We start from the raw sequence: 1,062,303 nt of genomic DNA, 5'->3' as shown, positions 1-1,062,303 counted from the left end.
GCCAGATCTACTGCGACCACCCAGACTGCCAAACCTCGCCTCCGACCTTCCGCCGCCCATGTGAATGGAAGTGAGTTGTGATCCCTCTCCCGTCGCGTCGAAGATGTCCACAGACTAACCATCCATAACAGTAAACACATGGACAAACACGACCGCCCCTACAAATGCTTTGAGCCCGGCTGCGACAAGATCCAGGGCTTCACCTACTCCGGCGGCCTCCTGCGCCACCAGCGCGAGGTGCACAAGAAGAACACGGATGCCAAGAAGCCGCTGATGTGCCCGTACGCCGACTGCAACCGCAGCGCTGGCAATGGATTTACGCGTCAAGAGAACCTGCGCGAGCACCTCCGTCGCCGCCACATGCACCCAGACGATGGGTCCATCGTCGTCGACATGCCGTGGGAGCGCGGCAACGATCTCGAGGGCGTGCGCGCCGCGTCTCTGCCAAACGCCGCCGGCATCAAGCGGAAGCACTCCCCCGACGGACACCCGGGGCTGCCTGAGACGGATGAGAACGGCGTCGATTTGCACAACGAGCTGAAGCGGTTGCGCCGCGAAGTCCAGGAGAAGGATCGTCGCCTGGAGGAGCTGGAGCGCATCGTCTCCGGTCTCCAGCAGGCCATGCCTCAGCCCGAGCCCGTGTCGCAGCCGGTGTCGCAACCTCTGGCCACCTCCGTCGCGCAGGCCGCTGCCTCTCACGTTTAGGTTCTACTGCTATGTGACAATTTGCATCCCGCGGGCGTTTTGTTTTTCCAAGCGAAATTCAGACTTGGCACGATTGCTCTCCAATCTCCAATCTGACACAGCATTGACCAAGGACGGGGACCCGGGCTGACGTAAAGGCGTTTCTTGATCTCTTTTTTTCCAATGTGAACAATATTAATGGATTCGGGCGGTGTTCTGTTTGTTCTCTCTCTCTCTCTCCGACAGGGGTCGTCATACTTGTTCTCGCGCCTCATATACCCCGGTGTTCTTCTTGCGCGTGGCACCCCTTCTCTTCTCTCTGCTGTTGAAACGATTATGTATGTGTCGCTCTCACGGGTTTTTGTTATCAATGGAACTCTCAATTTGTTCGTTAGCTTTTGCTTTCTGTATTGTATGTACTCCAATCAAGCTAGTTACTCGTCTACTCCTGCATTATTCTGTCGTAGGATCGAGTTAGTAGGTAATCAAGGCCCCCAGGCCACCATCAGGCACCATCCAGCCCCATCTCGTGGCCCGGATACTCGCGGAGCTATCTTCGTCCCCGCTGACGGACTCCCGTGTTGCCATGACTCGGGCGCGAGGCTGCCCGAGGTGGACGACTCGTCTTGAGCCTCATTGTCCCAGACGGGACTCCGAGGTATACGAGTCGTGAGTCACTTGGTCCGCTCAGGGTTCCAGGCGCGAAGAGCACGCGATGTCACATGATGCGTATGGCGTGCATTAGCTGCAGTCGGTCCATGGAGTCAAAATCATCGACAAGAATGATCATCGGGGGTCGTCCTCTTGTTGTCACCAACTGGTAGTTAGCTCTCTCCCCGCGTCTTACCTAATCCGGAGCTGCCTCAACATGGGCGCGTCAACTCCACTTGCTTTTCCTCGCCCGGACACTCTGCTGGGTCAATTCGCCTAGTGAGCCCTCCCAGGCAGTCTCCCTGCTCGAGCTGACGCTGTGGGCAATTGCCACGAGCTCCTTTTCTACTGGAGGAGGACATGTCCATCGCGCTCTTCCGCCGCAACCCTTCCGAATCCCCTCACTTTCTTGCTGGCCATGACATGACCAAATCCTCCCACCAGCAAAATGTCTTCATTGCCGTCCCAACAAGAGACGCCGACGTCGCAAGACTTGAGCTCCCTCTATGTGCGGACTCATGAGTACACAGCAGCCCCCAAGTATCCGTCCAACTCAGCAGTGCGCTACTTTGTTCCCCCGGACGACAACAACGACTCCTCCTCGGATACCGTGGTGGTCGACAACAAAGTCTTCAACCCGGCCTCCCACACCTTTGCCGATGACGAATTCATCTGCCCGGGCTTCTTCGAGCGCGCCCAGCTCGACGGCTTCACCCGCCGCTTCAACCACGCGCAATGGAGCTACGAGATGCGCCGCGAGGCCCAGCCCGTGCTTCCGTTCCTCTCGCTAGGCCCGTCGTCCTGTCTGCGCGAGCGCGATACTCTCCGTGCCCAGGGATTTACTCTGCTGCTGGCGATTCGCAATCGACACTCGGCGCAGGCGCGGCTGGTGTCCGGCGACAAGGCCGCCGCCGAGCTCGGTGTCATGGCCGACACGGTCGATGTCCTCGACAACCAAGAACTGATCTCTGCATTTCCGCGTGCGATCCGGCGGATCAATGATCACCTCGCCGGGGTCGACAACGCACCAGCCCCCACTTCACCAGAGCAGAAAAAGAAAGTGCTCGTCTTCTGCGAGTCGGGCAACGAACGCTCTGCCAGCGTCGTGATTGCTTATCTCATGGTCATGCTGAACATGGACGCCGCGCATGCCATACACATGATCCAGCAGCACCGCTTCTGCGTGTCGATTGAAGATACCCTAAAGCGCACGCTCGTTGCGTTCGAGTCCATCCTCGTCGCCAAGCGCGATGTCGAGCACACCCGCCGCACGTCGATTCCCTCTGCCGCCGCGCCTACATATCTCGCGCCCCCGCCCATGCCCATGCCGCTAGCTAAGAAACGGAGTTTCCAGGATAGGATTTATGATGATAATGATGATGACCAGGTAATGGCCGATAGCGAGATGGATCTGGATCGCGAGGAGGAGTTCCTTGCGGAGCGCAGGCCTACCGCGCCGTTTCAAGATCGCGTGGTTTAGATTAGAGATTCGATGAGTTCCCTCTCTTTCTTTCTTTGAATTTGTTCAAAGAACGAGGCGAGATAGGCAGAGCCATTTGCATATATTACCGAATAGCGACAGGCGCTTTGCTTTAGCTGCTACTGACTGAGTGACTGGGATTGCATGTTCAGCACGGCGGGTCGAAGGGGAACGGCGCAGTTGAGCTTTATCACTTTATCACCTTTTGTTTTTGCTGGCAATCAGCCCTTTGACGGAAATACCCAACCCATGCTGCTGTTTTTTTGGATCTTCTTTTTCTTATTGTAGTTGCTTCTGTAATGTTTGTGTAGACGCCGTCTATCCTCTATAGCAGCAAGTGACCGGCTGATCTAGCTTGCGTGGTCGATATTTCGATATTCAATCAATTTACCTCTCTCTCGGTTTCTGCCTTCAACAGCACCCATCTCCTTTCCCGTCTCTCCTGCCTGCCTCTCTACAAATCTACTTGAACCCGAGTCCTTGAGTCTGCCATCCACATCCACATCTTCCCCCTCGTCTTCCCATTTGATATCCCACCGTCAACCCACCACCCTCTCCCTACCTCATACACACACACCTGGACATACTCTCTCTTCAAAAGCATCCATAACTTCACAACTATGCATCCAAACACGTCCCAGACCCTCACCTAAACTCACCCTCCCTTCCACCAACCTCCACACACAACCATAACCCATCCATCTACCTCCTCAAACCCACCACAATGAGCAGCGGCTATAACCTCCGCGCGCATATCCACGCCCCGCAGCGCTTCTGTGAAGCAGACTTCGAGAGCTTCACCGAAACACCAACCGCCGCAGTCCTGCAGTCCATGCGCAGTGCCCGCTCGCAGTCCGAAGATGGAGATGGTGACAAGCTATTCTCCTCGCTGCCAGATGCAGACTCTCGCAGCACGCGAGGACATCACGTCTCGCAGCTTGTGCCACGGATCGCTCCGTTTAACCCAAATCTAGAGCCTGCGGCGTTTCCGAGTCTGAAGGATCCGCGGGTGGCACGAAATGGAAACCATGCGAATGGCCAGGAGAAGCAGCAGGGACAGGCGCAGACGCTACAGCAACAGCAACAGCAGAGCTCCTGCTCGAGCCAGAATGGGGAGAGATGCAATGGCGCTTCCACGGCTGATTGCAACGGTGTCGGCTTGCAGGATGTGCCGATGGATGAGGTGGATAATCGGGCTGCTAGTAACTCGGCATTGAATGCTGTTTATGCGGGGAATATGGCGGTTATGTCTGGTGCCAATGCCAAAAGCCCTGAGACTGTGGGCCAGAATGGTTACCCTCCAGAGCCACTCTTGGACTTTGAAGATAGTGATCTTGAAGAACAAGTTGATGCATCAGAGGTGCTCCTCGCCAAGGTAAGTATGCAATCTACCATGTCAATATGGGATATAGGCTGATCACAGGTTATTGTCAGACCCGCAACCCCAAATGGAGCGACCTGAACCCAGCCGTGCAGGTGGAAATCCTCGAGAACCTCCTCCAAATCGGCTGCTGGCGCACCACATCCCGCAAGCTCGGACTCGGAGCAGAGGACCGCAAGAAACTTACTACGTACCTGGACACACGCAACCAGCAGATCGCTCGCGAGAACAAGCAGTTGGGCGCCATGCGGACCAAGCAGCTGCGTGCATTGCTGCGCGTCGACCATAGCATCCTGGAAAGAACGGGTCCGCCGCCGCATCTGATTATCAACAAGACCTTTCGCCAGACGACGCGCTTCCTGCGCGAAAGTTACCATACAGACCTGTTGATGTGCCGCGCGGCGGATTTCCTGGCCGCCAGGCAGTTCCTGCACCAGCACGGTATCCCGCGCCGGTTCGCAGGGGATTGGGGCAATAGCCTGGTGGTGCTCCGGGAGTCGGGGGATGATAGTCTTGGGCCGGAGACGTTTGAGTGGAAGGAAGATTTGGCTCGGGGTCTGAAGGGCTTGGATGAGGCTGATGGCAATGCAAATGGTGTTCACAATGACCAAATCACCATAGAGCGGAGGGAATTCATCGACACGATCGGTTTGGAGAGCACTATCAACCCCAAAGACCTGATTCGACGCCCCGAGGATGCAGAGGCGTTGCTGGATTGGGGTCGGTACTTTCCACACTGGCGACCATATTCAAGATCCAACCCCAAGCGCCGCCGTGACGGCCTGGTTCGGCTGCAGGTTGGAGTGCAGGGCGCGGCGCAGATCCAGAACATGCAAGAGAGACATGCTAAGATCCGGCCACGGACGCAACGCTCGCAAATGTCGTCTCCGCCTGCACGTCTTGATGCGACACCGTCCAAGGTGTACGATAACAGTCATACATTCGAGGAGCTAAGCCGAGCCATCACCATGTCTCTGCCGCCGCCGACACAGATGCCCTTGACGCGGATTCTCGGCGGTAGATGGTCTCTCAAGGCGGCGAACCCAGCTCTTGGCCAAGCCCGATACAGACAGCAGATCGAGCAGGCCCGGCTCGAATCCCAGCAGCGGAAGGAGGAGAGTGAAAGAATTGCGGCACCGAACTTCGCCAACGTACCTCCAGTCGCCGGATCACAGGCTCCATCACGGGCTCCGTACAGGCCCGCTTCAGAGGATATTCCGTCGAGCGCGATGAGGGCTGCTCATATGGCCAATCGGGAACGCCCCACCCAACGAGATGTGAGAGAGGAGGCCATCTGGAGAGATCTGCAGGAGACCATGAGGGCTGATCTTGCGGGTTGCGAGGAAGCGGACTGGGCATTCATTCACGAGGGGTTCGTGATCCCCGACGAAGACCCGGCGATGATGGACGTGGAGGAGGTGAATGAGGAGATGGACATAAAGGAGATGGCTGCGCAGTACACCAGTGACAGCGAGGCTTCTCTCTCGGATCCTTCGTCGTCGATCTAGTTACCTAGTTTAGATCTAGGAGTCATTTGTATGTAATTGTAGCACTGAACCTGATTCCATTTAACGTTGGCCCGTGCGCCGACGCGCATACCCGCGCCTCGCGTCTTTCTTTTCCTTCTCGTCCATCATGATCTAGTTTCGGATGAAACCAAAGAACATCAACAAACAGGGCTAACGAAATTCCTCCCTGGATGACGTACTTGCTTCTTGTCATAAGCTAGCCCTTCCTCTCGATCTCGATCTCTTGATCCCGATCTATCGATATCCTCTCCCCCTAACTCACCCGCCATGTCGGCCTCAGATTCGCCCATCACCCCCACCGACTCCCGGGCTGGCACTCACCAGCCCGAATCCACCGTCCCATCCTCCCCAATTACGGAAGACCAGGATATGAAGCTGCCCTCCGAGAAGGAAGCTGGCCAAGAACATGAATCGGTGGACAGCAACGACACAGAAGGGATGGACAGTAAGGCCAAGGCGCTCATGCATCTGTTGAAGACGAGCTCTGTATGTCTACTCCTCACCATTGTTAGTGGTCACAGTCTAACCTTTGTTTGTTTGCGCGTAGGTGTTTGTGGCTATCATGTCCGAGAAAATGAAGAAGCAGCAAGAGGAAGCCCACCTGGCAGCGATCAAGCAGCAGCAAGCAGCCTCTGAGCAGAAACAAAAGAAGCCTGTCGTCGTTGAGAGACGGGCGACGCGCAACGCCAAAACAACTGAGCAACCTCCAGCCGACAAATCCACACAACCCTCGGGATCGAAGCGCGGTCGTCCAAAGAAAGCAACGCCGACGGACAGCAAGATTTCCTCATTCTTTAAGAAAGCAGACGTGGAGGTGAAAGAAGATAACCCCACAGTGCAAGAGGCCCTTGAGCACGCTGCGGACGAATATGAGGCAAACCCCACGGCCCTCGGTGGGCAGGATCTGGTTGCTACCCAGCAGCCGGAGCTGATCACGGGTGGGAAGATGCGCAAATATCAGCTGGAAGGACTGGAGTGGCTGAAATCACTCTATTCGAACGGTCTCTGTGGGATTCTGGCCGACGAGATGGGCCTTGGAAAGACCATCCAGGCCATCTCGATTATTGCCTTTTTGAAAGAAAATCAAGCGTCTGGACCTTTCCTCATCGTGGCTCCACTGAGCACGCTGAGCAACTGGATAGATGAATTTGCCCGGTGGACGCCTTCTATCTCGACCGTTCTCTACCATGGGGACAAGGAAGAGCGAGCGGCTATCAGGTCAAAGCGTATGAAGATGCGGGATCAGGCCAAGATGGACTTCCCTGTTGTGTGTACTTCGTACGACATTTGCATGAATGATCGCAAGTTCCTGGCGCAGTATCAATGGCGGTACATCATTGTGGTGAGTTTCATTCTTCCTGGCAAGTATGATTGACAACTGACCCAAACATCAAGGACGAGGGACATCGCCTGAAGAACATGAACTGCCGTCTTATCAAAGAACTGCTCACTTATAACTCAGCAAACCGCTTGCTTATCACAGGCACGCCTTTACAAAACAACATCTCCGAGTTGTGGTCTTTACTACACTTTCTCCTTCCGGAGGTGTTCAATGATCTCAACAGCTTTGAGAGCTGGTTTGATTTTTCGTCTGTGTTGGACAACAGAGGACAGGCTGATCTGATAGAGCGTCGGAAACGCAACCTGGTTACCACGATGCATGCAATCCTCAAGCCGTTCCTTCTGCGGCGTCTCAAGACTGACGTGGAGACTTCTCTGCCCAAGAAGCGAGAGTACATTCTGTACGCCCCGTTGACGGCAGAGCAGAAGGACCTTTATCGTGAGATTCTCAATGGAACCGGCCGACAGTATCTCGAGGGACAGGCATTTGAAAGATTGGCAGCTAAAAGTGAGAGTTTGTCGCGCAAGCGCAGCCGTGAGAGCAGTGATGCCAGCTCTCTTCCTAACAAGAGCGTGAAATCGAGCCGTTCCGCCACACCAGCGAGTACGAGTACGACTAGCTCTCGTCGGCGCCGAAGTGTTCGGCCTTCTTACAAGGAGATGAGTGATCGCGCTTTTGACACCAAGTTGCGCCAATTGGAGAAAGGGATTGAGGATGAGCCCGAGGTTGTCGAGCAAAGCGAGAATGAACTCGAGGAATTGGAAAGGGCCAAGACAATCAAGCTTGCCAGTACGTATCTGCCACGAAGCGTAAGTAACTGCAGCAACTAATTCATCCCTACAGAAAAGGAGATTGGACAGAAGAAAATGCAGAACCCAGTCATGCAAGCACGTCTAGCATGCAACTCCCCTCACAATTTCTACTGGCCCTGGACAGACGAATCATCCCCCGTTGATGAGACTCTCGTGTCAGCATCCGGGAAAATGCTCCTGCTGGACCGCCTGATTCCCTTCCTCCTGAAGAAAGGCCACAAGATTCTGATCTTCTCCCAGTTCAAGACGCAGCTGGACATCTTGGAAGACTGGGCCCGGGACCTTCGGTCCTACAAGTGCTGTCGCATTGACGGAGCAATCGCGCAGGCGGATCGTCAAGCCCAGATCAAGGCCTTCAACACAGACCCGAAGCACAAGATCTTCCTCCTGAGCACGCGCGCCGGCGGTCAGGGCATTAACCTCGTCGCGGCCGATACGGTCATCCTCTTCGACTCCGACTGGAACCCGCAGCAGGACCTGCAAGCCCAAGACCGTGCTCACCGGATTGGTCAAAAGAAGCCTGTGATCGTGTACCGGCTGGCGACGAAAGGGACTGTCGAGCAGACGCTGCTCGAAAAGGCCGACTCCAAGCGCCGTCTCGAGCGCCTGGTAATCCAGAAGGGAAAGTTCCGCTCCCTGCTGGAGACCGGTGTTACCGCCCAGGACGTGGATGAGCTGCGCAAGGTCCTCGGCGAAGATGAGTTCGAGCGCTTCGAGGCGGGCGCGGATCCCGAGTCTATTCTGTCCGATAAAGAGCTTGAGATTCTTACTGACCGCAGTGAGGAGGCGTATATCCGCGCTGAGAAGGGGTTGGATCGGACTGGCCATGCTTTTGTGGCTGTTGAGACGAAGAGGGATGGCGGGGAGACTCTCATGGCGTGAAGCCGACTAAGTCTTGACATCTCTTTCGGTTCGTGGTGTTGTAGCTTGGTGTTGTTCTGAAATTTTCCTGGCTGGCAGTCTTCGACTGTACTCTACTTGCTCGTTTCGGGCGTTTCATTGGCATGGAGGTCAGCGTTGATCTTGGGATGGATTGTCGGCGACGTGGTTTTTGCTCTATTGCATGGCGATGCACAAGAGTAGATCGGATAGATGTCTAATGTACTACTAGATGATCTTCAGATAGGTCACAATGATATCAACGGTGGATTTTATTCAAAAGGTTATGCTGCTATGGCCATGCAAAACAAACCAATCCACGAGAAGCACATGAGAAAACGCCGATAGCTCCACGCCAGGAGTGGCTGTACATAACAGAGCAAACGAATAGGGGGGAAATGTTCATATATGCGGTCGAATGAACGCAACGGATTACACAAGAATCATCGGCGTCTCGCATCTTCGATCTGCCGGCGCAGATCAGCCAGGACCTCACCGCGCTGCGCCAGATGGCTCTTCAAGCCATCGACCTGCTCGCCGACAGTCTTAACATCCTCCCGCAGACGCTCGAGATCCTGACCATCCTTAGTCCTCCCCACGCCCTCGCGCAACTCTCGCAGTTCCCGCTCCTTATACTCGAGCAACTGCAGCGCCTCTTTCTTGATAAGTACCCAATTCGGCCGGCCATCGTTCCGCGGCCGATCGCGGCGCGTATCAGATGCCTGGTTCGCCGAGTTCAGCTTGGTCTCCAGCTCGGCCAGCTCCCGCCGCAGCCGGACCTTCTCCCACTCCTCGTCCTGGATGGTGTCGCTGAAATCCGTGCCTTTGGGTTGGTAGCTGCCCTTGCCACCCACGCCCAGCCGACTGAGATATGTGTCGCCGAATTTGGCCTTGCGCCCTGTGCTTGTCTCGGTGCCGCCGTCTGTGCCGTAACGCTGGGCCGGCAGCGCGTTGTCGAGTTGGTAGTCGATTTGGTTGTTCTCAAAGGAGGCGCGCAGCGACGCGGGGATACTTCGCGGGATGCGGAAGCCTTCATGTCGGTAATTGAGGATGTGGAGGAAGGCAAGCGTGGCGTCTTTGTTGATGGCGCCGCTGGCGGAGGGGTTGACGAGGTTCCAGGCGGAGCGGACGTCAGTGTCGGGGACGTCGAGGGATTCGTAGAGTGGCTGCAGCGATTCAACTGGGTTATGCGTCAGCCAATGCTTCTTTCAAATAAAGCAAGCAAACAACTCACAGGTCGTCTCGCCACGGTGGTTGCGGTTCGCGCTATAGATCTCCTCGTACTTGGCCCTGTCGCCGGGGTTCATGTACCAGTCAAAGCCATCCTTCAGACCCAGCGAGTCGTCCTCGTCCTCAATGCGCTCGAACTGCTCAGGACGACTACTCAGGGCACGCGTCGCATGCACCAGATGCGACTTGGACTCCGGGACCAGCCAGTCCGGCAGCACGGCGGGCACTTCTTGTAATTCCTATTTCCCAAAGCGTCAGCAAGACAGTTTTCAGTAACACGCACACAGTGCATACCCCATTGACCAGATCAAAGACCAGGCGCATGGCCACGCAGAACTCCTCGAAGTCCAGCTCTCCGTCACCGTCAACGTCGGCAATGTCCCACACCTTCTCGAGCTGGTCATCGCGCAGCCGGCTGTTTCTCAGCACGGACGCGGCCTGCGAGCTGTTCAGGCGTGACTGCCCGCCGGCGAGCGAGGAGAAAATCTCCCAGTACCGCTCAATCTCCCATTGCTCGATCTTCTTGGACGACATGGTTGCGGGGTGGATGGGGAGTGTAAGAGGGTGAGAGCAACTGGGGCAATGACGGGGGCGGTCGGACTATGGTACTTCCGCGGGACCTGGCCACAGCGAAGGGAATGAATGGGCAGCAACGACAGTGTGAACTGAAAAGAATTCATTGATGGATGCTGTTTTTGTTTTGTTTCTCCCGGAAAGTTACGTTTGCGATTATTAAAGAACCATTTTCATGCTCAATGGAGTGAGTTTATTTGATTCTATGGCAAAATAATATTGAAGGCATTGGATCTGTCATTATTACTAGCAGTGACATACCCCGGGCTTCTGTATCTCAGGAAGCAGTCAAATCTCAGCTTCGAGCCGAAATTCAGAGACTGAACAGGCGCTCAGCTCTTCAGAAGAGTTCATCCCATTGGTTGGCAATCAACAGTTAACCGACTGCTCCTCGGGTCGACGCTGATACTGGGTAAGCTGGTGCAATACAGGTTTTAGTTGTTGTCTTCGTCTGGATTCAATTGGAACAGAAGTAGCAAAATGAGAGGATAATGAACGATTACTGTCTATCTATGATACATGTGTGAGTGGCATAGATCGATGTCTTCAGCGACTCTTCTTGTCATCTTCAGCTTTCGCCTTCTGCTCTTGCTGTGCTTTGAGCTGCCCGCTGATCTGGACAATGGCCCGCTCCGCTTCCAATGCCAGCTCGGGTGCCTCCAAAATTGACGCCAGCTTCTTCGCATCCGACATCTTCAGTAACACCCGGTCATCGCTCTGCTCCATGTCCTCGACCATCTCAGATGGAGGGGTGTCGATCTGGGTATCGTCGAGCGCAAACGATGCGCGCTTGGCGTATAGCCGTTCCAACTCGGGGAGGGATATAGGGTTGAGAAGGTCGTTTTGGACCAGATATTCCAAGTGTTTCGAGCCGTTCAATGCTGCATATGACAAATCAGCATTATACGGATAAATAAAGAAGGCAGCACCAACCTCGCCAATGGGACCAGCCGCGGTAGACTAGATAAAAGAAGGGAATGTTCGGGACTCTGCATCATCCCCATCAGCACGGCGACCACAAGCTTCCAAACATCACATACACGGGAATCAATGCCAGCGGTGCAGTAATCGGCGCCGCCGCAAAGCTCCACCACATCTTCCTGCGATGCAACTCCTGCCTGTCCGTGGCAATCGCTCGCAGCAGATTGGGAATGCGGCTCAATCGCACCGAGTTGCCCGGGAAGAGCACATCAATCTTGTGTGTGCCATACTGGTCATCCAGACGGCGCTGCGCATTGAGCGAAGGGATGCTCTTCAGTCCCCATTCTTCATATGGGATACGCTGTTGCATTCGGTTCCCCCAGTGGACGAGATGCTTCTTCCATCCTTTCTCGGCTTCCTCCCATTCGGCCCAGGTTTTAGCGGCTTTGCTGGTGACCCGGTCCAGCAGGGACAGCTCCTTGGGCGAATCCCGCCGCAGTGGCCGAGCGTAGATCAGCGCCCGTCTCGTCGAGATCGGGATCAGGAAAAGGCGCATGATAACGAGTATCGGCAGGGAGCAGGGACTAACTGTAGGGAATGAGTCCCATGTCTTTTGGTTGGTAACGAGTTTGGGAAGGAAGTGGCAGAAACAACCTGAGGGTTCGTCCGCCCGCGCCACACGTCATTTTGCGCCTACGTTTCGGCCTAGAGCTGCCGCCTGGCTTGTTTTGTCACCCGTTCGCTTGTTCTTCTTTCGCTCGTGTTTATTTGGTTTCGCTTTGCATATTTGGCCCGCTTATTGGCACTCGCACTCGGTAGGCGGCAGGCTATGCTGCGGCCTGGGGTCAATTAAGCTGCATCCCTCCAGTCTAGCTGTTTTCGCGTCGTTTGCTTCCTCCATCGCCAGCCATGACTGAAATGCAAGGCGTCCAGGGCGAGGATGGCACGGGGCGCGTCTTTGAAGAGAAATTGTCGGAGAAAATGCCCATTCCTTCAGGATCAGGGTCCCCAGCGGCGCCTCTCAACCAGTTGCGCATCGATACCCAGGCGGGTGATCCGGTTCGCAACAGCGCTTCGGAGTACTCGGCGCTACGCAGCCCAGAGGGAATGATGATCCCGGAGGTCGTGGGGCCTCAACAGGTTACACGCACACTGCCCGGTAGGTGATGAGTCCAGTCCGGGGTGAAGACGTTATGACTGACAATGGGTCTACACAGCATGGGTTCGATCAATCGAGATCGAGGTGGACGACGACGACGAAGCAACCGTCACCGATCGCCTGCTTCCTCCCCAACCGAACGACGCGCTTGTCGCTCAACACAATCATTCACCCTCTACGGCCCGGCGCGAATGTTCCGAGTCGCGCGATCAGAGGCTCCTCGGAGAAGATAGGTCGGCCTCGCAAGACCGCGAATCGCGCTGGATAACATTCTCACGCGCGATTCAATACCCCCGGGAGACAGGCAGAGAGGGGAATCAAGTGACACCGGAATGGATGGATAAGAACCATGGCGATTACTCGCAGCCATGGCGCGGCCAGCTCTTGGATGGCGACAGCCCGGAATATCCATTGCACACCGCGAGCCGTCGTCGGGATGCCTGGTTCAAGCGCTTCCACAGTTCCCTGCTCAAGAGCCCCGTTGTGCCTCTGATTCTGCGTCTGACGGTCTGGTGCTTCTCGCTTTCGGCACTGGCGCTGGGCGGGTCCATCCAGAAAATCGCCGACGGATTGCACCGTCCTCAGGGACCGTCGGCCTTGATGGCCATTATTGTTGATGCGGTGGCCTTGGTCTATCTTGTCTACATCACGTTCGACGAGTACACGTCCAAACCCCTGGGTCTACGGTCCCCCACCGCCAAAGCACGTCTGATTTTGCTGGATCTCATCTTCATTGTTTTTGATTCGGCCAATCTGAGTTTGGCATTTGCTTCCCTCTCGGAGGTGACTGGCTCTTGCAAGGTCGCCGAGGTGAACCATAAGTGGGTGCCGAAGAATGATGCCATCTGTAGTCGACAAAAAGCTCTTGCATCTGTCCTGTTGGTAGCGCTGCTAGCTTGGCTTATGACATTTGCCCTCAGTGTTCTCCGGTAAGTCTTGGGCTTCTGGCGTTTTGGGACTACTCCCTTACTGACATCTCCATAGGCTCGTTGAAAGAGTGGCCAAGTGATCGAGTGACATTGCTTTTCTGCTAATTTTGCGAACCTTGCTTCTGCCGACAATACCAACCTTCGGCATAGATAGTTGCACAGCTAGACATGCAGAGCTGGTCCATCGTCTCCGTACAGCGGGTCTCTCTTGAACCAGTCCACATTTTGGATGTCCTTGACCTTGGCCTCCTCCCCGGCTTGCCCATAGCACATATCCCAGTGCTTCCCGCGAGGATACGCACCGACCATTGTGAATGGTTCCGCATTCCGGTCCAGGTCCTCTAAGAGCCGATGGCCGACACCGGCGGGAACAATGATGAGGTCGCCTCGCTGCACCGTCGGCTCAAACCTGTCGGGATTCTCCTCGCCCCCGAAGCACAGCCGGGCGCGGCCCGAGACCACGCCCAGGACCTCGTGTGAGGTGGAGTGGAAATGGGTCTGGCTGTACATGGTGTAGACCCATTGCGGTACTACTTCGCCGACCTCTTCCAGACACGCTGAGAGCTCGGACGACGTTGCATCAAAGGCTCCATGGTAGATCATGAATGGGTGGGACTGGATAGAGGTGTTGGGGATGCGGTGCCATTTGGGGATTTGACGGGTGGTCACTTTAATGTTCGACTGTGGGCTGACAGTCATGGTGCTTGGTCCAGGTAGAGAGTGTTTGGTGGTGGTTGTATAACAGACCGATTCATACCCTAATCCGAGCTTGGGCATGACGTCATGGCGGATAAACATCCACGCAGACATTTACACCCACACAAAGACCGTAATATAGGATCAGGTAGACGAATGGCACATGACTACCAGATCTGCTACGAAATAACGCGAGCTCCGGTCACCTAGATGTCTGACATGACCCACGATAGAAGACGATCGGATGCAACAAGGCCGCCTAGTGACTGATAGGGCAGTGCGCCAACCACGATACTCAACTGTCCAGCCTCATCCTCGCCAGTACCAAGTGGAAATCCCCTGTCTCCCATGACTTAGTTTGCGAGATGTCTTCAGGCATTATCCATACCTAGTAAACCAAACCTACTGGGACCATGCTCTTAGTCAGCACCGACCGCCTGCCCAAAAGTCCCTCCCCACGCGCCCTTCTGTCTCTCTCAGCCTCACCCGCCACATCCTTTTGCCTTCTCTTCCTTCTCTTTTGCTTTGCAGGACCCTCGGGGAGCTTTCATCTGGCTCAGGTCCTTCGTTTCTCGCAGATTCCACCCCTATCTTACCAGCGCGCATGGTCCTTTCAGAACCGGTCTGCAAGGCGTCTATTCTGGCCGCCGCAACCGTCTGAGGTCTCTCCCCCTTGAACTGTGTCCGCGAGGTATCTGCTCCTGATATGGACTCATAGAGATGTTGGTGCATGTTCATTAACTTATACATCGGCTGCTGCAGACTCAACTTTCCCTCTTCCCTTGCCCCCGACCTCTCACCCTACGATAGCATCATGCCGCCAGTGATGCCCCAGACCCCTCATAAGGATGACCTTGAGGAAACGTGAGTGCTTTCTCAGCTGTTTTGGCGATGGCGATGGCATATGGCAAGAGACAAGGACTAAATGAGTGCAGATGGTCATTCTTGGAAGCGGGCATCAACAGCGTCATGCTGAAGCTGGAAGAAGGAGTGGATATGAAGACTGTACGTGGATCCGCAGAGCTATCTCTGTCTACCTACTGGACCGGGGGGCTTCTTTTATGGTGACTCGACTAACATGCGTTTCTCTCACCCAGTACATGGCCTTATACACGTACGAGTTCTCTTCGACCATCCGTCTTACTTGGGGATGTGGCTGACTCAAAACAGGGCGGTGCACAATTTTTGCACTTCACAGAAAGCGGTCACCACTGGCCATACCTTACAAACACATCGGGGAGGTTCGTTCTGACCTTTCCTATTCCTTGAACCGGTACTGACTCGTTGGATAGCACATCTTCTTGGAGAGGAGCTCTATAAATTACTAGGGGAGTATCTTTCGCGCCATCTCGAATCGGTGTACAAGGAATCACAGAGTCATTCCGAGGAAGCTCTTCTAGGCTTCTATATCCGCGAATGGAATCGTTACACAACCGCTGCCAAATACGTCAACCACCTGTTCCGCTATCTTAACCGCCACTGGGTCAAGCGCGAGATCGATGAGGGCAAGAAGAATGTCTACGACGTGTATACACTGCACCTGGTCAAGTGGAAGGATGACTTCTTCGAGCATGTCCATGAGAAGGTCATGGACGCGGTCTTGAACCTGATTGAGAAACAGCGGAATGGCGAGACGATCGAACAATCTCAAATCAAGAGCATCGTGGATTCCTTTGTCTCGCTTGGCCTAGATGAGAATGACAGCACCAAGCCTACGCTCGAGGTCTACCGGAAATACTTCCAGCAGCCGTTCCTCAACGCCACCCGGGTGTACTACGAGAACGAATCCCGGCAGTTTGTTGCGGAGAACAGTGTGGTGGAATACATGAAGAAGGCAGAGGCGCGGCTTGACGAGGAGAAGGCTCGCGTGGGGCTTTACTTGCATCCCGATGTCACCAAGCACCTTACCGAGACCTGTTTGGACGTTCTCGTCACCGCCCACTCAACCTTGCTTCGAGATGAATTCCAGGTTCTATTGGATAACGAGCGCCAGGAGGATCTCGCTCGGATGTACCGACTTCTTTCTCGCATCAAGGAGGGCTTGGATCCTCTGCGCGCCACTTTCGAAAACCACGTCAGGAGAGCCGGCTTGGCTGCGGTCGAAAAGGTTGCCGCAGAGGGCGAGTCGTTCGAACCTAAACTGTACGTCGATGCTCTGCTGCAGGTTCACACGCGGTATCAAAACTTGGTTGATGAGGCATTCAACGGCGAGTCTGAGTTTGTCCGTTCTCTGGACAACGCATGTCGAGAATTCGTCAACCGCAACCGCATTTGCAAATCGAGCTCCACCAAGTCCCCCGAGCTGCTGGCACGCTACACAGACTCGTTGCTTAAGAAGGGATCCAAGGCTGCCGAGGAGTCGGAGCTCGAGGAGATGTTGGTGCAGATCATGACCGTCTTCAAGTACATCGAGGACAAGGATGTTTTCCAAAAATTCTACTCCAAGATGCTGGCCAAGCGCCTGGTGCACGTCAGCTCGGTGACTGATGATGCAGAGACCAGCATGATCAGCAAGTTGAAGGAGGCGTGTGGTTTCGAGTACACCAACAAGCTGCAGCGCATGTTCCAAGACATTCAGATCTCGAAGGATCTCAACGCCAACTACCGGGACTGGCAAGACAAGGTTCTGGATGATGACGATCGGAAGAAAATGGTCGACGCGCACTTCCAGATTTTGGGAACCGGATTCTGGCCCCTTAACCCGCCCACCACTGTCTTCCTGGCACCACAAGAGATTGTGAAGACAGCCGAGCGGTTCCAGAAGTTCTACTTTGACAAGCACAGTGGCCGCAAGCTGACCTGGCTATGGCAGCTGTGCAAAGGTGAAGTCAAGGCCAACTACATCAAAAACACCAAGGTGCCATATACCTTCCAGGTGTCGACCTACCAAATGGGCATCTTGCTGCTCTTCAACGAGACCGACACGCTGTCGTATCCCGAAATCCAAAAGGCCACCACTCTCGGGTCCGAAATCCTCGACCCCAACCTCAGCATTCTCCTGAAGGCCAAGGTGCTCCTGGCTTCCCCCGAGGGTGCCAAGCCCGACCCATCCACCACCTTCTCCCTGAACTACAACTTCAAAAACAAGAAAATTAAAGTCAACCTGAACATCCAGATCAAGTCCGAACAAAAAGTAGAGGCGGACGACACACATAAGACGATAGAGGAGGACCGAAAACTGCTCCTGCAGGTGAGTTTGTCTTTTCTGTCTATTAATTTCCATTATTAACCCCCTTTGCAGTCGGCCATTGTCCGTATCATGAAATCGCGCAAGAAGATGAAGCACGTCCAGCTGGTCCAGGAAGTCATCCAGCAGGTCAAGTCACGCTTCCCGCCCAAGATCCCAGACATCAAAAAGAACATCGAAGCTCTCATGGAAAAAGATTATATCGAGCGTTTGGATGGGGACGAGATCTCCTACATTGCTTAAGCCCAGCTCGCATCTCTTGCTCATCTCCCTCCCCAAACTTGCTAACTTGCATTTGTGTTCACCGTCTTTTTTTTTTTTTTTTTGCTGGTGGATCATCTATCTCAGAGCTTTCTCTTACCATATGTCTGCGGCATTGATGGCAAAATAGGCATGCGTCGGGTCTCCTACGAGGACCAAAGGACTCACCTCGTTGAGCGCGACATGAGTGTCTGGATTGTGTGCAATTTTCTTATTTATCTTCTCATCTTCATAGCGCTGAGACGACAGATCAACGATAACCCGTTTCCTTCCCTTTCTCGTGCAGAGTTCATGCTGTAGACAAGCCCTTTGCCGCTTTATTTATGGTCCACTGAATTCTTCAAATTGCATCCTTGGAAGTCTAGTTTGCAGCCCTCTTCTTTTCCTTCCACTCAGCCGCCAATATCCCCATAATAATGACATCCCAAAAGCGCCCAGCTTTGAATAACGCCTCTCTTTTCCTCCCCTCAACCACCCACCCCATCCCTACATACGCCTTCTGTGCCCGTTCATTCAACTCGTACGTCCCAAGTTCAATGCGATGCAACCCCTGCTCCGTGAACCCCCAATCAAGAATCCACGAAATAGCCTCAGGTCCGTACCCTTTCCCCTGGTGCTCGGGCATGATCATAATCCCCAGCTCCGCGTTCCGACTATGCATAAATTTGTTGTTTCTGAGATTCGTCAATCCAATGGGCTCGGGTTCCTTGTCTGCGGATTCGGGTTGTTTGCAGATCAAGACCATGAGCAAGGAGTCTTTTGCGAATTCTTTTCGCAGCTCTTTGATTGACGCTGCACTCATGGGAACGGTGGGCACTGGTGAGGCCATGAACATCACTTGCGGCTCCAGGCATAGCTTGCAGAAGAAGGCTTCGTCTTTTTCGTTCTCTTCTAGTGCGCGGAAGAAGAGGCGCTGGGAGTGGAAGGGTTTGTAGATTGCACTTTCGGGTATGGTGGCAGCCATTATTGCGGTATATTATTGTAGTGATATAAGGAATGGACGGTTATAGATTCGAGGCGTGAGGACATCTTTATAGTTGGCTGATTAGGCCCCCAAGTAATCAGCTCAGGCGTGCCCCTTTACTACTAAGATGAGTCATGATAGGTCATCAAGAGTAACGTTAACTTAGTTAACCAACTTCACTAATCACTAACTCACCCCCACTAATAACTACTAGAAGGCATACCCTATGAAAAACCTGAAATTCCCAAAAATCCCCAATTCTGGATCTGGAATTTGGATACCTCCAGGAGTGAAACCTAACTCCCCATCTAACAGTATACACAACGGTTTTAGCTAATTCACATGGTGGTAGGGCACCGTCTGGCTTTTCATCAGGCTGTTCGAGTCATATAGGTCCTCGTAGGTGATTCGCCCAGACGGCGTTGCAATCTCCTCGTCCTGCTCACTTTCTGGCCGGGGTGGGTCAGTCATATCACTGAGTTGATGAACCGGGGTAAGTGGCCGTGTCTCTCCTTTCAGTAGGCTTATCCAAGCCCGAATCATTGACGAACGAAAGAAGATGGCGACGGCCAATAGGCCACTCAGCTGAAAACCGAAAGTTAGCAAGATTTGGGGCTATCCGGTTGGAGAAGAGGAAAGACTCACCACAAGCATTAACACAACGGCCCATAGTTCCGGTTCAATAGGTCCCAAAGGTATGGCGAGCGGCAGGCACGGATACTTGTCCCCCTTTGATGATGCGAGGCACTCGAACCACGCGAGCCTGTCCGGCCGGGGATAATCTTTAAATTGGCGCAGCTGCATGAAGACAGCGGAGAGGAAACAGACGTAGATCGTGATCAGAACGGTAACCAAAGAGGCCCGCCATTGCAGCTGTATAATCTTCCTGATTTTGGTTGCTATTTGCTGGGCGCCAATGATACGCTCTTCACTGGCAGAAGGGGTGTAACCCGACCATTTTAGCTTCTGGTAATTATACCACGGTCGGAGAACGAGGCAGACACATTGTGCTATTGTGAGAATTTGGAGAAGGAGAGCGGCAGAGGAGAAGGCCAGGAACGGAGCCCAGAAGGTTGCTGTGGCATGGTTTGGGCTCAGATAGGTCGACCTGCCGAAGGTGTATTCAGCACCGGTGATGGCCAAGGTGACGGCGACAAGTGCACCAGATCCTATGTAAATGAGGCCGATCGAGACATACTTGTATGTCGGGCCGGGTTTGATCTGCCAGAAGACGGAAAGATGTAGTGCAATGGACCTGAAGAAGCCTGTGAATTGTCAGCATAGCCCGACATGTTGCTGGAGCGAATGGATATCTCACAGCTGAGAATCACAATCCATGCCCCGAAAAATAAGGTGACTGCCATGAAAGCACATCTTGCATCGTTTGCCATGTCATTTGGAGTGATTTCATTGTAACACTTCTTTGGTTGACCCTTGTTGGGGCTAATAAATGCGATCTAGTACCTGAATTAGTCTCGTCGGGTTCTCCTAGTAACAGAAACTGCGAGTACATACCGAAATGCACGTAAATCCAATCGTCGGACTGACAGCCAGATAATGGCGGTCCGTTACAGTTACAGGGAAGATGGCATAAGTGACCAGTAACCAGACCAGTAGAATGAGAACAAAGATGCTCGGCCATAGCTCAATTCGTGCCTCATCAGTAAGATCTAGATGGCGTTAGTTCGTGATAAGAGCTTCTCCCGGGCTGTGCTTACATTCAACGTCTCTCCATCTCCAATAGCTGGACGGACATGGGAGGCAGCAGGACACATTTCCCAAATTCTCACACCATCGACCTAACACAGCTATTGTGCTGTTAGCATATTGTCATAATAGAGGCGCATATTTACTCACCTCCTCCGGTGGCTGGAAAAAGCGATTCGGCAAGGAACGGGTCTGGGCAGGAAGAAGCCATTGGAGCGTCGCCTGGTGAGCAACCGGGCGCTCACAAGTAAGGCTCCTGTCGTTTTGAGTGTCTAGGCGTCGTGGTGGACAAGGTGAGGAAAGGGAATACCGCACAGGTCGCGGGTGCAACCTGCAGCCCTTGGATGTCAACCAAGATCACGATCTTAGTATCGGGTTAGCTTCTTGATCCTCACCGGCGATGGCTAAGTAGCACATCATCGGGAAAAGATCTCACCTGGATAGGGTCAACATCGCAGCATCGACGAAGAGGAAAGGTTGGGGCCGGATGAGAAGAGCCTCTAGATATTATTCAGATTCTCGGCAAATATTTTTCGATCCACGCCTGGACTTTGACTCCCAAAGGCCTAATAACATCCACCCCCGCAAAAAAAAAAAAAAAAAAAAAAAAAAACCTGTCATCAAACCTATTGTTTCCATCCGGGAGTTCGGTTAAGTGGCCACGGCAAGACGGGATGGCAAAAGGACCCGCTCACTAACTAGCGCCGTAACTGAAGTCCATAGTGACAGTACATAATGTTCAACCGGCCGCTGATTGGGTCCGAAAATCGAGTAGATCGCCCGTTTCTAACCGCTGCGCATCGATCAAGCTCCTGCGTGAGGTTTAAACATGTTTCCCGATGAAGGTTATCGAGAGAAAAGTATCCACGAAGAGAACGTGCACGATTTTGCGAATTGGGTTTCCCCTAAATTACTCGATTTGGTTATTTTAGACACGGGAAAGCCCCCCGACAGGGATCTAGTTAGCGCGTCGCAGCCACAATCCTTCGAGCATCCCTGACACAAACTTGTTCACCCAGACCCTGTTCCCGCGAACCGGCTGTTGTGCAGAGGACGTTCAACAGTAATTGCTCAAGATATTAATTGTCTCCACTACCAGTTCCCTGCACCACCTCTTCCCTGACGCGAATCTTGAGGTGAGTTATTGCACATTATTGAAGATCACCCGGTTTATTATTACATTACGGAGCAGTAGAAGGAAGCCCTAACTAGCCTGTAGGGCGTCGATTGGCGCACGGCACAACGTAACAGGCCCCGTTCTAGACGCCTCACCCTGATTTTTTCCGACTCCCTTCAAAAGCCGGTTACAACATTCTTCCAGTCGATCACTCCATTGCCATTGTCCCGGTGTCCTTAGTCGTTTTACTCAAGTGCAAAGTATTAACCAGGATTTTAATCCGGATCGCCCTATGGGAACGAAAAATGGTCCGTTGTGCCCGACCTGAATAAGAATTCTTAATGTGGCCTCGGGTTTTCGATGCTCATCAGCAGTAGGGGTGATAAAGCAGCAGCAAATGACTGTGTTTCTTTGTTTCTTTATTTCCCTACAGCCGACTGGTTCTCGTATCTTTAGGTTTGCTACTTTGTCCTAATCCCAGAAACGTCCCGCTGTCCCAGCTCGTGGGAATTAGAGACGCACGCCCTGGCGCCCTAGTTGGCGCCTCCCCATTGGTTGCTATTCGTCCCTCTCAGATAGCGACTTGAAATTGTTGTCCTTCTAATCGGAGGTACCCACCGGGCTGTGGAGCATTATTATCGTATCCATGGTTCCATTATTGTTAGTATCTCGAAATCCGCAGATCCATCCATAAGGGACAAGCCCTGTTTCCCAGGGTGGAGCAGCTCGACTGAAGGAATTATGGGGCCATTTCGAGATTGGATGGTCCAACATTGTTGTGCTACGGATGTATGTACAGAAATTGTGCACAGAGAGAGAGAGAGAGAGAGAGAGAGAGACTTCTGGTGCGAGTTTGACCAAAAAGACAAAGAAAGTAGCGGCAGAGCAATTGTTAACTTGTTGATAAGACGTCTGCTATAGGAAGTTCAAGAAACAAGGGACTCGGCATTGTTTTGAATCATGGACCCGCTTCGCTTATATGCCGAAAAAAAGCGTCTGACAGGTTGATTGTTTTGACACGCTTCCCAGGACTGTGAACGAATTTTATGCACACCTCAAGTAGTAGGGAGGGGGAGAACGCCGCTCTCGAGGAGTCCAGAGACGGCTTTTCAAAAAGCGTCGCCGGTTGCAACTCTTTCTAAAAGAAGTACTATCACATCCTGATGGCCGCTTTCCTCGGCTGCTTGGATGGCTCCTTCGCATGAAGATTGAACATCTGCTCTCCGGTCCAAAAGCAACCTTACCATCTCAAGATGTCCCGCCCCTGCTGCAAACTGGAGAGTCGTTTTCCCATCTTTGCTAGGTCTATCATTAACATCAGCTCCCCTGTCTAGAAGAAGGTTTGCAACGTCGATATGGCCGCTTTCGGCTGCAGCCTGGATTGCTGTCCTTCCTCCATAAGATGCCGCTTCGGCATTGGTATCAGCATTGTGGTCTAAGAGAAATCGTACTACTTGTAAATGACCGCCTTCTGCCGCCGCCTGGAGAGCCGTTCTTCCATATTCGCTAGGTTGAGCATTGATATCGGCTCCTCTGGCTAGGAGAACCTCTACCAGTCCGAGGTGGCCACTCCCAGCTGCAGCCTGGATTGCTGTTCTTCCTCCATGATGAGCTGGCTCGGCATTGATATCGGCATTGTAACAAAGAAGAAGCTCTACCATCTCAAAATGTCCAGCTGCCGCAGCGAACTGAAGAGCTGTTTTCCCTCCATCGCGTATGGGCTCGGCATTGACGTTAGCACCACAATCTAATAAGAGCATTGCAACCTCAAGATGACCTTCGTCTGCTGCGGCCTGGAGTACTGTGACTCCAAAATCTCCGGGTTTAGCATTGACATCAGCCCCCTTTTCAAGCAGAAGTTTTACCACCTCAATATGGCCGGCTTTCGCTGCGGCCTGGATTGCTGTTGGGTGACCATGTTTTGACTTAGCATTGACGTCGGCTCCCTGGTTCAGGATAAGGTTTACCCTCTCCAACGAGCCAGATTTTGCTGCGTCCGAGAGCTGTGTTTCATCCTCGTGAAAGTATGAGCCAGTGCGACCGTATGCTTTATCTATGCATATTTCCAACCCTGTTTCGAGCCCAATTTTGTATTCTGACGTGAAAAGCGATCGTTGGTTCCAGATAGTCGGCCACCCATCCGTAATATTTTCAATTGTCAATTCAAGCGTAGAGCCTTGCCTTTTCAGGCTCTCCACAAAAGCCAAACAAAGCAATTTTGCCGTTTCTTCCTGCTCCTTGTCAAATGCCACAGCCCAAGCTTCGTCGCCGTATAAATCCTTTGCATTGATGTTTGCGTTTTCTCCAATCAACAATTCTACTGCTTCCTTATGCCCCATTTGAGCTGCCAGGTGTAGAGCCGCGCGTCCTTCCGAATTTGGAAAGTTGATCCTGGCTCCATGTCTGACCAACATCTCAATTCCTGCGACATGACCGGTCTCGGCTGCTAGATGCAGGGCAGTGCGTCCTTTCTGATCTATGTTATCAACTCCGGTCTCTTTCTCGAGCAATAGCTTCATTATGTCGTCCCGTCCCCTCCACGCTGCTCTAGACAATGCTGTTTGCTTGAATTTGTCAATCGAGGTTGCCTTGGCCCCTTTTTCGAGCAAAATATCGACGACTTCTTTGTGACCATTCTCAGCAGCCCAATGTAGCGCCGTTCTTTGGAATTTGTCGCCAAAGTCCAGTTGGGAGTCAGTATTGTCGATCAACAGCTGAACGACCTCAATGTGGCCGTTCTCCGCTGCGCAGTGCATTGGCGTCCTTCCATACGAATCTTGGCTGGAGGTAAGATTGGGTTGATTTTGCAATAAGAGGGCCACAATTTGCGTATGCCCGTTTAAGGCTGCCCAGTGCAGCGCTGACATACTGCGCTCATCTGTAATTGACACATCGCACCCGCTGTCGATATTTTGCTGCATCTTCTGTTTATCACCGCTTGCGGCTAAATGTATTATCTCTGTGCCATGCTTTGTTGTTCCTTGGCCCGGCTTCTCTGACACCTTTGCTTCGGCAAATGGTTTTGAGCTGGTGAAAATGGTGAGTACGGTCCAGTCTAATGAGACGTATTATCAAGCCTGGGCAAAAAATCTCCTTACTGTAATGAACCCATGTCTACCAATCCGATCTGCATGAGAACCCGAGCGGGGTTGAATAACGGAAGGTAGACGGAGGATACTGGAAGTGTTCAAGCTGATATATGGTCTGGTGTCAACGAGATTGGAGAGCCCTGCCGCAAATTTCATCTTTACCAAACATTCAGTTGGCTGTTTCGTCGCCTCGTTGTGTTGGGTAGTTTGCATGATGCATTTCTTGTATGCACCTTCCATTGGATAGTTATCAGCTTGAGTTGGGCAAGCCACGTCACTGCAGACTAGGCGTTCTTTGCCGATGGAACAGTTGGTACAGGATCATATCCTTCACTCCCTCACTTAACAACCCTGAATGAGAGTCCTGGATGGAAGCTATTAGGTATATTTACTGCATTGAAAATATCAAGTAATCAAGGCTTTTTCTTTGATTTTTCCAGTACTCTTCTCACTCCATTCCCGTCATCTGAAATGTTCGATTCGTCTACGGGGTCCAGATCTGCACCAAAAAGACCCGGAAGCCAAGTGGGTAATAGCTGTCTGTCAGATTCAGGACACGTCAGTTCGGGCAAGCCGGTGGCTTTTGAAGTTTCCCAAAAACAACGTACCCCGCCGCTACCGCAGATATAAAGGACCAAAACTATTGGGTAATTATTAAAATGCAGGATGCAGCCTGGGAAAGGCGCCGCCTGGGCAAATCATCCAACATGGATTGGCGTTGACTTGCGAATCTCAAAATAACCTTGTCTTATTTAGCCCCGAGTCTGGCTTGCTGGAGAATCGAGGATCTTCAGCTCCCAAGCTTGAACTTTTTGAACATTAGCCATGTTTCTAGTATTACTTTTCTTGATTTCGACTGCTTATGGACCAGTTCTTGCGGCAAGTGAGAATCCAGAAAATGTGCACGCAGTCGGGTGGCAGAGCAGTCCTGGACGCCGGGGAACTTGGAACATCGTCTCGAGTTGCGCAACCACCATTTTTGCCTGTACCTGGAGCATCCAGCACCTAAATGTCCCAGGTCCACCGCCATACTCTGTGGCAGCATTAATGGTCAGCAATAATGGGCGAGTCCGGCGGCTACTGCGCAGTTGCAAATGGATGGCGATCACAATCCTTTTTCCCGAGTTCATCATGGTGCATGCTTTTTTTGAGCTCATCATGGCTGTTCAAGCAACTGAAATGATCAAAGACCGCACGGACAACCAAGTAGCCAAATATCCATGGCTGATTAGAATGTTTGTTCTTTCGCGCGGCGCTCGCAAGGGCCAGCAAGAGATGGACGACCAGAATATCGAGGCACAGCACGTGGGCCAAGATGGACCGATATGGACACTCACTCATTCTTATTTTGCTAATATGGGTGGTTTATTCTACGAGGAGAATGAGAATTCTTTCCCCTTGACAGCGTCTCAATATGCCGAAGAATCCACGTGCTACTCCTTGCCCGAAATCAGAGAAGAAGATATCATGGACAAAGGCAAACACGATTTATTCGCAAAGGGACTCGCTGTGTTGCAGATAGCACAACTCGTCCTTTCCCTGATAGTCAGAGCCACTCGAAACCTCCGTTTCACGCAGTTGGAGACGCTCACCTTCGGCCTCGCTGTTTGTGGTCTGTGCACCTACGCCCTCTATCTGTACAAGCCTCAGAAGGTGGACGTACCCATCACTGTCAAAAAACACAAAGACTTTCCCCATGCGGTTTCCTTCAAGAAAACATACGACAGCTTTTGGAAGATGGTCTCAAACTTGGAAGGCTACACGAGCCCCAATGTTTACCGCATCAGGAACGACAACTTCCCATTGGGAACATCGCAGACAGCACGCACAGCAATCCCAATTTTAGCTGTCCTGTCCGCAGCATTTGGATGTCTACACATTATAGCATGGAACTTTGAATTCCCCACGGTGGTCGAAAAGCTTCTATGGAGGATTGCAACCGTGGTTTCGATAACAATCCCCGTAGTCGGCCTCATCACAATTCCTCTCGCGCAGATCCCTATCCAAGCAGGCGATCCACGCGAGTTCATGCGCAAGCTTCTCGAGATATTACGAGAAATGTCATGGGACCGTTCTGACAACGCCCAGCTTCTGCAAGCTACCAGGGAATTGGAAGAAATCTACAACAACCCTGACACAGAAAGTGGCAAGGCGCAGAAACTTTACAGTGACATATTTGCATCCTGCGCTTATATTTGGGATGACATTATCAACCTCTTGAGAGCCGGCATCATTAAAAATGGACAATTCGATCATTCCGCCAGTGACCGTACTCTGCCATCTGACGGTGCCCGGCACTTTTTTAACCATCCAGACGAATTTTGGGACCACTTTATGCAACTCTGCATCCGACAGCTAGGGCTCGGCCCAAAGAGGCTCATCGATAATGCAAGGACGAACATCTTCCCACAGAAAAGCCTCCTCCCGAATGCAGTCAACTTGCTTGTTCTTTATACTACCAGTCTGGTCTACTGTTTGTCACGACTTACGATTATGGGACTTGCGCTCTCCAGTCTCCGGTCTATGCCTGACGAGGTCTATTTGACGACATGGACAACCAATATTCCAGCCGTGCAGTGATCTACTTCTGGACTGATGTGTAAAGTCTCCATTAATGGATATGAACGGTCTGACAGGCGCACATTGCTATATATATTGCTGATGCGCATGCCGAAGCGTTAGTTACTCCATCAGAATGTACGTATTTGGCCCGGAGTTAGAATCGTGAGACAAGATTACGGTCAACAGAATTATCAATCAATTTTCCTAGTTCTACTTCTCGAATCCGCTTATGGAAAATAAAACACCTGATATATGTACTATCAATGAGCACTCCTCGGGACGTCCATCCACAGGCTGGCGTTAATAGGAAGGGGATATATAAGCGACGAATGCAGGATATCATTATAGACAGAAAAGAAGACAAGAGTTCAGAACCAAAGGGAAAAAAAAAGGATAAGCCGTGCAACAAAGATATAATGCAATGCAATGTCTACATGTTCCGTATATGTGCATATAACCAAGTGAAATGAATGCACTCCACAGTGGGCAAAAACAAAAATTACTTGGGATTCGGGGATCCGTTCTCCGTAAAGTTCTCAGGAGTAGACTCGGCGATGTGTAGTGTGCCCGGCTCCTCCTGGGTCACACCCTCATCTTTCTTCAAGTCAACTCCTAGGCCTTCATTGGAAGAGAGAGGGACAGCCGAGAAGCCATCTTCGTCCACGGGCTGTGATTCTGGCTCCACATCTTTCGTTCTGTCTTCGCTCTCAGTCTCGTACGCCGGGAAGCCCCTCGAAAGAGGCGATTTCGGATACGGCTGATCAAGGCCCGACGGATCCGGCCCGAGACTCTCGTCACGTTTCTGCGTCGCGAACTCGCCGCTGTCACGACGGAGGAGGATATTGCTCCATCGCTTGCGACGACTGAGACTGCGGTTCAGACCGTCGGAGTCCTCGCTTTGTCGGTGCATGGAGCGCCGGCGGCCGCGGTCCGACTCGACGGCCTCGGTCACCACGGCCAAAGTCGGTGCGGATGGGGATGTGGTCATGCCCCCGCCACTGCCGCTAGGCGAGGCGCTGCGTTTGTCTTGCCATTCGCGGCGTTTCTCGCTAGCCCAGGAACCCCAGGAACTGAGATATGAGCCTGCTCTCTGGCCGGCTGCGTTTACGGAGGCTTGGGCTTGAGAGACGTCGATGGAGCCTGCTCGCCGGCCGGCGAACCATCCTGCAGAGGTGTCGGTATTGGAATCGGATGATGGGGACCCTGGGCCACCTTTGTCAGTGGAGGAGCGCTGCGATGGTGAGGATTTTTCCTCGTTCCGTTTCTTCTGGGCTTCGCGCATAGATTCGATATCCGACCAGAAACTGTTGAACGCGGCGCTCACTCTCTTCTGTCCCGTTGAAAGGTGGCGATTGAGCGCCTCCCGGCCCTCGCGCACCCGCTCATCCAGATGAAGATCGGCTACTTGCTGTGATAATCGGCGCTGGATGTCGTCCACCGTCAGCCCGCCCGCACTAGGGTGCTTCGGCTCGGTGATGGAGAATAAGAGCGCGTCAGAGGTGAGGCGCGTGAATAGGGCGTAGTTGGCGGTTTTCTGCCACTGGGCCAGGAAATCCGGATTGAAGTCGAGCGCGGGATCTCCTTCGATGTTGAAGTTCTGTAGCTGCGCTCGGCCTCGGTTGGCAGAATCCCCTGACGTGGATGAGAGCTCTTCGTGATATTTCATGGAAGAGAGCAATGCCAAAAGGTACTCTTCAAACTGAAGTCGAATGAACTCTTCCGACCCCATGAATCCATGGGTTTTGGGTTGATTCGGGTGAGCCTCATCCCAGGTTTCATTGACGATTTGGGTCAAAAGGTCGATCCAGCGCCGGTCAGCTACAGACAGAGCCAGAGCGGTTCGAAGCGGAATTGACGGAATGGTGATGGTGTCCTCATCGAGCTAAAACACAACGATGAGCATCGCCAGAAAACACACCCAAAGAATGCCTTACGTTGATCAAGATGTCGCTGTATCGGTCCTTTTGTTGTAGAAGAAGCGAGTTTGTCGATCCCACCACGTACGACTTTGTTCCGTCATCCGCCAGCAGATCTAGCTGCTGAAGAGGTGTATACGGTCCAAACATGCTCCCCTAGAGAAAGAATTAGACATCAGACCTTCAAACGCATGGAGAGAATGGTCTATACCTTTCCGAATATCTGTAATGGTAGGCCCATGTAGGCCAACACTGAGACAGTTAGCACACGATCCACAGGTACAATTCGATTGACCCACGAGAAGCTCGGTCACTTGTTTTGAGCGATGTTGGCTTCTCCACAGTCTGCGCATAGTTGTCGAATGCCGGGTCTGCGCAGTCCTGGAGGCTGTGTATGAGGCCTGGTATTAGAGAGATTAATGAGAACTGGATCATGCACAGGCGCTCGCAGCGAGAGCCGAAGAAGAGCATTTTGGGCTGCAGTAATAGTCCCTTGAAGAGAACGAGGGTCTGGTGTTTGAATTCACGAATCATCTCCCGGAGAGATAGACCTGGGTTGTCGATCAGCTTAACCCGCGTAATTCCTTCGGGCATCTTACCCAAGGTCTGATCTTTCGCGCCATCATCATTCAGCAAACTCAATCGGAGACCCTCCCGGAATTTCTACGTGCCAGTTTAGTAAACGATCCTTCAACAACAGGATTCATCGTAGGGCCTACCTTCAAGATTTCAATATCCGAGAAATCCCTATTACTCACGGGTCAGTATAACTCATTCCAATTCATAGCTTGCATCTTGACAAGAACAGCGACTGTGGCCGTACCGTTGTGCAAACCAAGCCGAGGTCACCACCGAGAGCTTCTCCCGCAGCTGTCCCACGCTTTGCGGACTATCTGTCACTACCACCACAGCTTTCTGCACCGTTGACCTCGTCACATCCGGCGAGCGATTGATCAGGCGATTGGAGTCTATCTGGCGGGAGCAGGCGATACCGAACAGGGACGTGGCGGGGGCTGTGGAGGATTCCTTTCGGCAGAGGGTGAAATAGGAGAATTCCTCGGTCGACCTTGAAAGTACATGTGAGTTGAGTCTTCGAGGAGCACGCTGACCGCAAGGCAGTCTGCTTACAGGTGTGCTCCATCCGACAAGGCCATGAATGGCAGCAGAGACCAGTCGTTCTCTGCCGCGGGGTCTGTCCCCTCGTCGCCGACGGTGAATTCGATTTCCGGACCCCTGCACCCGGAAAGGTCCTGTTAGTAATTTTCTGGGATCCAAGTGTCTGCAAAGACACCCACCTCGCATGGTGAAAGTCAATCACCAGGACAATCGGGTCCTGTCGGTGCGGGGCGCCCATCTCGACGAGCGACACGAGGTCGAGAGGGAGATGACGTGGGACGAGACCAGGTCGGGGTCGATAAGGTAAACGGGGTTCGGGGTATGCGAGGAAGAGTACAGGGAGGGAAGGGTAGGTAGTGGTAGTTAGGAGATGATCTGATGCCCCAGAGTGTAACAAATTCGCACTCTCGATCGACACCAACACACCCGATATGGTTGATCGGGGCTAGGCGGTGTATGTTTACAGAAATAGAGCAAGACGAGTGAATTTTATTATTTCTCCGATCACCAACCGACCAGCTCTGACGACGCCATACTATGGACATAAATAAATGGCCTCCAATCAAACACAGGTGCTCTCACGCCAGATTTGCAAAAAAGAAGAAACCAAACAAACAAATATATGACGGGAGGTTCCCAAAAAGCCTCGGACCAAAAACGAACTCGCCCAATGCCGTGAGCCACTATGCGAAGGAGTTTTGAAGGTTGCCATGTACGCCACTCTCTACCAGGATTTGGCCTGCCTCCGAGTTTTGATCGATGTTGTGGAAGTCGAGGATCTCCGAGTACATCATGATCTTCCAGGTGTCAACAGGCAGATCCGCGTCATTGAACGACCAGTCGAACTTCTCCTGGGCGACCGGCTCGTCTGTCGGATCGTGGTACGGTGCCAGGTAGGCGTGGGCTAGTGCGTCCTCGGCCCGGATGCGCTTCTTCGGGTCGAAAACCAGCATACGCTCGAGCATGTCCACGGCTGCAGCATGTCAGTACAAGGCCAACTGGAGAATTTTCCACCCATCACATACCATCGGAATCCGCGTTCTTGAACTTCATTGCGAGGGGCTGGCGTTCACGCTTTGGTAACGACTTGACAAATCGGAGAGTCTAGATTCCACGAGATTAGCATCATGAAGAATGGCTGCGCACTGGCGTTCCTCACGTTTTCGCTGCAGATGGTTCCGATCACATCATCCGGAGGAGTACCCAGAAGCTCCGTGATGATCGAGAACTGATTCACGTGGTCCTTGCCGGGGAACAGCGGCTTTCCTTCCAACATTTCCGCAAAAATGCAGCCCGCACTCCAGATGTCCACCTCCACGTCGTACTTCTGCCAGGTGAGCATGATCTCGGGAGCCCGATAGTACCGGGTTGAGACGTAACCGGTCATCTGTGGGTCCTGGATGCGGGCAAGGCCAAAATCGCAAATTTTGAGATCGCAGTTTTCATTAATAAGGATGTTGCTGGGTTTCAGGTCTCGGTGGACCACACCGGCCGAATGAACGTATTTCAACCCACGCTGCCACCCGTCAGTGGGTGGGCCTGGATGCCATAGTGACTCCAACTTACCAGGATTTGGTACAGGAAGTACTGAATGAACTGTTTCTCCAGCGGCCTGGAAGTCAGTAGGCGGTGGAGATCGGTCCCCAGAAGTTCGGTCACGAAATAGCTGCGGCCATTCATTAGTCCATGATTCAGTGGGACTCAAAAATCGGGGAGTCGTACAGGTCCTCTAGGGGGGAGATGAAGATATCACTGAGGCTAATGATCTGTGTGGATGGTCAGTGGAATTGGTGCATGTGACCCCGCGATGGGGAGACGGACGTTTTCATGTCGCAGATGCTTGAGCAGCTTCAGCTCGCGGTAGGTTCTCTTGGAGAGCACCGGGGTGCTAAAGGGCTTCATGATCTTCTTGACGGCGACCGGCTGCCCTGTCAATTGGTCTCTCGCCGAGCTATCAGGATCGCATTCCGGTTAGCCTGCGCCGTGGCAATTGCGACGCGCTCGCGGGTGGCGAAACCTACCAGACCAGGCCAAATGCACCCATTCCAACCGGCTGGAGATCCGTATACCTAGAAGAGCCGAGGTCAGTGATTCTGTCGGGATAGACGTCAGGTGGGGGGCCATTGCGCACCGGCTGGTGATCTCGAAGGTGGTGCCAAAGATCTGGGCGCGCACGAATTCGGCCATCTTGAATGAGGATTAAAGAGAGACTGAAAGGGGGAAAGGAAGGGAAAAAGGGGAATTCACGTCGTGATGTGGGGGAAGAAACGAGGCGCAACGACGAAGAGAAAACAAGGACGATGACGTCCGCGACCGAGCAGGTTTCTGCGTGGCTGACTCAGCATCCAGTTGGTTAAGAACGACCGGTTTGGGGCAGTATTTCACGACCAGTGACTGGCATAGAAACTCATAAGGTGTAGTCTATTTCCCTACTGACGAATAATCGCCCTCGACGGCCCCTACGGTGTTCAATCGGGATGGTGGTTCTTCGCAATCATGCACCTCCCCGGAAGAGACTTCCACGGAGCTCACCCTCCGACGCCGTGGTTGACCGCCTCGCCTCTGGTGTATTCTCGTTGCGCAAGATCGCCGTGAGACACCTGAACCCACTGAACCAAGACCTTTCTTGGTGAGTGCACTCCTCGTCGCGTCCACCCACTTTATATCCAGCGGCACGTTGTCGAGGCCCACGTTCCTGGGGTGCCTGAGGCCACCAGGCTCCAAGCGTCACCACTTCCTTTGCATCCAACAGGAATAATAACCATGCACCCCCCTAATTATCATTTACCGTATCCTCTCTGAGTGTAGTTAGCGGAGAGCTAGTGTATCCTGTCTCGACTAGCGCCCACCTTAATAGGGCAAAAGAGGAATCACCATCACCCTTTCAAATGAATTGCGTGGCGCCCGGGTCCAACCAATTCAGCCGTGTAGTTCTCCGGGTTCACCCAGGCCCCCGAGTCTGACCGCGTTGGGGGTGATTACATACTTACTTACATACTGTATTATTCCCCGTGAGCCTCTCTCCCCAGCATGACGCTCGTCGCACCAACCACCACTGCCTCTTTCTTTCTTTCTTCCATTCTCACTCTCCAGCTCGGACGGACTGACTAGCTCCCTCCCAACCCCCCCTCAACTCCCTCCCTCTCAGCCACGCTCTGTCTCGACCGCTCTCGCCCCTTTCTGACTCCTCTCTCCACGATCCTCCCTCCGCCCCCCTCCGTTCCTGTCTTACCGGCGACCCGTTTGATTTCGCCCCCCCGCAACTCCCTCGACCTCCCCCAGTACCAACCACCACCCAGCCTCTCCACCGCCCACGTTCATTCCAGACACCACGATTCCCATCGCGCCGATCTTATCTCTCACCACTCCCCAACCATCGGGGGTTTCACCAGTCACGTCAATTCCGTGGTGGTGGGCGGTTGTCTTCCAGTCTTATCCTGGGCGCCCACAACCCCCCGGCAGCCTTTCGGACGGGCTGTTCCCGATAACCTTCTGCGCGCAGTGTATGGGTCGTTGTGTCGGTTGTTGACGGAAAATTATCTCTCACCATGGGGCTGTGTTTCAGCTCGGAGTCCACCGAAGATGCGGAACAGAAGAAGAGAAGCCAGATGATCGACCGGAAGCTGGAGGAAGATTCCCGGCGGCTACGAAGAGAATGCAAGATCTTACTCTTGGGTGAGTGTCGCAAATCGCGGGGAAAGCTAGCTCCCCTGACCGTGGGCTAACCCTGTTCCACAGGCTCCGGGGAAAGTGGCAAGTCGACCATTGTGAAGCAGATGAAGATCATTCACCAAAATGGCTACACCGTCGAAGAGCTGGCGCTGTACCGCTTGACCGTCTACAAGAACCTCCTGGACTGCGCGAAATCGCTGATCGAGGCCTACCACCGCTTCGAGCTCGAGCCCACCAGCCAAAAGGTCCAAGACTACATTACCTTCCTGGAAGATTACAATGTGGACCCCGATCCCAATACGCCGCTCGACGGAAAAGTCGGCGATGCGATCACGTATCTGTGGAATGACCCCTGTACAGCAATGGCGCTGGAACACCAAAACGAGTTTTACCTGATGGACTCCGCACCATAGTAAGTTCTCTTGTTGTGTCCTCCAATGCGCGCGCTTGCTTATTGTCGTTCAGTTTCTTCGAGGAAGCAAAGCGAATAACTGCCCCGGATTATATCCCGAATGTCATGGATGTGCTTCGCGCACGTACCAAGACCACCGGTATCTACGAGACCCGATTCACGATGGGTCAATTGAGCATCCAGTATGTCGGCCCAGTTGCCTAGTCAGCTTGGACATGTCACTAACGACCTCACAGCATGTTTGATGTTGGGGGTCAACGCAGTGAACGCAAAAAGTGGATCCACTGCTTCGAGAATGTGACATCGATTATTTTCTGCGTGGCATTAAGCGAGTATGACCAGATGTTGCTGGAGGAGAGCAACCAGGTAAGGGACCAGTGGAATGCCCCTTAAATCGAAGGCAGCGAGGCTGACAGATTCCCAGAATCGCATGATGGAGAGTCTGGTACTCTTTGATTCCGTGGTCAACTCCCGATGGTTTATGCGCACGAGTATCATTCTCTTCCTGAACAAAGTCGATCTCTTCCGACAGAAGCTTCCACGCTCCCCCCTCAGCAATTATTTCCCCGACTATTCAGGCGGCAACGATGTCAATCGCGCCGCAAAGTACCTTCTGTGGCGGTTCAACCAGGTGAACCGAGCACATCTGAATCTATACCCACAGTAGGTCCCCACTTTTTCTCCCGGCATCTCGTCTCTAACGTTTGTCCTCCAGCCTCACCCAAGCCACCGATACCACCAACATTCGATTGGTCTTTGCCGCGGTTAAAGAGACCATCTTGCAGAATGCCTTGATAGATTCGGGTATTTTGTAAGGTGGTGCACGCCTTTTCACGCGGAACTCGGGCTCGTCGTTCGGAAGAGGAGACCGATCGATACCCTTACTTCTTGACTGCTCCAGATTATCCTCCTACCACACATATCTATCTTCGGCTTCTTTTTTGCTCCTCTTGTTCCCGGATTCACTTGCAGGCGTTGACGGCGCTGCTGCTCTTTTGGTCTGTGTCCCCGGCGTGGGCGTGACTTATATATTCCCCTCCGGGTTTCTGTTTCTCAGCAACAGGGCTGTTGGATATCCACGCCCTACCTCCTTTGACTGCGATCCCTTTTGGAAGAGAAAGTCCTCTGAGGCTTCCCATCCTGATTGGGAGATCTGATTTCTCTATTTTCTTTCGAATACCCTGCGGGGGCTATTCCACCCACCATCGATTTATGACATACTTATTTTCTCTATTTTGTTTCTATTTCTGGCCGTCCTTTTCTGTTGCATATTATGGGTTTCGCTTGCTTCCCTGCGCTGCTTCCCTGCCCCACCCTTTTTTTCTCTCCAATGATTTGAAGCGCTTCGATGCATGTGGTACTTTTCCAGCCTCTTCTCTTTTTCCTTTTCTTTTTCCCCTGTGAACTTTACCAGCGTCGAATTGTTGGGATTTATTCCTCGGTCCTTGGTTTCATACACTTGGGACTTAGCGGTTCTTTAGGTTTAGTGGCTCCGCCCGAATTATCAACTTACCCTTTGTGCTCAACCCTCGTCGCTTCGTCAGTACTAGTCTCTTCTCCTCAAGTAGCCTTCTCTGGTTAGATTGCGGACAGGAAGAAGCGGGGATTCGCTTGCTTGCCGAACTTGCCGATGCCGAAGCTGCCGAAGCGATCCATGCGCTGCCCCTGGAGATGGAAATTGCGGACCTATCCAGTGAGATTGGACGAATAATGGGAGATCCCGCATGAGTGTTGCATCAATTTAAAGTTGACCGCAGCCGATAGCCACCGGCAGCCATTCCTCGGTCGTTTAGCTTGTCTGAGCGTCTGGAGTATTTATTGCGTGAATACCCAGGGCAGTGCTCTCACGAATCCAACCTCCAACTAACTTAATTTCCGAGCATTATGAAGCTGCAGCAATTGCTCGCTGCCACTGTCTGTGGGGTATCCACCTGTGCCTCGGCAGGTGTGGACGAAGCCACGCAGTTTACTCTGACCGTATGTTGTTTCACCAGCCTTGATGCTTTTGCGAAATATATATTGACTGTCAATCCAGTATGGATACCCGCTCCTCCCACTCGTCCACTTCGCCGTCCCCATTCTCGAAGAGGTAAAGGGCACCAATCGCTTCAAACATATGAGAGAACTAGCCACATCAGCCTTCCACGACGTTGTGCGCCCCAATGTGGACACTTTATACTCGACTGCTGTTATTGATCTATCGCACCATGACGTGCTTGTTGACGTCCCCGTCGTCGAGGATCGGTACTGGGTGTTTCCTTTCTACGATGCGTGAGCACCTATAAAGGCCTTGGGTACGTGGCTTTGTTGATTGCTGAGGATTTACCAGGTATGCCAACAACTACGCCAATATCGGCAGCGTGACGAACAGCACAGCTGGCACGTATATCTTGCGGTATAACGCAGACCATGACCACAAGCCCGGTGTCCAGCTCTGCGGCGAGAAAGAGAAAGGTTCTCGGGTGAAGTGCGACAGGCACATCCAGGGCTATGTCAACGCCCCAACACCATACGGCATCATCGTCACCCGGTACGCCGTCAAAGAAGGCACCCCGGCAGACCTGGCGCAGCTCCATGCTCTGCAGAACCAGTCCCATCTCCACGCTGTCGAGAAGAAGATCAAACAACCCACCGCACCACCTCTAACGATCTCCATGCTCAACTCCTCCCTATCCTCCGACCCAGCAACCAAGCTCATGCAACTAACAGCCCGCATCGCACCGCACAATCCTCCGCGCGACATCTCAGACCGAGCCCGGGTAAACCGCATGCTGAAAGAAGCCGGCGTCCACCCAGACGGAAGCTATCAGCCACCTCACGGCGTCAACCTGACAGCCGCGTACACCGCCTCTCAGAAGGAGATACTCACTGCAGTAACTCTACCCCAGAACCACATCACCATCAACCACGGCTGGAACAGTCTGGCACCCTCGGCGCAGGGTGACTATGGCACGAACTATGCAATGCGCGCATTTGTAGCTTACAGCGGGTACCTTGGCCTCGACGCATCGCAAGCTCTATACCCATCCTACAACGCAGGCACAAATAGCACGACCCTACATCTAGCCCCGAAACAGGCGTACATCTTCACCTTTGCTAGCAAGCCGCCGCTGGACAAGACCGGGTTCTGGAGTCTGACGGCCTACGACGCGGAACAGTATCTCGTTCCCAATCCGCTGGGTCGGTATGCCCTGAACAAGCAGGGGAATATCACTTACGCCGATGGATCGCGCGTTTATGGTGACGCAAGTGCCTCATCCCGTGAAGATGGCAGTTTCCAGCTGCTCGTCCAGCCGGCGGATGTGACGCCTCCGAAGAATTGGACGGCGAAGTATGGGGCCACTCCTTTTAGCGCGAGAGGATAACCTTTGACTGACGTTTGTTATAGTTGGCTCCCGGCTCCGAAGGGCGGAGGGGACTTGTATCTCATGCGTAAGTGAAGCGTTTTTGCTTGGCAGTGTCTATGCTAACCCGGTGCTTTTTAGTCCGGTTCTATGCTCCGACAGAAGGCCTGCGCAATGGTTCGTGGAGTTATCCGGTGGTGCAGAAGGGGAATGCGATAGAGGCATGATAGAGGACTTTGGTATTCGGTTTCTTGCCATCAAGTAGCTCTGTGCGATCGGCTGCAATATCGGAACAGATGCATACTCATCCGAGGAGAGCCAGTAGTTTAGACCAGAAGGACACTTCATACCCTTGAAAATGGCTCGAGCAAAGTACACCTGTATCGTTGGAAGATCACATTGCGGGGAATTTGACGAAAGACGCACCCCGCTGGAGTGGCGCGGAAGATCGCCAACCTTAGCGGGATGAATTCCTCCATGTTGGCTCTGGTGCTGTTCCTTGTCATCCGTTTCATGCAGCCAGTGACTGCCTAGACGGGGGTTGTCCCTCTGTCTCACTCCGTAGTTGAGGTGAGGACGAAATGGCGCGGTCGCAGTTCCCCACCCGCACGGACAGCTCGGGCCATGTTGCTGCATCGTCGAGCAGAGATCTCTCCCGCTCAGGCCTGGACCGTGCCGGAGATCTGGGCTCGGCGCGGAGGTGTAGTCTAGACCTTTGCGGATGAGGGTGGTCAAGATGAAGATGTTGAGGATGTAGACCAGAGTTACGAAGAAAGAGTATACACAGAGAAATCTAAACTACGTCGATCGGATCCACTCGCTCCACCCAGCATCATCGATCACGAAGTCTAGAGTAGGACCGCGTGTGTCACCACTTTCAAGGATGTAATCCTATGTGGCTTCCCTGTTTCTGTCTTCCCCTCTTTCATTGCCCCTCCATCTTTCTCTCGCTCCCTCTCTCTTTCTCTTCTCCATCTTCCCATTCCCCTCCAGCACATCCCCATCTGATTCCATCCCTCAACCATGGCTACCCCCACCGAGCAGCGTCGCGAGCGACGACCTTCCGTCGGCGTGCCCATTGCTGATCTCCACGGCCCTGTCGGTCCGGGCTTCAGTCGCCCCAAGCACAAGCGCACCTTCACCGGATTTGGTCCCTCGGAGATCAAGCACGTGGAAGCGAGCATTCCAGAGCCCCTGCGCGAGGCGTGAGTAGTATACCGACCTAATGGTGGATTCGTTCGAGCTGACTGGTGCCTGCGTTGGGTGGTGTAGCTGGCGGAAATATGTATGGCCTTCCCTCCTCGAGTGCTTACCTGCATGATGGAAGGAATTGGCACTAATCGGATCTAGTCTGCGGCGGGATTTAACAACAGAGAAGAGTTCGAGGCAGGTCCCTACATTTGGATGGAGCGTTGAATTTTCCGACTGACTCTCGCCCGCAGAAGGAGCTTGTGCGTCACATTGAGACGACGCTGGCTCGGTCGCTGTACAACTGCGACGAAGGGTATGTATTTCTCCGATGCGGCCAGCCAATGTTCCTGACTCCTGCAGTGCCGCGTACTCCGGAACTGCACTTGCTTTTCGAGACCGATTGATCATCGATTGGAATAAGACGCAACAGCGCCAGACCTTTAATGACCAGAAAAGAGTCTACTGTGGGTTTCAGCACGCTGGGCACGTGGAGATCGTGTGTCTGACTGGTTCTTTCTAGACCTGTCACTCGAGTTCCTGATGGGACGGGCGCTGGATAATGCGATGTTGAATGTGGGCTTGAAGGATGCAGCTCGAGGTGGGATTGCGCGATGATCCGTGGGACGAACCTGGCTAACAGTTCGAAAGACGGCTTGAAGGATCTGGGTTTCCGCATCGAGGATGTCATCGGGCAAGAACATGACGCTGCACTGGGCAACGGTGGTCTGGGACGCCTGGCGGCCTGTTTTCTGGACAGCATGGCGACCCTCAACTACCCTGCCTGGGGGTACGGATTGCGATATCGGTATGGCATTTTCAAACAGGAGATAGTAAATGGCTACCAGATGGAGGTCCCGGACTACTGGCTCGACAACAATCCCTGGGAATTCCCGCGCCATGAGATCACCGTTGATATCCAGTTCTATGGTTGTGTTCGCAAATACCAAGATGAAAATGGTAAGATCATGCACTCATGGGAGGACGCAGAGATTGTTCAAGCCGTGGCATACGACGTTCCCATCCCGGGATACGGCACGAAGACTACCAACAATCTCCGCTTATGGTCCAGCAAGGCCAGCAGTGGCGAGTTTGACTTCCAAAAGTTCAACGCCGGAGATTACGAAAGTGCTGTGGCCGATCAGCAGAGGGCGGAGAGCATTTCCGCCGTCCTCTACCCGAATGATAACTTAGAGCGTGGCAAAGAGCTTCGGCTGAAGCAGCAGTACTTTTGGTGTGCCGCGTCGCTGTACGATATTGTTCGGCGGTTCAAGAAGACCAAGAGGGCCTGGAGCGAGTTCCCGGACCAGGTGGCAATCCAGCTCAATGACACACACCCAACGCTTGCCATTGTTGAGCTGCAGCGCATTCTGATTGATAAAGAAGGTCTCGAATGGGATGAAGCATGGAACATCGTGACCAAAAGTTTTGGATACACCAACCACACCGTGCTGCCCGAGGCGCTGGAGAAATGGTCTGTCCCGTTACTGCAGAATCTGCTACCTCGCCATCTGCAAATTATCTACGATGTGAACCTGTTCTTCTTGCAAATGGTTGAGCAGCGGTTCCCCAAGGACCGAGAAATGCTATCACGAGTGTCTATCATCGAAGAGTCGCATCCGAAGATGGTCCGCATGGCGCATCTGGCCATTATCGGGTCCCACAAGGTCAACGGGGTTGCAGAGCTGCACTCGGATCTGATCAAGACTACGATCTTCAAAGATTTTGTGGAGATCTATGGACCAGACCGGTTCACCAACGTGACGAACGGCATCACGCCCAGACGCTGGCTGCACCAAGCCAACCCGCGACTGTCCGCTTTGATTGCAGAAAAATTAGGCGGATACGAATTTTTGACCGACCTGACCCTTCTGGACAGGCTCGAGTCTTTTGTGGATGACAAGAATTTCCGGGCAGAGTGGGCAGAGATCAAGTCAGCAAACAAACTGCGTCTGGCCCGGTATATCAAGGAAACGACCGGGTTCAGCGTGAACCCCGACGCTCTGTTTGATGTGCAGGTGAAACGTATTCATGAATACAAGCGGCAGCAGCTGAATATCTTCGGAGTGATTCATCGGTACCTCACCATCAAGGCCATGTCGCCCGAGGAGCGAAAGAAAGTTGTGCCTAGGGTCTCGATCTTCGGGGGCAAGGCGGCGCCAGGCTACTGGATGGCAAAGACAATTATCCATCTGATCAACAAGGTTTCGTTTGTGGTCAACAATGACGCGGAGGTTGGTGATCTACTGAAGGTCATCTTTATTGAGGACTACAATGTCAGCAAAGCCGAGATGATCTGTCCAGCCTCGGATATCAGCGAGCACATTTCCACAGCGGGAACGGAGGCGAGCGGCACAAGCAACATGAAGTTCGTACTGAGCGGGGGACTGATTATCGGAACGTGTGATGGTGCCAACGTAAATATTTCTCTACTGCATATTTTCTCCTGCCGCGTACTAACCCAGCTAGATCGAAATCACTCGCGAAATCGGCGAACAAAACATCTTCCTCTTCGGCACCCTCGCCGAAGACGTCGAGGACCTGCGCCACCGACACGTCTATGGCAAGACGTTCCAGATAGATCCCCATCTCGCCAAAGTCTTCGAGGCCATCAAGGGCAACATGTTCGGCGACGCGGGCGACTTCTCTGCACTTACAGCATCCATCGAGGAACACGGCGACTTTTATCTCGTATCTGACGATTTCAACTCCTACATTACCACGCACGAGATGGTGGATGAGGCCTTCCAGAACCAGGAGGAGTGGCTGGCTAAGTCGATTACGAGTGTTGCGCGCATGGGCTTCTTTTCTACGGACCGTGTGATTAATGAGTATGCGGATAGTATTTGGAATGTGGAGCCGCTGGAGGTCGACAAGGATTAGAAGTTGTGTTTGTTTTGTGTTTCTGTTGGTGACTTTGTTTCTTTCCATTCATGCCTACCTCATTATAACTACAGAACTAATATTGCTTTTTATCCATCTGCTTATTTTACTCTATATGCACCTGTACGTTGCGGATTTCCTCTGCCAGGTGGGGCTTGCTAATCCGGGCGGCCGCCCTTTCCGTAACGGTGCTCACCCCCTAGCTCACTAAGTAGAAATATAGGCTTAGATCTAATAGCTTAAATAGAGCCATAATAAAGGATCTCTCAACTATAAGAGGTTGGAATATAGGAAGGTGCTAGTTTGGTAACAACTCCTCGAACTTGGGTAATATTAAAACCGCTAGGTACAGGAGAAAAGAGATTAGAAAATCCTTAATCTTAGAAAGGAAGAGCTAGTATAGTTAAGAAAAGGCGTTTAAACTCACGCTCTAAGTTTGATTATACTACAGGTTGTACGAATTGCAATAACTATGTCCTATATTAAGGAGCTCACCTTTAACGAAAAGCTTCTTTTCGTGTAAGACCTATAAGATTAATGCACCTATGATTTTAATGTGGTTTACCTTCTAAATGAAAGCCCGATCTAAGGGGTTTATCCTACAAAAGGTTGCTAACTGAGTATTACGTCCCTACTTTCAAAATCATATAGCCTATACTAAATCTACTAGCCTAAGGAAATTTAATAGAAGTGCCTACATTCACAAATGTATTCGGCGTGAGAAGGCTTTCGACCTTTGAACATTAGAATCGAGGGTGCATTTTTGTTACGAGTGTATGGAGTGGTTTGAATCAAACTAATGGCGAGATCATTCCAATTTTCATCTGTAGACATAGCAAACTAAGCACTACGAAATGATCACACCGTCATTCGCCCCAGATACTACCCTCGCACACACAAGAAGATTTAGCAGCAACCCCCGATTCAGGTAGCCTCTAAGCCTTCTATAGCAGAGTGCTCCCATCTGGATCAAGGACTTTCGCTAGCTCCGAGACTTCAGTATGACCACGCGTCGTTTTCATTCGGTGACACCAGGTCAACTGCTTTCCTTCTCCCTTGTCGCTTGGTTCGAAGAGGAACTCGCCGCCAACCTGCCGAGAATCACCTCCTTTGGTTCCTAGCCCACTAGGAATGTGCTTTAAGGCTTGTCCGATTGACTCGACGATATTTCGTACTAGACTCTTGCGAATATAATCTGGGCGGGTTCCCATAGAAAAAGAATTTACCATTCCAAGGTCATCATATAGTTTGCGAGTTGGATCTGCGAAGATTGGGAATAGACAGCCTGTTTTGGTAGCATAAAAATCGATCAGACTAGGGTCGCCACAGCCGACAATAGAGATTGATGTGCTGGCTGGCAGGCGTTTTAGATCCTCTAGTCGAATTGAATTTGAGAGGGTAGTAAGGAATTCCTGGCAGCTCTGCGGTAGTAGAAGAATATTAGTAAAAAGGTAACTCATAACTATAACTTAAGCAAGCTAGGCCTAATAGGATAGATATAGGTAGCTTACCACACAGAAAAAGTGCCGGACAAAGATCACTAGTACGCGGGAGGCGGAATCGGGCCCATCGTAGAGACTCTTGAACGGATGAGCGTTGCCCTTGCGATCCAGTACGGTATAATTCTCGACTTTCTGACAAGCATCTGGGGATGGCAGATCATCACTAATCACTCGCGCATTGGTTCTAGAACCAAACGGTTTGCTGTTCTCACTCGCGGATGGTATCGTCGCTGTGGTATCTGCTCCGCCATTTGGCACCTCCGACGGCTTCGAGTCGATTTCACTTGTCATGATGTTGATATGTCCCTTTATGCGTGGGAATGACGTGGCGTAGCGCTAGCAAAGATGATGAGGGGGGGGCCAAATCGGTAGTCACGTGTAGATCACCATGGCAGATCTGCACCTATACGTACCGGATTTTCCCTGGGAGGTGAGGCTTTCCTCTCTAGGCTGCCGTTGCTTCAATAAGGGCGCTCATGGTCTGGCTCACTGAGTAGATTTCAGCACGCACACAGACTCAGGATATTACCATAAATTCGTATAATTATTTATCTTCCTTCCTAGCTCTAATTGGTCATTACGTTGTTGCGAATTTGCTCTATTAAACCACGTCCCTTTGTGCCGAGATCCATTTTCTTAGTTACCTTGACGTACGTTTTAAAGAAGGATAATATGGTGTCTCGTGATATCCTATGTGTATGACCACCATGGCTTGTTGCTAGAGCATATTGCGTTATTAATCAATTGCTGGGTAGCTAGCCGCCTCCATTATATGGGATATTTGTGGACCAGTCAACTTCCACCAGTATTCTAAATCCGTGTCGGTAAGCGCAAGCTATTGTGAAACAGCCTCTCACACGGGGGACGAGATTGTTTTTGCCACTGCCTGGTCAGTCATGTCCTTGACAGTTGGTAGTGAATTCCACTAGGACTCCATCTAGAGCCTGCTGCTCGAAGCGACCCGGCATGTATAAAATAGGACAGAGTTTCGGGGACACGGGTATCATTATGTGGGACCGGGAACGCCCGGTCGGGGACTCTTTATGCACCTTTCTTGAGACAAAGAAACAACATAACGTTGGTGGAGACCTCAGGAGGCACAGCAAGGACCTTATTTGATGATAAGGTTACAGATAGGTAACCAGGGAATAATTCAGCTTTCGGTGCGGACGGTTGCGAGCTGTGTACGTTGTTAAATGATCTGTATATTACTTATATCTAAGCTAGTCAAGAAAGGAAAAGAGGATAAGTCCAAAAGAGTCGGGAATGGCGCCACTGGCCTGATCTTCAAAGGTGGAATTTCGCCCGAGGGGTGGGCTGCCTTGCCTCTTATTGCACACATTCTCTGGCGATCTAATGTGGAGGTCCAAGGGACAGGGCACAACAACCTTCGGTAATCATCGACGTTACCAGTTTCAGCTAGAGTCCGGGCATAGGCGAAAGTCCACTTAAAGTCCGGCGACTTAAGCCCGACTCGCACCGGAGGCATGCCAGTATCAAATCACGGCAGCTACTCTATAGGTACCACCATAACACCTAACAAACGAAAAGCTTCACTGTTTATACTCAATCATGGCTTCTAGGCCCGTTATCCTCGTCACTGGCGCCAACCAGGGCCTTGGCCACGAAGCCCTCAAAGCACTGGCCCAAGCGAACAAATACCACCTTGTCGCTGCCGCCCGCTCGCAGTCAAAGGCCGACGAGGCTGTCAAGGTCATCGCATCTGAAACTGGCTCGGACTCTGCAAACTTAACCCCCGTTGTTATCGATTTGGACAATGATGAGTCCATCTTCGCCGCTGCTGCAATCGTCAAGGACAAATTCGGCCATCTCGACGTTCTAGTGAACAACGCCGGCATTAATCGCTCTCCTAACGACAATGCCACTCTCCGCGAGAACCTCCGCGCCGTGTTCGAAACGAATGTTTTCGGCGTCGCGGTCATGAACGAGACCTTCCTGCCGCTGATCCGAGCGTCTATATATCCGAAACGCCGCATTGTCACTGTCACCAGCGGCCTGGGCATGTTCGGTGTCGCCCTTACGGAAAGCTCTCCGTATAACATCTGGAAGTACAAAGTTCCGGTTTACCGCAGCAGCAAGTCAGCCATCAATATGCTCGCAGCCGTCGACACTATCACGCTTCAAGACGAAAATATCCCGACTGTTCTCGTCGAGCCTGGATACTGCCGGACGGCGTTTGGAGGATTCCAAGGCCATAAGGACGCCGATCAGGGTGGCAAAGTTATCGCGCGTGCTGCTGTTGAAGGGGATAACAAAGATCTGTTTCTGAAAGTTGTCGATGATGAGGGCAAGCATGCCGAGTTCGGCTGGTAATGCATTCGTGCACTGTCTCTTTGCTCGTAGTTGCCGTCCATGCCCTCCACTACAGAACGAGCTTAGATATAAGATGTATGGTAGAAGTACATGAATCGTGAATGGATATGATCTACTATTGTTAAGCTGTCCTTTAAGTGAAAGATCCAAAGTAGTACTACACGTATTGGTTTAAGGGCCTATAGCCCAGACCACCATTAAATATAAAAAATGGGTATCGTACTAACTGACTATGCTCCTTTATATAGAAATGAAGAACTCCTTTCCTGCCAGGAACTCCGGTCGAAGGGAGGAAACACAGAACAAGCCAGCAGTGTGTGGGTTAGGCAGGGCCACCGCAAAACAGTCTTCACCAATTCTGAGACTTACCTAGATGCTTGGACTTGAAGGCAATGAAGCAGCGGGCAAAGTAGCAAATCCGGCATAGGATTCACTTGAAATGACCATCCCCGACCAAAGCCGGTGCCCGGGTTCCCGAATCAGCGCCTAAAGGTTGGCTGGCCACCAAGGCTATCATGGATCCATTCTTTTGGGTAGAGCGAGCTCTCACTTGTAAAGTATTGTTTGTGTCTAGCAACACACATTCTGTAGTGCTGCAACCTTCTCTTTCATCATGACCAGTCGTCTCACATCACGTATCGCCATAGACACAGGCTCATCGTCCGGCCTCGGCCGATGTATCTCGCTCACGCTTGCGGCTGAAGGCGCTTCTGTGGTTTGTGCAGATCTGAAATCTATCGCGCGGCCTGAGATCCCCGAAGAAGGCGCCATCAAAACCCACGAACTCATTAGGCAGAGTGGCGGGAAGGCCATCTTCGTGGATAGGGCGATCAGTGAGTGGATTAGGTTACTCAGGTGAGCAGTCAGTGAGTGCTCAGTGAGCAGACCATTCTAATTATGTGATGCTCCGTGAGCAGACCTGGCCGCTCAGCGCCGTGCTCAGTTCTACTCAGGGAGCAAGCAGTGAGCACTAAAACGGAAAGAGCAAGTCAAGACGTGCCAGGCATTATCCGGTGTATATGCATTATGTACTGGGCCATGCAATCTATCCATCTATCTACCAAATCTCAAGCCCAAAGCATACAAGCGAAGAAAGTAACAAAGCACAAGGCGAGAGCCAAAAAGCTCAAGCAGCAATAGATGTTTCATCGCCCTCCTGAATAGTCTGCGGTTTATAATCCGAGAATGTCTCGGGCCAGAGGAACATCTTCTCCTCCCTAGAAGGCGTCGCAGCAGCCATAAGCGTAGGAACCTAATCGATCATTAGCGAATCCACAACATGCACTGCAAACGAAAATGACCAAAAACATACCGCTTCCTTACTGGAAATCCGTCTCCACAGATTAGCCCGTGGGTTAAACCTAACCGGCAGCCCGCTTCCACCTGTCTTACTCTGATCCTCGGCACTAATCGCCTGAATCTCGGACTTGATATCAGAGAAGGTATCGAACGGCGTATACTCAATGTCGTGCTCGCGACAGTACTCCTCAAGCCGCAGACCACGGCGTGCAAAGAGGACATCTGCTTCGCGCGCGGCGGCGAGATCGGACACGCCGTCGCCGATGAATACGATCAGTGGGATTTCGCCGGCAGAACAGGCTGCTTCAGCCTCGGCCCGGGCTTCGTTTACGCTGAGCGCCTTGTCGTGGCCTAGCTCGGTGTCGTGTCGCCAGATGGGTTTCCATTGTGAGCCGTCGGGGTTGATGACTGCATCGTTGGCGACGATGTCGATTGCGGCGGACTATACAAATCGGGTTTTGTGAGCAAGTGGTTCATGCACCATCCACACGGAATCAAAACACTAAAGAAAAGAGAGAAAAGAAGGAAAGACGAGAAGAACATACACTATCTGCACCCAAAAAGGTATCCAATACCCGTCTCAGCACAGGCTTCAAGCCAGCACTGATAACATGGAATGGAAAGCCGTTTTCCACGCAATACTGATGGAACTCCCGGAAGCCAGGATCAATCTCGAGCGTCTTCTCCATCACCTTGAACCCGTCATCGAAGGGGATATGCAGCGACCCCCACATCTCCTCGGAGACCTCCCTGAAGGACCGCTCGCCGGACTTGATCTGCGCATCGAGTTTGTTGCGCGCCTCGGCGCCGCAGCCGTGTGTATCGAAGAGGATGTGGCCCGTGTCTTGTTTGAAGATTGTGCCATCGAAGTCTGGGGTTTTCTCTGTTAGTACCTTTTTTTCTAAAAATAAAATAGAATAGAATAAAAAACAAGTTTTGGGGCTGAATTTATATTGCTGTAGGTAGGAGAGGGAGGTGGCAAGGTGAATGATCTGCTGATAGGCGCATACATACCGGAGAAAATGATGATATTTCGCTTTGAGTTAGCGGTATTGGTGTTGGAGATAGCCATTTTTTCTTTTGTTTTATGAGTGAGAGAGAGAGCAGATTAAGGACTTAAGAGAGTTGAATGTACAATGATGAGATTCAATTGAGAGAGAAAATGGATCCAATGTGCTTTGTAAACCGGATTTCATCCACAACTATAAGGGAAAACCCCTTCGTGGCAAACAAGATAAAGCCCCCGGTATGACGTCGAGAGGAAAGCCACAGTATGGAGTGGGTCGGGGTGGAACAATTGTTACAATGTCGTGCAAAACTCGGCCCGGGCGTGTGCGCGGTGAGTGGTCGGTGAGTGGCGAAGACTCAAGCTGCGGGCCCGAGCCAGCCCGAATTGAGATGCCGATGATGAGTAAGACGATCAAAAAGTGAAAAGGGCTCATCATACATTTCTACAGACGACTGATTGACGGATGGACGGTATATACATGATTGTTCAGGACGTCAGCTCGGCTACGCGGCGCTGCAGTTCTGGGACAGCCCGGAGCTGGAGCTCGAGTTCGTCTTTCTCGCTGTTGGATGCATTAGCCCGCAGGTCAAAGATGGTGGCGAAATGTAATAGTGCACTTACTCTTCCAGTTTCAACCGTCGCTCCCAGTCCAGCCCCGTGAAGATGTATCCTCCCTGGCCGTCAAACTGGAGAATCTTCTTGTGGTACTTCCACAAACTGCGTCGGTGCGAGACAGTCATAAGCGTAATCCCGAGCTTCTTCGCCGTCTCGTACATGACTTTCTCAATCTCCAGCGTCACAGAAGATGTGCATTCGTCCAGGATAGCAAATTGCGGGCGGTGGTAGAAGAGCCGGGCCATGGCGATGCGCTGCTGTAGACCGCCCGATAGCACGTCGCGCCACTCCTCTTCGGCGTCCCAGCCATCAGGCCGGTCTACAACAGAGGCGATCTCGACAACGGACAGAATCTCATACAGATCCGCGTCAGTGACACCCTTGGCGCGCATCTCGCGCACACCATCGGGATAAATCACCTGCTGGCGCAGCGTGCCGCGGGACAAGTACGGCCGCTGCGGGATGTAGAAGATGCTCTCGAACCGCGGTTTCTTGACCGTGCCTCCGTAGACAGGCCAGAGTCCGCCCAGAATTCGAAATAGAGAAGATTTGCCGCACCCGTTGGGTCCGACAATGAGCAGATGCTCGCCTGGGTGGACCGTGAACGATAGCTTGCGCACCAGAACGTCTCCGTTCGGGGAGACGATGGGTACGTCAGTGAACTCGATCGAGTCGCTTTCCTTGACCTCGCCCCGACCCGACAGCACGGCCGCATTTTCTTCGGTGGATGCCGACGAGACGAGCTTCTTCTCGAATCGTCCAGCCACCAAGTCATCCATGACTTCCAGTAGGGACGAGACGCGGGACGTGTACCCAGCCAGCTCGGAAATCTCCTTGTACGAGAACATCAAGCGACCAAAGGCGTCTGAGGATGATAGTAGCATCCTCCGGTTTGTGACGAAACCTATTTATAGTCAGTTTGGGATTCTCCTTAGCAGGAATTGAACTTACTTTCTGTGCGATCTCCCATACTCTGGGTGATTTGTCCGGGAATCTTGAAGAAGACCGGCAAACTGCACAGAACCAGACCCAACGCACCCCAGAAGTACTTAATGACAAAGTCTTCCATGAAACCGTGGTAAAGACGTCGGCGTAGGATTCGGTTCACATGCTTGATCAGGGTGAAATAGCCCTTGTCCAGAGTATCTTTCTCGGCCTCGTGGCCATGATACAGAGCCACCTCCTCGCTATAGTCGATTAGTCTCGAATGGAGGAAACGGAACTCGCCTTCCAGGCGAGCCTCATCCGCGACATATTTGCCGAACGGGGGTGTCAGCATGCGCATCACATTGGCCGACAGCTGCACCAGCAGACTCATAATGAATAGCCCCTCACCACCAACATTCTTGGACAGAGAGTAGTTGTAAATGCACATGTCAAGGATTGGCTTGGCCAGGTTGGAATACAGCTCTGCTAGGCTGTCAGAGAAGCGCGACACATCAACCGTCACAAGCTGGTCGGGGTTCTTGATCCGATCATCGAGGGCGGAGATCGCATAAAAGGTCATATTAGACAGGTATTTATCGTGTATATAATCGGTCAGGCGTTTCCGATAGCTGAGGGAGAGTTTGCATTGATGGTATGAGAGCTGGCATGGTCGCATTAGCAGGGGTAGCGCACCCAAGGTCAGGCGAACTTACCATGGAATTCGTGAAAGTAGCAGGAACCGCAACAATCATCCACCATACAAGCCCCAGCAAGAAGTCCTTACCCTTGCCGCGCACGAGGTTACTGACGAGCCTGCCGTCCAACTCGGCGACATACAGACTCAGGAGCGTGCGGAGGACTAGGAAAACGCTGTGGCTAACCAGCAGCCGTAGCTCCTTGCTGCGCCATCCGGGGATAACAATGCGGAGCAAGCGCAGCAAATGCTTGAAGAATTCACGGTTGATCTCTACCCGCTTTTTGCGCGGCTGCTCCTCGTCGAGACCGGTGGTTCCGGGTTGGCGGCGCAGCTCGACCTGCCGCTGCGACGCGGCTTTTTGTTCAGAGATGGCATTGTGGATACGTTTGGCAAGAGCGGCAAAGAGGGCGAGGTAGACGGCGCGCGAGATGCGGGTGCGGTGTTGGAGATAGAGGGAGGTAAGGCTGGAGAAGATCCGCTTGACGGAGCGCTCAGGCGGGAGGAGTTTGGACTGGGCGGCCATGGCGAAGCGAAGGAAAGCAAGCAGGTCAGCCCGAGTTGATATGAGCCTGCATTCCGAAATAATAACGATAATAATGAATGAGTTGGGTGTGGGTGTAAGAAAGACGAACAAGGAGGTGACCGTGAGAAGGAGGAATGACGGAGCTGACATGTGATGCCCCAGAGTGTGGGGAAGGACAGCCGAGGTGACCAACTACAGATAGTCACTACACTGCCCAGTGATTTATTATTACTTTATTGTACACAGAAAGTACCTGTTTCTAGAAAAACTGCAGCACCCGCGCCCGGTGTTGTACAAGATTATCGTGCTCGCGGAGCAACTGCGCCAGTCGGTTGTGTTTCCACCCCAAACCCTCATCCAAAATCAGATGCGTATAGGCGAAGACACTGGCATCAAACAGCCCTGGCTTCGGCCGCCCAAAGAAATGCTCATCCTTCCCCAGAAGGGTTGATAGCGCCTCAAACGCACCCGCGGCATCCGCCTCCAGATCCACAGCATCAATATACCGCGACGTGCGGAGGAGTTCATCGCGGGCCGCCTGTTGGAGCTGGACACCGAGAGCAGTCCGAACAACCGAGCTCGTAGTTGCAGGGTCCACGTAGAGCCGCCGTGCCACGGCCTCGAAGTTGGCAGGGTCAAGATACAGCATGTATAACTAGAGCCCACCAGTCAGTATGTTTCATTTCGAGGTGTAAATCAGATCACACATACCCAGGCACTCCGTATCCGCTGGTCCAGCAGAGAAGCATATACCTCGAACCGGAGGTTCAATTGTTGCTCCTCCTCACAGTGGACCTGTTCAATGGCCCATTTTTGGAGCTTGTGTGAAGGGATCGGGACAAGAGTGTCCTCGGGGGATGACGGAAGGAGGAAAGGCAGAGCACCAGTCGGCGATGCGTGATTGTTGGAAGGGGTAGTTTTGAAGTCAATCCCGACAAATTTCAGGTAGGCCTATGGCGACGCTGGTCAGCGCGAATGGATGCATGAAAATCGACTAGTAAGCCAACCAACCTGCCACTTGAGACATTGTGGATTGAAAGACGGCCGACCACGTCGAGCACCCGCTGCATCGGTGAAGACAAACAGCTGGTTGCCGGTAGCTTGGGACAGGGCGTGTTGCGGAAGGGCGTCCGCTGGGTATGTGGTCAGAGGGAATTTGTCGAAAAGCTGCTTGATGGGTGTTGGAACGGTAAAGAAGGAGCGAGGGTTGTCCGGTGGTGGACTGGCCTCGGAGCCTTTGGGAGGCATGGCTGTGAATCCCTTGGAAGTAGAAGAAGAACAACATTTAGTAATGACAGGACAATCCCGGAACTGCCTCAGGCCGATTACGTAATTGACCAGGCACCGCATCCATGGGTCCCCGCACTCTTTTTCTCGTTCTTCTTTGCTGCGTTTGGCATGAAAGAACAAAAGAACAAGAGTGGTCACGGTCTCTTCTGATTTCGTATGATCCAACGACCCTCCTTCCTTCCCACCCTGTTTTGTCTCGCTGCCTGCTCGATCATCACAGGCTCCGCCCCGCGTCTGCTGCCGGGACGATGGTTTTTTGCCGCCCTGTCGTTTCCCGATCACACTGGCCGTGAAGCTGTTCTGTGACGCCGAGTCACTCTCGCGAAAGCCAAATACCGATCAGTCCTGCATTGCAAACCGTGAGGACGTTGTGATATCGCCTGGTCCTCGCGCAAACCATTTGAGATCAGCATTTGCGACGGACGGAACCGCTCCGCCGTACTTTTGCGGTACTTGAAACACCCGACCCGAGACAAATATTCTTCCGTGACAATGCCTCTCGACGAAGAAGGAGCCAAATGGTCTTGGTAGGTTTCCATGCACATACTTCCGGATATGCCCGGACTATGCTAACAGCCGCTCTTGCATGCAGTGAACCATGCATCCGCGGCCACCGATCCTCCAAATGCCAGCACTTCGACCGGCTCATGATGAAAGTTCCCAAAGCAGGGCGGCCACTGGCAAAGTGCCCTCACCCCAAGGGAACCTGCAGCTGCCAGAAGACCTATGCCGTCATGGTCCGGATTCCGAAAGGTAAAGCTTTCCAATCCTTGAAAGTTGTTGAAGTATCCCTAACTCCGGCAGGCTCAGGATGTCTTTGTCGACCACTGTACAACGTCCCCTTGGATGCCAACGGCGAGCCACAATCGACCCCGTCTACTATGGCTCCAATCGCGTCGCCCACGCCGGGCAAAATCCAAAAGTCGGGAAGAAGGCAAAGCAGCCTCCAGGCAGCACCCGAGAACATCGCCAAGGCCTTTGATGCTATGCCTGGTCCGGTCAATCTGAAATTCGAAAACGATGCGACAAACCAGTTATTCAACTTCGCATCTCAGTCTGACTTGGATAGCGCGCACACCTCCACCAACCACGATATCAGCGACCAAGCATCATCTGATGCCACACAAATCGCCAACGGCGCTCCGCAGCCGACACAACAGGGATCCGCGTGCTGCTCCCGGAAATCTCAGACACCTGCACCAGCCCCAAATGGATCCTGCTGTGGAAAATCCGCAACTTCCTCGGCAGACGACTTCGCGCTCTCAGGCTTGCCGGAGCACAATAATGTCCAGCATTCATCATGGGACAACATGTCTTATGAACATTTTTCAGCCCCGCAGATGTCTTCCTGGCAGACGTCTCCGCGTGGGCAATTTATGGAGTTCGGGATGAATGAAGCTCAACCTCAACCAACGTCTTACATGAACGGACACAAACAAAATATGTCTACGCCACAGTCGATGATGTACCCAGACCAACTCTCTGGACTTGGGATTAGTCAAACTGCCTTTCCAATGCAGCCCCAAAACGCCTCCAACAAAACAGTTGGTGGTGAATCCTGCACCGAGTGTAACTGTGGAGACGATTGCCAATGCCTAGGATGTTCCGTGCACCCCTTCAACAATACAACTCGACAGCACGTACAAGAAATGGGTGTCATTATGACTTTCGACAGTGGTGATCAGACCCCGGACGGCGTTGCCAGCGCCTATCAGTCCTCGCAATTCCCAGGAGGCACAACCCCGTTAAACCTCTCCTTCATGCAGCACACACCCTCAATGGATCCTAGTGCTCAGCAGGACTACGCCTTTGAGCCTTACTCAGACCCCAGCTCTAATCTTTCAACCGGCTATTCTTCTCCTCTGCCGGCAAATTACCCATTCAGCCAGCAGTTGATGCACCCTTCCGAGTACTACACCCTCGAATACCCCGTTGGACTCCCAGGCGCCTGTTCCGACATCACGGGAAGCTGTCAATGCGGCAGCGACTGCAGCTGCGTCGGCTGTCTTACGCACAGCGGCCACAACGGCGTTCCACTGGAATCGCCTGTCCCGGACAGATCCGTCGCCGGAACATCAGAGCAGCACCCTTCGTGTCATTCGGCCCCCGCAAGCCCCTCTCAACATCAAACGTCACGGATCCCAGTGCTGGATAGCAACATTTCAGTCCCGTGTCTGAGTCCGCGCACATTGGAGACATCTATGATTTAATCCGATTCGACCAGTGATCGGAGTCTCGATAACTTCACTTTTCTATCACCTATTTCTGTCATGATTGACGATACCCCCACTATGATACCCTCCCCTCTTAGACTATCTTCTCTTCACATCTTAGATAGCCGTTGTTACTTTATGATCAGCCCTTTCGGACAAAAAGGAGGCTATAATATGACACATCGGCACGTTGCATCGTTGACCTTCTTCTCAGTTTTTTTCTCAAACTCAGATAATCATCAGCCACTGAGTACTAAAATGGAACGGGAAGCTAAAGTGGCAGAGAAAATCGCCTAGGTAGCACTACCGTAGTTTACTTTGCGGTGATAGAAGGCAAATCCGTTCCACATCAATGCATTATTCATTGAGATAAGAAGAAGATATCGTACACACCACAACCCGCCGCACTACACCTTATCCCATTTTCCGAACTTCACGTAATCCTCATACAAAGACCTGAAGACAGCCCTGCCGGAGACATCGAGTCCGGCGTTCAGCGCGCGCATCGATTCGCGCGACATGACGTCCAGAGTGGCATAAAGACCGGGCATAATAGCAGTCTTCACCTCTGGAGTGAGTGATCCGCGCAGCGAGCACTGCGCGTATTCCATGATAACATACTGCAGGTACTGGCCGGCGATGCGCTTAGCTTTCTTGGTTTGATCGGTGAGGGCATCGCGCGAAGCACCTGCCTGAGCAGGACGCAGTACGGCCGACATAGTGGGGTCACAGAGGGAGGTGAGGAGACGGGTGTAGTGGGAGGCGTGGGAGGGCTGCAGCGGAGCGAGCCAGAAGGGCTGGAGGAGGGAATTTGGAGGGCTGGCGCGGTTGGCGCGGGTGCGTTTGCGCGAGCGGGCGAAGAGACAGGCTAGCAGGCGTTGCATAGCGTGTACGACGAGGTGGAAGCGGCCGCCCACCTTCAGGCGCTGCAGGCCGAGCACCACGCCCATCAGCCGGCACAGACGGGTGTAGATGGTTGGGGCATAGGTAGGGGCGATATGGGGACCGTCGTGGGAGGCTGCGTTGGCGATGGCGCTGAGGATGCTGTCGATGTTTTGCTGGACGAGACAGCGCGTGTGAGTGCGTAGGAGGAGGTCCAGGGCCTCGACCGCGTAGGTCAGGTGGTCCGCGGATGGGCTGTGGGGGATGGCTTCGGCGAGCGCGCTGCAGAGGAGAGAGAGTTCTCGAGCGGTGACGCTATCTTTATCTTCGACCGAGGGGACCGAGGCCAGTGCCAGGCAGACGACCAGGAGGCGGTGCCCGGCGTGGTCGCCCGTCAGACCAAGCTCGCGAACCTCGCGGATGGCTTGGGTGATCTGCTCAGGGCTCATGGAATGGAAGCGTTCCGTGGTGACCCGGATGAAAAGCTGTTGATCCTCGCCATATGGAGACTGGAGCGAGAGGGTCTCCGCACACCGGAGCACAGGCTCAGTGATATTCGCATCGGGCTCTTTGCTGGCAAGCAGACGGCGTCTGATCAACCGTGTTGGGCCGGAGTCAACCGACATCTCGACATAAGACTCAATCTTCGATAAGAACTTCTCCACCTCGAGGTTGTTCATGGCCAGATCCTCAAAGTCCTCCAGAGAATCAATGGTCTTGATAAGTGTAACTGTCTCCTCAAGCTTCTGCTTTCTGCATTGGCTCTTGACCGCTTTCACGTCGGCCAACACCAGATCAAACACTCGCTGGCGGCAAGCAGCGAGATCCTTCTCCGAGAAAGCCGAGCGGAGCTGCTTGCGATAAAACCAGAGTTGAGACAGCGTAACCCGCAAGTGGAAACAAGCCATGGAGTCTCGCTCGATCTGTCTCATTTTCGAAGCTTGCGTCGAGATCTGGGAGAACAGTTCTTTGAACAGCTTGGTTTTCTGGCCGTCGGGAAGATTCAATAGCTTGGAAATGACGGCACGGTGCAGGCTTCGGAATGCCTTCATGATCTGTAGATCGATGTCGGTGCCGTTAAGGACAATGGCTCGGGCAGCGGCACAGATCGGCTCGATGTGACTGGTCAACACGGCATCAGATTTGGGCTCCTCTGCCAACTTGGCCAACATCGTAATGAGCCCGACAGTCAGTTCGGATGAACGGTCCTGCAGGATAAGGACATCATGCAGTTTGTCCAGAAGAGTCCCTCTCATTCCGCGGGTGATCAAGGAAGCTGGAATTCTCTGAAGGCTGTCGATGTAAAGTTGGTGGTTGGCAGAATTACGATGAATGCTGTCCTTCAAAAGAGTCACAAGATCGGGAACAAGGAAAGTGGCGCGGAGAAGATATTCATGGGAGACAATACTTGCCCATCCTTGAAGGAACCTCGCATCATCTGTCACAGTTTCAAGGGGCAGAGGCGAAGAAGTGTATTGTTCCGCAGCCAGGGACAGAAGTTGTTTGAGCAGCTGAGAACGAGCATCAGCAGAAATCCGTTTCCATACCTGGGGAATCTTTGAGATTGCCGAGAAGTAAGCCAGGGCAAGATTAATTGGAGAATCCATAGAGTCTGCTTGGCCGTTCCATGGAGAACCCATTGATTTCTTAGCGTCGGCTGGGAGAACAGAATTGATGAGTTCCGTGACATGCTGTGTGGCTGTGTTGAATGCACTGTGTTGATCAGGGCCTCTAGTGGCAATCAGAACAAACCGGTACGCCTCCCAAGCTTCGAGGACGGACGCCCTCCTTGTCAACTCTCTGTGGTTGCGTTTGATCGTCTTTGCAGCAATATCCACTAAAGCCAGAACGGATCGACGTTGAGCAGTATTCATAGACTGCTCGTCATTTTTCTCAAGGTTTCGGACGAACCGCCACAGACGCCATCGCCAGGGCAGGGCCTGTTTCGATGACAGGGTAGAAGTGACAGTTTGGAGAAGGTAGGTCAATGATGCCTCGGAGTCGGGAAACGAGAATGGACGACGCCGGAAGCTAGCCTCCAAGACAATGAATTTTGCGTATGATGCTGGAGCGTCAGACAGTTTGCCATCCGACGCCCTGGTGTCCTTCGAAGCGGCCTGCATGTGCGCCACGAGGCGTGGATCGGTGGGTGCGGTTCGCACAAGTTCGCTGTAAAGCTCGGAGAGATCGTCATCTTCCCAGACTGAAAAATGGGTCAGGCTGCTGTCCTTGGCGCGAGCCGTTTCCACAAGGATGGTTTGGTGATGCCAGAAGGATGTGAATGTGTACAAATCTCGAGCTTCGACGAATGCGCGCAGCAAAGGAAAGACTATATCGTTCTTGATGATGAGATAATCTGCTAGGCCTTTGGAGGCACCACTGCGCCAGTGAAGCAGGATTTTATCCAGCAAATTGACCAAGATGTCGGACGAGTCATAAAGCCCCGAACTGGGCAAGAAGATGTCCACACCCAGGCGCACAATGAGAGCAGTGACATTCCACTGCACATGCTGTAGACCTGGCTGAAGAATACCAGTGTACCAGGAATGGTTCAGAGTGGTATTCAACGACAAACCGATGTTTCGATCGACAGCCACCTGCATGATTTGCTGCAGACTGACAACGAATTTGTGAGAAAACCCAGAAAAGGTAGCTTTGTCTTTCTCCCCCTTGGAGGTGGAGTATGCGATTTCCGCAACGGCAACAAACAAGGTCTCCAGCCATGGCGCCTCATGGGTCTGGCTTCGGAAGGAATCTCTGGGAACGGCCCGCGAAGCAATATCAAGCAGCTCGGGAAGGAGCTCGAGTGATTTTGAAGCACGCTTAGAATCCTTCTGGTTTGCTTTCTCCGAGGCAAAATCGGTCAGAGGCGTTTCGCGGATGATGGATTTGAAGGAATCAGTGACCGGCTGGACAACCTCCCAGTTGGGTTTGTCTTGGGTGGAATAATCAATGCCAGAACCACCTCGCTCGAAGAAGGCCCTTCGAGCTGGAAGCAGCACATGAAGGACGACTGTGCGCTCAACCGCATGAAGCAAATGGGCCCGCTCGTCGGTATCAAGTTTGAGCGAACGCACGCAGAGTCGGAGTCGGAGGGCGTGCGCGAAACAGTATTTAGCGAAGCAGTCATTGCTGGACTTGTTCTCGGTATCATCCTGGCGGTAGGATCGAAAATCCCACAATTCCAGAGCCGCAGGCAACACATACAACATGTGCTGAAGGTCGGTCGTCCTCCCGGTCTGCGAGAAATGCTTGGCGGTCCAGGAAGCCACCCAGAACGATCGGCCCAGGAACAAGGCGGCCACTTCCGGCTCACCCCTGAGAGCAAGCTTGAGATGGGAGTGGGCAACCTCGTCAGTGCGCAAGGTTTGGTGTGCAAGCATCACCACGCCGAAGAGACAATCTAGAGCGCGAATGAAAGCCAGAAAGCACTGGGCAGAGTCCTGCGGCCGCTCACCCGCACTGTTCGCAAAAGAAACTCTCTTTCTCTTTTTGCTTTTGGTGCTCTTGGTCTCGGTGCCAGGCGGAGAGCCGACCAGGATGTGGCTGGCCTCGGAATCAGAACCCTGTTCCACATTGGCGAAGATATCGGCCTCCAGATCTGCAACCGTGTCGCCCAGAATGGATAGGAACTTGTGATCTTTCAGGATCGCAGCCAGGTTCTTCGGGGAGATCAGGTCGACCAGTTGCCTCAACAGAAGGAAGGAAGCCGGCTCCACCCTATAGTTCTTGCCGCTCTTCAAGCGTTTCAGCAACCACCGGAGCACCCATTCTTCCTTGGGCGTAGAGTTATTGGCGGTGGGAGGGCTGCAATGCGTCTCCGGGTGACTCTCACAAAGGGCCAAGTCCAAGCCGAGGATCTTCGCCGCATCGTGGAGTTGAGTGCTCGGCGGCGCGGTATTGGCTTTCTCAAGGCGGAGGAGCGCCTCTTGCGACGAGCACGAATGCTGGATGAGCGCAGTGTTAGCAAAGACTGTTTCCTGGAATTATTCGTAAGAGAATAAACTCACCTCCGCAATCGACGGCATCTCGAACCCGAGTCGTAAGTGTTGAGTGAGTAGTGACTGAAGTAAGTAGAACCGGAAAAAAAAAGAAGCTGGGTCGCTCCGACCGCCTTTCGTCTTGGCGAAGTTCCCGACTGCCGACTGTTTTCTCCCTGCTTTTATCTTGTCACATCTGTCCAGCTGTCCAAACGGTGAGTGAAGTGGTCCTATTGCCCAATTATTGAGAGCCATTGTGGTTAGGACCCATTGTGACTCTCAATAGCCATTGATCCCCCATTGACGGTTGATTCAACAGTTCCACAATGGCCGATTCCACCGAGTCCCGGCCGGTCGCCCGGTCCACCAAACCTGTCAGTGAAGCTCTTCTCAATGAGAAGGTAAGTTATTGTCCCTTTTGAGACGATTCCCATTGCTATCTTGCATGGGAGACCGTTGATCCGTTGAGGCTGAGGGTTCGGATTGGCTGGCTGACACTTGCCCAACTGCTGGCTTAGTGGGACCGCGCCATCTCCTCGATGATCATCAAATCCTCGCTGGGCCTTTCGTTCGGTGTCGTCTTCTCGGTGCTTTTGTTCAAGCGGAGGGCCTGGCCCGCGTGGGTTGGCCTAGGGTTCGGCGCTGGCCGCGCTTGGGAGGAGGCAGATAGTACGTTGGACACCTCTTTCCGCCCGCGGGCAGTCTTGGAAGCTGTCTGGCTTTCTCTGGGACCAACTGCCTCCTGACAAAACCCACTTGAGCTAACTGTGCCCATCTAGCTTCCTTCCGTCGAGGTGACTCGCCCGTCCGCGACGCGCTGCGCAGGTAGAGAGAGCCACGGCTTCCACACGTGTACGATACAAGTGTACAGGGACGTTGGCATGGAGGTGTCGAGACTAGAGAAAATGCTAGATCATTCTGTTGACTACTCGTTAACCATTCCTTGACTATTTCGTCTCACTATTACATAGTCCACAGGCCGTAGGTTCTCTCCCCGCTCTCTACTACATGTAGGCACTTCTATATTGTAATGAAGACCTATCAGTGGTGTGCAAGTAATGCTCACGTATGGTGCAACAATAATTGAACCAGCAAGTCCCGGTAGGCAGTTGTTGTTTGCTCTTTCCATAGAAGCGAGACTCGTGACTATGAATGCCTGACCTGCTCACAATTGGCTAGACACCTTAGCGGGTATCACTGACCGCTGAATTCCAACAGGGCCACATCGAATGCCCGCTAGACTGTTTCCTCGTGTCGGAGGTCACTTTGGTAACCGCGATCTCGATAGGGTCTCGGTCTTTTCGTTCGCGAGTTTGCTTGTTACCGTGCTGGGTTGATACTCCACCCAAACAACGATATATTTCATTCGACCTCATAGCCACATGATTCTAAGGAATGAAAATGTTCTTCCTCCCGCGAATTATTATTCCACCAGATAGGCTTGAAGACAACCTCCACGATGGCGATCGCTTCTTTTTGCGGAGAAATACCGAGGAATAGCCGGCACTAGAGAGCCATTCCGGTTCTAGGATGCAAAGCGATGACTGAATTGGGCCAATGCCTACCTTTTCCCCGCAATTTAGTTTAATCACAAAGACATAAAAGAGCGCCAGACACTTCGTCAATGAATCCTCTATTTCCGAGTTTCAGTAGCGATCGCATCATGACCTTCTTTCTCCGAGCCGGTGTAGTCTTTGCCGCTGCGGTCCAAGTGGCCGCAGACCCGTCCCTAACAGTACGTACGGAGACTGGGATTTTCACTGGTCTGCAGAATACCGACTTCACTGGAGTACGTGAATTCCGCAATATCCCTTTCGCTCAGCCTCCGGTAGGCTCGCTTCGCTTCCAACCACCCCAGCGACTACCCCCATCGAAGCAGCATCGCTACTCGACACGCTTCCCCCCCCTCATGCCCCCAGTTTTCCTCCAGCGGAGAAAGCTTCTGGAATCTCTTCGTGCCATATCTATTACCCGTGAATGGAAACCAAAACCACTCTAGCGGCTTGAGTCTCCAAACAGCGTCGGAAGATTGCTTAAGCCTCGCTATCTGGACCCCATATGATGTTCCGTCCGACGCTAAGCTCCCTGTTGCGTTTTTCATGACCGGCGGTGGTTTCCAGACCAATGGAGTGGATGTTCCTGGCCAGATCCCAGCTCCCTGGGTGAATCGTTCGCAGGAACATATCGTCGTGACTATCAATTACCGCCTCAATATCTTTGGCTTTCCAAATGCGAGGGCGCTTGATAGCCCTAATCTTGCTATCCTGGATCAACGTCTAGCTCTCGAATGGGTACATGAAAATATCGCTGCCTTTGGCGGTGATCCTGAGTCGATCATGATGTGGGGACAGTCGGCTGGTGCGATGAGCACTGATATTCACAACTACGCCTTCTGGGACAACCCGATTGTACACGGAAGCTTCTCACAATCTGGCACAGCTCTTGCCCCGATCTTTTCGTCCGACTACTCGCACTCGAGTTTTACCACCGTGGCCAAGAATCTGGGCTGCGACTTTCCGGACAATCCGACTGCAGAGCTCGAGTGTATGCAGCAGGTTCCAGTGGACCTGATCGAGAATTTCATCGGCCAGTACGACGGCCCTGCAAGCCTGAGTTTCGAACCCATTCCGGACGACAGAGTGGTGTTCTCCGACTACCCAGCTCGCGCGGTGGCTGGCAAGATCTCACCCCGCCCGGCTATTTTCTCGGACGCCGCGAATGAATTCGCTACTCTATACACTTGGCCGTCCGGCAACGCCAGCGCAGGGCCATACCAGCCCTTTGTCGATGCTGGAACTCTCGGGGCTTTTGTCTGCCCTAATGCGAGGACCAGCATTCTCCGCGATAAGGCCAATGTGACGACCTATCGCTACCAGTACGCGGGAGTGTGGCCCAACCAGAACCCGTACTCGTGGCTGGGGGCATATCATTCCTCGGATCTGATGATGAACTTTGGGACCTACTTCTATGACCGGACCAACTCTACTACGGGGCCGACTGCGTTGGAAATCAGGACTAGTGAGGCCATGCAGGATCATATTTTGGCGTTCATGAAGGACCCGAAGGATGGTCCTCCCGCTATCGGGTGGAATCCTTATACGTATGGCGGTAACGTGGTTCGCTTTGGGGCCAATGGGGTCCCCGTACAGAATGCCAGCGGGTATGCCATCGATGGGCCATGCTATGGCGAGGGCACATATGATCCTTTTCCTTAATCATGGCAACATGGAAATACATCTCTACATTCTATACTTCTACCCTTCGCACGTGACCCGGATTACTCGATCGCATTGGGTCATCGTTTTATCTCCCCAGATTAGATAATTCACCCGGCCCAATCCGGCCCCTGATCCCGCCCTCTTCCTGCTTGCGGAGCTGTGGAACCGGTTCAGGAGACCCGCTTATCGCTGATAACGGGCGCCTCCTCCAGCGTCATTGCAGGCAATGGGCAATGATAGGCACGCTCAGCCCGCCCTGAGAGGACCGACCGGGGAATGAGATCGCAGATGGCGGATCCTGGCGCTCATGGATCGTCACCCGGGGGCCACTGTCATTGTCTTCTTATCGCGCCATGGAGCTAATCCACAGGGATCCCACGCAACAGGATGTTTCGATGATGATATGCCACATGGGCTCTAGACTGCCATTATATCATCCTCTCCGACCCTCCGGCTGGTTTTTGGTTGCTCTTCATCCTCCGCTTTCCTTCCTCCGGTGCATTCTGGGTGCTCATCTCCAATCCTCCCCCGGGGCACCACCATGACGTCCTCCGTTCGATGGATTCTCGAGAAGGCGACCGTCGCCCACGAGCCGGGCCTGTCCAACGCCGAGTTGATGTTGACGAACTATGATTTGCGGCCAGGTGAGAGGACCGCTTGCTGAGAATCCAACCGGCCGATATACTCGCGTCGCTGCATTCTTTTCCCCCACGATCAGGTTCATTCCTGATCTACATCCCTCTCCTCATCTCAGTCACTCGCGATGTGCCTCGAGGCAAGTAAGGCTGACCGGTGGACATATGTGACTTCGGCTTGTTGCAGTTGAACCAAAACGTCGCCAATGGAAATGGCTCAACTACATCGCCTTCTGGATTGCGGACTCGTTGAATATCGTGAGTGTTGGAGCCGGTGGAATTGGAGGAGAAAGAATCATATCTAATATATATATTTTCAGAACACTTGGATGATCTCGTCTTCCATGATTGTTGACGGTTTGTCGTGGTGGCAATCTTGGATCTGCGTCTGGGTGGGATACTTCATCGCAGCAGCTTTTGTCTGTCTAACCGGTCGCATTGGCGCCGTCTACCATATCTCCTTCCCTGTCACGGTGCGAGCATCGTTTGGAATCTGGGGATCTTTCTGGCCCGTGATCAACCGAGTCGTAATGGCTATTATTTGGTACGGAGTGCAAGGATATATTGGAGGTATGAATCTTTTTCCGACCTAACATGGCCGACGTTGACGCTCTCCTCTCCCCAGGCGAGTGCGTGAGCTTGATGATTGAGGCAATTTGGCCCAGTTATCGAACCCTGCCCAACACCATCTCCCCGAGCGCAGGTGTCACCACCAAAGGTTTCGTTAGCTTTTTCCTCTTCTGGCTCTTTTCGCTGCCAGCTCTCTGGTTCCCCGTCCACAAAGTCCGCCACCTGTTCACAGTCAAGGCAATCTACTCGCCCATCGCGGCCATTGCTTTCTTTGCATGGGCCATCTCGCGCGCTAACGGCATCGGACCGATCGTTCACCAACCCAACACCGTCCACGGAAGCGTGCTCGGATGGGCCGTGGTCAAGGCCATCATGACATGCATCGGGAACTTTGCCGCTCTTATCATGAATGATCCCGACTTTTCTCGATTTGCGAGAAAACCCAAGGATGCGTTGTGGTCGCAACTGTTCACTATTCCTATTGGATTCGGGATCACCTCGTTTATCGGCATCATCGTGTCTTCATCGTCCGAGGTCATCTATGGCAAAACCGTTTGGAACCCGCTCACCCTGCTCGGCAAGTTCCTGGACGGAGCTAGCTCAGGGCAACGCTTCGGTATCTTCGTCATTTCGTTGGGATTCGCACTGGCTCAGCTGGGAACCAACATTTCGGCCAACTCGGTGTCTGCTGGCACAGACTTGACTGCACTATTGCCTCGCTGGCTCAATATCCGCCGTGGCAGCTATGTATGTGCAGCAATCGGCCTCGCCATGTGTCCAGTAAGTTTATTCCATATCACTTTAAATGCTTGTACAAGAATGCTAACTATATGCAGTGGAACCTTGTTTCCTCATCCAACAACTTCACAACCTACCTCTCCGCATACTCGCTCTTCCTATCTGCCATTGCAGGCGTCATGATCACCGATTACTACATCATCCGCAGGGGCTATCTAGACGTGAGAGCACTGTACAGCGCCCGCAAATCCGACCCATACTACTACACCTTCGGCTTCTCATGGCGCGCGTACACGGCATACATCTGCGGAATCCTGATCAATATAGTCGGTTTCGCCGGTGCCGTCGGCCGGAAAGTTCCCGCTGGTGCACAGTACATCTACAACCTGAATTACTTCACGGGCTTCATCGTCTCCACAGTTGTGTACTACCTCCTCGTGCGCTTCTTCCCAATCCCGGGGGTGGGCACCTACTGGAACGAAGTCGACATCGATGCCGACGAACAGTTTTCGGTTGCATACGGACAGCCCGTTGTCGATGAGGAGCATGGACCGAATGGAGACCGCTCGAGTACGATTTCCGATCCGTTGCCGGAGGATGATCAGAAAGGTCCGAAGAATTCGTCAAAGGATGCCCCGGATATCCCACACTTTTGAGCCTTTTCTCTTGCTTGTAATTTGTTTGATTCCCCCTTCAGTTCTCGGAAGAATGTATATTCGATGGCTCCTCGACGGGGTTCGGCGTGGCTTTTGTGTGTAAATTACGGAATTTTGAGCCTGGACATAATCAATCGGCTGTGCCGCAATAACGTCGCGGAATCTAGTTTTATGCGGAAGCATGATTCTCTTTAAGGAGACGTGAAGATGTGGATATGGTAGACACAATAGGCACAGACATGCTAGTTAGTGCGCAGAGTAGCTAGTTCGTTTGGTGATACAAGATCTTCCAAAGTGAATCTCTACACAGTAAAAACATGTGGATATCATGAAGATAAATTCTGATAATAGTTGATCTATAACTAGTCGAACGAATGTACAAGACATTCCGAAGAGAAAGCTGACTCAAGATCCATGCGACCCAGCATGGCTCATCCATTTAATAAAACAGGAAGTATAAGAAGAAGCAGAGAGTGCCTGACAACGAGTGGACCTTCTCACAGAGAAGCCGAGATGAAAGCAACACGACAGGAGGGCTATGCAAAGTGAAAAGCGAGAGAGGTTGGACAAAAGCCGAAACAAAACGAAAGGATGAACCCCAGATTATCCAGCCTGTGTACGAATGGAATGCTCCCGAGAACCCGATGTCCCATTCTTTCATGCGTATGATGATAACCATTGTTGCTCCGTGGTGAACCAGCCTCGATGGCCTTTCCCTCCTGGGTAACTCCAGTAAATGCAATGGGTGGGTGGATGTGAATGACGAGGGCTGGCTCGCCAAATCCGAATATCCCAGATCAAATAAGATCAAACAAGTAAGACAGGAATCATGAAAAGTGAAAACGGTCGAATACATGACGACGAAGTCAGAAAAACAATGTAGGGGGTATCGGTGATGGGTATAGCAATGATAACGACTGAGCTTCAAGAGGCAATGTAAGCAACACAGATGAGGAAAGAGAATGGTATTAATGCAAAAGAGCGCCGGATACGTGCATGGGCTTGCCAATGCAGGCGGAAATGGAAATCGGGGCAAGATAGTGGGAATGAGGTAGATGGGTGTGGAGATGTGACAGAGATTTGTGATCTCATTGTACGGAAGATGTCGACGCTGCAGAAACCGTCGGAGTCAAGTTTGGCGAGCTATCCTTCTCCTCGGGACTTGTAAGACCACTGGCGCGCTCAAGGCCCTGGTCCTTCTCGCGGTCCGTAGAAGAGGAACGCTTGAAGACGGTCTGGCCAATCTGCCGCAATATACCCATGCGTTCAGCTCGGAGTTCCTCAAGATCCAGTCGCTGGACGGAGATAGGTTCCTCTTTGGAGATCCGGCAGAACAGCGTGGAGAACAGGAACTGGTCCCCGCTACCATCGTATAAGGGCAGATAACGGTAGCCCTGAGATAGGCTGGTGAGCTTGGCAGTGAAGGTCGCAAGCTGGACGCTATTGTTGTTGCCCGTACTGCGGCCATCCACGGAACTCCAGACCGTCCACCGCACAAAGACCAGGTCCGGGTACTTGGTCTCCAAGGACAGCTTAAAGCGATCATTGAACACGGGGCTGTAGCCATTGCTTTGTTCGATCTTCGTACGCCGGCGGTGGGGATAACCGATGCCAGACATGCCGTTGCGCGCAGAGGCATCCATGCCGCCCTCGCCGAAAACTCGACTCTGGCCGCGGTCGTCTGCGCTGAACATCTCGATCTCGACATAGGGGTTGATGTTGTCTTCAGGCCCGATGGTGCGCGGCCGCGGAAGTTGCTGTGCGGAGATGACATCGACAGAGAAGCGAATCAACTTCCTTTCTGTCTTGCGTCGCTGGATCCCATCACCGAGGGCCGGCGGCAGCCGAAGACTGGCGGGTTTGAGGACATATCCGGTACGGTCTGATCCAGCCGCGAACATGGCGTGGTTCATCTGCATGCCGATGTCGTATGTCTGCCAGTTCAGCGCCGCCATCTGCACGCCACGCCGCCAGAACTTGTTCGGATCGAAGTTGGATGAACGCAGTCGGAATCCCGAAGGATAGACTCGAGTAAGGAATCTCCGGTTGTGTATTTCCAGCGCGACTTTATTGTCATGGTTCTGACAGATGCTTTCAAACGAGCGTTCCGCGAATGAGTAGACATGGTTGTACCGCCTGCTTTCAGGAGACGTGAAGCTGTGCCACTTGTACCCACGGGTGTAAACACCCAGGTCGGAAAGAGGTTTGGTGATCTTGCTTTTTTGGCGGCGGGGCTTGTTCTTCTCATTGCGAGCGGACACCAGGGCGCTGTCGCTGTCCTCGGTAGCGCTGCTCATGCTTGTCGCAGTGAGCGAGCGTCGGTCATGAGAGATCAACGGCCCGATACAGTCCTGTGGTCCGATGGTGGGGGGACTGGACAGAGAGGGAAGCCCTGTACCAGGCGAAATTTCCACCGGTGGGGTCGGACGCACAAATGGAGAGCTTGCGCTGCGTTTGCGGCCATGCGTAGCCACGGAGTTGGTGGTGTCCTGACGAGGATCGAGGAGGGTCTCGTCACAGGTTTTGACCTTGACCAAAATACGACCTTTCAGATCCTCAGGCGATGGCAAAATGAAGCAGTTCGTCATCAGGGGCTCAAGAATGAGCTGATCCTTGAACGTATCCTTCATAATCTTGACCATGGCGATCTGCTGCTCCGGGTTGCAGTGGACTTCAAGGGAAAGGATGAGCGGAAAGTCGTAAGAGATGAATGCATATCGATTGATGACGGTAATGCAGTCTGCAAACAGAACGCTGGTGGTCATGGTCCGTCCGTGAGAAACGATCGGACGACCATCGGCACCATCCCAGCAATCGATCTCCACACAACGGCATCCTTGCTGCAGGGCGCTGATGTACGCTTCCGTGCTAGACGCCCCAGCGACCTGACGCCCCAGAAGATAGGTGTTGTGAGAGCTTGAGATGAAGTATTCGTTCAGGGGTCGGTCGAATCTCGATTGAGGAGCACGAGAGGCGTAGATCCCGTTGCTGGGCGAGGCCAGGAAGGAGGAGAACGAGTCCAAGTTGATTCGGGTGGCAGGAGGGTTGGCGTCAGGCGACTCAGCAGGAGCAGACGCACGAGGCTTGGACCTCCGCACGAACTTGTCATAAAGAGCAGCCCAGGATGCAATGTCGGAATCTACATCCTCCTTCTGTGCGTCCCGAAGGAAGGAGAAGAATTCATCTTGAGTGAGACCAGCCTTGGGATCCTGCGCATAGCTCTTGAAGATCTCCTTCACGTCCTTTCTTTCTTTCAGACGGAGCAGGAAATCTTTAAACTGAGAGAAGTTTAATTTGCCTGTGCGCGCGGCATCAGCCTTGGAAAACTGAGCACGCAGCATGTTTTTGGAACAGTTGATGTGCAAGCTGTGGCACACACTTTCCACTGCGGTGAAGTCGAGACTTGGTTCCTCGCCAGGCCGCGGACCCTGAGGGAACAATCTTGACATCTCACGTTGCCAGTGGGCCTGGAGGACTGTCTCACTCTGACCGGAACCAGCCAGGCCAGCCATGAGACCAATCCTATAGCGTGAGATATGTTCAAGGGTAGTGATCCACAGATCAAGGATACGATCGCTGGGAGCGATGAGGTGTAAGGTCTTGACACCCCGGGCCTTGGAACGCTCGGAATCGGCAATGACGATGGTGAACCACCGACCTTCCGCGTCTGCGGGGACCTGATGTTCTTCGCGATAATTGCGAGCATCCGCGCCGACTCGGATCTCCTTGATATCGTCGATATAGAAACGTTTTGCTGGGTTTGAAGGGTCCCAGAAAACTTTGGCAGAGTCGAGATCGAGGAAGAAGCGCACTTGCTTTCTGCGTTTCTTGGTCACTTTTGTCAAGACGGTGCCCCGCTGAACAGCCGAGTCCACCTTGGGTGCGACAACAGCGACAGTCGGTAAGGGAGCCTCACGGACCGAGCCCATGCGGCTATCGCTGCGAAGACTAGAAGCCTCGGAGCCGGCCCATGCACCCAAGCCATCCAATATTTCACTGGCATCGTCATCGTTGCTCGAATCAAGGGGCGTGTCGCGAGCCGGTTGAGTGCTCGTCTTGCTGTCGCTGCGTCGGCGCATAATAACGGGCCCAGAACTTCGATCCCGCTTATCCTTCTGAGACGTAGACTGTCTTCGTCGAGTGAGCTTGTTGGCGGCGCCACGGGATATCCTCCGCATCAAACCCGGTGCCTTGGGTGGTGCTGTAGGGTCGTTCAAACTGGAGATATTCGTGCTTCCGGGGATATCCATCATGGACTCGCCAAGCTCCAAAGCAGCTGGCATTGCGAGGGGAGGTATGGCACGAGGCCCTTCACTGGGCGGTTGTAGAGGAGTGCCAGCTGGTGTCAAAGGATTCGGGACGTCTGAGATGGGATTATTCGAGGTTGAAGTGAAGGTAGGAGAGGTGGAGAAGGATGAGGCAGGAGTAGGATTGGATCCAGGGGGTATAGCTGTAACGGCATGATGTAGTGAAGCCGTACGAGAGAGAGAGGTTGCGAGACTTAAGCTGGATTGGGCGTCGGTATCCAGAACCGGAGGGGAGGAAGGGGCAGTGTACGCCATGGTGCTGTTATCAGACCAACAGCCCAGCTGTCGACCAGTGCAATCTCAGGCCTGTGGTGACCCGCGTCAATGTTTCGAATCACCTGGATTCTGTACAAGGACGGATGGTAACAGAAAGCAAGACCAGCGGGCTGTCAAAGCTTCCGAGAGCAGTCTCCTGTAGGATGCAAGGCAATCCAAGCCAGAATAGAAGGCGTCCGAGAGTGTAGGGTGCAAAAATACTAAGAATGATGTTGAAACAGCCACGTCCTCAGCAGAAATTCCCTGTTCTTGAACTCTGCATCTTGGCTTGGTTCGGATGTAATGCCGCGAGCCCTGCCGGAGAGCACTTCACCGGAAACACGGGAGAGGCGATGAAGACTAAAAAAGTGTCCCTGATAACAATTGCAAAGGGCACTGGCCCTGTGCAATGGCCAATCTGCCACGAGGATTCTTTCAGCCCGATGCTAACCACCAAGGAGACGTCACACACGCGCACAGTCGAAAGAGGTTGACGATCTCCGGGCACCAGGGATCCGGGCCACACAGTTTCCGCGGTTTCAGGCAAGCTGGTTCCCGGTTCGATAATGCCTGTCTTACCCCTCTTCTGTTCGTCGATCTGCCGGTGCGTGGGGGAAGCTGTCGCGCAGAAAGGAGGGGGCCGTTGCGATACGGACCAATTGATCGAGCAAGGCGAAGCAGGGAGGGGGGTGCGGAGCCTCTGCGGTCAAACGGAGGGGCAGCGACAAATGCGCGTCAGAGTCTGAATGCTCTTGCGCATGCAGTCTCAATCGTTGCCGGGATCACGAAGAGCCCCAGTCAGAGTCGGGCTGCGCTGTCGGAAGGAAGCGGCGGCAGTGAGAAGAAATCCACTTGCACCACGAAGTCGGGGCACGATTGGGCGCAAGACCAAACTAATTATGCAGCACGCGATGGGTATACCCGTCCGATGGGCGCAGGGACCCTTTTTCTCGGGGCGCGACAGGGTCCGTCTGTAGGGGGAATCCGACGATGATAATCGGCGGGAGGTGCGACGCTGCCAGCGCAGTGATGATGCAGGCGGTCGAAAGGGGAAGGATGGAACAATCGGAGGCTGACCCGACTCAGGAGGAGTTGATGCTAGAGTCGACCGTTTAGTGCCGTTTTGAGCGTGTCGCCGTGAGCTGCAAATCGGACACTGCCCAGTTACGTGGTTGGCCGGCAGGACGGAGGATGATGTCCAAGTGGGTTTCGGGGATGGGCGGAACGGTCGTTTTGGAGAGCAAAGGGGATGTTGTCCGGGGAAAGTACCAGCGTTCTCCGGGATGGGAAGGGAAGCGCTTTTTGAGGGCGAGAGAGAGCAGTGGAGGGCGGAGGAAGGGGGAGGGCCAGAAAATTAATCTGTTTCAATTTCGCGAATGAATCAATCGATGCCGCATTTTGGGGAGGAAAGCTGGAGTGGGTCGAATTGGTAATTATGGGATCTGAGGGCCGTATTGGGTATGTAACGTATATGATACCGGTACGGTGACCGTATACGAGGATGGAATGGGATTTCTCCAAGGACTTTGCTCTAAAGAGATCAAGCGAGAAGAATGACTCGGTAGGCCGCTGCTGGAATTAAATAGTCACGGCGGATCGGGACCACCACCGCATAGCAACGAGCCACGACTGGAGTTGCACCCACTGGTAATCTACCGCTGGTAATTTACCACTGACGAATGCATCACCGTTATTCTTTGTGCCTATCGGAGGACCAGCAGCCTGGGATGACGGAGATTAGGAATGACCAGAAGACCCCGATCGCCTGCCATTGGACGATCCTTATAATTCCTGGGGAATGCTATCGCTAGTCAGAGATAATCATCAGTGTTTCACATCCAACTAGTCAATTGGATAGTTGCTAATTTGTGCTCCGGTACTCCGTCCATACTATGCGGAGATTCAATAATGAGGTCTGCAAACTCAGGATGGTGGATACAGAACCCGTCCATTGTACTCTAAAACTGCCCACCCGGGCTCCAGTTCCCCCACAATCTTCCTCTTAGAGAGGACGACATACCGGGCTTGTATCAACAGAGGCCCACATCGCCTCCCTTTCCTGTGGCACCGACACGACGGGTCCTGGGGAAAAGGAAGATATGCGAAGCCTGCGTTTTGGTCTCTTTTCACATAACGATGACTATTGTCGAATCTAACCAGGGAGACGCTCATCCCTGCGCACGCGACGTACATGGAGAGAATCTTGATAGAATAACGGTCGGCCTTCTTGGGCAAACATGATCATCTTACAGCAGACAGAATCAGAGTGCCACAAGTGATCAGCACGCTCATCATCATTCACGCTCATTCGAAATCATGGTGGGTTGGGAGAAAAGGGTGGCCGTGCGGCTACACCGCAAAAGAGAAGTACGTACATAGAGATAGTCCCCGAGAAAGACTGTCGTTCTTTAACCCAATGCAGCAAAGGTCAGCCTTGCATCCGCATCCCTGAGACACTGAGGCTGGAGCAAAGTGGCAGTGAAACGCCGTTTGGGCGGTGCAGATGGGGCTGGTTGTGGAGCCGCCGGACGGAACAGCCAAGGATCGTCATCGGAGTTTGAGCAAAACAATCATAGGGTTCTTTCTGAGTTCTCTCCTTCCCCGGGTCAGTCAGTCCCATGTGAAATGGGCGGTCTGATCAGGACATTTTTGTCCTGCCACCTCACCCGATTGGTTTAGGGCTGGATAGGCTTTGCTATCTTGCCGAGGCTTAGAAGCGATACGGGCTATAGGCTAATGGGTGGCCTCCAAGAATAATTACTGCGGGGAGTGCTCAGTCAACAACCCCGCAGGTGCGTTGGCGATGTTGTCCAGCAAAGACTCCCTCGTCGTGTTGGGGTATCCAATGTAGGCGGCCTGACCACGACTGTTGAAGTTCGGGCGCTTCCTCCAACTCCTTCGGTTCTGCAGCTCCCCGGATCCAGCGGAGCGCAGTAGGGAGTGTTTAGTCACTATCGGTTCGGGGGCTATTTGGCAGGCCCGGCATACGGTGTGGTTGGCAGTGTCTCACGATTCGCCTGCCCCTCGATACATATCACCACGTCTGTCCTTGCGATCCGATCTATCCGTGTGCCATCAGCATGATACGAGACCATGTCGGGCGGCTGTGGCGGTATCATCATCCATCTCGTTCAATAGCACTGAAGATACAAACAGAAACAGGTTATAGTCCTTGTCAGGTGGCTCACAGGCAGGGATCCGCGCAATTCCGTAACAAGCCACTTGGATTGACAGCCAGACGATGAGTGCTGGACGGGCCGAGCTGGGGCGCTGACCGCCCCTATCACGCTGTTGCTCCGCCAGTCAGTGAGTCGCACCAAGGCGGTGGGCGCCTTGACAATCCTGATGATCCCACGAGGGGCAGCAGCAGTTATTGGCCTGTAAATAGGCAGCGGTGACCGTCCTGGTGCCAAGGCACACAGTTCGCCGGATTGTCACGTAATTCAGTTTCTTTATTTACTTCCATGGTTTTTGGGGCTTTCCGTTGGCTCGGGTGGGGGCTAACGTCTTGGTGAACGGCCCGCCCTATTATTATTTGACAGAGTCGCTCTCCTATTGCGATTTCTTTCGATAGTTTGGCTAACGACTGTAAGACAACTAGACCAGATACCACCCACCGTGGCTAGCAGCATATGTAAGTAATAATAATATTTACCAGGATCTCGCATCCGAACCCCTTGCTCCGATCAGCAGCCTTAGATGAACCCCCCGCTTTTTTTCCTGCCCTATGGAGTGGCACTAAGTGCTCGCGTGAAAGGAGATTTTTTTTTTTTTGGGTGATTCTGCGGGGGGTTCCCCTTTTTCCCTTTGTCTCAGGCGAGCTTGGCTGGTGGATGACCTACCCAAGCCCTAAATCCACGATGCCCGACCAGACGTTGATCCTTTCGCACTCGGTGTTCCCCCATCTTTCAGTCTATGCTATCTATGCTACCGGAGGCCCTCAGATCAAAAACCGAGTCGCCAACGCTTGGATGCCAAATGTACCAGGGGGACTGATACGGCAAGCTTGTGGATGACATCATGAACATGAACGGCGTCCCCCTTTTGTTTCCATCATTACTACAGCGTCAGATACCGGAAATTTCAACCCAGTACTGTTTCCTCCTGGTACCGGACTTACCGCTTCTTTCCCTTCTTCCTTTCTTCCATTGATCAGTAGTTGACCTAATCTTTATTCGTTGATTTTTTCTCTATTGATCTGTACTGTTTTTAATCTTACCCGAGTATTAATGTTCAAGGGATGGGGGGAAAATTAAATCAACCTTCCTTCCTCTGATGGGTCAGATCTTCAGGAGAGAAGGGGCTTATCATCTCCATTCCAGTGAGACTTTCCACCTCCTTAGGCAAAGGACGGAATGGACGATACCAGCCTGCCGGATCAGAGGATTCGACCTACATACGGGGAACTGACTCCTGACTAAGTTAGTCGTCTCCTTATGTACTAACTGCGAACTAAAGACGTTAGGTTACAGCGTTACCTGACACCGGATCCCAGCCGGGTGGAACATTGGCGCCTCGTTGTGCCGGGGTCAGCGTCATCGATTCCGTACCGTGTATAGCGCAAAAAAACAAATCGTGGACGAATCTCCAAGGCATGAAAAAGCCGGTTTCTGCATGTTCCGCTGTCACCATTCAACTGCAGCCACAAATCCGCTTGCATGTTTCGATGCGTCTTCGATACTTTTCTAGCTTTGCAATTCCGCCTGCCGACCATGTGACCAATATTTCGCAGACAGTAGTGTCAGCATTAATATTTCTGCTTGGTCTGGTTTCAAAGCACAGCGGAAGCCCAAGGCTGTCTTCTTTTTCCATATCTGGACGGCCTCTGTTTGCACTGGGACTCCTAAAAATGCGATACGATGATGACGGCATGAAGCACGCCTTACACATTTACCGGGACGCCCGTTAGAGTAGAGTAGGCCAGACGAGCACACGGTCTGATGCGCAACATTGTACTACGACGGATACCCTAACACTACCACGGGCCGCCCACAGCGGTGTAGGAGAATTCGTCTGAGACATGGACGGGTTGTGAGTGTCTATTTTCGCATACACGCTGTCGCACCGATCCCATGTCCCACTATGACCGAATCACTCCGCCAGCGACGCAATATCGTCGATATTTTGACAAGTGTTAGGAGGCTTCTGCCCTTTCTACGCCAGGGGAATTAGCCTGAACCCAACTCCTGTCTCCACGAGGCTCTTTCGGTTCCGCGTTGTCCGTGGACTTTAACGCACGATTCGCAAGCGTTGTGATGCGGCCAGCATCACCGTCTGAAGTTAGTGGCCGCTCTACTTTTAGCCCTTATCTTATGCGGGCCACAACCTTCCTAAATTCGAAGGTACCGTTTTGCTCGTATTACATGTTTACGCTGTCAGTTTCGAGTCTGGCGCGTTTCACCGTGACCCGCTCGTCTCAATTGTTTTGTTTGAAGTACGACAAGAACGACAGCCACCTTTCGTTATGGGGACATTCCCAAATACAACATTTCGGGCTGTACCGCACTGCGATAGCCCCAAAATATCGCGGGCCCCAATATACCGCGGGGGCCACTGGTGCCAATCTGGTGGGATTCGCGATTTACAGTGGATCTGAGGCTAAAAATATTTTCCTGGTCCACCTCCGTCCATAATATAGCTGTGACCAACGTGGCTTCTAGAGACCTTGTCGAAAGGTTTCACTTTCTTTGCATCAACAGCCGCATCCTGCGGGCAAATGAAAAAAGGGGCGGGTATCCCTTGTGGCTGTTTTGCATTGCCAACGCTTTTGATCTAAAAACAGTGCCTACTACAAGATGGGCCGGCCCATTGTCGTCCAACAGGCTATTGGCGCTCCTGGCTCCGTGCTTGGGACAGCTCTAATAGTATCAAACAGCACGATGGATTTACTGGCCCCCGGTAACGCATTTTCTGGCAGATGCTTCACACTTCCCGCGCATACGAAGAACAGCCAGGATTCGTACACAACTACGACGAACCGCATACTGCATCTAACACGCTCCACGCTTCTATTCTTGGTATCTGCCAAGATGTTGGACATCCTTCAACTAACACTCCAACGTGCCGGTCCATACAAGTAGTAAATAAAGAATCTATTAACAATAGAAACTAAGTCGAGATTGGTTTTAAAAAAAAGAAAAAAAAGCTATGCCAAAGATACAAAATTTTCTCCTGGGTTGAGTAGCTCCACTTTTCCTAAGTCCCTTAATACCGAGATCCCGCGAGAGTGGGCAATTTATGCGAAACCGGGGAACTTGGGAAAGCCCGTAGATAGAGCTGATTGATGAGCTATGCCGTGCCAATGACCCCTGATTATCTCGAGATCATATCGAGGGTTGCTAGGAAACCAACCAAAGCTTTTTGGAAGCATTAGATTTTAGACATACCCCGCGTTTGTAATAAGCAAAGGTTACGGACAATTCATAGGGCTCTAACTTGGCGGGGAAATGGTGCTGTCATCGCCAACTACACTACTAAGGGGTAAAAGGTCATATTCTTGTTAGGACAGGCACGAGATCACCTGCTTGATAGCGTAACTCAATTGTCTCCACAATAATGGGCTTCAGTGCAGTCGATCACGACTTCACAAAGGCCCTTCCCAAGATCGAGGTATGGTCTGTGAGAGAGCTGACGCTGCTTATACTGACGCTACTCAGCTCCATGCACACCTCAGCGGCAGCATCAGTCGCCAGTGCCTGCAGGAAATATGGCAACGCAAGAAAGATCGCGACCCAGCCTTCTTGGTAGAGGATCCCTTGATCCTAATGCCACCAGGAAAGGTCGACTATACTCTGCAAACGTAGGTCATATCCCGATACTTTCGGTAGAGACATAACAGCCATTATCATAGGTTTTTCGGCGTCTTTGGTAGATCTATCTATCAGCTTTGCACCGACACTGAGAGCCTGGCATACGCCACCAACTCCGTTCTTGAAGACTTTCTCCACGATGGAGTACGCTACCTGGAACTGCGCACGATTCCTCGAGCATCTCCAGACGGTTCTGTCACAAGAGATGCATACATCACCACAGTGCTAGACATAGTGGAGAAGTTCCGAGCACGAAACCAGGACATGTCTGTCTTTCTGATTCTTGCCCTTGACCGAGGCAACACCACTGCCGCGGAAGCCATGGAGATAGTTGACTTGGCAATCCATAACAAGTCGCGCGGGGTTGTTGGCGTTGATCTCTGCGGAAATACGACGCGCGGAGACTTCGCCATCTACGGGGATGCCTTTGCCTGCGCCAAAGCCAATGATCTGGGACTCACGCTGCACTTTGCCGAGACCACGGCTTCGGCCTCGCCGGCAGAACTGGCTGCCCTGCTTTCTTTCTGTCCGGATCGTTTAGGCCATGTCATCCATGTTCCTGAAGATATCAGGAGGGAAATCGCGAGGCGGAAGCTTGGTCTGGAACTTTGCATGTCGTGTAATGTCCATGCACAAATGATCAATGGTGGGTTTCTGGATCATCATTTTGGATATTGGCGGCATGAGGACTGCCCGATTGCGCTTTGTGTAAGTTTTTCTACGCTTGCGTCTAGACATGGTGTTAACCTCATGGTACACGCAGACTGACGATGTGGGTTTCTTCTGCAGCCCCGTCTCCAACGAGTATCTTTTGGCGGCAGAACATTTCGGTCTCAGTCGTCTAGAGCTGTGGGAGATGTGCTTTAAGTCGGTAGAGGCGATCTTCGGGGGAGAATCCGAGCAGCAAAGGCTCAAAACTATTCTTCTGCAGTTCAAGGAGAGCAGCTACTTCAAGAAGCTCACAGATGATGATCAATAAATTAGCCTTGAGGGTATATACCTAGGTCTTTGCGACTAGCTTAGTTCTGCACGACCATGGCTTATCTCTTTCTCTGTCTTGTGATTCATTGGCCATGACGTACTGGATGCCTCAACTCGGTTTTTGACCCCTGCTTTCTGGAAGACAAAATAAGACAAAATACACATGATTCATACCTCACATTGATGAATTGAATGAGACCAACTGTCTGCATCAGACTGACTAAGGGTATCCAGGTGGACCTGCCTGGTCTGCTCCAAGCCGGGAACAAAGAGAAGTCTGAGAAAGACGCAAAACTGGTTAGAGGCTGGTGATGGGCTAGACGAAGCGTTCAAGGTGCATCATCTTGGCTGTTGTTTTCGCCAAAAGCGACTTCTCTTTGCAGGAGATTAATGCGCTTGCTCGACAAGCCGATCTCCATGGCGACTGAATCATGGGCCTAATCACTGAGGGTGAGACGGTGGACGTCTGGTGCGAGCACGTTTATCTGGAACTGGCCCAGTCAATGAACAGGCAGACCAGATCATATGTATGTTTCTCCCGAGGGAAACTTGGCAATCTAGCTCCATGCTGCTCAGCGGGTTATGTTAAAGAAAAAACAATGGGATAAGCATCGGAGCAGGTGAAGGACAAGAGGTACGATGAGAAATAATGGGGCTAGTTGAGGTTGGCCACCGGGTGAGTGCTGAGGTTGCTGAGCGAGCAGCTTAGGTGCCGCTCAGAGCCAGCTCCGAGTGCTCAGGGAGCGGCCCGGCAGGTTTACCGTGACCGATATTGCGATTAGTAGTATAGGGTTAACGTATTTCTACATCGCTATAATGAGTTTCATCTACTTTTCGAATAGGAATCGTAGGTGCGATGAATTATGAATCATAGAATGCACAAATCCACTTTAGAGATCGTAACCCCTTTCCATGTCTTCAGGAGCACGTTCTACTGGTCCGAGATCTGCAGCAGGCAAACTATATACTATTCCTTCACACATCGAACAAGGCCTTGTTTGTCTCGGCCCACTGCTCCAAGCTCGTCGCCCATCCGGCATACTTAGGAACATTAGCAGAGGCCTTCTCAAATATCTCCCCCTGAAACAGGTCCCCTTCGCCTTTAGATGATGCCCCTAGTGCGGTTACAAGGGGTCCTGCCACAAACTCCGGTACTCCATACTTCAGCATAATCTTCACACCTTCCTGTTCATCCAGCTCGGTGACCTTGACATCCTTGCCAATTGCCCTACCAAATATCCCTATAGCGTCCCTTTGAGATACTAGCTTCGGCCCGCATAGGGGGATGGAGTTGTGGGGCTCCGCACCCTCTATGGCCTGTATTCCTTGCACAAGTAGCTTTCCGGCCACTCTTCCAATGTCATCTGGCGAGATCCAGTCTAATTTGGCGTCCGGATATGCAATCTTAACCTCCCCTTCACGAATCATTTTCGCCCACCAGCTCGCGTTGGTGTTGAAGTACGCCGGTCGAATTGCGATATAGCCTTTAGGGCCAAAGAGCTCGTCAAGGCCGATCTCGACCTGTGCATGAGCATACGCTAAGAACGATGCGGGGGTGATCTCCCTAATGTCGCCCTGAATATTGATGCTGCTTAGGAAAACAACGAACTCAATGCCGGCATCCTTAAGTGCCTTGATAGTAGACCTCATAAAGTCCGTCGCACCGAACGCAAGGTATATGAAGGCATGCTTGGCTCCAGTGGTGCGCACGGCAGCTTCGATGCTTTTAGGCTTAGTGAGGTCAGCCTGGACGCGATCGAAGTCACCCGCTTTCTCCTGATCGGGACTAAGGCCGGGGATGGGCTTATGAGGATCGCGGAGGGCAAGAACCACCCTTGCGCCTAATTGTTGAGCGTGGCAGGCAGCGGCAGAACCGACGTGGCCTGTAGGACCAAAGACGATGACAGTGGGCGACGCCATGGTGGATAACTGAAGACAAGATAAGGTCAGGATTTCTGAGTTTGCGCTGCAAATGTCGCCTGTTTAACGGCGATCATAAGCGTTACTTAATGGGCAATATATCTGATCCGTGCTCCCACGATGTCGGAAATCGGAGACAGCCACCACCGGCTTGCCCGCGATCAATGAATTAGTGGATTTATAAGCGAGCGTCAATATAACTCAAAAGTTAACTATAAGCTCGTATTCGAGAGATCAATTTTTCATTAGGTTTTCAGCCTGTCATGGCGAGCAAAGTTCCAGAGTCGGGGCGGAGTATTGGAATCGAGCCCGAGCACCTAGTCTATCATTATTATCAATCACGCGACGTCATTTGGCAGCTTCGGTGTGTCTCGACTAGACCTCTTTCACCTTTCGCTTCCAGATATCGACTAGACCGTTTGTCACTGGTGCAAATGTCTGGGTTTGATGAGGCAACCGCCGGAGCCGAGCACGTGGTTGGCGCATCTGTTAATCAGTTCGGCTTGTCGGAGTCCCGATGTCCGATCGCATAAAGACTCGATATTCTTTGCTCGACTATCGATGCAGTTCGTCAGGCAGCAGATTGTCCGCTGAAGCTTGGTTCTCCTATCTTTGTGATGTGTGACGTCAATCGCGTCCAAGATGGAACTAAGTGGATTTGTGAGGCGCATGGTACACCCGACATTCCAGCGTTCTCTATTTCCCCCAGGTCTTCGTCGGAATGATTGCATGACCATAATGCCGGGAATCACCACAATACATAGGGATACTTTAGGTAGCTTAGAACCTAGACATTTCGTGACCTCCAAATTTCTCTCTTCCGACAGGAATCACTACACGTTTTAGATCAAGACGGACTATAATTCTTTGACCCACGTCATCTCCATTTCCCTTCTTGTGCCTGGTCCTACCATTAGCATCTTCGCTCTGTATATCCGTCCCTCAACATCAACGTAAATGCACTCTGTTGCTCATTTACACGCCCGACAAAGATCATGGCATCGTCCTTCCCAGGATTGAGCTCTTTCAACTTCTTCTTAAGAATCTCTTCAGTTTGCAAAACCATGCACATTAAAACCATTGGGTTTCTAAACCATCAACAGAAAAGCGAGGAAATGTCGAGGTGAGGTTGTGGTTTCCTGAATAGAGACGTTCGCGGCAGCTTTTTGAAATGCGCTAAATCCAAAGTCACGCCCGGTTAATACTAAAAAACCATATTTATTGCTGCCGTAAATATTCAATTCATATTTTCCCCCGTCAGATTCCAATTTTCGAGCTTTACGACCATTTTGACATCTTTTGGATCGACGAGGCGAACATGGGTTTCCTATTCGGGACCCCTGCCCCAGATCTAGGACCAATGCGTTGTCCGCTTCACCAAAACAGAGTTACACTGTGGAAATCTGCGTCATACTGGAACTAAAAGTTCATTACTGTCAAAACACATGAGTCAACTAATTTTGGTGCCTGGTTTTGGCGTGTCGAGGCACTTTGTTGGCCACAATATTTAAACGACAGCATTGCCACTACAAACAAGTCCGGCAGGCGCAACCTTATCCCCATAATAAGGCCGCAATCAAATCTTTTAGGTCTTATTATCCCTGTCAATTAATCACCAAAATGGCGTACAACGGAGCCCTGCCCCAGACTCTCAAGTCCATTACGGCCACCAAGATTACCGAGCTGGCCAAGCAGCGTGCACTGTTCGACGAGCGCAAAAATGAGATCCTCTCCGCCGCCAATGCTGCGTCAGATTTGCGAACTCGCGCCCATGCTCTCCTAGACGGCCTTTCGGGCCTGAAAGGCTATCCAAAGGACGCCCTCGACAAAGATGACATGGACCTGGATGTCGACTCGTCGGATGATGATTCCGATTCCGAGACCGGGGATGTTTACTCCCCCGGAATGGGCCAGCTGCATCATGCCGATCACACCAATATTAGGCGCTTCCTCTTGCAGGGCCTCTACGATGCGTCAATCTCGGAAGCAACAATCCGCGAATGGATTGCTCAACTTGAAAACGAGCTACGGTACCTGGAGCTCAAGCATGAGCATGCCGATTTTTACAGCAAGTTGGTCACCGAATGGCTGGTGCATCTGGATCAACGCACGACTTTGCAAACAGCGGACGATACAGACGAGGCCGCATCGAACAAGTCAGCAACAAGCTTTGAGAACATCGGTCGCGCAGAAATGCATGAACAGCGAGCTACATGGGAGTCTCTAGTCTTTTCGCCTGCCACATCTGTCAACTATGTCAAAATCCGCGACTATCTTGATAACCTCTTCACCAAGACCAAGTTGTCGCGGGAGGCTCTCAAGCTGTTGAGAGAGAGCATCCAAAAGTTTGGGACAGAGCTGGCCGCTAAGCAAGAGTGGCTCGATGTTAACGAGCTTACATGGGTTTCCAAGGCGTTGATGAAGACCGACCTGCTCAGCAACGAGAAGACTACCCTCCTAAAGGAGTTCATGCGGAATAAGGAAGTCCTGCAGGAGGTGGCGGATGTGCTCAATATGCGCCTCGCGTCTCTTGAAAGCTGGAAATGGGACGAAGAAGGCATTCCCGTTGAAATGCGCCGCCAGCTCAACGGCAAGTATCGTGTTTTCATGGACGAAGATCTTCTCGACAGTCTTCTGCTGCAGTATCTGGGGACTACCTGGGCTGTCAAGCTGCGACAGGTCTTTGAGAACTTCCTGCACTCTCATGCGTGGCTGGAAATGCGAGAGGACATTCCTGCCGAGTACACAAAGAGGCGCAAGTATTTCCTGGGGCCCCGAGCTGCCCCGGGCCTGCAGACTGTAAATGAACTCCGCAAGCAGACGTATGAAAAGGAGTATTTTATGAGCCAGCTTCCTACATCTACAGGCGAGGGTGCCAGAAAGTACGATGACGATGGACCCCAGACTAAAAACGCTCTCCAGACAAAACACTCCCTTCTTCATCTCCTCATCACCGAGTCCGTTATTCACAAAACTCAGCGCGGCGAGTTCACAGCTGTTCGTTCTGATTTCCAGTGGTTCGGACCTTCAATGCCTCATTCAACAATCCTCACAGTGATGGATTACTTTGGCGTCCCAGAGATGTGGCTGAATTTCTTCGGGACTTTCCTTGAGGCTCCTCTACGCTTCGTCCAGGATGGTCCAGATGCGCCGGTTCAAATCCGTAGACGCGGCCTCCCGATGAGCCATACACTCTCCGACTGCTTCGGAGAGTCTGTTCTGTTCTGCATGGACTATGCGGTAAACCAAGCCACCAATGGAGCATTCCTCTACCGACTTCACGACGACTTCTGGTTCTGGGGCACAGAGCATGGCTGTGTCAAAGCATGGAACTCCATGTCAGAGTTTGCCAGCGTTATGGGGCTCTCTTTCAACCAGGAAAAGACTGGGACTGTGCGCATGACTAACTCTGAGCCAACAGAGGTACAAGCCGTGGCACTCCCTGTCGGTGACATCCGATGGGGTTTCTTGGTTCTTGATGCGAAGCAGGAAAGGTTCATCATCGACCAGAAGCAAGTGGATCAGCATATAGAGGAACTGTCGCGACAACTCGCGTCTTGCAAGAGTGTTTTCGCTTGGGTTCAAGCGTGGAACGGCTACTTTGGGCGCTTCTTCGCCAACAACTTCGCCCGGCCGGCCATGTGCTTTGGACGAGACCACATTGACATGGCAATATCGACATTGAGCCGTATTGAACGAACACTCTTTGGGAAAGATTCAAGCGACACGTCCCAAACCAGTGGCGTCGTGGACTATCTACGATCGGTGATTGCAGACCGATTCACTATCCATGACCTTCCAGAGGGATTCTTCTACTACCCTGCCGAACTGGGGGGCCTGGGCCTTCTCAATCCGTATATCCGGCTCCTGTCTATGCGCGAAAACATTAAACAAACCCCTCATCGACGACTCCAAAAGGCTTCGCTGAGCGATGAGGGATCTTACAGGGGTGCCAAAAAGAACTTCGAGAAGAACGGGCCCGAGTATGGCACCACCGCCTGGCGCAATGAGCAAGGCGAGCCGCTTCCTTTCATGTCGCTTCGCGAGTACACTCAGTACCCAGAGACATACAGCTCGGCCCTCCACGAGGCATACAAGGATCTTACAAAGGTGCCGGAAGAGAAGAATGTAGCTGCGACGGCCGGGTTCGTCAAAAGCCAAGCGGGGTTGAGAAACTCCTCTGGCAAGTTGAGCAGGAAGAGTGCCATTTCTGCAAATTCGAGAAACATGACGCCTTACTGGCGCTGGGTGGGAGAGCTGTATCATGGCGAGATGGTGCGTACCTATGGCAGTCTAGCAGCGGTTAGTCGGGAGTTCATGCCGCTGGGGGTGGTCAAGACGCTTCAAGAGGGCAAATTTCGGTGGCAGGGCTGAGATTTTCTCTTTGTTGGCTACATATTTTTAATGACTTGAATGATTGTCTTTTTCTATCTGTTTTCCGATACTAGCTGAGTGTAAAGCAAGATTAATTCTTTCGTACGATCAAAAGCTAGTCGCCTGTCTATTCGTGATAAGTGTTCATCCTATATATACCCTCTCAAATGTATTGTTCAAGGTACCGGCTTGATTAAGGTGGTGCAGTAAAATGACTTGCTACATTGGTGCTGCTCCATCGGGCAGTTGCTTGCTCCTTCAGTCCCTGTACGAGCGGATTTCTATCTTTTGGCATGGCAGAAGTTCAGATCCCACCGTTTCTTTTTTGTCTTTAATTTAGTAGGTATTTATCTACCTTAATTGGACTCTGCTGTCATCTGAGCCCCACATATAATTTTCAGGTACTAGAAACCAGAAGAAGCCGCAGACCCTTCTGTGGGATAATCTCATTTCACCATTTATCTTAGATTTTCCGACACACAGGTTAATTCTAGAGTTCCCTGTCCAGATTCAACGTCGGCAATAGAGATGAAAAGGCAGTATTAAATGGGCATGGTTGTCGACACAAACCCAAACCCCGGCAGCTCCAAAGTCAATCCCAGGAACCGGCGATGGAACTATTCCCCATTTGCAATGATTCCTGCCTTGATTTGTTGTAGTTCGTGTCGTTCCTTCTTAACTTAACCTGTTTGAGTAAAACAAAATCCCAAGCAGGGAAAGTACCACCCAGCCGCTTCTCAAGCAGGCATAGTGCTTGCGGTTTGCCTGGCCTACATTAACACTATTTTCATTCCCCGAGGATGTGAGTCAACTATTCTTCTTACAAGTCTCCATCTGCGACCTACTATACATTTATATCGTCAAATATTTCCTGTAGAAACGCAGCAAAAGCAAAATCAAGCTCCTAGCAATCATTTATCCCAACACACACTCAACAAATTCAAAGTGTTAGATGACACTAGTGTCATGGGTATCAAGCGAACTCTGACGCCCTACAGGTCTCGAGGCAGCACGAGCTGGCTCGATGCAATGTCTAGAGACAAAGCGCGCATCGACCCAAGGTTAGTGTTCCCCCTTTTTTCCTGCCATATATCATTCTGACAACGACCGTAGAACTTGGGAAGCGCATCAAGTGACCCTCACGGAGTTTAGACCCCAGACCAGGTCATTCAACAAAATGGGTCCGTACTTGCGCAACATGAACATCATCTCGCCCAAGCCACGGCGCCTCTATGGCGTGGCCGGCTGGGTTAAGAAAAACTCTCAAATCTGGGCACAGGGCGGCTTGGAGCCCATTCCCATTGACGACGACCTTGACGAATACGACGAGACTTGTTACTTCTCTGAAGACGAGGTGCTGCAGCCCCTCTCTCTCGAAGCTATCCCTCCATTCCCCAAACGGAACGCCGAAGACACTCTATTTGGGACGCGGAACCTCCGGGGGCAGTTTCGTCAGAGACACCGCCAATCCAACTTCATCGAGATGTTTGACGACCACCCAAATTACGCACCTTATCCGGGATTGGAGAGACCAGCTTGCTATATCTCGACTGCGTCGTCATTTGATAATTCCTTTGGTCCCCCGGACAACGAATGGCCTCGCACCGCTGGGAAGACCATTGCCAAAGGAGTTCGGAAGGCGGTGATGAAGAGTACGGATATATGCCGTACTTTGAAGAAGAAGTTGGAAAGATGACGAGGTTCTTTTCTATGTTATATTCTCTCTTGTTTGTTTCGGGGGCCGGCTCCCGTATATAATTTCCTTGGATGTAAATGATCTTTCAGTACTTGGTGAAATCATGATTATGTATAACGAGGCACTCTTTCCGACTAGCTCAATTTTCTCTGTGGTTTTTCACCCTGATTTGCAACCTGATCAGTTCTAAAGCAGGCTCTTTTCCCACATGTTTTCTAGTCGGTTTTAACGAGGCCTCGTTCTTTTCTTGTAGGGTGGCGCAACCAGTCTGTAACTATTCGAGAGCCATTCGATCCCATGGTGCGCATCTGGCCTCGACACATCTCACTGATAACCTATTGAGTGACCACACGTTCCCCTCCTCCTTTGGTATAGTACATGTAGTCTTGTTCTCATTCGAGTATAGTAGTTCTAGTACGTAGGCCTCTCGCCCCACCTGCCTTATTGGTCTCGGCTGAGTTGCCCAGAAGCCAAAAGACAACTTGGCTCCCGCAACATCAAGACCAACAACACATTCCAGTTAATTTCTCGCCTCCCACCAGAACAACAAGATGGACCCATTTTCAGCAGAGGGCGGTACGCAATCTCACAAAAGTTCTTCTTTCCCTCTCCTACTAACCACATTTGTCCCCCGCAGAGCTCCTCAACATCCACAATGCCTTCCACCAAGGCCAGTACGAGAACGTGATCGACTTCGACACCACCGCCCTGTCCCCGGAGAACCAGCTGCCCGCCCGCGTCCTCAAGCTGCGCGCCAAGTTAGCCCTCGGACGCGCCGACGAGGTTCTCTCCGAAGTCTCCTCCGAAGAGGACACCCCCGACCTGGCCGCCGCTAAGGCCCTGGCTCAGCACACCGCGGGCGACGCAGACGCTGCCTTACAGCTCGCTCAGGATCTGGCGGAGAACTACCCCGATAATGGGACTGTGCAGGTGTTGGGTGGTACGCTGCTCCAGGCGCAGGGTCATAGTGAGGAGGCGCTGGCGCTGTTGGCTAAGCACCAGGGGAACATCGAGGCGTGAGTGCCGTCAAAAGTCATGCCGGGGATATAATACTGATGCCCTATAGTGTCGCCCTGATTGTTCAGATCCACCTCCAGCAGAACCGCTCCGATCTTGCTGTCAAAGAAGTCCAGACCGCCAAGCGCTGGGCGCAGGACTCACTGCTCATTAACATCGCCGAGTCCTGGGTTGGAATGAGAGTTGTATGTGCTGTTCACAAATAAGGGATATAGATTGTCTGACAGTGACCCATCCAGGGAGGAGAGAAATATCAGGCTGCCTTCTACGTCTACGAAGAACTCGCCTCTGCACCTAGCACGGCCGCTCCGCTCTCCATTACCGGCCAGGCTGTCGCAGAGCTGCACCTGGGCCGCCTGCCCGAGGCCGAGGCCGCGCTCACGGCCGCACTGGAGAAGTACCCCGATCAAGCAGAGTTGATTGCCAACAGCATTGTGTTGAATGTGCTGGCGGGCAAGCCGAGCACGGACCTGGAGTCGTACGTCTTCCGTTGTCTGGGAGTGAAAGCAACTGCTAATAAATTCTCCCGTACAGACGGCTACAGCAGGTCAACCCCTCGCACCCTCTTCTCTCTGATATTCAGGAGAAGAGCGAGTTCTTCGACACCGCGGCTGCGAAGTACTCGCCCAAGGTGACCTCGTAGTTCTTTTAGTCGTTCTATTTTCCTTATGAGTTGCCACGATTCCTCACCCAAGTTATATTACCTGCCATTTCCCCGTTCTCCGTGTCTGTCTGTGCGTGCCGGGCTAAAAAACTGCTTGAGGTATAGAATAATGGAGTACCACTACACAACACAACCCTGGACAAAATTGCACTATAAACAGGATCGTATGGTCATTGTAGTTATGTGGTGCGTGGACTTATTAACCGAACAATCTCCATAATCATACCTCAGACCACTTTATAGCTTCGCGGCTAGCCACTGCCGCATATTACGCCCAGTTTCTGTCTTGAGACATTTATCGATACCAGCGTCGGTGTAGATAGGGGCATCGTGGGATTCGCCGTAGCCAACCACATAGGTGGTGTTGGGAAAGACAGACTGGACGAGTCAGTAAAACACAGAGGCGAAGGAAAGGAATATATACCTGGATCTTCTTTGCAAACTCCTCGATCGAGGAAATCAAGAGCTCATCACTACCCGCTAGAATTAAAATCCTCTCCGTTTTCACATCCTTCCACCACTCCACGGGCGCCCGAGCTGGCTCACTCCAACTATCGGGCTCTTTGCCGGCAAGATACCCCTTAGCCCAGCGCTCCAAGACCCCTTTCGTAAGAAGATCCTTGTTCGCATTCTGCGTGAAGGAGGGCCCGTCCGTGCTGAAGTTGATCCACGGTCCTAGAGCAAATACGCCCGCCAGAGGCTCGGAGGGGGGCAGTGGGTCGATCTCTGGATGTGGGTGCGATATATGGAGCAAGGTGCTTAGAGCTAGATTCGCGCCTGCTGAGTCGCCTCCCAGATATACGTCTGCCATAGAGCGGTTTGTCTCAGTGACGAGGTACCGGAGAGCCTCGACGGCTTGACGCAGTTGCGTCGGGTAAGTTTGCCGCGGCACGAGCGTGTAGCGGACAAAGAAGACGGCGAGCTCGTGGCCGTTGGCATTGAGTTCTTGGATGAGGGCCGTGACGAACTGGAGGTGCGTCGGGCCGGCTGGTATGACGAAGCCGCCCCCTGTGCATCAAGGAATCAACATCTTTTCTCCGTGTTGTGTAACACCTTGGGACTCACCATGATAGTATGTCAAGACATTCTTCGCATTCTTGTTTCCAACCCAATGCCCCACGGCCCCATGGGCCAGCTTCACCGTCTCCGGTGCCTGGCCACCCCCTTCCATGAAAGCGGTATACACATCGCTTGTCGGACGGTTCAAGGATCTACTGCGTATCAATATCTCTAGCCTACATAGGTAGCCTCGTCTCGAGAGGGTGACGCACTGGTTTTGCTGATCGCTCAGCCGGGAAATGGCCTTGCGCACCGTCGTGGCCATAACATGGTGACTGTATTTGGCGGGATAAGCCTTGCCTCGGATGACGCCTGTTAGCGCTGCATACAGTGCCGACGCAACAATTGCGAAACGGGCGAAGGGAAGGTCGACTTTCTCCCACAAGGTGAGGTTGGGCGTATCGTCGTACTTGGGGTCCATGTTGCAGTTCTTTTTGGGGGGGATAATGCTGAGGGAAGAATTTACGTCAGCCCGGGTGGGCATAGATCGTGAAGATAAGGTTTGGACCCCCGAGGGAACACCTGTCGGGGTTCCCCGCTTCGGCACCATGGGCCTCGGCTCCGCAATTCGAGTACCGGAGAAGGGCAAGTAGGAGTAGGAGTAGGAGTACTAATTGATGTATTTACTGTGGAATCCCGTAGACTGAAAGGAAGGGGTGCTAGTTACGGGTTGGCCGAGGTACGTAGTCTAATGTTGAAATTAGGGCTAGAGATGCGCCCGAGCTAGAATTGATCAGAATAGTTCAATGCCCATTGACCATGTCCTCCTTACCGGTGAGTTCGCAGAATGCCTTAAACGTGGTGAACACATTGTCATCCCCAGCACCACTCTCTGTGTTCTCGATCACACACTCTGCCTCGGCACCCACAAAGAAAACATAGCCCTCCTGGACCTCTTCGGTCTTGTTGCCCACCGTAATCCGGCCACGACCGGCCGTGCAAATCAAAATGCTGGGACCTCCGATCGGGTCAAAAGTCGCTTTGGCGCCGGTGCTGATGAGATCCGTCTTGACCACGCTGAACTCCTCGATCGGCGGGTCGTAGAGGATCGATGAAGAGCCGCTCGTGTAAGCGGTGGCATTCAGGATAGTATACGGATAGTCCGTCGGCTCCAGTTTCTGCTCCTCGATCGGTGCATACGAGTAAGTCAGCATCTGGGTCAGCGTGTCCACGTCCTTGAACTTGGGCGTGAACCCGGCCCGCACGACATTGTCGGAGGAGGCCATGCACTCGATGATATCTCCAGAGATATAGGCGTGGATGTCATCCGCCTTGAGAAACATGGCCTCCCCGGGGGCCAACCGGACGAAGTTGAGCATGAAGAGGACGAACAGCCCAATGTCGTTCGGGAACTGGCCATTGAGTCTCGTCACAATCGCGGCCAGCTCGGCCGGTTGGAGGTTGGCTGTTTCGGCGACATCGGGAAGAGTAGCGAAGCTAGCTGGTGTGTTCTCAGCTGCCGCAATCAGGTCCTTGGTGGCAGCCTCGATGCTCTCGGGAGAGGACTCCATCAGCGAAGTGAAAATCGAGCGCAACGCGTCCTTGTTCCGCTGCATCACTTCAAAGTCATCCGAGTCTTCGTTGCCCTTGACAACCTGCTCAAATTCACTGGCATTACGGTCTCCGACCAGTCTGCGGAGAGGCTCCACGGCCTGCAGGAAGTGGGTGATCTCAGACAGCGGACGGAATCCGCACAGCCCCTCGAACGGGGTTATGGCAATGGTCATTTCCGGCTTATGGTTGTCATCTAACAATCAATGAGCATGATATCCAGTAAATTGCGATATGTAAATTACCGGGATAGTTCCGTGCGTCCCTCGCATGCAGTTTCTCGGCCAGTTTCTTGTTGGGATGGGCTTGGATGCTGAGCGCCTTGCGAATGGAAAGCACCTTGAACAAGAACGGCAATCGCCCACCATATCTCTCACTGATTTCCGTCGACAAAAGGGCCTGGTTATCCTGGACGAGATCGAGGAGGGTGCGCTGGGTCTCGGTGTCTTTGGAGGGGAGGGAAGGGTGCGTGCCCATCCATAGCTAGAGAGTGAACCGATTAGCCCAATCGTTATGCAGGTCCGACCACACATACTTCTGCATATGGCTTCTCGGCCTCTATTGTAAAATCCGGGGCCGCTGTTGTGGCTGCGTACTTGGCCGCGCACGATTCTTGACCGACCTTGCCTGTGACGAGATTCAGCGCGGGGGCACTCAGCGTTCTTGGAGGTTAGATCCTACCCCAGTCGTAGCTGTTGACGCCTGTGTGAGAGGCCAGTCAGCCAATGCCGGCATTCACAGATCAAAGCCCGACTTACCGCATTGCAGCCGAAGCAATGGAACCTGCATCTTGGATGGTTGTGTCGGTGGGGAGGTGGGGGAGGAGGGATTGGGGAGGGTTTGTGGTTATCGAGTTCGAGTAGGAATCCAAGCAATGGCGGGGAAAACGACAGGATATGAGAGAAACAGGGATAAAGGAGAAAATAATAACCTGTTCTTTCTTTACTTCATCCAGGCCCAAAAACAGTCCTCGCCTTCCGCAACCGTCACCGGGATTACCTAATTCTGGGGGTGGGCGGTGTACTTCTGCCAGAGCGCCCCTCTCCGCTTGTTTATCCACCTGATGACCATAGCCCTAACAGGTGCATAGGTATTCAAGACAAGGTACTGACCAATGCATCTCTACATAGGCAGAGCGTACGAGAAAGGTTATATTGTCAGCTATATGTTCATAGCCAGGCTCTGGGTTGGCGAATATTGACTTGCTTAATCATTGCCTGTGGCTAACTTAACTAATTCACGACGTTGACCAGCATTCATTGTGTAACTGGTCTTTCAACCATGTCCACCTTCAATAAAATATTCTGACTAGTCAGACCTGCTGGCACGCTGTCGTGTTTATCATATACCACCCGTGAGCTGACATATCAAATCCCGGCTGACCTAAATTACCCATCGTATTGTCGACACCATGAATCACCTGAATGTTCGAGGTCGTAGGGTAGACCCCATTACCTGATGTTATCCAGTATTCAGGGGAGGATTGACTGTATTCTGGAACAATAACATCCAGTAAGATTGTCCTGGATGCTTGATAGAGGACTTTTGGTACCTCATCGTCGGTATGTGTGACCCGATAATTTTGTCCCGAGCCTTGGCTGGTGATAAACTCGGCAAGAGCTTTATTTCCAACCGATGGGGCACCGAAGGTATACTATATAGACCTCAGTTAGGTACACTTTTAACGGGGTTCAATTGTCATACTAACCATGTCAAGTTGATGTCCCGCTGCCTTCAAATGAGTAGTTTCTAGCGTAGCTAAGGCACCCCCAAGGCTATGTCCAGTTACAATCAGCTCAAAACTCGGATATTTAGTCCTCAATCCCTTAAGGGCCGGGTTGATAATGTCGAATGCACCGAGGGAAGCTTCCCAGAATCCTTTGTGAGCGTAGCAACCCGGGCAAAGACTAGATGCGTCAACTTGCTGGAATTCGAGGTCTGTCTCTCCATTTTCATTAGACACAGTGCCACGAAATGAAAGAACAATCAGCTTATTCGTTCGATCGACTGCGAGATATCCAGTCGTATCACCAGGTTGTAAGCTGCAAATGAGCACTTGTAAGAGACATCTCCCCCAGGATCGGGTAGGCACTGGCATACTCCCAGAAAGGATTTGTAATTTCTGTATCTGCTTTTTGAAGCAAAGGGCATTTACCAGGATCGCAATATACTGGTAACCCCGGCGATGAGACATTGTGATTAGCGCCACAATTTGCGGCAACAGCATACTCCGCCATGAGATAAAATCGGTCCAGAATATTTGGCGGTACATCTTTCCCCGTCAGTGATCTATCTTGACAAGAGACCATGTGATGTGTTGAACTTACCTCTACGTCCCACCTGTGGTAAAGCCGCACTAAGAGCTTGCCTTACAGCGACAACAGCCAAAACAAATCGAAGAGAAATCATGTTGTAATATATTGAAGTACTCTGCGAACAATGACAAGATAGATATCAACTCTTGGATATAAATAGTGGGGATAAATAACCTTGTGCCCGCTGATATCCGCTATAGCTCGGAAGCAAGACCCCTGTCACCGTAGCATTCTAGTGAGACGCTTGTGAGTCAATCATGCGGGGAACGGGTAAACTTCGGATCTCAACCCGTTCGTTATAGGCTGGCGATGGGCACTTTGACTGTCAAACTAATCCCTTTGCGCTGATGCTTTCGCTTTCGTAGCTCCCTAGCGCAAATTATTAAATCGCCGATCCGATTCATGCCCCGCGCTATGCCCACAAAATCCGATCACCAAACATCGTCTTCGGCCTACATTCAAGATTATTTCATTTGTGTCTTGAGAAAGCGGCGTGATCTTGCGCCTTTCAATATGTTCGAGGTTTTGATTTCATTATTCTGTAGTCGAACAATAAGGCGATTCAAGATATCATGCCAATCGGGCTTGCCGTTGGAACAACAAGAAGATATGCTCCAATTTAACTTAAAGGGACCAGGCGTTATGAGATGGTTAGATAGAACAACACTAGATGGACGATCACACGATGCTCATAGGCCACTCCACGTTCCTCAGACCGCAAGAACATCCAAGGTCTCACATGTAAGACACAAATAGTTACCTTCTCATCTCGTTTGCCAAGAGCACTGGCTTATTCCTGCTGTCATTAAACAAGATGGAATCTATGCACCAGGCCCGAGTCATCACTAGCACCGGACCGATTTCCTATTATGGGCAAGCTCGACGTCTGGTCTGAACTGTTTCTTCTCTTCTTTGTATCATTTTTCGTGGGCCTAAGTTGGGTGAGCCCGGGAGCTCATACCTGTCTAAGACGCTCTAGAGTGCCGAGGCCAACCCCCCTTTCTCGTCTTTATATATCTCTCGCTTTTATATGTTTCAACCATTTCATATATCCTCTAACCTTCATTGGCAGTATTCGGGACGTTAAGCGGCATACAAAATACGCACTGAGATTCGGTACCTCCTTTCCAGAGACATTCGAGAAACGAAAAACGACGAGGAGAATGACCTCCAGAATTTATGAGCTTCAGCTCACCGAGCTTGTCAGATTCCTGGCACTTCTTTTTGTCTTCTTTCCATCCATAATTGCGGGCAAGGTTGGACATCACAATGGCGGATCCTTGACTTCTACTTCTGAGTCCCTGCCGACCGTTTCTGGTAGCCACTTCTCTTATACACAAGTCACTACTGAGCGCCATGCAACTCCCTTGCCAAGTCCTCTCAAGGCCAACCCTTATGGGCCCCATTTTCACAAAGCGTCCAAGTTGTTACCCACCCTCACATATACCACTTACTCGCTAGATCGCCACGCAACGGCAACTGAGGACCGCAACCCATACGGGCAAAGCGCCTACGCTGCTATGTGGAAGACCTACTCATACTCTTCCAATGTGCCTTTCACGACTACAATGTCTCCTACTCCCATCCCCAAAAGTGAATTGGCGTATCCACCACAGCTGTATAGCCCCCTACCAGGCACAGCGGCTGGCTTGCTTTCTACACAAGAAGGAAATGCTAGCACCGAGTGTCTTCAGCTCCCTGCGGACTTTATGTGGGGCTTAGCTGGCAGCGCCTGGCAGACAGAAGGCGGGCTGATGAGCGAAGGCCGAGGCCCAAGTGTGCTGGATTTCATTGGAGCGCTGCCAAACCAAGATGGGCTCAATGACTCAGTGACGGCGAACATGCACTACTTCATGTACAAGCAGGACATCGCGCGCTTGGCAGCGGTAGGGATTCCCTACTACTCTTTCTCCATCAGCTGGACACGCGTTATACCATTCGGTGTGGCCGGATCACCTGTCAACACAGAGGCTCTAGACCACTATGACGACGTTATCAACACTTGCTTAAAGCATGGTATTACTCCAGTGGTGACGCTGCTGCACGACGACTCGCCGATTAATATCGACTATGACAATGCAACATCCTTCGGCCCGGCGTTCTTATACTATGCAAAGATCACAGTGGCAAAGTTTGGGGACAGGGTACCTGTGTGGTTGACGTACGGTGAACCCAATGGCGGCATCGGTCTGTTTTTTAAAGAATACGACACCTTCCGCACTCTACTCCTCGTCCACGCTGAGTTCTACCACTGGTATCGTAATGTGTATCAGGGTACGGGTCAGATGTCAATCAAGTTTGCAAATAACCTGGCGACGCCCCTTCGTGGACCAGGCAGTGCTGCTGATGTGCATGCCTCACTCCGCTACCAGGACTTTCTCCTGGGGATCATGGGCAACCCACTATTTCTAGGCCAACAATATCCAACGAGCGTACTGGATACCCCGAAGCTGAATTTGACGCCACTGACAGTCGCTGAGATAGCGTACATCAACGGGACGTGTGACTTCTTTGCATTGGATCCTTACGTGGCTCAGCTAGCAACGGTCCCACCAAGGCAAAATTCTAGCTACGAATCCGACGATCACCAGCAGCTGCAGGACTGCATTGCCAATCCAAACAACCCCCTATGGCCGCACTGCGCGGAAATCACTAGCATACAGCAAAATGGTTGGCCTATGGGATACTTCTCAGATGCATATAGCAAGGTGGCACCTAGCTACGTTCGCCAGCAACTTGGGTACGTGTGGAACACATTCCAACCGGAGGGTGGAATTGCCATCACTGAGTTCGGATTCAATCCTGCATTCGAAGCGCAAATTTCTGGGGATGCGCAGCGTTTTGATCTCACTCGCTCACTATATTTGCTCGAGTTTCTTGACGAGATGCTCAAAGCGATCTATGAAGACGGTGTGAAAATGGTTGGCGCCTTCGCCTGGAGCTTGTTCGACAATAATGAGTTTGGCTCTTTTGCTCAACAATATGGCGTGCAGACTGTTAATCGTACTACTGGAACATTGGAGCGCAGGTATAAGAGAAGCATGTTTGATTTTGTTGACTTCTTCCACGATCATGTCGCTTCTTGAGAGCAGGTTCAGGTACGCCCAGGACCCTCGGGCCTCGGGCCTAGCCGGACGGGTCACCTTTGTGCTTCCGATAAGCCAACTCCATTCAAGGCCTGACGGGTTCAGGTGCTTAGTATCCCAAGGGAAACTTCTCAGAGCGACTGATTGCACAATGAACATTTCTTCACTTGTACTTTGGGATGAGCAGATCTCATTGTACACTATGCTACGGACAGACCTGTAGATGAATATATTCTGAGAACCCAACTTAATGAGGACACAAGGCGGCAAAATGAGACGCGGAACGTTGATTTCATTCATTAGATGGGCTTTCGAGACTGCAGAATGTGGGAACCCAACACAACGCAGCGTTCATAGAGTGGAAAAAAGCGTGTCGCAAGCTGTTCAACCGTATGTCGCCCTCCAGCAGTCCCGGGATGTGGAGAGTTGCGAGCCAAAATAGCGTCGTGGGTAAGAGGAGCAGTCATGGGACGGCAGCATATGATTGGTTTCTGGATCATCGCGAATGCACTTACTAGAGCGTATTGGGTAATCAGATCGGTTGTGGATAATGTAGGGCCGCCAATACTTCAGCGAGTCGCGTGAAAAGAGCTAAAGGGCGGAGATAATCAATCAACCCCACCAGGGAATACACCAAACTTCGTCGGGTTAGCTGAAATCGGCAAGTCGGAGGATTCCATCAGACGGCCAAAGATCTTGAACACATATAACTCCACCACTAACCCCGCCCGAGCCTCGTCTCATCAATTCTCCCACGTCCGAGTTTCTTTCGCTGCTGCCTGGTCCATATATCTCCTCTCGTTAAACATTGCAACAAGATGACTGTCACAATACCCGAAGTCCACGGCCATTGTGATCCCATCTTTCATTCCGTCCGTGATCTTTTCCAACAAAGAATCGCTGAGGGTAACGAAGTAGGCGCCTCTCTTTGTGTGAATATTGACGGCAAGAACGTTCTCGACATCTGGGGTGGTTATGCAGATGCATCCCGGACCAAACCATGGGAGAAAGACACCATTGCAGGAGTTTGGTCTTCTACCAAGGTGGTCACCTGTCTAGCCGCCCATACTCTCGCGAACCGTGGCCTGCTCGATGTGAACGAGAAGGTGGCCACCTACTGGCCTGAGTTTTCAGCCAATGGCAAGGAGAATGTGAAGGTCTCTCATATCCTCAGCCATTCCTCTGGACTGCCTGCCTGGGAGGCCCCGATAACCGCTGAAGACATGCAAGATACAAAGAGAGCTACTGAGAGACTCGCGGCGCAAGCACCTTGGTTCACCCCCGGCGAGCGCAGCGCATACCAGCTGTCAAACCACGGCCATTTGATCGGCGAGATTGTGCGGCGCATAAGCGGCAAATCACTGACTCAATTCATCGCCGACGAGATTGCTGGTCCTCTAGGCGCCGACTTTCGCCTAGGAGTGCCGGAGGAAGATTGGCCTCGCACCGCTGAAATGATCGGTTTCGAGATACCGCCTTGGACCGACATTGATCCGACTAGTATCATGGCTAGGGCTTTGATGGGGTCCGCCTTAGCGCCTACAATTCCCAACGAACCTGGCTTCAGAAAATCCGAGAATGGGGCCGCAGGGGGATTCTCTAATGCACGTGCACTGGCGCGCATCGGATCAGTGGTCTCGCTAGATGGAGTCGTTGATGGAAAGCAGTACTTCGCTGCTAGTACGCTTGATAAAATGATGGAAGAGCAGATCCGAGGCCTTGATGCGTCTGTCCTACAATACGTCCGTTTTGCTCTTGGAGTTGCGTTGCCATCTGCTGTCGCTTCCTGGGTTCCAGAAGATGAAGGTATCTGTTTCTGGGGTGGTTGGGGAGGGTCCATGCTGATTATGGATCGCGGCCGGCGGATGACCATTGGGTATGCAATGAACAAGATGGAGAATCGGGTGATGGGGAATGTGAATAGCGAGGCGTATGTTCAAGAGATTTACAAGATCGTGGGTGCTAGCAAGAAAGTGTAGGTAGATCAGATATTAGACTAAGGCAGTATGCGTCATCTACTGGGTAGCTCCTTATAGCAAGACCACACCAAAGTTCCATCATCCTAAGTCTTCTATTTACCTATCTCTTTACATATTCTTAATCCTCTCCAACCATCGGCGCATCACTATCATTTGTCCTATAGATAACTCGCGTGTCCATGCGCTCTTCGGGCTATCAGTCAATCAATCTTCCATTTCCTACCAGCCATGTTTGGCCTACCACATAGCCTACTTAGATTTCTGGTCTAAATCTTAAGAAGAACAATCTTTCGAAGTGGCAGATTTACTCCATACAGGGCTGACTGCGAACTGTTGGTGCCCACGGAATTAATTTTGGGCGACTAAAACTGGACTGCGAGGTGGCGAGGATTAGACAGGGATCACTTGACTAAAATTACAACTTCCTAACAGAAGCTGAATATAATTGCTTAGAAATGACAGTCTAGAACGGGCTGAGCTTTGGCTTCCTGGTTAGTGAGAGTAAAAAAGACCCAGAAGAGAGTAGACTGTAAGCCTCATAATCAGTGATTGGTGTACCTGGAGACTAACGACGTAAGTAGACATAGCTAACTTGAGCTAAAAGAGAATGTAACAGAAATGTGACAGGCGTCGCTTTAAGCGCATTTTAGCCAATGGCGATTAAAATATTTCTCTTTTCCAGCGGGCAATCTTCTTCATTTAGGTCCCCGCTCCGTACTTAGTATAATTGCGGGGTCAAGAGGGGGGGCCGGTTGTAACATGCTTAAGCATTGTTACATGTAACCCTAACTTCTGAAGTGTTGGAGGACTGAATCGTCACAAGGCACTAATACATAGAATATTAAATTGCTTGCCTCGGAGAAATCCGGATCTGCAGGGGCCCGCGGCTCGCACTGCGGCTTCTTAAGTGCCCTGACTAGCAATGGTTCGGACGCCGGTGAGATGAATTTCGTTGATTGCCTTCCCCTTAAGCATCTCCGGCAATCATGTTCCCAATTGGCAGAACGTGGAGAATTTCGAGGGTTCGCGCCGTTAGCGTGAAATCTCAAGATCACCTGAGCCTATGAGGGATAGGACAGGAGAGGATGGAATACTACTGTACCTAGTTTTCCCAACACGATTTACGGCAAAGGCCTAAATGGCCGAACAGAAATTTACGCGTGAAGGGGTAAATGGTCCGATTGTTGGTTTGGCGCCAGCCAGTCTCCTCCCATGATGCTATAGACCCCTTCACATAGCGAGCCATCTCGGGTTTCGGGCTTCATAGTGTTACATCTCTCACACAAAACAGTTGATTCTTGTGGATAGTTACCTTTCTGGATGAAGATTTAACAAAGGCACGACTGAATTCCAGATCCTTGTGTTATCATATGCGTTTTCACCTTGCTAAACAATCTATCTGAAAGTCCTTTACTTATCAGGTCCGATGATTCTCCCGACTACCCTTCTGCAATGCCAAGTAACCCCTGTCAGCGCTAAGCTTCTCTTCACACCATTGTGTATGCGGTACGTCCCGCATGAGGGCCTGGCCGATGGACTAGCCGGGTGCTACTCTATAGATCCATGATATGATCAATCTTCGAGTTGCTCTTTTTAACCGACGAAGACAGTGTAGCATCTTGATGGAAGGTATAAATAGAGGGATATTGTCGTGGTAAATGGTGTTTATTACCTTGAGCAATATATCCCAATCCAATACTCTTCCCACCACTACCGATCTAAGTCAAAGACATATAATGGGTTTTATAACTACTTTTATTGCCGCCTTGGCTTGCCTTCCTCTGGCCTTCACATCTCCTATCGAGGCTACAAACAATACCCTCCAGGCTCGACAGGCTTGCACTTATGGCGGTACTTGGGAGGACTTCCCGCCTATGAGTGAATGGTGGGCTTGGGGTGACATCTTCAATGCTTACGAGCAATCCATGGTGAACGCCGGCTCAAGCTGGGACGATGTTGGCCGCATTGCCGTAGCCATTGAGGATGCTGCCGCCGCCATTGGTGTCGATGAGCGTGTCATTCTCGGAATCATTCTTCAGGAGAGCAGCGGCTACGTCGGCGTCCCTTGCACCGGTGGCGATGACTGTGGTATCATGCAGTGTGAGGGCTGCCCTGGCTACCCCGGCCAGAACGAATTGTCTCAGGTACGTAGACTTGCCTTTCCTCCTCTCTTCTCTATATTCTAATTATTGTTGCTAGTCCGACACCTCCGCCATGATTAACGGTGGCACTGAGCACATCAAGTCGAATCTGGAGGACTTCGGTAACCTCGACGATCCCTCGTCTATCTACCCTGCACTCCGTGAGTACAACTCTGGTAGTGTCGACTCAGGCGACCTGAGTGTCGCCGCGGGTGGTTACGGTGTCCCTTGTTATGTCAGCGACGTTGCGCGGCGTTTCATGGGTGAGGTTTTCTAAGCCAATTCAAGATAGAGAGAGGAGAATGAAGCAAATTTGAAGACAAGTTTTCCGATGTCAATCATAATAGCTCCCCGAAATGGACAAGTTATTTCATAGCATAAAGTACAGAGGATGTGGAGGAAGGGCCAGCAATGCGAGAAGACCTAGAGCTGTGCGGGATTGTATACCTCTCCTTTGCTAAAATGCCTCAAGCGTCGGAGACCAGACCGGTCTTACGTTCACAAAACGCGGTTTAACAGCCAATTAATGGCTCGTATCAGTCAAAAGTGGAGAGTGCGGGGTTCGGTACCTATCCGTGGACATCTTCCAGGCACCACCGTGTTATTCTCCGCACACTCCAGTTCACCACCATGCCCGTCAACCAGAAGACCGTTCAGGAAGTCATTGAGACTATCCCGGACCGCTATCGCGGACCGGGTGGCGCTATTGCCGTTCTACAGGATGGCGAGCTAGTCGGTCAGCATGTCTGGGGATTTGCAGATTTAGACCAGCGGATTCCCTTGACGCCGCAGACTCAGATGCCGATTTGCTCGATCACCAAGCAGTTTGTTTGCGCTGTGTTGCTTGATCTGGAGCGCAATCCTACGCCTGCTATTGCTGCCAAGGGAGATGTGCGGAAACAGGTTACGGATAAGTTGGCAGAATTGCTTGGTCCGGAGATCATTCAAAACAGCGGTATGACACTCGACAACCTGTACGACATGCAATCTGGTATACGCGATTACTGGGCCATGACCACTCTCTGGGGTGCGCATCCGGAACAGGAATTCTTGGTTGACAGAGACTGCCCGCCAGCTCTTGCGCGGACGAAATCTTTCCATTTCACGCCTGGGACGGAATACTCCTACTGCAATGTCAACTTCCATGTTCTCGCTCGAGCCATTGAGCGTGTGGCTGGGGAACCTTTGGACAAGCTGATCGCCGATCGCGTCCTCGCTCCAGCGGGCATGACTACTGCGCTGCTCTGCCCGCACACGGGTAAACACCCAGGGCCGTGTGTGGGCTACGAAGGGGACGAGAAGCACGGGTTCATGCCGGCCCTCAATCGCATGGAATGGTCCGGAGACGCGGGACTGGTGGCTTCGCTCACTGACATGATCGCCTACGAGAAGTTCCTGGATCGCAGCTATTCCGATCCAACTAGCTGGTACCGCGTTGCCACTGAGAAACCGACTTTTGCAGACGGTACTCCTGCGCCATATCACTATGGTCTCGGTCTCACTAGCTACTCTGGCGTCGACACGTGGGGTCACGGTGGGGGACTCCGCGGATATCGACTGCAGCGCCGACATGCACCAGCCGAACGACTCTCTGTCCTGGTCATGTTTAATCACGAAGCTGACGTCGTGACTGCGACGGAGGATATTTTCAGAGGACTCCTCAGTCTGCCACGGCCAGTGGTGCCTCCCGTCAAGCCTGCTGCCGAATGGGTGGGCACTTTCCTGGATCAAGACACTCAGTTGGCTATTACCGTGGCCAATGGTAAGAAGGAAGGGGAGATATCTATCAGCTATGCTGGCCACCCCGAGACTATCAACTTGAGTGATGCTCATCACGGCAAATCCCCCGGTATGGCCGCAACGATTGAGGGTGATTCGTTGCGCATTCATCGGTCGGAGGAGAACCGCCAACTCGATGCTCGACGGATCATCCGCGACGAGAAATTCAAGGATGCATCGCTGCAGGGTGATTACCGGTGCACTGAAATCGAGTCCACTTTCCACATTGTTGGCGAAGGAGCTATGCTGTATGGATCCTTCGATGGGTATTTGGGCCGTGGTCCTGTTGGCATGATGAAATATCTGGGCCAGGATGTATGGGTGTTTGTTTGTCCTCGGGGCCTGGATGCGCCAGCGCCAGGGGATTGGACGGTAGTGGTTCGGCGTGATGCGCAGGGGGGCGTGGCTAGGGTTAGGGTTGGGTGCTGGCTGGCCCGGGGCTTGGAGTTCACCCGCATGTGAAAGTGTAGTAGCAGACTTCTATGAGTTCTAGTTATAGATCCACTTTTTCCTTAGAGCTGTTTACCCTTGTACACGAAGAGTTCGGTCATTTTCGTTTCATTGTAGAGGGGAGAGCAGCCCCTAAACCACTACTGTCTGAAACTCTTTTCAAGCTTTTTCTCATTGTTTATTCATTTCCCCTGCGCAACAATAATAACTAGCCATTCCTGAATATCTTGGGTGTACCGCATTTATGCCTGAGGCAACAATCACTGTGGAGCCTTATCTGAGATAAGGCCGCAGTCATGGGGTATTTGGGGATTGAGTTGAATGTATGCTCATATGGACTTTGGAACATCTTCGACGCCTCGTTTCTTGATCAGGCCATACGGACATGGGAAACATCTGGAATGCCTGATTCTATTATTATCCCTTGTTGGATCTAGCAGAATCGGCTGTATCTACTCGCAGGGATGCAGTTCACCCGCATGAAGCTTAGGTCCATGCCAAGGCCGCTCTCATTCGTCATCCGCATCCGTACAGTCCCCCACGTGCGGCATCGGTTCACTCCCTCTTGTTGATTCTTATTTAGACTCTCCTTCCTCCTTTTCCCCCTTCGTTTCTCCAACATGCCCATCTCCTGCTGTCCCTGAATCATATCCTCTGTTCCTGAACACATTCCTCGCCGTGCACAGCCAGCCAACCACTGCCCTATCTCCAGACCCACCGTTATCTACAGTTGCCGAACTACACGATGATGGGGCCCCAATTCCTCTCAATATTGGCTCTGCTCCTGCTCCTGGGCCTCCAAGTCTTCGCAGCAGCTCTCCCCAATGCTGTGGCTATCAACTTCGCGCTGAAAAACAGCCGCGCGCCCGTCGCATTCAACCTCGCCTCCCCAGCATCGACCCGCAGCCAGGTTGCGTCATGGGCGTCCGCAGATCAGGACCACCACTCCACAACCAAACGCTCTTCTTTCTTCAACCCCGACATCCAGTCATCCGACGAGGAAGAACGCAAATTGACCGCCCTCCGCGAAGCAGGCTTCATGCCAAGTCCGCCGTCAGGACTGGATCGTGACTCGCCGAAAGCGATTGCAGATGCCGGGATCGACAGTCACGCCGACGCACGGACGTTTTCACCTTCTGAACTGCCTGGCCGCATGCGCCCTGACCTGAATCACCAACATGTTGTGCCATGCCTGCCATCCCTGACGTTCTTGGCGCTTTCCGCTGCCGTGGTTTGTGTCATCACTGTGCTGCGCGGAGTCAGGGGTCGGAGGTGAGCTAATGCAATATGCTTGCGCGTACTCCCTATTTGCGCAGTCATTTTGATCGGCGCAATTGGGTTTATCTATTGCGCAATCCTTTTCGCGCCCCTGTGCTGGCCATTGCGATCCAGACGCAAGCTAAGACAGCAATATTGGCTCTCGGCGTGAGTTGCGTATGGTTCAATGTGTCGCCATTATACGAACTTTTCACTCAATGGCTGTGTTTGCGGTTATATGCCTTGGCTCTGTCCATTAAAACTCGAAGGACGCACCATTGATTGTGTACCCAGGCGGGTTCTGCGCCAGCCCAGTTGACAAACCAATGCTTGCACCTGGTCCTTGAGTCCGCCATCCGACAACATTTGAAGGGTTTGAACAGCGGAGACCAACCGCTCGCGTCGTTGCCGCCTTTACCACGATCCTTGGAAGAAGTATTACACTGGAGATGTCCGCACCAGTACGGCTCGCCCTGGAAATCCGAGCAATATGCCAAGAATAACCTCATGCGCCTTTGCGATGACCTTTCAACATCCATTTGTTCTTGCTAGAACAAAATAAGAGCCAACCTCGATAGAAAGATACCCACCATCGAATAAAGACTACTCTGCTATATTGACCGCTTAGCATCTCTACCGTCCCCGTTTCCACTTGGAGGTAGGACGTCTCTATAATGCCATTAGTAGTTCCCCGGATGCTTTAAGCCACATGGATACCCCTGTCTATCGAGTATATCGACATAATACCCCCATAGTCTCATCGCTATTGCAAGTTCTTAGGCGACCACATCATAACACCGCCAACCACCTCCCCAAAATTCATAGAGAACCTTCCTCGCAGCTCGAACCCCAAACTCCGATACAACTTCTCCCCATCCCCACTCGCCTCCAACCCAACTACAACCCCATCCTCCTGCGCCCTTCGCAACACCTCACCCATGAGCATGCGCCCAAGTCCCCTGCGCTGATACTTGGACGAAACAACCACACTCTGCACATGCCACCTCTCCCCATACCTGGCCTTCATCTCATCCGACCCCCAAAACATGCGATCATCGACCTCAGCCGAGGCGTCGAATTGCCGCATAGCATCCTCATCCAGTGACCTATCCGGCCAAATGAAATTCTCAATCCTCGTGCAAAGACTATTCCACCATCTCTTGACACTGAGCCAAAAGGAAGCCTGCGCGGAAACTAGTCTCTTCGCAGCATCGTCATTGCCTAGCCTGATGAATTGCGCATAGCCAAGTGGGATCCCGGGCGCGGAGGCCGAGACTGCTACGAAGCCGATACTCCGGGGGCTCAGGTACCGGCCCCGGATCATCTGCACGAAGCGGCGGAGGAGGTCGTTTGGGTACTGATGGCGGTGGGGACAGAGGAATGCGTTTAGTGGGGAGTCGAAGTATTCTGTGCAGGCGATGCGGGCCATGGTGGGGATATCGGGGGGTGTCATCCGGCGGAGGATGAGTTTTTCGGTGGAGTCCGAAGATGGCGGGGTGTTATAGGAGTCCATCTTGTGCGATATGATTTCAATCTTCCAGGGTCAGACGAGAAGGTGTTTGCTGGTGGTTTAAATCCCCGAAGAATGTCGCTGGATATAATTCTCGGGGAACGAATGGGGGAATTGATCCACTCGTGAGTCACCCAATACGAGGGCTGGAAAATCTGAATTTGTCCTTTGCCCCTGGGTGATTGGCCGGTCCTCGCCGTAACTAGATCCCAATCTACACCTCGTCGCATCTTCTCACAGTTCCGTGTGTCTAGTAAAACAAAGCAAGCCCAATTATCGGAACCTATTCATTCCCACGTTTATCGCAGACAAAATCTGCCGCTCACCTCGCGATGCAATCCGGAAAGGATTCCATGCGCAAGGAAGAGTTCTTAGAGTACAAATGGATGCAGACAAAAATAATGGACAAGAAGGGGGAAGGAAAAGGGCCAAAAGGCTTTGTGCATGGAAAAAAAGGGGGAGACAACGGATGCCCATGACGCCTGGATGGTGCTGCAAGACAAAATAGTAAAGATGATGCAGAAGCAAGGACAGAAGTTACTCGCCCACGGATTGACATCAAAGTTTTTTAGGAGTCCACCGTGGAGTGCCAGCAGGATGGCGCCAGGGGACTCCGGAATGATAGACAAACGAAAGGAAAGAGAAAATAATCACGGAAAAAAGAGATATGTACTTGCACGGAGGTGGGGAGATATAGAATGTCTTAGGAGTCGTCGACAAGACGCTTCTGAGCCCAGGCACGCTTGGCTCCGTCAAGGAGAACTTCCATGTTACCGCTATTATCACACATACCACGGAAGAGGCCATCGGACTTGTTGATCAGCGTCCAGGGATGATCAAACTCGATGACCCGCCCATGGTCAAGAACCAGGACCTTATCGTAGTCGATGATGGTTTGCAGGCGGTGGGCGATGGTGATGATGGTGCTGTCGCGCAGCTCGCGGAGTGTTTCCTGGATCTTTGCGTCGGTGGCGTAGTCGATCGAGGCGGTGGCTTCGTCCATCATCAGCACGCGGGGTCTCTTGAGCATCGCGCGGGCAAGACAGAGAAGTTGGCGCTGGCCCTGGGAGAGATTTGACCCAGACTCCGATACGGGGGTTTCCAGGTTGTGGAAGATGTTTTTGTTGTCGGCGATGGTCGCTGTGCTGCCGTTGGGGGCGTTGGCCTCGGCCACGGTCAAAGTGCTGGATGTCATTGGGGTTGCGGTGCCGGATGTGCCTGACCCAATCAGGTGCACTCGCCGCAAAGCAGTGAAGAGTTCCTCGTCGCTGAACAGGCCGAACGGATCGAGATTGCTGCGAATGGTTCCGGTGAACAATGTGGGGTCCTGGGGCACGATGGTGATCGCCTCACGCAAGTCACGCAGCCCGATGGATCCAATGTCGACCCCGTCAATGATGATCTGACCTTTCTCGGCTTCCAGGCCACGGAAGAGAGCGAGTGCGAGGGAACTCTTGCCAGCACCCGTGCGACCAACAATGCCCACTTTCTCGCCCGGCTGGATGTTAAAAGAGACATCCTTGAGGACTGCGTCCAAGTCAGGCCGATACCGGGTAGTATAACCATTGAACTGCACTGCGCCTTGGCTGGGCCAGTCTGCCTCGGGTCGGGACTCAGGAATGATGGGTGCCGCCTCTTGATCAACGTCGAGATACTCTTTCACACGCTCAACGGAGTTCATGTTCTGTTGGACTTCCGAGTATAGACGGACAAGCCAGAGGACGTTCTCCGTGAATGTGACAGCATAAGTCAGGGAGAGACCAGCAGCACCAGCGTCGATCTTTCCGACGCTGAGAAGCACGAAAGTAGCCGAGAAGAAAGAGACCAGGGCACCAGTCCAGTCGACGCGAAGCGCCAACCACCGATTGCTGGCCCACAGGTAGATGTGTGGCCTGTTGTAGGAGTTGATGCGTTGGTGGTTGTCCACAATGAACCGAGGTCCGTCGCCATAGGCACGAATGGTGACAATACCGTTGAGCGTCTCACCGAACTGCTGGTATAGTGGACTGCGCTGCACAGACTCCAGGCGTTTGAGGTCACGGGAAGAATTCAGATATACGGCGCCAAGCGCAGTGTATACCAAGGTGATGAAAATGCCCGCGATCAAGAATCCAGGGGTGATGATGGAAATCAAAATGACGATCATGATAACGGAAGCCAGACTGTGAAGCATGCCAATCGCCACGGCTGCAACTTCCTGGTCGACCGACTCCACGTCCTTGGAGAATCGGTTCATGAGCTGGCCAAGGGGAGTCGAGTCGAAGAACCGGAATTTGGCGTGCATGACAGCCTTCAGCAGACGATCGTGAATTTTCCATGATGCATGGAGTGAGCCCCAGAACAAGACACCTTCTCGGGTAAGAGAAATTGCGATATAAAGGAAGCCCAGAAGTGCGTACATGCCCAGGTAATAGAGCACGTTGACTTCACCATCCGGAGCGCCGGTTGAGCGCGAGTTGAGCTGGGGAGGAGCCATAGTACTAAGCTTCGACACACTGCCGAGGTTGAAAGATGGCAGCTTCAGATTCGTGACAGCAGCATAGCGGCCTGCGTCATCTTCCGTGCCAACTTTCGCGCTGTGATAGGAATTTGCCCATTCCCGAATCCAGATGTTGGTAGCCACCGAGCCCAGCTGCTGCAGACAAAACACTGTGACGGCCACGATCCAGTAATACCAGGGACCCATTGACTGAAGGTACATTTTGACCACGGACCACTCAATGCTACCGGTGGTTTTGGACTCGGTCAGCTTCGAGTGCTCATCCTTCTTCCCAGCTGTACCATTGGCAGTGCCGTTCACGGCATCCGCATTCTCACCGTCCGCTTCGCGTAGACGTTCTTCTAGGTCGGACGGCACACGAGACAGGACGCGTGAGCTGGCGTGTGACTGTGGTCTGGACTTGAGGAACTCATCGCCAAGCGCTCCAGTTGCCGCAACCTCGTTCGGTGTACCCTGAGTGGTCACTCTCCCGTTCTCAAGCATGACAACGTGATCAGCGTGGGGCACGGTGAGGGCCACGTTGTGAGTGACCAGGATGCAAGTGCGGTTCATCATCAACGGCCCCGTCAGTGCTTGGTTGAAAATATGCTTGGCAGTGTGCGAGTCCACGGCAGAGAGACAATCGTCGAGCAACAGATGGCGAGCAGAGCTATAAACAGCTCGGGCGAGAGAAATTCTCTGCTTCTGGCCTCCAGACAGACTAATGCCCTTTTCTCCCACCATAGTCTGGTCGCCGGCATCGAGAATGGCAAGGTCCCGTTCCAAAGCACAAGCCTTGAGAACTGCTCGGTAGCGGCGCTCATCGTAGGGGGAGGCGAAGGTGATGTTCTCCTTCACAGTGGCGTTCACTAACCAGGCCTCCTGGGCACAGTAAGCAATGCTATCAACCAAGCCCGTTTGGGGATCAACGGGAAGATCAGCTCGGCTAGCCGCCCCGCCAGGAAGATGCACCCGCCCTTCAAGTAGTCTCATCTCGCCGAGCAGAGCCATCAGTAGAGAAGTCTTTCCAGCACCCGTGGGACCGGCGATGATGTTCAACTTCCCGACGTGGAAATCAATGTCGATATTGATCAAACGGAAAGCGTCCGTGCTATTGTCAGAGGGACCGTCTTGAGGCTGAGGTTTGGAATTGCCCCAGGTCAGAGTGGCCATGTCCAATCCGATGTGCGTAGGACCGTCGGCAATTGTGCTATCACGCAGCTGGTCGTATTTGCCGGTCTCTTCCTCGTTAAGGTACTTGTCCACACGGTCCAGCGAAACTTTGCATTCCTGAACATGCGCCACCATATCGGCTAGCTGGTCGAGAGGTACCCGAAGGAGAGAGAACATGGACAAGGCCGGGAACGCGATCGACGGCGTCAATTGCTTCTTCTCAACAACGGTATACAAGAAAAAGGACATGAAGGTAATCAGGATTGGCGTGCCATACCAGACCGTGGCAGCGCAGGACCAGAGGATATAACGCTTGCGGAGCGCCTTCAGCTCTGCCCTGCGTTTCTCATTGACGATGTCATGGAATCGCTTTTCCCAAGCAAAATACTTGATGATGCGGATGTTCTGGAGGACTTCGTTGGTGGTATGAATGCGAGCATCGGTGCCTTTGAGAATTTCGTTCTGCACTTTGTTGAACTGGCGAGCGATGACTAAATTGATCGGCAGCATCAGAACCATCAAGACGATACCAGCAAATGAGCTGAATCCCATGATTCGGTACAAAAGGGCAACCGCCATGATAACCTGCACCGGCACACTGGCCCACAGAAAGTGCAGATATGCACCGACCTCGCTCACTTTAAAGGAGTCAATGGCCATCAAATTGATGATGGTCCCGACATTTGCTTGCATTGCGGCGTCCTCCAGATCAGACTCTGGTTTATGCGTGGCCTCTGGGTCGTCACTATTTTGCTTCTTGCGGGAAAAAAGGCTCTTCTTCTTTTTCTTGTGGACGTCCTTGGTTATTGATGGTTCTTGAACAGCCTTGCGGGCAGATTCCACCGAGGAGCCAGCTTTGCGCCGCAAGGCTTTGGCATAGATTTCGCCAATGATAATCGCGCGGACCTTGACGCCCATCTTGCGACCAATGAACAGGGCTTGTCCGTCCGCCACACCTTGAACCGTGGCCGAGCAGAAAAGAAGAATTGCGTAGAACCAGGCGGCATTGGGCGTAGTCGACCGAGGATCTTCGACGTACTCGAGGATGGCCTTGAGAAGAAGACTGGGCATGAAGACAAACAGGTTCGCAAACACCGTCCAGGCACCTTGCAGCAGAATCGTAGTGGAAAAGTAACGCAGCAACTTCCAAGCCAGAGAGCCCTTCATTTGCCTTTTGCGGAAATCCCCAAGAACGTTGGCAGCCTTCTGAGAGGGAGTCAGGTTCCACACGTCTTCCAGTTCCAGTGCTTGGCGGTATCCCTTCCAAACCAGCGGGTCCAGCCAGGAGAAGGTAGCCAAGGACAACAAGCTGGCCATTGGGTGCCTTGGAGGCTCCAGGTCACCTTCACGCTCGACCAAGACCGGTTTGTTTCCGCGCCGAGTGGTGAGAGAAATCAGGAGCAGCAGCGTACCCAGACCAAATTCAATGCCGGTGAAGATAGTTGCCCGTCGGGACGTCGGATGGATAATGGCGGACCGGAAGATCATCACGTTGAACAGCCACTGCAGCGCATACAGGATAGCGGTATGGGTCCATAACCTCGGAGCAGAGAAAAGATCCATCGTCGACAGAAGGAACCTTACCAGCACCAGGAACAAAATATAGCCCCAGGATACCAGACCTGCAATGGCAGGAAAGGTCCCATGGCGGCCCCAGCCATCGGTCGACAGAATCACAATGTAGAGCGCGACCTGGCCGATCAGCGCCGCAATCTCTAATGACACAACGGCGACCTCTCCACGTGGCCGATCGATTTCCACGTGCAATTGCTCACTCTGCATCGCCTGGAAGAGCATTGCGTCGGACTCGCTTTCGGACACGCCATGGGGAGTTTCGTTCTCGGAGCCATCGTTCGCGAGGACCTTGTACGCAACACCTTTGCGGGCGACAACGTAGCGGTGGGCGAGGCGGATGATGATCAGCAGCAGGGATAGGCCGCAGGCGGCAAGCGGCAGAGCGACCTGTAAAATGCTGTGGTCACAACGCGATCAGCATGAGCTCTCCTCTTCCCCCACGGTCGCATCCGATATCGGGAAAAATACTCACTTGCGCTGGAAGCAACGAGAGACATCGTCGATGGCCCAGACGGGGCCGTGACATTGCGGTAGCATAGCCCGCGAAGAACCGGCACGAATGAGTGTTTCGGTCGCAGCTCGGCCAGAGGTGTAAGGATAGGGATTTGCGACTGAGACTAAGATATCCTCCCAGAGGTCCTCCCAATTAGCAACAGACCGCTCCTAGCACGCGAGACAAGGTTGGCATGGCAAAGTCGGATGAGGCGAAACCGGGACCGAGTGCCGTTTGGCTAGAGCTTGCCGCAAAGTAGAGGGAGAGAGATGAGGTAAGGAGGAGAGAAAAGAGACAGGAGTATCGGAAATATCCTCAGTTCGGGATGCAGATGAGTCAGTATGACTGGCACAGAGGGTAGAAGAGGGGAGAGGAGAGGAGATGCAGGGATTGCTGGATGCGGTAGGATTACTGCCTTGGGCTAGTCTGTTCCCGTTCGGGAGCCCGACACCAGAGGATAGGTGTAGGTAGGACTCGGAAGAGTGATTAGAGAGTCGAGATGGATGGGATAGATGCACGGTCGGAGTCTTGACCTCTTAACTACGACTCTCTCAAATCCATAATAGTCCGTCGGGGAAGAAGATGATACCTGCACGTCCTATACTCGCCTGCCTCCCTCCCTGTCTGACCGCCCGCCTTATCGCGTTCCCCACTTGTCTTGTTTTCCTTATCGGCGCCACTTTGTCTCTCAACGCCACTAACCCTCCTTCTCTTGCTGACTTCCTCGGTTCTCCCCCTTCCGCATCACCACCACTACTCTCGCCATGGCAGATAAAATTCTGATGCGAGAATACCAGGCACTGGGCAAGGAGAAATGGGTCAACGTCGAAGTGAGTGATTCCAACCCAACCGCAGGCAAGAGAAAGCTGACAGTATACTCAGCTACACAATGACGATATCTTCAACTGGGACGTCGCCCTGATCGTGCTGAACCCAGACTCGCTGTACTACGGCGGCTATTTCCGCGCATCCATGACCTTCCCCACGAACTATCCTTACGCTCCACCGAGTAAGTGTCACCCTCTGAGAGAGTACCTCCTGTACAACCCAACGCTCATCTGACCCATCCTCGTCTAGAATTCTGCTTCCTGCAACCCCTCTTCCACCCTAACATCTACGAAGATGGCAAGCTCTGCATCTCCATCCTCCATGCCCCCGGCGACGACGAGATGTCCGGCGAACTAGCCTCCGAGCGTTGGTCGCCCGCTCAGCGGGTCGAATCCGTCCTCATCTCCATCCTGTCACTGCTCGACGACGCCGAAGTGTCCTCGCCAGCCAACGTCGACGCCGCTGTCATGCTCCGCAAGAATCCCGAGGAGTACCGGGCGCTCGTGAAGGCGGACGTGGAGGAGTCGAGGAAGTACATTCCCGCGAGTTTTACCATGCCGACGCACGAATCGACGCTCCCAAAGGAGGATGTGGAGAAGGAAGATCCCAGTTTTTGGGCGGACAGCGATGTCGACAGCGATATTTTCGGGGGAAGTGACTCTGACGAGGAGCTGGACCTGGATCCCGATACGGGCAGTGACCTTGAAGATGAAGAAGGCGAGGACGAAGACCACGAGAAGATGGAGTAACCGGGCTCTTACTCCTTTTGTCTCCGGCGATCCGGTATCGCATTTCCGTTGCTTTTATCTTCTCTCACGTTATTAGTTTAGCATCATCGGCGCATCATCGCAAAGGACCGGTCAGCGTGGGGGCTTTGCCAGGGTTTCCGATTTACGGGCAGTCATTTTTGTTACCAGCGGCATGGAATGATACATGGCTTATTTTACTTCAATTTTCTCCTCTATTACACTCATATAGCCGATTCACTAGTTTAAACCGGTATGTCGTCCACCTCTAACTTGGGAAATCGCCATCGCCCCAGCCCGACGCGGGATATACTCTTTTCCCCACACTGAATCCCTCCGCATATCGGATCTTCCTCTTCCTATTGTTTCTGTTCTCCTAACTACCTTCCAATAATTTTCTTCTTTACAATTCACCCAAGAAGAAGAAGAAAAATGGCTACCCAAACCCTCGCCAACTGGGCCGTCAGCCTCAAGTACACCTCCATCCCACAAGAGGTAACCCAGGCCGCCGTGCGCAGCTTCTACAACTGGGTCGGCTGTACCGTCGGCGGAAGCGCGCATCCGGCCACCACAATTGCGCGGACAGCGCTGGCCAGGTTCTCCGGCGCGCCCACCTCACGCCTTTTGGGCTCGGACGGGTCGATTGATGTCGATGCCATGCATGCGGCGCTATTCAATGGCATTGCCTCGCATGTGCATGACTACGACGATACACATCTGGATACAATCATCCACCCCACAGGTCCTGTGGCTGCGGCTTTGCTCGCCATGGCCGAAGCAAGGGATCAACCGTGCTCTGGGCCGGATTTCATCACTGCACTTGTGGCGGGCATTGAGGCCGAGTGCAAGGTCGGGAAGGCTGTTTGGCCCGACCACTATGATGTCGGCTGGTATGTATTCCTCGTTTCCTCCCCGAGGCTCCTAGTGGCATCCATTTTGTTAACGCACACTGTTCCAGGCACATCACCAGCACGACGGGCTCTATCGGCGCCGCCGTGGCAGTCTCCAAGCTACTCAGCCTGAACGCCTCCCAAACGGCGCACGCCATTGGCGTCGCTGCAACGCAGGTAACCGGTCTGCGGGAGATGTTCGGCTCACACACCAAGTCCTTCCACCCCGGTCGAGCCGCGCAGAACGGTCTCCTGGCTGCTTTGCTCGCAGCAGAGGGATATACCAGCTCCGATCAGGCGCTGGAGGCCAAGCGCGGGTGGGCGAATGTCGCCAGCACGATCAACAACCTCGATGCGGAGATTGCGTCTCTTGGTCCGGCGGGCCGGTGGGAGATCGCGCAGAATGCCTTCAAACCATTCCCGTGTGGGATTGTCGTGCACCCGATTATCGACGGCTGTGTCGGGATTCATGCCGAGATGAAGAAACAGGGTATCTCCCCTGCGCAAATCGAGGAGGTGCACGCTGATGTGCATCCCCTCGTCCTGGAGCTGACGGGGAAGACGACGCCCAAGGATGGTCTGGAGGCTAAGTTCAGTGTTTACCATGGCGCGACTATTGGGTTGCTGTTCGGCAAGGGCACACCGGCGCAGTATGAGGATGCAGTGGTGAATGATGCCTCGGTCGTGGCACTGCGCGCTCTCATCAAGGCGACGGCGGATACGAGCCTGCGGGCGGATGAGTGTCGACTCACCGTTAAGGTGAAGGGGCAGAGTGCGCCGATTGCAAAGCATGTGGATCATGCGGTGGGCAGTCTGGAGGTGCCGATGACGGATAAGCTGCTGACGGAGAAGTTTGTCGACCAGTGCATCCCAGTCCTGGGTGCGGAGCGGACAGATACTGCGAGTGCCTGGTGCTGGGATCTGGAGAAGCAAGCGGATGTTCGTCGCATCAAGGATGTTCTGTGAAGAAATACTCGTATATCTAATAGAGACTCGCCTTCCATTGACGGCACATGTATGTCCCAACGAGGAAAGCACGACCACTTCCTTCTGTGCTCTATTTCCCTTCCATCTCATCTCACCTCCTCCATCCATCCTCTCGCCAGAACGATGCCTTCCCTCGACCTCGTCGTCGTCAAAGCCGGCGTCATCACCGCCATCGTCAATTTCTGGTGGCAGTTCTTCGGAGCTATCGCCCTCCTTCTCCTCCTGGGTTACGGACTGTGCAGGTTCTGGATCTACATGAAGCGGCAGTAAGTCTACATACATGCGTAGAGGTTTGTTGTCCAATAGCAGTAAACTGAAGTATCCATCCAGACAGCCGCCCGTCGTCCAGTCCGACGAGATAGTCATCCACCAAACGACAAACTATGCCCAATATCCCGGTAAGAAATGATTCCCTGCCAAGTGTCTGTCTTGGTATCTTTTCTGACGGACGGGTGTATCGTCTCAACCCTCTAGCCAGACGACGTCGTTTCATGGCTCGTCTCTTTCGTCGGAGGCCGAGTGCCAATGATTCGCCTATTCCGTTACAGAGTGTTGCGAATGGTAATCTTGCGAGTCGGTAGAGAAATGGTCTGCGTGTGCAATTGTGACATCCCATAGGGTGTTCTTCTGGTCGTGGTTCTCTGTAATTATTGGGGTATCTATCTTCGCCTCCGCGGTGTATATTCGTTGATTCAAGATTTCCAGAATGTCCAGATCTGGTGGACAATATAAGCCATGCTCTAGTAGTTTATTCCATATGAGCCAATTGACTATGAGTAAGTGTCGAAGAGTTGACTCCTATCGTCTTCTCAAGCGGTCAAGATCCAGCGCCAAGCACATAGATCTCGGGCGATCATCGCGACCTTCCGACCGCAGACCACCCCAGCCCGGCCGACTCTGCCAGCTCCCACCCGCTCGCTCGCTATATATAAACCGGTCCGGTCTGGTCGCGCACTGTCATTCCAATATTTTGCGCCCTCGTTCGCCATTGACCTTGTCCGCCAACGCTGGGCCATTTCTCGACCGCTCCCGCCTGCAGTGGCCGCCCTGCATTGCGCCGTAGGGCTACCGGCTTCTTCCTGGACATCACCACTCTCTCACCATGTCGGTACTCGTGGAGGAGGAGGACGATCGCGATCTGGCCGGTAAGCATAGTTTTGATCGAGCTGCTCCACCTGTCACCTTCTCCCGCTGACCTTGCTCGCATTCCCCCAGGCTCTCAAGATGGAAGCTCCGACAACGAGATCGACGACACAATGCGCGACGCCGACGATGCCGAAGGAGATAACGAACCAGATGCCGATGGCGACGGAGACCAAGACGCAGATAGCCCCTCGAACGCCAGCCAGGCGTCCGAGGGGGGCGGCGGCGGTGATGCTTCACAGCAACAGAACCAGGACGGGGCGGGAGGCACATCGCCAGGACAGGCGCAAGAGGAGTCGTCTTTCTCTGTCTACCATCCGCCTGTGCGCCCCGAGTGTCTGACGGCCAAATCCTACGATATCGCCCCCACCACCGCCGCGCCGCATAGCACGTCCATTAATGCCATCACCGCCACGGCGGATATGCGCTGGGTTTTCAGTGGGGGGTCGGATGGATATGTGCGGAAATTTAACTGGGCGGACTCCATTAACAGCAAGCTGATGTTGACGGTGGCGCAACGGCATCCGTTCGTGGATAGCGTGGTCAAGGCAGGTGTGCTGATGACATATTGGGAGAATATGGACGGGGCGAATCTGTCCCCTGTGTATTCCCTGGCCAGCCACAGTGAGGGTCTGTGGTTGCTCTCTGGGTTAGAGTCCGGTGTCATTCGGCTACAGACCCTGCGCCATGAAGAGGGGAAGGAGATTGCCCGACTACGACAGCATACCTCGGCGGTGTCCACGTTGAACTTGACCTCCGACGAAAAGTCCGTGCTGTCGGGTAGCTGGGACAAACGGGTCTTTGACTGGGATCTGAATACGGGACAGGTACGGCGTGCCTTTGGGGGTGGCGCGAGTCAGATCTCTGCTGTTCAGATCCGGCCTGATTCTACGCTCTCTGTGCCGCAGGATACCATTGAGCCCCAACAACCGAATGGAACATACGCATCGAATTACGGGGCCAGTGGCCATGAGAGTTTCAGCTTCATGGATACCTCGCAGGATACCGGAGAGGCAGCCGCCGCTGAGAACCCGCAGGCGGGTTCACCAGCGGACTCGCTTTTTGGGGGCGCGGACTCATTATTCGGCGATGCTGACGGTGGAGTCGCGGACGGTGGAGAGCCCTCTGCTGGCGGGGTCTTTGGCGGGGATGAAGACGACGAATTTGGTCGCGCAATGGGGAACGGCGTCCTTGAGGATGCTGAGGATGCACCGGGAGAAATTGACACGGAAATGCCACCACCTTCTGATTCCATACAAGGGCAAAGCACAGTACCCGGTGATACAACTACCAATACCGGAAACGCACCGCCAGAGATACCTGATGCTGATATCTCCACCGGACCGGTCCAACCAGCCGTCAACGGACTCCCCAAGGCCGAAGACCTCGAAACGCCATCGTTCAGCGAAGAGCCCTCTCAGAACACGCAACAAGAGCAAAACGTCGTGACCGACACCACGTTCCTCGCCGCATCCATCGATGGAACCATCCGTGTCTGGGACCGCCGACAGCCCGACCCAGTCGCCCGAATCTCTCCCCGCAATGTACCGCCATGGTGCATGAATGCTTGCTGGTCCCCCGACGGGAACTATATTTATGCCGGACGCCGGAATGGCACAGTCGAGGAGTTCAGTCTGCACAAGGGACTCCGCAATGCAGAGCGCACCTTCAAATTCCCACAGGGAAGCGGGCCTGTCACGGCGCTGAAGGCCATGCCCAACGGGCGACATCTTGTCTGGTGAGTTTTTCCCGCTTGATTATAACTCCAACTCATTTCTAGTTCTAATGATCTTCACAGTGCCTCCCATGATATTCTCCGCCTCTACGATCTGAAGCATGAAGAGACATCTCGACACTCAACGGTCCCGTTCTTGATTATCCCTGGTCATCGCACGGGCACGATTTCCCAGCTGTACGTCGATAATGCGTGCCGGTTTATGATCTCAACGAGTGGGAATCGCGGCTGGGAGGGTAATACGACCGAGGTGCTGTTGGGGTATGAGATCGCGGCTTCTCAGTAATCCTGTTTGTTATATCAGACGTGTATACCAGCTCGTTATATCGGGAGTTAAACCACGAAATTATGAGGGACTTGAAGAAGGCCATGACCGTAGTGTGTTTGTTCAATGCAGAATTCGGTATATCAGGATGCTCGTAAATAAAATAAACACTATACAACCAACGCCAATTCCTCCCAACCATCTGGTCAAACTTGTACAAAGAAGAAGAAACCCAAGAAGTAGAGATCATTGCTCATCATGCCAGGCCGAGTCCAGGTCCAACCCATCACAAACCTCAGCCTGTTGCGCGCGCCAAGTGCCAAACAGCGGATTCCCAGCCCACTTAACCCGACCATCGGCATCACTTTCAAAGTAGACGTAGCCCGGCTCCTCCTCCTGCGGCTCTGTGTCCTTGCCCTTGACGCCCCACGGCCCAGTAACCAGACGGTTGAAGCCCGACAACGCCATGTTCGGTATATGCGTGCGCGTCTCGATCTTCCCACCACCAACATTGTTCACCGCGATCAGGTAGACAGGTGGTATGTCCGGATCGCGGGCTGGACGCAGCGGCGCAGGGATCCAAGCTTCGTTATTATACGACTCCTTCCGGTTCCTATCATGTCGAAGTGGTAATGGCCGGGACAGAAGGACGTCATCTAACTTTGAGCTGTCGAGAAGCAGACCTGGCGTATGCACATACAGCACGCTGTCATACTGCATGAACTGGTTCTGGCCCAGCCGGAGCAGCTTCGAGTCTGTAGGCGTGAATCCCTCCTTCGTGGCGGCTGTCATGTCGATTGGGAGGAGCCAGATATCATATTTCAGGCTTGCGGCGCGAAGAACGGATATCGCGGCGGCGGCGGTTCTGCTGAGTTTATTCTTTGTGGCCGTCCGGTCCCATTCTTCTGGGTACATGAACAGGCGGTCTTGGATGGCGGTGTTATTGGTCGCGAGTTGCTTGAAGAAGAGGACGGCGGAGCAGATATTTGATGGGTCGGGGTCAGAGAGGAGTTGGAGGTAGGCGTAGTTGCCCGGCGAGGGACTGGGATGAGGATCTTGCGAGTTCCTATCTCTATCTTGTAGGACGCCCGGGTCGCCCGCTAATGCTGATGAATCTGATAACCCGCGCTTTCGGAATGTAGATCCATCTCCCTTAAACCCCGCCACGGGCGCATGGTCGGGTACCACGCGGATGGCATGCTGGATGTTCTTGACAGACTGCTGTTGTAGCGTGTAGCCGGCCAGGAACAGGGCCAAGCTGAACATGCATACCACCCCCATCGACACGATGGCCGAGACGGTTGAAGAGGTCAGGAGCACCATGGCCAGAATAAGGTGGGAGGCTGCATTGGACGTGAGAGAAAAGAGTGAGATTGATTAGAATGTCGACCATCGGTGATGTCAGATTGATTGGGTTGTTTATGTACTTCGGGGTTGGCCGTGCGACTATCGATAAGCCGCCTTGGCACGGGACTGACTTCTTTTTCTCTCCACAAACCTCGACTTCACTACCTCACGCGGCTCTCTGCAATGGCTTCCCACCGCGCCGACGCCAGTGCCTTTCTCGACAATCGGGGGTACACGGGCCCGCTGGTCCGGGGCGTCAACCCAGTCACCCTCTTCGAGAAAGCCGTGCGCGACCGCATCACCGACTCCTACTACTGGAAAGAACAATGCTTCGGCCTGAACGCCGCCACGCTGTGCGACCGCGCCACCGAACTGACGTCCCTCGGTGGCACATACGGCGTCTCCGAAAAACCCACGCCCTTTTTGTGCCTCGCGTTCAAGCTGCTGCAACTCAGCCCCGAGCGAGATGTGATCCTCGAGTACCTCAACTTCAGCGACCCGGGCAGCGACGATGAGGCTGAGGCTGCCGAGCCGGAAAACGGGGTTGTCAAGGAGCGCGGCGATTTCAAGTACCTGCGCGCACTAGCGGCGTTCTATGTTCGGCTCACTTTTGATGCTGTGGATGTGTACAAGACGTTGGAACCGCTGCTGCTTGATTATCGGAAATTGAAGCGCAGGGTCCGCGATACCTTTGTGCTCACGTATATGGATCAGTTTGTCGATGATCTGCTTACCAAGGATCGTGTCTGTGGTACCAGTCTGTGGAAGCTGCCGGCACGACAGCAGTTGGAGGACTTGGACTTGTTGGATGAGCGGGTTAGTCCGTTGCAGGATGAGTTGGAGGAACTGGATCGAGAAAGCAATGCAGAGGATCGCGACGAGGGCGGAGAGGGCAGTGAGGAAGGGTCTGCCCAGGGTCAAGACAATGGAGAAGATTGAATACTCTGGTCCTGGCCCACTTCTCCATCTACGCACCCTCTCGGAGTCATCGGCATGTCTCCTTCGTCAGTGAAACAACCACTGCATCCACACGCCCGGCTGAATCCAGTGCCGATCAAGCACTCGGCCTCACCGACATGCCTCTGACATCTCATGCATTCGTTGAATCGAACATGAGTCAACAAGCGCCGGCTCTTGTTATCGACAACGTGGTGCAATTTTGCACACCATGATATATTACAGCTGTGTCTGGCGTGCTTCTTGTTACTATGGTCATTTTTGGAAATTTTCGATATCCATGACTCCTTTCCTGGCGCGCCTGCACAAACTATATGTACAATAGCCTCACCGAGACATGACCCTGATCTCGAATGGATGTCAGCGGCGATTTCAAAATGACATGATGAAATCACGTTTATATACAGAGTATCCCCAAAGCTTGCACCCTAAAACCCTTGCTGGCGGTGCCACTTTTCCTCCCAATTCTTAAACCACGGACTGTCATCCAAGGTGGCAACCTCCCAATTCTCCGGCACAAGGCCCTTATCCTCCTGCTCCTGAGCCCATTCCTCTAGCTTCGGCAGTACCACATGGTGAACATGCCACGTTCCCTTATACTCCATAAAACTCTTCTTTCCCTCTTTCAGAACCTTAGCAACAATAGCCGGCACCCCGGGCTCATCCCGAAATTCCAAAAGTGGCGTGAACAGCGCCTTGAAGTTGAACACAACAGCCCCGGAAAGAGGCAGACGTCGGAGGGTCTGCCAATCCACGCGCAATGTGCATTCGCCAATGCGCAGATTGGGATCCTGCTTTCGTCTTTCCTCTTCGAGCGGGTCGCCAGGCGCCATGTACAATGGCTCTCCAACCTCGAGGCCCCATGAGCCTCGCTGAATGGGCTTTTCGGTCGGCATCTTGGTGAAGAATCTGTGTATATCAGAATATTGCTTTTGAAGAGATATGAGGCAAACATACCGGTCCATGGAGAACTGCATTTTCTCCTTGTAGTCCGGAATCGGCTCGTGGATCTCATGCAACTGGCGATCAATCTTCGAGCCCACGTTCCAACCTAGGGCTGAGCAGATCACCGCTGCTCGTAGAATATAGTAGCCCGTCTTGTCATCACGCAGCATAAGTGCAAAGTCCTCCGGCACGTTGTCGAGGAGGATTTCGAGCGGTGGCTTTGCCCTAATATCCTGCTCCGTCCCAAGAATGCGGTTGTGCAGTACGCGGTTGTCCACGAGTGAGAAATAGTGCGGATATCGCGCGCAGATGAATTGCAGCACAACCTCCATCAGCTCCTTACAGGCTAGCTCGGAACCAGGTAGAGCGTCAAGAACTGCTTTGCCTTCCTTGGCATATAATTCCTTGCGTTGGTTGATGCGGCTCTTATACGTTTTCTCGAGCTCGATCCACCAGTCGGTGTCTAGTTTTGTGAGGGCTGTATCAGGTTAATCAATGTCCATTCTGAGTGTGTACTACCAGTTGGGAGAAGGACTGGACATACACATGGTCTGATGATAGGCCCATCTGAACGGACGATATGGCCTGGGCATTGCCTTGTTAATATCAAACTGGGGATAAGGTCTGGGCAGCGGAACACCGCTAAGCGTTGCATAGTCAGGAAAGTCGCCTAGGGCTTTGACCTCTTGTACCGAGAACCCCGTTGGAGTGTAAAGGCTGCCTGGGCTTGTTCTATAATCTGCCTTCATCGGCAGAATCTGTCGTGATACTTCTTCCTCGCTTACCTCCTGCCAGGGCACGGCATCACTCTTCAGTTCGGCCAGGGCTGCTCTGCGTTGGGGCGGTAGGGCACAGTTGTAGCTTGTGGGCGAGCTGCGCTGGGCTTTATCAGGGGAGAACGAGCGAGGTGGGGTTTTGGCTGTTGAGTCTCGACGGCGGCGCAGGGTCACTCTGCTCAGGATGGTTTTGCCGAATGATCGATTTAGGGCATAGGATAGTCCTGTGGCGGCAACTAGGAATAGGCTGACTCGCCAGATATTCTCTGGACTCAGTAGTTGATCCATGTTGTCTGAGTTCATGCGGCTGTATATCCTGAAAGGTGGCGCGTTGGCATGCAAGTATGTTGTGTCGTGTCTCTTCGATGCTGGTGCTCGTATACTTTCCACACGAGTTCCCCCCAGGAGAGGAGCCCAAATAAGTATTCCGAGCCTAGACGGCTGGGCAATCTGGGATATCCTATTATCGCTCATAGAAGACGAAGATCACAATGCGGGGGTGGTGGTCTTAGTTTCCCCGATTGACAGTGACAAGATATACGCATCCGACAATGAAGGTTTGTGACACTCGGTCGAATGCTTTTTCCCTATCTGGTGAGGAAATGCACGGCTATGACGACATGCGGAGAGATATCACAAATGTACTCGTGGAATAATGATGGCTTTGTCCTTTTGCTATCGCCGTGCCTCTTGGACCTACTTGATAGATTATCCGGAGGCAATTTACCTGTAGATGGGTTATTTTTCCTCTTTATGTTAGGCGACTCAACATTGCTCAGATGCTTGATCGATTCTACTGCCTGATTTTTGTATACTGATAATCAAGCATCCGAAGGATTCCAAACCGTTTTGCTATCTCAAATGTCCTTTTCCGCTTCAGACAAGATAAGACTGGACTATCTATACAGAAGCGGGCACACCCTCACCTTACCCGAAACGGTTAAAATGTCCCGGCTCGATGGCATTCTTAGTCACCAAACCACTCATCAATTAGGCATGTGGATTGAGAAACGAAAAGTAATAATGAAAGTAGATGAGGAGAATAGAGGAAGTCCAGCGAAAATATTATCAGTAGTATATCCCGAAAGTCGAACCATCTTAGCCCTAATAACAATCCTCTGCGGTCCACTCCTCTGACCAAATCATGTTGAAATCATTTAATCATCCAATGATTGTAAGTTATTAATTAGCATTGGAAAACCTGAACATTTTGTGACAGGGAGCTACAAGACAATGGTTAAGCGCTTCAGTTTCGATGATTCCCAGAAACCTCCCTCGACAGGACAAGAGGGGCTTATTATCTAAAACTTATTGAAGAAAAAATGAGGTGGCTATCAGTGTAGACCTCTATAAAGAGCCCATTGCTACTTTTAGCAATCATGAGTACTAGGCCACAGCCCCAAACTCCAAACAGGTTGGAGACAATCAAATGTAATTCAGAACGGTCATCTGTGGAGAAGGAATTCTATCAGACATCGCCTAGTATGACATTGTTTAAGTGATCTTGAGAGCTGAATACTGGCGTTCTGGGAGTGAAATGAAAGAGTGCAAATGATTGATTGAGTGATGTCTGAAGTGGGAAGTAATGAGGCTATCTAAACCGACTATCTACACGGCTCTTGAAGAGGGAGTGTCACATGACTGCGATGTGGTCTCGACAAGTCACAGACATTGGACGTAAATGAATGCTGGATACAAGACAGCTACGGAATATGAACATCAAATCATTTACTGGTTCGTATCCCACACCTGCCCCGCAGTAACGGATGATTCACAGGATCAAGCGTTGGAGGTGGTGGTGACCTCAACCTGCTGAGTAGTGATCTGCTTCTCGGTATTCAGATCCTCCAGGTTCTCGACACCAGCAAGACCCAGCTGCTCGTTAATTCTTTCCATGCGGAGACGGTCACTTTCGGCAATGCTCTCCTTACTACCGCCAAAGAAAACGTCCAGCTCCTCAAGGGTTTTGTCCTTGGTCTCAGGAGCGAACTTCCAAATGAAGGCACCGCCAAGACCGCTGAAGACGGCGAAGAAAATATACGTTCCATATTTCATAGAGTCTATAATCCATTAGTGACTGCTCATTATGTATATGAGGAGTTGGGAGGAACGAACCGAGCATATCTTTGGTCGTCAGGCCAATGATAAAGTTGAACATCCAGTTGGTGGATGCGACGATAGCGACACCGCGAGAACGTTGACTGTTGGGGAAGATTTCTTGGGTCAACACCCAGGCGACAGGACCTATATATTAATATTTGTTAAGGAAAATTCAAATCCAGAGCAAAAAGGGGATCGGGATCAAGAAGCATACCCCAAGAGTAGGCAAAGTTGACTGCAAACAGCCAAATAAAAGCGATAGCAACCCAGCCTTGCGGCTTGTCCAATCCCTCGTTCAAGTTCCACTTATCCTCGTACAGACCCTCGACGATGGCCACAACAATGTGGCACAGGAACATGCCAATAGCACCGACGATCAGGAAGGTTTTGCGTCCAAACTTGTCAAGGTAGAGCACGGAGGGCAGAGTAAAGAGAATTTGAAGGATGCCAGTCACACCGGTGGCGAGCAGGGTGATCTTGGTCGACGAAAAGCCAAAGGAGCCGAAAATCTGAGGCGCATAGTACAGGACAGCGTTAATACCGGTGAATTGTTGGAAGACCATGGTGCAGCAACCAATCATCAGACGCTTGAACATGTTCGGCGCAAACAGAGCCTTCCATGGGGCCAGGGCGCCACCGCTTCCAATAGCCTCCCTCTCAGTCTCTTCGTCAAACATGACAGCGGCCTTGATTTCAAGGAACTCAGCGCGCACTAGCGGGTCTGAACCGGGAAGGCGGCGAAGCTTGGAAAGGGAAGCGAGGGCCTCGTCGTCGCGGTGCTTCATCATCAACCAACGGGGGGAGAAGGGGAACCAGAACATGCCGAAGAACAGGATCCAGGCAGGGATAATCTGGAGGGCCAGAGGAAGGCGCCAGGCAATGGTCTTCTGACCCAAGCAAGTGTGGCTACTGTTTTGGGCGGCATTATAACTATGATTGGGCCCGTTGTAAGGGTTGGCAACACCTTCGGGATTGCAGGTAGTGCCACCAACGTACTGCATGCCGTAGTCGAGCCAGAAGGCGATGGTGGTACCGATAGTGATCGAAAGCTGCTGCAGAGACACGAGCGATCCACGCAGCTCCGGGGGAGCAACTTCAGCCTGGTAGAGAGGAATGACCATGCTGAACATGCCGATGCCGACACCACCGATGACCCGGCCGGAGAAAAAGTATGCGGGCGTCTGTGCACCAGCCTGAAGACCAGTTCCCAGGGTAAAGATAACGACAGCAACCATCATGGCGTATTTACGCGAGATGCGGTCTGCGAGAACGCCGTTGATGAGAGCGCCGGCCCAAGCACCGAGCTCCAGTGCAGAAACCAACCAGCCCTGAATGATTGAACTTTGAAAATAAGGGAAGTGATTCTCAAAGTTCTCCATGACAAGGATAGGACCCATCACTCCCTGATCGTATCCGTACATGATACACCTGGAGGGTTATTTTAGTCACGGCGGGTACGAAAACGGTAAGAGAGTGATGAGAGTATATTTGGGGTTAAAAGGAGATAAAAAAGTGTTGGAAATTAGTAAACGTACCCTAGGGATGCAAAACAACATGTCAAAAAGACATAGGGGTTCTTAATCATACCCACGAGACCGTGAGGCTTCTCCGCGTTGGCGCGGCCAACCACCGACTGACTGACTGCCATATTGGAAGGCGTACAACGCAAGTGGTCTTGATAAAGAAGAAGAAAGATATAGGATCAGGGGATGAAAAAGCTTCCCGGGTTGGGAAGGATGCGCTGGACTATATAGTCGCATCGTTTCACGTCTTTCGCTCCAAGAACCGCCTGCCAATCACCAACGGCACCATATGAACACTAGAATTAGATATCCATGTACCTCTCAGGCGAGCCATGAGTACGCTAAGGCCCATATTGGTTGGTAAGGCCGAGGTGGGAGGGAAATTATCGGAAATGCGATACTCCGCCCTGGCAAGAAACATTCAAAAACAGATCATTAGAGACTAGCGGACGCCATCAAGCCATGCCAAAAAGAAGCAATTCCACTCAAGCTGCACTGTCTATTGGTTGACACGAAACGAGCGCACGCGGCCGATCCGAAAAAGCGCCACCATCCAGCTGCCCACTGGCTTTGATGAGTCGTAATTTGTCCTCCCTTCGTCAGCGACAGATGGCTCTATCATCCCACATTCGTGTACCTGTACGGAGTGTCTACGGGCTAGTGCTTACGGCGAATATTCTGTGCTATGAGACCTCATCCCCGCCTGGCCGATATTTGACCGGTGCTGGTTCACTGTGAACTCCAGATATGTCGGCGACGAACTGTCCTCGCAATACCTGGGACGTCTGATCAACGCAGCCAGTGGGAGCATTGTCCAACAAATAGATTTACGGGTCATCAGGCTACAGAAGGTGACTGGCTATATCCCGCCGTCTGCATTGACAGAACTGAGGACAGCAATCACTGCCGCTAAGCTGGTCCAACCAGGAGAACGGATCCAACAATTTGCCAACGATCAAGAAACCGGCATAGCATGATCTAAACGTATCACAAGCTCTATTTGGAATTTGCTAGATGGCTGCTAGCTCTAGATCCGGATTAGTCGGTTGCTTATGCGTAGAGGTACGGTAGCATTCTGGAGTAGTGCATGTGGTGGCTTGCTCTAATAATTCTCTCCAGAGGCGCCGGGGGGGCACACGCCACCAAACAATTTGTGTGGGGGAAAAGGGCATGGTTGTGTGCTGGTCAGCCTATAGACTGACTCGCCAGAGTGACACTAGAGGAAATTCAGCGAGCTGACCGTTTCGCTCTTCGGATGCGTCGGCACCCAGCTTCTTTCTTTTAATTTTTAATTCTCGGTCTAGACGTGCCTAGCCAAGACTCGGGGAACCGAGATCCACACGGGACGATGCGTGTCTCAATGCTTTGCCACGCTGTAGTGATCCTGCTAGCACAGCGCGTAAGAATCCAGCCTAATCCGAGGACATTCCAGTTCCAGACACTCGGTGAGCCGATAAGAGTGAATGGAGACAAGAATGATATTCCGGGACGCAAACCTGGGGTCAGACGATCAGCAATAATTTTTCTGACCCGCACAGGGAAGGGCTGAGACGAGCTGAAGAGGCGGGCTCGTCGCGTTCTTTGTTAGAGTATTCGGCCCCGAGCGCGCAAATGCCGTTCTTCCGATGTCGGCCGTGAGCAAAAAGGGCCCCATGGGGTATCCTCGCTTATCTGGATCGACCAATCGTACATCTTGAAAAGCCCGTCCCTGGCTCGGGTCTAGCCGAAAATGAATTCAAGCCCTTTGATGATCCCGGTTTTCTTGTTTCATCTCGGGCCACTGCCAAGCTATTTTCGGAGTAGCCCTATGTTGGGAAACGTGCGCTGGCTAATATCTTAGTTTGTCCCTGGGGTTAAAATAGGGCTCTGTAAATCGATTATTGTATTTTAGAAGGCGATCTTGAGTCTATCTGACGACGCTAATAATGGAAACATCTGGATCAGCACCAGTACCTGTAGATCAAGATCTGCATAACGATCCCTCAAAGAGTAAAATGCCTTTTTATGAGGTGCGTCTAGGTTTCTTCTTAAAGGATAAATTTGTCCATGTGCCATAGGGCTAACAAGTTCTGCGGAAGAAGGAACAAAGCCACATTCTTCTGGGGATGTCCTTCTCGCCTTCATGATAAAGCTTCGGTCAATCGTTCCATATCCCGAGTCCCCTAAGTGTAACTTTGCCGTTTCTCTTTATCATCCTTTGAGTTCAGCAACTGAACCAAATGCTCTCCAATCGACTCTCCGACCATATCATAACCTGCTGGTGTTAAGTGCAAGCCATCATCGAAGACAAGCTGCCTGAATTCTTCGGTGGCATTGTGGCATGGAATCTCACGACGCAAATCAAATGCATGACTATAAACAGTTGAGTAAAATGCAACGTCATGGTCTCTGGGTCACTCACAATCGTTCAGCTTTATGTGAGGGAATGTGTGAGTTTAACTTGTCACGTCTATCATCGAGCTCCTGGGACCTTGCTGCACATTCAGGAACAGTTAAGGCAAGGACATTTGCGCCCGAAGCGAGAGCCACGTTCCAACTGCCTTGTAACGCAGAGTATATATCATCGGGTTGACAGCGATATCCAAGATCACTGAACGGCAGTTTTAGCACCCTTGCAATCATGCCGAAACGAGGGTGATGAAGACTGCTCACTTTGTTCCCCCGAGGACAATAACCCAGTCATACTGGGTGCTGAAACACTTGTCTTGAATCCGACGCAGGAAGCTTCCTGGCGGACTAATGGCCAAGTCTCCAGGAACTCCATCCGCGTCGATTATCATTTCGGTGTCGGGAAATGCTGCTTTGAGCGTTTCCCTGAGTTTCCCCGCATATGGATGGTAGTGTAGTCCATAACAATAGTAACCCGCCGTCAAAGAGTCGCCAAAGCAGAGAATTACCAGCTTTTTGGTCATGACGTGCTCAACGATAGTGGTATGACTCGATGTAATTCTTGCTGACGCTTGATGTTTGCCGTGAAACTCGGCTGCAGGGGTCGCGATTTGTTTGTCTCGAGATCACGTGTGAGAGGACTGACACCTAGGGCATAATCGACAGCAAGAAAAAATACAAGCCTTATCTAGGTGTGTTACTTCTATGTGAAGAAATTCATGACTAACTAACTAGGCTACCTTCATGCGGAGTTTTCACGAATCATAAATTCAATTTTCTCAATATTGTGCCTGATATAGATCGCAAATATCTATACACAATGTACGTATGCTTAACAAACGCTGCAAGCCTTACCCTCAAGAGCATCAGCAACAGCATAATAGGCCGGCTTGGCCTGAAGAGTATTGTTGAATAGAGCTGCACCGCCCTGTCCGGCGAAGGCACCCGGGACCCAAGAATAAGCGTCATCGAAATCCCATACAACGATACCAATGCAACGGGGACCAGCTTGAACACAACTGGCAACGCTGGTGTAGTAATCTGCGGCCTGCTGTTGTTGGCCGGCAGCAGAATAAAATGGAGCCTCCGCAAAGCGAACGTCCAGCTCTGTGATAGCCACATCCAGGCCGGCGTGGATGTAAGACTGTTTGGTGGCGAGCTGATCGGCAAGAGAAGGCGTTTCACCAACGATAAAGTGCGACTCGAGGCCAACGCCATCAATTCGAATACCGCGCTTTCGCAGCTCACTCACAAGGTTCAGAACAGCATCAACTTTGGTGCCCGGGTTCTCAATCCCGTAATCGTTGTAGAAAAGCTTGACATCATGTGCCCCGATCTCCGCCAACGCCTCCTGCGCGTATTGGAATGCAAGATAGAAATATTCCTCGCCAATGGTGTCATACCAGACGCTTGAAGAGAACGTGCCATCGCCGTTGAGGGCTTCGTTAACCACATCCCAAGAGTAGCAACGTCGGCCGAAGTGCTGAACTGTCTTGAAGATGTGGTTCCTCATCACCGCAGTAAGAGCTTTGGCAGTCCAGTTTTGCGATGTGACAAAATCGGACAATTCGCTGACCCACACGAGATTGTGGCAGCGCACTTGGCTGCCGTAGCGTTCGGCCACGTCTAAGAAGTAGTCGCCCTCAGTGAAATTGAAGACGTTCTGTTCAGGCTCCGTGTACATGAACTGTGGAAGGAAAAAAAGTCTTGTCAGAATAGATAAAAAGAAAGAAGTTAACTGAGGAATACCTTCATAGCATTTGCGGGAGTCATCTCTCCGAAGTTCTTTCGCAAAACATTCAAGTATGCGGAATCGGTCGTCTCCGGTGTTCCAGGGATATCCGCAGCAGTGCCAAACCATAGCTTACCCTGGTGGCGAGCAAGGGTATTAAGATCAATGGGAGTTTGATGTCCAAAATGAGGTGCTGCCTGCGCTAGGCTGGCAAGTAGAGCCGTAATAGCCAAATATGAGCGCATTTTGGAAAGTAGTAATGTAAAATGAGAGAGGATGAGAGATGTCAACCCCAAAGTCCGGGGATTGCAAGTAATTTAAATCAATTGCAGGTAAAATGGTAGAAATCACGGCGCTAATCAATTCGGCCTGAAGCTTAGGTGTTTGTTGACAGCCGGAGATTTTCTGGGGAAAGCGTGGAGAAGTTTAGGCTATAGTTTACGAAGAGACACAAGGGCGAAACCGTTTTTTAGATTGCTTTAATTTTAACTAGGACGTAAAGAAAGACCGAAAATGCATTGAAAGTCAAAGCTTCATTATAGCCTCGGCTGCGCAAGCCCTAAGCGATTTAGCCATGCGTTTTCGATTTTACCGGATTAGCCGTGACGAGTAGGTACGAATTACAATTCTGGATACGATGTATGGTTTCGCTTGAATTAACCTCCCATAGTGGCCCTATCTGAGCAACGACCCGACACTCACAGTTTGTCGGCTCAATCTCTCGGATGTGATTTAAGCTGTTGCTCTTGAGTATAGGCTACAGACCTCCCAATTTTGGAGGGTCATCCATAGAAGCAAAGGCACCTGTACATGAGATGTACATTGATTTCGGTAATTTAATCAATCAATCAATCAAAGTTCTATTAACCTGATGGAGCCCTGACTAGTTGCGTCGAGGCTATACAGGCACTTCTCCCAACCCGAAGCAGAGCCTGGTGTCCCATCTCCAGATTCGCCGTTTGCAATAAACAGACGTACAAAGAAAACCTGTCCTCCGTTGGGAGGCCAGCATAGAAAAGTGTGTATCCGATCCTATACCCAATCAAGGCCCAAAAGTAGAAAACATAAGACCCACAACATTTCACTTCTTCTGCCTCCTCTCGTCCCCGTATCTTGCTCTCGCCTTTCCCTTGTTAGCCTGTCCAAGCGCTCCAAATCTTCGATTGATCATGGTGGCGTAGCTAATTGGTAAGTGGTGAGTGTCCGGCCCTCTCGGAGGCTCAGTCTTAGAGTCCATTAGTGAATGCACAGTGTCTTCACAACCTACTCCATGGCCGCGAGGCCGATTCGTTCGGGGTCGTCGTCGTCTGGTTCCCGTTCAATGTGTCGAAACTGTCCGAGGATGCCAGTTTGATGCATCATCGCAGCAGCGTAGCGGGCTGCGCGCGGGTAAGATACGATTGCCTCGTATTCAGTCGTGCTGCGAAGATCGGTGCGAGCGAACTTGTCGAGCATGGTTCGTCATAGATCGCTGTCCAGCGGGCACTGGAGCAGAATATGTCTCGGTGTTTGAGACCCGCGATCGCAGCCACAACGATCTGATTCCCTTTCCTTGATCTTGTACAGGAAGTGGACTAGGCCAATCTGCATCGACCTCATCTGGATGAGTATTGACGTGTACGGCTTAGGCAGGCCATCGTACAACCCCAGAGCCTTCCGATTTGGCACCTCGATTATTATCCAGAGCAAATTATGAGACGAGGTCACTAGAGCATTCCGTAGACTGTAAAATTTTGCTATGCAGAGAACTGTGGAGATATGACGAGAGGCAAATGCGAAGAGTTCAACGCTATTATTGTTCAATAAATATATCTCAGAAAAAGGCATACTAGCATAGAAGCAGTACATAATAGTCAATCTCCCAGTCTAACAGCAAACTATTCACTTGGCATGGCCCAGACCACGAGGTCATTCCTTCCGTTTAACCTCTAATCTCAACCGCAGATGCGACTGCCTTCTCATTGTCTGCCCCATATCTATCATCGCCATGCACAGCAAGCTGCTGGACTTTCTCCGATGCAACCGCTCCACCCAGAATAGCCTGCTCACCGTCGAAGATCTTCACAATTTCTTCCAGAGGAATCTCCTTTGTCTCAACAAAGAACTTCCAGACAATGAAAATTTCGAAAACCAGGAAGACGCAGTACACAATGTAGTACTTCCACTGGATAGCATCAATGGCAATTGGGTTGACATATTGGTTGAACCACAGGCTGAGATCGACACAAAAGAACATGAGCGTGAGACCCTTGGCGCGGAGGTGGTATGGCAGAATCTCAGACGAGTAAGATACCAAGAGACCGCTGTATCCAATATTGTATGCGATGTAGTAGAGGAAGATGAACGCAAGAACTGCGTGACCGGCTGCCTGGTTTCCATTGGGTCCGTTGTTATAGAGAGCCAGAGCAATTGTTGTGGAGATATAACACAACAACATGGAGATACTCGATGTCAAGAAAAGCTTTCGTCGGCCGAAGTATTCCACCCAGAAGCAAATTCCGATGGCCGAAACGCAGTTAACAGCACTAAGAACCAAGTTGATGGTAAGTTGAGTGTTGGAGTTAGTAATGCCAATGAGTTTGAGAACCTAGTTTGGTGAGCCGCTGGCATTCATGATTAAGGCAAATAATAGCCAGAGATGCAAACATACCTGAGGCAAAAAATAGGAGACGATGCCGTTTCCAGACCACTGCGAAAAGAAGCCAATGCAAACCAGAATCAGTGTGCGGTGGCGGTTGCCTTTGGTTGACAAAAATTCGGTCCACGCGTTCTTCGTAAATTCCTTCTCGAGTGCAATAGTCTGCTGGATCTCCTCAAACTCCACGTTTACCAAGGCATCGTCCTCGTCACCCTGGGCATGAACATATGCTAGGACTTTCTTGGCCTGCTCAAGCCTGCCCTTAGAAATGAGCCAACGAGGGGACTCAGGCACCATCCTAAAAGACTAGAGTCAGCCAAATCCGCTTTGTTGGGTTGAAAGGGGCTGTAACAATGGCTTACCAGATGAATATCAGCTGGCAGATAGATGGGACTCCCTGCAGCAGACAAGGAACACGCCAAGACCACGCGCTATTGTGAATGTGATTCGTGCCTGATCTTGTGTTAGATAACTGCCATATGATATGTGAGGAAAAGACATACCCAAAGCGACACCGGCACCGATCAAGCTGCCCACATACCACAGTGAGTTGTAAATACTGCTGTACGTGGCTCGGTGCTGCGGATGAACAAGTTCGATCACAAGAAGCGGAGAGCATTCCTGTTGCAGCCACAATTAATTATCGAATATCCAAAAGCATATTGAGCCCAATCATACCTGTGCAATTCCCAAGCCGAATCCAAGGATCATGCGACCAACGACAAACAAGGCAATATGATAACCGATGGAAACCATAACGACACCGAATATCATGATGACACAGCCCACAACTACACCAGCACGTCGACCCAGAATGTCTGCCACGTATGGGACAACAGGAATGGCAAGCATGGAACCAATTGACATGGCTGCGGCTAGAAGACCAAGAGTGCCCCCGGAGGGGTTATTGTAGGCTGAATGCACACATGAGTTAATGTTTCCTAGCTGATAATAATCTCGACACTTACACTCATTCCAAGACTTCATGGATTCCAGCCCATTCATCAGGGAACCGTCATAGCCTTGAATGATCGAGTTAGCACTTCAGTGAGCAGTGCGTAAAGGGTCCTTGGGTATGATACCGTTGGTGGCGGAGGTAATCATGGCCGCCCAAAGAGTGAGATAGACAAAGCGCATGCCCTTCATCTTCCACCATGTCACCCTGGGCCAGTCCTGCCCGGCAAGCCGGAAAGTATCCTTTCCCATGTTGAAAAGTCGGTTGACGATTCCACAAGACTTGAAATGTAACGAAAATAGGGCCGACAACAGCGAAGTCTCTGACGAAGTTGGAAATTATGTGACTCCATTCTGTTGCTGCCGGCACCGAAGTATTTAAACACGAGGGGGGCAAAAGTGTATGGTCTAGAAGCGGGATAGGCACTGATTTGGCGGCAAAGTAGGGTAAAATGAATCCCCCAATAACGTAAAACCAAATACCCTGGCAACCGAGAATGGCGAAACAACAAAGCTCAGGGGAGAGGCTAAGATAGGCTCGCACAGACCCACCAGCAACTGTAGGGGCAAAAGCAACAAATGCCGGGGATAGAAACCTGACACGGATCGTGAGCCGTGGCCCAAAAGTCTAATTCAGGCTAAAGTGGGTTCGAAGAAGCTGAAGGAGGGGGAAAATGAAAGGGGAATATTGCCCGTAACACTTTATTGCGACTTTGGGGGTGGCCAAAGCCAGGGGAAACTTAAGGGCGTTTCTAAGCGATTGGCCGAGGAGGCCGTAGTGTGGCTCCAAACCGCAATCAGTGACTGGTTCAACCATTCATTGGCTCCCGCTATTCTCTCCCCGGATTATCAGCTGGCAAATCTGGGGTTACCAAATGCCCATATTTTCTAGACAGGTGAACATGAGGTAGATACACGAGACCCGTTTGACTTTTCGTTAGGCTAATTAGACAGCCAACCACGGTCGGACTTTTCCAACGTCAGCCAAAATAGACGAAGAAATTACTTTTGCAGGGTCTTACCTCTCTGGAGCGATCGCATTAGCCAGGAGCCAGTCCCTGGCTCGGGTCTAGCCGGAAAATGACTAGTACGTAGGAAAAAAAAGGAACCGATTATTGGGGTTTGGAATTTTCTGGTTTTACCATTTTAGGCTGGCAGTCCCAAGCGGCATCATAACATTATGAGGGTCAATATGGCTTTAGCTCGATTTCCAAGTTTCGGAAGAAGTACTCTAACGCTACATGCTAAATCCAGCCGTAATCGGGCTTATTGACTGTGGCATGTAATTAATTTGCTAAATTTGCTTCAAATGTGTACAAGACAAGCGACGCATCTGATCGGAAAGAATAACCGAAAAGCTGCTGAGGTTCGTATTTCTGGTGATTTGCGCTCACGGTTTGAATCGAAATGTAGAGAAGCAAATTGTAGAAAAGGCTGAAGACGGAGAGTAATTGATTTACTTCCCTGCAGCCCTATTCAAAGCACCATGGGATACAACCAATGGTAGAATCGATCATCGAGACAGCCAAGCTATCAAATAGCTAAATAATCGACAAGCTTTTTGAAAAGGGATGACACTCGCGCATCTGATACAGTGATTAGACGCTGGTTTCCGTCCATTCACGTGACCCCGGGGCTTGCTCCGCCGCCGTTTTGGTCTGCCAATATTCCGTAGCTGTTCCTTTTGCATAATGGCGCCCACACTAAAAGGGTGGAAGGTTTTGAAACCCCGGAATGGCTGCAGTGCAAGCGACGGAGGCTCAAGTGTGATGAAAAACGGCTCTGTTGCTTGCACTCAGTGTGTGAAATGCCGAACCCCGGTTCCTTCTCCCCGCCACCGGGAGTAGCGACGGAACTTCTCGCTTAATCTTGTCGTCCCATCCTCGAACTAGCCAAGATATATAACCGGCGAAAGCAGGGCCCCAGGAAATGGCTTTGGATGAGGAGACATAGGGAACCATTCTCCCATGTGGCAAAGAAGTGAATCCTTTTCTTCGCTTTTCAAATTCGGGGGTTCGTCTTGTTTTGATCTTCCTTTTTTCCCTCCCTTTGGCAGATACATAGGATTTTCGACACAGAGAGAGAGCAAGGATCGAGAAAGCTTCCCCTTTAGTCAAATTAGTGGGGCGGCCAGCCCCTATCGTTGTAAGGTCCGAGAATCCTGTACGACAATGCCCGCGATCCAACCAATAAGCTTCTGGCATTGAATCCCTACAATCCACATAATCTTATTACTGAAGATGAACAGGGCGAAAGTCCTCGAGCTTTAGGGGAGTCAAAGTGGTTTTATCTAATTTGGAGTCCCTGATGCCTTGTTATAGTCATACAACCGCTCTCGCCGTCCTCTCATCTAATTTATTTTTGCGGGTGTTCTGAACTGCTTTCTCTGAATCGTTACTATCGGCGACCAAAACCTGGTTGCCCGGCTTGACTGATCAGGACCTGGAGTAAAACGGATAGTCACAGAAACGAGCTAATGATTCTGATCTGGACGACTGGGAGGGAGCGGACGATCCTGCGGAACCCACAAATTGGTCCGTGAGGATGGGTTAGATCCATTGGCATTTAAATCTGATAAATTTTAGAATCAAAATTAAGCAATACCGCCGATCTATAAGATCGGATACCGACGGCATCAACTCAGAGACAGGCAAATTTCCGAGTCCACGCATAATCAATCCCACATGACCGTTCCATGTGCCAGCGGATCAGTGCCCACGCAGCTCCTCCAGTCGTTTTAACAGAAAAGGACAAATTCGCCGTCTCCGGAAGCAAGATATATATCTATCGCAATGCTATCGACCAGTGTGGTTCTCATTGTTGTATACCTGTCTACTCTGCTTGGATGGACCCGCTTAGCCATTCTTAATATGTTAATACTTGTACTTGCCTAGAGATGTTGCTGGTTTGTTATGCCGCATCCCTAATCAGTGAAATCATGCTTCGGTCAAATACACGGACCCACAGTCCCCCATCCCGCCTTTTTGATTGGTGGGTCGGCGAACAAATTTCTCACCATCCGTCGATTGCGCCATCCCTGGCTATACCCATTCGAGGAGCTTCGTCTATAAATTTGTCCTCTGTTTTGCGGTCCTCAATTGACCTGAACGTTGATACTGCTCTCCTATCTACATTCCCTGCTCATTAAGTGTCTTTCATCATGTTTGGCGCGTCTCTCGCATCAGTAGCTCGGCTTGCCAGGTGCCCGGCTTCCTCGACGACTCGGGGTTTTGCAACTGTCTCTCCTGTGAGCTCTGTCAGTGGGCAACATCGGGTTGTCGTCGTTGGTGGCGGCACCGCAGGTTTGACCATCAGCCATCAGCTCCTTCAATCTGGCAAATTCGCTGAAAATGACATTGCCATCATTGACCCGGCAACAAAGCACCACTACCAGCCAGGGTGGACACTAGTGGGCGGTGGCCTAAAGACCAAGTACGAACTTGAGAGGCCACTGAAGAGCCTACTTGATCCTAAGTTCAAATTTTACAACAAAGGGGTTAGCGCCTTTTCCCCTGAGGGCAATTCCATCACCCTGGAGGATGGTGGAAAAGTCAACTACGAGAATCTTGTCGTCGTTCCTGGCATCAACGTCAACTATGGAGGTATTGATGGTTTGTCTGAAGCTCTTGCCGATCCCAAATCTCTTGTATCGACCATATATGGGTACGACACTTGCGACAAAGTCTTCGGTACAATCCAGAAACTGCAGAAGGGTACCGCCATTTTCACGATGCCTGCAGGGGCTATCAAATGCGCAGGGGCACCGCAAAAAGCTATGTGGCTTGCGTTGGACTACTGGAAGCGGGAAGGCCTATACAACATCGAAGATCCTTCCAAATCGGCGATCAAGATCAGCTATGCTACGGGACTGCCAACAATGTTTGGTGTGCCAAAATACAGTGCCAAGCTCGAGGAATTGCGCCAACAGAGAGGGGTCGAAGGATTGTTCCAACATGATCTTAAGGCCATCGAGGGCAACACGGCGATCTTTGCTGGCCCAGAAGGAAAGCAGGTCAAAAAACAGTTTGATCTGCTGCATGTCGTGCCGAAAATGGGGCCCCATTCCTTTGTGAAGCAGAGCCCTCTGGCGAACGACGCTGGGTTCGTGGATGTTGATGATGGCACCACTCGCCACAAACGTTATCCCAACGTCTGGTCCGCCGGTGATGCGTCCAGTCTACCTACGTCGAAGACAGCGGCTGCGGTTACTGCTGAAGCGCCAGTTCTCGTCCAAAATATGTTGTTGTCCATGGAAGGCAAACAGCCTCAGGCGACCTATGACGGTTATACCTCGTGCCCTTTGCTTACGGAGTTCGGCAAGGTCCTGCTTGCTGAGTTCAAGTATGGTGGACAACCTAAGGAGACTTTTGGCAACTGGTTTGGGATCGACCAAATAGAGCCTCGGCGTGCGTTTTACCATCTTAAAAAGGATTTCTTCCCATGGGTGTACTTTAACTCTTTTGTCAAAGGCACCTGGGGAGGACCTAAAGGATGGAATCCCAAGCCTTAAGAGACTGTAATTCTTGCTCGCTATTGCTCACTTGAACTTGTATTAAATCCAAGACAATGAACTTATTATGTTGCAATTGGGACTGTAGTGTCAGTAGTTACCTGCAATGGTAGCTCCCAGTAAGAAGAGGACTATTAGCCAGCTGCCTTCCTCTTCACCCGGCCCCGGCCTCCCAGATAATAAATATGCCAATTGACTCCAGCCCTACGAAAGACTAGTCTGGTCTATTGCTCAAGCGCCTGTAACTGCAAGACAGCAATCACCCGTTAACAACACGTATGCGATACTCAATTGGACTTTGTAAACAGAAGTCCCCCCGGCACGCGCGCAGCCTAGTCGCTGCGCACTTTGACTACGACCTTGCCGCGGGCGCGCTTGGTGGCGATGCGTTCGTAGGCACGAACGGCATCCTCCATGTCGAAGACGGAGTCGACGGGGATATGTACGTGGCCCTCTTCGATTAGGCGTGCTAGGTAAACAGCGTCGTCGCGCGCCGGCGGCGTACTAAACATGATATAGCGGCGCGGCACGCCGCCTAGCCAGGTGGGTAGCCAAAAGTTAAATAGCGCGTTGCGCACCGTCACAAGGGCGCCCTCGAGCGCGCCAATGTTGACCACGGCGCCCTCGGCCTTAAGGTAGGCCGGCGAGTTGACAAAGAGCGCTTGCGAGCCGACGCAGTCGAGCACAAAGTCAAACGGCTTGTCGCTGTACTGCTGCGCTAGGTAGGCCGGCAGGGGGTCTTCCTTCTGGTAGTCTATGAACTATGCGCACGTTAGTTATGTTCTAGTGTAAGCCTGCGGTGACCTCTGCATACCTCGTCTACGCCTAGGCTGCGCACCATAGCCTCGTTGCCACCGCTAGCCACGCCGACAACCTTAGCGCCGCGCAGTTTGCACAGCTGCACGAGCACCGAGCCGACCGACCCGCTGGCCCCATTCACAAGCACTGTATGGCCCTCGCGCACGCCCGCCGTGCGGATCATCTTGAGCGCGGTGCTCCCCGCGCCGTTCAAGCCCGAGGCCGACGCCTTGTCAACCGCGGCGTCGATGCGCGCGACCTGGCTGCCAGGCAACCGCACGTATTCCGCCAGCACACCGTAGCCCATGGCCATGGCGGGGATGCTCTGAAAGGCGACGACGTGCGTGCCCGGGTCGCGCACCTCAGGCGGCACGCCCTCGCCGGCCGCAACCACCTCGCCAGACAGCTCGAGCTCCGGGATCCGTGGGCTGGTGAAGGGCAGTTGGGGCAGAACTTTCATTAGAAGCTCGGAACTGAACTGCAGCGACACGTGCGACACGCGGATCAGCACGTCGGGCGAAGATCCCGTTGGCACGGCCGGCGTGGGGAACCCGGGGTCCAGCTTCAGCTCCTTTGACGCGGGGCCGCGTCGAGGGCGCACCCAGGCGCGCATGGTCGGCGGGATGGCCGGGGCCTGGATAATTGGCGCCATTTCTTCTGTGGCCGGTGGGCGATGGACAGTTGAAGAGGAGGGAAAGTTGGCGGGCAAGAGGGAGATTGACCGACCGATTGAGTCGTCAATAGGCATCAGTGTGAGTACGTGGCAATTGGGGCGAAATTCTGTCGACCTCCGTCACATACTATAACCAGATCTTTTTCACTACAGGCTTATGAATCGAGATACGGGAGATCTTGCCACAACAGCGTACAATTAATGCTGGTCACCGTATTGGGTACAGTAAGGCACAGGAGCCAGATAATCTGAGGCAGGCGGTTGCAGGTATGAAGAAGAGATGCTCGGGAGAACCAGACCTGCCACTGTCAAGGCTCGACAAGCCTTTTTAAATGCTAATCACTACGAGAACATAATCACCCCATTACTGCGAGGAACAGAAGATCATTCAAGCATGTACAAATCAAGTGTAGGGAAGAATTCGTCCCAAGTCTATCAGCGTCAGCTTTATCTGGGGTGGGAAGGGAAGGGGATCGTTGGAGAATGAGGCTTACAGCGACATCCAGAAAACTGGGTATATCGAAGAGGGCTGTGGATCCTTCGAGGGCAGGATCTGGTGGAGCATCGCCACCATACTCGAGTGGAGATAGAATGGTCTGTGTCAGTAACGCCAGTCTTTCCTGCTCCTGCCTCACTTCTTTTGCGGCATCTACGGCACCTGCTTCCTCAAACATATGTGCTGCTTGGCCGAGAGCCAGGAATACTTTCCCATAGTTCAGGAATATATGGGCAACGGTCATAGCCTTGAGGATGAAGTTGATCGCGTGATATGTCGTAATGCCATTGTAGTCTATTGTATATCGAAGCTGATGTCGGAAAACAGGGGACTCGAACTGGGTCTGGAGTAGGAGGACGGCATTATCAAGGGCCTCCTGGATGAAGGAAAGCCGGTTGGGGTCAGGAACATCGCCAAGAGGCAGCATTCCGTGCATGGCAAATCCGTTGATATAACTAACGGCTAGTTAGCGCTCTGATGTCAAAGTTAACGAAGACAGATGGTAAACACTCCACATTTTCAGGAACGTGTATGGTGCCAGGAACCGGTTCCTGTCTTGTTTATTGGCGAATGTCTGATAGAGTGGCTCGATGGTATTGCTAATGCTATAGAACCAGTGATCGAGTTGCTGGTCGAATGATTTTAACAGATCGACGTCTTCTTGTTGCAGTGGATTCAGATGCAGCTGAGATTTCGGGACCTGGGCTTTGGCATTTGCTGTTGTTTTACTCAGTATACGGAACATCTGTGCCTGAGGTGGACGACGAACCGGCAATTGTAAAAGCCTCGATGTAAGCACAGATACGATAGTCCACCGGGCGAGAGAATGGGGAGGTGAGAAGCTTCTTGGAGATGGGGGCGTAGTCTCTCATCCGGTTGATCACAAACGGTCGGTTCAAGTTGGAACTAATCAATGACTTAGTCAAGTATACAGCAGCGACGTGGAGCTCCCCGATATCCTTACACCAAATCAAAGCAGCACAACGTAAACCAGAGCCTCGCACGCTCTACAAGGTCAGCCGTATGCTCGACGGAGTCATCGCCCAGCTGCAATGCGGCGGTGTTGAGGCCCACTTCTGCAGAAACCGAGACCACATAGCCCCAAAGACGGGCACGACCCGTCCAAGCAGTCAGGAGTATCATTGCTCGAATAGCATGGATATCAGGTGGTCGGCCTGAGAATGTGTTCTTCAGCAGCTCATCTGCTTCGGCAACAAAGGTCTGGTATTTCTCCGGCCTGATGGCTCTGGCTGCGGTGATGCATATCACTGTCGACAAAAGGGCATGCTGACGGGAGCGGTCCACAGAGGGGTAGCTCTGCTCGTCTACAAACCCAGTAACGTGGCGGCAATTCAGGTAAAAGCTATACGTCCGGTCAGCGCCCATCGCAGTCTCCGAATGAGAAATGAAAAGAAGTGGTTCACAAGTCATAAAGCTCTTCCCACTCATTCTCGCTCACGATGCCTCGGGACACTATATCTGCCGAGTCATGCCACTGGCCTTGACTAGCCGGAGTAGAGTCCGGCGGTACAGGCTGGGATACGTCTTCTGCGGGACTCAGGTTCTGCCTGGCAGCTAACTGAGCAATCGTACTTTGCATCTCCTGCATGGCCACTGAATGGCGCTCTTCCATGAAGTCCAATCGCTGCTCTAGAAGCCTCAACCTGTCGCTTCGTACACTGTCAAACAACGCTTACCAGTAAATCTCGGGAAGAACTCACCTGGCATCCACATCAGCCGATCCGGCCGATAGCGTGGCGCTACGGGTCGCTTTTGGAGGTACAAAAATACACTCTGCCTTGCTGGCTTTGCATCGTTGACAGGGGACTCTACTGGGCCCTCCGCATTTGAGTTTCTGTCTCCTGCAACGCAGACAGGCGGATAATGACCTGAATGAGATCAACGAATTGGCTCATGTAGCAGATCGGAGTGGTTTCATTCCCACCTGTTTGCTTCAGCCATCTGGGAGACTTCATCACTAGATCGCCTGATGAGAAAGAGTCAAGGATCAGAACCCAGCGGCGAATTAATGGACCTCCTCGTCCCCACTCGGCCCCCGCCCCGCGTAGGGAACTCTTATCAGGAAACCCTAAGACGGAACGCGATTCGGTCGGCCCGACCGATGCACCGGACTGTAGTCTAACTTGGTTAAATACAAACATGGCAGTCGGGAGGTCAAGCAAAACGGTTTCTTGGTGCAGGTGGCACACGCGTTCCTTTATAAACATTGAAAGCCCGGGATCGCTGAAGTTTCATTATTATGGTTCAAACGGAAGACACCCGTTCCTTGGTGAGCAAGGAGATCCAACTGGCCATTGAGCACAAGGCAGATGAGCTCTGGAAAATTAATCAGAAGGTAACATCCGTGATAGTGTATCTCGCTACTCCAGCTCTTTGCTCATCCGACGCCTTAGATCCACAGCAACCCCGAGCTAGGCTACCAGGAATACCAGGCCCACGACAACATTACCTCCATGCTCCAATCTATGGGCTTCTCTGTCAATCTCCACGCATATGGGCTTGAGACCGCCTTCGTAGTTGAGTACGGCACTGGAGGGCGCGTGGTGGCCTTTAACGCCGAGTATGACGCTCTCCCCGAAATCGGCCATGCCTGCGGCCATAATCTCATCGCGACGATGTCCATTGCGGCATTCCTCGGCCTGGCCGAGGCTTTGAAGACACATAAGATGCTAGGCAGGGTGCGTCTCATCGGCACGCCGGCTGAAGAAGGTGGCGGAGGAAAGATCAAAATCATTGACGCGGGTGGGTTTAGGGATGTGGACGCGTGTTTGATGGCCCATCCTGGTCCTTTCGATGAGTGTACCGGCTTCACGGGTGATGCATTCATGCCCACTCTTGCGAGTCATAAAATGAGAGCACGATTCACTGGAAAGACAGCGCATGCAGCTGTCGCCCCATGGGAGGGAGTCAATGCTTTGGACGCGGCGGTGTTGGCGTATAACGGGATCAGTGTCCTACGGCAACAGTCGCATCCAACAGATCGGGTGCATTGTGTGTTTTCGGATGGAGGGGCACGACCAAACGTCATTCCTGGCAGTGCGGAGATCGACTGTTATGTCAGGAGTCCGACGCTGAAAACTGCAGATGACTTGCTCGCCAAGGTGAAGCGATGCTTCACTGGTGGGGCTATCCAGGCAGGATGTGAGATGGACTTTAGGATGTACGGATACCTTCCGTTTTGGTCAACCGAGGAAAGTCTAACTTGATATCCAGGACCAATACGTATGCGGACCTACGGCCCAATGCGACTATCTGTACTCTGTACGCAGATGCAATGACCACCATAGGCTCTGACGTCAAATGTGATCTGCGCTCCACCGGCATCCCGGGCTCTACGGATCAAGGTCAGTATCTTACACGGCCGGGCAGACCAAAGGGATGACAATTATATAGGAAATGTCTCGTACGAGTGTCCCGCGTTCCAAGCATATGTCGGCATCCCAGCCGATCCAGGATGTAAAAACCACACTCCTGGTTTTACTGCCGCAGCCGGCACACTCAGAGCCCACGATCTTTGCATTGAAGCTGCCAAAGGTATGGCTATCGTGGGCTGGAACGTGCTGGCCAATGAAGAGATCGCATCGAAAGTAAAGAGAGACTTCGAACTAGATAGGGACGTGCGTAGTCACGTTAACATCCCGAGTACATTGCTATCCGATGAAGAAACATTGAAATGAGGCCCGACAGAACTTACCTACTGGAGCGGGTTGGTTGCACTTTGTCATGCCAGGTTGGTACTGGCAGACCGAGTGTTACAGCTAAAGTTCCAGCCACATTTGAAGGGTTCCTTGCATATTGACAAGGAGCAAAGTCAGCAGCGCCCACAAAGCTGTTTACACCTCCCAACTACATTCGTACCATCCACAATCAAATCGTTGGCCCATGACTTGCATTCTCTGTGTCACCGTCTCTACTTTCTGTTCTAAAAGTTTCATTGGGAATCATAACCCCTAAGATGGGCTTTTTGTCCATGGGGCAATTGGCCTTTCTCCCTGTTATTTAAAGAAATGGAATGGACAAAGTCGATTTTGAGTTTGGCGCTTATGCGTAGTACCACTCTAATGCTGCTTGATCTAAATTATTACCAACCGCCCCAAACCCGACACCACCCCCCCCCCCCAAAAACCCCTTCCTTTTTCTTGATCAAAGCGAACGTGAGACTATGCCCCGACAATGGTGCTAACAAAATGTACCTGACAGGTCAGCATTGGCCATCCTGACCTTGGTCCAGCCGAGATTTCTAAGCTGCGCGAAACCGGCGCGTAGAATTTGGCCTTAGATATCTCTAAAGAGAACAACTTCATTGCAAATGCTTTCGTGCGAAATAAACTTCGACGACAGGAGATGGTTTTATCACGATTTCGTCGGATAGGTTAGCTCTTATGAATGAGAGACAAAAAGAATGCCGCTCATTTTTATTCGTTGGGGAAACTTTTGATAACCGAGAGAACGGCTAGCGATACAAGGAAGAAGCGAAAAAGCCCAAAGATGTCTCTCCTTAACCTTGCCCATATTCAATCTTCGGCTTTTTAAAGGTCGCCTTCTCACGATGCCAATCATTTTCACACGGCTCCTCTGTAAGATTGCGACCACAGCACTCGTAGATGAAGTTCTCTGGAAACTCCTTACGCATTTCGTCGGAGTCGATTGTTCCGTGACAGTCTTCATCGTGGTCGACGAATGCGTCATAATCTGGCGCGTTATAGTCTGTCCCATAGCTCTGTCACTACCACCCCTATATATTCCTATGGCCCAACACCTACCGGAATGATAGAAACAGCTCTTGCTCGTATTACTTGTGACATCGAACTCCTTGTCGCAGTTTTCGCAAATAGCATAGCGGGTTCGTAATCTCTTAGAGCCGGTAGTCGTCTGGGCGGCTGGTGTGCTCTTATTATCACCCTTGCTCTCTTCATCGTTGTCATCCTCACTACCCTCCGTGTCCGAATCCCCTGGTTCTGGAACATTTGGAACACAATCCTCAGATACGAAAAGTTTTCCCACCAAAGCATATTTCACTGATGGAATGTCACGGTAGATAGCTTTGATTGTTGCTGTGAGGACCTCTTTGGACGCGCGCTCAATTGCGCGGTCAATCTCGGTGAATTCCTCAGCAGAGGTTGTCATTGTCGTGCCCGGGTGAAGTCAAGAGGAAATTTCCATTTTGAACTTTGAGAAAACGGAGCTTTGGGATAATTGAGCTGTTCGAATGGAGAATCTGATGTCGCCGAAAAAGTAGCCACGGAGACGCGACGCGTCGCAGGATTAGTAACGTGTAGCCCTGGCTAAAGTTACATAAACTACCAGTAATTCCTCGATTTAACGAATGTTAACCCCTATTTCGTTATTCTGGGGATTTTGGGTGCATTACATAATATATTGGCTACATATAATCTGCATACAGGGAGCACGTCGGGTATGATTGAAAGTCTTTGGAAGTGTATTATGCTACTAAATATAAAGCTTCTCATGAGTTTATTCCGAAGTTTATCATATCAGCTAAAGTTCATCCATGTCAGCCATGGCTCGTGACTCTGCTCCGCAGTCCCGTTAAGCCAGTCCAAGAAGGGGCCTCTGTCATCGATATCGACGTTATTGAGTAGACTTTCATCAAATGAAATCTGCTCTTGGATATCAAGTTCTTCATCTGAAGTTGTAGGGATAGCAGAAAGATTATCCACAGAAAGAACCTGATCTAAGACATGGCGGATCGCCCGTCGTCCTTGCTCGGCGATTCGATAATTCCCTTCATCGGGCTGGATGATAGTACCGAGGTGTGAGGCAAAGACGCTGAGGTTCTGGATAATTTCGGAGCGTTGAAAAATGTCAGTGTCAGGTATCATAGAGCGAGACCGCCGTAATAACTCGGCGCAAAGGACACCTGCCGAGGGAAGTCCAGCATAACACAGCTAATAAGTAGTCATCTCATCAGTCCAGTTCAATATCGGGCAGTTGGAAAAGACATACATGCCATCCTATGTCCCAGCCAGGTGCCCGTAACTTGGCGATTTTTGTCAACATGGAAAGTGATGCATTCAGAATCTTGCGTGAGGCACTGATGATCGCATCTGGTTGAGTTTGGGTCCGTTTTGCTAGGATCCTGTATAGTAAAAAGTCATTGTAAAGAGAATCCAGGTACAGGTCGAACAAAATGTTGTCTTGCAGAGCAGATGGAATCGGGTCTCCGATGCTGGGGCTCCAATGGAGCCATATAGGTAACTCTTGGTACATCTTATGAGACTCCTGCGATAGATTTCTTGCCTCCTGTCAGTCTCCAGAAACGATGATGGATTCGAAATCCACTTACTCCACCTGTTCAGCCAGATTATCACTCTGGCGACTGAGTGACAATTCCAATATCTTTTCTCGGAGGATACTTGTGTTGAAGTAGACTCGTGCCCAGCAGCCTTTCACCAAGCTGCCCTCACTATTCCAGCCATCGGGAGTCAGCTTCGCGATAGCAGCATTGCGAATATCTGGATGTGCAGCGATCTCTTCACAACTCAAATCCAGCGGCCACTCTATATCACAATAGCGCCAGCTGATAAGCGGTGGTCGGCCGAGAAAGGTTGCCAGAGTTTTGTCCATGGCATATGCACCGACTAAAGCACGTTTTCGCATCTCCCGCAGAAAGAAAGGCAAGTTGGATGACTCTTGATGCAGTCCAAGCGCAAATACAGCTGTCGACAACTCGCCTAGTTTCCTCCAAGGCCGATAGTCTATTAAAATGAGATCTGTCAAAACATACCGTCATCGAATAAAACATGCACGTAACGTACCACTCTCTCCATAGATAGATGTCAGAAGCGAAGTATGGTGAAGGAGCAACAAAACCACAAAGTCATTCATGACACCCGTGCTGTCGCAGAGCTGCAGACAGATATCCCCCACTGCGGTGGCAGTGATAGCCAGACTCTTCGCATCTGGTGAGCCATGCTTTTTAAACATAGGAAGATCGTGTGATATGTATCTCGTTGCTATCCCCATTATTGAGAACATCAAGCCGATTGTTTCCCATCTATGTGAGGCAAAGGATGCAAAATCTTCCCATGACGTAGTAGAAGATAGCTGGATAGGCCGGGTATAGTTCTTGAAGATCCTTTTGGAAAGAGCCAGCGCACATTCACTTTCGTCTTTTATTTTCTGTTTTGCGTCCTTCCACATCTCTTCAACACTGTTGAAAATCATATTGGTCATCGGGTATCCGAGAGTCCATCCTGTATATATTAGTATCAAAGAACTTCATCTTGCGAATTGGGCCCGATGGCGCAGTAATCACCTCTCCAGATCTTGTATCTCTCTTCGACGATTTCTCGATACAGGTCCTGGTTCCTCAATAACATAAGCATTTGTGCACCCAGGCGAATTCGTTGTGCATCTATAGGACCTGGGTCTGTAGATTTAGAGTAAGATGTGTATCCAATCGGAAGGTCACTGCCGTTTTCCAAGAAGACATCGCAGTAGCTTGTACGGCCGAGAAATCCCGGTGCAGAGGCCGATATTTTCTTCTGGTCCCAAGACTCAGAGCCCTGAAGATTTTCCTTGAGCCGATGGCGCCGTTTTCGGTTTTCAGAAAATAGGCCAAGTCGTGTCATTGGCGCTGGGTGGTACATGCATAGATCCTGCTGTCCCCGGCGCACGCAGCGGCCACATACCGGAGAGGAGTGATCACATCGCAACTTGGACTTGCGACACGGCTCACAAGAAGAGAGCTGACCATTACGACGGGTAGTCGACATTTCACAAACATGTTACGCAACAAACGAGCAGTTGTAGCTGAAATTGAAGAGGGGGAAAATATCGGAGTTCGGACTTCGAAAGGGTGTCAGCTCTGACCCCAAGCCCTAGTCTTGGCAGTTCCGGACTCCGAGCCGGTGGGTCGGATTAATGAACATGAGCTACGAATGAACGATGATTAACGTCAGGCAGAAAGATAAATAGGAAAAACCAACATAAAACGGATTGGTCGGGCTATACTTTACACCGCAACGCTAGGTGACGGTATATCGGGCGCCGAAAATGGCGTCCAAGTAGCCATTTTTGGGGCCCTTTTTACCAGGATCTTAGTCATTCACAAGTCATGATACGATAGAAGTATTTGCTCTCTGAGCACTCTCTTAGTGAGCGCTCAGCCTTCGCCCAAGGTGCTCAGAGCAGACGATCAGAGGTGACGTGTGTTCTTTTTATCTCTGATCCGTTTGTAGCCGCTCAGCACAAAAATAGAACCGTCATTTTTTTGACTGTAGGTCCTTCTAGCGTCATCTTCTCTAGTACTGGAGGGCGTCTCAACCCCCGCTTTTAAAAGACGACTTGAAATGATATCGAGAAAAGAAATAGCGATGTGACTACTATAGGGTGCCAGTGATCTACGTTCTTATACTAAATCCTTCGGGCTCAAGTTAGCGTAGAAACCCAGCTGTATGGGGTGTACTTCTCCAATTTTCATTTAATTGATTGGCAACATTCAAAATGGAAACTTGAAATATACTGGCTCCTATACTGAGGCACCTGCCACATGGTCTGCCTCGATCGCATTGTCGTCTATTGAGAGAGGGACTTAGCAGCAATAATTCCCTGGATGCCTCAATATTGGGGCTAACTTTTTTCGCGGGCAAGGGGTACATGATAGCTGGGGTTTGTCTCTGCGTCTGTTGGGGGTGGCCTGTTCCTCGCGGATGATCCGTATAAAAATAACTCAAATATGATAGTAGAAGGGACATCAAAGGCCAGCGGATGGTAGCACGGAATTGATTTGAATCGGGACGGGGAAAGCCAACCTCAAAAATGGCGGCCGATCTGACCCTCCGCGCTGTGGGTCTGCCACTTCAGTAGTTCTCCCGTCTCCACGCCCCGAATCAGCGTGCTCTCAAATTGATTAGCGAAAAGTCCGGGAAAATACGAGTTAGACACCGGAAGCCTTGCGCTAACCTGCTACCTCTCAGGAAGAGGCCGAGATATGATTAGAGACTTGATACGCAATTGTCTAAACACAGCCTCCCGCTTAGGGCAAACAATTCCTCCGATCGTCCGCTTCTGCTCACGTAACCATATTTGGAAATACGTCTGGGACGGTTCATGAATATAAAAAGGAAGGAGATTTCTCAGTAAAACAGAACTTAACTGCCTTCTCATTTAATATACCTATCCTGTTTAACATATCCGTTACCTTATACCGTTACGAGGATCGTTCATAGCAGCAACATCGGAGCAGGTACACTTCATGACTGAGCTTAGAATCCTCATCTGTGGCGCTGGCTGCGCTGGGCCAACCCTGGCCTACTGGCTGTCCCGTGCCGGCCACCGCGTGACGGTGGTCGAGCGCTTCGACTCACTTCGAGCTTCGGGCGCCCAAGTCGACATTCGCGGTCATGGAATTGATGTCGTAGAGAGGATGGGCCTCCTTGACACTGTTCGCAGCAGACTGGTCGACGAGAAAGGGGTCCGCTTTGTGAATTCCAATGGCGACGTGAAGGCTACAATCTTGGTCGACAAATCCAGGAAAAGCCAACAATCTGTGACTTCGGAGATGGAGATTATGCGAGGAGACCTCGTTGAAATCCTTTACAACGCAACCAAGGATGACGAGAGAGTCAATTACATCTTTGGCAAGACTGTTGAAAGCTTCGAGGACAGCGAGAATCAAGTGGTCGCCCATTTCTCTGACAATTCGCACGATAAATTTGACCTTCTTGTTGGAGCAGACGGTCAAGGATCACGTATTCGGCAAAAAATTCAGTTGGTTGATTCCAATTGCTACCGTAAATTTGGGATATATGGAGGGTACTGGTTTGTTCCGCGGACGGAAACTGACACCAAGTTCTTGCACATATACAACATTTCAGGCGGCCGCTTGATCATGCGCAGAACGCACAATCAGACAGAATCTCAGGTTTACTTCGTTTTTAGAGACGAATCAGAGTCTGAGGAACTGGCTGGCTTCGCTAGAGCACCGGTCGAGCAGCAGAAGCAGTTCTTGGCAGAGAAATTCCGCGATGCAGGGTGGGAGACGAGCCGCTTCCTGAAGGGTCTACATGGCGCGAGCAATCTCTACTGTCAAGAGGTGGTACAAGTCGTTACTGACACTTGGTCTAAGGGTCGAGTGGTCCTCCTTGGCGACGCGGCATACTGTCCATCTCCTTTCAGCGGCCTTGGAACAACAGGGAGTTTCGTCGGTGCGTACGTTTTGGCTGGTGAAATTGCTAGGAACCCCGAGAATCTGCCATTGGCTCTGCAGAACTACGACAGAAAATTGCGTCCGTTCGTTAATGAGATTCAAATCCTCAACCGCTTCCGCCTTCGAGCTGCTTTCCTCCACAGCCAATGGCTCATCAACTTGCGGCTGGCTGTCATAGCATTCTTATGTTCGCTTGGTGTTCCTAGACTTGTTTCAAATTTTGTGAGGGACAAATCCGACTGGGAACTACCTCAATACCATGAACTTCACGGCGGCAATGAGACTGAGGACGACTAAAATATCAGAGAGAGCAGTGTGACCCTACATTGTGGATTTGTATAGTTACCTAGATCCTAATATAATAGGTCTTTGAATTTCCTCCCAATTTGTGTTACCCGATAGCGCCAGGGCCTCAGTAATTGTCCGAATGCTGAATTGTAGTTTACACTAAGAAGACGTAGAGCGATTAGCATCGGAGTAGGAGAATGACCAGACGCACGATGAGAACGGAAGGGGGTGAGCAACGGGGTGAGCGCTAAGGTTGCTCAGGGAGCGGCTCAGGCTCCGCTCAGAGGTCTCTCAGAGATCGCTCAGAGCTTGTTCAGGGCTAGCTCTGAGTACTCAGAGAGCGGCTCACCCCATGGTCTCAAAGTCGATCGCTACCTGAGGCAGCAGATTTACCGTCACTATTATTACGGGTGTAGTAGCCACGCTATCGGACATCCATCCAAGCTTTCACTCGCTAGTATCAATAGCAAGAAGCTAGTTAGATAAGACCAAAGTCGTACTCTTTTACGAATATTGAGTGTATAAGCCAGATTTACCAATATAGCCGACATCTCTCCTACGTGTCAGAAATGCCATCTTCCGAAAACGCACAACTGTGGCGGAAGTTCGTTCAACCACATGTAAGCTACCATTCACAAAAATTGAGGTGAAAGATGTTGACAAGGACACAGCTGCTTCAAGTAACATTGAGATATGTCGACTAACTTGTCATTGAGAGAGATTCAGTTTGTTAGGGATTGCCATTCTGTAACACCCAACGAATCTCATCTGCAATGCGTTCTGGCTCCGTGATCTGGACATTATGGCCACTCAGCGTTGCTGTCGTGAAGCGTGTCGTGGTCGATAGATGAAGCAGCTCCCGTTGACAGTCTTCCTCGGTCTGATCCCACTGCTCCAAGTATTCACGACACCTCGCTCGCTGGGCTTCTGTTCCTTGTCCTTTGTCCACGCCCGCTTTGTATAGACGCTCAACATCACGTTTCGAGTTACCCATGAGCACGGAAACTGGCTTTCCCTTTAACACATTTTGGCCAGGAATTAATTGCTGCTTCTTTGCAATTACAGCGCGGCTGACTTGCAAATATGGCATCTCTCGAGCTGCCTGCCGAGTGTGTTTCTCGCTAGCTTCCTCTGCCATAAGATCGGTCCATTCCGACTCTGACAATTTGTAGCTTTTTGTCAGTCCAACCACTTCCATGTAGTCTAGTCCTTCTGTGACGGCTTCAATGCTGGGGTCTGGCCAGATCTCAAATCGCATGCGTTCCTGTACAGGGTCCACCATGACAAGCCCACAGATATCCTCAACCGGTCGCGCAGCAATAAATTCTCGAGAGAGAATACCGCCCCAGCTGTGGCCCACAACAAGATACGGTGGCTCTAGGGCGGCAACTACCAGCAGACGATTAAGCTCGTCCACAACGGTAAGGGAGTCAGGCTCGTTTGGCGACTCCTCACTGCGTCCGTAACCCGATCGCTCGTATAATAAAATTGACATCTCGGCCTCAAGATGCCGACATACCGCGCTCCATTCCAATGCGCTGCAGGTGATTCCAGCAATGATGACCACCAAGGGATCCCCAGGTGACCTTTTCTTGCCCCGCAAAGCGTAGCTTAGTGAGTGGGTTCCGATATGAGCCGTGTGCTGAAAATGCTCCATCGTCGTCGACGAGGCAGGCCAGGTTAATATCGAGAAAGTGGGAGCGGGGTCAGGCAGAAGGCATGCGACGAATAGATGATGTTGTAGAGTTCCAATTCAGAGCGATGTCTTTTGATTGCGACAGCAAGCCTGGAGCCATGGGAATCCTTCAGGGATTTTAATATTTGAAAAGTAACTGGGGGCCTAAAACACTGAGTCATGCCCGAGGTTAGCAGAATGGCGGGGCTAGCCAAATGTATCACCAAATCTGGGGACGAGACGACACCACCAATTTTGCGAAGCAACAATATGCACATCATTATGTTCAAATTAGCTTTTCATACATGATAGTGCATGCTTGGAGCTGGAGCTTATCTACAATCTATACAGTTTCCGAGAAAAAAAAAAGCTGGAAAGTATTCTACGACACTCTGATGCCCAACGGCAATCCCGAGTCGTCCTGTTATATTTCATGCCGTCACCTATTCGAAAAAAAAAAGTCCTATATACTCTTTTCTCGGTGAACAAAATTGACAAGCCCGCCTACATCATTAGCAGCAGGAGCCATAGTATTCATACTGGTCGGGAAGGGTTCCACATTAGGCAAGTTTCCGCCAAATATGCCCGGCTTATCAAGGGATCCCTCCTCCTTGCGACTATGGTCAATAACAAATGAGACCCAAGGATCGGAATTCAAGGGCTGATTAGTCCCATATTCTGAACCGCGAACTACCCACAGGGGTGGGGCAGGGGTCGGAATGTGCCTGAACTGGTAAGCCCTAGACTGGGGTGCGGTGAGCAGAGTATAAAATAAGGGAGGTTTGTGACACGCAAACATCATTGCCTCAACCAACCCATTCTGCTCTTCTTTTTCTTCCTCATTATTCATATTTAGCGATACGGCTAGCTAAAGATGACTATTGTCTCGCGCTTATTCCCTAATCGCCATTCTCCAAATGCTCTTACCTATTTTGACATCAGGTCTGTCCTTTGTCTCTTACCTCACTCGCACATTCTTTTCACTCCAAAAAACTAACTAACTAATCAATCTGATAGACTGGACGAAAACACACTATACCTCCCAGGCTACGGCGAAAGCACCTCCTACGGCCGCCTCAGCGGCACAGTCGTCCTATGCCTGAACAAGCCTCTCGCAGTCAAAGACATAAAACTACACGCCAAGGGCGTCCGCTACGTCAACTGGGACTGGAGGACACCAGACGGACAACATAAACGAGCAGCATGGCGAGAGATCCCCTTCTACCGCCAAATATGGAGCTTCGTGAACGCCTCCAAGGGATCATCTCAGACAACCCTCGAACCTGGAAACTACGAGTTCCCGTTCTCAGTTAGTCTGCACAGAAGCATGCCAGTTAGCGTGGAAGGGTTGGAAGATTGTTATATTCAGTACGGCCTCACGGCTACGATATTCCGCGGTCATAGTGGCCGTGTCACGACATCCAGAAATATGAGCGTGTCAAGATCGCAGAGCCATCTCGCATTGCCTGAGCCAGAGGTACGTACAGAAATATTGCCTGTGCCACTGCGGCTTTATTTCGATCTATCTAACAGCCACCTTTTGTATATCATAGAGCGTCGAAAACATCTGGCCAGAAAAACTAATCTACCAAATGAGCATGCCGGGGAAGACATTCAACAAGGGCGGGCCTATCAAGCTTGATTTCCGCTACGTGCCACTGGTGAAGGGGATCCAGCCTAAAACCATGAAACTGCAGCTGGTAGAAAAGCACTCAATCCATTTGTACAACAATCCCGTGCTCGGCCGCACGAGGGAACGCGTTATCTGCGAGGATGAGTCTGAGGTTAGGGAGTGGTCGTTGGACACGGATACTGTTGTCAGTGAGACGCAGACGCACGAAGAAGAATGGCTTACTTCCTCCCATCGTATTTGGATTCCGAGGTCTACGCCCGAGTGTCTTCCCAGCAGCCGAACGAGTATTATTGATGTTACGCATACGTTGAAGATATGGGTGAGGCTATTAAATTCTGATGGGCATTACTCTGAGGTATGTTCCAAGGATGTTTGTACTGGGGTTGCTTGTGATTGTACTGACTGGGAGTATCTATAGATTGTCACCAAGTTTCCTATATCTATATGTTCAGCGCCGGACTGCAAACCCAATGGCTCTTCCTTATACACTCTATGCGGGAACGGAGTGCAGCCACCTCCTGCCTACAAGGACCATGTTCGCGATCCATTATTTGACGGAACGAATATCACGATGGTGGAGAGAGGACGGGAAGATGACAGAGTCGAAAGCTCACAGTCTCACTCGCAAATGGATGAACTCGTGCCTGAGCCAGAGACCAACAGTCCAAGCAATCTATCCTTGGTCCCTTGCTACATGGCAGCAATACAGGCTCAAATCCCGAGGAGCGCAGGAAGTCCGCCCTACTGGAGCGTGGTTTCCGGCGGATGAGGTCAGATAAGATTTACTATGTATGTAACTAACAGTCTTCCAATCGAACACAATAATGAGCTTGGAACGCTGCACCGTCGACATAAATATGATAGACAGGGCATGTGGATTAAGGATTGAGATGAGACGAGAGCGGGATGGCTGATGCGATACAAGAGGGAGAAATGTGGCGACTAGAGTAAAACAGATGGCAAAAAGGGGGAAAGAGAAGAACTGTATGTACTTGGGTGGTTAGGCGCGCACCCATGGCACCCCACGCGGTAATATGTATGCAAAATATGTATGTTGTTGGCTCATGAACTCGTCTCAGCAGCTGTCCACCACCTCATCCTATTCCCACGGGACTCAAAATTGGCCCCGAACATCCTGGCACCCTTTCACTTCTGCGACTGCCGCTGGGGAATTCCTCGGACGAAATTAACGGCCCCCTTCTCAAGTCGCGCTGCCCGACAGAACAGAGATAATGAAAGATTCAAGTGACAAATGGGTATCATAACACGGCTTTTGTCGTATTCGCGGCGGATTAGGGGAGAGAGGGTCCGATAGCCCATGATCAAGGGGTTGCAAGTAATCGAACCTCGAATTAGTCGGGGTTAGTGAGCTAGAAAGCACGTCAGCAAGGAAAAGAAAACAGGGAAATTCCAATTCACTCACGCGAAGCACTGGGCGCGAGTAGTCTTCATTGTCCTGGAGCGATGTGCTGCTGTCTTGACGACCGTGCGAGTAGACGACAGCGTCGGTTCTCAAGCGGTTATCCGTGAACTGGTTTGGGCGCCCATTACCCGACTGCGCGGACGGCATAAAGCTAGAACCCCTACTGGTTCGGTTGTCGGTCATGTCCTGGCTAGGAGCGGGGCTCTCAGCGCGGGATCGACGACGGTAAAAGAAGACCAGGATTACGAGGCCTGCAATAAGAGCAAGGCCACCGAGGACACCAATCACAATACCCGCGATCGCGCCACCGCTCAGGCTGGAGCCGCCGCTGCTGTTGGACGAACTAGAACTAGCTGTGGGGGTCGGAGCCACTTCAGTGATGGTCACCACTTGGCCGTTCGAAGAAGTGGTCTGGACAACGCGATCGGAGGTGGTTGTCTGCAGCAAAACGTTAGCGTGCTGAGTTCCAACTTTGGTTATGGCGTACGGTGAAAGTCGAACTCGACGTAGTCGAGGCACTGAGAGAGGATGTCCTTGCCTAGCCCAGCTATTAAAATAACAGGTCCACGAAAGAGCAGCAACTCGCTCATGGCAAGGGATGGGGGCTGGGGGGTGGGTGAGGGGGGATCGGGAATCGGAAGGGCCAACGTGCATGTTCAACAAAATTGACCAAAGAGGTTCACTTACCGATGACGAGCTAGTACTGCTAGATCCCCCTGCCGTGCTGGTTGGCGAGTTGCCCGAGATGGCGACATAGGCGTAGACCCCCTGGGCCGCGCTACCGCAGCTGTCATTGGGATAACCGGGGCACGAAGTATCGCAGTCCGAAGTCTTTGACGTCGAGCTCGAAGATGGGGCTACGTTTGAGCACCAGCACTTCTTGCCCTGGAGTACACCAAAGGCGTAATTTTTGCAGGTGGTCTCACACGCTCCATTCGACTGGAAGTTATCGCTGACTGCTCAGGGGGGTCAGTTCAAGAAGTGCGTAGCATTGTCTTTCGTATCACGCACCAGCTGAGAATGAGGATCCAGTGTTGTCTGAGGAGCAATAGGCAAGATCGGATGCGGCCGACACGAAGGGTCGTGCCAGCAGGATCGCAAGGGACACCGACAGCGAGAGGTGCATGGTGGCTTGCGGGAACCGGTACTTGTCGACCCAACCACCCCAATTGACGAGGGTCACTCAATGCCCGAAGACGGCGTATCGACGATAGTAGTGGAGGGAAGTGTGGACGAAATTTGTTCGCTTGTGTGTCGGCCGTTCTAATGACGATCACCAATGAGCCAATGTTCGGGTAGCCAGTCGATGGGTCAGATGGTTCTCCCGTACCAAGTCACTCAACCCAGCCGGTCGTCTTCAGATTGCTGATCCCCCAACTATTTGAAACCTCACAAAACGTGTCCTGGCGTTAGGAACTCAGGCGCATCGTCCGTCTCCCTCGCGACGGTCGGGGAAGGGGGGGGAGGAAGAGTCGAGCAGGGGAGATGCTCGACAGGGGAAGCGAGAAGTCAAGAGAGGGAGATGGAGGAGGGAGATGTGTGTAGTGAGGAAGACGGAAGAAGGGGAAGAATGAGAAGGGGAAAGTTGTTGGTTGGGTGAAGGAGAGAACGAGAAGGAGAAGGGGAAGCGAGAGAACCCGGGACCCGTTTTCCCGGAGTATGTAGAGTTAGTTGGCTGTAGACCCTACGATCACAACCCTCCAACCATAATTATTCTTCTTCTATCTACTCTACTGCGACGGCAACTCCTGCTTCTACTCTCCTCTCCCTCGTCTCTATCTTCGGAACAAACAGCTTGTGGCCGCGGCCTTCTCTATCGTGCGGGATCACTACTCCGCGCTTGGCTTGGTGCACGATTCGACTGGACCCAAAAAAACCCCCATCTGGACCATACCGACGCGTCGACCGACTCCCTCGGGCGCACAGAGACAAGGAAACACAACATTCCCGACGCTGTCACGCTGCAACCCTCCATACTTTGATCTACTGAGAGGGGGGCGGCGTATCTGTCCGAAACAATTGTTCAAAGATGGCGCGCCGATCGGGTCACCGCGGCGCATTGATTGGTCCTCGCCTGGTGATAGCGTGGTGGACTAACAAAACGACTAGACGTACGTAATTATACAATAGGCAGTGGACTCGCCGACGCTTATTGTCTCAGCTTATTTGTTTTTTTACGCCACACAACCAAGAGGGCAAGAGGGAGAAGCTCCCACGACAAGGAATGTGTTTGGGCTACCCCTTGCCCATCCCGCAAATCACAACCACCCGATTGTGGCCCGGCAACCATGGATGACGGCTGGAGCTTGACCGGGAACCGCAGATTGCGCACAGCTCCCTTTTCATGTACGATGGGGTCATCGTCCGCAGGCACATGTTCGAGCCGCCCGTTCGGTTAACCTGTGATTGATCTACGACACTGAGACGTTCGACTCGCGGACAGGCCCTCTGGTCGGATTTGGCAGGTCGGAAGAATCCCCCCGTTCATGACGCTGATGGGCAAAAGTCAATCCGGATAAATCCCCACCGAGGCACAGCTGGAGCGCAAGTCAATTGCCTTGTTTTCGCTTCCGAAGCTTATCAAGTCCGCTCAGTCGGTCGGTCGCCGCCACCGCTCGCTACAAGTGGTAGTTTGTATGCACACAGCAACGTTGCTGACTGTAATAGACTTTACGTAGTAATAACAAACCAGAGATGGTGAAATCATCACTGTCCGGCTGCCGTGGATCGCAGTCGCCATTCATCATTCATTATTATTGTCGGAGACATGAAAAAAAGTGGATGGGGGCTCCACAAGGTAAATTGCCAAGGGCGACGAACCGACCTTCGGTGGAACAACCGTCTTGTTCGAGGCCTCGATGACAGCAGGATCCATGATGTTTATTATTACCCCTTACCCACTCAGCCACTATTACTGTCTAGGTTGAGTAGTACAGCCACCCAACCGTTTCATATGAAGATCGCGCCCTGTCAGTCCCAGGGTATACTAAGTGCTGTACATCCGCACTCGTCATAGTTAAATCCCCCAGGGCTGACGGTTGGGGGCGATGTTTGAAGGGGGCATTTGTACATACTCATGTAGGAGGAGTACGATCAACCCAAACAGCAGACTCTGTGCGATAGCAGCCAAGGATTCGTGGAGGCAGGGATTGATGAATCTCAAATCTTCGGCCGAAGGGCAGGGTCCTAGAATATGCTAATGGACGATCTCAAGCAACTTAACTTCAGCTGTCAGGTCCAGATCCTGTTTACGCAGGCCCTAATTTCGAGAATTGTGGAAGTCGGCGGGGCCGGCAGTTGGTTCTAGATGCTGCAGAGCGGTGGGTACAGTGGCTTGCCGTGTAGCCTTTTGTGAAACATGGCTCAAGGGAATACGACAGTGGCTGGAGCGCGGAGGATTTGCCTTAGGGATTGGGGCAGCAGTTTCACTACTACTGTTTGGTCTTGCCCGGTGGGACATAAGAAGTGAAGCATTTGTAAATGCTTGGTGGCTTCGAATGGTCGCTTGCAAAGCCTCTTAGTTAATTTGTGTGCCGGAATACGAAGAATGAAAAACCATGCATTGAAGAGCCACCGAAATAGTAGCACCAGGACTAAAAATATCAATCGATGACCGGTGTGGCTGGCCTAAGACATCAATAGCCTCTCTCCCTGGCTTCAAGGCCGTTGTCGGACTGTGCATAGGATCTCCGATGTCATGTCATTCCCCGAACAAATCACCGTCCGAAAGAAAGGAAGTTTCAAAAATAGTCCAAATTGGTACCTTTCTCTTTCTCTTTCTCATGTGTGGCCCATGAATCCTTTTCATCCGCTCGATCCCAAACAAGTGTGGAGCTCTTCTGGATCCAATCCTCTACCACATGCCGTTGCTGCGATAGAAGCGGTTTTGCCGTGCGACTGTCATCATCCTCCTCATCATCATCGTCATCGGAATTCTCATCTTCACGAAAGAGTGCCGCCGCCGCAGACATGCCCACAATCCGGTTGAGATGCCACTGCATCTCGAGCAAGTCGTAGCTCGGAAGCGGGCGGTTCACCGGATCGTCCGTACGCAGCGTGAACATGTGGCCGGACTCAATGGGACGAAGGGCAGTTGTGTCATTTTCTTTGGTAGGAAGCACAACGTTCAAGTCATCGACGCTGCACATGTCCTTCGATGAACCAGGTTCCTTGGCGATATCCACCAATCCATACGGTTTGTGCGATTGTTTGGGCTGCCAGTAGAACTCCACCTCCATGGATGTGCCATCATGGGACAGAGAAACGGGACGCAGTGCAAATAGGCCATTCGCCCAAGCCGCGCGCAGGTCGTTTCGGAGGCAGATCAGGTTGGCGCAGGTATCCAGCGATTTCGCCGGGTCGCGAGGATCATTGTAGACAGCATTGTGCCAGCGCTCTGCGGTCTCAGCGTTCCAGAAGAAGCGCACAAATTGCCAGATTGTCGGCGAGGACGAGTCGTAGGATTTTTCGTCGAAATAGGTTGGGTAGATATGAGCGACTTGGTAGATGTTGCGCGCGCCGGTCAGGACGCATCTTTGCCCGTCTCGCTCTCTGGCCGCGAGGCGGGCAGTCCTGAAACAGGTGCCGCGGGGCTCGAAGACGGATTCTGTTGGGTCGGTCCGGAGGTCGTTCCATGGGGATGGGCGCTGCATCCATTTGTACGGCAAGGCGCAGCAAAGGTCTGTGACGACCCACATGGCCTTGTCCGACAGCTGTGCAAGCAGGATGATGAACTCGAGGTTGGCGATATCGCACACCTGGACGCAGGCCCAGAACGGCGCTGGCACAAGATGGTCTACTAGCGTTTCTTTGAGTTGCCGAATGAGGATTGCTCGCTGTGGTGTTTGGAGGTTGAAAAGCTCGTCGGTGATGCGGACAGCTGTCAAAGACCGACTTCTCCTGCCAGACAAAGTCCTCTGCATGGAGCGGACTAGTCCACCGCTTGTGTCAATAAGAGGAGACATCATCGGGGTGATAGTGACCATTACGGACCGATTGCGGGCATGTGTAGAGAGACAGAAGGCGCTGTAGATGGAGGAGTAAAAGGCTTCCCAATCAGCAAGGTCCGGCCATGTACCCATGGCTAAACAAGGCAGGCGCGACTGGGAATAGGATCATCTTCGAGGCGCATCTACAACCCAATCGCGCTCCCGTATCCTTTTCTCCTCCAGCAAGCGCGGTCGCGGCGGGAGGCGGTCCAGTGAAGCAGACGGTGGTGGCAGACTAGCACGCTCGCGATGAATCTCACGAATGCGGCGCCGGCGAGCCTGACGGATCTCATCAGAGAGGTCAACGAGCTCATCTATATCCCGCTATTGAGATAGGAGTCAGTTCAGCTGCCGTGAGATGTGAGAGAAGAGAAAGACATACCGGTTCGAGGTACGAGAAGATATAGTAGAACATCCTCGTCTCTTCATACTCATATCCCATCCGCTCAATCGCCTCCCTCACCACTAGATTCTTAGTAATCTCTGTCCAGCGCGAGTCTCTCTCGTCTTTGACATTCATAACCTGCTGTCCAACGCCTGCAACTCGTTCTGAACCCCGTCCCGAGTCTCCTCGAGAGGTCAGAGCGCCGGTCATCTCAACCAAATCCGGTTTCGACGGTGAACGGACGACGGACCATTCGTCGGTTGTATCATTCATTGGCTCGATATCTTCCTTGCGGCTGCTGCGAATTGGCATTTCTTCTTCGATATCGCGCACGCTTCGGGCTTTCCCTGCTCGACTCTGGGAGTGCCCAACGAGTAGCGACTCGCTCTCGTCGACAACGGATTTGTTCGAGAGCCGTGAGAATGAAGTCTCGTCGGGCTCCCAAGGGTTTTGAAACTCCGGTGATGGTCGACCAGATGGTGAAATCGAGTCTTCTTTGTCTCGTTCTAGGACAATGTCCTCTTCGGACCTAACCCCATTTCTAGTACTTCTATATCTAGTTAGCTGTTACCATCTTCACTTCACACTGTGCTCTCTTCGCACTAACCGACGGTGTATATCCAATTCCTCAAGTCTACCTCTTCCAGACCGAAACTCGGGGCTCGATCCCCGAACTGAGCGAGATGCTTTCATTCCTGGTAGTTCATCAGCAAACCCCCATTTCAGAGCAGATATTGTCTCACCATGATCAATATGTCGATGGTGAGTAAACACATCCTGATGAATCGGCGGCGCACGGATAGGTTCCACGGAAGATGACCGTTCACGAGCAGACCCCCGACCTCTCTTCCACTGGATATCCACATCAACGTCCCTCCTGCCTTCTCTCCGAGCTCTATCTTTCTCATATTTTCTCATCAAGATGGCCTCCTCATCATCTTCTGAATCTATAAGCCGAGGACGTGGTCTATCGCGTAGAGGCCGGCGACTCGGAAGATCAAGTTCATCGTCGTCATCGTCCGATCTCGCCAGAATGGGCTGGAATTGATCATCCTCAAATCGAGGGTTGCTGTAGGGTGGCTCCCCGGGTTTGCGCCGAATAACCACCTCGTCGTCTTCGAACATGAATTCTCCACGACGTCTCCTACTGCTTCGTCTGTTCTCCTCGTCACTGCCGCCGAGGATGACTATCTCTTCCGTCACTTCGCGGGGAGGAGGGCGTCTTGGTCGCGACGAGCGGATGTAGAGCTCCTCATCACTCTCGTCGTCGTGTCTCCTCCCACCGCCGCTCTTGCGATCCCGTATCCTAATCTCCTCTTCACTCTCATATCCACGACGACGAGGATCGCCTTCCTCCCTCCGTCGAAGAATTACATCGTCATCCTCAATCTCAAGCTTCCGTGTCGAGCGACGCCGAGGATCTCCCTCCCTCTCCCTATGCCGAAAAACCACATCATCTTCCTCAATCTCGAGCTCCTGTGTCGAGCGGCGCCTCCTCCCGCCACCTCTCTTATATATCTCCGTCTCCTCAAGAAGAACCTCTTCATCCACATCCACCTCCCTGGAACGAGGTCGAGGCCTCCGCCGCGGTCCAGGTGGACGAATATATACCTTCTCCCCCATCTCCCTCTCCATCTGGGCGGGAGAAACAGGCCTCGGTCTCTCCGGCGAGAACTCCTCAACCAGCTCCTCTCTTGATCGCCTCCTAACCATTGGGCCCCGTTCTCGTTCTCTCGGCGGACTGCTGAGCGCCTCGCGCATGAAGTCACGCGGTGGCCTTGGCCGCGGCCGCGGCGGCTCCCGCTCGCGAAGACGGAGACGTTCCTCCAAGTCGTCCTCGAGCGGAGGCGAGGATCTGCGTCGGCGGTGGTAGTCTACGTCAACCTCTACATCATCTCCGATGATGCGGTCTCGGTCTCGTCGACGGGGGCGCGGAGGCCTCTCCCGTTCTCGTTCGCGGGAGCGGTCGACTTCGTAGATCTCTTCTTCGCTGGAGTAATACTCCCTCGGCGGGGGTCGGCGGGACATTTTGGGGGGGGGGTTGATTTATGTAAGTGGATGGGCGATGCAAGTTCATTGATTGGGTTCTGAGAGTACGCTGCTGGGTTGCTGCTGTGGTGGTGGGGTGTTGGTTGGGTTGGGCTAAGACAATCACCAGTTGTTGAGTGAGTGGGTGGATGAGCGATAAGCGAGTGCAAATGTCCCAGCTGGGATTTCGGAGGGTCAACCTCGAATCAATAAAAGGCACCTTATGTACACCAAGAGAGAAGATGGCAGAGAGACAAGTGAAGCGAAAGTAAAGTGAGGCTGAGCAGTCCAACTGATCAACCCCGCCCTGATGTCACTCAGCTGTTTATAGATCTGGACCATGGATCAACATCGGAAAGCGTACGTGGAACCGGAGGAGCTTTTGCCTTCACTTCTACACATATAAAGCCATCTAATCTCTTAGATAAAACTGGGCAACATCCGCCTCATTGTGGTCGCTCAACCATCGCAAACCTTGTATCCACATATCATTGACCCAGTCCTGCCTCGTTTGAACAGCAACTAGCGGGCGAAACGCCACCGCTTCCTTGGAGAAAAAAGCCCCCTCTAGGTGGAATGAAACCTTCCCAGTCGTTTCTCTCACGCCCGACTGCTTCAACGACAGCAGTAAACCGTTGACAGAGTTGGAGCCTTTTGATCTCAGCGGGATTTGTTTTTATAGCTCCCGGGACAGGGCAGTCCATGCTTAGCAAAATCGGGATGCATTAGAGGGCAGCATCAGGAACTGCCATAGCGGAGTCGCAGTCAATGATAGCGGGAATGTTGAATGATGGATCCACGAGGACATTGTTCGCATTGAGATCCTAGTGAGCAAGACCGAATCCCTCTCGAGAAATCTGTCTTCCAAAGGGTTTGGCGAGAGCCCGGAATTCTTGCACTAGCTCGCTTTGACCACTGACCGGCTGCTCTCCGAGGGTTTTGCTCAGCGCTAGAGGGTAATCTGCGTAGAATTCGGAGGCAGAACTATATGGACCAGAGACTGTCTCAATGAGCGGTCCCGCAACGAAAGACCGGCAAACATATCTTGCCTGCATATGTGTATATCTTTGTCTATAACAATATAGTCTAGTTTGCTCCTCACTGAAAAGCTAGTCGCCTCTGCCCTTTCTCGGGTTTACCACGACTGCCCCTGCTACCTCGTCCTCGGGCGTTGGGAGCCGTAGCTATCCGCGATTGCGATTGCGATTGCGATTGCGTAGCCCTCGCTTCTTCGCGGTCCTGGTTGGCCAGGTCTTTGGCAAAATGCCAGTCTTCGTGCTCGTCTCTCTCATGTTCGGGTATTACTTGGGAGCATCGATGGCAGGTAAACTGTGCCGTTGGACTATCCTCAATCCCTTCCTCCGAAGGAAATAGCGGAGGAACCTCCGCTGTACTTGTAGAATCGAGCTGTTCCGGCTCGGGAGTCCCTCTAGGTGATGTAGCACAGTCATCGCTGGGATGGGAAGGCTTTGCAAAAAAGCGCTCGATGCCATTATTCTCGCCGACTTTCCTCCGTTTCTCCGGTGGCCGATCAGATAGGCCATCAGCCTCGCGAGGTCCTCCTGCATGACTCAATGATTTCGCTTGAGCCCCTCGCAGGAAGAAACTCTCGATCGCCTTGTTTTTGGTGACGCCATCCTCAAAGCTCCCCACACTCAGGGAAAGGTTGGAACACGGCCATGCCTGTGCCTCGGCGACAACTTGCCGCATCAAAGTCTTGGCAAGTTCAAAGAGCAGGTCCTCGTCGATCACGTTGGATGCCGGGATAGGCATCTGACGCGATCGGGACTGCGCCGCCAGTCTGTGATGTAGCGTGATGACTCGCGGACGGCGCCTATTTTCAAGCACCCCGTCCTCCACGAGACGGCCGTAGATATCAGCCGCGAAGATCCGCAGCCATTTTTCCGCTTGGTCGATCGAGTTGATGCTTGGCCGAAATGACTTGGCACTCAACATCGACTTCATTTGAGTCCGAGGATTGACTTCGCTCCGGTCCTCCCCGCGGATAGTACCATACAACCAGGTTGCCGTGTGGTCATCGAGTTTGGCACGCAGCTGGTCGAGCGGAACATTCAAAAGGTCACTCACTTGCTCCGTCCCAAAGAAAGTCCTGATTTGATCGCCGAGTTTCCCACCAAGCATCCGAATCTGGGTGAACTTGTAGCCCGCAAGGAACATCTGCACGGCCCGGTTGCGCACCACAGTTTGCTTGTCCGGTTTATTGCACGCGCTCCCCAATTTCGCCAGCATCTTGTTGCGTGCCACACCCGCCGAGCAAGTGTAGTTGAGCTTCTCCCACACGGCTTTGCGAACAGACCGGACGATTTCCGATCCTATCCGCATGGCAATGTCATCCCAGTCCGGATCATCTTCCTCCGTCTCTTTTGAGTCCAGGTCAATGAGGCAGTCTTCGTTCCACTCCACGGCCGTGGTCGGAGGACGAGGCAGCTCAGCATCGCGGTTCTCGTCTTGGGAGCTTGCTCGGAGCTCGGGATATCGCTGCAGAAGGACGCCAAAGACCAGGGGGGATAGATCAATGAACACCTCATCGATGCTGGCCTTCTCCACGCTGGCCGAGAGCCCTTTTGTGTGGCCATTTTCAGACCAAGTCGCCAGGTCGTCCTTCATGGTTTGGAGGATCTTGCGAGATTCCGCCCGATAGGGATCCAGCGACACCTTGTCTGTTTTGATGTTTCTGAACGAGTCCTCCCGGTACGCCCAGCGCCCGCCCTCACCTTCCCGAAAGGTTGCGACATGCTGCAGAACGATGGTTGGACAAAGCTTGCGGGCTTCTGCCGCCGAAAGCATGCGGGTGATGCCGAACGGGCGCGCCGGGTAGTTGATTGCAATCAGCGATTCCCACTGGCGGACGGCGAGGGGCGTGTCGCGTGGGGTGCCGAGGCGCACCATCTCACATTGCGCGTAGAAGGCATCGAGATCGATGTGCGCGATGATGCGGAGAGGAGTCGCTGTCGAGCCATGGCGCAGTAGTTGCAATTGGCGATATGTGTAACGTGAGGGATTCAGGGTCGGCGGGGACGCGGTAGGGTCTGACATGCTCGGGTCATGGTGTAGATAAGGGAGGTGAAGTGGAGGTGAGGTGAGGGAAGCTGGGTGAGAGATGATCTGGGTCCAGTTGCTATGAACCGTGGAAGCGACAAGCTTAATGGGGTTAGCGTTATTTGGGACTCGATCTTCTACTTCGTGGAGGAGTTGCACGATAAGTTCATGTAGTTACTTGGACGGTCTAGAATCATCTGAGTCAGATCTTCACACCACCGTGATCAGACCAGCCAGACTTTTCCCCCCAGAGTAGTGCGTCCGTGCCCAAGCACGCATTTGTGCCCAACGGGGGCCTCACCCGCGTGTGGCGACTCCGGCGGTGCTGGCCACCGCCAGATCATCGGCTGGCCCTTGCTCGGTCCTGGTTGCAGATCGAGGAAAGGCTGCTGCTGGCCCACCGAGGAGGATATCCCAGTATGTAGTGGGGTAGTTAGTCGTTCAATATTATCCCCGATGGTGGGCATCATCAGTCGATCAGAATAATAATCATAGGTCAGAATCAGGACTGGTTTATTCTCGCAACTGGCGGCTACCCACAGGTCGCACGCATTCAAGCGTGGCCTGGACAGTAAGTAGTAGTAGTAGTAGTGGGGAGAGCCAGTCGTGGCACCAGCCCAAAGAAGAGCCCAACCCAAACAGAGTCAAGCCCACTTACGTCCGTCCCCTCTTCCTTTTCTTCTTCTTCTTCTTCTCACCCTCATCCTTTCTTCACTCCTCTCCCTCTCTCTCCCCTCAGTCAGGACTCCCCTGTTTCCCTCCCCCCAATCCCTTCTCCCCTGACGGATCGCCCCTCTCGCACCCCCCAACCTCGTGTCGCTCCGTCACAAGGCACCTGTCGGGCACTCGTCAACCCTCTTTTCTCCTCCCAGGACATAAACGCCCCCAATTTTGGACTACCATCGTGGACTCCCTGGATTTACCACAACTCACTGGACAGGAGGGACCCATTTTGTTACCCAACGGACTCAATATTACTTTATCTGGCCACTTTTTCTTCCGTGGATGCTCTGCCGCTTTATAAGTCGTTACTGGTCGCTTTGAACTTGTGCGGAACGCCCGATAGAGACCTGCTGTACATTCGTCGATCTAAAAGGAACCACCTATCCTCGGGATACTTGCCATTGTCCCGGATTGATTATTACCTGTTGGCTGGCCACTGAGAAAAACTCCCACCGAGGCTTAATTCCTTTAATTCCGGACCTTTGATCTATCTGCCTCGGAAAGCCATAATGACAGGCCGCTACGATGGACGCCCGGAGCGTCAGAATGAATACTTTATCCCAGGTGACGGGATCAGTCGAGAAGTGATTCAAGCAGATATCTGTCGCTACCTTGGAAACGATGCCCTCGTGAGACCTGGCAACCACAATGTCCGTCTTTTCTCTCTCGTCGTATCCACCGGGTGCAGCTAACTGAACGACAATCCCACAGGGTCGCCAAGGGTTCTTCATCCGTGCTTATCGGAATCTCACCTCTGTGAGTGCTGCGCCACGCGACTAACCGTCCAAATCTAACCACAAACTCCAGGAGATGATTGCTGATCTAAAGGCCGACTCCGCCCGCTGGGAGGCGGACGTGTCGCGTCGGGCTGACCAAGGCTATCCGCGAGGTAGTTACACACAAGACATGAATGTAACTCATGCACCTCCTAACACCCTTCCAGCAACTTATGCCGGGGCGGCGATCCATGATGGTCGCCAACCCCAACAACCGGGGCCCTCGCCTCCCACATTCAGTGCGGCGCCCGCTCAGCCCTACATGGATCCCTATGCCCAGAGTCCCTACAGTGGAAACCAGAATGCTCCTCCTCAATACTCGAATGCTCCATCTTCATACCCTTCGACCCACTCGCCATACGGACAAGGCCAAAATCCCTATCCTCCACCACAGGTCTCCTATTCTGGGCCCAACCAACCCGTGGTGACCGCCGCGGAGATGCACTCTTCCTATACCTACACTCCCACGGGCTATGGCTACGAGGGTAACCGAAACACTGCTCCCAGGTACCCGGGCCCGGGTCCGGGCTACGAGGCTGAGTCGGACTACTCCTCCCCTGTGACATCTGGCATTCCGTATCCTACCACATCTGCCCCGGATCCCCGGATAGGAATGGAGCCCAGATATACGCCGGAATACGATCGCACCAGTAGGCCACAGGCTGCCAGAGAAAGAGACCCGCATCGCCGGCGGTGATGAATAGCCCAAAAGATGATTCCCGGGGGGTCTGTTTTTACCTTTTCTCCTCCATTGGTGGCCCACTGGATGCTTCTTTCTTCTTTGTCTCTCTGGACTGAGCATCTCCGCTCAAGGAAAACATAATCATGATGATAAATGTCGACCAACTTTTTTCTTCTTTCTTCCTGGACAACCGCGTGCATTTTTCTTACTCGTCGACTATACTTGCATACCTTTTGCAACCCAAATTGCTCTTTGCCCGTCCAGGAATCTTCCCACTGAGATGTTTTGATCGCAATCCACCACTCGTCAGGAGAAATGGCCCAAATCAATCCTTTGGATACATGAATGCCATCCTCTTGCTATCTCTTCCCTGGACTGCGGATCCCATTGGAGTCATCGTCGGCCTTACTCTGTATCCAGAGTCTCGGTCTTACTGGGGATGGAATTCCTCCCCTTAATTTTCAGAATTCCCATTGCGTGCAATCGGCCAGCAAGGAGTAGGAGCGTCGTTTGTTGAATGATCCGAAAAGGGGTGGGTTTTTTTTCTTTCTATGTGACTGCCTCTGCGTTAATGATGAGTACCGGATATACTACCTCGTCCTTGATTGAGCGCGGGTCGGATCCTCTTTTGTCGATGTTTTGACGGTGTACAAGGAGCGGCTTGTTTTCGTTTTTTATTACCTCTGATCTCCGTGGGAGTGGAGCCTGTGCTGTTCTTAGTTGGTTTTCACTTTTGGGGGGAGCGTTTTATTTGCACTTTTGCTAAGTGCTGTGGGCGATCTCCTTGTAGATATGAGCATATACGGCGTTGATGCTTTCTTGACTGGCACTTCTGGCAATTTGATGTCTGTCTCCGTGGATTCTTGTCCTGATTGTGTAGAACTGTTTGTCTTAGGGTTCGTATGTCAACCCACTATTACAACTCAGAGCAACATGAAGCTCGATACAGAGCGGTCGTATCCACACCTCGATCAAAGTTGAACATAGGAAAGCGACACAATGTCGGTTATTGATCTCTCAAGCATAGTAACATACATGTACACTGTAGTGCACCTCGACGCCCGCGTGCACAACAGTAATTGGTATCAAACCACTTCCTTAAGCACAGAAGAAGCGGCGGGTTCAAACAAAAAAAAAACAAGTCTTTTCAATGGCCAACCCTCGCGGATAAACCTTTACACAACCCACCTGGTCGTGCTGGCAGCAGGTTAACCTTCAATATCCGTCCAATCCATCCGATAATCCCGCCGAATCGGAACAGTCAGGTCAGGACACCCTATAACCTCCGGGGATTCAACCATCGATCGTATTCCAACAGCATCTCCTTATTTATCTTCATATCCCGAGGGAATGACCCGCGGACCCTTCGGAACTGCACAAATTAAACATTGTCATTTAGCCATATACTCCCTCGACCTTCTGAGGGGATGTCCTTACTGGGATATGACAGGGGAATAGGCTCCGGGTCCACGTCGCCGAGCGCCCGGCGGAGCGGGGGCAGAGTCACCAGCGCGACGGGACCCATGGATCCAATCAGCAGAGAATAGAAGATGGCGGGCTTCTCGTGGGAGGCCCAGCGGAGGTAGCGGATCGGGGTAGACCAGAACAGAGGGGTCGACATGGCGGCTGCTGGGGAGATGTGGAGGAGGATTGAAGAGGAATTGATGCAGAATAGAAATCAACGCCCGAGGGAAACACCCAAGAGGAAGTGTCTGGGCTGGCAGTTGGATGGTGTGGTTGTGGTGGTGGTTGTGGTGGTGGTTGTGGTGCTGGACAAGAGCGGGTTGAAGTAGGAAGATGAAGAAGTTGGAAGTCGGAGGTGGAGAGCGGCGAAGAGTCTTGGCACTCCGTCTGTTCACTTAAACACGTCGCCTCTCTAACTATACACATCGTGCATCATATCATCCCCATCACACTCCCCACGTCTTTCCTCTCTTTCACAGTTCTGGATTCCGCTCCGCTGTGCGGAATTGATCCAAGATGCGGTGGTGTTTGGCTTTCTTTCTCGGCTGCTTGTTGGCTGCGGTAAATGCGCTGAGCAGCTCCGGCAGCCGCCTGTTGGTGGTCCTGGAAGACACCGCCGAGAAGAGCCTCTACTCGACCCTGTGGGCCGACCTAGAAGGTACTGCGTTTTCCCTGGTGTCCTCAGTGCACTTACTAACTCACTTGCAAGGTCGCGGCTATGATCTGTCCTTCGAATCGCCCAAGAGCGACGACCTCTCCCTGTTCCAACATGGCGAGAGAGCTTATGACCACCTCCTCATCCTCCCTCCCAAGTCGAAAGGTGCGATTCCTGATCTTAGGTTAAGTGAATTCATCAATTGACTGGATTATGACCAGGCCTCGGCCCCGCGTTGACCCCGAAGAACATCCTCGAGTTCCTCAACACCGACGGCAACATCCTTCTCGCCCTCTCGGGCAAGTCCTCCACATCCAGCGCCATCAATTCGCTGCTATTGGAAGCCGACATCCACCTGTCGCCGGACCGCTCCGCCGTCGTCGTCGACCACTTCAACTACGATACCATCTCCGCCGCCGAGAAGCACGATGTCCTACTGCTCCCTCGTCCGGGACCTCCGCGTCCGGACATCAAGCCCTTCTTCGATGGCGAGGGCATCCTGGCTCTCCCCCGCGTCGCACCTCAGACTCTGGGCACTGACAGTGTCCTCGTTGCGCCGGTGCTTCATGCCCCGGCAACCGCCTACAGCTATAACCCCAAGGAGGAGATTCCGGCCGCGGAGGATATCCAGGCGACCGGCTCGCAGCTGAACGCTGTGTCCGTCATGCAAGCCCGCAACTCGGCGCGCTTCGCCGTCCTGGGTTCCGTGGAGGCGCTGGAGGACAAGTGGTTCTCGGCTACCGTTAAGGCACCCGGTGGAAAGAAGACCTCCACGGTCAACCGCGACTTCGCGAAGCAGTTGACCGCCTGGACTTTCAAGGAAACCGGTGTCCTCAAGGTTGGAGCCATTGAGCACCACCTCGCTACGAAGGAGGGTGAGGCTCCCGCGGAGCTGAACCCCAAGATCTACCGGATCAAGAACGAAACTGTACGTCACTCCTGTATCATTGTACAACGCACCATACTAACAATCCACCAGTTCTTCAGCATAGAACTCTCAGAATACGTCTACGACAAATGGGTTCCCTTCGAAATCCCCCCTGCCGACGACCTGCAGCTAGAGTTCACCATGCTATCGCCCTTCCACCGGCTCTCCCTGCAGCCGACGCGCCGTACCGAGACGAGCACGGTATTCAGCACGCAGTTCGTCACGCCAGACCAGCACGGCATCTTCTCCTTCCGCGTCAACTACAAGCGGCCCTTCCTGACCAACGTCGAGGAGAAGCACGAGGTCACGGTGCGCCACTTCGCCCACGACGAGTACCCGCGCAGCTGGGCTATCAGCGGTGGCTGGGTGTGGATTGCGGGTCTGTGGTCGGTTATTGGAGGATTCTTGGTCTTTGTCATTGTTTGGCTCTACTCTGAGCCTGCGTCTAAGGGGGCGCAGCTTAAGAAGACGCAGTAGATTTAGGAGTGACGTGTTTTGCAATGATGATGTGAATTGCTTTGTATCTTGTTTTGTGTAGATTCCATCTGATAAGTTTGCCTGGCTGCTCAAACGCCATCCGAGGTTGTGAGTGGTCTGGACGGCTTCGGCTTATATTTCAAAGAGTCGATTGTCATTGTCACGCCGCTTCCCAATATATAAGCAAGATCATAACTCCATTCCATGCCAGTAATAAAACAAATATTCCTCCTCCAGCTTCTATCTTCAAACCCCAACATCTAAAGACCTCTCGTCTTCTCCGGATCCATCTGCACCTCATCTCCATTAAGCTCCTTAACCGACTGAAACGCCGGCTTGCCCGCATACATCTGCTGCCCAGAGGCAGAGCCCGAGCTGCCTCCTTCCAACTCCTTCGATAGGGCGATGGGCTGGTTACCGCGGAATCGCTTGCGCATATCGATCATGCCGCGTCTGTTGGGGTTGGATCCTCGTTAATCGCCGGCTCCACATGGGGGGTTGGTTGTGGGATTGGGAATCTCAAACTCACTTGCACTCGCTCAATCCCTTGCTCAGCTGCTGGCACTTTGTCGGCAGCTCCTCGGCTAGCGGCGAGCTGAGGCATTCGCGTGGGGTGTGCCGCTGGACCATTATGCAGTCGGATTCCTGGAGGCATTGCGCGAGCGCCTCGCCTGGAGAGCAGGGGGAAGTTAGTGGATAACATGGATGGATGTCGGGTAGATCGTGGCTCACGAATATCCCTGCATGAGCTAGGCATGTTGCTGGTGTGATTGTCAACATTCGAGAAAGACAGAAACTCGGACAGAAAAGTGAATTCCCCGGATGATGAGGTAAGCGTCACATGAATCCGCTCTGGGCAGTGACGTCGTTTGATGTACTTTCTTTCCCTTCTCACTTGCTTGTCATTCTAAACTCTCGAAATACCTACATGCATCCAAGATGGCGCGGGTTCCCGTCATTGGGCGCCTTTTCTGGTCCGAAGCCCGTATTTACCCTGTTAGTATAAGACTAACCACAGCACAGGTTCGAGTACCTGGCCCTCGCAGCGTCGCTGGTCCTCGTTCTCCTCGAGACAGTCATTCATCTGATTACCTTCTGCCTGCGTGAGTGACCTCTTACTTGTTGTATAACTCTACTAATCCCTCTCCAGCAACGCCTGTTATCCGGTTCTGCTATGATCAGTCCAAAGCGCTGTTCAACAACTTCATATCCACCGAAGCCCGCGATAAGCGCACCCGAGAAGAGGTTCTCGCTGCCTCAATCGCGGAGGCCTCTGATTTCACTGATATGTGCGCTCTGTTTGGGTACGAGGCGGAAGAACATATTGTGCAGACAGGTGACGGGTACCTCCTCGGTCTCCACCGACTCGCATACCGGAAAGGCGAGGAGGGGCTGCGCGTCAACCACGGACAGGGCGGGCTGAGCAAAAAAGTCGTATACCTGCACCACGGCCTGCTCATGTCCAGTGAGGTATGGGTAGCCCTCACCGACGAACAGCGTTGTCTGCCCTTCCAGCTCGTGGAGAAGGGCTACGACGTGTGGCTGGGCAACAATCGGGGCAATAAGTACGCCAAAAAATCAATGTTCACCTCGCCCGGCTCGAACGAGTTCTGGGATTTTTCCATGGACCAGTTTGCCTTTCACGATATTCCCAACAGCATCCAGCATATCCTTGACGTCACGGGCCAGCCGTCGCTATCGTACATCGGGTTCTCGCAGGGCACGGCACAAGCATTCGCAGCGCTGTCCATTCATCCACTCCTCAACCAAAAGATCGATGTGTTCGTAGCCTTAGCACCCGCCATGGCGCCATCGGGTCTCCGAAACCGCATCGTCGATTCTCTCATGAAAGCATCCCCGAATTTCTTGTTCTTGCTCTTCGGTCGGCGCAGCATTCTCTCATCAACCACCATGTGGCAGACGATTCTCTATCCACCCATCTACGTCCGAATCATCGACACAGCGCTATCAACCCTCTTCAACTGGAAATGCGCCAACATCGAGCGCACCCAGAAAATCGCCGCATACCTACACCTGTACTCGTTCACGAGCACCAAGTCCGTCGTGCACTGGTTCCAGATCATCCGCAACAAGAACTTCCAGTTCTACGACGACGAACTGCACGCCCCCTTCAGCATCGTTGCCAGCGAGCGTTTCTACAAGCCCGTCAAATACCCCACCCGCAACATCAAGACCCCGATTGTGCTGCTGTACGGCGGCAGCGACAGCCTCGTCGATATCGGCGTGATGTTGCGAGGTCTACCGCACGGCACAGTCGCCAAGGCGATTCCGAAATACGAGCATCTTGATTTCCTGTGGGCTTCCGACGTCGATCGCCAGGTGTTCGGCCATGTGTTTGAGGCGCTCGAGACATATAGCCAGGATGCTCAGACTGCGAATGGTGATGTACCGGGTCGTTTGGAGAGGCGCATTACATCTGATGGCACGATTTCGAATACCTCTGCCCTGCGTAAGCAGCATGCTCAGCTTATTAGTTCGCCGTTGGGGAAAACATGATAGCAGCTACGTTTATATATCATTGCTGTTGGATTTCATGTTTGCATGGATATGTTCTTGTATATATTGTGCCCATCTCTGTAAGATCAGTTCTGTCTTTTATATATACCACAATGATCTTCTTCACTCTAACAGCCATATACTTGAGTCAAGTCATTAATTCATAAAACCGGAAATGAATATATGATAAAAGTAGCTTCAAATAAGATCATCTTCAAACAGAGAGACACAGCCCAGACGCAAAAAGAAGCAAGGAACCAGCCCAAAGCTAAGACATGTGCGCACCCCCAGAAACCTGGAACGTCTGCCCAGTCAACCACTGGGACTCCGGACTAGCAATCAGCGAGACCACGCCCGCAACATCCTCAATCTCGCCCGGTCTGCCGAGAGGGGACCACTTGCCGATCGCGGCATCAATCTGCTCAGGCGTCATCTTGTCGCTGCCAGGAACGTAATTGCCCGCCATCTCCGTATACATGTCCGTCTTGACGCCGCCGGCGGCAATGCAGTTGACTGTGATATTGCGCTTTCCAAAGTCCACGGCTAGGCATTTTGTCATGCCCTGCACGGCTGCTTTGGAGGCGGCGTAGACGGCGTGGCGGGCGACGCCCTATGTTCATTTCAATTAGCGGTTAGAAGAGAGAAGGAGAGAGAGAGCATGGTAGATAAACCCCTACCTTCACTGCCGAAATCGACGAAGTCAGCATCACGCGCCCATACTCTGCCATATACTTATACGCTTCCTGCGCAACAAAATACTGCCCCTTAACATTAACCGCGAAGACACGATCGATATCCTCTCCGGTAACGCTGCCGACATCACCAAAGAATTCGATACCAGCATTACTAACGACGATATCCAGGCGTCCGAATTCGCGGTTTACGGTCTCGAACAAAGTGCGCACCTCGGCCTCGTCAGAGACATCTGCCTGGACGACGAGGGCGCGCACGCCGGCGGAGCGGATCTGCGCCGCGACGCTCTCAGCGGCAGAGGCGGAGGCGTCGGAGACGTAGTTGATGGCGATGTTAGCACCACGCTGGCTTAGTTTTATGGCGATGCCTGCGCCGATGCCGCGGCTTGCGCCAGTGACTGCTTTCTTGGTTAGTTCTTTTTTCGGCTTCTTATGGGAAGGTTGATGAGGTAGAGAGGAAGTATGGAGTGGTGGGGGGAAAGAGTACCGACTGCGACTTTACCGGTGAGATCTTTGGCAGACATGTTACGTTGAGGAAGTGAAAGAGACAAAGACGAATTGGAGAAGAGCGGGGGTTAATATGAATTTTAAATTATCTGTGCAGATGCTTTGTAGATCTGACGAGTGTAGTGGGGGTCTGGACTCGTCTAGTTCAATGCTTGCTTGCTTGCATACTGCAGCTACACACCGATCCTTGTGAGAGATTGTGCTTACCACATGCGTGATCATGGCTATGCGGACAGCATCGCTTCTGCTATGTTGCGCGTTAGGCTGTTAGTATATCCTATTCTGGCCATGCTTTGACTGGATAAAGGAATAAGATAGCCGGCAGTTTTTGTTGGGCATTGTAATCTAGTGCGCAATATGGATTCGTAATAGACCCAGCTTTTGCCAAAACTTCGTCTACTTTTGTACTGCGTCTCAACTTGCTGGTGCTAAGTTGTGATGCAACGTCTATCACCTCTTTTTAGGTGCCTTTTTCCAGGCGGCTCCCAAGGCCAACCCGAGAGTTTTCACCCGGGCCCCTTCTCGACTCAATCGACAAACTGGAGGGGGAAAACTTGACCCAAACTCATTTGACTTCTGCCCTTGTCCTTCGAACCGCTGCCCTTCAACCACGGCCGCTCGGCCCTGGATATGTGCCGTTCGGCCTATTGGTCCCTAGATAGAGATCATCACTGGGCGCGACAATTGACCATCGTCTGGTTTGGCCAGTCAGCCGTGTAGATCCTTCTATGGCTCTCTATTCTTACAGCGACATTCGGAATCAGATAAACGATAATCCACTATTTCTAAATTTACGGGAGGCTTTTTAGTCTAGAAAACACATCGCTTTTATAGCATGACGTCTCCTTCTAGTTCTGCAGGTCGCATCAAACTGTTTCCCTCTAATTCCTGGCGATCATGGCTTCCACTAAGCTCTTGAGGGGGCTTGCTGCTTGAACTATGCATCTCGGCCGGCTCAGTAACCCCTATTTCGGGTCTAAGTTTATTTCTCTGCCTCCTGCGGCGATGAAGGCACAGCAGGGCCAGTGCTATCACGGCTATAGCGCCAATTGCATCCATAGCTCTACTTTGGCTATTATCGTGTTGTTAATCTTATGAATATAAATATGGAAGAGAAGTTGATATTTTATTTTATGTATGCGAGCGTGTGGTAGAATGGCTCTAAAGCACCGACCCGAACCATGTCTCACAACTCTACATGTGGAGTTCTCGGCTGTTCCGATAGCATCCTTTCTATCACATAGAATCAGAAGTTCTGGCCTCATCGTTGACTACATTTTCTCATCGCGGCCAAGCCATGAGTTTTGTCACTCAGGTACGTAAAGGATCCGGAAGCGGTTGGGTTGCGCAGGGTCCCTATCGACGACTTGGACTGGCGGCCACATCCATTGCCAGACATTGATGCCTGAGATGCGGGAGAAGCTGATATGACCGCGGGTGCCTTGGATGGCAACGCGTGACCAAGACGGAGCAGTACGTGTCCGGTCAGTGCCATGAGAACGCAGCATGTCGGCGAGGACAGTGATCGTGTCGTAGCCTTCGAAGGCGACGAAAGAGGGCGTCTCAGCCAGCCTGTCGCGCAGGACGGCCTTGATGCGTGCGCCCAGCGGACTAAGCCGCTCGGGCAGGTAACGGAGGAAAGAGATCGCAGCGCCATCGTCGCCAAGCAACCTCGCCCATTCGGCCAACTCGGGCTGTCCGGCAGGAGCACCCATCATGAGCCGGGAGAGGCGCTGATCGCGGCGAACGGCCTTAACGATCGCAACCGCCGGCTCTGGCAGGCCGACTAGGAGGAGGAGTGCCGTCGCGCAGCCACCTCGCCGGACGAGCTCGTCGCATATGGCGATAGGTGTAAGCGCGCGTATGTCGAATTCGATGACGGTTCCGCCGCGTGTAGCGAGATACTCCCGCAGGATGCGACATCCAGACGCCCAGTAGATGCTCGTCGGGTCGGCAGCTATGGCGATGCTGTTGTGGCCCGTGGCCAGAAGGAAGTCGGCATAGGTGCACCAGCCGTGGGACTGCGCGGGCGCGAGGCGGGCAACCCAGTCTGTCGGCTGTTCTGTGAGTTCGTCGAGAACGGCAGACGAACAGAGGTATGGCAGGCCAACGGCATCGGCCCTGGCGGCGGCGGCGCGAGCAACAACGCTGTGGTACTCACCCGCTAAGGCGGCAACGCCTAGGCCAGCCAGTTCGTCGACGGCCGCGGCGACCTTTTGGGCATCAGCCGCAGTGTCCCTGACCACCAGTTTGAGTGGCCTCCCGGAGATGCCGCCGGCAGTGTTGATCTCTTCGATGGCCAGTTCGAGTCCCGCGAGCAGGTGCCTGCCAGCATCGATCCAGCCGGGTGGGCTTAGCGGGACGAGACTGCCGATCTGGATGCATGCTCCGTCGGTTTGCCCCGTTTCGCGTATCGGATATGGTGTATTCATGGGTTTGGCGATTCTGGAGGTAAGCAACACTGGGAAGGAGTTGGTGGAGTCGACGCAGTGACCATAGTAGCGAGCAGGAGTGGAAGGTTAGAGTTCGGAAAGGCGTAGTCCTTTTTGCTGAATCTGAAATGACTGGCTGAACACATTACTGTGATTCACCGAGTGCCCCTCCATGCCCATCAACCTCGTATCCTGACATGGTGCGCTACTAGTGCCTGCCGGAGTGTATAATTTATGCTTGGCAACTTACAACGCAGAAACAAATCACCGAAATAAACATAGCATTACGTAAAATAGAGTCTGGGAATGAATCGAAGAGAATAAAGTGGTGAACCTGATTTCGAGCGGACCTAAATCTGCTCCCAACATATGATCATTCCGCAAGCCGTCAAAACAGAAAGCATTCGAGAAAACAGAGTCCTATTCCAAACCTTGCAACCCCCCCGGGGAAGCTTCAAAAAGATTCGACATGTCAAGGAAGCAAACATCAAGCGACTGGGAAGTGCTTATAGCCTATGTCCTTGACAAAAGTCTGTTGCCAAGGACCCTGGAACTTGTGCTCAGCGAGTTCGGCATAAAATTTCCCATGTGCCTCTCCATTGATCTCAGAGTATGCAGGAGTTCCATCAGCCTTCCGCTCATCGGCATAATAGAATCTACCTTTGGTCAATTGCAAAACAGTTGTAGCCGAAGCAAGGAACACTTACTTGAAGCCTCTATTGGAGTACGCGGTAGCAGCAGAGCGGATGATGTGGGCCGTTGCGGATTTACCCACACCAAGATCCAGAAGGTTTGCAATAGTGGCCGAGTTAAGTATATTACCAGTGTATATGAATGTCTTACTCCCATGGTCACTGAGTTGCTCAAAGCTTAGAGCCGCCTGTTGTGCAGCGACAAACGCACTAGTCGTGTTGATGTGGAAGTCTCGACTGAAGTCAGCTAAGGGAAGAGACAGTGGGTCATCTGGGTTGTTTGGAGTCGCCGCAGCAGCTTCAAGGGTGTCAGCCGGGTTTTAGTATAGGGCCTCCTTGAGGAACATGCTTACCATTGTAAACAACAACACTTGGTAGACCGAGCGATGCTTTGACTTTCGAAAAGATGCCCTTCACGGAATGAGGATCCGATAGGTCGGCGGAAATGTGGACTTGGTCCGCATTGCTGTCTTCTTCCTTGAGGCTTCTGGATGCAAGGGCAACTTTGTAGCCCTTTGCGGCAAAAGCCCGAGCCACATGCTGCCCGATATTGGGCCCCGATCCGAGAATGAGGATAACCGGAGATGTGCTAGCCATATTTGAGTTTTGTATGAATTGATGAGAGAGAACGACCATGAGGAAGACATATAAGTCTTATTATATTGGCTTCAATGATCAAATAGCAGTTCCATCTGTATTATCAATCTGCGTGTTTGCTAGTTTTGCTCTGTTTGCTTGAACTCTATCGTAATCCCTTTGAGCTGACCCCAACAGCTCTGTGGGTGGGTCTTCGAGCCAGTTTGTTTTGTTTGCGTTCTAGTTTGTGCTGTTTGCGTTGATAAGGACCAATCAACGTCGACGACAAATTGCGCCAGATGATGATAGTTAACCTAATCGAACCTTCCCCGAACCCCGAGGCTTGATAATCATTCCCGCTCATTGGAAGGCCTGTGGTTTGGCGAGTAATGATGCAACAATCGGGATAGTATCCTCCGTATTTACTAGGGTGAGGTGTCTCTATATAAACCGGGCTGGCTGCAAGTAGTGGGTACAAGTATCTTGTTGGCATTGGTTTTCATCAATCACTACAACCTCATGGGCTCAAATATTTTGGTCACCGGCGCCGCCGGCTACATGTACGGATTACTTTATGGGAGTAACTATCCATATCTGACCTTTTTTTTTACAGAGGAGGTTCCATAATCGCGGACTTTCTGGCGAGCAAGACCACATCGATCGGTGTGGATCGGCTTGTTGCTGCGGTTAGATCCGAAGATCAAGCTAATTCTTTATCGAAACTGGGCATCTGTGTTCTTAAGTTGGATCTGACCGACGAAGATGCTGTGATCAAAAGCGTGCTACGCCACAACAGTATGAGACCTTCTCCAATTGCATTCGTAGCGGGAAGAATTCACTGACAGCTTGCTAGTCAGCATTGTCATTCACACAGCAAGCTCTATAAATCCAGATCTAGCGCTACACCTAATCACTGCGTTGAGTAAACAGGGTGAGGTGAGCGGTGAGAAAACATATTTCATCCACGTAAGTAGCTACATATGTTGCTGCCCGTCTGCTCGTGAATAAATCGAATGACCAGGAGGTAGACCTCGGGATTGGGTGCATTCTTCGAAAATACCGGTTGGCCAGCCGGGCCGTTTAAGGACACGGATGCGGTGTTCGATACAGAGAAGGAATTGGCCAGCTCCTCCCCTCTCCGAAAGGTAAGCATATCGTCTGTCTACCTACGTGGAGATTATTCTGAATAACTTTGACTCTCCCGCCGGACAGACCGACGTGACTGTCATCGAGCATGCCGAAACACGAGGAGTAGCCTGTTTCGTCGTCGTGCCGTCCCTAGTTTGTGAGTACCACAGTTAAACAAATGAGGCTGACTCTGACAATCCTTCTTAGATGGGAAGGGCACCGGCGAATGGAATAAACTGTCCGTAGTACTGCCCGTCTATGTCAAGGCCAGCATTTCGGGTCAAGCCGTTTACAAATTCTCTGAAAACACGGTAGGAAATGGGCTTTTCGAGAGACTGCCAACGGGACTGACTAAGAGGTATTACAGAAAGTCTCAAGCGTGCACATTTCTGATTTGACAGCCCTTTATGGACTGATTATCGAGAACATCCTCCAGGGAGAGCCACTTCCAACTGGCAGAGAAGGATATTACTTCGCACTAGCCCATTATCTCCATTTCAGGGAAGTCTTGGATCACTTGGCTATAGAGTTAAAGGCTCGTGGTCTCATAACAGATTCAAAAACAATGATTTATCCCAATGATGAAGCTGCTGCAAGGTCTCTAGGCGTTCCCGTGCCGTTTGTGCGGCCCTTGTGGAATTCGGGGTAGGTGTTGCAACCATCTCAAGAAGTTTTATCTGATTTGAAATTTAGTGATAACATCATTGCCGAGATTCCGCATAGAATCGGGTGGAGACCGATGTGGAACAAGGAACGATTCTTGCAAAACATCGGTGACGAGATACAAGCGGTAGTGGAGCTTGGAAAGGCGAAGAGTAGTCTTATTGACTCCTTGTTTGAATTCGCTGGAGGGCAACAGGGTCAGTCCTGAGTGACCAGTGGGAATCGCTTCCTATGAGCATTAACGACTACTCAAGGGGAACGGGTGGCCATAAGTAGGGAGTTAATAATAGTGAAAGTGGTGGATAGGCGTATTCATTAGTAGATTTACCAGGTAGTCAATCTATGACAATGATGAATCGATGGTACTTCGTCTATCTATCCTGTCTGTATTTATATTAGCAGAGAAGAGGGAAACTCTGCTCAATGTGATCTGTCTACATCGGGGCACAGCTGCCGTATTTGGAGGATTAGGCGAGTCAGCGTCAGGATACGGCAGTTGGATGAATTACCCAATGGATAATTACTCAACCAATTTTTATAAAACTTCGATCTCGAGGGAATCACACTTGATTGGGCGGTGTATATTGGGTCTCTATAATTTGTTATTCTTTCGGTCTATCGCTAAAGCAACTATGCGCGCTGAATCGTGCAGCCCTATCTCTCACAGCAAATATCGGAAGCTTTCTATCTCATGGTCGGTCTTATTGGATAGCTCGTCCTCCAGTTCCTCCGACACGGTCACTTGTCTCGGTGATCCATACAATCGGTCTCGCCGACGGTTTTCCCATTGGTAAAAGCCATAGAGACAGATTAGGAAGAAAATTCCAAAGATCAATCCCGACATCGCTGCTTTGATGCCAGTCTGTCGAGTCTTAGCATCTTAAAGGTGCAAAAACCGAAGAGGGGTAATATGGTTACTCACTGGATATGCCGGTTCCTCAGAGGGAATGAAAAATTGAGGTCCAACAATATTTCCGACACAGTACGCCACAAACATTAGGGCACTGACGGTGCTCTTCTTCGTGAATCCAGCCACGTTCGAGCTGATTATGCTAAGTGATAGGGGGATGTTGGCAACAAAAGCCACTCCCAGGCAGAGACCTGCCATCTTTCCCGCGCGGTTCTCATCATCCAGCTTCCAAATGAGGATCATACCAACCATTGCAAGTGCCGTGTTTAGGATCATCATGAGAATTCGACTGGAGCTGACAACACTCGCAACCCCAGAGGTAATAACAACGTAGACGATTTGCGCAGCTCCAATTGGCATCTGAATGAGAAGGGCTTTGAGATCCGAGAACCCAAAACCGGCAATAATGATGGACTGGAAACTGGTTATACCTCCATTACAGAAGTTCGCACATAGCGTATAAAGCACAAGAAACCAGGTTTGTGGATCCTTGATAGCCATTAGGACTTGATCCCACTTGAATTTACCCGCATCTAGAACTCCAGTTTTGTTCTTTAGAGTTCGATGCAGGGCAATAGCCTTCTCAGTTTCGTTCAAGAACATCACCTTAGCTGGTGAGTCGGGTAGGAATGCAAAGAGGACGAATCCGTATGCGGCAGTGACGGCGCCTAAAATAAGGAACAATAGCTGCCAATCCTCGAGGGAGGTGCTACTAATCTCCCCAATTCCATAAGCGACAACTCCGCCAATCACTGTTGCAATCGAATTTCCAATGAACCAGGCCGCCTGCCGCACCGGCTGTTCCTCTCTCTTGTAGAACATACCCGTGATTAGGGCAAATCCAGGAGCAATGGATGCCTCTCCCATTCCAAGGAAGAACCTTGCTACCATCAATCCACCGAAAGAGGTGCAGGCAGCATGGCACATGAGAATTCCCCCCACACAAAGACGGCAACGCTCAGGTATTTCCCAAGTGGGAGTTTTACAACGAGGTAGGAGCTTGGCCAGCTCCAGGCAAAGTATCCGAAGTAGAAGACAGCCGATGCCCAATTATACTGCCTGGACTGGAGGCCCTACAAAAAAAGAATGAACAGTCAGTCTTTGTTTTCATTTTTTTTTTTTTTTCAGCAGATGGTGGTAGGAAGGCAGAAAGAAGATACCAAGTCTTGTCGAAGATCAAATAATGTTGCCTGGCTAAGAGCCAGTTTGTCCATAAATTGCAGCATATAACAAAATCCCATCAGGGGGATAAGGCTGATCCTTCTGGTTAGAGATACGGTGCCTCATGCGGTGTTGGCCCGGACTCACAAAAGATCGAGCTTCCATAGAACCCTTCGTTCCATTTGCGGAGTGGCATTAATCGCAAGCATCTCGCCGACATAAGCATCCCGGGCATCAATGTTAGAGTCGATTTCCAGTTTGTTCATGTCGGATGCGGAGCCGTCAGGAAGGGGCTGTTGTTTCTCCATGCTGCGCGAGTCATCAAAGTAATTCGAATAAAGTGATGTCGTAGGATTTGCCAATCCAAAGAGGACTATAAATGGTCTTGATTGTTGGAATGAACTAGTTGGTGTTGTTCGTTATGCCACGACGGATGGCCAATATATAACTAAACTCTGGGGTAAAGGGGGCCGCGGGGTCCCCACCACCGTTATTTAAGAACGCAACCAGGAGATTTGATCTGGTGGTCAACTTTGTTGATAATAGATTGGATGGCTAGCTATGGAGTACAAAGACCTTCAAGCGACAACGCCATCGACCAGGAGATCATTTCGGTTCTGAGCGACGACGGTTAATAATTTCGGCAGTTCAAGCCTTCGCTAATGCTTTTGAGGACAGATACCAATATTCCTGTCGACACTAGGGTTCGGCATCGGCAGACTAGCCAATTGTAAGCGTCGCCTCGGCAAGTAGTTTTCTGTCACCCGCCATCGGTAAACGCCGAATTTTCTTATCGCCCCGTACGAACCAGAAGGAAAGGTGTCCACCTGTACCCCACAAACTCATTGGCGTGGCGCGACCCTCCGATACGCGCTACCAGCCTTGTCGACGACCTGTAATTGTTCTTCGTTGGCTGTGGAGCTTTGTTTCTCCGCTGTCAAAAACTCCCCGGCCTCCACGCATAGGGCTACCTGATTGAGCATAGTAGGCGGATCAATAAATAAGTTGACGGAGAGCGAACAGAAGAACTAATAGCGGAAGTCCAGTGTCAGATTAAATACGCCCGGCCCTCCGTCGGAAACAGAACTTATATGGAGAACTTCGTCTGAATAGCTTGCTCTACTGATCCTCCAATAAAGATGACTCGGTCGACCATAGATATTGATGATGTCCGGGCATACGTGGATACTGCACTCGGGACACTGGAAGGATCATTGCGAGAATTGAACCACGAGGTATCTCCTCCACCATGTTCACTCTTCACCTAGCTGGCAGCTGACGCATCGGTGCTGGGTGCCAGATCTGGTCACACCCGGAACTTGCGTATGAGGAGCACCGCGCTCACGATCAAATCTGCAACTTTCTTGAGAACCGGGGATTCAAAGTCACACGCCATGCCTATGGCATTGCCACATCATTTGAAGCTTTGAGTGGATCGGGTGGACGATTAATCAACTTCAACGCAGAATATGATGCTCTTCCAGACATTGGACATGCCTGCGGCCACAACCTCATCGCCACTAGCAGTATCGCTGCCTTCCTCGCTCTATCTTTCATTTTGGAAAAATACGGTATTCCTGGACGGGCGCAGTTGTTAGGCACCCCGGCTGAGGAGAATGGAGGCGGAAAGGCCAAGCTTATAGATGCAGGGGCCTATAAGGGAGTTGACATCTCCCTCATGGGGTATGTTTCTGTGGTCTGATTCTACAATATTCAAATTGTCTGCTAATTCCACTAATAGTCATGGTGGGCCTAAGAAACTATTCCCAGGGCAGGAACCATCAGATGGCATTGCTGGAACATTGATGAATGCTCGTAAAAGGATCAATTGCGAGTTCATTGGCAAGAGTGCCCATGCAGGTGGTAATCCGTGGGATGGGATCAACGCTCTAGATGCCTTGGTAGCCTCGTACAACAATGTTGCAGTGTTGCGACAGCAGCTCCTGCCAGACCAACGAATCCACTGCGCCTTCCTTGAAACTCCTCCTGTTGCAAACATCATTCCTTCATTCACCAAAGCATTTTGGCAGGTTCGAAGTCCGTCGCTCAAAGGGCTCAACACTCTGGTTTCCAAGGTGCGCAATTGCATGGAGGCTGGAGCACTGGCTACAGGTTGCCAGGTTAAAATATCCGAGTATGTCAAACAAATCTATTGTCAAAATGCCACTCAGATACTGACATGTATGAAAGGGAGGAGCTGTACACGGATGTCCTGTTGAACGACACTCTTTGTGAGCAGTATCAGGTCCACATGGGGCGATATGGTCGCAAGGTGCTTAAGCGCCACGACAAGGTCATGACTGCTTCTTCAGATATTGGTACAAACCTTGAATGATCTTGTCAAGCATCGTAGGACTGACACTGGAGATAGGAAATGTCAGCTATGTGACTCCCACGCTTCACACCAGCTTCGGGATCCCAACCCAGGAAAACTCATTCCCGCACCACCCCACGTTTGCCGCTGCGGCGGGAACAGACGAGGCCCATGCTGAGGCACTAATTGTGGGCAAGTCGCTGGCGCTAATCGGGTGGGACATGCTCACAAACGAGACCCTCTATGAGACGGCGCGGCAGCAATGGCAACAGGAGATTGCACGAGCAAATTAGATATCATAAATACATTTACGCATGCAGCTTCATAGTAGCTTTTCTGGCAGGAGACTGTAGGAGATCGGTCCTCCGTTGCCACTTATGTGGTCAAAATTTGGACGCTCCGATCGCTGGTAATTGGGATCGTGGGATCTCCACTGAACTCATCAGATCTACAACCGAGAAGAATAATAATAACAGGTAATTCGGCCATCAATTGCAAGCAGTAGATAATCGAACATACAAGAAACCAATGACGCAGAGCCACGGCAATAGGGAGAAACATGGAGATCGCTCGCGTCAACGAAACAAGAGTACAAGAAGCTGCGCCGTCCACCGCCAGGATTTCCAGAGCTGAGGAACTCAATGGAACACAAAAAAAACGCCCTGTCCAAGTGCAGAAACAAGAAAAGATGAAGGAAAAATAGTAATAAAAGGTAAATTCGTTTTACACAGGTTCCTTCAAGGAACAGAACACGGAGAAGTGGTGATATCAGATGGATCGTGCGGTGATTGGTAATGATGATGGGCAAAAGAGAGGGAATTCACCCTACTCTTCATCGTCCAGTTCGGCGCCGTTCGCGCTGTCGCCGCTGTCTCGGTTTGCATTGCTGAAGGTGAGCTTCAACTTGGGCTGTCCTGGGGTTCCAGCAGTCATCGGGGTGTCCGTGCCGGAAAGAGTGGACATGGCATCGCCAGCAGCAGAAACCGAGTCGTCAAAGTTGGCAAACTCCGGGTGGCCCTCGGTTTGCTTCTTTAGTTCCATCAAGCATTTGGCCTAGTTGTGGTCAGTACAGTGTCATGAAATTTCAATCAAAAAAAAAAAACATACCTCGATGTCGTTGGCATCCTGGAAGAGCAAGCTGCCATCCTCATTGTATGTCCGAGCGTTCTGACAGATCAGGTGGATGTCCTCGCGGAACTCTCGGAGATTCTGGTACTCGTCCCGCTTGATCTTTTTCTGAATCGTGTCCATCGCGATGGGGTTCTGAATGATCATGTAGTAATCCGGATACTGTGAGCGCGGAGGCGGCTTCATGAACGGATCCATGATCGCGCGAACGACGGGTTCATCCTCGTCATCGGACGACTCGGCCGGAAGCTCCTGCTCCATTGCCATCAGGGACTCGACCACACTATTCAAAATGCGAGTCAAGGTGGCACGGTCGGCGCTGCTCAACGTATCCACAGCCTTGGGCTGGCGACCACGCTTGCGCTTGGGTTGCGGGGTGTCATCGGCAACTTCTTCAGCCTTGCGCTTCGGTGCAGGGCCACGGCGGCGCTTCTTGGGCTGAGGAGTTTCGGAACCTTCGCGAGAGGGAGGCTCGGGAGATGACTCGGCTCCTCCCTTCTTCCCACGCTTGTCCTTGTTGGATTTGCGCCGCTCAACCCGTGCTTCCTTCCGAGCAATGGCATCCTCAATGCTGTCGTCCTCGGCATCCACCGCCATCAGCCACTGCTCTTCCGTCAGGCCATCATCGTACTTGGTCACCTTGCGCTCACGAGCTCCGCGGCCGGAGATCTCAATTTCGGGCTCCTCCGTGATTGGGTTGTCCTCTTGCATGTAGATCTCGGGCAGCTCCTCTTCACACATCAATCGAGGGTAGCGGTGTCCAGGGCCATACGAATCGTTCTTCTGGCGATCCCTGTCGATCTGCTGGAAGACGGCCACCTCGGCTTCAGACCGGGCCATGATTTCGTTAAGGTCGTCATCATCCATCTCATCGTGATCACCAAGCTGCTCCGCATCTTCGGCAGTCTCCAAGAGCGTCCGAAGAAGAGCGTCTCGTTCTTCGTTGGTGGATTTGTTATCAAACTTTCCGGCCTGAATAACCTTGCCATCCATGTCGAGTTTGAACTGTGCACGCTCCAAGATCTTCTCCTCAACAGAGTTCGAGCTGATCAAACGCAGGATGCGGACCTCGTTCTTCTGACCGATACGATGAGCACGATCCTGGGCTTGCAGATCCTGGTGAGGGTTCCAGTCGGAGTCGTAGATGATGACGGTGTCGGCAGTCTGCAGATTCAAACCCAGACCACCAGCACGAGTGGAGAGCAAGAAGCAGAAGTATTCGGAGCCCGGCTCATTGAAAAGTTTCAACAGATCGGATCGATCATCAGACTTGGTGGAACCATCAAGTCGGAGATACTTGAGACCACGCATGCGAAGGAAATCCTCCATAATGTTCATGATCTGGGTCATCTGGAAGAACATCAAGACACGATGCCCGGTGGCACGGAACTTGGGCAGAACCCGATCAAGCAACTCGAATTTCCCTGCTGTTCGCCACAGAAGATCGTTGGACATCCGGCTAGGGTTCATCTGGTCTTCCACGGGTTCAAAAACAAACGGATGGTTGCAAAGCTTTCGCAACTGCATAAGCATGTTGCTCAGACCACGCATTCCAGTCTTGCCACCCTTCCCATCGCTGACCACCATTTTGTTGTGGGTCACGAGCTGCTTGTACAGCTTGGTTTGCAGCGCGGAGAAGCGACACTTGATGACCCGCTCCTGCTTGTCAGGCAGATCCTTCTCGACATCCTTCTTCAGGCGGCGAAGGAGGAAAGGACGAAGAACCTTGTGCAGACGACGAATCACAAGCAGCTGCTCTTCTTCACTCAGGTCCATGCGGTCTTGGCCACCGGTATTGGCAAATGGCGTATTGAACCACTCATCAAACGACTTGACCGACTTGAAAATGTTCGGGAGAACGAAATTGAGAAGAGCCCACAGCTCAGGCAGATTGTTCTGCAGCGGTGTACCGGTCAAGATCAAACGATAACGGCTGACGTAGTATGTAGAAAGAGTGCTGCTCAGCTTCGACTGAGCGTTCTTCATCCGGTGACCTTCGTCAACAATCATGTGTGTCCACTTGATCTTGCTGAGCACGGGACGATCCTTGATAATGTACTCGTAGGTGGTCAAGAGGACCTGGAAGTTGCCCCAACGAATCTGCTGCTGTTGCTGCTTGCGCGCATTGGGAGGACCCTTGTAGACGACCTTGCTGACCGAAGGTGCCCACTTCTCAAACTCAAGGTTCCAATTGGTCAGCGTACTCAAAGGTACAATGACCAAGAACGGGCCGTTATTTCGCTTCTTCTCAATGATGTAGGTGATCAAACTGATGGTCTGGATGGTCTTTCCAAGACCCATCTCGTCAGCCAAGATACCGTTCAGGTTATTGTTGTACAGAGAAATCATCCACTGCAGGCCCTTCAGCTGGTACTCCTTCAGAGTACCGCCAACGAGAATCGAGGGCTGCTCAGTGACCTGTTCTCGGATGCGATGGGCCACAGCGTAGTAATCAATCTTCTTCTGGCCGGGAGTCTCCTCGTCGTCACTTCCACCAATCTCCTCTTCCTCTTCTTCCTCTTCAAAATCGTCGTGTTCATCGCCATAACGCTGGGCCTGGTTCCGTTGCTGCGCCCGGACAGAGGCAGCCAGCTGCTTGAGGAAGTTGTCGGTCTGGTTGAGCAGGTGAGAGATACGGGAATCCTTGGCTTGTCCGAGCAGCTTCAGGTACGTCTCTTCATCGTTAGCCTTCAGAGCCTGAAGACGTTGCTTGGCGGTCCGCTCCACACGTCGTTGCTCCTCACGCTCCATGAACTGGTGGTGCTGGAGCATCATACGACCCAGTTTCTGCGAGCGAGTGCGTTGCTGGACAGTGGCGTTGGCGACCTCAGCGCCGTGGTTGAGAATAGCCTGCAGCTGGTCGTATTGCTTCTTCTTCTCGCGGGTCTCGCGAGCATCACGTTGTTGCTTCTCAAGCTTCTCGGTGATTCGAGCCTCCCGCAGAGACTGCTTCTTCATGCGACGATGACTCGAGCGGTTCGCAGTCATGCCAAGGTTCTCATAATGAAACATCTCGTTTTGAATCTGCTTGCGGAAAAGCTTCTGCTTCGGCAAGAGATTGAGCATCTTGTACTCAATGAGCGCCTTCAACTTCAGAGAATCGTCACCGGTGGGCGCATCACTCTTGCTGGTATCCCATGCGCCGAGGTTGGCAGGCAACTCAGCAAGCTCCGCTTTCCGCGCAGTGATCCTGTTGTACAGAATCAATTCACGATCCTCGCGCACTTGTTCCAAGTCGATGCCAAGGGGCATGAGAGCAGGAATGCGTGCGCGGTTCGCGCGAGTGGCATGATCCGTGTAGCTGATCGTTTTGGACAGCGAGTCGTATGGAGACTCGAAGCTCCCATACCAGTCCTTGGCCGGAGCGGCGGGCTCTGCGTCAGCGATTTTCTCGGCAGAGCTCTTTTCCGCATTTTCGATGGCATTCTCCGCCACAGCGACGGTCTCGGTAGGCGTCGGCGTCTGCTGTTTCTTGGACGCGAAAAGCTGCTGTTGGACGCGGGGCGGAATAGCAAGGTTCTTGGAGAGCATCTTGAACGCCAAAATCTGATTGCGCAGCGTGGCCAATTGCTCCGGCGAAAAGCTACTGCTGGGCCCCGGGCCATTCTTCTGTCCTGCAACCTGGGCCTGGTTCGGCGTAGACGAGGACTCCCGAACAGCGCCAGTAGTAGACGACGTTGAGCCAGTGCGCGCTGATTAAAAGTGTTAGCGGATCATCGCAATTGGACCGACGCGCAACAAGGGCTTACCATGGGCGCCATTGGTGGCGGCATCCGCGCCAGCACCATTCATTTGCTGTTGGCGCTGTTGCGCCTGGAGCTGTTGTTGCTGCTGCATTCGCTGCTTCTGGTAGGCTTGCTGCCGTTGGATGGCAGAGAGCAGGTTGTGCGCCTTGAGGTATTCAGGGTCGTCATGGCGAACACCTTGTTCTTGCATCTGCTTGAATTTCTGCGCGACAGCGAGGTTAGCATGTCGGGGTATAATGGGTGTTGAGGGTCGCGGGATATGTAGCGACAACTCACCTGAAGAACCTCTTGGACGTGCTGCTGCGTCAAGTGAGGCGGCAAGCTCACGTTGCCAGACGCCATGTTAGGCGCCGACTGCAAGGAAGCCATATTTGAGACGCGTGCTTCTTTAATTCATGGGCCAGGCACCGATGGGTGGGCAGGGCAACGCGACCGAGAAAATCGAAGCGGATGTTGTTAGGAGTTGTCGCGGTCTCCACTTATTGCCAGGTCGCGCCCGCGCAAGAGAAGGGGGCAGGATCGGGGGAAGGGAGGGTAGGGACGCGACGAAGATGAGAGGTATTTGGGGGGACCGATGCGACTAGAGAAGGCCTAGTCGTGGTCCTTGGCGATGGAAACGGAGATGTTTGGGCCCGTAGTCGGAGGTCCGGGGATGCCAGGCGATGGGCAAGATTCCCAATGGGGGTCACGGCCGGATGAGTCAAGAAAAGAAGGAAAATGGAAAAGACCGGAAAGGGGGCAACGGGGATGGGGTGGGAGGTCCCAAGTGGCAGAAACGCGGCGGGGAGGGCGCGTTGAAGGGAAAAATGGATGAAATGGAGATGGAGGGGACCGGGTTGCGCGACTCGCTGGACGGGGCTGGTGCTCGCTGAGTAGCGGACTAACAACAGGAGGCGGAGGAGAAGATTTCAGTGTGGCGGTCAGGTGACGCTGAGTCAGCAGACTGCCCTGTACGGCGCCCGCAGTACATGCAGGACTGACGACTGACGGGCTATAGATCTGGGGAGTTATACTTGTAACACTTAATTCGAAGCAAGCCTGTTTTAACTAACTTGTAGCAGCAACTGAGCGACCCTCCCCGATCGTCAGTTGAAACGAACGATCTGAGTCAGCATGACTACAATTACGGTGTGGCGGTCATGGAGTACTGCCTACAAAGTCGTACAGATCTATAGGGCTTTGGTGATGGTGAAGAGGAAGATGGATGGCAGTGGGGAGTAGATGAATCACAACATGGTAGATTCTACAGATTGGTGGTGGTAGGAAGATTCGAATGGCAGCGGCAAGTCAACTTGGAAGCCAAGTATAATTGTCTAATCACAGACCTCGCGCCGTGACCTTTAAGCTAGGTAGCCTGAAGTAAATACAAAACATATGTCTGAACTAATCTAATTTGAAACGATGATTAAGCTATGTACGGCACTACATTGAGTAGCTCCCTGATTAGTTCGTTTCGGGCTAAGTCTACAACCAACACGGGCCGGGATTATTTAGACATACACATGCTAACGGTTGTTTTTGAGTAGTGATGGACTCAAGTCTGGAAAATCTCAGCAGAGCCTCGGTCTACCTCTCTACCGAAGACATTTGCCTGGCAGGGTGATTCCAGTCAAGCAAGACGGAGATGAGATCAAGTTAGAGATATCTGGAGATATCAAACCCCTGCAAAGACGCTGATTACATCTTCGGAGTAAAGACGAAAACCACTGACGTAACTTGCTACTGTAGTTAGAGTAATGTTGCCAACGTGTAACAATTCATTTGAAGCAATGGTTTCTTTTCCCTATACTAGCAATAAAGCAACACTCGCACCCATCTCCCAATAAAAGAACGAAGGATATAACAATATTCATAACCCGACCCGTCATACCCAGTCATAAACCATTAGAACCACAAACTCCCAGACCCCACGCTCGATACCAAACACTATTCGTCGTCAATCCTCCCTACGCATCACCAGCAGCAACCAAACTGCGTTTCATGGGCGGTGGTGGGGGCGGGGGCTTCTTGGCCCGCGAAGGCGGAGGCGGAGGAGGCGCCTTCTTGGCCAAGCCAGTCGTCCCATTCAAAGCATTCGAGCTTGGCCGTCGAGAGGCCACGCTGCTGCAGTGCGAGGTCGCGGGCGAGATCGATCGGTTGTTACCATATGTGCGCTCGGGGCTAGACCGGCCGTAGGAACTGCCCTCGGAGTCGGCGTAGGGCTCGCCAGGGAATCTGCCGCTGCCAAGATGGACACTGTGGCGAACAGTCAGGTCACTCGCAGCCCGCTGCACCCACGGTGTTGGGGTCTGTTCCTGGCGCAGCTGGGCGGGCCCTTCGAAGGTGGGGGTGCGGTTGAAACTCGGGCGGGAGTGCCCATTGCTGATCGGCTGAGGATCGCGTGCAGGCGAGTCTGCAATGTACATCGACATGGTCTTGTGGGAGCGGATCGTGGGCCGACTCTCTGTAACATTCGTGATCTCTTCCTGAAGAGGATCGTATCGCTGCTGGAGCGAACTGCCGGTATTGGAACGGGCTCGGGTGCGACGCGCCGTAGTCTGCCCTGAACTGGACCTGTAAAAGGGGTCAACATTTGCTGGAGAAGATGAAGAGTGCCGATCTTACCCGCCAGGCCACTCGTTCTTGAGTTGAAGGAGCGCCTCACGGCACCGCTCGTGATATTCCAATTGAGCGTCCAGGAACGTGCCCAGATCCATGACATTTTCGGGCTCCGAGTCCCGGATATCTTGCATGCGGCGCAGCACGTCGTCGTTGGCCTCCTCGTATTTGATCTTCTGCGTGCGCAGCTCTTCCTCCACCCGGAAATCCTCTCGCTTCGCCTTTTGCATTTTCGAGAGCGAGGTATCATATGCCAATCGACGGCTGTCGAGCTTTTTGCGCGCCTGCTGGTATTCTTTCATCTGGGCCAGCGATCTCTCCAGGGATTCAAGCCAGCCCGAAGTCGCCTGCGCAATATAGGCTTCCTGGACACGTGCGATGCGTTCTTCCGTCCGACCCAACACTAATACGCTAGTCAGAGATCAAGGCTCTCTAGAATGTCGCTGTCACCACTTACTGGTCAAGCACTGGCCGTATTCGGAGCTGCAGTCGAAATCTTCGCCGTGGGCAACCATGCTGCTTCCCAGGTGGGCAATGGGGAGGGTCTTCTCCTTGTCGTCGCCCTCATTGCGCTTCGAGAGGGCCTTGACGTATCCGGTCATGGATTTGTGGATGCGGTCAACGCCTGGAGAGATCTAGCATCAGCGCTGGTTCGGGGGGTCATGTCATCCATACTGTCATACCTTCATGGCGCACGGCCATTTCCGTTTCCATGGCCTTGAAATTGTCAGAGAGATTGGTCTTCACCTCGCCGCCCATGCGCTCGCCGGCCCATTGCTTGAGGCGACCGATGCGCTTGTTGACATTCATGGTGGATGTGGTGGTGGGGCAAAGAGATCGGTGCCGATCGGGGGGTCTGCAGGTAATTAAGGAACGCAGTGGGATTAATGAATTTGCAAGCCGATACTAGTATACTGGATGAAAAGAGTGTGTATGTGTGGCAGAAAGAGAGAAAGGAAGGGGGAGGGAGCAGTGTGGTGGAAGAAAGGAAGAAAGAAAAGAAGGGAGGCTGTCATGCCAAGGGGGTTGCGCACATTGATTAAGGACTGGCGCCACCAAAGTTATTCGGGATGCATTCAGGTTGATCGGTGGGGACTCTTGAGGTGTCTACAGGACTAACTAGGAGAGAAGTAGATGGTGATTCCTAGGCTATTATTATCACTCCGATTGTTCTGATTGTGATTGACCAACAAAGCCCTTCTGGCCCTTGGGATTGCCGCCCAAGCCAGAACTGAAACTCCCAGAGCCAGTGTTTCAGGGGACAACCACGAAAACAGTGAGACGGGCACAGCCGTGACACGCGTTGGTGGGCCGGGGGTAGTGGGGGTGAGCCATGCCTATTGGTGAACTAATTATAAGTGTGCAGTTAAGATTTGGGATGTTGCCACCACTGATGAATGCCCGGATGCGGGCCTGGGTATCTGGTGGACGGTTCCACCCTTACAGCCTCCTAGAATGGACCTAGGTGGTGGTGAAAAGAGTAAAGATAGATGGTATTTGCACCGTTATATTATTGTCCTTATTACTTATAGATTTGATTCAATGCCTCCCAGCATCCGCGGATCAATATGAATGGCCGGCTCACCACTCAACCATACATCAAAGTCATTCCACAATATTGCCTCATCCACCACTCCTAGACTGTCTGAAACCCCCTCCACTCCCTTCTCCCCTCCCAGATTCCAATCAAGATTCCAATCCAGGCGCTCGCCATCCCCGCCACCACCTAGCCCTGACACAGAGGATGATGGTGATGACGACGAGTCAAGCATGCCTGACGACAATGTATCAGAGGAGCCCTCATCAACCCCCAGACTCACACGCGACTGGACAAAATCAGCGGCATACTGGCCCGGCGTAACGCCAACCCGTTTCTTAAACACGCGATGAAAGTGACTCGGCGTCAAGCCCGCCGCAGCAGCCAGATCATAAAGCCGCGGCGGTTTCAGGCCCTTGGACAGGAGGTCACGGATGGACGCGCAGGCGGTTTGGACCAGCACGGTTTGGGGGTCACTCTGAGACGCCGCGCGTCCCGCGTATTGCGGGCGGCAGCGCTTACAGGCCCGGAACCCGGCGTGCTCGGCCTGGGTCGGCGTGTCGAAGAACAGCACGTTGGCGCGGCGTGCCAGCCGGCCTGGACAGGCTGGTCGGCAGTAGATTTTGGTGGTGAGGACGGCGTAAACGAAGGTGTTGATGCTGGAGTCCCGGTTTACGAGGGCTTGCCACCGGGCTGCGGCGTCGAGGGTTTGGCCCGATGGGGGGAGGCGGGGGATCTTTTGTGGTGGGTTGGGGGGTTGGAGCATGGTGGGATGATATAATGATTGTAGAGTACTGTATATCAGATGGCCTGTTCTCTCTGGGTTGTTTGCTGGTGATGGGAGTGAAAGTGAAGGCACTGACGGAAGGTGAGTTAATAATGGGCTCGGGAGTGGCCGTTGATTGGTCACTTTGAGATCAGCGACTTTGTCATTGCCGTTTGGGCGTTGATAGGTCAGTGGGAATAGTCTGGGATGGTTAGATACTTAATGCACTACTACTATAGTTATGGATACATAGGGTGCAGGGATGGATTTGATTTCCAACTGGACGGTTGTGTAGAAACGGGCTTCGGATATATATTTTCAACCCGATCGGCATGATACATTTAGGTATCGCAAAAATCCATGAAGATTATAATTTTAGAAGGCCCGGTCCATGGAATGACGTTACTCCTACATGGCCAGTGACTTGCTACATTTGGATGTACACGGAGCCCTACAATGGCCCACTACCAGTGGAAGAACTGAAGATTCGAAAAGGTATGTCATTTCAGTGCCCCCACGGGCCTTTTTGCTTCTGCTTCCGTCCCAGGTTGAGAAAAAAGATGATGACCACAGCCTTAATTCGCTAAGGGTGCGTGGGACGCTCATCCGCAGTCGCCTAGATACATAAGTCTCATAGCAGAAGTCCATTTTCAACCCATCACAACACAAACTCCGTGCCAGAATACCCTTAGTCCTTGACCTTCTGGGTACCACGGAGCAGACCGGTCCGCCGGGCAGCGATGAGACCGGCCTTCTGACCCTTGGCGGCGTAGCGGGAGATGGTCGACGCCTTACCAATGTGCTGGTGGTTACCACCACCGTGAGGCTGTAGAAGGGCATGTCAGCGATGAACACAACAAAAAATATGTGGGAACTTACATGATCGACGGGGTTCATGGCAACACCACGAGTCTTGGGCCACGAGTTGCGCTTGACGGCGAACTTGTGCTTGGCGCGCGAAGCCTTGAGCAGGGGCTTGTCGGTACGGCCACCACCGGCGACGATACCAACCATACCACGGGCGGTGTTCTTGACCACCTTCTTGGCACCGGAGGGCAGCTTGACACGGGTCTTGCCCTCGTCGGGGTTGTGGCCAATGACGGTCACGTAGTTGCCGGAGGTACGGCCCAGAGCACCACGGTCACCAGCCTTCTCCTCGACGTTGGTCACGACGGTACCCTCGGGCATGGAGCCCAGGGGCAGGACGTTGCCGACGGTCAGGGCAGCGTTCTTGCCGGCGTAGATGAACTGGCCGGTGTACATGCCCTCGTTGGCGATGAAGGTCTCGGTAACCATCTTGAACTTGTAGGGGTGGCGGAACTGGACCTTGGCGAGGGGAGCACCACGGCCGGCGTCGTGGATGATCTCCTTCACGACACCGCGGGTGTAGCCATGACGCTCGGCATAGTCGAGGGTACGGAACTGGGCAGGCGCCTTGTTGAGACGGGTGTTGGCCGCTGCAAGTAGAGAAAAAAAAGGACATCAGCACTCAATTCCCTTTTTTACCATTTTGTCCCAGACTCGAGTTTTCCTCGCTGCTCCATGCTCGACAGTGCAGCGCACTTTCATCCGGGATTGATGCGGTCGGACTCACTGAAAATGGAACCACGGCCCTTCCTCTGGTTGCGAATGACGCGACCCATGGCGACTGTCTGGAAGGAGTGTGTGTCAGTATCGTCGTAGGTGGCAGCAGGAAAAGTGGTGGTGGTGGGCGTACCTTGATGTGATGGGCTTGTTGAGGGTTGAGAAAATCGAGTTCCCGGACTGTGGGCTTTTGCGTGCGGTCGCTAACCTAGCCCAAACGGGACTAGCCGGCATTATGTAAGACCAGAGTCACATGACCCGCCATGATCGGAAATAGGGTTGAGATCGGAGGAGTTACTAGGCAAAGTGATTGCACGACGAGCTGTTCGGCGATGGTATTTGACCGATTTGAAGATCGCGAAATGGTTTGTGAACCAGTCTGAACATCTCGGGTCGACCAACTTGTTCAGTGCTGGCGATATAGATCGATATACAACATTCGAAAGTGTCTATAATGCTTCAAAATAAAAAGAAGAAAACTAGCTATTTCCCTTTCAAAATAACCAATGACAAAGCCATCCCTGGTGGCGTAGGAATCCCATAAAATAATCGATCGGGCGTTGGAGTGAAGGCGCGATACACGGGACTCACTTCGGACTCAACTCACGTTCTCTCCCCCTTCAACACCACCACCCACCAACCACATCCAACCATGTCGCTTTCAGACGTTTCATCGCTGTCGTCAGCACCACCGACAGACGACGAGGCTATGGCAGATGAGGAGCCGGTCGGCATCACCAAGTACTTCAAGAAGCAGAAGTCCGAAACACCGCCGCCCAAACGGGAGCCCTCACCACCTCATGAATACGTTCTAGCGGACAACCCGAGCATCGCGGTGAGTCTTAGGAGAGATTTCCTTGTTGGATCGACACGTCCATGACGCGTTCACCCTGTGTTGGGACACGTTTGCTGAGTTGTCGCAACTTTTAGTTCATTGTCATGTTCCGCGCGCGTTTCCACGATGTGTTCCCTCGCCATGTGCCACACTACGGCCCCCAGGATATCGAGCGAGGCGTAGAGGAGTCTCCCCCGGGCGACTACATTGAGAGATTATTATGCGCATTGCTGGGACTTGTGCTGAACCGCAAGAAGGATGTTGAGTATGGTCGCCACCCAAATACCTCCATGTGGGGAGAAGTCGAAGCTTCCACGGAGCCCCAATTGCACTGGAGAACACAAGCTAATGCGATTTCCCGGCTTTTACAGGCGGAATCATTACACGCGCCCTCTCGAAGAAGCAGTCCAGACACATGCGGCGCAGTGGCCAAAGGAGTGGCAGGGCAAGAACCCCCTTCATGGCGGACGCACCTTTGCGACCCTGTCGCCCGAAGAGCGCGTAGGTCTCACGGTCTTACCGCCACATGTCCACACCATTGATTATTTTTACAGTTGCAATTGCTCAAAGCCCTCATTCTCTGGTCTCTGTCGTCCTCTGAGGCGGTTCAGGCAAAGATCAAGGAATCTTACAAACAGGCGCGTCACGACGATGATCTCAACCAGCCTTTATCCGTTCAATCATGGGGCCGTGATAGCCTCAAACGCCGGTATTGGCTCATCGAGGGACAAGATGATACCAACTTCCGGTTGTATCGAGAGAGCAACCCGGCTCTGAAGCATATCACTTGGTGGAGTATCGCAGGAACTATTCCAGAGCTGCAGGCTGTTGCGGACAAGCTGGGAGAGGAGAAAGGAACCAATTCGAAGAAACTGTGTGAGAGAATTCGGGCCGCCATTCCTCGGTTTGAGGCATCAGAAGAGGTAAGTCAATTCATTCAAGTAGCCGGATTAACTGTGCTAATACACATCCACTAGAAACGGAAACGCCGCGACTATCGTCTTGCTCGCAAAGCTGCTTTTTCTCGGCCCGAGCCGGGCTTTTCCCTCTACGAAGGTCGCACGCGTGGCAAGAGGCTGAAGTATACCTATTCTGATGACGAGGATCTCTTCTCCGATGGCTTACCATCAACGAGACGGTCAAATCGCAATGTACCCTCAGCAGACGAAACGGATGGTCCTCGGTTCACCGCGAGTGGCCGGCAGATCCGATCCCGTGCTGGAGGCCTTTATGGTGCATCGTTGCACAGTGGCCAGAGGGAAGATTCTGAAGAAGACGACGCCCCGAGGTCGCAAAGGATCCGGACTTCGCTGAATCCTAATGGATACTCGGGATACAATGTCGAGGATTTGGAAGATGCGTCAGAAGCCGAGGGTAATTCCAGCGGAAACGAGTGGAGGAGCGGTGAAGATGAAGAGGAGGAGAATGACTTGGAAGGTGACGATGAAGATGAGGAAGATGTGAGCGGAGATGAATCAATCATCAACGGGGAGCCCCAAAGCCTCGTGGTACAGCTTCGCTATGGCAAAGAAAATGCCCCCAAAGTCCCGGTCGACAAGCCGCCACCACCTGCACAAGATCTGCAGACGAAGAGCATTACAGACACAGGACCGCCGGGGAGCCTGTCTACTCATCTCCCGCCCATCCAGCCACCACCCGCTCCGGTGTCTGCAGCGCAGTACTATTCAGAAACCATGCGACAAGCTCCCATGCCTGGCATGGCAATGCATTCTGCTCCACCACTACACTGGGCTCCTCAGCCGGCACAGATTATGAATGCGTCTTCCCTGACACCTACACCTCCGTCCCAAGAGGCCAAACCCCAGCTGCCCCCAATGACCGCGCATTTGCATCCCGTTGCACACCCTCAATCATTTTCACGACCTCCCGCCATGAATGCATCTGCTATGACTCCTGGGCCACCTGCTCCGCATCCGCCGTCGTTCTATGGGACTGATAGCCAGAGACCGACAGTGGTAGCGCCTTCAATGCCGTCTGCACCAATGAGCGGTCCTGCTCCTCTCGAGACACCCAAACATACGCAACCGGCAGAATCAAACGGCGTTACCCAGGCCAAACCAGCTGAGCCTGGTTCTTACTATCCACCTGGGATGCCTCCGACGCAGTCCCCTTTCTTTCAAGGAGGAAATCCGCCGCACTAGGTGTCCGTATTGTGCTATTTGGTGCTGCCTTGAACCCGCCAACAGGAGTGGATATTTCATGCAAAATGAACTAGTCAAATCCAACCACTCTGCCCTATTGGTTCGCCAGGGGATTTGTGTGACGACGGCGACTCTCGTCCAATTGCTGTACTTTATACATGAGAACTCTTGCTAATAAAAAGATGCTCATCCATGCCATTTTCTTCTTGTAAGCCACCATGTCATCTAGCCCAAGTCGAATATGTGATATTACATGTAAATAAAGACCAGACAGAGTCTATCTTCAGCCCCCTGTCGAGACAGTAAAAAATCCAATCTGCTGCAAAACGAGGGATATAGAAAATGCGAAGGAAAAACTGCCAAACCCTCAACGCCAATTATGCAAAACCACGAGTCATCACCCTGGTCAAACGCTCCTTACGCAATCTATCACACCAACTTTTGGATTAATCCGAGCCCGTATTCGAAAATTGGCTCGTGTAGAACTGCAAAAACTCCGACACCGTCAGTTACTTTTGAATTCTCGCAAGCGCATACGGTACTTCAACCACCGGAAGAAAAAAGGATAGCTTACTTCTTCGACCTGCGAGGCTGTTTGTTCGCGAACGGTGCCTTGTTGAGGCAGACGCCAGTTGTTGACTTCGTACCACCACCTGCGGATCCTACTTCCGAGCGTGTGCCCGCTGAGGGAGGCATTGCGGTTCCAGAACCGCCACCCCGACAGCGCGAGAGTCCATATGGTGCCTTGGATGAGGGGTAGGAGGACCTAAGCAATACGATTCGAGCATTAGTCATATAGCCTCTCTTTTTTGGTGTACTTTTGCAGGCGTGGTGGCATACCTGATCTCTCACGGTAATCCACCCGACTCGTCCCCAGGTCTCGGCACCCTTCAAGCTGGCTAGGTAGCTCTGCTCGAAGCGCAGGTCCGGCAGAGGTGGAAGAGTCTGTCGGCGACGGAGAGGACGGACAACTCGGCTCGCATCGACGATGTCTGAGGAAATGCTGCCGGCGTCGGAGGGCGGAGCGGCGACGACGGGCTGTTTTTCCGAGGCGGCGGTGGGTGGGTTGATGTCGTGGGTTGGGGATGGATGCCGCTTGATTGAGGCAGTCTGGATGGTCTCAGCGACCCCCAGGGCGTGGTCGGCCATGATGATGCTTTGCTGTTTGTACGTAGTAGTTAAGGACAGGCAGATAGCCGATGATGTCGATTTCTAGGGGAAAGCAAGCCGCTCCGTACTCCGCCTTCCCGTTTTCTGCCGCCAAACTGCGCACGCCAACCCCTCCAAGGCCCACCTTTTCGATTTCTTCCTCTTTTTCACCCCGACAATTGTGTTCTTATCTGCACGAATTTCATTGCAATCATGGCTGCTCCCCAAGGATACCCTCTTCTGTGCTTGGAGAACCCTCTCCTTGGTGAGTAGATGACCTTGATAGACATGGAATGTTAACTCATACTAACATACCCCTCGACAGACATCCAGGCTCGTGGGTAGGTGATATTTGACTCGAATTCTATCGTCTGGAACTAACAGGTGTTGTTTAAGTGATGCCGCCCTTCTTGAGAAGTATGGCCTGAAGGATAACGATGCCATTCTGGCCGAGGACCAGCACATGGGTCTCTACGAGGAGCTGCTCTCGCGGGATGCCAAGCTGATTCCCGGTGGTGCTGCCCAGAACACTGCCCGTGGTGCCCAGGTAAGCATAATAGTGATTATTATCCCGGTATTGGTCCATCAGTTGACAATTTTCTGTTCCTAGTACATGCTCCCCGACAATCAGGTGCTCTACATCGGCTGTGTCGGCAAGGACAAGTACGCCGACTTGCTGAAGAAGACCTGCGAGGAGGCCGGTGTCCACACCGAGTACCGTGTCGATGATGTCCAGCCCACTGGCAAGTGCGGTGTTGTCATCACCGGCCACAACCGTAGCATGTGCACCCACCTTGCTGCTGCCAACGAGTACAAGATCGAGCACCTGAAGCAGCCCCAGATCTGGTCGCTGGTCGAGAAGGCTCAGGTGTACTATGTCGGTGGCTACCATCTGACTGTCTGTGTGCCCGCCATTCTGGCTCTCGCCGAAGAGGCCGCTGCGAAGAACAAGGTAGGTTCCGTTCCGGTGTTAAGGGGATTTGTCTGATTGACTTGGCTTGATATAGGTCTTCATGCTCTCGCTCTCCGCTCCTTTCATCCCCCAGTTCTTCAAGGACCAGCTGGACAGCGTTATGCCCTACACCGACTACACTTTCTGCAATGAGGCCGAGGCCCGTGCCTTCTCTGCCAGCCACGAGTGGGGCACGGAAGATATCCCCGAGATCACTAAGAAGCTCGCTCAGCTGCCCAAGAAGAACACCCAGCGTCCCAGAATCGCCATTGTCACCCAGGGCACTCTGCCCACCGTGGTGGGCATTGCCTCGGCCAACGGTGATGTCCAGCTGAAGGAGTTCGCCATTCGTCAGGTTCCCAAGGAGGACATCGAAGACACCACTGGTGCTGGGTGAGTATTGACCCTATCTTCTCAAGTTCTGCATATGTGCTGACCTGTCAATCCTTCAGCGACGCTTTCGCTGGTGGTTTCTGTGCCGGTATCCTGCAGGGCAAGTCTCTGGAGGACAGCATCGACATGGGCCAATGGCTGGCCAGCAAGAGCATCCAGGAGCTGGGAACCTCGTGAGTTCTCCCTATCAGATATATTCCCGTGATGAAAAGACTAACCCTAAATACAGGTTCCCCCTCCCTAAGCAAACCTACTCCCGCGCCTAAAGAGCCGCTATCTCTTTCTTTCCTTGAAACGAAGAAACACATAGACAACACACAACAAACCAGCCCCTCTAACTAACTCAAACCCGCACCCTTCAACACAAAATCATCTTCAACCTCCCGATATCACTACTGATCTCGTGCAATGAATTCATGTCTCCACACCTGAATTTCGCACTCCCCTCAACGCTTGATGATTCAACCCTCTATCTATACCCTTTTTCCTCTCAATTTCTTTTGTCCCATATCTTGAGTTCACACTCGTCTGAAAACCAAACCAAATAGAAAACGGACAATAGCTTCAGTCATAACGTACACACCAGGTAATCAACCTGCAGCACTACTAGCTCTCCTCTCCTTGCACGTCATTATCTCTGGTCATATCAACACCCTGAGTAGATCTCAGGAATTCCGCGCCCCGAGCCTGACCTCATTCCAAACAGATCCAGCAGACCCGCGCTTCAGGACCCCCTACTAGTAGCATCATGAGGATACACTGGGGATCCAGACAGTCCCGATCCCGTATCAATAACGATAGCAGGAGTATAAAGCTTAGATCCTCTATTACCGCACCCACTGCCGCCCCAAACCCCTCACTATTGGCTCCAGTGGAAATAATTTGAAATGACTGTCCCAGCCTATGTAGACTGGTTTGCTCCTAATACTGCGCATATCACCCAGAATAATCAGGACAACTTCGATTTTAAATCCATTCCCGCTATGAATAAGGATAGTATGACAGCTGCTCGCTCCCCGTGGGGTGTGGAAATAGTCGCGAAAGCGGATTTTCCGAGGCGTTCAGCGGGTGGTGTTGTGCACCCTGGAGATATTGGATCGCTTTTCCCATTGATCATATAGCCAAGGGGAAGATCTAGTAGTGAAGTGAGTGGTCTTGTTGTGAATATGAGTTAGTGAGGCAAAATAGGGGATAGTGATTCAAGATACCCAAGATGCGGCGCAGTCAACAGGGATAAGTCTCTGCCTGCTGGGTGATCTACAAAAGGGCTCCCCTCATTGCGAATCATCCATCTACAAGGCTCAAGAGATTTAAAGCATGGCAATGTGGGGAATGCTATTTCCAAGTGCCTGGGGATAATACCGCTATCTGCATAGACAATGGCGAGCCCTAACCTCAAGCCAGTTGAAGTTTGGCAACCTGCAGTGCAGTCGCTGAACCTCGGGCGCCGAATGAAAGGGCTCCGCAGTAAAAACAATAAAGGCAAAGAAAAAAGAACAAAAGGTTTGCACCAGGGGTCATTTCGCATGAAAGGAAGCCAAAAGAAAATAAAACAAAAAACTGAACGAGGCAAAAGGGAGCTGCCGAAGACGGCGCCTGCACTATCCATCTCGATGGCCGTCGAGTTCCCTCTGTCGCGTGTTGAACGCGCAATGCATGCATCATCAACGATGAAAGTGCCACATAGAAAGAAAGGAAGATCTCAAGATCGAGTTCCGGGGATCCGTGGTTGTCCACTCGCTCCACTACCATAATTTACCTGGCGATAGGGCTGAGCTTCGTCCCGGAAAATGTAATCTGGGAATATTCTCACGACGGTGTTGGAGACAGGTCATGGCAGGCTTGAACGGGGGATGCAGAGTAATGCAGAGGAGCACATCACTGGGCTACTGGTTCTGTCGAAAGAGCCGAGCTTAAGAAGAAGCGAGGTTGCCCTCAGAAGGGCCATCGGTTATCCGTGTGCTAATCTGCATGCTATCTGCATGCACGAAAGTATCATACAACCCGAAATTGCCGTGAAATCAACCGCCTTGACCACACGGCGGAGTTGGGCCAATGGCGCTGATTTGAGTAACGGATTTGCGGTTCCCACTGAGACCGGAACTATAGGGATCAGTCCCAGAAGACAGGCTGCTGCCGATGAAGGCGTTGTTGGCCCACGAAGCATCTGTTGTTCCAGTCGACATCGGTTGGCTAGGGACGTCGAAAGCGCCAAATGTCGTTCGACTGGTTGGATTCCGTTCCCATCCTTGTCCAACAGGGGGTGGCATGCTGGACAGGTTTTGCGAGGGCACCAGCGAGGAAGGGAATGAGCTTCCTATATCAGAAAATCGAGTCTGGGCTAGCCCCCGATACGGGGAATGTTCTTGGATATTCATATTGGTGGTGGCCATGGGATGCAAAGGCGCCTGTTGGCTCAAACCAGGAGGCGGCCCGCGTGACGAGGCGGAAGCAGGGGAGCCAGTACTCCAGATGCTAGGGCCGCCGATGCTAGGGAAGCCAGACAGAACGGGTCTTGGAGTATTGACTGCTGGCTGACCAATTTCATGACCGATAGGCGTACCCGTGGCCTGCGGACTGCGATCGTTGAATGGGTAAGCATTGGCGTCGGGCCCAATCTGGGTCGGTGTCGGCATGGTTGCAGCTCCGCCTAGGAAGGAAGAAAGCTGGTCATTGGGCGAATTCTCGTACGTGTCCGACTCGACCAGCCGCTCAACACCTTCGACGATGCGGTTCATATTGGCAGACATGGACACCGAGGCCGACTGAGAGTCGCCAAACATACTCCGACCCTCTGCAACAGAGTTCGTATCTTGTGTTCCTTGTGGGATGTCCTCTCTTTGAATGCTCGCAGTCGAGAGTGTCTGCTGATGGCCATGCGGGCTTGAGAAAAATTGAGACGGAAGCCCTTCTTCCTGGAAGATGAAAGTCTTCTTGTCTTCGTCATCGACAAGGGCGACGGGGATTTGCTGTGATGATGTTAGTCAAACTCATGTCTAGATAAAATAAAAAACGGATTGTACCTTTCTGACAACCAGGTCGAGTCCATCAATGACGAACTCGCGGATGCGATAAAGCATTTCCATGTTCGGGTGACTTCGTTCCACCCCAAGGTCGTTCATGCGAGGCTTTGGCTGACTATTCACACCGGCGTAACGGCGGGAAGTAGCCTCCTGATCCAAAGGCGCAAACCCGAGGCTTTCTTCGTCTTCCTCCAAAAGGTAATCAATCTCGGGAAGACGCACAATATCAAACGTAGATGCGAGGAGGGACAGAGTGCTCGCATAGATCTTCCAGAACTCCTTGATTTGAATGGAAAGAGACGAGTCAATTTCTTCCTTCTGTGTAGCCAGGAAATCGCTGGTCGTCAGGAGCCAGGAACTATAATGACGAAGTGCTGGCAAGATCCGGCGAGCAACCACCGTCACCTTATCCGGGCCGTTCTTGTTCTCTTTGTTGCTCGGATCCTCGACGGCAAATCGCTCGAGTTCGACTAATAGGATTTGCAGAAGGGTGAAGAACGTCTTGACGTTGATGCGCTGAAAGAAGACGCTAGCATTCGAAACCGGTCCATCTGTAATTTTGGTTAGTGCCTGGTTTGGAAAGAGTAGTGCTGCCAGTACTTACCAGTTGCTCGCGTGCGGGCAAAGGCTTCTGCCGCTATGTTAACCAGGCAGAACTTTTGGAGCGTGCCTTCGAGCGAACGCTCTCTGATATCAACGGCAAGTTGGCTAAGTACTTCACTCTCCAGCTCATCATGCTCGGGGAAGTCGGTTCCCTTGTAGCATTGAGCATGCAGATAGACAAACCAAGGAGCTAATGCTCTTCCTGGAATGCCAGCATCCTCCGGTCGAATCAGCTCTCTTTTGGCCCATGCATTCATTACCTTCTTGAACTCAATTTCCAGGTTTCCTTTCGCCGACGGATGAGGTTCCTGGGCGGACAGTGCTCGGTAGAGGTGGTACGTAGCCCGAAGGTGATTGGCATCTGCAAGAGCAATGATGGCCAATTGATTATGAGATGCCCCAGACGCGGGATATATCACCGAAGCAAGATCATAGTATCCGATGGCAGGGCCCCAGTTGCGATCCTTGCTCACAAGTTCAGCTTCACGATAGCGGGAGAGGTCTCCGAGGCGAATGAGCGTCGCATGGCATGATTGAAGAATGCGCTTGCGCAGATCGCTTGAAACACGAGTTGGAGGCTGCGCCGAGAGATCTGTATGAAGCACCGTTAGCCTGGCGACCGGGTAATTGAGATGATAGCACAGGAAGGGCTCACTCTCGAAGCTGAATTTCCGCGCCACTTTCTCCAACTCCACGATCCCGCCAAAGTGCGATGACAGATGTTGGATATATCCCCGATAGAATCGTTGGCTCGATTTGATAAAGTCCAGGTAATGTTTCTCGAGCTTCCGTTTCTCCACCGGCTTTTTCTTTGTGGTCTCCTCGCGGTACTATCAGGGTGCCTTTGATCAGAAATGCCACACGCCATATAACAGATATTCACTCACCCGAGCTAGCCGTTTGCGAAACCGGGTGTTCAATTTCAGGTGCGCATCCCATAGACGATCCTCCACATTGGCGTCACGCGCGGAGTCGAAATCCAAGAGGATGGCATTCTGGCAAGCGATCCGGAACCTACAAAGCAAGCAACAATGTCAGATCTGTGATGCGCACCGGATGGAGTACATTTTCTAGGTACTGACTCGGACAAGAAGTGGGATAGGTCTGTGAACGCGGGCCCTTTCTCTTTCTCAGCGAGGCCCTTGGACAGCACGCTTTCGGCTGCAAGTGCAATCCTAGATAATGCGACTGATCAACGACCACTCACTCTGCCATTGCAAAAGGAGGTAACAAGAGGACTCACTGCCATGAATCCTGGAATGAGGACGCCATGCTTATGAGAAGCCCGGTCCGATGACCTTCGCCTGTCAGATGGCTAATGGCTGGACGTCGGGCGAGGACAGAAGTAAGCCAGCCATCAGTATGGCCAGATGGACGAACCAAAGAAGATGAAGGAGAGCAAGCGCAGCAGCAAAACAGGAAGATCCGAAGCATGCGCCTGAGGCGGAAAATACTGGGGGGAAATAGAGGGCGGTTATTGGCAGAAATTCTGGGCGGTGAATCATTCTATCATTTGTGCTATGCGTTTTTGTGCCTGTACACAATCACGATCATGGCTGGATGATTATTATCCTAGTGACATCCCTCACAATTGCACAGGACAACATGCTGCGGCATATCTCAGTGTGCTAGTGAGCAATCTCTCAGATGGGAGCCCATATCGCCTATTGATCAACCTACATGGTGCTGCGGGACACTACGCAGCATGGCCAAGCGCTCACGGAGCCCCTCAAGCGACGGGCATCTCGAGGAACCGGAGTTCTCAAGGTCTCCAACTCCATCATCAACCACCGCCACTCCACCTCCAGCACCATTTGAGCGACCCAATTTAGACCAGAATACAGTCAAAGTCATGCACTGTTCTCTGCCCCCCCACCGAGAGACGCTCTCATTTGCTACTTACGAAGACTACGAGGTCCACTATCGCCAGGCTCATGTCAATCGCTGCTCGGAGTGCAGCAAGAACTTCCCTACCGGTCATCTCCTCAATGTTCACATCGAGGAAAACCATGACCCACTCTTTGCTGCTCGCAAAGCACGAGGGGAGAAGATGGTTAGTCTGCAATTGCATTGTAATCCGACTGTGCTGTAGCTGACGACTCCGAATAGTATGGCTGCTTCATCGAGACATGCGAGCGGAAATGCTCCACACCCCAGAAAAGAAGACTGCATCTGATAGATAAACATATGTTTCCCCGGGTATGTAGTATCACCCATTACTTCAACAAGCCAACTGACTGAAAGCTTCCCCACCAGACCTACAATTTCTACATCGTCAATGATGGCATTGACAAGCAGACGTCCCTGCTACGGCCCTTGAACAGCCACCGGCGACGCATGTCTATGACGTCCGTCTCGTCTGCCCAGGAAGGTAGATTGCGGCGGAGGAGCTCTGCTTCTCACTCGAATACGCCTGTTCCCCCGCCGCCCCTGGGCGCTCATCCGGGGACACCAAAGGACATGGAGATTGATGAGCTGGAAAAGTCCATGTCTGCGCTACAATTTGTGCCGACGAGCGTTACAAGAAACCGAGAGAGACTTCCTCGGGGCCAGCCTTGAAGTGGAAATCAATTAGCCTGGTCGTGGATATAACAAGAGTGCGCCTAGTACCGCAATCAACTATCGTCCGAACGCGATGGATTACTGCCCCTGCAAATAATCCATCTGCACAGACTGCTCAATGATAAACGAGAGGTTATACCGCGGGTCCTGGCTTCCACCAGCCACCCATCCACCGCCATAGATCCACACCGCGACGGGCAGCTTGTCACCCTCTGCAACACCATGCGGCCGCACCACGTTGATGGCAAGACAGTCTTCCGAGAAAGGATTGCCCAGCACCCAACACTCGGGATAATTAGCCGTTGCACTTCGACTGCCGTCCCAAATCGCGTTTAATGACCGTGGCTGGCGGAACCGCAAGTCTCCCACCGGAGGCTGCGCAAAGGGCATCCCAAGAAACACGTCTTGGCCATAGTGCTGTTTCAAAATGCCGTGGTAAGGCCCATTGCGGACCTTGACGCTCGGCGGAGTGACGCGTGGATGTGCTGCACCACACGCCGTGCTGGATAACAGCGATGTCGCCGTCATCAAGGACACGGCTAAGGAGAATACATGGCGAGACAACGCTTATCAGAAACCAGTCCTTTGAAGTTATTAACTTGACTAGTCACCTCAAGTGCCTACTTGTATGCAGCAGAAGCCAAGACCAAATGCCGCAGCCTCGCCTTTTATGTTAAATCCTTCGTGCCATTAATCAAGTCAAGAAGAACCAACTACTCAGTCTATCGAGCTCCCCGCTTCGGAGAAATGAAATATTCTCATCTCCTCAAGAGTCGGCTCACCCCGACAAATGTAATCTATTCTTGATTCATCAATGGCGTACATGCACTACCCAACTAGAACCCCACATAATACCCCAGTATGGTCCGTTCATATAGACCGAGGGGATGAAGGACCACAGACGGGAGAAGTATTTCCCACCATGATCCTAGCGCAGCAAAAGTTCCGCAGAAAAGGATATGAATGAGGCAACCACGTTAAGAAACGAATGCTGATTGGTACCAAAACCCGCTCTGGCTGGTCTCTAGGTGCTCGCTCAACTAGTCTGCTCGGCGCTTACAGTCTCCGTAGTGACTAGTAACTTAGGGCAAGGGCAAGCAAGTCCTCCCAGCCCGAAGCGAGCTCCTCCGGCTGGAGCGAGGATATCCGGCTCGGAGACGTACATATGTTCCTATTTCGGACTATTAAGTCAATAATTAATGAGTCGGGGGTTAGTACAAGGCGGGATCTATGGGTGAGCTTGGACGCTTCTCCGCTCCTCTGTTGTTATGTCCGGGCGGGTCCTCCAGCACTAGCCCTATCAAGTAGTTTCGGCCGTACAAATGGAGAAGATTTTGTTTGGGGTAATGATAGCAATTCATCAATGTCCGCCTAGTTCGTAGCCATCCTCTGTACACAAGTCTTCTCAGACAAGGATTGGAGCTCAGTTCGCAGACTCTCCCCACCCATCTCTCTCTCTCTCTCTACAAGTTAGTCCTCCGGATGAAGAACCCGAAAAGAACCCAGATATACAGAAGACGAAACGAAATGCGCCATAATTCATTTCTTCCCGGTTCACAAAAGTTGTTATCATAAGAATTCAAAATCGTTTTAATAACGATGAAACCGAAGAATTCATCTCACGTGTCCGGGCTCATAAAAGATAATCGCATCGCATCAACCGGGGGGTATAGACGGCAACAACAAAGGTGCTGGAGTCGTAATACATGCAAACCGGCCCAACAAGAAACTTGACCCAAATATCAAGAAGAAAAGACAAACACCCGTTCCTCATCCCGCATATACATAAACGCCATTAGATATCATATGGACCAAGGGAAAGTAAAAAGTAAAGGTATGCATGCACGCATGCATGCCCATTGACAGCGCATCTGCTCAGCTCTCCAGGAGATCAGCATAAGCATCCAAGCTAGATCCCACCAGGTCGACAATAGCCCAGCTAGTATTCCCCTTGAAAGTTCTCGCCCAGACGCGGACGATGGCCACGCTAAGCTGGCGGACCTTGTAAGGATTAGCGACGAACTCCGGGTCAGGAGCACCGGGCGGATCAACAGCCATGTCTGTTTCGTCCATCATGCTCTTGATCCACAGGAGGAGTTTGCGCTCGTGCTCGGACAGGCGCTGCTCGGACTGTGTTGCGGGGATGGCGAGGAGCCAGCGACTGAGCAGGAATGCGCACTCGAGACTGCAGAGGGAGTGCTGGATGCTCCAGAAGAAGGAGTGGGTTCGGGCCACGAAGTCGATGCCCAGGCGGACGGGGATGGAAAGAGCGTGGGCGGAGTGGAGGAGGGCCATGATTAAGCGAGGGCTGCGGGCGATGGGAGGCGAGGAGTTCAGTGCACTTGCGATTTGCATTGGGTCTTGGGTGATGAGGTGGCGGCACGGGCCGAGATCGACGTGCAGGCGGATGTATGCAAGGCCCAAGAGTGCGGTGGATGTGAAGGCAATAGGTCCTGCGGGATTTTGAGGGTCGATGCTGGATTCTGGCGTGCGTTTCCACAGAGCTTTCCAGGCACCCAGAGAACTGTCCAGCGCGTTCAAATCTTCCTGTCTCAAGCTGGTTCCTTGCATAGTCGGGGCGGAGAGACATAGCTGCCGCGCAAAGAAAATTTGTTGAATAATAGCATGGATAAGGATGTAGTTGCCCAGAGGGGAGATGGGTGCCGAGGGGACAGACGTGGCAGACTTCATGAACAGCCGGGCGAACGCTTCCTGGAAGGGCACGTCGGACCCAAGCCGGTACCGATGCGCTCGTCGCCATTGAATGGCATTGTTGGCTTTCCAGAGTTCATGCGAACAGGGCATGTTCAACTTCAGCTCCCCGTTCAAAATCAGGGGAGGGATGTTGTACATGATCGAGTGAAGGTTGAAGAAACAGTACACGATGAGTTTCGTTCGTCGATTGCCTTCTCTTCGTGACCATTCTTCCCAGGTGATGGGGTCTAGCGTAGGAGCGGGTTCGGATAAGCCGTGTTCTCGAACGAGTCTGGCCAAAGTGCTCTGGAGCGAAAGAATCTCCCGCAAGAGTTCCGGATGTCGCTCCCAGGATGCGAATACGGTCAGTAGCAAGAATGTCCGAATCACCTCCATATGTGCGTCGGAATCATCCGGTGTGTATATGGACGGGATCACTGGAGGATTAGGCATCGGTTGGTGATGCTGCTGGAACGGGCTGCTGGCCGTATTGGAGATCATGGATGATCCACGCGAGTTCTGGACAGCGGATGGGGGGGAGAGATAGTTCCATGAAGGATAAGGCACTTGCCTGCTGTCTCGGCGGCGCAAGCGCTCCAGAAGAATTGCCTTGGCCGCATAAAATAGGTCAATCCCGCGGTTATTCTCGAAGCGGTAGTGTGAGCCAGCTGCGGCCAGCGCTAGCGTCAGCTCCGGGGAACACTTGGCAATCGAAAGCGTGGGAACATGTACGAATGGAAGATGTTCATTCAGTCCATTAATATACCCGGCGAAGAACCGAGATAGTGCATGTCGTGATGGCGGAACAAAGCCCTTGGGGAGAACAAAGGAGAACTCCTCGAGCTTTGAGATGAAGACCTGCCGGTCCGAATTTGAGATATCCCATGCCGGTCGGGGGCTGTCATCCGACAGGCCAATGCGCTCGTCAATCTCGTGGGATTCTGGCTGGAGCGAAGGCAATCGAGACCCAAAATTCGAAAACGATGGTGGGTCATCGGTCACTCGCGGGTCACTCATCAACTCACCCCCGAGTCGCGCCGTCTCGCGAACCGGTGGTTTGGAGTCGATCGACATGTTATGCGGCAGCATCGGTTCCTCAACCGATGAGAATACCCCCGAGTCCCAATCCGAGGACAGTCCTACGCTTTCCAGAAAGACCGTGAAATCTTGGACAGGATCTCCTAGGTCCGTGAGGTCGAGCATCGACGGTTCTACCCCGTAAGTGTCTGTGATGGTTCGTTCCTGGGCCTGTGGCAGTGGCTGTGATGACTGGCTGGCTGAGTGCGCGGGTTTTCTCATCGATTCCAGGCCTTCCTGTTGGCCCTCCAGAGCGACATGGCTCGCCGCATGCGACAGCAGATTCAAGTCATAACCCCAGGACGGATTGAAGTGCGGTGTATCGACTATCGACGGTTGCTGCACCTGGACTTCTGGCGCGGGTGGGGGAGGCACGGGCTGGGTGTGGACGGGGATGGCATCCGCCAGCTCCAACATTCGCGACTCGTGATGCGGCGGATGAATGATGTTGGGTTGGATGGGGAGATCATGGTGGGGTTGGTGGTGTTGGGGGTGCAGGTGGTGGTTCTCGTGGCCATTGTGCTGTGCCCGATGCTCGCGGTTGGCGGCACTCTCGGCGGGATGGACTAATCGTTCATGGCGCACCAGGAGATCGCTGTGCCGGATGGTCAGCGAGGGGACTGCGGGGAGAGGGGGCAGAGAGGGGAAGAATGATTACCTCCGGGCAAAGGACTTGGAGCAAATGTCACATGAGAAGGGTTTCTCCTTCGTATCTGTTGTCCTACATTAGGAATGGAAATCCAGCGAGGGGAGCCAGGGGGTTACTCAACGGGTGCGGAGATGGCGTTGGAGATGTTCCAGCCGGGCAAAGGAGCGACTGCAGTACTCGCAGGAGAGGGACTTGCGATGCACCTGTTTCTTCTTGATCTTGACCTCGTCCTTGTCGTCCATGGTGGAGGGCACAGGGACTACGAAGGCACGAATCCGTGTAGAAGCAGAATTTGAGGCTGTCGAGCGGGGAAATCTGTGGGGATGAGGGGGAGTCATGTGACTGCTACGAGGTGGGATCCGGATGGTTTCTTAGGTGGTGATAGGAACTGGCGATGGAGACTGGTCTCGTCGGAGCACCATTGGAGCATGACTCCATGATGATTCCGTTCTGCGTGCTATCCAGTTCCTGTGTCCGGGCGGAGCCGGTGGGCCATGCTTGGGCGGTGGACGCTCCCCTCGACTTAGGCACCAACGAGACTCGTTTAATATTATCCGACACGTAAATAACTACGAGACAGCCCTAGGACGAAACACTGCGGTATGTCCGACTGATTCGACGCGTCTCATGCGTTTCAAAGCCCGCGCAGTGGGTCAATCGGTTTGCAAGGGATGAAACATGCCCTGAAACCCGTGGGGAACAGGCTCGATCTGACTAAGGCGGTGTTGTTTCAACGCCGATCGCTTTCTTCTCTTTTGCCATCTATTTCGTCTCCCATTTGAATCCAGCCCAGCTCATTCATTGATTCCATTGACCCGTTGCGACTCCCTGGTACGTGATACACAACCCCTTGCCCCTGGTTACAGCGTCGGGCCGACTCCGACCATCTATCGCCCTCCCGCCCCCAACCGCCGTCTCTTCTCATTTGCACACGCCATCAACACTAATGCAATTCCCTGCTAACCGACCAAGAGCAGGTTGTCGAGACTATGCATTGACTACGTCACCCTTCTCCTCACCGACGATCGATTTGAATCATTCCACACCACGGTCGTCTCTCTAGGTGGGAGATCAGGGCTCTGCGATAGGAAGGTAGTGTCAACCAGGCACTGACCGGTAACAAGAGCTGGGGATCACAATGCTGGCTTCCAAAACGCCCTATGCAGCGCCTCTGGGCGGACCGACCACCCAGACACCAGTGACATCCTACATTCCCACCACATCACAACGGCCGACGATGAACACGAAACCTCAGGAGGGTGTGGGGTTTAGCAGCCCGACAAAGTCGGAGTTTTCAGATGGCCAGGACGAACTGGCGGCCGTGAGGTACGACCCGTCATCTATGGGAGCAGCGATGCGATGGCGATGATCGTGCTGACCGGTCTTTCTACACAGGGCTTGGGATGAGAAACGGGTCATCACCTGGCTTCACGGTATCAAGTGTGGCCAATATGAGCCTATTTTTAAAGGTATGACCGCCCCTGTCTCTTTGCCACAGCTATTGGGGCTAATCCGGGACAGCCAACAACTTCACGGGGGATAACTTGCTCGAATGTGACCAAAAGATCCTGCAGGAAATGGGCATCAAGAAAGTCGGGGACCGAGTGCGCATCTTCGTCGCCATCAAGCAGCTCCGTACCAAAACCGGTCCGACTTGCCGGGCAAAGAACATGGTGAGATCGTCTGCCCTTCTTACGACGAACCACGTGCTGACGTCGGAGGACAGCAAACGTTGGCTGCACTGGAGAAGGCAGCATTGGCCACGAAGGTGCCGACTCGCCGCTTGTCCCAGCAGGATGATGGATACTCCCCGCTTGGCGGCGACTTTGGTCTCCGTGCTGGTCGCTACAACAGTAGTAGGAATCCGAGTACCGGCGACGCTAAGCACCCACGGAATCCGAGTCTGGATGGTATCACCATGGGCGCTCTCCCACCAAACTCCCCGGTGATTCGGGTCATCTACACCGGTGGACAAACCAAGGTTCTCGATATCCGCAACTGTAAAACGCACGACGAGGTCATTCTGTGTGTATTGAGGAAGCTTCAGCTTCCCGAGCACCAGTACAGAAACTATTGCTTCTACGTGCTGGACGGGTTGGATCCGGATTTGTCCAATTGCAGGAAGCTTACGGACAAGGAGCTTATGGAAATCTGCGAAGGCGTTAACAAATCTGAACGAGGCCGCTTGATTCTCCGGAAAGTCCATGCAGGTGAACCCGACATGGACGAGATTCGCCGCGCCTCTCAGCTCGCCGTCGACGAAAGTCAGGCTCAACATCTGAGTGCTTTGAGTGGCTCGAACATGCGCAACCAGCTCAAGATCCAACAGTTGACGGGTGAATCTTGGCATAATATCAAGCAGCCCATTTCTCCCCGGGGCTCTGGTCCTCGGCATCGTCCGTCTAATTCCACCGATCAAGATGCGCTACCACCACCCTATGCCATTGAACGCCATCCCGAGCGTCATCCGGTGTCTAAGCTGCGGTCGTTCTTTGGACAACGACCTCCGAGTGAGATGATCATTCACGAACTTCCATCCTTCTTCCCCAGTCACGACAAGGAGGACATCGAGAAGACGATGCGTATGTCTGTCCGGAGATCTCAACGCCTGAGTCGCGCGGCGAGCCGCATGAGCCGCATGAGTGTTGTCAGCAATTACAGCTACGCGTCCAGTCTCAAGGACGCGCCTCCGTTACCGCCGCTGCCTCAAATCCCCCCAATTCCCAGTATTGCCGACAGCTGGCTTCAAGGCCAGCCTGGAGCACAGCCAAACCAACAAAACTCCCGGCCTTTGTCGGTCTCCAAATTCAACCTCCCTCAATCCTCGTATCGGGATTCTGTCGCCTCCAGTTCTCTGCAGCCACTTCAAGAGGAGTCTCCTGTCGAGCCGAATCGCAAGTCGTACGTCTCCTTTGACAGTGGCTCCTCCGATGAGCCGAATCCTGCTCGCCAGAGCTTTTTCGACGAGAGCATGAGCGTCGCCGCTACTGATGGTGGTTCGTTCAATGACCGTTTGAGCGCGTTCGTGGCCGAGGATGGCGAGGAAGAGGACGTGGACCTGAGCGATTTCTTGGCTGGGAATAATTTTGCGCCCAAGAACTGGATGAAGGGTTCCTTGATTGGTGAAGGTTCTTTCGGAAGCGTCTTCCTTGCCCTCCACGCCGTTACCGGTGAACTCATGGCTGTCAAGCAAGTCGAGATCCCCTCGGCCACGAAAGGGACCGAGTTCGACCAACGGAAGAACAGCATGGTCACGGCCCTCAAGCACGAAATCGAACTCCTACAAGGGCTTCACCACTCGAATATCGTGCAATACCTTGGCACCGCGACCGATGACCAGTACCTCAACATTTTCCTGGAGTATGTGCCTGGTGGCTCCATCGCAACGATGCTGAAGCAATACAACACCTTCCAAGAGCCTCTGGTGAAGAACTTTGTCCGACAGATTCTCACCGGTCTCTCCTACCTCCACAGCCGGGACATCATCCACCGCGACATCAAGGGCGCCAACATCCTCGTGGACAACAAGGGAGGCGTCAAGATCTCCGATTTCGGCATCTCCAAACGCGTGGAAGCATCCACGGTCCTGGGTTCTCGCGCTAGCGTCGGCGGCGGTGCTGGTAGCCATCTGCACCGTCCTTCCCTGCAAGGCAGCGTGTACTGGATGGCACCCGAAGTCGTGCGCCAGACAGCGCACACCAAAAAGGCCGACATCTGGAGCTTGGGCTGTCTCGTCGTCGAAATGCTGAGCGGCGTCCACCCCTTCCCGGACTGCAGCCAACTGCAGGCCATCTTCGCCATTGGCAGCAACCAGGCCCGTCCGCCTGCTCCAGAGCACGTCAGCCAGGAGGCTGTCGAGTTCTTAGACATGACCTTCCAGGTCGACTACCAGCTGCGCCCGAGTGCGGATGAGTTGCTCCAGTGCAAGTTCCTGGCCAACACGCTTCCTTGATGGGGGCTGGGTTCTACTACCTATTAACTCTGTAATACGATCTTACGCATGATGGTGATTTGGTTTTTGTCGTTTTCTTCGTTTAATGTGGATATCTCTCGGTCTGGGGTGACGGTGGAAATGCAATCGAGCTGGTTTCGTGTTGTGTTTCTGCCTGGTTGATTAGATGAACATGGAACTCGAATGAGGAATTCATTCAATATCTAATAATACCTTTCTTTGTAGGCTGTTGCCTCATTTCTAACAAGTAGCTGCATGCATTGCTGCCTGCCAAAGGTATGAGTACAAAGTGCCGCCATCATCCCTACGCTACAGTGTTTGAGGGCCAGGTCGTATCAGGCTACTATAATATCGGATCTGGATATGCTGAATGGGAATGAATTGACGTAGGAAAAAGAAATAGTACATATCCGCCAATCACACTGGCCACTCTGCAGGCCATCTCTAAGGTTACATATTGAACAAAGGAAAAGGATTCACTAAATGACAAGAGGCAAACTCAGGGCTCATCTAGTTGACGATCTTCCCATGGAAGGGCACACCCATGGCACTAAGGAGCAGGCGTGCATCCTTGTCCGCCCTGGCGCTGGTGTGGATGGTGATGTGGCAACCGGGGATCATCTTAGGAGGGTACCTATTGGCACAGCGTTAGATCCAACCAAACCGAAGAGAATAATGTGTAGCACTCACATGTCATAGTTGACTTCAATCTCCGGAAACAGAGCAACCTGCTCAGGCTCCAGTCCAAAGGTAATATTCCCACTACTATCACCACTCGTCCCCTTCACACCAGGCCAGTCCTTCAGTCTCGGCAGAACAACATCAACCAACTTCCCGAAGAAGTGATACATATCCTCCCCGCGCAGCTCCGCCTTGACAGCAACAGTATCCCTCCCAGGGGCAATACTCCAAGTCGACACACTAGCGCGGGACTTGAATGTCTCGACACGCTTATTCGAAATGGCCTGCACGGCCATCCCGGCGACGTGCAGCCAGCCTGAGTTCTCCTGAGCAGCCTGCTTAACGTAGCTGTGGATGGTAATGCGCTCTAGCTGGGGGATGCTGTTGAATTTAATTGGCTTGCGCAGGAGTCGTAGGACATCGCCGCCGCGTGGCCCGCGTAGAGGACGGTTCTTGTGGTAGGGGGAGCTGTCGTCCCATTCGCGGAGACGGGGTGCCTTGGCTGGTGGGGTGAAGCCTGGTGGGTTGTGCACGTAGCACAGCGTGAGGATGTCGGATGATATTGTGGCGTCGTAGGTTTGTTGGACGCGTGGCAGGGAGAAGGGGCCCGGTACGAATACGCGCGAGGACGGGTCTGATGGCGGTGGTGGTTGATGCGGGTGGAGAGGGCCGCGGTCGTATTTTGGGGGTCGGAATTGGTATCTAGGGTTGCATGTTAGAGGCTATATTATATAATTGCAGGAGAGTTTGGAATTGCAGAAAAGATCAAGGTCAAGACCAAGCGCCAGGGGAATTGTCAGAGACATAGGACATACCGACTGCGTGGGAGCTGAGCTCTGCGGGACTTTGCGGCTGCAACGGGGTTGAATGATTTCACTGCCTCCTCTGGCAGTGGTGTGGCCAGGGAGGACTCGGTCTCCAGCTCGGCCAGATGGTTGGACAGACGCCTGGCTGGCGCATCATCAGAGGCATTGCGCCGGCATGCTAGGGTCTGCGGACGAGCCGACGGGACAATCGCCCGTGGCAGTGTCCGTGTTAGGTATCTTGATGGCTCTCGGGCAGCCATGTTGTGTCGAACGAACGTGGTGAGCACCCGAGCGGAGATGGAGGTCTGGCTCCCGAAAATTGTTTGACGGGTCCCATCCAGTCACGTGAAAAATCGCCTTACCCACCAGGCATCCAATTAGTGCCCCGCGAGTGATGATCGATCTACCTTGTGATCTGCCTTCGTGATCTTGTTGCCATGATTCCCTGCTTGTGTTTCGGTCAGAAGAGTTCATTTTGCTATCTCATACGCCCTTCATGTTCCCTGTCATCTTGCATCCTTTTCTAGCTCTGTGCTAGTCTCCAATTTTCTCTTCCACTTCATGTCCCCCCACATCATTGCACCTTTTCACGCGTCTTTTCTTTCTCTCTAAGATCTCCTTGTTTTCTTTGCATCTCCTGCATTTGTTACAATGAGTGGCATCCACCGGTTTCTTGCCCGACGTGATCGGCACAGCAGGCATGAGAAGCACGGCAAAGACGAGGTATGTATCTGATTGTCAGACTTGTAGCGATATACTTCTCTATGAAATACTAAATCTGGATTGCTATAGTCGTCTCACATTCTTTCAAAGCCTCTCTTTCAGGGCTTTTTCACATCAGAAGTGGTTCCAGAAAACGGTCCGGAACACAAGAAGAAGGTACGCGCCAGATCTCCCATCACCACTTTACCCCGCTGACCCGTACATAGGTCAAAGAGCTAGAACGTCGCATCAGAGAGATTGGGATCGTGGGTCTGAGAGAAGAGAATTGCAGCTACGCCTTGCTATCCACCCAAGGGGATCTGGACAGGGCATTCCTCTCCCTGATTCTGCTGGAGGATTCCATCGAGGGCATCATCAGACCCTACTCTCCTACCACCAAACTCCTTGGTGCAGAGAACCGTGAAGGGGTCACCTGCTGGCTGGACTCGCTGCTATTTGCCATGTTTGTGCGTCTTGATTGCTTTGAGGCCGTCCTGTACAAACAGTTCCCGGAGGAGCCACGTAACAAGCTGGCAGTTCTAATCCGGTACTGGGTGAATATGCTACGGTCCGGGCAGCTCATCACTACAGATATTGTAAGTGATTTTGATTGCGACCTACGGCGATCGCTTTAACTTCACCTCGACTCACGTGTGCTAACGCTTATGTTTCTAGACCAAACATCTGCAGAATACCCTTGCCGAGTGTGGCTGGGCCTCAGCTGGTGAGGTGCGCCAGCAAGATGTCTCTGAAGCCTTTACCTTCATCACGGGCAAGCTCGAACTACCTCTTCTCACGTTAATGATGAGCATCTATCACTGGGGGAAGACAGATCTGAGCAGCGATCACAAGTTCATCAATGAACGGCTGCTCGAAGTGGCTATCCCGCCTGAGCGCGCCGACGGGCAAACTCTTACCCTAGAAGATTGCTTAGAGGCCTACTTCAACAACCGGATCGAAGTGAAACGGTACCTTGAGGAGAATCGGGAGAGCCTTCTCAGCTCAACCGAATCGACTGAATCTCTTACCAAGGGATCCTCCGCGCACGTGGAGGAAATTACGGGAACACTGACTCCGACTGCTTCCAACACCTCACAGTCTTTCAGGGCATCTCCCGCGTCGTCGACCACTGGAATTGATGCGACTGGCACGGCCACCCGGACTCTCCCTCGTCGGGACAGCATCGTTCGCGAAAGATTCATTCCGGACCCCACCGATGAAAAGGCCGACGCCAAAAGCGATGGTTCACAGCCCCGGAAGGGCAGCTACCGCAAAGAGGTTATGATGCCTGCGTGGCAGTTCTTCAGCCTCATTCGTGTGTCCTCCCCTGAAATGGTCAGAGATCTAGTAACTGACATTTCCTTCTCAGCTTGGTACACCGATAACACGCCGACCAATGACGCTCAGGTCGCCGACCACTTCTCTTCTCAGAGACCAATCCTCGGCATCTGCTTGAAGCGTTACTCCTACCTGCCAAATGGACGAGCCATACGCCTCAATACCTTCATCGACATCCCCACCGAGATCGGACTTCCATGTTTCATCAAGGATGACAAGCTTGACGATAAAGATACCCGCCTGTATGGCAACTTCAAGCTTTCCTTGCAGTCCATGGTCTGCCACAGAGGTAACTCGGTCGATTCCGGACACTACATCTCCATCGTCAGAGGGACAACTGCCGATTCCTACCCCCTCGGCGTGGAACCGGGCAGGTTCTGGATACGGTTTGATGACCTTGCCGCTGAACGAGTCACGCTTGTCGATATTGAGGAAGCCATGAAGACGGAATCTCCCTATCTACTCTTCTATCAGATCCTTCCCATTGGCGAAGATGCGTCGACTTCTTACTTCCAGAACAGACACTATGCACCATCTTCGCAGGCGTCGGAGGACGCTATGGTGCATGAGAATCTGGCGGGTGTCTCCGCTAGCTTGCTTGCCTTGTCTGACAATGACAAGACAAATACTGATGACCACAACGAAGAGCCGGCATCTGGTCGACCCAGCCTTGAAGTGACGGCGCCCAACAACGGCAAAAACACTGATGACCACCACACCGAAGAGCCAACCTCTGGTCGACCCAGCCTCGAAGTGCCGGCGCCAGGCAGCCCCACTGCCCAGCTGGCCAGAAATCCTGAACGACGATCTGGCGTGGTTTTCTCGGATCGCACCAGCCCTCGCCAAGCACGCTCGATGCCATCCACCTCCCCTCGAATGGCGCCCACCACCGAAGAAGAAGGCAACAAGTTCTCGTTCTCTCGCCGTGGATCCCGTTCGGCGACGAAGAGTCAGTCCGGAAGCCGTGCGACCAGTCAATCAGGCGACAAGCGCCTCAGTGCCACGTTCTCTCGCTTCGCCGGACGGCTTAGCAGAGAGAAGATGAGCAGCGATGGGTCCGCTGCGGACAGCGAGGTCGATGACTGGGTTCTGGACAGTGATGAGGCCATGCCTGGGGACATGAAACTTGGGCTGGCTGCCCATTCCGATGGTAGGACCCATTCCAAAGATTATGATCGCTTCAAGGAGAAGAAGGAGAAGGGTAAGGAGAAGAAGCTGGAGCGGGAGTGTCTGGTGATGTGATGCTACGATGTTTGACGACTTACGACTGTATCCGTTGCATATCTTTATGATGGATGATACCCCAATCTGTGATTCGAACTGTGTATGACTCTGTTTCAATATTTACATCTCGAAATCTTTCATTATTGTTTCTCTGTCCTTAGTAGTAGTTGTTGCTAGCCTCAGGCATCTAGGCAGCCGCCCTCCGCACCGCCGTCCAGGCAGCTCCCTGCCGTGCCGCATCATCACCTTCGATCTGCCTGCTCTCACTGTCTCCATCTCCGACCCGGCATGCGATAGTCTCTGCACAGCTTGCGCACCATGGCGCTGGACGGATCCAGCAGTTATATTGCTCCCAATAACCTCCAGGAACCCTCGGACTCCCTGCCCATGTTCGATGTCCAGCGGGTGCAGCTCCAGTTCCAGGTCGCGGCCGACTTCGTCGCGGCCCAAGTCGCCAACAATGTGTTGGTGTTGGCCCTGTCAACTGGCCGGATTCTTCGCATCGATCTCGACAGCCCAGAAGACATTGATGGTGAGCTGTTCAGCAACCCTTCTTCCCCGCAGACGAGACTAACCTCGTGTCACACCGGCAACAGACATCGATCTCCCCAAGAAGTCCTCCGAAGTCGGCCTGATCCGGCGCATGTTCCTCGATCCCTCGGCTTCGCATCTCATCGTCAGCACCACCCTCGGTGAAAACTACTACCTCCATACCCAGTCCCGGCAGCCGAAGGCGTTGTCCAAGTTGAAGGGTGTCTCCATTGAAAGCATTGCGTGGAATCCTTCGTTACCAACTGCATCGACTCGGGAGATTCTGTTGGGCACAACCGATGGCAACGTCTATGAAACCTACATCGAGCCGTCCTCGGAGTTCTACCGCCGTGAAGAGAAATACGTCGCGTCTGTCTACAAGGCGCCGGATGCCTCGCCTGTGATAGGAGTCTGCGCAGAACTAGTACCCTCAAGGCCCGATCACAGAAGGGTTTTTGTGGCCACTTATGCGAAGTTGGTTCACTTCCTTGGTCGGACAGCAACTGTGAAACATGGACGAGAAGGCGGCGGTTCTATCTACACAGACCTTTTCCAGCGCGGGACATCGTCGATCCATGAGGCCCAGAACCCGTCTGGCTCTGCGCCTGCTGTGTTGATGGTCTCCCCTTCTCTCTCGGAGGGACCTCAAAGCGACGAAGAGAGTCAGAAGGAATTTGCGTGGCTCAGCTCCCAAGGAATCTATCATGGCCAGATCGAATCGGACACCCCCTTTGAGAATGGTAAAATGCTGCAGCGTTCAATTTTCCCCGCTACTGAGTCCTACCGCGGAGGCAAACGAACAGTGCAAAAGCCAATATCCGCAATGACCTTGTCGCAGTGGCATGTTTTGGCACTCGTCGAAGGTCGAGTGGTTGCTGTCAACCGTCTCAGTGAGGAAATTGTCTATGACCAGTCAGTCTTGGAGCCCGGGCAGCACGCACTGGGTCTGTTGACGGATGTCACGCAAAAGACGTACTGGCTTTTCACCGGCCAAGAGATCTACGAAGTTGTGGCTAACGACGAAGATCGAGATATTTGGAAGACGTACTTGCGCGAGCAGAATTTTGATGAAGCGCTCCAATATGCCCGCGGCGCAGCGCAACGGGATGCTGTGTTGACTGCTTCGGGTGACTTTTTGGCTGGAAAGGGTAATTTTTTCGAGGCGGCCAAGGTCTGGGGGAAGAGCAGCAAAGGATTTGAGGAAGTCTGTCTGACGCTCATTGATCACAAAGAGCACGATGCTTTGCGGAAGTATCTTCTTTCGCAGCTCTCGGCATACAAGAAAGCGTCGACGATGCAACGGATCATGGTTGCGAGTTGGCTTGTGGAGCTTTTCATGTCCAAGTTGAACTCTCTCGACGATAACATCGCTACCAAGGCTGAGTTGGCGGAAGATGTGAGTTCCGGGCAAATCGAAGAGCAACTGGGCAGGGTCCGCACCGAGTTCCAAGAGTTTGTGAACAAGCACAAATCCGACTTGGACAAGAGGACGGTCTATGCCATCATCAGCAGCCATGGCCGGGAGGAGGAGCTGCTTTTCTTTGCCACCGCCACGAACGATCACAGTTATGTTTTGTCGTACTGGATCCAGCGCGAGAAATGGTCGGAAGCGTTGGGCGTGCTGCAGCGGCAAAGTGACCCCGACGTTTTCTACAAGTACAGCAGCGTGCTCATGACACACGCGCCTACGGGGCTGATTGAAATTTTGATGCGCCAGACAAATCTGGAAATCGAACGGCTCATCCCTGCGTTGCTGAATTATAACAAGTCCGCCAACGTCTCTCTTGACCAGAACCAAGCTGTGCGCTATCTGAACTTCATCATCTTCCACCATCCGAAACCCTCAGCGGCAGTCCACAACACCCTGATTTCAATTCATGCCTCGAGTCCATCCCCCTCAGAGGCGGGGCTGCTCACCTACCTCCAATCGCAGCATTCGTCACCACCCCCATACGACGCAGACTTTGCCCTCCGTCTATGTATCCAGCACAAACGGGTGCAGTCATGCATCCACATCTACAGCGCAATGGGCCAGTACCTGCAAGCCGTGGAACTGGCTCTCGAACACAACGACATCGAGCTCGCCGCCATCGTCGCCGACCGACCAGAGGGCAACGACAAGCTCCGCAAGAAGCTCTGGCTCCTCGTCGCCGAGAAGAAGATTCAGCAACCCGGAACCGGCATCAAAGACGCGATCGAATTCCTGCGCCGCTGCAAGCTCCTCCGCATCGAAGATCTCATCCCCTTCTTCCCCGACTTCGTCGTCATCGACGACTTCAAAGACGAGATCTGCACCGCGCTGGAAGACTACTCGCGCCACATCGACGCTCTCCGCCAAGAAATGGATAACTCCGCGCAGACGGCGCACCAGATCCGCAGCGAAATCGCAGGCCTGGACTCACGCTATGCCATTGTCGAGCCCGGTGAGAAATGCTGGATCTGCTCGCTGCCCCTGCTGAGTCGCCAGTTCTTTGTGTTCCCCTGCCAGCACGCCTTCCACAGTGACTGCCTGGGCAGGGAGGTGCTGGAGGGTGCTGGGGGCAAGAAGAAGTATATTCGGGACCTGCAGGCTCATCTGAGTACAGGTGATTTGTCTTCTTCAAGGAGAGACGAGATTGTTAAGGAGCTGGATGCGCTGGTCGCTGAGGCTTGGTAAGTTCTTTCGATATTCTCCAGCTCCGCGTTCTGTACTGATCGTTGCTATGCAGTATTCTCTGTGGGGACCACGCCATCAAGCAAATCGATAAGCCGTTCATCACGGATTCGGAGACGGTCAATAATGACTGGGTATTGTAGAGGAACTCACTGGGCAGTCGCGCTCGCTCGTACTGTTTGTCGATGTTTGGGATCGTTCGAGCTTTTACAGTGCTGGCTAGAGCATGGCAGGGCCTGTCCTTGAATACTGGGGTGTGGCAGCTTTCTTTTTCCATTGCCTGCGCAACTAATACCCGTTCTTGTTATATTCCCCGTATATAGCCTCGATAACTCTCATATGATTCGACTCGGATATTCAATTATGTATTACTCCGTTCATAAAAAACTTGGTATAAACCAACGCCATGCAGATAGATCCATATGCTCCCTTCCCAAGACGCCACACTCATAGAATCATGTCATATCGGAGAAAATAAACCGAAGATGAATGGGGAAACAATCAGTCATGAGCCGGCCACAGCTCGCGCAGCAACTCCAGATCCTGCGCAACAGCCGGACTATGCGGCGCGCAGTCTTCCAGAAACCGCATCATCTCCTCGTTCCAGCGCTCCCAGCCAGCAGGGAGTGTGTCGCGCACGCGCGGGCTGGGGGAGTGGGCGATGCAGTAGAAGAGGAGGATTTGGCCGAAGAACCTAACAATCACTCGTCAGTCGGTTTATCACAAACAGATAAAATGGGGATGGGGGGATGCATCAATCACTCACTGAGAACAAAAAGCAAATTTGATAGGAATGCAACTCTTCATCTCCCGGAAAATGCCCTGCGTGACGGGCCAGTCCATCGCGTTCCGCAGGCCGCTCTTCACCTGCTCGAAGTCCTCGTCTGTTAACAAGGATGGCGTGCGCAGTGCTTTGTACAGATATGGCCGGCCGATGTGGAAACGGGCGATCATGTATCGGCCCCGGAGCATGGCGTCTATCACTGCTGTGGCGGGGGAGAGGGGGCGATTGTGCTGGAGGTGGTGATTGTGGTGGGAGATGGGGTTCAGAGGGGATGGAGCGGGAGATTGGGATTGGAGGTTGCTGGATGGGGATGGGGGCAGATGGTCGGTGAATTGGATGGCGGTGGGGAGGTTAGTGCGCCATTGTTCGAGTTGGTGGTTGAGTTCGGCGTTGACGGCTGGGAGAGGGAAATTTCCTGAGTCGGCTGGAGAGGAATGAAAATTAGGGACGCCCTAAGGAATGACTTGGATGGAGCGGATAGAAGACTTACAGTAGAAGTAGAGCGAATGCCGAATCCGCGTCAGGATAATCCGGTGTGCAACCTGAGCCAGGAAATGATACTGAAAGTAGGAGTCGTCGACGACGCTGGTGGATGCGTATCGGGTCGAGACGTATCCCGTCGTCTCGAAGCCGATGAATTTAGGGATGGGGACGAGTTCTTCGAGGCGGGAGAGACCGCTCGGCGGGAGATGGAGCTCTTGCACCAGGATGGTCTCGTTCATCAGCGTGTTCCAGAACACGCGCGATTTCATGTCGCCTTCCCATTCGTCGTAGTTCACGTCGTGACTAGTACAGATTTAGATCTGGCTAGATCGATACGAGAGAGAGAGACTTACTTGGTCAGCATGGATAGGCAGCATGTCGCTGCGCGGTGGATCATGGCCCAGGAGTCCATTGGACGGAGAATCTGGCTGTAATATACACTGCCGGGGGTCAGTCAGCGTTGCTCCACGTTGACAGGAAGGGGTACATACGAAGAGAGGAGATAGAACTGGCAGCTCTGAATATCATTATCGCACATCAAGAACCCAATGCGTCGCCTCGCCTCATTGAAGAACCGCAGGCCCGGCTGTTCTTCATAGACGACATTCATCCACTCCGGATCCTCAAAACCGTGACCCTGAGATCCCGGCAGGGGATAGTCGCCTTCCCGGTGCGCCAGAACAGCAAGACACCCGAGGGCCAGAACATTGAGCACCAGGCAGCTTTCGACGGTATACCCAAAGCCGCTCTCGATGGCGGAGCCAAGCGTAAAAGAAAAGAAAAACGTCTTGTCCATGATGGGCGTGAAGGGGTTGAACACGGCGAAAAATGCATCCGACAGACCCTTGACCAGGGCCAGTGGCAGAACCTCCAGCCAGTGCTCGCCGGCCTGCAGCGGGAACGGGCCGGAGAACATGGGTAGGTAGTCCCGCGTTGATTCGAGTTCGATGACATAGTTCTTGCCCAGCCGCTCGTGCGCTGTGAGGAGTGAGTCCGGCAGGATCTGGCGAGCACCGGGCCAGAGAATCACGCCGTGCTGACTGAATGAGATGGAGACCCGGCCTGCGGAGTCGGGCGTGGTGTTGTTTGCTTCTTCGAAGTCAAAGTCATCTTCTGTCTCCCTCGCGGTGGCGGGGGTAGATTTTGATGCTGCTGGTGTGGACTTGGCTGGTGGTCCTCGGGGCTCACTGAGGTCTGGTTGGGCCTGGTCGCGCAGATCATTCAAGATGGACGAGGGAATGCACTCTAGCTTAGTCTCGAGCCGGTGGAGCGTGCTCATGATCATGGAGAGCGATTGATCTCGTCTATTTGGTCAATTCATGCATTATACATCGTGTATCAGAGGGCAACTCGACTCACTTGGATGATTTGCGCTCCTTGTAGACACAGTCCAAACCTAACGACTTGCACAGCCCACATTTCGGCCTCGACTCATCGCATCTTGTCTTCTTCAACCGACAAGTCTCGCATGCCTATAGATCGTCAGGTCCCATGTACGGTATCGGGAGATGAGTCAGGGTACTCACGACAGAGGCAATGAAGTTCCGGGGCCTCTTGGACGGACCGGGGTGGGAGTGCTCCTGTTCATCGGCCGAGAGCAGGTCCTGGGGATGCAGGCCGTTGTGCTCGAAGGGCTCCGGGTGCGCATCCATGGGGTCGAGCGAGCGCTTGCTCATGGTGCCTGGATTGGCTGGCGGCAGCTATACTGCGTCGGTCTTTTTTTCGAGCATGTGGGGCGATTATTCGCGGCCCGGCGGTGGAAGGATGATTCATCCTGGCCAGGCAGGGTTGTTAGTTAGAGAATCGTGTCACTAGAGAGAGTCTATTATTTTTGGCTAATGGAATTAAATATGAAGTATTGAATTGATTTTAGTTATTGATTGTGGTTCAACGGTTTAATGTTGGTTGGGTTGTTGCGGCGTAAGGAATGTCGGGCCAGAAATATATATCGCTAAGCGTACACCGTTGTCGGACATCAGAGACAGCCATTTTAATTCAAATCTACCCTATTTTTGCAGAGCATACACCTCTACCAATCCTGATCAGTAGCAGGTTTTCACTGTGGCGAGCACCAAATTGGGTGCCTGCAGTACAGCCCCAGTTCCAGCTGCAGCGCAAGCAAAGAGCTTCGAGCTACCCCATATATTCAGGCTAATCCGAGACACCAGTCTTCGCCTCAGACAACACCGTTTGCCTTGCCCACGCATTAGCAACCAGACCGACAATCCACAATATTACGCCATCCTGGTCAGCCACCGGAGCAAAGACAGACTCGAGACACAAACGAAGTCGTCAGCATGGCTGGCCGCGAGCGGAGCTACTATGTAATCATTGAGCAGAAAATAGAAGCAAGCACGAGAATAGAACCGAATAGAACCGGTCGTTTGGCGCCGGTCTCCACCGGGCGTCTCCAGCCTCGTTTCAGACAATTGTACGTGCACTATATGACAGGTGGGCATGCATAGTTAATCGAGTCAGACTGGTGTCATTGCGATCCACCAGGGCAACCTGTGCGAAACACAGCAATGCGACAGGCAGGGACGGAGACGGAAGGGGACGGGCATGGATGACGCCGATCGACACCTGTGGAATGTGGATTGGTGAATGACCTTCTGCGACACATACCGTGTACCATGGACAGATGTACAACGATAACAGCCAACTGCCGGTGGCAAACGATGCAAGAGGAATTGTTGGGCTGACGCCGGGGGGTGGTTCTAGCCAACGCCTCGTCAGGCACGATCCAGTTGACGCGGCAACCGTTTATCCGAAATCGACCCAAATCGACCAGTCAGTCGTCTGCACCAGTCACAATGCAGCACCCAGCTCCCCCCAGACAGCCCTTGCTGGGCCGGCTGCAGGGTGACACAGTATGTACCCAACTCCTTTTCTCCGTGTCCTGTAGCATGAAGTAATGCATGGTGCGGTGCGGTGCCCGGTTCTGCAGCAGCGATCCCGTGCGACGTACCTGCGATCGGCTCTACTCTTCTTCGAGGTGATTCCATTAGGTACTCGTAGGTTCGCTCACGGGGGCACGCGACAGGGAGAAGGGGTCATTGCACGGAGCCACCATGCTGGTTGGAGGGCGACGGTCCAATGAAGAGGATTAGGGTTAATTAGAACGAGTTGGTGGTTAGTGGGTTACCGCATTAGGGGTGCGTTGGGACCCGGAACCTGGGGTAGGTGGCCGAAGTAGGAGTGCTCCAGTGCTGGGCATGCGATTATTCGCTGCTTGCTCGTCGGTCCCTGGTCGGGGATGACGAGAAGCTTGGTTGATCCTTTTGTTGTTCTCCTTTATCGGGCCCGGTACCACATACTTTGCCATCTTATCCGGCATACTTGGGCTTGAATGTAATGTCCGCCTGACTGGTTTGAACGTCAACCGTGCGGGGTATGATGGATCTTTGGTTGTCTATCTGATCCGGGGGACGCAGTTGAGTAGTGGCCAGAGAGATAGGGGACTCTCGGGGGCGACGCCGAGGTTCATGCTCCCCGTCGCGGGACTAGCAGATAAGAGCTGCGTGTTATCAAGTCCAGGACTAGCCACCGACAGCAGACACGTTTCAGGGAGTCCGTCGATCGGCGGCATCACACGATAACTCATGGAGGGGGCGATCTCAAGCTGAGCCGTGCACTGCTGCATCGGTACAGACAACCTTGCAGGAGGCGGTCAAGGGTCTTCCCTTCACCGCTGGACTCGAATCCTCACCCTCTGGCCCCCGACTCCGACCCGAACCCCTGAGTTGTACATACATAGTTCACTAGTAGTGGTGGATCAGAAGCAAAACCCCGCAAACTCGTAACACATCGTGTCTCAAAGTTTCGCGCCCTCTTCTCGCCCATCGGTAGGGGCCGAAACAAGCACGCCTTCGTAGGTACCACAGTACCTGGATACCTCAGGCACGGTGCCCAGTCAGCGTCCTTCACGCCCGGTCGAATGCATCGCGTCATGCATCTGGGCGATAGCGCCAAAGCGTGGGGTGCTGATTGGTTGCTGCTCCAGCATCCACTGCCGGTGCCTCCGCATGCGGTCTAGCGGTTGCCACTTTGATCCGCCCTCGGCCGGCGAGTGATGGACAATCGCAGAGAGTGATGGACAATACAGTATGGTACAGTATTATCCACGGCGGGAAACAGAGTGAGAAAAGTATGTGTCCGAGGACCTGCCGACCACGTAGTATGTCGATCAACGGGACAGGATTGGCAGAGACAAGAAGACGACCAGATAGGAATTCTGTGTAGCAGGCAAGAGCACCAAGAATGTGTCTCGAACATTCGAGCATCTTGCGTGGACCACCACCCCCTTTGATACGGTAATGACACAGGCAGCACCACAACCGGCTGTCGATCCCTGGTGGAACGGGCCCTCGTGGGCCGGGGTGACGGTATCGATACCGTCACAGCGATCCGACTTGCCCCCCATCAAATCAACAGTCTCCTGGCCATCACTGCCTTCCTGCTAGCTTAACTCGCCCTTCTACTTCCTTCCTTCGTTCTCCCATCCTCCTCTTTCCATCACTCACTCACTCTCTCTCTCTCTCGCTCTCGCTCTCTCTCCTTCTCTCCCAACTCTCCTCCCATCTCGTCCGCTTCCTCCTCTTCTCTTCTCTTCTCTTCCGCCACCTTCCGCCCCCATTGCTCTCGTTGAGTACAACAATCATCAACGTCAACGGACAGAACAACAACGCTGGCAGCCCCCATCAAACCAACCCTGCCCCGTGTCTGCTGATCCAACGAGTTGCAACATCTGTCTTCTCCTCGACCGCTTTCGACCTCCCTCCTCCTTCTACCTGCCTTGGGGCACTCCCGGAGCTTCGGTGACTCACCCGGACCCGTTACCCCGGAGCGGCCTCATTCCCACCTTCGTCTTGCCAATTCTCTGCACGAAGGTTCTTCATCGCGCACATACCTCACCTGCCTTGAGGGGTGAGCATTGTTTTCGAGCGATTTCGGTTGGAGTATTGCAATCTGGGCGGGATCCTGGCTTCGAGTACTCTTATCTCTTCGGATTTGAACAGTGCTCCCTGCTACCCCCCACAAAGCTCTCCCTCCGCCGTATATACTGTCTCTGAATCTCATCGATCGGCCAGCCGGGAATCCATGACTCAGTAATTCACCTCGTTCGCCATTTTTGAGTCACGGCCACGGCCAACCTTGAACCAGGTGTTCAAAGGCTCCCATTTGCTTGTCGCCATACCTGTTTCCACCTTTCGATTTACGATCTTACGCAGCGCTATATCTCAACTCTGTCCGCATTCGATTCCTACCTTTCGTCGGTATCAGTCGTCCATAACACTCTCGTCGATCCTTCTCTCTGAGACGCCCTTCGTCTATTTTTCCTTTTTTCTTTGACTTGGCCACCCGTCGCCTTTACTACGAAAACGCCATACAAATGAGCACATAACGGTCTTTACAATTTCCTTAGCGTCCATCACCCTCTCCGGGTATCAACACAGCTCGCGCCGTCGCGCCGTTTCGTCTCCTTTTTTCCTTTTCTTTTTCTGTGGATCGACTTGCCTTCCTCCGGTATATTCTATGTGACTCTTGAACCGACAACCGGAAACCGTTCTACCATTCTCATTTCCGCCTGTCGCTCGGTTCCTTTGGCCTTTATCCATCTTGGGATAGCTGGCCTGATACTCTCTTCTTGCCTCTACTTAATCATCCATTAGCCTGGCTGCTGTTCGCGTCATCGCGTCCTGATACGTGCGACCCTTCTTTTTTGAGCGACTATAGATTCTTTTCATCCTCTTTGTTTTATCTTTCATCCTCGAGAGCTTCCGCCACTCTCGACATCTCTCTTCTCTTGACCATTTCTTGGGATTATCTTGCACAATGTCGACCGTGGATTGCATGAAGGACTCGTTTGTGGAGGGCCAGCTTTTGGATGGTCGCTTCCGCACCGTCCGCCCTCTCAACCATGGCTCCTTCGGCATGGTCTTTCTTGCGACTGATAACACCACCGGCCAAGATGTTGCCATCAAATGCTTGACCAAAGCTTCCCCGACCGACCCGTCGGCCCCGTCTCCCGTTGAGGACCGTTTCGAAGAGCTCGAGTGCCATCGGCGTCTCGCCCATCACCCCAACATTGTCAACTTGATCCATTCCTTCGAGACCGAGGCCCACATCTACCTCGTTCTGGAGTACTGTGTCAATGGTGATCTGTACGAGGCCATCCGGCTTGACCGCGGTCCTTTGGAGACCGAGCACGTTCGGGATTTCATGCTGCAGTTGGTCAGCGCCGTTGAGTTCATGCATGCCAACGGCTTGTACCACCGTGACATCAAGCCGGAGAACATCTTCCTGACGCAGGATGGCTCCATGAAACTTGGTGACTTTGGTCTGGCATCCCGCGACCCTTGGTGCCACGAGGCCTGTGTGGGCAGTGACCGCTACATGGCTCCCGAGCAATATGAGCCCACTGCTGCCGGTTACTCCCCCGCCAAGGCCGACGTCTGGTCGATTGGTATTTGTCTGTTGAACATTTTGTTTGCACGGAACCCCTTTGTCACTCCGACCGAGACCGATGTGCTCTTTGCGGACTATACCCGCGATCGTCAGTCGCTGTTCGATATTTTCCCCAACATGTCTCAGGACACGTACGAGATCCTGACACATGCGTTGGCCCTTGATCCCGAGAAGCGTTCCTTGTCCGGTGTGCGCGAGTGCATCCTGCGGGCCCTGTCGTTTACTACGGATGACGACGCCCTGGATGACTTCTGCACCGAAGATCGCGAGGTGGTCCCCGCCAGTGCCAACCGCGAGCCTCTCCGCACGCCCTCCATCCAAAGCCCGCATGTCAACCAGGGAGACTCCTTCCCTTGGGCCAAGGCTTTGCAGGCGAGTCCTCCCCAGGCCATCCGGCAGCTCTCCGTCATTCCCGACACCGAGAGCTACACCGAGGACCTGTTCCCGCCGTCCGAGACCGCCGGCACTTCGTGGTTCTCCGCTGCCGCGGAGACCCCGTCGATGGCCTCGGTGTTGGGCTCGACCATGGGCTCCTCGTTCCGTTCTCTCCACCTCCCGCGCAAGCATGAGGCACCCTTCCCTCCTCGCTCTGATCCGGTTCCGATCACCGGTTCCTTGCCCAGCAATGCCTCCAAGCCCCTACCGTCCCTGTCGATGGTGTTTGGACGCAACAAGAGCAACCAGATCTCCAAGAGCTGGAGTGATCTCTGGGAGGAGGAGGAATCGGAGAACGAGGATCTTGAACTCCAGAAACGCCGTGAGCAGAACTCTCGTAGCTGGAGCCAAGAGAGCCAGAGCACGCCTCTTGCGACTACTGCACTGGGGGGACTGCGCGAGCCGGACTCCGCCTCCTTTCTCAATGAGCGCTCCCTCGCTCAAGCCTCGCCCCCGGGCAAGCCGCGTCAGACCCGCGCCCGATCGTTGGACGGTAACAGTGATTCTTCCAGCAGCACGCCGCGACCCCTGCGTCAACCCTCGCCCAAGAAGGCCGATGGCGACAAATGGGCCCAGCTTGGTGATCGCCGCCGCAAGTACCAGCCTCGCGAGCTGTTTGGGCCCCGACGCGCACTCCTCGCCAGCAACTGGCGTCGCGACTGGGGTCTTGGTTCTTCCGGATTCGATCATGGACAACAAGCCAAGCCGGTTTCATCCCCGCGGACTGATCGTCGTCGCCAGCTGTTCCTCGAAAAGGACTGGCGCCGCGATGCCGTGGAAGTTCCGGGACCGTCGCCTATCAAATTCTCTACATACGACGGTAGCGTGGACGAGGATCTCGACCTTGTGGGTGGGTGGCATGACCTTCACCTGTAATACAATACGTCGCCACTTGCAATTCACCTACTCTTCGACCTGCATTTTTCTTTGCTTGATTTTCTGTCTCTCCAGTTCCCCGTGCCCCGTTGCGACGTTTTGATTCAAGTTGGGAAAAAAAAAGTTCAAAAAACTACCGACTATACACTAATGTTCTTTTCTTGTCTTGTGTTCCTTCTGCTTTCGAGACCTTGGAGTGTGTGTTCTCCGGTGCTGTCAAGCTGTCAGCACACCGTTTCTGTCACCGCGCCGCTTTGTTTCACCCCGAGCCGTTTGACCCTGTTTCTCTTCAATTATTTTTCTGTACTATATGGGCTCGCGGGTTGTGCAGGACATCGCAGACGGAGACGTTGAGCACCTCAAAAAGACTAGAAGGGGTTGGTTGTTGTGGTGGTGAGATGCCTTTTGCATTATTTTTTTTATTTTTTTCGGAGGACTTTTTTGTTCGCATACGGGAATCAACTGGACGGCACTGAGCCACAAAAGGAAAAAAAGGAAAAAAAAAGCTGGACGCAAGAGGCGTGAGCTAGTTGACGACGTGGAAAAGATCCCTGGCCGTTTTCTCTTTCATTCGTTCGATGTACCGAGGTGCCCCTGATCTGTGTACTGTAACTAGTTGGGACCGAAGGAAGGGAAAATTGATCATATCCGTGAAGACTTGTTCTACTAGTAAACTATGTACCTCCTAGTAAGTACTCCGGTATTGTTAAACCGAGTCTGTAGGTGTATATTCTGCCCAGCGGTGATAAAGGCGGTCACCCCAGATGACACTTTTCTTATCTGTGGCCTCAGTGACCAACTTCTGCTAGCGGGATTCCGAGTACCCTCGCCTGTGCCGCCGCTCTCCTCTCCAGAAAATGAGCTAGAGAATGACGATTGATACAGTCTACTGAAGAAGAAAGAGACGGTTGAAGCAGACACCTCGTGCGCTATTGCGCCTGCAGCTGCCGGCAGAATGTTGGCCGCGGGTCGGTCATGGATCCTCTTGCTCCACCGTGTCTCGATACTTCTCGCACTCGTCGGAACTGTAGTTGGCGATAACGCTGTGCAGCAGCCGACTGGGACGAATACCACCACGCCGGCGCCCTCTGAAACCGTGACCACGCCGGTGCCGCCAACATGCCCGGCGAAGAACGTGTGGGCCGTGGAGCGGGAGCGGTTCGAGCTTCCGATCTGTCTCGAGACACGGTGGGGACGAGGACGAGAACTACTACGACTTTCAGATGAATCGAATGCAGCAGCCTCTGATCACAGTACCTCGGTTGCAAATTCGGCGGCTACTGCGCCGTCGTCCAGCGGGACAGCGGAAAACACCACGATCCCGACATCGGAGGAGGATACCGATTCGCTTCTTGACAGTGCGAGCTTCCTCTCCTTTGAAGACTGGAAGAAGCAGAATCTAGCCAAGGCTGGGCAGTCTGCTGAGAATGTTGGGGGTAGTCGACGCTCTGCTGCGGCTGGGAAAGAAGGGAGACGGCAGCCGACGGGGATTAATAATGCCTTGGATTCATTGGGAGATGATGCTGAGATCGAGCTGGAGTTTGGTGGGTTCGGGGCTGAGACGCCGGAGGCGGCGCATCCTACGGATTGGATGCCGTCAAGAGGAGAGGCGGGTGAAGATGGCGCGGATGGCAAGGCAGATGTCGATTCTCATGCGCCGCAGGGTGGTGGTGGCCCCGGGGCAGACGTTTCTCGCCGTAAGGATGCTGGAACTACCTGCAAGGAACGGTTCAATTATGCCTCATTTGACTGTGCCGCCACGGTGCTCAAGACGAACCCGGAGTGCAAGGGTTCTCCGTCTGTCTTGATCGAGAACAAGGACAGCTATATGCTGAATGAGTGTCGTGCTCACAACAAGTTCCTCATCCTGGAACTATGCGATGACATCTTGGTCGACACTGTCGTGCTTGCGAACTACGAGTTCTTCAGCTCCATCTTCCATACCTTCCGGGTCAGTGTTTCGGACCGATATCCCGCAAAACCGGACCAGTGGAAGGAACTTGGAGTCTATGAGGCTCGGAACACCCGCGAGGTGCAGGCGTTTGCGGTCGAAAACTCGCTCATCTGGGCTCGGTACCTGAGGATTGAATTCCTAACGCACTATGGACATGAGTTCTACTGTCCTGTTAGTCTCATTCGAGTGCATGGGACGACCATGATGGAGGAGTATAAGCATGACGAGGGAGCTGGCCAGGTCGACGTTGAGATGATCGATGAGCCGGTTCAGACGGGGCAGCAGCCTAGTGATTCAGAGGCCGAGCGCCAGGAGATGCCGGCTCATGTCCATGATGAGGAAACTTTGGTTGGTCAAGTTTGCCCCAAACCACTTTCCGAGGTGGAATCGCTCCTCTATGGACAGCAGCCTCTCTGTGCTCCCACCGACCGGCCAACCATCGAAAAACCCGAGGGCCAAGTTACTGTTGAACAGACTAATCCCCCATTAGATGCGAACTCTACAGCCTCTACCGGAGATAGCACGACGGACACACAGCCTAGATCTTCTATCCCACCCAACGCTGCCGTGGACACGCGAAAGACCGGGGAAGTTGGCCAAGTCCTTTCCGCGCCCTCCAATTCCTCGACGGTGGCATCGGAGGCCACAGCACAGAACGCCACTGAAAGCACTGGCAAAGGCACCGCCCACTCCAAGAACGAAACCAATACTTCTCCGGAGTCAGTCCGATCCACAAGCACCCAACCTCCATCCTCCAACCCCACCACCCAAGAATCATTCTTCAAATCCGTCCACAAGAGACTCCAGATGCTGGAGTCCAACTCGACGCTATCCCTACTTTACATCGAAGAACAGTCCCGGATCCTCCGCGATGCATTCAACAAAGTCGAGAAACGTCAACTATCCAAAACATCCACCTTCCTGGAGAATCTCAACGTAACCGTCCTCAGCGAACTGAAACAGTTCCGCGAACAATACGACCACGTCTGGAAGTCTGTCGCTTTGGAATTCGAGCACCAGCGCCTGCAATACCATCACGAAGTGCACTCCCTCAGCGCCCAGCTCGGCGTCCTAGCCGACGAGCTCGTCTTCCAGAAACGAGTCACCGTCATCCAGAGCATCATGGTCCTCTGCTGCTTCGCGTTGGTGTTGTTCTCCCGCAGCTCCGTCGGCAACTACATGGAATTTCCCAGCGTGCAGCGCATTGTGGAGCGATCACACAGTCTGCGCTCGTCATCGCCTTTCTTCGGTTCTCCCTCTGCCAGCCCGGGCTCCACCCGCACTACTTCGTCGTATCGCAACAATACAACGCATCGCCGGAACCTTTCAGATAGCTCGTCCTCGCAGGATGGTGTTGATGCGTCTGTCGATCCAGCCGGGGCTTATATCCCTCCAACACCAATCTCTACCTCGGACAGTTCGCAGGAGATGATGGAGGATGTGGCCCAAGTTGGAAAGGTGGACGTGGTGGATCACGCCACCGTGCCAGAGATAGAACCACCGCAGGTCCGGCCCCGAAGCACGCCGCCCGTTTTAACTGGCGGCCACCTTGCGATGACGACGGCTGTGGACGCAGACGACGAGGAGGGGTTGCGGCTGCCTGAGCCGCCTAAATCCGCGTGTGAACCCCCAACCTCGTTGTGAATGTTTTCCAATTTTTGATTGCATGCTTGCGCTGTATTAACATTATACCTCCCGGCATATCTATCGCCGCCTTGCATTGTCCTTGTTCTTCGAGCGATCTCTTTTTTCCATCTACACCTGGGGTGTATGATAGGATTCATCTCACTAATAATCCTCCTCTATGAAATAAATGCTGTAGTCATGTGCCTGAGTAGATGTACAATTCCAGCCCAACTATGTGACAGCGTGGTTCTATTCATAATTTCATTTTATGAACCAAGTTAAGTGTGGATCCTGGAATGCTGACATCCTCGGTTCTGGGGTTAGGGCAGGGAATCTCAAGGATCACACTGTACATGGGGGTGAAGAACATGGGATCTTCAACTAAAACTCTATCGAACAATAGCTCAAAAATAAAGAACCAACAAGTGATTGTCTCCGCTTCAGGATCACTCGTTACATCATCTGTCTGACGTACCCGAAGTGGTAAGGGTCCGTGCCTGAGCCCCTGTTCCCTTACAGTCGGGAAAAGGGGGGATCACACCACCCTGGACATCCCCATGTGTGTGTGTGCACCGGGTCTCTGTCAGCATAGTTGGTTATTATTTATAGCATGTAAATGATAGCCTAGATCGATGGATGATTACTCTGAGACATCTCCCAAACCGATCCTGGCGAAAAGGCAATGCCAAGAAGTTAGGGCCGGGACCTGAAGCACTTGCACTGCCTCTCACGCCCCCAGTCGGCCCACCGGCCGTGAGTTAGTTGGATCGACTCGCCGGGGCAAGGCAGTCACTTTTCGTATTTTTCTCATCCCCGGCCGACTTAGTTACTCCCCCCTGTGTCCTAGGTTGAAAGAGAAGTTGAACAAGCTTGACCAGCAATGCGTGTACTAGGCACTTTGACCGGCCTACTGGCTGGGACGAGGCTCCTGGCCCCCGCGCAGGCCATCGAGTTGGATCTCTCCAGTGAGGGTGAGCGCGAACCCTCCTCCTCGTCTCGTCTCTCCCTCCCCGCCTCGTCTGCTAACGGTCCGATCACAAATAGAATCGATCAAAAGCGCGGCGAGTCTAACAACATGGGGCGCCATGTCATATTACACGGGCAACGAAACGGACGGGAGCCCAGGCATCATCCCTAATAAATGGTACGAAGGGTCGGTGCTGTTCATGTGCGCCATGTACTACTGGCATTTCACGGGCGACACCACATACAACCAGGAAGTCCGCGTCGGACTGGAGTCCCAATCTGGCAATGGCGACTACCTGCCGGAAAACGCGGCTCAGTATATGGGCAATGACGACCAGGGGTTCTGGGGCGTGGCCGCCATGACGGCTGCGGAGCTGAACCTCACCGACTACGGCCAGTACTCGTGGCTGTCGCTGGCGCAGGGGGTGTTTAATACCCAGACGCAGCGCAGTTCGGGATGGGATGCCTCGACCTGCGGCGGCGGCGTGCGGTGGCAGCAGTTCAATTACATGAGTGGGTATACGTTGAAGAATGCCATCTCGAATGGACTGCTGTTCCAGCTCTCGGCTCGTCTCTATCGCTACACCAATGACAAACAGTATGCTCAGTGGGCGGAGAAGATCTGGGACTGGTCGAACGAGTACCTCATCGACAACCAGACTTGGGTGATTGCCGACTCGGTCACAACCACCCAGGATTGCAAGGTGAAGGGCATGGGTGATAATTCATACAACGATTCCTCATTTCTCATGGGGTTGGCCTACTTGTATAACCATGTGCGTCCCGCTATCTGCTCCATTCATTCCCTTGGTTGACCACCTAGCTAACGAACCATTCGCACCGCTAGACAACGGGCGCCGAGCAAGCTAAATGGGAACAAGCTCTCAACGGACTTGCCAACAAGGTGCTGACTTTGTACTTCCCTGCCAAGTATGGCGACGTTGAATACGAGCCGTCCTGCGACCCGTTCCCCACACAATGCTACGACAGCAACAACCTGTTATTCAAGGGCCACACCTCCTCCTGGCTCGGCTGGGTCTCGATCCTAGCCCCGCAGCTCTCCGAGCAAATCATGCAACGACTCCAGAAGACCGCCACAGCCGCCGCCGCGGCCTGCACCGGCCCCGGGCAGGACGGCAATCAGTGCGGCAGTGCCTGGTACCAGAGCAAGTTTGACGGCCGCACGGGAATGGAGCAGGAGATCTCCGCTAGCGATCTCTTTTCTGTCAACTTGATTCCGTTCATCCATGGCGCGCCCCAGAAGATCTTGGGGCCGTTGACCTCGACGACCGGTGGCTCGAGTACGAGTAACCCGAACGCGGGCATGAATGATAATTCGAATGAAGTTCGGTTCGCACCCATTAGCGCGGGCGATCGAGCCGGCGCGGGGATTCTGACAGCTATCTTTGTGGCTGGGTGGGTTGGGGGTTTGGCTTGGATGTTCATGGAGTAAGCGTTTGATTTCTAGCTTCTTTTTTTCATTTCATTGTCATGTATTCAATATTGGTGCTACATAGTTGATCGACTATTGATCTATTGATTGATTTCCTCTACTCTCCTTCCCGTAGTTCGTCGTCCTTACAGTCCTCTGCTCCCATTGTCTCAGACATTACTCTGCGTCATCCGTTGGTTGCCCTGACAACAATCGCCCGTTTTGGTCTCAGCACGCGCACACCAACAACCCTTATCCGGTCCAGAACTTTCCTCTTCCCTCATCATTCTCTGATCCTGGACTCCTATCCTTCTGCTTTCCTCTCATACCCATATCCACACACATACTCATCTCACAATGGATGCAGCAACATCCCAGCCTCTGGCCGACCGACCCACAAACACCCACCTGGCCAGCACAACCACCACCACCGACAAGAAGGGCGACGTCTCCATGGACTACCACCGCCAGATGCTGCAGGGGAAGCTGGAAAGCGCCGACAAGTGAGTTTTCCCAACACCGACACCAAAGAAGAACGCATTGTATATTAACCATCTCTTCTTTGCAGACAGCCAACCGCCTACGTCTCCCCCTCGGACGATATCATGAGTCCCTGTACGAAGAAGCTGAGTGATATCAAGGGCAAACGGTTTAAGAAGTATGTTTTTCCATCTGTTTGTTTTTTCAAGTCCTTGTATGCTAACAAATTCTCGTGAATAGTGCCGGCAAGCCACAGTCTCTGTTCGCTAAGTTGGGCAAGAAGAGTTACGAGCAGTCTGCCTCGACCTCAGCCGCGACGGAGAGCCCAACTGCCCAATAGAATACACGCGTCAATGTCTTGCCTTTCTCCTTTCTCGTCGACTGCCTGGCATCTCTCTCTTTCTCGTGTCGTTTCATTCCGAATGCGGCGGTCCGCCGCTGGATGGATAGATGCACTCGGTTGTGGTTTGAAGTGTCTACGCCTCGGACAGCTTCATGCCCTCCTCTCTCTCTCTTCCTTCATTTTCCTTTTTTTTTTGATTCTTGCTTGTCATGACTGCAATGCCTTCCCTTTTTCCTTTGTGGCGGACTGCCTGCTTTTGTGTGTCTACTCGTGTCGGGATTTTTTTTTTGTATTGGGGGTTCTTTCTGGCTTGGTTATGGACTTGGGTAATTGTGTTTAGTAGACTGTGTACTGTAACTGAATATCCTTGCATTGATCAAGGTCTTTTTATCTGGTTGGGTCTTGAGGTGTTGTAAAGTGTCTACATAGAGTATAAACAGAAGCACAAAAGAGAAATCTATCGGATTGCGATCCCGGTTTCCACCTAGCGGTCAAGTTCAGAGAAATCATTGGGTGAGGTGCAAATCAACACTTTCTTTATTGATTGACTGATTGATGATAATGTCGGCTACATCACCGAGGCACCACCCCAGCACTTCAGAACCTATGCTGAGTGTCGCAATATTGTAGAACAATGATAAAATGACCTAGACCGACCGATCTATGTTGTTTCCTTTCTTTATAGCCTAGGTTATCCAGCCGGGTCTACACAGTACTAATCGTAGTAGTACAGTACGCAGTAAGCGGCGAGCCGAGGCAATGACCGCGCTCGGCTTCTCCACGCCTTCTCCGCAAATCCTCGGCCAGAACACTTAAAAGTCACTGCTTCCTTCCTCTCTTCTTCCTCCTACTCTCTTACCACCCATAAAACACACACAAACATATAGTCATCATGGCCGCCTCTACCCGTATTCCTCCTATCGCCCAGCCCTTCGTCAGCGACCGGGCCAAGAAGACTCTCGACCTGGTGCGTCCCCCACTCACATCATTCTCTCTTGTTCAGATCCAGCCAATCAACTAACCCACCCTCCCTCCGTCCATCCAGGTCGAGCAATTCGTCGATAAAGAATGCATCCCCGCAGAGGCTGTCTTCCAGGCCCAGCTGGGCCAGGGCGAGAAGCGCTGGACGACCACCCCCGCCGTGCTGGAGGAACTGAAGGCCAAGGCGAAGAAGCTGGGTCTGTGGAATATGTTCCTGCCCAAGAACCACTTCTCCCAGGGCGCAGGATTCAGTAATCTCGAGTACGGCCTGATGGCTGAGTGTCTGGGCAAGAGCAAGATTGCTTCCGAGGTGGGTGTTCCTGATATGTTGTCGTTCTCGCAATGCACTGGGGATGATGGGTTGCTGACTGCTTGCGATTATCTAGGCTACTAATAACGCTGCCCCGGATACCGGTAACATGGAGGTGTTTGCCAAGTACGGCAGTGAGGCCCAGAAGCAGCAGTGGCTTGCTCCCCTGCTGGACGGCAAGATCCGCTCGGCGTTCCTGATGACGGAGCCCGATATTGCTTCGAGTGATGCGACAAACATCGAATTGGATATTCGCCGAGAAGGCAATGAATATGTCCTCAATGGCTCGGTGTGTCTTTCTTTTTTTTTTTTTTGCCCCTAACACGCGTTTTACTCAACGACATGCCCTAATTCCCTTCTTCTAGAAATGGTGGTCCTCCGGCGCTGGTGACCCCCGCTGCAAGATCTACCTGGTAATGGGCAAGACGGACGCCAAGAACCCCGATCCCTACAAGCAGCAGTCAGTGGTGCTAGTCCCCGCCGACACGCCGGGGATGACAGTGCACCGGATGCTGACGGTGTACGGGTACGACGACGCGCCGCACGGCCACGGACACATCACGTTCAAGAACGTGCGCGTGCCCGTGAGCAACATGGTGCTTGGCGAGGGCCGCGGGTTCGAAATCATCCAGGGCCGTCTTGGCCCCGGACGCATCCACCATGCGATGCGGACGATCGGCGCCGCGGAGAAGGCGATCGAGTGGATGATTGTGCGGATTAACGACGAGCGCAAGAAGCCCTTTGGCCAGCAGCTGTCGTCGCATGGGGTTATTCTCGAGTGGATCGCCAAGTCGCGTATTGAGATCGATGCCGCGCGCTTGATTGTCCTTAATGCGGCGATCAAGATCGACCAGGGTGATGCTAAGTCTGCGCTCAAGGAGATCGCGCAGGCTAAGGTCCTCGCGCCCCAGGCCGCGCTCACCGTCATCGACCGCGCCGTTCAGTCTTACGGTGCCGCCGGTGTCTGCCAGGATACGCCGCTTGCTTACCTCTGGGCTGGCATTCGGACTCTGCGCATCGCGGATGGACCCGATGAGGTTCACCTGCAGCAGCTGGGTCGTCGGGAGAACCGCTCCCGGAAGGATGCGGTCACCAAGAAGCTGAAGTGGCAGCGTGATGAGGGGGATCGCCTCCTGAATGCTAGCGGCTACAAGCCTAAGAGCTACCTGTGAGCGCTTCTTGATATCAAATAGTGTTATCTAGTACATACAAGGGTGTAGCCCAGAATGAATGTATACTCTCGTTTCGGTTTTACTAGCTCAGATCCATTCGTCGCATGTAGCAAAGTTCAATTCAAATAAACGCCGGGAAAAACATGCAATTCCCATATGTAGGTAGCACCGACTTGATTTATCCTCCTCACCTTCCATCTCCGATCAGGTATCAAACGCAGCCAACTCGACTCGCCCGCGAGTTATTAAACCTCCATCCCCCCACGAACGAACCAAAGAAAGCACTTTTAATAATAATCATTGTCCTCGGCCTTCTTGCGCGTGGCCTTAGCACGGCGCTTATTCCCCTTGAAATGCTTCTTGGAACCCGCCTCGCGCACCTCGGAGACATCGACGCCCCGCTCCAGCGCAACCATCATCCGCTCCTTGCGGCCGGTCAGCTGCTTGCGTATCTGCTGGCCCTGCTCTGTGTACTGGGACTGGAAGGGCAGCATGAGACGGCCGGACGACGGGCCGGTTTCAGTCCCAAAGAAGCCCGTGTCGATGTTGCGGGAGCGCTTGCCCTGCGGCTCGGGGGCGGCGGTGTGTCCTGACACGAAAGACGCAATGTCCGCGTCCAGGTCTTCGTCGTCGACATCTGCGGCGGCCTTGGCGAGAAGCATCTCCTGCCGTTTTAGGGGCAAGTGCGCCATGTCGTAGAGGTCTTGGTTGAACACGTCCGCGTCGATGGGTTCCTCGCCATCTGGGGAGGGGGGCGGGTGCACGAAGAGGAGCTTGCCGTTCACGTAGTCCTTGAGCACGTAGCGAGCTGCGCGGGACTCATCGGGTTGACCGATACCTTGGGTGGAGAAGCCACGGGCGCGGGCGTAGGCGCGCAGGACCTCGCTGGCGGTTGGACGGCCAGTGCCGCCCTCCTCCAGTGGGCGGGTGTGGATTTTCACGCCGTAGACGTTCTCCAGGAAGTGTTTGGGGATTCGCTTCGCGACGAGACCCGCAGGGCCGGTGAACTCGCGCTGTTGGTCGATTGGCAGAACGCCGTTGACGACTAGCTCGGCCTTGGTCGTGGCGAAGTTGGGGAACACCAGACCGGGACAGTCGCACAGGAGAATTTCGGGCGAGAGATAGAGAGTCTGGAAATGCTTCGTCTTGCCAGGTGTGGCAGACACAGACACTTTCTTGGCTCCTAGGAGAGCGTTGATCGTGCTTGACTTACCCACGTTAGGGTAGCCGACTAGACCGATGGTCGTCTTCTGCTTCGGCTGCTCACCCTCCTCGTTGTTCTGCGGTAGTGTGTCTGGCGAGTTTGCCAGGAAGAGTTCTTCCAACTCATCCACATCCAGAATATGCGCGCCCAGGGACTGGTCAGGGTCGGCCAGCTTGGCCTTGGCTTCTTGGTCGATTTCTTCTTCTTCCTCTTCTTCTTCGCTGTCCTCGTCTTCTTCGTCTTGAACGTTCATCTTCTGGGCCGACTCTGCCAGATCTTCATCTTCACTGTTCGCCTCAGATTCCTTCTGCAATTCAGCCTCAATCCGCTCTTTAGCGAGATGGGCCGAGAAGAAGCGGAAGTTGATGCCGTTCGCCTCAAAGTACTCCGCCCAGGCCTCTCTTTGCTTATCGGTCAACATATCTGCCTTGTTGACGAGCAAGAGATTCTTCTTCCGTGGATCAATCTCCTTGACATATCTCTCCAGATCCTCTGAACGGAACTGGAGCGGGTTGCGCGCATCGACAATCTGCACAATCAGATCCGACCGCTCGATCACACGCCACAGCTGCCGCCAGACCTCCAGGTTGCGCTCGAAGGGAGTCATCAGCAGATCATGGTTCTCCTGCAACTCCGCCAACCCTCTCCGCCAGTCCAACAGACTTTCCCGCTCCATGGTCTCCAGCTGCTGGGGGGTCGTGGACTGATCCCACTTCGGCCGCCTGGGAACAGTCAGACGACCCTTGTTCCTCTGGTGTTTCTTGACAGCCGACTTCTCCTCGGACGCGGAGAGGAGGTAGGGGTTCTTCTGGTCGGTGTGGATAATCTTGACGTTGTTAATTTTTTCGGCCGTGAAGTCGGTACCGGCCAGCTCGGCAGTGCTCAGGAATTCATCGAGGGCGGCCTGCTCTGTGATACTGCGCATCTTTACCCATGAGGCCTCCTTGGCTTCATTTGTGACATAGGTCTCGCCGTTGATGCCCTTGCGGGCAATGGCGTTGTTGTGCGAGGCCTTCTTCTGGTTGGATGCTTTGCCCTTGCCGAAGCGATCGTTCATGAGGCTGTTGCCCAGCCCCACGCTGTTTTTGGATTTTGCCAGCACCATGATGACGGATGCTGTCGAGGAATATTGTTGCTGAACAGAGAAAATAATGGCAGCCCCGCCTGATCATGGCGAAATTCTTTTGGATTGAGTCACATGGAGATAAGATACGGGCTGACTCAGCACGGCTGGACGGACTGCCAGTGTCTACTGTAGAGTGAGCAGGGGAGAATGAGACCGAAACCATAGAAAAAGCAATGGTACTATATGAGTACCATATGGACATAAAAGAAGAGAATGGCTAGGACCGACTCGTATGCACTTGTAGAGAAAGAATCTGTGAGGACCCCGAGGACGATAAGCCGCACGTGACCCCTATCTCACCCCACTCCACGGGATTTTTTTTTCGACGGACAACTTTCCAACAAACAACACACACACCATGCCGCCTCGCAAGCAGTGGATGTACGTGAAGTGACCCTGTTGTTCAACACTAGAAACACTAACCCCCCAATTACAGTGACAAGAAAACCGCGAGCACCTTCCAGCTCTTCCACCGGTCCCAAAATGACCCATTGATTCACAACCCGGACGCCGATGACCGCGTGCTGCACCAAGTCTCCGGCCCTGCCCCCGCCCCATCCTCGGCCGCGTCAACGGCATCAAACAAGCCGTCGCGCAATCTATCCGAACTAAAGTCCGAATTCGGCTCGGATGCTATCCGTCAGAATGAGGGCGAGGCCGCCAACTATGGCATTTTCTACGACGACTCCAAGTATGACTACATGAAGCATTTGCGGGAACTCGGCACTGGAGGAGGCGACTCGTATTTTGTCGATGCCAAGGCCGAAAAGGGCAAGGCGAAGGCCAAGGGGATGAAGCTGGAAGATGCCCTGCGACAGGTCTCTTTGGATGAGGAATCACAAAGCGCTTTTGGTGGCCCGAGCGTGTATGGGTCCCAATATGGTGACATGCGGTCGACGGCATCTTCGTATGTCCGGAAACCGACATATCAGGACCAGCAGAACATTCCTGATGCCATTGCAGGCTTTCAGCCTGATATGGACCCGCGGTTGCGAGAGGCTCTGGAGGCTCTGGAAGACGAAGCCTACGTGGATGATGGCGATGATGACATCTTCGGCGAACTGACAGCGAATGCCGAGGAGATTGAACCGGGTGATTGGGAAGACACGCTGTTCGACCATGACGAAGAGGATGATGGGTGGGAGTCGGATGCCACCGAGAAGGCACCCGTGCAGGCGTATACGACAGAAGCCCAGAATCACCTCGAAGATGATGATATTCCAGAGAGCCTTGCGCCTGGCGAGCTGCCAGAGCATGACCATCCAGCCCCGGACCTCCACCCGCAGGACCAAGGATGGATGCAGGAGTTCGCCAAGTTCAAGAAAGACGCCAAGGCAGGCAACGCCCCTGGACCGGCTGCGCCAACTATTGCACCCTCGGAGCAGCGCACACTTGCATCCACTATCTTCACAGCCGGAGGGACACCGATCCGCCGCAAGAAGCGCAAGGGCGCAATGACCAACCCCTCCGCCTACTCGATGACATCGTCTGCTCTAGCACGCACGGACGGCCACCGCCTGCTGGACGACCGGTTCGACCGCGTCGAGGCACTGTACGCGCTCGATGAGGATGAGGAGTACGACGACAGCATGTCCATGGTCAGCGGAATGACTGGCGCTACGGGAATGACTGGCATGTCCACGGCATCATCTCAAGCGCCGAGTCTTGTCGACGCGAACGGCGAGGTCATCTCCTCACGCAGCGACTTCAACAACGTCATGGATGACTTCCTGGCGGGCTTCGACGACAAAACCAGCTCCCAGGCAAAGCGGAAGGGCGCCAAGGCAAAGCGCGGCAAGAACGGCAATGAGGCAATCGGAATTCGGATGCTCGACGAGGTTCGCCAGGGTCTCGGACCAGCGCGTGTGTCGGGCAGTTCTCGCGGTGTGCCCGGACGAGCATAGGGTAGTGGATGGAACTGCATATTGATACGACTTCGAACGTGAACCACTCATGACTCGGCGTTAGGCTTTTATTTTCCTATTTGTTTCTTTACTATGATGGCTAGACCAAAAGTTACCTACAATATATCCTGCTCCGTGCAATATTTAACGACTAATTCCTCCACCGTCCCCCAAGAATCAACCCGCAAATCACCCAAATCATCCAGCCTCGCCTCTTGCCTCTCATCAAACAGCACGGCCGAAATCCCCAGCTCTCTAGCGGGGATTATGTCCCGCGCCAGATTATCCCCAAAATAAACCATATCCGGTGCAGGAATAGCATACTTCTCCAAAACAGCTTGAAACAAGCCATCAACCTTGGACCTCCGCATCTCGTTCGTGGGAACAAGCACATCTACCCAAGGCATTAACCCTAGCTCTTGCAGCGTCCACACCTGCGCATCCTGCGGTCCCTCCGTAACAATCAAGATCTTTTTTCCCTCGGTCATGCAGCGTCCGTAGAAGAGACTGCACCCCAGGTTTAAGCTTGAGATATCCCCTTAGCGAGGTCCGATACATATCCAGCAAAGACTTGACATGCACAACCTCGGCTACGCCGTGCGCCTGCAGGAGACGAGAGAACCGCTCCCGCCGATACTCGGCTGATGAGCGGCCGTCGGTGAATGCATTGGTTGTTGATGTGCGTAGGATATCGGTGTATGTTTCTTCAAGGCCGGAGACGGTTGCACCTGTCAAGGCGTGGATTCTTTCGAAGACGGCTATTGAAGCCTGCCCTGAGGCGGCGCCGAACTCATGGAGTGTGTCGTCGAGGTCGAAGCCGAACCATGTTTTGGTGTGAAAATGGATTGAGATTTGGGATGACATGGTTTCTTCTTGTGATATTGGGAGTCTCAATTAGATATTGGTGTTGTATAGTTGTATTGACAGCAAATGCTGAAATGACTCAGATTATAATCGAATGGCGTGATCTGATTCCATTGCCCATCTGTTAGGCTGTTGGTCACATTCATATATGCTGTAGTATAGTCCTCAAATCTATTGGACACGGAGTGAAAAGAAATATATCTCTGACCAATAATGTTCATATATATACAAGTATATCATCGCAGCTAAAGCGCACCACCAACCTTCTCCACAATCCACATAGCAAGTCGAACATTCCACCCAACGCGGCGCTCAGTACGTCTCAGGTCTTCACGCGAGATAGCCTGAGAGTCTTTCTGAAGCCACTCGGTCTCCTCACCAAGTTTGCGCTTCAGGTCCTGATCATCCGTGACGACCAATGCCCCAATTTCAATATCAAGACTGTAGCTGCGCTTGGTGTAGTTGCTGCTCCCGACGAACGTGAGACTGGGATTCTCCTCGCGCGGGAGGGTGATCCATAGACCCTTGGCGTGGTAGGTCCATCCGCCTGGCGTGCCGACTGTGCCGCGGCGCCATTCCTTCAGCTGGATGGAGTTTGTGCACTGTGCCTCGGCGACGCGGTCGAGGAAGCGCGCTGAAAGATGTGTGTAGGCCGCGGGGAGCATGCCGGACACGCCTGGGGAGCCGTAGAATCCATTGGCCCATGGTGAAGCGGTTAGGACTGTTCCCTGGGTGGTGGATGCGGCATCAGAGCTGGTAGACGTGCTGGAAATAAGGAGGGAGGAGAGAACGGGGTGGATGTTGAAGTAGCCGGCTGTGAAAAGCCAACGGGCGCCTGTGAATGCTGAAGATTCAGACAGCAGGCGCAGGATGCTGGTGACGGCTGGATATTCGGTGGAGGTGTCGGGTTTCAAGAGTGGTGTGAACTGTGAGACGGGATATACGAATGTCTGACTTGATGAGGATGGAAGGGCGGGTTTTTGCTCGGCTGGTTGGATGAGTGGGTTGAGCACGGTGGATGCATATGCAATAAAGTCCTCAGGGCTGTTGAGCGGCGATGGTGCTCCATTAGAGGTAGGCCAATCCAAAAGATAGCCTGAATGGTTGTGAGGATCCGGCAAAACCTTGAAGCTCAGGCTGCAAACCGCATGATGGATGTCGGCATAGTAGTCCGTCAACGCTTTGGAATTGAACACATGGTATCGATCCAAGCGGTTGGTGAAGTAGTCTTGGGACAAGTTCGCTCTGAATTGGAGGGAGAAATTAGCACCGCAAAGCCCGGACAACACCCAGAGTGCAACAACATACCCCGAAAGAATAATCTCATCGTCAATACCATATAATTTCATATGCTGCAAACCCCATCCCTCGTTAATCCTCCGGGGAATCCACTTCTTTTTCAGCCCTGTAAGGTTTGGCGTGTGAAACATCCGAATATCAACCCGTTCCGGCCCATGTTCTGCGACAAGCGAACAGAGAAGAGAAGCGCACGACGGATTCGGCGTCTCGCGGGTGCCTCGCAGCGCATCGGTCAGGATGGACACTTTGAGCTTCGGGTTGTCGCGCAGGGCTTGATTGATGGTCTCAATAAGCTCGTATTCTGTCTTGCCAATGTACAATGTGGAGAGATAGATGCGGCGACGGGCATTGCGAATTTTGTTCTACGGAGTCGCAAGTTAGCTGGGGCGCCGCATGGTCAGAGTATAGCACTGTGTATACCTTCAGAGCCGTATAGAAATTAGCTGGAGAATCCAAGATTGTAATCTGAGATGCTGGGACCTCAAATCGCGGCGCAACGCGGTCGAGTTCGACGGTGATGGCCCCGAGCGGCGAGGATGGAGACGGCGCAGGCGCAGAACAATGGGCGCTGGACGCAAAGCACTTCCGATCCCGTAGACGACGAGAAACTGGCCTTCTGATGGCACAGCGAATCGTCTGGCCTCCAATACGGCCGAACATGGTGAAAATGCAGCACGGAGCAAAGATAGCTGGCTGCCGCGCTCCTGTAGAATTGGGAAAAGTCGGTGCAAACAGTGCAAACGCCAAGCAGGAATTGATAGGGACAGGGAATTGCTAGGGACACCACAACTTAGGTAATACCATGAGTCATGTGATTGTACCTGAATCTCATTCTCTCTTAGTATTGCCAAGAAGAAAGCTGGTTGCTATACATCAGATGGACGGGCAATACATGCGGGGGTTGCGAAATGCAATACATAGAAAGTATGACAAGGGAAATGTGTGGCGGTCTTAACACACGTGGACTATATCTGCTAGGAAGATAAGGGTTGTGTCACACCCCTGCTGTCTTCCCCTCTTCTCTGATCTTTCTTTTCTACTCTCCACATATAGTGACTTGCTTCCTTTCAGCTCGTTTGTCAAAAGGGCACCGCAAGAGCCAATTAGCGGCTTCTTTCTACCTAGCCAACGTTACGGGCATTTTCTTCTGCAAATGCCCATTACGAGCCACGCAGCGAATCTCCTGAGCATCGACGGCCATGAATTCCGCGTCAACTACGACGTCCCAAAGGAAATTCCTGAGGAACTAGAGGAACTATTCGATAGGGATGCAAAGTATGAGGAGATTCCGGAACATCTGAAAGCATATGAGACTGAACCAATCGATTCGGATGAAGAAGAGGCTGAAGAGATCGCACGACGAGAAAAAGCAACAAAAAAGAACATGGAACAGATTAAAGAGATGATGAGGGTACGACGGAAAGAGAAATCAAAGAAGGAAGAGCAACAGCTTCAAGAGGAGAAACCAACAAAATGAAGCATTCGGGTGGTTACTATTAACTAGCATATGTGATCTGATATTTTGGAATGTCATTCTATGCGGCCCGACCACGTGAGCATCACCAATCCCGGCGGATGCTCCTCTGTTAAATACAAAGACAAAATAGAGGTCAAATGATGGCTATGAAAAAAGAAGGATCTACGGGAAGTAAGGAATGACGGCCCTGCGAAAAACAAAACGTTTCCTCCATTTCTCTTAACTGAGTGTTTCAAAACAGAGGGCGTGAAATACAGGGAAGATGCGGTTCAACCACCGTTTGTCTGAGGAACGGCTATAGTAAAATTGAAGGTTGATCGGAAAAGATAAAGATATTCAGTGCTCAACTTGGGGAATTATTTGGCATTAAACCCCTTCTGGACCACTTAAATAGACCGTCACTGTATCTACCAGCTTCCTTTGCTGAAGCTGAGCAAAACCATGAGCTTGGATATCAATTGATGATATACTACTGTCCTTAAGCTCCCGCACTATGATGAGGTGGTCGGTTGGGGCTTTAGTCAGCAAAACCAGGTGACCATGACTAAGGAAACCTCCTGCGACTTCAATTCGTAACGACTTTCATCTTCGCACCCCCATTGCCGCGATGTCGACGATCCTGAGGACGCTGCGCAATCTGCGCCGGATTGGACTGAAGGTTCGTGCTACGATGTTGTGGACCGAGATCCCTCGCTAACTCCCGTGCAGGAATATGGCCACCAGATGCAGGTACGCTCGCGACTCGTCGACCAACCGAAGCAATGGCTTGGCCATGAGACTAACTAGCTATTTTCTGTTGCTGCTTTATAGTACATTGGTATGTTGTTTGGTTCCGTGGTGCAACTCCTTACTAACCTAGCGACTGCAGGCGATACCAAAGCCGGAACCCTGATTGGAGTCGACCGCTTCGGCAACAAATTCTACGAGAACATGGAGGAGGAGCTGCCCCGTAAGCAAGCCAATTTGTGACAGCGCAGGAGGGAAATATTGACTTCCGACCAGTCCGGACACGATGGGTCGACTACAAGGAGGTTGAATACGATGCCTCTCACATTGAGCCTGGCTGGTAAGGCTTGACCAACGACACCGATCTCACACGCACAGCTGACGGGGGAATATAGGCACGCCTGGATTTCCTACATGGTCGACTCGCCCCCGACTGTCGACAAGGCCATGCAGTCCGGTGTTCGCCCCTGGGAGCTGCCGGAACATCGGCCCAACCAGACCCTCTCCCGGACTGCTTTCAAGACCTACTCGACGTGAGTCTCATCGCCAACTTGTGTGCAGACCCAAACTAATCGATGACTCGCAGCACCCGGCCCAAGTACGCTGCCTGGACTCCTACTGCTGCTCCGCGGTAAATGAGTAGCTGAATGAACCCAACTTTCTGTGCTTTCACCTCTCGTTTGTCTTGCCTCCTTTTATACTCTCAGAACATCATCCATTCTGGAGAACTGTACATAAGCAATGTGCGACCGAGTACTGTTCCAATGACTAGAAAAAAAACCAACAATATCTCCAAAAAATCATTTCGTTTTCATTCCAGGATTTTCCAAGAAATAATAAATCACAGGGTATGAACGAGGTATCACGGTTGTTGAAAGGGGCAACAATTGCCAGAAACCGGCAAAGCAAATAGATAGATACAAGAAAGACGGAAAGAAATGGCTTTTTCCTTTTTTTTTTTGGCACCCCTTCCGACCCTAGAGCACATACAGACCAGATCCAATGTTCGACCAATGCCGAATAGGACGTCGGTCTTCGAGCTCAATGCACCACCAAAGAACCGACTTCAACTTGTCGACCTGGTCACCGGCCTCGTAGGCCCGTGACAGCGCATACCACGCTTCCGAGTTGTCCCACGAGCTGCCGAGCTTGGTCAGGGACGAGAGCAGGCCATACGCCCGATCCCGAGCGGCCAGACGTTGCAGGAGCTTGGGGTCGACGTCGTGGGCGGAGTGGGCCGGGTGGGCGGGTGGAGGATCCTGCACCGTGTCGGTTGCTTTAAGCTCGTCGGTTGAGATGGCTTTCGCGGTCTTGGGCTTGGGAGTATCCGTGAGCAATGACAGACGTGACAGGTTGACATCGGCTTCTGCGTTGACAGGCTCCGGAGGCATCGTCTGGTCCCAGATGTCCAGGAGGAGATTTGCAAGTGCGATAGTTGCTGTCGGATGGTGTTGATTGCGCAGAAGTGCTTCTTCAAACTGCTTGATTGCTTCCCGTGGCTTGGACTGAGCCTGTGTCAAGAGACCCTGTTCGGCGTAGACGTCGGCCCAAAGCTCCTCCGAGCTCTTTGCGACACCCCAGCCGCGTTTGTTGAAAGATCGAGCCGAAGACTCCTGCGACGCGACAAGTGCCTCGACTCGCCCGGCTTGTTTGGAAGCCTCTTCGCATGCCTCACGAGCATCATCGAAGAGCGATGCCCGACGATAGAGACCGGCGATGATCAGCCAGATATTGACCAAAAGGCCGAGAGCATGCTTCTGGCTTTGAACCATGGAAAATTTAGTGATGGCATTAGTCGGCGAATTGAACCGGTGGGAGACTGGAAGCTGCACATCTGGCTCTGAAGTTTGCGTCCCATGGCCGACTAGAGATGGTTGTTGTGCGTGACTGAAATTATGAGCAATCGGGCGCAATGGTTGTTTGGCAGTCGGGGAGTGAGTTGCTGACACAGGTGTTGTATTCCCAGACACTGCGATGCCAACCATATCCGGAGAGTCGATTGCCCCGTTGGGGAGTGGTGGCTCTGAAGTCCGTGGCTTTTCGTTTCTCTGGGCACTAAGGCTGCGCTTCCGCAATTTCTTTGAATCTGAGCGCCCCAAAGAAGAACGTTCATGACGGTTGTGGCGATCTTCGTCTGTGACCTGGATTGTCGGCGCCTCTGTGCCATTGGTTTGGCCGTTTGGAGCCGTGGGGACCGGTGGCGCGGTTGGACTTGCAGAGCGATCGGTTCGCCGATCTGGCATCTGGGATGCTCGGTTTCGATGGAAGATGCTCCCCCGGAAACTTCTGGTCGTGCCTGAAGTCTTGGGTGGAATCAAATGTTCTTGCTTGCCCGGCTTGCTTTCCTCAGCGTCAAGATTCAGATCATGGAACAGAGAGCCAAAAAGACTGAGCAACTGCTCGCTCTGATTGACAGCCGCCTCTGGACCCTCGAGGATCTCAACGAATGCGAGCTGTGTGATACGGGTCTGAATGATGCGCTCTTTCTCCCGGCCCTGCAACTGGCTGATCACAGAGCGTCCAGTGGAATCTTTACCATGATGTGAATGTCTTGAATTCCGTCTTTCACGTTGGTGCGTCGAAAAGACTTCTCGGGGAAATTGCTCGAATGCGGCTTCACATGAATGCTCAGCAATGTCGAACTCATGCTTTGCACTCAGCAGAAGTGCAAGCAGGTGCCACAGAGAAACCAGGTCACGCTCCTTCAAGAGACCTTGCGTTGGCATAGTAGACGAGGTTTCCGAGGACAACACGGATTTGACATAGTCAATCGCGCTATCAAGATCTCTGTTCTCGGCCAAAACAAGGGCAAGCGTGTAAATAGAGGAATTGTTCAACGAGTTCCCCAGATCCGGGGAAATACTTTTCTCCAGATACTCAATCGCCTCTCCTCGGATATCGTCCCTGGACTCGTTCATCGGCGTCCAGCTGGCCCAGTTGGCAAGACCGACACCGACTGCTCTGTACGCGGTGGCAAGCACAAAAAGAGAAACTTCTGGCGCCCTGGGCGAATCCGGGTCATCTGAGAGCAGCAATTTACCGTTGGCCTCGCCATTGACCTGATCCGTGACATGCTTGCTGGTATACTTTCGGATCAGCTCCGTTAGATCCTTGGCCTTTTCGGCTTCTTCGAACGACCCAAGGCAGCTCAAGAGCATAACACCCTCCGAAAGGGTTTGCAGGAGGATCTCGTCTCTCTCCAGCTCTCCGTACTCCGCGGATTTTTCTGCTCGGTCCTTGGCCGCGGTAACGATTTCAATATAAGAGTCGAAAGCCTGGATGGCAAGATCAAATTCAGCTAATGCAGCGTGAACGTGAAACAGCCGTCGAAGGACCAGATGGGAGTGATAAGTCTTGGCGGCCGCACGGTACAGCATCTAAGAAGCCGTGTCAGCAAACAGGAGAAGACACGAATTTCGTCATCAGATACTCACATCTAGTACATTGCGGCTCGCCACAGTCTGACCTCCTTCCCCAAGATCGTCATCTTGCCAATGCGGCCCGCAGAGAATCTCCCAGTTGCTGATAACCCGCTCAACCCACTCTTCCACCTGCGAGTTTCCGGAGCTGGCCGTAGGGAATTTCACCTCGCGGAGCAAGTTGCCCTCGCAGATTGTTTCTACACGACGCAGCTCGGCGGCTTGTTGCGGGCGTCCTGGCCGTTCGGCAGAGGGAGGAGGATATGTCAGATTATCCTGGAGGACTATGGTCAGAAACCCATAGTAAGAGTTCCATAGTGTTGTTCTCGAAATTGGGCTGGAAAGATCTGAGGCCGTTGACTTCTGCGTGGCAAGCCCCTGCTTGACCGCGGGATGGACAGCCCACTGCCGGAATAGCCGCAGCGCAATTTCCACATGTCTGGGATTTGAGTATGGTGAGTTTTTGCTAGCCTCCTTGCTTGCCATTAGAGCGCCTTTCCCGAGAAGGGTTTCGGACCAATTCAGGAACTGTGCATTGGCGACTGATGCCTGCTTCCCACTACTCAGCCACGGTTCAAGAGCGGCGAAGGTATCTAGGGTCTCGTCGATCCCTCCTATAGTCGACTGGGCGGTTGCTGCGGCGATGTCAGATGCACTTTCCTAGCATATCTTGGAGCTAACATACCCTTGATATAACATCCCTTCACCAGACAAACCTCCGTCCAGGGGGTTAGAGCTTGACCGTCGCCGGTGAGGCTGGAGACTGTCGCCGCAAAGTCCTTGGGAAGACGCGCCGCGGCCAATGCCGGTTCGTTCAGGGCCCAATGGACCCATCCCAAACAGACCTGCGCTTGAAGGATCTCTTGCGGGCTCCCGTCGTTGTTTCCGATGGTTACCAACAGCGCGGGAATCAGCTCGAGGAGGTTCGGAGAGGGCTTAGTGGTTTCGGCACTAGCCTTGTGTTGCAAATACACAATCACTCGCGACTCGGCCGTTGCGGTCTGGATCACACCTATTTGTTGATTAGTTCGATTGTGTTTCTTTGTTGACATCGGAAGTCGGCATACAAATCCGCTGAGGAGCATGCTTTGTCACTTTTCGAATCAATTCGGGGACCTCATCCCATTTTCCCTGACTGCGCGCCTGCTCCAAGGCCGCAATGTAGCGATTGCCTTTCTCAACATTGCCTCCCTGATCATACGAGTGTCAGCCTTGTGCGGAAATAGAGCCCCTCGAACAGTGAAACCCGGAGCTAGAAGTCAAGAGTAAACGGGGGGTGTCATACTGCCATGGTTCAGGGGAGAAGTATGGATGACGGCAGAAAGGAGACAGCCATTGCTTAAGAGGCGTTCCGCACAAGCACCAAGCGCGCCGATCCAGGGGGGTCACGAGCGGGCGGTCAGAGGGTATCGGCTCCGAGGCTAACTTTCACGTGATGGGATCTAACAGGGCATGAATACGAGCAGGACGGGATGGATTCAACCCATAGGGATCATATAAATTTATTATCGCTGTACTCATCATCATATCACCGTGTTTGTCTACTGCTGGAATAGTCTTGATTATGAAAGCTTGGTCCTCGGGATGGAACGATCCCAGAGTAAGTCGCAGTTTCGCGAGGTCATTATTGGAGTAAGTGAGCTTTGGCTCCGGTTTTAGAGCTTGGAGTCGGATGGAGACTGCTTGGCCGTGCTTGTCTCTCAAGGAGACAAGTCGGGCCTGATAGTGCAGGGAAAGAGAGTGGAGAAGAAGGAGTGAATGCACGGCACAAACATGATCAACATGACTAAGTCCATAGTTTACCGCCCTCCAATCCACTTCCGTGGCCCGAGCTTCTCAACTATTTTTACTTCGGTTTTTTTTTACCCAACTAAATTCGTCCCCGCTCGAGCTGTGTCGGGTTCAAGATGGCCACGACCACATTGCGCGCAGTCACGCATCGTCTGACCACCACTCCTGTCGAACAATTACCCCCAATCGCCTCGTTCCTGGCGACTTCGTTGAGCGACTGCGCCGAGCTTCTTTCTGCGCCGCAGACTCAGAAACCGGGCAAATCCGACTCGGACCATGCCGTGCAGGTTCATAAGCTGAAGACTCGACTGGCCAGCTTACTGCAGGATCGCAGCGTCGAAGGCAGATGGACCGCGGTGGTGCTGGTCAAGGCCGCCGTGGAGGCGGGCCAATGGGAAATTCTCCGGGGATACGAACCGATCGTTCGCAATTTGGTTGGAATACTGGCGGTATGGAATTGCACTCCGTATGAAAGTGGAAGTGTACTAACAGATCTGGCTTGTAGAAACCAGACCCTATCTCGACGAGGAAGATGTGCATCATCACCTTGACTCGCATCTTCCACCTCACCTACCAGTACCCGACCCTCGTACGAGAGATCACCACCCCACACCTACCGGGATTCATCACTGCCACATTGAATTTGGTTTCTGTCTTGGTGAAAGGACCGTCCGGATCGAGCAGGAAATCGAAGCCGAACAGCCCATTCATGGAGACGGTCCTGCACGCTCTGCTGGAATTAATTAGCAGACACCCAACAATCTTCCGTCCCTTTATTCCTCAACTGCGATCATTACTGGTAGAAATCATTGGATCCTCGCCACCGGCTTATTTCCCAGAAAATGTGGTCGATGCGGCGGAGCATCTTTTCACATCTCTGCACAAATGCGCGCCGAAAGACAAATCGGACGCGGGCTGGAATGAGGATTGCAAATCGACAATTAGATCTATCCATCGGACAGCTGACTACCTCTTCCGGGCAGTGGTAGAGCAATGGGAGTCCGTTGACATGACGTTAATCGCAACTCGGCTGAACTACAGCCAGGACATTGGCGACCAGGAACCAGATCTGTTGGGGCTTCCAGGATGGACGGGGGTGCACGCAGGCGCCGACAGATTGATTATGCTCCTGGAACTTCTGTCAGATTTCATCTCGATGCCCTCTACATCTGCCATTCCTATTCCACTGGGATCCATCCTCGACCTGACCTCGCGGCTTACCTCTGTAACTGTGCCGCCGGAGAGCGCCGATCCCTCCCAGAGCAGTGTCCAAATCAACTCGCAGATTGGCCGTGACGAACGGCAAATGCTGTGGGCTGAGCTTCCTCGCATTCATACTACATGTATGGATCTGGTCTGCAATGTGATCAATCTGCTAGAAAGCAGCACCACTCCCGTGATGCAAGCCATTTTGGATCAGATAACATGGGTCTTTCGCAACGAAAAGTTTAGCCGGGATATTCGCTCTGCTGTATACGACATACTTTACTCCTTGGTCTCGGTGAATGGCCCAGCAATGACGAAGCAGAACGTGAATTCACTCACAAACGTCCTTCGCGCTTGCTGTCTTGACGTCTCATGCTCGACTGAAGAATCCACGCCGCCTCAAAACGCACAGTCTGATTCAAAGTCAAAGTCGAAGACGGGCCAAGCTACAGCAAACGCGGACTCATTTTTGAACCCCGAACTGCAAAAGGCCCGCTCTGCACAGTTATCATCTCGATTCCCTGAACTCCGACAAGCAGCATCTAGACTCCTGCAGACCGTGCTTGTCTCTGTTCCCGCTGAACTCCTTACACCTTCGTTGCGGGCCGAGATCGACCGTACAATCATTCTGACTGCGGACAAGAACGCCATGCTTGCTAGTGTTCTCAACCCTGTCCCGGCCATCAAGGGCCGCGGCGCAGGCTCCAGTATCATGCCGTTCCTGGTTCGGGGCTACGCCGACCAGATGGAGGTGGAGGCGTTGGTTCGCCCGCGAATGCCGGTGTTGATGACTGCACCTGAGCTCGACGCCCAGGCTGATGCCGAAGATGAGGATGAGGACGAGAACATGCCGGAGGAGATGTACGATGCTGCCCCTAAAACTGCCGACTTCCTTCGACAGCCTGCGCCTGTAGTTACTCCAGTTTCGCCATTGGGGTCTCCCGCCGTGGCAGATACCTCGAAACCGTTGCACAAGCGGGCATACGCTGAAGAAGCCACCATTCAAACTGCCACCTCTTCTAAGCCATCAGAGAAGACAGATGTGCAACCCAAGAAAGCAAGGTTCGGAGAAAGTCTTCCAAAGGGAACGGATACACCTGTGACTGAAGTGCCTGCCACTTCGGTCTCACAGGCAGTGTCTGCCCCCACGCCCGTGTCCACGAGCACCCGGCCTGATATGCCGAGTGCACAACCACAACCTCCATCCACACTCCCAACCCCTACATCTGCTTCGGCGGCATCACTACCTGTCGATGACAGCGACGACGAGTTGCCCACATTGAACATCGAGCCCGACACTGACTCCGAGGACGAAGATGACGATGTCCCCATGTCGGGGTGAAAAATCATGTAAGAATAGACGTACAACGATATAAAAAACTCATTCTATTTTCTGTATCATCCGAAACAATATTCTGTCTATGTGTGTTATATCACTCGCATACCACTCCCCCAGTAGGTTCCATCACTCCAATACCGAAACCAAGGCCTCCGCCAACACCACCAGCCCTCCCCATTTGCGAGCCCGAACCCGCGAAGGGGGCTAACAGGAACCGGCTCCATCAACCATAGACCACCCCTCGCAAGATCATCTGCAATGCAAGCGCCCGAGAAGAGCAACCAGCAGAAAACAAAGGTTGCATTTGCAGCGCGCTTTAATGAACGCGGCACCGCATGAAGAGGCAATTTCGGGAGGATACATGTCTTGAACACATGCTCCGCCATGACTGCGAAACTCTGCATGCAGAAGAACAACATCGGGCCCGAGAGGGGCCGCGTGTTTGGTAGCTGAGTATAGCTTCCGCAGGTATGCACGAAGCCGCTGAGCGAGAACGCCACCACAACATGCGTTATGCGTCGGATCTGCACGTGTGCGGCCCAATTTTCTGGTAGGTGGGAGAGGAGCCAGTTGGCTGTTGCGGTGAATCCGTAGCGGAAGAGCTGATGCCACCATCGACCCCAGCAGCCTGCAAGACCGTGATCGAGGATTGGGGAGAGGAAGGGCCCGAAAGTATCACTGTAGAGCCAAGGGGCATCGAGCGGAGCAGCTGTTAAGGCTCGGGATGCATTGGGGAATGCGAGTGACAAGCCCAGGAAGACGAGCGGGTTGAAGGAGGTCACAAAGTTGAGTGCGACGAAGATACCGGTGCAGCTGAACACTAGGTGATAGAAGCGCGTGAGGAGAGGGTGTAAAGCAAAGTGGTGGAATGGGAATGGTGGAGGGGAGTCCGGAGGAGCTGTGCCTCGGAAGTAGGGATCGCGCATCATCAGAACCTTGAGGATGTCTAGTAAGAGGTATGTTTTTAGGCAGGTGAGGAAGGCGTTCTGGAGGCGTTGCTTGGCGGTTGGATAGGTGGTGTCGTCCGATGCTTCCAGTCTGTTTGAGTCGAATCCCGGATACAGTTGGGCATGCACGGATCGAGGGAGAGGTCCTAGATGGGGCGCTCGCCAATTCCATTCGGGACCCCGTAGGTTGAACAGGAGGCCAGCGCACCAGTCGATGCGATGTCCCAGATTCTGGGGGTATGACTGCCAATGTAACTGTTCGATTTGTCGTGCGGATGCTGCTGTCGCTTTGGTGTCGGGATTTTTGGAGGTCTGCCTGACCACGACACCTCCATTGCTTTGGTCATGAGCAAATTCCTCTGTTTCAACGAGCAAACAGTCTTGATCTTCTTCCGGATTGCTTTCGACCTCTGTCAATGGCACACACTGGGCGCTGCCACGAGACTGACCGTCTCCAACAGGCCATCGTTCCATCCGCTGGAAATCACGTTCGAGGTCGCTAAGCACAAAGAGCGTAGTGCCCCACACGAACCACCACGCGGTCAGCAGTCCAATCATATATCCATTTGCCCCGAGCAAGGCTCGACGGCTGCTGAAGATGTCCGCCGCTAGGGCGAGACAGAGCGCAAAGGTCAATGGCCGAGCATACTTGATATGGCGCGGAATGACCAAGCCCATCCACGGCAGGATATTGAAGAGGACTGCATGGTAAAGGAAGACGGGTTTGTAAATGCCCTTTTCTAGTAAGGCATCAAGCTGGCGTTCATGGTTCTGGACGATCTCCCAGTAGGGTCGAAGGAGATCGGCCATGCGGGAGTGGCGTTAGGGGCGCTCTCAGACGCGCTAAGACAGGCGGGCGATCCGGGGTCTTTGGACTAGGGGACAGGGGTGACGACTCGAGCTGCAAAGGCCACGAGTTTTGCGGCGTAAAGGACCTGGATCTCTTTCCCTTTCCTTGCCAGTCATGACGAGTCAACAAACACACCGAAACAGGTACACACGACCCAATGACGTTTGTGATAAGGTCACGTGATTCCGTGTTTCCCACGCGCCGTGTTCCTTGGCGCTAGGCCGGATCGAATCGTCTTTCTTGCCTATGTATTTTCTGTTTCCCTTCCAATGTACTACTCGCCGCCACGATGACCGGCTTCTCTGGAAAGCGCAAGTCCGACGTGCTGGATCTGACAGGCGACTCCGATGATGCATCTGAAAACCATGCGCATAAAGCCAGCCGCACGGGCCCATCTTTGTTGGACCCGCAGAGCATCAGCACCGCGCAGCGATTCGGTGAAAGCGCGGATTATATCCCCTTGAATCAGCTTTCACAGGTTACTGGCGCGGACGAGGAGGATGCTCAAGCCACGGACCTGGTCCAGAGCAGCCAAGATGTTGATGAATCCTCACTTGCCAGCTTCGTTCTCTACGGTACTTCGCTCCCCTGACATCATATATTCAAGACTAACCGTGCTGGCAGGCCTCCTGAATACAAAGATTGTCGGTGTCCGTTTCTACAACGGATATGCCAGCCCGGGAGAGCATGTCACGCTCAAGCGGGAGCCTACTAACCCGTACGACCGCAATGCCATTCGGGTCGACAACGTCATGGGCATGCAGATCGGTCACATTCCGAAGACTATGGCAGTAAAGCTGGCCAAATACATGGTATGATGATCCTATAACTATCTCTTCCCACGATAATGGCTGACTTACATTTCGTAGGATGCCAGGGCTCTTCTGATCGAAGGCGTATTAACTGGCCATATCGGTGCATATGATTGCCCGATTGCATTGAAACTCTTTGGAACCAATGATCCAGTCCAACGAGCTGGGCTCAAAGCCCAAATGAAAGAGGATAGACTCCCTCTGACTGATATCAACGGCAGAGAGCGCGAAGAACGTCAGCGGGAAAAGCAGCTCGAAAAAGAGCGGAAAGACGCCGAGAAGAAGTCTCGTGCCATGGCGCTTGGTAAGGCGGCAGCACAATGGCAGGCTTCAGACAATCCCATGTTTTCCAACCTCTCCACTCCAACCGGCAATGGCGAAGAGGGCGAGAGCTTGGAAGAACTTCTCAGCCAGAGTAGCAGTTTCAACCCAAGAGATGTGGGTAAGGTGGTGGAGAACTTTGGTCAGAAGGAAGCCGAGTTGGAAAAAATGCCCATGGTCGATACGCCGGCTGGTCTGGCCACTCAGCTGCTGCCATATCAGCGCCAGGGACTCGCCTGGATGATCAGTAAAGAGTCTCCGAAACTTCCTGCGGCCAATTCTGAAGATATCGTGCAGCTCTGGAAGCGGAACGGAAAGATGTTCACCAATGTCGCGACTAACTACTCCACGTCCACTCCACCTCCCCTTGCGAGCGGTGGTATCCTGGCTGATGATATGGGGCTGGGCAAGACTATCCAGATCATCTCGTTGATTCTTGCCAATACTCAAGCGCGGACTTCCTACTCGTGCAAGACTACTTTGATCATCGCCCCGGTCGGTGTCATGAGCAATTGGAGAAACCAAATCCGAGATCACACCCGCAGCGAAACTGCTCCCCGTGTCTTGATCTACCATGGCTCTGGCAAAAAGGAGGCCGCGAACTTGAGCCAGTATGATGTTGTGGTAACCAGCTACGGTGCTCTTGTTATGGAATTCAAGGAGAACGAGAAGACAATGCCCAAAAAGGGTATCTTTTCCGTTCACTGGCGTCGTGTGGTGCTCGATGAAGGCCACACTATTCGTAATCCCCGGTCAAGGGGTGCTCTCGCTGCTTGCCACCTGCGCGCAGACTCGCGCTGGACATTGACTGGCACACCGATCATCAACACACTCAAGGACTTGTACTCACAGGTTCGGTTCCTCGGTCTTACCGGTGGTTTGGAAGACATGGCGGTATTCAATAGCGTCCTGATCCGCCCTCTTACAGCCGGAGAACCTGAAGCTCGGCTGCTTCTCGAGGCTTTGATGGGCACTATCTGCCTGCGGCGAAGAAAGGACATGGGCTTCATCAATTTGCGTCTTCCCGAGATGACATCTCGGGTCCTTCGCGTCAAATTCCAGGCTCACGAACAGGAGAAATACAACGCACTACAGTACGTTTTGCAAGCCTTTTTTCTACCTATGGGAATCTGTATGCTAACTTCAATCTCAGGGACGAGGCAAAAGGCGCTCTTCTGGAGTTCAAGGACAAGGAAGGGAAGTACTCTCATCTTCTTGAGGTCATTCTCCGGCTGCGTCAAGTTTGCAATCACTGGGCCCTCTGCAAGAACCGGATTGATAAGCTCATGGACACGCTTGAGGAACACAAAGTTGTTCCTCTGACCCCGGAAAACGTCAAGGCTCTCCAAGACATGCTGCAACTTCAGATTGAGAGCCAGGAAGTGTGTGCCATCTGTCTCGACAATCTTGAACAGCCAGTGATCACAGCTTGCGCCCATTCATACTGCCGAGGGTGCATCGAACAAGTTATCGATCGACAACGGAAGTGTCCGCTCTGCCGTGCCGATATCAACGACCCTTCCACTCTGGTTTCCCCCGCTGTCGAGCTCGGCGAAGATACCAACGAAGTTGTCGCTGATCCCAACAACCCCAGCAGTAAGATCGAAGCCCTCGTCAAGATTCTGACGGTCCAGGGCCAGGTACCCGGAACCAAGACCGTGGTCTTCAGCCAGTGGACTTCATTCCTTGACCTTGTCGAGCCTCATCTCGAGCAGCGCGGCATCAAATTCGCCCGCATCGACGGCAAGATGTTATCCGTGAAACGCGACTTCGCTACAGACGTATTCTCGAACGACCCTTCTTGCACCGTGCTCCTCGCCAGTCTGAGCGTCTGCAGCGTCGGCTTGAACCTAGTGGCGGCTAACCAGGCGATCTTGGCCGACAGCTGGTGGGCGCCTGCCATTGAAGACCAAGCCGTGGACCGTGTCTACCGTCTTGGACAGAAGCGCGAAACTACTGTCTGGCGTCTTGTCATGGAGGACTCCGTTGAGGAGCGTGTGCTGGATGTCCAGGAACGGAAGCGTAGTCTCATGCTGGCTGCTTTCCGGGAGACTGGGAAGAAAAAGGCTGAGGATCGAGCTACTCGGGTTGCGGATCTTGAGAGTTTACTGGGTTGATTCTATGGTGTGTATTTGGCGTGGTTTGCATTTCTATGCACATCTTATTATCTTCCTTCTTGTACCCTGATACTTTGTTTCCACCAGATATTTCTGCGCTTCGGCTTGACTTGTATGATTAGATTCACTTGTTGATTTTTATACCCCCTTACTGTGTTCAAATCCAAGTCTATTTTCGCTGCAGATGTAAGCTACTTCTTTAGTCCCCAGCAAGAATTCTACACTATGGTTACACACCTGCATGCTATCAAAGAACCACACATACACCATACATCGTACATTCCTGCAATAGTGATACATGAAGAATCTGAATCCATCCACAGGCGAGATCCTGCGAATGGACAAGCAGAAAAGCGAGAAAAGGAAAGAGATAAACATCTAATCGTACAGTCGTAAAGGGGTATCATATTAACATCAAATCAGCAAGGAAAAAAAAAAAAAAAAAAAAAAAAAAGGCATGAGCGGTCATGGAAGCCGTAAATGCAGCTTTCAAGCGCAAGAAGAAGAACAGTGTCATTTAGTGGATTAGGCCTTCGTCGTCACTCATCTCCATCGGTGCCGACTGAACCGATGCGTCACTTCCATGACGGCCGGTGGGTGGCTTTTCGGGCGTACTGGGATTTAGAATCTGAGCCACAGCGGGCGGCGCGCCCTGGCCAATCTGGCTGGCGCTTGCAGGCCGCGGGGGCAGAGGGAGAGAGCCGGATTGCAGCTGGTACGGATTCTGAGAGGCGGGCCTGGACACTGTCTGTACTGTCGTGGCGGGAGATTCGTGGCAAGCCTGCACTTGGAATGGTTTTTGAGAAATCAGACTTGCATCGGGCCGTAATGGAGGCAGCGTCCGGTGGCCCGGGGATCCAGACGGCGAGATCGGGTTACCCGAGGCTTGGACTGGTCCTAGGGGAGGCGGACCAACGTTGTGCCCACTGGAAGGAACAACAAAAGACTGAATGGATGGCGGATGTTGCATTGGCTTAGCCGGTGGCATCATCGGTGATGCCTCCTGCATCGACAGCATCACGCCATGCTCCATGAGTTGTTTCTGTTGAAAGGCGATGATTGCCAATCGTTGCTGAGCATCTTGTCTGACGGTCTGCTGACTAGGATCATCTCCGCAATTCTCAGTTAAGACTGCCATTGCCTGGGCTCGGTCCTGCTGAAGAGTTCGTAGATACTCCTGCCGCTGCTGTAGCTCTTGTGCCAGCGTCGCCTGACGCCGTTGTTTCTCCACTATGGTTGCTGCATGTTGCCGTCTCTTGTACTCATCTGGGTCATTTCGCCGAATTTGTTCCATTTCCAATTCTTTCGCCACACTCTGGTGTTCCTCTTCGGTGAGGCGGTCGTTCTCGTCGTCCAGATAATCAGTGAGGGAAATCTGCATGATTGCGTCGCTCAGGCTGCTGGTGATAATCTTGTCCAGAATATGCGGGTCTCTCCCGAACAAGGAATTAAAAGGCTGGCGCTGATTTTCCTTCACTGAGAACATGTACACGGCCGCGTTGCTAGAGGAATCGCGCACCATGTTTTTCTGGTCGACAACTCGAGTAGCAAGTTGGGTTTTGAAGCGCGACCTGTTCCAGACAACCTCCTCGAACGTCCCACTGGAAAGGAAGCGATAGACAAAGACGCACTTTTTCTGTCCAAGACGATATGCACGCCCGATGGCTTGCTGCTCCCATACTGGAGTGAAGGCAAAGTCGAAAATTACCACGCGGTTTGCCCCAAATATGTTCAGCCCAAGGCCCCCGGCACGGGTCGAAATCAAATAGACTTGATGTTTGTCGCTCTCGTTGAATTTCTGCGTGGCCTCCTGTCGTGCCGCGACTGGTGTCCGTCCGTCCAGGCGGCAATAACTTCGATTCGCTTTGTCCATGTGCGTCGCCAGAAAATCCATGGTAGGAATACTGTGAGTGAAGACCAAGACCTTGTCGCCTGCTTTGTATGACTCGTCAAGGATTTTGTCGAGTAGAAGGGTTCGGTTGGACAGATACGGGTCTTGAAGGTCAGGAACTGAGTTGAGAAGCCGAAATAGCCGGGCAAGGACAGGAGGTGGGAGCTTCGGGTCTCTCGAAACTTGTTCAACCCCGCTATTTGCACTTGGGATGCCTCTATTCAAGAGTTTTTCCCGGAAAGCGTACGGGTGGTTGCAGAGGATCTGCAGAAAACCAATCCACTCCCAAAGTTGGGTATTTGGCATCTCACCATCTTTCATCACAGCATCCACGTATGTATTGTAAATCTCTTTTTGCAAGGGCGTCAAGGGCACAGCAACAAGAAATTCGGTCTTGGGAGGAACATCCGCCGCGATCGCAGAAACATCGGCGCGGTCAACCTTGGGAGCCAATATCCCGTTCAGCACTTTTAATTTCATGAGACCCCTTCTTCGTTGGCTCCGAGTACTGTCAATGTCAAGTCCTGTCACAATTGGCTCCATGTAGATATGCTTGAATGTCGCAGGGTCGTCCAAATAGCCGGGTGCAATCCAGTCAACCGCGTAGTAATACTCCTCGAGCGAATTGGAAAGAGGAGAACCGGTCATAGCAATGCGGCTCTTGGTCCTGAAGGTGCTAGTGGCCTGAGCAACTCCACTTCCCGGATTTTTCATCTTGTGCGCTTCGTCAGCCACGACGATGTTTGGTGTGTTGACCAAATAACCCTTGACCTCTTCATGAACCTCGTCGGTGAGAGGTTTCGGCCTAGACTTGGTTTCTTTGTTCTGGACCAGCTGCCGAAGGATATCGTAGCTAATGATAAGCACGCCGCCTTCTTTGCCCCAAGCTCGTATTGTTTCAATTCGCTTGTTAAAGTCTCCAAAATGTTTCGTTATGTCGATAGACCTGACTGTACCGAGATGGCTGTCCGCCGAGGTCCATAACATAAACTCTTGACGCCAGTTATGTATCAATGAAGACGGACATATGACTAGCGTCTGAGAACGACGAAGTCTATCGGGAATCTGATTGCGAATACCGGGGTTCTCTGACGCCGCAGCGGTTGCGATTGTGACCAGAAGGGATATCCTATGGGCCTGTTAATGGGAATAGATCATAGCGCGATACGATCCATTGACTTACACTTGCATCGTTTTGCCCAGTCCCATGGTATGGGCGAGCAAGCAACCCGTACCGGTCTCATCTTCGATCAGCTCTCTCCACATGAATTGGATGCCCTTCAATTGATGTGGCTTGACTTGTGCTCCAATATGCGGGTCGAGATAGATGATCGGATCTTTGAAAGTGACCGCCTGGTTGGTTGGGTCACTATTGCTGATGCCCATGAATTCTCTTGACTTGAGCAGGGCTTCTCGTGCCTTGCCCTGTTCATCCTGCCGTGCCTTCGCTCGCCGCTGCGCGTTTTGGGTCTCCTGTCTCACAGTAACATGTCTCTTCCGCTTTTTGGACTGCGAGTCCAAGGCGTCAGACGGAGTAGTTACACCGGAGGATGTATCGGTGGAGATTTCAATCACTTTCTTATCCGGGATCGCTTTCAACTGCCCAGGCTTGTGAGCAAGGACGAGACCCTTTAGTGCCCGGTGGAATTGCGCAAATTCAGGACTGTCCGGATCTATTTTGTTGAGCGCGTTCTCGGCATGCTGTGGATCGAGGCCTTTCTCCTTGAGCGAGACACGATTCACCCAAGAAATAAAAAAAGCCGCCATCCGCGAAGCAAACTCCTTCTCATCCTCATCGGAGTGTAACTCCCATTTCTCATCTATGAATGACAGCAGTGCCTCCTGAACTAAGCCCCGATGGCTTGACTCGAAAAATCCGGACAAGAACCTGGAAAACTTCGCGAGCTCGTGTGAAGGCAAAGAGGTAACGCTTTTTGCCAGAATCCCCATCCGGTCATGGATTTCGTGCCAGCCGCGTCTTGCAACTCTACCAAGCTCTATTGCGTAGTCTGTGGAGCGTGGCTGATCGGAAATACCCCTTTTTGGGACCGGGACAGGTTTTCTGGCCGCTGGGGAATCGGAGACTGCAACAGTTTTCCTTGCCGTTGGTGGAGGCTCAAGGAGCAGGTTGGAACCAAGGTCCGGCGCTGGGGACATTGACGACCTCGTATTGACAATCGATAGCTGGTTCAATAGAGGCGTTTCAATTTGCATCTTGTCATTCAGATAGGAGTTGGTTGACACCTGTGAATCAACTGGATTGACTGGAGGTGTCGCGATTTCGTAACCAGCGTCTATGTCCATCGAACCAGGTGTATCACCGGTAAGATCCACAGATTCGACATTCTCATTGTCAAAAATGGCAGGGCGGACCAAGGGCTCCCGTCGTTTTAGAGACGACCTGGTAGGCTTACTATCTCCACTGGAGGAAGACGATGACGAAGAGGCCAGGGATCGAGGAGCAGCAAGTGAAGTCGCAGACAAGCTCCTCTGTGATAGAACCAAAGGCTCATCACTCTCACTCACGTAAACTTCAGCATCATCAGAGTCTTCAACGATAAAGTCGCTGACGGGCTGCTCTGACGAGGACTCTGCGGACTCTGAGCTCAATGTTTCCTCTTCTTCGGACGTTGACTTGGGTTTCTTCGCTCCTGGGGTCCGTGGAGCTCGGGGCACATCAGGCGGGCATTCCTTTTGATCCAAGACTGACAGAGTGTAGTTGTGTCGGCAGATATCCGAGATGGTGTTCTCCAAACTCCCGCATGCCTTTTTCAACCCATCCACCGAGTGATGATCGACTTCGCCAATCGTCTTTCGGAGCGTTTGCAGGCGTCTCTCGAGGAGAGCCAGTTGACGATCTTCGGATTTTTTCTCCAAGTCCACAGAGTCATGGTTTCGCGATTTGATCCACCGACGGCGCGCTTTCCGTGTCTCCTTTGGCAACTGGTTTTGCCGCCACCATTCTTCGTGCTGGGATATGAACTCCGAAACAACAGAATCATATTGTGCGTCTGGAAGACGAGCGGGCTTGCTTGCGAATTCCGGATGCTCATGCAGGATCTCTTCCCAAGTATCCTCATCGTACTGCCCTTCTGAACCGGAGTCACCATATGCCGGGAGAGCATTCTCATCATCCCTCCCCGGGGGGTACTTCTCAAGCAGGTACTCTTCAAGAAAACGGAAATCAACTTTCTTCTTTTGGAGTAATGGGATATTTTGCTTCTGGGAATCATCATCCGAGAATTGGCCTTGATCGGGACTGGGTTGATTGTGTGACAAGCCGGCCCCTTTATAGGGCACCAAGCTGAGTGAATCCAGTTCCTGATCTGGCTGGCTGATTTCCGCTATCTTCTGAGGCGCGATCCTTCGAGGTGCTTGTTGAGGACAGGCAGGCGCGGGCGTGGTATCGTGAGTGGGAAGGCTCGGGGAATCGAAGGAGGTGCTCGGCAGCGGAGATTTGACGTTTGCCCCATGTAGGCCTGGCGCAGAAGCCGGGGGACGAGGAGGGGGGCTGCGAGAGAATTTAGGTATCGCATGTTCCCCAACGGGCCGGCGCAAATCATCCGTGATCCTCTTAGAGACTTGATATTTGGGTGATCGCTGCTGAAGGTAGTCAATAGCAGTCAGAAGATTGCTACGATGCCCCAGCGGCTTCAAGCCCAGATCGACTCGCAGAGCTTCGTTGTTGACATGGTTGAGCAGCACACTTCCAGTCACAAGGTTATCACGGAGTGCAGTTTCGAGCGTGGCGGGGTCTGGTCGGGGCGCGTTGGTGGCCTGCGACCACACAGCCGTGCCCCGACAGAGAAAGTTGACGACTTCATCGACTCCCCAGTCAGCTGGATCAGGGTCCGGGACCTCAGAGGTCATTTCTCCAGGATATGTATCTGTAATATGTCAGGAAACCGTTCCTCTTCAAATTTCTAAGCCTCAGACTACCCACCATGGAGCTGGCACCCAGACCAATGAAGATCCGCGGCCGTCAAGAAAGTAGTTCCATGAGCTGTCAGTCAGACTGCAGGCAGGAAGAGAAGGGGTGTGGTGTGTGAAAAGAAGTCAGCACGCACGAATAAACGCTTTTGTCGTGCCGGGCAAGAAGAGCTGTAAAAAGCCGAGAAGTAGAGGTCGTTTGTTGACTACTTCGGCCTAGCCACTTTTTTTTAATTCCGGCAAAATGGGACTCACCGCCCGCCCTGAGCCAGAAACTGATTAATAATAGATGCGGGATGCTGAGACACCCGGTGGGCAGACTGACTCTACCTTATTCTACAAACTTCTCTTTGCTGTAAGAGACTGAATACAGCCATGGAGTCAATCTATTCGAGTTATCCTCCAGAGCTGTCGCCTGAGCAGCAGAAATATTTGGTGAAAACAGCCAAGGATTGGGCTATCCAGAATGGCCTCACTGTTCGGCCATCTCCAACTATTCTTCCCGCGGGTGCAGATCCCAACGGGGTGCTGGCGACCAATGCGCCAGTGACCCTTTTCCCGAGTCCTTTTCCTAAGGGTTGCTTTGAGGAGGCAAATGCGCTGCAGGCTGTGTATAATGAGCTGTATGCTGCAATTACGTGCAACGAGGCTTGGTTGGGCAAGATTATTGAAGAGTAAGAGTGCTGCCGTCCTTCCAGATACCTCAAACTAAATCGTCTGCAGCCTGATTGATGTGGATGACTTCGTGTTGAATCTCTGGAAAGTGCATCTGGCAGTTCAGAAGGAGGGTTATGTCCAGAATCTCTCCCTAGGCCTGTTCCGATCCGACTACATGGCCCACGTCTCAGCCAATGCTGCTCCTTCTTTGAAGCAGGTCGAATTCAACACCATCTCGTCCTCCTTTGGAGGACTGTCATCGCTTGTCCGATCGATGCATACCGAGCTCCTTACCTCTCCTCCAAGCTATCCGCCTCATCCTCTGCTGCAGTCCGGAGTACCACCGGAAAACTCTGCTGTAGAAACCCTTGCGGCAGGCCTGGCGGCAGCACACCAGGCCTACGGGCCGTCAAAATCCACTCCTAGTCTACCACTGGGTATTGCATTCGTAGTTCAGGACGGCGAACGCAATATCTTCGACCAGCTGGCGGTGTCGAAACGTCTGACCACGCACCACAAAATTCCTGTTTTCCGTGTGGCCAGCTCAGAGATCCTCAACCAAACATCTATCTCCAATTCGAATCCTGCTCGTCCTTTGGTGTATCGACCTCCTCATGCCCCAGAGTCGGCTTTTGAAGTGACAACCGTTTATCTTCGAGCCTACTATGCGCCAGATGAATACAAATCCGCCCAGGACTGGGAGGCTCGAACGCACCTGGAGCGGTCAGCAGCTATCAAGTGTCCCACTGTGCTGAACCAGCTGTCTGGATGCAAGAAGGTGCAACAAGTCCTGGCGGAACCCACTGGACCCGACCATCTGTCTGCTTTCCTGAAAGGCACCGATCCCGGCATTATTGCAAGACTGCGGGAGACTTTTGCTCCACAATATGACTTGTCGTCTCACGGACAAGGTAGAGAGCTCGCCCTCAACCTCGAGACGGCCATGAACCATGTGCTCAAACCTCAGCGAGAAGGCGGAGGCAATAACATCTACAAGTCTGACATCCCCGAGTTCCTGCGGTCTATTCCTGAATCGGATTGGAAGGGGTGGGTTCTCATGGAGCTGATCAACCCCGCTGCCCATGCCAAGAATGTCGCCCTACGAAATGATGGCGAAGTTCTCCGTGGCAACGTTATCTCCGAGCTGGGTGTATACGGTACCATTCTGTGGGACAACACAGGGAAAATTCTTCATAACGAGCAAGGTGGATGGTTACTAAGGACGAAAGGAAAGGAGGTGAACGAGGGAGGTGTGGCCGCTGGATTCTCTAGCTTGGATAGCATTCTCCTGTTTTAATTTCTAGATTAAGTAGACATTTACAATGAAGCAATGAAACACATTTAGAAGTCGAGTCGACAAGTGGTATCAGGCTGTCGTTCAAGGTGCGCAGCCGATCTCAAGAAGATCATTTCTGGATGGCTTGCATGTTAGCGATAAGATGTAGCCGCTGTCGGTCCCTGAAACCTGGGCAAGCTAGTCACGGGCGCAGATGGTGCTACTTGCCCATACAATGGCTTCCGCAGCCAGTTAAGTAGGATCTAGAGTAGAAGAGAGGTGCAAACAATCATGTTTTCTAATGAAAAGGAAACCACATTTATTAGTGAGTCTTGGAATGCACGTGCACGTTGGCAATAAAGCAAAACTAGAGTTGCAGATCAAAGGGCAAATCATGCGTGTGGAAGGAGGATCCCATATGTTGGAGTTCCGACCAGGACGCACGCCAAATACCGGCTGACAAGGTTCTGCCGTGAGGGGTTAAGCGGTACATTTTCATGGACGAGAATGCAACTTGCCCTTTTCTCTACCATGATGGAGCGATTGAGATGACGCAGACATCTGATGTCACGGAGAGACTTGATCATGGAGAGGCTCGCTCGATCGGTTATAGGTGCTGTTTTTGAAGCTTAAATGCCATGGGGGGTTTAGGTTTAAACCTTACATTCTTTCATAGTAGCCCGGAGGATGTCTTGACTAAGAAATTAGTAAAGATCAACATTTCGACTCCCGAAGCTAAGGGAAAAGAGGGGCTCCTGTCTTTGCTCTGTTACTATTCCCACAAGCAACCATTTTCTCACCATGTGGGACAACTTAGTGCCTTTCTCCAAGTCCTATAAGCATGTCAATTCGCCCCCCAACACTCCTCCGCCTGGTCCAATCCACAGTCAAATCCCAACACGCCTCTCGTGATAGCTACAATCTCCACATAACCTGCTCTGTGAAACCAAATGCCTCTGCCCAGCGACTGGGGATCAGAGCTGTCGATGCAGACAAGATTGAGGTCTCAGTCGCAGAACCTCCGCGCGACGGGGCGGCCAATCTTGCTGTCTCGAAGGTATTCGCTGAGGTACGCTTGTTATTCTATTGCTTGTTTCTATGTGCTTTTATTGCAAAGGGGCAAACCGCTCGAGTTACTGATGTCATTGCGAGAAAATACATAGATCTTCAACGTCCCCAAATCTAGTGTTGAAGTGGTTCGTGGGCTCAAGGCCCGAGAGAAAACGGTTTGCGTACGCGACATGGATGTTGCTACCGATCGGAAAGAAGAATTCTTACAGAGGGTGAGGGATAAATTGAAACAAGAAGAAGAAAAGAATAAAGGGCGATAGACGGTGCGAAAATGGTTCGTCCTCCATGTTGGCAGAACCGATAAACTATGCATAACCCAGGTTAAGTGTCGTGGAAATTCAAGAATATTAATCCAAATATTAATTTATCAGAGTCAAAGAATGATAATTGAACAATCCAGGCTCATATAATAGCATGTCTTTTCCTACCTATTGACATAGATCTGGCGGTCGGCATCCCGTGACCGAGGTTCCACTCTTGAACTTGGAGTTTCTTTCAACTTCACTTTCCAACAACCCAATCTCCGCCGAGACCATGGCAGACAGTGAGCGCGAAAAAATGGCAATTGCTAATTCTCCTGCCGCCAAAACACCAAAGCGCAAAGCATCCGACGCGTCCAAGCCAAAAGTCACCCACTTCACTTCCCGCAATCCGCCCTGGACTTATCTCAAACTCCGACTGTACGCAGGAGCGATACCCCTGTCTTCATTTACGTGAAATAATCTCAGCTAACACCATTAATACTAGAATTCCACAACCCGGCTCCTCTCCTCAACCCCTTGACGCTCTCTCGGCCCGCACATACCTCTCTGCCGCGCTATCCCAATTCCTCGGTCTCACGGGAACTGCCATTCCAATTGATATCTTAAAAATAGAAGATGAATTGCCGGATGCGGATGCACAGTCTACATGTACGGCACAATCAAATAACGTGAAGAAGTGCGATACTGTCTGGATCCGCGTGCCGCGCGGGGACGCCGCTGCTGTGGTAGCCGCGCTCAGCTCGTGGGTTGGCGGGAGCAGCGGCGGTTCGTCTGCTGTCAGTGTAGCATGGAGAATTTGTGCCAAGGGAAATTTTCTGGGTGCGCTAGTTGCCGGGTCTGGACATGACTTGTTCGTTCCTTGAGCAGTGCGTGCGGCTCGGTCTTCTTCTCTGCATTCACACTTTGCCCAAGTCGGAGGGCATACCTTATATAGGTCCTTGAGATCCGATCTGTCTAGTGGGGACAGACTCCAGCGGAGGTTCTGCCTGGCTCATTCGAAGCCCGATATGGGAAACCTCTTTCCACCCCTTCACAGTGCTATCATGTTCGTGCTGGCTGGTCCACCGGTTGATATTCCTCTTCTGGAAGATATTTCCTAATTTGAATTGGGCATATAGACTAAATGGTCTTGTTTCCCAATTTTTAGACCATATATGCTGCCTCTTAAGAGAGTAGGGGACTTTTGTCCGTCAAAATCGATCACGCGCAACTTCTAATGCGGAGAATCAAAACCATTTGCATGAACGTTTAAATTTGGGTCATATAGTGTCTCTCGCGAAGTTGTTGGAGCTCCAAACGTGAACACCAAGATTGGAATGTGCGGTATATACAGAGACCTCATCCAGTTTAAGATACGGTACCTTTCCTTGAAGTGAGCAAAGTCATGGGTTTGGGGATCGATATTATCGAGTACTATAGTACTCATGATACTGGGTTGGAATCTGTGAGCGGATCTGTTCTACAATATGACCCTGACAAACTAGATGAGCGGGGTTGCGACAAGACCTGTGGGACGGGACATCTAAGATGCGCTTGAGGGGCAAGAAGACTTATAGTGGAGTTTTTAGTGTGGCACAAAGAGAATTGTGTGTGTATTGTAAAAAAATACTAGTTAGCATAACTAGCCGGCTCGAGCCTTGAGATAATAACAATCTGCGCTCTTGCATCCCACACCGAGAGATGCAGTCCGACTGCGCACTGACCCCGTTATGCTCGAGCCTTAGTTATGCATCTGCCATCGGCTTATGAATCACAACCCGACCATAAACGGTATACAAAACTGGTAGTGTGCCCGCTAAGAAAATCCTGGAATTCCCCTGAAAATATTCCTGGGAGATGCGCTTTGGTTTTGATTCTTGTTTTCACACTTGTTAGTTCTTGTCCTTGCCCCTTTCCGATCCCATCGGTCTTCAAGGACCGGTCCGGATACTCGGCTTGTCCGCCGATATAGATCCAACACAAGCTTTAATCTCGGGGTTGTTCCCGCTCTCACTTAGTGAGCATGGACCTTCCAACGCAGGAGAGCACGCCAGAAAAGACCATTTCAGAGTCTATAAACACAAATTATTCCTCCACCGACAATGCCGGTCAACCTCCAACCACGGAAAAAGACACTGAGAAAGATGCTGAAACCGCGACCCCAGACACACCCCGCTTTCCAGAAACCGATCTCAGTCGTGGAATTGTTGGCTGGGACGGCCAGGATGATCCCAAAAACCCTCAGAATTTCCCCTCGGGCCAGAAATGGGGATTACTCGGGTTGGTGAGCGGCATCACCTTTGTTTCGCCGCTCGCGTCGAGCATGTTTTCGCCGACTATTAGTTATGTCGGCGAAGACCTGGGGGTTCAAACCGAGACATTGCTTGCTTTTAGTATCAGTATCTACTTGTTGGGTTATGCTGTATGTATGCGTCTGCCCATTGAAAAGGGATATGCTGATTGCGGGTATAGTTTGGTCCACTCCTGCTCGCCCCCCTGAGCGAGATCTATGGACGCCGAGTTGTGCTCAGCGCAGCCAACTGGTTTTTCGTCGTCTGGCAAATTGGTTGTGCCCTCGCGCCCAATATCCAGAGCTTGATTATATTCCGGCTGTTTGCCGGTGTTGGCGGCTCCGGTTGCTTAACTTTGGGGGCGGGTGTGATCGCCGACCTCTTTCCCATCGAGAAGCGCGGTCTGGCAACTTCTGTCTGGAGCATGGGTCCTCTAATCGGCCCTGTGGTTGGACCGGTCTGTGGAGGATTCATTGGCGAAACCATCGGTTGGCGTTGGGTGTTCTGGGTGCTTTTGATTGTTGGAGGCGTTATGTCGATCGGGATCGAAATCCTCAACCAGGAGACTTATGCCTCTGTTCTCATCAGGTGGAAGACCGAGCGCTTAGCAAAGGAGCTTGGTCGGGCGGACCTCCGCAGTGCCTACGCAAAGGAAGGCGATAAGAAGTCTGCCACAACGACGTTGAAGGTTGGCTTGATGCGGCCAATCTTGCTATTCTGCAAGTCGCCCATCGTCTTCCTGCTCTCAATGTACATGGCAGTGGTATATGGAATGCTTTACTTATTTTTCACGACGATTCCGTCAGTCTTCAAGAGCCAGTACGGATTCTCGACCGGGATATCAGGGCTAGCATACTTGGGCATCGGCGTTGGCTTTCTTGCCGGGTTAATATCGACCGCACTCACCAACGATCGGACCATGTTGAAAATGAAAAAACGCAACGGCGGCAAATTCGAGCCAGAAATGAGACTGCCTATGATGATTTTCTACGCTGCCTTCTGTCCCATCAGCTTCTTCTGGTACGGTTGGTCCGTGGAAAAGGATGTTCACTGGATTGTCCCCATTATCGGCATGATGCCCTTTACCTTCGGCATGATGGGCGTGTACCTCCCCATTCAAACCTATGTTATCGACTGCTACCCGGGCTACGCGGCGTCGGGCAACGCAACTCTCACAGCCTCCCGATCATTGGTGGGTGCGTTGCTTCCACTGGCGGGGCCGAAACTTTTCGCGACGCTTGGTTATGGATGGGGTAACTCACTGCTGGGATTCCTTTCATTGGCATTTGTTCCCATCCCCATTATTTTTTCCAGATATGGCAAAACCATTCGGGAGAAATACCCGCTCCAACTGTCATAGTTAGTGGCGGGCCACGCATGGGGGCGTGTGGGTCTCCCGCGGGTGTGCCTGGGGAAATTTTGACATTTTACGCCAAAGGAAAATTTAGTTCAATGAAAGCTGAGAGTGAAACAGCATACAAAGGGTACATAGACTGTGGATCCTACAAAGCCATTCCTGAAGAAGCAATTGGTCCAACACGTCTACGGCACATTGGCACATCTATAATTAGCAGGACGGCGCAACGTAGAAGCTCCACTTTGCTCTGCCTCAACGGTCTAGATCACGATGAAACACGCCCCTGATCAATTGGTCAAAGCTGTTTCAAAATTTCATGCCTTCACAAAATCCGTTTCACCCCGGATCCCATTCTCTTCTATCTCCTGAGTTCGTTTTCTTTTTTTCTCCACCGTCAATTTTACAAGACTCCGACCCGGTCCTACACTTATTGCGGACCCATCTTTTCTGATTGTTACAAAATCTCCAAAAAGTCGCTCATTATGACGGAAGATAGCAGTCCTCCGCCAGCCCACAGTGAACCAAGTTCTGAAGCCAATCCCTCCACCGACAATGGACCGGCTCCCGTCCCAGCTGAGGTGCGCTCGCACGACGTCCACCATGAGCAAGTCCAGCATCACGAGAAAAAGGACCAGGGCTCCTCAATTGGCCGGCTGACACCGCGACCGACCTACATGGAGCATCTAGCCAATTCGCGGGACTCGCAGTTCCATCTCGATCGTCGGAATACCAGCGAGCTGGAGCACTACTTTGTATGCCATCATATCTGGAGCAGATGAACGCGATTCAGCGCTGACGATTTCGGATTTCTACACACAGCATGGACCGCGAAATATGGACAAGCATTCCAAATGGCCCGTCTTCATGCGGATGCATGGCAGTATCATGCCGAAGATGATCCTGCCTATTCTCTTCGTGGGGGCTTGGTCGACGTTCATTACCTGCTTCTGCAAATACGTTCATAACAGTAAGTTTACCAGAATACCTTGGGTCTATGCCTCGTTTATTGATGCAATTGCTATATAGTTGGAGTCAATGACATCCTCCTCACCGTGCTGGGTTTCGTGGTGGGATTGGCGCTCTCCTTTCGCAGCTCCACAGCTTACGAGAGGTATTGTTCTCCGTCTACTTAGGACGACATTGGCTGACCTCGATGCTATCAAGATGGGCAGACGGTCGAAAGTACTGGTCCCTTCTGATCCAGACCTCTCGCAACATTGCCCGTACGATCTGGGTCAATACATCCGAACGAGAAGGAGAACAGGGCAAAGAAGATCTTCTGAAAAAGCTGTATGTGACCCTCCAAGCAAATCATGGACAAGTAACCAACCCGAATTGTCAAAAGTACGGCGATGAATCTTATCCTGGCTTTTGCCGTTGCTCTCAAACACAAGCTCCGATTTGAGCCAGATATCGCATATGACGATATCGCCGGCCTCGTTGGACACTTGAATACTTTCGCCCGCGATGCTCATGACAGTCGCGTTGTCAACCCACCACGGAAGACACTGTGGAAGTCCACTGGAGAATACCTGGGGGTCTCGTTTGCGGAGTCCAATCCGCGCAAATTGATCAAGCGGTCTAAGAAGCCGTTGGGTCATTTGCCTCTGGAAATCCTCAACCATCTCTCTGCTTATATTGACTCGTGCGTGGCGAATGGTACACTTTCTTCCAGCCTGCACCAGGGGCAAGTCAGTATGTTGAAGCTAAATTTGTCTTTTTTTTTGTCTGAAAGTCTAACTAAATATCAGTTACCGGGATGTCCTCACTGAATGAAGTCCTGACGGGTACCGAGCGCGTCCTCGATACCCCTCTACCAATGGCGTACAGCATTGCCATATCCCAAATATCATGGATCTATGTCTTAGTTCTTCCCTTCCAGCTATACCAGTCGCTCAACTGGGTCACCATCCCAGCCTCAATTGGTACGTGCCATTACTCCCTCAACATACCATTTATTTAATCACTTATTAACGATGTCCCTCAAAAGTGGCGGCATACATTATCCTCGGCCTTGCCACCATCGGCAGCGAAATCGAAAACCCTTTCGGCGAGGACGTGAATGATCTACCCATGGACACATACTGTCGGCAAATTGCCGTGGAGCTAGACGTTATCACAGCCACCCCGCCGCCAGATGTGAACGAGTTCATAAATAGCGAGGACAATCTGGTATTATTCCCGCTTAGCCAGTCCGGTTTCCCGGCTTGGAAGGAGCGCAGCGTGGCGGATATCCGTGGCGCGCTTCGGACGAAGGTGGTGGCGAGCCCAGTATCTGCTGCGTCGGATGCTTCGACTGTTGTTGTGGATGTTCCTACCAAATCTGAGCAGTCTGTTTGAATTTCGATGCAAAAGGAGTGTCAATTGCGGACTAGAGAAGGGACATGGGAAGGGGACAGAAGGTTGTGGTGCATTTGATTGAGCGAGTCAAAATTGATATTTCGGGCATACATTCGACAGCGTGTGGGTTCTCGCATTTGTTTGTTTTTATTAGCGACGTTGTTCAAAGACTGTTATAGAGACGACCAAAGATTGTCTCTTTAGAGAACTCTAAATTTGATTTGTTCCCTTTTCCTCTTCTTCGCCTTGAAATTCAAGTCTGTGCAAGACATGCATAACAATGGCTGTGTAAGTCTGATGAGACCATTACAACTCTATCTCAAACGTGAATCATACACCCCGGGTTTCAAGTAGCGACTGGGATCGGCATTTGCTATTTGCTCAAATGATCTACGCTGCAAATCATCACAATCGACCCACAAGTGTGCTAGTGACTGTGTTATGCTTTCTAAATCCACACTCGAGTCAGATGTCTGGAAACTGAGGTTTCCAGAACTCGGTCGATCAACTCGGTGGACTGAAAAATACTCCCTAGTGTGTAGATCAATCGATTGTCTTTCACTTTGTTCTGGAGTCTCATCGTGTCTGGATCTGCTCGGCAAGACTTGGCCGGACTCCGCTCTGATCCGGATCAGCCAATGCGGAGTGGACCGACACGACGATCGGTCCCCCCCGATACGAACCGCAGGACTTCGCTCTGGCCTGGTTCGGCTCGAGGGCAGGGGAGGGGTAGAATAATGTTTTACCGTGGTTGTAGTTGTCGAATTTCCGGTCTGATGGTCTGACAATGACAAGCAAATGGGGGCCATCTCTATTGTTCCTTCATCCTCGGGTGGCAATTGACAATCCCGCTAGCGCCTTTACGCGAATGCAACTGAAACCTGCGGACGGGCCACTTCAGCCGGCATCTCCGTGCGCACGCTCTGGCTGGTCTTTCAGGGCACCGCTAGTGGCGAAAGTGCAGTCGGACACGCGAGGGCCTAACGATGGCCGTTCGCTCGGTCTGTTCCTGAAGGACAGCCAAGGGTCGAGTGCCGCCCACCCTCGCTTTCACAGGCCTCTTTGTATTGGATGGTGGAGCCAGCCGAACGATGGGGCTCTGGATCTGCCTATCGTCGCCCGCCCTCACCTTTCAACTCTGGTCGGCCTCGGGCGTGCTACTGCTTTCGCACTCGCGTCGGTCGCTGGTGGACTTTTATTGAAAGTTTTGGCCAGGGCTCATCGACAGGCGAATTATGGAGATGACCGATTCCGTGCGCTGAGTCGCTCCTGGCAAAGTTAAACGCGGACAGGGATCGGCCATTCGCCCAACGACCCTTTGCCTAGCCTTGACTACTGTGGAGTAGTATAGATCCGGACCTCTCTGCGATCGAACCACCCACAACTAGGAATTCATATAATCTGCATGGGTCCCGGGGTGGAGAGGGTGATATTTCCGCTCTCTTTCTTTCCGTCTCTCTCTCTCTCTCGTTCTTTTTGAATGTGAGCACGTAAATACATTGCGGCTCATTATTATCCTCACTCTTTATTATTTCCAACTCAGCATTTGATCGGGCCATGGACGTGGTCGCTGCTCGCCGGCGATAGTACACAGAGACCAATTTTATTCCCTCTATAACGACTGCTGATACCCGAGTCTCCCGCCATGAAGTCCCCTCCGATGTCAGTCCTGGAAACATGGCCGACACCCAACTACATTGACCCTCCTACCCGCGGCCACGGCGTTCTAGTTGTGAACGTCGTCTGTATATCGTTAGCATTCCTGGTGGTTCTGCTCCGGATCTTTACCCGCCTACGCATCACATGCAGTGCCGGCGTTGATGACGTCCTGGTTGTCATTGGCCTGGCTTTCTCCGTCGGGATGGCAGTGGTGACCTCGATTGCGACGGAGGAATGGGGCTGGAATAGACACATCTGGGACATTCCCCCCGCATGGCTCTCGACCGTACAGAAGCTGAATCTCTGCTTCCAAATCATGTTCTCGATGGCGTCGGGCTTTACCAAGATCTCGCTTCTATGGTTCTGTCGGCGTCTGCTGGGGGCGAGCAAGGGCAACTTTATGCTGTTCAACTGGGCGTTTATCGGGGCGATGGTCTTCGTCGGCCTTTCTTGCGCGACATTCACTTTGATCAGCATCTTCCAATGCAATCCTATCAAGGCATATTGGCAGGTTAGCCCCCAGGAGCCATATACCTGCATGAACGACGGGGCTATCGTCTTCTCGGCGAGTGTCATAAATATCTTCACCGACTTCCTCGTCACGGCGCTACCCATGCCGCTGATCTGGAGCCTGAAACTGCCCGCTCGTCAGCGACTTGCAGTCATCTCCATCTTTGGACTAGGAGTCGTGGTTAATGTTGCCGGATCCGTCCGAACAGTATATGTGTGGAAGAGCATGGTAGTCGGATACGACTCGACCTGGCTGGGATGGCCAGTGTTGGTTGCAGCGGCTGTTGAAATCAACCTGGGCTTGGTATGCTTCCCACTTACTGTTCCCTTTGGTCAGTGGCATACATACTAACATAATTTAGATATGCTGCTCTGCACCCGCTCTCCGTCCCCTCATCGCAGCCTTCCTCCCCCATCTTCTCCAATCGACTCGCAACATCAGCTACAATTATGGTCCACGATCCCGCTCCAAGAACAACCTATTCTCCAGCACTGGCCGCTCCCGCAACTCGCGCCTGATCAACGACGACTCTCGCCAGCCCGGCTACGATGACCGCTTCGCAATCATGCGCACTGTGGAAATGGAGCACTACGTGGAGACCTGCACTCCTGGCAAGGGCGCTTCGGGTCATGCCTACAATATCACTTCGGAGACGACCCGTGCCATCACGCCGGCGGATAGCTTTGAGCGGAAGAACAGTGGCACCATGTATACATCCGCGACTAGTGATGCCTCTTCTTCAACGCTGCCGCGAGATGGCGTCGGGTTCGCCGTTTGATGATCGGCGCGGTTCTTAATTGATTTATATCTATTTGTACGACCACTCGGCTATTATTCATCTTTCCTTGTGGCTTTCTGGCTTTGGTTTTGGATATCCATATAAAAGCTCTTTCAAGTGTATATTGCGATACGACAGCTGGGCGTACAGTTGGCATGCTATTGGATGACATTATGCTAAATTAATGACACGAATTTGTTCCTTAAGGTATTAGCAGAAAACAATCAGATCCTTCAAGGATTTTGACGTAACTACCACCTTCTCTGATGAGATCCCATGCGGATCCTTCAGGATCAACAGATGGGCACAGGGCGATCTACAACTGCCGCCCCAGGGGTCTTATCTCTTTCAGTCTAACTATGTCTTGGCGAATCCTTCTTCAGCTGAAGGACGCGGGGCATGTCACCAGCGGCGGAGCCGACCTACTAGTTATTCCTACAGTGCTATTCTCTATCAATAATATTCTCGGCTTTGGCCGGCGTAATAGCAGATCTAGATTGTCGATCAAGCACTAATGGGCCAATCAGTGTTCAAACCATCGAAACGAGGGTATAGTCGACATTGACCATGCCAGACATAATAATATCCTGGATGGCAGTTTGCACGTCCACTGCTGGATCAACGTGCGATAGTCAGCATTGTTTGATGATTGCCCACGGAATATGCCAGATATATCAGAGCATATTTTCTGAGTGGAAAATCTTTCAGCTTCATCACTAGGGATGTGCCCATATGAACTAGTACTTTGAAAAATCTCGTAAAGAGTCAATCCTGGTGCAATGGCCACGGCCGGCTGGTCTCCAATGCCGGAGATCATAGTTGCAACCAAGGGAGCAGCTGGGCAATAAAACCAATGACACCATGTAATAGTCGACTTGGATATATATATATCTCTCTCAGCGCTGCATTGTATCCTAGCTAGGCCTTAGCGATTCTTTCTTCAGCCCAATCGCTCGTAAGAATTCTGCTGCGAACAGGGGAAAACAAGAATCAACTCAATTCATCGCCAAATGCCACCACCAAATGTCATCCAAAAAAAGAAACGTACCCTGATTTTGGCGTTATTAGCACCACGCTCTAACCAACTGAGTCATGGAACCAGCAGCTATGATGGTCCCCCTACTCTCGAGATTGATCAGGACACCGAGCAAATAAATTACAGAATATGGGTTGCTATCCAACTGTGGTGGACATGATCATTGAAATATCCCAGAATCAATTGATTTGACTAGAGTCGAAAAAAATCACCTGATCCACCGTACCCTGTTCTTATACACACACGCCGTTTCATGACATGATAGCCTCAACCACAGCAGAAACCTAACAACCCCCGGATTCACCTCGGCCTTTTCGGGTTGGAATGTCCACCCTGTTCGGCACTTTGCGTCGCAGCCATTGAGTCCGTCTCCGAATTACCTCATCACCGCCGGCTGCCACAGCGTAGACTTACCCAAAGCAGACAAACCCCACATCTTCGCACTCGGCGGGTTGCCGGTATCCGGGGCTTCTGATTCGCCTACACCGCCGAAGCAGGTCCAAGCTCCCTTGATCTGATGGCTGATAACCGTGTGGGGTGCGCCTGGATATAAACCTGTCCCCCTCGTCTTCCACTTTTTTTCCCCTCTCCCCTTCAGCAACACCAGAAGAGAAGAAGAATTCACCATGTCTTCCGTCCTCCGCTGCAGCACCAAGCTGCGTGCCGCCCGACTTCCCGCCGCTCGGGCTCTGTCGACTACCGCCCGCCTGCGTGCGGAGCAGCCCTTCTTCCCCAATGAGCCCTCCGCTCCCTCCGTCAACACGGCCATTCCCGGCCCCAAGAACAAGGCCGCTGCCGCCGAGCTGGATGAGGTCTTTGACGTGCGCAGCTTGAACATGCTGACTGACTACACTCAATCCGTTGGCAACTAGTATGCTTGTCCCTCCCTTCCGCCCAGTGCGGAAGCTGACTCGTTTCTTCTCTCCTTTCTAGCATCTCGGATCTGGACGGCAACAAGCTGCTCGATGTGTAAGTTTTCGATTTTGTTTCCTTCCAATTGATCCCCGCTAATTGCATGCAGCTACGCTCAGATCGCCTCTATCCCGGTCGGGTACAACAACCCGCACCTCCAGAAGGTCGCGCAGTCGCCGGAGATGATCACTTCGCTGATCAACCGCCCGGCACTGGGTAACTTCCCCTCCGCGGATTGGTCGCACATCCTGAAGACCGGTATCCTCAGGGCCGCTCCCAAGGGTCTGAACCAGGTGTTCACCGCCATGGCCGGCTCTGATGCCAACGAGACCGCGTACAAGGCGGCCTTCATGTACTACCGCCAGCTGCAGCGCGGTGGCCCGGAGGTCGAGTTCACCGAAGAGGAGCTGAAATCGACCATGGTGAACCAGGGCCCTGGCTCCCCCCAACTGTCCATTCTCTCCTTCAAGTCGGCCTTCCACGGCCGTCTCTTCGGCTCCCTGTCCACCACCCGCAGCAAGCCCATCCACAAGCTTGATATCCCGGCCTTCGACTGGCCCCAGGCCACCTTCCCCACCCTGAAGTACCCTCTAGAGGAGCACGCCCAGGAGAACGCGGCCGAGGAGCAGCGCTGCCTACAGGAGGTGGAACAGCTGATCAAGACCTTCCACAACCCCGTCGCGGCGGTGATGGTCGAGCCCATCCAGTCCGAGGGTGGCGACAACCACGCCTCTCCCGCTTTCTTCCGCGGCCTGCGCGAGATCACCAAGCGCAACAACGTGCTGTTCATCGTCGACGAGGTGCAGACCGGTGTCGGCGCCACGGGCAAGTTCTGGGCCCACGACCACTGGAACCTCGAGACCCCTCCCGACATGGTGACCTTCTCCAAGAAGGCCCAGACCGCCGGTTACTACTATGGCAACCCGGCCCTGCGGCCCAACAAGCCTTACCGCCAGTTCAACACCTGGATGGGTGACCCCTCGCGCGCCCTGATCTTCCGCGGCATCATCGAGGAGGTCGAGCGCCTGGGTCTGGTCGAGAACACCCGAATCACCGGTGACTACCTGTATGCTGGTCTCCAGGGTCTCGCCCAGAAGTACCCCGAGCACTTCCAGAACCTGCGCGGTAAGGGCCAGGGTACCTTCATTGCCTGGGACACTCCCCACCGGGACACGTTCCTGGCCAAGGCCAAGCAGGTCGGTGTCAACATTGGTGGCAGCGGCCAGAGCGCTGTCCGTCTGCGCCCCATGCTGGTCTTCCAGAAGCATCACGGTATGTTTTCTTTTCCTCCTGTTCGTCATGAATCCCTTCGCTGACCTACTTTCTTTTACAGCCGATATCCTCCTGGAGAGCATCGAGAAGATCATCAAGCTCCTGTAGACTGGTTGAGGACTCTTCTTCTTTCCTTTGTTATTGAAAACTAATGAGCGCATTTGGTTGTTTTATTTTACTATCTTTTTGACACGAGTTCATGCCAATTCAAAAAGGATCTGTACATTTCATAGACAAGACATGCTCCTGATCGCCTTCGTTTAGTCTATTGCCAGAGCCCGCGGTTGTATAATATGGGACACCTAGACCGATAATTGTAGAGACGCTCACTAAGAAAAGCAGCCATGGGGCCGAGTAGCCGATTCCCTAGAACATTGAAGACAAAAATATGTGAAGCCAATCCCGATGCTTGCGACCATTAACTCCTGAACGGCCCGAAAATATTGCAAAAAGTGTGCGAACCCCAAGAGGATGGCTGGGTAGTAGAAAAAAGGTATCCACGACAAATAATTCATGACTCTTCCTCACCGGTGCTTCCGTCGCGGGGAACGTATTTGACACCGGAATCCTCGAGGCTGTTGATAATATATTCCGGGAGCTACAATCCACGCAAATAGCAACTGTTAGCCCATATTTCGTCTCAATAACCCAGCGAGAAATCACCCACCGTCCCCGTCACTTTGGTCGCATATGTCCCCGGGACATAGTTATTCAACCGTTGCCAGCGCGCCACCCAGCTGGCGTTCGGGTCGCGTACGGCAATCAACCCCTCGAAGACCTGCGACGTGCATTCTTGGATGGCGTCGGTGTTTCCGCTGAGTTGAAGGACGTTCTCGCAGTTTGGACAGCCGTCGCGCATGAATTTCTACTCGGGGCGTGTGGTCAGCGTCCGTGCTGGACTGGAGGTGGGGAATGGACAAAGTCTTACCGTGTGTGTTTGGACGACGGAGCAGACCATGCAGGCGCGCAGACTCCGCTGGTGGTTTGGTGCTGCGTAGAAGGACATGGTGGGAGGGAATGAGGTGAGGTGAGGGAAGGGAGAAGAGAGAGAGAGACAGAGAGGCTTCCAGAAGGACGCTGGATGCCAAGCCCGGAGGAAATCGCCCTACAACTTTTTGGAAGCAACACTTTCTTTCTTTCTCCACCTTTCTCTCTCACTCTCAAGCCCTACGACTGCGAACACGGGACTGGACTCGTTCTCGTTCTCTTTCTCTCCTTCCACGCCGCACTCACATCCCCTCTTTCCTCCCCCGGCATCTCCCCGATCCAGTCTCGTGCCCCTCCCAATGGCTTCAGACCAAGAAGCCGCCACCGCGCTCAAGGTGCAAGGCAACAAGGCCTTTGCCCAGCATGACTGGCCCACGGCTGTCGAGTTTTATGACCAGGCCATCGCCAAGTATGACAAAGAGCCTTCGTTCTTTTGCAACCGGGCCCAGGTGCGTGCGACGATCTGCCGGTGGCCACGATCACCCTCGGACGGCATTTGCTGACTCTGACTCTAATTAGGCCCAAATCAAACTCGAGGCTTTTGGTTACGCCCTTGCGGATGCGACTAAGGCGTTGGAATTGGACCCCAACTATGTCAAGGTTGGTCCCCTGTCTGTACCTGCGGATTGACCGAGTCACGCGGAACTAAAATTGGCTTTGTTTGTCTAGGCCTACTGGCGTCGTGCCCTGGCCAACACGGCCATCCTCGATTACAAGGCGGCCCTCAAGGATTTCAAGGCGGTGGTGAAGCGCGAGCCCGGCAACCGCGATGCGAAGCTTAAGCTGGCAGACTGCGAGAAATTGGTGCGCCGGCTAGAATTTGAGAAGGCCATTGAGGTTTCCGATCCGCCATCTGCGTTCGAGGATTTGGATATCAATGCGATCCAGGTCGAGGATGGCTACGACGGCGTGCGCCTCGGGGACGAAATGACACAGGAGTTTATCGACGACATGGTCCAGCGGTTCAAGGATGGCAAGAAGATCCACCGCAAGTATGTCTTCCAGATCATCAAGGCTGTGAAGGATCTCGTGTATGCCGAGCCGACGATGGTGGAAATTGGAGTGGATGCGGGCAAGAAGCTGACGGTTTGCGGTGACACACACGGTATGCTTGGACAGATGTTGAAGATGAGGACGAGCGCTTACTGGATTATAGGTCAATTCTTCGATCTGCTAGAGATCTTCCGCCGGAATGGGTACCCCTCCGATACCCATGCCTATCTCTTCAATGGTGACTTTGTTGACCGTGGCTCGTGGTCCACTGAGATTGCCCTGCTCCTCTACGCATATAAATGGCTGCGGCCGAACGGTCTTTTCCTCAACCGCGGCAACCACGAGACAGATGACATGAACAAGGTATACGGGTTTGAAGGCGAGTGTCGCGCCAAGTACAATGAGCGGGTATTCAAGGTGTTCTCCGAGTCCTTCTCGGCCTTGCCATTAGCCACCTTGATTGGCGAAAAGTACCTCGTGCTGCACGGCGGTCTCTTCTCTGACGACAAGACAACGCTGGAGGATATCCGGAAACTCAACCGCCACAACCAACGCCAGCCGGGTCAGTCAGGCCTGATGATGGAGATGCTCTGGACAGACCCGCAGACCGAACCCGGGCGCGGTCCCAGCAAGCGCGGTGTCGGCCTTCAATTTGGTCCGGACGTGACCAAGCGCTTCTGCGAGAACAACGGCCTTGAGGCCGTCATTCGATCGCACGAAGTCCGCATGAATGGATATGAAGTCGAGCACGATGGCCGGTGTATCACGGTCTTCTCAGCTCCCAAGTACTGCGACTCGACGGAGAACAAGGGTGCCTATATCAATGTCGGGCCCGAGCTCAAGCTGGAGTACCAGGTATTCGACGCGGTGCCGCACCCGGACATTAAGCCCATGGTAAGTACAGACCGTCCTCTCAATTGGACCGAGTGATAGCTGACTTCGGTTTCAGGCATATGCGCAAAACTCGATTATGTCGTCGATGATGTGATGCGACCAGACCAGATGAAATGATATATCAGGAATTTTTGGCGTTGGATCAGACCCTAGAATTGCTTCTTTGTATGTATGAGGAGGATACCACCTTGGCTGGCTATTGTTTGTACTACTTTGCGTAGATCATCATATCATCCACGGGGGCGGTGTGCTGCCCCTCCATTCTGCCCCTCCATGTTTCTGTTTTTCTTCCTCTCCCCCTCTCCCGAATTAGACTCACCACCATAATTATGGAATTCGATCCGAAGACCCGTGAGTCTGTCGCCTCGGCCTATACTCCGCCGCCCAGCTGACTCCGCCAGCCCAATATCTCACCTCCGACAAGTCGAGCTTCGCCTCAGTCTCCGCCCATGAGCGATGGCCCGTCATCATCGTAAGCTTGCCGCTTCAGATCCAAGTTCCGGCGCTGATTGGATGTAACGAATATAGACCGGTGCTATCGATGATCTGCACCGCACAGTCGGCGATGTCAATGACGAGGAGAAGCGCCAGGAGGGCAAGAACATCATTGAGAAATTAGCCACGCTGAAGTACGAGCTGCAGCATGACCGGCAGCTGACGTGAGTGATTTTCTTCGGGTTTGATGCCAAAATTGACATGAACTGTTTTACTAGACCCCTTACCGATGATGGCCATGCCGATATTGCCCAGTATAACCAGGAGCTGCAGCAGCGCGGAAACCCTACTTGGCACAATGTGCCCTGGCTCTACTCGGAGTGCTACCTCTGTATGATGCGAGCTTTTCTTTTCGGAAACAGACAGTTCTGACAATGAATAGACCGACGCATTGAGACCTTTTTTTCATTGTCGCAACATTGGAAGGGATATGACGTGTTTGCGCGCCAGAAGATGTCTACCTTCAAGTCCTCCCGCCCTGCCGTGCTCGAACTGGCCTCACGATACCGCGAGCTGGCGCACGAAGCTGAGACCGGTAAAGGCCAGGACGGCAGGTCGCCTGCAGAAGTCGAGCAGGCCGAGAAGCTGTTGTTCTCGGAGATGTGTGAGATCTGTCTGTGGGGCAATGCGACAGACCTGTCGCTCCTGACCTCTCTCACCTACGAGGATATCCAGAAGCTGCAGGGCTCGCAGGCTCGCCAGGCATCGCAGAAGAACATCCTCGTTAACGATCTCGACGCTGCCTTCGCGGCGCTACAGAAGGCACGCAACGAGAAGAAAGACGCTGAACGCCGCGTCGACATTGTCCTCGACAATTCCGGCTTTGAGCTGTTCGTCGACCTGATCCTGGCCGGGTACTTGCTGTCCGCCGGACTGGCTACAACCATCGTGCTACACCCCAAGCGCCTTCCGTGGTTTGTGTCCGATGTGACACCCAAGGACTTTTCAGACCTGCTTAACACCCTCGTCGATCCGCAGACCTTTTACACTGCTCCCGACGACACGGGCAAGACCTACCCGGCGCTGTCAGACAAGGAGGTCTCCGACGTGCAATTTCTCTTCCAACAATGGAGCCAGTTCCACCAAGACGGCCAGCTGATCGTCCGCCCGCACCAGTTCTGGACTACCCCGGGCGGCTACTGGCGCATGCCTCACCTTGCGCCGGAGCTGTTCGATGATCTAAAGGAAAGCGAGCTGGTGTTGTTCAAGGGTGACCTCAACTACCGCAAGTTGACCAACGATGCAGCCTGGGACCCTACCACCCCCTTCACAACTGCTATCGGCCCCATGGGCCCGAAGTCGGGGATTCGTGTCATGGCTTTCAGGACGTGCAAGGCTGACACCGTCGTCGGTCTTCCGGCGGGTGAGGATGAGAAGCTGCGCCAGATGCCGGGTGGTGGTGGTTCGGAGGGCCGCAAATGGGCCTGGAGTGGCAAGTGGGCTGTTGTTTCGTTCTCGGATGGCCAGGCTTGAGTTAAACTGAAGGTGGGATGTCCTGGATAGACAAGCTTGTTTGATACACGGTTTTTCGCGGTTTATATGCATGGACATAGGAGGATAGAGATGACTTCAGTTCAGTGTTGTTTCGACTCGATAGAAATACATCGTCGTGTTAATATACCTACCAATCCCCAAAATTTGAGAGCTGGCTTCGTTAGCCGACCGAGTGAGTACGTCGAGTGGGAGCAACGAGCCGATAAATGGTGAGAGAATCTTGCCCTAACATGTCTACAGATGAAAAAAGACAGACCGAGCACAACCATGCCTTCGACCAGTAAAAATAAGAAAATGGGGATCTGAGAAAAGATACAGCCCAAGAAACGCACGCCAAATACAGCACCAAAAGACCTCTGCTCCGTCTCTCCTTGAAACAGCCCTAATGCATAATCCATAATAATCAACCAGCCCCAGCACCCGACGAAACAGCCGCCCTCACATTCTCCTTGCCCAACGCCCTGCTCTTGCGACTATCGTGTTTCTGTCTGAGCCGTGACCTGGCAGCCGCAACACGCTCGGGTGACAGATACTCGCTCTGCATATCGCTGAGCCCATACCGCTTGCCAACCCGCTCGCCACCTGAAATTGTCGATCCGGCATAGCCGCCTGTGCGGGACGCGGGGGGTCCGGATATTGAATCCAGAGTTGACTTTATGGGTGATCTCTGGCGGTGGTGGGTGTATGTCTGGCCCTGTCCCGGCTCATCTGTCTCGGTCAAGTAGCGAGACCGGTACGTGCGCTGACCATCTTCTCCTGCATGCAGGTACTTCGCGCGGCCCTGGGCATGAGAATGGGATTTCAGCGCCGCGGCATCGGGCGGTGATGATGGGGGCATTGCGGCGAGCTCGGCGTGGTGGGATGTGCGTGTCTGGTGAGATTTGGGAAGGATTTCGTTGAGGTAGTGCGTGACCTCGTCGTCTTCGGCGGCGATCTCCCGCGCAGCGCGCCGGAGGTCGAAGGCTCCGATCGTTGAGTGACCGGTGAAACGACCTTTGGAGCGCGGGCTTGGGCTGGGCGGTGCGTCGAGGTCTTCGGTTGCGTCTTCTGCGGTCTCCAGCATCGCATTGTGGCCGCGGAAATCTTGGACGTGGACACCTGTATAATTCTTTCGCGGGCTGAGGGAGTGCAGTCCCTCGGGTCGGAAAGAGTATTGCTCCGTCGCGGCAACCCTCAGCTTCAGCAGATCGATCTGGTCTTGCATGCGCCGGTGTTCTTTTTCGAATGTGCTTCTCAGCGCCTCTTCGGACTTGCGGTGCTCTTGTGTGGACGTCCTGAGTCGGTCCCGGTATTCCTGGATCCGTGCTTCCAGCTTCGCTTCTCGGGATTTGAATTTGGATTCCTTGTCCTTGCGTCGGCCCTCGTAGCGCGACATCTCCTGCTTGACGCGCGCCAGAGTCTGTTTGAGCTGGGTGTTCTCCTTCTCCAATTCCTGGGCTTTCTGCTCCGAACTTCGGGCCAGTTCTTGGAGCGTGGTTAGGTCGGTTGGCTGGCGTTTGATTTCCTCGAGCTTGGCGCTTGATTGGTTCAACGCAAACTGGGTTTGACGCGATTCATCTGTTGAATTCCGCGTAGCCGGTTCTTCAGGCCCATCGACAATATCACCGCTGACCACGTTGTGCTGTTCAAGAAGTTTGCGGAGACCGAAGACTTGTTGTTTGTATTGCAATGCAAGAGCCGTCTGTTTGGTCAGGTCTTGAATCAAATGCTCCTTATCTGCCGGCGGGCCACCTTCCACCATGGTGGACGCTAGCTGTGATACCTGGCGTTCCATTTCATTGACTTTGTCCTCTTCTTCCCGAAGTTTGTCGGCCAACCGCAGGGCTTCGGAGTCCTTCTTGCGCGCATAGGACTTGGCGATCGACCGGTAGTGGATCAGTTTCTTGATTTCGCGATTGGTTCGGATGCGGTAGTTGTCGAATTCCGTCTTCCAGTACTTGCCCGACTCTGAGCGCGGGTCTTCCAGGTTGATGGTGATATCCTCATTGCTCGTGTCTTCTTTCGTTCGGGAACGCGTAGGGGATTTCGCGGGCGATGATTGTGGCGACTTGCCATTTTTGGACGCGTTGTCGCGCGCATTGAGTAGTGTCTGGGTCAGTTTGCTTCGCGGTTTTGAGCTCCCGTCCGATGAGCCTGACATCCACTGGACGCTAAGGTTGCCCGAGGGGTTGGGAGGCGTCTTGATCAGTTTGTTCGAGCTACCAGTCCGTTTGCCCTCGTTGTCGACAACACTTTCACCGAAAGAAACAGTCTTGCGCCGATTGGATATCGTGCCAGGTGTAACGAGGATGCTTTTCGTGGGAGAACCCTGGTTAATCGCGTCGCCGGTCAGTGCTTTGGAGCTTTCGTCTTCGGCCATGTTGCGCGCGGGTGACGGTGCCGAATCACTCTTGCTTCGTTGGTGACCAAGGGCTCTCTTTGGCTGTGACACGTGCTCCTCCTCCTCTGCGGCGGGCGTGCCAAATAAGGCACTCTTGAACGCGCGGATCGCGAATACGGGAGCCGGGGTTTCGGGCGGCTCGAGCATCCTCGAGTTGTCTGTAGATGAGAATCGCGTCAATGAGTCGCGTCGAGGCGAAGTACAGTCTGTAGAACCAACCTGGTTGCTCGGACCCAGTCATCCAGTCGAGCATCTTGGCTAGGTGAGGTGAGGTGAGGTGAGAAGGAAACACAGACCGTTTGTTTTGGGCGGAAAAGCAGAGGCGCCGAGGGCTTATCGATTACGAGTCACGAGTGCAGACGCGAACTATAGCTACCTACCGACACGCTGCCCAACATCTCGCCCATTGTGATTGTATTTCACTAAAGCTCAATGCTCTTCTCACGCCGTGCCTATTATCAATTCATGTCAGCTTCAACCCTGATAGCTAATCATATAGGCTTGGAAGATATAGCTTGTTAGGCGTTCCGGGCATAAACAACCGCACCGCTATTATGACCCGTTTGGGGACTGGCAATAAGTGCACGTGTCATCTACTATGATCTATCTTAATAGATATCTCTGCCGATTTGAAGCACATCCATTGAATGAAAATATAGTTATGTCACGACCTCCAAGCTTCGTCCCCGCGGTTATCGATAAGCCAACTGACCGCCTGTTTGTCCGCAGAAAATCATCCCACGTCTTTCTTGTCACAACACGTCCTGTATCTTCCACAATGCCCTTTATGCCGTGTGTCCAGGGACGTATGTAGCGCCGGCTGCGAAAGCACGCCCTGGATGCCGCCACCATGCCTCCCAAGCACAAGAAGAAGCCCGTCAGCGACAAGCAGGCCTCTGATTCATCGAGCTTGTCTCCCGTGCAGACCACAACCAATTACCGCGAAATCCACCAGAACGAAGTCGAGGCCTTGCAGTCCATATATGGCGACGACTATGAACAGGTTGAGAACCGACGCTCGGCATGGCAGGTAAGGTCCTCATGGCTTGCCGTTGCGGGCACGACTGACGACGACACATTCATAGCAATCCTCTGATGTGACCTTCAAACTCCACCTGCGAGCCTCCTCCAACCCGGATGTCTTCCTTGTCCTGCTGGTTGAGCTGCCCGCCACGTACCCAAAAACAGTCCCCAATCTCTCGTTGAGCAATCTGAACGATCTACGCGATGGAGCCCGTTCGAGAGTGCAAGAGATCATTCGGAACAAACCGAAGACACTTCTGGGAAGTGAAATGATCTATGAGCTGGCAGTATCAATCCAAGATGTTTTGGAGGACGTCGCCCAGGCTCGGGAGCAGGACAAGGACCTGCCAAGCCTCGAGGAAGAGCGAATGGAGCAGGAAGCTGCAGCCATGCAACAAGCCGAGCGGGAGAAGCAAGAGGAGCTCCGGAAGCAGGAAGCCGCAAATGCAGAAGAAGATCGCGCACTGCAGGAAATGATCCAGGATACGATTCGACAGCGGACCAAAGCGCGCACTATGAGGCGCAAGAGTCGAATTGGCGGGGTTGAATCGAACGAGGTCGGCGACCTTACAGAAAGTACCCCTGGTGCCATCGCCTTTGACCCCCCATTAGAGGTGAATGACACCGACGAACAGCCCCTGGCCTTCCGTGCCGTTCATGGAAAGTCCCTGCTGCAAAGCAGGCAATTCAAGAAGACGTTTATTGTGCGACCCGTCGTTTCCGAAAGCTGTTCATCTGTTCCTCAACTCGTTCTCAAGGAGATTATCTTGCACGAGAAGGGGTCAGATGCCTTGACATTCCGAGAGCAAATGCGGAGCAGCGAGGATAAGCTAGAGGGGCTGAAACGACTACGGCATCAGAACTTGATTGATTTTGTGGGATTCAAGATTGACCGCCCGCCGACACCATACGATTCACCTGATAACTCCTGGACCGTGTTTCTTCTTCTAGAATTTGCAAACAAAGGATCACTTTCGGAGCTCCTTGATATTGTCGGCACTGTTGCTGTTGAGATGCTCCGTGGCTGGATGATTCAACTTCTCGAGGCCCTGGAATTTTACCACCGCAGTGGCTTCGTCCATGGCAACATTCACTGTGGCTGCGTGATGCTCTTCAGAAATCCTTCCGGTGGGACCATCGTGAAGTTGCGATCCAGTATCGAAGAGGCTTTGCCAGAAAGCCCTGGAGCGAAGCGTTCGTTAACAACGTCCAAGTCGCCACTCTGGCTGCCTCCGGAGCTGACACAGGATGGTGCGTCGCCTACCATGAAGACGGACGTCTGGGATTTGGGTATTGTCCTGCTTCAAATGGGCTTTGGGAAGGATGTTCTCCAGCGGTATACCTCAGCCAATCAACTGATGGTGTCAATGGGACTCTCGCCGCCGCTGCAAGACTTGCTTCGTGAATTCTTCCGTCCAGACCCGCGCAAGCGCCCGACTGCATTCCAGTTGCTGCCTTCTGAATTTTTCCGTGTGGATGCTCCTTTGGCCATGCGGGATAGAGCTTCGAACTCAGTTTCACTACAGAGGCGGCCAGGGATGGACTCTCTCGGGGTTATGCCAAACCTTTCGCGATATCATCAAGATTTTGATGAAGCAGGGCAGCTGGGTCGTGGTGGCTTTGGACAAGTGGTGAAAGCGAGAAATAAGCTCGATGGCCGCTTTTATGCTGTCAAAAAGATCTCGCAAACCTCAGCTGCGGCACTGAAAGACACGCTGTCAGAAATCATGCTTCTATCCCGACTGAATCACCCCTACGTTGTCCGGTACTACACCGCATGGTTGGAAGAAGACTTTAACCAGATTGAAGAGGAGGCTATTTCCTCCACAGAAGGCGATCCTTTCGCTAGCCAGGGCGGGCACGATTTCAGCACAGGCGGTCTTGACTTCATCAGTTCCAGTGGCTATCCCAAAATCGAATTCGCCGCTTCAGATAGTGAAGAAGAAGATGAAGGCACAGTTTCTGAGCAAGGCACCGGAGAGACATTTGGAATTTCTGCAGCTGGCACTGGACAAGGCGCCGAACTCGCCCGTGTGAGATCTGGCTCTTATGCACGGCCCGTGCTAACGACACTCTACATCCAAATGGAATACTGCGAGAGACATGTGGGGGTTTTTTTTCTTCGGTATTTGTGAACCTAAAGGCTAATCTTTCCCCAGACCCTGCGCGACTTGATCAAGAATGGATTGTATGACGATATTGATCGCTCTTGGCGCCTGTTTCGACAAATTCTTGATGGCTTGAGCCATATCCACAGCCATGGCATAATCCACCGCGATCTCAAACCAGACAATATTTTCATTGATGTAGCCAATAATCCTCGGATCGGGGATTTTGGTCTTGCTACTAGTGGTCAGTTCACAACCGCCGTTCGCTCATCTGCAGCGGCAGACTTTGAAGGCAACTTCACTCGCAGCCTTGGGACGACGTACTATGTTGCACCGGAGATGAAGTCTGGATTCTCCGGACACTACAACGAGAAAGTTGATGTAAGTGCTTTTCTCCCCCGTTTGTTCCGGTCTATGCTCATTCACTTTAGATGTTCTCGCTCGGTGTCATTTTCTTCGAAATGTGCCAGCCGCTGCCGACGAACATGGAACGAGACAAAACATTGCGCTCAATCAGAGAAAAGAATCATGTCTTACCATCTACATTCCAAGATTCTGAAAAAGCAGTCCAGGGTCAAATCATAGAATCACTCTTGAGCCACAATCCGAACGAGCGTCCCTCGGCATCCGATCTTCTTCGCGAGGGCAAGATCCCTCTCCAGGTAGAAGAAGAAACCTTCCGGAGAGCTATTGTGCATTTGCTGTCAGACCCGAACTCACCAGACTACAAGAAAATTCTCTCGGCCATATTCTCCCAATCTCCAAAGAAATTTGAAGACATTGCCTGGGACATGGATTCCCACCATGCACCAGCAGCCAATGAGTTGCTTGTTCAAGGGCTTGTCAAAAAGAAACTGACTTCGATATTTCGAAGACATGGGGCTGTAGAATCACCTCGTCAAACGCTTTTCCCACGGTCTCAACATTATTCAGGTGGAGCTGTGCGGCTGTTGGATTCAGCTGGCAACCTTCTACAATTACCGTTCGACTTGACAGTGCCGAACGCACGCGCTATTCCGCGACAGGATCCATCATTGGAGAAGACTTTCGCTTTTGGCACAGTCTACAGAGAATCCAGTCATGGCAGTGAGCCCAGGTCTCACCGCGAAGTCGACTTTGACATCGTCTCCTACAACACACTGGATCTAGCACTGAAGGAGGCGGAGGTGATAAAAGTCCTGGATGAGGTCCTTGAGGAATTTCCTCCGCTGCGGTCTGCTCCAATGTGTTTCCTTGTCAACCACTCGGACCTGTTGCAACTGATTATGGAATTCTGTCGCATTACACCCTCTCAGATCCCGTTGGTGAAGGAAGTGATCAGCAAACTGAATGTTGGAAAATATACGATGCAGAAGATCCGAAGTGAACTTCGATCCCCAGCCATTGGCGTTGCTTCAACTTCCTTGGACGATCTTGCTCGATTTGACTTCCGAGGTAAGTAGCCTTCTTAATTACTTCATCTATCACTGCTCACACTACTTCAGATTCGCCGAAGGGAACCCAGCGGAAGCTCCAGACTATCATGGAGGGGACCGAATTCGCGGAGCGGATTGCTCCTATATTCGCGCGACTGAATGTTCTCATGACGTACATCCAGAGCTTTGGCGTGAAGACAAAGGTCTACATCAATCCACTCAGCAGCCTGCACGACAAGTTCTACAGAGGCAGTGTGCTTTTCCAGTTGGTTTTTGACAGCAAGCGGCGAGATGTGTTCGCGGCGGGTGGTCGATATGATGGCCTGATAAAGGAGTTCGCACCCAAGGTCTTGTCCAGTCGCCCGCAAGCGCACGCCGTGGGATTCAACCTTAGCTCTGATCGTCTCGTTTCCTCCATGGTCGACTACATGAAGGTCAAGGCTCCACCAAAAGATTCTGAAGCTGGTGCTGAGCTCTACTGGACAACCCGAAGGGTAAGTAATGCGGTCATATCTCTGCTCATTTACTAAGTAAAAATCAGTGCGATGTACTCGTCGCCAGCTTCGACGCCACCGTCCTTCGCACAACGGGGGTGAAGTTGACCGAAGATCTCTGGACAAACAACATCAGTGCCGAATTGGCAGTAGATGCCTCATCTCTTGAAGAACTTCTGGCCAAATACAAAGACCATAATCACCGATGGATCGTCATCGCGAAACAAGACAGCAAAGAGCGTGGGTTCAAAGTCCGCAACCTGGTTCGCAAGGAGGAATTCGATATCCGCAGCGCAGAACTCGTGCCCTGGCTTCGAGCAGAGGTCCAAGCACGCCACCACCGCGAGGGAACAGCCGACCAGCGCCAGTCTCGTTTGCCGGGCCAGCAAGATACATTGGCATCGAATGAGAAGGCGAACGACGTGCGCATTCTCGTCCCACAGCACCGGAGCAAGAAGACCAACCGGAGGAATATCGTTGAGTCAGGTATGTCTTTTCCTTCCATTTTCGTTTCTCACAAGTCATTCTAACAATCCGCCAGCCCTTTTGAGTTCGCGCGAAGTCGCCGAAAACGCCCGCAACGGTCCCATCGCCGCTATCGACACGCGCGACGACGTCCTCAACTCTATCCGCGACACGCGCCTCGCTGACCCGGACAGCTGGCGCACTGTCATTCAGAATGCGCCGCTGACGGAACGCAAATATCTCAGCCAGGTCTACGAGCTGCTTACGGATCTGGCAGCCGAGAGCCGTGCTGGCGGGGAGAACAAGGAGAGCTATACTAACGCCTTTATCTACAACTACCGCACTGGCTCGTGTGTGTATTATGACCTCGGATACAGTGGATGATTTCTTTTGGTTCGCATGCGTGGGTAGATGGGAGGATTGCATTTGTTACCTAGGTCGTCACCCGTGGTTCATACCTTTTTGTTCATAATATCCCAACCCATTGTTCGAATACAGTACATATGCAAGTATCGGACAGTAGTAATGTTCTTCTTCTTCTTCAAATCTTTTAGAGGTATCGCTAGTATTGTACATGGGAAAAATCACAGGCATCAAAGGTAGTGAGGGGACGCTCAGTCACTCTCATCATCGCTTCCGTAGGCGACTAACGGGCCCCCAGCAGACTTGGGAGCAGCCTGAGTCGTGACCGTCCCACCCGCAAGACCCCGCAACGCAGCAACAGCCGAGCTGGAGAAGATACCATCGCTCTGAGATTCCGGTTCAGGACGCCCAGTTTGTTGGCCCGCATCTTCGATCATAAGCGGCTGCTCCGGTGCTTCCAATTGACCAGCCGCCGCCTTCGCATCCTCCAATTGTCGATTCCGAGCATGCCATACGTCATCCGGAACATCATAGCCCTGCAGGCCGAAACTGCCCTCAATCTTCTTCCTCTTCTTTGCATCCGGATCCCTCCCCTCAATCTCAGCCACGAATGCCTCGGGAAGTGCTCGCCGCACCGCCTCAGCAGCCTGTTCCTCTAGCCTGCGCGCGTCGCGTTTCTGAGCCATCGGGTTCGGGTCGACAGTCGCCCAGCGCACGTTGAGAACCTCCTCGTGATCCAAGCTCTGGTTACTCATTGCCTCCTTAGCAAATTGAGCGTTACTTTCATTTGTGCTGCGAACAAAGCTCATTAGCCTTTTTCCGTTCAAGATCAACGACATCCGACTTACTAGGTTACGAAAGCCACTCCACGGCCCGTCAATACGCGTGTCCTCTCGATTTGTCCCCATGGGCTAAAATGCCTCGACACCACTTCCTCGATATCGTCCTAATAAAAATTGAATTAGCTCTTTGATCTCACAAAACTTGGAGAAGAGACAACATACCGTAACGTGGATACGACCAACGTAGAGCGTGCGATTCTGCCTGTCAAGGAGTTAGCACTTTTACTCTCTATTAAAGGAGTATGAAGCGTAGAAATGTACCGCATAAAAGATCCAACACCACCCATCTAATCAGAACAGTCAGTTATGATCCGCGGCATTTCGCGTAGGGGACTCACATCGTCTCGGTAATCTGAGTGTTTGTCGCGGCCTGCCAAAGAATTAGCCCGTTTCCTTCCTACCAGAATGGGTTTGACGGGGAAAAATCCATACCGAAGCAATCGATATTGGGATTGAAAATGTCCATGACGGTGGGTGCCCTATGAAGATACTGGCACTCCGCGCCGTTCGGGCAAGTCCCCCGGGCAAAGTGCAGACAGAAGAAAGACCCATTCACACGGTCTGCCCGAGTGTAGCCACTGTCTTGCGCTAGGTTGCACCGCCCCGGAGCGGGCGTGTTCGACTGGTTGTTCTCCCCCCGGTTTCCGCCTTCGTACTTCGAGTACCAGATGTTGAACATCGTCCCAGACTCCTGCTGCGGCTGAAGATTCTTAACGAAGGATGGGTCGACCTGCACGCGCGCTGGTCTTTTCTTGCGACGGATGAGTTTGGTCTTCTTGGCTGGCTGGAGCTGTTGCTCCCCTTCTTGCGGCGGCGCGCCCTCCTCCGGAGGAGTGTTGGAGATGGGTGCCGACGATGGCTCGGCGAGTGCGGTATCTGCCATGGTGGGGTGTGTTGTGCGTGGTAGCGAGTGAGGGAGGCAAGAAAGATGTGAGGTTCGTTGGCTGCACCGCGACAAATCCGCGGTGCTTATGTAATGCGCTTGGAACATTTTGTGGATCGACGAATGGACCTCTTCATCGTCGTGGCAATTGCTTTCCGTTGTATTGACTTGCATCCTTGCAGAGACCAACACAGGTAGTCAGGATGGTGAACATTACGGAGAAGATTAAGGAGTAGGTACCCCTCCGAAAGGACTCCTGCAGGATACCTACTAAGACGTTGCTTAACAGGATCGAGGATGAGATGCGGAGGACGCAGAGTACGATGCTCACTGATCCCAACGATCCAGACCCTCTTACTGACCAGTTACTCCGCAGAGAACAAGGCGACAGAATATCATCTTGGTCTATTGAAAGGGTACTTACTCACCCACATTCCGGACTCTCAATCGCAAACACAAGAACGCTAAGCTAACCAACGAATCCAGAAAACTCGCCCGCTTAAGAGCGCAACTCCTCGAACCAGCAGCCGGCGCAGGTGCAGGCGGCGGCACAGGGTTTGACGTGAGCAAAAGCGGCGATGCGCGCGTGGCACTCGTCGGATTCCCATCTGTCGGCAAATCCACGTTCTTGTCCAAGATCACCAAGACCAAGAGTGAGGCTGCGTCGTACTCATTCACCACGCTGACTGCCATCCCCGGTGTGCTTGAGTATGGCGGGGCTGAGATCCAGATTCTGGATCTGCCGGGTATTATTGAAGGTGCCGCCGAGGGGAAGGGTCGTGGGCGGCAGGTTATCTCTGCCGCGAAGGTGATTAATAATATCTTCCAAACAAATCATAAAGGGGTCTGTATGTTCTAACAGTTACTACAGACTAGTGATCTCATCCTGATGATTCTGGATGCTACTAAGCGCGCAGAGCAGCGGGCTCTGCTGGAGGCGGAGTTGGATGCTGTTGGGATTCGACTGAACAAAGAGCCTCCGTACGTTTTATTTCACCCGACTCTTTTTCTGGTATATGCAGAAGCTGACATACTGCGCAGGAACATTTATCTCAAGCAGAAAAAGGCCGGCGGCATGAAAATTACTTTCCAGACCCCGCCCAAAAACCTGGACGAGAAAATGATCTACAATGTTCTCCGCGATTACAAGATGCTCAACTGTGAGGTTCTGGTGCGAGATGAGAACGGTATGTCATTGCCCATCTGGTTACTGTCTCAGACATTAATATTGACCATGTTCCCCGCAGCTACAATTGATGATTTCATCGACGTGATCATGAAGGATCACCGAAAATACATCCGCTGGTAAGTATCCACTCTCTGTTCCTTCTAATGACGAAAGTCTTATATTCCATTCACAGCCTCTACGTCTACAACAAGATCGACAGCGTCAGTCTCGAGTTCCTGGACCAACTAGCCCGCGAGCCGTACACGGCCGTCATGAGCTGTGAGCTCGATCTCGGTGTACAGGAGGTGGTTGAGAGGATCTGGAAGGAGCTGCGTCTGATGCGGCTGTACACGAAGCGGAAAGGAGAAGAGCCTGGCTTCGACGAAGCCCTGATTGTTCGCAGCAACTCCTCAATCGAGGACGTGTGCGATCAGATCCATCGCACGCTGAAGGATACCTTCAAGTATGCGCTTGTGTGGGGGGCGAGTGCGCGACATGTGCCGCAGCGGGTGGGATTGGGCCACATCGTGGCGGATGAGGATGTGGTTTCTATCGTAGCGAAATAGGTTGAACCAACCCGAGAGCAAGATGTGATGACGAATGATATGAATTGCCAATAAATCTGGCCAAGACACATTTTTTAATTCAATTTGATCTGGTCTTGAAAAACTATGAACAAGCTAAGATAATGAAATATTCACCCGAAAGACACATAGCCAACAAAAAATCAGGACTCCATCCCAGACGCCGTTGTATTTACGCAGCGGCGGCGGCGGCGGCGGCAGCAGCAGCCACGTTCTGCATGCCGGTGGTGGGTTGCACGCCCACACGCTCCTTGGCCAGCAGATCAACCAGCAGAGGGTCGGGACGGCTATCACGGGCCGGGTAGAGGCCAGCCTGGTTGGCCTTGTACTTGCGCACGCTGTCGAGGTAGATGTCGAACAGGTACGACGAGTCAAGCGGGCCGCCCTTGGCCTCCGGGTGGAACTGGGTGCTGAAGATCGGACGGGACTTGTGGATCATGCCCTCGTTGCTCGAGTCGTTCAGGTTGGTGAAGTACGGCTTCCAGTCCGAGGGCAGAGTGGAGGCGTCGACCGCGTACCCGTGGTTCTGGCTGGTGATGTGGCAGCGACCCGTGCTCAGATCCAGGGCGGGAATGTTGTGAGCCCGGTTACCGTACTTAAGCTTGATGGTGCGCGCGCCCGCGGCCAGAGCCAGGAGCTGGTGACCCAGGCAGATACCGAAGATGGGAATCTGGGAGGTCTCCATCAGGCGCTGCAGGTGGTAGGTGGTGTCCTGGCAGTGAGTCGGGTCACCGGGGCCGTTGGAGATGAAGACACCGTCGAAGTGGTGGGCCACCTTGTGGATCGGGTAGTCGAAGGGGAACACAGTGACGCTGGCGCCACGGTTGACCAGGCTGCGCAGGATGTTCTCTTTGACACCACAGTCGATGACGGCAACGTGGCACTGGGGGTCAGTGGCGCTCACGTGGAAGGGCTGCTTGGTGCTGACTTGGCGCACTAGGTGGATCTGCTCCGGGTCCGTGAAGGCCTCGTCCTCGTTGGCATCGTACTCCTCGCCGACGGTGATCCGAGCCAGGGAGGAACCCTGCTCACGGAGGTAGGTAACAATGGCACGGGTATCGACGCCGGAGATGGCGGGGACACCCTCACGGGCACACCACTGACCCAGGCTCTCGACGGCAGTCCAGTGGCTGTACTGCTCGGCGACGTCGGCGACAACCACACCAGAAGCCTGCAGGTGCGGAGACTCGAAGTACTTCAAAAGACCGTTGGGGTCCTTCTCCGCAGACGGCACACCATAGTTGCCAATTAGAGGCTGGGTAAAGACCAGGATCTGGCCCCGATACGAGGGGTCGGTCAGAGACTCCGGGTAGCCGACGAGCGAGGTGGTGAAGACCGCCTCGCCGGAGATGTTGGAGCGGGCACCGAACGACTTGCCGGTGAAGATGGGACCATCACGAATGGTGAAGGTGGCCGGTTCCAGGGGAGCACGCTGGCGAACAGTGGCCATGAAGCGGGAGGCAACCGGCTGCTTCATGGTGGTGAAGGCGGCAGCCCTGGCCGGTGCCGCCTTGAATAAATGGGCGAACATTTTTGTTTTGTGGGGTTGACAGAGAGAGAGGAATTAACAAGCGGATTGGGGTTCGTCAATTCAGTTCTTGGAGGCTTTCCAGAGGTGGTCTATAGGAGGTGAGGTCAGTCAATGCCATTGGATTGAGGCGGCGGGGGTCACATACCCGAGATGTAGTCCTGGGAGGTGAAGATCGAAGGTGCCAAACACATAAGCGCGACGGAAGGGTAACCAGTCAGCAGAAAAGAGAAAGTATGCCGCTTAGTAGGACATAGAGGTGAGCAATGGTGGATTGATCGTTGTGGAGTTGGTAGTCTTGAGTTTGGTGGTTGGGAGGGTAAGGAAAAGAAGAGAGAAAAGCAGAGAAGGGTTTTCCGGGCGGTCAAATCAAGTGACTCAGTGCGACCATCGGGGGTCGCCTCACCGACTTTGGAGCCCGGGCCAATGAGAGGGCAGCGAGATCGGGGTTAGGTAATGCCCCCGATAGGCAGAAGATAAGGGTCCAGATAAGGCCGCAGGCACTCATTTGTTCCCTCCGGTAAGCTAACGACTGTAGGATTTGTGCAGCATTCAACGGTTTCCATGGAGAACGTTCATGCCTATCGTCTCTCGGTCTTTCCATACTCACTGGACATTCGAGAGGATGGCGGCAATCCAACCACCATCTTCCTCGGCGCCGATGACCTGGGCCCATCGCAGATGCAGTCTCTGGCCAAGAAGAATGGCCATGAGTGTTGTTTCGTGTTGTCCGGGCAAGCCGGAGAACACGCTGATTGCCACTTAACTCTAAGATATTGGGTCCCAAACCACGAAATGGAAATGTGCGGTCATGCTACCGTCGGCACCATCTGGCTGATGGACCATCTCGGATTGCTGCCCGCAACTGATGACATCCGCATTTCGACTCGATCGGGCGTCGTCGAGGCTCAAGTACTCAAGGCCGAAGACGGGTCACCGGTCGTTCGTGTGTCTCAGCCGGCTGGCTCGCTCGAAGATTTACCTTCCAACCGGGTTCTCGACATTGTATCCTGCTTAGGCATCACCAAGGGTGATCTAGCGCCCAGTTACAAGGTACACAATGGTCGTACATCGCGGACCAAGACATTGGTTCCGTTGAAGAGCCGCGAGATCCTCAACGGGCTGAATCCGAATCCGGACTTGGTCCGCGAAATATGTGAAAATATTGACTCAACTGGATTGTATCCCTATGCTGTCCTCAACGCCCAAGACCAACTCGTTGAGGCACGTCAATTTCCGAGATCCTCTGGCTATGCTGAAGATCCTGCAACTGGTATTGCGGCGGCGGCCCTCGCTTTTAGTCTTCTAGACAATACCGTTTTCTGTCGGGAGACGGCCAAACCCGTACGTGTTAGACAAGGATGGACGATGGGTAAACCGTCTGAAATTCAGGTTCATCTGAGACAAAATGACGGTAAACTGTCAGGTTGCTGGATATCAGGCAAAGTGAGGTGGGCCACTACTGAGTCTGTACACGATACGTAAATTTCAGATAATTCGAGGCAGTAGAGGTCTAAACCTCTAGATCATGTCTTTCCTTCAGGCATTAAGATCCGCCTAGTCTGGCCCTAATTATGGTTCAGATGAAAGGAGTAGGCAATGAACTATGTAATAACTTATAATGTGCCGGTGGAAAGTCCCCGGATAATCCTGGTGTGACAGAGAGATAATGGCCCGAAGTACTGTGCGGGTATAAAAGAGACAACCAATAAGTAACATTGATGATGGGAGTAACTGATGATGCATGCCTGGCACTATCTCTGTTGTTGGGCCGTCTTGGGGTCCCTCAGCGATGCCCTCACACAAAAACCCCTGGAAAAGCCAGGCTGCGACGGGACCGGCCTGGTCGATCCAGATGGCCGCTGCAACGGCGACGGACTTATTCACGACCCGCCTCCCCGGGACCGCGAAGGATTTTACTTCGAGAACCCGTCGACTGACTGCGCGTACGTGACGCAGATGCACATCTGGGACTCATTCAAGGATCTGGAGAAGGACATGACCAAGCTGTTCACGCTGATCCACAAGAATGTCAGCTTCACGGTGGTGGGCCATCATCCGATTGCCGGTCACTACCATGACCTGATGCATTTCTACGTGAATGCCCTGCGTCGGGTGAGCGTGCTATTTTTCGATCATGCAGACAAGTTCCAGATACATCCCCAGGCGATCCATGGCGGGTGCAATGATCGGTGGTCGGTGCAGGAGGTGAATTTTCGGGGAGTGATGAATTCTGGTAAGTGATACTATACTGTCTGTGGAGAGCAGCGACGCTTACGGTCAATGAATAACAGGGGAAGATTTCGACATCGTCAACGTGTGGGTGACCCGCTGGGGCCATCACGGGCAGATGGTTGAGATTCGGACATACATCGATGCCGCTCGGATCATGGAGGCGCTGCACAAGAATGAGATCTGGTGGAACGGGACGACGTTCCGAGACAATCTGCAGTACATGCCGGGACCAGCGGGGATGCCGGATATGAAGGAGTTGGAAGGGTTGATGGGATATCCCAATGGCAGCAAGTATGAAGAGGAGACAACGAGGTAGTTAGAAACAATAAATAAATAATGTGTGGGCATTATTATGAGATACCCGGAACCATTTGATCCGATACAAATAGAGCTACTGAAATATATAGGCTTCATGATTCTTCTCCAATAGGAATTCTGTGCTACGTAGATATTGTGTTCCTTAAAAGCCCTCGACTGTAAATGCGGGGACGGGCCGATCTCTCCAACTCCAACTCCGCCATGACTGACTCCACGCCGCGCAAGCGTTCGCGCGCCGCCTGCATATCCTGCCAGGCGCGCAAGCGTAAATGCTCCGGCGACCAGCCCTGCTCGACTTGCGCCCAGTCTGGCGTTGAATGTATCTACAGCGCCGTGCCTAAGAAGCGCGCCCGATCGAGCAGTCTGTACCGTCCAAGTCTCTCTGCGCCCGACGAACAACGACCAGCCCTGAATGGCTATTCTGCACTTCAGCAGCCTCGCGTAAAAGGCGAAACTTACGCGCTCGAGGCCAATTCCGGCGCCGCGTTTGTGCGAAAGCTAGGGCTGCGAATTGACCCGGCCCACGCACCGCGACTGCATCTTTTCGCATGGAACGTCGGCGAGCGACGGCGGTCGCCCGGAGTGTCCGACTCGGCGCCGACACCGTCGATCATCACCAAGATTGTTTCACAAGAAGAGATGCAGCGCTTGACCGGGATCTTCTTCGACAAAATCCATTCATGCTACAACTTCTTGGAAAAGGAGACTGTCTCCGCAATGATCGCCAAGCGCTGGTCCATTGACCCGCCAGATCAATCTTATGATGCGGTATTATGCGGCGTTGCAGCCTTGGGACACCTCTTTTCACAACGCGAGATAGTGTCAACAGAACTACAGCTCGTGGAGACAGCGCGTCTCCTCTTGGAGAAGAGCGTCTTGTCCGCCGAGACCCCTTCTGTGGATACAGTATCAGGCTGGGTCCTGCGCGCCGCGTATCTGCGCATGACAGCCTCTCCGCATGCAGCCTGGATGGCCAGTTGCACGCTGATGCATCTCGTCGAAGCCGCCGGTTTGCACCTCGAACCCCAGGACCGCGAGGCAGCAGGACTCCTCCCCACTCGCCCCAATGGCGACGGCACCACCTCCAGCAACCAAGACACCCGCCGGCGGCTGTTCGGCATGGCACGACACCTCAACACCTGGATCTCATTTGACCTCGGCCGCTCGCGCGTCGTCCTCCACGGCGCCACGGCTCTCCCCCAAACCCCCGCGGCCCGCCAATGGCAGCACCCCAAGGCGCACGCGCAGACCTCTTCCATCTCCTCCCTCTCTCCGAAAGCCTCGACCCAACCGGCCCAGCACCGCAGGATCTCCCAGAACTCGAAACAGCCCTCACCGCGGTGCTTGATCTCGTCTACCCCGGCCCATCGTTAATCCTAGTGCAATGCAACCTAATGCTCTGCATCTACCGGCGCCTACGTGCTCTGAACGCCCACGCACTATTATCCGGTCAATTACTTGACCGCGTACTCGGACTAGCTGGGCGTGCCCTCCACGCAGCGAGGGGCATGGTCGCCTCCAACTGTCCGTGGCACCAGGTTGCCAACGTTCCCTTCCAGATTGTCTGCACACTGCTGGCCATTGATAACCGTGCAGCTCTCGATCTTCTTCCCGATGCGATGCGCACCCTCCGCGAGGTTCTAGCTGCTTACGACACACCGGTCATGCGCGAGGCTTACTCGACTGCTTACCTGCTGATCGCCATGCATCAGCGACGCAAGGAAGACGATACGCGTGCTTTAGCGGAGGTGTTGCGCGTTAATGCTGCCGCTGCGGCTCCGGCTCCTACCGCAACAAATGGTAACGCTACGGCAAACGAGGATTTATCCCGTGAACCGACTGCGCAGCCTCAGCCTCAACTACCTCAGCCGCCGCCCCAGATACCCGAGCCCAATGGCCCGGTCTCTGATGCAGAGCTCTCCTGGTTGGGCGATCTGGTTATCGATATGCCCAGTCTCCAGAACTTCGATCTGGATCAGTTCCTCCTGACGGACGTGCCCTGGCCACTGCCTGAGATGGGCATTTAGAAGGAGTCATGTATGGGCCTCGGTGTCTCGAGCGTAAATGCAAGAAACACAACATTTGTTGTAGCGCCGGAAGTAGATACCCAATAAAACCCTTTAATCACTGCATCAGACATGGCTTGATATAAGGTTCTCACGACATATGGGATTATGTTAAAAGTGTATGAAATTAGCGGGTGCTGAGGTATTCCGTTTATCTCCTCGTCCACCTCTTATATATCTGTTTATCTAGTGGGTCCGGATGCGCGGACTCTATGACACGGACTTTAGCCTGCTAACCGGAACCAAATCGACCTGAATTAATGTTGCTCTACGAGATAACTACGAGGCAAACCTTCCAGGCCATGTCTAAGCGATAATTGGCTGTGCAAGCTGCAACCCCTTCCGCGGAGTTTCGTTAGCCCCATACCCACGGGTGCGGGCGGACATCAGCTCGGCCACCTGCAACGATCGTCGGGTACACAGATATTCCAACCTTCCATAAATTCCCCCATCAATCATTGGTCAACCATAGTCATAGTTAGTTACGTGTAAAGTGGCTTTGTTCTGCATCTGCCCTATGTCACTTGAGACCGACGAAACTGGGAAAACGTTCCAATCATGGTCATGCACGGGCTCCTGCACTGATAGATCAGATTCAACCCGTGGACTTGGTACATTTACATCGGTACCGTAGTCGTGCCTAGCTTTAGACCCACGTCACGACCGGCGGTTACCAGCTCCCAGACCCATATCCGCACCTAGCTTCTTACGAGTTTCTGCAAGTGGGTGGGGTAGCATCAGTGATGTACTGTGGTATGATGCGTACCAAAAAAACCATGTCCCTCCCACACGAACAGGCATTAGTCAATAAGTCGTATTTCCCCCCGCCTTTTGGGTCTGAAATTTCTCATCATTCCCTATTAATTCTCTCACCACCTACCTTCTCATAATCTCATATGATAGTAGCCTGTGCCATTCATAATGTCGGCAAAAGTTTATGTTGGGTAGGTGCCAAGTGGTTTTATCAACTCTCACCCACTGGCCTGCCACTTACACTATTTGAACAAAAAGGAATCTGTCCTGGAATACAACGGATGAAGGCTTACGAGGAGCATTTTCTGAGTATGGTCAAATTCTCGATGCAGTACGTCACGTTCGGTGGCACCTATAGCCACGCTTTACTTGGGTAGAGCGTATGCAAAGATCACGCTGGGTGCTAACAGTGTACAGATCGTCATGCGTGACCGTGACACGGGTCGGGCGAGAGGTTTCGGCTTCGTTACCTTTGGTGATCCTACCGAAGCAGAGGCGGCAATAACAGCGCTCAATGACCAAGAGTAAGTATACGTGCTCTGTGAAACTTATGTTGAAAAAAACAATGCCTAACGAAGTGTCATATCACAGGTTAGATGGTAGACGTATTAGAGTCAACCTCGCTAATGCTCGCCCTTCTGGTGGTAGTGGATACGGTGGTGGGGGCTACGGCGGTGGTGGCTACAGTGGTGGCTACGGCGGTGGTGGTGGTGGTGGTGGCTACGGCGGTGGTGGCTCTGGTGGTGGCTACAGCGGCGGATATTAGGGACATGGCTGTTAGGCCCAATAGTGACAGTAGCAAAGCTGAATGTCGTATCATTGGCTACACGGGTCTTGAGGTGGACGAGTCTTTTGCTCGCCATATTAAGTGGTGCGCTCGAATTTCCGTTATTGAGCCCAAGAAATCCTGTATAGAGATCGTCACTAGACAAAGAGGCTCGTCCCAGTTGCAGCTTGCAGTTGACTGAATAGCCAGTCCCACTTTGTTGACCCAGGAGGTAAAGGAAAAGGGCCTGATGCAGCTGCCATCCTCACAGAAACACAGTCGACGGTTGAAATTCTGCCCTGTACCGTGCTAAGCGCGACCCTATACTTTGTTTAACGGAAGGGGCAAGTGAAACTCGCAAAGCGACCAGTCCTGCCTAATATGTTGCTGGAGGCGGGCGACCAAGTTTGATGATCTTGCAGGATCCCTTCGTTATCCCTGTTACTTCCCAAAAAAGTTCTTGTGGCATTTAGGTATACATTTATTGCGCGGACGTAAGGGCTATGCATGCAGATGACAGGGAGGAAGATGTACGGTGGTCCTAACGGATACCCCGAGATCAAAAGCAGCAGCTTCAATCCTTCTTCGTATGCAGTGTCCCCCCGTGTCTCTTGGAACCCACGCCAAAAGACCACGCCACGCGTACCAGTCGGAGAACCACCCAGAGGAATCCCAGTCCAACCACAAGCACAGTTCCTAGCTCGATATTCCTCGCCTGGAACAGGCCCTCTGCGCCGCGGAGACGCAGCACAGGGACATCGATATGCTCCACGAGTTTCGCTGCAGCAGTAGAGGAAGAAGAAGAAGAAGGATGTAATTGGAAGAACATAGTGCGCGGGCCGAAGAGGCCATCCCAGCCTAGATTCGTGCGGTCGAAGGGGTTAGTCCCCATCTTCGTGCCGTCCTCGGCAGTACAGGCCCAGAAGACGACGGGCCAGGGTATGTCCGCGGGGCGGTAGCCTGATTCCGAGGGATCCAGATACCGCAGGTGGAGTGGGATCGTAGCGGTCCAATTGACCTCAGTTGACTCCGCCTGAGGAGTGGCTAGTTCAAGCAGCCAGGTGGAGCCCCAGCGCGGGATTACCCAGTCTGGGGCTTCGAGGTCGGTTTCACCGGCTAGAGCGCGGAGGGCGACGAGGTTGTGAGATTGGAGGAAGAGGGAGTCGGATGTTCCGAGCTGGTACTGGTCTCCGAAGACGGTGGAGGGGAGGGTGAGATATGTGTGCAGGGCGCAGGTTGCGTACTCCGGAGCAGGGGGTCGTTGGAGGGAGGATTGGGGCATTGAAATGGATAGTGTTGGGTGCAGGCCTGTTGGAGGCGGGAAGGAGATTGTATAGCTTGCCTCTTTGGGCAGCGGGTGGTGACGCGATGGAAATGAGAACATGGTCGGCTCTGTGTGTGGTTTGAAGTCAGCTTATTTGCTTACACGCCATGGGAAGGTCTGAGAAGAGCAGGTCCGTCCTTACTTAGTTTCTTGTCCTTCCCAACCACAGCTAGTAACCCTCCCATCTTCAAGTCCTCAAGATCAACAGCCTTGTCACCGCTCAAGATCCCAAACTCGACCTGGTCTGCGCCCGAGGTCGGCTTCCGGATCTCCTCCGTCCAGCCGCCGCTCGGCGGACTAGTCCAAAGACCCGTCAGGGTCAGGGTGTGCGAGATACTGTCATAGTCGATATCGAGCGAGTCCGCCGAGAGCAGGGAGTGGGCATTATCGAGACATGCGCGGTCCTTGCGCTGTTCACAGGCCGTGCGTCTGATGTAATCGACTAGTTGTTCCAGCGAGGGAAGTCGAGTGTGGAATTGGAGCGTAGCAGAGGCCGCGAATCGAGTCGAGAGGAGCGGCGGCGTGATGAATGACTCCTGGATTTGAAGCGGTGCGGTTAGAACTGGCCCGTTTGACAAGATACAGTGAGGGCTCACCTCTGGATTCGCGCAGTCGACCCCATCCCCGAACACTGCGCGCAGCAGCGGACACAACGTCTCCCTGCCAAGTTTCACACCCATTCAGTCTCCCATATTTGTAAACTTAGGTCCAGACGTCTAACTCACGAGGACCGATCCGAGGACAGGGGGGTGTAGAAAACATGTAGACCGGGCGAGACTCTGCTGGCAAAGGGCGCAATGGCATTGTAGGACCGTTCGGTCGACCAGCGGAGATGAAGCTCGTGCGACTGCTGGAGGACGGTGCGGAGCTGGTACTCTCATTCGTTAGCTACTTTCATTTCCGAGGAGCGACACCACGCTGAGCGTTGCTTGATTCTCACCTCCTCCGGGAGCTCGTCCAGTCCGACGGTGATTCGGTCTTCGCGCGCAGCGTCGAGGGCGCGAACCGACAGGGCCGAAGCGGTCAGCTCGGCTTGAGATTTGTCGAAGGGGGCATTGTCGGGCTGGACAAAGGTGATTCGGCGCTTCATTTTGGTAGCATGTTATTATTATTGGGGGGAGAAGATGCGAGGATAACTGAAGCATTTGAATGTTTGGATGATGTGGAGGTCTGCCGGGGCCTAAACGGGTTTAGTGTAAATTGTTGATATTTGCTTGTATAGATATGTTTAGATAGATTCTTTACTATTTTATTCCTATGTGATAGACAGTCAAATGGACTCAGAGCATAATAATTAACCGCTTCCCACTGTCTCTGCATGTTGAACAAAAATAACATTCATTTCATCGCTGTCGTTGAATCAACCTCTCCAAGAAAACAGAATAATTGCACGCTCACACCAACGCCGAAGATATGCTGGAAAAAAAAAAAAAAAGGAAAGACCAAAACTCAAAAGTTTTATGGGAGAACGTCTTTGAGAATCTCCTTTTGTTGTGCTGTCAAGGTGGTGGGGAACTTGACATTGACGCGGACGACCAGATCGCCGCGCTCGCTGGGTTTCTTGGAGACCACCATGCCCTGACCCGGGTAGTGTTCCTCAAAGCCCGGCTGCGTCGGGCCAGCCTTCTGGACGCGGATGGATTTGCCGTCGATGGTGCGCACGATCGTTTCCCAGCCTGTGAGGGCCTCCTTGAGGGTGAGGTCCACGGTGACGATGAGGTTGTCGCCGACACGCTTGAAGACCGGGTGCTCTTTCTGTGATAACGTTAGTTTGATTCATAGCTCAAATAAATCGGGTGTATGGGAAGGACCTACCTCTTTGACAATCAGATGCACATCTTGTCGACCTCCTTCTTCTTGATCCCCAACATTCTTGTACTTGATCTTCGAACCAGCCCGCAGACCAGGCTTGATGCTAGCTTCGAGCGTCACATCCTGAACACTGCGCTTGCCACTCGAATCAAACGCCTTACTCTTCGTGACCACCTTCTTAGTGGTCCCGCTGAAGATCTCCTCGAGAGTCAGCGGCAGATCCTTCTCAATGACAGTGGGTTCAGGCGTCGGGGCGCGGCGGGCATTCTGCGAAAATCCACCTCCGCCACCTGGACGAGCAGTCCGGAAACCACCACCGCCGCCACCGCCGCCGCCGCCGCCCATTCCATTCAGCATCGAGAATATATCATCATCGTCAAAGCCCATACCCCCGCCGCCACCGCCGGCTTTGGCGAAGTTGCGGAAGATATCATCCGCGGCGCTGAATCGGAACCCGCCGCCGCCACCGCCAGGTCCAGTCGAGAAGTGGAATGTGCGAGTTCCTCCGCCGCCGGGCATGCCGCCGAACGAAGAGAATCCTCCAGGCATGCCTCCTTCAAAGCCGCCGCCGGGGGCACCACCACCAGGCGAAGGGGGAGGGCCGCCGCGGAGCAAATACTCGAGGCCGAATTGGTCGTAGACTTTTCGTTTCTCGGGGTCTGACAACACTTCGTATGCTTGGGATACATCTGTTCGATACAAAGTTAGTTGTGCCTCTTTACCATAAGACTAGAGAGAGAGACCATACCTTTGAACTTCTCTGCGGCATCCTTGTTGTCCTTGTTCTTATCGGGGTGCCACTTCAATGCTGCTTTTCGATAGGCTTTCTTGATCTCATCCTGAGTTGCGTTGGGCTTGATGCTCAAGGCATCGTACAATTTGGTTTCAGCAACCATGGTGTGTAGTGTGTGGATGATAGGTCAGGCTGGGAGCAATTGAATGTGAGGCGGGAAGTTAAAAACCAGGGTTGGAAGCTGGCCACCCGGTCGGATGCAAGAGGGTTCTCGAAGGGAGGAGAATGTTCGGTAGGATTCAGTAGGAAGGGATGGAAAAGAGGGCGGGATTCGAGATAAGAATGGGGATGGTGAACAGAGTTGTGTATGTAGCAGGACACGAGAAAGGATGCGAGCTAGTTAGTACTGAGTGAGGTGCGTTTAAGAGTGAAGAGAAACCGGTGAGCGAGTGAGCGTGGGGAAGCAGCGCAGTGACGTGTGACGTCGTCGAAGCTTCTGGAAGATTCGATCCTGACGGCGTTGAGGGAGGATGTGGAAAAAAGAAAAGAAAGAAATAAGCACAACGAGACCTCGCATATACTCATCCATCTACACTCTCTATCACTGTATCTTGTATGCAATGGTCTCTCTAACGCTTGTTCTACTATACTAGACAGCTCCCGGTCCATGGCATCATCATGCCCCACTTGGTGGTGGTACACACATCCGGTCACCCTTCCTTCTCCACAACAATATAATCCCGAATTGTCGCAGTGCCATTGACCACACGGGCAATTTGCTCTGCAGTGCACGTTGATTCCAGAGCAAGAATATAGCACACCGGGCCTGGGCTCTCGGGGACCTGATTTTTAATGTGCCAGGTCGAATCTGGTCCACGAGTCGAGTAGGAGCCATTGGCAGCAATGTCCATCTTACCCGTTGCTAAATCCCGATTGAACAGAGTGCGGTGGAAGATCTCATATGCCGTCTCGGGCTGGTACGCAGGCACCTCATGGCCGGCTTCGTATACACGAGTAAATGAAAAGTTCCCGTGCTGGCGCACCTGCCCGCCGACATGCGACGAATTGGTGTGCAGCGGTGTATATCCTGCTGCGCGGAAGGCAGCTGCGTCGGCATAGTTGACGCCTAGACTCACCTCCTCGCCGCCGATCCAATTGCAGGCGTAGTCCCGGTCGCCATATACCAGAGCAACCTTGATCCCCGAATCCAGCACATACGCCAGATCGTCGAGGTATCCCCGCACGTCTGAGCGTGGGTAGTCGCCCGTTGAAGAGAAGGCGTTGTAGACGGCATTCGAGGTTTCGGTATAGTTGATAGGCACACCTAATGCCTGCTGCACCCAGTGCTGGTTCAGGAACCCCAGGAAGTAGTTTGGCGGGTATCGATCTAGTTCCACGTGCGAAATATCATAGTAGCCTCTCCCGGAGTACGAGAAATAGGCACCCTCAACTGCATTACTGCAGAGGCGATCGGCCACCTGACAGGCCTGGTTCACGGCGGGGTTGTTGCCATACATCTGCGGGTCGCCCTCCGCTGCGAAAGCCCGGCAAAGGTCGATCTTGTCGCGGCATCCGCCAGGCCGGTTCCAGGCGTGCATGGCTTTCTTGTAGACAGTCTCGTTGATGGCATTGATGCCGTAGGTGTTGTTGAATGCCATATGGGGGTAAGACGGCCCCTGCACGAGGAGATCCACACAGCCGTTGATGATGCCCAGTGTGTCAAGATGGATGTAGTGCGTTTGGCCGGGAGCGGTGATACTGCCGTTGGAAATCTTCTCATTCTGCTGTTGGAAGAAGGCCGTAAACGATGGGCCGTAGCGACCACCATACGATTCGGTCCAGATACTGACGCGGTCGTCGAGCGGCTTATATGCGGGAAATTCGGAGAACCAGGTCTGTGCAAATTGCCACAGGGAGCGCGCGGAGTTCTCGGTGCTGTTGGCGGACGCTCTCTGCTTCCCGCTGGCGGTCGTGCCGACGTAGAATGTATTATTCTGTTTGGGCACTCCGTGCGCAAACTGAGACATGTTCCACGATGCACTAACCTGGTCATAAGTGCCATTCGTCGCGACGTCGTAGCTGAAACCGACCTGATTCGGCTGGTCGATATACAGCATGTTGACGTGGTTATTCCACGACCAAGGGTTCAGCTCCGTGGAATTGGAGTCTTGGTTCACACGGCACGGGCCATTCTCCTGCATAAGTCCGATCATGGACGAGCTGCCGGGGCCTCCATTCATCCAGATGGACAGAGGCGCATTCTTGGAGTCGTTACGTGCCTCAAAGAACCAGAAGAAAGTATTGATTGGGTAGGCTTGCTCGACATGCACGTTATCCAGTGTCCCCGGAGGCAGGTGCACATACCCGGAGTAAGACTTGACTCCTGGGGTCGTTTCACAGATACCCGGCTATATATGAGTTAGTTTTGAGCCAGGCCTTTTGGGAGGGAATTTGTAATTGCCTCTTTATATGAGATCTTCACGCCTTTCTGGTGCTTCGACTCCACTACCCTCAATCCCTCGGGTGTGGGCGGAAAGTACTGCGCAGCCGCGGAGCCGACCAGCGCCACCGTGGCCAGCCAACTCAAGTAGAGAAACATAAGGCACAGTCACCAAAAAGAGAGAGTACAGGCTTCACGGAGAATATGGGAGACTAGTTGACTAAAATAGTCGCTCATACTGGCAATAGTGGAGCAGGAACAATCGACGCCTCATCGATTGTCCGACGCAGAGCCAGAGGAGACATTGCTCCATTCGGACTAGGCATTGCGGATGTAACGACAGACGAGATGTGGGGAACGTTCGCAAAAAGTGTTGACGTTGGGTCAGGAACATCTATAGTGGAGACGTCAGGCGACTTGAAGTGCCCAAACTACCTTATTTCTGACTCCCGTCTTTTCACCTTTCTGTTCCCCCAGATACATCTACATCACTGACACTAGTCATTCTAATTATTAATTTTTGCAACTACATTGCCAAGACTATTTGAATCCGTATTGCACCGAGCCAAGACAGTTCGAGTCCGACACAGACGGTTGATAGTGGGCCTGCCGATCCCGGCGATCTACGGATCTGTAGATCGTAAATTGAAGCAAGTTTCGTTGTAATAGGGAGAAAATGCTTTTCGTTAGCAGGGATGTTCGTTAGTCCATGATCCGTTAAATCGAGGAATTATTGCTGGGTACTTTCTATCCAAAAATTAAACAGAAGAAAAGTAGCGAAGAAGAAAACAACTCCGCGTATTGCAGCTTCAGGCTCGTTCGGCTGTCAGGTGCACCAGGTACCGGATTCGAACCTGGTCAGGGTTCCAGACGACGTATTCATTGTAAAGTAGTTTAGGGTTGTGTCGCCTCAAGTATCCCTTGTGTACATCAGGCATCGAGACACCTCTGAGACTTGGATGCACGTACATGGCATCATGCCAGCAACGTAAGTAATTTTTTCCTGCACCGATGGCAGAGATGTGGTTGTTAGCCGTAGCCTGTTCCTTTGCCTTGTAATTGGCACTGGTGTTCGCGATTGTATTCGGCCCCATCTCTACCTCACATAGCAGCAGCAAGGCCTTGTTACCGAGACCTTGATGATCGCAGTACCCAATCGATTTGCTTGACATGTCGGCGAAATAAATTCCTTCGCCGAACATGCAGGGTCTACCTCCGGTTTTGACAAAAGGCCGGACTTGCAACCCTCGGTTGAGGATCCCGACAAGCCCGGCGCAGGTTGACCCATGCCACAGAAGCATGCGATTGCTGGCACGGTTACCGGCCGACTTGGCTAGCTTTTCAGCTTCACCGGGGCGCTCAAGCCGCACAATTCCAAGGAGCTGTGAGTGAGTAGACTGTGAGTAACTGGTTAAATAATATGAACCAGAAGGTCACATACTGCGTATTTGTACCTGTGTGTAGTCCCGATTGAAAGGTGCAAGTAATCGCTGATGGCTCTGAACTCGACGGTATCTTTTGACACTTTTTTATTATCAAAAACTCAGCAATGTTTCTCAGGCCTTGTGGAAGAATGTAAGTTGACACATACCTGGAGCCAATTCCTTCAAGTTCAGTTTACTCACTACTCGATCCAGGTTATGCACTGTGGTGTCTGGGCCTAGTCGGCTCATCATTTCTATGGAGACCTTCATGTCCAAAAGGGTGCTGAGAACCCGAAGCTCATTCTCAATGTCCTCACTATCTTCGTACAAAACGAAAGTCCCCCCTACCGATGAGGGGTTAACGATGATGGAGTAGAGTTTGCTCAGTCGCACGGTGTGCCAGGGAGTCTTGGGATTCTTCAGTGCAGCCTTCTCTGGGTCACTCATGCCAGGTCTCACCAGATCCCTCAACCTTTTCTGAATTGCAATCGCAATCCTCAGAGAATGTTCGCTCAGTTCGCCCGATGTCCTGCCTGCTCTTGTTTTCCAGACCTGTTTGGAGATATTGAAGTTGTGCTTGTCGAATATGAACTCCATAACCTCTTTGACGGAGCCGGTTAAAGTGCATTTCACTGCCTTGTCCGTTGTGAGATCTAAAATATCTCCTTCGTCGTCATAAGTGCGTGCAATGAACATTTTGTGCCCTATCTTGGGCACAGCGTTCCTGTTCCCCCAGGAATGGCCACTCTCCTTTTTGAAAGTGGCGAGAAACTGCTTTTTGGCCGCTTCAAGACTTGTCGAAGTTTCCAGGACCCTTCCTTCGTGAGGATAACCCCCGTTGCTCAAGCTGAACCACGTTTGGTAAGTTTTTGCCTTAACATCGAAGAGGATTTGAAAGCGAGTCAGGTTGGCTGCATTAGGCAAAGCGGAAGGGTTGAGATCGGCCAGGGTCGCACCCATATCAAGCCACTCTCGTCTATCCACACAATAGTATCCTTGACTGTTTCCAGTGCAAATTCGTCAATGGCCTGATCATGGTACAACCCATTAAAGACGAGCACTTACATCTGTTCAAAGTGGTATCATACCGCACGTCAATAGGCATGCAGAGCTTTTTGATCCTTGTGATCTTGATCTTCTTTGAGGGGCGCGTGCCACCCTCTGAATCCGCATCAAGCCTACGTTTTCGGGACTGAGTGGGAGTGTCCTCACCCTGCGTTACTGGGAAGGCAAGTTCACAAAAATTGCTCTCCTTGAGTAAGAATGTCTGCGTGCTTAGGGGGGTCTTTTTCTTAAGCGACTCGGTGAGCCAGCGCAGCGAAACAACTGCGCAGCTCTGGAGGGCTCTAGCTCGCCGGACTATAACAGGATAATGGACAGAATTAGAGGGTGGTCAACAGCAAGGTAGGAGGAATTGAAGGTATACCCTTCCAGGTCTGGCAGTCCACGTCTCGCTGTGTTGTGACAAGATGAGTGCATTGGTGGGTAACCAGGTATGCAAACCGGGCGCCCTGTTCCTCCACCACCTGCTTTACCTGGTCTAAGGAACAGGATGTCAGTAAGGTCGCAGCAGACAGCGCTCATTGACTCACGATGCCTTATGCCGGAAAGGTTCCCAGATGCCGCGATAACCAGGCCAGACAGTGGTTTCGGATTCATGATGAGGCGATGGGAAAAACAGGGAAGATACGCTGCTAAAGCAAGGTGTCTCTCCTGAGGCAAAGCTGTAGCAGCTGGTCTTATATTAGACAAAGTTCGAAGTCTCTCAGGGAAGTCCAAGGTGGTCAGAGCCATACAGGTAAGAGAGTGAGCAAGATGGTGTGGTGGATGCGGTATGATCAGTGATGCTGAACGAGGAAGTCCAGGGCAGCAAAGCCTTTATATTAGTGTTCGCCAAAGGGAGAACAAAGGCATGGATGAGGCATCTCCAAGAAGAGTGCTTGCCTCTTACTCTTAAATGGAAAGTACTCTCAACTTGGTGCCAGCAATCTGAACACTAACGAGCCCTAAGTGCGCCCTGGCCCTTGTGTATCTTCTTACCAATATCATTTACCATTCTAGTAGCTGGGCATGAGTAAGTAGACTTTGGATTGCCGAATATCTGGGGACTATAATATAGAGAAGACACTCTAAGCACAGTGCCATCTAAAAGTGTATACAGGTACCACCCGGGAAGAGCTACATTCAGGAACTATATTTGGCCAAGTATAGTAGCAAGGGCAAAGCTACGGCCGTAGACAAAGAAACGCCATAGGACAGAGCAAGCAATTGCATTTTTAACTATCGTTAGCAGAGACTATCCGCAGACAAGCCACCAACCAAACAAGCGCACAAAAAGACAAACAGTAATCCCCGAGAAGACATCCACAAATCCACCTAACTAACCTGCCCTAACCTAATTACTAGTAAAGTAATTAAAAGCAACCACATCCCCCAACCCAATCTCCTTGGCCCAAGCATCAAGATCATAGCGCATGCGGCTCCAGTTCCCCAACGTCTTTCCATCCGCAGGCGCATACTTCTTATAATCAAAGCCCTCAGGCTGCTCATACAAGAAGAAGGTATACCGGTGCGGGGAGCTACCCGGCGGCGGGGCGGGACCGATATAGTTGGCGACGAAGGGGGCGTCTGTGCTCAGCGATTCGCCGGACACTTTCACATCTGGCTGGATCCAGTGCAGGATGGGGCCGAGGACGTCGAAGGAAGGGAAGGGGGCGTCGATGTCTAGGCTGATTGCCAGGTAGGTTTTTGTCGGGGAGGCTGAGGGGAAGGATAGGGTTGGAGGGGACTGGGCGTCTATATTGTATCATATTAGTTTTATAGGGAAAGAGAATAATTATTACCTAGGGTAGATGGGGGCGAAGAAAGAACTTACCAGCTCGAGGGATGTACTGTCCCGGCTCCACGCTTGTATGCTGCCCCACCTTCAAGCCCAGGAGCTTGGACTTGTCATTCTCGATGAGGGCGAGAGCGGCCTTGACGCTTTTTTCGGAAGGCATTGTTGCAAGACTCGTGGAGGAAGAATTTGACGAGAACAAGGTGTTGGAGAGAGAGAGAGACCGAGAGGGGCTGAGATTGGATTAAGGCCTCCCTTGTTGTTGTTTCTTTTGCCGACTCCCGGAGTTTAGAAGAGAGCTCGGCGATAAGACCGTATCTCCACGACGATCGTCGCTAGTGTTGATAGAAGAATACTGTTGAGGGAGCTGATGAGGCAGTAATAATGAGAAGAAAGGGTTGGGGGGAGGGTAGTAGCTGGCGTTTATTATCGAGGGGTTGGGAATAAGGTTTGGTTGGATATGGTATTGGCTGTCGTCGAAGTGATGATGTCAGAATAGATGTGGCTTATCGCAGGGAAAACAGTGTGAAATTCAGGGCGGGATCGAATATATATAGTACACCATGCTCCATCCTGATAAATAAACCCTAGAGCGCGATGAAGAAAGTAGACCTTCATCGAGGCACAACCCATCCAACCCGTATAACCGAGAAACCCACCGCCCAATAATTCAGACGCCATGCTTGAAACAGAATAGATGAACCTGAACCATCTTCAAGGTTATATAGATAACACGCCAAACTTTTCCATGAATAAACTCCAAAAGCCAGAACCGTATGCACGAGGTATCATGAAGACATAAATGACAAGGAACGGGTAAGAGAAGAACAGACAATCCCACCCCCTAAGCAGTCTCGGCAGAGACAGAGCTAGTCACAGCCTTGTCGGCTTCGGTGTCAGCCTCCGTGTTAGGACGCGACTCGTCGATGTGGATCTCTCCCAGCTTGTGGTCAAGCGGTTCAGTGGGTGTCTCGGGCCTGTGTTCTTGTGCTTGGTCTTGCTCTTGCGCTTCCTCTTCCTCTTGCTCTTGCTCTCGCTCTTGCGCTTCCTCTTGGTCTTGCGCTTTCTCTTGCTCTTGCGCTTCCTCTTGCTCTTGCTCTTGCTCTGCTGTAGCCTCCGGCTGGTCAAGAGAGACAGTCTCAACTGACTCTTTCCGTTCAGCGGGGAGATCCTCCTTCACGATAGTAGCGTCTTCAACATCCGACTCGTGGCCACCATCCGACTCGTAATCACCGTCAATAGAGTGGAATTCCTCCGTGTCAAGCGGTGTCTCAGGAATTGACTCCACATCGTCTTCATCAAAATCTTCATCGGTAACGGCAGGAACAACTGCGCTGACCTGCAGTGTTTTAACGTTGGAAGGAAGGTCATTAATAGGCTCAACAGATTTGATAGGCTCAGCAGACTCAGAGCGCTCGTTGGATTCAGTGGGCTCTGTGCTGTGACTGGAGTGCGAGAGGGCGGTTGGAGAAGTGGAATCCTGGCTGGATTCAGAACCCCAGATGTGCTGCGGGTGATGCTGCGGGTGGCGGGGAGGAAGCGCAGGCGGCGTGGGACGCTTTGCCTTCGCGATGGTGACCAGGCGAGCACGGGTGAAAGTGGGTGACTTGGACTTGGAGTCGCTGGATTCCTCTTCCACCAGGGTCGGGGTAGTCATGACAGCCTCGTGCTGAGTGACGGTAGCGTTGCTCACTTCGTGCACTTCCAGGTCATCCTCAGAGTCGATTTCATGCATATAATCCACTTGTTCGTCATCCTGCTCTTTCTCTTCCTCAGCATCCCAACGAACGGGTTCCTCATCCCACGGGCTCTGTTGCGCCGCAAGGTCGGTCGACTCCTCCTTCGCGCTGCGGGAGGATGTTCGGCTTACTGACGTCGGCGCAGTTAGCGGAGCGTCATCAGTTTGTGTGCCACGGTCTGCACTCGTGTAGCTCTGGACACTCGCGCGCCAGCTGCTGGTGCGCCAGCTATTCCGCGGCGAGCTGTCCGCGCTGCGCCGCGAGAGCGTAGTGAACACGGGGCTGTTGTGGTGTGGCCGAAATTCAAAAACATCAAGGCTTGGCCTCACCTTGGTGCCGGCCTCCCGAATGAACAGGCCCTCGGCCTCCAACGCTTTCACTCCGTACGGGTCTGGATCGTCTTCGGCCGGCACGCCAAAAGGTTGACTGTCATCTTCTGGAAGCTCGATGTCGCCGGGTGTTTCGCCCGCCGGCGCGACAAGACTCACGTCGACGTCGGAATCGCCTTGTGCTGCCTTGATGGTTTGGAGAAGTGTGTTGATGGAGTCGGGCGGGAATCTGACTTTGCCGGCCAGGATATCGGTGACTGAGATGCGTTCACCATAAAACCGCTCGTTCTCGTCGGTGCGTTCGATGATAATGGTTCCGTCGACGGCCACTCCGGCATAGAGGCCTTTGCTCTTCATATAAGTCCAAATCGGCGACTGGCGTTTGTGTACCTCGGAATCCAGCACGCCGCCCATACCAACCGGCCCAGCAGCGGCACTGACCTCGCCACCCAGCGTACAGCGCACCTTCTTGAAGGCCTCGAGCGCCTCGATTGTATTGATGATCACCACGCAATCATATATATCGACACCAGCCAAGAATCCAATGCCAGCGGTATGCAACATAATCCCCGATGGCGGACTCCATTCACCGGTTTCGGGTATCCGCGCAAGAAGCACACCACTCCCACCCGATCCGCTCATCCAGAGCCCGGTGCGCATCGTCGTGAACACAGCTATACCCTTGGCCTGCTTCAGGACATTGGAGGGGATCTTTTTGATAACACGCTGCTTGCCCTTGGGCCGATTAATCTTGCCCTGGTCATCGGTCGTCACCTCCGACTCGGGGGCATAGAAGCCATCCTTACAGAAGCTGCGCAGGATGCGCGCGGCCTTGTCGCTCTCTTTGTCGAGGGACATGGGCCAGAAGGCCTCGGCGCCTAGGCGGTTGGAGAGCCGGTTGACGGGGCCGCCGAGTTTGTCGACGGTTTTCCATGCTTTGTCGAAGCCGCGCTTCGAGTAGCCCTTGGTCTTGTCCCAGTTGAAGGGCGGCATCTTGGGTGGGTTGGGATGATGGGTTGAATGAGAGACAAGTGGACGTAGTGCCGATCTAGAAACAGGACACGGTCGAAGCCCTCCTGCGAACAGCAGGCGTGGGAGAGGGGGCCTCTCCCCAAGATTCCTCGTTCAGTGGCTTGGAATGGCGCGCGCGAGCGAGTCGGGTTGCAGGAATCTAGGATCGGCGGGTGGCTGGAATGTGGCGAGGAATGTGTGAGGGAGGGAGATGGTGGTTGTATATTACTACTCCGATGATTATCATGAAACCCACGACGGACTGGTGGCTGGGAATAATGATGGCGAAAAAGATGATATGGTGAGATATAGTCCGGGTGCGGAAGGAAGGTGGAAAGGAAGGAAGTGAAGAAGGGATCGATCACATCACCTTGACAAATCAAGGGTACCTGTATATTCTACTGCCGGAAATTCCAGGAGGCGGGCGGGCTTGTTAATACTGATCGGGTCAGACGGCAGACAGAAGAAGGTCAAGCAGGGCCGAGTGGCGCCGTGGATCCGTTAAACGGCGTGGACGTCATCGACTTGCGCGTGCAAGGGACTAGGCAGACATACTTGGATAGGCACTGACTGTCTGTATAACCATCCGAATGCCATTGTTCACAGTATACTTATTGTCTGGGATTGTTCTTGATTCGGTCACAGTTGCTTCGGACTAACTGGGTTATAGATGTCTCCAATAGATCACCCCCACCGCCCCTCCATTAAATGAGCCAAATGCGGGAAGGATCTAGACCCGGGCTATTCCCAACTACGGTAAATAACTGCACAAAGTCCATAGGAATATGACTAGGATCCCAGCAGATTCGAGTTCAGACGGTCGGACCACCTCGGTCGGCCTCGAGGGGTCCCTAGGTTCATTCAGGTGGCACCGGCGGGATGGCAATCATCGTGCCCTGTACAATAAGGTGATCATGTGATCAGACGAGGCTAGACCATTCTGGGTTGGATAGTCTATCACACTACTACAGAAGAAAAAGATGGTATATACACGGTCCTACAGCGCACCCAATTCCTTCAGCTTGGACACCAGACCATCGACATCCTCGACCTTGCCGCCGCCCGTGCGTGGAGGGGGTTCTAGGAGCGACCTGTCAGCGAGGGAGCACATGGAGAGCATCGAAAGAGAAACAAAAACATACCGGTAACCTTCAGCGTCTTCAGCCGCCGAGTATCCTCAACCCCAAAGTCGGCAAGAGTCTTCTTCTCAAGCGGCTTCTTCTTCGCCTTCATAATATTCGGCAGACTAGCATACCGTGGCTCATTCAGACGCAGATCCGTCGTGATAACCATCGGCAGCTTCGTCCGCAGCGTCTCAACACCCCCATCAACCTCATGCGTAATCTCCACCGTCCCAGCCTCATCCTTAATCTCAACCTTACTCGCCTGAGTAGTCTGCGGCCAGCCCAGCAGCCCGGCAAGCATCTGGCCCGTCTGGCCCTGATCGCCGTCGATAGCCTGCTTTCCCAGCAGAACCAGGTTAATATCCTCTTTCTCGACGACGCTGCGCAGCAGCTTGGCGATCGTTAGCGGCTCGGGCCCGCCGTCGCCCGATCCCTCGGGGACGTCGATGTGGAACGCCTTGTCAGCGCCCATGGCCATCGCGGTGCGCAGCGTGTCGGCGCATTTGGGGCCGCCGGCGGATAGGGCCAGGATCGAGTCGACTTTCAGGGGGCCCTTGCGCTCGCGCAGCCGGACGGCTTCTTCGATGGAGAGCTCGTCAAACGGGTTCAGGGAGTGTTTGACCCCGGCGGTTTCGACGCCCGTTTGGGCTTTGTTGATTCGGGGCTTGATCTGTAGAGCCGGCGGTGTTAGCAGTCGGGTGTGATGGATTTCACAGTTTCAATGCCGTGGGCGTGGTCCTGTGACAGCATCGGTGGGCTTCGTGCACAACCGACCGTCCGACCGGCCGGAGAGAAAATACGAACCGCGTAGTCGATGACCCGCTTGACGGGCACCAATATCCGTAAACCTTTACTGGCCATGATGAATGAAGGGAACGAGCAACCTGGGGAACAATTGCTCTCGAGACGAGGGAGAAGTGGGAGAGAAGAGGGAAACGAGTCAAATCGCCGACGCCGCCCGAGTGTAGCCTCACCGCCCTGGGGTGCTGCCGAGGTTATGCTTGTATACTACAAAGTACGGGGGTACTCAATTATGCGATGATCATGCTGATGATTGCTATGGGATGGAGTTAACTACCACGTCTCCTGCTTGTACCGCCCACTCTTCTCCATCCCGATCAGGTACTCCTCCGCCTGGGCCCGATTGAATGGATGTCCCGACGTGCCTCCATGTTGGAACGTCTCGATGAGCGCCTCGCGAACGGCCTGGGGCATATGGCCCGAGGAGCCGCAGATATATGCCGACCCTTCCATGTCATGCAGAAGTCGGAAGAACAGCCCGAAGTGTTGCCGGATGGTATCCTGCACGTAGACCTTCTGCTTCTGGTCGCGGGAAAAGGCAGTCAACACCTGCAACTGCACCCGTTCACGGAGCTCTTCCCAGTCTTCCTGGAAGAAGAAATCGGCCGTGCGGTTACGCCCACCATATAACAGGATGGTAGGTCCGATTGGGGGTTCGACCCCGGGGTTCTGCTCGCGGTAGGCTTTCACAAGCGCCGCTTTCTCCCATAGCATTGACCGCAGCGGCGCCACGCCGGTGCCAGGACCGATGAGCACGGTTGCGCCGGTGAGCTGCTGAACGGAGGAGTTGAGGCCGCCGCGTTGGAGCTGCACCCGTAGTGTGCTGCCGGGCTGCAGCACGGACAGGTACTTGGTGCAGACGCCTTCTCGGATCCGCTTGATCACGGTCTGGTACTTGACAATGGCGACGAGCAGCTCGAACTGTGTGTGGCCGCCTGGTGTACGTTTCCTCTCTCCGCCGCTGGCGATGCTAAACTGGCGCGCTCGCATAACGGGCAGTACCGATACCGCATGCTGCCAGGGGATCTTGACAGAGTCGAACTCGTGTAGTACCTCCAAGATACTGCGCCGAGGCCGCGTCGTGTAGTCCCAGAGTTCGTCAAGATACTCCGGGTTGGTAAATTCTAATAGCCGCTCTCTATGCATGGAATCGTTTGTGTAGTGTGCAATTGTGGAAAAGAAGGATCGCCGAGGTATGGCTTTGAGGTCGAGATAGTCAGTGAGGAGCATGCGTAAGGTGAGGTTGGGGTAGGAGTCGAGATCGGGGATTGGTGGAGGTGCTGGAATATTGCCCGTAGGAACCAGTGAGATTAGTTGGTCTGCTTGCTCATTCCAGCCCATCAAGTCAATCAGGGTTTGGACGTCGGCCGGGACACTCTTGGGAGTAATGGCGATCATATCACCTGGGACATAGGAGACAGATTCAGGCACAGTCAAGCAGATGTGCCGCACATCCTGCCAGTGCTTGGGTGGCGTCACCCGTCGATTCTCGACTAATGTGGCGGAGAGAGTGTGTGGAAGGGGTCTGGTATCGTGCTCCAGGTGGAGCAGCGCAGCGGATTTCTCTGCAACGGGGTGTTTCTCTGCGGCGCTACAGGGTTCTCCTTCATTTGGACGTAAGATCCATTTCGGTGGCAGTTGAACATCATCTGGGATTGGATGTTGCCCCGAGGGAAGCGGATGCCTGTCCAGCAAATGCTTCCGAAAATCCGTCATCCATGGTATGACTGTGCCTTCGAGTCTGTTGAATAGAAAAGAATTTAGCTATGCCAACGGATGGAGAAGAAAAGTACTCACCCTTCTGGATGCTGCTGGTCTGCTTCGCCAGACGGGTAAATTTCATTGGCGCCTAGCTGCAACAATCGCTTATAGAGCTTGCGTGCTGCCCAATTGAACCTGTGTTTCCCGTCAATATAACACCTCAAAAGTTCTGCAGGAACATACTTTGGATAGGAACTATCGCCCAGCCCAAAGGACGCAAAATTGACCCCCTTCAGATATGTGGCCGGTAGCCGCTTCAAGAGTAGCGACTTCCAGAACGTCCGTGCATTCGCAGGGAGATCGCCCTGGCCAGTGGTTGAGACGACGAATATAGTGAGGGTGTAGGAAAACAGCGTTTCCTATATCCAAGATTCAATTAGTCACAACAACGTCGTAGTAAAGAGGAGGACCGCATACCGGGCTGGACTGATTCAACTCGCACACATGCGTCGCGAACCGGAGGCGTTCGGTCAGGGCCCCCAATTCCTCAGCCACCTCTTGCGCATTGCCGGTCTCAGAGCCATAGAGGATGAGTGCTGAACGCTGAGGACTGCCCATGCTGCGTCTTCACTGGTGCGCAAGGGAGAGAAAACAGCAACGACCGATAAATTCACGCCGATTTCGCCGAGCGGCTGACGTCATCCAGGACCGATATCGCCTACATGTATAACTTCTAGGATGTCGATAGGGCGGCAAGATAGGTAATAGTAAGAATAAAATAGCTCAGATAGAATCGCTCGGCTGAGTAGGTCAACCAAGATGCAAGCAAGGGTATCTCAATATCAATAAGTCTCTTCATCACCTCCACCTCCCCCGTCCCCAAACCCATCATCAAACTCATCATCGCCAGCATCAAAGTACTGTTCAGCATTATAATCGCCTCCCATTTCATCATCGTCGTCCTCAAAGTCATCATCCACAATCTCATCCTCTGGTTCCTCGTCTCCATCCAAAACATCCCTCTCATCCGCCTCCGCATCCACCTCGTCTTCATCTCCACCGCCACCAACTGCTCGCCGCTTCGCCGCAGCATCATCCACAGCATCGTCCTCATCATCTTCAAATCCGCGCTTGAGACCGGCTCGCTTCTGGGGCACGTAGCCGTCCATCGTTGCGCCGGGCTGGTAGCTGGGTTGGAGGGTTTGCCAGAGCTCACGGGGGAAGAGTTTCATGACTGTCATCCGTCCACCCATTAGTCTCTGCTATGTATAATCACAGACATCATGGGAAAATGCCATGCTGTGTATGCTCACCATAAGGCCGTTCATTCATCTTGGGCAGCGTCCGCGGTTTCTTCAGATACCGACTCGAGAAGGTAGGCATGCCGTGGAAGGCATCGAAGTTTGCGCGTGCGGCGCTTCCTTTCTTGGCTGTTAATGAAGCCGCGTCGACGACAGAGTAGTACGGTCCTTCATGGGCCCGTCCGCGGGCAGCCCGGTAGAGGTCCACCTGTTTTTGTTCGAGGGGGGTCAATGCCCGGTTGAAGGGGACGATGTATTTCTACACAACCGAATTAGATTTCGGAACCTGGCATAAGAAGGGCTGCAGTCGAGCCATACCGGATAGAGAGGCGTGGGAGCGTTGACTGGTTCGCGGCCTGGATCCGCGTCGAAGGTGAACTCGGCGCCGGGCATGCGCGGGCCCTTTTTGGCGCCGAAGCGGGACATGGTGGGTGATTGAGGAGGGTGGTCGGAGGAGATAAAGCCAGATAGAAAGAGTCTCACTTCACCATTATTATTGTTCGGGAGTAAGTCGTCGAGCAGCTCGGGTTGGTTGAGGGAGAAAAAAGATGGCGGAGTGATTCACCGCCATGGCCTAGAACGGGAACGTAGGGCTTAGGGTTCCTCCGATAAGATCTACTACAATAGGAAATAATAAATGAACTAGAGCAAGTTTGCCATAACTGAGGAGGATTAATACAGTCTCGTAGATCATCGTCCGACAGCCGCTACCTGGTTGGCACCGCCAGTGACCGGGCCCCACGGTCCTTCGTTCACCCGCTGCTGCAGAGTCCGCATAATGTCTTCAAACCCTTCCATCTGCCCGCCCTGTTCACAAAGCCGGTTATACAGTGCCACTAGGACCTCGTACTTAGCAGTCGCTACCTTCCAGACTGCATTCTGAGAGTCACCCGCACCACCACCCACAAACTCCGCGTATGATCTCGGTGGTTTGAACAGGTAAGGTAGCAGAGTGGTCAGTGCCGGCGGAGTGAGTGTAGCCCATGCTCCGGAGATAGGTAGCAGTCCACTGCTGGCGGGGGATACCTGACCGAGGCTTTCTTCTGCTGGCAATTGGTACCGGGACGAGGAGGCATTAGACACGTGAGATGCAGGAGGTAATGGCTGCCAGTTGGAGATAACGACGGCCTTCATGAAATTGATTGCCGCCAGAGCGATGTCCTTCATCGCCATGATGTCTGCGGCTGCCACAACGTCAGACCAGAAGGTAGGCCGGTTATTCAAGTAGAGAAAGTAAAGCACGCGCGCTGCAGCTGCTTCGTGATGCCAGTCTGTTGGGGTTTGACCGGACGTGTTGAGGTCCATTGAATCAGACATCTCCGTCCGGGGAGGACCATGGAAGATCTTGCCCAATGCATGCAAGGCTTCTTCATTTGGAGGCGTGGTGGGGATTTTCAGTATAGGGTTTGCACCATGCTTGCCCGCCTCCACAAGCAGCACTCGCGGCAGCGAGGCCAAGACAGCGAGATGTCCGGCGGGGGCTTCGCCGTGTGCCCATTGCGCAGAGGGGATCGCGAGAGATCGATTAACGCGCGAGATGATTCCATCAAGAAGTGGAGGAGGATTCTGTAAGAGGTGATTAGGATATGACTCGGCATATCGTGCCACGTAAACCATGACCGGTCCAGCGAGAAAGCGGGCATCCACCACGTCCAGCTTCGATTCATCAAGGTAGTATTCCAACACCTTCCGGTGGAGATTCTGGGAGCACAGAAAGTCGAGCGCGGGAGATGAAAAGGTCGACGCAGACTGTACGTAGCTCCGGGCAACGAGGCCTGGGGCATCAATCTCCAACAAGTCACGGAAGAAGTTCAGCAGAGTCATATGCATTAGCACGTCGCTCTGATCGACCATCTGGCAGGCGGCGAAGTGGAGCAGGCTGCTGCTGTCGTACTTTGCTTCGATGTCTGGCACCTGGGACTGCGAAATAATGTCCCACCGTACGCCTCCAGCTTTTGTGAGGAAGTCCATAAGTCTGGCTTGGGCCAAGGTCCGTTTGCGCTTGCTCAAATCCCCTGGTGCATCGTCCCTGAGGCTGCACAGGCCAAAGAGAAGTCCATAGACGTCTTTATCCGTGAATACCCGCCGCCACATCAGCCCCTGTCCCGCATGGGCATTATGGGCGGTGTGGTCATATTCCTCCTTCTCGAGAGGGCTAGCCAGGTCGACCTCGAGAAGAGCCCATAACGTGTCGAGTGCCGCCTGCGCGACAGCTTCCGAGGAAGTCGACAGCCATAGCTCCACAAGCGACACTACCAAATCCGAGTCTCCTGAGACTATGGCCGCATCACTGGATGCTTGTCCTGCCTTGCCTAGCAGGGATAGAGCGAGCAGGTTGATCGGCGGGGAGGGTGTCTTGAAGCCCGCGACGAAGTCGATGGGAGGATCAATGGCGCGGAGATCGGTGAAGGTGAAGGAAGCTGTGGCCTTTGTCCCTAATGTCGTCAGAGGAGCTGGGTCTTCTTGAAGGACGGGGAGCAGAGCTGAGATTTGCGATAGAAGGGTGGCGGCGACAATAGGCGGAGTGGTTTCGACTAGCTGCAGCTTCAGTTTATCGATGAGGGCGATGTCCAAGGGGGTGGATGGGTCCTCCTGGACCTGGGCAAGGTGAGCCTTGACCTCTTCGAAACACGAAGGAACAGCCATGGCGACTGACACGAGATCGTCACAGCTTGTGTTGAAATCGAAAGCTGGTTGATTTGGCGGGGAAGCTGATTTAGTTGGTGCCTGAGGCAGAAGTCAAACAGAGCAAACAAAGAGCATGCCGCCCTGACCTACTCCAACTCTCAAGATAGACAGATAGACAAGCTCAACTCAACCATGGAGAATTCACTGCTCTCTCAAAAGTCGTCTGACTCGGGTCTTCATATCTCACTTCACCCCCTCGTACTTCTCACCGTCTCCGATCACATCACTCGTCACGCCGCTCGCCAGCAACAAGGCCCGGTCGTGGGTGCTCTGCTCGGCCAGCAAAATGGGCGCGAGATAACATTGGAGCATGCATTTGAGTGCCCGACGACAAACGGTCCCAACGGCGAAGTTCTTCTGCCAGAGGCGTGGTTCGAAGAGCGAGTGAAGCAGTGTCAGTAGTGTCGACAGACCCCACCCCCCACTCCGCTCATATCCGTACTGACAACACCATCTACAGTCAAGGATGTGCATAAAGTCCCGCCTCTCGATATAGTGGGCTGGTGGTCAACCGCTCCAGCGACCGGACCCGACGCTTCACACCTTCCGCTCCACCGACAGCTTCTCCAGGACTACAACGAGTCCGCCGTGTTCCTAGCCTTCCACCCATCCCAGCTGCAATCAGAAACACACACTGCCAAGCTGCCATTATCCGTCTACGAGAGCGTGTATGAGGGCGAGAATGCCACCGACACAGCGAAGGAGATGCAGGTAGATGGGGAGGAGCCCCAGCTGAACATCCGGTTCCGCGAGTTGCCACATGCTGTCGAGACGGCGGAGGCTGAAATGATCGGGATTGACACCATTGCCAAATCGTCTGGCACTGCTGCGAATGATATTCCGGCCCAGGAGGCTTCCGGGTTGAAACAGCAGAAACCGGATACAGGTCCGAAGCAGGGAGCCGAGAAGAAGAGCGTGCAGCCTGAGCTCTCGCAGGAAGAGGAAGAGTGTATGTTACACTTCCCAATGAGGATCCTACTCTCTATCACCTCAGCTAACTGACACTTTGTCTCCCACCGCAGTAATATCAAGCCTCAACACCCGACTCAACGCAATCCGCACTCTCGAATCCCGCATCTCGCTCATAAAGTCCTATGTCTCCAGCATCTCTTCAGCTGAGTCTCCCAGCACAGACACCCCCAACGATAAAGAAGGGACGCAATCCACACAGCTCTCCCACCCAATCCTCCGCAACATCAACTCCCTCCTCTCCCATCTCTCCATCCTCTCTCCACAGGAACAGGGGCCCCTCTCCATCGACGTCCTCTCACAGAGCAACGACGTCCTCCTGGTCTCGCTTCTGGGCCAGCTCGGCGAGAATGTCAAGGCCATGCGCGAACTGGGCCGCAAGTCGGCTGTTGTGCAGAGTGCGCGCCAGACTAGTTCTGCGCGCAAGAATCCTGGTCTCATGCAGAGTCGCTTTGAGGAGGAGCTCTATGCGCAGGGCATGGGTGGGCCTGGCGCTGCTGCTGCTGGGATGTATTCCTAGCTTTTTTGATAGGGTGGTATAGGCTGCGCTGGGCTTGCTTGTTATGACATCCATCTAGACGAGATCACGAATTCAACTATCTTTCTTCTTATGTCTGTATTGTTCTCTTAGTGCGAGCATGAAGTATCAAAAAGTCTTTCATTCAGTTGAGTATAAAATGAAACCCATGTCATCCATCCCAAGCCCAACCAGTATTCTATAAACAGTACACACTCTGACCAAAAGAAAAACCGCATAACAGACATCAAATGCACCTCGATGCAAAAACACGAGACGACCTCATGAAATAATAATATCAAGAAAGAAAAGGTGGGTATTTATGTCAATGAAGCGCAGCCCAAACGAAGGGGAACACATAAAGAAGATCTTGGAGCCTCTTCGCATTATGCGAGGAAACTATAAGAAATAATAGAATCAAAAATGGTGGCAGAGGGGTATTGATCCGTTGCTGTGAAATCATGACTGGCGGTTCTCGTTCTCCGGATATGGAGCTGGCGGCCGGTAGGGATCTGGAATAGGCATGGGGGCTTGTTCGCGTAGGGGCCCGTCATCTGGATAAGGGTTCGTCGCTGTGCCCGGATACTCCGGATTGTGGGGTTCGGATTCGTCGTAAGGCGAGGCGCCCTGACCGTAGTAGCGGCCAGAGAGGTCGTGGAGCCCGGCGTCAAGTTCGTAGGGGTACGAGGAAGCACCCAAGTGGTCGCCTTCGGGGTTGGGCTGCGCGTGAGAAAGAAGGATCTCGCCCTCCTCGTCTGGCGCGGATCCGTAGCGGCCAGTGCGGCCGCCAGGCATGTCAGTGCCGGCGCCCTCGTAGGCAGTGCTGAGCTCTGTTGGTTCATCGATGGTCTCGTGGGGCCGGCGGTAACTGGGGTCCAGCTTGCGGTTCTTGCGGCCGACGAAGAGCCAACGGAAGCCGCGGCCGATAGCTGCGATGAGGTCGAATGGGTTCATTGCATCTATTAGCGCTTTGACGCCGAACTTGCCACCCTCGTAGGACACTTTGCCGTTGCCGTAGTAATCGCTCACCTCACCCGCTGGGTTGGTGGCGTATTGCCGAAAGGAGAAAGCCCAGAGGTGCAGGACGCCGAAAAACGCCATCTCGATGTTGATCAGTAGCTCGGGTAATGCATATTTGAGGTCTGGGAGCTGAATCCTTTTAGTCCCCTTGATAGCGCCTGCCGAGACGAGCAAGTCGATAAAGATCTACAAAGTGTCAGTTCGTAGCTCTCGCCTATATGGGCAATGTATCCCCGGATGCACTCACCAATTGCCAGAAGGAAAGGAAAATAACCAGCTTGATGGAGAGGATCTTGAGGAAGGGCCGGTGCTCCTTGATATCCTTGCTCACTTGGTGGTAGAATTGGATCAGGCAGTACATCGCAATTGAGACAGAGATCGCCTCAAAGGTCACGACCTATAATCATGTCAATCCGTGGATGCAAATGTTGGACTCCAGAGCGGACATACCCAAACGTGCGCAAAGGCCGGGCTGAGAGAGTCCTGGCAGTAACGGTCACCCGCCTCGCTGGCCACCGCAACAATGGTCATCAAGACGCGCATAAAACAATATTGGAAAACGCCGACCCAGATAATCTATACGTGTCAGCCTAACTCCGAACCGCCGCCGTTTCACGTAGGTAGGCAGGCATACATTGAACCAAGTCAGCCCGTTCCGAGCATTCCGCCAGATCCCGCGTTGTCCGCCACAACAGGCGCTGAACCAACTCACTGGGAGAAGCCACGGCTTTGGCTGCACTCCACGGAAATAATCCTTCTGGCTGTGTAGGTCGGGGGCGATGTAGTGGCACATGAGGGCGAAGAAGGCGGAGATACAAAAGGCTTCGTAGCAGTCGCCGATGACCTCGAAATAGACGGCGTAGTGGTAGAAATAGATGCTGAGCCATGCGACGAGGGAGTAGATGGGGACCATGAACAAGATGCGGATGATGCTGCGACACGAAAGGGACCAAGGTTAGTCGATGCGATGCATCCAACGCGCGTTCAACGGGCAGACAGGTACTTACTGTCGTTGTTCTTCCGGCTTGCTGTAGTGGGTTGCATGGCCCATGATCAGGAAGAACGACACGGCGCAGGCGACGACGGCGAACACAGCGCCGACGAGCTCGCTGAGACGGTGGAAGGTGATGCCGCCATCCCACAGAGGGGCTTCGTTGACTGTTGACACGTTAGCCTGGCTCGCCCTTTCTCGGACTAGATGAGCGAACGACGTACTGGTCGCATTCTCCAAGGTGGCATTACACACCGTCCAGCTCCCCATTCTGGCTGGAGTGTGGTCGCTGTCTCTTGAGACAGGGGGTTGGCGGAGGGAGGATTTTCTGTTTATCTCTTATCGACAGGGGAGGATAAAGAACGCCACCGTCACGAATGACTTCTTTGTTGGAGGGCGCGAGGAGGGATTCACTCGAAGTAGTTAGGCGCCCCGGGCATAATAATAACAGTTCACATGAATTCTTTTTTTGGGCCTTGGTCTGTTTTGGGGGCTTGGTAGGGCTTGGCTTGGCTCAGCCTCGTTCCGGGCAGATCCACCTACTGGACTGTACGATGGGTAGAATAGATTTGGTCAAGGCATCACAAGAGACAAGGCAGTCCGGGTTATACACCGTGAACAAAAAAAAAACACCACTATAAACCTCAAAGTCGTTGAAGATGGGAGGTGAAGCCCGAATCGGGTCCCGATTTTATTGTCTAGGCAGAATTTTCTGGAACTAGCACACAGTTTTGATCGTTGCATAGCATTAGTAAAACAGACGGTATAGTTACACTAATCAGTTATCGTACACGGCACAAGACACTTTTGACAGAAAATGCATCAAACCCCTGCCATCAGTCTCGTCGCATGCCACCCATCCGTCCACCACGGGCCTGGCGGCGACGGATAGCCTGGGCGCTGTATTCCGGCCCACCGTCCACAAAGTAATCCTCGTCTTCAAAGGTGAAGCGGCGCATCTCATCGCCGCCACGGCGCGGGAATGGGCCCTTCCGCAATAGCTCATCAAATTGGTCCAGTCGCTTGTCCGCCACTCGCCGCGGCACAGGGAGATAGTAGAGCTTGGGCTTAGCGGTCGTCGACTCAAACAGCTCGTCCAGAGGCTTGAAGCCCTGTCCGGGTCGTGATGAGGGAGCTGCAGGCGCGGGGACGTTAGAGGGGCGTCGGTCTATCTGAGAGACGCTGCCGCGAGGCCCCAGCGGGGGAGTGCGATTGAACCCTGGTTCGCGGGGTCGGGAGGGAGCCGAACGAGAGCCATTTGGTCCCGCTTCGGACAGTGTAGCTATGGTGCCGTCTTCGGTAGATTCATATTGCACTTCCCAGCGTACCGGAGGTCCGGGCCGGTTACGAGACGCTTCCTCCGTCCGGATCCAGTCTTGGATTTGCTGGTCGGGAATGAAGTCCACCCATAGGCTCTTGCGGTTACGCTCGTTGGGCCACACGCTCCCATGCAGGGAAGAACGGACCCGTGAAGCTGCCGCGATGTTGGCAAAACTGACAAAGCAGTGTGTTTTGATCGGGTCCAGGTAGAATTCCCGGATTATGCCCGGATTGGGAGAGCCACCAGGGGCGGAGGCAAGGCTGATCAGATGGTTTCGCAGCGCAGCAGGTTGGAGCGGGCGCATAATACCATCGATATAAAGGGCACCCGTGGCAGCGTGCAAGGCAGGCTCAGCGTCCCCATCTGCTGGTGCCATCTCCTTGGGCGGAGAAGCAGGCCGAAGAGGCGCAGGTTCTGCAGGTTTGAATAGCCCCCGGAAGCGAGCGTCTTGTTTCGCCGGACGCGATTCTTTCTGCTCGCCCGCCGTGTGATCTGTGGTTCTCTCATCTCGAGAAATTGAGGCTTCGTCTTCCTCCGACACGACCGGTGGGCCCTCCTCTTTCGCCCGAGCCTTTTTAGTTGCAAGTTCCTCAGCTGTAGGCGCAGGACTCTGGCTGCGTCGCTTTCGTTTCCGCCTGTCTTCCAGCGCTTCTTCTGTGGGAACAGGTGTTGACAGCTCGGTATTTGCTTCCGAGGTTTGGGCAGCAGGCGGGACGGATAGCTTGTCAGATACTGCAGCAGGTATGGTCTCGGGTTCTTCAGCTGGAGGCGCCTGTGCTGCATCGCTATGGGCTTGCTCAACGGGTTCTGCTGCCTGGGCCATGTCAGTGACTTGGGTTTGAGGAGCCTCGCCCGCGGGCCCATTGGTGGAAACAGGTGGCTGTTCTGGTTGTTGCGGCTGGGCATCGACCACCATCTCTAGCTGCTGCTGAGTTGGCTGTTCCTCATGCTTCTGCGCCTCCTGTGTCTTGTCACCAGCAGGCGCCACATCTTGTTCTGCTTCTTTTGTTTCTGGTTGTCCCGGTTCTTGCGCAGGGGTAGGTTCTGGGGCGGGATGTTGCTGTTGTTCTTCAGCTGGTTCGGGCTCAGTGCCTGCTGCTTCTGCTTCAGGCTGTGCCTTGGCATCTTCTTCCACGAGCTTGTCAATGAAATGCTGCTTGAGACGCAGACCGGTCTGTGGGATGCCACGTTTCTTGAGCTCCGCCTTCAGCTCGGCCACCTTCAAGGAGGAGTACTCAGCCATCGTGTGCGCATTCACTGAAGTGTTGCATGGAAACAAGGGCCATGAAGAAACACGAACGCGACTGGAATGGAAGGATGACCGCATTGCTTAGTCACGCCTGTTTTGGGTTTAGCGCAATTTGGTTCACTTGTCAGTGAACTATACGACCAGCTAACAGTATTTTAAATCGACCTAATGGACAGTTGCTGCATAATGGGGGGCCCCGTCTGACTGGCTGCGAAGCTGACGAAGCTAGTTTTGTTGAGGGAGCATTTGGAGCTTCAATAGACTAATCTGGACTATTAAATGCCTGTCCACCCTCGTGAAGTCGCCAATCCCTCTAAAGAATTGAGTTGAACGTCAAGCTTTGAACTGGCCTGCCCTGGATTATATGGGACTAAAAATACTGCCACAAAAGCCTTTTAAATTGTCGGTGGTTTGAAAGGTTCTACGTGTAGTTTCGCGAATAGATGGAAACTCCTATTTTTGTAGAGTTTGATTGCGAGCTGGGCTCTACGCTCTTGATTCTGGGATGGGGATTTTGACAGCGAACTGGGGGCATGGGGAGTAGTTAAAATGGGGCAAGGGGCATATCATTAGCTGACCGGCTCGCTTGTGAAATATGTTATCCGCGGATAGGGTAAACGCTTGATAAACTAACATTCTGGTTAGTCTTAGGCGAAGAGGCTAGGGTTAAAAATCTACTATTAGCATTCTTCGCAAGATGGAACTCATTCGATTGGTCGGAAATTAATTACGTCTCTTAAGGTAGTTAAGAATCTGCGCATTCCTGATATGTAAATAACCTTTGCAGGTATCAAACCAGGAAAATAGTTCAAAACCAATTTCTGCTACACAGACAACTATGTGCCTAGTAAGCGAAGACGGTGTTTGTGGCTCTTAGCCCGCTTCTTACTGTGTTGCTCTAGATTTTATAAATAAGGCTACATGCCCTTTGTTGGAGACATATACTACCGTTTACAATCCTCCTTTGTGCCTCACTTCGAACGATGCAGACTATCAATATTATCCTCCTTTTCGCAACATCTCTAGCGGTTGCCTCGCCACTAGCAACTCGGCAAGCGGACTCATCATGCAATTCCGGGACGATCCAATGTTGTGCGAGCGTTGAAGATCCTAACTCCGCGACAGGAAAACGAACTCTTGAGGCTCTTGGTGTTGCCAGCACGGGAGTTGGCGATCAAATTGGTTTGAGCTGTAAGCCAATAACTCTCCCCCGAATTCGTTATCTTTCCCTATTACGAGTGAAAACCGTTGTCTGGCCTTGGCAAAACTAAGGTTCCCCGATAAGTGTCGTGGGGATTGGAAGCGTCGCGTGTTCCGCGGAACTTGTGTGCTGCCAAAACGTTGTCGTAAGTTTTCTATTGCAAAATGTCCTTTCACCTTAGGCATCCTGCCCTCTTAGTATCATGCTTGAAGACTCCGGAAGAGCACTGACATATTTACTATAACCTAGCTCAGCGGCCTTGTCGCCCTTGATTGCAATCCTTTCAACGCAAACTTGAGGTAGCCAGGCGGAAAAATTGACCTTTCTTTGGTTTTAATATGTTTGATTTGTACACGTGGACGGATTCTCCTAGGACCTTTATGGTTCTTGAATTCTAGTCAACGGGCCCTGGGAGCCGCAGTGCCAATCCGAATGCCCTTTTCGTCTCCTAATGCCCTTCATCTTTTAGCTCTCTCAATACTCATAGAACTAAACATTTTTCCAAGTAACATCCGATGTGGTGTAGTGGTAACATCACCGTCTCTCACACGGTAGCCCGGGGTTCAATTCCCCGCATCGGAAACTGTTCAACATTTTTTTTTATCCTTCCAAGAACGGGTGTTGTGGGTGGAATAGAAAAAAACCATCAGAAGATCAATTGTTAACAAGATTATTTACAGTTAAATGGACTTTTGGAGGGGCAGGAGTCATCTAGCTCTTTGAACCTAATTCGTGGGTCATTCCATTCGACCACGATCTTTTCTCTGTCTCGGTGGCTACTGATGTGAGCATGTATTTTCTTTCAGTCATAGCCTCAAGTAGGTCGTTCATATGTCATAGGCCCCCGATTAGCTGTTCTGTGTTCTTTGTCCTCTCCCCTCCGTATCGAGATCTTTTCTATGCACATTTTTCTTAGAAGGTAGAAGTCTACCTACTACCTATGGTCGACCCTACTAGTACAATTGATGACTACCTGAAGAAACAATGAGGCAGGGCCCATGTCAATTCTCTAAAAGTATCTAGTCCACCGTTCCAGAGGGGAGCACTGAGATATAGTCCAATGGGGCTGGCTCAACGCCATTGGGTGTGCCGACAATTTTAAGAACATCGCCCTGATTGACCTGGACTCCTCGGAAGTTGATGCGTGTAGCAGAATGGCCATCTAAGTAGATAGAAGGAGTGTGACTGAGAGTATGCTCATTGTTTCCAATCCATTCTCCAACAGTGTGGTTGTTCAGATACACCTCCCACTGAGATACGCCTCCGAAGAGATCATAGTAGTTGATTGCGAGGTCATAAACCCCAGAAGAGAAATCAAGTGTTGTTGTCGCTGTGCCGGTGGTGCTATTGGAACTCGTGACAATGGCCATGGATCCCGAGGCTGTCTCAAAGGGGCTGACGACGTACGTCTCATACCCACTCAGATCCATGTCCTCAGCTTCGATGCGCCAGGGGTGGTTTCCCACGCGCTTCATCTCGTCAGGAACCCTAGATAGATTGTGGTAGAAGTTGACAATGGCATCGCGCCAGATGATGGAATGACCAGCCTGATAATCGAGGCGTCGTCGGATGTCTTCGTATCTTTCCGCATCGACCTTGCCCTTTAGAGATTCCCACTGGGTGAGGAATGTCTGAGCTGTATCAGCACCCTCGTAGTGTGCATCATAGAAATGCTGGACCACGGTCTTGCCCGAGTGTAGACGGTGGGTATAGTTCACATGGTGGAACCACAAGACCAGGTTATCAGGAGTGGTGTCGAGATTTTCGTAAATGGCTGCCACTTCTGCGGGATATTGGCCTGTGTAACCCGTACCCTTTGATACGGTACGATCCATGCCAATTGACCTGTGGTCTGCACGAGTCCATTGCCCCCATCCATTGTTGTCTTGAGAAGCAGGATTCGGTCCGTAGTGGGTGTACAAAATATCCGTCAGCGTCTGTATGCCCAAGTTACCGCTGTAGTTCTCGTAGGCCGGCCACGATTCCATGGACATTCTTGTAAGAGTTTGGAGGACTTCACTGTCCAAGCCAAAGGTCAAACGGGCCCAATCCTCCAGCACCTCCTGTGCACCCTCTGTGGGGTCCCATGCTAGACGACCATATGCGTAGAGGTTCGACATGGAGAGGTGGCTTCCGAGCCAGGTTGCGTTTGTACCCACGTTGACGACAGCTGCCGAACCACCTAGTTTGCGGTTGAACCGCTTGCCAGTATAAATATCACGGACTACAGAAGGCTGTCGATCCACGCGAAGATCAAAGTCCATGACTGTCTTCCAGAGCGGGGGCAAGTAAAGAAGATGCGACTGTTGTCCGAGATACTCCTGCGTGACCTCTAGCTCCAGGGCGGTGTTGGTGTGGAATAGATTCGCAAACAAGGGTGACGTAGGCTCGCGGACCTGAAAGTCGATGGGTCCGTACTTGATTTGGATGATGACATTCTCATCGAATTTGCCATCAAGAGGCTTGAAGAAGTTGACTGCGGCCTTGGCACGGTCTGCCTTCCAGTCGGACTCGTTGAGCTGATTGTAGACGAAGGCGCGGAACATGACGATACCGCCGTATGGTTGGAGGGCTTTGGCGAAAAGGTTCGCTCCCTGGGCCAAGGTTCGGTTGTATGTCTCTGGACCCGGTTCACCTTCGGAATCGGCCTTGACAAGATAGCCTGCCATATCGGGAACACGTTTGTAGATTTGGGCTGTGACGTTCGTCCACCACTGAATCACGGATTTATCCAGGGGATCATAGGTGCTGAGGCCACCCAGAATCTGGGGCGTTGCGAAATTGAGTGAGATTCCAAGCTGTACACCATAGGGACGGAAGGCATCGGCAATTCGACCCAGTCCTTCGATGTTCTGAGGTGTCAAGGTGGTGGCGTTGGCATTCACATTGTTGACAACCACCGCATTGATCCTGATAGAGGCTAACAAACGAGCATATTGGGCGGCCCGGCTTAAGTCATTGACAATACCTCCATCTTTGAAAAAGATGGACTCTCCTCCATAGCCACGCTCGATGCTACCATCCATATTATCCCACTGGTTGACCCATCGTACTGGCGCAGACGGGTTCGTTGCATAGGCCACCTCGGAAAAGTTCCCCTGCGCAAGCATTGACAAGTATTCAAAGGCACCATAAAGTGCACCTCGTTCATTTTGACCCAGGATCTGAACACCCTGGCCTCTGGTGCTCAGCCAGAAACCATCTTCATCCAGCGCCGGAAGCTCCTCCACATGGCCACAAGTTTGACGGTACTGGTCAATTGTGCCGACCACAGCGGAATCTGGTTCGCACTGACTGTGTGCAATATGAGCGTGGCTGCCATAGATGTCCTTCAATCCTTTCTGCAGCTCTGAGCCCGCAACGTATACCGGGCTTGTCTCGGTGGCATTCAGGGCAACAATGGCGGACGGCAGGTTGCGGCGACACTGGCTGGAGCATGGCAGTGATTCATAGCGTAGCCAGCCCTTCAGGCCATTCTCGGCGGCAACGAGACCGAGCGAGGCGAAAAATAGAAGAGGTTTCATTGTGTTGCATCTATGGTCTGGAAAGAGCCATCATTGCTCAATTCCTGGCGTACTACTTTATACTAGCCTCTTAATGTCGGCGAAAGCAAAACGACGCAATATGCAAATTTCAGGCTAAATGGCTCGACCGGCGTGTCGAGGATTTCAGGCTATGTAGACTGATCGGCGTGCGGAGATGAGTTAGGTTCTACACTACAGGTGGAGCTTTCGGGGTTTCTCTCCACAAATATTCCGTGGCGTTGGGGGTGTAACTTGGCAAACACTAAAGGAAATGAACTCGGGTAGATCTAAATGCAAATACAGGGATAATGAAATGTTTCAAAATCGATCTGATTGACTGGTAATGTCTACTGGCAAATGGGTTCCAGACACAAGACACCGAGACAATATCTCAAAAAAAGTATCCCTTCTCTAGTACGTCTAGGCCCCGATTTGGAGCAACATGCACCCCCAGCATAAAGTGACAGTGCCTTCAACGGCCATTGTGAAACGGGAGTCGGCTGAGGATAGATGATGCAAGGTAATTTTAGTCCATGTGTGATGTCAGCCACATAGACTAGCTGAGGCTTGTTTACGCCTCACGGCTCAAAATATCCGAGTCACCGGCATCCAGCACGGCCATAGCCGAACAGCGGAAGAGTTTACCGCACGCGGTACCGAGTTCAATCTATACTAGTATTAGTCGATTTACGCTCTCCAGGATTCCAATTTAGGGAATCCTATCGTTGAGCAACTTCACTCTCCGAAGTGGCCGAGAACCAACTTCTTCGCTGAGTAGTGGAGCTGGCTCCTCCGGGAACGACACCTGATAAGGATATCGTCCAAGGGAGGCAGGATGGTTGAGTGACGTACATTGTTTCCGTTGAAGTGGTGCACTGGGGTCTTCGCGAGCATGGCGTAATCTGTGCGAGTCCGGATTAGTATCTGATGCGACAATTGTAGGTAAATTGGAGACATACATTCAAGCTCGGACTTGCGGAGGGGAGGGCAGTTGCCAGAAATGAGGACCAGCTTCGCCTTTCCGGAGCGAAGTGTTTTCATTGTGGACTTGGTTCCCATTGTGACTGCACAGAATTGTCAACAATTTGCTCTCGAGGGCGAGGTTTAGGCGAACGTACCCTTGCCCGACTTCATAACCAGGGCGAGGCGCGACGAAAGAGTGTCGCCAGACTTCTTGGTTTTGGCCATTGTAACGCTTATTGAGAGCTGTTGTTGGAATTTAGGTGTTTGGAAAGAGTTGGAGAATCTCGCACTCAAAAATTTTTCGAATCACCGACGTATGACTAAGCAGGCCCTAAACAGCACTCATCTGGGCAGATATGGCGATGCGCTGTAACTTGACAGCAATTGGAGATTGGTCTGTCAGCAAAGTGCTGGTTATAACCAGTTTAATAAATTATATTAATTGGTCGCAATAAGCTTGCATATCGATCAATTATCTCGGATATGCGTGTAGCGGAGACTATCCCTGTTCGACCCAACCAAATATACACAATCAGGTTATCGCAGTAAACAACCCCGTATGCAATTTCCCAAGCCAATTAACTCAGATCACCCATCAATAAATCCCCTTTAACAAGGTTAGTCATTATCGATGCCATTCATTTACCCCCGAGGTAATCCCCGAGATTAGTGAACTTTTGCCCCGCATCGCCCCAATATTTGTCAATTGGCCCGGAATCCCGCGTCAACATAACCATCATCGAGATAAACTTCCAGAACCGCAGCTGAGCAAGATTTCCTCGATGTCTTCTTCTAACCATCTGCCCCCCGTTGCTCCGGTAGCAAATCCTACGATACCGTTCTGGAGAAAGGAGCCGCACGAGCTAGATAACATCCGTACCACCCCCGAGCTACCAGAACAAAGTGACATCGTCATTATCGGCGGAGGCTATGCCGGAGTGAGCGTTGCGTATCACCTGGTAACCTCACAGCAACCAGAAAGACAGCCTCCACCTTCCATCACACTTGTCGAGGCACGACAGATATGCTCTGGAGCAACCGGACGAAATGGTGAGTCATGCCAAACGCACGCTTGGATCCTAAATCTGATGTTATAATTACCAAGGTGGACATCTGCGGCCCGATGTCTACGAGACGGTTGCACTGTGCCTTGAAAGACATGGGATTGAGGCTGCAATTGAGCTTGCGAGATTTGAGGTCTCCCATATCCCCGCAGTGAAAGCGGCCATTGCCAAAGAAAAGATTGATTGCGACTTCAATCTGACCCGGTGCATGAACGTGTACCTCAATGAGGAGCATGCTGAGCGGGCGAGACAGGCGTACGAGGTCCTGCGAGACCAGGGCGCGTCATACGTCGATGACATTCATTACACGTCGCAGAAAAACGCAGAAGGGGTATGCTCATTTTCTCTCGTACGTTGAATCATGCTGATAACCAACTCACAGGTCTCTGGAGTTCAAGACGCCAAGGCATGTCTTTCTTATACAGCAGGCAACTTGTGGGCATACAAACTCGTGATGGGCCTCCTTTCGAGAGTGGTGCAGTCGAGCTCTGTCAATGTGCAAACCACGACGCCGGTGACATCTGTGACACCCGATGGATCCCATCATCTTGTGCACACTCCTCGAGGTACCATTCGTGCATCTAAAGTGGTCTATGCAACCAACGCATACACCGCAGGCCTCCTGCCTGAGTATTCCAAGAATATTGTTCCCTGCAAGGGAATCTGTTGTCACATCACGACGCCAGAAAACAAAATACCCCCTTTTCTGCCCTATACCTATGTTGTCTGGAACAAGGAAGGAAATGGTGACAGCTATCTGATCTCCCGACCAGATGGGAGCATTATTGTCGGCGGGGCGCAGTACAGCTTTGCGCAGCGAAAGGAAATCTGGCACAACAATGTGGACGACAGTACCCTGATTGAGCCGGCAAAACACTATTACGACACCTACATGCAGCGCACATTCCGAGGGTGGGAGGATAGCGAGGCAAAAGTGCAAGAGATCTGGACTGGAAGTACGTATTTCTTCCTCTGTTTTCCAATGTTGTACTGACCTGTCCAGTCATGGGCTACTCCTACGATACTCACCCGCAGATTGGTGAGGTTCCAGGCAAACCCGGCCAATTCATTTGCGCCGGATTCAACGGACATGGTATGCCAGTGGTCTTTCTCTCCGGCAAAGGAATTGCGGAGATGATCAGAGATGGCAAGCAATTCGAGGAGGTTGGTCTACCGCGGATTTACAAGACGACCCCGGCAAGACTGGAGGCTGCTCAGACGGGACCGGAGGGCGGGGATACCTTTGATTTGTAGATATTTCCCTATAGACCAGACTCTGTACTGTTGCACCTTCCAGATTAGGAAATGAGGGACGGGTTGGTCATCCAAGGCGGTGAACCCCGTGACCCATCCTGATTGGCTGTTCCGCCCGAGGTGGCCATGGATGAGTCAAGCGAAAGCAATTAATAATTTTCCGTCGATTCTGTTTCTGCTTCTTTTCTCTTCTTGTGTATATCCCATTGCTCCTTCTTGACATTGACTCGCCATGGTTGTCGAGTCGAATAGCGCATCTCATGCGTCACTCCGTCAGTCCATACCTGCTCCCCTCACTCCGTGAACGGCTACTAAATCCCGTAGAGAGAGTCGCTGCGCAGCCTGAAAACCCGTACGCGGGGTTGATCCAAGATCAATCCATTGCTGTCGTCCCATCCTTTACGCTCGAGTCGGGTGTCACTCTCTACAATGTCCCCGTGGCGTACACTACCCTGGGAACACTCTCGCCGAAAGGTGACAATGTTCTAGTGATCTGCCATGCATTGAGTGGGAGTGCCGATGTCGCAGACTGGTGGGGCCCCCTACTGGGTGGCCCGGGCCAAGCCTTTGATGTCTCGCGCTTCTTCGTCGTCTGCTTGAACAGTCTGGGGAGCCCGTACGGGAGCGCCAGTGCAGTGACGTACAAGGATGGCAAACCCGACAACGGTTACTACGGGCCCGAATTCCCGCTGACGACTGTCCGCGATGATGTAAAGTAGGTATTTCTGTTCTTGATTCTACCACCCACATTGCTAATCCCCTCAAAGTATCCACAAATTGGTGCTGGACGACCTGGGCGTGAAGCAGATTGCCGCGGTTGTCGGTGGATCCATGGGCGGAATGCTCACTTTGGAGTATGCCTTCTTCGGCAAAGACTACGTGCGAGCTATCGTACCCATTGCCACCTCTGCACGCCATTCCGCATGGTGCATCAGCTGGGGCGAGGCACAGCGGCAGAGCATTTACAGTGACCCGAAGTACGACGACGGGTACTATGCGTTTGATGATCCGCCGGCTACCGGTCTCGGGGCGGCTCGCATGTCCGCCCTCCTCACCTATCGAAGCCGCAACTCGTTTGAATCGCGATTCGGTAGAAACGTGCCAGACCCGTCGAAGCGGCAGAATATCAACGGGACCGAGAAACTGCCCACGCCCCCCAATGAACACTGGGCAATTCACAATGACGGGCATAAAGGTGGTCTGTCCTCCCGATCTGAAAGCAGGCAGAATTCGCCTGCGCCTCAGACCGAGGTCCAATATATGGACCCACAGTTTTCCGGTACAAAGACCTTCTCCGTGTCGACCGAGACCAAGCCTCGAACCGATTCTGTCGGTCGCCCACGACCACCCACCTATTTCTCGGCCCAGTCTTATCTTCGCTACCAAGGCGACAAATTTGTCAAGCGATTCGACGCCAATTGCTACATTGCCATGACGCGCAAGCTTGACACCCACGACGTGTCTCGGCACCGTGCTAGTCCGACGGCCGACGACCCCGTTCACGAGGCCCTCTCACGCATTCAGCAGCCGGCGCTGGTTCTAGGAATTGAATCAGACGGTCTGTTTACCTTTGCGGAGCAGCAAGAGATTGCTGCGGGAATCCCTGATTCACGGCTCAAGCGCATCGACAGTGCAGAGGGCCATGACGCTTTCCTTCTGCAATTTGAGCAGGTAAACCACCACATTGTGGAGTTCTTCCATGAAGTGTTGCCGGATATCATGGCGCAGGTTAGCGCGGATGGTGCTGCGGCCGTGGCCAGTGTCAACAAGTTGACCAAGAGCAGCACCTTTGGGGAAGCAGAGGTGGAAGACATTACCGCGTGGTAAATAAGTGCTTCCAGAGGTTAAAAGCCACTTGCGCGCAGGAACTCCCTGCCGCCATTCCTGGGCGTGGATTCAAGTTCACGTCTAGAAGGACGCCGCGGCGTCACAGAGAAGTAAAGGTTGCTGTTCTTTTTATCCGTTTCGCCAGTCAGGGAGATGAGCATCCAACTGCCTCTCTCGTGTCTCGCTTGGCCTTGTTCCATGCCTGAGAAGACTGTCAAAGAAGCATCCAACTGCTCTCCATCAGACCCGCCCTCTGGGTCCTTTTCTCCGAGGAGACTCGCTCCGGGGGTGATGGGTCATTGGGACTGTGTACAGTCCATTCAATTATGCGACACGGTCGCTTTTCGATGATTAATATAAACTATAACAATGAAAATAGAAGTTCTCTAAATATGGTCCAGTTATTATTCAGCCACGGGAGTCGGACGATGACCTCATCCGGCTGATTAATGGGCGTGGTATGCTCGGCCTTGGCTTTGCGCCGAAATTATTAACCTCAAAACACAAACATTTTCAAGAACTTGTCTGGGAGTGTGGTTTAAATAGAGGCCATAATACCCATCAAAGGGCTTGCTTTTCATCCACTCCATCATTTCTAGTTGTTTGACAGTACCAACTCCCTTTTCACCATGACCAAGGCCATACTAGTCACTGGAGCCACGGGCAAACAAGGCGGTGCCTTGATCAATGCTCTCCTTGAGCATGATGCTCCATTCGAGATCCTCGCAGTCACCCGAGACCCACGCTCAGGCTCAGCCCAACGGCTCGCCAAAAAGTCATCCAAGGTCAAGCTCGTCGAAGGCAACATGGACGACCCCGCGGCAATCTTCACGCGCGCGCGGCAGCTCACCTCATCGGAGATCTGGGGTGTCTACAGCGTACAAGTGGTGATTGGCAACGGAGTCGGCGCCGAAGAGCGACAAGGCAAGGCGCTGATTGACGAGTCGCTCAAGCAGGGCGTGAAGTACTTCGTGTATAGTTCCGTCGACCGCGGCGGCGACGACAAATCAGCATCCAACCCGACTGATATCCCGCACTTTATTTCAAAGCACCGGATCGAGCAGCATCTCTTTGACAGCACGAAGAATGGCGAGATGGACTGGACCGTGCTGCGTCCTGTTGCGTTCATGGACGGGCTCACCCCGAATTTCATGGGGAAGATGTTCGCTACGGCGTGGCGGGTAGCGCTCAAAGGGAAGCCGCTTCAGATTATTGCTACCCGCGACATTGGTGTCTTTGCTGCGGAGGCATTTCAGCACCCTGATCAGTTCGCCGGCCGGTCTATCTCACTAGCGGGCGATAATTTGACGTTCGACCAACTCAACGACATCTTCAAGGCGAAGACTGGCCGCGATGTGCCTACGACCTTTGAGTTGGCGTGCCGCGCACTCCTGTCTGTTATGGGTGACATTGGGGCTATGTTTCGTTGGTTTCATGATGAAGGGTATGGGGCTGATATTACCGCGCTGCGCAAGCAGCACCCCGGATTGAAAGATTTCGCGACGTGGCTTGAGACGGAGAGTGCTTTTGTGGCGCGCTGATTGACTGATTATTGATGCGGTGGCGTTTATGGATGGGCTTGATGATTGACACGTTACAGTCGCGTTGGCTATAGTTAGCTAAAAGGTTAATAGTTTGTGCTTTTCTTTCTTTTTTTTTCTCTTCAACGAGCCTGCTCTTTATATCCTTGACAAACAATTTCAAATCGATCTACTGAGATCGATAGCTTAAGTAAGATAATATTGCTAGTCTCTTATTATTCGAAGTCGGTCTGCTATAGATGGCTAGTCGGAAACTGCATTCAGCCGGGGTAAACCAAGTGGGACCCTGGGGCGGGTAGGACTCATAAGACGAGTAAGGATAGTCATTTAGGGTGTGCTTGGACCCTTGAACCAGGGGGAGGGGGTTTGAAGCAGCATGCCAATACATAGAATGAACCAGCACGATGTTATCGACACGCCGAAGGAAAAACAGGTTCTTTGCGCCTGTAGGCCTCGATTGATTACACAGACACTTCGGAGGTGGGAGTCATAGTGGTCAGCCTCAATACTCGGCATTGCCAAAAGGGGTGCGGTGCCGGCCAGCTAGGGCCTCCGTATCTCGAGTCTAGACTCGCCTTCGCTTCCGCCTCCTGCTTTGTCTTCGGCTAGTTGATCACATCCGGATTAGGGCCAGTAGCTGCCAACGAGGACCGCCTGTGGAGAGCGAATCCAGGGCCCCCCGTCAGCCCTAACTCCCCCAGCTATGGCCATCCTTTATCGCTGATTCCCTATTGTCGGGAATGGGTCGCTAGTACACAGCCTTGTGCCTACTTGACACGGGCCTCTTCCATGTCTCTCCACAAGCCTGTCGGCTGAACACCCCCGAGGCAAACCCGGCGAACGCCCCCACGCGAGGAGCCCGAGCTGAAAGGTCAATAATAATCATTCTTTAATCGGCTTTTTCGTCCCCAGCTGGCGCTTCCAGGGTTTACCTTTGCTATCGATCTTCTGCTGCATTCTTTCATAGTACTACCTGGTTGTTTTTTTTGTTGCATTCCAGTCGTCGCACAGCCAACGGCGGGCCCCAGTGCTACCTACCTCTTGACAGTACATTTGTTCTGCACATAACTCGGAACTGTAGCCTGAAATCTCCCTGAGCCGGAGAACCTGTCGTTTTGCGATTCCTGGAGTCTGGCCGGTTCGCCCCCTTCGCCACACTCGCCTTTGCCCTGCATCTGTGACGGTTGTGCCCGCATAACCCGGGTTGGGGGGGTGGTTTCCATTGTTTGGCTGAGATTGACTTTAGCAACTTTTCTTTTAAATGCATAGGAGTCATCTCTGATCGCCGCTTGCTTCCCTATAATCGTCTACGATACACCGCACATCCATATTCTATCGTGACAACCTACATATCTCCAAATTATCATTCGGTGATGGAGCGCAAGCTTTCCCAAAAGGCCGACAGAAGACGACATCGATTTCCCTTTTCTCGTACGACACAAGGACGAGATCGGGCTTCCACAATGTCTACTTCGCAAGAGAACAACACCAACGATAGTCGTCCCCGCTCAGCTACAAGCCCCGTCTCTTCAAGTCATGCCAGCATGCCGTCGACAGGGATCGACCGAAGCCGATGTTATAATTTCACCGACGAACCAGGATACTTTCGACCCGCATCCCCGTTGATCGACCGACAGTTCATCGAAGAAGATTTGGAGATGAACATCAAATACGCATGCACTCTACTCTCGCACAGCATCGAACGAGGCATCCCATCAGGACCCTCCTATGAATCACAACAATTTCCAAAACCACCAGCAGGGCCTACGGATATTGAGAATTCCCGCGTTGAGCCGTTATTGGGAGAGTCGCACACTCAATTCGATAATTTATTTCCAAGCAAAGGAATGGATCTCAGTACAGAAGCACGCAAGGACTCAGGAGTTGGTCTCAGCTTTCAGTCCTCAGGGAAGTCCGGAAAAGCCTATCGGGCTAGCTTTTCGGGAACCGCTGGCACAAGCGCCAACATGAGATTCTATGGGAACCGTGCCTCTAGTGGATCGTACCAGGTTCCATCTTCCGATAGAGGACGCTCGAGAGGACAAAGTGTCGATGCGGAAAAAGTGTCGCGCTCTCGGTCTTCCAGTCCGTCGTTGTTCCCGTATAGTCCTCCCCAGCTAGGCTGCCAATGGACTGTGCCAGGACCGATCTCCGTTGGATTCAATGCTAGGGAACCCGAGGCTGCCCGTGAGTTTAAAGAAACAACTCCGTTTTTCGAGGACCTCGAAGCAAACCTCGGCGCAGCAGGAATGACCTGGTTATGCGCAAATATCGAGACCGAGGACGACGAGAGCAGCATCCCTTTCCCAGCCGTCGAAACGGAGTATACGCCACGAACCAGCGCAGACAAGCTGGAACCCATTTCCCGCACTGGATTCGGACCTGCCCGCAATCGTTTCTACAGCGCTCGCTGGTCCCATTCAAGCGCAATGGGGGTGCCCGAAACCTCAGGACGAGACACTTGGTACAGCCGCGATTCGAGTATATCCCGAAGTCCATCATCCGCACGAAGCTTCTCCCCCGCAAACGCGCAAGGAAAACAAGATTGGTCTCCTCGCTACGTTCCTCCCGACCAGGGCTGGCCTGACCGGAAATTCTCTGGTACCTACCACACAGACCTTCTTAAGCACCATGAGACAGTCTATTCGGCTATCCCTACAGACGATCAACCGCGTAACCGGCGCAGAAGAGCTTCGAATTTACTGAAAAAATTGACTGGTCTTGGGCGGAGGAAGGCGTCAGATCCGATTGAAAGGGGAAGAACTCCTCAGCGGGCTATGCAGACTTGTGCGTAATGATTGCTGAACTGATGATGATATGATCCGCAAGGCTTTTTCTCTTCTTTTCTCTCCTTCTTTTATTATGTCCTCTCCTTGCCTTTTGATACGGGCTTCTTGTCTTGTTAGCTGTGCGAGTCACACTTCTTTCTTCTGTCTTAATGTAGATACCTAATTTTTAGTTGTATATACCCTTTGCGTCTTCTAACAGACCATCTTCAAATGATATTCGAGAGCTTTTTAAGACATTGGTGTTTCACTTTATTTCGGAAGTTATTCTTCAAGGGATGTGGACTACCTCAACTTTATTGAACAATGCGATTCAGGTACCCGAACTCCTCGACAGGATGTCTCAGACATAAAAAATCTGCAAGCCAATGTACGTACTTTAGATTGCTACTTTCAACCTATTCTAACCGTTAAATCACAATTTCCGAACCTTAACCAAATGTTCACCCACCTACATCATACGTAATCAATCTATTCATTCATGCAAATCATCAACCGAAACCTATTTCAGCAGCCAAGCATCCGTAACAGCCATAACCCAGTCCAAACTACAGCCCAAGCCAGAACCGCGTCTTGCCAACTTCAAACTCGCCACGCAGCTCCTCAGAGCCAGTACCAGTAACCTGAACTTGGTATTTACCCTTCTCAGAGATCCACTGGTCACGCTCCTCATCCCACCAGGAAGTAGCGAGTTTCTTCTCAACAATAAGCTGAACAGACTTCGACTCGCCAGGCTGCAAGAACACCTTGGTGAAAGCCTTCAGCTCGCGCACAGGGCGGCCGACAGCCGTTGGGGGCGGAACGATCCAGAGCTGGACGACCTCCGCGCCGGCAAGAGAGCCGGTGTTGGTCACCTTGACGGTGGCGGTGATGGGCTCTCCAGACTCGGCTAGAACAGCTTGCTCGGGCACGGTGGCGATGCTGAGATCGGAGCGCGTGAAGGTTGTGTATGAAAGACCGTGGCCGAAGGGGAACGCTGGCGCCAGGTCGCTCTTCTCGAAGTAACGGTAGCCCACGTAGATATCCTCACCGTACAGGACGCGGCCTCGCTCGGAGCGGAAGTTCACGTACGAGGGATTGTCTTGCAGTCGGCGTGGGAAAGTCAGAGGCAGCTTGCCGGATGGGTTGACGTCGCCGTACAGCACGTCGGCGATGCCGTTGCCGCACTCGTTGCCGCCGAACCAGGCTTGCACAAGTGTCCGGGCTGAATCTAGCCACGGCATTGTCACCGGTGTGCCGGATTGGAGCACCACCACGGCGCTTGGATTCGCCGCCAGCACCCGGCTGATCAGCTCGTCGCTGCCTGGTGGCAGGTCCATGTGCTCACGGTCATGGCCCTCGGTCTCCCACTCGAGAGTGAGTCCCGCGAAGATGACGACCTGCTCTGCTTGTTTGGCCTGCTCGACCGCCGTCAAAATCAGTTCCTCCTGGCCCACACGACGGCTGCCGCCGAACCGGAACCCGCCAGGTCCAAAGGCTACAATGCCGCGTGTGTCCATATCAGATGTTGGGGCGCTGCCGAATTCAAACAGAATCTTATATGTCTGTCCGGCTTTGAGCTCCTTGCTTCCGCGTTCCTCGACAGTGGCTGTTCCAAAGAAGGCAGACCCCTGCTTCTGGTCCTTGGTATTGTCGACAACCACCTCGCCATCGATGAGAAGACGGCCGGTGCCCACAACAGTCACGCCGAAGTCGTACAGTCCATCGTGCTCGGGAGTGAAAAACCCCTCCATGTCGACGTAAAAGGTCATCGACTTGATCTTGGGGTTAACATAGTCCATGAGGAATCCAGAAGACGAAACCAAGTGCAGCTCATCGACGAGGTTTCGCTCCTGACCAGCACTAGACGGTTCGTTGTACACCCTGAAGGCGAGCCCGGTCTTGCCATCAGCAGTTTTCATCCAAGGGCCCAAATCTGGCAGGTCCTTGTGCGAGTACACGCCCTGGGTGAATGTGACTTCACCCTGGCTCTTAGCCTTGACACCTTCCAACGGAGTCACGGTATAGTACGGAGCCAACGATGCGGATCCGCCGCCGCAGTACGCGGCAATCTGGGCATTGGGCCCGATGACGAGCAATGACCTATCCTTCTTCAGTGGCAGAATCCCGCCTTCGTTCTTCATGAGCACAACTGACTCGGCCGCGGCCCGTCGCAGCAGAGCCTGATCTTCTGGCCGGTTCAGTGCCTTTTCAGGCGCATCTTCGGGGATACCCAGGGGCTCAACCCAGTTGGCCAAATTGAGGACGTTGCGCACACGCTCATCCAACTTGAACTGGGCGACCTTGTTCGATGAAACTGCGTGAGCCAGGGCCTCCCCGCGCCAGCGAGTCTTGCCGGGCATCTCCACGTCAAGTCCGGCATTGATGGCATCGGAAGTGCTATAGGTACCGAACCTGAAGCCAAACGGTATTAGCATCAATCACTTCTTCTCTTCTTCGAATGCAGAAACATTAAATAGCGTACCAATCACTCATAACCAGACCATCCCAGCCCCACTCTTTCCGTAGGATATCATCAATGATCGCCTTATTCTCACTAACATGTGTTCCATTGACCTTATTATAAGCGGTCATAATACACGCACTCTTCGAAATGCGCATCGCCAACTGAAACGGCATGAGATAAATCTCCCGCAGCGCACGTGCAGTAACAATACTGTTAACAGCCATGCGCTCATGCTCCTGGTCATTGCAGACAAAATGCTTCAGCGTCGCAGCGACGCCCTTCTCCTGGACACCCTTGGTGTAATGGCCCGCCAGCGTACCGGAGAGCACGCCATCCTCGGAGAAGGACTCAAATCCGCGTCCGCCCAGCGGTGAGCGTTGGATGTTGATCGTTGGGCCGAGCAGGACGTGCGTCCCCTTCGCGATGGCTTCCTCGCCGAGCAGGTGGCCGACTTGGCCTAGTAGCTCTGTGTCCCAGGTTGCGCCCAGGGCTGTGGCGCAGGGGAAACATGCTGCTGGAATGCCGTTGAAGAAGCGGGTTCCGCGCACACCGTTGGGTCCATCGGACATGCGCAGGCGCGGGATGTTCATGCGCGGGACGGAGACTGTGTGCCAGAAGTCGGTTCCTGGTGTGAGGCGTGAGCATGGATCGGAGTAGAAGATACCGGAAATACATACCGGCTGTCAGAGCGACCTTCTCCCCCAGTGTCAGCTCCTCAATGGCCTTCTCGACATCGATCTTGCCCATGATGCTTGATGTGACGTATGATGTGATGATGTCTTATTGCCCCGCGATCGAGGGAAAGAGTAATTCAGGTAATAAGATCTCTTGTCCACGGATTTCTATCAGAAACCGTTCTTGTACCAGGTGACCAAAAATAAAAGTTGTACGAAGCTCTCGAACCGAGCTGTGAGCTAGCTGGAGTAATAGTCCAAAAACTAAATCCGGCGGGGACAGCGGGGTTGATTGTACTTATAGAACCAGAACTTGGCTGTCAGTCGGGGAAATACTGTGTCGAGGAGAAACAATAATTGCCCCGAGTGATGAGAATACCCAATGGGCCTTACAGAGTGGAGAATAATAACGCCAAGGGCAGCGGTTAAAAAGCAACACGGAGGGCAGCCCGAGGTTTTGCCGGATGGTGGGGGCCCGGGGAGTATCGGGCCGGTGATCCTAAAGTATGGAAAGCAGAAGACGGTTCTAATAGTACTGAAATTGGGTTCCATGGTGGTAGCATAATAAAGATAATACAGTTGAGGAAGTGGTCGCCAAACACCAGCCACGATGCACGAGATAAAACACGACGAAATAGTCAAGGCAGCTCAACAAGAAGCGCCAACGTGGCCTGGGGGGGAATGAACTTAAACAGTGAAGTAGAGATCAAATCAATCATCATCACGCTCCACGCCGAGGGCGTTTATTTTCACTTCCGGTCCTCATACCCCGACCACCATCACCAGCGCCAAGACCGCCTTCTTCAGCGCCAGGGCGCCCACGCTTGCGATGTCCGGGCCCGTTGGCACCATCGCGATGATCCCGCTCCCGGCGATCGCTTCGGCGCTCGCGCTCACGATCGCGGTTGTCGGATCGGCCACCCCGGTCCCCTCCTGCGTTTCGGCGACGGTCATTTTCGTCAGGCGGAGGGGGCCGCCTGGAGGCGGCGGTGGTGGCGGGGGACGCGGCGCGCCCATTGACGAGGGAGGACGAAGGCGGCCTTCTTGTTCATGCGGATTGTGGGCGCTGGGCGCAGGTGAATTACCAGCATCGGCGGACCCAGTGTCGCGATCGCGCCGGTCTCGACGGCGCAATTCCTCGCGCGAGCTCGGAACTCGGCGGAGAGACTCGCGTGGCTCGGTGGGTGGACGGTCTTGGTCGCGCTCTTTGTCTTCACGGCCGGCACCACCACCGCCTGCGTCGCTGCGACGGCTGCGTTCACGCTCATGGTCTCGAGGCCGTTCGCGGTTGTCGTCGCGCCGATTGCTGCCGCCGTTGGTGTTGGTATTGTCGCCGCCATCGCGCTTGCGGTCTCGTTCACGGTCACCGTTTCGTCCGGATCGTCGTGTGTCGGAGCCAGCATCATCGATCAGGTCACCTCCGCCTCGGCTACCACCACTTGGTCGACTACGCGAGGATCCGTCGTCTTCAGGTGGTCCTGCGCCCATGGGCGGACGATTCGAGGACTGCGGAGAAGGAACGTGCATACTTCCGGATTCGCGCCTTGAGCCCCGTCCGCGGGGCGATGGGCCAGAGGGAGTGCGATCAACAGGTCCGCCAGATTGCTGCTGAAGCATATTGTTGATTCCAGCAAACCTCTTGTCACCACGACGGTCACCACCAGATCCCTGTGGCCCACGCGGTATGGATTGGTTTGACGGTCCAGACCCGCCACGAGGTCCAGAAGGAGGTGCCATAGGAGGAGCCGATGGTGGTTCTTGGACAATATGTTTTAATCGATCGGGATGAATACCTGAGGTAGCAGTAGTCGGAGAGGGCGGTGCAGCTGAGGATTGCTCAGAACCACCTCGCCCGCCCTGTCTCCCAGTATCTTGTTGTCTACCAGGCCGTTCAGAATGCGCCCCAGGGCCATTGCTTGGAGTGGAGGGAGGAGGTTGCTGGCCAGAGACATTACGCCCACGCGCATTTCCACGCGCATTTTGACCCCGCGGTCCAGATGGGATATCGGGCTGAGATTCCGGGATCTGGCGGGGAGCTTCTAGACCCAACGCCACAGCTCTTGATTCAGGCGGAGGCCGGTCACCGCGAGGACCTCTCGGGAAATCCTCATGGCGAGGAAGTCGGTCTGGCCGGTTAGGCAGATTGGACCTTTGTGGAGACGGACCAGGACCAGGGCCACGACGGGGCCCGTCACCCATTCGATCAAGGCGTTCAGGCATCAGATCGCCGCGAGGAGGAAGGTCGGGTTCATGGAATGTATCGGGACGCAGACGTCCAGAGCGGCCAGCAGGCCAGTCAGGATCGCGCGGCAGTCGCCCATCGCGATAGCCAGGCCCATGCATAGGCTCATCGAGCGGTGGTCGCATTAGGAAATCGCGGTCACGGTCATTGTGGCGCATAGGGCCTCGAGGGTCGCCCATAGGGCCATCAAACGGGCGGCCGTGATCAGGCCCACCGCCGTGACGACCACGAGGACCAGGTCCGAAATCAGGATGTCTGTCGCGGCGGTCATCCATCAGCTCAGGACGCGGAGGCAGTCTGCCATCGCTGTGCCGCGGAGGTCGACCAGGAGGATAGTTCTGTTGTCGGGGGTTGGCATTGGATGCAGAACGCTCGAGATCCGGGCGCTTTGAGTCTTGGCGGCCGGAGTCAGCGCGAGAGCCTGGACGTGGTCGCACAGGAGGTTCATCCGTAGCACTTGTCGGGCGTTCGCTGGTAGTAGCATCGGCGCTCGTATCCATGGCGGCGGGACTAGAGTCCACCGTAGCCTCAATTTGAGATGTAGACGTAGCCTTCTCTGTCTCCTTCGCTGGCACATCGGCCATCTTCGCATCCTCGATCTCACCATCCTCCACCTCCATCCTATCCTTTGGTGCGGCACCCTCGAAGCTGAAAGTCGTAGAGTTAGCGGGTTGCGTCCGTTAATAGTTCCGAGAGGTCCACCAAGAAAAGCTTACCCATGAGCTCCAGAAGGAGGCTTGAATTCAGTTGCCGCAGCATTGAGCGGAGTTGGCGTGGCCGATTGTGGACGCGAAGTCCCAGGCTTATCGGCAGCGAAACCTGCCTTGCCTTGGCCAGCGCCGGCCAGAGCCTGGACAAGATTGAACTCCTGTGGAAGCATCCACTTCTTCTCCCGCCGGTTGAGATCACCGATCAGCGAAGCAGCGGGAATCTTGACGTCGTCGCGTTCATCAGTCTTGCTCAGGGTATTGACGGCGGTCAGCATGTCACGACCGATCCAGTTGACGGCGGGGAAATGCTGCACAACGGCCTTGAGAACGCTGATGGCGTTGCGGATGTGCATGTACTCGCCCCCGTTAAGACAGGTCTTGAGTGCGTTGGCGAGCAGACGATGCCACTTGTAGAGGAGGCGGCGGAAATCTTCAAACTCCAAGAACTTGACAGGCGTTCCTTCGGGGTCAACGTTCTTTGCAAATCCGGGGAGGTCCCTCTTGGCGCCGAATGCTTCTTTTTCGTAAACGGCTTTGTCGGCGTGCCATCGGCTAAGATCACGCAAGATTTCGTTCAGGAATCGGCCCAGGTTGTCTGCTTCTTTTGAGGTGCACAAGAAGATAAGAGCCGTGAGTCTCTGGTCGCGGAAAAGCTGGTCCAGCAAGCCGACGGTTCGGAAGTTGGGAGTCCCCGAACTATGCAGAAACTTCAGCATCTTGAAGCAGAAGAACGCATCAAGAGGAGACAGAAGCAGTCGGGGGAGGAAGCACTGCTCCAGTAAGGCGACATTGAGCGCATCGTGCTTCAGACGCATGCCAGCGAACCAACGGTCTTTCTCCTTCTGCAATCTGTTTCGAGTCTGTCCATATGCCTTCAAATGGCTCTTGTTCTCCTCGAGGATCCGATCTTGCAGCTGGGTGATCTGCCGCTTTTCTCTATCCTTCCGCTGCGTGCCGGCCAAGCTGAGGTCAGACCGGTCGTTGTTTATCAAAACGACTCGGCGTTTTTGTCGATCGATCTCGTCTTCATAGGATTTTTGAGGAACATGCACATCGTAGAGAGAAAGCTGCCAGAAGGTCGCGTAGAATTGCACGCCTACTACGTCCCACATCTCCGAGGGTAGGACAGACTTGACGTTATCCATCAATTCTTGCATCACAGGATTTGCAGCCAGTGGCTCGACGTTCACCAGAGGAGTGGGGGCGAAATCATTGCCCTCAGTGGCATCAGTAGTGTCCTTTTCTTCCTTGTCGACATCCATGGCGTTTTCCGTAGTTGCTTCTTCTGCCTTGGCAAGCCCTTCGCCATCCTCGGCGGTGTCCATTTTATTCTCATCGGCAGGCTTCGAAGCGGCGGTTGCATCACCAACAGCTTGTTTATTGGCAGATTCTGCTTCCTGCTTTGAACGTTCAATGTCGGTAATTTTTTTGGACACACTGACTCGTCGAATCCAGAAGGCGATTTCGGGCTGAATACCGAAGTCTTTGATGAGAGCAGAGAAATCCGGCACGAAGGAATCGAATTCCTCAACCGACAGGTTGCTGCGAAGAAGGTCCAAGTATTGGGTGAGGATACGATGGATTTCGTCGAAGATGTTGCCCAACAACTTAAGTTCCGAGGTTGACTCGTTGTAAACACAGGTCAACCGCTCCTGCGCGATTGCAACCAATACCTGGCCTGCAAGCCGAGTATGGGTCAGGGACTTTAACAGACGCCGAGAGGTAATCTTGGACTCGTGGCGCTTGTCCAGCAGCTGCAAAATGGTCTGTGATTGAAGAATGTCTCCACCGGCCATGGCCTGGATCTGGGCATCGTTAAAGTTGGTGTCGGTGATAATACCGGCCATAGAGCTGATCATCTGTTCCAAAATAATGAGGTCGGTAGAATTATTTTGTCGCAGCTGTTCCACAACGTACTGCAGAACAGGCGCGGGATCCATCACCGAGTACCGCTTGAAGGTTCGACCCGCAAAGGTAGACAGGGCATTCAGCCATCGACTAGCCAACAAGCCACCTTCCTGCACACGACTCCGTCCCTTTTGGCCGAGTGAATTGATGAGCGACCAGGTCAGGATATCGTAGCCAAGGTTGGTGAAGTAGCGGGCACACTCAACAACAACTTCAATCAGGTTCTCATAGGACTCGATCTGGCTGATGGCGACATTGATGACGATTCCCGGGTTGGCATAGGCGATCTTGGCCAGTGCGCGGGCCATTGGTTTGATGTTGGTCTTGCTGAGTCGCTTGAGGACGTCCTTTGTCTCCGCTCTGGCCAGGTCAAAAGCCGATTTGATGTCCGGGAGCCGCGAAGTTTGTCCCTGATACCACTCGGCGTACATATTGTACCGAACCTCGCGAGGGTAGAAGCTGAGCAGGTCAAACACCTCGTTGACCACACCAGGGTTTGCGTTGGTTAAGCTGACAGCGGGTAACAGGAGACGCTTCAAGAGATCTCGCCACCGGGTCCTGTTCTTGTCCGATCCATCCTTGGCCAAGCTGTGCTTGCCAATTCGCGCAAGTTTCGTCAGCAGGCTTGCGTCCTGTCCGATTTTGTGGCCGGACAAATTGAGGAAAGAGGAGCAAAGAGCGAAGACATCATCGACAGACTGGCAGATGGGGATATTGTCCGCCCAATCGTCCCAGTAGAAGCGGTAATCGGTGGCATCGTTTGCGTCTTCTTTGTCCAGTTGGGCCCAGCGCAGAGTTCTTCTTGCTGGTGGAGACGTAAGGCGGAGTTGTCCTTTGGCCACGCCACTTTGGTCCGGATTCAGGATCTGTCGCTGATGGGAGAAGTCATCTGAAGATGACAAGGGCCGTAGTGGAGTGTAAACTTTGCTGAGGGAGTGATGGAGGATGCGATGAATGAAATCAGGCATTTCAGGGTAAAGGTCCAAGAGCCAGGGAAACTTGCTCATGACGAACAAGGATTCGGGGATGGCACCGATGACGAGAAGGCTTTTGAGCAGCAACACTTTCTGATCCTTGGGGTCTGGAAGATCATCCTCCGCTTTGGTCGCAGCCGCTTTATCAGGTTCCTGATCTTTCGATGGAGTTGCCCGCGAGTCTGATTCGCGCATGCGAGGCGTGGGTAGAGTGTCGTCCGATAGGGCACCAGCCGTCATCAAGGCGTTAATACCACCTCCTGGCCGAGCCGCTCGTTCTCTCTCTGCCTTCTCCTGCATCTTCTCGGTTTTCAAGGTGTCCATCGAATCATCCGGTCTCCAGAGATGGGCGTAGAGATCACGAAGAGAAATGAAGCCCACTTTGATGAGCAAGGCTGCCAGATAGATGAGGTTGTCCGGAAGAACGTCAGATTTGGAACGAGCAGAAGAGGAATAGAATCGAAGCTTGAATCCGAGAAGTTGCGCCGCGACTCGGTTGCCCTTGGGTGGCAGCGTCCCCGTCTCCTCAATCCATGCTCTTGTCGCGTCTTCCCCCTCAGGCAGGACGGTGGTTTCAGGGAGCGCCTTCTTCAACTCATCTTCTGAAAGTGGTTTGCGGCCGATTTCGAAGAACGCCCGAATCCCGACCTCACGCACTCGGTCCCAGAATTCTCGGTCTCGTTGTTCGTTGGATCGCACGATTGCTGTTCGGTCTTCCTCTGTCGTTACCCAGCCGCCAGACCCGGGGAGAGCCCAATTCGGCAGACCTGTGCCACGACGGCTTTCGACACTACGGTTTGTCTCCTCCGTCGGCCACCAGGAGCTGGCCCGCAGCAGCTTGACAAAGAAACGATACTGTTTGACAAGGACCGCAGCGAAAACGTCCAAAGTCACGTCGAGAACACGCCCAACATCCATATCAAATGCACCGATCATAGCCTTGACACGTTCGAATGTATCTTCGACCACATCGCTTGCTGGAGGCTCGTTGTTGCTGGTGGTGAAGAGCTCCGTCAGGAGCTTAGAGTATCCTTCAGATTCCTCGCGCAGCAAGTTGTAGTTGGACTGTCGGTAAAGCAAATTGGTTTGCTTTCGGATTCCCATGCGCGCGAAGGTTTCGCGGACCAATCCCAGCGACTGTAGCAAGGGCGTATCCAGCTGAAGACGCATTAGAGATGGAGAGATTCCAGTCGCAAACACGAGAGGCTTGAGGGCCGGATTTGACGTGTCGGCATCTGTCATGATGGAAAGGGTATCGAGGAATAACGAGCGCGGGTCCAGACCAGTCTTATCACTTTCCATGTCAACATCTTGAGATGCCTCCTCCTCACCTATGATTTCCTTCACGGCTGTTCCCGCATCCGACGGAGATAGACGGCCGTATATCGCGGACCGGAGAAGCTCTTGGTAAACCGATGCCAGCCGCGCCAGGTCCTGCTGTTCGCGGGCCGCGATGCCTTCATCCACGACCTTCTGTTTGCCTGTCGATGTCCATTCCTCCACAATATTATCCATCACAAATTCGTAAGCGTAGGGAGGAGGCGGAGCGGAGGGTGGGCGCGTGGCAAGAGTGACCGGAGCAGGAGACGGAGACGGCTGCGCCGCAGCCGAATCGCCATTCAATCGCGATGTCTGGGTAGTTTCTTTCGACGCAGTCACAGCGGGGTGAAACATGGGGCCGGGCTCGATATACTGCGAGCTAGAAAAACTCTGACTATCGTGAGAGCCACGACGCGAGCCTGGCCGACCGCCTCCGCGGGACGAACGGCCATGGGAGTTGTCGCGGGGTTCGGAATCATCTCTCGACGGGCTAGATCGTGCACCGCCGGGATTGGCAAGGTGGTGGGCCATGTTGAGCGAGCCAGGACGATGGGGCGAGGGTCTCGGGCTATCGTTGCCTGTGGAATCATTGGACCATGAGCGCTCGCCGCGCTTTCTCTTGCCACCGTGCCCGGGCGTCATGGCGGATGGTGAGCAGCCGGGTTAGACGCGCGACGCGGAGACGGTGGATTGCGATGCCGGCAGGGTGCAGCTCATGGGGTTGTTGAATCTGTAAGTACGGAGGCGGGACGATTAGCGATTGCGGACAGGATAGGAGTGCGGTAGTCGGAAAGTGGGCGCAGGATGGAGACATACCAACGAGAGGACAGCATGGAGAAGAAGAAGAAGGGGGGCGGAGGTGGTGATGGGCGAGAGGCACGGGCGGAGGGTGGAAGGATGAAAGACCCAGGACGGTAAGGCGAGCTTGAAGGGTCGCGGAGTGCTGCCTGAGGTGTCGAGGGCGCGGCTCAAGAGAAAATAAGAATGAACGGTATTGATCAATTGTTGCAATTGATCAAAATATTTGTTTTTGTTCACACTCTGGAAGCAATTCAAAGCGTGTTTAATAACATTTAGAGATTTACGTTACTTTGCTCTACTTTTGTATACACAGTTCAGGTACTAGGTAGATCTATAACACACTTCCCGAGATATATAACAGCGCATCATGAATAGAGATTTGTTTGATTTACACCACCACGCTAGGTGGACGCCATTCATATACATTTACGCCTCGAAATAGTCAAATTTCGATGCGTGATGTACGTGTTTTAGCAACAAAGGAGAAACAGACGAAGTAGATGTTTTGGGCTGCATTTTCTGGCTCCACACGTGGTATAGGCCTTATTCCTCTCTTCGGGAATCCTGAATTAGCCCGTGGACGCATTGAATGATAATTATTAGTTTTGACCTATTACTCGCTTATATATTCACTCTTTGAGATTGCGTTATGATAAAAGATATGTGAGACTTACATAGCCGTGAGAGTTTGAAGAAACATGATCAAGGTTGGAGGAAAGCACCATGACTATTCGAGTAGAGTCGTACCTTCCTCGTAGGGAGCCACAGGGAATGTTTACTTGTTCATTCCCGCTGTTTCCTTCACTTCGTTCTTCTTCACTTCGTTCTTCTTCACTTCGTTCTTCTTCACTTCGTTCTTCTTCACTTCGTTCTTCTTCACTTCGTTCTTCTTCACTTCGTTCTTCTTCACTTCGTTCTTCTTCACTTCGTTCTCGTTCACCTCATCACCAACCCTCTCGTCCTCACTACCAGACAGAATGACTTCCCCTGCTCCCCTTGCCGCCGCCACGACCGCCCTCACCTCCCTCGAGAACACGTTTGGGCCGGGGGCCAAAATGTGGCACGTTGTCCTGGCCGGCCTCGGCATCGTCATCGCCCTCGCCCTGGTGTACGGCGCAGTCCTTTGCTGCCGAGCTTGGCTCGGCAACCGGTATGAAGCCACCAAGGGTACTGGCAGCGGGAAGATGTATTCTGATCACCTGTTATAGATATGTCAAGGTCGCCCCGGTCCCCGCCGACGCCTCGCCCGAGGCCAGGGACTACGCCCGCGCCGTCCTCCGGGAGAGCCGGCCGTGTAAGCTCCCTTAGTGGATGTGTTATTGGGAGATGTGCTGACCGGTATTGCGTACTTGTAGCGTGGCCGGGGCGAGTCTTCCGCCGCTACGGCGGCCAAGAATCGGAAGTGATTGAACTTCCGATTGTTCAGCCCGCCGCCGCCAGCCAGCCCGCCGCCACCAGCCAGCATGCCGCCGCCGCCGCCGCCGCCGAAGAGCAGGCCCAGGCCGCCGCCGCCGCCGCAGAAGTGCTGCCCGCCGCCGCCGCCGCCCTCCAGCAGGCCCAGGCCGCCCTCCAGCAGGCCGCCGTCGCCCTCCGGCAGGTCCCCGCCGCCGAGTCGACCTTGGGCAAGTTCAACAGGCTCTTCCGCCGCCGCCAGCCCAACTAAAGGGCACGTGTTCTTGCAGGGGTAAGGCACCGTCGGCTGCGCCCTCAGTCGTCCAAAGGACGTGGCTTAAAGACGCCCGTCCTGACGGCGAGGGGGTAGTCGGCGGTGGCCTGTTTGTATTTATATTTTCCGTGGTTGTGTTTTCCGTGGTGGTGCGCCCTTCGGGGCAGGATTTTGTTTGCGTGCGTGGGCCCCGCGGGGCGATCTTTTTATATTCGGTGTCTGGGCCCTTCGGGGCGATCACGGGCCCCTTCGGGGGGGAATTCACTTCTTCTGTCGCCTGCGATTCTGCTTTGGCTTTTGCGCGCGTTCCTGTAGAAATTGCTCGTAGTTTTCTAGCGCTCCTGTATCTTGGACGTGCTCGAAGCGTTCCCACGTAGACTTGCTGTCATTGTAGCTAAGCCATTTGACACGAGAAATCGTCGATCGTGCGCGCTTCTTGTGATCCAAGGTGCGTTCAATGAAGTACCCGCCCCTAGTAGTTCCGGCCGTCCCCGCTCTCGCTGGTGAGTATTCCGGCTCGCCGTCAATCTCAATGGCAGACGGTGCTTGCGAACGTGTCAGGAGGTCACGCTGGGGTCGTTCTCTAGGGCCAGGAAACATATCTATATAACAGTCAATATAACATTGCCAAACGCATGCGAAACACTTACCTAGCATGGGAGCTCAGGTTCCCGCGGGACCCGGCGAACAAGGTTCGCAGCCAGAACGTTGACGTTGTTCCATGGCGATGTTGGTGGTGGGGGTTTCTTTGTTGTTGGTGTAATATAGGGACCTGCGATTTGCCTGTTATGGTTAGTTTTGCCGTTTCCAGTTTAGCGCCCCAATACGCCGTCATGTAATCGCTGCCTTGGCCCCCCAACATAAAAGACCCTACCTCCCCAGCTCTACCTCCTCTTTCCAATCACTTCTCCGTTCTTCCTCTCCAACACCAGTCTCATCTTTCATACCACTAGCCCCTCTACTATCCTTTTCTCTAGCTGGCCAGGTCATTTGAACCCACCTGCGGCCTTCATGGCGCTGTATCCCTCCGAGAACGCGAACCCTGCGCTCTTGTCACAACGAGGCCTACATCGCCAGAGTTCAGACCGCAAGCACTCTATGCGGGCCAAATATGTCATTCATCTCAATTTGTGCCAGTGTACCAATGGTTGGAATATAAACAACAAGTATTTGGTATGTAGCTTTCTTGATCACTAAATTGACAAATCCACTTGTGCGGTTGTTGAAACCTGCACACATCACTGACTATCTACAACCTCAACATCCATCAGGGAGGAGTGTGAAGTAACATTGGAAGGCGTGACAAACACGACAAGGATTCCCCCCTGTGCTTATACAGGTCCGCTGAGAATAGCAACGGTGTGAACCACAACGAACAAATCGTTTGTCTAACACGTTGCTCTTCTCTGCATGAGCACGATCCTTAATGTTCCTTACCCAAGTTTGCGCTTCTTCTTGAAGAGGTAGATCACTCTTCACTTGAGCTAGCATACTGTCAAAAAGCCCTTGGCTGAAGTTGTAGACGTTCACACCCCGCGATCTGTCAATGGCAGGACCACCAAACGCTTCGTAATAATCTTTTGTCAACTGGGCGACCCCGTTTCCCTCTTCATTGACTAGCCATAAGTCCCCAAGAGTATCTGGGTTATAGGAGCAGAGATACTCGATGGTGACCATTTCAGACTCTGTTGCATTGCCAATATCGCTAACATATTTTCTGAACTGGGTCCCGTTTTTGATATTGAGAAAGGTTGGATTGGCAGCATTTTGAAGGACAGGAGCGAGCGCGATATCTTCTGTGCCATGGCAAATATCGTATGCTCTGATACTGCTCATATGGATGAAAAGAGCAATCAAGAGAGAGAGAGAAGATAGAAGATAAGGCATGATTTCACCTATTCAGCAATTATCTTGGATGATTCGCGTAAGTATATGAACAGATGATAAGAATGAAGAGCTTTGGAAACAATATAGGGTAATTCAAGAAGAACAGGCGATGTTTATAAACTAATTTCAATCTATCACAAGGTATACTGTATGGAAATGCCATACTCGTCATATGTTTCACTGTGGTTACATTCATCCGATTGCCTTGAGGGATTTACGGCGTGATCCTTTGGCATCTCTAGGGGCTAGATGTGATGACATCCAACAAAACGTGGGTCAGTTGGGCGCTAATTTTTGATTATACAATCAGCGGCTGCGCCGCTTCGCATTTAGTCTGGAGAACGGAAGGGGTTGCGTCATTAGTGGCTGCTCAGAGTGCCAACTGCAGCAGGGGTTGTTCCGTTGAACACATCTATGTCAGTCCTGCGGAACAGTCACGAAAAACCAAGCCCCTTGTATTCTAATTATGACCGCATTTAATGTGAAATTGCGAATTCATTCCAATTATACTAGGGCATTCGCCGTCCAATGAACATAGTATTCGCATCTATAGCAATTTGATAATCGTGACAGGTAGGACTATACAGTAACGCCGAGGTGCTCAATGCCCTGAAGTTTGCCGCCATCTATATTGAGTGTCGACCGTAGCTGCAATGCCCCTAGTGCGGCGCAGTTGCATGCATTAGCGCCCTCGGTTCGATCGCAGCCTTGCTATGATTTCTATGTTGTCACCTCAGCCCAGGTGCCACTACAAAATCATCCAACCAAAGGGGAAACGATAGCCCTACCAAGGGTGTTGAGTACTGTAGCACTGACCTTTTCAGTAGGTTTGGCCACGACAACGTCCTGGCCAGACCTACATACCAGTTTAACTTATGAGTATATCACAAGTCAATCAGAAAGCTTGTGTGCAACTGAAGAAAAGAACATATTACTACATAAATCTGTAGCTGGTTTCAGAACCCACTTACACTATAATTGGGGGAGCTCTTAGCTTTAGGTGCCATATGTGACTCGTCCTAGTGTTGGTTATTTTGAAGGATCGATAAGCTTTGGTGGCTTATTGGTCAGCTGCGGCCCGGAGACAACTGGTTGTTTTGGCTTCGTAACGGTATCTTTCTATGATACAAATGAGCACACGTTGCCCCTGTTGGAAGCCCCACAATGGCAGGGGCATGGATGTAACCACGTAATCAGTCATCTGAATACATATGACTTCTAGTTGTGACGTGCGGCTATATAAAATACTTACTGCCCTCCAGATTTTTTCGGTCGAATAACACTCTCTATATTCGTCCCTAATTTCCCCGAGATAAAAAAAAATCCAAAACTGCTACGTTACAGATGCAAAGACTGTCTCATACTTGCTACCTTCACCTCTATGAGTCTCGAAAACATTGTACGTGCACCAGACTCTCAAAATGCAGCCAATCCAAGTTTTCTTGATACAAAAAACGGAACCTGTTTCAAAAAATACGTGAACGACATTAGCGGTGCAACAGAGTCTGAAATGATCGCTATAGAGTATATCTGCTCTTATAATCCAGATACTCTCGGGCACTGCTGGGTAGTCAATGAAGAAGGGAAAGGCGTCGTCCAGTTGACAAAAGAATACCATGAGGTGTTTTTTGCCGATTTCGACAGATCGCCTACCCCAAACATCTACTATTTCAACCAGGAATGTTTTGATGGGATGCTAGTTCAAGTGAGGAACGATCTACCTCTCCAGGAGGAGGCTCGAAATTGGAAAGCAGGCCTAGAAGCTTGTTGTGATGCTAAGCGAACTGGGGCTCTAGACAAATGTTTCATCCCCTGTGATAGTGCTTAGTTATTGTGAGGGCAGTTGTACTGTAACGTTATGCTGCGATGATATGCCTGATCCTTAAGCCTATTACTGCCTCACAACTGCGCACTGATCGCACGCGTGAACGCATAGTTGAGCGGGGTAAAATGCCTGTATATAAATACCTCGCTGGCACCTGAGTTCCAGGGGCCAGCGATCAGTCTTGGAACCATATTGTGTCGCACCCAAAGTTATCCCGCGAGCCTCGATTGCCCGAATCTGTAATACAATCAGCGCAGGGTATCGTGAGTCCACCCTGACACTATCTAAGACTACGGAAATATTTTAGTCTGGCTCGAGTTTCCTTGCAAAGGATAGGATCGGTCTAGTATTACTACTCATCAACTTGAGCTAGAGGTATAGATATAGGCGCTATGAGAAGAACTCGGAGATAGAGGCTAAGGTTTGGATTCTGTCATAGGAGGCCTGGGAATCAAGTATGTCGAGGTCGATTGAGGTAGCGGAGTTGGGATGAAGAGAGGAGCGTTGAAAGACCCGGAAGAGAGGGCAGACGGAGCTTCTTAGAGGCGCTCGACCAGAGTGGGCGAAAAGGAGGGGGGCCTAGCTTTGGATGCAGAGGGGAGCCATTTTCGGCGTCGTTTTCACAGGTCCCTATATTCTAGGTGTTATTGTTGATGTGGTAGATGATCTATAAACACACACGTTAGCGCATCAATTTAAGGCTCGAGGACGATCCTTATGAAAAAGGGGATCAAGCATCGCATCGAAGCCAGCATCAAAACAACAAAGCAAGAAACTGCGAGTCTAAAGAACAACAAAGACAACAAAGCCATATCAGCGCTGAAACACGCATCGTATGTCAAAGAATCCTGCAGACAAAACTATATCAACACGTGAAACACGTCTGGTAGTCAAAATAAAACGCGTCCAATTTTCTCGGCGCCGGTTCCAGATGATCGAGACTAATAACATTGTGGATCTTCCATCCCGTAGAGGAACTTGAAGTGCCTTCGATCCCGTCTTGGCATAACATCCCGGGTTCGCCTCGAGGACATAGGCCCAAGGGGACTTAGAGGACCCTGTGCTGCCCTGCCTCGGTTGTCATTCATTCGCGTATCTCCGTCATCATCTCTCGCATTATGAGTCTCATCATTCCCATCGTGACCGGCAAATCATCAGCTATAGTTGTTAGCAGGGACGGCTTAGATGCGGACGGCCCTACCGCCGTAGGCCCTGAGTTGGGACCCGTTCGGGACATGGCTGGTGATGGCGACCTCGGAGCGTTGGTCGTAGAGGGATGTCCTCTCGAGACCCGGTCTGATGAAGTGGATACCCCTCGCGTTGGCTCCCGATGTTCCGAAAATACCGCGGGTGAGGTGTGTCTCGGACACCGAATTTCTGTCTGAAACGGAAGATGATTGGTTGTGGAGCCTAAGCCGTCGGAGCTGATTGAACTCACTCCGAGCATTGTTGAGCTCGAGGCGAAGGGATTGGGCTTGCTGTGAATCAGCCTGGCTCAAGCTGGCCCCTTTAACGTTAATTAATTAAATGGCATCGTAAACATTAGACGATTAATCAGAGTTGACAACCCCCGTACGAAAACCGCACGGTTACCTAACGGACCCCGTACGCGCGTAGTCTCACAGATTATTATATCTGTCAAGAATTGGATACATCGTCTACCCCTCTATTTTCCCCTCATTATTTCCTAGTTTGCACTAGTCTTTATTAGTTATCTCGCCCCCTAAATTGTTGGGCATTCCCAGATTTATCTTAATCAGAGATTTATTCATTCGTGTATTGCAATTCCATAATGGGTAATCGTGCCGTCGATTTTTGACAATATCTTCTGCCGCAACATAATCTCAAAATGTAAAAATATTAGCGAGGAATAGGTCCCAACTATAATTATCAAGCACTGCGAAATCGCAATTTAAATTGAAGGCAGGTTGACACAGCTTCTGCTGCTCTTCATCCAACTCAAAGCCGCGAAACTTGAGACAACAACCGCACGTCTTAGTACAATGGCCATGGCCGTTAGACCGTACAGCACTCCGTGGTTCCTCACAGCATCGACAAGCCCGGCCACAGCAACCGCCTCGTCTCGCACAATCCTTGCATAGCCATTCGAACAGATACCACTGTGACATATTCCGGGTCGAGATATACGCCCGATGTAAAACCGAATAGGGGCCGCTATCGGGGCAAAGTATATCATTAGCGTAGAGCTTTCTTTCAATGCACCAGTAATCTTGATTTAGTGTTTGTAACTCTGCGTGCCATTCATCCAATTGCTGTTGCTGTTGCTTAGGTTCTCCACCTGCAAGAAGATCCGACGCCTGCTGGCATTGCTCTTTCAGAAAAGTCTCCCGCTGCACAACCTCACGTAGGCGAAAATCGAGCTCGATTATGTTGTGTATCCAGATACGAACATTCTGTGGCCAATTTTTATCGGAAGTCACCGTACCGCAAAACTGTACGATGCGGAGAAATTGGGCGAAACGATACGAGCGCGACCATTTTTTGTCTGATGATTGTAAAGCTTTTACTTGGTATCTCCTTTCAAAATGGACGAGAAGTGGCTTGAGAACCTTGCACATCTTGATGAATAGGTAGGGCATGATGGAGGTTGTGATGCGGATCGAAGCAGATCGTGTTGAAAAACAAAGAGACAATTGCGTAAATAAAAGAGGGAAGTAAGTTTTAAAAAAAGCAAGTATTGATATCATTATATCATTACCTGTCATCGACTATTCTACTTCATAACCTCCGGGTACGGCGGACGATAATCTGTGTCGACGTCCACGGTAGATTTATTCCATAGGATGGACAGTCTCCTAACCCTTAAGTTTCTACAGTGGCACGTCAAAAGTCTCCGAACCCCATGATTACACCACAAATCGCGCACCGAAATTGGCCACCTTGGACGCATAAATATATAATTACCTCGAAATGATCAACTTCTGACGCGTGATATGCGTGGTTTGTTTGCCGACGAAGGAGCAACAGACGAAGTAGATGTTTTGGGTTGCATTTTCTGGCTCTACATAACATATAAACCTTATTCCTCTCTTCGGAAATCTTGAATTAGCCAGTGGAGGCATTGATCGACTTGTTATTCGAGATTTGTAGCGCCGAATTCTACCTACTTTGCTTCAAAACCAAGACGGCATCTTTCAATAAGATAATGCGTCTACCCATTCTGCATACATTGTACGTGAGGCTTTATAGGAGATGGGATGCAGGTTACGGTGTGGCCAGCGAGATCTTCTGATCTTAATCCTATTGAGAAATTATGGATGCTGCTTGAGGATAAGACCTATAAGCTTCATCCACAGCTCAAAATATGCCAAACAATGACACTACACACGTATTTTTGATCGATATAGCACAGGAAGCGTGGGATGCCTTAGACTGTAGGAATCATCAAACCCTCACGGCTATTTTGTAAAGCATTTGTACCAGTATCCATCAGATACGCGAAAGATGCCAGGCTGATTTACAGCAAGCCCAACCCCTTCGCCTCGAGCTCAACAATGCTCGGAACGAGATCAATCAACTTCGGCTGCTTCGGCTCCCAACCAAACAGCTTCCTCGCCCGAATAGCGTGACCACGAGAGTTGGTGCCCCAAGCATAAACGCCCACTGAAAGAAGCTCCGTCACCTGGGCATCATTCAGCTGCTCCACCTCCGGCGATGGAATCAGCTTCTTCTCAAAAGCCGCCTGTGCAACAGCGCGCTCGATATCGCCCCAAACGAAAGACCCATTCTCAGCAAGATAGTAGCCCTCGTCGTTCCAGGTGGCCTTCCCACCGCCGGCAGCGGCTGCTTCACCCAGTGCCAGGTAGACGTTGCTCAGGTCCTGGACGTGGACCTGGTGCCAGACGTTCTGTCCCGCGCCAACGAGAAAGCCCTTCTTGCGCTTCAGCACTGCAGCGGCGAGGTGGTACGCTTGAAAGCTCTTCTGGTTGGCTGGTCCGCGGCCGGGGCCATATATGGTGGGCGGGCAGACGATGGCCGTCTTCACGGCGGTGGGCTTCTGCTTGTTGGCGCCGATGATGATCTCGTCGACGTTGCGGTGCAAGGCATCCGCGGGTAGGTTGAGCAGCTCGCTTACACCCTCCCAATCATTGTACTCCTTGGGCCGCTCGATGCCATATGAGTGAGCGCGCTGGTCTTCAATTGTTAGGATGCCGGTGCCCGAGGTGTGAATGATCCAGACCGGCCGCTCGGCGGTGTGGTGCTGAGCGCCTTTGGCAATTGCGGTGGCCGAAGCGACATGGTCGCAGTCGGCGAAGTCTGCGGAAAGTGTGGGTGAGTGTGGGTGATTTTATGACGCAAGACGCACTTACGGAAGACGATATCGGCATTCTTGACCTCTTCCTCAATGAGGTCGGTCGAGTCCAGGTCGCCGTGCAACACGCGGATCTTAGGGTACTGGGCCGTGACCTGGGCCGCCTTATCCTTGCTACGAATCAGGGCCGAAATTTGCCAGTCGGGGTGGGCATTGGCGACGGCGTAGAGGCCGTCACCGCCGATGTAACCAGTGGCGCCAGTACTGGGACGGTCAGATGATTGTAAATTTGGTCAATTAGGAATACTTACAGGAAGACCTTGGGGGAAGCCATAGTGGGAGAATTGAAGGAGAGAAAGAGAAAAAGAAGAGCAGAAAAGGAAACGAAAGGAACCCATTGCTTTGAAATCCAGTAGATGCACCCCACATGATGTCAGCGGATAGGTACGGAAGTATGCTGCCGGAATATAAGCATTTGCCACAGAACTACAAGTATAGGTCACAAGAATAGAAGAATTGGATCAGACTACGAATTGATAGCTCAATAATAGACACGCAGGAAAACACGCAATACACAACAGAGGGGAATCTCAAAAATATCTCGTGCCCGACTTTGGATATACATCAGCGTGTGCATGCTGGACTTCGAACTAGAACGTGCTCGTAGCGAGCCGACTGGCCGCATTGCGCGCATCCAGCCGGTCGTCGTCCTCCTCCGCAATTGACCCGACCTGGCTAGTCGACCGCACACGACCCTTGTCAGCGCCCTGGCCGTTCGCCTCATCTTCTTCTTCGCCAGCCGGAGGTGCCGTGAGGCTCCCGCTCATGCTGCCGCTGATACTGCGGCCGAGACTGTCATTCCGACGGGGCACGCCACTCCACGCGTCACCCTTGGGGCCTTGGCTCGATGCAAGATTCGGCCGTCGCGCCGACGGGTGCGACTCACGGCCCAGTCGGCTCAGGCCACCGGAGGCATCAATGGCGCGGATATCGGGCCGGACGCTCTCCAGAGTAGCCAAGGTGCGCCGCTCGGCCTCGATCTGGCGAAGGGTGTATTCACGCAGGCTGAACAGGAGGTCATTGGTCGTCCGGTCGAACCAGCGGCGTTTCTCTTGCAAGAGATTCGTTGTGACGCGCTGTGTGCGCTTGGTGAGGTACTCCTCGTGGCTTTGTGCTTCCTCAAGAGCGTTGATCGCCTCGTCCACCTTGTCTGAACGGACAGATGAGCTGACTTTCAATCGGTCAGCCGCGGCGCGTTTGCTGCGGGTGCTCTGTTGAGCTTGAAGGAGATCTCGCAACAGAATGTGCCGGTTAGTCAAGGTTTCCTTGACGATGAAAGCATCAGACGAATGATAGCCCAGAGGATCGCCCATAGTAGTAGCCTCTGCCGTGGCCTGGACGGCATGGTAGTCTCCCACGGTCTGAATGATCTTCCCGAGCTTGCGATAAGCCGCGGCTAAGCCAGGATGTGTCTCCTGGACGTGCATCTGACCGAGCTTCACACCGAAATCGGATTCAGCGAGACCCAACCCTACAGAAAATCAGCATCGGATCACAGTGTAACGCAATGCACCACATACCTCGGCGAGCCTTGACCACACGGTCAACCTTGTGGTTCGCGTCCATCGTCCCCAAATAAAACATCTTAACCGTCGGACGGGCCGCCTGCAGCTCGGGGGTGTCATCTGGGGGCGGCGCAAACTGCTTCAACATCTTGCGACGCACTCCGGTTGCCGGCTGCTTCATGCGCACCACAGGACTATATCCAAAGTCGCTCTCCACGAACAGGACCATTTCGTCATCCTGGGTGAGGACATCGTTGCTCAGCACATAATTGAGCCACCGCTGCATTGACGACTTCACCCGGATCTCATCCTCATCGGTGCCTGCACCTGCGGGAGTTACGGGGGGTGGCACGGCGGGGACTAGCGCTTCCGGGTTGGCAGAAATCAAGTGGTCGGCGAGCTTGACGAATTCGGAATGGGTGCGGCGGACGTCGCGGTACTGAGTGGTGCGGAACTTGGGGATATTGGTCTGAATAGCGGAGAATGAGCCCCGGGTCTGCGTGCGCGCTAGCTCTCTTGACTTACATGGATATCGAAACGAAGAATGGGGTCCTTCTTCCCCGTTCGCTCCAGACTGGTAATTTTGCCTTGAATCTTGTAGGCTGGCGCCGGTGGCCGGGCGTTCGACCTTGGTCCGGGATGATATCGTGCGGGGTGAGACGATTGCTGCTGCTGAGACGCATGCTGGGGCTGCTGTGTGGCAAATTGGGCCTGCTCTTCCGAGTCTGCTAGCTGGGCACGTTGCAGCTGGGCCGAGAGGTTTGGGGATTGCTGTTGGGATTGCTCCGCTTCGTCCGCCGATTGTTCCTGGCCTGGTAACGGTGATGACGGGACGTCATTGCCGGCGAATGTTGTGCGGTCGGCACGTGGAGAACCCCAGGGAGAGGAACCGGTGGAATGATCGGGGTCGTGGGAGATGGCAGAGTAGTCCATTTTGGATGCAAGGGTCGGTTGTCTCTGGGGCTGGAGGGAGGAGGAAGAAGAAGGGGGAGCTGCCAGGCGTCCTGGTTACTACGTATTCGGGCTGACCCCACCGCAACGGCCGAAGGAAGGTACCTTTGGAGACGGATGGAAGAGGGCTAGAAGGGCATGACACTGGGGATGGACAATGTATTGCAATTCCAGATGAGTTCAATCGTGGAGATGTTTGTTAATTCAGAGAGAGAGAGAGAGAGAGAGAGAGATGGGAGAGACGGGAGAGACGGGAGAGAGAGTAGAGGAATGGATGCCAAGCCTGGACGGTTACTGACTTAGCTCCGGCCATAATTTCTCAACTGTACATACACCGTATCAACACCCAACTCTTGCTGATGGTCGTCACTCCATTGTTGCGCTTCCCCCAGGGGATGCGCTCGATGGTTTTCCAATTATCTTCAAGGCTCAATTACTATACCATCCCTCGATGCCATCCACCGCGACAATGCTTCTCCACGACGGCCACGTTATTGAACGACGCCGCCCTGGAACGGACGCGAAACATCGGCATTATCGCCCACATTGACGCGGGCAAGACCACTACCACGGAGCGCATGCTGTTTTACAGCGGCTTCACCCGGCGCATTGGCGATGTGGACGAGGGCTCGACCGTTACCGATTTCCTTCCCGCCGAACGAGCTCGCGGAATCACAATCCAGTCGGCGGCCATTACCTTCCACTGGCCACCGGGCGAGGTCAATGCAAGCATCCCAGATCAATCGCTTCCGCGCGCCGCAAAACCCCACACTATCAATCTCATCGATACCCCCGGCCATGCAGACTTTACGTTCGAGGTGATGCGGTCTCTACGAATTCTTGACGGCGCAGTCTGCATTCTGGACGGCGTGGCCGGGGTTGAAGCACAAACCGAGCAGGTCTGGCACCAGGCGAGTACATATCGGATTCCCCGGTTGATCTACGTCAACAAGCTTGACCGCGACGGCGCGGCTTTTGGCCGGACGGTGCGAGAAGTGAGCTCGCGTCTCAGCGTGTACCCAGCAGTGTGTCAAATACCTTGGTTTGACAGAGGCAATGGACCCTTTGTTGGCGTGGCGGACGCAATTCATCTCCAGGGCCTACGCTGGAAGGAAGGAGAAGATGGACGGACGGTGAAAATGGCCGATCTGCAGCAATTGGATGCAGAAGAACAGCCGCTGGCCCAGGAGCTTCGGCGGGCACGAATAGCGCTGGTGGAGTTACTGAGCGAATATGACGACCATATCGTCGAGAAATTCTTCGAGTGTGAGGAAGACCATCTTGCTGTCCCACCAAGTGATATCATCGACAGCCTGCGGCGGTGCACACTGGATCCAGCAAGCAGAATTGTCCCGCTCTTGGCTGGTGCAAGTTTCCGAAATATGGGCGTGCAGCCGTTGTTGGATGCCATCGTCAACCTCCTGCCCAGCCCACCTGAGACACCAGACCCGGAGGTGAGCATAGGCGGAGTGAAAGGGGGTCTGCGGCGACTGCTCTCGGGCGAGTTAATCGTTGAGCAGAACGAAAAGGCTGCTGGCCCTTCAAAAGGCAAAGCGAAAAAGAAACATGTGCAACAAACCGACCCGAAAGAGGCGATTGGCAAGCTTCAGAGCTGCGCACTCGCCTTCAAGGTTGTCAATGACGCCAAACGTGGTGTGTTGGTTTACGTGCGCGTCTACTCTGGGTCCTTGGACCGCAACAGCCTCCTTTTCAATACCAACCTTCATGTCTCTGAACGCGCACCACGACTGTTGAAGATGTACGCCAACGACGCGGTGGAGGTTGACTCCATCCCTGCGGGCCATATCGGTGTCGTGGTTGGGCTGAAACATGCTCGGACTGGTGATACTCTCGTATCCTACGCAGGGAACAAGGCCAGCCCACCGGAGCCTCTGACCACTCTCCAACTACGACCGATTGATGTGCCACCGCCTGTCTTTTTTACCAGTGTTGAACCACACAGTTTGAGCGAGGAAAAACGAATCCATGAGTGCCTCTCTCTGCTGTTGCGTGAAGATCCCAGCCTCCATGTTAATGTGGACGAAGAGTCGGGCCAGACTCTCCTGAGTGGCATGGGAGAGTTGCATCTTGAGATCGCGCGTGACAGGCTCATTAACGACCTCAAAGCTAAGGCATCGATTGGTCAAATCGAGATCGGCTACCGAGAAGCTGCGCTCGGAACGGCTGGCCCTGTCACAAAAATCTTCGACAAAGAAATTGCCGGCCGCCGAGGCAAAGCCGGGTGTACTGCTACGGTAGAGCCGTTTGACAGTAAAGATGCGGAATCTGGACAGGCTGTTTCAGACGAGGCCATCCTCCACATCGGCTCACACGATGGCAACCAGATCGTCATCCTTGCACCTGGGCTGCAAGTCGACCGTGCAGCCAAGGGCGACGAGGAGACAAGCCCATTCCTGCCTCCAGGATTGGATCCCGCCACGGTGCGAGCATCGTTACAAAATGGCGCTCTTGCTGCGCTGGCTCGCGGCCCGCAATTTACATACCCGATGCACAACGTGCGAGTCACTCTCACTCTGGATCCCAGCGCACATCTATTTGGCAATGAAACCACCGCCGCTGCGCTTTCTGCTGCCGCACGCCAGGCCACCGCCGCGGCGTTCCAGGATCTTATCTCTGGAGCCGGCACGGCAATGATGGAACCCGTCATGAACGTCATTATCAGCGTCGATGAGGCCAGTCTTGGCTCTGTTGTCCATGACATCTCATCCTCCCGTGGTGGCCACATTGTCTCATTGGACGAGGAAGTACCTCTTCCCGCGACAGATGCCTCTCCAATCTCCGACACTGCTGTGTCCGAAGACCAGCTGCCTGCTATTGACCCTCGCCGCGTCTACGCGCCCCCGGATCCATTCGAGTCGCCGTCTGTCGCCGGCGATATTCCCGTGGCAACTTCACGTCCGCGCACCATTACCGCCAAAGTGCCTCTTAAGGAAATGGTTGGGTACTTGAAGCACCTTCGCAGTCTGACTGCTGGCCGTGGTACGTTCGTCATGAGCGTGGATCGGTTCGAGAATATGACCGCCCCGAGGCAGAAGGCTGTGCTTGCGGAGCTGAGGGGTGGCTTTTGATTTTGGGTAAATCGGGCACACACATAGAACGACATCATTCGGGCATATCCTGCATATAATACGACATTGTATATTCTCATCATCACCCAGATCTCAGCCCCTGTTAGCGTAAGCATGATGGAATTGCGTAGCCCTAAGCCAGGGGTCCATGAGCGAGACCCTTCAACGGACAGACCCGCTGCGCGGCCACTAGGCGATCTTCGTGGGGTGCGTTGACTGGCCAGGTTCCTGCCGCGAACATTTGCCTACTCGGCTAGTTAGCTCCGCTCAGCCTCAATTGATTTCATGATGATTCGCTCGAAGATGCAGGCATTGCTTAAGCCTGCTCGCTTGCGCTCTGCAGCATTTCAGGGGAATGTAAGCGCTAATTAACCCGGTCTTTAATGCCCAGAGTCTCAGTCTTGCTACAGGCTCATAGGGTTTAAATATGGGGACCATCGCCCGTGCGGGTTGTGGATTCCTCTCCACACCAGCATCTGAGGCGTAGATGCCATCAGAAATGGAAGACCACAGCAGTGCCATTTCTCTATCGCCGCTTACTCCTCGGAGTGCGGTGAGTTCACACCTAGAGTCCGATGTCAGCTCTGAAGATGAAACGTTAGGACATTCCGGTTCCCATCTGCCCACGGATTCTGCTGGTGTACATCACGAAGAGCAGGAGGAACTTCCGCCGTACTCGCGCGCTCCCCCAAATCAACATGCGGGAATAAGAGGTGGAGATGGCACGACACTTCGTCACTCAGTCCTTGCGCTGTTTCTCACCATTATCTACGCAGCGCTGGCACTATACTCCTGGGTTATACTGGCTCACCTCTCGTTCCGTCCGATCTACAACCGCTCATGGCAAGCATACACGATTGACACTGAATACTCTTTTTGCGACTCTTTGCTGGATCCGATGAGCTACGCGGGGGATGCGCAGTTCTATCGCTCTGCGCAGATTATCCAGAGCATCGTTAGCGTGCTTACACTTCCGTTGATTGCGGCCGTGTGTGCTAGTGCCGCGGTTGTTTTTGTGCAGAACCAAAAGGATGGGATGAGCATGAGCATGCGCCATGTTATGGCCCTGGCCGATAATCGGTGGATGGATCTTTCTCTGGTCAATGATGTATTACAGGTTGGCTGGAAGCGATGTGGCAGCGCCTTGCTAATCCTGGGCGTCTTCCTCCACTTCATCGGCGCAATTGTCTACCCCATCCAGTCCATTTTCCTGACAAGCAAACCTATTTACGTCCCTACCTTCTGCAGCCAGCCGTACACAGGGGGCGATATTGGCGCTCTTTCTTCTACATCGTCAAACGGCGACTCGGCGGTCCGCGGCATGGATGTGGTGATGGTCCGCAGTGCTCTCCAAACGGCAGATTTCAATACATTCTTTCCCCAGCTGTGGCAGAGGAAAGGCGGACAGCAGTTCAACACCTTCAGCAGCTTTGCAGATATGACCGACCCTTTCTATGCCGAGGTGCCCACAGGGTTCAACACGGGAGTACTACGCCAGTTTGCCCCACGAGTCAACTCTAGCACCACATCCAGCAGTATCGAAGCGGCCCAGTGGCCGGCCAATTGTGACCTTATCGACAACGCGTTCTTCGCTAGCTACTCAGGGGTTTTTGACGGAGATTATAGCTGGGTAGTCACCGCCTGTATGCCGGCGGATGTCACCCAGTCCCCCTGGAGCTCAACCCGAGACCGTCAAGAGTTCACTGAGACCTTGTATCTCAATATATCGGTCCCTCAAGCGATCCAATACGAAGGTACGCCCACTGGAGGTGCGCTGTTCGAAATCAATGTCACTACGACAGCAGGGTATTTTGAGTTGCCTAATTACATGAACGACGAAATTCCAGGCCCATTGCTCGAGAGTGATCCCACAATTAGTCTCTGCGACGCGGATTGCATTCAACAATACACGTATATGACTGCGAAAAAGCGCGTGCGCCGCTCCCGCACTGGCACTGACAACACTACCATCCCTTCAAACAATGGGCTCACGACGATAAACAAAGGCCCGCTGCTGACGACAGCGTATGCCATGTTCGGCCCAGGCTCTTTTATCGAGACTCTTCCTGCAGATTTCAGCGTCATCGGGGACAACTTCCCAGGCAGCGAGGTGGGCGACCTTACCACTTCCGACGTCGACGCTTGCGTCGCGCTCGCACCTGCCATGAACCTTTTCAGCAGTTCCTCGGATGTCTTCGGCGATAAATTCGACAACTGCATTTCCATCAACTTCGTCGAACTTAGCGACTCCCGTGACAATGCCCAACAATTTATTGGAGACTGGCTTGTCGCTATATACACGAACCCTGGGCAAATACCCAATGCATTCACATCCGCTGCCTTCCTCTCCAACAAACATCTCATTGAGTCCATGGAAGCCTCGTGGACTATCAGCCAGGATCTCGGGTCCGAGATGGAAATCCCCGGCATCAGCCTCGGAGGCGTCGTCGTCGTCTCAGTGCTCATGGGCCTGTACCTCCTCCCACTACTGGCGTTAGCGTTATACGCGAGTCGATATCCGCGTTGGACACGCCGACTGGATTCGTTCGCCATGCTGCGGCTCGGCGCGTCGATGGGCAAAGAAGTCTTCCCGATGCTCGTTGCGTACGACAAAAACGCTATCAAGGAGCTTGATGAGATCCCCGGTGTTGTTCGCGACATTGGTCATTCTTCAGGGACCGAAATAATCTCCGTTGCGAGTATTGGTCTTGGGGGAGGGAAGCCGTTGCAGAAATTGAGGAGGTATCAGTGCTTTGAAGGAGATGAAGAACCTTTGAACATCGCGGAGCGTATCCAAATGCGTCGAAGTGCTAATGCATAATTGTATACTCCGTCGCAGAGATACTGATGGCCATGTATGAATAATAGGTATTTAATTGATTGCATTCGCCTTGAATTCTGGTTGCGTCGAGCACATATCAAATCACGTTTTGGTATAAAACGAAATGGTCTGTCCACTGTGCAGGTCCCGATTTCAAGTCCTCAAAGGGGGTCTCTAAAAACAGCCCGTTCTTCCGCCCAGAGCCACCGACGAAACTGTGCATTCAAGGCTGAGCGCAATTGTCCCAGAATCGTTTAATATGGCGCGGTTTCCGCCCCTTGGGGATCCGCGACCCAAACGCTTCGCCCAGCCTAGTTCGAGGTTGTCTGAGACGGTACGCGAGCACCACGTGTAAAGCATAGCCCCAGGTCAGTGAGACTGCAGCGTTCCTTTGTAGGACGATGCCGATCATCCTCAAAAGGAAACATCATGGGGTCGGCGCATCTTCATTGGACGGGCGCTTCATCGGACCGAATGCGGTTAGTGTGGCTAGGGGCTCAGCCATGGCGAAGTATACAGCCCTCGAAGATATAAGAGCAGCCCGGTCGACTGAGAGTTCCATTATCATCATGATCACCATACCAAACTATTATCATCAATTGCAATCAACTATGGACTCTTCTCTCTCAGCGGCCCACCAGTCCTCCGCCTTGAAGGTAGACTTCGCCTGGTCCAAATTCAAGGCTCTCATCAGCGATGTCAGCGACCCTGAGTCAAAACCTCTCTACATCGTCGGGTTCCAAATGCTTCGCCCGCCTCATCTAACCTTTAAGTCTGGGGAAAGCGACACAACCGTCGGAACAGGCACCCTGCACGCAATCGACATAAGCCCCGACTACGAATTACACGGGTTCAAGGGCACGATCAAGGCCCAGAAGCGGCTCAAAACGTCGTACACGCACCAATCCCGCGCATACTCGGAAACAGGATCACCCGTTACCATGGCATGGACCAGCCACAGCGGATTCAAAACGTGGGACTTTGTCTGCATGGACGAGAACCAGATCGCCGTGGCGAAGTTTGCGGCTAATATGTGGGGTGTTAAGAAAGTGGGACAGATCGAGTTCCTTGGTCCCAAGGCTAATGACTCTGCTGTGCGGGATGAGATTGTTGTCACTGGTGTCACTTTGTTCTATTGCATGTGGCTACGGGTGAACAATGTGTTTAATCTTGTGGGCTCGATTTTCCTTCGTCCGGATCATGATAAGAAAGAGTCGGCTTCTAATGGGGAGGAGCATGCCGCTTGCTAGGTTGATTTTGGGTGTTTGTTAATTGACGTGGAGAAGGAGGTTCTGGGTACGGTTCAAAGGGGAGTTCGACATGTCCGATTAGATATCTAGAGGAGTTCCGTGTTTAAGATACATTATGCATTATCATGCTACAATTATGTCTTGTTAATTTGTACCACAACGCTAAGTGCGGTAAACAAATGGCTATACATTGAGCGCTGAAAATGGCACTTTATGTGTACTATTCAACTGACAATTGGATCAGGTCGTGTCTTGCCCTTAAAATGTCTCAGGTTTGCCAATCTAGATCGCGGTGAGTCAGCCAACGAGAAACCCAGATATTATTTCCGAAATTATTCTCCCAAGCATTCCGCCGTCGAACGCACCGCACCCGGGAAACAGTCAAAATGGCTCCCTCCCAGCTTGCGCCATATGGCCGCTGGACTAGTCCACTAACCGCAGAGCAATTATCAACAGACAGCATATCGCTCCACGAAGTAGTTGTCGACGTGAGTCCACTTTACACACCCCGCATCCACTACCCAAGAACGCGAATTAAACGAGTATATGTAGGAACCAAGCGGTGCCATCTACTCAGTCGAGTGCCGTCCAACCGAAAATGGGCGCTTTGCCATCATGCAGCATCTAAATGGGCACAGCCAAGACATCCTGCCCAAAGAATTCAGTGCGCAGGCCAGCGTGCAAGAGCTAGGCGGGGGCTCCATTGCAATCAGACCGGATGGCCAGATTGTATTCTCAGACCGGAAATCGTGCGGCATTTATCTTCTAAACCCAGTTTCATCGCAAACCACCTGCGTCCACGCAGCGGTCAAGGGTCTTCGCTACGCCGATTTCAGCGTTCACCCCACAACCAGCCAATGGATCATCGCGATCAAGGAAGACCACCGTGATGCAACGCCTGAAACCCAAGCAACGCATGTGCACAATACATTGATCGCCATAGACATTGCATCTAGCAAAGAAATGATAATTGCGCAAGGCGATGACTTCTACTCGCATCCCAAGTTCGATCCCTCCGGCAAATACGTCTCCTGGATTCAATGGTCGCATCCCGATATGCCCTGGACGGGCACTGTGCTTTACGTTGCTGAGTGGGATGATGGGTACCTGAAGAATATCACCCGTGTAGCGGGCAAAGCCAAGGAGGAGAGTATCGCGCAGCCGAAATGGGGGCTTGATGGGGTGTTGTACTTTGCTAGTGATCGCACTGGATATTGGCAGTTGTACTCGTTTGACGTGGATCATCAGTCTGTGCGGTATCTGGAGTTTCAGGGCTTGGAGCAGTCGGACTTTGCCATTGCGGAATGGTTGCTTGGAAGGTACGTCCTGTTTGCTTTGAATACTGAATCAAGTTTAACGCACGTCTATCTAGTTCAACCTATATATCCCTCGACACAACCACCATCATGGCAGCAGTTATCACCAACGCCACCAGCAAAATCGTCCGCCTCAATACATCCACCCTATCCGTCCACAACCTCGACCTTCCCTACGTGGACTTTGCAAACCCAGGCAGCGGAATCTTCCGCGTATCATCCAACAGCGTCGCAATCGTGGGCGCATCAACGACCGCACCCCAGGAACTAGCCCTAGTATCAATCAGCACCAACAACGAAGTCCATAAGACCATCCTCGCATCGACGGCCTCATTCACCATACCAGCAGAATACGTCTCCCGCGCAACTCATCTAACAGCACCCCAAAAACACGGTCCGCGCACCGACGGCAATGTGCACTTTTTCTTCTTCCCGCCTCGCAACCCGGACTGCTCGCCGCATGACAGCAACGCTCTTCCCCCTCCCCCGGTCCTAGTCCACGTCCACGGCGGACCAAACGGGTGTGTCACCCCGGCACTCAACCTCGAGATCCAATACTACACGACGCGTGGCTTCGCCGTCTGCGCGGTGAACTACACCGGCTCGACGGGGTTCGGCCGCGAATACCGCGAGCGACTATCTGGATACTGGGGACTGGTCGATGTAGGCGACGCAGTCAGCGCAGTAGACTACTTGATTGAGAAAGGGCTAGTCGATAAATCGCGCGTCGGGATCTACGGCGGCAGCGCAGGCGGATATCTCACTTTGCAAGCGCTGCACCTGTACCCCGGAGTCTGGGCGGCGGGGGTGAGTTCGTACGGGATCAGCGATGTGCGCGCGCTGCAAGCGGATTCGTATAAATTCGAGAGTCAGGACGTGGACCGCTTGCTTCTGAGTGGGACGCCGGTTGAGGAGAGAGGAGCGGAACTTGAGAAGAGGAGCCCATGTTACTATGCTGAGAGGATGAAGGCGCCGTTGCTATTGTTGCAGGGGACCGAGGATGTTGTTGTTCCTGTTGCGCAGGCCAGGATGATGGCTAGTGCGATGCTTGAGCAGGGGAGAGTGGCGGAGGTGGTTGAGTTTGAGGGAGAGGGACATGGATGGATTGGGCAGAAGGCCATTTGTGAGTCGTTGAAGAGGAAGGAGGGGTGGTGGACAAGATATTTGACCTGATTATATACTTTGTATAAAATGTCACGCTAGATATATTGAGTCTTGTCTGTTCCAACACCGGCCGACACACCGGTTACAGGTATAAATATTTACTACCAGTTCTCATCCCAGTCCTCCTTCCCTTTACCCGTGGACGCAGCAGTAGCTCCCTCCGCGCCCTCTACCCCGCCGGTTCCAGAAGAGGCCGTGGCATCGCCTGTAGAGGAAGTGTTGGACAGCGACGATGTTGGCACGGGCCCTTTTCGCATGGCCGCGGTGCCGATGGTACCAGACCGCGAGCCGCTGCGCTGATGCCCTGAGGCTTGGTGTTGTTCCGAGGCCAATGACGAGAAATCGTCCCAGAAATCCCTGCGCTCGGGCTCGATGCGAGAACGGCGATTGGCGGCACGGCCATCCTCCTCTCCTTCGACGAAACGATTGAACTGGTCTGCGGCTCCTTTAGCACCGGCCTGTAGGTTTTGACCCCAGCTGGCGGCTTGCGTGCGGGCCTGAGCAGCAAAGTCGGACTCTGCGAGCTGGAATGGGGAAAAGGTTAAGTCAGCTTTCTGATATCAAGCAAAAACATATAGGGACGTACCTGTTTCGCCGTGGGCTGCAAGTATGAATCATTCACCGTCTTCGCGCCCTTGCCGATTGTCGAGGCAAACCATCCAAAGCCCTTGGTCAGTGTGCCCATGGGGTCTTTTTGGAGATCATCAAAGGCTTGATTCCCGCCAAATCCTCCAAAAGGCGATGGCCGACGTTCACTCGCAGAAGGTGGAGGCAACCCGCCCCCGAACCCAGTGAATTTCCCTCCTTGTGACGGCGGAAGTGCATCAGACCGGGTAGCGTTCTCAGACCCCAGCTTCGCAAAGTATGACTCGTTCTGCTCTTTCTTACTCGCCGGTCCACCGCGCTGGCTATCAGATCGCCCCAAGGAAGTAGCAGGCGACCCCGAGCGGGCGGCCATACCAGCGCCTGAGCCCGCAGTGCTCAATGGCGTGCTAGACCGCGAGGCGGCAGCATTCTTCTTCTCCTGGCCGGGCACGTACTCTCGGCCCTCTACTTTGCAAGATAACCGCTCTTTCCACTCCTCTCCGGCATCACCATCGTATCGTTCCTTGATCGTCGAGTCCTCGAATGTGCGGCCCTCGGATACGGTGACGGGATGGTTATCGTAGAAGGACTTCCAGGGCTCATTGCCCCCGAGTTCCATGCGTTGGATCTCGGCGTGCTTGAAAGCGTCCATGGTAATTGAGCGAACGAATGAGATGTGCACACCCAGCCCGCGGTGGGTGCCCGCGCAGTTGAGGCAGATAAATGTTCCGAATTTGGGGGAGGCCTAATAATTGACACGAGTGAGCAAATGCTATGGCTGTATTGGTTGTGCGCAGCGTGGGTCGTTAAGGATGAATTCGGGCAAAAAGACCCTAGGTAAATGCGAGAAGTGAGGGAAACCAACCCATTGAGGCGATGGAGCACCGCAATCGCAACATCTGTCATTTCCATTTGTCTTGGAGATTCGAAGGAGCTGCGTGTCGTTGCCTGGTCAGTGTTCTTGCCACTTTCAACCGCAGGAGTTGCGCACCTTCGTCTTCGTCTCCGGATCAACCTCCCACATGCGAGACATTGTGTTCAAAGAAATAAAGCGACAGTCGTAAAGCGATTGACGAAGAAACCCCGATCACGAGGGAAAGAGAGTGTGGCTCGATGCAGCACCCGTTGTTGGCGTTGTTGCGGGATCTGGTTGGCTGTGCTCGGTCCCCCTTTTGTTGCCTCTTGAGTTTTCTTGGGTTTCCCTGCCCTCGATGCGCAGGGGATCAGCGGAAACCTAGATAGATTTTCCGACTGGAGATGGGGAGGGAGTGGTGAATGGAGGACAGTGAGTAGTGGAGAGGGAGAATTGTTGTTCTGGGCAAGGGCAAGTTCCGCTTCGGCGGTGATCCGCAAGGGCCAGTAGCGTCATCCCGCCTTGACTATTTACAACAACACACGAAAATATCATCAATCCGTGGTGTTAAATTGGGGCTAAGATACAGTACAGAAGTTAAAAAAAAGTCGTTAGGGATGAAAGGCCTGGCCTCTAAAGGGCTCAGGCCATGGCATCCGTTAAAAGAGTCATCATCCTTCATCACAGTCTCCAGTGCCCAGCGAATTTGCTCTCGGACCACATCTGTCGAATAGCTAGAATATTCACAGCGGATCTTGGCGTATCAATACGGTTCTTCCGTATCCATCCCCATAGCAATCAGCAAATGAGTGTGTTGGTTGAAAGGAATTTAAGCCTCAGCGGGAGCGGCGGCGGGAGTAGTTTTCTCGTCAGCCGGCGCGTTGGCTTCCTCGTACTTGTCAGCCGCCTCGTTGACATCGTCCTCCTTGCCGGGGCTGTCAATGGCCACCTTGACGGCAATCACACGACCGTCGATATCCTTGCCGTTCATCTCGGCCACGCACTTCTCCTGCAGCGCCTCGGAGGAAAGGTTGACAAAACCGAAGCCACGAGTCTTACGGCGCTCGTTGCGTGCCTGCAGCTTCTTGATCATGAAGCGCGGGATGGGGCGCAGGGCAACCTTGGCCGACACGGGCGAGTACTCGGCGAAGATCTCCTTGAGCTGGGCGGGGGTCAGTAAATACATCTTTCACCGTGGAACAGATTACGCACCTTGTCCTCAGTCAGGTCGTAGGGTAGGTTAGCAACCATGACCTTGGTCTTGGACGGGATACCATCCTCAGGAGGACCACGCTGCTTCTGGGGACGCGCCACGCGGGGCTTGCCCTCCTTCTTGGCTCCCTCCGTGCCAGCAGCTTCGCCCTCGGCGGTCTCAGCAGGGACGTCGGCAGCACCGTCAGTGCCTTCCTGGCCTTCCTGATCCTGCGTCGATGTTAGTGTCATGCCAGGTGTATGAGGGGGAAGAAACATACAGCTTGACCACGAGCGCCACGGCCGCCACGGCCACGAGCACGGCCACGACCGCGGCCACGTCCACCGGTGCGCTTGCGACCCTCATTACCGCTGGCGCCCTCACCGCCGCTGGTAGCCCCCTCCTTGGCCTCGGCCGGCTCGGGTTTGCGGGCCAGCTGAACCGACACCTTGCGCTGGAGGATCTCCTTACCGGAGAGTCCTTCGATGGCAGCAGTAGCCTCCGCCGCAGTGGCGAGGTCCACAAATGCGTAGCCAACGGGGCGGTTGGTGCGGGGGTTCACCGGGATCGAGGTGGTCTCGCTGGAACCAAAGTGAGTCAGCATTTTGGTCTTCAAGCTCAAGTACCGAGTGGAGGGTCCATGTGCGGTGGTGAAGCTTACATGGTATAGTCCTTGAAGAACTCCTTAAGCTCCTCCTCGGTGGTCGCGTAGGCGAGGTTTCCGATGTACAGACGACGGCCCTCATCCGCGCTGGCAGCCGCAGCATCAGCCGCCGCCGCAGCCGCGCCGTTCGCGGCGGGGGCGTCGTTGATGTTGGTGGCAGCCACACCATCAGTGATAGTATCGACGGCAGCAGACATCTTGAATGGGCGGTGACACAAAAGGGATTGATGATGGATTTGTGTTTGTTTGTTGATTTTTGCCTTCGCTGGGTGGCAGGATGGAAAGAACTTGACGAGGGGAGGGATGGAGGGGAAGGAGCAGGGTAGCTTGGTGCCCTAGATACCGGTTGAAAAGGGGAAGTTGGGATGGGATTGAAGTTGCAAGCAGAGTTGACCTTTGGGAGAAGAAGAAGAAGAAGGGAAGGAGAGATGGTCGACGGGGGGATGAGAGGGAAAGGAGAAAGGCGGTGTGTGTATTGCCGGTGGCTGGTAGAAGTCGTGGACGACTCACTATCTACTGTCATCACTGCACTTCTCCACCGGAATGTAATCCCCCCAGATATCAATCTTGACTTCGGTTCGGATGACGGGTGATCTGGGCGTGCCACTTCCCAACGGCTTGAGGTTCGGCTCGTTCGCCCATTCTCGGGTGCCATCTGAGGCCTGGGTTCTGCCGGGCGTGTCCACGGTAACGCAAGACTGCCTGTTGTGTCAGCGCTTGCACCAAGCATTGATCTGGAGCAACTCGCCCGATTTCCTTCCTGGCGTGCCCTCCACTCAGCAATCAAAATCTGGCCGTACTCCGACACTAACAGGCTCCCTTCCAGCAGGAGATGTGGCCATCGGAGCGGCGCTAGAACCACTGCGCTAATCGCATGGGCGACATCTTGGAGACTGCAATTCTGCGCGCGAGCAAAGCTCTCAAAGGGAAAGGTGTTGGCAATCGTGTGCGCGACATCTCCGAAAAACTCGTTCGTGAAGGGGCATGGTTGGAAGTCAGTCGATGGCTTTTCGATGGCATCTGGCATTGAGGGAACCTCTTGCAACACTGCCCTCTGTTTACTAGGTCTGTCCGACACGAATTCCACCGATATAGAGCGTTTGCGCCTGGTCGGTGAGCCCGGTGTCTTGGGCGCAGGTGGGTTGTCGATCACTGTGCCACCAATGACGGAATCATCCGTGGTGGTCTGCATCTGGATTGACTAGTTTGAGAGAGATGGACGAGAGAAAGCGTCTGTAGGCTCTGGGCATCATAGTTATTATAGTGGTCCTGATGAAAGAGCCAACAGCACCGTTTGATCTATACATTCTCGTGAGTGTATAGTTCCTCTTTGTAATCAGGCTCGTCTTCAATATTTGCCACCAGATAGATGAATTCTGTCCCTCCTCCTATTATATTTTGCCACACGCCATCTAATAATCCACCCCCCACTGCATGCACACCCACGACATCCGTACTATGCAATTCGGGATCGACAGCCTAAATCCACACTAGTGAACGAAGTCTTGGCCCCCGTCACTCCGTCACTCGCGCGAAAACAAGATTTGCTGAGTCAGGCTTGCCGAGCCGTCATCCCCGATTTGTTTGGCTTCACTTCAACTTCTCTCCTTCACAGGGTTTTTCCTTCCGGCCCGAATCATCAATGGACTGAAGGAAGTCACCTGTGCGCGTGCCTTTTTTTGTGTTGCCAGTGTTCTCCCTCCTAGCCCCGACTGCGCACATCTTCCGCCCTTTCTCAAATCTTTCCCTTCCCCGGGGTCCTCCGCCGAAGCCCAACATGGATCGCATTGAGACTGTCGATGACTCGGCTTCCCAGGAGGGCCAACCCGGAGCAGCACCGGCGCCTCCTGAATCCTCTGCATCACGTCCACCGCTCGGCACTCTACGCCCGCGAGCCCCTTCAAACCGAACGCGTCGCCCGAGTATTCGCCTCTCCCGCCTATCGTCCTATTCGTCCTTGGATACCGTCAACACCCAATCTCAGGCCCAACCCGAGCAAGCGCCAGTGGCGGTAGTCAGCCGGCAACCATCTGACCAGTCCAATGTGCCCACAGAGGACGCTGATGATGGATGGCAGGGCCGTCGGCGCAGCAACTCGGAGCCACGGCCGGGACGATGGTCGTCGCCTCCCCCGGATGTTCTCACGCGGGTGACGACCCCTATGCGGATGATGCCCCTGACCGAAGAATCGTCGCTCCAGAGTCCGGTTGCAAATACTCCTCCAGGATTACCCCTCGAGGAGCAGGAAAATGCTACTCTGCAACTGCCTCCGGCCGTTGTCCCACGGCCAGAGAACCATCGAGGTATTCTGCGCCGCACCAGTCAAGCGGCTTTGAATCGGTTCTCACGGAACCGCGCGTCAACTGTGACAGGGGCGATGCCAACACTATCCCGAGAGGCTTCTCGACGTACGGGCGAATATGGACCTCATGTTGTTGATGTACTGGACGTGATTGGTAAGTTCGATTCCTATACATGCTAAGGGGTTATAGACTAACGCATGATAGACCCGGAGGTGTCGGCTCTGTCCACCCTCACCAATGTTCAGAATTCGCTATTCGTGCCGAACTTGGGTAGTTTTGTCAACCGCATGCCCACCTATACTATTTCGCGACCTCCGCCCTCCTCCGATGAAGAGCAGGGGACTACCACTGATGAAGCTGAGCTCTCGGAAGATGCCAAGAAAGAACGGCCGCGCATTGAGCAGTTGCGTCCATTCACGAGTATGTCCTCCGTCGTGTCGGGTCCCCGGTTTGCTGTGCTCCCTGAGGGACACGATCTGGAGGGGTGGACGAAGGAAGATTTCGCCGAACTGAACGATCACGTCCGGCACATGCTTCACTCTCGCCGATCCAAATTCAGACGAGCCATGAAGGGGTTCAGTCAATATGTGCGCAAACGTAAGTCTTTTTCGCGGTGTCTTAAGGAAGACAAGCTGACTGTCTTCCAACAGCACTGGGATTTCTTGTGACTCTCTACGCGACCCTCATTACCCTCTTCGGTCTTGCGTGGGTACTTTTCTTGATCGGTACCGACTCCTCATCTCTACCTATGACGTATAGATGGACCACTAATTTCATACAGGCTGGATCAACGTTGGCGGCAAAGAGGACTATGTTATCAACATTATCGATAACATCTTGGTCGGCTTGTTTGCCATCATGGGTGACGGACTAGCTCCTTTCCGAGCCGTGGATACATACCATATGATTTTCATCGCCCATTACACGCACCTGACATGGAAAATCCGTCGCAAGCGAAGCCTCCCCGACCTGAAGAACAAAAACGACCTCCCAGCGCAGCGGGAGATGGATATCGATATCGAATTCGGCGACACCCCCAAGGAAGACGAATATGAGTTCTCGGTGCTCGACCAGCGCCAACAGCTGCGACTGATCCACCACCAAAACAAGTTCTCCAAATCGCACACCTTCTACAAGCCCCACGAGACAGTGACTCACCACGCATTCCCACTGCGGATGCTCGTCGCTATTGTCGTCATCCTTGACTTCCATTCGATCCTGCAGATTGCGCTCGGCGTGTGCACCTGGAGCATGGAACCGCCCAGATATCGACCCTTCGCCCTGACCACTGTTATTCTCTGCTGCTCCATCACCTGCAACATCACAGGCGGCGTGCTAATCATGCTCGGTGACCGACGGTCTCGGAAAAAGGATGTCGTCGAGCGCCTCTTCCGCCAGCAACTGACCGAGGAAGCCATGAAGAAGATGGAGAAGCGGAAGGTCAAGGAAGAGCGCCGCAGTGCTCAGCTCGAGCGCATACAACCGTATGACGGGACGTAAACCGTCCATCCCACCACCTTCCTCCTTCATGACTGTCACGACATCGATATCATCAACCCGGATTGGATATCTACCTGCATGTGCAGATGTCCTCCATTTCCGACTGTATAGTTTACCTTAGCCTTCGACCTCTTGCTACATTACATCATGCTTGCTTGGCGATTTGGTATCATGAAACCCGGCGTTTCTTGTGTTTCTTCCATTGGCCGGAGACAATTATCTCATCTTCTTTGGCATATTACTTTGTAATATCTTGTTTTACCTTCTTTTCGCTTTTGGTTCCATAGTGAGTCAACTGAGTTGCACTAATATAGATTTGAGTATTAGAGGATGAATCACAAGCGGGGTTCTTGAGATTTGCATTGCTTCATTATTGGTCCTTTTTCTTCTCTCTAACAAGTACTGCGTCTTCATACAGCCAAGTAGATTGTTAAGCCTGGTTGCTACATACAGATTTTGACACCTACATGGAAAGCTAACTCTGAACCCCCGAAAGCAGACTTTTGAGTCCGCACTATCTATGTTCCTTCTCTGTTAATGATCTAGCCCTCCGGTTTGTATGGCTGCATAATTAAGGGCACAATTGTCACAAATTTAGACATTTAGGGGTAATTTGGTAGAGCACCCCGGTGGCCTTATGCCTCTTGCGGAATATATAGACCTTGGCCGTCCAAGTCGAAAAAAAACTAGCCACAAATGGCAAGGATAGCCCTTATTTCTCTTTACGTGTGGAGAAATTTTTGGTGCACTAGATCAAATTCTGTTAGTGCTTACTGTGTCGAACTTTAATAGAGCAGTGAAATTGAGACATCAGATCTAGGATGCCGAAATAATATGTACCCGCCCCCTAATTAGTCGGGCCCTCACCAACGGAGAGAGGGGGCGGGTAATATGTATGTGGCTTTCAAATTTTCACCTTATAATATCTGCGGCTGGGTAAGATTTTGGTGTTGGAAAACTGGAAAGGGCTTCTATAGGATTAATAAATGAGCACTTCTCATTAAAAAGGAATCCAAAAAAATTCCAACGCTGGTCAGAGCCAAGAGAAAAGCCTCTTCCGCTTGATTGGAAGGCCAAGGAGTTGCGGGACACTTGCCACGCAATAATTAGTCCCGACTGTGTATGTAAACCGCGGTTGAGAATTGAGACATTGGCAACGTATTATTACCGTTCACTGCCACGAGCTCTCATGGTCTGTCTGGACCCGGATTGGATAGTTTTTCAAGAGCCGTATAGAACGAGTAGCCATTGGCTAAACCACTACATTGTAACAGACGGTGGGTCGCGGCTGAATCTGCCCGCTGAGAAAATGGTCCGTATATTAAATACAGAATTATGTAGCTTTGTCGAGGCTAAGCACTCAGCCGTGGATTTTAAGGGGTGACAGGAGCTTTTTCTCACTATTGTTGTTGCTCATAATGAGGCTGGAAAGGAGCATTCCACACGGCTTAAGACAAACGACCAAGTATAACTCTCCTACCCTTCGTTTTCTCCTCTGCTTTCTATTGTTTTATACTTTCCTTGCCCTATATGTGCGAGCCCGGTCAGCCCGCGACCCGGGGTCGATTTTCTTCCAACCCTCTTCCTACGACCTCTCCTATTCCGCCACGAGGCTCGAGGAAGCCGACGCATTCATCGACACAGTGGACCAAAATCCAGACATAGAGATATCGAAAGCATCAAGCAACCCACAGCTATGTGTCGGCTTCGCGACCATCGCGCGTTCTGGACGGCGCTATTTCAGGAGCGCCGTCGGTACGGTCCTCGAGGGTTTGAGCGAAGCTGAGCGCGCAGATATATACCTGATTACATTCATCGCGCACACAAACCCCTCGGAGCACCCGGCGTACAATGAGACGTGGCTGCACAAAGTGTCGGATCGAGTGCTGCTCTACAATTCTACGGGCGTGGATATGGAGGTTGACATCGACCATATTCGAAGCCTGGAGACCGAAGAGGCAAAGAAGGATGCGAAAGAAAAGGCCCTTTTCGACTATAGATTCTTGTTGAAGGCGTGTGAGGCGGTCGGTGCTCCTTATGTGGTCATGATGGAAGACGATATCGTCGCGCAGGACGGATGGTACCACCGAACTCGAGCTGCCATAGAGTCGGCTGAGGAGCAGACCCAGGAGATTGAGGCCTCAAAATGTAAGAAAAGCCCTCTCATCACACTCGGAGCCGAGAATCGAGAACCACGCTGACCGACTGGTCGGCCGAATTTAGGGTTATACCTTCGTCTCTTCTATACCGAAAAATTCCTTAGCTGGAACGCCGAAGACTGGCCCGTCTTCCTCTCCTACTCTGTCCTGACTGTCGCCTTCGTCGCATGTTCACTTACCGGCTTGCGACAATACAATACACGTTTGCGCACTATCATCCCGAAGGAAATGATCCTTATCGCATGTGGAATCTGTACACCTCTTTTAATTGGGCTCTTCTTCGCCGCTGGACAAGTGACGACGCGCCCTATTCCAGAAGGTGTGCACCAGATGCCACGCTACGCCTGCTGCTCGCAGGCGTTTGTCTTTCCCCGAGCACGAGTTCCCGATATTGTGGGTTGGTACACCGAGAAAGGCCGTGGAGAAGCGGATAGTCTTACGGAGGAATTTGCGGACAAGTATAATGAGATCCGCTGGGCTGTGACACCAAGCATTGTGCAGCACGTCGGGCGGACTAGCTCCAAGACGAGCAGAACGGATTCCGTGGCAAGGCTTTGGAATTTCCAGTTTGAGATGAATGATCCGGAGGTCCTTCGCGAAGAGCATGATCGTGTCAAGGATCAGGAATATGCCTAGTCTCGTGTGCCTTTTCTGCATTAGCGTCGGCGCATATCTCAATTTAGTCAATGTTTCAATGCCGATTTCGGTGGTTCCTACTATAGGTCTGAAAGACGTCACGTCCAAACCAGGTCATTTTCCGTCATCGAGAGACTAGTTATGTCGCATGATGGAACCTATACTAATTTACTGAATTTAAATAGCATCAATTTTCACCATAATTTCTTTATCCTGTTCTCGCTATCTTCAAAACTCTTTCCAGTTGATACTTTGCTCCCACGCATACGCAGCTCGTAGAATTGTCAACTCATCGTGCCACCTGCCCACAATCTGCATACTAGCAGGTAGTTTGGTGTTCACATCCTCCTTTGCAGGCACAAAGCCAATTGGCATTGCCAGCGCTGGATGCCCTGTAGCATTGAAAGAACATGTATTCTCCGTCTTCCCTTTCGCCGCTTCCATTTGGACCACTGGCTTTGCGTCTACCACTGGGAGGCGGTTCGCGGGCGACAGCGTCGTGGGCATCACTATCACGTCCACCGAGGAGAGAACGTCATCATATAGATCTTTCAGCTTACGCATGATGTTCGCAGCCTTCGGATATACGGTTGCATAGCGTTGCCAGGCAAACTCGCCACTGAGGAGGCCTTCTTTGCTCATGACGCTCATCTATGTCGGGAAAACTCAGCGGGTTTCAATGAAATATTTCTGTGCTGAACTTACCTTGCTCACCACTTCGGGTGTGTAGGGAAGGCCCTTCTTCTCGTATAGATCTGTCAGCATCGCTTGTCGCCGACCCGTTGCCCGTCCCATCATTCCCATATGATTCCCCATTTTGCTGAGTACCGAGTATACCCCTCTGCCATGAGCGTGAAGCGGGACGCTGACCTCCTGCACGCTAGCTCCCAGCTTCTCGAAGACTATGACCGCATCTCTGAACCTTTTCTCCACGTTCGGGTCGATATCGGCCGGCACGCCTTCTTTCAATACACCTATCTTCAGCCCTTCAATTCCGGCCGCTGCATTTTGCTTAATCAAGCGCGAGTAACGTGGCACATCCTTGGGGAAAGGGATCCCTGGCCCTGAGCGATCATCTAGACCGTCCGCGCCGGCAATCGCCTCTAGCAGCAAGGCATTGTCGAGACATGTGGTGGTTATAGGCCCAACATAGTCCAAGCTCGCATCATTGCTCGCGATTCCCGTATATGGCACCAACCCCGCGGTTGGCTTGAGCCCATACAGCCCCGCCAGGGCGGCCGGGATGCGAATACTGCCTCCTTGATCGCACCCGATGCCCATGTCCGCACCGCCGCTCGCAACCACCGCCGCCGTGCCCGAGCTGCTGCCCCCAACCGAATACCCCCGCGCGTACGGGTTGTGCACCGGGCCTGTTGCTGCACTCGAGCTGACAGCCCCACGCGATAGGTTCTCGCATACGGCCTTGCCGGTGATGATGCCGCCAGCTTCGATGATGCGCGTCGCCACGGTGGCATCGGTGCGCGGGATCCAGTCACGGAACGTGTCAGTGCCGAGTAGACATGGCACGCCTGCGACGCAGATGTTGTCTTTCAGACAGAAGGTCTTGCCTTGCAAGATGTCCGAGCTTGGCGAGTTAGACGATAGCTCGAAGCGCCAGGCCCATGCTCCAAGAGGATTGTCCGCTGCTTGTGGGAAATGGATGTTTTGCCTAGGGCTGGTAGTCTGGTCGGGTTCGGGCTGGTAGTCTGCATGATAGTTAGCGAATTGAGGTTCCGAACAAAATGTGCAGCACTTGCCGTCCATCGCGGCCACGGTTTCTAATGTCTTTTCCATGCGCGCAAGAAGCATCTCATAGTCCTCGATCTCATGCTCCGGGATCTCGAAAGACAGCCCTCTTGCTAGAGAGAGCAACTCTTCCCGGGTTGGAGCCATGGTGGCCTCTGTCAAAAAATGCCGTTCTTAATCTGCTGACAGCGTAGTGAGAAGGTCGTGCTCCCACTCTGGATGCCTTCCTGTCTGTGTCAAGCCCTTATCATGACCGAAGCTAAAACCTCGGCACCGCAATCCACCGCGCTAAGGTACAATCAGCTGCCCGAAAATAATCATGTTGATTGACGTGACCAATTTTCGTATGTACCGCTGCGAGTCAGTCCCGCCCCGCTCGGCTCAATTCCGTGTCGCGCTTTGAATGCCCCGCGAGAGCCAATTTCCGCAATGCGCGCCGGAGACTCCGACGGAGGGACCGACCCCGCCAGATATCGGTTAGGTATTCCCGAGTTGATAACGACAACCAATGGCCACAAATTATTTATCCATTCAAAACCTCAAATAGACTGCAGAGGGTAGGTACCGATTCATCCTTAGTCCAACCCAATTTCCGCGCTCCCAAAATGGTCCACATCGAGCCAAAGTACCAAGTCCCCCGCGACTTTGAAGGTTACGGCGAGGAAGGGTTTGACGCCAAATGGCCCAACGGTGCCCGTATTGCGGTGTCATTTGTGCTGAATTATGAGTGAGCTTGCGCGACTCAAACCCGTTTCAGATCCATGGAGACTAACTCGTGCCAGGGAGGGTGGTGAGCGCTGTATTCTGGACGGCGACAATATGTCGGAGCCGTACCTGTGGGAGAAGGGTTCGTCGGGTGGACATCGTGACAACGCCCGGTATCTCAATGCTGAACACGACTTTGAGTACGGTAGTCGAGTTGCCTCGTGGCGGTTGATCCGCCTGTTCAAGGAGTTTGGCTGGACCTTCACGACCTACGCAGTTGCGATGGCCCTGAAGAAGAATCCAACATTTGCCAAAGCCTTGGTGCGTGACGGTCACGAAATAGCTACCCACGGTGTGCGGTGGAAGGATTTCTGGGACTATAATCTGGAGGAGGATAAGGCGTACATTAAGGAGAGTCTGTTGCTGCTGAAGGAGGTAACTGGTGAGATGCCCGCTGGCGCCTACTTTGGCCGTGGGACCCCACAGACACACCATCTATTTCCTGAGGTCTGGAAGGAGCTGGGTGCAGAGTTCCTCTGGTCATCGGAGTGCTACAATGATGATGTACCTTACTGGCTTGACTTGCCATGGGAAAACGACCTGCCCGAGAAGGAGCGGGAGGGTATGCTCTTGATCCCATACAATGTAAGTCCATCTTCGTCGATCAGATTCAATTCGTTCCGGTACTGACACATCGGACTAGTACGACTGCAATGACGGCAAATTCCACATGGCGCCCGGATTTGGCTCCAGCTCAGGCGAGAGCTATGAGAAGTATCTCAAGAACACCTTCGACATGCTGTATCGCGAAGGCGGCAAGATGATGAACATTCCCCTTCACACACGTATCATCGGCAAGCCCGGCCGATGTGAAGCGCTTCGTAACTTTATGAAGTACGTCGCCGACAAGCCTGATGTTTGGGTGACGAACAGGCGAGATATCGCCAAGCACTTCCGGTCTAAGTTTCCTTACCAGCCTGACCGAAAGTGGGTTGACGATGCCAGGAAACAGGAATAAGGGCACTGAATCTGTACATCTAGTTCACGTGAGGTGGATGAAGCCGAGGAATAAGGGCTGGACCTTTGTGTTCGATGACTATCTAAAGCGATGATTTCAAGTACCTGTTGATCCAATAAGTAGCTTCCAAGAAGAACCTTCGTGGTCGTATATTCGAGTATTATTGCTATCGCATTATGCAGTTACACGGCCTGATTAACTACGGCAACTGCCATTCCTCCCAACTGCAATCTCCAAAGTCGCCATAGCCGAGTGTCCAAGGTATTTGCGCTGAGGGCGTGTCGGGATCTGCCCAGGTTGCAAGCTCATTGACAACTGCCATGGTATCGAATTCCATCCATCGGTCCTGTAATACCTGCAGCGGCGGCGGCATATGCTCTCCTGGGACAGATCCGGATCCATTCATAAACTCGCCGTTCGAAATGACCGAATTGCCGCGAATTTGAGTATCCCGGACCTCCGGGACTGCAGTATCGTTCATAGGAATATCTTCTGTGGTGCCCGCACCACCTACTCCAGTGCCTGTTTGTTGTGTCTCCAGTCTCTCCATGGTAACGCTCACAAGCGCCTCAAATGCGTCCCGGTATCGTCGTACCCATGGGGTTCGTTCTCCCATGACGAACAGCACGCTCGAGCATGCTCGAATATTATTGCTTAACCGTACACTCCACACGTCACTCCCATGCGTCCACAGGCAGTAGAGCAACACTATGCCAGACACAAAGACCGTTTGCACGGCGATGAAGCTGTGTCCATAATCGGAGTTCTGATGCAGTCTTTTGTGAATTTGACAGATCTGACCCGCCGACTCTAGACAGGCGTTGTAGTAAGGATCAGAACTCGGCAAAATAGAGAGGAAAGGCTGGATGAGGAGGCGCGTGGCTCGGTGATAATGAAGAAGGAAGTAATCCAGGCGACGGCTGCTGTATAGATCCACAGACGCCACTATACTGTCCTTCCACTCTTGTAATTTCTGGAAGTGCCCTCTCGTCTTAGGTAGTAAAACTTGCAGGGTGCGGTCATTGCGGTATATAGAATGATGAATGCGAGACTCAATTCTTCTGAGTTGGAAAATATGGATGGCCTGCCGTAATTTGTGGTCATCGTCTCGCATCACAGTGGGCATATCCACGTCAATCAACCGATCAGGGAGACTGACGGGGTAGCCGAGTGCGATGGAAATGTTGCGCTCGAGAGAGTAAACAGTCCAAAAGAGCTTTCGTCGCTTTTGTATGGTCGTGGGGGGTAGATCAACCTCGCGCCGGGAAAGGTACATCCCCTGGTGAACGCAGGTACGCATGGCGAACCCAATTAAGTACCATAGCTCTTGGCTAAGGGAGCACCGAAGGTGGAAAATCACCAGAAGAACCATGGCCTCGATGCTCTCGAGGGATTGAGGTTCTCGTGCTGCTGAAATATGCTGTATGGCTGTTGCATAAAAAGCCTGTTTGGATAGTTAGCAAACTGCTTCACGATCGGAAAACGGTATTTTTATGAGACTGACCTCCGGTGTTGGTGAGGACGTCTGTTTTTCTGTCAAAGCCAGCAGCCCAGACCCTACAGCATACACGAGGTACAATTTAAATAATCCAAATCGCTGGTTCGCTGTTAGGGACTGCGGTTCCACACGCGAGAGAATTTCTCTCTCTTGGTGAAGTTCCACAATCTGGTCCAGATCCAAGAAAGGATACCTCCAATCTAGTCTCTCCGAGTAGGTCTCGATTAGCTTCGTACCCAGCTCCTCTGGAGGCGGTCCAGCACCCTCTGCATGATTGTCCATAACGGCGGTGAATGGATAGTTCCCCGAACTGGGCGAGGTATCCGAACGGTCATCCTGAGAATGGAAATCCCCGGTTGACTGGGGGCTGGTCGTTCCAGCCTTGCTCACAGTTGAAGCTTGCGCGACATCACTGAGATTGAGGGCAAGATGAAGCCCAAACTGCGAGGAGTTGGCGAACGAAGATGTATTGGGTAGGTCGAAACAGAGAGAGTTGACTTGGACATCGCCAATGCTGATACGCCCCGGCAATCCGCCTGGAGGAAACCTAGCATCCGGCTGTTCAGCCCGCGTGGGCTGGTGCCGCTGGAGTTGCATCTCTAGGTCGGCGACCTTGTTTTCCAGGCTTTGAACATACCTAGATCAGTTTTAGTCTCTCTCCCAACAAGGCAACCTATGAATGAACGCACTTTGCCACGACCAGGTCTTCGCCGCGAATATTTTGCAGGTCGCATGATGCCCCTGATTTTGTACAGCTGGAACATACGGGCAGCCTACCGTCACACTATTGAAATAACCATCAATATCAAGGGTTTGTGCATCGTCATCAAAGGAAATTCTAGCACATACCCTCTGCTTCCTGGTCTTGCAACGCGAACAGGCTGTCCTCCCCATCCCACGTTTACGGCTATGACTGGAAAGCTGCCCGCCCGGAGTCGATGGAGAGCCCGGTCCATTGCCAGGTGGAACGACACCGTAGAAGCTCATGCCTAGTGGATAAAATGCGCTGATGGTCGAGAGGGTGGAGGGGAAGCGGAGGATCCGGAAGATAGGCATGCATAGGCGCAACAACCGATCAACCAATGGGCGGTCCGGACTTCCCACCACTCCACTTGGGCGTTATCACAGATAGAACAAAAGCACTTCTAGAAATGATCACTAATATAATAATTACTATCTGACTCGTAAGAATTGAGCCAAGATTGGTGCAATATGTAATGCTAATCTACGGCACCCTCCGACCGAGAATGGCCCTTACGGTACTGCAATCGGTTCCGAACCAGTGGCAATTGCCTCGGGAAGATGAACACATTATTCAAAAGCCCTGGACATAGTTACACGATAAATAAATGTGAATTTAAATGCTATATGCCATCTATGAGGAGTTCAAACAGCGTCTTTCTCCGACATCACAGCACCATTGCCCAGCCTGATAGTGAGCACGCTTTCTCCTTCAAAGAAGCCCTCGGAGTCCGCCATATATTCCCAAGATTTAGGAGTATCCTGCTTGCTCTCGGGGTAGATATATGTAGGGAAGAGCATGTTACCAGCATAGTAGACTGCCGAGCTCATGAGGAAACTCAGGAAGAATCCAATCTTGTACATATTCTTGCTGGCCTGGTTCGTCAGGCCAGGTTCCAAGGCACCAGCAACGCCGTGAATGACGAACGCCGTGCCTGCAAGCCAGGCAGTAATGGCACGGAGGTTCCAGCCCTTCCAGTATGTGTAGGGAGAACCCGGCTCGCGGCTGTAAAGTGAGGGGACATGAATATTACCGCGCCGAATAAGCCAGTAGTCGACCACCATGATACCACAAACAGGCATCAGAAAGACGGTGTAAGACGACAGGAAAGTTAGGAAGCTAGTTGCGTTGGCAATGATCTTCCAGGGGAAGAACAAGGGACCCAGAAGACCACAGATGATCTGTCCACGAACAATGTTGATATACCGGGGCAGGAGACCGCTCATATCGGCACCCGCCGGGAGCGAGTTAGTACCCGCGTTGGTAGCCATGATAGCAAGAATCATCCCCTGGATGGAGTTAGCGTCTTGGATATTAGAAAGGATGGGTAGCAGGGTGACTTACGAAGCAGGCAAAGAAAATACCAGCACGGGCACCCGAACCCCAGTAGGTAGTCAGTATCGCGTCGTAGAGATCCCACACGTTCCAATAGGAAGTACCCAAAAACCCCTGAGCAGCGCTAGTAGTTCCTGCGCTGAGGAACATGATCAGAATCTTGCTGATGAAGATACCGAGAGTTTGCGACCAGGTGGCCTGAGACGGCTTTTGCGCGTACCGCGCAATATCAGGCTGGTTGATCAAAATAGGACAAAGAGCAGCGCAGACGGAGTTAATGGCTGAAATCATGGGCCAAACGAGGCTCGAGCCTGAAAGAATGACTTGCCCGTCAAAGTGAAAGTTACCCAGCGAGCCGTTATTCTGGTGGATAGCCCAACCAAGCACGGCGAACAGAGCGACGGTGCTGTAAAATGCCTTGACCACGAAGATATGCCTCAGCACAATAGGGTGCACAAACATCAGACCCATCTGGAAGAACCAGTAGATGAAGAAAGCCAACAGATTCGCGCTGGTGATACCAGCATTGGCGGGAAGATGGTTTGGAATATTGTCCCACGCTGAGCCAAAGATGCATCGCAGCAGGACGGCCATCAGCATTCCGCCATAGTAGAGGTTGGTCGAAAAAAAGATGGTTGCCACAGCACCGCGGATGAAGATGAAGAACTTAGCACCCCGCGGGCCACCAGCTGCGCGGCCCATGACGGGGTATCCGACATGATATCGTGTCGCACCTCGAGAGTTCAGAGCAACCACGATGGACAGGAAAATGGAGGCGATTGTCGCAGCAATGAGGGTGTGCCACCATTGCTAAAAACAAAATTCCATTAGCATGCTTGCATAACTTCTGCTTATGAGGAGTTATTTATTACTCACCAGACCAATGGTGGCCAGAGAAGCTCCAAGGTTGTAGCTCGTAGGTGAGAAGGACGTTGTCAGGTAATATGTGAAAAAGTGAATCCATCCCCATGACCGACGTTCTGTCATGTATTATCAGCATGCCTGTCGCCTAGTTTAGGGAGAGAGGTTCTCAAACAGAGGGACCTACCAGGTTCTGTTGGCAGCAAATCCTCATTGTAGGCGGCCTCCTCCCCATCAACTTCTCTGGCCTCGATGGCCTTCAAAAAAGCTTTCCGAGAAGAAAAGGCTTCCTTGGTCCGTATAGCCCAGGTCATTGTGTCGAAATGAATCGAAAAACAGCACGACGAGTGGACAGACGCGGCGGCCACTCCAAGTTATGCTAGAAAAAAGTCTATCTTATTTCCCCGGGGAGGACCCCAGATAAAGAGACACTTTAGCTCGTACCGAGGATTCCGTAGTGAAACCTTATTCGTGGATAAGAGATAGCTACAGAACATCTATGATCTGAACTCCGGTTTTGGGAATAATTACCAATCTGTCATTTTCTGCCAGTCACAACGCTTCAATAGTAATATTGTAGAGTTACGCGAAGGCATAATTGCCGACCGGGATGCCCTATTAAGGGGCTGGGGTACTCCACGATAACGGTGGAGTTGGTATCCAAGTGGGGGCCTGTTCCTTGCCCCAAGCCCTAGCGGAGGCTCCGAGGATATGCGGAATGACCGAAAACACTACACGACAAGATAACGAGAATAATCTTATTCCCTTCGGACTAACTCCGTATTCCGCTAACTCTCTATCTATATCATTCGAATGGATTGAGAACTTGGGAAACCCGACGGTTCCGTAGAGCTGACTAGCTCGTCCGGCCTGACATTCAACCTTTTAGTTAAGCGCGCTGAAGACAGATAGGATGCGGAATGATAACTAAGAAGGACTATCACGGCCGGAGATTACTGGTATACTTGCACGTTTGTCCTTGGAGACCCTGAACGCCGGGTATGTACAAGCGATCGGCATTTCCCCACAATCATGTACCACGCGGGTGAAACCATGGGGGTGGCGTCTTTGACATGCAGCCGCCCTTGAGGGCTGCTCTGCGCGGACCCTCCGATGTGGGCGGAGACCCGGACCTCCGATGAAGTAGCTGAACCCTGGCAAACAATCTCAGAATTCTCTGAAGTCCGACACTTGATGAGAGCTGGTGTTCGGGACGTTTTGCCGAAGCGTCACTAATAAATATATCCCAGATCGCAACCGGTGGTTGGAATAAGACACTGGAAAGAACAGAGCAACTAGCAGATCCATATTACAGCCTTCGTCTTCCTGGTACACTCATTGGAGCAGTTTCGTGCTTTCAACACATTATCATATCTTTGATTCGTTCACTTTCAACAAACATGTCAATCGGAACTGGACCCCAAGCGTGGAAGACGGAGGATGTCAAGCGCGACAACTCATGGATTCTGCGCCTGACCCCCGAGGAAGTCGAGGGCTTCCGTACCGCGCTTGCCCACGCAAAGACACACCCTAAGGCTCTCCTCGACATGACGCAAGCCGATTACCCGCTACCAGATGCATCTGCAAAGGCCCTGCAGCGCGCAATCGCTACCACCCAAGACCGCTGGGGCATGTGCCTCGTGAAGGGTTTTCCTACCAACGAATGGTCCGAAGCAGACATGCGTGTTGCCTATTGGGGCATGGGTCTTTACATGGGCGTTGGTCGCACTCAAAATCGCGCCAGTGAGGTGATCAACGATGTGCGGGATGCCGGTGGCAGCTACAAAGTCAAGGGCGGTCGTGGATACAACACCAACGCCGGTCTTGACTTCCACCAGGACTCGGCCGACGTGGTGGCCCTTTTGTGCCGCCGCACTGCCAAGGAAGGCGGAACTTCTAAGGTCATGAGCAGCATTGCGCTGCGCGACCGCGTCGCTGAGCTACGCCCCGACCTACTCCCCGTTCTCGAGTCCAACAACTGGTTCCACAGCTTCCAGAACGCCCAAGATCCTACACAGCCCCCCTACTACCGTTGCCCCATCATCGGGAAGAGTGGCTCTTACTTTTGCGCCCGTGCAAACCGTAAGAATACTGTTGCCGCGCAGCGCGACTTCCCCGAGGTGCCGCGGCTTACTGCACAGCAGGAGGAAGCCCTCGATCTTCTCGATACTATCATGCCGACGGACGAGTATTGCTACAGCATGGAACTGGAGGTCGGGGATATGCAACTGCTAAACAGCTTTGTGACGCTGCACTCGCGCACGCCCTTTGAAGATTATGAGTTTCCAGATGAGAAGCGTCACCTCATGCGTCTGTGGCTCTCCATTCCCACCTCTCAACCCCTGCCTCCACAGTGGGCCGAGTACTGGGGTGACGTCCGGGCTGGCGCAGTTCGTGGTGGTGTCCGAGGTAGTGCCATCACTGAGGACTTTCTGAAGTATGAGAAGCGTCAGGCCGAGGCCATGAATATGCCTCTAACTGGGTTCAAGCCAAGCGTAACACAAGAGGAGATGAGCAAGATTGTGGCGGCCAACTAAAAGATCAATGTCGCTGTTGTTCATGTATATCGATCAAGGGCGAATTTTACCTTTATTTCTCATGTTCTTGGCTTTTATTATTCATCGTGGGGTTAAACCTCTGCTTCTACCGGGAGCCAACCCTTTAAGGATTGTTGTTTTTTACTAGATTTGAACCCAAATATCAACCTCGCGTGCCTAGGGGAATGTTTAATCAGAACAGGTCGGTCTGCGGCAACACCTTTTGAACTTGTAACAATCGAAACCAGATAGTCGTTCATATACACTATTACGCACGGGACGCGCCAAGGCAAAGCTTACTGGGTCAGGTCATTTTATTTTGAGGAGTACAAGACACGTCAAATATAAAGACCGGAACCAGTAATAGCACCAATAGATGATAGTTGGATTATTTATCTACTGTACCTATGCAGAATTCGTGTTACGTTTTGTGGCTTTATGCCCCGTTCGCGAATGATACGCCTCCCGCAAGACGATCAATTTCCATCTCTCTCTGCAATCCCATAACATCGAAGAATCCCTTGGGATCCAAGCCTTGTGCCGCTGCATCATCTTTGCCAGTTTCCATGAGATACTTGTACGCACGCCGAATGGTGTGCAAAACCGATTTCCCAGCAGCACCGGGGTATATGGCGAGCTACTTCTGTGTTAGACTAAACTTATGCGCGGTAGATTGTTGCAAAACTAACCTTTACTCCCCACTCACCCAGTTGCTCGGGCGGGAACCATGGGGTCTTACCGTTGGAGACCAAATTCACCATGAGCTCGGCCAGGTCAGCATCATAGAGTCCTTAGACAAAATGAATAGGTATTGAACTTACCGGCATTGGTGAGAGAACCTTCACAGCATTCTTGATCTGCTCTTCCGTCTCAATGGCCTCCAAAAAGCCCATGTCAGCGCCGCAATCTCGTGCTGTGACAAGCTGCAATAGATTGTCAGTTATGCTGCAAACTGTCAGGGCCTGTTCAGCATCAAACATACTCTTTCAAGGGCAGCATCGTATCCTTCAACCGCCAGCGAGTCCGTTCGCGCAATAATGAGGATGTCACTGCCGCCATAGATTGAATCCCGCCCAATAACACACGCGCGGATTCTCGACTTCCAGGTTCTTTTAGCGCAAAAAGGGTGCGTTAGTACCAAGGCTCGCGCGACAAAGTCCAAGCCACTTACTCAATGTCCACGACTTCCTTGCCCTTCAAGTGACCACATCGCTTATTTGACACTTGATCCTCAATGTGGAACCCTGCAACTCCGCACGAGTCATACGTCTGCACCATGCGAGCGATATTCGGCGGCGACCCGAAACCGACGTCCGCGTCGGCGATGAGCGGGATCCGAGGGTCGATATTGGCGATCATCTGTGCGTTCTGTGCAAAGTCGTTCAATGATGCGAATGCGAGGTCTGCTCTTCCAAGACGCGCCGCTGTAGTCATAGAGCCGCCTTGATACTGCGGATCGATTAGCCCGCACGATAGTTTTGTCCGTTCCGGTAACGAGGCGACAGCTCAATCATCGAGACATACCATGACTTGAAACCCTTGCTCAATGGCAAGGCGCGCGCAGATGCCATCGTACACTCCCGGGGCCTGAATACAGACACCTGGTTGAGAGAGGAGCTTTCGTAGCCGTGTTGCAGGCTTCATGTACTGCTCCGTGGCGGTGCTGTTCCGGGTGTTGTCCCCCATGATTGTTGTATAAGCGCCTGGTATGCTTAAGGTGATATTCGATTTACGATACCTCAAGATAGAAGCTCTGTGTGGCGTAGGATAATTAATACGGCAGCTAGACAGCTGTAAAGCATGTCGAATATCGGGGCCCCCGGAAACATGGGGACCTTCTATCGGAGCATCCGACCCGTGGCTTTTTTTGGCTCCAAGTTGGTTGTTGGTCTCCCCATAGGACTCTGTTGGAAGATTTTTGTTAAAATATCCCAGAGAGCGCCAGAATTTAAGTTATCTTACTCCTAGATGCCAGGAGCTGTATGTATTAATTATCCAATTATCAATTGGACCGTCACTAACCTGACACAGCGAGCCTCCCGCCGGGCGCTAGTCCATACTTCTTTTTCAACTTCTCTATTTGGTACTCTTGCTTCTTAAATAATTCATCGTAGTCTATAATGCATTATTACCCCTTGGTTTGCTAGTAACCTAAGAACATTAACAGGGCTCTAAGGGACCCCCACCATTCCATTTGGTGGGCTTAACCGAGGTCGTCGATCATACATCGGACATAGGCCCTCCCCGGTTGCCCCTCCCCCCTCTTTCCACAGTCCGAGCGGCTATTATTCTTTCACAACGCGCTTCATCCACCTATCACGCCATCCCGTCAACCTGTGTAGCCATTGCAGCAACAGCACACTAGCGAAAACACACCTTGCAGGGTTCTCGAGCTTGACGGACATGTCAGACAAGCCAATTTTTGTGGCTGCTCATCCCCGAGCATGTTCCACGGCATTCGAGCGCGTATTTATGACTCAACATGACACTATTCAATGTGTTCATGAGCCATTTGGTGACGCTTTCTACTACGGCCCAGAGCGACTCTCGACCCGATTTGCGGATGATGAACAAACCCGTCTGAACAGTGGATTCAGCAAGGCCACCTATGGCTCGGTGCTGGAAGGTATTAAGCAAGAAGCTTCTCAGGTTCGACATTTTCCCCTTACGAGCCCCCTGCCTTAGGTGCCCCTCTGCTACAATTCGCCGTCTGCCCCATTTTCCTTCAAGCACACACGGCACAACCATGAAAAGGCCATCGCATATTACAATGATAGACTTATAACTACATTTTCGCACCCGTCATGTAGAACGTGATCTGTGTAATCGAGGCCATGCTTACCCTATCGATAGGGAAAGCGTGTGTTCATCAAGGACATCGACTATTATCTATTTGCGCTTGACCGGGAGCCTACCAGCATCGCACCATCTTTTCAAAAAGTCACAGGTGGTCATCTTTCCAGCGAAGCTGCAAGAACCAACGGCTGTATTCAGAAAAAGTCGAGCCCACATCCAACCTTAGCTGAGCCAGAAAACCCAACCGTGATGCCGCGTGAGATACAAGAAATGTTTCATTTTACGTTTCTCATCCGCGATCCGCACTACAGCGTGCCATCCTACTACCGGTGCACGATCCCGCCGCTGCGTGAGATCACAAACTTCTATTATGATCCCCTCGAAGCCGGATATGACGAGCTTCGCCGGCATTTTGATTACCTGAAGGAGACTGGCCTTGTCGGACCGCATGTAGCCACACGACCCGAATTAAGCAGTCCAGAGACCAAGGCTGATTCGGGCTTGAAGAAATGCAATGGCCACGAAATATGTGTTGTCGATGCAGATGATCTACTCGATGCACCAGCAGCCATGATCGAGGCATTTTGCGAGAGTGTCGGACTGCAGTATGACCCTCGAATGCTGCAATGGGATAGGGAAATCGATCATGCTGTGGCAAAAGACAAATTTGAGAAATGGCGCGGCTTCCACGATGATGCGCTCGATTCCGATGGACTTCAAGCGAGGGCTCACGTAAGTCGTAACAAACCGCCTGTGAGACAGGAAAATGCCAGAAAACGCTAATAAGTGGACTACAGAAGCGTGCTCCGAAATCAGAGGAGGACTTTGACGCCGAGTGGCGTGCAAAATATGGCGAAGAAGCGGCGGCTATGATTCGCAAGACGGTTGACCAGAACATGCCCCACTACTTGTATCTGAAGCAGTTCGCTATGCGCGTCTAGGACTGAAATTTGGAAACGAAAATGGTTTCTTTTCGGTCTCCTTTTTTGCTTCTTTTTCTATGCACATTTATTATCGAGACAGTTGACGCATGTATCAAATATTGTTATAGATATGAAACAGGATTTCTTGACTGATGTCTGGCAGAGCACTTAGATAGACAGAATATTTCGATTGTAATTATACATATCTTGACTGCAGCGAAAACATGAACGCTCTTAATGATGATTGACCAAAAGTGGTCCAGTTAAAGAGCTTATCCCATTCTCGCCAAGGCTTCGGGAGAAATGATAAAACAAGATCGAATGCTAAGCCACATACTATGACGAGGACCTTTCTCACCAATGTATGTAGGCTAGTTTTAAAGATAACATATGGTTATAATTAACTCTAAAACATGTACATGCGACCACAGGGTGTGGAGAACAGGGCTTCCCGTCCGCTCAGCCGTACTTAAGCCACACGCCGGTCAGTTAGTAGTTGGGTGGGTGACCACCAGCGAATCCTGACTGTTGCATGTATCCTTTTCTTTTTTTGGGACCCCTCGGGTTTAGCGCCCTTTCCCTTCAGGCCTTCAGGCGCTTCACTTGATTAATCCATCCACTATAGCAACTAACAGCTCTACGTCGATCCTTCAAAGGGGAAAGAGGACAATAGTAGATCAATTTCTCCGCACTTAACTAGATCAAGAACCAACATACAAGCTCTCAAACAGTCAAACCAAAACCCCCTTCTCCTGATTGTCCACACCTGATTCCTCACAGGCATGAACGCCTATGCGTATACAGGTGTCGGGTAAAATGTCCACTAGTATTCTATTAGTTGGTCCATCTGCCGCATCCTGATCACCTGATCTCCCATCATGGAAACTGGCAACTAGTAAATACGCCTATTTCACATTCCAACAATACGCATGTGATTGAATCAGGAAATTTTAGAGTATTCACACAGTCTGTAATTACCATTTGGTTAATAGGTGGCCGACAAAGGCTCCACCTGGATTCGACAAAATTGTCTCGAGTGTCCTTAGATTCTGAATGTATTCGCGATCGAACGTCAATAGACCTAGGCTAAATCTTGTTCGGACATTTAGTTCTCCTTCCTGTCATGATGGTTTACTACTATATCTTCCTAGGAATCTTGGATTACTCCGTCACCACTCACCAGCATCCCCATCTCCACCGATTGTCTCCAGACAGCACCCTTCCAGAAGATCAACAAGCTAGCCAGATAGAAGATGACAAGAATAATCGCCTCAATCCCAAACCCCAGATCGTACCCTAGGTTTTCATTGAGATTTGGACTCCAAAACGGCACAGTAAACGAGATAACCTGACGCACGACATTCATGAACTGTAACACCGACCCTGAGTGCGCGGTGTAGCAATCAACGCAATATGTCTTAAGCGGAGTGGTGACCAATTGCAACCCAAAGTTCGAGATAGCATACCCAAGACAAGGTCCGATCCAGTGCGTGCGATTCTGCAACGTGATCCCGAAAATTAGAATGCCAACCACAGACAGCACATGCCCCGGAATCCCGACCCAGAGGCGGGATTCCAGCCGTGCGGGCCGGTTGGTGCTGACAGCTAATCGACGCTCGCGGTTCATGGCCCAGTCGCTGCCAGTGCCAGCGAGAAGCTCACCGAACACGACGCCGAGTAGCGGGCCGATGAAGAAGAGGCCTTGCTGGACGGCGTCAAAATTGTAAACTGCTTTCAAAGCGAGCGGGACAATAGCTGAGAGGCCAGGGGAGGTGATTGCGAAGGTGACGCCATAAGCGAAGGCGATGAGTGTCACATGCGGGGATTGGAGGAAGAGGACCGGTTCGATGAAGGATCGGAGCTTGAGTTGCTCAGGAAGAGGTTTGGGTGTGATGAGGTACTCTGCAGGATGATACGCACCCATCCCATTGTATCGTCGGTGCTCGTATGATGTCTCTGGACAGGAAAGGACATAGGCTAGGGCCTCGACGAAGTTGGCAATAGCGACGATCCACATAGCCCATTGCCAACCTACGTATTCGGCCACAGGCCCTCCGATAAGTCCACCCAGCGGGGGACCAATTGCCACCATTTGCGTCCAGATGCCATTCTTGCTACCTCGCTCTTCGGGCCGGAACAGGTCTACGACGATGACGCCGGGGACAACCAACCCGGATGAGATGCCGATGATTTGAAATACGCGTGCTGTCATAAGAGTGCCGTATGTCTTTGCGAAGCCGCCTCCTAATGCGGCAATGCTAGACAATAGCATACTCCCAATCAGCGCTGGTCGGCGCCCGTACGAGTTCATCAGCGGGATCCACAGGAACGGGCCCAAGCCTAAGAAGAGGACTTGGACTGCCACTAGGTAGGTCGCCGTTTGAGGAGTGACCCCGAACTGGGTGGCGATTTGGCCTGTACTTGGGATCAGGATGGCACAGGTAAAGCCCGGACCGAGGGCGTGCAATCCACATTGCATTAAGATGATGTGTTTGCGAAGCCATGACCAATTCTGATCATGATGATTAGTCGAGGTCGCGGGCTCAAATCTTGGACAAATGAACAGTTTACCATAGGCAGGTCCTCGTTTGGTTGGCCCGAGGCTGAAGATAGCTCAATATGCTGAGCATCGTCTTTCTTGGCTTCGAAGTCCATTCTGCTGGAAACTTGATGCATAAAGATAAAATTTACTGGCAGCGATGTCCGTTCAGCAGCTGTAGATTAACTCCAAGGATGCCTAATCGTGAAGAGAACAAGAGATTTCATGAACATAGTCGCCGCTGAAGCATATACGAGGGCGGAAACAGGATATTTATAAGCGGTTGACTCAGGGCGGAACGCATCCATCTCTACCTACTTAATCCCTGATATTCATATGAGCCATAGCGGAATGAAACCTTTACAGGAAGACAGGTGGCAGTTTAGGCGGGATTCGAGAGACGTCGGTTGGACTAGATCTACACAACTCCCGTGAACGGGAGTCGGAAGCGCCGTGACTTCGTCCATATATGTTCATGTGTTTCCGTCAAGTGTCAATATCCATAAAATGAACCTGCCTTTGAGTGGATAAATTTCCGATTATGCAGTTATTATTTGACTAACTACATTTGTTTTGATATCCCTATAGTAAACAACCATATATACTGGGAAATATCATGTATTTTATCGGTTGTTTAGTAGTGTAGCTTACTGACATTATACCTTCTCTAATAAGTTGGTTCAGTTAGTAGTAATATAGTACTAGTAGGTTTGCTAATTTATTGATACCTCAATGATAGATGGTGAGTACTAAGCTGGCCGAACTGCAATCTATTGCTAACACATATTTCGACAAAGAAAAAACAAAATAAACATCATGGAAAAGAAAACAAAAGAAATGAGAGAATTATGGCCAAAATAAGAACGGGGGGAGCAAGGCTGGCATTGGCGAGCCGTCTCATCAGGCTTCAGCCAACAAGTATGAATACCTTGTCGGACGCCTTGCTTGGAATATCACTACTCGCCACGCGCCGTAATCGTGATATGCATGGAAGAGATGAGTAGATGGGATGTATAATGAGATGCTGGGGACGGCGGCATTCGATTAGCTGTTGGCGACGAGGGCGCGAACGGAGGCTCGGTTTTGGGGCACGGGGCGCGAGGGATAAGGATTATCCCCGGAGTCGAATCAGGAGGCTGGGTGTAGCTGTAGGTCATACATTTCAATGGAAGCCGATTCCAACGCACTGTTGAAAGTGTTGGACGGTGCCGTGTTTGACATTTGATGCCATGTTGGACCCCGCTCAAGGAATGAGAACAAATCATACGAGGTCCTAACTAGCAAAAAATCATACAATGCGAAGTGCGAGATCCGGGTCTGACCTCTTGTAGTACGCTTGAAGTAAATGCGCCTTGACGCCCGCCGCTGCGAGTGTCGATGAAAGTTTGCTTCCCTGTGCGGAACTGGGCTGGGATCGACGGGCGCTGCTCCCGCCCTTGCCTTGCAATAGACACCCAAATCCGCATGACATAACGGAATCTCCGACCCGCCGCCACATACAACGGGGTACGATCATTCCTACACATGCGCCAAAGTTCCGGAACAAGTTCCCCGCAGGTGAATACGGAAAGATTGTATAGTGCAGGTAAAGGCCAAGATTAGGAAGAATTGGCTATAAATATTAAATAAAATGGCCAAGACATGGATGTGAACTTTTCGATAGCCCGCCACGTCTGATCAACATTTTGTCTTCACTGTATTTTTCCAAAGCGACATGGCTATGTTAGCAACACTCTCCCTTCTTCACGGACGTGTTCCAGGAGGATCCATCGGATTATTCACCTTAGTGGCGGTGGTTTTCCCTCTTGTATACGCCATCATCAACGAATTCATTCGCGCCTCCGCACGTATCCCTGGTTTGAAAGGTCCGCAGGGTCTGCCCATCATCGGAAATCTCGCCCAGATCCGCAAGAACGCGGCGGAGCAGTATCGCAAGTGGTCTAAGAAATATGGTCCTGTATATCAAATCCAATTAGGCAATGTGCCGATTGTGGTCGTCAACTCTGCCGCAGCGGCCAAGATTCTCTGGGGACAAAACTCCCAGGCTCTCAGCTCCAGACCAGAATTCTACACCTTCCACAAGGTCAGTGACATCCTTACGAAGAGCAATGAATGCCACTGAAATATCCAAGATTGTCTCTAGTACGTCGGGCACTACAATTGGGACGTCTCCATACAGCGAATCGTTGAAGAGACGCAGAAAAGGTGCGGCGTCTGCCTTAAATCGCCCGTCGGTGGAAACATACATACCGCATCTAGACATAGAAACGAAAACATTTGTTTCTGAGCTGCTCAGTCACGGTGGTAAGGGACAGTTGTCTGTGGACCCTACACCTATGATTCAGCGGCTCAGTCTCAGTATGTCCCTGACCCTAAACTGGGGGATGCGAGTAGAATCTCAGAACGAGCTATTTCACGAGATCACTCATGTTGAAGAGGAAATCAGCAAGTTCAGAAGCACCACAGGGAATCTACAAGATTATATCCCAGCTTTACGCCTGATGCCTTTCAACTCGAACTCTAAAAAGGCGAATGAGATGAGGAACCGACGGGATAAGTACTTGCGGTCTTTGAACGAGGATTTAGACCAACGAATTCGCGAAGGGACCTACTCACCTTGCATACAAGCGAACGTGATATTGAATAAGGAAACTAAGATCAATGCCGAAGAACTTACATCCATCAGTCTCAGCATGTTATCGGGTGGTCTAGACACCATCACCACCCTCGTTACGTGGAGCTTTGCATGTCTCTCCCAAAGACCCGATATTCAAGACAGGGCAGCAGCCGCAATCGCAGAGTTCTACAACCTGGATGAACCACTTTGCCATGCTGCCGATGATCAAAAATGCACATACGTGGCTTGTCTCGTGAAGGAGTGCCTCCGGTCAGTGTTCCGGAAGGGCTTTCGTCTGCTGATCTAACCCTAGCTTGCCGTTAACCCGCTCCATATAGATATTTTACCGTCCTCCGGCTGGGTCTACCTCGAGCGTCGACAAAAGAAATAAACTACGACGGGGTCGTCATCCCCAAAGGCACAACCTTTTTCCTGAATGCCTGGGCGTGTAATATGGGTACGCTGAATTGCTTTCGTCACACTCTCCTTTCATGATGCAACTATAATTCCCTCGTAAGAGATGCTGACTTTGTTTGTCCTAAAAAGACCCCGAGGTTTGGAACGATCCTGAGGAGTTTCGACCGGAACGATGGACCGAACAGCCCGAAGCCCCCATGTTCACCTACGGAATGGGTTATCGCATGTGTGGAGGGTCCCTTCTTGCTAATAGGGAGATGTATCTGCTCTTTATGCGCACTCTAAACAGCTTCCGCCTTGAGTCGGCAGAGCCAGTGGAATGGGATCCAGTGCAAGCAAATTCTGATCCCACTAGCTTGGTTGCCATTCCCAAACAGTATAAGATCAAATTCATTCCCAGGAATGTGCAGGCGCTGGAGAAGGCTCTGGTTTGAGTAGGTCTTCGAGGTTCGATTTAGTATCTTACACAGAGAGATACTCAACTGGCAACTGCCCTCATTCTTGATGGCCAATCATGCACTGTCATTTAAAATGGTGTCTGAACATATTATTTCACCGCAGGAGTTAGTTGTGAAGCAAATAGAACGAGGTAAGATCTCGTCAATACAATTGTAAAATTGGCAATTGCGTCTTATGTGGCGTATAAAACTGATATGGAAATATGTCGAAGTCATGTGACCCCGTTCCCTTTTGTAGCCACAGCTCTCTCTTTTCCGTAGGAATCAACCAGCTTCCTTTTTCTCCCAACTCGGCACTGCCCCCAGAGTTTCGACTCCTCCGACATAATATTACGGTAGAGAAGTAATGCATACGTATTTGTGCCCTGGTCAGTCAGGAAGCTATCGCTATGCATAGATGCTACGCGGATCCCCGCAAAGCGGAATGGTGTCCGGGCTTCTCCGCAAAAATGATGACAGTGTGGGGCGAGCAATGTCTACGCGGACGTATATTAGCCACATCCAATCCCCCAAACAAACTCTACTTGCGAGTAAGTCTGCCCCAGATTTAGTCACCATGAGCAGTGGTACAGTACAGGGCCAGAGCCGCCGGCGTGACAGATATATCCGCATAGCCTGGTATGTTAACTAAAACTCCCTACTCCTTCTGCCGGCCCTTCCGCTTGCTGATGCTGGCGTTCTGCCGATTTGACAGTGATAGCTGTCGCAGAAGAAAAACGCGGTGTAGTGGAGGCTGTCCATGTGGGCGTTGCACAAGTCTAAAATTGACATGCGCCTATGATGAAGGCCTTCGCAATAATGAAATTTTCAATCAAGCGTCTACGTATGGGATTCTTTTTCACTTCAGACTGCCCCTTTTTTGTTTCCCATCCTCGCACTGAACTGACGAAGCTCACAGTCACTCTCACGGCGTGCACGGCCTCATATCCTCCCTCGAAACCCAAGTCCGGTCGATCCAGAAGCGACTAGATGGAGACCCGTTCGGATACTTGAACCATGTTCAAAGAGACCCAATGTTCTTGCTAAACGCGGAAGGTACCACCCGACTGATTGACCTATATCACAAGGAAATTTGCCATATGTATCCTGTCGTTGAGAAGGAGTTGCTGGTGTCTAAAGCAAAGTCATTGCGTTCGATCCGAAGACCAGCTTCGGCTCATTCAGGGAATGCCGAAGGACCACCCACGAAGAATGGTGGAGATATTGATTCAACCATTCTCTACGCGGTCCTAGCACATGCACTGTACCTTGGCGACCAGCAGAACCCCGTCGTCAGTGCACTTCTCTTCGAGCGAGTGGAGCAATCCATAGGAGAAATGCTGTCTCAAGCTGAGGCGCAGCTAAAGATTATCGTCGTTCTGGTCATTAGTGTTTGTTACCCTTCCATTCCCTTTTGGTTAATATGGTAAAGTGGGACTTGAAACTAAAGAGGGCATCCTAGAGTCTTTACTATCTCCACAAGCGACAGGACCTGCGTGCCTGGAGAATGATCCGGTTCGCCGTCGAGCAAGCTTTAGAGCTCCAACTCCACACTCAAGAAGGGCTGGCTAGATACGGCCAACTATCCAACCGCACCTGGGCACTTCGAGTCTTCTGGTCTGTCTACGTTCTTGATCTTCGATATAGTTTCGGAAACAATCTCCCAGCGACGTTAGAAGACACAGACATCAACTCGTCGATTCCTGAGCCAGTGAGTCTAAAGCTGAGACATATGTCATAATTGGTGTGTCAATCAATGAACATTCTATTGTCTAGGGTCTTGAATATCCATATTTAAACGCCATGGTCACTTACAGCCGTATCGCCTCGAAAATAAAGCGTTGGACATGCAAGCCACGCTTTCAGAGAGGAAAAAGCCTCCCAACAGAGAACGGGTTTCTGGATTTCCAAATAGTGATGTGGTACTCTCAGCTGCCCCCCCAGATCCAATTCGAAATGCCCACATCCGACAATACTCATGAAGTGCTAACTGGCCTCTTTCCGTTACAACTTCGGGTATCTCTCTACCTTCGACGAAATCAGATGCGGATGTTGCTCCATAAACCTTCCCTGCAGTCAGTGTCAGCTGTGCAGCAGAATACTGAGCAGGCAAAGACCGCCGTCCGCCTCGCCACGGAGACGATCGAGACTCTAGTTTACATTGGAAAGTTCTCATCCACATTCAATGCGCAACCTGCAGTCTTGTCGTATTTTTTGATCTCTGCATTGGCCGTCTTCTTCCCAGCAGCGGTAAATGGCCCCTCAGACATCATTTCTCTGTGTTGGTCTGAAGTTATCAAAGCAATGGAGCTCATCAGAGCCTTTTCAAAAACGTACGCATGCGCCCATCTCCAACGGTTTCTTCAGGATGTCAGGGACTTTGTCAATCATTCTGGACGTAGTCCTCTACCTAGTCGCAGTCCTCAAGATGCGAGGCCGTCCAGTGGGGCTGGGACAGATAGTGTCAGAAGCGACACGAGGGACGATACTATCAATCCTACCTCACTGGCTGAGGAGTTATACACTCTATTCGAAGCAGCTATTTCATGTGGCACGCGTCAAGTGGCACTTCGGGAAGATTTGGGCCATCAGCAGACGGAGCCCAACACGCGGCTAGACACACCCAACATGACTTCAATGGTGGGAGATATAGGCGTGGATCTTGGAGGAGATATCGAACGGGCTATCTTAGATTATTACGGATATGACGGCTTCCCTGGAATGTTCGACGGGATGGAGTGAGGACGACTATTCGACTCTGGTATAGCGCTAGTATCAGGACAGCCTGCTGGCTTCAGTTACCGTGTGTTCCTTTTTCTTAAATTATGCATAATAGGCCATATTGTCATGTACATACATTTGGTGGGAAGCTAAAAAAGTAAAACACTGTAAGTCAATCCCCCAGCGCCGTAGGAGTCAGGCTGTCGCCGAATATACGGGTCGGCACCGGACGACAGATCCAATAGGAATCTCCGCATCTCAGAGTGGATCAACAATGTTTAACAGCGAAACTTGAAACCTCCGTTCTAGGTAAGACTCAATGGATACCATTAGCTCAATACCTCAACAATGGGTTGAGATAGATAATCAAGCACCTCCTCCGAGCACTGGCTCCCGTACGGAAGTCCAGCTCGTGCCCACTACATCGTTGATATTCTGACCGGACATCCAGTGAACAAACTATAGGAAGCCTTAGCCAACTACGAAGCCAGACAGATATATCGGTGTCATCCTACTGAGAGCAGGTGTCATTTCTTTCGCTTGTAGCACTCATTAAAGCTTTCATCAGGAACCTAATCTAATGGACTTCCTCCCCACTTTTTAGCAGCTGCAGATACCAAGGACAGGGCATGTATGGGCTTTGCTACTTCTTACAAAGATAGATTTTGACTTCGTTCTCATATCTGAAAATGAAATCTCGGAATCCATTTCGTCGCTGCAGTATCGGCTACACATAGGCCGGAGGCTGCGAGCTGACTTGTCGTTTGACATGGCCTATTGCATGGCACTAGATTCAGCAAGCTGGATATTGAACTTGGTGTTCATCCTTGAACTATAGTAGCTGGCTCAGGGCAACTGACTCAAAATCCAAAAGAGCTGCGCGGTGGAAATGCCTCTGACTGGGAAGAGTTTCAGCAGTAACGAACCGGGCGAGTGGAAATAGCCACCATGAGAGTAGAGGGTGCATCGGAAGAGCTTATCAGGGAGACCAATAATACGAAGGGGCGTCAGTAACAGTAACCTAGCTCTGATGACAGTCAAGTAAGCTGTCAGTAAAAGTCAGGATCTGCCTATGAGACGTTTTAATCTCGAGCAAAGGATATTGCGCGGTTGTTTGAGAGTCGAGAACAGAAGTTGGTGAGTTCTCGTTCTCAGTTTTGAAGCCTTGCGGGCTGATTATGCATTCTGTAACTCTATAGGACAGGCTCCTTGGGCCAATGCCAAATAAGGCTTTATCAAGCATGTCGATCACCGCTCACGCAGAAAAACGCTATAGAGCGATCACACACGAATGCCATTATCAATCAAGTGTCATAGCTCACGAAAATATAGGGTATTAAAGGGAGACTTTCCAACTGCTAGTATTGCCTTTAATCAAACCAAATGCGAAGTATCGAAACTAATTGAATACTTAGCATTGATATGCAGATTTCCATTGCGTACAGCTGGCCTGGGCTCTAAGTTGTACCGGAAATGAAGGATGTATTTCATGTACCCGGTATATGTTTGGACCATTTCTTCACTATTCTGCCAAGTCATGTACTTAGACGTAAACACTTATCTACAACTCCGGTACGAAAGATTTTGAAAAGCCCACGGTCACCCCAGCACTTGCATGATAGAAGCATAATCAAGTGAAACGAGTCAACAAGAACAGTAGCAATATAGTGGTGCATTTGAATTTATTTAATAACCTATGGACGCTTCACTCGAATAAGGGACAAGGTCAAATCTCCATCGGTATAGCTGGCATGATTGTTCCCGTACACTCCCCAAAGCCAACATAGCTGCCTTCTGTTCCGGCAATTCCACGAAAAGTAACGGTGTCTCCGTCCTCGAGAAAAAACCTCTTGCTTCCATCTCGAAGCCGGATTGGTATTTTACCACCTGTTTGCTCGAGCAGGCTACCCTCTGACCGAGGTGTGGTGCCAGAGATCGTGCCACTACCGAGGAGATCACCGGGTTTCATGTTGCATCCGCCGATAGTATGGTGAGCCAGCATCTGGTTGAACGAGTAAAAAAGGTTCTTCGAGTTCGTTCGGGATACAATTGTTGACACTCCCTCCCGGTTTGTAAGTTCAACTTCCAGATGTATATCAAATCCATTGTGCCCTTCCTCGCGCAGGTATGGAAGGAGCGAGTTGCGATCGTCAGGCTTTGAGAGCGGGGTACGGAACGACTCCAGAGCATCAATGAGAACAACCCAAGGTGATATCGTGGTCGCAAAATTTTTGGCATTGAATGGGCCAAGGGGCACGTATTCCCAAGCCTGAATATCCCGGGCCGACCAGTCATTCATTAGTACCACTCCGAAAATATGATCCTCAGCCTGGCCAAGAGGCACAGGTTTGCCCAGCTCGTTTGAAGTCGAAATGAATGCGGCAAGCTCTAACTCAATATCTAATTTTCCACAGGGTAACAGTTGAGGTTTCTTTGGCTCGGCCTCCGGTAGGACTTGTCCGTTGGGGCGCTGGATAGGGGTACCGGAAACCACAATAGACGACGCTCGGCCGTGATAGGCAACGGTGAGATGTTTGTAGTTAGGTTGAAGAGCATTTTCTGGGCCTCGCATCAAAGTTCCTACATTGACTGCATGGTTCATACAGCCATAGAAATCGGTATAGTCCCCAATTCGGAGTGGCATATGATTGGTGACCTCAGAGAGAGGATGAAGTGCCTTCTCCCGGACAGCCTGGTTGTCCTTGAGAAGACCTGGGAAGGGTGTGTCTGTATGGAAGATTGATTGCAAGTAAAGGCGCACTTCCCGGTGATGTGGCCGGCCGAGCGCTGCAAATTCGTTCAAGGTTGTTTGGCGAAAGACGTGTAGATGAGGCTGAATAGTTGACAATTGATCAAAGCCTCCTGCCGCAGCAAATGCATTCAAGTCCAGGACATGATCACCCACTGCGACAGCAGGTACTTTCACTTCATGATGGCCAATTGATATAATACCAAAGGGGATATTCTGTAAGGAGAAAGGTGACGTCTTCGAGATCGGAAGCCAGGACGACATTTTATTTTGCATGAAAAGAGTTTAGAAAATTGAATTGTTGTTGCGGTGCTGGGAAGGTAAAAGTACAAGGAAACAAGCAAGATGCAGTCAAGTTTATTATAGTGCATAAAAGGACTACCACGCGGGGGAGAACCGGGCCAATGCCGTCTGGGCTTCCGCTCGCCGATCCCCAGGTAAGAACTTGCGGAGGTTCCGGTCGGCTTGGAGGCCGGGCGGTACTTCCATCCGGCTTCCGCGGCTTTCGCTATCGACGACAGGCCAGCCCGCCTGCTAGGACAAGAGTACATGGCAAGATGTACGGAAGTCCCTACGCGGTATTAATCATGGTACTTCCTGCGTCTGGATCATAAAAGGAGTCGTAGGAACACCAGTAATTTGACAATAAGCACTTCATTGAGGGCTCCCCACCTAAGCACTATAGTACCCTTTTCTACAATACCCATCGCCATGCCCGTCACAAAGTTCGCACACAAAGACCCTTACAGCTACCAGATCGGCTTCGACTCACACCATGAGTACGTAGTACTACTCTCTCGGTACGAAAAGGGTAATAAAAGTTCTGACACGGCGACAGGAGTGAAGCAATCACAGGAGCTCTACCAGTGGGGCAAAATTCCCCACAAAAAGCACCATTTGGACTATACACAGAAAAGCTTTCCGGAACTTCCTTCACTGCACCCCGTTCTGAAAACAAACAGACGTGGGTCTATAGGATAATCCCTGCTGCGGCTCATCAGGCTTTCGCTGCCGAGCCCGTCAATGCGTATCCTACAGGGGTAGACGTTGAGGGTCGCAAGCACTACCTACCGACTCAGCTTCGATGGGATCCGTTTGACGTTGATGAGTCTGTGGACTGGGTTCATGGGCTGCACCTGATTGCCGGAGCTGGCGACTCCACCTTGAAACAAGGACTAGGAATCCTAGTGTATGCAGCGGGGAAGAGCATGACGAGGGAGGAAACCTTCTATTCCGCAGACGGTGACTTTCTTATTGTTCCACAGCAAGGGGTACTCGATATTCAGACAGAGCTGGGCCGACTCTTTGTTCAACCAAATGAGATTTGTGTCATCCCTCGGGGTATCAGGTTAGTCTATTGTGTATCCTTCAATTCTTTTCATTTTATATGATCTTTCTAACTTGTGTATGCGATCTTAGGTACCGCGTAGAGCTTCCGGCAGGGCCTGTGCGGGGATACGTCTGCGAATTATATCAAGGGAATTTCAAGCTTCCTGAGCTTGGTCCTATTGGGTCCAACTGCCTTGCAAATGCACGAGACTTCCAGGCACCTGTGGCTTTCTACGATGCCACTGAGGAACAAGAAACGGTATTCTACATACGGTCCAAATTCCATCACAGAATGTATACCGCGGTGCAGGACCATACACCTTTTGATATCGTCGCTTGGCAAGGTAGCTACTACCCCTACAAGTATGATTTGGGCCGATTCAATCCGATGGGATCGATATCGTTCGACCATCCAGATCCATCCATTTACACGGTGTTGACGGCCCCGTCGGACCATGTAGGCACTGCCATCGTGGATTTTGCTATCTTCCCCCCGCGCTGGTTGGTGGCGGAAGATACCTTTCGCCCACCTTGGTATCACCGCAATATCATGTCCGAATTCATGGGTTTGATCTATGGGGCTTACGATGCCAAGACTGATGGTGGTTTCAAGCCTGCTGGAGCCAGTCTTCACAACATCATGAGCGGCCATGGCCCCGATGCCGATGCGTTTGAAAAGGCAAGCAACATGGAGCTTAAACCGATGAAGGTCGGGGAGGGAAGTATGGCGTTTATGTTTGAAAGGTACGTGATCTAAAACTCTCTCCTATTCCAGTCCCACAACTATCCGGTGTAGCTATCCATACTGAAACCTTGTAGTTCGTTTATGCTGGGTGTAACTCAGTGGGGGCTCCAGACATGCGAAAAGGTCCAGTCAAACTATAACGAGAGTACCTGGCATAAGTTGAAACGACACTTTCAACCACCCAAAGCGTAGTCCGCTCTGTCAATGGTTGAACCAGTTTATAGATGTGGTCAGGTTGTCATAGGAGAATTATTTGAAATTTTCTGTTTATATTCCCCTACTCTTGTAGACCGAGACGGTACATTTCACCTGGACTTGATCATGTCCTATTCGGAGAAGCCTATTTTCGCGTAGCAAGATGTTGAAACATCTCAGAAATTGAGCAAATTTGATCTCACTGGACTGGTCTTGGTCTGCAGTATTGATTGCCTTATTTTCTAGACTTCACTCCCACAGTATTTTTCTCTCAATTAAGTATATCTGGATTCGTACAAAAGCAGTCACATAGCTATACAATTGAAAAATAGCATCCAAACAACTCTACGGACAAATCATGATAATCTATCCGTGAAGTGGAGTGAACTTGTCTCTTCGTCAATTCCTTTAAAAGAAGCGCTGCTCGTCGGGCATTCAAGGTTGCGCCTGCACTGAGCTTGAAAGGTGGGAGCGCCTCATCATCGTGGCTCTCTTCGCCAGCCATCACTGGTTTAGATTCACCGAGAGCTTCGAGCTGCTCGATGGCCCAGGCGCGCCGGCCTTCATCCGGGCACTCACTGCCAAATAGGAAGAGAGGCCACATGAGTGCCGGATGGCAGATTCTTTCTCTTCCGTTATCCACTACTTCTCCGTATGCGCTCTGCAGATTGTGCCACGTTTCTTCCAGAGCAATCTGTACCATCGGAGAATGAGGACGTGTAACCCATATTACTCGGTGCAAATAAACGAAGAGAATCCAGAAACTAGCGAGATGAACACAGTAGATCTCACAGAGTCGCATAGCAACATCGGGCGGAAGTGCCCGGTTAAGCTCATCGGCTGACAAGGACATGGTTGTAGGCCTCCGCCTCCAAAGTTCCCACAGTTCTTGTTCTAGACGTTGAGAGCCTATGATTACTTCGTATTCAGCGTCTCCTGCGGAACGAACGCAATTATGCTTTTCATATGCACTGATTCGGCGGCAATACAGTTGTGACTCCAGGTACCATTTGATTGCCGGCTGAACCATTGTCTGTAAGACGATATGTTTGATATAACCCGTATTAAGTTGGCGGACAGGGTTGGGGGCTTTTCTGCCTTGCTGAAGATAATCACAAGATCGAGCACCGGACAAAGATAGGGTTGAAACAGTTTGCACGGAGCAGCAACGGGCGATATTTTCTTCGTCCTCGTTGGAGGTAGTTGTGGTCTGTAGTGGATAATGCATCACAATCCTCAATGTTTCGGGAGGTAGCAAGGGGTGGCCTCCAAGATGCGTGGCTTTGCTATCCAGGGTATTGAACCATGATAGAAGCTGCAGCGAGAATTTGTTCCAATCACAATTGTTGACAATTATCCAAGTCGCCAGATGCCGTGGGAAAAGTCCGTCGTTGTTGCTGGCAGTGTGGTCGTGGATTACCTCAAACCAGGCAAGCAGAAAGAGTGCAGCAAGGAGTTTGTCTCTTTCTTGTTGGTCTATCCTATATCCCGTAGTCATAATTGCTTCCAATTCCCCTTGGGCTGATTGATGCCTTTGGATACTCCGCTGGATGGCTGCCCCCCGATCTTCATCCGCCGCTAAGAGCTCGGTCACGCAAAGCAAGGAGTCCAAGAACAATTGATTCTGCAGCCCGAGATCAATGAGATAGCGTTGAAGGCAACGCCACTTGCGCATTCCTCCAATTAAGATAGCCGCGGGAGGCTGCACAATTTTCTCAAAATGCTTAAGCAGCCACTTTTCATGTTCGCCAATGGTATTGGCCAGGCTCTCGCTGCAAAGGACGTTGCTAATTGGTCTCACCGAGCCCCTCGTTTCTTCAGTGGAAAACATCTTTGGAGACTGACTAGACGCTGAAGGGGGCAATGTGGTACATCCAGCCCGCACTGAGTAGCCTGCCCCTGGTTCAGGTACACCTTCTGGTGGGTCTGCACCCATGGACTGTAACGACGAGGAAAGGTCGGCTGCCGCTGCATCTGGGCTGGGGAAGGATTGTTCATTCCATGAGAAACCCAGACCGTGGGGGTAATCTGCCACCAGAGACGTCACCCCTGGCAGATCTAAATCTCCAAGCGCCGGCTGCGGGTTCTCGAAGCACATCTGCCCAGGCGGGTACCATTGTTGGTGACCAAAGACCAACGCAAGGTCCGATTCTGAAATAGCATCATAATCCTGTGGGGACATGATGGAAAATGTTTCCCCTGAACTGGGCCCTAAACTCTGGCCCGGTGCGACAGTCTGCGTGCTCTCACTCCGGCGCCCGCCTTTCCGCTCGGATTTTGGCAGGTAATGGCACTTCAACTTCAGTCGGGTACAATGACCACACACGGGATGGACCTCGTCGCATCGCACATGTCGTTGTTTACATGTCGTACATCCGAACCGCGATCGTGGGGCATTCCTTCCTCGCAGGTGACGGACTGGGCGCATGGCAGTCGATACGTTTTATGTCGTTCCGATCGGCGGATTGTCTTCTGCAGCGGCATGGACAAGACTTTTCTCTTGGGTGTTGACGTTGACGTGTAACCGAAATTCCATATAAGTCTCGATCTCCATCTACACCTGGCTGGCGTGTGCAAACGTGGGGATGGAAGTTAACAATTGACGTGGTTCGCTAGTAATGAAACCTAGCGCCGCGCTCGACTGGGCATGTTAATAGAGTGGTCGGAAAACGGAGCCTCCGCCATTCCCGTCACGTTGAGGCTGCGAGGGCGGTTTATTTCCGCACTGCGCGAAGTCCAAGAAGCGACCTCTGGCCGGGTCTAACGGATTAGCCAGTTAGTCAACTGATTTGATTATTGAAAAAGCGTGTCTCCAATCAGTTGGACCGAGGCCAATTGATCGACGTTTACTTGATCCTATCTAAAATCGCACCAAATATCATATTAATCATTGAGCTTGATCCCGACCAAGAACGGACCAGCAAATTAACCTCCCCGGGGGAGGGATGGCGACTAAATGTATTTGGACAAAGAAGGTGACAAACCGCTCTGCCATGCGTCGAGTGGACAAATCTCTCAAGCCTGTCTCTGGAGGGCTTGAAATTGAGTCGAACATTTGATAGAGTTGCTCGGAACTAAACCTCGATGTAGAGCGTACAAAAATGCCGAATCCGCCAAGAATTAACGAAAAAACTAGCGTTCGCGGTGCTCCCTATTCTCCGGTGACAGTCGTCTCTACCTAGTTATGTGGGGGTGTTCGGAGGCAATATGCTGGTAGAGATAGGTCGATACAGAGAAATCTACCACTCGACAGTACTGGATCGGACGGCAAACCGACAGAGAAGATGGGAACAAAGCTATATCAAGAGATCTTTCCGTAAGCGTAATTCTGAGTACGCAACAAAAGAAACAGAAATTTCATGGCTTAGGTACCAACATAAGGTGATCAGATAATAGAATCTCCCACTACATTTAGGTTGAACAATTATTCGGTTTCTTGTTGACATCAATAATCCGGTCCAGAATTCGATTCAGTCCATCGACTTTTAATCGTTCACACATTCATCGCGGACCACATCTGCATTCAAACCATTATCTTCATGCGATTCAAGCCATTGCTCAACGTCGAAATTGATTTCTGCACCTGCCTGCCAGCCATCATCGTCATAGCTTTGCAACAAGTTCAAACTTAACTTGTCAATATCTCCTGGCTTTTCGTCTGACTCACCGCTGGCAGATTTTTGCTGTTCCGGTGATTTGAAGTCATGCTGGGGCAGAGAACTCGTTGATAAGTCCAGGGTTGAGACGTTGATCGTGTCCGAAAGTAGTACAGACGGTTTCACAATTTGATCCATAGCTTTCTCAACTGGCGGCTTGGACGTCCCCATACAAGGTAGATTCTCCGGTGGAGTTGCTCGAGAGATTACTCCAGCCAACAACTCATTCTTCATGAGTGAAAGAGTGGACTGTCCAGCACTCAAATCCATATCAATGACTGACTTCCCGAGAGCAGCACTTATGAACCAGGCGGCTGAATCCGCCACAGTGTAGGTCTCCTGAAGCTGCTCAATTACACATACGCACTGATTCAGCTCTATACGAGCCTGAGGCGAAGTGTTTTGCATTTCGACCAAGTGCATGATTACAGCGGGTAGAATCACGGTAACTCCAGTAGTTGGCAGGAATCTGTCAAGTCGAAGTTGGTGCAGCTCGGTCACCATATTAGTGATTTTCGTTGCCGCATCACGGGCTCTGCGCCACGACATCTCATGAGCCTGGAAGAACCTGGTTCGTTGTTGTGTCGCCAGTGGAGACACAAGCCGGGGACTATAGAGCACCCAAATAGTGGTTTGATAAAGTAAATGCAGCAGTGTCCGCTGCACGGCTATCGGAGAGTTGCCATCCCGGATATCTGACACGTTTAACGGTCTGTATTGACAGCAGACCGGCAGCGAGTCGGCCCATATGTTGAGTTCCAAAATGACAGCGTGAACGCTTCCAGCATTTCTTAGTTGACTGGTGATCGACGGCAAGTTGTTATCCGTGATGTTTTCGGCCACTGTCGTACAGCTATTTATGACCGAGTACTGCGCCTGGAGCATACGGCCCATGGTAATGCAGAGGTTTGCCGCGGCAATGCACATAATGGCCATCTTTTGCTGCAACTCCGCATTCTTTATCAGCACGGAGTCGAGCTGGTTGGGAGTATTGCCCTCAGGCAGCTTCTGGAATTCGAAATCGCTCTCAGAGAGCATCAACACGTCAAAACCTCCATCCTCAATCATCGGCGGCCGTCTCATGCCGAGTGCTAAGATGCGATCCCTCATGAAGCATGACCACCATACTCGCTTTCGCAGTCGCTTGTCCAATGGAGTCATAGTAGCACACTTTGACTGGCGATGCAGTCCAATACTCTGGGATAAAGATATCGCCAGGCTCATCCAGTGCCATGAGTGCTTTTTGTCGCCAGGAGACTCATCCCAGTATGTCATGTGTATAAGTGTTTGCACAACCACTAGGCTATCTTGCTCGTAGTCGAAATCGTACAGCAACTGTTGACAGATAAATATCTCATGGATGCGAGTATATTGTAACACCGCAACAGGATTTGACATACCCTTGTCTTCTTGAAGAATTCCTTCCTCGCCTCCTTGCGAGTTTTGTACCCTTCCTCATGCAGGAACTTCATATCCACAAATGCCGCGGCTGCAAACATAACAGACTGGAATAAGAGCAAACTAATTTGCCCGTTATGCCCATCGCGACAATGGACTATACTGAAAAATCTGTGCAGGTCCATGAGCGGCATGGACGGATTAATATATTCCACGTAAGCCCGCAACAAAGCTTCCTGCAGCGGGATCCCGGGCAGGGCGAATGCTCCCATTCTGTGAAGATACTGAACGGCTTCTGGCGAAATACTGGCCGGAAGAGGCCGCACGAAGAGCGGCAAATGGGCAATTGTATCTTGAATCTCCAGATTTTTGAGGAACAGCGTTATGGGTCTATCCGCAGAATGGGTCGCATCATCACCAAGGAAATCTTTCCATGGAGAGCCCGAACTGGTATCGCAGGACCAGATATGTTGGAGGGGCTCTGCGTCACGGAAGTATCCCGTATCGCATTGATCTAAACAGTTACATGTCAGTACATGCCACCAATCCCGTTTCTCTTGGGGATCACCCTCTCCATTCACATGCCTAGCTCCACTGAGGCGCGGCTTTGAATTCGATAAGGCGCCCATGAAGATAAGGATGATGATGGGAATTATGCAAAGCACCAGAGTTGCATAACGGTAGCTGAAATGGTATAGGGCAAGGATACTCACTGAACAAGTGTGCAGCATGTCTGTCAACACTGGTATCCGAGGTGTCATTGCCATCCAAGCTATCAGATAGCAATGGAAAGCCTGTGTCCATAATGCGTGCAGTGCCTTCGTACCTTGTAGGGGTTCGGTGTCGATCCATAGGGATGGTTCCGTGGCGAAGTTGAGCCCTGTCTGACCCAACATCTGTAGCTGTTGATCTCGCCGCATTTATTCTGAAAAGAGTTCGGGTCAGTGTAATGGTCTACAACGGCTTTCACTACCTTAATCAATCCTCGTATTTTCAATATGTTTTCCGCGTGTAAACAGCGAGTCCCAAATAACCCAGCGTTCACAAGCAAACGAACGGGCGATCGAGAATTCAATGACAACCAGAGCTACCGGTGACATCGAGCACAGAGGCAAATAAGTAACTCACTTCTTTGGGCGAACCTGATTAACAATACACTGTATAAGAAATGAAATAATCAGCTGCGATCATAAAACAGAACGGAGACCATAGGAGACGACAAAAACAGGTTTGGCTTTCCATATAGCCGGACGCACGTCGATATTATCAGACCGGCAGTTTAAACAAGGAGCACCATCAACCGCATTACAGCGCACCTTGCGTGCACGACAGGATAGACACGCATGGGGCGCACGGCGTCTCTTAAATTTTTGTAGCGCATTTGGATCCTCGTCGCTCGGAGCTGTTCTTTTCTTGCTGAAATTGTCCGTAGAATCGGGTGCTGGTGTCAGCGGCAACGAGCAATTTACTCGTATATCCATATGGAAAATGTTGGATTCCACGCTGATCTCTGTGCGGAAGAGGAAGAAAAGCACAACACTGGCACGATCGAGACATTCCAGGATTTCAATTCGGCGTAGACGTGAAACTGCGCGCGTCCCGACGTTACTCGTCACCACTCCAGTGAAATAGTTGCATTAGGAAGCTTAACAAGCGCGACGTATGTGGACAAAAAGTGCAGCGATCGCCGTACTTATTGATTCAATCAGTCTTCCAAATCCGGATACAACCTCGATGTAGGTATACTCACACTATCGCGGCCGACCAAGTCCCAGCAGAACTTTCCGATCTGAATAGCCGTGTCCCACTCGAGGCATTTCACTCGCAAGCGGTTCTTTGGTCCGATCAGTCTTTTACGATCGGATCTGCGATACCCGAGCTGTTTCATTCTTGGTGTGACTTCCGCATGGCCACCGCGTCAGGGCCCCAAGCGCGTAGATCGCCGCCACCATAATTTAAAGGGCCAATCAGAGCGACAGGTCGCGAAACTCGGGAATCCGGTGGTTCAATGCTCGTGTTAGCCGGCAGCAATAAACGCGGCGTACGCACCTTCTCGACTGCTAGGGAAACTAACGACCTCGACCTCGTAAATGAGCATACAGCGCGGGGCGATGGAAGCTCGGTTCTGTATCTAGCGACGGGCTCTTGGTTTTGCAATTATGATGTTCTTAGCATACTTCATAACTCGATTGTGAAAGTTCGGGTAACTGGTTCCCCTCGTCTCATTAGGTGGAATGAACATATCACCGGCTTAGCCTAAACAGTAGAAAGTCCAGGTTCTTGAATTTCAAAGTAAAAACTATCCAGGCAACCGTTGGGGTACTTAAGAGACACGTCTTAAATCGGTCCACCTAGGGTGGCTAGCAAGAACGAGGCATTAATTCGTGCGAGCGTGGAGATGAAGGAATCCGGAAAGCGAGCAGCGCAAACGCAAGATTGACCCAAGCAACGGCTTTTCCTATACTGTACGGAGTATACATGAAGTACAGCTGCTCAACAACCATTTCCACTCAGACCACCGTATCTCTGTAACATTTCAAATTACACTTCGGGTCGCGTAGCTTCCGACCGTCGGGTATTCGATGACCCCGCATAGTATACTGTTATAGTGATCACCACAAAGATAGCTGCTATAAACTTACCGTGTGGTCCTAGGTGTCTGGATAGTTAAGTGGAAGTACACAGAGCTTTTTTTTGTCTCGGCTTCCGAAATACTTGATCCATCCATATAAAAGATTTTCTTGTTTACCGTTGTTGTGGTCCGCACAAATGGACACTCTCAAACAGCTTCAGCCAACGTGGAGGCCGTTCGAAGACACCTCAAGTCTGGCAATTGAACTATTTCGAGAGTTTGTTAACTCTCACTGTGGACTGAGCCTTGGTGAGATGAAACATGACTGCACATTTATGTTCGGAGACCGGTATTTTGCTGATACGGCAAGAGTTACAGGCAATTATGACAGTTTACACTCCTTCTCTGTCCAGCAGCCGAACATTTTCTGGCTTTTGTTGTGGGATTATCTTGGTATAAAATGTTCTGCGAATCCCGCAAAGATGAGTTATTTCCTTTGGCCTGACGGGCATCTCTGCGCAGCAATGCGGCTAACACCTCTTTTACGGCGTTGATGAGCGTATTCCAATAGCTAGTCGGCCGGAATTCTATGAAGGCAGTCGACTGAACTACGCAGAAAATGTCTTCGTCCAAGGCTGGACGGGTGCGGCTCTTATCAGTTCTTCAGAGACTAGTGGCGACAACGAAGCGATCACGACATGGGATCAACTCAAATGTCATGTATCTAAGGTTGCCAATGCTCTCCGGGCATCCCATGTCGGAAAAGGTGACATTGTGGCTTGTAAGTCGACCAGCTCGCAGTGTTACTTCGCCCAACCATCGTCATTAACATACCTAAGATATTGGAGCCAACACGCCATATCCTATATTTGTCTTCCTAGCAGCAGCCTCAATCGGAGCAATTTTTACCTCTTTGGCTCCAGACATGGGAGAGAAGGTACATATTTGGCAGGCCTGATTCGGATGTCAATTTACTGACTATCCAAGGCAATCATTGATCGACTCATTCAAGTGCGACCGAAAATGCTTTTTGCTGATAATGCATACCAATACAAAGGTAAGTTATACACATGCATGACCAAACTTTCGAATGTGGTCCGCAAGTTGCGACAAGAGGCCAGTTTGCAGCATGCAGTCATGATGGTCAATGTCAGAGGAATCGAGTCAGACGCTACCAGAGTGAATGGGGAGTGGTAAGAACATAGCTATAACCCTTTAACAAAGTGGCTTGTTGACCAAGGTCATGCTAGGCGCTCATTCAAAAGTTTCCTGTCAAGTGGGACCGATAGTCCACTAGTTTTTGAGCAAGTGCCATTCCAGCACCCTATGCTCATCCTGTTCAGTTCCGGAACAACGGGAGCACCCAAGGGAATGGTACATTCACATGGGGTGAATATCCAGGATCTGTACACAAAGTGTCAATTCTGACCGCAATAATAGGGAGTTCTTGTCAACCTCAAGAAAGAGCACGTTCTTCATAACAACTTGGGCACAGAAGACAGGTATTATCATTATTCAAACGTAAATTCCTCCCGTACACCTGAATAAACAGAGTGTTGAACTGACTGAGTTTTGACTGCCAGATCGGTTGGGCTATGTGGAATATCTTCTTGGGAGGGATGCTAGCCGGCGCAACGCTCATTCTTTATGACGGATCACCGTTCTACCCAAGCCCAGAGAGACATATTAAGTCTATTATATCACTTGGGTAAGATACACTGTTTCATATCGTTTAATCATTCTGATATATAGTGATAGGGCCACGGTTTTTGGTGGAAGTCCCCGTTACTTTGCAGAACTCATGAAATTAAATGTGATCCCAAGTGAGCTTTTGTCGTGTTCCTATGGCATTATTGGTTCTAACAATGCTAGGGAAATTTGCCGACATGAGTAAAGTCCGATTAGTGCACAGTACTGGAGCAGTCCTGAGTGCGGATATTTGGGCATGGATGGCCGATGCATTCAACGGAGCACCCATTATTTCGTTTTCAGGAGGCACGGAAATCTGCGGCTCGTGTAAGTACTCACATTGCCAAAATTGATGACGCACTAAGGCCCAGATCCCGGGGAATTGAAGCCATTCGAATGCCTACTGATATTTTTAGTTCTTCATGGCACTTTGGTGCATCCGCAATATCCAGGCGAAATCACTGTCAAAGCCCTCGGAATAGACGTAGATATATATGATGAACAGGGAGAAAGCTGCAGACCCGGCATAGCAGGTGAATTAGTCATTAAGAAGCCATTTCCAAATGCTGCTGTGTTCTTTTGGAATGACCAAGACGGCTCACGATACCACTCGTCATACTTCGAAACTCACCCTGGCGTTTGGACGCACGGTGATTTTGCCAAGGTGAACCATGCTACCCATGGAATTATCATGTTGGGAAGAAGGTTGTTCATTGCCCTAGATCAAGGATTAATACCTAGCTGACAATCGTGCAGTGACGGAGTCCTTAACCCTTCGGGGGTGAGGTTCGGCTCTTCTGAGATTTATTCCGCCATATCCTCATTCAGCGAGATCATTGAAGACAGTCTCTGCGTTGGTCAAAAAATTGATGGCCAAGACGAGCGTGTTCTACTCTTTCTTCAGATGTGTCCTATGGTTGCACTCACTGAAAATATTAAAGAAAGAATCCGTGGACACATAGCTGAGACACTGAGCCCCCGGCATGTTCCCCACCGCATAATTTCTGTTCCGAGTATTCCGTACAATGTGAACGGGAAAAAGTTGGAAGTGCTTGTCAAACACGTCCTATCCGGTGGAGTGGTTGATGCCCGCACCAAAAGCACTTTAGCTGAGGAGGGCAGCTTGGATTTCTTCACGCAATTTGTGGACGATGGGGTCAATGTGGAATTGAGAAAGGCTAAGCTGTAGGTACGATGTAGGAAGCCTGTGGTCAAAAATCCAACAGTTTTATCATGAGATATTTTTTGGGGGGGCTTTCTGGTCTCTTGTTATTCCCTCTACGCCTCTCCTTCTCTAAATGGAGAAAAAGAAAGAGGCATAGAGATGGAGTGCGTCTGTGAGATAAGAGAGATTTATATTTGAAACCATTTATCCTAACAACACGCAATGAAGTTATATTTGACACTGCGTCGCTCTCAATTCATCAAAAATAGGGCATTAGATAAAGAAGGTCGGGAAAACAGATGCCTAGAACAAGCGAGTGTTTTGGGTGGACGAAGCCGACCTAATAACCCTAATAACGTTCTAACTTATTCAGCAGAGGACGGCTTCTGTCCCTGTCTATTGCGAACTCACCCTTTCAAACGGGGTCGCGCGACGCTTAAGCGCTACCCACAAGCTAAGCCCTAAAGTCGATTATAAACAAATCGGCCAGTATTCGTTAGGTCTCACTACATTTCAATTCTGTGCATCCGCTGGAATGCTAAGCATAAATTCCGGTGCGTTTATTGCAGAAGCATTAATCAGAATTTTGAGGCTCATTTCGATGTTGAGGAATCAACACTGTTCTCCGCTGAGGATTCCGGCAAAACACCGCCATGACCTCTTCATCTGTTGAACGAGTTGCAAAGATGGCATGTCCCACACCTAGCGCATCGCGATCAATTCCCCCGTCTTTCAGTCAGTTGCTTTGGATTGGACCATAATCAGACAGGAAGCCATTTTCGGATTCCATATTTGCTGTGTGCAATTGCACTTCGCCGACGCAACAGTGGACCAGCGAAATAGAGCAGCAAAGTCAAGCCAGCAAGAACGCCCCACTGAATGATTGCCATATCCAAAAATAATCGAATGACTCCAACCCGAGCAAGCCACGAAGATACCTTCAAAGACAGGGCGAATGGCAGTATGTGGGTGATAGCATTGATTAAGGCGGCGACCTCGGATGCATCATATGGGTAACTATCCACAGCGTACGACAACACAGTGGCCGGCACAAGCTGTAGTCCGCACGTTTGCATAGCAGATCCCACCGCTGGGCCATAAAACGATTGGGCCTCGTACGTATATCCAAACAGTATGAGTCCGGGTGAGCACACGAGGAATGGTATAATCAAGCTAACCAGGCGGTACTCAGGTCGATGTTCCCCTGAGTGGCTAATAAATTGCGAAAATATGTCTGTAAGGCCGCTCAAAAGATAGCCCGCGACAATGCCAATGACACTGGTCGCAGCCCAATTACCCACCGCAGCCGGGCCGAAGTGGAATGGAGGCAGGGCAAACAGTTGTGGAGACAGAACTGAGATAGCCACCGACCTTTTCAATATTAGTATCTGGAAAAGAAGTAATATTGTCTTCGCTCTCTGCTTACCATGCCACCGTGATTCCCCAGAGCGCAGCGGAGCATAACACCACCGGGTCTAGGAGAAATTCGAACTGAAGAATGAAAGACATCAACCACTTTATAGGACCCCCGTACTGCACATGTGGATGACGGACGTAAAATATGTTCCTTTTCCACGTTTTCATCAAGCTGCGTCTGGTTAGGTCTACTTCTTCAATGCTTTGAATTTGAGCGTCCAGATCGGCTGCAGTAGCCCCAGCGACCGTTTTCTGATAGAACGTCGTCTCGGGGCAAAATATGATAGCTCCCACGCAGCTAGTTGCTCCAATAATGGAGCAGAGGATTTGGAACCACCTCCAGCCCAACGGTTGCATCAAATGTCCACCTATCAGTGGACCGCCTTGAGATCCAAGACACAGACTTGCTGTGTATGCACCCATGGCTTTCGAGTAATTGCGCTCGAAGTATATTTCTATTGGGAGTCAATATCGTCCAAATCGTTCTTGGGGCTTTCATACCCCCAATCAGAGCAGGCCCAATAGCTTGTACAGCCCCTGCCCCAAAGCTGGTCAAGATCCGAGACCCTAGGAAGCTATGGAATGACGTTGCCTGATGACCCCATACACATCCCAGCACAAACACGACTAGAGAGGTAATAAGAACAGGGCGCTTGCCACATAATGAGGCAGTTGGCACCCAGAAAAAAGTACTGATGCCGAGAAGTAGTACAGGATACGAGACCGCAGATGACGCTTCCTCGTAGCTGATTTGAAACTCAGCTACAAGCTGATTAAATCCGGGAGGAAGTCCAGCCTAAAACAAAATATAAATTCGTATTCCTTCAACTTTGTCCATGGATCGTACCGAGTTGAGGTTTCCCAGAAAGACCATCAAGCATACGTTGGCTAGAATCGCAAGTCTGAGGCCAAGTGGCCATTTCTGGCACAGTAACAGGTTAATATTGGCCAAGTCTATCTCAAAATCCGATACCTACCTTGGGGTGATCCCGTAAGTCATGAATTGACTCTAGATTCTCGCAGCTTTCTTTCATCGTGTTTGACATATTTGAGCTCATACCGCATGCGCGAGAAAAGAGTTGATGGTAACGCACTACAAGGAAACCAAACGGTTGAGTAGTGTTGAGTGAAAAGTTAACAAGTCACATATGCCAAATTTCCTTGAATTCTGCGTAGAGCGTGTATGATATTGTAGATGGGTTTGCGCTCGGACTGTTTCAGTATTTAATGCTTACATGCTTCGGCCCCACACCCCGGCCTGGTGCTCCCAAATCTGGGGTAAAGTGCGGAGAACCAATTTAAACACATCAGATACCTCCATTTAGGGCCAATAAGAGACTGAACCTCATTTTGTACATGCTTTAAGTTCCGCTGTTTATCTCGGAGTTAAATACAAGTAGCGGAAGCCTTCCGCAAATATTGTTTTCAGAGATAATAGTTGAGGTCTCTCTTACCACAGTGATTGATTTGTTTTTGAGTGTACGAATATAAAGATCGAGCCAGATACTTCATTGTCAATTTCTAATGTCAGTTAGCTTCCCATATTCAATTACCTATATAAAGAAAATCTAGTGTATATTTTTATCTCTGTTGGCAATGGAAATTCGCAGGAGATATTGCCGAGGGCCAAGAAGTGGAAGGGATTCCAGCCACAAATGATTTTTCGGTTCCCCACAAATACCCGAGTGGTGTTCTCGGCTCGGAATCTAGGTTGTTTGCTCTTGGGTGACGTGCTCGCTTGAGAGGTACGTTAACATAGAAAGAGTAGTTCCAACATAGTTTCAACAGCGAACAATTCTTGATAGCACAAAGGCAGCCATCCTTTACACGCCAAGGATGTGTGTATGGTCTCTGAAGCCAATTATCTTGAGAGGGTAGTCAACCATAATCTTGGCAAATCCTGGTATTCGGTTAAATCCACCCTCGTTGTATTGGAGGCTGAGCAAACGGTACTATGTGTCTTTTGGGCCAGGTGTATAACTATATGATCTATTTCAGTGAATATAATCGATTCCCATATAGGAACGGTATACACTCATCTAATTCGGTATATATAAATAAAAAAAGGGTGAAAGTTAAAGAAACTATACCGCAAAACAGTTTTCGCTAGCAAGAAGGTAGTCCTTTCAGTCTATCTGGGTGGGATGACAGGAAGCACAACCCAGCTGTTCTCCTGGCCCACCTCGATGTGGTTGAGTCCGCCCAGCGCTTTGGGGTCACGATCTTCAGGGTGCTCGTGGGAGAATTTACCCACGCCCTGAGTATCATGGCCCGCAATTTCAAGCACCAGCGTTTCCTTAGGCTCCAGAATAGTGTTGGTCGGCCACACCTCCACGTCAACCTCATACTTTTCGTCTTCCTTCACGGGCTGTACATCACTGCGGAAGTAGTCTCGATACGGCAAGATATCTCGATTGAAGGGATGGCTGTAATTAACTTTCCGTAGCGAAGTACGTAGCCAGCCTTTGACAATTGGCACGGGATCACCCATGGTCCCGGTGTAAAATACTTCTTCGCCGTCGGCATTCAGCTTGCGCAGTGTGACGAACAAGTCAATTTCAGTTGGGGGTAAAGCATCAGGACTGGACCGAGAGCACGAAACCGTCAAGTGGACCAATGTATGGCCGGTAATTTCGAGGCTTCTTGGGGATTTGTACTCGAAAGTGACAGGGCTTCTATGTGAGGAGGAAGAGACATGTTAGACCAGTGTCCACCCACTGCTTAGGACGTGGGGTAATATCAAGTACACACCCATTGAGCGCGTCATATGTGCAGGCGGCATTGGCCGGAGTCGGCTTTTGAGACAGAGTCTGTTCTGCCGTGAGAAAGAACTTGGTGTACTGCGTGTCTGGGATCGGCCAGTCGGGCTCGGCACGACTAGGGAAGTTCAATTCACGCTCGGGATCATCCACTCCACAGTTACCTTTGCGCAAACAGACATGAACGCGAGGCTGCTGGCCCGACTTCCAGCCGTCGTAGTCGTTGTCTTTTAGGAAGGCGTCCAGGAACGAGAGTTGCAGCTTGGCCGAATGAGGGTAGTAAAAAGGCAAATCGTGACGCCCGACGATAAAACGCAAGAACTTGTAAGGCGACGATGCGCGCATCCACCCAATGACATTTCCACGCAAATGAAGCAGGATGCCACCCTAAATATGAACCTGTCAAAACATTTCCGGTAGGGAGCCATTGAAAGGAAGGGGTGATTACCCAGTTGGCAACGCTCAACAGAGGAACTTGGATGCTAGAAAGGTCAAAGTTCCTTGTTTTATAGTACTCCTCATCCATATACTTATGGATGGCAGTGTCCAGGGTCTGGTCGCGACGGTTACGAACCAACGTCTCGGAATCTAGGTCACCCTCGAGGGTGTCATCACCCCATTTCCGAGCGGCGCGACCCGGTATTCCGTACTGATTCGGTTGAACACCGTTATTCCACCAGAAGTCTACCAGGGCAAGGACTGCCATTAGCGCTATGTGGGTTATACTTAAACAAGTGTCTTCTCACCAATGAACCGATCAGACAAAATACCGCCGTGGCGAACTCGGTCGCGGTAGTAGTCACTCATGCCCTCCCAAGGAATAATAGCTGACAGACCCTTTGGCTGGCGAGCGGCCACTCGCCACTGGGTGCCAGCGTAGTAACTGATCCCCAGCAAACCCACCCTGCCGGACGACCATTCCTGTTCAGCGGCCCACTCGATGACATCAAAGAAAGCATCACTTGTACCGCGCGACATGGTGTCGAGCTCCCCGGGGCTTTGACCGGAGCCTCGCTCGTCGGTGCGGACGACAATGTATCCCTTGCCAGTCCAAAAGCCTGGGTCAGGGGTTTCCCAGGATGAATGGGCCGATTTCATTTCTGGGTTGACCTGGTCCCAGCTCTTCTTGAAAAAGCTCTCGTACGGAACATCCTTGCCATCTAGTAGGGTAATCCTATGGCGTTAGCCAATGCACTCTCCGCCGACCTACTCATGGATCGTACTTACAAGGGCCGTAAGTGGCAATAACCGGGTAGGTCTTAGGTCCAAAAGGAGCGGAATCCTTAGGAAGATAAACGTTGCACCGGAGGAGCCCCTTCTCATATGTCTTCAGTGGAATTTCCACATTTTTCATAAAGACGTAAGGAAAGCTATCGCTGTCAATCTCGGCAAACTTGTTTTCGGCCATCCTGGTCTGTAGACGCGATATTCTGCGGAAAGAGAGAGGATCAGGGAGGAATTCAATTTACGAAAAGAAGACCAGATCTCAAAATCAAAGCATGAACTCAGATCTATAGTTTCTTGGTACACTCGGACTGGATTTGCCGACGCATCGGCATTACGTGGTGCATGTGCTGTGTGTGTATGCTCATCGGTTCGGCTCCACACCTCTTCTTTTAACTCCTTTTAACCCCGAACGAAGCACACACCACCCGGTGCCGATCTTCCAATGATCTATCACTGTATCTGCCATTCCAACTAGCCTGTCTATACCTTCGGAGGCTGGACTTGACTTCTGTCATGCCTCGTTGATCTCGTTCAAACCCCAGTCCGCCATGGCAGCAGTGACAACACGGACAGGAGCAGGACATGCGACCGGGAATCTCGATGCTGCCACCCTTCGCCTTACTAGCGATTACGACATCTATCATTGTCCGAGTGAACGACCGGACGCGCAGCAGCATACTGCTCGGCTAGTCACCGTTGCTGGCCGCCCTCAGCGCGAAGCACAACCGCCAGAGTTCAATCCCACTCTTGCACCGCACCCTCCAGTTGCCTACCCGGTGTCCAACCCAGCATGGTGGCCCCGGGTATATCGTCGAGTTCCCGACTATCGCCCCGTGAATAGAGAGCTCGACCGCGAGCAGAGGCGGCAGAGGCCGCTTTTCCAGGCCGTGGGCACGTTTATGATCGCGGGATGTTCCATGATTGCAGTGAGTACGCATGCTGTGTATCTTGGCTGTCTTGTAAGCCACTAACCGCTTCCTGAGCAGAACTGGTCGTCGCTGTGGAGAAGCACAGCTGGAAAGGTCACCAACCTCGGGGTTGGAAGAATAGGTGGTGAATTTTGATGGGTATGTTGCAGGGAACAAGTATCTCCGTATCGCAACTGTATGTTGTCTGGGTTTAAAAGTCGTTCCCACTCTGCATGAATACATTCTCTCCTCTAGCTTGAAGCCAAAGGTTCTTCAATTCCCACCCGGTCCTGGACGGAATGATTGAATAATTAAAACGCCCGAAACCATAACAATAAATAAGGATAATGTAGATAGTTTAGAATCAAAACATTTCGTATCCTCCGATTTGGAATCATTGGCTGCATTCATCACCAGTGCATACCAGAATTTCCCTTCCCTTCCGATGTGTTCCTTTCGCATGACCGAGGACTACATTTACTGAAAACTTACTATATATGCAAGTAAACCAGTCAAAGAACAAGTTGCAACCAAATATCTACTTTCCACACTAGTTCCACGGACCCAGCTGATATTGAGTGTTGCACATATTGACCAGCTCCCAGCATTCTCCCATCATGGTGTTAGGACCCTGGTCCTCCACCCCTCCAGCCGCACCAGCAACGAATAAAGAAGCCATCCAATGGTCATCGGTTCCATGAGCGTCCCGAAAGCGCGGGTGCTTCATCAACCGAGATAATGCACGACGCACCTCTGGGCCCTTATTGCCCAGGATCGCGTCTTCCACCGCCTGGCGAAACTGTAATGCCCAGGGATCCGGGGGCACAGGCTGCGCGAAGTTGTCGCCAAACCTAAACATGTGCTCCCAGTGGTTCCGGTAGAGGTTGTGGACAGAGCCTCCGCTGCCAATGATCAAGGTACCGTCGTACCGCATCGGACGCAGGGTGGTACCCAGTTTGATGTGGAAGTGCGGATCGTATCGAGCATTCATGGAGATCACGGTCGTCGGAATGGGCACAGAGTGCGGAAACATGCGGATGATTACCAGGAAGGTGTCATGGATCCAGTCGAACTTGGGCGCTGCCCGAGCGTTTATCCCAGCAGCGCGGAGCCTTTGCAGCACCTCTTGGCCTCCTTCGATATCGGGTGCCAGCCTGTAGGGCAAGTAACGATCGTCACGGACACCGCCCATAGGCAACTTCTTTGGGTCGGGGTTCATGCTGACTTCTACGGCATCTCCAAGTGTCTCCCAGTGGGCACCCTGTGCATCGAAGACGCCCTGTCAATGCTCGAAGTCCCTCAACAGCCACTTTTCTCTGAAGCGCACAGAGAGGGAAGCTCACCATCATAACGATCCGCTTGATTCCTCGTCTCAAGGCTTCGTTTCCTACCTCCTCCCAGATTCTCGCAGGCTCCGACTCCTCGCCTAGCATCATGGTCGAACCATGTGCAAAGAGAAATACCGGAGTTGGTTCTAAAGGCGACACACGTCGCTGTCAGCATACCCCATTCCTAATATTCGCGGAAGTCTACATCATTGCCGTACTTTTTTGGCTCGCCATTTTTGCACCCTCAGATTGTGAACGATGTACTAGACAATAAGTGGCGAGTATCTCTGGACACTGGAAGATCGAAGAGTTAAGGCTACCACGTTTCTCGTGTACACCCCCCAGTTCAGCAACAGTTATTTTTTCACTTTAGGGTCAGTGTTTTGAATGCTACTAAGCTGGTGTGAGCTTCGCGCGCCCACTTTTGCCGCCTGTGGAGCCGAACCGACCGGCCTTAACGCAGCTCCCCCGGCTCATTCTCGGTTCCGCAATTCTCGAAGGAACATGGAAATAGAAACCTTGGACATCCACAGGGCCCATCCAAATGCATATTCAACTCCGATTATCTTTCGTGCTTGACCCCCAGCGGCCTTTCTCTGATTAACTTGCACCAAGTTGAACATGTCGTTGGCAGAGGTATACGACGTTGTGCAGTCTGCCTGGATTGAGGGCCGGTTGGAAAATGTTCTCCAGAGGCAGAAAGAACTCGCAGGCTTGCATGCCGCATTAAAGAACCATCGGTCTGGCTTGATCGCTGCGTTTTCCAAGGGTACGCAATCATTGAGGGAATATGACCACCCCAGAGAGATGACTGCGACCTGTGCGATCTTAATTAACTCGTTTTATATTATATTAAAGATCTTTGTGCTAGCGAAGCCGGTACATCAGAGGAGATTGAGCTCAGTCTGGATGCAGTTAAGCGACTGTATGAACAATTGGACTTCCCTTCCGCCCTCGCGAGAGAAAGATCTGTCCAAGCCGGCCAAGAAGCTCCCTTGAACCCTGTGGCGCTGGGCCCGGTCCTGATTCAAGCGGCACTGCCATGCCCTCTGTCGTCTACTATCATTCCCTTGGCAGCCGCTGTCGCCGCGGGAAGCTGTTGCCTGGTTCTCTTGTGCACCGCATCGCCGTCGATCAGCCAAGTCCTCTACAACATCATCCAGATTGGTATGGACCAGGAGGCAATTGGCATTGCGGACTTTCCCATCCGCCTAGAATGGTTAAGCAAGCTGCGCTTCGAATTGGCAGTCTTACAAGACCCGGCGAGCAGCCATGACTTTGCAACTGCGCTGCGGCAAACCAACTCAGCTATACGAATCCACACTCCTGCGACCGGCCTCCCTGCCGTGTTTGTTGACCGCAGCACCCCGAAGCTGGAGAAAGTTGCAACCTGGCTAGAGCAGTCGATATTGAATGCCCCTCGCCAGCACCCTGGACGGATGCCTCGGCTCTGCTTTGTGGACGAATTCGTGATCGAGCAGCTGATGTCGCTCATGCAGCGACGCCTTGACACGACAGAGAATGTTCAGGCTCCCATGCCTAATCAGTCTACTGCAACAGAACTTGTCGATCTTTTGGTGTCCTCTTTCCCCTCTCTCAAAAAGAAGGAACCGCTAGTCGCTGCAAACAAATTGTCTAGCCTAATTGTGCTGCAATCCACCGAGTAAGGTTGAGCCCATCGAGGATTGGTGTATTGACCCGGCTGACGATCGCCACGGTTCCAGCTCGATCAATTCTGAGACCGTCGGCCAGGTCGCAAACCTGGTCACAAAGTTATACCAGGGTATCTTGTTGATCCCGACCAGCAGTCTCGACTACGGAATTGATTTGTGGAACAAGGTGTAGGTCCAATCAGATTGTCAAAATAGGGCCAAGAAACCCAAGTTGACTCCGTTAGCAACGGCGGCACGCCAGCCTCGGCGACCTATGTATTCGGGGAAGGGAAAGAAACCTGGTACCTGTCCCAGTTTCTTAACTCAGAGCATTGCTTTGTCAATCACATTCCCCCGCGGTCATTTGGTATGTAGTCCCCGATACACGTATGCGAAGCTAGCATTGACTTTATTCCTTTTAGTCATGATTGCTCCAAGTTCGACACACGATACTTTTGCACTACCGTTCCGCCCAGACGAGTTTTCCCGCAATAGGGCTATCCTACAAGAGCCCAATCAGAACCACGTGGTGTCCCGTAATGGTTGGCTGAATCCGAAGAAAATCGCACAGCCCACTGGCGGTCGTCTCTCGTATTTTGAGCAAGGCCTAATCGTGGGCCTGAGCGTTACTGCTATTGCTGCATCAGGATTCGTATTTGCTGTCTTTAAAGGTGTGAAACGGATCTATTATTGAACGTCTTCGAGGAATAAGCCGCATTGCGCCTGGGCACCTCTATAGGCATGATCTTGTTTGTTTAGAAAACAGAGAAGTAAATTTTGTACGTGTTTAAGTTGCTAGCATACTATTAATCTGTCATGGAACAGATGATGGCGATACAAATCTACTTAGCAGTTATGGCTTGAAAACAATACCCGCTGTAAGATGTCAACAGCACACTCGCGGCAACGTGGCATTTCTTTTTTTTTATTTTATTTTTATTTATTTTTTTTGGATTTAAGTCACTCTACCTAGAAAATTTGATATGCGAAGTTTAAAAGGGTTCAACAAATGGAACAACCAAGTAGCTTCCATCCCCTTCCCCCAAGTGAAGGGTGTGAAGGCCCTTGTTCTCGGTGTCAGGGTGGTTATTCAAGAATTCAAACTCCATCATGCTCATATAGTGACCTGACACCTTCAGCACCAAAGATTCCCCGGGATTGAAGGTAATACCAGATGGCCAAATGGGCACTTCCAGACGATATATTTGGCCCGTCTTTGCCACGGGTTCCTTTTGGTCATGGCGATACTCTGGCCACGTGTTGGAGTCCGAGGAGGGAATTTTGGATACCGCGTGAGTGGCTCGGATAACACCTGTAGGACCTAGATACTTGAGGAAGCAAGTATTGGGTACTTCGTCGGGGCTGCTCTTTGGTGGCACTAGCCGACCTAGTGGTACGTTCATATATTGCAAAATTGCTCCCGACTTGTCCATTTTCCGTAACTGGACGAACACGTCCAGCTCTTGCGGTACATCTGCTGAGAGGTGTAGAATAGCCTTGCTGTATCCGATTAGCCAGGTTGGCTTTTGGAATTTGTAGGTAAAGAGAAGCTCCTCGGAATTGTGATCTGGCTTTGTGGGAACAAAGTCCGATAGGTAGGACAGCTGAGACGACGAGGAAGGCGGTTGAGGGGATAGATCACCGCTCTCGGTCAGAAACAATTTGGTATATTGAGATTGCGGCACGGGATAGGTTGAAAATGGTTTATTTTCAATCGGCGCCTATTTTCCATATCGGGGTCAGCCGGTTGTAATAGTCGATTGAGGATCACAAACCTACATCATTGAAAGGCAATAAGGACACCCGGACCCGGGCCGTGGCAGGCCAATCGTTCTGAATGTTTTTGGTGTAGTAGTCAAAAAATTTGCGAAGGTCCTCTGTGCTTTCATCTGAATATAGATCAGACCATTCTTGTTTGGGGTGCACCCGCAACCTAACAAATATGTTAGTATGACAAATAGACGGCAAGTCACCAGGAGCAAGAGTCGGGGTTTCTGACCATTTATCAGGGCTTCCCAAGGCATTATATCCCCCAATAGAGCCGCTCGTGTGAAGCGAGGTCGAGTAACTGGCAAGAACGTAGCACGGAGCTTTAACCCGACCTAGTTTGGCCCTTTTGTCCTCCCAGTACTCATTGTATAGCGGATACCGAGTAAGCATCTCGGTAATTGCCTCTACCTGGCCCCGACCAACCATAGATGATTCGAGGATCTTCCAGAATCGCTGATAAGGATGGGGTGTGCCACCGCGACAAAGAGTGTCTCGGTAGAAGTCGCTGGCTCCCTCCCATGGTGCAAACGCGGCCAGATGAGGAGGCTGCTCTGCCGCAATGAACCATTGAGACATGGCCAGCCAGCTGTTGCCAGCGAGCGCCACATTTCCGTTACACCAATCCAATTGAGCTACATGCTCGATCGCGTCATAGCCGTCTCGGCCATCTTGAGATCCTAGCCATCTAAACCAACATGGATTAGTATATGGCCTTAGTCGCTTTGCAATAGACGTACGGGATGGTGCCCTCAGAGTTCCAACAGCCGCGCAGATCAAAGTTAAGAATTGCGTATCCATGACCAACCCAGTCGGCAGGATCGAGTCCTTCAAATTTCTCATATCCACTCAATCGTTCTTCCGGGACCCCAAATCTACCTTCAATCATATGAAGCCCATGAGGCCCTAGACAACGTTTTGAATAAGCGTTGAATCCTTTGCCGTACACTGCGCAAAAATACCAAGGCTCTCACTAACCATTGCCACCTTTGCCATATGGACTCCATATGAGAATTGCCGGAATGTTAGACTTCCCCTTGGGCCGGAAGATATCGCAATAGATCTTAGCTCCATCTCTCATGGGGACCGCCACATCCCGTTCGAAAATGGTGTCTACAGGAAATGCGGCATTCTTCTCACTTTTTCGGAAGCCCTTTGGAAGCTCTTCCATGGAAGGATGGAATGGGGCCGATTGGCAGGCAGCTTTATCCTCCGGCGCAATAGTTGGGGCCTGGGCAACGTCGAAACCAGAGATCGTCAAAGCCATGATGAGTATGAGCTTGATTTGAAAACAACCTGAGGATTATTGTACTCTGGCTTCTAACGGCCAGTACCTCGGCCTGCCTTTATAAAAATTCCATTCTTCGCGGAGTATTCTGCATCCCACCCCTCGCCCGAGATCGCGTGTGGGGTATCCGAGCGGGGCCGAAATCTACGATAAAGGGGTCAAACTTGGGGTAAATCCCGGGACGTTGTCATCATCATAACCGCCTGGGGTGCGGAGCTCTTCCGTAAATTAGAATCTGGGGCCAAGGGAGAAGGCGACGCGGAACCAGGCATCGGCATTGGTTCCCTTCTAGGATGCGATACGGTGAGGACTGCCATATAAATGGCAGGCCCGTGAATGAATAGCGTAGAGAATGATCCTCTCGATAATTTCCCATTCCTGGCGTTAATCTTCTCTCTTTCCCCTGTTCAACATGGCATCAACAGGCGGTCCTCTTCGCCGCGTTGTGACTACGCACCATGGTTCTCAATCTGCGATTCTGTTTGACGGCTACCTAGAACCCAACGAGGGCTTTGCCGCCCACGCTGCAACCATCTGGATGACCAGTCGATATCCGGCGGAACTAACGACAAACGATCCCAGTATCGATAGCCGCAGCAAGCAGATGTACAGCAGGGGTTCTCTTATTCGTGTCGTGGATTTTCCACCGAACTCTACCGGCCACAACCATCGCACACAATCCGTTGACTACGCGATCATCCTAAAGGGCGAAATGGAGATGCTCCTAGATGACGGGTCCAAAACTACGGTCCGGGCTGGTGACGTTGTCGTACAACAGGCAGTCAGTTGGCCTCCGGCCCTCCCACGTATACATCAGAGACTCGAGAGCTAATACAGGAACAGACTATGCACCAGTGGAACAATCCGACAGATAAAGTGTCCCGTGTTATTTTTGTCCTACTCCCTTCAGAACCGTTTGTTGTGGGAGAAGCTCTTCGCGACAAGGGAATCCCAGAGGCTTTTAGAGTTACGACCTAACTACTGTAACTAGTTGGTTACTGGACTTATTAGTAACAACATCTGTGTTCTGAGTCATGAAAAGACTGATTTAATAATTCAATGAGCTGTCTTCACTTCCTGCCTTGATCCAATAATATATATAATGTAACTCATTTGCGTACCTCTGCGCATACATCATGGCCAAGCTTCGCTGTTGTCACTTGCATGCTCGCATTGTAATCCTGTAAGATACTGTCCTAATTCTTCAAGCGGCCTAGTCGCTACCTCGAGACTAGTTCCGTCCAGCGCTGCGGTGACTTGAGAAAGATGTCCATCTAGCATTAGAATACAACACAGCCTGGCCTCTGGCACACGATCACTGATTCTCCCGAATGGCTCTGACGACCAGATCACTGATATTAGAGCGAGTCAATAAAACACATAGTATAATGTACCCATGACGACTAAGAGAACTTACGTATCCATGTAGGCACGCATCTTGACGATTTTATTCTGTTCGTTGAACTCGCATACCCACGTATACTCATTGGTGAACGGCAGACCATTCTTGCACTTGGTGTCTACAGCCTTAAGCTCGACCGCAGCCTGATGACCGTCGCAGATGATGTTTTGAACTTCCAACTTCAATGGAGTCGCCCAGGTTGAGCTGAGAGGCTTGGTCCCTTCGTGGAAGGCGGCCTTGGAATGGTAATGCCCAGAAATAGGGCAAAAAGTCCCTGCCATGAGCCACGTAAGCGAAGGGAAAGACACACTCATGGTCATTGCTCACCTTTTACCTGCCAATCCACATCGTCGGCGATATGCTCGAAGAAAAGGGGGCCTTTTCCTTCTCCCAAAGGGGCAAAAATATCTCTTACTTGCTCAGTGGTAGGCATCTTGAATAACAGAGGGTTCCACTCCTCAGTGAATCGGGTGTCGCGAAGATTAAATAAACGGATGACCTTGGGGGGTGGAGTGGGTAGGGAATCTATAGTAACAATGTGGAAAACCATAGACTCAGCACTTGCCGTAGTAGTGAGTGGAGAGGGTGGAGAGGGCATTCGTGTCGGCCCGGCGGGTTCGGCTGATGTGGGCAGAGCCGATGGATTTCTCTTTGTACCAGGGACCGCATTGATTCCTGCCGAGAATACTATAAACGGCAATATTAAACCACGTGTGGTAGAATAGCTTCGTCCATTCTTCTATTTCCATGCCTTTGCAAGTGATCGTTGTTGGCGCGGGTCTAGGTGGCCTGGGTGCCGCCATTGCCCTTCATCGTGCGGGCCACAATGTTCAGGTATAGATTACGCTTCCTCGCCGACTTGGGCCATGACTTGACGAGGCTTAGCTTTGTGATAACAGGTTATTGAACAATCCGGTTTCCACAATGAAGTGGGCGCGGCGATTCACGTCGCACCCAACGCTACGCGGGTCTTGAAGGACTGGGGTTGTAATTTCAAGGACCTGCAACCCGTGCAGTGCAAACGCCTGCAGGTCTGGGATCGAGATGGAAAGCTTCTGTGGACGCCCGTTGTATGCTCTATAATCCTCCAGCACATAATGGGTAACAGCGAGCGATATCCTAATTGACACTTTATCTGTAGGTGACGAAAGACCTCCAACAGAAGTTGAACACTACAGATGACTGGGTTCTGACCCATCGTGTGGATCTCCACAATGCTCTGCGCTCTGTGGCAGCTCAGGAAGTGGACGGTCGAAAGATTGACATTCACCTTTCGTCGCGTGTGGTCTCTGTGGTAAGTCAGCCCTGTCCTTTTCGGCTAGGTTGATTGTCTATTAATTCCTTTCCTCTTCTCGTCCAGGACGCTGAGGCCGGAGTTGTCACACTAGAGGACGGAACCACCTACAACGGCGATTTAATTGTGGGAGCAGATGGGGTGCATGTACAAATACTCGTTGCCCCAACAGGAAACCTGGTACTGATAAGGTGTTGGGTAGTCCCGATCTTTGCGCGCTATCGTCGGGGAGGACCGAGGAAGAGAGAGCACCGGCCAAAACTGTTTCCGGTTCCTCGTTCCCATATCAAAGGCGCAGGCGAATCCTTCGACTGCAGAGTTGCTGACCAGGACCGGGTTGGATGGGGTCCACGCTTTCACCGGTCCTGATCGCCGCCTCGTAATCTATCCTTGCCGCGAAGGACATCTCCTGAACATTGTTGCGATTCACCCAGCGGGTTCAGTTGAGGTCCAAGAGGCTTCCTGGCTCGAGTCGGGCAATCTTGAACAGCTCCTCGAGACCTATTCCTCATTCGGTCCAGAGCTCCAAGAACTCTGCCGCATGGCCGAGGACCTCAAGCTCTGGAGCTTGGCGTCGCGCTCCCCGCCAACCACGTTTATCAAGGGCAGGCTTGCTTTGGTGGGCGACGCAGCGCATCCAACACTTCCTCGTAGGCCTATCATTAATCTTCTCCACTATTTCTCCTTATCACTAACTATAAATAGACCAAGGGCAAGGTAGTGCGCAGGCGTTTGAGGATGGAGCCGCATTGGGCGGTGTGTTTCCAGCAGACACGAGGCCGGATCAGGTGCCCCACCGGTTGTCTCTATACAACAAAGTCCGCTATGATCGAGCAGTGACGGTCATGATGATGTCTAAGACGCACGATGAACGACGGGCTGAGATGCTAGACGAGTTGCGGAAGTATGTTCCTAACGCGGAGGTACCTCCAGATATGTTTTCTTTCACCTGGCCATCGTGTCCAGATCAGGATGCCAAGCGTCTGCTTGAAGGTCAGGCCTAGAAGCCTAAGCTGACAATGTTCTATACACCTTATTCGTCTGTACTATTGTAGCAGTTTACATAAAGTAAGACCCCGCACAATCCGACTATTGTGTTATTTCTGTCAGAGTACGTCACGATGCCTACCCCTAATCCACGGACAAGGAAGATATGCCGACTGGGGCGAGCTCTGGCTATGTGTAGTACCTGAGAGATGTGGTGAACTGGAGATGATAAGGCTCCTACGCCGCAATTGAGTCGTAATTATCCCCTTTGAGTGTTATTATTGAATGCCGGATGGTTATGGTTGTAGCCCACGAATATGTAAGTATCGATTTTTACGTGCTGAGCGTGTTGATGTGGCTGTTCCCCTTTTCTATGATGTGGGAAGGTTAATCATGCACACATAGTTCAGAGAATAGAAGTATAGCCCTCAAAATGCGTCTTATGTTTATTTGGATATCACGATATGCTCTTCTGTACATTAAGGTTGGAAGAGTCCACACGTGCGACCCTTGAACCCAACCTTTGGAAGGAAGGAGGTAAAAGTAACCAGGAAAAGAAGGGGAAAATGAGGTGCGTCGTGCCGCTTTGTAAGGCCTATCCGAAGAGGACAAACTTGCTTATTGGAGTGTTTGTCTTAAGAAAGCATTACCCGCAGCAGGTTCTATGGGTAAGTGCTTACCTATTCTACTTACCCAGAAATAGCCGGTGTTGTACAACTACAGTAGCCATACTGCCCTTTACGATTTAATCCGCGCTATCGAAGATGGTTGTGATTTGTGTACGTGGTGTCGTGCAAGGCATAGGTTTATTCGGCCGATAGACAGGCACCCGATCGGTAACGCTGGCTTCTACTTTTAATAGTCTACAAGCTCATTAATATTAAAGTGATTGAGCGCAGGAAATATCATATAAACGAGTGACTCTTATTGTTTAGCCTGAAGTATGTTCAGGCTGTCGTTTACTAGATGCAGTCCACGCCAAGTTCTAAACTACTCATTGTAAGGCTTGACACCAGCAAGGCGAAGGATCTGGTCTGTCAAGACCGGCTTCTCTAGAGGCTCATCCCGCTCGAGAGGATCCAGTTTCCCATCAATCATTGCTTTGCCCTGGCGCCAGATATTGCAGTGAGGCCAATGGGTCGTGGCCTCGTATCTCTCAAAAATATCTTTCTTCAGGGCCAAGTCCTCTGGCGTGGCCAGGGCTCTCGGCGTCATGCAGACGTACATAACGCTTCGGATCTGCTCAGACTCAACCTTGGCCACGTGGTGGATAGTACGGGAATCCCAAAGGACCAAGTCACCGGGTTCTGCCTCGACTTTGATCTCTCGGCAGCCCTTGGACTTGAACCACTCAAGTTCATCTGGTTGGAAGAGGTAAAGGTCATAGTGCTTGGCATCGCTGCTGATGCGTGGACGAATGGGGTGGGTTTTGAAGTACTCCTCGAAGAGGGCCGAGGAGCCGACTGTGAGCAAAAGACCACCGTCCTTAGGGCCGGCGGGAGTCAGGTTCAGCAGACCCTGGACACACGACAGACCCTTGCGCTCAGGGGCCTGATCAGTGTGGGGCCAAGGACGAAAATCATCGTCCTTGCGACCAGGAAGAGTGACATTGAAGGCATCGAAAGAGACGACCAGTTCGTCAGTACCCCACAACTCGGCGAAAGGCTTGATGACATTAGGTTCAGTTCGAGCATCCCACATAAACTTCTCCTGGGCTGCACAGTAGTGTAGGTACATGTTCTTGAAGCTCTGGGGAAGATGTTCCTTTGTCCATGTTTCCTTGTTGTTGAGGTCGAAACCGTTGTCAAATGACTGCAACCAGTCGAGGGCCTTCTTGTAGTAGTACTCAGTAGCTTTCTCCTTAGGGACGGCGCCCTTGAAGACGTAGTAGCCATTCTTGAAGAAGTCATCCCGCCAGTCGCCGTACTCGTTTTGAGAATTGAAGGCCAAGGAAGGGGCAGCCTGGGGAGCCACTGGAGATACAGAAGGCGCTGGAGCGGCTGCAGTCGTCTGAGTAGTCGACATGTTTGCGGTGAAAGCCGGGAGGAAGAATGGAAGTCAATAAACGAAAGTCGGAAGTAGCCCTAGTATTCTTCGTTTCTTCGACTGTAGTCAATAGGATGGGTTCTAAAAAGAAAGGATGGATGTGGATGTCAACCGCCTGCTGTTGGCGTCGCTTGACCAGGTTTAAATGCTATCGGAAGTTTGCCACAGTACATCAACTGGACAAGCATTACGAAGAGGCTCGCGCAAGTTCGCCCGAGCCCAGGACCTCACGTGTATCAGGAAGATGTGCCTACAAGGAAGAACATCTTTCCCGGAGCCCGCAGCAGACAAGTCACTTGATTCCGGAGAAACGGCGTCAAGGATCCTCCCCCACCATGCGGCTTATCGAGAGCATAATTTCCCCACTTATATGTCTGGGCGAGCCAGAGCAGCATCTAGTAAAGGGCCTGTGGGCTGCAGTCCTGAGAGGCTCGCGCGTCCTCGTGCGAGTCTCGCGCGAGCGTCTACTCCGCATCGTTCGCCGACCCACTGTTCCGGACGTATTCGGCTCACAACAGAGCCACCCATGAGACCACATCGACACAACTACCGTCGATAGACTGCCGAGTGGCAGTCATATTCACTTATGGTAAGGCCCCGTCGAGGACTGGTAGGGACTTAAGAAGTCGTCGCTGGGACATTTCGAGCAAGCGATTCCGCAAAGCTTCTCTACGTGCCCTACCCAGCAGTCCATTTGCCACCCGCTATATTTCTTCCAATCATTGCTCAGGCTACAATCACATCATGCCTCCTCCAGTCCAGTTGGGCTTGACGACTATCAGCAAGCCTACCATAGGCAGAAACGGCTACCAAGGGTTCAACCCTCACTCTGAGGTCCTTCCCAAAGGCTGGAATGGCCACAAAGCCCGCCCTTTGCCGTCCGACATCCTTGTCGACCACGATGTCGGCATCAAAGTTCGTGACGGCTGCACCCTCTATTGCGATGTCTACCGGCCCCCGACTTCCTGCTCTAATGAGAAAGTACCGGCAATTATAGCATGGAGCCCATTTGGGAAGAAACTCAGCGGCATTACCGTGATGAAGACGCTTCCCTGGGGAATGGGCATTCCACAGGGCACGACAAGCGGTCTTGAACGTTTTGAGGGTCCCGACCCGGCTGAGTATGTCCCTCAGGGCTACGCTATTGTCAATGTTGACGCTCGTGGAGCTGGGGATTCCGAAGGGTCCGTCGTTATTATGGGCACCCAGGAAGGGGAAGACGGGTATGATGTGATTGAGGGAATTGCAAAGCTTCCCTGGTGTTCCGGAAACATTGGTCTCGCTGGTAACTCCCACCTCGGCATTGTTCAGTGGTTCATTGCCGCCTTGAGGCCGCCTTCTCTGAAGGCGATTGCTCCCTGGGAAGCTGCAGGAGATCTCTACCGAGAACAATTCGCTAGAGGTGGTGTCTGGGACAGTGCTTTATTCGACAGCATCACTGAAAATGTCATTCAGGGGCATGGTGGTCTCGAACATTTCGCCGAAATGTACCGACGCAGCCCCCTTCAAAATGCCTATTGGAAGGACAAGCGTGTGAACATCAAGAACATTAACATACCAACCTATATTGTGGCGTCTTATTCAACTTTTGTACACACAATGGGCTCTATACGTGGCTGGCTGGATGTTGACACCAAGGACAAGTGGCTCAGATGGGACCCCTATCAGGAATGGTTCGACTTGTGGACAGTCAAGGAATCTCGGGATGAGCTTGCAGCTTTCTTCGACAAATTCCTCAAGGGCAAGGACAATGGATTTGAAAAGGTCCCTCGTGTTCGACTGGCTCTGCTCAGATTCGGGGATAAAGACCCTATTTATCCCATCGTGGAGGAGGACTACCCGATTCCGCGGACGAAGTACACCGACTTCTTCCTAAGCCCTGACATGACACTTTCTCTGGAAGCGCCGAAGAAAACGCAAACCGTGTCGTACTTCTCGGAGATCAGAAACAACAGCTTTGAGAAAGTCTCCTTTACATACACATTCTCCGAAAAAACGAGACTAGCAGGCATGCCGAAGGCTGTTCTCTACATGTCTACCAACGACTCGGATGACATGAATATCTACGTTCTCATACGGAAACTGGATCGCAACGGAAAGGCATTGCTCAATTTAAACATCCCCTGGAGCCACGCACCGACCAAGTCGTTTGACGGGATAGATCCCAAGGATCACCACAACCTCTTGTTCTATTTTGGCCCGCTTGGCATCCTCAGAGCGTCCCGTCGCCATATTGACCCAACTATGAGCATTCATTCCCAGTACCCATTCCATACTCACGACCGGGAGGAGAAGCTCAGCAAGGGAGAGGTCATCGAGCTTCAGATCGGCTTGTGGGCCATGGGTATTGAATATGAGGCGGGAGAAAGTCTTAGTGTGGAAATCCAAGGACAGTATCCCCTCTTCAAGGATTATGCGGCTGCGGAGAAGCCTAAACCGATTTCTGGAGAGGACAATGTCGGAAACCATATTCTCCACATTGGTGGGCAGTACCCAAGTCGTGTCATCCTTCCTGTGATTTGAGCCAAAGTCGAGCCACCCTCTCCACTAAGCCATATATAGCATCCTAGCAGGTAGGAATAGAAATTCGGTCGAACAGAAATGCGCCATTTTTCCTTTCCAATTGGCCTTGTGTCCAATAATTACTCCTGTAGCTACACATAGGACTCTAATACCCCGGGAAAATAATGCTATCCATGAGCCAATACGCATCTGGCTGGCCATGTCCGCTGACAATTCCCGGGACAGTAGACGATGCAACTGTTGGTAAGGAAGGTTCTTCGTCACCGATGGGGCTGCCGACCTGGCCTACCGTTAGAGCTGGCCACAACGAGTGGCCATGTTCATTGACCGTAGGTTCTGGCGATCCTTTCTCAGATAGACGGACCATACTCTCGATGAGCTGTGTCAACCCGTCTTGGTCGACAGGTCTGTTTTGTTGAGCCACTTCCAAGTCCAAGAGTCGGCGAAGCGTTTTGGAGCCCTCTCGACAAATATTTGTCTTGTAACTGTATTTCTGAAGAGCAACGATACAATCTTCCACAGAGGCTCTCTGTTCCTGTATCTGGGCTTCCGTTCTGTCCTGATCGGAGGTAAGGAGATCTAGGCAGAGAAAGACTCCGGCGGCAATCGTGGAAGACCCAAAAACCCTGGGAATGGGGCATTGTTAATATAGGGGCTGACATCGTTGATAGTGGAGGATGGAGTAGCTTACCATAGCAGTTGGTACGTCGGAGGTACGTTCTGCATATTGACAATCGCTAGGGCCGCTCGCATCCCGTGAGCACGAATCTCGGACCAAGCTGGAAGCTGGGAGAAGCTTCGCTGCAACAAAGCCCGACAAAGTATCAATCGAAGGAAATTTATAGTGCACAGATAATGAGACCGCTGCCCCAAAAGCCACACCGGCACTTGCTGGCCCTGGTTTATACCTTCACTGAAACTTGCCGACAGGCGGTCGGCCTTAAACACGAAGTCATCTTCTAGCTCATCTAGCCTGTTAAGCAATACACATAGCCCTGCGGGAGACTCCTTTGAAATTTGCATGTACTCATGAAGTACCTGCGAAAGCCTCGCTAGCTGTATGTGATGAAGAAGAGGAGAGAATACCACCACACCATCGGATAGTGGAGATCCTCCCAGGATGACGTTGTAGTCAAAACGTCCTATCTCGAGAATGCAGTCAAAGGAATCCGCCGGAATAGAGGACGGAAAACGAGGACCTGCTAACCTGGGGATACGTCAGGCAACATTCATGTGCCGCTCTCTGGAGACTCGTGAGTACGGACTTACCAGTCGCATATGACCAATGTCCACCACAGCCGACGCCCAAGCTCCCTACCCGTCTGTTCCGACCACTCTGGGATACGCTCCAAGCTTTTAGGATATGAGGATTCGGAACCGAGGCGATGCATCTGTAAGGCACGGGCGGTATTGTGAGCAAGACTCGATAGGTTAATGTCCCGGTATCTTTGCCCAAAATGAGAATGACACAGCGTCAGAATGGCAGCAACCTGCACCACATGCAGCCGCGGTTTGCCCATGGCATCCGAATATTCGAGGTGCTGGAGAGCCGCACGATACCAGTGGTGGCATACTGAGAAAGGATACGGGCTCTGCTCGACCAACGGTAGATCCAGAGACAACGTATCCTCGTGACCCATGAAGAACAGTCCCGACTAGGAAAAATGTCAGTAAGGAACCTGCCGACTACATCGCAAAACGGGCTGGACGTACTGCCAGGACGCTGAAGTAGATAGCCATCCACTTGTGATCCTGAAGAACCTCAAACGTGCCGGCTATTAGTGCATTTTGGAAAGCCTCGTGCTCGGCGAGAAACTGATCTGCACGGAGCGCACAGTGGATCCATCCCAACATCTGCAAGGAGAACTCGACTATCCGGGTGCTTGTCAGCTTACCAGGGACGGACTTCAGCGTCTCGACAAGGAAGTGCATGTCTTTTTCCGAAGTTGGATCTCCCAATTCCGAATCCTTGAACAGACCGAGATTCCACTCGTCCAGGATGGCTCCGACCTCCCCAAAGGGACTGACCTGATGAGCCTCAGTCGCTGCCCGCTTATCTTTGCTGGCGGTAGCGTCACGTATTTGTAACGGTCGCGCTCCAACTCGGCCCCGGAAGCTCTTCGTCAGGGCCAGCTCGAGCTCGGCCACCCGCTCCTGCAACCTCGAGTTCTGCCGGGCCAGCGATGCATTGGCATCCTCTATCGGCGTAGCGCTGGATTATCGGGATTAGTCGGCGGGCCGGTATTGGCAGGGATTATACTGCTCACACTGTCGGTTTCCCTCGCACCCGAACAATTTCGCGGACGCAGAGGTGGGCGCAGCGGTTCGCGGTGCATCTGCCGCAGGGGACCTTCTTATCACACTTGACTCGACGCCGGGCACATTCTGTACAGCGTAATGGCACACGCTGGCTGGCGCGTAGCTCAGCCATGGGGGTGGTTCTTCAGTACAACCAAATGGCTTTCTCGGTGACTTGCTCGAGTTCAAATCCGGTCGCGCAACTAAAGCCTGCACCGCATGTTCCAGGGCAGAGGAAGGTGGGATCGATTGTGTGTGTGTGGGCGTGTGTAGGATTGGACTTGGAGGCTTCTTTGGGCCTGCACGCACTTTACTCATACCTGACAGGGTTCCGTCGGCTTAATTGGCCCGAGACCTTGAGAAAGAATTAATTAGATGATGATTGGCTAGAAATTATTGGTTATGGCTTGGCTTGATTAAGGACCCCCTTAACCTAACAACCAATCCTAGGTTCTAAGCTATATGCCCTCCCCACGAGCAAGGACCTGTCTGTCACCAGCTCAGATCAAGAGTAGATTTAACAGACATGTGCTCTAGCGTCATTAGAGAAAAGCATGGGCTGGGCTGGGGGTGGTATCCCCGATATCGCCGGGGGAGCCCAGTGCTTTGCTATACTTTTCTTTTTTTTTTTCGCCTCCCGTGCTTGCTTTAGGGTAAGTTATTGTCTTCCTCGCCACAATCACTAGTGTGGGGTACACACTCGCGCGAACCTGCGCGAGTTCCAAGCACCTGAATTGCGCCATTAGTCGGCTCGGCTCTCCCCCACTCGGCTGTAACCCCCAACTCGCTAATTTTTCCGGCACATTCAACCTCCGTTCTACCTATCCGACTATCAAGGCCATGTCTTGTGACCGTGTCGCACTGTCCCACTGGCACGGACTTTACCCAGAGTCTAATCGTCCAAGCGGGACTCGGTTCTGCGGGGCATTACACGTGTAAACTGAGCGTAAAGGTACGCTTGCGACGCGGAATAGGGATCTGTGGGGAAGAGCCGGACTCTCCTGTCGGACGTTGAAGGGCTCATCTCATTGGCCTGCCTTGTTGTCTGAAGTTTGAGTTGCCCTTGCGGAATTTCGTATATAGGGCATCTGCAAGAAGGTGGAAGATTGGATGAGCAGCTGTTGCCCAACACGCCAGCCGTTCTCTGTCTCAAGACTCATCATCCCATCGGCGAACAGCTATCATGGAGAATGCCCCAACTTGCCTCAAGACGGATGAACCCACCAACATGAAAGACCAGCTGGCCGATGTTTTGCCTCGCAACCCTAGGCCATGGTATCTCACACCTCATCTTTTACAACTGAACCTTTGTGTTGGCGTTATCTTACTATCTGCCACCACAATGGGATTCGACGCTTCCATGATGAATGGTCTTCAAGGCTTGGATAGCTGGATGGGCTATTTCGGTAATCCGAGTGGCACATGGCTTGGACTCATGAATGCTGTCTTGTTTTTGGGAGGTGTCAGTAGAAACCGTTTTCTCAAACATGCGTTGTACGGCTGCTGACAGTGATAGCGCCCATAGATAATATTCGCGTTCCCTGCTGCGTGGATGTCTGACACCATTGGCCGACGCTATACCATCATGATTGGTATAATCATCCTGCTAGTAGGAGCAGCAATCCAAGGCGCGGCACAGAACATTGCCACCTTCATAGTCTCTCGTTTTGTAGTAGGCTTGGGAGTCGAAATCATCATCGTCCCCTCACCAGTGCTCATCACGGAAATAGCCTACCCCACGCATCGGGCCAAGGTAACCGGTCTTTTTCAGACATGCTTCTATCTCGGTTCAATTGCTTCGAGTTGGATCACATTTGGCACCTTCTCTCTGGCGGGATCGACGTGGAGCTGGCGCATCCCCTCGATCATGCAAGCATTCTTCCCGCTCGTGCAACTGTTAGGGCTTTTCTTTGTTCCTGAATCACCCCGATGGTTAGTCTCCAAAGGCAAGCTGGAACAAGCCCGCTCTTTTCTCGTTAAATACCACGCCGGGGGAGATAGCTCCCACCCACTGGTTGAGTACGAGATGCAATCGATCATGGCCCATATCGAGGCGGAAGTTGAGATTATGGGTATGGGATGGTCCGTTGTAAGTCGTGCTCATCACACCCCGCTCTTCCATCAATCCCGCTCACAATACTGCCAATTACTGTAGCTGTGGAAGACACGGGCTGATAAGAAACGTCTTGCCATTGCGGGGTTTACTGCGATTATATCACAATGGTCGGGCAATGGTATCGTCACATACTATCTGGCACTTGTGCTTGACTCTGTTGGCATCAAGGATAGCTTTACCAAAACCCTTATCAACGGCATCCTGCAGATCTTCAACTTTTTTGCTGCCATCGTCGGGTCTTTCTTCATTGATAGGCTAGGCCGCAGGACGTTGTTCTTGATCTCCTGCTCCGGCATGCTGGTCACATTCACAATCTTCACAGCGCTCTCGGGAGTCTACTTAGAGGGCAAAAACTATGACTCGATTGGCCGGACTGTCATTGCCTTCGTCTTCCTTTACTTTTTCTTCTACGACATCGGTGTCACCCCGCTTACATTTGGTGAGTCCTCCTTGCAGAGAGAGCCGTGGCCGAATACAGGATTAACCCTTAACAGCCTACCCAACGGAAATCCTTCCTTTCCACACTCGCCAAAAAGGTATCGCCGTCACTAACATGTGCAATACCATCGCGCTCACATTCAACACTTTTGTGAACCCTATCGCGATTGAGGCTATTGCTTGGAAGTATTATCTCGTCTACCTCGTTTTCCTGATCTTCATCACCACCATCGTATATTTGTTCTTTGCGGAAACTAAAGGCCTCTCGCTGGAGGAAATCTCCGAGGTCTTCGAGGGCCCTACCATCATCACGGGATTGTATCGACGACGCCACAAGACGGACGAGTTGGCCGAGAGCCACATCAAGGGCGACAAAAGTGCAGAGGACGTCGTCAAGGAAACAGTCGAGCACTGCGAGATCATACCGAAATAAACGTTGGACGCCCTCTTCTCTACTACCCTGCGCCGAGGGATCTGTTCTTTGTGACAGAAGAGCACGTTTCCTCATCCAGTTATAGCATGCATGGGTTTCCAGCACAGGATATGAATTTAGCTAAGAGTCTTCAGAGCTACTGTCTGATAGAGCAAATTCAACTTGAAGTAATATATCCTGCTTTTTGGCAGATTTATCTCTGCACCCATGCATTCCCAGCAATTCTGCGTGAGTACAATGAGATGCAAAGCTCTGGTGTGCAGCAGTGCTACACTCAAAGGGTCGAATCAACAAAGACCCGGACTCGCGTCAATTGTGGCACTCGAAAAGAACCTTTGAAGCAGGGCGGTTATTTCCGTCATAGTATGTGGAGATGCCTGCCCCGGATCCACCGACAAGGTGGGTCGACTGAGGCGAGCTGTGCGGCGTGTGGTACCCGAGAGATGTGGAGAGCCGACGAGGGTATGCGCCTAAACCATATGCGCAACTCAATGTTGACAGCTGACCAATCACCCGTATTCCCCGTACTGGATCTCGTGACTCGCGGATCATTTCCAATTGGGGATGCGGAACCTACCGCTGCACGAACTCGCCCACTCCCAAGTCTTGATTGTTCCGCGCCTTGAACGCTGTCTTCACATTTCATAGCCCTTCTCTCAACTCTGCATGTTTGGATCGCCATGGAAGCTGTGGATGTATACTACTGCGAGCAGTGCACCGCTTCCTTCCACCGACGGGAACACTATCAACGGCACATTCGCACCCACACCAAAGAAAGACCATATGTATGTCTTAAAGTGTACTCATGGTGTTTAATCTCTTCTCATACAATGCCTAACTATCCACAGTCGTGTTCCGAATGCGGCCAAAGTTTCGCCAGAGTGTACGTTTGTCGCTGCCATGTTGGAATGCAATTGGTTCCCGCACCAGCTCTCTCGGTTGTTGACTGGCATCATATAGAGACTCGCTTACCCGGCATTGTGGCACCATGCATCGACGCGCGCCTTCTGAACCTTCGGGAGAACGACGACGGGTAGCTCAGGCGTGCAAACCATGCAATACATCTAAGCTTCGATGTGATGGACAGCGACCATGCGACCGGTGTCGTCGATATGGGGATGAATGCTACTATGAGGACCGCCAGAAACGTCGGACGACTGGCCGCACCCCCGCTTCCAAACGGCACCAGCCACAAGCTCCAGGCTTTGAGGATTCTAGGCCATCGCACTCCTATCCAGAGGGCTGCCTCCAGTCAACCGGGAATCCCTCTCCACCCCTCACGACGGTCGATCAGGTAGCTGCCTTGAGGGTCGAAGATTTGCCGCCGTCCGAAGTTCCGACGAACGTGCCTAACCTCGATGGTTATGTGGTGGGCGGGGCAGAGCAAGTGCCGACTCAGGGCACAGCCCTGAACGATGAACGGCCTTCCAACCTCAGATTCCTAAAATGGGAGAATCTGCTCGACCTAGATCTGGATATAGGGGCTGGTCTAGATTCCTCCGTCTGGCCAAACCTTTTAGATTCACGATCGTCCATGGACTATTTCGACAACATTTGGCTAGCTTCTACCGAGCCAAACATAGGTCCAAATCCTATTCCAGAAACCTCCCAAATGCCTACTCCTTTGACACCCGCCACTATGGCTGAGATCTATAATCGAGCTTGTTCACCAGATCCCAGCGATGAAGCCGTTGAGCCACGACAATACCACCCAACTGCGATCGAGATCGATGCGCAGCTGACGTTTCCAGACATGCAGCAGATCAGTATGAAGGACGTGGACCAAGAAGACCTAGCCCATGTCCATGAAATTCAGCAGGATGTTGTGGATGAGGTGGTTAAACTGGCCACAGTCCTAGAATCGAAATCCCTCTTCCCACCGTTCGTGAAGCTAAATATTCCGCCTGCACCTATCATCAACGCTTGGACACAACTTTATTTTGAACATTTCCATCCTGTCTTTCCCGTGCTTAACAAGCCTACATTTGGATACCCTAGTACGCATTGGCTACTAGTGTTTGCTGTCAGTGCTATCGGAGCCCAATTTTCCCAGATGCCGCAAGCCCGAACTTGTGCGAGGGCCATGCACGAGATGATCCGTCGACAGTCTATGTATCTGGTAAGTCCCCTTTTCTATTGATATGCCCGCGTCCGCACGGGTCAGCGGTTTGGATATTTACAGAATCCCTTATCGGCTAGTGTGAAAATCAAAACAAGAACGGTCGGGAACTCTGGTTAACACAGGTGATTCTTCTTAACCATATTGGTTTGAGGTACTCTGGAGAACGGAGAGCACTAGAGATTGCAGAACTCCTGCAGGCACTCCCAGTTACTCTCGCCCGGCGGAAACAACTTTTCAGGAACATATTGTCCACGCAGAAGATATCAGAGCTAGATCTATCCCTCAGCCAAAGATGGCAAGTTTGGGCTCTAGACGAGGAGCGGAGGCGGACTGGGTTCGCTATATGGGTAAGTAGGCGTCATTCGAGCTACCTATGGATAAACGTCTAACTTACGGATTAGCTCGTTGATTCGGCTTTTCAAAGCCATTTTGATCTAACACCGGTCCTATCGGTCAGGGAATTACAGAACTCGCTACCCCGGGGTGAAGATCAATGGGCCGCTTCGAGCGCGCAAGGGTGGGCCAGCTTTTCCAGCCAATTAGGTTTGTCAGCCCATTCCATGCTTCCACTTAGCTTCAACGTCCTTATGAGTTCCCAGAATCACATAACCCTCATACCGTGGAGCAAATTGTCAGAGACGGCACCTGGATGGCGTCGTGGACGAAGACCGGCGTCCTTGGGAAGCAGGCCATCCTTCAGCTTCTGTTAAATGCCGTTACCAATGATCAAGGTCGTCTTCTATCCCCACAGGTTCACAACGGTCCTAGTCAAAGTGAAGCTGAGGTAGTTCTTAAGGAGCTACTTGCAAGAGCAGAAGACGAAGAGTCGAACGTCTCGGCATTGGAGCTCAAGGCATGCGTCTCACATCGCCTAGTAATTCTCTCAGCCCTCATGTTGCGCAATACCCCTCGCCTCCCACTGCTTACAACGGTCATGCGCGTAAGATATCGGCGTTATAGCGATGAGGAACTCGGAAAGCTAGCAGTGGAATGGAATAGGGCACCACAGGAGCGTCGACGGGCCGCTTTATATGCTGCACGAGTATTCGAATCGGTCCGCAGCCAGTATTGCGCTCATTTCTCAACCCCGGTGCTGTTATTTCGCGCTACTTTAACCTTGTGGCTCCATACTGTTTTCAACGACCTGCCTCTGGACTCGCAACCCGCAAGTGAGACGCCGTTGGTAGTTCTCGGCGCCCCAAATACGAGTGACATGAATCAAGAGCAGTGGGTGGAACACGGAATTGGCCGTGTTAAACTACATGGGATTGGTAACATCTTCTGTCCGCTGGGCCGGAAACGACTTCTAGATGAGTCGATCTCTGCGATGCAATCCCTGAGATCATGGGGGATTAGTAAAATCTACAGGCAACTGCTGATTCAACTACGCGCAGACTAGAAATCACTGATTTCTGATATGAGATAGGTGGTGGATCTGATCTCGACCCTATATTCTAGGTGTATTCGCCTCCGCGATAAACATTACCAGTGTATTAATAGAAAAAAGAAAAGAATTTCTCAGTGTTCCGTGAGGCGTGACATGTAGGCAAAGTGGCTCCAAAGCTCACAGCTGTGGTACCTATGAAAGATGTGGTTTTGAGCTGAACTCTTCTTCGTATATGCAAAAAATTATTGAAAACAATATACAGCCGGGGGGTGCCTTGGGGTCAGGGGCAAACCGTACAAGAGACGAGATGAGGGACTGCACTTCACGTGGTTTGGTTTTTGTTGAAGTAGGAATTAGGCGTATCATTAGTAAATTTACCATGTAGTCAAGTGTGACAATGATGAAATCAATGTATCCATATAAACTCTCAGCTTTCTTGTTTCATGTGTACCAGCATATTTTCCTTTAACTAGTACTTGGATCCTTTGACTCTTGAATCCAGAATGATATTGGACCATTTCTGATGTTGTCATTTCTCATCGCTCACTAGTTGAGGGCTGTAGTATGTACCACCACTTATGATCCAAACGGGACGCATGAGAGATTCTTTCCACAAAAAAGGCTCAAACTTTAGAGATTGCATTGAGTCTTTCACAGCTGTCCTTTGACTACTACTGCTACTCTTGAAGCTGGGACTGTTAGGGCCATCATCGTGCCCAGTTATCGCGAGTCACCGGATATATTTTCAGTCATGTATTCGTCAGTCCAGCTTGAATATCAGAGATCCTTGAGACACTCATCAATATTCTTCCTAAATGTGTCGCGAATAGCTTTCCTGATCAGCTTTTGGGTAGCAGTAACAAGACCCTAAGCCACAATTAGCTTCATAGTATACCATGATGAAGGTTAGGGAAAATTTACATTAAAGGGAGTCCACTCCTTCTCGGTGATGACAACGCCGGCAACGATCTCCATGCCCCTGAGACCGGCGCGGCGACCAGTGGTTTGCAGGTCATTGAGAACAACGCTGTTGACCTTCTTGTCCTGGTACATTTTATGCTTGTCGACATTAAGCTTCTCGGCTTCCTCAACCAGGGCCTTCTCATTAGGCATAATTATGGCAATGGGGCGAGATTTGTTCACGTCGGCGACAACCATGACATTCGTGACGGTGCGGGCACCGCGGTAGACGGCCTCGAGCTTCTCGAGGGCAATGTACTCCCCACCCTGCATCTTGACGAGATTCTTGATCCGATCAATGACTTTAAGATGCCCATTAGCGTCGAACTCGCCAATGTCACCAGTCTTGAACCAGCCATCTGGCGTCACAGCCTTTGAGGTCTCCTCGGGATTGTCATAGTACTCGCTCAGAACCGGCATCCCCCTAATTAAGATCTCGCCTTGCGGTGTTCCAGAATCCGTTTCGTAGCCCATGTCAGGGATAGCGACCAATTTGACTTCGATAGAAGCCGGGACCGGGCCAATAGCGTTGGGTGAGAACTCGAGAGGGCAGCCGAGGGCACCGTTGGCGCAGGTCTCGGTTAGTCCGTAGCCAGTCAGCATAGGTGCAAGAACAATTGACAGGAAGTGCTTCGTGTCGTCGGCAATGCTGCTGGCTCCGTTCATAATGAAGCGCAGACGACCGCCGCTCAGGTCCCGGACCTTGGAGAAAACAACTTTGTCGAGGATGTTCGCTCCGGGCAGCTTGTTCCTAGACATAAAGGTCTTGTAGTTGAAAGCTCCCCAGAAGAGTACCTGGAGGAGGAAGCTCGAAGTATTCAACTTGGACATCACGCCCTTCTTAATCGTCTCCCACACTTGGGGCACACCGACCATGACAGTAGGCCTCAGCTCGCGCATGTCACCACCACAGTTCTTGACGGAAATGTCGGAGAGCGTCCGAGGATTGCCGTATCCGAGAGTGCCGCCAATAAATAGCACCAGGTTCTCAAGCGCCATTTCAAAGATGTGGGCAAGGGGAAGATAGGCAAGGACTGACTCCTTGTCACTAACGCATTCCTCGACGTTGGTCCAGAGACCCGTCACTACAGGAGCGACGGTTAGCAAAGCGACTATAATTAAGCAAGACAGCAACATGAATTGAATGAAAGTACTTGCCACCAGCGACAAGGGACTCATGTTTGATGCAAGCGCCCTTGGGGAGACCAGTGGAGCCAGAAGTGTACATGATACAGTAGAGATCGGCGCCCTTGGCCGGGGTAGGGTCGACAGGGTTCTCTTCTCCCAGTTTGCGGAGTTCCTCGTACGTGTAGACGATGATGTCGGGGTTGTTCTTCTTAAACTCGTCGACCTCGCCGCCCTCGGCGAAGATGCACTTGGCGTTGACAATGACGGTCTTGACTTTTGATTTGCAAATGGGACCCGTCGCCGTCTTGAGCAGGTGGGGGTCGACGTACATGGCTTCAGCGTTAGTCTGGACAAGGGAATGGGCGACGCCTTCCTCGCCGAGGTTATCATAGGCCGTGACTATGGGGATAGACTGAGATGCACAAGCATGGGACATAGAGATCCAACTGACACTATTTGGTCATGGTTAGTGCCGTACGACATGATAAGACGATGGGTGCTTTCGGCGAGGATCAACAGAAGTGTCAGATCCCTGCGAGCAGCAGAAGACGTGCCTAGTGGTTCCAAACAAATGCAGCTTGTGCTCGGAAGTTAAGCCAATCTTCCGCAGGCCAGAGCCGATCTGTTTGACAAGAGTCTCGTACTCTCTGTAGGTGTAGAAGTTGAAGGGACTGAGCTCGAAGAACTGCCACTCCTTGTCGACCTCGTGGATCTCGCCATCCACATTCTTCTGGACCTTCCTGGTCTCCTTGTGGAGCTTGACCAGCTTGCGGTAGCCGACTGCGTGGTGATTTGGGTAGACTCGGGCGCTGCGCTGGACGATATCCCAGACGGTGTGGACACCCTCGGCGGGGGAGTTGCGCAGTTGGTCCTTGAACCTGAAATGGCGGCGAGGGATGGTCTCGCCGGGGAGTTTCTCGTAGCCGGGAGCCTCGACAGTGAAGGGGGGCTTGTGCACCCAGTTCAGAGGCATCATACCCGACGTGTAATCCATGGCGGAGGTTGTTCGGGAAGTGCAGCAAAACGTATGCGAGGGAAAGAGCCGGCCGGTCGTCTGTCTAGGCTGTGGATACGAAGAACAAGAACAGGGGTGACAGGCGTCGTCGTAGGCAGAGGATAGCGACCTTGTTTTTGACGTTGACGCCGGGCGGAGTTACTGGTCAGCTCAGCCGAGGCTGACATGAGCAGTCGGTCACACATGTCCTCGTCCTCCCAAACCAAGTAAATCCAGGATCTGCGAACAGAACCTACGAAGCTTTTTGATTTGCGCGGGCCCCTCTCGCACAGTTTTTCCCCACTCCATCTGGACCCAGTTCCCCGGACTCCCGCTTCTAAAAGCTTGGTAGGATCCGTTGAAAGATGGCGTTCATGTTGAAAGATGCTGTCTTACTGTGGCTTGGATCAGGGTTCGGGTGAGTCACCGAATACGGGGTGGTCTCGATTCCTCCCGTCCACTTGCCCTGTCCATGCTGATCGACCGCTTGTTTGACAGGTGTGAGCCCGAATACGAGACCACAGGAACGGACTAGCGTCATCGTCGGGCGACTGGAGGATATTAAAAGCAATGGTATTTCTTCACAGGTCTTGCGGTATGTCTGTCACTTTGCATTTCCCCCTCTTACAAACTCTTTTCCGTTAAATTTCGCTCATATGGAGAACTTTGAAACTTACGATGGCGGCTGCCACTGTGGACAGGTGAAGTTTACTATGCGGATATCACCTCCCATGTCTGAACAAAGTGTGATGCAATGCAATTGTAAAGATACGCCTTTGGAAACGTATTCAATTGCGTGCAGTTATCTGCGTGCTAACAGAAAGATTGATTGATAGGCTCTATTTGCGCAATCAACGGCTACCTGATGATCTATCCGAACACAGCGGATGTGAGCATCCAACACAGCGACGATGCAGTCAAGGTTAGCTAGAGGCCATGAACGAAGTTGTGCTTCGAGCTGATAATGGGTGGAAGGAGTATCGCTTTGCGTCGAACAAATTCCCACATTACTTTTGCACCAACTGCGGAACTAGTGTGTACGCTCGAGCTGAGGCCCCAGAGCAACGACACATCATGGCTGTCAACGTACAATTCTGAACTTCTCGATCGCTTATGAGTGTACCTGGCTCACTGGCTTCTAGGCTCGAACTCTGGCAGGCGTTGACATAAATACACTAAAAATTTTCGAGCATGATGGAAAGGGCGAAGACAAGGGCAATGATGACCCCTCGGGAAAGGTTGAGTTGTGAGATAAACGGAGTATAGGATATGTTTGAAACTGAGGTGGATAAAAAGATGAGATGCTTATGTTTTGATCGGTCCGTCTTGTGTACTGGCACAGCGTGGCAATTACATTACTCAACATGCGCATGCCCGTATCTCGTGCTTGTACAGCAAAGCAAATAATCGAACCCATCTCTCTGATGCGATCAATGATGTAATCGCCGATTATGGAACCATTTTTCAAATATCGCGTGGGCCCAAATCGTTACTGTGAGAGTTATCGTTGCTCCTCCTTTAAGGTTGTGAGCGTGCTGCTGGTTCAGGTTGCGAGTTGAGAGGTATTGGGGGCTTAGCTAGCGCGGGATAATTGCTTCAAACTACAGAAGTCATTATTAGGAAGGATGAAAAGAAATGTTGGTGAGTAGAATTGTCAAATAACCGATTAGCCAGGGCTTCTATATTCCAAAAGTGTGGTAGATGGTAGACTTTTCCACAGCAAAGCCCTCGAAAAGACGAAGAAGTTCAAGCTATTGATTAGGACTATCAACACCCATCACCGTATAAACGGCCTAGTAGGACAGAATCTAAAGAGGAAAGGTTCAAAAGAATGAACGCGGCTGGTCACGAAGGAAGCGTAATAATCATGTAAGAAAAGAAAAACAAGAAGATAAAAGTTGGAATTCTCCTCGATTGCCTCTAAGCTATATTAAGAACTACCATAACTCTCATAGATCAAGTCTTCCAAGTAGCACTCCAGTTGGCGTCTTGAAACGGCCAACCGCCAAGCCCAATGCTAAGGAGCCCACTGCTTTCGATCTCCTCTGCCTTTGCCTTAAGCTCATCAACATCCCAGTTGGCCCACAGGAATTTGCCTTTCAAGAACTGAGCCTCCTGGCTAGCAAGCCAAACATTAAAGTTCGCGGGTAGAGAAACTAAGCTAATGTTAGTCTGTGGACAATTCCCTCAGTCGTGATCACACTTACCATGGTCTTCAATACCGGTAGCTTTGACACCTCCCGCTTCCTTGTTCATATCCGTGTCCACTATGCCAGGCTGAATATGGAAGATGCTAAGATTTGGGTTCCCGGCAGCCAGAGAATCCCAAAGTCGGAATACCGCTAGTTTGGCGACGTTGTATGCAGAAAATCCAATACCGAAATTCACGTGGGCAGCAGATGAATTGATGTCAATTGCGACGGCATGCGGAGATGCATGGAGGAGGAAGGCCTGCGCGACGTGCAAAGATCCTCGGAGGTTTTGTTGGATAGCGTCAAGGAACTTCTCACTGTCTACGTCCCGGACAGGATCCTGAGGGCCAATCGTGGCCGCACCGCTGACCAGAATGTCAATCTTTCCGCCACTAGCGAACTCTGCAAATGCGCTGTTGACTTGTCTCTTGTCTGTGACATCAGTGGAGGCAACGAATACCTCGACATGGGCGAACTTCTCTTCGATCGATGCTTTGGTGGCGATGAGAGGCGGTTCTCGGCGGCCAAGAAGAGCAATTCGAGAAGCACCTGCCACTGCGAAGGACAGGGCTGTCTCTGCACCAATCCCAGTGCCGCCTCCAGTCACTAGTACTGTCTTGCCTTTGGCGGAAAGCTCTGGTCGGGTGGGAGAAATGGATGGGTAGCTCTCCGTGTGCCATGTCGAAGTTGGGGATGGGAAAGGCGCCATTTTGGTTTCAATTTAAGTCAAAGAACGACTCTACATGAAAGATTGGCTATTGAATTGAAAGCGCCCATTCGAACGAAAGACGGCCATATTTAAGTATAGACTCTGCAACTCGGGGACGGAGTTGTACAATTTGAAGGGCAGGTATGATCATCTCGATAGGAAGTTCCCGTATTGGTTTAGTTACTGAAGACTTGGAGACTGGTTGTTCTTAGCTAAGTTGGTCAGAAAGAAGACTCCTGCGAGGTCAAGGGAACTGGCGGTCTACTCTCGGCATTTACAAATTGTCCCGCCCGAGCTGACAAATGCAGATCGAAACCGACCAAGCCCTGCGTAGAATCCCGGGACATCGACATGCCTGGTGGTATAGCTGTTCTCAATACATCTGTCTAATTTAAAATGTCCGAAAAAGATACCGTATACGTTTTGCGGTGCGGAGATTGCAACAAACCTTTCAACAAAAGTGAGCTGAGCTTCTACGTGGTTCTCCGCAACATCAGGTTCTTGCTGACGGAACGCGTTTTAGAATCTACACTGAAGAGGCACGGATACTACTGTCGGTCTCGACGAACCAGTAGTACTCTCAAGCCCCGATCATGTGTCTCTTGTGCCAGACGAAAGATACGCTGCGACAAGACGCAACCTCAATGCTCTAGGTGCAAAGCCAAAGGCGTCGAGTGTCACTATGTTACAAGGCCGGCCAAACCTACAAGGGGAAACCCTCAAACTAATCATAAGTTGTCAAATGCAAAGACGAGCAATGCGAGCCCAACACTCTTAACTCGCATGAGCTTTCAAAGTCATCCTGGCACAAATAATGATGATGACACAACTCGCGATAGTTCGCTTGTCACATCGGGAAATCAATTTGTGGGCTTTGAATGGGATGCTCTCAACTGGGATAACTCTCATATTGATTTCAGCAACTTTCTGAACGCGGAATTCAACGAGAGTATGCAGGAACCATCATACCTGTGGGGACTGACTGATTACCCAACGACAACCTCTATGATTGATCAAGTACAATCTATCAATTTCTCCATACCCCCACAACCGACTTCGAATCCTCGATCCCTTAATCAGCGACCCAGGACAAGACCTGGTACACAAAGAACCATAACTCTCATTCAGCATACTCTGAAATCCTATCTTCTGACGATGCTGCGTCATAACTCCCTCCCACCCTTTGTCCACTCAGGCCTAGCATCAACAACATCCGAAATGGAGCCTCTAAGCAACTGCATCAGTCTGGTGCATATGATCAGCAGCGGAACCAGAGGAAGCCGCAAGCTGTTTTGGAGGAATGTGCGGATGGAGTGTGAGCGGTTGTGCAGCGAGGTAAGTCGAACCTATCATGGGTCGATGAAACTTGCAAATAACTAATTATTCGATTTTGACGTTTAGTGTGGGCGGTTTACAAATTGGGACTTACTTGCTTCCATGCAAGCTGTGTCTATTTATATCCTGTTTAGGTTGGACGAAGGCGAGACAGAACAAAATGATTTCGATTCATTGCTGCTTGCAACAGTCACAGTAAGTCTATGATCCATTTTAGTTCTATTGTCTTATTACCCTGGATGCCTAATGATATTCTACAGATCTTAGCCCAACAACTCATCCGAAAGGATATCGCAAGCAACTACAGCCTCGAACGAAGCTGGAAGGATTGGCTTTATGAGGAATCAAGGCGAAGACTAGGGGTCATCTATCGAATCGTGAATATGCTGGTCTATTTCGATGCTGCAAAGATGTGCAACCTACCATCAGACCTAGTCTTGGCACCGCTTCCAGCCAAGAAAGAGCTTTGGGAGGCAGGTGATGAGCAGGCTTGGAACTTGGAGTGCGAAAAAGATCCTGGGGCAATATTTGACTTTGGACTGGCGAAGAGCGGAGGGCTTGTTCGATTAGGTGATGGTGTTCAGGATGCAGTGCTGGTCCATACGGCCATCACTTCCGAAAGCCCGGCAAGAACAAGTGTAGGTTGGGAGGAATGGTGTTCTGGGATGGATGGGTTTGGAGGCCTTGTTATGCTTGCTGCTTCTTTGGTAGTGGAGTAATTGTGTTTTATAAGACTCAACCCTCGGAGACAATAATCTCGTTAAGAAACAATCTTTTTGTCAGATATATCTTCTTCCCCCCGGTGCCTCAATATTGATATGCGGTATTTCTCGCACCTTTTCCTCTTGCTGGATATTGGAAAGATTCATTGTTTCCTTCGTCTGTCTCAAGGTCGGTTAATCTAACATGTCAAGGATTTCTTAGAAATTATTCGAATATTCATGATGGGTTAACGGGTTCACTACAATAACATAAGATGCGAATCAACGGTCAAACCAATCCTACGGTCTCACTAATTGCTTTTACGTACAAATCCAACCCCCTTTCGTATAAAAGGTGACTAACTCTGGCAGTCGATGAACTATTTATCCTATTTGTATGGCGAATTTGGCAGCTCAAAATGAGTGCTTGAGTGGTTGTGTAACTCATTCGGCTGCAGATCTTGCGGTTGGAATGGCGGACTGGTATACCGTTGCTGCATCATCGGCCAAGGAGGCATTGTTCCTCTCGACCCCGCCGTTTGCTCCTTGTTCGTATTGTTGCTGGAATTCCTTAATTTGAGCCAGATATAACACCAAGAGCACATAAAATCGGTACCCCAACGCCGAGTCCGACTCCAAGTGCGATTCTGCTGGTGGTCGTTAATAAGCCTCTATACTTCCCTAGTGGTGAACCGGCCCGTGCTTTCCGATAGTGTGAAGGCATCTCCGCTCCGTGTTCTTTTGCGGGACTCAGGGTACGGCGCGGTCGGAACCCACGGCTGGAAGACTTCAACTAAGAAGCTGGCGCTGCTTTCCTAGGTGTTTGTGAGAGGGGGCTCGGGAGCCCCCTCGGGTACGTCCGCTGTCAGTCCGGGGTTAGCTCCCGCTCGGTACATGACACCTCGTGGGAATTCTTGTGGTGTCTGTCAAGTATGCTAGAATGCTTTGATGGATGCTCACAGGGGGTAATTATTGTCCTAAATTGATCATATTAATGCGCCACTTTTGCTTTGTTCGCTTGCATTGGTTATGGAGGTATTTTGACAATGTGGCGTATGCCTTCTTTTTCCCGTGTGCTAGGAGCAGAGAAAAGTATTTCCATTCATCATTGAACTCAAAAGCAACTTTGACAGCAAAATACGCATGTAGTCAACCGATATTGTCTCAGAGATAATCCAGTATTCGGTCAGGGCTCTGACTGGTCAGAATAACATACTGCCTGTAGTATGTAGGACGTAGATATCCTATTATCAACGCCATACCACAATATCCCTGAGTATGCTGGATACAATGGCCTTGAGAATACAGGAATCCTGCGCTATATACTGTCAAATCATCTTGTGAGACATGAAAAAAAAAAATAAAATAAAATAAAAAATAAAAAAAATAACGCTTGTATTCCAGCCTATAACCCCCGGAATGCCACCTTCAACCCTCATACGACCATGCCAGTCGCCTCCATCCAAGCAATAACCAGATATAAAAAGGGGCCCGAAAACCCAGCACAGAAGCTGAGTATATGCTAACAGCCTCGAACAAGTTATTCTAAGCCTTTTACACCACTACGTGCTATCATTTAACTCCACCGAGTCTAACACCGGTAACTACGTTTCTCTTCTTTTACCTACCCTTCCGCAACCAAGTCTAACACTTAGCAGCGTATTATCTATTCATAATGCTTTTTATCTCCACTGTTATTACCCTCGCGGCCGTGATCTCCCCCGCCTTCGCCGCCGAGTGCTACTACCAATCGGGCGGCACCAACTGTGTGAACAAGGCCGAACTCCAGAACCACGCTAGGCGGTGGTGTGACGTCCACTATAGTCTGATTGATGGAAACTGGGACGAGTTCCATGATTCTCAGGGAAATACAGCCTTGCTCGGGAAGATTGGCAATTTCGAGAGCTCAGCGGACTGCCAAGCTGCGTACGCGAACATTATAAGTGAATGCTATGGTACTAAGAATGGTGGCTCCTGGACTTATCTTGCCAGTCTCAACATTGACTTCTGCAGCTGGCCGTCACTTTCTTGAGACGGAATTTTCTCACAGTTTGTTTTTGTGTTAGTGGTGCCTCAATATAGGTTTTTTCCCTCTCAAGGGAGAAGGTTTTTCCTATATTGTTATGCAAATGCAGAGGTACTGTTTGTGTTAAGTTATTGTTATATTGAACTTTACGATAATATAATAGCTCCATCAGCCTTTTAAATCCGCAAGCAGACTATAAAGCTCAGCCTAGCTCTGAGGTGAAGGGTTTCTTCTGATTTACGTGCGGGCGGCGGCCGGGTTTGAGAAAGCACTAGGACCGAACCACGTTGCACCACTGAACACCGTCAACAATCTTGGGGCACTATATTTTCAGTCAAGGAAAGCTGCACGAGACGGAGATAATGTACATGCGGGCTTTACCTGGGCTTGGGAAGGCGCTGGGGCCGGTCCACACCACAACACTGAGCACAGTCAACAATATTGGGGCTCTATATGCTAGCTAGGGCAAGCTAAAGGAGGCGGAACAGAATCGGATGCGGGCTCTAGCTGGGTTTGAGAAAACACTGGGACCGGATCACGTTCACTCGACACAGTCAAGAACCTCGGGGAACTATACTATAGTCAAGGCGAGCTGGATAAAGCGAAGCCACAGTTTATGCGGGCAGGCCTTTGGAAAAGAGATAGTATCCCAGAGCAATTCAGGCAACGTATTGATTTCAGCACCTACTCAGATGAGTCTTTAGCCTTGTGCACAATACCAGGGTTCAGCAGATAGTGGAACCAGACCAGATGTACAACCTTATACAGAGCTCATACAGATTTACCAGTACCTATACCCTTCGCTCGCACACAGCGGTCGATCATGTGGGGTGCGAGTGCTTGGCAGAAGGAGGTTTGGAATAGTTAACTTAACGTAATCCACAAGCGAGTGCGCCATCCAAGCGAGCGCGGCACCCAACAAACTGCAACTATTTTAAATCGATTTATTAGACCACCAATGCCATGAATTTCAATTTTTTAAATATTAGACCTATTAGGGCAATGCGTTCTTTTATGCCCAACCTGGTTACAATCGCTGCATTGCCCCCCCCCCCGGTGGGGGGGGGAGGTTTTTGGCCTTCATTAGCCTGGTTTAGACTATTAAATGCCTCCCTACCCTCATGAACCCTAAATCCGTTTATTTGGTAATACGCCTTGTAGATCTCTTTGTTTCTCATTTGCAGCACTTAAATCATTGACTTGTTGGCGAAAAATTGCTGTATTGTGCATCGAAAGCTGGGTCGCTTTGAAAACCTGGTCGATTTGCCTCTGTATAGGGCTTAGGTCGCTTTGTACTTGATGACTGATTAGGGCTTTGATTGATGAAGCTTGTCGATCCAATTGTTTAGCATTTACTGGCGTTTTAGGGCTCCATGCGCTCGATTGACTGCCTGGTCGACAACCTAGGGGGGTAGGCGTCCGAAGTTGAACATCAAGCTTATCGATGTGGTTGGTATTGCATCGCACTTTAGCCTCAATCATCCCCTTATATATGCACTTTAGGGTTGGGGGGAGGGGGGGTAAAACAGCCTACATCCAATGGCTGTAATAGATGCGTTGAATGCGGAGGCATACAAGTTGTAATAATATCGTTTTCGGAGCATAATCGATCAAAACCAGGCGTTAAATGTCTACTATGGCCATCAAGGACTAGTAGCCGATGTTTACTCCTAGTACGACTAGCAGTCATAGGGATAAATTGCTTTTCTAGCCATCATGATTTCGATTCTCTAATCGTCAAGTAGGTCATCATACCAAGCCTTATAGTGGTAGGTTTTCCCTTTATAATGGTCGTAGGAAGCACAAATCTAGTCGAATTTACACATTCAATCGATGTAACCCATTTGCGATGGCCTGGCTATAGAATTGATCTCCGACCATAGTATTCAGCTCTTGTAACTACATTAGCAGTAGATATAATTCCCATTGCGAAGCCAGTTTCATCAAAATTGTAGATATCCTCAGGTTGGATACCGTTCTCATCGCCGTAGTCGAACATAACTACTACCATTACGGTTCTGCCGCAATAATAGAGCAGTAAACTGGAAGAGGTTTACGTATCTAGGATATATTTTCCTGGAATTATGTCGTAAGAGTGAAGTAAAGCTGAATTCGAAAACTATTGTATACGAAAACCTAACAAAAGTAATAACATAGGACACAAGAGGCTCCAACTGGCTATCCCTTTAATAGTACAGAACGCATAATAAGCGAAATAAACGCACAATGCCAAGAATGTCAATAAACAAAAGCAGTTTAGTGCTGCAAAATACTTTTTACCCATGGTGGAGCCATGGGTGCCATCCTGACACTAAGTTTTATGCAGTCTGTCCTGAAATAGTGGGTATCCTGCAGTAGTAGAGCCCGGTGCGGCGTACAAATTCAAAGTCGCCCCTGCATCCCATCCTCACCCATCTTCAATATAGGCTTCAAATTCTCCGGCTGTATCTTTTCCCAAAGAGAACCATTACCGTCCTCGATTCCCCGGCCATTCGTCTCGCGAAACCACTGCTCGGCAGTTCTGACCCTATTAGGATGAATTTCGTCAAGCAGCTTGTAGTCTCTTTTGATTATCCCCTGGTTACGGCCAGAATGTTTCCACAGATTCCAAAAGCCAGTAAAGTTCTGTCGGATCGTCATGAAAGCGGGGTCACTAGGATCAGAGTTGTAACCACTTCCCAAGTTGGCGGCCATGCTCATCGGCCCTGTCCTCCAGTATGAGTCCAAGTCCACATCGATGAAGCGCGCCGGATGGCCTGTGACGGCTTCAAAGGCGCGAGCGAGATCCTCATAATGAACATGCTCAATTGCAACTTCAAGGTTAAGTCCATTTGCTTTGTCGATGTTGTCGAACAGCCATCGGGCATAGTACCCACAATCCTCGAGCGAGACATGGGGTACAGCGCCTGAACCAAGCGGTGCCCGCCAAGTAACAATTCCATCTTCCACTGTCGGAGTCATCGGTGTCCCATTTGCAATGGTCATGTCGATATAAGGACCAGATGTTAGAACAGAGGCCTTCATCCGGTCCTGGTTGAATTCGGTTTGGTAAAGTACCCACTCGGCGATCCGTCCTTTTCCGTCGTAATGACCGCAGCGGAATTTTGGATCGTATCCACTCTTCTTATATCCGTAGTCCAGATTTCCGTAGACAAAGAACTTTATGCCTGCTTCAAGGGCGAGCTCATAAGCGCGGATTGCCCAGTACATCTCCGTTTTCTCGCCGGAATTGAACCCATCGATGTTGATGAATGCGCCGTCGCAGCCTTGGTAGCCTTGACGAAGATCGGATTCACTAGCAAAAGTGCCTTCAATGAATTCGACGTTTCCAAGAGATGCCAGGTATGTAGCACGAGCGGAATTTTGAGAGCGAGTGAGCACTCTGACCTGGTACTTCTTGTCGCGCACTAGACTCGAGATGACTGGTATGCCCTGGGCGCCAGTCCCGCCAACAACGAAAATCTTGGAAAGTTGTTGAACTGCCATGGTAGTTCAGAGGCAAGTGTAATAGAAGAACTGGTCAGTGAGCGATCTGAAAATTTTGTAAGGGTAGAGTGGGCGAAGTTCACCGCAGAATGCGCCCTTTTAACTACTAATGTACGGCGCAGGATAGCAACCCGATAGGCAGACTCTGGACCGTTAGAAGATAAGGTTTTTGCCTCATCTTTAATGCTGGCTCCACCCGGAGGTATGAATAAACATCCCGACGGAAAGATCCAATATCTGATCCGATGGAACTAGTAATCACTAAATACCAAACCTCGAGAAACATCGTCTGATTCAGCATCCGCTGGACCACCTACGGCCCTCTATCATCCTATTTAAGACACTTTCGCATCGCAGTAGGGAGTATAATCGACCTCACATATTAGGGGTCTTTACTTTGCCATCATAATCAAATACAACAACACAATTACTCTTTTATTGACCGATTTACGATGGCAAAATGGAAGCATCTTATTGATAACATCCCTGCGGATTTTCCTGAAGACAAGCCTGTCTTTATGCTCAACCTTCTCCAATTCTACGACAAAGCGCAGTATCCCGAAGAAAGCAAACACTCTCCCTGCAGCGGCCAGGAAGCCTGGGTTGTGAGATACATCACAGACTTCCGCAGACTAGCAACCGACGCTGGTGGCTTCGAGCTGGTCTACCTTGGTTTACCGGCATCGAAAATTGTTGGAGAAGACAGTGAAAACTGGAACGCGGTCGTGTTGGTCAAGTATCCGAGTATTCAGACCTTCCGTAGGACCCTTGGCAGTGATGATTATGCAGCAACCGCAGCTGAGCATCGCGATGCTGCGCTACGGGATTGGAAGTTGATTGCCACTACCCAAGTTATTATACAGTAATAGGACGGGTGGTCGTGTCGGGTCCTCTTTCTATTGCCGCCTGCTTACGCTGAGTTAGTTTTATTTGCGGAGGCATTTTTTAGGCCTCTTTCTATTTGCTAGATCTTCCCCTCCGCCGCTCCCTACACAAACAGATTGTGACAGAGCAATGCAGATAAGGAACTGCATGTCGTGCCACGTACAACAACGTGGAGTCCTGTCTCTACCGAATTATATAGTGGTCTTCGTTTGATGTACTTTCCTTAGTCTTTGCCACTTCGGATTTTCAACCTCCGAGTCTCGTGATGCAAGAGGTATTTCAACCCCTCTCTCTGACTTCTGTCTTTGTTTCTTCAAATTTAACATCAATACCAATTTCGTCGTATCTCAGTGTCCCTTGTTAATACCATTGCTGGGATTGGTCGGTTTATATGTGGCCGCAATCCGTGATCATGTAGACTTAATCTGCTAGGTTGATCCTTAACCTTCTTGCTATGTAGATTGTTTAATACCCTACGTTCCTCCCGCTCCCTCTGTCTAATTATTTTGTGCTTTGTCCACTTTTGCGTCCTACGTGCTAGCTTCCGTGACACTCTCTCATAGGAGATTAAATAGATGGCTCTAGCTAATTCTGGGGCCTCCTCAACGACATGCAAGAAGCGCGGAAGTGTACTCCATAGTACCGTATCTTCCTAGGCCGAGAAGCGACGATGATTTCCTTCTATTCCTACCGGGTATAGCCCACTAGAAAGGTTTTGTGAAGCCTAAGGGGTCGGTCCTCGTAACTCTATCTTGCCGTGACGATACTACTCTCTGCTGGTATTTCTACTCTACACTTGTAGTGCACTTCTAGTGCAATGGATGTTTGATATGTTTGTAGACTGGCTATGTCGAATCTACTCATCCTAAAACCGCCGGAGGTGGTGCGTACGCGGGTCTTGCGGTTCTATTCCTCCAATGCATAGAGTATATCTTGAGGTTGCACTCTGCCAACGAGCTCAGATCTGATTAGATCGCCATGCTCGTGCTAAGGGAGAACAGCGAGGTCGGTTACCCGTTGTGGACAAGTACCTCCCGAATTTTCCGTTCTTCCTTCACAAGACAGCTATAACGGCCACATTCAAGCAGAAGCGTTGGGATGGAAAAACGACCTGACACTGAAGAGGTACTGTCCTTATTCTCTGTACTCTGTATAAATTGTTACGTGGATGTCGAGACTGGCTATCAGGTAGCCTAGAAGCATTCCGGGCATATGAACCTGGGGACCTATATCCATCGCATTTCGCCTACTCCTCTGTTAATGGTTGTCATGGACAATGACGTCGTCATACCTACTGACCTTGCCCTGGATGCCTTCGCTCGGGCAAAAGAGCTGAAGCGACTACATATACTACTAGGTGGACATTTTGATCCGTACGACGGGCCCCTTTCCGAGGAAATTGTGCCGGCCCAGGCCAAGTTCCTGCAAGGTCACCTTTTAGAGTAGGGGCAGTAAGCAGAGGGCATGCTTTAGCCTGTCCGTTGCCCTTCCAACACTATTTGACTAGTTAAGGAGTGTCAATTTTAGCCCTTGGTGGATCCAATTTATTTTAATGTTGACCTTATAATATACCGCTATAACCCCCTTCCATCGAAGCCTAATTAACTTATTGGTTAAGTAGTTAAAGTAATTTCGAAGCAAGCCGTTAAGTTCTGTATTTCATATAAGAGGGCACTTATTAATGCTCCAGTATATCAACCAAAAGGCCTTTAGTGGCTAAAACTAAGTCTAAAGCATGTTACAAGTTTGACGCATAGCTGGGAGAGCACTGGTCTTTTAGCACAGGAGAAACACCCAGAAGCAGAGTCAACAGTGTTTATGGATGCTAATACTGGGTACTAAGAGAGATAGCAAAACCTGGAGGTAGAGGAGACCTCAGAGACACAACGGGTGTGCCATCAAAGGGCCTGCCAGGATAGGTCCTCTAAGCGCATCAATCACAGCCATTGGCTCGAACCCTGAGACCATAATTAGATTACATACTTCAATAAGTCTGACGGAAATTGGCTTTAATTACGCTATTGCATTAGCATACATCTTGATATACTTGGAGAAGTACACGGAAGGCGTGAGAATGAATATTTAGACGACGTGCTGCCAGCTTTCACATTAAGCCGACGCAGAGGCTTGTTGTTGTTGCATCAATGCTGCCGCTCTCTTCAAGTCTTCAACTCCCTTTAGCACACTCTTGGGCTGCCCGTCATAGTGGACCTTTGCCATCCATTCGCCCAAAGACTTGATTCGGCCAGGATGAATTCTATCCAGAAGTGGCATATCTCTGCGTTCGGCGCGACCCTCGCCCCAGTACCTCCACCAAGCCGAGAAATTTTCGCGCCATGTCATAGTCGATTCGTCCCTGACGGCGTTTGGTCCGGCGGCAAAATTCGCCGGAGCGTTTGGAAAAGGCTCAACAGAAGGTAGGTACTCCTCAAGAGGTACATACTTGTGTACGCCTTTCTTTCCCGTCACCTCTGTGAAGACCGCCGCTATATCCACGAAACTAACTTCATCTGTTGCGACTTTGAGGTTCATTCCCGCAGACTCCTGAAGATTGTCAAACAACCAAAGAGAATAATGTCCAATATCCTCTAGGGCTATCATCGGTATTTTGCCGGATTCTGTGCCAGAAAAATTTATTAGTCACCTATCGAGCCCAGTTAACATATTAGGAGAGCTAAAGAGACATACTTGCTGGATTGGCCCAGACAAATGACCCATCAGGTCGCTGGGTAGGCACAAACATGCCATCCCAAAGCATATTCATATAAGGACCAGTAGTAAGCACTGAGCTTTTCATCCCTTCCTGTCCTTGAGCTAAAATATACTCTGCCACTCTACCCTTGGCATCATTGTGTCCCCAGTGGTATTTCTCATCCCAGTTAGCATGCTTAAGAGCGAAGTCCGCACAGGCATAGACGTAATGCTGCACCCCTTGATGCCTTGCAATTTCATAAGCTCGACAGCCATAGAATAGTTCGTTTTTCTCCCCAAGGGTAAAGCCATCGGTGTTGACCCACGCCCCGTAAACGCCATGAAATGCTCTATGTAAATCTTCCTGGTTATCCTGTTCGCCTTCAACCAGGGTCACGTTAGGAAGTCTTGCAATTTCTTGCGCACGAGCGGATTGTGCATCTCGAGTCAGGACTCGGACGGCAAAATGTTTGCTCGAGGAGAGAGCTATGTGATAAGTTAGGTATTTGGGAAGACCAGCAGGAAGGGAAGCTGAGTTAACACGCACATTTAACGACCGGCAGGCCTTGGGCGCCAGTACCGCCGATAACTAGAACTGCTCGCATCTTTCGGGGTCTTGTGTGGATAACTTCTGGCCTATTCTGGGTGATGGATAGGTCGTAATTGCAAGAATGTATAGTTACTCGAAAACCTGGAAAAGTAAGCACTTTATATTCCGTTGATTTTCAGCCCATTATTACTAACTGGTTAACGAGGATGGACCGCGGTATTACCAGAGGCGAAAGGAATGCCGTGTCTACAGCCGCGAAATAAAGTTTTGTCGGCTTGATTATTTTTGATCCCGCCCAACTAAATTAGTTCGATGCGTCATTTCGATATCCGCATGACCCTTGAGGTTAAATGATGTAAGCACTCGGCTTTCTTCCATGGGAATTCTTCTTCTCTGACACTTAACTAACTAGTTAATATAAGCAATTAACTAAGTTAGCTATCCGTGCCCGACCGTGGCCCCACACCAAAATGGTTTAATAATCAAGCTGACAATACGGAGAGTTACGAAGTTAATTAACTATGACGTTGACTTGGAAAGACCGACGGATGAGTTAGTAATCCTACCCGCGTTAACGTAACTAAACTTTTCACTAACTTTGATTACCATCTAGATTCTCATGTCTTCCGGAAAGAATATTCTTCAACCAAGGCCTAAGCTTGGTGGAACACGCCATTTTCCAACCCGGAGAAAGTGGTTAATATTGGTCTCCCACTTGAGCATAAACACTGAGGTGAACCCTTCCTACTGGGCAGGTAGAGGACACATCGTTATCCTCTTTTTACTGTTCTTGTCAAATCGTTCTATCTTTTGACCATGAATAGCCTTGACGCTGGCGCTCAACTCTATGAAGGATTTGTGAAAAATAACGGTGTCCGAATCCATTTTCGCGCAGTTGGCAATGGACCTCTACTGCTTCTCCTCCACGGCTTTCCCGACAATGGAGAAACGTTTAAGGCGCAGGTGGCGGAATTTTCAAAGAAATATACAGTCGTATGCCCAACCTTGCGCGGATTTCCCCCTAGTGATGTGCCAGATGACGTGGACGCATACGACTTGTCGAACGTCGTGGGTGATATGAGCACGATCCTCGCCCATTTCAAGGCTGAAAAGGCCATTATTGGAGGTCATGATTTTGGCGGAGCAGCAATCCAGATGCTGGCACTAATGGGACCGGAGCGTGTTGCGGGACTGATCCTCATCAACACACCTATTTTGCCAAGGTTCTATGATCTGGTGAATTTTAATGAAGGACAGCAGAGAATGTCCGAGTACACAATAAAGTTCATGCAGTACCAACCTGGCGATGAAAAGAATGAGGGAGATGTTGTGAAGTTTATAAGGGATCCTGCACGTCGGCAAGCAGTATGGGAGTACATGCACTCTTCTCCGATGCATGGCATGTTCGCCTACTACAAAAAGAACTATCCCGGTCCTCCTTATGGTCAGAAGGTCGATACTTCGTACATGCGTTTCCAAGTTCCGACACTCATAATCTGGGGCGTCGAAGACGAATACTTCTCCCCCAGGTTCCTTGACCAACTCCTCCAGCATTTCCTTGCACCTATCCGACTCGTCACGTTCCCAGCAACGGGGCACTGGCCATTTCAAGAGCAGGCGGAAAAGGTCAACCGGGAGATCTGGTCTTGGCTTGAAGAGTTGAAGCATGGCTGAAAGGTTAAATTATCTCCACGGTGCTGTAAATGGCGACGCGTTGACAGGCTATTTCCGGCTACACGTTCGCTTTTCCTGGTTGAAAATAAGCGCAAATGGACACCGACTTACGCTTGTTTTCCGCTGGTGAGGGCCTGACATTTGGAGGCGGGTATAGGCGGTTATTATCTTTTATAATTGGGTAGAAATTTAAAGTCGAGTCCGTCGTTTTCAACAATCAACTTACCTAAAAACTACACAAACAGACTTCACGAGGCCTATTGAACAGCAGGTGACCACTAGTCCTTAATCTTCATCTCAATTCAATTACGGCCAGGTAATTTGTATTTGTTGATGGGGCTTTTAAACGCATTGAATGGCCCGGGCTTCATTTGACTTTAAGCCGTGCAGGACATGTATCGTGTCCACCCAAACCAGAAAAGCGATACCGGCAGCAATAACATCCAGCATTAGGAGGGCCCTCGCTCTCAAAGGCTGGTCCAAGAAGACAGCTCGGCAAAGGGCCAGAGAGCAAAACGCGGATTTGCGAGAGTTCTATCTTCATAATTTGTCCGAATTTCAATTATGTCACCTTGTTTACATTGACGAATCTGGATATGATAAAAGGATCGGGTTCAGACGGACAGGTTGGTCACTACTTGGCGTGTCCCCTGTCTAGGTGTCTCAGTTCCACCGCGACGAGCGGTATCAGATATTGCCTGCATATGCCCAAGATGGAATTGTTCTCTCGCGCGTCTTCCGCGGCTCTACGGATGCCGCTTGGATCGAAGACTTTATCGATTAGCTTCTTCAGCACTGTGGAAGATGGCCGAAGCCGAAATCCGTACTGGTCATGGACAATGCGTCGTTTTACCATACCGAGCGGATTGGGCAGATGTGTGAGGATGCAGGTGTAAAGCTGCTTTATCTGTCACCTTACTCACCGGACCTGAACCCCATTGAAGAAATTTTCGCCGAACTCAAGGTCTTCATTAAACGTAACTGGAACTACTGTGAAGAAGACCCCAACAGAGGATTTGGTCCTTTTCTCGAATGGTGTATTTATAACGTTGGTGCAAAAGAGGAGAGTGCTAGAGGACATTTTCGACACGTTGGGGTAGCCATAGAAGAGCAGTAGTACCTTTTATTAGCAGTTCAGTTGAACATCAAAGACAAACTTCTCTCGCTCAGATATCTTCATCTGACGGAATCGACTATACATACAGGATCGAGCGAAGTATGTGGAGCTGGAAGGTTAGCCTAGTCCCTTACAGCAGAAGCAGGAAAACGGGGACGATCAACCATCACCACCATGGTAGGAGATTGTGATGGGCCGACCCGCCACCCACAGCCAGCCAACTTTTCCGCAGGTCGAGCACTTTCTGCTTTCGTCACTCCTCTATCTTGCATGGTGGCTGTGTGCAGATGCCAAGGAGCCGAACGTTTCAAGGGAGTTAATGCAGTCCAATGATAACGAGCCAAGGTTCAGCTGAGAGGGTCGCGCGACCCAGGGTGATTTCTCACCCTGTTTATTGCGCACTCACCCTTCTCACCCCCGGTCGCGCGACGCTCACCGCTCACCCACTTCTCACCCTAAACTCACCCGGACGGCACCCACCCGACTACTGGCCGTAGACAAGCCACACGCCGGTCAGTTAGTAGTTGGGTGGGTGACCACCAGCGAATCCTGACTGTTGCATGTATAATTTTCTTTTTCTTCCCCCTTTTTTTCAACTGCTATCTATAATGTGTGTTTGTTCTCTTATTTTTGTTCTCAATATAACCATAGTCAGCGATTATCTAGTATAGGACCGACAATCGGCCATGCAAACCGGCTCGACACAGTATCAGTCCGGAGGAGCCAGAACATCGGGCCGACTTGTATTACCGCAATCCTTCACTCGATATGCATGATGTCTCTGTAGATTGGTCGGAATATATTGAAATATCTGGTCGTTTATCCCAAAAAACCTCGCTCTATGTCGTGGCTAATGATGTCGAAGATGCCCAGTTAAGTATCTGTGTTCTAATGGAAAGATTCTCGGGCTGATTGTTTTTAAAAAAAAAAAAAAAAAAAAAAAAAAGAAAACAATTTTCAACAAGTCACTTTATCGTGTGTTTGGGATCTTCCTGTTTAGAAAAATGTGACGCTGGTACTGAGACATCCTGTGGGCAATATAAATTGCAGTGCAGGGTAGCCACGGCAGATGCCACCTGCGTCGCGCGGAATGTAGGGCTCGTGCAACATAGAAACAACAACATCAGGTCCTTTGCATTGCTACCTAATTAGGCAAACTTAGCTGATCATTGGCCACTAAACTGCCTTCCCTTCGCTGGGGATATCCAAGGAACGTTTACGCTCCAGATCGATAATTGCTTTCTCCATAGCCTTGAGATCAGCACCACGAACCCGCTGGATTTCCTTTCCATCCATCATGAATACAAAGGTCGGCATCGCAGTCACAACCATTTGCTGAGCCACCGAGCGCACTTTATCGACATCGACTTGAATAAAACGGACATTCGCGTACTTTTCGCTCAATTCGCCGACTTTGGGTGCCGCGGCTTTGCAAGGGCCGCACCAGGTAGCAAAGAAGTCGACAACGACGGGGCCGGAGGAGGTGAGGGCTTTGAAGACAGCCTCGCTGTTATTTGCATAGACGTGAGATTTCAAAGATCAAATCTAAGGATCGGATCTGTGGTGCTCTCTTACTTGTCAACGTTGGTCACCTTCCCGTGGGGTTCCGTGCTCGTGGAGGAACCTGAGTTCCGCGACATGTAGATGCGGAATGCTTGCGATAGTGTCAGCTCATGCGTTCGATCACTTGGTCCTATTCTTACCGATATAGAGAAGTGTGAGGATCACAATGTTCTTGAACTCCATGGTGGGCGAGTTTGTGTTATGTGAAGTTGCCAGTTCGGCCGCGGGTTTGATTCGGTTCGCGGTCATGTGACTTCCATCTATACAAGTCCAGCAGTAAACAATCGACTGAACACTCTAGATAAATTTAATCCAGTCTGCTCATATATGGGTGATCTAGATATTTAATCAAACCCATTGCTCAGTGCTGGGGATGAGATCGTATGACCAAAGGTATATATTGCTTCGGAACAATCCTGCTCATTTATTTTAACCAATTCCATGCCTCATCCATCAGCTGTGCAATCAGTTCGGGACGGTCCGATCCCGGCAAGTCCTGATTGATCTGGAACCCTTTACGGGCCAGTAGCCAACCAATACAGTTATAGCTTGGACGATAACCCGTCAAGTCAAAATTGGCCGGAGGCGACGACATGGGAACAGCCGGCGTAATGGTATCCCGGTCATAGATAGCATGCAGAGTTAACAATTTCCATTCTCCATTGACCTTCTGAAGGCGCGAGATGAATCGTGCATAAGATGCGCAGTCATAATCGTGACCTTCGAGATTGAACCGGGCGTTGATGCTGCCGGTAGATTCGGTCACGGCCTTATCACCATTCACATGGACAACCACTGGGCAGATAGTGTGCGTGGCATTGGTGCCGCCGCCGGCCATCTTTTGGGACCCAGCAACGAATCCGTCTGCATCTCCTTCGAACCTGGAAACGTGGGAGTATATATTAGACAGCGTGGACTGTGGAATCAAGCTAATGTAGGCGGGGTGTCATACCAAGTGATCTTGATTGCTGTCTTTGAGACATCTGGGTGGTAGGAATCCCGCAGGTTTTCCCACTGCGCCGTGTCTCGGTAATATCTCTCCCGAACAAGGAGTGACTTGATTTGTTGTTCCGTCAACTGTTTCTCCAGTTCCTTCTCCATGCTTGCAAGAATTGAGATTAGAAAACGCTCTCAAGTTGGGGCAAAAGACGAGTCTTGGAGGATAAAGGAGCCCTAAATATTTCCCCGCTTGACTGTGTGGGACCTACATGCTTGTGCGGGACCACTCGGTACATATACTCTTCCGCTACCATATAAGATGCACGTAGAAGTGGTATGCTATGCATGTAGTCTAGATAGTACTTCAAACAAATTGGTCTCAAGTTGCGAGTAACATCACTCGATCGATCATGAAGTGTCTCTGGTCATGACAATTGGAAGCGCCCCACATGGCGCGGTAAGAGTACATACTGCGTTGGTTACAAATACATATTGGTGTGAGGTCTAACGCGCTGATTGAAAAATTAAGTCAGCATTGACTAAGTAGTAGTGCATAGCAGAGGCCAAGGTGTACGTGGCATTCATTCCGGGATAAAGCGGGGACAGCAACGACAAACCACGAGATAACTCTTTATTGAGTATCGGGCAATGCGTGCGATAAAAGGTCTGATTTCGTCGAATAATAAAGCAACCGGGGATTGTCTGTTAAAGCCAATACAGCGGTAATTTTGAGGACCCCTTGGAATAAGTATCCAAATATTAAAGTTTCATGGCACCAGCCTTAATCGCTGACTCATGTTCTGATCTCGTATGTTTTTAGGAATAGTTCTTGCAATTGTCTTGCAAGAACAGTGGACAATGCTATATTATGCGTCAATTCTCTATATCAACCAATTTCTCAAGTCGGGCATTGCAAGGCTCCGGCATGTTTTGCGATTCAGGTAGGTATGCACGGCGTGGGTTCTGGTATGTGGAGTGCGTGGTCCTTGAACGGCCGTGCAAGATCTCCAACGAGCAGCATATAAACTGGAGCATCGGTCAAGGGATAACTGCCAAGCCCAAAGATCAACTCACGAATTCTTATTTTCTCTGGGCATTCCCAGAGCCACTCTACAATGCGTTGCGAAGCTTCTACTTGCAAAGATGACTTGGTACCTCAATTTCCTCCTCTAGTTCGTGTTGCAGCAAGGCAGGAAAGCCCCAAAGGCTCATCAGCATCCATGATACGATTTTCAATATGGATATCTTTTGCTGCGTGGATTGCGAATTTCGACAATGGCTATTCCGGTACCGTGTTAATAATGCCGGCTTTTCGAAAGGCATTTGGAACCTGCCACGAGATCCAAAATCCAGCGACCGGGTCTGTGATACAGGAGTGCTATATTACGGCAATACAACAGTCTCTGATTAGTTTGAGCTATCTCTTTCTATCACTTGGAGGCTGTCTCTCCGGCATAGCTGGCAGATATATGGGCCGTCGGTGGTCAATCCAGGTTGGAAGTGCGATGGCAATTGTTGGCGCTGGGAGTATGCTTGGGACAGCAGGTAGCTTCCGCAACTATATGGTTTGCAAGTGCATCAGTGCTGTAGGAATTGGACAGCTCTTATCTGCGAGTGTCACCTACGGTTCAGAGTGCATTGCTGCTCAGAGACGTGGTTTTGGGCTTGGGATCTACAACATTGGTTTGGCAATGGGTAATTTTGCTTCATTTGCAGTGTGCATTGGGTCTGCAAAGCTAGCGCCTGACAACAATTGGCAATGGAAAACGCCAATCATTTGCCAAATTCCTTTGGGAATCCTTCTTGGTGCTGGGATCTTGATGTTTCCCGAGTCGCCGCGCTGGCTCTTGAATAAGAATCGAGAAGACGAAGCACGAAAGTCGTTTGGCAAATTATATCAGAGGGATCCCTACTCGCCGGAGGTGACCGCACAAATTAACGATATCAAAAGCCACATTGAATCTGAGCGTGGTCCTGGCACTGCAATTGAATCCTGGCTGGCGATTTATCGACCAAACTATATTCGTCGTACAGCTGCTTCTGCGGTTATTATGATTGGATTAGGAATTACGGGAATTCAATTTGTGCAACCATACGCAACGATATTTCTCCGCGGGGTGGGAATAAGCAACCCATATCTGATCAACGTCATTATTGGGCTTTGCATTTTGGGTGGAGCCTGTTTTGGACCTTTTGTTATTGAATATGGCGGGAGGAGATTTGCGCTTCTGTTCGGGTACGCCACCATGGGTGTTTGCATGCTAGTACTCTCGTCAGTGAGTACAGCCTTGGGGATGGCTGATATGGTTGCCCGGATGGTGGTAGTTGTCTTTCTCTGCCTGTGGGCATTTATCTTTGGCGGAACTGTCGCTCCTGGTGCCTCGCTGGCTGCGGTGGAAATGCACAGCGTTTCTCTGCGCACCTATGGACAAGCAAACACGATGATGCTATTCGGGATATTCTCCTTTGCAGCCACCTTCTGGACACCTTATATGCTTGATCCAAAATACGGTAACATGGGCCCCAATGTTGGCTATTTTTATGCTGGAGTGACTATGGTCATAGTGGCCTTGGTCTACCTGCTCGTCCCAGAGACAGCTCGTCTTACCCTTGAACAGATTGACGACTGCTTCAATTCCGGAATCAAGGCATGGAAAACTTCAACTGCTCAAAATAAAACATTGAATCGCACTGGAGGAAAAGCCCCAGAGAGGATGGCCAAAAGAGTTGAGCAAAAGGCCGATGATGAGAAGGCTGCAGGTCTCAGGTGACCAAATTGCTTTTCTTTTTGTTTCTGAATATCTGTACAAATGTACGTATTTCTCAATATGCGAGTTATAGCAAATGCACGTAGCCCATTCCCAGTCCGGGACCACGCCATAGGAAAATTGGGGACCGATTAGGAATCCACATTCATTTTGTCCTTCGGCAACGTTGAATTTTCAGTGGTATTATCGACATTGGGCTTCAAATCGTACTATAGGGAATTGGCCGAACATCGGCCAATGCAGGCGCTATATAGTACCTTTTTGCGGGGAAGCCCGGCACCGCACACCTTCTGTGGTGGCGGCAGACCAGCCGAAGCCTTCAAAGACCCTTTTTTTGTGACCAGTATTAAAAAAGCCAAATTGAGAGGACTTTATTAGTTCCGTACTGTCTGTCGATACTTCGGCCAATGATAATCAAAACTAGTATTTTTTTGTAGCTTATAGCTTATTTCATCATGGCCAACTGCCTCTTGTCCATCAGTGGACTTGCATTGATGATCTATAGCCAGTCGGCCATGGTGCAGTTCGTCAGTTGCTTCTTGCTCACGGCTGGAGGTAATTCGAGTATCCATCCATTCTTACTTACCAGGAAAACAACATAAGAGGCCAGTGGCGCCGGGCTTTCTCCCGCGCCTCAATTGTTAGCTTCGGTGGTATTGGTGGAATTATGGGTGGACATATATTTCGTACCCAGGACGCACCACGCTATATTCGTGGCATTTGGGCAAGCATTGGTCTGATGCTGCTGGTAGTAGTACTTGTCGCTGCCCTCACTGTCTACTCCACGTACAAAATAAGCGGGCAGACAGAGGGGAGATTGTTCTAGAGGACCATGAAGGGTTCGGATATACCATCTAGAAATCCAAGAATCCATCAAAACTCATAGGGATTGCAAAAAAGGAACTATTTCACTTGAGACGATATTTTAAAAGGTAGACTGAATTACCAAAGAAATGAAAAACATCACAAGCAGGTTGGAATCGGACCCGCTCTGGTGAATATCTGTATAGACAAGACAGTTGGGACTTATATACAGGTAATGAGAAGCTCGCCCTCTCCGCGATCAGGGCAGGATCGAGTGGCGATCAAAATGACTGTGGGTGACTGAGTCAGGCTAAAAGCAGCGAAAACAATGTCAACAATTGGATGACAAGGATCTGCTTGAGTCCTGAAGTCGAAGAGTCCCATGTGACTTGAGTGTTTGTGGTGCAACAAGCCATCATCCGGAACATGAACAAATATGAAAAGAAACCTGGAAGAGGCAAGGAATGGGAGAGACAGTGTTAGTGATGCAAGCTGCACATGGTGAAAACGCTTAAATCGCTCTCAAAACCAAAAAAAAAAAGAAAACATAAACAATACAGAGAAAAGAAAAGAAATATCCAGTAGAGTGTACGGGGGAAAGCCTTGACATGGGCCAAAAGCGTTGAGTCGAGCCTTCACAATTCGGACCGGAACGCCTCCTCGTCAACGACCAATCGTTCCTTGTTCTTGCTTATCATCTCCTCAAGGACATCGAGCCGTTGGCGAGTGGTGCGAATTGCATGGTCCATCTCTCGATCGGAAACCCGCTCCTCGCGCAGTCGAGCATTTAGCTCGCGCTCATCTGCGCCGTTGAATCGGGAGGACCTGCGGCCAGAGGGTGACCCAGATGATCGATGGGTAACGACATTCGGGAAAACCATTCCGTCCATGCCCACGCGATCTTCCAGCCAAGTCCAGAGCTCGCTTTCTTCGCGTCGCCACATTTCCTCGTATGCAGCCAGGCGTTGAGGTAAATTGTGGCCTGGACAGCCAACATCATGCGAGAGCATAGATGACCCCGACGGGGACCGGAAAAACACCATATACAGCAGAATACCGATGACCAAGATTGCAATATTGCCACTCCATAGTGGCTTGAATAAGCTTGCGAAGGGCTCGAGGATTGAACGAACCGGCTCAAATAAGCCCCAAGATTGCGCCTGGGCCGCATTGGCATCCGCTGCTGCCTTCAATGATGCTGCCCCAGACGCTTCACGAGCCGCCCCATCGCCCTTCTTGCGCCGGCCCTTGGTTCGCCCAGTAGCTGCACGCCCGCGAGGAACAACACCCATCTTAAGGGCCTTGACCAGCTCGTTGCCAAATGTAGTCTGGCCATCGATTGCACCTTTCTCAATTGGACCTATAACTAATCAGTATCCAACGCCTGGATATTCCGTCGGAAATTGACTTACCCTTCAACCAACTTTTGCCCGTCCACTCGATCGTACAGGTCATGAGAAAGCGCATTTGGTTACCACCAGCCCAGGTGAAGAGATATTTAGTCTTGGTGGAAAAAACATTTCCACTAGGCACATCGGGGGTCTGAGTAGTCAACGTGACAAGGACAGCTTTTTCCAGATCCAAGAAGTCCAGATTTTCTGTACTGATACATTTCGTCTGCCTGGGCCCGATGGAGCCGGGGAGAGGCTTGATGTATGAGTACTTCCGGATCCGGCTTTCATTGGTAAGGCCCTTCAACCCTCCCTCGAATTGCAGCTCGCCGGACTTTTGGTTCTCGACCAGGAACTTGGTCATGAAACCTCCAGATGCGGGGCCGAAAACCAGGGAGTAGACCTTCCCAAGTGGTGCCGGAATAACTTCATCTTTGATAATCTTCTCGTACTGTCCATCGGACTCCGTATATTCGGTAGGTGGATGTGTAGGCGGACCGGGAAAATCATTCTCAGCATCCTTGGCCGGCGATGATTTGGTACCATTCTTGCCTTCGCCATTCGACCCAGCAGCAGGAGGCGATCCGTTCGCAGTCAGCAATAAGCCAGAAGTCTGGCGGCTCAATCTGCCTTTTGCTGGCAAAGATACTGAGCTACCATTCATGCTCGCGTCTCCAGCGCCAAAAAGGCTATCGGCGTTGTCGTCTTCTTCATCCTCGTCGTAGATGTCGTCTTCGTCCGACACCTCGGTCTCCGAGTCACTGTCCCCATCTCCAACCTTCTCTGTCTTGTCACCGGTGCCCGCAACGCGGGTTCCGTTTACAGAGCTTTTGAGAGAAGGATGGTTGATTTTCCAAATATTGACCATTAGATCATAAGTGGACTCACGGCTAAGTAAACTGCGGAAGGTATGTCGCGCGTGTAGGGTCTGGATGGCAATTGCATTCGGGAAAACCATTGCGGTGTTTTCTTTTTCCACCGCCACAACTTCATCAAAACTGATCACAAGAGTGGTAACCCAGCCGAGAATGTTGCTAGAGAAACAGATGTGGCCTTCGGAGACATAGATGCGACCAGCCAGGATGATTTCTCGCTGCAATGCACAGCTGTAATCCTCGATCAAGTAATCATCCTCCGGAACACTTCGGAAAAGCTGGTGGAAGTCTCTATTGCGCTTTTTGCTCGCGACAGCAAAGCCGGTCAGGCGAGGAACACTGGAGTTGGCGCCAGATACACCCAATGCAAGTGTACTGGCACCAGCGGCAGCGGCAGCGATCGTCGACCCTGTCGCCCCAGAAGAGCCCCGATGCCTCCGAGCCTGCCGGCTGCGGACACTACCGGTGCGTTTGATACCGCCAAGGTCGCCGTCGATGATACTGCCTGTCGGAGGGGTATGATCACCAGTAATCGTGCCGTCTCCTGGAAAAGAGACTGTAGATTGAAGATCAAGAGCGTCTTCAATTGTCGGACCGGTAAACGCGGGCTCTGAAGGCTTCTCGTAGGCCATGTGAACCGCGCGTGCTGCACGCTTGTCTTCGAGTTTGGCAGCCTCCGCGTCCCGCTGATACACTGCAGTATTTCTCCGCTTCTCAATAGGCGAGTCGGGCTTGGTAATCACAACCCCGTCAGTGGTAGAGATCACCTCGCCGGGCGGTGCATCAATATCCAAATGGCTGAAACTTAGATCACCGGCCCCAAGGGTCTCCACAGTCGTTGATTTCCCCTCCTCGCTCTTGCTGGAGGTTTTATCGGCCTCATCACTAGCAGAGTCGACAAACGGGTTATTCGCAGAAGCATTGGCGGTTTGAGAGACGGCCCGATTCTTTTGTTGGGTGCTGAGGGTGTTGCTTAATGAAGATGCTGCGTTCTGGGCAACGGAGAACACAGACGAAAAGAAGCCACTCTGTTGATGTGCAAGGGGCTTTGCCTCCTCGAGAGGACTCAATGACGTCGAAGTAGACAGTTTACTTGGGGCATGAGCTGCAGACGCAGATCTCACTCGTCGATGTGAGATCATGTTCCCAGAGGGGCTCACAGTAATTCCAGCCGAGGAAAAGGAGTTTCTGGGTTTGATTGATTCGGGGGATTCTGACACATTGGGCATCGTTGGGGAACCGAGCAGGCGATTCTCGGTAGGCGTTGGTGGGGTCACTGTTGTTTCCGGTGCTGGAAGACTTGGCTGGCGTGGAGTAGTCGGCAACGGGCTTTTGCTAGGGGCCTTTCCAGGAGACGGAGGCTTTTCTTCTGCGACTGGTTTTTCCTCCGTGATATCGGTCCGGATGGGCGCCGGTATAGGCGGGACAGGTTCTGGGCTCGGTTGAGCTCGTTTTGACGACAGGCTGCTTCGCCGACTGCTGAACAGACTCCGCCCACTTCGGGCGCCCCCTGACTTGGATGATGCACGTTCTGAGTCCTCATTGGCACTTTTCTTGTCTTGTGTTGCCGATATAGCTTCTTTGAAACGTTTCGTTGTTGAAGCACGCCTCTTCCCATTAGAATCTGTCGGAACCTCCAAGGTTGCTTGTGTCGCAGATCTAGGGAGACTCTCGCCTGTATTTGACTCCGAGCCAGTTCCACTCGGGCCGCTCACTACAGAGTCCACATCGGCGTGAGCTCGATCGGTGTCAGTAGGGTCGACAGAGGCGGTCTTGATGAGCGGAGAAGAGAGGGTGTAGAAGCCAGTATGCGAGTTGTGAGAGGTAAGAGGGGGAGTCCTAGGCAAGTTGGCAGAGCCAGTCAGAAGGAGACTTGGGATATCAAAGGAACGACTCACTTGTCAGGTTCGGAATCATCTGTCAGTAGATTGACCACATCACCTTCAGGCGGTACCGAATCGACCGTTACGGATGATGAGGAAGTAGCCGAGGTGCTACCTCGAGACTCATTCGACCGACTTGCCTGTAGGGCTCGTTCCACCACTCCGCTCGGCACTGGTGGCAGGTCCTCCAATGGTTTTTGACTGTTCTTCCTCTCCTTGCGCCTCCGCCGTGCGTTCAACAATTTGGAGAAACTGCTGGAGCCAGCCTTTACGGAATCTCCTGCCTCTCCATCCTGGGTTTTCGGTCTTTCGATGCTGGAACCGACTGATGACTGCCCGTTGCTCCGGCCGGAGCTCAGAATCGCCTCCGTGTCCGCCGAAACCGTCCACGAGCGACGGGCCCTGCTGGTGCTCCTGACGCTGGAGGATGGGGAGCCCTGGGAGGTGGAATCCTCCATGGTTCCGATCGGAAGGACACAGGGGTGTGGGGGGAGCAATGCTCTGGTTGATACCCGTCCAGGACACTAGCGACGGACGAGATCAGAGACAAATGACGACGACCACAGCATGGGCTGTGTCTAGGTGGACATGGGCATGATGATGGAGGGAACGACCGCAGCAGCGACAGAGGTAGGTAGGAAGCAATTGGCGACGCAAGAGGGGAGTGGTCTCCGCACCTTAGTCAGCTACAGTCACTTCGTTGGTAAATAACTACTCCAATCGTATTAAAGGGAAACAGTTTCTTCTAATTAGTTACTACTCTATGGGCAGGAATTAATTGATATTTTGTTTCATTGGTGAACAACCCAGGTGTAGTTCCCTTGTGTAGCACTGCCAGTCTTTGCAGGAATGTGGATGTCACATCGGGGCGGGCGTGGGTGTCCATAACCTGAAAGCAGTAACTACCTTCACCAACTATCGTCTCAGGTTGCTTTAATGGCAAGGGCTAGATTCGGCTGTTAGTGGATCCTCTAATCACTATATTCAATCAATAACCTATTTGTTTATTGGAGGATTTATTAGCGATTGTTGTTCCTAGTATGAGAGGAGCATGTGACCTACACAGATACATACCAATACCGCCAGCGCATGGAGTCACTTCCCTCCGACTGACTTCGCTCTTGCGCGCCCTGCGTCATGGAGGCTGCACCACTCACCTTGGTATGCTAAACTGACTGTCTGCCTGCCTCTTGCCGCTGACTGGATCCATCTAGGCGCATACCCACGCCCGAAATGCGGTGCTCGAGACACGCAAGTCCAACCCGGTGGCCGCCAGCGAGGAACACGATCTGGCGGCCGGTGAGTTTGCGGCTGCAGCTCAGAGTAGCGTCGATCACGAAGTGAGTTTGGCGTTTCGTCTCCTCTGTCATTTCCAGCTCTGACCGGTGGATGTCCCAAAGGCACTGCGTACCCTCCAGTTACTCGAAAGCCACCACAAGAAGCTCGCGGAGATCCTAAGATTCCAGCATGAACATCCAGTTAGCGCAAATTCAGAGCCCACGGCTAATGTTGTATCGCCGAATCCCGCGTCTCAACCATCCTCAACAGATGTCGGGGCCCTGAAGACCCCACATATCACCCCAGATGCCCAGAACCAGCCTCCAAGGCTGCCGGGGAATGCTCGCGTGTCAAGTCGGGAGACTTCCTCGATCGCCAGTGACCTCGCCTCTGCGCGGGGTATCCCGGCTCATCCGCGACGTGCATCGCCTGTATCGCCAACGCTCTCCTCTCAGCAGGCCGGAGCGAAGATGGCAGAAGCGCCACCGAGAATCAAAGCGGGGGACTCGAAATGGCAAGAGGTTCCGATGAAGGGGCGACGAGGCCGTGCATCTACGCCTCGACAACCGTGGTCTCCTCCCTTGCCCAGTGCTGCGGAACTTACCTCCCAACAAGCGGTGCCTCCGAGTATCATGGGGTCGGTCTCCCCGAAGGACACGACTTCAATGGCCGATGAACCATTCCAGCGTTTCTATTCAACATTTGAGGGTCTTATTTCGAGGATTTCTGCGCCACTGGCCTTTGCAGGGCTCCCTCTTGGGTCTGAGGAGCCAAAAAAACCACCCCACCGAGTCGGAAGTCTGCTGCTGAGGCGAAACTGGACCGACATCACGCGACTTCGGATCGATCGACTTCTTCCGCTGAACCAGATGTGAGTCGGCTCTTCTCGCGAGCTGCGCTGCGTTCGATTCAGGACACTCCTGGAACGAGTCCAGGAAATCCGAATGAGTCGTTCTACGTTGTCCCCACTACGGGTGGCACAATGTCCTATGCGGGAATCTTGACACGGGCGGAGAAGGAAGCACGCAGAAACAGTCTGGAGGATGCCGATGATGACTTTGTGGATGCACGCGAGACCCCTTCTTCCCCGGAAGTACGCCAGGGTTCCAATTCACGGACCTTGCGGAGGGGAGCTACTGAGAAGATCACCAATCTCCAAAACCCCAAGACTCTGGAAGAACTGCAGATGGAAAACCAAGCCCTAAAGCATCTGTCCGACACACTTTCTAAACGACTACATATGTGGGAGGTCAACGCCCAGTCGTCATCGATGGCATTGCAGCAATCGTTAAGGGCGATGCACCACCACAATGTCCCATCTCCAGAACATGCTTTGTCCACCGCTACATCTCCGACAGCTCAACTTTCTAGCGCTCCAGCCATGTCGGAATCAGACCCGCGGGTCAAAGAACTGGAAGAGATCGTTCGCCGCGGTGAGCAGGAGCTAGAGCGCGTTGGCCGCGAGAACGAAAAGTTGACGAATGTGCTTGGGCGGTACCGAGACCGCTGGGAAAAACTAAAGGAGGGAGCCAAGACCCGGCGAGCAGAGGGCCGGGCAGGTGGTGATGCCCAAAGCAATCCTCCAGCGGCCAGCCCTAACACGCCCAAGAAATCAGAAGGCCCGGTCTCTCCGACCGTCAGTTCAGGAGCGAGTCCCAAAACGGCACCTCGCGTGGAGGATAGCCCTGCCGTGGAGGCTGGGCTCCACATGGACATTGGGGACACTTAGCCTTCTGCACCAGGCAAGTTCTCACTCGTTCCGTTCTTTACACTGCCTCGTGGGGAATATCGCAAGACACTTCGGGATCGTGACCCGGACGATTTGAGAGTCCTAAGCATCCCGGCAAGATGGCCGAGTTGGTCTATGGCGCACGGTTCAGGTCCACCCGAATCCGATTGGTAACCATCAATCTCCGTGTCTCGAAAGGGGCGTGGGTTCGAATCCCACTCTTGTCATTCATGTTTTTGCCACCCGTGGATTCGATCCAACTATCCTATGAGTTTATGATAGATAGAAGTATACATATGACTCAACGACTTGCATTTTACCATCCGAAAGTTGCCCCTCAACATCACTCACCAAAAGTAGGAAACAAGCAAGGCTAGCCATACAACCATCACACCTCCGAAGACCAACATATTCCACACAGCCCGCCGATGATGCATCTCCATGGTCATAGCAATGCGTTCCGCCCACGCCTTGGGCGGATTCCCATTTGGAAAATCCATCTGCGGCACCTCCTTGTCCAAAAACCCTGCACAGTGGCTCCCAGCCATCATCAACAGACCACTCCAGGAGTTGGTGACCCGGTAAACCCAAACCCTTGATAGAAGCAACATGCTGGTCATATACCCACTTGCCATTAGAATGAAAACTCCCCCGAAAAAACCGCGGCATCATCGTCCGACACATCGCCTGCCGGACCCAGAACAACTCCGCGCTAAACCACGACTTGCACCAGTCCCAGTCCATGGGGTTCGAGTCGAAATAGCCCATTGTCTGTTGCATGCTGCGGTACCAGCCGTCCAGATCGCGCCGCAGGTTCAGAATTACTTTGGCGTCTGGATATGCCGCGATGAGCTCGGGTGCGAACTCTGCTGCTAGCAGGTCACTCACGCCGACGCTGTCGCCCAGGATTGTATCGAAATCTTCTGCGGTAAGCTTGGGGGATTGCGGGCCTGGACTCGGCGCCGTGCAGTATTTTTTTTGGAGAAGGCGGTATGTCGCTTCTAGTGAGCAGGGTGGCAGGATCGTGTCGAAGCCATGGTATGTATGATCGAAGCCGAGGATGTGTAGTGCTTCTCGTAGCGATTCGGTGCCTGATCTAGAGATTCCTACTGCTAGCACTTGCATGGGCTTTTGGCGTTTGCCTGCTGGTGCAGGGAGGCCATACATGGTGTGCAGTAGCCAGTCTGGGATGAAGTCCATTTTTGCGCGGCTCGTGTTTGGCAGAGAGCTGTATCAAGACGTTTATATGGCGGCTGACAGCGGAACATATATACTACTGTGGACACTGAAGGCCTAAAAGATGTCGATCTATCTCTAATCAAGGCATAACAACGAGGCAATGCCAAGACAATCAGCAATGTGCCTAGAACATTGGCAGAAGGCTAGCAATAGTTAGCGTATGACTATAATTAACTCCAAAACTGGTGCATGCGACCATAGGTTGCGGAAAACAGGCCTTCGTATCCGCTCAGTCGCTCTTAGCTCGTGATTTCCAATTTCTAGAGGCGCATGCGGTGATGCAGACTTGACATCGATATCCTTGACGACTGTGGTTCTTTGTACTAAGGGAAGGCACATCTGGGTGAGATGACCAACAGTGAGGGGAGTGTTTACTTGAGTGTGCTCGAAACGTTAAATTTTCTGTGCCAATCCTCTACCACTAAATACATACGACAAAAAAACTCAAATCACAAAACTCCAATACAATATCTATGGTAATATCCTTCAAGGTCACGAAGTGGTGTCATCTGGACCCCACGCGCACCAAACCTTCGGCACATAATCTGTGGGATACAAGACATCGTAGCATGTCTCCGTACCCATTGACTCCATGTCCGTTTCGCAGACCACACTGAAATCAGGGCATTCGAGAGTTGCGGTATCGCCGTTGTACGTGCAATCTTTGAAAGTATCATCACTGACGTCCGCATCATCGCCGAAGCTGATTGTAGGCGGGTTAGGGACATCATTGAGTGAGATATCGCCGGAAGCTTCGCTCTCCCCAAGCGCATCCGAATTACACCAGTCGATAGTCTGGGTGCCCATATCGATGTGGAAGATTTGCCAGTAGACGTCAAATGCCCCCGTAGGGTCCTCATAGGCGATATAGAGCTGATCGGTGGGAGTGGCTGCTGCAGCTGATGCGCTCGACGCGCTTGCTTCCGATGCTGAAACACTAGCCCTAGATGCAGATGCGGCGGACGAATCAGACGAGGTAAAGGAGCCAGCTTTGCTTGGGCTCCGTGTCGATGCAGGACCCGATGTGGTTGTGGAACCTCTGGAAGTCGGAGATGAGCTTCGTGTCGTTGTAGGACCTGATACTGGGGTAGGCGGAATTGTAGAAGGAACCGAAGATGTCAAGGGCATAGAACCACTAGAACCAGGGGCTGCGGTTCCAGAGTAGTCGGAGGGCGTGATTGCAACCGGGCCAGGTGCCGAAACTTGAAGCGCCGGCCGCGAGCATACACCGCCAATCGTCGTAACTGTGTGCATCGTGCTGGGGGAGGCATCACAACCGGTCCGAGTCTTACATATCTCGGTACTGGTCGTACTCATCGATGCAGAGGCTGAGCCAGGCATCGCGGAGATAATCGTGGACCAGGTGCAGTCCGAGAAGGTAGTGCTTGCCGTGCAAGAAGATGAAGGCGAAGATGAAGACGACGGTGAAGACGACGGTGAATATGTAGATGATGACGTTTCAGAAGACTGGGTCTCAGAATGGGACTCAGACTGGGACTGAGAGCTGTGGTTATCGTCATCTTTGAGCTTTTCCTCCATGTCGTCCACAATTTTACTGATTTCATCCAGATACTCAGTTCCCTTCCTGACCAGGTTCTCAATATCGTCGGTCACCTCGTCAGGGTCATCGGGGATCTCGCTGGTGATATCATCCGCAACTGACTTCACACAGCTAATCGCGGCATCAGCGATGTCCTTAGCAGTATCCACAGTGGCCCCAACTGCTTCTGAGGCGAGGTTTCCAATGGCACCAAAGAGACCTCTCTTTTCAAGGGCTCTCTTCTTCGGGCTTGAGCAAGGAGACTTGCTCGAATCGAAGTTTATTTTGGAAAGATAATCTTCAGACAGGTCCTCAATATCTTCGATATGTTGCTTGTAACTCTTCGGGTCCTTCTTAAGGTCATCGATGTTGTTATAGATGTTCCCCAAGAGGACTGCGATAATAGAGGCATCGTGGTTGGCTGGGGTCCCAGTGATAGTACCAGAGGGCAAGGCAGTCAATGTACCCCAGGGTTCCGATGATGGTGAGCCCGTAGGCGCGTAATTACCGATTGCAGAATCACTGCCAGTTGCACCTGCAGTAAAGGAGTCGAGGTCAGGGGCGGAAGACAGATCGGCCGATGTAAGCTGATTCGATGGGGCCACAGTCGGTACTGAGCCTCCAGCAGAATTTGTATGAGAACCTGGCGGTCTACTAGGAGTGGTTAACGACTGACCCGGCGAGCTCGAAGGAAAGGAGGGCCCGGTGCCGCTTGATGTGCCACCTGGAAGAGATTTTGATGTTCCCGATGCTGGGCCACTCGAGGGGTTGTTCGGGATAGAACTAGAAAGTCCATTTGGAGAAGAGCTCGGAGGAGTAGTCCCGATTGAGCCTGGAGTAGTAGGCATGGAACTAGGCTGACCCGGTGACGAACGGGCCCCAGTAGATGATCTCGGCGGCACAACGGGCACGCTGCCAGATGGCGACTTGGAAGGAGTCCCCGGATTCTTGCTAGATTTGGAGCTCGGTGGAACGACTGAAGGAGTACTGGGCCTCGGGGTGCTAGTAGAGAGAATAGGACTGAAGTGAATTGTGGGCACCTTCCCATCCGGAACGGTGACAACAGAGGTAAATTGCTCTCTGTGACTGCGTGCATGATTGAACGACGACGGGGTAGAAGTTCGAGGCGTCACCGTAGGCGTCGAACCTGGCGGCGGTGTTGGGACAAAGTCGACCACAGGAGCGACGCTATTAGGCACAATGAGATTGGCTGTGATAGTTGTGGTCCAGTTTGCGCTGGCTTCCTGCAGCAGGGGAAGCAGCAGCAGCAGTGCAGCACCCTTGACAGCCATACTAACGAGAGTCAATTTGCCGCTATGAATTGGTGAATTGAAGAGCAGCAGTGGGAGGAATCATTTATACAACAACCCCGTATTGGGGCCAATTCATGGGGTGTGAAGTATACCATCCTGGATCCAGCAAGGTGGAGAACGGCATCGGAGAATAGGGACAAGGCTCTGGTGGCGAGAGGAATATCGGATTGTAAAAACGCCCCTGATGAGCTGATAACGGGTCTGAAGATGAAACGCAGAATTAAAACGAGGCTAATGAAGACTGGGTTTCTAGATTAGGAAATTGCCCCTGATGAGCTGATAATGGGTCTGAAGATGGATCGCGGAATAGAAACAAGGCTCTATGACCCAACCAATGAAGGCCAGATTTTCCCTCTATGCCAAGAAGGCATACAGTACTTGCCTGCTTCCGGTAGCAGCAGGTAGTATGCTTATGCGGACAGTGGGTCCGAAGATGCAGAATACGATGAAGATCCTGAAGATCCTCTAGATCGGTATTGAACATAGCCCTTTCCCCGGGGAGGAAAGAACATTAGGAGTGGACCTGACAAGTTAGTGAAGATCGTCTTCTTATTTCTCTGCTGACAGCCCCCCGCTCCGCCACACTCCGGCGGGCCTAAAATAGAGATTGCTTTGTATCGAAAAAGCCAATGAACTATTCATCAGTAAAGTGCACATTACTAAACTGGTCTGACCTTCGGCCTGTGCTTTCCTGGTTCTTCTCGTTGGTCCTGTCAAAGGAACATCAAACACATAACCCTGCGCCACCTTGGGGGCAAAGGGGCCGAAAGCTAATTTCACGGCGATCTTTTCTATGAAAGAAAACATTGGCACAAATGCTGCACTCCTTATTTTTATGTATACCCAATATGGCTTCCAGCAGTTGTTCCTCTGGGGTTCGTGCTTATCCATTGGCACTTGATCCCAGTAAGTTCGGGGCGTAAAGCTAGTAACAGGAAGATCATTTCTACAAAAAAAAAAAAAAAAAAAAAAAAAAAAACATACGACATCAAAAATCTCTATAGATATTCCAAAACTGCTGCGAATGAAAGGTCCGTGACCGGATACTCACTCCTGTCTAGCCCTTTGCCCCCACGAGGCTGAGACGCATCGCTAGGTACACTGTATAGTTATTGGCTTCGGGCCAATTTGCAAACAGGAATTGGAAAATCTTTAATAATGGCCTTGTTCAGCTCATCTCCGATATGGTATCTGGTCTTTCTCCCCAAATAAGCTCCCCCTTTTTCTTTTTTAGCTCTTTTTCTTCCTCCTTGGCCCGGACACTCCCTTGATAGCCACCTGAGCTATAAAAAGCTCTCTCCTCCATCGTCCGGTCAGCGAGACCTGCTGCAGTCAGTCTCGATTGAGCCACCAACATGTTGTTGCTCAGAAAGATCTGCTTTCTTCTCTTTCTGATCCTCGACCTTTCCTTTGCGGCATTAATACAAGTATACCGGGACACCTCGGCACCAAACCTTGCAGGCAGCGCGGACTCCGTCTACCTCTGGAGCGCGGTCGCTACGTTCAACCAATACGTCACAAACGGCCAACTGGTGCAAATAGCCGAAGATGGCTTCAAATCCATGCTCTTGAACGCATGGGGCAGCGTGGACCCAAACCGGATTCCACTGGTCATGACAGCGATTGTACACGAAAATGAAAATAAGCAATGGGACGTTTACCTCGCCTCGTCAACCAAAGGCAAAGAGTCTTTGGTATACCAAGTCACGAAGTCATCTCGCGGAAAGCAGCGATGCGGTGTCGTGTGGGAGACAGTTCCTGTATCGTTGAAGAACGCGCTTGATACGTGCAGCCGGGAAACCGGGGTGGGACAACACCAGTTCGACGCCAAGTGCGGTGAGATGACTGCCCTCTTGGAGATAGCTTCAAAAACTGGACAAGATCCACGGGATATAGCGGCTAGTTCCAGGATTGTGACCTGGCAGGGCTACTATGACGACGAAGGAGTTTACGAGAGAGGCCGTATTAAGGCACCTTGCTGGTCAGAAGGGAACTTTGGATGCAGAGATACTCTGCGCGCCCTTGCGTCCAGTATCCAGGTCGTTAATACGGGTCGCCAGAGCTACGCCAACAATCAGCCCGTGGGGATTTCTTTCCAGCCTATATTTCCTGGATACGAGACGGGTGCACAACGACGACCCAGTTGAGAAGAGAAAGATATGTGAGGATTTTCAGGATCTTGAGCATGGCCCTGATGAGGATAATATGTGTGAACAATCCCAATAGTCATATAAATGCCGTGTCGTGTGAGATATAGAAGTCGCAAGGATTCAGGTTTTCGAAGTCTCGTTTATAGTAAGGTCAAAGTAGTCATCAGCTCAGGTCTTGAAAGCTACAGTAGAAAATAAACGGAGTAGCTCTTCACTTCGGTAAGGCTTCTTTCGCTGCGCGAATAAACCTAGATATAGGCGAAAAGCTATGAACAGCGATTAGTATCGGAGAAGCCAAGAGCTACATTCGCATAAGATAAATACTATGAATATATCATGCCAGGGTGAAGCCTTCCAAGTCTAACATTGCGAACTTTTAAAGAACCTTCCGCTCAGGACATAGTCTAGTCTCGGTCCAGATCCCGTTAGAAACATGATCAGATACAACCTCCAAGCAAATTCCTTCCTGAGAACAAGCCGCCCGCGCGGCATCTCGTTTTTCGTTAATAGCAGGTGTGCTCCAGAACTGCGACCACTTTCGCACACAGACTCGCCTCAGACTAGGTATGTGTTTTCGTAACCTCGCTGCATTGTTCCCGATAAGATCTAGTATATGTTTCTCCTGCCAGCCTTCCTCATCGACCGTCTGATAATCCGCCCGCAAGCAGAGTTGCTCGACGGTATCGGGTAAGCCCGATACTAGATCAGTTGATGGCTCTGTAGACCATCCTGCAAGTAAATTTACTGGCATCTCAACGGAACGAAGGCTTGGAAATTGCGTTAGTAAACCATAGAATGGGTTACTAAGCTCCTCCTCCCCATCTTCCAGCCAGACCTCACACATAGTAGGTGGGAAGTACTCTATACCAAAAGACAAGTTTGTGAGAGACTCTCTGATAGACTTCAAACCTTGAATAATGGCAGGCCCATCTTGCAAGGCTACTTCTTTGCCCCATCTATATGTCATTCCCAGATGCAGAGTCTTCAAATCTGGGGCTAGAGAGAGAATATTGGGAACCTGATCCTCCTGAATGGTTGTTCGAGCTAGGATGAGAGATTGCAGCCCTGAAAGTTCCGGACGTTTTTCAGGCAGTTCGATGCCCTGCTTAGTCCGAAGCCAGATTGTAAGAGACTTGATCGACGGCAAGTAGAACCAAGCAGGAAATTGATCCGAATTGCACTGAGGATAGCCGGGCTCTTCGTGAATCTCGGGAGGGCCACCAGATATTGTATCACGGCGAACATTCCCGCCATAGTCCACGTCTGTGAGGGACGTGAACTGTGATAATGATGACTTTGTGGACGAAAAGAGAGCGTGCCGTAGCATCAGCCCCGGAAACCCCGACTGCCACACGAAAGAATAGTCAAGGCACAGAGACCGCAGGTTATGAAGTTGGGAAAGGAGAACGGACACAAAGGCATAGGGGTCCCCATTTTCAAGAGCATGGATCCAGGTATCAGCATTTGGAAACCCACCAGTCCTAACAATAGCTTGAGCGTGCCGTAAGACATCTGTGAATCCTGTAATCTCTTCTTTGCAGTCTGTCCCGCAGCTTGGGGGTTCCCAGAAATCGGTTGACTTGACCCTTTGATGGGACAAAAGACTCAAGTGTTGTATATCGGATGCGCGCTCTGGCTTCTCTAGGATGGCACGAAACAATAGGAATATTCTGCGGAGAGGAATCGGACGCCATTCCCAAACGATTTTCTTGAAAACAAAAGGCTCGACGAGAGCATTGCTGCTCTTGGACACTAAAAGAAGCGACAAATAATCCTCTGAAGATAGGTGTTGCAGAACATTCAGCCAGCAATCAGAGGGTAGTGAAGTCACGGGACTTTACAGATGTTAGCGAGACGGTGAGGAAGTTTATAGGAGGCACCATGCAGGACTCGCCTTGAGCTGGAACTGCCAGCCATCTTCGCACTGGGGAAATGTGAAGGGCTGAGGCGGTGAGGGCGGGGTAGAGACCGTAGAGACCACGAGCTGCTGAAGGATCTCACTAGGTTGACCAGCATCGACTGAAAAGAGGGGTCAGAAGCTGGTCAGATTCAACTGGTGTGTAAAGCGATATGTTTCTTATCATTTGGTCTCGAGAACGGCCCCCAATTCTTTGGAGACTGGAGTAGCCTCGCCCCCGAGCAGCGCCCCCCGCCGATCTTCGTTATAAAGGCCATCAGGGGTGGTCTAATCATACTATTCCCCATTTCAGCTGGGAGGGTCTGTGCGGCAGCGGCGCGACGAAGGGTAATTCTCACCTGATTCTCACCCTCCTCACTTATGTATGTAGACTAGTTCTGTTGTTAGGATATCATTATAATTAAACCCGGAACTGGTACATGCGACCACAGGGTGTGGAGAACAGGGCTTCCCGTCCGCTCAGCCGTACTTAAGCCACACGCCGGTCAGTTAGTAGTTGGGTGGGTGACCACCAGCGAATCCTGACTGTTGCATGTATCCATTTTCTTTTTGTTTTATTTCTTTGCGTTGGTTGGTTCTATTCCAATTAAACTACTGACAGTTACTTTTCTTAATTGTTTTCGTTGAGTACTGCATTGAATCGGGCCCAGGTGTCTATTATAGCCGATATTTTGCAAATTTCGCTATTTATTGAATAAAAAGGATTTATAATATCCTAATTTAGTTCAATGACTATTGATAAAGTTGATGACTATTGCGCTTACAAAATCACCCACGTCCTAAATAGGGTACAAAAAGCAATTGAAGCGGCAGAGCCCTCTAGGGGCTATGTGCAAGCGGCCTTCAACGAATGACCACGACGACGCACCGTACAGCTCTATTGATATTGCAATAATGCGGAAACTTCAACAAAACCTGCCAGGAGCTGTTGGAGAACATGGTACTTTCTACGATAGAATAGGAGTATCATTAAGCAGGCAAGGAATGCTGACCTACCTCTACCGTTGCGCTGCGTTGATATACTTGAATCGCGCAGTAGCGGGGGTAAACATGGCATCCTTTCAACACGACAGACTAGTGAGGGAAGGCCTTCTGCTCTAAACAAAAATCTTGGCTCTTGCGAGAGTGCTTGGCCGTTGTTCGTTCTATCTTGCGAGGCTAATCAGGATGAGCAACGCCTCCAAATATTGCAAATTTTGTCGGCAATGAGGCGAGAGTCTCTCAGCCGATCTAATCATGTCCCCTTGATTCAACGCATGGTTGAGGCGATATGGAATCAGAATGACCTTGATATCGACTGTGGTGTCAAGTACGTCAGAACTCTCCACGCTATAATCTCATCTGCGCCATCCTTGCCACTTTTTGCTTGATTAGCAATGGACAAAGCTTGGATCAACTAGGTGCTCCTGCTAAGAAGTGAAGGGACAATGTTGAAGTTGATTTCACCACATAGTCCATCAGATACAGTCATGTAGGGTTCGAGATAAACGTCACTATTATGAGAGAGACCCAAATGTGCAGCGGCCTAAGGCGGTGGGAAAATAATTCTATACGCATGTATTTCTATTTGATTGTTGCATATCGTGATAGCTTCATGCTTACAGAGAATATCCAACAGTACTGACTTATGCACTCACAATGTCCTGCAAAAGAGCGGCAACTTTATCCGGCATGCTCAAAAACGGCGAGTGCGAGCTCGGCAATCGATAGGTGTCCTCCGGCCCACCGACCTTAGAAGCAAACTGCTCCTGGAATGGCGGCGGCAGAGCATGATCCTGCTCGCAGATGATATAGGCACAGGGTATTTCGTGCCAGGGCTCATAGGTAGCTTCTCCAGAGAAGACAGAGCGCGAGGTGTGTACCATAGCAGCATTCCATTGTTCTTGTTCTCCAGGAGGGAGATCTTGCCAGCCGACAGCGCCGGCAGCATCGGCATAGACGTAGTCGCCCTACATGATGGTTAGCTTTGTTAAATAAAGATAAATTGTGTGAAGATCTTGAAAGTACATAGTAGGGTAATAGCTGTGTAAAGATCTAGTTCGGTATGAGGGGCAATTATACATACCTCGACCCTCATCCAAGGCAAAAAGTTCCCTCCCAACATACCCAACAAGCTCTGTCCCTTGTCTAGGGCGAATGCAGACAAGAAAACAACCTTCGAAACCCCGCCAGGTTTATTTGCAGCTCCACGAGCTATCTTATCCAGTCCCTCGACAGCAGCAGAGGCCACAACGCCACCATAGGAGTGCGCCACAACGACAACATCTTTTCCCTCATCCACGAGCGTAGTCAAAACATCACGTAGGGAAGCGACATCATCCGCCAAAGTCTTAGAGGGAGGTTCAGCGCCAATTGAGGGGTGCGGGGGACATTCCGACGAAACACCGAGGGCATCCAGACGGGCTCGGAGGGGGCCAAAGACTTTTGGGGTTACCCAGGCGCCGAGGGCGAAGACAAATGTAAGGGAACTCATACGTAAAATTGCATAGAAGATTAATATAGTATTGGAGATAGGGGAGGTGGGTGATTCATTCTGTTGGATTCGGAACCCAGGGGTGGAATTAATTCGCTTAGGGTTCCGCGATTTTATGATAATGGAACAGCCAGGAACAGTCGGGTTTTCTTCTAATCAACTACTTGCCCCGCTACAACCGCGCTAGCTGTTGGGGGTCGAACTTGGGGGCGAATACCTAGTCCTAACCGAGACTGGATGAAGTTTAATCAGTACCATTGTCGTCGTCCTCATGTTCATTACCCCTCTCTATTTCAATAACCTCCTGCATATACTTGGAATGCGTTCAATCAACATCTGAATAACTTCGAGTGGTAATTGAAATGATTATAAAGGGGAGGGGTAAACTAGGTGCAACATAATCGTTATGTGAGAATAAGGCTAGTGTTAGAGATAATACACTCTAGTGGCTTGGCTATGAAAGCATTTGAAACGGCGAAGGATTTCGGCCCCTATCTTTCCCATTAACTTTGTCAAGTGTGTTAAAGAGTCCCCATCCTTCTAAAGACAATAAAAAGAGAGGCGTGCAGTTTGAGAGCTCTACGGTATGGCAGCCTGATGTGAATCCGAAGAAATGGGACCGTTCGGAAATATCAGAGCGATGGGAAGTCAAGTGGGCCGACCCGCTGTGCAGGGCGTCTAGTTTTCCCGAGCCCCCTATTAGGACTCCCTGTCTGCAGCCTCGCGGCTTCAAGATCGTGTTCAAGTGCCGTTCCACCTTAGTGCCAAGATATGACACGGGCAACGACGATGCCGACGAAGACTAAACCATAACCAAGGTGTATAACTAACTATTCAGTACTGGTGAACAGAATTTTCCCTTTCGAGAATTAATCTTCCAATCATCTCCAAGCAAAACCTTTACAGTTGATGCATTATACGTGTTTTTAATTCAAGAAATTGAGTTCATAGCGTCTGTTTTTTTCCTGACCGATGGGCGCCCACGAGGGCCAATGGCTTATCGCATGTATCTCCTTTAGTTTCCTCTTTTCTTAACTTCTCAACTGTCTTGGGTATTAACAATTCTACCTACCTCTCTAAGAGGGCCGAGTCGCCAAAAATGGTGCCTAACGACGATGGCGAAACGACGCAGCCAAAACAGCGCATTACGACCATCGTACTCGCCGTGCTGGCCATATTTTTCATGTTTCTCAGGTTGGCGGCGCGCCAGATGAAGAGGGCGCCGTTGGGAATGGATGATTGGACTTTAATTATGGGATTGGTGAGGTTTTCGCCGCTTCGATTACTTGAATACCACAGACTAAACTAGCTACAGGTTTTTGTGGTAGCACTTGCAGCAGTCAATATCGTTTGTCTGTCTCACAAATTAGCTTGACTTCAGGAAGTAAACTGACAAATATCAAGGCATCCACTATGGTTTGGGCCGACACATGGACGCTATACTCCCGACTGACCAGCCAATCTTCCTTAAGGTAGAGTCTGATCGGCGAGAAGCGATGAGCTCACTGACATCTTTGGATAGCTCGTTTACGCCTTCGAACCGATCTATATCACCACCGTCGGAATTATCAAACTCTCTGTCCTCCTTATGTACCATCGCATCTTCCCTGTCCGCCTCATCAAAATCGGTGGTTATATTCTCGGCGGCATCACTATCGCCTGGGTAGTATCCGTTGATCTCGTCGCTATCTTTCAGTGTACGCCCATAGCTAGGGTGTATAACCCCATGCTTCCGGGTCACTGCATTGACCTCAAAGCTGCGCTGATCGGCAACGGAGTGCCGAATTTTGTAACGGATATCTGTATCCTCGCGTTACCGGCACGGCTTATTTGGCGGTTGCAGGCGAGCACGTTGCAGCGCATTTCTATTATTTTAGTATTTTTGAGTGGAAGTTTGTATGCGGTTCCCCGTTTCCTCACTCTCCTTTCTCGTTTGGATCCGGCTTCCAGGCTACGGAGTTGTTAGATATTAATGGATTATTGCTAACACGAATACAGTGTCGTATTTGCGAGTATCTACCGCTTCAGCCTCATCTTCATCTTCAATATCACCGATCTCTCCTGGACTCTCGCCGACGCACAAACCTGGTGCGTAGTCGAAACAGCCGCGGGAATTATCTCGGCCTGTCTGCCTACCACGGCGCCACTCATAAAGTCTTGCACCAGTACATTTGTCTCGACTGTCCGCTCCTCATCCAAGTTCAATAATACCCAGTCTGCCACTGGAGGAAATAAGCCAGGGCGTGCTGGTGTGGCGAAATCCACCAACGCTGAGGGTGTGCTGGAAGGGACAGGCGAAAGGGATTATGCACTGGAAAGGGTCGGACCTGGCAATCTGGGGAGTCGTTCGCATGCTAAAGGGAAAGGTTGGACGATGATTGGAGCGGATGTTGATAGTGATTGATCTACGATCGATCCAAAATATGTATAGGCATCTAGAATAATACCTTTCGAGGCTAAGATATCAACAATGAGTTACCTCGGTAATACATGCTCTTATAGTGTCTTGACTGCAAGTTCCGGTCTGAGACAGATCCATTACCCCTGTTCATTGCGTTCCACCGAATAAAAATGATCTCCGTTCAGGACTGATGGCACACATTGGTGACAGTGTAATGTCAACATTAATTTGTGTCGTTCATGGTGTACAATGATATTCGAAATTGACTTTACCTCCAATCTCTCTCTTTATTTCCCAAGCCCCCACCTCAGCGCACTAGTCGTTATTAGGAAATCATTTCGCCGGAAATTCCATGCAAAAATCAGAATGTTAATTATGCTGATTGTTAATTGTGCTGAGAGAGCGGCGAGGGCCCGAGCTGTAAGCGACCGGTGGGCAGATCGATTATTGATCATATCAATGATCGACGCGGGGCCGAGGTAGCGTACCGGGGCAGCGAAGTATATAATGACCCGGAGAATCCAACTCAGTAAACCCTTCACAACACGAAAAACACAGTAGTCATTCAGGAAACCTATTCATTATGATTCCCACTCCTGACCCCATAACCATCCCCTTCTCCTATGAAAGTCTTCCAACAACACACATCAAACTAAACCACCAGCCAGCCGGTGCCAAAGAGGCCACACCAGTTGTGGTGGTGACTCTAAACCGACCGGAAAAACACAATGCCTTCACCCTAGACATGATGCGCGATTTCGAGAAAGTCTATCCAATGTTTGATGTGGATGAGCGCGTCAAAGTCGTTGTCCTAACCGGCGCGGGCAAGACGTTCTGTGCCGGCGCCGATCTGGAAATTGGATTTCCCCAGACACAGAAAGAGAGACCAGTGGACCACCGAGATAGGTATATCTTTTTTATTGAATTCATGATTATCTATGTTCTGATATTCTTCATGTCCATCTTTATAGTGGCGGCCGTTTGGCGTTGGCGATCTACCGATGTCGCAAACCGACGATTGTGGCGATGCAGGGGTCTGCTGTTGGGTTGGGAATGACTATGACTTTGCCTGCGGCCATTAGGTATACTCATTTATTTCTTCATCTTTCTGTATTCATAGAAACTAACATTATTATCAAGAATCGCGTACGAAAGAGGCAAGTACGGCTTCGTTTTTGCCCGCCGCGGCATCACCATGGAGTCAAGCTCTTCGTTCTTTCTCCCTCGCTTGATTGGCTTCTCGCGCGCAATGTACCTGCTAACCACGGGTGGTCTTTTCCCTCCAAACTCCAAGCATTTTGGGCCGCTTTTCGCTGAGACACTACCCCATGCAGAGAAAGTGCTGCCGCGGGCACTGGAACTGGCGACTGAGGTTGCGGAGAACGTGAGCCCACTGGCGTCGTATCTAAATCATTCGTTGATGTGGAGGGGACCTGCCTCGGCGGAAGAGTCGCACTTGGTTGATTCGGCGGTGCTTTACCATATGTTCAGCGGAAAGTATGTTGCCATTCGCCTCTCTACATTGGCATTATAGCGCTGACATTGAGTAGGGACCAGAAAGAAGGAGTGGGCGCTTTCTTTGAAAAGAGAAAGCCTGATTTTAAGGCTACGCTGGAAGAGGATGCGCCACCAATTTTTCCGTGGTGGTCTGAAGTGGACACCGGAAATAGGCCTAGGGCTGAGAAGCCGAAGCTGTAAATATCGTGGGACAATCACTTATGAAGTGTATGAGTCCGTGGCTTAACAACTATCGTGTTTTTGATAGCAATCGACAGTGGAATGCGTACTCCATCTTTTATTTACTATCTGCATTTCTCTCAAGTTTTCAATATCAACAGGACCAACCAGATGCAGTGACCACACCACTCCAAGCCCAATCACCGCACAGTAAACGTGGCATTGCCTCGAATATCCGCAGAACTGCTCCCAACCAAAACCGTAAAGGAACCAGGCTCAACAACATATTTCATGCGAGTATTCCAAAGCCCCAGATCCTCAACCGGAATAGGAATCTTCACATTCACGGTCTTCCCAGCTGGAATGACCACCTTCTCAAAGCCCTTGAGCTGGCGATTTGGAACAACCACAGTAGCAATGTCATCAGAGATGTACACTTGCACAACCTCGGTACCATCGCGATACGGATCAGTGTTAGTAACTTCAACACTGACAGTAACGGTATCAGACGCAGAGACAGTGCTACGGTCCACTCTAACATTGCCGTACTCAAAGTTCACGTAACTCTTGCCGTAACCAAACTCATACCAGGGGATCGGGCTTCCGAAGACATATTGGTGACCGAAGACGAGAGTCCCATTGGGATATTGGACGCCTGAGTCGGATATCGAACGACCTGAGTTCAGGTAGTCATAAAAGACCGGAATGTCGCCGACATATCGCGGGAAGCCCATAGATAGCTTGCCGGAAGGGTTGTAGTCGCCAAACAGAACATCCGCGAGCGCATTGCCGCCTTCTTCAGATGGGTAGAACTGTTGCACCAGGGCCTGGGTTGTGTTGGAAAGCCATACTTCTGTGATGGGCTTGCCGCTGGAGAGAACAACGACGGTCGGGACGCCGGTGTCGACAATGGCTTTAATCAAGGGGGCCTGAGCACCGACTAAGGACAGGTCATCTTCGTCAACGTGCTCACCAGTCCTGGTTTGAGATGTCCGTCAGCCTACGGTATTTCCATAAAGTTCAGCTCAACTCACGTTGCATTGAGTCCCTGCCACAGTTGGACTTGGTCTCGCGACCACGTTCCAACCACGACGACGGCCACGTCTGACTTCTTCGCGGCTTCGATTGCCTCAGGGAAACCGGACTGGTCATTGCTCCACCGCTCACACCCTTGTGCGTAGTGGATCTGGGCATTGTCGCCGACGGCGTTTCTGATACCATCCAGAGGAGTGACGCCGTGCCATTGACTCTCATACACCACATAGTCACCATACTAGCGAATAATATGTGAGACAAAATCCCGAAAAGAGAGGTGGGATGTGAAGTAATCGACTTACATTCATGTATCCATGCGCCATAGGTCCAATGACGGCAATGTTGCCTGACTTTTTCAACGGAAGCGTTTCATCATGATTCTCCAGCAGGATGATAGACTCCTTATCCAAGTCCCTTGCAAGCTGCTTAGCCTCGGGGCCGTTCAGAATGTTGGCCCACTCGCTCTGTGGTGCGATAGTATACGGATCTTCAAACAGGCCCATCTCGAACTTGGCCCGGAGGAGTCTGGACACGGCGGTATTTACGAGGTCAACGCTGAGTTTCCCAGACTTGACCATCTCTGGAATCTTCTGAAAGTTGCTAGGTGGCTGTTAGATCATCCTGCACTGTCGTTTTCTGCCGCGCTTACAATGAACCACCGCCCATCTCAACATCGGTTCCCGCGTCCAAAAGCTGCGTAGTAACGGCTTCCATGTCAAGGGGATTGCTCTGGCAGAGTTTGAAGTAACTGCATAGCCTGTCACTTCCACCGGCGTCAGTCATGACAAAGTAGTCGTAACCCCATTCGTTTCTCAGGATTTCCGTGATGGTGAGGTGGTTAGCAACAGCCGGGATTCCATCGTAGCTAGAAAAGGTCAGAATAAGGCCCAGCCAGTCCTTCTCAAAATACGTACGATGAATAGGCAGCCATAACACCCCAAGCACCACCGTCGATAATAGCTCTCTTAAACGACGGCAACCATCTGAGAAAACATTAGTACCCAAATATCCGGCAAAGGCCGATCAACGTACGTCGTCCGCAGTTCTCTCTCGCCGCCATGTACCGGTCCGGTATTGATGCCTTGTTCGGGATTACTGAATGCAGCAAAATGCTTGACCATTGCGGAAACCTTCTTGCTCTGGATGCCTTTCACGTAACTATACCCTATTTCTCCGGCGAGGTAGGCATCCTCCGAGAAGGTTTCTTCGACCTGTAACGCTTCCTTAGCTGTGCTCAGCGTCAGAAAATCTGTGGTATAGTTATCATACCCGACCATAACGAGGCTCGCGAGCCAAGTCAACGATAGGAGCAAAGAGCTGGTTGGCACCCAGCGCGCGGGCTTGTTGGCCGATGGTCTCTCCCATCTTTTGGACGAGCTACAGATAGAGAATTGTTAGATTTTCTACGCCACAATTGCATGCTATCAGCAGACCAAACACTCACTTTCCTGTTCCAAGAGGAGCCGTATGCAATAGGCGAGTTGAAGATCGTCGCATTGCCAATCAGGAAGCCGTGGATACCTATCCGCGACGAATTGATCAGTTTGTTTATAAAAGGCAAATTATTCATTTCTAGACAAACACTTACCTTCAGTCTGGACCAGCGCAGGAATACCCAGTGTGGTGTTATGCAGGAGATAATCCTGACCTCTCTTGATATTCTCGGCAAGCAATTGCCAGGACACAGGGTATCCGACTGTCGATCAAGTCAGAAATAAACACCTCTCGTACGTCGAGCCTGAGACTGATTCATACCGTAGAACATGCCCGCTTTCTCGGCCATATTCGCTTCGAGGCCGGAGTAGTTAAACGCCCCGGTGTCTTGATTCATCCAATTGGTTATATCTCCTGCAAGAAAGAAATGCTCAGTATTCGAGACAGTGACAGATAAAAGAAAAGACAGCGCACCCTGCATCAATTGAGCCATCTTATCCTCGATGGTCATCCGGCCTAGCAGGTCCTTCACTCTCTCATCTACAGGCGCCTTCGCGTTCTTGTAGAGGGGGGTGCTAGAACCGCCATGACCAGCGACCAGCGCAGCAAAAAGCTGCCCAAGCAATAGCCCGTTGGCAAATAGATTGACTATCATCGCAGACAAAATGTTCTCGTGTTCCTAGTGCTAAGTCTATGCGACTAGCTAAGTAGCCATGAGCATAGAAAAAGGAACCGGAGGACAAGCGAGCGTGGTCCTGCATATTAAATATGCAAGATTCCCGCCAGCTCATCTCGTTGATTCCTCGGCCTGCGCCTGCGGGTAATTTAATGCAAGCGAAGCTTGTCGGAGACACACCGTGATCTCCACGGAATGCGGGGCAAGTTTCGATCTGTATTAGTCTCGCAATTAACTTATGCCTCGGAGATGAGGCCGCAGTAGTACACGGCATTCGTGTCTAATGAGAGACTGCGTGGGTGTTGAGCTTAGCTTTGGCTTCCGGGACTAGCACTATAATGAGACGGAGCAACTCTCCGCCCCGTCTGTTGCATGGATTAGTCTCTGTTGTTTTTGCAAGGGTAATGATCCGATACCCCGGATTGGAGGGGGCAATCCGACGGGTAAATTCAAGGTTCAGCCAGTGGAGGCTCCTGCAGACATGGGGAGGCATGCTTTTTGGTCCTTTTTCCACCTATTAGGGCTTCGTTCATAGCTTCCCCGCCGGAATTCCCACGACTGGGACAAAGGTAAACGAAGTTAATTCAGTCAGCCCAAACGGCTGGACATTGTTAACGACGTAGCACTAAGTCATTAAACTATCGAAACCATATGTATTAAAAGACATAGTGACATAACATATACCCGCAGAATGCAATGATGATGCCAATTATAAACAGTCAATATGCCAATCATCAGTCAAATAGATACTTCTGAACAGAAAGAAACAAATGTCCCGCGCAAGAAGGAATTAGAGGGGGATGTAAAAGAGTATGAAAACGTGAGTATGTATAGCTCGAGTGACCCAGCCACTCTCCCGTCGTTGCCATAGTACAAATTCCGGTGCAATTATTGCCGTGTCTCCGCCTGGGCGCCCGTATCACCGGGTCCATTATCGCCATTTGGCGGAGTAGGTGTTCCTTGCGATACAGCAGCACTCTCGGTGTATTTGTCGGCATGAGTCTTGCGTAGAACACCACCCAACCATGCAAGCCCACCACTCATAGATTCACTGAGGCTGCGAACACGAGTGGCCCCCTCTTGTGCGCTTTGCGTTGGCAAGGCATAGATCTCGGTTGCGAGGGCCGGCGTAGAAGATCGTCCGACCTCTGCAGGGGCAGCAGCCAGACTCGTGGCGGACTGAAGCCGCGCGGTGGCAATCGTAGCCGGGGTGTCGTGGCCATCGCCGCCGACACCAGCAGGGCCATCATCCCCATCGTGATAGCGAGCGATCCCATCTCTGAATGCACCGTCAAGTGGTCTCCGGCGTTCTAGTTTCCGTTTGGTGCGATCCTTGACTGATGAATTTCCTTCCCCTCGCCGAAGAGATTCCGCAACCACGGCACTGAAACCAGCAGAGAGTGTGGGGAAAAGGGGTCCGGGCGAGAAACGATTTGAGATGGAGTTACGTAGTGCGCGTCGTGGAGGTGTCTCAGCACTTGTACGACTCCGACCAGGAAAATGAGGCTGATCTGCGGTGGTTGGAGTAGAGGCGCGTCGGCCCTCGTTCAGCGGCGGGGTGTCTTCCACGCCCGGGGCCGGCGGGTAACGAAGCTGGACCGTTGATCTCGGCGTAGCTTCGTTGGACTGGCCTTGAGGAGTAGTTGGCCGTTCGGTACCCACGGCCCGTTCATTGCGGTCAGCCCAAGGATTGGACATATGAGATGGAGGCCGCAATGGTGACGGGTGATCAGAGAATGGAGCAGATAAAGGTGAATCGGCGGAGAGAGAGCCACCAGGAGAAGACGTGACAACGGAAAGGGCCCCTTTCGGAGTGGACTGCCCGTCATCGATTCCGTCAATGCCTTGGCTCAACAAAGAACCTGAAGGTGACCGACCACGCTGCGTTTCGGGCGCTGTCCGTAATTCTCTTTGGACGCGCAGCTGTTGACCTGGAGGAGACAAATCGACTCTGTCCTGGTATCTTTCACCATGCAGCAGGCCGATAGCTTCTTCCTCATCTTCTGATGAATAGGATGACGCATCATCGCTCCGGACTCGGCCACTTGTAATGAAATACACCCCCAAGAAGGTCAACAGACAGCCCCCGACAAACTTCACTGCACGTGCAGCTGGAATCGACTCGAAATCACGATAGAGCACTGCACTACCGATGATTACCGAGAGCGTAAAGAGCACGAATTGGGTCGGGATCACTTGAGTAGAATCGAAGCGCTGCAGAGCACGATTGATGTACCGAATCTGCATCAAGGCACTAAAGACGAGGACGAACACGAGCAGGTAGGTGATCGGGAAGGTGATGACGTGCCACAAGGTAAAGGACAATAACGAGGCAACGCCTTTAGTAGACAACGCCGTATATCCACCTATTGCAAGTCAGTACTTGGGGCAAAAAGAAGAAAGACATAAACACTTACCGAACAAGCCAACAAGCCCAATATCAATCAGAATCGACCGCGGACCGTACGTGCCACTCGCCCACATCAGAACGATGATCAAAATGATCGATATTGCGAGATAGAGCAGAAATTCCCAGCGAGTGATCATGACCCAAATCTCATGAGGCCCGATTTTCTCCTCGGACGATTTGGCGCTAAGCACTACCACCACTGCTCCAGCAATGGCGACAAGAACGCCCCAGAAGTCACGCTGACGAAACTTTTCCTTGAGCAAACACGGCGCGATGATGCAGTTGGAGATCAGGGCCACAACCCCGAGAGGCGACACGATCGATGCGGGCGCAAAGCCGTACGCCAGGAAGTTGCCCGTCTCGCCCAAACACATCAGCACTAGTCCCGCCCACCAGTAAGGCGACCGTAGGTAGTTCTTCTTGCTATCTGCGCGCGCGGTCTTTTTGTCTCCCGGGCGAGCAGTTCCATCTGACGTGAACGACTCGCGTTGACGATCCCGAGGGCGCGAGGTCCCATCAGTGTCTTCGGAAGTCTCTTCCTCCTCGTCACGGTACTCGAAATGCTCCCTCGATCTTCCCCTCTGTATCCCCACAGCCCCATAGGGACCCGCCGACCCTAGGCCCGTATGTGACTGTCTCCCGGCAGCCTCCTTCTGCGTATTATCGCGTTCCCACTCCCTCGTAATGCGGATATGGGCGTAGCGCTGGATATTGAGAGCCAAGGAGATCAGGACATTCCCGATCAAGGCAGTCACGATACCGATCAGCGATGACCAGTGGTGCATCCCTTCAGGTTGATCGTCATGGTTAGGCGAGTCTATCGGAAGAGTTGTGGGGGTTGAGGAGGATGGCGCGACAGTCGCGGAAATCAGGGTCGTGAGCAAGCCAGCTACCAGAGGCCCCTGTGAAGAGTCCATTTGGGCGAATCAAACAGAGCGCGCCAAATAACTGACTCCCAGGATCAAAGTATCCGCTGGCATTTACCGGGTGGTGTCCACGGTCGCCAAACACGCAGACAGATAATCAATCCCCCTGGAGCCTCACCCCGCACGGTTTGGGGGAGGTCCGACAGTTACAGTCGATGATGGAAATAGGTCCGGATGTTGGCGGTAAGCATCTGGTCACAATGCGACACTTAGCATGGTGGTTCAGCTCGAAAAAGAGCTTGTCGGGGAGAACCAAGAAGTCGATGCCGAAATGAAGATGGGCGGAGCTGGGCGGGAGGCGCATCAGTCATCATTTGTTGCCTAACCAGGCTGCGCTAGTTAACTAGTGACTCAAGTGAACTAAACTAGGCTTGTTAACTAGACTCATAATGCGCCACTGAAACACTAGAATCCGAATGCCCGTGCGAATCCTTGTGTGGCTTAATTGGTGTGCCGGCACGCTCGCCTCGACCGGGTCGCGGATGAACGTCATGGAATATGTAGATCGCAAGGAGGGGAAAAAAGCAGGTGTACAGATGATTAGATCGGACGCAAGGGATGGGATGCGTGGGTATCATGTCCTTTGTTATCAGATAAATGCACTGTGTAGTATACAATTCCAAGTTGTTATTATTAAATCATCGTCGCGCTTTCTTCTTCTCCGGCCCAGGTTCCTCCTCATCGCTGAGCTCGGCATAGATCGCTTTTGGCTGTGTTTCCTGATATGCCTTGGTGAAGATAGGATCTTTCTGAGCCTTTTCCGCGTACTTCAGCAGCGCCTCGCGCGGATCTTCGTCACGCATGGAGCTGAGAGGGATATTTTCGCGAATGTGCTTTTCATCGGGCGTAGACTTGCCAAACGGTGTCTGCTGCGGAACATGTGGCCGACGGGGGTCGCGAGAACGTCCCGAGGCTGTCAGACCAACAGTGGGATGTCGTGCGGACCATGTTGCCGAGCTGTAATGAGGCACGCCATTGGTGCCGACCACCACCGAGTCGCCGGAAAGACCCTGGGATATATCAGTGGTGAAGGTCGCGCTGTCATCCACATGACGGCGCTTGGGCGCCTTGGACATCACGAGAGCCGCGCCCTTGGTGGACATGGTCGGGTTGTAGAGCACATGGGTCTCGGCATTGGCGGAGCCGGTTAAGATTTGGTTGAGCTTCTCGTGCCATAACACCGAGATTACCGGCGATCCAGGCGTGACGGGAGTAATCAGCTCTGCCTTCAATGTGGCCGGGTTCAGGATGTGTAGATGGCCGGTTTCTGAGCCCGTGATGACATTCGCAGATGTAGGGGAGAACTGGATGTTGGACGAAGGGTAGCGGGAGGAGGTTGAGGGATGTGTGACTGTGGTGATTGGAGTCTTGAACTTCCGAGTATCCCAGAGCTTGATCGTGTCATCTCCGCCCCTGCTGACAACAAGTCGTCCATCGGAGCTGATATCCAAACCGCTGGTCCAAGTATCACGCGTATGCGCATCCCGCACTTCAGCGCTCGGCCGCGTAAACGGCCCGTCGCCACTCCACATAGCCAAACTGCCATCAAGAGCGGCACCAACAAGAACATTCAATCCGCCCTGCTTTGGCGAGCCCCATGCGACGGCAGTCATCTTGGTGCGTCCAGCGGACCCAGCAGCCCGGGACTTGTGCACAATGACCTCCCTCTGCGAGCGGCCCACGTTGGCGTCCCAGATGCGCACCGTACTATCGGTCCCGGCAGTAGCGCACAGATTCTCATCCGTGGGGCACCAGGCACCGGCGGTTACTTCCGAGATGTGTCCTTTCGTATGGTGCATGTCCCGCAAGTACATGTCCCCTTTCGCGAATTCCACCAGAGTCTCACCATCACGACTGAGAACACGTGGCTGAGCTGTCGCGGGCACCGCTAAAACGTAGGCTGGCGAGATTGGGTTGAATGCAACGTAGTGGACAGCATGGGTATCCTGTACAGCAGCTGTCTTCTTTTCCGAAGGGTCGACAGATTTGAATGCGCGGATTGTGGAAGGGGTCATTGAAGCAAAATCGTGAAGCTTCAAGGTGCAGTCGATTGAGCCAGTGATTAATCGCGCCCCGGAAGGATCTACAGTCATAGTGGTCACCGCGCGCTCATGGGTTTTGAGAACAAGCTCATGAGACACAGGGAATTCGTCCTCGTCATCATCGTCGGAATCGTCAGAGTCATCATCGTCATCATCAGCGCTTGGTTTACGCTCATCGCGGCGCTCTTCTGCCTCGAGGGCGGGATCAGTGGCGGCCAATTCTTTCCTTTCATCCTCGTCCGCTCGCGGTTTCGGCTGCGCGGACACCTCGGCGCGCTTCGAGCGGTTGATCTGAGAGTCGACGTCAACCGTCTTCTCCTGCTTGCCGAAGCCGGAAGGAAAGAATTGTTTAAATGCTTCCTCGTCGAAGCCGTCCATGGTTGGTTGCGAAGATGAAATCAAGAACGAAGAAAGTCCGGCCGATAAGAACAAGCTTGTTTGCACTGTTTGTCTTCGTGGGATGTGGATTTCTAATCGACGAAAGAAAAAGATATTCTTCCATTCATTCATACTCCATTAATATTCATACCACCCCTTAAACATGTCTTCTTCCAACCCTCACGATGAGGAGGATGCCTACGTCGACGCCGACGAGGCCGAGGAGATTTTCCAGCGCGACGAGGATCAGCCCATGGACTCCGACCCGGACGACGACGAGGACCAACCCATGACCTACGAGGAGCAGACTTTCCAAAATGACTCCGCTGCACATTTCGACTCGCACAATGACTCTGTCTTCTGCGTGGCCCAGCATCCGATCCACAACAACATCGTCATCACTGGTGCCGGCGACGACACCGCCTACATATTCGACTCGACCCCAGGCCCTCGCCCGGTCCTTCCGCAGAGCTATGAGTCGAACCCACAACCGCGAGAGCGAGAGTCACTGAATCCATTGGCTAAGCTACACGGACATACCGACACGGTCAATGCAGTCGCTTTTACCGAGCCAGCGGGAGAATATGTCGTGACAGCGGGGTTGGACGGCAAGTTGCGGGCGTGGCGGGACACCTCACCCCAGACGACCGGACTCGCATGGGACTTTGTCGCCGAGGCACAGGAGGTGGAGGAGATCAACTGGGTGGCTGTGTGTCCCTACGCTCAGGGCGCAGATGAGAAACGCAATGTCGTTGCTATTGGTGCCAATGATGGCAGCGCGTGGGTATTCCGCATTGATCATACGGATGCCTCGCAGCCCATTACCATCATTCAGAGTTTCTTCCAGCACACCGCATCCTGTACCGCTGGCGCATGGACGCCCGACGGAAACTTGCTTGCGACGGTCTCCGAGGACGGCAGCTTTTATGTCTATGATGTATTTGGCGCAGCTGCCGCTGCAGGTATTTCCGGATCCCAGGGTACGAACGCTATTATTGGATTGACTGCGGAGGATCAGCGGTTTGCCGTGGATGGCGGATTGTACTCTATCGCCGTTTCACCAGGTGGCGGCATTGCCGCCGTGGGTGGTGCCGACGGACACATCAAGGTCGTCGGTCTACCTCGTCTGGCTGCTGCTGCGGCACCGGTACAAAAGGCCAAGGGCAAAGCTGCCCCGGCTTCGCAGGCTACTACGAGTACCTCTGCGTCGGGCACGATCGTAGCTGCCCTCCAGGCCCAGACCGACGGCATTGAGACTCTTTCCTTCTCCCAACCACCATTGACTCTTCTCGCTGCCGGGTCCGTGGATGGTTCCATTGCTCTCTACGATGCCGCTCACCGGTTCGCCGTCCGCCGGCATATCAAGGAGGCGCACGAAGGTAGTGCCGTCGTCAAGGTAGAATTCCTGCAGAGCCGTGCTCCCACCGCTGCTCCGCGTCCGGGTCCTCTTGCCTCTGCCAATGCAGCCCAACCAGGGCGGTCATATGTGCTCACATCAGCTGGATTGGATGGTGTTGTCCGACGCTGGGATGCACGCGGTGGTACTGCTGCCGCTGCGCAGGGGCTGTTGCAGGAATGGAAGGGGCATCTGCCTGCGACAGAAAACGAGGATGGCGAACAGGCTGGTGGCATTATGGGATTTGTGCAGAGCCTCGATGGAAAGCGCATTGTCACTGCCGGCGATGATGGCATCGCCTTGGTTTTTGAGGAGTAACGCTCCTCTCTCTGCATTAATGTGTCTGATGATATCATGCTATACTTACTCATAGAGGGAAGATCATCTTTTGTCAAGAAAATATATCGAGGAGCTTAGGAAAGGTCCGTTAGTGTGAAAGAAAAGGAAAACATGTTGTGGTAATTGAACATGGACTATGTACACCCGAATCAGCCAACCCAAAGCGCCGACAGCTTCTCATTTGAATATGAGAGCAGATCTCTGACCTGCTCCGACAGACAGTCCTCCGACTGATGAGATAACAGACGTCCCGTTTCTCGTCTTATAGGGTATCCCGAGTATCCCGCATTCCACTCCGTCGTTCGTCCGTCGACCAGCAGGTCCTTGCAAATTTCCTCTTTTCGAATTTCTCTAGTGGTGGCCCTCGCCGTGGTTGTCACCGTGATGATGAGCGTCCTTCAGGAAAAAGTGTTCATATGTGCAGTAGGCCGCGAAAGCGACAGTAGCGATGCCGAAGCCGGGGAACAGGCCCTTGAAGCGGTTGAAGCGGCTGAAGGGGCCGTAATATCTCCATGCCTCACTGGGAACTTGTTAGCATCCGGACATAACACCTATAGGAGAAACAATCGTACTTGCGAGCCCAGGGATCACGCTTGGCGAAGGCGGAGGATGGGGAGGCCGCGGCCTTGAATTGGGCCATGTCGAAGCCGGTGGGGTTTCGGGCAGGCATTGTGGATAGACTGCCTGTGTGAGGAGAGATGAAAGGAAAACCAAACGAGATCAAAGCCCTCGGACGGGTGCAATTGGGGGGACTGAGGTTGTAGTTAGCTGGAGGGAGCGGAAGAGAGAGGAAGAGAGAGCGAGATCTGTGCTGGGGCAGAACGGAGGCGCTAAACCCAACTCGGCGAGTCAGAGCTGCCCGCCTTTCGAAGACCGAAAACTGACCATTAATTCCATCTTCTCCCTAACCTCAAACACCCACTTACTTCCGTCGCTCACCACAAATGCCTCCTCCTGTCGGCAGATACGGGCCCTCGGCTCTAGGTGGCCCCTATGCTCTACAACAGCATGTCCAGTCCCAACACCACCCCGCCCACGCCCAATCCGCCAACTCGGCGCTTCCTCCCCCTTCGCTCGGTGGCCACCCTGGTTTTGCAGGAAACCCAAATACCAACATCAATCCCTTCACCTTGTCCGGCGCGGGCCTTGCGAACGGAATGTCCGTTGCCGGGTTCGCTGCCGGCGCATCTGATGGTGGTGGAACTGGCCTAGCGAGCCATGCGGCGCAGATGGGGTTTGCGCGAGGGGCGCAGATGCAACAACAGCAGCTGCACCAGGCTCAAGATGGCCGGCTGGCATTAGAGACGAAAGCGGGCGCGGTCAAGACGCGGATACGGGATGTGTGGAAGCACAACTTGGCTCATGAGATGGCGGTGTTGCGGCAGTTGGTGGATAAGTATCCCTATATCAGCATGGTAAGCAGCCAACACCTTTTCCAAACATTCACGACAGTGATACTGATTGCGGTTTTAGGATACCGAGTTCCCAGGGATCGTTGCGCGACCGATTGGGTCATTCACGAACAAAGCAGACTACCACTACCAGACTCTCCGATGCAACGTTGACCTCCTCAAAATGATCCAACTGGGAATTACTCTCTTCAACTCCGAAGGGGAGGTGCCGCCAGCTACCGGTGCAGACTCTAACGGACAACCTTTTAGCAATGCCATGGTCCCCGCGCCGTGCACCTGGCAGTTCAATTTCCGATTCTCGCTGGAAGGGGATATGTATGCGCAGGAGTCAACGGCAATGCTCGCCAAATCCGGTATTGACTTTTCCATGCATGAGAAGAACGGCATCGACCCCTTCGAGTTCGGTTCCCTCCTGATCAGCTCGGGTCTGGTCCTGGTGGACGACGTCAACTGGGTCTCCTTCCACTCCGGATACGACTTTGGCTATTTGATGAAGATCATGCTGTGCTCCCCCTTACCCGAAAACGAAGAGGAGTTCCATAAGCTCCTTAACATCTTCTTCCCATCACTATATGACATCAAGTACCTCATGAAACACGCTGGCCGCAACCAAGCAGTCAACGACTCTCCTTTGACCCCGGCAGCTACCCAGATCCTTACCAACCTGGGGCAAAAATCTGGTCTGCAAGATGTTGCAGACGAGCTCGGCGTGAAACGCGTCGGGATTGCTCACCAGGCCGGATCAGACTCGCTGGTCACGGGCGAGATCTACTGGAAGATGCGGCAGCTGGTTTTCAATGGGTCCATCGACGAAAGCAAATACTCCGGCCAGATCTGGGGGCTGAATGGCCAGATGCCCGCGATGACCCACCACATGCCTCACCAAACCCCGAATCTTAATGGGGCCACCATCTACTCTGCCGCTGGCACTCCCGGCACCCCGAACACAGGCCACCATACCGGTGGAGCTCACACCCCCCAGCACCATGGAACAGGCTTCGGGGCTGTGACCCCCGGCGGATCAATGGGGTCCTTTCAGATGGGCAAGATCTGAGTCTAAAGACAACCGAATTGGGGATTGATACGATATGATTGCATGTACATAAGCCCAGTGGAAATCTGGTGCTGGTTTTCTTCGATCTTCGGCATTGCTTTTCTTCTCGTCGCGTTGCATGTGCTTCTTTTCTTATTCTCTTCGCCGGCGCATATGTCGCGTCGGAAGGGTGTACGGCGTTCTTTTCTGTATCTTTTCTTCTGATCTGGCTGGTATCTGAATCCATGTCTGGGGCGTTTTCACTTCGGCTCTCTACCAGGTGTCGTTCTTCTAACATGGTCATCTTGGCTACTGCGTTTGCTCTCTTTGGGGTTGCAGGTAGATTGGTGGGAGCGTCTTGTTTCTTTAGTTAATAATGTACAGTTCGATGTGCTTTATACCATCATCTCTTCCATTTGTGTCACACTCGCAAAATAACCTATATTGGGAACTGTAGTCCGAGTACGTAGTTCCTTATGACAAATGGAATAGCTTCAACAACAATTGCCGCACGGGAGCATCCAGTTGCTCCTTTGGGATTCCACGCTATGCCCGATCGAGACAACAGATCCGGCCTCCGCAATGCTTGATCTAATCGCTGCGCTTCGAGATAACAACGGTGATGCGACTGGAGCATAAATACCCGGCGGGGAGCCCTGCAGAAAACATTCAGACAATTAAGTGATTGATTGACTTCCGTTGTGCATTTGGGTTGGTGATTACCTGTTTTCAAATATCTGAAACACAACACTCCAACATCGATATATATTTCCGATAAGAGACCAGCACACCAAAGGACGCAATGGTTCATGACCGGCTCCAGCAGTTGACCTACCAGGTCAGCGCGACGGCGCCGCCCGCACACCCCTTCGACCCTCTGTCAACGACCGAGATCGATGCAGCCGTCGCTATCGTTCGCAAGGAGCATGGGCAGCTCAACTTCAATGCGGTCACATTGTACGAGCCTCGCAAGGCCGAGATGATGGCCTGGCTGGCAGACCCGGAGCATACACCCCGGCCAGCAAGAGCAGCAGATATTGTTGCCATCGCTCCAGGCGGCAAGGTGTACGACGGGATGGTGGACCTCGACCAGAAGAAGATTGTTCAATGGCAGCACACGCCGGACGTGCAGCCTCTTATCACAATGGAGGATCTACAAGAGGTTGAACATGTTGTGCGCAAAGACCCGAAGGTTATTGAGCAGTGCGGTATTATTGGTATCCCCAAGGAGGATATGCACAAAGTATACTGCGACCGTAAGTTGACGCGAGCTGCTCTTGCGATGACCAAGTGCTAACCCTAAATCCAGCATGGACCATCGGATATGATGAGCGATTTGGAGCCGGGGTCCGCCTGCAGCAAGCCCTAATGTACTACCGGCCCCATATCGATGACTCCCAGTACACCTACCCGCTGGACTTCTGCCCTATCTACAACGCCGAGACGAAGCAGATCATTCACATCGACGTGCCTCCCGTGCGCAGACCCATCAACAAGGTCCCGCCCAACAATTATTTCCCTGCTTCAATTGAGAAAGAAGGCGGTTTCCGTACTGACATCAAGCCCATACACATCACCCAGCCCGAGGGCGTCTCGTTCGAGGTCAAGGGCCGTACCATCGAGTGGCAGAACTGGGGCATTCACGTCGGGTTCAACTACCGGGAGGGAATTGTTCTGAACAACATCACATTCAACGATAAGGGCAATGTTCGGCCCGTCTTCTATCGGCTTTCGCTGGCGGAGATGGTCGTTCCCTACGGCAACCCGGAACATCCGCATCAGCGCAAGCATGCCTTTGACCTGGGCGAGTATGGCGGTGGATACATGACGAACAGCTTGTCCCTGGGCTGCGACTGCAAGGGAGCTATCCACTACATGGACGCGGCGTTTGTCAACCGCGCGGGCGCGAGCACGAGCATCAAGAACGCCATCTGTATCCATGAGGAAGACGCGGGAATTTTGTTTAAACACACAGACTTCCGCGACGACTCCGTGGTAGTAACCCGCGGCCGCAAGCTCATCATCTCCCACATCTTCACAGCGGCCAACTACGAGTACTGCGTGTACTGGATTTTCCACCAGGATGGAACGGTCCAGCTCGAGATCAAGCTGACTGGTATCCTGAACACGTACGCCATGAATCCCGGCGAGGATACAAAGGGCTGGGGCACGGAAGTGTACCCCGGTGTCAACGCGCATAACCACCAGCATCTGTTTTGTCTACGGGTTGATCCCAACATCGACGGACCGAATAACACCGTCTTCCAAGTCGACGCCGTCCAAGGGCCTGGAGAGGTGGGAAGTGCAGAGAATAAGTATGGAAATGCCTTCTACGCCAAAAAGACAAAGTACTCCACCCCTCTGGAAGCCATGTCGGACTACGATGGCCAGACGGGTCGTACTTGGGAGATTGCCAATACGTCCAAGCTGAACCCACATAGCAAGAAGCCCGTCACCTATAAGCTGGTCAGCCGTGATGTGCCTCCATTGCTCCCAAAGGCGGGAGGATTGGTCTGGAAGCGTGCCGGCTTCGCACGACACGCCGTCCATGTAACAAAGTGTAAGTTTCACTCCTTCCCACCTGCCAATGTACCCTTGATAATGGGAAGAAAAATGCATCTGACAAAACCAAACCCCCAGACTCGGACGACCAAATCCACCCGGCCGGCCGACACGTCCCCCAAACCTCAGGCGAGCCCTCGCAAGGCCTACCCGCCTGGATCGAAGCCGCCGGCAAAGACTGCTCGATTGACAACACCGACATCGTTCTGTGGCATACTTTCGGCCTAACCCATTTTCCCTCGCCAGAAGATTACCCCATCATGCCCGCTGAACCCATGACACTCCTTTTGCGGCCGCGGAATTTCTTCGACCGTAATCCCGTTCTCGATGTTCCGCCTAGCTATTCGCGTTCTCCGTCTCAGGTAGTTGCCGGGGCTAATGCGTGTGCTTGTAAGAAGAATGATGGGTCGAGTGTTCAGGTTTAATCTGTTAAATCCGTGTGATGGGGGGAAGGGTTATGTACTGTGTGCTACTACTTAGGGCGATTTATGTTTGCCACATAGTTTCGAGAATAATGAAGCGATCTTCACTTGATGTTTTGTTACGCGAGAGTCTGGGAGTCGCTTTTCTCGCAGATCTTATCATTGGAATCAAGCAATTTCATTGTTGTGTTTTGTCGTTATTTAGCTTGCGTGGGATTGAAGTTATATTCCTGGTTTTCTCTGGGCTCAACCACAGCTAAGGATTGATTGGGTGCTGTGTATTATTTATATCGAATCTCCTATCTTTTTTGAACCAAGCCTCTACATTGTAACACATAGGATCGTCATTCAAAGCTCGAGTCTTCTAGCTTCTATGATCCCATGTAACTCATAAGACAAAAACAAACTCCATAGTTACAAGATAAAAAAGTTCAGCTTACAGTAATAGTCCCATTCATTCACCCCAAACGCCTAACATGGAATATGTAAAAAAAAGAAGAAAACACATCTAAGCCAAACCAGACTTGGACTGCAAATCCTTCTCAACATCCTCCAACAAACTAAGCAATTCCTTCCCCCCTCACTATCCTTCCCCTCGATCTCCAACCCCTTCACTAAAAACTGCTTCGCCTCTTCCAACCGACTCATCTCGGCCAAACACTTCGCAACACGCCACCAAGCCTTAACATTGCCCACCGCCTTAGAATCAACACTAGACTTAGCATCAACCAGCCCTTCAGGCCAAGCCTGCTGCGCCATCTGCGCCTGCGCGCGGTTCGCATACAAACCCGCCATCTCGTCGCGGGCCAGCGTGACAGGCTCCCACCCGGGCCGGGCGAGCGCCATCTCGATGGCGTACGTGTACAGCCGGACTGCTTCGGCGTAGTTGTTCTTGCGGTAGGCGGTGTTGGCGCTGTCGCGGAGTTTGGTGATCTGGGCGCTGCGCTTCGGGTTGATGGGCAGTGGGGGAGGTGGGACGTTGGGCGGCTCGAGTGCGAGAAGGGCGCGGTGCAGCTGGTTTAGGTCTTGTAGTTCGGCGTTCAGGGCTGTTTGTTGTGCGCTGCTGTAGGAGGAGGAAGAGGCGAGGCTGATTGCTTTGGAGGTTGGGTCTAGGTGTAGAGGGTATTCGTTGAAGAGGTCGACTTCGCTGGCCATGATGGATGGTAGCTCGTGGCTGGGGTTTTGGCTCAGGTGGTTTGTGGGAGGTGGGGGTTATCTGTTATTCACAGGTAGGTTAGCATGGAAGTTCCGGGGAAATGGGGTATCATTACTGACATACGCAAGGGTATGCTTGTCTGTCTGGTGTGTTGTTTGTCCAAGTGCTCCGTCGGGCAAGCTGGCCATAATGATTTGGGCGGTGAGAATCTGCCAACTATCTCCGTACCGCCAGGGTTGGGAGACCAACATTGAACAGCGAACACGTAGAGAGGCGAAGGTTCACAGTTATTCAATCTTCTTTTGGATAGATTTTTGGATAGATAAACATCTGATTCGATTGGCCCATATCACCAAGTACAGAAACGGGTCATGTTTATAATAGATTCGCCAGCAATTATTCATCGTATCAGAAACCAACAAGTAAACATTGTTACCAGGGCCGAAGCCCTCCAGAAAGAAACAAGAAGATCAAAAAACATGCGCCTGCCAACACCGCTCCATGGCCATGTCAAACCAAGACAGATTAAATTTTGGGTATTGATGGTTCGATATTCCCGTCTACAGTCAGTCATCACACATCACCCCCTAATTTCAACGTCCATACCCACTCATCGACGACCCATATTCCGACGGCGGAGCATAGTGCTGGGCAGGCGGCGGGCCTCCATACGGGTTATAGCCGGAGCTGTTATAGTCATGCAGGATACCGGCCGGAGCCGGGGCGGTGGGATCGTAGGCGCCGTGCAGGGCATTCCGGCCGTTCGGGTTGCCCATGTCGTCGATTTCGCTCTGCTGCAGCAGGGCATAGTCCTCGTCGCGGTCACTGCCGGGATGGTTGTCCATTCCGCCGGCGCGGCCGGAACGGAAGTCGTCCTCTTCCTCGAAGTCGTGGGCCGGGTTCGATGAAAAGGCGGCTTTGCTCTGTGCAGCGAAGGTCGGGTCTGAGACAGCGTCTGGAAGAGTGCCCGTGCGGCGGAAGTGCATCACGTTGCGGAAGGATAGGTAGGCTGTGACGGCGAAGAGGAGGCTAAAGGGAGAAAGAAAGAATGTTAGCATTGAGAGGGTTTTTTTTGGCAGGGGGTTCAACTTACAAGATCACGACGCCGATAATGGTGGTCGCCGTGCTCAGCTCACACTTGCTGGCACTACCATAGGCCCAGTTATCGCAGCCGGACTTGCCGCTGCTGCCACCGGAGCTGCTCTTGTCCGCGCGAGTGGACTTGCTGTTGCTGCTGCTACCACTGCTGCTATTGCTGCTATCCGAGGACGAGGAAGCACCCTTGCTCTTGCCCTCAGCAACGTAGTCAGCCACAGCAGCCCAGGCGGAAAACCAGAGGACGGCATAGAGGATATCGACGGTCGCAAAGGCGTAAACATTGCCGAAGCGGCGGGCGCGCGGCCACATGGGCACGGCGACGAGGTAGATCAGACCGGGGATACTGAACCAGCACTGTCGAAGAATTAGTAAAAGCAAGGTTCCTTCACTCCCTTCGTCGGTCTGTTCTGCGAGGAGAGACGAGACAGAAGTGAGACTCACCAAAACCCAGTACCAGGCTGTCCGGCCGTCGATGCCCGAGCCGCCCTTCGTCCAGATAGCAATGGTCATCGCCCATGCTATGAAGATGACGAAGGCCTGGACGAAGTGAATGATGTTTTTCGTGCGGCCCATACCGCCGGAGGGTTGTGGGAGGCGCATGGTGTGTTTTTTTGTGTCGGTTGGAGTAGAAGGGAGGGTTCAGCCCAGTGTGGAAGGGGGAAGGAAGAACGAGAAGATGTCCCAGGAATAAATAATACAGGGGAGCCGTAATATTGTGTCGGTGGTTGACAAGTGGAAGTAAGTAGTGTCCAGGAGGAGAGAGAGAGGCTCGGGGAATGATGCAGAGGATGGACGCGCGCCGCCCGCTTTTCTTGGCTCAGCCTCGTACTGTGGCTCGCCTGGTATACTTCAAACTGCGGTGCAACATAGTCATTTGGTAATAAAAGAATCGTGAAAGTTTTCCGATCTCAACCAATTTGCTTCTACAGTCTACCGTCACATTCAATTGCCCCCTTTCTCCCCCAGGAAAAGAGCAATGTTGAGGACGTTGGTGATCACCGGGGCGACCAGGCGGTGCTATTCTGGGAAGCCTCAGCCACGGTGGAGCCGGCACTCACCCATCTACGTGGGCTGGAGTCCACCGCATTATGTCAAGGCGGCAGGATTTTAATTAACTGCGGAGTACCCAGCCTCTGGTCTTGGTTCCTGGTTCTAGGTGGCAAACAATTGATCTAAGTGATCCTTGAATTTCCATCCCAAGCACAGAAGAATAGATCTGGTTGATTCTCCAAGTGGTTAAGCGGCCAGCCTCGGGTCGATTAGGCCTCCCGTTGCACTATTGGTTTATCACCACGTGATGCTAATGGAAGCTTATTAGTCTTCCATCGTCTCCTGTCTTGTTTATTCTCTACGCTCGGAGCTGAATTGAAAATCGCTTTACCACAGAAAGTCACTTGCTCGTGCCTACTCCAATCGGATATTTGAAAGTATGGAAAGCATCCAATTGCAAGGTGAATCTCGTGCGAATTGGTCTTCTTGCCTATTATCTGACGTGCCGCATTTCCTGGCTTCAGATTATTTTGCATTCAAAGGACTTGCTTTCGAGTGGGCCGATAGTATTGACAAAAAGGTAGTCCACCTACTTCCTAACAGCGTATGACCATCATAGTGATCTAAGACAGGACTGGAATCGTCTGCGCAATATTCTAGCGCCTAAGATCATGGTATCGTCGATCTGCTATCGGGGCCGTAGAGGATATCGTGAGAGCTAACCCCTGCAAAAGGTGGACTATAGCATGATTGGGCAATCGTGCGTTCCAGATATGGAACCCGAGGAATTTATTTCGACATTGAGCTCCCCAGATTTCGTGGGAGACCCACTCATCCACACTCAACACCTCCTTGGGGCTGTCATATACGAGTGTGTGACTGCAAATGAGGTTACTGCAGTTCATCAGATTCGCGCTGCACACCAGCGCTACTCGGACCCGAGTCTCGTCAACGTGGCTTACCGAGGCCACGGCTATGGTAGCGTGAAGCACTGGTATAAGAGGGTTGGCAACAATTGGAAGCTTGCTGGAGTGCGCCCGGAAATGTATTGGAATGAGCATGACTTTTCCAAGATCTTCCCCCGTCAGCCTTCGGCGCCTTGACTTGCATGCAAATTCACCGAGATCCTGCAAAACCTCTATGGTCGATTAATGAATGAAGTGTGTACGACACGCAAGATTAAGAACTTTTCGTATCTTTGAAAGGACCTGGGTCCTTAGTATCTCATGTACGGAGTGAGGAGGAGCGGTGTGAGTGGGGCTGCAGCGGCTCCCTGGGAGTAGCACACATGTCAAGCAGTACTTAAATCAGGCTCTGTATCCGGTGTGGACGCCCTATAACCTTATGAATCTCGCACCCTCCTGAGATTATTGCATCTATCTTGCATAAAACATGCGTCAAGAGCACTCTTTCCCCGAAATGGTTGAAAATCTCAGGACAAACTATCTCGCCCTACGAAATCGTTCTAACTTATGCCCCCCTTGGGGCAAATTTGCTTATGAGGTTCTTTCCGAAAGGGTAGGGGGCCGGAAGGTAGAGAGCTTTTGGTATGAAGATGAACAAGACGAAGCAGTGTTTGGCACGTTTGTTCGACTAGTTGATATTCCAGGCACTCTTTCTGGAGATATCCTTCGCTTGCTAAAAGATTTGCCATCGATCGAGGGTCATTTCGAAATCGACGGGGACATTATCCGTCAAATTGCCAATCCACCAAAGCCTCCGAACCGCGAAGATGATTCAGAGGATCTTACACCTATTCTTGCTCGCCTGCCTGAGATAGAGATCGATCCTTCGCGTCATTTTAGGAAGAAAGGAAAATACCTGAGCGAAGTCGAAAATCTCCTCAAATGCCAAGGAGGCAGTTGCCCAGGCACACCTCTCTCACCACACACTATCAAGCTGCTTGGAAAATCTCCTGCCGGTGAACTTGTTTTCGAGAAGCTCGATCCACGGTATTTCGCCCTTGGTCGCTTTTGCTCGATAGCCATTTACAAGCAGTGGATTTTACATATTATTGCCGCACTGAAGGTTCTTCATTCATTGGGAATTGTCCATCGTGATCTTCACATCGAAAACCTGTTGTTTTCAACGTATGGCCAAACACTGGTTCTCGCTGATCTCGAAAGCCGCTGGGGACAGCGTAGTGCACCCGAGATAGTGCTCGAAGATACGTTGGATTCCCACTGGACTGAAAAATCCGATATATATGATATTGGTGTTGTCATCAAATGCATCATCTACGCAAATATTCCAATGACTGCGGAAGTTGAATGGCCTGTTCCTCCGCCTTTTGATCGGATTGTTGAGGTGTGCATGCGTACTGACCCTGCACAGCGACCGGAGCTGAATGAATTGGAGGCCATGGTGGAGAGTATCTCAACCTAGTGGTGAGATGGAGATGTTATTATTGTCTCAGGAACCATCAGTTCGCTCCACTTCAACGGAAGAGTCCTTTCCATCGCCCGCGAAGTATAAGTCAAGAACTCCAACTGAAATAATAAGTATCCCGATATCGCAGAACCGGCAACCCTGAGCAGGCAGCTTAGCTTTGCCTTCGCACTAGTCCGGCTACGCTGCCGAGGTCAAAGGATCATTGCGGGGGTGCGACTAACCCCCAACTTTTTCTCCGAACATCGAACTTATAACTATCCTGAAAACGTTCCCCAATAATTAGACCTACATAATTACAATTGTCATCCTTAATCATGACCGACTTACGAGACCTACTCCATACCCTCCCTGTCGCGCAAGAAGACCTGGCCTTCTTTTCCCGCCTCCCCTCTGTCCAACCCTATCTGAGCAAGACAAGCCACTACCAAGTTATTCCCTTCATATCTCGGTACGAGAGAGGACAGAAACACGATCAATTCTTCAAGAAAATCATCAACACGCACGACACAGTCCCGCGCGTGCTGACATTCATGCGCAAACCCGACATTACATCCAGTAATGAAGACCACTCGCCCGAGCCGGATTACGTTGTCTTCGCCCAGCTCGAATCCGGGATAAACGGGTGGGAAGACACCGCGCACGGCGGCGTTCTCGCGGCTTTGTTCGATGAGTCGCTCGGTCTTTGTGCGGAGGCGTATCGGGTTTTTAACAAAGACTCGAATGAGACGGGCACGCTGTATACGGCTACTTTGGACGTTTCGTATCGGGCTCCCGTGCTCACGCCGAGCGCGATGCAGATTCAGACGTGGGTGAGGAGGAGAGAGGGGAGGAAGTGGTTTCTCGAGGCGAAGATGTTGGATCAGGATGGTGCGGTTAGGGCGGAGGCGAAGTCGTTGTATATCAGCGAGAGGGCTAGTCTATAGTTAGATGGATTCTCATAGAGCAGGCATTATAAAGGAGATGTTCAATACGTGGAACCCATTGCTCTGGTTTAGATCGTGTCTCGTTATCTCGTTAGGTACATGACGCTGATGAAACTGGGCGAAACTTTTAACAACAAGGAAAATCATTCGGTTAGGCCAGCCTCCCGGGTCTGCTTCATGAGCAGCCATATCTCTCGCATGGGCTGGTAGACATGGACATGCCACCACCAGGGCAGAGGGTCCTGGCGTGCGAAGAGAGGATTCTCCCAGAAGATGAACGGGGAGACCTCGGTGTACAGCTTTTCCAAGAGTGGTATAAGAGGACGAAGAAACCGGAGATGCTTGTGCGCCGGGATATACGGAGCAATTCTCGAGACAAACTGCGGAGTAGGCGGCGACAATGCTGCTGAAACTTGCGCAGGTACCGCGTCTGGAGATATCGCGGCCAGATAGCCGGCGATCGGACAGGGAGCATCGCGCAGCAGGTTCGCAACTGCCTCGGCGCCGGGAGTGCATCCTGCAATGTGGATGGAGTGCCGGATGGAGTGTGCGTCGAACTCTTGGTCCACCAGGAGTCTCACCGATACATGGCCCGTCATGCGGGCGCCAGCTTTTGCCGCAAAGCTCTGCATCAGCTTGTGGATGGCAACTGCCAGCGCCTCGTCCAGACGCGACGCACCCCACTGAGATGCGCGACTATCCACCAGTCGGACTTTGATGGCGTGGACATGGCCACGCACGACCAGGATGTCGGCAAAGAACTCGCCGAGGCGAGTCTGCTGCTGCAGGACCCACGGCCGGTCCTTGGTGACTTCGATCTCGCTCACATCCGAGTACGTCATACTCATCGTGCGTTTCGGCAGGTTCACCGCGCCCTCGTCAGCTGTTGAGTTGAGGCGTCGCATCTGGTAGGACTTCGTCGGCGATCGGTTCAGGATCTTGTGGATGGAATCCCGCGACTGGACCTGATGCCGCTCGAGTACGGGCAAGCCCTTGTCCATGAGATAATGCCGGAACGAGTCCGGGTGCAAGAGGCAAGCCGTCAGCTCCGTACCGAAAGCAATGCACTTGCAGCTCGTCCGACTCTCCACGACCTGGCGGGCGGTCGCATCCTCAATGGGGGTCACCTTGGGAGAACAAGGGATCCACACATCTACTTTCTCGCGATGGATGATATCCAGCAGGCGCGAGATATAATGGCCCTTGGGGATACGGTAGAACACAAGCAGGGTGCGCGACATGCCGCCGCCCGAGCGCACGGGCAGGTCCAGGTCCGCGACGTCGGCCCCCACAACGCGGTGGCCCGCTGCGTGCCAGGCGCGGGCCAGCGCCAGGCCCGGCGCTGTGCCGACACCGGTGATTAGTATGGTTTTTGGGTAGAAGTGTACATCTTGTGAGCTCTTGTGTGGCTGGGCTGGTAGCAGGTGAGCTATACTGCTGGTGAAGAGGAGGATGGTGTTGTCCAGCAGTATCAGTGAGAAAGACAGGAAAATGCGGAGTAGATGCCAGAAGATGCGGGCGCTAAGGGAGTACAGAGTGTGTGGGGACATGGTCTGCTGCCTGGGGAGAGTCATGTCAATGGTGAAAGGGATCCCGTCCCCGGAGTGGCGTTGATGATGCAAAGCGAGGAGGGGACATTGCTTATCGGGCTGAGTTGCCTGAAGGAACTATCATTCAGTTATCCCCGAGTACCCCGAGGCCGATCAGTCTATTGCTCAGCTCTATCTTCTTCTTCTACTTCTTCCTCCCCCCTCTCTTCTCTTCTCGTTCTCTTTTTCTCCATTCAACCCGTCTGTCCTTCTACACAACCACAATGTCCACTCAAGACCGTCCCACACGTCAGCATCCGCGCCCTGGCGAGAAGTCGGTAAATAGTCGACGCACCTGCCTACATAGCTATATAACTATCAAAAAGAACAAATCTAATTCAAAAATAGCGTGAACCCGGCCGTGAGCTAATGCTTCTCCACTTCATCTACGGCCAACCCAATCTCGACGACATCCGCGGCCACCCCGAGAAAGTAATCGACCTGATCCATGAATTCGAGAAGGAGTACCACTTCATGAACGTCGGCCCCGCCAAGGGTCAGATCGTGACTGACCTGATCGACGAGCTCAAGCCAAAGACCATGATCGAACTAGGCTGCTACGTGGGCTACTCGGCCATTCTCTTCGGGGAGCGAGTGCGCCGCAACGGCGGAGAGCGGTACCTCAGCCTAGAGTTGAACCCCGAATTTGCCGCCATCGCCAACATGCTCGTCGAGCTAGCGGGCCTTCGTGACTTCGTGCGCATCCTCGTCGGCCGCAGCGACCTATCCCTGCACAAGCTATATACATCCGGCGATCTGACCAAGATCGAGCTGATGTTTATTGATCATTACAAACCGGCCTACACGACGGATGTCAAACTGTGCGAACACCTCGGCATGATCGCGCCGGGCTCGGTGCTCGCGGCCGACAACGTGCTCTACCCGGGGAACCCGCCGTACCTGGAGTACGTGCGCAGCACGGTCGAGCAGAAACGCGAGGCAGCTAAGAAAGGGCCGGCTAAGGGATACGACATTACGGGGATTCCCAGTAACACGGCCCAGTCGTTCATGCCGGCGAATGACGTGCCCAGCTTTGAGACCGTCGGGAACCCGGATCTGGTGTATGAGAGTCAGCTCCGGCAGCCGGAGGGGTCGCGGGTGAGTTTCTTCTTTCTTGATTTCAAATCAAACCCAGTGACTCATGTTGATTCTTGGTAGGATGCAATTGAAGTGTCGCGGTGTGTCGGAGTGCAGGACGCGTAAGTGGCTAAATGGGGGTAAATTGGGAAATTTGGGAGACTGTGGAGTCGGCGATACTCCGACTGACCCTGAAGAAGGTCGTAGCGTGCAGAGGATGACACAGGGCCGGCTCTAGATCCCTCAATGCTTAGAAATACACTATAGTGCATACCTAACTACACTACGGAGTACTGAAATTCTCTACCACCACCTATAGTATGTCATCGGGAACCCGAATCAATCCCGACCCGGCATCTGCCCCACCGGAACCATTCCTTGCCGTCGCCAGGACCTTCCGTCCCCCCGCACTGCCTCTTTATATATTCTGCGCTCTTTCCTCCCGTCCCATTTTGTCACTTTCAACTACAGATACACCACACACCACCTAAAATGGCCTCCAAGACCTACAACGTCGGTGTCATCGGCTACGGCTTCAGCGCCAAGATCTTCCACATCCCCTTCATCACCCAAGTCCCCGAGTTCAAGCTCCATGCCGTCGTCCAGCGCACCCCCAAGCCCGACGACGATGCCGAGAAGGACCACCCGGGCATCAAGTCCTACCGCACCACCGAGGACCTGGTGAAGGATCCCGCCGTCGATGTGGTGGTCATCACCACAGCTCCGGACTCTCACTTTGCCCTGGGCCAGCTCGCCCTTAATGCGGGCAAGCACGGTATGTCTTTTCTTTTACCGGGAAGGTAACCGTACTAACCCCCGCCAGTCGTCTGCGAAAAGCCGTTCACCCCGACTAGCAAGGAGGCCGATGAGCTCGTCGCGCTCGCCAACAAGCAGAACAAGCTGCTGGCGGTGTTCCAGAGTACGTCATTTCCCCGCAGAGAAGAAGAGAACAAACGGTTGATATCGAACAGACCGCCGCTGGGATGCCGACTTCGTCACCCTCTCCAAACTAGTCAAGAACGGCTCTCTGGGCCGCATCTCCGAGTTCGAAACCCACTTCGACCGGCACCGTCCGGAGGAGCCCCCAGCCGACGCCTCGAAATGGAAGAACAAGGTTATGCCCGGCGGTGGGGCGATCTATGATCTGGGCACCCATCTCCTCGACCAGGCGGTGCATCTGCTCGGTCTGCCTAAGCGGATCACGGCCTTCATTGGTACGGCCCGCGGTGTCAATACCTCTGGCTTTGAGGACTCGTTTACCGTGCTGCTGCACTATGCTACCGGTACGATGGTTACCGCTAAGGCGACCGTTGTTAGTCCTGAGGAGGAGCAGCTGCGTTTCTGGGTGCGCGGTGAGAAGGGGAGCTTTAAGAAGGTGCGCAGTAAATTCTTGTCCTGCCAGTCTGGACACTCAGTCACTAACCATCGATGTATATAGTTCCACCTCGACATCCAAGAAGACCAACTCAAGGCTGGTATCATGCCCGCCGATAACGGATACGGCCGGGAGCCCAGCGAGAGATACGGTAAGCCCTTTCCTTTCCTTTATGGAGGACTGTTGGGAATCTGTCTGACATGTTAACTAACTCGCCTCCCCCGCATCAGGCACCCTAACGACCATCCAAAAGGGCTCACCCGTCAAGGAGATCGTCCCCACCGTGGAGCCGCCCACGTACACGGAGTACTACCGGAAGCTCGCACGCGCCCTGGGTGGCGAGGGCGCGCTACCGGCTAGCGGCGCGGAGGCGCGCGAGGTCATTCGCCTGATCGAGTTGGCGCGGGAGAGCTCGGCGACTGGCCGGACCCTGGATGTTTAGTGAAGATGTAGGGGTTGAATGATCATGATCTGCAAAATAATGGGATACGCCGGTAGCAGGAGTAGTATGACTAGATGAAAATACGAAGGCCTTTTTTTTTTTGAATTTTGTTCCTCCTTGTCGCCTCTCAGACGGTGTGACAAGGGAGAATAAGTAAGCACTGAAATGTGACAGCTCAGCACATGGGGGCCATGTGGCATAAGCATAAGGCATAGCGACCCGACAATTCGGGGAAGGAAACAACCACACCAACAACAACAGGCACCTACATTTAAGATTCACCATCAGTAACAACTAATGCAGTCAGCAGCTAGCCAGCTTGCCGCCCAAGCTGGGCCAGAGATCGTCGTGGCGGGTCAACAGTCGATTTGTTTCTGAGCGTCTCAGATTTGGGTTCGTGTGAAACACGCAAGCATACTCGCTTGTTTTGTCTTTTCTTGAATCAAACAAGATACGGCGAGTCAGCCAGTTCATGGTGTCGGTGAGAGAAGGCAGGGGGTCTGAGCTTTATTTCTGCCCCTGCACCCTTTGCCTTTTACATGCCCAGTCCTCCATCCCCCCACATCTGTATCAATTTATATCTAACAACATGGACGTCAAGTCACTCCCCGATTTCAAGATCCTACCCTACCCTAGAACCACTCCACCACAACCAGAAGCAGAGCCGACAACTGAATTGACCCTCAACACCTCATCATCATGGACATACTGCGGACCCCTATTACCCCTCGACGCGCGCGATCTCCCCCCCTCTTTCCACACCTGGGCCCAAGCCACGATTAACGGGTGTGTACTCGACCCGCTCCTCTCGTTCCTGGCCTTCGTCCACGAGTTCCTCGAGACAAACGGCTTGTCCCACTATTGGGTTACGGTCCGGACTAGTCAAGCGTCAAGTGACTTTGATGTTCCGCGTTGGCATACGGACGACTCCTTCTTTGCACAGCCAGAGTCGGAAGATCCTAGGTCGAGGTTCATGCCTGGTTTGTTGTCGAGGGTTGTAGTACCGCGGACTCTACGATTGAGACGGCATCGACATCCCACCAACACCACCACCACCGCCGCCAAGAAAGAAAAAAAAAGCAGCATCAGCACCCGCACCAACGGCATAACGACAATCCCCAGCAAAACCAAGGACACCGTTCCCACAGACTGGAAACTAACAACAACTCTCCTGGGCCCAGGCACACTCTTCATCCCCACCCATACGAGCCCCAAAGCCCGCGCTGCCCAAGCCACCGCCAAAGCCGCTGCCCGCGCCGCTCACCAAGAACAAATCTGCCACTCTGTGCGGTGCGTAGGGTGCGCCATGGCCGCGGAGTCGGTGCGGCGCCGTCTAGCACTGGAATTGGAAGACCATGCTATCGTACAGGCGTGGCCGGGTGAATGTGTCTTTTTGAGGATTGGCGAAGAGCACGGTGCGGTGCATTCTGAGCCGGTGGCGAGTGGGGATCGGATCTTTGTTAATGTTGTTCCTGGGAGGGATGATGAATTGGTGGCGTTGATGCGGAGGTGGGGGATGGAGTTTCCAAGAGCTTGGTGTGTTGGGTTGGGTAGTTAGGGCTGGAGATATATCACGGATGTGTACAACCATGTCAATCTCTACCATCCGCTTTAACGATCTCAATGCAAATTGTCTGATCAATTATCACACGTCATCTCTATATACATACTCCTTGATGCCGAGTAGAATTCCAGAATATCTATATTCGGGTTCCTAGCTGGCAGGCGCCTCTTCAGCCTTGCGTCGCTGTGGAACCCCTGTTACGGCACTTCAACCACCACACACTTTTGGATCTCTCTTCTACATCTATATAACACAACGTATTCTCCTATTTTCCATGTTTGGCTTCAATAATTATTACTCAAACCTGACTTCAACGAATTTTCGAAAGTATAAGCAATGCTGAGTCAATGACGCCCAAGCCTACCCGCTAAACCGCATTCGGCTTTCTATTACCACATACAAATGGCGTGAGTGGAAGGCCGTCTGGATCCTCAGCGCTTGTCATTTCGCCATTGTTCCTGGCCCGAACTAATTGCCCAGCCGTGTCCGCGGAGATATGTAAACGATGTGCATCTTCACCAGATGACGATGTCCGCCAGTTCCACCAGCACGGGCCTTAGAGTCGACACTTGGCTGCACACTAAATAATGTTTTATAGGGCTGAGATCTCCCCCTGGACTGATCTGGCGTTGCGGGTATCGTATCCGAGTTCTTGGGAATATGGCTCAGTTCTCACCGCATGGTCCCGCCGTGTCCTTGTCTCGGCCGTCGACATGGCACTTTGATATTGATCGCTTCATCAACCCGTTTCTTCCGGCGCCAAGATGGCATTTGATCCCTAAGCCGCTGGCCCATATGCTTGGGCACCGGGAGAACACCCCGAAGAGCCTGGGCAATATCGTCATTGCCTTTTGGTCGGTTATCGGCGTCTTCTGCGGCCTGGCTCTAGTGGCGGAGGTGTCGAAGCGAGTGCCGTCGTTTGAATCGAGAGATGCACCGATAATTATCGGTAGTTTTGTAAGACTCGTCCCTGTATCATTGGCCCGGACAATGAAACACAGCAATGTCGAACAACAACTGACACAACATATCTAACAGGGTGCTGCTGCCGTCCTCGAATTCTGCGCCATCGACTCGCCCTTCTCACAACCCCGCAACGCAATCATGAGCCAGATCTTCGCCTGCACCATCGGCGTGGGCATCTCCAAGCTTTTCGCCCTAAATCCGCACGCAGAGGCCTACATCGAGCTCGGCGGCGCACTAGCCTGCGCCCTGACGGTGGGTGTCATGGTGCTCACGAGCACAGTGCACCCGCCAGCAGGCGCAACCTCGCTTCTGGCGGTGACCAACTCGCAGACCGCGAAGCTGGGCTGGTTCCTATTTCCGGTGATGCTGCTGGGAATTGCGCTCATGCAGGCCGCTGCGTTGTTGATCAATAACATCCAGCGCCGCTACCCGCTGTACTGGTGGACGTCGCATCCATTGGCTCCGCTGAGACAGGATGAGGAAGCGACTCGCCACAAAGAGGGAGGGACTAGTATTCCTAGTCACTATGAGGAGAGTTTGACGGATGTGCCGAGGAGATTGGTCGTTGCGCGGGGAGATGTTCTCGTGCCCGATGGAGTGTACCTGACGGAGGAGGAGAGGCGGGTGCTGATGAAGATTAGCGAGCGTGTATAATGCAGTGCCAATAGTAGATATAGTCATGATATCAATCACCGACAACTCCGGACCCAATGATTTGGGCCTCCTTTCCAAACTTCACTTAATCGTTGACCTACTGGCTCATCGCAGAAATGGACATGCTTGACTTGGCTGTCCGTGACGAGACTATAGCTCTTCTTGGTAGCAGCAAAAAGCTGGAGGTCAGCACGCTCCCATGGGCGTATTGCCACAACGGACTGCATACGTTGAATTGAAATGTGATAACGAAGATCTGACTACTATAGATAACTTGCAACTAGCTCATCGAAATTAGCTTCGTACTAATAATATCACCGCCCTAGTGAGGTTTGACATGGGCCCAACCGTGTTTCATCGCTTATTTTAGAGCCAAGTCAATTAGTTTAGCTTGCTTTCTATTGCCTACCCTCCAGTTCAGATCAACGGTAGTCATCAGACTCGGATTCAGGGCAGAGTTGTTGACACGATGCTGGACCCCCAACCGCTGGTGTGGGTCCGACTTGGGGGCGAGTATCTCATTGTTGCCTATCACTCACATCCATGTATTCCTACAACCAAACCAAACAAAAAACAAACCACCATGGACGATACACAGTTCGCTCCCTTCTTGAAATACTCACCCGCCGATGCAGCGTAGGTCCTCTGCCAAACCGAGCAACAGGCTGCCGTTAACGCATCCTAGGCCCGACACCCCAAACCTCATGCTCTCGCTAGAGCTGCAAGGACTTAGTGGCTCCGAAATCGCCAAACGGAATTCCAACAGTCGCCTTGTCTTTCGCATTCATCGAGGCAATGACGGCCACGACCAGCCTTGCTCGTTCTACTGGTCTGCTACCGTAGACGCCTGGGGCTCCGGAGGCTTGGTGCTTCTCCGACACAATGTCGACAGCCAATTGGAAGTCCCGTCTGAGCCGTGGCGTGCGCGTGATTCGACAGAGCCCCGGATTTCGCGACATACCCAAGGTCTGTTTGAGCTAAAGCCTGGTGAAAGTACGTGGTTTTTTGCAGGCATCCCAGAAAGTTGGCTCGATACTATGGTGGCGGGCGAGAAGTATGAGCTGTTATGGCCTGGTGAGATTTACTGGTGGCGATGGGGGAGTGTCGAAAAGAATGAGAGCAGATCGCGTGATGGTCTCCCTCTTGCCGTTCTTTCGGGGACGCCTCGTGTGTCGTTCACTGTGGTTGAGAAGCCACCGGCTCCCGGATATGAGACCCCGGAGCCAAAATGGCCCAGAGCCCCAGCGTACGTTATTATAACTCTACCCTCCGCAAGGAACATGGCTAACCGGATCATTGTGTAGTCCGGGGACACCGATGCTGATTGTTACCCTGACTGGCGCCGAAAGCAAAGCAATGACAGATGAGCGCTTTCAACTGGTACAGACAGTCACATATCAAGGTCTTGTCTCAAAGGACCCGGACGCTGATTCGGAGCCGGCGACCCAGCCGATTATGTTCGATGCTTTCCAGCTTCTAATACCCTCTGAACGGATTTTTCGGTCCCGTGGGAACAGCGAATGGGAGTACTGCGAGGATCCAAGCGTCGGATGTGCCATGTCCGACTTGATATACGATTTCGAGGCTGCTGTAAATATCAGCGAGGATCGTCGCTGGATCAGCCTAGCTCCTGGGGAATCCTGGAGCCAGAACCTGGGGATTGACGACCAACGGTTGTCCGACCAGGCTCCTGGGGACAAGATCCGGTACCAGTTGGAGGGAGGAATTATTGAGATGTGGAACTGGGGCAGCAGGGAGGATCATGCGCAGACTGAGTTGATGCTGCCGAGTGGTCGTGATGCCGGTGAGTGGATTGATGGGCCGCCCATAGTGATGCCCGCGTCGAATCCGCTGGAGTTTACGATCGTTAGTTAGATAGTGGCTACGTTGTAAATAATTCGAGTTACAATAGACCGAGGCCTACATGTGTAGCATTCTTTTCAGGTCCCCTACTAAGCCCATAGCCTCTAGCCCTGAGTGGCAATGGATGCCTCAGGCCACCATGACGTCTCCCGCCCGAAGAATTCAGCCCCACCGAACACAATTTTTGTTCTCTTTTCCCTTTCAACCCTCCAGTCTGGTGTGCAACAGTAGACACCACAACCATATCCAGTAGGTGCTGCTTCTCTCCCTGTGAGACTTGCCACCCGGTTTTCTTCCACTGACATCCTCCAGATCAGTAGAGGCTGTTGACCCAAGTGGCCCCTCTATCTTCCGCCCCGCCAAAACTCGATCCACTCAGCCTTTTTAGATTTCTCACATCGAAAGAGATTGTCCGAGTCCTCTCTTGTCTTTCTCTCTCTTCCTCCTCAATCCATCCACCCTCCCTTTTTCTCACCCCACCTTAATCTCACCACCGCAACCATGGTCTCTGCGTCCAAGGCTGCCCGGATGGCCAAGCGTGCCGATGATCCCAAGAAGAAGGGCGGCAAGGCTGGCAAAGGCACTGAAACGCCTCCCATGCTCGATGCCAATGGCAACGCTCTGCCCGCCGAGGACCAGCCCGCCACCACCGACGCTAAAATGAAGGAGGTCGAGAAGCTTACAGCCCAGATGGACAAGCACGGCCTGTCCGACCGCGTCACCACCGGTGTGCTGTCGTCTCTCCCTTCTTCTCGTGACGTCAAAATCACCTCGGTCTCGCTTGTGTTCCACGGCAAGGTCCTCATCACCGACTCGACCCTCGAACTGAACTTCGGTCGTCGCTACGGCCTGCTGGGTGAGAACGGCTGCGGCAAGTCCACGCTGCTCAAGTCTATTGCTTCGCGGGAATTCCCTATCCCCGAGCATATCGATATTTATCTGCTGAACGAGGGTGCCCCCCCTTCTGATCTCGGTGCTTTGGAGTGGGTGGTTCGGGAGGCACAGAACCAGCTCGACTCGATGGAGAAGAAGGCCGAAGAGATTTTGGAGCACGACGGCCCTGACAGCCCGATCCTCGAGGATCTTTACGACGTAGGTGTTCATGAACCTTTTTTGGTCGAAAATTTTGGAGACTAATACACTGTACAGCGCATGGACAAGATGGACCCGTCCACTTTCCACACCCGTGCTTCGCTCATTCTGACCGGTCTCGGTTTCAACAAGACCACCATCCACAAGAAGACCAAGGACATGTCCGGTGGATGGCGGATGCGTGTCGCCCTCGCCAAGGCCCTGTTCGTGAAGCCCTCGCTGCTTCTGCTGGACGATCCCACCGCGCATTTGGACCTGGAAGCCTGCGTGTGGCTGGAAGAGTACCTGAAGAAGTGGGAGCGTACGCTGGTGCTGGTTTCGCACTCGATGGATTTCCTGAACGGTGTCTGCACTAACATGTTGGACATGCGCATGAAGCAGCTGCTCTACTATGGTGGTAACTACGACTCGTACAGCAAGACCCGCGAGGAGCAGGAGACGAACCAGATGAAGGCATACAACAAGCAGCAAGAGGAAATCCAACACATCAAAAAGTTCATTGCCTCGGCCGGTACCTACGCCAACCTGGTGCGCCAGGCCAAGTCGCGCCAGAAGATTCTCGACAAGATGGAAGCCGATGGTTTCATCCAGCCCGTCATCCCCGACCGGGTGTTCACTTTCCGCTTCGCCGATGTCGAGAAGTTGCCTCCTCCCGTCCTGTCCTTTGACGACGTCAGCTTTTCCTACTCCGGCTCGTGGGATGACACTCTGTACGAGCACCTCGACTTCGGTGTCGACATGGACTCCCGAACGGCCCTGGTCGGCCCCAACGGTGTCGGCAAGTCCACCCTCCTGCGCCTGATGACCGGCAAGCTGTCCCCGATTGGCGGCGCCGTCAGCCGTCACACTCACCTGAAGCTGGGCGTGTACAGCCAGCACTCCGCTGAGCAGCTCGACCTGACCAAGTCCTCTCTGGACTTCGTGCGTGACAAGTTCTCGTCCGTCTCCCAGGACTACCAGTACTGGCGCCAGCAGCTGGGCCGCTACGGCCTCAGTGGCGAGGGCCAGACTGCGCTCATGGGCACCCTGTCCGAGGGCCAGAAGAGCCGTATCGTCTTCGCCCTGCTTGCCATCGAGTCCCCCAACATGATCCTGCTGGACGAGCCGACCAACGGTCTCGATATCCCGACCATTGACTCTCTGGCTGACGCCATCAACGCCTTCAGCGGCGGTGTCGTCGTCGTCTCCCACGACTTCCGTCTGCTGGACAAGATCGCCAAGGACATCATGGTCTGCGAGCACAAGACCGTCCGCCGCTGGGACGGCACCATCGGCGCGTACAAGAAGCACCTGCGCAAGAAGATGCTGGACGCCGGCGCTGTCTAGAGCGATATCACCAAATTGGGTTTTTCAATTTCTTTTGGTTTGATTTGTTTTTGTTTTTTTCTCCTTTGATTCCCTCTGATGACGACGAAATGCTAGACGAGAAACTGAAGGAATGGAAATGGAATGCGGGCGCGAAGAAAACGCGCCCAGCCCAGTCTTGAGGATTGGAAGGAGGAAGCAGGAAAAGAGGAAGGAGAGGTCACCAAAATTTTCTTTTTTCTTTTGTTTTTACTTAGACTTCGTCGGGGGTCCTTTCCTTCAAGACTAGATTTTGTGCGCTTTGGAGGGGGCTGGCCTTTTCTCTCTTGCCGGCATTTTTTTGTTGTCATGAAACCCCATCCACTACATTACCCCGATGGTGGCAACCAATTGCTGTTTTTGTTTTTGTTCCTATGCATCTCCGATAGACGCCACGCATGGTGGTTTGCAGTATCTAGTCTTTCCTGATGTCAATATGAGCGATGGATGCCAGTTCTATATCTGTTAATTGGCTCATACATTGAAGGTGCTTAGTAGATTGAGAGCTAGTCGCTAGGTACTCGATTGCAGTATATGGCTAAGATGTGGAAGCTGTCGGGATCAAGTGGTTGATTGTCAATCAATCAAATACAATATAGCACACTCAAAGCGGAGTCATGGTCTAGGTTGTTCTGGCAAACGAGCCCAGGATGTCGAGTTCTGATGCCTCCAGAGGGTTCGAATCGTGTCTCATCCGTGCCGTGCGCTGGCGACTTATCAGGGAAACACGCCACCTCTACAACGACGGATGTGAGACTCTGTATCGGGGGTACCCGCAGAGAAGGGAATATGGGGGATTTCAGTTTTCGTGTTGAGATGTCCACAAACCCGCAAAAAGTGCAGTGACGACTCGCATCACAATCAGTGCCCCTTAGTCCGCTCTGTCACCAGTGGCGGTCCAAACGGATCGGCCATGTGATTCTTCTGCTCTCGCTCCAGCTTCCGCTTCTTCGCTAGACGATCCGATTCGCTCTCAGAGGTTACGGCCCCAGAGTCAGCAGCAGCACTAGACGCGGCCCGGGATGGAGGAGGCTGAGATCCGCGCTTTTGGATCGCGGCTAAATTGACCTTTTCTGGGTTCTGGCAGTGATAAAGCTTCTTTGCGATGCGCTTGAGATTTTTCATCTGTGCTGGGTCAGATGAGAGAGGCGTGTAAGATTCGAGGAGGGCAGCGCAGTCGTTTAAGATGGCGAGGACTTTTGTGCGGAGATCGTAGAGAGGGTTTTGGAGGTTGTTGGGGTTCTCTGTGGAGGCGGTGGTGTTTGTGAGCGGTCCGCCGAGTTTGGTGTCGAGGTAGAATTCGGCGAGGGGGCGGTCTGCGAGGAGAAACGCTGATAGCCAGATTTGGGAGGGTGTATAGAGGAAGTACGCGTCTGTCATCTGCGCGGCGGACTTGAGCATCTCGCGCGTGGTGCCGTGCGCGCGTCCGATGCGGTCTGTAATCGAGGATGAGGGAACGGGAGGAGGAGCGATGGACATCAGGCCCTGACGAAGGTCTTCTGGTGTTTGGTGCACCATGTGAGGTGCTGGCTGGCCACTGCCTTGAGCGATGGCCGTGAGCTCCATGGCGCCTCCTTCGAGGCCGCGGAATGGGTGTCGAACGTCAAATGTGAAGCGCAGTCCCTGCATGAGCAGGAATTCGGGGGCAAGGACATCCTCCGTGGTCGTGTTTCCTGGGATGCCATCGGCGAATTGCCGTAGGGACATGTAATAGTTCTCGGTCTTGGTCGCCACGAAGAGCGCGCACGCCATGATTTGTTTGGGGTTGTAGGTCATGGGCGAGTTGGACAAATAGAAGCGGCGGAGGTACTGGATTGCGGTGGCCTGTCGCATACACGATACTTGTCAATTTATCGATTCCATGTTTGATTAACGGGGTTGGAAGACTTACCCGGACCAGTGTCGGCAGTGGCGGTTTGTAGGTCTCCCCGAGCTCCAGCAGCTGCTCACAGTAATACCGCACAAACACCAGCTCTTCATCTGGTGTTAAACAGTCAATCTCCTTTTCCTCATTTCCCCTGCCTTCACTTTCGCTCCCCGGCTGGCTCGTCATCGGCGTTCCCACAGCAGAGGATGCGGTCGATTGTTGCGCCTCACGGGCCCGGCGTAAGGCCGTTCGTACGCGCTCGCTGGCAGCTGCATTGGTATTGGCGCGTAGAGACTGTAAAGAGGTTTCGGTGTAGGACCATAAGCGGAACTGGGAGGATGTGCGGTAGATGTCGTCTTCGATCATCGTGGAGAGGTGAGTGAGGGAATGAATGATCCTTGCCTGGCAGTCGGAGGGAAGATGATGTGTGGCTTATCGATAAGGACTCAAAACTATGCGCAGTACAAAAGTCGAAATAAGGAAAGAAAGAACACAAGATACAGAGCTACATTATTTGTACGTTTCGTCGTATCTAAAAAAAGATATAGCAACATCTCACTCCCCCAGAAGTTGTGAAGTAACATCACCCATCTGACCCTCGTTCAGCTCGTAGTCCTGCCCTCCTCGCCGGTCGACCCCCACACGTTGAAAGGCACCGACGACTCGTTCCACGTCGAAACCCATGCTACAGAAGCGGTCGACCAATTCTTTGTTGTATCCATCATATCTGTGCGATAATGTGAGCTCAAAGACCTTAAAAGTGTGGGGGACATACTGGGCCACATTATCTTGTACTGCTTCCTGAGTCTCCTCTGCTGCGCTCCTGCTGCCCTCACTGGTTTCTCCACGGGGAGCACCAGCATAAAGAACTGCCCATTCGCGAGCAACCCGCTCAAACTCCTTGGGCCTCCGCAGGAACATGTTGGCCACCTCGGCGTCCTGAGGGTCCTTGGGCTCCGGTGTACAGAGCAAAGATTGCAATGAAAGAAGGGCAGACTTGACCGTCAGGACGGGAGTCCAGGCACTGGACAATGTGTCGAGACAGATGGCACCCTTTCATTCCAATGTGCATGAGTTTTGGTATACCGGAACTAGTGGAAGAACACTCACCGTCTGGCTGCTGACATTCGGATGCCACACCTTGGTTTCAAATTTCATGGTGGGTGGACGGAATGGATACATCTCGGGAATTTTGATGTCGATGTTGTATGTACCTCCCTCATAGGGCGTCCCCGGTGGTCCGGGAAACGAACCTCGGAGGTGCGTCACATCGTCCTCGCCGCCGACGGGCTCCGCGTTGATCTGCGAGTGTGTGTCGGCGTGGATGTCGGCAATTTCTTTCCTCATCCGCCGAATTCGGTTGCTGGCCATGGCTAATGGATTGGTACTCGATCAAAAGGTGTGTATGTGTACAGTAGGATAGCTATTCCGGCATCGGGTAAGGTCTCGTGTCCACTCAGGCCGACGGCAGGGGAGAGATCGGTAGAGAATACTATTAGAAGAGCAATATAGTTAGAATATGACTTGAAAGATAGGGCAGTACCACGGTTGTATGTGCTCCTCCGAGGGCGTAGGACCGAAGCAGCAAGCTCACCTATGGCGGGGCAAGTATGAATGACCAGGTTTGAGGAAGCTGGATGAGCTATTGTTCTGATCGAAGAAATTTGGTGAGCTGCACAATAGTGGATGATTGTCTCAAATATACAGCGCACCAGTCCAGTCAGAATTGCAATAGGAATGGAGCATACATCAAGTCAGGAAGCGAGAGAGGCAGGACCCGTTAAGGCATCGAGGCTCCAACGTCATTGATGGCCTGAGGTTTCAGTCACGTGCACTGACAACAGCTCCCAGCTTAGCATCATCTCATCTCCGAGCATCACCACCTGCCACCCCATCCCTTCCACCCCTTGGTTTCCATCGTCTACGGTATCCCCAAAGCTCGGTGTTAACTTTATTTCCTATCTTTGATTCATTTTCACCCTCGGGACTGTGACTGCGCCAAGTCCCTGACCTGCAAAACATGGTTCGTGACCCTGCTTCATCCGCCGTCCCCTAACTCGTCGCTGTGTGTGCTGACGTGTTCCAAAACAGGGTAACCAGCAGTCTAACATGGGCGGAGGCCCCGGCGGTGATGGACGGGATGACAAAGACAAAAAGGTATGACTTGGTTCGCTCTCGGCCAGAGCGGCCCTCGCTCACGATTGCGCAGAAGGACAAGCCCAAATACGAACCCCCTCCACCACCCACCACCCGCATCGGTCGCAAGAAGCGCAAGGCCGCTGGCCCAAGCACAGCCTCCAAGCTTCCAGACATCTATCCCACGTCGCGATGTAAGCTACGGTACCTCCGAATGCAGCGCGTCCATGACCACCTGCTGCTCGAGGAGGAATACGTGGAGAACATGGAGCGCATGCGAAAGGCCAAGGCTCAAGCGACGCAAGACCCGGTCAGCGGAGGCGATCTGGATGTGATGGATCGGAATGCCGACGAGAGGAGCCGTGTTGATGACATGCGAGGCAGCCCGATGGGAGTCGGTAACCTGGAGGAGCTGATCGATGATGACCATGCGATCGTGTCGAGTGCCACTGGCCCCGAGTACTACGTGTCCATCATGTCGTTCGTCGACAAAGACCTCCTGGAGCCAGGTGCCAGTATCCTTTTGCATCACAAGTCAGTTTCCGTCGTTGGTGTCCTGACCGAGGAATCCGATCCTCTGGTATCCGTCATGAAGCTGGACAAGGCACCCACCGAGTCCTACGCAGATATTGGTGGTCTGGAGTCTCAGATCCAGGAAGTGCGAGAGGCTGTGGAGCTGCCGTTGCTACACCCAGAGCTCTACGAGGAGATGGGCATCAAACCACCGAAGGGTGTGATTCTCTACGGTGCTCCGGGAACTGGAAAGACACTGCTTGCCAAGGCCGTCGCCAACCAGACAAGCGCAACCTTCCTTCGCATCGTCGGTAGTGAACTGATCCAGAAATACCTGGGTGATGGCCCTCGTTTGGTCCGGCAGATCTTCCAGGTCGCTGCTGAGCACTCCCCGTCCATCGTGTTCATTGATGAGATCGATGCCATTGGTACCAAGCGGTACGAGTCAACATCCGGTGGCGAGCGTGAAATCCAGCGGACCATGCTGGAGCTTCTGAATCAGCTGGATGGATTTGACGACCGTGGTGATGTGAAGGTCATCATGGCCACCAACAAGATTGAGACACTGGATCCAGCCCTGATTCGACCGGGGCGTATCGACCGCAAGATTCTCTTCGAGACCCCAGATCGTAAGCAATCCCCCATACCATCAATGCTGGACATACATACTAACCGTTCCCAGAAAATACCAAGAAGAAGATCTTCACTCTTCACACGTCGAAGATGTCCCTTAGTGACGACGTTGATCTGGACGAGTTCGTCAACCAGAAGGATGATCTTTCCGGAGCCGATATTCGAGCGATCTGCACGGAAGCCGGTCTGATGGCGCTGCGCGAGCGTCGGATGAGAGTGCAGATGGAAGATTTCCGTGCCGCCCGAGAGCGCATCATGAAGACGAAGCAGGACGGCGGCCCCGTGGAGGGATTGTACCTGTAGAGGCGTGTTTGGACTTGAATGTGCCAGCAGGCGCGTGCTGTGTGTATTTTATTGAACTACAGAAGGAAGCAAACCAGTCGAAAAATCCCATTTGAGGCTATCTATACACGAGTAGGGAAACGAAAACAAGGAGCCCAAGTCAAGACTAAGAAATCCTCCGCGAAGTGTTGTGAGATAGTCATGGGATCCTCCCCAAACAGCCTGTCCGTCGTGTTGTTCAGGAAGCGTTCGACAGCGTCGATCAGCCAGTACGTGGCATACATTGCCATAACGTCCCATCCGAGACTGTGGACGAGGCTGCCGTCCACACGGTTGATGTAGATCGGCGAGGACAATTACAGCGTCTTTGGTATTGATCGTTTTCGCTCATCGCATCGCCACCCGAGGTTGTAGAATATCCTTGGCATTACTCATTTTCGCTATAAATTGTAAGTGTGATGCATATAGCAAGAACACGCGTTAAACGTGTAGGATCAAGTAGCAGGTCTAGCCACCGTAAAGCTTCTGTAGGATAAGAGCTGGCCAGTTGCAGCTTGGTGTGTTGCAAGAAGAGAAGAGGGTAGGGGAGTGTAACCTATCTACGGCAGTGGTTAGAAAGCAGGAAAGCAACAACCCCCGGCAGGTACGTTATAGTTTGCACCCATTTGATCAACACTTTTACTACGAAAGCTCTCAAGCAACTCTATAGGGCTTATGTCATTGATCTGAGGCTGAGAGTTGCCGGACATTATTCGGCTTGTACAAATGTCTTGTGTATATACTAGGCTAAAGAAACAACAAGCATAGAATCAGAGCTTGACCCCGGCCTTTCTCCGCTCCTCCTTTTCCTGGTCCCGCAGCAATCGGCGCAAGATCTTACCGCTTGGGCTCTTAGGAACGGCATCGACAAATTTCACACCACCCTTGAGCCACTTGTGTCGCGCTTTATGGTCCTCGACGTGTTTCTTTATCGCCTGAATCGCAGCCTCGTCATCGCCGCCCGAGGCTGATTTGACCACGATGGCCTTGGGCACTTCGCCTGCAGCCTCGTCCGGCACGGCGATAACAGCGCAGTCTGCGACGGCCGGGTGCGTGAGGAGGTGGGATTCCAGTTCGGCGGGTGCGACTTGCATGCCCTGTAGAAATATTAGTCGCTGCTTCAAGATTTGATAGATGAAGAGGTATCACGAACCTTGACCTTGATCAGTTCCTTAATGCGGTCGACGATGAAGATGTGTTCGGTGCCGTTGGGGCTGACGCGAACCACCGCTTCGTCTCCCGTGCGCATCCATCCGTCTTCGAAGGTCTCCTTGGTTGCCTTCTCGTTGTTCAGGTAGCCGATCACCACGCTCGGGCTGCGGGTGACAAGCTCCCCGGGCGTATCGTATGCAGTGATCTCTTTGCCTTCCGGCGTCACAATCTTGGCCTCGAAGCCAGGGATGAGTGTGCCGGATGAACCGAGCCAGATATCTTTGGGATGAGATGAGCTGACCACAGTGCATGTTTCCGTTAGACCTGTGTTACAGTTAGTTCCGGAATCTTTGAGTTTTGTGGGAATGTTCTCACCATAGCCTTGCCGGATGTACACGTTGGGGTACAATTTCTGGAAATCGACAGCCGTTTCCATGCCCAGTGGGGCTGCACCAGTGAAGAGTGTCTGAACGGAGCTCAAATCGTACTTGGAGCAGACGTCCTGACTGCGCAGCATATTGATGATGATTGGAGGAACCTGGCGAATGGTATCAGCAACCTGCAGCCGTAAACCCAAAGAAGAAAACCAACCAGGAACAGCGAGGTGATCTTGAAGTGTTGAATAGAGGCCAGGTACGACTTCAGCTCGAATTTGGGGAGAACAATGGTTTGATCGCCCCGGTAAGCGCCGGCATGGCAGATCACCACCAGAGCATAGATGTGGCTCTGAGGCAGGAGGCCGAGGGAGACATCAGTGTACGGAGTCTTGGCTCCGGGAGGAGTCTTTGACTCGCGCCAGGTCTTCTCAAAGGCGGCGATCTGTAGCGTGTTGGCGATAACATTTCGGTGCGAAATCATAACTCCTTTCTATCTCCGTGTTCAGCAAGATGGACCAGATCCAAAGATTGCAATTTACTTACGGGCAATCCAGACGTTCCACTCGAATAGCACAAGAAAGCAGTCCGCCGGGCACCTTCGCCGGGGCCCCAGTTCAGTGGCTCCAACGCCGGGAGAGATCTTCCCGCCTGCTCAATCTGGGCGACAGATTTGTACTCTGTAGGGGGTTTGACACCTCCCAAGATCTGTCCTGGCACATCCAGCAAGTAGATCTTATTCTTGGGAAGTCCGACCTTGGCCGCAGCCTCCAATGCGGCCGACAGCAATGGAACACATGTGAATAGGGCCTTTGCCCCAGAGTCGACCAGCTGGTGCCGCAGCTCATCCGCCGAGTATGCTGCGTTGGCGGGCGTGACAATCCCACCAAGCCGATGGACCGCCCAGAAAAATGGCACTGAATCGATCTGATTAATGCAAAAAATGGTCATTAGCTTTTGACATAACTTCCTAAGGTGCCACGACGTACCGTGTTCACGGCGAAGATCGCCACGGTCTTATCCCATTCGGACCCCTGATTCGGTGTCCAGCCAAACTCCTTCGCTAGGCCACGCGCAATGAAGTCCACCCGGTTAACGACATCGCGCGATGAGTATGTCTTGCCGCTGAGACCGCAGGTATAGGGGTCCCTGGACGCGGCATGTGGCACACGCCCATGCTGTTCATTGAGCATGAACTCGCTGATGGGGATGTTGTCAGGAACATGCCCTAACGGGCTGAGATGCTTTGGAGGCAAGAAGACCATGTTGACTGTCCTTTGTATACAATGAACTGTTTGTACGTATGATGATGTGGAAGAAACCAAAAGAAAAGTCGGGGAAAGGTGCCTGGATTATGTGCGGGGAAGCTCGGTAACTCCTCTTGTGGATTGCCGATCATGACCTAGGCATGAACCTAAAAGTGTGCATGGGGTTGGTCTGCCCGGGTTTCTAATGGCACGGGTTTTAATCGCCGGCATTAGTGAGTGCTTAAAATATTACCGAGTCTGTGCACACCGGTCGGGCAGTTGCAGGATGGACGTATACTTCCGTGTGACCGGGGTTCTTCCCTCGGCATGACTTAATGTGAGGACCGATCTCCTCTCTTCACTGTCAGGCCACGTTATATTCCACTAACATACTAGAAGTCCAATTTATCCAAAAGAGAGTGCTATTCAGCTATACTCCATCGCCACAGATTATCTCTTTAAGCTCAGGCCTTGACCTCACTCAAGTAGACAATACCGATGGAAACACCTGCTCATGAATCACCACTAATCGCTATAAGTCTCAATTCTCAGAAGAAAGGCATTGAAGTGGCGCTATAAATTCCACTGAAGGTGCATTTATTCACCTTTTTGAGGATTCACTAGATTGAGTACCCTGATTACATCACTGCGTTCACTACATCGCCTGCTACCAAGGTACCGCTCGTTGAAGTGTATGGCAGATGCCATCACTCATTTCCTTGTCCTTACATTGCGATCATCCATTCTTCATTGTCATTTTGTGTCCTTGTTGCTAGCATTTTAATAGTCATCTGCGTGACCATCATCATGAGTTGGCAAGATCTGGCCAGGATCAATTCATTGGTATGAAGTCGATGTTGTTATATTCCTTTTCCATTAAGTCACCCATATCCGTGGTGTAAATCTCCTTGTTGGGTGTCTGTTCTATACCTCGCTGGCGCCTGATTTGGTAGGCCTGTGACCATGGTCCCCGTGACCAGAGCGCACCAAGACCAGCCGATATGTTTTCTTCATCCTTGTCTTCCACCCATCCATCCCATTGCTTCTTTCATCCTCGCCATCTTTCTTTCATCAGTTTCGTTCATCCCGCGAGGTTTTGAGACCGTTCATCATCGCGCACGACCTTGCATCCCGATCGGTACCCCGAACTCCCTCGCGTCTACACCGCTGCATTCGGGTCGTGCACCACCTTTCCTCGTCAATTCAAACCATTCCCCCATCTCAATCTCACTCGAGGATCTGCTGTCAAGACTTTCGCTTGCAGAACTACCCAGTGAGCCTTCATTAACTCCCAAGTTCATCAGATTTCTTTGGAGGCATATACTATATGGGCTATTGATATTGCATGATCAACTCTGCCACCGTGGATCTGGCTCACTAATAATGATCTCTAGATATTTGACCATCTCCATCAACCTACACCCTTTGTCTGCTCTCCCAAGTTTAGAGAAGAGAGCTTTTCCTTCCAAAAAGCACCGGCCGAGTCTGAGCAGGATGACTCCCACGACCAGGTCCACGGTAGCGGGACCTGTTCAATCAGACACCGTTCGATCGGGACGCATCACTAGGGCCAGGAAGACACCGAACAAGAAAGGTAACGATGGCACCACTCTTCAGTCTCATGCTATAGATCACTAATGCCCGACAGGTCCAATCGAGCCACTTGCTAAAGCCCTTCGCTTGCGGATCAAGAAACCGAGCCTGGAATTAGGGCCAGTCTCTGGGAACCCGCCAGCTTGGTCAGAGGTTTGGGACACGCCTTCTATATCCTGCAAGGCCGATGCTGATTCCTATCACAGAAGCGTCCAGATCTCTGTGATGCCATCCCGTGGTTTCGCGCCACCCAAGGAGGCCTCTACCACCTCAATGGTTTTTGCTGGGGCTTTCTCGTGGATTCTGACAGTGGTGAACGCGCATATATTGACGAGGAGATTATCATCACTCGAGTGTGAGTACCATCGTCCGGCCTAAAACCAATTTTCTGACATGTTCAGTGGCGGAGGTTGCACGAAGGACAAGGACGGGAATTTGACTCTTATCAGAGACCAGGACTTCACCAATGTCACTGTCAAAAGTCTCCTTAATAACCAGCAGTTCAGAAATCCTGTCGGTGTTGTGATCGGTAAGCCTGGATAATCACATCTATGTCCAATTTTGCTAACAGAATTTGCAGGCAGCAGGAACAAGGAGCTTAAGCGCAAGCTCCCACATCGGTACAATGTCATGGCCTATTTCAAGGTCACCGATGTCTGGTATGAAAGGGTGGGCGAGAAGACTGGGGTCAAAGTCCGGTTTGAGAAGCTTGATCTCTCGGAAAAGAGCTGGTGGGCAGCTCGGGGCTCTCCTAACCCGAAGCCCCTTGGAGAACGGGACTTTGACACAAAGCCAGAGTCGGTTCAGTGCCCATCGTGCCACCTCAAGAGTCCACGCATCTACAATGAAGGATGGATGTGTCTTAAACCAACCTGCACCGACTTCTGGTGTATCAACCAAAATCGTCCAGATGCTCTTACTTTCCACCCAGACTTTTTGAACACTCGGTCTCGTTCAGAAAGAACCATGCAGCCCCACCATAGTCTTGTCCCTAATCTTCTAGGAACCATCAGCGAGGACGATCCCGAAGTGAGCTCGATGCGTATCGCATGGAAGGCTATTGTTTGCCCTCTGTGCTCAAAATGCATCCCTCGAATGTTCTGGCGAGGCTGGAAATGCACAGACGATACCATCGCCAGTCCCCAGCACCATTGCTCCTTCCAGAAGCTTTTCACTATGCCCCCTGTGTCTATTCGCTCGGTGGTAGATGATTTCGACCTAGGCCCAATCCAACGGGCTCTCTATTTCAACCCAAAAAGGGCGATCCCAGAAATTGATGATGAGTCCTTGTTCCCGTATCGGAAGCTCACTTACCGTATTCGGGGTGTTGGTTCCATCACTCATTTCGTGGCCAACCGAGCGATCAATTCTCAGTACGGCGGCCCAAACGACATGTTCACGGCTCTCCAGTGTGGAGATCTTGGGCTGAGACGGTACCGTCTTCAGCAGAGCGTTGGTAAGCATATGCTTCACATACTTTAAACATTCACACGCGATCTAACTGCACAATAAGTTGCCGGAACCCTGACCGCTCATTTTGCGGTCAATTTTGTAAGCGCCCAGTCAGAGATGTGTAGTCTGCACCTGACTGACAGTGAATAGGGCATGCCGTACAAGTACGTCGTGTCGGTGGCCTCCAAAGGGTTTGACGAAGCCCCCGAGCCCGTCCTCCGAGCCCTGGGCCGTTTGACATGGGCCACGGAGCAGGCTGTCAGTAGCGCCGGGGATCATTTCCTTCCCCCGAATGAACTGTTGGTGCTGGGTTACTTCGAGGACATGAAGATCGGAGTATGTTCCTCGCTGCACAACATAGACACAAGGCTAATCATGATCTATAGTTCCACGACGACGGCGAGTCTTCTCTCGGCCCTACGATTGCTACTCTCTCGCTCGGTGCACCATCTACCATGTCCATCCGTATGAAGTACAAATACTACCACGGGCTTACAAGAGCCAAGCATCTTGTGGACAATGATCCCACTCTGGAGGGTTGCAAACATGAAGAGGGTCGACTGGATCTCAAAAAGCAACTGGATGCTGGGAAGATCTCACAGTCTCATTACAAGGAGCGCCTCTATGACCTGCTGAAGGTTGGCACGACCGCGGGTGGAGAAGCACCTCCAAGGATGAGACTCGAGCTCCACCATGGCGACCTGGTGGTAATGCACGGGGAAAATCTGCAGAGCTACTTCGAGGTAACGTGATACACTTGGTAATCTGACATGCCTTCTGACCTCGTTCAGCATGCTGTTGTCCCAGAGAATAAGATGCGCTTCGCGCTGACGGCGAGATACATCAAACCTGACCACGTTAACGAAAATGAGCTTTACAAAGGCCAATTCACCCTCAGCCCTGACCAGATCTACAATGGGCAGTGAAGATGCATGAATGAACGTCTCAACACATGAGTTTTTCCTTTCGATCCCGGTGTTACTACTGCTCCTATCAATTCTTCTTTGCCATGACTGATATTATTATCGATGTATGATTAGCACTTGTTTGATGATTTTCCTCTGTCTTGTTTGATCTTTTCTGCTTGCCATTTTCCGATTAGCCATGATGTTTCTTTTATTTTAGATGCCCCATTCTTTTAGTGCTCTGGCTCTGCGATATCTTTTCCTACTTGCTCCTGATGCTATTGTGATGCATGCAATCTAATTACTATTTTTATCCCATCCCGTGTCGTCATTCTCAAGTCCCAACGTTGCCAGTGCTCCCCACATGGGGCGCAGCCACAGCTCAGCCCTGTGCCGGCCATCGAAGCGATGAGTGGGCCCCTGGCTCCGCGAGGGGCCAGTACCAAGCTAACCATTCCTGTCTGTCTATCGGGCGCTGCTGTCAGGCAATATTTCCCCGGAGAATGATCAAACTGGGTTACTTAGCAAGAAGGCAGTAAGCATAAGAGCCTCTAGATTCGGGTGTTTGTTGTCTGCCAGGCGGTGTCGCGAGTCCCTGTACCTCCATCCGTAAGCACCTTCAATCCGTTGCCCTCCTTGCCCCAACCCGACGCTCGCTCGCTCGCTTTCTCCCTTCCCACCTCCAGGGGCTGTTGTGGTTTCTTTCGTTTTCAAATTTCCTTCCCTCGTATGTGACGACCGGTGTCCTCCAAATACCGACGGATTCCCTCCATCTCCCTAGAGCGTGGGAATGTCAGCAGTTCCCCGGCAGCCTAACATCTGCTCGCGTGGCCCCTCGCACTAGCACACACAGCGTGTCGATTCCCTCTTTCCTACCGAGCTCGCACTCGCTCAAGACCATGTCGCAATATCCGAACGGCCACCCCAGCGCGCCCTCGGCGCCGGGTCGCTACGACGAGTACAGATCTCACCATAACCCCACCCAACCGCCACAGAGCCAACGCCAGCCGCGCCGAGTGCCCAGTTATTGCGCCGGAGATGATTCACAACAGTACTTCAATTCCCACAATGAGACAGCGGTCCAAGGGAACGGGCAATACGCGGTACAAAGTGGTCCTGGTTATGTTGGCAGTGTCGGGCAAGGGAGCTACAATGCTCACGGCGTGTACGACGATGAGATAGACTCGCGTTATTCGCGCACCTCCTCCGAGAACACCTCTCTTATGTCGCCCACTCGCGCTACGTCCCAGACCTCGACCATGTCCAACTATCAGCACCAATACTCGTCCGGCCCGCCCACGGGCCAGCCTTCCTACAATCCGCAGCAGTATGCCCTTCCACAAACGCAAGCACAACACAGTCTGGGATATAATCCAATGGCTTATACCAACCCGATTTCTACGCCGGTTTCCACCCATCAGCCCTACAATCCCGCGGCATATCAGCCCACTGCAGCGCCAGACATGGGGGCTTCCAGTATTGCACGACGGCCAAGTGCAGCTTCGCCATATGGGCAACCCCCTCCCACTCCTCAGACCTATGGATATTCCTCTCAGCCGCCACCGGTGCCTCCTCGAGGCGCAGACCATCCATACGGGAGCCGTCCGTCGACGTATGGATTGTCCACCTCAAGTCAGCCACCCGCGACAACAATCCCAGTCACATACCAAAGTGCCTCATCGCCGAACGCCCCAACGTACTTTCCCGCTAGCTCACCGTTGGGGGTTGACGTGCCGGCGCCCTCGTCACGCCCTTACCATTCCTCATCACAGGGGTCTGGATATGCCTCTCATGGACTCAATGCTTCGTACGACGATCGGCCTCCGGAGCCACCTATGCACCAGACTCATACGAATGGTCTTTATAGCCGCCCCAGCGTGTCTGGACGGACTCTACCAGACCTGCCAGTGCAGTCGGGCCCGTCACCAGTGCCACCGCGACGAACAGACACTTTGACTCGCCACCCTCAGGCACGACCTCTGCCCGGACCGCCACCCGATGCGGACAGCGACGGCGAAGATTTTGCCTCGTTCCGATATGAGGAATTGATGAAGGAGGTGGAGGCAGCAGTGATGGATCCCCAGGGTAGTTTTGCTAGGCGGCACAGTTCAAGAACATCACATGGTTCAGATGTACGCCTCGCACCTGATGAGCAGCATACACACACAAATGGCAGCGTGGCTACAGGGACTGGCCATGAAATCAATTACGGTGCGTACAGTGATGAGAGCGATGCCGAAGCGGAAGCAGGCCTGGCCATGTTGCGAATGGCCGAGGAAGAGGATAAAGCTCGCGAAGAACGCATCCTCCAACGGCGGGCGACAAATGCTTCCATACTCAGCTCTGGCGGTTCCTACATGTCAAACAGAGGACCTTCGCCGCATTCTGATCCGAACGAAGATAGCGATTATGTCGCCCAAGACCTGGCACTTTACGAAGGAGGATACGCGGGCAACATGCACTACGGCGAGGACAATACCTTCAGTCCGGAGGAACACATCGACACTGCTTTTGGCGACAGGCTCAATGCCAGATCTGGCTCACTCAGGAGTACCAATCTCTCTCCCGACGAACGGGCAGGATACCTCGATGATTATGAGCATCCACGAATCGCATACGACTATGCCCAGCGCCTACACCATCTTCCCCCGGATGCTAGGGTTGATGCCGGAGGAACAGGGGGTCTGTCAGCACCTAATGCGTTCAGCCGGCGGATGAGTTTCGATTATGGCGAAGAGGGAGACAGCCCTTACGAGCAACACCATGACGCGGATCTCTCCGGCGACGAAGGCTCTTACGGGCCCGCACACGAAGACTTGTTCTTCCACCCCGGGATGCGGCCGCTGCCACCGGCACCCGTTGAACCGTCCAATACTGACCTTGTTTCACACCTCATGCCTGCGGGGACATATCGACCTCCGGAGACGGGTGACTTGCACATTTATACACAGTATAGAGACCCACCGATCTCTGCAGGCTCCAGCGGGGAGACCATCACCAGTCCCTCCCAAGTGCCGCGGTCGTCGTCTATGTCCACGCCCATTGGCCCTCGTGCCGATGCACCCATCAGGTCAAAAACCGACGCCGACCGTATCAAATACAAACAACAGCAGGCCTTCCTTCAACATCTCCAAAACAAAGACCTCCCCAAAATCGGTCCGTCCGAGGCTGCTGCGGCTATCACTCTCGATTTGCCTGCCATTCCTTCGGTGCGGCGCAAGAGGTTCAACCCAGCGAAACTGTCCTCTGAGCAGTTCAAGAAATGCACTGAACCGTGGGCTCTCAGCTCTATCCTGTCGTGGATTCAAGATTTGAGCAAGGACGAAACCGATCTCAAGGAGCAGGCGATCACCGACGCAATTGTGGCGCTTTTTACCCACAAGGTTCCGACTATGAACATTGCTGATGCTGAGACGCTTGCCGCTCGCGTTACCCGCACTATGCTCCGAGAAGAAGCATTGGTCAAAGAGGAAGAATGGGTTAAGTTCGGCTCCGGTGGTCTGTCGGGTGTTCTCTTCCAAATCACGGGAACTGGGTGTTACTCGTCGAAGCTTCACGACCAGGAAATGCACATCCAGGATACGGACAGCTTTGGACGGTGCTATGCTCATCACTGTATGAGGACCTTGAAGAAAGTCAATCTGAAAGCGCAGATGATGGCACCGCAGAAGAAGGTGGAAGACTGGGTGACATTCTACAAAGTGTCCAAGGAGGCATTAGAGTCCCATTCGAAGAAAGAGATCGATCGACAGAACAACTTGCATGAGATTGTGACCACCGAAGATGCGTATATTGGCCAGCTGGATGTTCTGCGAGAGCTGTATCGGGATCAATTAGGAAACATGAGCCCTTCCATCATTCCGGCCAAACGATTGAGCAAATTTCTGGATGATGTCTTCGGCAAGGTGGACTCAGTGAAGAAGGTCAACGAGGATTTCCTGCTGGCGCAGCTCAAATACCGTCAAAAGGAACAGGGTCCTTTCATTGTCGGATTCAGCGATATCTTCAGAGAGTGGATCCGCAAGGCTAAGAATGCCTACATCGACTACGCCGCCACTTTCCCAACTGCAAACTACCTTGTCCGCAAGGAGGCCGAACGAAACGTCAATTTCAAGCAGTTCTTGAATCAAGTACGCGAACACAAGTTGTCGGGCCGTCTCAGCTGGGACACATTCCTCAAAGCTCCGATCACCCGCATTCAACGGTATACGCTTCTGCTTGCCACGGTCCACAAGAATATGCCCAAAGACTCTGAAGAAAAGACCAACCTGGCGCAGGCCATTGAGGAGATCAAAGTCGTTGCGTTGGAGTGTGACAACAAAGTGGGCGAGATGAACAAGAAAGCCGACCTGATGGAGCTCGCTGCCAAATTGCAGCTGCGTCCGGAGATGCAGAAAGAAGTCGAGCTTAACCTGGAGCATCTGGGGCGCCAAATTATCTACCGTGGTGACCTGCAGCGTCCAGGTACTCGCACCAGGTTCCTTGTCGACACTCACGCTATCCTCTTTGACCATTACTTGGTGCTCGCCAAATCATTCAGCACGCGCGATTCAGCACGGACGGCCAAGTACGAGCGATACGACGTGTCCAAGCTACCTGTTCCAATGGATCTGTTGGTTCTCGAAAGTACAAACGATGATCCCGTTGTCAAATCCTCTGTGCGGGGCGTTTCAACTGTGACACCCTCCCAAGGCGTCGTGGCTCCCATGGGACAAGCGGGCAACGGAGTTTCCCCGGGCGCTCCATCATCTGGCAAAACCCTCGTGCCTACCACATCGCTCGAAAGCTCCAAGGATGACAAGATCCTCTACCCATTCAAAATCAAGCACCTGGGGAAGAACGGAACGTACACCCTCTACGCTTTTTCGGCGCAGAGTCGCAAAGACTGGTGCGAGAGGATCATTGAAGCGAAGACGAAACATGCTGCTGCTCTCTTTTCTCAGAATGCAGAGCCATTCCGGCTTCGTGTGCTTGCAGACACTGCGTTCGCCTATTCCGATGCCTCGGCTGGCTCTAAGAGCGTCACGATCAAGGGAACACCTCTGTACCGCGCGATCCAGGAGGTTGAAAAGCGATATGAGAGCTCGAAATCGCGTCCACCTCCAGTGTGTAGGACCGCGGTCAACTGCGCAACAGTCTTCCAACAGCCCCCTGGTCGAATCATGTATGGGGTCGGGACGGACAATGGCGTCTATCTGGCGGAGCATAACAACCCGCGCGGTTGGTATCGGGTAAGTGCTATGTCCTTTTGTTTCAGTCGGTGCATAATATTAATGCTATCCTCCAGGCTATTCCCATTATGCGGGTCACTCAAATTGCCGTGTTTGAGGAATTTAATCTCTTCCTGCTCATTGCAGACCGGTCTTTGATTGCCTACCACCTTGATGTGGTGTGTCCAGTCAGCGGCACTCCATCTCAGTCGCAAGACTCAGCTCGACGAGCTCCGCAGAAGTTATCTGGGAACCGCGAAGTGGGCTTCTTCGCAGCAGGACGCATGAATGATCGGTATTTGGTCTTGTACAAGAAGCGAGACGGACTCTCGTCCACCTTCAAGGTATGTTTCGACCAAGCCCTCCTCCGGCTTTCCTAACGCGAAGACCAGGTCCTTGAACCCATCCTCCAAAAATCATCCAGCAACAAATCCAAACTTTTCCAATCCCGCCGCTCCCAAACCGAGTTCTTCCGCGAGTACGACGAGTTCTACATCCCCGCCGAAAGCTACCACATCAACATGTTCCACTCCTCGCTCGCCATCTCCACTCACCGCGGCATCGAGGTTCTCACCCTCGACAAGAAACAGTCATGGTCCGTCCCAGACTTCCGCTCCGAAACCCCCGACGCCCACGATACCCTCCACGGGATAGCCAACCGCATCAAAGACCTCCGCCCGCTGGGCATGTTCCGCCTCAGCGACAGCGAGTTCCTAGTCGCCTACCAAGAATGCGCCGTGTACGTCAACAAGCACGGCGACGTCTCGCGCAGCGTGGTCATGGAGTTCGTCGGCAGCGCCCACTCTGCGTGTTTGTACGGCAAATTCCTGATTCTGTTCAATGACGACTTCGTCGAGGTCCGCAATGCCATGAACGGTCGTCTGAGACAGGTTATCGCCGGCCACAGCGTCACGTGTCTCGACGATGGCAGTAAACTGCCCGGCTCCCTTGCGAATCATGTCCAGGCTAGCCAGGCGCTTGCCAGCCCCGGCAGTGCTATCAGTCTGGCGAGTGGGCTGAGTGCGAATGGAGTGTTTGGCGGGTTGCCCGGTCACACGGTCAAGATTTGCATGCAGCATCCGCAGTATGAGCGCAGCCAGATTGTTTTGGAGCTGGTGGAGAATGAGGGACAGAAGGATTAATCGGTGGTGCACTTTGACACCATGTCTTTTATGTTGGGGGGGGGAGTGTACTCTTCTTTTCTGATTTACGCCTGGGACCTTGTTTTATACCCTTTGGTTCTTTCCTTTTCTTATTTTCTTTTCCTTAATTAGGGCGTGGAAATGGAGGGCATGTTGTTCGAATGGAATCAACACCGAACACATTTGCATGCATCTTCTGCGATTGTTGGGGCGAGGTCAGCGAATTAACTTAGTGCTTTCGACGATACCTTCTGTACATACCTTCGCGATTCAGCTATAGCATTTATTTACCGCGGAAGATTGATTCTTCAATTTAATTTCTCTAGAAGGGACTCCTCTAGGTCTAAGCCTCAAAGGACGTTGAGTTTGAGTAGTCGCTCTATCAAGCCGATTCGCAATCACCATTTGCACAAGATATATAAATATTTACACCCTGGCCAACAACAATAAACTCAATGCTTGCCATCGCCGCGAGAAATCTGACCAGAGAAAAACATCTGTGATTCCAAATACCTCAAATAGTCTTTCTTCTAGCGAAAGATATATAATGGATGCGAGTCGACACACCAGAGGCAAGGTAGAGTAGAGCAGGACGGAAATGTGATGCGATGCGATCCACGCAGCCCAATCCAGTCCAATCCAATCCAAGGACACAAGGAGTTTATAATGGCAAGAAAAACACGTCTTAACACGCAAAGACAAAAGACAGGACAGCACACAACAAGAGGCAGACAGAACACAACCACCCCCTCCCTCCCTCCATACAACAAGGCAAGGCAAGGCAAGGCGAAACGACCAAACGATTAGGGATATCATCATGATTCGAACTCAACAACCTTGCTGATCACCTCACCATCAGGTCCCCCGTTTCCACCTGCCTGACCAGCAGCGCGAGGAGAAGCAGTACCTTCTTTCCCACGAACATTCACAACCTCGGCGCCTTCAAGAAGATCGCGACGAAGATCCTCATCATCATCTTCTTCCTCATCATCCTCCTCTTCGCGGCCAAGAGCATTGCGCTCCATGTCGCGCTGTGCGTCGTCCATCCTCTTCTTGACTTCGGCGGCCATGCGGATCCCCTCTGTGGCGATGTTGTCGAGGACGCCGCGGAGACCTTTGCCCGGCGGGACGATGCCGCCTGACGCGCCTGCGACGGAGACGTTTCCGGCGGCTGTGAGGGCTGAGGGGCGGGCGCTGCCGATGTTGGAGAAGGTTGTTAGGTTTGAAGAGAGGGAGGAGGAGGCGGCCAGGGCGGCCGGGTGCGGGTGGTCGGATAGGTGGAAGGATTGGGGGAAGAAGGACTCGAAGAATTGTTCGAGGAGTTCGTCGGCTAGGACGACCATGCGGAAGGTCGGGAGGGTGATGTGGAGTGGGTTGTTAGGGTCGAGGGCTTGGTTGGCGGACTCGGAGACCTGGCGGTTGGTTCGTACGGCCGCTGGTTTGGGTGATGGTTCGAGTGTGGGCGAGGGCGTGTCTGGTTTGGATTTTTCTCCGACGTCGATCAGATCTTCCTCCTCGTCTTCCTCGTCGCCGATGGCAAAGGAGTCCAACTTTTCAGTCGCTTCGGCGGTGGAGTTTTGAATGGCGGCCTTTTGATGTTCAGGGTTACTGGGGTCGGCGTATTCGAAGCACCGACGGATAAATGCGCTGACACTACCCAGGAACCGTTCTTCAGCGGAGAGCCTGTTCTGCTCGGCATGATCGCGGTCCCGGGGTCCGTTCAAATCTTCCAGCGGTTGAGTGACGTTGATGGTCCCTTCGAATCCGCGACGAGAAAGGAAAAGCAGGCCCTCGGACATTCGGAGTATTCCCTCACGATCAACAAGACCGGAACCACTGTCATCATAGAGATTGAAGAAGTAGTTGATGTTGTTCATGATGTCGGGGGATCCCTTGAGGCGCGCCATACCGTTCACCACATTCTGAAGGCTCAACCCTTCCTCAGAATCAGTGGCCCATTTGCGGTACAGACGTTGCATGAACTCATGGTCAGCCGGCTGTGGGCGATTGGCCCATAGTAACGATCTACCATTGCCCTTGAGGCTGTGGTAGCCTGCCTCTGACTCTTTCTTTGATGGTGCGGGTGAGTCGGCCACAGCCCACTTTGCGGTAGCGGCGAGGAATTCACGGAAGGCTTCGTAGTCCATGTGAGTTGGGCTGGGACCAAGACCCACGCGGCCGACTTGGTTGTCTGCACGATGCGCACGCGCGGAGAGACGCTCGGATTTCTTCTTCGCTTGGAGTTTTCTCTCCTCTTCAAGAGATCTTTGATGTTGCTGCCACTGGTACAGGGTCTCGTAAAAGCGGTCGTAAATTGTTCCCAGATCGTCCACACTGAGACGCTTGCTCTCTGGTCCAAGGTTGCGGATGGAGGTGCGTTTGGCAAAGTTCTCGATGTTCTCGAGAACCGCATCCTTGTGCTTTTCACGCTGCTCGGTAATTGTGTTGTGGGTGATACCCGAGAACTCCTTGAAAGCAACCACCATCAATTCCTGGAACCTGGTGATGGCCCGCAGCTTCGGGTTCTCGGATCGAGGGTGGGCAGATTCATCTAGGCGAGCGAAATATGATTTCAGAATGGAGATAAACGATCCATCATCCTGGATATCCAAAAGCTCTTCGCCATTGATGCGAAGAATGGCCAAGCCAACTTGGAACAGCACCTTGGGTCCTTCCAGGAAGAAGACGTCCAGGACTCGGAACGCAAAGACGAGGGGCATCGAATTGATATACAGGGAGAGGAACCATGGCAAGGAGACCACGGAGAGCTGTACATCGGATTTGGCAAGGTGATCCCAGAGCACCGGCATGGTTTTCTCCACAAGTGACTCGAAGACCTTTTGGTCGAGTAATGTGCCGTACATGGTCGTGGAGTAGTAGCCTGGCACTATACGGTCACATAGCACGGACAGAAGGAAAAATGCCTGGGCCTCGGATGTGTATCTGCTTGGGTTAGTTTGGTGTTAAACATATGAGATTTAGGGAAGCGTACATCAACAATGCTGCAACGACAATGTTCATAGCCTGACAATAACCAATCTCGGCGTTAGTCCAGCTGTAGGCTGTGAGGACTCGGCGCAGTCGACCGATGCCCTCTTCACTTTGGTATCCAGGATATTCAGGCAAACTGCGGTTGAGGTCCTTCTCAATCTCATCAATGGCAAGAGACTCTTGACCCTCAAATTTCGCCAATGTCTCCTGGTACAGTTTAGGAGACCCAAGGCGAAGGAAGAGTGACCCAGCTGTCAGCTCCCAGATCTCACCGCGCAATCGATTCGGAAGGCCGACTCTGATCAGCTTGTGGAAGGTCGGCTGACGCACGAGGGTTGCATTGCGGCCATTCTCTATAGATTCGGTGTTAGAACGTCCAGATAGAGAGAGTTATTCAAATTCATACCTCTAAAATATTCACCCCAAAGCCTCATCTTACTGCGATCACGGAGTTTGCGAGCATCACCGGGATAGCGAAAAATCATACCCAGCCCGGCATCAGGGGGTTGACGGGCATTCGATTCAGTTCCTTCCACAGGCTTTGACTTGGTGCTCGACAAAAGGTATTCCGAGTAACAGTCCGAGACAACAAGGCGCAAGCTCTCCACTTCCTTCATCGCCTCACGTAAGCCCTTCTTGAGACAATCGCAGAAGCGTTCACAGGCTTGCCGACTGCCAACAAGCTGGAGGATCAGTCTTTGAGGTGCCGGGCTCAGCTCTTGGGACTTGATCAACAAGCCGTTCCAAGTAGTCAGGGCCAAAGAGAAGACATGGCTAGCGCTGTGTAGTCGTTCCACACGACGGATGCAAGAGAGTGGCAGTGTGAAGCCATTGCCCGAAGGTCCGGTGCCATGTGTCTGGCCGGTCCAATTGGTCGAAGCGTTATGTGTAGCAGAGGGAACGAAGCTAGTCGGCTGAGTAGAGAAGCAGATGAATCGTTCGCTTATGTGCAGACGGCCGGTGTAGCGGTTCCCTGCGTGGTCGACACGGCGAGAGCCATCACTCGGCGAGCCGCCGGATGAATGGGGGAGCGGGAGAACAAGGTCCGCTGTGATCTCCTGCAGCGGGTTCTGCGAGTCCGGGAGGCGGAATTGTTGGCGGAACAGCGACGCTTTGGAGGGATTGTTGTCGGAAGAGGAGAGAGCGGGGATGTTGAAGTTGGCTGGATCGATCAACGATGACGCCTTCTGGACGAACGACTGGAGCATGGTGGTGGTTGAGGGGGTCCCAATGCGGATTGGGGGAACAGCTGTAGAGGTGGCCCCGGGCACGGCTATCTGACGTCGGAGAGCTAGCTCAGCCGGGAAGCAGACTCGGGGGAGGAAAGGATGTAATGTATGGTGTCGTGTAGTTGATTCAGGGGAAAGGTCATTGTAGGGTCAAACAGAGCATCCTTGGCCACAGCTGGCATCCACGGGGGGGGGCGAGTTGAGGTGTTGATCTCTTCTTATGAGGGGGAATGTCGGTGGTGCCTCCTCACGTGATGCTCAGCCTTACTACAGTTTTGAGATCGGAACTATACATTATTACATTTCAAGAACAGACCAAGAGAACGAATCAATTGAGGAAATAGTTGCTGTACAAGCTGTTACATAACGGGGGCCTGGGCCAGGCGGATAGCAATCTCATACGGTAGTAAGTCACTCACAATAGACATTGCCTCTCACCTCATATATGGAAGACAATGCCAATTAACCAATAGCGTAAACCTCTTTAGTTCTTGTCCATGGATCCCCGAGCCTCATCCTCAGTATACTCAGGGAGCTCATCCTCAGCGGACTCGGTCATGAGACCCTGCTTCTCGCACGCATCACCCTGCTCCCATGCGGCCTTGTGCTCTTGTGGCTGGGTTCCGCGGAAGCGCTGCCAGACAAAGACTACGACCTGTCCGACCAGCATGCCGACGGCGCTGGCAGTCAGGCCAGCCAAGACACCCAGGATGGCCGGGATAACGATGAAGTGAACCACCCGGGAGAAGGTGCGAGAGAAGGCACCGGGGTGAGGGCGGTGCATGTGGTGGCGGTGAGGACGGCCCACCTTATCGCCCTTGTGGTGGCCACGGTGCTTGCCCTTCATGTGCTTGGCCTTGGCGCAGTCCTTGGGGTTGGACATCTTCGAGGTAGCGGCCAGGCCCATGACGCGCTCCCTGGCCGCTGCCAGCAGACCCCGCACGCGGGAAACCAGGAGTGCTTGTAGGCACTTGGGCTTGCCGTTGCACTGCTTCCAGGACAACTGCTTGGACTCGGTAGTGGTCCTTTCGGTCTCAGTTCGGGCGATGTACAGATTGCCATCGGGGCCCACGATGAGAGCGATCGCCACTGTGTCGAGGGGGACGGGGAGCATTTCCAGATCGAGGACGGTGAAACGGACATCGAGAAGCTCGAACGCCTCCTTGTCGGATGTGCTGGCCACCGGCATCACCTCTAGAGCGTATCCAATCGTGACCGGGGCGCTCAACTCGCCATCGTCACGCTCCTGGGCGGCGATGATGGGGCTGGGCGGAACGGGCGGGAAGATCTGGCGACCGTTGGCCAGCAAAGTGTTGTCTTCGATCGAAAAGTCCAGAATCTAAACAAGAGAGTAGATTAGCCAAGGCCGTCATCAGCGATGGTGGTGGTGGTGGTGGTGGTGGCCATACCAGAGATGAAGAGTGGCCATCAGTCCAGCTGAGTTCGCCGTTGTCCGCCATCTGGCGGAAAGGGCACTCGGTGCAGGGCAGGTCGATCAGCGCATGCTGTGTCTCCTGGATGAGCATGGGATGCACATTCATGAACCCGTCTTCCACAGGCTCTACCTGGGATTCCATCTCGGGGATGACCAGCATGGCGCTGACGCTTGCACTCAGGGCGGTGGCGCCCAGCAGGACGGAGCGAAGAAACATGGTGGTAAAGAGCGGACGTCCAGGACAATAGAAGGGGATAAAGGTGCAGTCAAGAAACGAAGTTGGATTGAGTGGGAGTGTTAAGAGGAAGAAGGAGAAGTCAGAGCATTTGGGGCTGGTGGATTGCTCTGATGGATAGATCACAGAGAAAGAAAGGGCGAGACAAGGAGAGGGCGATCATTGCGCGGCCCAGACGCTGATTGGGTCTGGGGCTGGTTGCGTCACACACCCTGCCGGATCACGTTTTTCCGTTCTCAGAATAGCTGATTACCTAACCTTGTAGATCTAGAGCTCACGTTACTGTGTACACATACTTGAACTATCCCAACGGCACCCGATCCACGTTCAACCACTGTGCCAGGCCATATCGCATCGACTCCATCCATCGCAACTCCCCAACACGCCGGTGGCGCAACTCGGCCATGACACTGCGCGGGATCTGGTTCACCGCCATCCACTCCCGATGCACTCGGTGACTGTGCCAGAGATACAACAGCGTGACCAAACTGACCATGCCCAAGATCAGGTCGCGGGGATGCTTCTGAAGCATACGCAGGACCCATCGGGTGACTGCCTCGTGCACTCTATTCTGCCGGTTCGCTAGAACATGTCCCTGGCTGGCCATCATCATGATCGATGTAAGATCTCCCGGTTCAGCGATGGTCTGTCGTGGCCACGTTCCTGGCATCAGGCTGCGGGCGTTTTCGTCGATGGGCAGTGCCTGAGTTCTGCGCTTCTGAATTTTTTTCGGAGACCCGGTTTGCTTCTTCGTCTTGATGTATTCGGCGAAGGACTCGTCCATCTGAACTCGGGACACAAACTCGGGTGCATTGGTCTGCGTCTGCATAAATTGTTGGGGAAGGTCTTTGGAGTGGACAGAGACAGCGACAGACTTTTCCAGACACGACGGCTGTCCAGTCTGCTCTTCGGTCTGCGTTCCATGCGACTGCGATGGCTGGAGGTGGGGGAGCTGAGGGAGTTTGGGGCTAACCGTGTGCACTGTCACTGGGCCGACAAACCGCAGGTCGAGGCTGAGAGAAGTCAAAGTCGTACCTAACTGTGTCGGCGTGACAGAAGAGCTCTTGATCTGCTCCACTTCCTTGCTGTTCGGGGTACGTTCGAAGGATCGGGGAAACACCTTGATGCGCTTGGCCTCGAGACAGTCATCTTCGGACTCCGATGAACTTGGATCGTCGGAGGTCTCGATGTACCGAGCACGCTTCCGGGAGGGAAAGCGAATACTGCCCGGACGACTCGGGAAGCGAGAGTCGCTGTCGGAATCCAAGCTGTTTGAGCTCTGCGAGTAGACAGAGTGAGGCGGCGAGCAAGGCGAATTCATGCTAGTCCAGTCCCCTGTCATCTTGGTGTCTTGATCTCGGTCGTCGTCTTCCAGCATCACCGAATCCGTGTCTGTCGAGTCAAAGATGGCGGAGTCCGTGGATGGACCCGCGTTCTCCATGTTGATATCCCCATCGCGAGGGCTGTCAGAAATCACGGAGCAGATACTCATTGCTCTCGGCATTGTCGTTTCATGTTTCGGGCCCAAAGTGTCGGTGGAGCCTCTCATTTCCACATCTTCCAGTGCCGTAGACAGGCGCTCAGGTTTTCTCGGCTGCCCACCACTCTTGCCATTGTGTCGAACACGTAACTGGTCCATGACAGACTGACACAACGCCTCCGAGCCATTGATAACCTGCAAGACACTCATCATAAGAAGCCCAAGCCGTTCATTCTTCGGATTCTCCAGCTCATTGCGCTCCCTCAGCGCAGTCTTCAACAAAGTCCAGTCATCCACTGTTTTGAGCACTTGCCGCCTGTACGCCTGCAGACCGGAAGACGAAATCGAAAGCGCCTCTTCCAGATCGTGAACTCTCTTCTCCGTCTGAACCAACTGCCTCTTCCAGATCTTCTCCCGTTCCGCCGAAGACCGCCGCAGATTCGAATTCATCTTCTCCAGTTCGTCGCACCGCTTCTCGACTTGCTGTGTGTAGTTCTCATTGGTCTGCGCCAGTCTCCGCTCCCGCGTCAGAGACGTTTGAAGCTCCTTGGCTTTTGTTTTGTTCGCATCAGCTCGCGTTTCACCGTCGTGGATGATACCCTCATATTCGCTGATCTGGTTTCCCAACAGGTGGATTTGCCGCTGCTGCTGGTGGGCTTTTTCCTTGATTGCCTGGCTGGTGGCTTCTTCTTTCGAGATTGCGTTCTCCAGCTGCGCTTTCTGGATCCGTTGCGCCGCGTTGTTGTTGGTTTCCCCCTTGTCCGTGTCAGGAACATTGGGGCGGGTTAGTCGGCTGGCTGGTGACCTACCAGGCGCCACCTGGTGTGGAGTTGGTCTACCAGGCATCTGGTGTGGAGGTGCCATGGCCGTTGAGGGGGTCTTCCTCGGAGGATTGGAACGGTAGTAGAATTGCCAACAGGCGCTCGAGGGGTTTTTGTCTTTGGAAAAAATCGGAGTGGTTTTCTCCGCTGAAACCTGGCATTGTAGATCGAAGTACTCCGGCTTTGAACCGTAGTGCAGGGGGTCTTTTATGTCTGGGCGTCTCTCGGACAATAGCCATTGAGAACAAAAGGGGGAGACGGCCATTCATTATTCACTACATATAAGCTGGCTCTATTGTTTCCTAAACCCTCATTCTCATTCACTTGGAGCATATAGTTATTGTATTATTCTAGGAATGGCCATCAATAGAGTGGTAGAGTGACATTGAGCTCGCTCATCTCTAGAGCAGGGCCAGTGGAATTTGTTCTGTTGAAGGAAATATGCTGAGTCCGTTGTCCTGGTCCAATTTCATGATATTTACCGCTATCTGGATCAAGGATGTCAAGACATGACTTGTGGGTTCTTTGTCCTTGTCTTAACACCCCGACCACTGCTACAAAGCACTAAAAAAGAGATGCGATACAAATATGCCGGAATATCCCTGGGGCACAGCCGCCTTATAACGTCAATATAGAACAAAGAAAACGCTAGTCCCCGTCTATACAACACTGCCCATTAAACCTACGTATCTCACAGCTTCGACGTCTTCTTGCCCGTAACATTAGGCACTTCCATTCCCGAGAGCAGGAAGTCCGGGTAGCTCATGCCCGCACCGGATATACCGCCACCTGACATGCGCCAGCTCGCGCCGTCCACTACACGACATATACATCTCAGCATCTAGCAGGTATCATAGGGAAACAGAATAACTTACCGACAAGCGTCTGGCCAGTCACGTAGCTCCCTGTGTCAGAAAACAGATACACCGTCGCATCGGCAATGTCGCGAACATGCCCGAAGCGGCCTAGGGGCTGGGATCGCGTGTAGTCTGCCTTGGCATCGGATGGCAAGAGACGCTCCAGACCCTGGGAGTAGACCGAGTCAGTTTGGTGTTTTTTTTTAGCGTTATGAGAATGTCATACCTCGGTTTGAGCAATCGGGCCGGGGGAAATGATGTTGGAGGTCACGCCGAGGGGACCGTATTCAATGGCAACATTGTTCGACAAAGCGTCGATGCCGGCTTTGGCGACCGACACGTGGGTCTGGAAGGGCATGCCCCGGTAGTGGATGGTGGCGCTGACGAAGATGATTCTTCCGCCTGTGCCGAGGGGAGATGGCTGGACTAGAGAAGTTCAGCGCGACGAGCAGGACCATGAGGAAGAGAAGGTGGAACTCACGCGACTCCGAGTCCATTCTGTGCTTTTTCGCCGACTCGACCAGGTGTGGGAGGGTGGCTTTGAGGGTATTGTACGAGCCCAGGATGTCAATGTCCATGACGGACTTGAACGCATTGACCGAGAGCTGCTCGATCGAGGCCAGGAAGTTGCCTGCTGCGCCGGCACTGTTGGTAGACATCATCGTCAATCTTTGATCGCAAACAAAAGGGACGCTCCGGGCCTTACATGACAAAATCAATGCCTCCGAATTCCTGAACGCAGCGATCCACTGCCGCCTTCAAGCTCTCGAATTTCCGCACATCCACAGCCCCAATCCCGATCACCTTGGCACCCCGTCGGGCAGTCGCAATGTCCTGAGCCACGCGCTCTGTCTTCTCCGCATTGCGGCCGATGATGCATGCGTTCGCTCCGAGATGGACGAGAGCGCGGACTTGGGCGCTGCAGATGGTACCTGCGCCGCCGGTGCAGAAGACGACCTTGTTCGCTAGGACTGGGTCAGCTAGCGGGGTAACAACGTCGGGAGTCGGAACGTACCAAACAGGCCATCCTTCCAGGAGTCACTCACGTAATCTGACTTGGGGAGCGGCATTGTGGTGAAGCTGGGGAAGGTGGAAGAGAGAAGTTGTTGCAGGGGTCCGTTCCCTTTAACTATGGATAAGCACAACCAACGATCGCCCCGTCGCCTTTTCCCCACAGCAGCCGTGGACCTCGGCTTGATTATGCAACAGGTTAATGGTGTTTGTTCACAATCTTTATGATTAAACCAAGCACATGAACTGAGGTCGGTTCATAGTCGGGTTTCCATTTGCCCCGTGCTAACATCCTGGAGAAACTATATCTCATACTTGCATTATTTGCATGTATAAAATCTGAATAGGCTGGTCAAGTATACCACTGTCGGCATGTCATCGAGGAACCCCAAACCAACCTAGACACCCTCACTCCCTCAGCAGTATTTCCTTCGACTATAGCTAGGCATACACTCTCTACTAATAATAGTGTCTCAATCCTCTGCAGCTGCTCCTACTTCCATCTTAGAAATCGGCGGTTGCTGGTTGGCCCGTGCATGGCTGATGTCACCTCCGCCTGTTCCACTCGTCTTTGTCTCTGCAACACAACGATAGACGATTACCTTCAACTCGCGCGATACCATGGCGTGCCCTATCACCGTTACCAAGTTTGTGGGCACAGTCTCACTCGGTCTGTTGACGGTCAGTTGGATCTCCGTCTCTTCCCCCCACTGGCGCTGACGCGACAACCGTAAACCTCCAGGGTCTATCCTACTCCACCTCAGCCATCACCGTCCCCTCGCTGCAGCTGCTGCCCACATCCACCACGGCGTCCCGGTGTCTCCATGAAATCCAGCGCCTGAATCGCAAGCATGCCCTGCGCATCTCTAGCCTGGCCAACGCCTGCCTGCTCTTCGCCTACTGTATCTCCCCGCCGCGTCGCAAGCACCCGTATCTGCTGTGGATGTGCGCGACCTCCACACTCGCCTCCTACGGCGTGGATTTCTGGTTCAATCGCCAGATCGGCCTGCAGAATTGGCTCTTCAGCGTTCTTCGGGACACAACCTGTCTGACGCTGGGCCGCAAGTCTTCTGCGAAGAAAGAGGAGGACTTGGTGGTTGTCGAGGCTGAGGAGGACGTCAATGGCGAGACTATCCAGCGGGAGATGGTCGCGGAGCGCCGTTTGCAGTCTGTCCGGGCCTGGTTGTCTGGTATTGCGCTGTCGATGGGAATTGTCGGGCTCTGGGGCGACCGATCTTGATCTGTCCGGATGATAGGCCTGTTCCATCAAAATGAAGTGTTTTGTTTTATGTGTTCTTTCTGGCGAATGGCGAAATACTGGATGTTTCCCTTGAATTATCTGCTTAATCTGTTGTGGACGGCTGTCACCATTCCCTTGTTATGATGCTGTATCGCCACTCTTTTCCTGCCTTTTACCGGGATGATGTATGTTGAAACGAATAAAACTAGATACCAATGACCACTACCACGAATTCCGGAATAGTTAAACAGTAACCGGCATACGTGCCCTCGCCGTTTTCGTGCTTCTCTTTACCCACTTATTGTTGTTCCCCAATAATGTGGCGGCGGGGGTGGGGGTGGAGGGCCTGACGTGGGGAGGGCCTGACAATCACCGAAACATATAAAGACGAAAGACGGAGAGTAGGAGAAATATCGGATAGAGACAACTCACCATGCATACTCACATTCTCATCCTCGTCCCCATCCTGGTGGTGGTCCTACAATGCCTACTCCGCATAGGAAAAGTCCTATTCAGCCCTCTCCGCTCCTTTCCGGGCCCATTCAGCGCCAGGTTCACAAATCTATGGTACTTCAACCGCGTGCGCCGCGGCCAGTTTGAACACGACAACATCCGCCTGCACGAGGAATACGGGCCAATTGTGCGTGTTGGCCCAAACCACTATAGCATCAGCGACCTCTCCGCCGTCCGTACAGTCTACGGTACCGGGTCGCGGTTCGCCAAGTCGGCGTGGTACGATGGGTGGAAACACCCGACGCAGTGGACCGTGTTTGCGGATCGGGATATTAAACGACATGGTTGGTTCTCTTAGTCCTCTTGCCTTTCTGGTGTAGAACGAGATTCACTAATGATGCTAATACTGATGGAAAACAGCCGATACGAGAAAAAGATTTACAGGCCTGTACTCGATGACCTCGTTGGTGAATTACGAGACTTTTGCAGATGACTGTGCGGACCTGTTTTTGAAAAATCTGGCCGGGTTTGCGGACCGGAAAGAATCCCTCAATCTTGGACACTGGTTCCAGTGTTACGCGTTTGATGTCATTGGGAATATCACCTTCGGGGAACGGTTTGGTGAGTTCTCAAGCGAACGAAATGTGGAAGTTGTTTAACAAGGCAACACAGGTTTTCTGGATGATGGACGCGATATCGATGGAACGATGGCTGCACTGGGCAACGTATTGAAGTACAGCACGATGGTCGGGATCTATCCAGAATGGCACCCGCGACTCTTCGGTCCATTAAGCCGATTCAAATGGTCCGGCGCCGGTGGAAGAGCGTATCTCGCCAGTTTCGTGAGAGAGAAGATCCGACTCCACGAAGAGAAGAGAAAAGATCCCGAATCGGCGAGTGATGGATCCAAGACGCAGGATTTTGTTGAGAAACTGATGGTTGCGCGCGACAAGGACCCGGAGAAAGTGACGGATTATCACCTCTTCATCATGGGCCTGTCAAATGTCACTGCTGGATCTGATACTACGGCCATCAGTTTGTCGGCCATTGCATGGAATCTGCTTCACTACCCCGAGACGCTCAAGAAGTTGCGACGGGAGATTGATGATTTTACCGCGCAGGGGAAATGCAGCACGGAAGTCACCTTCAAGGAAAGCCAGGATATGCCGTATCTCCAGGCTGTTATGAAGGAAGCGCTGCGCATGCACAGCGCTACCGGACTGCCTATGTGGAGGGTCGTGCCTGATGGCGGGGCAGAAATCAGTGGACGCCATTTCCCTGCTGGTACTGTCGTCGGTATCAATTCCTGGGTGGCACACTACGATGAGAAAACATTCCCGGACGCAAAGACTTTCAGACCGGAGAGATGGTTGGAAGCCGAAAGTGATCCGGAGCGACTAAAGGAAATGAACCAGATGTATATGCCTGTGAGTGTGACAATTCCTTCATAAAACGGTGGCTCTTGCTAACGCTATAAACTAGTTTGGCCTAGGTTCTCGAACATGCTTGGGAAAGCACATATCAATCCTCGAGATGTCCAAGTTGATTCCTCGACTGGTGCGTGACTTCGACCTCACTCCTGTACGGAAGACATGGCACACGGAGAACTTCTGGTTTGTCAAACCGATGGATTTCGAAGTCCGTGTGCAAAGAAGAACACAAACCTCAGAAGAAAAGTGATAAAAAGTTAGCTCACACCCAAATTCAACCTTCGATACTCCATAATAAGCCCATTCACATCGCCCATATCCGTATGATCGTAGCTAGAATGCATCTGAGAGGCCGTCTCTGCGGGGTCATCAAAGCCGTCACTCGTTGACCCGATCTTGGCCGCGAAGATCCGAGCCAGGTGCCAGAACTCCGATGCCTGGCGCAGAAATCCAACCTTTTTCCATATGTTCTCCGCGGTATCGGGAATATTTTGATCTTCGGGGATTCTTTCGTTCCAGATCCGTCTCCAGTTCTCAAGCCCTGTCTGCACGGGTGCTAGTGTCGATTCGAAAACAAGGGAGTTTTGCAGGTGGAACATGAGGGAATGGATTGCTTTGATGGTGTCAGTGAATTGAAATGTCTTAAAGAAGTCAAGCATACCTTGCACCACTGTAAAAAGATTAAGTGTCCCCAACCGCGCGTAGTCGTTGATCAGGTTATCCTGCACTTGGTTCTGGCAAATGCGCCTTACCACTGACACAACAGATAATCTGTCCTTCCAAAACCGAGTGTGGGCCCATTCACGAAGAAGGACGAGACATTCCGATGCAGACTCGGCCTGGAAACACGCCTCGGGGCATGATACATCCATCTTCATCTCGGGGATAACCATCCGGGGTGGTGAATTGTGCAAGATAACGAGGGCTGTGTCAATCAAGAAGACAAATATGAGAGTTCTAGAGCAATCAGCGGAATTTTTCTTGTCGCAAGTCTAGTAATTGTTACCTGATCAGCTCTTCTTCCTCGGCGAACTGCTTCCACCATGATAGCGAAGCTTCATCCAGGCGGAGATTTCGGTGGGAAGCATTTCCAGGTCCGATGTTTCTTGCCAACTAAGAAGATAGTTTCAGTATGGGTGGATAGAAAACGTCAAACTGTTTTCCAACTCACTGTGACCATGGAAGCATGCCGATATCGTCGGATGCGGGCCTGAGCTTCCGCAGATCCTTCTCTCTTCTGCAGCGAGCAAACAAGATATGCCGCCTGAATACACTGCAGCATCTCCTTTTTCCAACTAATATCATCATACCCCTGCGAATGGCTCTTTCGAAAACAAACATGGCCAAAAGTCAGTTCCTCCACACTATCCAGCCACATTCTGGCTGTCTGGTAGTCACTGTCGCGCGAAGAAAGGCATGCCCCAATGACCACCATCACGCATAGCAGTGCCGGCGTGGCTGCATCTGAATCGAAAAGCGGCCTGTGCACAATCGGACAGTGGGGGTACCATAATGACCAAAAATATTCCAGAAAGCGGCGTATGTTGGGTGGAGAGAAGAACTCTTGACATAGTTTGTTCCGAGATGGGGACCAATCTAGGGTGATGACATCGTCGTTTCGCCTTCCGCAAATGACAGTTCTGAGACTATCGACAAGCTGGTGAGATTTGGCGTCTAGTGGATCAGAGATAGACTCGTGTGTTGGAGATGGGTCTAAATCGGGACGTAGTTCGTGGCCATCCGCATGATTGATTCGTGGGGTAGGCTGCTGCAGCAATTTGGCTTCGTAGGCATCCATCACGATCTTCTGACTTCGCCGGAACGATTGGCGGTCCGCAAATGTGGCCATTCCACGTGAGCTAGTAAAATATGCAAGATATTCCAGTCGCTCAGCAAGGATGATATCCGAGGTCAGTTGCGGAGAATACAGAAGATCCAAGGTGGAGAAATCCAGAGGTGACGGGATGTCTGCTAAAAGATCGTTCCCCGTAAAATAGGAAGAACTATCTAACTTGGCAAGCTCGGATGTGCTTCTGGAGTTGGTCGCAAGTGAATCCAGTACCTGTGTTGGCTCGGCATAGTCCCAACCAGGAAAGGAAAAATCAAGCGCGAGAGGATCAGCCTCGGGCAAAGGCAAGGTTGCCGGATCATTCAACCCTATTGAGCAACGTCGTTTTGACTGTCTCTCTTCATCCGAATGGACGCGACCCTCATTTTCGAAGGATGAGTGGACTCGAGATTTGCAGGTTTTTTCATGCCTTCGGAGTATATCCCTAGAAAGAAACGTCAGATCCCATATTCAAAATGCATAGATACAGGGTCCATTCATATAATACCTTCGATTGAACTTTCGTCCACAAGATGCACAGGCGTGCGACCGGTCGTCAAGGTCTACATCGGATCAATCAGCAGTGTCGGACCATAGGGCTGGTAGGTAGACGAACGAGACGCATTATGCCGTTTTAAATGTTCTGCGCGAGTAAAAGTAGCGGGACAGACCGTGCAGTGCCATTCTGAGGCCATATTTGCTAGTTGTTGAGGGAGTTGTTACCGACTGTGCGGGGATGAAGCCGGGGAAGATGATCAGCCGGGTCTCGGGGCCTCGGAGTACCGAGATGTGGAGGAACGGACCCGAAGCGGTTCATTCTCAGAAAGCTTACTTTGTACATCGTCACATCGTAAACAAATATCCAGTATTCTAGGTCACGTTTTAGTTGGAAAGCTTGATTATCCCAACGGTGTATGGCCCCCGATAACAAAACGACCGAAACTAATTAATCTCAAACCGTCAAGGAAGAGGCGGAAGCCCGGAAATGAGGCCTTGGCAGAAAAAACCTCTCCCCCAAACTTATCATCTCGATCTTGGAACCCTTGGGAGTTCTACGAAGTCCAACCATGGGCAACTTTACTATCGTGAACGGCCAGATCTACACGCCAGGCCTGGCGATTGTTGACTCCCCACAGCCCTACACCCCCGAGGGTGGACGTGCGTTCATAGATTCTTCAATTCCGTTGACATCTTAACTGACCCACGATACAGAATACCTTCAGGTCGCAATTGATGTCTCCGGAGACGGACGGCTGCCATGGCCATCATCCACACAGTCCGCCAACTCTCCCACTCTCTTCCACAACATCACGTTATTCTTGACATCCGAATCTCTCTCGCACAACTTCACCATCTCCAATGGCACAGTACCATCAAACGACTCCCAAGGCTATGTCGGTCCAGTACTAGATCTTGAGCCCTCTTCCACCGTCAAGCATGTGAACTGGGTTTGGCCCAATTGCATGGTCGGCAACGGCGGCAGCTCTTCTGATCGGGGAGCATATAATATCTCCATGCACCAGTCTTTTCGCTGGAATGGCACCGACTACTACACCGTGTTTGACCTTCCTATCTCGGTCACCAACAGTATTCCAGCGGACTCGGCAAGGGTGGATTGTGCCTTGCTGGAGAACAAATTGCTAAGTGTAGCAGAAGTGGAAAAGAGCTCTGACTCGCTCCCGGGCCAGCCATGGGTACAAGGGGTTAGTACTAGTATCACGAGTGGCACTCCGACTGGCTCTGGAGCATCAGCAACTCAATCGGGCATGGGCATTCGTTCTCATTCAGGGGCAAAACTAAAGTTTGCGGTGACCGCGCTAGCCATATTTGGCCATATGCTGGCGTAGCTTGGCAACAGTTTCTGTGTTGGTCAATTCAAGTTACATTCCCTCCCTTGTTCGCTGTGACCTGTACCGTACTCCCAGCGATTGTAAATTGTCAATAGGAACTGTTTAAGACAAATTTCATGGCGAAACCATTAGTTAGGCAAGGCAACAGGTCCGCGGCGCCTATTCTGGATTCGGACAAGGGTTCCCCCTAATTTTTGACTAATCCCTCCAGCAATAACTAATGACCACCTCTTCTCTCCTGTCTTTATCTTAATGTTGTCGACGGCTCCGCAGACGCTCTCAACTTTAGCATGCGCTGATATTTAGGCTCTATGCATTCCCGGAATCAATCTTACCCATGACATGACCCTCCTGCCTTTCTCCTCCCCCTCCGAGTCCGCCGCCGCCAGCGCAAACGCCAGATATTCCGCGCGCTGGTTATCCTCTTCGTGTTATGGAACTGGATAGAAGTCTACTGGATCAATCGGCGGCTGCTCAAAGCAGACGTCATCCACCATGAACAGCCACGGCGACGGTTCGAACTACCACAGCGACAGGAGCGGATCTACATCGCGGGTGTGAATTGGAACAGCGAATCCATTCTACGGAGCCACTGGAATCAGGCCGTGCTTGACCTCGCTCAGAAACTGGGGCGCGACAACGTCTTTATCAGTATCTATGAGAGTGGGAGCTGGGATGGGACTAAGAGTGCGCTGGCGGAGCTGGACGAGGAACTAGATCGTCTTCGCGTGCCTCGAAATATCACTACCTCGCCGGTTACGCACGAGGATGAGATGAACAGACCACCTGATGGTGATGGCTGGGTCGAGACCTCTCCGGGGAAGAAACAGCTGAGGCGAATTCCGTATCTCTCTCGAATGCGGAATTTGAGTCTGCAGCCGCTGGCAGAGCTGGCAGAGCAGGGGATCATATTTGACAAGGTCTTGTTTTTGAACGACGTTGTCTTCACGGTTAGTTTTGCTCCTGTCGTCTCATATATGCTTGTACTGATTCATACTATTGCCATTCAGCCCAGTGATATAGTGGAACTATTGAAAACCAACAAGGGCGACTATGCCGCTGCCTGTTCGCTGGATTTCTCAAAGCCACCCGACTACTACGACACCTTTGCGCTCCGAGATATTGATGGCCATGAGGCGGTGATGCAGCAGTGGCCGTATTTCCGTGCAGCGTCGTCTCGGCGCGCTATCAAGAACATGTCGCCTGTCCCAGTGACTAGTTGTTGGAACGGCATGGGTAAGTTTGCTAGAAAGCGCCCAGTTTTTCAAAGCTAACACATAATTAGTCGCCATGCCAGCAGGTCCCTTTTACGCCAACTCACCACTCCGATTCCGGGGTATCCCTGACTCCCTCGCAAGTGCTCACCTCGAGGGCTCGGAGTGTTGTCTTATCCACGCAGACAACCGATTATCCAAATACCTGGGCGTCTATCTGAACCCCCGCGTCCGCGTAGGGTACAATGGCGATGCCTATGACGCCGTGAATCCGACTGGAAAGTGGCTATCCCGATGGCAGATTCTACGGGGGTTATGGAGCAACCGTCTGCGCCGCTGGACAACTTCTCCTCTGCCGAAAGAGATGGTCGTCCGGAATCGGGTGGAGAAATGGGCTGCAAAGAGCGAACAGAACCACGAGCCTGGTGTTTTCTGTCTCGTGAATGAGATGCAGGTCCTCCATCCCCGTGGATGGGCTCATGTAGATTAATTCTAATTTTTGTACTTGCATATAGCTGCTCCACATTGGCTTAGTGATTTGTGATGTTTGCTTTTCCCATTCAGGTGTGATGTAGCGAGTTCGGAAACTACTTTGAGCCGATCGGGGCATCAAGACTCTTCCGATTGGGTGGAGAACGGGTATGGAAGTGTCCGACTTCCCGATCAATTTCCTCGGCCACGGTCTTCCAAGGGATCATAAAACATCATCTGCAGTAATACTAGACAAAAGAATCGTTGGTTCCGACTCATATACGACGGAGATAAGGTAAAGACCGGCATTACTAATCTTGGTCCATCGTGTATAGTAACTAGATCACAGAGTATAAAAGGGACGAATATGCACTCGAAAACAAAAGTATCAAAGACTAAATTGCAATAATAAGCGGAAGAAAACTACCTATAACGATGTCTGCTTCATCCACACAGCACCAGGCCGCCATTCTCCCCCAAAAGGGTGGACCACTGGTCGTTGGGCTGCGCAACACACCAAACCCCGGTCCCCACGAACTGCTTATTGAAGTGCATGCCGTCGCGCTGAACCCTGTCGACCATTACCAACGAGACATGGGCTTTCCCATGATTGAGCAGTACCCGTCGATCGTGAGCTCTGACGTTGGAGGCGTGGTCGCCAGCATCGGCAGCGAGGTTCAGTCCACCAGCCTGAAGCCCGGAGTACGAGTGGTGGCATTAGCTAGCTCGTTCTACTACAAGGGATCCCCGAACTATGGCGCGCTTCAGCGCTATGTCCTCGTGCGCGCCGAGTGTGTGGCTGTCTTGCCCGACTCCTTGTCCTTTGTCGAGGCGAGTGTGTTCCCCTTGGCGATTTTCACAGCCTGGAATGGTTGGAATTTCACAGGCATTCCCCTCACTCCTCTCTCGGCACCAGCAGGTGCTAAAAAAGAAGCTGTTCTTGTCTGGGGCGCATCGACCAGTGTCGGAACCATGGCCGTTCAGGCCGCTAAGGTGATGGGGTACACAGTGTATGCCACCGCTGGTGCACAGCACCATGACTACATCAAGAGCCTTGGTGCCACGCGAATGTTTGACTACAAGGCTGAGGACGTCAGATCGCAGATCAAGAGTGCTGCGAAGGAAGATGGCGTCAACATCACAAAGGGGTATTTGGCGCAGGGCGATCAGCAGCTTGTGGTGGATCTGATGAATGAGTTGAAAGGTCAAGAGGCGAAAGCAAAACTGGCTATTGCGCCCCTTGTCGACTCTGAGTTGAAGCCGCCTGAGGCGGTGGAGACAACGTTTGTCCTCCCGCCTGGGGATGCCGCAGAGCGGTATAAGTGGTCCAGTTGGATATTCAATGCCTGGCTGCAGGAGAATTTGGCGGCGGGCAATCTGGTCCCAAGCCCGAAGATTAAGGTGGTGGAAGGGGGCTTGGAGTCGGCCAACAAGGCTTTGGATGAGTTGCGCGCTGGTGTCAGTTGCCTCAAGATCGTGGTGCAGCTATAAAAGAAAGAGGAAATCTCCTTGTCAGAGAGTGTGTTGATTATTTGTCCGCTCATTGCAATGTCGGCTTCTCAGCCGATACTATATATATCACAACCCGCTTTTATAACCCCGCATATATGCTCAATGCCACAATTAGCGATCAAGTTCTAATCGCAAACTATTAAACTGATGCCTTAGTAGGCTTATCATAGTCCTGTACAAGATTCTCCACCGGCACCGGCGCTGGCGCAGGTTTCGCCGGGGCAGAAGGCGCAATCCAGAAAACAGGGTATCGACGATGCAAGTTGTTGATGAGCAAGGCACACACCAAAAGCAACATCGACGACAGCAAGATCACAGGTAAAAAGTACCAAGACAGTTGATAGATCGCGTCATCAATGGCCGGAAGTAGGGCTGTGGCACCGGCGGGTGGGTGTGTAGTGCCGGTTAGCTGCATGACGACGATAGCAAGGGCAGTAGAAAGGGAGGCGGCTAGCCAGCGCAGTGACTCGAAGCGCTCAGCATCAGGCATGAGGCTGAACAGTTTTATGACACAGATACCGACCAGAGCGCTGAAAAAGTGGCCGAAAACTAGGGAGCGCGGCTGCGCCAGGGGTACCTCGATGGCACCAAAGACTAGGACTGCTGATGCGCCCTATTTCCGTAATGAACTTGTTAGCTGACACCGCTGCGGACCCCGGGGAAGATGGGTCTAGCTCACAAAGGATGCGACGATGCCCGGCACATGGCGTTCTTTAAAATAGTCTGAGTAGTTGAAGATGCCCTGCACGAGGGACAGACCGCAGAACGCGGCTAGGAAGGACCAGCCTGCCACAATGTACTTGTTTAATGGCGCTGGCGTCTCTGGGCGATAACCCAGCCAGTGGCTCATCCATGGGGGAAGGCGGGCGAGGCGGGAAGGAGGCATTATGCAAAGCCGAACAAGGGTCGTGTTGTTTTATTTTCGAGGGAAAACCGTGCATATTTAAGGGTTCGGCGGTCGCCGTGAGGGGACCGACCCACTGAGGAGAAAAATTGAGAGCGTGCGGAGAAAATTTAGTCAACGTTTTAACTAGCCCGGCTAAATCAAACAATATTGGTTTCTGCAGAGAACATCACTAGATTTATTCAACGTCCAATGTTGAATTTGTGCGAGGCTGTTCGAAGAGACTGCTCTAAAATGTGGGCTCAGCCTAGGATCTCCGCGTCTTGAGAAATCTGGCAGCTTCACAACTGTAGCTGTCGCCAATGACAACGCCCCAACAATTAAAATAGAGAAAGTGGAAATAATACCAGCAACGACGACACCACCTGTAACAACTCCAACATCTTGTCCTGTCTAGCCTCACTGCCCACCTTCAGGATTGAACATCGACTACTATGAGAATCCTTTCGGCTATGATGGCTACACAGGTCCCACGGCTTCAGGTCAGAATACGGCATTCTTCCACCTTTATCCTATATCACTGAAGGACTCGTGTCCATTGAATCTTATACCAATTATACAACCACTGTCTTGTCGCCTTCTTCCACCGATATTGGTGGGACCATAGGCGCATCATTGCATTCGACTTGAATAACCTGATGCTCAATTTCCCCATGGGGAGCCGCAATCACAACCGCGCTTAACCTATGGCCGTATAAACACGCGGAATCCAGACCAATTGTATACCTGCCCAACTGCAAACGACGCTTTGCATCGTGCCCGAATATCACCGTAGTCTTGGATGCTAGCCAATCTTGCCACCGGTCCCATTCCATAACCCAGCCTTCTTCTCCGGGAGTTTCAGCCGGTATGTAGCCTTCCTCATCGCCCAGTTTGCGTGCGAGGCTCCGCATATGCATTACAGCATATGGATCTTGCTCTTCGAGTGGGGTACCAGGAACGAGGCCCGCATGTACGACAACTAGTGTGTCGCCGAAGGAGGATGTTAGGTTGTCAGGTATTTTGATGCGCAAGATCAAAGGCAAAGCGGCAAGCCAGTCGAGCTGGCGCGTCGAAAGTGCTAGTGCCGTACTATGTGTTGTGGCGCTATGTGCCATACTACTGCCAGTTGTAGCAGAGACGCATTTGTCAGGAATCTCTTGGACAGTATCCCCCGGCGGGTCGGCTTCAGGGTTCTCAGGTACGGCCGGACTGCCATCCAAGCCTCCAGAATGTAGGAGACTAGCCCTTGTGGTGTTGATCTCCGCGGCCGCATTAAGAACTGCATTGTCGTGGTTGCCTCTCACTGCGCTGGCGCCTAGCTTAATAGCCAGATCAACAACACCAGGGCTATCGGGTCCTTTATTGACTAGGTCGCCAGCTAGTATAAGATGATCTCCATTGCGTTTGTCGAAGCCAACTTTGTCTAGGAGTGCCTCCAGGGACTTTCTCATCCCATGTACGTCGCCTACAATGACCAAGCGTCCACTGGCAGGGCCATTTTCGGAAGATGATAAGGGGAACTGCGGAATAAGATTGGTCGGTAGGTCTGAAAGAAAGGTTGCGATTGGAAATATCTTGTTGGCAGCTTTCGTATGGGCCATTTTCCTTTTTCGGACTTGAAGTATGTCCTATCTGGAGGGAAAGGCAAGACGGAGACAATGAGATCAGGACCGCGTGAGTGAAATTGAAGTCGGGTCTTCACCGCTCTCGCTCCCGATTTCCAGTGGGCAGCTATGCTAATTAACACGAGTCACTCTATTCGTCCGTCATAGAGGATCTTGATATATACAGGTTATATTTACACCTCATACTCGTCGTGCGTCAACTCTCGGCTAACAATATGAGACTCGCCCAGCGTGCCCTTCATGACAAGCACCAGATCATCGATGGCAGCCAGGAACTTGAGGTAAGAGTTAAGCGCAACGCAGAACTTCCGGTAGTTCTCATCACGGATGGTTTCCGTACTGAGCACAATATCCACATGACGCGATTGCCAAAACTCGTAGCAGCGTTTAAGCAGTGGCGTGGGCAGGACCTCGGGCAACGGGTCTCCGGTTTTAAGCGCCTGCTCCACGACTCCTAGCACGGCCATAATATCACCGATATTGCGGTGATCGAGAAGACCAACATAACGTGAGAGACGTGCCTGTAGGTACTCTGGTAGCGACGCAGAGAGATACAACAGCCGGGCGACGCTCCGGTTCATATCCTCGGACAGGGTTTTGACCTGGGCTAGACGGTCGCTGTCAAATGGCGAGCCAGAGAACTCGAAGCGGAGCATTCCGATAGGACCGTTCAGTGAATTGAGTTTTTCACCAAGATCGAGCGCAATTTTCTCAGCTACCAGTCCCGCATTGCCATCGGACTGGCCCCAGGACGAGAGGAGGAGGGCATAGTGGTCAGAGAGTGAACGGATGACGTTTGAGAGCGACTTGCAGATATGCCGCGAGGCAGAGGGGGGTCGTGGGAAGAGTTGCACGATTATGGCAGCTGCAAAGCCTATGACAACGAGCACGAGTCGTCGCCAAAACACGTTGTAACCTATACCAGGGTTGCCGTACTGTGGGATGTGTCTAAGATTTAGGTCAGCGCCGCTATACCACAAGACATCATTCACAACTTACGTATCGTCGTAACTGTAACCCACGACGAGAATGCAGGTAGCACCACCCATCATGCAGGCCTGGAGCAAAGCGGGAGGTGCGAATAAACGTCCCCACATCAGAACAACAATCACGACTGCCATGATGGCGGCAAGGCCGTAAGGATTGCCGGGTCCATTGCCCGAGCCGATGTACCATGCCAGCAAGCCTAGAATACCACCAACAATAGTGCCAATAGCCCGCGAGATAACAGAGAAGGTAAAGTCGGCCATGTAGATAAGCATGGTTGTTTGGCCCATGATGAGGCCCCAAAGTCCCTTTTCCCGGAAGTAGAAGCCTGCGCTTGACGGGATGACAGCAGGAATACCGAGGGCAATTGTCACGGCCACCATTCGTAGGGCATACATGCCATCTGGGTTGATGAGCCAGTGATACGTGCTGAGAATAGCTCGTCCCAGACCGTTCCGTCGTTTCACACGGTATCCTCTGCTGATGCGAAGACGCTGTTGGGCTGCTTTTGATTGTGATTCTGCGATGTCAGGATCGGTTTCGGACCCTTGCGCGACGATGACCGGGGCCACAGCGTTTCTTCGAGAGACCCAGTTGACTGCATAACGCAGTCCTTTGGGTAGCCAGAGTTGAATCTTCTGGCGTTCTTTCAGAAGAGCAGTGATCTGAGAAAGAACTTTCTCCCAGGAGTCGGCGACACCAAGGACATGCTCTTCATAAACCATTCCTATCATGATGCCCCTTACCGAGAGGGACGTGGAGTGCTCAAGGCTTTTCAGCTTTCCAGATTCATCAAACATGTCTCCATAGGTCTGAATCAGTCTCTCAGTAGCTTCTGTGGCAAATGAGTTCCGTGCCGCCTGAAGAGCCTGAAGCGTCGCTTGGCTGCGCTCCAGCGCCTCGTTCAAGTTTTGTTTAGATGGTCGACCAAACCATCGAGCTGAATTGACCACATGGATGACTGAGGCCACGGTCTCAGTAGCCTCCTGACAAGCGGGAAGTATATCTCTGCTGGAATCTCGAATAGCTTCAATGGTCTCCAATCGAATAGACTCATGTTCGGGGCTGCGAAGGGCGTTCACAAGATTGCCGGTCTCTAGGAGCTGGCGCATACCGACCTCATGCGGCTTCTTTTTATTCTTTTTCTTCTTCTTTTCGTCTTGCTCGGAATTTCCGGGCTCAGTGTCCGAATCGTGATGGTGACCGGCAATGATTTCGTCCAGCTTCTCAAGCTTTGTCGCCCCGCTCAAACGGGCGATGTGAAGCTCAAGAAGAGCCACGCTGTTAACTAGAGCCTGCCGGATTGGCTCCCTGAGACTTCGGATATCGTCCGCGTTCCACCATCCCAGACCGAAGTCCAATGGCAAAAATCCTAGCGCTGGCTCTATGCTCCGGTACGCTCCAATCGTCCTTGCCTTGTTTTTACGAAGGCTCTTGAGAATAAGCGGATCGCCTTCTTTTGCAAGACTGGCTAGCGTAAAGTCCAATGGTGTTTTCAAGAGCCGTACCAGACCCTCAAAGCCGGCCAGCACCGTGTGGGACGTCGATTTGGGAAAAAAGATCAGGCAGCAAGCCAGTCCAATCCCTATGCCAATGGCTGCGGGTTCAATCAAGAGCTTAGGCAGAGTTCCATTGAATGCGGGAAGCAGGGGGCCAAGGGTCAAGAAAAGATCCGCGATGATGGTGCCAAAGATCTGTGTAATCGTGAATTTAGGGTTCTTAGCCCGCACGCGTGCCTGGGAGAGACAGTCAGTCAACGCACTTGTAACGGACACTGAGCACAGACTACTGACCAACACATAGATAAACAGGCATATGAGGGAAAAATAGACTGCAGACACACGGGCATCCAGCATCCAGCCGTCATAAATAAGCTTCTGTTCAACGGCTGCGACGGGTTGTCCTGTCGCATTGGCCTGACTGTAGGCCTGTTTCCCGAGCGCTTGAAGTGTAGCCTCGGTATCAGACGACGGTCGCGCGGCCAGCGCAGCTTTCATGACAATGGTACCCCATGCCCAGGCCAGACCGATGCCGATGAGAAGCGTCAGGGCTGCCAGGATGAAGATGAACACGATACCGCTGGGAGGCACTATGAAGAGCACAAGGCTAAGAAGCCAATCAGAAACTATTGTGGCGTGATGATGCGCGGCAACTCACGTCGCGAAAAAAGTCGCAGTCCCAATCTGGTCATGCGAAGGCCCGATGAAGATCAACAGTGACGCGACCCATGCTGCTACCGAGCAGCGAAACAACACTTTCAGGTCGCGCGCGTTGAAATGATCTAGCCAGCCCGGCAATTTCCTCTGGTCGGCGACCGGTGTTGATGTTTGGGCTGGTTGAATGGTCTCGTCGGCCGGAGTCCCTGGCGAAGATCCCTGGGGGACTGCACCTTGTCGCGAAGCTTCGGACATGAGGTCGATTGGCGCTGCTCATCAACTTCGCGAGAAACCACAACTCAGGTGATCCCGATGAAGCCGATTGAAGAGGAAAGGAACATTCCTCGCAGCCTCAGAAAAGAATGAGAGGGGTTAAACCTCGGCTGATTAAGGAGCCCGAAACCTAAGTTATGGGAGGGACGATCTGCGTCTATTGATTTTGATTGTCATCCCCTGGGCTTGGAGGTTGGTCTCCACGCCTGCGCCGTCCAGTAAAGGCTTTTCCTAAGCCGGATCAGCGTACAACTTGCTCTTTTTGGAGCCGATCTTCGTACGATCCAGCGTGGCGAGTCCGGGAGCAGAAAATCTACCGCTGTTTTTGTTGGGCCCAGAGAGATCCAGCCCCTTTCTGAGAGCAGGTGGTCCGAATACTAATCTCAAAGGAGGAATTGGCCTTACCCAGATTAAACAGAACACAATAATAATAAGTGCATAACAATAATAATGCGCGACATAAATCAATAATTTTAGAGATCACAATATTGATGCCTGAAAGGGCAGGCATTAAATGTTCTGGTTTAACTACACCGTATCTCGCTGTCGGTATTGGCAATTTGTATTCATATTGCTGTCCAGTGCGGTCAACCGTAACTACAGACGATGCTGTAGAAGGACACTTCTCAGCAGCACATTAATTCGTGAATAATCTTAACCCTGCCAAGCATACTCCCGGCGACATCCAAGGTTCCACAGAGGCAAGAATAACGGCCAACTCCGAGCGAACCCAATACAACCTGAGCTGTCACTAGACTGTGTAGGAAGCACAGACGCATGCTTATTCCTATTATTCTGCACTTTCCCCATAACGTGCTCTGTCTCTAGACTGGCGCACTCTTTCATCGTCTCTTCGATATTTGATCGTCTTAAAGATAAGTGGAGCCACGCAGGATTCAACCCAATGAGCTTCGGCTAAGTGGGGAAACCCAATGTGGTGCAGAGTCAAACCAAAATGTCGTGATTGGAGATTTCCGGAAGCTCAAAAGAAAAAAAAAAATACAGTTCTTCTCACCTGCTGTCAACTTTCTAGTTTCCTACAGTTCATCTGGGGAGATCTTGCATGGGGTGACCATGACCGTCTCAATATCGCCCGCCATGGACAAGTCCACTTTCGCTCAGGACGCCATCGAGCCGGTTACGGCCAACTTCGGCGACTATGAGGCTGGCTTGAAGGATGAGATGCACCTCAATGTCGGTGGCCGTGGAGCCACGCAGCGACGTCTGCGGAATTATCAGGTCACCATGATCGGTTTCTGCAGCGGCATCGGGACTGGTCTCTTCGTGGGGACGGGCGCTGCGTACGCCAAAGCCGGTCCAGCTGGACTACTGCTGGCGTTCATCATCGTTGGAATGGTGCTGTGGTGCGTGATGCAGAGTATCGCCGAACTGGCAACGCTGCTCCCTACTGCGGGATCGTTTCCACACTGGGCTACCCGCTTCATCGACCCATCCGTGGGCTTCTCGCTCGCTATCTCATACGGTTACTGTTACACCATCGCTATCGCGTCGGAGACATCGGCTGCTGCGGTTATTGTCTCCTACTGGACAGATCTGACACCAGCCGTGGTCATCACTGTTGGACTCGTACTGATCTTGGCCATCAATCTGATGAGCGTCCGGTTCTATGGCGAAACTGAGGTGATCGGTGGCGCCGTTAAGGTACTCTGCTTCTTAGGCCTGGTTATTGTCTCCATTGTCATAACCGCCGGTGGTGGACCGAACCATGAGACCATCGGCTTCCGCTTTTGGCACGATCCCGGAGCCTGGACGAACTATAACGGCATCACCGGCCCAACGGGTCACTTTCTTGGATTCTTGTCGGCATTCGTCAACGCCTCGTTCAGCTTCATTGGCGTCGAGACCGTCGTCATCACGGCTGCCGAATCTGTCGATCCGCACCGTGCGATCCCCAAGGCTGCACGTCGGGTGACATACCGCATTGGTTTCTTCTACGTTTTGGGTGCTCTCCTTATTGGGATCATTGTCAGCCCGAATAACAAAGATCTTGTCTCAGGCGCAGATAACGCAAAAAGCTCGCCATTCGTTATTGCGATTACCCAGGCCGGGATCACTGTTCTGCCGTCTATTGTGAACGCTTGCATTCTCGTTGCTGCGTGGTCTGCGGGCAACTCCTACTGCTGGGTTGGCTCACGCATGATCGTGGCCATGACGACCGATCATCAGTTGCCCCAGATATTTGGCCGCGTCAACAAAAATGGCGTGCCATACGTGGCTGTTTTTACCGCCTGGCTCTTCGGACCGTTGGCGTATCTGAGTCTCGGGAAAGGCGGCGCATCACAAGCTTTTAGTTGGCTTCTGAACCTCAGTACAGTTGCCGGGTTAATCGCCTGGGCCACCCTCAGCTTCTGCTACATTCGCTTTTATGCTGCAATGAAGGCGCAGGGCATTAGCCGAGACACCCTGCCCTGGAAGGCACCCCTGCAACCTTATGCGGCGTGGGTGGGCTTCATCGGTTCTACCATTATTACTCTCGTTGCCGGTTTTCCCGTTTTCCTCAAAGGCAACTGGTCCACCTCAAATTTTGTCGCCTCGTACATTGGCATTCCGATCTTCGTTGTTCCGATCATTGTCTGGAAAATCATTAAGCGAACCAAGTTTCAGCGCGCGGCCACTATTGATTTATGGTCTGGCCGTCTCCAGGAGGGTGAAATCATTGAAAAAGAATATCCACAAACGCTGTGGAGGCGCTTTCTTGACTGGCTTGTTTGAATCTAGGCCTTTGTATATATATGTCCCTAATTGAGACTGTTTATCCGGTATTCTTCGTCATGAATATAGTTCTGTAGTTGTCTATGGGTAAAGCTCGAATACATCACTGATTTTTGAGTCGATCATGAAGCTTTTTGATATCCGCATGAGAAGCCTTGCAACAGCCACCAACAAGGAAGGAGAGAAAATGACCACTTGCTGTCGTATCTTGGACAACTTCAGCAAGCTGTGATTCCCAAGGGCACTGCAATCAGATTAGCCATCGCGTATCTTTCTACCAGCCTCGCAACCACTGTCCTTACCCTGCTTTTCGCGTCGTCTCTGGTGCCGGTTGGCCTCTCCCATGTTTGCGTGGTCGTGTTGTAAACCTCGCCATTGGTTCCATCGGGATACAAGACAAGGGAAGGGGCAGTTGCCAGACTGCCAGCGGAGACTCTGGCTGCCACACTGTCTCCGAACTTGCTCACCAAGCTCGGAAGCTTGTCTATTTTCGTGCAGTTGATTCCAATGCCCCATGGAGCACTAGCGCCTTCTCTTAGATCCACAGCAGCACTGACAACCTGTTCAACTGAACTCCCATCTGGTAAGACATCATCCTTTTCAGGGAAGACACACGATATCCAGAACGGAACTTCAATCGCCGCAGCACGAATTGCTCTTCTAACAGCACGAATCTCGTCCAGCCGCGGCAGTGTTTCGAAGGCAACATACTGCACACGCCGAATTAGATTCACCTCGGCCTCCGCAAAGAGACGCAGTCGATCGAGATGCCAGCGGAAGAGGGCCTCTTCATTATCATGCTCAACGTCATATTTGCCGCTGTACTCCTGCCCTGGGATCATGCATGCGCCATATGGGCCCAGGCTGAGAGCAATCTTGGTGTTTGCACTGCCCTTTGCTTGCTCTGCAACATCTAGCGCGGTACGAAGAAAAGGGCCGATTGCACTTTTCGGGACGCCATTTGGGAAATCAGGGGTCTTTGTTCGTTCAAATCCCTCAGCCGATACTTGGTAGGTTGCTGTCAGAAGCACATCTGTGCCTGCACCAACGAAATCCTGCTGGCAGGATTGTAGGGTTGCTGGATCCGCGACGAGCAAGTGGGATGCCCAGAGTGGGGTGGAGGAGTCGAACTTGACTCCATATTTGTCTTGCAAGGATGTTCCCAGGCCACCGTCCAAAATCTGCACCGAGGCCATATTGCGAAGGGTTCCTTTAATTTTTGGTGGATAAATATTTGGAGAATGAATAGTTAGACGAGCGAGCGGATCAAAGGCGATGAGTAACACCATGGTTACATAATCGGTATCGACCACTTTCTCTTCCATTCACTGAAAGTAACTTAAATTCAAAGCATAACTGGCTAAAATCAATGTTCAAGCCAAACTGATCACGCCTCCGGAACAGCTGATTCCCGAGGTCCACATAGCCCGTCCATCACTGATATTCGCGCCGTTCAGAAAAGCATGGAATACAATATTGGTGCCATCAGAAGAGAAGTCTGAACCGCCGGGCCCCGCTAGATTGCCAACATTGCTTGCATCCCCACTCACAAGCAGTGGCGCATCCGGAGCCTGAGCCTTGGTGTATGGGCCGGTCACAGAGCTGGCCGTTGCATAGCTGACATCGTACAGCGTTGTGTCATACATGTTGGACGAGAAGGAAAGATAGTATGTCCCATCCACATTCACCAAACTGGGAGCCTCAATGAGCGGTCCGTCCGCATCATCACGGTCGAGAAGTTCAGTGGCATCCCCGGATAGTGTGACGCCATCGGACTCAACTTCCTGCAGCATGATGGGTGTGGGATGTGTGGTACCGTCGCCGTCGAGACTGTTACCGTCTATCTTGTAGACAACATAGTATGTGCCTCCGTCGTTGAAACCATCTGCATCAATGGCGCCGCCTTGGTCCAGTGGACAAGCTAGATAGTTATTCTCCGGGGTGTATGGCCCTGTAATGCTGCTGGACGTCGCAGCTCCGACGCAGTGCTTGCTGTCATCTTCACTGGAGGCAGCGGAGAAGTACATGACAAACGTGCCGTCCTCCTGGAGTTGGTAATATGAGTATTTTGTGACCGCTTTCTTGGATCAATGAACGTACCATTTGGTTTACATCAGGAGCCCACACTGCGGGGGAGGATGCTACCCATGACGGAAATGGGCCCGGCAATGCATCCACACCGGACAGAAGCTCCCAAGTGGAAAAGTCTGATGACGAGGCAATCTGTACATTCACACCATTACCCGAGGTAGCAAAAGCATAATATCCATCATCCGTCTGAATCAGACAAGGGTCTGGAAAGTTCGTGTCCAGTACTTGAAGGGGTTCGGCCAAGGCCAATTTGTTAAAAAGAAATGTATATAAAACTGGAAACAGTGCTCTGCGTGCCATGGTTGAATTGTATCCCATTCAGTTAGTTATGTTTGCTTGTATCGACCAGCCAGGGGGTACCGAATGCGAGGGTGTTAGCCGTGTTTATATATCTGACACTCACCAGACCCGCGGTGTTTACTGATGTGGATTACTCCGGCTCCTATTGCTGCAATGCTGCGTTGCTACCGAAACTAGCCAAGAACCCCTGAAACATCGCCCTAGAAAGGTAAGGCGCGCCAGGGAAGAGGAGAAGGTAGCCCCCACGACTCCACACGTTTATGTCGATCATCTCCTCAGCCAAACCCAAGAGAGGATAATATGGGTCCCTTTCGAGGCAGATTTCCTTGGCTCTTCAAGGCAGATCTGCTTGACGATGAGTCTGTCAGAAATAGAATCTTATTTGGATGTTATTGGGCAGTGCGTTTGCACCTAAAACAAAGCAAAAAACCGCGCCACACAAGGCATTCTACTCAGCAACAGTCCTCTCGATAGACTACTGCTCAAGGCTAAAACCTCACAGACCTTTTTTTTCCCCTAGAAATCTCAGGAAATCTCGGTGCTAATGATTGCGGAAGTTGTAAAATTTCCAGCAAGGTGTGTAGTCCGCGGTCAGTGGCCGATCCAGCATCAATGCCCGCATCAACTCGATCGGCATGCGATTCTCCTTCAAAAACCGATCGTGGAAGTCAATCTCTGCCATGCGACCTGTGTCAACAATCTCCTTCCGCAGGGCATAAATCTGTAACGCTCCCAGCATGTACCCAGCCTGGTACAAAGGCGAATAATCGCCGTTCAACGATCGCCTCACCTCTCCTTCAGCTGTAGCGCGTTCGTGCCCAACCTTGTCCACGAGAAGATCAATACACTCCTGTGGGGTCATCTTGCCAAGATGGAAGTTGAGAGAAAAGATGATCCGGGCGCATCGATGCAGTCGCCAGAACAGCATTCCGATCCGGTTCTGGGGCGTCTTTTGGAACCGATCGTCATCCCACAGAATAAACTCCCAGTACAAAGACCAACCTTCAATCCAGAATGGCGTGTCGAAGAGACGTCGGTATGGTCGATGTCTCGCATTGATATGCATTTGCAAGTGATGACCAGGGATCATCTCATGGAAGACCGTGGCGCGCGAGAAATGGATGTTGTTCCCACGCATACTCATCATCTTGGCTTCATGGTCCATTGAGTCGGTAGGATACGAGACAATGATTGACTCTCCCCCAAGGAAAAAAGGGTTCACTTTCTGGCGTTCTGGAGACATCATGAACATTTGCCAAGTTTCTTTTGCAATTTCTGGGACCGTGACGAGCTTGTGATCTTCGACAAACGAGACTGCTTCTTGTGCGAGGTCCCGGACTAGCTGGGTCTGCTTGCCAGGCTCAACATACTCATTCTTGACCTCTTCCAGGGCCGCTTGCCAATCGTCCTTGTAACCCATGCTGCGAGATGCCTTTTTCATTTCATTGATACACCAGTCAAATTCCTGTTCGCCAATCGCGATGATCTCCTCCGGCGTGTACGGAATCATCTCGGCTAACAGTTCGTAGACCAATCCGTCGCGCCCGATGGGATCGCCCACAATTGCATCTTTATTGCCTGGTTGAATTCCAACCAGCTTCTCACGAATATTGGCAGAAACATTTTCGAGACACTTGTCCACCGCGTTGTATGGTTGTGCCATCCACCAGTCGAACGAGGGGTCATAACCTTTATAGAAGCCAAACCACTCCTTCAGATGGTCTCGTAGACAGTCGATAGTTCTCGATGCACGAAATGCACTTGCTTTACTCGTGGTCACTTCATCGGAGCCTTTGTTGATCTTTTCAATCAAGCCTGTAATTTGTACTTGCGTCTCGAAGAGTTTCTGTGCGGCATCTTTTGGGTCCATTGGAAGCACCAGAGCTCGAGCCTCGCATAGCTCCACCAGCGTGCTTGCAAACGGGAGCAAGGGAGCCATTTTATAATCCTGTTTGAAATCAAGTTGCATTTGCCGCAGTTGTCTTTCGATGTAGTTTTCCACAAGGAGGTAGTCGACTTTCTCTGGTTGGTTGTAAAGTTCAAAAGGTTGCTCATGCAGACCATCGAGTTCAGACATGAGAAAATGGTGCAGTTTGTCAGCCCTCCTTGGGGATGTTCTTATTGGAAAGAACTTGTTGATGTCCTTGAGATCTTCATTGAAGTGTTCAATTCTGTCACGGATCGTGTCCCCTTGCGCGCGGCGGAGGGCAATGCCACGATCTGAAGTGGCAGAAACCATGATGTAGTTAACTTCGCACGAAGGTCTTCGTCCTTGGATGCTGTTATCTCCGGGGGAGTTGTTGTACTGTCCCTGGCCTGTTGCAAACGGGCTCAGAAAAAGGATAAGTGATGAGATAGGGAATTTCGACCAGCAAGAGGTCGGGTATGTCTAAGCGACAACCAACAGCCCTATCAACAATAATTGAATACAACGGTAGGATATTACTATCGTGTCGGGCCTCAAAGCCGACAAAATGTCAAATAATGTCGCTGCGCGATCCGAGTGGTGGGTTTAATATTACTTCGAAGTGCTCGGCCTTCCTTATGCGTCGCCTGACTCCGCATTCTTACCAAATTAGGCGTCTTGTTATCGCTAAGTGCTTCGCGGCTACACCCGGTTGCGGGGAAGAGCTCAAGGGTTACATTAGAGCTTATCGGCGAATGGACGAAGAAGAGCTACAGAAGCCGATACATTTTGCTTATAGTCTATCCCTGCCTGAGCCGCTACCTCCGTGCAAATGAATTTGAGCAATAATGGCCTCTCATCCCCCTACCATCGACGGCGTGGAGCCGTGTGCAGAACCGGATATCTTGACCAGCGATGACAAAGAAGCCAGCGATAAGGTCCAAGAGTTACACAAGATCAAAGAGTCGCACCAGTGGGATCCAAACCTACCCCAGGAAAAGATCGATGCAATCAATGAGGCCATCAAGACTGACGACCAGGAGAAAGCTGCCGAGTTGGACAAATCTTTCCAGGAAGACTCCCCATACGAGTCTGTGCGTGCGGCCGTGCGCAATACGGATGGAGGTGAAGTTGCGAACACAGTGCGCGCCTGGGTGCTTGGGATGTTTTTCACGACTCTTGGGAGTGGATTGAATATGTTCCTGAGCATGCGGTGGGTATGGTTTTGATCTCTCGAAGTATGTCACTGATGAAGATGTCTGCAGGAGCCCTGCTATCTCATTTCCCTCCATAGTGGTGCAGCTTCTTGTTTACCCAATTGGCTGTTTCTGGGCTAAAGTAATGCCTACGAGGACATTCACCACGTTTGGAATGAAGTGGACACTCAATACAGGTCCTTTCACAATCAAGGAGCATACAGTCATCACGGCAAGATTTCATCACTTAATTTCAAATACATTTGAAGGCTGACCATTATTAGATCATGGCAAAGTAAGTGGACGAATCCAACAGCCCTGAAATTGGTATTAAGCCGAACAAAGTGTCTCAATTGGGTACGCCTACTGCACAGATGCCCTCTTGGCTCTCAAAGCCGAGCGTACGTATTATCGATTATCCAATAACACTCGTTCTAACATGTCTTCCAGCTCTGTACAACCTGGATATTGGATGGGGGTTTCAACTTCTGTTTGCGCTAAGCAGCCAGATAGTCGGCATCTCGCTGGCTGGCATTTTCCGTCGCTTCCTTGTGTGGTAAATCAAGCAATGTGTGTCCGCCTGGAACAACACCCGTTCTGACGCTTCACTTTCTAGGCCTGCTGCTATTATGTGGCCCGGACAATTTGCAAACACCTCTCTATTCTATGCTCTTCACGATAAAAGTCGATCGGATGCCAGCGAGACCAATGGCTGGAGTATTTCACGCTACCGATACTTTCTGTATGTGATGCTAGGAGCATTTGCCTGGTATTGGTAAGTTCACGGCACCAGTGCGGCTTCTTACACCCATGGCTGAAAAATTACCCAGGGTACCTGGAGTCATATGGCAGGGGTTGTCTGTTTTTGCTTTTGTCACCTGTAGGTCCTTATCTTTCATATTGAACATACGGAAAGTAACTATTTGTATACAGGGATTCGCCCGAACAATGTTGTTGTGAACCAGTTGTTTGGGGGCTTCACGGGACTTTCGCTAATTCCCATAACTTTTGACTGGACGTGAGTTCTAGCAATTGCAAAAAAAAGCACGCTCCATGGATGTATCTAACCCCGAGCAGCTATGTTTCAGCATACCTTCTGGACCCACTACTCGCACCTGCCCATGCTATTGTGAACACTTTCATTGGACTTATGATTTTTGTCATCATTACAACCATTGGAATCTCTTATACTGGCGCCTTGTATGAGTTTACCTCCAGGCAAAGTAAGGAAACCGCTAACAAGATCACAGTTACTCTGCTTATCTTCCTATCAACACCGCCGAGACCTACGACAACACACAACAGCTTTACAATGTCTCCCGCATCCTAGGACCTAACTTTAGCTTTGACGAAGCAAAATACAAAGCTTACTCGCCAATGTTCCTCGCTCCGACGTTTTTGTTGAACTACGGACTCTCATTCGCCGCTCTCACAGCGGTTATTGTTCATATAGTCCTCTTTCATAGAAAGGAGATTTGGCATCGTCTTACTGCTGCTCGAAACCAAGAGCCCGATATCCATCTAACTCTGATGAAGGAGTATAAGGAGGCACCTGAATGGTGGTATTTGGCGCTGTTTCTGGTCTCCGTTGCATTGGGACTAGGTGGTGTTCTAGGATATGATTCACAGCTCCCTTGTGAGTACTCTGCCTTGACTTGACGATAAAAGCCGCTAATTTAAGATACAGGGTGGGGCTTCTTTGTGTCCATTATTGTTGCTCTAGTATTTATTGTAAGTTGTTCCTTGCCGATTGAAAAATTATCGCTGATAGGAATAGATCCCCACTTGCATGATTCTTGGGATTACCAACGTCCAACTGTGTATGTTCTTTCTGCATCCAGATTATCTCGATATCAACTAACATTTACAGCGCTTAATGTTATTTCTCCATTTCTGGCTGGATATATGATTCCAGGAAAGCCCATTGCTGTTATGGTATTCAAAGTATTTAGCACCATTACACTCGGACAAGCGTAAGATCCACTGCTCCCGCCAAAGACAAGGACTAACCTCTTTATCAGCCAAGTTTACTGTTCAGACCTCAAGGTAAAGGTTGATTATGACATTGATTTGGATCATCCACTGATTTACCCAACAGCTCGCCCATTATATGAAAGTCCCGCCCCGCATTACTTTCTGGTGTCAAGTTATTCCGACCATCTGGGCATGTTTCGTTCAGATTGCTGTCATGAATTGGACTTTGGGTAATATTGACCAAGTCTGCACCCCGTACGTGGAATTCCCAGTGAAGATACACGGTTGAATCATAGATTGTTAATACAATCCAGTGACCAATCCGCTCATTTTACCTGTCCCAATGGTAGAGCATTTTTCTCAAACAGCATTACATGGGGTAGGCCTTGCACATGGTAGACCATTCTCATCAATTCTCTAACTCTATATATAGGAGTCATTGGCCCACAGCGCATGTTTGGTCCGGGCGCTATATACAACAAGGTCCAATGGTTCTGGTTGCTCGGAGCTCTCCTCCCAGTAGCCTTCTACATTCTTATTCGGGTCTTCCCGAGATCAAAACTCAGGCTTTTGAACGCACCTGTGTGAGTGAACGTATTCGAATATCCGCAGTCACGTCCTGCTAATTTGATTACAGGATGCTTGGAGCCATGGCATGGCTGCCCCCGTAAGTTTTGAAGACTTGAGTACCTTACATTATGGCAGTGACGCTAACTACATATTCGATAGAGCCACGCCAATCAGCTACTTTTCGTGGGTCATATTCGGTCTTCTCTTCAACTACTATATTCGTAAAAGGTGGAGCGGCTGGTGGCATAACTACAACTACATCACAGCTGCAGGTCTTGACACTGGTCTCATTCTATCTACCATTGTTATATTTTTTGCGATCAGCTTCCCGGACGTGAGCGTTCCGAATTGGTGGGGCAATACTGCTCCGTTCGAGACAATGGTAAGTGTCTAGTCTAGACCTTGGTGAAGTTGGGAGGTTGAACTGACGAACCGAAATGTATAGGACTATTTGTATACTGCCATTCGAAAGACTGTCCCTAAGGGAGGGACATTCGGACCAGAAACCTGGTAATTTGGAATGTAAATTGGGAATCTACGCATATAATTGCACAGCTAGAGTGATATCTAGTATTTCATAGGATATATTGCAGCATTCATGCAAAAGATGGCTGAATCTTCCCTGACGCTCGTTCCGCCAGCCTCTCCTTCATGAGGACCTCATACATATGCGACGCCCATGCACAGCAGACCTTTCTTGTATCCTTGGGGTCAATTATCTCCTCTACACCAAATGCATTAGCTGTCCGGACCGGGTTCATCAGCCGTAGATACTCTTCTTCCAGCTCTTTGTATCTCTCTTCCTTCATTCCAACTTTCTCCGCCTCTCGAAGCTCATGTCGGTGTCCGACCTCGATTCCTCCATCCAGCGGCAGCGAGCCCCATTGTCCGGACGGCCATGCCACTTGCATGACAGGGTCGCGGCAGCTGAGCATGACACCACCAGCCACTCCAAACACCCGCCTAGTGACAACATTGAATACTGGCATCGTAGTGCTATAGTATGCTTTTGCCAATTCTACCCCCCAGCGCATAGTAGCGGTGCGCTCGGCGACAGTGCCGATGGCGTAACCGGCTTTAAGGCATTAGAAAATTGAATGCCATTTGGAGATAGGGAGTAGAAGACTTACGGACGTCAATAAACTGCAAAACAGGCAGATTAAACACATCACACATTTTTAAGAGTCGCGTGAGTTTCTGGCTGCCGGCCGCATCAAGAGCACCGCTATTCACTTCACAGTTGAGCGAAATGATGCCGACCGGACGTCCGCCTAGGCGTGCAAGACCGCTAATAGCAGTTCGGCCCCAGAGTGCACCAATTTCAAACCAAGAGTCTTTGTCGACGATAGACACGATGATAGTCCGAGGATTATACATACGCGCTTGTCGTCGTGGGATGATGCTACGTAGAGCCACGTCCTCACGGTCCTCAGGGTCTGTACATGGAACCACTGGGGGAGCTTCGCTCCCGCAATTTGGAAGATAGCCTAATACAGTTCGCAATTGTTCATAACACTCGCCTTCATTAGCGGCCAGATTGTCAATAGTACCATTCATGCAATGGACCATCGGCCCACCTAGATCCTGAAAGTCGAGACCCTCTTCAAAAGTTGCGCCTTCAACCACTTTTGGTCCTGCATTAAACAACGCTCCAATGTCTGCTGCCATAACGGAGAAGTGGCAGGAGACTACTCGGGCCGCTCCGAGGCCAATCTATATCAAATATCAGCTTGAATTTCGTAGAAAAAAATTAGTAATTATCAACTCACAGCCGGTCCAACAACCGCACCTAGGTTTGGAATTCCCATATTCAACTGCTGAATTACGTGCTTGAATGGAGCGACATGGGGCAAATAGCTCCACCCTTCTTTGCGAATGGTTGTCACGCTGCCTCCGCCTGAGCTCCCATCCACTAGTTTCACTACTGGTAGCCGTAGTGCAATTGCAAGCTTTTCAACATAGACTGTTTTTCCGGCACTTGCTCCGTCGGCATGGCCAGACCGAATACTGAAATCGTCCGCTGTGAGCAAGACTTTCCTACCTCGTAGCAATCCGGCGCCCTGGACATTGTTGCTTGGAACAAAGGACACAGGCGTTTCTCGCATAGGAGCAGTTTTCTTCCATGTCACCGTTCCCGACACGGATCCAATTTCCTGAAACGAGTCGGGATCCAAAAGTTGCTCGATGCGTTCGCGCACCCATAGTTTCCCGGCCTGCTTTTGTCGCATGTAACCTCGGTGGCTGGGATCGGGGTTTGCGGCAATGGAGCGAAGCGCTGCAATCTGGCTGAGAACATCGGAATGGTCTGCTGGCAGACGAGAGCTCGCTGCCTTGGGCCTAGGCTTGGAGTTGGTCGATTGCTGCGTATCTGGCGGAGAAGATATATGCGATGAGACCTGGTTTAGCCGCTCTGCGGCCTGGTCATTGCCACTTCGGCCGGGAGGTGGTGTGTCGCCGTCTTGTGCCATACTGCCTGGCTGTTCTATTGAAATGGTTCTGTTGTTATTTCTGTTTTTCTGGAGAAGTCGGGGCTAGCCCGCTGAGGGGGCGGGGAAGTCCGAGGGCCGAGGTCGCTCCCATGAAGGTTGTTAAGTAAAACCACCACATCCAAGTCAAGTGTCACACCAATCTAGCGACGAATAATCTCTGCGGAAACTTACATCTTTCGATCGTACACTTTCATCATATTCAGGGCTCTCGTTTTGTCTTCTTCTATTCCCGATGTCGTCTTCCCCGCACTCGCGGCCCATCCGGCGACTCCTAGTCGCCAACAGGTATGAATTCGCCAAGGTGAGATCCTCGCAGGCACTTACGTTTTGCGCATTAGAGGTGAAATTGCGGTGCGAATTTTGCATGCCGCCCGGGAGTTGACCCATCCAGTTGAGACATTTGGTCTGTACACATCGGACGACCGTTCGCACTGCGAAATAGGACGACCGGATCATGCAATTGAGATTCCATCTGCCTCATCTTACCTGGACATACCTCTGCTTGTAGACCTTGCCCAGAAGCATTCTATCGATTCTATCCACCCCGGTTATGGCTTTCTTAGCGAAAGCGCCGAATTTTCGTATCAAATGTGGCATGATGCAGGCGCTATCGTGATAGGACCAGGCTGGGAGAACCTCGCTCGCACGGGGAACAAGCTTCAAGCCAAACGCTTAGCAGAGCAATGCGGTGTGCCGGTCTTGAGAGCTATGGACCAACCTACTGGGAGCGTTGATGAGGCACGCACCTTCGCTACGCAGGTTGGTTTCCCCGTTATGATTAAAGCTGTTGATGGAGGTGGCGGTCGCGGTATTCGCCTTGTACAGGAGGAACAGGAGCTGGAAAATAGTGTACAGCGTGCTATTGGCGAGTCACCATCCCGTACGGTGTTTGTCGAGGAAGCGGCGGTACATGGGTTCCATCATGTCGAGATCCAAGTCGTCGGTGATGGTACCGGCCAAGTTCGTCATCTATGGGAGCGAGATTGCAGTGTACAACGCCGCTTTCAGAAAGTTGTGGAGTGTGCCCCGGCTCTAATGCAGGACCGAGATTTAATCAGTCGAGTGATCGACTCGGCTTTGAAGATGGCGAGTGAGATTCGTTACCGATCTCTAGGTACATTCGAATTTCTCGTCAATGAGCAGTGCGGCGAATTCTATTTCCTGGAGGTCAATCCGCGTCTTCAAGTGGAGCACACCATTACTGAATCGATCAGTGGAATAGATCTGGTGCAGACACAACTGCTACTATCCGAAGGTTACTCCCTAAGTGACCTTGGACTTGGAGCCACAGTCAACGCCAGAGTATCGCCGCCAGCGAATTGTTTCTCAATCCAACTCCGGCTATGTGCCGAGGATCCAAGCAATAATTTTGCTCTCAGCATTGGCAAGGTTACTGAATTTAACGTTCCTACTGGAAACGGGATTCGGGTAGACTCTAATGTGGCCGGAAATAACCCGTTGGTTGTGGGTTCGAGTTTTGACAATCTCCTCGCCAAGATTATCGTCACCGCATGTAGCTGGGAAGGAACAGTCAGAAAAGCCCAACGTGTCTTGCATGACACTAGGGTTTCTGGAGTAAAGACGAACATCAACCTCTTGCGTGGTATTGTGGCTCATGCAGATTTTATGGCCGGCAAAGTTGACACGCAGTGGCTGGGATCAAAATTTAATGAAGTCGTGGAGATTGGGGAGAAAGTATCGAAAGCAATTCTCAATAAAGAAGGATCAACCGGTTCTTCTTCACAGCAACCACTCGCGCAGGGAAGTATGCCGGCGTCGAGTCTGTTATTCCGCAAAGGCGATGCATGGTCCATCACGCTGGAAACTCTGTCAAAGGATGGCTCCAAGCAGACAGATAAGATCGCCCACCATCTTCGTCTTTCTCGGGTGCTTCGCAACGAATTCCCCACCTCCCTTGCGGCTGAAATTGAGTACACTACTCCGTCGTCACAGACTGCCGTTCCATATCGCATGCATCTTGAGACCACTTCGACTGCAGCGTCAGCTCTGGTTTCTTCATCACACCGACGTGGTGATCCCAAGAACCCAAGACATGTAGTCCTTCCTCTCTCTGGAAAACTCATTGAGATTTTAGTTGCCGAGGGAGAAGACGTTGCGGAGAACCAAGTGCTTGCGTTCGTGAAGCAGATGAAGATGGAGTTGGAAGTAAGAAGTCCTCATGCAGGGAAGGTCAAGTGGGTATATGAGATGGAAGACGAGGAGGAGGATGTTGCCGAGGGCATGCTTCTTGTTGAATTGGAGGATGGACCAAGCCGAGCCAACGGCGTGGAACTGAGAGGCAAGCTGTAAAAAGGGGCCAATGTATTCCCATCATGTAGACTTTCGAGTGCAATAATTCACAGGTTTCAACAAGCCATTTTTGCGTATTCCACCACATCCATGATTTCTTAGGGTGATTTAATTGGAACTATTGGAACTCTCGATAAACAAATTGAAACCAGCCCTTTTATCTTGCCCCCAACCCATGGCCGGTGACGATGATGTGGAAGCCGAACGGGACAGAGAGGGGTTGGGAGACCGGCATAGAACAAGTGTATTGGTGAACGAAACAAGGTGAACCGAGTTAATTACTATGTTAGATGAACTCCTGGGTGAGGTTTTTGAAAAGTCAACCAAAAAGAGACAATCGCATTTGAGCTACATTCCGCGCAGAAGTTAATGATTATATATGTACGATCTATCTGGACGTCTGTACGCGAAACGAATATCCCCAGAAACAGGCCAAACTATAACGCAATTTCCGCGAAATGTACGATGTGTTTAATACACGGAGATCAATGACGCCATTCCGTTCCTCTAGGAACAAATCGAACAGGAACTTTCCCATACATTTTGAAGCTCGTCATATTTCTTCTGTCGTCCAGAGCCTTCCATGCGTTTTGACACATCGTGCTCCATACAACATCGGATGGTGTAGACCCCTTGGGCGGTACCAACTCGACCGAGTAATCTTTCAGTAATGTCGCAATCACCGCACAGAATTCCGCCTGTGAGAACCCCTTGCCCAGACAATCGCGATGACCATCGCTGAAGACGACAAAAGCTCCCTTTCGGGGACATAACATATTCGAGTGATGCTTTGAGTGGCTAGCCGAGTTTGTCGTAGGCTCGTACGTCTCGTCCATGTGCCAACGTGAAGGGCGAAATACATTTGCATCTTCCCCCCAGTATCGAGGATTGCGGTGGACTGCCACAACGTCCAGCACAATACTGGTATCCGGGGGTATATTGAACGTTTGGCCATTGTAGTGCGCAATCTGATGTTTGTCGCTGGTCCATTTGGGAATACCGGATATCGCCGGGAATAAGCGAAGGGTTTCCAGCTAAGCAAATCTTAGTAGAAATATTCTTTCTTCTCGCTTTACGCCGATGCAGATGGTTATTCACTTACCATCAAGGCCATAACACGTCTCATCTTCGGATAATCTGTTTCATAAACGAGTCCTTCGCCTTCCGACTTTCCTCCGTAAATCACATCCAGTTCCTCGTGAATCTGTTGCTGGAGCTCTGGATGCACTGCCAACAGGACCAGAGCCGTTTGTATCGTGGTTGCAGTGGTCTCGTGGCCAGCGAGAGTGAATATGAAGACATTTCCTGTGATTTCTTGGTCGCTAAGACCGCTTTTGTCAGAGCCATGGGAGATACCGTCGCTATTGATCATATTGCTGAGCAGATCATTTTTCCGGGCCGATTTTTGTTGTTGTTGTTGTTGTTGTTGTTGTTGTTGTTGTTGTGGTGGTGGTAACTGCTGATTTTCGTATTCTCGCTGCATAGTATCCTCAGATCTTGCTTCGTTAATTGCCCGTTGAACATGTCTTGCAAAAACGTCGGGCGCTTTGTGGACACTTCGTAGATGAGCCGAGGGTGAAAACTTCAGAAACCACGCTGGAAATATCATGAGAAACCAAATCTCATCCACAAATGTCTTCAGACTCTCTGCGAAGGTAACATTTTGTGTCGTCGAAGTTTCTGCTGCATTGGAATCATGACCATGCCATTGCATTTGATGGCCAAATCCCGCAGCGGAAATGATATGTAGAGCCAATTTTGTGACCGAATTCTCTAAATCGTCGACGACGATCGCGGATGACGCTGACTCTCGCTTTCCCTTGCTCTCCCTGGACCATGAAAGGACCATCGCTTTGGTTTGCTCTTGGGATTCGGTGAAAACGAGGCTGTACTAGAGGTCAGCGCTTGAAGAAAATATTTCGAATAAGGGACGCATCGAACCCGTTGTTTTTTGGATTGAAAGACCGAACTGTAATCTTCCGATGGAACTGCCACAGGGGGCCTTCGGCCGTGAGCACGTTCTCGCCAAAGAGAAGGAGTTGCGTGTAGTACATGACAGGCTTCGGGAAGTCTTTCCATCGGTGCGTGATTTCGCTGATCAGATCGGCATCGGCAACCCATAGTTGAGGACCGCCGGGTCCCAACATCCAGTACACGTCCGATCCGAGCTCCTCACGCGGCAGTCTCCCCTTGTGCTGCCATGTCCCGTCACGAACGGCATATCGCATCCATTTTCCCCAGCCGAAGGGCAGGTATCGGAACAGCGGTGCGATGTAAGGCGAGATCACATAAACTAAGGGCGAATAACGAGGGGTGTAGATCCGGACACTTGGCAGAGGAGTCGATCCTTCGATGTGCAGTGCTTTTCGGAATGTTGACACATACCAGGTTGCGTATCTCGATGCGATGGCGAAGAGGACCGACCAACAGAATATTGTCACCACGTCCATGGTCTCGATTTAATTTTCTTTTATACAGGAGATTCGTCATGAGAGAAATGGTTGGAAATAACACTCGCAGAAATATGCGAGTTTATCAAATTTATCATTGATTGATGCAACTGTCTAAATATATCCTCAAGTGGTCTAAATTAGATAGTCGATGTAATTAGAACCCTTCCAGGATCACAGCTAACGCGATTGAGGAAGAAGCATTGACCGCCTGGCAATTATCTCTTTTGTCGGCAGCACTAACACTAAGTTAGTTAACTAGATAATAGTTATTAAGTTAGACGGTTTTCTGCGGATTTCTGCAACCTAGAATTCCTATCGTAGTATAAAATGTGCGCCAAGGGTGGATGCAGTACACTAATTTGATGTGGTCTTCCTGTACGTAAGAGACTTGGATCACTTTAAGTTGTGTCTTTCCGGGAGGATGAAGCGATTCGTTTTGGATGCGGCAAAGTCCCTAAGTCCACTGGCCATAGTTATTTTAGTTGTTTTACAAAGCAAAAGACTGGAAGGCCATTTTATTGCCGCCTTCCTGTGGAATTCGAGAGTCTTAAAAATGCAGCCTCGTCTTGTGGATTTGCAGCCTCGCCATGTGGATTATTTACTATTATTAGCCCACACATAAAGGGGGGAGATAAAGGATTAAGGTTAAAGAGGTACTGAATAATAAAAATCATTAGTGAAAAGTCAAATTTAAAACCGGAGTTGACTTAATAACTCAGGGGCGGATGTCCCTTAAGAGTTACATATGCAGTTAGTACACGCCCAATCTACGATTTGGGTACTATTTCAGTTAGGTACCTAGGTTTATAACTGATTACCGAAAGCCAACTAATACGTACTCTGTTCAATTCTGGTTCCTGAGCTTGAGTTCTTCCGTAGGGTCACTATGCCAATTGTGGGAAAACTTAAATTAGCTAGTTCTACTCCGTACTGCCAATGCTTCTACTAATTGTGGTAATTGATATGCCAGTCCAACCAAGCCCAAGACCTAAAACACTAATCTAAATGCTATTATGGTACAGTACCTGGTTCTTTATTACATTATACAGTACTATGTATGTACAACCCTGATCGCAGACTCGACTCCACAAATAAAATAACCTGCCTAACATTCCAATTCCTCAATACATAACACAGACCTTGGATCAGAGAGATGCTTCCAGAATAACGCTAAAAAAAAAAAGTAGCATTGTATTTGGCGCTGATATTAGGATCATCGAGATGGATTCGGGATCTGCTTAGGGTTCAGTAAGGAGTGCCGTGTTTGTTGATCCAGCGTACTGTCTGTAATATCAGACTCACTGTCACTTATTTCTTTCTTACATCTGGTTATCCTCTTCTCTTTTTGTATGTGTGTGTTTTCCTGCCGACGTGTGTGAAGTTGTTTCTTACGTGGACTGAATTAGGCCAGTCTGACGATATCTCTCTCTCTCTCTCTCTCTCTCTCTCTCTCTCTTTCTTTAAAAAAAGTAATTCTTTTGTAATGTTGTGTAGATATGGTCAGGAAAAGTATATAACGCGAGCTGCATCATCATAATATATATATATAATATCGCTCCTTTCCGCAATCAACGCACCCCTTTAATCATATCGGCCGCCTTTTCGGCAACCGCGTATACCAGAGACTGCGGGTTCCCGCGTGGAATCAGCGGGAAGATACTTGCATCGACGACACGCACATTCTTCGTGCCGTATACACGCAGATTCGGATCCACGACCCCACCCTGCTCGCGCGGGAGCATGCTGCATGTTGCGCAGGGGTGCCACTCAAGCGAATTGTACCGTTTGGCGCGGTATTCGGCCGGCTTATCCTCTAGTCCCGGGCAGTATACTCTCCCTTGATCCTTCAGCAGCGAGGCGAGAGGCTCCGTCTGACCCACCTTCTCCATAAATGTGACGTGCTTCGACAACAGCTCGATGTCCAGCGGGTGAGACAGCACGTTTGGGTCGATTGTCGGAGCAACAGTGGGGTCTTTAGAGGATACGTGGATCGAACCCCGCGAGAAGGGCCGCGTGATAGAACTCAGCAAGGTAATGTAGGCTCCCGGGTGTCTTCCCATGAAGGTACTCGACATCTTCTGCACGGGGTAAGCAGTCTCGCTGAAGTCGACCTGCGCCGGGACGATGCGAATCTGACCTCCTGCTTCTTCAGGATTGAGGAGCAGGTCCGTAAGGATTTGGTATTGTCTCTCGAGACCCGGTTTTTGGGGAGGTGTTTGCTCCGGAACGCGCTCGATTCGGGTTCTAAGCCCGTTCCTCTCGTCAGAGGGTAGGTAATCGGCACAGCTGAGATAGGCGAGGTTGGAGATGCCCTCCACGGACAGTGGACCAGTGCCTGCTTTTTTATATTCGTCCATCGCGGCCTGGAAATTCGAAGGGTCGCTCAGGTCGGGACCCAGGAGGACTGGGTGCTCAACTTCGAACATATGCGCGGCGCCGATATGGTCCTGGAGGTTCTCGCCGACATTGTCATTTTCAACGAGGACCTCGACTCCAATCGACTCGAGGACGGAACGACACCCGATTCCGGAGAGTTCGAGAAGCTGGGGAGATCCCAGAGTGCCTCCGCAGAGGAGAACTTCGTGGTTTGCGGAAACGACATGCGATGTGCCATTGTGTGTGAATTCGACACTCACGGCCTTCAGGTCGGTCTCCTTGACACCATCCTTCTCAAAAATAATCCTCGTGCTGACGGCCCCCGTCAAAACGGAGAGATTCTTCCGGTGCGCATTGCGCAGATAATATGCGGTGACCGCATAACTTCTCGTCCGCGATGTCGGATCGACAGAATGCAGATGCGTATATGCACCCATGGCAATTCCCTTTTTCGGATCCCCGCTGAGTTTGCACCCCAATTTCTCCATCGTCGGCCTCCACACTTCGTTGAACGGGCCCGAGACCTGGGCGAAGCACGTCTGGATGGGACCGTCGTGCCCATGCGCATCCCGTTCCACGTACGCGCTGTTCAATGCGGCTGTCGTGCCCTCGGGCGGGGGGTGGTACTTCTCCGACTTCAGGAAATAAGGGAACAGCTCGTCCCAGGACCAGCCTGGGCTGCCCAGGGCGCCCCAACTGTCGATCTCCCGTTTCGACGGATAGGTCATGACCCCAAAGTTGAGCATGCTGCAGCCACCTAGACCTCTGCCGCGGGGCCATGCGAAGACGTGGTCGAGGGAGTGTCTCTGTTGGTTTGTTTAGTCTTTTTGAAATACTGAACATGAGCATGTAGGTTGTAGTCTCAGGATTATGCTCACCTGTGGAACGGTTTTAAAGCCCCAGTCATACTGCGGATCATCGTACAACGAGACCGCCAGGGCGGGAGTCATGACCCGAGGATCATTCAGATGCGCTTCGCCAGCTTCAAGGACAGCTACTGTCACGCCGGGATTCTCGGAGAGCCGTGCTGCCAGCGTGAGTCCGGCGGTGCCGCCACCGACGATTACGTAGTCGTAGGGCTTGGGCGTGATTTCATCTTCGACTGCTGACATGGTGGTGGGAATTGTTTCTCAAACTAATCTTCAGAATAGACGCCGGGAAGAGAAGGCGGGGGTGATAAAAGAAACATAGCCATCAGTCCCTCGCGTGGGGTTCGAATTGCGATAAATGGTGTCAGGTCGGAATACTGTTGTATGGCATTCTTTTACGACTGAAACATCTCTCGGATAATACAGTCCTTCTACCGGGGAGTATCCTCTGTACGTGCGGTGTGTACTGGGTCAAGAGGCTGTACAATACGTTGGCAGCCCGGCGAGATGCCCTAACGTCAGCCAGAAAATCCACCATAGCTACTAACCTAATAGGGGCCTAGTTAGGTGTCATGACATCTCCTTTTTGCTCAGTGGGATTGGTTGTTTGATACTTATTTAACTGTTTTTGGCAGAAGCATTGACCGTAAGTTATCGTCGGCTCCACCGCGTCCAATCTCGAATTTGGTCAAACTCGGGCACTCCTTCGGAGTGGATCCAAGCCGCAACAGTTCTAGAGGGTCCACCATGGCTAATTGGGCAGGAGCTCGGATCTCATTCCTCTAGGTACAAGATCAAATGATGCTAATTTCACGATCAACTTCATACTCGCAGTGTTCCATTCCTTAACTGTAGCTTGGCATTCTGCCTCAGAGACTAACATGACAAATAAAAGTTGCAGTTATAAGAGCTAGCGCGGACCAGTTGTGTTTGACACCTAGTTACCTATTTTGGTAGAAGCATTGACCATAAGTTAATCATCGGCTCCACCGCGTCCAAACTTGAATTTAGTCAAACTCAAGCATTCCTTCTTAGTAGATCCGAGCCGGGATAGTTCCAATGGGCCCACCATGGCTAATTGGGCAGGAGCTCGGATCTCATCTCTGGAGGTATAAGAACAATTGATACTCACGAATAACTTTATACCCGCAGTGTTCCTTTCTCCTTAACTATAACTTGGTACTCTGTCTCAGAGATTAACATGGCAATAAAAGTTGCAGTTGTCGGAGCCGGTGCGTATCTCTCACCCGATCGCAATGAGCAGCAAACTTATTACACCACGGAGTTTCCAGGCATTTCGGGCCTTGCTACAGCTAAGCAATGCCTCGCGGAAGGATTTTTGGTGACTGTCTTCGAAGCCCGCGACAACATCGGTGGCCAATGGTACTACGAAGAACCCGACCCTGCCACCAGCCAGGCCCAGTCCTCCATGTACGAGGGCACCATTTCCAACACGTGCCGCGACACGTCGAGTTTCAGTGATTTTCCCATGGATCCAGCGCGATATCCGGATTTCTACGGCCATCGGGCTTCCCTACAGTATCTCCATGAATATGCGGATTACTTCGGGCTCAAGCAGCACATCCTGTTCAACACGAAGGTCGTTTCATGTCAGCAGGTGGAAGATAATCGATGGAATATCAAATACACAACAAAAAACAAAGAGTCAAGGGAAACAGTGTACGACGCTATTTTGGTATGCTCCGGCAAGAGCACAAAACCACACATACCTGCATTCAAGGGGATGGAAAGCTTTCAGGGTTGGCTCTTCCACAGTCATATTTATCGCCGACCAGAAGGGTTCAGTGGGAAGAGAGTCGCGATTATCGGATTGAGTAACTCTGCCGCCGACATTGCGTCTGAAATATGCGGGCAGACGGAGGAATGCCATCTGGTGACGAGAAGAGGAGGGTGGGTGTTACCACGGTACATATTCGGCAAGTCGATACATGCATGGAATAGTGAGTCTCATTTCTATATCAGTTTGGTGGAGTTCATTCATTTCTTCTTCACTTCATTGATCCGACCTGAGCTGAACGACTGAACCAAACAGGCCGGTTCTCGCAATCGGTGCTCCCGGCATCCATCTCAAAATGGGGCCTGACAACGCTCATCCAGCTTGTTGCGGGGGAACTTCCACCGGAACTGCAACCGGAGCACGATATTCTGGGAGCGAATCCTGCGATCCATTCCAGCCTGATCGAGAATATAAAAGTGGGACGTATCACCCCTCACCGCGCCAGCGTGGAAGAGATTACCGCCACGGGATTGTCACTGACAAACGGATTGACACTCAACAATCTGGACGCAATCATACTCTGTACCGGATACGACATCGACTACCCATTTATCTCCGAAGACTGCTATCGCTCCAAACACAGCAAGTTCATGGACTCTCCAAATTCGGTGCATCTATACCGATTGACCGTTCCTCCTCATATCCGCAATCTATTTATCATGGGCGTGTTTCAACTACCCGGGCCGATTCAGCCCGCCGTGGAATTACAGGCGCGATGGGTCACTGCGATATTAACGGGGAGGATCCAGCTTCCACCGGCTGAACGGATGTTCGAATTGATCGCATCTGAAGAGGAGGAACGGGCCAGACAGGTAGCTTTTCTTTCCTTTGCGTTCAAGAAGGCCAAGTTCACTAACATATCACTCACCATAACAGTGGATCCAATCCGACCGACACACCGTCTCCGCCCACTTCCTCCCATACTGTGACTCGCTGGCCAATGATCTCGGCGCAGCTCCGACCTTCGGGCGCCTTCTCTCGCGGATCTTCACCTTCTCCTCGAACCCAATCCGTGCGATTCCAATTCTCCACGCGGTGTATTTCGGGATGTGTTCGAGTGCGCAATATCGGCTCTTCGGGGACGGGAGCAACCCTGAGATCGCAACGGCTACTATTCTCAGGCTTGCGAGAGGTGGAAAGCAATTGAGTGAGGAGGAAAAGATTGTTTTAACTAAAAGAAGCGAGGGTACAAGTGCAAGTGCCGTTTCCCATGTCGATACTATCATTTTTGACGATGCTAAGGTTGCGAAGGGAGTCTAGTTATCAGATTGCTGTATTTATTCTCATACGCTACATAAAAATAATGTATAGTAGGAAATGGTCTTTTAAACCAATTTATCAGAAAAGACCAGGTATACCGTGTCTTACTAGCTGATTTACCTACATGCTGTAGTAACTAAGGTACCATATGTAACTACCTAGTGTTCTGTGCCAGCTACTGTAGGGATGAGAATGCCACCACTGTCCCGAATGGGATATCATATCTTGGAGATAATGATGTAGGCGTATCCCAGAGAAATTTACCATGTGTTCAGAGACAATGAGATCAATTGTATTCTGTCTATCTATTCTGTCTGGATTTATAGGTACAGAGAAGGGAGAAAATTCTGCATTGTGGGAATTGCATCGGGGCACAGTTTCCGTATAGGGCAGATCAGGTGATCAGGCTGTGGCATTTGGACCACCTAGTAAAGCACCAAGTGGAGAGAGAATCTGCCCTGATACCATGTCCTATTCTGCATATGAAAGAAGAGCTACAACTACAACCGCAATCCCTATTGTAGAAATATGGACAAGTCAGATCGATTCGTTATCATCAATGGCCCCGGCCTGGTGTCCATGGATACCATCAAGGACCGTCGTCAGATCCGGTCCCAACTGATGCGGCGCGTCTACCTAGAGAGAATGTCACTAGAGAAGCGATCTCCAGAGCTGCTGAATTCGCATGTGGACGAATCGACCGAAGAAATCGCACCCAGCACGCGGGGGTATCACCACCAGCTAGCGTCGCCTCACAGGTCGAAAACGACCATGCGATCAAGACAGGCACGACTGCTGAATTCAACGAGGTCCGGCCTAGCGAGCAGCAGCAACGGTGACCGGTCTTGCTGTGTCTTTTGCAGCGTGAGCATCAAAGCAGGGCATGGGACGAGCACGAGCACCGTCTGTAACCAATGCGGCGAAGCAATGGAAATGGCCATCAACACACGCCACAACAGTGTGTTTCACAAGACCAAGCGCAATATCAACCGCATCGTGCATCTGCACTTGACCCGTCTCGCAGATGGACAGATTGATCCGTTTGGAGGACCCGCGAACGGACGCGGCGATCCGGGGTATTACCAGTTGCTGGATCATTGTAGGGCTGCGACTTTCCCAACCTCATCTTCGTCATTACCTAGGTATTTGAAACTGACTGGCAATTTCAGTCTTCACAACCCTCGTCCCATCTCTCCGTCGCTCTCACGCATGGATCGAGGGCTGCTTCGAGGCCTACCTAAAGGGGACATGGTCTCCCCTATTATTCCACTCAACCTGCATGGCAGCGTCGGTCCATCTTGAACGCACAGCCCAGAAACACGGAGCCATCAACTACCCCAGCCGCTCAACAGAACAGCTCTATCACAAGGGCGCCGCGCTGCGAGCGCTCCAGTCGGCCATTACAGGGCCGATCATCGGCACGCGCACCCTCGACGAAATCATCCTTTCTATCTGTTTTCTGGCGGTACACGACGATATGCGAGAATCGCTGGCTAAGGATTATAACCCGTTCAACCCGCCTCTGCAAGACCTACAGGGTCTGGATTTCTACGGATTCAGCTCCTTCCACGGCGTGCATTGGAATGCGATTCGGCAGTTGGTGACGCGGAACGGGGGTTTGCATACGGTGAAACTATACGGGGCGCCATGGTTTCTGTCCTAGTAAGTACTGTACTAAGCAGCAGCTGTCTTCTTCTGAGTCGGGAATACTCATGACTGTGAAAACAGTACCTCACTGAAATACGCCATGTTCACCCTCTCCACACCCGAATTCCCCATCATCGACCCCACAGGCAACATGTACGGAAGCGACTCGCCGTTCCAAATCCTGCAAATCTCCTCCACCTCAGAAAAGATCCGGCCGTGGCACACGACCCTATGCAATGGTGGATTCCGACAACTGCAGACGCTGCGAATCAAGAAATCAATCATTCGCACGCTGCTCGATCTGAGCGAGTTCGCACAGGCGGTGCAGCTGCACCTGCCGAAACAGGATGACGCCATGGCGATGGACCAACTGGGTGATATCCGGAACCTGGTGCAGCATCGGCTGCTTTGCTTGCCCAAGCCGTCAGATTCGCTGTTGTTGCTGGAGGAGGGGATATTCGAGAAGAACAACAGCGGTCATCAACGAGTTGAAGAGGTACAACAAGAAGGAAAAAAGTCCCACACGACAGCAGTGGCAATGGCAATGACAGTGGAAGTCTACCGCGCATGCTGGCTAACAGCGTTCCTGTTCAGTACACACGTCACATTCCCGATCCCAGCCACGCGGCCGACGAGGGAGAATCTGGTGTCGCAGCTGCAAGATGCGATCCGCCGGAGCAGTGATTCTTTGGCCAATGATAATGAGGATGACGATAAAAGTAAAATTGAGATTCTACTTTGGTGCTCGATGATCGGAGGCATTGCGGCGCAGGATGGGGAGGTGGAGCGACGGTGCTGGTATGCTGGACAATTACGGAAGTTGTGTCACACACTGAATGTTCAATCTTGGGCAAAGATGCAGGAGCTGATGCGATCTTTCGCGTGGGTGGATGTCGCGTGCGACGAAGGGGGTTGTCGGCTGTGGATGGAGGCATGTCCTTCTTCTTGTTGATAATCGGTCTCTTCACGCGGATAACAGATGTAATATAATAGATAGGTCAGATAGGTACAAAATATAGACACTGGATAGGTAGTTATTATAATTACTGCGCACTAATCTACCGTCTTGGGCAGTCTCCCGGTTTGCAAAGTGACCACAGCCCAAATATGTACCTGCCTAGGTAAAATCAGCATATTGATACCTTCAAAATCATTGGTGAGGTTTTACCCAGATCGGCACGGATTGCGAAGGGAAGGCCTCATCCTGGTTTTCCAAAATAAAAGAATTTCGGTTGCTTGTAATAAATGCCAGGCAGCTCCAGGTATCATTATTCTGAGTCGAGAAAAGGTTTAACTGAAGGGTAGAAGAACAGACCGAGATAGGCTTAAGAATAAAAAAGGCCAAACCATATTCACCAGGGATAGCTTGAACTGTGATCATTTTGGCCTGCTCGTTGCATTGCTTTTCTGTGGAATACATATTGTCGGTATGTTATATTTGCAAAACCACCGTTTCTTGGCAAAGCTAATGTCTAAGATAGATGGAACTTTACATTCCCAACCAAACCTGAGCAGGTAGCTTGGCGGGTATTCTCACTCGTGGCGCTCTGCGTCTCTTGGCCTATCTGCCTTGTGAACTTTTGGGTACACTGGCAACTCTATCCTGCGTCAGGTGAGAAAGACACGCTCATATCAAACGCTGATGGACTGAGCGACCGCGTAACACCTCTTTCTTTGGCAATCTTTGCAACATATTCGGCTGCACGCTGGGGAAACATTATCCTTATGTTCATCTCGCTCAGGGTGTTGCCTCCCGGTTCCTTTACCACAATAGACTGACTGTCTACGATTCTCCGCCTCTAATCTTCACGGTGAACGCATTCAATTCACCCCTCTACTCTATTCATAGGCATCTTTTGTGCTGTTATGGGATGCTATCTAAAACAAACATGTGTTTTATGCTTTTTGACTGACAGAGAGATTCAGAGCCCTTCACAATGGCAATCCTAATGCAACCAAGCATGAGTGAGGGTGGCAGCTACGATTGCACCCCAGCTGCCCGGATTATTGTTCTGTGTCTCCAAAACCTTTCCATCATCAATCAACAGATTGAAGCATCCTCTCGTATTTAAATTCCACCAATAGAGTTGGGTTGGGGTTCCCGTGATCTCTGCCGCATTGTTCTGGCACGTTCCGTTGACACCGAGACAATCTCCTACATCATTAAAGAAGGTCCAGAATCCTGAGCCATAAATATACAGTTCTGACCCCGAGACGACACGTTGGTACCATGCCATCCGACAGTTTGGGTCATTCGAGCCACAATTTGAGAAGGTAGGGTCAGAGTAGGCAGCATCGGGGCTCCACGGCGCAGGAGCTTGGGCAGGTCCGCCTGTACCTTGCCAATATGGGGTCTCGGACTGCTGCATCCCGATGTAGAGATTCGAGGCAGAGACAACGTTGTATTGGTAAAGCGTATTGTGCTCAAAGGCGGTGCCGACTAGCCATGCGCCGCGAGTGGATTCGATCAGTGCACCTCGGCCTGTACTGATGAGTTGATTGAAATTTCCATCCAGGTCGTGGTCGGCTGTCCAACCCCACATGTCTTCGATATATACCGATGCACTTGGCCTCAGGTGAAGGAGCAAGAAGGCCGCTTGGCACGGGCTTGGGCCCTGACATTTCGTCTCAACGGCCGATCCGGCCGCCCCTCCAACACGAAAGTGGCTGTTCCAAATACCGACGTCTCCTTGAGAAATTCCCGCCATATTCACCTCAATCAGGATACATCCTGGTAGGACATCGGCCACGGTGAAAAGCATGTCCGAGATCTGAGCCATTCCGACCTCTCCTGGCTTGCCAACTTGCACCATGGGCTTCGGTGACTTGGCGCTGGCGAACTCAGCGCCTACCGCACTTATAGCCGAAAACGCCTCGCCCACAATTCGAGATCCAGAGGGAATGTAGACGGTATCTGACACCAGGTACGTGCCTGCCGGGAAAAACGTGATTGCACATCCTGCGTTACGGGCAAGAATTGCATTGATGTTGTGCGTATCGTCCTAAACGTAATACTCAATATGTCGGTATGACATGGATGGGGAGAAGCGTACCATTTGGCCATCGCCGTAGACGGGGAAGTTCTTCACCGTCTTGATGTTCACCACTTGCTGCACGTCATGCTCCTGGTATGTGGGGGGCGCCATCGTGAAATAACGATCAGATACCAGTAGGGTTGGCGATCTAGGGGTCTGATAGGTGGTACCAGGGTCATGTATACCGGCTGTTGGACCCCCCGCGAGATATGCGTTGCCATACACCCACGTTTCTGGAACATCCCCTTGCAGAAGGACCATATTACCAGCCACAACAGTGCTGCCGACCTGACTTGTTCGAAGGTTCTGGATGACAACTGAATCATCACCCGTAGTTGAATTTGGAGAGACATTCTGGCTCTTCGTGACTATCACCGTCTTCACGGAGTTTGCGATCGAGTCGAGTAAAACAAAGCTTCCGACATTTCCTGCACCACCATTTGTAGCGTTGATTCCAACTTCGCAGTTGGTAAATTCCATGCCCTGCAAGACCATATCGAAGCCATGGGTGATGTATATTCCGGTCCTCGTGCCGGTAAATGTACAGTCCTTGATGCTGTACTGCTGGTTGTTCATGTTGATGCCGATCGCGCCTCCCACAAAATCTAGGTTGCCCATATATGTCCCTGACCCGCCTTCTGGAGTCGAAACCCCAGTGTGTTGCGAGGAAGGAGCCATATTGAACAGGACATTGGTCAATTGGGTGGCTTGAGATACGGACCAATCCATGAGAGTGAACGTCTTCCTTGAAGGGTAAGAAGTTGAATCCAACACCAGATTCTTGACGACAATGTAGAAATTGATGGTTGCATCGTAAGACGGATCCTTCATGTGGAGAAGCGTCGAATTTCTAAAGCTCGACGAGGCTTTCAACGTAGGTCGTTTGATGGGGTTTCCGATAAACATTGTATCCACGTATGACTGGACATTGTTTTCCATCAGATATATTCCTTCAGGGAAGTATATTACAGCTGGTTGGCCTGTAGTCCCAAAACTATTGCCACTCGCTCCTCTGCCTCCATCATCAATCGCAGCCTGGATGGCCGGAGCATCGTCCGTGACTCCGTCTCCCTTCGCTCCATAATCTTTCACATTGCGAAAGACTTTCCACGATGAACCGTTCACTATGAATGGCGAGATACCGTTGTGTTCGATCTCTTCGTACCAATATGACGTAGGATATGGAGGAGAGCCCAGAGGAGGAAGGTCGGGAAGCGGAGTCGATGGTACCGGAACTAGTCCGGGAACCAGAGGGTTAATAGTCAAGTTACGGTAAGAAGTTGGAACCTCATGGGGATGCGGCTTGTAGTCGGCGTCAACGGAGGGTACATAGGTATAAGCAGGATACAGTGCCGCACGTCGATCGGCAGGGACCTGCTGCGCCAGTGACCTTGAGTCGAGAGTGACTGAAACGAATAGTAAAAGAAAATGGGAGAACAGACGCATGGTGGGCATTTAGTCTGCCTCAATCGATAGTTCTAATGAGCCAACTTTAGAGGAACAACCCACAGGACAGACGATGTGTGTACATGGGTGCGTGAAGCCTTTATACCCCTGGAATAGGCGGGAAAACATCGGCGAAGACATCTTGATTCCACACATTCTGGCCACCAGGTAGTATTCGAATCTTATTTAGCGTACGCCACGCTCCTCGCTAGTCTACCTCCGCCACTGGGACATGTATGAATACCTAAATAGAGTCTGGCAAACCATTTTCATTATGTAGGATGTGAAATTCGTGGATAAAAACTCAAATCGGAAAATGGGTTCCATTTCTTATAAGAAATGCGACATGAAGTTGTGACTTTGAGATAAAAATAAGCAAAATTATTTATTACAAGTGCCCTAGCGGGACCTCCGGGTGGGTAGTGATCGCCAATTCACTCTGACGAGTTATGACAAAGTTGCCAGGCTGAAAAAGGAAACTCCCCTGTGTACTCCGAATTCCTCCATATTCTATCCCATTCCCATGATTTACCCCACTCTTGTTTGATACCACTAAGACCTGCCCCGACGCAAGAGATTGATTGAGGTTACAAGGGCAGAATACCGAGTTTCAACAGCTTTTGCGCCGTCTGTGATTCGACTGCGTCCCTGTAGTGCTACGAGAGCTAAATTTTTCTCTCTCCGGCAAGAATTGCCCACTTCCTAGCATTTGGTAGATCGGCAAGAGCCCCGCGCCCGATTTCGCCGACGATTACCCCGGGAGTCGCGGAGTGTCGGAATATGGGATATTTACTACAGGTACGGTGTAGACAAGGATCAGCCCGTGTCCCAATAAATGGGGTTGGGACTCGTACTATTTACTCCATAGCAGACCCCGTAGTGCACAATTCCCATGCCGATTTGTCCAGACTCGTCTACTAAACTCTAAGAGAGAACAGACTGATAAAAATGTATAATACTGCGTCACGGTCGGCATCAAGGACGCGGCAGTTTTCCGCGACCTGTACCTCCCTCGGGGGTATCCTGACCTCCTTTTCTCTGTGTGAGAAGAACAATAATCGAATTGAGTAACCGAGTGACGCGTTTCTGTAGAAAAAGAAAACAAAAACCTTGGTGGGTTTATTTCGAGGTATTGAGATCATTCTAGAGTAGCTTAACGTCTGCTTTTTTCGCCTGATTGGCCCTGCTGGCGCAATGGTAGCGCGCTAGACTTCTACTTCGTGTGACATCTAGCGGTTGCGAGTTCGATCCTCGCGTAGGGTATACCTTTTTTTTTCTGCGCCGGTACTGCACTAGGCGAACCTTTTTTTGGACAGAGCCCTGTTTCAAGAAAAGTGTGCCAACATTTGAGTTAAAAAATGGCTAAAGCAGCCCCTATAGTAAAGGTGAAATGGCGGGTACCACTATTTTCTCCGCGATTATACACCATTCTGCCGGCACAACATCGTTTGGATCCGAAGGCGGCGGGAGCCTTGAATTTTATTCTAGAATAGTTTCAAGAGATCTTTTCTATGCAGCTTATAAGATACGCAGCAGATGCCTTACCCAATTAGGCTGTAGCTTGACTTAGAGGTCGAACTCAGTCCATTTATTATAATGGATTATATGGAACATGAAACGAAAATGTACGATGCTCTCAACATACCAGGATGTCCAAAAGAGGAACGTGGGTTTTAGACCCGAGCATCGACAACGACAGGCTTGAAATGCTATACGGGCAGCTAGCGGGAATTCTACTTCAGCTCTCTACACCCTCTTTACCTCTCATAGGATCTCTCAGCCAGATCGATGACTTCACCTGGGAAGTAGCACGCCGGCCTTTGTCAATGAATATGAACGAACTTGTCCGTCTAGGAGGCTTACCGCGGTCGAAACTACCTGAGCTATGTGCTACATTCAATACCTCTTCGTCATATCTCGAAGCGCTTGCAGATCTCAAAATTGAGCATTTGGTCCACCAAAGAAATGATGCCGTGGAGTCTGCAGACGACTGTCGGCGAAAATTCGTGGCGCGGCAGCTTTTTCGTAAGCTCGCTAGGGACAAGCGTCTCACAAACCCATTGTTGGAGAATGGGCCTTTCAAAATTTGGTGTGATGACTTACGGCCGGCTAATGTGCTTCTCAATGAGAGTATGCGAATTGCCGGCGTGGTAGATTGGGTGTTCACATACGCAGCTCCCGTTGAGTTTTCCCATGCGCCGCCTTGGTGGCTGCTTATTGAGAAGCCCGAGCTCTGGTCAAAAGGCATTGAGGATTGGACAACAGTGTTTGATTATCGTCTTAAGACGTTCCTCAAGGTGATGAAGGATTGTGAAGACACAGCAATTCAACGGGGTAGCTTGGGAGAAGACCAGCGACTCTCCGGTCCTATGCATGAGAGCTGGGAGAGTGGAGTTTTTGGATAATGTACGCAGCATTGCACAGCTTTGCCTTTGATGGGATCTGATCTACTGGCAGAAGATCGACCCGCGATTTTTTGGACCCACCGAAAATCCCGAGGGCGCGTGGAAAGAGAGACTCGACTTGTTGGATGAGAAGGAAAAGGATGAGATGGAACTACTGGTAATTCGGAAACTGAAAGAGATGGATACTAGGACTCTGGCATGGGACCCGGATGAGTATACCGTGGCTTTTCGCCAGCAATTGAAGAGTCGGGAAGAAACAGAAAAGGAAGGAAAAGTGAGACTCGAGGACAACGGGTTGAAGGAGGATGGTCAATGGGACCGAAGCAACGGTACGCTTTGAGTGGTTTGATCGTTGTTTGGACATTTCTCTCGTCAACCGGAAAACCACACAAGCACTCTCGGCGTGGTTGGGCAGAGAACAAAGTAGTGTTGCGGGAGTCTATTCAGCTTGGATGGAGCATCACACTCTGTTGCATCGACAGACGCGATCTCAAATATTCCGAAATCCGACTAAAATGGGTTGATCAGGTTGTCCACACGCTAAATCTCTTTCACTCACACCATAGTCCGGGAAGATGCAAAACAGCCAATGGGCTAATTGGTATCAATGATCATTGACGAAGCGTATGAAGTCAGTCTGCGTGATGCGATGCTCCGCGAGTAAGGGTGCGTAGGCAAGGGCAGAAATTCAATTCAAATAGACAAAAATGGACAGATGGGGTTTTTCAAAAAAAAAAAAAAAAAAAAAAAAAAGCTTGGACAATCCAAGACCCGAGCATGGTGAAGCAGTCTTTATAAATCTAATTTAGGACGTATACTGGAGACAAAACACAGTGGCTCTAAACCCCCTTCCCTAAAGACTACGGTGATAACTAGAAAATCCCAAAAAGGAATATTGGCACCATTCGGGGCCGCACTAACTGTGTGGGCCCTTCGATTTGAGTCGATCAAGCTGCCAGCTTCCCAGGCCTAACCCCTTTAGGCAAAATAATATTTTAACCTCCTCTGTTCAGCATTGCTGAAGTATAGGTGGCTTTTTAGAGGAACGCGAGACCTGCCATCGTAACGATTATACTCATATGTCAACGCCCACTACATACATTTAGTAGTATCCTAAAATATCCGAAACGTTAACAGAAGGCCGGTCCACTTGGGATTTCAGCATGTTATATTTTCTTTATCAACATCATGATTCGGCTTTCTCAAGTGTTCGATCTTTCATGGCTTGGCTAAGCCTGGTCAACACTCAATCAGGTGTGGGGTTTAGCTCCTCTGGAAAACGGAGTAGGACTCTTCAGTCTCCACTGAGAGGGAGGAAAGTGCCTCCACCCATTGCCCGATGTCACCATCAAAAGTAATCTCATTCAGAAAACGAAAATCTGATCCCGCATTGTTCACTAGGATTCGTCGTGATTTGCATACTTCTCCATTTACACTTTGAGTTGGGGCTCTCCAACTCACGTGGCCCCGCATACGTCATTGCTCCCCAGCCTCACTTTTCTTTTTCTTCTTCTGTTCCCCGAACAACCCCAGACAAGACTGAAACTTATTCAAAATGGACGACCTGAGGGTCTACATTCTCACTTACAACTGTGCTCGAAACCTCATCGACGTTGACCTCTTCGCCCAGCACTTCTTCGACACTCTCACTGGCGCCCACAGCTTCCCCGCGCCGGAGCTGATCGTGCTCTCACTCCAAGAGGTCGCGCCAATCGCCTACGCGTTCCTGGGCGGCTCATATCTGATCCCTTACTTCGATGCCTTCTGTCAGGCTGTCAAGAAAGCAAGTGCCAAACAATGGGGCGAGAACTACGTGAACATGGTGAGGGACCACACGGGAATGACAGGGTTGATGGTTTTCGCGCGCAGCGACGTATCCGACAAGATCTCCTGGATCGAGACGGCGCATGTAGGATTTGGAGTCCAGGATATGGGCAACAAGGGAGCTGTCGGGGCTCGCATGGGCTATGCCGCTGAGGGGCGCCCGTCGGAGACACTGGATTTGACGTTCGTGGCCGCGCATCTGGCAGCCATGGAGAACGGTCTGGAACAGCGAAACCTGGATTGGCAAAGCATTGTCGAGCGCCTAGTATTCTCACAGCAACATGAGGCCGCGCAGTCCGACGAAGCCGACGAAAACACTGCCTTGCTCCGTGGCCACGAAAGACGTCCTTCGGACAGCCGGCGGCAGGATATCTTCGCTCCCAACGCCTACCTCTTCCTTGCGGGAGATCTCAACTATCGCACCTCAAACATCGGACCGTTGAAAGGTGACACGATTCGGTTCCCTCGTCGCGCTGTTGACCCCAGCAGCCCTTCGCACTATTCGCACCTGCTGGAACACGACCAGCTCTTGCGCGAGATGCGCCAAGGCAGGAGCTTCCATGGCATGTGTGAAGCGCCGATTGACTTCCCTCCGACGTACAAATATTCCGATGCAGCTCGCGACGCCGCGCGCAAGGGTGTTGACGGCGTTGACGGCGATGACCAGGAATGGAAATGGTCGAGCCATCGTTGGCCCAGCTGGTGTGATCGCATCCTCTACCTCGACAGCCCGCCCTGGGCCGGAGCCGCAGGGCGAGTCAAAACACATGTATACGATGCGCTGCCGCTACTTCCACAGTCAGATCATCGCGCGGTTGCACTTGCTTTGTCTGTGCCTGTCAACCCCGGGCCGGACAGCGATCACATGCCATCTGATGCGAAGGTCGTAGCTCCGTTCTCGATCGACCCCAACTGGCGACATCGGCGAGATGTTGCGCGACGAAAGGAGATTGTGGTTGGCGTGGTTGCGTATCTGGGGCTGACTTGGGAAGGGAACGGAATGCTCCTCGCATCTGCGCTTAGTCTTTTCGGGGCCTGGTATATTCTTCGGGCGTTCGTGAAAGGTTGAATCGTGGTTTCTTTCTTATGGTGGTGGCTTGTCTTTACTTCTCTATTTCATTTTCGGGATGCATCGTTCTGGTTCGGGAGTCATCAATCCTTCACAAAATATCCTTGTGCCCATACAATATGACACGGTCCAATCATAATAAGACAACTTTATACTGGCCGCTGTACGATCAGCAAATACGAGGCGATCTCGTAACCAACGCTTCGATAGTCGCCCGTCGCGATGATTGCCAATCACCCCGTGCGCTCGCCGAGCGACCCGACAGAGTTACAGTGGCTGTTACTCCTCATCCAGACGGGCTTTGACAGCTTCTAGCCAGGGCGAACGGTCGATCACATGAGCCGAGCCCGGTCCCGAACGGCCTGGACGCAGAAGGCAGGGTGAGCAAATGGCGCCGCGTGTAAGAAACGCCATGGCTGAACCTGACCGCTGCCTTGGCAGGATAACAATAATCAGATGAGGTCATCTCCATCTGGTTGTTTTCTCCGCGCCTCTCTCTGATCCAAAGCAAGCCTTCTTTTTGGCCAGGTCCGTCATGCTGACAGCACAGCCGGTGCAGAAAGCAAGAAATAACTCTTGCCGACAGGAGTCAAGACTGGTTATTCTCTTATGGCCTGTTGTCATAGTAAGGTTTTCGACTTTTGTCATACGGATCAATAGTGCCACAGGTGCGGTGGAGCAGGGATGGAGCGATCTAGACGAATCGAGGCCTTCGTACAGTACGTACCCAGCTTCCATGGTCTTCTAGCTTACGGCTATTCGGCCCCTTTGCCAACAATTCCACCGTGAATACGGAGCTCGTATCCAACTTCCATCATTTGGTTCAATAGTTGCCTGGACTGAACCGTCCATGTTTGGCCCATGGCTTTGTATTCCGGGCCGCGACATCCAGAGGTTTTCAGCAGTTTGCAGGCCCAGCCGTTGGTGGTCCACCCAGGAGCGCCGGGAGTAACCGAACCGGCCATTAGGAACCAGGCCACGACTGTGTTGCCGTCGTATCGAAAGAAAACAAAAGTAGGGCAAGCGCGCGCACATGAGCCGGTCAAGTGACCGGGACTGACGGATTATTCTGCTCACCGCGCAACTGCCAGCCAAACTGTACGACACGCGGTTGCTGACGAAACTGCAATATGCCAAGCTCGCTAGCTGCTCTGCTCGGCGTGATGATGAGGATGGGGCGGTGTGCTAGCAACCATCCCGGTCGATGACAAGCTTTACACGCGCATCGGCCTGCTTCATCTGCCGGTTAGTACGGGTGGCACTCTACTCCAGACTCTTCCTCGGACGAGGCTCCCAATAAGTCCGCCCTTTGATTATCCTTGTGCCCGGGAACGGCAGATGGGAAAACGACCGCCGGGTCTCCCGTCTCCACCGCCTCCACAGAGATACGAACGAACCGAACAAATTTCCAACCCCGTGAGTGGCTGGACCGGCAGTCCTGGACTTGAATTGCATTGTTTCAAAAAAGAAGTTCATTTCACTCTCCGCGATATCGAAAACTATAGATCAGATTACCCGCTTACAAACAGACCGAAAGGGGGAAATCCAGAGCCCCGATCCGTTTGGATGGTTCCTTTTTGTTCCAGAACACACGCCGGGTGGAAACCGTGGAACGAGACCGTGGGATGGTTCGGTCCAGAGCCCCGATCCATCCAGCCCAACTGCGATCCATGTGAAGCTCGTCAACTCGAAACAACAACGTCTGAACGGCCTTTTCGGGCCTTTGGAATGGTCCCGAGCGAAACAAACACTCAATCTGAGGCCCAACGGCCGTTAGTGAGTTCCAACTCTGTCCTGTTGGAAACCACCCAACCGTGTCAGCTGCTCCACCAGGCACTGCGAGTCATTCCAGCGCAATCCGGGCCCATGCATGGCTAGCTACCATTGGTCCGTCCCTTTTCCGTCGTCATGCATCGCCGACCAGCATCGCGCAGTAGATCAGAAATTCATGTACGATCGACGATCTGACATTTGCTGGCGGCCCCTCATTTTGCCGGGCCTTTTTGGTCAGTAGAGTTAGTCTGTAGGGCCGAAATGACAAGGCAGAAAAGGAGGGCCACGGGAGCTACTGACACACCCGCTAATTGTGGGCACTGGTGTTTTTCCTTTTTTTTTCCTTTTTTTTTTTTTTTTTCTCCCGCCAAGTCGAGCCCAGGGTCCCGGATGTTCAGGGCGCCATACACACTAACTACTGACGGGGAAAAAAGGGCGAAATAAATCCAATTAATTAAATATTATGAACACAGCCGTTTCGTATGTAATAGAAAATGGAACCCTAAAATTCTAGTTAATCCTTCTGGTTCGTTTTTTTCATTTTGGAGGCTGCTCGGTCTTCCAATATAAACAGCCTGCCTGCCTTCCCTCTGATCTGCTCTCGCCTTCTTCCCGCTATCTAGTGCGCTTCGCTCCGCGTTCTCGAAAAGACGCTACCTGACACCTCCGACGTCATCACCGCTATTCGCCTTGGCTGTCCGACCTTTTTTAAAGTTCGACAGTTCCGTCGCGGTCTTTTTTGTGCTTCTCCCAATCCACCTTTCTCCAGTCCTCCTCTAGGCTGCTCCCACGCCGACCTTCTACACCACACCGCATCCTGCCTCTCGACGAACAACCACCCTCACCAACCCACATGATGTACTCATGCGTTAATTACCCTCGCGGCTGCCGAGGCCGGGTCAACCGGGAGGGAGCCAGATGCCAAGATTGCATTGTACGCTCGCGCTCGCCCTTTTTCCACCGTGTGAAATTCAACTAACTCCGGCAGTCGCTCAACCTGCGCCGTCCACATACTACGGCTTCCCCGTTGGCGCAGCCCCGAGACTACAGACGCCAGCTACCCTCGGAGTCGCTGAGCGAGTCCCCAAACAAGACCCCTTGCCAGCACCTGTGACCGGCTCGAATGATACTACACCCTGGGGCGGCGCGACGGCGGGATCTATGCCCCCATCATCTCCGCCTGCCTCCTTACGCCTATTTCCTTTGTTTCTTCTCCTCACATATGATGCATACGCTTAGGAGTTTATGATCTGGCCACAGCCTAGCGTCACGGCGGCTCTATTTGTTTTTGCGTTTTGATTGTTCAGCTTCGATTCAACTTCCCTTCACTTGACCTTCCTCCCATCCCCAGCTCCTCCTTCCGTCCGCTCGCTCCCTATGGTTCTCCCTGGACTGGCGCCTGGTCCTGTTGCGCCTCTCCTTTATTAACGATTTGCGCCATGTGGGGGCACCTGGGGGAAACTTTTTTTTCTCCGCTCGCTTGTTGTCTACCTTTTCCTTTTTCCTTGGTGTGTGGGTTCTTTCTTTTTTGTTTTTTTATTGATCCTGAGGGACAAAGGCTACGGCTGGTCATGTGCACGGGAAATAGAGCACATTGCATGGATACCAACGGACACAAGAATCTGCCACTGGTGGGCAGTGGCGCAGATGGGCATGGGTTTGAAATGTGTTCTTTAATGAGGAGCTTCGTCGATCGGCGATCGACCACTCTTTTGTTTTAATTTTTCTCCTGCCGCGCATACGTTGTCGTGTGTGTTCTGTTGCAGATAGATACTGTTTTTTGGCTTTTTCGCAATGGCATACCCCCTCCACTGTTTCTGCGCTTATTGACTGAATCGAAATTGCTCTTATGAAGAACACTACCTGGTTGGAACTAATCAATAATCGACGTGTTGTCCGTCCATGTGACTTGCTCTCGTTTTCGCTCCCGGACCGACTGCATGATTGAATCCGTAATGTCGGCACCTACGGAATCACCGGGGCTCCTTTGGCCCCCCTTTCTGGAACACCCCCCGAACAACTAATTTCTTTCTGTTTTAAACATACAACACACTCGTCGGCAACGATTTCCTTCCTAACTATCCGTTAGGGGCCAACAAAATTCTTGCTTTGCATCCTTCGCCGCTCTCCACGTGTAGTCGGGTTGTACCTAATTCCTGGGTCCGATCCTCGGTCGACGAGTGGATCCGCCTGCAGCTGGACGTGGCTGAATCGGCGTATATGGCGGTGTGAGGTTAGGTTATTCTTCTACATGCTACGTACTAGTTACATACTCGCCATTCGTAGTATGAAGTGGTGGGATGTCTGGTATAGTTCCTTCTTTCTGAAAGGCGTCAGTCAGGGGGGTGTTGCGCTCTCGAGTCAACCCGTTCTAACCCCCCTCCCCCCCCTTTACACCACCGTATGGAGCCGAGCGTGTGGGTGCACAACCAACCAGGAGAGAGCACTGATCGCGATCGGCTGTGTCTCATCGCACACAGACAGCACACATCCCCACCGCACTGCCCGGGTCAATTATGGATTATCAATCGTGTGGCCGTGCCTGTCTGAAACATAACCGTCGAGGCTGAGCAGTCCCCCTGTTCCCCCACAAAAAAACGGACTGGCGTGTTTGGGGATGTCTTGCCTGCGTCAGCAGGGGGAGTAAGCCAGCCACAAAGAATGCTTCTAGAGGTTCCGCACTGTCTTCGCTTCTTTTCCGGGCCGGCCGGCGCTATGGTCTTTTTGGTCTTCCGCCACCCCTCCCCTTCCCCCTTTTTCTGGCGCAGCGATGTACTAACTACAGTCTGATCCATCGTTCGCCGTTTCAGAGTGGATTGTGGGGAATGCCACCCCCACCCACCCTCTTCACCGTGATCGGCGGTCGAGGTGTGGTGCTGCGGTGTGGCTTAGCTGGTTTGAGTTACCTAGGGCGCGGTTTGACTGTCGGGGTTTAATCCAGGCCGAGGCAAGCTTATGATCTGGGGGTGACACATCACATAATAATGGAGTGATATGTAGATATATACCTTACCTACAGAAGACGGGGCAGATTTCGAAGAATCATGCATGACACTACAATAATGTCAAGGTTTATTTACCGGGGCAATGGTATGGTGATATGTAGTAGCCTTTATTTTCATAGGGCGAAGGATCCAACATACAGTGTGGATAAAAAATAGTGCTTACCTGGGACGAGTGGGAAAGAAATGCGATAAAAAGAAGGGTATTGTTGGATATGCTCAACACCCGGATTAGTTATCGACAAGGCTCTAATTAATAACCCATTGTATAACGCAGTCCAATGAGATGCAACAAGAAACCGAAAAAAGGACTTCGTGGCTTGCCAGGCCGCAGTCACTAATGGCCGCCAGCTAGTTTTAGCAGGAGGCCAGCTTACTACATAAGTTTTGTTGTAACTATGATATTCTTCGGATGGAATGATAACGCAGAAAGGGCTCCAACCAACGTCAGGCACGATTGGGTCTAAATTTAAACGGCGGCTCTTCGGCGTTCTAGAACTAAGAGGCTCGCGCCGGCAAATCCATAGAATATCGCCGCCACAACAGCCCCGTGCTTAACAAGGCCGGCATGACTCGCTAAGATTTCGGCCCGTGCTATGCCGGGGGCGCATCCTGTCAAGCTTGAGGAGGCTAACTAACTATAAGAATAGAATCACGGCCGGCCCCCGTTATACAAAAAGACATGTTGGTTTATGAAGCGAGACGTGATCCATTTCGTCTTAACTTGGGTATTGTTCGGGATTCGAAAGTGTGGAGGGAATGGAGGATCTATCTATATTTAGAGATGAGATGAGGGAGCTGAGTATTTGCATTTCTGGATGTGAATTTTAATTTGTATTATAATATTGCAAATTGACACTGCACGGCCCAGAATCGAATCAGCAGTGGAAGAAAGCACGCTCTGTCTGCTAGGGGTGATGTAGCTGAGGGATAGGAACCCTGCTTCTAGAACGTTACTAAGGACTGGTAGTGGCAAGCATTATTGATCCTGCGTAATGTAAAAGTACAAATCTGTATCCAACGCTTGTCACATACCAATAGCTAGTCAACCAGTGTGTATAAGTCAAGATATGCAAGTAAGTTAAAGAAACTCAAGCAACAGACACTTCGAACATATTATCATCTCAAAACATCCTCTCCCATCATTTGCCGACACACCCACTGCGCAGTTTTAGTGTGCAGTGACCAATGGCTCTCATCCTCCTGCTCTTCAGACCGGCCTTTTTCTTGTCCATCGACCAATCCCTGCCTGGAGAGTTCACCCAGAGCTTCAAAAACCACAACTTGATCTCTCATGTGCACGTCTAGGCAACTTCTCCTTCCCGCAGGCTCTTCTTCAAAGAAGCCGTGGTCTTTCTCTGAAATTTCATCTAGAAAGCCTCGCACACACTGGTTGACAAGATCAAAGGCAGCGGAAACTTCTCTGTGGTCCTGTTTTCTTTTACCTCCTCGATTTTTATTTGTTTTTGTTGCATGTCCGCCGCCGCGACTACCGTCGAAGCCGAAGATAGCGTCATGTCCGATTCGGAATCCCGTGGATGTGTGAGCCACGAGCAGAATATACTTATGGCTGCGATGAGAGGTCGCCTCCGACGTATGGATTGTGATAGGGACGGGTCGATCTCGATTTGTGCCATCTGTAATGGATTCAAATATTGACGGATCGAGTGTTTTTATTCCATTGCGCAATGCTCTGACGGTGATGTCTTCGATATAGTTGCGGATAGTTCTCGGAAGATCTCCAGTAACTGAATTTGAAACGTCATCGTGATGGTGAGAATCATCCTGATCCTTCCATTTGCGCTTGTTGAAATTGTTCGATTTTTTGCCATGATTGGCCTTCTCATGAGGGTCCCTCTCGCCCTCTTCTTCCGAGGTGCCGGGAATCAAACTATCCGGTGCCAAGATCGTGATATCAATCTGCGTGATTTTGCCTCGCTCGTGACTCAAAAGACCAATCGGTCGGAAGCGACTCAAGGAGCTATCATCCCGCTCACTCTTTCGGGACTGTTCAATGGTTCCTGAGGCCGGGAGAGGATGAATGCGAAAGCTGACCGAGCCGAGATCGACAGGTCCGCTCGACCAGCCGCGTTTGTTCAGCTTCATCGATAGATGTGGAAGACCCAGTCTCGCAAAGTTCGGCACCATCACCTGGGATGCATAGTCATAGGACGGAGAAAGTGACGAGTTGGTTCCGCCGGTGATGTTCACTCTGATGCAATCTGCAGACGCGCGGAGTCCGACGTGGAGCAAATATGGATATAGCGCCTGGAACACAAGAAATACGGATCCTGCGGTGGGCAGGTCAATATTGTATTCAGGCTGGACCGATACATCCGATAACGAGACCACGGAAGCGAGTCCGTCTCTCCTTCGAGTCGGTGCTGACTCTGGGGGCGACGCCGACGGGGGGATGAAAGTCACGGACTGTGAGCCAACTTCTCCGCCCACAACTTTGCTGCGGCTGATCTCGGCCAGGAGCTTAACCGCTGCTGCGTGAGATCCTTTCAATCCCCGCTTCCCATGCCGATTGCCGCGGACGTGATCGATGGTCACGGGTCGCCCGGTCAAGGCGGACAGAGCCAGCGCATTGCGGACCAGCTGGCCACCACCTTCGAGGGTTCGACCATCTAAATAGACATGGTCTGCCATCGCACGAGGGAATTGTTCTTGTGAACCTTCAGACCCGCGGGTTTGGCATGCTTATATAATTCGTGTGGTGTGGGTGAGTCAAGCGAATGACGCATCACGAGTCGCTCCTTCCAGCCCTATTCATTGTTCCCAGGTCAACAAACATCCGACTCGCACTTGCCTCATCCCAACCATGGCAGCCACCAACCCTCTTTGGCGCGGTCCAGCGCTTCTTGCCTCTCTCCTCTGTTACCCACATCTTCAACCTCCCCAGTCATACTTGAGCATAGTCTTTTTGCAGTATGTTTTCTTCTACATTCAGCAGCAGGGACCGTCTGAGACGGTCTAAATCCGCCCGATCTATTCACAAGCCCCGTCGCATGCCCGATCCAGAAGTTGTGGGCCCAGAAATTGCCAAGTACCATGCTGCTGCCGCGGCGTCGCACGCCATGCGCCGGAGTGAGCGGTCCTCCACCGACTCCAGAGACCCTTACGACAACCACCGCGGGCCTGTAAGCATGCCTCTTCCCCGGAGACACCAAGGCTCGAGTCTTCAGCGATTTGGGGAGGCCTGTCCGATTGCGTCTGCGTCGGTCACAGTTCCTTTGACTCCGCGCCAGTCCTTGGAGATGAACAATGCGCCACGCAACCGTACCCATATCGAGGATGTTGCAGCACTCCCTCCCATCACAGAGATTGCAGGGTTTGATGGGCGTAGCAGCGAGCTGCCATCGTCATACCGCCGTTTGCGCAAAGCCAAGTCCATGTTCTCAACCAGACAGCGAACGTCAAAGGTCGCGTCAATCCCGAATGGAGGTCCGACTGATCTCGAGCGCAGCCCGGAAATTGCAATGCCACGGACTCTCAGGCACTCCATGTCTTTCCTTCGAAGTGGTAACCGCGACACTTCGAGAGGGGTTCGACGGGCCAAAAGTCAGGACGTGGCTATCCAACTTGCCCGTCACCAGTTCCTTCAGGACCAAGGTGGAACCCTCGCTCAGCCCAGACGATCTTCTTGGTTTGCTTCCAGGAGCAGGAGGGACCACAAGCCGTTCCGGAAGACATTCCGCGCCACAAGTGAAACCGAGGCTGGCGTTGGTCCTCTTTCTGAACAAACCAAATCTGGACGCGGTCACGGCAGGCCCCGAACCTTCTCTGTATCATTCACGAGGGGTATCAAGCGCGTATTCGGCTATTCGAAGACAGCTGAAAAGCAGCCTCCGCCGCAGCAAATGACTGGATCTCGAGGCGATCTACAATACCCTGGCCGTGCTGGAGTTACTACCGATATCAATTCCGACAGCAAACATTACGGATACGCCATGGTCGAACCTTTTGATTTCCATATGCCGCAACATCTTTTAGTCTCTCCCAGCCGCAACAGTATTTGCACGTCCAATTCTCGTGTAACCAGTTGGGTCGACTCAACCACGGCAAACACCATCGCAACACGAAATGCCAGGCATCGAAAGTCGCTGTCTTTGATTGAAGAGCATGATGATCTGAACCAACAACTTGCACCGATGACCGGGACGGAGACCATGGAAAACTCGTCTCAGCGTCCTGTTGGCAGACCACCGGGGGCTTTTGACAGCCAGGATTTGTATGCGGCGTTGATGCGGCAAATTAACAAGGATGCTGATGAAGATGCGGATGAAGAGATAATCCTTGGCACCGTGGCAGAGCATCGCATTGTCCCTGAGCGCACCGCGTCGATATATTCGCGGCGCAGCAGATGCACCGTTCGTCATGTTTCCAGCGAAGACTCATTCACGTCTCCCAGGTCCTTTATAACGGCACATCATGGTGATTCGCGGACTCCGCAAGGACGGCCCCCACGTTCAATTGCTTTTATCCCGCCTCTCAAGGTACCTCGATACATCTCGGGTCAGGAGAATGATCGGTCTCTCAGTGCCATCTCGGCCAATCTACCAGTCCGTTCGACGTATGCTACAGTGGAAGTGTTTAACGATGGTGGAAGTGTAACCATCAACCGCTCCCCAGCCTTAACCGGCGAAAAAGACTCCCCGAGCGTGTATTCTCGAACTACAGGCCCCGATACTCCTCCGAACAGCGATGGAGATGATCTCCCAGAGATGCGCGGAGAACCAGGAACGGCGACAATATTTGCCAGTGAACGAACAGTCTACACTTCTCCAAAGCGTGGGTCCGCCTCCGTCTCTTCAAAGCCCCGGGTTCAGCCAAGCGCAGATTGGCAGCAATGGATGAATACCCAGATTGAGCGAATCGAGAAGATCTCGCCGACCAGGGAGCATATCAGGGAGACTGCGCAATTCCAAGACGATGATGACGGGATCTTCAAGAACATGACCCAACGACGACTCGTTGCAGCCAACAGCTCGCTCATTGCACCTGTCCAGGGCGAGGGCGGCGACTACATGGCGCCGGAGCACAATTCATTGACTCAAAGCAATTTCTCTCGTCCATTCAGTCGATCTTCGAGCCTACGGACAGTCAGATCATCTCAAAAGATCGAGCCGGGATTCAGCGTGACCAGCCCGTCACAGGTATTGAAAATGGATTCCGCTGCCGGCTTGGTTGATCAGACATCGCCTCCAGCTCCCGAGGATCAATCGCCGTCGCCGATGCGACTGAATGCCCGCAACTTGTTGTCATCCCCCGAGTCGCCGACGCCCAAGAGGAACAAGGCTGACTGTCGGAAACGAATGCGCACTGAGGAGCAGTATCGACGGTATTCGGTGCGACGCTTGCCCATTGTAGGTGACGGCAAATCTGCTGTACCTTTCCGATCCCTGGGCACGCGGTTTGACAACCGAGACTTGACAAACGAGAATGTGCGACAGCAAGACGGGCCCAACGAGATGATGGACAGCTACCATAAGCTCCAGGATGGCCATTCGACGATCTCCAGCAAACGCATGGTGGAGATGTTTTTGAGCAGTCGACGCCAGCTGACGGGGCCGGAGGTGCCTGGGGAGAACAAGGCCAGCGGGGCGTTTCTGTAGTGAATTTTGTCTATGACGGTGGTTTTTTCCTTTTCTTTTTGGGGGCTTCTCATATTTTTCCCCGCTCACTCCTTTACGATTTGACTTGGATTGGATGGTGGGCGGTATTGACTTTGTTATATCCAGGACAGCCCGGTTTCGTTTTAGTTATATCAGCAGATTGTTGGAACAGAACAAATATATTTATTTTATCCTCACAAAAAATATCAGTCCTTTCCCCTATGGCTCAAAAATACACGTATGCCAAAGCTAAAAAGTAAAACCTCAAAAGGCAAAAAAATGACTCTCCCTCGGGGAATCGAACCCCGGTCTCCCGCGCTTCTCAGTATTAATGACAAGCGGAAATCATGACCACTAGACCAAGGAAGAAATTGACCGAGTTACTGCTCAGCCACTTGGTTTCGCTGGCGGAATATTTCCACTAATGGTTTCTAACCTCCGGGATCAAATTCTGAAGGAGGTACAGTAACTACTTTCTCTCAGTCTTAAGGAGCCTGAAGCGTAGGAATATGACTAGCAATACGCCCCGACTCCTAGATACACATACCGCCCAGCAAGAGGCCACCAAAAAGAGTACTAAGCTTCAGCCAGTTCTAGCACGATTGATATCATGCTTGCAAGTGCCTATTACAGGAGCCTTTGCCAGGTAAAAAAGCACGCGAAGCGTGATGTCTATCCTTTCTTTTACCATACGCCTCCGTCCCATGGCTCCTCACTCGTGCCCTTGTGCCAGCCATTAGACTTCCCATCCCAGTACTTAGGCTTAATTTGTTTCAGGCTCTCCATCTGCATCCCATCCACGCGCCCATCAACAGTTTGTGCATTAAGCCGCGTAAATGGAACCGTCTCGCCTTCATCTGTCAGGTACGAACCGTAATAATGACAGGTCACGCCGCAGTGGGGACAGAAGAGGTGTGAAACAGCACCGGAGCCGAATTTGTACACGGGAAGTTTTGGCTTCCCGTCGTCGCCGTTCCCTGGCGTCAGCAGCCGAAATGAGTCTTTTAACGGCTCCGTAATCAATAATCCGGCTTTGAGACAGTAGCTGCAGTTGCACCTGCAGAGCACGCCGTCCGAAGCTTCAGCTGTGGGTTCTTTAAAGTTGATGCGCGCTTCATAGGTAACAAAGCCGCAGTGACAGGAACCTCGATAGAGCGGAACGTGCTGCTCCTGGCCAGGTTGAGTCTCAGAGTCGGCAGACGTCATCGGGGGCAAAAAAGCTTCTTCGGGGTTTAGAGATAAGGAAGAGAAAGAGGTTTAAGCCGGAGTAGTTAGCGGCTAGAATGGTTATTTCGGGGGTTTGGTAGGTATGTGTGTAAGGTCGGATAATAAATAGAGTCAGCACTAGGGAAGGGAGGTCTGGGCGCTACTTTTGCCAGCACTATTCAATACGAGATTTACAGTACTTAACAATGACTCATCTAGCGAAGCCACTCAACACGATACAACTAAGCAAGGCTTATCTATAGAGTAGCCAAATGCATATTAGTGCGCTTCGAGTTAAAGTTCGAGATACAATTCGTGGGTGTACGAAGGGGAATCTGTTTCCGACTTGGGCTGTATTAGGGTGTAGAAGGTACCAATGAGGTACTATCTATATTTGTGTTGTACACCAGGTACTTCTGAAACACGTGGTCAATACCTAGAAGGGTCCTTAGGAATCAGGGTATTGCAGAGCATTCTTCAAACCCAAGGTGATATACGGCTCCACTGAGGAAACTACAAAATACTCAAAGACGCTTCAAGCAATTTCAATTGACCAGGTATACTTAGGAAATAGGAAATAGATACTAGAAATGCAGCAAGCCCTTGCTTGCTCCGCTAACGGTCCAATCCGGAGGAAGAAAGGCAGCTTTTCCTCCACGAATTACTTACTTACATATCATGGATTCATCATCACAGGACAATCTAACAACCTAGATCCACCACACTTAAATAATTTCCACGTAATTTGCAGGAAAGGAACCCTTCGCACCCGCCAGCTCGCCCTCCCACCAGTCATCCGTGCTGGCGGTACGCTGCACGATGCGGATACGATCGTTTTCGCGGAACGCCAGGTCTCCGGGACCCTGGCCGTCGAAGTCGTATAGGGCGCGCACGAATTTCTGCGATGGCGCGCGAGGCGGTGGTGGGGGTTTCTTCTTTTTAGCGATGGCGCTCGTATAATCTGTCTGGGCGGGCGACGGCGCGGCGTTGCGCTCGCGGCTGAAGTAGTCCATTTTCGGCCCCGCGGGGGCGTACTGGACCAACCCCGGCTGGGGGGTCGCCGGTTGGTAATCTGATGCGGGAGGGGAGGTGGCGGTGGAGCTGTTGATGGACATGGTGCTGGGGCGCGTCATGAGTGAAGCGGGAGGTGAAGGGGATGGGTATCTTTGCGGTGGGGGTTTGTTGTTCGGCAGAGAGGGCGGCATGTCCTCAGATTGGGATGGGGACCTGCTGCCATGGAAGGATGGGGGTGGGACGGAGGGTTTTTTGGTGAAGGGGATTTGGGGAATGTTGCCATTGGAGCGACTCTTGCCGAGGATGTTGAACCGGCTGGATTTCTCTTCGGGCAGGTCGGCTGATGCCTGTTGGATGGATTTGCCCTGGGCCAGACAGTCAAAGCTCTCGAAGCGGTTTCGGACGGGGAAGTGGGCGTCCTCCCAGTCCATGATGATTTGGTCCATTGGCGGTGGCGGCGATGGGAACCCTACCCCCTCGCAGTAGGCATGCAGAACCGTGTAGTACTGACCCAGCAGACGGTTCTGGATCTCTATCTGCGCATTCAAAATGATAGGAATGAGGGAGAACGTGAGCGCGATCAGCTTTGGCAGGCGCCGGATGAGGTCTTCGTCTGCAGCTTGGTAGTTCTAAAATGAGTGAGCTTTTGTTGGTTAAGTGTATACTAAAGGGCATGCGTACTGCTTTGCCTTGGGCCAGCTCTGTCTCGGCCTTGGCCAGAGCCATATTGTCGCGGTCGGTGCGCTTGGTCTTTTTCATGTAGCCATCGACCTTGTTTTGATAGCGCTCGAAGTCCAGCTGTTCGGTGGATGTGTTAGATCAATCTCTTATAAAGAAGAAAAGGCTCACCTTTCGCTCTTCGCGCTTTTTGATTGTCTTCCATATTGGCGACAGGAAGTGCTTTGCCTGTTCGGCGGGGTTCGTCATGCGGGCCTCAATGTCCATAAGTTCCTGCGACAATTCGGTCCGCAGCTCGTCAAAATCTCGTCGCAGCTTGTTTGTCCGGCTCAGCAACATGGGATCCGTGTCGACGGGTCGATGTGCGGTGGGCGCGGTCGAGGACCCGACGATGGGAGCGTACATGCCGTCGAATTCCTCGGCCATGCGGAGTTGGTGTGTCGCAACGGAGGTCCAGGCATCGCGCCAGGCTTTGGTGTAGTCGATGATCTGGGAAAGGCAGGGGAAGGTTAACAATGGGGGCGTGGGGCAATGGTTGAGAGACCAGCGTACTTGAGACAAGAGCTGATCCGCGTCTTTGATGTCTTTCAGCAGCACGGCGACCTGGCTATCATCCGCCGAGCGCTTGGTGGTCATACGACCAAACTGGCGCTGCATGCTCTGCATGGTGGGTGATAATAATAAGGGGTGGGATGGGGAAGAAGAGGCAGAAAGAGAGAACAGCATTTAGTTTCACTTCAATGCGGCTCGGCCCCTTCCACTCGCTCCCCGCCTTCGCTATTTTTACATTTCAGCTCCACTTTTTGTTTCTGGCCACTGCACTACTGTATGATGATGATGATTAGTTGGGGAGTGTGTCGAGGAGAAAGATGTTCGGTAGGCAGTATTTTACCACCTTCTATGCAACATTATTTATTTTGTGGTGGTTGTCGATATGGTTCAGGTACGATGGATTCCATCCATGGATGATTCTGTTGCTGCCTCAGGCACCACACCCTACTGCTCTTTCTGCACTGCCGCAACTGATCAACAACACGTCCCTCCCACACTACTCTGCTTGCGCCATCCATGCCGCTCCCCTCTTCTGCGGGCCCCGGGCCCTCATCTCAGATCACAGCAGACGTTGTCAAGTTTCGTTGTCTGTTCACCCACGATCTGCGTCGCAAATCCAAACGTTGGCAAGATGGCTATCTCCGCTTCCACACCTTCAACAGGAGAATTATGGTCTTCGACGAGCAGGGCAACTTCATCGGCGATCATCACTGGCGATCGGGCGATCCAGTGCAGGATGGTGATGAAATGGAGCTGGATAAGGGGGCGCTGATCCAGGTCGGCGAGTGCATGGGCACCGCGCAGACAGACTTGTCGAGTCTGTTGGAGAAAAGGAAACCCAGCCAGGGATCGCCGCAGTCTGAAACACAGCCTCGTCCTTCTTCCTTGTCCGCCAGGTCACAGGCCACGCAATCACGCTCACTTAATGATATGCTGGGTATCAAGAGGACCCCGATTGCGCATTTGGTATCGCCGTATGAGGAACGGCATCCACCCACTCCTGTTGAAAATGTCCGTCCTACACAGCCACCGCCCAAGCGACAGAAGACATCTGCAGTGGATTCCAGTGCCCAACGCGCGGTGGCCGATTTGACACAACCGATGAAGGACTCGAAGTATATGAGAAACGCGCCAAGCGTCACATCAACTCGAGAAAAGCCAAGGCCTGCCGCAGATAGACAGAGTGCGCGTTCTAGTATATCCAAGGACACGTCAAAGACAATACCGCCCACCAAGCCCAGCTCCAACGGGAACAACACTTGCCCGCCTGCGTTGACACCGGCCGCAAGGCGCCCGGCTCCAACATTTTCCTCGCGGGATTCAACCAAAGATGCACCGCCATCATCAGCTCAACTACCTGAAAGACCCCAGTCATCCAGAAATGGCTTGCTGGCCAAATCACGCTCGTTTGCAGGCACCTCTGCTTCAGGTATCCCAATGAACACCCTGCGCATGGCCGTCGAGAAGCCGCGCAAGAAATTGATGTATCAAGCACTTCTACCCAGCGAAAGATCCCAAAAGTCGTCGAACGAGCCGTCCATGCCTCCACCTAAAAAACCAAGCAGTCGGCCGACTTCGACTTCTGTAGAGACGCAGTTAGTACGTGCCCACCCGGGTCTCCAAACATCTGTGCTAATCTTTTTTTTTCTAGAACAGCCGTCAGTCTAGACGTTGATTCCAATGAGTTTGCTCCTTCGGAATCAACTCAGTTTATCCTCGAGGAAATGATAAGTGGCCCTAGGCCGGAGCAGCCTGCCCAAACCCCTCATATCAAGGCAACATTGTCACCCCTTCCGCAACGGCTGCCCTCCGCGGCAAGACGAGCTGCAAGCAGACCACCAAATGCGACCGAAGCACCTTCCCTCTCGGGCGTTCCTCAGCTCCCGATAGACTCACCTACAACCTCAACCCCACCAGTCCCGAGGCAAACACGCTCTCCCAACAGCGGTCCCCCGTCAACGACCCGCTCCAGTGAAAATCCACAAAATGCAAATCCAACCCTACCTGCGCAGAGGCGCCTGAAAGCACCTTTACGCAAATCCCTCTCCGACCCGACAGCACTTATCGGCCAAACCAGTCTGCAGCCCAAACCCGCGCTCACAAAAAGTTCGTTGAGTACGATGGCCGAGCAAGATGAACCCCAAGATCAAGGGCCTTGGTCAGCCGAGGCGTTGGACCTGTTTGACTTTTGGCCACCGGGACGGCCGAAACCGGTTGGGTCGAGGCCGTGATTGCTCGGTGTAATGCGGCTTTGTAGATCATCAGCCGGCTCGTCACTGCCAGCTTGTACAGATATGCATTTACCCTTTTCGACGATTTTTTATGATTAGCGATGACACATGATACCCAATTCACATTCATATCTGCAATGAATGTATATATATATCCATGTCCTCAACCATAGGTCATAGCCTAGTACATAAGAATAAACATGTCTCCATCAAAGGCCCTGAACCAACCCCTTCCCTTCCCTACCTACCCTCTCTTCTTAACCAAAGTGCCCGAAATATACGGCATAGCAGACCACTCAAAGGACCTATCCAGCTGCACACTCTCCCACCCACCATCCCCCTCCGCCGCGACACGCAACGCCTTCTCCGTATCGCGATCTAAATGACAATCCCCGATATACCAACTCCACCCCAGACACTGATAGACCGCCTGCGCGAGACGCCCAGCAAGCGACCCCTTCGCCGTGCGCCAAGGATTTACCACATGCTCCGTGATCAGGAGTCGACCGCCAGGTTTGAGAAGACTATATAGCTCGCGCACGGTGCGTTCCATTCCGGGAACGGAGCAAAGGACTCGCACGCAGAGGATCGTGTCAAAGACTCCTTCTGAATTAACGTCGACGCCAACATCCTCCAATGCAGGAATAAGTTCCTTGGCGGCGACGCCGCAGGGGAGGATGGTGTATTTATCGGCTAGACCCTCAGACGCGGCTTTCTTGCGCAGCTCGGCGTGTAGCCCGGCGCAGGGCTCTGCGCCATAGATGGCTTTGATGGCTGGTGAGCGCAGCAGGGGCATCTGCGTGCCGGTGCCGGGACCGATGTCTAGTACCACGCCCGAGGAGGTTTTGAGCAGTGGTGGGATTAGAGCTGAGGAGCCTACGGGTGCGTTGTTGGCCTCGTCCTCGTTGTTGGGCGCTATGGCGGCTATGCGTGGCGGCATTGCTAGTCCGCGGGGGATGTCCGTTAGATGGGATGAATGACCAATGAACGAACATACGAACATGTAAAAAGACAAAAAGATATCAAGTCGTATCCGCCAAGAAGACAAGAAATGACAGTGCTATGAAGGGTAGATACGGGGTGGACTCACAGCTGAACTCAACCCAAAAGCGCCCAAAAGCTTCATCGCGGAGTCGGCCAGTTTGGAAGAGAGGCGCGAGGACCTGTCCTTTCTGGAAGACTGCTTCGGCGCAGACGCGGAAGTAGTCTGCATAAAATTTATCAGTGCGGGCCTTCTCTGTTCCAGGAGAATAGGGAGAGAGATTCGGTGTTAACAATGAGGTGGGAATATATGTGCACTGGAGAGATGAATAAGGGCGGCTTATGTAGAGGATGTGGTGTGGTTATCAACCACATCAACCAAGTACTTACGGGACATGGCCCAGGTCATTAGCTGGGCTGGCTCGAACAGTCCAGAGATACGCTCTCCGAGCGGCGGGGGAGCGTCGGATGACATTCTGGCGGGAATTTACAGGGAGCAATCCCCGTAGAAGGAGATGTACGTAGTAATGGGGAAGGGAATATAATGCGGAAAGAAGGCAGAATGGCATTTATACATTTCTCGCGCGGGATTTGATTTTATGTCACGTGCACTCGGCGTTTGATCTGATGCGGAGTCATTACTACTACATACGGTCAAGAGGGAGAATGTGGATTACGTTTCTGGCGCAAATTAATTGCAAGAATAGTGACTCGACACGAATGGAAAAATAAAGAAAGACTGGTTCTTGATGTGGACAAAAGATGGAGAGAGACGTAGGTAAGGTAGATGAATGAGGTCACACGAGAATTATCAACAGAAGGAAAAAGATATAGTTGGGTAAAGAAAACGACACGAACGGGTCAAATTGGGTTCCGGAAAACAAACTCGGAATGAACATAAACAAGGGAAGGACGGTCTCAGGAGTGAGGAGGGTAGAGAGTGGGAAAAAAGAAATGAAAAATAGTCGAACTGAATAGATACCAATTTATCCAGTAAGAGAGAGACATTCTTTTAGCGCACACTGGATTGAACGAAGGGTGGGCAAATTGTCGAATTGAACCAAGAACAAACAGCAAGGAGAATCGTGACATTAGGGGGTGGCGGCGCAATCGGATTGAGCTCCCAGAAACTCTATCGAAATGATCGCAGGTCGACCATGTATTGCAGACAAGACTACCTAGTGGTAGTGCTGCGAGTGGCGGTCGACCTTGGGGCTGTACCGACTGTTGCGTGAAAGCGAGCTGACATCGTGCTTGCCATCGCAGCACGCGCGGACGTTCTCAAGTCGATCTTCGTCGTCATCCTGTCGGAGGTCGTCCGCGCTATCATTGTCATGCAGACTCTCGTCGTGGACACTCGCTGCCTGGCCGTGCCGGCCCTTTATACTGGCGATCGATCCGCGGATGGACCCGTTGAAGATAGTGCTGAGTCGAGACGCCGATCTTTGACCGGGGACTTGCAACGATTGGACGCCAGGGGAGCTGAGTGCAGGTGAGGCACGGCCGGTGGCTGACCGCATGGACATCGCAGAGGTCGTGCGTTGTTGTCTGGTCTGCGACGAGAACGACATCCGTGTCTTCTGGCGAGAAGCGGACCGGAAGCCCGGGTTGAATTCATCGATATCATCCAGGGTCACGCCGTTATCCTGATCCTCGCCGTTCTCATTGGTCTCCCTCAGCAGCAGGTAAGACAAGGCATTGAACCATGTCTCATGTCGCTGGCTGGTGGTAGCAGTGAACCGGACTCGTCGACCGGGGCTGACCACTTCTAAGCTCCTGCAGTGAAGACCCGGTGGGTAGGGGTTGTCGTCTGCAACCACTCGGACGGCTTCGATGGGCACACTCTTGGTCCGCAGCTGGTTCTTTCCAGCAGTCTGCGGGTCTTGGTCACTCCAATACAAAGTGCGGGTGTACGGGTGGACCCAGAAGTAACGCCGATGCCGCGTTGACGAAAAGTCCCCAGAAACAGTCTTGCGAGTGTATTTCCAGAGGAACTCGCCAATCATCGTCTGCGTAATCGCCTGGATCATACGTGGATCTGTGCCTGGGCCGTAGCCATGGGGCATGGGTCCCGCGTGAGGGTTGTTCATGTTGAACCGCTCCTCCAGTTCAGATGCAAATGACGATACGGACGACCTTCTGGACATCTGGCTTTGACTTCCTGCCCGCAGTCTTGGTCGCGACGACACAGTTCTGGCAGAGCCGGTCTGCACAGCCTGTTCGTTGGGGGTTCGCGGGCGCGTTTGCGCGTTGATTCTATATGCGGATGCAGGTGCCAGTGGTGGGCCCATGATGGTAGGCGAGGGTGGCGGCAGGTCGATGGACTTCTTCTCGGCGGCCAGAATCACCTCGCGGTGATCGACAGGTAGTGGTGGGTGCGCATTGTGGACGGAGACCTGGCTGTTGGCACTGCTCGGCCGCTTGGAACTTGGCGTTGATGACTGTCTCGATTGGAGACGAGGTCGAGCCTTGGGTGTTGCGAATGGGGACGCGGCGGCGGAATCCACAGCTGTCGCTTGGAAGCCTTCGCGGGAAGAAAGCGGGCGGTTGGACTCCCGATCCATGAGGATTTGATCGATCTGCTTCGAAGACAAGATTGTCTGAGACCCATGGTCCATGTTGACCGAGCTGGAATGTTGCCGGAGGGCGTTACCAGAAATGTCACTCAATGCCAATCCGGCGTTGTCGGAAGTGCTGGTAGTGCGACTACGAGTAGGCGAGTCTTCATGAACCACCACAGCCGCGCCACCAGCTTGGCTAGACTCGGTTTGGGTGGACAGATCTGCCACTACTGGAATGGCGCGCGGCACAGACTTGACCGGCAGGGTTTCAACCGAGTTCACAGTAGAGAATGAGAGTGGCGTCACTGGAGGTGCAACGGGCTGGTGTGTTTGTGGCTGGGTGAAGACAGCATCAAGCATGGAGACCGATAGCGCTGGGTGTTCAACCTTCGGCTCCGGAACCACGACAGACTCGGGTATCCGGGCTGCAACCGGTTCGGTGTATGCAGAAGAGATTGATGAAACGACCAGTTCAGGGCTGGTTCCTGCGTCTGCAGTGGTCACTTCCGGCGCAGATACGGGAAGCTGTGCCAGAACGGGTTCTGTGGCTTGGCTGTACAAAGACGAGAACGATAATTGAGGAATCTCGCGCACCGGCTCGGGGATCGTGGCCACAACCGGCTCGGTAGTTTGGGTGAAGACGGAAGACAGGGCGAGCTGAGGGATTTCAGGCGCAGGAAGCTCATGTTGCACAGGTGTGGTCACGCCTCCCATCATGTAGGAAACGCTCAGTTCCGGCCATCTAGGTGTTTCGGGCACAGTCTCTTCGGCAAGAACAGTTGCAATTCCAAGTTCGGGTAGAGGAGTCGCTTCGCGCGGCTGTTCTTGCACTGAGTGGTCATCCCATGCCATCTTTGGCGGCGTTGGCACATTGGTCAAGTGATCCGCATCTGCGGCCGAGGGCTTCAGAGGCGTCCACTGTGTTCCTGAGCTGACCAATTTCGGAGTTTCCGTTGCCTGCGGAGTAGCGGGAGTAGAATCGACAACAGTAACAGGAGTCATTGAGCCTTCCCAAGGGTCAGTCATTACACCGGAGTCGACCATAGCGGGTTTGCGCATCGGCTGAATAACGGCTTCAGAAGATCTTCTGGAGTCCAGTCCCCTGGCCGTGCGCGGCGTCGAAACCTGCGAGGCTGCGCCGTAGCCCTCATCATAATCTTCTTCGCCACCCTCCAGGTCAGCAAGTTCTGCGAACAGGCTCTGGCCGCCCTGGGCCGCCTGCTCCAGCTCGGAACTGGGAGCGGGCGAGTTGCGGGCGCTGCTGGGTCGGCTGGTAGATGCCATCGGGGCTTCTCCGGACGGGCGAATCCGTCTGAGGACGCTCCGCTTCGACCGAAGTCGGGCGCGAGGAAGGTTAATCTGGCTTGGTGAAACACTTCCTGCCACCTCTTCCTCATCTTCATCTGTGGAGGCCGTGCTATAGTACGAGTTTCGATCGCGAGGTTTGCCCATTGTCAAGTTGCGAGGAGTGGCCTCAGTTTCCGTCAGATCAGCCGAATCATCACTGCTGTCATCCGCCATGCTTTCCACACCGGTCTGGAATGCTTCGCTCTCGGTAGCGGTGCCCCGCTCATTGGCCGTTTCGAATCCATCCTCTGCCTCAGTGGCAGTCTGGTAGACATCACTCGGCTCATCAGAGGACTCTGCCACAGAGCGGCTTCTGCTTGCGGACTTGCGGGTCGGACTGGCCTGGCCGGCGTTGTCCTCCCAGTCGGTTTCTTGGAGTTCAACAAAGGACTGCTCCTTCCGGCCTGCACCCAAAAGGTCAGGGCGGGGAGGCTTGCGGAACGAATCCGGCTTCGTCTTTTGACGCTTGCCCGTGGAACCGTTTGTTCCAGGATCCCGACGGCGTTGCTCAACTTCATCCCGGGCTTCTTGAAGCATGCGCTTCAGCTCAATTTTCTCGGTCTTCTCACGGTGAATGGTACTCTTGAGATTCTGGATCATGCGGTGAGCATGGCCAAGAGAGCTCTTCAGTGTTTCCGACTCCAGATGATTATGGCGCGGAGTGAACTTGTTGGGTGACGGAGGCGGAGAGTTGTCAGGAGTAATTTGCTCAGGCTCGTCGCCCTCGGTGTCGAGAGGCAGATCCCGGACGCCCTGTATGTCGTGCTGCCGGAGCCGCGTAGCCACTGCCTTTGCTAGCTCTTGGTTCTGGGAAGTCAACTCCTCCAGCTTCTTCTGCAGAGCACCCTTTTCCGCATCACTGGCGTTGAGGTTGCGCCGCAAGACATTGTGCTCAGTATCGGTGGCCTTTTGCATTGCAGTTTGCTCCTCCTGTAGCTTTGCGTTGGCTTGTCGCAGTTCCTCCAATTCGCGCTCCACTGCGTTCTTTTCCGAGTTCGAAGCGCTCAGGGTGCTGGTCAAGCGCTTTTCACGGTCCGTAGCATCTTTGACCTGGGCCTGGAGTTCATGGGTTTGTGTCTCAAGAGCCCAATTCTCGTCCTTGTAGCGCTGCTCGCTCTCATCCAGGGCGCGTATCCGCTGCGCATATCCTTCCGCCTCAATCTCCAGCCGTGATTTTTCCAGATTGACTGACTTCAGCGTCTCCTCCCGTTCCGCGAGCAGCGATTGCAATTGGCGCACTTGAGCCAGGAGAGATGTCGAGATTTCCGTGGCGAATTCGATATCGTGCACGCGGTTGGAAGGTTGATTGCGCTGTTTGCGAGAGGGAGCGCTGACTTTGCTGGGCGAGTTGGTAGCTTGGCCTGCGAACAAGGCAGGGTTAAGGGGTGTCTATGCGAAAAGAGTTAGCCTCCCAATTTCCCCCAAAGATTATCCTTTGTGCTAAAATTATACCTTTTGATCGAGGGAGGGAGTGTCCTCCAAACCCCCAACCAGCCGTTTCGGAGCCAAGAAGGCGCGCGCGGTCTCCCGACCTACTTCGGTATATTCTTTCTCCAAGTCGGCCAGCTTCCGTCGCAACTCGGGTCCCATCTCACCCTCATCCGGCTGCTGCTCCACCTCTTTTAACTGGTCTGACAATTCCCGCTGCTGCTCGATCAAGGCTGTACCCAACTTCGATGCTTCTTCCAGTCGGCGCTCAGTCTCGGCGAGGTGGGCCTCGAGTGCCCGTTTAGCTTGCGCCGGCGAAGAGACATTCAGGCTGAACAGCTGCGTGTCGAATGACGAGTAGCGATGCGGTTCTCGGGCGGCAGGCGGTTGGGCAGTCGGTGACAAAAAGGGGTCCTCCATCGCGGCCAAGGAGCCCCCTGCTCCAAGGCGCGTATCCATAGTCGGATTCGACATGCTCAAGAACGGACGTGTCTCGTCTCACGACGGCTTCTGGACCCCCTTTGGTGCGAGGATACAGCTGCCGTTCGGAGACTTTGGGCACGTCGCGCGCGTCGTGCCTCCTAGTTGTAGGGTCGTTTAAGCCGCAAGCATTATCTGAACTGTGAGTGTTGAATGCCGAACTGACCGTCGCAAGATCGCCCCGCTGTGTGTGAACGGTCAAGTCGGCCGGCGGTCAGGGACTTATCAGTAGGCCCGAGGTCGCAAACGCGGCGTCACGCGATGAGAAAGGAGAGGAGGATGTCGGAGAGCAGGATTAACACGTCCTGATGGCTCTTTGGGTCGGGCAGTATTGGCAATGATCCCGAACCGGCGAGATCCTTGACAGGCGCGCGTGGTGCAACCCGATCACAACAAACGGCACGGGAGGGAGTCGATAGTACTCGACTCAGGTAGAGGAGGGGTTAAAAAAAATAAAAGAAAGAAAGAGAGAACGACAAAAGAGAAAGGTGTACAGGATAGAAGAAACAGAAGAAAAAAACACGACGAGGGGAGGGAGGGATGAAGCGGAAGCGAGGGTCCAGGGCGAAGAGACAGTCGTGACGAGTTTGGCGTGGTGGGGAGGAAGACGGGAGAGGCCAACGTCGCACCTGGCCGATTCGAGTATGGCGTTGGGTCAATGCTTGGGTTGTTGTTGTGGTTGTAATGAGAGAGAATAGAGGGAGGGGATGGGCTGGGACAATAACAATAGCATCTCGAACAATAATATTACACTACCGACTGACTAGGTACAACATCCCACCGTTATCAACCAAAAAGCAAGACATGCCAAAATGTTGTTGTTGTTTTTTTCTTCTTCCTTCCCGAACAAGAAAGGTTTGTTCTGTTTGCACTGCTGAGTCAGGACCATCGGCCCTTCCAGAAGACGATCATGTGACTATCGGCATTGATTGATCAGCTTGGAGAATAAGTAATAACTTGGAGCTTCCTTCACTTCACCACACCAACTTCCTCTCGACAACTACCCCACTCTCACTATGGCCGAAAACGCAGCAGACCCAGTCCCCCAGTTTGCCTTCAAGAAGCGCGCCGGCAAAGCGAAAGCGACCTTCCGCAAGAAGCCCGCCACCCCACCACCTGCCTCCGACTCCGACTTCACCTCCTCCGACGATGACGAAGGACGTCGCATCAAGCGGCGGCGCAAGAATGCAGCCGTGACCGCATCATCCACATCCAACGCACGGATTCCCGCTGAGGACCAGCCTACGAACGCCGGTCCTGCACCATTAACAACCAGCAACGATGCGACCAAATCCTCCAACTGGTACGATGACGAAGACTTGAGCGCCAAGAACCTACTGGGATCAACCCGAGCACGGCCGACACCATCCACAACCTCGACCATGCCAGACGGCACCTACAAGGGAACAGCAAACTATCAATCCTTCATTCAGAAGAATCCGGACGCCCCTAGCAAGCAGTTTGGGCCGATCAAAGCGTCGACAAACGTACGCACGATCACCGTGATGGATTATGCCCCTGATGTGTGCAAGGACTATAAAAAGACAGGATGTAAGTCCAAGTTCAGCCCTCTTCCTTCTATTGATCTGCTCATGCTAACCATTTCCAGTCTGCGGTTTTGGCGACAGCTGCAAGTACCTGCATGCCCGCGAGGACTACGCGCATGGATGGGAATTGGATCGCCAATGGGACGAAAAAACCAAGGGCAAGCAGTTGAATGGGCGGGTGGTGTCTCAGCGCAAAGGCGCCGGCAAGACCGCCGAGGATGCGGATGACGATGACGACGAAGAGCTGTTGGAGAATATCCCTTTTGCCTGCATTATATGCCAAAAATCCTACCAGAACCCGATCGTCACTAAGTGTGGGCATTACTTCTGTGAATCTTGTGCGTTGCAGCGATACCGCAAGAACCCATCCTGCGCTGCGTGCGGGGCGGGGACGGGAGGGGTGTTTAATGTGGCGAAGAAGCTGACGGCGCTGCTGGAGAAGAAGCGGGAGCGCGCGCGAAAGCTGCGGGAGAAGGCGATTGAGGAGGGCGAGGAGGTTAGTGAGGAAGAGGAGGAATGAGCAGCTGGACTGCAGGATACCGATTTGTATAGTTCAACGCATTACTAGACTGCACGCTAATCCATATACTCTCGTTGTATTTTTATTTATATCGCTGGTCCCTCATCTCAACCTTAACTATAGATTAGGTATGGATTCCTGCCTGAGGCAGTACACGCACGGTCCTGGCAGATTCGTTGAAGATGATGTAGGTGCTTGGACTCGCCTTCGGCTAAATATACTAGTTACAGGTTTCAATCCATATCCGCCACTACCAACCACCATCTCCGCCAAGCAGTAAAGGAACGCCCTCCTTGTTATCTCCTCGGTGTTTGGCGTACACGATGTATTTTGACCCACCCGGCCACGCAGCCTGGCCCCCAGATAGTGAGCGCCTAGTACCACCGGACATACAGTACAAGGTTTGGCTCGCCCGCTATCCAACGCCTTGTGCGACCCATGGGATAGGCACCGATAGTCCGCTGTGATTGGTGCCAACGGGTAGAAAAGACGGCACGACAAGCTTTGCTAGGAGCGGCTCAAGCAGACCACTGCGGGAGCCAATGACTCGGTCCCCGTGGGCCCCTGCCACTGTTCGTCCCGCCACTGCTTAACTTCCTTCCTTTTGACCCCCAACTACTCGTGAACTCTCACTCCACGCCATACTCACCTCTTCGCTCTCTTCTCTCCTCTCCTCTCCGCCCTCCCTCGATCTCCTTGGTCCACCTCTTGGCAATAATAATTCACGACATTCTTCCTTCTCGCCACATTCGCCCCCATCTCCTTTTCCACGAGGCATCCCGATCGCAATTCCCCTTGAATTCGAGTGAATTGACACTCCTCTTCATGGAGTAGCCTTCTCTCCCCCCTGCGGTTGACATAGAACATCCCTGGGGCTCGCCCTTCGAGTGCGCTCTCCCTTTCTTCTCCTTTTCTCTTCTCCCGATCCCCTCTCGCCACCACCGGTTCACGATGAAAAGTGGAATGCGCATCGCCTTATGCGCCTCACTGCTGCTGTGTTTCTCACTGTATCTCCTGGAGTCCCACCTGCAGGATTTGTGCAACCAGTATCGCGCGGGCTCGTACCTGGCGGAATGGCTGGATTTGAAAGAGTCGGGTCCGGCCCGATCGACCGGCGATGGCACTCTCGGTGACAAGGTGATTGTCATGGCCAAGTTGGAGGAAGAACACACCGAATGGGTGGAAGAGGAACTTCCAGAGTAGGTTTACTTTCCTGACAACAACAGATCCCCCTGTGCTAACCACAACCCCAACCAAACAGCTGGCAACGCGCGATTTACACAGTCAACCCATCCGCCGACTCAGGCGCCGACCCGGAACGGCTCACCACCCCCTCCAACAAGGGCCACGAGTCCATGGCCTACCTCACCTACGTAATAGACCACTACGACGACCTCCCCTCAATAATCGTCTTTCTCCACTCCCACCGCTCGGGCTTCCTCCTCGCCTGGCACGTCGACGCCCCATTACACGACAACGTCGCCGCGATGCGCATGCTGCAACTTGACTTCGTCCGGCAGAACGGCTACGTCAACCTGCGCTGCAACTGGAATCCCGGCTGCAAGGAATCCCACCGCTACAACCGCCACGTCACAGACCAGGTGTGGTACGATATCTTCGAGGGCACCAGCACTCCGGCCTTGAATGTCTCCGAGGGCATCTCGCCCGCGACCGAGTACCAGCTCGAAGCACCGGCGCAGAATTACATGCGCAAGCCGGACCAGATCGGCGCCGCATGCTGCGCCCAGTTTGCTGTTTCAAGCGACCAGGTGCGTCGCCGTCCGCGTGAGGACTATGTCAAGATCAGGCAGTGGGTGCTGGACACTGAGCTGAACGATGCCTCGTCCGGCCGCGTGCTGGAGTTCCTGTGGCATGTCATTTTTGGCATGGAAGCCGTCTAGTGAGTGGGTCCGTTTGGTCGTTTCCTTTACATATCGGCTAACCGTTTTATCAGCTGTCCCGATGAGGAGGTATGCTATTGCCAGGTCTATGGACGCTGCTAGACGTCTGACCATCACATTTTCGACTTGAGCCTTTTTTGGGGAGTGGCAAACAACTCCCGTGGCGTTAGCTCTTTCTGTACATACGATTCCCACCGGCGTTATGCATACACCTTGCTGGTCCATATATGTTTGTTAATATCGGATATATATATCCTACCATTTAGACGCGTGGAATAAGGATTTTGAGGAATTGGGACCAAGCTAAGGTCTCTGAAGTGTTTCTACCTTGAAAACCCCCCATAGTATATTTTATGCCAGAACATGTTTAAGGGAGAATAGATAACTGGCTTGCGTATAGACTAGCGCACGACCTTGAAAAGTATAGATTTGAGCTTGGTGAGTGATGTGTAATTCAAAGGGTGGGATCAGTGTGGGATATATATTCCGAAAGAGGTCGCAGTTTTGTCCGGGTAGCCCTGATATATATATCTCTGCACCAGGGGAGATAGTACTACGTCTACAATCCAACGAACCTTGATTAAGCATAAATGTATTTCATCAGTCGTTAAGTCAATTCCGCGCAGGAGAGAGCATGTGAAACAAAGCAAGTGTGGCCGGCCTAGGACTTCTGCTCAAAATACTGCTCCACGCGTTCCACGAGCTCTGCCTTCTTCAATCCGGCACCAGTCCGTCCATGTGCGGTCAAAAACTCCTTGAGCACAGCCATGGTGAGCTGCATTACGATTTCCCAGTTAGTCAATTTACCGTGCCAGTACGCACAGAATCTCGTCTTACCTTGGAGACCGCGCCCTTCTCGTAACTCCTTCTGACTTCGTCATCAATGCCAGAGGTGCCTCCTTCGACTTTCGCCTTCTTGGCTGGAGGCCCCTCAGCATCGCCTGTTGGCTCTTTTGCGCCTCTTTTAACCAGGGTCGTTGTTCCTACGCCGTCAAACATCTTGGAATACTGCTTGTCAAGTTCTTCGGACCATGCAAGGACATAGTCACCCGCACGCTGGGATTCAATTAGTACACAAGGAATCAGAGAAAGTGAATAGAGAGACATACCTTATGGATCTGTCGATATTTAGGAATGGTCTTGTCCTCTGGCGTTCCAGGATGTTCTTCATCCAGAGCAAGAGCTTGCAGAATGCGATAATGCCATTGAAGAGCTGAGATCGATAAGCCGAACTGCATTTCCTCCGACGGACATAGAACAAGACTTACAAGGGTTTGGGTACTTTTGGGGGTCATAGACAGCTTTCGGAAGTTGTAACTGTTGAATCACCTCCCGCATGGAATCGATCAATGGATTTGGAGCCACGTTCAAGGTAGACTCTGGACTCTGTCGAACATCATCCGCGAACGGCAGCGGGATAATCCACATCCCCGGAGGAAATTTCTGCACGCCATTCTCATCCACCTTCTCAGCGCCGGCAATCATGGCAGCCAAGACCGGCGACGCATTTTTGCGAGGAATAAACCAGACCAAGGCCACTTTCTCATCCTTGAGCAGGGTTTGCTGTAGCGCCGAGAAAACCCGCGTTGAGCCAACGTAGTCCTCTTCAGAGGGATAAATGAACGTGGGATGTTTGACGTTGGCCCAGAATGGAAGCGCAGCCAGTGGCTTGAACCCGATGATTCGAATTACTGGGTCGCCGAAGCTCCTTAACGCCTGTTGCTCTTCGGTCGTAAAGGAAACCTGCTCGCCGCCAAATTTGTACGCTTTGCGAATCTCACCCTTTTCGACGGTATGTGCAGTATCATCGGCCATCAGAGTGGTGACACCCTGTGCAATCTGAGGAGTCTCTCCTCCAAGCCAAACAAAGCAACTTCTCGCGGGTTCCTGTCGTTTCAGTAGCAGGTATCCGTTGACCGAAATCTTGAAATCGGGTCCGATTTCGAGGGGAACATTCGAAAAAAGCGCCCGCCGGGCGACTGATCTCGAGTTGATGCTAGACAAGAGGGAATTGAGCAATGAAATCCCATCCCCTTTGGCTGTGGATGCGTTGGTGTCAGGCTTCAAGTAAGCGGGAGCCTCCCCGTCGCTGGGTGACGTTTTGTAAATGATATCCTGGAGTTTGTAAGCAGACTATCTGCGCCCTTGGCAATGACCAACTCACATCATAGAACTTGGCCGTGTCGAATTCGTGATCGGGTTTAGAAATGGGAAACAGTTCGATGGTGACGCCCAGGTCGTACAGATCTCTCGCACGAACCGTCGAAGCTGACCGAAGCGACTTGTTGTCTTCATGCGGGTTGTCATTATCGGTGACGATGAACAGCCGTCGGGACAGGAAATTGGGAGCCTTGGAAGTGAAGATCTGATTCGCACAGAACAGCACATTAGCCATAGACACCGGTTCCTCTGACGGTACCAGAATTTCGCGCGCGCCCGCTTCATCCTCTGCCAGGTCTCGTAGTTCCTTAACCTCCTGCGCCGACGGAATCCCGAGGTCTGTGAAGAGATAACAGTGGGGATATGAGAGATCTCCGGGACTCTCGCCATCCTCATCGTAGAACTTGGACGACTTGGTTCCATACAGCAAGACGCCAATCATGTCATGGGGGTTGCTGATGATGCGTTGCTGCATCAAATGGTATGCACACTTCAGAGCTGCAGATGTTGGAGATTCTGCGCCGGGTTTCTTGGGGTCGGAGGATGGACGCGGTGTCAGCATCGAGCTGCTGACATCGATGGCGAAGAGCACGGCATCTTTGACGGATTTGAAGCTCTACATCCGACAGTCAATAAATAGCTATACTATCTATAGGTTCGGGGACTCACCGTCTCATCGAGCTCCTCCTCTTCAAAAGCGTCCTCCTCGCGCGGGGGGTTATCATCCGACATGGCCAGTCTCGTGTTACTGGAGATGGTAGTACAAGACAAGGCAAAGAAACAGCCTCTCCAAAACCACTCTGTTGCCTGAGACGCGCAGTTGCAACGCGGAAGAGACACGAGGGTCATGTGAGTGACCGCCTTTTGATTCTGCTGACTACCGCTCGCCCACTGATTGGCCTGTTGTTTCCCGAGGTTTGCTTGCTTTCGCCGCCTGTCTTCCTCCATCAACCCATTCTCCTTGCCCACCATGGCATTCCGCAGCCCATTCAGGATATCCCAGCAGCTGCTCAGTGCCACCGGTGTGCGGCCGCTCACTCGCAGCTTCCTGGGATGCCGAGACCGACGATGTGGACTCGCGACTGCGGTGCCCCCGGTTACGCAGGACGCAACCGGTTCCAAGGGCCCGACGGCAATGGTCTTTCTCAACATGGGCGGGCCATCAACAACAGACGAGGTGGAGGACTTCCTCAGCAGACTATTTGTATGCTCCAATGCCCGATTGAGACCCTTGGTACCGGCTAACTTCTAGGACTGGTACAGGCCGACGGTGACTTGATTCCCTTGGGACGACTCCAATCCTATATCGGACCCCTGATATCGCGTCGGAGAACACCAAAGATTCAAAAGCAGTATTCCGATATTGGCGGCGGCTCGCCAATCCGGAAATGGTCCGAATACCAGTGCGAACAAATGTGCAAGCTGCTGGACAAGATGTCCCCCGAGACCGCACCTCACAAGCCCTACGTCGCATTCCGCTACGCCGCGCCGTTGACAGAAACCATGTACCAACAGTTGTTCGCCGATGGATTCGGAAACGGGAAAGGCGGTCGCGCCGTTGCCTTTACGCAATACCCACAATACTCTTGCTCCACCACCGGCAGCTCCCTCAATGAGCTGTGGAAGTGGCGGAATCGCTTGGAAGCGAAGGAGAATGGCAGTGCCGAGGGAGCGATTCAGTGGAGCGTCATTGACCGATGGCCCACTCACCCAGGTCTCGTGGAAGCCGTGGCGCAGAACGTGGAGGCCCAGCTGAAGACGTACCCTGAAGAGCAGCGCGATAAAGTGGTGCTACTGTTTTCCGCGCACAGCCTGCCTATGAGCGTCGTCAACCGAGGCGACCCTTACCCTGCGGAGGTTGCTGCGACCGTCCACGCGGTGATGCAGCGGCTCAACTTCCGCAACCCTTACCGCCTGTGCTGGCAGTCGCAAGTTGGTCCGAGTGCATGGCTCGGTGCGCAGACAAGCGATACGGTGCAGGAGTATGTCAAGCGCGGGCAGACCGACTTGATCCTGGTACCCATTGCTTTTACGAGTGATCACATCGAGACCCTGTACGAGCTGGATCTGGAAGTCATTCACGAAGCCAACAGCCCCGGCGTCAAGCGCGCCGAGAGTCTGAACGGGAACCCGGTCTTCATCCAGGCGCTGGCGGACATTGCCCACGCGCACCTGCAAAAGGGCGAGCCGTGCTCGGCCCAGATGACACTGCGCTGTCAGGGCTGTCGGAGTGAGCGCTGCTTGGAGCAGAAGAAGTTCTTTGCCGGAAAGGAGCTTTCTTCGCTTGTTCTGTGAGCACGATGGTGCATCTATCTATGTGTATATATTTCCGGCGTATAGCTGTGGAGGCAGTTTGGAGGTTCCTGAAAACGGGTTGGATACTCTGGATGTATGAATAGCTTGATTCCTCTTTACCCTATCTACTTCCGCTCGGAGCTCGGATCTAAGCGCCTTATCAGCACAACAACCGGATTAACGGCCATTCCTCCCCCCTCTCTGCTTATCTTTCATCACATCCCTGTACGATGATGTACGGGTAATTCTGATTCAACCGTTGCATTATTTCCTGTTTGTTGAATTTAGTCCCCGCGCTCTTCCGGCCCATTACAAATCATCGGGCGTCGACCTTGTCATCGCTACCATTTCCTTCGTTCTACTCGCGCCCAGCACTCATGATCATTGACCATGGAGAATGAGCAGCTTTTTGAGGCCGAGGTGGAGGCCGACACGCAGCGGCATGCGCAGCAGTCTTGTCGCAGCCGCCTTACGTGCCTCGGCTGGGCGAAGGCTTTGTTACCAGGCACAGCGGAGGACGAACCGCATGCGGAGCAACCTCGCGAGATAGGCCGCCGGTGGTCGTGGACAGGATTCAGAGAACCGAGTGTGAGTGACTTGTTTCCCTCCATAGCCACTATCCTAATAGTGACGGCGTCATTGATAGGTCTTTTGGCTATTCCCGTTCATCCTCCTCTTCACGCTCGGCTTCGGCGGACTCGCCGTGCCCAAGATCAACTTGATCCTGACCCTGCTTTGTCGCGATTACTTGGCCGAGCGAGCGGCCCAAGACCCGAGCTTCACCTACCTCCCTGTCCTCTCCGGAGACGAAAATCCCTACTGTCGCGTCCCCGAGGTTCAGTCTCTGGTGGCCCGGTTCCAACTCTACATCAATCTTATTGCGGGCATTCTCTCTGCTCTCGTGAGCCCGCGCATCGGTCACTTGTCGGATCGCTATGGTCGCACTAAAGTCATTGCGCTGTGCGCATTCGGCTGTGTCTTGAACGAATCAATCACCGTGATGGTGGCTACTTGGCCCGATCAGATGTCGGTGAACTGGATACTTGTTGGTGCCGTATTTGACGGATTGGGAGGATCCTTTACCACTGCAATGGCCCTGCTGAATTCATATGCCTCTGACTGCACGTCACCGGATCGGCGAAATGTGGCCTTCGGCTTCTTCCAGGGCGCCCTCTTCTTTGGTATTGCGGTGGGGCCCACTCTCGCAGCAATAGTGATCAAAAAGACCGGAGGTCCGTTGTTGATGTTTTACATTGCGTTGTCGTTCCATGCGCTGTTCTTGCTGGGTGTCTTCTTTGTCGTTCCCGAGTCTCTTTCGAAGGAACGACAGCAAGTTGCCCGCGAGAAACACCGCAGGAAGTCTGTGGATGATACCGGCTCGTCGTGGTCATGGCGTTCCTTGAACCCCATGAACCTCATCACCCCTCTCTCCATCCTTCTGCCTGCCGTAGGACGACCGAGTGTCTTGTTCCCCAACCGCCGAGGCGCCAGCCCAGCGCTGCGCCGCAATATTGTCCTGCTGGCGGCTATTGACACGGCCGCCTTTGGCGTGGCCATGGGCACGGTTCAAGTCATCATTATTTACGCAGAGTACATGTTTCACTGGGGCAATGTGGAGTCCAGCCTGTTTGTATCCATCGTCAATGTGGTTCGGGTCGGCACGCTCCTTGTGGTCTTTCCCATTGTCGCCCATTTCTTCCGCACCCCGTCGCCGGACGACGGCCGCATTCGTGGATCCGACAAGATGGATGTGGTGGTGATTCGCTTGTCGCTTGTCTTCGATATCTTGGGCTACGTCGGGTATACGTTGGCGAGACATCCCTCCGTCATGATCCTATCGGGCATCACCGCGTCTCTTGGCGGCATGGGATCGCCTATGCTGCAGTCATCGCTCACCAAGCATGTGCCCCACGAGCGGATTGGTCAGATGCTGGGTGCCACTGGCCTTTTGCATGCGCTGGCCCGCGTCGTCGCACCGACTGTCTTCAATCTAATCTATAGTTTGACCGTCGCTACGTTTCCACAGACCGTATTTGTCTGTCTTGCGTCCATTTTTGTGCTTGCGCTAGGCCTGAGTTTCTTGATTCGGCCTCACGGTATGTTTATCTGTGTCTTTAACCTTGGGGAGAGAACTAACGCTGCATCAGTGTCCCTGGAGGACGAGCCTACCTCTGACCTGCGTGAGGCAAATGAGGAGGGCGAAGACGAACATGATCAGCTTTTGGTGAATTGACTTGGATTGAATGCTGCCATATAAATTAAAATAAATCAAAATACACAGACCTTGCTATTTATACAAGTTTGACCTCGTCCTGTAGATCGATAGTTATACGGCGGGCGACACCCGCCCCAAGCGCAGCTTTGCTTCCGGCCCAACTTCCGTCGTTCCTCCAGCAAAAAAGTTGCGCTTCTTATTTCCCCGAACTCCCTAAGCTGTCCAACTCCCTCCCTCCCCTTTCGAATCTCAACTGAGGAAAGGCTTTACACTTACCCAATCCCTCCTCAATCCCTCCTCTTTTCCCTCCTACAACATTGATCCCCGACATTGATGCACGCCCAATAATCCGCCGGCCGCACTTGGCGGTGCGCAATCCGCAACCCAATGTTTGCGACCACCTCGAAGGGGACCGCTGCTGTCCCCTCACGCAATGCCCTCCGCGCACTTCGTCGGTTAGCCCTCACCGGCTCAGCGGTGGGCAGTGTGTGTGCCATTTCAGCCATCAACTACGACGTCTACCGCCGAATCGATGTTGCCGAAAAGATCATCGAGAATAAACGTCTTCTGCACTCCTCAGTCCCGAACTACGATGCGACCGCCGCAGCACGACGACTGGCAGAACTGATGGGTTCCGCTGAGGCAGGCGAATTCATGGGGTTGGCTTCCTTGAAAGACAAGCCCAAGAAGAACACCGACTCACCGGTCGAGGGTGAAGCGTCTATTTCGGACGCGGATATCCAGGCTTTGATTCACGAAAATGTCGATGTCGATGTGTCTTCCCCGGTGCCTGCTCCCTTGGCCAGCATCAATTGGGCGAAGAAGACCGTTGCCAAAGCCCGCCGCGCCGGCCCCGAAGATTCCGCACGGTCTCCTCTCGAGCAAACAATTCACAACCTGATCAAAGATAATCAGGAAATCGAGGCTGCCTATGAGTTCTTGAAGAAAGTTCCTGAGAAAGAACCCATCTCCGACAAGGTACGGGAGACGGCATATTTTTTATTTGCTGCCAATTGTATGAAAGGCAACATCTTCATAGCTCGCAGACTTTTCAACCGGATTTCCACCGTGACCGAGGTGACATCGGAAGTCTGGGCAACAATGATACATTTGCTCGCGAAGGAAGGTCATGTCGAGTCCGCCGCATTTGTCTATGACAAGTACAAAAAGGGACTTACGGTTCCACCCCATTTGATGGAAATCGTGCTCCGGTGTCTCATTGAATCCAAGCGGTTGACTGCAGCGAAATGGTTTTTTTTCCGCAGTATCAGGCACGACCGTGACTGCGGGTTATGTGGGGCATATCTTGACGGCCTGTGGAGGAAAACGAGGAGTCTGGAGTTGGTCACCAATCAATTCCGAGACCTGATTCAGGTCCTGTCTGAAATTGACCGGAAGCCGACGGAAAAGCTGTTCAATCCGGTCATCCGAGCCCTCGTCGAATGCGGGAGGCAGGAAGATGTGGTTGCTTTGTTGAAAGAGATGTCTGAGAAGCACGGGGTCGAGCCTGGATGTCGAGCTCTGGGTTTACTCGCTTATAGCAAAGCTCTGGACTGCGATTGGGAGGGCGTCATGCTCTCCTTGCGTGAGATGCACCGGCTTGGGTTTACCCAGGATAAGAGAGATTTCACGATTGTGTTCGACCGCGTCTTTTTGGAATACTGGCCAGTTCACACGGGGTCCCAAATAATGGAGTTTCTCATGACAGGCCTCGAAGAGTTTAGTCTCTCGCCAGACAAGATCCTATACCGACACATTCTCGAGGCGTTGCTTGAGAAAGGGACAGAAGACATGATCGTGGAGATCAGTACCCTGGCCCGGGAGCGCAAGTGGAGGGCGCAAATCAATGAAGAAGAATTCATGAACATTGTGAGGGTGCGCCAGAAGGCCATGGAAGGCTCCCCGGTGGGATTTTGGCGAATGATGCAGGCGGCGAGGGACAGACATGGAAAGGCTGCCACCTCCCGTCGTATCCTTGGGGTCGACTCGATCTTGGATTCTCAGGACCGCAACAAACTCATGCCGATCCACACGCGGGCCGAGACGAGCTATGGAAGGACAATGGAAGAGCTGGTAGCTGCGTCAAAGAGCAGTAACCACTACGTGCCACTGGAAACGAAACTGGAGCATCACATCCATTCAGGGAATTTCGAGTCCGTATGGAAAGACTTTCAAGAAGCTCACGAGGAGGGATTTACCAAATTCGCCCCGATTCATACCAAGCTGGTCGCCGTTGCGTTGATTCTCGACAAAGGCTCGGAGGGTCTCTTGGAGGCCCAAGAATTTATCAAAAAGGAACAAACCTACCATGGCATGCGCCATCACAACAAAGTCTTCACATCAATTTTCTTGCAACGAATCTTGAAGGTCGATGCCGACCCGTACATGGAAGGAGTCCTGTTGAAGATGGCCGTGTTTGAATTCCTCCGACTGTGCTGCGACACCCCAAAACTGCACCTCAAGTGTCACGTCGTGTCTGCCCTCTCTCAGCAACTGATTGTGAACGGCAAGCCAGAACTCGCCATCGATGTGCTGACGGCGTACTACATGTCCCAGTGGCGCCTTCATCTCGGGTTTAACGGGGTGCTCCTCAAATTGCTTGCGCGGGCCTACGCCGCCACTGGCAATCTCAAGGGGGTCTGGTGGTGCATGATGGCTGGGCTGTCCCGGCCGAAGGTGCATCAAAACGCCGACTTTGTCGCCGAATGTCGCCTTCTCCTGCCCTTATTAGAAGACAAGCTCCCGGCTGACGAGAGCGCCGCCCCCGAGACCGCGCCGACACTACGCAAGCTCTCGGTGCTGCTGGATGTGCTGCAGAAAAAATCGAACAGAGACCAGTACTGGTTGAGTTTCCATGTTAATCCACAAACAAAACGGAAGGGTCGCTTGCAGCCACCCACGGCGGACAATTTCGAGAAGCTGGTGCGGACTCCGAATATATGTGTCGAGCAGGTCATTCAGGAATTTGATGAAGAGATCGAGCTGGAGGGCGTGCTAGGGCGTACGTTCATGCCGCTCGAGAAGCTGGAGCGCGTGTGGCAGGAGTCCAAGACGACGAGCCCGCGAGTTAACCGGCTGCCGGAGAAGCAGCATTACGAGCGCATTGACCTGGAGTCAACGGAGTCGGCCTCGGCTGAATGTATATAATATTGATATCCAAACCAGTCAGGGACCGAATTGTGTACTAGGATCTATAGATGTAGGACCGGGATGGGCGCTACACGGTAGCGTGCAGACTGGCTAGGCGGAGAGTTCACATGTCATGCCACCCCTAACTCTTAACTAGTTCACTCACTCAACACCTTTTTTTTTCTCTCTCTTAAACAACCACCTCGCCATACCGACCCTACCATGTCCCTGCGCTTCCGACTACCTTGATTCCCCTACTCTGATACCTACTCCACCATGTCCTCCCTCAATGGCCACGCCACCCCCGCGAAAACTCGCCTCGACCACCATGAATCCGACGTCGTGATTATCGGTGCTGGAATCCTGGGCTGCGCGCTGGCTGTCACCCTGGGACGACAAGGCCGGAGCGTGGTTTTACTAGAGACATCCCTGAAAGAACCCGATCGCATCGTGGGCGAGCTGCTGCAACCCGGCGGAGTGCAGGCGCTAGAAAAATTGGGCCTGCGGGATTGTCTCGACGGGATCGACGCGATCCCTGTCAAGGGCTACTATGTCTCGTACTTCCAAGAGCCTGTGATCCTGGATTACCCCAAATCGGCGCCGTCGGAGCCCGCGCCTGAGGGGTGGACGTTTCACCATGGCCGCTTCGTGATGAAGCTGCGCGAAGCCGCGCAGGCTTGTCCCAACGTCTCCGTCATCGAGGCCAAGGCCACGGCGCTGGTGACCTCGACGCATACGGGCCAGGTGCTGGGCGTCGAGTGCGTGACCAAGGAGCAGGAGATGAAGGACTGCTACTTCGCCCAGCTCACCGTGGTCGCCGACGGGTACGCTTCGAAATTCCGTAAAGTCCACCACCCGCACGCACCCAAGTTTCGGTCCAAGTTCTGGGGCCTGGAGATGATCGATGCACAACTTCCGAGTCCCTACTATGGCCATGTGCTCCTCAGCGATCATTCGCCGGTCCTTATGTACCAGATCGGCTCGCACGAAACCCGCATCCTCGTCGATATCCCCGAGAACCTGCCCTCGGCCTCTGTGAAGAACGGTGGCGTCAAGGGCCACCTCCGCAATACGATTATGCCCACACTGCCGGAATCCGTTCAGCCGGCTTTTCTGGCCGCGCTAGAAAAGGGCCAGCTGCGCTCAATGCCCAACTCCTTCCTCCCCGCCTCCACGAACAAAACTCCCGGCTTGATGATCGTCGGCGATGCACTTAACATGCGCCATCCCTTGACGGGAGGCGGGATGACCGTCGCACTCAATGACGTCTGTGTTATCCGCGACCTGCTTAGCCCAGAGCGCGTGCCCAGTCTATCAGACACCGGCCTTGTTCTCAAACAATTATCCGCCTTCCACTGGGCGAGAAAGAATTCATCCTCCGTCATCAACATCCTCGCCCAGGCGCTATACATGCTTTTCGCCGCCGACGGTATGGTTTCTCCCTCTTTCAATCCCATTTTCATCCCGCTGATCTGATATTGTAGATCAACATCTCAAAGCCCTCCAACGGGGCTGCTTCCGCTACTTCCAAATCGGACCGGTTGACGGCCCTGTCGGACTTCTAGCAGGTCTGATCAAGCAGCCTATGGTCCTTTTCACCCACTTCTTCTCCGTCGCCTTCCTCTCCATCTGGGTTCTGCTCCGCGAAACCCCCGTGACGCACCTAATCCTCTTTCCATACCAGTCCATAATGGTCTTCTGGACCGCGTGCGTGGTTATTTTCCCGTTCATATGGGCTGAGATCTGGAGTTGATGCAATGCAGCCTGAAAAGAAAAAGGAAACTACTTTCGAGCCGGGAGTTTTCGGGTATCTTTCTTTTTTCCTGGGATATTGTCCCTTCTCTCCTTCGTTGCAGGTTGTCATGATTGATTCGATTGCTGTTCCCTTTTTTGCCATCTTTCAGCGGGAGCTATATCATTCCCAGCATCTTTCGCACCTGCACCTGCATTTCACTCGGTGTGGTTATATCCCACTCCTAGTTCCATTGACATGAAAGCAACGAGTCTCTTGAGTGGCTAGGCTGGGCTGGAATACCTGTCTTCTCTTCTGCGCGTGTCACAAATGTACTATACCATACTATTATACCAGACCATCATATCTGACATACATATTGATACCAATAATAAACACAGTCCTGATTCTGATCCAACTGTTGTAAATCCAGCCCTAATGCAAAGTCTTGGTAAGCATGCAAGTGATGTAAGTGGTGGTGCAAGTGATGCACCGGCCACAACTGACGTTTGACGCTTGGCAGGGATGTTTATCTAGAACAAGCGCGGTCTGTCTGCCCCTCTGCATTGTCTACCAGGATTGTGCCACAATGAACTTGGTCTTGTCTTATCTCATACAATCCATTATATCAGCAGAGATAGCCAAGAACAGTGTCTTATCATCCTCCTCTAATCACTAGAAGCTAATAGGTCTGGTCTCAAACGGCACAGCCGTATGATCTACTTCCCACATGACGCCAATATAGCCGTCGCACTGGGCACTTCACTCCACTCAGCACGGCAGGTAGGGTACCAATTGCGCCATACCATGACGACACGTCTAGCATCAGGCACCAAGTAGTCAGGGATATATAAGAGGAGAAAACAAGTTCCTAGCAATTTACTTCCTCTTTCTCTGTTTCTTCTGTTGTTCCCTTTTCCCTTTTTCTCTTAGGGTCGGTTATAATATGAAGAGATAAGAATTTATACTATCTGTCTTTGTCTTTCTATTTCTCCTATTACGTTTCATGCCATTTCAATCTTCATGTTCATTTCATATTCACTATTTGATCAAATCATGACATGTCAAGAACAGCAAAAAAGAGCCAAGAGTCAAAAAAAAAAAAAAAAGAAAATAACAAAGCAGGTCATGCAGAATGCTCCATGCAGTCAGTCAATGCACGCAATTTCCGATGCAAGCGCAGAGCAAAGCAAAACAGAGCGAAAGAGAGAAAGCCAGAAAGATAGAATAAACAGGACAGGACAGGAAAAGACAAGACAAGCAAAACGCAACTCCCACACCAAATGCAAAGAAAAATATTTTCCTTTTTTTTTTTTTACCTCACTTTCTTTCCTTCCGGGAGTTGATAACAGAAGAACGAAGCAGGGAGGAAGTAAGAAGCAGAAAATACTCATCTCGCAAAAGAAAATATTGTTATTCTCTCTCTCCTTTCTTTTATACAGAAACAGACACAGAAGAAAAGAAAAAACAGGGAAGAAGATGGCAGCATCATAAGGGAATCAATCAATCACTCAATTAGAGACAGGACAAAAAAGAAACCGGGTCTAAAGCCATTTCTCATGCAAACAAACACATACAGACAAACAGACACACAAAAAGAACTCCAAACAGATGAAAAAGAGACAAAAATCGTTTTCGTCAACTGCGTGCAATGGACAATGGATGCATGGGTAGTAGGTTTTTGCTGTCTTTCTCTCCCCCACTTCTTGCTATTTCTCAGATTCGTTTCCCAGGAAGAAAAAGATGAACCAGCCAGCTTTCTCTCACTCGTACCCAGGCACAGAATGTGTGATGTGGTCTCGACAAGTCCTACCTCTTGTCGAGATCCAAGGGAGGTTTTTTCTTTCTTTCCTTCTTTTATTCGAGTTCTTGCTCAGGATCATCAATCCAACTCAGCAGGTACATCAACAGTGCCGGAGATGGATCGGCAAAAGCCATGCGTGTGGGGCGTGTACAGAAATTTCGTCATGACGGAAAGATGTCAAGGCCGCAAGAAGAGGCCATGAAAAATGTGCGTCCCCAGTGTTCAACACAAACAAGACACTTGTATTCAGCCACCCTTTCGCATAGACTCGTCAGCAGGAAGCGGCTCCGCATTGCCGTTAACAGAGTTGCGTGGTTCAACAGACGACTTGGCGTTCTTGCGGTGCTTCTTCTTCGTCGTCTGCCATCCACCATGACTCGAATCGTTCACGCCATTGGCAGATCCACCCGCACCACCAGACTTGCCCCGATGTTGGTCGACATGTCGATCTTTGGAGTCAGACGTTGCATTGGACGAATTGTGCGACGCATCCTGGCGGCCCTTGTTGGACTTGGGCTTGTGGTTCACACCATTCACTTTCTCGGACGACTCGACGCCGTTCTGGCGGCGCTTTGAGTGATTGGCCTGATGGCGGTTGTCGTTTGAGTGCTGGGCGGACTTGTCCCCTGATTGCTTCGTCTGGACTGTGTCCTTGGCACCACCTCCTGATCCGTTCTTCTGGCGAACCGAATTCAATGCCTTAACCTGGGTCTGTGATTGAGCCAACTTCTCGGCATTTGACAAGTGGTAGTTTTGCAATCGGCTGGCAAGAAGCTCCGGCTGCCCGTTGGTCCCGTTGGTTTGTGTCTTGATAGTACCATTCGTCTTGGGAATCTCCACAGATGGCCGGGTGAATACAGCCGACTGTTCCATCTCGAATGGGACGTCTGGGAAGTCCTGCGACAAGGAATCGGAAAAGCTGACAGGCGTATTGATGTTGTGGTCATCCGACGTCGACGTATATTGGCTTACGGCGCTATATGGGTCGTTCAACTCCGACACATAAGACGCACGAGGTTCGGTCGGAGGAACCGAGCCATCCACAATCAAGGGACCCCGATCTCTCGAGGCAGCGGGCCGCGAAGCGGATCGCTGCGGTTTCGAGCCTGCGGTAGCGTATTGCTCAGAACGCCCGTTCACAACGTCCGGTTGAAAGACCCCTGGCCGATATTCTTGAGGCATCGGAACAAAGGGCGTATACCCGTTCGGTAATGCCAATCCCATGGGCGTGGACAAAGGCAACATTGATGTTGGCTGGTACGGCTGCATCTGCTGGGGGTTGACATAGTTATAAAGCCCCTGGAATCCCTGCGATTGGTTGTCGTCGATAGAGTCTGAGCGGGACCCATTGCTGGGCAAGCTGTTTGGAGGAAGACCATTCTCATCTTCTCCGCTGCCATCACCTTCTGAAGACTCGGGAGGTGGCCTTCGTTTTGAATCGAGTGGCTGTGGGAGTGTGTATAGAGGTGGGAAACTTTGAAGGGAAGGAGAATTCTGGCCTCGAGCGGGTTGCGAGTGCGCCCTGGATCCGTTTGCAGTTGACGATCGTCGAGGATTACGTCGGAAATCGGGCAAAGCAGATGCAGCCGATGGCGAGGGAGGGTTGGTTGTGCTGCCTTGCGTATTGGAGGCACTGATACTGGCATACGTGGGGTTATAGATTTGTCGTTGGGCCGTGGTGAGTCCTGGGTGGTTAACTGTCCCCGATCTTGACCGCGCGTTTTCGTCGCCTGTATAGTCATGCTGCTGATGAGGCACCGGGAATTGGATAAACGGCTGTCGGACAATCACTGGCGGTGGTCGGCCGGTAATCAGGGCCTGGTTGTGAAGCTGCAACCGTAGTTCTTGCTCCTGGGCTTGAAGCAGTTGAATCTGTTGCCAAAGCTGATCATGCAAAAAGCTCTGGGCCTGCTGTTGCGCTTGCTGTTGGGCCTGAATAGAGAGCTCAGAAGGCATATTCGGCTGCCGGAACGAGTTGGCTCTGTTCACCGTGTTGGAAGCCCGACGGCTACCAGCGAACCCTCCACGAGAGAATTGGTTCGTATATCGGCCACCCCGGCCGCCTCCACGGCCTCCGCGAGAAGGAAGGGCCGGCGTCAGTGTAGGCCGCGGCTGAGGCGGCGGCCGCTCCCATGTTCGCTCTTCCTCTGGTGGGTATTCATACTGCTGACAGCAATCTGCCAGATCCCCTTTCACAGCAGACTTGAATGCCCTTCGCAGTTCAATGTGGAGGCCCCGAAACGAGGTGTCGTCGGCCGTATTACCCAAGTTTCTTGATGTGTTGAACGGTTCCTCCACACAGAGTCCGTTGTTCATGAGCAAGTTCCAGCCTTTGGCTTCCTTGGAGATCAAGCCGCCTTGCCGCACCGAGATGACATTCTCCTGATATTCAACCTCATGCCCATAGTACCGAAAGAATTCGCAAAACAATGCGCCTACTGACAGCTGATTCTTTCGTCCAAAGTTGGCCAAAGACTTGAGATCATCGTCAAAGGAGCAGACCAAGCCGTCGGGCGTGACTTTTTTCTCGTGAGGGCGAGCCTGAAGACTTGGGAGGATGGGAGGGTCTCGTGTTTGCAGGAAGTTGATGATCAAGCAAATCCAAGTGTAGGAACTGAGAGTGCCCCCAAGCGCTACATCCTGAGGTCAGCTTGCGCAAAGTCTTGGGAGGGCATCGACCTTACCCGCATCGTTGACAATCCGCTTCTTCGTCCAGTGCTTGATGGCCATGGCTAATGGCCGTACCCGTTCGTCGACCTCGACATAGGTCCGAATCATACGGGTGTTTTCTAACGCCAGAGTGTTGTTGACATTCATGTCACAGGCCAGCCTGAGTTCCGGATCCCAAATTTTGACAATCGGTACCTTCGCGTGCGACACACAGACAACTCGTTCCATCCCATCTATTCATCCCGTGTCAGCCGGTACATTTCACCATCGTATAGGGTTCAGCTTACGCTTAGCCAAAACCTCTGCCAACTTGCAAACATGTTCGAGCTCCTTGTAATTGGTGGTGATACAAATATCCACTGTGAGAGTCAGCCTTTCTGTTTTGCCCTCCCTCTGCGCCCACGATAACCTTACCGTCCGAGTCACTGGAGCAGAGCTTATTTCCCGACGAGCCAAAGACGTGGACCTTGATTTCGTGGCCCGGCCACTGGTCATTGAACAGCTTCTCCAGCTTGCGAACGAGCTGTCGGCGTCGATCATCGCTTTCCGCCGAGGGCAACAACTCGTCGTAGAGGTCCATAATGTCTGCCGTCAACTTCTTCTCCGCCTCGGGCTCGAGTTTTTCCTTCAGCGCATCCTTGTCCTCCGGGAGTGCCTCGGAGCCTAGGCTATATGGCATTCGTCTCCGGAAGTAGGCCATCGCGGTCTCGTATTTACAGCCATCGAGCGGTTTTCGAGCGGAGGGGGGCAGGTGTGCGGATTCGGAGTGGGTGGAACGGGGGGACGTATTGCCTCGGACGGGGGAGGGCGACCGGGAGTGGAAGGAGAGGTTGCGCGCATGTTGGTAAGGGGTGGATGGGAGGGAGCTCGATTGCTGTGAATTCAAGGTCGGGCGAGCAGGGATCTCGGACGCGTCGGATGACGGCCATGCCATCGTGGAAGGCGGATCCGACGCTATCGGTGAGGGATCACCAGGTAGGTGAGAACGCTTCCCCTTCCCATCGATGGTTGAGACCATAAAGCAACTTCCAACAGGCGGAGGACTCGAACACGAGAAGACTCTCTCTCCACCGCACCACTCAACAACAGAGCCCCTCTGCACCCGCACAATTGAAGGATGGAGAGTACCCTTGCCACACAGTCTGTTGGCTCCCACAGGGAGTTCTGTTCAGCTAGTCTGGGCTTTGTGGTGTCGGGGGTTGCGAGGCTGTGATGTGGTGTGGTCAGGTAAGGTGAGGCGTAGTGAGTTCGAGGCGGCCCGGGGCGTGATGTGATCGGGTTTGGGGCAGAAGAGGGGAGGCCAGTCGGTCGGCCGTACGGGCTAGCGGCAGTGGAATTGGGAGTGAAGTGGTAGAGAAGACCGACCCAGTCGGTGTGTGGTGCAGAGTGTCCAGAAGAAAGGAGGAAGCAGCAGGAGGAGGAATTCCCGCGAAAAAAAGAATCCGGTGCAGGCTATTGTTCGGGAGTGTCGATCGGCGGTGGTAAAGGGGGAGTATGAACCGTCTCGGGGCATAACAGAAGAATGAGATCCAGGTGTGTCCGCGCCCCTAACTAGCTAGCTCACTAATTATCACTGCTACGCTGCTTCTTTTGATGCTGTTCCCACTCCCATTCATGATTACCATTGATCGCTCTTTGTTTCTGCTGACTCGCGCGGTCGGTGGCTGTCTGACTGGAGTATTCATGCAGGTACACTATTATCACTGCCTAGATATCTACCTAGGTACTCCCATCCCTAGGAAACTATTCTTCTCTTCGGGCCAGACGGACTGTTTGATCGTCAACTCTTCAGCCCCCGCGATCCTTCCCCCAACACGTGCGGGCGATACCCTAGTCACGTGGGAGATGGATGTTATCGCCAACTCGGCGCCAGTCAGCTATGAAAGACCGAAATTAAGAGCCATGAGTGGGGCAGGGAGACAACGCGGACCGCCACATCCCGATTGGGCAAGAAAGAGGCCTTGACTGGCGTGCGTCGTCGTAGGGTACCTTCGGAGCACTGCCGGTACGGCCTCCAGGCGGATTCGATCAAAGAATGGCAGGTACTCGATACTTTGCACTTATAGTCCTAGCGCCGGGTCAAGCCTGTTCTGTGCTGCTTCTTTGTGCATTAGTAATAGTAGGGACGGGTTCTAACTAGCCAGTTAGTTAACCTAAGTTCACTCCCTAGTACAATTGTCCGCCACCACGAGGGGCTCGTGCAATCGATGACCAAGCGTCCTCGGCAGGCTGACTGCATGCACTGGATCATCATCGTACATCCAGAGAGGCGACAATGTCTATGTGTCCGTTCGGTGGGGAGACGTGTGGGCCGGGGTTGGCCCCGATGCCGGGCACCACGCTGTTCGGTTCCCCAGCGACGGAGGGTAGTCGGAGAGAAGACAAAAGAAAGCAAAGAAAAAGAACAGGAGATACGAATAATACTGTGCTACTCGGATCATTACTACTGTACCCCTCCACCATTAGTTAATACATAATACTGATACTAATGACTGACCCGCCCCAAAACACCAGGCGGGCCGGACCCTCTCTCTCCTTTTCGCCTGATTTTATTTCCCTCCACTCTCCCTCTTCTCTCCTCTTCCCTCGTGCCCTCTCTCGTTCTCTCGCTCGTGCCACTACCCTCTTCGTCGACCCGAGAACTCCCTGCCTCGTTCGTTCGTGGTAGATTGTTTTCCCTCCCGAGCCACCCAAAAAAAAATTCTTGGCTCCTCCGTAAGTGTGCACCTCACCTCCCTCCTCCAACTCTCCCGCTCGCATAAAACACCCCGGAATGTCTTTTGCTTCTCGGATCCACGGGGACCGTTGAACGAGGTGATCGCTGGGAAAGCCCTCTCACACCCATCTGGTGCCCCGGTGTGTGCGGACGGACGCCCAACTTTACCCGAGGCCATCGCGGATGCCCGGAGGCCCCTCACCGAGTCGTTCTGGGGACTTTTCATTTCATATCACGCGCTGGGATCGATCGCTCATATTCCTCTTTGGTCTTCGACAGGTTCTTGCTGCCCTCCGGACGGAATTTCATTGTCGCCGTGGGCTTCTCTCCTCCGCCCCCTGAATCCTCGCCGCTCGTCTCTCCGCCCCGACGACGCTCCCCGTCTAGTACCATGTCTTCCTACTACGAACCTCAGGGTTGGCAGGCGCCTTCGTCCCGCCAGGTGTCGTGGGAACAACCAGCTCCGCCCTCGCGGTCAGGTATGCTTTCGAGTCCATCGCCCCGCGTGAAAGACATGGTCAACACTCACACCTCCGGCGCCACAGGCTCGAGCTCGGTCTCTCAGCGTGAGGAGAGCCCGGCAGCCTTCTCCTCGCAGTTCGACGGTATGGACACATTTTCCTTTTCGTTCGCTCCGGATTTCTCCCCGACGAGATGTACCCCGGGTGGTTGCGGAACTATGGGGATCAAACGTTGCCAACGACTCCCGCGTGGTTTTTTTTTTCCGGGCAGATCGCTGATTATTATATGTGTTTACAGAGATCGACCGTGCGATCGACAACCTCGTCAAGAGCGGCAAGCTGTGGAATGCTCCTCGGCGGGATTCGATGCCCATGATGATGGGCCGGCCCTATCCCGACTACGGTATGCCGCATTGGACAAATATCCCCAGGTCTTTCCTAACTGTTTTTGAGAAGATCCCCGTGTCCCCAGTGGCCCCCAACGTCATCATTCGATCAGCGAATTCGATGGCTCGCGCATGCCTCCCTCGGGCAACCTCCAGGGCTTCTATGCCTCCCAGCGGTACCAGGGCCGCCCAAATGAGGTGGAACAGATGATGCAGGCAAAGCGTCGGATGGCAGCACAGCGTGAGCGGGAGCTCCGCAACTACCACCAGGAGCAGCAGTACAACCGAAGTACGTGGTAGCCTCTGCTTTTCTTCTTTTTTTTTTTTGGACCTTTGCCAGATTCCCCCCATTTATTTGCATATTCTTCTATGTATCCGTTGGCATTGTATAATATATTCTGGTTTGAGCTCCGTTTTTTTGGTTCAGAACATTGGGTTTTAATACGTGGTTTTCTTCTTCAAAGGCCTCCTCGCCGAGATGTCCGCAGCCAAGTCCGATCGCTCCGTCAGCCCGGCCGCCGTGAGCGAAGAAAGTCGTCGTGATCTGCTCGCGCGCCAGCACCGCGCCCTGTACGGCAACGAAAGTCCCGCCTTCTTCCCACCCGGCACCCTCTCCGACGACAACTCGCGCGCGGACAGCCAGGGCGGCGCCACACCCTCCTCCGCCGGAGTTCGAGGAGCCTCTCCTCGCAGCGTGGACCCCTTTGGCATGTCCCAGCCCACCGGCGCGGGCAACGCTGACGGCCCTTCGGGCTTCCAGTCGCCCAACCGGGCCAACAGCACCTCCTCGCCCAGTTCCGGCATCAACGCAGGCTTCGGCAGCGAGCAGCCCGTGACCTCGACCTCATCCCCCGGCGGTGCCGACTCTCCTTCCTCCCGCCAGCCCTCGTCCAAACCGACTGCCGGTGCCATCGGATCTGTTGGTCCCATCGGATCCCGCCCTGCTGCGGGACAGACCTCTGTCCCCGGAGGCGTTTCCAACCCTGCCCTGAACAAGCGGTCCACCACGCCGCTGCCGTCCCCTCTCGGCTTCGGCTTCACCCCTAGTGATGCCCCTGGCGCTGTCAACGAGCATTCCACCTCGGCCACTTCTAACCCGGCCTCGACCGGTGCACAGGGTGCCAAGGACGGCGGCGTGGCTCTGGCTTGGAGCAACGGCAGTGGCGTCTGGGGGTCGAAGAGCGGTCTGGGCGTCCAAGCCTCGGTGTGGGGTTGAACGCCTTGACCGGATATATTCGACTTGAGTTTCCTTCCGGTGGGCGTTGCGACCACTTTCAAAAAAGTCATGGCCAGGGAAGTTTAGTTGGCTGCTCGTGGGTGACATACGGTTTTCTTCCTCGCAACGGTACATACATGGCACAAATTCTCAACATCTTGTGCTCGATCTGGGGTTCTTTCTGTCTCTTTTGATCTACGTCTTTATTTCATCCACGCTGGCTTGGGTGCGGAGGGGAAAAAAGGGACTTGTTGGGATTCTTTTTCCTATGGAGTCCGTTCGGTTTTTTTATTCCCCTTTTTTTCGGTGTCCGTGGATTGTGATTTTGTTTGTTTTTTGTGTTCGGCGAAATGCGTCGGCGAATTTTCTTTTCGGCTTTCCTCCGGGCCCTGGAGTCTTCCTTTTTTCATTTTCTTCTTGCAGTGCCTCTCTGTATGGGTGTGGATTTCGGGTTTGGATTGGACATGGCGCTTCAGTTCTGTGAGCTTGCGTGTTTGATTGAGAGGGGTGTCGAGTTCCTTGGTCCTGTCGCTTCACGGTTGGGTTGGTATGGTTTTGGGTGTTATTGTTTCTCTTTGGCAGGGGGTTGGTTGGGACACGCATCTATCTGGTTTGGACTTGACATACCGTCCGTCTACAAGAACGACGTCAGGAGAACGGCTGGTTGGTGAAAGGATGTGTTGTTTTTGGGTTCCTCTCTCTTCTATCTTTAATATCTCGGCGAAGGAGAACCTGCTTCGGGGGCTGTTGGGTCATGCAGGCATTTCGTTTCTCTACCCATGCACCCGTGTAAAAAGAGCCGGAGTCTTCTTACTTCTTGTTGCTGTTGTCATTCGGTGGTTCTTTCTCTGGCATCTCGTGGTGTCCTTTTTTCTGCATTTCCTTTATATTCTTTCCTTCCTAATATGGATAAGTTAGGGATCCTTGTGTTGAGTTCGGAGTTTTTCTTTATTAATTTTTTTATTTCTTTCTTTCTTCTTTTACTTAGTCTCTCTCCTCTCGTCTCTCCATCTCACGCTCGTTTTAGGGGTTGGTAAATATCTCACGGACTACTTGTTTAATGAGTCTGGTTCAATGATTTTCATTTCTATTGAATAGTGTCTTCTCGAGATTGTTCCTAGGGATGTATGTTGACCTAGATACGAGGTGATGAGTTTCTTAAGGGATCATCCGTGGATAGGAAGGCATCTTCTAGAATTAATAATCGCGCAGGACGTTTCGTTTCATTCCCATAACCGACGTGTATATATATCGAACCAGATCTCCCCGAAATTAAGAATTAAGACACGCCCAAGGCGCACACTGAGCAAGCAAGTTTTTGCTGCCCTTGAACACGGTCCGCAGGACTGTGGCAAGCGCACAGCAAGATCTGTACAGAGGGGGATCTAGAGGTTCGTGGTAGTCGTTCCATGTATATACCATACCATCCATCATCCCACTTCTATGTCCAAATCAACTCACAAAATCAACGAAATCAACAAAACCATGGACAAGAGAAAGAAGAGAGTAATCCACGTCTAGTTAGCCAGCAGTACAACTTAGACAGAGCTCGTGTTCGCGGCCGGGGGACTTTCAGGATCATGGTCCGCCGGGTTCACGCCCTCGGGCACGGTAGATTCGATCTTCCTCTTAGCAGTGAAGAGACCGGCGACACCGCGCTCCTGGTTGCGACCCAGCCAGGGCTTGCGGGCTTCGCCAAGGACCCTGCGGCCGAGGTAGTAGATCAGCTGGCCGACGATGATGAGCACGAACGCGATGGGGTACATCCAGTGGATATGGTAGTGGAAGACCGTGATGCCGATGCAGACGCCCCAGAAGTTCATGGTCAGCATGGAGATGTTGAAGAAGGCCGCGGACGACAACCGGAACAGCAGGGGCGCCAGGCAGTAGAACATGAAGAGACACAGCGTGTACCCTGTCAGGTAGCCGCCGACTTTGCCGTCCCAGTTCGCGTCGCGGAAGGAGTCCCGCTCGAAGATCGCGCACTGTACGCCGTTGATTATCATTCCGAAGAACGACATCTGGCCCAGCACCTCGTACACGGGCCGCGTGCTGACGAAGTATTCCTCGCCTGTGTTGGTGAAGCCGTAGAACGAGGCGCCGAGGAGCGCGAACAAGTCGCCCTTCAGCTGGTTGCCCTTGGTCACGTCGCCGCCGTTTGTCCCGGTGATGTGGTCCGAAGCAATTAGGATGCCCATGCCGCCGATACAGACGATGATGCCTAGCACCTGGGTGATGTGGTAGCGCACGCGCAGGAAGATGAACGACAGGACGACCACCACAACGATGGCCCAGAAGTTGATCAGCTGCGCGCTCAGCATGGTCGTGTATTGGTATGCCAGCACAATGAAGTAATTACCCTCCACGTCGCAGAAGGCAAGGATGATGTCTGTCCAAACATGTTGTGTCAGCCCACGTTCTTAAGGTACAACCGGCAGCCCAAACCCTCGGGGATGGGATGATGCAACATACATTTCCAGCCGTCACGCCACACCAACTGGAGCCAGCCCTTGATGCCGTAACGGTACATCGTGTAAGAAGTGAAAACAAGGTTCAGGAGCACATAGTTCATGAATGTCTGGAAAGCGGGGACCGCCCAATGCTGCATCCCGAGGAGCGTGGTGAAGGTACTGGTCGAGGTATTGGCGATGGCCAGCAGTTGTCTGCGTCGGGGGTTAGCTTTTGACTATCAATCAAAGTCAATGTTTCTTACCCTAGAGCCAAGGTGATGTAGAACTCCTTGGTCTTGAAATAGGCCAGCCAGCCCTTCTTCTGCTCATCGACCAGATCGGCCGCCGGCAGCTGCTCCTCCTCGGAGGAGTGCGTAGGGCTCTGGGAAACAACTGCCACATCGACACCCTGCTTGGGCAGCGACTGCGACGATGAACTGGCATGGTTGTCCTTGCCAAACGCCTCGATGGCGCCCTCATTATTGGAGGACATGTTGGCGAAAGCGGGGGTGCTCAATTAGGAGAAGTAGTAGTAGTAGAAGAAGTGAATGCTGGGTCTACCAACAGATCAGACTCAACGGGAGCTTTTCAGAGGAGGATCGAGCGCAAAACTCCCAGAAGTCGCTCGTCGATAGTTTAACACTGAGAGGCGTGTGTGAAGGTGAAGGAAAGAAAAAAGGCCGAAAACGAAAAAAAAAAGTCTGGAACCGATAAAGACCGGTGGGGAAAGGTCCGTGCTGACAGTGACAGTGCTGGGTTTAGTATAGTGATCTAGAGAGAGAGAGAGAGAGAGAGAGAGAATGATAGTTAAGGAGTAAGTCGAGTAGTGATTGTATTAGTGATAGTAGTGGTGAGGATAATATGATCCACGGCGACTAGAGAGATACAGGCTGAGAGAGTGACCAAGTATAGACCGACATTCCTGATGCGGTTGACCACCGCTGGACAGACTCTTCGGCCCGAGATGACAGTGGAGGCCCCTGACGAGCATTTGTTCCAGAGAGCTTCGATGCGGGATCCATTAACCGGCATTTATGACATCTTCACTTCGTATTTAAGCATATGGAGGATTTCCCCATCTATGCAAGTCTAGAGGGTCTATACTTCCGTACTGTATGTACCTGATCAAGGGGCCTGGCCGAACCCACTTTTCTCGGTCGCGTGTGTTGCGGCCAACCTCTGCTTCTTCACTATCCATCTCTCTTCCTTTCCATCACCCCCCACTCCCTCCATCTATCCTCTTCTGTCCTCGACCTCTCGTCCATTCCATTCCCGTCACAACACCCTCGCCCCCAGTCCTGCGCAGACCGGCCGCGGTGGATCCCTGCTCCCGGCGCATCCCTCTCCCTTCGATCGTCATCCCCCTCCGCAGACTTTGCCATTTCATCATCAGCATTCCATTCCTTCCATCCACCCCCATTTTTTTATTCCGTCCGCCCTTTCGCTCTTCGCTTACCCTGGCCGCCGCTGTCTCTTCGCCGTCTTCCCTGCCTCTCCTCCTCGCCGGCGCACCTCTCCCCGAGCTGGCCTGGAGTGACGAGGCGCCTCGCTGTCTTCCGTCCGGATCATGGCGCTGGACTTGCAGCCGCCCGACGGTCGCAAACGGGTCAAGGTCTACGAACTGAGGGATAATGACTGGTTTGACCGGGGAACGGGTTTCTGCACGGGGCAGACCTTGGGGGTAAGCTATCTCTCTCTGTGCGCTGCGCGCATTCCGCGATCACGCCCGGGGCGACGATCGACCTCTGCCGTCACTCGGCTCGCAGCGCGCAAAGCGTAAATATCACGAAGTCTAACCGATTGTTGTCTTATCAGGAGGAGCCTCGGATATTCGTCGAATCGGAAGATCAGCCCAATCGCGTGCTTCTTGAGACCAAGATCACCAAGGATGATGGCTATCAGAAGCAACAAGGTTTGTGTCTCCCCCCAGACTCCATCTGGTCGTATCACCGTGGAGCAACAAGCGGTTGCTGATGACTGTATCACGCGAACAGAAACCTTGATCGTTTGGACGGAACAGAATGGCACGGATATGGCGCTGAGTTTCCAGGAGGCAGAAGGTTGCGCGGTGATCTGGTGAGGCCCCTGGTCCACGAGCCTGTCTAGCCGCATGCGTTGTCAAACTAATCGTCATGCTAGGGATTTCGTCAACACTGTCCAACAACATCTCCTCAGCCTGGCGGCTGCCGGTGAGTCCCGTCTGATCGATCGCGGCGCAGCGCCCAACCATGCGTTCCATTGCTAATTGTGCGGTCCCCTTTCCACAGATGATGCCCTATCAGACGACCTCGAAAGTTACCAGTCTATCGTGTTACCGGCGCCAGAACTCGGAAACCTCGCCGAAATAGAACAGATCGTCCGAGCTGCGAGTATGACCCAGGCCGGCCGTGACGCACTTTGCAAATTCATCATTCGCGACGAGTACATCTCTAAACTTGTACCATTAGTGCAGATGGCCGAGGACCTGGAGAGCCTAGCCGACTTGCATCGCCTTTGCAACATCATGAAATCCTTGATTCTTCTCAACGACAACACCATCATTGAAACTGTGGTTGCTGACCCGGTTATTCTGGGAGTGGTTGGGGCTCTCGAATGTACGTGTGGTGCTTCATTTACTGGTGGGGACGGTGTACTAAAACATGTCGCAGATGATCCCGAATTCCCAACACATAAAGCAAACCACCGACAGTATCTGGCCGACCAGTCGCGTTACAAAGAAGTAGTGCCCATCAAGGACCCCATCATCCGCAGGAAGATCCGGAGCACCTGGCGCTTGCAATACCTAAAGGATGTGGTGTTGGCTCGGATCCTGGACGACCCGACCTTCTCCGTGCTCAACTCCCTGATCTTCTTCAACCAGATGGAGATTGTCAACCATATCCAGTCGAATGCACAATTCTTACGCGAACTTTTTGCGGTCTTCGACCCGAGAAACCTGGACGCAAAGCGCAAAGACGACGCCGTGCAGTTCCTCCACCAATGTGCAGCAATCGCAAAGAACTTGCAGACCCCGGCGCGCGCTAACCTCTTTACCAACTTCATCAACTACGGCTTATTCGCCGTTATCGCCTTTGCCGTGAAACACCCGAACCCAGCGATGCGCACAACTGGTATTGATATTCTGATGGCCTTGCTCGACCATGACCCCGTGATTATGCGTGGGTACATGCTCAAGGCCGTTAACGAGAAGAAGACGCCGCTCACCGACACATTGATTGACCTCCTCCATACCGAGACCGACCTTGGAGTCAAGAATCAACTCTCTGAGGCGGTTAGGAGCCTTCTTGACCCGCAGGTTCCCCTGCAAGACCCACTCGGACGACCTGGACCCGACTACTTCAAGGCTCGTTCCGCTAACCTTCTTTCCGATACATTCGTTCAACAACATTTCGACGAGTCTGCCAAACGTCTTTTCCGGCCTCTCAAAGAACTTGCCAATCGTCATAACCGTGAGTTCTGTTCTTGTGTGTTCAAAATCCGAAGCTGACCCGAGTCCTGTAGTGAATGACTTGACCTTCCAAGAGGTCACGCTCTACTCGCATCTTGTAGAGATCCTCACCTTTTTTGTTCGTCAGCAACAATACCGTGCACGCAATGCGATCCATAACGAGTCTCTCGCGCCCCGGGTTGCCCAGCTCCTCACAGCCCCCCAAAAACACCTAAAACTCGGTGAGAGTGCTTGGATTCTGTTGCTAAGTGGATAACCACTAACGTAATATTGTGCAGTTGCCCTCAAATTTTTCCGTGCTCTAGTTAATGTTTCGGACACCTTCTGGCAAGCTCTCATCACACATACCCCTGCCTTCGGGTTGTGTCTCGACATCATCTACGAAACCATGCCCCGCGACAATCTTCTAAATTCTGCCTGCCTCGAGCTTTTCGACTACATCAAGCGTTCCAATTGCAAGTCTTTTATCATTCATATAGTGGAGGAATACCGCGAGAAGCTTGAGAGCATCAACTACGTCGAAACTTTCCACCATTTGATTCTCCGATACGATCAAATGCAAGGATATGGTATTGACGCCGACTTGGTGCCGCTCAGACGCCAGGATGAGGACAGCACGCCGCGGAGGATGCCGCTCAACGGCGAGCGATGGCAAGGCGTCAGGGAAATGGATGCGGCCGAAGAAGAGTACTTTAACACTTCGGATGACGAGGAGGAGTGGACTCCGGACACTCGGGCAGCCGTTGCCGTCGGTCCGCTCAACGGGGCTGCTTCTCCGGCCGTCAAATCCTTGGTTGACTACCCGGATGACGACGACGACGATGATGTTATGGATACAAAACCTGAAGACGATCAACCGGCTCAGCCATTGGATGCCGCAGACGTCCCTGCCGAGGGCGACACCTCTCCCGCCTCTTCCACCACTCAGACGCCACCTGCGCCTGAACGACTGGCCGAGAAGCGTCGTCGCGAGGAAGAAGATGAGGACGAGTTGATGAAGCTGACGGCAGGACCCAAGCGGAGAAGTTCCACGGCCAGCAATTCCAGCGCGGGGAGTATGCGACGGAAAAACGGCTTGTCCATGGGTATGGCGCCCGGTGATAAGAGTGCCGCCCTTGGTAATGCCACGGGCGGCGCACCGGCCAAGAAAATTGCCATCAACTTGGGATCGACGTTGAAATCGGGCGTGGACAGCGAAACGCCTGATTCAGAAACAGCAGCCAACGAGAACAATGAGAAAGAGAACAACGACAGTCGCGGGGATCAAGGCGGGTAATGCGTTCAACGCATTCGCATATAGTACTTCTGGCGTTCTGCGTTTCTTTTTTTTTCTCTTCTGATGATTGAATCTAGCAGCGGCCGCTTTTGATTCTTCTGCATGCTCTTTGTGTTTCTTGATGACCTAGATACCAGGTACAGAGCGCGCTTCATCCTTCAACGTCTCTTTTCTGCGTGCTGCAGTCTCTTTGGCGAATCTCTTTTTATCTCATTTTGGATTGCGCTTCATGCAATTCTATTTCTGTGTCATTACATCTTCAGCGAGGAGCTGTGTCGAGGGGATTGTGTATATTGCGCTCTGCGGGCGTCCGGGCCATTGCATGGGAATCGGCCTTTGCGGTGATGATTTTGTTTCTTTCTGGATTTAGAAACTGTGGAGAGGGGGGAGCTTTGGTGGGATCTGGGAGAGGAGTTGGGTTGCCATACATACTGCAAATCCACTGTTCTTGATGTTTTCCAAAGTATCTTTCGTAGCTCGTAGTCGGAGATGGTCGTGCATAGTTAAAGATAGTGGGGCCTCACTTGGACCTCGGAACTTCACTTTGTCCACCGCCATCCACTTGACTGCCAGCGACGCGTTCTCCTCGCATTGAGCGAAGTGAGTACTGCATTGAGATCAACAGATGTCTCCGCAGTTGATTCGATCCATTTAATTTACGAAAATAAGGCCTATCTGGCGGGAATGCCAATCCTCCAGACAGAGGAAACCATGGCGTCACAAATCACCCCAAACACATTTCTCACACACTGTGCCAGGCCATCATCGTCATCCAAAGCAAACACTAGCGCCACTACAATCTTTTTCATCTCAGGAAACCCAGGCTTGATTAGCTACTACCACCCGTTCCTATCCTTGCTCGCAGACCAGCTTTCAGTGTCCGAGGGGTGCAAACCAGGAAGCTCTTTCCAGATCTATGGATGTAGCCTGGGGGGATTCGAGCTCCTAGAAGACAAAGTCCAGATGTCCAATGATGGAAGCCACAAGCCAAACCCCAAGATCTACGGACTTGAAGACCAAATCCACTTTGTGCATGGCAAACTCCACAGCCTGGTAACGGAGAATAGCAAGACGGCTCTCTCACAAACTCCGAGTGCGGATGCTGCTACTGCGCCACCAAGACAGAAAGTCATTCTGATCGGACACTCAGTTGGCGCGTATATCGCCATGGAGATTCTAAGGCGACACCGCGAAACTTCGGGCTCAAAATTGGTTGAGTTTGATATCATTGGGGGTGTAATGCTCTTCCCCACGGTTATGGATATTGCGGCTTCGCCTTCTGGACGGAAACTGACAGTATGTATTTGTTGTTGGCTAACTACCCTAATTGATGGCTATTTCATCACTGACACTTACATCTCAGACCCTGCTGTCCTTTATCCCCCAACTCGCGCTTGTAGTCGGGTTCTTTGCCCGATTGCTCACCTCCCTCCTGCCCCACACGGCCTTGCGATCTTTAATCCGGTTTGTGATGAACTCACCACCGGACCATGCGCTAGACGCGACATTTGCATTTATGAAGAGTCCCACTGGCGTCCGACAGGCTCTGTACGTTTCCCTTTCTCCTTTCCATGGTGTATTTCATATAAAAGCCCCACTCTAATATGTTATATGATATCAGACACATGGCGGCGGACGAAATGCGCACTATAACAACTGACAAATGGACTGACGACGTCTGGGGCGCCGCCACAGCACGCCAGCCGATTACGAAGTTGGTCTTCTATTTTGGACGAAATGACCATTGGGTCGCGGAGAAGACGAGAGATGAGATCATTGCCCTTCGAGGGCAGACAGGAGGGAAGGGACCGACTATGTTGGTCTGTGAAGAGGGGTTGCCGCATGCTTTTTGTTTAAGTAAGTTTCTTTTCTTTTCTTTAGGGGTCTGAGGAGAAGAGGACTGTGCTGATTTGTCTAGAGCATAACGATGTTATGGCTCGCAAGGTTGGGGGGATGATACGGGATATTGTAGCTGGAGATGAGGCGAGCTGAGTAGTTCTTTGTGACTTTGCTTAGAAGATTAGATGCCGATCCACTATAACAATAGACGAAGGTGGGCCTAGAGGAGAATCAAGAACGTCAGTGCTTTAGGTATCTGCGTAGAAAGCGACTGACCCGTCTACGGGGATCTAGTCCGCAATACCAATACCATTTGGCATAAGCCTACCGACATAGACAGTATGGCTAGAAAGTGAAAAAGAAAGAAGAGGATTCCGAAGCATGTTAGATTGATTGTTTCTCATATCGCCCTGCTTTGATCTGCTAGATGTACGGATCTTCATTGCTCGTTTGAACCTTCTGGCTAACTCAAGCACTGAGAATAATAGGAGTTTTGCGCCTTGCATGTAGCACCCGAACCACATGTGGTTGGACCTGTCCAGCCAACGCCTCCACATTGACCCCAGAGTGTCTGAGTTGCACCTGAACCAGAGGAGGTGGTCGTGGTTGTGGTAGTAGACTTGGTGGTGGTGGTAGATGACTTTGATGAAGTTTGACCTTCTCCCCCACCTGAGGTGAGACCTTCCGGAGTCACATCGGTTGCTGTATCCCCATAGCAGACGCAAGTTTCCCAGTCCGATGTGGCCTGGCCGGGACAAGCCACCGGCTCAAAATTGACGACTGGGTTATCCCCAAAAATCTCACTCTGGGCCATGATATCAAAATGGTAGCTATATCCGTATTGGTTGGTCCCGCCAACCGTCGGGCACCATTGTGCATTGCCGTTGTTAGGACAGAGGTTGGTGACCATAACGATGATACTCTCACCCGCATCACCGCCTGTTCCACAGCCGCTGCATGGGGCGTTGCCGGTCGACGTCAGATTGTAGCACTTCCCACAGCCTCCACCGCACCAGGACGCGCCGGCCGTGTCAAATAAGGCCTGCGAGCCTGCCGCTGTATAAACACCACTGCTGATACCAAGCTATATACGGCGAGTTAGTGATAGACGCTAGTGCATATGGTCAGATTTCGTTATTTACCTGCCAGGAGTCAAGGCCAGAGGAAGTACCACAGCCACAGGCGCCTTCCTGGCCATCATAATAGTGCTGGGGATTTGTTAGCTTTCCTGTCTCACGACAGCGGGAAGGAAGAACTTGCAGTAGTGGTGGCCAGGTAGGCAGAGGCAGCAGCAGTAAGCTGGAAAAGAAGAACTGCTGTGGACTTCATGATTGTATATCCGGTGAATGGTGGACCTTGGATAGCGAGGGTAATGAGCTGCTTGGACCTTTGTGTCACTCTGGAGCGCAGCGGTCATGGGCACATACATGGAATTTATAACTTTCCAACCAACCCCAGTCATTAGCATGAATTCATTAAAGCCTGCAGGGGAGAGTGTCTTCATAGCTTACCCGCGGAGCATCTGCCCGAGACCCATAACTGCCGCTCCATTCGACATATACATCCCAGAAATGTGGAGATTGCTAGGATCCAGTGGATTCTGCACCCGTTACGGGTCAACCGACTCTTTGAGCAGAGCGCTGCAAAATACGCCACTACTGTACATGAAAAGTTAGCTATCACAATTTATCCAATTGCACGGCTGGATGGGCTGCGTCCGGGTTGGTTTCATCTACGTGCGGGACACTAGGGGTAGCGCGGTCCGTGTTAAATTAAGAACGGGGTTCTCTGCAGAAGCCTCATCGTATCCGGATGTGGGGCAATCAAGTATAGGACCTTAATTTCATACAACTACTAAATGCTTATGTTTCACTTTTGTGAGATTGTGGGCTGTATTTAGGTATCCTTGCCTGAGAGAAAGGCAAATTTTGTTTCAAGTCCGTTCTCTTGTATTATTCCAAAAAAAAAGTACAGACCGCGCTGGTGATGGGCACATGCGGGGATGAGAAGGAATAGAGCTTGCCTATGCAAGAGGAGCACTATCGCCTTTTCTGATTTATTATATGCACTAATTTGCTGAGATTGGTATATATCATTTCTGTATAGAGGATTAACATCACAATCAATCGGGTTGCTTTGGATGCTCTAAATTCTCGACCAGAAATCGAATTATGAACATAGATTCCCCGTAGCTTCCCTTAAGCCAAGCTCTTTGCAAAGAACTCTGCACACCTACCCCCCGCCTCATCAACGTGATCATACAAATCCGCATGCGTAAGCCCATCAACAACATACAACTCCTTCGGCTCCTTAGCCTTCTGCACCGCATCCTCACTATACCACTTCGTCGCCGCCTTGGAACCAGTGATCATCAGCAATGGCCTGGGGCTAATCATATCAATATGCGCAAAAGCATCAAAGTTGCCCATGATATCCCAGCTGCGCGGCAAACAGGTATTCGTCGCGCGCGGGTGATGCGCTCTGGGGGTGCGATAATAGTTCATTAGATCGCGGAACGAGTCTGGGAATCCCTCTGGTGCATCCTCAGGCTTGGGAGGCAGCATGTGCACAGTTGGAACCTTCTCGCCGCCTATGTCGCTGTTGCGGTCCTTGCCTGCGGCCTCAAGTTGCGATTTGAGAACCTCCAGGTTGGATGAATCTTTGTCGTATCCACGGCGGGCCATGGTGCCGACGCAAACTGCGGCAGAGGTGGCGCACGCCTTGATGCGCAGATCTGTCTGCGCGGCGAAGGGGGCATATCCGCCCGACGCGCAGATGCCGAGCACACCGATCTTGTCACTGTTGACATCCTGTCGGCTGACTAGGTAGGTTACGGCGCATTTGATGTCCTCCACGCGCTGGTAGGGGTCTTCTAGATCGCGCGGTTCGCCCTCAGATTCGCCCTGGTAGGCGGCGTCATAAGTCAAACAGGTGAACCCGGCTTGGGTGAGGACCCGGGCATAGTTGGCTGGCGACTGCTCTTTTATAGAGGTCCAGGGATGGCAGATGATCACCGCGGCGCCAGAGCGGTTGGGTGAACCTGATGCAGGAGGGTAGTAGTGGCCCGCAAGCTTCAAGTTGCGCGCGAGGAAAGTGACGTTTTGAGGTGAAGACATGATTGGATTTGTTCCGAGTTTGAACAGAGTGTGAATTGTGCTTCTTTGATTGGGGGGGGGTCTCTGATCCTTTTATACCCTATGAAGTAGAAGTTGGGATGTGTGCAAATTCCGAAAATTATCGGGGACCGACAAGTTCTTCGAAATGACATCAGAGCACTTCGCCAAGAGAACAAAAGCTCTGGATCTGCATTGGTTAGGACCGAGGTTGAGGTGGCAGTTCAAAAAATGAAGTTGGGATTGTACTTTGCGCAGGTGGATGACAGTCCATGGAATAATCCTGCAGGTTGAGACAGCAGTCAAAAGGGTATCTCGAACGCATACGCCACACCCGTCTCCAATAACAATACAAAATGCCCCTGGAACACCAAGAATGAAGCCAATTGATCACAGACAAAGCTGCCAATGGAAACATGCAAATGCCACGGAAGAATCCAATTCTAGTAACCCTGTCCACCGCCCTGATAGGCCAATCCTGCTCTCTGGAATAGAGCACCCAACACGTCCGGCTGCCGCTGCGGCTGTGATGGAGGCGGCGGCGGCGGCGGCTGCATCATGCCATGGTATCCCGGATGCTGCTCTCCAGGACCAATATTATGAGCGCGCACACTCCACCCATCGTCCTGGGCCCGCTGCTGGCCGAACAAATCTTTCAGTGAGATCTGACGGCCCATAGCCACGCTGGCCTGGACCTCATCCAGCGGGGGGCTTGAGTTGACGCCGCGGCTGCAGCAACATGCATGCCGTTTTGACGCATAGCCTCCAGACGCTCACGCGCCAGCTTGAGGCTCTGGCCGGCGTGGGTCGCACATTCGTGGATCAGCTGGGCGTTGATGGTGCGCGTTTCAGCAGTGGAGTTAGGCGGCGGTTCCGAGTAGATCCAGAGACCGTAGATGCGGACATCAGCGCTCCCGGTGCCGTTGTGGTTATTGCTTCGGCCGCCCTGCGGATTCAAGGGGTCTGCGATGCCGTTCTCGCCCTGCTCGCCCTCTTGGCCCTCGTCCGCTTTCAGAATCACATACTCCTCTGTGATTTCCACGTTCTCGCCATCTGTGAGAGGTAGGTCGAAATTGTTGAGTCCGCGCCGGTTGAGCACAAAGACGCTGTACCGTTCCTCACCCAGGTTCCCTTGCGATAGCTGGCACACGAAAAGTGAGCCTTCCACCCCGTTCTTTTCCCACTGTCGCGTTGTCGGACTGAAGATGTACACCACGGAATAGGGGGCCAGCGAAAGGATGGAGTTCACGGAAGGGTTGTGGCGGCGGATGACGGAGAGGTTGAGGTCCTCATTGGAGCGCAGCGGCGGAGCGGGTTGCTGTTGCGGCATGTCGGAGAGATAGGTGTCGGACTCATAGTCGGTGGGATAGTTGTTGTTGTTAGGTCTGCGTTTGCGGGCGGCCATGGCTGGCAGGAAGAAAGGAAGGAACAAAGGAGGACAGAGAGGTTGTTGGAGTTTGAAGGGAGAAGGTGCGAGACAACAATCTGGCGGGACGAAGACGGAAAGGTTGTCGGATCAGCGTCATCGCTGGCTTTCCACCTTGATTCACCTTTCGACCTTCGCCTCTTCCACACCTCACTCCTCACCCACCCTCTCGCCAGGGCATTATCTGCTGCTGTCTGCGAAGATTGCCTACCGAGGTACTCAATTAACTTATTTTCTTCCCTCTGACTGATCCGCTCATCCTTGGTCAGCACTTGATTCGACTTGAAATCACCGTGTCCACGCCCCCACCGTTTGCGCCCCTACGCTGTACGAGCCTTGCACGTCTTCAAATGACGCATCTACGCGATACGATGATGGGTCCTTGATCACCTTAGTTATCTCGAAGCTATTCTATCGCCATTGTCATCGACGTTGTCCGGCGAGCATCTCGCCAGTCACTGCCAGCCTGCCGGAATTGAGAACCGAACTGCCATACTCCCCATACACCTCAGACACACTGATATTGTCGCATTATATACCGGACCATTTTCAAGTTATGCGAATAACCCTCGCTTTTATTTAATTCGAGACCGCCCTTCTATACAATATGGCTTCCAACGAACCGCAACCCTCGCCGCCCACGTCAGTCTCTCAAGACCATTCTTCCGAGGATGCGGAAGAAATCGAAAGCCCTGGACTCGATCTCTCGTCTCTGACCCGCGCACTCAAGGCCAGAAAGGCGGAATATACCAGGCGCCGAACTATCCGGGTCAAGATTGGCACATGGAACGTGGCGGCCCTCTCTAACACCGAGAAAGATGTAGAGAAATGGTTTGTACAAGGCAGAGGTGTCTGTCAGAAGCTTTCGGGGGAAAACATCTCGCACTATCGGCAAAGATCTCGATCGACGGATGGAAGCATGTCTACCACTGGTCCCGAAAAGAAGGATGACCCGGCCCCCTTTCTACGCAGCCCAGAAGAGATCGACCTCTATGTTCTAGGGCTTCAAGAGGTTGTCGATGTCTCCTCGCCCGCTGAGGCACTGCGCCCATATGTCGATCCGGGACCATCGAACCGATGGAAAGAATCAGTCCAAAAGGCGCTGCCTCCAGGATATCAACTCGTCTCTGATATTCAGCTGGTTGGGCTGCTGCTCATTATTTATGCCTCACCGGCTATTGCTGAGAGTGTTTCCTCCGTCAACAGCACCAACGTCGGTACGGGGCTCATGGGATATATGGGTAATAAAGGTGCGGTTGCAACCCGCCTAGTTCTCGGCGAGACTACGAGTTTGGTCTTTGTCAACTGCCATTTGGCTGCTGGTTCAGATAAAGGTAGCCTGGAGCGACGCAACTGGGATGCCTCTCAGATCGTCACGCGCACCAAATTCGAACCCGTGGAGTCCGAACAGGGCCTCCAAGGCGATGCCTCTCAAATAATCGGCCAGGAAGATTTTACTTTTTGGTTTGGTGACCTCAACTACCGGCTGGATGGCATTCCCCGCGATGCGATACGGCAGGCTCTGGCTCGACACACCGTCAATGCGTTCGATACTGCGCTTCAAGAGAAGCACAAAGAACGCAATGATTCTCAAGGATCTTCAAGCTCCTCCTCAGTATCAGAAGCCACACCAGAACAGGACCTGCCCCCGTCCCCCCACGGCGAGAATGAGAGGAGCGAGCCGGTGACAGACGAAGATATCGACCCTCGCAACGACCCGGCATCTCTCCAAACCACGATATCATCCCTCCTAGCGCACGATGAGCTCATGGCCATGCAGCGTAAAGGGACGGCCTTCCACGAGGGCTGGCGTGAAGGTGAAATTACATTTTTGCCGACCTATAAATACGATGTTGGAAGTGTAGCCCTGTTTGATACGAGTGAGAAGCAACGTGCTCCTAGCTGGTGTGATCGGATTCTCTTTCGAACACAACGAGATAGGCAGAGGCATGAACGGCTCGATCGCGAAGCCGAAGAGGCTCGGAAAAGGGACCAAGAGATGCAAGCCCGTGGATTGGACAAAGCAGTTGCTGACGACAATGTTCTTTTTGATTATGATCCCGATGTTGATGGTGCGATAAGCACTGATGACTATGCCTCGGAGGAAGATCATGCCAATGATGCTGCCTCTCTCACGTCACAGGACTCCACCGAGGATCCAATTCAATTGATCCATTATGTATCACACCAGGGCATCTTGTCATCGGACCACAAGCCCCTGGATGCTGCTTTTACATTGACCTTCGATGCGGTCAATCCACAACTGAAGGCCAAAATTCATCAAGAGGTGGTCCGTGAATTGGACAAAGCCGAGAACGAAGGCCGCCCGGGTCTTACTGTTGTCGTCGATACTCACGGGGATGAGCAACGCGCGGAAGCAGATCCGAATGCAGTGGAATTTGGCGATGTCGCCTTCGATGTGCCGTCTCAGCGGTCCTTGACTATTGCCAACACTAGCGGTTCTCCGGCGACCTTTTCGTTTGCTGAGCGGCCCGGTCCCGGCGCAGATGCCCAATCCGAGTTGACCTCTTGGCTGGATATTCGCATCGACAAGCCGGCACAGAAACGGACCAAGGAGCCATCCAATACCTCATCAACCGCGAGCCACACCTTGCTTCCTGGCGAGGTTGCTAATGTTGATCTCACCGCACATGTCCATGACATCGGCCTTGTGCGCCTTCTGAACGCGCAGAAAGTGAAACTGGAAGAGATCCTGGTCCTGCATGTCGACAACGGCCGTGACCATTTTATCTCTGTGGCTGGGCATTGGCTTCCCACTTGTTTTGGCTGTAGTGTGGACGAATTGACTCGCATGCCCGAAAGCGGTGCTCGCAGCCTGTATTCAACAGGGACTTCTCAACTATCAACCAAGGAAGCGGAAGTGCGGTTGTCAGCGCCTCGGGAACTCTTCCACTTGACAGAGAGCATTTCGGAGCTAGTCGAACGTGCAGTGGCCGAGTGGAGCATGACCAATGGCGACTCTGACGAAGACCGCCCGCCGTGGACGATAGAGCCGAATGGGACAGCATGGCCCTTCCAGCCTGATACTTGGACTCTGCGAGATCCGTACGAGCGTGCACCACTATCAGCCCTGGTCCGGGAGGCTCTCGACACCAACGGAGCGCTCACGGCTGTCTTTGGACCCGAGATTTCCTCTCTGCACCGTTTGGAGATCCTCTCAGAGACTCTCCTGACCTTCCTCAATTCTCTGAGTGACGGCATTGTCACGGCATCTATGTGGCAAGATATTGATCGGCAGATTGTTGAGCGCGAGAAGTCCAAAGCCCCGCCTCGATCTTGGGAGGAATCCCAGGCCTGGGTCCTCGAGAACCTCGCCGACTCGCCCGCGCATAGCGTCTCTTTCACTTTTGTCACCTTCATGCTCGCTCGTATCGCCAACGAAGTAGCGCCTGTTCCATCCACCACCAGCCTTGTACCGAGCCCTCCATCTTCCTCCAAGGATAAGAAGAAACATACCAGCTCAGAAGAGTCGACTTCGGAAGCTACAAACTCCAAAAATCAATCCTCCGCCGATAATCCACAGCCGTCACAGCCGCCAACCCCAGCCTCCGCCGCCGCATTCATCTCCGCAGGCAGTTTCCGCCGCAAGGCACGCTCACCAACCTCGCCGTCTACCGGCTCGGACTCTGCATCAAACAGCAATGGTCCTGCCATGGCTCACAGACAAGCCGTCGAGTCCACACTGGCATCAATCTTTGCTCGTGTGCTTATCTCTGCGGCTGCACCGACCCCGGCGAAGGAGAAGGAGCGTCGTGCATCCGAGGAACGGAAACGAATCATCATCGAGCCTTTCCTGAAGATGATCGGTGTGGATGCTCGGGGACCGTCGGGTGGCCGTTCTTGATTCCGAGACACTTTTGGAGGTATCGTCCTTTTTTGCCTGTTCGCACGGCGGACCGTAATTCTGTTCGTTTGGGATAGACTTGTTGACCTTGTTTGCCATGCATGTATATTTAGTTCGATTTCATGTGCATACTCGCCACTGGATTGAAAAGATCATCAAACAAACAAATTCCTTGTTTCCAAAAAAGAAGAGCTCTTCTGGAAGCGGAATCATATAAAACCATGTACAACTATGCTCATTCTCAGCTTATATCCCATGCATATATAGTCAATCCCAATCTGTATAGTATCACACTTCCAGCATGATCAATTGCCATGTTTATGGCGATGGCTGCAAACACAACAAAGAAGGGAAAAGAAACAATATTGACAAAAAGGGTTGGTCCTCACTCTACGCCTGCACTCCCATTAGAATTCAAATTCAGCCTCTGCCGTAGAAGGTTGTTCTCCCGCCGAAGCTGCTCAATAACATTATCATACTCTTCCATCGTGTCTTGGTTGGCAGACTGTAGCTCCTCGATGATCTGGAACACGCGCCACAGACGCAGAATAATGACGAGCGAGCCGACTTCCTCGACTGGGCCCTGGAGGAAGACTGCGATGATGAAGGCAACAAGGATGACTAGGGAGTCGAATATGTGGAACTTGGATGAGAAGTATCTGGTTCACGTTGTCAGACCAGAACAGAGAGAAACCAGGCAGAAAGGATACAGCTTACCCCTTCCCAAAACTAAACACCGAAATAAGCAACTCGACCATAAACAGACACGAGATCACCAGGCTGGCGATGCCGAGGACGTCCTCTGCGATGCCCCAGCCACGGTCCACACTCTCATATTTATGTTTCAACTCGCAGACATGTAACTGGATCAGAAAATCCGTCAAGGTACAGCACACGTCGATGGTGACCAGGGCTAGCACGAGATAATGGCCCCATTGTCCGGCGAGAAAGTTGCGGGCGGATCGTCTCCACCGCGGAATGAGGGGCTCGTTTCCCTCCTCGAATAGTTGCGTACGGGTAGTTCCGGTGTGACGCTCACCGAGTAAGGGGCTCAGGACTGAGTACATGGTAGTAACTAAACTAGAGTTTGGGACAATAAATGTTGCTCGGCGGTGGGATAAAAGAGGGGTGAGTGGTCATCATCGTCAATTCCTACGCGTAGGTATTAGCATCGAGGATCTTCCCCGATCTGGAGCCGAAGAAAGCTTAGCACGGGATTTTGTTAGGCCAATGAACCGGCATTCGTCATATTAATTGGTGAACCAGCCATCCAACTAGCGAGGTAAATATAATACCGAGAAATATCACATGTCCAAGGTTAGGTATCTGTATACATACTCCCCTACTTCCAGCCCAAAGTCTCATTGGTGTCCAGCAAAAAGAAAAAAGAAAATAAAAAGAGCGGAGGGCATTTCGCATCAAGACATTTCATCAATTTTAGATCGGCTTCGCCGGAGTGCTCCGTGCAGAACCCAGGGGATGTTCCTGCTGCCGTGACAGTGGCACAACAGCCGGCGCACGCGGCGGCGGAGGCGACTGTGGGCGTACTCGAGAATCGATTGACCCCATAGCAGCTTTTCCCTTCCCAGACTTGGACCGAGGCTGCGGAGCAGGACTGCGACGCAACAAGCGTTGAGCGGCGAGGAGACAGTGCGATGCCGCGCGACTGGGGAGGCTAAGGACCGACAAGGCCAGCTGGGTGGGAATCACAATGCATGCGCAGGCCCAGTTGATCAGCGTAAACGCGTAATTCGGACGGTGGGCCGCAGCGGAGCGCTGCGCTGCAGCGGCGAGGGCGAGAGCGTCGCGCGTTTGAGCTTCAAGGTGCTGCAGACGGGTATCGGTTTGGTGGGCTGTGATTGCGGTGCGTTTCTCGTAGCGTCGGACAGCGCGGTTCAGGGCTTCGATCTCCGGTTGCGTTGATCGTCGTGCTTCGGAGACGGCCTGGGCTACCAACGCCAGGCCGTTATTTGCAGGCTCGTGTGGCGAGAGCGCACCCTCTTGCTTGGAGCCAGGGGAGGCAGCCATGCGTGCGGCGGCTGCCTCGGCGACATGGGCTTCGAGCTCGTCGAGGCGGGTGGAAAGATCTTGGACTTTGGCGGGATCGATGATCTCGTTCGCGCCCGAAGATGCCACGATGCGCTGCAGGTGGAGGGTTCGCGATTGTACTAGTTTCAGTAGATGCGCAACAGGTCGGATTTCCGATGCCAGCAGGAAAATCGTCAGGTTGTAATTCGAGACCAGGCCCTCTGATGGTCGGGAGAGGCTGGATCGGATGCCATGCAACAGCCATGTCCCGATGACAGGAAATATGAAGCAGGACGCCAGCGCCGTGAGCTCGTGGATCTGCAGCTCTTGAGTCGCTGCCGCACTTGCCGATGGTTGCGCCTGCGGGACATTATTGTCCGCATCTGTCGCGTCGGGCTCATCCACTTCCGACTCGATGGGATTATCGGCAGCAGACTCGAATGCGCCCTCCTCTCGTCGAACGCCCTGCGCCGAGCGATACCAATCCCACGGCAGTCGAACGGACCAGTTGAGAAAAATGGCCGCCAAAACCAGCAGGGTGACGTCGGTCACAAACGCGCTCCCTTCCTTGAAGAAAACCCCCGCGATGGCGGGCAGGAGGGCCAATCCCAGCGGAGCCGAATGCCAATGCGACTCCTCGGTCGAGACATGGCCTTCGGAGTCTCCGGACACGCGCGGGAGAAACAAGGAATCGGTGGAGGAGCGGATGGAGTGACGTGCCTCGGATATCGAGTCGGAGAGAGTGGAGTTGCGACGCTGAACCCAGCCTTCGACTGTTGCGGCGCGCAAGGGAGTCGCGCGGCGACGCAGTGTCTGGACGGGGGACACCGAAGGCATGGTGAGGAGGAGGAGGAATGATGATGACGAACTCCTGGGGTGGCGGCAACAACTCATGTTCATGCGAGGTATCGTGGATCTTCACGATGGCTTTCCTGTTCGGTGGTGCCTCGGCCCAAGGGGCCCAATAGCTTATTAGTTTATTACATGGTTGGCCCACTTGTCAGCTTGATTATGCTTTCTTTGTTCGGGGTTTGTTCGACCGTACTAGATGCCCGCCTCCATGTCGACAGAAAGACCCTTAATCCGTTCCCACGAGCAGCCCTAATTAACCGATCATCACCCGGCCATGGACAACCACGCCTCGACTGCGGGAATTCGCGCAGCTCCAGACCCGTGCATGACGGCATGCAGTCTGAATCAATAGACATTGCTAATCAGGCTCCTGCGGTGACACGACCAGGGTGGCCATGGGCCGGGGGAATCCAAGCTCTATTGAGTCCCCAATGCGGGTTGGCTCGGTGCGCCCAGCCAGACCCAGCCCCAATAGACCTATTCACCCCCCGGTCTGGTCATCGCTTCCCCTTTATTCACGCGTCCGATAAAGCAACATGCCAGTATTTCAATGGGCAGGTTCCGTCGGTCGCGAGGCATGTTGGGGATGTGGTGCGGTATCTCTGCGACAGCCGTGGAATAGTGACTCCGACATCGACATCGGCCAGCTCGAAACACCGGATTCTTCATCGCTCTTTTTGGGTTCCGCAGTAATGTCTTGATTCAGCTCTGGCAGGTCGGGCTTTATTGTGAATCATCTCCGTGGTTATTCTCACGTTTCTCAATAAAATTCAATAAGCCCTGATTCACTGGCGACCCCAACAGCAACTTGATATACGACCTACTCCAGCGATGGTTCGCATCCTTGCTCTTCTTATTCGGTCATTTCTTACTCTCGTTTCTCCAGGGTGGCTGGTTGAGCATCTCAAGTGATCAACTCGCCTTCTGTTGGCCCTCAACTTGAACATACCACCGGTGCCACGTGCCACCATGGAGACTCCAGCAGACGTGAAGCTCTATCCAACGGCGGTGGTTCTCCCCCTTCTTTCCTTCATCATCATCGGCCTCTGTATCACTCCTCTTATTTTGCACGCGAAGAATCGCAACTTCCCCACCACCTGCCTGGTCTGCTGGTCCATCATGCTCAATCTCTTCAACATCATCAATGCCTTCCTCTGGCCAAGAGACAATGTGGAAGAGTGGTGGGATGGTACTGGGCTGTGTGATATTGAAGTCAAAGTTTATGTTGCCGGGTATATTGCCGTGCCAGGTACCCTGGTAGGCATGTTCCGCAGCCTGGCTATTGTCTTGGATACCGACCGAGCAACCTTGGTACCTAGCAAGGCTCAGCGTTGGCGCAATCGCTCCGTGGATCTTTTGTTCTGTGTGATTGCTCCAACCATTGCAATGATAACCCACATCGTCTATCAGGAGAGCCGGTACTTGCTCTACTCCATTTCGGGATGTGTCAACAACTACGATACCAGCTATATGAGCCTTTTACTGGCCTACATATGGCCGCCGATCATTTGTCTGATTGCCGCTTATTACTGCTGTAAGTGGTCCCTTTACTTTGCTTCAGACTCCTAATCTAACTCGTCACCACAGGCCTGGTGATCATCCGGCTTCACAGGTATCGCAGTGACTTCGGCGCCATTTTGCAGTCTTACAACAACAACCTGAACAAGTCGCGCTTCTTGCGTCTCTTTTTCCTTGCCTTGACTATGCTGGTAGTCATTATCCCCGTCGAAGGATACGTGCTTTACTACAACATTATCCTTGGGCTGCCCTGGCACCCTTACTCCTGGGACAACCTTCACGATCCAGTATGGTACAAGATCATCAAGGTGCCGGCATACGGCCAGGTGTTCTTTGACCGATGGAGCCCTATCGGATCGGGCTTTTTGATCTTTGTTTTCTTCGGCTTCGGCCGCGACGCAACCCGCATCTACCGCAGATTCGCCCGGTTCCTGGGACTGGGTTGCTGCTTCTCCAGCTTGGCTGGTCCAACCGATTCGCAGGGCACTGCACCAGCTGCCAACGCCTCCTCCTCCACAACCCTTGTCGGTTCCATTAGCAGCCGTGCCAAATTGATGTTCAAGGGTCGCAAAGTCTTTGCTGCACGGTAAGCAGACAGTCGAACGTTCATATTCGGACTCTTTACTGACAACTCTTAGAAACCAATGGAACTCCACCCTCGCATCCACCAGCACCTACAACGACATCGAGAAAACTACCCGCTCTTCTACAGCGCAGCCCCCTCTCATCGTAACCACCCGCAAGACCCCATGGTTCCAATCCCCCTTCAGGCTTTTCCGCCGCCACCCCCCATCCCCCAGCCAGGACGGAGACGTGCTTCTAGACGACCTGTCAGCCCCGTTCCAAACAATCTGTACCAACGCCTGGGCGGGAACGAGCGAGAATCGTCACAGTGGCGAGTTCATTCCGACCTTGAGTTCGCCTGAGAGAAAGGACTTTATTCGTGTCAAACAAGTGATCAGCCAGCAAACCGAGGTGGTTTGAAGTATCATCTGGTTTTTACTTTCTCGTGGAACTGTGGTCGACGTGTCCTTCTATTCTCTCTCTTATTTTTCTTTATGGTTTTACTCGGTCATAGATTGGCTGTACATGATGTTTAATAGTTTCAAATTCTCGCTCAAAAATCATATCTTGGGCTGACCTAATCGGAATACTGCCGGTTCCGCAACCATCATATCGAGCCATTTAGTATTGACCTAGTTTGATCAGCAAATTCTCCAAAAAAGCAAAATGGGGGTAAAATATGAGGATGATGATGGGCGAGTTAGATTTAGAGGCTTACATGGTCAGGCGTAAGCTCATCTATGCGGGTCACACCAGCGAGCCTCATGCCAATCTCAAGTTCTCTCCGCAGGACTAGATGTTCATATCTGTCAGTTATGTCAAGAGAACAAGAAACGTCAATTCGAGAAAAGAGAAACCTCACTCACCATCAACTGCCCTAACCACTCCTTCATGCCCATACGCACCCAGGGCGTACATGAATGGCCTCCCTATCCCACAAGCCCTGGCTCCTAGGGCCAATGCTTTGATCACATCATTTCCTCTTCTGAAACCCCCGTCCAGGAAAATCTCCACCTTCTCAATGATGTCCGGACAGTACCTGCGGATCTCCAGCAGCGTCATTAACGATGGTGGAGATGTGTCCAGCTGTCTGCCTCCATGGTTTGACAGGTATATGGCTTGAACGCCGTGCTGTGCCGCTATCAATGCGTCCTCTGCGGTCATGATCCCCTTGACAGCGATGGGCCCATCCCAGATCCCGCGGATCCACTGGAGATCATCCCAGCAGAGGGTTGGCGTCAGCCATCCGCCGTGTGTGAACCCCAAAGGCTTCGGTTTCTCATCTGTCTCGGAGATTAGGGTAGCTTTGTATCGCTCGTCAAGCTCGCGTTTTCCTAGCACAGCAGTGTCAACGGTAACTACAAGCCCTTTGTAGCCAGCTTGCTTGACACGACGGAGAATAGCCTCCGTTTTATGCCGTTCCGAAACTACATAGAGCTGGTAGAACTGGCATTGGGTGTCTGTCACCCTGCTGGAGGCAATGGCCTCGGGGGTCATAGATGCACTGGATGATACGATCTGAATTATGCCAGTTTCGCCGGCGCCACGTGCTAGGCCACATTCACCATCTGGATGAGCGAGTTTTGCCAGTGCAGCAGGCGCAATAAACACTGGAAGGGACGAGTGTTGTCCAAGAATTGTTGTAGACAGATCAAGGTCCTTGACGTTTCGCATCACCCTCGGACGGAAGAGTACATGGCGAAAAACTTTCTGATTGAGTTCATCAGCTTTGCCTTAAGTTAGTTGCTGTCCTTTTCTTATTCGCGCTGGTATAGTGTGCCATGGGGATTGTATCACAAATATACGTACATAAAGAGTCATCCGCAGCAGAAGAGAAATATGTCCACGCTCGCTGCGTTAACTTCTTCTTACAGATATCCTTCATTGGCATTTCTGTCAGAGACCTCATGCGCACTAGACAAATGCAGGCATCCAAAGTCTTACCTCAAAATCATATAGACTGATACATTGCTGCAAGGGGACTTTTGGCTCTAGAGCCTTGTCTTCGATTTGATGTTGTACCACAGCCAACCTATTGGCGGGCTCTCGGAGCATTTGGACGGGCCCGAGCTGTTTGTCCTGGGAAAGGGTTTCTTCAAGCAACCCATCGCGATGGACAGGCTCCTTTTACAGATGCGACCAAGTTCTCCCCATCAGCAAACATACGACCAAGTTGACAGAGGACTTTTGTGACAGGAATAGCAGCCTTACAAATTCTTCGGTTGCATCTTTCCCCGCATATTTTAAAATAATCTCTGGTCCAGCGGGATGCTGGTCGAGGAAGTCAGTCATGTCATAAGCCTCGCCACGAATGATGACCCAGCAGGATGAGCGCGTATTATGGCGTGAGACCTCATCTTCTGAGAGCACCATGCTATTTGGTATGGCTCGGTGTATTCTTAAGGTCCTGTTGTGAATACAAAGGGGCTTTTTAGCCTTCGGTGGTCGATAGCTGTCAGATCCAGCAAGCAGACAATAGTCCACCAGAGAGACTCGGCGGTTATTCACGTACTTTTTGATTCGAGTAGGGTAGGATTCTGTACCCCTCGTCAATCATACCTCCGTATCCTCGGGGGTAGATTCCCCGCGCTTAAGATTTGTCTCGGCAATTCAGCTTCCCCGCGCCGGGTCTTCCGAGGGACAATGCCCACGGGATAAGATGTCACAGACACAACCGAGCCGGCATTATGTTTGGACTAGACCAACACTAATTTTTCTGAGCGGTTTGCTTGGATAGATGATCATGTAGGTGTAGATTAGGAGACCATTCTATTGCTAGCTGGCCAACTCTTCCACACTAATTGGTATCCTAGTTGAGACATATATATCTAGCCATAATTCGCCAATGTCCAATATCGAGAGCAGATTAAAAAGAGAACTAGCACAACGCAAATCAAGTCAACCACGGCATTGAAACTATATCAATCACCGACATTGGTCAATTTTACATCTAACTATTCTCCACACAACGCTAGTAGTGTGAGAATATTTGTGACAAAAATAAATCAAAGCTTTAATACGTAGTATTGACCCTAATTGCAACTATCTATAGGTAAGGTAGGATGAATTCTTTTGATGATCATAGGTAGAAGTCAGGGTGGGTTATTACTAGGCTTTTGCTAGGTTTTCTAGGTTATTGCTAGGTGATTAGGTTAGACGTATATAAAGGTAGAGTGATCTAACTAATTAGTCGTGAGTATATATATCAAAGTACTACTCAAAACTGATATATCGCATTTGCTAGATTCACTCACTATTAATAGATACTATGTATGAGTTCTCTATTTTCCCTTTCTCCCTTACTATAAATCTTAGTTAATTTACTATATCGTAAGGTTAGTAGTCTGACTTCCCATCCTCGCTTTACGATAGTGATCTAGACAATCTAAGCTATCTTATCCTATCAAACCAACTAGTAACTCCATCTACTAGCCAACATACGATCGAAACCTTCGACCCTAACTTCCTCCGACCGAATATTATACTAATAGCCCCCTCCTACTTAATACGCGTTAGACCAGACCGAAGGAAAGCGTTCGTTCTCTACGATAAAATGTCCTATAACGACTAGGTAGAGTAGAGGCTACAAGATTTTGGAAGAAAGAGCATGGTTAAGTGGGACTCGATGCGCCATTCTGAGATTTAGAGCCACTATAACTAGGCTGCTTAGGGTTCGACTTAGTATGATTCTAAGACTAATCGCTGGTCCCCTGAAACTTAGGTGCTAGCGAGGCATTTATGTACAGGCTCTTTCTCCGCTCCTCCACGCGTTCATGTGCCGATCAGTGCGTAGTAGCGAAGTAGCAATAAGCCTTAGAGATTAGGCATACGATCGTAACTAGCATAACGCTATATTATAGTGGCCCTCAGGTTTAGTTTAGTAAGGTCTGCCATGATGTAGACAAGACGTGCCGAGTTCGAGCTGAAAAGGTGACGATGATGATATCACAAAGAAAATACAATGAGAGGGCGAATTTTTGCATACGATCTTTGTTTTTCATAGAAATTCATACGCATGTACGGGTCCAACTCATTCATCTCGCAATTGCCTCGTCCTATTCGCCACGGCGTCGGCCAAAGTTTATTCCGAACTTGATATGTCTCCGAACTTATAGTCTCCGAATGTGACTTAAAAGAGCCGAAGAGTAAGGCTACTAGAATAACTTTCCTTTCAATTTCATCTTAATCCAAACGAATTAATTTGACGGTTCAACAGAATGATGCAAGCTTCTAATTTTTCTAAGCCCTGGCTTCTTTATGCCTACCCGTGGCAGCCCTTTCCACGACGGCTTGTCATATACCTCCGTGAGAGATCTATTCCTTCCTCACTGGTGACTGTTGTCCCCGTTTCTGATCTTCAATTTGGCGGTCATCCTCCGGCGGGCTTTCCCCCAAAGCCGTCCGGAAGCCTCCCAATTCTTGTTATCCCTCAAGGCAACGGAGGCGCGCCGAAGGAAGCAATATATATCAAACAATCTATCGCTATCATGGAGTTCATTGAAGAAACCTGTTTGGCAGGGCGACACGGGTTCCCCAAAATTCCACCAATATCGATTCTGCCTCTCAAGATGCCTGTTCAATTTGGGGACGATGATGCTGCAGCTATTTGCCGAGCTAAGCATAGCGAGCTTCTCAGCTTAGCAGTCAGCTTGACAGAGGGGTGGAACCCAATTCGCATCTTTGGGTCAGGAACAGGAACCATGCGTGTGCCGGATGCCGCGCGCGAAATGCTACAATGGCTGAAGCGTGGCCTCCTAAGCGTTGAAAGATGGATGGATGAAAATGAATATTCTCCAGATAGCCTTATATGGGAGGCCAGCGGCTCGAGAAAGGCCACAATTGCAGAAATAGTGCTCTTTCAATTCTTTGAATTCACCAAGGACTGCTACGGTATCGATATGACTCTCTCGTCAGGAAAGCAGACCTTGGATGTCTATGGGCGAGAGGTGGTCGAGGCTTATCCCCAACTAAACCGCTTCTACGAAGTCTTCCTTTCTCGGCCGAGTGCACGGAGGAACCCCGAACTTGGAGAAGTTCCACATGCAGATTGGATCAAGAAAATGACGGAGTGGTCTCCTGGTATTTTCGAGGTCTGAAGACCTGGCAGGCCTGGACCACGTGACACTGTTTGCAAGTTTCCTGTATTGAGTTTGCTTGTCTTCTTCTGTTTTCTTCTTCTCGTTCACTCCAGTTTGAAGATTCTTGTAGAATGTCATTCTTCTTCGTTGAACCGGACCCCCACACTAGGTAAATATTCGAGAGAAGGGGGATAGTTTAGAGGACAGGGGCCATTTCGAACCACTGGTGGGGTGGAAATCGAGCAACTGGTACTTTCGATAGATCGCCCCAACTGCGATGACAGATCGTTGTTGGGATACTGCCATACAACAGCCCACTGTGTTATTGATGAAGCGAGGATTGGAACTCTCAGGAAGGACAAAACTTCTTGAGAGCGGAATACTGGCATTAAGGGAGTGAAATAAGTGAGTGTAAAATGAATTGTGTGAGTAGTCTGAGATTGGAAGTAATGAGGCTATCTAAACGGACTATCTAGACGGCTCTTGGAGAGGGAGTGGCGCATGACCGCAGCCATGCGATTCTGGTAAAAAAGGGCGCCGACAAATGGCGTCCAAGGTAGCCATTTTCGGTGCCCGATTTACCGTCACCTAGCGTTGCGGTGTAATCTGCTGCAAGGCTAACATCCAATGGGCCGGTAGATGTCACTTACTTTGTCGTTGATGATAACACCAACACGAGACAAGACATTCGGGCTAGAGATATGATTCCGCAACTCATAGGCCGAATTTACATCCCCGAGTGGGAACGGAAGTGTATTCAGGGTATACAATTACAATATAATCACAAAAAGCAACATGAGAGGAGATCGGAGAATCAGTCACTCATCATAATCAGAAGACCCGACATAACCAACAGACAGCCGCCCTACTTCCAAGCGCCATTATCCAGGTCATGAAAGAAATATTCGTCAACCAGCAACAGATCTAAAACCGCACCATGCTCGTTTACTGGGACTCGCCCTCGCCCTCGTAAGCGCTAGCTGGGCGTTTGAGGACCTCGAGTGAGCCTAGTAGAGGTCATATCAACAATGAACTTTAACAATATATATTGGAAATCAAGCAGGGACACATACGCTGCACAATGCTGAGGCTGGATTGCTTCTTGCCCTCGGCGTCTTCCCACTGACGCATGCTGGCATCGCCTTCGACGTAGACCAGAGTTCTGACACATAAATCGTTAGCAATCCACGCTAAGTTGTCCGTGACATGACAGGGCCCATACCCTTTCTGCAGACCGAGGATGTACTCCCGCTGCGCGCCTTCCGGAACGAAGCTCGAGACGCGGAACCAGCTGGTGTGGCGGTTTTCTTTGGGTCCGTAAGACGTGGCGAGGGCGTATTTAATGACGTCTTGACCGGTCGAAGTGGCCTGCAGCTCGGGCTCGGCAGCCAGGCGGCCAGTGAGGATCATCTTGGCGACGGAGCGCGGCGACGAGGAGCTGAAGGTGCGCGCGGGCTGGGCCGTGGCGGCCAGGCGCAGGGAGGGGCGCAGAGAGGAGGCGAAGGCGGACATTGGGTGTGGTTACTGGGGTAGGTAAGGTGAGCGAGTGGGAAAGGAAGGTGATGGGAGGTGTCCTGCAATCAGGGGCGCGGGTGAGAGTGACGCGACGGTCACATGACTTGGCCGTTTTGGGTAACTACATGATGAGATAGGGAAATAATGAAGGAATAGAGACACACAAGGAAAAAGATAGTGTTATTACTTATGCAGTCATGCTAATTTATTGGAATATGTGTCTAGAACTAAAATTAGTATGCTGCGCATTCACATGATGAGGCTCTACTCTGCTTGGCAAGAAAGCTGGGGGCTGAACAACTAGCCCTTTTCACTCCTCGTGAATACTTGTCACTAACAACTACAACGGTGATTATGGACAACGATGACTACGTCTTGGTGGATAGAATAGGCAAGTTTTCGTTCCTGATACTCAAACGCTCTTGCTGACTGTGACAATAGACGGTGCCCAAGACCTTCCCAGTAGGATTCCCACTTTTTCTCATCAAGACATCTACTGATCTTCTTGCCAGTCACTGCCGAGGACCTTGAAACCATTCGATCCTGGCTGTGTCCAACGGAATATGATTCGGAAGGGAGTGAATACCAAAAACATCTCAACTCCCACGCCCCGGGAACTGGCGACTGGCTGTTCCAAACAGACAAGTACAGGAACTGGCATGATTCTGGTCTTGGGGCCTTGTGGGTTCAAGGCATCCCGGGAAGCGGCAAATCAGTAGCCGCGGCCAATTTGATCCAGACCCTGAAAAAGGAGGATGTGCCTGTGCTATTCTTTTTTGCTCGGCGGATCATCAAGTCGAATAGCAACCCGCGACAACTGGCCCAAGACTGTTTGTCACAGCTCCTTGATTACAGCATTCCACTGCAGGCTACCCTGAAAAAGCTTCATCTGCAGCATTCGGCGATAGAGAGTGCTCCATTCCATGAGCTCTGGAGATCGTTACTTTTCGCCCTTTCGACCCTTCCCATGGTCTATCTGGTTTTTGATGCCCTGGATGAACTGGATACTGAGCAGTGCAACTTATTACAATGCATCTATGAGATCGGGAAACAAAAGCCAGAATCAATCAAGCTTATCATGACCAGTCGCCCGATACCCTCGCTGCAGAACGCCCTCAGGGGGCCGCACATTGTCAGAATCCGGCTTGAAGGAGGGGATGTCGAAAGCGACATTGCCACATACCTCAGTCATCGCCTCGCTAATGAACAGCGGAGCGGATTAACTTTGGAAGATTGTTCGTTAGTCAAGGAAGTTCTCTGCCAAAAGGCAGCAGGTCTTTTCCTGTACGCCCGACTGATGCTTGACGAGATCATCCACAAGCCACTTGCAGTGCGAGAGCATCTGGAACATCTTCCGGGCTCTCTGGAAGATATGTATGTGAACCTCCTCCATGAACACTCGGTACGTTCAGGAGCCAGTCGAAGTTTCCAGTTCTGGCTACTTTCTTGTATCACTCACGCAAGTCGGCCCCTTCGCGCCACAGAACTTGCAGCCTTGATCAATTCCCGTAGAGACCGAAGCGGGCTCAATGCTTCCCAAGATGCAAAACTCATGGCTCGCACGTCATGTGGTCCGCTTCTGGAGATATTGGATAACGAAACCGTCCAAGTCATCCACCACTCCTTTACGGAGTTTCTGCTGGATAGAGAACGCAAAAGTGCTGTAGAACCACCTCACTCCGACAAATGGTTCCCGGCTCTTTCACCCATTCCTATTCATCAAGATCTGGCGATTTCTTCCATTGATTATCTGCTGTCTGGATGTTTTGACTCGTGGTCTGTCAGTGATCGCGGTGAAAACTTGGAATACTGCTACGATCACTCCACCGAAAGAAATCTCATGATTCAATTCCCCTTCCTCAAATACGCATCGCAGAATCTGCTGTATCATGCTGCCAAATGCAGGATCATGACGAAAGAACTGATGTTGAAGCTGGATGGTCTCTGCCAGTATGGAGCTCACGATTTCGAGAGCTGGAAGGACTTCCTGCTCGTACACAAGGCAGAAGGCATTCCTGATAATTTTCGTGCGCTCCATATGGCTGGCAAAGCTGGGCTGGAAGGATACATTGTGCATCTCATAGAACGGGGAGAACAAGTGGATGCTGTAGATTCTTATGGGCGAACAGCATCTGCCTACGCTGCAATGAATGGGCATGCTGGGACACTAGCAAACCTCGTGGCTAGCGCCCCCTGTTTAACCATCTCTGACAAGGATGGCCTGTTACCTGTTCATCATGCAGCTAAAGGCAACCATGTCAAAGCGCTGCAGTGCTTGCTCGATATCGGTGCAGATCCAATGTCACCTAAACATCGAGAAGACCATGATCACTTCCATTTGCAAGACTCAACCATTGGAAAGACACCAATCCAATACGCCTGCGAGCTGGGCGCCGCGGATGTTGTCTCTGAGCTGTTAACACGTATGGATTCCTGTTCACGAAGCACCATACTTCCGCACTATGCCTCCGCGACAGGTCAATCCAAGACCCTTGAAATTCTGCTCCGGTATCCTGAAATTGTTGCCAACATCAACAAACACAATGATAAGGGGAAGACGGCGCTGTTTCTTGCCGCAGTCGTCGCAGATTCCGAGACTGTGCGCATTTTGCTTTCCCATGGAGCCGATGTGCATGCCAAATCCCACGAAACTAAATACGCCAGAGATGGTCCCGGCTTTCAGTTTTCCAGCGATAAGCCGGAATTAAATCCTCTTCAGGGATGGGCGAGAATCACGCTGTCCGGACGCGAGTCCCGTCCGGATAACACTCTTGAAGAATGGAAGAAAAGCGCAACTTACCTCATCGAGGCTGGAGCTGATGTCAATTCGAGACACCGGTCAAGCCCTATATTATTCGCTTGGGTGGATCAGTACTTCTTGGGCGTGGATCGCGCTGATGAATTTGTGTCCCTTCTTCTGCGTCACGGTGCCAATGCGTGTGCCACTGATTCTGACGGAAACACCGTGCTTCATCAGAATTTTAGGATGTCTAAAGGACGCTTCCAAGCCATCAAGATGCTCACGGTGGCAGGGGCCGATATCAACGAAGCTCGACCTAGTGACGGCGCCACGCCTCTCATCCTAGCGGCCAGGGCTCAATGCACCGATGTCAGCATGTATATCAACAATGGTGCGGACCCAAACCTGCAAGACCATAAAGGAAACACGGCACTACACTATATATGCACCTCGTGGTTGTTTGAGTACGAGGATATTCAAAAGTGGTTGAAATTCGCAGACCCCACCATCAAGAACAAGAAAGGCGCACTCTGTCTGTATAACCTCCGATATGGAAACGGTGGAGATGGAAGGGTGAACTCGATTCCATTGTTCATGGACAAAGGGCTGGATCTGGAGTCCCGGGATCGACTCGGAAGGACAGCTTTGCTTGCAGCCTGCAACAATGGAGAGTCTGAATTCATCACTGGACTGATCAAAAACGGAGCCAATGCCAAGGCCAGAGATTTCCAGAACAAGTCCGGTAAGTGCTTCGTACACTACCTCCATTGATATTCCGGGGGTTAGGCTCATCTCCCAAAATAGCTCTTCACATAGCTGCGCAAGTCAAGTTTTGGTCGGCGGATGCCCAAGCTCTCATTCAAGCAGGATGTGACATCAATTGTGTCGATTTCGAGGGCAACACGCCCTTCCATGATGCAATTCGCCCGAGTGTCTTTCCAGTCACCTTAAAGACAATTTTGGAGCTTGGTGGACTAGCAAACCTGACCACCAACCGCGGCGAAACAGCTTTGCATAAGTTAGTCCGGCTGCCAAACGTGGACCCTGACAGCGAGAGCATTCGGATCATCCCAGCTGTAATAGATTTCCTGCTTCAACCACACCTGGGTATAAATTTGCATGCGGCAGATAACGAAGGCATCGTGGCCATCCATTGCGCTGCCTCTACATCCGAGGCTTATGTTTGGAAACTCTACCGAGCCGGAGCAGATATAAATGTCCTGACGAACGATGACCGAACTCCTCTTCATTTTGCAGCAGGCGCTGGACATAGCAGTGCTGTCTCTCTGCTCTGCAAGCTATATTGCGAGAAATCGTACAGCGTGGATCAGAAGGATGAAAATGGCCGGACTCCATTGCACCATGCGGCTCTGTCTGGGAACCTCGAGAGTGTCTACTCCATATTGCAAGCTGGGGCGAATCCAAACATCGCAGACAAACATGGCTTGACGCCCCTACATCTAGCTGCCGAGCACCAGGTCAATACCTCGGCGTTCAGAAAGAACCGCAAGTACAGGAAACGACCTACGTGGGGAGGTTGTGTTCGGTCTCTCGCTGCGTACATAATTCCTCCTCCCAACACTAGACAAGATCGTGTTGAGTGGGATTTAAGCTTTGTGATCTGTCAAGAAGAAGAAGCCCGCATGACGCAAGACGTTGTTCGCTGCCTATTGGCAGCCGGTGCAGATCCAGCGATATGCGACAATCGTGGGCAAACGGCATATGATGTGGCTGTGTTTATCGGCCACGAGGAAGTGGTGGATGCGCTTTTGTCTTCACCAAATCTTGGCACGAAAAACAGTCTCATGCATCGTTGGTGTTCTACCCGATCCACGCACGCTGAGTCCATTGCTCGAGGCATCGAGGATAATAACACCGATGCATACGCCACCCTTCAAGCAGCTATCAGCACGAGAAACGAGGCTGTAGTCAAGGCTTTATTGGACACCGGACTTGACCCTATGTCTTACGGGCCCGAGGGCTTGACTCCTGTGCACTATGTTTCTCATTGGGGCCTTATGTCAATGATGAAGACAGTCGCGCCTTTTATCAAAGACATCAATGCGTTTTCACCTCCGCTTCTTCATGTTGCAACAAGCAGACAGCTGTCAAACCTCCAAATGGTCAATCTGCTCATTGAACTTGGTGTTGATGTGAACACCAAGTATGCAGAACGTCTCGGCGAAAACCGGTATTCCGGACACCATCGTCCCGTATACGCAGCCGCTCATGTTCTTGCCGTGGGCGAGAACTGGTGGAACATCTCGGCACTCGAGTCGATATGCAAGGCAGGAGCAGATCTAGAATCAACTGATTCTCGTGGACGCACAGTTCTTCAATGCGCGCTTTCTGGAGATCGAAGTGGATTTCTAGGGACTTCATTTTGGCGTGATGAGGCTCTGGAAGTTGTGTTGAAACACGGCGCAAAGATCAACGCCATTTCTCCTTATAGTGGCTTGACGCCTCTAATCTCCGCCTTGGATACCAAAAGAGGCCTGAGAGTGATCCAGAAGCTCCTTGACCACGGTGCTGACATGAGCCTATGTCCAGTGCCTCCCATAATTGTGGCAGTCGAGAGCGGTAACTGTGCGGTTGCATCGGCTGTTATTGACGCTGGGGCAGATGTCAACATCGTATTCCACCGCCCGAACGACGAGGGTTATTTTAGTAACTTCAAGGACGAAGAAGCGCCTCTTCTCGCTGCCTCTCTAAAAGGTGATCGGGCATCCTTAGGTACGGCGTCGCCAAGAAAGACCAGGGAGAAAATGGTTGTGCTTCTTCTGGAACGCGGGGCGAATCCCTGGATGGAACTGCGCAATGGAAAATCCACTGTGTTCCATGAAGTCTGTCATAACCACGGGCTTATTGCTCCGTTCATCGACGCTGGAATTGATCTAGAAGTGAGAGACGCTGAAGATCAAACGCCTCTCATGAGAGCATGCTCGACTTCGGCTCAATCCCGCGTCGTGAAGGGTGATTCTACGCCAAGCCAATTGATACTAGCTGGAGCCAATATCCATGCCACGGATGTCAATGGATCAACGCCCCTTCTACTTGCCACCCAAGCAGGCTTAATCAAGACAGTGAAGCTGCTACTGGAAAAGGGCGCCAATGTCTCTGCCACGAATAGCGAAGGTCTCTCGCCACTTTACTGCGCCCTCAACGGATCTAGTATAAAAGAAGACAACAGATTGGACCTCATTAATGCGCTGCTCTCTGCTGGTGCAGAGCTTCAAATTACCGGTCCGAACGGAGACACTCCACTGCATATTCTCGCTCCGACGCTCATGACACTCAGTCCTGACGGCGGCGTATATTTTCGTGACTTCGACAAGAGCTATCTTCCTGCGTACCAAGGTCTATATGAACACTTCATAGCAAAAGGCTGTGATCCCAATGCCCGCGACAATGCCGGAAACACACCTCTTTTTCCGTACGTCAAACTAACCAAGTTGCGATGCGACTATTTCGCGGTTGCTCCCCCTGCGGAGTCCGATGTTCGCCGGATGTTTGGTTACCATGATGTATTTGCTGTCAATAACGATGGCGATACTCTGCTCCACGCGGTCGCCGGGCGGGAAGATGATGAAACCAGTGAACCTGATGGACGATGGTTGTTTCAGGAGTTGCTGGCACGGGGGTTGGATCCGAGGAAGGAAAACAACAAGGGCATGAGTGCCTTGGATGTTGCTGCTGCTTGCGAGAGGCAGCTGATCTTGGATCTTTTTGCGAAAGAAGAATAGAGTTTTGGCAATTGTTAAACTCTAGCAATGATCATTCAATCCAATCCAGCCTTCTTTTTCTGTTCACTTCACCCGGCCACGGTTAAACTAGAGGCATTCAGGTTAATATTTGGTGAGGATACTCGGCCATTACCGAGAGGAGTATTCAATGCCCTATTGCAGTACTATTAATTAGCCGTAATCCTCCCCCAGAGTATCAGCAACGAGCATCTCAGGAACTGGCCACCATGACCGACTCGTTCCTACCACTGCTTGAATTATGGATTTAGGGTTTGGGTTGAGTTCTAGAGGAAAATGATCGACAAGGTACACACCCAAAAATGGATGCTGTCTCAGAGGCTCCTTGCCTCGACTTTGTCCGACCGCCAGTGCCTCGAAGGCATTGTTTTCCGGACGGCGCTCATAGGCCAGTGATATGGTGGCATGCAGGCTAAATCAACATTGGATTGGTCCAGTTGAAGCGTCATCCAGGAACCGCTCAAAGGTGATAGATCGAATCGACGCCACCCGCCGTCTGGCCCCTAGTTCCTTTTGCAAACCACTCCAGTCGAGAAGTCCTTTTCTTCGCTTACATTTGACGGTGAGTGCACACGCGCCCATGTATATTATGTTCGTGCTTGATCCCAAGAAGCTGGTGTTGTGGTCGATCTGACAGGTCAGGGAATCGGCTAATTGCCCGCATTCCAGTCGGTGACCTGGAGAATGGATCTGCGCGAGATTTTAGTATTGCGAATGATAGGAATTGGCATGGTAAACACAGTCAACTAAACATCAGCTTCATCTCACAACAGAAATATTATTGCTGCCCTGGTAGAGACGAAGTAAAGCAGTATGACCTATGCGGCTTGCTGAACAGTCCCGTTATCGGTCAATCTTTCGCGAGGGACTCGAGCAATGTATGCAAGTAATTATCGTCCTTACACACAACCGTCCTGTCCAATCGACAGCTCACTGGTCCAGCAGGTGTGGGCGTCTGTTATCCATACCCGCCCCTCCCCCTTCCCTAAAACCGGAAATATGCCCTAAACAATGAGAATCCATCACAGGGTCCCCGGTATTCTGGAATTTGGGATTAGCGGTGTCAATTCTCGCCGCTCGCTTTATATCTAGGGAGATTCTGGGGCTGGGCCCGGGGCTGCTTTCTGCTTAATTTTCTTTCGCTTTCTGTTCATTTCATTATTTCCTTCTGGCCCAATGGATCCCTGACGACATTATTCTGACTGGGAACTTGGTTTGTTAATTCTACCCTCCTATTATATTCGGACAAGACGTCTCATGTCTGAAGACAAACCGTGACTGGAGACTTGTTGTTATGTATGGATGTGTGAGCAGTTTCCGGCATATATCTATTCAGCCAGCTTGACTACGTTGGAGATACACGATCAAAGACTCGGCCGTGAGCAAATTAATCAAGATGCGACGTCAATCATTTCTTAGCATCATTCTTCTTTTCCTCCAATTTGTGGGCGCATTTGCTGCGCCCGCCGCAATCCAAGAGCCACAAAATCTCGATACCACCGAAACTTTCCACCGGAAACAATACCCAGCGACGGCAACGTTAGTGACAAGGACCGACGCGAATGATGTGTTCACGGCAACTACGAAAGACGTCGCAACGACGACAACTACCAACGATGCCGTTTCAAATACCAGGTCCCCTATAGCGACGCCAACGACGACCGTCCCTTCATTGGACACACCTATGACAGGTGACTCTCATCCCCAGCACGACAATTCAAACAAAACATACTCGGGAGGTCTTCCAATCTACCCTCAAATCAGTCCAGCGTTAGGGATTGGGGGTATCATACTCCTCTTCCTCGGAGGGACTCTGGCCTTCATTGGCGTACTCGAGAAATGGTACGTCATGGATTATTTGAGGTTAGCAAGAGTTGGCTGCTAATCTGGGTTTAAAGGATTCAAATATTGCTCTCAGCTGGATTCATAACAGCCTTGGGTGTGACTGTAAGTGTGAAAATGATCCATATATTAGACAAGCGTTGAACCTTTATTAGGTCTTGATTGAATATGTGATGAACCCTCCCGTGAGTAACGCCATTCAAGGCGGATACCTGGTCGCCATATTCATCACTGGATTGACCTTCGGTGGACTGGCCCTTATATTCAAAGAAATCACGGAAGGTTTCGGTTGCCTGCTCGGTGGATTCTGCATAAGCATGTGGCTTCTATCATTGAAATCCGGCGGTCTCCTCTCAAGCACCGGGCCGAAGGTTGGACTGATTGCTGCGGTCGTCGTGGGCTTCTATGCCTTATCATTCAGTCATTACACCAGAGCATACGGGCTAATTGCGTGCACTGCCTTTTCTGGTGCCACGGCGATTATGCTTGGGATTGACTGTTTCAGCAGAGCTGGATTGAAAGAGTTCTGGTTGTATATCTGGGGTAAGTCGATGGCATAATGATACAAAGATTCCCAGTTTTGACGTCCCTTCTAGGCTTGAATAAGGAGATATTTCCTCGACATACCTATACTTACCCCCTTACTCGCAGTATCCGGGTCGAGCTGGCCGGGATCGTCATCATCACTGCCATGGGTGTGGTATCCCAGCTGCGGTTGTGGCGAGTGATCAAGGAGCGCCGCTCGAAAGAAAATGATACACGAAAACAACAAGAAAAAAATAAAGAAGCGGCCGAAGAAGAAGTCGGTCGTCAAGTGGAAGAAAGCAATTCCCGAGAACGAGCCGAGTGGGAGAATATGTTCGGGAACAGTGATGAAGGGAAAGCGCCCTCGCTCTCCGAAACCGCCGTGGCTGATTCGCGAAGAGACTCCAATGGTTTGGGGTCCACAGGCCACGAAAAGGATGCAGTCGAAATGAAGGATATGGGCAGCACCGACGCATTGATGGAGCCCTCTTGTAGTGAGAAAACCCGGGAGACCGGTAATGATGCTCCTTCTGTGGGTGAGAGTTCACAGGCGTGGCATGATCAAAAACCAGAAGCAGGAGCAGCAGAACATCTGCCAGCGCTTACGATAATTATTACGGACGCTGGTTCAAACCATGATGACGAAAACAATTCAGAAAATGGCGCTATTGCGGGATCTGAGGGACACTCGAGACGCTTATCAGGGAGGTCCCTTTTGCGTCGATTTTCTCGTCAGAGCAGTAGTGGCGCCAAACGCTCCTCTCAGTCACAGTCAGAAGAAGCGCTTGTTGCAGCCGAAGATTCTGAATCGTCTATGGCAGGCATTGCGGATGATCAAGAGTCGATTTCCGACTGTCCAACCATCTCATCCGATATTCTAAACGAGCCAGCTGGCGAATGCCAACAGGATCTTCCAATGGAATTGCCCGACAATCCAGCCAGCAATGAGAACCAAGCTATTTCCCACCCCGAGCACATTGAGGAGGATATCACTGTCCAAGCAAAGAGCCTGGATGGATGTTCGTCAGAGGAGACAAAAACCATGAGTTCTGCGTTGCAGGAAAAAGATGGCCTCAAGGACGAACCGACTCGATTGGACAGATCCAGCGTGCAAGGCATTCCGGAGCAGACATCCAAGGTGGTCCATTCATATCGCACCACAGAATGGGCAAAGAACCTAGAAGAGGCGGATGTCCCGGACTTTGAGCACATTCCGGTGGATGATGAAGTGAAGGAAAGCACGTCCGACAACGAAGAGGCCGCAGTGCCCGTCGACATTGAGCAGCTATTACAGACACCCTTTACTGCTCAGCCGCCACAGCCAATGACAAGGTCCCTGTCTACGGACATGAGCAATCGTCGCTCATATGCCCTTTCACCAAAACCGGCACCCGGACTGCGTCGCACGACCTCCAGCAACAGCATGTCCAGTGGCTCAGTAACCAACCTGCCCAAGTCCGTAACTCGTGCTTCAATGGCCTGGAGGAACCAGTCGTCTGAGTCTCTTGGCATGCGACAAGGTAACAGCAGGATGGCACCGACACGCAGCAGGTCGACTCCATACCTGACGGTTACTGCTCCCGGCGATGGCAACGGCACGCCAGACTCAAAGAGATTGAGCGGAACGCCTTCACTCCTGGCAGTGAGAGAGAGAATGGTCCGCAACCGAAAATCCATGCTATCGCTACGGCAGGACCACCGGATGTCGCGGAGCGGGTCATCGCGCACATCACTCGCAGAGCCGTATCCGCTTGTACCGCCCACTTTCTCGATCCCCGAGGAGCGAGAGGATGAAGAGGGTGAACAGCGCGGGAAGGAGCCAAATGACGACGACGACGTGCCGCTCTCCAAACGCCGCGCCATGCTCCAGCGGCAGTCCATGCACTCGCCCTCGGCAGTCAGTCTCCAGAGCATCGATCGATCTGGATCTCCACGACCCCCGACTCCTGATTCGGGTAGGTCAGTCATGATGGCGGCCTGGCGACAGTCGGTCCGCGAGGACCTCTTCCAGCGCCGTGATCCATTGGCATTCTCTCCGCCGATGGGCTCGGACAGGCCACGCAGTCTTTGGGGATCGGTGCAACAGATGCAGGATGCCTCGGCTGCGCAGCTGGGCCAGAGCATTGCAGATGGAATGCAGCGGGGCAGCATGACCGACCTGCATCGACAAGCCATGCGGAGGATGCAGGCGACGGCCCATCAACACTTGTAGCTGATGTTGTTTCTTTCTTGTTGTGTGATAGATATACCCTTTTAACAATTTTTTATTTCATTTTTTTTTTTTTTTTTTTTTTTTTTACATCCGACCTCTCCTTGCAGCCTGCAGGCATGAAACAAGGGCTATCCCGGCGATTGGCGCAAACACGGGGCACTTGTATGAGGTAGACGAGTCTAATTATTACTATCCGGGGCGTCCGGTCTTTATTAGGGCTCGTTTGTTCCGGATCGTAGATTTATTTAGCTCGGCCTCAAATTTGAGGCTGCCAAGAAATTCCAAATCATCTCAATTCTTTTCAATTCGGAATTCTTCAATTCATTCATTCATTCATTGGACTTCGTTCTCTTTCTGTTTTCTTCTCTTTTTATTGTGTGTGTCTCTCTCTATGTGCGTCCGCTCGTTTCTCCTCGCCGCCCATCCCCAACACTCTCTTTTTCCTCTTCAAACACGGCGTCCTTCACTTCCTCCTCCTCTTCTCTATCGCCGCGGCAGGCACAAGAACGCTTGGTCCGTGGTCCCCATTCCTTAGTAGCCACTCGCGCCCCCGTGGAGGCGACTTCGTCATTTCCCCGAGCACAGCGGCGGCAGTGCGTCCCCATCTCGGGCCAGTCGTCGTTCCCTGCCATCCTTCGCCCGCCCGCCGTCCGACTCGCCAACCCTGTCAACCACGTCCCCCGAATCACCCCGATCAGCGTCCCACCTCGCCAGCTCTCATCCGATAGCCTACCCCTCGAGTCTCCGTTGCTGAGCATCCCCGAACGACGACGCAGTCGCTTCAGCCCGTCCCCGTCCAGTCTGATCGTGGAGCGCAGTCAGGGCGAGAGCGAGAGCAGCCGCACCAGTATCGGTCTGCCTCTAGGCCGGCGGCGTAGCCAACATATATCACCCGCGGACATGGCTGCAGCATTTGCCGGCAGCGCGGCCAAGGAGGTGGAAAACCTCCAGCCCCCTGCCGAAGTCCATCTATCGCAAGATGGCACTCGCCGCCAGAATAATGACGACCGGCCTCGCCACGTCCAGTCACAAACTTCTCTACGCTCCCAATCCCAGATCGCTTCCGTCCCCTCGAACACCGGCCAACCCGCCCCTGACGTCGCCGAAGAACTGGCCTGGGGCCCCGCTCACCCGTGTTTCCCGCATCTGAACCCGCATGTACCGATTGGATCTCAGGAGTATCTCACCACGCGCGTGATCCGGATTCGACGCGACTGGATGATCAAGGGCGACTTGGCGCCGACCTTTTCGAATCTGTATCCCGAGATTTTGGACCCGCTATTGTCAGAACAAGAGTTCCGCCAGGTGATTGCCACTGTGAACGAGGGCCTCATCAAGGCCTTTGACCCGTTCCGCCTCCGCAATTGGTTCGATGGCGCGATGGGCCTGCTGACGGGCTGGGTGTGGGACGACATCAATGCCCCTGGGATCAAGAGCCAGCTACAACACGTCGAGACCTGGCTGGAGAACTGGAATCGAGAGGTTGGCGCCAAGGACGGAGTGCACATCTGGAGTCTGCGGCGAACCGCCTACATGTCTCTCGATATCCAGATCCCCGATCCCAAGGTGGGCATTGTACCCAGCGAGGATCCCTCTCAACCCAATACCAGGCCCAGCACCGGCATTGGGCCTGGTACTTGATTCGGTGCTTTTGTGTGCGATTCCCCATTGTCTTCTTTTTGTCTATCTTTTTGTAATCTTGTCACTCTTGTCCTGACCTTCTCCATGATATCCATCCGCGACTCTTGGTTATATCTCACTTTTGATACTGTTTGTAGTCTCTTCTCTGGACCTTGTACATACAATTGCTCTAGCGAGCATCGATAAAAAAATCTATCAGTCTAGTAACTATTCCCTGAGTTATGTTATACTACCCAACGTAGTACCTCCAGTGTCGAAGGCGGTGTCCGTCGATCCCGCCCCCCACATCTTCACATCTTCAACCGTCGAAGCTCCTGAAGTGTTATGCACCACCCACCACCATGCTCTCGGGCATCCTCATCTTCAACCAAAAGGGTGAGAACCTCATCTTCCGCGCCTTCCGCAGCGACTGCCGCCCGCGCCTGGCCGATATCTTCCGTATCCAGGTTATCTCCAACCCGCAGGTGCGCTCGCCTATCCTGACCCTGGGCTCTACAACCTTCAGCCATGTCAAGCACGAAAATATCTACCTGGTCGCCGTGACCAAGAGCAACGCCAATGCCGCACTCATCTTTGAGTTCATGTACCGGTTTATCATGCTGGGGAAGAGCTATTTCGGCAAGTTTGACGAGGAGGCCGTGAAGAATAATTTCGTCTTGATTTATGAGTTGCTGGACGGTAAGTCTTCTGCTAAGGGTTCAAGTTATATGGTCATGCTCATAATCCCTTCTCACCTACAGAGATCCTCGACTTCGGATACCCGCAGAACACCGAGACCGACACCCTGAAAATGTACATCACCACCGAAGGCGTCAAGTCCGTCATCGCCAATTCGCCCACAGACTCCAGTCGTATCACGCAGCAAGCCACTGGTGCGCTGTCCTGGCGCCGCTCGGATATCAAGTACCGCAAGAACGAAGCCTTCGTCGACGTGATCGAAGACGTCAACCTCCTGATGTCCGCAACGGGGACTGTTCTCCGCGCCGACGTGAACGGGCAAATCGTCATGCGAGCATATCTATCCGGCACGCCGGAGTGCAAATTTGGACTCAACGACCGACTCCTCCTGGACGGCGGCGCACCCGCCAGCGGAGGCAAAAACGGAGCGGGCAGTTCGGGCGGCGCGCTAGCTACATCCAAAGCGACGCGCGCGGCAGCGGGCTCCGTGACGCTGGAAGACTGCCAGTTCCATCAGTGCGTGAAACTAGGCCGGTTCGACGCCGACCGAATCATCTCGTTCGTGCCGCCGGACGGCGAGTTCGAGCTGATGCGGTACCGGGCCACGGAGAACGTCAACCTCCCGTTCAAAGTGCACCCTATCGTGCGGGAGATTGGCACGACAAAGGTTGAGTACAGCGTCGCGATCAAAGCGAACTACAGCGCAAAGCTCTTCGCGACCAACGTCATCGTCCGCATCCCCACGCCGCTCAACACCGCAAAGACCACCGAGCGCACCTCCCAGGGCCGCGCCAAGTACGAACCGGAGCATAATAATATCGTCTGGAAGATCCCTCGCTTCTCGGGCCAGAGTGAATATGTCCTCACGGCTGAAGCGAACTTGACCTCCATGACGCATCAGAAGGCTTGGAGTCGCCCGCCGCTGAGTCTGTCGTTTGGTTTGCTGATGTTCACTTCGTCGGGGCTGTTGGTAAGGTATCTGAAGGTCTTTGAGAAGAGCAATTACAGCTCGGTGAAGTGGGTACGCTATATGACTCGCGCGGGGAGCTACGAGATCCGGTAAGTGCTTATGGTCACTGTGTTGTGTCTGAGATGATGCTGATGAATTATCCTTTCTGTCAGGTTTTAAAAACATCGCGTGTTGTTTTCTCTTGAGTCGAGTCGAACATTGTCTCATCTATGCTTGTTTGGGGAATCAATCAATCAGGCCGGTGTCTGGCGTTAGGTCAAGCCACATACATTTTTCTTCTTTTTCTTTCTTTCTTCAGCATACCATACCTACTGTGCCGTTAGTATCCATGTTTCCTGACGCTAGAAATCAAATTCTTTTTTCTGTTTACCGTCTTGTGAGAGCACAAATTACTTAGTTCTTGTCATGGACAGCGAACGACGTGTTAGACACGTCGCGCCTTTATTCTGACGGTATGTAATATTTCAATCTTGTCCTTTCAAGTTTAAATGCAAGTATGTACTACGTTATTTTCTACAGGATGACTGGGAGCAGGGTATACTAGGTTCATAGACGAATACCTCGATATATATATCCTTTCTCCACCACTATCTACGTCAATTTTAAGTGACAGCACCGAAGTTGCGAACAATGCAGCCAGTCTCGAGCGCAGCGTAAGTATACGAGGATATATAATTGAAGATCAATAGTTATAGTGGTATCATTCTTGAATAAGTAGAAATACAAGCCCGGCCGGGCAAAGATGGATATACTAGTACAGCGTCGGCGCCGCAAACAGCGTGCAAAGGCAAGGGGGGAGCAAAGAGGGAAGAAAAGGAACGACCAGCAGAAAAAGGAATATGCATGAAATCGAGCACACGAGGGAGGGAAGCAGACAGAATGGAAAGTCAGGTCAGCTGAGAGAGTTGCAGCGAGGGACAAGTTGACCGAAACAAAGAGTTATTCGCATAGCCTGATGCGAATAGACAAGTAAGTGGGTAGGTAGACAGATAATCGAGTGCTGGTGTAATGGTCCAAGAAAAGAAAAGAAGAGACACGAAAATGAGAAAGAAAGAATAATGCAAAACAGTTTTTCCTCGCAGACCCAAAAAAGAAACGAGTCATCATATAATACAGGATCCCAATCCAAAAAAAGCAAAGAGAGTAAGTAGTTTACCGTCTCCCCCGCCGCAACCCGACACGACCCTCTCCGACAAGAGAGTTCCAGCGCCGGTTGACGGTAGCAGAGTTGCTGCGACCCATTTGACGAGCGCAGTCATTCCATTCCTGCTGGGAGAGACGGAACTTCTCAAGGACCAGATCGATGAGATGCTGGTCGTCCTCATCCGACCAGCTTGTTTCTGGTGGTGGACATGAGGACGAGGGCTGTTCGTCTGCCTCTTCGATGGACGGGAGGACGGTATCACAGAAGGAAATGGGTTGTTCGAGCGGTTGTGGTTGTGGCTGTGGTTGTTGATGCGCGGGTGAAGGAGGAGACTGAGTGATCGGTGGAGAGTGCAGAGAATAGAAATCTGTGCAGGAGAGGCCGAGAGGCAAGTCGTAGGGGACGTACCGGCGGCGTTTAGGGGTCGAGAAGCGACGCCGCTGATCATAGTCGGTCTCATCGTCGTCGTCATCCGCACTGGCTCGTCGCCGTTTATTGGCGCCGCGCGCAGGCGCAGAGGGTGGTGGCGGGGGTGTTAGGGCGAGAGTGGCAGGTGGAGGAGTTGGGCGAGGCGATGCTGGGCGCGCGACTTTGCGCGATGAGCGTCGCGGCGACCGGCGCGGGGGGTTGATGGGCAGTGGGCTCTGGAGACGCTGGGCCTTGGTTGAGCGGCGCGTCGAGGGCGCAGGTGATCCGTTCAAGAGAGACTGCAGTGCGCGACAGGTGCCTAGCAGGCCGTTGCCAGAGGTGTTGTGGTCGACCGGGGGAGGCGTCGAGAAAAGGCGGCTGGGAGTGAAGCGAGACGGCCGGCGCACATCGCAGGAGAGAGCAGATGGAAGGAGCATGATGCCGGAAGGAGATTATGACCGTGTGGAAGGGAGTTGCTGTGGTGGGAGTCGCAAGAGGTGAAGAAGTGCGACGGGGATTTGTGCGCAATCCCTGATTTGCGCCGGAGGCCGTTGCAAGGCGCGTCGATGCAGTTGGCGAGAATTAAACGAGTGGAGGATGATGGCGGCAGTATGCGCTTTCGAATGCGCCAGTTCCGAAGGCGATGCGACAGTGGGAAGGGTGGAGTGTGCAGGGAGAGAGGGAGTTGTTAAGGGGAAGAGGAGACGGACCGTTGGGGGGGGGGGGCAGAAACGACAACACCCGCAAACGGTCAAGCGAGCATCACCCGCATTGCTCCACCGGGCTGGACAACAAAGGTTCTAAATATGTTCTGAATGAATGAACCTGGGGGCCAAGAATGAGAGAGAAAGTAAAGTGTTCCCAGGTTTAGAGGTGATGTCAACGAATGACGATGCCTGTTGGTCTTGGTGGTTCAGCCCTGGTTCTGTCCTTTCCCTTCCTTCTGGTGATAATTCCCTCGTTTCGCCCTTGGCTGGGGGCTTCTTTATAAAGAATACATTCTTTCTACTGGCCCTTTTTTTACTTCGTCCTTGAGACCCCTCCTGCCCTCGTGGCCATGAAACAGCTCTCCCTGTTCTGCCGAACGCAAGGACGCTCCCCTCGCGAGAATGCCCACGAGGCGGTTCGGCCCCCTGAGACTGCACGACACTAGGGGCGATCCTCGTTACATTGCCCTTTCGGGACGACGCGTTACAATCTCGTGTCCCTGCGATCAGCGTTATCGATTGCGCCTGCTGATCGCGCACGTTCTGTCCTGTCATCCGGGAGACTCGGTCTGACAGGACAATCCGGGTCCCGGGACACCGCTGTCTTATGAATGACAGAGCCCATAATCCACAGGGCAAGGGGAGACTTTTCCACCATCCTTTGTCTGCTCACCCTTCTCAACGAGTCATGCCAGCCCTTTTCTGCCCGTCCGTCTGCTTTGTTCCCAGTTGGACGCCCAACTGTGCTCGCGGATTGAATCGGGTTCGAATTTTCACCACGTTGACGCGACGCGTCTGAGCGCGTCGCGCGTGTGGGGCCAATCCCAGCCGTGTGCCTGACGATCCGATGTCATCGTTGAGCCACTTGAGGTCATCGTTCGACTCACGACAACAGCAATGTGCATGCATTGGGCGCCCGGAAGGACTGGCTTCTGGTCTGATCTGCGCCTGGCTTATCGCCTATCGTCATCGGGGAATATCCCTCGGTACGGTTCTCCTTCCATGACGATGAGGCTTGTCCCCCCCGGTCCTTGCGTCCGGCAGGACGGTGACTGGAGTGAATACACCAGACAGAGGATATTGTCGGTACCTGCCTTATCTTGCCGATCTTTTACAATATACACAGTGTGTTTTGTTTTGCCATTGTGGAGTGCAGAGCCTACCGGCACCATTTCATAGACTGCCGACGCTCAATATCAATCAATATACACGACTTCTTATCTGTGAACAATCATTTATCGGTCATTGACAATAGCGAACTGTATCACACTTATTGACTAAACTCATCCATCAAGTCTCAATGGTGGAGAAGAAGGGATATTCCTCCTTCCGCCGGCTTCAAATCAAGGACCTTCTGTTCCACACCCCTCACCCTTCCGATATTATTGAAAGGGATCCGAACACAGAAGTGGCTGGTCTGAGTACAACATGTTTACAAGGAGTGTTGCCGCTCCAACGCTCGGCCCGGGAGTCCAGCCTCCCGGTGTTTTCAGAAATCGCATGCAAGGGGTGATCCGATCTAGTGAGACCCCGAGCCCATTCATAGGCTGCGCCTAAAGAAACACAAGATTTTGACAGGCACAAGCAATTCTCCGATTGCTTCTAATGCAAGACATCGCCCTTCCCACAACGGCCGCTAAGGCAGATCGTCTCCACTGTCAACTGCCGCTGTGGCTGGCTGGTGCGTTGCCTGTACGACGACTGAACCCTAACACTATACCCAGTCTCACGCTTTCGGTGACTCCCTGGAGACCCTACTCCCTTGTCGAGTGTCTTGCACCTCTACTGAACTCCCTGTATGTGAGAATCGACATTCCAGTCATGCTGGGCGCGGGATCACTCTACTGCTATTGATACAGGGCTGACCCCAGTGCTAGTGTATCCCTTGGCCACTGAAAGTGGTGGCCAGCTTGATGACTGTTATGCTCAGCTCCACGGGGCGACGAGGCTATTGTGGATATCCCACTGGATGCGGTGCCATTTGAGACACGGCCAGTGGTATCGAGTCTGACATTCGGTCGTCCGCTCCCAGGCAACACCGTTTGCCGTGAAAATGTCAGAGTGTGATTAAATCCAAATGGGCTCATTGAATTAATTACGAGGCATTTACTCACTCACTTCATCCCTGGCCACACACCTGACCATTCAACGTCCATCTCGGGGCCACCGAAACCCCGTCCAAGACAAACCAGGGGCGAAAAACTTCGTGCCCTGCGCACTAACCACACAACACCATCCCCACTTCCAACTGATGATGTGTTCCAACTCAGGCCCCGTCCATGATCGTGATCTAGTGGCGTGTCATGTCTTCCCTCGCCTCCTCCTTGAAGGAGGGTCTCCTGTCTTCACGACCTAGTGGTTTGGCAAGGTTACTCCCAATCAATGACAAAACATAAAAGTCTCTCAACCCTAGTTACTCATTCGGGCTTTGCCAAGGAGATCTGGTCTCAAGGCCCCTAGGAACAAGCTGCCCACTAACCCCGGTCATCGTATCCACAGCGCGTCTCCTCTGGACCCAGTTGACGATCTCCCTTTCGTCGGTCTCACTTGATCGAACCCGACTAGCTCTCTTGAGACAAGCTGGCGGTTCTCATCCTGCCTGTGTGGCCATGTTCCATGTTCCAGGGCCTAAATATTCAGGTATTTCATTTTATTGATCGTCCTCGCCTGACTGACTACAAGACAAGACAGCTTGTTTCCGTTATCTGCTTTTCTTTTTCGAGTCGAGAGCAATTGTCTCACGAGCGCCTAGCTTCTAACCTTCGGTTTTGAGATACCTCTTGAGTGGCAATGTTTGTGGCAAGAGAACTGGTTGGTTGGATTGTTGGTTTCGTATCCCTTTCTCTGATCGATTGGATCTGTTCTTGCGCCGCTTCGCCCGAGACCGGACCTCAGTACTACTCTATTTGCGTATCTACGGAGATGCCCAAGGGATGGATGACTTGACATGAAAGGAACGCTCTAATCTTTACATAACCGTGTGACACTTAAACTTTGCATTTTACACGAACGCGCGATACACATGCAACGAAGTTCCCCGAATCCATTTGTCCCGGCTGTCGGCGTGCTTCGTCAGTGGCTTCTATGCTATTTGGAAGTTGGAGACACAGCACATTTAGCAAGACTGAAATCCTCGATTACGAGCTTCGCTCTTGCAATGAACCTGCCCGTAGAGGCGTGGACGAAAACGTCCAAGGACGTAGGATTGCAAAACGATGTGAATCCCTAGATTCGAACCCGGTGGCTTGTCTGCCTCCCGATATTTCCAGAATCGTATTCATCGTTTGGCCAGTCGAGCAAGTGAAGCCAGGTGAGTTAAGGGCATAGTGAAGTTGAGCCCTATTCATGGTGGCTTGTTGGAGAGTCTGTACCAACTGGTATACTTGGTACGAGAGCTCATCCACCCTCTGAGTATGACGTTTACCATCTTCTTCGATGCGACCCGTAGCAGACCTGAGATCACAAATCAGTCCTATTTATGCAGGAAGAAAGGTACGCATAGGAGGACGGACCATATGAAAGTGCTTAGGAGGAGATTGATCGAATCAGTATGGACTTGAAGTTTCTGCCGGTACTTGGTTAGGGTGTCGCCTCGTATATCCCATAGAATCCTCTTCCATTGGATTCTGAATTGGGCTCTGAACTGCGGAGCAAATATCACGCCGCCAACCCTTTCCTGACTGTGGGGCGCTATGCGTGGAGGATCGTCGGCTGCTTCTCGATATTTGGCCGTGGCATTATCGAGCTCTTCTAATGTCTCCCGACAGGACTTGATCATGTACACCAAGTGCTGATTCACCTGCGCCGAAACAATTTCGGACTCTAGAGTGGCCCTGGCCACAATGGTCTCGTGTTCTTTGCGGAGATGGTCCAAGGCATAGCAGAGGCCGAATAAGGCGTCCCCGAGCTCTTTTAGTTCGCGCGGTGCTTTCTTGCGTCCATTAGTGACGGAAGAGAAAAGGCGATGGGCCATCTGGGTGCAGAGAATTATGTCCCCGACCGAAAAACCAAATGACATAATGATATGGAGATGCGGTATAGAAGCAATGGAGAAGGGAAGGTGCGTGGAAATTATCGAGGAAGATGTGGTTGTAATGATATACTGGGGGAAATATCTACGGCGGAAGAAGTAATCAGAGCTAAAGTAATTAAAGCTTGCAGTTGCCCGCATACCAGAATGTGACTAGAGAATTACGTGACCTCTGCGCCCTGTTGGAGCACTACCCTGGCCATCCGGTTCGTATAGAAAATGGCATGACGTGTCCAGCCTCACTCCCAGCGAACTTCTTTCTCCAACTGCACTAAATTCAATCGAAACCCTGGATCTGTCAGGCTAGGTTGGGGTGAATTTGAGAAACAGCCCGTCGGTAATCCGGCGTAGGGCAATTTTGCAAGGCACTATAACAACATTCAACGCTGAAAGAGATCCCTCGATGCTTAGTTTTACTTTCTTTCCATCTAACAAATATGATAGTTATTGTATTGAGTCTGCCCCCTTCCATGAGGATATCTATACTCCCATCGAACCCATATTCTCCTTGCCTCCATACCCACCAGCAGATTATAACAATGAATCAATCACTCATCCCAGCCAGCTCCCCCAAACTCCTCCCTCCAGTCCCTCCATATAATATGAATGCACCCACCTCTCTAATAATGCATACCGTACCATAATGGTCTAATGCATATAAGTCTCCACCGTAAGATCACCATCTTCACAGATTGCGTATAACGACCATCTCATCTCGTCTCATCTCACACGAAAGCAGCTGCTATGTCCATTCCGCGTCCGTAAACGCGTCGCTGTCGCTTCCCTGTCACGGGATTTCGCACTTCTTCGTATACCTGGTCGTCTTCGTCCATGGGGTTTTCCTTGCTGCTTGTCCATGTAGTAGGTTTAGTACCGTGAGTTTGTGGTGGTGAAGAACTTTCATGAAGAAGGGGCCTCTTCTTCGTGTCCCGAGATACTTCGTGTGAGGACAAAGACAACCGATGGCGTGGGCTTGGATCCACGTGCTGATGGTGTTGGATTCGAGTGTGGAAATGGGTACCAGGCAATCGGGTCGACGGGTGGTTCTGCACAATCACTTTCTCACCAGGACGAAGGGGTTTCGGCTGAATATGATTTGTGATTCTGGTGTTCACATGCACTGGACGCAGATTACTCAAGGGCTGCGCTGGGTGATCTCGGACCCCTTCGCGTTGATGAGTTCGTGGTCCAAAAGCAGCCAACGCCATCGCTTCAACACCTGCTCCTGTTCGCGTATGCGCTGGAAGCAGCGGCTCTGCAAGCGTGGACGTCGACAGCAAAGAAGACCCCGGCTTATATTCCGGGGCATCCTCATACTCCGACTCTGAGACGTGATCAATCGATACCTTCCGAGAATGATCCTCCAGACCACGAGCACGCACACGCACTTCCAGCTGCCCACCAGCCTGCGCGGTCCTCGCACTCGCACTCTTCGCATAACTCGCAAGATCAACAATCCCACCCCCAGTCCCATCCGGATGTACAGGCCTCCTCCACTCCCTCACAATAGTGCGATACAGTTCCTCGAACCGGCGCGCGTGTTCAATATTCGTGAACCAGCTATGGCGCAGCGCCTGCTTCACATCCAAGCGCCTCTCCTCATCGGTGATCAGGAGTTTGCGCAGTAAATTTCGCGCCAGCGGGCCGGTATTCAGTCGATCGAGCTCGTCTTCCAGGTCTTCGAGATCGCTGGGTATTGAGTTGAAGGGCTCGTTGAATGGCGTGTACCCCGTCAGCACCACGGCGGTCACGCAGCCCAGGGACCAGAGGTCTACGGCTTTGGTGTAGCCTCTTCGGTTGGGGGTATTCACTTCCCTGTTTTGGGCGTGTGAGATGGAGCTTAGTTACATAAATAGTGGGGAGATGAATGGGATACTCACGGGGCGCAGTATTCGGCTGTGCCGACGATGGTGGACATGCGCTGCATGGGAGGGTTGACGTATCTGGCGCATCCGAAGTCAGTAAGAACAACTCTGGCTCCATCGTCCAGTGAGGTCATCAGGGTATTGTCAGGCTTTAGATCGCGGTGCACGATGTTCTGATCATGGAGATAGTCTAGTGCGAGCAGGATCTGGTTGATGATTACTGCAGCTGGTATGTCCTCAAGCCGTCCGCCTTTGTAGTTGAGGAAGGAGAAAAGATCGCCCGCTGTGACGAGCTCTTGGAATATGTAGCTGTAGTGTAAATTTTCAGCATGTGATTTGGACTTAGGTCTCTGTGGTTCGCTTACATTGTGTTGCTAGATCGGATCACCTTCTCGACGCGGATGATGTTGGGCTGGGCATTTTGTCAGTATTGGTCTTCGGTTTTGGGAATAGAGGCAAGCTCACATGAGATAGTTTATGCAGAATCAGGGCTTCCTGCTGGTATGTCTCCAGTCTTTCGCGAATGGATGTCAGGTGAGAGCTCTCTCTGCGCACGGCGACCAATGCTTTGGAAGCTGTGCCGTGACGACCAGTAAAGAATTTCGACATCTGCCCTTCGTTCGCGGTCTCAGGGACTTTTGCTTTGGCGAGCTGCAACTCAATAATCTTGCAAGCGAGTTGCTGGCCATCTTTCTTTTTGAACGCCATATGAACTCGTCCGTAGGCACCAGAGCCCAGAATGCGCGGAGTGATAACATAATGGTCATTGAATTCCTGACGAGATCACAGTTAGGGCAATGAATGAATCCACGAAGTGGGGAAAAAAAGACAAACCCTCATTTCAATCCGCTGCAGACAGCTGAACGGATCGGGTCTATTGTCTCTTGCACAATTGAACCGCAGGTACTCGCCTTGTGTGATTCGCAGCGTATCGCCATCGCTGAGCAAAAAGCTGCCTTTCCCTCGTCCCATGGGATACTCATTCCACAGCGTCCCGTTCAGGGAGAGATCCTGGGCGTACACGAGAGGAGGGATCTCATGTAGGATTTCTCGGTCGTAGAGGATGGTGTAGATGCGGAGATGCTTGTTGGAAACGAAGCGGTTGGGGATCACGAACTGGCTGTATGGTTGTTAGCCATGCAAGTAAGGAAGAACACAGAATCATACCAAGCTCGCTTGTCTCGTCCGATGTAGATGTCATCCGTGCTGTATATCTCCCGTGGTGAGCTGGTTTGATGCGTGGATGGGTCCCAGCGGGTGAGTGTGCCCACCAGGCAGGTTGATGCTGGGGGCAAGGAAGAGGACCAGAACAGCTTGAACATGATGGTGTAACTACGAAGGAAGAAAGACGTGATGGGATGACGGAATAGAGAGAGGGAGGGTGTTTCATGAAGATGATTGTGATACCATGTGACTATCAACTATACAGTTACTTCGCCCGGCGCATTCGTTCCTCTGCTGCTCTCGCCCGTCGCTCGCGCTCCAGTCGCATCCGCATCTCTGGGGTCATCCCTCGTGTCTCTTCATCTCGTTTCTCGGCTGCAGTCTTTTCCACAGACCCCAGGGTGCGTCCACCAGGTTTACTCGATGCCCGCTGCGCTGCTCGTTCGGCATCCTCTTGCTTGATCCGATCCATGTCAGCCTTGCGTCGATCCTTCTCCTCTTCTTCAGCTGCTTTACGCTCCCTCTCAGCCCGGTTTTCCGCGTCTGCTTTGGAAATCGGCGACGGCACTTTGGCTGCATTCCAGTCCCACTTCGACTCGCCTAGCTCGTGGCGGGCGATACGGAATGCATCTCGGGTGGCTCGATCCCCAGCAAGCTCAAATGGTGTCCGGCCCTCGCTGTTAACGGCGATTGGATCCGAGCCGGCGCGAGTGAGAAGCGCTAGAACGACGGCTGCTGAGTTGAGATTTGCGGCAAGATGAAGGGGTGAAGGACAGCGGAAATTCTGTGGGGAATCGGTGGGCTGGAAGGTGAACGTCGAGGGTATGGAGTTGTTCGTGATATAAGACATGAGGGCGGGGATTTTTGAGCGGCGAATAAACGCCTGGATTTGCGTCGTGTGTAGTTGTGCAGCCTCTTCTTCCGGGGATAGCTTTGGCTTCTGTGGTTGCGGTCGAGGTGTCGATGGCTTAGATGATTCCTCCTGTCGTTTGGCCTCCGCTGCTGCGGCTGCGGCTGCCAACGCAGCCTCATCCACCTCGCTCACTTTGACACGAGTGAGTTCCTTGAAGCACCGCATTAGCTCACCCTGGGTGGCTCGGCGCGTGTTGAAGGGGAAGCCTCTGATCCTCGGGTCATTCTGCCGAAGAACCTGGCCATCATACTGCCCAAAGAGAGTCTTTCGATTGGTCTTTCCTGTGGCTCGGATGAACAGCAGCTCTGCACTATCGATCATCTGCTTCCAATCTGCCAGCAGTTCTCGGACATCCTTCTCAAGCGCCGCCTCGTTGTATCGTCGCAGACTCGAACCGGCCGAGTGGGCGGCTCCCCGGGAAGCGTCACTGGCGGATTGGGAACCACCTTGCTTCCGACGTGTTGTGTAGCGATGGACAGTCTTGTGTGCAATCACCCGGGCCTGTCTCTCCTCGATGCCTCCTTGTTTCCGGTGAATTTCGGGGGCCAGCGACACCAGCATAGCAGCAAAGTGGCCCCCACCGATCATGCACATGAAAATGTGCGGGCTCAGCGCAGAGGTATCTTGCTGAGCGCTCGCATTGTTGGTGCGAGCCTGGATCGGAGCCAACTGCTTTCTGCGCAGGGAATCCACCAGATGATCTGGCTCGGCTTGCTCGACGGCGGAGAAGATCGTCCTGTAGACACCCAGCGACTTATTCGACGGTAACTTTGAGCTCGACAACCAGAACAGCGGGTGCTTGGGGGATCCTCGTTTCACCGAAGTCTCCGTCTCCCCCTCGTTCGCGTGCGACAGCTTGGCCTGTTTCTTCAACAGAGCCGCCAGGGTTGTATCGCCACCCCCGTCTGCCTCCTCGTCCTCCGATTCCGACGACTCCGACCCGGAAATGGACTCATCCAGCTCGCCGACCGCCTTCGCAAACTGAACCTCATCGAGCGGCGCATTCCCACGGAGTTGAGCTTTGAGGTTATACCGGTGGTGATCCGAACGTACGTGGCTGCGCTGTTCCTGCACGTTCTGGTAGGACACTTTGCAAAGAGAGCATTGTGTTGACGTTGCGATCGCAGCCTCTTGCGCCGCTACCTCTGGGTCTTTGGGGGTTGGCTCGGGCTGTTCGGCGGCAACGAGTTGTTGGTTCGCATTCTTCGGGGAGAGGGTTTCCAGAAGCTCCTGCGGCAGATCGTATACTGCGATTGGTTAGTTGGGGGGATATTTCAAGACCGGGGAATGTTTCTGCGCACCATAAAGAGGTCTCTTCAAAAGCTCTTCCAAGCGAGCTGTGTCTACAGCCATGGTTGACGGAGGAAGAAAGAGAAAGTCGGAACACGATGATGACGAACGGTAGGCGGCATAGTTATCCACCGCCTTACATATTAGGCTTAGAATCAAAGAGCCACGGTAGTATATCTACGGACGTGGCACGTATAGAAACGCAGTATAATAAAACAATACTAAATAGCTAGGTTAGGAACTATAGCTGTCTTCGACTAGAAGCTAAGAATTGAGCACGAACGGTAGGAAACGAAACGTTCTTGCGATAACTAGGCCTTTATTAGGCCGATTAGCTCTATTTTCCGAATGTCTCTTCCTAGCATTTAAAACATTTTTTAAGTTAAGAGGACTATCTTTGTATAACATATGCATTGGAGGGATAGTCCTAGACTCAGAAAGCGAGGTCTACATTAGGTAAGGAACCTACGCTCGATAGGAGAAGGAATAGAAAGACGCGAAGACGCCATTAATGGCGCAGGGAGTGGTGCTGAAAATTGGTGGGACGTTGAAGGGAGAGGGGAGAAGATAGCAGGGATTTATAGGCGAGGCAGACAGCAATATTACTTGTAGACATTAGACTCATTTTCCTCACTTTCCATTTTTAACTCTTTGGCTTTTTCCCCTAGTCTGAAACCCATTTTGTTCTCGGCCCCTGATGCCCCACCCCATGCCCTGCATATAGAGTGCGTGCCTCGACTCATATTGGCTCAGCCTCTCCATCGTGAATGGTCATTCTGACTCAAGGAATTCGTTGTTTGAATGATTGGCAAACTAGAATCATGAACAGCGGATAGCAGACAATCCATGGTTATCGTCGTGGTCATACAGGCAAACATCTGTCCCGGCCAACATATATATCTGTGGCAAACCCCCAGCTTCCTCTTCTTCCCTCCTCCACACCACTCTGATCCACCCTCTTCTCTCCATCTCTCTCTATATATATCTCACCACATATGGCTCCTCTTCAGTTGTGTCCTTCTTACTTTTCCAAGGAGCCAAAACAAAGATCGATCCCTCACGCGTGTACTGGAGAAGTCGATTCTGATCAACAACGGAAAACAGGGAGGCTGCTGAGCCTACCCGCCATGGGGAAAGAGTTGACACTCAAACCAAGGACCAGAGCAGGATCACCAGGGTGGACTGCACCGTGTCTGCAACAGACTTGATGCCCAAAACTTTTCGACTTCGTTCCAAGGCACACCGGTGTAGCCACCTCTAGTGGTTGAAGTCGGCCTTACCGAGTCGCCGAACCATCTTCGCGCTGATGCCCAATGGTGGTGGGCTAATTCTAGCCATCAGACAGCAGTTGTCGTCCTGTTCTCTATTCGTCGATCTCCCTCCTTCTCTGTCCATATAGAAGTATGCGACGAAGATCGTGAGTACTTCACCCGGTTTTCATATATCGATTACAATATCTGATGTACATGATGGCAGACAAAACTGTAATGCTATATATGTGGGCAGTAGGGTCACCCATCTGCCTGGTGTCCCTAGAGCCCTACGAGAAGTGGTCCGATGTGAAGGACTGGGAACTCACAGTTGGCCCGCCTTACGAACCATTAGGCCCGAAGCAATTGGTGAAGCTGTCTACTAGTGGCCACCTCAGCGCCGCGGTTGGGTAGAACGCGCTGCCAGTCATATTCCGCCTAGTCCTATTACAACGGGACATGGGCAATATGATCGGCTTTCGGCCCGTGGAGTGTCCAAGATCCCAAAGAAATGGTGTTAACTACATGCAGCTGCGCGGCTGTGTCTCCGACAGATTTGGGACAGAAGTGCAACAACTCCCTGTATCGCGGCCACCAGCTATTCGTCACCCGGCTACCAACCTTCACCTTCATCAAGGCCTTTCTTCCCTAGAATATGAGCTTTCTTTTCCTGAAATTACGACCGACCATATGTACTTGATGCACTAGACTAGGAGCTTTTATGGCCGTGGGGTCCCTGATAATAATGGACATCTAGTTGATATCTGTATGACGAAATAGGTACCTTTACCGGGCTGCATTCATGTAGACCAGTTTTCGATTCCCCCCCTTGTTCATACCATGTACTCCGTGACACAAGCCTTGTCGTGTCGGAATATGCTCATTGTCACTATCGTAGTTGCAACTCTCCTAGCTCACCTCTGGCGGTGTCTTGATTTCTAAGCGTCGCTCAATGCGGTTAAGGCCCCCGGCTTCGGTTTCTGGCTCGGAGCTAAGGCCGTTAGTCAGCCCATCCGCCATCCCAGAGCAGCATCTCGAACCTTTCTTCCCTCATCCTTCTGCGCCCAAGGACCGACTGGCTGCTTCGGAAAATGTTGGATGGCAGTTCCCAGGTGGTGCTCGAGGGTCTCCACTCAGGATTCCTCGAGCATTCGCGCCATGGATCGGCACTCGGACCCCGCCAGCGACAGCCCTTCTGCTCCGATCCCGAGGGCTGGGGCCCCCTTAGCTCATCGAGGTTTGACCTGACGCCATGCTTTCTTGACGTGATCGTGGCCCTCGTGGCGGTCTGGGGCTTGATATCTGGTGCCGGAGCGCTGTGGCTGTTGTTGCGGAAACGCATTCCCCAGCCAGTGTCCAAGAACTGGCATTTCTATGCCAAGCTGGTCAGTGCATTCCTGTACTTCGAAAGTGTTCATGTTGCTGATGACAGGCGGGAAATAATGTAGACTGTACTCGGTACTCTGATCTTCGCCACCGCCCTGCAAGCCGCTATTCAAGTCGAGCGACAGCCAACGACCTTTTGGGCCGACTTCCGCTTCTGGTCCTCCATCGTGACGATCGCCTCGCTCGGTGTGATCTATGCAGTGCAATACTTTGAACATTGGCGCAGCCGACAGCCCAATGGGGTCGTGCTGTTCTACTGGGTCTTCTTCATCATCGCCTACGCTATCAAGCTGCGTTCGCAGGTGGATCGGAAGGAGTACCTCCACCACCTCCCATACTTTGTCTGCATCAACGTCAGTTTGGGGCTGGCGCTTCTCGAATTTGTGCTGGAATACTTTGTTCCCAAGAAGCAAAGCGCCTATGACGCCCTGGGCGATGAAGATGAATGTCCTTACAACTATGCGGACATTTTCTCCGTCCTCACCTTCAGCTGGATGACGCCCATGATGAAGTTCGGATACACAAACTTCTTGACCCAAGATGATCTGTGGAATCTCCGGCGTCGTGATACCACCCGCGTCACCGGTGGCGATTTGAAAGCGACATGGGAGGATGAGCTGAAGCGGAAGAAGCCCTCTTTATGGATTGCGCTTTTCCGTGCATTCGGCGGTCCCTACGCCCGTGGTGCAATGATCAAATCGGGGAGCGATATGCTCGCCTTCGTTCAACCACAGCTCCTTCGGCTTCTGATCAGCTTCATCGATTCGTATCGCTACCCGGATCCACAACCGGTGATGAGAGGTGTTGCAATTGCCCTGGCCATGTTCCTCGTCTCGATCTGTCAGACGATGTGTCTCCATCAATACTTCCAGCGAGCCTTTGACACTGGTATGCGAGTCAAATCGGCTTTGACCGCTCTCATCTATGCCAAGTCATTGCGGCTGTCTAATGAGGGCCGCCTATCAAAGACGACTGGCGACATTGTCAACCATATGGCTGTTGACCAACAGCGCCTGGCGGATTTGACACAGTTTGGTACTCAACTATTGTCAGCTCCGTTCCAGATCGTACTGTGCATGGTGTCCCTCTACCAGCTCGTTGGCGTGAGCATGTTTGCCGGGGTCGGAGTCATGATCCTCATGATTCCGCTGAATGGCGTCATTGCGCGGTTGATGAAAAAACTCCAGATTGTCCAGATGAAGAACAAGGACTCAAGGACAAGATTGATGACCGAGATTCTGAATAACATCAAGAGCATCAAACTTTACGCTTGGAACACCGCCTTCATGAACAAGCTTAGCCATATTCGAAACGATCTAGAACTCAACACTCTAAGGAAAATCGGTGCCACGCAGTCCATTGCTAACTTCACGTGGCAGTCTACGCCTTTCTTGGTGTCTTGCTCAACCTTTACGGTCTTCGTTCTGACCAGTGATCGCCCCTTGACCACCGATATCGTCTTTCCGGCTCTGACCCTTTTCAATTTGCTCACTTTCCCGCTCTCAATCCTGCCCATGGTGATCACGTCAATCATTGAGTCTTCGGTCGCTGTGAAGCGGCTGACAGAGTATTTCACTGCGGAGGAGTTGCAGACCGACTCTGTTCTCTTCCAAGACTCTGTGAAGCATACGGGTGATGAGTCCGTTCGTATTCGCGACGCTTCATTCACCTGGAATCGCTATTCAGGTGAAGATGTTCTCAAGAACATCGACCTGAGCGCGCGCAAGGGCGAGCTCAGTTGTATCGTCGGTCGCGTTGGGTCCGGCAAGTCTTCGCTGCTCCAAGCATTACTCGGTGATCTGTGGAAGACGCGCGGTGAAGTGGTTGTCCGGGGCCGTATTGCATATGTTGCACAATCACCGTGGGTGATGAACGCCAGCATTCGAGAGAATATTGTCTTTGGCCACCGATGGGACCCGTCTTTCTATGACCTCACTGTTGAGGCCTGTGCTCTTCTCGATGACTTCAAGATCATGCCTGATGGAGATTTGACAGAGGTCGGCGAGCGAGGCATCTCACTTTCAGGAGGACAGAAAGCGCGACTGACACTCGCTCGGGCTGTCTATGCTCGGGCTGACGTTTATCTTCTTGACGATGTCCTCTCGGCAGTGGATCAGCATGTCGGCCGTCATATCATCAACAAAGTGCTTGGATCCGGCGGTCTTCTTAACGGCAAGACCAGAATTCTCGCGACCAATGCCATCACTGTTTTGAAAGAGGCAGACTTTATTGGGTTGTTGCGCGACAAGACCATCATCGAGAAGGGCACGTACGAACAGCTGCTGGCCATGAAGGGCGAAATCGCCAATCTTGTCCGTACTACAATGGTTGAGCCGGAGGATGAGGGCGATGCCAGCGGTTCAGAGGATGGTCTCGCTAGCCCGGTGGACAGTTCGGATTCGACGACCGTGATTGGAAACGGAGATGACGCTTCCGATGAAGATGTGGAGCAACCCGGGTCTCTCGTTCCCATTCGGACGGCTGCTGATGCTCGTCGACGCACCAGCACCGTTACTCTTCGACGTGCAAGCACTGCGAGCTGGCATGGCCCCAGACGCAAATTGGGAGATGAGGAGAACATCCTCAAGAGCAAGCAAACCCAAGAAACATCGCAACAGGGCAAGGTCAAATGGAGCGTGTACGGCGAGTACGCCAAGGAAAGCAACCTTGTTGCAGTTACCTTCTACTTGTTTGCCCTTCTGGCTGGGCAAACGTCTCAAGTGCTTGCTAACTACTGGCTGAAGAACTGGACTGAGTGGAACGAAGCGCATGGGACCAATGATGACGTGGGTAAGTTCATTGGCATCTATCTCGCCTTCGGTCTGGGCGCGTCCGTCTTGGTTATTTTCCAGAACCTCATACTGTGGATTTTCTGCTCGATCGAGGCATCTCGTAAACTGCATGAGCGCATGGCATTCGCCATCTTCCGCTCTCCCATGAGCTTCTTTGAGACAACGCCGTCTGGTCGGATTCTCAACCGGTTCTCCAGCGATATCTACCGAGTTGATGAGGTGCTTGCTCGCACGTTCAACATGCTCTTTGCCAACTCTGCTCGCGCTATCTTCACGATGGTCGTCATTGCTACCTCGACTCCCGCCTTTTTAATCCTGGTCATTCCGCTGAGCTGGGTTTACCTGAGCTACCAGAAATACTACTTGAGAACCTCGCGCGAGTTGAAGCGTCTTGATAGCGTCACTCGGAGTCCGATCTATGCCCACTTCCAGGAATCATTGGGTGGTATCTCGACCATTCGTGCCTATCGACAGGAGAACCGTTTCGCGCTTGAAAATGAGTGGCGTATGGATGCCAACCTACGGGCATATTTTCCCTCCATCAGCGCTAACCGGTGGCTCGCGGTTCGCCTTGAATTCATCGGCTCCGTTATCATCCTGGCCTCCGCCGCGCTTTCCATCACCTCTGTGGCAACTGGCAGCCGTCTTTCCCCTGGCATGGTCGGTCTGGCCATGTCTTATGCGCTCCAGATCACGCAGTCTCTGAATTGGATCGTCCGCCAGACTGTGGAGGTCGAGACTAACATCGTGTCCGTCGAGCGAGTGCTCGAGTACGCAAGCCTCCCCAGCGAAGCACCAGAGGTGATCTTCAAGCGCCGCCCTGCCATCGGCTGGCCGGGACAGGGTGCTGTCTCTTTCAAGGACTACAGCACGCGGTATCGTCCTGGATTGGATCTGGTGCTCAAGAATATCGATCTTGACATCAAGCCACACGAAAAGATCGGTGTTGTTGGTCGGACGGGTGCTGGAAAGAGCTCTCTTACGCTGGCTTTGTTCCGGATCATTGAAGCCGACAGTGGTAGCATCAGGTAAGCCTCGATGAAATTGCCAAACCTATAATCTAGTGCTAATCTGGTTACAGTATTGACGGCCTTGACGTGAGTACAATTGGCTTGTTTGACCTCCGTGGTCGCCTAGCCATTATTCCTCAAGATCCGGCTATGTTTGAGGGTACTCTGCGCGATAATTTGGATCCTCGTCATGTTCACGACGACACCGAACTCTGGAGCGTGCTAGGTACGTTGAATGTGTTTTCCATGAGGTGAAAGATTTCCTAACAAAATTGAAACTCCCAGACCATGCGAGATTGAAGGAGCACGTCTCCGGTATGGAGGGCCAACTGGATGCTCAGATCCAAGAGGGAGGTTAGTGAATACCTTGATGTTCTGTCCACTTGGAAACCGGTTTTCTGACCTGAAGCATAACAGGGTCCAACTTGAGTCAAGGTCAACGCCAGCTGGTGTCCCTTGCACGGGCACTGTTAACACCCAGTAATATCCTGGTGCTAGACGAGGCAACCGTAAGATTTCCCCTTCTCGCTCCAGTGTGGCAAATTTGGCTAACAACAACGGTCAATTTTAGGCGGCTGTTGACGTGGAGACGGACGCGTTGCTTCAGCGGACCCTGCGCAGCAGCATCTTCCAAGACCGCACCATCATCACGATTGCGCACCGTATCAATACGATCATCGACTCTGATCGAATCGTCGTGCTGGACAAGGGTCGAGTGGCGGAATTTGACACGCCGGCGGAGCTGATCAAGCGAGGCGGACGCTTTTACGAGCTCGCCAAGGAAGCTGGCTTGCTTGACAGCGACGGCCTGATCGCCTCTCCGCACATTGCGTAACATCCAATCAGCGGTAGTGATTCGGTCGCTCCTCGCGTGTTCGAGGATATGACAGGAGTACTCAGCCAGCCCGTTGATGATTGAGGTCCCAACACTCCAACATGAGTGGCCCGGAGGTCACGAGGTGCCCGGGGCCAACCATGGATCCTGATTGTTCAATTTCAACGCTGCCTGTCTGGACCACGCCTCTGCTCTGACCGTTTTCAGGTGCCTGGGCGTGGCGCGGGCGTCTGTGCATACTCAGCGCATGTCAAGGAAAAGTTGTTGAACGCAACTGCAGGGGATCCCCTGGATCAAAGGCGACGAAAAAGAAAAGCAGGAGGAGAAAATGATTACTCAATAAAATGTCGCCCCACGGAACCTCCGGTGTTTCAGGCTTCCTCAAATCAATGCCGCATGGATGGGCTATTTGCGCGAGAAAAGAAAAAAGTCTTTAAAGTTTGTTTTCATTGTTCTGATTGAGATTGTACAGTGAGTTGTTTGTTTTGGATATTATACATACCACATACAGTGTAGTTAGAAAAGAAACCTCGAGGCAGGAATCTAGACTGCATATACAGAATGACATCAGGGGTTTTCTTGACTCTTTTCAATCCCCGTTTCTGTTTCTGCAACTGCTGAGGGAACGTGGCGGTGACAGCTTTCATCTTTGGCCGTTGGGCATCGAACCGTTACTTTTGTAGCGGTGAACGCTGCCACAACGTCTGTTCGCGGTTACCGTCGACACCGCCTGTTCAACTGCAGAGTCACTCGCGTCTGACAATCTGGACACTGTTTTCGCTAAGCAAGGAGGGTCATTTCAGGCGTAGTTGGATATGGCTGCTCTGAAGTAGGCAGCCATGTGCGTACCCTAGGCCTTAGCTCAATCACGTCCAAATCCGCCACTCTAACCCCGTCTTTGCTGGACCCGAAAGGCAAGATTAGCTCAGCATGTCGACATCGTGGCATATGTGTGAATCAAATAGTGGCCACACCGGTGTATTCACTCCTTGCTGGAAAAAAGTATGCGGAGCATTTGCCACGCATATTGTGTGGCCTGGAGTGCACTGTACATGCGTCCTGCAATGTACAGTCCAGCCCCCCTCCCCCAGGAGCACAGACCCAGCGAGATGACATTGTCGAGGAGAATGGGAGATAACGTTTGCCTTCAGCTCCGAATGACGATCGGAGTGCATCGTACCTGAGGTCTCCAAGGGGTAGGGAAGTAGAATATACAAGTCCAAACTATCAGATCTCGCATGGCAGGAAGCCGCATTGAGACTTACAATGTGACTTACATACTTTCCCCATCTGTGCTCTACGATTGAGGTGATTGGACCGCGGATGCAATCTCTGGGGTAATATTCGTTTCAGCTCTCTATGCAAGGGAGTGCATGTAACGGGAGGGGATAGAAAAGGAGGCTCGAGTTCCCCTCCCGCCGCTCGATTCGAGGACGACGTCGACTAGTTACGGCAGAGTAACCTTCAAGGAAGGTGCGGGCCGGGGAATTATTGCAATCCGTCCAGCCGTCATGGAGAATACGGTCATTGTCATTCGATGAACCAATCACACCACAATAATCCCTCTCAGATCAGACCAGATGGCCCAGGCTCTGGATCCGATCGTCCTACATCCCGGGCGAGATCATGGCACATTATCTTGGTACCAGGTGGCTGGAATCTTCCTTGGCTGGAACCCCTCCCGCTGGAACCTCCCCTCCCTATCCCCGCCCACCCCATCATCCGGTCTTGCATAAACAGGATTCCGGGATAGAGTTGATCATCTTGGGTGTCTAGTCGAATGTCACACCCCCGAGCATGTCCGAAAAGCATGGTGGCCGGACAAAACCTTCTAAAAACCTTCTAAGAACCTTGTTTTACGTTTGACTTTTGACATCCCTTCAACTCGCCCGCGCCAACCGGTGCAGGGCTGTGATATCAGTAAAGGGTAGATGCATGATCCGCGACAGTTTGCAGACAGCAAAACGCTAATTCTTCTGGTGTATAACACCCCTGCCAGGCTCTTGCCTAAGCGATCTTCAGATCAGATTTCGCCTGCTGTGTGGGTTGCACACCAGCCCGGTAGTACAGTACATGGCTAAAGTAAGCAGGTGGAACGCGAGATCCAAAATCTGCATGGCCCGAGCCGAACCAATCGAAGGAGGGCAAGATATGATCCACGTCTGTCAGCAGCGCACTTCTGTTCTTCTTAGATCAGATTGCGATGCGGGTTAGATGGAGGACCCGCTCAGCCCTGGTAAGAGAGGAGCACGGCAAGATCGTAGTTTGCAGAGCTGCATCATAATCCACTATCTCCTGCAAGAATCTGCTGTACACATTTTCAGTACAGGATCTGATCTCAAAGTTGTCTGTACACTGACTTGCATCTTCCGGATCTCTCTGAACCAGGACGGTGGGTCGGGGAGGTGCGCGGATGTGACCCGGCGCTTGGACCCGGGCGTCGGAGAACGAGCAGAAGAGGGGATAGGGTCCTGATCGCCGACCGGGGGGCTGCAGGGAAGAAAGTCTGATCTCTTTTCCGTTGGTGTGTCGCTGGCAGTGCCTTGCGTCGAACAGTTCGCCGTTTACCTGAAGTGGTTCCCGATGAGAGGGCCACCCCACCTTAGATATCTCCACGTCTGATAGGGAAGAAAAAGACGAGGAAAGAGGGGTGGGTGGATGGATGTAAAGTCTATGGCTGCTTAGGCCACATCCACTCCCCATAGTAAGCCCCAGCCACAGATCGACCGCGAGGAGCGGCTATTCCCGGGAATAGAAAAGACAAAGCAGATATTCCACGACCGGAACAGACGCCCATTGGGCTGAGAGGGGTAGATATCAGAAAAAGATGGACGCATTGTCTGCACCCGGACGATCTATTCAAGCAGAATGACAAGAAGAAGATAGTTTCAGCCACATGGATCGAGAGCACGGACGCAGGATCTCCGCCAGGGACGATCGAGGGTCGCTATTTTAGGGAATATCTCCGTGCTTGGAGTTCTCCAGAGTTTCTGGGCCTGCATGGTATTGGGCCGGGGAACCTCTCGTTCGCGCCGTGAGCGGGCCAGGTGGGGGGATCCGTTCACGCCCTGGCCCGCAGCACTTCTCCAACACTGAGTCCATGCATGCGACCGCGATATCATTGCCAGTGATGGGCCACGTTATTTCTGACCGGCAAATAGGGGTTCTGGGAAAGGCAGGATATCACAAAACTTATCCCTGTGAGATCAGCTGCAACGCTAGCTGGGTGGTTCGTGAGAAGGCGAGGTCAAAGTGTAAATGTGGCGGTGTGCTCAGGGCGCCCACTGCCCCGGGACGAGTCAAGCCACACCCCCATCGATCGTATCCTGGTAGCTGGGTAAGTGATCCTCGCTGATGTGCAGGGCATGATTTTATCACAAACCGTTCCTTTTTCAGTTGTCTCTGCCAATTTCGATTTGGTGGAAATGAGTATCGATTTGATGTTTAATACTCCGACTCGCGTGGTTGACGTGCAACACACGATGCGAGCAAATTAATGGCCACGTTACTATCGGAAAAAGATTCCGCTGTTCTCTGTGCGAGGCACCACAAAGTTGGAGCTATTGGTTGCCTTAGATCTACTAGGCCAGGCGATCCTTGGACTCTGGCTCCACTTGACGAGAGACCCCACATCGAAATGCAATGGGACAAGGACGAGAACGACTTGCTGAATTACAGTAGAGAATTAATCATATTGATGTTATATCGAATTTTTGGCAAGAGCGGACAATGCGGCGCCGAGAGGCCCGTCTGGAAGGTGGTATTTGTAGCTATCGGGTATTTTGTTGAAAGAAGGTATGCTGTGCGAGACTAGCAGCATCCTTCAGGCTGTCATTGGCCTCTAGGAACGCCGTGCCTTTGCCTTGAAGAACTGCAAACCAATCTTGCATCTGCTGCTGTACGACTATGTAGATTCCGAAGCAGGCCACTCCACTATGGCGGCAAGACTGCATGCAAGCACCAGCGCCGGGAAGGGAGCGGGTAGTGACCAAGTGTGGAGAGGTCCTGTCGTTAGGTTAGGGCTTACTACCCAAAAGGCGAGACATGCGGTACATACTCGGCCCGTCCCAGGCCCAACGCAACACAACGACGCTTTTTCTGGAAGACAACTAACTCATTGTTCTTGCCCCTTTACATCGTTCCCCTCCTCCATATACGGTCAATCGGCCAAACGCCTCCAATCGCTAACTGAAACAGCTCGCCATCCAAATGGTGCCTGGCCAGTCTTTCGAATGATTGCCAACCTTGACCTTCCCATTGGGACCGGACCCCATGACACTATGCCCTAAGTGGAGGTTGACAGCTTTAGTCTGCCGGACCGCCATCCCCGGGCCGCCCCCCCAAGACTGGGGCGGGGTCTAGGCTTGAAGCCCTGCTCGTCAGCCAACCACAGTCCCTAGAACCAAAGTACAAGCGTGAGCTGGGACTACCACTACGCGCATCAGCCCAGGTGACCATGAACCCTGAACCCCTGGCCCTCGGCTAGACACTTACGGGTTCGGCTGCTCCATCCCCCGAACAAGGGCGGCTGCATGACGCAATGCCAGTGTTTGTCGGTCCGATGAGCGTTCGATCGCTGTGCGTCATTGATCGATCGTGCCTGCAGCTGTTCGCCCCCCCATTGGACTGTGCACTGGCTTGCGCTTTGATATCCCGAAGATTCAAATAAAGTATATGACATTTGGTGGAATACGACGAGAACATTGGCATGTTTCCCTTCTCTGCCTTCTTCCCCCCCCTAACCATCCGATCGATTGGTCATGAGAGCAACCCGCCCTCCGTACTTTTGACTGTTGATGCCAGTGCGCCGTAGAAAATTGCGTACACTATTGGTTTCTGGCGAATGTCTTGCGAACAGACGTCGGCCTCGCCAGCCGTCTCTCGATCAATACGAGTTCTAATATTATGACAAAAAATTGATGAAGCAATTCTCCCAAAGTACCTGGCCCTGCTTTATGTATACAGTCCCCACAGAGTATGATCAACCTGCAAATTCTCGAGCGTTCCAGAAGTGGAGAGTGACTCGGGCATAGACACCGCTTGCAGATCCACGGCGAAATTGAAATTTCTCAGTTTACCCAATTGAGGATTTTATGCAGCAGTTTCAGACATTACCAAGGAAATAGGGGGCTCCGGCCCCCACATACCATATCACCCAAGTGTCAATGCTCACCTGTCATAACGCCTATTTGGAATATAGCTTGGAGGAACTATAGGGCACTATAACATGCTATTCTTCAACGCCAAGCTGCATTCTCGAGTTTCAGGGTGACTTTGATCTCCGAACTTCTCCGCGATCCCTTCTATTTTCTGTCCATGGCGGCAAAAGCGGCCGACCGGGTAATAACTGGTGCTGTTATGGGCGACGGCCATCTGCAACCCTGTGTTTGCCCACGACGATCCACTTCGAACCCGGTCGCCAAGCCCTGCCATCAAGTGTTTATTGGGATTGTCGGGAACCACAACGGTATTCTTCCTGGACTGTATTGCGCTTCTCTGCATGGGTACATGCAGACCAACCCTGCCATCTAGCTGCCAGGCCCTGTCATAGCCCCCTGTAGCGGTCGTGGCCTCGAGAAGCTTGAACCATACCACGTTGCAGTTCTTTGCTTGCTTGCTTGCGCTCTTTAATAACAATAGTGTGGCAGGGGTCAGAGCGGAATGCACGGTTCACTACTATTGGAAGCAAATCAGTTTAATCCCCGTGGGCTTACTTGAAAAGCAAATGATCGCCCTTTCACCCCGCTGGTGGTATGGCGTAAATATGATGGACCATCCACGTCTCCGTTGTTTAATTTGTTTGTTGGGCCGCTGTCATATCCCAACGGCGGGCCTGACACTTACAATAATACCCGAAAAAGCAATTCGGGGCGGCAAGAACGGTCGAACACAAAGAAATGTCAAACAAGGAGGATTGGCCCCATTGGATATGGCATGGTCCGGTGTCAGACCGTCGTTGTTAGTGTGTTTGTTGGATAATTAGTCCGGTTATGCGGAGTATAGAATGGATCCTGATCGGAAATTCTTGACAATGACAAATACTCAAACGCGATCTGCCCTGCACCCGCAACCTAACCCTAAATCATTACCATGGGTCTACTGATCGTCTTTCAGAGGTATAGCGTCGCATGCACGAACTTCAGGAGGGGCTAGCCTCGCGATCAGACGGACACAAGGTTCGCTGATACCAGACATCCGGTGTCTGGCGGGTGCATGTCGACATCACATTTTGACTAGTGTTCCCGATGTGGCGTTGGGCCAGTTGCCTTGCTACCCTCGCAAGCCTCCAACCCAGCCTCACCCCGGGACGGGAGATTAACGCGGTGACAGTCTCTTGGGTCTGGGTTTCATTTTGCCGGGACTCTTTCATCCAGCACAGACCCAGGGGCAGTATTCGCTTTGACCTCGGCGAAATTGTTGTCAGCCGGGCAGCGGAAGGTGGATCAGTGCAGAGCAAAGGTACGGCGGCTAACTCGGCCTTGGATGAGGGACTCGATCCATTGGTGACCCGGCTTCTGATCCGCCAGAAGGCGAATTGATTCAGGCGTCTCGATCTGTGTTAGAGCGCACTGCCTTCTCCTTTTCTTCTATCTATTCGCGCCTACGGATACTCGCTCCGTAGCTAGTGTCCATCGCTTACGCCCGATGTCTTCTGATTTGCTTGTACTTTTTCTATCTCCTCGTCTATATTCCTCGGGAGGTCTGACCTCAGGGGTTCAATGGGGTAGTTAGTTGCTCCTGGATCAGCTGAAACCCCGGGGTCTGTCATGTTAGAGGCTCTGAGAGCGCTGATCGGCATGACCAGTTAACTGACAGAAGCTGAAGAAAGCCTTATAGCCACTTCTATCTTGAGATTATACCAGGATCCAGGATCATGGGCCGCGCACCCGCTTTGATTCGCTCAGTCGCTCAGGGGGGCGCCAGGCGAGTCTCATTGGTGGTGGCCACTGCAAACTAGCGCCGGGGCACATTACGGCCAGATCCGATCACGAAGAATGGCTGGGGCCAGTGATAGCAATATGCGGCGGAGTACCCTCCCCCAGATTATCCGCCCAGAGACGAATCAATGCCTCTCATCATATGGAATCTCCGAATGCTGAGGACCGATCTGCGATGGCAAGAATAGCACCCACATTTATCCACACGGCGTGGCCGTGGGTCCTTTCCGGACGCAAGGCAGGGCCTGTGCGGCCAAGGATAAATATATTTTTTTTAAAAAAAGAAAAATGGCTGTGCCTGACTGTCTAGTCTATGTAGGCTACAGATTGCAGATGCCGTCAAGCAGCGGAGAGGCGAGTTTGCCCTCCTCCTAGGGTTAAACAACACCCCCCAAACAACGAAACCATCCCGGTAGAAAAGAAAGCCGAGGAACTATGCGGACTATGTGGGCCAATGGAGGCGCTTGATGCGAGATGATCAAGGGACAGTCTAGAGCAAGTGACAGTCCATGGCGTTCCGGAAGCCGTCCGCCCCGGTCGGTGGGGTTTATGACACTAGGGACCCAGCAGGACTTGTCAAACTGTAATGTCAAGTAAGATCTGCAAAATAGTCGAACAGGGATCAATGCTCGATCGGGACAAGCCAGTCGGGCTGCATGATGCTGCATTTCGATCAGGAAGCTCAAGGATCACCCATGCTGGCGGTGGCACAGTGTTTTCTGGGTTGTGCTTTTGTTCTACCCGGCCTAGATTCGATCTCTATTTTAAATCCCAGATCCCATCCCCTCTCCTCCCTGGTCCATCCTCTTAAATTCTTGTCCCTCCATCTGACCCGCTGTTCTGGTTCCTCTTTGTTTGGGGCAATTGCGTATCCAACTATTCCATCCCGACTTTGTACCACCTACTAGGATTTTGGGATCACAAACCAGTGGAGCGCTCTCTCTCTCTCTTGTTCCTGCATTGCTGTCGTCGGTTGCGAATATCCATCTCGCTGCAGTCTCCCTGTCCAGCCTTGTATGTGACCCCCGCGTCCCGTCCCGTTTGTCGCAACGGGCCGTCGTCCCTGGGAAGCCGCCGAGTATCAGAATGCTGACTACCAGCCATTAGGCATTGCAAAGTACACCAGAGCAAGTCTAAACCTGCTCCATCCCCCGCCAGTGGATCTCTGTTCTATAAAGAGAACGGCGTTTTTCTCGAGGCCGTATCGCCTTGGTTGATGATTATCGCCTCTCCATCCATTTCAGTCCTGCCACAGATCTAGAGATCGCCAACGAGCATCTCTTCTGGTCCAGCACCAATATGGTTTTCAGTAAATCATCTCCCGCAGCAGGCATGAAGCGGTCTGCCTCTGCCCTCCAGGACGGCCCACCTGGCTGGGACGTTGCTCCAGTGAGTCTGCCTTGAGGACACGCTCTGAACTACTGAAACTAACCACCCAACACTTGCAGCCCATGATGGCTTCTTCGCGCCCATCATTTCGTCTTCCCTATGCTCACTACGCTCTCATCTACCTCGATCATGAGGGCAAGTTGAAGGTTGACGAGTCTGCCTCCATCAAGGAGCAGAACTCGACCGTCTTCACCCCAGAGGTCCGCCAGAATTTCCTAGAAATCCTCGGTGAACGAATTGGTTACCAACAGCCTGTTCGCCGTAAGTGCAACCCCAGGAGTCTCACTGTTTCAGAGTCTCTGGCTAACATGACTGCTCAAACAGGCACCTTGGAAGCATCACCTCGTCGGGTTAGGCGCCGCAAGGGAGATTTCCACAGCTCCTCTCCCTCTGATGACCGTCTGCCTGAGCAGGCATCCGATAATGAGGACTTTCCCTCTCATGGATCGTCAGAGATGGTTCCCCTTCGCATCGGTGACACCCAAAAGGTCCTCGGATACTACGAGGGCGCACTCAAGCACTTCCAGCAGCTCAATTGCCGCATGGTTGCCAAGGCCTTTATCAAGTTCATCGAACCTCGCAAGCAGGTGAGGCACCCTTATAACGGAGGTAAGCCTCCACCAGGATCGGCTCCCGGAACAACGGGCGATCCTGAGAAGACCAAGCCCGAATGGTGGCCCCCGGGTGTTATGCACAAGGAGCCCGACCACTTGAGGAAAGAGTGTATGTCTTCCCCTTTCTACCCGCAACTCGGCGCAGTCTAACGTAAAGATAGATCGCATTGAGCTTCTGCTTCACATTGTCCGCAAGCTCGGCAACCATGGTATTACTGCCGACAAATTGAAGGAAGTCGCCGGCGACACCAAGCGCAGCCTGAAGCACCCTTCGCATGTCGAAATCATCTATGAGATCCTCCGGGTGCGAAAGATGGAGGAGCGCTTTGAGCGCGGTGAAGTTGGTATGTACAACGCGGTTGCTCGCCATGAGCCTAGACTAATCTGTGCTCAGATGCCAACATGGTTGTCTATGTCATGAACCGTGGACCTAGCCCCAAGGGTGATGAAGATGACGAGTCCGGCGAGGCTCCCTCTTCCGCCATCGAAGAGCCAGAGCATGTCGAAGAAGGGCTGTTGACGCCGGCGTCATCGGTCGAGCAGGTATCTGCACCGCTCGCAACACAAATTGATACCATGTCATCTCGTCATATCCCGGGTAGTGACCGCCATCTCTTCTCTGTCCCAGAGCCGCTAAATTTCGAGAGCGCTGGCCGACAAGATCGTGCCTTCTACACCACGCCTCCCCATTACGCGGACTCCTTCTCGTCCCAGGCCATGCTCAGCACTCCGGTGAGTGCGGAGATGATCAGCCCGCACGAGACATCTGTCTTCGACTATCCTGCCTCCAATCCCTTCCCAAATTCCACGCCTGAGCTTCAGCGCACCGGCCAGTATGATTCGTGGACGACACCGACTTTCCGCCAGAACATTTTCAGCCCCATCGACTATGGGACACCGGGCTCCGGCCATGCACTTCCCCCACCGGCAATGCCCTACCACATGTCCATGGCCTCGCCTGCCCAACTGCACGACATGTCGTCGCATCACGCTCATGCTCCCATGGACCAAAGAGCGCTGCCCTTCCGTACGGGCTCCCTAGGGCATCCCCACGGGCTGCCGCTGTCTCATCAGGCGTGAAAACGAACCACAAAAAAAAAAAAAAAAAAAAGAGAAAGAAAATACGTCAACGGACGGGCTGAGCCCGATTGACAGGCAATGAACGAAGCGACTCCGAAAATGTGGCATGGATCTTACGAATATATATGACTGATGGCTCTGATTAACTCGACAAGCTTTTGCGCTCATACAGCGGCCTGGGTCGGGGAGTTTTTTGTTTCTCTGTGCGGGATAAAAAACGGACGGTGTCGTAAAGAGGTGCTGGGCAGATTCTTCTTTCTTTTTTCCCCTCTTCTTCTTCTTCCTTTCAAAATACCTTGGGAGGCCTTCCCTTTTGATTGCTTTTTATTATTGCTTGACGGTGGTATGTCCTTGATCTTCAGCCTCTGAAGTAAAGACAGCTCGCTGTTTACTTGTCTTTCGTTGGGAGTCCTGTTTGTATCCTCTTCTTGTTGAACATATACATGCTTTTCTCGGGATCCTCCGAGTAGGCTTTGTGGATAAATTATTGTCTAGTAGATATTTATGACAACGAATTTGTTTCTGGGAATGTCTTTTTCCTTATGATTCGTAGAAATGGTCCTATTGTCACTTCAATTTTCCATTGCATAGTCCAACAATAAGCGCTGGCGCGCGGCTAACCATAAGTGGAGCCCGTAAGCTCGAACCAGCCTAACATCGTCGTTCCCTTCAACAACGTCGCTTTCAACCACCCGCATCTCACCCGTCTCCAGTGGATGGTGGTCATCCATCCCAGTCGCGCTTCGCCTATCTCCTTGTCGCTTCCAACACGACCGGGCGCGTCGTTACCGTCACCTGACGTGCGTCTCGTGCGTCTCGACCGCCCCTAACAGTCGCAACGCGACCAACGCCGACTCTGAAAGAACTCATCCGCAGGAATTTCTCCGTTCGCATCGAAGAGTAACTGCCCCCGATTACGTTCCAGGTACTGCAATTGCCTCATCTCATTCCGTGCTCGATTTTGCTTTCCCTCTCCGCTCTGTTCTTGCTCGTCCTCGACCTCTCCTTTCCCCTCCTCCCACCCTTCGTCACTGCGACCCGTTGGAAACACGAGCTGCCTGGTTTAAACAGCATGGGCTGACTTTTCTATCTTCGCCTCGGCGAATTGTTTTCGATCAAACAGCGCTTCAGATCTCTCTACCTTCAATCCCGTCATCCGGACCCATTCCCGTTCGGAATTTTGCCATCGGAAACAACCCAAGGACAACACGCACTGAAGGTATTTTGCAAGGTGGAGTGTTAGAACGGAAGGAGGCGGCCTGTCCACTCTCTTCCGCTGCCGCGGACAGGATGGCCACCCCGTTCAACCCGTTTGCTGGCCGTGGCCAGAGAGCCGGGGCGACAGGCACGCCTGGACGCGGGCGCGGCAGCACACTCAATGCGCGCTCGGCGCCCTTTCAGACCAAGACTTCCAATACCCCGCAGCAATCGAAGTTTCGTGGCCGTGGGCGAGGATCCGGTACGCGCGCGGCTCGAGGCCGCGGCGCTGCTGTTTCTGAGTCGACCACCAGCACATCGCACACTGTTACTGGGCAATCTACGTCAGGTTCGGTTAATTCGCCGTTCGCTCAGTTGAACCAGAAGAAATCGTTCTCTACCCTCTTTGGCGGACAGCCTGCGCAGCAAAAGCCTTCCTTTCCCGGTGTCACCAATAGCATCACGACGTCCAATGGCGCCAATGGTACGCCTAAATCGTTGCAAGCGAACAGCATGGGTGGAGGAACAGGAGGATCCGTGCCTGTGGAGGATGCTTCGGTCCTAAATCATTACCAAGAGCGCTACGAGCAGGTCAGCAAACCCCTCCCTAGCAAACTTGCGGCCGTGCGTGACGGACGGTCTCACAAATACTACAGCTCAAAGTCGACCGGGCGAAACAACGACAGAAGGCCATCAAGGACGGACAGATGGCGGACCCCAACCAGCCCACCTCGTTGAATCAAGCCATCACCCCCATTGGCACTTGCACCAGCATGTGTCCCGAATTCGAGAGCGTGGAACGCATTGTGCAGAAGATGGTCGACAAAAGCGAAAAGGTACCTTCGATGCGCATTTGGGCTAGTTTAACGATGCGCTTACATTGCCACCTAGTTTCTTCACCCGTCGACGGGGTCTCTGCAGAATATGGAAACGAAAATGCTCAAACGTTTTCGACGATCGGCTGCTGGGTATGACGAGCAACTCCCTTCGGATATTCGAACACCAAAGACACTACTCCAAGCCACAAACTATCTCACTCGGCATATCCTTGGTGGAAGTGAGCCTCTTGGCATAATCCACAAATATGTCTGGGATCGTACGCGGTCCATTCGCAACGACTTCTCGGTCCAGCAACTCACCCAGGAGGCCGACGTTCGAACAGCGGTCACTTGCCTGGAACGGATTGCCCGATTCCACATCATGTCTCTCCACCTTCTCACCAATCCGGCGAATGAGGAGCCGTTTGACCGTCACCAGGAACGCGAGCAACTGAACAACACCATGCTGTCGCTCATGTACTACTACGACGACAATCGCGGCCGCATTGCCTTTCGGAATGAAGATGAATTCCGCGCCTACTACATCATCTTCTCCATTCACGATCAACGACCTGACCTTGAAGCTCGTGTTCAGAAGTGGCCGGCCGCCATGCTGAACTCCCCACGCGTTCAAGTCGCCCTGGAGATCTTCGCGGCCGCCTCGAACACATGGGAGTACCAGGGTGCTCTGGATGCGCGTCGGCCAAATGCCATCGCACAGGGATTTTACGCTCGCTTTTTCAACTTGATCAATTCTCCAAGCGTATCCTACCTGATGGCATGTGTGGCTGAAATATACTTCAATCACATGCGGCAGACTGCCATTCGCGCGATCTGGAAAGCCTATTGTCGTTCACCCGCTTCGCAGCAGCACAAAAATGAAGAATGGACTGTGGAGGAACTTACCAAGGTGCTACACTTTGACGACGATGACCAGACGATCAAATTTTGCGAAGAACAAGACCTGGAGCTGGCTGAGAATGCGGAGGGAGATCTCTATCTCAATTGGGGCAACCGCCCTGTTGACTCTGTCGGTATGTGCTATCTTCTGACTGGAACGTTTTTAGGATCCAAAATTAACACATCTCCAGGCTTCCAACCATCTTCTGAGCATGTCTTTTCCGACACATTTGTGGAATCAAAACGGGGTGGGAGAACCTTGGTTGCCATCGTCCTTGGTTTGAAGATTCGGGAGGCAGCGAGGATGGGCATGCTCGACCGTTCTAGCCTGCCTGAACAGATAACCACGCCATTCACCGCTAAATCCCAGACTCCTACACAGGATGATTCGCTTTTTGTCAGCGATGAGGACAATACGACACCGGCCCCTGTCGTTGAACCAAACGCGTCTCTCCTGGAGAATGTCCGTCCGGAGTCTCCCACACCGTCCAGTTTCGGCAACATTTTTGGAGGTGCCTCGCAGCCACCTTCTTCCACTCCTTCGCAGTCCCAAAACCCTTTCCAGCCTTCTGAACCTCCTAAGATGTTCGGTTCGCTCTTCTCTGGGGCCACTATGACTAGTAACCCCCCGGCATCATCTTCAGCATCTCCAAACCCTTTTGCTACTCTATCATCCACGACATCGAGCCCCTTCGCTCCTTTGCCATCACCATTGGCGATTTCAAAGGAGCCTGAGCCAGCCGAGAAAGAAAATCCCGCCACTGCGACACCTACTCAGCAGCCATCATCGATCTTTTCTGATAGCAGTTTCACCAGCACTGCAAAGCCATCTGCAGCGCCCAACCCGTTTACGGCTTCATTATCGTCCTTCAAGGCGCCAGGGCCAAGTCAACAAGAAGCATCCTCTGTATCGACGTCGACTATCCAGCAGACGCCACTTGTAACTTCGAATCCTTTCGCGGCTTCGCTCTCGGCTTTAACGCCTCCCACAGCCACTGTATCGACACCAACTGTCCAGCAGACCCCTTCTGTGGCTTCGAAGCCTTTTACGGCTTCGTTCTCACCTTTCACGCCTCCCAAGGCACCATCCCCACTCCAGCAAGTTGAGTATGCGACAGAGTCAACAGCGGAGCAGGCGTCTTCCCTATTCCCTACCCTGCCGGCCTCTGCTGCTTCAGTCGAGCAGAAGGAGACCAGTACCTCGACCACTCTCTCCGGGCAGTTCGGTTTTCCTACTACCTCTCAACCAACCTCTTTGTTCAACTTTTCGTCTCCTCCATCTGCCTCCCAGCCCGAACAAACTGGTCCCTCAGCCGGAGTAACACCTGGCTCCAGCCAGCAGTCGGCTAGTCTCTTCAGCTCTGTGAAAGCACCGTCTTTTGGCGGAGTCTCCCAAGCTCCCCTGTTCGCATCTCCTCAGCCTTCTACGACGGACGAAGAGAAACCTGCTCAAGGTCCTTCGGTGGCGGAGCCTGCACGGCCTGTATTCTCTGAGCCCAAACAAGCACCAAAGGTTTTCGACACTGCGCCAGCAACTCCTGCCTTTGGAACACTCTTCCAACCAGCAACGCCCTTGGATCTGTCCGGAAGCACTCCCGCAGTGCAACAGGAGTCGAGCCTCTCACCGGAAAGCCTTGATGGTTCGACTGAAGTGAGCAAGTCAAAGACCACTGCACTAAACGACACCCCTGCGGCGAACAATGTCGATGGTCCTCTACTGCCATCACAGACTGTTACGACCGAATCCATCACCACCAAACCCGATGGTACTCCTGAACAAACAATGCATGTCGAGTCAACTACCACGCCTGAACCACCTTCCGAATCGAGAGCCTCGCCAATTTCCGCGAGTCTACCTACCTGTAAGCACTCCTACATGTCGATCATCCCCTCACCAGAGACTAATTTATTCATTCTTTAGCTCATGATATGAGTGAAGAACGACACCGTGCTTGGGTGGACCTCTTGAACAGAGCTGCGATGAGACGACGATACACACAGGCGCCCAGTCGGAAACGGATGTATGAAGAGCCGATTGAAACGGGGCCGACTGAGAATGGTCCAGGCTCCAAGGCTGCTAAGGTATCAGAAGGAAAAGGATCTTCTCCGCCCGCCAAGTTTTCGATGGCACGCTCCTCCGTCAAACCCCTGCCGACTCTTCCTATCCTGGAACGGGTCAAGGCCTTGACGGAACGCAAGCGGCCCAGCGAGGAGGAAACCGAGGAAGCCAGGCCCAAGTCCACTCAGGTGGATGAAGACGAAATGCTTCTTTCTGCTGCACGGATCGCCGCTGAATCATTGAGGAGCGGCCCAAAGCTTTCTGACGGCTGGTCAGAATACGGCGAACCACGAGGATCCTCCTTCAGCCCTAGCAGCAGCGTCTCCTCGCTGCATTTTGCCCGCAGTGCCTCGCCTCCGCAGGCCTTCTCCCAGAGTTACAATGTCGCCTACGCTCCCGATACCCCCTTGGGCCTGGGCAGGACTATGTCGCGTACCGAGCAGCGAATTCGAGCAACTGGTGGACACGGGTTGGCATACAAGCCTTTGAACTTCACAGCCGATAGCAACCCGAAGTTTACACAGAGCAGATAGTTGTCATGGATGATGGATGATGAATTGGTTTGCGATTGATCGGTTTACTACCTTTAGTGAGGTTCATCTTGCATTTGGTTCGAAGGGCGTTTGTTAGAGATCATCAGCTTTACATTGTATGGTGTTGGGGAAGTGTGCCTGGTACATATTGTGTATGATACTTTTTTTGCGAAAATACCTACCAAACCATTGATTGTGACATAATTGTGTTGAGCAGTAAAAGTAAACACGGCGATTTGCAGCGACTGTTGCATCCTCAGGCATCAACAGCCGCACTCCCCTCCACATCGCCAACGCATCAACTCCCTCGATCCATTTCCGCTCAATTCTCGACTGAATTGAAAACTCTACATCATCTGTGTTAAACAGGATCAGAAGTCTTGCCATATTATCATACACACCACCATCCTGGCAACAGTAGCGCAGAGATTCGTCCATCTTGGGCCCACGATCTTGCGACTTCATCGTCATACATCTCCAGCATTTGGCAACCACCATCACCTTGCAAGACTGTGCATTCTGCCTTGTACTCCGTGGAGTGTGAGAACCTTTTCAGCCTCGCAATCTCCAGAGATGAGAATAGCGACCCTGCAATTTGCCCCGAGGCTGGGTGATGTCCAAGGAAACATCGAGAGAGCCAATGCTCTTCTGAAAAGCGGCAAGACCATCTCGCTGGATGGGGAAAAGCTCGGGGCTGGAATTGGTATTGAGCTTTTGAGACCCGATATCCTGGTGCTGCCCGAGTTGGCCTTGACAGGTATGCGATCTGCTCTTTTTGATTGATAGAGACAAAAAATCAGAATGACGAATGTCTTGCCAGGCTACAACTTCCCGTCACTAGAAGAGATCAAGCCATATCTCGAACCAGTTGGTGACGGTCCAAGTGCATCCTGGGCTCGCGAGACGGCCAAGCGACTACAGTGCAAAGTCTGTGTGGGGTATCCCGAGATCGAAAAGACGCCAGCAACCAACGAAACAACATGCTACAACTCGCTTCTTGTGCTTGATGAGAACGGAGGTTTCGTTTTAAACTATCGGAAGAGCTTCTTGTATTTTACTGACGAGACCTGGGCTGCAGAGGGCAATGTGGAGCGGGGATTCCACGCGCTGTCGTTCGGGTCCAAGCAGGTTGCTACTTCATTTGGCATCTGCATGGATATTAATCCATACAAGTTCGAAGCTCCATGGACAAAATGGGAATTTGCGCACCGCGTGCTCGACTCCAAGTCCCAGCTCGTGGTCTTGTCTATGGCCTGGCTGACCACGTTGAGTGGCGAAGAACTGGATGCGCTAAATGGCGAGCCCGAGATGGATACGTTCAACTACTGGATCCAGCGGTTCTGGCCGCTCCTCAACAAAAGAATGCAGCACGAGGAAGTGGAACTAGACGCCAACAAGCAAACCATTATTGTATTCGCCAACCGCGCGGGCGAGGAGCCTCCCGTGGCGGAAGGCAAGTCCCCAGCGCGCTATGCGGGGACGAGCGCCATCATCGCCATCACGCAGCGTCCCGTGCCCGAAGATGGTGGGGAGCCAGAGCCACGGCCTGCGCCTGGATCACGGGGAGAGAAGAAGGCAGCTGAGACAAACGTTGCAGCAGAGGCACCGTTGGATGCGAAGATCCTCTGCTGGGACCTGCTGGGCGCGGCGGAGGAGGGCATTTGTTTCGCGGATACCACGGCAGACCCCCAAATGGTATTTGGGCTGCGAAAGGCGTCCGTCTGAGGCGTCTTCCCGACGCGTCAGACCCACCCACCCTGGACGCAGTGGATGCTGATGCCTTGTTTTTCATGTCTTGGTTGAGGCCGAAGCGTGCAAATTCAGGGAAGACTACAATGATGGTTATGGTCACTTGTGATCCCACCCCCTCCTGCTTCGTCTCCCAATCTCTCCTTTCGACATGATAATATGTACATACATATTATCCCCCACCCCGGCCGCAGATCCCGCTACCGTCCGGCGCGACGGCGCGCATCACGGAACCAGACGTTGCCACCTTGGTCGATCCCCAGGATCCATGTGACGGTATGCAGACACCCGCGATGGCATACATGCACCTTGATCGCCCCGATCGGCTTCTTCAGACGCTCAGACACCCACCTTAATTTCTGCGTCGATGACATCCCGTCGCATGACCCGCCTCCCATGAGGATGCAACCCTTTCGCCGGTTAGCGCCCACCGCGAGAGTCTAGATCACAGGCTAGAGAGTGTCTAGACATGTGGGATCCGCCATCTTCATTGTCGTGCAGCCCTCACCACGTGACCTGGGCCTACCCCCCTTGGCTGGGGCGGGCCAATCAAATCGAGCAGCAACAGGAGGGGCACGGGATCGTTGCACCTGACTTGATACTATGGAGGATAGTCCTATCTATTATTATCCACGGTGATGAGAGATGATTGTCATTGCTTGCATCTGTACCAGTAGTTCGCCCGTAGACTGCGCGATTATATACTCCACCTGGATGCCCCCCATCCGGCGATCGGCCCGTCACCTGATGATTGTGCGCGACTGGTCTATCTGCCTCCCCGCACACCCTCGCCCGTCCTCGACTGCGCTCCTCGCCACGTGAGCAGTCCCTCTCGACTCGACTCTTGCACTCTACATCTCCCCCCCGGTCAAGCATCCCTTCTTTACAATTTATCCCCGTTTTGGGCGTTGGCTATCGTTTTTTCTACGGCCACTTGTCCCCGAACAATCTCCCGCCTTTTCTGATTTTCACGTTCGACTTGCCCAATTCGGCTCGCGCAAACAACGTGACTTCTTGTTGTTTGAGCAGGTGACTTCCTGTCAGGTGATAAAGCGATCATCCCAAGGTACGCCTTCCTCATCCCGTTGTTCATCCCCATCCCACAAGTTGTGCGCGACGACGCGGTCGCTGCGCGCCTGCCTTGAGTCCCGGCCTGTCTTGCGCCCCCTGATGATGTCGCTGCCCCTGTGTTATCCCCCGACCGATCGCGAATGACGCGTATCTGATGTCGTCGGGGTGTATACACTCGGTGAACATCTTGACTATGATTGCTATCCCGTAGACGGGATTTCAGTGCGCTTGTGATGGTCAGGGGGCGTCAGTTCGGATGAGCTGAATCCCACTGTGCGGTCGCAAGAGGCCTGGCAAGCGCGTCTGCACCACGCGTCTCTGTTTACGTGGGGAGTGACTGCAGATGCTCCACCGGGGCTATCTGATATTCACTGACCCATGATTGTCCTTCACTCTCTTATTTCTTTCGATGCCGTTACTCTCCAGTCGGCACCGGATGGCTAACTCTGATCCTAAGCAGAACGACTGATGTCCAACCCCACCATGAATAGCCCCGATAACACTCACAAGCGCAAGCGCGACGGCTCTGACAGCCTAGGCCCGGACCCTCAGCGCCTCAACCGCTCCTCCCACGGCAGCAATGGCAGCATGCCTGGCGAGAACCAGCCCAACTTCGGCCATGGCTCCCTGAACTACGAGCATAGCTCGGACCTCAACATCGACCAGCAGATCCTTCAGCATGTTGGTCCCCAAAATGGCATGTCGGATGACAATGCCCTGACTGCTAATGCCAAAGCGGCGTTGGCGGCACACACTCCGCAACACAAGTACCCGCCTCCCCCGGATACCCCGTTTGATGCCAACAACCTCACCTCTGGCCTGTCGTTCGATGAAATGAACCAGACCCCCATGGGTGGTGGCCACAACCACAACTCTACCGCTGCTGCGGTGTATGCTGCCCGTGAGGCTCAGAGCATGAACCAGAAGCCGAATGTCGGCTCGCCCGAGTGGCACCAGATCCGCAAGAACAACCACAAGGAAGGTAAGACAGGGATCTATCACCACACTATTCTATGCCAGTGCTGATCCAGAGAACCAGTGGAGCGCCGACGCCGTGAGGCAATCAATGAAGGGATCAACCAGATTGCCCGTCTTGTGCCGAACTGCGACAAGAACAAGGGTGCCATTCTGCAGCGTGCCATCGAGTACATCTGCCAGCTGCAGGAAGAGAAGAAAAGCATGGACGAGCGGTTCGAGCAGCACAGTCTGACGGCCAACCATGCCATCACCGAGATCAGCACCTCCAACTCGAAGCTCAAGGCCGAGGTCGGTCGTCGCAATGCCATTGCCATGAAGTGGCTGTCGCGCTGCCGCGAGGCCGGCCTGGACTTTGATGACTACGAGGAAGCAAAGGAACTCGAGACGCTGGAGATGGACTAGAATGGTTTTCCTTTCTGCATGTGCCACGACCGTTGTTTTTTCCCTGGAGGTTAAGATTGACACCGGAACATACCCTCACTTCTCTTGTTTTTGCGCGTGGTTGCTTCTTTTCTTTTCTTTTCTTTCCTTTTTTTCTTTCTTTTTCACTGGTTGAGACTCCTCTCTTCGATTTTTCCTTCCTTCCTCAATTCCCTTGACGCTATCATCAACGATACAGTGTATCTCCCACCAGAGATCTGTGTTTGTGATCCTTCCCAGCACCCGCGTGATTCCCAACAGGTGCCTTGGCCGTCTGGCGTCTTCTCTTCCCCGTTATCCTTTTTGTGTTTGTATGCTACCACGTTTCTTTATCGTTATTTTTCATCTTTAATGGACTGGGCGGCGAAATCTAAGGTCGGGATGGGAATTGCCCTTTGAGGCTCTGGAGCTGCGGTATAATTTGATGATTATTCTTTCTTATTCCCCTGCCCTCTTGCCGTAGTGCTGGTGGCACTTGACGGTTGCTATCCTAGGCATTGTTTCACTAGTAGAGTAGACGTGAACAACGAATCCAAGCACTAGACTACAAAACCAAGAACCAACCCCTGCTCTCCCCATCACCCCACTCATCATCAAAACATGTCTCAAAAGTTCTCCTCCGCCTGTACCACTTCCCCAGATCCACACCCAACGTCCTTAACAACAACCTTCTTCCCCGAACGGCCCGTAACCCTCACATCAACAGTCTCCGTCCCAAACCCACCATCCTTCTCAAAGTAATTATAATACGTACGCGTGGTGTCCGTCCACGAGGCCCCGTTATCAGTACTAACCTCCAGCTGCGTGACGGGCTCATTGGTGTTCACAACCTGCATCGCGAACCAGTAGGCCGATGAGCCGTCTTTCGAGTGTAGGGATAGCGGGCCGGATACGTCGCAGGATGTGTAGGACCAGGTTATGTCGATTACGCCCGCTGCTAGGTCCGAGAGGGTTGAGAAGGCGTTGCTGAATAGGTCGATGTGGTTTTCTGCGCAGGAGGGACATTGGTCGACGATCTATGGGGTATTGGTCAGTCTGGGATTGGGTTGGTTTGTTTGCGGGTTAGGTTTTTGGTTGGTGGGGGGAGGGAATAATGAATGCATAAACTGGTCTTCACATACCATAGCCTTAATCGAATTACCACCCCGTCCTTGGATAGACACACACGCTCCGCAGTGCGCTGCATCATTCCATCTGTGGACCGATAGCGCAGCGCCGAAGATGTCGCTCGGCAGCGTGTACCCCGTGAACGAGCATGTGCCGCTGGAGACATCGCCAGTGTAGTATGTGGCTTCGCCGGGGTTGCCTCCAGCGGAAGAGCCTGGAGAGGAAGAAGATGAAGAGGCGATGGTTGTTGCAGCGGCAGGGGATGTCTCCGAGGTAGTTGTGGACTGCTCGCTGGCTGCATTGTCAACAGCAGGAACGGCGGCCGTAACGGCAGCAGCAGTGGTAGTAGTGGTGGTAGAAGCAGCAGCAGCAGCATCATCAGCCTCAGAAGTAGTAGTCAAAATATCAAGAAGGGTAAGCGTCTTCGTCCTAGTCGACTGAACCGTCACCGTCGACGACGGAACAACGGCCTCAGTGGTAGTGGTCGTGGTAGTAGTCGTGGACTGGGTAGTAGTAGTCGGAACCGACGAAGACGAAGATGGTGTCAGCGTCACCTCGACAGCGATGGTGTTAACGACAATCATATATCCTGACGGACACTGTCCTGCATCGTTGGGTTGAAGGCGCGAAGCGACAGATGCAGACGCAGTGGCGGCGATGCCGAGGAGAGCGGCGGTGCCGGTGAATGGTAGACGGAGATATTTCATCTGGTCCTTCTCGTAGTTCTCGTATCTTGTCCTTGTTATTTGAAACGAAAAGGGTCGGCTGGTGTGGGTGGGTGGGTGTAGATTGTACAATGACAGACCTAACCTAGACTAGGTAGGGTATCTGTTGAGAATATGTTCAAAAGAAGAAGAAAAATCAACAGCGTAAACTGTCTCAAGAAAAGAAATGAAAGGACGTCCGGATATCGAATCGCAGACTTAAGTATGGAAATGGAATAGCCAAGGCACTGCCTGATAGCAAGAGAAAGGAACGAACGGTCTGGAAACAGCGAAGAGAAAGAAGGAGAAGAAAAATAAACGACAAGCAGAAAGCGAGGGCTACGACTCTTTGCTGACGGAAGGGCAGAGACGAGTCCCGCGCCATTCTGAAACACGCGTGGAGTAGGGCTTGGGGTTGTTAGTGGTGGCTTAATTTAGCAGTTTAATCAAGGGAAATATTACCAGGACTGACCTAATTCCCGAATCAATGGGAGAGATGATGCAGAGGAGAAAAATAATAATTTCGGAGAGATTCGCTAGTTACCTGCTCTTATCTAGGAGTAAATACTACTAAAATCACCAAAAATGCATGCCAACCACACTATTACCGGGCATCCCACATAATCTCACTCAAACTCAACATCGCATCCCCGCTAGCCTTCTTCGCCGCCATGAAATCCTCACGGTTGTCCGCACCGCGGGGCCCGCGCAGGATCTCCGAGAAGCAGAGGTCGACGAGCACGCGAAGCTCATCGTAGCTGAAAGGTTCGCCGTTCCCGGCCGCAAGGGCCTTGTCGCCCTGAGCGGCAAACTCCTCCTTCTCATACTTGGCGTTGTCGATAGTCTTCTCCGCACCCTCAAGGAACCAGTCCAGGAACTTAGCGCTGCGCGGCAAGGCGACGATCTCGTGCGAGGAGTCGTTCTCGTCCGCTGCTGTCGGGTCGATAATGATGTTCTTCAGGTTCTGTTGGAGGACCAGCACATCGAGCTGGAGACGTAAGGCGCCGTTCTCATTCATGGCCCCGATGTAGCGCGTGCAGGCGACGAAGACGTGATCAATGAACCGTGCTAGGCCGGAGGTGATGAACCAGCGCTCTGGGGAACCGAGGTATAGCGAGACGTTTGTGTCGAAGGCGATGAGGTCGTTGTTCAGCTCGAGGATGGTCGGTGACGCGGCCGTCGGCTGGTTCATGAGGATGTGCCACCAGGCTTCGTTTGAGCTGGGGGATGGGGTTTGGGGCTCGGAATTTCGGATAGTAGGGGGATTCGGGCCAGACATTGTTCTTGTTAGCATGTGGATGATTCCACACCGGATGTCAACGTGCAATGTCAGAATTGCGGTAGAACCAAGACCGTGCAAGGACTGCAGGGTTCGGTCAAAGGCCACCGCCGTCTCTTGGTTGAGTGGAAGAAAAACGGGCTGGTTAATACTGTCACGCTTAGGTCTCATCGCTCCGAATAAGGTCCACCGTCGCGACGGTCGTCCGCTCGCAGTCAGAGATGGCGACGAGTCAGCCTCCGCTGCCGGGTCCATCACCAACCGAATTTTGGTGAGATGACTGCCGAGCCATTTCTATAATGCGAATGTTAGTGGCCGCTTAGACACGAATACACACAATTCTCTTACCATGCTGTTGTACAGGAGTGAAAGAGCAACGACTGTTTTGGGGTCGGATATGATGTCGTACGGTTCCAGAGGCACCTGATTAGTCCGTTTGAGAAGAAGCTCAATTTCCTGCTCTTGTTAGTTCAGGCCATTATTGACGAAGGTTCAGGGCTTACCTTATCAAGCAAGGCCTGCTTGTTTGTTGTGGCTCCTTTCCACAGCTCATTGACTGTGTCACGAACATCTCCGGACTCCACAAACTGCGCTGCAGCCTTGAGTCGGACTCCACCTCCCTGATTCCGAGTCGAGACTTTCGTAACCATTGCTAAGGACAGATGAGCCTGAGATTTCAGGGGAAATAATCGGAACATTCTTACCTTTATACCATCCGAAACACTTGTCATAATATGTCACAATCTGGTCAATGAGAAGCTGTGTGAAAGACTGGTCGTGCGGAATGCTCGATAACATCTTGCTAAATTCCCGTATGATGGACATGAATTTGACCGTGCCCTGCCAAATAGTCAAATTAGACAATGCAAAGAACGTTGTTGTGAGAAAACTGACCCTGAAAATGGGACGAGGAGACACCTTGGCCCACTGAGGGTCTTCCGTAAACGCATCAGCTGCGATAAAGCTGAGCGTACACAAGTCCGTCACAGTCTCATCCAGCTGAGGGTGGAAGACGTTGACCATGAAGTCGTCCAGGAAAGAGGTCAGCGTGTTCATGGAGATGTCCGAGTTGACCGGAACAATATCCTTCAAGCGTTGGATGAAAGAAAGCGAAGGCGGTAGTAGCAGACCCATATTGAAGACACTTGGTTCGATTAGGATCTTGTGGCCAGTTCCGGAGTTGCCCTGTCTGGATTGGGCAGAGTCGTTTGTGGAGGATTTCTGTCTTGTTTTGGAGACCATTCCAGGTACAGAGGACTTTAGAATCTCATCCAGCTCGTCCTGCTCAGCCTTCATCTCTGAATTCTGATCAATATCAGATAACTTGAACATTTTCTGCGATACACCTTTTCGTCAGCTACTGTCAAATCGAAAAACCATATAAATCTTCTACCTTTGTTTTATCTCGACCGGAGTAGAGCTGCCGCCGAGCGTCGGCTTCCTCGTTCCGAGAACGATAAGAAGTCTCGCCATCAGTTGCAAGATAGTCGTGCATGAGAGATCGGATCTTGCAGATATAATTAGTAATATTTACAAGGGAAAAAGAAGGGTCTCTTACCTCGCTTTGGTATAGTTTCCACAACTCCTTGAACCCTCCAGCAAGGGCATCGCCGGTGGTGAGACCCTCACGTTGCACAATAGCCGCGACCACATCGTGAATGACCCGATGGCCCTCAGCAATGGCCTCGAACTTGGCGTACAGCGCCCATAGAAATTCTGCCAGCACGTGGCCTCGCTTTTCGATGGCCTCGGTGGGTAGACTGGTCTTGAGGAAGTTGTCTCGAGATGGAAACCCTTTGGCCGGGCTGGGATAGCGAGCATCAACATCTGCGTTCGTTTTGTCGACCACCGCGAACAATTCAACCGGAAGACGCTGTTCAATCCGATCAATCGCTACATCAAGATGGCCCATTTTGTTCAAGGCTTCGATCAACAAGTGAATATATGAGAATGTGTCGGCCTCGGGATTCCGCGAAGCATCTTCGACCATGGGTGTTGACGCATCCAACTTTGCCAGAAAAGTGTATACTGGTCGTTCCCAAGAGCGGTTGCCGGTCCAACTGAATGAGCTGATGTCTCCCTCTGGGCTTGGTGGTTTCCATCGATCTGTGCAGTACGGAGACTTCAGGTACAGGTGATCATGCAATTCTTCAATCAAGATATCTGTGAGTGATATTTCTTGATTGCTGAAGAACGCACGGACATCTGCCAAGGCACCAAGGTTGTCCAATTCAGAGCGGCGGAGCAATCGCAGGCCAGTGTGAAGCACATCCACCGCAGCGAGGAATCGCTTGTCGGATATGTGAGCCTCTAGCTTCTCAGGCAGGGATTGGATTTCCTCGATATGGCAGAACAACTGAATGATATCATCGTAGTTCTGTGAGGATGTTGCCAGCCCCTTGAGCTCCGGCTTCGTGGACAGTAAACCGGACTTTGCCTCCTCCAGGGATTGTCGCAGGTCACGAACTCGGCCCTGGGAGCTTGTAATACTCGATTGGATTTTATGGTATGTTCCGATGGAGCTGTTGAATCCCTGGTGATGTTCTATGACCCGTCATGTCAGCCTCTAGCCCGTTACAATCACTGTTCAGTCACCTACCATTGACAATCGCCTTCAAAGTCCTCTGGATCCGATTATGCATCCGGAGGAAGTCCGGCTCGCGGTCCGCCTTGCCCAGTGTACTCATGTCCATCAGACTCAAAGCCACATGCACCGGTATGCACTCGGTATCCGTCATGAAATCCCACTCGCGCTGGATCGACTGCAGGACGGCTATATATCATAAACATATCAGCAAAAATGTCTCTTCCAAGGAAACGTTTCGCGACGGACATTCAACTGATTGCAGCTCCCCAAGATTTTCATCCACTTTCAAGGCATTAGACCCATTCCTATCTCGATTCTTGCTTTCCGGGTACCGCGGCGCCTCCTTCGGACGATCAGGTCTGGAGCCCTGATATCTGTTCTCTGCATCTCCATTCCTTGTGCGCGACCGCGAATTGGACGATGATGATTGTTGTTGCCCGTCCCGATCTCCTTGATCGCGCCGCCGCTCTGGAGACGGATTGGGTGACACAGAGCGCGGCGAAGGCGACTCGCCGTAGAAACCACCGTAGCCACCAGGACGGCGATCCCTGCTTGCTCCTCCTGCTCCGCTGTACCCGTTCACACCGAGATTGCTACCGCCGTAGCCGCCATCGCCGCGGTCGTACCGGCCGGTGTCGCCGTATCCGTATCGGCCGCTCATTCCAAACGGCTTCAAGTGGTCGAGTCCAGAAGGTTATGCTGCTGAGGACACGCTGGTGCGGTGCGACCAAGGGGCCGTGGAGGCGCAATCGGAGGGGAGGGGAGGTAGAGGTCTGGCTTTAGGCCCAGTGGATTTCGCGCAACGAGGGGCGGACAAGAACAGCGAGCATTCTTGTTCGCGCAATTGCAGGATGCTTGTGAGCAGCGATGGAGTGGTTGTGGTTGTGGTTGATGGTGTTGTGTTGTTGTGTTGGCGGTAGTGATGGAGGGAAGGCAGGCAGTCGGGGCGGGATGAAGTCGGGGCTCCACACGAGCTTCCTCTCTAACATTCATTCATTCCACTTACCTACATTCTACTGTACACGGATTCCACAAAAAGCCCTAGAATCATGCCGAGCATATCTTCTTTCTATCCTATTCTCTCTCATACTAGCACTTTAATTCTCAGGTCTACTTAGAGATAGGCTTGGTCTCACGCTCCAGCCACTTGGTCGTCAGCTCGTCCTCCGTAAAGAAGTGGTGCGTCTTGTCCCAAATCTCGGCGTGGTAGTCGTTCACCCACTTGAGCTCAGCATCGCTCAGCAGCGACGGCTCGATCAGCTTGCGACCGATCGGCGTCATCGTAACGTGTTCGAAGCCCAGCCATTGCTTGTCGCCGAACTTGTTGGGCGGGTTGACCTCCTTGCACAAAACGACATCTAACAACAGATATATCAGCACATATAGCAAGTTGGGGTTGGTTCGGGCTCTTACTCTCAATTCGAATGCCAAACTTGCCGTCCTCGTAGTATCCGGGTTCTAGAGCCACAATTAGCATTGATGGGGATGTACAGAGGGAGGCTGACGAACCATCCGAGATGACGTTTCCAGCAGCAATGGGCACTTCAGTGTACTGCACACGAGTGCCGATACCCATGGGTCCCTCGTGGACGTTCTGACCGGGATTAGCAGGACGTATCGTGCAGGATCGAGCTCGGCGTGCTTACCAGATAAGACCCAATTCCGTGCCCTGTACCGTGGAGAAAGTCAAGGCCTTCCTTCCACAGGAACTGACGGGCCAAAACATCAATGGCAAATCCACTGGTACCCTTGGGGAACACCGCAGTGTCGATGCCAATCATACCCTTGAGCACCAAAGTGAATGCTCGCTTCTCGAACTCCGTCGGCTGACCAAAGTGGTGCGTCCGCGTGGTGTCAGTGGTTCCATCCAGGTACTGGCAGCCAGAGTCGCAGAGATAGATGGCCTTGGGGTCAATGACAGAGCAGCTTCCCTTCTCAGGTTTGTAGTGGATAACCGCACCGTTAGGGCCCGTAGAAGAGATGGTGTCGAACGAAAGACCGGCGAATAGATCCTTCTTGGAGCGGATCTGTTCGAGCTTGTCTGCAGCGTCGACTTCGTCCAGGGTCGTCTTCTTGTTGACCAGTTCGTTCTCAAGCCAAGCAAAGTACTCGGTCAGGGAGGCGCCATCCCGAATGTGACACGCCCGCATGCCGTCCAGCTCAGTGTCATTCTTGACGGCTTTGGCATCGGCGATCGGGCTGCGGGCCTCCTCGACCTGCTCCTCGCCTCCCAAATTGAGACTAAGAGCCCAGGAAGCTTTGTTTGAAAGCAGAAATTTGAACGGGGCTTCGGCATTGCCACTGGACTTGCTTCGAGCTTCGCTCAAGGATTTCGCGTCCGCATAGATGGAGTCATACGGCTTGACGATCACATCCTTGCCGAGATGAGCCTTGACCTCTGGTGTCAGCTTGTCATCTTCGACATAGAGCTCCGCAGTGGTGGGCGTGACCACGGCATATGAGAAAAACACCGGGTTGTAGGGAATGCTAGGAATGGTCAATTTTGAATATACCATCAGGAGACACGGCGCTTACTCGCTTCCTCGCAGGTTGAACAACCAGGCAATCTCATCGAGCATAGCTGTCATTCGTCAGCAATTCTGGTGGGGAAAAAAGAACGGTTTTCCCTACAAATAAAGAAGGCGCCTTTTTTCTTGGTTTCTAACTCCTTGCGAAGGTCGGCCACCTTGTCCTGGAAGGACTTGCCGGCATATTTGTTGGGGTGCACCCGCACCTTCTCACTGGGGCGTGGCGGGCGGTCCTTGCCCCAGACCGAATCGACCAGGTTTTGCTGGATACCCACGAGCGACGATCCGTTCTTCTCAAGAGTCTCGGCGAGTTTGCGCGCGCCAGCTATAGATATTAGCACCATGGTTCATATATGCACAGGCAAAGCCAACGTACAGGCTGTGATCAAAGACGGATCAACACCCACTGCCTTGCCGCCCTGAGCCTGTTCCGTTGTCCTAAACACATTCAGCTTCAGCGCCAGACCTATCATTTAGGTCAATTGATCCGTACCATTCCTGCCAAGTAGGAACCCCTTCAATTCCACGCTTAAGCAGCTCCCAATTGCTGTCCAATTGCTTCGCGGCCTGGTTGAAGTACCGTCCATCCGTAGATAGGGCGGCCTTGGTCAGGGAGATGATCGCGGTACCGGCGGAGCCCGAGAAACCAGAGATGAACTCTGCAAGGGCAGTGGTAAGCTGAGAGTGCAGACAGGGAGAAAGTGGACGGATCGCTGACCTCGACGGGCATCACACGGCGCAATGTACTCGGATTGATGGCTATCCTCGGAGGGAACAACTGTTGGATGCGAACATGAGTCTCGACACGTCGTCCACGGGATTGAATGATGGCGTACTGTACACATCCACCTTGTTCTCCTGCATCAGCTTCCTCAGCCTGGTCAGGCGATCAGTGGTATCCACGGTCCCCATCTCGACCGAGTATCGTGGACCGAGGACAGAAAAGAATCGAGCGTGCGAAAGTGGCCGTTGCAGCGAACGAAAGGGTGTCCCACAAAAGCGGATGGATTGGGTGAAGAGCATGGACACCGCACGAGCGGGAAGGAGAAGAGGAGTTCGATGCGATAACTAAGCGACCAAAAGGAAGAGGGGAGGGACGGAGGAAGGGTAGCAGCGCAATCAGTTAGCGGATGTGTTGGTGGTCCGGTAACGATCTCCGGTTGAAACCGCGGGTCCCCACAGTTGCCATGTTTGCACTGGCCCGGCTTATCTAGGGATTTTGATGATTATCACGCACAAAACATGGATAATAATGGTATTGTCTATGATTTGAATTAAGTAAAGAATTACTATCTTCTTATTCTCTCTCTGTGCTACTACAACTTCTTCGTTGGACTGCTTCACCGCCCTCCAATTCTGCCACCCCCTCTATCAGCACGTGATGATAACCATCTGTTTGTTCCCTCCTTTGACCGTCCGGAGTTCCTGGTCTCTTCGTGGAGACAGGCTTGGGAGCCATGGAGTCTGCGAAAGAGGCTCACCTGGTATGTGTTTTACTTTTCAATCGTGCCCTCCAGCTTGCTAACCACCGTCTCAGCTCGTGACGGAGCTCTACGATCCCGCCAACCAGCGCAACCCCTCCAAGGTCAATGAAATCCAGGCGCGTCTGCAGCAACTCCAGAAGGGCGAGCATGGGTGGATGATCGCGGATGTGCTTCTTCGGGAGCCTTCCACCCACCACCGTTTCATCGGTGCTCTCACTTTTACAGTGAAAATCAATGTCTCCGGGTAAGGACTCGCATCTGGTGGGAATTTCCAAAGTCACTGACTCTATTTCAGCAAAGAAATCAAAGAAGATGCGGCACTAGAGGCCATGCAGCACCTGGTCAACCATTTTGTTACATTGGTCAATGAAGTTGAGCAGGCCATGGTGATCAGGAAGCTGGCCTCCAGCTTAGTGGCTCTCTTCATGCAACCGGCTACGCCGTGGAAACGGGCCGTATTGCAGCTTGCAGCCAGTCTTGCCAACGGAGGGTATGTTTCTGAGGACGACTGCGGGTCATTGGACTTCCAAAACACGGTGATCCCGGCTCTTTCCCAGAAACAAATCATTGCCTTGCTGTTCTTCTCGAATCACCTGGCAGAGGAAACCATGCGGCTGGGTGGGGACAAGTATGATCAAGATGTTATTGCAGAAGGGGATCCGGATATTATGCGCGACCGCAGAGGGATGTCGGTTTCTGTGCGTGTTGCCCATAATACCCGGGATGCGTTTCTTCTTTCCCAGTATGTCTTGCGGCAGATATCACAGCAAGCCACTGTCCCGGACTTGGGCACAGAGGCTATGAATTCTTGGAAGGTAAGATCAGATTTACCATCACATTTGCTGCAAGACCCGAGTATTGATGGCGGCACAGACCTGGCTTGTTGTACATGGAAACCATCCATCCCCAACAACACAAGACATACCAGACGAGGTCTCTCACATCAAAACGTCATGTGCCCATGACATTATTGAAGCCGTCAGATTACCTGATCTGAGAGACAGCGCAGTGTCCATCTTGACCTCGGTCATGGAGAGCCGGCTTGTGTCCCTTGACAGCAAGTCTAAAACTCGGCTTTCGCAAATTCTCATCGAGAGCATCAGTGCAAGAAGATTGTCCGATGAAGAAGAAGACGGGAACTATCTGACACTTATCGATCTCCTGGTGGCCTTTGCTTACTACTTGGATCTGGATCTTTTTCGGGAACACCTGTCTCCTCCAAATAGCCAGCTCTTGGAAATTCTCCACAATGTTTTCAAGAGCCCTGGATATGCCGCAACAGAGGAGATGGCAACACCTCGAGTGCTCGAATTTTGGAACGAGACCGCTGAATATCTGCCAGACAAGCTCGAATCTGATGATCCTCTATTCGCAGCCGTGAAAGATCAGCTGGCCGCAGTCGTGCTAGGCTTATTTAATAAGCTTCTATATCCAGATACGGAGCACCTCCAGGGCTGGACGGATGAAGAGCGGAGTGAATTCAACGTTTTCCGGTCCGAGGGCTGCGACTATTTACTGTCGGTCTATCAATTCCTCGGCGTTGATCTCATCCGAGTCTTCCAAGAGAGTGCAACATCCAACCTTAGCAACCAGAACTGGCGAAGCTTTGAGACGGCCATGTTCTGCCTCACATACTTATCAGAAGCGGTGGATGAGAATGGACATGCTGATGAATGTTTGGATGCCATTTTTGGGGGTAACACACTTACCCAGGTCTTCACAAATGCTGGAGCAGCCATCCCACTCAAAGCTCGCCAGACATTGGTGGATGCAATTGGGAAATACGAATCTTATTTCAAACGACACACCCCTTTGCTCCCAGGTGTTTTAACCATTTTGTTCGAGTCTCTCAACTTTGAACCATGTGCTCAGGCAGCATCACGGTCTATTCAAACCCTCGCAAGATCGTGCTCTCAAGCCCTGGTCGGAGACATTCCGGTATTCCTGGACCAACTAGATCAATTTCGAGTCAAGCCAACAGCGACGGTCAACACAATGCCCAGAGTTCTACAGGGAATTGCAGCTATCATTTACGCCTTGCCTCAAAACCAGGACAAGGTACAGCCCCTGGAGCGAATTTTGCGGCTTCTGGTTCAGGAAGCCCACACGGCAAGGGAAGAAGGTAATACTTCTGCCTATGAGTCTGCTCGCGCTCGGGGCGACCTTGTTCTCAGCTGCATCGCCAGCGTTGGGAAAGGGTTTCAATCCACCGAAATAGAGCTCACGGATGACGAAGTACCTGAAGACGAATCGTTCTGGAGTTCTGGACCAGGCACCGAGGTTCAACGCCTAATCATGGAGGCCATGAGACTGCTCATTGTCGACTTTCCGGTCGATATCAGCATCATCGAAGCCGCGTGCGAGATTCTAAGGGCTGGCTATACCGAGAAGTCCGGCCCGTTTGTGTTTCCTCCTTCCATGACTGTCGACTTCATCAAGAGCTTCCCACTCGGTATCTCCGGCACAGATATCATCATGGCCACCGCATCCTCATTTCTGGCGTCCCACGGCTCGCATTCACTGCAGATCCGGGACGAAGCCGCGGCACTGATTGCCCATGTGACGCAACTGTTCTACACCATGCTGGAAACCCCGGATCTCTACGACCCAGAAACGGCCAACGCGGGGATTGACTTTCTCGAGCGCCTGTTGCCTAAATACTATCCAGTTCTGTTCTCACTTACAACCCCGCTACCATCCCCGAGTGAAGACCCGGGCTCGCAGCGACCACCAATTCTCGCCGTTCTGATCAATTTCACACTGCATGCCCTCTCGCGACCGGAACCTCTTCCCATTCGATCCGCCTCCACATTCTGGGCTAACCTCTTAGTTCTCCGCCCCAGCGCCTCAGAGGATACAATCGTGCTACAGCAAGTGCTTGAGCAATTCGTGCCTTCTCTATGCCACACCCTTATCCAGCAAATAGCAGGCCGTTGCGCACGCTCAGATCTGGTGTCTCTAACCGATGTCCTTCGGCGTGGGATATTCAAGCACATGGCCATAGCACGTCCAAGCCTCACAGCCGCACTAGATGCAATCGACGCCCATGTCGTTGATGCAAACGGGCAGCAGGTTCCGCTTCTAGAGCCGAAGGAAAAATCACGCTTCCTCGAGTCTCTCTTTGTTGCTCGAGGAGCCCGACAGCAGTCGCTGGATCTTGTGCGGTCCTTTTGGTTGAAATGTCGGGGGTTGAGCTACGACTATGCGCGGTAGATTGGGATATGGTGCTGGGAATGCATAGATGGAGTGGAGTTGCGGATCTATGAAATGGGACTTTTTGGTTGGGTCTGCAAGGTATCTATTTGCAATTGGCATATGGTGCGTTGCACTTCATCTTACAAGTGAATCACGCGCGAACGGGCCTCTTTCCGTAGATTAGGACAATAATGCTGCGCAACGAAATTACTATGATATCCAAGCTGACCACCTGCACCGCCTCGGTGGCGGTGTACACAAAAATAGCACCGGGTAGAGATACCCACACCGATGAGATGGACATCGCCTGACACATTAAATATTTTACACACATTCCAGAGGTGCTTCATGATGAAATTCGTGCAGGCTGACACTCCTTCCCTCCGCATCCTCTCCCTTCCGGACGATGCCGCATATCGCCAACACGCCAGAGTCTCTACTCCCTCGCTCGGATTCGCGCAACCCGGCAACGACCTGTAGAGGGATCACCACGAGTGGCCGGCCTTGTCGCCGCTCTCTAGCTTCACAAAACCACGCGAATTCATGGAATGGATGCCCATTGTATGACACGAATTTGTATTGCTGGCAGCATAAAGATCAGGCTGTCGCATCGGCATCGACATGGGCCGATCCGAGTCTCCAGCCTGAGCCCGAGCCCAGATCCAGCGTCGATACGCTACTGGATCGGCTGGGCGTACTTGAAGTTTCAGGCCAACATGGACAGCCTACAGCTCAGCAAAGACATTGCCATGGTCGCAAAAGGGCAGATGTTGTTCGAGTGAAAGAGAAGCATCGTCCACCTCCCAAGAGGACCTTTTGCTGCTTTGAAATTGTCGACGATGAAGACATGGATCGTCGAATTCCCCAGCCGGTTACAAGGCCAGTTCAGCTGCAACAGGTTCGTCCGGCCCGTCGACCGGCGTCCGCGCCTCAGAATCTCTATCAACAAGGGTCGAGGCCTAACTCAGTCCCACAGCGTATGCATGCTTCGCTGTCGCCGACTCCCCAGCATTCGCGCCCTTCCTCATCTGGGACCGGACTATCACCAACTCCACAGACCCAGTCCCTCCTTTCCTGGATCCCACCCAGCCTCTCTCCCCAAACGACATCTCTGCTTCTCACCGAACTCGCCAAGCCCATCTCCGCCACCGACGAAGAGGGCTACATCTACATGTTCTGGGTGACTCCTCCAAGCACTACACGCAATGCCGGCAGCACTTCACCTCGTCCACCACCACGAGAGATTGCATCGTCCCTGCTCCTCCCAGTCCCAAATAGTAGCAGACCAGCCCAACGCCGAAGCATCAGCGATGCTATCCGCGTAGCACAGGATCTCAACGCCCTAAGCAGCAACCCGACCGCAACAGCACCGGGCACAGTACGATTGAAAATCGGGCGCGCAATCAACGTGCACCGCAGATTAACCGAATGGACGCGTCAGTGCTCCAACGACCTGACGCTTATCCGATACTACCCATATAGCCCATCAACATCAACGACAACACCGACACCACAGCAGTCCCCCTCTTCGGCGTGGCTATCTCCATCTAGACATAATCACCCGCAGCAGCGCCCTACATCGTCAGAAACATTGACATTGACGTCCGGGAGAAAAGTCCCGCACGTCCACCGCGTCGAACGCCTGATCCACATCGAACTCGCAGATCTGCGCGTACGCGACCTGGGTCCGTGTGCGGAGTGTGGGAAGGAACACCGTGAGTGGTTCGAGATCGAGGCGTGCAAGGATGCCCTGCGGCGGGTGGATGAGTGTGTGCGGCGGTGGGTTTCTTGGGCCGGAGGTGATGTTTAGGGAGGATAAATATCACAACACACCCTAGGAGGTCCCAATTAATAATTAAAGAATTAAACCCATTTCATAGATTTGGTTGTGGATGATGTTGGTGTTCCGTTTCTAGAATAGTAGCTTCTGCGTATTTTATCCTCACTACCATCACCATCCGTCCTCACATCTAGACCTTCACCATCCGCTGGTTTCCAGCCCTCAGCGTACTCTCTAAGTTTATCACTATATTCGCTTGCAACAACTTCGATATGGTGCTTTCCGAGACGCTCTTTTCTATAGACTTCTCTACATAATCATCACTATGCTGACTTTGATGTTTGATGTGAGTGGTCAATACTACCAGTCCAAAAATAAGCTAATCAATTTATAGGTGTGGATACTAGGTAAGCGTGTTAAGAAGTTAGAGAGAGACATTCAGGCTCTAGGACGCTCGACCCAACCCTAAGATCATCTATTCTTGCTATACGGATTATTCCTGTCCCTTATCCTCGCTTATTTACCTAGTTAATCGGAAAACACCCCGATACACGTGTAGCAAATCTCTGTTTGAAAGAACAAAATAAAGTAACTTCAAAAAGTCTGCTACTCTCTTTTGTGACGGCTGCCGGTCCGATTCTGACATTAAGGTTGCCGTCATGTTTTAGGTATTCAAGTCATAGTGATTTGCACTCTACTGGTAAGGCCTTGCGTTTTGCGGCGTCTCTGGGGTGAAATTTGTTATGAGCTTCCGGGGTTTCCTGGGGGTAGGCGTCTTAAGCTGAATACTAAGCTGAGAAAACACTCTCTCCGGCTGACATCGGACTGTTCCAGTAGCTGCAAAGCTATTTTGGATAGTCTGAGGTTCAATAGCTGTGAGACGAGCGTTGGGGTAGACTACAAGAAATCGAATTTGTCGTCATAGTTCTTATAAGCCCGGATAAGAGGTTTAGTCAAGCCTCGCGCTGGAGTCCGACCTCGTCACGACGTCTGTATCTACGCCCTAGTCTCAATACGAGCCTAAATCTGATTCGATACATTCACTGCATAACACTGGACCTCCATCCCGCGCCCGACCCTAAATTAGTCTGTCAAATGGGCCTCCAGTCCCGCTCAATGGGGGCAGGGACATCGAGCGTATCAAATCACCAAACGTGATATTTCAAAGCAACTCAACTCGGACTGAGGTCCTCGCATGACTCGCGCAGCATACTTCATCTCATCAAAATGTGGCTGTGAAGCATACAAGGGGTGAGGCGCTTACTGCCCTAGAGCCTCAGACTTTACTCGCCTTCTCATACTAGATCTGAAGAACGGGAGAAGAAAGGGCAATAGGCTTGTATTGGTAACACTCCGGTGGAGAAAGGGGAGAGAGACACAGGAAGCTATCTCACTATCTAATAGTGTCGGTGACCCACGTCATCCTCATGTTTCGTATAAGTCGAAAGACTCGAGCCACGTGGACCATTCTGGGTCTTGGGGATATAGCTCTGTCAAACCGAAGTCCATCGAACCTAAAGAGAACGGTTCTTGTACTGCTGGCCCTCCAGGCTCGCTCGTAAGGCCTTGAGAAGATACCGCAGTTGGATTCAAAATTTGGTCTAGGCATCGCGAGAAAACCGTCTGAGCTTGCTTGCAGATCTGATAGTTGCTCTGTCCAGATATGGCTAGCGAGTCACAGCACGAGATGAGCACGCTTATGTCCTGAATTAAAGTCGATCGATTGAGCGTCGCAGACCGATGGGGCTGGCGATTCTGTCGAAATAGCTCTAAGATAAGAACGCTCGCGCATGGTAATGCGTAAAACACCATCTATGATTAACATCAGTCTCCGGTTTTTGAGTAGGGAAACAATTTCGCAACTCACCATTCCCTCCAGATTTGGCGTAGCTATCACGTCGTTCTTTTTCAAAAGCGACAGCGCCAAATGGAGGATTTCTTGCGACGTCCGGATCATCTTATCGCGATTGCCCTGGTTTTGACTAATGAGCAGCTTATAGAGAAGGAACTTGCTATAAAGGCATTCAAGCCGAGGACCTATAACCACCCAGATAGCACTCGGTAGCATAGTGTCACACATTGACTGTTCGTATTCTTTGTGAGGGATTGATTCCCAAGTAGAAGTCAATTTCGATAAGATTTGTCTAGTGAAAGGGTCAACATCTAAATCTTTGGTTTCGGCTATACGGAACGAGCTGAGAATCACCTAGCTTGTTGGGCGATATTCGGCATTGGTGGACCAAGTGATAGCTCCAAGACCTCTTCACGGATCATGCTTAGTAGAAGAATCGCTCGAAGACGGGAAACTGGATTAACCATAACGTCTCCACTCCAGCCGTTCTCGTCAAGTTTGGACCTAGCAGCTTCAAATTGCTCGACAGGTCCAGTTATAACTGAATCTGGCAAGTCAAGTGGTAGATCCACTGCGTAATACTTTCGACTAAGACGGGGCGGCCGACCAACGAAGGTTGCTAGCTCCTTGTCATGCTCATGAGCAAGAGCTATGACTCTTTTGCGAAGCTCTACCAAATATGGGGGTCCTGATTCTTCGCCTTTGAACCCTTTATGGAAGCCAAGAGCTGCTATAGCTGATGATAAGTCGCCCATTAAGCGCCAAGCACGAGAAGAATCGTCCCCAAAGCACCAAGTGGCAAGGGTGGATACAGATGTCAATAGCCACAACGTCAAGTCGTTCGTCTGCTCTATTTGATCGCAGAATGCCCTAGTTTGCATAGAAGCGTCATATGCCCTAAGCATAGTCTTTTGGCGGTCAAAATTTGATTGTCCATCGCCATGGAAGACTTGACCGTTGGTCCTCACAGTTGCGCTGACTAACCCAATGCGTACGAAACACATGCCAATGGTCTCCCAGCGCAAGCGATGTCCAGAAAGGGCCAGCTCGAGAGCATCATTCTCCGCAGATATAGGAAGCTCGAGCGAGCACGTAGTCTGTTCGAATATTGCCAGAGCTGTGCTTGTCAGTTGATCCAAAGGGGGCCTAGCCCCTAGGTGCCGTAGGGTACTTTGCGAGGCTCGCCATGCTGCTTTGAAAAGAAGTGAGCCACATAATTCAAATGCATCGTTTTCGCACTGGTCCCGGAAAATTTCAGGGAATTCCGCGTTGAATTCAAGGAGGGAACGCAGAACTTCTACACCTTCTGAAATAGCAGCTGGTGTCACCGGATATGACCGTTTAGGTGTAAATACGCTTGTTCGTGTCAAGTATGCAAACGTGCGGTGCGGTTGCCTGCCGTTAAAGTCTGCGAACGGCATCAAAGAATTATGCATGGTTACCAGCCCAGTCCCCCGGTCATAGTCATCAGATGGCGGTTTTTCAGATGGCGGAGATAACGCGCAGACTGACGAGGTAGTGGGATTGTCAATCTGTCTCGCACTTTGCGGTGTGCTGAGGAGTTGACATTATGTTCATTGAAGCTCAATATCTAGGTGAAGAGAGGGTTGCTTACAGCAACATTTCAGTATAGGAGTCTGTACCTCGTGTCATCGGTGATGGGTGGTAATAGCACTGTCCTTGAAAATTGCGGCGTACACAACGAGTACAATGCGGCCTTGCATGATCGCAACGAAGCTTCGACCGTCGGCAAGGCTCACACGACGAAGGCTGGCCATTGCGGCGAACTCTGTCGGTCATGACGAGAGGTGGCTAGATTCCACTGCCGGCAATACAAATTTGGAAGACTTTGCGTGCGGAAGAGGATTGCAAAAGACCTATCACCTTGTTGAGAATTAAATGTGCTGGCTGTGACGTCGGAGTTATTGTCGGAGTACTAATCCACATACGGCTTAGTGCTCCGACGTCAATTCTCGAATCTAGATTGTCGGCATAGACTCCTCCGCCGATATCTCCAAAGCCATGACAACTCCGAGCAGGATGTCGGACCTCCGTACCTTTAGAAACTACTTCCTAAGTCTTACCACTGTTGGGAATTTAGTGCAGGGTTCGGACTCGGAATGCGGGTATACCCGAGCAACGCTCCAAACGCTGCGCCGCCATGTTTCCGTGCTTTCCGTACAGTATAAAACCCACGGTATTCTACAGCCAGCCTACGTACAACGATAAAGTGTCTTCTTAGTGACTATACCGCACACTTTCTCCCTAGTCACCATAACGTATGAGCACTGAAAATGGTCTCGAAGACGTCGACAGATGCGTTTGGGATGGAGCTACAGCATGCCGGTGAATTTGATGAGGCTGGTCAACCGTTCACTTGCTCGCAGGAACATACTAGGACTGGTGCAGAATCCGGATCTGCGGCCTCACAAGCCGACAAGAAGCCGGAAAACATACACGGCCCCAAGGGGATCAGATTCGCGCTTTTGTTTACATGCATCCTTCTTGGAAGTTTCTTCATTGGTTATGTGCGTGCCAATCTGTCGCAAGAGAGATTTCCAAGCTGACGTTCAGCTGTAGGATACCAGCTGTATCGCGACATTGACCCCAGTCATCACCGATCAGTTTCACGCTCTCAATGACGTTGGGTGGTATCAAATAGCATAGTAGGTTTCCCAGGACAGGGGTAAGATGAGGTTACCCGACTGACATTTTCCAAAAAGCTTGCTCGCACAATCTGCAACAATGTTGATTTATGGACAACTGTACTCTTTTTATTCGATGAAAACACTCTACATGGTGTCATTGTTTGTCTTCGTTATTGGCTCAGTACTATCTGCCACAGCTCCAACGTCCCCAGCATTCATCGTTGGGCGCGCACTGAGTGGACTGGGAGCAGCGGGCATATTAGCGGGAATGAACATGTGAGCACTTGAATGATATACCTTAATCTGGATGAGCTGGTGTAAATTAATTCATCGTGTCTAGTATTGTCGCACATACAACCTCACTCAAGCACCGGCCTATCTATTCTGCAATCGCCGGCGGCGTAGAATGTATTGCCCTGGCCTTTGGTCCTTTCATCAGTGGAAGCATAGCCCATTACTCGACGTGGAGGGTCAGCTTCTATATCATCATCCCGATTGGCGTTGCCATTATTGTAATGGTCTTCTTTAGCATCGGTCACATTCGTCTACCCGAAAATTCACATCTCAGCTGCAAGGAGAGACTGAAGCGCATCGACTGGGCAGGCTTCACCATAAACGTACCGATGACTCTATGCTTGGTACTGGCTTTGGAGCGGGCTGGAACGGCATACTCATGGGCCAATTGGCGAATCATCCTCCTGCTCGCAGTGGCTGCGGTGCTCCTTGCTATATTCCTGATCGTGGAGTACAGGGCTGGTGACGACAGCATGGTCCCACTGAAGATGCTGCGTCAGCGGTCTGTCGCCTTTGCTAGCCTCATCACCTTTTGCAATTTTGCGCACCTTTCGGTGATTGCGTACTACGTAAGCCGCAGTCCGCCCCATTTGCACTAGTAAAGTGCAGTGCTGACTCGTGACCAGTTACCATTTTACTTCCAAGCAGTGCGCGGCGCAAGCACACTTGGATCTGGTCTCATGTACCTACCCTTGGCCGTGACATTGGCGATTGCCGCACTAGTCGGCGGTCCTTTGACGACTTATATAGGCTACTACAATCCGGTTTTGATGCTCGGGGGCGTTCTCATGGCTGTTGGAAGCGGGCTCATAACTACACTCCAGCCTGATACCGGTTCTGGAAAGTGGATCTCTTATCAGATCCTCTACGGGATCGGCATCGGTCTAGCTTTCCAACCGCCCTACATCGCCGTCCAGACCGTACTTCAAGACTCCATGGTGCCCACGGCACTGGTTATGTTGAGCTTCGCACAGCAATTCGGGGGTATCGTCATCCTATCCATTGCGCAAAATGTGTTCCGTGACCGACTGGCCTACAACATGGCCACACGAGTACCGGGATTTGACCCCAAAAAGACCCTGGGTAGTGGTGCGCTAGGCCTCATTAATGCGGTCCCAGCAAAATTTCGAGATCAGGCCCTAGTTGCCTATAATGGGGCTCTTGTCGACGTTTTCTATATTGCATTAGGTCTTACATGTCTGGCAGTAGTCAGTACACTCGGTATCGAATGGAAGTCTGTCAAAAAAGGGAAGAAAAGATAGGCGTGTCACGTCGTGCCAGCTTTCTGCGCGAAGAAAGAATGCAACGCGGCTAGCCGCCCATTTAATGGTATGTATCTTCTTTCTGGGAGGCTTGTATAGCTCGACACTCTACCTGCTACCTATAGATGCAGGAGTGTACTTCGATTCATTATATTGAGTCTTAAAGTCATGCGTGAGGCATTCCGATCATAGCTAGTGCTTCACTTTAGATATGGTTCCCTATTAATAGAGACTGCACAGATGACTATCTCTTCTTTCACTCGCAGCCACGATGTTAAAAGGTGAGCTGATGACTTGACATCATCCATAACCATAATTGCTTCATTGGCTTTACGCGATGAATGGGATTCCAATAACCCACGCCAACACCCATGCCATCCACGAGTCTTTTCCTGGAGATACCAAGCTGGCCGCTTCATGATGACGAGTTGGAACCGCCGCTCCGATGGAGGATGGACTTTCTGGGAATGACTCCGTCGGCACCGCCCCTATTGGACTGTTTGATGGCTCTGAGGATGCGTCAAAACTACCACCTTGGCTTGAAGGTTCCGGGGTGACCGATGGGGGCGCAGATGTAGCGACTGGTTCACTGGGACTGGATGAAAGTAATGGCGGTACAGTCGGCATAGCGAAACCGCCGTCGTGGGTACAAAACCCGCAAACATCCGTTGGACACATATATCCTATTTGGCAGCAAAGACAATTTCCGCAGTCGGGACCGTAGCAGGGCTCATCGCATCTAGGCTGGCCCATAACGAATGTGCAGGGCGCGTCAAAAGGGCAGCATCCGCCACCTGCGGTGCAGCACTCTGCATGCGCATAACATGACAACGGCCACCTAGAGCCACCTAGACCTCTATTGACTACCTTAGGGTTCCTAGACCCTCACATAGATGTTCCTCGGAGCCAGAATATCTCCTAGGGTCAGTCAAATCAGCTCCCAGGGGATCAAAAACCGAGGAAGGTGTGAGGGTCTCACGTAGGCGTAGAGGTGGATAGCGTCTCGAGATGAAAGATCAATATTAAGAACAGCTATAGTCGACTCTAGGTACAAGACGTAGCGCGAGGAAGCAAAAGAAAGGAGCGTCCTCGCATTCTTCAGGAGACTGTCGTTTCACCAGAATTGCAGGGCACGCCCCCAACCTGCAGATCAAGCGGAGTAGTCATGCATTCCTCAGCTATATTCTGCCCAATGCATAGGAATTGTTTTGGCAGAGTGCACCATGGGTTGCATGTGGATCTGTCAGAACGCCAAGAGGTGATGATATTTGCGGTATAGTTCGGAATCCACACCGTTGTCGGAATCCTCGCTCTTGGCTATCTCATCCTTCAGCTTCTGGATATGAACGGCACGTTTCTCGGCGTCCTCATTGGTTTCATTTTCGTACATCCACCAACCCGATAAGGGCTGGATGGAATCAAGCCCTGGTTCCTCGGTTGCGGGATTAGGACTAGAAATGATCGGTTCCACTGTAACGTTTGACGTCCATTGGTACATTTGGAAACCCCCGTAATGTGGAGTGCCGTCTAGCATCGCCCCGCTTGAGGTGGCTTGAATGCCGACCAGCCCTGCTAGCATCGTAGTTTTGTGAGTAACCCCATTGTCATTGACAGTAATTGGGACGGAGGCGTAGCCGGATGGGATGACGTCTGTGTCAACTCCTCTCGACAAAACATCATCCAATCCGAAGTCCGTGTTTTGTGCCTCAAACTCGGGAGAAGAGACATGATGGACCGGATGCGCCCAAGACAACAGCTGCCCCTCAACATCCCAGAAGCAGAAGGTTGTAATCCAGCCAGATATCGTGCAGGTTCCACTTCCGCGTAACTTGTGTGCACATTTGCTCCAGAAATCTTTCACCTGAGGGGACTCTGGTCTATCAAAGGACAAGACGAAGTGATTTAGGATCGGCCGAAGAAGCTGAGAGAATCGCGCGGGCTGATCGCCAAGTTGGTGCAGCTTGTCAAGTTTCTTCACCATGTATGCCCAGTCTTCCCGCTCTCCCAGCAAGGTGACGGAAGGAATGCCACACATAAGGGACATGGTGAACGAGAAGTACTTCTGCATCGCACCCATCATCAGGACAGCCGCGACAACACTGTCGACTTCAGTTGTAGTGCTAAACTCGGGCATAATCCAGTTACGCAATTCCGGATCCACCACGTTCTTTTCAATAAGCCTAGTCATTTCAACGGCAAGAGCACCAAAATCTGCCGACTTGATATTTCCGGCACCAGTGACTTCCAACTCTTTCTGCCCTTTATGTGCCACAAAGAATGATCGCAGTGCCTCTGCGTGTGCATTGACGAAGAAGCTCAACTGTGTGAGAATAGAAAACCACACGTCTTCCGGTCGGATGGTCAGGTTGTGATGATAACTATAGGCGTGAATCACGGCCCAGACGAAGCCGTGCTGTGACGCAGAGACATGGCACCTATTAAAAAGGCTAGGGGAAAAAGAGCTCTGCAACACCCCTCGACTGCGACGATTCTCTCTCTGACACGATTCCTTGAACAAATCTTCGGCCGTTTCTATCTTTCGTTTCTCCCATCGACGTGGAGGGAGACTGGTTGTAGTGATTGTGACGGGCATATTGTTCAACGTGGAGTATATAGCCTAGTGTGGAAGTATAGGACAGACGGCGAGTGTGATTGTGAGAAGATATCCTAAATATTTGACGATGGAAAAATGACCTGGCTGAGTGCATTCAAAATCTAGGCGAGGAGAAGCGGCGGGGTTGCGCGGCTGAAGAGGATATGATTTGAGCAGCCCGACTCGGTAGTAGATCCTACTCCACCTCTTCCGCAAATCAGAAAATACTTAACGTGGACGGTGATCGTAGATCTCCGCCAGCAAGGCAAGACTCATATTGCAGCGACTAATGGTCCCGACATTTCTGCGTTCATATTTTACCATGGCATTTACCAGTATCTAGAGCAGAAAATATATTGGAAGGCGAATTTGATCTAATACCTGAGAGCAAACCACGTTAAGACCCAATGAGGAGTGAGACAAAGAATATCTCGCAGACAATCAATTGAGGTATATCATGTGCTGTTTTTCCCTAGCGAAGACCCGCAAAATCCGTAGGCAAAAGTGGATTAGATAGTGTTGCAGAACCAGATGGTATTGCAGGACTGAGGGGTCTGGCAGGACCAGGCCGTGTGGCCTAAGTAGGGTCCGAACGCGAATAATTCCCACGGAGGCCAACGATCGTCCCAGATAGTCTCTCCATACCAAATGGCACAGGGAAGAAAGCCAAAGACCGAGGAAAGAGAAGAACCCTAAAAGAATACATACGTAAGGAATCATCCTCAAGAACATGTAGTCCTCATTCAGAAGCGTATACCGGAAGGGAAAAAAAATTATGCGCATTACCATAGCCATGTTAAGCAATACGATAACACATTGGTGAGTAACATAAAACGAGACAGCCGATTGTCTTTTATCTCTTACACATTCTTTGTGCCTCTCGCTGTTTTGGCTGTGTTCCTCGGTACGTTTAAGGACACATAGCCTTATGGTGTCTTTGGCCGGCCGCTGTCGCCTACTCCGGCGCCCGCTTCCCCCTTTGACTAAACCTAGTCAACCACCATAGCCGACATCAAGCAACCATGGGCGAAACCACATTGCTTCCTGAGGAGGCCTTGACGTTCCCTCGCTTCCCGGACCTACCCGCTGAGCTGCGTCTTATGATCTGGAGCTACTCTCTCCCACATCGCGTTGTGGAGCTGGACATGTCCACGCAAGCTATAGGACCTCCATTACCATGTGGACTCACCTTGACCTCAACTTTGAATGGACTCCCACCACTCATCTCTCGTGTCTGCCGCGAGTCTCGCTCTGTGGCTTTGCAAAGTCGCTCTATGGTCTCGGAAACAGAGGTCCCAAAAGGAGCCTCTTGACTATTCGCGATGAAAACACGGCATCCTATCGACCCCTTACGAGATATTATACACTTGAACTGGGAGCCTGGGAGCCCGGAGTTTTCTTCCCGTGGTAGCTCGTTCTTTTACCTTGCCTGGCACGCGGCCAGTGTGGCCCGCGGGGGCTCTTTCATGCTCCGAAACCTCCGGTTCATTGAGGAGTACGAGAAGGACGCTCTCAAGAGGATGCCTAGCTGGATTGTCGTAGTCAGGACAATTATCATACACGCCAGTAACAGATATGTCGCCTGGACAGGTCTTTTTGGACTGTTAGGTGACGAGCCAGTGCAACTGGTCTATGTCTCTGACGAGGACAGAGTCAGGGCCTTCCTCGACCTCGCAGAAGAATCCCAGCGAAAAGGCCATGCCTTTCGTCCTCAGAATTTCCACAGAGAATTCACTGAGGCAGAGAAGCAAGACATCAAATATACGATCAGCACACGCCATCTCGGGGACAACAATCCAGCTATACGGGTAGCGATAATGTTTCGCCTATGTATAGAGATGTGTAATCATTCACATACGGCAGAGGAGGGCTTTCGTCCCCCACCGGAAATAAATCCACCGTCACCACCGAATACAAAATATATGCGTGGGGTTAGCGGACAGTATCTTCGCGAAAGAGGTCGGTTTTTTAGATACGATGAGGATGACTGATGCCATTACAAAAGCTCATTCTTGAATGATGACTCCTTACTTAGATAGATTCTTTTCTCTTCTTTTCCTCATACTTAAGTGTCTCGTTGAATGTACTGAGTCTTTCTTTATAACAATTATGTTTACTTCTCCTATATACCTTATAGAGGATATAATAGTTATTAATACTATATACGAAACTTTTAGGGTGTTGATTAGGAACAAGACCACATAGGATGGTAGCAAAACTATTTTATATACTAGATCGACTACAGTATATTAAATTATTGGAGTTTAATGCTCAAGAGAAATCTACAATCGAAATCTGGAATCGTAAATATGGTAGGATATGAACTTCTATATACTATTAAGGAAATAGTAACATTTCTCCCAAAATATCATCGTTAGCCAAGGGTAGGAAACCGAGATATGAGAGCTCGGGGCCCGTTACTGTCTCGATGGAAGGGCTTTTAGGGTGTACACCTCTGCTCGAGCGGTGGTACCACTAAGTTTATTCCATAGGTAATGTTATAGCCAAGAGGATTAGTAGGGAACACTGCCTGAGTATTCAACGAAGCAACTAAGTCTGGGGAAAAGAAAAGAGAGAAAGCTATCTACTAGTATATGACCCTTTTGTATAAGGAGGAAACTTCCATCAACTTCCTTCTGCAAACACCTCATTCATAGGTTATTTATACCACCTTTAGGCATCAAACCCTGCCTTAGGCTCTTAGATCGTAACAGATAATCCTACCTTTCCTTTAGAATAAGATCTTGTTCTTCTATCGTCTTAGTGTGTTCTTCCTCACTAATGCTAGTTTGCAGATTTTACCACACTTCTAGCGATGGGGCGGTCGTCCGTCGCGGGCGATCATTCTCATAGTCGAAGTCGAGGACCTAAGGTATCTCCTCCGCGGCCGCCCTTGTGATGCTAAACTCCTACTTTGTAGCTTATTGCCGCATTACTTAGGATATCGGCGGGATCCTACTTTGGACTATGGAGAGCACATTAATAATAAGCTAGAGCGGGCAGTTCCGGATGTCTGCCACCGACTAAGTCTAGTAATAGTTATAGATTATTGCTTTTCGATAGCGGAGTAGTTAGGTAAGCTCCATATATTGCTAAAATTCTAAGGTAACGAAAAATTTGATCGATTGACAAACGAATCTGAAATAGGGACCCTGATTCACTAACAATATATATAGATTAATTAATCTATCTCTATTTTAGCCTCTTCCTATTCCGGTCTAATTTTTGCAATATCGTCTTCGGAGAGACCCCGTCGAAGCTCTGCCACTTCGCTAAACTCCTTAATAGTACGCACTTCGCCTAGGAGGCAGGTACCAAAAATATCTATAATATCATCTTTTGCATCGGGAGAGGTTGCAATGTCGTAAATGCTATCCGTGAGCATACTCGGATCGCTAGCCATTCTAATGAGGCTAGCAACCCTTCTAGACCTTCGAAAATTGCATTAACCTCCACCAGAAAAGACACTACGAGAGATAGCGCTATGATGGTCTCCTTAGCAAGCTCTTTCTTCTTCGCTGATTCGTACTGCTCAGCGATCTTTTCTATTTGTGCCATGTTCGTGGATACTTGTACCCTCGTGAAAACAGCCGTAGAAACACTGAGCATCACATTATTATATTCGTTTAGGGAAATAATCCGCAAAAGGCCGTTTAGGACAAGCGCCGCACACTCGTCCACCGTTCTTTCCTGGCATCGTCGGAATCTAAAATGCCAGTGGATAATAACGTGATAATACCCGATTACAGTCTTGGATGGCCAGGATGTTGCAATGGTTCCGTCGATGAAGACGATCGATGATTAGCTTGCATGTACCATCATAATTTTACTTTGCCCTGCTTTACGAAATTAAGATTTGGGTGCGATCCGAAAAGTGGGGTACCCGCCTGGTGGTGGAGGCCCGACTAATTTACTACGGGACGGGTATCTACACTTCTCCGTTATATTAAAGCTATATATGAGTCTATTGGTGCGTTGACAAATAGGCTGAATACAGGTGTTTCGCGACTGCACACCATGTACATATAATGGCCGATAGCGACATCGCCCCAGGTTCATACGTCTCCTCATCCGAAGAATATCAGAGACAATGCCTCGCCATGTTTTTCATGCTGTGATTTAGGCTGGTGCTTGGTACACGAGATATTAGGGGAAGTTAAATGTAATGGGTTGTTGATTAAATACTGTGTTTCCATATTTGACTAGTGCGGGCGTTAAAAATCGACGGGGTTCGAAAGTTCGTCCCCACACTGTAGGTGGGACCATTCGCGAGATACCAGATAGGGGAATACATAGTTGAGGACGAAGCAGACCTCCCTGAACATGGGTGAGGAGTTATCCATCCGGGAGAATTGTTGAACTCCTAACACTTGGAAGCCTGGCTGTCACTGAATAACTACATTCCCTTCACTATTTATCCGCTGGACCCATTCTGCCTAGAGAGAAAAACACTAAGATCAGCTCTTTTGATGCACGATGATCACTTGCCGTGTCTAGTAATTCCCCTGTGGCACCGCTCACACCAGAATAGGCGATGCAAGGATTATGTTTCAGAGGATAGGAAGGACGGCATCACCGTCTGGTGGTATTGTCTAATAGTTACCTGCAGCGAATTGAACAGCTAAGTCAGATGCACCCGATGTGCCATCTAAAGTGTTGGAGATCAATGTTTAGCCTGAACGGAACCCCACAGCTCCTAGGTGACATGTGTGGTTGCAACCTCATGGGGATGCTCGTGAGAAGTCTCTCGGGGTCTTCCCTAAGCAGAGCAACATTTCGCTTTCGGCACGTATGTATAAAATGCCTGACTCTTCCGCCAAAGTTTTCGACTATTCACCACCACAATCCTTAGCTAACCAAACATCCCCGTAAATCATCATGGTTTGCTTCTTCAGCCTTGCCTTGGGGCTTTCGGCCATTACCGCCTCGCTTGCCGCTCCGACTGCCTCTGCCACCAACACCTTCCAGAAGCGTGGTGCCATGAACTTCGTCATGGGTCCCGATCACCCCCTCGCCCGTCGTAACCTCACCAGGCGATCCGATACGAATTACAACCAGGACTACACGACGGGTGGCACGGTCAACTACTCGCCCGGGACAAACACATTCTCGGTCGACTGGGATGTCACCGAAGACTTTGTCGTTGGCGTGGGATGGAACCCCGGAAGTGGCGCGTACGAAACACTACTACCACTTCTCTCTATTCTCGTTCACTAACTGTTTGGCAGTGCCATTACACACAGCGGTGACTTTACGGTCAGCAGCGGACTCGCATCTCTCTCCGTTTACGGCTGGACCACCAACCCTCTTGTGGAGTACTACATCATCGATGCCGAGGTCGACATGGACCAAAGCGGCACGCAACTGGGAACACTCGAGAGCGACGGTGCGACCTACACCATCTGGGAGAATCAGAGAGTCAACGAGCCCTCTATCGAAGGCACCTCAACCTTCAACCAGTACATCTCTATCCGAAGCGGGTCGGCTAGTAGCGGTACTGTTACTGTGCAAAACCATTTTGATGCGTGGGCCGGAGTCGGGCTGGAGCTGGGCACGATGGACTTCCAGGTTATTGCTGTCGAGAGCTGGAGCGGCGCTGGATCTGCCACGCAGTCCGTCACCAACTAGTAACAGCATTAACGATTTCGACGGGTGTTTGTCAAGTGAAAGATGCGTCACAATACTCCTAGCGCTCTCATACCTGGATTATATGGCATCAACTACTTATTGTTGTGTCGACCGCCTTGCTCCTCTTTGTTCTCAGTCGATGCCTCGTGAACAAGTCGATAGTTCAATAGGGTAGAGTAGACACCAAAGCAGATATCCAACCTTCATCTCAATAGCTAGGATCTTCAGAGCATTGAGTTCAAATATCTACATTATGTCAATAGGCTCCGTAATTGTCTCAAATATAGTGAAGCGGCAGCATCAGGAAGAGGAGTAGGGGAAGGAAGAGTACTGGATACTCTTTTTGTAGCAGTCGCAAATTCTGCAAGCTATCTTCTGAGCCTGAATTTTCGAATCTATGATAATTGTCTGTCTACGGAGAAGTAATAGCCGGCCTCAAATTCATTTATATTCCCTGCCTATAATCTCTTTTTCTCGATTGTAGCATTTTGGTTCAATTTATCGTGTATATATCTGTGAAGAGCTGAGACTACTTGATTCAAAACAGTGAGGCCGATTACAATTGACGAAAGAGGAAAGTAGCTCAGGGAGAAGGGGGTTGGGTCATGTGTTGAAAGGTGATTCTAAGGCTGCCCTGGCCCATTACACCCTCCCGAAAATCCTTGCTGGAGTGTCTGGAAGCGCACACGTCGTAGCGTCGAGACAGATTGTTGAGGCACAGCAGGGGGTCGTAGTACACACGTAACCAGGCTCACAATCTGAACTGTCAGAGCACACAGGTTGACCGGCACAAGAAACGTTTATGTCAACGCATAAAGGACCCTCTGATGTAGTAAGGCACTGACAGGTGGCTGTACTGGGGCTCGTACACGGATCGTCAGTACTCTCCCCACAGACCGTAGTAATAGCTGAGCATGATTGGAATGTCGTGCAAATGCCGTTGCCGGTGCATGTTTGGCCATCCTCACACTATCGGTTGGACAACAGTCAGAGATAGAGATAAAAGGAAGGACCGCCATCGCCTCGGGATTATAACCTACACATACGGCGGCAGAGCCGGTGCCACATAGTGACTGTCCGTTTGGACATCCGCAGGCACCCGACACGCACGTCTGCCCATCCGTACACTGCGTGGCAATTTTCAAATTAGCAAAGGTGGACAATGGCATATAGATCAGTCTCGATAGGAGTATTATGCTCACTTGGTTTCCACATTTCCCACAGTTGTCTGGATCTGTAGAAGAATCCACGCATTTACCGTTGCAAAGCAGGTTCGAGGCAACCCTCTTCAAAGGGCCGCATTGATAACAGGGGCCTTTCGTATGCAGGTCAAGATTATTTTCGATGCACCATTCCGTACACTTCAAGATATTAGAGTCCTTGGTCGACAGGTTGGCAGAAACGGCGGTGATGATACCTAACGTCGACCAAGTAAGTATAGATTGTAGAGAGCTATTGGTAGCAGTTTTCATGTACCGTAGAGAAGGATTATATAAGTGGAAAACTTGGACATGTTTGTTGATTGTTAAGGATCTACTTATTTGGGTAGAGCGCCTGTCGGTCAGGTAACGTACGAGAGCTTGATATAGACGGTCGGGCCGAATAAGTAGATCAGAATGATACACGAACTAAGTCTTGAAGCACCAAGTAGTGCCTGACCTTCTTGTACCCGAAATCCGCTCTTGTATGTGCTGTCGTTGTAACCCCAGCATTTTGTTGTACCAGGGTCGGAAGGCCTAGCTGCAAGGATTCGGTATGTGGCTCAGCCACAAGGTTTCGGTTCAGAGTGGGAATGTCGTCCATTGTAACGTTGTCTGATTGTACATCGCTGTCTGGTATGTTGACTGAAATACGTAGTTGCATAGAGCGACCTTACTGGGCCGCGTTGGATCTGATTCAATATGCTCGATGAAGTATCGGACGCGAAGGATAGGTGGGAGGGATTTATATGATGGCAGTATGAAATCTTGTGCTCCCCTGGTTTACTTTCGGACGAGGATTGGTATGCTGGGAGCTGCAGAAATGTGATAAAAGTAAGTAAGATACTCCAAACATTCCGGGTGAGAGTAGAAAACAATGTGCATACTCCAATTTTGTGCTGCAACGCGGGGATAAGGGTTCTTAAACCGAGCCATATCATGCTGCATTATTCACGTACCGATTCGAAAGTATATATTATATGTTCAAGCGCCTTTCACCACCTCTTGATAAAGAGCATGTAAAAATTGTTTGACAGTTTATGTTCGAATGTGTCTTTTAAAACGGCTCACATTGACACTTACGGCCAGACCCGACGTTGAGATCAGGAACTGATCGGCACGGACACGTCAAGGGAGGTACAAGAGACGACAAAAACCAGAGAAGGAGCGAGATCGAGAAGGGGAGGAAACCAGCCGAAGTGAGTTGTATTGACGAAGTGTAAGAGAAAGGCGTTCTAGCTGTTAGGGTGGTGGACGCGGACACCTAAGCACTCACCTCATCGGGCCGCTGAATTTCTTCCATTTGCCATGGTCGCTGGAGTCGATAACTCGAAGAGCTTTCGCGATCCATGCACGACCACGCGTTCCAATTTCAGGGACATATCCTTCCTATGAGCCATGATTCAACGCGTTAGGCCGTTATGCCCCGCGGTAGCACAAATCTACACTGCAGTATCTCGATATACAATGTATGTATTTGAGCCTAGAGAGAGAAGCTAGAAAACTCGGCTTTAACAAACAACACAACTATTTGAAAACGAATATTCCATCCATTACTTGGAAAGTCTTGGAAAGTAATGATTAATGATGAGCAGTTCGTCTCTGAGAGTAATTTCGTAACGACTATAGGAGAATCGATATTAATTCATAAAATATAAATCCAGTCCTTTACTTCTCACTCGGCTTGCCGACATCTTTCTCCGGGACACCCTCCAGCTCACTCTTGAGCGTCCCAGCAGCAAGATCAACAGAACCACCCTTCTCCTTTTCTTTCTCTCTTTGCATTTTCCTGTCCTTCTCCTCGCGCTCAACCTTCTCCTTAAACTCCTTCACATAGTCCCTCCCCTTCTCCTTCTCCTTCTCCTTATCCCTACCCTCCTCATCATCCCCCCTCCCCCCCCACCACTCAACCCTTCCCCCATCCTGCCCCTCATTTTCTTCCCCAGAACAAAGCCTAAGCACCCACCTCCCCCCAAAAAACACAGCCCAACCCCACGCCCAGAGCACCGTCGCAAAAACCGAAGACAGAAGCAGCGACGGAATCAGGATCAGCTGCGACAGGTCGACGAAGACGATCAGCGCGATCATTGCGGCGGTTAGCGTTGTCACGGTGGCGCCGACGACAAAGAGGAGGAGCGGGAAGGTTGCGCAGAGGGTTTGGCTTAGGAGGAAGGTTGATAGGCGCGGGTAGCGTTCCCAGAGGCTGAGGGTTGTGGAGAGGAGGGCTGTTGCTTGGGTGGGGAGGTGGGTTAGGAGGGCCGTTAGGGTTTGGTGGATGTTATCCGTTGTCTTGTTGTTGGATGTGGTTGGGGTGGTGGTTTCGTCATTGTGACTGTGAGAGTCTGTCGTTGTTTTTGTGTCATCTCCTGGTGGGAGAAAGGGGAAGGAGGTTGTTGGTTGGGAGATGCTGTTTGTGGATTGGGAGTTGGGGGTGGCCATCATGCCTATATGAGTGGATGTTGTTGTTGATGTGATGGAACCTAGGGGAGGACAGAGCTCTCCACTCGCTGATAAGATAGGGGTCATTTCAGCCTCAGGCATTAATACATGTATCTATCATACACAAGCGTGCTCCGGTGATCGCCCACTCCCGCCTTCGGCGATCCGTCGATCTCGGTGTATGGATCTCGGCGTTCGAGGCCTATCAGGTCCCGGTGAAGGACCTGAACTCCGGGGAGAGTAGATACAGTATATCCGCCAGCGAGAACGGCGAGGGCCTGGTATTTGGAGGCGGGCACTGCCCTTCACATCGCATATACAAGGAAGGGACTCGGAAGGGACACGAACTCCGGGCATAGTATCTACATACAGTGTAATGCCATTCACATCTCATATACAAAGAACCCGTGAACTTTTTAAGTCTACCAACCGCGACCCGCCAGCTTATCGCCCTCAGCCATCGACTTCACATTAATACCGACCATGGCCTCACCCAACCCCTGGCTAACCTCCGCCAGCACCTTGGGATCCTTGTAGTGCGTAACAGCCTGGACAATCGCCCTAGCGCGCTTCTTCGCATCGCCCGACTTGAAAATCCCCGATCCCACAAACACCCCATCGCAGCCCAGCTGCATCATCAGCGCCGCATCAGCCGGGGTAGCCACACCACCAGCAGCAAAGTTAACCACCGGCAGCCGGCCCTTCTCCGCACACTCGCGGACAAGTTCGTAGGGGGCCTCGATCTCGCGCGCAAAGGCGCGCAGCTCGGGCTCTGGGTCCTGGCTCGCAAGCAGGATGCCGCGCGCGCGGGAGATCTGCGCATTCACGGTGCGCATGTGCTTCACCGCTTCGACGACATCGCCGGTGCCCGCTTCGCCCTTTGTGCGGATCATGGCCGCGCCTTCGGAGATGCGGCGGAGTGCTTCGCCAAGGTTGCGGCATCCGCAGACGAAGGGGGCTTTGAAGCCGCTCTTGCTGACGTGGTAGACGTCGTCGGCCGGGGTGAGTACCTCTGACTCGTCGATGTAGTCGACGCCGATGGACTCGAGGATCTGTGTCGGTGCCCGCCGTGTTAGTCTTTTGTCTTTGATCTTTAACCCTTCACTTCCACTCTGAGGATCACCCACCTGACACTCAACAAAGTGGCCAATGCGAGCCTTGGCCATCACGGGGATGGTCACAGCCTCCATGATCTCCTTGATCATGCTAGGGTCCGACATGCGCGCCACGCCGCCCTGGACGCGGATATCGGCCGGGACCCGCTCGAGCGCCATGACGGCGGCGGCACCGGCTTCTTCAGCAATGCGGGCCTGGAGAGAGTCACGCTGTTAGTCTGGAGATTCCATCCACGGCATTGAGTCACCCACCTGCTCGGCATTGACCACGTCCATGATCACGCCACCCTTCAACATCTGGGCTAGGCCGGCCTTGACGGTGAAGTCGTTGGCGGGGGTGCCATTGGTAGCAGCCATTGTGATGGAGATAAAGGAAGAAGGGAAGGGAGAGGGAGGAAGAACGGAAGAAAGGAACGAAAGAGTAAAGTGAAGATGAAGAAAAGAGCAAAAGTGAGTCAACCTGGCAAGGATAACTGAGGAAACATTAAACTTCCCCGCCAATATTTTCTGCCGCCAATCAGGGTCGGAGCCCTCATTATCGTTCCTCCGATTTGGAGTTTCCCGTCGAGTTTCCCGCTTCGAAAATGGCGGAACGGTGTACGGTACTGTTCTGGGATTATAGTTCCTCCGTGATTATATCAAGGTACTTATGTAATAACATTGGCAATGGTCAAATGACGTCACGCTTTCTTGATCGAACTACAGGGGATAGAAGCTCTCCTTTCCCCTACCCCATTCCCCTTCCATCGATCAATTGAATCAGTCAAACAAACCGCCCTAACAGAATGCCTCTCCCTTCAATCGCCCGCCTCGGCCTCGGTCTCACTATCGGTCTCTCCGCCGCAACAACCTTACACCTCCACCCATACTCCCCCTTCCGCGCCGCACCGATGCAATGCCAGTACACCGCGCCGTACTCCCGGCCGGACACGCAGACAAACCCGGACAACGGTTGGGCCGTACATGCCAACGATCCCATCCTGCAGAAGCAGGGCACCACACAGACTACGAGCCGGTCATCTATCTTTGCGGGATTCTTGTCCGCGCAGACGATGCGGCAGGTTAGTTTGGGGAGCGTGTTGGGGCTGGTGGCGGGTGTTGGACTACGTGCATTTTCGAGGGTGTTGGTTGTTGTGCTGGGGATGGGGATTGTTCTTGTAGAGGTAATCACCACCAGCCCGGACGGAGAGGGAAGGTGGTGCGTGATTTGCTGACTTGAAACTAACGTCGTAACTACTTAACAGTGGGCTGCCTCCAAAGGGTACAATATCCTCCCCATCAACCGCATGCAAAAGTACGTCAAGAAGGTCGACCTGCGGCGCGCGATGTCGGAACACCGGCCGTTCAAGATGAGTTTCGGGACGGTGATGGCACTGGCTGCGTTTGCGCAGTTTTAGGTGCGGAAGAGGGATAATATAAGTATAATATAGGTAGAGGAAGTGGATAAAATTACAGGGGTATCATGAAATTCTCTTGTCGGTAGTCCAGTCCTGCTCGTCCTAGGCCAGAACCAGATCCTCCAGCACGCCCTCCATCTCGTCGCGGGACAGGGGCACGCCCAGGATCTCCATGCCGCTCGCATCCATGCGCGACGTGATCATCTGGTGATCGTGGAACTCCTTCAACAGTGTCCGGAACATCATCTCGGACGAGGCGATGAACTCCTCTGTCGCTTTCTGGTAGAGCATGCGGAACTCGATACCTGTCTCGTTGTGTTGCTTGATGTCTGCTGCAGCATCAGTGGGAGACTCGTCGTCCGATTGGTGCCCGTCTTCGTCAATCACCGAGAGCAACTCGGTTAGTAGGAGGCGGTATAGGTTCCGGGCATTCTCCGGGAGACTCTTCAGCACGAAGCCAACACCCTCTTTGCCGCCGACGCGGCGACCCTTTCGGCCTAGCAGGGCATGGACTTCTTCGACGACGTCGGTTTCTGTGGTGAAGGGGGCGAACGTCGTGCAGTCGTGGAAGACGAGGTTGAACTGGTCGCGCAGGCTGATGTCCCACATGAGCGGGAAGTTGGGCGTGTCGGCCGTGACGAGAATGCGGATGCCCGGGGTGGCGGCCAGACGCGCGAGGAGGGCTTGGTTCGTTGCGCGCCGTAGCGGTGGCGCGTCGACCGAGTTGATCAGCACAGTCACCGGGTCTTCTGCCGGACGGGACTTGAGCGCCGATTGGAGCAGCTCCAGTACCTCGGTTGGTTGGGCACCGAGCTTGGAAGGCAGGTCATCGCCCATGACGGCGGAGGCGATGGTTGCGAATATCGACCGGATCGCTATGCCGGGTGTGTAGCCATTGACAATGACGATAGCCGGAGTAGACCTGGCGCCACGTTGATATATCCAGTCGGCGAACTGCTGCACAAGTTTTCTCTTCGATCCATATCCAAACAAGCAGATATTAAACCCTTCCTCGAACTCGAACGCCCACTGCGGGAAGGACCGGTGGTGCAGCGCACGTAGATAGTCCTTTTCATCCCTGCAAGGATCGCGGTACTGTCTCAGTTTCTCAAAATACTCCTCGTGTGTCAACAGCGGCACTTTGTTGAGTGTCGTGTTGGACGTCTTCATGGGACCAGCCCGGTTCTGGAAGAAATACCGCTCATGGGCCGGCAGCTCGCCCTCGGGCGTTGGGGACCGTTTATTCTTTGCGCCCTTGGGTCGTCCAGCGCGACGCTTCGGGCCCTTTTTCTCCTTTTCGGGTGGCTGTTCTGCCGTCTCTTCTCCGGCTTCCACGCTCTCCACGGCCTGGTCTGCCTCTGGCTCGTCATCGTCGTCCTGAAGAATCTCCTCTGCAAGCCGCTCCGAACCATCCCATTCTCCATCCTCGTCCGGCTCAAACAGGACCCGTGCGCTCTTCTTCTTTGCAGATCGGTCTGCATTCCTAACACGGGAGGGCGTCGGAGCGGCGTTGGCAGACTTTGGTTTTGTAGGCGTAGCAAACAGTCCGCGGGCCTTGGATTTGTGGGTAGGCGTCTTCAGGCCAGACTCTTTTAATGGCGTCGCTGCTACCCCATTGGCCTTCTTGGGTGTCGACTGTCCTTGCGATGGTGGGAGTTCGTAGGGGGCATCGCCGTTAGGCGCGCCGTTCAGGGCGCCATTGGCCGGCACCAGAGCGGACCGCCGCGGCCTCTTCGGGGTTGAGGCGGCCGGGTGGTCCTCTTCTAGACCGGAATCTGAACGTTTACGCTTCATGGTGACGGGCGAGTCAGAGGACAGAAAGGTCAGAAGGAGAGGGAGTCAACAATACCATCAGTCCGATCCGGAGAATGTGTGTAGGGGGAGCGACGCAAGGGGCGGCGGTGCCTGGCAGGCGTCTCAGAGCTGATCTGGCCAGTGCAGGGTGGACTGGTGGAGCGATCGATTCGGGAAGAAGAATGTGCCAGACAGGGTGCAGTTCGTTCAGGTGAGTTACTCAAGTCAAGTTGTGTTGATGTGTTGCTTGATCAACGAACCGATTGGTTTCTCCGACTCCACTAATAATCAGCCGCAACATCAGCTTCAAATGTGTTCGTCCGCTATAAGGGTATAGTCGATGATTATTTACCATAGTAAATATTATATTCGGCTATTCTCAGAATCCACGGGAATCGAGCGTGTTAACCAAGGACGAATAGACTGAGATCCACGTGACCCTCTCCATCAGATAAGCCGCAATCTCTCCATCCATTCAATTCTCGCTTCCCTCGTGACTCACCAATTCCTCCTCCGCCGGGCATAAAGCCGCCATTGAACCCCCAGCGGTTCTTCTTCTCCCTCAAAAATGGCCTGCCACCCCTCCTCTGCCACAATGGCAGCCTCCTTCACCCGCCTCATCAAAACCCAAGTACGGAGCTACTCCGCACCAGCCGACATGGCCATCCCAGCCTCGAAGCAGCGCTACATCCCCACAACTGGCACCTACCCACAAGGCTTCTTGGTCTCCGGCACTCACGTCGGCGTCAAGGCATCCAACACCCGCTTCCCGGACCTGGCGCTCATTGCCTCCGAGACGCCCTGTTCCGCTGCGGCGGTGTTCACTACCAACAAGTTCCAGGCGGCGCCGGTGCAGGTTAGTCGGGAGACGCTGCGCAGTCGGAAGGGAGAGGGCATCAGGGCTGTGGTTATCAATTCTGGGTGCGCGAATGCGGTTACAGGGAAGGGAGGGTTGGAGGATGCGGTCTCGATGGGGAGGAAGGTGGATGAGTGTAGTGGGGTTGAAGGAGATAGTTCGTTGGTGATGAGTACGGGCGTCATTGGACAGCGGTGGGTTCTATACTTCCTCAAAGGAAGAAAGAGAGGACGATTGACGGACTGACTTTGATTTATAGACTCCCCATCTCCAAGATCCTGGACCGCATCCCCACAGCCCACGCCAACCTCGCCTCCACCCACGAGGCCTGGCTGACCACCGCGCGCGCCATCTGCACAACAGACACCTTCCCGAAGCTGGTCTCGCGCACGTTCACGCTCCCCTCCGCGCCAGAGCGCACCTACCGCCTAGCAGGCATGACCAAAGGCGCAGGGATGATCCACCCGAACATGGCCACTTTGCTAGGCGTGCTCTGCACTGACGCAGCCGTCTCGCCCACGGCACTGCAGTCCCTCCTGAAACATGCAGTCTCGCGCTCCTTCAACTCGATCTCCATCGACGGCGATACGAGCACGAACGACACCGTCGCCGTGCTAGCCAACGGCGCTGCCGGCGGCAAGACCGTCCAAGCACCCGCATCACCCTCTGCACAACCAAGCGCCGACTACAGCGCCCTCCAGGAAGTATTCACCTCCTTCGCACAAGAACTCTCCCAACTCGTCGTCCGCGACGGTGAAGGCGCGACCAAGTTCGTAACCGTGCGCGTGCGCAACAGCCCAGACTACGACTCCGCTCGCGCAATCGCCTCCACCATCGCCCGCAGCCCGCTTGTCAAAACAGCGCTGTACGGCCGCGACGCCAACTGGGGCCGGATTCTGTGCGCGGTTGGATACACGCAGGGCGTGCGCGATGGGGTTGTCGTGCCTGAGCGGACGTCTGTTAGTTTCCGGCCTGTTGATGGCAGTCCTCCGCTCCGGTTGCTGGTTGGTGGGGAGCCTGAGGTGGTGGATGAGGAGCGCGCGAGTGCTATTCTCCAGAATGAGGACTTGGAGATCGAGGTTGATCTTGGTGGGGGGAGATGGGTGCTGCTGGGTGTGGTGGCGAGGATGCGGTCTATTGGTTTTGTGATTTCAGTCATGAATATGTGACTATCAATGGGGATTACCGGACTTGATCTGGATCTGGAGGAGAATATCCGGGTAGGCTTTAGGATACGGGCTGAAGGGAGACATTTGGCATATAGAAAGAAAGCATTTACTGACAATAAGAAGCATAGCTATGTATACCTACCCATCACCGGCTAAAGGACAGAATCACGGCAAAGTAGATTTATTTGGCTTTTTGAAAATATATGATTACAGGACTCCCTGTTGAACAGGGCGCTCTCGAACCTAGCGGGAACAAGAGACCTGAGCTGAACGCCTGCCTCCCACCAGACCCTCGCCTTCACCACCAACCACACAGTACCACTTGCCCGTGCGAAGTACTCATACACCGGTCCGCCGAAAATGCAGGGAAGAGCGTGTGGACGTGTTGTTGGCGCCAATGCTAATCCACCAGCCGGAGAACATCATCATTCTCACGGCTAGCCAACAAACAAACAGCATACCAATACCAATCCGGTCAGCCCAAACGGCATCAGTCAAGCGAAGAGCGGGAGGAAAAAGTTAAAGGACGAAGCAACGAAAAAACAAACACTAAACGAAGACATTGCGAGGGAACTGCAAGGGAACAGTCTCCTCGAAATGCTGCTTGTGGAAATAGAAGCAGGTTTTGTGATCCGTTTAGCTGCCGGGCACCAGACCCTTCAGGCCCGAGCCGATGTCACCCTCGCGGGCAGCAATTTCGAAGTATCCGTAGATGATGCTGGAAGGACAGTTAGTGTATGGGTCTAGAAGATGGAGGGGAGAGACTTACGTGACAGCGAGCAGGATACCCGTGCCGCTACCCAGAGCTCCGAGGAGGTCGGAGGCAACAGACAAAGCACCAATGCAGGCACCGCCGAAGGCGGCAGCTGTGGGAATAATGCGCTTGAGCTCCTTGTACATGCTCTGCTCACGGTGGCCGGACATGACCAGGCCCTGATCCTTGAGCTGCTTGGCCACGTCACGGGGAGCGGAGCCCGAGACCTCAATCCAGGTCTTGGAGAACAGCGCACAGGCAACCAGCATGAAGCTGAGGTAGATGGCCGTGTGGATGGGGTCCAGGATGGCCTCCTTGAAGTTCAGCGGGGGCGACATGTAGTAGGCAATGCCCGACGAAGCGTAGAGCTGGGCAGAACCCTCACGGGGCTCCCAGACTCCGAGAAGCTTCACCAGCAGGTTGTCCGAGAAGCGCGAGTACAGCATCTGGCTGATCAGGAAGACGTTGGAGGACAGAGCGGACTGGAGCATGATCGGCATGTTCGAGGTGTAGAAGAGGCGGACGGGGTAAGAGCCGCGCATGCCACGCTGGCGCGAGGACTTGACGGGGATCTCAACACGGAAGCCCTGCAGGTAGATGACCGCGGCGAAGACAGCCAGGGTTGCCAGCAGGTTCATCACGTTGGGCAGGTTCTGGCGGTAGAAGGCCTCGTACAGGGCACGCTGCTTGTCGGGCCAGGTCAGCAGCAGGTGGAACAGGGCGATGATGGCGCCCTCGAACTCGGGGCCACGGCCGGTGTTGATGGTCGTGGGGGAGAAGGCCTTCCAGACAATCGACTCGCAGATATTGGTGGCAATGAAGAGCGAGATACCGCTGCCGAGACCGTAGCCTTTCTGGAGCAGCTCATCCAGGAGGATGGCCACCAAACCAGCCACCACCAGCTGAACGATCAGGAGAACACAGATACCAGCACCCAGGTCACTGGGCTGGCCGTAGAGGCCAGTCAGGACGTAGACGCAGGCCTGGCCGAAGGATATGATGATGGCAAACAGCTTCTGGGCAGTCTGGTACAGCTCACGGTCGGTCTTGAGGTCCAGGTTGACATCGATGAGGTGGGTACCGGCAAGGAGCTAGCAAGAAACAGGATATAAGTACATGCCGGCTCATGAGGTTGGTGATGACCTACCTGGAACACCATGCCGGAGGAGATGATAGGGGTGATACCCAGCTCCATCAGGGTACCCCGGTTGGAGGCCAGCATCATCCGAAGCCAGTACAGGGGGTCGGAGGTGTCGGAGGAAACAATGCCATATAGCGGCATCTGGCTCATGACCAAGAAAATCAGGAGAGTCAACTGCAATGCGTCAGTCCCGCGAGTATTTTTCCGCGCCAGAAAACACAACGTACGCCCGTCCACATCAACTTCTGGTTGAAGGGCACCTTGGTCTCAGGAGCTGCCACCTCCGGAAGGAGGGGCGTGAAGGGCTTGATCAAGTCAAGGAAGCGAACTAGTGGGTGTTGTTAGCATTGAGCTGGGCCCCAATTGATGAATGGTCGCGATCGCGTGTGCGGTGGGTGCGACAACAGGGCTGGGGGAACTCACGGCCGCTCATGGTGACAGTCCTCCCTCAATGCGACAAACAAGAAAAAAAAGGGGAGGAAGATGCTGGAGATACCAGCAAAAGGAGAGGAAGGAATTGAAGGGAAGGGAAGGAGAAGAAAGGGAATGTGGGAGGGAAAGGTTGGGGAAGAGTTGGGGGGAAGAGAGAGGAAGAGAAGGGAAGTTGTTCGCTGGCCACTTTTTCCGGTCGGCGCTAAGGACACTTGTTCGCCTGCCCTCTGGACACACAATGATTAGTTAACTAGGGAACTATTGACTCCTATTTGACTCAACACAATCGATGATCATGAACAGAGGGAAGAATGACCAGGGACTAATCCGATTGACTACCATTCTCCCGACAGACAGACTCGGGTGCAAGTCCAGAGTCGGGGGCCAGGTGCCCTAACGAACTGGGAAAGGAGCTATCCCCACACTACGATCTATGTAGTATAGTGATGACCAAAATGCACTCTATTCATTAGTTGATAACGAGGATGTATGCTATAACTACCGGGTATACTCCGAGTCCTGCTCAGGGCCCAACCATACTCAAACAGTCGTCAATCACCAGCTCGAGTTCGCCTAACCGCATCTTCAGACCCCGGTTCTCATCCTTGAGCACGCCCATGACACTCCAGGCCTCGGAAACTGGAACGCCATGACAAATGCCACACTGGGATGAATAGCCAGACAAATTCCCGAGTCGCGTCGAGGCAAATCCTTTCACGCGGTCGTAAGCCGAGGCGCGTGTGGGTGCTGGGGTGGGTGATGGTGCTGGTGCCGGAGCTGGTGCAGCCGCGGATGTGACAGGTTTAGGTATAGGCAGAGCAATCTGCGACATATTCGGCGACGGTGCCACCAGCGTAGAAGGCGGGGAGTCGATCCCCTCGCGTTGAGAGAAGATGCTGTCGGCGACACTCTCATTGTCCCCCGACTCAAACCCAGAGTCGCTCGTGAAGGTACCGTGGCTGGCGCGTTTCCCGCCGCGCTGAGGGGTTTGAAGGGCGATGGAAGGAATGTCGTCGTCGGTGGACTGTGTCCGCGTCCGGGTAGTGCTCGGCGTGGCGTCTTGTTGTTGGTCTTGTTGTTGCCGGAGAAGTCTCTCCTCCTCCAGTTCCTCCGCCATGGCCTGCATGGCTTTCTCCTGCTCCAAGGCCTTGGAGGCCATCCCATCCAGCTGCACCCTCAAGTGCTCGACCAGCGCGCGAGACTCGACGAGCTCGTCCTGCTTCTCGTTCTTGTCGATGAGGCCCTGGTGCAAGGCGAGCGTGCGCTGCTTGTATGCCTCCTGCATCCGCCGGATCACCGAGTCGGCCTGGTCCCGCAGGGAGTCTAATGCGGCCTCGCTGCTCGCCGGGTTCGTGTCTGGCGCGAGGGCCTCGTCAATATCGAGGTTGAGGAATTCATCGTCCACGGGCGCGGGGAGTCCTGGCTTGACTTCTGATTGTCGGCGCAGGCCAAAGAATGAGAACCGACGCGTAGGAGAGACCGACTTCTTTCGAGATAGCGTGGAGCTCGGGGTGAGACGGGTAGCGTCCATGGTTGTGGTCCGGTCCGGTGTGATCCCCTCGGCGCGCAGCTTGCTGTTCCCCAAGTCCACCGACTCGGATTTCCCCTGAAACCAATCCGACAAAACTCTCGCTTTCCGTTTGTTGAGGGTGTCTGTCCAGGACAGTGGTGGGAATGGGCTGTGGGCGGATTGATCTTCCCGGGACGCGTCCAGTCCCTGTTCGAATAGAGGTGCTCGGGGAATGTATTCGGTGTTTACTCGACGGTGTCGAGACGGGGGACTCTGGAAATAACGGGCACTATCTGGAGAAGGGCCAGAAGGGATCGACTCTGGGGCCAAGGAGGGAACAGGGGCGGTTGGGCAAGGCTGCCGGGGAGCTTCATCGGAATGTAGGCTGACAGGCCGAGGAGACGAAGGGGCGGCCATCCTGCGTGAGAGAAGGGGAATGTGTGACACAATCTTGGAATGTACGAAAGATGGACAAATATGTACAATACGGTCGATCTGGGAGATGCGAGGGTAGAAAAAACAAAAATAATGGAGAGGCTGGAACCAGCTTACGGGGATCAACGATGAAATCGTGGTGGCTGAAGAAAGACTCCACATTCAAGCAACTCCCACGTTCTCTTTTTACCGACCAGCATCATGGCACCCACCACAGGGCTGAAGCATCTATCCAACGCCCTCGCCACCCCGGATCAACTTTCCAATTCATCATCGTCTCTCGATGGAGTTCCCTCCGACCTCGAGACCTCCGTCCGCTGCGCCGGGGCCCAGCTCACCCAAACCGCCGGCGTGCTGTTGCGCCTGTCGCAGGACGTCATCGCCCAAGCAATCGTGACCTTCACCCGGTTCTGGCTGGGAGCAGACGGAGGCAGTCTGCGCATTTACTCCGTCAAGGTAAAACATGATCTTCTTATCGATCTAGTATTCCCGCTAACGCCCGATTCCAGGATGTCTCCGCCGCCGCCCTCTACCTCTCAGCCAAGCTTTCCTTCCAACCAGCCTCCCCGCGCTCCGTACTCAACGTCTACCACCTTCTCCTCTCCCGCGATGCCTCCCCGCTCTGGTTCGTGAATCCGCGCGGGGCCCCAGCCCAACCACCCGCACCAGAAACCTACATTCTCTCCGAAGGCGGCTACCAGTCCGCGCGCCTGGTCCTCCTACGCATCGAATCCGTCATCCTCCGCACCCTGGGCTTCGACACCCATGTCGCGCTACCACATACTATCGCACTGACCTACCTCCAAACGCTGGGCGCAGCGCGGCCGGCCGTGTCCCGGCGGGTGATCCAGCATCTGAACGCCTCGCTGCTCTCGCCGCAACTACTGTACGTCACGCATCAGCCGAATGCATTGGCGGTGGCGGCGATCTATCTGGCTTCGCGTGAAGAAGGCGTGAAGCTGGTCGATGGCGAGTGGTGGGAGGTTTTTGATGTGGATCGTGAAGAGCTTGGGTTTCTGGTTGTGGCTATGAAGAGTACAGAGGGCTTTATGCGCTCGGAGAAGGAGCGATGGCGGGATCAGGGCATTCCGATGGTGGTTGAAGAGGTGGAATCTGAAATCAGGAAATCTAACTCCTAATAGACATAATAGAATAATAGGCATAATAGACATGATACCATACTACACACTACACATACTTCATCACCACGTTAGGTTACTGTAAATCCGGCGCCAAAAATGGATCTAAGACTTCTCTTTCTCTGGGTTTCAAACGTACGCCATCCTTAACAAATAAAGGGGGGTTGGGAACTTGGTTCGTGTTTTTGCTAATCTTGTCATTGTTCCCATGGAGCCATCTGACCCCAAGGTCAACTAGACCCTACTTGAGAGTGAATTGTATACTCTTGCCAACACGACGTCGGAGGAGATCGAAAGATAGATCGAGAGAAATACAACTCCTAATAGACATAATAAGTAATAGACATAAGAGAAATAACGGACATAATAGACATGATACCATACTACATATAGTTACGCGTTTACTCTGGTTATGTCACTGATAAGCAAGCACATGATCGCCCCGCGTGAGCTCCCCCTCTAGTTCAAGTTCCACCTTCTTTTGTCTTTTGTCAACTCCCACATTGATGAGTTATTCCTACACTCTTACACCACCATCATCATGAATATCCTGCATTCCACACTATCCACCTGGCGAGACCGTCTAGCCCCAGTCTCACGCACCTCCACCTTCCGGTCGACCGGCCAAATCACCCCAGAAGAGTTCGTCCTGGCAGGCGACTACCTCGTCTACAAGTTCCCCACCTGGTCCTGGGCCGACGCCTCCTCTGAAGCCAAGCGAGTATCCTACCTGCCCGCGGGGAAACAGTTCCTCGTAACGCGCGGGGTGCCGTGCCACCGGCGGCTGAACGACAACTTCGCGGGCGATGCCGGCCACGACGATGAGATCGTGCGGGACATGCTCTCCGGTGGGGTAGAAGGGGAAGAAGGTGCCACTGGTGGCGATGAAGACGGCTGGCTCCGAACAGGCGGCGGGCGTGATCTGGCTGGGGACCAGGCGGCGAATATCCGGGATGTGCGCACCATCAACGAGTCCGGGAATCTGGGCGAGCAGGAGGATGAGGACGAGATCCCTGATATGGAAGATGATGACGATGACGATGAGGCCATCATCCGGGAACCCGCTGGAGGCTCGGGCACGACGCAGTAAGTTACCTCCCATTTCATCCCATCCCATCTCTTCTCTCACTGAGGCATGCACGCTCTTCTAGACCCCTTCGCACCTACACCCTCTACATCACATACTCAAACTTCTACCGCACGCCGCGCCTCTATCTGTCCGGGTACCTGTCACCATCGGAACCCCTCCCACCACACCTGATGATGGAAGACATTGTCGGCGACTACAAGGACAAGACCGTGACGCTAGAAGACTTCCCCTGGTTCGACGGTAGCGTGAAGATGGCCACCGTCCACCCATGCCGGCACGCCTCCGTCATGAAAACGCTCCTCGATCGCGCAGACGCGGCGCTCAAGCTTCGTCGGGAAAAGCTGAAGCAGACCCAGTCGCGCGAAGAGGCGGATCGCGTCTTGCGTGCGGCGGGGAGTAGCGGTTTGGAGGGTCTAGTCGATGACACGAATGCCTTGTCGCTTGGCGAGCAACAACAGACCCAGCCTGGTGGCGATGAGTGGGAGGTTCTCCAGCGTGACGAAGAGGAGCAGGTCGCTATCCGCGTGGATCAGTATCTGGTTGTCTTCCTCAAGTTCATCGCCAGCGTGACTCCCGGCATTGAGCATGATTTCACCATGGGAGTATAAGACTTTTCTTTCCTTTGGTATTTGGATTTACAGTTGGAGATTTGGATTTTGGGAAAGGGATGTGATCGATATGCATGATATGACATGACATGACCTGGCGTTGATCTTGCTATTATTCTGGCTGCTGTTTGTTTTTCTCTTTTCTTTTGATTACTGCGTGGCAACACTCCCACTATCTATCTTCGGTGTTGCACAGCCTGCCCACTTTCCTGTCATGTTACTCGAAAGACTTGCTGCCAGAATTATTGAAGTAAAGCACAGTCAGTATAAAGCCCCTCTACTTGCTGCATGGACCTGTCACATTGTAAGAACACGACATGGCACTATTCCTTCGTGCATATCATATCCCCCGCGTCCGTCGATCAGCGTCAAACCACCCAGAATGCGGGAGATCGTCTTCCCCGGGTTTGACGCGAGGGATAGACAGGAATATTGTTTGACGTATCTTAGTGTCTACCCCTCATCTTATTCACCGACAAGTCTCTGGTGATGGTACGCCCTCAAAGTATGTATGTTCAGATTGTTTAGAAATATAGTATGTTCCCTAGCAACACGTCATCTGGTTCTTACGGACAAATCATGGAAGCCCGCGATGGTTACTAGGAATACGCAACGATGTCCTGAGAGGAAAGTACATATTATGAAGAGGATCTGTTTCAGCTCTGACCAGCGGTGGGTATAGGACAGTAGAGTAGGCTACATCGAACAGGTGAATTCACCATCATTCAAACAGACATTTGTAGACACATTGGGGATAAGAGATAAAATCATCAAGAGAGAGGCGCAGACAACGCAATAGATCACTCATGCTAGGATAAAATGCTCTCAAATCCTAGCCCAGGAACGCAGGAAGTAACCCGATCAAAAAGGAACCGAGGATTGACATCTCACTCAAGGCCAACTGGTTTGTAGACGCACCATCGGTAGAAATAGGAGCTGGCGAATCTGGCCAGGATGGGGAGGATGGCGAGGATGGCGAGGATGGCGAGGATGGAGGTGGAACATAAGGCGTGGATGTTGGTTCAGGAGCAGGACCATATGAGGACGGTGGTGCAGCAGGCGCAGTCTGGCTTGCAACGCCCAGTCCAGTCGAAGCGCCGCCATCTCCAGTGCAGGTCTCTCCATTTGGACAGCAACCATATTCCCCATTGCTTCCGACGCCGCAGTACTCTGTGGGTGGGCAGCCGCCTGAGCCATCAGGGCAACATGTATAACTGTCAGGGATGCAGTAATATTCGCTGCCACAAGCCGTCACTCCCACCTGCTGGGAGCAGGGCACGTAACTGCCGCTTTGACGGGGAAAGAGTGGACTGACGCCCGTGGCGGATGTGAGTGACACGATCGCGAAGAGGGAAAGGAGGCTTTGCATATTGGCTGAGTGGGGATGATCTGATATAAGAACAATTGACACTGATAGTAGGTATAGGTAATCCAGTGGGATTTTTCAAAGAAAGAGCTTGACAACGGAGGCGTGGGTGAGGACAGTTCAATGTATATATATACTGCGGAGGTCTAGTCGTGAATTCCTCCGTCTCCGAGTGCCAAGGTCATTCATTTCCAGTGTGGAAGATTAGAATAAGCGTAGTTCGAGGCTCGTGTAAATGATCGACGTTGGCTTGGCGAGACAATACGAGAAATGGCATGGATAGAGGCTATCGCAGCCAATGATAGGTACAGTATACCCTAGCCCCCAGGGCCGGACCCCAGCCGCTTATATGGCGATCGCGGGATAATACGAGTGGAACTACAAAAATAATCATTCGAATACGAGCAAGTGCAATCCCTTCTTTGTGTGCACCACTGAAAACACCAGAATACTACTCCGTAAGCGTCTCGGATGCCATTTAGACCCTCCTCCGAAGTGCATCGCGGCTTGGCCTTCATTTCGAGGCTATGTTCGAGGCTGTGTTCGACTGGCAAGGAAGACAAAAAGGGAAGCGCAGGAGATGATTCACTACTTTGTTGTATGTAAACATCGAAGATGATTTGTCAATAGGCTGATGAAGAACATTTAAACCTAACGAATGCAAAAAAATGTAAAGTAAACCAAAACCGAATGTGCACACGCACGCCCGGACGCCGTATTTCAATGATTCAACCTTCTCCCAATAAGCATAGCCCTCATACACGGACTCGGAACAGGTATCTGTAGTCGACCAGCGAGACATCGCGGCGAACATTAAAAGAAAAAGTAGACAGAAGAAAAAGGGAAGTGAGAAGTCACAAACAAACACAACCCTTTAACAAAAAAGGGACAAGTCAAGAAAGAAATCATATGTCGACAAGACAACAACATGATATCGTCACAAACAATCAAGCATCAAGCATCAGACAAAGGAAAAGGTCCTTTCTCTCCACGAGAGCCAACCACGCCATGTTATGTTTTATTTGAACTGTTCAGTATTATTTAGAACAGGCCCAGAATGATGGGAAGGGCGACAGCTAGGACCCCAGAGCCCGGCACAAGCGACGACCCGGCGTTGTACACAGGCATGGAGGGCTTAGCAGAGGGCGCAGGGTGTGAGATCAACGGGGTGGAGTGGACAGGCGCGGGGGGTGCGACATAGACCGGCGCGGGGGTGGTGGAGGGGATGACGATGGGAGTAACAACCACGGGCGGAGTAACAACCACAGGCGAAGGCTCCGCGCAGGGGACGGCCTGGTGAGCCTCATCGGCGTGGGCGCCGAAAGCAACGCCCGGGCCGCCGGGGATTCCAACGCGGAAGCCACTGCCGGCGTGCTTGGCCTCACTGTAGCCAGGGCCGCAGGGCCCATGCTGGACCTTGTGGACGCCGGCGCCGAAGTGCACGCCTGGGCCGCCGGGGATGCCGACGCTGAAGCCGCTGCCGGCGTCTTCTTCGGTGTTGCCAGTCGTCGGGGTGGTGTTGCCAGTGTCACCCAGGCCGGGCAGGATGCCGCTAGAGCCGGTAGAGCCAGGCATGGCCAAGCCCTGGGTCTGGAATTTAGTTCGTGTTGTATATACACTGAGATGCTCGGTTCTTACCTGAGGAGCGGACAGGACAGTGGCGGGGCCAACGGCCAGAAGAAGGCACAAGAGCGCCGAGCGGTTCATGTTAGGAGACATGGTATCGGAATGGAATGGCGGGTGAGCAAAGGAATGGAATGAATGATATAAATCAAAAGTGTGCGTGAGTAAAAGAGCGTTGATGGGGAGCGAGCTCCAAGAATAGATCAAGGCAAAGGACAGAAGAACGAGTGACTGTCTGTGGATGGTGGAATGCTGAATGTGATGAAGATAAAGAAGAGTTGGAGGGGGCCGAACTCGAGGGCCTTTATGTACTTTTTTCTTTCGGACGAACTACGTATCACAAGAAGAAGCCATACGTGACCATCCAAGGGCCTAGCCTGGATCCAGGATGCTGCAAGGCAACAGGCTAGTCCTTGGTGGCTCTCCTATATAGCAGCCACAAGGGTTCGCGGATCGGCAAGGATACCAGGAGGACAGGCGGCGTGAGAGGCATCATCTCGGGATGTATGTACTCCTGTGTTGTGCATGGGAAGAAAGAGGCTTGACTAGGTAGGCGAAGATCCGAAGCCTATGCACGAGCCTCAACGGGGATTAGCATGGACGCGTTCATTGTTGGATTTAGGGCCCGGATCTGCGCGGTGCAAACTAGGGCGAGAAGTAAAGTAATTCCACGTGGAGTGCGGTGGAAGATGCAAGGGAGATCGCGGGACTATCGGACACCAAGATCCCCACGGTAGGAGACTGGCGCAATCGGATTGGTGCGCTGGGTTAGATCCACTGCAACTGCATACACATCACACGCAAGGCATTTTCCAATATCAACGACAACAGGAAGTTGCAGGGGTAAATCCCCCCTATTATTCAAAACAGCAAGAAAACAATTGGGTATTGAGAAAGAAAAAGTGTATCTCATTATCGCGTGACGGACGCATAGGGGAATCAGGCAGAAAGGAAAACGCGCCCAAGATCGATAGATCACTTAGGTCCGAAGAAATGAATTGTTTTAGATTTCACCGCAGCTCGATCGTCCGAAGGCAGTGCCAAAATTAGTTGAGTTCTTGAACTTGATCTCCGGATCCGCCTCGCCCTGGCTGGCAAAGTCTTCCGGATCAGTTTCATTCGCGTCACCACTCGACCCTGACGAAGTGGAGAGAATCCGCCTCGCCTGATCCAGGAGTTTTTGATCGAGTTCGGTGAGGAAGCTGCTATCCTCCTTTTCGTCATTGGTGAGACCAAGCGGCCCTTTGAGGGCCGGGTCGTCAGGCAGATCGGGGAAATAAGAGTCCGAATTCTCTACAGGCTGCGTGGCATTGGTGACCGTGGGCGCAAGCGGGTCCTCCTCGCCCTCTAAGAGTTCCTCCTCTTCAGGCTTCTCAGTAGGCGAAGCTTCTTGCGTGGTTCGCTGGCTGAGGTCGCCCTCGATGACTGCCATTGGAGTGTGGCCGGCGTCCCTCACCAAGTTCTCATTGGGAGGACCTAGCTCGGAGAGCTTCAATTTGAGACTGTTTCGATGCTCGATGCTCGACCTTGCAGAACCCGGGGAAAGGGCGGTCGCAGGCGAAGACGTAGTTTCAAGGGGCGATGGGGACGGCGGAGTGATCACCCGCGCCACGACCCCAGGTGGCAACGCGGTCGACTTGAGCGTAATCCCGTCTAGCCTGCTGTCAAGCTTTTCGATCGGCACTGGGACGGCGTTCGAGCCAGAGAGATCACTGGCACGGAACTGCGAAGAGAGTGCCGCATCAAGGGAGGGTGGATTGTTACTTGTCCCTTCAAGGATCGGCGGCAGGTGGCTTGGGTCTGCGACCTCTGCTTCTAAGAACACCCGGGTTGGTCGGCCGCCAGGGCTCGATCCTTCCCACACCTGCGCCGACGTGAGGGCCAGACCGCCTTCTAGTGTTCCTGTCGTCCCATTATAATATGGTGTGCCAAACACCGGCCGAGGAGAGGTCGATGTAGTCACCGGAACCCCTTGGCCCTTAAGCAACGACTCCAATTCAGCAATCCTCGACCTCAGGACCCTCCGCTCCTTCTCCCACAGCTGTCTTTCCTGCGCAAAGAGCGCCCTCTCTCCCTCGAAGTTCGCACGCTGGCTCTCGAGGAGAGCTCGCGACTGGTCCATGTAGGACGCTTCGAAGGCGGGATAGGTGGGGGGGTTATTTGAGAATTGTGCGCTCGTGGAGGGGTTGCTGCTGGCTACCGATCTCGCGCGGCGTATTGGTGTCGCTGTCGGAGAGAAGCGTACTTCCTTGTAGAGACTGCCATGGCCTTCGGGAAGTGTTCGCACGGAGGATTTCATGTTGAAGGGTCGCACAACGGCCCGCCCGTGGGGAGATGTGCGATTAGAATAAATTTATCGAGCTGATCACGCGGTAGCGACGGTAGATCCTGCCGAGGCAGAAGATAGCAGAGAGTAAAAATATAAAGAATAATGGGGGCAGCAACGGTGAGTGTCTCTCAGCAGACACGAGAAGGTCGAGACCGGCAGTGGAGTCCGATCCAGCAGGAACCAAAGCGGTCAATCACGGCGCGTGTTGTTAGCTGTCAGCAGCATTTGCGGGAAGAGTGAGCTGCCACGCGGTCACCAGCAACTGGCGGGATGATGGAGTTGGACAGGTTAGGCAGGGCCGCATTAGGGCAACATTTGGACGAAGAAGATGATGATGATGATGATGGTGATGAATCGCGGGGAAAGCGTGGGAATTCAGGTGCAATTTTTGAGTTGGTCAAGTTAAGGCGAGCCGAGGCTGGGCGCTTTCCACAGTACCAGCCAGGCAGGCGGTCATAATAATACCTGATAAGGTACTACTATGTTAAGATCACTATCACCAGGGGATGAAGATAAGAGGAAAGACAAGGATGAAAACCGAAAGTTGTGAAAGCGACGGATGAAGAAACAGGTGATTGACAGGTCACGGGTAATGACGTCAGAAGCATGTAGAGAGGAGTATACACGGGAGTCCATTTGGTTGTGAGAGCTCGGTCAACCCTCTATCGTCTTGTACTCATATATATATCCAATACCCCGTGTAAACAAATCATGCATAATCCAAAACGCCGTTTTGCCCCAATGCCCAATGCCGGAAGCCCTGCGCCAAATGATCCCACCAGGGCCTAGCCTGTCCGTGGGCATATAATATGCACCATCAAATATCCATGTATGCCCTAATATCTCCCCAGTTTCATCATCATACGGGGATCCCCGGGAGGGTCATCACCTCCGACGTCATTCTGCAGGGTGCGTGGCTGGTCCAGGCCAATGTGTCAAGCGTCAAAAATAATTAAGCCAAAACCCTAAACCTCAGATTCGTCTCCACATTCACCACACCAGCGACGACAACTGTCGATACACGAGGGAATCCTTGCGGACACTCTTGCTGACATCCTTGCGGACCTTGTCGACGCAGCCGTAATCTCTCGGCTCCAGCGCAGACGGCGGCTCCGGGATGGGCGGGTAGTTAGGGACGATGGGGGCGGCGTCCCTCCACAGCGGCAAGTTCTGGATCTCATCGGCGAGATGCTGGTGGCCGGTCGGCAGCGGGTAGAAGCTGAGTTCCTTGCGTAGGGGCCCGAACCGAGTGGCAAGGTCGAGGACGCCGCGGGCAGCGAGCTCGCCGCCGCCGACGCAGGCGGAAGGGTAGTAGAAGCGCCGGTCGAGGTAGAAGAGAATATTTTTGAGACTGGGCAGCCGCGAGGCGAGCATCTGTCCGGCCTTCTCGTACTGTTTGATGGTGCGCTTGGGAACTCCGATCTGGGTATGTACGAAGAAGAAGACCTCAAAGCCGACGCTACGGATGCAACGGCGCGCGGTGTCGCTCAGCGTGTCGAGGAATGAGCCTAGCTTATCTAGGTCGACAGAGTTGCGGAAGAACAGCGTGTGTTTCGAGTACAGGTAGTCCTCGGTCTCGGCGTGGAGCTGGCGGTTGACGGCCATCATGTTACGCGCGGTGCCGTCCTCGTTCACCCAGCTGGGACACATGTTCAGGGCCCTGAATCGGCCGCGCGAGGTGAAGACATTGCCTCGATCATGGACTACCATCAACGGCTGGTCCATATACTCATTGGGCACAGTGAGGGCGTATTCGTAGATCTTCAGCCGCAGCTCCATGGGCAGTTGAAGGAAGCGCGAGCCATGAGACTTGAAGGACGGGTTCTCCGCGGGCATTTTGGTGGTTCTTGAGCACAGCAATAGAAAATAATAAAGGGCAATAATCCTGAGGCTCAATATGACTCTCAATGGCAAGCACCCGGGTGATCTACCACAACGCAATGGCGAGCTGGGTATCAAACGAATGAGAGAGAAAGGAAGACAAAGCTAGTAGATATCAAAAGTCTGGGCGGGGACGGTTTTCCAATTCGAATCCCTCGAAGGATTCGACCGTTCAGGAGCTACTATATATGTTCAACCAGGAGGATCGACAGCCAACGCCCGTCAACGTCGTGAACACATGGGCCACCATTCCTTTCTCCCACATGGCGCTTGTTCTGCATCATCGACTCCGTCGTCCACATGGCAGCGGTCCCTCCCTCTGCGCTAAATTACATTTGGATAAGCACCAATTTGGGGCCGCAGACGACGAAGCCAGTACCGGCGACTCATAGTAGAGACCGGCCCCCACTGGGGCACTGAAGGCTCGAATACCCTGCCGGAGAAATTTGTTGATCATGCAAGTCAAATCCTGAGGTGGAGGGCGTGGAATATCTATGCTTGATTGGGTGCACTGGGAACCAGGGGTGGGTGAAACTACCTGCGTACATAGCAGATGTCGGTCTGATTGAGGATAGCCCGGCAATCCTTTGTGTCCTTTATCATCCACGAGGTTGGAAGATCGGCACTTGCTTGCCACCTGCTGCGTTACCCACACGGGCATTTGGTGTTGTAATCTACGCACTCCCTTGTTAGGGCCGCAGCTTGCTTCAGCCGTGGAAATAGATATGCAGCATAAAAGTGGCATGGGTGGTGGTATGATTGGGGTGGCAGCGTGGATAACTCCAGTGGAGTCCTATTCATCTCTACACAGTTAAGGAAAACAGGATGTAGTAATTTAGTCTGTTACCCAATTAATATGGGAGCATCGCCTAATAATCCACTTGTCAACAGCTAACGCCCATGACGACGGTTCGACAGAGGGTCGAGGCCGGCCAAATTGGGGCGAAAACACCAGGGGACCGCTTCCTGCAACTCCACCGTTGCGACGCGAAGGCCGGAACGGACCTGTTCTGACGGCGATCTAATTCTTAGTATTCGAATCCTTCGCCGGTGGTGTTTTGTACTTATCGAGTGGTTAACCCCTCGCTCTGGTCTGGACCAGGTTGAAACACGGCCCCCGGGGGGCGGGGGTTGGATGAGCATATCACGTATGTGTGATAATAGGGCGCTAACCTCTCCGCACGACGATATGCAATAACATAACGAGTTGTCCCAACGGGGAAACACCGGAAAGGATCGATAGAATTCAACGAGGGATTCCTTCTGCCGGGTGAAACGGCAGCCTGTGGAGAATACCCCTTCCGTGTCCGTCAGTTGTTGATGCTAATCAAGATGAAATAAGTACGGCCTCCCCTGGGATCGTCATGCGGATGTAGGTATGTATCAAGGGTTCTACAACCTGACTGTCGCTTCGGGGCACTCCCCTATTGGGAAACGATATACCCTTCCAAATACAGTTACACTTGTCACTACCAAGTCTGGACCACTAACTACTGCATCCACCGATTGAGCCCGCCGTTCAAGTCTTGTAGACGCCAAGAGACCACGCTGCCCGCAGCACGGCCAATCCCCAGGCCATGCCGACGCTGTCCCACAGCACATTCAACTTGCTCCCCTTGACCTCTCGCCAACCTACGGGCACCTCGGCCACCGGAATGTGCGCAAACTCGGCCAGCATCAGCATCTCCACATCGAAGATCCAGCCTTCGGAGTGCATATATGGCACGATATATGGCAGCGCGGGCCGCGAGAACAGCTTGAACCCGCACTGCGTGTCCTTGATCATGGCTGTCCGAGGCGGCGTCATAAGCCACAGGATCAGATGGAAGGAATGCATGAGGAAATTGCGAAGCTTGGAACGCTATATTTCAGCCGATGTCAGCTCCTCCTAGTTCGATTTTTCCCAGTCCGGACTCTTTTCTTGTCTTACCTTCACCACTGCCTCGCTGCCCACCATGTGCGCCCGCGATCCGACAGCCACGCCACGGCCCTCTGTATCCTCGATCTCCTGGCAAGCCGTGACGAGCTTCCCAAGATCGGTGAACTTGCTAGCCCCATCCGCATCGGCAAACACGACGTACCGGCCCCGAACATGCCGCATTCCATGCGTGACGGCGCCGCCCTTGCCCCGATTATGCGTTAGATTGACCATGCGAATGGTTCCAGGAGGGATTGGGACGCCCTCGCGCGCCTGGGGAGTCCACGGCCCCGCGTAGCCCTTGGGATGCAGTGATAATTGATGGTCGCGCGCGAACCCAAAGGCCACCTCCTCCGTATGATCCGTAGACCCGTCGGAGACAATCAAGATCTCCCAGCCCCGATCCGCCGCCGAGCCCGTGGCGTGACCGTTTGGGGCATGTCCGTTCGACTTGCGTTTTCGCATCGATCGCGTTGCTACAGCGCCCGCGCTGCTGTCTCCTTCACCGGCTAGCTTCCCGTACATGCGTTCTAGGTAATCTACAGCCTCTTCGAGCATGCCCGTCAGGCGATCTTCCTCGTTGTAAGCCGGGACCACCACCGACACGAACAGCTCGGCGGGTTCCATCGCGATGGGGTTGGCTTGCGGGTGCTTCTGTTTCTCGGCGTCTAGAGCTTTGACCCAGCATGGTAGCGATTGTGGTTCGGTGACAGCTCCATCTTTCGCGAGGGTCGTGTACTTTTCCTCCTCTGGCAGGGGTTTTCGTGGAACGGGAGCGACGAAGGATAGAAAGAGAAAGAACTGTATTCCAGGCAAACAAGAGAGCAGTTAGCGACCTGTTAGAGACATACGAAGGGAAGTGGTGGGAAATGGGCTTACCAGGACAAACAGTCCTATAGCTGTCGCTGAGAGCGCCGCTAGTAGGATATGCGCTGGCACTCCTGACACGAGCTGGGCGCATTGGTGGCAGACGGCCCATGAGCTCGCCATGGTGGATGTGGGCCAAATGATGGAGACTGGCCAGAGATAAAGAGTGGCCCAATGGAAAGAGTGATACGGTTAAGGAACCGCCATGAATAATAATGAAGGAGCAAAGCAGAGAGGGGAAAGTTGGGGAAGGGGGGATGTTGATAATCGCCAGCTTGGCCTTATCGGTACCTAACGGCAATGCAACTCCAGAGTGGAGAGCCGGGTTAGGTGGTATTCTACCAATAGTTGGGTGTGCTTCCAATAGTTAGTTGGTTGATTAGTTGTCGTTTATAACTACCTATGTAGAGAGATCGGTTTCGTCTTCAGGTAAACGCTGGGTCAGGTATACGCTGGGTGTCCAATATATATATTTCTAGTGGTACACTCACCATGCACTCACCTAGACCGTAGTGGAGCTCTACATAAGTGAGAGCAACACGAAAGAACGAGAACGATAAATGATAAACCGGACGACGGACCCTCAATTCGATACTCGCATTACTTACCTCGGATTCGACACCCGAACATGTCGTGGAATGAACGCCCCCCGAAAGGTGGCTGAGCCATAACTCGAGAGTTGCCCACGCCTCGACAATCTCCCTGCTCACGCTGCGCCTCTCAGCCACGTAAGATCCCCAATGCCAGACACCCGCCCTCAATTTCAACGCATGCAAATACCGGTGTGATCCACTTGAGGGCTGGAGTGTGTCATCTCCCCGGGGAAGACTCGCGTGCTCTCCACAGCGACCACCACAGCCATGTCCGGGGCCCCAGCTCCAGCAGCTCTCAAACCGGGCATCCTCGTCATCACCCTCTACGAAGCCCGGGGACTCTCACTACCCGAACAATACCGCAATCCCTCTCTCCTCGATCGGACTCGCCGCTTATTAGCTCATGGCAGCCAGGGAACGCCCTCACTCCGGGACCGCGAGTTTGCCAGATACATGCCGTACGCTCTGGTGGATTTCGAAAAGGTCCAAGTATTCATCAACTCCGTCGATGGAACTTGCGAGAACCCACTCTGGGCCGGCTCCAACACGCAGTATAAATTCGACGTCTCCCGCGCCGCCGAGCTCACCGTGCACGTGTTCATCCGGAACCCAAGCGCGTCTCGAGGAACGGGACGAACACAGGATATCTGTCTCGGGGTCCTTCGCCTCCAACCGCGATTTGACACGGGGAATAATAATGGGTCGCGGAGCACTGGATACAGTGGAGTGGAGTGGGTCGATATGCAACATGGAACAGGCAAGCTCCAGCTCGGCGTCGAGTACGTGGAGAACCAACCCGGCAAGCTGAGCATCGACGACTTCGATCTGCTCAAGGTGATCGGGAAGGGCAGCTTCGGCAAAGTCATGCAAGTGCGCAAGATAGATACCAACCGCATCTACGCGCTCAAGACCATCCGCAAAGCCAAGATCATCTCCCAACGCGAAGTCATCCACACCCTCGCCGAACGGTCTGTGCTGGCGCAGATCAACAACCCGTTCATTGTGCCGCTCAAGTTCACCTTCCAATCTCCCGAGAAACTATACTTTGTGCTGGCCTTTGTGAACGGCGGAGAGCTGTTCCACCATCTCTCGCAGGAAGGCCGCTTCGACATCAACCGCGCGCGCTTCTACACCGCCGAGCTCCTCTGCGCCCTCGAATGCCTTCACGGCTTCAACGTGATTTACCGCGATCTCAAACCCGAGAACATCCTGTTGGACTATCAAGGCCACATCGCACTATGCGATTTCGGGCTCTGCAAGCTCGAAATGAAAGACGAAGACAGTACGAATACATTCTGCGGCACACCGGAGTATCTCGCACCAGAACTCCTTCTCGGAAAAGGGTACAACAAGACAGTGGACTGGTGGACGCTCGGCGTGCTTCTATACGAAATGCTCACTGGCCTACCACCCTTCTACGACGAAAACATCAACGAGATGTACCGCAAGATCCTAATGGAGCCACTCTCTTTCCCCGGCTCGGACGTCGTCCCACCCGTGGCCAAGGATCTACTCACGAAACTTCTCAGTCGCAACCCAGCCAACCGGCTCGGGGCCAACGGCGCGCCAGAAATAAAAGCTCATCCGTTCTTCCATGCAATTGACTGGAGAAAGCTGCTGCAGCGGAAATACGAACCGACCTTCAAGCCGAACGTGGTACGCACACAACCCATGTCCTATCCCTGTACAATAACATATTCAAGACTCGAGATTTGCAAGCTAACACGATACACAGGCCAGTGCCATTGACACAGACAATTTCGCATCTGTTTTCATCGACGAGCCCGCGCAGGACTCGTGGAACGATGATCCCATTCTCTCGCAGACCCAGCAGGGCCACTTTGTTGGCTTCAGCTTTCGTCAGCCTGTTGCCGGCCTGAATGCTGCGGGTGGGAGTATTCAAGATCCGGCCTTTATCCGTGGCTCCCAGTGAGGGGCTGGCAAGGGTTAGATGGTTATAGCATTTTTGTCGCATGATGAATGCATACTGTGGTGTTTATGAGCGAGTTACTATTGAGTTGCGGGCACTGAATAGTACTCTAGTAGTATAATTCCCGGTCGAATCTCAGCTTCTACAAATGTGTTTGGGATCAGGCCAGGTGAGAATTGCTAGGCTGGGTGAAATAAATATGAATCCAATCCAAGAGCATAAATTACCGACACTCACTTCAGCTCTTCCTTCTACTCCATCTTCTCTCTCAGTGCTTGCAATACAGATAAATCCCACCCCTCAATATGACCAATTACTGTCCGTCGGAACATTAATGCTAGGAAACCATCCAGGTACGAGGGAAAGAAGAGATCCATTGCTTTCCGAAGCGGGTGGGCCTTAAAAAGCTATATCCCTGGTGGCCTAATGGATGCAACCTGGACTCCAAATAACGGGGATAAAACACTCCACTAGATGTGGCCTCTTGATCCAGGGATCCAGGGAAGTTCCTTCGGCGTCCTCTGCATTACGGGATGGTCCATGTATAGGATTGTTTATTGAGAATAAAGAGGATTCTCCATCTAGAGATCCCGTCTGTACTTAGTGGGATGCTGTATCAGGTCTGAATTCATGGAGAGATACACAAGAGAAAGGGAAAGGTCCACCACAAACTACGTTGTAGCTCCTGAAGCGCTCCCATGATGAGAAATCATCCGCATGCAAATTCAATCACATGCTATTCTCCAAACGGGCAAAAGCTCATAGTGGAATGACCATCCCTCAGACTCCGTGCATCTCAACATCATCGGGTGGTGATTTCTCGGTGGTGGTCGAGTCTTGTGGTGTGCTGGTGAGACTGCCACAAGATTCCGCGATCGGTGCGGATACTAGAGCCAGGGGAGTTGCTGTGAAGCGCGGGGTAGTAGAATCGTACGAGAGCCAGCGGCCGAACTATTATCGTCAATTAGCCAAGTGTTCCTCTTTCTTTAAAGTCAAGAACGAACCGTTGCAAGCCGGACACCTAGCCAGAGACACCGGTGTTTCCTTGGAATAACTGCAGACGGTTCCTCAATGGTTGGCCTCTCGTCCTCATCGGGGGCATCTTCGAAGAATCCCTTTGGGTAGTATAGTCGGCTCCATACTTGACCGCGGATCTGATAGTCTTCGGCGAGTTGGTGGGTGACTCCATCGTCGAGATGGGGGAATGATCCGCTTTCGATCTTTGAAATGTCGATGTCGGGGCGGATCAGAGAGTTTAGGAAAGTGGAGATCCCCGTCCACGGGATCAGTTGTTCATAGCGTCGCATCGCGGAGGGGTGAAGTGATAAGCACCAGAGAAAAGCCAGGGAAATGTGGATACTCGGGTACATGTTTGGATCCCCGATTTGGCTGATAATAATGGAGAGGGTGTGTGATGTGAGAGAGGCTCCCATGGTCGTGGGAGAGTCAATTGTTGGAGGGCTAGAAGCTGTTGTGCTAGATCTCCATTGCTCTTGTGCAGAGGTATAAGCCTCTGTAAGACTAGCGTGTTGTTGTTGAGAGAACGCTTTTGCAATGGCCACTTCGGAATCGCCATATTGAAATATTGCGGCTAGATTACAGGAAGTAATATAGACACCTTGTTGGCCCTGTTGGCCCAGACGTCCAATATCCTTGCGAAGTAATGACAAAAACTCATTTCCTAGGGCGACGAATTGCTCAGTTGGTCGACCAGTGAAAAGAGCTCCATGTGCTGCAACGAATGCTGTAATCATCGTGCGTTTCTGAGATGCTTGTTCATTCAGTAATGGATTGAAGAGCAGAAGGGCGCTATCCTTGGCATAAGGAAATGGTTGGACGCTGACCATGGCCTTGGTGTAGTAAAACAGCTGCATGAGCATGTCTGGACGTGCGAGTACTGCGAGGTGATGCTGAATCCGGCCAACCTCGGGGTTTCTGTCAGAGTCCTTGCTGTACCAGTATCGCGATACACTAGCCCAGACCTCGCGATCGCGCATGTCAGTATCTTCAACGGCCATGCGATACCGTGCCAGATCACCGAGGCATTCGATCCAATTCTCCTTGTAGGTAGGCACGGTCTCTAGCAACAGCGTCATCATCGAATAGGCGATATAGATGAACGAGAGCATGTACTCCAGGGAGTCCTGGAGCTTGTGGCGCAAGAGTTCGAGGAAGGAGTGGATGCCGTAGCGCCACATTCGAGCGGGCATGGCATATTTCTCCGCTAATCGCTTCACGACTGGACTCGCCGATGGGTGCTGGGAGGCAAGAAAGAAGTCGTGGTGCTCATACAGCAAACTTCGATGGACGGCGATCATCGCTTGCCATTGTTGGGATGTCAGAACGGTCATGGATTCTAATACTTGTTTGTCGAGCTCAATGCACTTCTTTTCCACCGCAACCAGCCCGGTATAGATCTGCCGAACTTCACCGATCAATTGGTCCTCCGTGATTGGATTGATTTCCGGCTGTCGAAACATTTCAAAGGGCGTGTTGGTCTCACTATCAACTGCATCTTGGCCCTTTTGGGTAGCCTGCTCGGTATTTCCCGAAAGTGCACTTCCATCCTGTGAATTCCCATTTTCGAGAGCAGCAGGTGGGTGAGTCGGTTGCGGCGGCTGCGAAGGGTCATCGCATGCATCTTGCGCTACGTCCATCTCAGTAAGGATCCCAGAGGTCACGTCCTTCTCGGAACTCCACCCCTTCGCGCCAGAAGACACAATGTAGGAGCTTAATTGCCGAGGAGAACTTGCAGAAAGCCTCCGCCGCCTCGGTGAAGCTCGAAAGCTGCCCTGGCGGCGAAATTGCGCGGTTAACGCTGCATATGCGCGTGGTGAGCCCTTAACGGCTCGTGCGCTTCGACTACTGATCGTATCCAGAGTACAATCGTCCATCAGGACACTAGTGGAATTTGCCCGGCCACTGGAGAGCGGGGGACTGGCCGAATGACAAGCCCGGTTGGCCATAGAAGATTTTGGGGCGAGTCCTTCCGATAGTAATAGTCCCATCGATCTCCTGGAAAATGATTAGGTGAGAAAAAAGCAGGCGGAGAGATAGAACTTGCCTGGGCGAAACTTCGCCACGAAATGTTTCAGGCGTCCGGAGGACGCTGGAGTCTCCGGCGACGCCGTGTTTGCGGAAGGCGCGCCGAGCTGGCCTTGTCTCCGTCCGGAAATATGGAGGATTATCACCCATCCTCTATTTCAAACATGATGCCATCTAGACTACTGTATAAGCTGACAGGCCGTTGGTGGTTGGGGGGGGAGGGAGAAAGGAAGAGTGTGAGAAATGGCGGGAACGTCCGGGGGTGAACACACAGTTTTCTTTGTCTTGAAGTATAGAAATTCGGCGTCCCTGATTATTGCAGTTGGGGAAACGACTACTAGGGAAGAGGGGGCGCTTTTAAACAGGGACGAGGCAACGGTCCACCGAGCTAAAAGGCCCTGTGGAATGGGCGTCCGTGTGATGTGCCAGGGGCTGGTTGCCTTTTTGAGTGCACCGTCCACCCGTAGTTGTCAGTTCGAAATATTCGCGACTACAACCCCATCGAATCTTGACTCGTTTGTCTACTCCCAACACTTGGACACGCTCGTCGTGGATGCCACGGAATGCTATTGTTGGCTGCCTGCACAATGACACTTCAGCCCCCAGCGGATAGCTCAGACTTGTCACGCATGCCCATGGTTGTTTCGCGCCTATCCACAGGGCCTCGTGTTCAGTTGCAGAGCAGCGTAAGCGCTGCCAACACTTTTCAATACTACCGCCCCATGTCTCAATCACTTCGTCACTTTTGCATCTTTGGTGTTCGGGAAGTGGTCTTGATTTTGGGGGGGGGCTCTCCCTTGCTGAACCTTGCGCGGCTATATGCGCCTGCTTGTTTTCCGGCCGTGACCGCTCTTTCAACCCCATCCAGGCTACCGACCCTAAGCTGTGGCTGAAGCCAATGGAAAAACAAGCCCCAATCCTTTGAGACTTCCCAAGTACCTGGGTGGGCCGACAGGATCGCCCCTCTTTCTCTTCCGATCTATCCCTTGGATCAATTGTTTGACGATCTCTGCAGTGCCGTGGAACTCGCCTTGGAAAAATTAGATCAGTGGCTTTCACTGGAGCATCACGCCGATGGCGAACAGAGTTTCGATCTGATAGGATAGTCCAGTGAGCCCGCCCCCTTCCATCTGGGGTCAAACACCTCAGCGTGTGCCTATTGCTCCCTACGCACCTCATTGTGCTCGAGGCAGTGCCATCACGAGGCATAGATGGGGCTAATGCTGCCAATAAACTGCAGGTGATGGGTGAACACATGGCTCGTCTAGGACCCAAACACGGCATCCAACATGCAGATAATAAGATACAGAGTCGTCCGCGGGTAAATGATTGGAGTCCTGCAATCTCCATGTCCATGTCACATTTGGCAGTCTGCAGATCTGTCTATACAACGTGACAAAGTTACTGATATGATCATCTCGGAAATACGAATTTGGCCATGACAGCAGCCAGCCCTGGAATAAACAACGGTCTCGAACTTTTTAGTTGTATCTTTTCGATCCACCCGGGCATCTGCTCCACACCAACTTCAACCTAGGCAACCAACCATGGGGAGAAATTTGAGTGTATTATTTACTATGCGCAGCGTGATGGCATTTGTCAAACCCCTTCAATGCAGCCGTGGCTGATGTGGGCGCCAACGCTGAGCTGTTTCGTGTAGTCCCACCAACATCACACCCTGAAGAGGTCTATAGCATTGCCCTCTATACTTCACGTGGCAATCTTGAGCGCCAGTCACCCGGCCCAGCCAATCGCGATGGTGCGGAATCAATCGTGCAGGTTTGGGGAAATACCTCCGCGCCGTAATACGTTGAATCGGGAAGTCCGGGTGCTATTCGGTCAGTGCATGGTTGATCATGGCTTCGGAGGATTATACTGTGTTTGGGGCTGTTGCCTAACTTATAGAGCTCCTTAGTATTACGTCTCTCTGACCTGCATATTATTATTTGTGGGATTGTCTTTTTAGATTGATAATACCCTGGTGCAATGATTAAATTGTGACGCACGAGGTAAAGTCTGCCTGCAGGGGCATCGGAGATCGATTGTGTTGCATTTGTCTCACCATTGCTTGCGGGCCCGGTTCGCATCCTGAATTTAAGGCAACCCTTCGATAATGAAGGTCTTTGCTTTTGCGTAGTAGGTGAGTAGTACCTCGCAGTTGCGATCGACAGAGGATTCGTATCCTTGCTTCCACGAGCAAGGGAGATTCCTGGATTGCGGAGAAAAGTCTCTTGGGTCCAAAGGTACGATACTTAATTCGCTTCACGCAGACAAAAAAGACAACACAGACCATACACTCTGTAATCACCACTGTCTCCAACCATTTAAAAGTTCCACATGAGTAATTTATTTCACGTACAGTAGTGCACCAGACTATCTCTGATGACGCCGACCGAGCGTTGTTGAGGTGGGGGTGATCCCGTCACTAGCTTGCATGTTCACCCGGGTGTCAAGTAGGGAGGGGGCTTCGCGTTGTTCTAGAGCACGCGAGAAGCCACCGAGAAAAATTTGGCCCTGCATTTCTGTTTCCCGTTCCCCACAACAGGATTAGTTGGCGGGACGTCATGACTAGTTGAATCTGTCTCGTAGTCCATGCCCTTTCCAGGGAATGTGATTGGCGTTGGACTTGCTCTAAGGCAGGTGAACGCATCTACAATGCCACTAGTTACGTGCTATATTTCGGGAATATGCTAGACCCTTTCTGGAAGTCTGCCCCTCCCCTCAATAGGGCCGAGCGGGCTAGTTTATCACCTGGGAGAAGGTGAGGGCGTGACCGGCGGAGAGAGCAGCTGCCAGTTGACCATGGTTATCGCGGTAATGAAAATTCTATGATAGGAGATGATATTGAAGCGGCAACGTCGGGGAAATAAGTTGACCCTGGTGATTTCTGATTCCCAGAATGGCCGTTGACTAGGCTAGTAAGTAGTTGGACTGACTAGTAAGTTTATGAGATAGATCTGCCAGAAAGAAAAGGTAGAGAAAGAAGGAGAGATTTTAAAAGGTATATACGTGATAGAAATGGATGGTAATGAAGGGATATCAACAAGAAAAGTACCATAGTAAATATTGGTGGTGAAGGATATAGATCAGAAATGACGGTCGCGATCGACGTCATCTCTATCGCGACGCCAAAACAACACCCTTTCAACGCGCAACGCCAATCCAGCTATAGTCCAGAAGATACAGAAACCACTCGGAAGTATTCAAAGGCTTTGAGCAACCAGCATATCCCAGTCTCAATCCATGATCCCCCGACTTCGTCTAGCAGCGCAGCATTTCAGCTTCCGACCAGCGACGCGACTAGACCGAGCGGTGATGTCAACCTTCACAGTTCCCGGGGCTCAGATCCCAATCAAGAGCACGCCCGATCTCTCGCAAGAGGACCTTCTGTCGTTTCCCGCGTTCAAAATATGGATCGAGACGCTGCAGCGCTCATTAGCTCGACAGCACCACCCAACACACGAGTTCCACCATGATCCATTTGTCCTCCGGCAGATCGATATCCAGTCAATTGACCGGTTTGGCGGCGGCCGGTTAGGATTCGTGAAACTCAAGGCGGACGTGTCGAATAGTCACGGCGAGTCTCTGCCGGGAAGTGTGTTTCTGCGAGGGGGGAGTGTGGGCATGCTAGTATGTCTCTCTTTTCATCAATTTATCTCTGTCGGTGTATGTATGGGACTCACACAACCTTCCAGCTCATCCTCCAACCAGATGATATCCCCACCTCGCAAGAGGCCGGCAAGCGCGTCATTCTGACAATCCAACCTCGCATCCCCGCAGGCTCACTCGCATTCCCTGAGATCCCAGCAGGGATGCTAGACGACAGCGGGACATTTGCGGGCGGCGCAGCGAAAGAAATCCAAGAAGAGACGGGGCTATCTGTCACGCAGAGCGAACTCATCGATATGACCTCTCTAGCGCTGCAGGGCGTCCCAGAGCCTGATAATGGCGAGACGCTCCAGCGAGCTGTGTATCCTTCCCCCGGAGGTAGCGACGAGTTTATTCCTTTGTTTCTGTGCCAGAAGCGGATGCCGCGCGCGGAGATTGAGGGGTTGCAGGGGAAGTTGACGGGGCTGAGACAGCATGGCGAGAAGATCACGCTGAAGGTTGTGTCCTTGGAGGATCTGTGGAAGGCGGGTTTGAGAGATGGGAAGACCCTGGCGGCTTGGGCGCTTTACATGGGATTGAAGCAGGATGGGAAGATTTAGACGCAAGAAGATAGGGGAATGTATGTAGTATCATCATGTTTACTTGATATTTCTTATTGAAATCCACAGAATTCTTTTCTGCTTGCTAGTCATAGCGGATATCGCACCTGTCCGATCAAAATTTCACATCTTCAACTTCTTCGCCAGCTCTATTCCCTCCGCCAGCGTACCCACCCGCGCGTCAATAGCATAGCCCTCCTTCTCCAGCCTCTTCAACTCCTCGAACAAAGTAGCCAACGGAACGCTGAAACACTCAATAAACTCATTATCCTCGAGCTCGGGCTTCGGATCCTGGTTCTCGGCCAGAGACATATCCACCCGGACATGGACCATATTCAAGTTCGTGGTACAGAAACCGGGATCTAACAATGCAAGAAAAAGAAATCGCTCAGAGTCAGCAAGCATGATGTAGTTACCCACGGGGGACGTAGACCTAACGCACCATTGTACATAATCGGACTAACCTGCTCCGCCTCACCAACATAACCCGTCTCCTCTTTCAGCTCGCGCACGGCACATTCCTCAGGCGTCTCGCCCGCGTCGATCAGACCAGCGGGGACTTCGATGACGATCTTGTCGATGGGGGGCCGGTATTGTTTCTGCAGGAGGAGCTCGGCGCCAGTGGGTTTGTTGAGGATTGTGACAATTCCGACGCCATCAATGGCACAGTCCGCCGGGCGGGTCTGGTGAGACGAGGCGAGTTAGTTAGTCTCAGTCATGGGAGCTGATTAGAGAACTCCATCATGAGATTGGTTGCTTCGGGGGCTGTGCTGTGGGCAGAGAGATGGGTCTTGTCCTTTCGGGCAGCCAATTGAGACTCCAAACTTTATATGATGATGATGGATTATTGCTGGGCCAACACGAGAATTGTAGAAGCCCCGCTTGTAAGCTTATGCTCTCTCTCGGGCGAGTTGGCCCAACGGCATTCGTTGTCAGCGGCTAGCTGTGTATCAGGTAGACAGCTTTGGGCACTTGGGCAGCTATAGTTGGAAAGTAGTATTACCCCGAAAAGACAAGATCAATCAATCCTGCACGGGTCTAAATGGGGCAGGGCATATCACATCACAGATCTGCAAAACACCGAAAGAGGGTAGGAAAAAAAAACCCGCAAAAGCGAATAGTTCGAAAGAAAAGTGAGGCAGAAATAGATGAACCCGGATTTCTTCTTACCTGGCGTTCGGCTGACTCCCAAGTTCGCTCTACGCCTAAAGGATCACAGTAGGTGGTCTTGACGAGCCGAGCCCATTTTGCTTCACTGTTTTCCTGATTTTGGGATCTATGTCAGTGACGGAACAACTTGTGTTGTGACACATATACTACTTTGGATAGTGAAGACAGGAGGGGAAGTGTGCATCATAACAGGCGGACATACCAACGGTCCCCGCGCCAGGATCTTGGACTTGGCCTCGCTGGGGTGTGCCATATTAATCAAGGAATGTAGTTACTCAAGGAGAACCGTGTATGTTGCAATCAGAGTAGTAGGTAGTCAAACAACTAGTCAAGAAAGAGGTCCGAGGCGGAGGAAAGAGAGGGGGCCAGAATGACGGGGGCTAGCCCTTATCTTATCGCTCAAGATCTATACTTTACAGACCGACACGGATTGAGAAATCTCAGTTTATTGTACTATCTCTGCAAGCCAGCCTCGTTAAAGGGCCTGTCTATACGGAAAAGCCAAAGATACTACATAGTAATGCATACAGCTCCATGCCGAACGAAAAGAAAAAGAGCCGCAGCAGACAGAGTCCGGGGCGAGAGGACAAGAAATCCCCCAATTCGCGAGAACTGGAAGAGATCCCTTCCACAGAAAGTAAGATAGAATTCGTACGCGCAAAGGAATCCGAAACAACCATTCGCTCGCTGTCATGACATCATGTGTGTGTAAAGAAATTCAAGAGGAAAGGGGGAACACTTAGAGGGACGTTTGCCGGCTGGGACTGGCCGGGGAATTCTCGATATCGGCCATGCACTTCTCAAACTGGGACCAGTGGGTCATGATGGTCTTGACTCCCAGGTCAGTCAGACGGCTGGCCATCTCCTTTTGCATGTCTTCGCCCTTGTAGCTGCCCACATACCCGATGACGGGAATGCCGGCGCGGATAGCCGACAAGGCGCCGGACTTGCTGTCCTCGACGGCGACGGTCTCGCCGGGAGTCTTCTTGACATACTCAAGGGCGTGCAGGTAGATGGCCGGGTCGGGCTTGGAAGTCGGCTTGGGGAGCGAGCTAGCCGCGCTGAAGACTTTGTCCTCTTCAAAGTACTGGTCCTGGTGGACCTTCTTGATAGATGCGCGCACGCGACGCAGCGCAGACGACGACACCACGGCGAGACCGTATGTCTTGTCGGCGAAGAGTTTCTCGAGGACCTCGGTAGCGCCGACGCAGGGTTGGGCCCGGGCCTCCAGCTTGGCGATGACCTGGTCCTCTTCCTTGGTGACGTAGAACTCCAGCTCGTCCTTGCCCATCTCAAAGTGGTATTTGGCCTGCAGCGAGACCATCATGCCGCGGAAGTTCTGGCCGACAAAGTCCTTGATCAGCTGCTCGCCCGTGTAGCGATCGGGAATGTTGTGCTTCTCGAGGATCTCATTGGCCAGGTCGGCGCAGGCTTCGAAGGCCAGCTCCTCCGACAACACGAGGGTGTTGTCGCAGTCGAAGAAGATTTCCGTGATCTGCAGGGTTGGGTTAGTTGGTGGGGTCAATGAGTGACAGCATTGCCGAACGCACCTTAGGCATGGTGTTGGTGGTTGTGTACGAGAATTGGAAGGGCAGGGGGAGCGTGAAGGAGGGGAGGGTAGCAATTGAGGAACAGGAAGGGTAGAAGGGATGACTGAGTGAGTGCGTGCCTGCCTTAAGTAGATTACTGGGTCCGAGTAAGGGAGGGTCCGAGTAAGGGAGCGGGCAGGCCCGGTTCTTGCGCGACTGGCATTATGGCGGCTGAGATCATCGACTGACGTCGGGGCCGAGAGGTACTGTTACACCGGCTGGCATACAAATGCCCACCCAAAGAGAAGTACCCGGTACTTCAGCCACCGGCAGACCAATCAAGGGTGGCCCGTGCAGACACGGTGTAGTCAGCTGCGCTTTCCTTGTTTGGGTTAGAGTTCCACCAAACGGGGAAGGTGCCCCCCTTCACTCCCCATAGAAAGTCGCAGAAGGAACAGGTAGGTGGTATAGGTAGTCCCATTTAATTGACGATGTGTGGATGGTCCTAGTCCAAAGAAACAATCACTTCATGGCCAGTCATCAGACTTGCAAGAACCCATCTTCGATATCAGCTGACCATCTACGGTTCTACTACAGCATCGCCAATGTGGAAAGATGGCCAGAATGTCAACGGCTGGGCAAACTTGTCCGGCACGGGCTCAGGTCCCGTGTTCTTGTCGCTGCAATATCACTCACCCGGAGATTATTGTATCGTGGTATCCAACCACGCTCTAGTACCGCTCCATTCGTCCGCCCCTGGCTCCGTTAGTGTAGACTACTAGGTAAACGCAAGCCACCCCGACAATCCTAGTGACAAAGGAGTATAGACCGGAAACGGTGGCAGAGCCACCTATCTCATCCCGGCTTTAGCATAACTATAGTTACTTAGTTTTAAAATTTTGAATCCTAAATCTCTAGTCTGTGACCCAGCTCCACCCATGCAGCCCAGAGACAAGACCGTTGTCTTCTTTCTACCAGTGAGTGTGAGTCGGATGCAACCCTAACTTTTTCGCATCTAGTCTGCCTTGTGTATCCTTAATGTCTAATCCCATGTTGCACACCGTAGGCACTGATTTTCTCCCGCCCCCCACCAGGTTATCTTTGATTGGCCGCTCCGGCAAGCCCGCAGCATCATTTTCGCGAACAACACTTACTCTTGTTCTCGTACATTCGACAGGCGGAGGATTACGCTCCGGAACCAGACCGAAGAAACACCCCTCTCTCTCTCACCGGAATCCCATTCGCAAACAAAGCCAGGGGTTAGGTAGGGAGGGAGTCAGCCCAATAATATCCGTGGCCGGGACGTCTCGTGCGCCGATAGCACATACTTGGCGCTTTCAGAACATGTCGGACTCATTCCCGACACTAGAGGCGCTACATTTTCCCTCTGCCCAGCAATCCATCTCGCAGACACTCTCCTCACTACGCCGCTCGGCGCTATCCGTCTCCAACCGGCTACAGTCCATCGAGACGGACGCGGCGTTCGTGCAGGAAGTAGCGGACCACTACGCTTTGCCGCTGGTTGCCAACGAGCGCTGCGGCAGCTGGTATATTCCGCCGGCGGCCAAGTCCGGGAGTGCTTATTTCAAGAGCACAGATGGCCACGCCGGTCAGTGGGATTTTAGCTTCCGGAGACTAAATCTGCAGTTGTTGCCCTTGGTTAGGGAGCATGGGGGGTTCGTCAGCTCCGTCCATAATAGCTAAGGCTTAAAAGAAACAAGAAAATAAGTTGGAAGCTGACGAGCAATTGCATATTTCTTTCGTCGCTGCAGCTGTGTAATCGTTGATTCTACCCGTCGAGGCAAACGTATGTGCTGTGTCTAAAGTGGGCCACTGTCGGTGCATTGAATTTAATGAATCAAGGAAGCTGACAATCAATTGTGTGCCAGTCATGCCCGATGCCCTGTCGAAAACAATCCCCATTTGGTGCGCCGTGCTGAATCGAGCCATGTTCCCGTCCCAACCAGCGTATCACCCCGTGCAATTGCCGCCGAATTACCTTGGAGTTTCCGAGGAGTCGCAGATCGAGAGTCGGATTGATGGATTTGTAGATTCTCTCACGGTTTGTTTTGTTACTTCATTTTTGATTTTCAATTGTCATCGTTCCCAGCTGATAATCAATACAGGACCTCAAACTCGACCTCAACCACCTCCGCCAACAGCTCGGCAAACCGATCCGGATTGCCTGGGCGAATCGAGCATATTTCTACCCGACAGATCTCCAAACAGGCAATGCCTATCACCTTCTAGTCCTCTGCTCCGCCTCCAAGCGCGTGCATGGCGCAGAGATGTCCGAGGGCGGTTATATCCAAGGTGCCGGCGATGACAGCGAGGGATGGGCGCATGGATTGACACCGCCCGTCTTCTGGGGAAATCAGGCGATCCTGAAACGAACCGCGGAGGAGGATCTGCCTGATCTGATTGCGGAGCTGGTGGCCGAGCATCAACGACAAAATGCTGCTACCGATGCGACGCTCATTGTCCCAACCTGCAACCTCTACATCGGCGCGAATGATATTGATACTGATACCGAAGGGGTTCGTCGGTACGATCTCGTGATTGATTGTAATGGCATCCCCGTAGCCGTCGAGGGGAATCCCAAACGTCTGAATCTGGGCTGCGCGTCCGCGAAGCTGGGGAGTCGCGATCTGCGCAAGTCCCTGGACAAAGTCCGTGACTTTGTCAGCGCGCAGCTGGGGCCTGATCCGGCACGCTCGTTGCTGGTGACCTGTGATACGGGCAAGGATCTGGCGGCGGGTGCGCTGCTAGCCATCCTCTGTCTGTTCTATGATGATGATGGTACATTGAATCCTTCATTTCCTGCGGGAAATAACCACATTATAACGCTAGAACGAACAGCTGATATATAAACAAAGGGAATTTCGATGCGTCTCCCAAGACACGCAGTATAGGCAAACAGTTCATCCGACAACGTCTGGCATGGATCGTGTCATCGAAGCATGACGTGAATCCGTCTCGGTCGACGCTGCAATCGGTGAACGCCTTTCTGATGCAGCCGCCAGATTATTGAAGGTGGACTGGTGTCTTTTTCCCCACTAGAGTCAATCCGTCCTCCTGGGTTGATCCCGTTGCGGTGCTCACTCGTTGACCACCGCCTCCACAATGGCTCCCGCGCTGCCCTGGTCGAGCGAATCCAAGACCACCATGTCCTCCTCGCTGATATTGAAACCGAAGACATCTGCGTTCGAGACGATGCGGTCTGGGTGGTCCGTCTTCGGCAGTGGCACCCAGCCCTTCTGCAGCGCGTAGCGGATCAGCACCTGCTGTGTTGTGCGGCTGTATTTCTTCGACACCTCCACCAGCGTCGGGTCGTTGGCTTTATAGTTGCGCACGATGGGTGAGTAAGCCTCGACGACGATCCCGTGCTGCTTGCAGTATTGATCAATGGTTCGTTGCTGGCACCATGGGTGGAGCTGCGCGATAGGCATCGTAGTTAGTTTTCATTCCATAGAGAAAAGAGAAGAAGAAGAAGAAGAACCAACCTCAATCTGATTCACATGTGGCGGCCAGACCTTGGCATACGACCGCATCTCCTCAATATGTTGCACCCCGAAATTGCTGACCCCAATACTCTTCGTCTTCCCTTCCTCCAACAACTTCTCCAATGCCTGCCACAGCTGCTTGCGGCCCGCAGACCCAGATTTGGAGCTATGAATCAGAAACAGATCGACGTATCCGCCGGGGCCTCCGATCTTCTCCACGCTCGCCAGCAGTTTATCGTAGGTCGCCTCGGGCGAGCCCGCTGGACTGAGGATCTTGGTGGTGACAAAGACCTCGCTGCGTGCGATATCGTGGGTGCGCAGAGCTTCGCCGACTTCATCCTCGTTGCCGTAGAACTGCGCCGTGTCGATGTGTCGGTAGCCTGCGTCCAGCGCCGTGTGGCACGAGGCGATACATTGGTGGATCGGCGACTTGTAGACGCCGAATCCCAGGCGCGGGATGCGCACGCTGGAATTGGGGAGGGCGAGGCGGTCGGTGATTCTGTAGGAGGACATTGTGGTGGGCGGGTTGGACAGAAGAAGAAGAGCAAGAGTCGCAGTCACGCCAGAATAAATGCTCTTTTTGACCCCTCGCCCCGCTCCGGGCGGATGATATCATCTGCTTATTAATCGGGGGGAGAGAGAGAAAGAGAGAGTGGTGGAATGAATGATTTATTAAGCAGTGTGCTATTCCATGCGATCAAGGGTCTAGAATTAAAAAGAAGTACATGGTATCGAGTGAGGCATATGTCGTGGTGGTGACTGATCACCCTGTCTGGAGCCGATCATCGAGGACGGACGCTGGGAGGTGCGCCATGGTTCAGGAGAGTAAACATAGTTCGATCATACATCTGATGGAAATCTCATCATATTGGGCTAGTAGAGCAGTGCGAACTCTCCTGACCGACAACTGGAAGTATACGGAGCGATCCGCGTATCCTTAGTCTGGTTGCCCAGGTGACTTGGGGTTTTGCTCCCCGCCCCTGGCCTTAATCCTTCCCATCCTTTATCCGATAATCAATCAGTCGGTCAAAGAAATCCTTCTTCCTCTGACACTCCACCTCTTGCCTTCGGACTACTCTGCTGGTCATTGACTCGCCCACTCTGAATGCCGCCCTGATTCAGCCACCATGTTGACGGTCGAGAAGTCATGGGTCAATGTACAGGAAAAGACCTTCACTAAATGGTCCGTAGCATCCCCTCCCTCCCTTCCCCTTCCTCCCAACCCCTCTATGGACTGACGAATTCTACCAGGCTGAACAACAAGCTGAAGGCACGCGACATAGCCATCGAGAATCTGATCACTGATCTCTCCGATGGAGTGAGTGTCCCCACCCCCGGCCGGCAATAAACACCATCCTAACATACCTACCACCCCTCACAAGGTCATACTCATTCACCTGCTCGAGATCCTGGGCGGGGAGTCGCTGGGCCGATATGCCTCCAAGCCGAAACTGCGCGTGCAGAAATTCGAAAATGTCAACAAGAGCCTCGACTTCATCAAGTCGCGCAAGATCCAAATGACCAACATCGGCGCCGAGGATATAGTCGACGGCAATCGGAAGATCGTGCTGGGTCTGATCTGGACGCTGATTCTCCGGTTTACTATCAGCGACATCAACGCCGAGGGCCTGACCGCCAAGGAAGGGTTGCTGCTCTGGTGCCAGAGGAAGACTGCATGCTACGAAGATGTCGAGGTGCGGGACTTCTCTTCCAGCTGGAATGACGGATTGGCATTCTGTGCCCTGCTTGATATCCACCGTCCAGACCTGATCGACTATGATACCCTGGACAAAAAGGACCACCGCGGAAACATGCAGCTGGCGTTTGATATTGCGGCCAACGAGATCGGTATCCCGGACCTGCTGGATGTGGACGATGTATGCGACGTGCCTCGGCCCGATGAACGCTCACTCATGACATATATTGCCTACTGGTTCCATGCCTTTTCGCAGCTGGAGAAAGTGGAAAATGCCGGGCGGCGGGTGGAGAAGTTTGTCAACAATATGCACGGAGCGTGGGAGATGGAAAACTCGTACGAGCGCCGGGTGAAGGAGTTGCTGCGGGTGATTCGTGCCCAGCGCGAGGGGTGGAAGAATGCTTCATTTGAAGGGACCTACAAGGATGTCAAGGAGCAGGCCAACCAGTTCGCGCTGTACAAGCGGAACGAGAAACGTCAGTGGGTTGCCGAAAAGTCAGACCTGGCCGCTTTGCTGGGCAATATCAAGACCAAGCTGGGGACCTATCGGCTGCGTCCCTACGAACCACCGCGCGAGCTGAGTCTGGAGATCTGCGACCAGGAGTGGGAGCGTCTGACCCACGACGAGCATAAACGCAGCCAGTTGATCAACGAGACCATCCGCGATATCAAGAACAATCTGCGTCGAACCTTTGCTGATAAAGCCAACGACTTTGCCCTCACACTGAAGACCTTGTCGCTAGCCATTTCCGGGCTGGATGGCGATGTCGAGGACCAGCTAAACCATGTCAAGAAATTGAATGATAACTTGCCACCTCTCGACGCGTTCCTCGACTCAATCGCAGACCTGGATGAGCAATGCACAGAGGCGAATATCGAGGAGAACGATTTCACCACCTACACGCTGGACGAGCTGTCTTACGAGCTGAGTCTCGTCAAATCCAGCATCTCTAAGAAGCTTGCATTCCTAGAGAACCAAACGGTTGCTCGAAACATGACCAATCTGACTCCCATTCAACTGGAGGAGTTCGAATCGGTCTTCCGCCACTTTGACCGGGATGCTTCAAACACCTTACAAGAACTGGAGTTCTCTGCGGCGCTGGCTAGTCTGGGTTTGGTTTATGATGAAGATGAGATGCACGAAGTGTACCTGGAGGTCTGTGGGTCGAGTCGGCTGGCACAGAATGCAGGAGTCAGCTTCGAACAGTTCATTCGGTTTATGGTCAGCGTGACCGAGGACCAAAACACGGCGGAGCAAGTCTTCCAGAGTTTCAAGGAAGTGGCTGATGGCAAGGTATGGCCCTCTACCCTCTTTTATATGTGGAATACTGACATGACATGATTCAGCCCTACGTGACTGAGCTTGACCTGCGTCACTCGCTCATCCCCGACGAGGTGATTGAGCACCTGGTCAAGACCATGCCTCAGCATGAAGGCCCTGATCTCCTTGAGGATCGGGATTTAGCCAAGTTTGACTACATCAGTTTTATGGAAAAGATGATAGAGGAGAACAAGAGGAACGGAAATTAGTGAGGCTGCCGTTAGTTTGATTTTGCACAGCGTTGGCGGTCCATTTTGGGATGGGGTTTCATTGCCTTGTTGCGGGTGTTTCAAGGATCGTACTGGGAGGAGTTAACTTTTGTATGAGTCGGTGCATTGAGTGAATTGATACCTGATGTTCTGTTTCCAATGGTTGATTGTGTTCATACTTCGCCTCTGTTTGTAGGGCATATCATCACGTGATGGTCAGATACCGATCCCCGGTTTGCCTGGCCTTTGCCTCTGCGACTCCTTCCACCAACATCCCCATTCTCTGCGGCCAGAACAGACATTAACCAGAACATTTTCGTGTCGCATTTCATTTTCACTTTGTCAATCCCTTCTCCCACAGCCTCCAAGATGGATCGCAGCTTGGATGAGATCATTGCCGAAGATCCAGTAAGGCCCAGCCAGCCCCATCCTCGCAATGCTGCTCGCAGCTCAGGCGATTGTCATGAAACAGATGTACTAACTGATCTATAGCAGAAACAGAATCGCCCCTCCAGTGGTGCTCGGCGCGGCCAGGGCCGTCGGCGTGACCGTGGCGATGGCATCAGAAAGGTATGATTGCGTCTCCTCGGGTTTCGATCCCAACACTTGCTTTGAACCATAGGTGGCTAATATTTGTCCTCTCTAGGTCCGCCCTCCTCTTCCTCCTTCGAATCTTCCTCTTGCGCCGTGACACCACTTCGTTCTTCGCCTGCTCTCTGGATCCTCTGAGGCTTGCGAACGACCATGGCCGCGGCTAAGAATTGCACAAAACGCAACATTGAATACACCTCAACTATCTGACTTGGAGCTAACCGCTCACTTGGATCGCAACAGCCTTATTCTCAAGACCGCGTCGATCTGAATCTGTAATTATACCTTTCCTGGACCCAAACCACTTGGCTACTAGATTGGATGGGCACTGACGCGTTGCGATGAATCTCTAGCGACTGGGTACATGACAAGTATGACGATGATGGTATGCGAGGTTATTAGACGGTTCTTTGCATCCCTTCCTGACAGCTCTCCCAGCTCGCCCGTCCCGTGGTGGTCGCCGTGGCCGTGAACGTCACTCTGCATCGCCTGATCGGTATGAAGCTCGCAATGACAGCATGCATATATATGGTCTGCGATGCTAATTACATCCCAGTGGATCTACTCTTACGAAAGTTCGCGTGGAAAACCTTCACTACGACATCACCGAGAGCGATCTCGAGGTACGCGCCAGATTCTGCATGTTATAAAATAAACCGCCGCTTAACAAGAAAACAGGACTTGTTCTCCCAAATCGGACCCGTATCCAACCTGTCTCTTTCCTACGACCGCGCCGGCCGCTCTCAAGGCATTGCCTATGTGACATACGACCGCCTGAAAGACGCACACACCTCCGTCCGCGAGTTCGACGGAGCCAATGCAAAGGGCCAGCCGATCCGTCTGACGCTTGTGCCCGGCCGTCGCAATGCCGATCGCCCAAAGTCCAGCCTCTTCGACCGCGTCGAGCGCCCAAGAGATTCACGCAGCCTGAGCCCTGGATCCGACACCGAAGATCGCCGTCGTCGCCGTGGCGGAGGCCGCTCCGGCCGCAGCGACGTCTCCAAGCCTGCTCCCGATAACATTGACCGCTACGTCCCCGGGGGCCGCCGCTCTCCTGCCCGCCGCGCAGGCGGTGCTCGGCGCGGGGGTCGCGACAACCGGTCTCGGAACGATGAGGGCCGGCGCACGGCAAATGGTCGTCCTCGCAAGACGCAGGAGGAACTCGACCAGGAGATGGAGGACTACTGGGGTGGTGCTAAGGAGGGCGCCGGTGAGGCTGATAAGCAGCCTGGTCAGGAACAGGCCGCTCCGGCTGCGGCCCCTGCTGCTGCCCCTGCGGTTGCGGACGACGACATCGATATGATCGAGTAAGAATACGAGCAAAGAAAAACGGCTTGACTGGAGCTTGGTGGCGCATAGGAATGTGCCCGTTTTTGATATTGGGAGGTTTTTACCGTTGAGAGTCCCAGTCATCTGTTTAACGATGTCCAATCTCATTTCATTCTGTTTCGCTCTTCGACGGAATCGCTTGAACTGTTGGGGATCTTTTGTAATTTTATCTACCTCATGAAATTGCCATTGGGATCTTTTGCATCTGATTTCTCCCTTTCTATTTCGTGCTTGAATGTATATCATGGCGAGTTGAGGTGTTTATTTCTGGGTTCTCATTTTCTCAGGATAGGACAATATTGCTAGATGCCGCTAAAAGAGGTACCCACGGGGTATGAAATACCCACGTTTCCATACAGATGCATTCGCAAGAACCGCCGCCTGTTGTACGGAATAGGTAGAGAGCAATTAGAAGAGGCAGTCTTGCAGAAAGTATCCCCGCTGTGCACAGTTGAGACTGGATATCACATCGGGACGACTATCGCCACAGGCCGTACGGCTCCCGGCAGGCCTTCCACAGTTTGATGGTGCCGTCTTCGCTGCCTGTGCCATAGATCTTGCCATCGGGGGAGAAGCTGACAGACCAAATGGGGCCATGATGGCCCTTTTGAACCTCTGCGGATTATTAGAACGAAGCAATGATAACAACGGAAGGGCAAAGTAAAAGACATACCAAGCTCCTCATCTGTGTTTAAGTCATAAACCCGAGCCCAGGTATCGCTCGCACTGCCAGTAACCAAGCGGCCGCTCTCGCTATTAACAGCAGCGCTGGCAACCTCATACCCGAAATCGACCTTCTTTAGCAACCGGCCCGGCTGCACGCCATCAAACAGGTAAACACTCTTCCCCGCAGCGACAGTCAAGATCCCCGGGTCATTAGGTCTCGCCGCCAGATTGTTCAGTTCGCAGCTTCCAATCTGGCCTTCAACGGCATACTCTAGCACCGGGTGGCGCGAGCGCAGGTCCCACCAGCGCACCTTGCGGTCCTCCGCTGCTGTTGTTACGATGTTGTAGTCCTGGTTCCAGATGATGGACCTGATCGTGCCGCCGTGCACGCCAGGCCCGATCTCAAAGCTTGCTAGGTCCTCGCCGGTGCCCGAGGATGAAGATGTAGTAGGTGCTGCTGATGGTGGTGGCGATGAACCGTTACTGTTGCTGCCGCCGCTTCCTGCTACTGTGCTGCTGCGCGTGAGGTCGAAGATCCGTAGCTTCTTTTCGGCGCCGCCTGTGGCTAGCACCTGTGGGTTGGCTTGGATGGGGAAGGCTACAGACCGCACAATGTGTGCGTGCTGTAGCGTGTGCAGGCATTCGCCTGTAAAAGTGTCCCAGACTTTTCTGTGGGAGTTGTCAGTCTTAGATATGGGGATGTTTGGCATGGGGAAAAACCTACGCGGAGAAATCGGCTGCCGCGGTGGCGGCGATGGTGGCATCGGATGAGAGACGCGCCTGCCAGACTGCGCCCTTGTGGCCGAGAAAAGTTCCGATCCTGGAATGGCTACGTTAGCTGCTATTGAAAGCTTGAGAACATAGTGGACACGCACCAGTCGCCTGTGATGCCATCCCGGAGCATGGGATTGTTGTCTAGAAAGCGTGTCAGCCCCACGTTTCATTTAGAATGGTAATCAGCTTTACCTTTGCACGCTGAGATTAAGTAGTACTGATCATCCTCGACGGTGGAGGAGAAGCTGAGATGCGTCACAGGACGCGAGTGTCCATGACAGGTCAGCGGGACGACCTTGGGGATATCTAGTTGAGCGGATTAGCCACAAACATGTTTCCCTGGTGGGGGATCAGTCCAGCGTACCGGAAGACATGGTGGGATCAGGATGATGGGATCTGGGATTACTCCATGAGACAGCAAAATTCAGGCGTGATCAATCGTCGCAAAAGTACATAGGAGATTCGTCAGGGTCGTCAAGTCATCAAGTCAAAGGGGACCAAAGGATCGACGAGGCTCGAAAAATCCCCAGGCAAGGAGGGGAAGTGACTCTGATGCACACACACACACACACACACACAGTCAGTCGCAAAGCCGAGTCTCTATCATGGTGCCGCGGCTTATGTCATCGAGTGCGGAGCACGTGAGACGGCGACTATAACTATAAGCTCACTCACTAGATACTCGGTTTCATCGCCAGATGCCTGCCCAAGGACATGTGGATAGGTATCCGGTTACCTGTGGTGGACCATAAATGATCGATATTGTATAGGAGAAGAAGAAGCAAAGAAACAACGTTAGATACTTAGATTGTCTGTTTGGATTGGTTTCTATATCCGATTGTGTACTAGCTACAAACAAAGCCAAATAATGGGTATCTCATTATAGACTCCCTAATCGAGCATCGTCATAACATTCTTATGTCCTCACCATAGAAGTTACAGTATGTAGCCCTGTAAGTTCTCGAACCGTTGTAGATCGAATCCTGACCGCCCACGTGAGATGATACGCTTTGGCGGGGAACCAGACGCCGAGAACAAACGACAACAACATCACCAAGAAGAGCATCAGAGCTCAGATTCATTCTTTGCAATTCCTTGCTACTAATCCTTGTCCCTCACTCTCTCTCTCTCTCTTTCTCTGCCCGACAGTTGTATGTATGCCTGACTTCAAGCTCTCCGCAACTCTTGAGGGCCACGGCGATGATGTAAGTCGCTACAGATCACCAACGCTTTCCCTTGACTGATTGATCCTCTATCCTAGGTTCGCGCCGTGGCCTTCCCCAATGCCAATGCCGTCTTTTCAGCCTCTCGAGATGCGACCGTCCGGCTCTGGAAGCTGGTGTCAACCCCTCCCCCCACCTATGATTACACCATCACCGCTCACGGCTCCGCGTTCATCAACAGTCTAGCATATCTTCCACCGACCCCAGAGTTCCCCGAAGGGCTTGTTCTTGCTGGTGGCCAGGATACAATCATTGAGGCTCGGCAGCCGAGTAAAGCGGCAGATGACAATGCGGATGCGATGTTGCTGGGCCACGCCCACAACGTCTGTGCGCTCGATGTATCCACGGACGGTGGCTGGATTGTCAGTGGTAGCTGGGACTCCACCGCGAGGCTCTGGAAGGTGGGGAAATGGGAGTGCGACGTTGTACTGGATGGTCACGGCGGCAGTGTATGGGCCGTGTTGGCTTACGACAAGGATACCGTCATAACCGGTTTGCTCCCTTGATCTTCTATGTGTCTGGCCTGACATACTAATGTCACTGCAGGTTGCGCGGACCAAAACATTAGGATATTCAGCACTTCGGGCACTCTGCGTAAGACTATCAAGAACTCCAACGACGTTGTCCGAGCTTTATGCCGACTCCCTGCATCGAATCCCACGGGGGCTCAGTTTGCCTCGGCCAGTAACGACGGGGTCATTCGCCTCTTCACTTTGAATGGAGAACTCGTTGCCTCTTTGCATGGCCATGAGAGCTTCATCTACTCGCTCGCCTCGCTCCCTTCGGGAGAGCTGGTCAGCTCGGGAGAGGATCGGACTGTGAGAGTGTGGCAAGGGACGCAATGCGTGCAAACCATCACCCACCCGGCCATCTCAGTGTGGAGTGTTGCGGTCTGCAATGAGACCGGTGATATTGTCACAGGTGCCAGTGACCGCATCGCTCGAGTCTTCAGCAGAAACCCCGAACGTCATGCGGTCGCGGAGGTCATGCAGCAGTTTGAGCAAACCGTAAAAGAATCGGCTATTCCGGAGCAGCAGGTTGGGAAAGTCAACAAAGAGCAACTACCCGGCCCAGATTTTCTCAAGCAAAAGTCGGGGACGAAGGAGGGCCAGGTCCAAATGATCCGAGAAGCGGATGGAAGTGTGACGGCGCACACATGGTCGTCCGCCACACAAGAATGGATTGCCGTCGGTACGGTAGTGGATTCGGTTGGGAGCAGTGGACGCAAAACGGAATACCTCGGACAGGACTACGATTTTGTCTTTGATGTGGACATCGAGGATGGAAAGCCACCACTAAAGCTCCCCTACAACCTCTCTCAGAACCCATACGAGGCGGCCACCAAATTCATTCAGGATAATGAGCTTCCCATGGGCTACCTCGATCAGGTTGCAAACTTCATCACGCAAAATACCCAGGGCGCGAGCATTGGACAGTCATCTGAGCCCGTAGCGGCAGATCCTTGGGGGTCGGATCGACGCTATCGTCCTGGAGAAGCAGAGACTGCCGCACCACCTGTTCCGGAGTCCCGTCCTAAAGTTCTGCCTCAAAGGACATATCTGTCAATTCGGACGGCTAACCTCAAAGTTATCGCCAAGAAGCTCCAAGAGCTAAACGAGAAGCTCGTCTCCGAAGGATCCAAGGACATTGCCTTGGATCCCACGGAGATGGAAGTGGTTGTTGCTCTTTGTGGCCAGGTGGAATCTTCCCAGCGCCTGAAAGACTCGGCGGCAGTGGAGACTGGAGTACCTTTGGTTTTCAAGATCGCAACGTCGTGGCCTGCTGCGAACCGACTGCCCGGACTGGATCTGCTGCGTCTATTAGCAGCCGCAACGCCATTCACTGCAACCTTTGAATACCGGGGCCAGGACCTTGTAACGGGCCTTTTGTCAAGCGGGGTGCTCGACTCGCCTCTGAATATCAACAACGCGATGCTCACCATCCGCACATTCGCGAACCTATTCGAAGTCACTGCAGGCCGTAACCTCGCCATGACTCGGTTCGACCAGATCCTGACTGCTGTGAAATCCGCCCTGGTCGAGAGCGCGAGCGCTCCCAACCGCAACCTCACCATCGCCGTCACGACACTGTACATCAACTTTGCCGTCTATCTCACCTCGGAAGGCAGGGACCTTACATCTGAATCTGCCGAGCGTGGCCTCGTCCTTCTGGAGGAATTGACCAAGATTGTTGCTGCGGAGAAGGATTCCGAGGCCATATACCGCGGGCTTGTCGCGATAGGCACCCTGATCCAGGCCCTGGGCACTGAAGTCCAGAGCGCCGCCAAGGAAGTGTACGAAGTCAGCTCGATCCTCACGAAAGTGTCGACGTCTGGTTCGGGCAAGGAGCCACGCATCAAGGGCATCGTGGACGAGATACGCGGTGCGTTGTAAGTCAGAACAAGAAATGGGTTCGCGCATAGACAAGATACACAGCACACCATGATAAATGCAAGCAAGTCAGCCATTTGGCAAATCCTTTGGTTTTTATTTCTCTCCGTAATACTCGCAACGATTACAGTCTCCCCTCCGCATCAACCCCAATCTCCAACACCTGCTCAATCCCGGGATATTGCGGACAATCCAGCCCATATTTGTCCGCGATAGACTTCGTCAAGAACCTCCCCCCAATAAAATGCCGTCCACGGTAGTACTTAACACACGGCTTCGGCGCGGTCAAACTAATCAGCGCCTGCGGCACGAACTTAGCCCCCGGTCCCTCCTTCGGCGGTCCGCTCTGTATATCCCACGAGCTGGGCGCGTCAACGCTCAACACAGGGACGGACGAGGCCTCGATCTGCGAGACGATCTCCCCGAAGGGAGCACGGAGGGGCCCGCCGAAGGAGAAGCCGAAGATGGCGTCGACGAGGAAGGTCGTGGAGCTGAGCGCGCTGGCGAAGTCGGTGGTGAACGGAACGGAGAGATTGTGCAGTTGTGTTTTCAGGCGCTGGTACAGCTCGTTTTTGCCTTCTTTGGGATAGTACACACTTGGTGTGTAGCCGTACTGCGCTAGGTGGCGTGCTGCTACGAGGCCGTCTCCGCCTGGATGGGTAGTATTAGACTTGATAAGGGAGAAATCGTAAATCTCATACCGTTGTTGCCTGGTCCACACACGACGAGGATGTTCTTGCCCTTGCTCGGCGGATGGACTTTCCATACTGTCGTTGCGATATGACTGCAATCAGCTATTGATATGGCTTGAGTTGTGTCTACCCAAGGACTCACCGGCTTGCGACACAGACAGGCCCGCAAGCTCCATCAACTGGTCCAAGGACCAGCCGCCCATATCCATAAGATCCTTGTCCAGGGAAGCGGCATCTTTAGCTGAAATGGCCTGGCCAATGTTACTTTCCGGTGTATCTAGTGCGTTGCAACATGCCTACCTTCAATGACATGGTTGCTGTCTTGGCGTAGTGACGAACGGCAGGAATAGATAACCGTGGAGTCAATACCGAGCGGAACATGCAGATAGTTGAAACAGCTCGAGTGAGGTTGTATACAATTGCATCATATCCGAGCCCCGAACCGCGCTAACCCGCATTCAGCATTATCGGATCAACCATTCTCCGCCGAACTTTCCTTTCCAACTCGGCGAGTTTGCGGCGTCGCGAATACCATCACCACCTCCATCCCACTGCCTTCTCTTCAGCCTCAGCACGGGGCATTCGCCAACATGGTCCTCCGGATTCGGCTGTCTCGCTTCGGCAGCAAACACAACCCATTCTACAACATCGTGGTTGCGCAAGCACGGTACGCTTTTTTTGATTACCCTGGCTATCATCATCATCATCATCATCATCAACGGCCCGGCTGCTGCTGCGCCAATGATCTAGATCCTTCAATTCCTTTTCCCGCCTCAAAATCATATGAATTGCAAACTGACGTGCCTCCGCCTTAGATCCGCCCGTGGCGCGAAACCCCTCGAAGTCATCGGCACCTACAACCCCGTGCCGAAACAGCCGACGAACCTGTACAATGAGAATGCCAACGCACGCGCATTCAAGGAAGTTGCGCTTGACCGGTCACGCACAAAGTATTGGCTAGGTGTAGGCGCGCAGCCCAGCGATCCTGTGTGGAAACTCCTGAGCATGGTAAGTGAAGTGTTGGCTGGATCAACGATGCCGGCGTGATGAGAGCTGGCCCTTTGGGTGTTGTCCTTTGATCATGATGGAGTTCTTGTCCTGCATCGTTTTGGGAATCTTGGCTGACTCGGGTGGTTTCCTATCTAGGCTGGTTTGGTTGAGCCGAAGCCGATTACCCATAACAAGGCTTGATTGTCTTGTCTGTCTGTCTGAGTGGAGTGGAGGGCAGCGCATGGATGTTTGAGGACGGGTGGATCGTCGGTCGGGAATATCGCAGCTTCTACTGGGGTTCTACTGCGGCTCTACTGCATGCTGATCGCTGCCGAGGCTCTGTCTCTGCGTTATGATTCTCTATTGGCATTTCTGGCGTTTACTATGACTTTCGGCAGGCCCTGTATATTAGATGCTGAACTATACATGTTTTTTCTTTCTTTTTTTCTTTTGGTGCTTTCTGCCTTCTGCCTATAGTAGTTACGGTATCGTACCTGAGGCATATCCGTACCTCGCATGTGCCTAGTCAGGCACTACACTAGTAATAATCAGTGACACGCCTATGACTGGTCGGGGCCAGGCCTAAGCCCGTTTGGGCGGGAACCCAGTGTGTCCCCCGAACAAAGGCGCTTGTGGGCACGGCCCAACCATACCAACCCCAGAGCCCGCCGAATGCCTCGATCAAGTCCAGGCCATGACGCCGCCCACCCAGTCCACAGGTCTATTGGCCCGCACTGGAGGATCGCCGGTGTAGAGTTTGCGCTTCCATGGGTCGGGCTGAGTGACTCCTGTCTCTCTCTCCTTAAAGAGAGATGAAGCTACTAGGAACTATGCTGTATCTCGATCGTGACTGACGGATGAACTGCTGCACGTCCGTTTTATCGCCCCCGTCTCCGTGGCTCTGGGTATAGGCGCCATTGACGTCGTTCTTTTGGCAGACTCGAGGAATGCACGTTGTGTACATATTGGTACATTCTTGCATAGGGTCTGCCACAGCGGCTGCCATGTACGGGGGACCCTTAGTAGCGGATGGTTGGGGCACGCCCAGTGCTCTGAAAACGGCACCCTCGTGTGTATTCGTGACCGGTATTATACGGTCATATTGCCCCCTAGGTACCTCCGCCCCGGCCGAGTCTAGTATGCTCGGCACAAGTATCGCCCCCTAATACTGTACCACGCTATACCAGTCTATGGCTCGCGCGTCGCAGAACAAGCGTACCGTGGGTTGTTGCGACCGTTCCGGCCTGCTTTTCTTCCCCCCTTCTGCCTCCCTCACCCTCTCATCTCTCTCTCTTCCCACTCCTTCGCATCGACTCCTCCCCCCATCCGCGTCCTTTTCTCTGCCATCTCTCCATCCCCGGCATCCCCGGCATCCTCTGCTCGACGCGACTCTTCATCTCTCTTCTCCATAAAACCACTCCCCGTCCCCCCCCCCAATAATCACCCACTCAGTCGCATTCGCCTCCCGCGCAGACTGCATCCGTCCATCTACCAAATCCTCAGCGCGCGAAAAAAATCCAGTTTTTAGACGTGTCGCATCTGATGAGCGATCGTCTCACGCCTGTACCATCCGACTGAACCGTTCATTTTCACCCGTCGCGTTTTCGCATCACGTCTGACTCGAGATCTCTGTTCGCGATCACCACGCTCCGGTGCGACTCCCATCGCTGACTCTTTGGGAGGATTGTAGAGCCATCGTTCTTTGCACAGTCACGCACCCTAGGTCTTGTGAAAGACACCACTTTGTGAGGGATGAGCGGCAGCTCCAACCAATCCACTCGCACGAGTCCAGGCTCTTTTGGAACTACGCAGCGCACTGAATCCGTGTCATCGGGCTCGTCGCCACCGCACCAGTCACTCTCTGAGGCGCCTTTGACGGCTCAGCATGCGATGTCGACCGACGTGTATAGCCCGAATGCGTCGCAAGCGCCCACATCGCTAAGCAACTCCTTTTCCTACCCGTTCTCTCCTCTCGGTCCGTCGGCCTCGTTGGACAACAGTATGCGCCTGAACGACGCCGACCGCAGCCTCAACGGCCTGGTTCGCGCCAATAGCGGAGGCGCGATCCTGATGCGCAAGCTGCCGCGCAACACAAGCCGCGAAGCACTGCGCAGCATGCTTCTATTCGCAAAGGATTTCGTCGATGCCGACTTTGTGTCGCTGGACCTGCCAGAGGATAATGGATTTTTGAGCGCGATCGCGCGCTTCAACACTTTGCCCGCCGCCGAAGAAGCAAGGGCTCTTCTTGATGGGAAGCCAAACTCGAAGAACGACGCGACCATGATCGTGGAGATGTATCCAGGCCCCGTGGGGTCGAACACGCGTCGCAACACGATCGATCACACAGCCAATCGCGGGCTTCTGGGTAGCGTTCCGTCCACTGGCCCTGTGTCGCGTCAGTCGTCCCGATTCAACGGTACCTTCCAGAGCCTCGAGCGCCTCTCAGCCGCCAATCCGTCTTCCCAGGCGATCGGCGAAGGCTTGCCCCCGGCCTCAGAGTCCGGATCGCGCCTCCACAGTCTTTTCTCTCCGCAGTCTCCGATCGGGAACGGCGTTGGTGATCTGCCCCGCGTCACAGGAAAGTCCATGATCGATGAAGATCCGGACGAGGAAACCGGAGAGCTGCTCAAGGATCCAGTTGGTTACGCAGAGAATGGTCACTCTGCGTCGGCTGCCGCCCCGCGCCGCTCCACAAACCCTCAGATTCCGGCTGGTCGTTTTGCCAACATGTCCCTGTCGACCAATATGTCTTCGCCACCTCTCCCCGGCTATGCCCCAGGTGGTCACTCCTCGCGCATGGGAAGCGGTTCTTCCGGCTATCCGCCGTCGGCCAACCAAGCCCCTGTCGGTGGTGGTCATGGCTATCCATACGGTGCCCAGCACACTCCGCGCCACAGCCTCCCCGCTGCAAACCCGAACGATCTGAATCCGCCCTGCAACACACTCTATGTGGGGAACTTGCCACCCGATACGTCGGAGGAGGAGCTCAAGGCGCTCTTCTCAAAGCAGCGTGGCTACAAGCGACTCTGCTTCCGCAACAAGCAGAATGGCCCCATGTGTTTTGTGGAATTCGATGAGGTGGCCATGGCAAGCAAGGCACTCAACGAACTGTACGGCTACAAGTTGTCCAATAGCGTCAAGACTGGTATTCGCCTGAGCTTCTCGAAGAACCCGCTGGGTGTGCGCTCGGGTCAACCCGGCAGCATGAGCGCTGCCAATCCTCTGTCTGCGCCGGGCGCCGTTCCTGGCGGTAGCAGTCTGGGAGGCATGCACAACCACATGTTCTCCGCTGTGAACGGCCCGCCCCCTGGCCTCGCTGCTCCTCCCGGCCTCAACGTGCCGATGCAAGTGCGCAACGGCGGAGGAGCCATGCATCCACCTGGCAATCCCCACGCAGGCATGGTGGGCAACGGCTCGTTCAACCCTAACTCGGGCTTAGGAATCCGGACCAACGGGGTGAACTCGATGATGATGTCGCCGCCGCCTCCTCCTGGAGGCGGAGCCGGCAACAACGCGGGGCCGAATATGAATGGCTACAATTCCTTCTACCCCGACTACATGATGGGTCGCTAAACCCCTTGTCTTCCAGAAGCATTATATCATCGATAATGTCCGGCATGTTTTGACGAACTGGGGTATCAGGCGCATTGGGGACTTTCCTTTTCTATTCACGAGCTAGATCAGCATTCGGCGGCTGCATACCTCTCGGGAGTATTGTTTTTCTTCTTTTGATCTTATGGATGTGTTTGTTTTTTGGCTCTTTGTCTTTTTGCATGGGAACCCGGGCGCTCTTTTCACGGTTTGCCTTCTATTCGCTTGGGAGGATTTGCATTTCAGGTCATGACAAGTTTGTATTCCTATCTGTTCGATGCGCTCGAGCAGTGCGATCGGTTCTGTGTTCGCGTTTTGTCACCCTCATACCCTTGTGTTTATTTTTATTTTTGTTCTTGTCTTGCTCGCTCATTCTTTCTTCACACGCCTACATCCTAGGTCTGTGGCAGGACGCGTCGTTGTGCCCGGCCAGCCTGGGGTCTTTGATCCTCCCTGTTGTTCTACTGTGATTCCCCCTTCTTTTTTACATCCATCTGCAGGATCCTTATTATTGTTGCATTGTCACGCGCGGGCTGGAATGGATCTTGTGTTTTGTCTTATCCTGTTTGCGAGTACGGAAGAATGGTCTAATGTCGGCTTTAATATCTTTTTCTTTTCCTTCTCTCCCCTACTGGCATGAGCTACTGGATTCCGTGGTCCTCATTCGACATTGTCGCTGGCGTTTCTCGGTATGGTCTTTGCCGCCATAAAAAAACATCATGTATTTCTCCTAGCGACAGGGAAGACGGCGTCCGGCTCTCATGTTTGGTTTCCAATTTGCGCATTTGCTTGGGGACTAGCTTGCATTGCTCTGCTCGATGGCTTTCTGCTGTGTTAGCTGCTATCACTTGATCTTTTACCAAATCTCCCATCTTGCTTAGTTTCACTGATAGTGATACAGTTGCTTCTATCTGTACTTTATACACAAATGGACTGCTGCAACAGAAATCATGCTCAGAAATCGGTTGTAGACTGGATGTAGTTATTTCGTACATAATGCTAAGGGCTTTGTTGTCACGTGATGTAATGGAAAAACTTCTTCCTCCGCGGTTCCCCTGCACTTCCCAAACACCTCGTCCACCTCGCGGCCACCAAACCCATCTCTTCTCCAACTGGGTCAATGGTGATGATATCTCTTTGTACTTGATTGCTCATTTCCTCTTCTCTTTTTTCTTCACTCCTTTTCAGATCATTACTGCCACAATTCCTTCAAGATGCCACCCCGGATACAAAGCAGGCGTGTGTCCAACACCCTCCTCCCCTATCTTTCTTCCTCTTCCTCGTCTCCAGCCTCCCACTCCTCCCTTCTCCCCTCCCGCCAATTCTCAAGCACACCAGCACAGCACACCAAGCTGCGCCGAGAAATGTTCGCATGGCTCAACACTACGGGAGCCACACTGAAACACCACGTCCCCGGCGAGACCAACTACGTGACCGGCGTGGTCAGAAACGTCATAAGCGATGGCGGCTCGAAACTCCCATTCCCCAATAATCCTACTTTTTTCAGTGAACCCGTCTTGAGCGAGGAGCTGCGCAATGAGATCTATGCGCGTGTCACGCAGCAGAAAAAAAGTATTCGCGCTGTTAGTGTCGATATGGGGATTGATATGAATCGAGTGGCGGCTGTGGTGAGATTAGTCGAATTGGAGAAGAGGCAAAGAGCTCAGGTATGCACTTTTCTGGGTTCTTTTTCTTCCCGCCCCCGGGGATCATCCATTCCCTTTCATATGATGAGACACAACAAAATCGATTAGTCTTGAAGACATCGGGCATTACTGCCTGACTGGTTAAAACTCCCTTTGTTGCTGAAAATTGCTGTCACCGTTCGGAATTTGTTTCGCTATGTTGATAATCTGGTGACAATGACTGACTGGCTTTCAAATCAGGGGAAACCACTAGCCCTGCCCTATGCACGGGCAATCCACGAAATGGTCCCGGTCACACCCCTCGCCCAAGATGGCGAGCGACAAACTTACCACGAGCCCATCAACGACCTCCCCACCCACCCATCGACCGGCGCCCAGATCTTCTACCCGGTGCCTGAGTCGCGAAAATTCACCCGCGTAGACGCCGGCCGGGTCTTCTCCGGCGCTCCGGCAATGGACCATGAAACAGCCGCTAAGATCTCGCACCCATCCGACCTAGCCGATGGCATAATGGAGAAGCCCAACTCAATTGAATGGGTCGGCAAGGGCGACAACGCCCGCCAGGTGCTGCAGCCCGCAGATGTGCGCATCCCGCACCCACAACTAGTCAACTTCGAGATCGATCGCATCAACGAACCTCTCGCCCGCCGGGAGCGCGCAGAGCGCCAGGCCCAGCGGATCAAGAAGCAGGATGAATTGGAGCAGAAGCGTCGCGAACGCGCCCAGGCGCGCCGCGAGGACCGCACCACCAAGGTCGAGCCCGTGGACTCGCGCTTTGAGTATCGCTTCCATGATGCTGTCGTTAGCAAGGAGACTACTGGTCCTCACGGCAAGGGTCACCTCGCTCCTGGTCGGAGGTATGGAGTACCTTCTGAGGATCGGAAGCGCGGTATCATTAAGATTCCGACGCGTGTGGGGGCGTGATTTATCCTGGCCTGGAAGCTAAAGTTGGACTTTGGTTGGATGCGTCCGCCTGTACTTGTACTTGTATATGTAGATGGAGTTTTGTCAATCTATACAGACCTACAGAAGATACCACTGTGATGTGGCCTGCAATGAATGACTATGAGACATCTTCTCGATCTACAGCATTTCGAAAATGCCTTTTTCTCTGTAATCAGCACATCTATACAATCCCTAGGGCATTTCTTCCATTTCTTGTATGTACTTACATGACTAGTACGATTCGTGGTTCAGGACTCTGTATCCGAATCTAGAGGAACTTCATTCTAAAAATCTATCTAGCAGTCGTATTATCAGAGCAGTTACAAAAAATCTAGAGCGAAGCGGGCGCACTCCAGTGTAACCACTGCTAGAGACTCGGCCAAGCGTCGGAGGATATCTAAAAGGAAGGCATCTTGACTGTTAAAAATTATTCTATGTAGAAACAAACATGTGCATATATTTAGAGTTAGACGGAAGTTTGCCTGCAAATCCCCGCATCTCAGACAGCTGTGAAATAATGGTTTCCACATCCGACAATGGCCTTGACCTCATGCCGCTCCCCTTCTGAGCGTATTCTAGAGGCAATATATCCGTCCCCAAATGCCGGGTATATATATATATTTCGTCCACTCCTTTTTTTTTTTTGACCTCCCTACTCCCCTACCAAGAATAGCAACATATACAGAACCAACACCCGAAGACAAAGCTATTTTAATACTAAATCCAACATGAAACTGCCTTCCTCTGTCCCAAAAACGTACAGTAAATATTTCCTATTTTGGGGGTTCAACTTGCAAACTGGGAGCCTAAATGATTAGACGTCAAAGTTTCACAATTATAATTAGCGCAAAGATTGTGAGTTGGCCAATCAGAAGATTTTTGTGCTGAGTTAGATACTTGTCAACCAAGATTTATAATCTTCTGCCATGGCAAAGTGTCGGGTGGATTTATTCAAGTATTAAATCAGGATACATTGCATGGCATACAGAAAACAACAGCCGCATCAATCTTGGAATCACAATTTTTCCAAAAGTCAAAACAACCCACAATAGAGATTGAAATGTAGAACGAGGAGAACAAGTTATCAGCTCAAGGCTTGATAAGTTGGCCGTCCCGCTTTCGCATACGGCGCCTGATAACTTTCATCATATAGGTTTTTTGAAATTGGCGCACAAAAAGAGGCATGAAAGGATACACGCCAGACATGCCTGAAATGAAGACCCGCGAAACCGCCCTCGACGACTTCGTAGACTCGAGGAAGAACTGATCACGGACACTAGGCGGTAACTGTTCCACTGTAACTCGACGCACAAACGGCATGGCGACAACGGCGATCGGCCGCGCCCACATGGGCAGGTTCCTAGTAGGATGGAAGATATCTCTCAAGACCCCCCTTGCCTCAGGAGTGACGTGCAACCTATTATTTACCATATCGTTCCAGTAAACTTCAAAAGCCTTTAGGTCCTTAGGCCACATTTCCTGCGGGACTTGAAGAGAAGTACCCATGATCGAAAACGCTTGGTAGACCCTCTCGGCTCTGGCTGTAGAGAGTGGACCGTAGATCAGCTCGTATATGCCAACCATAGAGGCGTAGATTGTCGCAGCAACCCAGAGTTGGAGTTCAGGATCTTTGGCATTATAGGAAACCTTTTCATTGCCGCCCACGACGCGCGAATGTGCTTTGTCAACGTATGCCTTCATCGCCGCTTTCTCTGGGGGAGATCCGAAGATCATGCAGTAAATGTACATCTGGGTATACTCTGCACGGCTGATGGCTCTTGTCCTGAATGTACTATGGTCCGCTACCCCCTGGCCAACCTGGGGATGTGCGATTTGAAGTAGGATTGCAGCAGGACCTCCAGCGAAGGTGATGCTTTCTCTTGCAACGATTTTGAGATCCTTCAACGCTAATTCCGAGATACATGGAGGGCAATCATGCTTCTGTGTTAGGGCAACAAGCGAGTCATTCGAGTTAGACGAACATATATTATTCCGGCCCATGACTGCAAATGTTGTATCATGAGAAAGGGCAGATAGGAAACAAAACTTCGAATTGAAGTCTACACAATTAGAATGCATCAAGAAACCACACATATATACCTGGAATGGCATACCGGGATTGTGATATCATCCCAATACCGTTTACAATAGCAATATCCCCACGGTCCGTGGTTTACCGGACCGCGGGGTATAGATGGACAAGCTGGCTTAGAAAAAGAAAGACAAACGTGAATACTACCTAATCTCATAATCCAGGCGAGGATCGCTTATATGGCATGTGACGTATGAAAAATGAAGCCGTATAGCTGAATTAGGGTTCAAAAGCCTCGGACCACTGATGCAGGTGTATATAGCCAGTCAGGATCAACGGGGTTGCCACTCCCCTCGGACCTTGTGGTGGGGAGCTCTGAACTGAATGTGTGCCGAGGACAGGCTGTTGATTCAGTGCATACAAACAAAACTGGTGCCGGGCAAAAATCAGAGGGCAAAAACTGTCTGTTTTCTATCATCGTGTCTTCCCAAGTTGGATTGGGTTTTTATGAAAAAAAATTAATTGTAGATAGTTCATAGGGGGTATGTGTGAGCTTATATTGATTATCTCTCTTTGATTGGCAATCGATTAGGAAGAAAACTTCATTAAGCTATCATTATGGACATTTGGTCCTGAAAAAAGAGACGTTTCGACATTAAACCAGCACATAAACCTGCTCTCTCATATACCAGCCAAATATCAGGTTCCATACTCTTTCATACCTTCGGACCAATGCTACTTATGAGCCACCTATACTTTGTCCCAAAGAGCCCAGAAGAGACGTCACCAAGGGCAGCAGCTGTGAAATGCCCAGTTAGTTAGGGAAGGATGGTTTGATAACAGCTGACCTACCGCAACCACAGCCTTCACTAAAGGAATCAAGTTTTGTACGAGTGTTGTCAGAATATTGCCCGTGAAGATTGGCAGAACAGCCTTTGCGAGGCCCGGTATTGAAGCCAGGACTTTCCCGACATCATTAATAAATTCGGGAGTCAGGATGCTGACCAGGTCGTTTATAAGTTTTGAAATGTAATCACCATTTAGCAATGGGAGAAGGTCATTCAAAAGGTTTGGCACCGCACCAAGGATCGATGTAACCGCATTGCTAGATATGACAGACAGCAAGCTCTGTACAATGTCTGGAACGGTATTGAGGACCGTTCCAATGTCATTCATGAGCGTTGGTTTTAAGAGATCTTTGGCAATGTTTTCTCCTGGCACGATGATGTCCTTGTGGAACAACGGCAACATATCATTGAGAAGAGGCGGCAAAGTTCCAATCAACTCACCCACATCTTGAACCACATCGGCCGTGAATATCGTAGACAGCAAATTCTCCACTGGAGAAAGCAGGTCATCTCCAAAGACTGGAACCACGCTATGAAGCAAATGTGGGGCTGCACTGAGCACTGTTTCCACATCCTTGATAAATTGTGGCGTAAGAAGCGCAGTAACCATGTCAACCAACGACTTGATAAGATTGCCATTCAACAGAGGGAGTATATCCTGAATAATTGAAGGGACAGCTTGGAGCACAGATCCAAGAGAGGAGATAAGGTCCTTTGTCAGAATCTTGGGAATGAGATTTTCAATTGGTGGAATCAGTGGCAGCAGAGCATTTAATATCCCTGGCACTGCAGCAAGAACCTTCTTAATCTCACTGATGAAGCTGGGTGTGAAAATGTCAACGATCAAGTCTTCAAGTGCTGGTACTAGTGGTAGCAGTCGATTCACAAGCCCTGGCACTGCAGCAAGAATCTTCTCAATCTCACTGATGAAGTTGGGTGTGAAAATGTCAACGATCAAGTTTTCAAGTGCTGGTACTAGTGGTAGCAGTCGATTCACAAGTCCTGGCACTGCAGCAAGAACCTTCTTAATCTCACTGATGAAGCTGGGTGTGAAAATGTCAACGATCAAGTCTTCAAGTGCTGGTACTAGTGGTAGCAGTCGATTCACAAGTCCTGGCACTGCATTGATGACTGATTCAAGGACATGAATCAAATCTGGAGTGACAACCTTCTTGATCAAGTCTTCAATCGATGGGATGAGAGGAAGAAGGGTGTTGAGAAGGCCCGGTACTTGCCCAAGCAACGACTTGATGTCCTGAATGAAAGCAGGGGTCAAGATTTCTTTGATGAGATTTTCAGCTGCCGGCAAGAGGGGCAAAACAGCTTCAAGAAGACCGGGTAGTCCATCAATTGCTTGACCAAGTGTATTAATCACGTCAGGGGTGAGAATGTCTTTGATAAGCTCCACGACCTTTGGAACCAGTGGCAGCAGATCGCTCAGCATTCCAGGAAGTTGTTTCAATAACGACGTGACGTCTTTCAGAAGCTGAGGTGTCAAGACGTCCTTGATCAGACCCTCAAGTGGGTCGAGAAGAGGAACTATCTGCTTGATGATTGGGGGTAATGCACTGATGAGTGACCCAACCTCTTTGATAAACTCGGGTGTAAGGATATCTTTCAAGAGGTTGCCAATCGGTTGAATGATGTTTGAGCTCAAGAGAGGCAAGAAATCATGTAAAATAGGGGGCAAATCTTTGAGCAAGGTGCGGATGTCATCGATAAATTCCTTCGTCAAAAGACTCTTCAAAACATCTTCCAGCGGCTTTACAAGAGGCAACAGATCATTGATGATTGAGGGTAGACTCTTTAGGATGGGCTTGATTTCACTGATAAATTCCGGTGTCAGAATTTCGGTGATCAGCTCTTCTAGTGGCTTGACTAAAGACAGGACGTCTTTTAGAAGAGTTGGCAAGTCATCAATCAATGAAGCGAGTTCCTTTATGAGATCTGGCGTTAAAATCTCTTTGAGAAGGTTGATGAGTGGGTTTATGACATCCGAGCCAAGAAGGGGCATGATTTCTTTCAGTATTGGCGGCAATTTATTCAGGAGACTGTCAATTTCATTGATGAAATCGGGGGAAACGATGGTTTTGACAAGATTTGAGAGAGTTTGTATTGTGTCGTTTCCTAGGGCTGGCTGAAGATCGTGAACAAGCGGTCGCACGGCACTGAGTATTGATGACAAGTCGTTGACAAACTGCGGTGTCACATTTGTTGTGATAAGGGACTCAATTGCTTTCAGCAATTCCGGATTCAAAATGGGCATAATACCATCAAGAATAGACGGGAAAGCTTTGAGGAAGTCTTTCATATCGTCACTTGTCAAAATTTTGGCGATCTCCTCTATGATCGGCGGAAGAGCAATGATATCCTGGATGATGTTGTCGATGTCATGAAGAAAAGTGCCGTTCTGAAAGATAGACCAAAAATCGTCTCCATTTGATGAGGAAAGTAATGGCTTGAGCCCTGCAATGGTGCTGATCATTGCTTTGGTATCCTTCATAGTTCCGTCATCGAAAAAGCTCGAGGCCTGACTGACCAAACCACCGGCATCTTTAACAAAAGTCGGAGTAAATAGGCTGCCAATGTTCTTCATAATGGATTCTGCTTCGGATAACATGGACTGCACCGATTCATCCGACCCGCTATTGCCCAAAATACCAGATAAGGCATCTCCAAGGCTTCCAAAGGCTCCATTGTCACCAGATGAGCTAGAGACGGTTGGATGTGACTGAGGACTTGAACTAGACTCAGTCGTGGTCAATGTATTCAATGAAGTCGTCGTTGTGTCGGGACCTTCATCTGGAATTGCTTGTGTGGCCTTGTTTACAATTGAAGAGATGACACCTTCCCCCGGGAGTTTAGGAGCGTCGTGGGCCGTTTTCACCTCTCCAAGGAGACCATGCTCATTATTAGCAGACTCATTGGCAGTGTCTGTTGCAACCGCACCAATATTGTCGAGGGTGGATGTCGTTGTCGTGACTTCCTTTTGGCTTGATGGGAAGGCAGCAATGCCTGCAGCCAGCAGCGGGATCAGGGTAAGAGAGATTCTCATTTTCAATGGCTCTGGACTGGCAGTTTGAGAGCAGTTCGCGTGGGAAACGCCTGAGGGCATAAAGGGCAAGTAGGGAAGTTACAGCATTTATTAAAGCTATGGGATTGGTTGAGTCTGTCCTCTCCTGAAGGTTTACCGAGGACCAGAAGCACCATGATTTTCTTCGTTATGTTATGATGATCATTCAAAGACTCGCTTATGATGTCCAGTTAGGTTAACCGACCGTATCGGTTTGATATTTTCTCTAGAAAACTATAATACTTTAGGAGCTAGTGCAAAGATCACCGGTGTAGTTATAGCACCGTTACGCTAGCCTGGTCATAGCAACCAATCGGCTGAGATGAGTGGTCCGAGACAAGGTCAATCAGCATTCGGTTCTTTTCCTATTCGATCCGTCTCTTGCTTCCAATCTAGATTAATATCCGGAAGCTAAAAGTGCCATGATCCATCCACAAAATAAACTAGGTAAAGCTCGGTTAGCCTTGCCTCGGACCGCTAGCGGGGTATTGGGGAGAGATCTGTGGAGAAAAATGGGGTACAAAGGATCTGACCTAGTCCCTGCATACGATACCCCGCTGATCCAGAAGAGAGAAAGATTAATTGATTAAGACGGTATGTGTTGAAGGGACCTCCGTCACATGAAGCATGCACTGCGATCGGTTGGGAAATAGCATGTAGTTCCCGTAGCCTGGCCCCCAACGCATGTAGGAAATGTAACATGATGATGACAGGAGGAAAATCGTTTCGCGGTTAGATAGTAATCCCATAACATATGCTTACTAGTTATCTAGATGGGAATCGTGTAAGGTCTAGTACATGTTTAAATGGTAATTCGGCTTCAGATGCTATATTTCGTAGACAAAGCTAAAATACTGTAAAATAACGGGTCCAAACAGTCCTTTCCTCTCATAGAAATATTAAAAGAATTAATAGTCCTCTCAAGTCGTTCTCATGTGACCCTTTGTAGAGTACATATTGGGACCACTCGATAAATCGAGGCCGTCAAGTGCACTCGTTACATTCTGCATTACCCCAGGATTTGATGATACCAGCTGACCGATGCTGCCAAATAGCACCTTGAGAATTGGCACATTTGCGGTCACAGTTAGGTGATTTAATACCTGCTGAAAATAGGGTATGTGTAGTCCGTCATAAATTGTCGACTTTCCGGACGCTGAGAGCAATAACTGCCCTTCACTGAGAGAGCTTGATTCTGCTTCGAGAAGCTCTCCAAGATGGCTAATGGCATTGCTGATGTCCAATGCTCCAAGTAATGGAACTGTGTTGTTTCCAGGCTTCAAGAATACATTGTTGATCGTTCCAGTTCCCAATACGAGGTCGCCAACCTTCAGATCGAGGGTGACATTCCCCTGTCCAGATAATCAGCTCGCAAGTCCGATAAACAAAGACGCACATGCACAGTGATAATACCAAAGCAAATGTGACCACGGAGTAATTTGGTATTGTTGCGCTTCCGAGTAGATTAGTCCCATCGTCCTCGGCTGGAAGAGCCAGTCTGGCTGAATTGATGGCAAAACCACTCAGCTTATCAAGACCTATAAGGTTAAAGTTAGTAGGGCAAAGTATGTAGTCGGATAAAGGGATAGTAAATGCTGTACCATTCAGTTTAATATCTTTATCCAGTTTCAACGGTATTTTCAGTTTCCCCAAGTGGGCAGTCGTCCTCCCGTAGGCTGATAGAGTAAATTCCTTGGAGTAAACGGCTTCTGATAGAAATTTCGTAAACTGATCCTCATCTAGGATTCTCGTTGTTTGCTGAGAAACATCCACAGCTGAGTTCCCTTTGAGACGAATTGGCCCTAGCGGGACTATCACATATGGCTGCATTGGCTTGACATCGCGATTAAACAAGCTCAAATTGAATTGATCTATCTCCACACTCAGCCCAAGTGGAACGTCGAGAGTCGCAGCAAGAGAAAATGTGATAGTATCCGGGGTTGGTCTAATGACCTCTGCTGAATGAATTGGGATGCTGGCATTGTCCACCAGTCTCTGTGCGATAGCCGGAAGAATGACAAGAAAGCTGAGAGACAGTTAGCCAGGAGTCTCACTCTATAAATCGTACCAAGGACGAGAATGACTCACAAGACGGGCAGAAATATTGCTAGAAAGATAACTCCAAGTAGTCCATAGCAGAGCCAGTACCGTTTGAAGTGCTTCCATCTCCTAGCCCAGAATCCCCGGGGCTTAGCTGAATCCCTGGATTTTGGTCCTATGTGTATTCCAGCACCGGAAGCTCGAGGTTCCTTAGCAAGTTCGTCATCTCCACCCGATGACGCTGAATCCACAGACAATTTGCGGGCACCTATACCATCGAAGGGTCTATGAGATTCTCCAATAGGCATAATTGACAAATTCTCAAAGAGTCGACCGTTTAGTTGTATTGTCTTCTCTGTGGCTGAAAGGAAGAATGAAGTACCTAAAGACCGAGAGAGTTTTGGAGGTTTTCTAAAAGCGCATTTATTGTTATATGTCTCAGAACAATCGAGAAAGTAAAACTTTCATAGAGTCCTTCGGTTAGGTGTCTACATACTAGCCATGCGGGGTACCCCAGATCCCATTAACCCAAAAGGCCATGAGATAGTCGCTTCGCAGAAGGCTGCATGTGTTGGCTCCACTTTTGCTATACGCAATACGGGGATCGATAAATTCGCTCCTTCGCTACCATAGCAGGACTTATGCAATATCGTATGCTACCGCGGGAGGGTCTGCGCCGCCTCGGAGTAGTCACTTTGAACATTCCCCTCGGACCGTCCACCGCGGCAACCCCTCAGAAACTTATAAATCTTTTTTTTTGTAATTTACGATCCGATGAGGTGAGCTACGACTCCAGCTTGCTGCCGGGCCCTACTTAAGACTTTTGTACACTGAGCCCATGAACGAGTCAGTCTCCCCACCCTGAATCACTAAACTTTCAAAACAATATTTTTTTAACTGGTAACTATGAGCGAGATGACCGAGAAGCCCAGCACGGTGACAGTCGATCTTCAAGAATCATCGCAGACCCACCGACCGAACACTCCGGAGCCCTGGCAGTCAAAATTTGTTGAGCAAAAGGATCTGGGTGTTGTCCCCGATGACAACCTGCTCAATTCTCTGCAGAATTCCCAAGAGGTGCAGAAGGTTGTTCGTGAAGGCATCCTGCTAGCGGCGGGGGCTGCAGCAATCTTGTTACAGGTTGCGATGCCAGGAGTCGCTAAGGGTGTAGACAACCATAGCAGCTTTGCCTACAGCCCGTTGCGTCGACTTCGGACTACCCTCACATTTGTCTACTGCATGGCATACGGCACAAAAGAGGAGAAGAAAGCGGTTATTACAATGGTAAACCGAGCTCATGCAGAAGTGCAAGGGACCGACTATTCTGCAGATGACCCCGAGCTCCAGATGTGGGTTGCCGCTACTCTCTATGCCAGCGGAATTTACATGTATGAAGAGATCTATGGGGAGATGGACCCGAAAAAAGGCAAATCATATATACCAAGAATTTTCGGTCCTGGCCGTGTCTCTTCGCGTGCCACCGGAGAAGTGGCCAAAGAACCGGAAGGCTTTCTGGCGATACTGGGATACTACGGTGGCTGGGCTGGAGATCACACCTCACGCACAAAGTATTGCAAAGGATCTTCTTTACAACAAGCATTTGCTTTTGCCCTTGCGGATGGGTCTCCCGATCGTCCGCATAATGACAGCACAGATGCTTCCCGACCGTATCCGCGAAGGATACGGCTTGAAAACGAGCAGCACTCGGCGCACATTCTATAAATCAGTGATGCTTGGAGCCAAGGTTGCCTACCCAATCATCCCAAGGTTCATTCGCACCATACCTATGAAATATTACATGAGAGACATGCGCCGTCGATTGCGAGATACCTAGAAATATGGCCTACCGGTGTTGACATGCCTTGAGTGATCTTCTCTGTTATTTGCTCTCATTGTTTTCCCCCGTTCAATTCTTCTTGTGTGGTCTTGTATACTTTATATTTTTCTACCATCAAATAGGAGACTGGAGACTTTCTTTCATATTATGAGTTTTCGTGTTATCCTCCTAATTGGGATATAAGCATGTAGAAGATTAGTATTGAAAACCCTCAGGTCCCATGATTAATTATAGGCTGCTAAATATCGCCGGAAAGGAAAAGTTTCCGATGGATTGAGAAGAGCGGAAAATGCTGTAAAGCTTCACTCACTATGAAAATTATTAACATGTGTATCATAATGAAGAAGATAATGTCGCGCCATGGAAAATTGGAACCAGTATAGGCTACCTTGCAGCAGACCTACTATACCTAAAGGCAATATTGAGAAACACAATTATAGAAAGCGCAAAATTGAAAGAGCTTTGAAATCGGCTTCTGAAACCCCTCCAGAGATATTCATGAAAGTCAACTGGCTGCATTCCGTTGGCAGCTTCGAGATCAATTTCATGATTAATCTTCCCGGGACTGCGGTTGTGTTGGCAAAGTTGGGTAGCTGTCGTATCTTCCATTGGCCTTGAATTAGAAATCCTGAAAACACGGACCTGAGCTTCGCGATATAGTAGAGATGGAAGAAAAAGGATTGCGGACTCATCTGAGTGCCTACTTCACTTAACACAATTGGCGCCAGAGCAAGTTGGTCTTGAATTGACACAATTTCTGAAGAATTGGCTTTTTCCGCCTCGGCTGACTTTTATAACGAAACCCTTTCCCAATGCACGCGAGCCTCGTGAACGTACCGAGAACACGGGCAAAGAAGCCCGCCCCACTTGCCACTTTAGGATGTCGGGAAGAGCGGTCCGAGGAAAGCATCCAACGTGCGGGGAACTGGCATTTCCGAGATTATTTGCATCTGATGCAATATCCTAACGTGACTATTATTGAACTAGTCCCTGATTCTCTCGCTGGAAGAGTGCGGCGTTCTGGGGAAGTGTCTGTGCACACATTAGGAATATTGTGGGGTATCACAATGAACCCCCGGGAGAGATTCCTGTCTATCAACTCCCCTAGGAGATTTCTTGGCTGATAAAAACCATCATTCAACAATCGTTCATTTGTTGCCCTCATCGAGCTCAATCCAGAAAATCATTCCCCCCTAAATGTATCAAAACAAAGTGTCTCGACCACCCGAGAGGCGCATTCGGAGGGCAGCTGCGGCTTGCTATCACTGTCACTGGCGTAAAGTACGATGCGATGCAGCACTTACCGGATTTCCCTGCACAAACTGCAAGCTGGATGAAAGGGACGATTGTACTTTGCGCCCTAACACCACTGCACGCTTCAAAAAACTTCAAAAAGACGATGGCGAATGCTCGCCTCCAAAATCGACAGGAGCGGAAGGCCACCAGCGTGTGACTCCCCCGGCATCCAGTGAGAACGAGTCGACTCCTCAAGCCGAGACTCTGCTGCAGGACTTGGGCTATCCTGATATGCCGGCGCAGGTGGGAACAGATCTACCCCTTGAAATGCCCCATTCAGCCAACCTGCCTGGTCCCTTTAGCGTGGACCCATCTCAAATGATGTTAGGTAATGCTGGCTTTGCCGTTCCTGGACAGAACTTCCTGGACTTAGAGGGTTTATCTACTCTCCCAATGAGTGAAGTACATATTTTGGCAACAAATGGCTGTCTGGAGATACCACCGAAGCCTGCCATCGATGTGTTCCTTGGAAAGTACTTCTTACTTTTGCACCCCTGCCTTCCCATATTGGATGAGTCGCAGTTCTGGAATATATACCTCCAGTCTAACGACAGTCCAATTGGTTCACCAAAAATTTCTCTTTTCGTGTTTCAAGCAATGCTACTTGCTAGCTGTGCGGTACGTATTCCGCTGGTGTATCCGATCTTTTTTTTTTTTTTTTCGAAACCTCATGGATAACCTAGTTTGTACCCATTGGTGTCATCCAACAATGCGGCTTTATCGACATTTGTGCTGCCAGAAAGATACTTTACAATCGCGCCAAGGTGAGTCATGAGAAGTTCATCACATTATAGTTCGCAATTGGTTCTAAAGAACTCCTATTACCCCTCGCTTAATATGATGCAGTTCATGGATTGGCTAAAAACGTCCTGTGCGTATTTAAACAGGTCCTGTATGACACAGGCTTCGAAAATGATCCCTTAGCCAGGGCTCAAGGTTCTATGCTGCTTACATTTCACACCACGGCGGAAGACCCGCAGGCAACAATGACATGGAATCTATGTGCGATTCAAAACGCCATGATGTTGCGAATCGATACAAATATTCTAGATAACGACCCAAAGAATGTTTCCAAAAAGCGGCTGTGGTGGTCCGTCTTTGTGCGCGACAGAATATTGTGGCTCGGACGGCATCGTCGGCCTCAGTTTATTTCAGCTAATTTCACTCCAAGAATTGGCTATTTGGAGGAAGAGGACTTTTCGGATGAGATCATGTTTTCTGCAGTATATGAGCCCAAGACTAAGCGCGAGTCTTTGAAGATATTCCAAGCGCAATGTCGACTGGCAATTATTTTGACAGACGTCATATCGATCGCTTTCTCATCATCAGACGGTTTTGTTCCATGCCTGCCGTCCGAAGAACTTCATGCAAGTCTCGATAGGATTCAAACAATAAAGAGCAACCTTGCGCGGTGGAAGAAAGAGTTCCAAACGTCTTTGCATCCAACGGACCTCTCGCAGCAAGAGACCATTGATGTACTCACTCATCTGACAATGATGCATTACCAGTAAGCCCAAATGGCCTGGCTGAATGACAGGAATTGAGAACTTGAATTGTGAATTTACTAATTACCGTTTCCATTTAGGACCGCCCGCATGGCGCTCGCTCATCATGAAACTCTCCTTCTCGAAACGCATCGTGAGCTTCTACGGGACAAGTCTGCTACGATGCTCTTAGCTATAGCAAAAGAGCTGCAGAGTTCCGTGTCTCAAATGACCCAAACAATGGCATATTTTGCCTCCAAGGACTACACAGAAAACATCCCACTGAGTGTGTAAGTACTTCGATTTGTTGGCTTTATAGACATGGTAGGTTGCCTGATCTTACGAAACGATACAGATTAGCGTATTGCGGGACTCCCATGGTCCTAGCAGCGATAGATGTCAAATTGTCGTCCTCGTATTCGGAGATGCTCGAACGAGGGCGCGCACTCGACCACTGCTCAGGAGTCGTCACTCAATCTCGAAAAGCGTACGACGTGACAGACTTCTTTTCTGAGGGCACAAATGAGATACTGAACCTTGCGTATACAATCACGAAGAATCTCTTTCTCGAAAATGGAGCGCCACAGAATGCGACATCGACGAACCAAGACCCTGGATGCTTAGGTTCTCACTCTACAGGTGACGAAAATCAACATGGCGGAACGGTTCCTTCCTTCAAACGACTGAAAATCAAGGGCTGGATTGAGGCCTTTCTGAAGTACCCCCGAGCTTACCTCTTACTATCAACGTGTATTGATCAGAGCTTGGCGAGCGGCCGACTGCCACGAGCCGAGTCGCTTCCGCCTCTGGTGCAGGGGACAATATCCATGATCCTGGGATTGCCTAAGCTGCCATGGACTATTGAGACGCCCAAGGACTTGATTGACGACCGGGTAGAGACGGCAGTCGAAAAATATAACAAACTTCGGAACAACAGTGCTCCAAATGCACAAGACCCTTGTCTCAATGACGCCTGGTACTGGACACTGTTAAGCAGTCTCACTGGGGGGCCTGACAATTCTGGGGTCCCAGGGATAAATGAAAACGTGATTGGTACAAGTGCAGAGTTTTGGGCCGGTGGCAGTGGAAACTCCCCAGACATCAGCCGAGATCGGGCTTGAACAGTCATTTAGTCCCATGATAGACGAAGTATTGCTGTTAAATTTCTGAATTTGAAGTTCTAATGCTTTTTGTGCCTCTATTATAGTACACGATGGTATTGAATTAGCGGAAGGGCGTATCCCAAGAACGTGGTTGCTTTAATCCTGAGTTTTCTGAATACTCTCCCCTCTCTCTACTTCGTCACTCTCACTAAATTGCGACACGGAGCTTTCGCTCTCACTGGGCTGCGACACAGGGCTTTGGATAGCCTCATCTTGTGGACTAGCCTCCTCGTCCGATTTTTCTTGCGTGCGATCATCCAGGGCCTGCGCAAATCGGCTTCGGGTTCTGATCTGCTTTCCATACTTGTAGAAGAGGAAAGGAATGCACGCTAACAGGGCAGCGACCCCACCGATGAGACTTCCGCCACCTCCAACACCCAATGCGGAGAACATTTGGTTGGTGAAAAGCGGTGCAGCAGCGCCGCAGGCCGAGCGGGCAATGGTGTTTGCAGCAATGGCAGAGGCAGCGTACATCTGATAACAATCCACAAGGTAGTTTATATATGCAACAAATATGAGAAGCAAGGCGCTCGCGAGAAAGCACCCAGCGAGAGTGGGAACGATCCAGTGGACATAGCTTCGAGAAAGTCAGTCTCTTCGCACTCTCGCAAGTCAGGGATCATAATACCCACTTATATTCAGCCGACCAGGCAAACCAGAACATGGTTGCAGGAAAGCCAATGCCACCAATCATCGCTAGGATTAATCGATCTTCAGGAACGGTGTCTTCCATTTTCTTCTCACCCTTCTCAACCTGTCGCTGGCGGAACCGAGTGTCGACTAAAACAATGAGGCCACCGACCAGCGCCCCAACAACTGTACCAATCAAAGGCAACTCGCCCACGCCCGAGTTCCACCCGCGCTTTTCTTGGAACACAATGGGGTAAATGCTAAAAAGCATGTAGAGCAATGTATAGACGACAGCCATGTAGATGGCGCATAGTAGAGAAATCGGGTCGAAAAGGATAATCCATGGCCGTGTTAGCGCCACCTTATAGATACCAACAAGCGTCCGATCACTGGTCTCGACTTGAGCCTTCACATTCTCGTACCCAGGAATCTTTGCCTTCCGAATTCGCTTTGCTTTGTTATACAAAACTGTCGGTGCGTATGTCTCCGGGATGGTCAACATCACGATAGCCGTTAGCCCACCAAGCCAGAGAAGCACATAAAAGCTCCAGCGCCAATCCTTCTTTAGCTCGAGAAAGCCTGCGATAACGGGTCCAAGAGCTGGTCCAACGTAAACCATTGCAGAGAAGCCAGCCATGGCGTTGGCGCGTTGTAACGGATTCCATAGATCCGCGAGGACCCCTGGGGCATTGCTCAAAGGAGCAGACACAAAAGTTCCTGTGAGGAACCTGCCCACTAGCAGGGCGCCAATATTGGGCGCGAAAGCACATAAGAAGTTAAACGCGAGGTAAAGCGTGAAACTAATGTAGAAAATCCACCGACGGCCGTAGAACTCGCTGAGCGGAGCGAAGATTAGAGGACCGGCGCAGTAACCGAGCAGGAAAAGTGTGATTGTGAGCCCTGCTACCTCCATGGACACACCGAACTCTTCGGAGATGGAGCCAAAACAGCCACTGGGGGAGCTTGAGGCGAATGTCGCATTCACGACGAGTAGAACGGCAGATATAGTGATGGTAACACGGCGAGCCATCGACCAGTTGCGAGGATTCTCGATGTCGCCGGGCGCGAAGTCGACATATCCATCTTCGTTGAGGTAAGGGTGGGGTTCGTGACGAATATCTTTAGATCGATACGGCTTATTGACCGCGTAGGACAATATGCGAGTGATAACTGCCATCACGAATGGGCGAGGATGAAGAAATTGATGCCTGCACAGGCCGGCAGGTGGAAAAGGTGGCTAATTCATTTCTAAGCACGTCCCCTGGACACCGACTGCTATGGTGGGCAATAATATTCATTCAAGGCCAATGACATAATTTCGGGGATTCTGTTCCAAGCTTGGGGCTGCCGTATGTCAAAGTCCGGCTTTATCTCCGGGGAACCATGCCCGAAAGCTTGTGTGTTGCGGTGTGAGATGCCGCTTGAGCCGAAACAGCTCATGACGCTTCAACGCCGAGTGATCATATCCATCGCTGCACGTCCAACTTGTGCCCTTTAATGTAGGTATGCACACGAATAATGACTTTACGAATATTCCTTCGAATAATCCAACTCGAATACGAACAAAGCCGTCCTCAATGCTTACATAATATGAGTACAGTGGTGTTCCAAAAGTCTGAAACCCTCCAACTACCGTCTAAGCAAATAGATGGTTCAGACGTTTGGCACACCACTGTACCAATAACGTAATTATAAGCTCTTGACAGACAGCATGAAACGCTCTCTCTACCCGGCCAATTGCTTTATGTGTTCGTACTAGCGGGCCTTGCGACCGATGACGTAAAAAACCTTGATTGAAGATGCCTGACGACGTGCTCTATTGCTAGGTCTTGGGAGTTTGGGGCTAAAGCGCTTGATCGACTGCTTGGTTGGCTCTGGGTGGTGCAGGCGTATAGAGATGGATGTCTTTAACTTTGCTGCTGCGGAAACGGGACCTCATTTGAATGTACTTGCCTTGCATATAACATACGAAATTTATATTTCTTTACTATGCGCGTCGGGAAAAACAACAAGGAGAGACAGGAACAGATAGATACGTCCAGATTATTGCTCTGTCAGTGTCGGAGTGAAAGAGAGGCATTGCGATTGATATACTTCTGTTGCCAAATGCACTGTTCAAGGTGTTGATGCCTAGTAGTTCACGTTCTATAATTATCGGGAAACAACACGCCGACCTCCGACTTCGAAAGTGGTGGATGTCTATCATTCAGGGTCCGAGCGTGAGATTTAGGCCCCGATCATCAACAAGCCCTACGCCCAGTGCACACTGTTTGAACCAGGGATGAGACGCATGGTCAGTTGCATCACAGCTGGCCTGAAACACAAGCAGAGTCCAAAGTTATAAAGACCCCTCAATTCCACCCACCATGCCTTCTTTCTTCCCCTCCTGCACCGGTTTCCCTTCCCTACAGACATGCCTAATTCACAAACCACCACCAAAATGACACCCCCACTAAAAGTCCTCATCTGTGGAAGTGGCTGTGCCGGCCCAGCACTTGTCTACTGGCTCACGCGGCTGGGCCACCGTGTGACAGTGGTAGAGCGATACTCCACACTACGAGCAACAGGCGCACAAATCGACCTGCGCGCGCAAGGGATCGACGTGGTCAAGCGCATGGGGCTATTAGAGAACGTGCGCGACAAGCTCGTCGATGAAGAGGGCATGCGATTCGTGGACTCGGCAGGGAAATCATGGGGCACGATTCTCGCCAACAAGAGCGGGCAGGGCGCGCAGAGCTTAACCTCTGAATATGAGATCATGCGCGGGGATCTCGTGCGGATTCTCTACGATGCAACGAAGGACCACGCGGGCGTGGAGTATCTCTTTGGAAAGAGCGTTGAGCGCTTCCAGCAAAATGATCAGAAGGTGACAGTTTATTTCTCGGACGGCGCCGTGGATGACTATGACCTCCTCGTCGGGGCGGATGGACAGGGCTCGCGCGTTCGCAAGGCCATCCTCCCGCCTAACGCACCGGAGCCATATCGCCGTATCGGGGCGTGTGCGGCGTACTGGAAGATCCCGCGCAGGGAAACGGATGATAAGATGGCGAGCGTATATGCCGCGACGGAGGGACGAGCTATTTTCAGGCGGTGCAATAGTGGCTCGACGCAGGTGCTTGTGTCCAAGCGGGACGATGCCAATGAGCTTGGCAGTCTGCCGCGCGCGCCGGTTGAGCAGCAGAAGGAAGTGTGGGAGAGAATTCTTCGCGGTGCTGGATGGGAGACGGAGCGGTTTGTGGAGGGGATGAAGTCTGCGGATGATTTCTACTGCCAGGAGCTGGTTCAGGTGAAAACGGAGACTTGGCATAAGGGACGAGTGGTTCTTCTGGGCGATGCGGGTTATTGTCCGTCTCCGTTGACGGGGATGGGGACCACGGCTAGCTTTGTTGGGGCGTATGTCCTCGCAGGAGAGATTACGCGACATCCTGGGGATCTGGGCGGTGCGCTGGCAAGCTATGATGCCGTACTCAGGCCGTTTGTCAATGAGATGCAGACGCTTTATCAGGGATTGGTGCATATTGCCATGCCCATGTCGCAGTGGGCGATTCGCATACGATGCTACTTTACGTGGATGATTTGTTGCCTGAAGATTCCAGACATTATCTCCAAGTTTTCTGCGGCGGATCGGGGTGGTTGGAAACTGCCCGAGTACTCGGAGCTGAGGGGCATTGAGAAACACTGAAGGTGTTGGATCATGTACGATAGATCGTTAGATATAATTCCCTGGTCATGAAGGAAAAGGTACTGAACTATAGGTCAGATATAGATGCATTCATACAGTACTAAGATTACTGCTCGATAATACAAAAAATGTAGGCCAAAGGCCAAGACAAGGCCCAAGTTTAGACAATCAAATATTCGGACATCTCAAAAGTCGTGTACGAGATGATGCCCACTCCATGTATATGCACGTAAACATTCAGGAACACCATGCCAAAAGACACGAGCAAACAGAGAGAAAAGGGCAGATGCGCATGCGGTCAAAAAACGTTGAAAAAGTTAATGCAAGAAAGGTCTGATGGCACTGATGCAGACCGGAGAATTATTCAGAAGGACAGTGTTGCCATGCGGGGTATCCAAGTGGAGAGACAGATAGTCGAAACATATGGAGAGATCGGTAGTGGCCGTATGCAAAGAAAAGAGTGGGTGGTTCCTAGATCACTGACCATTCGGAGAGGGCTCATCGACCGGAGCAGGAACGATTGAATCTGCAGGCGTTAGGTTCGGACTGGAGGGCGAATCTGTGTCGCCACTGCCGCTGCCCCAGGAGTCTTCGCGCATGATCTCTGCGGCATCAGGTAGGCTAGGGCGTGGTCCATGGGGTCTTTTGGATGTTTTGTTGGCGGCAGTAGTAGTGCGCAGAGCCGATGGAGACCTTGGGTCTAGGCTGATCTGCTTATTATCGCCTGTCTGCATCGGGCTCACCGCGCTGTCGGCGGAGGGCGACGAAGACACAGGCGAGTCGACGAACCCGCGCCATTTGCGCCAGCCCTCAAAATCGATCAAGGCCTGCATGCAACCCCACTCTGTCATCTTTTGCCGAAGCCATGGGAAACCGACGGGTTTTGTCAAGAAATCATTACAGCCAGCAGCCAGTGCCTCATGGCGGTCACTTTGCAAACTGCTGGCCGTCAACGCGACAATAATCACCGGACTCCGGAACTGCGAGAGATCAGGCAGCATGTCATCCTCACTGAGAGAACGCTGCAGACCTGGTCGTTTCTCGTCCGGAGATGCAGCGTTGGTGCTTGATGCGCTGGAGCGCCCAGAGGCCGTCTTGGAAAAGACCCCAATTCCATTTAACCGCTCCAGCCGTCGGATCTCCTTCGTCGCGTCTAACCCATTCATAACCGGCAGCTGGATGTCCATCAAAACCAAATGGAATCCACCCTGTCGCCATTTCCGCACCGCCTCTTCTCCATTCGCTGCGCACTTCCAACGCACACTCAATCGTTTCATAAACGCCTCAAGCAGCCGCTGATTGATGATGTTGTCCTCCACGATTAGGACATTGATGGGAGGCACGGTGCCGTCGATTAGGCCACCAAAAACCGTAGCGGGTGACGGGGAGACCTTTCCTTTGCGTAAACGCGGCGATACCATCGGTGCTGGCGGAGTGTGCGTCTTCAGCTGTGAAGGTTCAGCCGGTACTGCGGGTGGTGTTGGGACAGTCGGGGCCGGCGGTGCCGAGGGAGGTTGACTATGAGGAGAGACGCCAATATCTAAGAAAGTCAGTGATCATTCTGCATATTGGTCGGCACACATACCCGCCACGGGAGCCCCTTCAAGTAGGGTTGGTGAATTTGTAGTGTGCCGCGTGAGCGGAGGTCGACGGTGGTGCCGGGACCCCCGGGTCCCCGGGGATGGCAGGGGAGGGGGTACGCCAGTATTAAGGATGGAGATGGACGGTGCATTGGGACCACCTCCCGAACTCGCTGGGTGTGCAGGCGGCGTTTGTCCATTGGCGTTCACAGGCATGAGAGGGAAGTAGTCGCCATGTTCGCCGGGCTCGGAATGGTGGTGATGATAGATCGAATGGCGCGGCGACGGTTTCGGGGTTCGACGCGCTGGCGCATCGATGACCAACGCCTCTTCGATTGCCTGACCTCCGGGATAGTATGTGTCGAGAACTGTGGCCAAAGATTCCTCCGGGCTGAGCAGCCGCTCTGGATGGGCTTGTCGATTGGAGCCTTCCCTCGGGGCGATTCTGATCACAATATCCGGAGAATCAAAGCTCTTACCGAGCGAATTGGAGTATTTCATGATCACCTGGTCGCGCAGCTCGTCCACTACCGCGTCCTCCAAGCACGGGACCAGGGTGGCCGAGCCACCCGGCCGCTTGACCCAAACCCGGCGCTGCACCATCTCGGCAGGGGCGGACGGAGCCTGTCTACTACTCTGGCCACCTTGTGAGGAGATGGAATCTCGCCCCAACAGCCCGTTGATCAAGTGGTGGTGCGATGCAGGAAGCAGGGATTGCCGACGGACGGCAAGGCTGGGACGTCTGTCAGACAAAGACCAGGACGCAGAAGGGCGACGGTCGTCTACAGGGGTCTCGAGGACGGTGTGTAGAGTTGTTGGGGAGATCGGAGTCTCGACTGGCGTTGGTGTCCGAACTTCGCAGTGTACCGGCTGGAAGGGAGTATCCTCGGAAGTTTGGGGCGTCAGCAGCGGAGGGGTGTCACGGGGAGACGGAACGTCGACGGTGAGAGGGGTGTGTAACGACGATCTCGTGGGCTCGGTCGGCGGAGGGGTACACGCGCGATGGTTGCGAGAAAACTGAAGCTCTCCGGGCGGTGGCGAGCCGGTCGACGGAGGCTGCGGGCTCCTGGTGTCAGCACCTTCCTGGGCGAGCGGCGACGGAGCGTCGTCGTGGTCGGCAGGATCGAAGTTGCCTGAGCAGCGGGAGACGATGCTGTAAGGGGACTTGTCGCTGGCGGAGTCGTAGAGGCGCGGAGGACAGGGAGAAGAAATGGGGTGGTGGACACCACGCGGGTCCACCCCGTTGCCCGGTTTGGGCGATAACGATGATCGGCGTAGAAACTTGGCCTTCAGACGCGCCAGCCGTCGGTCGGGCATGATGAGAATGATGGTCCTGGTCACATCACCGCATGCATTGTCCACCACAGCTACCAGGGAGGAAAGGAGGGCTGGAGCTAGTAGCTAGAGGGGTCAGGGCCAGGGTCAGGGGCTGACCAACTCTTAGCTATCCTGGTATTTGGGGACAGAGACCGATGTCTCGAATGTAGGGCTTGAGTAAACAGCCCTGCGGGCGCGGAACGCAAGATGAACGACGAAGGAAACAAGAGAAATAAACAGAAAAGACGAGAAAAGAAACCAAGGAAGCACGAAGAAGAAGAGGAAGAAGAAGAAGAGGGGAAGTAGTTGACGATCCATTCATGCACCTATCCGACACTAAGTATAACCTAGGACTATTATTGACTGGTATACCTTCTGTCTCAACTTCATTCTGTCTGCCCATTGTCTGCATTCCCGACACCTAGGCCCTTCTCCGGGTCCTGCCTTTCTTCCGTGTTATTTCTCTGCAATTCCAACAGATCATCAATACTCTTCCCAGCAGCCTTGGCCTCCCTCCGAAGACGGCGGTATCGGAAACGCCAGATGATGTGGCTAATATAGATACCCAGTTCAAGGACCACGCTGTGGGCAGTTGTTAGTTGGCATGCGACTCTATCAGGATAGGCCAACCTACACAATGATATACAACACCCCAGCCAGAATGTCAAAGGTCCCTTGCGCCGCTGAAAGTAGGTCAGTCAGGCACATGGCGATCGATCATGTATGGCGATCGATCATGTCTCAAGGCATCAATCATACCTAAAGCGAATAGGGAGAAGAGCCCGCCCATCGTGTCAATGCCCAAGAACACCCAATCTGGCCGAGCTGCGTTAGGGTTTCCATGTCCATCTCATCCCGGGATGATCACACTCACTGAACCCGATCACGCGCCCATGTCTCTTCCACAGCTCAAAATACGGAGGTAACAAGCCCGCACTAAGTAAGATGGCTGCGACGACTCCAACAACGAGATCCGGCCATCGCACGCCGTTGTTGTATGGAATCTGCGAGCGACGATGAGCATTGCTGATATCTCACATCAAGGAGAAGTACACACTCGCAAAGTGAGGATCAACAGAGCCTCCAAGCCACCAAACAACACGACCGTGGCGGCACATGTCAAGACTGCCTTGACCCGGCTATAGTTACTATTGCCAAATGATTAGCAGGAAGTCCTCACTTGCCGCCAGACAGAACCCACTGATTGTAGTACAATATCTGACCCCAACTAATCAGGGAAAAAAAGCCAAATATCTGAGGCTGGATCTGCAGCGGGATATTCACTTGCTGTGCCATCAGAAAAAGAAAGTCAGCCCCGGGTGGTATGCATCTCTGTCTTCCGAGTCACGATCTCACCTGCAGAATCAGATATGCACCCATAGGAACGGAGCCTGCACAAGACACGGACATCAGCATCAGCACTTGTTTTATCTTATTCTTGGATACAACAAGAAGACCAACATACAGATTGCCCAAAGAAACATCATAGTTGCTGGAAACCCATCTGTCTTCTTGCGTTTCCAATTGTACCAAATCTGAGGCACCAGCTGGATACACCAGAGAACGGTGCCGATGGTACCTAGGACGTTAGACGCCACTGTGACCTCGCCTGCGTCGGACATGGCGATGAGATGCAAGTCTCGATGGTTCAAAGAGCAGAACAATACTTCTATAGTCTCTCAACAAACTTCCGATATTTATACCCGACCCAACGTTCAAAACCTTCACGGCCACGCACAGCCAACGCTCAGAACGCAGCTGCAGTCGATTTTGCTATGCACCGTGCGGCACATGAACGGCCAAATACGACTTCCGCAGCCAGTCAGAGCAGAAAACAATGTCGCGAGCGGGGTTGGAAGCAGCAGCAACGAAAGAAATAATACCGACGTTCCCCGTGGTCTGGAGCCTGAAAACTAGATGCCTAGTAGGTAGGAGAAGTGCGATAATGTCGAGCCAGGATGAGATATAGCTAGCAAGCAATGCAGCGGTGAACCCGAGACCTGACCTAGACCGGGGGAGGAGTGACGAATCAGGGTGGGATAGAATGCCAACAACTTAGGGGTGTCATCAAGTCTGCAGCAGCACTGTGATAAGAGCCCAATTAACACTCCGCATTATGGTTGTTTGTCTGTCTGAATGTTCGGTGCTAGAGTGTGACTCTGCCAGATAATTATCAATCTTCTTTGTGACGTGCGCTTGGCAGAGTGGAACTAGCACTGTTTTGGTCAGTCGATGGAGAAGCCAGTGACTAACAAAGTGGGCATTGTGAAAGAAGCGATCAATCATTGTTCCCTCGGTGGGGATGAGGGGATGAGGGGCCGAGGTCCTACGATGCCATCAACTTCCAATGCATAAGTAACTAGTGTATAACTATGAACCCGACGTATACCGGATTTTGGACAGCAATTGACCATTTAGAGCAGAAATTCGATCGTTGGCAATTTTAGCCTAGCGCTATAAAACGCACCACGTTTGAGTTGTCAAGACCCAGGCACTCGGTGCAAAACCCTTCCTGCCTCCGAAGCCTCCGCATACTTCCACAACCAATAAACCCTGGGACGTCTAGACCTGGCTACTCGCACTACACCCCCTATACCGTATTACATGTGGTAGATTAAATACCCTGTTTCTTGCCTGAAGGACCCTAATTTCTTGAAAACAAAGGAACAAAGGCCTAACATCCTAGGATTCAGACGTGCGAAGCTTTATATGTTGTGTGATCGAATACTTAGTAATGTATTTTAAACTATTTTCGATGCAGTGCGAGCAGCTAAAATTGTACTGCGTCTAGACAGACTAGAAAGGATCATTCACGGGTCATTTTGAACGGCAATACACAGCAGAGGCAAAAGAAGAGCTGGCAAAAAATATTGCATTGGCTAGTCCTGCGTGGTATGCGATTTTCTATGTGCTCGTCGAAATGAAGAGATATGTTTGCCACAACGCAGCACTTGAATCAGAGTCCAGAAGCGATCGTCACCCCCTTCATAATGGTATCGGTCTAAACTTAGGTTAGTAAACATCAAATAATTATTATGGCAAAGACAGCATACCCTCCGTACAATGGTGCTGAGGATTATATTAGTGCACTCAGCGAGAAACGTGGGAGGACATTGTCTTCTGTTGAGAATGCAGATTGGCTATGAACCAGTCATCTTCCAAGCCCCCTCGCTCGAGATAGTGTTCACCACATGGTTCATCATGCAACGGTTCTAAGTATTCTATTAACGTAATTAGCTAAGAAAGCGGGAGGACATTGTACATACACGCAAAGCTTCCATCAAGAAGGTGGAAAAGCCACAAGGTGCGCATTTACGAGTCAGGTCTCTCGAATTAGTTTCCTCGTGGTCGTATCGCTGACCGCAGTATCCAGCCAGTAATTCTCAATCACTGGAAGACCTTTGCGTACAGCCTCGCTCGTGGCCGCTACCCTCGTATAAGGGCAATATCCTCATGCAAGCGGCCGAGTCGACGTCATTTCGCTTCCTGGGCAACGGAAGAGAGCCATGTAGGATTCAAAGGTCTCTGTGTCTCACTGCTATTACATCACCTTGACACGAAGCGTAATCATGGTTCTTTAAGAATTATTGAATCGACGAGCTACCTGATTGTTGGCAATTGTTAGACGCTCGGGATGGCAAAAAGTACAGAGCCTGGGTTAAGAGGCCGGTGTTTACCCACCTAGATCTAAGCCATTAACGAATGTATATGTCACTTATACAGTAGTAGCGCACGTTGTTAGAGGGTTCCCAGTATAATTCGTAATACGACGCGGTGGGAACATTCGCCTTGCTCGGAGAAGATCAGACGTCCGTATTCACATATTGCCCTACGCCTCGCGGAATGTGGACGTTTGAAGATGGAAATAAACCCATGAGGAATGGCCGATCTAGTTCCTCATCTAAAAGTCAGTCCCTTCGGGCTGAGCCTGCTGCATGAATACGGGTTGGTGATACGGGTGTGGCTATACGAGATGCCAGCCACTTTAACTTTTCATGATGGCTACCGTCCACTAAGGTAGGCTCTAATTATAGTCAGCACCGTTCGTATTTTCTGCAGATCATGCTGCGAACTCAGCCTCTGCCAATTGTGAATAAATCAATGAATAGCGGTCGAATACAACATATATAAAAAACCAAAAGTCCCTCTGAGAATCTACTCGTGAGTTAAAAAGGTTCAGATAATCCTCATCCTCTGCATTGAAAACACAACATCCTCTTTTGCTAAAATGCGCCTCCTATACCTCCCTGTGTTGCTAGCTGGGGCTACGACAGCCCTAGCAGCGCAACGACCATCCCATACCGTTGTCAAGCGAGAACTAGAAGCCTACGAGGAACGCTACATCCTCGGCCAGAACTACCAGTATCACAACCAGAGTGTCAAGCTGATCGGGTATCAGACAATCAAGATCCCAGTCGAGGATATTGATTTGTTTGAAAAGCACTATTACACTAATGCCTATGCCCTGCAAGAAGACTTCCCGTCTCACTTCTACGACTCGTATGCAGCAGAGCTGCGCATCTACTTTCCCGTGGCCTCTGCGCTACTAGACCACAATGGACTTATGGTGGAGGCGAACCATCTTGGGGAATTCGAGCACGACGCCCTAGATGGTGACTACGCGATTCTGGGTCGGAAACAGACGTCGCATGTCCGTGGCGTCGCCAACAATATCATCCAAGACGGGACGATATTCCTCGCGAAACGGAATCATCCTGTCCGTCAGATTGATAATACTCGCGTCTATGACTTTGGACGCCGTTCCCTAGACCACCATCATGCCCACTCCCCAGTCAAGAAGCGCCAATACGGTTCTGCCGCACCAGAGCCTACGGCTGGTTCAGGTGGCGAGTCGAACCCGAATAACGACGATAACGGGGAGAATCCCTTCGCAAAAAACAACGGCTGCGCTGCAAACCACGGCGGTGAGAACTGCAGTAAAGCGTATGGGATCAATTATGATTCTTCAACAGACGAGTATAGTGGGCGTTGTGCTTCACATTTTGATCCAGAGATATGTATGGATTATAACGGACCTCTCTCAAATTGCAACAGAGCCGACAGAAAGTACTTTTTCGTTGGGAGCGATTGCTTTAAAGCCGTTGCGATGGGGAACTGCTGGAACGAAGTTGAGGGTGCATTGTAGTTTAGCTGAGACCGAGTGTAGCTATCTTTCACTCTCCAAATATGAATAGCCATTATTATACTGTCTATATGTATGCACTTTAGGCGTTCATCTGTTCGGTTTTTCTAGGATCAATTCTGTCTCTTTTTTCCAACTTGATGGCTTCTTCTTTTCTTGACCAGATCGTCTCTCCGTGGCCCAGGCTTCTCCTGTTCTCAGCCCTGGTCGGCCAATTGGTTCCAACGGATTAAAGCTGGATATCTGAACAATAAAGAAGTGCAGTCGGGGTGTCTTATTGCCGTATGGTTTGTTGTCCGATGACAAGAAAGAGTAGTATACCTCCATCTCTCCACACCTACCACTTGCTCCTAAGCATTCTCTTACAGCATTTCTACCTCGGGGTGTCATGGCACAACGGATTTAGACAGAGTTGGTATTCGCGACATATTTCGCCTAGGTCTTAGTAGGGATAACGAAGATGCTTTGCAATGCCAGGCTATCAATGTCCCCGATACACTATTCACCCAGGTCCACAACCATACGAATATGTTTCTGAATCCCGAATTTTGGCCAAGCATCCAAGTTTAAGAGACCCATCAATGCAACGATGTCGGCGACAAGTTTTTCTATCTAGTTTCAGAGAGCTGCATCGACAAACTCCCGATCGACTGTGAATTTGATAAGGCGACTCAGCTCTTGAAGCAATCAAGGAGTAGGGACCCATCATCAGCTGTGGGCGAAGGAGGCTTGAAGGCACGCAGTTCTGTCACGAACGGGCCAGTTGCTACACCTCCCTAGCCATCTGGGAAAATTGAGCGCTCCTAGACGGATCCAGAAAGGGAACGACTCGCAGGGGAAAGCTTTGCCACATCTGGTGAAGAGCTGGACCAGTTGCGGGTATGTTTTATGCTTTTGAATCCGTTTATTGAAACAAAAGGTTAGCTGACGACCCATCTTGCAATCACCCGCGAAATCTTTCACAACTACTATTCCAACACCCTGTGCCACGAAGAGAACCAGAGTGGTCTGCCGTAGATTCATGGCGTGCAAGATGAGTTAGCCTCATGCCAGAATCGCTATCAATAACGGGGTGAACCCAGGCGAACCGAAGGAAAGGCTTCTGCGGAATGAAGCCCTCGCGATAATCGCAGCCATAAGAACTCGCCAGCTTAAGATGCATAAGGACTTGGTCATTCCCGTCAGTGCTTCCACTTGTCACATTCTGCATTCTTTCGGTGTCCAACTTATTGCTAGCTTTGGGTGATGCTGGTTTCCTCCGTTGGAGATCACAGCCGACTTCTAGAAGCGCATTTAGATGGGGCCAATTTGCTCATTAGGAAACCGCGGTTTTGGAGTTCTCTGAGCCACCGTACGAGAGTCGGCAGGAGAATCGCGCGGTATTTGGACAGTGAGTCAATCGGAGATACGAAATCACGGCGTGCGTCCGATTCGAACTGAACTAGGACGGAAAGGTTCTGGAGGCGAGGAAAGTCTGGTTCCGGAACAGACAGATGGTAGTTCTGAGGATGTCCAAATGAGCCGACTTGGAGCTATGTCTGTTAAGGCTACTGAGGATGTCATGGTAGCACGCACATGTAGTGGCGATGGCCGAAGCGGAGGTGGTATCGGGAGCGAGGCTTTCGGCAATGGGCTCGGGGAGGCAAGCCTAGAGTTCGGGGCTCAGTCTTCATGGCGTGGACACTTGTTCGCTTCGAACCGCGCTAGATAGCAGCCTCGCATAGCAGCATGCATGTAAGCAAGCTAGATCGAGCAAGTGAATTCTATCACTACATACTACTGCTATTAGTAGTTTAGCTTGGAATCTCGGGATAATATCGGTTTGATAGCCATTAGTGCAACAATTTTGCACGTTTCTCTGTTACGGTTACACTTGTCAAAAGGATAATGTGCCGAGAATCCGTTGTTTCCTATAGGGCAATTTCCGGGCTCGGTCTATTGGATGCGGTGTGCGTTCTAGGTCCCGCCTTCCCCAGACATGGCTGTCCTACCCTGGAGGTCGCGGGGAAGCCCAACCCCTGAAAGGAAGGTAATTAGCCTATGCATTGACCCGGCGCTTTGTTTCCAAGATTGTTGACAGCTCCGCGTCGGCACCATAAGCGCAGCTCCATGCATGGAGGACTCTGTCACCGACTTCTGGATCTGCTAATCTCTGCCCTAGGCTCCTGTTGATCGAAGAGAGGATTTTTATTATTATAGTGTTTGTGAGAGTGAAGGGAGGACAGAACGGCTAGGCCCTGGATTCACTCCTCCGCGGAATGTCGGCTCCTCGCGCCCCTGTTGACTGAAACACGACCCGGAAAATGGTCGGAGTTGGCCCACTTGGGACTAGCATCGGCCTTAATTCCCCGCAAACCAAGCAACTACCTAGCAGGGAACAAGCTTTCGGACCACTTAATCACATATGATTTTCTGTTTATTTCTCTCTTAATTTCGTGAGCCATCACACAGGACTCGGCAACAGGTGGTGGCTTTTGGCCACCAGGCGGCTCAGATCAGGATCAAAGGACTGCTCAGGCAACGGCTAATAAGGACAGTCTGCACGTAACATCAGACAATAACGGGATCATGGTAGGGTTTATATTGGGATACTCTAGCAAGTTTAGATATACTTAATGCTGAGTGTATGTCCGCGACCGTTGGTGTCTTGAATTATCCATAAAAGAGAAGACGGCCAAATTATAGAAGCATCCCGCAAAGGATGGCCTAGGAAAGCCGGACATTAGGCTTTTGTTTGTGGAGTCAGCTAGTGGCAAATCTAACCCCTGTACCCTGTACATATTCGGGCCCTTTAATGCATTAGGGTGGCGCTACTGCAAGCGCAAAGACACTACTACAACATGCAAACATGAGGAGGACCGGGGAAGGAGACCCCATTGCGGTCCCCACTCTATGCCCCTCTCCAGCCGCCAGAATATTGGCTCAAAGGCTACCGAGAAGTTTCAAGGGCTAGCGGAAGTAATACGGAGCAAATGCCGACCGACTCCCAAATTTGATCGAGATGGATTACATTTCATATAAGAAGCAACGTCTTCAGCTGCCCGGGGCCTGTCGACAAGATCTTTACGCCAGAGCTCGCTCCTCTTTTCAAGAGGCACCGACCATCTTCAGTCCTTCGAAGCGCTCGTCAGCTTATCTCAGGATAGACACTTACTGTCCTTAAGCATGAAGGTGACCACCGTCGCTGTTGCCGTCCTAGCGAGCTGCGACTCCGTGGTCGCGCATGTTAGCTCTCGTGGTCAACATGGCACTGATGTACGTGAACCCATGAATTGGGCCATGCCAATCCTATAAGAAAATGCAAAAGAAACGTTCATTAACACCAAACTCTTTCCTTGCTGTGACAGCCACTCAACAAGAGGAATAAGCTGCCCATGCCCCCATCACCACCTAGCTACCCGTCGCCTTGGATGAATCCCGAGGAGGTGGGCTGGAAAGAGGCCTATGAGAAGGCCAAATCATTTGTCTCCCAGTTGACGCTGATGGAGAAGGTCAATCTGACAACTGGCACTGGGTGAGTAGAGAGTTCTAACTACATCGCATCTTTGTTATGACTGGACGAACGCTGAATCTGATTATTTAGTTGGGAGAGCGATCAGTGCGTCGGAAATACTGGGTCTGTGCCCAGACTGGGTTTCAATGGCTTCTGCACCCAGGACTCTCCAGTTGGCATCCGTCTAACCGACTACAACACGGTATTTCCTGGAGGACTGACCGCAGCTGCCACGTGGGATCGTGCCCTCATATACGCCCGTGGTCTGGCGATGGGCCAGGAACATCATGGGAAAGGCAGCACTGTCCAACTCGGCCCGGTTTGTGGCCCGATAGGCCGCGTCCCTGAGGGCGGTCGGAACTGGGAGGGATTTTCGCCGGATCCAGTCCTCACAGGTGTTGGGGTTGCCGAGACCATCAAGGGTATCCAGGACGCCGGCGTGATTGCATGTGTTAAGCACTTTATCGGTTACGAGCAGGAGCATTTCCGGAGCGCCGGTCAGGATGGAGTCGTTGCATCGTACTCGTCCAACATTGATGACCAGACCATGCACGAGCTGTACCTTTGGCCCTTTGCTGATGCCGTCCGCGCCGGTGTTGGCTCAGTTATGTGCTCATACAACCAGATCAACAACTCGTACGCATGCCAGAATTCGAAGGTGCTCAACGGCTTGCTAAAGAACGAGCTCGGGTTCCAGGGCTTCGTTATGAGCGACTGGACTGGTCAGCTTACTGGCGTCGCGAGTGCTGCGGCTGGTCTGGATATGACGATGCCGGGAGACACTGCGTTTGACTCGGGTCTGAGCTTTTGGGGTGCGAACCTGACGTTGGCTGTGGTTAACGGCACCGTTCCCGAGTGGCGGATCGACGATATGGCCATGCGGATCATGGCTGCCTACTTCAAGGTTGGCCGTACTATTGAGAACCAAGTACCGGTCAACTTTGACTCGTGGTCCTTTGCGACAGAGGGCCCCCTCCATTTTGCCGCTGATGAAGGCCACCAACAGATCAATTGGCACGTTGATGTGCGTGGCGACCATGCGAAGGTGGCCCGGCAAGTTGCTGCGGAAGGCTCCGTGCTGTTGAAGAATAACGGCATCCTTCCCCTGAGGAAGGTAAAGCAGGTCGCAGTGATCGGATCCGATGCCGGCCCGAATCTGGATGGTCCCAACGGTTGCAGCGATCGGGGTTGCGATAGCGGCACTCTGGGCATGGCCTGGGGCTCCGGCACTGCCAACTTCGCCTACCTCGTCACACCTGATGCCGCCATCCAGGCCCGGGCCATCCAAGAAGGTTCGGCGTACCAGAGCATCTTCGACGACTACACAACCGACGACTCTAACACGCAACAAGGCAATGGCCTAAACGCCATCCCGGATTTGGTTTCACAAGCCGGGACTGTATCCATTGTCTTTGTAAACGCTGACTCGGGCGAGGGCTATATTACCGTTGGCGGGAATGCAGGTGACCGCAACAATCTGACCCTTTGGCACAGCGGTGACGACCTGATCAAGAATGTGTCGGCTCTGTGCGACAAGACCGTTGTGGTGATCCACTCTGTTGGCCCTGTGGTGGTCGATGACTGGTACCACAACCCGAACGTATCCGCTATTGTCTGGGCCGGTATCCCGGGCGATCAATCTGGCAACGCTATCGTGGATGTCCTCTACGGAGACGTCAACCCGTCAGGCAAGAGCCCATTTAGTTGGGTGAGTGATCGCACTCAGCTGCCCGACGTCCTGTACGAACCAAACAACGGGGAGCTGGCACCGCAGATCGACTTCACCGAGGGTGTCTTCATTGACTACCGCGCTCTGGACAAGGCCGACATCACGCCCACTTTCGAGTTCGGTTTTGGCCTCAGCTACACTACGTTCGAATACTCCAACATTCGGGTCAAGATTAACAGGGTGCCTCCGTATGTACCGGCTTCAGGCAAGACCAACCATGCGCCTACCTTCGGCACCTTCAGCAAACATTTGTCCGATTACCTGTTCCCCAGCACCTGGAAAAACGTGATGTACTACATCTACCCCTACTTCACCAGCAGCGACCCCGCCAAGATTGCGGGCACGAGCGACCTCCAGCCTGCCTCCAAGTTCCTGCCTCCGCATGCCAATGATGGAAAGTCTCAGCCTCTATTGCCCGCCGGTGGCGGGCCTGGTGGTAACCCACTTCTCTATGAGGAGCTGTATACTGTGACAGCCTCCATCAAAAACACGGGTTCCGTCGCAGGCGCGGAGGTCCCGCAGCTGTACATCAGCCTTGGAGGACCCAAGGACCCCAAGGTTCAGTTGCGCGGCTTCGATAAGTTGTTCCTCAAGCCGGGCGAGACGGGAGAATTCTCTGCCAAGCTTACCCGTCGGGATCTAAGCAACTGGAATGTTGTCACTCAGGACTGGTTTATCAGCAACCATCCAAAGAAGGTGTATGTGGGGTCTAGTTCAAGGAAGCTTCACCTTAGTGCTGAGCTTTAGGTAGCTCAATAGGTGGACAGGGAGACTAGATTCCTGGTTCGTTCGATCACTCCCTTCTTCTGCAGTACCGGACCCCTCATGGGCCTTTAATCATTCATCCTTTCTCCTGTATCACTCAGCTAGCTCTCGCTAAAATTGAGTTTGTGGTTCAGTAGCTAGAAGCAGTTTTATGACCTTTTCTTGTTGATCTGAACCTTCTAACTTCCTCAACTTAAGTCTTTTGTGCTCTTACTAAAGCCTCCATCACATTCAGAACACAGGAACTTTCTAAAATAGACTTTGGCTAAAATCATCAGACTTTCGAGTATAGAAGAGCAGAAGCTTTTGCATATGTACCGGATAATGCCTGGCAATCCTTGGCTTGCTCTTTCCGTATTAGTGCTCACTGCTTGCTCCCTGAGTAGAACTGAGCACGGCGCTGAGCGGCCTGATCTACTCACTGATCGCCCTGATTCGCTTACTGAGCCCGACCTGAGCATAGTTAACTATCTACTGTCAAGGATTAGTTAACTTGCCGGCCGGAATCCTTCATGATTGTGTGCACCTCGCCAACAGCCCCTAGTTTTATGGGTCCACGGCCGCCATTTAGCCACGTCATGGAAAACGTCATGGAAGTGGTAAAATTCTCCTGCTATCAGCTATAAATGATAAGTAGAATAGTCAGGTAGAATACCTTCATTGGCAGAGTGGTGTTGGTTATGTGCCTGGTAAATTACCACTGTACTCTATTCTTGTCGTTTCGCTCCCAATGTTGTTACTAGATAGTGCCCGAATTGAGTGTTGGCTATATACTTTGCGGGTCTTTGGAACTCGGAGGCCGTGTCAACTGTGGAAGAGGCCATTATCCTCAGGCTAATGTGTCGACAAAGTTATTAAGGATTTGTCTATGATAAGGCGTCCTTTCTGTTACGAAGGGTCACCTGAGAACTCAGTTTGAGTGGGACCTAGCCAAGTGCACCCCACCAACTCCACCCACATATCGCTTGACTTGAATGTGCCCTTGGCTACAAAGTTCACAGTCATTAAGTGAGCCAGTTCTGGGTCAAGCGGTTATTGGAGTGGCACCGTACAAGTATCAAGTCTTTACAGGTTCCTAATGGCGGAGCAGATATCCCTCGACGCGATCTGGCCGCGCACCAGAGGCTTTATTAAAGGAGTGAGACGCGCCCGCTGATATAAATGTACCAAAATCTAACGGAGCTCACGACAGAGTTCTGCCCAACTGTCCAGGAGACAAGTAGTCCGCCTAGACGACGAACGGACCAATGGAAACAAACAGCAATACGTATGGGTCGATAATCCCTTCGAGCTCGACCCGACCAAGCTGGAGCGAATGAGTCTCAGAGACTGCCATGACTTTTGCTGGAAATCCTGCGCAGTCTACAGCTCCGTCGAGCTCCAGCGGCCTAATCGTTATACTCTGTTCGATTTCATAGATGCCCGGTGGTTTCGGGGTGAAAAGACTCGCGTCTGTTGGGGTAGCTTCTTCGGCAAGTTTGTTGACTGCTGCCACCCTGATATTCCTAACGTCGTCTCCGAGCTCGCTCAGGTGCATCAAACGTTATGTGATCAGGTCCGGAATCGGCAGATTGTGTTGGACCCGCAAGATGCCCAGGACCATGCGAATCAGTTGCCTTGGGCCCAGTCTGTGGCGAGCAGTCCTTATGTCCTCCATTCAAACTATCGGTTACTACCATTGTTCTACACCCTGTTTATCGTCATTGATCGACTTAGGAATGAGGAGCTTACTGAGTATGGCGTGGAGTGGAGTCATTGGGAGAAAGAAGAGGCCCACCTTGTTTTTACCCATGATCCTCGGGGACTCGAAGTAGATATCGAGGAAATCTGTGCTAATAAAGACATACGTCGAGAGGAGAATATCGTATCTGGGTGCTTTGGGAGCCTCATGGAGATTGTGATTGCGCTAGATGAGAGAGGAGAACAAGTCTCTGCTAGTCAAGAATGCTAAGAAGTCGAGTCGCACATCAAGATCGGTATAGGGGTGGCTTAGTTTTGCCGGCTAAAACCGGTTTGTTCCTACAGAGGTACAGTAATACCTCGATATAGCGAATTAATTCTGGGAGCCAGCTGGATTCGTTAAATCGAAGAATTCTTTGCTTCAAAGTGCGCGCATAAAATATATATTTACTACCCAAACCAGCTTCGAATAACCCCTGATGCCTAGAATTGACCTCTTTCGCCATATATTTACTCTCCAGCGATTCGAAACCTGAATAACTTCAATATATCCCTCTTCGGCCTGCTCTTTATGAAATCTGGACTTTCGAATTGCCTCTATTCCCTGCGAAATCGAAACTCTTGCGATAGCCTCACCCCTATCCTCATCATCCTCATCCTCATCCTCATCCTCATCAATATCCTGAATACTAGTTGGTCCCTGGATTTGGGAGAGAACTAGCTCTTCAGCACTCTTAGAATCATCTTGAACTAGCTCCCCTTCAGGATTCAGGAAATTCTCAATATCCATAGCATTATGGATATAAGACCCTTGCTCCAAGTGAGCAATTCCCTGTACGATGTCATCCATAGGCGATGATGGTAATTGACTTGTGCCAACTCTTGTTTCTATAGAGAATGCCCTATAGAAGCAGTTGATAATTGTCTTCTCTGACACGTCAAAATTCCAATCTCGGATAGCCCATCGAATTGTAATAAGGATATTGACCTCTTCAAGAGGGTCCCTTCCAGCGCATATTCCGCAAGCATATATTGGAACCATTAGGAAAAATCCGATTTCGACTAACAGCCACATCAACATTTTTGAACTGAATAAAATACTAGAGCATGGTATTGTGACTAGCTGATTCTAAATCTTCAAACAGAACTTTATTGATTTGTACGACTGTCGAGTTATAAGCTGTCGAAGTTGGGTTATTTTTGGTGTTGTTGGGGAAAATGTGACCAGCTACGACTAGGATGACGGGACTGCTGTCTCGGGAACCCGTTATGCCGGCATCCACAATGCAGACCCCCCGACCCTAGTAACTCCGACATGATGCAAGAGCAATTGACTACGGGACTACGCGTGAGGAACGGGTTCGACAAGTGACACAGGACATAGACTGTTGTAGATAAGTAGAGGCTCTTCCTCTGCCTCTTCTTCCCTTCCCCAACTTGGATCTCCCGTCGACCATAGCTCTCATATTGAATTCTTTATCGTTTTCTTTCTTGACCTAGCACCCGGTCACGTAAGATCTAAGTTCATCACATTCTTTTCTACCATCGCTGCACAGCTGTACGGACGCGACTTCATCAAAGAACGCTATCCCAGCTCGCTTAGTGCCCGATACCTCTTTCGACTGATTAAGACCCAAGTGCGCAAGCTACTACAAGGCTGCAGAACCCGCCGCGAAAGCTATGATAACGCTAAACACCGAACCGAACAACGAATCCCGAATAGGCGCTAAGAAGGCGGACCTACAACGAATCGAACCGAATAGAACGAACTAAATAGAACGAATTAGGAACTATGGCTAGGTTATCGACTACCCGAAGCTAGAGCGTTCCTCGACCCGAAAAGACACCCCGAGTGTAAGGGCTGAGTCGAGTTGGAATGGCAACTGGAGAGGCCGATTGCAATTTACTAAAACCGTAGAGAGAAGAACTATCTAGGTGCGCGAAATTGTTAAACAATAGGCGTGGGTTGCGTGCTTGCATGTGATTAGACAGCGGCCCTGGCCCGTTACATATGAGGTCGAATGATTAAGTGGAAGGTGTTTGAATACGTATTAGTAGACGATTGCCTGATTTTATACCCGAGATTTTGAACTTAAGCCGCTTTTATATTAGAAAACAAAGGCTTGTCTGAAATTGCATCATCCCAAGATAGATAGGGTGTCTCTACTCTTCCTACACCATCTGGTTCTAGTGTATTTTCTTGCTGGGATGAAGTGTTCAAGAAAATGAGGGTAGGACTAGGGCTATCAACAGACTACCTATCACATGATAAATAGCCCCATAGGGGTAGTATACCCTTTTAGGGATAGACTTAGCGTGGAATGAGTAAACTAGAGATGCTCACTAATTGGGCACTAAGCGTCACTGAGTGATCAGTGAACATCCAATAAGCGCTTAGTGAGCGCTCACAGAGCAGTAGTCACGATGCACGTGACTAACATGAGCAAGATAACTGAGTCTGTGTGTGTGCTGAAATCTACTCAGTGAGCCAGACCATGAGCGCCCTCATTAAAGCAATGGCAGTCTAGAGAGGAAAGCCCACCTGCCAGGGGGAAATCCGGTACGTATAGGTGCATACGTAAATTTTACATACATAAGTTAACATCCGCAGCCGTAGAATCTGAGGATCTCTATTTACAAGTGTGACACCCTCGGTACAGTCTGACCAGTCCCGACTACCTTTCCGCTCAAACCCAACGCCTCACATACCTGCCCTGCGGCTCGATCACCACTCCAATAGGCGCCAGTCGTAGTTCCCAGACCCTCAAAAGGCGAGGTATGCTCACCAGCAAACCACACGCCCCTCTCTTTCCCCATGCCTTCCCTCATAACCTCGATATCCTTGTCTGCTTCCAGAACTCCGACCTGGAAATTGCAGTAAGACCCATTCCCAGCCCAGGGGTCATTCTGCCACTCCGTCGCAAGGAACGCAGTTGGCACGCAGTCTGGATCGGAGGTGGAGAACTCTGGGAGCAGGGAATAGCATGGTCGAACAAAGGCGTCTAAGAAGGCATTGTACTGCTGCGAATGTTTGGGTAGGTCTTTAATTTGCGAGAGGACGTAGCTCCCGCAATCGCCGTAGGTGTAAAAGAGGAGGGTTGGGTGGGCGAAGTCCTTGCCCAGGGCGGCCAGAGAAAGACATTCTTGGTTCCAAGGGATGTTGGCTGGGCGTACGGTGCTCGAGATATATTTTGGGTCGGGTTCGAGGAATTGGGTGAAGGGTGGGTAGCCGTTGACAATGGCTTGGAAGTTGGTTCTCTCACTGTGCCACCATGCCCGCGGAAAAGTCACATATACTTTTTCCAGGCGGCCGTAGGAGATGTTGTCAATTGCTGCGGATAAACGGGGGGTCAGCGCGGGACTGAACATCGATTTGTTCTTTTTGAGCCAGCCCAGGGGACTAGTGACAACGATTTCATCGAAGGTGTAAGTTTTATTGGCGGAGGTTGTGACGGTGATCGGAGACCGGGAGGTGAGTGATTGTCGCGGCTGTGCGTCGATTCTGGTAACGGGTTCGCTGAGGTGGATGTCGGCGTGTTGCTTCGCGGTGCGGGCAACGGCATCAAGGATAGTCTTGAAGGTGGCGGTCACAAAGAGATTGGCTGTGCGTGGAAACACGTCAGCCCATCCTTTAGGGGCAAGGTGCAACTTGACGTACTTCCATCGATACATTGCTCGAGTTTGAAAAACTTCAGGCTCTGTCGCCACACTGGCTCTCCCATATATGTCCCCCACAGCTTGCACGATTCCAGACAAAGCGCCTTCTCCGCGGCTGTGAAGTTGGTCTGTTCCACCTTCTCGGAGAAGTAATCCAGCAAGCTGCGTTCGGGGGGAATGCTGTCACCGTACTTCTCGCTGTATGCGAAGGCATCATTGATGGTCCCCCATACGAACTTGGAGATTTTATCGTCCGTCTGCTCGTCTATGAGCTTTCCGTTCGGCCCCAAGGTCGCCTGGACGCCATCCCAGTCCTCGAGATGGGTTTTGGTCAGTTCGGCCAGTTCGATCATGGGATTTGTTCTGGTGCAATGGATCCAATTGGCCCCGCTACGCAATGAGAGAATTAGAATTGTTGATCGCAAAGACATAACGCCATGGCATACAGGTCAACGAGATGTTCTCCAATCTTTTCTTGAACGATCTGATAACGCAACCGTCAGTACAGTCATCCGACAAGGGATTTCTCGACGAACTCTGCCACCCATCCTATCCCTCGCCTCAAAGATGGTAACACGGGCGCCGTTCTGGATCAAGAGATCAGCACATCGCAGCCCCGCCAGTCCGGCGCCTATGACAGCGACATGAGTTTTTCGGTCCATGGAGGATATGCTGCTTTATTTCGTCAAGACGATGGGCATACGGACGTTCGAACCCTAGAATATGAGTTATATTTTAGAACAATGGCCAGCTATTTCGTATCAATCAAGATCCCTTGGAAATGAGTGTTTGTTGAAATGCCGAGTGAGGAGGAAACGAGCCTTTGGGGAATTCGCGTGGACTTGCTCCATTCGGCATAGACAGCTTCTCAGCATCACGCTAACCAAAGATTGATCAGGGTCTACCGTTCCTGCATTGTGGATCCGTGTGTAGTTTAGAGGAGTCCAAATGCCGATAGCTACTCAGATTTGGTTCCACTATTAAGAGAGTTGAAACATGTTGGAGCTCCGAGAAATGGTTATCAATCTCACAACGATCTAGATAATTGTACTACGATTCCTCAAAAGAGTAGGCAGCCAACCGCTTCGTATTCAACAATGTCAGCGTATATTTACAATATCCGAACATGGCCCCCGGTAGTAAAAAGAATTAAAAGGTGGCGGTAAAATATATAACACCAAATTGCAGGTTGCCTATAAAGGTAAGATCGAACAGAAAATGGAGGAATGGTTGTATTGCTCGTGGCGTTATTGACCGGGAGTCCACGGAGAAAGATAGGACAAGGGAGCTCCTGATGCCATGAAGAAAATCCTATCAATTACCATCGCGACGAGTTACGAAATTCTCATATCGCGTGCGTGTCCAGCGGCGCGCGGCTTTGCCCCAGATCATCATCGGAACTGTGGTCATCATAAACACAAAGCTGAGGATGCCAATCTCGACAAACACCATTTTAGTGCTCTGTACGTCTAACCAGATCCCTGTATTCACCAAATGTAAGAAAGGCTGTCACAAATGCTGTGGAGTGAGAAAGACTTACCGGCACAGAAGGTAAAGATACATCCAATTGAGTTGTTTATGACCGACACACCAACCATGCCCTCGAGGACCATCTCGGGATAAGCATCCTGCAAATAGGCCAGAGACAAGTCTCCGGCGCAGCCCCAGCCAAATCCAATCATGCCGAGCCCGACGTACGGCGCGGGCCAGTTCATGCCCATGTCAGTGCCTATGCCGAAGAGCATTAGACCCGCCGACCCGACGAAGGCGGCCGGATACATGAGCCACAGACGATGCTCGGCTTCGAAGAGGTTGTTGTTTCGCCGTGCATACCACTCCACAAACTTGTCCGAAAACCAGCCGCCATAGCAACAGCCGATTATAGCGCCGATCAACGTCGGGATATTCATCATGGCGGCACCATTCGGCGAGTAGTTCCACGGTGGCATAACCCAATCGTTGTCCTCGACAGTGAGATAGAAGGTGAGCCACGCGTCCTGTGCACCCCATTGCAGGCCTGAGTACCAGACGCCAGGGAAACTGAAGACGCGCAGGATATGCCACATGGTTTTCCAGTATTGAACGAAGCCGGTGCCACGCAGAAGTGGCGATGGTGTAACGAGGGCGATCCGCTGCCAGTATGATTTGGGCGCCTCGCTGCTGCCGTTGTCGTCCACATCGCTCAGCGATGTGGCGCATACAGGTGTATGCTCTTTACTAGCTGATATCACCTCTTCTGCAGTTGGTAAGGAACGTGATGTGGTATCGGTCACGGGGATATCTCCGCGCAGATAAACTTTGCGGTCAAATGTAGTCTCCTCGAAAGTAAAATAGAAAACGATGAGGGTCCCGAAGGAGATTATGAGGGCGAACCAGCCGACCCAGCGCCAGCCGACGCTATTGGCAATGAAGCCGGCCAGCAATGGGCCTAGATAGGTGCCGATACTGGTGGCCAGCACATAGAGACCCATGACGGAGCCACGCTGCTGCTCGAAGAAGAGATCCGAAAGCGACAGCTGCGCTGTGGCCTCAGCACACGCCTCGGAGGCGCCAATGAAGAGCTGGTTCCACAGAGCGTCATTTGGGCCCATTGTACGCGCCAGCCAGGTACATCCGATCAGGGACGAGAGCAGACACACGATGTACATCATACGGCGGCCATACAGCGAGGGAATGGGCGAGGTCAGCAGCGTGCCGTAGCCGATGCCGATAAAGAGGATGCCGGCCGACGTATTCATCAGGGTCCACGAAATGCCTAGTTGGCTGTTCATACCATACTGGGCAGCTGCTACGTCGTTGGACGTGGCCGCCGTGAAGCCGACAATAAACAGCACGAGCGCGGCATGCCAGTATTTGCGCGCTGGTGACCAGTTGAGCGGGTCATTGGGTGATTTGGTCGGCTCCGGGGTTAGCTTCAGATGCTCGTCACTGGTAAAGAGGATGCGAGTGCCCGCCAAGTTCTCCAGGTTCTCGGTAGCCATTGTGAGCTGACCACCATATACCTAGGAAGAGAGTGGGTAATAATTTCTTGATATATGTTAATAATAATTCATCAAGATCTAGAATATTACCTACCGACAACTTCTGCACTTGTTATCGGTGGTGGCATCAACTGCCGACATAACAAAGGAAGAAAGTTTCGCCAGAGTGGCCCAAAACATACCAGGAAGGTGTCTGTGCACCCAGACCGTCCATTATCATAGGCTTAGCCTTATCTTCACCCGGTTGGACATTCTGTTTCGGACCCCCTATTTGCGCCCGAGAAGCGGCTAAAGTGAGGGACATGGAGGCCCAAGCCCAAGCAGGACTACTTTCCATCCTGTGGGATAAATAACAAGCACTGACAAGCACTGACAAGCATTTGGCAGTTCCCTTCGTTCTTTCTCATTGGGTATTAGTCGTGTGGGGGCAAGACATAATATGGCGGGGGAGTGAAACGAACCCGGGGAAATATCGAGGGACCCGGGGAATTAGGGTAGTTAACAATCTGTCGAACATGAAAATGGCTGCATTAGCTAGTTGGGCCCATGGTGCTTTTGGTCTAGCGGCATAGCGTTTTGACATAATCCCCTGAGGTAAAACTCCACCACCATTTGACCCGTGGTGCAGTCACTAGACCAGAAATGATCACTACTATAAGGATGGACATACTGCTTTGGTCTAGTGTCAGCAGGGACAGCCCTACTTATACCTTCCGAGGCTCTATCCTACGACCACCACTTCACCACTGCAACTACTGCTGTACAAGCCCTTGCAACACATCGATAGCAGCCTCTACTGCCGCCAAAGTACACATAGATGTCTACCTGCCAACTCAAGATGTCTCAGAGCTTTGCCTATGCCTCCGTGATATCCTCCAGTCGGAGTAAACCAAGTAATTGTGGCTCTGGCCTGGCTGAGATGCTGCGCAACACTATCCAAAGCAGCCCAACCGTCACGCCAGCGCCAGAGCCACAGCCTGTCCAGGAGGAAAAGAAGAAGAAGCGCATCATCGTCATCGGCGCCGGCATCTCCGGCTTGCGTGCCGCCTCGACTTTGCAGCGCCACGGAGTTGACGTTGTCGTCCTGGAAGCGCGAGACCGCATCGGCGGTCGCATCTGCACGACGCGCAACGGAGGCCAGACGACGTGGGACTTAGGTATGTGTGCCTTGGACACACGAGTCGGTACTGACCGCCGGGCTTGCGATGGGCCCTTTGGATATCACGCTTGACGCTGTGTCAGAACTCTCGGTTGCTGGACTTTGCTCCTCTTCTCCCTCCCTACTCCAACCCCCTGTAGCGAGGCGACTAAACGTCTCTAGGTGCGGCGTGGATGCATGAAACGTCGCAGAATCCGCTCGTCAAACTTATTCGCGCCCTCGGGATCGAATACTACTACGACGATGGCACCCCGCTGTACTACACAGCGCAGGGTCGTGCCGGCGCCCAGTTCAAGGCCAAAAAGGTCGCCGACGAGTTCGCGGACTACGTCGACTGGTATTACAAAGCCCATCCAGACGCGGAAGACCGCAGCGTCGACGATTTCATGCAGGAGTTCATCAGTCGGCATGAGCTGATAACCCAAGATGAGCGGCTGTGGGCGCCGCAGGCTGTCCGCGAGATTGAACAGTGGATCGCTACGGGTACGGCTGAAGCCTCGTGCAAATATCTCCAGTATTTTATCACTGAGCGCAACCTATACATGAAGGGCGGCTACGATCGAATTGTCGACTGGACCGCCGGGCGGCTACTCGAGAGCCCGCATGCACTGCAGCTGAACCATCGCGTAACCCGCGTGGCCTGGTGCGATAACGCACAGGGACAGGATGCTGTCCAGGTGGAGTGCGAGGATGCTGCAGGCTGCAGTAAGACGGTGACGGGTGACGCAGTGATCGTGACCGTGCCGCTGGGCGCCCTCCATCATAAACTCCTCACATTCGACCCGCCGTTGCCGGACGAAATCCAGCATGGCTTTTCTCGGCTCAGCTACGGCGCGCTGGGGAAGATATTCTTCGAATTTAGTGAGGTATTCTGGTCAAAAGACAATGACCAGATCATCTATTATCCCTCCCCGCCCGAGCTCGATGAGGATGTCGCCGACTTCTTGGGCTCCTCGCCCAGATCGTCCAGCAGCCGCGAAACGGCGGAGGACAACATACTCAACTATCCAACGGTGACGGTCAATCTGATGCTAGTCGCCGACCGCAGGGAGCTCTGCGTGCAGATCGCCGAGCCGCTGACCCAGCGGATAGAAGCCATGACCGACCCGAAGAAGCGGTACAGATTCTTCGAGCCGCTGTTCAAGCTCATCCGCACTGAGCCCTACAAAGCCCTTCCACGCCTAATCAAGATGGAATGCACGCAGTGGACTCAGGACCCGCTAGCTGGCTTTGGTACCTATTCCTGCGAGAAAGTCGGCGATAATCCACACCTCATAATTGCGGCACTTGAAAACAATCGCCACAGCGTCCTGCAGTTTGCAGGCGAGCATCTAACTCGCGTAGGTCAGGGATGTGTTCACGGTGCGTTTGCCACCGGCGAAAAGGCGGCTAAGCGTCTGCTCGAGAAGTTCAAGGTTCCCCTCAACGGCGACGATTTAGTCAGTATGCCTACTTGATCGATGCCCATTGATTATTGGCAATGTGTATGCGCAGTAATGCCTAGCCTAGTTTTCGATCTTTAGTGAGAATATTACAACTTCAGAACCTTGAATATAGAACGAAACATTCCAATTTCTAGCACTGATAACTCCGGCATAGAGAACCATGCAAGCAATTCACTACTCTCCAAAGATTTCCGAGGGGATTGATTAATGAAATTATTTCCTTTGCTTTAATTCTTTTTAAAAAGAGGATTTTAGGTACTGAAAGGAATACAGTGAGGTTGAGAGGTATCTATAACAGAACCTCGAAAGCCGGTAAAAGAACAATCCCTGCCGTTTTGACTGCATGGAGAATATCCCCACACTTTTCTTTTTTGATTTCACTCATAATGCTTATAATATGCGATTGAAAGCAGTTAAGGGAATTGTGAAATATTTTGAGATCAGCAACTCGTCGGCTTGGTTCGAACTAAGAACCAGCTTTTATAGGGATATCAGTGCTTATGACAGGAAGGATGCTTGGAATCCTTATTCATACTCTGAGCGATTTAAAATGCCGTCCACGGCAAAAGTATTCCTGGGTATATCCGTAACACTGATGAACACCAACCAGAAGCTGCAAATAATTACAAAATGCGGGGGAAAATGCGGGTATAGTTTGAAAACAAGTCGTCTCGGTGACCTACCGTTTTTATCTTGTCCATCTACACAGCCTGCGGAGCCTTGTGCCATGAATTGCACCGGCGTTTCGGTGTTTTGAAATGCATAAATCGGCGTTATAATTGTGGGCACTGTATCCATGGTATAAATAAGTAAACTTATTTCAAACTTGCACATGTGAAAGTCAAGCTACAGTCTTCCACATTTTTAAACTGCCTGATATTTGAATGGTTATTCCTATATTCTAACTCAGTAATCTTTAGGATATATTAAACTTTTCATCACCACTAGCCAGTTCGAGATTTCTCGATAAAATTCAAAGCCCTGTTTAAGTAGACCAAAAATTGCTCTGGGTCTTCTGTCATCGGGAAATGGCCCATACGATCCATCATCTCAAACTGAGCACCCGGAATCTTTGCTGCCGCTGCTGCACTTACTTCCGGTGTACAGCTATAGTCATACTCGCCAGTAAGCATATACACGGGACATTTTGAAGTGTCGATGTGTTCCAGCCGGTTTCTGCCGTCCCAGCCTTTGAAGTAAAATTGCAAATCTCCTTGAAACACCCGTGCGGCCTGAGATGAATATATCCACCATATGAGCTGTTTACGTGCCTTCGTTGAAGTTGGGGCCGTCATCCCACACACGCGTTCTGGATTGATGATCGATTCGTTGAAGTGACCACCTAGCTCATAAGGAGGTTGTACCAGCGGCAGATATTCGGCAGCTTCAACAGGGATAACGCCACCTACTCCCATTTCTCGGGCTCGCAAAGCGACCGCAAGACAAATGTGACCGGCCATACTAGCACCAGAAACAATGGGCTGCGTCAGATGCAACTTTTTCATCATCTGATGTATGACTTCGATATATACTTCCTCACTATTTGTATAGCCCTGCGGAACTTGTTTGCAGCCGGGAGACGACCTGCCATGGGCTGGCATGTCGAAAGCATACATGGTGTACCGCTCTTGAAGGTTCTTGTTGTTCATCAATTCATGGAATTGCCGGGAGTCGGCACCAGCTGTATGTAGCCACAAGATATGCTTCGGTCCATGTCCCGAGCACTCATAAAATATCTTGGTTTGACCAAAGGCAGAAAGTTTGAGCCATGTGTATTTTCCCACGATGCTATCCTCCTCCACGATGCCTTCGTCAACATCTTCATCCATTGCTAGTACTGGCTGATTGTGCAGGATTCCCCGAGCGGTTTCAAGGACGATACGCCATACGCTGACGCTCTTGCTAAATGCAGCGATATCGCCTGAAATGCCAACGCCAGACTCGCTTCCAAAAACACGCAGAATGCCCCAGTATGATTGATAGGATGGTTTCGGCTCCAGTGCAAAGAATTCATGCCAATCCTGTGACCTTGCTGATAAGGTGAATTCGGCAACTGTGGAACGACCGAACTGGATGCGAGCGACGCTGGACCGGATAGACACGAGGAGATTTTCGTTAGTGTCCGATGAGAGAATGGAGAATTTAACATCGTGTGCAAGGGTAGCGGCCTTGAACTCATTGTTGCCGTTAAGAGATGTTTCTATAGCAGAAATAAATTGTTCAAAACATGACTTGAGACTCCAGGATGCCATATTGCCAAGTTTGAGAGCGAACGGAGAAGTAGTGAGCAGGGGTATGAATATCGCTGACCATAACCAGGGCTCGCGCAGGTTTAGTTGTCTACATATAGCGGGAGATTCAGTAGTAAACCTCGAACCTCACCTTCTCTGGGGTCGAGAGCGGGGTCGGGTAATAATGCGAAGGCTTCGGCGATATTTTGAGACCGTACTCCGCATTTTGCGAAGGATTCTCCTAGTTACCCCGGATATGTCGGCACGACTATATATGTCCAAGCGGCGATCATTGTTTCCGGCGTTTGTTAGAACATGTGGTCGGAGTATTCGTTTTGATTTCTCGTTTGACCAGTAGCACGCGGGCGCGGTACGTACGATTGAGAGCCACCGAGGAAAAGAGTTCGACTAACACAAAATTGATACTATCTAATAGCAAGTCACGACGATGTTGGCCAGATCATAGATGGTTCCAATTACAATGAAGACTACAGGCTGCATGAAATAAAGTCATAGCAAAGGTTGAAAAACTCGGCATTTAGAAAACCACCCCAACAATGAATCTAAAGCTCTCTGAAGGTGTTCCTGGCGTTTCTGCCGCTGTCTTGCGTTTCAATCACAGATAGCCGATTGCCGATTTGAACACGACTGTGATCCTTTTCTCGTTGCTGAGCGCTCACCGGAGGTTCCATGTTAGGCGCACTTGCTGCCACTGCGGCTCCTCGCGTTGCCGAGGCGTCGATCGGAGGCCATCGATCTGCATCCGCAGTGCTTGCACCTCCACATGCAGTTCTTCGTTCTGAGCCTGAAGAATATTCCGTTCGTGTTTGACATCAATCAATCAATCAAGCAATAGTTCATTTGCCCGATGTAGCTTGCTTTATATACAGCCGCTATTCACGAATGCTGTCAGGCCTGACAGCATAGAGAATGGCTCTCAGAGCCCAAAGTAGTAGTCCTGTAGTGCCTAGTTTGAACTAGAAACACGTGACCCTTTTAGCAAAAAAATGGCAAAGGAAAAATGTTGAGTAAATAAAAACAATAAAGGGGGACGCATCGTATACGCGCTAAAATTGGGGCGGCGTCCTTGGGCTAACCATACATGTTGTACCTCTAGTCTAACAACTGCCTAAGGCAGAATTCTAGCTCTGATCGGCGGCAATTTCCATGGTTGATAGATTGATTACAGGATGGATCGAAATCAGTTTCCTCTCTGCTTTTTATCCTCTTGATTGAATAATTAATGTCCTAAATAGCTACTATAGCCAATCAACTACATAATCTGAGACGTCAAAGAGCGAGCAATGCCACAGAAGTTCATTGCGGCCAATCGTGGGAGTGAGCCCGTCGGCAATTTTCACCTTGGCCCTAGGGGATTTGCAAAGCCAACGGTTTTCGCAGAAAAAGACCGACGAAATAGGTTAAAAGCAGGTTAATGGCGCTTTAAGTCTCGGCCTTGCCTAATTTCGCCTTCGCGGACACCGTTTGACACTTATTGGCAAAATTTTTAATGCACTCTCGGCCCGCCACTCGATGCATCTAGTCCTGTCTAGACTCTCGTTCGCTTCCCCTTGTCTTACGTGCCAAGCCCGAGTTCCATCTCATTTAGTTCCATTTCGTTCCTTTCAATGAATTCTTTTCATGACTTGAGATCGTTTCGAAAACCCTAAAACCTCGAAAGAGGAAATTAGGAGGCTATCCTCGTTGCGAAACTTATGTAGGTGTTACGCAGTTCTGCGAACCCTGTTCCCTTTCAGCGCCCTGACTTGGCAATCAATCAGGCATGCATCTCGAGCCCTCTTTGAGGCCGGTGGATTCATCTATCTTGAATCGCTCCGTCTAGGGATTTTTATCGGACCAGAAGGCCTTTGTGCTTTATAGGCTCGGTCGCATGGCTGTGACCAGATGCGCATTCCAATTGCCGTGCAGCTAGGGGTGCTGGTGCTGTTGACGGCTATCTTGGGTGTCGCTGCACTCGCGATTGCAACGGTAAGCTCTCACTTTTCCCTATGACCCAGTAGATCGACTAATGATCTGCTTAGTGGTTCACCACCTATGATTTTGTAGTGGGGATTGAGTACGTGATGATTCGGGCTCTTCACATTCTTAACTAGGACCTAACCTAGCGACAGATCACAGAGCCTTGAACTCGTTGCGACCATCAAGGCCAGTCAGGTCGCCTCCAACCTGAACCTCCTCGAAACCACCAGCAAGACCATCGCGACGAGAATACTCATCCAGTCAGCCTTGAAACGGTACTATGCGGGAAACAGATCGGATTCGAACTGGGTGGATTCCATCGCTGACGTGCAATCGGCATTGGGGACGCGGGGAGACTTGAGTCTATATCAGGCCAAAATTTATTCAAAGGACGGACAAGGAGGCGTCGAAGCATTACTCAACGTCACCAGCGATACCGCTCCGAACATCACCCTTCCATATGTGGCCGCGAATGGCAGCTCGGTGATGCTGGGAGATGATGGCCTCGGCTATCCTCCTTCGCTGTATCCGAACCTGACATATGTAACTACGGGCGACAACGGTTCTATTACCGCATATGCCTTCAGTGACTTTCCCCTTGGTTTGAATGCCGCACTGGTTTTGGGTCCCCTGAAAGTCAACTCCTCCTTCTCGCTCCTTTCCTTGACCCTGCCTATTGTTAATAACACCTCGGACTCTGATCTCCTGGGATATATGACGTGAGTAGCTGATTTACTGTTAAGGACCGTCGAAGGGTTGATGCGTCGTATATACTAACGACATCCAGTGTGGTCGCGAGCGCAGCCAGCCTACAGAGCGTCGTGAGTTCACGAGATGGGCTCGGGACCAGCGGACAGGTCCTCCTCATTGGCCCTGATCGGCTAGAAAACACCTTCGCTTCTACTAGTCAACCCGCAACAGCCACATCCGCGCCCGACGCAGCGGCCCTTGCTCAAGCACAAGTGCATTATATCTTCGAGCCCACTCCGCTACCTGATCAAGTTAGTAGACACGCTGGCGTATCGACGGATACACCATTTGTCCTCTCTTCATACCCAATGGTCCTCAAAGTCATGACCCAGCCATATAATGACGTGACCAAGTCAATCAGCCGGCTGTCAACTGTAAACGAAAAAGGGTTCGATGTTGCTGTCGGCGCCGCCCGTCCCCAAAACTCACTTGTAGAGTGGATTCTTCTCGTGGAGGAAACGCACTCTGAAGCATTCGCACCTGTTGTTCGACTCCGCAAGATTATTCTTGCTTGTGTCTTTGGCACTGCAGGCGCGATAATCGTCATCGTTCCTATCTTGACCCACTGGGCGGTTGCTCCTATTCGGAGGCTGCGTGAAGCCGCAAAGAAATCAGTCGAGCCCGAGATCGCGCCCCTTTCGATGCGCGAGTTACAGAGAGCCGGACTGGATACCGAAGACGATCACACGGAGACATTCGAAGCTATCGAGGAACATTTGAACGAGAAAGGGTCGCCTGCCACGTGGGTAAAGCGCCTGCCACGCCTGCTTGCAAGACTCAACAGTTCGGCCAGCATTAGCACGGTCCCGACTTCTCGTAATTTCCAAATCCCAGGCAGGGTCAAGGAGCACAAGCATTGCGTAACAGACGAGCTCACGGAACTCACCAAAACATTCAATGAGATGTCGGACGAGTTGACCATTCAGTATAACCGACTAGAGGAGCGGGTAGCCGAGCGGACCCGAGAGCTTGAGAAGGCGAAGCTGGCCGCAGAGACTGCCAATGAAAGCAAAACACTCTTCATAGCCAACATTTCCCACGAGCTCAAAACTCCCCTGAATGGAATCCTTGGCATGTGCGCGGTATGCATGGGGGAGGACGATCTGTCTCGAATTAAGAAATCACTTCAAGTGGTCTATCAATCAGGTGATCTCCTATTGCATCTGTTGAACGATTTGCTCACCTTCAGCAAGAATCAAATCGACCAGGCTATCACGATTGAGAAGAGAGAGTTCAAAATGTCCGATATCCGATCCCAACTGGCCATTATCTTCCAAAATCAGGTTCATGAGAAGCAAATCGACTTTAGCGTCAACTTCGTCTCCGCTGGGATCACTGAGCCCAGAGGTACTTTGTGCCGTGAGCGATCACTCGACCTGGCACACGCAAGTTCTAGCTCAGTACAACCGGGCAGACTAGCCGATATGGTTTTGTGGGGTGATCAACATCGCATCCTCCAAGTGATGATCAACCTGGTTAGCAACAGTCTCAAGTTCACACCCGAGAAGGGAAAGGTGGAAGTACGGATTCGACTTCTCGAAGAAGCCCCCGGGCTTGATAACCAGGTTACCCCGATAGGTTGGTCTCGCAATGATCATCGATTACGACCGCAGACCGCGTCAAGCCTAGGCTCCTCTGTTCCAGACACAGCCGGTGGAACTGAGAATCATCTTGAACCACTGAGAACCACCCAACCCAACCTTCGTCAAGTCACATTTGAATTTGAAGTCCAGGATAATGGACCAGGCATACCCGCCAACTTACATCGACGGATCTTTGATCCATTCGTTCAAGGTGACCTGGGGCTAAATCGCAAATACGGCGGAACTGGCCTGGGGCTCAGCATTTGTGCTCAATTGTCCCGTATCATGGGTGGTGATATTTTGCTGGACAGCGAGGAGGGCAAAGGCTCTCGTTTCACATTGAGAATTCCACTGGGCTTTGTCAAAGAGTTGACACCAAGTTTGCGGACATCTAGCATTCCAGGGTCTCGAACCCCGAGTGTGCTGTCTTTGGAAGATTTCTCCCACACTGCACGAACGCCCTCGAATCACGGCTCAGTGAGGAATGAGACCCATGCGCCTGCTCCAGGGTTTGAGAAGTCGGAAATTCAACCACGCTTGGTTGGCTTTAGCCAACCTTTCTTCGCCCCTACCGTTCCTTCGTCTCCTGCTTCAAATTCAAACAACATTCCTCCTAGTCAGGTGCCAACCAGCAAGGGAAACGAGTCCAATAAGATTCAAGTATTGGTGGCTGAAGACAACACTGTGAACCAGGAAGTCGTGAGACGGTATGTTCTAAATGCCTACAAGCAATGGGATGGAATTTATTGCTAACCCTGACCAGGATGCTTGCGCTTGAAGAGGTTTACGATGTGACAATTGTCAAAGACGGCCAGGAAGCATATGACACCGTTAAATCTCACATGGATAAAGGCGAGGTCTTTGATCTTATTTTCATGGACATCCAAGTAAGTTTTTCACGGCGATGTCTGTCGTCATTAATGATGCTCATTATTGTAGATGCCGAATCTTGATGGTCTTCAAAGCACACGCCTTATCCGACAGATGGGCTACTCAGCCCCCATTGTCGCCTTGAGTGCATTCGCGGAAGAAAGCAACATCAAGGACTGTATGGACTCGGGGATGGACATGTTCATAAGGTTAGTAAATGCATCCTTATCCATTTTTGACTTAGTGCTAATTGAAACAGCAAACCCATTCGCAGGCCTGCATTGAAGCAGGTTCTACGCAAATTTTCGACAATCATTGAAGAATCTGATACTGGATCTTGATGCATTCATTCAAAACCAAAATTGGACTCGGCGTACGTAATTCAAGTCCATATTCACATGTACTATACCAACAGGCTACCTCCGTTTGTAATAAGTCTATTTTCTATCTCTTCCACACATTCTCCCTATTCCCGCCCTATTCTTTTGGATTTCTTGACGTTGAATCGAAGCACGTCAGCTGGGCTGCAACTTAAATCATGGGTCGGCACTTTAGTCTCGCGTAGTTTTCGCTGCATGACGCGAAAGCGATAAACTGTCTTTGACAGTCTCTCAGCTCGTTCGTTTTTTCAACGCGGTCATCGCACAGCGTTTCGAATATGGACTGCTATGCGGTCCCAATCATGCCTTCTCATCGAGGTAGAGGTCCGGCTTCTCTACAATCGTATGCAGAATCTCGGGGAGTAAGTGGTGCTCAAGCCAATCCGGCTCCAGAGCTGGAATGGATTCAATGCTGCTGGTGCTAAGCTGTCCATTTCAGTGAAAGAAGCAGACTTGACCTAACTACAGACATTGCAAAACTCAAACAATGCTTTACTGTTTGTTTTGTTTAGAGACACGAGGTGTGTGGGGTAAGGGCAACGTTAAGCGGACAGCGGTTAATGACTTGCAAGCTCCCATGCTCATCTTCAATTCCGACAACACCAATTAAATCATCCAAAAGTCTCATTCAATGTAGCCCAAATCACGGAATGCTCTTTCTAGGATCTCTTGGATCGTTTTATCTTTCCGTTTGGTATATTCCATCATCGAATCTCCAGCTAAAGCCGTCTCTTCAGCCGCTTCGCGTTTCACTTTGGCATACAGTTCTATATCGGCTGGCGTTTTGAGTAACCATTCGCGAAAGATACGATGTCGGACAACCTCGGGCGAGTCGGGGCCCCACACGTGGAGATTGACGTGATAGGCTTTGGGCCAATTCTCCACGAAAAACCGGTGCTGGTGCCATCGCGGCTCGCGGAGGAGGAACCGGAAGCCTGCCTCTTCCAGAGGCTTCACATAGGATGCCTCATCCGTTGCATCTTTCAGTGACAGATCAACATCGATAATGTCTTTAGCTGGTAGGCCAGGAACACTGGTAGAGCCGGAATGAGCGATATCCAAGATCAAGGGCCCCAAGGCCTTTTGAATCCGCTCTTTGACGTCTTCGAACCGGTGCGGCCATTCTGGGTTGGGCTCAATTATGGTAATGGGAGGGTGTACCGTTCGCCATGCTATACGCTCCACGAGCTCCGGTTGGTCTTCGTAAGGCGCGAGAATCTGCGCAACTGTAGCGGGCATTGTAGAAATGTTGGTGGTTGACTCCAACGGGTGGAGAAAGGAAAGGAAATGCGAGACTTGAAGAAAGCCAGGCGGCTTGGAGATGCGGCCTACTCGGCCAGAATTGAGCACTTTCAGAAACGACTCATAGTTAGGGGTGCTGGTTTGACGGATGGATTCATCCCAGAGTGAAGGGCAAGATAACCCGTCTGATGGGGCATAGATAAAAGTTTGGGGGGGCCTCTAGTAGGGGCTGGGGGCCTGACTGACAGCCACAATCTCCACGTGCGTGGGGCAGCGCGACAGAATGCTTAGGTAACAAACATTATGCTTCGACATGCTCATGGGGCTATGTCGGACTGAATAAAACCTGACTGAAAGTAGATAGCCTTTCCCCTTCGTGATCTCTCTCCTTGTCTGACTTCCCCTGAGCTCCTTGCGCCCATCACTTAGCCAGGTTTCTGGTTAGCTCGAACAGGCCGCCACTCTCAGACCTACGCGTCCTCCTTGTGCATCGCAAACTGCAACTGCTTCTCAGTAGCGCGCTCACCCTTCTCCATCTCTCGCCCTTGAGCGAAGCCGCCCTTTGTCTTCCAGGCTGGAGTGTTGAGAGCAAAGATCTCCTCGACCTCTTCCAGCGGCTTGCCGGCTGTCTCAGGGAAGCACAGGAAAGAGTGAATTGCCATGACAGTGCAAAAGACACCAAAAACTAAGACAATGTTAGGCAGGGTTCCGACACGAGAGCAAGTAGGGGCTATATCGTTGGATATGCACTGACCAAGGTAGGTTTTCCAAGCAATATTGACAAACGCTGGTGGAGTGAAGTATCCAAGCGCAAAATTCATGGCCCAGCAGGCTGCAGTAGAGATGGACACGCCCTTGGCACGGAGGCGAAGAGGGAACAGCTCGGGCGGGTATGTCCACGACACGGGGCCCCAGGTTGGGGCAAATGAGGCTACAATGAGATACGATGCAGCAATGACGGCCTTTGACGCGTGCCCAGAGATCACCCACGACTCGGCAGAGACATGGTGCAGACCTCCTGGCGGGGCAGCATGGCCGTAGGTAGCGAGAATACCGGCCGTGGCATACCACCAGATGGACAGGGATATTGCACCACCTACAAGAGCAGGGCGTCGACCAATGCGGTCAATGAACAGGAGAGCTGGAATTGTCATGCAGACATTGATCACGTAGTTGATTGATGATGCGATGAGCCCGGCATTTCCAGAGAGGCCGGCCTAGAGAAAAATGGTCAGCACAAAGCGCGTCGTTGGAGGTCGCGATTTGAATGGGAAGCAGCTTACCATGGCGAAGACGTAGGTAACATAGTACATGATGACGTTCATGCCGGTTAGCTGAGACCAGAACTGGGTGAATATGGCAATATGCGTCCGCCAGATCATGTTGGGCTTGACTAGCTCTAGCCAGGTCACATCGGCGTTCTCTCTCTCAAACTGGCAGAAGTCCTTGATCTCTTGCATCTCTGAGACGACAAAGGCGTGCGTCTTATCGCCCTTGGCATGCACCAGAGCAATGACATCCTCGGCCTCCTCCCACCTGTCCTTTTTGGCCAGCCAGCGCGGCGACTCGGGAAGCAGGAACATGGCAAAGAACAGGAAGATGGCGGGGATCATCTGCAGGCCCCAGGGGATCCTGAACGCGGTGGGCGATGGTGGGTGCTCGTGGGTGCCTATGAAGGAGCACCCATAAGAGATGTAGTACATGATGAGGATGCCCCAAGTAATAGCCCACTGTTGGGCGCCGACGAGGCGGCCACGTTTGGTGGGAGGTGCAATCTCGGTGATGTAGACGGGGACCTGGGCGGAGCATATTCCGACGGAGATGCCGTTGATGATGCGGCCGACGATGAGCATGGGGATGTTCTGCGCGGCGCAGACCAGGACTGAGCCGACACACCTAAGCTGGTGGTTAGCACAACAACAAGATAGAAGGTGGACTAAGGGCGTACCAGATGACGGAGCCAACCTGAATAGACGTCTTGCGGCCGAAAATGTCAGACAGGGAACCAGAGATGACCGCGCCGAGGAACGAGCCCCCGGCCATGGATGCAACGATGCCGCCCTGGACATCTGGCCTAGGGCCAGCACACTGCTGAACGTCTTTGGTCGGATCGTATGTCTCGGGGTACTGGTTGAAGTAGCAGAGAAATTGCTGTGTGGAGATGCTGGAAGGGCGTGGTGGTCAGTATGATGTCGGGGGGAGGGCAGCTATTACCTGCTGCAGGACTTACATGGCAGACATGGAGGAGATGTCAAAACCAAACAGGCCACCGCCAACAATCGCGACGGCGGCGATGGCGTAGATGTTGCCAATGGGCTTCATCTTGAGGACGCTGGAAGAGTGACCTGATGGAAGCGATAGTTGCTTATCACTTGGAGGACAGAGGGCCTCAGAAAATGAAACTTTTGGCTCAAATCATCCGGGACCATGAAGTACTGATTTCACTGGGGGAGGAAGCGGCCCTCATATACTTCGCCAGGCCCGGATGCCTCAGAATTTGCTTCGTCCCCTCCAGCCAAATTAAGTCTGACCGCGATATTAGCTAGGGCATACTACAGATGGAACGCATCAATACTGTATGCCGGCTGCTGAGTCCTCTGGCAGAGTCGTAGCCAGTTACCGCTTCAGGCCAGGGAAATACCCGCCTTGGCAGATGAAAGCCGATTGAAGAACTGTAGTCAATTTCCTAGTCCTCTAGATCGGGGCTTGAGTACGCATCTGCTTCTCCGCATCTTCCCTAAATGGGAATATGGGGCCGACTCGATGTGCGGGGAGGCCAAGATCACCAAAAATCCATCCGACTAACGATGCTTTGCGAGCAAGTAATGCCCCGAGTGGCATCAGCTGCGGGACTCACTGCTGTTGAGCTCTGCTGGGTGACTGGCGGCCCGCCTATTAATATGTGAGTGAGGTCGCACTTTTTGCGTGATGTCGATCGCCCCTCGCCTTGCGTTCAAGAGCTGGTTTGCATGTCAATTCCAGAACCAGAATAGGGATCAAACAAGCTAAAGGCCCATCACACGGATTTTCATCCCAGCATGGTGCGATTGGAACTCGGTGGGGTCGTGTTGGCTGCCATCGTCAACATTGGAACTGTCTCTGCGTCAGACAATGGCCTCGCCCTCACTCCCCAAATGGGATGGGTATGTCTCGACATCTGGACCACGATAATCGGCCGACCTATGAGTGGCTGGGCTAACACCTCTTCAAACAGAACACCTGGAGCTCCTTTGGCTGCGATCTCGACGCCAGTGTCATCATGGACACGGCCAGGCAGATCGCGAAGTACGGCTTCAAGGACATTGGCTACGAATACATCATCCTGGACGACTGCTGGTCCGATGGCCGCAACGCCACCGGCTACCTGCAACCCAACATGACCAAGTTCCCCGACGGCATTAAAGGCCTCGCAGACCAGATCCACGACCTTGGAATGAAGATTGGCATCTACTCCAGCGCCGGCACCCTAACCTGCGCACGCTACGCCGGCTCTCTTGGATACGAGGACAAGGACGCCGCTGTCTGGGCTGAATGGGGCATCGACTACCTCAAGTACGACAATTGCTTCAACGAGGGCCAGGAGGGCACGGAGAAGCTGTCTTTTGACCGCTACAATGCCATGAGCATGGCTCTCAACAAGACCGGCCGGCCCATTCTGTACAGCATGTGCAACTGGGGTGTTGATGGCCCGTGGCTCTTTGGTCCCACCATTGCCAACTCATGGCGTATCGCTGGAGACCTGATAGACACTTTTGACCGGGATGATCCGCAGTGCCCTTGCGTCGAGAAGGAGGGACTGGACTGCAAGGTTCCCGGCTTTTACTGTTCCTTGATGAACGTCCTGAACAAGGTCGTTTACTTCCCCTCCAAGGCCTTCCCCGGAGCTTGGAATGACTTGGATCTCCTCCGTAGGTCTCACAATCGCAACTTCCATCCCTTCAGAAAGAAACTTGGAAGCTAACTTCTCCTGTAACAGAGGTTGGCAATGGTGCAATGACGGACGAGGAGTACATTACGCACTTCTCCCTTTGGGCAGCCATGAAGTCGCCCATGATCATGACCAATGTCTTTGCGAAGATTGACGGCCGCACACTATCAATCCTGCAGAACACGGCCGTGCTAGCCGTCTCGCAGGATTCGGCTGGCTCATCCGCGACCCGCCGGTGGCGCTACTACGTCGACGACACCGACGTCTTCGGCCAGGGCGAGATCCAGCTCTTCACGGGCCCTCTCTCAGGCGGCGACCAGCTGGTTCTGTTCCTCAACGCGGGCACAAAGGACCGCGAGATGAACGCCACGCTCAAGGAGATCTTCTGGGAGAGCGGTGTGGGTGGCACCGCGTCGCAGATTCAGGAGGCGTGGGACATTTACGACTTGTGGGCGAACCGCATGTCGAACACCAGGGCTGCGGGTATCATTGCCGGCAACGCGACAATTCCGTTCAACATGACTATCCACGGTGGCTCACCCAGAGAAGTCTACGCGCAGACACCGCCGTCGAATAGCACGGCGCTGATGGGCACCCATGTCGGGGCCGTGCAACCTGGCGGTAAAATCACGGTGCATGCGAAAGCCCACGGTGTGGTGATGCTGCGCTTGAGGCAGCAGGCTGATGGGAAGAAAGATGAGCTCTGAGTAGTCACAAGCTTGGGGTAGCTTCTAGTATAATACCAATAATTATGAAAAACTTTACATCTCTGTGGATTAGTTTATTTTCACCAGGTGGTACGAACCATGGATTTGGATCTCAGCAACAAGCAAGAGTCTGTCTGTTTCCGCCTCTGCCTCCATTACTATGGATGGTAGAACAGGATAGTTGGGCAGCATTATTGCTGAAAACTCAGAGTTTTTTTTTTAGACTCAAGAATTGAACTGCGGTTGTGGTTAAGCTTGACTCGTAACCGGAAGAAAAATTTAACAAGCAGGCCCTTGGATTATTGTATCTCTTTCGAATGGAAGAAACGGTGTTCAGGTTTTGTTGTAGAGGCCATGGTTTATGCCAGCGGCATTGACATCTGCCCCATGGTCGATAAGAAGCCTCGTTACGACCTCGTGGTCATTCAATACGGCCCGAGAAAGCGGTGTCCGTCCCCAATGGTCACTAGCGTTGATATCTGCTCCTTGGTCGATAAGAAGCCTCGCTATAACCTCATAGCCCTTCTCTGAGGCCCAAGAAAGCGGTGTCCGTCTAGAATGGTCACTAGCGTTGACTTCTGCCCCTTGGTCGATAAGAAGCCTCGCTATAACCTCATAGCCCTTCTCTGAGGCCCGAGAAAGCGGTGTCCGTCCCCAATGGTCACTAGCGTTGACTTCTGCCCCTTGGTCGATAAGAAGCCTCGCTATAACCTCATAGCCCTTCTCTGAGGCCCATGAAAGTGGTGTCAATCCAACTTCATCGTTCGCGTTGACATCCGCTCCTTGGTCGACAAGAAGCCTCGCCATAGCTTCATAGCCATACGTTGAGGCCCATAAAAGTGGTGTCGATCCACATTCATCGTTCGCATTGACATCCGCTCCTTGGTCGATAAGAAGCCTCGCTACAGCCTCATGGCCATTCATTGCGGCCCATGATAGTGATGTCAATCCAGATTCATCGTTCGTGTTGACATCCGCTCCTTGGTCGATAAGAAGCCTCGCTACAGTCTCATGGCCATTAATTGAGGCCCATGAAAGTGGTATCGATCTAGATTCACCGTTCGCGTTGACATCCGCTCCTTGGTCGATAAGAAGCCTCGCTACAGCCTCATGGCCATTCATTGCGGCCCATGATAGTGATGTCAATCCAGATTCATCGTTCGTGTTGACATCCGCTCCTTGGTCGATAAGAAGCCTCGCTACAGTCTCATGGCCATTCATTGAGGCCCGAGAAAGCGGTGTCCGTCCCCAATGGTCACTAGCGTTGATATCTGCTCCTTGGTCGATAAGAAGCCTCGCTATAACCTCATAGCCCATCTCTGAGGCCCAAGAAAGCGGTGTCCGTCTAGAATTGTCACTAGCGTTGACTTCTGCCCCTTGGTCGATAAGAAGCCTCGCTATAACCTCATAGCCCTTCTCTGAGGCCCATGAAAGTGGTGTCGATCCATTTTTATTGTTCGCGTTGACATCTGCTCCTTGGTCGATAAGAAGCTTCACCACGACTTCGTGGCCAAGTCCTGAGGCTAGTGAAAGAGGCGTTTGACCTCCTCTATCCACCCCATTGACGGTCGTTCTTGTTCGGAGAAGTAACTTAACAATCACTGCCCGACCGTCCTGAGCAGCCCAAGATAGCGGTGTTCGATTTTTATATTCCTTCAAGGCTTGCCTATAGTTGAGGCCCTCCATAATGTCGACTCCGTCATAAATGTTCGAAGACGAGTTCAAAAGAGCCGCAACAGTGTCTCTGTTACCACTGGCTAAAGCAGCAAATAGCGGGTACCTATATCTCTCCCCAAGAACATCGATGTCTGGGTCCTCTTTAAGCCTTGTACGGATGAGCTCGGGGAGTCCTCTTTCTGCGAGGATGTAGAAGAGGTTTGCTTCTCGGCTATATTTGCGAATCTTGAACTTTTCGAAGAGATTGTGGATACTGACCCAGTGGGGAATATCAAAGAAAGACAGAAAATCGTCTTGAGGAACCACTTTGGCCGCAGCGTTGGCATGGTAGAGGATATGCTGACAGGCATACTCCAGAAACGGGTACTTGTTCGAAATTTCCGTCCGACTATTCGATTTTGGCTCCGACAGCTGGTGGCTAACAAATGTTCGCACAACGGTATGAGTCATATAGATGTTGCAACAATGTTTGAGTTTCTCATGGCTTAGACTTTCCCAGTTGAACCCAAGTTCGGGCCACAACTCATGCAGACCGTTGTCTTTGATAAAGAAGTCTCGAACAGACTCGTGAATGAATTGAACTGATGGCCGCTCGGATTTTGTGACCTCAGCAAGTCCCTTTGAGCAGCTAATAACATATCTATGACATCGGGAGACGCTGCCACTTGTAGCTGGGACTGAGACATCTGGGATTTCGCTATCGACGTAATCAACCATACCCTGCGATGTCAAACCAGACCAGAGAGCATGATAGAACTCCTTCGGTTGCAAAGGCCGCTTTGCGCAAAGTATCCAGAGAATACAAAGCAGAAGTTCTTCCATATTCTCATTGTCACGTCTCAAGATGTCTTTGAACAGGTCGCTCAAATGACTTGGGATTTCTGCGAGTCTCCTTCTCAGGGCCATTGCACCTCTACGATACTCTTTGTTGAGAATATCGACAACTAGTACGACCCACATGAAAACACCATCAGCTTTACCGAGAATTTGGGGTCGTAGCTCTTCGAAAAGCGCAGTGTCTTCGATTCGGAGGCGGCTCGAGACATAAGCCTCCAAGTCTTCCGCATGACCCGGCTGATGCTCTAGTGTAAGTCGAATTCCCCGTTGAATGGTAATGTAGGGATAATGTCGACTAGAGAAGCAGATTCGGAGCGGCACCCCTTTGGTCACGGAGTGTTCTGCAAGGTCCTCAAAGTACTGGATCATGTCCACGACTTGTTGTTCATCACACTCGTCGAGCGCATCGACGAAGCAGGTAAACGAGCGTTGACCGAGAGCAGACACCGCGTTGAAAAGGAGGTCCTTGAGAACATTCAAGGAAGGGCAGGCATTCTGGCATTGGGAAACGAGCTCGGGATCGTCCAAAACCGTCTGTAAGTCAGGGAATCCTTGAAGCAGCTGAAGCAGCAATGATCGATACATCCCGGAAATTGACTTTTCCAACAGTTCGCCACGAGCGTTGAAGAAATAGGAGGCACTGATGGCATTATTGTGGCGGGCCTTGTTCCTCATGCTCAAGTATGCGAACTTCATGATTGTTGACTTGCCAGCACCGGGCTTACCACTAATCCATAGAAAACCATGATGTTGCGTCAATTTTGCTGGATCCAGCCACGCTTTGTAGTCAGGATGACTGTGGAACCATCGACATGTTTTGGCGTGAGCCGTCTCAATGCTTGATTTACGAGCATCAATTTGCTCGAACTTGAGAGAATCTAGAAAGCTCGCCCGTTCTTGCGATGGACAATGATCTACATATTTGGTGTGAGAATGAGCCCAAGTAATTCTCAAGACGACCAAGCTTACTTACCAGGATTGAGTACGTCTGCCTCTTTTCCATACGCTTCGATCACAGGTAGTTCTTCGAGCAACTCCCTTGCGTATGCGGCTGCAGTTGCTGCAGCATATTTTTGCCATTCTTTGCTCTTATGAGAATCAGCGTAGTCGCAGATCCCCCGGATTGGTAGACAAGGTAGAATATCCATCAGGCCAGCAGCCTCCATTTCGAAGCATATGACATTCAGTTGTCTAGCAACTTCGTCCCGGATAACGCCGTTTTTCATGACTTGGCTCCCTGAAGCGACCGCACCGTAATGAACCATTGGATCATCCGACATCCTTGCGGTTCGTGGCACCAGCTTTGAATGGTCGCATTCGTCACAATTGACCGCTGAACCTTCGTGATGATACGCCGCGAGGAAGAGACGATCTGGTGATCTCGGATGACCGTACCCATATTCTTCTAGCTTCTGCTGTAGGATAGATGGGACTCGACTCGGCCCCAGTTCGTGTTTCGCACGGAGGGTAGACACGACTGTCCCAAGCAATTGGTGAGGAAGCCTAGGGATCCCTGTATGCTCCAACTTGCCGTCTCTGACGATTTTTCCAAGATCGGTTTGCATCACCCTGCTTCCGACAACGATGTCACCCAATCGTACATCAACCTTACCCGGCACGCCACCACCAATCCCGACCATCAAACCCACTCGGATTGCGGTGAACGTTCGCCTCGTATTTGTCACGACGTTTGCCGCGTTAATTATTCCATACTGGTCTGACGGTAAACACGCAATAACGACATTGTGTCCCTTGATGCTTCCCAGTACGTAAGTGTTGCTGTCGTCTGCATGGATAGGCAGAGATTCGTGAATCTCATCTAACACGGCTTGAGCCGCTGCCATCTCAATAGGCAGCGCGCATATCCAGGCGATGGTGTATTGATCGCGTCGCGGGGAGGGCGAATCGCCATGGTGGAACATCTTTTGTCGTTTTGGCAAGTGAGATAAGCTCTCAGTATGTTCTCCTCTCGGAGAGATATCCATCTGGCGACGACTTAGGAGCCACAACTTGGCTCGGCGTGTAAAGATCTGCAGGGGTAGAGACTGGTGAATAGTAGGAAAGAGGTCTGGTAAATGGCGATTATCGCAAGTATTGCCGGCCAGGTTTTCTTTGCGTTTGGTAGGATAAACGAGAAAATTGACCACGCATCAGGCAGCTACAGCAGCCCCTGGGAGTGCGATGGGGTTACTTCATAATCAGCCTCATGCCTTGAGTGGCCAAAAATCAGGCTCTCGTTTTCGTCTTCTGATTCGTCTATTCTAGTCTTGGCTGATTGGTTAATTGGAGGTGGCTGGAGGTCCGTCTGCAAGCTACTGCCACTTGGTTAGTTGGCGGTTGCAGGGATTGTAACAGCCAGGCGCCAGCCAAAGGAGGGACCTCTCATGCCCACGTTCGGCCTTCGGAACAAAGCATCAGTTTCAGCGCTATTGGTTTATTGCTGATACCCGAAGAGCAAGCTTGTGCAATATATATTATTGCAGAATCTAGAATGTTTGCCTCTCTTTCACATTTTAGGTCTAGCTCTATAACATCGCGTTGTGGCTATGTGCAGGAGCCAAGGGGCTGGGTGTTCGAAGATCACCTTGAACTCCAATCATTTCATGCTCCGTGTCAGCTACCCACTTAGCTAATACTTAGCAAAGTGTCCGGTGCCGCGCTGACAAAAAATTGAGGCTATCTGAATTGAGTGCAACAGTTACACCTATACTCAACGCCATGGAGGTGGTTAACATTTGGTAGAGTCGAGTCTGGGTCCTTCACTATGGCCGGGAAACAGTTGCCTGCCTACCTCCCCAATTAGAACAAAGGTCAAATCTCTCGTGCTGCTCGGATGGGATATGGAACTAGAGTATATTGTCGAAATAGGACTTGAGCCTGAAACACTCTAACTAATGACTATGATTTTAACACTGCATACGTTCATGGTTAACAAAATCACCTCCACCACTTTTCGACAATACGGTTTTGGCCTCTTTATAATGGACGTTCTCAGTATCACCGGGGAAGTACTTGGGCCAGCAGTTCCACACAAGAGCTGTTGCAACAGTGGTTGGAATGGCGATCGCCCAGTATATCCAGATCTTGTTAGAGACACTCCAGCCTGAACCGGTGTCGTAATTGAAGAATGACATACTGAAAATTGCGGAGATGAAGGTTGGAGGTAGAAACGTAAGGGTAACAAACGCAAGAGTCTTCATTGTCGCGCTGTCTGAACGTGCAGCGCGGCTTATGTCAACTGTAAGGCCTGCATCATGCTGAGCGACGATATTGAATGCTAGCTGGATTTCATTCTGCAGGCGCTTCTCATTTGATACTGAGCGGAGTCGTATACTGCCAATGTAGCTCTGAAAAAATGCTAATCGCCTTGACATTTCCAGATGAGTTGTCTCCGCTTGACAATCTGTCCATGTGTTGACAAAAATTTCATGCTGTCTAACAATATGCTCAACATTCTGCACTGTCACTTCAAGGGACTCAGTAACATGTATTGAATGCCGAGCAATATCATGTAATTGCCGATAGTTGGGCTGTGGCTTCCAACCTGATGGCGGGGGCGCTTTCTCGAGTTCTCGAACCTGATCGCGGATATTCCATACAGCGCGTTCTTCTAGACGAGAAACCTCTTCTAAAACGCACGAGTACACCCAGAATGGGTCTTTGAGCCGATCTAGGTCGGGGGTCAACAGCGAGTTCCATATATCTTCGGTTGAATCGAACAGGAGAATGCCAGTCTGATTGGTTGAGGGTAGCCATCGCGTGAAAAGTCTGACAGTAGACCAATGGTACTTCAGATCCTTAGTTAAATGCTTGACTTCGAAGTACGCCCATGTGTCTAGTTTTCTTAGCACGCTTTCTTTCTATACACATCTAAAGAACTTACTGAAGCCGGTGATGTTGCCCGCATCACGAGTCGTCTCACAGCCAAAATATCCGTTCGCATTATGGATATGATCGGACCACCATACATGAGGCATGCGAAAGCTATCTATGAACAACTGCCGAGATTGCTGACTTGCGCGGACATGATATTCGCTCGGAACTCTTGTGAAGTTAGTTGTTTGATTTGGATATAGAGAATACCAAAATTCAACGCACACGATGAAGACTTTCGTGTCTTCCGAGATCATTCGTGGTGGACTTGATGGACTATCTGTACGTAGATCTTCCAGGCACACATCCTGTTTTCGCCAACCGTGGTCTGCGCCATCAGCGCTATTGTGGATTGACAGGGTGCTGATAACATACCTTCGTTCCACTGATGAACAGGCAGAGTGGAGTGACTTATATTGCTGTTTTGAAGCATGGTAGTGCTGAAAATTATTTTTACCAAGGAAATTCGAGGGGTGACTCGAGAATAAGAATAAAATGCGAGCGAGTTAGCGGCCTTGGCATGGCTGTGCAAAATGCTGACGCTCCTCACAGTAAAGTAACTTATGCTCCCATGGAAGACTGGTGGATGTTCGATGTAATATACCGGCAATTCTCAATAAGCAAATGTACATTCGACAAAATTCTCGAATTTCTTGCAGTGTACTGAGACTAATCGTGAGATGTTCTTCTTGAACCTCCTTATCACACCGGCGATCTTGACTGCCATGCCACGTCAGATCCCGAGCGGCTAAAAAGGGGTCTAGGAGGCGGAGCACCGAATGAGGGAAGATCGAGTCTAGTCGCGCACGAGTTGTTCATGCACATCTGAAAGTCTCTGACTAGCCTCTCTCACCCGAATTCAGCGAAAACTTTTATGGTCGAATAATAGTTATACTACTGTAGTTTATTGGCGAGCGGCTTTGCACGGCCCTCGCAAGAATCGATCTTAATTGCATAACTTCAACAGGCATGCTGGTTTGAAACTGCTCAGGACTAGATACAATAGATGTTTCTTCGCCCTCTAGGCAAATTCCATGGTGTCTGGGTCCGTTACACTTCTCTCTACGACGCTGACCTGTCTCGACCTTCTTCTCCCGACCGCCTGTTTACGTCGCTCTGCATCTGTGTTCCTAGGCAATTCTGGTGGTCGAATTTGGATTCATCCAGGCAATGCCCGGATCCCAACGTTATATTCAAGTTGTCAAGGCTTAGTTGTGTTCGGGTCAAAGAGGTAATTCGTAGTCTCGGCAATTCCATCCTTCCAAATGCTTATACCTACCCCACAGAGCTCCACAATTCCACAACGCGGGGAAAAGCACGACAATTGGTTTTAAAACGGCAGCTCGCCCTGACTGTGTTCATCGCATCGATCCTTCGCGGTGGGCCTGTGATGACGATCAATATGCAGGCATTTTTCCATTCGCTAAATATGAGTTGGTGAGTTCTCCTAGCCCAGCAGCATGGAAAAAGATGTGCCTCTGACCGTCGAAACAGTACGGCATGTCGGCGCTGCCATTACAAATGTAGGGTCCTTAGCAGTATCTCTATGTGGTCACTGTGCTTGCCAGGCAAGGCCCTGGCTGATATAGTCTGTACCAGGTGACGGACGGCTTCCTCGCTGTGGTCGATGTGTCCGGGCCGGGCGTGACTGCGTGCGCGAGCCGCCCCGCCAGTTCTACAAGGCTTCTCGCCATGGGGTCGAGCGCTCGTTCTCGTCTAGCCAAACGTGGCTCCCTCTGCCTGCGAAGGGTGGGTGCGAAGCTTTTCTCTCAATAGTCGTGGACTGACACCAAATCAGGAGTGGTTAATTTCGTCAACGTCGCAGAGTCGTCTGGTGCCGGGTCCAGCGCTGATTCTGCCCGTGCTGACCGAGGAGGAAAGAATGCGCATATGAACACGACTGCAGCTCCGACATTCTTTGGCAAGAAAGCCACCTGGTCGACTCCAGTTGGGGAGAACCCGGCGTCATCTTCCCCGCCTTCTCTTTCCGCTTCGCTATCCCAAACCCCGGTATCTACTTCCCGAGCTCAGACCGAACCTGCTTCGCGTGACGTGCCTCTGCACCCATTTGGAGGCAATGTGCAATCTGGGTTTCAGACAGCTCACTCCATCCGGGAAGATGTAACCATTATAGATGCTGGTACCCATCTGCCGAACCCCGTGAGGCGCATTTACCTGGATCCGCCAACCTGGCCATTGCAAGACCCCGAAGAGGCGACTCTCCTACAACACTTTATCAACCAGGTATCATTATTTGTAAGTGAGACCGCATGATGCCTAGTTGAAGTCCTTAATAATTTGCCCACGCTAGTTCGACTTCTGTGACAAGGAGCGCCACTTCGCAACCGTCGTGCCCCAGCGCGTCCGCACATGCAGTACTCTCCTGAGCGCCGTCTTCGCCCTGTCCGCGCGCCATCTCAGCCGCATCAGCACCTTCGATCCCACAGTCGCGGACCGGCACTATAATGACTGTCTGCGGACTCTGATACCCGCACTCAACGACGGACCGTCCGTCTTCGACGAGACGCTCCTCATTATCGTAGTGATTCTACGGCTCCTGGAAGAGATAGACGTGCCTGTCATGGGAGCAGACCCGCAGGGTCATCTTCTCGGCGCCCAGTCACTGGCCCGCGCGCAGGAGCGCGTTGGCATGGACTCGGGGCTGCGCCAGGCAGCGTACTGGGCCTGTCTTCGACAGGAGATTTACATGTCACTAAGAGACCACCGATCTATCCGTCTGGACCTGCAGCTCTTTCGCAAGATGCAGGCCGTCCAGCCAGGCGACAGGTATTCCCTAGCCTGTTCAGCGACCCTCCACTGCGCAGAGGCAATTCTGTTCGCATACGGAGACGGCCCACGATCACTGCATTATGATCTTCTCGAGTCAAACCGTCGAGCTTCAGACAGTGTCCCGCAGCCTTTTTTTTGTAGAGACGGATGTAGCGATTTTCCAGATATTCGCTATGCCACTGAAGACCAGATCATAGCGGCGCAGTTCTTCTCTCTCGCCAGAATTGTGCTCGATAGGAACGACCCGGCGCATCGCATGGCGATGCAGGACGTAAGGAAAAAGGCGCGACAGCGCGTCTGGTTCATGTGTGGTGTGGGATTGTCGAACCCCTCGAGCCCTGCGGCCATCTTGATTGCCTGCATGGCGATTGCTTTGTGTGGAGACTGTTTTGATGACCACAAGGATCGGGAGCGGCTGTGCTTTTTGCTGGAGTTTACAGAGGATAAGCGAGGGTGGCCTACGGCGCCTATTGCGAAAACACTGAAGCAGGTTTGGAACGGTGCTGGTTGAAAAAGGAAATACCCTTCTGTTTGAATGAGATGGCGTCTAAACGTTTGAAGATTAATCCCTATCTGGACCCGGTTTTAGGTGTGATCATACACCGTCGCTGGTTAATAGCTGTTAGCGAAACTGGAAAAACATACTCTTGCGCAAAGATGTCTTGAAATCACTCACTTCACATCAAAAAAGTGACACCATCTCTTATCATAGGGTCTGGAACTGTCGCAGAATCGAATATCGGTTGCCAGTCTGATGACATTGTCGGGGCTATAATTGATGGTCGATGCATGGAGCTACCAAATATCAGTGCTGCTCACTCAAGCTGGCTGCTCTGCTGCCGAGACTCACCATATAAGGTAAATGGAGCACCACATCTCCAGCCTCGTAGTCGGACGCCATCCACCGCTTCCCATATTTACGCCCAAACTCAGCCGGATCGTTGGAAAGCAGTCCGTTGGACAGCATGTTGCGGTTGAACGCATTGTTGGTCTCCGTCTCCGAGAAGCCTTCCTTCCTAGCTCTTTCCATGAAGTCCTTCTCAAACTGCTCGCCCAGCTCCTGACTGCCCTCCAGGTAGATCAGGGCCCCGCCATCGACGCTGATGTCTCCCATGGGACACCACGCCGTCAGGTTCGACAAGTCGCCCCAGCGCAGGAAGATCTGGTCATAGTGGACGCCGATGGCCTGCGTGCCGGGGATATTGTTGCGCAGCAGGCTGCGCTGAAAGAGCAACGTCTTGTCGCCCCAGCCAGTCAGACGAGCAACGAATGCTGTCAGGATAGGGTTCCGGCAAAATGTCTCCGTATACCACTCCTCCCGATGTGCCTGTATTGCCAGGTCGACGAATAGCTGGGCCTGCTCCGCGCCAGGGCGAGAGTTCTGTCCAGTTGAGCCGGCGCCGATGCCGGGGAAGGCAGAGGTGTCCTTTGAGCTATCGTAAATACCATCGACGGGCACAGAACCTGGCTTGAGGACGCCAGTGGGAGACATGAACTTGAAATACTCCTCTCGCGCCTTCAACACGTCGGCTCGGGGCAGAAGCTGTTTGACAAACAGGTATCCATCTCTGTGTAGGCGAGCGAGGAGGTCCTCAACGGGCTCGTCTGGTGAGGACGGTTTAAGACGGGTTACACTCTCTGGTGCTAATGGGCCATCGTTGGCAAACAGCTGAGGCAAAGGGTTGTCGCTCCCATTGAGAGCAAGAGCATTCATATTAAGAACGGCAGTGAGTTTGTGAGGGCAGAAAAGTACGGACGTAGTGGCGAAATATGCAGAGAAGAAGGAAGTATCGTCGGAATTGCCGTCCCATATATTATTGACGGCGCTGAACGCAGGCAGACGGAATATCAATCAGCCCTCCGGCAAATCGATTTCGAGCTATCATTGGATCGGGGAGATATTGCCTTCCATCTCTTTGCGGCCCCGTGTCGCCACAGAAAATGGCTGGAATAATTGATTAGGACATCCGTTACGCGACGGACGCGGGTATTTTTGGCCGTCCACGCGACATCTGTTGAGGCTGTCGGGCATGTCGCTTGAACTAAGAGTCGGGCCCTATTTCCGTTTTAGGCATACAGGAACTTGTCTGTGCTGGAGATCCATGCGGCACGCCTGCAACCCGACCGCCTTGACCTTTTTTAGGCGGGAAATCCCGCCTATTTTACTTCGCGTTGGTTGGTATAGAGAAGTCCATGGTGGCTAGTAGAACTTTCGCTCTAATGCAAATCGAGCCAATCAAACAGCTAAAGAGTATAATGGATTTAGCCAGCTGTTCGTTCCCCCGCTCACTCTTTCTTTTCCCCACCTCTTTCTCTCCCTCTTTCTCTGACAATCCCAAGAGATCGACAGATCATCTATCCATCAGTCAATCAGTCTATTTTTTACTTCCTACAAATTCCCAATCAACGCCACCGAACAAAATGGCTCCCCGACGCGTACCGGAAGAAGACTTCTTAACCGAACTGCCCACTCTACCTGACGACGAATTTTGCATCTTCGGCACAGTCTATGCCTACCCAGAGCACGCAGACGCGTTAGAAGTCGTCTACGCCAAGACCACCCGACTCTCCGAGGCCGAACCGGGCATCATCTATTATTGCCTTGCCCGAGATGGTGATGACCCGACTATTTTTCATTTCTTTGAGCGATATACCGGGCAAAAAGCCTTCCATGAACATAATGCGCAGCCCATTATTCAAAAGTTGATGGAGGACAAATATATCCGGGGTGTGACGGCGAAGTTTGTGAAGGCAATTGAACCGGCGCAGATGTAAATAACCTTTCAAGGATCGAGGATGCAAGCTTGCAAGCTATATGCACTCTGTCTACTACACCTTCTTTTTCTTGGTGCTTCGTGGTCTATCTTTCTGATCCATTGGATCGGTGGAAATTTACTATACTATGTCTTATTACAGGAGAGTACGTATACTAAAACCTAAACTCATCCTATTGAAAGATAGCTATCTTTTTGAATAAACGCTGTAGATGCGTGGGCAGGGAGTTGCCTCTGCGGCTGCCTGGGCCTGATGGGTTTAGGTATAATCGTAGTAGTTGCACTGAGAGGGCGAGGCTTTGTGATGATTGGGATGGGATTACTTCGAAGACTAATCTTTGAAGAGTGGGGATTATTGGATGTGTGGGAAGAAGGTTTTGATTTCAAGTATAAAATACAATAAATTCTCCGACGCATATCCCCCACGTGGTTAAGGTATGTAAAGTATGTACATATACTGTACATACCTGCATATACATAATCAGATCTCTTGAGATGTTGTAGATCGGCAGTGGTACAAGTGGAGTGGAATGATGAATGTGGAACTCCGCTGCAAGGCCTGTTGTGGGCGAGACCAGGAACGAAATCTCTTCACCACGGTCTAGAACTGGGCACCCGCTCCACTTGAGAGAGTGAAGACATCCAGTAACCAACTACAACACCCAAATGATACGCAGAGCAGAGACAGCAGATCCAGTCCTGAAATATTTAAGATCTTCCTTTCCATGTAGTATTCACTCTGTCAGAGGGTCCGAGCCGAACCCCAACAATAACGAATGAAACCTGAACCAGCACGCAAAAGCACATCAAAGAAAATACCACGGGCAAGGCACCCGCTTGTGAGAGGACAATAAATAACTAATTCCATCCAAACTAAATACGTTCCAAAAGACAAAGAGATAGAGATAGAGAGGGAGCAAGGGACCGTATATGACAACAAGAACAAGGGAGGCCATCAAGACGTCACGTTAAATAGGGGAGGAGACAACAACACCAACAGCACACACATACATCGAGATCAGATTCCAAAGGGTATCAAGGGGAGATGAGGAACCGATTTTGCGACAGAGAGGAGGGAGCCCCGAGATGAGGGGGGATGGAGCGGGCATCAGGAACACAACAAACTGCACGATCACAGGAGGATCAGGTAGTTTGAGGGCGCGATGCCGGTGTCTCCGTTGGATTTCCTCGCCTGCCACCATCGGCCGCTCACGTCGGATACTTCGAGGATCTCGTGCTTGCCGAAGCTGATCTCGTTGGCGTCCTCCGGATTGGCGTCATACGAGTAGATGGCCTTGGCGCGATAAGGGTAGTCGGTGGGCTGAGGCACTTCGCTGCCAACATCCGGGGCGGTCGCATTGGGCCCTGGGCTGGCGCTGGTGGCGCCGAAGCGAGAGACAGTTGACTCGCGTTGCTCAGCGCCGGGCGCGCCGCCAGGGTAGCCGGACATGGGCGACGAGGTCTCGAAGCCGCTCAGCTGGGCGGATGTGTACATCTGAGGGGTGTTGCTGGTGGCCATGGTCTCCGGGCGGGCGGTGAACGGGGCGGACATTGGGCGGCTGTCGCGGTAGGAGCCCGGGTGTTCCTTGTTCAGAGCGAAGGAGTCGATGAAGCCACGGTGCGAAGCCTGGGGGGTTGAGCCGAAGTAGAAGATCCACACGATGATCACCATGGAGAGGAGAATAAAACCAGCTCCAGCGGCTTGCCATGATCCCGCGCTCCCATAGACCAGATTGTTGGCGCTCAATGAGGTCAGGACGAGGCCGCACGCAAGGTAACCGACAATCTAGATGCGTTTAGTTATACCAATCACAACAATGCGGGGGGACGCCCAGTCAACACATACAGCAACGCCATAGATGTGGGCCGTATCCGTTCCAAACACGATGATCAACCCGATTATCACGCAGAACATGTACGAGTTGGCCCACCACGAGAAGTTAGGATATTTGGGGATGTCGATATCGCCAATGATGGACGAGATGAAGGCGATGAGCCATGCCAGGACGGAGATGGAGAGGGTCGCGAGGGCGAACGGATCACCGAGAATATTGCTCGGGCGGAATCCGGCCATTTTGCCTGAGGGGTTGGGAGAATATTTTTCGGTATAAGTCACCATGAACGAGGTTCACGCAGGGGATGGACGGATGAGGACCGGCTCGATGTCGCTGGGGAGTCTGCAGACGAGTCGGGCGTGCAGGTGATATATAGCAGGACAGTGATCCCCCAGATGATTGGCAGGGAGTTCGATGGCGACAGGATTTGTTAAGGAGAGTACGTAGCTTGATGAAAATGTCAGTCGAAACGAAAAGTCGAAAAAAAGTAGTCGTGGGGTCCAAGAACCACGGTCGCGCCCCGTGGAGAGAAGCGAAACAGAGGCTCAGGGAAGAGGGGGCCTAAGCCAGGAGACAAAGGGGGAAGGGGAAGGATCAGGAAGAATACCCCAGACTTGCGTGTGAGACTTACCAGAGAAGACAGTTCGCAGCACCAGGCTGGGCAAGAAAGAAAAAGAGCGAAAAGAGCGAATAATAGATAATATTGATGAAGGAGAAGGGGAAAGAGGAGAGAGAGTGAGAGAGAGAAAAGCCAACAAGGCGGAAAACGGAAAAGGAGGACGGTAGGGCCCAGGCACGGGTGGATCCGGCCCCAATCACATTCCAGGGGCAGGGTATGGGGGCAAGTATACCGATGGCTGTCGACTAGGTATGATGGTTGTAGTTGACGATGAGGATGGTGCTCGATCAATTATTCTCGACCACAGGAATCCCTGAGAAGCCTCTTTTACTCTCTTCCATCCGGTGGAAGACTCCTCTCCAGTGGGCCGATCTATTAATATCGAGGCTAAAAAGTTAGTCCGAGGGCACACGAGCCACCTCTGGGCACGCCGAATTGTTATTGCGGACCAGCTCCACTACTACGACGGTTGATGTAACGGCGTAGGTTGACCGACTTTATGTAGTTGAATTATACGGAAAAATCAGCCAATCGTAAATATACATACATAAAGGTACGTTAGCATGCACCCGGACAGGAAAACATCAACCGACATTCCATGCCTCCACCCGGAATGCGACTTGAAAGGACAATAATAATCATAATGACAACATTCAACCCCGACAAGGCTGCGTGCGATGCAATGACAACGGAATTAGTGTCGAGGCGGAGACTAGCCAGTCAACAGAAGACGCCACCAACACCATCGTACATGTGTATGTACATAATCCCCAGACAAAAAACAAGGTCAGACTCGACAGACCGACAACCAAACAGGAAGAATCAATCTAACCCTCATTCTCTCTCCCTCCCCTAACAACCTCCAGCCTCCTAACCTCCCTCTCCACCCCCTCTAGCCTACCCTCCCACTCAGCCCAACACTCCCCACTCCCCACAACGCCGACCTCATACCAGCGCTGCAGCACGCGAGCAGTTCTGACCCTTAGCTCCGAGATAGAGGCCGCCTGCTCCACCTGCTTGCGCGCGAGACTGTCGAGCTGCGGCTGCAGCGCGATGAGCGACGCGGAGCTCTCTGCGTCGGGGATGGGGAGGTCGTTGAGCGATGTGAGCCGCGAGGCAGTTTCGGGGAAGGCGGTTGCATAAGAGAGGATGATTGATGTGATGGTCTGGGGTGTTAGGCCTTCTGGGATTTGCTGCGAGGTTGAGGAGGTGGTGGTAGTTTGGAAGAGGTCCGGGAAGCGGGAGTCTGCGCCGCGCTGTTAGTGGGAGTATAGATCCGAGGGAAAGCAGGAGACATACGGAGTTGGAGCACATCGCGCACCGCAGGAACGCTTCTGCTAAGTTTCTCAAGCTCGCGGTCCAGGCGGGCGACGCGGCGGGAGACCGTCTCGTCGAGAGAGTCTGGTCGGTCTGGGGTGGTGGGCACGCCCGTGTAGTCGCTGGCGCCGGTGAGGAGGTAGGACAGACGGCGGAGACGCGCCTCGAGGAGCTCAATGGTGGCGCCGGCTATGGCGTCGGTGTCGGCCATGGTGGTGAAGGGAATGACTTGGGGTTTAGTTATGTAGGAGGATGGATGATAAGGAGGGTGGGTGCAAACACGCCAAATAAAAATAGGTGGGGACACTCCACCACTGGGCTTGATCAACAACAACATCGGACAGTATCATTAACTATCGGATCTAGTAAACTCGATGCATCTTTTGTGTCATGGCATGCTCGTTCCCTCGTCGCTCATATCGTGTGGGCATCATGCGTCTACTCCGGCTCCGTCATGTTCTCATCTCGCGTCACCTCCTGCCAGCCCGAATCCGCCGTGGATGTAGCACCCAGTAAACTAGACCCGGGTTTTTCCTGCATCTCTTGCTGACGGTGGCCCACCTCTTCGGTGGAAACATTTACCTGCTGGCCTTTTTGAGAAGCAGACTGGCTCTGGGCATTATTCTGCGGTGCATCCCAGTCCGCAGTCCCCGGCCAGTCACTGTCAATCGGATCCGCCGAGGCCTGCTCGAATTCCGCCGCGAATGCCTCGTTGTCTTTGTCAATGAAGCTCTGTTGCCGGATTAGCTTCGCAAAGTTTATCACATCACAAGAAAATCTTACCCGAAGCTGTGAAAAAGCGGGCTCTTCTGGCACGCGCATGGCGTTCTCGCTCGCGTACACCAGAAGTGCATTCCTCCACTCTTCACGCGCCGCATGGAGGACTTCGACCTCACGGACTCGCTTAGCGGTATAGCCGACCACGTCGCTGCCGTGCTGTGAGGCATTGTGGTCGCCTTGCGCTGCCCGTTTCTCGGCCTGTTTGGTCTTGCCATCCTCTGCGGAAAAGCTGATCCGCCACCATTGGTACTCGCTGTCGACATCCATCGCGTCTCCAGACACGCGGGGATTGTTGCGCCGCAGGACATAGGTCACATGCGGTTCGGTGCACACGCCTCGGAGGGTGTATTTGTGGACCGGGGGTTGGGTGGGAGAGTCGGAAGGCTCCGTGAGTGTCTTGGAGTAATTGCGAAGAGCTTCCTGTGCACTCTGTTTGCGGGTATCCAGGTCTGCACATCGCATTAGCAGGTTAAGCGTACACGCTCTCTCGGAAAATCCTTACTTTTCAGCTTTCCTTCGACCCAGGCAATTTTCTTTCGCAGTTCCGCCGCAATCCACTCTGCGCGCTCCATGGTCAATGGGGGCTTGCGTTCACTACCGTCGGCATTCTTCGGCCAGTATTTTGGTACAGCAATAGGCGCCGCCTCCGCAGTTTGCTCAAAGAGGTCCACGTATGTCACATTACCCTCAATCGTCTTTGGGTGGGTGTAGTGATCGATGCGTCGCTCCACTTCCAACAGGTCTTCCTCCATCTGCAGTCGCTTGGTCCGGTACTCACGGGCCAGCTCTCGGCAACCGCTCAGATATCGATCCGGGTAAAAAACAGCTGGGATCTTGATCCCCACTGACGTCGCGTCTCCGGTAGCATCAAGCTTGATTGTGAGAACGTCTGCGACATGCTCCAGCCAGACATCATCCAGGGCTTGTCCGGGTGTGTCACTCCACATCGCGTAGTCGAAGACGTCGTAGAGAGTCTGGCCTGCCGTCTGGCGATGGTAATTCTCGACAGGAGGCGCGAAGGTGAAGAGCTCTTTGGATTGAGGTTCTTCATAGTCATAGGGGTCTTGTTTGTATGCGTGTGACAAGAACGTAGAGGCCATCTGGTTGTCAGGGTCTGCTCGAACAGCTGCCCCGTGCCATGCTTCGAGGAACCGAGTGACGGACTCCTCCGAGTCGGCCGAGGTGGAAAAGATGCTTTTCAGGTTTGACAGGGCGTCGGCGCTGCCGAAAGCGCGCTTGGTGGAATCCAAGAAAGCCATCAACCGTTGGGTTTCATAGATGATGTCGTCCCAGCCATCGTCGCCATCCTTGGCTTCGTGGATGGTCACAATCTTGGGAAGATTGATCGATTGGCCATTCCACCACTGCGCGTCGTGTCCATAGTCAAACAAGACCTTGTTTCGTAGAAGGAGAGCTTCGCGGGCGAGGGGGATGCTGTGGAGAATAGTCAGGAACCCGCCCAGGTAGAGATTGTCCTGAGACGGCCGGATGAAAGCAGGCTCGTCGTCGACTTTTTTCCTGTCTTCGGGGTCCGGGCTGATGATGACTTCATGGGAGGACGTGTTGAACAGGGTCATCGCCCATGCCCCCTCGTCGTAGTGGTCCCGTGTGGCCTTGCCAAAGTGCGATTCGCCGGTCGACGTCACCACCCCAGTCTCTTGCTCGCCCATTCCCTGGTTAAGAGACATGGCGACAGCCCGCTGAAGTTCGTTTTCTTCTCGCTCGGCCAGACTCAATCCCTGCCCAGAATCTGTGGCCTCAGATCAGCAAGCGCTTCCTCCCCGGTGGTTGTTTGGGCTTCCTCACCCGTAGTACCTTGCGCAGTACTCTCTGTCGGTGCTTGGTAGCCTGCTTGGTAGCCAGTGCCATCTGGAGTATCATGCGTATTCGCTCGGGACGGAGGACGAGAAGGAGGAACGGTCACTGGGGGACGGGGGGCATTGTCGTGCGGAGGGAATTCGAAAGCTGGAGGGAGAGGGTCAGCCACTGCGCAAGTCGCCAAAAGACAGGAAAACATACAGGGTAAGGGGTTTTCATGAAAGTAGCCACTCGTCTGTGTGGCAGCTGTCTGTCAGCGCGAATGCCGAGGGCATGGAGCTCCAGGGCGTCAACAGAAGGTACGTACCTTTGGGTGAGGACCTGTGGGATCTTCAAAGTAGGCGTTGATGGCTTTTTGGGAGTCGAGGTAGTTTGCCTGTGGTAGAACGACTGGGTCAGTGTCTGCGTGGGACTGGGAGAGAGTTCTGGGGTCGCTTAGTTGTACCTTGAGGAAGCTGATGGCCTGCTCGCGCGTGGTGCTCGTGAAGCTGACGAAGTTGGCGATGGCCTCCTCGGGCGGTTCTTTGTCCATGGTGGGCTGTCAGACTTCGGCATTCGAAGGAGTGTGCGACCGATGGTTAGCAGGACATGGCAGGCCGAAGGTCGGTGGAAGGGGAAGAAATGAGCCCGTCGCGAAGAAATGCGGGAGTCGATCTTCCCCACCACATGACGAATCCGCAGATAAGCAATGCGTGCAGGATTTAGCGATGTGCCAGCTACATCGTTACCTATGGAGTTAACGAGTACATACATGTGTAGTTCTAGACGTTCAATATGAACAGCTAGCGTACAAGGAAACATTCAAATTTGCTAATGCATCATCAATCGACTGTCACAATACAGCTATGATGCAAAATATATTTCCATCCTACATGTTTCTGCAGGTACGCCCAATCCTGTACGTGCACATCATTTCACCTAACACAACCATTCGATATCCGTAATCCATTCTAGGACCTAATAAACAAGAGAGAAAAATCTCTAGACGAACCACACATCAATCGTTGGGATAATTTATGCAAACTCTACCCCACCGTAGAGTGCTTTCCCCTAACCAACTAATTGTTTATACTATTCCTGATAGGCCTAGCCTATATCCCATTGTGTTCATCTTTCCACTCTCTTTCATAATAGCCTAGGTTGGCTGTCCGGCCCCGCATCCATCCCGGGTGCGGGGAAAGCTCCCCAGCGAACTTCGTACTTCGTCACTTTCCTTTCACTCTTTCTATTCTTCGCTCACTGCAGTCACCCTTGACTGGACAGTCCATATTGATTATTCCTACCACATTATCCTATCCCGAAAGTCTATCACCACCGTCCTGGCACGCAAGTCATGCAGCTTCGGTAACACCCTACCTCTCCTCCGCTTCGAAAACAAACATGCCTGGCTCTTACTACGGACTGCTGGGGAAAGCCGCCCCCCGGACGCGTCTCCTTTCTGGTATCACCCGTCCAACTCGAATCCGAGCCAAACACCAGGTCCGAAGGGGCCTGTTGACAGAGAGCTATGCCCGGGGCCCATCACATGTAAACCCTTCTTTCTTCCCCCCCTGACAACAAGCCGAAATGAGTTCAATGCAAAACTAACAAACCTCCGATGTACACAGCCCCCCTTGATCGAATCGACAGTTGGGGAACACTTTGCCAAGATCGTTGCTCAATGCGGAGACCGAACAGCGTGAGATAACTCCCCCTTTTAACGGGTGTAAGAATAGGACATTGATCACTTGTTTAGCGTTGTCTCGAAGCACCAGAATGATAGAGTGACCTATGCTTCGCTCGACTTTAGAAGTAATGCCCTCGCCCGCGGTCTGGAGTCGGTTGGTGTTCGCAAAGGAGAACGGGTTGGGGTTATGTTGGGGAATTCTATGGAGTTCGCCGTGGTATGTCTGTCCAATTCTACGCATATCGCCAGCACGATATTCATCATTATGGGCAGGCTACGTACGCGTTATTCAAACTCGGCGCTATCTTGGTAAGCAACCCAGTACTTGAGATAGATGATAGCATTAACACCATACTTCAGGTCCCGATCAACCCGTCTTTCAATGCTACCCAGGTGGTTTCGGCACTCAGCCACTTAGAAGCCAGCCATCTGATCATCAGCGCCGAGGCCAATCTGCCCCGAAAAGATCCCCGCAGCAACCTCCCGCTGCTGAAAAGCTTGGTCGAGGATCTGTCCCAGCCAAAGCTGCAGTCGGCCGTGGTTCCTTCGTTGAAAAACATTATCACAGTGGACAATTCCGCGGGCCGTGTAGACCTCTTGTCATATAAAAGTCTCACGCCGTTCTCCTCGGTCACGTCTCAACTGACGGCAGACGGGAACCCACTGCCACCACAGGACCTCTCACCGCATGACATCGTCAACATCCAATTCACCTCCGGAACAACAGCCATGCCCAAGGCTGCATGCCTCAGCCACCGATCAATCCTGAACAACGGCGCCCAGATCGGTGATCGAATGCTCCTCACTCCGAACGATATCGTCTGCTGCCCGCCACCACTGTTTCATTGCTTCGGCTGCATCCTAGGATACATGGCGACAGCCACGCACGGCTCCGCGATCGTCTTCCCAACGGAGTCATTCAACGCCCGCGCTGCCCTGAAAGCAGTTCAGGAAGAACAATGCACTGCGCTGTACGGCGTGCCGACCATGTTCCTCGAAGAACTCGGTCTGATCGAAGAAGGCGAGGTCGCTGACGAGGGCTTCCAGCATCTGCGCACGGGGATTGCAGCGGGAAGCAGTATCCCCGCGGAGCTGATGAAGAAGTTGCACCGTGTGCTCAATCTCACCGAGCTGACTATCTGCTATGGCATGACGGAGACCAGCCCGGTCTCGGCGATGACCACGACCGATGATCCGATTGACAAGCGGATCAATTCAGTGGGGAGACTCATGCCTCATGTGGAGGCTAAGATCGTTAGCGCGACGGATAAGAGCCAGATCCTTCCCATTGAGACACGGGGGGAGCTGGCCGTTAGCGGATACCTGCTTATGAAGGAGTACTGGGACGACTCCGCGAAGACACTGGAGGTGATGATCCCAGATGAGACAGGGAAGGTCTGGATGCATGTACGTTGAACATCTCCCTCCGTTTGGACAATGCTGATCTTTCGTGAAATAGACCGGCGACGAAGCTTCCATGTCCCCGGATGGCTACATCAGCATCACCGGCCGGATCAAAGACCTGATCATCCGTGGCGGCGAGAACATCCACCCGCTCGAGATCGAGAACTGCCTGCTTGCCCACGAAGGGATCGCCGACGTGTCTGTCGTCGGAGTTCCTGATGAGAGATACGGCGAGGTCGTCGCCGCGTTTGTGATTGCGCGGGACCATGGCTCGAGTGCCGTCCGCACGGAGGATATCCAGCAATGGGTGCGCGAGAAGTTGAGTAGCCATCTTGGTAAGTTAGACATGTCACCGAGGAAGAACCTTGCTGACCCGCCTGGTAGTTCCCAAGTATGTCTTCTTCCTGGGACCGTCGGAGCCCTTCCCCAAGACGGCGAGTGGGAAGATTCAGAAGTTCAAGCTGAAGGAGATGGCCGTCAAGCGGTTGCTGGAGCAATGACCGTGTGTATATAAACAAGCATGAGCTGTAAATAGTCCACCAAAGGATGGTTATGGATGTAGATGCAATTGATCATTTTAGTATCGTATCGTCGTATCATCAATTCAGCCCGGCGACCAGCACCAAAGCAGCCAGCCCGCCCAAGAAGTCAAAAATCCTGAACCCCCGTCTCACCTTTCAGCTCTCTCTCCCCATCCTCCCCCCAGCATTATCATCCCCAACCACCCACTCCGGCTCCTCCTCTTCAAAATATTTCTCCTGCGTCTCCGACCAATCATCCAAATCCTCATCCTCATCCACAGCCCCATACTCAAAATCCGAATCATCGCCGCGCAGAAACCGTAGCTCCATCTCCCAGCGCCACTGCTTCTCGCCCTCCTCCTTGCTGCCGGGGATCTCATCGCGGTCCTCGGCGAGGATCTCCCCATCCGGACCTCGCGCGTAGCTCAGCATGGCGTTGGGATCTGGGTGCGCCAGCGCATCCATCTTCGCCTCGGACCGGGCCAGATCTGCCTGAAGGACACCTGAGAATCCCTTCGCGCGTCCGGATTCCTCTCTTTCTTGCGGGGTTTGGAAGCGTCGGATTAGGCGGTCGTAGAGGAGGGGGTCTGTTGATTGGGAGGGTATGTGTTAGCATTAGCATCTAGAAAGACGGTAGTTATGATTGTTGTGTCTTGTTGTTGCTGTGATATGCGCGAGAAAAAGAGAGAGAGAGCACGCGGACCGGCTAGCTCGAGCTCCGTCGAGAAGTACTCGGGATGTAGGTCCAGATACCGCTTTCGGCGGTTTTTCGTCTGGATGGAGAGCCGGTGAGTGTTGTCGCGGGAGGATTCCGGCGAGGACGACTTGAAGCCGGTGTCCATGGGGAAATGGGGCATGGTGGTTGTTGGAATATTAATGGAGAATATTATTGGAGTGATGTCGTCAGAAGAAGTTGAGGAACGCGGAAGGCGGCGGCAAAAGCAAAAGCTCCAAACTAGGTCATAGCTCTTTTTTTTTTGCTCCTTATCCTGGCACACCTTCTCTTGGACATGTAAGATCTTAACTCGGCCGATTCATTCTATTCTACATGCTACAATTCTCTAGCTACATGCTAACTATCCTCAACAGACGCGCTGCTCCCAAAATCGCGCGTCAATATGCCTGTTGATCAATTCCTCCAGCGAGTCGACCTCCCGCGCCTTGGTGCCGGCGTAGGACTACTCGTCCTCCTGGCATTCTATTCTCCCGTGTCGCTACTGGTGCTCTCCCCAGTGTATGGCAGCGTGCCAGCGCACATCTTCCACAGCTACGGCGTAGCCATCTTCGCCGGAGCAGGATGGTTCCTGAAAGACCAGGTGCAGCGACGCATCGGCCGTCTAGCGGGCTACCTGCTTCCAGTGCTGGCGTTCTGGATCCCAACCCTGCAGTACTTTGTCATGCAGCAGAGCTCGCTGCTAGGAAACCCCGCTGGTCCTGCAGTCACCGAGCTGTTCGGGTATTACCCGCTGGTCTTTCTGACAGTTGCGGTTGCCGGCAAGCAGATCCAGGCGTCGCTTCATCTGGAGGCGCAGGGGGATTTGGTTGCCGAACATGTCCCGCTGCTGGGCTCGTATTTCATCTACTCCATCGGCGAGCACTTCGCCAAGGCTTTTGTGTCTAGGGCCATTGGGTTCACGTTTCTTTTTACTCGCACCGGCATGCAGTTTCTCATTGCTGCGGGCTATGCCGCGTTGGTCCCGTCGAAGTTGCTGCTTTTGGCACTTCCATCACTACTCTTCACGATGACTTCAAACGTCCATATTGGCGGAATCTCCGCTGTTAACTCAGTCCTGAATACTGAAGGTTACTCCTTGCTTGCACGCCAGGACTCATACACTGGGTACATCTCCGTTTTGGAGAACCACCAGGATGGTTTCCGCGTCATGCGCTGTGACCACAGCCTCCTCGGCGGACAGTGGACCAAGATGGTGCCGGGCTACCGGCCTGAAGTGGAAGATCCTATTTACGCGGTCTTTGCCATGCTCGAGGCTGTTCGACTGGTTGAGCCGGAGCACGCTGCATCGCGCGTGGACGCAGCCAGTAAAGCGCTGGTGATGTATGATATTCCCCCGATTTCATCTTATTTGCAAAGGGAGATAATTGACAAAAGGCTTCGAACAGCGGCCTGGGAATCGGCACAACGCCTGCCGCCCTAATGAAGCATGGCGTCGACACGACCATCGTCGAGCTCGACCCTGTCGTGTACAAATTCGCCACGCAATATTTCAACCTGCCTTCCAACCACATCGCTGCCATCGAGGACGCTACGAAATTCGTCAAGCGTGCCCAGTCAAAGGCCCAGAAATACGATTATATTGTGCACGACGTGTTCACCGGCGGCGCCGAGCCCGCCGAGCTATTCACCTTCGAGTTTCTGGAAGAGCTGAACTCGCTGCTCAGAGATGACGGAGTCATCGCCATCGTAAGCCTGTCCCAATACCTCCACCAACGACCCAACCTCCGTCTTCTCTATATACTAACCCAAATGCCCAGAACTACGCCGGCGACCTTACCCTCTACCCAAGCGGTCTAATAGTCCGCACCATCCGGTCCGTATTCCCAAGCTGCCGCATCTTCCGCGAGGAAGCACCCGGCGGGCCTGATGCAGAGAACCCCAACTTCACGAACATGGTCCTATTCTGCAAGAAGAGCACCAGAACCCCGCTGCGCTTCCGCGAACCTGTGGAGGCGGATTTCCTGCGCAGCAAGTCGCGCGAGTCGTATCTCGTGCCGAAACATGAGCTCGACCCTGACATGTTCGCGGCTGTTCCTAAGGGCGGGAGAGCGTTGCTTGTGCAGAAGGAGGTGGGTAGATTGTATAAGTTTCATGATCGGGGCGCGTTGGAGCATTGGGCTATCATGAGGAAGGTGTTGCCTCATGCCGTGTGGGAGAATTGGTGAGAGAGTGTTTTATTGTGGAGGGTGGTTGCTCAGTGTCTATTCACAATATGCATAGGTTTTGGGTCATGGCTGGCTCTAGGTGACGGTAAATTAGGCGCCAAAAACGGCAGCTTTCGACGCCACACGGTAATATCATCCTTGACAGATCGCGCTCTTCAGAGCAGCCCATCATCAAGACTATGCATGACGTCTTTGCGGCCAGAAGATAATTGGCCCAAATTATTACGTGATACGAAAGGAATGATTGGTCTAATAGATCTTCTACCGACACTCTTTTGTGTTCTGTGCCGTGTAAAACAAGGATGAGGTAGAAGAAAGAGTCCTATAAAAGTTTTGAGTTGAGGATGATATTGAAATTGCATCGCTATTTCACCGACAGGTGTACCGGCGGCTTTAGGAATCAGGTTGCTATTAGTCACTGAATCTAGACCGTAAAATAGTCAGATAACTAACTACAGGCGGTACTTAAGAAATCGATATAGCCGATTTTTAGCGCGTACTCTAGCGCGCTTGCGTTTTGCCGATGGATTTTCCGCTCTTACAGCAGTCGACGCGATATCTTCAACCCCTGTACGCCTAGGTAATCAGGAAGGGATCCGTAGTTACATATAATTTAAGATGACGTTAGAAAATGGTACCAGTTTGGTGTTGCTTATATCGGGAAGGGGTAGGTTGATGATCTGCGGGGACCATGGGTGTCACGCCCCCAAGTCCGAATCCGTGCCGGAACCCGGTCATTTCATTTCACCCCTCACGTCGTAGTCAGATAAGGACAGAATTTGGGGCTAAGCATATCGGCAGATTGGGGACGCCTCTTGAGAATTCCCTGGCAGCTGGCTGGTGCATTATAATGTCACCTCGCGCGGAGGTGCATCTTAAGTCTGAAGTAAACAAGCAGGTCGCGTAAGCTATCAAGGTGGCCTGGTTCCTACTAATCGCTCAGTGTCAGCCGTCCAGGTGTATTGATCATATGGTATGAAGAAATTATGTCCAATCGATCTATTTTCTATTGTCCTCGCAGGGCCGTATTAAACGGATTTGCTGCGTGCATGTGTAGATATCATGCAACCCCAAATGCTTGATCGAGTCTCGACCAGACCAAATTCCCCCAGTGTGGGTCTTTCAAAGTTTCATGAACAATACCTCAGGATAGTACTACCCGTAACGGCCATCTGTATCGTGCGCAGCGATAACGTTGACATACGCGGCCGAATCTCTCTTGCCCGAACAAAGCTTTATATATTTCAATGGTGCCGGTTAATAGTCGGTAAACCAATCCAACTCGGCACACAACATGAGGGCCTCTTCCGCTGAGGCCATGCTTCTGGCTTTGGCCTTTCTAAGTTCGACTGTCGCATTCTCGCCAGCAGATGGCGTGAAAAGAAAATCAGAGGGTAGTAGAGCCTTGGAGGTTGTCCAGGCTCAAGTTCCCCCCCGCAAGAACTACGATAATCCCAGCTGCACTCAGACTATTTTCAGCCACGTCTTTGCGAATAGCTATGGCGTGCCTTACGTCGGTGAGTAGCTGAAATCTCAATTGATGATCATTTAACGTCGCTGTGTGACATGCATGAGCTTACCTTTTCCTTTTAGGCACGTACACCCCGCCCAAAGACTGCGAGTTTACCACCACTATCTTTAATATCTCCATAACATCATCTGGTCGACAATATGACCGCCTTGCTCTGCTTTTCTTTGGAGATACCGAAATATGGCGAACCTCCACTGCGATGCCTGGTGGCTATGACATTTACTGGAACTACCAGAAAGACATGACTATCTTCGACACTCTGATTCGGCGCGAGCAGAAGATAATCTTTGATCTCGACAATGTCTACTCAGAATTATACACAGGTGCATTCAACGTGACATTAGAAGTCCTGTATTTCAATGACCGTTACATCGACCTGGACCCGGCCCATCTGGTGTATCCCATAACAAATTTGGCTTCCTCGCAGAACATTTCATCAGTCATGTCCCTTCCTGAAGACAATGGCACCGTGTCCATCACCTTTCCTCGAAACGCCAAAAGCGCCGTCGTGTCTATACTTGCCTCGGGAAATGGCGCTGAGGAGTTTTGGTACACCAATGTCCCATCTGAATACATCGATACATTCCCGAGTAATCCAGGGTGGCTTTATGGATTTAGTCCCTTCCGCGAGATTGAATTGCTTATTGATGGGAATCTTGCTGGTGTCTCGTGGCCATTTCCCGTTCTCTTCACCGGTGGTGTTGATCCGGGTCTGTGGAGACCCATCGCAGGCATCGATGCATACGACTCGCCATCTTTTGAAGTAGACGTTACTCCTTGGCTCCCATTGCTCTGTGATGGCCATGCCCATACATTCGGTCTCAAAGTTGTTGGGTATGATAGCTCTATTAAAGGTCACGTCGGCACAATTGGAGAGAATTGGTACGTCACTGGGTCCGTGTTTGTCTGGCTTGACAAGAAAGGAAAACAAACCACGGGAAGCGTACGTACAACTTCTTTGATCTGAATGGCTTTATACTAAGATTTTGCAGATGATTGAGAGTCATGTTTCTGACCCGTTGTTCTCATTTTCCCCTAGACTGACTACGACGACGATAAACGGAACAACCACAAACTCGTCATTCTACTTCTCTCTTACAGCGAGCCGGAAACTCTCAATTTCTTCCACCGTCCACACATCCACAGGCCCAAGGCTGGCATCGTGGACACAAGATCTGTCATTTTCGAACGTTCAAAACATGTCCTCAGAGGCTTACAACCAATCCCTTGCCATGATGTCCACCGGAAGCTTTTCCAACTCCTTCTCGGAGGCCACCAATACCTACCATTACCCCATAAATCTATTCAGTGCCTACATTATTGCCCCGTCGCTCGCTTCACTCTCCTCTGTCTACACTCTGATTGATCGGAGCCTGGTTGCATTTGGAGTCAATACCTTACCTTATCTCACCGGGACATCAACTGGAATAGAGACTCTGGCGACAAGACAGAATGCATCGAGCATGTACTACTGGAACGAGACTATTGTCGAAGGGACTGGTGCTGATACTGGTATTACGGAGCAGTGGTTTTCGTTCGCTGGAAAGCCGGGCAATCTGGGACATGGTGTGAGCGATTTCTCGCGAACATTGAAGGAAGTCGACGATTACATGGTTGTTGACCACGAAGCCTGGAAGACAATGTCAGTTCCCGAGACAGAGCCGCTCCCAGTCGTTCAAGGCGAGCCACCTGTTTGATGATGCGGTCAAGCGTAGGTTTATGTTAGGAATAGTGCTATAGCGGGGCCTTGTTGTCGGAGGTGGACGATCACCTTCCCGTACTTTTCTGCTTTGCCTTTCACACCTTTGGGCCATTTACGCACCTTCCTTAGCTACATTACCAAATACACACTTATTCACATCTAGAATATCACTAGGAACCCTAGCATAATATAGACCATTTGCTCAATATCTAATTCGGAGTTATACTCAGGCCGACGGTGAGTGTCTTCACTCTGCGCTATGGCGCGCCGATCTAGTCGTGGTCCATGGCAGGGCACGCGAAAATGCTTGCCCGTAGTGGTAGTGTATTAGAGCCCTAGGGCCAGCTCTGAGTGCTCAGTGAGTGGCTTATCCAGTGATCGCAGAGTCAATCGCTATCGGAGGCGGCAGGTTTACCGTCACTGATATGACAAGAAAAACAATTGATATGTCTACCTACAATGTAGGCTATAGTTATACAGCCCTTCCAACCCTATATCAAACTCGCATCAACTCACATCTTCGCCCGCTGCGACAGCTGAACTGACTCCCCAAAGACAATCCGGCGATCCATGTCCACACCCCGAGCAGACTCTTCGTCACCACCAGCAAGACTCGGAAGAGACTGTCCATCCTCCAAAAACTCAAACCCATACAACGCCGTCTCTTTCCTCTGCATCCACCGAGCCACCACCTCCCAAGCAACCAGGTCGCCATCCCTCGCCGCATCTGCCACAAGTAACGCACCACAGACAAGCCAGCCCAGCCTGGAAAGTAAGGCACGGCTATTCAGCCGGAGATTATCCGCCGACTGGGCGAGGACATGTGCTTTCAGACTGGTGGACGCAGCACGGAGTGTCTTCGACGCGGACGTGGACACGGACGAAGCCGAACCAACAGAGGCAATGCCCTGAATCCACTGATCCAGACTCTCGAGCACCTGCGGGCCGTCTCGGGCTTTGAGCACGCGCACCACATCATCAGCCATGACATTTGTCGTACCCTCCCAAATACTCAGCACGTTAGCATCGCGATACAGCCGCGCGATATTCAACTCCGCATCTTCATTCTCCAAGTATCCAACACCACCCATAGACTCCACGCACTCTGCTAACCCGGCAATCGCCGCGCGCGCAGTAGTAGCTTTCGCGACCGGGGTGACCAGCCTGAGCAGATGGGCTGCCATTTTTGGAGATGAATTCCCCAGGACGGGCGCGTCGAGCTGCGCCGTTACACCCCCATTCTCTGACACGCCGAGTAGTAACACGACCAGGAATGAAAGATGCATCATAGCCCTATACTCGACATGCTGCTGCGCCAGCGTGCGCACATGCGCCGGCGTGTCGAGGAGTAGTCTTCCCCCAGAGGAACGCACACGCGCAAATCCGCGCGAGATCGCTAGTCCGCGGCCCCAGAGTCCCACCGCGGAGACGATATTATGCACGCGCGTGATATTGAGGATGGTGCTGATTTCCTTGACCCCCGCGCCCGGGGCACCGATCATGTACGCGCGCATGCGCGACAGGGCCAGTTCGGCCGTTGGGAGGGCGCGGGTGCCGAGTTTAGATTTGAGCCGCTGGATCTGGACACCGTTGAGCTCGGGCTCGCCGGTTTGTCGGTTCTGGCGGCGCATGGGCGCGAAGAAGGCTGATAGTGTGCCGTCGGGGAGTTTTGCCAGCATCACTGACATCTGTGAGTCTGTTGCTGAGCTGAACCATTTGAAGCCGGAGATGGACCACGGTCCGAGGGGTTGGCTGTCTGTGTCGAGGTGGCTGTCGGATACGCTGAAGCCGGGCGTGTAGGTAGCCTGCGTCTCTGTGTTGCGGACATCGCTACCACCAGGGCGTTCCGTCATCCATTGCCCGCTCGTCCATGCGCTTTTCGGGTCTCGGGATATGAGATGGCGGAAAGCGGTCTCGAAGACCTGTCTCTCTGTAGAACCCAGAGCTTGAGCGTGCTGATCTGAAGAAGTCTTCGCAAGCTGTCTGGACAGTAATCTCGCCGCCCCGTCCGCCATCGCGGACGGACAGGTCACGATGGCACTACTTCCACTCCAGAGATGGTACTTCAGGAACTGATAAACCCGGCTATGCGGGCCATACCGGTTCTCGTAGGCGATGGCAACCATACCCTCTGAGATACCTATCGCCGAGAGTGCACGCCATCCTTCCGAGGTGACAAGCTCGTCGACACGATGCCCGAAACTGTCCCATGTGCGTAGGTAGGGTGGGTTGCGCTCTGCGTCTGCTAGATGGGCGAGCACGCGGCGATCTAGCACGCGGGCTCCGAAGCTGGAAATTTCGGGTTTGAGGGTTTGTTGTAGAGGTGGAGGGAGGTAGACTGTATTGTTTGGTTAGCATCTGGGGGAAGGGAGTGAGTTCCAAAGGGGCGTGGGGCATGGGGAATAGCTACAGGTGAAGATCCGCTTGAAGGCCTCGTCTTCGTCGAAGGCGTTTGTTAGGCGCGGTGGCTGCTGGAAGAAGCCGGTAGACCCGCTAGCTGGCGGTGATGAATGTGAGGGAGCCATTTTGCTTATTGTTGAGCATTTGTCGCAGTAGTAACTACTTAGCAACGAAGTGAGTGGCAAGTGAAGTTGAGGTGGAACGAAACCGAGGGCCGTCACATGCCTGCAACCTTAATCTTAACCCAACCGTTTCAACTATAAAACAAAATAGAATTGATTGATTGGTATCACCGTGTCTAGCCCCGAAAGCCTGGATTTCCCAAATGATTATGTACTCGAGATCAACTAAAATACAGAGAATGTCCTCTTCCCCCTTCCTCACGTGGACGGACTGCCGCGAGGACTGCTGCCAGGTTTCTTGACCAGACCGGCGAAGAAGTTGGCCAGCGCCTGGTTGTGCGCTTTCTCGTCGCCTGGACTGGTCGGGGCCCCTTCCTTCCGTTGAGATCGACTAGCTTCGCGGTCCTAGATAGAGAGGGACAGAGTTAGCGGGGCCTGGCAGATGAATAAAGATGGTACTCACCCTCAGCTTCTTCAGCATATCATCCGCGTCCACCTGGATGCCTCCCATGTTGAACTGCACGGGCCCGATGTGCTCGTTGACCCGGCCCTGGTCGTCCATCGGCGACATTTCCAGCTGCGGAGTTTGCTGATTCGCGCGGTCCTTTTCATCCTCGGCCTTGAGCTGCTCAAGCTTCTCGAGTTGCTTGGAGAGAAAATTCTGCATGTCGGACGTCTCGATTTCCACGGAGTCGCCATTGGCGTTGCCGCTGGGGTGGGCGACCGTCCTGTCCCGGCGGGGATCTTGGATCGTCTGCTCGAACACCGTCACGGCGCTGCTGCCGTCCTCCTCAGCTGCGGTATTCTCGCCTTGCGCGGTGTTCTCGACAGGCTGCGCGAAATCGAGTGGCTCGGGGGCATCTTGGATTTCAATCGACCATGCCGTCGACACGCCTTCCATGTCGAATCCTTCCCGAATAATCCGGATCTTGCCCCATGAGTCCCAGTTGGCAGGGACGAGAATCTTGTCACGGTCGATGACATTGTGTTTTAATGACTGTCTCTTCAAAAGAGAATGTATACCCAGCGACGAATGGATCAGACTCTGGAGTGAGTTTGCAAGGAAAGGTGTCGTATAAATGAGAGATGCGCCGTCTGTCACGGATTAGAACTAGTCATATCTGCTGCCATACTGGTAGGAGAACTCACGCTTCAATAAGATTGTTCGCAGGAACTGGAGAATGAAGTCAAACTCCTCTTCATGCCACCCGTGGTCTTTCTCCAACTTCTCGATTTTGTCGGCCTGCAGGAAACAATGAGCAACCATCCTTACAACTCGAATTGTGCAGTGCCACATACTCCTTGACAGACAACACACATGGGAAGTCCAAGCCCTTCGTCCCATTCGCCCGGTCCCAAGGGTATCGTGACAGGACCTCCCGAACTTGCTGCCGCAGCAGCACTGGCGTCCATACCTCTCTTACGATCACGCCACTCCGTCATCGTCTCCTCCATGGCAATTTTGGTCTCGTCGTCCACAGAAACCAGCACCGAACGAAGCAGACGGACCCACTCCCGTAGTCGTCGGATCCATGTCCACGGGTCTGACCAGTCCATAAGAATTACCACCAGCGTTTCTGGCACGGATTGGGGAGTCAAGAGCGGTTTGAGGAGAGGTGCGAATGACAGAGAAGGTTCGGATAGGAGGTACGCCGAGACACGCGCCAGAGTGTCTTGATATAGGCGAGAGTTAGCAGAGCTCCAAGTCCAAAAAAAAAAAAAAAAAAAAAAAAAAAAAAATTGCCGTAAATATACCTTCTCTATCGGCGTCGAGAACATCTCGATATGTGTATCCCAGCGCAAACTGGTTGGCAATCGGCGGCGTCTTGCCTCTGCGCTTATCATTCACCAAGCTGGGGTCGGCCGATGTATCTGCTGAAAGAGTCTCTAGAAACTCTCTCTGGCTGTCCGGTGTTCCTCCTGCAGTCAAGACGATCAATCAAATCAGCTCCCAAGTCCGGACAGAGAAGACAGGGGATGGATAGCCTCTGGTCAGGAGATGTACGCACCGAGAATCAAAAGGTTTTTCTCCGGCAAGCGCTTTCCGTTAGCGACGCCATCCAGCAGAGAAGACCAAATGTTCTTTTTGGAGCCATCTTTGCTGGTTGGCCGACTGTTGTTGTTGTTGCTGTTGGCCGCCGATTTCGAACCGCGATTCGGGCTGGACGACATCGTCTGGTCAAGTCCCGCCATGCCTCGGTCGGGCATCAACCATTCCAAGCGCCGGGGACAAGCCGCAGGGTCGTCGACGGGGCGGGCGCGAAAATGCGGTGCCGTGTCGGGGAGGTTGGGTTGCTAGGAAGGATGCAGCGATCGGGTCAGGGGAATCGAATCGGGTGATGTAAAGAGTGCGGGAGGTGGAGGGCGCGAGATGCTCAACGCGATAGACACCACTTGGTGGGATCGTGAAAGCCCTTGAAAAAAATAAATAGGTTGGTGCCAGACCCAATAATGTCGGGTCAGGAGTTGTTAACACGGTCAAGTTCAGTAAACATGGGCGGCGTGCGGGTGGGACCCAACTGACTTTCTTTCTTTGCCCGTTTTCCCCTTCTGCAACACCACCACCATGAACTCCATCCGCCAGACTCAGGCGCTGAACAAGCGCGAGCTGGAGAATGCCGTGTAAGTTCTATACCGGACTGTCCCCCTGGTACCTCATGAAGGGTTACTGACTCTCCTACTTTCCTACAACAGACCTCCCGAAGCATCATGGCACGCCGACTACCGCGATACAGCTTACATCTACATCGGCGGGCTCCCATTTGACCTGTCAGAGGGCGACATCGTGACCATATTCTCTCAATACGGCGAACCAGTGCACATCAACCTGATCCGCGACAAGGAGACGGGCAAAAGCAAGGGCTTCGCATTTCTCAAATATGAGGACCAGCGCAGCACCGATCTAGCCGTGGACAACCTGGGCGGCGCGACGGTTCTCGGTCGGATGCTCCGGGTAGACCATGCGCGGTACAAGCGCAAAGATGAGGAGGAAGAGGAGGACAACGTCGCCAAGCTGATGGGCGATGCGACGGCCAGTGAGGACCGAGACAAAGACCGGCATGGCCGCCAGAGGAAGAGACGGACGAGCGACACAAAAGCGATACGGCCCATGCTCAAGGAGGAGAGGGAGCTCGAGGCGTTGATCCGTGACCATGACGAGGAAGATCCCATGAAGGAATTCCTCATCGAGGAGAAGAAGGAGGAGGTTGCGCGCGCCATTGAGCTGTGGAAGAGCAGCGAGAAGAAGTCCTCTCGCCGCCGGGACGACAGCAGAGAGCGATCGAGCCGCCATCATCGTCGGCATCGGTCTCGTTCTCGCGAGCGCAGACACCGAGAGGACCGGTCTCCGGCTAAAGAGAAGCGATCGCGGCACCGCGAGCACGACCGGGACGAGAAATACAGAGATCGGACGCCGGGGAGATCGCGCTCGCCCGAGTCGCGCAGGCATCGGAGTGGTGACCGGGACCGACATGACCGCCATCGCTGAAAGAATATCGTTGGATTCATTATTGCATCTAAATTATGGTGGCCGCATGCTCTCTACTATAGTCACCCACCGCCGAGATATCGCTTCCAGCCTTCCCGCACACAATCTCTCTTTCCTTCCTCGCCTTCCCGAAGAGCAAACTTCTCCCAGCGCCCTTCTCGGCCCGCGCTAATCACCAACAGGGTCTGATCATTCAGCCAGCCGATGACGCCCTTGGGGGATCGGCCCATCGACGATCCGAGCGGTGGCACGTAGGGGGACCCCGGAGTGGCCGGCTCATCGCCGATCTCAAAATGCGCCTGGGCAAAGGAATATACGTCAGAGAACATTCGGGGCAGCAGAGGAATTCTCCCTAGGATTCCCCATTTGTGGCTGGCCGTCTCCTCGGACTGCGATGCCGGCGACTGGCTGCGGCGCGGGGTGGGATGGGGATGGGGCAGATCGAAGATATGCAGGGTTGATTTGTCGGACGTCACAGCCAGTAATGTATTAGATGGGGAGAATGCCAGAGAGAATATCACCGCGTGGTCCACGCCCCGTCGTAACTCGGCCAGTTTGGTGCAGTTGGCCGTCGCAAAGATTCGAATCAGCGTCCCCACTTCGCTCGCCGTGGCCAGCAGCTCGCCGTCGGGACTCAACGCCATCGCCCGTAGTGGTGAGCTGTGGGCGGGGATGATGCTGATATTGCCCGTCTCCAGCTCGATCATCTGCACCTGACCGGCGGACCGACCCGGAAAGGCGAGCAGTTTTCGTCCCAAACAAGCCAGCCCCGACGGGTTATCCGTCGTCTCGAACACGGACAGCTTCTGCGGCGGATTGGAAAAGGCGAAGACGTGCACGCTGTTCAGCAGCGCAACCACGATGCGGGATTTGGAGAGCCGGACTCCCAGGACCGAGGTGCGAAACTCGAGTGTGATAGCCGCTTTTTGCTTTGCATCATCCCAGATCACCAGCTGTAGCGAGAATGGTTTATAGTGAGTATTGAGGTGATGTTATCGGACCGTCTGCCGCGCGCACCTTGTTCTGGGGGAACTTGGGATTCCGTCCTCCGCCCACGATGGCCAAGTAGTTGGACTGGCCGAGCATTTCGGCGACGCCGATGCCTGCATTGAAGTCTATCGCAGAATTCCACAGAGAACTTATCAGCAAGGGGTGTCACCGGGCTGGGGTGTTTGTCTCACCTCTGGAGACCTTGAGTTCGCATGGGTCTGAGTTGAACACTGGGGTGTGTTGTTGGTTAGTTCCGTCGGAGGTCGGTGTGAGCCCATCTCTTACCGCAGAAGCCCGTGTCCAGGCCGACAGAGAAGCAACTGGTGTCATGGTTGAAGGTGGCAGACAGGGAGTAGGGCCCGACTGACTCATCGATGACCTGGCGGGTGTCCATGGCAGGTGGGCATCTTCGTGAGGAAGAAACAGTAGAATGGTGGATGTTCCCCAGCTACGGCGATAAGCGGATAAGCTTCCCCCGGGCGAGCTGTGGATGCCTGAGGCAGGAGAATTACATAATGACTAGTATGTGGGCCACTGGTCAACCCCTGAGCCGCGCAACGGACGAACACTGCGGCGCATGAATTAGAGAGCGAGGGTGAGAAGTGTTGGTGAATCGAAGTGCCAATGGTCGTATTTGTTGCATCCTGATCAATTATTCGGGTTAACTCTAGAGCATGAACTATAGTCGTGTGGGCGTGCACGCAGTCCCGTGATTGGCCCGATGGAAAGGGAAAGGGGGCAACACTCGCTCTTTCCCCCCCTAACTCAACTCAGGAGAGAGCTTCGAGTTTCACACCCTCCTTCCCTTCTGTGTCCGTCCACTCCTCCTCTACCTGCGACTTTCATTTCTGTCCTTCATCCCCTTTTCCTCCTTGTCTAGCCCACCATGTCGTCGGCTCTCAATGCGGTATGCTCTTCCCCTTTTTTCGGCCCTCCACTCGCTCCATGCTTCCATCCCCTCGAACACCCGCCCAACAAAAAAAAAAAGTGACGGCCGCCGCATCCACAAAAATGCTAACGCTGCCTCCTTTCTAGATCAAGATTCGCCGCAAGAAGAATGTCAAGAAGGGAATTCAGTTTTGTTTGATGGTGTGCGGTGCCAGCGGAACCGGTATGCCTCTCCAGGTGTTCATGCCGCCAATTGTTGCTGACACAACCACCCTCTAGGGCGCACAACCTTTGTCAACACCCTCTGTGGCAAGCAGGTCCTGGAGAGCAAGGAGGCCGACGATCCTGACCATGCCCACATCGAGGAAGGTGTCCGCATCAAGCCCGTCACCGTCGGTGAGTGGATTCTGGTCTCACATAGTGGGCCAATGCTGATTTGCGGATGACAGAGTTGGAATTGGATGAGGAGGGCACTCGCATCTCCCTGACCATTGTCGATACCCCCGGCTTTGGTGACCAGATTGACAATGAGGCGAGGTACGCTACTCCCATCACCCCCCATTCAGCGCTCCTCCCTGACTAATGTTTTTCATCCAGCTTCGGTGAGATTGTCGGTTATCTCGAGCGCCAATACGATGACATTCTGGCGGAGGAGTCGCGGATCAAGCGTAACCCGCGATTCAGGGACAACCGAGTGCATGTCATGATGTACTTCATCACGCCCACGGGCCACGGCCTGCGCGAACTCGACATCGAATTGATGAAGCGTCTGTCTCCGCGTGTCAACGTCATCCCCGTCATCGGAAAGGCCGACTCGCTCACCCCCGCCGAACTGGCCGAGTCCAAGAAGCTGATCATGGAGGACATTGAACACTACCGCATCCCCGTCTACAACTTCCCCTATGATATCGAGGAGGATGACGAGGACACCGTGGAGGAGAACGCCGAGCTCCGTGGCCTGATGCCGTTCGCCATTGTCGGCTCAGAGGACTTTGTCGAGATCGACAACCGAAAAGTGCGCGCCCGGCAGTACCCATGGGGTGTGGTCGAGGTTGAGAACCCCCGGCACTCGGACTTCCTGGCCATCCGCAGCGCTCTGCTGCACAGCCACTTGGCTGATCTGAAGGAGATCACGCACGACTTCCTCTACGAGAACTACCGTACCGAGAAGCTCAGCAAGAGCGTGGACGGTACTTCGTATGTGTTCCCTACATCTCCCCAAATAGAAACCCTAGCTAACCCACTGAACAGGGGCCAAGACTCCAGCATGAACCCCGAAGACCTTGCTTCGCAATCCGTGCGCCTCAAGGAGGAGCAGCTCCGCCGCGAGGAGGAGAAGCTGCGCGAGATCGAGCTCAAGGTACAGCGCGAGATTGCCGAGAAGCGGCAGGAGCTGCTGGCCCGCGAGAGCCAGCTCAGAGAGATCGAGGCTCGCATGGCCCGCGAGGCAAGCCAGGGCAATGTCAGCGAAGCCCATGTAGAGGCCTAGATATACCCTGTTGTTGTCGATGCGGCTCATTCAGCGGGGCGCCGGTTCGCAATGTGATACCGTTTGTGCCAACATCATGGACTTCGTGGCACAATGCTCGTTTCTGTTTATGGGGATAATATTGACTGTTTATTCACGTTAATAGCTTTTTTTTTCTTCTCTCCTTCTTTTCTTTCTTGGGGAACGGACGAATATAGAAAACCCACCCACACCTTCCTGTCTCCGGTGGAAGGAAGTTGGGGCAAAAACGCAGGTTCAAGTACTACGACCTTGATCTCTGTGTTTCCTTTCGGCCTTGTTGTGAAGTCTGTCTCTGGCAATGACAATGGCAACATCGTCGCCAGTGACTTACATCATCCCCCAGTTTCCTATCCTCTCTATCTCCCTCTCTCTCTCTCTCTCTTGTGTCGATTACTATCTCCTGTTTCATCCCTGGTACCATGTCCAAAGTCGCAGCGCAGCAAGATTCCCTCTTCTCCTACTTGCCTTGTCTTTTGTCTTTTTGTCTCTTTTCGCTAATGCTTCTCTCTCTCTATCCATCCTCTCCCCCGCCCCCTTTGTCTGTTCCTTATATCTTTCTCGTCTGTCTTCCTAGCCCGCTACTAGTAAATGAGGAAGAAAAAGTACCCTGACTACTTCCCGGCAGTCTTTCGGAATTTGACTGTGCACCTTTTCTCTCTCTCCTTTTGCTTTAGTTGGTTTTTTAAGGGGGGTTTGCGTCGATGTAGATACTTTGTGGAGAAATATATATCTTCGGTTGTGTGGGCTTCATTACTGATACGTTAAGGACTGAGTACTGGCAGACAGTACTTGTCGCACTTGCATTCGCATTTGTTTATCCCACTGAAAGCATGTCCTACGTAATTGTATAACTGGGTTACATACCATTATCTTTACGAAACCCGGCGTTTTCGCATCAAGGTCCTTTCGGGTAACAAGACCCTATCCACCCATATACACATACACAAGAACTACAACACATCCGGCACACCCAATCATCCCACATAGCGGCATTGCATTGCGTGCCTGTTTAAAATAAAGTAAAAGCGGATAGATACCTCGAATTGCAACAGTGCCTAGGTACAGACAGAAGAGAATAGAAAAAATGGTTAGGGTGAAGGGAGGCAAGCGATGCTGCAGACGAAAGGGAAGAGAACAAGCAAGACGAGAGAGGCGCAAGGCAATGAGCAAGCACACACACACACACACAAAGGAGAAGACAAGAATAAAATAAGAACAAAAAGCAGACATGACACGCATGAAGTGGTATTTGCGCTCCATTGTACAGAGGGAGGAAATGAGAATGGTGGGAAGAGAAGAAGGGAAGAGAAACCCCTAGGCGACGGAGATTGGGTGGCGAGACGGATGGAGGAAGGAGAGAGATAAGGCGCGCGGGCAGTCGAAGAGATGATACGCTCGGCGTGGAATAGGAATATGGACGGTGAAGAAAGGTTCAAAACAGTATTAAAAAGGGTGTTTTTTCATGAAGGGCAAAAAGCAAAGCGGCTCTTGTGTTCCTCCCTGCTTTCGTCTCCGCTTTCTCTTTTCAATCCGAGGTCTCCTTAGGAGACAGTCCCAAGGCGGGGGAACCGGAGGGAGGGTTTCACTGAATGCTACGCCACTGCGGCACTTCAGATTTGGTTTGGTTGTTTGCTCCAGAAGTCCAAGCTGGCAACCACGTCCTCGCCGGCTTCGTCTTCGTAGCCGTAGATGATCTATTTTTTTTTTTCAAAAAGTTAGCACTTGGATGTAAGTGACAAAGACAGAAAAGCTTACCTCTCTGGTGGAAGAATGCAACATGCGAATGTTCTTCCCGGTCATGATGTGAATGAGTTCGCTGGTTTCGACGTGTCGAATCTCAACAAAGTTGGGTTCAAACGCCAGGATGTACGGGTACGAAAGCGCAAATGCGTTCGGCGTACCCTCCCAAGAGATCTTCCAGTCTGGACGGGCGCGCCAGCCATTGCGGTTCACGAAGAAGGAAAAGTCACTGTAGTTGAGAAGGAACTCTCCATTCAGACGCTCGATGTGGATCGGCTTGACGTTCTCTTTCCGTGCAACGAAGTCGAGTGATGTATCGGCCTGATCCAGAAGCGACTGGGTCTCTGTTGTCTCGAGACTGACCACCTCGAAACCACGAGCGCAACCGACACAGAGCGTAGACCGCAGGAAATGAATCGAAGAGGACTCAGCAGGGATATAGTACTCCTTGAACGGCTTGAGTGTGTCCTGACCACTTTGGAACATCTTGCTGACTGCCGACTTCTTCTTGCCGTTGGCCAAATTGTCCATGGGCTCGTAAACCTTGATGGTACTTGACAAAGCGGAAGTCTTGACCGAGCACACCAGGTGACGACCTAAACCGATGCCGGTCTTGAAAAAGTTCGCATGGCCCTGGATCTTCTTAGGGCGTTTGGCGACGGAGTTCTGGCCTTCCGTTGAGTTGAGAGCCTCCATGGGATACGAGGAGAGGGTCTTGTTTGCCAACACCAGGAGTAGTTGATACTCCTCCAGAATATCAATCTGAGTGACCTGGCTTGCTTCCAGTACCCTCTTCGGTTTGGCGGTCTTATCTTTGGGCCAACGGTCTGAGACGTAGATACCGCTGTCCGTTCCGTGGACCAATTTCCGACCACCATCAATCGGTACAAGGCAGTTCACGCGGTTGATAGCTGTGAAGAAATTCTGGGACAGAATGGTCTTGTTATAGAAGTTGCTGTTACGCTCCCAGAGCTTCCTCTGTTGGTCCTCCACCAATTCGATGAACTTGCGCCGCTGGGCAGGTGTTGTGGCATAGAGAGTCTGCTCGTACCCTCCTTTGCCAAGATGTCGGAACGTGATCGGGAGCTGTCCGTCCTTGGCAGGTGGCGGATTGATAACAGCTCGGTTGGCTAGAAGACCGGACGAAGGTCGCTTCGCAATTCCCAGCCGGGGGATGACTTCATCCATCTGCGCGATCACCAAGAGCTCCAAAGGAATGGGCTTCTTGTATACCCGGTACTCCTCACGCTTATTCACCACTTTGATCCGGACCAGTAGCACAGCGTGGTCAAAGAGATATGCTGTGACCTCAGAACTATCAGCGGTAGTCTTCTTGAATGCCATCTTCGTGAGCATTTGGCGGTTCTCTTCCGTAAGCTTCAAGTCCACATAATCGCCGGGGTTGAACTTCAATGCGGCGTTCAACTGCACCAAGTTAAAGTGGTTTTCGGCCTTTCCACTCTCGGTATTGACTCGTGACAAGAAACTCTTGATCATTTTCACGGCCTTGGGAATGTCTTCCTTGTCGGGGTTGTCGTCAGCAGTGTTCTTCAAGACTGATTCTAGCAGAAGCGGGTATCGGGCGAGACGAGTAGTCGGTTTGGTCAGGTAACCGTTCAATTCCAACTTGCGAGATTCTTTGAGGCGCTCGGTGTCCTCGACGAATTTGGCAAAGGGCGGGTTGGACGATTTCTCCTTCTCGAACTCGTATTTTCCATAAAGCTGGTTTGCACCATACTTGATGAATGGATCGAAGCGGGGCACATGTTGGAGGAAGATATCACCAACGGACTTGACGACATGGCTTTCCTTTTGCCGCGCGTTCAATGCCTCGCAGAGACCGCTGTTGACCTTCAATACTTCCAAGCAATTCCCAAACACAGTGCGAATAAACTTTTCGCGTCGATGTTCCGGGATGGGGGAATTAATAGTGGCGGTCCCACTGCGCAGGGGCCGCATCCAGAAGTCCCGCAGATATTCCAAGTCCTTGACGAAGTCGCGTTCCGTGTACATGATCTCGAAGATGATTTCCTGGCGTTTCTTCTCATGGTCCTCCACCGCATCCGAGATTTCCTTGGGCACCGAGTTGATCCACAGCTTTTGGTTGTCATTGTCGTCATCGTCATCAATATGCAGGCTACCCTTCGAGCCAGTAGATCTCAGTATCGGCTGAGGCTTCAGATTCAAGCGTGCCTGCTGCTCCAGCCGTCGCGGACAGGCAATGGAATAGCAGAGACTATCCCGGCTGCAGGTTGGAGAGTAACATTCGGTCATGAGGGTGAACACGCCGTTGACCTCCGAGCCAGCTGTCTCCTCACCCATCGTTTCTTTAAATTGATAAACCTCGCCGGGAGCATCTCGAAGACGGTGGTCATAGGTAACATCGTGGAAGAACTTCTGGGCATCAAGCGCACGGCCTAGCAGCAGGGCAAGGTTGCGATCATTCGTCCTGATGATGGTACCAATCAGATCAACTGCGTCGGACCCAGAAAAAGCGTTTTGATAGGACAATCCGTTCTTTTGGCGCTCGGTAAGAGATATTTTTTCGCGGAAAATATCGGCCACACGAGAAAGTAGCGCAGGATAGACCACGGGGACTTTCTTGCTTTGCGAGCCATTAGAAGCGAGTGTTCCCTGTCCATTGGATCTCTGTGTGGTCTGGCTCTGGACACTCATGGTGCGATCGGGCACGGCAGTTGATGCCATGGACATTGTGCGGGACTTAATCGACGCATCGCTCGGTGGGCGGGACTTGGCATAGGGATCGGGAATTGGCGGCAGCTCCGCATCAAATCTACCCATCCCCGGTTGCTCGTGGCCAGATGGTGGCCGCCTGGGCGGTATGGACCGTCCGCTGTTCAGCATGTGGGCATGCTCTCTATCCGACGCATACGTGGTCATGGACATGGCACGCTCGTTGCCATGCTTTTCCGGAACCAACCGCCCCAACTGAGTTATCGGTTGCCCCGCCTGATACGGTTCTCGCCGCGAGGCAATAGCAGAGGTGTGGTTGAAGTTGCTAGGCGGAGCCGGGTACGACGGAGACGGACCTCCCAATTTTGCCATCGACCTCGACCTTGCGGCATCGGAGTTCAAAGCGGGAGGAGGCATTGGCCGATGCATGTCCCTCGGGTCCTGGTATTGCGACGTCGGAACTGGTCTGGAGTCCATGCGTTGCGGGCGAGGGTAGGCGCGTGGCGGGTACGGTCGCGGAGGTTGCTGCGAGGACATCGTCACTGTGCTGGGATTGTATGCCTGGTAGTAGCCGTTAGGGGGTCCCGGAGCATAGCCGTTTGGTGGCGCTGGCGGCGCAGGCGGGTATCCGTTTGGCACCTGGCGTGTTGGCGGCGGCGGCGGTCGCTGGAAGTGAGGTTGGGCGACTTGCGAGGACATTGTGTGAGCCCGAGCCTGGGAGAAGTGCGGTGTCTGCGCATTCATTGTGTGCGAGCGACTCTGTGGTGGAGCGCTGCCAAAGATATCGGCGTACGCAGCATCTCTCTGTACGGGAGAGGCATGAGCGTAGGGCCGGTGGTTCCGGCTGCGCTGGCCCCCCAAGTCCGCCATGTTCACAAAAAAAAAAAAAAAAAAAAAAAAAGGCAAATGACTGCAAGCCAAGAGGTTGCGAGATCGGAGGAGAGGGCTAGGCTGAGATGCGAAAAGCAGAAAAGACGCCAAAAGGGGGTATCCGCGTTGGTCGTAGAGAGCGTTCAGGGCGTCGCAAGAGTCCGGATCAAGATTGTCGCCAACGAAGAAAAAGAGTCGGGAATTGCCACAATCACGCGGCAGACAATGAAAAGGCCAAGTAAGAAGCAGGATCCGAAATGTCTTTGAGCAAAACAATCACCATGCCATCGGTCGTCCTTGGTTGTTGGGGGTGGAGTTGGAAGAGGCGAGATCAAAATCAAGCGGGAATGATGAGCGCCAGGAGCCGAGAGCGCAGCAAAACCAGGGCTCCTCGTAGGATCATACCCTCAGCATGCTCCTGTCGGTAACGGCAGTAGAGAGATACCCGGGGGTGTTGGGGGTGAGGGAGATAGGAGTTGGTGGTTGTGTGTTGTGTGGGGGGGGCAAAGGAGGGGAGTTAGTTTGAATGTTGAAGCCCAGGAGAAAGAGAGAGAGGGAGGGAGATGGGCGAGTGATCGTGTAGGCGGTAATCGTACGGAAGGTGTATGGAAGGTGTATTGATTCGCCTTCATTATGAGAAAATGTGGTAATACCCGGACCATACCGCTTTTCGAGCAGAACGGAGTGCTGGCTACCGAATCATCAGTTACGGCCATCCCGAAACTGACACCTTCACTACTGCGACTGACTTCACCTCTTCCCTTCCTTTCTCTTTCCCCCCCTCACTCCCCCTTCTTTTCTGATTTGTCTCTGAGAGCACCGACAACATGGCCGACAGCGACCTCGCGCCAAAGTTCGCGCCGTTCTTCTCCTTTGTGAGTGGCCTGTCTCCGTTTCTCTAAACCTGGACGGGACCGTGAAGCTAACAGACTCTCTCCTAGGCTGGCATTGCCTCTGCAGTAAGCTGAGTGACATCCTGCTTCGATCAACCGTCCTGCTAACCGCTATCTCCGAAGATGATCTTCGGGTGTACGTGATTGACCTCGCGACAACGATAAACACAGAACATACCCCGATCAGAAAGCTTACAATCCTTACAGGCGTGGGAGCAGCATATGGCACAGCCAAGTCGGGCATCGGGATTGCAGGTGTGGGAACATTCCGGCCGGACTTGATCATGAAGGCAAGTTGATTGCTCCAGTACGGTGGGACAGGGTTCGCTAACCGGAGACAACACGGCTGCAGTCGCTCATCCCCGTGGTCATGTCCGGTATCATCGCCGTCTACGGTCTCGTCATCGCCGTGCTCATCGCCGGAGCGGTGAACCCCGACTCGAACATGAGCTTGTACACGTAAGTTGCGTTGGACAGTGGCTGGGACGGAACAAGCTGACGAGCGCGGGATAGGGGATTCATGCATCTTGCGGCGGGACTGTCCGTCGGCCTCGCAGGCGTGGCCGCTGGATATACGATTGGAATCGTCGGTGATGCGGTACGAGTGCTCCCCCCGCTGTCGACGACGACTGTCTCTCTAACCGCGATGAATTCTCTAGGGCGTGCGGGCATACATGCAACAATCACGGGTGTACGTGGGAATGATTCTGATTCTGATTTTCGGCGAAGTTCTGGGCCTTTACGGGTATGCCTTCTTTCTTTCTTGATTCGCTTCTGCGCAGTCTGCTAACACGGACCACTAGGTTGATTGTCGGCTTGATCTTGAACTCGAAGTCCTGAGCGCGCGCGCTCTATAATTGCTTCTGCGACCACGACCCTAGTGGCGCAGTATCATTCGCCCGTTTCAGGCGGTGGTGATGGTGCTGGGGGCCCAACCGGCGCCATGTCCCTCGACTGCGTCAGGGCGTCCAGATCTGGTGCTGACTGGAGTGAGAACAAGGAGACCATGTATAATAAATAGCGTTTACTCCCTACCTCTCGGACCAAATCGGTTGCTCCCAACTCTAGCATTAGAATCTGCCTCTCCGTATTGCTCCGTTCGGCCGCTGTTGGTTCAGATCAGCATAGTGCAGCCCCGCCCCCATGCGATAACGTCAGAGCCCGCTTCGCCTGGCCTGTGATATAACAAAACACGTTGCGCATTATTAGTTTCTCTGCCTTGTTCCCATTTTTGAGTCCCGAACGTATTGTCGGTGACGGCTGCGATTGGGATTGTGGCTTGCTTTCTGTTCTTTTCTGTTTGGTTCTCCTGACCCGCCGGCCGGGCCATAGTGATCGCTGCCATTTCAATGGCGACCGGAACTGTTCAACATCCTCCTGCCACACACACTCCTGAGGTGCCGGGCACCACAGTCAATCCCCGCATCGACATGCGGCCAGACGGCCTCCATGAGCGAGGCAAACAGCTGGTCGAGTCCATCCGCTCCTCACCGCGATCGGCGAACCCGTTCCTCATCACCGAGCGCGCCGAAGAGAAGCAGATCACCCTCTCGTCCCGAGACCTCCAACTCAGCGATTTTGGGCTGATGAAGACCCTCGGCACTGGTGAGTCTGGTCTTTCTTTCTACCAACGCTTGCAACCGGCTAACTCCGCGACCCTTTTCTAGGGACTTTTGCGCGGGTCTGGCTCGCGAAACCGAAAGAGCAAAAGGATTCGGACAAGAATAAAGTATACGCTCTGAAGATACTGCGCAAGGCCGATGGTGAGTTATTTACCTTGTATAGAGACTCAAGATAAGACAACATGCTCATACAGGACCAGTGATCAAACTGAAGCAGGTGGAACATGTGCGCAACGAACGAAAAACCCTAGCCGCAGTGGTCGGACATCCTTTCATCACAACCCTGAACGCTTCCTTCTCTGATGACCAGAGTCTCTACATGCTGGTACGTTTCCTGGCCCCAGTGCTGCCAGGTCGGACAGGCAAGCTAACCGTCGACAAGCTGGATTACTGCCCTGGAGGTGAGATCTTCAGCTATCTCCGACGCGCACGGCGCTTCGACCTAGAGACCTCGACATTCTATGCCGCCGAGATCACGATGACGATCGAATACCTGCACGAAGCCCACGGCATTGCCTACCGTGATCTCAAGCCAGAGAACATTCTGTTGGATGCCGACGGCCACCTCCGACTCGTCGATTTCGGGTTTGCGAAGCAAGTCGGAAACCGCGAGACATACACCCTGTGCGGCACGCCGGAGTACCTCGCCCCCGAAGTCATTCATAACAGCGGTCACGGACTTGCAGTAGACTGGTGGGCGCTGGGCATTTTGATCTACGAGTTCCTGGTCGGCCAGCCTCCATTCTGGGATCAGAATCCCATGCGCATCTACGAGCAGATCGTGGAAGGGCGCCTGCGCTTCCCGCCAAATATGCCCGCCTCGGCGCAGAATATTGTCTCGCTCCTCTGCAAGACTAACCCGTCCGAACGGCTGGGCCATATCTCCGGCGGCTCTGCGAGAGTCCGCGCGCATCCGTTTTTCCAAGACATTGTCTGGGACGATCTGTTCTACCGCCGTGTCAAAGGCCCTATTCTCCCCCGGGTGACGCACCCGGCGGATACTAGTAACTTCGAGGAATATCCCGATCCGCCAGATTGTCGGGGTCAGAATATCTATACCGACGATCTAAGAAAGAAGTATGATTCACTGTTCAGTGATTTCTGAGTTTGGTATTTGGAGGAAAGTCTCGCTTGCTGCCATCTATCTCTACCCCGACAGAGAATCTCCCGGATGAGCAGGAGACTTTGAAATCCTCCGGGTGCCCTGGGTACACCTATCCCCTCCCCGCCCACCCCCACGCCCCCAACATCGGCCAATCGGACTCATACACTTAAACACACCCCTCTCTCCTCTACGATTTTGGCAGGACACTAAGGTACCCTACCCGCCTCGCTTGCGGCACTCACTTCTTGCTTCTTTGAAATACATACTCCCATTTAATTCTTGGCGTCGCCTTACTCGCAGCTCTTTCTCCCAAGACATAGTATTGTGCTTGGTAGAGATGCATACTCTTTTGGTTTGCTTGCTGTCGATTATGATACATATGTACCATCGTGGTTGTCTTCCAGTTTTCGAAAACTGGTTCTGGTTCCAGCCCGATTACGATGTGATGATGTTTTCTGTTCTCTGTTCTCGATTGACCAACACCACCGGTCACGTACATACTCACTTTGTTTGATCTTGATCTGAACATAGCATTTTTGTTGATCTTGATTTGTTTATTTATTTTTATTTTTATTTTTATTTTTATTTTTCGCTGTTTATGTATGGTGTCGTTGGCGATATGCCTTGCTACTCCGATGTGTATGTTAACTATTATCTGTACTTGCTGCTCGAGCTGCTTTTCCATATGTTATGGACATAGGCTGGACCATTTTGCATAACCCGGAAGGGAGACTGTATCAACACTTTCTTCGAATTTGCCTTTGGAACTGGATGTTATTTTTGTCTACGTGCTCGCTCTCCGATCAATCAATATTTGATATTTTCGGTACGTGGCTTGGATTCATGATAACCGTGACGTGACATTTTCCACTCTCCTCAACAGCTTTCTATCTATGTATCATCCTACCATCCTCTCCGTTCTTCTCGATTTGTGTAAAGGTTTTCCGAAATCTAAGTATCCCATAAGGTATGGCACAAGAAATCGAACGGTCAGCCATATGTACACATGGACGAAAGACCGATCTGGTCTGTATATGCATATCGGTGTGCACCTCAATTCGTCTGAGGTGGGCCGGACGGGCAAGGCAGGAGCCCCGCGGACGGGATGGTTCGGCCGATAGCGCGAGCAGCCTCGCCGAAAAAGGCAGTGCCTCTGTCAAGCAGGGAGGCCGCTTCCATTGCTGAAGTGATAGCAGGTCGTAGCTTGATGGGGGCCGAACAGGCATCGAAGCGGCCAATTTCATTGTGATGAGAACGGACTGTCTTCATTATGGCGGGGATAATGGTAGTGGTAGGTTGCGAATAGGGGGTTGTATTATTTAAAGCGAGGGGTCTGTTTTCCATATCCCTGGAAGCATGAATGTTAATACCATATGTGAAAACAACACGCCGAGTACTCTTACCTCCGAAATCATGCTTCACAAAGGCCATAGGATGATCAATATCCTCGGCACCCATCTGGCCGACGCCCGGGCTGAAGCTGGTAATTGGCAAAATGAGGGTATCGCCGACCTTGCGGTAATCGACCTGCTGCGTGAAGTCCTCGTACGTGATATTTTTATCGCCGGGCTGAATGTTGAAATATTCCGGGTTATTGAAGTAGCGGAAGACGGCATCAGTCCAGGCGCCCGGGCCCGTGAACTCGACGACAGTCTTGTCCATCTTGCCTTTTTTCAAAATGCCAGCTCTCTTCATCCGCAGCGCGTGCTCGGTGATGTGCACGATGATATCGCGCAAAATCGGATGCCCCGGTTTGGACATGATGGTCCACTGGCAGAACTGCAGGCGGCGCGAGTACCAATCGGCCCAGTCCTCGCGGTCTGGATCGGCCTCGATACCGACGACAAGGCCTACAGTGGACTTGTCGAGCTTTTCGGGCAGCCAGTGGATGACGGGCTGGATAGCGTGGGTGTCGATGTCGCTGTAGATGCCGCCGCGGGCCAGCAGTATCAGATAGCGGAAGAAGTCCGCCTTTAAGACGGCAAGTGGCATGGAGTCGTACGCCTCGAACACATCCGGAATCATCCCATACAGGTATTTGATTAGATCGCGCTGCGTGTCATCGGAAATGACCTCGTGCACGAACCCGGGGTTCATTTCCGTCCAGCTAGCCTCTGGGACGCGCAGCTCTTCTGCAAACCAGTATGATGATGGTTGGTATTTCCATGTCTGCCAGATATACGCCGGGAAACTGGGTTCGAGGTCGTAGGGGAACTGGTAGCGGAGGCGATCACGTAGCGGCGCTGTCACCGAAGCGCCCAGATGTTGCTGCTGCTGCTGTTCTTTGGATTTCTTCTCTTGTGTCTCTGGATGCGCTTTCGCATTCTCCTTCTCTTCGAAGATTTTCTCGACGGGCCGAAAGCCCCGGGCGTTGGGGAGGTCGGAGGATCGGGACGCTCGGAGGATGACGATGAAGGCGATGAGGCAGACGGCGGCAAGCAATGTCTTGCGGAAGGTAGGCATGGTTGGCAACGGGGTTGGTTCAAAAAGCGCGTGCGCTTGAGTATTCTAAAATCCGCAGACCGAGTTTCCTCCGCAGGTTTCTTCCGCCAAGCGAAGACTAGGAACGCGGCGGATTGATCACGGATGAGTCCTTGGTGGTCGTGTGGTCGAATCTCAGGTCAGGGGTATCATGAGAGGGACATGTCTGCATTTGCAGGGGATTTGAATGGGTGGGTGAGGTGTAGCTGAGATGCGACCTCGGATTGCCGGTCGGAGATCCGCAAACAGAAAAGGAGACCCAACAGGGCGCAACGGTAGTGGTAGTGGGCCAATGGAGACCACCGCCGGAATTGCTGCTCAGGGTGGGATGATGAATCAGAGCAGAGGCAAGAAAGAGGCCAAGGCCGTCCAGCGTCCTCAAAGGCGGTCGAGTGGAACAGAAAGATTGCGTACGTTGATCCGGGGATTGCGCTGACTTGTGTAGGGGCTCACGTGGCTCTCGCGGTATTTCAGTCGCCGGATTGGACACCGCCAAGTATAAGTCGGTCAAGTAGGTGTGAGTAGTGAGTATCGGAATATTATTCTTCTCTCTGGCGATTCTTCATTTTTTACTTTTCTCCTGATCCTCTCCACATCAGTTGGCCCATCACGGCTAGTATCATCACACTGGAGACTGTGTTCCTCTATCGCCCTATCATTCGCCTGATCATGGAGCGCTAGCGCGCTTACCCTGTTCCATGTAACATGTCCGACGCAGGGCCTAGCGTCTCGCTTTCACGGCTAACAGTTAAATAATAATGATGGAAGAGAGCAGACCCATACCCAGGAAACAACCCTAACGAGCTAGCCATATTTGATAGCAGTGTTCTTAGTCGACAGGGTTTTGAAACAGAATGATTAACTTATGGAGATGTCATAATAAAGACAAGGATTTTCGAGATTATCTGCCGGCGAGATGGTATGCTATACAAGTCTCTCAGCAATTATTTCGTTTCATAAATATTTATGTTGCCCTCGGTGGCGAAGAACCAAAGTCCTAGACAGGTACATAACCTAATTGATTATCCAACCTCAAAGTGAGTCCCGGCTATTGATGGGAATCTCACTCCAGATACAGCCATATAGCTGAGATTCATCCAACCATCAATAATAATAGCATGCTCGGACACTCACACATCGGCGTTATAAAAAGGGGTTCTGAAACACCCCTGAAGCCCTTGAAGCCCCAATGCTTCATAAGAACCTTGCGCTCTCACCTTCAAGTCGTCTAGCTAAACGATCGACACTGAGTATCTCCAGTTTTTTGATATCCTGAGGCGTGAACTAGTACTTTCAAATCTGTACCTGGCAGGGAAAAGGCTCCATCCAAACCTGCTTCAAGATTAGACCGGGTTTTTACCTGCTCGGTGTGACCCTCGCAACCTTAAGCTGCCAGCAACAAGGCCGCATGAAATTTGCGTCATTTCCACCACAATGCAGTCGGTCAGATAGACTGACGTGGGCGGTTGGTTAGAAGGCCATCCAGAGAACCATCCTTACATTTACGGACCAACGGATATTCCTAAGTCGGAACATGTCGCCCTCAAATAGGGAAGACCTATCTAGCTGACACCTTAGGCACCCGCATAATCGGAATTGGTATGTAGCTTCAAGGAACAAAGTGATAGGGATAGACGTAGGAACCATAATACATAACTGGCATGCAGGGCGATCATTGCTAGAGGTGGGACAGACAGGCCACCATTCGCCATGACTGGCTCCACCCGGGCCCTTGCAAAAGCTTGTTTGCAGGAGACTCATTCCTTTCTCGGTTGATTATTGTCCGATTGTGCCGGGCAGTCTTTGTGATGGTAGTCAGAAACAAAAAAGTTTTGATCGCAGGTGACCTCTCGCCAAGCTCGGGGGTATTTCCTAGTTCACCCGGGTCGGACGAATAATGGTATAATCGGAGCACGTGCTGATGTGATCTAGACTCTGAGTTTTTTAGGGTCTCATTTTTGTATCCCCTGCTGCCTAAGTTCCTTGCCACCCTGCCCCTCCCGCTATTCGGCATAAATAAATATCTAAGCACGCGACGTGGAGCTGTCCATCTGGATTGCACCATTTCAGAGCCCTACAACTCATACATACACCCACACCAACCACCATGACACTTCTTCCAACTTTGCAACTCATCTTCCTCCAGCCTTCTGAGGCATATTGCTGACCAGTCTAGGGGTTAGAGCTGTGGGATACTCAGTGAATTGCCCAAAAGGTCTCCCGTGGCACAATTAAGCGATGGCGGACAGTCCGAAAAAAGACCTCGCTTATTCGCACGCTACCTCGGTGAGGGAGGTGTTTGACAGCGAGAGGAGCTCCCAGGCCACATTCAATGCAGAGCCGTCAGCCAAAGCCGAACAAGTGAAAAGACAATGTCTCCTCTGGCCACCACGGAATCGACGAGATCGGATTATCCTGAGCGCTCTTGGGATTCTGGCAGCCGTGCTTCTCTCGCTAGTCATCGCTCTGCCCATTGCCCTCACCCGAAATCCCGTCGACTACCACTACAGTGGCCGGCCCGTTGATCCCACATATCACATCGCCGAGAACCGTCCCGTCTTTGGGGTCTTTGATTTCCCCGATCCGGGTCTCATCCACCACAATGGCACCTGGTATGCGTACGGGACGAACCCCATGAGAGACGACCCGACTTCTGTTCATGTCCCCGTGGCCACATCAACCAACTTTATCAACTGGACTCTTCACCACGGCTACGATGCGATGCCAGGCGTGGGCGAATGGGAGCGCGGAATCAATCACTGGGCACCCGATGTGATCCAACGGGTATGTAAACTTGCCGGAAATAATTCGACTATATTCTAATGACATTTGTAGGACGATGGAAAGTTTCTTCTCTACTACGCTGGACAAGAAAAGCACTATCACAAACAACACTGTGTCGGAGTTGCAGTTTCGCAAGGCGATGACCCACTGGGTCCATACATCCCCGAAAAGGAGCCGTTGGCCTGCCCACACAAACACGGCGGAGCTATCGATCCTTCACCATTTAGAGATGTCGACGGCAAATTGTATGTCACTTACAAGGCCGATGGAAACAGCGTGGGCCACGGGGGTTACTGTGGCAATAGCTTGCCGCCCATAGTCTCCGTCCCGATTATGCTCCAAGAGATGGAGAGCAATGGCATCACCAAGAGGGGGCCACCGGAAATCATTCTTGACATTATACCCAGCGATGGCCCGCTTGTTGAGGCCCCCAATATCATCCGCAGAGAGGACGGCACCTACTTTCTCTTCTACTCCTCTCACTGCTACACGTCGCTATGGTACGATGTGAAATATGCCCATGCGAGCTCGATCAGAGGACCCTACACACGAGCCACTCGGCCACTTTTTGAAACGGGTGATTTTGATCTTCGATCGCCGGGTGGGGCAACAGTTTCTCCTGACGGAACAAAGATGGTCTTCCATGCGGATTGTGATACGAAGAGCCGGATTCCGGGGCCTAGCGATTCAGAACATAGCTGGCGGTGCATGTATGCCGCGGCCATCAATATTCAAGCCAACAACACCATCGCCCTGTCCTCACTTGACCTGGCGGTTTCTGCAAATTCTACGACCCTCCCACATAACGAGACAACGGTTGATTGATTTTCCACTGCTATCAGCCTTGATAGCTTCGAAATGAGCTTTCTGTCATTTATCTGCATTTCACCTGGAGTTCAAACGTTTCGTCTTTGTCAGCCTTGGGCGTTGTTCTTATTCTGTGTGATGTCCCTGGATAGAATTGTCTGTCATGCATATTAGATGTTAAAATCTTTTTGACTTTTCTTTGATGATAGGTTTTGTTCCGATGAGGAAACGAGGCATCGGTTTAATAGTTCATTGTAGATACTAGTAATCGATCACAATACGTAATACCCTTAATTAACTACCCCTCGAGCTGACTCGTCTACCACAGCAACGTGACCTACTTCGGTGCTTTGGCCCCTTTTTGCCACCCTGATGTGTATATCTCCCCACACCCATGCTCACATTCAATTGTACCCCACACAAGCTTCAGCTCCACACCTCTTATCGTGAACAACGAGCCAAAAATGCTTGATCCCCCGTGCCAAGGCAGTCCGGACTTGAAGTTCGAACTCGCTGCGCCCCCGCGTTGGAAATTCGCGGCCGGTGACCGGCTCATCGGCCACCTAATCCGCGACACGCCGGTCGTCACGCCCAAGGCCACCTTGAAGCTGTGGCTGACAGGGAATATAAGAACCACAATCTCACCACCGTCTGCAAAGACCACCCAGCGTCGCTATATCGACGACTGGGACTTGCTGGAACAGACGGGAGGCGTCATTTTCAACGGCCCTTTGCACCTTCCTCACGGAGGAGAAAATGCTCTCAGCTGGCCTTTCTCAATACAGATCCCCTCCCAGACCTTTGCGAGGCAGGACTATATGAGCAAAAAGAGCTTCCTACCGCTAACACAGGGTCACCCCTTACCGGGGTCCTTTGAGTCACATGGGAAGGACCGCTCCTCAGAGAGCCTCATTGAGTATGCTCTTCATGCCAGATTGCACTATACTGTTGGCGCTTCCCACAAGGTTGTCAATGCAACTTTACCCCTCCGAATACGACATCCGACCCAGGAGGCGGGCCCGCTCGAATTCATGAAGTTCTCCTCTCCAGAAACGTTTATGCAAAGCCAACGTCTGCTTCCGGGGATGGAGGATGCCGACTTGTCACTGAGACAAAGGACCCAGAAACTTCTTGGCTCGAGTAAGGTGCCCATGTTTCAATATAGGATTGTCGTCTCTTTACCCACCGTCATCCAACTTAACAACCGGGACCCTATCCCGATTATATTGAACATTGTTCCTTCGCTCTCAAACACGACTGCCTCCATCAGGGACATTCCACGGACGGTTCGAATAAATTGGATCAGATTGCATATTAAGCACCATACCACAGTCCTTGCGCTGCACGATTTCAATCTTTCCAAGGCAGAGTCAGCTAAACAGTCATGGTCTGCCGACCTGGACCTGGAAGATGCATTCAAGCAGCTCAAGACTCCGTTGGTGATATCAACAGGAGAGGACAACAAGGCAATTAATATTGGCACCATGCTACGTCTTTCCCTCCGTTCTAATGGCGGTTTATTTAGCGATGACAAGATGCTCACCTGGACTCCAAAAACGATTTCCCCGGATTTCACAACATACACCATCAAGCATACTCATGAACTCAGGTTCAACACAAATGTAACTATTGCAGGAGAGACCCAGATGGTGAAGACCAAAGCCGCGGTGAAAATAATTGGGGCGGATTAAGGCGATTTGCACTGTATAATAATGATGAAGAATATGATTTTACATGCCTCCTTCCAAGTTCAAAAGAGCAGCACTGGAATAAGGCACATCAACCACAACCATTCCATCGGGCCCAACCTTGAGCCTCTCGTCGCTGGTGACATTGTTCATTCGAACCGGTTTCCCGTCCTTCAACTCGTAATTATACGAGTAACCATCCCAGGTAACCCCCGTGACAGCATTACTCCCATTAGCCATAAGGCGTTGCACCGACACGTACCCAGATGCAATCCGAGCAGGCAATTTAAACGAATACTTACCCGATGGACGATCAGCAGCATCGCCTGAGGTAGTGCCAGAAGTATAATTATATTCTGCCATATTGACCACAGCAAGCCGCGCCAGGTTGCCGCCGACATACGCCGCATAAGCAGACTCGGTATCCTGACTGAGCGGGATATTGAGAATTTGAACATCGTCTCCGCCCCGGGTCATGGCAGCCACCATGGCATTCCCGTAGTAAGGGGCCTTTGTCCCGATTGTGGTCTTGTTAGTTCCAACGGGCTGCCAAGACGCGTACCGATAGTCCGTTCCTTGGTGCATGTATATTCGGCGGATGCCTTGAGATGCACAGTACAGATTCCAGTCCACACCCCAGAGAGCGGCTCCGAAAGAGTTGGATAGTCCTTCCCGGCCTTCGTTGTAGAGCGAGTTGGTTTCTCCTAGGATATAGGGGATGCCGGTGGTGAGATTCTGGGCGTCGAGAGTGTGCATGAGATTGATATGCTCTGCGGCATTCTCGACCACTGCTGTATGGTTCATCAATGTCTTCTGAAGCGTGACGCCTGGCTCATCGGCTCCTCCCATGTAACTATATAATGCCAATGATCAGTTCTTCAAAGCCTTGTCACATTAAGCAGCGGAAGAGGAGATGCTCACTTGTGCTCAGAATTGAAAGCAATATTCTTAGCATCATTCAAACCATCTTGCCAGGTGGTAAGCGCCTTCAGAGCGCCATCGATTCCTCCAAATGAAGGCGCCATGTATTTCGTCTGAGCCAGCTTGGGACAGTGAATTTCCATCTGCTTTTTAAGGGCAGCGGTTCGATTTAGCCATTGATTGACGTAATCTGTCTCGTTCCACCAAGGTGGCCTGACGGGTCCTTGTATTGCATTCTTAAAGTCGTCGGGCTCATTTCCTAGCTCCCATAAGAGCAGGTTTCCGTGGCTGAGGGCTTCGCAGACTAGCGGGACACTGTCCATTTCCAGCTGTATATCATGAGAACTATTCTTTCCTAGGTTGAATCCATGTGAGAATTTGGTGTTTGGCCATGTTGTGTAGGACTCAAAGTAAGAGGGTCCTATGTAGATGATGTAGGGATAATCCGTAGATTTGGAAGGGATGTATGTTCCATTGACAGCGACGTCCAAGGATGAGTTGTAGAGCGCGTAGTCCCTGTCGTGCCGAGGTTAGAAGTATATTCGGACAAGATAGAAAGAGCAATCATACTGTGTATTGCCGCCAACTCTGATATGCGGCTTGGCTCCCTGGAGATCGGCTAGATTGTCGAGGAGTTGATTTGAGAAAGAATTGGGCTGTGTTTTGTTCCCTACATGGGATTAGTATTGAATAAAAAGATAGATTTTAGGATAAAACATACCTGCGAAATCTGGAAAGTAGACGAATTCAATAGAGAAGCATACGAATGGCGAAAGCACTGCAGGTCCTGCCGTGTAGGGAGCAGTCGCTGAGAGGACATGTGTATCACCACTTTTCGTCGCTACGGCAGCAGCAGCACCACGACTACCAAGAAGCAATAAAACCGAACTGTACAAGTTCATGGCTTCCTGACTGGATTATTTGGATGTGTATGGAGATCGACGGTAAGTGGCGATGCGGATCACATAAAGAGATAAATCAATCGCCTTGCTTTATTTCTTCCTTCCAGCAAAGAGTATTTAGATCGGCTAATTGATTTAATCCGAATCCTTGTTGGAGCTTCGCAGCAAGCGAAGGGAAGAGTAAATATGCCCGACAAATAAACAGTCATAGTATGCTAACATAAAGGGGCCAAAAGTCTTTCTATTTCTTTCTCCTCAAGTATAGAGAGTTTCCCTCGGTTCGCTTAGAGCCATGTTGCATTGTCAAGTTACAATGGCCCGATTTCCCCATCGGGAGTTTTGGTGAGGGAGAGGGGAACTCAGATATCCCCGACAAGGACGAAACAACGCATCAAATAAAGCGAACATGGACTTTCAAATAATCTAGACCCAGCGTAGATCTAGCAATTTTCCGATTTATTTATCGTCATGTTGCATTATGGCAGAGTTGTGAACCTGGTTCTCGGCGGCTTGTTCAAGTGCGGGGAGCAGGCTTGCAGAAACGAGATCTGCTGCGAGGAAAAGAGATACATGTGTATTGCTACCAGCCCCGGGGACTACAACGCCAACACGGTGATCGGGGTCTAAGGCTAGCACAGATGAGTATGTGCCGATGTCTCCTGATTTAGTGTAGAGGTCAATCGCGCGTTTGTTGCCCGAATGACAAAATCTCCCATGGAACCCCCACAGCGTAATCCAAAGATGATGTGTGAGTGAGCGGTTTCATCCAGCGTTTTGTGATTCAATCAGGAAGAAGTTTGCTATTGAGAATGGTACTACCCCAAGTGGCCATGTCCTTTGAGGATGAATAGATGCCACCGACACTAAAAAATGTGAATTCTCTAACCAGAATCGGTGGGGGAGGAAAAGCTACTTACGGTCCCTCTTCGCTAATATTAAAATCCCACCAATATTCGCCCTACGAAAGCGGGATGACACCGAGCGAGGTACTGGTTTGGTGCGAGTCATATTGAGCGGCTCGATAAGATCTTTCGTTAGCACCTCCCCGAAGGATTTTTTAGCAAGCGCCTCCACAATATAATCGCCCCCTAAAGTCAGACCCCCAACGCTGCGCCGTTGTGGGTCCTCCCCATCATAATGAAATCCCATCATAATGAAAATTTTTCTTCCACCCACCAACTTCTTCCTATTATTATCTACACCACAATGCCCCAAAAATCCCATAAAGACGAGGAGCTCATCCAGAAGGCTTTGAAAGCCTACTATGATCGTGGGAAGCCTACAATCGCAGCGGTCGCGCGGGAATTTGGCGTTGATTACCAACGACTTGTACGACGCGTTCATGGTCATACATCTCTTTCGGCGCGCTAGGCCACCAACAAATGCCTTGATAAATATTAAGAGTAGGCATTGATTAGCTGGATAGATCTACTTTATCGTGCAAATCTTCTACTAACTCCAGGAGAGGTTGGGGGTACAGCAAACGAGATACTAGTGCGGAGTGGTTCTACGCGACGCGTCGGACACAATTAGGCCTATAGATTTCTAAAACGCCACCCTAATAACTACGTTCTAACTACCCAGAAAATCATAGAAGCAGAGCGATCAGATGTAGAGCGATTACCCTATATTGAGGATTTTTTCTATCGCCTAGATGTGGTGCTATAGTAGTACAAAATTAGGCTAAAGAATATCTACAATTTTGAAGAAACTAGCTTCTAACTAGGCTAGGGAAAATCATAGCGCGTCACAACTCGGCATAGGGATCGTACAAGGCCTATACCAACAGGTGGGATTGCGGAAACAGTGACCATAGTCGAATGCATTGCAGTAGATAGATGGTTGATGCCCCTAATGATCCTATTCGCGGGCATAGTCTATCTTGAGAGTTAGTTTAAGAACTAGCCAGATTTACACAGATACAATATCTAAGAAACGCGGAGTAGCAGTCAAATAGTTATTATTACTAATAATAATATAACTTATTTAATAGGTAATAATTGCAACGGACTAAGTTATAAATGACGAGTGTTTCATCCCTGTTTCGCGCGCTGACCCTTGCAAATCACTGCCCTATGTTTTCGAGGGACTCATCCGCCCCAGAAACAATGGGGCGAGCCCCGTTCTTTCCACATGATCACTGATCTTGTATCCGTGCGGGGTACATAGGATCATCTTCTTTCTCACTTTCCCTCGCTCTCCTCTCTCGCCTTCACGCACACATATCCAACATGAAAACGGGTCTCTCTCTGATAATCCTTAGTATTGCCGCCACATGTGCCGTCGCCCACTTCCCCAAATCCTATAGCGAATACGTGCAAAGCTGCCCCTCGTGTCTCCAGCCATGTCTTCTTGGAGTCTACGAAAAATACTTGGCGAGTGAGTGTGGCCAAGATGCTTTTGTAAGCACTAGCAGCTCCGATATACATTGTTTGTGTACATTTTCGAGCTATAGGAATTATTCGTTGGCTATTGGATCGTCCAATACCTCGTGCGTTAATGATGAAAATTGCCAGAAGATGAGGAAAGAGGGTCTGAATAATGGTTCGCGGGCTGGGATATGGAAGCTCTACGACGCTGTGGACGTATGGGGCCAAGTGTGCCTCGATAGTAAGTCATTATTTGCGTGTGAGACTTGGAAATTATATCTCTGACAGAAATATCTAGATGCTGCTTCTATCCCATCTCCTTACTTGCCCATGTTAATGGGAATGGCGAGTTTTCTGGGGCTACTTTTTCTCTAAGTGGACCGGAAATGGAAAACAAACGCCAATCAAACCCCTCGGCGAGTCCTAAACAGACGTGGACCCAAACAGGGCCGGTGGCACGTCATAGAATGTTACAAAGTACCCGTATCAACTGCGAGGGACAAATACCACGAGATAATATTCGACATGGTAATCTGCGGAGGGATATATAAGGACACTCGTTCAACAAGTAGACGGTAAGAGATGAGTCGTAGTCTCCTTGGACAACTGGAATTAATTTTGTGGACATAGGTGATGGCGTATTTGCAACTTGTCGTTTCGCTCGCTCATAACGCACGTTATTGTCGTCAACTATTATTGTTTTAGAGACGTTGGAAAAGTACACCCCTGAGTTCGATTTCTACACTCCTAGATTATATTAGGACTACGCTGCTGTTCTCGACGTGTTCGTGGTGGCAAGGAGCTCGGGAGGGCCCGCGGGTGGGTCCACCATCCGTCCGATAGCTCCCGTTCGGTATGCAACCACAATAATTCAAGGGTCGATATCGACACAACGTTCCGTTCTCCGATCTATCCGGCCACATAGAACCACTCGACATCGGCCGCATACAGTCGTTATTATTCTTCATATACCTTTCCGTTCGAAATCAGACATGATGGTGATGATGAAGGGTCAACTGGTGGATGGCAAGGAAGGAAGTTGGTGAGGTGGAGGTTATCGATAAGCCTATCCACTCTATATTTAGAGTTACATTCTACCTATTTCCTGATAAAAGAGGGAATCATATTGCTTGTTTTCCCTACGCGTTTTCTGGCATCCACGCCCCATGGTCGTATGGGCTGGTCTGATGAATGGACATCTTCATAGTTATTGGTTGAGTCGATTATGCAGCTGCTGTTGCACTAGCACTAGCAAGTTTTCTCCATCGACTCCCCAGACTAACCACGGTGGCCAGACTAGATGCGACAATTGCAATTAGAAAGGCTGCCTGAATGCCCTTCATGTACGCTCCTAGGATAGCCGGTATCTGTGTCAAATCAAAGGTTTTGCGCAAATCAGTCGCACCAGTCATGACCACTTTTGTGGCGACAATGCCGGGAGATTTGCGTAGCATTTTTAGAAGTACGTTATCGAGGACAGACTGGCCAGCAGATACGAAAACCGAGCCTCCCATGGTTTGAACAGCTTCAATGAGTCAATCATGCATTTGGAAAAATCGATGGAATTGCACTTACTTAAAACCATGGCTGTTGTAGAAGGCAAGTCTTCTGGGGGTACTGCAGACTGCGCAGTCACAACCGGCACCTGGAAACACCATCCAATACCGATGCCGGCTAATATTTGATATCCGATCCATTTGCTGGCACCGGAATTGATGTTCAGTGTGTATAACAAACCGGATCCAATGGCCGTGAGCGCTGCCCCAGCTAGAAGGAAAGGTTGAGGATATGCCACCTTACTCAGGGCAAGCCCTGACGCAACAGTGGCCACACTCTGCGCCAGAATCAACGGCAGGTTCCGGATACCGCTTTCAGCTGCGGAGACACCGGACACAACCTGGAAATAAATAGGCAGATAGTAGACTAGCAAAAAGAACGTCCCCGCTAGTAAATCAATATAGATCATTGAGATCACCACGTTCCGTTTGAAAAGGCGACCGACCATTGCTGCACGTTCCTTTTGCACCCACTGCACGACAGCATAGGTGACTAATAGGACCCCAAACCCTACCAAAGTCCCTACCACAGCGGAGTCACTCCAGGGACGTGTGATTCCTCCCCACTGAAGAGCAAAAACATAACAAATCATGGCACCGATAAGAAGTGCAGTGCCAGGAAGGTCCAATTGTAGAAGCTTCTCTCGCAAAGGCTCCTGAAGGAAATGCGATGGGGAAGGGGGTCGGTAGAAGAAGAGAATGATCACTCCGGCAACCCCACCGATGGGAAGGTTGATGTAGAAGCACCATCGCCATGTAACGTTGCTAGTGAAAGCGCCGCCTATTAGAGGGCCGATAGCAGCCGCGACTCCATAGGAGGCTCCCAGAATCCCAATGTACACTGGTCGTTGTTTTGGAGGTGCAGATAAAGCAATGATGGTGAATGCACCAGAGGAAATACCGGCGCCTCCAATGCCTGTGATCGCTCGTCCGACAATTAATGCCAAACTACTGGGTGCGACTCCTATACAAACCATTAGGGATTCGCGTCTTGTTTGTATAGAATGCACTCACCACAAACCAAGCTCCCGAGCTCGAAGAGAATGATCGAGAAGAGAAATGAAAGCTTGAGCGGAAAGTATTTGTATGTCTTGCCCCAGGTAGCTTGGAATCCTCCCAGAGTGATAAAAAATGCCGATCCGTACCAGCCCACAAGCTCGATGCCACCGAAATCACTTGTAATACTCGGGACAGCCGTTGCGACGATGGTCTAAGTGAGGAATCAATTGTCAGGATTGCTATTGATTTAGTAAAACATGGCTGCATAGCAGGATCGAAGAATTACCATGTCAAGCGAAACCTGTTGAGTACAACGACAAGTTAGCAGCCGAAAACAATGAAGAATTCGGGGTATCTTTACGAGGAACATGCTTAGCGCCAAAGCCACGACCGTCATGAGTAGTGTGACTCCGTCCGAGCCTGTGTCTGCAGGCGACGCCGGGTCCTCCTTTTCCTCGGACATCTCAATTTGCCCCTTGGCTATCTCTGGAACTTTTTGTTCATCAGACTCGTCTAGAATGGTGGAGGTTGTGGATATTGCAGCTGACGGCGCCATGTGCCCCAATGTTATTAGACTTGCTGCTCTCAGTACCTCGAGATTGGAAATTCATGGAATAGGCTGTTCACAAATATCTAGAAAGGAGAACTGGGTTTCTTTCTTTCTTTTTCTTTTTTTTTGGTTGCTGATGCAGATCGCTTTCTTCTTCCGCCGAGCCGGCGGACGGAGCAACAGCCTTTGAGGTCCGCCCACAAGCGATTTGGGGCCCACAGTCTCAACCCCAGCACCTCTCTTCCGCCAAATAGCCGGAACGACCATCCATAGACACGAGAGCTTGAGCCTCTTCAGTACCTGTCTTATTGTGGTATGAATCCATGTAACTGCAGCCACGCTATCATCATCATGCCTTTATCCGAGGATCAGCAGCCTCCGCGAAAGAAGATCCGCAAGGGGACCCGCAGTTGCTGGGAATGTATGTGAAAATTAGGCATTTAACCAGACACTCAGCTTACCTCAATCCAGGTAAACACCGCAAGGTGCGCTGTCATTTTGCTTCTGATGGTGACCGTAGCTGCAGAGAGTGTCTGGTTCGGGGTTTGCTCTGTCGCACCCAGGATTTGCCAAAACCTGAAAATCCCCGCGAATCAGATCGTGCATCTTTGAATGACCGATTGGCTCGAGTGGAATCGCTCTTGGAGAGATTTATGCAGCGTTACGATGGCGATACCGATCAGTCGTTTCCCCGAGCCGCGGGTGACAATAATGGCCCTGTTTCAAGTCCGACGGCTGCAACTCCTGCTCATGAAAATGCCCCAGTCTTATCTCTTTTTGACAATGAGGTGGTACGATCTATGTACTTTCTATACAATTCACTGAGCTGAATATCGTATAGCTAGGTTTTCGACGACAAGATGTAACGACAGTGCCTAACATATCCTTGTATTGGGCGGCAAACCGGGACTGGAAAAGACTGAGCCGCACCCTTTTCGTAGCATTGCCTTCCCAAGACACATTGGAAAAGCTAGCAGAAACCAGCAGTTGCTGGTGGCTAGTCCGCGCGCAGTGCTTCCAAGACTACGAAACGTCATTGCTTTCTATCCCAGTGGCGGACCTTTCAAATAGCCACCCGGTTGTGATTGCTACCACTCTCATGTGGACCGCGATTAGTCTGCAACAACTTCCACCTAACTATGACACGAGCTTTTTGGAACTTCCCTGCCATCCAACCAAGCTCATCGAGCAGTACATCAACTTAGTTGTTACATCTGTCTGCTCCGACGAAGCCATGGTTAGTAACATCAACGGGCTTGAGTGTTTGGTTCTTCAGGGAATCTTTTACAATAATGATGGGAAGCTAAGGAGTGCATGGCTATCCTATCGCCGTGCTCTAGATGTCGCTCAGATCATCGGGCTCCATCGTCCGTTGCTAGCCGGTTCAGAGAATAGCGAATCTCTGCATCGCGCCAGGAGTATCTGGAAGCACATCATCTATGCAGACCGATATCTTTCGCTCATGCTCGGAATGTACCATGGCATTGGCGATGCGGCATTGGAGCGGCAAGAAGATAACCTAAGTGATGTGCCGAATTCATCTTCCATGGACCTTCTTTGCCGAGTGGCCGGGTCAATAATCGAGCGAAATCAGAACTTTCCAACCGTCACCCCAATCATGGTGCGAATGACCCAGACCATCGATTCAAAGCTAGGGACGATCGATCCTCCAATGGTAGAAGAATATACACTTTCCACCGCTGGCAAATCTGCGGAAAGAGCCCAATACTATGCCAAACTCATGACCCAGCTATGGTACTACCAGCTTATGGCGTGGCTACACCTGCCTTTTCTCTTGGAGACAGGCAGCCAGGGCCGTTATGACTATAGTCGACAGAGCTGTCTTCAAGCCTCCAGACACATGATCACCAGCTACACCGCAATCCGACGCCTCACTGCAGACAGCTTCTGCTGCAAATCCCTCGATTTCCAGGCTTTCACTGCTGCAGTAACGCTTATGATAAGTGTACTGGGACCAAATGGTCGAACAAATCAGTCCCCAGACGACCTTGAGGCTGTTGGACGAGTCATACAGATTCTGGAAGAATTGACAAAAGGAAGCACTCCTGATAAAGTTGCAACTCGCGGTCTCAGTGTTTTACAGACACTGAAACGAGTCGCGACGGGGAAGAATCCAATACAGCCTGTCTCTCCCGAAGGTCAATCTAATGGAGAACAACCCAGCCACATCAAGGTTGATATTCCTTACTTTGGCACTATTGTCCTTGACCGTAGGACTCGAGCCAGTTCTTCACAGCAAGATATTTCTGATCATGGCCTACCACCGGCGCCGGGCAATGGTGGACCTGGGACAAACGGACCATCAGCGTCAAAGGCGAATTTGATGGAACATAACTCTGCACAAATGGAGTCGGGGTTATCAGTCCCTTTGACAGAGACAAGCCTTGACTTTGAGCCTGCTGCGGAGATTTGGACGCTTCATCCTGATTTAATAATGCAGCCTTCCTTCGTGGCCGACCTTGGTGATAACTGGGATCTGGGACTTTAAAAGAAGATTTGCACGTCAAGTGGCGTCCATTTCTAGGGTTACCAACTCCTGGTCTTTCGCCATTGCGTGCGCTACCTGTTACATAGGATGCCATTAATGGCCCCAGAATTATAGCGCTCGGCACATCCCCAATCTGGAAGCCGGCGAGATATGGCCGAGACTAAATTCCTTGTATATGTACTGGCCCCCATGCGCTCAGACGTTGGCTGGCACACTACTGACTGAGCACGTTCGAATCTGCAATAATTCGGACTAAGTTAGAGGTTAAGGTAGGGATGGGCAGGGCATTTAAATTAGCCCCAACCTACCGCTTCCGCCGAACGTTCGGATATTTTACGACGTAAAACAGGCCCCTCCCCCCTATTACACTTTTTTGGACAATTTTCTTCATTTTCATTTTTCCCCCCTGATTCTTCCAAGTAGATGAAGATTGGTCTGACTCTTCTTTGACGCTAGCCGACAAGCAATCGCTCCCATGGCGGGCATGTGGTTGGGACTAGGGTATGCAGTGGCCAGGTCCCGTAGGTCGTCAATCATTCAAAAATTTAACACGCGAACGAACACATTTCCTCATGAAGACTTCTTTTCCATCTAGTTGGCTCTGGGGTTTGGTCTACTGTCACCGCGCCTTTGAGAGGCCAGGAGGGAGGTGCCACAGCTTTCAAACATGTAGCGATCTCTTCGGTGCGCACACTCTTCGACAATCTTTCTATAGAGCAGATCCAGTGAGTTCCATTCTGCTTTTAGGCAAATTTTGTCTCAGTTTAAGATGCAAACAATGACCAGTCTACCTGCAGATATGTCCTTCCAGCAGACTCTGTTCTAAAATCTTACGAAGACCACATGCAACAACACAATGGCATACCCAACATTCTGAAGCTTCTAGATGGCACCCAAGCATTCTGGCTAGGTAACCCAGAGGCTGATAAACTCATCATCTATATTCCTGGCGGTGGCTACTGCATCCCCGCGCTACCAAACCACTTTAGCCACGTTGAGGCCCTCTTCGCCGACCTCAAGGACCACGGCAAAGATATAGGCGTGCTCTTTCTTATCTATGATCTGGCTCCAGGTGCTCAATGGCCCCGCCAATTAGAGCAGGCTGTTTCCCTTCTACGATATGCCATCGAGACGTTGGGGAAACGACCATCCGACATCGTACTCCAAGGCGATTCTTCGGGCGCCCATCTTGCTCTAGCGGTTTTGTCGCATCTCGCTCATCCTAAACTTGAAGGTAGCGTGGCCGCCTTGTCGCTCAGTGAAAACCTCGGTGGCGCTATGCTGCTGTCTCCCTGGATTGACTTCCGGACTCATTTCGAGAGCTACAAAGAGAATGCAGCTCGGGATGTCGTATCAGCAAAATCCCTTGGCCTCTGGGCGCAAGCAGTGATGGGCGATTTTACATCAGATGAGTATAGTCACCCTACGCTGGCGCCAACGGGCTGGTGGAAGGACCTTCCTGTTGCGAGGATCTTTCTTGGAGTGGGAGGGGACGAAGTGCTTTTGGATTCAATCGTATCTTTTGCAAAGAAGCTCAAGGTATAGTCACCCTTTGTTATCTTCCCTGTGTTGTCTAACCTTTTGCCTTAATAATAGGCTGAATATTCCGAGGTGAGCATTAGCCTCGTTCCTCGAGAGTTCCACGTCGAGCCGATCACGGACTTTCTCTGGAAATTTCCACCCGGGGAGCAATTCCAAGCAATGGCATCATGGATAAACCAGACATTTGCGCAATAAAACAGACTACCAGTGTCAGGACTAGCACTTAGGGTTACGACGAGGGTGTCCGCGAGATGAAAGGCAATCTTGATGTTCAATGTTGAGGGTCGTCAGAGATTTTGATATTTTGCTCATTAGTTCGGATTTTACTATTTCGTTTTCAACCTCTGTGATTGTACGTTTGTGTCGGCTAAATTATAGTAGTCTGTGCGAAGAAAGCAAGGGCAATGAGTTCGTACTATCCACTACTATATGAAGACTCTTACGCAGGATCGTGAAACTACAGGTCCGAAATTATATTTTAAAAAAACCGCAGGTGATACAATATGGTTCATTATTGTTCTTGATTATGGGTATCTTTCTATATACACGTCTAGACAACTCCAAACTCAATCGCTCAGATCCAAATCCCTTCACTCTGCCTGCCCCACAGCCGTCGTCGCTGCCTCGGCCTCACCGCGCAGATCATCGAGTCCGTGAAACACTTATACCTTAGTAGCTGCGCCATCGGACCCCCGATGGCATTAGGGTCTTAGTTGGCACTATGGGCGGAAAAAGTGGGTCCTGTAGTACGATGGGATCTATTTTAAAACCAGAATGCCATCACGAATACTTAACTATGCTCAATGTAGACTAATAGTTTCATGTCGGCCTTTGGTTCTCGGTCTATCTAGAAAACGAGTAGCCCGCCATTGACTATTTGTATTCACCTGCTTTTCGTGATTTTGAAACTGAACCTACCTCTAGCGATTTTACTTAGGTACGGCATTGTATTGTAGTATTGGTTACGGTAAGGGCCCAAGCTGCCCCTTCGGGTTGCGATCGGCTCCCTGATCACTGAGCAACAAGACCACTCACCCCAGTCCTCCAACAAGCCCCTTCAATTTCTCATCGTGCTCCTGGCCCTTTGCCTGCTCCGAGGGTAACCGCTCTGCTGCCTGCTAATGTTCCTAGAAGTCCAGATCAAGGCGACGACGGTTTCCCACGTCGCTACAACGACTCCCGCATTATCCTCCGAACTTCTCAGTGATCGACATGATTTCTTGAACTTGTCTGAGAGGTGACAGTTCCTCATCTCTACGTTCTATCCTTTGCACTGCCGGAACAGGCATAGAACGCAACCTCCTTTTCAGCGACGCCATGCCAACAGATCACAGAAATACTCTACCCTGGCCCCGTAGTCGGCAGTCAGCGACTAATCCACGCCGTGGCAACATCCTTTGTCGACCTGCGTAGGTCACTTTAGCTATTACTAATTGGAGGAAATAAGCCACCCTGATCTCCTCGGATCGGACATTTGCCTTGCTTTGAACGTACTGAGGATATCAATGAGGGAAACTTCCCCTAGAGCTTTGGGGTACTATGACGGGGAGCAGGAGGAATAGAAAGTTGAAGTCATCGTACTCTTACTAGAACAGACTTCTGCTAAAGGTTGTGATTTGCTAACCTATAACAATAGAATGGCCCTATTGCTGCGGTAGGACTCTGTTTAATAAGAGGCGGTAAGTATTGTACTATCTCCTACCACTCCCTTGCCTAGCCGCCTCGGAAGTCAGACAACTAAGCACATGTTTAAAGGGAAGCTAAACGAGAAACCCACTGATTCAAAACGGCTTATCTAAACAGTCCCACGGTCTATATTGCCGCCAATCCTAATACAGAATTATGACACACCCAACAGTAGATTATATAGCACAGGCGCTGAAACCGAAGAACGACCACATCGGAGCTAAGTGGCGTACTCGGCACTCTGCCTTCTGAAGGCGTGGTCTATTCTGACATCTTGCCCATACATGGAGGATATCTCTGAGTTCATGCGACCTTTGCCAGACCCGAACGACCACGCCACGATGGTCTTCGCAGCGCCTCTAGGAAATGGAAAGTGTCCATTAATATAACTTGAGGACTATGGACAGTATGTCCGATGGATGCTTGACAATCCCGCGAGGAACAACGGTCTGGAATTACATGTCGGCACAGAGGATATTGCGTGGAAAAACCTCGCGGCAGACTTCACTATAGTGACGGGCACAAGTGCAATCTACAAAGATGTCACTTTGGCCGAATACTTTCAGCTTGGCATTTGGCCGGACCAAGATGTCATACTGGGTTACTCCGCCGGCTATGATAACGGTTCATTCATGACCGTGCGGGAGAATTATTCCGAGATTTGGAATACCCGGAAAGATAATCTAACGAAGAGAGATTATCAGCTGTTGGACGAAATTCTGCCAACCAGAGTGAAAAGCGTTAAGGAATAGATGGAAAAAACAGGATACAGAGGGAACTACGCATCTGTTTTGAAAAGCCGTCGTGATGCGATTGAGAAAGAAAAATGACCGCGGAGCTTACTCTTGCATTTGGTCAGTCAATTACATCGGCCCTTCCGGCCCAAATCTTGTCTTTGAATACTGTGTTACACTACACTATTTTTATAAGCTAGTGCTTATAAATTGATTCTGACTCTAAGTAAGCACGGGATATCGTCCAAGGAATGAAAGACTGCGAAAAGTCTCGACTTCAAAACCCATAGCCAAATGCAAGCATTGGAGGCATGAACAGCAACTTGCCGCGCGGAAGAACGCATTATCCAAAATTGTAACCGTCACTCACGTCGATTTCTCATCGCATGCGCTGTTGCAACGCAATTAATATTACCGGACGCCATGCTAGCCATTCGCGTCGGTTACCCTCCATTCAAGTCTACACCTTATTCGCCCTCCAATCCTGCTCTATGCACGGTCCTATATCTGGATCACGATGTGTCTATCCCAAGACCTTTTAAGCCCAGAGAGCTTCTCGTTCTTGTCAAAGCCACCACCATCATCATTCATGACATGGTAACTTGGCCCGAGACTTTCGCCCACGATGACGCCCAACCCCGGCAACCATCTCACTAGGATCGTGTGCGAGGCCATTACTCCCGACAGCAACAAATTCAAACTGGGCTCCAAGGTTCTCCATCGGCATGCCACGCATAGGCCGTAACGTCACATGGGCTGGAAACCACCGTCAAAGAGGACGCAGTTGCACTTAAACCAACCGCATTCACTTTCGCCCAGGCTGCATCGTTACCACTTAGCGCCCAAACCGCTTACGGACCATTATTTCCTAGATCTCAGAGCCTACGGTAGAGGATGGCAAGGCACGATCTGGGCGCAAGAGAATCAGCGCGCGTTAACCACTGGCATCACGGGTGCAGTAGGGGTATACTTCATTCAGCTTACGACAGTAGCGGGTATAAGGAGCGGCCGCCACCAGTTTCAATGCGCATAATGAAGAGTTCCTCCGGCTCCTCGACCGCATGAGGCAATTAAGTAAGGCATGCTATCGCGTCAGTTACTAAAAATGTGTGAATGGGATGGGGATGTTTATATCTATAGTTCTGCAAGGTTTAACTTCAAAAAAAAAAAAAAAAGTATAATAGAAGCGCAGTTTATGTAGGGATGGTGCGAGCGCTTTATTCACAAATGCGAAGGGCAGTACGGGGGTCGAAATACCTCGCTACGCGGGTGTTCTAGCGCAAGCACCGGAAACGTACCTTCTTATGAATAGAAGTTATATCGGACGTGGTAAATGCATTGTTGCTACTGTATCTGACAGAGACCGTACTCTGCTACAGAATTAGCCTGATCTATAGTGGACGCATGTAAGCGTTATATGTGGTTTGGTTTCTGCCTCACGAGGGTGGCCTAACATCTCCGGTCAGGTCGTACGTTGGTTCGTTCTCGTATACGCATTAGATTCGAGTCATTCAATTCACAAAAGGTTCTCATGGTAATAGCTCCGAGTCGTTATGAATTGGTTATAGATACTGAGGCTGCTGATCCGAATATTTCCTAAATTCGCGAGTGATTTATCTTAGCATCGTCATGGTTACAAGCTTCTTTTGTAATGGGTCACGACCGCTGTACCTCGGCCGGAAACTAGAGGCTTCGGGTATAACGGCATGTTTCTAACACCGGCCCCGCTCTCATCCAAATGGCTATTATAAATTGCGGAAATTTTTGAGGGTTGTGATTATTAGTAAGTCAGAGAGTCTCTGATCGAGTTCCAACCCATCCGCGGCCCATTCCACAAGTCAGGATTTCCCACCAGTCACTTTAGCATACCTTGGTAGGGAGGGTCTTCGGAGAAGGCCTGTCTGTAGATCGGGAAAATAAGGTTCGTTGGAACGATCGTTAGTCGCCAAAAAGGGAAGTTGCTTCGAGTGGGTCTCATCGATGCGTACAAGCATAGAAAAATACGTAAGAAAAGAAAGTTGAAAAAACGATGTTGAAAGAAAATAAAGCCAGACGAGCCAGTACATAGGGTTTCAAATAAAAATTTGGAAGTCACAAGACAGGTTCTTGTCGTTTTGAGCTTTTGTCAGGAGCCTGGTCCGGCCAGTGATTTACTCTATAAAAAGCAAAGAACCCTCGCACAGATAAGAGTTCAGACATTCCCCAAAAGACCTCGTTTTGAATCCAAGCAACTCTCTGACAGTATCGATGGCATCTGGTTCTGAGTCGCTATACGGGCTTACTCCGGTGGCAGCATCGGCAGCCCAAGTACTTTCAGCTGCTAAGCCTACATCTCCCGCCCCCTTTATATCGGTCGCAGAGACCCCTGTTCCAGATACAGGGCTCTCTCGCCGCATCAGTGCATATGCCCAGAGACATCTCCCGGAGCCCACTTACAATCACTCCCTCCGCGTTTATCACTACGGTCTGGCGATAAAGCGGCACCTGTTTCCATTTTGGAGTTTTACGGACGAGACATATTTTCTTGCCTGTGTGCTGCATGACGTCGGTACTACCGAGGAGAATTTAACCAGAACTAAATTGAGCTTCGAGTTCTATGGGGGTTTGTTGGCTTTGGAAGTTTTGCAAGAGGCTTCCACCCCGTCGTTCGGGGATATTGCTCCCCGAGACCAAGCCGAGAGTGTGGCTGAAGCTATCATTCGACACCAAGATCTATGTGACAGAGGCAAACTCACGGCCGTCGGGCAATTGCTACAGCTGGCCACCATTTTCGGTAAATAAGGCTCAAGCTACGCTTCTAAGTGCGAAACTAAAGAGAAACAGACAATACTGGTGCGTACAGTGAGCACGTACATTCTCAAACCATCGAAGACGTCTCTCGGCACTTCCCACGCAAGAACTGGAGTCGCTGCTTTTCTTCATCCATCCGAAGGGAGAATGAGCTGAAGCCTTGGTCACATACGACCACCCTAGGTGAGGAGGATTTCCCAACAAAAGTGCTTAGCAACAGCTTAATGGCACCTTATGAGTAAATGATTGGTGCGCTGGAGCTTTGATCTTTGTTGCCTCCCTTGTGTTCAATTTAATACCAGGTTAAGAGACCTTTTTCAAAGTATCTCTTCGTCTCCCGTCACGCATTGCTGTCTTTGGCCAATTCTCTTATTCAGAAGACCGCCAAAAGCCATGATTTCTTCAGAAAGAAAAGTCGATGTTAAAGTTAGCTAGCACGAGTGCCTTTATTCCCTTGGGTAATTCTGGAGGAATCTTTCTTGGACTGGCTTGACAATCTTGAGATTCAGTGAGGATTGTGGTATCGAAACAGACAGTACTATCAAGTGGAACGATGTAGTAGGATAAAATACCGTCAAAATGTGTTGGCCGCTTTTCTGGCAAGTTTTTTGGTACTTGGCTTAACCCAGCTTTACTCGTCACGTGGATCCGACTTTGTAGGAAACGAGAATTGTGGATGACAAATGTTGGCCACTGCCTCTCCTATTAATCGCGGTGTGAGTCGGGCGGAATATCCTAGTTTTAGCATCCATCTTCTTAATGAATGAACCTCATCAACTTTTATTGATTTCTGGATAGTGTCACTATTCCACTTCCGTCCAACCACTGCCATCCTAGTACCGATACGGCTGCCAGCAGCGGGATTTTCCGTTCGTCTAGTTCTCTCCTATTCCAGCCGCTTGTTCCTTTTGGGCTTGTGGGCCTCCGTCAATCAATCCGCGTCAATCCTGGGATCCCTGTGCGTAGGATTGCAACTTGAACCAACGGAAACGTAGCGAAGTACAGTACAGTACATGAATGACGAATCTTGGCGGACATAACTTGGAAGTTACTATACCCTGCTCCGGTTTTCCACCTATTCCGACACCTCACACGGGCCTTTTGGTGACTCGGAGGAGAGAAATCGCCGACTCTTACTTCATTCCTGGTCATAGATTTTGTCACCTTACAGCAATTCAGGATGGCAAACGCCGCCCACGAGGAATGTTGGACATGCCGCAGGCGCCGCGTCCAGTGCGATAAGTGCGGTATTCCTTGTTTGAAGTGTCAGAATGCCGGGTTGGACTGTCTCGACAAAAGACCAATCCGGTGGGTTCAAGGTGTAGCCATCCGCGGCAAGATGCAGGGCCGGTCATTCGGTGGGTCGCCGGCGACTACCTCTACTAAGCCTCAACACCTCAAATTCGTTGGTAAGATTTCTCGCTATTGCGGTTCTTGCGATTTGTTTGATATTAAACGGCTGCCATCATCAAAATCCTTTAACCCGTCAGTTGCTAACATGAAAGGCCGTACAGACGGCCAAACAAGCCTGCCCAATGAGATGCAAGATCCGATTTTTAAAGACCTGAATCCTACCAGCCACTGTTACATCGTTTATTGTGGGTCATCTCTGAGACGAAAGAGAGGAAGAAATAAACAATAGTAGAAGATACTGACGCCTTAATCAGATCATGAACGTATTTGCAAGCTACTCATGATACGTGACAGCCAGGAAAATCCATTCAGACAGCTGATCCCTTTGTGTTTACAACATATCTCGCTGCAAAAAGCAATGCTCGCTCTCGCCGCTCGCCACTTTGCGAATACTTTTCAAGCTTTCTCCACTCCGGCAGGCGGAAAATTTCCCGGCTTTCACCACGCAAACCATACCGCATTGCTGTTCAAACACCAAGCCATAGAGGAGATATCTTTCTCTTTGCGGAATCCAGATCAGTCTGATGTCGGCATCACCTTGGCCAGCATTTTTCTGTTGATTATTCTTGACCTCTACGAATCCGGGAACGACAGCTGGGAGACTCATTTGGAGGGTGCGAAAACCTTTATTGCCTCCAATCGTGCCCTCTTAGACACAAAGAAAGCAAATAGCGACAAAATAGTGACCGGGGTAATGGAATACATCTTAAAGCAAATTCATATGTGAGCTCTTCTAGCCCAAAATTCGCACCCAAAACTCACCGGTAATTTGTTTCAAGGATCGAGGTTCTAGGGGCCACCTTTTCGGGCCGTGGATCAGGCTGGGGTCCAAAGAGTAATTTATTTAATCGTCCCGAAAAGACAGAGGAGTCTCTGGACCAAGTATTTGTTGGTTGTCCAGGGATTTTGGCTCGGGGAATTGGGTTTCTATCCGCTGAAAGAGACATCATCTGCAGACCCGAGCCAATCGAAGCAGCCTCCGTGCAGGCCCACAGAGACTATATCACTTCAACATTGGAACTAATTCAAAGTTTCGATTCACGTCACTGGGCATTTAGCCTTTCACAGCCGGAGGGCCGCCCTTCGTGCGAAAACGCCATATACACTTTGTCGGAAGCTTACAGAATCGGTGCTCTCATTTATGGTCAGCGATTGCTACGTACCCTTATGCAAGAGTCTCCTCCTTTGAACTTTGATCTGGTCGACGATCTACTTAGTATTCTCGGTTCTCTGCGCAGCGCTCTTGATTTCTTTAAATGTGCCCTCTGGCCCATTTTTATCGCAGGCCTAGAGTGCAGCTCAGGAAGTCAGAGGGCATTTCTCAGTGAATGTTTAGAGAAGTTCTGGTTGGAAACACACTGCGTGAATGTAATCAATGCCGCGATTATTCTTCAGGACCACTGGCTGCAAAAAGATCGCGGAATTTGGACGAATTGGATATTTGGTATCGGTTCCTCAAATCGCGTCTGGCTTCTCATTTAGCTTCCGTTGGATGATGAGCTGAGCATTCCGTTGAGTTTTGGTGGCAGCCATTATGGACAAGATTCTCGATCTGGCTATACTGCTTGTATAAGGGCGTCCGTATTTGAGAAAATTAGGATGCGTTAGTGAGCAGCTCATCGATACCATTTAATACAATGAATGAAAAAGTAGCAGCTCATTTCATATCAAGTTGCCATCAGCACGTGCACGAATCTCAGCTAATGCTTCAACTCTTTCTTCCTAGAAGAATCTTTAAGTATAGAGTTTCGTCCAAATGTCTAAGACATATTTTGAAGAGAGGAAACTCGACTTAGGTGATTTGTACTCCTATGCATCACACCCATAGTCGGGCTTTAATGAAGATTTTCCGGGTAGGGCAGATCCTCACTGAATAACTTGAAATAAGTTCGAGGCTTTTCTTCAATCAAATCCAACCTATTCTTAATCAACATGCGCTGTCTGTCGCAACAATTCCAACTGCTTCGTGCTCTAGCAACTGGTAACTGGACTGTTCGATCCCTGGTTCAAACGTGGTTCAAACGCAATGTGGCTGAGGCATGTCCGGCCTAGCGTCATAGGAAATCCTACCTGCCGGAAGAAAGAACAACGCTACCAATGCACCATTCCTGACCTCAGGATAGTGATGTGTTCCAGGACCAGGAGATGTCCACCCAGCCCGTTGCCAACCTGACATCCCTTTTAACTCAGCGCCGGAATCGAGCGGGATCACACAGTTGATTTCGCCGTAGGGGTGCTGATGGTATTGCCCCGAGTATTCCTTTTGGCTGTTCATATAAACTGTCGTAATGCTAAGGAACCGGGTCTCGGCCGAGGGGCCACAAAGCCTGCTGCGTCGATATCGCGGCCCATCCAGCTCATCCACTGCAACCCATTCTTCATTATTCTCAATTCCTTGTCGAATGAGCGAGGCAAAGCGATTATAATAATGATTTCCGGGGCCGTATCGTGTATTCAGGTAGTTTTCAAGTTCCCGGCCAGGCGTCCTGCAACAAGCTGGTTTAGTAAATTGAAATCTGGCAATGTGATATCCTGAACTGGGGTTGACGGACGATTCTCAACCTCAGCTAAGAAGTGACGAGCTACCTCGAGAAGTAAAAGTTTATTTGGATGATTTGACGTCTCGGCTTTATTTTGAATCGACATGGCGTGTCCTGTAGGCAGGGAGAGATCCTTAATTCCACGATAATCTGTAAAAGCTCTAGTTGCAGTGCGCCGCTAGTTTGAGCATATGCGAATCGTGCGAGGCTGAAATATCGCAGGAATTTTTTGACCAACTGGGCAACAGGCGCTTTTTATAAAGTCGGTCGCACAGACCTCTGGCCACCGTGGTTATTACTATGTGCGTAATTAGATTGTCTTAGAAAGTACGTCAGTGACCTTAGCCCGGCACTGTAATCATTTGTCATAACTCGAGTCGGAAACTGCGGTATACAGCGCTTGGGATGATGCTTCCCCCCCAACAAGAGGGCTCTTCTATCATGTGAAGCTGTATACGCCTCGACCACATTTGTTCGAACCAGGGAACTCAGAATGCTGTCTGAATATTTACCAGGGAGGGTGGGGAAGAATAAAACCTTTGTCTATTTGGTTTGTTACAATTCAACCTTCTCAAGATCGATTACATCTATATCCCTCAACTCTTACAAATTGATTCCAAGAAAGTTTAAATCCGAAATGTGCTAGTCGATTTCAGGTCACTGTTATTCGCAATAGGCGAACTCTAATTCTACTGTAACTTGGGTAGTTGTAAATCTTCAACCGGGTGTAATTAAATAACTGTTACATAGTGCTTATGTGATCACATGGCTGGTCCGAGAATGGCAGTTGTCTGCGGTGGGGCCTGTCTAAATAAGGTTGAGCGGGACGTGAGGACCTCCTCCAAGAGTTGCCACCACAGCCCTTAGGAAATAATGCCCTCGGAATTATCATGTTGCGGCCCCTATTAAATATACATTTGTCAGCATCGGAATCTAGGCCAAGCTCAGTTTGGTTTCAATATGCTCACTGTGTAGAAGTCTAAAAACCTCAATGTTGCCGGTCATCATCTTGACTGACTTGAACATCATCCATTTGAATCTAGTGAGATTATTCCTACATTTGAATCGACCGAAATGACTCCTGCTTATGAGGCGACTGATATCACCCCTGACTATGTGTCAGTTTATGGGTTTACCGCCGTCCCTGCGTCCGCATCTTCTTTACTGTTCTCAGTTACGACATCGACTGCTGCGCCCTTTATTCCGGTTTCAGAGGTCCCTTTCCCGGATACAGTGCTCTCGAAACGCATCAAGAGATACGCGCAATCCCACCTCCCTGTACCCACATACAACCATTCTCTTCGTGTTTACCATTATGGGCTTGCGATAAAGAAGCACCTGTTTCCTTCTTGGGAATTCACAGACGAGACCTACTTCCTTACGTGTCTGCTGCATGATATCGGTTCTACGGAAGAAAATATCACCAAAACAAAATTAAGTTTCGAATTCCATGGCGGCTTGCTGGCGTTGAGTGTCTTACAAGAGACCTCGAATACATCTGCACCAGAGGCGACCGCTTCTCGTGAACTTGCAGAGAGTGTTGCTGAAGCTATTATTCGCCATCAAGACTTTCGTGATAAAGGACAAATCACGGCCGTAGGGCAATTGCTGCAGCTGGCCACTGTCCTGGGTAAGTTGACACGATTCCGAGCTGGAGTATTGGGTCCCCTTTTTTCCCGTCCAGAAACTAACGAGAACTAGATAACATCGGCGCTCATACCGAACTTGTCCATCCATCGACCATTGAAGACATCTCCCGGCATTTTCCGCGACAGGGCTGGAGCCGCTGCTTTGCTGCTACTCTCCGCAAGGAGACAGAGTTGAAACCATGGTCCCATACTACTGTCTTGGGGGAGGAGGCTCCTGCCAGGGTGCTCGAAAACAAAGTTATGGCGCCATACGAGTAAGCCTAGGCACATCTCACTATGGAAAGATATTTTCATAGGACTTCCTACCATTTCCTTCTCTAATCGAATTCCGTAATATATGAACTGTTGCCCCTAAGTTTAGAGAGACTTCGCAATTCAGTATGACCCTAGCAGCATAGACAAAATGAACACATATCCCCGCTCTTGATTCAAATTCTTTTGTGCTCTCCTTCCAAATAATTTTGTCTATGGCTGATATAAAACATTAAAAACTCATGTTCAATTGGTTTGCTTTATAAACAGAACGCTACTCTTAGAGAGAGGGAAAGGACACTTTTTGACAGAAATTTCCGGCATGAATGATGATGAATACTTTAAGCAAGGGGGAGTAACAGATACCCTCCTTTGATTTGAACGATGACCAACGCATGTACTCAACCAAAACTAATAGCATATTTCCCGCAAGCTCAGAATGTGCCGAGTGATAATGAAGACAGGACAAATTCGTATTTTGGTCTTTCGGGATTGGTTCCGCTTGATCTCGTCGTGTTGCCTCCTCCCGAGAGGATTACTAGCCTATACTATCTCAGATTGATCTACAACACCACAGAGCACAGCAGATCATGACAAGTCGTGACGAATAATGACAAATCATGACAAATGAAGTGGGGACAGAACTTGGCAATTGATCTGGTACTTAGGGTTGATTTTGACAAGCCCGTGAATAAATTCAGACGGATTTCCCACCCAGTTCAGTGCTATATAACCTATCAGTGAATTCTTTGCTTAGTAACAACCAGTTTCCCCCATCAAGTTCGGAGCGGTTCTTGTACTGTTCCTGCCAGAGATACCACGTCATCAAACAATTGGTCTTCCAATCATCATGGCTCACCAAATCGAAACACCGGCCAGAGCACCTGCTCTAATCCACGATACTGATACTTATTGTCTTCGTATAGAGGACTTGCCCGTTCCGGGGGCCAATAGCTCCGAGGAGCACCTTGTTCTTGTTAAGGCGGTTGCTTTGACTAATGGAGAACTGAGGTGGCCTGAGCCTGTTTCATGTTCACCTGCAATCCCTGGCTATGAGGTTTCAGGATCTGTTATATCCGCTCCAGCGGGATCTCCTTTTCCCGTTGGCTCTGAGGTTTACGCCAGAACATCTTTTGACCGTCAGGGGAATGCCCGCCAATACTCCCTTGCGTTAACTCGCGAACTTGGACATAAGCCAAAGAATATCTCCTGGTCCCAGGCCGCCACCGTCCCTCTATCGGCTTTAACTGCTTGGCAAGCCCTTTTCGTGCATGGCGGTTTTGCATTACCAGGAGGAGATACAGCAAAAAATGCCACCAAACGGATTCTTATCACTGCTGCTTCTGGAGGAGTCGGGATTTGGGCGATCCAGCTGGCACGACTAGCGGGTATTGGAGAAATTATTGGCACGTGCGGGCCAGCGAATCTCGAATTTGTCAAGTCTTTGGGTGCTCACGAGGCTGTGGATTACAGGAAACATAAAGATCTGTCGGTCTGGGTCGACAGCAGGGGTTGTGACAAGTTTGACGTGGTGATAGATGGTGTTGGCGAAGCCGGTCTGGAGCAAGCATTGATGTGCGTCAAGGAACGTGGTCTCCTCATCAGCATTGTTACACCACCGCATACCAAAAAGCCCCACCCTGGCGTTGAAAAGGAAGTTAATGGACTTTTCTTCATCGTGGAAGCGGATAGTTCACAATTGAGAGAGATCTCTGGGCTACTCGAGAGGGGCGAATGCAGGGCAGTCGTGGATAGTGAGTACAGACTCGAAGATTACATGAAGGCTTTCGAGAAGTTGCAAGGTGGTCATCTGACAGGGAAAGTCGTGTTAAATTTGTGAAGAAGTTAGTTGAGGACAAAATATGACTGCCTTGTCAGATAATACAGGACAGTGTCAAGCCAAGCGCATGACTAGATGTCTCCCACATCTTTTCTTCTTGACGTGCTGTGGCCCGTTATTCGGCATGGATCCCATATCAAATCCTGTATGGCATTGGTGTTGGCCTGACGTTCCAACGGCTGAGCCCTACACAGCGGTCCAGACCGTTTTTCAGACTTGGCAGTGGCCACGGGACTGGTGGTGCGGAGCTTCACGCAAGTGCTCGGCGGCATTTTGGCGTTGTCGATCGCGCAGAACATGTTCACCAGTTGACTGGCGCGGAGCCTGTCTAGGGATGTGCCGGCTCTAGACCCGGACGTTGTCTTGAAGGATGGTGCGCTGGGGATCCTCCATGTCGTGCCGGAGAAGTATGCTGAGGGTGTGAAGAGTGCGTATAGTGATGCAATTGTTGATGTATATTACCTGGCTCTGGCATTGATTTGCTTGACCGTTCCCGGGGTGATTTTCATTGAGTGGAAGTCTGTCAAGGAAGAGAAGATGAAAAGCTGTGATAAGAAGGAAAAGCAGAGTGCGGCTCGACAGAGGGAGCAGGAAGAGGGAGGGAAAAGAGGGGAAACCAGACGAAGGGCTTACCATGCCAGGGGTTGCGTTGTGCCCATGTAGCTAAGAGGTTAGATTAGTAGTTAAGTAGATACCTATGAGGACCGCAGCATCGATAGAGACAATGACTGGGAACCTGGATAAATGAAACACGACTCAATAGACAGACATGTATTGTTCTAACGCTGCAGAGTGATGATAGGATGATAAACTAAGACTTCTATAACTATTGACAGCAACCCCATCTGTACAAGCACCGAGGGTTTAGGAACCACTATGCAAAAAAGACAAAGACAGTCCTGGAAGGTAGGCGTAATATCTGGTTGCAGGAGACACTACTTAACGGAGGTGTGTCTCGTTAGCAGCAGGTACTGTCTCATTCAACCTCGACAACGGCGGCACCCAACTCCCATCCACATCCCAAACAGCCGCATCCGAGAAATCCTCATACCAAACCCCGCCCAGAGCATTGATACGGATAAACCCGAAGCGGAAGAACTCAGGCTCACCCTCGTGCTGGCGGGTCCATTCGAATTCAGGAACGGAAGTGTCCCCCTTCGGACGAAGGGCATGGAAACGCTCAACGTCGTTGATTAGCACGCTGAGGCCATTGACGCGCGGATTCAGCAGCGGGAAATTGAAGATTATGGTGTTATTATCGTCATATGGTTGAATCGGCGAGCCGATGTCAGGTGGCGTGGTGCCCAGCCGCGCGCCGTCGAGGAGAGCACCGGGTGTTTGGAGGATGGAGTCGAATCCCCAGCGGGCGATGCCGTTGATGAAGAGACCGACTAGGATGCCTTGGTACAAGAGGCTTGGTCGTGTTTGTAAGGTTGTGCCCGGGAGGAGAAGTAGAGATAGGATGTAGTGGTGGATGCGCAGGTTCATGTGCGGGACAGCGATGAGGAGGAGCACGATCGCGATGAGAAGGACATAGAGACGGAACATTTTCGGGAAGCGTCCCTCGCGCCAGAATGCGACTGCTTGGCCGATGGCGATGGCGACAAGCGAGCAGACGATGATAATCAGCGCGGTAATTGCGCCGGGTTGCTGTTGGAGGTCATGGGGCGTCAGGCGCGAGATCGGGATGCGGTCGAAGGTGTCCGTGTTTAGCGCACCGACCCAGCACCCGCCTAGCCACAGCACGGTTTTATCCCAGTGCGCATCGAGGTCACGCAGCGTGTGCCGCACGAAGAAGTAGTACAGTGCGAAGCCGACGAATGCACCGGGCAGGAACCGGCCGAGGGCCGCAGAGACCAGCTCGTAATAGTTTGGGGACGACGGCGGGTCCGACGACATGGCGACTTGAAACCAGACGATGAAGAAAATCGATGTGAAGAATGCAGGCGCCGATACCACGCTTAGGGATAGAATTGTGGTTAGGACCACCGAGAAGGTGAACAGTGACCACCTGATATCCGAGCACTCGGCCATCGTGGCCTCGCTTGAGCCGGACGAGGTGGTCTCGCGAGTGAGCACGAAAGACATGGGGAAACTGGAAGGAAACCCAATACTTTCAATGCCGTTGCGCTCCACAGACTGGAAATTGCTATGCGCGCCTGTGCGGCGCAGAATGGCACATCCCCCAGACGCATCGTCCACCAGTCCGCCGTGCAGCGCCGATACACAAATCGACGAGTCGCCGCGGTAGTTGCCACTACTCCGTGAGGACTCGCCAGAGCCACCGATCACCAGAGGTCGATAATTGAGTTCCTGCTCGCCGACGTTGTATGGCTCAAGTAGGATGGCCTGGGAGCAGCCAGCAGGACAGCGGAAGGCAAAACCCTCCTGATCAAAGGGTTGGCAGAGGTCACCATTCAGCCCGCAGTTGGTAGCATTGAACCTGATGAGAATTAGTCGACGCTCAAGTCAATTTAGTCGGAAACTAAAACAAACATACCACAGGCGATCGTGACACGACAGCTTGACGGGCTGCCCGTACCCCGGAATCTCCTGCTCGGCCACAGAGGATTTCAAGCTGGAGAAAAACACGACAATCCAGAAGATCAATCCGCCGAGAAGCAAAGCAATTTTGGCATTTCTGCGCGGGAGCCACTGGTCAATCATCCGCGCTGGCGCGGCCTGCCACTGTGGTAGCCAGGGCTGGATGTGGTGAACGTGGGGTGGCGTGGGACCGCGCAGCCAGGGACAGAGCCCTGGGCGCGATCTACGCGGTTCGTTTTGCTTGTCATTGTCGTCAGCGACCGATTCTGCGGTGCCATCTAGGCCAGCGGTAGGCAGTAACGGCCCGTGCTCGAGATCATTGTCGGACTCGGCCTCGCGCGTCTCATCGTCTCGGTACCGGAAGTCCTGCAACGGGTACTCTTGCCGCAGTTTCTCGGCAGAGGACCTGGCGGAGGCTTCGCCAGCGGTCATTATTTTCTGCGCGGGATCAAAATAAGAATAAACTATACACAAACGAGCGACCTGGAAGGAAGGAAAGCAACAGTTAAAAACGACTATCATCAACCTCGAAGGGGCCGTTTTTGCTCTTAGTCATCGCGCCACAGCCGTGGATTGATCGAGCCGACACGTTTTTCTCCACTCCAGAGCCAAGGAACATGTGTTGAAATATGCAATGCATTAATAACTAACTGATGACATTCAACAAGCGACTAACAAATAACACCCGCAACCCCAAATTAGGTACCTAGTCCTCCAAGGGTATCAGCATAAGTCGTGATTCGTGTGCCTCCTCCAACCACGCTAGATCGGCAGCAGAAATGCGACACTCCACCAAGTCATGAAAACGATGCATCATTCACCCAGTCAAGCCATGGGACGAGCGCGGGCCGACGGCAGCGGTTTGATGAACATGTTCTCCCGCGCGTTCTTCGTCCTTTACACGGCAGGGGCAGGAGAGCGGCCCCAGCGACGATGGGTGCTAAAGGATAGAATATGTTAGCACTAGCCAAAGACACGGGCAGAGACAGGATATGTATAAATCACTTACGTTCCGGGCGCAGCGCCAGCATCCTTGCGAACACGGAAGGTAAACCAGATCCCCTATGCCCATCATTAGCGCGTTGTCTACAGTTGCACTCAAGAAAGAAACTTACCACCAGAGCCGAGACCAGCCAGAGAATAGCAGACACAAAGCTCATCGCCTCAGCGGCCTTCCAGCGCCCACAGACAGAGTCGTGCAGGAAGCCGTTCCAGTGCCAGATGCCGCCGCAGGGAAGCTGCTGGATCGCGTTGACGAGGATCCCGAAAGCGGCGAACCAGGCGAAGGAGATGATCACGTCCACTGTTTTTGTGCCAGGTCAGAAAAAGATAAAAAAGCGAAGAAGAAGGGCAGTGGTGGTTGCGCTTACGTGGCCACGAGAAAAAGCCCGACGAGAAGGGAATCAGCCATATCAGGGCCAGGAGTATGGATATGCCAGCGATGACTTCGGTGTAGATCCACCTTGCCTGCGGCCAGGGGTGGATGTCGGAGAAGGAGGCGAGGTAGTGGCCGATGATACCCGCGACGACCTACAGTAACAGTACTGTGTGAGAGAGAGTATGGCAAGGCAATAGTGGCGTCAACATACCGCCGCAAAGGCAATCTCCCCAACGCGGAGGATCATCGACACAAGGCGCGAGACCACAGGCATGGCGACGGCAATTAGCGGTGATGTGCTGAGCAGAAGCTAGTCGGTAGTAGGCAGGGAGGAGGAGGGGAGAGGACAAAAAGGAGGTATATGGAAGGTTAGCAAAACAAATCTGGCGCCGGGGGATCCAGCGCAGGTATATAAGAGCGCCAGACAGAGAGAGGCCCGTCGCACAAGCCCGGCCAGTCCAGCAAGCTTGCACGCAAGGGCCGAACAGTCCGGATCATCCTGGGGCCAGCAGGCAAGTTCCATGTCATGTCGTCAGATCCCCCCCTCCCTCCGGGTGCAGGCTAGTCGGGAAACTAACTGATCGACGCCGCGTTGACTGACCGCCACTGATGCGTGGCTGGATGATGGTTCGGAGCAGGGAGTAAGGAGAGAGAGGGAGTGCCCAGTCTGAATGGTTTGTTATTATTATATTATTATTATTGATGTTGTTATTGCTCGAGTTATTATTTTCAGCTGCCGAGTAAGTGGCCTGCACTGTCCACAGCCTCTATTATTGTTATTCTCGAGGAATCATCACGATAACCAGCCTAGACTATTGACGACACTACGCGGGCTTTAATCTATCCGGACCCACTGATCGGCGTCTAGTGGTGACATGTGCAGTGCCGACCACTGGTTGATTGGCACTTTAATTAATTTCTGCCAGCTCATGATTATTGTTATTATACTTTCTCTCTCTCTCTCTCTCTCTCTGCCCAGCAAGGAACGCTCTTGCGCTGATTCAGCAAATCATCTGACCGGCATCAGCCCTATGACGTGGAACTGGGCCATTTGGCATTAGGCACCAAGTAAAGACAAGCCGATCCCGTGGGGGACTGCGCGTGTGTGCACTATGAATCGCAGACTCGAGATCCACTGGAAGGCAACGAGCGTGTATGCATGTATGTACCTAGATACAGTCTGTATGTATTATGGTCGACCGCAAGGATAGGGAAGGCACTGCTACAAGAGGTGCCTAACAGTACAGAGGTGAAACAGCCTAACTAAGCACTTTTCTTGTCTCCCAGGAACCACGCCATGACGTCGCGCCACACACCCTTAGCGCCCGTCTCGATCACGTCCCCATGGCACGGAATCAACCGGTCAAAGTCCCACTTCTCGATCCGTCTCACGGACTGGGTGAATGCCGCTCGGTCCTTCGACGAGAGAATCCACCATGCAAACCTTCTCTGGCCCGTCGCGGGCGGCGCCGTCGCCAGCATCGGGAGTACCAGCCGCGTCAAAAGGTTCGGCTTGGTCCCTTCTGCGCTCTGGGAGTATTGTTCCTTGGCGGGGAGGTTGAATAGCATATCGGCCTCGATAACGGTCTTGGAGGGCTTATGCAGAAACACGAGCTCCCGCGACCCGTGTCCGGAGACGTACTCGTTATCAAACTCGGCGTCGAACTCCTCCGAGATCGACTTCGACGATCCACCGTCTTGCTGCTTAAACACGTGCTGGAACGGAGGGGTGGTGTCCTTTAATTCGGGATTCGACTGCCGTTTCTCCCACAAGCCCTCCGGCGCCAGGATTTCCGCTTGCGGGAATGCCTTCTTCCACGCCGTGATGTGAAGATGGTGCTGCAGATCCGGTGCGGCAATGTACTTGACATTCCCGCCCAGCGAGTCCACCTTTTCGCGGACTTCGGGGGTTAGGTTGACGGGCGAGAACACGGCGAGGGAGCCCGTGGAGAGCTTGACTGAGACACATGCAAGGACAAGGTTAGCTTGGCAGATCGCAGCATGGCAAGGGGCAAAGCATATGCAGAACAGCCAACCATGCTGGGGTTTGACATCGACGTGGTTTCACGCGTCCTTCTCCTGTAAGGGTCGGTGCAATGCACGATGTACTCACCCAGCGTCCCTCGGCCGCCGAAGCGCAGGATTCCAAAGCGCGCAAATGGGAGACTCATAGTAACGATGTCCGGCGTTACTTGGCGAATCACCATTGCCGCGGAGGGGTTCGAGGGGAAGAGCTGCGGCATTTTCGGTGGGTGTGGCGCTCTTGCGCTCTTTTTCTTCACTGGAAAGCTCCCTGGCGTTGTTTGTCTCGGATTCGCGCCGCAGATGGTCGTCTTTGTGTAGCGTGCTGACTACCCTAACTCAGCAAGACACGAATAAAAAAAAGCGCAAAGATCAGTCGAGGCGTGAGACACTCGTCTTGGGGGCTAGCAGGAGGTTGGGAGGTGGAATGGTCAGGTTGAGCTGCGGAAGCTTGGGGCGGCGAGTGATGTAACCATGGAGCTTATCGATTGGCCTCGGCCCAGACTCAGTCTAGTATGGGGCAAAATATATACACAGTAGATGTGACAATAATTATTGTCCTTTTCTGGCTCATAAAATGCAAGTTTCATTCAATGCGACAAGTTTCTATGCGATAAAGCGCTGGAAAAAGACAAAATCAAAGGGTATCATATGTGAGATTATTATCTTGTTGTGAGAGCTAACCAGACCAGGCCTGGTTGGTCTCCGCTTCTATTTCATCGCGATGAGGGATGATGCATTTTTTGATATCAAACGCGTCAACAAGCTCTTGCCATGTCTCGAAATCTAGACTGAAGATGGCCTGCTGTTTTTTAATGCCTTGCTTTTGAGCCTCACTGGGTAACCAGGGATCCGAGGAGTCTGTCAGGATCACGGTCAGCATTTCAAAAAAAAAAAAAAAAAAAAAAAAAAAAAAAAAAGAAACCTCAAGGGCGCACGGCTACTCACGAAGACTCGGAATTTGGCGACTGTCCACCTGCAGACCGATATTCCCATCGCGAACAAGGAAGCTGATGTAGAACAAATTTTCGACACTTTGCCCGAAAGAACGAGGATTGATGCAAACATGGAAGAGATTTAAGCCGCCATCGTCGGTAATTCCATGATTTGCAGCCGCCTCCTTGACCTGCTCGAAACTGGGTTCGGTTTGCCCTGTCTTAGCCAGCATCGCAGCAATATCGTTGGAAGCAGCTTCGTTGCGATCCCGCAGTACATCCGCAAGCAGTTTGTTGATTGTCGAGCACATGAAGGCGAGATTGACGTTTTCTTGATCCCCGAGATCCTGCTGCTTAAGCTCGTTGGGCTCCACGGCCTGTGATGGATCGATCCGCTCATGCGCTCGCCGCTGGGTCATTTGGCGCGCGCGCTTTTGCACGGATAATGGGCCCAACAACCACCCCGACACGGCCGGTCGAGCGCTATACGGTAGACAGGCGTGTCGACCCAGCCAGTCCCAATTCATCGCGTCTCCCGCATCCTCATCGTCGCTCGCATCGGGGTCTCTCTGGCTTTGACGTGGTCGGCGGCGCTGGGTTCCATGGGACGGAGAGAGAGTGGGTGCTTCACCCCGACGCATGAACGAGATACATTTGGAAACGAATTCATCGACATCGATACCGGCCGTCGCGTCCCCGAGAGCGAGCTGGGCAGTCTTTTTATGGGAGAGATCGGCCGCGTTGACTAGGAGGCGAGAGTCGATCGTCGCGTCGGAAGTCTGCTTGACTCCGACGAAAATCTCGTTCGCTTTGGTGACCGTCTTGTAGAGGCCATCATTTCCGGTCTGCATATATTCGGATCGCGAGTCTTGATCGGAACTGTCAGGAGGAGGCCCTCCGCGCCAAGGGGACAGAGTATTTACCGTTGAGTTCTCGCGTCAAGTCCCTCAGTCCTTTCCGAATTTTCCTTCGCTCGCCCGCATCCTGGTCTGGATCGTAGTACCTGTTCTGGGCGTTGCGTTGCGACATTGGCATCTGCGACTGGATATTCGCGTCGTGGTCAGTGAGGCGTCGCCGTTTGTTCGCTGAGCTTGGAGGTGGCATCGTGGTTCTTTTGTTGACACTTCGTCGGGGATTTTCCTTGTCAGAAGATCGCCCTGGTGATGGGGAGGAGCTTGAACTAATGGGTTGTTCGTCGAGCTGACCCCCGGCGAGACGTGCCATGATTAAGTCGGACCCTAGCGCGTGTCCTGCAGGTGACAGGGAAAAGGACAAACAAGCAAACGCAAAAGTACGATTGCTCGATGCCGCGCGCGTATACCAAACACCAAACGACAGGGAATAAAAGAAGCTGGAAAATAAGGAGGATGAACAGACGATGTCAAGACCAAAAGGAAGATGGAAAGTCAAAATCGCGTCTCTATTACGCGCAATCCCACGTGACCAGAGCCCCCCGCGTCATCTGAACTGTCTGGGTCGCTTGTGCTTTCTTTCGCTCTCTTTGCTGGAAGGACCACAGGATGGAGGCATTCACCTTTGCCGTTTCCACACAGGTGGACTTCCCCATCCATGTCAAGATGTATGTGCCACTGCGACTCTACAGGCCCCCCCTCCAGCTGACATACCCCGACAGTGGTTCACTAGAAGGGAAGCAGAAGCACATCCCCTATTCAGTGCTGCTGAAGAACCCCGAGCTACGACACCTAGGCTCTACGCAAAACCCGGCCTCGGATTTATTCGTCACGGTGCAGATATGGTCGGACTCGAAACCCCTCGGCGTGCCTCTCCAGACCTCGTACAAAGCATTTAAAGCCAACCGAGCATGGAACGAATGGCTGCAGATGCCCATGTCCCTCAAAGACGCGCCTCTCAACTCCCAGCTGGCAATTACGGTTTGGGATCTGTCCCCGCTGGCCGGTGGCGGAGCCCAGGCTCATGATGTCCCCTTTGGCGGAACGACCATACCGCTGTTTGACCGCGAGGGCAAGTTGAGGATGGGTAGACAAAAGTGCAAGGTATATCGCAATAAAGCTGCGGATGGGAGTTCATCGACCACAACGCCGTCAGTACCGCCGCCGAAGCGACGCATGCCGAAAGCTCGTGATCCGCTGGGGCCGTCACTGGAGGAGACAGAGCTGGAACGGGTGGAGATTTTGATCAAGAAGCACGAAATGGGCGAAATTCCACGGATAGACTGGATGGACCAAATGGTATTTCGCCAGCTGGAAAAGCTCAAGTTGAATGCCGAGGAAGCGGCCCGGAAACGAGCCATTCGGTTGAAAGCCACAAAACACCAGACGGTGGACGAAGATTCCGACGAGGATGAACGGGACGACGAGAATTTTGTCCTGTACGTGGAATTCCCGCGCTTCGATCATCCGATTGCCTGGGCCGATCACCAGTATCCTCCTCCTCCCATTTCGTCTTATCCCCAGAATGTGCCATCCCATCCAAACACTGCCTTGAAACCGGTCCCGGAGGTTCGCTTTGGTCCGGGAATTGAGGGAGCGGACGCTACAGCTGTGATTCGGATATATGATCCGGAAGTGGGACAGGCAGGGAACCCCTGCGAGGACAAGCACCGCCGATTGATCCGCAGCCATAGGACTGGTATCATGGACAGAGACTTGAAGCCTAACCCCAAAATTCGTGACGAGCTCAACATCATTATGTCATATGAGCCAACGCAAGATCTTACAGCCGAAGAGAAGGATTCTGTTTGGAGATTCAGGTACTATTTGACGCGAGAAAAGAGAGCATTGACAAAATTCGTCAAATCGGTTAATTGGCGGGATGTGGGAGAGGCCCGGCAGGCTGTGGAAATCCTCCCCAAGTGGACCGAAATTGATGTGGACGATGCTCTGGAACTTCTGGGTCCAACATTTGATAATCCGGCAGTGCGGTCATATGCTGTGGAACGACTGCGAAAAGCAGATGACGACGAGCTTCTCCTCTATCTGCTGCAGTTGGTTCAGGCTTTGAAGTACGAAGAAAATGCCGAGGGCAGCGTTGACGAAGCCGCGCACGACTCCTCACTTGCCAATTTCTTGATCACCCGTGCGGCCAATAACCTCAAGCTGGGAAATTATCTGCACTGGTACCTGATGGTTGAGTGCGATGATGCTGGCCCGGGCACATTATCGACGCAACGGCGTCTGTTTGCACGAGTCGAGTACTATTTCATGACCGAGCTGGAGAAAGTGCACCCTGACTATCGCAAGACACTCTTGCGGCAGGGAGAATTCATAGCCGTTTTGTCGAAGATCGCCAAAGATGTCCGTTTCTCCAGGGAGACCCGGCCCCAGAAGATCGAAAAGCTAAAGAAATCACTGCGTGACCCGAAGAATGACCTGATTCACATTGAGCCTCCATTACCGCTCCCCCTGGATCCAGATGTTCTCGTGGCAGGGTGTTTCCCCGAAGAATCCAATGTCTTCAAGTCAACATTGTCTCCTTTGCACATCACTCTCAAGACTACGGACGGCCGCCGATATCCACTGTTGTTCAAGGTTGGCGACGATATGCGACAGGACCAGCTGGTCATCCAGATCATCATTCTCATGGATCAACTTCTTCAGAAAGAAAATTTGGATTTAAAACTGACGCCTTACCGGGTGCTTGCCACCAGTTCAACGGTCGGCGCCGCACAGTTCATCCCCTCCACGTCTCTCTCCGCAGCCATGGCCAAATACAAATCTATCCTCGCATACCTGAAAACGAATAATCCAGACGAAAACGAGCCTCTCGGCGTGCGTAAAGAGACGATGGACACCTACATCAAATCCTGCGCCGGATATTGCGTCATCACCTATATCCTCGGCGTGGGCGACCGCCATCTTGAAAACTTACTGCTTGCTCCAGACGGCCATTTCTTCCATGCAGACTTCGGCTTCATCTTGGGCCGTGACCCCAAGCCCTTCGCACCGATGATGAAACTCGGCAAGGAGATGGTTGAAGGCATGGGTGGCACCACATCACCAAACTACCTCCAATTCAAGCAGTACTGCTACACAGCGTACACAACGCTGCGCAAGTCTGCCAACCTGATTCTGAACCTCTTCAGTCTCATGGTCGACGCTAATATCCCGGATATCCGTGTCGAACCGGACAAGGCTGTCCTCAAGGTCAAGGAGCGCTTTCATCTGGAGATGTCGGAGGAAGAAGCCATTCGCCATTTCGAGCAGCTTATTGGCGACAGTGCCAATGCTATTTTCGGTGTTGTGATTGACCGCTTTCATGAATTTGTTCAAGGCTGGCGTACTTGATTCTTTTTGTCTCCGATGTATGGCGTTTGTTTGTTAGGGTACTTCTATGGTTAGACCTGCATAAGGGTTGGCGTACGGTGATTTAGATACCCGATGATTCATACTGAGATAGACAATCTTATCATATTTTGTAGAAAAACTGCAATTTATAATATTGTCCAGGCTTTGTTTTGTAGACAGGCGCAGGTCGACGCAAGCGAGAATAGCACGAAACAAGTCGTCCTGCCTATGGTCTCACTGGTCAAATAAGAACCCGTCGCTCGATGATCCAATTAACCAGGTTCTCAATTCCTCAAAAGCATCAAGATCGTTCTTCTCTAATGAAGTGTCAACACTAGGGTTGAACCACTCATATGTCCTTCCCGCTCCCGTTTCGGGCAACGACTTCCCAATCGGTCGGCAGCTGCCGAAATCGATGATAACGGCTGTGCAATTCTCGTCGAACATGATATTGGCGGGGCTGATATCATTGTGTACGAGGCCTAGCGAGTGGATGTGTTGAATACCCGCCAAAATCCCGTTTAGACTCGCTTTGACGCTGCTATCGACAAGTTGGCGCTCACTAGAGCGGAACATACTCTTGTTTAGATGTCCCGGGTTGACTTTTTCCTGTAGAGTTGACGTATACTGCTTGAAGCATAGCCCAGAGACTCGACCATTAGTCTCTTGGCAACCGTAGTAGGTTGCAATGTTCGGGTGCGGATTTTGTCGAAGGAGTTCGCACGCTTCGACCTCATAGGAGATTCGTTTCTCCAGATCTGATCCACCAGTATATGCGAAGAGGTTTGGCGTTTTCACGTACACCGTTGACCAAGCGGTCCTCACCACAGGGCCCCGGTCCTCGGTTTGAACCTGCTGGACGTCTTCAAGCTGCTCTAGGGAGTCCGGGGGCCCAAATCGATCTTTGGATTTACCCAAATATAGAATGCCATCCTTCTGAATGAAGTACGAGACATAAGAGAAACTAAGTACGCCATCGATAAATTTGAACCTCTCGCTTCTCTGCACAATTTTCATTTTGTTCAAAGGCTCTCGTAAAACGGGGGTGCGATGCGGTTTATATCTGTTAGGATTGCGAGTACTATTCAGTAATATGTGATAAACAGGAGAATGATATGTTTGACCAAGTGGATTGAAGGGACGGCGTCTGAATAGAGAGCATGCATGCTTATGTATGCTAGGACATACCAAGATTTGTCACACCGTCTCTTCCGCGAGCCAAAATTGCATGAAAGCGATATTGATAATTTTTGAAACCACTTCCATCGGCCTTTTTACAAAATTCTTCCACGATACTTTGTAGCCCCGGTGGAAGATTTTGTATAAGATCTCTTTTGCGTCTTCTTCTACCTCTGTCCTGCAATCCCACTTACAGTCTGCGAAGCAAACCGAAAGGCTCTCTAAATATTATGATGTTACTTCGAGTCCTATGGCCCTCTCTTCAGTGCCATCAAGAAGAAAAACATTCGGCACTCAGGTTGCCTCCCTGTGTGCCCAGGAGGCAGCCTAAGTTCCCCTGTCTTCTTAGTGGTGTATATTAAAGTAATAGATTATGGGATGCCTCTCAGCTTGTGGAAACGACTACTACCTTTAAATAGCCCGTCCCCCAAACGCAACCCCCCCATCCGGTTCCTCATTTGGGGGGCGACATTAACTGCGGTGAATTTCCAATTACGCTCCGCTTAATTAAATATAAGCAGGGGCCAAACCCTCGAAAATTGCCACCACGAAACGTGGGGGAGTCGTTGAGTTCCGGCAATTCCTGTTTGATAATCCTTGCTATAATCAAAGATTGCCGAGCTAAATTCTTTGATGGAGTGTCCGGGTTGGGGTTTACTAGCTTGGAGAACATTCTGATCAGTTTTCCTGGGGACTGAAATTAGTGGAGAGACGAGTAGAAGCACCAAGCGGAGTCATCATGGTCGGTGGCGGTGTGGGATCGCCTGTGAAGTTGTTCATATCATCGGAAGGCAGGCCGTCGATACGGTTTAACCGCCCCATGTTTCTGGGATTTGCCAATGTCGTCATCGTTATTATTGACAACTTAATATCTAGAATATGGAGGAGAATGTGGTTGCACAGTGTAATATTGGCGCTATCGAGCCAATTTTTCTTGAAATCAGATGAGGATGGGAAAGATTGCAATGGAACCACTTTCTTCCTAAATCGCTTCCGTATGCCAACCGATATTCAGAATTGGGGTACATTCTGACGGAAGCCATTGGCATCCGCCTGTCTGGTCGAACGTGATATTCGGTGCTTCCAAGCAGGCAGGGCAGGTGTTTCGCTTGGTGAATCGTTCAACAGTGGCGTATATAGTCAGTCCTGTGGTCCACTAGTGCTAACAAAAACAAAAACATACAACAGTCAGGATTCGCTGGTGGTCACCCACCCAACTACTAACTGACCGGCGTGTGGCTTAAGTACGGCTGAGCGGACGGGAAGCCCTGTTCTCCACACCCTGTGGTCGTATGTGCTTATTACAACTTAGAAGCGGCTGGTATGGCATTCGAAACAGCTACCGCAAAGTATGAGTCCCGTCGCAAATGGACGATGAAAGAATATCAGTAAACATGGGTTCCCACTCAATGAACAGATAATGACAGCCTCAAGACAGGATATTCAACGCGAAGTTGCGCCCACAACAGCCAGTAGAAGTTTGATTGAAGATTGGTAGCCTGATAGATAACATGCAAGACAGAAACAGAAAAGCATACAGCGGGTTTGTCCGTTCCAGATCCAATATATAACTTGGTGCCTCTCAAGACTGATTGATCGATTGATTCCATACCATTAGCAGTATAAGGCTAGTCTCGGATTATGTAACTTCGGTGACGTTGCGCTTACCCCTTAGTTGCCATCAGGTCGGAGCACGTGGTGAACCTATCGCTGAGCGGGGGAAGGCCAATCACAGTCACCCTACCTACCCCTGCTGCAGCAGTTTCAATCCTTCAGGTAATTGATGGACAGGCTAGTGATATATAAGAGACAACGGCTGTCCTACCTGACGCCTGCGCCCCCACTTTGACTTGCTTTTTTGTCTCACTCCTGCAACACACACAGAGTCGCCTTATTATGCAATGAAATCTTCCCGCTGGCATCTCTATGCCCTCTTTGCGAGCTGCACGACTCAGATCGCACTGGCGACAACGATCTCGACCTTTACAGATGACAAGTGTCGGCATCCACTCAAAAAGTTGAAGGGACCAAATGGCTACCCGAGTGGTAGCTGTTCACAGTTAGGAGAGGCTGGTCAATATGGAAGTTTCATGGTCACCGAGGAGGATCCAGGTTGTGCAGGTATTTTAATTCCCGATTCTTCTGTGTGTTGGCGAAAAGCTCACAATAAGTACCTAATCTAGTGACAATCTATCCGGATGGCACCGAGACATGCCCAATGGCCGGCCGGGAAATCGCTTCATTGGAGTCCTGCTTCAATTCGTCGTGGGTTTATTTCAGCATTGACAGCTGCCACGGCCAACCGTCCTCAACAGTGTCTTTGCCAACAACAGGGGTGGAAACTGCAAGCCTAAGCACGTCCGCGACAGCAACAGCGAAGACATCATCGTCGAGTAGTGATAATAATCACGTCGGTGCCATTGCAGGAGGCGTTGTCGGAGGTGTTGTAGGGATTGCGCTAGTACTGGGCGTGCTGTGGTTCCTGTGGAGGCGACGACACTCGCGGCAAAAAGGCCGCCGAGCAGAACTCTCAGCTTCTGAGTCACATCACGCCTTGGGATTACGAATGTCAGAACTGGAAGCGCCGAAGGCGATATATGAGGTGCCCATCACAGAGTCTTCTCCTTCGGAACTTCCAGAATCCAAGGCCCTTCCTTCAGAACTTCCAGACAGGCCCTTAGATCGCCCCTGATCACCTGCCGTGGGAATCGTTGGAAATGGCCGCAACGATAGCCATTTTTGGCGTCTAATTTACCATCACTTAGCGGTTGTGAAAAATATCTATCTGACATACTATTAAATGTTTTCTTCCAAGCACCTTTATTTTGGTTGCTGAAATCCATTCTTCCAGGCCATGAGTACATCCAACAAGGATCGTTAGATAGCCTACATTTCTCAGGTTCCTTGGAATATTGGTCTCTTGACCCCTGCCTGGGGGTTCGTTGGTGAGTCAAGATCATGATGATCACAACAATACGCGCTCATTTCGTATTATAGGGCTTGATGGTGCTATCCATATGAGTGAGGAGGTGCGGCGAGCCCCCATGCGGTACCTCGGTCCATGTTGTATACAGTGGTGGTCAATGGGCTTCTTGCCTATCCATGGTTATCTACGTCCTCTTCACGATGGGTCCTCTTAAGGACGCATAGGCCTCGTATTTCCCTATCATCGAGATCTATATCCAAGCCACGGGATCTAAACCGGCTACAACTACAATGGTCTGTTGGCTTCTCATAATTTCGCCCTTAGTCAATTTGGCTAGTATTGCATCTATCTCGCGACTAACATGGGCATGCGCTCGTGATGGCGCTCTACCCGAGTTCTTCGCGTATGTTTGTCCCACTATCCCTGTCTCTGATCCATCGTACTCACGTTTGCATTCTAGATTAACCGAAGTCATAATGTCCCAGTTCGAGCCGTGTGGCTTCTATCAGCCATTGTCATGGTTCTTGTATGTCTGAATATCGCAGACTCGGCCGCCTTTGGTGCATTTACGGCTCTCGGCACTATTGGCCTCTTTGCGTCGTATTTCCTTGCCATTGGCTACTTGGTGCAAAATCGTCTTAGCCGCAACCCAGCGCCCTTAGGACATTAGAACTTAGGTGCATTCGGGCTTCCTGTCAACATATTTACAATGATCTACACGGCATATATGACGGTTTGGCTGGCATTCCCATCTGAGCTTCCAGTGTCTGGAACCAACATGAACTACGCAGCACCTATTTTCATTCCCTCTGTGCTATTCACTCTTCTCTTTTGGTTTATTAGAGGACGAAAAGGCTGGGGTGGACTGAATAACGAGGTTGTACAACTGGTTGTGGAGAAAGGGGAACTTCAGCTGAAGTGAATGAGTTGCATTGCCTGGGGCTCGTTATTCGTATTGCAGAATTCTCTTGATGATATTTCATAATATGCAGCGATAGAAAATGCAACCGGATACTCCCTAGCTAAGCTACCATTTGTTAGCCAGCTCGATAGCGTCCATGAAATCGATTGCTTTCTGCGCAAGACGTCGGGATTCGTCGCTCGCTCGACTACTTTCTATAGCGGTAGCGAGGGCCTTATGCCAGAATTTCCATCGTACTAGGCCAAGAATTGGACCAGTGTAAAGCGATCCAACATCCCAGCAAGTTTCATCCTCAGGGGTCATTAGGCGAGGACATTCGACAATCTCAGTAAAAAGCCACTGCCCAGCACATAGAATCCATACAGCCGCACCGCTAATACGGCCACTGTAGGATTCATCGGAATGAGATTCCTCTAGGTTCGACCGCAGAGTCCAGATTGCATAGGAAGGATCATGAAACAATCCAGCCGATGAGAGACGAGCTAGGAAAGCGTTATTATTGATAGAGTGCTCCTCTTCAGAGGTAGATGGCTCGAATTCCGCTAAAATGCTCTAATGATCAGCTTATACTCAGGGTTCGGGGGGAACGACCTACGACCGAAGCGCTCCCGTATGATTAAGAAGAGTTGATGTATATTGGCATAAAGGGTCCACCCCTAGGTTCCGCTGTTAACATATATATATATATTGAGATATTTGATTATCACGTACCTCTTCTTCATTAATCACCCGCCTAGTTAGTTTGCTGGACGCTTGTAGACGTTGCAAGAGCTGTACAAGGTAACTCTGGGCCGAATGGGAATAGGGGATCTGCTGAGCCACGTCCAAGACAACATGACTAAACATACTGTGTTGAAACTCTGCGTCTCTATCTGCAATATCAGGTAACATATCATGTATCAGTTTGGTGGCCTGCACAATAGACAGTTCTCCTTGAGCGGCATCGAGATAACGCCGAAGGACATTGAACGCTTTCAAGTCAGAATAGCGGCCGTGAACCTCTTTCACCTCGGGATCCATTTCATCGATTTGGAGGTTGAGTTGTGCCATCGTGTCTGGCCCTCTGGGTGCGGTAACTCAAGCGGCAGGGAAGTAGGGGAGAAAGAAGATTGTTGAAGAAAATAATGCGATGAGGGTAATTAAAGCACAAGTAGCTGGTTTTAATAGTTGCTTCGCAGAGCAATACGACAGAAGAAGATGCTCAAATAAGACAGACCTGGGGTCTCCTCATCACACGGAGCCAACCCCACCCTGGCCGCCGCAGAGTTAATTTTAGATTTACTCAGCAAGCTAAGCGCTAGTTAACTAGTTATCCTTGATTCTGATCCTTGACATGTTAAAGACTTGCGAATAGAAAAAAGTTTTGTGTGTATAGAGGGACCCTGAATTAACTCTCTGACACTAGAAAATTGCAAAAAAAAAAAAAAAAAAAAAAAAAAGGCTTCATGGTGGGAAAATTACCGAAAGTTGGAATGGATGAAAGTATCTTGGCTCCATCAGAAAAAAGCTCTATTTACCCGTAAAAAAAGGGATCTTCTTGCTGCTTCCGCCAACACGGTATATATATATATATACTGCCTTTCTTCAGAGCCTATGTTTCACATAGTCTTGACAAACCCAATTTCGACAAGTCGATCACTCTCAACGTTCAGATGCTGGATCTTTGTTCTGCTTGAGTCCCGCATCCACAAAAATACCCAGAGAATGATTCGACGAAGAATGTTGGCTGTGGGCAGAACTTTTAGCTGCTCCTTTCCTACAATGTATATTGTCTGGGTCCTCCATGCATGGAATAATGCGGTCATTTCTTCTGGCTCATCGCTTGGCACATTAGAACCGGCCTGACCTTCCAGGTAACTGCGAATCAAATCAAAAACCAAGTTACCAAGATCCGCCGTGACGATCTCGTCCGTATATCCGTGCCTCACTATTAATCGGAAACAATTCCGAATCACCTGTTTCCCAGGTCCGGTGAAACAGCGATTAATAGTGTATCTCTCATTTGGTGCGACCGAGGGAACTGATAAAAGTCGTAGATGAAGAAACACGGTTATCTCAGGCGCGGCACTAAATTTCTGAAGAAAATGGAGGAAGACTGTTGGCGTATGGACCGAACTTCCTGCCTTGTCGAAGAAAATCCCCACACCTTTGACTGGAGCAATGATCGAACCACCGAAGGCATCCTGCAAGCAAAGGCTGTTGTTTTGCAGAATAGTAGTTTTCGAAAGAGGAACGTTGTCCGATTCCTCTGCAGTCCACTGCTCTTCTTTCCCATAGCGCCAAAGGTTGAATATGCAGGTGAGGGCAATAGCCACCATAAGCGTAAACCAAGCACCATGAGGAACCTTGATCAGAGCGGCAGAGAGGAACATGCCATCCCAGAGAGCAACTATGACGAAAACAGGAAGAACTAAATATGCTGGCAGTCTCCAGACAATAAGAGCCACCACTGTAACCATGCAAGTGGTAAGGAAAGAGACAAGAATGACACATGTTCCATAAGCCTCGCCAAGGGCAGTTGTCTATGTCACAATTAACGGAGAAATGTCAACTTGGCTGCTAAGACGCACATTATTGTATACAGCCGTCACAATGATTGTTCCAATCATCATGAACCAATTGGCAAGAGGAATATATACTTGTCCGTGAAAGACTTTGGACACATGGTATATTTTGATCTGGGGTAAATAAGACAATTTCATAAGTTGGGACAGAAGCTGGACCAAGGTCAGCGAAATTCAGAAGAAACTGGTGGAAAACCTCGTGTACCTGGAATGAACCAGTGATCACAGCTTGGCTTGCGACAATACATGCCAAAATTGCCACTACAAGGCTGGGGTACAACATGCCAGGAGGGACAGTGAAGAAGAATGGATTGGCATATGCACTGGGCACAACGCTTATGTGAGCCCCTTGTCCAATGTACTGTTTTAAGATGCATATTAGCCTTGCATCTTGTTGTCTTTATCAGGCAGAGTTTTATGGTCTTACAGAAACAAGAAGGCATGGGTAGACGAAAAACAGCCACGAGATCTGGATTGCTCTGTGAATCTGGTAAGTACATCATTTTTTTTTCTGCAATCCACTGGCTTACCTCTGGCTGAACGCTCCAAGATCTGCGAAGAGAGTTTCAACGCCCGTGAAAGCGAGCAAGATGCCTCCGAGGCTTAACCATCCGTTTCTCCCATTCCGCACCAAAAAGGAACCTGCAAAATACGGAGAGAAAGCCTTCAGGATTAATGCGTCATACTTGACCAGATTCTGAAAAGAAAATGACGAAGTTAGAGAAACAGCATGCAAAGATAATACTTGGTATTTAGACATACGTAAATCCCAAATGTCAAATTAAAGAGCAACCAGACGATCACAATTGGGGCAAATGCACTCGCGATCTTACTGGTGCCAAAGGGTTGAATGAGAAAAGTTACAACCAAGATTGCGCAGGAAACTCCAACAACCGTCGACGAGGAGATATCAGGATTGATAACAGTAATACTAGAGTTTGTGAGCTGATCGTGGGAAAAGTAAAGTGTTCTGGAATTTGTCTCCTCACTTACTTACCCTTGAATCGCCCCAAGAATTGACTGGGCTGGAGTGAGAATGCCATCTTATTAAGTCAGTAAATGCTAAAGGCTAATGGTCAAGACACCAACCAGCAAGGAGTAGCGATACTCCAAATGCTCCGACTGTCTTGAGCATCCATTTCAGAAACCTGCTTCGTTCCATGATATTGCGCGTCGCTCTGTTTGGCTTTTGGAGGTCATTCGTGTTGAATCTCCGCATTGGCACCAAATTTGCATGTCGAGGGTCAAACCGGACAATTCTAGCCTAGGATTTGTCAGTAAATTCGAATCAACTGCGTAATAGAGGGGAGGGTGTATGTAAAGCCTACGCACATATCTGGAAAGCAGAGAATACACAGCGAAAGTACCTCCCTCACCCTCGTCATCAGCATTGAGTACAATGCAGACATATTTGATAGTCACCATGATAGTGAGTGCCCAAATAATAAGTGAAACGGCTCCGAGAATGTCCTCTCGACTTGGTTCGTTTGAGAAGGTCGAGGAGAACACATAGAGAGGGCTTGTGCCAATATCACCATAGATGACACCAAGAGATTGATAGGAAAGCCTATAGTTATTTTGTGGTGTGAGCCGCTGGTTGCCTTGACTGAGAATGTTAGATACATACCATGCCAATGTCCAGCCACTAAAGACCTGCTTCTTGCGAAAGTCCCTCTCATCTACCTCCGTCTGTTCAGAAACAGAAGTCATCTCGATATCAGCCACCTTGGAAGGCAGATTTCGGCCCTGCTGTGAAGAACTGAGAGCATGCATCAAGCGGGACGAATAAACTCCACCACCAGTAGAGCTTGTATAGACATCTTTGGCGATGTCGTCTTCCTGTTCCGTATCCATAATATCAAGCAAATTGCTAAAGAAACTTTTTTTGGTAGAAGTATGAAAAGTATTCTATTGAAAAACGTCGACAAAATCTCTTCTACGTTCAGGCCAGTTCGGATATTTGTAGACCCAAGGCTTAACATCTCGTCGAATTTGTTCGTATCTTGCTTATCTAGGATCATAATTCTAATTGGACAAGATCTTTTCCATTGCTAATAAAGGTGCACGCGGGAGAGCATATTGTCTAGTTTGAGATAAGAAATTTCAAGATAATAGGATATAGAAAATACCTCAGCCACTATTGGATTCTTGTTGGCTGACATGGCTCCAGGGTGGAATCGCTTAGCCTCGAGCAAGCCGCCTTTTTATTCGTTTTAGGTGGTTTCTTTACGCAACACTATCGACAACTCACATGATTCGTGCTAAAATCAACTGCTTGCAAGTAATATGATTGAAAGATTCACAGATATAATATTTAGGAAATGGAAGAGTTGTTGCTATCCTAGGGTTTCCAGGAGTGATGAGCAGTCACAAAGTCTTTCATGTTGTACGAGGCATTTATATTCTCCGCTGAAGCCAACGCCACAACCGCCACAAACTCAATATGGCAGTCACCCTGAGTACCAGCCGCGATCAATTAAGACTGACAAGGGCTTCATCAGTACATTTAATAGCCTCAGATAATCCGAATGAATAATTTCCCTGCTTGCGGATGTCGGTTCAATCAATCAGCCAATCATTCATTCATTTGCCCGATATATCTTGCTTTACAGCCGCTATACGGGAATGCTGTCCGGCATTGGCGATCGATCCATATTCAAGGGACGGCTTGGGACTTGATGCATCATTAGAGCATAGATTCACTCGACTCTGTGCGGACATGCCCATAATCCCTGCCAGTATCCACCAATTTTGGCACAGACAGTTTGAGATGCGATAGGGGTAAAATCTCATTCATGATGTCGATTCCTCCAAATCACTTGTCTTTTGACATACACCGACTACAAAAGCCCTCATGTGTTCATTTGACATATCTGCGTTATATGAATAAAGTTCTTCCTCTACATTACTGCTCCCTTTCTAGTCAACCTTCGTCAAAATCATGTATCGGCAGAGTCAGCCTTAGATTCCTACCGCAGCCACCTCTCTTAGCCTCAGCCTCAGATCCCCGTGCAGACTTTGACCAGTGCCTCGGACTCGACCGCTTGGCTAACTTCCTTACTTGGGGATTACAAAGGACAATATTGTCGCTCCTCGAATATAGATTAGTAATCAAGCCTGTCGTTCAACATGAATGGGTAGGTAGAAGGGGATGGATTGAAACCAGTTTCACCACTTTACTCACACAGGTCAGTCTTCGGGCCCTGTTTTGAAACAGTCCAAATAGCCGAAGAGAGGAGAAAGATGTTACATAAGTAACTATGTATATTTTAATTGGCTCTCTTCCGCCCCTGACTCCACACACTTATGCCGAGCTTGTGTATATATATACCCGCTCTTGTTCGCAGATGAACACTTGAATGTATGGTACATTGGGTATTCTACGGGTAGTAAAATACTCGACCAAGGCGAGAGGGGAACAATACTTATCACCTCGAAGCTTTTCTTTTTTTGGCGTTTCGGAGGCCCCTTGTAAGGTATCCAACAGTTGGTATGCGCAGGTTCTTAATATCTACCGTAGAAATCTCTTTCAAGTTCATGCGAACTTGGATAAGCGATAAGAGATCACAAGTTAGCGCATTTAGGCATTAAATTCAGCAGATAAATCTTACGAATTGAAGTAGCTATGTCTTGTAAAAATTATATTGTCACATTCCCCAACATTCTACCGTTACCTACCACAAATAGCTTTGCCAAGCCCAAATATTTTGGATACTACTGTACCAGGTCACACATATAATGCCACTTGCTGCCATTCAGCAAATATATGAACAATCTGCATTCCAACGTCGTTCATAGATACTGAATGACTGAGTATTTTGCAAAGAATTTGCGTCTATTCAAGGTAAGGAGTTATGAGTGTAGCTTCTGACTGCTGGAAATAGTGTCCGCCAATAGCGGTCTAACACAATATTCCTTACCATGAATAACGGTGGATAAAACAAGAACACAGGGTCTCGTTATTCAAGTAGGGTTACATTATCCGACTAGCAAACCATTATTATTGGATATCTGGTTACTGAAGTATCTGCCAGAAACAACTATATAATCCCCCATTGTGTCCTACAAAAAGTATCTTCATCGTGCCAAACACTCTTGTATACTTTTCTAAAACGCAGTCTTTCTCGCAGGTATATCCGTCAACAAGATCTCTCTCAAAATGAACTTCCGTCTTTTTACTTTCTTGACTATCTGTGCCTATGTCGCTGCGCTTCCTGGAACATCCGGTCTATTCGACCGAGATTCTGATGAAGTGGCTTGCGAGCGCTACGTGAGAACACACCTCATAAAGCGACTACTCTGACGCATGGACTAATCCACCTTCGGTAGTGTGAAAAAAATGGCGGCATGAGTAGTTCGTTCAAAAAAAGCGATCTTAGCCAAAACATGCCGTAAGTCTCCAATCGCTCAATGTATCAGATCCAGTGGGAATGGCTAATATATAAAAGTGGCAGCTCCTGCGTTTGCGTTCCGACAAAGAACTCCTGGTGTACATCAACTACTACCATAACTGCTACGAAAACGATCACCTCTACCGACAGCATCACTGCTACGGATACTATTATCAAAACAAAGACAATCACTAATTTCAACACTGCAACTGTTACAGACACTGTCACCTCTACAGTGACTGGCACTGATATCGTCTGCTGCAACTCTCAAAACTACCTAGGTAGTGGCTCCCAAGATCCTTGCCGTCGGTGCCACTCGCCCACTGGAAGCGGGGGGTGGTAAATGTAGCAAATTATCTCTGCTGCCACAGAAATGGGATACGCAGTCCCCTTTGCACTTGATTTTAGTTTTTCCACATCCAGTCATCTCACTGCGGGACGTTCAATGTTTCATTGATTACTTATGTTTGCTATGCCACCTTAGTTTAAGCTCTAGGATAAATGGAGGAGCAGTTGATTTGACACTTTGAAACCACACATGCACCGTTCATTTAGTCCCTTAGTCTTTCAAAAGGGCCGCCAGCACCTCAGCAGGTGTACGCTTGGGCGGGGCGAGCTCTAGTACATTTCGGCTGGTTGTGGAAGCTGAGCATTCTCCTTCCCATGCCGTCTCTGCGGCGTGCTTAATCGAAAGGATAACGTTCTTTGACTGATTTTTGGGTGCGTGAATGTGCTCATAGAGCAAGTCGACGAATGACATGTCTTTATAGCTGACTTCCTCAACCTGCGTGCCAATGTGCTGCTCGACCATGTCCACAATCTGCTTCCCAGTAATATCCTCTGGCCCATTAAGGACATATCTGGCCTTGTTGTGTGCGGTGGTGTCTTTTTGAGACAAGAGATGAGCGGCAAAGACTCCAACGTCATCAGGGTCGATAATGCCGACAGGTGCATCCTTCGACGCCATCATTTGAAGTGTTCCCTGCTTTCCAGTTTTACGGTACTGTTTGACAAATTCCGCGGCGGTTGAAAGGTAGAAAGGCGAAAAGACGTTGGGTTGAAGTGAAGTCCACTGCAAGTTGGCGAATTCGGGCGAGTCCAGGAGAGCCTCGATCGCCCAATGTTGACGAGGATAATAAGCGTTACAATCCGGACGGACATTCGCAGCAGTTGTTGAAATTCGCACAACATATTTGACACCGGCGTTGAGCGCCGCAACGTGGAATGTAGACTCTTCAGCGAATTGATTCGGTTCGTTGTGTGATGCGATGAACACTCTGGTTACTTGATGCTCACGGAGCCAGTCAGAGTTGATTTCAACCCAGTTCTGCTCTATCACTTCAACTCCCGGAAGTTTGGCAAGATTTTGTGCCACTGGGCTCTCCGAGGAACGAGTAAGAGCAATAATGCGGTGCTCAGGCAGAACGTTGTTTGATTGAAGCAACTTCGGGAGGGTTTCTGCAACACTCCGGCCAGTGTTACCTGTGGCACCGACGATGAGGAGAGTAGGTGTCATGGTTGTGAAGTGTACGAAGATATCATTCAAATAAAGAAACTGTGTTGTAACTTTGTCAATCGGGTTACTTCATGTGAACTTATATATACCCGTTACCTGCCTAGTATTTCGCGAATTTGCAGTCCCTGTGGAGCTCGGGGAAGAGATAGCAGAGGATTATTAATTGGTGACGCGATTCAAAATCATTAGTAAAGAGGGTGTAGAAGTCAAAGAACCAGGATTGTAGTAAAGTCTGGTTGTACCATGCGCGTACATCGCCCGGCCGACAGGAGGCAAGTGGGAGACCAGTGGGGAACCAGTGGGATGCCGGTGGGAGCCGGTGGGAGGCCGGCGGACAGCTTAATAAAATGGTTTTACAAGTAACCAATAGCGGGAAGCTCCACACGTCATCCACCACCTCCATGTAGCCGAAGAGCCATCTCCATCGATGAGATTGTCAGTGCCAGTTTTTACGATCTTAAGATGCGCCTAGGAAATGAAACAGACCACCCTCAGAACCCTCCGGCTGTGCGCAGTTGCCACTCGTTCAGATGTTACTTTCCTGGCTGCAACGCCAACTACCGGCGCAAGGAGCACTTGCACCGCCATGAAGCAAAGCACTTTCAGCAGCAGGATTTTTCGTGTTCTAACTGTGGCCGTGAGTTCGGACGAAGGTACCCAGGTTCTTATTATACTCATTCTTGCAAACACCCACTCTGACTAAAGGATCTGAAATCAGCGACACACTTCGACGTCATGTCCGTCAGCATCACAGCTTGATTGTGCCTCTCAAGCGTGCACAGCGAGCCTGCGAGAGCTGCCATGCAGGGAAGTCTCGGTGCGAAGGAGGTGTACCATGTGACAGGTGTCTACGTCGCAAGATTCAGTGCTCCTTCAACGGCCGTACCGGTACAGCAGATAATCAAGTTCCCGGATCTCGAACGCCCCGCGCATCAAGCATGGAACATGCCCAAACACGGTTCCAGCATATGGAGAAAACGGAGCAGTGCATCAATCTTTATTTTGAGACATTCCACCCCTGTTGGTCATTTGTCCACAAAGGAGGATTCGACATGCGCCGTGAAACGCCCTTACTGGTTCAATCGATGGTTGCAATAGGCCTGTGGGCTAGTGGAGGACAGCCCGCGCAGTCGGCAGCAGTGGAGCTTCATAGTAATCTAAACTCAGCTATTCGAGATCAAAAGGTTCGACGTGCGAACATTTGCCTACAATATGCCGGTTTACTGACTACAGTCAACAGGAGAAATGGGATGCCTCAGAAGTAGTCGAAGCTTGCAGCACCTGTGTCTGGCCAATAGCTACATACCAGGCTATCCTCTTGCATATTATCTTCTCTTTTGTCCTCAGCAGCAGGGGTGGTATCGATATCGATCTAAAAATCTCCCTTTCTCCTGCTGATCTCGGATTACTCGAAGCACTTGTCCGAAGTTGTCGAAGGCTGGGTATGTTCTATTATCCAAACATCCTCGCCAGATATAAAGAAGATGACCTGGCTTCATTTGTCTGGGTGGGCATTGAGGAAATCAAACGATTTAATATAGCCTTGTACAAGGTTTGTGGGAAAGCAAGCAGGTCTAGTATAAGAGACGGAAGCCAGGGTAATGCTAATGCAGTTAGTTACGCGCTAACCGCACTTGAACTTCAATTTCCCCCGCCAGACAGCTGTCCTTTGTGGAATGCCGTTGGCAAAGATGAATGGATGGCTATTGTGAAGGACGTGAAGCCGGTTTGCTTAGACGATATCTGCCAGGATAACTGGATATCAAATTTTGCAGGAGTCTTAGAGCATTTTTGAGCTGTAATCTTCAGGATATGGGTACTTGGGGTACACAGGTTGCCGGTGTTTTGGACTTCAATATCAGGTTCCTGAATCAATGTAAAGATGCCTCCAGGGGAGTGACAAGCATTTCAGAGGCTGAGCTTTCAAGCAAACCTTCAACCTTCACAGAGAGCTTCTAGCATTGGTGACTTTTACTCGGAACGAACTGATTCTGGGACCTAAATATTTCCGAATGGCTCTGAATTGCTGCGGAAGTTTTTGATGGTGCGTTGGCTATGTATGTCTAGCTACGTCAGCAATTTGAGGCGTGGTTAGTGACTAGATTTGTATCATTCAAATGTAGCATGAAGTTCCAACATGGAAGTGAAATCACGAATGAACAAATCGGGGAATTCCCAACAATTTAGGGGGCGGAACTAACTAATAATGACAAGTACAAAATAAGAAATGCTATTGAGGATGATGAATAAAGTCAGGATAACTGATTACAGACGTGACTTTTGATTCTATATCCTTTTACGGTATGACAGCCTAGTTTTCGCTTAGGTTTTGCTAGGACTCCTACTCTCAACTACAAATTACATTCGTCGTCTGCGCCTTTCCGTGACTGGTTCATGTCTCTTTTGCCCACTGGTTCCCATTCCATAATTTTCCTGTCGTCCACAACCAATAGTCCCGACCTTTGATCAGCCGCACTAGGAAACTAGGTATTTGATAACCCATGGCTACTCCCACACCTTTACTTGTGCCAATCGGCACCAACTGCGTCTCTCGTGTGTCTTCCTGGAAGATTCGATCCACTGCCACGGAAGTTTCTGCCACTTTGGCATCAAGCAGTAAATCCCGCCTGATGTTTGCACAGAGCACTGGTACAGCGCTCATGATATTATGAACAGCGGGTCGTGCATACGAGGATGCATCGCCAATTGCGTAGACGCGTGGGCCAGCTTTCTCGACACGTAAGGTTGAGATGTTGGTCTGCACGCGTCCGTCAGCCTCTAGCAGCGACTGGTCGACAAACGCTGTGTTGGGCGTTGTTCCCGTCGCAGGAATGTAAATATCAGCCTTTATGGGCTTCCCATCCGCAAGGGTTACCGTCGCGTTCGTCGTCAGAGCATTTGCCGTCCCAGCATCCCTTGGCGCGACATCCGTGACCTTCGTGTTTTTGATGACAGTCACTCCAACGCGAGCAAGATAGTTCTCCGCCTTCTGAGCGATACTGGGCCGGAGGAGAGGGAGAATCTGCGAACCCGAGGTAACAACCGTGATGTGTACTCTGGGATTCTCCAATTTGTGACTGAACCAGCCTGCCTGACCGTTCAAGTACTCGCCCAGTTCGCCGGCAGTTTCGACTCCGGCGGGACCGCCGCCCGCAATGACAACACTCTTAGCCGTCGCTAATGCCTCACGAAACGCAGCCCATTCTTTTCGGAGGAATTCTGAGTCATGGTTAAGACCAAGGAGAGGCGATGGCGTTGATGCACCAGTGGCAATCACGAGCGCAAAAAAATCTATCGTCTTTTCCGTTTGGCCATCAGAAGACTTTACTGAAATGGTCCGGTTGGAGTGATCTAGCCTGGCTGCTGTCCCTTGCTCAAAGGAAAAGGATTGGACAGGATACTGCGCAAAAGCTTCCGGGATAGAAACAAACAGCTTTGCCTGGGGAAGCAGCTCGTCTGATATCATGGCACGAGGACAAGCCGGGCGACAAAGAATCTCCGAAGAGGTGCTGATGAGAATGACTTTGAATGGACTCATAGTAGGGAGAGCTGGCAGAATATGTTTCAGGATGTAGTGAGCGGAGGAAACACCGCCGTAGGAGCCTCCCAAAACCACGATGTTCTTTGTTGAGACCATTACAACGATTGGATGCTAGAAAGCCCCTGGGGGAAAAAGGCGATGAAAAGAGAGAAAGAGAAAGATAAACACAAAATGAATAAATTAAGAAACAGGGAGTTTGATCACAGATCTATTTCAGTTGCGAAGCTGTTCGTGCAAAAAGATGAATTCGATAGATAGAGATTCCAACTTCCTTCTGTTGGTTCCTGTTGGCACTTATATAGTGTTAAGGGCAAGAGCATTATTAATGAAGGAAACCCCTTGCCAAGTTCAAGGGCTCGAAGTCAAGTTAGATGATTGGGTCACGATAACTCACAACTAAGCCACCATCGGACCTCCGGCGTACCTTCGGCGCTTTCAGGCACCGGGAGGCCCGAGGACGATCGCGTGCCTATTTTGTTGCCTTACGGCCTTATTTTATAGCCTCACTGAGACTCATGCAATGTGCTTGTCCGGGATACATTCACGATCAAAGGCCTGCTGAGCTGTCCTACAGACCTATTCATTGGCTACCCGAGTTGGTTGCCGTCAGACCAGCCCAATCCTCAGCCACCAAATCTGGCTGAATTTGATCAACGTGGCAGGTAAACATTTCTTGATATTTTGGACATGTCTGAGCAATTTCTCGTACTCCTTTATTTTGCAAGTAATTCCTTTCTATAGTATCTGTCTGTTGCTTAATTCTCTATTCATGCCAGTATTATGCCTGTTAGGGGGCAAAAGATTCTCCTATGTACAAACCGAGACTTATCTCTAAGATTGACCAATAGTACGAGTTCATGGTGGTCGTGTGTCAATTACCAATGGGATACAGGAAAGCTTAGAGACGGCAATAGATCGAATCTATTCATACCCAGAAATGAGCCTAGAAGTTACAGATTGCCACCGAATACATAGCAGATACTATCCCTTGTCAAAACGATCAAACCAAATCAAGGTGTCGGGCATATCAGCGTAATCAAGAGTAGCCCCAAATCTGGCCGCTTTGCCTTCGGGATTAATGTGGAATTCAGCCTTGATTACGGCCGACGGATCTACACTCCACAGGCACTCGAAAACCTCCGCTAGGAAGAATTCTCCAGACACGTGCTTCAAGTGCATTTGAAAATTCAAGCTTCCCGCCATGGCGATGTGGAAGCTTGACTGGTCGTCCGGTGTCAGACTAATGGTCAAATCTGGGTAGGCAGGGTGCTTATATGTGCCCACGTAGTCTAGCAAAGACAGTGAGTGCGGACGGCCAGGCAAAGGGACCGAGGGATACAGGCGTTCCCGAGCGGTCGATCGCATCTCTTTGACTTGGGCAAGTTTCTTTTGGGTCCTGAAAAGAATATCAGTACTGATGATAAAGGTGCGGCAAGGGTACGACGGGGAAAAGAAATTACAGATCAAAGAGATCAACACGCTCGTCTTTTGGGACGTTGAGTAGATCATCTATCAGATGCCATGCTAGCACTTCACGTCCTGGCCCAGCAGCATTGCAGAACACTGCGATGCCCCAGTCTCGCTCGGGAAAGTAGATCATCGTACTCGTCATACCATCAAGGCCACCGGGGTGCAGAATGACGGATTCGCCACGATAAGTCGTCGACATCAACCCAAGGGTGTATAACATCTGTCTCTTGAACTGCGGGAGTATCTTCGGCATAAAAGAACGGGGCTCAAGCAATGCCGCATAGCCTGCTTTCGATAGCGGACCAGATTGCCGGATCATTGAGCGGATATACTTGGCGTAATCGAGGACGGTCGAAATAGTCGCCCCGGCACCGCTCAGGGTCCCTTCGCAATAGGGAACCTCCCGGGGTTCAGAGGAAGCCTCGTCCCAATCATAGGCTTTGGCCAGGGTGGCCTCATCATTCAAGGCAACGTACTGCAGTGCATCCTCGAGCGAGAAGAATGTCGAATTCATCTCCAAGGGCTGCCAGATGTGTTTGCGAAGAAAGTCGCCCAGCCATTCCCCAGTGACCACTTCGATCATATGCGCGACAGTGATAAACATGGCATTGCAGTATTGCCACTTTGTTCGAATCTCCTTGTCCATCGGCAGATGGCGCAGGTTGCGGACAACGTCGCGTACCGTCCCCTCGCGACCCAATGTCAGCATATGCCCGGGCAAGCCTGTTCGATTAGAAAGTGCGTCCTCCAATGTAACATGCGACGTCGCGTACGCGTCTTGGAGGACAAAGTCGTCACGGATGAGTTCGCTGAGCGGCGTCGTCCATTTAATGTGAGGATATTTCTCGTCATCGTCGACTAATAACGAGGCCGCGGAAGCAGTGAATGATTTAGTTGTGCTGCCCGTGTAAAACAGCGTCGAAGGTCGGACTGGGGTGTCCGGCAAATCAGCAATTCCGTATCCCTTATTGGTCAGTATCGACAGCTTCTGGAAGAAGAGTGTTGACGACGCACTTCAGACCATGTTTCATCGCCATCAACGACGGCAATGGCGACGCCTTGGATATGCCACTTGTCCAGTGTACTTTGCACCAACTGGGCAAAATCCTCGTTGAGTGGAGACACTTTGTTGTTTCGGGGAGTCTTGTGATCGCCTGTCTGCATTTCAGGCGACTTAAGCGCGTCCGGTTCTACCATCAGCTCTGCGGATTTGCCAGTGATTGCTGCCATGGCGTATACAATGGTTCAAAGGAATTTGTGGGAGAAGCTTTATTTGGATGCAATCCATGGCCTTTATCCTTCCGACCCGCCGTTCTAGCGCAAATCCAGCGCATAGTCAGCCATAATTAAAATCACAATGATAATGTTCGGAAGGGGGAGAAGAATACCGACACAGAGGGTGAGACTCCGCGCTAGACGCTTTGGGTGAGAAAGAGCGATGGAGCAACACTATTGGCCAATGAACTACCAAGGCCGCTAGTAGAGCTCAGATTTTCAATTCTATAAGACTCTTTTTGTACATATCATGACCTTCAATAACATTCTGAGTACATGCGACCACAGGGTGTGGAGAACAGGGCTTCCCGTCCGCTCAGCCGTACTTAAGCCACACGCCGGTCAGTTAGTAGTTGGGTGGGTGACCACCAGCGAATCCTGACTGTTGCATGTATTCTTTTCCTCTTTTTTTTTTTAATGCCTTTCCACATCTACTTACTGCTGTTGTTCTCTTTTATTGCTGATTTAGTTTTGCATTCTTGTTGAATTGCATACTTATGGATCAAGCGTCCCTGTATGTTATTGCAATTAATTTAGAAGACACGTACGTAGAGTCTTTCCAAGTAACTATTCATTCGGCCTTAATGCAGAAGATTATTCTATATTTGGGTAATTAAAGTAGAGTTTTGTTCCAAAACTCAGTCTGCAACTCCATTGAAGCCCGGATTGTCTCTTCTTTATGCCAGCCATGCCCCTCCCCTTTGAATATCACCACTTCAGCCGTCTTTCCAACTTTCTTCATTGCCTCCTCCATTTGTGTCGCTTGGGACACCGGCACAATCGTGTCGACGTCTCCTTGAAGAAGCAACAAGGGTGCCTGAATCTTCTCCGCATGATAAAGAGCACTCCGTCTTCTATAGAGCTCTTCTCGTGCTTCCTTAGTCCACTCGCCTTTGCCTAATACGAGCCCGAGAATGTATTGACTTTCGAATTTGTGCGTGATCTCTGCAAAACCCTGCAGACTGCTGATCCCATAGAGGCTGATGCCGGCAGTCCAAACATCGGGATGCGTATAGAGTGCCTGCAGGACGGCGTAACCACCGGCACTCTCCCCCACGATACCAACTCTGTTTACATCGATAAGCTTCTCCTCGGCGAGATACGCAACGCAGCTGGCCGCATCGGCAATATCGGCCTCACCCCATCCGCCGTCAAGAAGCTCGCGGTAGGCTCTTCCGTAGCCTGTGGAACCGACGTGGTTAACCAACACATACGCATACCCCCGAGACGTCCAATACTGGGTTTTAAGAGCGAGCGCAGGAGTAACGTGGCTGGTTGGACCACCATGCATCCAGACTAGTAAGGGAGGCAGTGTCCCTGCGGGCGCTTCAAAGGCTGGATTCTTGGGTGCCGCGAACATGGCGTGGGCGTTGCCAGAACCTCCGCTGTATGTTCGAGGGAACGTGATATGGTGTGTCTGAGAAATCAGAGCGCTTGATATCGATTGCTCGACAGTGGCTCGAATCAGACTGATCGAGATACTGTCACCGATATCGACGCGGTAGAGAGCTTGAGGAGCTGTCCGAGTGCTTCCAATGACAGCAAACGCTGTAGATGAGACACGGGCTAAAGCGTTTCTCTGGATATCGACGAGGTCCAGGGATAGATCCTTCCACGAATTGGTCTCCAGATCAATCATGACAAGATTGGAGGTCGCATTCTGGGTGGCGGATGCAACAATAGTGCTCTTATCCAACAGAACATAAGTGCAGCTAAAACCATTTGTCAGTTAAGCATTCATTCTATGTAGCGTTCTTCTGTTAGAATCGAACATACTTGCCCAAGCACGGTTCTCTGCTCCCAAATTCGGCCGACTCGAGCCCTTTCAGGTTAATCAATTGTGCTTCACCGCCGTTGAACCGGTATAGCTGCCAGTAACCTGTCTTGTCGCTGACGAAGAACAGAGTACCGTCTGTGCCCCATCGAGGCTGACAGATACTCTCGACGCCTGCTTGGCCAGATATGACAGTGTCATTCACTAACTTTCCCGCTTCCCATGTGGCTACATGGAGAACTGAGCCTGTCCACGGCATGTCAGGGTGATCCCACTGAATCCAGCAGACTTGCGTTCCGTCCGGACTGAATTGGGGGTGTTGATAGAAATCAGCACCCTGGACAACAGTACATACATCGCCCGTGGCTGTGTGGATAGCAACAATGGTATTCGTAACGACCGGCCTTAACAGCGAATCCTTGCTATGCGTCTCCTGGACAGCAAGAATCCATCCTTGCGTGGGAGGATAGACGTCGAAATTGCCGAAACGTACAGACTCGTGGGGAGTTACAATCGTCTCAACTGTCCCAGATTGCGGATCAAGCAAGAACACACCATTTGTTGGATGATTGGTAAAGATCAATTTGCCGTTCGGGTGTATCGCAAAAGCGCCACCGCCATATTCATGAATCGAGCTCTTTGCGCTGTACCCCGCAGGCAGGACATCTCTGCTTGCCGAAGCGAGTACCTCAACAATAACAGATCTGCCTCCATCCGCAGGACGAGATTCAAGCGCCCAAATTTGTCCAGTGGATGGCTTTCCTGTTAGCCGAATGGCAAATTTAAATGTGAATAGGAACCTACATTGGCCTCGACTCCTTCAAGATTGATACTGCCTCCAGAGAGGTGTTCGGCAGTGATAGGGCTGGCCCATTTCCCGTAAGGTGTTATTTGCGCAGACATGATGTTGCTGGTTTAGTAGATAAGTTTGCGATGTTGGCATGGACACCTAAAAAGGCACCAGGAGATCAGTCATGACCGGCTATTCTTATTGCATTAGTAATGTACTAGTATAATCGGTTACCGCCGGTGCAAGCAATCGTCCTGGCTCGGCCTCGCTCTACCCTACCTAGTATAGCTCGTTGCACTCGGCCGGCTCAGAACATTAGAGCAGGTGATCTTGAAATAATCTTTAACTTTTCGCCTGTTTCTTCTGCTTTCTCTTTGTCATTTCGCGAATCTCCCTGAAAATCTACTGACTCAGTGGATCCAGATTAGGGAATTCGCAAGCGACATCGAATCATACATTGGGGTTTGGCTTTTCTTCCACGGATCTTATGAATGGGATCCACCGCATTAAAGGGCTCCCAAGCGATATCGAATTATACGCTGGTTGACTTCCAAAACAGTTAGTCGGATCCTATCGAAGTCGATTCTCAACTTTTTAATATTTGCCATTCTTTCTATCTAAGATGAATTGTATTTGAATGTTGACACTAATGAACGTGGCAACATCAAACTAACTCAAGTCGATAACCATCGCATCTACAGCTAGCGATAACTGTGGCAATTGGACCAGGGTCAAATCGGCATGGCAAGGCTTAGAAAAGATGTAAGTCCGCTTTTGTCGTCTTTGGTTTACTTAGTGGATGTAGTGTAACCCATTATTATTAACCGAATCCCTGATCTGGTGCTTAGAATAACACCATCACAAATTCAGCCACACAGTTATACTTCGGTGGTTTCTTTCATAGGAGCCACTGAGGCACGATGATCTCCATCCTCTCCAGCGTGAACTTTGCCTTTCAAGGCATCCACCGCACCGGCCTTTCCGATTACAATTCCCTTGTACTCTCTGGCATCGTCGACCTCCTTGATACTGAGATCTTCAATGAAGACAGCAAATGCAATTGCAAAGGCCTCGAGGATGAGTGCGATTAGCAACATGAGGCGGAATGTGCTCGTGTATGACTTTCCGATAGCATCACGGATGGGGGAGCCCCAGGGATATTCCATATCAAGGTTAATATCTCCTTCGATTTCCGGGAGTTTGCTAAGAGCATCTTTGGGAAGATATTCGCCAAGCCTTCGAGGAAGGACAGCTGGAGAGAAGTCAGTGTTAGCCTAAGACAAAGATCATTTGGCATATCACATACCAGTCCACACTCCACCGGATACTGCTCCGCCAATGGCACTACCCACCCCGAGCGCCGCAGTGTACAAAGCAGTAACCGCGGCCATGTCTGCAAGAATAAGCACTTGACCAGTGAGCTCGATTCTGGGAACAGGGATCTTACCTTTCTGGCCCACTGAAGCTTGCATTCCAAGCTGCATAGTGTTGATCACCCCTTGGCCGAATCCCAGTATCAATTGGGCGACAACCAGCGCACCCATATGGTAGTGTCCGTTGATGTACTTATATGCCAATCCGAGTCCGAGCAAGTTGAGTGCGTATCCAGAAACCGTAATCCATTTATATCGCTTCGTATACTTAACCAGGAAGGCCGCTGCAAACTGACCGGGCACTCCGGCAAAGGGAACGAGGACGGCGACGTTTGTAGCCGCCTTAACAGATAAGCCGGCGGCGACTAGTTCATATATTGTGAGATAGTCTTGGAGAAGATAGAGGGCGGTGTAGTCGATCAACGACGCTGTCCCGTTTAGCATAAGCAGGCTTTACTATAATTGTGAGCTTACCTGCTAGGCCAAATATGACTGTCCGGCTTTTGAACAATCTCATGGATAAGATAGGCCATGGCGCCCACATAATCTCCCACACGACAAAGGCAACGAGACTAACGGCGCCTATCACTAGCATAACAATGATATGGGTGGTTTTCCAGGTACTCGATGAAGACGCCGCAAGCGTAATAGGCACGAGTATCAGGGAGAGTCCGGCGGCAAACAGAATCAGACCCACCGGGTCTAGTCGTACGATATTCCTAAGGTGATTCGAACGCTTGTAAGTCCCTTCAGCCTTTCTTTGCTTAGTCGCCTTTCGTTTGTTGTAGTAAAGAGATGCCAATAATGGAGACCCAACTATGGGAATCTATCTAAGTTAGTTGGTATACACAAGATATTCCGTATCTGGAGCACTAACCAGAATCGCAAAGATTCCAAATCCCCACCGCCATGAGATTTTCAGAACCGACGATGCAAATGGTCCCGTAATCTACAATACTTAGCTTGTACAAAGGTGGTATGGGATCTGTTCCAACTTACCCATGTGGTGATGATTGATGGAGCGTATGGGATTGCGTTCATCAGAGCACGGTTGTAAAGATCGCTCGAGTCTATGATATCTTAGCAGGAAAACAACGCGGAATAATGATTCTTCTCGTACCGCCCGCAAGAATTTGAAGCATCAACGAGATTCCTAGACAGTTAGTTTGAAAATTTTTCTCTGTAGGATGGATATAACCCCACCCTGGAGACCGATAACCCAAAACACCTGGGCGCCTGCGTAGACTCCAAGAGTCGCCGAGGATGATAACATGATCACTCCGAGCGTTGCCATCAATATGCAAAACGAGAACATCTCCGGCCGTCTGTTGCCTCAGAGTTAGAGGGTGCTTGTTTTCCACACAGAGTAACAAAATAAATGCCCGTACCCATAGACGTCGGCAAACCTCGCGAGTGGCTGCAGAGAGACTACTTCTCTTAGTCTAGGTAGTTATTATCAATGGGGCAAATGACAAACCTGATGCGATCACTGCCTGCACCACAGCAATCGTCCCCACCAGCGGAGCCAAGCTGAAGCTGCTGGCCGCATACGGCGCGAAAGTGGACGACGACGTATTGTTCAAGTTGGTGACAAAACTCATTAAAGCAGCAGATACCCAGATAATGATTAAACCTCGAAGAGTCCAATTGCGTTTGATGCCGTCCAAGTCCGCTAGGCCAGTGTCCTCTTGTGCCTCAGGGGTGTTCTTGGTGTCGGTCAGCCCAAGGCGCTGCGTGCCTGCGTCGTCGGTGGCGAGCGCGCTCATCTCGAACGACTTCTGATCCTTTGGATCTGTTGGGTTGTCGGAGGCATTCATTTCGTAAGGGTCGACAGAACACAAATTTCGAGGGCGCGTGTTTGAGAAGGGGTGCACTAGCGGAGATTGAGGTTGGATGCAGCTTAGTTGCAATGAAAATCACAACAGCTTGGCTACCTTCCGGGCCTTTAATATGCTATTGACACTAGCAACTAGTGGCGCATCCAGGCCATTGATAAGAATGAGTCGCGACGGTCTGTCAATAATCACTAGGTCGGAATGAAAATAATAGCTGCACGGATCCTCGTTCTCGCGTTGCCTGTTTCGGCCACTCCTTACTGCGTTGGCTGACCGGTCTACCCCGCAGATTTGCCAAGAGACCTGGCAAACAAAAAAAAAAAAGGGGGGGAATTTATCCGATCTGGCTCTCCTACGTGTAGTTGGTTGAATTCTCAACTCAGAAGAATAGTTAAATCTGGAGTTCACAACTACCAAACCTGAGAGGTGTCTGTATGCTCTGATCCTTAGTCCAGCGCAGGAATAGCATGTAATCCCCATCCAGGGGAAAGATAAAACCCTAAGAAAACAGACTACCAGAACCCTGGGATGACTATGGAAACCCAAAGAATAGTTACCAGATTTATTTTTGATCGTTTTCGTCATCTACCGTTCGCGTTCGTCCATCATATTTGATAACTAAATACCTGAATTGGAGTAATAATGGGGAATATTATATCCATGGCTCAATGCTTCTGCTAAATAGGTAAGCAAACCACATTGTTATACAGCTCCCTCTTCAATCGATCCTTGGCACAGATGGCCACTTGGAAAGTATTATCGCTCCGATAAAACTCCCACTTCTCCTTGATGTCGCTATCCATGATGGAGATCCTGTAGATATCATGACCGTCTTGTTTCATCACCGTGATTAGGCGCATAATTCGCTTGATCAAGGCCAAGGGCATCCCATCCTCGACCGCCATGCCGTGATCTTCCAACTTTTCGATCCAGGCATTGGCCCAATTCGCCACTGCAATATGCGGACACAAAGACGCACACAACATTAACAAAGACAGAATTCCTATTTTGAATGTATGTTTGTACAGACAGTCATCCAGATCGAGACCGCGGGTAATCCGGAGAATCAGGCTTTCCCACGGGAATCTATCGCGTGTAAACCTAGAAGAGAGCTCGAATTCATCAAGTTGAGTTATTCGGTCAAAGGTCTGTCGAGAGCTGGAGAACTGCGCTGCGGCATAGTATGCATAGTTCATCGCTGCTTCGTAGGTGCGGAACCGCAGCGGTTCAATGTGCAACTCCCCCTCTGTATATCGAACCGGCTCGATAGAGGTGGAAGTGAAGGACTCAATGGGGAGATCTGATATATTAAGTTGCGAGTGCCAGTCGTCCAGACGCGCACGCTGTTGCTCAATTGCCCTACAGTACGACTCGTCGATGTCGGCTAATTGACGTGGCGAGCGATTTCGCTCGCCGGGAAGAGCAATATGCTCGACCAGGGCCTCAAAGGCTGCTTTCTTCTCGTCTGCCGTGGCTAGGCTGATACCGCGACACACACACCAGTCCAGGATGATGGTTCGGGTAGTGGAAAACGTCTCACATAGCAATTGCGCAATAGAATCGTACGAAGTCGCGCCATCCCCAAGTGGAGAGGCCAGGTCTTGGAGCTGGATTGCTACCAGAGGCCGTATGCGACCGGACCCAACTGTGAGCTGCTTGTTGATGGATAAGGACCGCAAGCTTTGCCAGGTGCAAAGCAATTTCTTGTCAAGCTCGGTTGTTCCCAGCTCTATTTGCGACCGGGCAGAGCAATGAAGCCTATTGATCGACTCGATATGTTCGACCGCGCCAGCTATTGAGCCGGAATCCATCTCGATGTAATGGAAAAGAAGTGAGGTAGCAACTAGGTAACAAAGTGTGTCCTTCGGAAAACCATCGACATATTTTGCGAGCTCGCGGATTCCTCTTCCGTAGTACTGTAGGCTTCGGTATCGATGGGTTCGTTCAGGAATGTAGGTCGAGTTGTTTTCGGAAAGTATCGAAGACTCAACATGGGCCAGGTGCGATGCCGATACTGCAAGGACCGCATATCTTAAAGGCAAAAAGTCGGGCATGGTCACAGTTAGGTCGGCAAAGACAGGTGGTAGAATTGGAGTGACAGAAGTCGTCCACTGGGTAAAGTAGAATTCCTCCAGAGTATCAGTCTGTGCCCCATAATCAAACACGGCTCGATCGGCTCGATCGGGGTCCAGGTCTCCGGTGTCGTTTTCTATATTATTACTGATCATAGTATTCGGTGATGACCCTCGACTAGATGGTCCCATCTGACTGAAAATTGCTTCTTTCCTCGATGACTCTGGAGACCGAGGATCCGAAATGCTCTCCTCACCCGGTATAGACCCACTATCGGATGTATCTGCGTCGATCCAAGGGAGAGCTACAGGCGCCCATTCAATGGTGTCAAAAGAGTGTGTCGCTCCTTGCTCCAGTACGGCGGGCTCGGCGAATCGATATCTCACCACGTGGCCATAGCCATCGCAGCTCAGGCCTAGCCGGAGGCACGCTTTGCAGGACGGCTTGCCTTCATCGCACTGTGTGATGCCTCGGATATTAGCTTCCAAGGAACCAAAGAATTGAGAGGTTAGTCTGGACTACCTTCACACGCCGCCGCCGACAGGTATGGCAGCCTGTTCTGCTCCTGGTGATATTGGTCTTTTTTTGCCTTGTCTGTCGCGCCATGGCCGGGCATCCGCGCAGGATATAAGCGTCCTGTATGATGCTCTTACGAGGTGCTGTTATTAAGCCGTGGCTCAATACACGTCGAGCTGGAACGGCAGTCGGAAGGTGGGCTAGACGTGGATACGACGTGGATGAGACGTGGATGAGTGGAGATAAGACGTTCGTGCTAAGCGGCCCGCATCCTTGCGACTATATACACACCTTACCTAGTAGGTACTAGTTAGTTGCTATCACATGACTAAATGAGCATAAACCAAGTATCGAATTCTATCCAGTAGTATCTGGGAATTTCCTATACAAAAGAGGACAAAATTAAGAGCTAAAAGTGCAAGCCAATTCAAGTGACAAAAAAGTAGAGCTGAAATTGATGCATTGACTGCAGTCGCTACCGAGAATTTGGTTCTAAATCACACGCCTTAGCGCTCGAGAAATTGGAGACCTCACATGTACTACTAACCCTAAACTCTTTGGTCGGACTCAGTCGATCATATACTTTTAGAAGGTTCAGGTGTCTCATTGGAAGGTGGGCAATCTATGTATGCATGTACATTACCTACGTAAGAGACAGTCGGACCTCGGAACTATGTATGTCACCATTAAGCCCGATTGACGTAAATTCCACCCCCAAAGGTTTGCATAGCGGAAATTCCAAAATTGGCTTCCATATCCACAGAAATAACGTACGAATTGCGTCTTGTTACCATGATGTACGCCGTGTATAAACCAGGTTCAATGGTCTCCAAACGCTGGATTTCATACCTCCCGCAATGTCGAGTTGCAATTCAAGATTGGATCATCGGGTCGCAATCATTGGCGCCGGCGATGTAGGGGCTGCAGCTGCCAATGTGCTCATCCTTCAGTCCGCCACAAGTGAATTGCTCATAGTTGATATAAACGCAACCCTGAAAAATGCCCAGGTTAGCGATCTTTCCGAGGTTAGCTACGTCTGTGGTAGCAAGACACGCGTACGACCTGCCACCCACCAGGAGGCAGCACAAAGCGACATTGTGCTTATCACTATTGGATCAAAATATTACGCTGGTGAGGCAGAGTGATAGCTGGAAATTCTGTTTGGACCAAGGTCTCATATTCATCTTAGGTGAAACGAGCGTTCAGCGAACCTACCAAAAACTCTCGATCATCCGGAGTGTTATTACCTCCATGAAACCATTTGGGACAACCACGATTATTCTCGTTGTGGCAAACCCTGTCGATCTCTTCACATCATTCATTCACGATATTTCTGGTTTACCCGAATCCCGAGTGATAGGTTCAGGAACATGGCTCGATTCTATCCGCGTTTCGAGCATATTGGCGGAAAAGGCAAAGGTGAGCGCAGTGTGTTGATTCTATGGATGCGACACAGCTCACTCTGATAGATGGCGGCTAGCTCGATAACCCTCCCCATCCTGGGTATCCACGGAAATTCGCAAGTTGTGGCATGGTCTGCTGCAATGGTAGATGATACCCCTCTTGATAAAGCACTTCCACCGACTGCTCTTAATCGCGACGACGTTCAGAATGAGTGCGAGAACAGAAAGCAGAAAATGATCCGCGGGAAGGGGAAAATGTCTCTTGGAGTTGGATCTCTGGTCGCCCGTATTTGCCAAGCTATCATATCAGACAACGGCAGCGTTTGTCTCATAAGCCATTTTCAGCCCAACTGGGGTTGCTGCTTCAGCTTACCCGTGGTCCTGGGTAAAACAGGGATCGTCAAGACGCTTGAGATGCCATTAAGCTCCTCAGAGTCGGAGGACCTAGAGAAATCGATAAGGGAACTGAAAGACCGACTTGCGAATATTTACGAAGAAAAGTAAGAATTAAGAATGAGGCAGGGTTTGGTCTATCAATTATGCATGAAATATCTGAACATGTCTGTTGCATTTTAATCCGAGTGTTCGTAAATTGGCCTCATTCTTTCAGATAATATTTTCATTCAGAATTTTGTATGCTGGTGTATGCCTATTTTTGACCCTTCCCCGACGCGATAACATTCCTCACTGACACGAAGCTATCGGGGCTGACGGAGATCGAATGAATGCCGGAATTGACTGAGAAGGCTGCAAACTCTGGATGATCGCTCGGCGCCTGTCCGCAGATGCCAATCCTGCAACCCTTTTCACGAGCCACCTGGATGACTTGCGCAATCATTGATTATGGCCGCGGCCAGCTTCATGAGGGGACCCCAATCTGGATCTGTTGCCTTCGCTACCAAAATCGAACCAGGAACAAATTTGTCAAGGTTCTGTTTGTTTTCGATCAAGCAAAGTCGGCCAGAGATTGCCGCGTCTCCAATAGACAACCCTGACGCCAGAAGCCGGCCTTTTTTACTGACCTCGTATGTCTTGAACATCGCAGTATCGCGGTGCGATTGAACCGTTTCTGCCCGAGCCTGAACGATGAACAGTTCGTTTGTGAGGCCATCTTTGGCCCACTCTATGTCCATTGGAGTTCCATAGTGCTTCTCAACTGCACAACCCCATCTACTCAACTGGAGAATTTCCCGGTCTTCGAGTGTAAACGCAGTTTGCTCGGCTCTCGAGGTTGGTACGTTGCGTGTTGGCTCATCTCCTTCATTGTCGTAAACCATCTTCATTGACTTGTCGCCACGCTTTTTTCCTATGATTGGAACGAGATTTGTGTCATTCAATAGCGGTTTGAAGACTCGGTATTCGTCAGGGTTGACAGCGCCTTGTACTACATTCTCCCCCAGTCCCCAGGCTGCGTTGATGAGAACAGTCTTGTCGAAACCACTCTCAGTATCGATGGAGAACATGATACCAGATCCGCTAAGGTCAGAGCGAACCATACGCTGGATCCCAATAGAGAGCGCGATACGCAAGTGATCGAACCCTTTGCCCTGACGATATCCAATGGCACGATCTGTAAAAAGCGAGGAATAGCACCGCTTACAAGCGTCGAGAAGTGCATCCACGCCAGATATATTCAGATAAGACTCCTGTTGGCCGGCGAAACTTGCCTCGGGCAAGTCCTCTGCTGTCGCGCTTGATCGAACGGCGACGCTCAGGTTCTTGATCCCTGTTTTAGTCTCCATATCGCGATAGAAGTTCGTGATTTCATTCGCAATATTCGTGGGCCAGGTGCCTCGGAGGAACAGGTCACGAACGTCATGACCAGTGTCAGCAAGGGAGGCTTTTCCCGATTGCCATTCTGCGATCAACGAGGCCATCCTCTCTTGCATTCCATTTTCATTCACGTACTGCCAATAGGCTCGTGAAGTCGTTGCAAACCCTTTGGGTACGGCGATTCCTTCCTCCTCTAGAGTACCGATCATCTCCCCAATGGAGGCATTTTTGCCGCCAACTATACTGACATCCTGCCGTTTCAAATCCTCGAAGCGAATTACCAAACGCGCAGCATCGCCATCGCGGCTATTGCTTCCGATTTCCGGCATTGATGTATTCAAAGAGATAAACCTTGTGTCCACTATTATTAAACAGAGTCAGTAGATTAGAATTGAAAGCTGGGTTTCAATTTTGAATACCTAAAGATGAAGAAATGTTTGGAATCAGATTTTGAGGTCGGTCGATCGAATAGAAAGCTATTTCCTGTGTTGAAAAGATGCTTCCAGAATTATTAGGTCGGTCAAAACATATTCAATCAAGGTTAGATGCGCTGCGTCAGTGACCACAAGTTCTACTCCAAATACATAGAGGGTCACAAGTCCCAACGTCTGGGTTAGTCGGTTGGCCAGTCAGCCAAGCATGCCTCGGATGTTAGACCCGAGGGGACGAGCTTCTAAATAAGATAACGGAGCGGTATGCATCAAATGAGAATTGTTCATATGTACAGCGGTCCCCAGCAATGGCTACGAATCCGATCGTGTGAGACGGGAAAAGATAAGCTCTCCGATGAAGTATCCAACAAGCACAGCGAAAAAGAACCCAACATTCATAGTCATTACCGCAATCATCCTTCAAGATAGGATAGGTCAGAAAGGCTCACTGGGCATCCGTCTAGATGAATAGAAACAACTTACAATAGGTATGCAATTCCTTGGCTGATCGTGCGCAATGCCGCTCGAGGCAGATTCACAGAAACTCGCCATGCTCGAACGACACTTTCTTCCTTTGGTTTTTCTTGGCCCCCATTGATAAGAATCAGGTATTGTGAATTTTGCGCGACCCAAAAAGCGTCCAACTTGAACAGTGTCGCGACAAGCGCTCGCCAAATAATAGCGAGGAAGAAAAGAAAAAACCAGGTGCCTACGTAGCCAGCGGTGCTGGTTGGCATCCACGAACTGGAGAAAAGCATAGCGGAGAGATTGTTCGTATTGAAAGCCATGTTTGAGGTGTTTGACGACGGCGTCTTCATGTTTGAGGCGGTCGCGGTCCCCGCTGTCATATCCATGACAGGCAAAATCGAGAAAGGGATATTCAGGGAGCGATAGGTTTGAGAGTAATCATCCCTTGTTGCAGGAGGCGCTCAGGTAATATTGTCCCTGGTGGACGCGAAATAACTAAAGAAGGGAAGCCTGGAAAAGAGAGCAAGAAATGGAACATCATGGAGCTATTAGTTATTGCACGCCGTAATAGTATGGAGTCGGGCCGGCAGCGGAAGCGTAAGAAAAACTCACGCAAATGTGCTCAACGCTAAGCCGAAAACGGGAAAGAAAGAGAAGCTTGACAAGAGCCAATTCCGGTGATTCGACAGAAGCCGCGGGCCGAGTGGAGACATGTATAGTGGGGAGGGTAGTTGACTAGTTATCTCGAATAAATTAATAATCTTACACTCGTCCTGTTCTCTTCTGTCACTACCGTATTCCAGCCTTGGATTGTACATATCCGTCAAGATGGACATGGATACAGACATGTCTGGAGGCCCTGACCTCACGAACGCGGGCCTGAACATGTCGAATTATACGGTGGCCTCGGATTTCCTGGATGCACTTCTAGATGACTCGGTTTTGCAACAGTTTGATTATGCGATAGCTCGATCGTTTTGGTACGGGATTGTCATCGTGGTCGTGCTGGCGGGAATTGTCAATTGGGGTCGATGGGGACTGCTGAAGTTGAGGTCGGTGTCGTCTACGGGGGATCAGAGCTTGGCTACTAACGTAGATCTAGATTACGTGCCGCTGCAGCAAAGCATCCACGGCCTGCTACTCCTTCCAACTCAGTCGCATCACTTCTGGCTGGCTGTACTGCAGTGATTCGGGAAGTCGTCTATCGTCAGCTCACCCCCACAAACTCTTGGTTGCGGGTCCCGACATTCGGAGCAATCCTGCTCATCCTGGTGTATTTTGGATACGTCATGGGACTACAGTTCTACAACGTTGACTATCCTGGTGCTCAACACTGGCAGGCGCAGGGTCTCCGCGCAGGATGGCTCACAATCGCTCAATTCCCACTCATACTTCTCCTTGCTGGGAAGCGGAATTTAATTGGATACGCCGTGGGTGTATCCTATGAGCGACTGCACCTCTTGCACCGATGGGTAGCGCGAATTATGTTATTAACCGCTACCATACACGGCGGTGTTCAAGCCTACGGCTGGAAGAAGAATAAAGTTTTTAAGCTTGAGATCGATACAGATAGCTGTATCCCGACAGGTAGGATGTGATAATGAAGAAATAAGATGCTTGCGGGCTAACAATCATCAAGGATTCGCTACCTGGATTATCCTCCTTTGGTTGGTGTTCAGCGCAACGGCTCCTATCCGAAACTGGCGGTATGAGTTCTTCGTCATTCAACATATCATCACTTTCGTCGGCCTTGTTGTGGCCATTTTCTACCACTTACCCTCTACCGCCCTATCCTCCAGGATATACGCCTGGATTGGAATCGGCGTTTTTATTTTCGACCGCCTACTACGGACTCTTCTCTTTGCGTTTAACAACATGAAACCCGCAAAAGCAGTCATACTCGAGCTGCCTGGCGATGTCACAAAGATTCGGGTTAAATCGCCCCGAATCAAAAATTGGACACCTGGACAGCATGTGTTCTTATCGATTCCTGGATTGGGACTGGGTCAATCACATCCAGCCACCATTCTATCGATTCCCTCATCTCATGATAATGATCTTGTCTTTATCTTACGGGCTTGCCGAGGCTTTACTCGACGGTTACTACGCTCAGCTAAGACATCCTCCACAGACCTGTCCCAAACATCTCAAGACGAGGAACAAACGGTACAAACAGAAGGTCGACTGTATTCTATGATCGGCGGCCCGTATGGTGGGTCACACTCCGATTTCGCGGCGTTCGACACTGTTCTTCTCATTGCGGGATCAACCGGTGTCACGTTTACATTACCAATACTCCTCGATATTGCGCAGAGGTCTCGAGATCGGTCCCTTCCAGTCCGAAGAGTGGTATTCGTCTGGGTCATCAAGAAAACGTCCTGCAAAGAGTGGGTCGCGGACGAGTTACAACGAGCAACGGAAACCCTAAGCAGCGCTGGAATTGAAATCGAAGTTGAATTGTTCGTTACGTGCGATATCGAACCATCTGAAGTCTTTGAGAAAAAGGCAGGGTGTCAGTGCAGCGTTTCTGAAGGACCGTGTTGCTGCACTAGGATCCAGGATACTTCGGATGCGATTACCCCAAAGGAACAGGCGACAACAGATAGGCCATTGTCTTGCCCTTCTTCTACTCTCAGATCAGGTCGGCCTCAGCTTAAGCCCCTTCTCTGGGATATATTGGATCATGCCAAGGGGGAAACCGGTGTTGCAGTTTGTGGACCTCTGGCGTTAGTGAGCAGTGTCAGAAATACGGTCGCCACTGTCAGCGAACAACGCGGCTCCGACAAGGGAACTGGTGCTCAGGGGGTTTATCTACATGCCGAGAGCTTTTCTTGGTAATCTGAATTCATATTAATGACATGAACACTAAAATTTCACCGTTGGGCAGGACTAAATAAACAAGGCAGGATCCAAACAACAACTAATTTGGTAACCATGTGGCATACCGTAACAATCTCTGATGTCCTTTGTTGAAAAAAGATTTTCATGCCCAACGAATGAACTTGTGATGTCCCATTCATCCGAGTAACTAACTCCGACTGATATAGAGTTGCCCAAGAGAATTTGGATCGAAATCCGTCATGTCTACTTCTGCCGTCTGACAGTCCGGGTTTTGTCTGTAGGTTCATTCTGGCTGCTGCTCCCGATGCTGCTGGGATGATACTCTCGCCAATACCGAAAGTGTTGCTTTGCGCCACAAACCCGAATAGGCCAAAAAGGAACCGTGACATGGTCGATGACTGAAGCTCTTTGCGACCAATCTGAGAAGCCGAGATCATTGAACCGAAGAAGAGTAGTGAACTTCGACATCGTAATTATAGACATGCCGATAGTATCTTTCCCTTATTGAATAGCTGTGGCTACAGCAAACCTCAAAGTGTTAGGGCCCGTCTGTTATGTACAAGCCCAGATGAGAGCCAATCAAAAGATTATTACCAACAAGGGGAAAGTAGGGGAAAGTAAAAATATGTGCAAGCCCCAAAATGACGGCACTTTATGAGACATCTAGTTCACTCGCCCGTTTTCCTGGGTACTGTTCACGAAACCGTCGCCACAGCAAAAATCCGAACATTGTAAAAACTGTCAGAGGCACTGCGAATGCCAGGTAAAGCCACCAGAGATGGGAGACGACAAACAAAGGCTCGCTATTATCGGTCGAAGTATCTAAAGCGATCAGGTTCGTCCCAAAAAGACTACATACAAAAGTGGCTGGGAGATAGAGCAGCGTCATCCCTGCAATGATCTTCATAGACACGCTATCTTTGCGGGCATCTTGGGCAATTTTCGCGCTTTCCGTGGCAATCTTGAGATTAATTGTGCTGTCATGACCTGTGATCAGATTATACAAAAGTGTAACAAAATTGTTGGTTCTTCTTTGTAAATTCATAATCCGGCGATGACGGTCGTCGCACAAATCATGCAGCATAAGCAGATCGTCACGGACCCTCTGATCCGTTGTGTGGTCAAGATCTGTTCCATGAAGCTCGGCCAGTCGTCCAAGGCGCTCGTGATCTCGGAGAAGGTGGTTAATGTTCGATGCGTCGCGTTGATTGTTGTGCTCTAAGGTTATCAAGTTCCGCGACATCTTATGTAGCAGCTGAATATACCTTGAGAAGCGCTCCGAACCTGTCACTTCAAAAATTGATCCTTGATGGAGTTGTGTCTCGATCCATAGCAACCATTTGATCAAATTTTCCAGCTCGGCATTTCGGGAAGAAAGGATATAGAACATGACCACTGAGTGAAGGATTAGAGGGTGTAAGGGCTCTTCTTGCTTAAAATTACCCGGCAGCTCCTCAACCCGTGAGCGTTCTTGGGAGGACCCCTTGAACCTCTCGCCAATTGCGTGAATTAGATCACGTAAATCACCTTTGGACTTCGGTAGAATATATAGAGTGTGCCCGGTTAGGAAATCATAGCGGAAATAGATAGGCTCGTATTGGTGACGAAGCTTCATGTCGGTCGGTCCACTAGAGCTAACACTAGAGCTACTTTCCAAGGGGCTAGTGTTGTTCGCCGTATATGACAGATTCTCGCTAATATTGTAGCAAATTTCGGTGGGCTTGTCAGTGGCTGAGATATTTTTGCACATCCTGGTGTAGAACTCACCGAGACATAGGTGTCCATTAATATCTACGCATCGTCCATGGTAGCTAGAGAGCAATGGGGAAGACAAAAGAGCGACATCTTCAAGGTCTACGCCCCAAAATATCTTGAATAGCTTCTGGACCTCCCACTGGTCCCCCGGAAATGTGCCTTGTTCGCTCAATAACCTTGGTCTTATAAGTGTCAAGCATAGCAGCAAAGGGGACCTAACATACATTACACTAATCAACCCAGTCCTTTTAATCTCCAGTGGCGCTTCTGACTGTAAACGACGCTCAAAATCATGGGCATCTATGTTATATTAGCTTCGATCGCATTAGATCTGAGGCATGGTACCTTGATCTAGGATCACCATCGAGGCATCGCGATTTAGACAAGCCGAATGAAGTCCGGACTGTCCCTGACACAGGAAGAGGGCGTTTTCTAACACGGATGTATAGAAGCTTGGCATATTGTGCTTAGGGGACCGTCATCCAAATCGTTCTCGAACCTGAATTTTCCAATGCTATGTGTAACTAGAAACACGGCCGTAGGAATAAGAGCTGGGATTAAAAGAAGGCATGGAAGAATTCGAACATGCTGTGGCGGGAGCGGGGATGCGGGGATGCAGGGCGATCGGCGTTCTGCAGTTGTGATTGTTCGCTGGGCGCCTCGGATTGGGGGGCTTCGCCGGTTGTAACAGGTGCTTCAGTGTTGATCTCTCCGTTATCATGCCACCAAACACAGAAATCGCCTCAACATCCACGATGGCCTTATACAAGATTCCAAGAACGCGACAGTGAGAGAGACGCTTGTCCTTCTTGCAAAGGATCATGTTGTATCCCAAGGCCATTTGGCTGGCCGTTTTTGATTTCGACTGCGATGTCTTCATCTGGCTTAATTATATACGGAATGTCGACGCATAAGCCTCCCTAGAAGCGAATGACAGCGAGATGATCATCTATCAACTATGGGCTAACTCTTCATCGGTTTGAACCCGACTTCTTAGTTCAACCCACTCATTGTTCATACCGTCATGATCCATGCCCCATATTCTTTGATCAGCAACATCGTAACCGTGATCAGACGGCTTTGAAAAGGCACTAGTCGCAATTATAGGCGATTCACTTCTAGGCCCTCCCCCATACTGGCTGAGAGCTCCTGCGAGACCATCGCCACTCGAATCTTGTTCTCCAGGACTGGATTTGTCTCTTGCGTCTTCGTCATCTTCTGGTGTTCCCTCACGACAGGCCCAGGCGTCGACAAAGCGAAGAACCTCTCTCGGCCACCAGCGCTTCATAAGCATGAGCCGGAAAGGAACTAGGGCGATGATGAGAACTGGGAATGCTGGTGCTCCTCGCGTCAATGTAAGAATAAAGATCAAAACTGTAACTCCGACCTGAAGAAGAGTGTAAAGGTGGATTGGAAGGTAGGATGGTGTGCCCTCCGCAGAATCATCGGAGGCGCTTTTCTTGCGAAGAGATGCCGGTAGTGGTGGAAGTTCCGATGGTGGCGTAAGGAGGTAGAATGTGCGATACAAGATCGGACTAGGCGGAAACGTTAGTCTCCAAATCCGCAGGGATAACAATGGTACGTACTTCACCGACAAACTCTGTTCCCCCATGAAGAGGAAAAGTCCTGCCAGGACACTGGTTGGTGTCAAGCCAAGAACTTTCATGAACGGAGGACTGAGAAACAGCATGATCGCTGCAGCGTGGAGAAAAGATGACCAACGCTGCTCGTAAACACGCTGGACTTCATGCGTATGAATTTTTTCCTCGCCATCAACAATGATGCTTACTTCCTCCTTTTCCGCGTGCATCAAAGACTCCGAATGAAGGGGAGCCTGCGGTAGAAGACCGTTGGCTGGTGGGATACCGAGAATTCCACAAAGAGCGGTGGTTGTTCCTAGCAAAATGATGTCCCAAGCAAATCCTCCTGGTTTGCGAGTCCCATACCGGTCGATGGTGCAGATGATGGAGCTGACTTCATGGTCGAAAAAGAACAGCATCGTGATGATCAGCCCTGGAACAATAGCAGCAAAGACCCATTGCACGGGCAGTTTCCAGAATTCGACGAGAAAAATATTCCGGTTCGGTGAAGTTGGTCGGAATGAGCTGGATACTGGCAGTGTCATCTTATCCAGGTGCGCGAGTTCGCCTATGTGAGGCAACCCAATGAATAAGATTATTGAGATCGCGGCAGCATACTCTTTCAGCCCGACTCTAACATAGCGATGGAAGAGAGGGCGCCAGCTCTCAGCAGTTGAAAGGAAGATGGCAAGAAGCATGGTTCCAGAGGCGCCGATCACGGCGTAGAGGAAAGCTGCGAAGGAAAGAGTTGCGTGCGCTCTCTGAAGCTCCTGGATAGCCTTGTGAAAATAAATGATAGAATTCAGCAACGAAAAGACCTCAGTTGCGAATGTCGTCACATAGCGCATGGTCCAGTCGTGGGCATTGATGATGGCTAAGAGATAGTGAAGCCAAGCAGAATGGATCAACGCCCAAGCCATGAATGACAGGAAATCGATCTAACAGGCGATGGTCATCAGCATTTCTGGAATTAAATATTATTCAAGAATTACCTTGAAAGATTCGACGCATAGTGAGTATATGTTCTCTGCCAAGACACTGAACGGCCCCGTCACCCCAAGGATGGTGAGAGGCTGGATCGAGAAGCTGGTCTCACGGAGGTTAATCACTTGCTGGCGGAAATGACTTCGAAACAAAACACTCACAGTGAAAAGATAATTCCGTTGAGTCCAGTGCTGAAGACAACTTCAATTGTCCCCCAGCTCTGGCCCGTCAGGACATACAAGTCACTTGCAAAGGTGATTCCCGGCAGGAGATTAGTAAAGAAGACATAGATCGCGCTGGCGAAAACCAATTGATTGAACACAGTCCAGTCTGAGACGTATCGCCGGCGTAGATTCAGAATATCTTGCTTCAGTAGCCGGAATGGACGAAGCGGTCCCCCAGCAGCCACGGAGCCTCGCAAGACGCGAAATGGCTTTGGCGTATGCTTCGACGGTGTAATGATGGAGTGAGCGTCGGGGTCTTGCACATGATCCTCCGAGTCAAGATCTTCAAGTTCACTTCTTTCAGTTAGTCTCCGTCGTCGAGCGGGTGATCTCCGTCGAACGGAAGAAATGCGCGTTGATGGTGGCCGAAAAGCCGATACTAGCGGCATGATCTAGATTATCGATTGGTCCAAAGTCACTCAAACAGAGCAATGTTGTAGCCAGCGGGTAACCCCAACCCTTATACAAGCGTCTGGACAGTCAGGAACACAAATTGACTATTTCCAACCAATGGCATGTATCTTGAAGTGCACATGTGCAAGTTCCTGTCGTTCGTTATGATAAGCTCCGAAGTCACATGTTCTCACCGCCTTGGGTTCCGCCTGATTCCCGGCGGCAATTTCCAGCTCTTTTTCAGTCTTCTTCACTTCGCGTGTCGAGTTGCAGCCGACTGAGGTAGACGGCTGGCCAATACATAGATCAACAATGACCTACCTTCTCTCTGGCTATATACCCTTTTAACCACTGCATACCGGCGATGGCGGCCAAGTTCATCCCGCGCCAGGTCTTCCCTCATTATGGATCGATCCCCAGGTCCTACTTTTTGGGGCACCATCGCGCGGGCTTGACCAAAATGAAAAGCATGCTCTCGTCGATTGATTATGTTATCGAGTGCCGCGATTACCGCGCGCCCATCACTTCAGTCAATCCCATGTTTGAAGAAGCCTTGGGCAACAAGCGACGCTTGGTTGTCTATACCAAACGAGATCTTGGCAGCATGCCCAAGTCGTCTGCACGGAATCAGGTAGGTGACAGCCAGTAAATGCCTGGCATAGCTTTTGAGACTGACTATTCCCGTTTCTAGATTGAGAAAAAACTCCAGAGGTTCGATACGAAGTCCGCCACCTTCTTTGTCAGCTCGTCTTCCCGTCCGGACGTCAGCAACATCCTCAAACATCTCCGGGACGATGCTGAAGGTCCCGATAAACTCGTTGGGTGCCGCGTCCTGGTGGTTGGAATGCCAAATGTCGGCAAGTCGACGCTTATCAACAACCTGCGCAACCAAGGTGTCGGCAAGGCCAAGGCCGTGAGAACTGGCGGGCAACCGGGTATCACTCGCAAGATAGCTACTCCGGTCAAGATCATCGAGCGAGAGCATGGGTCGCATGTTTATGTCGTGGACACGCCAGGTGTGTTCATGCCTTATGTGCCAGACGCGGAGAACATGCTCAAACTCGCGCTCTGTAACTGTGTCAAGGATTCCGTGATATCGCCGGTCACCCTTGCAGATTACTTGTTATATCAAATCAACCTGCATGATACGCAAGCGTACAAACGGTGGTCTGAACCGACGAACGAGGTAGTGCCGCTGCTTGATACGTTTGCGCGCCAGACGGGACTTCTGGGGAAAGGCGGCGTTCCCATTCTGGATTCGGCGGCCATGCATTTTATTCAGAAGTGGCGTGCGGGCGAGCTGGGTCGATTTATCTTTGATGATTTGGAGGCAGAGAAACGGCGCTTGGAGGACCCCTCACAGCCAGTCCGTCTCAGCATGACCCAGGCACTCAAGGCTGGACGAGGATCCCGCAAGAATTCCTCCGATACGGACGCAAATGATACCCCTTGATATTGTATACATATGGAAATGATATTTTGCGAAAATTTGTAAAACACCAAGAAATCAGCCATGACAATGCTGGAGGTAGAATTATTTTGCACAAGCACCGGAACGCCAGAACAGAAATCGCAGGCAGGTTTCAAGTGATCTTGTCCAGCAGTCGTCGTCGCCTCCGATCCACAAGCTCTTCTTGCACTTCCTCGAGCGTGGGAAGCCGCCATTCCACGCCATCACCAGCGTCACCGGGCAACGACTCCCATCCATCCTCGACGTCATCGTCACCCTGACCACGCAGGTGCTCCACAGCTTCCTTCTCCTTCTGCCTCTCGTACAGCAATAGAGTTCCATCCTCCTCGTCCAGTCCATAGCCAAAGTAATTCGCATCGACCTTCTTAGTCGCAATATCACCACCCCTTCCGGGCGCCGCATCCTCTTCCTCGGGCGGCCGTTTGCCCCGAACAGCAGCCTCAAACATTTCCTTAACACCAGGCAACTCCCTCGCCCGACCAAAGTATCGATAACCCTTGCCACCGCCGGGGATCTCACGCCCCTCGTCATCGTACACTCGACCCGTTCCGCGCATGTAGTTGGGCCCGCCCAGATTCCGAATCTGCATCTCCCATGCCCATTTCTCACGCATGAGCTTGTTGATCTCGTCGTTGAGGTCGCGGATCTGGTAGTCGCTCAGACTCTGCTCTTGGATGCGCGATACCTTGCGGGACACTTCGCGGAGGACCTGCCCGCGCCACCGCTCGCACATGGCGACGTTGTCGACTGTCTGGATGGCTTTCGGGCGCCGAGTGCGACTGATGTCGATGATGCCCATATCCGCAGCTTGTTGCGCCCGGAAGCGGAACAGCATGGACTGCGCTTTTTCGCTGTTACGAGCCTATTTTTTGACCCGGGTTGGGTTTTTCGTTAGCCAGGGGAGCTCAGGCAATGGGATAACACCCGAGTAAAATTGGCGAAGCTTACCATAGTGAAGAAATGGCCGTGTCGGCGCTGAACGAGGTTGGGGGAGTGAGCAGTGAAGAACGAGAACTCGTCCTGGGACTGGTCGTAGCCGCAAAGTTATTCACGTGACCGCTGACTACAAGCGGCTATAATAACTAACTAACTAGGCACATGAGGTGATATATTCTGGCCCGTACTTGGGGCGAGCATTTTTGAAGATTCTCAAAAATGTCCAAGTTACAGTATCACCTTTTGCTTAACTCACGGAGGCGGCTCTAGTAACCATTTGGAGTTGAACGAACATCCCTTGTTCTCCACGCAAGTCTTTTAATTTTGCCATACCGCGTCTTTCCGTTCTTTGCCTGCTTGGGCGAATAACCACAACGCAGTGCTCTTTATTGTACCTCAAGTCAGTCAAACCCGTCTTGCCGATCCGCGTTGAGGTGAAACAAGAAAGAGACAGTGGCCATCACGAGACTTCCTTTCCTAATTGGGGAGACTACTTTCGAGGGGAACCAATCAACGTCGCCTCTTCCAAAATTCGTGGTCGTGAACTACGTTGCACATGTCTAAAACTCTATCAGGGCGTTAGACAACAGAGCTTCAATCACATATCCACACCATTCAGAGAGACCCTTAGCAGGACTGACGTCCGGATTTCTTCTGCCCGAGCCATGAGTTCATCCACATCCCAGTTTGCCCAGGTCAATTTGTTCCTCAAAAATGCAGCTTCATCCGACGCAAGCCACACAACAAAGTGTCCAGGCAACTCCGCTGCAAGGTGTGTTAGCATGGCTACGCAACCCATCGGTCTGCCAGATGGCTTGGAAAAATAAACAAAGGGTCTCACCTGTGTCTGGCCCGACGGGGATGTTCGGGTTGATCTCAGTGCCAACGATGCCTGGATGGAAGCTCGCGACGTGAATGTCCGGGTGCTCGAAAGCATAGTAGTCGACCATCTTCAGTGCCGCTCCCTTCGTGGCCGCGTAGCTCCACACTCCTGGCACTTCCGGGAGAGGGGCCCAGTGATTGATGCCAGATGCCGTGTGCAGGAACTTTGCGCCAGGGGCCGCCAACGGGGTAAACGCGTGCAGGGCGTGGAAAGTGCCCATGGTGTTGATCTCGAAACTTCGGCGGAACTCTGCCTCTGGGTAGCCAATTACCGGTGCCTCTTTCGGAAGCATGCCTGCGTTGCTGACGAAGATGTCAATGTTGCTGCCGACCTTATTCACGATTGCACCCAAAGCCGCATTAATAGACGCGACGTCGGTGATATCGCCTGTCTGCAAGACAACCTGAGTCGATGGGTTGACTTCTGTGATCGCCTGCCCTGCAGTCTGGAGGCGATCGATCCTGCGCCCGACAATGGAAACCGATTTGGCACCGGCCTGGGCGAAGGCGATGGCGGCCGCCTTTCCGATGCCTGTGCCGCCGCCCGTGATGACGACGTTTTTCCCAGCTGCCGAAAGCTCCGGGCGGGTGGGTGAGATGGCCGGGTAAGTATCATTGTGCCAGGTCTTGGTGAATGACACGAAACTTTTCATAGGAGGGGACGCCATAATGAGTATTAGATGTGCAGCGGAACAGTGAGCAGGGAGACTCTCTAGAAGATGGCCACCCCTCTGCGTGGCTGGTCACTTCTTTATATAAGTACGCTGAATGATTGATTGCTAAGATATTCGTTGCCCGTCAGCACGAGCCGTTCGTCGGTGCAAAATTGCTCGCGTTTCAAGAACAGGTTTACTAACTAAGAGCGCAGTTTCTTGACCAGCCTGAAGAAACCCAGCTACGTTATCATTGGTCAGAGATCCACAGACAGTTTGTAAAGACATTTCCGTGGCGTTTCGAAGCAAAGGTAAGGAGTGGGGGATGCTTTATCTGGAAAGAGCAAGTATTGGCAAGGTCTTTCAGTGCTTACAAATGCTGCACATCCACTTATAGTTAAGTGTAAGTAGTTCTGGTAGTCGATGTACCAAGAAAGAAAAGGGTCAATCTATCACTGAGTTTATTTGTGCTATGAGGGATGATCGACGTAGGAATAAGGCACGCTAGTAGAGTGGGGATGGATGTGGCACTATTCTTTATGTGGAAAGAGCAAGTCTTGACAATGTCCTTCATTGCTTACAAATGTCGCATACCTCTTCGGTTCAGCTCCAAGGTTCGTCCTGCAACGTCTGGTCGGCTTTAGGTTTACATGGCTCTGCATCTCGTCAACTCATGGTGGAATTCTTAGTGGCCCTCATTCAGACGCTGAACTACAACCATGATGTCCGGCAAAAGAAGTGAATTTCAGTTCATCCATACATCCCAACCCGGGGTCCCCGGGGTAGCTTCGGCTGAAAAGCAACGACTAGTTCACTCGCATGCAGCCCGGGCGGCACATGCCAAGGCGAGGCGACAGAGGCTCGTTGAGTACCGTGCCATCAAAACTAGAAGTGGCTCGGAAGACGAAAGGCAGCCATTCTCCACAGCGGCCGCCGAAACAGCGATAGCCGTCATCCCAAGCCCGCTGGGCTTCCTGGGGTCTGACCGGAGAGACCCCTTCGCAAGTTTTGCCAGGCGCCTCAATCCGATCGAAGATTTTCTCCTAGACTACTGTAAGTAGGGCTCTCTCACGTTAGGATAAGTCGATATGTCTCGCAAGTCCGCTACTTCTCACGGGCGTCCCAAGAAGCAGATTTTCGGTGACTAACCTAGCACAGACATGGCAAATGTTGTACCGTGTTCAAATTTGCAACGCTGCCAGATTAGCCATCCGGAAAGTCGTACACAGCACCTAAACAAACAGTTCATACAACTTGCCGCTACCAATGCTAGCTCTCTGAATGGTCTCTTTCTTGTGACATGCCGCCATCTGTCGCAATGTCTACCGCACAAGGGGCCATACTTTATTCAACTCGCCCTTCAGTACAAAATTGCTTGTGCGAGGTCACTAATGGAGGCCATATCGTCTTCAGGGATGCGCTCTCCGATTAGCGATTCGACCCTTGTATTAGCCCTATTCCTAGCACATGACGACGTAATTACGACCGCATCCCTTGCCTTACTTAACATACCGCTAACAAAACATAGATCCTGATTGGCGATGGCCCTTCGACTAAGATACATGTACAGGGCGCAATCCAGATGGCGAGGCATAACAGCGCATTACAGAAGACGGACCTTAAAACATTTCCTTATGACCTCATTCAGAGAGACATGTAGACACTACCCTTATGCAACCCGTTACACCACTTCACAGGCTACTCATAAATTATGGAACCATACGTTATAGGTCGTTCAAAAGGCACATGTATCATATAGAAAGCAGCAGCCATCAAAGTAGCGACCCATTTCAGTTCTTGGAATTATCAAAGGGATGGAACGTTAGCGCTATAAGTGGATGACGGTCGATAAGGTCAGTGTTCGAATTTATCTGAAGTGCGCTAGGGCGACGGCGATCCAATCGCTTCAATCCGTGCTAGATATTTCTCTATAAAACTTGCTAAAGGTGCGTCGATCCCAATACTGCAAGCCCAAAACGGAATCGGGTACCATAACTAACCACCCCTTCATGGATATCGAGCGGGCTAGAAGATTCTAAGCTCAGCTCATCCCGAGCTGAGGTCCGCTTATCATACGGAAAATGTAAGTAGGGAGCTCTAGTAGGATTGTCTCACTTCTATGTACTCCACGACTATAGACTCTTATCTAACAATACTGTGAAGAACTTGCGGCTGAAGCTGCAGATTCCCCGTATGATATAGGCTTTGCGGTAGCTATACATGCTTCGAGAAAATGTTCCTTCGTCTAGCGATGGTGGAGGGCTTCATCGACCCATAGCCCTTCAAACAGCTTGCGATCGAAGACTTCTATCTTCGAATATTAGCGGACTAGGTAACTAATAACAATAATAGCTTCCAGGGTGCATAAATCTTGTTCAGGATTCAACGAGCTTTATTATAAATCTATTATAAGGTAGGTTCACTATAGTCTACTCTAAATATTGAGACTCGCTACCGTATGCTCTCAAGTATTAGTGATCTAAGCCCGAAGCCCCCAAGTCCATATTCTAATTCATAAAGAGGTTGTTTGTATTGTAATGAGAACACTGCCCGGCGAAGGCAAGTTGCAGATGAAACCGTCTCCGTTCACGCGTATGGAGAATTACCTAACGGGAAAGATCATTACGAGCTATGGGTTATATCAGGTCAATAATGAACAACAGCCACTACCAAACACATTCCCATTGAGACATAAAATCGCTTCGCCGCAAAATCAAAATTTAGCATTACAACATTTGGCCAATCAAGCACCTATGAACAGCGGCCACTAGACAAAAACAACCATCCAGTGCAACATATACGCCTTGCCATCATCGAATTCCATGACTGCCATTCGTGTCCAACGATCATTATCCTCTAAGTTCATGTAAACTTAGAGGAACCCCTTGGTATTACTCGGTTTCCGCTGGGGCAGCTCATTGTAGGCGCCGCTTCCACGACGACTGCCCACATCACTGAGAGCAGCCAGAGGCGCACGGCTAACAGTGCTGCCCCTCTCAACACGCAGTGCTTTCCATCCCTCCAGTTCACGTTCCAAGCGGAGTGCCTTTTCACGCTCTTCGCGCAGCTCTCGCTCAGCACGGCGGGCCTGCAATTGCGTCTCTGAATCGCTGTGCTGCAGCTCTTCGATGTTCCGAAGGAGCCGTTCAATCTTGTCTCGAGCCTTGTTGACATCGTCGTTGAGCTGGGCGTTGATCTTCTCGCGTCTGTCAATCTGCGACTGTAGGTCCTTAACTGTGCGATCGACGTTGCGAAGAGAGCGCTGCTCTGAGCTGTGCTTGTTCTCCTGTTCCTCGAGGTGGGTCTCCAACTGTAGTAGAAGTCGTGTTAACATTCATCATCACCCAACGTAGAAAGGAATGGGATCTTACCTCCTTGATCCGTTTGTGTAGGAAGCGAACATCCTGACTACCGGATGAGTAGCTCTTGGTTTCGAGGTCGACGCAACGCAGCTGCGCCTCCTTCAGGTTCTTCTCTAGAGCAGCCTTCTCCTTGAAGAGCTGTGCGTTGGTCTCTCGTTCGGCAGTGACTTCTTTCTGCATCTCGGTCGCGAGAGCATCGGCACGACGCATCTTGCCAACGGCAGCAGCAGAAACATCCTCCTGCTGAGCGAGGCGAGACTTGAGCTCAAGCAACTCACGGTCCATGCTGGCAGCATTGCGCATGGAAGGGCTTTCGCCCTTGGCAAGATCCTGAAGACGTTCACCAGCCTCGGCCAGCCGGCCCTCCAGCATCTTCTTGTCTTTGAGAAGCAAGTCGCGCTCCGCGGTAGTATCATCGACGGTGGTGCGGAGTGTTCGCACTTGTGACAGCAATGACACGACCTTGCTTTGGGCCTCACTGTGGGCCTTGACCGCCTCCTCATGTGAAGTGGTGACGTCCTGCAAGGCAATCTCCATACGGGACTTCTCCTTGGCCCAGGTCGAGCTGTTGAGCACTTCGTTGTCCCACTTGTTTCGAAGGTCCTCGAGCTCCTCACGCAGACGACTGTTTTCGCCGCGAACGTTGAGCAGGCGCTCGCGCTCCACTTCGAGTTCGTGGTTGATTGTCGAGAACTCTCGCTGGTATTTCTTTCTGGTCTGTTCCATCGATGTCTCCTTATCCTCGATATCAATGGCGCGCTGGTTCCGGTAATCTTCCAGCTCATTCTGGAGGCGTTGTTTGGCCTGCAGGGCGCCCTGAAGCTCGGCAGCTTGGTCTTCCATCCGGGCCTCCAGGGACTGCGTTTGTTGTTGTAAGTACTCGATCTGAGCATCCATGTCTTTGCGTTCTGCCATGACCTGCGCGTAAGTCTCCTCGGCCTCTTTGCTTTGGGACTTGGCGAATTGCTCAGCGCGAGAGGCCTTGAGCACTGCGACTTCGGCCTGCTCAAGTTTGCTGAAGTACTGGTCGGCACGACTCTTGTACAAGGTCATGCTGGACTCCAGATCTGCCGACCTGGATGTCTCGGCGTCCAGACGAATCTGCAGGTCCGAAAATTCCTGAAGAAGCTGATTGCGGCTGATGGAGTCTTGTTCTCTCGCTGACTGGAGTTCTTGGGCCTCGGACCGGGCGTCGCGCAGTTCAACCTCCAATGCCGCCTTGGCGCGCTTGAGCTTCTCGTAGTGTGTCTTCGCCTCGCCAAACTCGGACATGGTATCGTTGTGGACCTTGAGCAGGGACCGCCGGGAGTGCTCCTGAGAGTTGATCAAGTCGTACAGTTCCTCGTGGGACTTGGCCTGAACATCACGGAGGGAGAGTTCTCCAGACCGAATGCTACGCTCCAGGGCCGACACCTTCTTGGCAGAGTCATCGAGTTGGTCGTGGAGACGCCCATTTTCTCGCTCCAGAAGATGCACACGGCGAATAGAGGGGCTTTCATCCTGCCAGATATCCCTCATCGGTGTCGAGCTTTCCAGCTGACTCTGGAGGTGCCTGTTCTGCATCTCAGTCATCTGAAGCTTATTCTGGAGCTCTTCAATCTCGGCTGCCGTATCCATCCGCTTCTGGTATCCCACGGTGTCAACCGTTCGGTCTGACCGGCCAGAGTCATTAACCCCTTCGTAGACATTGTACCGTCGGTTGGGCGTGCTAGGGTTAGAGAACCTCTTCAGGGCATTTTCAGAATTCTTGCGGAAGTGGCTTGGGGTGCGGTTGTTGGCAACTTCGTTCTGGTCAATCTCTTCAAGGAGAGCACGCTTCGACGACGAATAGCGTGCATCGAGCTCATTCATTTCGTCAGAGTGACGGCGGCGCATCTCTGAGAGCTGGCTCTCGGCCCTTGAGTACTTCTCTTCCATCACTTGGAGTTTGTTCTGCACTGTTTCAAGAACCTGTGCCATGTCGACCTGCTTAGAAAGGTGTGGCTTGACGGCTTCCCATGATTTGGTGGATTCTTCGGTAGCTTCAGGTTCGAAAACCTTATGCAGGAGGATGAGCTGGCGGTGCAGGTCCTCAATCTCCCTGTTTGCCCTGTCGAGAGTGCCCTGAAGTTGTCGCGTGTTTGCCTGAGCCTGGCCACGCAGCTGCCGTTCATTCTCAAGGTTGCGGTTTGCCTCTGCGAGCTGAATGTTGGCAGTGGAAGCAGCTTTTTCGGCGTTACGGCTCGTCTTGCGCTCGCGGTTGACCTCGTGGTTGAGATCTTCCAAGGTCAAGGACAACTTCTCCTTTTGTTTCTCAAGAGACGTAATAGAGAGCTGCGAGTCTCCAAGCTGCCGGCTGAGCTTCTTGTTCTCTTCGTCCAGCTTGGCCTTCTCTTTTTGGAGGTTTGTCAGACGCATTTTGTTGTTATCGCTGGCCTTGGAGTTGGACCGAGCAAGATCGAGATTCTTTTGCTGAATCTTGGTGAGGAGAGATCGGTTATCATTTTCGGACGCTGTCAGTCTGCCCTTCAGAGTCACAAGCTCTCTTTCAAGACGTTCCTTGTGTTGATCATTGCGGAAGCGGAAGTTGTCTGATTCCGAAATGAGCTGCGTCAATTCCTGGACCTGGACTGACAACTGGGACCGCTCCTCTTCAACCTCGTCAAGTTGGTTTGACTTGCTCTCAAGGTCTCGACGTAGGCTAGCAATGCGCTCGTCAGCTTGCTTCATGGTCTTGCGCTCGATCTCGACCTCTGCATTCAACCGGGAGCTCTCAACATCGGTGAATCGATCACGGAGTTTGATCAACTCCCCTTGCAAGTCTTTGCGGGCTTGCTCGGCATGAACACGAGCCTCTGTTGCGCGGCGGAGGGAATCTTGTTGGATGTACATCTCCTTCTCAATTTCGATCTTGGAATCGTTAAGATCGTTGTACTTGTCGGTCAATTGAGCCAAATTGTGCTCTGCTAGCATCTGTACATCGTCCCTTGACTGGCGTTCACGGCTGAGGTCTGCTTGTGCTTTGAAGAGCTGGTCCTTGAGATCTTTAACTTGCTGTTCCAGCAGCTTTCTGCTCTCGCCGGCCTCGGCATCTTCGGTTCGCTTCTCTTCCAATAGTCGTTTGACATCTGCAGCCTCGCGCTGAAGCTGTGCCTTTTCCGATCGCATGGCATCAGACTCAGCTTGCACTTCGCGGAGGCGTCTCTGCATATTGTCATGACGCGTCGAAAGAGATGTCTTTTCAGAGTGGAGACTCTTGCGTTCATCCTCATGCTTCTTCACATCGTTACGAAGAACTGCCAAGTCACTTTCTTTGCGCCGCAGAAGATCCTCATAGCCGGTGGAAGTGGAGGAGAGTTCGGAAAGTTGTTGACGGACAGAGCGATTCTCATCTAGAAGCTCTTTGATCTGCTTCTTGGACTTATCAAGATCCTTGGTTGTATTGGCAAGTTTGACATCGAGGTCTTGATCCGTTTTGAGCAGTCTAGCCTCCAAGTCCTGAAGCTTGCGGTCCTTCAAATTCAAATGGCTCTGGAGCATTTTGATTTCCCGGTCAAGTTCCTGGATTTTACCATTCTTGCCAGTGAATTGGCCTTCGGTGTCTGTAAGCTTTTGGTCGAGCTCGTCCAGCCGGGATTGCAAATCGTTTTTGCTGGACTCCAATTGCTGAATGATCTGCCCGGCTTGCTCAAGTTGTGTGATCCGGAGCTGAAGCTGCTCTTCGGTTTTCTTCTTCGCCTCAACCAGTTCGTCCAGTTGCTCTTCTAGACTTTCTTGGTCTGCAATGGCGCCTGCCAGCTTCTCTGTGAGTTCGCCTTCCCGAATCTGCAATCGCTTGAAGATTTCCTCCTTGTCCAAGGCGAGAGCCCGCTCGCTTTCTAGGGTTTGCTGGATCTTGTGGATTTCCAACTCAGTTCGGCGTCGCTCCTCATCAAGCTTCTGGCGATCAGCGAGATCCTGTTTCATCTTCACCTCCAGCTCTTGGATTTTGTCGTCCCGTCTCTTGACTTCCTTTGCTGTCCGTGTATCGCCCAGGAGTGGCTTCATGCGGGAGAAGAGTTGCCACCAAGGGCTTCCCTTGAGCGCAAGGTAGGCATGGAAATTCTGCTGGATAATCCTTGTTGCCTCTGCACGATACAGCCGCTTGTTCGAAATCCGGCGCTGCACGAAGCCTCTGGCGTGGCACTGGAAGCGGGTCATGATACTCCGGATGAGCTGATCGCGTTTCTCCTCCAGGTCCGCCAGAACTCCAGCTCTGAAGAAAACCTTAGTTCGACCAACCCGGTACCAGGCTCGGTCCATTCCAAGCTTTTCGAGCATAATCTTAGCTGCGCTCTGGCCTTCCAGATAACCCTTTGGCATGTTTTGACAAAGAACTTCGTACCGTTGTCGGAATTCGGCGAATGGCAGACGGTTGGGGAAACCTGTGCGGGCAATCCGGATCCCCTCGAGGACACCATTGCACCGGAGTTGATCTAGCACCAACGGAGCATGTAGCATTTTCGGGCGCTTCTTGTGGTTTGGCAGTATACAACGCACGAAATGGGGATGTGTTGAATGCAGCTGTGACATGAGACTGGACAGTTGCTCCTTGTGTCGTTGAGCCACTGTGCGGAAAAGGCCCTTTTTGACGCGATTACGGGGGTAGTCGCCGCCGTCTTCATCGGGCTCTGCACAATCAGAAAAGAGATTGGCGACATGCCTCTCTTTCGAAGCTGCGAGAAGACGGGTAATGTTGTCGTTCAAGGGATCTTTGTTCTTTTCCAGCCAATCCTGCGTGTTGTATTCCACTTCCGCGGCGTAATGGGTCAAGACGAATCCTTGGTTGAGACGAGAGGCGCGATATTTGCGAGACTTCCGGTCCCACAAAGAGTGGAGCTTTTCGGTGAATGACTTGTCTGTGGCCTTGGGCATCACGCTGTCCTCGTCAAGGCAGGAAAATATACCAATCGGATTGGTCAATTCGATCAAGTCGATTGTGGGTTGGAGATCTTTTCCAAAGTCGATGAACTGCCACTCAATTTGCTCCCGAGCATATTCTTCTTGCTCCAGAACAAACATGTGGTGGTTGAAGAATTGCTGTAACTTCTCGTTCGTGTAGTTGATGCACAGCTGTTCAAAACTATTGTTGTCGAAAATCTCAAAGCCGGCAATATCCAGAACACCAATGAAATAGTTCTCGTCGGCTGCCATGGCACGGCCAAGCTGATTGTTGATTCGAGAGACCAAATTTCCAAAACCACGCTCGTAGATTCCCTTGGACAACGCATCGAGAGCCAGGCGGCATTGCTCGGGTGTCTGAACCTTCTCCACCCATTCTCGACCCGCTTTGACTTTAGGGTGAAGTAAGCCTTTCACAAAATCTTCGGAAGATATGCCCAGTAGCTGGCAGGCCTTTTCCACGCTGGAGTATCCATCAGGCCCAAGTGCAGCTTGGTCTGCGCGTACGCTCTCCTTCCCAATAGACACGTTCCCTAAATGGAGAACGGCAGCAATTGTGCGGAGAATGCATAGCTGGTCATTGTCGGAAAAGTTCATGACATGGAAGGCTTCGATCAATGAGTTCCATTCATCCCGGTCAGAAACGCCAACAATCGAGTCGTTGCCTTCTCTCGTGTAGGCAAAGTCCTCGATTTGAAGGTCCGACAGGAGAAGGTCATCGCGCGTTTTGCGGTCTGCACCTTGCAGAAGCTGATAGAAAACGTGATAGTTTCTCTCGTTCGGGTTCGGCTTCACCACGCGCGATTTCTCGAGAAGATACCAATCAATCCATGCACCAGAAATCTGACCTGATCGGGAGAACTCAATCCGGATAAATTTACCGAAGCGAGACGAGTTGTGGTTCCTGACGGTCTGAGCGTTTCCGAAGGCCTCAAGGATGGGGTTGGCGCGCAGAATCTGTTGTGAGAGGGAAGAGAACTGTTTCGTCCCTGACCGGCCATACGGAGTATCTGAAGTCGCGACCGCCGCCAGATACTGAATGACCTTTTTCGTATTCTCGGTTTTACCGGCTCCGGATTCACCACTACATCCCCAGATGAGATCAGTTCCCACGGACCATCCGTTGGTGGGTGGCAGTACTCACGTCACGAGAATGCTTTGGTTCTCGCCTTCTTCGACCAAATTTCGAAACGCTTCATCTGCCATGGCAAAAATGTGTGGTCTGGTCTCTTCTCTGCCACGGCCTTTGTACATCTTCACGTACTCATTGGTGTAGATTGGCAGGGGACAGTATGGATTTATCGTCACCAAGAACAGGCCCGAATATGTCTGTCGGCCAACAAAGTCAGTACATTAGTCTAATAGCCGTATGGAGAATGCACGCACGTAGATCAAATCCGACTGGTATCTGGTATGCAGGTTATGGACCACAGAGGCCTCGTTCAGATGCGTGAGTTCGGCCATATCATCTGCCTTGTCAAATTTGGCGGGATTGACCTTGTCGGTTTGGTCCGCATCGACTTCTCGTTGCTGCTAGGGGTGTCAGCCGCCAGGTGGGGAAACACGCTGGGGGACAGCTCGGTCACATACCTGGCCGTCATCGCTCTGCACCAACAGTCGCCCGCCTTCCATTTCTTCTAGTACCAGTCCCCGCACGAACGCCTTTTCGGGATCCCGGAGCCATACGTATTTGCTGCCGGAAAAGTCATTGTCGCCCTCAAGTCCTCGAATTTGGTCCGCTCCTCGTCGCAGCTCTTCAGATTTAATAAAAGTTGGGGCGAAAGTCCCCGATGCGGCATTGAGCTTTGCTGAATTAGACCTTTCCCGGCTTCCTAGACCCGACGATCGCGTCGGAGATGTATGTGAGACCGATGCATTGCGCAAATGTCCTTTTGTTGACTCGTGTCCACCCGACGGCGTGATGATGGCAGACTGGGGTCGCGTAGGTTTTGGCTGAGTCGCAGGCGAGGGGGAAGACCGAGCAAATGGATTGGCACGCTTGGGGCTGCCATTTAGTTGAGAGGGAAGCATGGCGAGGACAGATCAATGGGACATCCTTAGGCCATGCCAGTCAGTCGCATCGCCCAAATTGTTCCGAGATCCAGATGGAGAGGGGAGAGGAGGGGGAGAAAGAGAAGTCAGGAGTGATTGCAAACAGGGTTAAATAAATGGGGGTGAATCAAGAATCCCAAGCAGTATCCCAGACCAACGTAATAATCAGTCTGTTGCAGTGGGTGAGGGTGAGTGCGTGTTTGTTTACTCTGCGTTCCTCGGGCTCCCGCCGATCGCCAATGGCCCGTGCGCCCCTCGTCATATCACGTGCCCGGCGCTTGTCTCTTTTTTACCCGCTGAGATTCGTCTTGTCGTTCACCAATCAATCACCCACTCACACCACACTCTCTCCCCCCGCGCTTGCCGTTGTCTCCTTCTCTCCCTACTGTGTTCCATGGTCGTCCACAGAGATACCCTCATCAAGCATGAAGTGAGACCGTAGGGAGCGATACCAGACTCAACCGCTACAGGCTCTTGTCATTATTCCACGCGCGGGCCTCATGATGCGGGACGCTTGAGATGACTACGACGCCTTGCTCTCGTTTCCTATGTGCTGTGATCTATACGCATGAGATCTTTTTCCCTCTCGTCTAGACCAGCGCACCCATCATGTCCAACCAACCACCCCCTTCGTATAATGGCACCGCCAACTATGCGCCGGAGTGGGCTTCTTCATATCCTGTCATGGTCCCACCAGACTTGACCCTCAACTCAGAATATACTCCATCATCTCAGCCACCTGTTCCCCATAATGGGTACCCACTCGACTACAATCTCCACAACGTGAACGCGAACGCGCGGATTGCCCCTCATGGAGCTTCAGGGCAGTTCCTCCCGCCTTTCCCCTTCATGCCTCCCTTCGACGCGTCCCAAGTACCTCCGTTTCCCCCTCTGCCGATACCGCCAGCCGGTTTCTCTCCGTTCCCGGTGCCAACAGGATCCTCAACTCCTCAATACGCTCTTCCAAGTCAATCAACAGAGAATGCTTCCTCTCAATCAGCAGGGTTGCCTGGTGGCGCGAGAGCGACATCAACTCATCTTGACTCGAACCGTGAGGAGGGTGAGGTCAGTGAGAGGGAACACGAAAGACCATCCGGGTCGTACCACCCCGTGCCGTCGGGGGAACGAACCAGGTGGGGACAGCTATCAGCGGAACGTCGGGTTCCAGACCGCGAGGAAGGCGAGGCATTCTCATCTGACTCCAGCAGGAGCAGTGGATCACGTACTGTCCACCCGAATACCTTTGTGCTTGTTCTCGTGCTAACATCAGGCAGCATACAATCCACCCCTGTCCGTTTCCGCTGATCCAAATCTAGTTCCTGTGATAGAAACGCCAAGTCTGGACACACCGAATACAAGACCCGCTTCTGCCGCTTCACTCTCCAAATCTGTGGCACAGCTTCGGGTGCAGGCGCAGGGCGCATTGCTGAGCTTGGCTCCTCACAACATTCGCTACAATGAGTTGGTTGCTGAAGGCATTAATCCCAAGCTCCTCAGGCAACTCTATGAAGAAGTCGGAATAAAAGTTGTGCCACCCCCGTCTGACCAAACCAAACTGAAGACCACGCAGCTGGGCCCACAGTCCAACACCCTGCCAACAAGACCAGGAACGGCAAAGGTGAAAGACCCTGCACCCAAACCAATCCCTGCGGTGCCAACTCCCTCCAGCTCTTCCACGAAGGGCCCGGACGGGCAAACGTCCATGGAGAGAAAACATGTCATCGCCCGAATGCTTGCAGAAAAGGCCGCCAAAGCTGCCAACTCGAGTGCCTCCAAGACAGATTTGCCGAAGGAAGCAACTGGGTCTTCCAGCGAAACTCGTCCCAAAAGCAAAGTGGAACCCTCCAGGGTGAAGAACAAAGCTCAGACGGAACTGGCACGGCAACGAATAGAGGAGCTGAAACGACAGATGTTGCTCAAGAGTCAACAAAAGGTGCAGCAAAGTGGCGGGCCAGAAACCGATACTGGGAAAAGTACCGAGGCTAGTCAAGTCTCCGTATCCTCTGGTGCTTCCCCATCCACCATTCAACACCCGCTTCCTGTTCGACCTCCTCTACCAACCAAAGCCAACCCTGCTGGAATTCCTGGTTTGTTCATGGCCGAGTCAACGCAAGACACAGATCGCGAAGCTCGAGGTCAAACTGTTGCCGTTGATTCAACGCCCCTCGCCCGAGCAACGCAGCGAAAACGGCCTCGAGCGTCTGATTTTGATGAGCCCGTCACGGCTCCCAAGAAACATCTGAACCAAAGCAAGGGGCATGCTGGTGCTGCTGAGAGGCTGGTCATCGACATCAGTGACGATGAATCTCTCTATGGTGATGATGAGGGAGGTCTCATGGATGTGGACTCGAGCCAAGAGCAAGACTCGGAACCCATGCCAACTGCGGAGGCTCTACTGGCCTCATTACGGAACATCGCCTCCTTACCCACGAGAACCTCCACGTCAACCCCGCAAGATTCCTCTCGGCCCTCTGACCAGGAGAGCATTCGAAAGAAGGATCTAGAGATTCAAGCTATGCACAAGCGGATAGCTGAGCTTGAGCAACGGAAAAAGGCAAGACTGGTTCCTGGCCCAGCTGGCTTACCTCAGTCTTTTGACTCGGGTGCATCATCATCAGCTGGACAATCGAGCGGCGCCGAAGCCGAAGCCACCGATACCTCTACCGCTCCCCTTCCTAAGACAACACCGGCTGCAGATGTTGCCACCATAAGTACGGCTCGTCCGAACCTAATCGATTCCTTCAGTGATTCGTCTGTCAAGGTGCTAGCGTCTATGGAAACCGAACAGCTCGACAGCTTGCGGTCCAAAATTCTGCGAATGCAAGCAATCGAGTCTGGGCTTCCTGATTTAGATGCTGAGATATTGTCATCCGAATCCAACCTGTCTCATTGCAGGCAGGAGGCCGATCGACTTCTCTCTGAAATTACGAAGGGAAAAGAAGGGCGGTTTCTATTAGTTAAAGAATTGAAACATCTTGGTGATGAGATCACTCGCTTGTCATTAGCGGATCTGGAGCAACTTCGCCGACAAGCTGAAGTCAAGGAACAAGAAATTGTGGCAAAGGAAGGTCAGTCGTCAGTCCCATTAACCTGGGGTTTCCCCATTTACTAACGACTTGCTGGCCTCTTCAGCAATCCAAACCTCGCACTTTCAAGACACCATTATTCCGGATGCCCATGCCCTTGAACAAGATGACACTGCCGGCACTCCAACTTCTCCAGAAGATGTCCTTGTCGACCGGCCTGCAGCGGATTATGCTGTGGATTCCGTCGCCGAATCGTCTTCTTCCGTAGCCGACTCTACTGGATCTTCCATGGACGAGTCTGCCGACGAAGAATCTTCCTCTGATGCTGATGCGCCAATCACTGAAGGTGCAACTCCAGAAGGTGTGGAGATTGTGGAAGCGAATACTCTGCACCATGTTCTCCCTGAGCAGCCGCCCGCCCCGGCTGTCGACCTTGCCACAGAACATTCTGCGGCATCCGACACCCACCAGAGTGTGCGGTGCGACTCTCTTGAATCATCGGAGGCATCAGAGGGCTATGAGCCACCAGAACCCGATGTCAAGGAAGCCCCTGGCCAAACCTACAGTCCTCCTTTCAGCCCTGCCCCTCCCGAGTCTGTCAAAAGCACGGCAGGGTCAACGTCTTCGATTGACATGTCTCCAGCTGATGAAGCAGTGACCGATGCCCCTCCGGTGTCAGTTTCGAAGCAAGCGTCGGGCTCACAGGTTAACACTCTTGAAGTATGAAAATACCGTGAGTCTAGCGAAGATTCACTAACAACCATCCTGCAGAACGAAGAATCTGCTGCCGACTCCAAGCAGAGGTTTTCTCCCTACATCAGCCCGCTGCGAAATTTCAAGGCGTATCGCTATCACCCCAATTATGCAGAGGACGTTTCGAACGGCTACCGTTCGCTAACTTACAGCCATGACATTGATCCTATGAAGTACCTCTGTCCATACGAAGCTTCCGGTGGTGTCTGCAATGACCGGTCCTGTGAATTCCAACATTTCCGGGATATGACTCTCAGCGGTGCGTCGACAAGTTGAAAAACCGTGCTACATCTCTTACTATTTTGCCTCTTTTGTTCAATGGACTACTGTCTCGCTGCCCCTTTTGAGCTTTTCTCTCTCTTCGTGCACTTTCTGGCCAATTTTCATCGTTTGCATGCTGACCACAGTGCCATTAACCCCAATAGATGACAAGATCCTGATCCAAATGGGAGCGGCTCGGGAGGGCAACACCGAGGAAGAAAAAGAGACCTACCTCGCCGGTCTGAAGGAAATCATCAACGAGATGCGACGTGATAAGGTGAAAGATTTCACCACCGTGGCCGCCGAAATAGCCGCATATCGTAGACGCTTTCTCCAAGACCCGTCGCGCGTCTTGCCCATGTAACATTGCTTGGCCACCCAATCTTTCAACTTGCTGCAAGTCATCCAGGTGAGCTGCCACTCCAAGTCGCCTTCGGAAACTGTGTCATGCGGGGACCTCTCCCAATGACAATCCTGGCACTGAATGATCAAGCGGGATCAAGACCATCTTTGTTTTGGTTTCATTTATCCCTCCGCCTCCTCGTCCCTCAGGATTTTTTTACTATTTCCTCCCGCGACATTCCTCTTGGCTGGATGGTCGTGAAAACACCTTTTGCCCATTGTCTTTCCAGCATCATTAGCCCGCATGGCGTTTTTTCCCTTTTTCTCTTTCTTTCGACACAAAACTCGGATATTTCTATCCTCGATAAGGTCTTGTCGAGCAAGCAATCTACTTTAGGGTGGTTTGTGTCACTTTTTCTATCATGGAGAATTGGCGTTGGCGCTGCTGCACCATTTCCTGCTGCCGTTCGTAACAGAATTTGGCTCGAAAGAAGGGTTCGACACGGACCATTATCCCAGCCAGCTAATCTGCACTTTACGTGGGGGATTGTATGACTAAGTCGCGTTGGTCGGCAACGCAACACTTTTCTATAGTGTGAATATCATGTTTATTTTTACCACAAATGCTTTTTTTATCCATCGGCTACTACGTACTAGTTTTCGGTCCTGGTGATGAACAGGGAAGTCTACCCGACAGCTGGATGCTGGATATTTATATATCGGCCCACACCTTTTCTGACCGGATTGTATGCAGTCTTGGCTGATAAGAATATCTTCGGCTGTCTTGATTGAGAACAATGACCTCGACCCTGACTCGACAATGTAGGAACATGGCCAATAGGCCACCCGGGATCTGCAATTATCCAACAAACATATCGAAAACCCCAGCCGCCGGCCCCCGAGAAGAAGGCCCCGCACGGGATCTTCATCTGTTGTTCTATTCTAAAGGCACGACAAAGAGACAGAAATAGAAAACGAGCATTCTGAAAAAGAGAGAGGGAGGTCGAAGCAAGGAACAAGGATATGGAGAAATTTCTAAGTATAGGAAGGAGGAACATTCCTTCGGTCGGTCGGGGGCCAAGAACTGGGGATGTTCAACCGAGACCGTTTCGTTTTCATGGTCTTGGCCGGATAATAGTTCTACTAGGGACTGTGGCTGTTGGTGATTTATGGTTTTAATAGTTAGTGGAGTGTTTGATTGCCGTTATTTAGTCACAATTATATACAACTCGGATCCAAGTCCGTCGTTAGTTAGTTCATACTCGAACAGAAACGAACTGATCTCAGCGTGGATCCGACACAAGCGCTCCACCGAATCGCAACTTTCGCCCTCTATTGCACCGGAGCACAACCCGGCTTATTTGTTTGCGGCGCGGGTAATCGCCCAGCCTCACTTCGTCTGTTGGTCGGGGGCAGCTCGTGTACATCTCCAGCGTTGCATGTGGCGCAGGGACAGTCAGGTCTCGTGCCTGCGCCCGACACCTAACTACCAAGGATTGCGCCGCAAGAGTGGATGATGATCGGGTCAACGGCGCGGCACGTCACGGCGCGGCGTGGGTGAAGAGGCAACCGTAACCACAGCTCCGCGGACTAGACAGAAATCGGCAGGGCACAGGGTATGGCGGCACACGGAGTGACGTAGTCTGTCGTTTGACTAGTAGTATACGGGGAACACGGTCCGATGGAGAACCCAGAACCAACAGACACTCACACACAGCCACGCGCCTTAGGCTAAGTTGGTGTCAAAGGTTAAAGGGCAGGTCAAGGGGCGGAGAGAAAGGGCAAAGTGGATGTGGCGGGGGCTCGGGTAAGTAGACAAGACCGCTACATTTAGGCGGATGATAGGGCTGGATGGTGTGCAGGGAGCGCCAAAGGGCGGTCGCTGGAGTCGGTCGAGGGAGCAACAGGCTTGTGGTCTCCACCGGGGCGCAAGTGATAGTGTCGAACGCCCGCGCTAGAACACACCGATGGGATGCACGGTGCACCGATCATTGGACCGGGGGAAGTCGTACCCTCAGGTTTTACCAGGGTGTTTGGTGGGTGCCGTTGTTGCCAGCGACATCGTGCCTGGTCAGGCCGAGAGGGCGCAGTTTTCGGCAACTAACTAACTACAAAGTCGTTGAGTTGACCTATGATGTCGGAGGTATTTCCAATAGTCATGAAAGAAAGAGTCATCCGATTATTATCTTTTTGCAACGAAAAGAGTCATAGTCATCGGAAACAGTGTAGCCAAGCCAAGGCAGACCAGGATACAGCCCTGCCTTGCCTGCTTACCTCACCGATGCTAAACCCAAACGAGAAGCCGAAGTATAGAACGAACGAACATCACTCTAGTATTCCGGTCTACCAACTCGAGCACAAAATCACGCAGAAACAATCCAAATCAACCACATGACGCCTGACGATGCTAAATTACCCCAAACCAATACCCGCTGGTCGTAAATGGCGCGTAAACTCAAAACAAAACAATCATTGTAACATAATCCGAGGTCTCGGAATTGCTGCGCCATTGTTAGTTGACCTGTTAGATGCCGATCTGAGCGTTGGTTTCTCTCACCATTTCTGAGGGAGCTCGCAGAGATACACTGTGGAGCATCCTCACTTGACATAGTAGCACGCGCTGCACGCATTGTGATCACAGACCACGCACTGGGGCTGGTGGTTGTAGACTTTGGGTCCGTCGTCACATTGGCAGCAGATGTACATGTACGTGTCGGAGCAGGACTGCACGCCATCGGCGGGGATAGCAGTTGACGAAGAAGAGGCGGAATGATGGATGAGGGCACCCCGTTCTAGTGGCCGTAACCGAGGCTCATCCTCTAATAGCTCTGTGTACGAGGGCGTGGATTTTGACTTGTAGCAGAAAGTCTGGGATCCGTCGAGGGAGGAAGCAGCGACAGCGTACGGAGAAGGGAGATGCTGGAGACTATGAGAGGAGGAGGCCATCATGCGTCGAGAGAGTTTCTCTTCGTCACAGAGTGAGCACTTTGTTCTGCCGCACGAGATGCAGGCGTCGTGGAGGTCTCCGTTGTGAGGACCGAAGCTGCAGCCGCAGCAGTACCATACTGTCGACATGTTGGTAATGGGATAGATAGAGCAGCGAGATTCAGACTGAACGGACAGTATTGGAGAGGAAGTGAACTTTATGGCCACAATCAGGTAAGATGTTGGAGAAGATGAAGATGATGATGAAAAATATGAATCGAGGACCGGAAGCAAGAACCGAGTTATATAACTTTCAAAGAATGGATTCATTGGCAGCGCAAGGCAGGCAAGCGTGGCTAAGGAACTAGGTAGCAGCCCCGGGGCTGTTCTGCGCACCCACATTGGGAATGGGCTGGCTGGACTGTCACCCGGGTCTCTCGCAGTCCAGGAATGGGGCGAGCTCTAATTGCACATCATTCTCCGGAACACCCAGCGGCGCGGGCTTTGGAGCCTGGGCGACCTGGCCGGGGAGGGCTCAGGGCCATAGATTATTACTATTGCGAGCCTGAGATTGGCCTAGCGGTCCGCGCCAGCGGAACGGGTGGATCATAGTCGATGATGTCGAAGTTGACTCAGGGAGTCGGCGCAGTAGTGGAGCTAACGAGCGACTAGCTGCGCCAGGGCAAAACCCCGTTCACCGTCTGTCGGGGCCCTGGAAACTAGGTTAGGGCTGGGGTCGGCGCATCAAATGACGGTCACGGAGTCGATTTGGCGCCGTTGGAGCCTTGCGGGAGCCTTGAAGGGTTCCATCCATCCCCCGGATTGAGTCATCCTGCATTCTGAGCCAACTGCTGCCTAAGTCAGGACATTCGGGATGCTTCATATTCTGTACGATCCGGCCAATGATGGCGATGCTAGGGTTGGACTCGACTGGCACCCCCCGTTCTATCATCGCCCGTGTTGGAACTGGAGAATCGAACTACGCCAATAAGTCATATTCGAGGTGCTTGATGGGTGATCCGAGTGATCGTCTCCCGGAGCAGATCCATCGATAGGGTTCTTATGGTCGGAGATCACCTACCATCACGCACCATCCATAATCTTTCCTGATATTTCGAAGGTACTAAATAACCCACTTAAGTTCCCCCCGAGACACCCTGGAGATGGTTCCTGTGCTCGGTCCCTTGGAAACGGGCCTGGACGATTACGTCAGGTGTTTGCCCTGTTTGCGCTGATCATGGTCAACATCGTCACCTCGTCTACTCCGCCTGGATGATTGACTGAACATCACGAATCTTCGGTTGGACTCCCTATTATTCTTCCTCGGCCGTATCTGCCATCCCCCTCATTTATGCAGTCAAGAGCGCAGGCCGGGTGAGTCTACCGCTCCCCCTTCCACCGATGGCGACTGCCGCGCAAAAGCGCGTCAATCTCGCCGTTTCGAGAGTCATTCCACCGGTGCTGCTGGGCCTGTTCGTGTACGCAAGCTATGCGATTACAAAACCCCTGTGCAGTGAGTTGCGCGCCTCACCCCCACCGTCAAGGCAGATCGCACCACTAACGTGACGCTCCAGTTGACTACCTTATCCATCCCAAACCCTCCTATAACCGAACTCCCCGAGTCGGCGCCGGCGCAGCAATCCTCGTGCTCTACTACCTCCTCTTAATACCCGTCCTCGTCACCTATGCACGGCTTCTGTATCATGTGGTCTGGAAGCCGGGGTATCTCCCGCTCGGCGCGGAGCGCGTGCAGGAGGAGGCCTCCAAGCCCTCATCAAAACGGCATCGAAGAAAGCGCAGCATGAAGAAAGCCGGTGATGCGGAAAAGGAGGCGAGACGGCAATCAGACCCGGAGCACGGATTAGATCAGAATGCTGGCGGGAAGGCTTTTCCATTGGACCCGGATGGGCTGGAAAGCTTTTATACCAAAGACATCTTCGTCTGTCAGGAAGACGGTCGACCACCGTATTGCTCCTCGTGCTGCCAGTTCAAGACAGATCGTGCGCACCACTGTCGAGAAGTTGATCGCTGCGTTCGCAAGATGGACCATTTTTGTCCTTGGTATGCTTTGTATCGTATTGCATGCGAACCTGGTTAATTAACCGTTCTCTAGGGTTGGCGGCGTGGTGTCAGAGACATCGCTCAAGTTCTTCATCCAGTTTGTCGTGTATGCCTCATTCTTCTGCATTCTTGCTTTTATCGTGCCTGTCTACTATACAGCCGAGCTGCGACGCGATGTAAGTGCAAACCGGTTCCTTGTCCATATTTGGTGCTAACGCCATCCCTCGCAGACTGGAAGCGTCAACCCACATTGGTGTGTCTGCATTGGACTGTAAGTAATATTTCGTCCACACTCACCGATCTTGTATCTCATCTGTGTCTAGGGGCGGACTCTTTGGACTGTTCACCTGCGGCATGACGCTCAGTTCCCTGCAGCTTGCATCGATGAATCTCACCACGATTGAGAATCTCAACCACCGATCTGCCATTTGGACGCTTGCCATCCGCGTCCCAGAACATCTCCTCGAACGACTATGGGTCTCCGAGTCCCCCTGGGCACCCCCATTCCGCATGGTCTCCTACCCCCCACAGCCCCCTTCGTCTCCATCTTCACCCCCATCATCCCAAACACAAACCTACGCCCAACCCCCAGAAGAGCCAACACCAGAACGCCACGTCTTCGCCATCCTCCATACCCTTCCCGGCGAAAACCCCTTCGACCTGGGCAGCACGTGGAAGAACCTGCGCCAAGTCATGGGCAACAGCGTGGCAGAGTGGCTGCTCCCGCTGAAACCAAGCCCCTTCACCGACCACAGCAGCTTGGAAAGCGCCTTTGCCTTGGGGCCTGTGGTGACGCGCTTGAAACAGGAGGCTGGGCTCGCAGCGGCACCGCCACCGCCCGGTGAAGACGGGGCTCTGTCTTCGTCTTCCCAGTCGAAGCATAGCCACGGCCGCAGGGGGCGCGAGGCGAGAAAACATAGACGATGATGCATTATGTGACGATATCCCCTGGTTGCATTCTGGTTTGAGTTGGTTTTGGTTTTATTGTTGGATGGGTACAGAAAGCATTATTATTAATTAGCATCAGATGTAATACTAATTCTATGCATTAACCATTGATTCATGATTCATGTCTAGATTGTCTCTCCTGCTGTGGCATCCCTGGCGGCGCGGTGCGGTGCGGTGTGCTGCGCCACCGATCCTTGGACAGTGTCGCAGCCTCATCTAATCCCAATCCCAAATGCCAATCAGCTGTGGCTCGTGGGTAGGGCTGAATTGCTCCACTAAGGTTTCCATACCGGGGTAAATTAACTTGCGTTATTTGTTTGATTGGATCTAGGTATCTCATTAGGGCGACTGGGTCTGTCCAATGGTTTCACGTCGACATTTCTATTATACATAGCCATCACAAAGTGTACAGTGCGTTATACCAGGCAAGAAAGAGGAAGCCCGAGATCAGATACCGTACATTCCAAACAAATGAAAAAGAAAACAGAATAAACACTATATATCAGGCAAGAACTATTAGGGTTAAAATTCTCGTCACCTAATACCTTCTCTCAGAGCCGTCGGCCGGCCACCATTTCACCGAACATTTTCCGTCGAGCACTGCGCGCATTTAAAGTGCGAGCAGATGGGACATCGGTCTGGTGCGAGAGCCGGATTAACCAGTTGGGTGCATCCGCAGCATTTCCACCAGTCTGCTCTTTGGCGGAATGGTGTCGTAGTGGTCTTGGGAAAGGTCGGCAAGGTAGATCGGGAATGACCATGAGTATGTGTATATTGAGTGCGAAAGCTTGAGGAGGATTGGGTATGCGTATATGAGAACGGAGAGCTATTGTGTTGTTTTATGACTGATTCAGCACCAATAGCGAGATTATTACAAGACATGTTGTGGAGATGCGATGTAGTGTGTATCGACTGTGTGAGGAATATATATTCGGTGATGAAGGAAGTGACGGTAAATAGACTCGAAAGTTATACTGAACAGTATTTGAATCCAATCCACTCAAAAAGAGCTCAGGCATAAAATATAGAAGTATCGCAGAAGAGGTTATATATATTCTTTTATACCCATTTTCCATCATCTACATCCTATATGTCCCGCCACAAGACCCAAGCGAAGCCAGCACTGGGTAAAAGCAAGAAACCAGGGAAACCGCATCAGTGAAGCGACGCCGGCCCTGGGTATGCATCGGCATTGCCCGCAGCCGCACCCTGGTAGGGAGGAGGGAAGGGACGGGAAAAGAAGGGAAACCTGGACGGAAAACGTGACGTGCCGCATCGAAACAGAAAACTACCACAATCCGGTTAAGGGACAACCATTACTTCGCAGCCAATCAAACCAGAATCAATCGCGTTGAATATCGGAGATTTTCTAGAAAGCGGCACGTAGGGCTTAAGCCTCCCGTGATCCCTTGCTGTCCCATGCATATACCCGCTAGGGGCCGAAGGGAGCGGCATGCGGAGGCTATGTGGGGAGGCGCGTGGTCGAGGAATGCTCCAAGCCACTCGTTGAGGGTTGGATAGGGAAGCTTAAATCTCCATGGTCGCAATCTGGTTTTCGGGTATAGACTACGCCTCACGATTGTACGGAGGAGGCCGGGACTCGCCCTGCCTCCTTCTGGTGTCTTCTGGCGCAGTCGAAGGAGAGGGAGAAGGATATGGCAGGGCGGGTGTATAGTTCGGGGTATCGCTGCAAATAATAATACCAAAGTGAGCGTTGTTCTTTCTGGTTAGAGAGTTGATCGAAGTGATAGTATACTCTCCCTACTGGCGGAAATGGAATCCGCCTAGGAGTTATCAAGGAATAACCTCCTCTCGGAAGAAGCCCAGAGCCACTTAGGTCCCGAAGGGCTACTGGTAAATGGCTCTTCCACATAACTGAGTTAGCGTTGCAACTACTGCCAACTACTGCACTGGTCAGGGCACATTGGAGGCGATGCTCCAGCCCGCCAATCACACATATTTAGGCGATGTAGTGGATACGTCCACGTTGCGTGGGCTAGTTCACCGACCAGCAGAAAAAAAGACTATAAATCGGTCGCCTTCGCTGGCCAGAATAATCGTTCGTGAGCTAGTCCCTTCACATCGAGATGCCCCAAAAACCAGCTTTCGCTCTCCCGCGGGGGGATGAGATCATCGCCCACGATTATTCTCCCACAGGGATCGCCTCACTTGACTTCGCCCGGGTGTCGGGCGCGATTAACTAAAGGAAGCAAGTGGAGCTAGGCCAAGATAATATGCTAATGAATGACTGGCGCTGACCGCCACGAGCCGCCGGCATTATATGGCAGAGGCGCGCAATCGGGAGGCATGGAGTCGGTGACGATCTAAGGGTGGTGGTTCCATGGTCCTCTTTGTTTACTCTTTGCTCTTTTCATCTCTGGACTCGGAAGTTATCAAGTGGACCGTTGTGATCAACCCACTCTGCGTCATGCCAATAACCCGCTCGGTCGCCCTTTATTATTAAGTACCGTGTTTTCTCTCGCTTGCACTCTGTCCCGCACTTCACCATCCATCTATCCATCTTTTCCCCGGAGATTGGGCATCGACGCCATCACCTGCGACTCCAACTGTCGGGGAACTTGACGGTTGCCCCTCTTTGCTCTTCCCCCTGCCCGCTCGGCGGTTCCGAAGTCTTATTCAAACCAGAATCTCCCCGCAGCCCGCTTCTCCTGGCCCTCCGTTTACCACCCTCTCAGCGTTGCTGACATCGACTCCTCGAATCCCCCACACACCACCACCAGAGGCAGCAATGGGCTCGGGATACTACCGGAGTCTGTCACCGGGGCGGCACCAGTACTTCGACGACCCGATGCGGGCTTCCACGGGCATGGTGCAGCTGGGCTCCTCCTACGATCCGCACGAGACCCCGAGGACCCGCGATGGTTATGACGGTTATCCATCGGATGTGCCGCACCGGAGTTCATCCACTCGTCTCCCCAGCCGCCGACTCGAAGCCCAGCACGTCTCTTCGCAAACCTACCGAGATCCGGGCCAGTCGACCAAAAGGCGAACCGAGTACAACGTTCGACCGAAACCTAGGAGCAATACACTGGGGGCACCAGACCAGTATGACACACCTGTGAGACTTGCGGTGCCTCCTTCTTCATCCCATCGCTGGCCGTCGCCGGTGCCCACTTCTGGTCGTCATCATTCGCCCAGCCCATCGCCCCGGGATTCTGGACAATATCTGGTTCCCGCCTCCCCTCGAGATGGAGGGCGTCATCATCGAGTTTATAGCACCGACTATGCGAGTGATACGGGCCGGCTACACCCCCACGACGCGGACCGACGAACAGGTCACCGTGGCTACCGCGTTCATCAACGGAGCCACCGCCCCCATCCCGCTTATGATGGTATGAGAAAGGGTGAAGATCTTGACGACTACGATGCATACTCCTATACCACCCCTAGAGAACAGTTTGATGTGGACTATCCGGTCCGGACGGTCCATCGAGCGCCACGGCACAAGGAACGACCGCTCAGCATGACGGAGATGGATGATCCTCCACCGTGGCTGGTCCGTAGCAAGGAGCCACGGTCTCACGGGCCGCCGCCAAGCTATCGTGGCTTTGACAAGCTCGACGCTGAGCACGAAGGACGTTCACGAAACCCGGCCCATGGCGCGGACGATGGTCTTACTACTTCCAGATCGAAGCGAGCGCCGTACGAACATGCTCTCGTTCCGGTCCACCATGACTCCGATGATGGCTACTCTTCACATCCAGAAAAATACAGTCGTCACCTTTCCCGGCGCCACCCTCCCAGGTCTCATTACAAAGGGGAATATGACCAATATGCGGATGGTCGCCCTTCTAGGAGGCATACAGATCTGGATCGGGTGGCCCCAGGGCTAGGCACAGTGGCATTGGCCGGTGGTGCCTATTCAGACATGGAGGATTACGACCACCATTCCTCCAGACGCAGCCGTGGAAACCCTCGCGACTATGACCGCGGCTACGGTCGGGTTAAAACCCCATCCCGGGAGCCAGACAGCCCTGAAAGAAACAAGCAGTTATACCTAGAGCCCGGCTCCGGCCATGATCGCAGTCGACGAAGCAGACGCTCTCGAAAGCCCGCCGAGAGTGAATCGGAGACATACACATCCGACGAGGATCTCCGCAACTACAGGCGCGAACCATCTGCATTAGAGCGTCGCAGACACAGCAGCACAGACAGTTCCAGCGAAGCTGATCGATCGGCCAGACGTACCCGGGATCGCTCGTCGCACCGGCGCCGGCCCTCTGGGTCTGGAAGACCGTCGGATGACGGACACTCCCATGACTCTCGACACTCGCCGCCCGGTGACGACAAGCCGAGAAGACCGATCGAAGTTGAGCCACCCAGTTTCAAAGAGCCCGAGGCTGCCCGGAAAGGTATCCTGAAAGCTCCCCGGCCCAGCTTCCCTGAAGAGCGCAATCCCGTGCGCGAAGGTGTCGCGCCGCTCAAGGATGCCCATGACCAGGGGATTCCGCCGGGTGCGCGATGGACGAAGATTGATCGGAGGCTTGTCAATCCTGCTGCGCTGGAAATAGGCCATGAGCGGTTCGAGGAGCGGTCGGACTATGTTATTGTCCTACGAGTGTTGAGCAAGGATGAGATTCAAGCGTATGCTATCAAGACGAAGGAGATTCGAGGTGAGCTTTTGTTTTTAAGATTATCTTTCAGCATAGAAGAAGGTCACTAACCACTGTTTGTTCAGACGCTCGGCACCAAGAGTCTGTACGGGACAGGCGTCGCCACAGGGACGAGTCTCGTCATCGTGGCCATCGCTCTGAAGAGTCATCGAGTGATAGTGACGACGAGGATGAAGAAGATGAGGCCCCGAAGGCGATTGAAGCTCCGCCGCAGCCGACCTCAGAGCAGGACAAGCTCTCTTTGCCCTCGCGGCCGCGCGCGTCGAGTCACACGGCGATAGAATCTGACCGGCCCCGGATGAACCCTTCTGCTGTGCTCGCCGAGGGAGGATCTCACTAGACAACGATCTCTCTAGTCGAGACGCAGTCTGGACGATGAAAGGGGCTTGTTCTACCGGAGGTCCATTTTGAATGAACCAATATTGGTCTAACCATCGTTAACTATCTCTTGATGAGCTTCCTCGTCACTATAAACGTCGCCCATAGCATAGCATTCTATTTGAAATGAGTATATAGAGTCTCTCTTACCCAGCGTATTCCCTTACCACTAGTTACTGAGCAGAATAAACCCGGGTGTCCTTAGAGAACAACACACATTCCCTGCGCCGCACACATGGCTTGCGTCTCCCATTGACTGGATTGTTAAGCACACACACCACACAGCGCAGCACACAATCTCCACCTGGCCGGCGCTTATGCACCTCGACCGTACATGGTCCATTAGTGTATGATGATAGCCGACCCCTAGCAAGTGATGTACAATGCAGCAATCGTACCTCCTTTTCTTCCTTGGATGATTCGGAAATGATATACACGGCGCAGTCAACTCACCGCACATACCGTGTTCTAGACATTGCGCCACAACGAGTTCGAAGCAAACATTCTGGCACACCGGTGCCCTGTAATACGCGCCGCGCATCATAGTTTGTGCTATATTATCCGGATCTGCGTGGTCTTGTGTCGTCATTGCGCGGGACGAGCTACACCCTGTCTAATTCAACAGCCGGGATGGGGACTATGACGATGATGACGATGCCCCTGTATCTGCTACAGAACGACGGGAGCTACTGCTACCACTTCTTCTGGCAAAGGACAGTCAGCATTACTTTAGTGGATAAGTACTGTGCCCTACACGAATAGTAGACACGCGAGCGACAAAAGGAGAAAAGCCGAAAAATATTTTTTTGGCCTGATCTTCATTCGCTTGCTTGGTCTTCTTTACTCTCTCTTTTTTTTTACGATTAATTCTCTTTCAGGCTGTATTCTACTTATCCATTACCCAGTCGAATAGGGTTGTATACAGTAGGGCAAGGTGCGGCATTTTCTGCTCTGCACATCGCGTATATTGGAGCGGCTATGATTGGCCATCGTGCGATCCATTGCCCCCCATTTTCAGGCTGAATGTATTTTAGTTAGGTTAGGGTACCAGGCGGAGGAAAAGTTCTGAGACCGAACAGTCGGACCAGAGAAACGAATCATCAGTCGGGCACTACTCACTAGGTGTGATAAGCGGGTGGGAAGAAGGAATGATAGGAGTAATATCTAGCGGTGATCATTAATTTGGCGTCAGTGTGTAATCTACGCAGTACATATTTTTTTTTTGCTACGATGGCATATGCACATCTGCCGGCCCCTCGATCTGCCTGTGTCGCATATCCCCCTCAAATGAAGCCCACGCGTCCCCATACGGAGTCATCGTCCGGGCGCAGCGAGGGCCTCGATTCGCGGGCTCAATCTTCCGTTCACGTCGATCCGCCGTCTGGGGCGGTGGAATAATTCACGCCACATCACAATCATCAACAGTCACTTGCCCTTTAGTTATCATTTGCTGTGCTGTGCTTGGATTTGATTTGAGGGATCTGGGATGGAACAGTGCGTTGGCTTGTTTGCGCCCGGTTAATCCCCGAACCGAATCCTGTGCTGGGGGGTTTTGGAAACTGCTATGTAGTATAGGCGTATTACATATACCTACCTGGCTTTGACGGAAAGAGCTACTGCTCGTGGCGATAACGGCCCCATCATGCTTCAACCACCGTCGGGGATCGACGCGCTCGTTATGGGGGCGACTCCGATTCCGAACCCTACCTTGCTTGTGGGCATGGTGTCATTCTAGACTTAGTCCAGTCGCTGAATTTGTTTTTTATTTTATTTTTTATTATTTTTATTTAACATTTTGGTTCAATCTATTAGGGTTCAGCGACGGAGGCAAGGGCTGATCATGGTGGATCATTTTGGGTTTTGTGCTTCGCATTCAATTCCTCCATAGAAAGCAAAAGAAGATGAGGAAGAAGGCTACGAGAAGGTACTGCTCCTGTGGAGAGCTGAGGTGCTGACGGACGGATTGTCCACAGCTAGTTAGGAGCTAGTCACTGGGTGGCCAGGTCCTAAGTATAGGTACATACACCCCCTCATCTTCACCAACTTACTGCGATCCTCTTGGATTATTGTGGGCGAAAATCCATCTGCAGCTGCGGTCTGGAGAAACATCCTGAAACAGCATGCCCGCCACGCGACACGCCATCGGCGCAGCTGCAGGTGCACACCGGAAGAAAAATCGGTGAGAACCTTGACCGCATAATCGATAGGGTGGTCCATTATTACGAGGCGAGCTCCGTGGGAAAACAAAAGGGTCCAATTTAGAGTGTATGTATGTGTCTCAGTAGCGTGGTTGAGGGTGGTTCTCTGTCACTGTGCTGTTTGATGATTAGATTGAACCGCGTCGGCTCCGGATGGTGGGGCCGGAAATGGTTGCCAGTCGCTTCGTTGTTGGCTCGATGCGGGGGGCGAGGCCATCAACCAGCACGAGTTAGTGTGGGATGCAGAGCACAAAGAGGAGGGGAGGGGATCGGCGAGAGCCGCCCTACGTGAAGTTCAGGTGTGTAGTAGTGATCCTGGTTCTGATTAGTCGGCTAGCTAGGCCCTAGCTCGTGCCGCGACCATGGATTGGGCGATGTGCGGAGATGGGGGATGTCCATGGAATGTTGCCAATGGCCCTTGAATCAATAGAGCCAACCAGAGTGTAACAACTTTAATTAATTCGTTGATGGACACTCGCTAAGACGTCCGTCCATTTGCTTGCTAGCAGCTAAGCGAATGTCCATCTGCCGTCTCCACGGAGTTTTCCTCCATGAGGTTATAGTTAGCCGGATCAATATGCGCGCTGCAAGGGAGAGCGACCCAAGAAATTTGGGTCCTAAAGTGCAGACGGGCTCATGTCGGAGACTAGCGAGAGCTGCGGACGAATTCAGTAACAGGCCGCTCAGGCCTGTCGCTGTTTTGCGCTTTTTCTTTGTCGCCTAGGCATGACGTATCCACCGTCCCCGATCGACGGCGCGCAGTGATTCTTCTTTGTCCTGGATGTTGTACCCTGGCCAGACTTTGTCCAACGTCTGGCTCTTTGCCACGCCCCAGTCGATCCGGGGCGGCAGTGGCACTTCTTAGTTAACCGTCCAGCGGTTGATCCGCCCAGGGGTTATTTTTTGGCTTTTCTCTCGTTCTCGTCTGACTACTATAATCCCAACACCGACGGTGCAACCTTTCTGGAATTGTGCGACATTGGCCTGATGGCTGGCATGTGCTCACCGAGGAGCGAAAGTTCATAGAGACCAGAGAATTGTTCGGAGCTGCGTACAGGGCTAGCTCTGGCAGCGACCAGACCAGTGACCAGATTTAGTAGCACCGCACTGACCAGTGGGTCCAGTCTCTTTCCACCCTAGATTCGTTTTCTGCGAAACGAAATTACATCTGCTATGTAGGCTCAGCTGAACAAAAGAGGTGGGTCAAAGGACGCTTGACGAGAGGCCGCGAGGCGAGGCCGGCACCCTGCATCGATCACGGAATGATGCCAATCATGGCCCGTCCACAGGCCACCGTTTCGCTCGGCCCCAGAGTGGAAAGAGGGTCGTGCACCGCGATGGACTGGATTAGCCCCAACCTTGGCCTGAGTACCTGAGATAGGCTCCCTAATGTCTCCCGAGACTCCGCCCGTGCAGCCAACAACAGTGGACCGTCTCTTCTGAATGGCCGCCGTCGGGGGATGACTAGCCTGCTTCTGGAAAGAAGCGGCATCCACAATCTTCGACATGAATAAATCAATGCAACGCCGTATTATTCTCAGCAACTGTCCGGCCGTCGCCAATCGGCACGCTGACTGCCCCTTACGGCCATTTCTGAGCCTCCGGAGCCGATTACCCGTTCCTGAATATTCTCTGGGTGAGATGGCCCCTCGGGCTGCTGTAGGGTATGCCCAATAACGAGGCCACAGATGGAGAATCTTTGGCGGGTTACTGCCGCCCCCTCCAATCATAATCATGACAAAACCCGAGTTACAGACCTCTGCGGAAGGCCCCGCTCCCCTCCCGGGACCACCGATCTTCCCCGTGGACATGGGCGGAAGACATGCACACGAGGGTTTAATGAAGAG

At 51.9% G+C, this 1,062,303-nt stretch overlaps 432 protein-coding genes across 432 annotated transcripts in view; 212 read left to right on the top strand and 220 right to left on the bottom strand.

Annotated features, from left to right (window-relative positions):
• Positions 1-705, top strand: part of N7474_002140 (putative C2H2 transcription factor) — a gene marked incomplete at both ends in the record, with an annotated part of 904 nt that extends 199 nt beyond the window's left edge. Inside the window, 2 exons of the mRNA XM_057193555.1 lie at positions 1-70; positions 132-705. The exon at positions 1-70 is cut by the window's left edge and continues 199 nt beyond it. Of these exons, the coding sequence (XP_057058508.1) occupies positions 1-70; positions 132-705 (644 nt within the window). The remainder of the gene's footprint in view (positions 71-131) is intronic.
• A 1,078-nt stretch (positions 706-1,783) lies between these two features.
• N7474_002139 (dual specificity protein phosphatase family protein) lies at positions 1,784-2,815 on the top strand (the record flags this gene model as incomplete). The annotated part of the gene is made up of 1 exon (XM_057193554.1): positions 1,784-2,815. The coding sequence occupies one exon, from the start codon at positions 1,784-1,786 to the stop codon at positions 2,813-2,815; it is 1,032 nt and encodes a 343-aa protein (XP_057058507.1).
• Positions 2,816-3,539: 724 nt separating this feature from the next.
• Positions 3,540-5,704, top strand: N7474_002138 (uncharacterized protein; the record flags this gene model as incomplete). The annotated part of the gene is made up of 2 exons (XM_057193553.1): positions 3,540-4,190; positions 4,250-5,704. 2 exons carry the CDS (start codon positions 3,540-3,542, stop codon positions 5,702-5,704), a joined length of 2,106 nt encoding a protein of 701 aa, XP_057058506.1.
• A 288-nt stretch (positions 5,705-5,992) lies between these two features.
• On the top strand, positions 5,993-8,761 carry N7474_002137 (putative SNF2 family helicase/ATPase PasG; the record flags this gene model as incomplete). Its single annotated transcript, XM_057193552.1, has 4 exons — positions 5,993-6,211; positions 6,273-7,067; positions 7,121-7,856; positions 7,911-8,761. 4 exons carry the CDS (start codon positions 5,993-5,995, stop codon positions 8,759-8,761), a joined length of 2,601 nt encoding a protein of 866 aa, XP_057058505.1.
• Positions 8,762-9,201: 440 nt separating this feature from the next.
• Positions 9,202-10,522, bottom strand: end3 (cytoskeletal adaptor protein SagA; the record flags this gene model as incomplete). The annotated part of the gene is made up of 3 exons (XM_057193551.1): positions 9,202-9,938; positions 9,993-10,227; positions 10,283-10,522. 3 exons carry the CDS (start codon positions 10,520-10,522, stop codon positions 9,202-9,204), a joined length of 1,212 nt encoding a protein of 403 aa, XP_057058504.1.
• Positions 10,523-11,107: 585 nt separating this feature from the next.
• Positions 11,108-12,038, bottom strand: N7474_002135 (mitochondrial K+-H+ exchange-related family protein; the record flags this gene model as incomplete). The annotated part of the gene is made up of 3 exons (XM_057193550.1): positions 11,108-11,442; positions 11,495-11,550; positions 11,602-12,038. The coding sequence occupies 3 exons, from the start codon at positions 12,036-12,038 to the stop codon at positions 11,108-11,110; spliced, it is 828 nt and encodes a 275-aa protein (XP_057058503.1).
• Positions 12,039-12,391: 353 nt separating this feature from the next.
• Positions 12,392-13,650, top strand: N7474_002134 (phospholipase D regulator; the record flags this gene model as incomplete). Its single annotated transcript, XM_057193549.1, has 3 exons — positions 12,392-12,641; positions 12,700-13,570; positions 13,626-13,650. The coding sequence occupies 3 exons, from the start codon at positions 12,392-12,394 to the stop codon at positions 13,648-13,650; spliced, it is 1,146 nt and encodes a 381-aa protein (XP_057058502.1).
• Positions 13,651-13,732: 82 nt separating this feature from the next.
• Positions 13,733-14,269, bottom strand: N7474_002133 (cupin domain-containing protein; the record flags this gene model as incomplete). Its single annotated transcript, XM_057193548.1, has 1 exon — positions 13,733-14,269. The coding sequence occupies one exon, from the start codon at positions 14,267-14,269 to the stop codon at positions 13,733-13,735; it is 537 nt and encodes a 178-aa protein (XP_057058501.1).
• An 811-nt stretch (positions 14,270-15,080) lies between these two features.
• Positions 15,081-17,696, top strand: culA (cullin culA; the record flags this gene model as incomplete). Its single annotated transcript, XM_057193547.1, has 6 exons — positions 15,081-15,130; positions 15,202-15,271; positions 15,364-15,380; positions 15,437-15,507; positions 15,559-17,456; positions 17,508-17,696. 6 exons carry the CDS (start codon positions 15,081-15,083, stop codon positions 17,694-17,696), a joined length of 2,295 nt encoding a protein of 764 aa, XP_057058500.1.
• Positions 17,697-18,075: 379 nt separating this feature from the next.
• N7474_002131 (GNAT family N-acetyltransferase) lies at positions 18,076-18,678 on the bottom strand (the record flags this gene model as incomplete). The annotated part of the gene is made up of 1 exon (XM_057193546.1): positions 18,076-18,678. One exon carries the CDS (start codon positions 18,676-18,678, stop codon positions 18,076-18,078), a length of 603 nt encoding a protein of 200 aa, XP_057058499.1.
• A 333-nt stretch (positions 18,679-19,011) lies between these two features.
• N7474_002130 (uncharacterized protein) lies at positions 19,012-20,596 on the bottom strand (the record flags this gene model as incomplete). Its single annotated transcript, XM_057193545.1, has 6 exons — positions 19,012-19,263; positions 19,324-19,943; positions 19,997-20,135; positions 20,194-20,348; positions 20,397-20,486; positions 20,536-20,596. 6 exons carry the CDS (start codon positions 20,594-20,596, stop codon positions 19,012-19,014), a joined length of 1,317 nt encoding a protein of 438 aa, XP_057058498.1.
• Positions 20,597-22,611: 2,015 nt separating this feature from the next.
• Positions 22,612-24,423, bottom strand: N7474_002129 (ankyrin repeat domain-containing protein; the record flags this gene model as incomplete). The annotated part of the gene is made up of 1 exon (XM_057193544.1): positions 22,612-24,423. One exon carries the CDS (start codon positions 24,421-24,423, stop codon positions 22,612-22,614), a length of 1,812 nt encoding a protein of 603 aa, XP_057058497.1.
• A 993-nt stretch (positions 24,424-25,416) lies between these two features.
• N7474_002128 (uncharacterized protein) lies at positions 25,417-27,171 on the top strand (the record flags this gene model as incomplete). Its single annotated transcript, XM_057193543.1, has 1 exon — positions 25,417-27,171. One exon carries the CDS (start codon positions 25,417-25,419, stop codon positions 27,169-27,171), a length of 1,755 nt encoding a protein of 584 aa, XP_057058496.1.
• Positions 27,172-27,652: 481 nt separating this feature from the next.
• N7474_002127 (uncharacterized protein) lies at positions 27,653-32,372 on the bottom strand (the record flags this gene model as incomplete). The annotated part of the gene is made up of 16 exons (XM_057193542.1): positions 27,653-29,035; positions 29,088-29,225; positions 29,281-29,321; positions 29,369-29,732; positions 29,789-29,816; positions 29,893-30,135; positions 30,198-30,302; positions 30,365-30,630; positions 30,914-31,158; positions 31,211-31,289; positions 31,345-31,701; positions 31,752-31,851; positions 31,908-31,951; positions 32,007-32,136; positions 32,207-32,254; positions 32,317-32,372. The coding sequence occupies 16 exons, from the start codon at positions 32,370-32,372 to the stop codon at positions 27,653-27,655; spliced, it is 3,627 nt and encodes a 1,208-aa protein (XP_057058495.1).
• Positions 32,373-33,733: 1,361 nt separating this feature from the next.
• On the top strand, positions 33,734-35,084 carry gpaB (guanine nucleotide-binding protein subunit alpha gpaB; the record flags this gene model as incomplete). Its single annotated transcript, XM_057193541.1, has 6 exons — positions 33,734-33,860; positions 33,924-34,269; positions 34,323-34,451; positions 34,506-34,635; positions 34,694-34,932; positions 34,985-35,084. The coding sequence occupies 6 exons, from the start codon at positions 33,734-33,736 to the stop codon at positions 35,082-35,084; spliced, it is 1,071 nt and encodes a 356-aa protein (XP_057058494.1).
• A 1,069-nt stretch (positions 35,085-36,153) lies between these two features.
• On the top strand, positions 36,154-37,840 carry N7474_002125 (DUF1254-domain-containing protein; the record flags this gene model as incomplete). Its single annotated transcript, XM_057193540.1, has 5 exons — positions 36,154-36,246; positions 36,305-36,540; positions 36,599-37,600; positions 37,658-37,701; positions 37,755-37,840. 5 exons carry the CDS (start codon positions 36,154-36,156, stop codon positions 37,838-37,840), a joined length of 1,461 nt encoding a protein of 486 aa, XP_057058493.1.
• Positions 37,841-38,636: 796 nt separating this feature from the next.
• Positions 38,637-41,684, top strand: glpV (glycogen phosphorylase; the record flags this gene model as incomplete). Its single annotated transcript, XM_057193539.1, has 7 exons — positions 38,637-38,818; positions 38,964-39,003; positions 39,056-39,117; positions 39,165-39,268; positions 39,325-39,402; positions 39,453-41,218; positions 41,271-41,684. 7 exons carry the CDS (start codon positions 38,637-38,639, stop codon positions 41,682-41,684), a joined length of 2,646 nt encoding a protein of 881 aa, XP_057058492.1.
• A 944-nt stretch (positions 41,685-42,628) lies between these two features.
• On the bottom strand, positions 42,629-43,477 carry N7474_002123 (peroxiredoxin-like family protein; the record flags this gene model as incomplete). Its single annotated transcript, XM_057193538.1, has 2 exons — positions 42,629-43,105; positions 43,196-43,477. The coding sequence occupies 2 exons, from the start codon at positions 43,475-43,477 to the stop codon at positions 42,629-42,631; spliced, it is 759 nt and encodes a 252-aa protein (XP_057058491.1).
• Positions 43,478-44,758: 1,281 nt separating this feature from the next.
• N7474_002122 (uncharacterized protein) lies at positions 44,759-45,520 on the top strand (the record flags this gene model as incomplete). The annotated part of the gene is made up of 1 exon (XM_057193537.1): positions 44,759-45,520. The coding sequence occupies one exon, from the start codon at positions 44,759-44,761 to the stop codon at positions 45,518-45,520; it is 762 nt and encodes a 253-aa protein (XP_057058490.1).
• Positions 45,521-46,646: 1,126 nt separating this feature from the next.
• N7474_002121 (uncharacterized protein) lies at positions 46,647-47,891 on the bottom strand (the record flags this gene model as incomplete). The annotated part of the gene is made up of 4 exons (XM_057193536.1): positions 46,647-46,772; positions 46,833-47,261; positions 47,365-47,720; positions 47,834-47,891. The coding sequence occupies 4 exons, from the start codon at positions 47,889-47,891 to the stop codon at positions 46,647-46,649; spliced, it is 969 nt and encodes a 322-aa protein (XP_057058489.1).
• A 423-nt stretch (positions 47,892-48,314) lies between these two features.
• Positions 48,315-51,838, bottom strand: N7474_002120 (uncharacterized protein; the record flags this gene model as incomplete). Its single annotated transcript, XM_057193535.1, has 7 exons — positions 48,315-48,390; positions 48,450-49,347; positions 49,395-50,031; positions 50,084-50,782; positions 50,886-51,245; positions 51,302-51,541; positions 51,602-51,838. 7 exons carry the CDS (start codon positions 51,836-51,838, stop codon positions 48,315-48,317), a joined length of 3,147 nt encoding a protein of 1,048 aa, XP_057058488.1.
• Positions 51,839-52,372: 534 nt separating this feature from the next.
• Positions 52,373-54,090, top strand: N7474_002119 (copper fist DNA-binding domain-containing protein; the record flags this gene model as incomplete). The annotated part of the gene is made up of 2 exons (XM_057193534.1): positions 52,373-52,407; positions 52,473-54,090. 2 exons carry the CDS (start codon positions 52,373-52,375, stop codon positions 54,088-54,090), a joined length of 1,653 nt encoding a protein of 550 aa, XP_057058487.1.
• Positions 54,091-54,500: 410 nt separating this feature from the next.
• On the bottom strand, positions 54,501-59,003 carry N7474_002118 (ribosome biogenesis protein URB2; the record flags this gene model as incomplete). Its single annotated transcript, XM_057193533.1, has 2 exons — positions 54,501-58,922; positions 58,986-59,003. The coding sequence occupies 2 exons, from the start codon at positions 59,001-59,003 to the stop codon at positions 54,501-54,503; spliced, it is 4,440 nt and encodes a 1,479-aa protein (XP_057058486.1).
• A 278-nt stretch (positions 59,004-59,281) lies between these two features.
• N7474_002117 (MICOS complex subunit MIC10) lies at positions 59,282-59,784 on the top strand (the record flags this gene model as incomplete). The annotated part of the gene is made up of 3 exons (XM_057193532.1): positions 59,282-59,356; positions 59,474-59,624; positions 59,735-59,784. 3 exons carry the CDS (start codon positions 59,282-59,284, stop codon positions 59,782-59,784), a joined length of 276 nt encoding a protein of 91 aa, XP_057058485.1.
• A 795-nt stretch (positions 59,785-60,579) lies between these two features.
• N7474_002116 (Alpha/Beta hydrolase protein) lies at positions 60,580-62,170 on the top strand (the record flags this gene model as incomplete). The annotated part of the gene is made up of 2 exons (XM_057193531.1): positions 60,580-60,928; positions 60,975-62,170. The coding sequence occupies 2 exons, from the start codon at positions 60,580-60,582 to the stop codon at positions 62,168-62,170; spliced, it is 1,545 nt and encodes a 514-aa protein (XP_057058484.1).
• A 544-nt stretch (positions 62,171-62,714) lies between these two features.
• N7474_002115 (nucleobase cation symporter-1 family protein) lies at positions 62,715-64,772 on the top strand (the record flags this gene model as incomplete). The annotated part of the gene is made up of 5 exons (XM_057193530.1): positions 62,715-62,817; positions 62,996-63,066; positions 63,129-63,378; positions 63,434-64,158; positions 64,215-64,772. 5 exons carry the CDS (start codon positions 62,715-62,717, stop codon positions 64,770-64,772), a joined length of 1,707 nt encoding a protein of 568 aa, XP_057058483.1.
• A 1,088-nt stretch (positions 64,773-65,860) lies between these two features.
• N7474_002114 (putative 1-phosphatidylinositol-4,5-bisphosphate phosphodiesterase Plc1) lies at positions 65,861-69,334 on the bottom strand (the record flags this gene model as incomplete). The annotated part of the gene is made up of 1 exon (XM_057193529.1): positions 65,861-69,334. The coding sequence occupies one exon, from the start codon at positions 69,332-69,334 to the stop codon at positions 65,861-65,863; it is 3,474 nt and encodes a 1,157-aa protein (XP_057058482.1).
• Positions 69,335-75,889: 6,555 nt separating this feature from the next.
• On the top strand, positions 75,890-77,122 carry N7474_002113 (putative adenosine deaminase; the record flags this gene model as incomplete). Its single annotated transcript, XM_057193528.1, has 4 exons — positions 75,890-75,943; positions 75,991-76,133; positions 76,185-76,851; positions 76,907-77,122. The coding sequence occupies 4 exons, from the start codon at positions 75,890-75,892 to the stop codon at positions 77,120-77,122; spliced, it is 1,080 nt and encodes a 359-aa protein (XP_057058481.1).
• A 977-nt stretch (positions 77,123-78,099) lies between these two features.
• On the bottom strand, positions 78,100-79,044 carry N7474_002112 (uncharacterized protein; the record flags this gene model as incomplete). The annotated part of the gene is made up of 1 exon (XM_057193527.1): positions 78,100-79,044. One exon carries the CDS (start codon positions 79,042-79,044, stop codon positions 78,100-78,102), a length of 945 nt encoding a protein of 314 aa, XP_057058480.1.
• A 1,620-nt stretch (positions 79,045-80,664) lies between these two features.
• N7474_002111 (uncharacterized protein) lies at positions 80,665-83,418 on the top strand (the record flags this gene model as incomplete). The annotated part of the gene is made up of 1 exon (XM_057193526.1): positions 80,665-83,418. The coding sequence occupies one exon, from the start codon at positions 80,665-80,667 to the stop codon at positions 83,416-83,418; it is 2,754 nt and encodes a 917-aa protein (XP_057058479.1).
• A 1,177-nt stretch (positions 83,419-84,595) lies between these two features.
• On the top strand, positions 84,596-85,114 carry N7474_002110 (uncharacterized protein; the record flags this gene model as incomplete). The annotated part of the gene is made up of 1 exon (XM_057193525.1): positions 84,596-85,114. One exon carries the CDS (start codon positions 84,596-84,598, stop codon positions 85,112-85,114), a length of 519 nt encoding a protein of 172 aa, XP_057058478.1.
• Positions 85,115-85,665: 551 nt separating this feature from the next.
• N7474_002109 (putative Coatomer subunit epsilon) lies at positions 85,666-86,774 on the top strand (the record flags this gene model as incomplete). Its single annotated transcript, XM_057193524.1, has 5 exons — positions 85,666-85,690; positions 85,752-86,130; positions 86,181-86,316; positions 86,371-86,609; positions 86,666-86,774. 5 exons carry the CDS (start codon positions 85,666-85,668, stop codon positions 86,772-86,774), a joined length of 888 nt encoding a protein of 295 aa, XP_057058477.1.
• A 258-nt stretch (positions 86,775-87,032) lies between these two features.
• N7474_002108 (putative 6-hexanolactone hydrolase) lies at positions 87,033-88,275 on the bottom strand (the record flags this gene model as incomplete). The annotated part of the gene is made up of 4 exons (XM_057193523.1): positions 87,033-87,173; positions 87,220-87,803; positions 87,861-88,009; positions 88,067-88,275. The coding sequence occupies 4 exons, from the start codon at positions 88,273-88,275 to the stop codon at positions 87,033-87,035; spliced, it is 1,083 nt and encodes a 360-aa protein (XP_057058476.1).
• Positions 88,276-88,597: 322 nt separating this feature from the next.
• pmi1 (mannose-6-phosphate isomerase pmi1) lies at positions 88,598-90,194 on the bottom strand (the record flags this gene model as incomplete). The annotated part of the gene is made up of 5 exons (XM_057193522.1): positions 88,598-89,601; positions 89,651-89,888; positions 89,941-90,032; positions 90,087-90,107; positions 90,164-90,194. The coding sequence occupies 5 exons, from the start codon at positions 90,192-90,194 to the stop codon at positions 88,598-88,600; spliced, it is 1,386 nt and encodes a 461-aa protein (XP_057058475.1).
• Positions 90,195-90,717: 523 nt separating this feature from the next.
• Positions 90,718-91,714, bottom strand: N7474_002106 (lipase family protein; the record flags this gene model as incomplete). Its single annotated transcript, XM_057193521.1, has 3 exons — positions 90,718-91,059; positions 91,114-91,447; positions 91,473-91,714. The coding sequence occupies 3 exons, from the start codon at positions 91,712-91,714 to the stop codon at positions 90,718-90,720; spliced, it is 918 nt and encodes a 305-aa protein (XP_057058474.1).
• Positions 91,715-92,883: 1,169 nt separating this feature from the next.
• Positions 92,884-94,806, top strand: N7474_002105 (beta-glucosidase; the record flags this gene model as incomplete). The annotated part of the gene is made up of 1 exon (XM_057193520.1): positions 92,884-94,806. One exon carries the CDS (start codon positions 92,884-92,886, stop codon positions 94,804-94,806), a length of 1,923 nt encoding a protein of 640 aa, XP_057058473.1.
• Positions 94,807-95,624: 818 nt separating this feature from the next.
• N7474_002104 (serine hydrolase domain-containing protein) lies at positions 95,625-96,785 on the top strand (the record flags this gene model as incomplete). Its single annotated transcript, XM_057193519.1, has 1 exon — positions 95,625-96,785. The coding sequence occupies one exon, from the start codon at positions 95,625-95,627 to the stop codon at positions 96,783-96,785; it is 1,161 nt and encodes a 386-aa protein (XP_057058472.1).
• Positions 96,786-98,521: 1,736 nt separating this feature from the next.
• N7474_002103 (uncharacterized protein) lies at positions 98,522-99,203 on the top strand (the record flags this gene model as incomplete). Its single annotated transcript, XM_057193518.1, has 2 exons — positions 98,522-98,929; positions 99,021-99,203. The coding sequence occupies 2 exons, from the start codon at positions 98,522-98,524 to the stop codon at positions 99,201-99,203; spliced, it is 591 nt and encodes a 196-aa protein (XP_057058471.1).
• Positions 99,204-99,556: 353 nt separating this feature from the next.
• N7474_002102 (Peptidase S12 aminopeptidase DmpB domain C) lies at positions 99,557-101,167 on the top strand (the record flags this gene model as incomplete). Its single annotated transcript, XM_057193517.1, has 1 exon — positions 99,557-101,167. The coding sequence occupies one exon, from the start codon at positions 99,557-99,559 to the stop codon at positions 101,165-101,167; it is 1,611 nt and encodes a 536-aa protein (XP_057058470.1).
• A 733-nt stretch (positions 101,168-101,900) lies between these two features.
• Positions 101,901-102,431, top strand: N7474_002101 (uncharacterized protein; the record flags this gene model as incomplete). The annotated part of the gene is made up of 1 exon (XM_057193516.1): positions 101,901-102,431. The coding sequence occupies one exon, from the start codon at positions 101,901-101,903 to the stop codon at positions 102,429-102,431; it is 531 nt and encodes a 176-aa protein (XP_057058469.1).
• Positions 102,432-103,175: 744 nt separating this feature from the next.
• N7474_002100 (GNAT family N-acetyltransferase) lies at positions 103,176-103,925 on the bottom strand (the record flags this gene model as incomplete). Its single annotated transcript, XM_057193515.1, has 1 exon — positions 103,176-103,925. One exon carries the CDS (start codon positions 103,923-103,925, stop codon positions 103,176-103,178), a length of 750 nt encoding a protein of 249 aa, XP_057058468.1.
• Positions 103,926-104,625: 700 nt separating this feature from the next.
• N7474_002099 (uncharacterized protein) lies at positions 104,626-109,686 on the bottom strand (the record flags this gene model as incomplete). The annotated part of the gene is made up of 2 exons (XM_057193514.1): positions 104,626-109,546; positions 109,622-109,686. 2 exons carry the CDS (start codon positions 109,684-109,686, stop codon positions 104,626-104,628), a joined length of 4,986 nt encoding a protein of 1,661 aa, XP_057058467.1.
• Positions 109,687-110,406: 720 nt separating this feature from the next.
• N7474_002098 (uncharacterized protein) lies at positions 110,407-111,219 on the top strand (the record flags this gene model as incomplete). The annotated part of the gene is made up of 3 exons (XM_057193513.1): positions 110,407-110,472; positions 110,525-110,651; positions 110,720-111,219. 3 exons carry the CDS (start codon positions 110,407-110,409, stop codon positions 111,217-111,219), a joined length of 693 nt encoding a protein of 230 aa, XP_057058466.1.
• A 429-nt stretch (positions 111,220-111,648) lies between these two features.
• Positions 111,649-113,072, top strand: N7474_002097 (MmgE/PrpD family protein; the record flags this gene model as incomplete). The annotated part of the gene is made up of 2 exons (XM_057193512.1): positions 111,649-112,106; positions 112,175-113,072. The coding sequence occupies 2 exons, from the start codon at positions 111,649-111,651 to the stop codon at positions 113,070-113,072; spliced, it is 1,356 nt and encodes a 451-aa protein (XP_057058465.1).
• Positions 113,073-113,216: 144 nt separating this feature from the next.
• On the top strand, positions 113,217-116,257 carry N7474_002096 (WD40 repeat domain-containing protein; the record flags this gene model as incomplete). Its single annotated transcript, XM_057193511.1, has 3 exons — positions 113,217-113,359; positions 114,133-115,974; positions 116,035-116,257. 3 exons carry the CDS (start codon positions 113,217-113,219, stop codon positions 116,255-116,257), a joined length of 2,208 nt encoding a protein of 735 aa, XP_057058464.1.
• A 225-nt stretch (positions 116,258-116,482) lies between these two features.
• N7474_002095 (uncharacterized protein) lies at positions 116,483-117,559 on the bottom strand (the record flags this gene model as incomplete). Its single annotated transcript, XM_057193510.1, has 1 exon — positions 116,483-117,559. The coding sequence occupies one exon, from the start codon at positions 117,557-117,559 to the stop codon at positions 116,483-116,485; it is 1,077 nt and encodes a 358-aa protein (XP_057058463.1).
• Positions 117,560-117,766: 207 nt separating this feature from the next.
• Positions 117,767-118,522, top strand: N7474_002094 (PRP38 family protein; the record flags this gene model as incomplete). Its single annotated transcript, XM_057193509.1, has 1 exon — positions 117,767-118,522. The coding sequence occupies one exon, from the start codon at positions 117,767-117,769 to the stop codon at positions 118,520-118,522; it is 756 nt and encodes a 251-aa protein (XP_057058462.1).
• A 446-nt stretch (positions 118,523-118,968) lies between these two features.
• Positions 118,969-120,564, bottom strand: N7474_002093 (heme-dependent oxidative N-demethylase family protein; the record flags this gene model as incomplete). Its single annotated transcript, XM_057193508.1, has 3 exons — positions 118,969-119,449; positions 119,498-119,963; positions 120,030-120,564. The coding sequence occupies 3 exons, from the start codon at positions 120,562-120,564 to the stop codon at positions 118,969-118,971; spliced, it is 1,482 nt and encodes a 493-aa protein (XP_057058461.1).
• A 1,476-nt stretch (positions 120,565-122,040) lies between these two features.
• Positions 122,041-124,009, bottom strand: N7474_002092 (sugar porter family MFS transporter; the record flags this gene model as incomplete). Its single annotated transcript, XM_057193507.1, has 4 exons — positions 122,041-122,321; positions 122,377-122,505; positions 122,576-123,789; positions 123,897-124,009. 4 exons carry the CDS (start codon positions 124,007-124,009, stop codon positions 122,041-122,043), a joined length of 1,737 nt encoding a protein of 578 aa, XP_057058460.1.
• A 3,095-nt stretch (positions 124,010-127,104) lies between these two features.
• N7474_002091 (endo-1-4-beta-xylanase D) lies at positions 127,105-128,249 on the bottom strand (the record flags this gene model as incomplete). Its single annotated transcript, XM_057193506.1, has 2 exons — positions 127,105-127,959; positions 128,022-128,249. The coding sequence occupies 2 exons, from the start codon at positions 128,247-128,249 to the stop codon at positions 127,105-127,107; spliced, it is 1,083 nt and encodes a 360-aa protein (XP_057058459.1).
• Positions 128,250-129,085: 836 nt separating this feature from the next.
• On the bottom strand, positions 129,086-129,459 carry N7474_002090 (uncharacterized protein; the record flags this gene model as incomplete). Its single annotated transcript, XM_057193505.1, has 2 exons — positions 129,086-129,185; positions 129,272-129,459. 2 exons carry the CDS (start codon positions 129,457-129,459, stop codon positions 129,086-129,088), a joined length of 288 nt encoding a protein of 95 aa, XP_057058458.1.
• Positions 129,460-129,925: 466 nt separating this feature from the next.
• Positions 129,926-131,848, bottom strand: N7474_002089 (sugar porter family MFS transporter; the record flags this gene model as incomplete). Its single annotated transcript, XM_057193504.1, has 7 exons — positions 129,926-130,591; positions 130,655-130,940; positions 131,005-131,095; positions 131,146-131,263; positions 131,321-131,556; positions 131,611-131,664; positions 131,725-131,848. The coding sequence occupies 7 exons, from the start codon at positions 131,846-131,848 to the stop codon at positions 129,926-129,928; spliced, it is 1,575 nt and encodes a 524-aa protein (XP_057058457.1).
• Positions 131,849-134,756: 2,908 nt separating this feature from the next.
• On the top strand, positions 134,757-136,106 carry N7474_002088 (NAD(P)/FAD-dependent oxidoreductase; the record flags this gene model as incomplete). Its single annotated transcript, XM_057193503.1, has 1 exon — positions 134,757-136,106. One exon carries the CDS (start codon positions 134,757-134,759, stop codon positions 136,104-136,106), a length of 1,350 nt encoding a protein of 449 aa, XP_057058456.1.
• Positions 136,107-136,438: 332 nt separating this feature from the next.
• On the bottom strand, positions 136,439-137,556 carry N7474_002087 (NAD(P)-dependent alcohol dehydrogenase; the record flags this gene model as incomplete). Its single annotated transcript, XM_057193502.1, has 2 exons — positions 136,439-136,867; positions 136,921-137,556. The coding sequence occupies 2 exons, from the start codon at positions 137,554-137,556 to the stop codon at positions 136,439-136,441; spliced, it is 1,065 nt and encodes a 354-aa protein (XP_057058455.1).
• A 405-nt stretch (positions 137,557-137,961) lies between these two features.
• Positions 137,962-139,807, bottom strand: N7474_002086 (fungal specific transcription factor domain-containing protein; the record flags this gene model as incomplete). The annotated part of the gene is made up of 7 exons (XM_057193501.1): positions 137,962-138,009; positions 138,072-138,528; positions 138,589-138,790; positions 138,843-138,979; positions 139,038-139,436; positions 139,498-139,723; positions 139,771-139,807. 7 exons carry the CDS (start codon positions 139,805-139,807, stop codon positions 137,962-137,964), a joined length of 1,506 nt encoding a protein of 501 aa, XP_057058454.1.
• Positions 139,808-140,333: 526 nt separating this feature from the next.
• N7474_002085 (M20 family metallopeptidase) lies at positions 140,334-141,771 on the top strand (the record flags this gene model as incomplete). The annotated part of the gene is made up of 4 exons (XM_057193500.1): positions 140,334-140,429; positions 140,488-141,254; positions 141,308-141,438; positions 141,488-141,771. The coding sequence occupies 4 exons, from the start codon at positions 140,334-140,336 to the stop codon at positions 141,769-141,771; spliced, it is 1,278 nt and encodes a 425-aa protein (XP_057058453.1).
• Positions 141,772-142,592: 821 nt separating this feature from the next.
• Positions 142,593-143,221, bottom strand: N7474_002084 (uncharacterized protein; the record flags this gene model as incomplete). The annotated part of the gene is made up of 2 exons (XM_057193499.1): positions 142,593-142,801; positions 142,858-143,221. The coding sequence occupies 2 exons, from the start codon at positions 143,219-143,221 to the stop codon at positions 142,593-142,595; spliced, it is 573 nt and encodes a 190-aa protein (XP_057058452.1).
• A 368-nt stretch (positions 143,222-143,589) lies between these two features.
• On the bottom strand, positions 143,590-145,689 carry N7474_002083 (fungal specific transcription factor domain-containing protein; the record flags this gene model as incomplete). The annotated part of the gene is made up of 5 exons (XM_057193498.1): positions 143,590-144,003; positions 144,062-144,194; positions 144,402-144,813; positions 144,874-145,311; positions 145,374-145,689. 5 exons carry the CDS (start codon positions 145,687-145,689, stop codon positions 143,590-143,592), a joined length of 1,713 nt encoding a protein of 570 aa, XP_057058451.1.
• A 1,625-nt stretch (positions 145,690-147,314) lies between these two features.
• Positions 147,315-148,565, top strand: N7474_002082 (uncharacterized protein; the record flags this gene model as incomplete). Its single annotated transcript, XM_057193497.1, has 1 exon — positions 147,315-148,565. The coding sequence occupies one exon, from the start codon at positions 147,315-147,317 to the stop codon at positions 148,563-148,565; it is 1,251 nt and encodes a 416-aa protein (XP_057058450.1).
• A 721-nt stretch (positions 148,566-149,286) lies between these two features.
• N7474_002081 (alpha/beta fold hydrolase) lies at positions 149,287-150,213 on the bottom strand (the record flags this gene model as incomplete). The annotated part of the gene is made up of 1 exon (XM_057193496.1): positions 149,287-150,213. One exon carries the CDS (start codon positions 150,211-150,213, stop codon positions 149,287-149,289), a length of 927 nt encoding a protein of 308 aa, XP_057058449.1.
• An 892-nt stretch (positions 150,214-151,105) lies between these two features.
• N7474_002080 (arrestin family protein) lies at positions 151,106-152,633 on the top strand (the record flags this gene model as incomplete). The annotated part of the gene is made up of 4 exons (XM_057193495.1): positions 151,106-151,173; positions 151,249-151,708; positions 151,785-152,219; positions 152,283-152,633. 4 exons carry the CDS (start codon positions 151,106-151,108, stop codon positions 152,631-152,633), a joined length of 1,314 nt encoding a protein of 437 aa, XP_057058448.1.
• A 583-nt stretch (positions 152,634-153,216) lies between these two features.
• On the bottom strand, positions 153,217-154,413 carry N7474_002079 (Carbohydrate-binding WSC subgroup; the record flags this gene model as incomplete). The annotated part of the gene is made up of 4 exons (XM_057193494.1): positions 153,217-153,234; positions 153,288-153,725; positions 153,975-154,243; positions 154,299-154,413. The coding sequence occupies 4 exons, from the start codon at positions 154,411-154,413 to the stop codon at positions 153,217-153,219; spliced, it is 840 nt and encodes a 279-aa protein (XP_057058447.1).
• Positions 154,414-157,027: 2,614 nt separating this feature from the next.
• N7474_002078 (HNH endonuclease signature motif containing protein) lies at positions 157,028-158,272 on the bottom strand (the record flags this gene model as incomplete). Its single annotated transcript, XM_057193493.1, has 1 exon — positions 157,028-158,272. The coding sequence occupies one exon, from the start codon at positions 158,270-158,272 to the stop codon at positions 157,028-157,030; it is 1,245 nt and encodes a 414-aa protein (XP_057058446.1).
• A 129-nt stretch (positions 158,273-158,401) lies between these two features.
• Positions 158,402-160,688, bottom strand: N7474_002077 (uncharacterized protein; the record flags this gene model as incomplete). The annotated part of the gene is made up of 3 exons (XM_057193492.1): positions 158,402-158,599; positions 158,658-159,210; positions 159,268-160,688. The coding sequence occupies 3 exons, from the start codon at positions 160,686-160,688 to the stop codon at positions 158,402-158,404; spliced, it is 2,172 nt and encodes a 723-aa protein (XP_057058445.1).
• A 1,098-nt stretch (positions 160,689-161,786) lies between these two features.
• N7474_002076 (DNA-directed DNA polymerase eta) lies at positions 161,787-163,745 on the bottom strand (the record flags this gene model as incomplete). The annotated part of the gene is made up of 1 exon (XM_057193491.1): positions 161,787-163,745. One exon carries the CDS (start codon positions 163,743-163,745, stop codon positions 161,787-161,789), a length of 1,959 nt encoding a protein of 652 aa, XP_057058444.1.
• A 1,235-nt stretch (positions 163,746-164,980) lies between these two features.
• On the top strand, positions 164,981-165,944 carry N7474_002075 (putative transcription factor RfeG; the record flags this gene model as incomplete). Its single annotated transcript, XM_057193490.1, has 3 exons — positions 164,981-165,121; positions 165,183-165,227; positions 165,279-165,944. 3 exons carry the CDS (start codon positions 164,981-164,983, stop codon positions 165,942-165,944), a joined length of 852 nt encoding a protein of 283 aa, XP_057058443.1.
• A 1,310-nt stretch (positions 165,945-167,254) lies between these two features.
• On the bottom strand, positions 167,255-167,550 carry N7474_002074 (NADH:ubiquinone oxidoreductase subunit NDUFA3; the record flags this gene model as incomplete). The annotated part of the gene is made up of 2 exons (XM_057193489.1): positions 167,255-167,301; positions 167,367-167,550. 2 exons carry the CDS (start codon positions 167,548-167,550, stop codon positions 167,255-167,257), a joined length of 231 nt encoding a protein of 76 aa, XP_057058442.1.
• Positions 167,551-167,909: 359 nt separating this feature from the next.
• N7474_002073 (dolichyl-diphosphooligosaccharide-protein glycotransferase) lies at positions 167,910-169,453 on the top strand (the record flags this gene model as incomplete). Its single annotated transcript, XM_057193488.1, has 4 exons — positions 167,910-168,051; positions 168,103-168,213; positions 168,270-168,976; positions 169,028-169,453. The coding sequence occupies 4 exons, from the start codon at positions 167,910-167,912 to the stop codon at positions 169,451-169,453; spliced, it is 1,386 nt and encodes a 461-aa protein (XP_057058441.1).
• A 260-nt stretch (positions 169,454-169,713) lies between these two features.
• Positions 169,714-170,119, bottom strand: N7474_002072 (PET191 family protein; the record flags this gene model as incomplete). The annotated part of the gene is made up of 2 exons (XM_057193487.1): positions 169,714-169,906; positions 169,983-170,119. Coding segments are annotated over 2 exons (330 nt in total), but the record flags the coding sequence as incomplete, so codon positions are not given.
• A 273-nt stretch (positions 170,120-170,392) lies between these two features.
• N7474_002071 (sterol esterase) lies at positions 170,393-171,970 on the top strand (the record flags this gene model as incomplete). Its single annotated transcript, XM_057193486.1, has 2 exons — positions 170,393-170,438; positions 170,604-171,970. 2 exons carry the CDS (start codon positions 170,393-170,395, stop codon positions 171,968-171,970), a joined length of 1,413 nt encoding a protein of 470 aa, XP_057058439.1.
• A 268-nt stretch (positions 171,971-172,238) lies between these two features.
• N7474_002070 (uncharacterized protein) lies at positions 172,239-173,186 on the bottom strand (the record flags this gene model as incomplete). Its single annotated transcript, XM_057193485.1, has 3 exons — positions 172,239-172,580; positions 172,648-173,060; positions 173,150-173,186. The coding sequence occupies 3 exons, from the start codon at positions 173,184-173,186 to the stop codon at positions 172,239-172,241; spliced, it is 792 nt and encodes a 263-aa protein (XP_057058438.1).
• A 1,290-nt stretch (positions 173,187-174,476) lies between these two features.
• Positions 174,477-175,601, bottom strand: N7474_002069 (ABC transporter substrate-binding protein; the record flags this gene model as incomplete). Its single annotated transcript, XM_057193484.1, has 1 exon — positions 174,477-175,601. One exon carries the CDS (start codon positions 175,599-175,601, stop codon positions 174,477-174,479), a length of 1,125 nt encoding a protein of 374 aa, XP_057058437.1.
• A 487-nt stretch (positions 175,602-176,088) lies between these two features.
• Positions 176,089-176,890, bottom strand: N7474_002068 (uncharacterized protein; the record flags this gene model as incomplete). The annotated part of the gene is made up of 3 exons (XM_057193483.1): positions 176,089-176,257; positions 176,309-176,591; positions 176,647-176,890. The coding sequence occupies 3 exons, from the start codon at positions 176,888-176,890 to the stop codon at positions 176,089-176,091; spliced, it is 696 nt and encodes a 231-aa protein (XP_057058436.1).
• A 498-nt stretch (positions 176,891-177,388) lies between these two features.
• N7474_002067 (uncharacterized protein) lies at positions 177,389-178,856 on the top strand (the record flags this gene model as incomplete). Its single annotated transcript, XM_057193482.1, has 8 exons — positions 177,389-177,429; positions 177,483-177,664; positions 177,723-177,835; positions 177,898-178,014; positions 178,082-178,154; positions 178,205-178,308; positions 178,365-178,642; positions 178,691-178,856. Coding segments are annotated over 8 exons (1,074 nt in total), but the record flags the coding sequence as incomplete, so codon positions are not given.
• Positions 178,857-179,321: 465 nt separating this feature from the next.
• N7474_002066 (uncharacterized protein) lies at positions 179,322-181,039 on the bottom strand (the record flags this gene model as incomplete). Its single annotated transcript, XM_057193481.1, has 3 exons — positions 179,322-179,522; positions 179,583-180,450; positions 180,879-181,039. The coding sequence occupies 3 exons, from the start codon at positions 181,037-181,039 to the stop codon at positions 179,322-179,324; spliced, it is 1,230 nt and encodes a 409-aa protein (XP_057058434.1).
• Positions 181,040-181,870: 831 nt separating this feature from the next.
• N7474_002065 (M20 family metallopeptidase) lies at positions 181,871-183,338 on the top strand (the record flags this gene model as incomplete). The annotated part of the gene is made up of 5 exons (XM_057193480.1): positions 181,871-181,966; positions 182,032-182,414; positions 182,473-182,865; positions 182,922-183,049; positions 183,103-183,338. The coding sequence occupies 5 exons, from the start codon at positions 181,871-181,873 to the stop codon at positions 183,336-183,338; spliced, it is 1,236 nt and encodes a 411-aa protein (XP_057058433.1).
• Positions 183,339-183,870: 532 nt separating this feature from the next.
• On the bottom strand, positions 183,871-188,288 carry N7474_002064 (putative RSC complex subunit (Sth1); the record flags this gene model as incomplete). The annotated part of the gene is made up of 4 exons (XM_057193479.1): positions 183,871-184,098; positions 184,153-187,865; positions 187,923-188,121; positions 188,196-188,288. The coding sequence occupies 4 exons, from the start codon at positions 188,286-188,288 to the stop codon at positions 183,871-183,873; spliced, it is 4,233 nt and encodes a 1,410-aa protein (XP_057058432.1).
• Positions 188,289-189,865: 1,577 nt separating this feature from the next.
• N7474_002063 (uncharacterized protein) lies at positions 189,866-191,327 on the bottom strand (the record flags this gene model as incomplete). The annotated part of the gene is made up of 4 exons (XM_057193478.1): positions 189,866-190,472; positions 190,524-190,920; positions 190,975-191,142; positions 191,201-191,327. The coding sequence occupies 4 exons, from the start codon at positions 191,325-191,327 to the stop codon at positions 189,866-189,868; spliced, it is 1,299 nt and encodes a 432-aa protein (XP_057058431.1).
• Positions 191,328-192,043: 716 nt separating this feature from the next.
• mpt (putative DNA repair and transcription factor Ada) lies at positions 192,044-192,820 on the bottom strand (the record flags this gene model as incomplete). The annotated part of the gene is made up of 1 exon (XM_057193477.1): positions 192,044-192,820. The coding sequence occupies one exon, from the start codon at positions 192,818-192,820 to the stop codon at positions 192,044-192,046; it is 777 nt and encodes a 258-aa protein (XP_057058430.1).
• A 688-nt stretch (positions 192,821-193,508) lies between these two features.
• Positions 193,509-194,463, bottom strand: N7474_002061 (60S ribosomal protein uL2; the record flags this gene model as incomplete). The annotated part of the gene is made up of 3 exons (XM_057193476.1): positions 193,509-193,646; positions 193,700-194,277; positions 194,415-194,463. The coding sequence occupies 3 exons, from the start codon at positions 194,461-194,463 to the stop codon at positions 193,509-193,511; spliced, it is 765 nt and encodes a 254-aa protein (XP_057058429.1).
• Positions 194,464-195,056: 593 nt separating this feature from the next.
• On the top strand, positions 195,057-197,401 carry N7474_002060 (uncharacterized protein; the record flags this gene model as incomplete). The annotated part of the gene is made up of 5 exons (XM_057193475.1): positions 195,057-195,239; positions 195,335-195,504; positions 195,611-195,740; positions 195,794-196,162; positions 196,217-197,401. 5 exons carry the CDS (start codon positions 195,057-195,059, stop codon positions 197,399-197,401), a joined length of 2,037 nt encoding a protein of 678 aa, XP_057058428.1.
• A 446-nt stretch (positions 197,402-197,847) lies between these two features.
• N7474_002059 (DUF1770 domain-containing protein) lies at positions 197,848-198,550 on the bottom strand (the record flags this gene model as incomplete). The annotated part of the gene is made up of 3 exons (XM_057193474.1): positions 197,848-197,895; positions 197,976-198,167; positions 198,242-198,550. 3 exons carry the CDS (start codon positions 198,548-198,550, stop codon positions 197,848-197,850), a joined length of 549 nt encoding a protein of 182 aa, XP_057058427.1.
• A 213-nt stretch (positions 198,551-198,763) lies between these two features.
• On the top strand, positions 198,764-200,072 carry N7474_002058 (adenosine kinase; the record flags this gene model as incomplete). Its single annotated transcript, XM_057193473.1, has 5 exons — positions 198,764-198,819; positions 198,935-199,097; positions 199,161-199,502; positions 199,558-199,895; positions 199,922-200,072. 5 exons carry the CDS (start codon positions 198,764-198,766, stop codon positions 200,070-200,072), a joined length of 1,050 nt encoding a protein of 349 aa, XP_057058426.1.
• A 1,844-nt stretch (positions 200,073-201,916) lies between these two features.
• On the bottom strand, positions 201,917-204,793 carry N7474_002057 (uncharacterized protein; the record flags this gene model as incomplete). Its single annotated transcript, XM_057193472.1, has 6 exons — positions 201,917-202,864; positions 202,919-203,469; positions 203,523-204,351; positions 204,409-204,535; positions 204,604-204,696; positions 204,765-204,793. 6 exons carry the CDS (start codon positions 204,791-204,793, stop codon positions 201,917-201,919), a joined length of 2,577 nt encoding a protein of 858 aa, XP_057058425.1.
• A 333-nt stretch (positions 204,794-205,126) lies between these two features.
• Positions 205,127-206,080, top strand: N7474_002056 (uncharacterized protein; the record flags this gene model as incomplete). The annotated part of the gene is made up of 4 exons (XM_057193471.1): positions 205,127-205,152; positions 205,226-205,574; positions 205,631-205,720; positions 205,778-206,080. 4 exons carry the CDS (start codon positions 205,127-205,129, stop codon positions 206,078-206,080), a joined length of 768 nt encoding a protein of 255 aa, XP_057058424.1.
• An 81-nt stretch (positions 206,081-206,161) lies between these two features.
• On the bottom strand, positions 206,162-206,611 carry N7474_002055 (carboxylesterase family protein; the record flags this gene model as incomplete). The annotated part of the gene is made up of 1 exon (XM_057193470.1): positions 206,162-206,611. The coding sequence occupies one exon, from the start codon at positions 206,609-206,611 to the stop codon at positions 206,162-206,164; it is 450 nt and encodes a 149-aa protein (XP_057058423.1).
• Positions 206,612-207,958: 1,347 nt separating this feature from the next.
• Positions 207,959-210,841, bottom strand: N7474_002054 (uncharacterized protein; the record flags this gene model as incomplete). The annotated part of the gene is made up of 3 exons (XM_057193469.1): positions 207,959-210,449; positions 210,513-210,567; positions 210,625-210,841. The coding sequence occupies 3 exons, from the start codon at positions 210,839-210,841 to the stop codon at positions 207,959-207,961; spliced, it is 2,763 nt and encodes a 920-aa protein (XP_057058422.1).
• Positions 210,842-211,641: 800 nt separating this feature from the next.
• N7474_002053 (STE11 family mitogen-activated protein kinase kinase kinase) lies at positions 211,642-214,455 on the top strand (the record flags this gene model as incomplete). Its single annotated transcript, XM_057193468.1, has 4 exons — positions 211,642-211,829; positions 211,899-211,972; positions 212,025-212,176; positions 212,230-214,455. The coding sequence occupies 4 exons, from the start codon at positions 211,642-211,644 to the stop codon at positions 214,453-214,455; spliced, it is 2,640 nt and encodes an 879-aa protein (XP_057058421.1).
• A 510-nt stretch (positions 214,456-214,965) lies between these two features.
• Positions 214,966-216,202, bottom strand: N7474_002052 (mitochondrial 54S ribosomal protein uL5m; the record flags this gene model as incomplete). The annotated part of the gene is made up of 3 exons (XM_057193467.1): positions 214,966-215,089; positions 215,146-215,838; positions 215,952-216,202. 3 exons carry the CDS (start codon positions 216,200-216,202, stop codon positions 214,966-214,968), a joined length of 1,068 nt encoding a protein of 355 aa, XP_057058420.1.
• Positions 216,203-216,593: 391 nt separating this feature from the next.
• N7474_002051 (ubiquitin C-terminal hydrolase family protein) lies at positions 216,594-219,224 on the top strand (the record flags this gene model as incomplete). The annotated part of the gene is made up of 4 exons (XM_057193466.1): positions 216,594-216,665; positions 216,735-216,821; positions 216,872-217,240; positions 217,320-219,224. The coding sequence occupies 4 exons, from the start codon at positions 216,594-216,596 to the stop codon at positions 219,222-219,224; spliced, it is 2,433 nt and encodes an 810-aa protein (XP_057058419.1).
• Positions 219,225-219,524: 300 nt separating this feature from the next.
• N7474_002050 (vacuolar protein sorting protein DigA) lies at positions 219,525-222,533 on the top strand (the record flags this gene model as incomplete). The annotated part of the gene is made up of 3 exons (XM_057193465.1): positions 219,525-219,738; positions 219,803-222,389; positions 222,446-222,533. The coding sequence occupies 3 exons, from the start codon at positions 219,525-219,527 to the stop codon at positions 222,531-222,533; spliced, it is 2,889 nt and encodes a 962-aa protein (XP_057058418.1).
• Positions 222,534-222,891: 358 nt separating this feature from the next.
• N7474_002049 (uncharacterized protein) lies at positions 222,892-225,333 on the bottom strand (the record flags this gene model as incomplete). Its single annotated transcript, XM_057193464.1, has 7 exons — positions 222,892-223,084; positions 223,157-223,598; positions 223,665-223,960; positions 224,011-224,097; positions 224,149-224,961; positions 225,017-225,129; positions 225,184-225,333. The coding sequence occupies 7 exons, from the start codon at positions 225,331-225,333 to the stop codon at positions 222,892-222,894; spliced, it is 2,094 nt and encodes a 697-aa protein (XP_057058417.1).
• Positions 225,334-229,492: 4,159 nt separating this feature from the next.
• On the top strand, positions 229,493-231,436 carry N7474_002048 (putative serine/threonine protein kinase; the record flags this gene model as incomplete). The annotated part of the gene is made up of 1 exon (XM_057193463.1): positions 229,493-231,436. One exon carries the CDS (start codon positions 229,493-229,495, stop codon positions 231,434-231,436), a length of 1,944 nt encoding a protein of 647 aa, XP_057058416.1.
• A 955-nt stretch (positions 231,437-232,391) lies between these two features.
• N7474_002047 (Sad1/UNC domain protein) lies at positions 232,392-235,034 on the top strand (the record flags this gene model as incomplete). The annotated part of the gene is made up of 1 exon (XM_057193462.1): positions 232,392-235,034. The coding sequence occupies one exon, from the start codon at positions 232,392-232,394 to the stop codon at positions 235,032-235,034; it is 2,643 nt and encodes an 880-aa protein (XP_057058415.1).
• An 862-nt stretch (positions 235,035-235,896) lies between these two features.
• N7474_002046 (glycoside hydrolase family 76 protein) lies at positions 235,897-237,435 on the top strand (the record flags this gene model as incomplete). The annotated part of the gene is made up of 3 exons (XM_057193461.1): positions 235,897-235,987; positions 236,061-236,758; positions 236,830-237,435. The coding sequence occupies 3 exons, from the start codon at positions 235,897-235,899 to the stop codon at positions 237,433-237,435; spliced, it is 1,395 nt and encodes a 464-aa protein (XP_057058414.1).
• Positions 237,436-237,771: 336 nt separating this feature from the next.
• Positions 237,772-238,234, top strand: N7474_002045 (Spo12 family protein; the record flags this gene model as incomplete). The annotated part of the gene is made up of 3 exons (XM_057193460.1): positions 237,772-237,917; positions 237,983-238,072; positions 238,135-238,234. 3 exons carry the CDS (start codon positions 237,772-237,774, stop codon positions 238,232-238,234), a joined length of 336 nt encoding a protein of 111 aa, XP_057058413.1.
• Positions 238,235-239,129: 895 nt separating this feature from the next.
• N7474_002044 (uncharacterized protein) lies at positions 239,130-240,700 on the top strand (the record flags this gene model as incomplete). The annotated part of the gene is made up of 4 exons (XM_057193459.1): positions 239,130-239,204; positions 239,283-239,528; positions 239,605-239,817; positions 239,894-240,700. The coding sequence occupies 4 exons, from the start codon at positions 239,130-239,132 to the stop codon at positions 240,698-240,700; spliced, it is 1,341 nt and encodes a 446-aa protein (XP_057058412.1).
• A 287-nt stretch (positions 240,701-240,987) lies between these two features.
• N7474_002043 (ribosome biogenesis GTPase LSG1) lies at positions 240,988-243,009 on the bottom strand (the record flags this gene model as incomplete). The annotated part of the gene is made up of 1 exon (XM_057193458.1): positions 240,988-243,009. One exon carries the CDS (start codon positions 243,007-243,009, stop codon positions 240,988-240,990), a length of 2,022 nt encoding a protein of 673 aa, XP_057058411.1.
• A 379-nt stretch (positions 243,010-243,388) lies between these two features.
• N7474_002042 (ribosome biogenesis protein LTV1) lies at positions 243,389-244,934 on the top strand (the record flags this gene model as incomplete). Its single annotated transcript, XM_057193457.1, has 2 exons — positions 243,389-243,411; positions 243,467-244,934. 2 exons carry the CDS (start codon positions 243,389-243,391, stop codon positions 244,932-244,934), a joined length of 1,491 nt encoding a protein of 496 aa, XP_057058410.1.
• A 116-nt stretch (positions 244,935-245,050) lies between these two features.
• Positions 245,051-245,798, bottom strand: N7474_002041 (HAD family hydrolase; the record flags this gene model as incomplete). The annotated part of the gene is made up of 2 exons (XM_057193456.1): positions 245,051-245,441; positions 245,491-245,798. The coding sequence occupies 2 exons, from the start codon at positions 245,796-245,798 to the stop codon at positions 245,051-245,053; spliced, it is 699 nt and encodes a 232-aa protein (XP_057058409.1).
• A 245-nt stretch (positions 245,799-246,043) lies between these two features.
• Positions 246,044-247,757, bottom strand: N7474_002040 (CDP-diacylglycerol--glycerol-3-phosphate 3-phosphatidyltransferase; the record flags this gene model as incomplete). Its single annotated transcript, XM_057193455.1, has 2 exons — positions 246,044-247,459; positions 247,518-247,757. The coding sequence occupies 2 exons, from the start codon at positions 247,755-247,757 to the stop codon at positions 246,044-246,046; spliced, it is 1,656 nt and encodes a 551-aa protein (XP_057058408.1).
• Positions 247,758-248,250: 493 nt separating this feature from the next.
• Positions 248,251-249,150, top strand: N7474_002039 (uncharacterized protein; the record flags this gene model as incomplete). Its single annotated transcript, XM_057193454.1, has 2 exons — positions 248,251-248,508; positions 249,058-249,150. 2 exons carry the CDS (start codon positions 248,251-248,253, stop codon positions 249,148-249,150), a joined length of 351 nt encoding a protein of 116 aa, XP_057058407.1.
• A 31-nt stretch (positions 249,151-249,181) lies between these two features.
• N7474_002038 (complex I NDUFA12 subunit family protein) lies at positions 249,182-249,935 on the top strand (the record flags this gene model as incomplete). Its single annotated transcript, XM_057193453.1, has 6 exons — positions 249,182-249,232; positions 249,283-249,303; positions 249,385-249,523; positions 249,577-249,640; positions 249,696-249,833; positions 249,887-249,935. The coding sequence occupies 6 exons, from the start codon at positions 249,182-249,184 to the stop codon at positions 249,933-249,935; spliced, it is 462 nt and encodes a 153-aa protein (XP_057058406.1).
• Positions 249,936-250,277: 342 nt separating this feature from the next.
• Positions 250,278-254,010, bottom strand: N7474_002037 (uncharacterized protein; the record flags this gene model as incomplete). The annotated part of the gene is made up of 5 exons (XM_057193452.1): positions 250,278-252,677; positions 252,735-253,354; positions 253,405-253,731; positions 253,787-253,910; positions 254,005-254,010. The coding sequence occupies 5 exons, from the start codon at positions 254,008-254,010 to the stop codon at positions 250,278-250,280; spliced, it is 3,477 nt and encodes a 1,158-aa protein (XP_057058405.1).
• A 616-nt stretch (positions 254,011-254,626) lies between these two features.
• On the top strand, positions 254,627-257,058 carry N7474_002036 (RIX1/PELP1 family protein; the record flags this gene model as incomplete). Its single annotated transcript, XM_057193451.1, has 2 exons — positions 254,627-254,959; positions 255,016-257,058. The coding sequence occupies 2 exons, from the start codon at positions 254,627-254,629 to the stop codon at positions 257,056-257,058; spliced, it is 2,376 nt and encodes a 791-aa protein (XP_057058404.1).
• An 86-nt stretch (positions 257,059-257,144) lies between these two features.
• N7474_002035 (wax synthase family protein) lies at positions 257,145-258,812 on the bottom strand (the record flags this gene model as incomplete). Its single annotated transcript, XM_057193450.1, has 1 exon — positions 257,145-258,812. The coding sequence occupies one exon, from the start codon at positions 258,810-258,812 to the stop codon at positions 257,145-257,147; it is 1,668 nt and encodes a 555-aa protein (XP_057058403.1).
• A 329-nt stretch (positions 258,813-259,141) lies between these two features.
• N7474_002034 (DEAD/DEAH box helicase) lies at positions 259,142-262,102 on the top strand (the record flags this gene model as incomplete). The annotated part of the gene is made up of 4 exons (XM_057193449.1): positions 259,142-259,427; positions 259,477-259,664; positions 259,722-261,079; positions 261,139-262,102. 4 exons carry the CDS (start codon positions 259,142-259,144, stop codon positions 262,100-262,102), a joined length of 2,796 nt encoding a protein of 931 aa, XP_057058402.1.
• Positions 262,103-262,619: 517 nt separating this feature from the next.
• N7474_002033 (putative SNF2 family helicase/ATPase) lies at positions 262,620-267,863 on the bottom strand (the record flags this gene model as incomplete). Its single annotated transcript, XM_057193448.1, has 2 exons — positions 262,620-265,122; positions 265,177-267,863. 2 exons carry the CDS (start codon positions 267,861-267,863, stop codon positions 262,620-262,622), a joined length of 5,190 nt encoding a protein of 1,729 aa, XP_057058401.1.
• A 435-nt stretch (positions 267,864-268,298) lies between these two features.
• Positions 268,299-269,877, top strand: N7474_002032 (glutathione synthase; the record flags this gene model as incomplete). The annotated part of the gene is made up of 2 exons (XM_057193447.1): positions 268,299-268,597; positions 268,647-269,877. 2 exons carry the CDS (start codon positions 268,299-268,301, stop codon positions 269,875-269,877), a joined length of 1,530 nt encoding a protein of 509 aa, XP_057058400.1.
• Positions 269,878-271,461: 1,584 nt separating this feature from the next.
• N7474_002031 (uncharacterized protein) lies at positions 271,462-272,053 on the top strand (the record flags this gene model as incomplete). The annotated part of the gene is made up of 2 exons (XM_057193446.1): positions 271,462-271,607; positions 271,675-272,053. The coding sequence occupies 2 exons, from the start codon at positions 271,462-271,464 to the stop codon at positions 272,051-272,053; spliced, it is 525 nt and encodes a 174-aa protein (XP_057058399.1).
• Positions 272,054-273,192: 1,139 nt separating this feature from the next.
• N7474_002030 (MFS transporter) lies at positions 273,193-274,820 on the top strand (the record flags this gene model as incomplete). The annotated part of the gene is made up of 2 exons (XM_057193445.1): positions 273,193-273,591; positions 273,642-274,820. The coding sequence occupies 2 exons, from the start codon at positions 273,193-273,195 to the stop codon at positions 274,818-274,820; spliced, it is 1,578 nt and encodes a 525-aa protein (XP_057058398.1).
• Positions 274,821-275,299: 479 nt separating this feature from the next.
• Positions 275,300-277,157, top strand: N7474_002029 (bestrophin family protein; the record flags this gene model as incomplete). The annotated part of the gene is made up of 7 exons (XM_057193444.1): positions 275,300-275,569; positions 275,637-275,784; positions 275,844-275,928; positions 275,982-276,107; positions 276,163-276,512; positions 276,569-276,742; positions 276,808-277,157. The coding sequence occupies 7 exons, from the start codon at positions 275,300-275,302 to the stop codon at positions 277,155-277,157; spliced, it is 1,503 nt and encodes a 500-aa protein (XP_057058397.1).
• Positions 277,158-278,802: 1,645 nt separating this feature from the next.
• Positions 278,803-280,105, top strand: N7474_002028 (uncharacterized protein; the record flags this gene model as incomplete). The annotated part of the gene is made up of 2 exons (XM_057193443.1): positions 278,803-279,630; positions 279,689-280,105. The coding sequence occupies 2 exons, from the start codon at positions 278,803-278,805 to the stop codon at positions 280,103-280,105; spliced, it is 1,245 nt and encodes a 414-aa protein (XP_057058396.1).
• A 1,662-nt stretch (positions 280,106-281,767) lies between these two features.
• On the top strand, positions 281,768-283,433 carry gatA (4-aminobutyrate transaminase gatA; the record flags this gene model as incomplete). The annotated part of the gene is made up of 4 exons (XM_057193442.1): positions 281,768-282,012; positions 282,075-282,110; positions 282,163-283,325; positions 283,387-283,433. The coding sequence occupies 4 exons, from the start codon at positions 281,768-281,770 to the stop codon at positions 283,431-283,433; spliced, it is 1,491 nt and encodes a 496-aa protein (XP_057058395.1).
• Positions 283,434-283,836: 403 nt separating this feature from the next.
• spt4 (transcription elongation factor SPT4) lies at positions 283,837-284,331 on the bottom strand (the record flags this gene model as incomplete). The annotated part of the gene is made up of 3 exons (XM_057193441.1): positions 283,837-283,923; positions 283,993-284,190; positions 284,254-284,331. 3 exons carry the CDS (start codon positions 284,329-284,331, stop codon positions 283,837-283,839), a joined length of 363 nt encoding a protein of 120 aa, XP_057058394.1.
• Positions 284,332-284,611: 280 nt separating this feature from the next.
• On the top strand, positions 284,612-286,293 carry ppt1 (protein serine/threonine phosphatase PPT1; the record flags this gene model as incomplete). Its single annotated transcript, XM_057193440.1, has 5 exons — positions 284,612-284,761; positions 284,832-284,912; positions 284,982-285,417; positions 285,469-286,199; positions 286,255-286,293. The coding sequence occupies 5 exons, from the start codon at positions 284,612-284,614 to the stop codon at positions 286,291-286,293; spliced, it is 1,437 nt and encodes a 478-aa protein (XP_057058393.1).
• Positions 286,294-286,528: 235 nt separating this feature from the next.
• N7474_002024 (damage-control phosphatase ARMT1 family protein) lies at positions 286,529-288,167 on the top strand (the record flags this gene model as incomplete). Its single annotated transcript, XM_057193439.1, has 5 exons — positions 286,529-286,550; positions 286,601-286,671; positions 286,728-286,858; positions 286,913-287,025; positions 287,077-288,167. The coding sequence occupies 5 exons, from the start codon at positions 286,529-286,531 to the stop codon at positions 288,165-288,167; spliced, it is 1,428 nt and encodes a 475-aa protein (XP_057058392.1).
• A 424-nt stretch (positions 288,168-288,591) lies between these two features.
• On the bottom strand, positions 288,592-290,821 carry N7474_002023 (uncharacterized protein; the record flags this gene model as incomplete). Its single annotated transcript, XM_057193438.1, has 2 exons — positions 288,592-290,726; positions 290,788-290,821. 2 exons carry the CDS (start codon positions 290,819-290,821, stop codon positions 288,592-288,594), a joined length of 2,169 nt encoding a protein of 722 aa, XP_057058391.1.
• Positions 290,822-291,418: 597 nt separating this feature from the next.
• Positions 291,419-296,457, top strand: cpcC (putative protein kinase (Gcn2); the record flags this gene model as incomplete). The annotated part of the gene is made up of 7 exons (XM_057193437.1): positions 291,419-291,598; positions 291,654-293,702; positions 293,751-294,080; positions 294,131-295,133; positions 295,184-295,608; positions 295,656-296,094; positions 296,150-296,457. 7 exons carry the CDS (start codon positions 291,419-291,421, stop codon positions 296,455-296,457), a joined length of 4,734 nt encoding a protein of 1,577 aa, XP_057058390.1.
• A 230-nt stretch (positions 296,458-296,687) lies between these two features.
• Positions 296,688-298,161, bottom strand: cwc2 (active spliceosome conformation promoter CWC2; the record flags this gene model as incomplete). Its single annotated transcript, XM_057193436.1, has 6 exons — positions 296,688-297,228; positions 297,285-297,382; positions 297,441-297,480; positions 297,540-297,565; positions 297,617-297,648; positions 297,711-298,161. 6 exons carry the CDS (start codon positions 298,159-298,161, stop codon positions 296,688-296,690), a joined length of 1,188 nt encoding a protein of 395 aa, XP_057058389.1.
• Positions 298,162-298,364: 203 nt separating this feature from the next.
• Positions 298,365-299,895, top strand: N7474_002020 (uncharacterized protein; the record flags this gene model as incomplete). The annotated part of the gene is made up of 6 exons (XM_057193435.1): positions 298,365-298,393; positions 298,451-298,479; positions 298,538-298,577; positions 298,648-298,969; positions 299,033-299,466; positions 299,523-299,895. The coding sequence occupies 6 exons, from the start codon at positions 298,365-298,367 to the stop codon at positions 299,893-299,895; spliced, it is 1,227 nt and encodes a 408-aa protein (XP_057058388.1).
• A 190-nt stretch (positions 299,896-300,085) lies between these two features.
• Positions 300,086-301,444, bottom strand: cpa1 (carbamoyl-phosphate synthase (glutamine-hydrolyzing) CPA1; the record flags this gene model as incomplete). Its single annotated transcript, XM_057193434.1, has 1 exon — positions 300,086-301,444. One exon carries the CDS (start codon positions 301,442-301,444, stop codon positions 300,086-300,088), a length of 1,359 nt encoding a protein of 452 aa, XP_057058387.1.
• Positions 301,445-302,005: 561 nt separating this feature from the next.
• Positions 302,006-302,926, top strand: N7474_002018 (PhzF family phenazine biosynthesis protein; the record flags this gene model as incomplete). The annotated part of the gene is made up of 1 exon (XM_057193433.1): positions 302,006-302,926. One exon carries the CDS (start codon positions 302,006-302,008, stop codon positions 302,924-302,926), a length of 921 nt encoding a protein of 306 aa, XP_057058386.1.
• Positions 302,927-303,181: 255 nt separating this feature from the next.
• Positions 303,182-303,992, top strand: N7474_002017 (nuclear transport factor 2 family protein; the record flags this gene model as incomplete). Its single annotated transcript, XM_057193432.1, has 2 exons — positions 303,182-303,677; positions 303,742-303,992. The coding sequence occupies 2 exons, from the start codon at positions 303,182-303,184 to the stop codon at positions 303,990-303,992; spliced, it is 747 nt and encodes a 248-aa protein (XP_057058385.1).
• A 203-nt stretch (positions 303,993-304,195) lies between these two features.
• Positions 304,196-306,021, top strand: N7474_002016 (putative C6 transcription factor; the record flags this gene model as incomplete). The annotated part of the gene is given in 2 exon segments (XM_057193431.1): positions 304,196-305,363; positions 305,375-306,021. The coding sequence occupies 2 exon segments, from the start codon at positions 304,196-304,198 to the stop codon at positions 306,019-306,021; spliced, it is 1,815 nt and encodes a 604-aa protein (XP_057058384.1).
• A 960-nt stretch (positions 306,022-306,981) lies between these two features.
• Positions 306,982-307,579, top strand: N7474_002015 (RNA recognition motif domain-containing protein; the record flags this gene model as incomplete). The annotated part of the gene is made up of 4 exons (XM_057193430.1): positions 306,982-307,004; positions 307,072-307,158; positions 307,224-307,337; positions 307,405-307,579. The coding sequence occupies 4 exons, from the start codon at positions 306,982-306,984 to the stop codon at positions 307,577-307,579; spliced, it is 399 nt and encodes a 132-aa protein (XP_057058383.1).
• Positions 307,580-308,153: 574 nt separating this feature from the next.
• Positions 308,154-309,993, bottom strand: N7474_002014 (uncharacterized protein; the record flags this gene model as incomplete). Its single annotated transcript, XM_057193429.1, has 5 exons — positions 308,154-308,971; positions 309,046-309,439; positions 309,500-309,563; positions 309,629-309,771; positions 309,844-309,993. 5 exons carry the CDS (start codon positions 309,991-309,993, stop codon positions 308,154-308,156), a joined length of 1,569 nt encoding a protein of 522 aa, XP_057058382.1.
• Positions 309,994-310,361: 368 nt separating this feature from the next.
• Positions 310,362-311,611, bottom strand: N7474_002013 (putative DnaJ domain protein Psi; the record flags this gene model as incomplete). Its single annotated transcript, XM_057193428.1, has 3 exons — positions 310,362-310,654; positions 310,715-311,404; positions 311,464-311,611. 3 exons carry the CDS (start codon positions 311,609-311,611, stop codon positions 310,362-310,364), a joined length of 1,131 nt encoding a protein of 376 aa, XP_057058381.1.
• A 547-nt stretch (positions 311,612-312,158) lies between these two features.
• Positions 312,159-314,047, bottom strand: cp1 (putative carboxypeptidase S1; the record flags this gene model as incomplete). Its single annotated transcript, XM_057193427.1, has 2 exons — positions 312,159-313,856; positions 313,931-314,047. 2 exons carry the CDS (start codon positions 314,045-314,047, stop codon positions 312,159-312,161), a joined length of 1,815 nt encoding a protein of 604 aa, XP_057058380.1.
• Positions 314,048-314,697: 650 nt separating this feature from the next.
• N7474_002011 (putative poly(ADP)-ribose polymerase PARP) lies at positions 314,698-316,971 on the bottom strand (the record flags this gene model as incomplete). The annotated part of the gene is made up of 6 exons (XM_057193426.1): positions 314,698-315,270; positions 315,330-315,412; positions 315,480-316,288; positions 316,401-316,671; positions 316,739-316,852; positions 316,905-316,971. 6 exons carry the CDS (start codon positions 316,969-316,971, stop codon positions 314,698-314,700), a joined length of 1,917 nt encoding a protein of 638 aa, XP_057058379.1.
• Positions 316,972-317,707: 736 nt separating this feature from the next.
• Positions 317,708-318,311, bottom strand: N7474_002010 (YbhB/YbcL family Raf kinase inhibitor-like protein; the record flags this gene model as incomplete). Its single annotated transcript, XM_057193425.1, has 2 exons — positions 317,708-318,108; positions 318,188-318,311. The coding sequence occupies 2 exons, from the start codon at positions 318,309-318,311 to the stop codon at positions 317,708-317,710; spliced, it is 525 nt and encodes a 174-aa protein (XP_057058378.1).
• A 681-nt stretch (positions 318,312-318,992) lies between these two features.
• On the bottom strand, positions 318,993-321,209 carry N7474_002009 (lipid-binding SYLF domain-containing protein; the record flags this gene model as incomplete). The annotated part of the gene is made up of 1 exon (XM_057193424.1): positions 318,993-321,209. The coding sequence occupies one exon, from the start codon at positions 321,207-321,209 to the stop codon at positions 318,993-318,995; it is 2,217 nt and encodes a 738-aa protein (XP_057058377.1).
• Positions 321,210-322,224: 1,015 nt separating this feature from the next.
• Positions 322,225-323,212, bottom strand: N7474_002008 (electron transfer flavoprotein subunit beta/FixA family protein; the record flags this gene model as incomplete). The annotated part of the gene is made up of 3 exons (XM_057193423.1): positions 322,225-322,307; positions 322,370-323,021; positions 323,156-323,212. The coding sequence occupies 3 exons, from the start codon at positions 323,210-323,212 to the stop codon at positions 322,225-322,227; spliced, it is 792 nt and encodes a 263-aa protein (XP_057058376.1).
• A 213-nt stretch (positions 323,213-323,425) lies between these two features.
• tah18 (NAPDH-dependent diflavin reductase) lies at positions 323,426-325,471 on the bottom strand (the record flags this gene model as incomplete). Its single annotated transcript, XM_057193422.1, has 4 exons — positions 323,426-324,893; positions 324,950-325,048; positions 325,097-325,272; positions 325,331-325,471. 4 exons carry the CDS (start codon positions 325,469-325,471, stop codon positions 323,426-323,428), a joined length of 1,884 nt encoding a protein of 627 aa, XP_057058375.1.
• Positions 325,472-325,695: 224 nt separating this feature from the next.
• N7474_002006 (DNA-directed RNA polymerase III subunit C31) lies at positions 325,696-326,580 on the bottom strand (the record flags this gene model as incomplete). The annotated part of the gene is made up of 3 exons (XM_057193421.1): positions 325,696-326,087; positions 326,167-326,413; positions 326,473-326,580. 3 exons carry the CDS (start codon positions 326,578-326,580, stop codon positions 325,696-325,698), a joined length of 747 nt encoding a protein of 248 aa, XP_057058374.1.
• Positions 326,581-326,844: 264 nt separating this feature from the next.
• Positions 326,845-328,800, bottom strand: N7474_002005 (uncharacterized protein; the record flags this gene model as incomplete). The annotated part of the gene is made up of 1 exon (XM_057193420.1): positions 326,845-328,800. The coding sequence occupies one exon, from the start codon at positions 328,798-328,800 to the stop codon at positions 326,845-326,847; it is 1,956 nt and encodes a 651-aa protein (XP_057058373.1).
• A 174-nt stretch (positions 328,801-328,974) lies between these two features.
• Positions 328,975-330,331, top strand: N7474_002004 (COP9 signalosome complex subunit 6; the record flags this gene model as incomplete). Its single annotated transcript, XM_057193419.1, has 3 exons — positions 328,975-329,236; positions 329,303-329,791; positions 329,865-330,331. The coding sequence occupies 3 exons, from the start codon at positions 328,975-328,977 to the stop codon at positions 330,329-330,331; spliced, it is 1,218 nt and encodes a 405-aa protein (XP_057058372.1).
• A 456-nt stretch (positions 330,332-330,787) lies between these two features.
• Positions 330,788-332,609, bottom strand: N7474_002003 (OSTA/TMEM184 family protein; the record flags this gene model as incomplete). The annotated part of the gene is made up of 6 exons (XM_057193418.1): positions 330,788-331,534; positions 331,596-331,745; positions 331,799-331,924; positions 331,983-332,280; positions 332,356-332,506; positions 332,564-332,609. The coding sequence occupies 6 exons, from the start codon at positions 332,607-332,609 to the stop codon at positions 330,788-330,790; spliced, it is 1,518 nt and encodes a 505-aa protein (XP_057058371.1).
• Positions 332,610-333,175: 566 nt separating this feature from the next.
• On the bottom strand, positions 333,176-334,903 carry N7474_002002 (SAP domain protein; the record flags this gene model as incomplete). Its single annotated transcript, XM_057193417.1, has 1 exon — positions 333,176-334,903. The coding sequence occupies one exon, from the start codon at positions 334,901-334,903 to the stop codon at positions 333,176-333,178; it is 1,728 nt and encodes a 575-aa protein (XP_057058370.1).
• N7474_002001 (uncharacterized protein) lies at positions 334,811-337,276 on the top strand (the record flags this gene model as incomplete). Its single annotated transcript, XM_057193416.1, has 2 exons — positions 334,811-334,904; positions 337,167-337,276. The coding sequence occupies 2 exons, from the start codon at positions 334,811-334,813 to the stop codon at positions 337,274-337,276; spliced, it is 204 nt and encodes a 67-aa protein (XP_057058369.1).
• Positions 337,130-339,634, bottom strand: aguA (alpha-glucuronidase; the record flags this gene model as incomplete). The annotated part of the gene is made up of 1 exon (XM_057193415.1): positions 337,130-339,634. The coding sequence occupies one exon, from the start codon at positions 339,632-339,634 to the stop codon at positions 337,130-337,132; it is 2,505 nt and encodes an 834-aa protein (XP_057058368.1).
• Positions 339,635-340,205: 571 nt separating this feature from the next.
• Positions 340,206-340,822, bottom strand: N7474_001999 (60S ribosomal protein eL30; the record flags this gene model as incomplete). Its single annotated transcript, XM_057193414.1, has 4 exons — positions 340,206-340,301; positions 340,487-340,536; positions 340,594-340,698; positions 340,753-340,822. 4 exons carry the CDS (start codon positions 340,820-340,822, stop codon positions 340,206-340,208), a joined length of 321 nt encoding a protein of 106 aa, XP_057058367.1.
• Positions 340,823-341,379: 557 nt separating this feature from the next.
• Positions 341,380-342,915, top strand: N7474_001998 (NAD(P)/FAD-dependent oxidoreductase; the record flags this gene model as incomplete). The annotated part of the gene is made up of 4 exons (XM_057193413.1): positions 341,380-341,647; positions 341,703-341,992; positions 342,044-342,617; positions 342,665-342,915. 4 exons carry the CDS (start codon positions 341,380-341,382, stop codon positions 342,913-342,915), a joined length of 1,383 nt encoding a protein of 460 aa, XP_057058366.1.
• A 232-nt stretch (positions 342,916-343,147) lies between these two features.
• Positions 343,148-344,742, top strand: met2 (homoserine O-acetyltransferase; the record flags this gene model as incomplete). The annotated part of the gene is made up of 3 exons (XM_057193412.1): positions 343,148-343,187; positions 343,240-343,630; positions 343,683-344,742. The coding sequence occupies 3 exons, from the start codon at positions 343,148-343,150 to the stop codon at positions 344,740-344,742; spliced, it is 1,491 nt and encodes a 496-aa protein (XP_057058365.1).
• A 629-nt stretch (positions 344,743-345,371) lies between these two features.
• On the top strand, positions 345,372-346,283 carry N7474_001996 (uncharacterized protein; the record flags this gene model as incomplete). The annotated part of the gene is made up of 1 exon (XM_057193411.1): positions 345,372-346,283. One exon carries the CDS (start codon positions 345,372-345,374, stop codon positions 346,281-346,283), a length of 912 nt encoding a protein of 303 aa, XP_057058364.1.
• Positions 346,284-347,746: 1,463 nt separating this feature from the next.
• On the top strand, positions 347,747-349,078 carry N7474_001995 (uncharacterized protein; the record flags this gene model as incomplete). Its single annotated transcript, XM_057193410.1, has 1 exon — positions 347,747-349,078. The coding sequence occupies one exon, from the start codon at positions 347,747-347,749 to the stop codon at positions 349,076-349,078; it is 1,332 nt and encodes a 443-aa protein (XP_057058363.1).
• A 539-nt stretch (positions 349,079-349,617) lies between these two features.
• On the bottom strand, positions 349,618-352,262 carry N7474_001994 (beta-glucosidase; the record flags this gene model as incomplete). The annotated part of the gene is made up of 3 exons (XM_057193409.1): positions 349,618-351,463; positions 351,534-352,140; positions 352,193-352,262. 3 exons carry the CDS (start codon positions 352,260-352,262, stop codon positions 349,618-349,620), a joined length of 2,523 nt encoding a protein of 840 aa, XP_057058362.1.
• Positions 352,263-352,951: 689 nt separating this feature from the next.
• On the bottom strand, positions 352,952-359,985 carry N7474_001993 (putative THO complex component (Rlr1); the record flags this gene model as incomplete). The annotated part of the gene is made up of 2 exons (XM_057193408.1): positions 352,952-355,079; positions 355,148-359,985. The coding sequence occupies 2 exons, from the start codon at positions 359,983-359,985 to the stop codon at positions 352,952-352,954; spliced, it is 6,966 nt and encodes a 2,321-aa protein (XP_057058361.1).
• Positions 359,986-361,121: 1,136 nt separating this feature from the next.
• On the top strand, positions 361,122-361,807 carry N7474_001992 (uncharacterized protein; the record flags this gene model as incomplete). The annotated part of the gene is made up of 3 exons (XM_057193407.1): positions 361,122-361,294; positions 361,353-361,438; positions 361,500-361,807. The coding sequence occupies 3 exons, from the start codon at positions 361,122-361,124 to the stop codon at positions 361,805-361,807; spliced, it is 567 nt and encodes a 188-aa protein (XP_057058360.1).
• A 264-nt stretch (positions 361,808-362,071) lies between these two features.
• N7474_001991 (chromo domain-containing protein) lies at positions 362,072-363,646 on the bottom strand (the record flags this gene model as incomplete). Its single annotated transcript, XM_057193406.1, has 5 exons — positions 362,072-362,393; positions 362,461-362,593; positions 362,811-362,852; positions 363,057-363,135; positions 363,188-363,646. 5 exons carry the CDS (start codon positions 363,644-363,646, stop codon positions 362,072-362,074), a joined length of 1,035 nt encoding a protein of 344 aa, XP_057058359.1.
• Positions 363,647-366,640: 2,994 nt separating this feature from the next.
• On the top strand, positions 366,641-367,006 carry N7474_001990 (uncharacterized protein; the record flags this gene model as incomplete). The annotated part of the gene is made up of 2 exons (XM_057193405.1): positions 366,641-366,877; positions 366,932-367,006. The coding sequence occupies 2 exons, from the start codon at positions 366,641-366,643 to the stop codon at positions 367,004-367,006; spliced, it is 312 nt and encodes a 103-aa protein (XP_057058358.1).
• Positions 367,007-369,000: 1,994 nt separating this feature from the next.
• N7474_001989 (putative nucleoside-diphosphate-sugar epimerase) lies at positions 369,001-370,129 on the bottom strand (the record flags this gene model as incomplete). Its single annotated transcript, XM_057193404.1, has 3 exons — positions 369,001-369,800; positions 369,854-370,059; positions 370,107-370,129. The coding sequence occupies 3 exons, from the start codon at positions 370,127-370,129 to the stop codon at positions 369,001-369,003; spliced, it is 1,029 nt and encodes a 342-aa protein (XP_057058357.1).
• A 316-nt stretch (positions 370,130-370,445) lies between these two features.
• On the bottom strand, positions 370,446-372,293 carry N7474_001988 (retromer subunit VPS17; the record flags this gene model as incomplete). Its single annotated transcript, XM_057193403.1, has 3 exons — positions 370,446-371,326; positions 371,376-371,829; positions 371,886-372,293. 3 exons carry the CDS (start codon positions 372,291-372,293, stop codon positions 370,446-370,448), a joined length of 1,743 nt encoding a protein of 580 aa, XP_057058356.1.
• Positions 372,294-372,670: 377 nt separating this feature from the next.
• On the top strand, positions 372,671-375,400 carry N7474_001987 (mitochondrial elongation factor MEF2; the record flags this gene model as incomplete). The annotated part of the gene is made up of 1 exon (XM_057193402.1): positions 372,671-375,400. One exon carries the CDS (start codon positions 372,671-372,673, stop codon positions 375,398-375,400), a length of 2,730 nt encoding a protein of 909 aa, XP_057058355.1.
• A 499-nt stretch (positions 375,401-375,899) lies between these two features.
• On the top strand, positions 375,900-378,221 carry N7474_001986 (uncharacterized protein; the record flags this gene model as incomplete). Its single annotated transcript, XM_057193401.1, has 1 exon — positions 375,900-378,221. One exon carries the CDS (start codon positions 375,900-375,902, stop codon positions 378,219-378,221), a length of 2,322 nt encoding a protein of 773 aa, XP_057058354.1.
• Positions 378,222-378,724: 503 nt separating this feature from the next.
• On the top strand, positions 378,725-379,471 carry N7474_001985 (uncharacterized protein; the record flags this gene model as incomplete). The annotated part of the gene is made up of 1 exon (XM_057193400.1): positions 378,725-379,471. One exon carries the CDS (start codon positions 378,725-378,727, stop codon positions 379,469-379,471), a length of 747 nt encoding a protein of 248 aa, XP_057058353.1.
• Positions 379,472-379,857: 386 nt separating this feature from the next.
• On the top strand, positions 379,858-381,960 carry N7474_001984 (S9 family peptidase; the record flags this gene model as incomplete). The annotated part of the gene is made up of 3 exons (XM_057193399.1): positions 379,858-379,959; positions 380,024-380,790; positions 380,844-381,960. The coding sequence occupies 3 exons, from the start codon at positions 379,858-379,860 to the stop codon at positions 381,958-381,960; spliced, it is 1,986 nt and encodes a 661-aa protein (XP_057058352.1).
• Positions 381,961-382,052: 92 nt separating this feature from the next.
• On the bottom strand, positions 382,053-383,569 carry N7474_001983 (GTPase-activating protein GCS1; the record flags this gene model as incomplete). Its single annotated transcript, XM_057193398.1, has 3 exons — positions 382,053-382,475; positions 382,538-383,281; positions 383,528-383,569. 3 exons carry the CDS (start codon positions 383,567-383,569, stop codon positions 382,053-382,055), a joined length of 1,209 nt encoding a protein of 402 aa, XP_057058351.1.
• Positions 383,570-384,218: 649 nt separating this feature from the next.
• N7474_001982 (RNA recognition motif domain-containing protein) lies at positions 384,219-385,442 on the bottom strand (the record flags this gene model as incomplete). Its single annotated transcript, XM_057193397.1, has 4 exons — positions 384,219-384,551; positions 384,602-384,811; positions 384,862-385,162; positions 385,243-385,442. The coding sequence occupies 4 exons, from the start codon at positions 385,440-385,442 to the stop codon at positions 384,219-384,221; spliced, it is 1,044 nt and encodes a 347-aa protein (XP_057058350.1).
• A 312-nt stretch (positions 385,443-385,754) lies between these two features.
• On the bottom strand, positions 385,755-386,437 carry N7474_001981 (uncharacterized protein; the record flags this gene model as incomplete). Its single annotated transcript, XM_057193396.1, has 2 exons — positions 385,755-385,947; positions 386,058-386,437. The coding sequence occupies 2 exons, from the start codon at positions 386,435-386,437 to the stop codon at positions 385,755-385,757; spliced, it is 573 nt and encodes a 190-aa protein (XP_057058349.1).
• A 585-nt stretch (positions 386,438-387,022) lies between these two features.
• On the top strand, positions 387,023-389,048 carry N7474_001980 (DUF2985 domain-containing protein; the record flags this gene model as incomplete). The annotated part of the gene is made up of 4 exons (XM_057193395.1): positions 387,023-387,701; positions 387,753-388,145; positions 388,199-388,273; positions 388,330-389,048. 4 exons carry the CDS (start codon positions 387,023-387,025, stop codon positions 389,046-389,048), a joined length of 1,866 nt encoding a protein of 621 aa, XP_057058348.1.
• A 1,418-nt stretch (positions 389,049-390,466) lies between these two features.
• On the top strand, positions 390,467-391,843 carry N7474_001979 (uncharacterized protein; the record flags this gene model as incomplete). The annotated part of the gene is made up of 2 exons (XM_057193394.1): positions 390,467-391,196; positions 391,272-391,843. 2 exons carry the CDS (start codon positions 390,467-390,469, stop codon positions 391,841-391,843), a joined length of 1,302 nt encoding a protein of 433 aa, XP_057058347.1.
• A 228-nt stretch (positions 391,844-392,071) lies between these two features.
• Positions 392,072-393,736, bottom strand: N7474_001978 (Amidase; the record flags this gene model as incomplete). The annotated part of the gene is made up of 2 exons (XM_057193393.1): positions 392,072-392,494; positions 392,549-393,736. The coding sequence occupies 2 exons, from the start codon at positions 393,734-393,736 to the stop codon at positions 392,072-392,074; spliced, it is 1,611 nt and encodes a 536-aa protein (XP_057058346.1).
• A 458-nt stretch (positions 393,737-394,194) lies between these two features.
• On the top strand, positions 394,195-395,312 carry N7474_001977 (uncharacterized protein; the record flags this gene model as incomplete). Its single annotated transcript, XM_057193392.1, has 3 exons — positions 394,195-394,316; positions 394,372-394,939; positions 394,998-395,312. 3 exons carry the CDS (start codon positions 394,195-394,197, stop codon positions 395,310-395,312), a joined length of 1,005 nt encoding a protein of 334 aa, XP_057058345.1.
• Positions 395,313-395,511: 199 nt separating this feature from the next.
• Positions 395,512-397,766, bottom strand: N7474_001976 (fungal specific transcription factor domain-containing protein; the record flags this gene model as incomplete). Its single annotated transcript, XM_057193391.1, has 4 exons — positions 395,512-396,756; positions 396,817-397,447; positions 397,500-397,565; positions 397,660-397,766. 4 exons carry the CDS (start codon positions 397,764-397,766, stop codon positions 395,512-395,514), a joined length of 2,049 nt encoding a protein of 682 aa, XP_057058344.1.
• Positions 397,767-398,196: 430 nt separating this feature from the next.
• N7474_001975 (nucleobase cation symporter-1 family protein) lies at positions 398,197-399,874 on the bottom strand (the record flags this gene model as incomplete). The annotated part of the gene is made up of 3 exons (XM_057193390.1): positions 398,197-398,841; positions 398,897-399,697; positions 399,764-399,874. The coding sequence occupies 3 exons, from the start codon at positions 399,872-399,874 to the stop codon at positions 398,197-398,199; spliced, it is 1,557 nt and encodes a 518-aa protein (XP_057058343.1).
• Positions 399,875-401,148: 1,274 nt separating this feature from the next.
• On the top strand, positions 401,149-402,285 carry N7474_001974 (TauD/TfdA family dioxygenase; the record flags this gene model as incomplete). The annotated part of the gene is made up of 1 exon (XM_057193389.1): positions 401,149-402,285. One exon carries the CDS (start codon positions 401,149-401,151, stop codon positions 402,283-402,285), a length of 1,137 nt encoding a protein of 378 aa, XP_057058342.1.
• Positions 402,286-402,721: 436 nt separating this feature from the next.
• Positions 402,722-404,037, bottom strand: N7474_001973 (isocitrate lyase/PEP mutase family protein; the record flags this gene model as incomplete). Its single annotated transcript, XM_057193388.1, has 6 exons — positions 402,722-402,922; positions 402,975-403,049; positions 403,107-403,208; positions 403,268-403,394; positions 403,457-403,734; positions 403,810-404,037. Coding segments are annotated over 6 exons (1,011 nt in total), but the record flags the coding sequence as incomplete, so codon positions are not given.
• A 651-nt stretch (positions 404,038-404,688) lies between these two features.
• On the top strand, positions 404,689-406,022 carry N7474_001972 (uncharacterized protein; the record flags this gene model as incomplete). Its single annotated transcript, XM_057193387.1, has 3 exons — positions 404,689-404,934; positions 405,139-405,813; positions 405,879-406,022. 3 exons carry the CDS (start codon positions 404,689-404,691, stop codon positions 406,020-406,022), a joined length of 1,065 nt encoding a protein of 354 aa, XP_057058340.1.
• A 1,129-nt stretch (positions 406,023-407,151) lies between these two features.
• N7474_001971 (uncharacterized protein) lies at positions 407,152-408,659 on the bottom strand (the record flags this gene model as incomplete). The annotated part of the gene is made up of 2 exons (XM_057193386.1): positions 407,152-408,516; positions 408,576-408,659. 2 exons carry the CDS (start codon positions 408,657-408,659, stop codon positions 407,152-407,154), a joined length of 1,449 nt encoding a protein of 482 aa, XP_057058339.1.
• Positions 408,660-410,257: 1,598 nt separating this feature from the next.
• Positions 410,258-412,011, top strand: N7474_001970 (cytochrome P450; the record flags this gene model as incomplete). Its single annotated transcript, XM_057193385.1, has 4 exons — positions 410,258-410,626; positions 410,676-411,430; positions 411,499-411,617; positions 411,707-412,011. 4 exons carry the CDS (start codon positions 410,258-410,260, stop codon positions 412,009-412,011), a joined length of 1,548 nt encoding a protein of 515 aa, XP_057058338.1.
• Positions 412,012-412,591: 580 nt separating this feature from the next.
• Positions 412,592-414,756, top strand: N7474_001969 (fungal specific transcription factor domain-containing protein; the record flags this gene model as incomplete). The annotated part of the gene is made up of 4 exons (XM_057193384.1): positions 412,592-412,653; positions 412,934-413,405; positions 413,477-413,725; positions 413,791-414,756. The coding sequence occupies 4 exons, from the start codon at positions 412,592-412,594 to the stop codon at positions 414,754-414,756; spliced, it is 1,749 nt and encodes a 582-aa protein (XP_057058337.1).
• A 1,705-nt stretch (positions 414,757-416,461) lies between these two features.
• N7474_001968 (uncharacterized protein) lies at positions 416,462-417,748 on the bottom strand (the record flags this gene model as incomplete). The annotated part of the gene is made up of 1 exon (XM_057193383.1): positions 416,462-417,748. One exon carries the CDS (start codon positions 417,746-417,748, stop codon positions 416,462-416,464), a length of 1,287 nt encoding a protein of 428 aa, XP_057058336.1.
• A 447-nt stretch (positions 417,749-418,195) lies between these two features.
• On the top strand, positions 418,196-419,750 carry N7474_001967 (homogentisate 1-2-dioxygenase (HmgA); the record flags this gene model as incomplete). Its single annotated transcript, XM_057193382.1, has 4 exons — positions 418,196-418,263; positions 418,323-418,832; positions 418,904-419,557; positions 419,633-419,750. 4 exons carry the CDS (start codon positions 418,196-418,198, stop codon positions 419,748-419,750), a joined length of 1,350 nt encoding a protein of 449 aa, XP_057058335.1.
• A 316-nt stretch (positions 419,751-420,066) lies between these two features.
• On the bottom strand, positions 420,067-421,935 carry N7474_001966 (C6 finger domain-containing protein; the record flags this gene model as incomplete). Its single annotated transcript, XM_057193381.1, has 1 exon — positions 420,067-421,935. One exon carries the CDS (start codon positions 421,933-421,935, stop codon positions 420,067-420,069), a length of 1,869 nt encoding a protein of 622 aa, XP_057058334.1.
• Positions 421,936-423,238: 1,303 nt separating this feature from the next.
• N7474_001965 (fungal specific transcription factor domain-containing protein) lies at positions 423,239-425,079 on the bottom strand (the record flags this gene model as incomplete). The annotated part of the gene is made up of 2 exons (XM_057193380.1): positions 423,239-424,744; positions 424,810-425,079. 2 exons carry the CDS (start codon positions 425,077-425,079, stop codon positions 423,239-423,241), a joined length of 1,776 nt encoding a protein of 591 aa, XP_057058333.1.
• A 2,497-nt stretch (positions 425,080-427,576) lies between these two features.
• N7474_001964 (acetoacetate-CoA ligase) lies at positions 427,577-430,257 on the top strand (the record flags this gene model as incomplete). The annotated part of the gene is made up of 11 exons (XM_057193379.1): positions 427,577-427,688; positions 427,996-428,160; positions 428,219-428,316; positions 428,367-428,572; positions 428,645-428,753; positions 428,820-428,900; positions 428,963-429,087; positions 429,132-429,202; positions 429,252-429,395; positions 429,485-429,773; positions 429,825-430,257. 11 exons carry the CDS (start codon positions 427,577-427,579, stop codon positions 430,255-430,257), a joined length of 1,833 nt encoding a protein of 610 aa, XP_057058332.1.
• Positions 430,258-430,994: 737 nt separating this feature from the next.
• Positions 430,995-432,445, bottom strand: N7474_001963 (uncharacterized protein; the record flags this gene model as incomplete). Its single annotated transcript, XM_057193378.1, has 2 exons — positions 430,995-431,604; positions 432,069-432,445. Coding segments are annotated over 2 exons (987 nt in total), but the record flags the coding sequence as incomplete, so codon positions are not given.
• Positions 432,446-433,780: 1,335 nt separating this feature from the next.
• N7474_001962 (uncharacterized protein) lies at positions 433,781-435,816 on the bottom strand (the record flags this gene model as incomplete). Its single annotated transcript, XM_057193377.1, has 5 exons — positions 433,781-434,324; positions 434,401-434,795; positions 434,857-435,107; positions 435,155-435,568; positions 435,636-435,816. 5 exons carry the CDS (start codon positions 435,814-435,816, stop codon positions 433,781-433,783), a joined length of 1,785 nt encoding a protein of 594 aa, XP_057058330.1.
• A 367-nt stretch (positions 435,817-436,183) lies between these two features.
• Positions 436,184-436,699, top strand: N7474_001961 (uncharacterized protein; the record flags this gene model as incomplete). Its single annotated transcript, XM_057193376.1, has 2 exons — positions 436,184-436,561; positions 436,622-436,699. 2 exons carry the CDS (start codon positions 436,184-436,186, stop codon positions 436,697-436,699), a joined length of 456 nt encoding a protein of 151 aa, XP_057058329.1.
• A 394-nt stretch (positions 436,700-437,093) lies between these two features.
• Positions 437,094-437,979, bottom strand: N7474_001960 (DODA-type extradiol aromatic ring-opening family dioxygenase; the record flags this gene model as incomplete). The annotated part of the gene is made up of 2 exons (XM_057193375.1): positions 437,094-437,822; positions 437,887-437,979. The coding sequence occupies 2 exons, from the start codon at positions 437,977-437,979 to the stop codon at positions 437,094-437,096; spliced, it is 822 nt and encodes a 273-aa protein (XP_057058328.1).
• A 513-nt stretch (positions 437,980-438,492) lies between these two features.
• On the top strand, positions 438,493-440,217 carry N7474_001959 (uncharacterized protein; the record flags this gene model as incomplete). Its single annotated transcript, XM_057193374.1, has 5 exons — positions 438,493-438,640; positions 438,730-439,534; positions 439,596-439,712; positions 439,769-439,890; positions 439,946-440,217. 5 exons carry the CDS (start codon positions 438,493-438,495, stop codon positions 440,215-440,217), a joined length of 1,464 nt encoding a protein of 487 aa, XP_057058327.1.
• Positions 440,218-440,515: 298 nt separating this feature from the next.
• On the bottom strand, positions 440,516-442,557 carry N7474_001958 (uncharacterized protein; the record flags this gene model as incomplete). The annotated part of the gene is made up of 5 exons (XM_057193373.1): positions 440,516-441,244; positions 441,303-441,456; positions 441,523-441,978; positions 442,031-442,196; positions 442,269-442,557. 5 exons carry the CDS (start codon positions 442,555-442,557, stop codon positions 440,516-440,518), a joined length of 1,794 nt encoding a protein of 597 aa, XP_057058326.1.
• Positions 442,558-442,990: 433 nt separating this feature from the next.
• Positions 442,991-443,556, top strand: N7474_001957 (cupin domain-containing protein; the record flags this gene model as incomplete). The annotated part of the gene is made up of 2 exons (XM_057193372.1): positions 442,991-443,359; positions 443,422-443,556. The coding sequence occupies 2 exons, from the start codon at positions 442,991-442,993 to the stop codon at positions 443,554-443,556; spliced, it is 504 nt and encodes a 167-aa protein (XP_057058325.1).
• Positions 443,557-443,893: 337 nt separating this feature from the next.
• On the bottom strand, positions 443,894-444,578 carry N7474_001956 (nuclear transport factor 2 family protein; the record flags this gene model as incomplete). The annotated part of the gene is made up of 3 exons (XM_057193371.1): positions 443,894-443,930; positions 443,996-444,254; positions 444,308-444,578. 3 exons carry the CDS (start codon positions 444,576-444,578, stop codon positions 443,894-443,896), a joined length of 567 nt encoding a protein of 188 aa, XP_057058324.1.
• A 149-nt stretch (positions 444,579-444,727) lies between these two features.
• On the top strand, positions 444,728-446,278 carry N7474_001955 (uncharacterized protein; the record flags this gene model as incomplete). The annotated part of the gene is made up of 6 exons (XM_057193370.1): positions 444,728-444,814; positions 444,880-445,050; positions 445,122-445,274; positions 445,341-445,421; positions 445,477-445,924; positions 445,980-446,278. The coding sequence occupies 6 exons, from the start codon at positions 444,728-444,730 to the stop codon at positions 446,276-446,278; spliced, it is 1,239 nt and encodes a 412-aa protein (XP_057058323.1).
• Positions 446,279-447,251: 973 nt separating this feature from the next.
• On the bottom strand, positions 447,252-448,286 carry N7474_001954 (uncharacterized protein; the record flags this gene model as incomplete). The annotated part of the gene is made up of 1 exon (XM_057193369.1): positions 447,252-448,286. The coding sequence occupies one exon, from the start codon at positions 448,284-448,286 to the stop codon at positions 447,252-447,254; it is 1,035 nt and encodes a 344-aa protein (XP_057058322.1).
• Positions 448,287-448,642: 356 nt separating this feature from the next.
• Positions 448,643-448,837, top strand: N7474_001953 (uncharacterized protein; the record flags this gene model as incomplete). The annotated part of the gene is made up of 1 exon (XM_057193368.1): positions 448,643-448,837. One exon carries the CDS (start codon positions 448,643-448,645, stop codon positions 448,835-448,837), a length of 195 nt encoding a protein of 64 aa, XP_057058321.1.
• A 214-nt stretch (positions 448,838-449,051) lies between these two features.
• Positions 449,052-450,830, top strand: N7474_001952 (CocE/NonD family hydrolase; the record flags this gene model as incomplete). Its single annotated transcript, XM_057193367.1, has 1 exon — positions 449,052-450,830. One exon carries the CDS (start codon positions 449,052-449,054, stop codon positions 450,828-450,830), a length of 1,779 nt encoding a protein of 592 aa, XP_057058320.1.
• A 1,265-nt stretch (positions 450,831-452,095) lies between these two features.
• On the bottom strand, positions 452,096-453,261 carry N7474_001951 (Zn(II)2Cys6 transcription factor; the record flags this gene model as incomplete). The annotated part of the gene is made up of 3 exons (XM_057193366.1): positions 452,096-452,485; positions 452,544-453,026; positions 453,118-453,261. The coding sequence occupies 3 exons, from the start codon at positions 453,259-453,261 to the stop codon at positions 452,096-452,098; spliced, it is 1,017 nt and encodes a 338-aa protein (XP_057058319.1).
• Positions 453,262-454,311: 1,050 nt separating this feature from the next.
• N7474_001950 (sugar porter family MFS transporter) lies at positions 454,312-456,115 on the top strand (the record flags this gene model as incomplete). Its single annotated transcript, XM_057193365.1, has 4 exons — positions 454,312-454,590; positions 454,654-455,217; positions 455,284-455,683; positions 455,739-456,115. The coding sequence occupies 4 exons, from the start codon at positions 454,312-454,314 to the stop codon at positions 456,113-456,115; spliced, it is 1,620 nt and encodes a 539-aa protein (XP_057058318.1).
• A 988-nt stretch (positions 456,116-457,103) lies between these two features.
• On the top strand, positions 457,104-458,255 carry N7474_001949 (early growth response protein; the record flags this gene model as incomplete). The annotated part of the gene is made up of 1 exon (XM_057193364.1): positions 457,104-458,255. One exon carries the CDS (start codon positions 457,104-457,106, stop codon positions 458,253-458,255), a length of 1,152 nt encoding a protein of 383 aa, XP_057058317.1.
• A 631-nt stretch (positions 458,256-458,886) lies between these two features.
• On the top strand, positions 458,887-459,636 carry N7474_001948 (early growth response protein; the record flags this gene model as incomplete). Its single annotated transcript, XM_057193363.1, has 1 exon — positions 458,887-459,636. The coding sequence occupies one exon, from the start codon at positions 458,887-458,889 to the stop codon at positions 459,634-459,636; it is 750 nt and encodes a 249-aa protein (XP_057058316.1).
• A 765-nt stretch (positions 459,637-460,401) lies between these two features.
• Positions 460,402-462,706, bottom strand: N7474_001947 (long-chain acyl-CoA synthetases &; the record flags this gene model as incomplete). The annotated part of the gene is made up of 4 exons (XM_057193362.1): positions 460,402-460,491; positions 460,546-461,696; positions 461,746-462,124; positions 462,191-462,706. The coding sequence occupies 4 exons, from the start codon at positions 462,704-462,706 to the stop codon at positions 460,402-460,404; spliced, it is 2,136 nt and encodes a 711-aa protein (XP_057058315.1).
• Positions 462,707-463,043: 337 nt separating this feature from the next.
• Positions 463,044-463,899, bottom strand: N7474_001946 (uncharacterized protein; the record flags this gene model as incomplete). The annotated part of the gene is made up of 2 exons (XM_057193361.1): positions 463,044-463,257; positions 463,883-463,899. The coding sequence occupies 2 exons, from the start codon at positions 463,897-463,899 to the stop codon at positions 463,044-463,046; spliced, it is 231 nt and encodes a 76-aa protein (XP_057058314.1).
• A 763-nt stretch (positions 463,900-464,662) lies between these two features.
• N7474_001945 (SDR family NAD(P)-dependent oxidoreductase) lies at positions 464,663-465,607 on the bottom strand (the record flags this gene model as incomplete). The annotated part of the gene is made up of 2 exons (XM_057193360.1): positions 464,663-464,862; positions 464,914-465,607. 2 exons carry the CDS (start codon positions 465,605-465,607, stop codon positions 464,663-464,665), a joined length of 894 nt encoding a protein of 297 aa, XP_057058313.1.
• Positions 465,608-466,825: 1,218 nt separating this feature from the next.
• N7474_001944 (uncharacterized protein) lies at positions 466,826-467,661 on the top strand (the record flags this gene model as incomplete). The annotated part of the gene is made up of 3 exons (XM_057193359.1): positions 466,826-466,942; positions 467,009-467,137; positions 467,203-467,661. 3 exons carry the CDS (start codon positions 466,826-466,828, stop codon positions 467,659-467,661), a joined length of 705 nt encoding a protein of 234 aa, XP_057058312.1.
• A 1,657-nt stretch (positions 467,662-469,318) lies between these two features.
• On the top strand, positions 469,319-469,675 carry N7474_001943 (uncharacterized protein; the record flags this gene model as incomplete). The annotated part of the gene is made up of 1 exon (XM_057193358.1): positions 469,319-469,675. One exon carries the CDS (start codon positions 469,319-469,321, stop codon positions 469,673-469,675), a length of 357 nt encoding a protein of 118 aa, XP_057058311.1.
• A 2,376-nt stretch (positions 469,676-472,051) lies between these two features.
• On the bottom strand, positions 472,052-473,155 carry N7474_001942 (uncharacterized protein; the record flags this gene model as incomplete). Its single annotated transcript, XM_057193357.1, has 1 exon — positions 472,052-473,155. The coding sequence occupies one exon, from the start codon at positions 473,153-473,155 to the stop codon at positions 472,052-472,054; it is 1,104 nt and encodes a 367-aa protein (XP_057058310.1).
• Positions 473,156-473,607: 452 nt separating this feature from the next.
• Positions 473,608-474,021, top strand: N7474_001941 (uncharacterized protein; the record flags this gene model as incomplete). The annotated part of the gene is made up of 1 exon (XM_057193356.1): positions 473,608-474,021. The coding sequence occupies one exon, from the start codon at positions 473,608-473,610 to the stop codon at positions 474,019-474,021; it is 414 nt and encodes a 137-aa protein (XP_057058309.1).
• Positions 474,022-476,149: 2,128 nt separating this feature from the next.
• Positions 476,150-477,336, bottom strand: N7474_001940 (uncharacterized protein; the record flags this gene model as incomplete). The annotated part of the gene is made up of 3 exons (XM_057193355.1): positions 476,150-476,658; positions 476,729-477,217; positions 477,279-477,336. The coding sequence occupies 3 exons, from the start codon at positions 477,334-477,336 to the stop codon at positions 476,150-476,152; spliced, it is 1,056 nt and encodes a 351-aa protein (XP_057058308.1).
• A 761-nt stretch (positions 477,337-478,097) lies between these two features.
• N7474_001939 (alpha/beta fold hydrolase) lies at positions 478,098-478,955 on the top strand (the record flags this gene model as incomplete). Its single annotated transcript, XM_057193354.1, has 1 exon — positions 478,098-478,955. One exon carries the CDS (start codon positions 478,098-478,100, stop codon positions 478,953-478,955), a length of 858 nt encoding a protein of 285 aa, XP_057058307.1.
• Positions 478,956-481,248: 2,293 nt separating this feature from the next.
• Positions 481,249-481,818, bottom strand: N7474_001938 (thioredoxin family protein; the record flags this gene model as incomplete). The annotated part of the gene is made up of 3 exons (XM_057193353.1): positions 481,249-481,579; positions 481,648-481,726; positions 481,776-481,818. The coding sequence occupies 3 exons, from the start codon at positions 481,816-481,818 to the stop codon at positions 481,249-481,251; spliced, it is 453 nt and encodes a 150-aa protein (XP_057058306.1).
• A 241-nt stretch (positions 481,819-482,059) lies between these two features.
• Positions 482,060-482,736, bottom strand: N7474_001937 (uncharacterized protein; the record flags this gene model as incomplete). Its single annotated transcript, XM_057193352.1, has 2 exons — positions 482,060-482,516; positions 482,588-482,736. 2 exons carry the CDS (start codon positions 482,734-482,736, stop codon positions 482,060-482,062), a joined length of 606 nt encoding a protein of 201 aa, XP_057058305.1.
• A 1,139-nt stretch (positions 482,737-483,875) lies between these two features.
• N7474_001936 (uncharacterized protein) lies at positions 483,876-485,345 on the top strand (the record flags this gene model as incomplete). Its single annotated transcript, XM_057193351.1, has 1 exon — positions 483,876-485,345. The coding sequence occupies one exon, from the start codon at positions 483,876-483,878 to the stop codon at positions 485,343-485,345; it is 1,470 nt and encodes a 489-aa protein (XP_057058304.1).
• A 1,436-nt stretch (positions 485,346-486,781) lies between these two features.
• On the bottom strand, positions 486,782-490,753 carry N7474_001935 (GRAM and VASt domain-containing protein; the record flags this gene model as incomplete). The annotated part of the gene is made up of 3 exons (XM_057193350.1): positions 486,782-487,506; positions 487,559-490,251; positions 490,311-490,753. The coding sequence occupies 3 exons, from the start codon at positions 490,751-490,753 to the stop codon at positions 486,782-486,784; spliced, it is 3,861 nt and encodes a 1,286-aa protein (XP_057058303.1).
• Positions 490,754-491,432: 679 nt separating this feature from the next.
• On the top strand, positions 491,433-493,302 carry N7474_001934 (uncharacterized protein; the record flags this gene model as incomplete). The annotated part of the gene is made up of 4 exons (XM_057193349.1): positions 491,433-491,456; positions 491,510-491,635; positions 491,714-492,333; positions 492,366-493,302. The coding sequence occupies 4 exons, from the start codon at positions 491,433-491,435 to the stop codon at positions 493,300-493,302; spliced, it is 1,707 nt and encodes a 568-aa protein (XP_057058302.1).
• Positions 493,303-493,649: 347 nt separating this feature from the next.
• N7474_001933 (sulfotransferase family protein) lies at positions 493,650-494,502 on the bottom strand (the record flags this gene model as incomplete). Its single annotated transcript, XM_057193348.1, has 2 exons — positions 493,650-493,828; positions 493,896-494,502. 2 exons carry the CDS (start codon positions 494,500-494,502, stop codon positions 493,650-493,652), a joined length of 786 nt encoding a protein of 261 aa, XP_057058301.1.
• Positions 494,503-495,014: 512 nt separating this feature from the next.
• Positions 495,015-495,706, top strand: N7474_001932 (uncharacterized protein; the record flags this gene model as incomplete). The annotated part of the gene is made up of 3 exons (XM_057193347.1): positions 495,015-495,088; positions 495,165-495,250; positions 495,429-495,706. The coding sequence occupies 3 exons, from the start codon at positions 495,015-495,017 to the stop codon at positions 495,704-495,706; spliced, it is 438 nt and encodes a 145-aa protein (XP_057058300.1).
• A 3,043-nt stretch (positions 495,707-498,749) lies between these two features.
• Positions 498,750-499,541, top strand: N7474_001931 (uncharacterized protein; the record flags this gene model as incomplete). The annotated part of the gene is made up of 1 exon (XM_057193346.1): positions 498,750-499,541. One exon carries the CDS (start codon positions 498,750-498,752, stop codon positions 499,539-499,541), a length of 792 nt encoding a protein of 263 aa, XP_057058299.1.
• A 3,546-nt stretch (positions 499,542-503,087) lies between these two features.
• N7474_001930 (alpha/beta hydrolase) lies at positions 503,088-503,935 on the bottom strand (the record flags this gene model as incomplete). The annotated part of the gene is made up of 2 exons (XM_057193345.1): positions 503,088-503,411; positions 503,528-503,935. The coding sequence occupies 2 exons, from the start codon at positions 503,933-503,935 to the stop codon at positions 503,088-503,090; spliced, it is 732 nt and encodes a 243-aa protein (XP_057058298.1).
• Positions 503,936-505,034: 1,099 nt separating this feature from the next.
• N7474_001929 (uncharacterized protein) lies at positions 505,035-506,339 on the top strand (the record flags this gene model as incomplete). The annotated part of the gene is made up of 5 exons (XM_057193344.1): positions 505,035-505,196; positions 505,251-505,287; positions 505,340-505,407; positions 505,458-505,831; positions 505,934-506,339. 5 exons carry the CDS (start codon positions 505,035-505,037, stop codon positions 506,337-506,339), a joined length of 1,047 nt encoding a protein of 348 aa, XP_057058297.1.
• Positions 506,340-506,919: 580 nt separating this feature from the next.
• N7474_001928 (uncharacterized protein) lies at positions 506,920-508,034 on the top strand (the record flags this gene model as incomplete). The annotated part of the gene is made up of 4 exons (XM_057193343.1): positions 506,920-507,242; positions 507,308-507,418; positions 507,477-507,833; positions 507,887-508,034. 4 exons carry the CDS (start codon positions 506,920-506,922, stop codon positions 508,032-508,034), a joined length of 939 nt encoding a protein of 312 aa, XP_057058296.1.
• A 179-nt stretch (positions 508,035-508,213) lies between these two features.
• Positions 508,214-511,137, bottom strand: N7474_001927 (uncharacterized protein; the record flags this gene model as incomplete). The annotated part of the gene is made up of 11 exons (XM_057193342.1): positions 508,214-508,991; positions 509,048-509,286; positions 509,351-509,648; positions 509,698-509,913; positions 509,963-510,031; positions 510,081-510,259; positions 510,318-510,425; positions 510,493-510,569; positions 510,637-510,744; positions 510,804-510,896; positions 510,957-511,137. 11 exons carry the CDS (start codon positions 511,135-511,137, stop codon positions 508,214-508,216), a joined length of 2,346 nt encoding a protein of 781 aa, XP_057058295.1.
• A 909-nt stretch (positions 511,138-512,046) lies between these two features.
• N7474_001926 (DUF803 domain membrane protein) lies at positions 512,047-514,485 on the bottom strand (the record flags this gene model as incomplete). Its single annotated transcript, XM_057193341.1, has 2 exons — positions 512,047-513,524; positions 513,576-514,485. The coding sequence occupies 2 exons, from the start codon at positions 514,483-514,485 to the stop codon at positions 512,047-512,049; spliced, it is 2,388 nt and encodes a 795-aa protein (XP_057058294.1).
• A 647-nt stretch (positions 514,486-515,132) lies between these two features.
• Positions 515,133-516,914, bottom strand: N7474_001925 (WD40 repeat domain-containing protein; the record flags this gene model as incomplete). The annotated part of the gene is made up of 1 exon (XM_057193340.1): positions 515,133-516,914. One exon carries the CDS (start codon positions 516,912-516,914, stop codon positions 515,133-515,135), a length of 1,782 nt encoding a protein of 593 aa, XP_057058293.1.
• Positions 516,915-517,077: 163 nt separating this feature from the next.
• Positions 517,078-518,628, top strand: N7474_001924 (WD40 repeat domain-containing protein; the record flags this gene model as incomplete). The annotated part of the gene is made up of 1 exon (XM_057193339.1): positions 517,078-518,628. One exon carries the CDS (start codon positions 517,078-517,080, stop codon positions 518,626-518,628), a length of 1,551 nt encoding a protein of 516 aa, XP_057058292.1.
• Positions 518,629-519,000: 372 nt separating this feature from the next.
• On the bottom strand, positions 519,001-519,319 carry N7474_001923 (NADH dehydrogenase [ubiquinone] 1 beta subcomplex subunit 3; the record flags this gene model as incomplete). The annotated part of the gene is made up of 2 exons (XM_057193338.1): positions 519,001-519,169; positions 519,222-519,319. 2 exons carry the CDS (start codon positions 519,317-519,319, stop codon positions 519,001-519,003), a joined length of 267 nt encoding a protein of 88 aa, XP_057058291.1.
• Positions 519,320-519,593: 274 nt separating this feature from the next.
• Positions 519,594-521,115, top strand: N7474_001922 (CCR4-NOT core DEDD family RNase subunit POP2; the record flags this gene model as incomplete). Its single annotated transcript, XM_057193337.1, has 2 exons — positions 519,594-520,064; positions 520,123-521,115. 2 exons carry the CDS (start codon positions 519,594-519,596, stop codon positions 521,113-521,115), a joined length of 1,464 nt encoding a protein of 487 aa, XP_057058290.1.
• Positions 521,116-521,896: 781 nt separating this feature from the next.
• N7474_001921 (peroxisomal copper amine oxidase) lies at positions 521,897-524,081 on the top strand (the record flags this gene model as incomplete). The annotated part of the gene is made up of 3 exons (XM_057193336.1): positions 521,897-522,350; positions 522,404-523,654; positions 523,735-524,081. 3 exons carry the CDS (start codon positions 521,897-521,899, stop codon positions 524,079-524,081), a joined length of 2,052 nt encoding a protein of 683 aa, XP_057058289.1.
• Positions 524,082-524,426: 345 nt separating this feature from the next.
• Positions 524,427-525,233, bottom strand: N7474_001920 (uncharacterized protein; the record flags this gene model as incomplete). Its single annotated transcript, XM_057193335.1, has 2 exons — positions 524,427-524,449; positions 524,663-525,233. The coding sequence occupies 2 exons, from the start codon at positions 525,231-525,233 to the stop codon at positions 524,427-524,429; spliced, it is 594 nt and encodes a 197-aa protein (XP_057058288.1).
• A 526-nt stretch (positions 525,234-525,759) lies between these two features.
• On the bottom strand, positions 525,760-526,932 carry N7474_001919 (uncharacterized protein; the record flags this gene model as incomplete). Its single annotated transcript, XM_057193334.1, has 4 exons — positions 525,760-525,794; positions 525,845-526,263; positions 526,328-526,686; positions 526,774-526,932. 4 exons carry the CDS (start codon positions 526,930-526,932, stop codon positions 525,760-525,762), a joined length of 972 nt encoding a protein of 323 aa, XP_057058287.1.
• Positions 526,933-528,095: 1,163 nt separating this feature from the next.
• N7474_001918 (uncharacterized protein) lies at positions 528,096-528,425 on the top strand (the record flags this gene model as incomplete). The annotated part of the gene is made up of 1 exon (XM_057193333.1): positions 528,096-528,425. One exon carries the CDS (start codon positions 528,096-528,098, stop codon positions 528,423-528,425), a length of 330 nt encoding a protein of 109 aa, XP_057058286.1.
• Positions 528,426-528,741: 316 nt separating this feature from the next.
• Positions 528,742-529,707, top strand: N7474_001917 (uncharacterized protein; the record flags this gene model as incomplete). Its single annotated transcript, XM_057193332.1, has 1 exon — positions 528,742-529,707. The coding sequence occupies one exon, from the start codon at positions 528,742-528,744 to the stop codon at positions 529,705-529,707; it is 966 nt and encodes a 321-aa protein (XP_057058285.1).
• Positions 529,708-530,027: 320 nt separating this feature from the next.
• Positions 530,028-530,636, top strand: N7474_001916 (PaaI family thioesterase; the record flags this gene model as incomplete). The annotated part of the gene is made up of 1 exon (XM_057193331.1): positions 530,028-530,636. The coding sequence occupies one exon, from the start codon at positions 530,028-530,030 to the stop codon at positions 530,634-530,636; it is 609 nt and encodes a 202-aa protein (XP_057058284.1).
• A 143-nt stretch (positions 530,637-530,779) lies between these two features.
• On the bottom strand, positions 530,780-532,186 carry N7474_001915 (uncharacterized protein; the record flags this gene model as incomplete). Its single annotated transcript, XM_057193330.1, has 1 exon — positions 530,780-532,186. The coding sequence occupies one exon, from the start codon at positions 532,184-532,186 to the stop codon at positions 530,780-530,782; it is 1,407 nt and encodes a 468-aa protein (XP_057058283.1).
• A 263-nt stretch (positions 532,187-532,449) lies between these two features.
• Positions 532,450-533,428, top strand: N7474_001914 (O-methyltransferase; the record flags this gene model as incomplete). Its single annotated transcript, XM_057193329.1, has 3 exons — positions 532,450-532,503; positions 532,574-533,323; positions 533,384-533,428. The coding sequence occupies 3 exons, from the start codon at positions 532,450-532,452 to the stop codon at positions 533,426-533,428; spliced, it is 849 nt and encodes a 282-aa protein (XP_057058282.1).
• Positions 533,429-533,794: 366 nt separating this feature from the next.
• N7474_001913 (putative NAD binding Rossmann fold oxidoreductase) lies at positions 533,795-535,119 on the top strand (the record flags this gene model as incomplete). The annotated part of the gene is made up of 5 exons (XM_057193328.1): positions 533,795-534,077; positions 534,126-534,221; positions 534,274-534,677; positions 534,741-534,828; positions 534,908-535,119. 5 exons carry the CDS (start codon positions 533,795-533,797, stop codon positions 535,117-535,119), a joined length of 1,083 nt encoding a protein of 360 aa, XP_057058281.1.
• Positions 535,120-535,708: 589 nt separating this feature from the next.
• N7474_001912 (uncharacterized protein) lies at positions 535,709-536,677 on the top strand (the record flags this gene model as incomplete). Its single annotated transcript, XM_057193327.1, has 1 exon — positions 535,709-536,677. The coding sequence occupies one exon, from the start codon at positions 535,709-535,711 to the stop codon at positions 536,675-536,677; it is 969 nt and encodes a 322-aa protein (XP_057058280.1).
• A 666-nt stretch (positions 536,678-537,343) lies between these two features.
• N7474_001911 (HPP family protein) lies at positions 537,344-538,303 on the top strand (the record flags this gene model as incomplete). The annotated part of the gene is made up of 2 exons (XM_057193326.1): positions 537,344-537,640; positions 537,722-538,303. 2 exons carry the CDS (start codon positions 537,344-537,346, stop codon positions 538,301-538,303), a joined length of 879 nt encoding a protein of 292 aa, XP_057058279.1.
• Positions 538,304-539,007: 704 nt separating this feature from the next.
• N7474_001910 (uncharacterized protein) lies at positions 539,008-540,178 on the top strand (the record flags this gene model as incomplete). The annotated part of the gene is made up of 2 exons (XM_057193325.1): positions 539,008-539,549; positions 539,608-540,178. 2 exons carry the CDS (start codon positions 539,008-539,010, stop codon positions 540,176-540,178), a joined length of 1,113 nt encoding a protein of 370 aa, XP_057058278.1.
• Positions 540,179-540,667: 489 nt separating this feature from the next.
• N7474_001909 (ATP-binding cassette family ATPase ARB1) lies at positions 540,668-542,584 on the top strand (the record flags this gene model as incomplete). The annotated part of the gene is made up of 2 exons (XM_057193324.1): positions 540,668-541,258; positions 541,316-542,584. The coding sequence occupies 2 exons, from the start codon at positions 540,668-540,670 to the stop codon at positions 542,582-542,584; spliced, it is 1,860 nt and encodes a 619-aa protein (XP_057058277.1).
• Positions 542,585-543,463: 879 nt separating this feature from the next.
• On the bottom strand, positions 543,464-544,835 carry N7474_001908 (TFIIH complex kinase subunit CCL1; the record flags this gene model as incomplete). Its single annotated transcript, XM_057193323.1, has 2 exons — positions 543,464-544,426; positions 544,494-544,835. The coding sequence occupies 2 exons, from the start codon at positions 544,833-544,835 to the stop codon at positions 543,464-543,466; spliced, it is 1,305 nt and encodes a 434-aa protein (XP_057058276.1).
• A 189-nt stretch (positions 544,836-545,024) lies between these two features.
• Positions 545,025-545,840, bottom strand: N7474_001907 (E2 ubiquitin-conjugating protein UBC1; the record flags this gene model as incomplete). The annotated part of the gene is made up of 2 exons (XM_057193322.1): positions 545,025-545,522; positions 545,580-545,840. The coding sequence occupies 2 exons, from the start codon at positions 545,838-545,840 to the stop codon at positions 545,025-545,027; spliced, it is 759 nt and encodes a 252-aa protein (XP_057058275.1).
• A 738-nt stretch (positions 545,841-546,578) lies between these two features.
• Positions 546,579-548,054, top strand: N7474_001906 (proteasome regulatory particle base subunit RPT2; the record flags this gene model as incomplete). The annotated part of the gene is made up of 3 exons (XM_057193321.1): positions 546,579-546,626; positions 546,688-547,747; positions 547,801-548,054. The coding sequence occupies 3 exons, from the start codon at positions 546,579-546,581 to the stop codon at positions 548,052-548,054; spliced, it is 1,362 nt and encodes a 453-aa protein (XP_057058274.1).
• A 788-nt stretch (positions 548,055-548,842) lies between these two features.
• On the bottom strand, positions 548,843-550,863 carry N7474_001905 (acyl--CoA ligase; the record flags this gene model as incomplete). The annotated part of the gene is made up of 6 exons (XM_057193320.1): positions 548,843-549,169; positions 549,226-549,548; positions 549,600-549,762; positions 549,816-550,091; positions 550,145-550,525; positions 550,588-550,863. 6 exons carry the CDS (start codon positions 550,861-550,863, stop codon positions 548,843-548,845), a joined length of 1,746 nt encoding a protein of 581 aa, XP_057058273.1.
• A 1,476-nt stretch (positions 550,864-552,339) lies between these two features.
• Positions 552,340-554,816, top strand: N7474_001904 (uncharacterized protein; the record flags this gene model as incomplete). Its single annotated transcript, XM_057193319.1, has 9 exons — positions 552,340-552,439; positions 552,494-552,591; positions 552,645-552,793; positions 552,840-552,967; positions 553,019-553,894; positions 553,952-553,989; positions 554,041-554,226; positions 554,277-554,633; positions 554,682-554,816. The coding sequence occupies 9 exons, from the start codon at positions 552,340-552,342 to the stop codon at positions 554,814-554,816; spliced, it is 2,067 nt and encodes a 688-aa protein (XP_057058272.1).
• An 878-nt stretch (positions 554,817-555,694) lies between these two features.
• N7474_001903 (putative Rho guanyl nucleotide exchange factor) lies at positions 555,695-561,147 on the top strand (the record flags this gene model as incomplete). Its single annotated transcript, XM_057193318.1, has 3 exons — positions 555,695-560,026; positions 560,083-560,349; positions 560,398-561,147. The coding sequence occupies 3 exons, from the start codon at positions 555,695-555,697 to the stop codon at positions 561,145-561,147; spliced, it is 5,349 nt and encodes a 1,782-aa protein (XP_057058271.1).
• Positions 561,148-561,962: 815 nt separating this feature from the next.
• Positions 561,963-565,662, bottom strand: N7474_001902 (GTPase-activating protein; the record flags this gene model as incomplete). The annotated part of the gene is made up of 4 exons (XM_057193317.1): positions 561,963-564,090; positions 564,140-564,491; positions 564,545-565,415; positions 565,636-565,662. The coding sequence occupies 4 exons, from the start codon at positions 565,660-565,662 to the stop codon at positions 561,963-561,965; spliced, it is 3,378 nt and encodes a 1,125-aa protein (XP_057058270.1).
• Positions 565,663-565,851: 189 nt separating this feature from the next.
• Positions 565,852-567,019, bottom strand: N7474_001901 (uncharacterized protein; the record flags this gene model as incomplete). Its single annotated transcript, XM_057193316.1, has 2 exons — positions 565,852-566,706; positions 566,777-567,019. The coding sequence occupies 2 exons, from the start codon at positions 567,017-567,019 to the stop codon at positions 565,852-565,854; spliced, it is 1,098 nt and encodes a 365-aa protein (XP_057058269.1).
• A 319-nt stretch (positions 567,020-567,338) lies between these two features.
• Positions 567,339-569,363, bottom strand: N7474_001900 (uncharacterized protein; the record flags this gene model as incomplete). The annotated part of the gene is made up of 1 exon (XM_057193315.1): positions 567,339-569,363. The coding sequence occupies one exon, from the start codon at positions 569,361-569,363 to the stop codon at positions 567,339-567,341; it is 2,025 nt and encodes a 674-aa protein (XP_057058268.1).
• A 666-nt stretch (positions 569,364-570,029) lies between these two features.
• Positions 570,030-571,265, bottom strand: N7474_001899 (SDR family oxidoreductase; the record flags this gene model as incomplete). The annotated part of the gene is made up of 6 exons (XM_057193314.1): positions 570,030-570,154; positions 570,214-570,364; positions 570,422-570,621; positions 570,677-570,840; positions 570,902-571,160; positions 571,211-571,265. 6 exons carry the CDS (start codon positions 571,263-571,265, stop codon positions 570,030-570,032), a joined length of 954 nt encoding a protein of 317 aa, XP_057058267.1.
• A 562-nt stretch (positions 571,266-571,827) lies between these two features.
• On the top strand, positions 571,828-572,446 carry N7474_001898 (uncharacterized protein; the record flags this gene model as incomplete). The annotated part of the gene is made up of 2 exons (XM_057193313.1): positions 571,828-571,887; positions 571,949-572,446. The coding sequence occupies 2 exons, from the start codon at positions 571,828-571,830 to the stop codon at positions 572,444-572,446; spliced, it is 558 nt and encodes a 185-aa protein (XP_057058266.1).
• A 433-nt stretch (positions 572,447-572,879) lies between these two features.
• N7474_001897 (cytochrome P450) lies at positions 572,880-574,579 on the top strand (the record flags this gene model as incomplete). Its single annotated transcript, XM_057193312.1, has 4 exons — positions 572,880-573,243; positions 573,320-573,520; positions 573,572-574,326; positions 574,382-574,579. The coding sequence occupies 4 exons, from the start codon at positions 572,880-572,882 to the stop codon at positions 574,577-574,579; spliced, it is 1,518 nt and encodes a 505-aa protein (XP_057058265.1).
• A 7-nt stretch (positions 574,580-574,586) lies between these two features.
• On the bottom strand, positions 574,587-576,852 carry N7474_001896 (transcription factor domain-containing protein; the record flags this gene model as incomplete). Its single annotated transcript, XM_057193311.1, has 4 exons — positions 574,587-575,286; positions 575,336-575,442; positions 575,501-576,602; positions 576,725-576,852. The coding sequence occupies 4 exons, from the start codon at positions 576,850-576,852 to the stop codon at positions 574,587-574,589; spliced, it is 2,037 nt and encodes a 678-aa protein (XP_057058264.1).
• Positions 576,853-577,224: 372 nt separating this feature from the next.
• Positions 577,225-579,711, top strand: N7474_001895 (glycosyltransferase family 69 protein; the record flags this gene model as incomplete). Its single annotated transcript, XM_057193310.1, has 5 exons — positions 577,225-577,315; positions 577,370-577,860; positions 578,397-578,957; positions 579,018-579,243; positions 579,293-579,711. 5 exons carry the CDS (start codon positions 577,225-577,227, stop codon positions 579,709-579,711), a joined length of 1,788 nt encoding a protein of 595 aa, XP_057058263.1.
• A 416-nt stretch (positions 579,712-580,127) lies between these two features.
• On the top strand, positions 580,128-581,183 carry N7474_001894 (zinc-binding alcohol dehydrogenase family protein; the record flags this gene model as incomplete). The annotated part of the gene is made up of 1 exon (XM_057193309.1): positions 580,128-581,183. The coding sequence occupies one exon, from the start codon at positions 580,128-580,130 to the stop codon at positions 581,181-581,183; it is 1,056 nt and encodes a 351-aa protein (XP_057058262.1).
• Positions 581,184-581,343: 160 nt separating this feature from the next.
• N7474_001893 (HPP family protein) lies at positions 581,344-582,090 on the bottom strand (the record flags this gene model as incomplete). Its single annotated transcript, XM_057193308.1, has 2 exons — positions 581,344-581,817; positions 581,884-582,090. 2 exons carry the CDS (start codon positions 582,088-582,090, stop codon positions 581,344-581,346), a joined length of 681 nt encoding a protein of 226 aa, XP_057058261.1.
• Positions 582,091-582,662: 572 nt separating this feature from the next.
• N7474_001892 (putative serine/threonine-protein phosphatase) lies at positions 582,663-583,691 on the bottom strand (the record flags this gene model as incomplete). Its single annotated transcript, XM_057193307.1, has 1 exon — positions 582,663-583,691. One exon carries the CDS (start codon positions 583,689-583,691, stop codon positions 582,663-582,665), a length of 1,029 nt encoding a protein of 342 aa, XP_057058260.1.
• A 197-nt stretch (positions 583,692-583,888) lies between these two features.
• N7474_001891 (uncharacterized protein) lies at positions 583,889-587,113 on the bottom strand (the record flags this gene model as incomplete). The annotated part of the gene is made up of 4 exons (XM_057193306.1): positions 583,889-584,663; positions 584,715-586,438; positions 586,496-586,808; positions 586,860-587,113. The coding sequence occupies 4 exons, from the start codon at positions 587,111-587,113 to the stop codon at positions 583,889-583,891; spliced, it is 3,066 nt and encodes a 1,021-aa protein (XP_057058259.1).
• Positions 587,114-588,229: 1,116 nt separating this feature from the next.
• On the top strand, positions 588,230-589,864 carry N7474_001890 (putative amino acid permease; the record flags this gene model as incomplete). The annotated part of the gene is made up of 1 exon (XM_057193305.1): positions 588,230-589,864. One exon carries the CDS (start codon positions 588,230-588,232, stop codon positions 589,862-589,864), a length of 1,635 nt encoding a protein of 544 aa, XP_057058258.1.
• A 103-nt stretch (positions 589,865-589,967) lies between these two features.
• N7474_001889 (homocysteine S-methyltransferase family protein) lies at positions 589,968-591,060 on the bottom strand (the record flags this gene model as incomplete). Its single annotated transcript, XM_057193304.1, has 2 exons — positions 589,968-590,108; positions 590,167-591,060. The coding sequence occupies 2 exons, from the start codon at positions 591,058-591,060 to the stop codon at positions 589,968-589,970; spliced, it is 1,035 nt and encodes a 344-aa protein (XP_057058257.1).
• Positions 591,061-591,237: 177 nt separating this feature from the next.
• N7474_001888 (glycoside hydrolase family 43 protein) lies at positions 591,238-592,255 on the bottom strand (the record flags this gene model as incomplete). The annotated part of the gene is made up of 2 exons (XM_057193303.1): positions 591,238-591,909; positions 591,965-592,255. The coding sequence occupies 2 exons, from the start codon at positions 592,253-592,255 to the stop codon at positions 591,238-591,240; spliced, it is 963 nt and encodes a 320-aa protein (XP_057058256.1).
• Positions 592,256-592,796: 541 nt separating this feature from the next.
• On the bottom strand, positions 592,797-594,494 carry N7474_001887 (uncharacterized protein; the record flags this gene model as incomplete). Its single annotated transcript, XM_057193302.1, has 1 exon — positions 592,797-594,494. The coding sequence occupies one exon, from the start codon at positions 594,492-594,494 to the stop codon at positions 592,797-592,799; it is 1,698 nt and encodes a 565-aa protein (XP_057058255.1).
• Positions 594,495-595,009: 515 nt separating this feature from the next.
• N7474_001886 (uncharacterized protein) lies at positions 595,010-598,415 on the top strand (the record flags this gene model as incomplete). Its single annotated transcript, XM_057193301.1, has 19 exons — positions 595,010-595,378; positions 595,642-595,652; positions 595,703-595,758; positions 595,808-595,913; positions 595,974-596,132; positions 596,188-596,237; positions 596,291-596,375; positions 596,435-596,557; positions 596,608-596,993; positions 597,045-597,088; positions 597,135-597,177; positions 597,228-597,330; positions 597,379-597,403; positions 597,456-597,586; positions 597,646-597,710; positions 597,765-597,915; positions 597,969-597,998; positions 598,061-598,283; positions 598,347-598,415. The coding sequence occupies 19 exons, from the start codon at positions 595,010-595,012 to the stop codon at positions 598,413-598,415; spliced, it is 2,229 nt and encodes a 742-aa protein (XP_057058254.1).
• An 82-nt stretch (positions 598,416-598,497) lies between these two features.
• On the bottom strand, positions 598,498-600,369 carry N7474_001885 (Carboxyl transferase; the record flags this gene model as incomplete). The annotated part of the gene is made up of 3 exons (XM_057193300.1): positions 598,498-598,976; positions 599,032-599,614; positions 599,671-600,369. 3 exons carry the CDS (start codon positions 600,367-600,369, stop codon positions 598,498-598,500), a joined length of 1,761 nt encoding a protein of 586 aa, XP_057058253.1.
• Positions 600,370-600,622: 253 nt separating this feature from the next.
• Positions 600,623-602,700, top strand: N7474_001884 (putative pyruvate carboxylase; the record flags this gene model as incomplete). Its single annotated transcript, XM_057193299.1, has 2 exons — positions 600,623-600,675; positions 600,729-602,700. 2 exons carry the CDS (start codon positions 600,623-600,625, stop codon positions 602,698-602,700), a joined length of 2,025 nt encoding a protein of 674 aa, XP_057058252.1.
• A 485-nt stretch (positions 602,701-603,185) lies between these two features.
• N7474_001883 (cytochrome P450) lies at positions 603,186-605,150 on the bottom strand (the record flags this gene model as incomplete). The annotated part of the gene is made up of 3 exons (XM_057193298.1): positions 603,186-603,734; positions 603,803-604,586; positions 604,642-605,150. 3 exons carry the CDS (start codon positions 605,148-605,150, stop codon positions 603,186-603,188), a joined length of 1,842 nt encoding a protein of 613 aa, XP_057058251.1.
• A 1,571-nt stretch (positions 605,151-606,721) lies between these two features.
• On the bottom strand, positions 606,722-608,641 carry N7474_001882 (GMC family oxidoreductase; the record flags this gene model as incomplete). Its single annotated transcript, XM_057193297.1, has 2 exons — positions 606,722-608,335; positions 608,408-608,641. The coding sequence occupies 2 exons, from the start codon at positions 608,639-608,641 to the stop codon at positions 606,722-606,724; spliced, it is 1,848 nt and encodes a 615-aa protein (XP_057058250.1).
• Positions 608,642-609,599: 958 nt separating this feature from the next.
• On the top strand, positions 609,600-611,456 carry N7474_001881 (uncharacterized protein; the record flags this gene model as incomplete). Its single annotated transcript, XM_057193296.1, has 3 exons — positions 609,600-610,359; positions 610,452-611,008; positions 611,073-611,456. 3 exons carry the CDS (start codon positions 609,600-609,602, stop codon positions 611,454-611,456), a joined length of 1,701 nt encoding a protein of 566 aa, XP_057058249.1.
• A 528-nt stretch (positions 611,457-611,984) lies between these two features.
• N7474_001880 (uncharacterized protein) lies at positions 611,985-614,055 on the top strand (the record flags this gene model as incomplete). The annotated part of the gene is made up of 3 exons (XM_057193295.1): positions 611,985-612,555; positions 612,626-613,118; positions 613,185-614,055. 3 exons carry the CDS (start codon positions 611,985-611,987, stop codon positions 614,053-614,055), a joined length of 1,935 nt encoding a protein of 644 aa, XP_057058248.1.
• Positions 614,056-615,049: 994 nt separating this feature from the next.
• On the bottom strand, positions 615,050-617,593 carry N7474_001879 (glycoside hydrolase family 55 protein; the record flags this gene model as incomplete). The annotated part of the gene is made up of 2 exons (XM_057193294.1): positions 615,050-616,105; positions 616,157-617,593. 2 exons carry the CDS (start codon positions 617,591-617,593, stop codon positions 615,050-615,052), a joined length of 2,493 nt encoding a protein of 830 aa, XP_057058247.1.
• A 1,640-nt stretch (positions 617,594-619,233) lies between these two features.
• N7474_001878 (uncharacterized protein) lies at positions 619,234-620,329 on the top strand (the record flags this gene model as incomplete). The annotated part of the gene is made up of 2 exons (XM_057193293.1): positions 619,234-619,977; positions 620,042-620,329. 2 exons carry the CDS (start codon positions 619,234-619,236, stop codon positions 620,327-620,329), a joined length of 1,032 nt encoding a protein of 343 aa, XP_057058246.1.
• Positions 620,330-621,544: 1,215 nt separating this feature from the next.
• N7474_001877 (putative inositol 5-phosphatase) lies at positions 621,545-622,882 on the top strand (the record flags this gene model as incomplete). The annotated part of the gene is made up of 1 exon (XM_057193292.1): positions 621,545-622,882. One exon carries the CDS (start codon positions 621,545-621,547, stop codon positions 622,880-622,882), a length of 1,338 nt encoding a protein of 445 aa, XP_057058245.1.
• Positions 622,883-623,161: 279 nt separating this feature from the next.
• On the bottom strand, positions 623,162-623,847 carry N7474_001876 (uncharacterized protein; the record flags this gene model as incomplete). The annotated part of the gene is made up of 2 exons (XM_057193291.1): positions 623,162-623,244; positions 623,667-623,847. The coding sequence occupies 2 exons, from the start codon at positions 623,845-623,847 to the stop codon at positions 623,162-623,164; spliced, it is 264 nt and encodes an 87-aa protein (XP_057058244.1).
• A 4,929-nt stretch (positions 623,848-628,776) lies between these two features.
• Positions 628,777-630,309, bottom strand: N7474_001875 (putative RNA 3'-terminal phosphate cyclase; the record flags this gene model as incomplete). Its single annotated transcript, XM_057193290.1, has 1 exon — positions 628,777-630,309. One exon carries the CDS (start codon positions 630,307-630,309, stop codon positions 628,777-628,779), a length of 1,533 nt encoding a protein of 510 aa, XP_057058243.1.
• Positions 630,310-630,590: 281 nt separating this feature from the next.
• N7474_001874 (uncharacterized protein) lies at positions 630,591-633,275 on the top strand (the record flags this gene model as incomplete). The annotated part of the gene is made up of 1 exon (XM_057193289.1): positions 630,591-633,275. One exon carries the CDS (start codon positions 630,591-630,593, stop codon positions 633,273-633,275), a length of 2,685 nt encoding a protein of 894 aa, XP_057058242.1.
• Positions 633,276-633,959: 684 nt separating this feature from the next.
• Positions 633,960-634,481, bottom strand: N7474_001873 (GFA family protein; the record flags this gene model as incomplete). Its single annotated transcript, XM_057193288.1, has 1 exon — positions 633,960-634,481. The coding sequence occupies one exon, from the start codon at positions 634,479-634,481 to the stop codon at positions 633,960-633,962; it is 522 nt and encodes a 173-aa protein (XP_057058241.1).
• A 725-nt stretch (positions 634,482-635,206) lies between these two features.
• Positions 635,207-636,839, bottom strand: N7474_001872 (BAR and SH3 domain-containing protein; the record flags this gene model as incomplete). Its single annotated transcript, XM_057193287.1, has 3 exons — positions 635,207-636,124; positions 636,177-636,293; positions 636,345-636,839. 3 exons carry the CDS (start codon positions 636,837-636,839, stop codon positions 635,207-635,209), a joined length of 1,530 nt encoding a protein of 509 aa, XP_057058240.1.
• Positions 636,840-637,241: 402 nt separating this feature from the next.
• N7474_001871 (DNA helicase ZGRF1-like domain-containing protein) lies at positions 637,242-638,393 on the top strand (the record flags this gene model as incomplete). The annotated part of the gene is made up of 1 exon (XM_057193286.1): positions 637,242-638,393. One exon carries the CDS (start codon positions 637,242-637,244, stop codon positions 638,391-638,393), a length of 1,152 nt encoding a protein of 383 aa, XP_057058239.1.
• An 807-nt stretch (positions 638,394-639,200) lies between these two features.
• Positions 639,201-640,412, bottom strand: N7474_001870 (class I SAM-dependent methyltransferase; the record flags this gene model as incomplete). The annotated part of the gene is made up of 3 exons (XM_057193285.1): positions 639,201-639,898; positions 640,047-640,163; positions 640,328-640,412. The coding sequence occupies 3 exons, from the start codon at positions 640,410-640,412 to the stop codon at positions 639,201-639,203; spliced, it is 900 nt and encodes a 299-aa protein (XP_057058238.1).
• Positions 640,413-641,115: 703 nt separating this feature from the next.
• N7474_001869 (putative nuclear migration protein (ApsA)) lies at positions 641,116-645,747 on the bottom strand (the record flags this gene model as incomplete). The annotated part of the gene is made up of 2 exons (XM_057193284.1): positions 641,116-645,234; positions 645,298-645,747. The coding sequence occupies 2 exons, from the start codon at positions 645,745-645,747 to the stop codon at positions 641,116-641,118; spliced, it is 4,569 nt and encodes a 1,522-aa protein (XP_057058237.1).
• Positions 645,748-646,769: 1,022 nt separating this feature from the next.
• On the top strand, positions 646,770-647,820 carry N7474_001868 (U2-type spliceosomal complex subunit CWC24; the record flags this gene model as incomplete). The annotated part of the gene is made up of 2 exons (XM_057193283.1): positions 646,770-647,304; positions 647,363-647,820. 2 exons carry the CDS (start codon positions 646,770-646,772, stop codon positions 647,818-647,820), a joined length of 993 nt encoding a protein of 330 aa, XP_057058236.1.
• Positions 647,821-648,771: 951 nt separating this feature from the next.
• On the top strand, positions 648,772-649,823 carry N7474_001867 (DUF3431 domain-containing protein; the record flags this gene model as incomplete). Its single annotated transcript, XM_057193282.1, has 3 exons — positions 648,772-649,019; positions 649,082-649,720; positions 649,775-649,823. 3 exons carry the CDS (start codon positions 648,772-648,774, stop codon positions 649,821-649,823), a joined length of 936 nt encoding a protein of 311 aa, XP_057058235.1.
• A 559-nt stretch (positions 649,824-650,382) lies between these two features.
• On the bottom strand, positions 650,383-652,613 carry akuA (uncharacterized protein; the record flags this gene model as incomplete). Its single annotated transcript, XM_057193281.1, has 6 exons — positions 650,383-650,496; positions 650,559-650,777; positions 650,831-650,934; positions 650,990-651,836; positions 651,886-652,497; positions 652,551-652,613. The coding sequence occupies 6 exons, from the start codon at positions 652,611-652,613 to the stop codon at positions 650,383-650,385; spliced, it is 1,959 nt and encodes a 652-aa protein (XP_057058234.1).
• A 238-nt stretch (positions 652,614-652,851) lies between these two features.
• On the top strand, positions 652,852-654,176 carry N7474_001865 (ferrochelatase HEM15; the record flags this gene model as incomplete). The annotated part of the gene is made up of 2 exons (XM_057193280.1): positions 652,852-653,085; positions 653,145-654,176. 2 exons carry the CDS (start codon positions 652,852-652,854, stop codon positions 654,174-654,176), a joined length of 1,266 nt encoding a protein of 421 aa, XP_057058233.1.
• A 390-nt stretch (positions 654,177-654,566) lies between these two features.
• On the top strand, positions 654,567-656,409 carry N7474_001864 (putative tetracycline-efflux transporter; the record flags this gene model as incomplete). Its single annotated transcript, XM_057193279.1, has 3 exons — positions 654,567-654,764; positions 654,823-656,272; positions 656,324-656,409. 3 exons carry the CDS (start codon positions 654,567-654,569, stop codon positions 656,407-656,409), a joined length of 1,734 nt encoding a protein of 577 aa, XP_057058232.1.
• Positions 656,410-656,778: 369 nt separating this feature from the next.
• Positions 656,779-659,538, top strand: N7474_001863 (pentatricopeptide repeat protein; the record flags this gene model as incomplete). The annotated part of the gene is made up of 1 exon (XM_057193278.1): positions 656,779-659,538. The coding sequence occupies one exon, from the start codon at positions 656,779-656,781 to the stop codon at positions 659,536-659,538; it is 2,760 nt and encodes a 919-aa protein (XP_057058231.1).
• A 258-nt stretch (positions 659,539-659,796) lies between these two features.
• On the top strand, positions 659,797-661,273 carry erg1 (squalene monooxygenase erg1; the record flags this gene model as incomplete). Its single annotated transcript, XM_057193277.1, has 2 exons — positions 659,797-660,949; positions 661,005-661,273. The coding sequence occupies 2 exons, from the start codon at positions 659,797-659,799 to the stop codon at positions 661,271-661,273; spliced, it is 1,422 nt and encodes a 473-aa protein (XP_057058230.1).
• Positions 661,274-663,302: 2,029 nt separating this feature from the next.
• On the bottom strand, positions 663,303-666,744 carry N7474_001861 (uncharacterized protein; the record flags this gene model as incomplete). Its single annotated transcript, XM_057193276.1, has 4 exons — positions 663,303-665,689; positions 665,741-665,959; positions 666,014-666,085; positions 666,141-666,744. 4 exons carry the CDS (start codon positions 666,742-666,744, stop codon positions 663,303-663,305), a joined length of 3,282 nt encoding a protein of 1,093 aa, XP_057058229.1.
• A 2,089-nt stretch (positions 666,745-668,833) lies between these two features.
• Positions 668,834-670,505, top strand: N7474_001860 (uncharacterized protein; the record flags this gene model as incomplete). The annotated part of the gene is made up of 4 exons (XM_057193275.1): positions 668,834-669,047; positions 669,202-669,306; positions 669,360-669,578; positions 669,754-670,505. The coding sequence occupies 4 exons, from the start codon at positions 668,834-668,836 to the stop codon at positions 670,503-670,505; spliced, it is 1,290 nt and encodes a 429-aa protein (XP_057058228.1).
• A 1,538-nt stretch (positions 670,506-672,043) lies between these two features.
• N7474_001859 (DUF914 domain membrane protein) lies at positions 672,044-673,448 on the bottom strand (the record flags this gene model as incomplete). Its single annotated transcript, XM_057193274.1, has 3 exons — positions 672,044-672,894; positions 672,978-673,168; positions 673,219-673,448. The coding sequence occupies 3 exons, from the start codon at positions 673,446-673,448 to the stop codon at positions 672,044-672,046; spliced, it is 1,272 nt and encodes a 423-aa protein (XP_057058227.1).
• A 1,074-nt stretch (positions 673,449-674,522) lies between these two features.
• On the top strand, positions 674,523-677,679 carry N7474_001858 (SMEK family protein; the record flags this gene model as incomplete). Its single annotated transcript, XM_057193273.1, has 8 exons — positions 674,523-674,636; positions 674,771-674,867; positions 674,950-675,031; positions 675,095-675,144; positions 675,223-675,549; positions 675,604-676,404; positions 676,457-676,624; positions 676,682-677,679. The coding sequence occupies 8 exons, from the start codon at positions 674,523-674,525 to the stop codon at positions 677,677-677,679; spliced, it is 2,637 nt and encodes an 878-aa protein (XP_057058226.1).
• A 711-nt stretch (positions 677,680-678,390) lies between these two features.
• Positions 678,391-679,671, top strand: N7474_001857 (bifunctional triacylglycerol lipase/ester hydrolase; the record flags this gene model as incomplete). Its single annotated transcript, XM_057193272.1, has 4 exons — positions 678,391-678,975; positions 679,043-679,227; positions 679,301-679,536; positions 679,598-679,671. 4 exons carry the CDS (start codon positions 678,391-678,393, stop codon positions 679,669-679,671), a joined length of 1,080 nt encoding a protein of 359 aa, XP_057058225.1.
• Positions 679,672-679,981: 310 nt separating this feature from the next.
• Positions 679,982-680,847, bottom strand: N7474_001856 (Endoglucanase-5; the record flags this gene model as incomplete). The annotated part of the gene is made up of 3 exons (XM_057193271.1): positions 679,982-680,602; positions 680,661-680,726; positions 680,779-680,847. 3 exons carry the CDS (start codon positions 680,845-680,847, stop codon positions 679,982-679,984), a joined length of 756 nt encoding a protein of 251 aa, XP_057058224.1.
• Positions 680,848-681,716: 869 nt separating this feature from the next.
• N7474_001855 (alpha/beta hydrolase) lies at positions 681,717-682,634 on the bottom strand (the record flags this gene model as incomplete). Its single annotated transcript, XM_057193270.1, has 1 exon — positions 681,717-682,634. One exon carries the CDS (start codon positions 682,632-682,634, stop codon positions 681,717-681,719), a length of 918 nt encoding a protein of 305 aa, XP_057058223.1.
• Positions 682,635-683,074: 440 nt separating this feature from the next.
• Positions 683,075-684,036, bottom strand: N7474_001854 (Dcp1 family protein; the record flags this gene model as incomplete). Its single annotated transcript, XM_057193269.1, is given in 2 exon segments — positions 683,075-683,342; positions 683,354-684,036. The coding sequence occupies 2 exon segments, from the start codon at positions 684,034-684,036 to the stop codon at positions 683,075-683,077; spliced, it is 951 nt and encodes a 316-aa protein (XP_057058222.1).
• Positions 684,037-684,664: 628 nt separating this feature from the next.
• Positions 684,665-687,922, top strand: N7474_001853 (phosphatase family protein; the record flags this gene model as incomplete). Its single annotated transcript, XM_057193268.1, has 1 exon — positions 684,665-687,922. One exon carries the CDS (start codon positions 684,665-684,667, stop codon positions 687,920-687,922), a length of 3,258 nt encoding a protein of 1,085 aa, XP_057058221.1.
• Positions 687,923-688,307: 385 nt separating this feature from the next.
• Positions 688,308-688,989, bottom strand: N7474_001852 (uncharacterized protein; the record flags this gene model as incomplete). Its single annotated transcript, XM_057193267.1, has 2 exons — positions 688,308-688,581; positions 688,640-688,989. 2 exons carry the CDS (start codon positions 688,987-688,989, stop codon positions 688,308-688,310), a joined length of 624 nt encoding a protein of 207 aa, XP_057058220.1.
• A 370-nt stretch (positions 688,990-689,359) lies between these two features.
• N7474_001851 (uncharacterized protein) lies at positions 689,360-690,787 on the bottom strand (the record flags this gene model as incomplete). Its single annotated transcript, XM_057193266.1, has 1 exon — positions 689,360-690,787. One exon carries the CDS (start codon positions 690,785-690,787, stop codon positions 689,360-689,362), a length of 1,428 nt encoding a protein of 475 aa, XP_057058219.1.
• A 984-nt stretch (positions 690,788-691,771) lies between these two features.
• On the top strand, positions 691,772-693,304 carry N7474_001850 (pheromone receptor; the record flags this gene model as incomplete). Its single annotated transcript, XM_057193265.1, has 3 exons — positions 691,772-692,336; positions 692,390-692,906; positions 692,959-693,304. The coding sequence occupies 3 exons, from the start codon at positions 691,772-691,774 to the stop codon at positions 693,302-693,304; spliced, it is 1,428 nt and encodes a 475-aa protein (XP_057058218.1).
• Positions 693,305-693,392: 88 nt separating this feature from the next.
• N7474_001849 (FMN-dependent alpha-hydroxy acid dehydrogenase) lies at positions 693,393-695,257 on the bottom strand (the record flags this gene model as incomplete). Its single annotated transcript, XM_057193264.1, has 7 exons — positions 693,393-693,403; positions 693,462-693,516; positions 693,603-693,676; positions 693,751-694,611; positions 694,694-694,798; positions 694,852-695,008; positions 695,051-695,257. The coding sequence occupies 7 exons, from the start codon at positions 695,255-695,257 to the stop codon at positions 693,393-693,395; spliced, it is 1,470 nt and encodes a 489-aa protein (XP_057058217.1).
• A 1,847-nt stretch (positions 695,258-697,104) lies between these two features.
• On the top strand, positions 697,105-697,980 carry N7474_001848 (glutathione S-transferase family protein; the record flags this gene model as incomplete). Its single annotated transcript, XM_057193263.1, has 1 exon — positions 697,105-697,980. The coding sequence occupies one exon, from the start codon at positions 697,105-697,107 to the stop codon at positions 697,978-697,980; it is 876 nt and encodes a 291-aa protein (XP_057058216.1).
• A 927-nt stretch (positions 697,981-698,907) lies between these two features.
• N7474_001847 (single-stranded DNA-binding protein) lies at positions 698,908-699,474 on the bottom strand (the record flags this gene model as incomplete). The annotated part of the gene is made up of 3 exons (XM_057193262.1): positions 698,908-698,969; positions 699,036-699,124; positions 699,185-699,474. 3 exons carry the CDS (start codon positions 699,472-699,474, stop codon positions 698,908-698,910), a joined length of 441 nt encoding a protein of 146 aa, XP_057058215.1.
• Positions 699,475-699,692: 218 nt separating this feature from the next.
• On the top strand, positions 699,693-705,960 carry N7474_001846 (uncharacterized protein; the record flags this gene model as incomplete). Its single annotated transcript, XM_057193261.1, has 4 exons — positions 699,693-699,713; positions 699,864-699,939; positions 699,990-702,959; positions 703,022-705,960. The coding sequence occupies 4 exons, from the start codon at positions 699,693-699,695 to the stop codon at positions 705,958-705,960; spliced, it is 6,006 nt and encodes a 2,001-aa protein (XP_057058214.1).
• A 1,414-nt stretch (positions 705,961-707,374) lies between these two features.
• On the top strand, positions 707,375-710,557 carry N7474_001845 (TMEM198/TM7SF3 family protein; the record flags this gene model as incomplete). The annotated part of the gene is made up of 4 exons (XM_057193260.1): positions 707,375-707,820; positions 707,877-707,925; positions 707,976-708,363; positions 708,417-710,557. 4 exons carry the CDS (start codon positions 707,375-707,377, stop codon positions 710,555-710,557), a joined length of 3,024 nt encoding a protein of 1,007 aa, XP_057058213.1.
• A 391-nt stretch (positions 710,558-710,948) lies between these two features.
• Positions 710,949-712,198, top strand: N7474_001844 (ERF4 family protein; the record flags this gene model as incomplete). Its single annotated transcript, XM_057193259.1, has 2 exons — positions 710,949-711,077; positions 711,152-712,198. 2 exons carry the CDS (start codon positions 710,949-710,951, stop codon positions 712,196-712,198), a joined length of 1,176 nt encoding a protein of 391 aa, XP_057058212.1.
• Positions 712,199-712,539: 341 nt separating this feature from the next.
• On the top strand, positions 712,540-713,939 carry N7474_001843 (AP-2 complex subunit mu; the record flags this gene model as incomplete). The annotated part of the gene is made up of 2 exons (XM_057193258.1): positions 712,540-712,876; positions 712,939-713,939. 2 exons carry the CDS (start codon positions 712,540-712,542, stop codon positions 713,937-713,939), a joined length of 1,338 nt encoding a protein of 445 aa, XP_057058211.1.
• Positions 713,940-714,998: 1,059 nt separating this feature from the next.
• Positions 714,999-715,835, bottom strand: N7474_001842 (uncharacterized protein; the record flags this gene model as incomplete). Its single annotated transcript, XM_057193257.1, has 1 exon — positions 714,999-715,835. The coding sequence occupies one exon, from the start codon at positions 715,833-715,835 to the stop codon at positions 714,999-715,001; it is 837 nt and encodes a 278-aa protein (XP_057058210.1).
• A 3,742-nt stretch (positions 715,836-719,577) lies between these two features.
• Positions 719,578-720,078, bottom strand: N7474_001841 (uncharacterized protein; the record flags this gene model as incomplete). Its single annotated transcript, XM_057193256.1, has 1 exon — positions 719,578-720,078. The coding sequence occupies one exon, from the start codon at positions 720,076-720,078 to the stop codon at positions 719,578-719,580; it is 501 nt and encodes a 166-aa protein (XP_057058209.1).
• Positions 720,079-720,860: 782 nt separating this feature from the next.
• On the bottom strand, positions 720,861-723,322 carry N7474_001840 (FHA domain-containing serine/threonine-protein kinase; the record flags this gene model as incomplete). The annotated part of the gene is made up of 6 exons (XM_057193255.1): positions 720,861-721,950; positions 722,016-722,309; positions 722,366-722,412; positions 722,466-722,774; positions 722,835-723,120; positions 723,168-723,322. The coding sequence occupies 6 exons, from the start codon at positions 723,320-723,322 to the stop codon at positions 720,861-720,863; spliced, it is 2,181 nt and encodes a 726-aa protein (XP_057058208.1).
• Positions 723,323-723,429: 107 nt separating this feature from the next.
• On the bottom strand, positions 723,430-725,430 carry N7474_001839 (putative C2H2 finger and ankyrin domain protein; the record flags this gene model as incomplete). The annotated part of the gene is made up of 2 exons (XM_057193254.1): positions 723,430-725,324; positions 725,379-725,430. 2 exons carry the CDS (start codon positions 725,428-725,430, stop codon positions 723,430-723,432), a joined length of 1,947 nt encoding a protein of 648 aa, XP_057058207.1.
• A 1,083-nt stretch (positions 725,431-726,513) lies between these two features.
• On the bottom strand, positions 726,514-727,637 carry N7474_001838 (uncharacterized protein; the record flags this gene model as incomplete). Its single annotated transcript, XM_057193253.1, has 2 exons — positions 726,514-726,624; positions 727,536-727,637. The coding sequence occupies 2 exons, from the start codon at positions 727,635-727,637 to the stop codon at positions 726,514-726,516; spliced, it is 213 nt and encodes a 70-aa protein (XP_057058206.1).
• Positions 727,638-727,708: 71 nt separating this feature from the next.
• N7474_001837 (ATP-binding cassette glutathione S-conjugate transporter YCF1) lies at positions 727,709-732,640 on the top strand (the record flags this gene model as incomplete). Its single annotated transcript, XM_057193252.1, has 6 exons — positions 727,709-728,002; positions 728,066-731,823; positions 731,877-732,031; positions 732,091-732,159; positions 732,223-732,314; positions 732,377-732,640. The coding sequence occupies 6 exons, from the start codon at positions 727,709-727,711 to the stop codon at positions 732,638-732,640; spliced, it is 4,632 nt and encodes a 1,543-aa protein (XP_057058205.1).
• Positions 732,641-740,877: 8,237 nt separating this feature from the next.
• N7474_001836 (uncharacterized protein) lies at positions 740,878-742,661 on the top strand (the record flags this gene model as incomplete). The annotated part of the gene is made up of 5 exons (XM_057193251.1): positions 740,878-740,967; positions 741,027-741,228; positions 741,292-741,690; positions 741,743-741,925; positions 741,976-742,661. 5 exons carry the CDS (start codon positions 740,878-740,880, stop codon positions 742,659-742,661), a joined length of 1,560 nt encoding a protein of 519 aa, XP_057058204.1.
• A 1,290-nt stretch (positions 742,662-743,951) lies between these two features.
• On the top strand, positions 743,952-748,168 carry N7474_001835 (uncharacterized protein; the record flags this gene model as incomplete). The annotated part of the gene is made up of 5 exons (XM_057193250.1): positions 743,952-744,449; positions 744,515-744,694; positions 744,750-745,710; positions 745,768-747,438; positions 747,498-748,168. 5 exons carry the CDS (start codon positions 743,952-743,954, stop codon positions 748,166-748,168), a joined length of 3,981 nt encoding a protein of 1,326 aa, XP_057058203.1.
• Positions 748,169-748,741: 573 nt separating this feature from the next.
• Positions 748,742-749,893, top strand: N7474_001834 (putative protein N-terminal asparagine amidohydrolase; the record flags this gene model as incomplete). Its single annotated transcript, XM_057193249.1, has 2 exons — positions 748,742-748,925; positions 748,989-749,893. 2 exons carry the CDS (start codon positions 748,742-748,744, stop codon positions 749,891-749,893), a joined length of 1,089 nt encoding a protein of 362 aa, XP_057058202.1.
• Positions 749,894-751,456: 1,563 nt separating this feature from the next.
• On the top strand, positions 751,457-752,368 carry N7474_001833 (basic helix-loop-helix domain-containing protein; the record flags this gene model as incomplete). Its single annotated transcript, XM_057193248.1, has 2 exons — positions 751,457-751,970; positions 752,028-752,368. The coding sequence occupies 2 exons, from the start codon at positions 751,457-751,459 to the stop codon at positions 752,366-752,368; spliced, it is 855 nt and encodes a 284-aa protein (XP_057058201.1).
• Positions 752,369-752,991: 623 nt separating this feature from the next.
• Positions 752,992-754,200, bottom strand: N7474_001832 (putative extracellular cellulase CelA/allergen Asp F7-like; the record flags this gene model as incomplete). Its single annotated transcript, XM_057193247.1, has 2 exons — positions 752,992-753,402; positions 753,508-754,200. 2 exons carry the CDS (start codon positions 754,198-754,200, stop codon positions 752,992-752,994), a joined length of 1,104 nt encoding a protein of 367 aa, XP_057058200.1.
• Positions 754,201-754,801: 601 nt separating this feature from the next.
• Positions 754,802-758,724, bottom strand: N7474_001831 (exocyst subunit SEC8; the record flags this gene model as incomplete). Its single annotated transcript, XM_057193246.1, has 9 exons — positions 754,802-755,770; positions 755,825-755,932; positions 755,980-756,128; positions 756,181-756,316; positions 756,371-756,811; positions 756,870-756,983; positions 757,035-758,020; positions 758,076-758,249; positions 758,310-758,724. The coding sequence occupies 9 exons, from the start codon at positions 758,722-758,724 to the stop codon at positions 754,802-754,804; spliced, it is 3,492 nt and encodes a 1,163-aa protein (XP_057058199.1).
• A 449-nt stretch (positions 758,725-759,173) lies between these two features.
• ampp (aminopeptidase P) lies at positions 759,174-761,503 on the bottom strand (the record flags this gene model as incomplete). Its single annotated transcript, XM_057193245.1, has 10 exons — positions 759,174-759,421; positions 759,477-759,521; positions 759,573-759,657; positions 759,710-760,550; positions 760,599-760,644; positions 760,695-760,916; positions 760,968-761,029; positions 761,085-761,250; positions 761,310-761,369; positions 761,428-761,503. 10 exons carry the CDS (start codon positions 761,501-761,503, stop codon positions 759,174-759,176), a joined length of 1,851 nt encoding a protein of 616 aa, XP_057058198.1.
• Positions 761,504-762,404: 901 nt separating this feature from the next.
• N7474_001829 (uncharacterized protein) lies at positions 762,405-763,040 on the top strand (the record flags this gene model as incomplete). The annotated part of the gene is made up of 1 exon (XM_057193244.1): positions 762,405-763,040. One exon carries the CDS (start codon positions 762,405-762,407, stop codon positions 763,038-763,040), a length of 636 nt encoding a protein of 211 aa, XP_057058197.1.
• A 64-nt stretch (positions 763,041-763,104) lies between these two features.
• Positions 763,105-765,288, top strand: N7474_001828 (Armadillo-like helical; the record flags this gene model as incomplete). The annotated part of the gene is made up of 1 exon (XM_057193243.1): positions 763,105-765,288. One exon carries the CDS (start codon positions 763,105-763,107, stop codon positions 765,286-765,288), a length of 2,184 nt encoding a protein of 727 aa, XP_057058196.1.
• A 388-nt stretch (positions 765,289-765,676) lies between these two features.
• N7474_001827 (uncharacterized protein) lies at positions 765,677-767,080 on the top strand (the record flags this gene model as incomplete). The annotated part of the gene is made up of 1 exon (XM_057193242.1): positions 765,677-767,080. One exon carries the CDS (start codon positions 765,677-765,679, stop codon positions 767,078-767,080), a length of 1,404 nt encoding a protein of 467 aa, XP_057058195.1.
• Positions 767,081-768,475: 1,395 nt separating this feature from the next.
• Positions 768,476-770,338, bottom strand: N7474_001826 (fungal specific transcription factor domain-containing protein; the record flags this gene model as incomplete). The annotated part of the gene is given in 3 exon segments (XM_057193241.1): positions 768,476-768,862; positions 768,918-769,245; positions 769,257-770,338. The coding sequence occupies 3 exon segments, from the start codon at positions 770,336-770,338 to the stop codon at positions 768,476-768,478; spliced, it is 1,797 nt and encodes a 598-aa protein (XP_057058194.1).
• An 858-nt stretch (positions 770,339-771,196) lies between these two features.
• N7474_001825 (MDR family MFS transporter) lies at positions 771,197-773,106 on the top strand (the record flags this gene model as incomplete). Its single annotated transcript, XM_057193240.1, has 5 exons — positions 771,197-771,430; positions 771,483-771,568; positions 771,626-771,826; positions 771,891-772,413; positions 772,471-773,106. 5 exons carry the CDS (start codon positions 771,197-771,199, stop codon positions 773,104-773,106), a joined length of 1,680 nt encoding a protein of 559 aa, XP_057058193.1.
• A 1,243-nt stretch (positions 773,107-774,349) lies between these two features.
• Positions 774,350-775,699, bottom strand: N7474_001824 (DUF4419 domain-containing protein; the record flags this gene model as incomplete). Its single annotated transcript, XM_057193239.1, has 1 exon — positions 774,350-775,699. One exon carries the CDS (start codon positions 775,697-775,699, stop codon positions 774,350-774,352), a length of 1,350 nt encoding a protein of 449 aa, XP_057058192.1.
• Positions 775,700-776,721: 1,022 nt separating this feature from the next.
• On the top strand, positions 776,722-777,012 carry N7474_001823 (2EXR domain-containing protein; the record flags this gene model as incomplete). The annotated part of the gene is made up of 1 exon (XM_057193238.1): positions 776,722-777,012. One exon carries the CDS (start codon positions 776,722-776,724, stop codon positions 777,010-777,012), a length of 291 nt encoding a protein of 96 aa, XP_057058191.1.
• A 3,565-nt stretch (positions 777,013-780,577) lies between these two features.
• On the top strand, positions 780,578-781,327 carry N7474_001822 (glycoside hydrolase family 11 protein; the record flags this gene model as incomplete). The annotated part of the gene is made up of 2 exons (XM_057193237.1): positions 780,578-780,873; positions 780,928-781,327. 2 exons carry the CDS (start codon positions 780,578-780,580, stop codon positions 781,325-781,327), a joined length of 696 nt encoding a protein of 231 aa, XP_057058190.1.
• Positions 781,328-784,194: 2,867 nt separating this feature from the next.
• N7474_001821 (seipin co-factor family protein) lies at positions 784,195-784,965 on the bottom strand (the record flags this gene model as incomplete). The annotated part of the gene is made up of 1 exon (XM_057193236.1): positions 784,195-784,965. One exon carries the CDS (start codon positions 784,963-784,965, stop codon positions 784,195-784,197), a length of 771 nt encoding a protein of 256 aa, XP_057058189.1.
• A 422-nt stretch (positions 784,966-785,387) lies between these two features.
• On the bottom strand, positions 785,388-786,437 carry N7474_001820 (pyridoxal 5'-phosphate synthase subunit PdxS; the record flags this gene model as incomplete). The annotated part of the gene is made up of 2 exons (XM_057193235.1): positions 785,388-786,275; positions 786,333-786,437. The coding sequence occupies 2 exons, from the start codon at positions 786,435-786,437 to the stop codon at positions 785,388-785,390; spliced, it is 993 nt and encodes a 330-aa protein (XP_057058188.1).
• Positions 786,438-786,865: 428 nt separating this feature from the next.
• On the top strand, positions 786,866-787,477 carry N7474_001819 (uncharacterized protein; the record flags this gene model as incomplete). The annotated part of the gene is made up of 2 exons (XM_057193234.1): positions 786,866-787,141; positions 787,325-787,477. 2 exons carry the CDS (start codon positions 786,866-786,868, stop codon positions 787,475-787,477), a joined length of 429 nt encoding a protein of 142 aa, XP_057058187.1.
• A 102-nt stretch (positions 787,478-787,579) lies between these two features.
• On the bottom strand, positions 787,580-789,271 carry N7474_001818 (origin recognition complex subunit 2; the record flags this gene model as incomplete). Its single annotated transcript, XM_057193233.1, has 1 exon — positions 787,580-789,271. The coding sequence occupies one exon, from the start codon at positions 789,269-789,271 to the stop codon at positions 787,580-787,582; it is 1,692 nt and encodes a 563-aa protein (XP_057058186.1).
• A 595-nt stretch (positions 789,272-789,866) lies between these two features.
• On the top strand, positions 789,867-791,296 carry N7474_001817 (bifunctional ornithine acetyltransferase/N-acetylglutamate synthase; the record flags this gene model as incomplete). The annotated part of the gene is made up of 2 exons (XM_057193232.1): positions 789,867-790,321; positions 790,387-791,296. 2 exons carry the CDS (start codon positions 789,867-789,869, stop codon positions 791,294-791,296), a joined length of 1,365 nt encoding a protein of 454 aa, XP_057058185.1.
• Positions 791,297-791,932: 636 nt separating this feature from the next.
• Positions 791,933-793,624, bottom strand: N7474_001816 (translocon subunit SEC61; the record flags this gene model as incomplete). Its single annotated transcript, XM_057193231.1, has 5 exons — positions 791,933-792,014; positions 792,066-793,141; positions 793,198-793,365; positions 793,419-793,519; positions 793,615-793,624. The coding sequence occupies 5 exons, from the start codon at positions 793,622-793,624 to the stop codon at positions 791,933-791,935; spliced, it is 1,437 nt and encodes a 478-aa protein (XP_057058184.1).
• Positions 793,625-794,146: 522 nt separating this feature from the next.
• N7474_001815 (uncharacterized protein) lies at positions 794,147-795,550 on the bottom strand (the record flags this gene model as incomplete). The annotated part of the gene is made up of 1 exon (XM_057193230.1): positions 794,147-795,550. One exon carries the CDS (start codon positions 795,548-795,550, stop codon positions 794,147-794,149), a length of 1,404 nt encoding a protein of 467 aa, XP_057058183.1.
• Positions 795,551-795,769: 219 nt separating this feature from the next.
• N7474_001814 (putative cyclin) lies at positions 795,770-796,707 on the top strand (the record flags this gene model as incomplete). Its single annotated transcript, XM_057193229.1, has 2 exons — positions 795,770-796,024; positions 796,078-796,707. 2 exons carry the CDS (start codon positions 795,770-795,772, stop codon positions 796,705-796,707), a joined length of 885 nt encoding a protein of 294 aa, XP_057058182.1.
• Positions 796,708-797,248: 541 nt separating this feature from the next.
• Positions 797,249-798,405, top strand: N7474_001813 (ATG3/ATG10 family protein; the record flags this gene model as incomplete). The annotated part of the gene is made up of 2 exons (XM_057193228.1): positions 797,249-797,793; positions 797,859-798,405. 2 exons carry the CDS (start codon positions 797,249-797,251, stop codon positions 798,403-798,405), a joined length of 1,092 nt encoding a protein of 363 aa, XP_057058181.1.
• Positions 798,406-798,787: 382 nt separating this feature from the next.
• On the top strand, positions 798,788-799,412 carry N7474_001812 (uncharacterized protein; the record flags this gene model as incomplete). Its single annotated transcript, XM_057193227.1, has 2 exons — positions 798,788-798,810; positions 799,247-799,412. 2 exons carry the CDS (start codon positions 798,788-798,790, stop codon positions 799,410-799,412), a joined length of 189 nt encoding a protein of 62 aa, XP_057058180.1.
• Positions 799,413-800,812: 1,400 nt separating this feature from the next.
• N7474_001811 (putative cell wall protein) lies at positions 800,813-801,490 on the bottom strand (the record flags this gene model as incomplete). Its single annotated transcript, XM_057193226.1, has 2 exons — positions 800,813-801,361; positions 801,410-801,490. 2 exons carry the CDS (start codon positions 801,488-801,490, stop codon positions 800,813-800,815), a joined length of 630 nt encoding a protein of 209 aa, XP_057058179.1.
• A 907-nt stretch (positions 801,491-802,397) lies between these two features.
• On the bottom strand, positions 802,398-803,693 carry N7474_001810 (uncharacterized protein; the record flags this gene model as incomplete). Its single annotated transcript, XM_057193225.1, has 1 exon — positions 802,398-803,693. One exon carries the CDS (start codon positions 803,691-803,693, stop codon positions 802,398-802,400), a length of 1,296 nt encoding a protein of 431 aa, XP_057058178.1.
• A 1,020-nt stretch (positions 803,694-804,713) lies between these two features.
• N7474_001809 (uncharacterized protein) lies at positions 804,714-805,559 on the bottom strand (the record flags this gene model as incomplete). The annotated part of the gene is made up of 1 exon (XM_057193224.1): positions 804,714-805,559. The coding sequence occupies one exon, from the start codon at positions 805,557-805,559 to the stop codon at positions 804,714-804,716; it is 846 nt and encodes a 281-aa protein (XP_057058177.1).
• A 1,564-nt stretch (positions 805,560-807,123) lies between these two features.
• Positions 807,124-808,512, bottom strand: N7474_001808 (dolichyl-phosphate beta-glucosyltransferase; the record flags this gene model as incomplete). The annotated part of the gene is made up of 3 exons (XM_057193223.1): positions 807,124-807,465; positions 807,535-808,323; positions 808,402-808,512. 3 exons carry the CDS (start codon positions 808,510-808,512, stop codon positions 807,124-807,126), a joined length of 1,242 nt encoding a protein of 413 aa, XP_057058176.1.
• Positions 808,513-809,249: 737 nt separating this feature from the next.
• N7474_001807 (serine/threonine-protein kinase) lies at positions 809,250-810,915 on the top strand (the record flags this gene model as incomplete). The annotated part of the gene is made up of 2 exons (XM_057193222.1): positions 809,250-810,638; positions 810,718-810,915. The coding sequence occupies 2 exons, from the start codon at positions 809,250-809,252 to the stop codon at positions 810,913-810,915; spliced, it is 1,587 nt and encodes a 528-aa protein (XP_057058175.1).
• Positions 810,916-811,692: 777 nt separating this feature from the next.
• Positions 811,693-813,920, bottom strand: N7474_001806 (uncharacterized protein; the record flags this gene model as incomplete). The annotated part of the gene is made up of 2 exons (XM_057193221.1): positions 811,693-811,863; positions 811,917-813,920. 2 exons carry the CDS (start codon positions 813,918-813,920, stop codon positions 811,693-811,695), a joined length of 2,175 nt encoding a protein of 724 aa, XP_057058174.1.
• A 3,280-nt stretch (positions 813,921-817,200) lies between these two features.
• On the top strand, positions 817,201-818,165 carry N7474_001805 (putative NUDIX family hydrolase; the record flags this gene model as incomplete). The annotated part of the gene is made up of 2 exons (XM_057193220.1): positions 817,201-817,587; positions 817,653-818,165. 2 exons carry the CDS (start codon positions 817,201-817,203, stop codon positions 818,163-818,165), a joined length of 900 nt encoding a protein of 299 aa, XP_057058173.1.
• Positions 818,166-818,288: 123 nt separating this feature from the next.
• N7474_001804 (MutT/nudix family protein) lies at positions 818,289-819,588 on the bottom strand (the record flags this gene model as incomplete). The annotated part of the gene is made up of 4 exons (XM_057193219.1): positions 818,289-818,527; positions 818,608-818,848; positions 819,336-819,428; positions 819,538-819,588. The coding sequence occupies 4 exons, from the start codon at positions 819,586-819,588 to the stop codon at positions 818,289-818,291; spliced, it is 624 nt and encodes a 207-aa protein (XP_057058172.1).
• A 486-nt stretch (positions 819,589-820,074) lies between these two features.
• N7474_001803 (HAD family hydrolase) lies at positions 820,075-820,894 on the bottom strand (the record flags this gene model as incomplete). The annotated part of the gene is made up of 2 exons (XM_057193218.1): positions 820,075-820,830; positions 820,886-820,894. 2 exons carry the CDS (start codon positions 820,892-820,894, stop codon positions 820,075-820,077), a joined length of 765 nt encoding a protein of 254 aa, XP_057058171.1.
• A 1,314-nt stretch (positions 820,895-822,208) lies between these two features.
• N7474_001802 (initiator tRNA phosphoribosyl transferase family protein) lies at positions 822,209-823,895 on the top strand (the record flags this gene model as incomplete). The annotated part of the gene is made up of 4 exons (XM_057193217.1): positions 822,209-822,473; positions 822,754-822,926; positions 822,991-823,663; positions 823,741-823,895. The coding sequence occupies 4 exons, from the start codon at positions 822,209-822,211 to the stop codon at positions 823,893-823,895; spliced, it is 1,266 nt and encodes a 421-aa protein (XP_057058170.1).
• Positions 823,896-823,962: 67 nt separating this feature from the next.
• Positions 823,963-824,880, bottom strand: N7474_001801 (aldo/keto reductase family protein; the record flags this gene model as incomplete). The annotated part of the gene is made up of 2 exons (XM_057193216.1): positions 823,963-824,298; positions 824,368-824,880. The coding sequence occupies 2 exons, from the start codon at positions 824,878-824,880 to the stop codon at positions 823,963-823,965; spliced, it is 849 nt and encodes a 282-aa protein (XP_057058169.1).
• Positions 824,881-825,494: 614 nt separating this feature from the next.
• Positions 825,495-827,593, top strand: N7474_001800 (alpha-actinin, sarcomeric (f-actin cross linking protein); the record flags this gene model as incomplete). Its single annotated transcript, XM_057193215.1, has 4 exons — positions 825,495-825,550; positions 825,619-825,685; positions 825,750-827,357; positions 827,411-827,593. The coding sequence occupies 4 exons, from the start codon at positions 825,495-825,497 to the stop codon at positions 827,591-827,593; spliced, it is 1,914 nt and encodes a 637-aa protein (XP_057058168.1).
• A 369-nt stretch (positions 827,594-827,962) lies between these two features.
• On the top strand, positions 827,963-829,495 carry N7474_001799 (putative RNA binding protein; the record flags this gene model as incomplete). Its single annotated transcript, XM_057193214.1, has 7 exons — positions 827,963-828,001; positions 828,086-828,163; positions 828,240-828,280; positions 828,538-828,569; positions 828,623-828,680; positions 828,741-828,807; positions 828,863-829,495. The coding sequence occupies 7 exons, from the start codon at positions 827,963-827,965 to the stop codon at positions 829,493-829,495; spliced, it is 948 nt and encodes a 315-aa protein (XP_057058167.1).
• A 496-nt stretch (positions 829,496-829,991) lies between these two features.
• N7474_001798 (WD40 repeat domain-containing protein) lies at positions 829,992-831,327 on the bottom strand (the record flags this gene model as incomplete). The annotated part of the gene is made up of 6 exons (XM_057193213.1): positions 829,992-830,128; positions 830,187-830,848; positions 830,904-830,999; positions 831,055-831,094; positions 831,146-831,259; positions 831,318-831,327. The coding sequence occupies 6 exons, from the start codon at positions 831,325-831,327 to the stop codon at positions 829,992-829,994; spliced, it is 1,059 nt and encodes a 352-aa protein (XP_057058166.1).
• Positions 831,328-832,110: 783 nt separating this feature from the next.
• On the top strand, positions 832,111-834,569 carry N7474_001797 (WD repeat PLAP family protein; the record flags this gene model as incomplete). The annotated part of the gene is made up of 3 exons (XM_057193212.1): positions 832,111-832,158; positions 832,215-832,668; positions 832,723-834,569. 3 exons carry the CDS (start codon positions 832,111-832,113, stop codon positions 834,567-834,569), a joined length of 2,349 nt encoding a protein of 782 aa, XP_057058165.1.
• Positions 834,570-834,690: 121 nt separating this feature from the next.
• On the bottom strand, positions 834,691-835,570 carry N7474_001796 (NADHX epimerase; the record flags this gene model as incomplete). The annotated part of the gene is made up of 4 exons (XM_057193211.1): positions 834,691-835,217; positions 835,268-835,333; positions 835,401-835,509; positions 835,559-835,570. 4 exons carry the CDS (start codon positions 835,568-835,570, stop codon positions 834,691-834,693), a joined length of 714 nt encoding a protein of 237 aa, XP_057058164.1.
• Positions 835,571-835,848: 278 nt separating this feature from the next.
• N7474_001795 (mitochondrial 37S ribosomal protein bS16m) lies at positions 835,849-836,449 on the top strand (the record flags this gene model as incomplete). Its single annotated transcript, XM_057193210.1, has 3 exons — positions 835,849-835,925; positions 836,074-836,266; positions 836,405-836,449. 3 exons carry the CDS (start codon positions 835,849-835,851, stop codon positions 836,447-836,449), a joined length of 315 nt encoding a protein of 104 aa, XP_057058163.1.
• A 1,551-nt stretch (positions 836,450-838,000) lies between these two features.
• On the top strand, positions 838,001-839,821 carry N7474_001794 (uncharacterized protein; the record flags this gene model as incomplete). The annotated part of the gene is made up of 1 exon (XM_057193209.1): positions 838,001-839,821. The coding sequence occupies one exon, from the start codon at positions 838,001-838,003 to the stop codon at positions 839,819-839,821; it is 1,821 nt and encodes a 606-aa protein (XP_057058162.1).
• A 1,232-nt stretch (positions 839,822-841,053) lies between these two features.
• N7474_001793 (mitochondrial 37S ribosomal protein mS45) lies at positions 841,054-842,409 on the top strand (the record flags this gene model as incomplete). Its single annotated transcript, XM_057193208.1, has 2 exons — positions 841,054-841,506; positions 841,726-842,409. 2 exons carry the CDS (start codon positions 841,054-841,056, stop codon positions 842,407-842,409), a joined length of 1,137 nt encoding a protein of 378 aa, XP_057058161.1.
• A 1,110-nt stretch (positions 842,410-843,519) lies between these two features.
• N7474_001792 (oxygenase MpaB family protein) lies at positions 843,520-844,431 on the bottom strand (the record flags this gene model as incomplete). The annotated part of the gene is made up of 1 exon (XM_057193207.1): positions 843,520-844,431. One exon carries the CDS (start codon positions 844,429-844,431, stop codon positions 843,520-843,522), a length of 912 nt encoding a protein of 303 aa, XP_057058160.1.
• An 814-nt stretch (positions 844,432-845,245) lies between these two features.
• On the bottom strand, positions 845,246-848,365 carry N7474_001791 (uncharacterized protein; the record flags this gene model as incomplete). Its single annotated transcript, XM_057193206.1, has 1 exon — positions 845,246-848,365. One exon carries the CDS (start codon positions 848,363-848,365, stop codon positions 845,246-845,248), a length of 3,120 nt encoding a protein of 1,039 aa, XP_057058159.1.
• A 938-nt stretch (positions 848,366-849,303) lies between these two features.
• On the bottom strand, positions 849,304-850,731 carry N7474_001790 (DUF3712 domain-containing protein; the record flags this gene model as incomplete). The annotated part of the gene is made up of 4 exons (XM_057193205.1): positions 849,304-849,735; positions 849,797-849,921; positions 849,985-850,409; positions 850,472-850,731. 4 exons carry the CDS (start codon positions 850,729-850,731, stop codon positions 849,304-849,306), a joined length of 1,242 nt encoding a protein of 413 aa, XP_057058158.1.
• Positions 850,732-851,329: 598 nt separating this feature from the next.
• On the top strand, positions 851,330-852,145 carry N7474_001789 (oxygenase MpaB family protein; the record flags this gene model as incomplete). The annotated part of the gene is made up of 1 exon (XM_057193204.1): positions 851,330-852,145. The coding sequence occupies one exon, from the start codon at positions 851,330-851,332 to the stop codon at positions 852,143-852,145; it is 816 nt and encodes a 271-aa protein (XP_057058157.1).
• Positions 852,146-853,457: 1,312 nt separating this feature from the next.
• N7474_001788 (Zn(II)2Cys6 transcription factor) lies at positions 853,458-856,161 on the top strand (the record flags this gene model as incomplete). The annotated part of the gene is made up of 4 exons (XM_057193203.1): positions 853,458-854,174; positions 854,444-855,063; positions 855,142-855,330; positions 855,396-856,161. The coding sequence occupies 4 exons, from the start codon at positions 853,458-853,460 to the stop codon at positions 856,159-856,161; spliced, it is 2,292 nt and encodes a 763-aa protein (XP_057058156.1).
• Positions 856,162-856,299: 138 nt separating this feature from the next.
• Positions 856,300-858,010, bottom strand: N7474_001787 (MFS transporter; the record flags this gene model as incomplete). The annotated part of the gene is made up of 2 exons (XM_057193202.1): positions 856,300-856,780; positions 856,836-858,010. The coding sequence occupies 2 exons, from the start codon at positions 858,008-858,010 to the stop codon at positions 856,300-856,302; spliced, it is 1,656 nt and encodes a 551-aa protein (XP_057058155.1).
• Positions 858,011-859,273: 1,263 nt separating this feature from the next.
• On the top strand, positions 859,274-860,515 carry N7474_001786 (uncharacterized protein; the record flags this gene model as incomplete). Its single annotated transcript, XM_057193201.1, has 1 exon — positions 859,274-860,515. One exon carries the CDS (start codon positions 859,274-859,276, stop codon positions 860,513-860,515), a length of 1,242 nt encoding a protein of 413 aa, XP_057058154.1.
• A 476-nt stretch (positions 860,516-860,991) lies between these two features.
• N7474_001785 (response regulator) lies at positions 860,992-863,412 on the bottom strand (the record flags this gene model as incomplete). The annotated part of the gene is made up of 2 exons (XM_057193200.1): positions 860,992-862,055; positions 862,101-863,412. The coding sequence occupies 2 exons, from the start codon at positions 863,410-863,412 to the stop codon at positions 860,992-860,994; spliced, it is 2,376 nt and encodes a 791-aa protein (XP_057058153.1).
• A 386-nt stretch (positions 863,413-863,798) lies between these two features.
• Positions 863,799-865,049, bottom strand: N7474_001784 (PQ-loop repeat-containing protein; the record flags this gene model as incomplete). The annotated part of the gene is made up of 8 exons (XM_057193199.1): positions 863,799-863,994; positions 864,047-864,095; positions 864,172-864,237; positions 864,281-864,416; positions 864,470-864,560; positions 864,614-864,699; positions 864,769-864,803; positions 864,878-865,049. 8 exons carry the CDS (start codon positions 865,047-865,049, stop codon positions 863,799-863,801), a joined length of 831 nt encoding a protein of 276 aa, XP_057058152.1.
• Positions 865,050-867,640: 2,591 nt separating this feature from the next.
• N7474_001783 (uncharacterized protein) lies at positions 867,641-870,266 on the top strand (the record flags this gene model as incomplete). The annotated part of the gene is made up of 2 exons (XM_057193198.1): positions 867,641-868,337; positions 870,001-870,266. The coding sequence occupies 2 exons, from the start codon at positions 867,641-867,643 to the stop codon at positions 870,264-870,266; spliced, it is 963 nt and encodes a 320-aa protein (XP_057058151.1).
• A 1,454-nt stretch (positions 870,267-871,720) lies between these two features.
• On the top strand, positions 871,721-874,524 carry N7474_001782 (beta-glucosidase; the record flags this gene model as incomplete). The annotated part of the gene is made up of 3 exons (XM_057193197.1): positions 871,721-871,810; positions 871,903-872,069; positions 872,139-874,524. 3 exons carry the CDS (start codon positions 871,721-871,723, stop codon positions 874,522-874,524), a joined length of 2,643 nt encoding a protein of 880 aa, XP_057058150.1.
• A 1,246-nt stretch (positions 874,525-875,770) lies between these two features.
• N7474_001781 (uncharacterized protein) lies at positions 875,771-876,079 on the bottom strand (the record flags this gene model as incomplete). Its single annotated transcript, XM_057193196.1, has 1 exon — positions 875,771-876,079. One exon carries the CDS (start codon positions 876,077-876,079, stop codon positions 875,771-875,773), a length of 309 nt encoding a protein of 102 aa, XP_057058149.1.
• Positions 876,080-878,856: 2,777 nt separating this feature from the next.
• On the bottom strand, positions 878,857-880,310 carry N7474_001780 (flavin monoamine oxidase family protein; the record flags this gene model as incomplete). The annotated part of the gene is made up of 2 exons (XM_057193195.1): positions 878,857-879,824; positions 879,881-880,310. The coding sequence occupies 2 exons, from the start codon at positions 880,308-880,310 to the stop codon at positions 878,857-878,859; spliced, it is 1,398 nt and encodes a 465-aa protein (XP_057058148.1).
• An 883-nt stretch (positions 880,311-881,193) lies between these two features.
• N7474_001779 (uncharacterized protein) lies at positions 881,194-882,860 on the bottom strand (the record flags this gene model as incomplete). The annotated part of the gene is made up of 2 exons (XM_057193194.1): positions 881,194-881,360; positions 881,420-882,860. The coding sequence occupies 2 exons, from the start codon at positions 882,858-882,860 to the stop codon at positions 881,194-881,196; spliced, it is 1,608 nt and encodes a 535-aa protein (XP_057058147.1).
• Positions 882,861-883,677: 817 nt separating this feature from the next.
• N7474_001778 (flavin monoamine oxidase family protein) lies at positions 883,678-885,476 on the top strand (the record flags this gene model as incomplete). The annotated part of the gene is made up of 2 exons (XM_057193193.1): positions 883,678-884,017; positions 884,182-885,476. The coding sequence occupies 2 exons, from the start codon at positions 883,678-883,680 to the stop codon at positions 885,474-885,476; spliced, it is 1,635 nt and encodes a 544-aa protein (XP_057058146.1).
• A 932-nt stretch (positions 885,477-886,408) lies between these two features.
• On the bottom strand, positions 886,409-887,716 carry N7474_001777 (alpha/beta fold hydrolase; the record flags this gene model as incomplete). Its single annotated transcript, XM_057193192.1, has 1 exon — positions 886,409-887,716. One exon carries the CDS (start codon positions 887,714-887,716, stop codon positions 886,409-886,411), a length of 1,308 nt encoding a protein of 435 aa, XP_057058145.1.
• A 1,884-nt stretch (positions 887,717-889,600) lies between these two features.
• Positions 889,601-893,219, top strand: tcsB (putative sensor histidine kinase/response regulator TcsB/Sln1; the record flags this gene model as incomplete). The annotated part of the gene is made up of 7 exons (XM_057193191.1): positions 889,601-889,684; positions 889,738-889,772; positions 889,828-890,394; positions 890,463-892,715; positions 892,772-892,895; positions 892,948-893,087; positions 893,138-893,219. The coding sequence occupies 7 exons, from the start codon at positions 889,601-889,603 to the stop codon at positions 893,217-893,219; spliced, it is 3,285 nt and encodes a 1,094-aa protein (XP_057058144.1).
• Positions 893,220-893,882: 663 nt separating this feature from the next.
• Positions 893,883-894,497, bottom strand: N7474_001775 (GrpB family protein; the record flags this gene model as incomplete). The annotated part of the gene is made up of 1 exon (XM_057193190.1): positions 893,883-894,497. The coding sequence occupies one exon, from the start codon at positions 894,495-894,497 to the stop codon at positions 893,883-893,885; it is 615 nt and encodes a 204-aa protein (XP_057058143.1).
• Positions 894,498-894,970: 473 nt separating this feature from the next.
• N7474_001774 (sugar porter family MFS transporter) lies at positions 894,971-896,822 on the bottom strand (the record flags this gene model as incomplete). The annotated part of the gene is made up of 4 exons (XM_057193189.1): positions 894,971-895,717; positions 895,784-896,396; positions 896,449-896,664; positions 896,731-896,822. The coding sequence occupies 4 exons, from the start codon at positions 896,820-896,822 to the stop codon at positions 894,971-894,973; spliced, it is 1,668 nt and encodes a 555-aa protein (XP_057058142.1).
• A 716-nt stretch (positions 896,823-897,538) lies between these two features.
• N7474_001773 (glycoside hydrolase family 27 protein) lies at positions 897,539-899,135 on the top strand (the record flags this gene model as incomplete). Its single annotated transcript, XM_057193188.1, has 3 exons — positions 897,539-897,643; positions 897,715-898,408; positions 898,477-899,135. The coding sequence occupies 3 exons, from the start codon at positions 897,539-897,541 to the stop codon at positions 899,133-899,135; spliced, it is 1,458 nt and encodes a 485-aa protein (XP_057058141.1).
• A 333-nt stretch (positions 899,136-899,468) lies between these two features.
• Positions 899,469-903,571, bottom strand: N7474_001772 (uncharacterized protein; the record flags this gene model as incomplete). The annotated part of the gene is made up of 2 exons (XM_057193187.1): positions 899,469-902,563; positions 902,623-903,571. 2 exons carry the CDS (start codon positions 903,569-903,571, stop codon positions 899,469-899,471), a joined length of 4,044 nt encoding a protein of 1,347 aa, XP_057058140.1.
• A 984-nt stretch (positions 903,572-904,555) lies between these two features.
• Positions 904,556-905,779, bottom strand: N7474_001771 (uncharacterized protein; the record flags this gene model as incomplete). The annotated part of the gene is made up of 3 exons (XM_057193186.1): positions 904,556-905,484; positions 905,533-905,693; positions 905,748-905,779. The coding sequence occupies 3 exons, from the start codon at positions 905,777-905,779 to the stop codon at positions 904,556-904,558; spliced, it is 1,122 nt and encodes a 373-aa protein (XP_057058139.1).
• A 1,203-nt stretch (positions 905,780-906,982) lies between these two features.
• Positions 906,983-908,823, top strand: N7474_001770 (arca-like protein; the record flags this gene model as incomplete). The annotated part of the gene is made up of 4 exons (XM_057193185.1): positions 906,983-907,045; positions 907,112-907,271; positions 907,321-907,778; positions 907,834-908,823. 4 exons carry the CDS (start codon positions 906,983-906,985, stop codon positions 908,821-908,823), a joined length of 1,671 nt encoding a protein of 556 aa, XP_057058138.1.
• A 161-nt stretch (positions 908,824-908,984) lies between these two features.
• N7474_001769 (phytanoyl-CoA dioxygenase family protein) lies at positions 908,985-910,026 on the bottom strand (the record flags this gene model as incomplete). Its single annotated transcript, XM_057193184.1, has 2 exons — positions 908,985-909,107; positions 909,163-910,026. The coding sequence occupies 2 exons, from the start codon at positions 910,024-910,026 to the stop codon at positions 908,985-908,987; spliced, it is 987 nt and encodes a 328-aa protein (XP_057058137.1).
• A 707-nt stretch (positions 910,027-910,733) lies between these two features.
• N7474_001768 (putative quinol monooxygenase) lies at positions 910,734-911,087 on the top strand (the record flags this gene model as incomplete). Its single annotated transcript, XM_057193183.1, has 1 exon — positions 910,734-911,087. One exon carries the CDS (start codon positions 910,734-910,736, stop codon positions 911,085-911,087), a length of 354 nt encoding a protein of 117 aa, XP_057058136.1.
• A 1,131-nt stretch (positions 911,088-912,218) lies between these two features.
• On the bottom strand, positions 912,219-913,160 carry sho1 (osmosensor SHO1; the record flags this gene model as incomplete). The annotated part of the gene is made up of 2 exons (XM_057193182.1): positions 912,219-912,872; positions 912,933-913,160. The coding sequence occupies 2 exons, from the start codon at positions 913,158-913,160 to the stop codon at positions 912,219-912,221; spliced, it is 882 nt and encodes a 293-aa protein (XP_057058135.1).
• Positions 913,161-914,367: 1,207 nt separating this feature from the next.
• On the bottom strand, positions 914,368-915,068 carry N7474_001766 (putative nuclear distribution protein RO10; the record flags this gene model as incomplete). Its single annotated transcript, XM_057193181.1, has 2 exons — positions 914,368-914,786; positions 914,840-915,068. The coding sequence occupies 2 exons, from the start codon at positions 915,066-915,068 to the stop codon at positions 914,368-914,370; spliced, it is 648 nt and encodes a 215-aa protein (XP_057058134.1).
• A 227-nt stretch (positions 915,069-915,295) lies between these two features.
• On the bottom strand, positions 915,296-917,987 carry N7474_001765 (ubiquitin-associated-like domain-containing protein; the record flags this gene model as incomplete). Its single annotated transcript, XM_057193180.1, has 6 exons — positions 915,296-915,589; positions 915,641-916,086; positions 916,140-917,387; positions 917,444-917,602; positions 917,657-917,690; positions 917,763-917,987. 6 exons carry the CDS (start codon positions 917,985-917,987, stop codon positions 915,296-915,298), a joined length of 2,406 nt encoding a protein of 801 aa, XP_057058133.1.
• An 848-nt stretch (positions 917,988-918,835) lies between these two features.
• On the top strand, positions 918,836-921,025 carry N7474_001764 (uncharacterized protein; the record flags this gene model as incomplete). Its single annotated transcript, XM_057193179.1, has 7 exons — positions 918,836-918,982; positions 919,063-919,133; positions 919,191-919,338; positions 919,395-919,430; positions 919,482-920,528; positions 920,581-920,860; positions 920,910-921,025. 7 exons carry the CDS (start codon positions 918,836-918,838, stop codon positions 921,023-921,025), a joined length of 1,845 nt encoding a protein of 614 aa, XP_057058132.1.
• Positions 921,026-921,202: 177 nt separating this feature from the next.
• N7474_001763 (uncharacterized protein) lies at positions 921,203-921,903 on the bottom strand (the record flags this gene model as incomplete). The annotated part of the gene is made up of 2 exons (XM_057193178.1): positions 921,203-921,633; positions 921,750-921,903. 2 exons carry the CDS (start codon positions 921,901-921,903, stop codon positions 921,203-921,205), a joined length of 585 nt encoding a protein of 194 aa, XP_057058131.1.
• Positions 921,904-922,164: 261 nt separating this feature from the next.
• On the top strand, positions 922,165-923,947 carry N7474_001762 (spermidine synthase; the record flags this gene model as incomplete). The annotated part of the gene is made up of 3 exons (XM_057193177.1): positions 922,165-923,102; positions 923,168-923,468; positions 923,540-923,947. The coding sequence occupies 3 exons, from the start codon at positions 922,165-922,167 to the stop codon at positions 923,945-923,947; spliced, it is 1,647 nt and encodes a 548-aa protein (XP_057058130.1).
• Positions 923,948-925,241: 1,294 nt separating this feature from the next.
• Positions 925,242-927,175, top strand: N7474_001761 (uncharacterized protein; the record flags this gene model as incomplete). Its single annotated transcript, XM_057193176.1, has 3 exons — positions 925,242-925,464; positions 925,541-926,421; positions 926,471-927,175. 3 exons carry the CDS (start codon positions 925,242-925,244, stop codon positions 927,173-927,175), a joined length of 1,809 nt encoding a protein of 602 aa, XP_057058129.1.
• A 517-nt stretch (positions 927,176-927,692) lies between these two features.
• N7474_001760 (uncharacterized protein) lies at positions 927,693-929,705 on the bottom strand (the record flags this gene model as incomplete). The annotated part of the gene is made up of 2 exons (XM_057193175.1): positions 927,693-929,518; positions 929,591-929,705. The coding sequence occupies 2 exons, from the start codon at positions 929,703-929,705 to the stop codon at positions 927,693-927,695; spliced, it is 1,941 nt and encodes a 646-aa protein (XP_057058128.1).
• A 255-nt stretch (positions 929,706-929,960) lies between these two features.
• N7474_001759 (dynein family protein) lies at positions 929,961-931,874 on the bottom strand (the record flags this gene model as incomplete). The annotated part of the gene is made up of 6 exons (XM_057193174.1): positions 929,961-930,107; positions 930,166-930,797; positions 930,852-930,945; positions 931,002-931,375; positions 931,458-931,622; positions 931,712-931,874. The coding sequence occupies 6 exons, from the start codon at positions 931,872-931,874 to the stop codon at positions 929,961-929,963; spliced, it is 1,575 nt and encodes a 524-aa protein (XP_057058127.1).
• Positions 931,875-932,268: 394 nt separating this feature from the next.
• Positions 932,269-933,189, top strand: N7474_001758 (IST3 family RNA-binding protein; the record flags this gene model as incomplete). Its single annotated transcript, XM_057193173.1, has 2 exons — positions 932,269-932,324; positions 932,397-933,189. The coding sequence occupies 2 exons, from the start codon at positions 932,269-932,271 to the stop codon at positions 933,187-933,189; spliced, it is 849 nt and encodes a 282-aa protein (XP_057058126.1).
• Positions 933,190-933,251: 62 nt separating this feature from the next.
• N7474_001757 (phosphatidylinositol-3,5-bisphosphate binding protein HSV2) lies at positions 933,252-934,573 on the bottom strand (the record flags this gene model as incomplete). Its single annotated transcript, XM_057193172.1, has 4 exons — positions 933,252-934,142; positions 934,207-934,304; positions 934,371-934,409; positions 934,465-934,573. 4 exons carry the CDS (start codon positions 934,571-934,573, stop codon positions 933,252-933,254), a joined length of 1,137 nt encoding a protein of 378 aa, XP_057058125.1.
• A 492-nt stretch (positions 934,574-935,065) lies between these two features.
• On the top strand, positions 935,066-936,556 carry aspA (uncharacterized protein; the record flags this gene model as incomplete). The annotated part of the gene is made up of 6 exons (XM_057193171.1): positions 935,066-935,086; positions 935,215-935,290; positions 935,347-935,463; positions 935,517-935,604; positions 935,665-936,264; positions 936,319-936,556. The coding sequence occupies 6 exons, from the start codon at positions 935,066-935,068 to the stop codon at positions 936,554-936,556; spliced, it is 1,140 nt and encodes a 379-aa protein (XP_057058124.1).
• Positions 936,557-938,187: 1,631 nt separating this feature from the next.
• rom2 (putative Rho guanyl nucleotide exchange factor (Rom2)) lies at positions 938,188-941,881 on the bottom strand (the record flags this gene model as incomplete). Its single annotated transcript, XM_057193170.1, has 2 exons — positions 938,188-938,271; positions 938,333-941,881. The coding sequence occupies 2 exons, from the start codon at positions 941,879-941,881 to the stop codon at positions 938,188-938,190; spliced, it is 3,633 nt and encodes a 1,210-aa protein (XP_057058123.1).
• An 827-nt stretch (positions 941,882-942,708) lies between these two features.
• On the top strand, positions 942,709-943,614 carry N7474_001754 (V-type proton ATPase proteolipid subunit; the record flags this gene model as incomplete). Its single annotated transcript, XM_057193169.1, has 6 exons — positions 942,709-942,756; positions 942,804-943,064; positions 943,127-943,233; positions 943,288-943,372; positions 943,434-943,519; positions 943,578-943,614. 6 exons carry the CDS (start codon positions 942,709-942,711, stop codon positions 943,612-943,614), a joined length of 624 nt encoding a protein of 207 aa, XP_057058122.1.
• Positions 943,615-944,123: 509 nt separating this feature from the next.
• On the top strand, positions 944,124-945,671 carry N7474_001753 (cAMP-dependent protein kinase; the record flags this gene model as incomplete). Its single annotated transcript, XM_057193168.1, has 5 exons — positions 944,124-944,379; positions 944,442-944,537; positions 944,591-944,721; positions 944,779-945,490; positions 945,556-945,671. 5 exons carry the CDS (start codon positions 944,124-944,126, stop codon positions 945,669-945,671), a joined length of 1,311 nt encoding a protein of 436 aa, XP_057058121.1.
• An 883-nt stretch (positions 945,672-946,554) lies between these two features.
• N7474_001752 (glycosyltransferase family 32 protein) lies at positions 946,555-947,964 on the bottom strand (the record flags this gene model as incomplete). Its single annotated transcript, XM_057193167.1, has 1 exon — positions 946,555-947,964. One exon carries the CDS (start codon positions 947,962-947,964, stop codon positions 946,555-946,557), a length of 1,410 nt encoding a protein of 469 aa, XP_057058120.1.
• A 2,256-nt stretch (positions 947,965-950,220) lies between these two features.
• On the top strand, positions 950,221-951,591 carry N7474_001751 (glycoside hydrolase family 43 protein; the record flags this gene model as incomplete). The annotated part of the gene is made up of 2 exons (XM_057193166.1): positions 950,221-950,766; positions 950,818-951,591. The coding sequence occupies 2 exons, from the start codon at positions 950,221-950,223 to the stop codon at positions 951,589-951,591; spliced, it is 1,320 nt and encodes a 439-aa protein (XP_057058119.1).
• A 446-nt stretch (positions 951,592-952,037) lies between these two features.
• On the top strand, positions 952,038-953,264 carry N7474_001750 (uncharacterized protein; the record flags this gene model as incomplete). The annotated part of the gene is made up of 1 exon (XM_057193165.1): positions 952,038-953,264. The coding sequence occupies one exon, from the start codon at positions 952,038-952,040 to the stop codon at positions 953,262-953,264; it is 1,227 nt and encodes a 408-aa protein (XP_057058118.1).
• A 39-nt stretch (positions 953,265-953,303) lies between these two features.
• On the bottom strand, positions 953,304-955,084 carry N7474_001749 (glycosyl hydrolase family 79 C-terminal domain-containing protein; the record flags this gene model as incomplete). Its single annotated transcript, XM_057193164.1, has 4 exons — positions 953,304-954,114; positions 954,183-954,698; positions 954,753-954,852; positions 954,904-955,084. The coding sequence occupies 4 exons, from the start codon at positions 955,082-955,084 to the stop codon at positions 953,304-953,306; spliced, it is 1,608 nt and encodes a 535-aa protein (XP_057058117.1).
• Positions 955,085-958,676: 3,592 nt separating this feature from the next.
• gliA (MFS-type gliotoxin efflux transporter gliA) lies at positions 958,677-960,564 on the bottom strand (the record flags this gene model as incomplete). The annotated part of the gene is made up of 5 exons (XM_057193163.1): positions 958,677-958,978; positions 959,029-959,973; positions 960,024-960,219; positions 960,295-960,309; positions 960,370-960,564. 5 exons carry the CDS (start codon positions 960,562-960,564, stop codon positions 958,677-958,679), a joined length of 1,653 nt encoding a protein of 550 aa, XP_057058116.1.
• A 345-nt stretch (positions 960,565-960,909) lies between these two features.
• On the top strand, positions 960,910-963,067 carry N7474_001747 (uncharacterized protein; the record flags this gene model as incomplete). Its single annotated transcript, XM_057193162.1, has 3 exons — positions 960,910-960,979; positions 961,030-961,349; positions 961,400-963,067. 3 exons carry the CDS (start codon positions 960,910-960,912, stop codon positions 963,065-963,067), a joined length of 2,058 nt encoding a protein of 685 aa, XP_057058115.1.
• Positions 963,068-963,910: 843 nt separating this feature from the next.
• On the top strand, positions 963,911-964,804 carry N7474_001746 (uncharacterized protein; the record flags this gene model as incomplete). The annotated part of the gene is made up of 2 exons (XM_057193161.1): positions 963,911-964,606; positions 964,664-964,804. 2 exons carry the CDS (start codon positions 963,911-963,913, stop codon positions 964,802-964,804), a joined length of 837 nt encoding a protein of 278 aa, XP_057058114.1.
• A 1,775-nt stretch (positions 964,805-966,579) lies between these two features.
• N7474_001745 (uncharacterized protein) lies at positions 966,580-967,047 on the top strand (the record flags this gene model as incomplete). Its single annotated transcript, XM_057193160.1, has 2 exons — positions 966,580-966,639; positions 966,703-967,047. The coding sequence occupies 2 exons, from the start codon at positions 966,580-966,582 to the stop codon at positions 967,045-967,047; spliced, it is 405 nt and encodes a 134-aa protein (XP_057058113.1).
• Positions 967,048-969,276: 2,229 nt separating this feature from the next.
• On the top strand, positions 969,277-970,061 carry N7474_001744 (uncharacterized protein; the record flags this gene model as incomplete). The annotated part of the gene is made up of 2 exons (XM_057193159.1): positions 969,277-969,802; positions 969,853-970,061. The coding sequence occupies 2 exons, from the start codon at positions 969,277-969,279 to the stop codon at positions 970,059-970,061; spliced, it is 735 nt and encodes a 244-aa protein (XP_057058112.1).
• Positions 970,062-970,999: 938 nt separating this feature from the next.
• N7474_001743 (Zn(II)2Cys6 transcription factor) lies at positions 971,000-972,714 on the top strand (the record flags this gene model as incomplete). Its single annotated transcript, XM_057193158.1, has 3 exons — positions 971,000-971,410; positions 971,507-971,955; positions 972,012-972,714. The coding sequence occupies 3 exons, from the start codon at positions 971,000-971,002 to the stop codon at positions 972,712-972,714; spliced, it is 1,563 nt and encodes a 520-aa protein (XP_057058111.1).
• Positions 972,715-974,846: 2,132 nt separating this feature from the next.
• N7474_001742 (uncharacterized protein) lies at positions 974,847-975,679 on the top strand (the record flags this gene model as incomplete). The annotated part of the gene is made up of 2 exons (XM_057193157.1): positions 974,847-975,402; positions 975,474-975,679. The coding sequence occupies 2 exons, from the start codon at positions 974,847-974,849 to the stop codon at positions 975,677-975,679; spliced, it is 762 nt and encodes a 253-aa protein (XP_057058110.1).
• Positions 975,680-976,523: 844 nt separating this feature from the next.
• Positions 976,524-977,513, top strand: N7474_001741 (NADP-dependent oxidoreductase; the record flags this gene model as incomplete). The annotated part of the gene is made up of 1 exon (XM_057193156.1): positions 976,524-977,513. One exon carries the CDS (start codon positions 976,524-976,526, stop codon positions 977,511-977,513), a length of 990 nt encoding a protein of 329 aa, XP_057058109.1.
• A 939-nt stretch (positions 977,514-978,452) lies between these two features.
• Positions 978,453-980,489, bottom strand: N7474_001740 (uncharacterized protein; the record flags this gene model as incomplete). The annotated part of the gene is made up of 2 exons (XM_057193155.1): positions 978,453-979,956; positions 980,014-980,489. The coding sequence occupies 2 exons, from the start codon at positions 980,487-980,489 to the stop codon at positions 978,453-978,455; spliced, it is 1,980 nt and encodes a 659-aa protein (XP_057058108.1).
• Positions 980,490-980,954: 465 nt separating this feature from the next.
• On the bottom strand, positions 980,955-981,709 carry N7474_001739 (MARVEL domain-containing protein; the record flags this gene model as incomplete). The annotated part of the gene is made up of 5 exons (XM_057193154.1): positions 980,955-980,997; positions 981,067-981,119; positions 981,173-981,360; positions 981,428-981,587; positions 981,647-981,709. 5 exons carry the CDS (start codon positions 981,707-981,709, stop codon positions 980,955-980,957), a joined length of 507 nt encoding a protein of 168 aa, XP_057058107.1.
• A 989-nt stretch (positions 981,710-982,698) lies between these two features.
• Positions 982,699-983,678, bottom strand: N7474_001738 (uncharacterized protein; the record flags this gene model as incomplete). Its single annotated transcript, XM_057193153.1, has 2 exons — positions 982,699-983,393; positions 983,549-983,678. 2 exons carry the CDS (start codon positions 983,676-983,678, stop codon positions 982,699-982,701), a joined length of 825 nt encoding a protein of 274 aa, XP_057058106.1.
• A 458-nt stretch (positions 983,679-984,136) lies between these two features.
• N7474_001737 (non-structural maintenance of chromosomes element 4 family protein) lies at positions 984,137-985,616 on the bottom strand (the record flags this gene model as incomplete). Its single annotated transcript, XM_057193152.1, has 3 exons — positions 984,137-984,318; positions 984,406-985,260; positions 985,316-985,616. 3 exons carry the CDS (start codon positions 985,614-985,616, stop codon positions 984,137-984,139), a joined length of 1,338 nt encoding a protein of 445 aa, XP_057058105.1.
• A 296-nt stretch (positions 985,617-985,912) lies between these two features.
• On the top strand, positions 985,913-988,657 carry N7474_001736 (phosphatidylinositol 3-kinase VPS34; the record flags this gene model as incomplete). Its single annotated transcript, XM_057193151.1, has 1 exon — positions 985,913-988,657. One exon carries the CDS (start codon positions 985,913-985,915, stop codon positions 988,655-988,657), a length of 2,745 nt encoding a protein of 914 aa, XP_057058104.1.
• A 234-nt stretch (positions 988,658-988,891) lies between these two features.
• Positions 988,892-989,674, bottom strand: N7474_001735 (kinase-like protein; the record flags this gene model as incomplete). Its single annotated transcript, XM_057193150.1, has 1 exon — positions 988,892-989,674. The coding sequence occupies one exon, from the start codon at positions 989,672-989,674 to the stop codon at positions 988,892-988,894; it is 783 nt and encodes a 260-aa protein (XP_057058103.1).
• Positions 989,675-993,052: 3,378 nt separating this feature from the next.
• N7474_001734 (uncharacterized protein) lies at positions 993,053-993,432 on the top strand (the record flags this gene model as incomplete). Its single annotated transcript, XM_057193149.1, has 2 exons — positions 993,053-993,169; positions 993,223-993,432. The coding sequence occupies 2 exons, from the start codon at positions 993,053-993,055 to the stop codon at positions 993,430-993,432; spliced, it is 327 nt and encodes a 108-aa protein (XP_057058102.1).
• A 357-nt stretch (positions 993,433-993,789) lies between these two features.
• On the bottom strand, positions 993,790-994,734 carry N7474_001733 (DUF3632 domain-containing protein; the record flags this gene model as incomplete). Its single annotated transcript, XM_057193148.1, has 2 exons — positions 993,790-994,236; positions 994,396-994,734. The coding sequence occupies 2 exons, from the start codon at positions 994,732-994,734 to the stop codon at positions 993,790-993,792; spliced, it is 786 nt and encodes a 261-aa protein (XP_057058101.1).
• Positions 994,735-995,282: 548 nt separating this feature from the next.
• On the bottom strand, positions 995,283-998,102 carry N7474_001732 (potassium transporter 19; the record flags this gene model as incomplete). The annotated part of the gene is made up of 10 exons (XM_057193147.1): positions 995,283-996,206; positions 996,255-996,401; positions 996,454-996,609; positions 996,676-996,727; positions 996,779-996,945; positions 997,011-997,179; positions 997,246-997,291; positions 997,338-997,512; positions 997,581-997,815; positions 997,876-998,102. The coding sequence occupies 10 exons, from the start codon at positions 998,100-998,102 to the stop codon at positions 995,283-995,285; spliced, it is 2,298 nt and encodes a 765-aa protein (XP_057058100.1).
• Positions 998,103-1,001,198: 3,096 nt separating this feature from the next.
• N7474_001731 (NmrA-like family protein) lies at positions 1,001,199-1,002,155 on the bottom strand (the record flags this gene model as incomplete). Its single annotated transcript, XM_057193146.1, has 1 exon — positions 1,001,199-1,002,155. The coding sequence occupies one exon, from the start codon at positions 1,002,153-1,002,155 to the stop codon at positions 1,001,199-1,001,201; it is 957 nt and encodes a 318-aa protein (XP_057058099.1).
• A 462-nt stretch (positions 1,002,156-1,002,617) lies between these two features.
• N7474_001730 (Zn(II)2Cys6 transcription factor) lies at positions 1,002,618-1,003,950 on the top strand (the record flags this gene model as incomplete). The annotated part of the gene is made up of 3 exons (XM_057193145.1): positions 1,002,618-1,002,808; positions 1,002,874-1,003,339; positions 1,003,396-1,003,950. The coding sequence occupies 3 exons, from the start codon at positions 1,002,618-1,002,620 to the stop codon at positions 1,003,948-1,003,950; spliced, it is 1,212 nt and encodes a 403-aa protein (XP_057058098.1).
• Positions 1,003,951-1,004,547: 597 nt separating this feature from the next.
• N7474_001729 (NAD(P)/FAD-dependent oxidoreductase) lies at positions 1,004,548-1,005,792 on the bottom strand (the record flags this gene model as incomplete). The annotated part of the gene is made up of 1 exon (XM_057193144.1): positions 1,004,548-1,005,792. One exon carries the CDS (start codon positions 1,005,790-1,005,792, stop codon positions 1,004,548-1,004,550), a length of 1,245 nt encoding a protein of 414 aa, XP_057058097.1.
• Positions 1,005,793-1,006,677: 885 nt separating this feature from the next.
• On the bottom strand, positions 1,006,678-1,008,396 carry N7474_001728 (uncharacterized protein; the record flags this gene model as incomplete). The annotated part of the gene is made up of 3 exons (XM_057193143.1): positions 1,006,678-1,007,092; positions 1,007,157-1,008,130; positions 1,008,181-1,008,396. 3 exons carry the CDS (start codon positions 1,008,394-1,008,396, stop codon positions 1,006,678-1,006,680), a joined length of 1,605 nt encoding a protein of 534 aa, XP_057058096.1.
• Positions 1,008,397-1,009,054: 658 nt separating this feature from the next.
• N7474_001727 (S9 family peptidase) lies at positions 1,009,055-1,011,118 on the bottom strand (the record flags this gene model as incomplete). Its single annotated transcript, XM_057193142.1, has 3 exons — positions 1,009,055-1,010,153; positions 1,010,218-1,010,972; positions 1,011,020-1,011,118. The coding sequence occupies 3 exons, from the start codon at positions 1,011,116-1,011,118 to the stop codon at positions 1,009,055-1,009,057; spliced, it is 1,953 nt and encodes a 650-aa protein (XP_057058095.1).
• A 765-nt stretch (positions 1,011,119-1,011,883) lies between these two features.
• N7474_001726 (uncharacterized protein) lies at positions 1,011,884-1,014,195 on the bottom strand (the record flags this gene model as incomplete). Its single annotated transcript, XM_057193141.1, has 9 exons — positions 1,011,884-1,012,257; positions 1,012,312-1,012,806; positions 1,012,853-1,013,204; positions 1,013,256-1,013,327; positions 1,013,378-1,013,448; positions 1,013,499-1,013,531; positions 1,013,582-1,013,703; positions 1,013,767-1,013,806; positions 1,013,856-1,014,195. 9 exons carry the CDS (start codon positions 1,014,193-1,014,195, stop codon positions 1,011,884-1,011,886), a joined length of 1,899 nt encoding a protein of 632 aa, XP_057058094.1.
• A 695-nt stretch (positions 1,014,196-1,014,890) lies between these two features.
• N7474_001725 (uncharacterized protein) lies at positions 1,014,891-1,016,441 on the bottom strand (the record flags this gene model as incomplete). The annotated part of the gene is made up of 1 exon (XM_057193140.1): positions 1,014,891-1,016,441. One exon carries the CDS (start codon positions 1,016,439-1,016,441, stop codon positions 1,014,891-1,014,893), a length of 1,551 nt encoding a protein of 516 aa, XP_057058093.1.
• A 1,218-nt stretch (positions 1,016,442-1,017,659) lies between these two features.
• Positions 1,017,660-1,018,703, top strand: N7474_001724 (uncharacterized protein; the record flags this gene model as incomplete). The annotated part of the gene is made up of 3 exons (XM_057193139.1): positions 1,017,660-1,017,933; positions 1,017,992-1,018,221; positions 1,018,272-1,018,703. Coding segments are annotated over 3 exons (936 nt in total), but the record flags the coding sequence as incomplete, so codon positions are not given.
• Positions 1,018,704-1,019,011: 308 nt separating this feature from the next.
• N7474_001723 (Phosphoenolpyruvate synthase) lies at positions 1,019,012-1,020,307 on the bottom strand (the record flags this gene model as incomplete). Its single annotated transcript, XM_057193138.1, has 1 exon — positions 1,019,012-1,020,307. The coding sequence occupies one exon, from the start codon at positions 1,020,305-1,020,307 to the stop codon at positions 1,019,012-1,019,014; it is 1,296 nt and encodes a 431-aa protein (XP_057058091.1).
• A 1,398-nt stretch (positions 1,020,308-1,021,705) lies between these two features.
• On the top strand, positions 1,021,706-1,023,715 carry N7474_001722 (ferric reductase family protein; the record flags this gene model as incomplete). Its single annotated transcript, XM_057193137.1, has 3 exons — positions 1,021,706-1,021,929; positions 1,021,980-1,022,464; positions 1,022,517-1,023,715. 3 exons carry the CDS (start codon positions 1,021,706-1,021,708, stop codon positions 1,023,713-1,023,715), a joined length of 1,908 nt encoding a protein of 635 aa, XP_057058090.1.
• A 655-nt stretch (positions 1,023,716-1,024,370) lies between these two features.
• Positions 1,024,371-1,025,468, bottom strand: N7474_001721 (uncharacterized protein; the record flags this gene model as incomplete). The annotated part of the gene is made up of 1 exon (XM_057193136.1): positions 1,024,371-1,025,468. One exon carries the CDS (start codon positions 1,025,466-1,025,468, stop codon positions 1,024,371-1,024,373), a length of 1,098 nt encoding a protein of 365 aa, XP_057058089.1.
• A 957-nt stretch (positions 1,025,469-1,026,425) lies between these two features.
• N7474_001720 (uncharacterized protein) lies at positions 1,026,426-1,027,973 on the bottom strand (the record flags this gene model as incomplete). Its single annotated transcript, XM_057193135.1, has 1 exon — positions 1,026,426-1,027,973. The coding sequence occupies one exon, from the start codon at positions 1,027,971-1,027,973 to the stop codon at positions 1,026,426-1,026,428; it is 1,548 nt and encodes a 515-aa protein (XP_057058088.1).
• A 221-nt stretch (positions 1,027,974-1,028,194) lies between these two features.
• Positions 1,028,195-1,029,057, bottom strand: N7474_001719 (uncharacterized protein; the record flags this gene model as incomplete). The annotated part of the gene is made up of 2 exons (XM_057193134.1): positions 1,028,195-1,028,555; positions 1,029,014-1,029,057. 2 exons carry the CDS (start codon positions 1,029,055-1,029,057, stop codon positions 1,028,195-1,028,197), a joined length of 405 nt encoding a protein of 134 aa, XP_057058087.1.
• On the top strand, positions 1,029,019-1,030,107 carry N7474_001718 (putative GTPase MTG1; the record flags this gene model as incomplete). Its single annotated transcript, XM_057193133.1, has 2 exons — positions 1,029,019-1,029,285; positions 1,029,346-1,030,107. The coding sequence occupies 2 exons, from the start codon at positions 1,029,019-1,029,021 to the stop codon at positions 1,030,105-1,030,107; spliced, it is 1,029 nt and encodes a 342-aa protein (XP_057058086.1).
• Positions 1,030,108-1,030,237: 130 nt separating this feature from the next.
• On the bottom strand, positions 1,030,238-1,030,960 carry N7474_001717 (pre-mRNA-splicing factor ISY1; the record flags this gene model as incomplete). Its single annotated transcript, XM_057193132.1, has 1 exon — positions 1,030,238-1,030,960. One exon carries the CDS (start codon positions 1,030,958-1,030,960, stop codon positions 1,030,238-1,030,240), a length of 723 nt encoding a protein of 240 aa, XP_057058085.1.
• Positions 1,030,961-1,031,783: 823 nt separating this feature from the next.
• N7474_001716 (SDR family NAD(P)-dependent oxidoreductase) lies at positions 1,031,784-1,032,611 on the bottom strand (the record flags this gene model as incomplete). Its single annotated transcript, XM_057193131.1, has 1 exon — positions 1,031,784-1,032,611. The coding sequence occupies one exon, from the start codon at positions 1,032,609-1,032,611 to the stop codon at positions 1,031,784-1,031,786; it is 828 nt and encodes a 275-aa protein (XP_057058084.1).
• Positions 1,032,612-1,033,315: 704 nt separating this feature from the next.
• On the top strand, positions 1,033,316-1,034,256 carry N7474_001715 (transcriptional regulator family TF; the record flags this gene model as incomplete). The annotated part of the gene is made up of 3 exons (XM_057193130.1): positions 1,033,316-1,033,649; positions 1,033,755-1,034,071; positions 1,034,125-1,034,256. 3 exons carry the CDS (start codon positions 1,033,316-1,033,318, stop codon positions 1,034,254-1,034,256), a joined length of 783 nt encoding a protein of 260 aa, XP_057058083.1.
• A 1,212-nt stretch (positions 1,034,257-1,035,468) lies between these two features.
• On the bottom strand, positions 1,035,469-1,042,909 carry N7474_001714 (type II myosin; the record flags this gene model as incomplete). Its single annotated transcript, XM_057193129.1, has 5 exons — positions 1,035,469-1,035,900; positions 1,035,968-1,041,962; positions 1,042,023-1,042,207; positions 1,042,265-1,042,408; positions 1,042,469-1,042,909. The coding sequence occupies 5 exons, from the start codon at positions 1,042,907-1,042,909 to the stop codon at positions 1,035,469-1,035,471; spliced, it is 7,197 nt and encodes a 2,398-aa protein (XP_057058082.1).
• A 630-nt stretch (positions 1,042,910-1,043,539) lies between these two features.
• On the top strand, positions 1,043,540-1,047,334 carry N7474_001713 (uncharacterized protein; the record flags this gene model as incomplete). The annotated part of the gene is made up of 5 exons (XM_057193128.1): positions 1,043,540-1,044,152; positions 1,044,205-1,045,998; positions 1,046,063-1,046,676; positions 1,046,728-1,046,968; positions 1,047,135-1,047,334. The coding sequence occupies 5 exons, from the start codon at positions 1,043,540-1,043,542 to the stop codon at positions 1,047,332-1,047,334; spliced, it is 3,462 nt and encodes a 1,153-aa protein (XP_057058081.1).
• A 2,576-nt stretch (positions 1,047,335-1,049,910) lies between these two features.
• On the bottom strand, positions 1,049,911-1,050,387 carry N7474_001712 (uncharacterized protein; the record flags this gene model as incomplete). Its single annotated transcript, XM_057193127.1, has 1 exon — positions 1,049,911-1,050,387. The coding sequence occupies one exon, from the start codon at positions 1,050,385-1,050,387 to the stop codon at positions 1,049,911-1,049,913; it is 477 nt and encodes a 158-aa protein (XP_057058080.1).
• Positions 1,050,388-1,051,638: 1,251 nt separating this feature from the next.
• N7474_001711 (DHHC family palmitoyltransferase) lies at positions 1,051,639-1,053,225 on the top strand (the record flags this gene model as incomplete). The annotated part of the gene is made up of 5 exons (XM_057193126.1): positions 1,051,639-1,051,750; positions 1,051,812-1,052,298; positions 1,052,351-1,052,474; positions 1,052,529-1,052,569; positions 1,052,622-1,053,225. The coding sequence occupies 5 exons, from the start codon at positions 1,051,639-1,051,641 to the stop codon at positions 1,053,223-1,053,225; spliced, it is 1,368 nt and encodes a 455-aa protein (XP_057058079.1).
• Positions 1,053,226-1,055,995: 2,770 nt separating this feature from the next.
• On the top strand, positions 1,055,996-1,058,220 carry N7474_001710 (uncharacterized protein; the record flags this gene model as incomplete). The annotated part of the gene is made up of 2 exons (XM_057193125.1): positions 1,055,996-1,057,880; positions 1,057,946-1,058,220. 2 exons carry the CDS (start codon positions 1,055,996-1,055,998, stop codon positions 1,058,218-1,058,220), a joined length of 2,160 nt encoding a protein of 719 aa, XP_057058078.1.
• Positions 1,058,221-1,059,694: 1,474 nt separating this feature from the next.
• Positions 1,059,695-1,060,475, bottom strand: N7474_001709 (uncharacterized protein; the record flags this gene model as incomplete). The annotated part of the gene is made up of 2 exons (XM_057193124.1): positions 1,059,695-1,059,795; positions 1,060,307-1,060,475. 2 exons carry the CDS (start codon positions 1,060,473-1,060,475, stop codon positions 1,059,695-1,059,697), a joined length of 270 nt encoding a protein of 89 aa, XP_057058077.1.
• Positions 1,060,476-1,062,303: the final 1,828 nt, after the last annotated feature.

This window comes from Penicillium riverlandense (genome assembly GCF_028828495.1).
Source record: "Penicillium riverlandense strain IBT 135883 chromosome Unknown utg000001l_segment0_segment0, whole genome shotgun sequence".
NCBI lineage: Eukaryota > Fungi > Ascomycota > Eurotiomycetes > Eurotiales > Aspergillaceae > Penicillium > Penicillium riverlandense.
The sequence above is the reverse complement of the archived record's forward strand: the minus strand, read 5'-3'. Positions and strand labels throughout refer to the sequence as shown.